The sequence below is a fragment of the Hypanus sabinus genome, chromosome 5, assembly GCF_030144855.1.
Source record: "Hypanus sabinus isolate sHypSab1 chromosome 5, sHypSab1.hap1, whole genome shotgun sequence".
NCBI classification, from domain to species: domain Eukaryota; kingdom Metazoa; phylum Chordata; class Chondrichthyes; order Myliobatiformes; family Dasyatidae; genus Hypanus; species Hypanus sabinus.
This window is the reverse complement of record NC_082710.1, coordinates 26,749,820-27,903,252: the sequence shown is the minus strand read 5'-3', so window position 1 is coordinate 27,903,252 and position 1,153,433 is coordinate 26,749,820. Positions and strand designations below refer to the sequence as shown.

The 1,153,433-nt window shown below is 40.4% G+C and overlaps 4 protein-coding genes and 1 pseudogene across 11 annotated transcripts; 2 read left to right on the top strand and 3 right to left on the bottom strand.

Moving 5' to 3' along the window:
• The first annotated feature begins 89,704 nt into the window (after positions 1–89,704).
• On the top strand, positions 89,705–93,354 carry LOC132393659 (uncharacterized; annotated as a pseudogene).
• Positions 93,355–134,249: 40,895 nt separating this feature from the next.
• Positions 134,250–243,524, bottom strand: hsd17b4 (hydroxysteroid (17-beta) dehydrogenase 4). Of its 2 annotated transcripts, XM_059969635.1 has the most exons (24): positions 243,385–243,522; positions 239,679–239,732; positions 236,051–236,158; positions 222,178–222,237; positions 216,557–216,578; positions 213,788–213,834; positions 212,250–212,334; positions 211,945–212,132; positions 209,525–209,616; positions 209,393–209,417; positions 190,937–191,065; positions 188,713–188,813; positions 187,364–187,597; positions 181,641–181,692; positions 179,396–179,467; positions 177,626–177,729; positions 175,135–175,200; positions 173,378–173,447; positions 158,215–158,321; positions 156,502–156,588; positions 147,584–147,673; positions 143,832–143,970; positions 137,450–137,577; positions 134,250–135,071 (listed from the first exon to the last, which is right to left on the bottom strand). In XM_059969635.1, the coding sequence occupies exons 1-24, from the start codon at positions 243,440–243,442 to the stop codon at positions 134,982–134,984; spliced, it is 2,208 nt and encodes a 735-aa protein (XP_059825618.1). In that variant the 5' UTR covers positions 243,443–243,522; the 3' UTR covers positions 134,250–134,981. The 2 variants fall into 2 exon arrangements, with proteins under 2 accessions (XP_059825618.1, XP_059825619.1); XM_059969636.1 differs by lacking the exon at positions 143,832–143,970 and having other exon boundaries at positions 243,385–243,524.
• Positions 243,525–285,290: 41,766 nt separating this feature from the next.
• Positions 285,291–369,685, bottom strand: LOC132394016 (tumor necrosis factor alpha-induced protein 8). Of its 3 annotated transcripts, XM_059969634.1 has the most exons (3): positions 368,583–369,682; positions 333,114–333,203; positions 285,291–286,451 (listed from the first exon to the last, which is right to left on the bottom strand). In XM_059969634.1, coding segments are annotated over exons 2-3 (567 nt in total). In that variant the 5' UTR covers positions 333,115–333,203; positions 368,583–369,682; the 3' UTR covers positions 285,291–285,885. The 3 variants fall into 3 exon arrangements, with proteins under 3 accessions (XP_059825617.1, XP_059825615.1, XP_059825616.1); XM_059969632.1 differs by lacking the exon at positions 333,114–333,203 and having other exon boundaries at positions 368,583–369,685; XM_059969633.1 differs by lacking the exons at positions 333,114–333,203; positions 368,583–369,682 and adding an exon at positions 312,388–312,605.
• A 2,309-nt stretch (positions 369,686–371,994) lies between these two features.
• dmxl1 (Dmx-like 1) lies at positions 371,995–600,367 on the bottom strand. 2 transcript variants are annotated; one of them, XM_059969631.1, is made up of 44 exons: positions 598,914–600,367; positions 570,196–570,321; positions 561,222–561,299; positions 554,608–554,683; positions 553,543–553,681; positions 543,375–543,441; positions 529,987–530,162; positions 525,617–525,788; positions 525,321–525,489; positions 522,237–522,449; positions 505,448–505,632; positions 501,214–501,910; positions 500,663–500,784; positions 500,196–500,285; positions 497,234–497,357; positions 490,331–490,450; positions 485,434–485,643; positions 481,143–482,861; positions 478,481–478,591; positions 476,388–476,557; positions 467,521–467,618; positions 465,957–466,122; positions 462,337–462,607; positions 459,828–460,900; positions 457,897–458,088; positions 455,661–455,737; positions 450,505–450,632; positions 449,881–450,129; positions 437,087–437,265; positions 436,179–436,306; positions 425,075–425,160; positions 423,939–424,140; positions 423,285–423,402; positions 422,162–422,224; positions 415,771–415,857; positions 415,436–415,557; positions 413,943–414,084; positions 400,478–400,538; positions 398,983–399,110; positions 389,450–389,533; positions 389,271–389,362; positions 383,349–383,401; positions 376,695–376,912; positions 371,995–375,783 (listed from the first exon to the last, which is right to left on the bottom strand). In XM_059969631.1, exons 1-44 carry the CDS (start codon positions 598,998–599,000, stop codon positions 375,550–375,552), a joined length of 9,102 nt encoding a protein of 3,033 aa, XP_059825614.1. In that variant the 5' UTR covers positions 599,001–600,367; the 3' UTR covers positions 371,995–375,549. The 2 variants fall into 2 exon arrangements, with proteins under 2 accessions (XP_059825614.1, XP_059825613.1); XM_059969630.1 differs by lacking the exon at positions 422,162–422,224 and having other exon boundaries at positions 371,996–375,783; positions 598,914–600,362.
• Positions 600,368–613,746: 13,379 nt separating this feature from the next.
• On the top strand, positions 613,747–773,975 carry dtwd2 (DTW domain containing 2). Of its 4 annotated transcripts, none has more exons than XM_059969626.1 (7): positions 613,747–615,729; positions 662,315–662,405; positions 666,063–666,157; positions 704,823–705,015; positions 743,080–743,208; positions 747,680–747,746; positions 773,789–773,975. In XM_059969626.1, exons 1-7 carry the CDS (start codon positions 615,581–615,583, stop codon positions 773,935–773,937), a joined length of 873 nt encoding a protein of 290 aa, XP_059825609.1. In that variant the 5' UTR covers positions 613,747–615,580; the 3' UTR covers positions 773,938–773,975. The 4 variants fall into 4 exon arrangements, with proteins under 4 accessions (XP_059825609.1, XP_059825610.1, XP_059825611.1 ...); XM_059969628.1 differs by lacking the exon at positions 613,747–615,729 and adding an exon at positions 626,227–626,581; XM_059969629.1 differs by lacking the exon at positions 613,747–615,729 and adding an exon at positions 628,213–628,293.
• Positions 773,976–1,153,433: the final 379,458 nt, after the last annotated feature.

Genomic DNA, 1,153,433 nt, shown 5'->3' with positions numbered 1-1,153,433 from the left:
TTAGGCCTTCCACATCAACTTCCCCAATACAGACCAGATTGGTTGCACTCAGTAGGTCTAATTTTGGAACTACCCACGCCCCCTTGGACTTTCTTGAAAGCTGTATTCATGAGTGGAAGGGGGGTAGCGATTTTGACCATTGTACAGTTTAATCCCTTATAATGAACAGCTGCAAGCTCCCATCCTTCTTTCATACGAAGAAGAAGCCTGCACCGGCAGGTGAGGTGAAAGGCCAAATGAAGCCCATGGCAAGAGCTTCCTTTATATACTCTTTGGGCCTGAGTGTGCAATCCATGGTGGGGTTGGGAATATATAGTAGCAGTTGTTTACTCAGCCCCTGCTCTACTCACTTTACATTTCTGACTGTATGGCTAAGCACAGCTCCAATGTCATGCTTAAGCTTACTGATGACACCACTGTCATAAGCCAAATCGAAAGTGGTGATGAATCGGTATTAGGAGGAAGATTGAAAATCTGGCTGAGTGGTACCACAACAACAACATCTCTCTCAATGTTAGCAAAACCAAGGAGTTGATTATTGACTTCAGGAAGAGGAAACTAGAGATCCATGATTCAGATCTCATGTGGGGATCAAAGCTGGAAAGGGTCAGCAACTTTGAACTCTGAGCCAGGCGTTTGACGCTTCCTTGTCGACGTCTTGTCTGCTCAGATCATGGGGGTCATGCTCTTCCATTTGTTAACTTTCTCTTCAATAGTGATAATGTCTTCATTTTTCTGTGTTGTGCTCTCACTTATGTTTAGTGGTGTATACTCCTTATCAGAACTGCATGGAGTGCTGATTCCTGTTTTCATTGATGAAAGTATATCCTTAGAAGTTTATCTGACTGTGGTGTAGATTTTTAATGCCTTTTATTCCTCTTCCCCCTTCTGTCCTGGGTAGTGTTAATCTAAACGCATTCAAATGTACATAATGTTTCCTGAAATTTGACATTTCAGTTCTTATTTTTCTTTGTAAATGTTCCAGATCAACTTAAGACCACAATACTATGCCAAAAGAATACATTACTATGTATGTAGCATTAGGTGTTCATTGCCTTTGTTATATATTTACTTTTGAGCTCTGTTTGGCAGATTTTCTTAAGCCTTTAAGTGAATTCTGTCAGAAGTGCTACAATTTATTTTCTTTCCTTGTTGATATTCCAGATATGTATATGTTTCATTTTCATCAATTGGTTGGATTGTATCCTGCTGCTCTGTTTTGTATTCTATCAGCTCTATTGCACCTTTCTTTATGTTTTAGGTTCTGCATTATCCAGTCCAAAATTCATGTTTATATCTTTTGAAAATAGTTCTACTATTTGAATTATTTGCTTTAGCTTAACTGATGAAGGAGCATATAATTTCAAATTGTCCATGTGTAAAAGGTGTGTTAAGGTATAGCTGATTTGATACCCAATTTTCGTCCAATTAGGTAAATTAGAGAGTGGGTTTAAAGCTGGACAAAGCCATGGTGGGCTTAGAGAGTCAACCTGAGAAATGCCTCCATTTATTTATTTCGGTGGTTGTTCTTTTTAGTTCTTTATAGTTAGGGTGATTACAGTATGCTAATGCTTCATCAGATGTTGCAGGAACTTCTAAAGTATCGGGTGTAGGTTATATATGTTATGAACTTCTAATAACCATGAGTGTGGGAGAGAGTCAAATGCCTCTTGGTACTCAATATAGCAACATGAAAGATTTCTGCTTTAGTATTTCGGAATCTATTATCAGTTGTTCTTTACATCTTTTCATACCCTTACGGCATCCTTTCTGTTCTTCATTAAGTATAAGTGAGTGGTGATTAGTTCCGAGATACATGATGTTACAATTTTATATATAGTTTGTAAACAAGCAATAGGACAATACTTTGGTGGATCTTTTGTGATTTCCCCTTTAGGTAAAAGACATGTTTCACCTTCTGTCAAAAATTCAGGCAGTTTTTCAGGATTTTTAAGCCTTGATATGCATTATTAGGTATAGAGGCAAGTTAATTTTTAGTTCTGTACCAGCAATTATGAATATTGTCACATCCAGTACATTCTAGTTGTTGGGCATTTTTTATACACTCTTTCAGCATATTCATTGTGACTTCAGGTATTTCAGGACTTCAATTGTGTGTGTGCTTTCCTTTTCCTCCCTAATCCAGCTTGCTTTGCAATTGTGTGCTGCCCCAGATATTAGACCAGTAGTTTATTATCTCTGTGTTTGATGATAATTCTGTGACATTTTGGTGTGTCAAATTTAGCTTCAATGTCCTATATAAACCTTTTTCATTGTTTCTGAACTGAAAATTCTGTTTTCTTCATCTGGTGCAGTCTGGCTTGTATACACCAAGCTTTTATTTTAGTGTATGTATAAACTCTAAAGTGCTTTTGTTAGGCTGATCATATCTTGTATGGACCTTATATTTCTTTAGTGTTTCCTTAGCTTTTCTCTTAACTTTCTTAGTTGGGTTATCCTTTTTAAACTCCGTTAGGTGAGCTATTTCTGCTCTTTAAACTGCAATTTTGTTTGTTTTAATCTCTTCTGCCATTTCAGTGTTCTCATTTCATTACTCACTTTTGAGTTTCTATTAATGAATACCTCAATTTTGGAGCCATTCTGCTGTACTGCTGCTGTACTGTATGTTATTGTGTGTAGTTCTTAAAATGTTTCAATTTTTCCTAAATGTTGACAGTATTAACAATGTTCTCAAATTTTGATGATGTATGTTGTTTTGAAATGTAGCGTCTCTTTGTTGGGCCAATGCCCTATATTCTGCTACTGTGCTGTTAAATATTAGGACAATTCAGCTTCATCATCAGTATTCTGCAGAGGCTCTGGAACTATATTGTTGCTGTTAGCATCCAATTGTGAAGCAGTTGAAGTAATTGTACTTTCATGAATGCTCCAGTGGGTTGCATTCCCATTATTTTCTTGCATAGTGTTATTATGGTCTTTAGGTTGGTGTCTTTCTAGCTCTTGTTCAACTTCATGTTTTATTTGGTTTAACAATTCTATAGGGATTAATTTTTTTTACTATCACTCTGCATTGATCTGCTATTCATTGTGCATTTAATTGCATGGAGGGATATTAACGTTATAAATTGTTGATTAAGTTCCATTACTGTGTCAAGTTCCATTAGTCCATAGTATACACACATTATAAGTGTGTTTACTTCTAATGATGATTTCATGCGTATCCTTCTTCTCTTAACTGCCTCAGTGGTCTCAGTTGTAATTGGACTGCTCCCTTGAGAGACACCTGCAGCGGTCACAATGTTGGTGGACTACTTTGAAAGCTGGCAGAATCTTTTTCGGGTTTCCTGGGGCCTGCCTGCCTATTCAACAGTGCACCACTAGCGGTTCGCTGTCATGCCCAGCGCTAGCTCCCAGTATGCCCTTTCAATCACTAGGCAACAGCTCTATCACTCTATTTTGCAGATATCTCTCCATTTCTAAAGCAAAAGGGTATTATTTCCTATACCAACGGACAGGTTTGAGTTTCAGCCGCCCCTGACATGTAGAACTGACACTGATCAGGGCACCACCCAATCTGGGGACAGGCAGAGCCAGATCTGAGCTCACTAGATGATGACACGAAAACGTCAAACGCTTGGCTCAGAGTTGGAGACATATTCCCAGAAACAGAACGGTTCCTTGTGGCAATACAGGACAAGGTGGTTAACAGAAAAAAAATACCAAAAATACAGAATATAAGACTAACAAATTCAAGATAATGAATATAGAAAATGCCAAGAAAAACCAGAAACAATCCAACACATTACAGGATCCTGTAACAGTTTAACTCAATCTGATTACTTACCCAAGCACAATCAAATGGCAATCATCATTCATCAAAAGCTTGCTTTAAAATACAAACTCATAAATGAAATCACACCTAAAGTAGAAATACAGGCATTATTTTTTTTTCCTCAGCTTAAGCTGGTAAAACCTGAGGTATGGGCTTAGCCAAGCACACTCATTTACTAGGAACCTTTAGACTATTCTAGGGGCACTTAGTATTGTAGTTTCTGAAGATTTACATAAATATTACAGTATAGCCCTTATTGTGTAATGCTATTGTGTAGTGCCTTTGGGATGACTCCAGTTGTAGGTATTACTATTGAGACAATATACTGTATATCTTGTACATGTTCCAATAACTTCCAATTTTCTCTTTTAATTCAGCATATTTATGGTGTTTTTCACCTATTGATTTCTGTATATTACGTGCGTTTGGAATGGCTATATCTATTAAATAAGTTGTTCTTTCTTGTTTATCATGTATTACTATTATTATTACTGTTGTTATTAATGTTATTTTCTCTTTTTTATTTGCACAGTTTGTTGCCTTTTACATATTGGTTGTTTGTCCAACCTGTTGGGAGCAGTCTTTCATTATGGGGGGGTGGGGCTCATCAGCCTTGGACAGCAGCCCACCTAGGAGAAGAAAAACTCTGATTTTAAACCTCTGCTGCCTTGCAGCCATACCCACCCTTGGGAAAAGCTTCGGGAGTAAACCCAGAGGAAGAAATCCGGAGCCAGGGTCCCTAAGGCAGTTTGATGTTTTCAACTTCACTCTGGCAACATCTGCAGTGACACCGGTGCAAAGCTGTATCAGCAATTGCCCTTCCCTTGGACTACACCAGTGATGTGGAGAGGGGTCCCACTGCATGGACAACAGCCGGCTCTTCAAATCTTCCCGCCCAGGTTTGTGCCCTGAAAAGGACACAGTCCACCAGAGGCACCAACCTATGATCCCCTGGGATCAACGGCTGCCTACGATTATTATGGTTCCTGGCGTTACTGACTATGCCCGTAAGAAAACCGTAGCTGAATTTCAAGATTGTCCATTTTATTTCTTATGCTGTGTGCATTCAGATATAACACTTTCAGTCCGGTATTTGTTGCTTTCTGTTTAACTGCATCTATTAACTGCCTCTATTGCCCTGTAACTCATCCCACTGGTCGTGATTATGCCTCATCTCCTGCCTATCCTTCTATTATCTCTGTTGCATGCTATCTTTGATTTATTTCTGTTTTCCACTTCCTCAGCCCTATCACTCTGGTTCCAATCCCCCTGACAAATTAGTTTAAACCCTCACTAACAGCTCTATTATACCTGTCTGCTAGGATATTGAATCCCTTTGGGTTTAGGTGTAACCCGTCCTTTTTGTACAGGTAGCACCTCCCCCAGAAGAGGCCCTAATGATTCAGAAACCCGAAGCCCTGCCCCCTACACCAGTCTATAAGCCATGCATTAATATGCCTAATCATGCTATTCTTGCACTCGTTAGCATGTGGCACAGGCAACAATCCCACGATTACTACCTTGGAGGTCCTGGTTTTCATCTTCCTACCCAATTCCTTGAATTCTCTCTTCAGGACCTCCTCCCTGTTTCTACCTATGTCATTGGTACCAACGTGTACCAAGACTTCTGGCTGTTCACCCTCTCCCTTCCAAACAGTCTGCACCCAATCTGAGACATCCCATATCCTGGCACCTGGGGGGGAGGGGGCAACACACCACGCAGCTATCTCTATCAGGCTGACAGAACCTCCTTTCTGTTCCCCTCACTATGGAATCCCCAATGACTGCTGCATTCCTCATCTTCTTCTCTTCCTTCTGTACCATGGAACCAGGCTCAGTGCCAGAGACCCAGTCAACGTGATCATCCTCTGTCAGGTCATCCCCCCACAACAGCAAGACAAAACAAGATAACGATTACTGAGGGGGACGGCCACAGGGGTGCTCTCTACTATCTGAGCTCTTCCCATCCCTTCTCTGGCAGTCACACACTTATCTAACTCCTGCAGCCTCGGGGGTGACTAACTCCTTGTAGCTCCTACATATCTCCTGCTCACTTTCCCTAATAAGCTGCAGGTCATCAAGATGTAGCTGCAGATCCCCCACACAGACAATATCCAGTTTTCCTATGGGCATACTACAGATGGCAAGTATGATGTTGTGGCCATCTCTGAAACTTGGCTAAAGGATGGCTGCCATTGGGAGCTGAATGTCCAAAAATATACAGTGTATCAGAAAGACAGGTTAGTAGGCAGAGGGGGTGGTGTGACCCTGTGTATAAGAAATAATATTAAATCATTAGAAAGGGATGACATAGGATTGGAAGGTGTAAAGTCTCTATGGGTTGAGATAAGAAATGGCAAGGGTAAAAGAACCCTAATGGCAATTGTATACAGGCTACCAAACAGCCGGGATGTAGATTACAAATGACAACAGGAAAAGGCATGTCAAGAGAGCAATGTCATGATAATCGTTGGGGATTTTAACATGAAAGTAGATTGGGAAAACCCAGCCAGAACTGGACCTCAAGAGAGAGAATTTGTACAATGTCTATGGGATGGCTTTTTTGAACAGCTTGTGTTGAGCCCACTAGGGGATCGGCTGTGCTGGATTGGGTGTTGTGCAATGAGCTGGAGGTGATAAGAGAGCTTAAGGTTAAGGAACCCTTAGGGAAATGTGATCACAATGTGATCGAGTTAACTTTGAAATTTGAGAAGGAGAAACTAAATTCCAATGTGTTGATATTTCAGTGGAATAAAGGAAATTACAATGACATGAGAGGCGAACTGGCCAAGATTGACTGGAAAGACACTGGCAGGAAGGACAGCAGAGCAGCAATGGCTGGAGTTTCTGTGAAAAATGAGGGAAGTGCAAGACATATTCCAAATAAGAGGAAATTTTCGAATGGAAGAAGGACACTACCATGGCTGACAAATGAAGTCAGAGCTAAAGTAAAAGCAAAAGAGAGGGTATACAAGGAAGCTAAAGCTAGTGGGAAGATAAAAGATTGGGAAGCTTTTAAAAACTTTCAGAAAGAAACTAAGAAGGTCAGTAGGAAGGAAAAGATGAATTATGAAAGGAAGCTGGCAACGAACATCAAAGAAGATACTGAAAGAGAATTGAGGGTAGATATAGGACCAATAGAAAATGACACTGGGGATATTGTAATGAGAGATGCAGAGATGGCAGAGGAACTGAATGTGTATGTTGCATCAGTCTTTGCAGTGGAAAACGTCTGCAGTATACCGGACTTTCAAGAGTGCCAGGGAAGTGAAGTAGGTGCAGTGAAAATTACAACTGAGAAGCTGCTCAGGAAGCTTAATGGTCTGAAGATGGTTAAATCTCCTGAACCTGATGAAATGCACCCTTGGGTTCTGAAGGAAGTAGCTGGAGATATTACGGAGGCATTAACGATGATCTATCAAGAATCAATAGATGACTATATGACTGGAAAACTGCAAATATTACTCTACTATTTCAGAAGGTTGGCAGGCAGCAGAAAGGAAACTAAAAACTTGTTAGCCTGACGTCAGTGGTTGGAAAGTTGTTGGAATCGATTTTTAGGGATGAGATTACAGAAGACCTGGAGGCACAGGACAAGATAGGCCAAACCCAGCATCGTTTCCTGAAAGGAAAATCCTGCCTGATTACTGCAATTCTTTGAGGAAATTACAAGTAGGGTAGACAAAGGAGATGCAGTAGATGTGGTGTTCTTGGATTTTCAGAAGGCCTTTGACAAGGTGCCACTCATGAGGTTGCTTAGCAAAATAAGAGCCCATGGAATTACAGCAGAGTTACTAGCATTGCATTGAGTTACTAGAGTTGCTGATTGGCAGAAAATAGAGAGTGGAAATAAAGGGATCCTATTCTGTTTGGCTGATGGTTACCAGTGGTGTTCCACAGGGGTCGGTGTTGGGACCGCTGCTTCTTAAGATGTATGTCAATGACTTGGACAATGGGATTAATGGATTTGTGGCTAAATTTGCCAATAATATAAAGATAAGTAGAGGAGCGGGCAGTTTTGAGGAAACAGAGAGCCTGCAGAGAGACTTAGATAGTTTAGGGGAATGGGCAAAGAAGTGGCAAATGAAATACAATGTTAGCAAGTGTATATTCATGCACTTTAGTGGAAGAAATAAATGGACAGACTATTATTTTAGTGGGGAGAGAAGTCAAAATGCAGAGATGCAAAGGGACTTGGGAGTCCTTGTGCAGGATACCCTGAAGATTAACCTCCAGGATGAGTCAGTTGTGAAGAAGGTAAATGCAATGTTGGCCTTTATTTCTAGAGGTATAGAATATAAGAGCAGGGATGTGATTTTGACTCTTGGAGTATTGTGTGTAGTTTTGGGCTCCTTATTTTAGAAAGGAGATACTGACATTGGATAAGGTTCCGAGAAGATTAATGAGAAGGATTCCAGGAATGAAAGGGTTGCTGTATGAGGAACATCTGGTAGCTCTTGGGCTGTATTCCCTGGAGTTCAGGAGAATGTGGGTGTATCTCATAGAAACATTCTGAATGTTAAAAGGCCTAAACAGATTAGATATAACCATATAACAATAACAGCATGGAAACAGGCCATCTCGGCCCTTCTAGTCCGTGCTGAATGCTTACTCTCACCTAATCCCACTCAGTCCATAACCCTCCATTCCTTTCCTGTCCATACACCTGTCCAATTTTGCTTTAAATGACAATACCGAACCTCCCTCTACCACTTCTACTGAAGGCTCATTCCACACAGCTACCACTCTCTGAGTAAAGAAATTCCCCCTCATGTTACCCTTAAACTTTTCCCCCCTAACTCTCAACTCATGTCCTCTTGTTTGAATCTCCCCTAGTCTCAATGGGAAAAGGCTATCCACGTCAACTCTATCTATCCCCTTCATAATTTTAAATACCTCTATCAAGTCCCCCCTCAACCTTCTACACTTCAAAGAATAAAGACCTAACTTGTTCATTCTTTCCCTGTAACTTAGGTGCTGAAATCTAGGTAATAAGCAAATATGACAAAGTTATTTTCCATGGTAGGAGAGTCTAGGACATGATGGCACAACTTCAGGATTGAAGGACATCCATTTAGAACAGAACTGCGAAGAGATTACTTTAGTCAGAGGGGGGTAAAACTGTGAAATTTGTTGCCACAAGTGGCTGTGGAGGCCAAGTCATTGGGTGCGTCTAAGGCAGAGATAGATAGGTTCTTGATTAGCCAAGGCATCAAAGGGTATGGGGAGAAGGCAGGGGAGTGGGGATGACTGGAAGAATTAGATCAGCTCATGATTGAATGGCAGAGCAGACTCAATGGGCCATATGGCCTACTTCTGCTCCTATGTCTTATGTTCTTAAAACAAATGTCAGGGTTGTATATGGTGGCATATATGTACTTTGATAATATATTTTCCCTGATATAAGTTGAGAACTTTATCTGTAGAGCTTGTATTTCTAACCGTTGGTGCAAAGCCTGACACTGTGTAGAGTATCTATGGAGAACTGCATAGAGGTTTTGTGATAATTTGGTACGTGAAATATTGTAATTTGTGTCTACCACCAAAGAACTGCTCTCCTTGGACCCTTGATACAAAATATTTCAGTACCTATTTCCATAGGCTGCGTAATGTATAGCAGTAAGTGGGAAAAAAAGGGGAATAACTTTTTCTGGGATAAACCAAGGAACTGAAAATAGAAAGAGTAGGTGAAGTACACCCAGTTGCCACTTTATTAGGTATACCTGTACTCCTACTTGTTAATGTAAGTATCTAATTAACCAGTCAGTGGCGGCAATTCAATACATCAAAGCAGGCAGAAATGGGCAAGATGCTCAGTTGTTTTTCAGACTAAACATCAGACTGGGAAAGAAATGTGATCTAAGTGACTTTGACTGTGGAAAGATTGTTGCTTCCAGGTGGGGTGGTTTTGAGCATCTCAGGAACTGCTGATCTCCTGGCAGTTTCATGCAAAACAGTCTCTAAAGCTTTCAAAGCACGGTGCAAAAACAAAGAACATCCAGTGAGTGGCAGTTCTGTGGGCAAAAACACCTTGCTAATGAGAGAGGTCAGAGGAGAATGGTTAGAGATGTTCAAGCTGATGGGAAAGTGATGATAACTTAAATAACCATGCATTACAACAGTGGTTTGCGGAAGAGCATCTCTGAACGCACAACACATCGAACCTAGATGTGGATGGGCTACAGCAACAGAAGACCACAAACATACCTACTTTACCTCATTTAGTGGCCACTAACTGTAGAAATTGGAGGAAGATAGATATCAGAGACAAAATGTGATAAGGCCTAGAAGTGTATAATTAAAGCTGCCACCACCCAATTTCACAAAGATGATCACATAAAGATGTAAGGTTCTTTTTACTTTACGTGTATTGACCATTTTTATTATGTATGCATAGACTTTGGAAAGGACAGCCTGTGGTGTAATGGTATCAGCAGATGGTCCTGAGTTTGAGTCCAGCGGATTCAACCTCAGCTGCAGCAGCATCTGCGTGGAAGAAAGGCCTAGCAATCTACTTCCATATCTTGCTACGCAAACCCTATGGACATCCACAGGGTCACAATGAGTCAACAACGACTCGACAGCCTTCCAGTAACATACTTTATGGATAACTGTTTGTTAAGTGGCATATAGTTAATAATAATAAATGTGCATTTTCTACCCATCATACTGGAGCTTAGACACAGAACTGGTGCCCTTATACTTGCACAGTTTTTCCATGTCATATGTTCTAGATTAATCCTAAGCATTTTTCACACCATGAAAAGCTTTACTTTTATCAGTCCTTAAATGTTGTTCAGAAATAAAAACTTACAAAAGGATCAACAATGATCAAGGATTAAATTTATTTGCTGTGGTGTGTTAGCACAGCATGTAACTAAAATGACACCATTCAACAATTATGCAGAATAAAGAATTATATAAAAATAAAAGTTAACAGTTCAGATATGAAACAAAATGTGTATGAATACATAAGCAGCACCATGTACCTACAATGTAAACAGCATTATATAAAGTGGTTTAAAATGTTTACAGCGCAATGCAGTGATTGAGGTAATAGATAGAGAGAGGTGTGGTTAGCTAAATAGAATGGTTGATCAGATGAACTGCCTGGTGGAACGAACTTTTAATATGTTGTGAAGCTTTTGTTTTAATTATGCTTTCCAGAAGGGAGATTTTTGAAAGGGTAATTTGCTTGGTGGGTAACATCCACTGTTACTTTTCCTGCCCACTTATTTGCCCTGGACCTGGACAAGTCCTGAAGTTTTGGCAGACTGAACCAATGACCTTTTCTGCTGCCCTGATGGTTAGTTGCATTTTACATATATTGTGAAATGTTTCACCAAACCAGACAGTAATGGCAGATGTGAGAATGCTCTCGTGATGACAGTGTACAATTCTAGTATGTTCTGGAGAAGACAGAATTTTATTAACTGCCGCAAGAAGTACATATTCTGCTGAGCCTTTTTGTACAATTGTTGAATGGTTCTCCCACATGAGATTTTGTGAAATATTGATGCCCAGGCAGCTGAACGTTGAAATGGTGCTAACTGCAGAGTTGTTAATGATGAGTGGGTGGAGAAGAGATGCATCTCTCCTGAAGTCAATATGCATCTCCATGGCTTTGAGAACATTCAGCTCAAAGTTGTTAGGAAATCTGGAAGTCTCAAAAATTAAGCAACAAAATTCACAGATCATCAGATAAGGCTGCAGGCGTAAAACATGAAAACATTAATCTTTTCACTTTTCAGATGCCAATACACCATTGATTTTTAAATTTCAATCAGTTATTTTACTCAACTCACTCTGCAAGTGCGCATGGATCTCCAGCTGTTGTTTTGTTCCTGGATGGGAAAGCAATTGATAGAGTGAAACCAACTTTTATTTAAACCCGCTTTATTGCTCACTAACTGCAGCAATATTACCTCATGGACACAGTTATAAACCTGGTAGATAAAAAAAACAAAAATCTGAAATACAAACAAAACACACTGGAAATACACAGGAGCTTTCACCACCATCTGAGAAAAAAAGATCAAAGTTTGCAGTCAAAGTTATATTTCAAAAATTCTAAAACACCCAGAATAACCTACCAACTATGCTCTGGCAGCACTGGCAGACATCTAATTCAATGCTAACAAGTCCCATTGTTCGCTACCCAGATCATGCTGGTTTTTTTTCCATACAGTTTTGATTTTTATGTGTCTTACTTTTAAAGATAGCACTGTTTTAGTTGACACAGGAGGTTCTGCAGATGCTGGAAATCCAGAACAACTCATACAAAATGCTGTAGGAACTCAGCAAGTCAGGCAGCATCTATGGATATTAATAAACAGTCAATGTTTCAGGCTGAGACCTTTCATCAGGACTGAGAAGGACGAGGGATGAAGTCAGATTAAGTAGGTGGAGGGAAGGGATGGAGTACGAGTCAGAGGGTGATAGTTGAAGCCAGGTGGGCAGCGGAGGGCGATGAAGTAAGAAGCTGGGAAGCGATAGGTGGAAGAGGTAAAGGGCTGAGAAGAAGGAATCTGATTGGAGAGGAGAGTGGAACATGGGGGAAAGGGGAGAAGGGGGAGGTGATAGGCAGGTGAGGAGAAGGGCAGAAGTATGAGAGAAGCCAGAGTGGTGAATTGAAGAGAAGGGAAGGGGGAGGAGATAAACTAGTTGGAAAAATCAATATTCATGCCATCAGATTAGAGGCCACCTAGACAGAATGCGAGGAGTTGTTCCTCCAACCCGAGAGTGGCCTCATCGTGGCAGTATGGGAGACCGTGAACCAAAATGTTTGAATGGGAATTAATGGGATTAGAATTAAAAGGGCAAGCCACCTGGAAATTTTGCATTTTGCAGATGGAGTGAAGGTGTTGAACAAAGCTGTCCTTCAACTTACATCAGGTCTCACCAATGTAAGAGGAGGTCATATCAGGAGACCAGGTACAATAGATGGCCCTAACAGATCTGCAAGTGAAATGTTGCCTCACCTGGAAGGACTGCTTGAGACTTTGAGTGGAGGTGATGGAGGAGTTGAATGGCAGGTGTCGTACTTTTTCCACTTTCTGGGATAAGTACCAGAGGAGAGATCAGTGGAAAGGGACAAATGGACAAGGGAATCTCAGAAAGAGTGATCTTTGTGTAAAACGGAAAGAGTTTGGGTGGGGAGGTGAAGATGCTTTTGGTGGTCAGATCCTGTGATGATGGCGGAAATTTCAGAGAATGATGTGTTGGATGCGAAGGCTCATGGTATGGTAGGTGATGAAAAAAAGGAACTCTATCCCTGTTAAGGTGCAGGAAGATGGAGAGAGGACGAATGTCTGTGAAATGGAGGAGATGTGAGTAAGGGCAGCATCAATAGTGGCTTTTAATTAACTGACATATAAAGTTTAGGAATTGATCCTCTTATCCAGGACAGATATAACAGTACAATACACATTCCATGAATATCTACCGCTTTTTCCTGCGGCTTCCTGAGTTGATTGCCAATAAGAAAGAGGCAGATGAAATTCATCAACAGATGAGCTGGCCACCCTCTGTTTCCAGAATTCGCAGCAAGACAAGCCCAACTGTTGGTATGTCAGAGAACACTGATGTGTGGATCTCGTGTTGTGGTTCCTTCTAAACTGCGCACCAGAATGTCAAAAATTTGCATGAAGGCCTCTTGGGTAGAGTCAAGATAAGGAGTCTCGCTCAAAGCAATGTGTGGTGGCCAGGAATAGATAAACAGATTGAAGAGTTGGCCAAAAGCTGTTCGGGATGCCTAGATGTTCAAAATGCACCCCCATGGGCAGTGTTACACCTGTGGGAGTGGCTGTCTTCAGCAAGGCAAAGAGTACATATTGACTTTGCGGAGCTCTTCATGGACTCCATGTTCCTGATTGCTGTGAATGTTCATTCAAAGTGGCTGGAGGTGAGACCAATGAAGTCAACCACCTTAGTAAAGACTGCATACACTTTGAGGTCCATCTTAGCCAGGAATGGCTCACCTGAACAAATTGTAAGTGACAATGGACCACAATGCACATAAGAAGAATACCAACTGTCCATGAAGAAGAATGGCATCAGACATTCCAAATCAGCTCCTCACCACCAGCAATGAATTGGCCAGCTGAATGGTTTATCCAAACCTTCAAAAAGTCCATTAAAGTGATGGACAAGGAGGACATTTCTCTACAGCACAAGGTGGACAGCTTCCTGTGTGTGTATCAGAACTCTATTCTTGAGAGGACAAATCAAACACCTGCAATGCTGGTTCATGGACAGGAATCTGAGGTCTCGCATAGACTTCCTGAAACCAGATCTCCAGTGGGAAGTGCAGAATAAACAGTTCAGCCGGTTGCCAAGTGAAGCAGCAAGGAGCTTCAAGATCCTAGCGTGTAATTATCAAGAAGACAAGTGGGCACCTGGTAGGATAGCTACAAGAACTGGACCACTGACGTACACAATGGATGTTGGAGATCAAACACACAGGGGTCATGTGGACCAGCTACTGAATGCTCAATGGAAGAACACACCTGAGTTGATTGTATCTGACAAGGCAGACACATTACAATCACTGGTCTAACCTCTCAGTGATGATCCTGTCACTGACAGCAACGTGATATGGGAAACCAAGACCATCATCTTAGGCAAGACACCTACCAAACCTGGTGCTATTCCACAAGTCCAGAAGCACGATGAGAATGCTATCGCTGATAAGAAACCTGCCAAACCTGGTGCCCCTCAACAGGTCCAGAGGCACTATCCTGAAAGAAACAGAGCACCACTCAGAAGACTGATCCTTTAGAACAGTAGAGTTAGTTATGGACTGTTTTTGTGAAGGCATGCTTGTTTGGAATATGGGTTGTGAAAGTGAAATGGAATGTTTTTTACACATGCAATTTTATGGTGTGTTAATCTAAAGGTGGAGGATGTGAAATGTATGGATCTATTTCTTTTACAGCAATGACCCCCACCCCCCAGCACTATGTTCACATCTGTTGTCTGCACATGTGGTGTTGTTCCCCCCACCTCTCTCTCTCTCACCACAATGTGAATGCACCAGTTGAAGCCATCTCCCTCACACATACTTTTATTTAATATATATGTAGTCGTGCGCAGATACAAGACCTGTGTTTATTGAACAGCCTCATAAACTCTACCAAACTGTATGCTTCCATTACCATTGCTGGTTATCCATTCCAGGCACCTACCACTCTCTGCATAAAGTACTTGCCTCTCATGTCATCTTTCCACTTCCCCTCTAACTTTAAAAGAATGCCCTCTGGGGTTTTACCTGGTGGGAAAGATTCTGTCTATCCTATCGCTGCCTCTGATCAATAAAAGCATCTCTGCCCTCAGACTTTGACACTCTAGGATGAACCATTTAAGTTTATCTAATGTTTCCTTATTGATTATGTCCTCTAACCCAGGCAGCATCCCAGTAAACTTCTTCTACAATATTGTGTTATAGAGTGATAGAAAAGCACAGCACAGAAACAAGCCCTTTGGCCCATCTAGTCCATGCTGAACCATTTAAGCTGCCTAGTCTCATTGACCTGCACCTGGACCATAGCCCTTCAAAACCCTTCCATCCAGGTACCTATCCAAAATTCTCCTAAATGTTGAAATTGAGCTTACATGCATCACTTGCACTGGCAGCTCGTTCTACACTCTTACAACCCTCCTGAGTGAAGATGGGTTCCCCTCATCTTCCGCTTGAACTTTCATTCATAACCCATGACCTCTACTTGTAGAGGTCCAACCTCACTGGAAAAAACTTGTTTGCATTTACCCTATCTATACTGCCCATAACTTTGTATACCTCTATCAAATCTCCCCTCAATCTTCAATGTTCCAAGGAATAAAGTCCTAACCTATCCAACCTTTCCTTTGTTTACATCTTTTCCTGTAGGTAGGTAGCTGAAACTGCACACAATACTCCAAATTAGGCCTCACCAATGTCTTATACAACTTCAGCATAATATCCCATCTCCTGTACTCAGTACCTTGATTTATGAAGGCCAATGTCCCAAAAACTGTCTTTACAACCCTATCTACCAGTGATGCCACTTTCAATGAATTATGGACTTGCATTCCCAGATCCTTTTGTTCTATCATACTCCTCGCTTACCTGTGTTGGACCTAAATTTGCCTCCCACAGGTTCTGAGGGAACATCTTGTCAGCCCTGAAGATTTACCTACCCTAATTTACCTCAAGACAGCAAAGACCTCCTCCACTGAAATTTGTACAGGGTCCATGAAGTCGATGCTTCGCTTCCATAGACTCTGTGTCCATCTCCTGAGTAAATACAGATGCAAAAAATACATTTAAGATCTCCTCATCTCTTTGGGTTCCATGCATCGATTACTTTTGAAGATTTTCCGCTTACCAAGTATTCTTTTGCTAGAAAAATGGGAGTCCCAAACCACATTTGCCAAATTCTTTCTAGTACCATCAAAATTTGCATCTCTAATTTTTCCATTATCTCCACATCCATCCTATGATGTATAATTCACAACCCTGCTTTTGATTTTTTTTTTTGCTTAGAACTCTTTATCGTGCAAATGTTCTTTACCTGATGGAAACTGAGTTTGTCTCATCTTCATTTTTCACTTTTTTTCTATTTTGCATTGGGCAGCATTTTCAAATATAATAGCAATTACTTTCATACAAACATATGAATCAGGAACAAAAGTTCACCTTCCTGGCTGTCAATATTTCTGAGGTTCCAACCTGGTCCCAACATATTATGCAGCTCCAAAGGAGGCATGACAGTGTCTATATTTCATTAGGAGTTTGAGGAGATTTGGTTTGTCACCTGAAACACTTGAAAACTTCTACAGATGTTACCATGGAGAGAGTTCGGACAGGCTGCATCCCTGTCTGGTATGGGGGAAGGGGTGAACACTGGATCGAAGGAAACTACAGAAAGTTGTAAAATTAGTCAGCTCCATTTTGGGTTCTCGCCTCTGTAATACCCAAGACATCTTCAAGGAGCAGTGCCTCAGAAAGGCAGTGTCCATTATTAAGGACCGCCATCACCCAGGACATGCCCTCTTCTCATTGTTACCATCGGGAAGGAAATGCATAAGCGGGAAGTGATTCAGAAACAATTTCTTATCTCTATCATCCAATTTCTAACTGGATGTTGAACCCATGAGCACTAACTCACTTTTTTATTATTTCTGTTTTTGCACTATTTTTAACTTAACTATTTAATGTACTGTACATATATATATATATATTACTATAATTAATTTACTTTTTTTCTACATTATCGTGTATTGCATTGTACTGCTGCAGCTAAGTTAACAATTTCATGACATATGCTGATGATATTAAACCTGATTCTGAAAATTGGGCCATTCAGACTAACACATATGCTCAGTTTTTTAACAAGATCATGGATGATTTGATTGTAACCCATACTCTGTATTACCATCCACCTTTGGTAATATTTCATCTACTTTTAAATCAAGAGCACATATATATATCTATCTTAAAAAATTATTCAAATTCAAAGACTCTCTCCACCATCCATGGAGAACAGAATCCCAAAGACTCATGACCATTGAGAGAAAAGAATCATCTTATCTCTGTCTTAGATCACCAATTCTGTATTTTTAAACAGTGACCCCCTAGATATAGATTCCTGCATAAGTTGAAATATCCTCATGTCAAGACTCTTAATTATTCTCCAGAATCTCACATCTCAATCAAGTCATCCCCCCACTCTTGTAAGTTCCAGCAGGTCTAGGTTGTCAATTTTTCCTCACATAGCAACCAGCTCATTCCAGGTATTAGTCCAGTAAAACCTCTCTGATCTGCTTCCAGCATATTAACAGCCTTCTTTAAATAATATTTAACTCCTCACATATACTGAAACATCCCAGTCTTTCAGCACAAGCAATATCAAACTAAAATTTGACTCATCCATTAAAAGCAGCATCAAAGCAAGAGAACAATAACATAGTTCAAAGAGATAGGTTTTGATGAACATCTTAGAGGATCAGAGAGAGAGAAGTTGAGATAAAATTCCAGAGTTTAGGCTAAAGCAACTGAACTCCTAACCATTAGCAGAGGGATTAAAGTTGGCATACTTTAAGAGGCCTGAATTGGGGAAGCTTAAAATTGCACAGGGCTAAAAGGAATATGAATAAAAGAAAGCAAAATGTATGGCCTCCCAAAGACTTAACAATCACCCCTGTGGTATTGAAATGAATCGATATTAAGATTATATGTTCCAATGGGGGCGGGGGGAGAGATCATGAATTAGGTGACATAGAATTAAGGTCATATGTTTTTGCAAATAAAGTGGCGTGAGGCGTTTTATGCTTGTGAAAAACAGTAACGACTCATTTATTGTACTGCAAACAGTGAACACAGAGCAGCTGGATCCTTGACTTCCTGTCAGATCACTGGCAGGTGGTAAGAGTGGGCTTCCTCACCTCTGCCCTGCTGAACCTCAACACAGGAAACCTACACCCCCCCACCCCCACCCAGGGCTGTGTCCTAAGCTCCCTCCTTTACTCTCTGTATACCCATGACTGTGTCACCACCCACAGCTCCAACCTGCTAATTAAATTTGCAGATGATACTACATTGATTGGTCTAATCTCAAATAATAAGGAAACAGCCTACGGAGAGGAAGTCATCGCCCTGACACAGTGGTGTCAAGAAAACAACCTCTCCCTCAATGTCACCAAAACAAAGGAGCTGGTTGTGGACTCCAGGAGGAACAGAGATGGGCTAACCCCTATTGGCATCAGTGGATCTAGGGTTGAGAGAGTGAACAGCTTTAAGTTCCTCGGTATACACATCACCGAGGACCTCACTTGATCTGTACATACTGGCTGTGTGGTGAAAAAAGCACAACAGAACCTCTTTTACTTCTAATGGTTGAAGAAGTTCGGCATGAATCCACAAATCCTAAGGGCTTTCTACAGGGGCACAATTGAGAGCATCCTGACTGGCTGCATCACTGCCTGGTATGGGAACTGTACTTCCCTCAATCGCAGGGCTCTGCAGAGAGTGGTGCAGACAGCCCAATGCATCTGTAGATGTGAACTTCCCACTGTTCATGACATTTACAAACTCAGGTGTGTAAAAATGGCCCAAAGGATCAATGGAGACCGGAGTCACCCCAACCACAAACTGTTCCAGCTGCTACCATCTGGGAAACAGTACGACAGCATTAAAGCCAGGACCAATAGGTTCCGTCAGACTGATTAATTCACGCCAACACAGTTGTATTTTAAAGCTATATTGACTGTTCTGTTCCATATCTGACTGTACATACTATTTATTACAAATTACTATAATATGCACATTACACATTCAGACAAAGACGTGACATAAAGATTTTTACTCCCCATGTACGTGAAGGATTTAAGAAATAAAGTTAGTTCAATTCAGTTCAGTAACAGAACCTCACGTAATTATGTCATCACTTCAGACCAGCTTTTTAAACTAAATCCCAACTCGATGTTGGTGGCTATGAATTATGTCTGCATCAATTACATTACCCTACACAGCCATCCTGTCAACCCCACCGTCACTAAAACCGGCATTGAGAGCCTGTTGGATGAGTTTCCCAGCACGAATCCTGTGTTCCATGGCTGGAGAAACAGCAGATGCCTCTGACTCGTCCAGAGGTGTGTTAATATGCTCATGACCGCAGGGGCATGTAAGTGGAATCTTCCAAATCTTGGTTGGCTGGTTTAAGGCGATCTACCAAAACACATTAAGGTTTACCACTTTTACCCATGATAAAAGTCTTTTCTCTCTGTTCTAAGATATGGAACGGGCCATTGTAAAGGGGCCTAAGGGGGTGTTGGTGTGCAACATGGCAGACAAAAGCAGCTGAGTTGGAACGTAGGTCAACAGGAACCCAGGAGTGCTCTGTGCCATGATGGGAGACAGGAATAGGTGTAAAGGAATTGAATTAACTGAGGGGGGGGTGGAATGCTGTGGAAAGGTTGACCAGGCCACTTTATCAGAAATAAAATCACCTAGCACTCATAATGGCTGCCTGTATACCAACTCAGCCACAGACAACTGTTGGTCCTCTTTCGGAGCTGTTCTGCAACCCAGTAGGACGCACATGAGGCAATCATGCTAACACACATCCATCAGGGAAGCCCTGAAAGCAGCTTTTAAGGAGTGGTGAAACCACTTGTATAGGCCGTGGGACTGTGTATGATATGCCATGGTGTGATTTAACCCAACACCAAGGTTCTGGGCCATTACAGCTCAGAGAACTAGGGACCATGGTCAGAGGAATATCAGATAGAGAGCCACAAATGAGCAACCCAGGTGCTGTTGAACACCTGAACCACGTCTGTGGCCATTGTCAATTCTCAAGGGACGACCTCTGGCCACCCGATCATATGGTCCACCACGGTAAGGAGGTGCATGAAACCGTCGGAAGAAGGAAGAGGTCCCATAAGGTCCACATTGACATTGTCAAACTGCCACACAGGGACCTCAAAAAGGTGCCAATGGCTCCTGGACATGTCTGTTAATTTTTGCCCGCTGGCACTCCACACAAGCTGCAGTCCAATCATGCACATCCTTTCTAAGGCCATGCCACACAAACTTTATTGTACACTGATTCTGGAACGCCTTCCAGGCCAGATGCAAGAGGCCATGTATAGAGATCAAATCAGTCCTCCTCTGGTTTGTGGGCACTGCAGGGGCGAGGGGGACTTGATGAGGCATTGCACAGGAGAGAAACCCCAGCTTCCCTGAACTTAATGTCAGCCATCTGCAAGCCCATGACTGCTGTTCAGTAAGTCTGGACCTCTGAGTCAGTAGCTTGGACAGCTATCATACCCCTATGTGCATGGCCACAAGAGGAATTTCCCTTTGATAATGTGAACTCGGTTATGTAGGCCAGATGGCATTGCTGCCATGCAGATGAAGGATATTTTGGTCATCACGTGCACAAGGGGTTTGTGATCAACAAATGCTGTGATACGGTGGCCAACTAGAAGAAAACTAAAATAGCACGTTGTCGGATGGAGACCGAGACTCTCACGGTCAAACGTGCTGTATTCCTTTCAAGGGAATGGATCTGCCGGCTGAAGAAGATGAGCAGCTGCCACACGCCTCCCACCAGCTGTTCTTGCACAGTGCCGAGAGCATAGCCTGAAGCTTAAGTAATAATGGCTATGGCTGCGTTGGGAAGAGGGTGCACCAGTGGGGTTGCATAGGAATGAGCTCGTTTGGTTTCATCAGATGCCCTGAACATGTCCGCTGACCAGTCAAGAACTTGATTAGGGGTATTGCCTTTAAGCGCACTGTACAGGGGAAGCATAAGCTCAGCAGCTCATGGAATGAAGAAGTGATAGAAGTTCACCATACCTAAAAACTCCTGCAGGTTTTTAGTAGTGCGGGTGGGGGGAGATCCGTGATAGCAGCTACTTCTGATGAGAGAGGTTTCGCACTTTCTGAAGAGAGGCAATGGCTGAGAAAGTCAATAGTTGACAACCCAAACTGGCAATTAGCAAGGTTAATAAGCATTTGAAAAATATGCAAAGTTTAGATATGTGTTTGGATTTGGATGCAGTGGTGACAAATATGTCATCCAGGTAAGCAAAAAGAAATTCTAAGTCTTTTAATGCAGAGTCCAACAGCCGCTGTGCTGTATTTTCCAGTTCAAACGTCAGTAACAAGAACTCAAAGAGGCCGAATGGGGTAATCACAGCTATTTTGGGAATGTCCTCTGAACACACAGGCATCTGATGGTAGCCTCTAAGTAAGTCAACTTTGGAAAAATATTAACTTCCCAGCTGAACGTGCCAAAAGATTTTGGTTGTGTGGGACCGAATAACAATTCGGTGAATTAACCTTTTTAAAGTGTTGATAACTGGACTTAGGGGCTATATAGAGGGGCAACCCAAGGGCTATTTGCCTGGCATACAATGCCAAGTCTTTCCATGGTGTCAAACTCAGCCTTCGTGGTTGCCAGTTTTTCTGGATCCCCTCTACGCACGTGGGCAGGGATTGGCAGGTCAGTTGTAGAAATGTGGTGCTCAACCTCGTGCTTTGTGACTGTAGTGGAGAACGTGGGTTTGATGAGGTTTGGAAATTCACCCAGCACTCAAGTAAACTCACAGAGGTGCATGCACTTGACAGAGTCATTGCGGAGACCTTACCGGCAGAGCAGGATAACAACCCAAAGTCCTTGACATCCACAAGCTGGGAGTTGCTAAGATCAATTAACAGTCCCTGGGCACACAGGAAATCTACACCGAGAAGACGTCCAGCCATTTTAGCCAGGACGAAGTCCCATGTGTATTGTTGCCCACTGAAGCAGAGCGTTGCCCGTCATGTCCCGTAAGGCTGGATCCTGCTGCTGTTGGCAGGCTGCTCTTTACTTTCTCATCAATAGACAATGCTGGCAGCACACTCACTTGAGCTCCTGTGTCATACAGGAAACGTTGTCCTTAAAGGGTGCCCGTGATGAACAGTAGATGTCCCTGGCAACTAGAACCCATGGTCTTCACAGACTTCTGATGTCCCGATGCACTGGTATTATCAAAGCTACAAGGCGGCTGGCACTTCCTAATGTTCATACCAAAGCGAGCGTGGTAAAATCACAAACCAGCATAGTTTGTTTTGCTTGCTTATGTTTGAGGCCTTGATGAGTGAACTTATTGAGGCAAGGAAAGGAGGTGGAGTGGCTCCTCCTCCAGGAATGTAGACTATCAGCTGTTTTAGCAAGCTCGCTACGTGCATTAGTGATGGCTATGTGAACCTGATCAGACATTTGCTACATGAGGAGTTCTTTAGAAATAAAACGAGGATGGTGATATCCCAGAAGAGACAGCATGTGGTCCATTAGCTCTGATGGCTTAACGTTGCCAAGGCCAGGCAAGGAGAGCAACTGTTCCACGTGCTCTGACTCCGATAATCCAAAAGTCTGTAAAAGGTGGGTTTTCAGCGATGGGTATTTATTGAGCTTAGGTGGATGTTCTAGTAGATTCACCACTCTCAATGCTGTGAAACTGCTGAGAGATGCTACTACATAGTAGAATTTGGTGTGGTCCACTCAAACCAAACAAGAACATTTGGCTCCCAAAACTCCAGCAATTTCAAAGCATCTGCATTGGTCAACATGTTCAATAACTTTAGAATTGTCCTAGAGCATCAGGGTCACCTATGTAGGTTTTTGCAAATCAAATGGTGTGAGGCATTTTATGTTTAATAAAAACTGTAGCAGCTCATTTATTGTACTGCAAACACTGAACATGAAGCAGGGTAACAGAACTTCAAGTAATTATAACATCATGCCAGACCAGCCTCTTAAAGTGAAGCCAACTCAATGACAGTGGTTGTGAATTATGTACATTTCTACCAATTACCTTGCCCCAAAAGTTAACTGTCAGAAGTGATTTGGGTATGGAGGAGTTTCAAGTGAAGCATTCAGAAAGGAGTAGGTACATATCTGAAAGGCAAGAATTTACTGAGTAGTATAGAGAGGATAACAAAGCAGGAGGGACTGGACAATCCTTGCTAGATGTGGTATTGATTTGATGGGACGAATAGCCATCTTCTATGCTATACCCCATTCTGTGATTACAACCGGAGGGTATTATGGGCTTAGTACAACTGAAACATGAGTGGTCCTTACATCTGTTTGCCCAGTGCCACAAGACTTTCAAAGTACTGTCCCTCAGCCTGATTTTCTAAATTCAAATTATGTCCACGATCACTAGTCACATCCATGGCACATAACAATGGTAGACAAATACCCTCATGTGTTTCAAGATTAAAGATTGTTTAATGTCATTTCCTGTCAACAAGTGTAAGGAGAATTAAATATTTTTTTACTCCAGATCCAAAGCAACACAAAACAAAACATTCTAAGATGAAGAACACTATAATAAAAAAACATAATAAATATAAATACATAAGATAGCTTATATACATAGATTGATTGTATGTCCATAAAGTGATGCTGTGCTAAGGGACAGGTGACTGATGGGAAATAATAAAGTAGAGGAGGAGTTAGTGGCTGGAAGTGTTGATCAGTCTTATTGTTTAGAGAAATAACTGTTTTTTGAGTCTGGTGTTCCTGGCATGGATGCTCTGTAGCCTCCTTTCTGATGGGAGTGGGACAAACAGTGTGTGGAACCTTCCATGATTTTACTGACTCTTTTTCCAGCACCTTTCTGTGTATATGTCTCTCTCAACTGGCAACTCTGCAATCACCTTGCAATGTCTCAAGATACAGTTTCTTCAATCAATAAAGTGGTCTCAAATGTACCAACGATCATAATTTTTGTCTGTGCAACAGACACCATTCGACACAGTCATTTCCATCTCCTTATTATCTATGTGCAATGTCCTAAAGGTCTGTTTGGTATGTATGCTGTCAGGAATCCATGGGAAATTAGGCCCACCAGTTTTAGCAGCAGTTATTTTCTCCAGACTTCAGCCATGTAATATACCCTACTCTGTTCCTGCTTTTAACACTCGCATGACATATTCTCCAACCTCACTTACAGATTCAAGACCCTTAGTCATAAAGAAGACCACACTACCACTGCCAGTTCTGTGGATTTGTTCCCTGCTTGACCCTCAGAATTGTGCCCAGACAAAACTACCTCACATTGTTACGTGCACATCCAAACAGGTGTCTAACCCAAAAAGGCTGATTTATACTTGTGCATAAGGGCTATGCTGCAGCTTGCGCCGTAACTCTGATTTTCACTTCTGCATTGCTCTACACCGTAGCGAGCACACCTTAGTGTGCCCCAAAACGCTAGTTGGTGGTGGGGTTTCTCTGCCACTGTGTTGAGTTTCTTCTTGAGAGACATGGACGAGGAAATGCTTCTGAAAACTTTTCGCATGTCAGCAGGTAGATTTGACGATTGGGTTCATCTGTTTCGTATTGGTTTACGCACAGTCTACAGACATGGAGGAGAAAAAGAAACCGGAAATGCATAGGAGGAAATGCGATGCTACCAAGAGGACCAATCACAGTTGTTGCCGTCTGCATCGCTACGACATGCGAGTAACTTTTCTGGAGAGGTGCACGTCACCCTACAATATAGATATGATGCACAAGTATAAATCAGCCTTAAGGCTCCTTGAACATTAAGTCCAGTACTTCAATTAATTACACCCAAATTCTTTAATTTATTTATCCATTAGGGAATACCACAATACCCACTTATTCAATATCTGAAAATTATATCTCTTTGACTGACCAAATATCACCAATTTTAATTTCTGGTCTCTAACTGCATGACTTTTATCTCTTAACAGTCCAAACCAAGTCAGATTAAGATGTCTCTTCAAAGTTTTCATTATATTGTCCAGTGAAATCTCATCCGTAGTCCATGAAGTAACTAAGCCCAGGGTCTCCAGCACAGTCAATAACGGCGACATCTCTTTCCTCTTCATCTATACTGCAGTGGTTCTCTGTTCCATGAACTTCCCCAAAAGCTTTATTGTATCACTTGTCTTCAAGAGCCTTCCAATAATTCTACTTGTCATGAGAACTGCCAAGCCCCCTCATATCTTTCACTAGCATGTGCAACACATCCACTGCCTGTCGTTGTCAATGCTCTACAATGAGAAACCTGTTCTTCACTTACTTCATACCAAATCATTGTCCTTCCACTCCATCAGATAGCAATGGCCCAATCTCCAGATCACTGTAGTATTTATGGGCTTATTAATACCAACAGAAAATGTTTTATTGAAGAGGTTAAGTTCTCAATTCAGATTCAGATTCAGTTTATTGTCATTTAGAAACCACAAATGCAATGCAGTTAAAAAATGAGACAACGTTCCTCCAGAATGATATCACAAAAGCATATGACAAAACAGGCTACACCAGAAAATAACATAACATTTGGCAATCCCCAATCCAGAGTCTGGAGAGGCTGCTGCCTATTAATATCGCGCTACCGTCTAGCGCGTTCCCCAGAAAGGAGCTCCAAATCCACCAGACAAAAACAAGACCAAAAACTAAAGCTACAAGACCGACACAAAACCACATAATTACAATATATAGTTACAACAGTGCAAACAATGGCATAATTGATAAAAAAAAAGCAGACTATGGGCACAGTAAAAATAGTCCAAGATGTTAAAGGACTGTAAGTTCAAAAGAAATCACCACAGTTTCCACAAGTCCTCAGGCTCCCGACAGACTCGCCATCCCATGCCGGTGGCAGAAGGGAATACCCTCGCTATGGACTTCCAAGGCGCCGTTGACTCAGCCTTGCAGACGCAGCACACAATGGAAGCTCTGTCGAAACCAGCCTCGCAGGCGCAGCACACATCAAAAGCGACCTGAGTCCATCGAACCTCCGAGCCGACCACCATCCCCTCCGGCACAGCTTCTCTGAGCACCATCCTCTGCCAAGTGTATTAAGATGGCCCCGCCAATGGCCATCGGCAACGTGACCCTGAGAACTGGGGGCCTGTTCTTCCCAGCAGAGTCCCGGACCTCACAGCAGCAACGAAGAAGGTCTTCCTGGAATTTCCCAATGTTTCTCCGTGCTTCCACGTCCATTTTCAATCGATTATGATTGTGCACAGTACCCCACTTCACAAATAATGGATAATCAGTTCCGGAGTGGCCGCTGCAAGCTGCATCACGCCGCCATCTTGGATCCATTCTCAGTGACAGTGTCCAGTTTGAAACTCATTTTTTACACATATTGTCGGTGGTACTGTGGAATAATGGTTAGCACAATGCTTTACAGTACAGTACAGGCAGCCTGTGTTCAATTCCTGCCACTGCCTGTAAGGAGTTTGTTTGTTCTCCCTTTGACAGCTTGGGTTTCCTCCTGGTGCTCCGGTTTCCTCTGACAGTCTAACGAAGTTAATTGGTCATTGTAAATTGTCCCATGATTAGGCTAGGATTAAAATTGGGGAATTGCTAGACAGTGTGTCTCAAAGGAACGGAAGGGTGTGTTCCATGCTGCTTCTTAATAAGAGTTCATATGCAATGCCATTCCGTCTCTTCATCATTCTAACATTGAAGGACTGAGCTTCAGTCCTGCTACAATTGCTTCCATGAAATTGATACCCAATACCCAAGCCAATAGACACATCTATAATCACTATCAGCTCTCCAGCCCCACGAAGACCATCTCGGATCTGTTTAGGTATGGAAGTGGAAAGTGGGATTGTGGAATATTGTACTTAATGGACATGCTTTCAAACTAAATAAATAAAAGAAAACACAACATAAGTAGAAGCTTTGGCTCATTTTTTGTAAGTTTTAGAATTCTGGACCTGTCAATTTAAGTGAAGTTTTAAAGCTTAAAACAAATGGAACCCTTGTTGCTCAGTGTCCCAATGGCAGAGAAATTGATGCTGCAGGAAATCCAACTTTCCCCTCTAGTGCACTTGCCTAGAATAGTGCTAAAGGAAAACACAATGTTGCCTTATTAATGTGCTATTTCTGAAAAGGTTACTAAAAGAACTGTGGAATAATTACCTCATGCCTCACAGTAGCACTCACTGTCTAGACTTGTGGGTGAAAATTGGACAGTTGGGCAATATGTGGGCAAGCCCATGGCTTCCTCTATGGAAAAGAAGCACAGTGTGACTCACATCCTTAAGAAATGGAATGAAGAAACTGGAATGAATACAAGAGGAAATGTTGTTCAAATTAGTCAATGCAGTAGTTGGCGGTGACAGGGTAGGTCTTCACTTGTCTGAATACTTGGAAATGGATTTAACAATTCCTTGGTTAACGCTTGCTTCACTTTGCCAATTTCAGACATTTACAGTCTGCTTTCAGAATCTACAACAAAATAGGCCAGCTACAAGAAAATACGAAGGGTGATTGATAGGTTCATGGCCTAAGGTAGAAGGAGTCAGTTTTAGAAAACCTAGCACATTTATTTTTCAACATAGTCCCCTCCCACATTTACACACTTAGTCCAGCGGTCAGGGAGCATACAGATCTTGGACATCCAGGAAATGTCCACAGCATGTGTGATTGCTAAGTTCATGGCCTAAGTTAGAAGGAGATGAGTTATATAGCTCTAGTTAGATGCATGTCTAGTCCAACTCTTTGAGTGATTATGCAGAAAGTTTGAAGTTAATAACTCATCTCTCTCTACCTTAGGCCATAAACTTATCAATCACCCCTGATGAGTTATTAACTGCTGGGTTATTAACTTCAAGCTTTCTGCATCATCACTCAGAGTTGAACTGCATGTGCATGTACTCAGAGCTGTATAACTCATCGCCTTCTACCTTAAGCCACAAATTTATCAATCACCCATGCTGTGGACACTTTCTGGAGGTCCAAGATCTGTATGTTCGACAACTGCTGGACTAAGTGTGTAAGTGTAGGAGGGGACTATGTTCAAAAGTAAATGTACCAGGTTTTCTAAAATTGACTCCTACCTTAGGCCACAAACTTATCAATCACCCCTCATGCAAATAGGAACTAACGGATCATTAGCTAACAAATTATATTAATCCAAAATTAACCCAATCTTCATTAATTTTAATTTGCAAATACATTTCAGGTTGTATATTGTATACATTCTCTGATTAAATGGAACCTTTGAACATTGCACTTGCAGAATTTAGAATCACGGAGTCATAGACTACTACAATACAGAAACAGACCCTTTGGCCCATCTAGTCCATGGCAAACTATTATTCTGCATATTCCCTTTGACCTGCACCCAGAGCATAGCCATCTGTAGCCCTCCTATCTACATACCAATCCAAATTTCTTTTAAATGTTGAAATCAAACCCGCATCTACCACTTCCACTAGCAGCTCGTTCCACACTTTCACCACCCCTCATGTTCCCCTTAAACATTTAACCTTTCTAAATATATAATGAATTATTATAACAGATCATGAATAATAAAAGCAAGTTGGGTTAAAATAGAGGATCTATCAGCAATAGTTATGTCATTGTGGCTAGGAATTACAAAGAGAGGCCTCCCTCTTCACTGGCTTGTGATTCAATCAAGCTTAAGAACTCTTCAAAAAACATACACAGGGCAAAACACACAAAGCCCTCAGGGGTCTTGGCCAGAAAGCATCTGGCCAAGATGCTGTTTGTCGACTGTTCGACTGTTTATTCATTTCCACAGCTGCTGCCTGACCTGCTGAGTTCCTCCAGCATTTTGTGTGTTTTGCCTTGGATTTCGAGTATCTGCAGGTTTTCTTGTGTTTGTGAAAAAACATACTCAGTCTGCCTAAAATCTTCACTGTGCTTCATCCAGCATTTTATACATCAACTATTTTGCTCATTCAATTAAAATGCTTTCCTCCATGGACAGACATTCAACAGTATGACATATTTTCATAAACTCGAGTGCTAATTGGATCTACTTGATGCTCCATTGATTTCATTGTTGCTCCAGGATAACACCATGCTGGGACATATCACTTTATAAAATATTGAACACTTAGGACTGTCTCTTCTAAGCTTGCCTTTCCCTGGCAGCACTTATGGGCAACACACACAAATGTGCTACATGAACTCAATGTCAAACAGCAACTAGAGGGTAAAATGGAAAGGAAATGAACAGCTGACATTTTGAGCTGAGGTAGTTCATCGGGATGGAAGGAAAGAAGGCAGAATCCATTATAAAAGGTGGGGGGAATGGGGAGGACCACGAGCTGGTGGGTGATTGGTGAATCCAGGTGAAGGGGGAAGGTAAGTGGGTGGGGTTATGTGGGAACAGTGTGAGCAACTAGGAGGTGATGGGTGATGGAGGCAAAGTGCTGAAGAAGATAGAATCTCTCAGGGGAGGAGAGCAGACCTTGAAATAAAGGGATGGAGGTGGGGAAACCGAAGAGCGAAGATGGACAGGATGTGAGAGCAGGGAAGAGGAAAAAAAGTGGTAAAGAGGCCAGAGGGATAAGGGAAAACAAAGAGAGGTGGGTGTGGGCCAGGAAAAGAGGGGAGTGGTCACCAGAAGTCAGGGAAATTGATATTGATGTTATCAAGTTGGAATATACCACGACAGAATATGAAATGTGCCTCCATATAATTTTGGAGGTGTGCACTGTCAAGGATACAATCCAAAGAAACTTGATAAAAACTTTTTCAAACAATATTATTTGAATGCTTAAGAAAATGCTGCCTTTAGGTCTGTTGGCATTTGCAGTAGCATCCTTTGGCTTCCAAATAGCATATTCAAACCGATGCAGCGGAACAGCAGAATAATTTGTTTGTGCTTGGTTTTATCGGCAGCAGCTGTGTGAATCAACAGCACCAGGATTCACTGGGGGAAAATTCTTAGAAATGGCACAGCTGCTCTGAGCCAGCACACAATCATTGAGTGACATATACATTACTTGCTGATATTATTGAGGCTTCAAGTATCCCGGCTTGATAATGTGTTGTTTTAGGGCGTGCTAACATTTGCCACCTGCTGTCCAGACCCATTCTGAATCAGGCCATTTCCCTTCATTGATTATTTTTAAAAAGATTGGACCTCCAGCACCAACCTATGAACGACACTTCACATGTGCTTTTTTAAGCACCTTCAGAACCTTCAGAATCAGTAAAACCTAATGCTCATCAACACAGCTCATGCCGAAAATTATCTTTTCCTTTTATGTAATTGGCTAGAGCTAACTACACCCTACTTTCATTCACATTTTTTAAAAAGTGGTTTGCAGTCAAGAAGAAACAAAGCATGATACTGAAATTCCAGGGTTTTAATATTTTCATTCTGCGATTCCTTCAGTTTTGTCAGAGTGCAAAGGCCTTTGCCTGTTGTAAATAGATAAATAGTGGGTTGAGATAGGGTGGGATTGAGAGAACTTAGTCTGGGATACGTTATGATGCCCTTGCTAAAATTACCTGCTGCATCTTGAAATGAGTCACAAATAATTGCTGATGGGTTACATCTTTGGAAAATGAAATGTAGCTGTAACAGGGCTGGAGGCCACCCAGATCAGATGTTTATGGATTTGACAGCTGGATGATGTGATCCTTTCTACTCAGCACGAAACATGAAGCACCGACCACTTCACAGGGAATGTTCGGATCTAGTATGTAACAGCAGGAGTGAACTGACATAACAATTATGGGATGGGATGTTTCCAAACATTCCAGCACCTGTCTCCAACTTCACTCTCCTGCTCCCTATCGCACTCTTACTGCCTGTTTGTTTTTCATTGCCTCCATTCAGTATCCAGCTGCCTCTTTTCCCCAGATCTACCCCTACCTAGTTCTGCCTGCCCATCATCCTTCACACCTCCTCAGTCCACCAATCACCTCAGCCGTCTGCCTCACCACACTCTCACTCCTCCTTCTACGGGCCCTCTTGCCTCTCCACTCTCAGTCCTGAAGCAGGGATTTAACACAAAACATCAGGAACTCATTTCCTCCCACAGACACTGCTCAGACTGGAGAGTTTCTCCAGCTGAAAATTTGTTCACTCAAACATCTGTTGCACAGAGATCAGAAATGTGAACACAACTACCACAGTACTCGAATATACTGATCTAAAATTTAAATACAGAATGACACATACAAAATGTTGGAGGAATTCAGCATGTCAGACAGCATCCATGTAAAGGAATAAACAGTCGATGTTTAGGCTGAGACCCTTCATCAGGACTGGAAAGGAAGGGAGAAGATGCCACAGTAAGAAGATGGGGAGGAAGGAGAAGGAGTATGAGCTAGAAGGTGATAGGGGAAGCCAGGTGGATGGGGAGGGTGATAAAGTAAGAAGCAGGGAGGCGAAAAGGGCTGAAGATGAAAGAATCTGATAGGAGAGAAGAATGGACCATGGGAGAAAGGAAAGGAGTAGGTGCACCATGAGGAGGTGATAGGCAGGTGAGGAGATGAGAAGAGGTAAGAGGGGAGGCAGAATGTGGAATGGAAGGAGGAAGGGGGAGGAGAAAAAATTGCAAAATGTTAGAGAAATCAATATTCCTGCCATCAGATAGGAGGCTACGCAGACAGAATATGAGGTGTTGCTCCTCCAACTTGAGTGGCCTCATTAAGCTTGTAGAGGAGGCTATGAACCTACATGTGGGAAGAAAATGGGATCAGATGTAAAATGTCTAGGCACTCGGGAATCCTTCTTGTTGAGCATAGAGCGAAGGTGCAAATACTGATTCTGATATCGCATTCCCCCAATCTACATCTGCTTTCACCAAGGTAGAGGAGGCCAAACTGGAAACACCAGATACAGTAGACCACAAAACATGTCCTGTTGAAGTTTTGCCTCACCTGGAATGACTGATTGGGGCCCAGAACGGGGTTGAGGGCGGAGGTGAATGGGCAGGTGTAGTAATTCTTTCGCTTGCAGGGATAATTGTCAGACAGGAAATTAATGGGAAGGACTGGATGCACAAGGGAATCATGGAGAGTGATGCCTGAGGAAAGCAGAGAGGCAGGAGAAAGTAAAAATGTGTTAGGTGGTAAGATCCCGTTGAAGATAATGGAAGTTGCAGAGAAGGTCATGCTGGATATGGAGACTTATGGGCTGGTGGGTAAAAAGAAGAACTTCATCCCTATTAAAGAAATGGGAAGATGGAGTGAGGGTGGGTGTCAAGAAAATGGAGAAGATGTTGATCAGGGCAGCATCAATACTGGAGAAATTGAAATACCGTTCTTTGAGGAAGGAGATAATCTCTGATGTTCTGGGAAGAAAAAAAGCCTCATCCTGGGAAAAGATGTGGTGGAGACAAAGGAACTGAGTAAAGGGAATGGCATTTTTACAAGTGACAGGGTGGGAAGAATTATAAAGATTGATATGAGAGACACTAGGTTTGTAAAAGATATTGGAGGAGAGTTTGTTCCTAGAGATGGAGACAAAGAGATCAAGAAAGTGAAAGGAAGTGTCAAAAATGAACTAAGTGAATTTAAGGACAGGGTGGAAGTTTGAGGCAAAATTAATGAAATCGACAAGTTTAGTATGGCTGCATGAAGTAGCACCCATACAATCATTAATGTAGTGCAGAAAGAGTTGGATGAATTTACCAGAAAATCTTGGAACATTGACTGTTCCACATAGCCAACAAAAACCCATGCATAGCTGAAGCCTATGCGGGTACCCATGCATCTTGGATTTGGGGGAAATGGGAGGGGCTGAAAGAGAAGCTGTTGTGTGTGAGGGAGGACCAGTTCTGCCAGACAGAGGAGGATGGTATTGGAGAGGAACTGGTTGAGTCTGTTGTCAAGAAAGAATTGAAGAGCTTTAAGGCCTGGTAATGTGGAATACTGCTAGACCAATTCATTAGTTTATTGGTGGGACTGACAACGGGGGAGCTGTGTCGTCGCAGTTATGGCAAAGACTAGGCCTCAAGGTGGAGTGTTGCTTACTTGCAGCTGTCCAGGAAAGAGGTGTCAGGGTTGGTATGACACAGCCTCCAAGTTGGCACCAGTGATGCCTTCACTGTTCGCTCAGTGGATGACAAGCTAAGTTGTGTTCAACCACACACCACTGCAATATTCATATACTCAGAAACTTGGACTTTTTTTTGAGTATTTTTCTCCTTTTCTGATTTATGCTATATGCACATTGTGCTGTGTGTGACTATTGGTGCTCCACCTTGGCCCCAGGGAAGTGCTGTATCATTCATGGGTATTCATGTCTGATTGAATGGCATTTAAACTTGAACTTACTAAACTTAAACTCCTTGTTGGGGGATAGAAGTTTTTGTAGTATCTGGACAATGATGGTGAAAGTGGGGCAATCAGGACCAGAGAATTGAAAGTTGTTGATGTGAACAAGAGTATGTGAAGTGTGATGGGTTAGGTGGAAGGGACTAAGCCAAGAGGGATAAAATAGTGTCAAGGTATGTGGACATGATTTCAGTGGGACAGGAGCTGATAGGCACAATGAGCCTACCCAGACAGTCAGGTTTGTGGATCTTGGGTAGGATATAGAAACAAGTAGCATGGGGTAAGAAATCTGTGTGATTGGTGGCAGAGTATGTGAGATCCCCAGAGTTGATGAGGTCAGTGACAGCGCAGGAGACAAAGGCTTGATGGAATACAGTATATCAGAAACAATATTCCCTTGATCTGATTCTAATCTGATTTGAATTGGCCCCTGTTACAGGCAATTGAGCAGCACAGAATAATTCAAGAGCTCACTACGTGTGTGTTGGCTGTCAAGCAACTCCCATCTCCACTGTAAAGTCTCTCTCCCTCTTAACTACACCTCATGTTCCATTAGGTTTGACGAATGGAAGTATTAAAGTTGTTTTAGAACTGAAATCGTGATTATATATTCCCTCAAACTACATCTTCAGTTTGTCTGAAATTGGCAGACTATTTGAAATTGAAACTGCAGACAATCTGGAGCTCACAACCAGATTGGCTGAAGTCCATCAACCAACATAAGTAATTGAATTTGGTCAAATTTAGTATGACTGCTTAGGCATAGAGTTTAGTGAAGTGTTAAAATAGCGGAAACATCTTGAATTTCGCTTCGTAAAAGCAATTTGAAATTCAGACCAGTATCAGCAATCTGCGATTTTTGGTGACATGCTGTCAAATTAATGCGAGAAGACAGATCAGCTGAAGTGACAATTGGCAATGAAGCGATACTGATTGAAGGAAAGTCTCTTGATTGTCTCAAGAAAGCAGCAAAAACTTAGGGAAACTGCTAAACATTAAGTTCAAATGAAAGGTCATGGTTTTTTTAAGACCGTAAGACACAAGAACAGACCCATCAAGTCTGCTCTGCCATTCTATCATGGCAGAAATATTATCCCTTTCAACTCCATCCTCCTACCTTTCCCCTGTAACCTTCGATGCCCTTACTAATAAAGAACCTATCAACCTCTGCTTTAAATATACTCAATGACTTGGACTCCTCAGAAGTCTGTGGCAAAGAATTCCACAGATTCACCATCTTCTGGCAAAGGCATCAGCCCCTCATCTCTGTTCTAAAGAGATACTTCTCTATTCTGGGGCAGTGCCCTACCCCTCTATGGGAAACATCCCCTCCACATCCACTGTATCTAGGTCTTTCAATGTTTGATAGGTTTCAGTGAGATGCCCCCCTCCCATTCAACTAAATTTTTCAATATATTCAAAAGCTCTATTGGTTTTGCACAAAGCTGTAAATCACAACTACAGACACACCCAACTGAATATAAGTGGCAGGTCTGTAGTTCGGTGAAGTGAATATTAACACAGCCTGTTGTAGCTTACTTAGCATTGTTAATCTCTCCATATCCTGTCCTGTTATGAGTATGTTAAAGAAACCCCGATGTAGGAGATGTTCTTTGTTGAGCCTTCTGCAACAGACAGATGAGGAAGAAGTCAGGAAAGTGGATACTAATCCACCCCACTCAAATGACACAACTGCAACTCTGATTCAGCCCAATATTATAATAGGGACTCTAATGGTAATTGTATACAGGCCTCCAAACAGCAGCTGGGATGTGGATTACAAATTCCAGCAGAAGATAGAAAAGGTGTGTCAGAAGGGCAAAGTCATGATAAGCATTGGGGATTTTAACATGAAAGTAGATTGGGAAAACCAAGCCAGTACTGGACCTCAAGAGAGAGAATTTGTAGACTGTCTAAGAAATCGCTTTTTAGAACAGTTTGTTGTTAAGCCCACTAGGGGATCAGCTGTGCTGGTTTGGCTGTTGTACAATGATCTGGAGGTGATAAGAGAGTTTAAGGTTAAGGAACCCTTAGTGAACAGTGATCACAATATGATCAAGTCCACTTTGAAATTTGAGAAGGAGAAACTAAATTCCAATTTCAGTGAAATGAAGGCATTTACAATGGCATGAGAGGGGAACTGACCAAGGTTGAATGGAAAGAGACACTGGCAGGAAGGACAACAGAGCAGCAATGCCTGGAGTTTCTGCGAAAAATGAGGGAAGTACAAGACAGATATATTCCAAATAAGAGGAAATTTTCGAATGGAAAAAGGATACTACCGTGGCTGACAAGTGAAGTCAGAGTCAAAGTAAAAGCAAAAAGGAGGGCATACAAGGAAGCCAAAGCTAGTGGGAAGATAGAGGATTGGGAAGCTTTTATAGACTTTCAGAAATAAACTAAGAAGATCATTAAGAAGGAAATAATGAATTCTGAAAGGAGGCTGGCAACTAACATCAAAGAAGATACTAAAAGCTTTTTAAGAATATAAAGGGTAAAAGAGAGTTGAGGGTAGACATAGTACCAATAGAAAATGGCACTAGAGATATTGTAATGAGAGACACAGAGATGGCAGAGGAACTGAATGTGTATTTTGCATCAGTCTTCAAGGTGGAAGACATCTGCAGTATACTGGACATTCAAAGTGTCAGCAAAGTGAAGTATGTGAAAATTACTACTGAGAGGGTGCTCAGGAAGCTTAATGGTCTAAGGGTGGATAAATCTCCTTGACCTGATGGAATGCACACTCAGATGCTGAAGAAAGTAGCTGAAGAGATTGTGGAGGCATTAACAATGATCTTTCCAGAATCAATAGATTCTGACATCATACTGAATGACTGGAAAATTGCTAACAATCCTCTTTAGAAGGGTGGGAGGCAGCAGAAAGGAAACTATAGACCCGTTAGCTTGACATCAGTGGTTGGGAAGTTGTTGGAATCGATTGTTAGGGATGGGATTACTGCGTACCTGGAGACACATGACAAGATAGGCCAAAACCAGCATGGCTTCCTGAAAGGAAAATCCTGCCTGACTAACCTACTGCAATTTTTTGAGGAAATTACAAGCAGGGTAGGCAAAGGAGATGCAGCAGATGTGGTGTACTTGGATTTTCAGAAGGCCTTTGACAAGGTGCCCCACATGAGGCTGTTTAGCAACGTAAGAGCCATGGAATTACAGAGGAGTTACTAGCATGGGTGGAGAATTGGCTGATCGGCAGAAAATAGAGAATGGGATTAACGAGATCCTATTCTGGCTGGCTGCCAGATACGTGGAGTTCCGCAGGGGTTGATGTTGGGACTGCTACTTTTACAATATATGTCAATGATCTGGACTGTGGGATTAATGGATTTCTAGCAAATTTTGCCGATGATACAAAGATAGGTGGAGGTGTTAGTAGTGATGAGGAAATGGAGAGCCTACAGAGAGACTTAGATAGTTTAGGGGAATGGTCAAAGAAGTGGCAAATGAAATACAATGTTGGAAAGTGAATGTTCATGCACTTTGGTGGAAGAAATAAATGGGCGGACTACTATTTCAATGGGGAGAGAATTCAAAATGTAGAGATGCAAAGGGACTTGGGAGTCCTTGTGCAGGATACCCTAGGTTAACCTCCAGGTTGAGTCACTGGTGAAGAAGGTGAATGCAATGTTGGCATTCATTTCTAGAGGTATAGAACATAAGAGCAGGGATGTGATGTTGACTTTATAAGGCACTCATGAGACCACACTTGGAGTATTGTGTGTAGTTTTAGACTCCTTATTTTAGAAAGGATATACTGGCATTGGAGAGGGTTCTGAGAAGATTCATGAGAAGGATTCCAGGAATGAAAGGGTTGCTGTATGAGAAATTTCTGGCAGCTCGTGCTGTATTCCCTGTAGTTCAGGAGAACATGGGTGTATTTCATAGAAACAATGGGCTGTATGGCCTACTTCTGCTCCTATACCTTATGGGTCTTATGGTCTTATAATTTTAAGGCATCTGTTTGAAGAATCAACAGACATATCAGAACTACTTTGGTCTTCTCTTCTGCTATTACTTCTACAAAAGTTGATGCAATCATTTTTTTCTCCATAATGTTACATATACTATGTCCTGGCACTTTTAATTAATCTCTCCATATCCTGTCCTGTTATGAGTATGTTAATATACATATTCAAAAGATCAGAGACCTGTGCCTAATTTTTATGTTTATATGCTCACTGTTAATTTAATATACTCCTGATTTCTCCATATTTCCATTTTCATAATCCAGTTTATATAATCCTGTTCCAGCAATCAACAACTTTCAGAATTTCCATGCAACATAATAAACAGAATTATCACAAACAGAATTATCTCCAACAGTCAGTGTTGAAAGCAGCTAAAATCCATGAAAATTGATTGCATTATTAATAACATTAATAGTAATTAAATCCTTGAAATTCTGTAGAATACTGGTATGGGTTAATTGCCAGGAAAGCATCCCACCATGGTAATTAAATGTTACATGGGCCTTGAGGAGGCAGTCAGACACTGTTTCTGCGTCCTAGCAAAGAAGAAGATATTTGCAAGAGACGTGGCACAAAGCTTTACAGTCATTGAGGTAATTTCACTGTGGTGAAGCAGGTAAAGCAGCAGGCAATTTATGCAGAGTAGCTTACAGAGTAGATGCGGGTGTGGAGATACAATGTATCTCTATCAAAAGAGGTGTGAGCAGCTCCTTCCCTCCGCTAACCTGCAGGTCACCCATGGTCAAGGTGTAACACCTGCCCAGCACCCCCCCCCCCACCCTGGATCATGGTCACATGAAGCCATGGGAACAGGTGGTGAATGGTTGATGAGCAGCTGGTGAGTATCACAAGTCCTAGTTATGCGACCACTGACACCAGGCAGACAGTCTCTGTAAAGCATTGATAATGGCTGGGGGTCACCCATCTTGTAAAGACACTGCCCAGAAGAAGGCAATGGCAAACCACTTCTGTAGAAAAAATTTCCAAGAACAATCATGGTCAAAGACCTTGAGCGCCCACGTCATATTACACAATGCATAATGATGATGATGTCCAGCTTCACATATAACTTATCTGGAAGAAACCTCAAGTGAATACCAACCTCTGAATTTTATTTTACTATATCACATTCTTTACCACCATCACCATAAGATTCATTCATATATATTAGTGTAGTACAACAATGTCTCGCCTTTAGGCATAAGTGCCCATTTTATTAGGTACAGAAGTAGAACCTAGTGTGTTGTTCTGCTGCTGCAGACCACCCCCATCAAGGTTTGACATTGTTGCATTTAGAGATGCTCCACTGCACACCACTGTTGTAACACGTGGTTATTTGAGTTACAGTCACCTTCCTGTCAGCATAAACTGATCAGAACATTCTCCTCTCACCACTCTCACTAAAAAGGTGTTTTCACCCACAGAACTGCCACTCGCTGGATGTTTTTTTTAGCTTTTCACACCATTCTCTGTAAATTCCAGAGACTGTTGTTTGTGAAAATCCTACAAAATCAGTAGTTTGTGACATAGTCAAACCATCCCATCTGGCACCAGCAAGCATGTTTTATGCATTGAGTTGCTGCCAAATGATTGGCTGAATTGATGTTTGCATTAACAAACAAGTGCACATGGGGTTCCTAATAAAATGACCACTGAGTGTGAAACTTCTTCAGCAGAGAACAAAAATTGTAAGGATAAAAGTAAGAAGACAGCAAAAAGTATGGGCTAAAAGTAACTTTTAAAGGTGACCTTAAAGAGGATGGGTGTAGGGGTTTTGGAAAAGAGTTCTGATGTACTTTAACTTTAGGAAGTTAAAGACAAGAATCCCAGTAGTGGTGAAGAAAGGCAGTTTCATAAGGAATTGGGAGGATAATGTATCCAAAGATGGATAATGATGTAGAAAGGCAGAAAAGAACAGAAGGACCAAAGCAAAGTGGACTTTCAACTTGAGACAGTGTGTAATTAAACATCATTAATGAAGAGAAAGATGGGTGAGCAGAAGCTCAGGGTAATGAGGTAGTCACAGAATTCTAGACAAAGTGAAGTCTAAGAAGTTGGATAATGTTAAGATAGTCAGGAGAACATTCAAACAGTTGAATTTGGAGAGGGCAAGAACATGAATAAAGTTTATTTTGACAGGTAAAGTTAGAAGCACTGTAGTAACAATAGTAGCAGTACAAGATACTAGAGATGAATACTGTGTTGTGATGCCAACTGGTGACTAAGTAGGACACTGATACCGAATCCAGACTGGTTAGTCTGAGACCACTGCAGACTGGAGGTAGAATCAAGGCAAGGGCATTGAATTCACACCAGCAGCGAAAGAAAATGACTTTGGACTTTTCCATGTTTCATGCAGAAGCCTTCAGATTATCCATCTTTGATATTTCTTTTCATTTTATGGATCCTTCTGTCTCCTTCTCAGGAAGCAGATTTGCCACTGGTATCTTCTAAAAACCTTTCAACTCCAATAGTGAACTTTGACTATGCCACTTACTACCCTGCCGTCCGTAAGGAAGCCATCTTTTTATCATTTTCTCCATCTCATCTGTTATCACCATCTGCTCCAGAGATTCTTAAATGTCCTCTTCCTTCCTGAAGCAAGGCTTCCCCTCTGCAATAGTTGATGGGGCTCTCACAGATGTTTCCTCTATCTCCTGCACATCTGCTCTGATCCTCCCTCACCCAAGGCAAAAAGCAGTAGAGTTCCCTTGGTCCTCATCTTTCATCCTAGCATTCTCCACATTCAACACATAATCTTCTGCCATTTCCACCAGCTCCAACAGAATTCCTCTACCACTCACATCTCCCTTTATCCCTGCTTATCTCCACCTTCTGCTTTCCACAGAGGTCACTCTCTTAAGGATTCCGTCATCCTTTCAACCCTTCCTATCAGCAATTTTACAGTTTCATGTGATTAATTAATGTCCCTCTCCCACACCAGCCCCTCTGTCCTCCTTCATGTCCATTGATACGAAGAGGCAAAAGACAAATTTGAAAAACAACATTTTATATTCCACTTGGGTAGCTGAGTAGACAACAGCCCAATGGATGAATACTAAGCTTTTCAAGTTCAGATATCTTGCACCTCATATTCTGTCTTCTCACACACACACACACACACACACACACACACACACACACACATTCATCTGCCCATTTGTTTTCTTTCACCCTTTGTTCACCCTTCCCATTGCTTCCCCCCACCCCGCTCATTGCATGTTCCCATCATTCCCTCTTGGTCTGACTCCACCAGTGTTATTGTGTGTTCTTACTTGGTTGAAATATCCCTTGTACAGTACTTTTTAATAAATGCTAATGAAATTTTGTTTATGAGATCTCAGTAAAACTATATAGCTCTTTATAATCAATGCATTATCTTTCCAATTCAGAAATTTAGAAATATAATGCCCCCTGTTCAGCAAAAATTTATATCTCATGCATTTTCATAGTAAGAAATAAAACACTGCATTGTCTGAAGAAAAATCCAATCAGAATTTGAAAAATTTGATAATATCCTTACTGCACAATAACATGGTGCATCTTTTTACTCTCCTAAGTTGACTATGCTAATTGCTTCACACTCTTTTCATATTAAACAATGTTTTTGCAGTCTAGCTCCATCTGTCTGTATGCTTTAATAATGTAAGAGGATAGATTACTTGTATGAACTGGGAGACACAAAAGAACTTTTGATGAATCACCCTTATCTAATTGTATCTTTGGGCCTATGAATTATTTTTAAATCAGATAAGGGATAAATTTATATTAAAATATAGTTATCTTTTATTCATTCTCAGGAGCTGGGCAAGACTGAAAAAAAGAGCATCGATGATTGCCCATCCCTAACTGCATTTGAGAAGATGGTTCTGCAATCCAGTCTTTCTGGTGGAAGGTTCTGTTGGGGAGATATTCGCAGAGCATGGGCGCAGATCTGAGGCACGAGTGATATTTTTCCAAGTTTGTATGGTGTGCATCTTGAAAGGAAACCTGCAAGTGGAGATGATCCCATGCATCTGTTGCTACTGTCCCTCTTAATGTTGGAGGTCATAAGATTTGGAGCTGCTGTCAGAATAATCAAAGTTGAAGTAATATTTACTATCAAATTATATATCCATTATCTTATACTGCCTTGAGATTCATTTCTTTGAAAACACAGGAAAAGAAAGAAATACAATAAAATCTATGAAAACCTATACATAAACAAAGACAGGCAAACAAACTGTGTTAAAAAAGGCAAATTGTGTTAAAAATATGTACAACATATTTATGCAATTACAAAGAAAGCATGACAATGGCTATATTTCATTAGGATTTTTTAGAGACTTTGTATGCAACAAAAGACTTCCACAAATTTCTACAGATGTACCATGGAGAACATTCTAATTAGTTGCATTGCCATCTGGTACAGAGGGGCCACAGTGCATGATCGGAAAAACCTGCAGAAAGTTGCAAGTTCAGCCAGCTCCACAACAGGCACTAACCTCCCCAACATCAAGGATATCTCAAAAGGCAATGCCTCAAAAATGCAGCTTCCATCAGTAAGGAACCCCACCACCATGACATGAATTCTTTATATTACTGCCATCATGGAAGACATTCATTCAACATTTCAAGACCAGCCTCTTCCCCACTGTGATCAGATTTCTGAACGGACAAGGAACCCATGTACATTATATCACTCTTATTTTTTCCCTTTTTATGCTCTTTTTGCACTGCTAATTTAGTTTTATATACTGTATACTGTATATATTGTAATGCATAGTTTATTTATTATTTATTATTGCTGCTGCAGCAAAACAACATATTTCACAACATATGCTAGTGATATTACACCTCATTCTGATTCTGATTCTGAAATAACTGAGAACACGAGTTTTTCTCATTGCCTGGATAAATAAATGATGCATGGTTTGCAGTTAGCATACATTTTAGCCATTGTATGCCAGTGGTGTGCAGGTGGATAAATATTTAATGGAGTTGCTTGGGTGTCAGTCAAATGGGTTGTTTTGTCCAGAAAAATATTCAGCTTCTTGAAAGGAGTTGGTGCTACACTCATCCAAAAACAAGTGTGCAATTTTCCATCACACTGCTAACTTGTGTCTTATAGAGAATGGACAAATCAGAGGGAAGTCATTTTCTGATCTGTTCTGTGGCCGTAGTTCTTACAGTATATAGCAAGTCCAGTTAAGTTTCTGGTCAGGTGGGACCACCAGTATTTAGACTGTGAAGGATTTGACAAGGGCAATGCCACTGTTAAAGATCCAAAGGTTCAAAAATTGTTCAAAGGTTTGTCAATACAACTCTGAGACTTGTCTTCTCCAGATAGCCATAGAATACAGAAAACCATATAATTAGCTGGAAGACTTCAAACCCCACCTGACACAAAAAGAAAAACGAACAAAAACTCATAAACCCCAGAACATCCTCAACCCCTCCCTCGTACAAAAATTAACCAATCAGCCAAAAGCCACAGCCTGCCAATCGGCAACAAGGAAGAATGGGTGAGAACACAAATAGAACATTGATCTGAAAGAGTCTAATCCATGAATCTCAGAATTTCAATAGCATCTCCAATGGCAGCAATTTGAACCAACAGCCCCTCCGGGGGGCAGCAACATGAACCAATTTCTAGCTCTCCTAGAAATGCTCAGTTTCCTCCGCATTTGCCATGATGTTTTAATCTACCCCAAGATTTTAATCAGCGAGAAATGTAGTCAATCTTGGCCCCTCATCTCCTCTCTGAGCTTCTCCAAGTGGTTGCTCATGCTTGCCTTTCTCTCCTGGAGTTTTTGCAGCAACAGCAGAGTGCTGGCTCATTCAGTTGAGCTAAAGACTCCAGGTCACAGGCTCCAACAGTTTCCAAAACAAAATTAAGATAAAAAGAATAAATAGAAGATGTAGAAAAGCTGAAATGATTGACTATCTAGAAGATGTTGCCTAAGAAATTACTGTTTGCTGGTGACATCTGATGCCAAGGATATTAGTTTAGTCACTTCGTTCTTGGACATTGTCACTGCATAGCAAAATTATGGTGCAAATGTTGCTTGCTATATGACAGACCTTGCCTGAATGGTGTCCCATTCGGGCTACACATAGGCATGGGCTACTTTAGTTGTTCAGGAGATGTGACTGAGCTCGAATGTTGTGCAATCATTAATTAAAATCCCTGTCTTTCATTTTATGTTGGCAGGAAATGATTGAGCCTTGGACACTGCAGTGATACTGTAAAGCTGGAATTTATTGACCTCTAACAACAACAATCACCTTCCTTTGTGGAAGAATTGACTCCATGCTTTCCCTTTAATATCCATTAACTTCATTCTTACCAGGGCACCACAGGACTAATCACGTTTTGAATTCAGCTGTTTGGTCCGTCCTTGGAACATGGCATTGATGAGGTCTGGAGCTGAATCAAGTCCTGGTGAAACCCAAAATGGGTGTCAGGAAGCAGATTATATTTGCTCAAGTGCCTTTATTTTCATGCTCAGTGGCAGAACTAGGGCATTCAGCCTCTCAAACCTATTCTGCCATTCAGAACGAACATGCCTGATCTGCTCCAGGCTTCATTTCCTCTTCTGTGCCAGTACCGCATTGCTCAGAACTTCCTGATCTCTCTGACTGTTCCAGCGTTTTGTTAATAAGACATATCTTTGGAGATGCCCACATTGTCGGGACACTGTCAGTGTTTTAACCGTGCTGGAGCAGCTTGACTAAAGATATGGTCAGTTTTTAAACACAGGTCTCCAGAATGTTGTCAGGTCCCCATGCTTTGCTGTAATCAGCACTCTCAGCTATTTCTTGACATCATGGAGTGTACGAAACTGGATGAAGACTGGCTTCAATGGTAGTGAAGATGTTGGGAGTGAGTCAAGATGGATCTTGATGGATGGTTTCAACACTGTTCGTTATATCTTATGTACTAAACTCTACTATTGCTAAATTGGGGATAGTTTCAAGAAGGCAGGCTTTATTCCCTTTCTTGATTGTGTCTGTCAAATTAGGAATCTGCAGACATGTGAGATTAAAGACTACGGTAGTGAAAATTTCTGCTACCACTTTTGGCGCACTACACCTTGCATACAATACTATACAAGAATTATCATAATAACATGTTAATATAAATGAAATTTTAACATGATTTTATAAAGTCATGCTTCAATGTCACAAACAAGAGGAAATTTGCAGATGCTGGAAATTCAAGCAACACAGATAAAATGCTGGAGGAGCTCAGCAGGCCAGGCAGCGTCTATGGAAAAGAGTTTGTCAATTTATGAATAAATTAATGTCAATTTATTCTTTATCTAATTTAAATAGATTCATAGGCCAAAAGCTAGCATTCGATAAGATAGATTCATAAAATATTAAACATGAAACTTTATTTGCTTTCTAAACTCATGTTGTAAGCAGGAATCTACAGTATATATGCATTTGCTAAGAGGATTGTTTTGTGGGAGAAATTCTGTTTCCACACAACTCCACAAGTCTTTGATGCTGTTAATCTGCCACAAGTTTGGAAAAGGAAGATGTGATTGTAGCATGAAATTAGGTGCTATGGGGATTTCTGTTCTGCCTGATCATTTTGCAAATCAAGTTATTGCTTTTTCAGGCAATAACTGTAAATTAGAATAGCTTAGGCAAATATAATGCATAAAGCATGATATAATATTTGTTTATCCCACCACATCTTTTGTAGTTAGCCTCTCGGGTTTCATCATCTTCTTGCCTTAGTTGTAGAAATGTCCCCAAATGTCAACTCCTAATTAAAATCAATTTCTGTAATTGACACCAGTTCTGAGTTTGAAACAGAACAGCTTGCCTAATCAGGATCAGTATAGCATATCTGGAAAGATGACGGGCATAAAAGATTAATTTTTGCATGAGTAAAGATAAATGATATGTAATCACTGTCTTCAGTCAATTAACAGTTAGTTCTGGTACTGGAAGTAAACAATCAGGGAAACAACCAAGAAAATCGTATGTGGAGAGGATGTTTCCTATGGTGGGGGAGTCTATGATCAAAGGCTACAGCTTCAGAATACAAGAACAGAGCTCTTAGAACAGAGCTGAGGAGGGATTTTTTTCTCCAGTGGATGGTGAATCTGTGGAATTCACTTTGCAACAGATGGCTGTGGAGACCATGTCATAAGGTATATTGAAAGTGGAGGTTGATAGATTCTTGAATAGTCGAGGTGCCAAAGGTTATGAGGAGAAGGCAGGTGAATGGGGTTGAGAGGGATAATAAATCAGCCATGATGGAATGGCAGAACTGAACGGTCTAATTTTACTCCTATGTCTAATTGCCTTATAAAAACTAAGCTGGATGATCATTAAAGATGGAAAACACAACTTCTCTCCTTCGCTGTGGTAGGAAGGATAGAGGACCAAACAGACTCCACTGGAATACAATTAAGAGAAGGATTGTGAGTAGGTTTAGCCTTTTGAAAAGCAGTAGTGAGGAACTGGATTTTACAAAGCCCCATTTTGAAAATCAAAAACACCAGTGTCCTAGGAGGAAATGTAGGTGTAAAAGTTTGACTTCAGGAAGTGGGGATGGTGCACAGGCTTTTATTTCCATCTACGGTGTTGAGAACTTCAAGCTCCTAGTTGTGAACATTACAAATAGACTGCCCTGATCCAACGATAGTGATAGACCAGGAAGCTAAAGAAATTTGGCATTCCCCACAACCCTTAGCATTTTTTTAATCGATACACCATAGGCACGGCAAATGCTCTGCACATGACAGCAAGAAGCTGCGGAGTATTGTAGACACAGCTCAACACATCATGGAAACCAGCCTCCCTTCGATTGACTCTACTGATTCTGACTATACTCAGTAAGGCAGCCAGCATAATCAAAGACCCCACCCACCCTGGACATTCTCTCTTCTCCACTCTCCTACTGAGCAGAAGAAACAAAAGCCCAAATGCACGTATTACCAGTTTCAAGGACAGCTTCCACCCCACCGTAATAAGACTATCACAGTGTGCTAAGTTGGAATCTTGACCTCAGAATTTACCTTATTATAATCTTGCATTTTAATGCTTATCTACACTGGAGTTTCTCTTTAGCTGTTACACGTGATTCTACATTGTTATTGTTTTACCTCAATGTACGTACAATGATCTGATGTATATGAAAAGTGTGCAAGACAAGCTTTTCACTGTATCTCAGTTCATGCGACAATAATAAACCAATGATAGTCAGCCTATGGTTGGTGCAGTGCTCAAACACGGAGAGACAACACATTCTATTCCCACAGTGCTGGACACCAAGCCCTGCAGGAGGTAGGCCCACAGGCTCAAGGTAACCATGAGCTTACCTCAACCTGATTAATTCCTTGCTGATCAGCAAAGGTCTGCATATTAGGTGAAGATAGGGAGAAACTATAACTCAAGGTGATAGCTTTAAAGTGACAGAGGTGTAAAGGTGTCCTGAGGGACCATCTTATCATACAGAGGGAGATGACTATATGGAACATGCAGAGAAAGTGAGTATATTTACAACATTTGGAAGCTATTTGGAGAGGCACATCTATAGGAAAGATTTAGTGTGATATCAGCCAAATGTAGACAGATGGAACTAACCCAGTAAGACATCTTGATCAGCATAGATGAGTTGACATGCATCCATGTTGTGACAGTTTCTGACACTATGATTCGACGATGATATACAAAGTCTCTAACAAAATGCCATAATTGGGGAGAAAATATGAACAGCTTTCTCCTATTGCAGGTGGAAGATCATTAAAAGTAAATGTGCCTTTGTTTGACCTGAAGAGTGAGTGGTCCTAATGTTTGTTTTCATGTGACTATCTATTATTTCACATACTACATACAGGATGAAAATATACACGGAAAACAATGCAATAATAATCCACTTAGCTGAAACGAGCCTACACAATTAAAACTTCATTGAGATGCACCTTATGTCTCAGGAATCATTTGGAGCTTGTTAAGTTTTATATTTCTAAAAGTAGACTTTAACTGCGATAAAATTGCATTGATGTTCCCACATATTTAACTTCTCATTAAGTTTGCGTTGTTTAATTTCAGGCATGCACAAATTTGACAAACACTTGAAACAACTTATTCCATTTAATTCATCATAAACACCATTTTTCCAATTTCCAATCATCTTGGTAAGAAGATGCTAATCTCCCTCTCTCTCTGTGTCTCTCTCTAAGTACAGAAAGATTTGAATGCAGTGAAGAGAAAGATTTTGAAAGCAAATATTTATAAACGTAATAATGACAGCTTTAGTGCCTGGTTAAATATTTTCTTTAAATGAATTCTTTACTCTTCCATCGTATCTCTTCCTTATCAAGGGATTTTCAAATGTTTATAGCTCATTCTACCTCTGAACAGTTCTGGTGTAAAAATTTTCCCTCAATTGCATCCATGAAAATTTCAAAAGCTGAATGCAATATACATTTATTGCATGAGATGAAGAACACATTTTTACACCTGCTGCCAATCCAAAATGGACTCATCCACTTCTTCAACCTCAATTTTTCAGACCCTGCTGAAGCATCAGGAGTTGACAGTATGTACAGTGCATTCCAAACGTGATTATGCCAATGCCCTGTAAAGAGCTATTTAAGCTTCCCTACACACTTTGCAATGAAGGCAGACATTCCATCAGCCTTCTGATTATTTGTCTTACCGCACACGAACGTTTTGTGTTTTGTGTTCAGGGATCCTCAGATGACTTTGTTCTTCAAAAATCTGAGTCAGAATTAGATTTTCTGCCACCGACATAAATCGTGAAATCTGCTGTTTAGTAGAAGCAGCACAGCGCAAGTTACTACAGGCTGAGCACCCCCGATCGGAAATGCCAAAGTCCGAAAACCTCCAAAATCTGAAATTCTTTCAAGCTCACGTGGCATCACAAATGGAAAATTTCACAAGATGCGGGAAAGGTTCCCAGGCAATGCACAGGTCTCTAAGCACCACAGACAGTTCTGAGAAATGACCTCATACTGTATATGTCATGAACAGCAGTTAATGAAAATAGAAAAACACTGCTTAAAGCAAAAAAAAGATCTTGATTGTGTATTGATAGAGTGGATTCATCAGTGTTGGACTGAACAGCTTAACTATATGCCCATCATGAAGCAAGCAAAGATCTATTACAACAAACTGAAAACTGAAATTAATTGTAAATATTCAGCAGGCTAGTTGCAGAAATTTAAAAGAAGGCACAACATTCCATTTTTAAATAATGTGGCAATAAAGTATCTGCTAATCATGAAGCAGCAGAGAAATTTGTTGCTGAATTTTTGCTGGATCATTATTGATGAAAATGTAATATGTTGAATGGTTGAATCAGTGCACAAGTGTGATGAACAAGTGTAAGACCAGGACTGTTTACCTGTAGCACATAATTCAGAGTCAGGAATAATGGCAATGCCAAAGAAGCCACTGGCTGTCCACCTGGGCAGCCAAGGTAGTCATGAGGAAGGATCTTGGCCCGAAACGTCAACAGTGCTTCTTCCTATAGATGCTGCCTGGCCTGCTGCATTCCACCAGCATTTTGTGAGTCAAGGTAGTGAGAGCTTGCCTTTCTGATGGTTGTTTCATGCACAACATTATTAAGAATATTATATAAAACTACATTCAGGATATAAACTGTATATGCAATGTAAATGGATTTTGTGTTCAGACTTGAGTCTATCCCCTGGGTGTCTTATTATATAGATCATAATATTCCAAAATCCAAAAAATAAGAAATTCAAAACACTGTTGGCCCCAAGCATTTCAGATAAAGGGTGCTCAATCTGTATAAGTTACAAAAAAATAAACAAACCAATAGTGCAAAAGGGGAATAATTAGGTAGTGTTCAAAAGGTCTGATAGCAGAGGGCAATTGAGTGTAGCTCTTCAATCACCTGAAACTCCTCTCTGACTGTAGTAATTAGAAGAAGGCATGTCCTGGATGATGATAGTATTTAATGATGAATGCCATCTTCTTCAGGCATTGCCTTTGGAAGTTGTCCTCAATGTTGGGGAGGCTTGTGCCCTGATGGAGCAGGCTGAGTCTACAACCCTCGGCATTGGCACTTCCATACCAGACGGTGATGCAACCAATCAGAAAGCTCTCCATGTTACACCTGTGGAAATTTGCCAGAATCTTATGTGACACACCAATCCCTTCAAGCTCCCATTGAGGTGTAGCTGCTGATGTGCCTTCATCATGATTGCATCAATATCATGGGCCTCTGATATGTTGATGCCCAGGAACTTCACACTGCTCACGCTTCCCACTGCTGACCCCTGAATGGGGATTGGTGGATGATCCCTCCTTTCCCTTCCTGAAGTCCATAATCTATTCATTGGTCTTGCTGAGTGCAAAGTTGTTATGACACCATTTACCAGCTGATGTATTTCGTTCCTCCTCATTGGAATTTGAGATTCTGCTGACAACGGTGGCATCATTGGCATTTGAGCTATGCCTAGCCAAGCAGTCATACCTATAAGTGTAGAGAGAGAGAGAGTAGAGCAACGGGTTAAGTACACATTTTGAGGGGCACTTGTATTGATTGCCAGCAAGGATATTTTGTCACCAATTGGTACTCATCATGTCCTAATAAGAAATTCAAGGATCCAGTATGGAGGCTCAAGTTTTGAAGCTTGTTGATTAGGACTGAGGAGATGATGGCATTGAATACTGAGCTGTAATTGCTAAACAGCTTCCTGATGTAGGTATTGCTATGTACAGATGGTTGAAAGCCTAGTAGAAATCAAATTTTGTAGTCTCACCTTTTAAGAAACAATTTGTTCTTTATTCCACCTTACATTTTTATACTCCATCTGCTAAACTTTGTAAAACTCACTTGCGATAATCTACGTATATCCAGTTACAGACTCTACATCTTCCTCCTAACTTGATAAACCATCTTCCTTTCATCAGCAGATTTGGCTACAGCAAACTTGTTCCCTTCAGCTAGGTCATTAATATAGATTGTAAACGATTTTGGTCTCAGTACTGATCACTGTGGCAAGCAATTACTGATTGCCAATGCAAAAATGGTCCATTTATATCGATGCTCTGTTGCTATCCAGCCAGATATTGCAGCAAACCTTGTGTGCCGTTGTGCAGTATCTTTCATCTTTAAAATGCCTCTTGCAAATCCAAATATACTTTACAACATCAATCGGCTCCATTTCATCCAGTTTGTTCATTACATCCTCAAAGATCTCAACCAATTTTTTCAAAAGCTATTTATCAATCATAAAAAACATGTTGACTCTGATAGTCTTTTGTACTCATTCAGATTCAGTTAATCTGCGTAGTGCCTGGCCATGCAAAAGCTGCAGTCACAGGTTAGATTTGCAGGAGTCTGCCTATTGTATTAATTTCAAAAGGCTCTTCAATTGACAACTATTTAGCTTATATAGGCAGCCAATCACCAACAACACTAAAACTTATAAAAAATATATTAAGAACATGATGAATACATAATCAATGAATTTATTAAAATTAGAACAGGTCAAGTTACATAACTTTAATTGATATTTATATCAAATTGCTAGCCAGAGGACTGGACAATAATATTGCATAATAAAAGTAACATCAGTTCAACATGTAAAAGATCACTTTTAATGGGGAAAAATGGTTACATTCTATAAACTGGAAAATCTATGTTTGCGATAATGTAAATTAACGAGTGAAAAAGTGAACTGTAGGCTATTCAATACAATTGCATCTGAATTAAAGCAATAATCATGACAAACTAATTACAAATGAGTATCTCAAACCGATAATCAAGTATGGGCAAAAGATACTACTTGTTTGATTTTACCCGTATTTCCCGTCTGCTTTGCAAAGATTTTAGTATTCAGGTTCAAAACCCAGACACATGTCCGGATGACATTTTTGGTAAAAGTCTTGGATTAGGGTCATGGAAACATGGAACACTACAGCATAGAAACAGGCCTTTTGGTCTATCAAATCTATGCTGAACTATTAATCTGCCTAGTCCCATCGAATGCACCTAGACCATAACCCTCCATGTACCTCTCAAAATTTCTCTTCAATGTTGAAATTGATCCTACATGCACTTGCACTGGTAGGTGTCACCACCCTCTAAGTAAAGAAGTCCGCCCTCATGTTCCCCTTAAACATTTTATCTTTCACCCTTAACCCATGACCTCTATTTGTGGTTTCCCCCGATCTCTATGGAAAAAGCCTGATTGCATTTAACCTACTTATACTCCTCATAATTTTATATAATGTACTTCTATCAAACCACCACTCAATATTTGACATTCGAGGGAAAAAGTGCAAACCCATTCAAACTTTCTCCATAGCTATGTCCTCAGGTCCCAGCAATATCCTTGTAAATTTCCCCTGCAGCTTTTCAATCTTATGTACATCTTTCCTTTGGGTAAGTGACCAAAACTAGACATAATACTCCAATATTCGACCTCACCAATGTCTTATACAATATGAGCATACCATCCCAACTCTTGTACTCAATACATTGATTTATGAAGGCCAATGTGCCAAAAGCTTTTTTCACAACCCTATCGACCTACAATGCCACTTCCAAGGAACTAAGGATCTGTATTCCCAGATCCCCCGATCTACCACATGCTCAGGGCCCTACCGCTCGCCGAGTAAGACCAATCCAGATTGGTCCTCCTAAAGTACAATACTTCACATTTGTCTGCATTAGTTCCATCTGCCATGTTTTCAGCCCACTTTTCCAGCTGGTTGAGATCCCACTGCAAAGCTTAGTAGTCTTCCTCACTGTCCACTACACGCAATCTTAGTGTCATCCACAAATTTGCTTATCCAGCAAAATTATCATCCAGATTAATAATATACAGTATTGTGCAAAAGTCTTAGGAACATATATATAGCTAGGGTGCCTAAAGCTTTTGAACAGTCCTGGAGCAGAGAGCAAGTTTATAAATCTGGCAGGAGCAACAAATGTTGGGAATGGTGAGGGTGGAGCCCAGAGGGAGGGGTGATGGACAAGTGGCAGAGAAGGAATGCCAGGGACAGGAGCGATGCTGGTGCAGACAAGCCCACCACTGAGACACCAGGCAAGGTCACTTGATTCCAAAAATATGGTTTATTGATCATAAACCAATATGATCACACACCATTCCCCCTTTCCCAACCATGATTCCCCTTTCCCTGCCCCCTGCCTATGTTCAGTCCACAATAGAGACACATTTCAGAATCAGGTTTATCATCATTCACATATATCATGACTTTTTTTTGCTGCAGCAGTACAGTGCAATACGTAAAATTACTACAGTATTCAGCAAACATCTCAGGCACCCAGCTAAATATATGTGCCTAAGTCTTTTGCACAATACCGTAGACAACAAACAACAATGGACGCAGCATCATCCCTACGGCACACCACTAGTCATAGACCTCCAATCAGAGAGGCAGCCTTCTACCAACACCCTCTGGCTTCTTCCACTAAGACAATGTCTAATCCAATTTACTACCTCATCTTGAATGCCAAGCAACTAAACCTTCTTGATCAACCTCCCATGTGGGATCTTGTCAAAGGTTTTGTTAAGTTTTGTGTAGATAAAATCCACTGCCTTGCCTTCATCAATGTTCCAGGGTACTCCTAAAGTTTGGTTAGACACCTCTTACCATGCACAAGGCCATGTTGACAATCCCTGATCAGTCCCTGTCTATCCAAATACTTCTAAAATGGTCTATTAGAATACCTTCCAGAATTTTTCCCACTATTAATGTCAGGCCCACTGGACTATAATTTCCTGGTTTTTCTTTAAGAGCATTTCTTCAACAGTGGAACAACACTAGCTATCCTCCAGTCTTCCGGCGCCTCACACAAGACTAAGGATGTTTAAAGATTTCTACTAGGGCCCCTGCGATTTTTGCCCTCGTCTCCCACAGGGTCCATGGGAACGCATTCTCCGGCCCTCAGAATTTATCCATCTAAGTTGTCTCAAGACATCAACCAACTCTTCCTTTGTAAGCTATATAGGGTCCATAACCTTGTTGCTGCATTGCCTCGCATTAATAGTAAATGCAGATCTCTGCCATCTCTTTTGGCACCAAGCATAGATGACCACTCTGATTTTCCAGAGGACCAATTTTGTCCCTTGCTCTCCTTTTGCTCCTAATATGTCCGTAGAAGTCCTTAGTATTCTCCTTTGCCTAGTCTGCTAGAGCAATCTTATGTCTTATTTTAGCCCTCCTGCTTTCCTTCTTAAGTGTTCTCTTGTATTTTTAATATTCAAGTCCTCATTTGTTCCTGTCTGCTTAAACCTCCTCTGCATCTCCTTTTTCTTAACCAGGTCCTCAATACCTCTCAAAAATGAAGCTTCCCTAAACCTGTTATCATTGCCTTTTATTCTGACAAGAACATACAAACTCTGTACTCTCAAAATTTCAATTTTGGTTCCCAATTACCAAGAACAACTTTGCCAGAAAGTAATCTGTCCCAACCCACATTTGCCAGATCCTTTCTGATACCATTAAATTTGATCTTTCTTCAATTTAAAAAACCAACCAAAGGACCAGAAGGAATGATAAGAAGGAATTTCCTTAGCCAGAGGATGGTGAATCTGTGGAATAGATTACAGTTGTGGAGGCCAAGTCATTGAGTATATTTAAAGCAGATGTTGATAGGTTCCTGGTTGGTCAGGTCATCAAAGGTTAAGGGGTGAAGGCAGGAGAATGGGGTTGAGAGGGATAATAAATTAGTCATGAGGAAATGGTGAAAATAGCAAGTTCAAGAGCTGTGAGGTAATGTTACAGCTATACACAACCTTAGTTAGGCCCCATTTGGAGTACTGTGTTCATTTCTGGTCACCTCATTACAGGAAGGAGGTGGATGCTATAGAAAAAGTACAGATGAGATTTACAAGGATGTTGCCTGGATTGGAGAGCATACTTTATGAGAATAGATTGAGTGAACTTGGCCTTTTCTCCTTAGAGTGACAGAGGATGAGAGGTGACCTGATAGAGGTGTATGAGATGATGAGAGGCATTGATCGTGTGGATAACCAGAGGCTTTTTCCAGGGTTGAAGTAGCTAACACAAGAGGGCATAGTTTTAAGGTGCAAGGAAGAAGGTACAAGGGGGATGACAGAGGAAAGTTTTTTTTTATACAGAGAGTGGTGGGTGCATGGAATGCGCTGTCCCCGATGGTGGTAGAGTTAGATAAATAGGGTCTTTTAAGAGACTCTTAAATAGGTTCATGGAGCTTAGAAAAATAAAGGGCTATGTGATAGGAAAGTTCTAGGCAGCTTCTAGAGTTGGTTACATGGTCGGCACAGTATTGTGGGCTGAAGGGCCTGTAATATGCTGTAGATTTCTATGTTTCTATGCTTCAGACTCGATGGGCTAAGTGGTCTTATGGTCAGGCACGTAGACGGAGGGAGTAGGGTAGCTCTGCTGGTAAAAAAATTAAATCAAATCCTTAGAAAGAGATGACATAGGATCAGAAGATGTAGAATCCTTGTGGTCAGAGTTAAGAAACTGCAAGGGCAAAAAGACCCTGATGTGAATTATATACTGGCCACCAAACAGTAGCCTGGATATGGGGTACAAATCACTACTGGACATTTAAATAAAAGTATGTTAAAAGGGCAATGTTACCATAGTCATGGAAGATTTCAATCTGCAGGCAGATTGGGAAAATTAGGTTGGTGCTGGATCCTAAGAGATGGAATTTGTAGAATGCCTATGAGATGGCTTATTGTTGAGCCAATTAGTGAAAAGGCAATTCTGGACTGGGCACTGCGTAATAAGCAAGCAGCATAGGTTGCAGGGCTCATGACACGCATACAAAATGCTGGGAGCACTCTGCAAGTCAGGCAGCATCTATGGACAGGAATAAACAGTTAACATTTCAAGTCAAGACCCTTCATTCATTAACTGTCTCTTCATTCCTCATTGCTGCCTGACCTGTTGTGTATTTCCAGAGTTTTCTGCTTTTACTCGGTGAAGTAGCTCACCTCAGGTGTGGTGGTGAAAAAAGTGCTGCAGTTACCCTCAGCGGTTTGTGTAAGGAAGCAAAAATCGTGGGCTTATCTTGACAGTTGCCCAATGGATATGATTGTGAAGAATGGTATGAATGACTATGACAAGAATAGCATCAAAGTGGGCCAGAATTACAGATGACGCAACAGATAGCTATGAAATCTCTCTCCGGCCTTCAGTAATAAAGAAAGTTGACTGGTTTAAATAGTTAAACACAAGAGATTTTGCAAATGTTGGAAATCTAGAGTAACACACACAAAGTGCTGGAGGAACTCAGCAAGTCAGGCAGTATTTATGGAGAAGAATAAACAGTCAACATTGTGGGCCAATCTCCTTCACAGTACAGGAAAGGAAGGGAAGAGAAGCCAGAACAAGAAGGCGGGAGAGGGGAAGGAATAAAAGCTGGCAGATGAAAGGTCAGGGGAAAGGTAGGTGGAGTGGACGGGAGATTGACGTGAGATGCTAGGAGGTGATAAATGAAAAAGGCAAAAGGCTGAAGAGAAAGGAATCTGATGGGATAGAGAAGTGGCCAATGGGAGAAATGGAAGGAGGAGGTTTACCAGGGGAGCTGATAGCAACTAAGGAGAAGAGGAGTGAGAGAAGAGCCAGAATGAGGAAAGAAAAAGAGAGAAGGGTTTAAATGTTTTACTGAATCAATGTTTTTTTTCAATTTCATATAAAATTAAAAGTGCTCAGTACACCTAATCACTCAGCACCAAGAATATTAGTGCTTAATGTATACTTGCTGAGCTCAAAATACACCTCAGCAGGTTGAAATGCCAGTAGTCAGCAGATAAAATGTTCTGAAAATCATAAATGTTACTGAAGAGTATGATGAAAGTTGACAGTTATATACGGAGGATAATCTCATCGTTGCCAGCTCCAGGTTTAATGGAAGAGGTGCAACAGATGTATAGTCAGTTGTCTGAAATTAGTCAAAAAGAGAGTATCATAGATTACCACTGCTGAATTTTAATTATCTACCAATTGCAGATTAATCTATAATAGCATGACTTTCGAGGAACCTGCAAAGTGCTAACCTTATCCTCTCCAGTAATTAATTGAAAGGCTTTGGATGTCTCACTGGCAGAAGCATGTGATAAGACCTATTAAATTGAAATTCACCAACAGTGTTCCCAACCAGTATCAATTTCAGTTGAAACTAGAAAAGACCATCACACCCCCAGAAAAATAGCCCGGGGCAAAAGTCTCATAGATTAGTTTCTGGCTGTCTGGAATGAAGCCAATGTTCTTCCAAGTCAAATAGTTAATCCTGCATGGATGTGTACTTATTCAATTTCCCTAATATCACAAATTCTTAAACTCTTTGCTATCCCACAGACAATCCAGTTATTGCAATATAAATATTTCAGATTCTTTCAAATGTAAGTTTAACTGGTCAAAAAGCTATCAATCGACATTGAGACAAATCGCTGGAAGACATTTAGGTTTAATTTGTTTTAAGTCGCTGCTATTTAGAAATTTCATTTTTCAGAAGGCTAATATTTAGACTGCACAAAAGCCACCTGAGATATAGCATAAAAGAAGAAAAAAATAGTTGGGACAGCAAGAGAATCTGCCAAGTTTTCTCACATCACTTTGGAAACCAGCTTTAATGTTTCAAATCAGGGGAAATAATTTCCAGGCAATAGATTGCATTTCCCTGATTGCTAATGCGGGTCATGGTGCCTTAGCGGTTAGAGCTGTTGGCTCACCACTCCATTCCTGACCTTGGATGTTCTGAAGTTTGCATATTTCCCTGCATGGCTTTCCCAGGGTGCTCTGGTTTACTCCCAAATTCTGAATACGTGTTGTTTGATTTATAATTTGCTAATGTCAATTATCCTTGATGTACATGCCAGGAGAATTGTTTGAGGATGGTTGATTGACATATGAAAGGTTGCTGGCATATAAGTGGTGCAAGAAGAGAGACGGCATTGTTCTGAGAACCAGCACAGTCTCAATGGGCTGAATGGCTCCTTTCCATTGATTATTTCATATGATAATCAGGTGTTCCTATTACTCCCAGCACACTCAGAGAATAGCCAAATTAAATACGTGAACACTATTGAGCTAAAGAGCAAAGATGAGTTCCTTTGGGCTTCTCCATGACTTCTGAGAGCACTCCATAGAAACCAAAGATAGATTAATGGATCAAAAGTGCTGAAGAAATATGCTGTTGTGCATATTGACATTTATATTACATAAATTTAGTTGTCTTCAAACTCTTAATTGAATTCAATGTACAAACACTTAAACCTTGCACAGTATACTACAGGTCAAATCACGATATAATCAGTCTTGATCAAACCTGTGGTGTTCCTTAGCTCTCACAGTTTCTGTCCTTGCAAGTGTTGATCCTAGGTTTCCAGTTTTTTGTACTGCTCTAGGATTCTAGTCAAGAGTTAAATCATGTTTTCAAAAACCATCCCCTGCCTTTTCCTTCTGTACTCCTCAAACAAAGCCATATCATATCAGTAGTCATGAGGAAATCTGCAGATGCTGGAAATTCAAACAACACACACAAAATGCTGGTGGAACACAGCAGGTGTTCCACCAGCATTTGGTGCATTTTCATATCAGTAGTCTTGCCTGCATTTGCCCTATTTCATACGTCTTCATCCTGATGCAGCCAAACTATTGACTGTCATGGTATATCTTCAATTTCCACATCACCAATTGTGATGCACACTAGTTATTGGTGCTAAGCCCATCAGGTGCAGAGGAGTGTGGAATTGATTGCCCTTGAAAGTTCATACAAAGAACTCATTTCCCCACGTGGATCTCATGACCATGAAATGTCTCAGAGTGGACTCATTGTTTTTTTTTCCTCACTACTAACAATAGGTAAGTCTCGTTGCTTCCAATTAATTAGGTCTTGAGACATTGGGTCTTAGTAAAAGGATCTAACTTCCTGGCTTATGGCTGCAGCTTAGTGAAGCTAAGAGAATGTTATATTGGAGATATTGTCCCATATCCCATACTGGATAAGTTTCAGTTTATTTATTTCAGAATGCTATTTCACTGATGAATTCTCAAAACAATTCCTCATTCAGAGTCTTCTGGTCAATCATTTGAGTAGATTCACTGCTTTAAATTAAATTTATTGTCAACCTTCTTGCTTATATTTTGTCATTCTTCTCAAAGAACTTCACAGACAATGGACCATCCTTGTATGTGACAACCTCAAAGCATTTCTTCAGAAGAACAAAGATCATTCTTTTGTTTTGGGACAGTTGCTTTTTAATCCTCTGATGACCATAGTACTTACTATAGAACAGAAATAATTCACCATCTTGAAATCCCATGGCCACCACCTAACCAAATTAAAAATCCCAGAAACCTGCAAAATGAACCATGAATTCCCTAATAAACCTCTTCCAGGTAAAAGAAAAATGGATGCAACATTGAACAATCCTCATTCTGTCTACACTCCTCACTGCCTCAGTAAAGCAGCTCGCAAACTGAGACCCCACCCACCCCAGACATTCCCTCTTCTCCCCTCACCCATCAGGCAGAAGATACAAAGCCTGAACCACCAGGCTTAACAAGAGCTTCTATCTGACTGTTATCAGACTCTTGAACAGACTTCATGCATGAGAAAATGGAATCTTGACCTCACAATCCACCTCGTCATGATCTTGCACTGCATTGTTTACCTGCACTCCACTTCCTGTGTAGCTTTACACGTTATTCCACATAGATTTTTTTTTAACCTTGGTCTACCTCATTGAATTCTGTAATGAATGGACCTGTTATGAAGACAAGTTTTTCACTGTATCTTGGTATATGTGACAGTAATAAACCAATACCAATAAGTCTTATAATCCAGACCCATCTTTCCCAATAACATATTATGGGAGAAAGGCCCAGTCTCCTCTCCTATCAGGTTCCTTCTGATTTAGACCTTAACTTTTTCCAACTATCACCTCCCAGCTTCTCATTAGACACCCGTTCCCCCAGCCACCTACCTCACCCCTCACTTGGCTTCACCAATGACCTTCTAACATATGTCCCCTCCCCCCACTTTCTTATTCTGGTTTCTTTTCCCTTTCACTCTAGTCCTGATGAGGTGTCAGCCCAAAATGGGGACTCTATTCCTTTCCATAGATGCCGCCTGACAGAAAGGCTCAGTCATGGTGAGCAATTGTCTTGTGCATTATATGATTGAATTTCTCTATTTAGTGCATACATCATCTAGCAGGAAAATGTATTTCATGTTGTGCAGTACATTCAAAATCTTGTTGGGATCTGCATGGTTGATGCATGGTCATATGCAGCACATGGATTACGTTGATCCCTGTGCAATGCTCAGCAACAAATCTCCTTTGGTGACTTAGACCATAAGACCATAAAACATAAGAGCAGATTAAGTCAAGCGGCCTGTCAAGTCTACTCCACTATTCAATCATGATTAATTTATTTTCCTTCTCAACTCCATTCTCCTGCCTTCTCCCCATAACCTTCGACACCCTTGCTAATCAAGAACCTATCAACCTCCACTTGAAATACACCCAATGACTTGGTCTGCACAGCCATCTGCGGCAACAAATTCCACAGATTCACCACTCTCTGGCAAGAGAATCAGCCAAGATTTCTCACATCACTTTTGAAAGAACTGGAGTACATTGAACCAGCTTTAATGTTTCAAATCAGGGGAAATAATTTCCAGGCAATAGATTGCATTTCCCTGATTGCTAATGTGGGTCATGGTGCCTTAGCGGTCAGAACTGCTGGCTCACCACTCCAAGGCAGTTCAGGGACTTAGAGTCGAAGGTGTTGAATCATTGTGGACAGAAATAAGGAACCCCAAGGGTGAAACGACCATAAAGGGAGTTGTATACAGAGCCACAAACAGCATTAAGAATGCGGCCTACAAACTACAACAGGGGATAGAAAATGCAAGCCAAAAGGGGATTGGGGATCATTAGTCATTAGTCCCCAATAGTCATTGGGCAGTTCAATATGCAGGTAAATGAGGTTTGTGATGGATTAGAGGAGGAGGATTTTCAAGAGCGCCATTGAGATGGCTTTTAAGAGGAGCTCGTGGTTGAGCCCACTAGAGGATCAACCATTCTGGATTGGGTGTTGTGCAATGAAACAGAATTGATTAGAGAGCTGACGGTAAAATTACCCTTAGGGTCAAGTGATCATAACGCGATTGAATTCAGCCTGAAATTTGAGAAGGAGAAGCTAAATCAGCTGTATCTGTACTACAATGGAGTAAAGAGAATTACAGAGGCATGAGAGAGGAGATGGCCAGAATTGACTAGAATAAACACTGGCAGGGATGTCAACAGAGCAACAATGGCTGAAATTTCTGGAGGCAATTCAGAAGGCACAGGATATATACATCCCAAAGAGGAAGAAGTATTCTAAGAGAAAGATGACACAACCGTGGCTACAAGAAAAGTCAAAGCCAACATTAAAGCCAAAGAGAGGGTATATAATAGAGCAAAAAATAGTGGAAAGTTAGAGGATTGGAATGCATTTAAAAACCAACAGAAGACAACTAAAAAGGTCATTAAGAAGGTAAAAATGAAATACAATAGTAAGCAAGTCAATAATAGTAAAGAGGATACCAAAACCTTCTTCAAATACATAAACTGTAAAATAGAGGTGAGAGTGGATATCGGACTACTGGAAAATGATGCTGGAGATGTAGCAACGAGGGACAACAAAATGGCAGATGAACTGAATAAGCATCTTGCACTAGTCTTTACTGTGGAAGACATGGGCAGTATGGTGGAAGTTCCAGGTGTCAGGGGTCATGGAATGTGTGAAGTTACTATATCTGGGGAGAAGGTTCTTGGGAAACTGAAAGGTCTAAAAATAGATAAGTCATCTGAACCAGATGGTGTACACCCCAGGGTTCTGAAAGAGGTGGTTGAAGAGACTGTGGAGGCAGTAATAATGATCCTTCAAGAATCAGTAGATTCTGGAATAGTGCCGGAAGGCTGGAAAATTGCAAATATCATTCCACTTTCAAGAAGGGAGAGAGGCAGAAGAAAGGAAACTATAGGCCAATTAGTCTGACCTCAGTGGCTGGGAAGATGTTGGAGTCTATTATTAAGGATGATGTCCTAGTGTACATGAAGGCACATGATAAAATAGGCTATAGTCAGCATGTTTTCCTCAAAAGAAAATTTTGCCTGAGACATCTGCTGAAATTCTTTGAAGAAATAACAAGCAGGATGGATAAAGGAGAATAAGTTGATGTTGTATAATTGGATTTTCGGAAGGCCTTTGACAAAGTACTACACATGAGACCACTTAACAAGTTATAAACCCATGGTATTACAGGAAAGATTCTAGCCTGGATAAAGCAGTGGCTGATTGGCAGGAGGCAGTGAGAGGGAATAAAAGGAGCCTTTTCTGGCTGGCTGCCAGTGACTAGTGGTGTTCCACAGGGCTCTGTATTGGGACCAATTCATTTACGTTATATGTCAATGATTTGGATGATGGAATGTAATGAATTGTTCTGTGGCAAAATGTGCAGATGATATGAAGATAGGTGAAGGAGCAGATAGTTTTGAGGAAGTAGACAGACTACAGAAGGATTTGGACAGATTAGGAGAATGGGCAAAGAAATGACAGATGGAATACAGTGTTGGGAAGTGTATGATCATGCACTTTAGTAGAAGAAATGAAAGTGTTGACTATTTTCTAAACAGAGAGAAAATACAAAAACCTGGGGTGAAAAGGGACTTGGGAATCATGGTTCAGGATTCCTTAGATGTTAATTTGCAGGTTGAGTCTATGGGAATGAAGGCAAATGCAATGTTAGTATTCATTTCAAGAAGATGAGAATATAAAAAACAAGGAGATAATTTTGAAACTTTATAAAGCACTGGTGAGGTCTCACTTGGAGTATTGTGAGCAGGTTTGGGCCCTTTATCTTAGAGGGATGTGCTAAAACTGGAGAGGATTCAAAAGAGGGTCACAAAAATGATTCCGGGATTGAATGGCTTGTCACTTGAAGAGCATTTGATGGCTCTGGGCCGGTATTTGCTGAAATTCAGAAGAATAAGGGGTGAACTCACTAAATCTTATCAAAAAGTGAAAGGCCTTGATAGAGTGGATGTGGAGAGGATGCTTCCTATGGTGGGAGAGTCTAAGACCAGAGGACACAGCCTCAGAACAGAAGGGAGTCCATTTAGAACAGAGATGAGGAGGAATTTCTTTATCCAGAGAGTGCTGAATCTGTGGAATTCTTTGCCACAGGCAGCTGTGATGGCTGTCTTTATGTATATTTAAGGCAGAAGTTGATAGATTCTTGATCGGTCAGGACATAAAGGTATAGGGAGAGTAGGTAGGAGACTGAGGCTGAGAGGAAAATTGGATCAGTCATGATGCAATGGCGGTGCAGAATCAATGGGCCAAATGGCCTAATTCTGCTCCTTTATTTTATGCTATGTTCATTTTCATTATACAGTTGAAAATAGAAGCAAGAAATGCAAAAGAATTAACAAAGCTTTTCTGTAAAAGGTATTGCAAGTTTTCTTAGAAAGTTAATGCTACAGTTCTTAATTTAAAAATTGTTATTATTTAAACCCCACATCTATAAAAATAATTGACTTATAAACATAATTCATTTATTGTACGATATTATAATAATATGATGTAGAAGCCATGGAAACAATTCCGGAGAGTGTTGTCAAATGGTCTGCTGATTTGCTCTCACCCATTTTATACTCTCGCACTAAGTCAATGGTACCCACACTAACTCCAAGTTCTCTTGTTAATAGTTCTTTAGGTCCTGAACTTATTTCACTTTCCATCTGTTCTGCCCATTTGCAAATCTATGGTCCATTAATTTCCACTGCAGTATAAATCTGTGAAGATTCTTTAGTTGCTTGATCATTCTGAAGCACATCTGGAAAATTACCATTCAGCTAAACAGTTTATAATTTTGAACTAAGCCCCCTTTTACATAAACATGACTGATGATTTCAATGAATAAACATTACTTTAATATCCAAGTATAAGCTTCTGAGAGGAAAGGAAAGAAGAGACAGAAGTCTTCCTGTTAGTTCAAAAATTTATATGAATTTGTGCTGTTACAGCCAAAAGTACAGTTTTAATCAGTCCCTCGGGATTGAGGATGACTTCACTCCTAGTGAGGCCATTGTAGGATCTGCAGATTCTATCACAGGTGGGGCAGGAGGTGCTTGATGACACAGGCAAGTGGGTAGTTTGTCAGGTGGCAAATTCATTGCAGCATTGGACTTCTCTATATGAATGATTATAAGACTGTCAGTGTCAATCTCCTCTATCCTACAATATTACTTATTGCATCCAGTTCTCCCATTGCAACCTCCTCTACATCGGCAGGACTAGATGCAGATTGAATTACCATTTCACTGTGTGCTTTCATTCAGTCCACCGTTGCCACCCGGATCACCCAGAGGCCAACCATATTCATCACCTTTCCTATTCACATACCAATATGTCTGTCCTTGACTTCTTCCACTGAAAAGAACAGTACCTCAGACTCCGCTTGGGCCGTCTCCACTTTGGTGGTATGAACATTAAATTCTCCATTTTCCAGTACCCACCCTGCCTCTGTCTCCTTTTCCTTTTCTCTTCTGTCTCTGCTGCTGATCCACCCGTCCCTCCTCACCCTCTGTCCCCTCCCTCAACCTCTCTATTTGCCCATCACCCACAGATTCCTCCCACTGGTTCCCCTCTCAATCTCCCTTCCTTCATTCCATACTCAACTTTCCTCTCCTATTAGATTCCATAACCATGCTAAAATAATCAGCAGGCATGAAAACTGCATTCCCGGCTGCCTCCCCTATCATTGCAGGAGATTTCAACCAGCTTGCAAAAGTCTCTGAACAACTGCCACCAACATATCACCTGTGGAACCAGAGGAGCCAACACACTTGGCTGCTATTATACCACCATCAAGAATGCTTACCATGCCACCCCACACCCATGCTTTGGAGAGTCCAATCATCTGTCTGTGCTTCTACTCCCAGCATATAGGCAGAGACTAAAGATTGAAGCACTAGTTGTGAGGACCAAGAAGGTATGGTCAAGTGGGGCAGAGGGGCACCTACAGAACTGCTTTGAGTTGGTGGACTGGACAATATTCAGGGATTCATCTTCGAGTCTGAATGACTATGCCACAGTTGTCAGCAACTTAATCAAAACCTGTATGGATGAGGGTGTGCCTTCGTGGGCATACCAGGCATACTGAAATCAAAAGATGGGGATGAACCAAGGGAATCATAGTCTGCTGGGAGCTAGGTTGGTGGCATTCAAGAGCGGAGATCCAGAATTATACAAGAGGCCCAGGTACCACCTAAGGAAGACTATCTTAAGAGCAAAAGAACAATTCCAATTGAGTTTACAGACAGAATCTCTAACCTCAGACCATTACATCTTACAAAGCGAAACCTATCATCATGAATGGCAGTGATGCTTCACTCCCAGGTGAACTCAACACTTTATATGCATGCTCTGAAAGGGAGAATAAAACTACATCTATGTGAATCCCTGCAGCATCTGGTGACCCTGTGATCTCTATCTTTGAAAGCCACATTAGAAGATCTTTCAAAAGGGTGAACCCTCACAAAGGGTCAGGCCCTGAAGGTGTAACTGATAGGACTCTCAAAACCTGTGCCAACCAACTAGCAGGAGTGCTCAAGGATATCTTCAGTCTCTCACTGCTGCAGTCGGAGGTTCCCACCTGCTTCAACAAGGTGACAATCATATCAGTGCCCAAGAAGAGCAGGGTGAGCTGTTACGTGACCACGGTTTTGTTTATTGTGGGTGTCACTTCAAAACGCTTGGATGAGGCAGGACTATGACGTCAGTATAACAAGCTGCAACATATCGCTGGGACTTGTAGAGAAGAAAGAGAGAGAGTGGAAGTTCTGGACTGCAAGCTGCTGGCAGTAGTTGCTGCAACAATGGGTAAAGTCTGATGTTTTCCCATGCCCAAAGGATTGGGTTGATTAACGGCACACTGTGCACATTAAATGTGTGACTGTTACTTCGTACGACCCATACGTGGATATTGTTAGAGTTTCCTGTGGTGACCACTGTTGTTAACCCTTACCTGGATTCGGGTGTAAACACTTGTGCAAAGGGATATTCTGTGACTGTCACCTTTGAGATATTTCTGCATGGATTTTGGAACGACTCGACGGATAGGATCTTCGGTGACTGTTACTTCGATTTCCCAGCGTGGAACCTGTGGAATTTTTCACAATCGCCTCCTCACTACATTTTAATTTGGATTTACAAATCTCTCCCCTCATTTATTCCGAGGATTACTGGACCTTTCTAGTTCGCCATCTTAAGACTTTAAGAACTGTTCCTAAGCTTGACAGTTTGGGAGCCACACATAACACTGTTAACTTCTGTTTATTTAGATTAATTTTCTATATTCTTGAGTAGATACTAATAAATTTAGTGCCTTTAACATTAAAATCCGCCTCAATTTGTGATCAGTTGCTGCTGGTATGTAACAGCTCCCTCAATGGCAATCACCCAGTGATCACAACTACTCTGATGAAGTTGGTCATGGCTAGAATCAACTCCTGCCACACCAAGGACCTGAACGTGCTGGAATTTGCGTATCACCACAATACAGCAGATTCAGTCTCACTGGCTCTCCACTCGGCCTTGGATCACCTGGGCAATAGTAATCCTTACATCAATTTGCTGGGATTTGTTGTTACTACAGCTCAGCATTCAGCACAATCATACACTCAGTTCTAATCAAGAAAGCTCCAAAACCCAGGCCTCCATATCTCCCTTTGCAACCGGATTCTTGACTTCCTCAATGGAAGACCACAGTCTGTGAGGACAGGAAATAACATCTCCTCCTCACTAGCAATCAGCACTGCATATGTCAAGGATGTGTCATTAGCCCACTGATCTACTCTATATAGACTCACCACTGTGTGGCTAGACACGGTTCAAGTGCCATTAATAAATTTGCTGACAACGCAAGTATTGCTGGCAAAATTTCAGATAGAGACGAGACGTATAGGAGCAAGATAGATCAGCTGGGTTAGTGGTGTTGCAGCAACAACCTTGCACTCAACATCAGTAAGACTAAGGAATTGATAGCATGCTTCAGGAATATTAAGTTGAGGTAACACACACCAATCCTCATCAAGGGATCAGAAGTGGAAAGGAAGAGCAGTTTCAAATTCCGAGGTATCAATATGTTTGAGGTTCTATCCTCGGCCCAACACTACTGTTACATTTACAAAGAAGGCATAACAATGGCTATACTTCATTGGGAGTTTAAGGAGAATTGGTATGTCACCAAATACACTCACAAATTTCTACAGATATACCATGGAGTGCATTCCAGCTGGTTGCATCACCATGTGGTATGTAGAAGACACTGCACAGGATCAGAAAAAACTGCGTGAAGGTGTAAACTTAGCCAGCTCCACAATGGGCACTAGCATCCAGGACACCTTCAAAAGGCAACAGCTTAAAAAGGCAATATCATTTATTAAGGACAATGTGCACATATAAGTGCTTATAATTGTAAATTATAATTTCCCAATCAACTGAAATATAAAATACCAGAGACGACAGAGAAGGTCTTTCTACCTTCTGTAAGGTCCAGATTAAAGCTTTCCTCTTGCATGGATGGGTGCAGCTCAAACAATCCTCAATAAGCTTCAGCCACTGTAGAACAAAGCAGCTCCTATTTTTTTGGAACCTCATCAACGTTCCCTCTAATTTTTTTTTGCAGCTGTAAGGACCAACCATTGTTTTCAGTGTTTTGTTGGCAATGAACCTTACCCCTGATGCAAACCCTTTGTGGGATTATGGTTACCAGGAGACTCATAGAGCTATCGAGCACTGCAGCACAGAAATGGGCTACGGATAGAAAATAGAACATAGAATAGTACAGCACATTACAGGCCCTTTGGCCCACAATATTGTGCTGACCCTCAAACACTGCCTCCCATATAACCCCCACCTTAAATTCCTCCATATACCTGTCTAATAGTCTCTTAAACTTCACTAGTGTATCTGCCTCCACCACAGACTCAGGTAGTGCATTCCACACACCAACCACACTCTGAGTAAAAAACCTTCCTCTAATATTCCCCTTCAACTTCCCTCCCCTTACCTTAAAGCCATGTCCTCTTGTACTGAGCAGTGGTGCCCTGGGGAAGAGGCACTGGCTGTCCACTCTATCTATTCCTCTTAATATCTTGTACACTTCTATCATGTCTCCTCTCATCCTCCTCTCCAAAGAGTAAAGCCCTAGCTCCCTTAATCTCTGATCATAATCCATATTCTCTAAACCAGCCAGCACCCTGGTAAATTTCCTCTGTACCCTTTCCAATATTTTCACATCCTTCCTACAGTGAGGCGACCAGAACTGGACACAGCACTCCAAGTGTGGCCTAACCAGAGTTTTATAGAGCTGCATCATTACCTCGTGACTCTTAAATTCTGTCCCTCAACTTATGAAAGCTAACACCCTTAAAGGGTGTTGGCTTAAAGGAAGAAAGCAGAGGGTAGTTGTGGAAGGTAAGTATTCTGCCTAGAGGTCAGTGATTAGTGGAGTGCCACAGGAATCTGTCCTGGGACCCCTGCTATTTGTGATTTTTATAATTGACCTGGATGTAGAGGCGGAAGGATGGGTGAATAAATTTGTGGATGACACGATGATTGGAAGAGTTGTGGATGGAGCTGTAGGTTGTCGAAGGTTACGAGAGGATATAGACAGGCTGAAGAGTTGGGCAGAAAAATGGCAGATGGAGTTCAATCTGGACAAGTGTGAGTTGATACATTTTGGAAGGACAAACCAGAAGACTGAGTACAGGATTAATGGTCAGTTACTTAAGAGTAGGGATGAACAAAGGGACCTTGGGATTCAAGTCCATACATCCGTCAAGGTTGCTGCACAGGTTGATAGGGTAGTTAAGAAGGCCTATGGGATACTAGGCTTCATAAACAGGGGGATTGAGTTCAAGAGTAGAGAGGTCATGTTGCAACTCTACAAATCTCTGGTGAGACCGCACTTAGAGTATTGTATTCAGTTCTGGTCACCTCATTATAGGGAGGATGTGGAAGCTATGGAGAGGAGATTTACCAGGATGTTGCCTGTTTTGGAGAACAAGGCATATGAAGCAAGGTTAGCAGAGCTGGGACTTTTCTCTTTGGAGAGTAGAAGAATGAGAGGGGACATGATAGAGGTCTACAAGATTATGAGAGGCATAGATAGAGTGGATAGTTAGTACCTGTTTCCCAGGGCACCAATAGCAAACACCAGAGGGCATATGTACAAAATTAAGGGAAGGAAGTTTAGGGGAGACATCAAGGGTAAGGTTTTTACACAGAGGTTTGTGAGAGCCTGGAGTGACTTGCCAGGGATGGTGGTGGAAGCTAAAACATTAGGGGTATTTAAGAGCCTCTTAGACAGGCATATGGATGAAAAAGGAGGGTTATGGGGTAGGGTGGGTTCAGTACTTTTTTTTAAGGATTATATGGGTCAGCACAACATGGAGGGCTGAAGGGCCTGTACTGTGCTGTAGTGTTCTATGGTTCTATGGTTGTATGTTACCCCATAAGCTTTCTTAACTACCCTATCTACCTGTGAGGCAACTTTAAGGGATCTGTGGACATGTACCCCCCCCCCCCAGATCCCTCTGTTCCTCCACACCACCAAGTATCCTGCCATTTACTTTGTATTCTGCCTTAGATTTTGTCCTTCCAAAGTGTACCACCTCACATTTCTCCGGGTTGAACTCCATCTGCCACTTCTCAGCCCACTTCTGCATCCTATCAATTTCTCTCTGCAATCTTCGACAATCCTCTACATTACCTACAACACCACCAACCTTTGTGTCATCTGCAAACTTGCCAGCCCATCCTTCTACCCCCACATCCAGGTCGTTAATAAAAATCACGAAAAGTAAAGGTCCCAGAACAGATCCTTGTGGGACACCACTAGTCATAACCCTCCAATCCAAATGTACTCCCTCCACCACGACCCTCTGCCTTCTGCAGGCAAGCCAATTCTGAATCCACCTGGCCAAACTTCCCTGGATCCCATGCCTTCTGACTTTCTGAATAAGCCTACTGTGTGGAATCTTGTCAAATGCCTTACTAAAATCCACGTAGATCACATCCACTGCACTACCCTCATCTATATGCCTGGTAACCTCCTCAAAGAACTCTATCAGGCTTGTTAGGCACGATCTGCCCTTCACAAAGCCATGCTGACTGTCCCTGATCAGACCATGATTCTCTAAATGCCCATAGATCCTATCTCTAAGAATCTTTTCCAACAGCTTTCCCACCACAGACGTAAGGCTCACTGGTCTATAATTACCCAGATTATCCCTACTACCTTTTTTGAACAAGGGGATATCATTCGCCTCCCTCCAATCCTCCGGTACCATTCCTGTGGACAACGAGGACATAAAGATCCTAGCCAGATCCTAGCTCAGCAATCTCTTCCCTCGCCTTGTGGAGCAGCCTGGGGAATATTCCATCAGGCCCCGGGGGCTTATCCATCCTAATGTATTTTAACAACTTCAACACCTCCTCTCCCTTAATATCAACATGCTCCAGAACATCAACCTCACTCATATTGTCCTCACCGTCATCAAGTTCCCTCTCATTGGTGAATACCGAAGAGAACCATTCATTGAGGACCTCACTCACTTCCACAGCCTCCAGGCGCATCTTCCCACTTTTATCTCTAATCGAACTACCTTCACTCCTGTCATCCTTTTGTTCTTCACATAATTGAAGAATGCCTTGGGGTTTTCCTTTACCCTACTTGCCAAGGCCTTCTCATGCCCCCTTCTTGCTCTTCTCAGCCCCTTCTTAAGCTCCTTTCTTGCTACCCTATATTCCTCAATAGACCCATCTGATCCTTGCTTCCTAAACATCATGTATGCTGCCTTCTTCCACCTGACTAGATTTTCCACCTCACTTGTCACCCATGGTTCCTTCACCCTACCATTCTTTATCTTCCTCACCGGGACAAATTTATCCCTAACATCCTGCAAGAGATCCTTAAACATTGACCACATGTCCATAGTACATTTCCCTGCAAAAACATCATCCCAATTCACACCTGCAAGTTCTAGCCTTATAGCCTCATAATTTGCCCTTCCCCCATTAAAAATTTTTCTGTCCTCTCTGGTTCTATCCTTTTCCATGATAATGCTAAAGGTCAGGGAGCGGTGATCACTGTCCCCCAGATGCTCACCCACTGACAGATCTGTGACCTGACCCGGTCCGTTACCTAATACTAGATCTGGTATGGCATTCCCCCTAGTCGGCCTGTCAACATACTGTGACAGGAATCCATCCTGGACACACTTAACAAACTCTGCCCCATCTAAACCCTTGGAACTAATCAAGTGCCAATCAATATTATGGAAGTTAAAGTCACCCATGATAACAACCCTGTTATTTTTGCACCTTTCCAAAACCTACCTCCCAATCTGCTCCTCAGTATCTCTGCTGTTACCAGGGGGCCTATAGAATACCCCCAGTAGAGGAACTGCTCCCTTCTTGTTCCTGACTTCCACCCATACTGACTCAAAAGAAGATCCTGCTACATTACCCACCCTTTCTGTAGCTGTAATAGTATCCCTGACCAGTAATGCCACCCCTCTTCCCCTTCCCCCCCCTCTCTACCCATTTTAAAGCACTGAAATCCAGGAATATTGAGAATCCATTCCTGCCCTGGTGCCAGCCAAGTCTCTGTAATGGCCATTACATCATAATTCCATGTATGTATCCAAGCTCTCAGTTCATCACCTTTGTTCCTGATGTTTCTTGCATTGAGGTACACACATTTTAGCCCTTCTACCTTACTAAGTTTACACCTTTTATTCTGCTTCTCTCTATCAAAGCTTCTCTATATGTTAGATCTGGCTTTACTCCATGCACTTCTTTCACTGCTCTATTACTCTGGGTCCCATCAAGAAGTTTTCCACTGGAATATTAGAAGCTGAAGAGAAACCTGATTAAAGCATGTGAAATTATTGTTAGGGTAGAGAGTCAGAGTCTTTCTCCCAGGTCAGAAATATCAAATATTAGAGGGTATTGCTTTAAGGTAGGAAAGGGGAAAGTTTAACAGAGATTTATGATTTTTTAACACAGAGCTCCAGAGCAAGAGATGGAAGCAGATTTAATAGTAATGCTTAAGAAGCAATTGGACAGGCACAGAAACAATCAGGGGATGGTATGATATAGGTGATGTGCCGATAGATGGAGTTAATATGGATTAGTATGGACTGATCCTAAACTATACTGCTCTATGTCTCAGCATCACTATCTTCAGGAGGGATTCCCAACAATGTTCATATCCCAGAAAAGTGATAGGGGACTCGATAGTTAGAGGTACAAACAGGAGGTTCTGTGGTTGTGACAGTAACTCCCGGATGGTTTGTTGCCTCTTGGGTGCCAGGGTCGGGGATGTCTCTGATTGCGTGCAGAGCATTCTGAAATGGGAGGGTGAGCAGCCAGATGTCATGTTACACATCGGTACCAATGACGTAGGAAGAAAGAGTGAGGAGGTCCTGAAGAGTGAGTATAGAGAGCTTGGTAGGAAGTTAAAAAGCAGGACCTCGAGGGTGGTAATCTCAGGATTGCTACCAGTGCCATGTGCCAGTGATTAGGATGCTCTGGAGGATGAACTCGTGGCTGAGGAATTGGTGTAGGGGGCAGGGTTTCAGATTTCAGGATCATTGGTACTTCTGGGGCAGGTGGGACCTGTACAAGAGAGACGCGTTACACCTGAACTACAGGGGGACCAATATCCTTGCAGGGAGGTTTGTTAGAGTTATCGAGGAGGGTTTAAACTAGATTTGCAGGCGGATGGGAACCAGAGTGCCAGAGTAGATAGTGGAGCGGGGGTGAAAATAAATTATGTTAAAAGTTGATGCCAAGTCACAAATAGAAGGGTTGTGTATGGTGGTAATAATCTTCTGAGGTGTGTCTATTTCAATGCGAGGAGTATTGTGGGGAAGGCTGACAAGCTGAGGGCCTGGATTGACACATGGAATTACGACATTATAGCCATTAGTGAAACTTGGCTACAGGAGGGTCAGGACTGGCAGCTCAATGTTCCAGGGTTCCGACGTTTCAGACGTGATAGAGGCAGAGGAATGAAGGGTGGGGTGGTGGCATTGCTAGTCAGGGAAAATATTACAACAGTGCTCAGGCAGGACAGATTAAAGGGCTTGTGTACCAAGGCCATATGGGTGGAGCTGAGAAACAGGGAAGGTATGACCACATTAATAGGGTTGTATTATAGACCACTCAATAGTCAGCGAAAATCGGAGGAGCAAATCTGCAGAGAGAGAGCAGACAACTGCAGGAAACATAAAGTTGTAATAGTAGGAGATTTTAATTTTCCTCACATTGATTGGGACTCCCATACTGTTAAAGATGTAGTTGGGTTAGAGTTTGTAAAATGTGTTCAGGGATGTTTTCTAAGTCAATATATAGAGGTACCAACTAGAGAGGATATAATATTAGTTCTATTAAGAAACGAGTTAGGACAGGTGATGAAAGTGTGTGTAGGGGAACACTTTGGTTCCAGTGATCATAACACCATTAGTTTCAACTTGATCATAGATAAAGATAGATCTCGTCCTCAGGTTGAGGTTCTAAAATGGAAAAAGGCCAAATTTGAAGAAATGAAAAAGAGTCTAAAAAGCGTGGATTGGAACAGGTTGTCCTCTGGCAAGGATGTGATTGGTAAGTAGGAGGCCTTCAAAGGGGAAATTTTGAGAGTGCAGAATTTGTATATTCCTGTCAGGATTAAAGGCAAAGTGAATAAGAATAAGGAACAACACACACAAAATGCTGGTGGAACACAGCAGGCCAGGCAGCAACTATAAGGGGAAGCACTATCGACGTTTCGGGCCGAGAGCCTTCGTCTGGACGGTCTCGACCCGAAACATCAACAGTGCTTCTCCTTATAGATGCTGCCCGGCCTGCTGTGTTCCACCAGCATTTTGTGTGTGTTGTTTTTTTGAATTTCCAGCATCTGCAAATTTCCTTGTGTTTGCTCTAAGAATAAGGAACCTTGGTTCTCGAGGGATATTGGAATTCTGATAAAGAAGAAGAGAGAGATGTGTGACATGTATAAGAAACAGGAAGCAAATAAGGTGCTCGAGGAGTATAAAAAGTGTAAAAAATACTTAAGAAAGAGATCAGGAGGGCTAAACGAGGATATGAAGTTGCTTTGGCAGTCAAGGTGAAGAATAATCCAAAGAGCCTCTACAGTTATATTAAGAGCAAAAGGATAGTAAGGGATAAAATTGGACCTCTTGAAGATCAGAGTGGTCGGCTATGTATGGAACAAAAGAAATGGGGGAGATTTTAAATGGGTTTTCTGCATCTGTATCTGCTGAGGAAATTAGCATGGAGTCAATGGAAATAAGGCAAACAGGTAGTGAGGTCATGGAACCTATACAGATTGAAGAGGAACAGGTGCTTGCTGTCTTGAGGCAAATCAGAGTAGATAAGTCCCCAGGACCTGAAATTGCAAGGGCCCTGGCAGATATATTTAAAATGTCGGTGTCTATGGGTGAGGTGCCGGAGGATTGGAGGATAGCTCATGTTGTTCAGTTGTTTAAAAAAGGCTCTACAAGTAATCTGGGAAATTATAGGCCAGTAAGTTTGACATTGGTAGTAGGTAAATTATTGGAAGGAGTACTAAGAAATAGGATCTACAAGTATTTGGACAGTTTGAAGTTAATGACTCATCTCCTTCTACCTTAGGCCACAAACTTATCAATCACCCCTGCTATTGACACTTTCTGGAAGTCCAAGATTTGTGTGCTCCACAATCACTGGACTAAGTGTGTAAATGTAGGAGGCGACTATGTTGAAAAATAATTGTGCTAGGTTTTCTAAAATTGACTCCTTCTACCTTAGGCCACGAACTTATCAATCACCCTTCGTATTAACCCAGTTATCACTAAGAAGAAATATGTGATTACCCTGAATGAGATGCAAAACAACCTTACAAAAAATTGTCAAGAAAAGGTTGGTTAATGTTATTTTGTAACAGAAGAGGCAAAGCAAAGGCAATTAATTTGTTTAAAATTATGAGGGGTTTAAACAAAAAAAAATAGAAACAACATTTACAGAAGGAGCAAAAACCAAATGTGCAGGTTTAATGTACAGATTATAACACTCTTCATCTAGACACATGTGATTCTGCAGATCCTGGAAATATTATGCAAAACTCCACAAGAAGCTGGAGGGACTCAGCAGGTCAGGCAGCATTTATAGGAAGGAATAATATTCACTAAATGCTAGAGGAACTCCAGTTGGCCTGCATTTTGGATGTGCTGCTTGGATTTCCAGTATCTGCAGATTTTCTCTTGTTTGAAACAGATAATATTTTGGGCTGAGACTCTTCATTCGGATTGGAAATGAATTTGGAAGCACCCAGAATAAGAAGGTGGGAGCTGAGAAAGGATTAAAGCTGGTAGGTGATAGGTGCAATGAGGTGAGGGGGGAGGTTTGTTGGTGGGAAATTAAGAATGAAGTAATAAGATGGGAGGTGATAGGAGGGAGAGATAAAGGGCTGAAGAAAAAGGAATCTGATAGGAGAGGACAGTGGACCATGAAATAAAGGAAAAGAAGAAGGGGCACCAGAGAGAGGTGATGAACAGGTGAGGAAAAGAGAATGAATAAGAAGGGAGCCAGCATGGGGAGTTGAAAAAGAGATAAGGGGGAGGGCGAAGAAATTACCAGAAGTTGGAGAAATTGATGTTCATTCCATCAGGTTGAACGCTACCCAGATGGAATATGAGGTGTTGCTCCTTGAATCTGAATTTGGCCTTATTGTGACAATGGCCATTGGCAGGGCCGTCTTAATACGCTCGGCAGAGGATGGTGCTCGGAGAAGCTATGCTGGAGGAGATAGTCATCGGCTCAGAGGTTTGACGGACTCGGAGTCCTTTCGATGGACTCAGGTCGCTTTCGATGTGTGCTGCGTCTGCGAGACTGGTTTCGACTGAGTTTCCATTGTGTGCTGCGTCTGCAAGGCTGAGTCAGGCGGTGCCTTGTAAGTCCATAGCGAGGGTATTCCCTTCTGCCACCTGCGTGGGATGACGAGTCTATCAGGACCCTGAGGACTTATGGAAACTGTGTGGTGATTTCTTTAGAACTTATAGTCCTTTAACATCTTGGACTATTTTTACTGTGCCCATAGTCTGTTTTTTAAATCAATTATGCTATAGCTTGCACTGTTGTAACTATATATTGTAACTATGTGGTTTTGTGCAGGTCTTGTAGCTTTAGTTTTTGGTCTTGTTTTTGTCTGGTGGCTTTGGAGCTCCTTTCCGGGAAACGTGCTAGATGGTAGCGCGATATTAATAAGCAGCAGCTTCTCCAGACTCTACTGGGGATTGCCAAACGTTACGTGGATTTTCTGGTGCAGTCTGTTATGTCATATGCTTTTGTGATATCATTCTGGGGGAACGTTGTCTCATTTTTTAACTGCATTGCATTTTTGGTTTCTAAATGACAATAAACTGAATCTGAATAGAGGAGGCCATAGAGCAACATATCAGAATGAGAATTGGAAGCTGTATTGAAATGGGAATGCTCAAGAAATTCCTGCCTTTTGTGGCAGATGGAACGAAGGTACTCAATGAAGCAGTTCCCCAATCTTAATCAGGTCTCCCCAGTGTAGGAGATGCAACAATGGGAGCACTGGATACAGTAGATGACCCCAACAGACTCACAGGTGAAGTGTTGCCTCACCTGGAAGGACCATTTGGACCCTTAATGTGGTGAGGGATGAGGTGAGTAAAACAGATAGTAGGGCGAAGGAGGGAAAAATGTGCTTCTACAGCATGAAATCAGTGCTGTAGGAAATATTTGCAGAAACATCATCATACTTAAATCATACATGATGTGTTCTTGAAGAGACAGCATTTGCAGATATCTAAGACAAGCACTGGAATTAGAGTAGGAAGCACATTTATATTCCTTAACAACATAAAAGAAACAAGAAAAGTTATTGCAAAGGATCTGACCATAATTTTACAGTCTTCCCTGACTAAAGGACCAAATACTGGAAGATGCTTCTATCTGGCCAGTACACAGCTGCCCACAGAGTCCACTTCTATGCACAAAATTCAATGGCAGTACTTAGTCTTCTGTACAGAAATCAAATGTTAAATGTTCCAGAGGCACATGGCCTGTAATCTTAAAGTAAAGACCATATAAGCCACTGATCTAAGTCATCTAGAGTAATTCAGAAACAGCACTGTGAGCAACATGATGTAGCACTTGTAGGTATAAATAAAATCTGCATGCCATATGGCAATGAGCTGCTGGAAGCCAGTTGGAATGTTTCAAGCATTGGGGATGCACAGTAGTGTTCTAATTATTTAGCTAATGTCTCATATGATCTCTTGTCAAGTTGCATATATTATTAAGTAGTAAGTCCATGGAGAAAGATCTTCCATTAATGTGATTAATAGTATTTACAGAGATTTCCCTGGGACTGTGACCGAGATGCCGTCCCAGCAGAATCTTCCCCATAGTATGTTGATGCACTAGCAGCACTTTATAGCTGTTAGTAATTTTAGTATTTTAATTTATTGTCTCATCTGTTTGTTACCCTTGAGATATCCCAGCACTAACTAAGCATACTATAAACAGATTATATAATTGAACAGTCTTCCCTTTGATCAAAAATGGGTTAAATGCCTATTTCAGATACAAAATTATGCCAGATGGATGAATTTGAATCTTAAATTTTTTAAGTTTAAGTTTGATTTTGCTGATAAATGGATATAAAAGCATCAATCCATGATGGCAATCAGGTAAATTTCCTTTTAACTTCAGCAGGGGTTGGTTTGTAAGGAGTTATAAGAAGGGTCAGAGATATTCAAAGAGATTGGTTAGACTGCAGCTCTTTCCCTGGATCGAATAAGGCTGAAGAGTGACTTTATAGAGTCTATAAAATTACGTGGGGCATCAATAAGCTAGTGGATCGGATTTTATTCTGAGGGTAGGGGAGTTTAAAACTAGAGGGCATAGATCTAAAGTGAGAAGAGCATAAATTGAAGGGAATCTGATGGGCGCCATGGTAACGTACCAGTTGGTGCAACGCTATTACAGCTCAAGATGTCAGAGCTCAGGGTTTAAATCCAATGTCATCTGTAAGGAGTCCATATGTCTTCCCGATGAACGTCCTTCTCTGGGTGCTCTGGTTTCCTCCCACATTCCAAAGACGTACCACTTAGTGGGTTAATTGGTCGATGTAAATTGCCTCTTGATTAGGCTAGTGTTAAGTAGATGAGTTGCTGGATGGCATAGCTCAAAGAGCCAGAAGGGCTAATTCCATGCTGTATCTCAGCAAAAGGAATAAATATATTTTTCATGCAGAGGAGGATAGGAAAAAAGGAATGAACTGTCAGAGGAAGTGGTGGAGACTCCCCACCTTTGAGGACATCTTCAACAGACCTCAAGAAGGTGTCATCCATCATTAATGACCCTCACCACCTGGGAGATGCCTTCTTCTCGTTACTACCACAGCGGGGGAGGTACAGGAGCCTGAAGACCTGCACTCAATGCTTTAGGAGCAGCTTCTGCCATCCAGTCGCTGAATGGTCCATGAATCCAGGAACTTTACTTCATTGTTTCTCTGTTGTGCTATTTACTTTCTTTATTGTAACTTTTATTAAGTTTGTATATCTTGCACCATACCACTGTCACAAAACTGCAAATTTTACTACTATGTTAGTGATAATAAACCTGATTCTGATTCTGATTCTGAACATTAAAAAGACATTCATACAGGTATTGTACATGGACCGGAAAGATTCAGAGGGAGATTGGCCAAATGCAGACAAATACAAATAGCATAGCTAGACCTGCTTCTGCGCTCTCTGAATCTTCACAAATCCAGTTCATTTTTAATATGCCCACAATCATGTTGCAAAGTTTAGGCTTTACTTGTAATTAGCAAAACTTGTGTATCTGTAACGTTTTTCATTAATTTTGAAAGGCATTCCAGTCCTCAAAACTTGCCATGCCCTCAGGGTTAATTAACTGGAAGTTGCAGATTAATTATGCTCATTTGCAGGCTTTTGAGATTGCCCCAAAAATTAAACTGAAACATGTCACGAGGACACTCAAAGCTGGTTTAAAATGTTTTAAACACAGTGCTTTTAAATGTATTAAAAATGTAAGTATTGTAATGCAGTACAGATAATTCTGAATATCTTTAACAGTAACTTTGCTAGAGTAATTTTCAAGTAACTCAAATGTGATAGGTTGACATTGATTTAATTTATTTGCCTTTTATGATTGTAACACCAAGGAAGGCCCCAGTTTGTGACGCCTTTTCATACCACTGGATCTGGACTTCTGAGGTCAAGAGAATGGAACTGCCCCAATGCAACAGCTTTACCACTTTAAAAACTCTCCCACACAGGTTTCCTGTAATCATCGGACATGCTGGACAGCCATCATTTCTAAATGAAGATTTATTTTTGTAACTAATTTCCTTAATGAGTCATTAAATACCTAAATTTTGTTTAAATGTTTAAAAATACCAGCATTGGATCACGGCCTATAAGCATAAGCACCAATTCCAGCAAAAATGCCATTTACAAACCAGGCACAATTTTGGCTATAATTCATACCCAATCAATGGACTGTATAAAAGTGGAAAATATTCAGGGAAGTTAGGTAAATTGGACAACCTTTATAAAGAACTAACACAGCTATAACGGGCCAAATAATCTTCTTGTGCATTGCTTTACTCTAGGGGTGTTCCCAATGGTGATCCATCAGGACCATAATATCTGTCAAAAAAAGTCTTTGCTACAAACAAAGATGAAGCTTTGGTAATCCATCTACTGAGGATACAATATTTCTGCAAATCACTAAGCCACAAGTTCAAGCTGCCCATTTATCCTGCATTGTCAATTCAGCCTTGTTATGGAGAACAAAGTGGCAAATTTATCTGCCTTCTCATTAAATACATCTCTACTTGTCAACTCAACTATCCCTTGCTACATTCGAAACAGCAGTCTGGATGTAGGGTGTAAGTTGAATGAAGAGTTAAAATTGGCATGTCACAAAGGTAATGATACAGTTGTCATGGGGGATTTCAACATGCAGGTAGACTGGGAGAATCAGAATGGTACTGGACACCAAGAAAGGGAGTTTGTGGAGTGCCTCCAAGATGGATTCTTAGAACAGCTTGTACTGGAACCTACCAGGGAGAAGGCAATTCTAGATTTAGTGTTGTGCAATGAACCGGATTTGATCAGGGACCTCGAGGTAAAGAAACCATTAGGAGGTAGTGACCATAATATGATATGTTTTAACCTACAATTTGAGAAGGAGAAGGAAAAATCAGATGTGTCAGTATTACAGTTGAACAAAGGGAACTATGGAGCTATGAGGGAGGAGCTGGCCAAAGTTCAATGGAACAATACCCTAGCAGGGAAGACAGTGGAACAAAAATGGCAGGTATTTCTGGGAATAATCCAGAAGGTCCAGGATCGGTTCATTCCAAAGAGGAAGAAAGATCCTAAGGGGAGTAAGGGGTGGCCGTGGCTGATGAGGGAAGTAAAGGGCAGTATAAAAATAAAAGAGAAGAAGTATAACATAGCAAAGATGAGTGGGAAACCGGAGGACTGGGAAGCTTTTAAAGAGCAACAGAAGATAACAAAAAAGGCAATACACCAAGAAAAAATGAGGTACGAAGGTAAACTAGCCAAGAATATAAAGGAGGATAGTAAAAGCTTCTTTAGGTATGTGAATAGCAAAAACATAGTTAAGACCAAAATTGGGCCATTGAAGACAGAAACAGGTGAATTTATTATGGGGACCAAGGAAATGGCAGGTGAGTTGAACAAGTACTTTGGATCTGTCTTCACTAGGGAAGATACAAACAATCTTCCAGATGTAATAGTGGCCAAAGGAACTAGGGTAAAGGATGAACTGAAGGAAATTTATATTAGGCAAGTAACGGTGTTGGATAGACTGTTGAGTCTGAAGGCTGATAAGTCCCTGGGACCTGATGGTCTGCATCCCAGGGTACTTAAAGAGGTGGCTCTAGAAATTGTGGACGCATTGGTAATCATTTTCCAATGTTCTATAGATTCAGGAACAGTTCCTGCTGATTGGAGGGTGGCTAATGTTGTCCCACTTTTCAAGAAAGGAGGGAGAGAGAAAATAGGGAATTATAGACCAGTTAGCCTGACGTCAGTGGTGGGAAAGATGCTGGAGTCAATTATAAAAGAGGAAATTATGACACATTTGGATAGCAGTAGAAGGATCAGTCCGAGTCAGCATGGATTTACGAAGGGAAAATTATGCTTGACTAATCTTACGGAGTTTTTTGAGGATGTAACTTTGAAAATGGACAAGACAGAGGCAGTGGATGTAGTGTACCTGGACTTCCAGAAAGCTTTTGATAAAGTCCCACATAGGAGATTTGTGGGCAAAATTAGGGCACATGGTATTGGGGGCAGAGTACTGACATGGATTGAAAATTGGCTGGCTGACAGGAAACAAAGAGTAGTGATTAACGGGTCCCTTTCGAAATGGCAGGCTGTGACCAGTGGGGTACCGCAAGGTTCGTGCTGGGACCGCAGCTGTTTACAATATACATTAATGATTTAGATGAAGGGATTAAAAGTAACATTAGCAAATTTGCTGATGACACAAAGCTGGGTGGCAGTGTGAAATGTCAGGAGGATGTTATGACAATGCAGGGTGAATTGGACAGGTTGGGTGAGTGGGCAAATGTATGGCAGATGCAGTTTAATGTGGATAAATGTGAGGTTATCCACTTTGGTGGTAAGAACAGGAAGGCAGATTACTATCTAAATGGAGTCAAGTTAGGAAAAGGGGAAGTACAATGAGATCTAGGTGTTCTTGTACATCAGTCAATGAAAGCAAGCATGCAGGTACAGCAGGCAGTGAAGAAAGCTAATGGCACGCTGGCTTTTATAACAAGAGGAATTGAGTATAGGAGTAAAGAGTTCCTTCTGCAGCTGTACAGGGCCCTGGTGAGACCCCACCTGGAGTATTGTGTGCAGTTTTGGTCTCCAAATTTGAGGAAGGACATTCTTGCTATTGAGGGAGTGCAGCGTAGGTTCACAAAGTTAATTCCTGGAATGGCAGGACTGTCATATGTTGAAAGATTGGAGCGACTGGGCTTGTATACACTGGAATTTAGAAGGATGAGAGGGGATCTGATTGAAACGTATAAGATTTTTTAAAGGATTGGACACGCTGGAAGCAGGAAGCATGTTCCCGCTGAAGGGTGAGTCCAGAACTCGAGGCCACAGTTTAAGAATAAGGGGTAGGCCATTTAGAACAGAGATGCAGAAAAACCTTTTCACCCAGAGAGTGGTGGATATGTGGAATGCTCTGCCCCAGGCGGCAGTAGAGGCCAAGTCTCTGGATGCATTCAAGAGAGAGTTAGATAGAGCTCTTATAGATAGCGGGGTCAAGGGATATGGGGAGAGGGCAGGAACAGGGTACTGATTGTGTATGATCAGCCATGATCACAGTGAATGGCGGTGCTGGCTAGAAGGGCCGAATGGCCTACTCTTGCACCTACTTTCTATTGTCTATTGTCTATTGCTGTAAAGAGTTCCACATTGTTACCAGGCTATAAATTTTTTTTACAGAATTTGCAATTAAATCATTAATGATTTAATTAACTTGATTTAAACTTATTTTCTTAGTTCCAATATTATGAAACAGCTTCCATGTAAACCAGCAAACTTTTATTTATTTTTTTAATGAGCTACAGCATGGAATAGGCCCTTCAAGCCAACCACCCAGCAATCCCCCAAATCAACCCTAGTCTAATCACATCATAATGCCCTTCCCTTGGACAACATCAGTGGTGTGGAGAGGGGAGACTTGCAGCTTGGGCAATTGCCAATCATTCAAAAAAAAACCTTGCCCAGGCTTGTACCCTGGAAACTTTCCAAGGCACAAATCCATGGTCTATCGAGACTAACGGAGGACTACTACAATCACAGGGCAATTTACAATGACCGATTAATCTACCAACTGGTATGTCTTTGAACTGTGGAGGAAACTGGACTATCAGGAGGAAACCCATGCAGTGAAGGTACAAACTCCTTACAGGCAGTGGCAGGAATTAAACCATTGCCGTTGGTTGATAAGCACAAAGAGCTCAGTCAGGCAACCTTTTAACATTCTTATTTCAAAGTTTAGAAGTTAGAAGTTTAAAGTAAATTTATTAGCAAAGTATGTATATGTCAACATGTACTATATGGCATTCGTTTTCTTGCAGGCATTCTCAGTAGAACTAAGAAATACAATAGAATCAATTAAAAACTACACACACACACACACAATATGCAAAAGGAGACAAACTGTGCAAACACAAGAATAAATAAACACAAGAAAGTCTACAGAAATCCAAATCAATACACAGTGGAGGATCTCAGCAGGTCAAACAGCATCTATGGAAATGAATAAACATTGGATATTTCAGACAAAGACCCTTCTTCAGGACTGAATAAGAAGGGGGAAGATGCCAGAATACAAAAGGTGAGAGGAGGGGAAGTTGATGCCAGATCACTGAGAAAGGTAAAGGGCTAGAGAAGAAGGAATCGAATAGGAAAGGAGAATGGTCCATAGGAGAAAGGGAAAGAGGAAGGGACCCAGGGGGAGGTGATAGGCAGATGAAAAGAGGTGAGAGGCCAAAGTGGGGAAGAGAAGAAGAAGGAAAAGGAAGAGATTTTTTTTAAACAGGAAAGAGAAATTAATATTCACACCATAAATTTGGAGCCTATACAAGTGAAGTATAAGGTGCTATCCCTCCACAATGAGGGTACCTCATCTTGGACCGACATGTCGAAACGAGAGTGACATTTGGAATTTAAGTTAGCCACTTTTGGTGAATGAAGCGAAGGTGCTCGACAAAACGGTTCCCCAACTTACAACAGGTCTCACCAATGTAGAGGAGGTCACATCAGGAGCACTGGACACAATAGACAATCCCAGTAGATTCGCAAGTGAAGTGTGGACTCATATGGAAGGACTGTTTGGTGCCCTGAATGGAGGTGGGGGACAGGGTGAATGGGGAGGGTGCAGAACTTAGGGGGCTTGCAGGGGTGTGCCAGGAGGAAGTTTGGCGGGGAGGGGTGAATGGACAAGAAAATCACAGTGGGAGCAATCCCTGCAGAAAGCTAGGGGTGGGGTGGGTAAAGATATGTTTAGTGGTGGGATCCCATTGGAGATGGTGGAAGTTGCAGAGGATGATCTGTTGGATATGGAGGCTCATGGAGTGGTAGGTAAGGTCAAGGTGAACTTGACCATTAAGTTCACCAAGGTGAATTTGAACTTCATTATTAAGGCATCAAGAAGAAAGGATGAAGTACTGGAGGATTTGAGGATAGCTAATGTTGTTCTGCTGTTTAAGAAAGGCTCTGAAAGTAAATAAAGGAAATTAAAGGCCGGTAAGGCTGAAATCAGTAGTGGGAAAGTTATTGGAAGGTATTCTAAGGGACTGATTATATGAGTATTTGGATAGACAAGGACTGATTAGGGATAGTCACATGGTAAGTCAAGTCTAACAAATCTTACAGGGTTTGTTGAGGAAGTTACTAGGAATGTGGATGAAGGCAAGGTAGTGGATGTTGTATACATGGACGTTAGCAAGGCATTTATTAAGGTCCCTCATGGAAGGTTGGTCAAGAAGTTTTTTCACTCGGCATTCAAGATGAGGTAGCAAATTGGATTAGACATTGGTTTTGAGGGAGAAGCCAGACAGTGGTAGTAGATGGTTGCCTCTCTGACTGGAGGCCTGTGACTAGTGGAGTGCAGCAGGGATTGGTGCTGGGTCCATTGTTATTTGTTATCTATATCAATGATGTAGATGATGTTATGGTTAACTGGATCAGCTAATTTGCCAATGACACCAAAATTTGGGGTGTAGTGGACAGCGAGGAAGGCTATCACGGCTCGCAGTGGGATCTGGACCAGCTAGAAAAATGGGCTGAAAAATGGCAGATGGAATTTAATGCAGGCAAGTGCGAGGTGTTGCACTTTGGTAGGACCAACCAGGGTAGGTTGTACACAGTGAGTGGTAGGGCAGTGAGAAGTGTGGTAGAACAAAGGGATCTGGAATGCTGGTTCATAATTCATTGAAAGTGATGTCACAGGTAGGTAGTGTTGTAAAGAAAGCATTTGGAAGGTTGGTCTTCATAAATCAAAGTTCTGAATTCAGGAGATGGAACGTTAACTTGAAGTTGTATAAGATGTTGGTGAGGCCTAATTTGGAGTATTGTGTGCTGTTTTGGCCACCTACCTATAGGAAAGATGTAGTTAAGGTTGAAAGAGTAGAGAGAAAATTTACAAGGATGGTACCCACTCTAGAGGACCTGAGTTAGAAGGAAAGATTGAATAGGTTAGTGCTTTATTCCTTGGAACATAGAAGATTGACGGGAAGTTTAATATATATATATATATATATATATATATATATATACAAAATTATGAGGGGTATAGATAGGTAAATGTGAGCAGGCTTTTTTCTCTGAGGTTGAGTGGGACTACAACTAGAGGTTATGGGTTAAGGATGAAAGGTGAAAAGTTTAAGGGGTCCATGAGGGGAAGCTTCTTCTCTCAGAGGGTTGTGAGAGTGTGGAATGAGCTGCCTGCATAAGTGGTGCATTTGAGTTTGATTTCAATGTTTCAGAAAAGTTTGGAGAGGTATGTGGATGGTAGGTGTGTGGAGGGCTATGGTCTTGGAGCAGATCGATGGGAGTAGGCAGTTTAAATGGTTTAGTACATATTAGATGGGCCAAAGAGCCTGCTTCTGGTCTGTCATTTTTTATGACTCTATGACTCTTTGACTCTATGAGCGTGGATGTTCAGGAAATGGGGAAATTACAGGTGAGGGCAGCATCAATAATGGAGGCAGAGAAATCCTGTTCTGAGAAGAAGGAAGACATCTCTGATATCCTGTAAAGAAAAGCCACATCCTGGGAACAGGTCTGGCAGAGGCCAAGGAACCGAGAAAGGGAATAGCGTTTTTACAAGAGATAAGGTGGGAAAAGATATAGTTAAAGATAACCACAGAAATCAGTAGCTTTATGAAAGATGTCGGTTGACATTGTCTCCAGAGAGAACAAGAAAGTGTAGCGAGATATCAGAAATGGACAAAGTGAATGTAAGGGCAGAGTGTAAGTTGGAGGCAAAATTGATGAAGTTGATGACCTCAACCTGAGTACATGAAGCAGCACCAATGCAGTCTTCAGTGTAGTGGAGGAAGAGTTGGAGAGCATTACTGCGAAGGATTAGAACATGGATATGTAGCCAACAAAGAGGTAAGTATTTTTGGGGCCCATGCACGTGCCCATGGCTACTCCTCAAGTCTGGAAAATGTAGGTGCCAAAGGAAAAATTGTTGAGCTTAAGGACTAGTTTTGCCAGCTGTGGAAGATTTTGTTAGAGGGGGTTGGTTCTTTTATTGACAAAGAAGTAGAGAGTTTTAAGACCTTCATGATAAGGGATAGAAGTGTATAGGGACTGAACATCCATGGCGAAAATGAAGTGGTCAGGGCCAGGGTGTTGAGGGTTTCTGAGGAAATTAAGAGCATGAGAAGTGTGATGGATATAGGCGATAAGGGACTGAACCAAGAGAACTGAGTCGAGGTATGAAGACACAAATTCAGAGGGGAAGGAGCAGGCGGAGACAATAGTCCTATCCAGACAGTCAGGTTTGTGGATCTTGGGTAGGAGGTAGAAGTGAGCAGTATGGGGTAAGTTTGATGGTAGTGGATGAGGTTAGTGATGGTGTCAGAGGCAGTTTTCTGATGGTCATGCATGAGCTTCTTGTCTAGGGGTAGGTATGAGATGTCTGAGATTTGCCACCTGACCTCAGCAAGGAAGAGTTCAGTGTACCACAATACGACAGCACCCCCTTTGTTTGCGGGTTTGATGTTAAGGTTGGGATTGGTGCAGAGAGAGTGGAGGACAGTGTGTTTCTAGGGGTAATATTTGAGGAGGAGAGGGGAGTGCTGAAGTCAAGACAGTAGATGTCTCATCAGCAGTTCAAGATGAAAAGCTCCAGAGCAAGCAGAGAACCAGAGTGAGATATTCAAGAAGAGGAGGAGGGCTGGAGATGGGAGAGGGGGTCATCAGTGTGGGGTGTGGAATTCATGCCACTTGGAGATGGCTCAGAGGTGGAGGTGATGGAAGTGGAGCTCAGCGTTGTGGTGGGCACAGAACTCACTGAGGTGCAGTTGAAGGGGGACAAAGGTAAAGCCCTTTCTGAGGGCAGAACATTCTGCCTCAGGGAAGGGAAGGGTGAAGGTACAGCAAGGATCAGAGCTGGGATTGGGGAGGGGGGGAATGAGGGTGGTGCTAGAGGAGAGAGGAGGGTTGGGTTGTTCAGAGAAGGTGGGGTGGGACGAAGTTGGAGTCTCTGAGGACCCAAGACGTGACTGTGGAGCCTGAGAGGCATGGTTTTGGAGAGTGGTGGTGAGGGAAGAGTAGCACGGGGGCCCAACAGTGAAGAGTAATGTCTTGGGCTAAATTACTGGCAGTCAAGGTCCAGGCTGCAGCTGGTGCTAGAGACCACATTATTTGCAGTCTGAAGGCATCTGGGGTCGTAGGAACCAGCATTAGCAATGGTGGCGTCTGGTTTTTGGATCCGCTTGGGCTCATTAGAGCCAATAAACAAATAAATAAATAAAACTGAGAACATGAGTTGTAGAGTCCTTGAAAGTGAGTGCAGTAAGTTGTAGAACCCTTCAAAGTGAGTCCAATAAAAATTTGATAAGAAATGAGCCCCATTCTGACTAATCTTCCCTGTTAGGTATAATTACTCATTTCCAGAATCATCCTGACAAATCTTTCTCCACTTTCTCTAGTGCCTTCAATGATTTAGGAAGCAGAACTCTTCAGTCTTCTCAAAGTGTGATATTACCAAAGTTAAGTAGATTAGATAGAATTAATATCTCAGCCACAGACATTCAGCTCGAACAATCCATCCCTTTTATTTATTCACAGGATTAAATTTCACTGGGAAGATTAATAGTTATTGTGCCTCTTTAATTGCTCTTGAACTAGGTGACTTATGCAGGAGCTTATGAATCAACCACAGCACTACAAGTATGGAGATAGATATGGGCCAAACTAGGTAAGGATAAAAGATTTAATTCTCAAAAGGATGTTAGTGAACCAGAAGTAATTTTACAACAATCCAGCTGTTCCATGACTCTTGTTACTCAATTTTTTAAATACAGATTTTTAATTACCTAGATTCAGATTTCCAGTTGCCGTGCTGGGAATTTGAACTCAGGGCACTGGATTACTAATTCTGTTGTACAACCACAAATGCTACTGTTCTGTTTCCATTCTCATTATACCATGCTGGCGTGATGCTCAGATTGAGCCTCTTTCCATCTTGCCTCATCTAACACCGTCACCATTCCTCCTTTACCTTCTCCTTATGTGTTTTTTTTAGATTTCCCTTAAAGTCCTTTATGCTCCAAACACTTTCTACAAAAGCAAATTCTATATCTTTACCACCTTGGGATAACAATGTTTTATTTTCCTGCATTTCCTATTCAATTTGTATTATTGCTGTTGGATTTTATTCTGTCCCACAAGCAGGCCTTTCTTTTTCACTCCTTCATGAATTTGTACTCAATATCTTATGCAATTTTAAAGATCTCCTTTAAGTTACCACTCAATCTCTTATTTTGAAAGTCGCCATGTATATTCATTGTTAAATTTTTTCTGACTGACCAACTATTGTTTAGATAATCTCTATTTCCCTTATTCCTAAATATCACTGTAATAATCTGCCTATTACATTGGTAAGAAAGGAAAAGCTCTTGGGTTCCTCTAAATATAGAACATACGCGTAGAACATTACAGCACAGTATAGACCCTTCACCTATTCTATTGTGCTAAACTTTTAACTGACTGTAATTTTTTTCTATTATCCATGTACCAATTTAAAAGTTTCTTAAATGTCCCAACTGTGTCTGCCTCTACCATCACCCCGGCAGTGTTTTCCATGTACTCACCACTCTCAGTGTGTAAAAAAATTAATTCTGACATCCCTCCTATACTTTCCTCCGATCACCTTAAATTTATGCTTCTACATATTAGCCATTTCCACTCTGGAAATAAATCTCTGGCAGTCCGCTCAATCTATGTCTCCCATGATCATTATGTACACTTCTATTATCACCTCTTATCTGCCTTCTCTGCAGAGAGAAAGGCCCCAAATATAAATATTAATATTTATTAAAATTAAAGTTAATTTAGATTTTAAGTACTTTTCCTATCTGTTACTTTAACCAGACCTCTCCTCCCTTCTTATTAGTTCTTTTATGTTTAACATCTTACTGACACTCACTTTATCTTTTCCACTAGAACGTTGCTCTCACCTTTTTTTGAGATGGATACCAGCTCCATTTTGTGTCATTACTATCATGAAAATGAGCAAGCAGATGGGTTGCAGCTCAAGCAGACCTGGAAGGGTGTGTAGGATGTGTAGGGTGTGTACACAAGCCGTGTAGGATGAACCAGGAGCAAGGACAGGCTGACTGAAGAAGCAACTGGCCAATAAATGTGCAACAGTAAGTAGCCTAGAGCAGGGCGACTGGAAGTGGATGACGAAATTTGAAGAGGGTGAGGTCACTGAGGAGTGATGCAGAAACAGTGCATTCAAATAGAGTCGGTGTAGGTAACACAAGGATAGCATGGACAAGATAGGCCAAAGGGCCTAATTTCATTACTATATGACTTCACTGAAGTATGGTCCACTGTCAGATCCCATACACCATGGACATTCTCTCTCCTCCCTCCTCCCTTTGGGCAGAAGATAACAACAGGCTCAGTGTTATAAGAATACTAAATAGACCTCTGGTATGAAGGTATAGACTCCTGACCTCACAGTTTACCTTATCACGGCATTGTACATTCTCGTCTGCCTGCACTGCAACTTCTCTGTAATTGCAACACTACTCTACACTCTGTTATTGCTTTTTCTTTATACTACCTCGACGGACTGACAAGATGAAATTATCTATATGAACGGCAAAGTTTTTCACTGAATCTTATTCAGTCTTAGCTAGGAAAGACTGGGTGACAACCACAAAAAGAGTGGTTTATGACTGGAGAGTCAGTGACAGCTCGGAGAGACGGCAACCAGGCCAGAACGGGCTGGCAACCCAATCTGAAAGGAGGACCCCCGCAAGAGCTACTATGATTCTAAGGGAAAGATACCCCCAGGGGTGCCCGAGAGGTGGGGAGGATGAGCACCCCAGTCAGACGGACACGACGGCAACAAACCCAGGCAATGGACAAATGACTATGAGCAAGCAATGCGCATGTGGCAAAATCTGCAAGAACGATCGCAGCTTGAATATCCATCAAGCGAGGATGGAGTGTCTGGCAGGAGCAGGAGCAGCACAACGCGCAGGTGTTCAACCTGGTGAGACGAAGGAGGTGCCAGGCCCAGAATCACGCCATAGTGCCCGGAACCTCCAAGTGTTGCAAACTGATCCCTCTAACGTTAATTCTAACAGGAGGCAGATCAAATGGCCTGCAGCTAACGTGACATCGCTGTGGAAACAGTTTGATGAAGATGTCAGCCAAATTCTGGAGGCGACGGCGAAGGGAGGGGTCGATAGGAAGTTGCAAGCCATGACAACAATCATGGTCAGCATCACAGCTGAACGGTTCGGAGAAGAGGAGAAGAAAGGGTCCAGAACACCTTACTCAAAGAACCAAACAGCATTGAGGATCCACAACATTAGGCAGGAGATGAAAGCGCTGAAGTCCCAGTACAAGGAGGCAGGAGAGGAGGAGCACATCGGCTTGGCTCAGCTGACGTGCATACTACAAAAGAAGATCAGGGTTCTCCGCCGGGCAGAGGGGCACTGGAGACAGCGTTGTGAAAGGGCCTCTAAATGTGCTGCTTTTATCGCGAACCCCTTCAAGTTCACCAAGGAGTTGCTGGGGCAGAAGCGCAGTGGGAAATTGGCCTGTTCGCAGGAAGACAGACCAACACCTGAAGAAGGTATACAGTGACCCTGAAAGAGAGCAGGAGATTGGAGAGTGCAACATCCTGATGGACCCCCCTGAACTGGATGTGCAGTTCAACATGTCAGAGCTGCAGCTAAAGGAAGTAAGAGAGGTTGTCCGCAAAGCAAGGGCAAGCTCAGCTCCAGGACCAAGCTGCACCTCATACAAAGTGTACAAGAACTGCCCCAAGCTCCTGTTGTGTCTGTGGAAGATTCTGTGAGTCTTCTGGAGAAGGGGCAAGATCCTAGGTCAGTGGAGAGTGGCTGAAGGGGTGTGGAAAATGCCACCCAGCTAGACCAATTCTGTATCATCTCCCTGCTGTGTGTTGAGGCGAAGATCTTCTTCAGCACTGTTTCCAATAGTCTGCGCACCTACCTAGCAAAGAACACCTATATTGATACATCAGGCTACTAAACAGCTTACTCCCACAGGCAGTTAGACTGCTAAATAGCTGATTTATCATATATGATTTTATCATAAAATAGACCTTATTGCTGATTATTACAGCAACTTCAGGATGAGGGTATCTTCAGGAGCAATTACATCAAGCTGGCACAAGGTGGAGATTGGCATCATCACAGGGTGCACTATCTCAGTGACACTGTTCTCCCTAGCCATGTTCTGTTCTGTTTTCCCTAGTTCTCCAACTAAGTCTGCTTTGGACACTTTTAACTTGCACTGGACACTTATAACTTGTTTTTGACTGACATGTGGCTGTTGTGTTTTACTACTTATTGTTAAGTTTATTATTTAGTGTTGCGTTTGTTATGTTATGATTACACTGCTCCTGGGAAATGATGTCTCATTCTGCCCTGCAGAGCTGATGTACGGTTAGAATGACAATAAAGCTTTTTGAATTTTGAATCAGTCCAGAAAGGTGGCATTTCAGGGATGCCGGGCTGTCTGGAGCACACCGGTGTGGTGACGCACCTCATCAGGGAGGCCAGAGAGAACAAGGGCAACCTGTCAGAGCTGTGGCTCGACCTGGCAAGTGCACATGGCTCCATTCCGCACAAGCTGGTGCAGCTCACACTGACCAAGTATCGAGTCCCCAGCAGAATCAGAGACCTTATCGCTGATTATTACAGCAACTTCAGGATGAGGGTATCTTCAGGAGCAATTACATCAAGCTGGCACAAGGTGGAGATTGGCATCATCACAGGGTGCACTATCTCAGTGACACTGTTCTCCCTAGCCATGAACATGCTCACTAAGTCAGCTAAACCAGAGTGCAGAGGGCCCAGAATGAATTCCGCTCAACGGCAACCAGCCATCAGGGCATTCATGGATGACCTCACAGTCACCACAGAATCAGTCCCAGGCTGCCGGCGGATTCTGCAGGGGCTCGAAAAGCTGGTGGAGTGGGCCCGGATGCGTTTCAAACCAGCCAAATCAAGATCAATGGTGCTGAGGACAGTTAAGGTGGAGAACAAGTTCCAGTTCAGCATCGCAGACACAGCATTCCCAACCATCCCAGAAAAGCCAGTCAAGAGCTTAGGTAAGGTTTTTGACAGCTCTCTAAGGGACACGACATCCATTCAGGTGACTTGCATCAAGCTGGCTGAAATCTGTGGACAAGTCTGGCCTACCTGGGAAGTTCAAAGCCTGGGTGCATCAGCATGGCATTCTTCCCAGAATCCTGTGGCCCCTCCTCGTCTATGCAGTTCTGATCTCGACAGTCGAAACATTAGAGAGGAGGGTCAGTAAGCCCCTCAGGAGATGGCTGGGGCTGCCAAAAAGCCTGAGCAGCATCGCAATGGACACCACAATAAACTGCAACTTTCCTTCAGATCCCTGGTGGACGAATTCAAGGTAACAAGAGCCAGGGAAGTGGTACAGAACAGGGACTCAAGTGACCCGAAGGTGGCTCGAGCAGGGATCCAAGTGAGGACCGGCAGGAAGTGGAGGGCAGAGGAAGCTGTACAGGAAGCAGAGGAAAGGATGCGTCACAGGAGGCCGGTGGGAGTGGTCACACGAGGCCGAGCTGGGCTAGGATCCTTTCCAACTCCCCAAGTGGACACCATCAGAGGGAAGGAAAGGTGCCGCCTAGTTCAGGAGGAGGTGAGAGCAGCAGTGGAGGAGACGAGAACCTGCAAGGCGGTAGGAATGAATCAACAGGGAGCTTGGTCAAGATGGGAGAATGCAGTGGAGAGGAAAGTGACCTGGGCTGAGCTTTGGAAAGCCGAGCCACACTGCATCCAATTTCTCATCCAGGCAGTGTACGATGTGCTTCCAAGCCCATCAAACCTGCACATATGGGGCAAAGCAGAGTCATCTGCTTGCCCATTGTGCTCCAAGTGAGGAATCCTGGAGCACATCCTCAGCGGCTGCACAAGGGCACTTGGTGAGGGATGGTACCGAAGGAGGCATGATCAGGTCCTGAAGACCATCGCTGAAGCCATCAGCGCAGGAGTGGAGTGGGCGAAGCGGTCCTGACCCTCCAAGCAGACCATTGGGGAGCAGCCAATACCCACCAAGAGAACATCGGCTGGTATCCTGACCTCTGCAAAAGACTGGCAGCTTTTGGTGGACCTCGAAAGGCAGCTGAGGTTCCCTGACCATATCGCAGCCACCACCCTGCGACCAGACATTGTCCTTGTGTCTGAGTCTACGAAGCAGGTGGTGATGCTGGAGCTGACAGTCCCATGGGAAGATCACTTGGAAGAGGCCTTTGAAAGGAAGCTCTCTAAGTACGCAGGACTGGTCAGCAACTGCCAATGGGCTGGATTGAGAGCGAGGTGTCTCCCAGTGGAAGTTGGTTGTAGGGGATTCGCAGCCCGTTCCTTAGCCAGAGCCTTCAGCAATTTGGGCATCGAGGGAGAGAGGAAGAGGAGAGCCATCCGCAGTACCACCGATGCGGCAGAGAGGGCCTCAAGATGTCTGTGGCTCAAGAGAGGGGATCCAATGGAGTCTTGTGTAGCTAGCCATCTGGACACAAGCTGGGGTCTGATCAGCCCCGGCTGGGTCACCTGGAGAAGGGTGTATGATGTTGAAAGACCCAAAACACCCGATGATTCCAGGAACATCACTGATGATGTGTCCAGAAGCATCAGTAGATGTATGCACACAGACAGTCAGTACATGTAACAAGAATAAGTCAATTTACAATTTTACCTGGCTCTTCTTTATTTTCATATAAAATATATTTTAGGGTTAGATATAATGGAATATAAATTAAAGCTATCAAATCAACTGCTATAAAATATTAAGTGCTTCCATTCAGTAATTCATTTAATAAGCCCTAAACATAGCAGTGTTATAGTTATTTAGCAATACCCAAGAATACTTATTCATTATATTTGGGTTCTAGTTTTAATTTAAAAAGCCAAACATAAATGAATATCTCTCTCTACATGTATTGAAATGATTACTTACTGCTCAAAATATACATAGACTAAATCATAAGTCATGGATTGAAAGGTTTATAAATAAAATAACAACATTTAATCTGTGCAGAACTGAGGTACCATAGTGCATATGCAATGGACTTCATAATATAGTTAAAGCAAAATACAGTTTGCTTTAGCAGCCAGAGTTAAAGACTGCAGAGTTGGGAAAAGGTTAGAACTATCAGTTTATTTTCATACAAAATTCTACAAAAGTATTTAATGTAGGTCGCCATGGTAGTGAAGTGGTTAACACAACACTGCAGCGGCTTGGGAAGTTGGAGGTCGGAGTTCATTCCAGCATTCTCTGTAAGAAGTTTCCACGTCCTCCCCATGAACGCATAAGTTCCCTTCAGGTGCTTCGATCTCCAGCCACAGTCCAGAGATATGAGTAGGTTAATTAGTCATTGTAATTCTCCTGTGATTAGGCTAGGATTTCTGGGTGGTGGACCAGAAGGTCTTGTCCCATGCTGTATCTCTAAATAAAATAAATAAAATTTAAACAAATACAATTTGCTGTTTTCTGCATTCTGAACAACACATTCTGATTTATGATTTAAGCCTATTGAATTATAGATAAATGATTACATATTAAAGAGAGCGGAGTTTACCAACTTTTGTTCTTACTGAATGACGGAGCAGACTCAATGGGCTAGATAGCCTACCCCTGCTCCTATTTCTTATGTTCTTATATTCTTATGTAAAACAGAAAAAGATAGAAATATATTATGTATAACAACATCTGAAAATGAACAACGACTAATGTTTCTGACATTAATGTCCCTTCAATATCTCATCAGTTGTGGCACCAATGCTTTTCTTTTTCTAAATTAGATTGATGTAGCATATTTTAATTTTCATTTTGATTATAAGAATCAGCAGTTTTTTAATTTATTCGTTATGTTGTTTTCTGATACCTAGAGTTTTGATCCGCATTAAACAAGTATAATCTATGTTTCAGACAGTAAGCAATACCATCTAACAATATTGCATTACCCTATAACAGTGAAGCAAAACGTGATGGCAGCTATTTCAGAGTTAGGTTAACAATAGGCACTTGAGTTTCAGGGTCACATTTGCGCTGTGTGCAGGAGAGGTTACCATACTTAGAAACCTTTCAAACAATAGGAAGAGAGAAAATATACAGAGAGAATAAATGTGGCGAAATCCACCCATAATTATGATACCTCTCATTTCATTCCCCCCTTTACACCCCTCTAATATGGCCAAGCCAACCATCTATTTCCATCATGTTGCCAGGAGCTCATTATGAACGTGCACGTTTGCTGCACTGTTCAGGAGGCTTGGCCTCTCCATGGTGCTTCAGTGATTATGCTTTCCTGTAAACTCAAACTTACAAAATATAGTGTTAAAGCTCCAGAATGATTCCTTCTTATTCAAGAAGATATGGAGGAAACTCAGATACAGATTGATACAATGATATTCAACAGGTGCATACCTCATGCAAATACTGACTTTCTTCCAATGTTCAAAACTCAAAGTGAATTTATTGTCAAAGTGCTTACATTTCACCATATCCAACCCCGAGATTAATTTTCTAGCAGTCATTCACAGTAAAACAAAGAAATGCAATAGAATCAATTTTTTTAAAAAACTACATACAAAGGGCAACAAGTAACTACACACAACGATTGACAAGCAAACTACACACAGAGAATGACAAACCACACATAAACAAAGACAGCGTTGAGATTGACTTCCCATGTAGCTCATGCTAGTTTTCTTTTTATACTAACAGGAGAGCTGATCCTCATCTGCCTGCAGGGCTCTGCAAGTAACTATGCTTTCCATTGGATTAGCAATTTCAATATGACTCTCTACTAGAGTAAGATACAATGAGTTTTCTGTGAAAAGCAGATGTTTGCTATTCATGTCAATCTTGGGCCTTCATATGGCTGAGGTTAGATACCAATTTTTATAAAGGTTGAATCATTAAGTTGTGCATCTAGGTTTGACAGAGCATGGATCTTCTTTGGCACAGAGTAGAAGCTGTTGTATTCAGATCCTGGCACAAGACACTTTCTCCTTTTGAGTACAAAATAATTAAGATGCAAGTGCAGAGGAAGCATATGAATATTTCCTTCATACGACTGCACTGTTTTCCTAACTGCAGAGCAGATGGGAACATAATTTGCAAATGAATTGTACTCGCCTGTGAAAGTGAAATCCTATTCTTGTGTTTTGTTGGATTCTGTAATATAATTTATGCAACCCTTACTCTCAGCTTTACATCTGGCAAAGGTTGTCCGGTGATTACTGAGTAGACTGATATTTATATTGGTGTGATTTATTATTGCCAAATGTACCAAGATACAGTGAGGTCACCTTGCATACTGTTCATACAGATCAAATCATCATATAGTGCATAAGGTATAACAATAAAAATTTAGAATGAAGTGTAAAAGCTAGCAAAAAAGTGCAGCTCAGGTAAATGATAAAATGTAAAATCATACTGAAGTAGGTGGTGAGGCCAAGAGTGCATCTCATCATTCTAGAGGTCCATCCAATAGCCTTATAACAGTGAGAGAGATGCTGTTCCCGAACTTCGTGGTACACAAAGTCTCTCTATCTTCTGTCCAATGGAGAGAATTTCTGGGGTGGGTAGGGTCTTTAATAATACTGGCATCTTTGATTACATTTAGAATGATAGTATTGAAGGCAGATCTGTAGTCAATAAACAATTTTGAAAATGAAGCCCATCATGGACTTGTTTTGGTGCTAGGCAAATTGCAGTGGATCGAGATTGTCTGGAAAGCGGGAGCTGATGTGTGCCATGACCAGCTTCTTGAAGGACTTCATGATGGTGGAAGTTAGAGCCACTGGATGATAGTCATTAATTCATATTATTTTTCTTGAGTACTGGTATGATAGTGGCCTTCTTAAAGCAGACAGGAACCACAGCCTGAAGCAGGGAGAGGTTAAAGATGCCTGTGTGGTAAACTATGTATACCTGCCCCTCTGCTGACTGCTCCTGTGGCTCCTCCCACAGACCCCTGTATAAGGGCGATTGTGGCACTGCTCCTCCCTCAGTCTCCGAGATGTTGTGCTCCCTTTTGCTGCTAATAGAAGCCTATCGTTCACCTCCCGTCTCCGAGAGTTATTGACGGTGCATCAATCTGCAAATTCCCCTGCCAGCTCATCCACACAAGATCGAGAGGACATAATCCTGGGTGATTGATCTTACTTTGTAGATTCAGGTAGTTAGAATTTGTGATGACCTACCCACTTCCTCTGTTCAATATGTCCATAGAATGCATTAAGCTCATTGAGAAGGGATCTGCTGTTGTCAGCAATGCTACCTGACTTTGTTTTGTAATCTGATATTGCATGTAAACTGTGCCACAGCTGACGTCGGGAGTGGGATTCAATTTTAGACTGGTACTGTCTCTTAGTACGTCATCCTCAACATGTTTGCTGATGAAGTCCATGATGGTGGTCACTCTTTCCCCATCTATCCTGGCAGCTAGCCTTTGAATATGGGCCGGTCTACTGATTCAAAGCAATCACCTGAAAGCACGTTTCCTCACAACAGCAATATGCGATTGACTGTTTGCATTCAGGGAGTAAGAGCACAGTCTGGTGGTCTAACTTACTAAATTGTGGATGGTTGGCTTGGTAGAAATCTTTGATCTTTGTGTAGCAAACGTCGAAGGTATTTGGGACAGGAGAAGTGCTGGTAATATTATGTTAATGCTTGCTGGCCTGGTCAAAGGCAGCAGCAAGGATGAAAAATGCCCCTGGGTATCCCGTCTGAAGGTTGTTGACCACAGTTTAGTTCATTGAGTGCAGGCTTTCTGTCCATCTGAGGTGGGATGTTGACTGCTTTCAGGATAATTGAAGTGAACTGAATATTGGACAGTATGTCAGGATTAGAGACGAGAGCCACTTTCACTCACTCCTCTTTCCATGGCGCTGAGGCTATATAGACTGCTATCTGTGCTCGCTAATATGATGGACTGATACTGAGGCTTTGGGCCTAATTAGGGCTGCTCCGAGGATCGGACCTAAGGACTCTTTTTGGTTTGGAATGTAGTTGATTCAGCAGCTGATGGTGGCATTCAGTGGGAGGTGTTCTTGTTATTGGTTGATCTGATACCATTAATTCATGGAATACACTGTCATTGTTCCTTCCCAGTGGAGACTGTTTATCATTGTGCTCTATCACTGTTGGGTTCATACAGCTTTTGAAATGCTGGAGGATTCCGTAAACATGCCTAAGACATATTTAAGGGATTGTTTAACCAGTGTTGTCTTAAATCCCTATAATCAATCAGAAGTCCAAATTGAATCCCAAAGGACTCTTGGAAGTGCAGATCGAAGCCTGGAAATTGATCAGAAGTCTAGAAGTTGAGGCCCTATGACTGTAGCCTGGGTCTGCAAATCTCTGCATGTCCATTGGGGAAGTCAAGGCCCAGTGTCTGCAAAGACCAAAGAAGGCAGCCTCTCCTGGGGCTAGAGGACTGTGTTTGTGCATGGGTGGGTGGAAGGGAGGAACAAGGATTGTTTTGCCATTGTTACTATGATGCTCGGTATGTTCGGCTTTGTTGTGTTCTGTGTTGTTCATGGGGGTGTCGTGCTATATTGGCATCAGAAGGTGTGACCTCAAGGTTGACCTTAGCACATGCTTGGGTGTGTTAGTCAATAATGCAAATGACACAATTCACTGTATATTTTGATGTATAGTAGGCCTCCGTTAGTCTCGATAGACCATGGATTTGTGGCACCAGTGTCATCGCAGAGCAATGTGTGGTTAAGTGCCTAGCTTAAGGACACACTTGCAGCCTCAGCCAAGGCTCGAACTAGCAACCTTCAGATCACTAGACCGACGCCTTAACCACTTGGCTACACGCCAACACATTTTGATGTATATGCGATAAATGAAATAAATTAAAATCTGAATCTGAAAATTCAAAGCAGACAAATCATATCTGAGTTTGAGTCCAATGCTAGGTTGATACATAGGTGCTCTGTCCAGTTCCATTCATCCTTATAGCTAGTCTTAGCCCTGGACCTGTACCCCGCCACCCAGCCCATGGTCATACTCAACCTGACTTTCTATTACTTATACACTATCTCACTGAGATAATATGACATGCACAACCTTGAATTTTGGCAGGCTGATGGTAAGTATTTCTCACCTGTTTTTCTCAGCATGGAAAAAGCAAAACAAAAGTCTTCCTCAGAAGCTATTCTTTATGGTAGATATTGCCAAATAAACACAAGGTGGTATTAAATAGTTTTGAAAACTACAATATTCTGCCAATCAGATACTGCTCTAGATATTTGTCAGAATGGGGAGAGAGCTGAAAGAGAAAGCTGAAACAGGGACACATAGGAAATTGAACCAAGAGTCAGCTAACCAGCATTTGAGTGTGCTTCTCCACTCAATAGTGTTCCTCCATCTTCATACCAGAATCCTGATTTCTCCACACAAATTAATGCTTTTTGTATCCAGAAACCTTTCTGTCTTTTTTCTAAATATATTCAATGATTTAAGATTTACTGCCTTCCTTAGTAGAACATGGCATGGGATCATCACCTTTTGAGTGAAGAAATTTCTCATCATTTTAGTTTTAAGTTTCTTACCTGCATCATAAGGCAGTGTCCCCTCCTTCTAGATACCCCACATTTCTCTAGTCTTCCAGAATATTGCATATTTCAATGAGACCCCTTCCCATTCTCCTAAAATCTAATGACGCATGGAAACAAATGTGAGCTAAGTGAGGGGTGGGATATGTGTGAAGAGCAAGAGAGCTTGAGGTCCCTTCTAAGTCAAAACACCTACCCTCTTAAAAGTGACTCCGCAAAACCCCATTACACTGTGCTGTGCCCAGGCAGCCTGCATAGTGTCTGCCAACCAACTGAAGTGGAATAACTGTTTGAGACACCCCAGCAAAAGGATGAATAAACTACCTCTGCATCTACTCTGTCAAGCCCCACAGGGATTTGGTACATTAAGAGAGGATAGGCACAGTCTCTTCAGAGGGCAAGCCTGTCCTGTCAGGATTTGATCTGATTGCCCTATAAATTGCAATGGGAGACTTCAACATGCAAGGGGATTGGGAGAAATCAGGTTGGTGTCAGATCGCAAGAACTGGAATTTGTTGAATGCCTACAAGATAGCTTTTTAGAGCAGCTTGTGCTTGAGCCTACTCGGAGAAAGGCTAACCTTAGATTGGGTGTTGTGTAATAACCTAGATCTTATTAGGGAGCTTAACATAAAGGAACCCTTAGAAGGCAATAATCATTGCAATAATCAATGATCATTCTGCAATTTAAGATGGAGAAGCATAACTCACATGCATCAGTGTCACAATGGAATAAAGGGAATTACAGAAGTGTGAGAGAGGAGATTGCCCAGGTGGATTGCAGGAGGATACTGGTGGGGATGACGGAAGAGCAGAGGTAGCTGAAGCTTCTGGGGATTGTTCACAAAGCACAGGATAGATACGTCCCACAGAGGAAGAAGTTCTCAAATGACAGGGGTAGGCAACCGTGGCTGACAAAGGAAGTTAAGGACGACATAAAAAACCAAGGAAAGGGCATATAAGGTAGGAAAAGTGAGTGACAAGTTGGATGATTGGGAAGCTTTTAACATCCAACAAAAGGCAACTAGAAAAGTGATAAGAAAGGAAAAGATGAAATATAAGGGCAGACTAGCTAATAATATAAAACAGGATACCAGAAGTTTGTTTCAGTTACATGAAGAGTAAAAGGGAGATATTGGACAAAAGGAAAATAATGCTGGTGAGGTAGTAATGAGGGACAAAGAAATGGTAGATAAACTTAATGAGTATTTTGAATCTGTCTTCACTGTGGAAGACACTAGAAGTGTGCCAGAGGTCCGTGAGTGTCAGGGAGCAGGAGGGAGTGCCATTTTTAGTACAAAGGGAAAAGTGCTAGGCAATCTCAAAGGTCCTAAGGTGGATAAGTCACCAAAGCCAGATGGACTACATCCCAGAGTCCTGAGGGAGGTTGCAAAAGAGATAACAGATGCATTGGTCATGATCTTTCAAGAATCACTTGATTCTGGCATGGTCCCAGAGGAGTGGAAAATTGTCACCCCACTCTTTAAGAAGGGAGGAAGGCAAAAGAAAGGAAATTATAAGCCAATTAGCCTAACCTCAGTTGGGAAAGTGTTGGAGTCCATTATTAAAGATGAGCTTTTAGATACTTGGAGACTAATGATGAAATAAATTAAAGTCAGCATGGTTTCTGTAAAGGGAAATCTTGCCTGACAAATCTGCTAAAGTTTTTTGAAGAAGTAACACGCAGGATGGACAAAGAAGAGGCAATGAGTGTCATTTACTTAGATTTTCAGAAGCATTTGGTAAGGGGCCACAGATGAGGCTGGGTAACGAGATAAAATCTTATGGTGTTACATGAAAGATACAGGCATGGATAGCAGAATGGCTGACAGGCAGGAGGTAGTGAGTGGAAATAAAAGGGGCCTTTTCTGTTTGGGCTCTGGTGACTAGTGGTGTTCCTCATGGGTCAGTATTGGGACTGCTGCTTTTCACATTGTTTGCATTAGATAATGGAATTGATCCCTTTGTGGCAAAGTTTGCAGATGATATGCAGACAGGTGGGGGGGGGGGGAGTAGGTAGTGCTGAGGAAGCAATGTGATTGCAATAGAACTTGGATAAATTGGAAGAGTGGGCAAAAAAGTAGCAAATGGAATACCGTGTTGGGAAATGTATGATAATGCATTTTGGTAAAAGGAACAATTGTATGGATCATTATCTAAATGGGGAGAAGGTTCAAATATCAGAGGTGCACAGGGACTTAGCGGTCCTCGTGCAAGACCCCAAGAAGGTTAATTTACAGGTTGAGTCTATGGTAAAAAAGACAAATTCAATGTTGGCAATTACTTCAAGGGGAATAGAATACAAAACAAGGAAATAATGCTGACCCTATAAAAGACACTAGCCAGGCCACACTTGGAGTATTGTCAACAGTTTTGGGCCTAGTATCTTAGAAAGATTGGAGAGAGTCCAGAGGAGGATCACAAGGATGATTCCAGGAATAAAGGAGCTAACATATAAAGAGCATTTGGAATCTTTGGGCCTGTACTCACTGGAATTTAGAAGAATGTGGGGTAGCTCATTGAAACCTACTGAATGGTGAAAGGTCTAGATAGGGTGGATGTGGAGAGGATGTTTCCTATAGTGGGGCAATCCAGAACTAGAGGGCATAGCCTCAAAATTGAAGGGCAACCCTTTAGAACAGATGTAAGTAGGAATTTTTTTTAACCAGAGAGTAGTAAATCTGTGGAATGTTCTGCCACAGAATAGGTGGAGGCCAAGTCCATGTGTATACTTAAGGCAGAAGTTAATTGTTTCCTGATTGGTCAGGGCATCAAAGGATATGGTGAGAAGTCAGGTGTATGGGTTTGAGTGGGATTTGGGATCAGCCATGATGGAATGGCTGACCAGACTTGATGGGCTGAATGGCCTAATTCTGCTCCTATATCTTATGACTTATGATCTTACCTTCACTGCACTCCCTCAGACCTTGCCTTAGACCTACACAAAACCTCTAGTTGCAGCCCCTCTGGGAGATAATTTCAGGAAGACATCTTCACTATTGTATTCAAAGACATTTGTCTTTCTCATTACCTGCTGAACATGCACATTAACTTCTAGTGATTTATGTGCAATGACATACAGGTCCCTCTCAACACCAACAAATTTCAATATCTCATCATTTTCCAGACTTTTTATTTTTTCTGTCAATTGGGATGACATTTTTCGAGACTTTATTTCACCTGCCATACCCTCATTGATTCATTAGTCTGTCCCTGTCCTGCTGAAAACTATTTCCATGTTGCACTCAGCAAAGATTCAGAAAGGAAAAAAAGCACAGCTGGAAATAGAAGTCAAGAAGTTAGAATAAGAGATGCTGCAGATGCTGGAAATCCAAATCACTACATCCAAAATGTTGGAGTAACTCAGCAGGTCAGGCGACATCTATGGAGAGAAATAAACAGTCTATATTTCAGGGCAACACTCTTCATCAAGAATGGAAAGGAAGGCAGAAGAAGCAAGAATAAGAAGGTGGAGGGAGGCAAAGGAGCATAAGCTAACAGATTATAGATGAGACCAGGTGAGGAAGAAGGTGGGTAGGTCGAGGAGGGATGATGAAGTGAGAAGTTGGTTGGAAGAGGTAAAGGGCTGAAAGAAAAGAAATCTGATAGGAGAGGACAGAGGACCATAGAAGAAAGGAAAAGAGGAAGGGCATGAGAGGGATATGATGTGTTGGTGAGAAAAGAAAAGTGGGATGCCAGCATGGGGAATGGAGAAAGAGAGAAGGGGGAAGTGGGATAAATCACAGTAAATTAGAGAAAGCAATGTTCATGCCATCAGGCTTAAGGCTACCCAAACAGAGAATGAGGTGTTGCTCCTTCAGTCTGAGAGTGGCCTCTTCATGGCAGTAGAGGAGACCATGGGCTGACATGTTGGAATGGGAATGGGAAGTAGAATTAAAATAATTTGTCATTTTAGTAATGAGTAGTCAAGTAGTAAGAGATTTGGAATATGATGAAAACAAAGAGTGGAAGAGAAGCAGAGTTGGCATGTAATGGTATATGATTAGATACAAGATGTACAGTATATAGTGGGTGATGGGTGGAGCTACATCCCTACCAAAGGAGGTGTATGGCACTCCTTCCTTCCACTAGCCTGCAGATTACCCTTGGGTGAGGTGAAGCACCTGCTTAGCCCCCTGATCAGGATCATATGAAGCTATGGGAGCAGGAGGTGGATGGTCATATGGGCATCAGGTGCATTTCACAAGTCCTGGTTATGCCATCATTGATCCTAGGCAGACAAACTCTGAAGAGTATTGATCATGGCCAGGGTCACCCGTCTTGTAAAGACACTGCCCAGAAGGAGAGCAAACCACCAGAAAAATTTGCCAAGAATAATCATGGTCATGAAACCACGATTGCCTACGTCAAATAACATGGCACATAATGATGATGAAGAAGAAGAAGAAATCCCTTAACTCTGAGTGAAGTCATCAGGGTGCTGTCATGATGGCATTTTTATTTTAAGCAGGCTTTCTTGTTTTTACAAGGCCAAGTTGCAAGCTCGACACTCGACCCAGTAAAGATGGAAAGCATGCAAGGGAGCCAGCTGGATTTGAACTCGGGAGCCTTCGCTCCAAAGTCCGGCACTGATGCCACTGCACCACCAGCCAGTGATGATGAGTGCATATTAAAAAAAAAGGCATAAGAGCTGAGGCAGAGACCAGAACCCTGAAGAATGGTGATCCCTTAGCAATTACTGAAACTTGAAAGAGTGGCAGATTAACATTCCTGTCCATAGGGTTCTCCAAGCAGATTTGATGATAGATCAAAGAGGAGAGGAGGTTCAAAATTTTAAGTAAATTTATTATTAAAGTAGTTTATGTTAGCAAGTACTACCGTCAAATTCATTGATTGTTGGTTAGAAAAATAATTAGAATTGTGAGAAAGAATGAATATTAGAAGGATCAGCAAATAAGACTTTAAAGGTTGAACTAAAGATGAAAAAAGAGGCAATCACCTTTCTGGGAATCAGTTATTTAGAATTATAAATAGTCTGTGAGAGAAAAGAGTGAACTTGCAAGCAAATTTTTTGGTAAATTCAATATTACCCAGGTAGTCAGGCCTGGGGATTTCAATCATTCCTAAAATAATCTGAAAACAGTGTACACAAGATTTCTAAATAACATTCAAACAATTCTGGATTCAGTTTTTGAGAATGAAGCTGAAGAGGCAAAGTGTACACATGTGAGAAAGCATTTTTGTGGTTGTAATCTAATTCAGTTAAATTTACAGCATTAATGGAAAAGGATTAAGACAAAAATGAAATAAGACTAAGGTTTCCAAATCATCAGAAGGCAAATCAGTGTCGGTGATTTGTAGGTGTTATTCAAGAAAGAATTCGGGGGAAATCTTCCCACTAACCAAAAGGGAGGGGGTACCAAATCTAGAGCCAGCTGGATGTGAAAGAGCATAGAGTAGGGCAAGGAAATTTGTATGGGCCTTGACAGAAGTGCCCAGACTCCAGAATGTAAATAAATAATAAACCCCAATGCTTTTTTACTCTGTAACTTACAAACCTGCTTAAATAAATACATGGAGTCAAAGAGTATCTGGATAACTTGGAGTAGATATGGTGCTCTAGACATTTTTCGTTCTGCTTACAACCCAGAATTCAATAGGAGTAAGGTTAAAATCAACTTACCATCTCTCTTTCTGTCAGGTCTTGTTTATTCACATACATAATTTATTATTAGACATTTTTCAAAATGCTAATCAGTCTATCCTAGAAAAAATATTGTTTAAGGAAATGGAACCAAATAATAATATACTTTAGCACATTCTATTAATTATGCAAATTGGATTTCTGCAATTGCATTGCTTTTGATCAGAACAAGGGAATTGGACTGACTGCTCACAGCAGATAAACTGAAGGGAGAAGGAATATCTGTTTCAACTCACTGCATCCAGAGATGAGCACTTGCAAGCTGCTTAGCATTTGAAATACATTCCTATCCCCGCTGTCCTGGGGTTTTTACTTGTTCCTTCCCTCAGAAACTCTGTTGAAGCCAATCGTAATTTGGAACTTCAAGAAGAATAAAAAAGAACTTTATTTTTAAACCTCTGAATATTAAGCTCTGGGTATGATGCCATACAGTATATGACCAATGGGCCATCAAATGTAATAATGGAACAAATTGGTTATTAAATAATAATTAATAATAATAATAATTAAATAATGTGACCTTTGTGCTTATTTTGGGAAAGAGAAAATAAGGCCTTTTTTTCTAACAATATTGCTGTAAAAACCTTTTCCAGAGTTCCAGAAAATAGGTAACCTCAGGTCCTAAAGGAATGGAAAACCACAACTGTAACATCACCATTTAAGAAAGAAGAAAGAAACTAGGAATAATGGTCTAGTTAGCATGGAATCCTAATTGGGAAACTCTCTAGGGAGGTAATAGCTGGACATTTAGAAGATCATAAAATTTACAAAGCAGTGTTACCATTACTTTATGAAAGGAAGATAGAGATTTACTAATTTACTAGAGATCTTTAAGTAAAATAGGCCAGGTAAAGGCTCTTTACTTTCAGATAAATTGCACTTGTTTCTTCTTAAGCTCTTAAATCCGAGTTTGATAAACTCTTGATTAGTAAGGGTGTGAAAGATGACGGGGGAGAAGGCATGAGAATGGGGTCAAGGTAAAATGACAGAGCAGACAGGATGGGCTGAATGGCCTAATTCTGCTCCTATGTCCTATGGTGTTATGGTCTTAAATCCTTGAGTTCTTGCCCAGGTAAAGCTAAAGCATTGAAATGCAATATACAATAGCAGATAACTCTCAAGAAGTATTGGTTTTCATATCTCTGTATGGTACCACAATCTCAATCGCAAATCACTCAAATATTCTTCATATCCCCACTTAAAACTTATTGAAGTAGTCATCGGTGTTATTTGGTATAAGCTATAATACAATTCATTTTGTGTCTTACATGGAAATAATGCATTCAGTACAACCAGGAAATCTCAGTGCATTTCACTGGAACTGATCTCTACACTTACTATACAAATTCAACGTACATCCATTGGCAATGACCTCTTGCATTTGGCTCTTGAGTTATTGCTCTTTCTCAGTGAAGCAGCACAGTGGTGTAGCTAGTAGAATCCCACAGCTTCAGCAGTCTAAGTACAATCCTGACCTTTGGTTCTGTTTGGAGTTTGTACTTTCTCCCTATACAATATCAATTTGCTCCAAGGCTCCGATTTTCTCCTACATCCCAGAGAGATGCAGATTGTTAGGTTAATTGGTCACTGTAATGTGAGAAGATGAGTGATAGGATCTGAAGGGAGCTGATAGAAATGTGCAATAATAAATAAAAATAAATTTAATGTATATATATTCTTGATGGTCTGTATTTTTCTATTCACATTTCATTAATGTTCTTAATGAAATAAGTAATGAAGACCAGCAAAACAGTACAAGCAGCTTTTCAAACATGCATTACATCACAACTACTTAATTCTTCATCAGATCATTTTTCAAATGACTAAACATTAAGTTAAAAAGTTCTGTAAACCACCATTTTATCATCAAGTTTATTTTCTAAAATAAATATTAGCTCTCCATTGTGATTATATTTTTGATCAAAATTCATCACATTGTTCCCAGTGTGTCAAATTCACTGGAAGAAAATGTAGTCTCTGATTCACTAGTGAAGAAAGGGAATCAGAAGGGAAATCTAATCAAGCACATTCACATGAAGGACCTGCAAAAAAAAAATCATTGTGCTTTTAAGTGTAACACAAAACCAAGAATTTGCTTTCCCTCTTTTTTTTAGTGGGTTTAAAATGTAAAATTTCTGATGTAGGTCTGACTCTCTGAGCTTCCTTTCTGACAGTTCTTGCTGTTCTTTAAGTTTTAAAATGAAATATTATTCTAAAGCCTTGTTTGGTTAGTATGCAATGATATTAAGGTATAATAATTAAAAGGCACACAGATAAATATTAGAAGAACAGGCAGAAAGAAACAACATGTATAAGCCTCTTTCAAGACTACAGAATGATCTCCAGTATTCACTTTCAACTAACAATTTTTGATGATTCCTTATTACTTCAGAGAAAGAAATCACAGTAGCTAACTTGTGCGCAGCAGGGACCCAGAAATAGCAGAGAAGTACGTGATCATCTAATCTTTCAAATATTCAGAGAATTCACTGCTGTGCTTTGAAAATATCTATCCAAAACATTAACTCTCTATGACAACATATTTAGCTTCATTTTAGCATCTCCTCTATAAGCGGAATATAGCCTAGAAAAATAAGCGCACTGTCAGGTCCACATTTGCATTGTGGAGGACATAAGAAGTCAGAGTAGAGGAGAGGTGCGGGGTGGGGGAGGGTACACAACCCTTGTGCTTGCTCCATCATTCCGTCAGGTCATTCTGATCCAGTTATCACACAAAAGAGCAAAGCCGATATAACCCCCAATGAGAGGATTCCAAAGAGTAAAAATAGAAAACTCTCCTCTCAGTCCTGATTGGCTGTCCATTATTCTGTAACTATGCCACTATGCCCCCCACCAACCACTATTTCTACTGTTTTAAGGAAACTATCTACCCTGCTAGTATATTTTTTCTGAAATTCAAACAGCATAGCGAATCAAAGGACATCTTCCTCATCTCAGGAATCACCCGAATGAATCAACACAGCACTGACTTCCACAGCACACAAAATGTGTTTTGCTCCAGTATCAGCTTCACCAAATCCCTGCACAACTTGAATGAGATTTTCTCACCTAGAAATTCCATTGAACATTGCAATGCCTATGTGTCTAAAACAGGGGTTTGAACCTTTTTTTTATGCCTTGGACCTCTACCACTAACAGTGTGGTCCGTGGAGCCCAGGTTGGGAACTCCTGGTATATGTACTTGATTTGATTATCTTAAGTGATGATCTTTTATTTGCAAAAATTGAAAAGTGAATTATATTCTTCATTTCAAAGACATTCAGAAACATGCAGTAATCCTAAATTACTGATTTTGGGATAGATTAATATGGAGGCATGAATATGAAATAATTTCCATGATTAGGGTTTGGTTGAGCCTGCCTGTAGATGCTATTCATATTTGGGACACTCTGCATCACATAGTGCCTTACTGGCTTTGGTCAGAACGTTGTTTCGTGAAGATCTGATCTTAGTGTGGACCCAGTAGAAGGGAAACATTCCGATAATGGAGGCTTGCCACAGCCATGAAATTTTGGGGCAAAATTCCCTAAAACTCAAAAGTGTTTCAGCTTCTCTTTTAAAAAAAAGTGACAAATCTTTCCACGCTGTTAGTCTTTTCCCTTAAGCACTTAACTAAGGGAGGTCAAAGAACCGTGGAAGCTTGCCAGATCTCAGAACAGCTTCTTAGAAATGACTAGACTGCTAAACCACTCGTCAGCAACTAGCACGAGGAATGTATGATTTAACTACATTCATGCTTGACATTTATAAAATGATAATGACTTCCAGTCTCAAGACACACTATGGCTTACAAAGTTAAAAAAATATTTCCTAAAGGTAAAATTGCTCAGAATGACATCATTACAGTAGATGCAATATATAAACTTTCTTTACCAAACCTAAGAAAAACAGGATATAATCTGTTGGTATTTTGCAAAATTGCACTTTCTTTCTGACTTGAGTTAACAGAGGAAAGAATTCAGATTCATATCAAGGATTTCTTAAGCACATTACACAATTGAGAATCTGGCAGAGCGTGCTGACCTGGATGATAGTAGTGAAAATTGTTGGAGCATAACTTGGGTTCATATTCCATGAATATAATTTATTGCAGGAACAGGTAAAAAGATCATGAATTAGGGGAGTATTTTAGGAAGATGAGAGGATGCAATTCTCAGTCCTCAGCACTGTTGTCTGGGGCTAGGTAAACTTTATGAGCACCATTGGGTATCAGAAATACCATTAGATGTGGGTGTTAGAAAGTCATAGCTGAATTGATTGGGAAGTCTGGCAGTAGAGTTGGGGCAAATTCATATGTTTTGGAGCTGGAAGCTATGGTGTTGTGGCGACCCACTTCCTAGCGCACTCGAACCGGTTCACAAATAGCCAGCGCGCCGGCATGAAGGCCATTCCCAAAAGGGCGCCAGGTCTGCTTCACCAACAAAGGGAAAAACCTGCGGGGGATTGTGAGTACGTGCCCCCTACAGCATCCGCGCCTGGGGAGGGCAGGATCAGGGAGGCTTTAAAGCAAGGCTGTGAAGTTCAAATAAAATCTTTCTTTAACCGCAGTTTACCGACTCCGTGTCGTTATTTTAGCGCTGCGTGTAGCACACCGCTACAGTGGTAACACTTTGATTTTACCTAATGTTGCTTGAAGATTGCAAACGTTATAGGCGTTAAGTGTCCAAAGGCAAACCAAAATGTCGGCATGAACCAAAAGAAGGGAATATCTTGTCTTCCTCCAAGTACATCAAATGCACTATTTCAACCTCGGGCATCAGTCAGGGCCAATTAGAACTGACCCCAGACCAATCCATAGGTCTTGTCAAACCCCAAATGAACTGAATCATCATGAAGTAACTTCAACAAAATCCTCCAAAGCTTCTCAGGCAAAACTAACTGGGAAAGCCAAGGACTGTCTGGAGGAGACATGACCCTCTATAAAACCTGGTTCCTCAACTCCAGTTTGTTGCATAGTAGGGGTATGGTAGGATGTTTCAACTTGAGCCATATCCTCTTCTGCAACAGATGACCAAGTGGCACCCGTACAGAGGTTGTCTCACTGGGCTGCTGCCAATTCTGCAGGCCTCAAGGCAGGCAACTGCTCCATATCCGGAACGGTCAAGTTACAATAAGCTTGTGGAATGACATAAACAGAAGCTCCCAAATGATCCACAGCTCTACCACACCATGGCTTTGTCTCCAATTTCCCCACTGCAGAAAACTGACACATTGCTTTAACACCAGAGGCAGGAATGCTCTTCCTCTCTTCCCACAACTGGTCTGCCAGTCCATATCCATTCACATAGACTAGACCCAGAAGAGCTGGCAACCGCGAAGGCTGAGTTTGCCAGCCTGGAAAGGCTCAGCATTGTACGGCAGTTGAGTAGCCCCTGGGCTTCACCCCTCCATATATAGTCCCAAAGTCTAATGGTGATTGCTGCCCATGTGGTGATAACTAACAGCTTAACAAAGCTACTTCCCCGGATCGTTACCCAGTCCCACATAGCCAAGACTTTCCTGCATGTTTAGCTGGAAAGCTAATTTTTTCCAAAGTCGATCTATTTACGGGTCAGGCATCTGTGTGCTCGGAGGACATTCCCAAAACAACTGTGACAAACCTGTTTGTCCTTTTTGAGTTTCTGTGCATGCCGTTTGAATTGGAAAACACAGCACAGACCTTCCAATGGCTGATGAACTCTGTATTAAAAAAAATTAATTTTTTTTGCTTACCTGGAGGACATACTTGTCACCAGTGTATCCAGATCCAATCAGGATCTCATCTTCCCACACTCTTCGAGTGCTTAAGCCAAAACGGGTTGATTATTAATCCTGCTAAATGCCAGTTTGGGCTGTCAACCATTGACCTTCTTGGCCATTGCTTCTCCGCAGAAGGTGCGAACCCTTCCCATCAAAAGTAGCTGCTATTATGGATTTCCCACTGCCCGGCACTAGTAAAAAACTACAGGAGTTTTTAGGTACAGTAAATTTTGATAACCACTTCATTCTGCAACCTGCTGAACTTATGCTCCCCCTTATGAAGGCAACACCCCTAATCAAGTGCTTCACTGGTCAGTGGACAAAACCAGATCATTTGATAATAACAAACAAGCTCTTTCTAACATGATCCTACTGGCGCACCAGCTCCTCATAGCCATTACTACTGTTGTCTCAGACTAGGCTGTTATGCTGTGCACGAACAGTTGGTCGGAGGCGTGTGGCAGCCACTCACCTTCTTCAGCCAGCAGCTCTGTCCCTCAAAAGGAAATACAGTACGTTTGACAGTGAACTTCTGGTCTCTATCTGGCTTTCTGCCATTTTCATTTTCTTCTGGAGGGTTGCCACTTTACTGCATTCATTGACCACAAGTCCCTCATGCACAAGATGGGCAAAACGTCAGGCCCTTGGTCTACAGGTCACCTGGCCTACGTATCCGAGTTCACAACCGATATACAACATACCAAGGGGAAAAATAATGCCTTGGCTGATTGCATCTCACGGCCAGCCGTTGAGGCCCTACACATAGGGGTTGACTATATTGGCATGGCAGCCCGCCAAGCTACTGAGTCAAAGGTCCAGGCTTACAGAACTGCAGTCATGAGCCTGCAGTTGGCTGACCTTAATTTCAGGGAAGCTAGGGTTTCTCTGTGTGCGATGTCTCAACCGGTTCCCCTCGCCCTGTTATGCCCGCAAACTGGAGACAGACTGTTTTCCACTCTATACATGGCCTCTTGCAATTGGGCCAGAAGGCCTCGCAGAAACTGGTTGCACAAATGTTTGTTTGGCACGACCTCAGAAAGGACATGTGTGATTGGAGTGCAGGTAGAAATTAAGCATCATGTCCAGGCACCATTGGTACCTCTAAGGTTCCTGAATGACGGTTTGACCACATCAATATGAACCTTGATGGGCTTCTTAACCCCTCCCGCAGTTTCATGCACCTTCTTACGATGGTCTACCATACCACCAGGTGGCAAGATGTCATCCCTCTAGCATTGACGATGGACGCAGATATGGTGCAGGCATTCATCAGCACCCGATTTGCCCAACTTTACACCCCATCTGATTTTCCTCTGACCACAGTTCCCGATTCATTTCGGACCTCTGGGCTGCAATGGTCCAGAACTCCGGCATTAGGCTACGTCACACTATGGTGTATCGTGCACAGTCCAATGGCCTATGCAAGCAGCTTCTCTGCTCCTTAGGAGCTGCTTTGAGGGCTTCCCTGAATGATGAGTGTTGGCACGCTCATCTCCAATGGGTCCTGCTTGGGCTCAGAACTGCTCCAAAAGAGGACCTGCAGTTGTCCGTGGCACAGTTGGTATACGGGCACCCATTACAAGTGCCAGGTGATCCCATTCCTGACACCACAACCACCTGGTTGGCCTCTGAACAGAATTCCACGCCCCCTCAGTAATTTCAGTTCCTTTTTCAAGTCAAGTCAAGTCACTTTTATTGTCATTTCAACCATAACTGCTGGTACAGTACATAGTAAAAATGAGACGATTTTTCAGGACCATGGTGTTTCATGACACAGTACAAAAACTAGACTGAACTACGTAAAAAAACAACACAGAAAAAACCTACACCAGACTACAGACCTACCCAGGACTCCATAAAGTGCACAAAACAGTGCAGGCATTACAATAAGTAATAAACAAGACAATAGGGCAGTAAGGTGTCAGTCCAGGCTCTGGGTAGTGAGGAGTCTGATAGCTTGGAGGAAGAAACTGTTACATAGTTTGGTCGTGCTTCGGTGCCTTTTCCCAGACGGCAGGAGGGAGAAGAGTTTGTATGAGGGGTGCATGGGGTCCTTCATAATGCTGTTTGCTTTGCGGATGCAGCGTGTCATGTAAATGTCTGTAATGGCGGGAAGAGAGACCTCGATGATCTTCTCAGCTGACCTCACTATCCGCTGCAGGGTCTTGCGATCTGAGATGGCACAATTTCCGAACCAGGCAGTGATGCAGCTGCTCAGGATACTCTCAATACAACCCCTGTAGAATGTGATGAGGAAGGGGGGGGGGGGGTGGACTTTCCTCAGCCTTTGCAGAAAGTAGAGACGCTGCTGGGCTTTCTTTGCTATGGAGTTGGTGTTGAGGGACCAGGTGAGATTCTCCGCCAGGTGAACACCAAGAAATTTGGTGCTCTTTACGATCTTTACTGAGGAGCCATCAATGTTCAGTGGGGAGTGGTCGCTCTGTGCCCTCCTTAAGTCAACAACCATCTCTTTTGTTTTGTTCACATTCAAAGACAGGTTGTTGGCTCTGCACCAGTCTGTTAGCCACTGTACCTCCTCTCTGTAAGCTGACGCGTTGTTCTTGCTGATGAGACCCACCACGGTCGTGTCATCGGCGAACTTGATGATGTGGTTCGAGCTGTGTGTTGCAGCACAGTCATGGGTCAATAGAGTGAACAGCAGTGAACTGAGCACACAGCCCTGGGGGACCCATGCTCAGTGTGATGGTGTTGGAGATGCTGCTCCCAATCTGGACTGACTGAAGTCTTCCAGAAGTCTAGGATCCAGTTGCAGAGGGAGGTGTTCAGGCCCAGTAGGCTCAACTTTCCAATCAGTTTCTGAGGGATGATTGTGTTGAATGCTGAACTGAAGTCTATGAACAGCAATCAAATGTACGTGTCTTTTTTGTCCAGGTGGGTTAGGGCCAGGTGGAGGGTGAGGGCAATGGCGTTGTCTGTTGAGCGGTTGGGATGGTATGCAAACTGCAGGGATTCCAGTGAGGGGGGCAGCAGGGTCTTGATGTGCTTCTTGATGTGTCTCAAAGTACTTCATGATGATGGATGTGAGTGCAACGGGACGGTAGTCATTTAGGCAGGACACTGAAGACTTCTTCAGCACAGGGACGAAGGTGGCGGCCTTGAAGCATGTTGGAACAGTGGTGCTGCTCAGGGAGATGTTGAAGATGTCAGTGAGAACATCTGCTAGCTGGAAGCACATCCTCTGAGCACTCTACCAGGGATGTTGTCTGGTCCAGCAGCCTTCCGTGGGTTGACCCTACACAGGGTTCTTCTCACATCGGCCACGGTGAGATACAGCATTTGCAGGAGGGGTGGACTTCCTCGCCGCCACGTCATTTTCCACTTCAAAATGGGCATAGAAGTTATTCAGCGCATCTGGGAGGGAGCCTTCACCTGCACAGTCAGGTGATGTTGTCCTGTAATTAGTGATGTCCTGAATGCCCTTCCACATGTGCCGTGTGTCACCGCTGTAGATTCACTGGGCATGTGCACTCTCTGATGGCCCAGGACAGTTTGGCCCTTGCTGTTGTTAGGGCTGCCTTGTCGGGTCCTCAGCAGCGCACGCAGCTCCATGGTCATCCATGGCTCCTGGTTGGCCCATGTGGTGATGGTCTTGGACAGAGTAACATCATCAATGCACTTACTGATGTAGTTAGTCACTGATGTTGAAGGTAGGCCTCCGTTAGTCTTGATAGACCATGGATTTGCACCTTGGGAAGTTTTCAAGGCGCAAGCCTGGGCAAGGCTTTTTTTTTAATGGAAGACCGGCAGTTGCTCAAGCTGCAAGTCTTCTCTCTCTACGCCATCAACGTTGTCCAAGGGAAGGACATTAGGACCCATACAGCTTGGCACCAGTGACGTCGCAGAGCAATGAGTGGTTAAGTGCCTTGCTCAAGGACACGTATGCAAGCCTCAGCCAAGGCTCAAACTAGTGACCTTCAGATAACTAGATGAATGCTTTAACTACTTGGCCACACACCAACCCACTGATGCTGTGTACACCTCTAAGTTGGTAGGGTCGCCATCAGTTGCAGCCTCCCTGAGCATGTGCCAGTCAATGTGCTCAAAGCAGTCTTGAAGAGCAGAGATGGCTCCTGCTGGCCAGGTTTTCACCTGCTTCTGAACTGGTCTGGAGTGCCTATTTTTACGTATGCCTTCCTGTCATCATGGCGTACAACATTCTTGAGTTCCTATGGAACCTACATTCCACCTCCTTTGTTTTCATCCATCATCCCCTTAGGCTCCATTACAATAGCCCGTTCCACATTTTGGAACAGGGAGAGAAGATTTTGGTCATAAATAAGAAGGGTAAACTTGAATGTATTTGGGTAGATCACCTTAAAACAGCCCACCAAGATCTGTGGAGTATTCTGCTGCCATGCCCCTGCCATCATAACATGACCATGATCGTGTCAACACACCCCAGGACAAGCCAGAGGCATCTGCTGTTCCTCCACCCATGAAACACAGGACCCAAACTGGGCAGCTCTTCCGAGCTTCAGACAGACTCACAGTGCCGATTTTAGAAAATTCCAGGAGGGGCCTGTGTAGGGTAAGGCAACTGGGGAAATTGTACATAATTCACAACCACTGACATTGAGTTAGGCTTTCACTTTAAGAGACTGGTCTGATGTGAAGACGCGATTATATAAGGATTTTTAGAACACTTTTGTGTTTAGGCTTTGGAGTTCAATAAAAATATGCTACAGGTTTCATTAAACATAAAATGCCTCACTTTATTTTATTTGCAAGAACATACAGTGTTATAAGAGCAACACACACAAAATGCTGGTGGAACGCCAGACAGCATTTATAGGAAGAAGTACAGTCGACATTTCAGGCCGAGACCCTTCATCAGTTATAAGAATGAAGAACAAACCAAAAAAAAAACTAAGTGGTAGTTGTCTCAGACTAGAGGTAAACAAAATTCCAGTGGTAACAACTAATATATGAAATGACAGATCCAAGTGGCATAGCATTGCCGCTGCAGAAAAAACAAGATTCTTCTTGAATGATACAGAATCAGCTAAACTGCAATTACCGGAAAGTTTTACTAAACAATTGCTTGTACATAGGCAATTACAAAGCTCCATAATGGGTCATTAAAACTGCCCAACACATCAATGGCACCAGCCTACCTACCATCAGGGACAGATATACAGAAAGGCCATAAATTTCACAAAGGATCCCACCTGCCCTTTTACAGGTCTGTTTGTCCCATTCTAATCAGAGAGGAGGCTATGCAGCTTCCATGCTAGGACTACTGACCTCAAAAACAATTATTTCCCCCAAGCCATCAGGCTGATGAACACCTCCAACCATTGAAACACCCCACCACTACTATGTACATTTCACCTAGCGTCACTTTATGTACATACATAATCAATCATTGTATAAGTAACAGTTACTTATGCATATGTTTTATAGGATAGCATTTATTTTTATATTTATTGTGTTCTTTATGCTTTTTTTGTGTCTTTAATGGAACAGCTGGACAGCAAAGATGCTCTTTATTGAATGCAGCTCAACATTCAATACCATCATCCCCTCAGAACTAATCAATAAACTTCAAGACCTTGGTCTGAATACCTCCTTCTGTAATTCGATCCTGGATTTTCTCACTTGCAGACCCCAGTCGGTTTGGACTGGCAACAGCATATTGTCCACAATCTGCTTAAGCACAGGTGCACCTCAAGGCTGTGTGCTTAGCCCCCTACTGTATTAATTTTATACTATGACTGTGTGACTAAGCACAGCTCCAATCATGTTTGTTGATGACGCCACTGTTGTTGGCCGAATTAAAGATGGTAGTGAGTCGGCATATAGGAGGGAAATTGAAAACCTGGCTGAATGGTGTCATAACGAAAACCTCTCAACCAATTCCAAGGAGAAGGAAACTAGAGGTCTGTGAGCCAGTCCTCATTGGAGGTTCAGAGGAGAGAGAGTTAGCAACTTTAACTTCCTGGGTGTTATTATTTCAGAGGAATTATCCTGGGCCCAGCACGTAAGTGCAATTATGAAGAAAGCACAGCAGCATCTCCTGAGGGGTTTGCAAAAATTCAGCATGACATCTAAAACTTTGACAAACTTCTATAGACACGTAGTGAAGAGTATACTGTCTGGATGCATCACAACCTGGTAAGGAAACACCAATACACTTGATTGGAAAATCCTACAAAAAGTGGATACAGCACAGTCCATCAAGGGTAAAGTCCTCCCAGCCAATGAGTACATCTGGATGAAACACTGTCGTAGAAAAGCTACACCCATTATCAGGGACTTCCACCACCCAGGGCATGCTCTCTTCTTGATGCTGCCATCAGGAAGAAGCTCCAAGAGCCTCAGGATGCACACCAGTATGTTCAGGAAAAGTTATTGCCTCTCAACCACCAGGCTCTTGAACCAAAGGAGATAACTTCACTCAAATGCACTTGCCTCATTATTGAAATGCTCCCACAACCAATGAACTCACTTTAATCTCACGGACTCGATATTTATTACTTATTGTTTACTATTATTGTTTCACCTTTTTGTATTTGCACTGTTTTCTTCTGCACTCTGCTTGATCATCCTAGTTGGGCGGTCTTTCCTTGATTCTGTTCTGGTTATTATTCTATAGATTTGAGGAGTATGCCCAAAAGAAAATGAATGTCAGGGTTGTATATGGTGACATACATGTATTTTACTAGTAAATTTACGTTGAACCTCTCCAGGTGCAATAGTTCGTCCATTTCCCATGCATCTTTTCTCTGATCAGAGAATGCTGCTGCCTTTTAAAAGGCAGCCTATGCTAGCTAGCAATTCCAGCTCGCTAGTGAACTGTTGGACTTCAGAGGAGCTCCATTGCTTGGGCTTACCGCCCATGCCATTGGTTGCTACAGACATCCGCTGGTGACACCATCAGAAGCTAAAGAGGGGAAAGTGTTTTGGAAACTCAAATCAAAACCCTACATGCCAGCTCTCCCTTTGTTCTTACTGCTAAATGTCAGTGAACTTGAAAGCATACTGGACCACCTGTGCCTGAGACTGAACCAGCAAGAGATGAATATCTGTGCACTCAGTCTCACAGAAACTTAGCTTCAAGACCCCATACCAGATGTAGCTATCTAGCTAGAGGTGTTCAGCACTTTGGATTTTTGAACGTTGAACTAACGCTGTATCAGTGGGAAGTAACAACAATTCTGTTCTTATTTACACTTGTATTTTGAAGAATGATATTAGAAATATAAGCAAGCATAAGAAATTTAAGCTACAAGGAGAATACAAGCATACAGCAGCCACCTCTTCTTGTTAATGGCTGTGCACGTATATATGCATCAGTTAGGTCTCCAAAATTGTTTCTGTAACACCTGAACAATGACTGTCACTGATTCCATTTTCATACTATGGCTTTACTAATATGCATTCTTGCAGCTAAATATAATTCTTAGTTTATGGAAGAAGAGGATTGTCTGAATGCTTGTTTATTATTATGAGCATATTCCTTTAGTCTGATAGCACACACTTAGAACCACATTAAAGGAACTTTATTCAAAGAATACATTTTTGTCACCATTTACATTTGCAGACGTGCTGCTTTTTCAGTCTGAATAAGAATGAAGCTGCAACGTTAATCCAAAAGCCTTTGGAAGGAAAGAAGGGGAAAATGTTTCTCTCCTAAGTCAGGGATTTTGAAAGTAATGTCTATTTTACTGCCAAAAGCAGTAAAGAACAGGCATAAAGTCAGTAGTTAATGCTCAAATTAATTGTTTATTAATTCATAAGTGCTGGCATTCTGGTAGATTCATACAACATTTTGTAAAAATATGTTAACAAATTTTCACAAATACCATTCCCATTATAATGCATTCTAATCATACTTATTAACCTTGTAAAATAGATAAATCAATCCAAATTTCAAATATTGGCTTCAAAATTAAAACATGATAAAGAAATTTATTGCTAAGCCCAAATCTTGTCAATAAATATTGAAAGACTCCTCAAGCAATTTCTATTTTGTTTCTCTAACCTCAGCTATTGTGAATAATAAAATAATGTGTTGGTTTTGTTGAAGATAAATATAATGAGGATGTGATAAGGATTTAGGATATCAACATGCAAATAAATTTGGAACCAAATTACTTCAAGCTTCGAATATCTGCAGTCATTTGCTTTTGTACTTAATTATGAATGTCAAATTTTCATTATAATCTCATGTTAAACAAATCCCAGGGCTCAACAGTAAGGCACATCATTCCTATCTGGATAAATGTTCCCACATTACCTTTTGCCTTTTTAATTGCATGTACAAAATAATTTTGCCATTGTACTTTGTAAAGAAGTTTATATTTTTATACGTATAGTTGCTTAGATGCCCTTGCAGATGTTAATTAGATTTTCTGAAAATTTATTTAATATGCTCAACAGAATTTAGTCCATAAGTCATAGGAGCAGAATTAGACTATTTGGCCCATCGAGTCTGCTCTGCCATTCTATCATGACTGATTTATTATCCTTCTCAACCTTATTCTCCTGCCTTTTCCTCACAACCTTTGACACCCTGACTACCCAAGTGACTATTACCTGTTTTCATAGCTATCTACAGCAATGAATTCCACAGATTCACCACCTTCTGACTAAAAAAAAATCCTTCTCGTCTCTGTTCTAAGTGGATGTCCTTCTATTCTGAGACTGTACCCTCTGGTCCTGGTCCTAGACTCATCCACTACAGGAAACATCCTCTCCACATCCACTCTGTCTAGGCCTTCAAAAGCTTTCAATAAGATCTCTCTCATTCTTCTAAGCTCCAGCAACAAACACGGCCAGGGCATCAAATGCTCCTCCTCTAACACTTTCATTCCTGGAATCATTCTTGTGAACTTACTCTGGACTCTGTACAATGCCAGCACATCTTTTCTTAGATAAGGGGCCCAGAACTGCTCATAATACTCCAAGTGTGGTCTGACCAAAAGCTTATAGAGCCGCAGCTCTGATATTCTCGATCTCTTGAAATGAATGCTAATATTGCATTTGCCTTCCTTACCACCAACTCAATCTGCAAATTAACCTTTAGAGAATTCTGCACAAGTCCTTTAGCACCTCTGGTTTTCGAATGCTCTCCTCATTTAGAAAGTAGTCTGTTATGTCTGAGGGAGCGGGAAGCCAGGTGGCCGTGAATAACACAAGAGATGCACAGACGAGGAAGAAACATGCAGTTGTTTATCGTGCTTGTCTGTCATCTACCCAAAATGTCCTCTCGCATTACGTTTGACAGCAACCCATGGCATGCAGTGACCTCTTTACACTTACCCACATTACACAGTACACCGCCAGCATTGGAAGGGAACATAACAATAAGTCTATCATGACGACTTGTCACCTCGTCGCCAGCTTCAGTACATTTGTGGAACTAGGAAGCAGGGTGGCTGTGAAAAACATTCACGAGAGGAGGAGAGGTGAGGAACTAATGTTCAGCTCTTTATTTTTCTATTAAGTCATCTACCCAGAATTCCCGCTCATGTTCCGTTCAGTACATAACACGCAGGGAAGCTTGACAGCAACCCGTAAGGGTCAGAATATACATGAACAGTTAACAGCCTACGCCTTTATTCCATCTACCAAAGTGCATGACCATTCATTTCCCTACACTGTATTCCATCTGCCATAATTTATAAAGCATTTAGAGTACAAATCCTAATTGCTTTGAAATGCCAAATGGGAGTGCACCATAACTAAGGGGATTTTAATGCCCTTACACAACATACTGCAGCTGAATAAAATAGAAAAGTGACATGAAATTGCTGAGTGAAAACTAGTTAAGATACTCAGGCAGGGGCTTTTCTGTTAGTGATGAATTACAGAAGATGGAAGTGTGCAGGACTAAAATTTTGTAACTCTATTTGTGGTGCCAAAAGAGACTTACAGCGAATTGAGACACTAATACACTTCAGACACTGTTGTCAGCAGTGCACTGTTCTACTTCCCGTAGTTTGACTTAAGGTGTAAGGAGACATATACCATTTAATGTCGGTTGACATCATACAAATCAGATCTACTTAAGCAGATCATGAAATGATATATTTCAGAATGTGCTCTTCTTGGCTGTCATACACCACTGAAAGAGTTATTTCATTCACCTCACTTCCCTGCTTTTTCCCTTAGTCCTGCTAAAGTTTTCACTCTAAATCCATTTTTATCTACTAAACCTTTATAAAGCTAAAAAAAAGTGCATCAATCTCACTTGCAGTAGTATTATTTCAGATCACATCAATTTGTTATGTATATTTTATTGCATTCATGCCACGCTTGGTTCTTTCAATAATTATCTGAAGCATGTCCCCTCAGGTTATATAAGAAAATAGCAGGAACAGGCATCTTGGTCATGAGTTCGCTTCAAGATTTTAAATGATATGGTTCATCTGCCTCAGGCTTCAAGTCCACTGCCTTGCCAGTCTTCCAAAGCCCTCAGCTCTCCAATTTAAAAAAAAATGCATCTATTTCTGCTTCAAATTTCTCTGATAATCTCTTTTCCATCACTGCTCTAACATGGAGAATTCCAGAGATTCAACACTTTCAGTGAGATGATCCTATGCATCAGTTAAAAATACTGTCTCTTAATGTTCCATCATCAGAGATTTCCACACATTTGGAATCATTGACATTTACTCTGTCCTGCTCCCAAGGATAGTCAAGCATAGAACACAATTCAAAACTTTTTAAAAAAATTATCAAAGTTCATATATGACACTATATATAACTCCGAGATTCATTTCTTGTGGGCATACTCAATAAATCTGTAGAATAATAACCATTCCTATCTACTTCCTGTACCAGCTGATAACTTTTTTTCAGTTTGTGCACAATAACAACCAGATCTTGCTTATCTGCAATGAGGTAGGATGAAAAAAATACAATGTGGTTAAGGATTCACAAGCACTGTACAAAAAGTGGTAGAATTGTAGAGTCGTTTTGAAGGCAATAACTTGGGGTCTTTAACTAATTACCTCAAATAAAGGCAATAACAATGGTAGAAAGGTTGAGCTGTCTGACGAAGTAGGCTTAGGGAAAATTCAATTAATGAAGAGTACAGATATCAACATAGACATAGGAGCAGAATTATACCATTTGGTCCATCGAGTCTGCTCCTGCATGGTTGATCCTTTCTTTTCCCCTCCTCATCCCTACTTCCAGGCCTTCTTCTCTTAACCTTTGATGCCATGGCCAAAGAAGAACCTATCATTCTCTGCCTTAAATACACCCAATGACATGGCTTCCACAGCTGCCTGTGTTAACAAATTCCACAATTTCACCACCCTCTAGCTGAAGAAATTTCTCCGCATCCCTGTTTTAAATGGACGCCCCTCTATCCTGAGGATGTGCCCTCTTGTACGAGATTCCCCCATCCTTTCCACATCTACTCTGTCTAGGACATTCAACATTCAAAAGGTTTCAATGTGATTCCCCCCTCATCCATCTAAATTCCATGAATACAGGCCCAGAACCATCAAACATTCCTCATTTGGAAACCATTTCATTCCTGGAATCAACCTTGTGAACATCCTCTGAACCTAACACATCTTTTCTGAGATGAGGAGCCAAGAGCTGTTCGTAATACCCAAGGTGAGGCCTCACTAGTGCCTCATAAAGCCTCCACAACACATCCCTGCTTTTGCATTTTAGACCACTTGAAATGAATGCTAACACTGCATTTGCCTTCTCAGCACCAACTCAACATGCAAGTTAACCTTTAGGGTGTTTTGCACAAGGACTCCCAAGTCCCTTTGCATCTCAGATCTTAGGATTTTCTCACCATTTAAAATATAGTCTGCACATTTATTTCGTCTATTGAAGTGCATGACCATGCATTTTCCAACATTGTATTTTATTTGCTACTTTTTTGTCCATTCTCCTAATCTGCCTAAGTTCATCTGCAGCCTTCCAGTTTCCTCAATACTACCTGCCCTTCCACCAACCATCATCTGCAAATTTGGCAACAAAGCCATCTATTCCATCATCTGAATTATTGATATACAGCATAAAAAGAAGCGGTCCCAACACTGACCTCGGTGGAACACCACTGATCACTGGCAGCCAACAGAAAAGGATCCTTTTATTCCCACTCATTGCCTCCTCCCAATCAGCCAGTGCTCTAACTATGCTAGTAACTTTACTGTAATACCATGCGCTCTTAACTTGGTAAGCAACCTCATGTGTGGCACCTTGTCAAAGGCCTTCTGAAAATCAGCATATATAACATCCACTGCATCCCTTTTATCTATCCTACTTGTCATCTCCTCAGAGCAGTCGAACAGGTTCATCAGGCAAGAATTTTCCCTTAATGAAACCATGCTGACTTTGTCCTGTCTTGTCTTGAGTCACCAAGTACTCCATAACCTCATCCTTATCAATTAAATCCAACATCTTTCCAACCATTGAGTTTACGCTACCTGGTCTATAATTTCCTTCCTGCTTCCTCCCTCCCTTCTTAAATAGTAGAGTGACATTTACAATTTTCCAGTCCTCTGGAACCATGCCAGAGTCCAATGATTCTTGAAAGATCATTACTAATGCATCCACAATCTCTTTCAGAACTCTAGGGTGCAGTTCAACCAGTCCGGGTGACTTTTGTACTTTTAGATCTATCAATATTTTGAGCACCTTCTACCTTGTAATAGTAACTGCACTCACTTCTCCTCCTTCACAGTCTTCAACATCTGGCATACTGCTAGTGTCTTCCACAGTGAAGACTGATGCAAAATATTCATTTAGTTTATCTGCCATCTCCTTGCTCCCAGTTATTATTCCTCCAGTCTCATTTTCTAGCATTCCTATATCCACTCTCAACTCTCTTTTATATTCTCGAGAAAGCTTTTCCTATCTACCTTGATATAGTTTGGTAGCTTGATTTCATATTTCATCTTTTCCCTTCTAATGATTCTTTTAGTTGCTTTCTGTAGGTTTTTAAAAGCTTTCCAATCCTCTATCTTCCCACTAATTTTTGCTTTGTTGTATGCCCTCTCTTTTGCTTGACATTAGCTTTGACTTCCCTTGTCAGTCACAGTTGCACTATTTTGCCATTTGAGTATTTCTTTGTTTTTGGAATGCATCTATCCTGTTCCTTCCTAATTTTTCACAGAATCTCAAGCCATTGCTGCTCTATTGTCATCCCTGCTGTCATATTTAAACAACTGGTTTATAAAATTCAGAGAAATTTATCCCAATTATAAAGAGGGGTCCCAAAACTAAAATGAATCATCTATGATTTAAAAAAGTCTAGAAAAATATTAAATCAGAAATTGGAGCATAAACATGGCAAGGGCTTGTAATAGACCAGAGAAATTCTAAAAGAAACAGTAATAAGAGACTAAAAATGAATAAAGTGGAAGAAAATTGATTATGAGAACTGGCAAGTAATATCAAAACAAACAGGAAGAATTTCTCTTGCTGTATAAAAAGGAAAAATGTGAGATGCCATGAGAGTGAGATAAGAGAAATTAGAAACAGGAAATAAGGAAATGACAGATAAGTTAAATTAATATTTTATATCAGTATTCACAAAATATCTTAAAGATTTCTGAGAGACTAGTTTCAAACAATATGGAAATACCTATAACAATCACTATCTTAAAGGACAAAGTATTATGTAAATTAGTGGGACTAAAGGCAGGTGAATTGTCAGAGCCTGGTGTCATGCATCAGAGGAGTATGAATATCGGATGAATGGTGATTATCTATTCTAACGAAAGTTCTGCTGCCCGTACCATCCTGGTGGAATGCAGAAAACTTGGCAACATAGACCTCAATACTTGTGTATGGCTACACAACCTCATTATTATGGGTGTTCCAGCCTTGCCATCCATCAGAAGCAACTCTGAAGCAGGAGGAAGAAGATGGAGGAAGCAAGTGAGAAAGGAAAATTATAGGGGCGAAGAGGGTGACAAACCATGCAACCACCAACTTGGTTGACCAGTAAAGCATATAACCAGTTCCCTATTCATTGGCTTCTCCTTAGTCCTGAAAATCTACTTCCCACAGTGTAACACCATGATCCTGAAAAAACGTTGTCTCATTTTTACCATGCACTGTACCAGCAGTTATGGTCAAAATTACAATAAAAGTGACTTGACATGACTTGAAAAAAGCCAACTCTAAAATAAACCAAATGGATTTTATTCAGTCGAAGTATGCCAAATAGAACGAAACGGAAAGTAATCATCCACGCACATATGCTGACTGCCTGCCTTTTCAGTTACTTTTGCCAGTTCTAGAGCTTTTCTTCAGTGCTGTTCTAGTGGCTGCAATACTGGCAGATGAAAATTGCTGACTTTTAATGAGAAAGAGTCCTGAAGAACGGGAAATTCCTGTCTTCAGATTTTACCTTCTCAGAATAAACTGCAATAGTTTGATTTGGCTGACAGGAGGCAAGAAGGGCACTGATGGGGTGTCAGTGGTGAAATTATTGAAGTTGTCATCCTCAAAGTGGGTGGTGGATCCATGCTCCACAGCCAACCCCTCAGCGATCTTAGTAATGCATTGAAGCACGTATTGTAGGAATGTTGTAAGACATTGCAAGCACCTTTGAACACTGGCACTAAAAACTATAATGAAAGATGCCTGATCTCTTACTGCAGCACACAGCTCTTGGGAATCCACTGCGAGGACTACTGAAAACAACAAAGCATTGGCCACAGGGTGCTGCATGATGTCTGGTCTGCCAGAATTCTATTTTTTTTTAGAGCCTAACTCCTGTTTTGGCTTCTCACTCACTCAGCTGTAGAACTTGGATATTAATGTTCCATTTTCTACAGTTTCACTGGGAAACCATGGAATGTGCTTGCTCCTACTGTGCCATTACTGATCTATTCCCAATTCCCTGGTCAGCTTCATTTGGAAGTTACCCAGTGCCGCTACATTTTCCTGGTTAAGTTATGCAGGTTTGCAACCTATTCACGGAAGTGGCCTGCTGCAGTAAAAAGTTGATTAAGTAGTGTCTCAGCCCAAAATGTCAACTGTCTAGATGCTGCTTGACCTGCTGAGTTCCTCCATCCCTTCGTATCTGTTGAAGTGAAATCATTACCCTACAAGCAGACAGCCCAAATTTGATTATCAGTGGCATCTGCTCATTAGCTGGGGTTTATTTGTGCTTCAGGGTGGCGCAAGAGCGCAGCATGTAACACAATCACTTTACAATGCCTCCTGCCACTGTCTATAATGAGTTTGTGTGTTCTTCCTGTGACCATGTGGATATCCTCCAGTTGCTCCAGCTTCCCCCACCCCCCATATTCCCCAGATGTACAGTTAGGATTAGTCAGTTGTGGGCATGCTATGTTGGCACCAGAAGCATAGCAACACTTGCAGGCTGCCCCTGTACAATCCTTATACTGACATAAACAAATGGATTTTTACTGTGTATTTCAACAGTTCAATGTACATGTGACAAATAAATCTAATCTTTAAATTTCAGAAGCTCTGCTTCAGTGACTTTCAAGGTATCTATAATACTGACACATTCAAGTCATTGGCTGGAGACATTTACTTAAGGTACAATTTATTAAGCTATATTTCTCATCCGGAGCCCACTGACATAACAGTTAGAGATCCAAATTGTTCAAATTGACCAAGACAATTGAAAATTTAAATTCAAGCTGTTTATCTGTTTTCTTAAGCTGGTCTCAATTGTAATAAACATTAAAATCTTAGCAACTGTCTTGCTATGCCACCTGCTATCCTTACACTACACATTACTTTAAGCCTTCTAATGTAGTTGACAGTCTGAAGTAGATAATAACTGCTGGCATTTCAAGTGATGCCTACTTTACATGAACAAGCTTTAAAAAACACACAAAAAAAAGCTAAGCTGACACTGGGTGGATAACTAAGGGAGTATTGCTTGTTGAAGACATATTTAATTGAGCACGTCTGTTCATAGATGGGCATAAAAATCCCACAGCACTAGTTTAAGAGCAGAATAATTCCTGATGCCAGGCCAATGGTTATCCTTAATTGAACATCATCCGGCCATTATTGCGAAGCTGTTTGTGGTAACGTAGGCACAAATTGTCTGCTACATTTCCTGCATTAAAGGAGTGATTAAACATCAAAGTTATGTCATTGGCTGTGAAGTCCTTGGGGCATCTTAAGCATGTAAAATGCTGCATTTAAGTTGAAGTCTTTTGTTAGAACTTCGATGAAATAATGGCAGCGCATTTGACTGCCATAGGGGAAAAGTGCAGCACGGGTCATATTTGCATCATTTTAATCCTACAAATGAACCCTACCAGAAGCCAGCATGGCTTCGTTATGCTGTTGACATGATTCTCTGAGTTTTCACAATGTTTCATAAATTGCATCAATTAAACAGTAGTGAATGCTGGCTTTATTTTCAAGCTGTTTGTTACATCCAATAAAACTTTTTGAATATTAAACTTTCATTCTGTGTTCAATAGACACCATGTCTGCATTGGCAATCACACTATGCTCAAAAGTACACTTTAAGTATAATGCAAATACTAATTATACTCAAACTAGGCACCCACTGAATGTTTTATCTATAAATGTATTTCCCCAAGGCCTAATGAGATAAAGAGCACCGCCACATGTGGGAATTAAGTTACTGCATAGTAATTTACTTACTGTACAATCTGTTTTAATTCCTCTGGTCCTTTACTGCTTCTGTGCTTTAGTGTTAAATCTGTACTTTAAACAGAATGAAAGAGAATAGGAAAATACATTCATTTCTTCGCATTCAGTAAAATAATTCTTGTATAGAAAACTTCACTTGTTAACAAATTGCAGCAAAACCATCAGTTCAAAAGATGATTTTTTAAATAACTTAAGTTTCATTGTCCAATCTAACATTATGTATACATTCTCGTCTAAATTTCAGCAGCCCAATCAGTGGTGGGAACAGCACACAGCAAGGAGGTTGCAGTGAAGCAGTCACCCCTAAGTTGCAAGAGGTGGCTAGCTGGGTGACTGTCAAGAGAAGGAGTGAGAAGGTGAATAGCTTGTTAGTGCAGAGCACCCCTGTGGCCATTCCCCTGAATAATAAGTATACCATTTTGGATGCTCTTGTAGGGGATGACCTTCCAGGGGAATGCCACGGAGACCAGGTTACTGGCACTGAGCATGGGTCCATGGTGTAGAAGGGAAAGAGGGAGAAGAGGGGAATGGCAATGATAGGGGTCTCAATAGTCAGAGGAAAAGACAGGAGAGTCTGTGGATGTGAACAGGATACCCAGATGGTATGTTACCTCCCAGATGCCAGGGTCAGGGACATCTTGGACTGCACCCACAGCATTTTGAAGGAGGAGGGAGAGCAGCCCAATGTTTTGGTAAATATTGGTACCAATGATGTAGGAAGGAAAAGCATAGAAGCCCTGAAGAGAGAATTTAGAGAGCTGGGCAGAATGCCGAGAAGCAGGACCTCCAGGGTAGTAAATTCTAGATTGCTACCTGTGTCACGCACCAGAAAGGTAGAAACAGGATGATATGGGCAGATTAATGCATGGCTGAGAAGCTGTTGCAGGGAGCAAGGCTTCAGTTTCTTGAATCATTGGGATCTCTTCTGTGGAGGTATGACCTGTACAAAAGGAACGGGTTGCACCTGAACCAGAGGGGCATTAATATTCTGATGGGCAGATGTGTTAGAGCTGTTGGGGAGGGTTTAAACTAATTTGGCAGGGCGATGGAACTGGAGTGAAGGGACTCAGGATAGAATGGATGGTAGTATGTAATCAAACTGTCAGGAAAGGCAGGGCAATGATCAGACAGAATTGCAGCCAGCAGGGTAATTATCAGTGGATTGGGGATGCAGAATCAAAAAGGGTAGCAAATCCAGTACTCAAAATGTTACATCTCAATGCACGAGTACAAGAAATAAGGTGGATGATCTTATTGCACTTTCACAGATTGTCGGGTATGATATTGTGGCCATCACTCAATTGTGGCATAAGAATGGTTGTAGTTGAGAACTGAAGTCCAAAGTTACATGTCCTATCAGAAGGAAAGGAAGGTAGGCAGAGGGGGGTGGCATAGCTCTGCTGGGAAAGAATGGCATCAAGTCATTAGAAATATGTGACATAGGATTGGAAGATGTTGAATTCTTCTGGATTGAGTGAAGAAACGGCAAGGATAAAAGGACCCTGATGGTAGTTAGATACAGACCTCCAAATAGTAGCTGGAAGATGGACTACAGATTACAATGGGGCATTGAAAGGGTGTGTCAAAAGGGCAATGTCATAATAGTCTTGGGAGATTTTAAACACACAGGTAGATTGGGGAAAATCAGGTTGGCAATGGATATGAAGAGAGTGAATTTGATGAATGTCTAAGTTTTAGAGCAGTTGGTCATTGAGCCTACTAGAGGATCAGCTATATTGGATTGGATGTTATGTACTGAACTTAGGTGATTAAGGAGCTTAAGGTAACTTAAGGTAAAGGAACCCTCAGGAGGAAGTGATCACAATATGATTGAGTTCAACATGAAATTTGATGGGGAGAAAGTAAAGTCTGACATAGCAGTATTTCAGTACAGTAAAGAAAATTACAGTGGTATGAGAGAGGAGTTGGCCAAAGTAAATTGGAAGGAGATGCTAGCAGAGCAGCAATGGCTTGAGATTCTGGGGAAAATTAGGAAGGTACAGGATAGATGTATTCCAAAAACAAAAAACTACTCAAATGGCAAAATAGTATAACCATGGCTGACAAGAGAAGTCAACGCTAATGAAAAAGCAAAAGGGAGGGCATACAATGAAGGAAAATGAGTGGAACTATAAGAGGATTGGAAAGCTTTTAAAAACCTACAGAAAGCAACTAAAAAAAATCATTAGGAAGGAAAAGATGAAATATGAAAGCAAGTTACCAAACAACATCAAGGTGGGTAGGAAAAGTTTTCTCAAGTATATAAAAAAAAAGTGAGATGAGAGTGGATATAGAATCACTAGAAGATGAGACCGAAGGAATACTAATGGGGGACACGGGGTGGGCTGATGAACTAAATGAGTATTTTGCATCAGTCTTCAGACACTAGCAGTATGCAATATGTTGAAGGGTCTGAGGGAAGAGAAGTGAGTGCAGTTACTCTTACAAGGGAGAAGGTGCTCAAAAGCTGAAAGACCTGAAGTCACCTAGACCAGATGAACTGCACCCAAGAGTTCTGGAAGAGGTAGTGATAGAGAACGTAGAGGCATTTGCAATGATCTTTCAAGATTCACTGGACTCTGGCATGGTGCCGGACCGGGAAATTGCAAATATCACTCCACTTTTTTAGGAAAGGAGGAGGCAGCAAAAAGGAAATTATTGGCCAGTTAGCCTGACTTCAGTGGTTGGGAAGATGTTGGAGTCAGTTGTTAAGGTTGAGCTTATGGAGTACTTGGTGATACAAGACAAAATAGGATAAAGTCAGCATGGTTCCCTTAAGGGAAATCTTGCCTGACTGACCTGTTGGAATTCTTTGAAGAGATTATAAGTAGGATAGATAAAGGCAATACAGTGGATGTTGTATATGTGGATTTTCAGAAGGCCTTTGACAAGGTGCCACACATGAGGCTGTTTACCAAGTTAAGAGCCCATGGTATTACAGGAAAGTTACTAGCATGGTTAGAGCACTGGGATTGGGAGGAGGCAGTGAGTGGGAATAAGAAGATCCTTTTCTGTTGGCTGCCAGTAACTAGTGGTGCTCTGCAGTGGTCAATGTTGGGACCGCTTTTTTTATGCCATTTATCAATAATTTAGATGATGAAATAAATGGCTGTGTTGCCAAGTTTGCAGATGATATAAAGATTGGTAGAGGGGCAGGTAATGTTGAGGAAACAGAAAGGCTGCAGAAGGACTTAGACAGATTAGGAGAAATGGCAAGAAAGTGGCAAATGAAATAAAATGTTGGAAAATGCATGGTCATGCACTTGGAAGAAGAAATAAATGTGCAGACTATCTTTTAAATAGGGAGAAAATCGAAAAATCTGAGATGTAAAAGGATATGGGAGTCTTTGTACTAAACACTCTAAAGGTTAACTTGCAGGTTGAGACAGTGGTGAGGAAGGCAAATACAATGTTAGCATTCATTTCAAGAGGTCTAGAGTATAAGAACAGGGATGTGATGCGGAGGCTTTATAAGGCACTAGTGAGGCCTCACCTTGAGTATTGTGACCAGTTTTGGGCTGCTTATCTAAGAAAGATGTACCAACATTGAAGAGGGTTCAGAGGAGCTTTGTAAGATAGATACTGGGAATGAAATGATTATCAAATAAGGAACATTTGATAGCTCTGGGTCTGTGCTAGCTGGAATTTAGAAGGATGAAGGGCTATCACTTTGAAAATTGTTGAATGTAGGAAGGTCTAGACAGAGTAGATGTGGAAAGGATGTTTCCCATGGTGGGGGAGTCCAGGACAAGAGGGCACAGCCTCAGGATAGAGGGGCACACATTTACAACAGAGATTCAGAGAAATTTCTTTAGCCAGAAGGCGGTGAATTTGTGGAATTTGTTACCACATGCAGCTGTGGAGGCCAGGTTATTGGGTGTATTCAAGCCAGAGATTGATAGGTTCTTGATTGGGCATGGCATCAAAGGTTATGGGGAGAAGGCTGGGGAGTGGGGTTGAGGATAGGGGATAAAAAGGGATCAGCCATGATTGAATGGCAGAGCTGACTTGATGGGCCAAATGGCCCAATTCTGTTCCTATGTCATTTGGTCTGGTTTATCCCAACATATTTTATCCCAACATGGTAATAATCTGTTAATACTGAGGGTCTATACACAATGTGGTGGTAACGTATCTAGACATACAAGAGCAAAGAAATCTCTTTTAAATAGAGAAAGCAAGGTTAGATGCACTTGGTTCCTGCCAATATACAGAATAATACAAACCAATGTTTTAAGATTAGTGAATACAATTGCATCTTGTAATTTTATCCATCTTTTGACTCTAAAGGTTAATTTATTTCATTGGTAACTGCCAGCACAATCTTTCACTGCACTTATATCTTGTACAGCCTTAAATTCTGCTAGCCAGCTCTTTATCCACTTTGCCTTCCTCTAACTTTTATCTTTTATGTGGCTTTACCATAAACATTCAAGAAGTTTCCACTTAACCTATCTTTAAAGAATATTAATAAATTTGTCTTAACACTAACTTCATTTTGAAAATCAAAAAGCAACAAACTGGAAACCCAAAATGTAAAAGAAAACAGAAAATGCTGCAATTATTATAAATTTAGGCCACATGCAAAGACAAGGAAATGAGCTCATCATAATAAAACACCATCTTCCTTAAACATTTAACTATTGTTTCTCTCTCCACAGATATTGCTTGACCTGCTGAAGTTTTTGATTTTACTTCCTTTCCATGAAACTAGAATAACTTTGCTAAATTGCATGATTTTTTCTGTCTTCCTAATATTAGACCCCCATTCAGAGTCAGGTTAACTGCCCTATTGTTTCTTCCATTCTGTCTCCCTCCTTTGTGAATAGATTCATGTTTACCATTTTCCAGTCCACTGGGATCATTTCATGGCCTTGAGGATTTTGAAAGAACACAAGCAATGCAGTCACTTATTTTAAGATGCAAGTTAGCGAGACCTGACAAAATGTCAGCCTTTGGTCCAATTAATTTACATCATATTTTTTCCCTCAAATGGCATTGTTTTAAGCTTTGTCCTCTTGATTTACTCATGAAATGATTAAAAAACCAAGGAAGAAATTAAACAAAACAAACTCCAATAAGTGTGGAATGAAAACATTGGAAATAGGCATAACGGCGAGATTCTTTGGAGAGGCAGGGGTGGGCAGGGGTAAAAAGACAATTTTCTCTTCTTACTGAAACAATCCTTTAGAGTACCTACATCTGTTAACAACATGCCACCTCTTTCACATAGCTGCTGTCTTATTGTAGATTATCTCAATTACTATGGGCTGCTAGCTAGATTATCATTCTTGAAATGAAAGTGTTACATGATTTTTTTTTAATAAAAATCAAAACCTGCTTGATTGTCTAGCTCTTGTAGTGTGAACTATTACCTTTTCTAAAAAGATGCGAAAAGCGTTGAACATCATGAAACCATGAACAGAGAGCTGACCTTACCATGGAAGGAAGATTGTTAACGAGGCAGTTGAGGACAGCTGGTGCCACATTTTACTAAGAACTCTGTTCTGGGGCTAGATTTATCATCCTCCTATCTTGCTCTGTGCAAAACATGACTCCAATCAGTAAAATGTTTTTTTCTTTGATACTCAGTTTTGTCAGGCTATTTTGATGCTAGTTGCAAATGCAATCTTGATATTAAGAGCATCCCTAGAATTCAGCTCTTCAGCCCACGTTTCGCCCAAGCCTCTGCTGTGTACAGAGTTGTTTGATTCAAGAAAAACATAACTGAGGATCATAGATCAAGTTTTATGCCACCTTCCAATAACAAGACCTGCATCGTGTGGTGAAGGCGACCCAATGAATTGTCAGGATCGAGCTCTCAAGACTGGACACCATCTATTCCAGCAGACTCAGGAGGAAAGTAATCAGCATAACCAGAGACACCACACACCCCGGCCACTCCTTGTTTGACCCACTGCTTTGCAGCAAAAGGTTCAGGACATTAAAAGCCAGAACAAATAGACTGAGGAACAGCTTTTACCCCAGAGCTGTGGCCTCCATCACACCACTCCCACAGAACAATGACTGAAACTATGAGCACACACATGCACACACAAGGACTCAAATACTTGCACTAACTGCATTTTGTGCACTACTGTGATATTCTGGTGCTGCTACAATTTATCTATTTAATACTGTTTTTCTATTAGTCTTGTTTTTATCTACCACTTTGTTTGATGACCAGAGAGGAACCCAAACAGAGTTTCATTGTACCTATGTATAACGACAATAAAGATCATGATTGACAGTTAACAGATTGGGTAATAGTTAACTATGTTCATTTGTCAATCTACTTTTAGAGATAGAACCTAGACAATTTTCCATTTCTCAGATAGACATTGTTGTTTAAATAGCAATGGAAACATTGTTTGTGGAATACATACTGCTAGCTTACTAATCTTAACCATCTTCTCTATCCCTAAATCTCAAACCATCAAAATATGCACAGTTTGTGAATTATTTCCCATTCTTGGCTCCCACTATTAGAGCTGCAAGTTCTCTACCTGTGTCTGGGGCAAAGCCTCTCTGCTGCATTCTGTATTAAAAGACAGGCAAATCTATCAACAAACGTGGCTCTGACGAGGGAAGTTAAAAATCTAAAGTATGCAGGGCAATCTGGCCCAGAACAGCCTCCCTCACTCCCACTTGTGGAATTCAACCAACTGTCAGGGTTGGTATCTACTTTTAATCTAAGGCAAAAGTTCAATTTGTGTTACTCATGTTTACTCAATCAGAATATAATTTATCATGTTCCCACATTGGGGATTACATTACGATAAATACAGTTTTATATTTATACAAATGGAAATTGTGTATTTGGTCCTCAGTGTCTCCTTTATTTAGATTGCTTAGCATAGTTCATTTCTTCCAATTGAGCCAAATACAGACAAACTTCAATTAGTGCATTCACAACAGTGAAATACAAACCCACCTATCTAGATTACATTTCCATCACATTAAAATTAATATAAATTATCAGTTTTTTTGGAAAAGATACACATATGCAATATCAACCACAATTCTTTTCATAAATTTTAAATGACAATTTATTCAGAATTAAAACTGTTAAACTGAAACAAAGGAAGGAAGGCATGTCAGCAGCAGCAAGTTACCTTTCCAATTTGAGGAAGTGTCCGAGAATATAACTACAACTGTTTAGTCAAAAACAGCTTCCTCTGAATGTTTTAAATCCAGCAGCCGCCTGAAGCAAGCACATAAGTGGATGCTCTCCCCAACTGTCTCCATTCCTCAAAAACAGTGATGTTTTACAGAAAAAAAATACAGAGCAATTTTTGTTCTGAACATTGTAAATAATACAAACACTAAGAAAATCAAGGCCATTACACAAAGTACAGAAATAATAGACAATTTATCTTCTGTCATTTAAGAATGATCACCATCCTGCTACAACCTGAAGCAAACAAATGAATGAAAAGCAGAAAACTGTTAGCCAGTGAGTAATTTGGGAAAATTTACCATTTGAGGAGTTTCATTACTGTACTTCAAAGACAGAGGGACAGAAACATATTCTCAAAGTCATGATTTTCTTATAGTTTTGCATAATCTTTAAGGATCATTTCAAGCTTCTGGCTGTTCATGATGTTTCCTTTGATATTCAGCTTGCCAGAAAAGAAAGCCTGTTTTAAAAAAAAACACAATAACTCAAGTAGGTATCAAGATAATAGAGAAGGTAACATTGTTGTCCTAAAACTAAAAAAAAGTTGCATTCTAATTTTCATTTTCCACATGCAAATAGCTAAAGAAAGAACATTATTTTAACCCCTTTGCCATTTTGTATTTTTTTTTTCCTGTGGGTGGAAATGGCAGCAGGAACGGGCAAAAATAATTGAATGGAATGCAAACTGCCAAAAACATCACATGCCTTCCACCTTATTTCCTGGGAAACCTGTCATAGCTACCCTCTGAAGGCTACATCCAGTTTCAGTAGCAACAAGACCATTTTCTGAGAGGGCACAAAACCAGCCACTGTTCCTGATGCATGAGGTTATATAAAATTGACCATTTTTGTGTGGTTAGGTGAAAATTTATTTTAAGACCAGTATTATGCAATAAAACTGACATGAATCCACATACAAGAACAAGATCCGTTTGGCAAAAATATTTTTCAAATTTATTAAAGCTGGAGAGGAAGAGCAGCAGTCTTAGATGGACATTGAAATCTGTTGTAAAAGTCTACAATATATATAGCTTCTGACTAGTTACCTTGTACAATTTTTTAAAGCAGCACAGCAAAACTCCCCATAAACCTCTGATTATGTAGGACTCCTATTAGTTCAGCATTAACATACTGGTTGATATGTCCCTTACTCCTTTTAAATGCACCAGAATGGCATTTCCCATGCTTCCCTGGAAACACTCCAGGGACCTATTTCTAGCATTCACTTTAAGTTTACTGTGTTCACTAGAAAATATATTGTACTGCAGTGCAACACTGTAAAACAAGGAGAAATAAAAGTATTAAAAAAGGAAAAACATCCAAAGGATCAGGAAACCTGTCAATTCAGCACCAAAGTACTAAGTCTGCAAAATTAATGGAATTTTTGTCCGTGCTTTATCCATTTGACCTCAGATCATACTGATGCATTCTCTCTTATCGGCATAGTAATGTTTTCCTGAATCAATTTGTGTTGTCATAATTTAAAGGTGTGTAATTTTTGTTTTAATCTACTCCTGTCAAATAGGTTTTAGCACCATCTAATAGAGAAGTAAAGAATTTGCTGCTCAACCCTTAATGAATTTGAGATCTTAAAGGACAAAGCCTGCCACATCCAACCCTTGGTTTAAGAGGAGGAACCGGATTGGGTTGAGTTTGTTGTCCTTTAATTGGAATAGGCTGAAGGGATACTCGATACAAAATTACGATAAGCTTACACGGGTAGCTAGTAGTAAAGTTTTCTCATTGCAAAGCATCTAAATCTATGGGGCAAAGTATCTAAAACTATGGAATGAGAAAAATAGTGGGGGTCTGTGAAAGAACTCCTCTACCCAAGAGATGTAATCGGAATGCATTTCCTGAATGGATAATGTAGGTACTACATAGCCAGGTACTCTCACAATATTGAAGTATCACCTAAATGAGCCCTTGGATCATCAAGGCATCGGAGGCTATGGACCACGTTTTGGTCAATGCATTCAGCTAAGTCCCTCTCAGTTGTATAGTTATACAATATACAGTCGGCCGTCCTTATCCGCGGCGGATTGGTTCCGGGACCCCACGCGGATACTGAAATTCGTGGATGCTCAAGTCCCTTATTTAACATGGATCAGTGCAGTGGTCTTTAGGACCCAGCGGTGGACATTAGGACCTGGTGTCACAGCTCTGAATCCACAGTGTTTCTGTTCACAAAAATAAGGTGGAAGTAATAAAGTGATCGGAAAGAGGTGAAACACTATCATTAGGCTACAATCGGTCAACGATCGGAACAATTTTAATGGAGCATGTGAAAGGCCCTGCCCCGATGAAAGCTACAATTATTACGAAGCAACACAGTGGTTAAATTATTGAAATACGTATGTTTCTTAAGTGTTTTATATGCATATAAAGGTCAAATATGTACTATATACTAAGAACAACGTTTGACTAACTGACACTAAATAATACCGGATGTACCTGTTCCGACTTCAAATCCGACTTAAAGACGGACTCAGGAATGGAACTCATTCATAACCCAGGGACTGCCTGTACTTTTAAGTCATTTTTAGATTGCTTATAATACCTAATACAATGTAAATGTTATGTAAATAGTTGTTATACTGTATTGTTTAGGGAATAATGACAAGAAAAAATAGTCTGTACATGCTCAAGCAACAAGTGCTGGAAAGAGAACTTCCGGGTTTCCTCGATCTGCAGTTGGTTGAATCTGCGCATAAGGAAGGCCGACTGTATTGTCCAAACTACCACAACACAGATGAAGGAGGAACATTTAGACCATTTTGCGTTAACATATTGTCAAGACATCTGTCTCTCTTTTTTAATTATATTTTTAAGTTCTACCTTTTGAGGATTAAGCTTTCCTGATATCACTTGCATGAAATCTTCATCTGATAACAGCAAGGTAGTGTCAGCCTGATGCCGTGCCGCTCCCTGATACAATTCTCCAGAACCATTCTTAAGGTCAATAGCTGAAAGACACAGATTATTAGAAGACACATTGGGGAAAAAGGCTATTAGATTAATATCAACATTTCAGGAATTATTTTTGTATTGATGTTTGAAAATTGCATTGTCAAACTAAACATGCACGATCAACTCTAGGAAAGTTGTTAGAAATTAAAAACAGATATACAATAAAACAAGTGTAAAAACAAATTGTTTCTATTTTGCGTTAAAATCTAAGGGACAACAGAGCTTTGCTAATTTTATAAAATAGCTGTATTTTTGACAGTAATATGTGTTAAATGCCATATACAACAAGAGTAGAGGATTCATTTATTATGCAAAAATAAGTAATTCTGGGTGAAATATTTTACAATACAAATTAGAAGCGCAATCCAACATTTTATAGTAACCAGAATGCTTCAATGGAATTCCATTCTACTTCAAGATTTCCAGACAATAGAGAAAAGTCAATTTTGACTGTAAATGAATCCAATTGAATGATAGAGTATAATAAAATGGAACAATTATTACGAAATTTGTTCAGTTCTCTGCTCACCAAGTAAATGAGGAAAAACAATGAGACTCTTTATCATCAAGTAATTTCTCTCTGCTATTTCTCTTATGCCAGATATACCCAAATCATTCAATATTTTTCAAACAATGTTTTATGCTTTGGTCTTTACTGAGATTTAAACTGTTCTATCCTTTGATCAAACAAGCAAGCTGTATCTTTTGATTTTTCCTTCATGTAGTGTAGGTTGGAGAGCATTATTGTCAAACAAATGCACTAATAATCTGAAAATGTTTAAAATTGGAATGAAACAACGCAACATTGGAAATGAAACTCAAATACCAACCTTTTCTTTTAAATTCAGAGGCATCAAGCTGATGCCTAAATCACTTTGAGCTAGACTATGTTTATTGTTCTTTACACAGAATCTTGTCAACATTCTAGAAGTCAATTCAAAATTCCTGAGGAAAGAACTTCACAAGGAAAATTGGCTGAAAGTCTGCTTCTAGACTTTAGAGAAGAAACAATTTACTCTCCAGGACAGAATCCTCATTGAGTAGATGGAACCAACTAGTAAACAGCAAATTGAAATTTAAAAAGGTCCTATAGTCCCAAAGAGCTTCAAAGTAGTGTTTTTCAATCTGAAGGAAATATTTTTCTATTAAGTGAAAATGCACCAATTTCATCTAATAGAAAAGGGGAATTCCAATATTTGATATTCTTTCACCCCTAGATACTGTAGATGCTTATGTAGGATTGAAATTGTGCTGTTATCTTTCTGCTATGGCCAAGTAAAACTTAAATCATCCTGAACCTGCCACATTCACTTTCCCCAGCCTCAAGGACAATAACTGAAGATGCTTCAGTTCAACTTGTCGTATACGACAGTAATGAGCTAAAAGGGTTCAGATTATTTCTATAGCTGTCATTTCTACAGCTCACTGGTGCCACAGTGCAGATAATAGATCTTACATTACATGTGTGACAACGGAACTGAACTACACATTTAGCATCAGGTACATTACAGGCAGAAAATATCAATGAACACAGTCAATATTTTGCAGCCTCTGGGAGTAAGTAATTGAAAAGCATGTTGCAGACCATTAAGGAAAATATAGCAAAACAATTAGAGTTAACAATTGTTAAATATTAACCAAAGAGAGTTCTCCATTTATGTGTCAGGTCCCCTACACCAACCTAGGGGTTTCTCACTTAAGTCTATTTAAATTGTGTAGCAGAAGGTGCCAGCAACACAAATGGCCACTTCTCAGTAAATGGTCTGCAGCAGCTGGCCAGGGAGAAGAAAGGGGGAAGGTGTGGGGGAGGGGGAGGGGTCAACCATCTTGTAGATCCCTTCAAGGGTTAGTTTGTCAAATATCTGGGAAAACCAAGAGTGAAATTCTGAAATGGGCTTATTTTTGCCATTGTATGGTAATAATTTTGATGCTTCGAGAAAAAACCTGAGTACTGAATGTTAACATCAGTGTCAACGGAGTTTTTAAAAATCTTCACTACATGTATTACTACACCAGAAATTTTGCATAAACTCAAATAATCTTCAAACCAACTGCAAGTTCACATTACAATAATAAGTGACTGAACTCATTCGTTGTTATATAGAACACAAGTAAAATTTAGGAATTCCAATGTCAGCATCTACATTTTAATGCAAAGCACAAAGTTACTTAAACATTAGTCTTAATTCTACTTGATCAATTACTGATTAATCCTTAAGTCAAAACATCCAGAAATATGTATTCTGCAGATCGCAGTTAGCTTCAATGGTTTCACTAATCTTCGGTTAGGAAATCAAATGCAGAAACAAATTGATTTCCTCCTAAAATTTAGTTGTGTTATCTGTATAGGTCAGGCTGTCAAATAGATGCTAAATTAAAATAAATATTACAATTTTCATTCACTCCTTGCAACTAAAGCAGAAACTCTTCACTAACTTCAGTAAAATAAAAATAACACTAAAGAGTTAACAAGAGAAAATCTGCAGATGCTGGAAATCCAAGCAAAATACACAAAATGTTGTAGAAACTCAGCAGGCCAGACAGCATCTATGGAAAAAAGTACAGTCGACGTTTCAGGCCAAGATCCTTCAGCAAGTCTCGAAACGTTGACTGTACTTTTTTCCATAGATACTGCCTGGCCTGCTGAGTTCCTCCAGCGTTTTGTGTGTGTTACTAAAAAATCATTCCTCTTGAGTTGCAGTAAATGAATCTCCACTGTGGCAGGATGCAAAATAGCATCAGAAAAGATTCACTGAAGTCAACAGACAGGGAAATCGTGTGAATGTAACAAGTAGCCAATTAACTGCTGCTCACTTTATAGCTTCAAGTGAATTTCTCCTCCAGGTAATTCCATTCAACATGATATTCCCCTCAGTATTAGTCTTATGCAAAATCCCCACATACTTGTACACCCATTTCATAGGGAACAAATAAAAACAACTTGAAAGCATCATGTAAGAATAACAAATGGAAAGAGAAAGCTGGAAGGCCATGAGCCACATTCATCAGATCTGTTTCCTTAACCAGAGTTTTCTGCTAATCCCACATTTCTAGATTCAAGTGGATTCCAAAAATCTGTCACACTTGGTCTTGAATGAATACAATGACTGATCATCAACAAGCCACTGGAACAAAGAATTCCATACAAGCTCTTCTTGGGCTACCAGCCGGGTAAAGGTATCAATTTTAACCGAAGTTTCAATGACAAATTCTGCCATCTTCATCAGGGGTGCACGCTGTAAACGGAGCATAGGAGGTGTAGCTGTTTCAATTACCTAAAGAAATCAGCATTTGTACCGGACACAGGATTGACTTCGATGGCACAAAAACTACTGTGCTATGCCAATGGCTTTTGTGACCACCTGGTGAAGGAAGCCATTGAAATAAAACTAGAGGAAAACAATTTTAACAAAGATGAAGGTCTCGCTCTCAGGAAAGATTGGAATTTGATTGTAAACGAGGTGGGACAGTGGAAACTGACTAGATGAGACTAACCAATCAGGAGGGACAGATGACAGGGGTATATATACCACCGGACTAGACATTACAGGCATCATCCTTGATGAAGGTGGCAGAGTTTGTAATCGAAACGTCAGTTAAAGTCAATACCTGTAGCCGGCCAGTAGCCCGAAAAGAGTTTATTTGTCATATACGCCAGGAAAGCACTGGATCCTTTTTCAAGAATTCCATATGTTCACTACCTTATTAAGAAATTAATCTTAATTTCAAACAAAAGGAGCACAACCAACCTTGTGTTTTAATGAGATCACCTGCCATTCTTCTAAATTCCAGAGGAAGTAGGGTCATTCCACCATTCCATTCAATAAGAGTGCCCTAAGTTCCAGGTCTTAGGCATACCAAATCCATTGATTCTCCTTCACACAACTTCTAACTCTATAATATCATAAGCTCTTATTTCAATCCAATCATTAACTTGTTTAGTCAGCCATAAAATAACACTTTTGCATGGAGCTTTAATTTTTCAGTAGATTCCAAATTTGTTGAGATTGTATAAATATTTTTTTGAAATTACTTAAAGGTCCCAATTTTCATCTATCTTTACCAGAAGTGGGAATATTCTCTGCCTGGTATTTCAAATATAAGGATATTTTGTTAGAATTTATCTCTATTAAGTCAACCGCAAACTCTCTTTTCAAACTAAAAAATAGGCTCACTCTGACTTAAAGATACTTGGCATCATTCTATAAATAATTTTTACACCCTCTCCAGTACCACTAAATTCAGAACTGCACTTCTAATCAGATCATATCTAAAAATTAGACTTCACCCTTTCTTGATGCACTGGAGGTTTTCTGTGTACAGCCCGAAGACCCATTTGTTTCCCATGTATAAATGAGGCAAAAACAAGATTGAACTTCTGCTTAGAGATGTGGCATAGCTAGCCAATCTGTATGACAAAAAGCACTTCTAAATATGAAACTGCAGGGTCAGAATTTCAATGTAATTCAGCTAAGAAGCAGTGTCCACTATTATCGGAAAACTGGAAATACATAAGCAAAACACTGGGAAAAGAATGTTCTCACAGTTTCCCTGCATGGAAAGTATGACACTCTCTTTCTCAGAGGGTGATTTGCAAGAGTACTAGTAACACCTACAGTCATTAAAGAAGGATTTTCAGAATTGATTCAGGGATGTGAACAATCTGGAAATTCCGGAATCCATCTTCTTGCAAGGTGGAAGAACAGGAAGAGAGCTTGCAAGAAGAAATTGCCAAAATTCAGAATGATGATTAAGCAAAAATGCTATTCAAAAATGTCAGCTTTTGTGTTATGTGACTACCCTTTCATATGAAGTTTCCCGGTGTTTGGAAACTGCTCTTCATTGCATTTCCATCTTCCTACCTTGCTGAGAGAGGCTTCAGCGCAGTGAACCACATACTCACCAAAAATGAACCACATGGACATTGTTATGCGTGGGGATTTAAGGGTTTTGCTGCCAAAACATGAACCAGATATTTCAGCTCTTGCTAAAAACCATCAAGCTCAAGGATCACACTGACATCAAAGCTGCTGTACAATGCACAAATACTGAGTAAGCTAGGTTTAAAGACAAATAGAAATTTAAAGCAAAATCATTTTTCTCATGTTAACATAAGGCAGACATGTTTTTACACTATGGGGATGCCAGAAAGTATATTGTGTCTAAGAGAGGTGTTGGAAATCATGAAGTGCTTTATGGGGGTGATGGGCTAAAAAAGGTTGGGAAACACTGCTCTATATCAACCTGTCAGAATGTTCTCTACCATACATCCATAAAAACCTTCAAGTCTTTGGTGGGCATACCAAATCCCCTCACACTCTTAACACAGTACAGCTGATGAAATGCCTTCTCCATGATTGCATCAATAGGTTTGGCCCAAGATGCATTCTCCAAAACGCTGCCACCCAGAAACTTGAACCTGTTCATCTCTTCTATCACTGATCCTTCAATGAAGACCAGTGTGTGTTCTCCCAACTTTCCCTTCCACAACCCACAATCAATTCCTTGTTCTTGCTGACACTGAATGGGAATGTCACTGTTGCAACACCATTCAACCAGCTGAGATCTAGTTATCTATTTTAGTACATGTTGCCCAATTTGACATATTTTGATTTTATTTGCATTACACAAGTTAAATCTAAATGTAATTCATTGATCTTATTACTCAAGGTCCATGGTTTTCGTTATACCAATGGTATAAAAAAACAGGAAAATAGCTATTTTAACTCTTGTGCCTTCTCTGCTATTCAAAAGGTCAAAGCTGATCTGTGCCATCTGCACTTCTCACCTGACATTTCTTGATTCTCTTAATATCGAAAATCTGGGAACCATTTGTTTTAGTATACTAAACAGGGTCTCTTCAGCCCACTAAGTTAAGTAATTCCAAAGATTCACTACGAGTGACGTGAAGAAATTTATTTTCATCTCTGTAACCGAAACATCATGCTTGCAACTACTCTGGTAATTTATACGTTTTAGTAAGGTCAATTAACCCCCATTCTTCCGAATTGAAGATTTTAAAAGTTCATTTAGCTCAATCTTTCCTCAAACAACAAAGCAACCATGCCTGGAAACAATCTGTGGTGCACCCTACAATCACATTTGGGCTTTTTAAGGACAACCCATCCAGCCCATCCTGGTTTACTTCACTTGCCACAAATGCTGTAATCCCTGTAGACAGGAAGGTCAAAAAAGGAGAACATTTGTTACACTGAAAATACATATCATCTTATGGAACTGTACAACTTACTCCACTGTCTTGCTGTCTTCCCATCTTTTGTGATATCCCATTGGAACACTGCATTCACTTTTTTAACCATCTCCCTGCCAACATCTTTAATGCGGCGACTAAGTTCTGCAAACACTAGATCACTTTGCAGTTCTGCTCTCTGTTAAAAAAAATACAATTTTGAGCATATTCACAAGTTCACAAAAAAACTACTTGTAATAAATGAACACTACCATTGGAACAGCAATTGCAGCACAATTTATAATGGTACTGCATAAACATGACAATTTTCAAAACATAATTCTATTAGAATTGATGAATATTTGGGAACACAAACAATGCCATAACTCGGGATTAAAAATGTTTCTCTCTCTATAGACACTGCCCAATATCTGATTTACTACTGTTAATCTTAGAAAAATGGGCAGAACTAAACTAGATAAAAGATTAAATAACTTTATCAGCATGGTTGTCAAAGTGCAAGATTCTTGACAGCAAGGCTTTCCGGATATTCAGCAGAAATTCCAGTATTGCCTAACCCTCCAATAGAAGCACTTCGATTGGACCAACTGAGTCAAAAAGCTTGCCAAAAACTATCAAAGATTGAACATGTTATTACATATTATCATTTTCAAACTGGTAATAACAAAAACGCTTTAAAATCAGACACTTAAAACAATGAAGTTACTTGATACAGTGGATTTTGCTTAACACATCGGGGCCAGTACATTTTGGCCCAATTAAGTGATTGCCCCAAATAGCCAAAGGTTCAAGGAAATAGTTTAAAAAGTACAAAAAAGACAAACTACCATTTAACTGAGTAACAAATTATGTATTTAATTGAAATACAGAACAAATTAGACCACTACTAATGCTACTGATGTTGGGTGGTTCTTCACTTGTGAAGGTCAAAGGGAAGAAGAATCCTCAGAAGCAATGGCATGATTGTTGATGACTGTAGGGGCCATTTCTGGATATGCAGACTGGAACAGTCGGGACACAGCAACAGCAGGGCTGTGGTCTCATGGGTAGTAGGATCCTTCCTGTCTCCTCTTCTCTTCAGGAATCACTCTCCTGGATTCCTCAAAATTCTTGTCTGCTCTGTGGATGAGCATTCTCCAGTGGTCTCTGTCACAAGCCAGCTGCTGACCTCAAAATTTGCCTGACAGAACTGTTACTTAAGTTGGTCTGTGTAACTTCTGCGCAGGGCACCGCAATCTCTCTTGCCCTGAGAGTGTTCTCCATAGAGTACTGCTTTCAGTAACCTGGAGTTGCCCATGCAAGATGTGTGGCCTGACCAGAGGAGCTGCTTGAGCAGCAAAGTGACTTCAGTGCTTGGAAGTTGAGCTTTCTCCAGGACCTCTTTGTTGGAGACACAATGCTGCCAGCTGATACACTTGATGGAGCAGAGGTAGCATTAAAGGAATCACTCAAGCAACTAGATTTGTTTGTGGTACAAGACGCAGGCTTCGGAGCCATATAGCACTGTTGTGATGACGGTAGCCCTGTAGAGCTGGATTTTTGTGGACAGACATAGCTGGTGGTTCTTCCACACACGTTTCTGGAGGCGCCCAAAGCATTGCTGGCTTAGGCAAGTTGAATGTCAATGTCCTTTACTACCATAGCATTGTTGGAGATGATGCCGCTCAGGTAAGTGAACTGATCAAATGTGGTGTGAGGATGGCTATCACTGGTGATCTGAGGTGAGTTGTAAGTGCCATGAGGTGGCTTCTGATAAAGGATCGTTGTTTTCTTCAGACTGACTGTTAACCCAAAAAGCCCTTCCAGCCTTGGTGAACTGAATAACTGCAGCCTGTTGCAAGTCCTCTGTGTGCTTGAGGACAGCACAGTCATCCGTATATAGTAGCTTGAGAATGGGGTCTTGCATGGTTTTTGGTCAGGCAAGAAGGCAGCAGATGGTGAAGATATTTCCATCAGTGTGAAATCAAATGTAGATGCTCTCCAAGATGGTCTCTTTCCCTTCCTTGTTTCACGCTGGTACTGATGGGGAATGGGACAGACAGGTTGCCGTTGTGTTAAACCTGATCACTTTGGCCTTCATGGAGCTGCTGCAGGATGGTGAAGGATTTTGGGGGATAGATGCACTTCAACAGGATCTTCCAAAGACCATCACAAACCTGCTCCCATCAAGTGGTGCTACTTAGACCTGATGACCAAGCCATCTACAAATTGCTGTATGTAGTGTATTGTCCAATTCGTCAGATTCAAGCCCCTCTATGCTCATCCAATGGCTCCAGCCTGCTGACAGACAAGGAAGCCATCATGAAGTGATGTACAGAGCACAAGAAGAGCCATTTTGGGGATAATCGTAAAACATGACCCCCAGGATGAGGATGAAGGGTTTCGGCCCGAAACGTTGTCACTACCTCCTCCCATAGATGCTGTCTGGCCTGCTGAGTTCTGCCAGCATTTTGTGTTTTTTATTAACCAGCTTGTTTATTTTCTCTGTCATGACACTTAAATACATTTGCAGGGCAAAGTTACTACACACCTCAACTGATCCACAACCTTTCGTATTTTCCTCATTTCACCTATTTAAAAAGGAAGATGTACAATTATAAGAGTTCCAAATAATTTCAGAATGTTTCACAAGTACTTTGGAATTACCAATGAGACAAAAAAAAAGTCAAAATACAAAAATTTGAAATGGCAGAGTAGCACAAATGGTGGAGCTACCCCCTCATAGCCCCAACAACTTGACTTCAACTGTGACTCGTGGCACTGTCTGGTTCAAAGTTAACAGCTTCTTCCTGCAAGTGCAGGATTTCTTCAGGATGCTCCAGTTTCCTTCTTCATATTAAAGTACATGTGCAGGTTGGTAGGTTGGTTGACTACTGTAAATTAAGCCAATGCAAAGGTAGAATCTGAGATCTTGATGGGAATGTGGAGAGAATAAAATGAGTCATGTAGCATCATCATAATATTGGATGTGTGACAGCTTGCAGAGTCTTGCTGGGTCAAAGGGCTTGCTTCCATGTATATCTCTCTATGACTCTGTTTCTTACAAAACTTTGTATATTTTATTCATGAGCGCACAAGGACCTATTTAAATAGATGTGAAAAAGATCATGCCCCTGTCCCACCCATAATTTATGGGAAGGGGCATGAACTAGCATTAGAAACCAGGACATATTTAGAGGGGATTTGAGGAAGAGTTTTTCCCACACAGAGTGTGCTTGAAATCAGGAAGGCACTGCCTGAACAGGTGGTTACAGAGGAACGGTCTCAAAGCGTAGTTTTCAAATGAGCATCTGAAACATGGTAGAAAAGACCAAGTGCTGAAAAGTTTAGTGTAGAACGAAACTTGAAGGTCTACGAAACAGTCGATTGAAGGGCCTGTTGCCATTCTCTATAAATCTGTATTAACTTCAGTCCAAACATGCAATCTAGTTGTCTGAGAAAAAAGTTTTAAAGGTGAACACTTTTTATAATACATTCAATACAGAACATCTCAAAACACTGCAAAAGAATGATTAGTGATTTTTGTTATTGCATGTTCATTCAATTCATTGTCTTTACATTCAAATATTATGACTAAAGTATTCTTTGTTTTAATCATTTCTGAAATAATTCACTCACTGTATTAAAAATCAATTTTAAGCATAGTGAAGAAATTCTTCCAAATTTTTTTTTGAACTGGAAGTATCTACTATCACTCACACATCCCTTGCAGCACTAAGTAATGTACTACACAATTATCAATGGCATTTGAGAGCAGGGTATTTTCTCCCCCTATGAATAATACAGCTTACCATGCCAGTATCATTAGCTCTGGGCTGAATCACAGTGTCTTCCAGATCCACATATGCTCCAGTAAGCATAGTCTCATTGTTTTCTTTTACCTGAGTAAAAGAGGGGAAAAACAAAGTATGAAAAACAAATTCAAAAGGGAAATACTAGCTTTAAAAACAAAAATCGCAAAGTTGAATGTTAAGCAGTACAATATGAGCCGCTAAGTGTAATAGTGCAATCACTCAAGTTGGGAATGATGTTCTGCTAAGGCGTTAATCCAGAATGTTAGGACAGATTTCCTTAATGGAGAATGCCTGTGTGCAACTTGTTTAACGTGGGGAGGCTGATACACAGTAGCCACCACATGGTCCTTGATAGACTGGGGTCAGAGTCCAGTGGCATGGAATGCAAGATGATTGAGGAACTTTCACTGCTCCAGCCTTCTTCCACTTTCACTGCCATTGTTTTGAATCATCATCTCCTACCAGCTCCACCACTGGGTTCTTGGTTGAATCGCACCTCACTTGCAACCTCCCCCTTGACCATGGGTGACCCTACTAGGAGCTAAGTGCCTGATGGCATAACTCCAGATGGCATCGCACTTGGGATCTTAGTAACTCACAAGCCTCTTCACCACATGTTAATGACCTTTGGAGGTAGGTATATGATGATGAGCAATCTTTAGCAAGATATATATAGATTACTAAAACTCTCATGCTCTGTCTGTCTGTTTGTGACCTCTAATTAGCGCAAATGGTGCATTACAACAGCACTTTTTTTTTGGCTAAATCGACTTAATATGCACTAATCTACAGAATGCAGGCAAAGTTCAGGGTTATATATTCGTATAAAATTGCTCATTCGCAAAAATCAACAGCCCCGCTTTCACCTGAGAGTCGATGTCAGCCATGATGGAAACCGCTATGCCTCAACATGATGTATGCGTATGGCCAGCCTCAGCAGTACCTCAATATACTCACAGCTGCCACACAGACCACAGCAAAAGTGCAGGGCTATCATGTCCATTTAGGAGAGCGCCAATCACGTCATCAAGAAAAATCAGCATCCTGGTTGCTTTGCTGTTACTGCTTCGTATCTTCTATCCAGCATTAGAGTAACAAAATATGGACAGCCTAATTATGCCACGTGGAAAGAGAACGTGGACATTATAGTCAAGAGATGATGCCAAACGTCATCGGGAAATGGCAAGGAGAGGGACAGAACAAGAATCGGATGAGGCCAGGGCCGCACGACTCCAAAATCAACGTGTCAGGACAAAAAAGATGAGAGAAGAGACAAAGGACAAGAGGCATGCACATCTCCAAAATGACAACAATAAGCACAGAAGGAGGAGAGAACAAGAATCAGATCAGTCCAGGGCTGCACGATTCCAGGATCAGAGAGAAAGAACAAATGGTAGAACAGATGGAAGAGATGAAGGAAGAAAAGGCTGCACGACTCCAGAATGACAAAACAGGCAGAGGACAAGGAGAGAGGAAGAGACAGAGGAGAAAAGAACAGATCACCTCGAGAATATGTGCCAAAGAGTAACTATTGCAAGAGCTGCTGAAGACGACAATGACCGCTTTTCAATGACAATACCACCATGGAGAAAGAGCAAGGCAAAATGCACGACTCATGGAGATGAGAACTATCAATGATCCTAATATCATGATCGATGAGAGGCATCATGGACAAGCTCTTCTGTATTTTCAAGAGAAACTTCAGAACTTGGGCAAAACACTTGAAGAATATAACTTGCCAACAACAAAAAATGGATCAGTTACTCAAAATGCTGGCAATTTGGAATTATTGCGTGAACTGCAATGCAACAGAGACAAATAGCAGGAATTTGTTTCACAGAAGGAGCCCCTATTGAATAATGAGCTAAGAGAAGTATATGAATATGTGTGCGACTGCTTGGAAAGGAATCTCTCTTCAATAATTTTCATTGATGCACCAAGAGGAATGGCCAAGACATTTATCATCAACTTGATCCTCACTAAAGTTAGGGGTGATGGAAGAGTTGCTATTGCTGTAGCATCATCAGATATTGCAGCAACATTGATGCCTGGTGGTAGGACAGCGCATTCAAGATTCAAAATACCCCTCAAAGTCAATGAAGATACCCTTTGTAACATCGATAAAAACACAAATACCGCAAATTTACTCCAAAACGCGTGGCCTATTTTCTGGGATGAGTGCCCCATGATTAAGAGGGAGAGCTTCGAAGCCGTGGACTGGACACTTTGTGATGTTTGCAGCAAGAATGAGGTCTTCAGGGGTATTTTAACCATTTGCTGTGGCAATTTCCGTCAGCTTTTTCCGTCAACATTTGCTTGTATCCAAACTGCCAAAGGAGTACAGATGGTTTCGAAGCTAGCTGATTGCAATTCGTTCAGCCGTTGACTAAAGTGATTCTTGTGTCATTAGCAAATGCCGAGGCCTGTGCACTGAAATTGTAATAATGAGGTAGAAATACATATCAACACATAATCTGCTGGAGAAATTCAGTAGGATTAGCAGATTCAGTGAAGAGAAATTATCGATGTTTTCGGTTGAAACTCTGCATCAGAAGCATGCTAACAATAGCAAGAATTTATTCATTGAGCAATGCTCATACAATGTAATTCAAAGTGCTTTACAATGGGATAAGGTGTACCAAGAAAATAAAATAAAAATACAGACAAAAAGGTGTTAGTTAAAAGCAGGTTAAATAAAAAAGTTTTGAGCTGGCATTTAAAAGTGTCAACTGAGTCTGCATCCCTTATGGTTTTAGGTATTGAATTCCACAGTTTAGGAGCACAGTTCAGAAAAGCTAACCTGCCAACTATCTTTTGAGTGAGATTGTTTAAATTTAAGACAGCTGCAGAAGAAGACCCAAGAGCTCAGGCAGGATAATAAGATGAAAATTATTCTGTGATGTAGTCTGGTCCCAGACCATTGAGCTTTAAAAACCAGTAAGAGAACTTTAAAATCAATTCTAAAAGTTAGCAGGAAGCCAATGCAGAATAGTTAGGATGGGAGTGATATGCTCCCTCATCCAGATTTTATTTAAAAATCTAGCAGCAGTGTCCTGAATGAGTTGAAATTTGTCAATACATTGCTTTGGAAGGCTAATCGAAAACGCACTGTAATAATCTATTCCATGCAATAAAAAAGCACAAATTAGATTTTTAGCATTGCATGACAAAAATGGATGTACCTTTGCAATAGTTCTTAAGTTTCCACCCTCTAACCTTCCATGTCTCCAACAACCACTACTTTACCATTTCCTGTCAATCACCATATGTAGATGCTCTTGTACCTAGCTCTATTTATTAACTTTATTAACATACATTATTAACATACTTTATTAACATACATTGTACATAAGCTATCTAACACATTTACAGTATATTTATTGTATTTTTATTAGTATTATTGCATTCTTTATCTTATAGCGTATTTTTCTGAGCTCCATCAGATGTGGAGTAACAATTATTTCATTCTCCTTTAAACTTTATACAGGAAATGACATTAAATAATTTTGAATCTTGAAGTGTAGAAATACTGCAATGGTCATACTGATGTTTATGGTGGATTTAATATTCAAATTCAAATCAAGGATAACACCCAAGCTTGTTACTTCTCATTTTACAAGGCAAGCCAAGTTCCCAAGTTTATCAAGAAATTTATCTCTTTTGGCTTTGGGACCAGCCAAAAGTATTTCAGTTTTATCTTCATTTAGTTTTAGGAAATTATTGATCATCTATTGTTTATTGAAGCTGTACCAGAAGTCAGAAAAGATGAAGTGTTACCATCATTAGGCTCAACTGAAATATACAATCATGTGTCATCTGCATAAATGTGGAAATCACGTTTATGCTCTTCAATGCTATCTCCGAAGGACAGCATGTACAAGGAGAAGAGTACAGGACCAAGACAACTTCCCTAAGCAACACCAAAAGGTGCATCGTATCTCTTCGAAAATTGGTCTCCAAGAATGACAAAAAATTTTCTCTCTAAGATAAATGAATGAAACTGATTAAGGGCAGTACCAAAGAAGCCATTCCAGTTCTCAAGGCAATCTAAAAAAACATTGTGGTCAATTGTATCAAACGCAGCACATAGATCCAAAAGGACTGGAACTGAGAGTCTGTTGGCATCAGTGCTGAGCTTAAGGTCACCGTCAACTTTGGTAAAGGCCGGCTCCATGCTGAGGTTTGCCGCAAAACATGACTGAATTTTTTCTAGAATATTATTCTCATTCAGAAAGGTGTTCAGTTCATTGAAAATAACTTTCTCAAGAAACTTGGCCAGGAAGGGAAGATTTAATATAGGCCTGTAGTTAGCCAGTACCTCACTGTCAAGGTTTGGCAATTTAAGTAGGGGTTTGACAGCAGCGATTTTAAAGGCATCTGGAAAAACTCCAGTTTCAAGGAAAGGGTTAATAATTTTCCTAATTGAAAACACTATTAAAAGAGTCATCAGAAAATGTGACAGGGGTGAGACAGCAAGTTGACAGGTTACACTGTTACAATCTTGTACAGCTCTGTAATGGAAATAGTTGGTAAATTTTGACACAGTTGCCGATTCTCTACGAAGCGGCTATAAAGGTTACCAATATCGGTACCTATACTTTCCCTAGTAGAAATAATTTTGTTGAATAAAAAACAAAATCACAGATTTCTCACACTTTGTGGCATATACTCAACTGAGGACATTACAGATTGGAGCAGTAATCAATAGTAAGTATATAGTTGAAAAAAATATTCTTCAATTGCCACTATTCTCTGTAATAATCTTGGAAAAACCTGCTCTTCTTACAGAGTGTATAGCAGCATTAAAGGAGACTAGTTTTTCATCAAAAATATTGTGGTGGACTTTAATCCTAATCCTCCTCCATTTTCTCAGTTACTCTGCATGATCGCTTGAGTTTGTGGACATTATTATTTAATCAAGCCGATGTTTTACTGAATGATTTTTTTTTAAACCCTAGGTGGGGCAACTGTGTTTAATATATTTGTCAAGTTATTGGTGAAAGAATCAACCATTTCATTTACTGAGCAATTTAGGTCACATGGGTCAGATAAACAACCTAGCTCAAAGAACTCAGTTGTACTACAGCATCCAGAAACTGTTTTTTAACTTTTTTTTCATGGTCACGGCTCTAGGTATGTTGGCCATGGTGGATTTAAAATATGGAAGAAACTGTCAAACTTGAATGAGTCATGGACAGTGGAAGCAGACAGATCAATTTTCTTTGTTCCTGCCATGTGATTGGAGATGGAGGCTGATATTTTCTGGAACTGTTTTATGTCCTCCATTTTGTGAGATGAAGTTGCATTGCTTTCTGTGGTTTAAAGTAGACACAATGATGTTTCAGGTAATCTGCTGAACTAGAGATAATTTCCAATGCAGATTTGATGCCTGCCTGGAGTGATCCGAACTGGTAACTGAACAAATAGCTATAAATTACCATGTGTCACTTGCTGGGAACAGGGAATAAATGGATGCTGGCCTGGAGTAGAGCCAATAAAAAGGTGTTAAAGGTCAATCAGACGACCTACAGACAATGGCACTGGAATGCTGGTGGTGGACCTGAGGAGGGCTAAGGCACCGGTGACCCCTGTTTCCATCCAAGGGGTCAGTGTGGACGTGGTGGAGGATTACAAATACCTGGGGATACAAACTGACAATAAACTGGACTGATCAAAGAACACTGAGGCTGTCTAATAGAAGGGTCAGAGCTGTCTCTATTTCCTGAGGAGAGTGAGGTCCTTTAACATCTGCAGGACGATGCTGAGGATGTTTTATGAGTCTGTGGTGGCCAGTGCTGTTGTGTGCTGGGGCAGCAGGCTGAGGGTAGCAGAGACCAACAGGCTCAACAAACTCATTCGTAAGGCCAGTGATGTTGTTGGGGTGGAACTGGACTCTCTGACGGTGGTGTCTGAAAAGAGGATGCTGTCCAAGTTGCATGCCATCTTGGACAATGACTCCCATCCACTCCATAACGTACTGGTTAGGCACAGGAGTACATTCAGCCAGAGACTCATTCCACCGAGATGTAACACTGAGCATCATAGGAAGTCATTCCTGCCTGCGGCCATCAAACTTTACAACTCCTCCCTGAGCCAATAGTCTGGTCCTGGACTTACTTCCATTTGGCATGATTAACTTATTATTATTTAATTATTTCTAGTTTTATAATGCTATATTTCTACTCTATTCTTGGTTGGTGCAGCTGTAACAAAACCCAATTTCCCTCAGGATCAATAAAGTATGTCTGTCTGTCAATATTTGAATTGGTAAGGAAGGAGCACAGAAATGAATACTTTAAGTGTGCTTCAGCGATAACTCTCAAGCAACACATCAGCGCAAGGAAGAACCCCCATGCCAAGGGCTGGGCGAAGAAAGGATTGATAATCCGGCCAACGGAGATCCTCATTTTGGTGTTATAAATTGGAAAAGTTGTCTGAATGAGTATTGGTGCAGGGGAACAGTAGAATTCATGTACTAAATTGTTGGCCTGGGGCCAACACAATTACGTTCCTGTTTGTGCACAGGGCAGTTGCATAGTGAGTTTCCTAGCCTAGTTCTGTTGACAAATGGTCAGCAGGTATGAGGGCATCAAAAAGTACACTAAGATGATCAAAGATGGTGTTATCAGACAGCGAGAACCTTTTGTCATTATTAAGTCAAGTATGTTTCCAAGTCAGCTGGTGAGCTCATTGACCTGCAGGGTAAGATCTAGGCTGTCTAGTAAGCTCATGAATTCAGCTGCTATACAATTCATATTTGAAAGATCATTATGAATATTGAAATCACGTGATGACAATCCTGTCATAGTTCAATACAGTAGAGGATAAGAATCCTCAAAATTTTGAGAAAAAGCAGGCATGGATTTAGGAGGGTGGTAAATGAGATGGCCGATATGGAGAGAAGGAAAAGGGGAGTGGCAAGAAAGGATTCCGAGGCAATTGGTGGACTGAAGAGAAATGTAAGATAACAAGCAGATAGTGCCAGGTAGGGAGGTGAGCTGGGGTGTACTTGGAAGCTTGTGGCAAGTGAATGGTCGATGGAAGCAGAGAGAGAGAAATGAGAAGGCGAAGGATGGACAAGTCAGTGTAAGAACAGGAGGGGGAGCTGATATGGTCTGCAACCAGGAGCACAGACTAAGTATATGTATTCTATGCAACGATCGCTGAGTCTGCTTATGTATGCTTCCTTCAAAAACTGAAATGAAAACTTGTTTGAATGCTTGTGTCTGTTTTCTAGTACTGTCCCATTTAGGCCTTTTCAAGTTTAAGACAGATACAAAATGCATTCTAAACTATTTATTATTATTAAAACAGTTCAAGAATTTACACATTTATTTTCTGTTAGAAAATGTTTACAGCAAACACTAATCTCAGAAGGCTGCAAATATAAATCACCTGCTGCTTGATATTTTCCACCAAGTGGCAGAGAACTGATGACTGGCAGGCATCCAACTTCCATGCTGCATAGAATGTGCCTCACAAAAATACATAAAGCAGCATTATAGATACTTAAGTTTCCAAAGATAATTAAATATGAGTGCAACAACAGTAAATGAGAAACTGCCCACTTTGACAGAAAAATAATAAATGCATCTACCTTAATAATGAAAGATTACACAGCATTAAATGCAGATGGGTGCAAATGTCTTTGTGCACAATTCCCAAAAGACTCTTATGCAGCCATACAGAGCACTGGTGAGACCACATAGTGGTCCCATTATCAATGGTAGGATGCTAATGCATTGGAAGCAGTTCAAAGATCTAACAGACTGAAACCTGAAATGGATGGGCTGTCAAAGGTAAGTTTAGATTGGCCTGGTCTGCATCTGCATATTTTTAATATTTTTAAAGCAGGGATATTACATTAACAATATGTTGAAGGTTAGCGAGGGAGGGCGGAAATATGGAGTCAAAGGGACAATCAAATCAGCTTAAACTTTTTACATGGCAGAGGAGACAAAAAGAAATAAATGGCTCACTCCTGCTTGTAATTTGCACCTTTGTACTGAAATCTATTCTCTTTACCCTTACACATTTATGTAAATTTCACTTAAATGAATTATTCACCCTATCTTTCCTGTAATAATAAATTCACATCTCATAAGAAATTGGAGCTTGATATCTTGGTGCTGTCGCTTTGTATTCATAGCTTTTGCTTGTCTAAGCAAAACTCAACTCTTTCTTATTCTATTAATTGTTTCAAACCCTTAAAAATTTTTGAAGATGGCTTTTAGGTCACAATTCAACCATTTATTTTAAGAAGACATCCAGCCTGCGTACGATTTCTTAGTGGCTATGATCTTGCAATTTTGATACTCTTATTGCTGAGCTTTCTATATGTTTGCTAATTCCTCCTTATCTTGTTAATAATATGGCAACCTGAACAATGTTGAAAACTAACTGAATGAATGTATGATGCAAATTTTGCTTGGCTTATGCTTTATAATTCTATCCTTCACAAAATAATCCTTGAGCTTGGTTTAACTTTTTAAAAAAGTGTTTTGTAGTGTTTTAACCTCTGGTGTCTCTGTAATATGGGTTAAAATATGCTCTGTGCTTTCAGGCATGAACACAATTTTTCAACCAGGACTTTGTGAATTAAAAATATAGAAGTTATTTTTTCTCTCTGTTGATGTAATGAAGTATTTTTTGATTTATTCTCAGATAAAACTGAAGAGTCCTAACTTTTCTTTCAGGATATCTTACAGGCAGAGAGAGAAAAAAATCCCTAAAATTCTGACCTCTACTACTGTTGCTATCTCACATCTTCAAAGACTGGGACGAAGAGTTTCCATACACATCAGCCCCTTAATAAAAAAGCTGATTCCAATCAGGTAAAACAAATAATTAGGCAATGGTTGAAGTTTGTTTACTACTTGCATTGTTTTCGCTAATGAAGATGAGAAAGTTCTGACCTTTGACCGAAGATGGATGCGGTTTCCTTCTTTCCACATTTCAGTTTCTATTGTTTGTCCAGGAATGATTGGCTTTGCAAAACGAACCTGTTGAAAAGATTATTTCTAACAGTAACCATTCTAACATCATAAAGAATATACAGGCACTGAAAAGGTGCATTTAGTTTAACGTACAGGCTTCTAACAAATGTCAAGTCTATTGCATCATAAATTGATACATTTCCAAAAAACACCAAAATATATATAAATGTGTAGTCCTAAGTTATTGATAATACACACGTCAACATGCCCACAGATTTATATGCAAGGACAGTTTTTCCTGTTATTCTTGCACATAATTTTGCACATTTTATTCAAATGTATTATGGATTTTGTAATTAATAACAACTTACCATATTTCACTTGCAAACGTGAAGTCTGCAAATTACTTTGAATTACAAATCACTGAAGCAGGAAATATATAAACCCAGTTTTAACTACTGAGGCAGACAGCAAAATTATTCCAGAAAAGCAAGACATTTAGGTCATATCACATTGCCCAGGATTTGGAAACTGGATTCAAAGTTGTTCTGATAATTGGACGAAAAGGTTGACAATCAAGGGTATGTTTTGTGACTAAAAATCTGTGACAAGTGGCATATGGCAGAGATCAGTACAGGAACCTTTGCATTTTGTCACATTAACACTCCTAATCTGATATATGAGAGTAACATGAGTAAGTTTACAAATCATATTGTAAACTTAATTAAAATTGGTGGTACAGTGGATAGTGAAAAGACTAACCCTCAGTTGGAGAACAACACTAAGTTAGTAACTTAGGCAAAGCAATGGCACAAAGAACTTAATCCTGAACAGTATGAGATTTTACATTTTAGAAGGACTACTAATGGCAGGATCAAACTGATATGATTCCAGGAAGTACAAGAACAAAAGTATCTTGGTATTAGTATCCATGAATCCACCTAATGAAGTAGCACAAGTAGTAAAGGTGGAATAGGCAGTATATAAGAATTATCCCTTTATTAGTCAGAATATCAGAGCAAGAGGTTATAGATCAACGTAATACATAAGTTAGACTACAGAAGGAATACCTTACGGATTTCTAGTCACCACATTGCAGGAAGGATATTATTGCACTAGGTAATGCTGAGGAAGTTTATCAGGATGTTGCCTGGATTGAACAATGGAATGAAGGGAAATTGGATACACGAGGCTTTTTTCCTGGAAATGGAAAAAGCTGAAGGGACCTGATAAGTGTATATTATCAGGGGCTTAGATAGGACTGACATAGAGGCATTCCTGCCCCAATCCCAACCCGAACGGTAGAGATGGCTGAATCAGAGGTGGGGAAGGTGTGACTAAAGGGGTTTAGAAAGGATTTCAGGTGGAAGTTTTTCTCTCAAAAGGTGGATTAAGTCTGGTACACACTGCTTGAAAGATTGTTGGATCAGGTATTCTAAAAATATTTAAGGAAGTAAACGAGCACATGAAACTGGCTGAATTCTGGTAACTATGATTATTATACATGTGCACTTTACAGTAAGCATGGGTATGACTTGAAAATCAATCAAATAAACATGTTCAAACCCCACAGTCTGTCTATACTGTAATTGATAAATATAACACGTTTGCACGAAGAGCTGAACCAATCCAGTACTCAGTGAATAAGACAATCCAGATGCTACATCAGATATAAAATCTGAAGCTTTATACCTTGATTGCTTTGAATTTTGTCACATCATTATTTGCATACTGCTTTAAGACATGCCGAGCAGCAAACCCCATGGAACACAATCCATGCAGAATAGGCTTTCTGAACCCTTTATAGGAGAAAAAAAAAGTTTTATCAATCTGATATTTTTTCATAATTCTAATAGACTAAAATATTACATAATATATCCATTCTCCTGCCACTGTTATAAGCTTTAGTGTTTCACTCCAAGTTTTGGCAAATTACTGTATTTCGTCCGGCTCACTGCCTATGCTGTTTGCTATAATCCTTTACCAAAGGACTGCACGTATTGCACAAGTGTGAGCAGAGATGGTGCTCGGTGCCAGATGTCTGGTCGGAGGCTCGAAGTTTTCGGACTCAGAGTTGGCTGTGGTTGGGTGCTTCCAGGGGCTGTATCGGCAAGGTTGCGGCGCTGGAGGATCATTGCAGGAAGAGTTTTTCTTCCTTCCACCGTCTGCATGAGATGATGGGCTGTGGGACGAGACTTTTTACCGTGCCATGGTCAGCTCTTTATCAGATTACGGTATTGCTTTGTACTGTTGGAACTATATATTATAATTATGTGGTTTTTGTCAGTCTTTAATCAATTATGGTATTGTCTGCACTGTTGCAACTAAGTGTTAACTATAACTATGTGGTTTTGTGTAGGTTTTTGGTTTGTTGGGTGGTAATACTGGTCTTTTGACTTGGTGTGTCTGGGTAGTCTTTTTTTGTCTGATGGGTTTGTAGTTCCTTTCCTGGGAACGTGCTAAGACGGTAGCGCGATATTAATACGCAGCAGCCTCTCTGGTCTCTGGATTGGGGATTACCAAACGTTATGTAGTTTTTCTTGTGTGGTCTGTTTTGTCGTGTGCTTTTTTGTGATATCATTCCGGAGAACGCTGTCTCATTTTTTAACTGCATTGCGTTTGTGGTTTCGAAATGACAATAAACTGAATCTGAATCTGAAGTGTTGCAATTTTCTCATTCTACAGAGGAATGTAAGCTTCAGCTTCAGCTTCAGGTAAAGACACATTTTGTGGGATCCTACCACCAAACACGTTTTTACTTCTCATCCATTCTCTGCTTTCTGCAGGGAACACTCACTCCTCGATTCACTTGTCCATTCATCCCTTTCCACTGATTTCCCTCCTGGCACTTATCCCTACAAGTGAAAGAAGTGCCACACCTGCCCATTCCACCACCTCCTTCACCTCCATTCTAGGCCACAAACAGTCCATCCAGATGAGGCAACACTTCATGTTTAAGTCTGTCGAGGACATCAACTGTATCTGGAGCAGCCTTCTACATTGAGGCCCAATGTAGATTTGGAGGCTGCTTTGTCGAGCACCTTCGCTCCATCTGCAACGAGGATTTCCCAATGACCAACCAATTTGTGAATACATAGCACCTCCGCAGAGAGAGTTAAGTGCACCAAGTTCCTGGGATTTCACATCACAGATTACATCTTCTGGTTCCTTAAAATCACCTCCCTGAACAAGAAGGCACAGCGGCAGCTCCACTTTCTAAGGAGATTGAGGCAAGTGAAGCTCTCCTCCTCCCCATCTTAACTGCATTTTACAGGAGAACCATTGAGAGCATACTGACAAGTTGCATCTCCATCTGGTTTGGGAGCAGCCAAACATCAGACCAGAAGTGCTACAAAGGACTGTGAGAACACCTGAGAGAACAATAGGATTCTCCGTACCATCCACTGGGGATATTTATCAGGAGTGCTGCATACCTAGGGCCCTTAGTATTAAGGATCCTATTCATCCAGCATTCTCTTTGAGTTTCTACCACGAGGCAGGAGACTCCAACGCATAAACACAAGAACAGTCATGGTGGGAAACAGTTTCTTTCCTCAGGCCATTAGGCTTCTGAACTCCTCTGCTGCACTGTATTTGAAGTGTTGCTGGTTAACCTGTTTCATACCTTACAATGTTTCATTTGTGCACTTTAGTTTGTCATTATGTGAGATTAACCTATATATACATATGGTTATATATACAGTGCCTTTAAAAAGTATTCAACCACCTCTTGAAAGTCTTCATGTTTATTGTTTTACAACATTGAATCACAGTGGATTTAATTTGGCCTTTTTTTAGACAGATCAACAGAAAAAGACTTGTGTCAAAGTGAAAACCGGTATCTACAAAGTGATCTAAATTAATTAGAAATATAAAACACAAAATAATTAATTGCAAAGGTATTTTCCCTCTTTAATATGACACATCAAATCATCACTGGTGCAGCCATTTGGTTTTAGAAATCACTTAATTAGTTAAATAGACACTGCATACAGTCAATTCCTTCAACTGTGTTAAAAATACACCATTATTTGGAAGGTCCAATTGCTGGTGAATCAGTATCCTAGCAAAAACTACACATGAAGACAAAAGCTGGAAGAAGGTTCTACGGTCTGATGAAACCAAAATTGAGCTTTCTGACCATCAGACTAAATGCTATGTATGGCGTTAAAAAAAACACACCATCCCAATGGTGAACAACAACACACATAAAATGCTGGTGGAACACAGCAGGCCAGGCAGCATCTATAGGGAGAAGCGCAGTCGACATTTTGGGCTGAGACCCTTCGTCAGGACTAACTGAAAGGAAAGAAATGAAAGGTTAGTCCTGCCGAAGGGTCTCGGCCCGAATCGTCGACAGCGCTTCTCCTACAGATGCTGCCTGGCCTGCTGTGTTCCACCAGCATTTTGTGTGTGTTGTTGTTTGAATTTCCAGCATCTGCAGATTTCCTGGTATTTGATCCCAATGATGAAGCATGGTGGTGGCTGCGTCATGCTGTGCTTCACCACAGAAGGCCACGGAATGCTTGTGAAGTTAGAAGGTAAAATGAATGCAGCAAAATCCTGAAGGAAAACCTGACGCAGTCTGCAAGACAACCACAAATTGGGAGATCTGTTTTCCAGCAAGACGGTAACCCCAAGCACAAAGCCAAAGTTACACAAGAATGGATTAAAAAGTTAACGTCCTGACATGGCGAAGTCAGAGTCCAGACCTCAATCCAATTAAGAATTTGTGGCTGGACTTGAAAAGGGCTGTTCACACATGATCTTCATGCAATCTGACAGAGCTTGAGCAGTTTTGTAAAGAAGAATGGGGAAAAATTGCAGTATCCAGATGTGCAAAGCTGATTGAGATCTATCTGCACTACTCAAGGGTATAATTGGTGCATCTACTGACTTGAAGGGGGTGAGTAATTATGCAATCAATAATTTTGTGTTTAATAACTGTAATAAATTTAGACTGGCTAGTAGATATTTGCTTTCACTTTGATAAAAAAAGAGTCTTTTCTATTGATCAGTGTCAAAAAAGCCAAATAAAATCTACTGTGATTCAATGCCGTAAAAAAAAACATGAAAACTTCCAGGGACAGGCATGGAGGGGTGGAGGGGATGCTGGCTGAATACTTTTAATAGGCACTGTATGCATGTAGTTAAATAACAATAAACCTGGCTTGACTTGACATGATTTAATTTCAATCCCAATTCTCATTCTGACATGTCAGTCCATAGCTCCTTGACTACCTAGATATTACCTCCAACCTGACGGCATGAATATCAATTTCTGCAGTTTCTGGTAATTTCTTTCCCTTCCCCCTTCTCTATGCTTCTATTCCCTATTCTGGCTCCCCTCTTACCTCTTCTGTTTACCTCCCCACCTATCAAATTTCAAAGTAAATATATCAATGTACTGTACATGTCATGATAGACTACCCTGAGATTCATTTTCTTGCAGGCATTTACAGTAGATACAATGAATCACAGTAGAATCAATGAAAAACTACAAAGATTGGCAATGTGCAAAAGATTATCAACTGTAAATGCAATAAGAGAAACATAGTAATAAAAATAAATATATTAAGCAATAATAATATTGAGAACATGAGTTCTAGAGTCCTTGAAAATGAATCTAGAGGTTGTGGAATCAGTTCAGTGTTGAGGTGAGTGAAGTTATCCACACTAGTTAACGAACCCGATGACTATTGGGACCTAAGGCTCCTGTATTTCCTTTCCGATGGCAGCTGCAAAAAAAAAAACAGCATTGCTTCGATTATGGGAGTCCTTGATGATAGATGCTGCTTTCTTGTAGCAGAAATCTATGCTGAATTGTAGGGAGGGCTTTATCTGTGATGGACTAGGCTGTACCACTATCTATACCGGGCTTTTCTGTACATGAGCATTGGCATTTCCACACCAGGCTGTGCTGCAGCTAGTCTAGATGCTCTTGACAGTGTATCTATCTATATACGTTCATAAAGTATTAGATGGCATGCTGAATCGGTGCAAACTACTATGAAAGTAAATGAGTTGCCATGTCTTCTTTGTAATGGCACTTCCATGCTGAACCTAAGACAGATCCTCTGAAATAATAATACTGATGAATTTAATGTTACTGATTCTTTCCAACTCTAATCCCCTGATAAGGACAGGCTCATGGACCTTCAATTTGCTCCCCAATAATCAGTTCATCTATCATCTACTAGTTTTCAGTTCACTCCTGTGTCCCCTTCCTTCCTTCTTAAGATCCACTCTCCTCTCCTTTGTTAGCCCTTTAGTTTTTCCCACCTCTCATTTCATTCCCCTTCCACCATCCATGCACCTTCCCCCCACCTGCTTCACCTTACCTTCTAGCTTGCACTTCATCCTCTCCCTCCACCTTGTTATTCAGTCTCCTTCCCCCTTTATTTCAAGTCCTAATTAAGGGTCTCAGCCCGAAATGTTGTCTCTTTATTCCTTTCCATAGATGCTGCCTGACCTGCCAACTTCCTCCAGCATTTTGTGTGTTACTCTGGATTTCCAGCGTCTGATGACTTTTGTGGCTGAGCGTCAGAATTTCTTTTAAGGTCTGTAAATTTGCATCTTTATAATCTGTTCCATATCAGTTACTGTCCAACTTTTTAAAAAATGAATTAAACTTCATTTAATTTACAGAAGGGTATCAAATAGTGCTGAAAGCAATCAATGCCAAAAATTGATATTTTGATAATTAGTGCAATGATTTCAATTTTTATTCCTTTTGATCATTTAAAGAAATAGATATATAGAATTTAAATCCTATGAACCAGCATGCCTGGGACTTTGAAGGTGCTAGATAAGTAGATTTTCTGGACTGTTAGTTGTAATTCCATCAATATCCAAGTTACTTTTAATTGACTTTTTTTTCCAAAGCTATTGCACTGTAGTACAACGTTTTTTTCAGTGAACCTGGTAAGTTTATAGAGTGCACAGGGACCAAGGTTCCAGTCAGTTGGAAGACAAGTCAGCATTCAATATCTGGTAAGTCATATGCTCAACACTGTGGCTTCTAAATAGTGTTAGATATTTAAGGTAATTCTAAAGCCGCAGAAGAGTAACCTGATCTTTTTACTAGAACACAACAGATTGAATTTAGAGAAAAATACATGCTAAAATATACCATAGAACCTAATCTATGTTCTCAACTTTCCTGCTGAGACTTTAGACCATAAGACATAGGAGCAGATTTAGGCCATTCAGCCCATCTCTTCTGCTCCATCATTTCATTATGATTGATTATATTATCATTGTCAATCCCATTCTCCTGCTTCCTCCCCATAACTTTTGACACCTGACTAATCAAGAACCTCTCAACATACACTTTAAAAATATCCAAAGGCTTGGCCTCCATAACTACCTGTGGCAATGAATTCCAGATTTCAGTACATCCCTATTCTAAATGGACAACCCTCTATTATGAGGCTGTGCCCTCTGGTCCTAGACTCCCCACTACAGGAAAAATTCTCGCCACCTTCATTCTACCTGGGCCATTCAATATTCGATAGGTTTCAATAAGATCACTCTCAATCTCCAAATTCCAATGAGTACAGACCTAGAACCATCAAATGCTCTTCATACATTAACTTTTTCATTCCGAGAACCATTCGTGTGAACCTCTGGATCCTCTCCAATGCCAGCACATCATCTCTTAGATAAAACTGTTCACAATACTCCGTGCAGTGTGATAAAAACCTATAAAACCTCAGCATTACTACCTTGCTTGTATATTCTAGTCCTCTTGAAATGAATGCTAACAATGCATTTGTCTTCCTCACCACTAACTCAACCTGCAAATTAACCTTTAGGGAATCCTACACAAGGAATTCCAAGTCCCATTCTACTCTGATTTTTGGAACTTCTTCCCATTTAGTAAGTATTCTGTGCCTTTATTCTTTCTACCAAAGTGCACGAACATACATTTCCTTACACTATATTCTATCCGCCACTTCTTTGCTCATTCTCCTTATTTAAGTCCTTCAGCAGACTCCCTGCTTCCTCAGCACTACCTGCCTCTCCATCCATGTATCACCCACAAACTTTGCCACAAAATTGTCATCCAAATCATTGATGTTAACACGAAAAGAAGCAGTCTTAACACCGAAACCTGCAGGACACCACTAGCAGACAACCAGAAAAGGCCCTTTTTATTCCCACTCTGTCTCCTGCCAGTCTCACAATCTTATATCCATACTATTATCTTTCCTGTAATATCATGGGTTCTTATCTAAAGCAACCTTATGTGCAACACTTTATTAATGGCCTTCTGAAAATCCAAGTAAACATCTACTGACTCTCCTTTGTCTGTCCTGCTTGTTATTTCCTCAAAGAATTCCACAGATTTCTCAGGCAAAATTTCACCTCAAGGGAAACCATAGTGACTTTGGCCTATTTTATCATGTGCCCCGAAGTAACTTGAAACCTCATCCTTATTAATGGACTCCAATATCTTCCCAACCATTGAAGTCAGGCTAACTAGTTTATAATTTCTTTCTTCTGTCTTCCTCCCTTCTTATAGATGAGAGAGACATTTGCAATTTTCCAGTCGTCTGGAACCATTTCGGAATCTAGCAGTTCTTGAAAGATCATTACTACTGCCTCCACAATCTCGTCAGCCACTTCTTTCAGAATCCTGGATTGTAGTCCATCTGGTCTAGGTGACTTATCTACCTTCAGACCTTTCAACTTCACAAGCACCTTCTCCTCAGTAATAGCAACTGCACTCACTTCTGCTCCCTGACAACTCTCAATTTTCTGGCATACTACTAGTGTCTTCCACAGTGAAGACTGATCCAAAATATTTATTAAGTTCATCCACTGTTTCCTTGTCCTCCATTACTATCTCCCCAGCATCATGTTCCAGCAGTTTAATATCTACTCTCACCTCTCTTCTACTCTTCATGTATCTGAATTTTCCTATAGACGTATATTTTCCCAATACTTCTTTGAGGTTTAAGATAACGTTTGGAGTGAACACAAGTTACTACTATATACAAGATATAAAGTAACAGCTAACATAAGATGGATGAATTATTTTCTCATATGCATCCAATAAATTCATGAATAATTCTATAGAGTATCTCATGGCTTGGCCTTGGTAAGATCCCAAATTGTGTATGACCATTTGCTAGTTGCAGCTTTAACATGAGGCTGTTCTGCTTCTTGCAACGCACATATTTGTTATTCTTGAATTGCCATGTTTCACTCACTGGAAGTTCCTCTCCTCAACACCCACGTTGAATCCATTGCCAAGATGTGCAGGATGCAACTTCTTGTAGATGGTTGCAGTGACAGTGCTAGCTTCTTCCACTGAAATAAGGAAGCTTCTGCACAACTACGGGTGTCTTATTTGCTGTACTATAACTCTGAGTAACAGCTCTATAAAACTCTAATGGAGTATTGGAGTATTGGGTTCAGCTCTGGTTCCCTCATTACAGTAAGGAAGTGGAAGCTTTCGAGAGGATGCCGAGAAAACTTACCAGGCTGCTGCCTGGATTAGAGAGCATTTGTTATGACGATAGGTTGAGTAAGCTAGGGGATTTCCCTTTGGAGCAAAGGAGGGTGAGAGGTGACTTGAAAGGAGTGTATAAGATGATAAGAGACACAGATAGAGTGGAAAACCAGACCCTTTCCTTAGGTGGAAATAACTAATATCAGGGTTCATAAATTTAAGGTAATTAGAGGAAAGTATGGGAGGGGGGGAAGTCAGAGATTGTGTGTTTTTAAACGTAGAGTAGTGGGTGCATGGAACATGCTGCCAAGGTAGTAGAGGCACATTAATCAAAGAATGATGACGGTTATGTGGGAGGGAAGCATTAAAAGGTCTATGCAAAACTTTGGGCTGCAGAACAGTACAGCACAGTACTGTCCTATGTTTTATGGCCTATCCGTTTATATATTTATTTGTTTGCTTTGAGGAAACTGTATTAAAATGAATCAAGTAAAATGTTGAATTGAGTAATCAATTTTTCTTACATTGGCTTTAACCTTATTTTAATAACGCATTAAACAAAAGCTACTACAATAAAGACTAAAACGATATCCTATTTCTTTTAGCCTTCCAATCAAATCAGTTGATAGATTTTTTGTGAAAGTATCACAGAACCTAAAAGTAGTGGTGAGAGCTGATACTCTTAATATCATAGCAGCATTCACTAAAACATGATAACAAGGGGCTCTAATAGAACTGGCCAATCAGAATGAAATGAAAAACTTTCTATACACTGAAATTATACCAATGTGCAGTAAGGTGATTACAGATGCAGGTCACCAATAAAAGCTACAGGATGTTTTCAGAGAAGAACTTCCCCCTTCAACATGTTGAACAGTATAACTTTGTCATACTATGAATGGAGCTACTTACTGATAATTCCAGCCTTACATTAGCAAACACAAATTATCATGAAGTGCCACTACCCCACCATAGAAAGCTGTTCTAAGGTTTGTTTTGTATCTGAATCTCTTAACAGATGCTCGCATTTTCTACTACTAGTCCACAGGATGATAATAGTCAAGGCTATGATATCTGAGTCCACTACCATCCCTGTCTGCAGCCTTATGGTTTTAAAGAAACAATGGAAAACAAAATGAAAAAAAAAGATCAAATGAGAAAGTGAAAAAAAACAATGCTCTAAACATAAAACTACTCTGTTTAAAAAAAAACCTGCCCTGCAGATTTCCTTTGAACTTACCCCCTCTGACTTTAAATACATGTTTCCCAGCATGTATTTAAACACCAACCCAGAGAAAAATTGCTGGCTGTCTGTCTATGCCTCAACTTAATAAATCTCATCAGGTTTCCCCTCAGTCTCTGACACTCCAGAGATACCAACACAAGTTTATCCAACATCTCCTTATATACCACATGACCACTAATACAGGGAGAATCCTGGTTCAAAATTCAAAACAAATTTATTATCAATGTACATATATGTCACCATGTACGGGCCTGAAATTAATTTTCTTGGTGCACTCAATAAATCTATAAATAACATAACAGAATCAATAAAATGCCAACCAACTAGTATGTTCAACCATAGTGCAGAAGACAACAGGTTGTGCAAATACAAAAAGAAGAAATCATAAATAAATAAATAAATACATAGATAGATAGATAGATAGATAGATAGATAGATAGATAGATAGATAGATAGATAGATAGATAGATAGATAGATAGATAGATAGATAGATAGATAGATAGATAGATAGATAGATAGATAGATAGATAAGCAAGCAAGCAAGCAATAAAATTGAGAACATAAGATGAAGAGCCCTTGAAGATGAGTTCATTGGTTGAGGCAACATTTCAATGATGTGGCGAGTGAAGTTATTCTCCTTTGGTTCAGGAGCCTGATTGTTGAGGAGTAGTAACTGTTCCTGCACGTGGTGTTGCGCCAGTCCCGAGGATCCAGTACCTTTTTCTTGATGGTCACAGCCAGAGGGGAGTATGCCCTGAATGGGGGGGGGGGGGGGGGGGGTGTTACCTCATGATGGATGTTGGTTTCCTATGACAGCATTTCATATAGATGTGCTCAGTGGTTGGTAGGGCTTCCTGTGATGGACTGGGCTGTATCCATTCAAAGACATTGGTGTTTCTATCCCAGGCCGTGATGCAACCAGTCAATATACTCTCCACCACACATCTATAGAAGTTTGTCAAAGTTTCAGATGTCATGCCGAATCGCTGCAAACCCCTGAGGAAGTATAGGCACTGCTGTGCTTTCTTCATAATTGCACTTACATGCTGGACCCAGAACAGTTCCCTAGAAATAGTAACACCGAGGAATTTGAAGTTGTTAATCCTCTCCACCTCTGATCCTCTGATGACAATTGGCTCATGGACCTCTGATTTTCTTCTCCTGAAGTCAATAATCAGCTCCTTGGGCTTGCTAACAATGAATAAAAGGTTGTTACTGCACCACTCGGTCAGATTTTCAATCTTCGTCCTATATGCTGATTCATCACCACCTTTAATTCGGCCAACAACAGTGGTGTTGTCAGCAAACTTGAATCTGGCATTGGAGCTATGCATAACCCCACAACCATCAGTGTAAAGCAAGTAGAGCAAGGTGATGAGAACACAGCCTTCTGGTGCATCTATGCTGATGGAGATTGTGGAGGAGATGTCGTTGCCTATCCAAACTGACTAGGATCTGCAACTGAGGAAATCCAGGATCTAATTGCAAAAGGAGGCATTGAGGCCAAGATCCTGGAGCTTATTAAGGGAATGATGGTATTGAATGCCAAGCTGTAGTTGACAAAAAGCTACCTGATTCATGCATCTTGCTGTCCATATGCTCCAAACTGAGTGAAGAGCCACTGAGACAGCATCTGCTGTGGACCTGTTGCATCAGTAGGCAAAATGAAACAGATCTATGTTGCAGGCAGGAGTTGATATGTTTCATCACCAAACTCTCAAAACCACTTAACTGTAAACGTAAGTGCTACCAGGCCCAGGTCTTTACTACATGGTCGGGTACCCATCTGGGCCAATGCTTTTCATGGATTCATCCTGCTCTTCTACATCTTCTCCAATGCTTTGACATTGTCCCTATAACGGGGTGATCAGAAATGAAGGCAATACTCCAGATGCAAGTTGAGTCAGTGGAAAGGAAGAAAACTGCAAGTAGATTCATTTCAAGAGAACTAGAATACAAAAGCGTGGATGCAATGCTGAGGCTTTATGAGGCAGTGGCAAGACCTCACTTGGAGTATTGTGAGCAGTTTGGGCCCCTTATCTAAGAAAGGATGGTACAGCCTCAGAATAGAAAGAAATCCCTTTAGAGCAGAGATAACGAGGAATTTCACTTGCCAGAGGGTGGAGCATCTGTGGAATTCTTTGTCAAAGATAGCTATGGAGGCCAAGTTATTGCATATGTTTAAAGCAGAGGTTGATAAGTTCTTGATTAGTAAGGGCATCAACGATAATGGCATGAACTCAGTTCGAGGCGGAGTTAAGATGGCGCTAAATGGCGATTCCTTTGCTTGCATCTTTGGAACCAGCTCTCTTTCTATCTTTAATATCTTTAATTTTCCCTTTCAGGGTTCTTTTGAAGACCCTACCTGGAGTTACACACAGACTTCGGTCCTTTGCAGGAATGGGACCTGTTCACAGGGTTTCAGGACTAGACATTGTTGTTCCGAACACCAGGCTTCGGCCTGAGAGTCCAGTTTGTATTTGGAAGCCTAAGATCTTGGGGCTCTGGAGACTTGCAGATCGAGGGTTGGTGTCATGGCAGGAGACTCGTGTGTCATCCGGGAGGCCGGAAAATCTTTCACTGTGGGCCCGAAGACCCAAGATCTTTGCAATCTTCAGGCACAGAGCTCATAAAAAGTGACAAAAAGGAATTTTTAACATCGTAAACCAGCAGGTTGTTATTATGTCTCCTGCTCACTATGAAAATTACTGCCCAAAACCTAGTCAGATCATTATTTCAACATCGTGGCTACAAGGACAGAAACAAAGACTGGTAGCTCAATTTGTAACCCGTCGAAGTCTTTCCCCTATCTGCAAAGGTTATATTCATCCCCTGCCAGAAACAATACCACTGCAACAATAATGAAGTAATGACACCACCCAAGCAGAATCAATTTGCTCATATCAATTCTCAAGCCATTGCCATTGATATCCTTCCCCTCCTCCTCTTCCAGCCCTTTATCTTACAACCCACCTGGCCCCACTTATCACCTTTGAGCTAGCCCTCCTTCCCCTCCCCCCAGCTTCTTATTCTGGCATCTAATGCCTTCCTTTCTCAGCCCAAGATGTTGACTGTCCATTCATTTCCACAGATGATATCTGACCTGCTGAGTTCCTCCAGTGTTCAGTGTTCCTCTGGAATCTGCAGAATCTCGTGTTTTTCACATTCTTTAGCCTATCACAGATGTAGGATAACTGCCACATGTATTATTCTCAAGCACCATGCTAGCTCACCAAGTTTTTACTGACACATCATGTCTCTCTGATTTATATTGCTAAGAATAGTGGACACAGCCTCATATCCCAAAATATCCCATATCCCAAGAGGAAAAGTGAAACACAACTGACAAGAAGAATTAAAGATGGTATTAAGCCAACAGTATAAACCTATAAAGTTGCCAAAAACTGCAGTAGTGCTGAGGATTGAGACAGATTTATAACTTGGCAAAGGAAGAACAAAGGCAAGATGAGAGGACACATTCACAAAACCTAAATATTTACTAGAGCAACACATACAAAATGCCAGAGCAACTCAGGTCAGACAACACCTATGCTGAGGAATAGAGCTGATGTTTCGGGCTGAGATCCTTCCTCAGGACTAGAAAGAAAGGAGGCCAAAGCCAGAATAAGAAGGTGGATGGAAGAAGAGAGCACAAGTTGGCAGGTGACATGTGAAACCATATGAGGGGGAAGGGGGATGAAGTGAGAAGCTGGGAGGTGATAAGTGGAAAATGTAAAGACTGTTGAACAATTTCTCCTCTGCCTCCCCCTCCCTTAACTTTCTTATTCTGGCTTCCTTTCTAATCCTGATGAAGGGTCTTGGCCCGAAACATCACATTGACTGTTTATTCCCTCTATGGATGTTGCCTGACCTGCTGTGTTCCTCCAGCAATTTGTGGATGTTGCTCTGTATTTCCAGCATCTGCAGAATCTTGTTTTTCTAAAAAAAAATTAAGAAATTTCTATACGTGAATTAAAAGCAGAAGTCTAGCATGGACAATTGTGGTCGCACTGCAGAGAGAGGCAGGAGTAATCATAATTTATAATTGGGAGTAAGGAATCTGCAGTGAGATTAATTAATTTGCATCTGTCTTTAAGAAGAAAATATACAAAATGTGCCAAGTTATGAACCTGAAGAAAGATGTAAAGAGGATTCAGCAGGCATGCAGATGGCAAGCAAATGGATAAAGTCATAAGTGGAATACAATGTGAGTGTCAGATCATCCATTTTAGTGCACCTAACATAAAAGCACACAACTTGTTAAATGCTGACAGATTGGGCAAGGTCAATATTCAAAGAAGCATGGGTGCACTGATTCACAAGCTCAATTCACAGGTACAGACAGCAATTTAGGAGGGCAAACGGTATGTTCACCTTTACCAAAAGGTATTTGATTTCAGAGGCAAGGAAGTCTTTCAAAGATAAAGAACAGCTTTATTTTTCACATGTACATCAATACATACAGTAAATTGTGAAATCAGTCCAAGTAGCAACCTACTAGTGTCACCATGCATCTGACAACAACATAGTACATCCACAACTTACTAACTCATACATTTTTGGAATGCTCAAAGAAATCGGTGCACCTGGAGTAAACCCTTTTGTCACAAGGAGAATGTACAAACATGTACAAACTTACAAACTCTCTACAGATTCTCACTGCACTTATATAGTCTGCCTTTGAGAACATACTGGACATAACTAAACCAAAAGCCATGGATAAACCAGGACATTCATAATCTGCTGAGGGTTAGATCTGTGGCATTCATAATTGATGATCAAGATCTATACAAAAAGTCCAAGTGCGACCTATAGAAGGCTATTTTAAGAGTGAAAAAGCAATTCCAACTGAAGTTAAAGACCGAATAGGATTCACACCAACTCTGGCAGGGTTTACAGGTCATTACATAGTAAAAAGAGAAACTTAATATCATGAATGGCTGTGATGTTTCCAGATGAACTCAGTGCCTTTTATGCAGGCTTTGAAACAGATAATGAAACTACATCTATGAAAATCTATGCAGTATTTGGTGACTCTGTAACTTTGTTTCAGAGATTGACATCAGAACCTCTTTCCCTCACAAGACAGCAGGCTCTGATAGTGTACTTGGTAGGGTGCTGAAAACCTGTTCCAACCAACTGGCGGATGTGTTCAAGGACATATTCAGTCACCCACTACTGCAGTTGGAGGTTTCCATCTGCTTCATAAGGGTGAAAATCATACCAGTGCCCAAGAAGAGCAGGGTGAATTGCCTCAACCTCTTGCACTCATATCTACTGTAATGAAGTACTTTGATAGGTTGATCAACCAGAATCAACTCCTGCCTAAGCAAGGACCTGGACCCACTGCAATTTGCCTCATGAGAGATAGGTCTACAGAGGATACAATATTACTGGCTCTCCACTCAGCCTACAATCACCTGGATAATAGCAATACCTACATCAACTGTGTTCAAAATCATCATACCCTCTGTAGTCATTTCATTTCATAGCTTGTCACACCAGAGTCAGCCATTCTTGTTTGGCGCATAGTGTCAGGATTGGTCTCCTTTTGGATTAACTGGGTCACGGTATGAATGTTCCTGACTCGACCCTTGTTTTTTTACAAGGCCAAGTGGCTAGCTCGGCACTCAACCTGGCACAGATGGAAATCTACCCTCAGTAGTAATCAAAAAGCTCTAAAACTTGGGACTCTGTACTTCCCTTTGCAACTGTTTCCTTGCTTTCCTCATCAGAAGAATAAATGTCAGTACAGATCAGAAATAGCATCTCCTCCTCACTGACAACCTGGCAGACCACAAGGATGAGTATAAGCCCATCGCTTTACTCTCACTACACGCACAACTATGTGGCTGGGCACAGTTCAAACGCCACCTATAAATTTGCCAATGACACAACTAAGCTGAAACTTACAAAATTCTGAAAAGTTGAGATAGGCTAGTTGAAAGGAAAGGATATTGGATACTGTTTCAGGGGATATTGTTTCAGAACAATGGGTAGCCACTTAAGACTAAGGTGAGGAAAAATATCTCATTCAGTGTCAAACTTTAGAATTCACTATCCGAGAAGGCCGTGCAAGCTTCAAAATAGTGTTCATTCAAAGCAGAAATCAATATGTATGGACATTAATAGAATGAAAGAACATCACCTCCAAAAGATGCAAAAGTTGGATCTATGTGCAGAGGGTTCCAATCTCCACTCAATCGATACAAAGCAGCCTGTAACAAAGGAATTATTCCCTTCTTATTCAGTACAGTATTCCATAACATTCAAAAGTGCATGTCATGCATTACAAGTTTGCAGTATTTCAGCACATATTTCATATTCAATTAAATTTGTTGTGCTTTTTACATTAGTCTGATTTACTCATGTAACCATTATAATTAAGAGGCAGGATCTGTGGAGGTTAAGGTCATAACCTGAGTGTTATTAAGAGCCTCTTAAATATCCCTATAGTATCTACCTCTACCACTACTCTTGGCAGTGTGTATCACACACCTATCACCCTGTAGAAAAAAACTTCTTCTGACATCCTCCCATACTTTCTTCCAATCACCTTAAAATTATGCCCCTCATATTAGTCATTGCCACCTTGGAGAAAAAGTCTCCAGTTTTTCACTTAATCTATGCCTCTTATCATCTTGTACACCTCTATCAAGTCACCTCTCATCCTCCTTCGCTCCTAGGAGAAAAGCCAAGATCACTCTGTTTCTCCACACACTGCCAAGAATCATGACATTAACCCTGTATTCTGGCATCAAGTTTGACCTTCCAAAGTGACTGACTTCACACTTTTCACACTTAACTCCATCTGCCACCTCTCAGCCCAGCACTGTGTCCTATCAATGCCCTGTTATAAGGCTCAACAAGTTTCTATCCACAACACCATCAAACTTCGTGTCATGTACAAACTCACTAACCCACTCTCCCACTTCCACATTCAAGTCATTTATAAAAATCACAAAGAGCAGTGGGCCCACAACAGATCACCGCAGAACACCACTAGTCATCAACCTCCAGGCGAAATATACTCTATCCACAACCACACTCTGTCTTCCATGGGCAAGCCAATTCTGAATCTATGCACACAGGTTTCTCTGGGTATGCAGGCAAACATTGTTTCATTCATTGAGGAACAATGAATTTATGCAATCATCAACAAATATTCACATTTTTCTCTTATGATGGAAGGAATGTCATTGAAACAACTGAAGATGATCCAACCAAGGTCACTGTCAAGAGCAACTTCTGTAGTGTAGCCCTGGGGCTGAGATAATGACCTCCAAAAATCACAACCACCTTTTTTTAAGACAAGGTATGCCTCAAAACACTGAAATGCTTCCCCTTTGATATCCAATGATCTTAAGTTTCACCAGGGCTTTTTGATACCAAATATTGCTTTGATTTTAATGGCTGTTCTACATGCAGTCAGTATTGTACCATAGGAATACTTTAGGTTTAAAATAACATTTTAAGCACATATACAAGTGGGATGAAAGACAATGAGTTATTCAATATATAATGCAAAAGGACTGAATTTCCTTTCATCCATTTAATTGAGGCAACCCTGTGTTCTTTTTATTTTCTAAGTTATATCTAACTTATAGGAAAACAACATGTTGGTCCGTATTTTACTCCCATCAATGGCACACATCTCACAACATAACATTTAGCAGAATTCTTAATATTGAAAACTGAATGCACTACTCCATATTTATACAGTTTCCAACAATCTTCTGCTCCTATAATATGGCAGATCTATAATAAGTATATTACAAAAAAAAGAATTGAAAGCATATTGGCTATTGTTATTAAAACAATGAAGCATTTTAAATTCATCCTCATTACAATGGATTTTCTACTGAAATAAAGCTTATAAAACTGGCATAAGCAAGAAAGATATACCTGGTTTATACTAGTCGTATCACTGACCACAGCATCAGGCGGTCTATTGGGAGGCTGCACAATAACCTGGACAAAACAAAGACTTATTTTATTAATGTTTTCAAAAAATATACAGTTCAACTGCAAAACCAATGAATAATTGACTCACACAATATGTACTGGGTGAATTGCATCAGGTGGCACAATGTTGCAGCAATTCAGCAGCCTCATGGCTCCAGCAATCTGCCTTCTATGCTGTCTATATAGAGTTTATACATTCTCGCTGTGTGCTCATGTTTCTTCCCACATCCAAGGATATATTGACTGACAGGTTAATAGGCTGCTGTAAACTACAGTGTACGTGGCGGCATGTAAGAGAGAACTGCTTGCATGGAACTAAGTAGGGAAATGTAACCAATGGAAAAGGTAAAGCTATATTTAATTTGCCTTCTTAACACCTTATATATTTTTCTCACTACTTTCAGGGATCAGTTGAATGCATTCCAAATGCCTTTCATTTTCCTCCAAATGGTTTAGCTTCTGATACTTATCATTTACTTCCTCACCATGGTTACTCTACCAAAACACAAAACTTCACACTTCTTCAGAATTAATTTAGGTGTCCATTGAATGACACAACAGGTGTTTTCCTGCAGCTGGGAAATTATTCCTTGCTGTCAGTTTTATTTGTTGTTGGCATCCGTCTGTGTTGAGGTCAGTGGATGATGATCATCATCATCACAAACCTAGGTGGAAGATACTGAGATCTCCCTCTCAGCCTCACCAGTGTAGACCAAAGGAAAACTTATGAAGCAATATGTTTGGCACCAGCTCGGCTGCAGAAGCTGCTGGAATGAAGTTCAATAATGTCCAGCCGCCTTAGGGGTGCCACTCCGGATTTACTGTTTGGATTTACCCCCACCCCCCCGTAGACTTCGTCTCTCCCAAGGCTGCCCACAAGGCACAATTTATATCCAGGAACCATGATTCCTATGAAAAAGATGGAGAAATCCCAACTTTTCAATTGATGATATATCGGAGGAGGTGACAGAAATAGGGACTGACTAAGCCCCTGGAGAATTCAGGCAATTAACACAGATGATCATGCACAAAAGTGATGTATGAACAGGAGTGGGTGTAACTAAGTACAGTGGATTTCGGTTACTGATTAATTTCGGGCCATTGATTAATCAGGGCAGCTACTTATTTGGGGCAATTCTTAAAGAACAAAAATCAAATCAAGAAAATAGCTGGAATTCCCTTTGTTTATTTGGGACAATATGCCACTTAACTGGGGCAGAATATCGTTGCTGAACATATTCTAACTAGCACCAGTCATGTGCATGCCAGGTTAGAGTAGCTGGCAGTTCTCATACCCTGGTCAGATAGGGACATGCCTATCCTAGCATGTATAGTCATTTCCAGTGGACCGAGCAGAGATCCAAAGATTCTGCAACACCACATGGACAGCAAATGACACCACAAGGCACAGAAGAAGTCACGGTCATCCACTACAACCAGGGAAGACCACAGTTGTGATGTCCGCTTGTACCACTGGACCCAGACTTCTGAGGTCGATAGTGTGGAACTGCCCCAGTGGCTTTTCTGCTTTATAAATTGTCTTCCACAGATATCCTGTCACCGACAGATAGACGGACAACAACCAGTAGTACTGATAATGTTCTAATTTGATCTGTATTTCATTTAAGTACAAAATTTGTTACTCAATTAAATGGTGGTTTGCCTTTTATTAATACATTTTTAACTAATTCGATGCAACTTCGGCTAATTGGAGCAGCCGCTTAATTGGACCAAAATGTACTATCTTATGTGTCCTAATTAGCTGGAATCTACTGCATTTTCAGAGTTTTGAACGGTAAACAAGATACAAGATGACAGAAAGCCTGGAGAGAATAATCAAATCTGTGAGGTAACAAAAGCACAGATAAGATTACCAGCAAATGAGCCAGTGTCAGAGACAGGTAATATAACAAAGTGAAATATAGCAACCTTGATAATGATATATATATCAGATTGGAATTACAGAGGTCAAAAAGATCCTAGTAATGCAGAAGCTCTGGTTCAGTCTGTGACAATGGCCATATATTTATGTCAGGATCGGGCCAAAGATGTCAGTTCTGGAGATAACTGCAGCTCATCTAAGTCAAAATGAGGAAGGCAAAACTCAACAAAAAGCAGATTACAGGTTTGACCAAGTATGTATTCCCAGCACTTGTGACTGCAGTGATTTTAACTCATGACGATAAAATGTTACTGCTAAAATTTAAGAAGTCAAAGATTTTGGTTTATAACCAGTTCAAGAATCTACAGGTTTACAAATTTTACTATAAAATATTCCATGCTTGGTAAGACCAGTTTTTAATTGAATCACATATCCATTGTGCTTGGGTTGGAAGTACATGCTTTGTACTCATATATACAATATTATGATTGAATTGTTTGAAATTAACATGACAGAAGAGATTTTTAAAAATTATTCAAACATACTTACCTTAACTTTATCAGACGTCTTTTTTCCACCAAAGCCTCCAGCTCCAACAACAAATACAGAGAACTGGTTATAACAGATCAAGTCTCCTTCATTGTAAGTATGAACTGAAAGTAAATAGCATTACTGTCAGTTTTCTATATATTCAGTCCACTGGAAGCTTCAGTAATTGAACTGAGAATAAAAAAACTCACAAATTTAATGGCTGATCTAGGCACACAAAGGTTAATATTTGTTTAATTGGCAAAGCATTTTATAAACTCATATCCTTCGACTTTAGAATGTACAAAATCAAAAACCTGCAGCCTGCTGGTCTAATCCCATTTCTTCTTTTCAACTGCAGGATACTACAGATATTTTCTATACAAATGCTTTACAAACAAGGTGACAGTATCTCAAAATTGGCTATTGGTCTACCATTTCTCACTTCACATTTTCCTTTGCAGGTGCAAAAAGAAAGCTAGATCTCAAAAGCTGATAAAGTGGAATAATAGTGAAACCCAGCAGTCAAAGAGCTATGGGAGAGCTAATGGTGGTGATTGTGGTTGAGGAGCCTGGAGATTGATTCCAAGAGACTGGCATAAGTCATCTACCTGGAGATCAAGATGTCTTGTATCTGGAGAGTGAAAGAAGGGAAAGGGCTATTGGAACAAGGAAAATTCAGGGCTGCGGCCAGCAAGATGGCCGAGATGGCCCGTTTCCATGCTGTAATTGCTACACGGTTATAAGACTGTAGTAGCAGGGGCAGAGAGCCTAAAGGTTGAAGAAAATAACAGGGCTTGCAGCAGCTGGGTCCCATACCAGAGAAACAAATTAACACTCATTTGTCTTATGGTCTATGCCCTGGGAGTGATCAATGATCAACTCAATGTGAACCAATGTCCTAAGCAATGATTGAAAGGGGAAATGATAACATTTGATGTAGAAAGTGTGAATCTCACAAGGAAGTGCTCAATGAATTTCCAGAGTGATGCAAATTGACCAAAATATGATTGCTATTCCATCTTGCCCAATGGAAAAGACTATTTCAGTACAAAGATAAGCACTGAAAATAAGCAGCCTTTAATGTGTAACTTTCTGGGCAAATATCCCATTTTATTATTGGTAATACTATATTTTCCTTAAGATTGTCATAGCTGTGGTAGACGGGGTAGTGGGGATAAGCTCTCACTACCGATTAAAAGCTCCCGATAGTGTGTGTCTCACAGAACCTCTGACAACCAAGTCCAGCTCTTGGCCTTTATATGTGACTTAGCTACAAGCCCAGCAGAACTGTTTTTATCTACAGGAGAAGCAAAGGCAGGCTACTGATGCCTTAAAACCAGCTGATTTGGGCAGATGAGGCTTCTCAGCTATGGTTGATAGCTTACTTAGGAGAAGGAAAACTCAGGTCTCAAACCTGCACTGCCTCGCAGCTATACCCACTCACGGGGAACGCTTCGGGAGTAACACCCCAAAAAAAAACTCCAGCTGCTTGGAGGGGCAGCCTGCTGCATAGGCAACAGCTTGCTCTCTATATCATATGACCCTGGCTTGCATATCATCTGAATGTAGACATCTAGGATGCAATAGCCAAGATTGATCTGACCCAACGGAATGGCCTATATTTTTGCATTTTGACAATAATTAAAAACATAGCAAACAATCTTAAAGAAAATGAAAAGATAATTACCAAAGGCAAACAAAAAGTGTAAAACTGGTTTGAGTAGTTAATACATACAATGAGAATCACAAAATGAAAATATTAATGATATTAATATTAATGAAACTTGCCATCTAGAATTATAACAGCACCGGATCCTTTATCAAGAATATCTGCAATGGCACCCTCTGATTTCAGTGTCCCTATCAATTACAACAAACATAGTTAGCCTTTAAAAAAAACTTCTTTCCTCTAAAATATTTCGGCTCCTTAAGAAAACATCTTCACTTTCCAACAGATCAATAGTCAGAGCTTCAATAAGCACCAATGTGAATTACATAACTTTCAATCCATACATTTCTAAATACTGGGAAAAAATACACAAGTGCCCAAGAGGTACAAAGAAAATGTTTGACCGAAAACAATAAAGAATTTTGGAGTGCAGTGGGAGTAAGATGTGCACTGTGTTCCAATGGAAGAAATTGAGTTTCAAGCAAGTATCATGAACTTAGTTTTCAGGGACAATGAGAAGCCAGGAGAGCTTAGTGAGGAGGTTGGTGTTTGTAAAGGCGAAGTGTTCTGAACAGGCTGGAGATTATGGATTATGCAAGCAGCAAAGCTTGCATTTAAGTAAGATTGGATGACTGCAAGTATCAGATATTCAACCATGGAGAAACATCTGTGAAAAATGAGTGTGAAAGGACAATTTTCATTACACAAGAGACTGCAGATACTGGAATCTGGAGCACCAAACAAAATGCAACTTGAGCAGGAATTTTGGAGGGAAGGTGGTTGGGTGAATGAATTGTCAACATTTTAGGTCAAAACCCTGCATGTGGGCTAAGTGTGAAGATGGAATATAGCCTGCATAAAACCAAAAGTGCAACAAGAGGGCAAGAGGGAGGATGTTAAAAAGAGGCCAATCTGTGAGTGGTGGAGCAAATAGAATTGAAGGCAAGAAACAATCCGCTGGTGGAACTCAGAAGTATATGGCTGTGTCCATGTGTATGTGTGGTAGAACTGCCAATATATCTAATCTAAAGATTACACATTGATGAGAAAAAATTCAGTTCTTTGTGTTTAGCCTAAAGCTCTGCTAAGAAATTTGGAAAATGTTTTGGTCAATTAGTAGCTTTAATTGATAGATTGTTAACTAAAGGTATGAAGTAGAAACTAAGCCATAATGTACAAGCATGAACTCAGATCATAAATTATACATACACTGCATAAAAGGCACTGCAATATGATCATATGATTCAATTGCTTAATTCTTTGCTTGAAAAGCATGTCCACTGAGAACCTAAATTGTTCAGCACTGAGAAAGAGGTTGGATGTGATCAGGTTTTCCAATTTCACTGTAGTGTTTAAGAATCATTCACGAAGTGCAAGATTCCCATCAAATGATGAGTGGCAGCTTCTCTACCATGAAAGGCAACAATTTTGCATTTTTCTTGGTTCTAAGAAACAAATTAATAGATTTATAAAATCAGTTCTCTAGTTGCAAGGCAAGTACCATGACCACTATAATACTCAGATGATCACTGCCAAATACTTTGTGTTACTTGTTGCAATTGATCTTCTTAGCCATAGCATTTAACTGTAATCTCAAATTAAACAAGATTTTATTTGGTCTTTTCAAGGTAATTTATGTTTCCTTTCTTCTTTAAGAATTTCACACTGTATTCAAGGAAATCAGGCTGGAAAAACTAACTTTATACAATGTCAGAACAAAGATCATTCAGCTTACTGTGCATATCATTAATGGTTATAAGGAATATTTATAAGACATTTAAGACACAAGATATAGGAGCAGTATTAACTTTTGACACCCTTACTGATTTGATCTCTACATCCATCTGTGACAATTCACAACCATCTCGCTAAAGTAATTTCTCATCTCTGCTCTATAGGGGTGCCTGCCTATTCTGAGGTTGTACCCTCTGGTCCTAGACTCTTCCACAATTCGAAACATTCTCTCTATTTCTACTCTATCCGGGCCTTACAATGTTTGAGAGGTTTCACTGAGCTGCCTCCTCATTCTTCTACTTTACTTTCCAAGTATATCGTCAACTTAGTTCAAGTTCAATTTAGTTTTGACAGTCACTATCTTCATGTAATGACTGCAGATCGTTAACATTTGTTAAGTAATTCATCTATTATTTAGTACCTCACTGAATAGTTTGAATCAGTTCCCTCTGGTTACTGGACCTCCTGATAGAGCGAACAGCTTCTCCTCATCTACCTTCATCAAAGCTATTGTATTGATATTAGTTTTTCACTGAAAAGTACTATATTGGGATCATTTCAATCAGGAACAGCACTGCAGTAGTTCAATGGAGTAGATTTCTTGTGTGATTTCCTAAAAATTGCTGTTACCTGAAGTTGGCAGAGGCTTGTATAGCTCCAGATATTGTTCCCCATGTAACACCTATAATAAATCAAGAGAATCCAACACACATTTGTAAATCCCTTGAAAAACAAGAATTTAAGACTTAAACAGGCTTTTAAATTATAGCACAATCAAGGGATCAGGACATAGTTCATGACAAATGCAAACCATTAAAGCACAAAAAGTCACCAGCAAAAGTGATCTGTTAGTTAACAAGTTGAAGTAATATTAGGTCAGATGAAAGAACTCAAAAAAAAAGCAGCAAGCAAGGCAACTGGAAGTTTCAGAAGCCAGTAAAGGGCCATTGAAATTTTAATATTGAAAGGGACAGGTACAACACAAAAACAGACAGTAATAAATTCTACAGGCAAGTAAAAAGGAGAACATTAGAGAAAAGTAAAGTGACTTATTTATAGACCCATAATGAAGATATTGTTTTGAGGGTAAAGGAAATGGCAAAGAAATTAAACAAATATTCTAACTGCCTGCAGAAAAGACGTTAAAAAACACTTAGAAATAGTGTGTTAGAAATAGTGTATAGTGTGTTGAGGAGCTAAAGAGAAACATTACAATATAATATTGGAGAAATTAATGGATCTGAAAGCAAATAAATCCTCAGGGCTGATGAACTCTAACTCAAGGTGTGGAGAGAGTTCGCTATGCAGACAGCAGAAGCAGAGATTGGAAACTAGCAAATATGATCCCATACCTTAAGAAGGGGGAGGAAGGTAAAACATGGATAAACAGACACTAGTTAGCCTAAGTAGAAAAAGTTAAGAAGGAATTAAGAAAACAAGAAATAGCATAGTATCAACTAACCATGTAACATGTTACTTAATAGCCTCTGGTAGTCACTGGTTTGTCGAGCAGCATCGACTGTGGCTATTGAGGTCGATCCTGGAACTGTAGGCTCTGCCACAGTTGCTGCATGTGTAGGGCATCGTGGAATTGTTGTCCGCTGTGCTCTCCGCTCCTCAAATAGACTTAGGATCACTCTTTCACCTTGCTGTAGGTGTTGCTGAAGAGTACCTCGCCGTTTGTTGCAGTCATCTGCCGTATCCTCCTAGCGCTCTGAGTTGATTCTTAAGGCTTTCATGTCATGCTTGCAGAGGTCCTTGAAGCAAAGCTGGGGTCTACCAATGTTCCTCTTGCCTGGTGCTAGTTCTCCGTAGAGGATGTCCTTTGGCAGTCTACCATCCTTCATACAATGGATGTGGCCCAGTCTGTGTTGTCTTAAAAGCATGAACATTGTGGGAAGTCTGGTGCGGGAGAGGACCTCAAAGTTTAGGACTTCGTCTCTCCAGGTGATGCCGAGGATGTGGCGAAGGCTGCGCAGGTGAAAACTATTGCATTTCCTCTCCTGTTTGGAGTAGATGGTCCAAGTCTCACTAGAACACTACAATACTACAGATCAGTACAGGCCCTTTAGCCTTCAATGTTGTGCCGACCCATAAATTAATTACTAAACCCACACTACCCTGTAACCCTCTATTTTTCTTTCATTCATGTGCCTGTGCAAGAAGCTCTTAAATACCCCTAATGTTTTAGTCTCCACCACCATCCTTGGCAAGTCCAGGCACCCACAACCCTCTGTGTAAAAAAATACTTACCTCTGATGTCTGCCCTAAGCTTCCCTCCTTAATTTTGTACATATGCCCTCTGGTGTTTGCTATTCGTGCCTTGGGAAACAGGTACTGGCTATCCACCCTATCTATGCCTCTCATAATCTTGTAGACCTCTATCAAGTCCCCTCTCATCCTTCTACTCTCCAAAGATAAAAGTCCCAGCACTGCTAACCTTGCATCATAAGACTTGTTTTCCAAACCAGGCAGCATCCTGGTAAATCTCCTCTGCACCCTCTCCATAGCTTCCACATCCTTCTTATTATAATGAGGTGAACAGAACTGAATACAATACTCTTAAGTGTGGTCTCACCAGAGATTTGTAGAGTTGCAATATGACCTCTCTACTCTTGAAACCAATCCCCCTATTAATGAGCCTAGCATCTCATAGGCCTTCTTAGCTATCCTATCAACCTGTGCAGTGACCTTGAGGGATGTATGGATTTGAACCACACTCTTAAGTAACCGACCATTAACCCTGTACTCCACCTTCTGGTTTGTCCTTCCAAAATGCATCAGCTCATACTTATCCGAACTGAACTCCATCTGTCACTTTTCTGCCCAACCCTGCATCCTGTCTGTATCCTCTTGTAACACTTCAACAACCTACAACTCCATCCACAACTCCTCCAATCTTCGTGTCATCCATAAACTTACTCACCCATCCTTCCGCCTCTTCATCCAGGTCATTTATAAAGATCACAAAAAGCAGAGATCCCAGGACAGAATCTTGCGGCACTCCACTAGTCACCGCCCTCCAGGCAGAATACTTTCCTTCCACTTCTACCCTCTGCTTTCTTCCTGTAAGCCAATTTTTTATCCAAGCATCAAGGTTCCACTGATCCCATGCCTCATGACTTTCTGGATAAGTCTCTCATGGGGGACCTTGTCAAATACCTTGCTAAAATCCACGTAGACCACATCTACTGCCTTACCCTCAATTTCTTTTGTTACCTCTTCAAAAAAAACTCACTACCATACAGAAGGGTGCTGATTATGCATGCACTGTACACAGCAGTCTTGGTCTTTGTAGTGAGTTTCGGATTCTCCCAGAACCGCGAGGAGAGTCAAGCAAGGATCAACGTTGCTTTGCCAATAAGCCTGTTGATTTCAGCATCAAGGGAGAGAGTGTCACTAATGGTCGACCCCAAGTATGTGAACTCGTAGACCACTTCTAGATCATAATTGTCAATGATAATAGCTGGTGTCTCCACTACATTCTGGGCAAGGACATTTGTTTTCTTTAGGCTAATGGTAAGCCCGAAGTCCTTGCATGTCATAAAAGAACAGTTTACTCAAATTTGAATAATTTGTTATTAAGTTCTGAAAACTACAATGTGCTCAAATGAAAGAAATATGTTGTTTGTCAAGTTACATTGAGCCTTATTGTAATAGTGCAGAAAGCCACAGACTTGTGCAGTAGTTCAACTTTCTGGAATATTTCTCCTGTCCGCTCATATTAAGCCGAAGCCTATTGAAAATGAACAGTACACCACATCCTTCAACGCTGTTAGCTACTACCACTATCTTCCTTTCTGGCCATTGCTAATCCCACCTTCTGACCTATAACCCCAAGTCAACATTGCACTTACCAAGTGCAACAACCGTTTACAAAATCATGCTGCATGACTACATTACAGGACAATCAAGATGTACCCTAAACGGAAATATTTCAAACATCAAAAAATGTTAACCACATTCTATAAGCCATCTATCTGAAAATAACAATTCCTACATGAAACAAAAACCCTAAGATGCAATGGACAAGGCCTAAGGCAGCCAGGTTGAACTAGACATGATTATAAAGAATAACTGTAGTTCAGTCAGATGAATTGGGTGAGTGGGATGGAGAAGGGCCGGTTCAATTTTTCAGAAAATGGATCCCTCTTTCAAAGGACAATCACCACCTTGTCTCAAGTGAAAGTTTTATAATCAGTTAAAAGTTTTCACCATGATGTGGTCACCATTCATCTCCCCACTGTCCAACCACACTCCCACAAAAATATTCCTTCTTACTTCCACAGAATGAAAATGCTACCTAGACAAAAACCTACAAGTTTGAGGCTGAGCTAAGCTGTTGACAGAGGATAGCTTCTTCGAGCTGATGTGCAAAACAGTTTAATTTCTTATCCTTAATGTCTCTTTTTTTCCTTATCAGGGTGACTGCAATTCTGTCAGAGTCCATGATCTACAGTTGTGGTTCTTCACGACGGATAAGTCTGCCAACCGACCATTTTTGATAGCTCCAGGAGTGGCCAGGTAGACGTGCGCCTTGGAGATACAGCTCTGCAGCCTTGTGGACAAACAGATTCCATGCTGATGCACTGTCTGAGACATTGCAGGAAAACACAACATCACAACAGAGGATGCAGCTGTCTGAGGCCTCTGTTCGCGAGTGATTGCTCTCTCTCTCTCGATGACAGAGAAGAGCTTGCTGCCGATTCTCAAGACAAAGAAACTCGGTATAAAAGTGACGTGCTGTTTTGTTGGTCTCCTCTCTCGCTGTGGAAAAGGACCTCTCTGTCCCTTGCCAGTGAGAGAGACAGCCAGTGGCATGTTGAATTGTCAGGTGAACAACAGATTTTGGTCCACAGACCACAGAATATGGTCTCACTTTGGGGGCTTGGCTATCACTTGCTTGGTGGCTGGTGGGTGCTGATGCTTTCTGTTGAATTAAGTGGGGGAGGGTTGATGCTTTGCTGCTGCTTGTGTGTGGGAGGGGGAGAGGGGCTTCGGGTTCTAACTTTTTTTGTCATTCATTCTTGGGTTCTCTTTTGTTTTCATGGATGTCTTCGAAGAGTAAGAATTTCAGCTTGTATTTATATGCATTCTCTGATATTAAATGGAAACTGAAGTTTGTACATTTGTTAAAGAATGTTAAACTTACTGGAATTGAGAGTCAATCTGTAGCTCTGGAGCTACAGATTGGATAAGTCAGTGTTTAAAAGAATCATTCACTCCATGTTACGTAACTGGGCTTTACTGTATGAATCTGATGGCTAAAGATCAGCTAAATTTATATACATTAATTTCTGGCTCCAAGCATTAAAGGATCTCCTACACAAAGTGTTGGTCAGACAAAACCATATGAAACATCTAGTGCAAAAATCATTACTGCAAACTTTAAGAAATACACTTAAGCTTAAACAATAAAACAAATATAAATTGTCAAAAAAGTTAGCAAATTTATATTAACTTTTACATTCAAGATTTCTAAGTGTCTAACAAGTCTTTTGTGAATCTTCTTTCTTATAATATTTAATATCACATTCTTTAAGTACATCATGTTTTGCACAAGGTATCACTGGTTATCCCATTAGCAACTGCAAATCATCTCAATTTGAAAAACAGGTATGGTCACAGCTTTCAGCTATTCCAGAATCAGTGGAATAATCAATTAGTAAAAGGAGAAAATTGCTTCCCAATACTTAGATCCGACATCTAATGGGTTCCTAATGCAAAAAAGTTATTTCCTTCAAAATAACAATTTATGAATATACTCATTATTATACATGTCAGGATGCATATTTGTAGATGGATGAACTGTTAACTGAACAAACTGACCAATTCAGGTAAAGCATTACAATCTCCATTTCAGCCTCAGGCTATGTTATTAATGGAGTTCTATATCCTGCAGCCCCATAAAGGCACAAGCATATGGAATTGTACTTCAGTATTAATGTCAAACCTTAACAGCAATAGGAAATAACAGAAAATTATGTGGTGGAAGAAAGCTGGATAACTAGCAGTATTTCCAAAATGACTTTAGGTACTGAGGTTGTTAGCAGTAAAACATAAATTTCATTTTGTTCCTTTCACACGAAAAGAACAATGCACCTAGAAACATTCGATAACCAATACATAACTAAAGTTTTACATATGTTATCATTAAAATATGCTTGATCTTGACAGCATCAAAAACACAAACTAGTTTGGCTAAGTTATATTAACACGGAGTCTTAATATCATGAAGTCTTAAATCCCACAATTATCACGGATGACAAGATCCTACAACAAACTAACTGTAGGAAATTTACACATGAACAACAAAAATGTGAAAGATTATTCAAAATCAGCACCAGACTTGCCTTTGAGAAGTTGATATTCAGTCCAGGAAGTGATCCAAGACCATCAATAAGGGAATCTTGGGCAGGAATTACTCCAAAAGTAGGCAAACAAGAGAACCCTTCATTTCTTTCATAAAGAAATTTCAAGTGATCTGGATCCTTTGTGGTCATGCCAACACCAAGGGCATAGAGAATAGGCTGAAGATTGTTGTAGGTATATGTATTCAAAGGCGTTTTTTTCCCAATAGCTTCAATCTGCATTAAAAAGATGTTCAGATTGATTAAATCTGCAGTTTTCAAACCAATTCCTTACAAAGATTGAGGGGTGAATAAAACACCTATAATTTTTGAAGCACACATGTATCACACTACTAATGGGTTCTTAGATCAGATTATGGCCCTTCAAACTACTGACTAGGGCAACAGACTACAAACATTTAAATACTAATGTCTTCAAACGCAGAAAGCAGTTCTAGACGCCAATGAAATACAAAGAAAGAGATAACACCAAGCTTCTGGTCAGTGGTAGATGCCATAGTACTTATGTGATTGGCCATGTTAAATGGCAAGTCAATGGTGACCACCCTAGGGGATCGAGGGCATAAGATTTGACAGTGGTTACTAACTATCAAGGAGAAGAGATATTATTCACGACTTGATGTTCCATCTGCATTCATACATAGACTGATTCATATCTGAGGACCTGAGCAACCAAGATTGACTTCATGCTAGAGAATTTACAGAATTACATAGCTGGCTGAAAGGAAGCTTTCCAACTTTGGGAAAAGCAGCACCCACAAGAGTTTCAAATAATGAAATATCATGGGTATGGAGACCATCCTGTACTCAAACAAGGACAAGAAACAGAAATATTAAGGTGTTTAAGTACTTGGAACTGAGAACAATGTTTGAAATAAATGCAAATGAAAAGGGAGATGCAATTAATGAGTTTAATTCCTTAACAAGTTAAATCTAAATGAGTAGAACAAAGAAATTTAGGTAACCTATAAGGCAGAGATTCATGATATATCTGATACATCTGAAGAGTCCATTATAGATTTGAAATACTTTCGAGCCACTATCTATACTGATTTACTTTAGGACACGAGTAATAGGATAATTTAGCTCTTCCTTGATACCTTGGTAACAGAAGTAGCGTACATTAAGATAAAGCACCATCTAAACTTCTTTTTCCAATGAGCTAACTATTTCAAGAAAATCCACTTGGATTATTTGGCATTCTGTAGCAAAACCCTTAAAGACAAATTTAAGAACAAAATTGCATAGATCATATTCTAGACAAGTATTTGATATAGAAGGACTGTCTTTGTGATAATTATTTTGGCAACATATTTATACATGGCACTTACTGGATTGATGCCTGACGTGCTAGTCTGCACTGGGCTACTGGTCAGATTTGTGGAGATATCTTCTTCAGTGTAAACCCTGCTCATTAGGTCCTGAAGTGCATCTGCAACAAAATATAAGAGCATAACCTGGAACTCATACTTCACATGTTTTTTCTTAACCATGTATAAAGCTTGTGAGCCACATTTGGCTAGGCAGTTTTAAAAAATAATAATATATACAGATCTGCTTTAGTGAGTAGCAAAATAAAGTAACATTATTCAAAGGTTTCAAAGTACATTTAACATCAGAGCATCAGATACAACCTGAAATTTATCCACTTCATAAAAGTCCACAAAATAAAAAAACCCAAAAGAATGATAGAAACATCGAAGCTCCGCAGACCCCCTCCCTTTACACAAGCAACAAACCCCCTCCACTCCCACCCACACCAGCAGAAGAACCAAACCCTCAGCCCTCAGTTACACACGGTGGGAGGGGATGGATGTCACTTAATTAACATCTTAACATAGACGCAAGAAAGTAGAATTGTCTGTGAGGTAATCCTGAGCATAGAATAAGCAGATTAACTATGTTCAAATACGCACAGGCGTCAAGTGCCAGAAAGGATAGCAGAACCAATTCAATGTTAACTTTGAAACAAGATTTAGATACATCTTAAAAAAAACTATAATCATGAAATCTCCTAATTCCTTGCTTCCCCGAGGTTAGTAAACAAAATTTAGCAGTAGCCATATAAAGTTATTACTTCATGACTAACATTTGGAGACTTTCACAGAGCATCATAAAAAAAGGTAAAGAAATTCAGGACAGGATTATGGAACTTAAAACTTAGGCAGCTGAAGGCACAGTCAGACAATTAAAACTGAGGACAAAGAACCAAGAATTGGAATAGCACAGTGCTATTGGATGGTTTAAAGGCTAGATTGCACAGAAGATAAGAGGCGCAGCAAAGCTATGGTGGGATTCAACATGTATACATACATAGGCTGGGCTTAGGAGGGATAATGGTGCCAAATGGCGACTCCTTTGCTTCCATCTTCGAAAACAGCTCTACTTCCACCATTAATATCTTAATTTTTCCCTTTCAGGGTTCTTTTAAAGACCCTGATGTGGAGTTACACGCAGACTTCGGTTCTTTGCGGGAGCGGGACCCATTCTCGGGGTTCCACAACTGGCCATTACTCGACCTGCCAAGAGTTTGGCCTGTGAGTCTCAATCGTGTCAGAAGCCTAAGATCTCACGGCTCTGGAGACAGGTAGATTGAGGGTCAGTGTCATGGCAGGAGACTTGTATGTTGTCAGGGAGGCCGGAAAATCTTTCGCTGTGGGCCCGAGGACCCGAGGTCTCTGTGAGCTTCAGATACAGAGCTGAAAAAAAGCGATGAAACAGACTTCTAACATCATTATCCAGCGGGTTATTATTATGTCTCCCGCTTGCTGTGAAAATGGGGAAAACCTCCCTTTCCCTTACCAGGGAGAGAGGGAGAACCTGTGTCTTGTCAAATGTCAGATCAAATGCGAAGCCTTTGGGGTAACTTTGGTCTCTGTCTTTGCTACCGCTTAGCACATGCTTGGGTTTGGTGATGCTATCAATGCGCTTTTTTTTGGTGGTGGGGGTGGGGGGGGAATTGCTGTTTGCTGCACCTTATGCGCAGGAGGGGGGACTTTGAGGTTCTCACGTTTAACTGTTGCTCATTCTTTGGGGAACTTCTGTTTTTGTGGATGTTTGTGAAGAAAAAGCATTTTGTATACATTTCTCTGGCATTAAGTTTGACCTTTGAACGTACAAAAGTGAGAACAGTTAAAAATCAAAACAATACAGGTCAATAAACAGGAATGATAGGTTAATCAGATGCTGCAGGCTGGTATTTGGGGATAGTGTTTTAATTTGAAGAAACATTGTCTATAGAGTTATGCAAAGGTCATATTTCAAGAAGCCAATACATGAATAATAGGTGTAATGACCTCCCTCTATGCAATTCTGTAAATGTTTCATGTTACATTGCAAAATTGTGTCAAAAATCACCAAATGCCTCATTTCAACTCCATTATTGGTTACAACAATATTAAGCATCACTTTTACTGTTGATAGTATCAATGCACAGTGTTATTTATTTTAATCAGCTCATTAAATGTGGCCCATTTCAGAGCTCTACCCCTAGCAGATACTTGGCTCTTGCATTTTCACAAACTCTTAATATTTTTTTTAATTTTCAAGAATTACCTTTAGTACTTTTGGGGCTGAATGCATTATCAAAGTTACAGATGTGTTCCCAGTTGTCACGCACTGCTTCAGGGGTCATTTGTTGATTCTTCTGTGTTACTTTAACACCTTGAGTTCGCTCCCAACGCACTTAAAAGAAAACAATTAAAAAGGTTGCTAAATTAAACCAGACACAATATAAATTGTTTCTAAGATTCTGACTGCCTTTGTAGGAGAAAAGTTTAAACTTTTATATAATTTGTTCAAAACTAAGAGAGATTTGTTTCATTTCTAAATATTTCTCAAAAGTTTGAACACAATTATGCAACTTAAAACAAATGGCTCAAAATAGAGAAATACTAATTTTAATTTCTAAGCAAATGGTGTGTTATGAGGATTCAAATAACACTTGTATTATATATGGCACATCTCATATTTAAAATGCTTTTACCAAACCAAATTAGATTCTAGATTAAAGGCACTTGGCACATGTCAATATCTTCATAATTTTTTACTGGTCATAATACTGACAAACTAGCTTTTGTCTCCCATCTCAGGTAATAGCACTTACCTTAAAATCGGTACACTAGAGCCTCAACCTCATCACAGAGTTCCAGCACAGAACCTGACTGAACCTTTTATATTTCCATATAGTACAGAAGGAAATTTGCATCTTGATATTAAACCAAGGATCTGCTGATTCTAACAGACAATCGGCTGTTGACATCTTGGTAAAATAAGTTTCCTCAGAAATAACATGGCTGTTTATCTTATATAAAATACAGACTGGAATCATTTGTTTACATTACAGTAACTACTATTCAAAAATAATTCCCTGGATGAAAAATTATTTGAAATGTTAACAAAACATGATGGCTTAGATTCTGAAAAGAGCTTCCTAATCACCGCTACTTGCAGCATCTGCAACCATGTTCGAATTTCCAAATATGTGTGCAAACATGCTGGTCACCCTACACCAGGCATGGGCAAGCTACGGCCCGCGGGCCATATGTGGCCTGTTAAGCTTTTTAATCCAGCCCGCAGAACTTGATGAAATTATATTAATAAACCTTGTTAACGTTTTTTCCCCCGCAATTCTGGTGTTTTCCCAATAGATGACGCACTCTATACACATTGACCTTTGTTGAGGTGCAGCGTAATACTCCACATTTGCGCTTTACTCTTTGTTCGGCTCGACCTATTTGTGTGAACAGGCGTTCAGCGTCATGAACATCAACAAAGCCAGCCACAGATCCAAGTTAACTGACCAACATCTCAGATCCATCCTGAGAATCGCCACAACAAAACTAAATCCAGACTTTGATGCGTTGACTAAAAAGGGAGACCAACAACACTGTTCCCACTGAAATTAAAAATAAGTTTCTTCGTTGTGTTATGTTAAAAAATGCATTTGAAAATATTTTTTCAATAAGCCTTACATGTTACATGTCATTTCTGTTAAGTGATGGACATGAGTAGTGTGCAGGTGCACGTACGTTCTCAAAATAAAAAATGCGCTCCAGAACAAATAACGCGCTCCACATACTGGCGCGCTTTCACTGTTCTGTCTTTGTGCTGGTCGTTGTTCAGTTCTGGCACAGGGGACAATTGAATAAGAAGGAGCAGGACAAGTAGACCTGCATCTCCTACCATTTTTGAATTAAGGACAGTCAGGAGGAGAGTGATGATGATAATATCTTGAAGGATAACAGAATTTTCAGTGCTTTAAAATAATAACTGTTACTATTTAAAAAAGCTGTATTTTATTCATTTAATTTTCAGTGTTTTAAAAGTCATTTCAATAAATAGCTAAATACCATGGGACTTCAAAGACAGATATTTTGTTGTAATGCATTTGTTCATTTTCAATTGAAATTAAAGCACATGTTTTCTACATATCCCATGATATTTTATTTTCTCTTATGAGGTGCATTACCAAAACATTCCGTCCATCTGCTCCTGGTCCGGCCCCCCTGCCAAATTTTAGAACCCTTTGTGGCCCACACGTCAAAAAGTTTGCCCACCCCCGCCCTACACCACCCTTTGCAAATTAAAGAACAATACCGGGAACCTTGTAGAGTGCAACAGCACAGCTTCAAAATTACAGCAATTCCCAATCACATCCATGGGGGGAAATCAATCCAAAAATTTGCATTTGTTGCAATTATGTAACTAGCTGCAAGGACCTTTCCTTTAAAGTACAGGAATACAAGGAAAGATCAAGAATGTGAAACCAAATGTTTTTTAATTAACAAGCAGCTGAACATGGGCTGAATGGCCTCCTTCTGTGCCCCGTGATTTATAACCCAAGAGTCAAATTCTAATTTCATAAGGACAATTCAAAAATCATAGGACAAAAGCATAGCATTAAAGAAAAATTTGCATAGCATTAAAGAAAAAGAAGTATGACAGGGCTAAGATGAGTGGGAATACAGATGATTGGGGAAGTTTTAAGGAACAGCAGATCTTAACTAAAAAAGCAATACGGAGAGAAAAAATCAGGTATGAGCTCAGTCTAGCCAGGAATATAAAAGGGGATAGCAAAAGCTTTTTTAGCTATGTGAAGAGAAAGAAGATAGTTAAGAACAATGTTGGCCCCTTGAAGAATGAATTGGGAGAAATTGTTATGGGAAACAGGGAAATGGCAACAGAATTTAATGCGTACTTTAGATCTGTCTTCACCAGGGAGGACACAAGCAATCTCCCAGATGTATGGATGGGCCAGGGTCATAAGATATCAGAGGAATTGAGACAGATTTACATTAGGAAAGAAACTGTGATGAGTAGACTGGTAGGACTGAAGGCTAATAAATCCCCGGGTCCAGATGGTCTGCATCCGAGGGTTCTAAAAGAGGTGGCTCAGGAAATTGCGGATGCATTGGTAAGCATTTTCCAATGTTCATTAGATTCAGGATCAGTTCCTGAAGATTGGAGAGTGGCTAATGTTATCCCACTTTTCAAGAAGGGAGGGAAGGAGAAAACAGAGAACTATCGCCCTGTTAGCCTAACGTCAGTCGTGGGGAAGATGCTTGAATCCATTATTAAGGACGAAATAGTGGCACATCTTGATGGCAGTAATAGAATTAGGCCGAGCCAGCATGGATTTACCAAGGGCAAATCATGCTTGACTAATCTGCTGGAGTTTTTTGAGGGTGTAACAGGGATGTTAGACGAGGGTAAGCCAGTGGATGTTGTGTACCTAGATTTTCAGAAGGCATTCGATAAGGTGCCACATAGGAGATTAGTGAGTAAAATCAGAGCTCATGGCATTGGGGGCAGGGTTTCAACATGGATAGAAAACTGGTTGGCAGATAGAAAGCAAAGGGTAGCAGTGAATGGGTGTTTCTCGGACTGGCTGGAGGTGACTAGTGGGGTACCACAGGGCTCTGTATTGGGACCACAGCTCTTTACGATTTATGAGGGCACTGAAAACTATATCAGCAAGTTTGCTGACGATACTAAACTGGGTGGCAGTGTGACATGCGAAGAGGACGTTAGGAGAATACAGGGAGACTTGGATAGGCTGGGTGAGTGGGCAGATACTTGGCAGATGTCATTCAATGTGAATAAATGTGAAGTTATCCACTTTGGAAGCAGGAACAAGAGGGCAGAGTATTGTCTGAACGGTGTAGAGTTAGGTAAGGGAGAAATGCAAAGAGACCTAGGAGTCCTAGTTCATCAGTCAATGAAGGTGAATGAGCAAGTGCAACAGGGAGTGAAGAGGGCAAATGGAATGTTGGCCTTTATTACAAAGGGAATTGAGTACAAGAGCAAGGATGTCCTTTTGCATTTGTACAGGGCCCTGGTGAGACCACACCTGGAATATTGTGTACAGTTTTGGTCTCCAGGTTTGAGGAAGGACATTCTGGCAATTGAGGAAGTGCAGCGTAGATTCACTAGGTTGATTCCTGGGATGGCAGGGCTGTCTTACGCAGAAAGATTGGAGAGATTGGGCTTGTACACACTGGAATTGAGGAGATTGAGAGGGGATCTGATTGAAACGTTTAAGATAATTAAAGGATTTGATAGGATTGAGGCAGGAAATATGTTCCAGATGTTGGGAGAGTCCAGTACCAGAGGGCATGGATTGAGAATAAGAGGTTAGTTATTTAAAACAGAGTTGAGGAAGAACTTCTTCTCCCAGAGAGTTGTGGAGGTGTGGAATGCACTGCCTCGGAAGACGGTGGAGGCCAATTCTCTGGATGCTTTCAAGAAGGAGCTAGATAGATATCTGATGGATAGGGGAATCAAGGGATATGAGGACAAGGCAGGGACTGGGTATTGATAGTGAATGATCAGCCATGATCTCAGAATGGCGGTGCAGACTCGAGGGGCCGAATGGTCTACTTCTACACCTATTGTCTATTGTCTAAAAACATTTAAGCAGAATTTCAAAGTAATAGCAACTAAATGCATGTGGTTGCTATCACAAATAAAGTGGCTGGGTTTGTAAGCAGTAAAAATGAAAAGAAAAGTCACAAAGTAACAGTATACAAGAACCAGGACAAAAGTCTGACCAAAACTTAAAAGATCAAGAACAAATGAAAAGTCAAATCCTCAAAATTATAGGATCACAGGTCCACAGGAGAAAGATTAGGCCATTCACTCCTCAAGTCTACAGTATTTCCTCATTCAAAATCAGCATTTTAGTGTCAGTAACCTGCCTTGGCTTCTTCATCCTTCACAGCTTTTTAGAAATAACTGAAAAACTTACTAAGCTGGAAACTACTGCTTTGTGAGTGAGCACAGCATACCTTATCAGCCTTCATAGGCAGAAATTCACCCAATACCTCTCGTGAATAAGTAATCACCAATTTATTGCATCTCACTAAGTTTCTTTCCAAGTACTCCTTCAATTTCATTCAAAATTAAAAACCTGATCACCAAGGTCTTTCAATATTTGATTGTGGTAATCATGGAGGGCAGTTGCTTATTTGGCCGAGGTGGCATAATATTGAAAAAACGCTCCGAGTCTTTCAGGACCTTACAGCAGGCTGCAATCATAACAATCTACTCAGCAAAGGCCAATAGAAGAAGTGAGGTATAAGTGAAGCAGCCTTTGTTGGAGAGAACAGTATTAGAGTGCTTCAAGAGGCTTTAGGGACAACAAATGGAGGCTCAAAGTAAATTTCTAGTAAGTATCATTTTTCGTCTCTATCAATTAGTAATTGTGTGGAGAGAATCGATCCAGGGTTAGACGCAAGTCATTTGTGTGAAATGCGGGAATTCTGGGAGATCTCCAGTCTTTCTGATAACTACATCTGTATGAAGTGCATTGAGCTGCAGTTCTTTACAGATCTGGAGTGCAGCTCAAAGACCTTCAGCTCATAATGGAGAACAGGAAGGTGACAGAGAGGAGCTACAGGGAGGTAGTCACCCAAAGTAACTGTCAGGAGAGGGAAAGGGAATAGGAAGCTCGTGCTGAGTAGCTCTATTGGGGAAAGGGGGGGGCACGACCTACCAGGGGAAGCAGCTGTAACAGGTTATCTGAAGCCAGTAGAATGATTTGAAGTGTAACATAGGGGCAAAATCTAAAAAGGGTGTTATACATGAATGCACACAGTATATGAAATAAGATTGATGATCTTGTAGTGCAGTTACAGATTGGAGGGTATGATGTTGGGGCATCACTGAACTGGGACTGAGAGATGATCATAGTTGGTAACTTAACATCCAAGGATACACATTGTATCAAAAGCAGATAGGCAGAGTGTCTCTGATGGTAAAAAAGATCAAATCAAATCCTAAGCAAGAGGTAACATAGGGTCAGAAAATGTAGAATCCTTGTGGGTAGAGCTAACAAACTGCAAGAGTAAAATACACTTATGGGAGTTATATAGAGGCTTTCATACAAATAGCCAGGTTGTGGAATACAAATTACAATGGGAGATAGAAAAAACATGTAAAAAGGGCAATGTTACAGTAGTCATTCGGGTTTTCAATATTCAAGTAGATTGGGAAAATTGGGTTGATGCTCGATTTCAAAAGAGGGAATTTGTAGAAGGCCCATTAAGTTTGAGCCCAGTTCAGAAAAGGCAATTCTACATTTACAATGGTGATTACAAAGGCATGAGAGAGGAGCTGGCCAAAGTTGATTGGAAGGGAATACTACCGGGGATAATAGCAGACAGCAATAGCTGGGGTTTCTGGGAGCAATTCAGAATGTCCAAGATAGATATACACTAAAGAGGAAAAAGTACCTCCAAAGGAGAATGATGCAACCATGGCTGACAAGGGAAATCAAAGAGTATAAAAGCAAAAGAGAGGGCATATAATTTAGCAGATATTAGTGGGATGTTAGAGCATTGGAAAGCTTTTAAAAACCAAAGAAGGTAACTCGAAAGCCATAAGGAAATATGAAGGTAAGTTAGAAAATAATATCAAAGAATATACCAAAGGCATCACTGTGTGCAGTCGAGGTGTTTCAAATGATTGTAGTAAAAAATACACTTTTATGTGGAAGGTCAAACTGCTGATGAATCAGTATCTACACTGTAAAATCAAACGAACACTCCAAGCAACTCTGCAAAAATGTTATTGGAAAGCAGGAGGTTGGTACTGAGAATTGGAAGAGCACACCATCTGCAGCTTTATGGGAAAATGGCAAAGAAAAAGTCAATGTTGAAAAAAAAACTACATGAAATCTCAGCTACAGTTTGATAGAAGGCATGTGGGACACGCTGAGGTTAGCTGGAAAAGGTTCTATAGTCTGATGAAACTAAAATTGAGCTTTTTGGCCATCAGACTAAATGCTATGTCTGGTTGAAAGTAGAGAGCAAAATAAATGCAGCAAAATACAGAAAAGACTGATGTAGTCTGCACGAGAGCTGCAACTTGGGAGAAGATTTGCTTTCCAGTGAGACAATGACCCAAGCACAAAGCCAAATAATGGCTTAAAACAACAAAGTTAATGTCCTGGATTGGTCAAGTCAGAGTCCAGACCGCAATCCAATTGAGAATTTGTGGCTGGACTTGAAAAGGGCTGTTCACTCACGATCCCCATGCAATCTGACAGAGCTTGAGCAGTTCTGTAAAGAAGAATGGGGACAAAAGTGCCGTGTCCAGATGTGCAAAGCTGAGAGAGACCTATCCAGAAAGACGCAAGGTTGTAGTTGCTGCCAAAGGTGCATCTACTAAATACTGACTTGAAGGGGGCCAATACTTATGCAATCAATTATTTTGTGTTTGTTATATTTGTAATTAATTTAGATCACTGTTTTCACTTTGACACAAGAGTCTTTTTCTGTTGATCAGTGTTAAAAAGTTTTTTCATGACTTATTGTTTTACAACATAGAATCGCAGTGGATTACATACCTAAACTCCACACACCCACCCACACACACACACACACCCACCCACCCACCCACACCACACCACACCACACACCCACACCCTGGATTGGTGAATATGCATTATGAGAATAGGTTGAGTGAACTCAGCCTTTTCTCCTTGGAGCGACAGAGGATGAGAGGTAACCTGATAGAGGTGTACAAGATGATGAGAGGCATTGATCATGTGGATAGTCAGAGGTTGAAATGGTTGCCACAAAAGGACACAGGTTTAAGGTGCTGGAGAGTAAGTACAGAGGAGATGTCGAGGTAGGTTTTTTTTTTACTCAGAGTGGTGAGTGCGCGGAATAGGCTGCCAGCAATGGTGGTGGAGGCGGATACGATAGTCATTTAAGAGGCTTTTAGATAGGTACATGGAACTTAATAAGTAAAACAGAGGGCTATAGGTAAGCCTAGTAATTTCTCAGGTAGGGACATGTTCGGCATAACTTTGTGGGCTGAAGGGCCTGTATTGTGCAGCAGGTTTTCTATGTTCCTATGTGTATGTGTGTGTGTGTGTGTGTGTATACACACACACACACACACACACATATATATATATATGACACATAACATAAGCCAAAGTCAGCATGGGTTCCTTTAGAGGAAATATTGCTTGACAAATCTGTTGAAATACTTTGAGGAAATAACAAGCTGAATAGACAAAGGAGAGTCAGTGGATGTGTGCTGAATTTTCAAAAGGCCTTTGACAAGGTGCTGCACATGAAGCTGTTTAACAAGATCAGAGCCCATGGTATTACAGGAAAGATACCAGCATGGATAGAAAGTTGGCTGACTGGTAGGAGGAAAAGAGTGGAAGTTAAGGGGCCTTTTTCTGGTTGGCTTCCAGTGACTAGTGGTGCTCTGCAGGAGTCTTGTTGAGACTGTTCTCTTTCATATTATATGTCAATGATATTGATGATGGGATTGATAGCTATGTGGCCAAGTTTGCAGACAATATGAAGGTGGATGGAGGAGCAAGTAGTCCTGAGGAAGTTGAGAGTCTACAGGACTTTAAGACAGATTGGGGGAATGGGAAAAGAAGTGGTAGATGGAATACAGTGTTGGGAAGTGTACGGTCATGCACTTTGGTGGAAGGCAGAAAGGCACTGGCTATTCTCTAAGTGGGGAGAAAACTCAAAAACCAGATCTTCAAAGGGACTTGGGAGTCCTTGTACAGGATACCCTAAATGTCAACTCATATGTTGAGTTGGTGGTAATGAAGGCAAATACAATGTTAGCATTCATTTTGAAAGGACTGGAATATAAAAGCAAAGATGTTATGCTGAGAAAAGACATACTGGCAATGGAAAGGGTTTGGAAGAAATTTATGAGAATGATTCCAGGAACGAAAAGGTTATGAAGAGCATTTGTACTTGCAGGAGTTTAGAAGAATACGGGGTAATCACATTTAAACTTGACAAATACTGAAAAGCCAAAAATAGAGTGAATGTGGTAAGTACTTTTCCTATGGTCTAGGGACAGTCTAGGGCCAGTGGGCACAGCTCCAAAATAGAGGGACATCTATTTAGAATAGAGATGAGGAGGAATTTCTTTAGCCAGAGGACACTAAATCTGTGGAATTCATTGCCACTTTCGGCTATGGAAGCCAAGTCATTGGGTATATTTGAAGTGGAGGCTGACAGATTTTTGATTAGTCAGGGTATCAAACGTTACAGAGATAATGCAGGAGAACAGGGTGGAGAGGGAAAATAAATCAAACATGATATAATACTAGAGCAGACTCAATGAGCTGAGTGGCCTATTCCTGCTCCTATGTCTTATGGTCTTGTGAATAATTATCACCCGATGAAAAATAAACAGTAAATTGATGGGGCTAGAGTCTCAGAGTAATACAGCACAAAAGCAGTCCCTTGTGCTCTAATTGCCTCTGTCAACCAAGAAAGCCTTCTGTACTAGTCCCATTTGCCTGTATTGGGCCCATATCTCTCAATATTTTTTCCCATCCATATACCTATCGAAATGTCTCTTAAATGTTATTTCTGTGCCTGCCTCAACTATTTCCTCCAGCAACATTTATCCATATAGTCATCACCATTGACCAGAACAGGGTTTCTCAACAAGGGTTCCACAAGAGATCACTAGGGGTTCCACCAGATATCAATTTTAAAAAAGCATCATTTTTGAACTTCGTGCTACTCATGATGCTAGCGCTCGTAGCAATGTACTGTGACTGTGCAGTCTCTCAGCCCAGTATGGCAGTGCGTGGTAGGACCATGTTTATTTGGTTGAGTCCATTCTTTTTGATGCGAGATAGGGGAGGCTGGTGATAATTGATGAGCACTTTATTGCACAGAGGAGAGGACGATTGGCTGATGAGAAGCATGAAAAGTGTTTTCCGAGTATTGAATGGACTTCAACCCTCCTCCTCCTGGACACCCCACTGGGCCTTCTACCTGCACTCGATCTTTTCATCTCCAACTGTCGCTGAGACATTAACCGTCTCAACTTCACCACTCCTCTCTCCTGTTCCAACCTCACTCCCTCTGAACGCACTGCCCTCCACTCTCTCCACACTAATCCTAACCTCACCATCAAACCCGCAGACAAAGGTGGTGCTGTAGTGGTCTGGCGGACGGACCTCTACCTCACTGAGGCCAAACGGCAGCTCTCTGACACCTCCTCTTACTTACCCTTGGAACAGGACCCAACCAAAAAACATCAAACCATTGTCTCCCGTACCATCTCTACCCTTATCAACTCCGGAGACCTTCCATTCTCAGCCAAAAAACTCATAATTCCCATACCTTGCACTGCTCGCTTTTACCTCCTACCCAAGATCTGTAAGCCTGACTGTCCTGGTAGGCCCATAGTTTCAGCCTGCTCCTGTCCCACCAAACTTGTATCTGCCTACCTCAACTCCATTTTGTCACCCATAGTTCAGTCTCTCCCTACCTACATCCGGGATACATCCCATGCCCTCCACCTCTTCAATAACTTCCAGTTACCCGGTCCTGACCGCTTCATTTTCACAATGGATGTCCAATCCTTATACACGTCAATTCCCATCCAGAAGGCCTCAAAGCCCTCCGCTACCTTCAGGAGGATAGACCTCATCAGTTCCCCAACACCACCACACTCCTCAGGTTGGCGGAACTGGTGCTCACACTTAATAACTTCTCTTTCAGCTCTTCCCACTTTCTGCAGACCAAGGGTGTAGCTATGGGCACTCACATGGGCCCTAGCTATGCCTGCCTCCTCGTGGGTTATGTGGAACAGTCTATGCTCCAAATCTATACTGGTACTTCTCCCCAACTTTTCCTTCAATACACTGATGACTACATTGGTACTGCTTCCTGCACCCATGCTGAGCTCGTCAATTTCATTGACTTTGCCTCTAACTTTCACCCAGCCCTCAAATTCACTTGGTCCATCTCGGACACTTCTCTCCCCTTTCTTGATCTCTCGGTCTCCATCTCTGGTGATAGACTGTCCACTGACATCTTCTATAAACCCACTGACTCCCATAACTACCTTGATTATACCTCTTCCCACCCTACCAAATGCAAAAATTCTATTCCCTATTCCCAGTTCCTCCGTCTCTGCCGCATCTGCTCCAAGGATGAGGCTTTCTGTTCCAGGACACCCCAAATGTCTTCTTTCTTTAAGAATCGTGGTTTCCCTTCTGCCGTCATCAATGATGCCCTCACCCGCATCTCCTCCATTTCCCGCACTTTGGCCCTCACCCATCCTCCCGTCATCACAATAGGGACTGTATCTCCCTCTTCCTCACCTATCATCCCACCTGCCTCCAGATCCAGCAAAATATCCTCCACAACTTCCGCCACCTTCAACAGGCCCCACCACTAAGGACATCTTTCCGTCTGTACCCCTCTCTGCTTTTCGCAGGGATCGTTCCCTCTGTGACTGCCTGGTCCACACGTCCCTCCCCACAGATCTCCCACCTGGCACTTAACCCTGCAAGCGTAAGTGCTATACCTGTCCTTACACCTCAACTCTTACCACCATTCAGGGCCCCAAACAGTCCTTCCAGGTGAGGCAACACTTTACTTGTGAGCCTGTTGGGGTAATCTACTGCATCCGGTGCTCCCGGTGCGGCCTCCTCTACATCGGTGAGACCCGACCCAGACTGGGGGATTGCTTTGTCGAGCACCTTCGTCTGCCACAACAGACAGGATCCCCTGGTTGCCACTCACTTCAACTCTCCCTCTCATTCGGATATGTCCATACATGGCCTCCTCTACTGCCATGATGAGGCCAAACTTCGGTTGGAGGAACAACATCTCATATACCGTCTGGGTAGTCTCCAGCCCCTTGGTATGAACATTGAATTCTCCAACTTCCAGTAATTCCCTTCCTCTCCCTTCCCCATCCCACCTCTACTCTGTCTCCTTTTCTAGCTGCCTATCATCTCTCATGACTCTGCCTTCTTCTACTAAACATCGTGCTTTTCCCTTAGATTGCTTCTTCACCTCTCCTGCCTATCTCCTCCCTGCTTCCCCACCCCCACCCCTTGATCTTTCCTCTGATTTGTTTTCCACCCTCTCCCCACCTTCTTTATAGGGCCCCTGCCCCCTCCTTCTTTAGTCCTGATGAAGGGTTTCGACCCGAAACGTTGACTGCTTCTTTCAACGGATGCTGCCCGACCTGCTGAGTTCATCCAGGTTTTTTGTATTTCTTCACAGATAGGTGTTGATATCAAAAATTGATGAAAAAAGTTCAGAAATGGTTAACTTTATTAAACAAAGACCAGTTTACTTAAGAACATTTAAAAAAGTGTGAAAACCTGGACAAAGAGCACACAAATCTCCTGCTGCACACAAATCCGGTGACTTAGCAGAGGAAGAGTTCTCAGCAGGGTGTTTGAGCTGAAAGGTGAATTGCAAGGGTACTTTCAAGAAAACAGTAAGCCAGATTTGAAGATGAAGAATGGCTGTAAAAACTAGCCTACTTGGCAGACATTTTTCATTATATGAACCAGTTGAACAAGTCTGCAGGCCCTGGAGAAAATGCTTTGACTTCCAAGTGACAAGATTCTTGGATTTAAAAGGAAACTGAATCTTTAGAAACAAATCATGTTACAAAAGAAAATCTTGAAACGTTTCCACTGCTACTTGGGCTTGAGAGAGAGCAAGGATATCAGAAAGTCAAGTATTAGTGAAAACAAGTTTTTAAAATTTATGAAATGGAAAGAGATTAATTTCAAGAAAGACAAGCTAAGCTTAACTACCTGATGTTTTTCAAAAAAGGGTGGCTAAAAATTAATTCTCTATTCAAAAGGGCATTGACAATTATTTTTGGATTATATCTATAACTTACTGATCACTGAGCTGTGTATTTTTTACGCAGGGGTTCCCCGAGACCTGAAAATTATTTAAAGAGTTCCTCCAAGATAAAAAGTTTGAGAAGGGCTGGACTAGAGTGACAAATCCTCTGACTTCAATAGCCTGTTGTGCAGGGTGGTTGAAAATTAGCTACAGAGGGTGTTTTTCCCCAAGTGTCATTTACAAATATAAATTTCATTTTTGCTAATCATCACCCATATGCTGGCAGCACATTGCATATATGAACCATCTTCTGTCAAAAAATGGCCCTTTAGTTTCCTATTAAATTGCTCCCCTCTTAAATCTGTGCCCTCTAATTCTAGATAACCCAACCCTGAGAAAAAGGCTGCACGCACTGACGTTAGCTATGTCCCTCATAATTTTATACACAGCTATAAAATCACCTCCCATTCTTCTACAGGTAGTCCCCGAGTTACGAATGTCCGACTTACGGACAACTCGTACTTACGAACCAAGGAAGAAGAATGCAGTCTGCTATTTTAAGTCAGATCGTGATGCCGTCCGCCATTTTAAGTCGGATCATGATGCTGTCTGCCATTTTAAGTCATTGCTGTTGACACTGTGTTGAGCGCTTAACTTTGTATTTGGCTTAAATTTTTCTTAGTAAGATTCACCCTGATCCTGCACCCCCACCCCCCATTCTGGCTGGCTGGTGGTGCAATGAGATCAGCGCTGGGCTCGAGAACGGAGGTTCCCGAGTTCGATTTAGTGACAGACCACTCCCATGCCGGGTTGATGTCGAGCCAGTGACTCCCGTACCACCTGTGCCCGGTTGATGTCAAGCTTGCAACTTGACCTCATAAAAAAAAACACACTGCCACCTGCAGTTTAAATTCCCACGCGGAATATTGTGGAGGATCAAATACTCAAACCCAGCACAGCCCCCACTTGTCCCATTGAACCTGTCTCAGTGCGGTGGAATTTAGGACCTGGGGAATTCAGTGCGGTGATCCTTAGGACCCAGCGGACCTCAGGAGCCGGCGCAGGTCGGGACCTGCCACCCAGTGTTTCTGTTCCATTGACGGGAAGCGATCGTGATTGAAAATAAAGTGGAAATTATAAAGCATTTGGAAAGAGGTGAAACGCCATCGGTCATTGGAAAAGCGTTAGGCTACAGTCGGTCAACGATTGGAACAATTTTAAAGGATAACGGATAAAGTGAGAATAATGAAGCATGTGAAAGGCCCTGCCTCGTTGAAAGCTACAATTATTACTAAGCAATGCAGTGGTTTAATTATTGGAATACATACGTTTCTTAAGTGTTTTATATGCAGAGAAAGGTAAAATATATACTATATACTAAGATAAACGTTTGACTAACTGACGCTAAATAATACCGGATGTACCTGTTCCGACTTACGTACAAATCTGACTTAAAGATGGACTCAGGAATGGAACTCATACGTAACCCGGGGACTGCCTGTACAGTCAAGTGAATTAAGTCCAAACTTGTCCAATGTCTCCCCATAATTCAGTCCCAAGACCTGGCAACATTCTCGTAAATCTATTCAGGCTATCAGCAACACTGGGCAATTCGCCAAAAATTATCTAATTTCTTTCCAGAAGGCTTATTAACTAGGATGTAGTATTTGTTAATCTGCAACAAAAGTGCAAATCAATTAACACATGCTGTTAACCTTGTTAATAAAAGCTGTATTTCATTGATAAATTGACAAACTTGGTTTACTCAGAAACCTCAGATCAAACCAAATAACATCTTGTTAAACATTTTAATGCTAATTTTGCCTTGGGCATTAGTTTCCAGATAATTGATTGTCAAAGTATCTGTATTTTATCCTCTGAAGGGTAACTTGTTTAAGACTGGATAGATTTCGGACTGTTTTGGTGTATAGGTTCTTCAAAGAACTGGTTTAAAAGCTACAAATGATGATAAAGTTGGTAGAGAGTCTCTATGAAGAAGTGGTAGCACAGTGTATTAATTTTGTCTGTAATTACATTTCAAATGGTCTGGAGTTTATTCAAAGCAGCACAAATAAATAGCTATAGGCTATTTATGGCCTATTTAGTATTTTGCTTTAACAGAAAAGTTAAACAATCCAGAAAACTGCAACCTTCAAAACACTTAATAGTTAAAAAGAAATCCCTATACTACAATACTTCAGTGTATATAGTTGAGGATTACGATGTGTAGATGGAAGGAAAAGCTAAAAAGGAGGTGCTAGAAAAAAGATGGGAGGGTGGCCAATTTCAGTGCTCAATTCCCAGCCTTCTACCTTGAAAGATATTGATAGTACTGAGCAGCCTTTACCATTCAAAATAACCTCCAAATTAATTGAAAATATTATACTCTTTAATAAGAACTTTACAAGTAACTTAATACCATCACAAAAAAAATGCAATTTAAGAGTTGCTGCATTACAAGCAAATCATGCATGGTGACTGCCACAAAAATAACATACTGTGAACTGTGGCTGACTTTTATAAGTCTTCAGTTTGCTTGTCAATTTGCAATTAAAACAAGCTTTCACTATATCTTTAGATTTTCATTGCCCCAAATCTGGATGCAATGAGAATCAGTTTATTATTGTCACACAACCTGAGGTTCAGTAAAAAGTTTTGTTCTGCATGACATCCATACAAATTGATTCACTAGAGTAGAGCATTGAGGTAGTTCAAGGGAAAACAATGCCAAATGCAGAACAAAATGTTATGGTTGTAGAAAAAGTGTAGTGCAGATGGACAGTAAATGGCAAGGCAGACTGTGAGGTCAAGAGTCCATACTGGTAGGTTCAATAGTCTTATAACAGCAAGATATAAGCTGTCCTTAAAACAATTATATTGCAGGGATATAAGAAATAATCAATCTAACAATTCTCATCTTAAAAAATTTGGTATTTGCATATCAAACAATAATAACTGATTTTATACTTGGATTAGTGTTATTTCATTTTTATCAAATTATGAAATACCTTCCTTCAAAAGATTGAATTTCACATTTCTTATATTGTTTCCAAATTCCACTTTTTTTCCAAATTATTCTAATTCACAGTTAAATCTGCAAATACTATTAAGGACTCTGTAATTATCTCTTTAGTGATCACATTTTCAAAGAGTGATTAATAGCATGCCAAAATCTGAGGGATAAGTAACTTACTATCAAGTGCATTGGCTCTTCTATATTCAGTGAAAACTCTCAAGTAGTCAGGTGAAAATATACTCCACTTCTATTTCAATGTTGATTTGACAAGATGGTTTCAAAATATATGTAATTGCTACTATTCTGGACAAATCGCATGATGAATGCCACTTAGCATGCAAAATTGTTGCGACAAGATGATCATTTTGTAAAAAATTGACCTATAGCACCACCAAGAGGAAGCTTCATTCCACTTGCAAAACAGGATCATTCAAACATTTCTGAATTCATATACATACATTTTTAAGTGTATCCAATGCTCAAGTCATCCAAATCAGTGTGTTAGTTTCAAATACTGTGCCAAAAGACTTGCGCACAAATATCTTAGTTGATATTCAAATACACAACTGACTGTGTACTAAGTAACACAAATGCTTTCTTTTGGATGAAATTTTAAACTGAGCTTTAAACTTCTGTCTTAGACAGATGTAAAGGACCACATGGAACTATTTTGAAGGAAAGCTGTGGAGTTGCTTTCCGTTTTCCTGACCAATATTTATCCCTTAATCAATGTCGCTAAAACAGATAATCTGGGAGTTTGCTTACAAGATACCTGCCATACATTTTGAGGACAAATTGACTTAAGAATTTCACTTTCAGACCAGTGAAAAGAAGCAGCACATATTAATAAAGTAAAGTACAGTACAAGACATGTCAGTGAAAATGTGAAGAACTGCACATATTATGCAAGATATAATACAAAAAAGGGGGACAAAGAGTCACATCCATGTAGGTATAAAAGGTCTCACAAATAATAAACAGAGGAATATGCCACGCACCTCTACAAAAGGACATTAACATCAACAGTAACATTTAAATTTTTAACAATGTTTTAGCTGTTTCTATCTTGTCTATCAATATTTTTCATACTATGAAGACAAAAGAGATTTGCTTATGGCCACCTCTGTACTGTGGAGTCTGTACAAGCTGTGCACCACAATTCCTGAGGAGACAGTGCATTGCATAGCAGGGGAAAGATTTCAAAAGGAGCAAGCAGGGTGGGGGAAGAGTCAGACATTCTGCATGCCACAGCTCCCAAGGGAACATTGAAGTGTGTGTAATTAGGCACTTGTCAAGGTCCAATAAAAAGAAGTTAGGTGTAAGTGAATGGCCATTGTTTGAGTGGGGAGCACAGGCTTTGACTCCAAGGCTTCAGCAAGGAGAGGTGGAAGCTGAAGACAACTTTTTTTGTTTAATATTTCTTTATTTTTTATTGCTGAGTTAGAGCAGTGGGGATGCCAGGCACGATAGTAGAAAGGACCTCTTGCAGTATATGGAAAAGCAGGTGCCCTGACAACTACACCTGCAAGAAGTGCATCCAGCTGCAGTTTCTTACAGACCATGTTAAGGAATTGAAGCTGGAGCTAAATGAACTCCAAATCATTCTGGAGGCTGAGGACTTGATTGACAGGACATACATGGAGGTAGTTCTACCTGAAGTATAAGACACAAGTAAATGGATGACCATCAGGAGGAAGAAAGGGGATAGGTAGCCAGTGCTGAGTTCCCCTGTGGCTGTTCCCCTCAATAACAGGTACACTGTTGTGGATACTTTTGCGGGGATGATCTAGCAGAGGAAGATCATAAAGGTCAGATCTCTGACAGAGTCTAGCTCTGTGGCTTAGAAGGGAAATGAGGGAGAAGAGGCGAGCTGTAGTGATAGGGAATTCATTGGTTAAGGAAACAGACAGGAGATTCTGTGGACGACTAGATTCCCTGATGGTCTATTGCCTCGTGGGTGCCAGGATCAAAGACATCTCGGATCGAGTCCACAACATTCTTAAATGAGAGGGTGAGTAGCCAGAGGTTGTGATCCACGTCAATACCAATGATATGGTAGGAAAGTGACGAGGTCCTGCAAAATGAGTTCCGGGAGCTAGGAGCCAAGTTAAAAGGCTGGATGTCCAGGGTTGTGATTTTAGCATTGCTACCCATGTCATGTGCTAGTGATGCCAGAACTAGGAAAATAGTACAGTTTAATATGTGACTAAGGAGATGGTGCAGGAGGGAGGACTTCAGATCTTTGGATCATTGGGCTCTCTTCCAGGGAAGGTGGGACCTGTACAGAAAGAACAGTTTGCACCCGAATTGAAGAGGGATTAATATCCTAGTGGGAAGGTTTGCTAGTGCTGCATGGTGGGTGGGGAAGTGGGTTTGGGGGAGGGGGGTTTAAACTAGAGTTGCAGGGAGATGAGAACCAGAGCAGATAGTGGAGTAATTGTGGGAAAAGACGTAATGAAACCTACATACAAAGTCAGAAGTCGAAAGATTGAGCATTGTGGGACTAATATTCTGAGTTGAGTATATTTCAATGCAAGGAGCATTGTAGGAAAGCTGGATAAGCTTGGGGCATGGATCAGCTCACGAAAATCATTAATACATTTCCATTAAACTCAGAGTTCAATGGAAGATTTGTTAATGATTAACTTTGTCAGATGTACATCGACACCCACAGCAAAATGTGTCGACAGGCAATATAGTCCAAGAATGTAAATTGAGTAATGTAAGAATGTAAATTGGAGTAATTGTTAGGAATAACATCAATAGTCTGGAAAATATGCCTATCTAGTACCAAAGTTGTGAGCATGCCAGATTAATGGAGTTTTACTGTATCAGCATTTCTGAAGATTATTCTATAACACTCTAGCATACAACATCACTTACATTTCCCAATCCAGCCTGCTCCCACCTGATTGAAAAGAAAAAAAAACTGAAATAAGTTATTTCTCAACATATTTGCATGAAGTAAACAAAAGATGAATCGAAATCTGATGTAAATTGAGATAAATATCCTACCTCAAATAAGCTACCACTTTCTTTGCAACTTTCATGGCACAACCAGAGCACCAAAGGTGCTACAAGCTCAGGTTTGAGAATATCCATCAAGTCTAGAAGGAAAAGAATACATTGATTTGTGTATCTAATTGAAAAGTGTAACTGTTTTTCAAGATGCACTACCTATACCAATTCTTCAAACAACGAAAACAGAATCATCCACCCCCCCCCTCCAATCAACTACCTCAAAATTCCAAGCTCATATGCAGTATTCTGCAAATAACTAAACTTTAAAGGAACCTCAAAACAAACTTAAGCTGCATTTAAGCAGGTCTGCCTAATGAACTGGTGAAAGTAGAATGGCAAGTAATTTCCTCTTCTCCCCCCCCCCCCGCCAAGGATCTAGTCATGCGTGGACACATAACAGCATGATAGTGTCACTATTACAGTGTGATACTTGCCCTTTGTGACATTAGCTTCATTGCATCAGATAAGGTGCCAAAAGGAATTCAGCTGAGCAAAAATACTAAGATTAAAATATAGTAGAGCCAAATTCACTTCGCTTTGGAAGGCTGTCCATCTAAAACTCTTCTTTTCATAGAGGATGGGAAAGATTTTTGGCTGGACAGCCATTCCCTAGCAATTTAAAGGATATGGCTTATATTCCACTAACGGAAATCCAGACCTAACTTCTTTTGGCTTTTTATTTAAATTATTTTTGTCACTTTAGGTATTTAAATAGAATGATGCATCTCAGAAATAGCAACCCTAACTGGTGTGTCTAAGTACCAGATGCAGAAAAATATCACATTAATATTTTCATATCAGAAAAATGCACATTAAGATGAAAAATCGCCTTTGTTTTACACTAACAATACAGGATCTAGACAAGGTCAACAACAAAGGCACATATGACCATAAACTTAAATCATCTGGGCTGTTAACTGAAGATAAATGTTTTGATTAAGTCTTTGATCTTGGTTTGAATTTAATCTAATTATGAAGTCCACTATATTCTTGTCAAAGGAAAGCCAATTAAATTAAAATACATTAACTATTAACAAATAAAAAAGATTGCAGATAGAGTATGCTGTGCCTCTGAGCTAAAGTCAAGACTCATCTGATTTTTTTTTTAAGGCTTCTTGCTCTCTCTGCTGGCTAAAAGAATTATGGACAAAATGAGTTTCATCATTGTTCTCATCACTGCAGAGTCTAGGAATACACATTGCCAAGGGAACAGGAACATTCAGTTTCCTGTGAAATGTCACTCATAATGTTGAGCCTAAAATTGATTGAAATCCCAAAATGACATCACATAATTAGTGGTAAAAAAGTTCCTCAAATTCAAAACATTGACTTATTTAAAAGGACACACATGCTTAATATTCACAATAATTACCACAAATGAGATTATTGAAATGGGAATACTTCACAAACCTCTAAAATGATATTCTATGGACATCTGCAGTTTAGCTGCAGCAGAGAGGGGACCTGCACTGGCACATATTTGGAGACTAAGGTCCAAGTCTACCTAACCATAGCAAAGGATGATTCTTAGACTCAACACCTGTCAAACAAGAGGTGCTGGCAGTACTAACATTGCCGTTGATGAGAATGGTTCACACCAAAAAACTGGAAAATGCAGACCACTCCTGAGATTGTGTAAAACACTTCTTTGCAAAGATGAAATTCACCACTATCTTCAGTGCACTAGCAGAGTTTTGGAGAATTGAGCAAAAGGGTGTCAAGGTCAAGAATTCAAATGCAACAAAACTCACTGTCTGCGTACCATCTTTGATATCCTTGCTCTTCTATATTCTTCTAAGACATGGGTTACAGCAGGTAACTCAGAAATACCATCAGAACTTTCTCCTCAGAAACATTTGAATCCACTATAAGGGAATATGGGCCAACAATGGTGTACTCTTCCAGCCAATTTCCCCACCACTGAGATCCCAAATTACACTCAGCTATGTTTTGCAGGCCACCTCACTTGCACTTCTAAAGGACTCTATTATGAACTCTGTTGGAGAAAAAGATTAACAGAAGAAAAGGGTTCGAAGGATTTCACAAAGCTTCCTTGAAAGCATACAGATCCCCACCATCACTTAGAAATCATTGGTTCATGACCAATCAATATGGAGGAGGGACATTTGGGTTAGAATCAAGAACTCCTGTCCATTTTGGAAATACACATGCAAGCCCAACATAATGGCAGGAGTAGTGGGCCACCTCACAAACTAACCAACTAGCCCATCCCATCAGGCATCTCATCTCCAGCATGTGCCAGAGTTCAGTTGGCTCCATTAGATACCTCAGAACCCAAGCGGAAGTAAGTCCCCAGAGATTGCCTAACAGAGGTTCTAAAGGAGATATTAGTGAACAACAATTCTTATTAACAATTAACTTTAGCAGCTCTCTAATGTTCCTACATTACTTACCTGGAGGAAAAAAAGATTGAGTCATTCTGGAACTGGCCAGTGGACCAATAGTATTGCAATGGATATTGTATCTTTGACCTTCGACAGCCAAGGTTTTTGCCAGTCCCACGAGTCCTAGTTTAGCAGCACTGTAATTTGCTTGTCCAAAGTTACCATAAATTCCAGAAGCAGATGTGATCATAATAATTCTAACAAAAAAAAATTCAAACGCTTAAGACTTTTTTTAAAAAACAGAATGAACAATGCAATAGATCTACAAAATAAAACTGCAACAAAATAAAAGGATTATATTTGTCAGTCTTTACCTGCCATACTTTTGCTTCATCATGTGGCTCCATGCTGCTCTTGTGACTTTGAATGAACCCCTCAAATGAACTCTCTGGATTAAATCTTAAAGGCAAGTATTTATTTTAAACAGTGGCTGAATTTAAAAAGTGCATAGTAAGTTACAAAGACAAAATGCTTTCATTCGAGTCAAAGGGAATATTAATTAAAATGTTTAAAGTGCTGTGAAGGGGGAAAGTCACCAGGCTAAATACTTATATCAGGACTTTAAGGAATAATTGAATTCCTGCTTTTTACCTTTTTACCAAACAAGATTGCAACAAGAGTATGATCATTCAGAGGTAAACAAGATAATATAAGGAATGGATACGGTAAATTCAGAAGATAGCATTATATTGAATTGTGAAAGCTGAGCAAGAAAGTACAAGTTCAAATGTAAGGCAAGGTGTTTATATTTGTATAGAACTTTTCAAACACAAGGAAGCTCAAACAGCTTTACATCCAAAAACAAATAAAAATCAAACATCAAATTTCAAACAATATAAAGAGATAAAATCACACATAAAAATAAAGAAATAAAAGCTATAGTGCAGGAGATTCTAATGAAAAGCTACAACAAAAAGAAGTTTTAAGCCTCTATTTAAAAGAGTTTAAAGTTGGGACAGACTTCAGATTCTCTGGAAGGTTATCCCAGGTACATGGAGCATAGTAACTGAAAGTTGCTTCACCGCGTTTAGTTTTGACCCTGGGGACAGTAAGCAGACCCGCCCCAGATGACGAGAGCTCGAGAAGGTTCATAATGCAACAAGAGATCAGAGCTGTATTTTGGCCCTAGTGCTTTATAAACCAGTAGTAATTTTTAAGTCAGTCCTCTAATGGGCAGGAAGCCAGCATAGTTATCTGAGAACTGAAATGATGTGCTCTACTTTCTTGGTCTTAGTATGGACTCTAATCGCAGCGTTTTGAATGAGCTGCAGCCATCTGAGGGATTTTTTTTTTGAACAGAGACCTAAGGAAACACCATGACAGAGTAGTCAAGCCTACTAAAAATAAATGCATGGACTAATATAGGATTTCAATTTTAGAACCTTTAATTAAACATTTACATATAGAGGAAATAGCTTCCTAAAGAGAGCAATAGATTTGAAAATGTTGGAACTGAGAAATAAGCTGTAGACTCAAAGGTGATAGACAGGAGGTGCTGTTGTTCATGTCTAAATTGATTTGAAAGCTTATTGAACTTTCCTGTGGAAATTTCTGTACTTTTAAAAAAAGTTGGTTTTAAACTAATTAAAACTGTAGCAAAAACTTTAAGCCAATAGTGCTATATATTTATATGTAGTCATCCAATCTGACATTAGTATAACACTTACCATGTCTGCTTATGCAGTTACAATAAATTCATATAATAGTTGTAAATAATTAAATATCTTATGAGAGATGAATAATTTAAATGAAAATCTAATAAGGGAAAATGATTCACATAAAAGCTTGACTGACCAGCAAATCTGGTTACAAGGTTTAATTCAAACCACAGCTCATTTCTGCACATACTCACCCCAATCATAATCATTCATCCTCGCAAAAGAACGGTCCCTTATAATCCTGAAAATATTAAAAGTGATAACATATTCCAAACTAATCAAATATCACCAAATATTGTTTTTAAAATACAAACTCAATTCTAAAGATGTAAAAGAAAGATAAACTTGCATGAGATGATTTTCCCCCACATAAGATGAAGAAGTGAGGGCGAAACTAGGGTGTAAAATATTTAGCTGGTCCATATTTGAGGAAATATACTATCTTTTGTAATGGAGATAAAACTTGCACTAAGGAAATCCAGCCATGGGATACATGGACAACTAATTACTATGCTGCCATGCTTCAAAGAGGTTTCAAGGTACTTGGGTAGCTAACGCATTTCACTAACCAGGAATAAATTATTCTGCATAGGATCTTATGTGCTGCATAATACACTGCAAATTTGAAGAGCACAATTAAAGCACATTGGAAGACTTTCTGGAATACTTCATTAAGACTTAATAAGCATTCAAGCACTTTTTCAGAAATTCTCTGGGGCAGTTCCTAAAAACATTTTGGGAGTCGTCTACAGGAAGAAAATACACAGTCAAAAGTACCTTTCCGTGTGGTCTCCTTGATCTGTAGGATTGTGGACATACACTAAAAGATAAGAGCAGGAGCAGACAAAGACCACTGTAGTCTGCTCCACCATTGAATAATAGCACAACTAATTCATCCTTGGCCTTAATACCACTTTTCCCATCTTAGTCACATCCCTCATCTCAGTCTGCAATTTCTACTTTGATTCTCCCTCCTCAGCTCTATGGGTTAATAAATTCCAAAGATTCACAATCACAAAAGCAGTAATTCTCCTTCATTTCAGTCTTAAATGGGCAATCCCATATTGTGAAACTATGCAACCTAGTTCCAGATATCTCCACAAAAGGCAATTTCCTCTCATTATATATCCTGTCAATTCCACTCCAATTCTTATGTTTTGAGGCCATCCTCCTCAACCTTTCTTCAAATGTCAATTCCTTCATCTCAGTAATCAACATAATGAACCTTCTGCACTGTCATCAACACAAGCACATCCTTCCCAATAAGTCTAATGACTAAAATGGGTACACTGTATCCAGCTCTGGTAAAGCTGGATCAAATCTTCTGTCCCCTTATGCTCCATAGCCCTTAAGATTCCCATACCTTCCTAATTACAGTCAGTCCCCAGGTTACATTTCTTAGAAGCTGTTATGTGCCTAGCAGCATTATAACAGTAACTTGTTACATACCCTCTACAGGGCAATACCTTACTTCCAATATTCCTTTATCCATTTTGAGCTACATCCCACAAAACACTAAATTTTGTTTTAAAATATCTTTTCTAAAAGTCATGCTGAATTTGTCTGTCTTGTGCTTTTCCAAATATCTTGCTGTACCACCTTAATTAAGGAATCTTGTGCCCCTCCTTAAAAATGTTTCCTGCTCACCATTCACTTCCTTCCGTATAGTGGTATTAAGTTTTCAGTTTTCCAATACACTTGAGGCTTTCCTGAATCCTAGGAATTTTAGATTACAATCAAAATATTCACCAGACAGCCACTTCCTATAAAACCCTACGATGTGAGCCATTAAACTCAGAAGGTTGTTGGACAATCATTCATTAATTTGCATGGTACTTTTCATTCTGCTTAATCTTTTTCCCCTCCTTGATTATCTATTATCATTAAATCTTTTACTATATTCTGCCATGAGGACTGAATTTATTTTGAATTTCTGGCATTCTTAACCTATTATCCATTATTTATTTCACATTTCTATAATTTAAGGAAACAAAAAATAATTCTGACATAGATCAAATGATTAGCTATGATTTTTTAATAATCTGCTACATTACTCACAAAACTTAATTTTCACTATCAATTTTTTTCAGCACCTTTTGCTTGGTTCTAGTAATTTCTCAATCCTCTAGCCTACCTCTAACATTCTTAACATTGTAAGCCTCTTCTTCCACTCTGCTAGTAATCTCTTAAATTGCTTAGTTGATCGTGGATGCTACATCCTTCCTGTAGTACATTTTCTTGTTAGTGAGTTTAAAACAGTATCCAACCAAAGCTTCAAACATTAAAATTCAATTCAAAATTCGATCAAGCAATGATTACTCTTTCCTTAGACTTCCTTTACTGAGAGATCAATAATTAATCCTGACTGGGAAATTGAAAAGAGGTCAGGCAAAGCACAGCAATGTTATGGGACTGGACGAAAGAAGAGAAGATTAATTCAAATAGCAAGTTATCTCAGGTAGGTCATCTCAGTGCCAAGGCCAAACAAACTTGTGTCATTTCACTCAGTTTTTGAGCCACACTGAATTATGCAACTTTATGGCAGGTTGTTCACATCAAATCTTCAGACTGAACATAGGTACATAAGAGTCTACAGATATTGTAACCTGGAGCAAAACAAAAAATGCTGGAGGAACTCAGTATGTCAGATAGCTCCAGATGAAAGGTCTACTAAATATCAACTAAACGTTTCCTTCCATTGATGCTGTCTGACCCACAGAGTTCCTCCAGTATTTTCAGTGTGAACATGCGCTGTTTCAAAAAAATATTTAATCAGTCCATATATGTCAAACGTGTGCACCTTCATCAGCATTTCCATATGTACATTTATGGTAGTCAGCAATTAGGATCAAAATGCTTGGAATGAATGAATGAATGAATGAATGAATGAATGAATGAATGAATGAATGAATGAATGAATGAATAAATAAATAAATAAATAAAGTTTTGCAGAAACTACTCACCCAGCATTGTTAACAACAATATCTACAAGAAAGAAAGAAAAGAATTTATTTAGTTGGAAGGCTGAACCAGAATTTAAAATCACTTTTTCAAAAATGTTTTCAAAATATGACATAATCATCCAGAATACCAACTTTAAATTGTGGGGATGCAGACTTATAATATTGTGCCAGAAATATTCCATGCAAAAAGCGCATTTAAAAAAGATTGAGTAATCTGAGTGACCTGCTTGCCTGACTTTCAAAGCTTCCAAAATTAACATGAAAACCCCTGAAACTTCTCATTCGTCATTCTCCCTAGAGCAATGAAATCTTCTAAAACACAAGGTAAAGGCTGCAGCAAGGAGAACAAGAATGTCTGATGTAGCTGATAGCAATCTTGAATAGATATAAGAATGTCTTTTTTATATATATATATATATATAAATAAGAATGCTGCCAAGTCTTGAAGGGAGGTTGGGCAGTTTTAGACTTTATTCATGAGAGGACAGGAACAGTGATACTATGTGTATAAAATCACAAGAGGCTCAATGTGCATAGAATTTTTCCTAGAGTTGGGGAATCAAAAACTAAAAAACGGCATAGGTTTAATGTGAGAGGGGAAACATTTATTAAAAATCTAAGGGGAAAGATAAATTTAAAAAACTGAGGAACAACTTTTTCCACCCAGAAGGTTGCTGATATATGCAATCTGCTACCAGAAGTAGCAATTGAATCAGTTAATAACATTTAAAAGGCATTTGGATAAGTACATGAATAGAAAAGGCTTAAAGGGATAGAGGCAAATGGGACCAGGATAGATGGAAATCATAGTCAGTGGGCCAAATGGCCTGTTTGCAGACCCTACGACTCTACGACTCTAGTGAATACTTCTTTTAAACGCCAACGAAGCCTATTGGAACAGGAATCCAGGCATAGAGTAATGAAACAGACAAGCTGAAGCACAGGTTTGGGAATGCAAGATAAATGAGTGAAGAAAAAAATTGCTCCAGCTCCAACTGATCACTCTTGTAATCTGTCACTGCTGATGCTATCAAATGAAGAGCACTCAAGCATTCCTGCCTGGAAGCAACAACAGAATCATGAATAATAGTCACAGTTTGTGTTTATGAAATATGCACCACTATTGTCATCTTTGACATTCAACTCAATAATTATACTTATTTTCCTAAAGGAAAAAGCCTCCCATTGAGTCATTCAGTAAGAGTGATATCACCACCATATTTTAAATGTATTAAATTTATACAGCATACTCAGGAACATTATGTTTCAACACCAGCTACCTTTTATTCTAGAAAATACAAATGATTATAAAAAGTGACACATTTAAATTCAACACATAACAAATGCAAACAGTTCTGCAAAACGGATTCCAACAATACAAACAAATCTCTTCATCTATGCTTTAAGGAAATAATCCCCATTTCTATAACCTCTCCCACAAACTACCATCACAATAAATAACCTGTGAAACTGTCGACAAATCACCCCACAGTGAGATAAACAGAAGTAGCTGCAATACATGAGTTAGGAACCTCCCTGCACTGACACTCTATCCTTTATTTAGCTTTTATTGATCACTTTCTGAAGAGTATAGCCCTCTTAGATAGTGAATTTTAAGGTTCAATACCCTGGGTGAAGAAACTTCTTTTCAGGTCAGTCTGAATGATTAACACCCTTCTTTTGAACCTGTGGTCCTAATTCTGAACATTCTACCAGGGGAAACATTATCCTTGTTTCTACCCTTTTATGCACAATAAGAATTATGTCTCAATATGATCACTTCTCATGCTTCTGAACCAAAGAGAGTACAGACTCATGCTACTTAATCTCTGGTGACAAGACAGGTTCTAGGAAGTGGGATCTATCTCACAAACCATTGTCTGTTATCATTAAATAGGTTATACCAAATATTTTTTATTTATTTAATTTATACATCTGAGCCCTTTCTAATGATATAAAGTCTTTATTCCTGTGCTCAAATCCTCTTGCAATAAAGGGTGGCATACCATTTGCCTTCCCAATTGTTTGCTTCATCCTGTGACAAATAAATCTGAACCTGAACCTGAATCTGCCATTACAGGCTCAGGTTCAATATGTATAATGGCATCCAAGACCCTCTCGATACAATCACCTCCCAATCTCTTTGATTTAAACAAAAAAAAAAATCCCCTTTTCTATTTATTCAAATACAGTGGATAATCACAAACTGTTCCCTTTTTTTTCCCCTACCTGCCTGGGGCTCGGTATTTCCGTCTACAATTGGATCCTCAACTTCCTCTTGGGAAAACCACAGTCAGTACAGATCGACGATAATATCCCCTCGCTGATAATCAACACAGACACACCTCAGGGGCTTGTGCTTAGCTCACTGATCTATTCTCTTTACACTCATGATTGCATAGCTAGGCACAGCTCAAATAACAACTATAAATTTACAGATGATGCTATAATCTCAGATGGAAATGAGATGACGTGCAAGAGTGAGATAATCTCAACCTCACACTCAACATCAGCAAGACAAAGGAGTTGATCTTAGAGCAAACACAAGGAAATCTGCAGATGCTGGAAATTCAAACAACAACACACACAAAATGCTGGTGGAACACAGCAGGCCAGGCAGCATCTATAGGAGAAGCACTGTTGACGTTTCGGGCTGAGACCCTTCGTCAGGACAGTTGATCTTAGACTTCAGAAAGGGGAACTGAGGAGAACACACATCAGTCCTCATGAAGGGGTCAGTGATATAAAGGTAGAAAAGCTTGAACTTCCTAGGTGTCAACATCTCAGAGAAACTGTACAGGGCCCAACACATTGAAATAAACACGAAGAAGCCATGCCAGCAGCTCTCTTTCATTACTTTCTATGTTTCTATGAGTTTGAGGAGATTTGTTATGTTGCCAAAGACTCTTACAAATTTCTATAGATGAACAGTGGAGTCCATTCTGACTGGTTGCACCACAGACTGATATGGAGGCTCCAATGCATATGATCACAAGAGGCTACAGAGGGTTGGAGAGTACCACAGGCATAACTCCCCCACATCAAGGACACCTTCAAGAGGTAGTGCCTCAAGAAAGAGGCATACCCATCTTTAAGGGCCATACCATCCAGGACATACCCTCTTTTCATTACTATCTCTAAAGATGATAACAGAAACCTGAAGACCTACACTCAACAATTCAAGAATAACTTCTTCCCTTCCATCAACAGACTGCTAAACGGTCTATGAAAAATACCTCATTATTTCTTTATCTTGGTACTATTTATTTTGTAATTCATAGTCATTTTATGTCTTTGCACTACACTGCTGCTGCAAAACATCAAATTTCATATAAGATGGTAATAATAAACCTGATTCTGCTATTTCTACATTCTTTGTTTTCATTCTTTTGTCCATGTTCTCAGGAACTACTCCTGTTCACTTACTAACCAGACAACCTTGTTTGCAGCTTATTCGCATGGTCACACTGCTTTTACAAGTATCATCAGACTACAGTTTTAATGAGCTTCTTTTGTCTACTTCTTATTTCTTACAAAGATTTTCAACCTGAAATGTTAGCCATTTTCCTTCTCCAAGATACACTCTACTAAGAAATATTAGACCATATTTGTTTCCATTTTAGATTTACAGCACCTGGTTTTTTTTAATTTTCACTTACTGGAGTAGAAAATGTTGGTCAAATGATATATAATTTCTATCTTTGATATTTTCCTCAGTGTTCTGGAATGCAATCCACCTGGCTAATGCAACCTTTGTACATTTTCATTGCTACCAACCATCTCGATTTTTATGCAATGCAAGTGAAGACCCAAGTCCTCAACATCTAATTTAAACTGTCTAACTTAAAATAATTGAAAAGCAATGGAACTGTTTTTGTAAAGGGTTGAAGACCTTAAACAATAGTAAACAATTGCCTATTTGACCATGAATCAAGCCAATCCTTATTTAACAAAAACTACCTAATTGCTGTTACAATGATTTGAGTGCTATTTGAGTTAGTCATTGATCTACTTTCACTGCGATTTCTTTTCTCCCCCACTCTTCCCATACAATTTTTAAATTCATCCAGATTCTCAAATTATGATCCCAAAATTTATCATAAATTTCATTTTGTTTATTTATATTTAATCTCAATATCTTTCATAAACCGAGAAGTTTTTACATTGACTTTCCTTTTCCCTTTTGTGGGAATGTCTCTGATTTTCAGTCAAACTATTTTCTCTAAAGGTCTTTTGTTGCTCATTTACTATTTTGCTTGTTAATCTTTGATTACAAACATGCCCAGATCACTTAACAACTCATTGAAATTATCCCTCCTCCATATCCCCTTCTTTCCCATATCACATCTAATCCTAATTATATGATCACCATTTCCCAAATGACTTCCCACCAGCCCATCCACCATTGAAATGAGAGCATATTCCTCTATTTAACACTTCTCTCACTGGACTGGAAAACATACTGACCTAGGATGTTCCCTTGTAGAATTTCAGAAATTACGCTACTTTTCCTTTTACAGTGTTATTTCCATTATTAATAGGATAACTAAAATTCTCTCATTATCCCTACTACTCCAACTCCTACATTTCTCCCAAGTATGAAGTGCACATTCCGCATTTGAGCCAGTCCTCAATTAATGCTATTGTATCAAAATGGCACGCGGTTATTTGAGCCTGCAGCCCACAATAGCATGACTAGACTTACAAGTATTTGTAAGTATACAGTATATGTGTAACACCTTCTTAGATAACCCTGTAACTTTTCATCTCATCCACCCCATTACTATATTAATACTTTCCTGAATATTTTCTTTTTCTTATCTCTCTCTGCTGTACTCTGTCTTGTCTCTTCTGTTTAAGCCCACTGCACCCATCTCCCCCACCCCCATCAAATTACTTCAACCTCCCTCAATATATTTCCTCTATTTCCTGAGGAGACTGAGGTCCTTTAACATCTGCAGTACTATGCTGAGCATGTTCTACTCGTCTGTGGTTCTGTTCTACCATGTTTGCTGTTGTGTGCTGGGGCAGCAGGCTGAGGATAGCAGACACCAATAGAATCAACAAACTCATTCACAAGGCCAGTGATGTTGTGGGGGTTTAACTAGACTCTCTGACGGTGGTGTCTGAAAAGAGGATGCTGTCCAAGTTGCATGCCATCTTGGACAATGTCTCCCATCCACTCCATAATGTACTGGTTAGGCACAGGAGTACATTCAGCCAGAGACTCATTCCACCGAGATGTAACACTGAGCGTCATAGGAAGTCATTCCTACCTATGGCCATCAAACTTTACAACTCCTCCCTTGGAGTGTCAAACACTCTGAGCCAATAGGCTGGTCCTGGCCTTATTTCCACTTGGCATAATTTACTTATTATTATTTAATTATTTCTGGTTTTATTTTGCTACATTTCTACTCTATTCTTGGTTGGTACAACTGTAACGAAACCCAATTTCCCTCAGGATCAATAAAGTATGTCTGCCAGTCTGTATAACACAAGCAGCACCAGCTAACATCCCTAAGGACATGGACAACATACTGGTCCCATTAAAGAGCAACAAGCTCATTTTGTGTAGATCCTTATTAGGTGTAAATATCAACAAATAAATCATCACTCACCAATCTTTCCATAGGCATCTAAAGCAGTCTGAACAACCTTTTCTCCTTCTTCAACGGAATCTGGAAATCACAGAAAACCACATTTAGAATTGCTAAATGAAAATCAAATTGCATATTGCTTGTAAAATATCCAAGTGTATAGAACATCCATTGCCTTCTTATTGCACAACTCAACCATAGCTTTAATCTTACTTCAATTTTCTAAATGTTAATGCATTTACTGAACAAGTCTTTGAACATTTGCCACAGATTAATTAAATCAGTTGCCAGTGCTTTAAAAGGAATCAGAGCCCTGGTGATTGGAAAAAGAGGATGGGAATCAGAGCCCTGTTGAGCAAAGAAGCATGGGAATGAGTCATGAAATGCTGGAGCAAGCACAGAAACTGGAGCCAGGTGAATGGAAAAGTAGCTCAGAAATCAGGGTCTGAATGTGTTAGAATGAGCTGGGAACCAAAACCCAGATAAGGGAAAAGGGAGGGTAGAAAACATCTACTTAACGAGCCAGTTACCAAACCATTAGGATTTTCAAATAGTTGGACAGCAGACAGTTAAGAGTTTTGTTGTATTACATCTATTTCCTTTATTATTTCACAATGTGCATAGTTTCAGGAAACAGCTTGGTCCACACAGATCCCACAAGCTACTATAATACAGTGGAACATATTGTGGTTAAAAAAAAAATCCAAACCGAACCTATCCCTTATTATTGGAACATAGTGTTAGCCTCATTCAAATATTACCTGGCATCTAACACAACCCATGCCTACATTCTATTTCAAAGATCAATAAAACATAATACCTATTTCTGACACAACAAATTCCTCTACCACAATTGTGTGAAAGAGAATAAATATTCACAGAAACCAATGATTAACTAAGCAGAAACAAGAACAGAAAAGCAAAATAATATTGAAGGCCAAAGGAAGGCCAACTTTATGAAAATATTGTGCTATATCAATCCTTACAAGTTTAACCTTTGTTCCTCCATGTGAAGTAAACTTACAAAATGCAGTGATTGAATCAGTATTCCATTTTGATTTTCAGGCTAATATTGTTTTAGGGCTGCTACAGCAGCTCTCTTTCCATCCTGGGTACATTTATTAATTTCACATAACGCAGAAGACACTGCTATAGTCATAAACTTGGAACAGACTTCCAGACCAAACATGTTTTGCTGGTAATACAAAGTCCAATAGTCTCATAACAATTCTGAGATCCAGGAACTAAATCAGTTTAGAGACACAAGCCATGGAGAGTGAAATGTTAAAAGCGCTGCAAATAATCACACAAGAAAGAAAAGCTGAATAAGCCATACAGGTTATAAGACCTGTTACGTACCCGTGGGTATCTTGTACTTGACACTTGACAGTGGTGTTGAAGCTATACTGGACTTAAGGTAGTGGTCTTGTGATGGTGGAGTGACTTCATTTTCCCGCCAGTAGAGGTCATGTGACAGGTTTTTTTTTACACAGGGTATAAAAGGAGGACCCCTCCCTGTGAGGAGGGGCAGTTCATGGCTGGATTTGCTGTTTTGACTCCATGCCACTGTGTGGTCCAATACTATGACACAGTTTGGTTGAATGATGGAGTAAGTTTAAAAGGTCATTGCCAGCAGTTTCTTTATAATACGGCCAGTTAAAAATCAGTGGAGAGAGAAGATCGGAGTTCCGGAGCTAAAAGATCGAGGAAAGTCAACTTCGACAGTGAAACAGGTTCGACCTTGTTTGATCCTCATTCGGAAGGAATTCGTTGGCTGTCCCCGTGGTAACCCCTGTGAATAGCAGGAAGGGTTGGGTACAGTTTTGTAAAGGAAAGGTCAGTGCCTCTAAGCCGTTTCATTTTCATTTTCGTAAATTCTCCAGGAAAAGTATAGTTTGACTGGGAACCACAACAACACAACATGAAAGAGAATTTAAAATCATCTAAAAAGTTTCTCCTTTAATGGACTGTAAGCATTTTGAACTTTTGCAGTACTACTTTGAAGAACTGTTTTTGCAACATCGCTTTAAGAACTGTTTAAGCTGCCGCATGGCAGCTGATTTCCGGTTACATTAGTGGTTTGTTTACTTTTGTGGGTTTGTTTTTCAGTGTTTAATAATGTTCTATTTGTTATAAAAAAACCCTGCCTCACTTATATATTTATTGTTGCTGAATCCGTAACATAAATATGGGGGCTCATCCGGGATGAACCATTTTTGAGTTTAAATGCTTGTTAAATTTTAAATTGGTGTTTTGGAAAAGGGGAATACTCAATTCTTTTGCTTGATTGGCTTGTGAGTGGTATATGGCATCAATGAATATTGACGAGTTTCTAGCTTCACCAGACGCGGAGTTGTTAGTGAAGGCAAAAAAAAACTGAGGTGTCTGAGATAGCTAATAGATTGCAATTTAAAGGTATTTTGAAGTCTACATTGAAGACTCTAATACAGAGAAAAATCGCATCACACTATGTAGATTCGGGTGAATTTGATGAATCGATTTTAGAGTCGTTTCCAATAAGTAATCTGGAGATGCAGTTGCAAATCGAACAAATGAAGTTGAAGCGTTGTAGGTTAGAAGCTTAAAGTAAACAGAGGGAATTTGAATATGCGATAGCAGAATTAAGGTCTGAGAATCAGTCTTCTGGTTCTAGAAAACCGTTTGTTGCTAGTCAAGAAATTAAATTGGTCCCTCCATTTAGTGAAACAGAAGTGGAAAGATATTTCCAACACTTTGAAACAATTGCTCAGATTTCAGAGTGGCTGAAAGATAAATAGTCAGTGTTGTTACAAAGTGTAATTAAAGGCAAAGCACAACAAGTTTATATAGCTTTAACTGCTGCGCAAGCACTTGGTTATGATATTGTGAAACAGCAGATTTTGAAAGCATACAAATTGGTCCCAGAAGCGTATAAAGAAAGATTCAGAAGTTTGAAGAAGTCTGTGGAAAAAACTTGTGGAATTTGCCTATGATAAAGCTGTGTGTTTTCAGAGATGGATTTCCTCTAAAAATGTAAATGGGGACTATAATACATTGAAAGAGCTGATTTTAATGGAGGAATTTAAAAGAAGCATCCCTGTTGAAGTAAGGACCTACTTAAAAGGAGAGGGATACTGATACATTGCAGGATTCTGCTAGATTAGCTGATGAGTATGTTTTAATCCATAAGTATAAATTTCCTCAGGGCAGAATTTTTAAGAGGAAAAATAACACAGAGACTCAAGGTAAATCAGAAATTAAATCAGAAGTTAATGAGAAAGGTAAAGAGGAAGAAAAACCTGTGAAGGAAAGACAGTTTGGTCCTATTTGTAACTATTGTAAGAAACCTGGCCATGTAATGTTACGTATCCCGTAACTGGATAACTTACCAGCAAAGATACAGAGGTCTGTTGAAGTCTGATGTCACTATTTTCAAATGTTTTTATTTATAAAGGGGCACAAAAGTAAGGTTAATACAAACATTCAGATAATGCATGTCACCAATACTCAATCTAAAGCGCAGGTATAGTAATAATCATCATTAAGAAGTAATCTCGGCTGTTGTCTAGGGGATAATATTTTTGTCCGTTGGAAAATATAAAAGTCACTCAGAAGTCTGCAGACTTTAGCCTTTCGGGGAATCGCTGGGTTTCACGTGTTTTAGAGGAATCAGTGAAAAACAAAAAAAAAACTTGCCTGGGTCTTTATGAAGCCACTCTGTAAAATCAGGGGAACGTTGTTTCCCCATTGTTAGTTCAAAGTCCTTCTTGGTATTATCAGCCACCCGCTCCCCAGGCAAAGGAGTTAGGAGCGCACGTGGCGTTGAGTGGCTTCCAGCCACGGGAGCACTGAGCGAGGGTCTCCTTCGGGTGCGTTGCTGGGGTACTGCCTCCTGCAGTCCCCTTTTATCTTGACTTGCAGAGTTGTAGATTTCCATCAAAGTAGGGTGATGCAATCCCCACCCCCACATTGCCCGAGGGTGTCCATATCCATGGTAGCTGTCACGTAGCAGGGACATGCACCTCACACAGGTGCCTCTAAGAACAATGGCCAAAACCGTTGCATTGTCTGTCTCTTCCGAGACCCGAATTAATAGCGATCTTGCGATCCTCCGGAAGGAGGGGGCTGCTCCCGCTCCTTCGGCCCCTCAGAGCTGTGGTACATTCATAACAGTAACTGTTTCCGATTGAAAAAGAAAGAGAAGGAAGCAGTCCCAGATGCTTGTATGCAACATACTGAAGCACCTGTAAAATTACAGGGTTCGATAAACACAAATGAGGTTTTGTTAGAGTCTGACCAAGTTAAAAAGGGATATGATCATTTTATAACTGAAGGGTTTGTATCCTTGAAAGAAGGATCTACTCTGGTGCCAATAAAAATCCTTAGGGATACTGGAGCTTCTCAATCAATGATGTTAGACAGTTTATTGAAGTTTAATGAAGAGTCTGATACTGGTGAGGTAAATTATATACGAGGTGTTGGGAGTGATTTTATGCCTGTATATTTGCATAAAGTAAATTTAAAGTCCGGGTTAGTTACAGGATTTGCTAAAGTAGGATTACAGCCTAGCTTACCTGTGAAGGATATTTCTTTATTGTTAGGTAATGTCTTGGCAGGTGGACAAGTTTTTCCTGAAGTGCATTTGACAATGGAGTCAGAGAAACCAGAGATGAATTCTAACACAGATTCTTCCTGTGTTGTGACTAGAGCTATGGCTAAAAGGATTGATGCGCAGAATGTTGTTACTCATGACTGTTCAACTCAGGATTCGAGTTTTGAGGATGTGTCAGAGACTTTCTTACCATTGTTTGAACAAGATTCTTAGAGCAAGTCTGACTATGAAGATTTATCTCTGTCTCAGAAGGAGATGATAGCAGAGCAGAGACCCTGAGACTATAAAATTAAGAGAACAAGCTCTACCAGATAGTGAAATTGAGAAGGTGCCAGTAGGATATTACTTGGAAAAAGGAGTGTTGATGAGGAAGTGGAGATCACCTACAATTCCTGCAAGTGATGAACAGAATATTGCTTACCAGGTAGTTGTCCCTAAAGTTTATTGAAATGAGATTTTGACTTTAGCTCATAGTGTGCCCTTAGGTGGATATCAAGGGGTAAGGAAAACTGTGGACAAGATTTTAAAACATTTTTACTGGCCTGGTCGAAGAAAAGATGTGGCGATGTTTTGTAGAACGTGCCATACTTGTCAAATTATGGGTAAACCAAATCAAGTTACACCAGTAGCTCCATTACAACCTATTCCAGCACCTGGTGAACCATTTTCTAAAGTTATTACAGATTGTGTCGGTCCATTACCAAAAACAAAAACTGGTTATCAGTACTTGTTGACTATCATGTGTACTTCATCTAGGTTTCCAGAGGCAGTACCACTTAGGAATATAACAACTAAAACTGTGACAAAGGATCTTATAAAATTCTTTACTTTTTTTTGGATTACCTAAGGAAATACAAACTGATCAAGGCAGTAATTTTATGTCTGGATTGTTTCAACAGATAGTTTATAAATTGGGAGCTTAGCAAATCACTTCATCTGCATACCATCCAGAATCACAAGGTGCCTTGGAGAAGTTTCATTCTACCCTCAAGAATATGATTAGGACATATTGTGTGGAAAATGAAAGTGATTGGGATGAGGGTACAAACTTACTTTTATTTGACGTGAGGGAATCGGTACAAGAATCTTTAGGTTTCAGTCCAGTTGAACTTGTATTTGGGCATAGAGTTAGAGGACCTTTAGCTTTATTAAAAGAGTGGATTAATAAGGAAGTACACACTGATCTGTTGGACTATGTTTTGAAATTTAAGGACAGGTTACATAAAGCTTGTAGCTTAGCCAAGGAAAATTTAAAATTGGCTCAGGAGAAAATGAAAACTTGTTACGATAAAGAAGCTAGGATGAGGATGTTTAAGCCTGGAGATAAGGTGCTGGTTCTTTTCCCAGTGCAAACAAATCCTTTACAAGCTAGATTTCATGGTCCTTATGAAATTGTGTCTAAAATCAATGATGTGGATTACGTGATAAAAACTCAAGATCGTAGAAGGCCAACACCAGTTTGCCATATAAATATGATAAAGCCATATTATGAGAAACAATCTGATACTGTGACTGTTGTGGTTAATGATAATGAGTTTGATTTAACTAAGAACATGATAGATGATTCATCTGAATTTCATTCTAAATCCAACATTGTTTCTCTCAGATTACCAAATTCAACTATTCTGGAAAATACTGATGAGAAACTAGCACATTTACAGCCAGAGCAGAAACAGCAGATGAAGAAATTATTTTTTAAATATAAGGATTTGTTTCCAGATGTTCCAAGAAGGACTACTATAGCTTCACATAATGTAGATGTTGAAGATGCCAAACCTATTAAACAACACCCATATAGGATGAACATAGAAAAATGTGAACTTGCTGAGAAAGAAATTAAATATATGTTAAAGAATAATATTATTAGAGCTTCTAACTTGAATTGGAGTTCACCCTGTGTTATGGTGCCAAAACCAGATGGTAGTATTAGGTTTTATACCGACTATAGGAAGGTGAATGCTGTAACAAAAACAGGTGCATATCCAATTCCTAGAGTAGATGATTGTGTAGATAAAGTTGGAAAAGCAAAGTTCCTTACAAAGATTGATTTATTGAAAGGGTATTGGTATGTTCCACTAACAGACAGAGGTAGAGAGATTTCTGCATTTGTAACTCCATCTGGGCTATATGAATATAATGTTCTTCCATTTGGGATGAAGAATGCTCCAGGTACTTTCCAGAGGATGATTAACTCTGTGATTCAGGGATTGAAAGATACTGGTGCTTATATTGATGACTTAGTGACAGGAAATGATACTTGGGAAGCACACATTATTGTGGCGGAGAAATTGTTTGAAAGGCTTTCAAAAGCTAACTTAACTATTAATTTAGCTAAGAGTGAATTCTGACATGCCACTGTGACTTACCTTGGTTATGTTGTGGGTCAAGGTAAGGTAGCTCCTGTTCAGGCAAAAGTTCGGGCAATTTTAGAGATTCCCACTCCAACAGGGGGAAAAACTCTCAGGAGATTCTTGGGAATGGCAGGATATTATCGAAGATTTTGTAAGAATTTTGCTAATGTTGCCCTTCCATTAACTAACCTCTTGCAGAAGAATGAGAAGTTTGTGTGGACAGTGCCTTGTCAAGAAGCATTTGAGAAATTGAAAACTATGATATGTCAACAACCTGTGCTTAAGTCACCTGACTTTGAAAAACCTTTTTCATTCGCTGTAGATGCTAGTGAGTAGGCTGCAGGAGCAGTATTAATGCAAAGGAATGAGGGTGATGAGGTTGATCATCCAGAAGCTTACTTTTCTAAGAAATTTAATAAGCATCAAAGAAACTATTCGACAATAGAGAAGGAATTGTTATCTCTTGTTTTAGCTTTAGAACATTTTGATATATATGTTGGTACAACTCAAAAACCACTTATTGTTTACACTGATCATAATCTGTTATTGTTTCTGAGTAAGATGAAAAACAAAAACAGAAGGTTATTAAATTGGAGTTTGATGTTACAAGAGTACAATATTGTGGTAACTCATATTAAAGATAAAGAAAACGCGGTTGCTGATTGTCTATCTCAATATTGAATGTACAATGTAATTTTTTTATGGAGTGTTTTTTTTACAATTGTAACTCTCCTACTGTATTGTAAGTTGTAAGATGTTATATGATGATACTATGTATACTGTGTATGTTATAAAATTTATACATTTGTTTTTTTTCCCTTGTAAATAATGGTTAAAATTTTTGTTCTTCACAGACCAAATTTTTTTTTTTTTTTGGAGGGAGGTGTTATGTACCCGTGGGTATCTTGTACTTGTCACTTGACAGTGGTGTTGAAAATATACTGGACTTAAGGTAGTGGTCTTGAAGCTATACTGGACCTAAGGTAGTGGTCTTATGATGGTGGAGTGACGTCATTTTCTCACCAGTAGAGGTCATGTGACAGGGTTTTTTCAAAACAGGGTATAAAAGGAGGACCCCTCCCTGTGAGGAGGGGCAGTTCATGGCTGGATTTGCCATTTTAACTCCATGCCACTGTGTGGTCCAATATTATAACGCAGTATGGTTAAAAGATGGAGTTTTATTTAATGCCTAAAGTTTAAAAGGTCATTGCCAGCAGTGTCTTTATAATACGGCCAGTTAAAAATCAGTGGAGAGACAAGATTGGAGTTCCGGAGCTAAAAGATCGAGGAAAGTCAACTTCGACAGTGAAACAGGTTCGACCTTGTTTGATCCTCATTCGGAAGGAATTCGTTGGCTGTCCCCGTGGTAACCCCTGTGAATAGCAGGAAGGGTTGGGTACAGTTTTGTAAAGGAAAGGTCAGTGCATCTAAGCCGTTTCATTTTCATCTTCGTAAATTCTCCAGGAAAAGTATAGTTTGACTGGGAACCGCAGCAACACGAGAAAGAGAATTTAAAATCATCTAAAAAGTCTCTCCTTTAATGGACTATAAGCATTTTGAACTTTTGCAGTACTACTTTGAAGAACTGTTTTTGCAACATCGCTTTAAGAACTGTTTAAGCTTTATTGCCTTAAGAACTGTTTACGCTGCTGCACAGCAGCTGATTTCCGGTTACGCTAGTGGTTTGTTTACTTTTGAGGGTTTGTTTTTCAGTGTTTAATAAATGTTCTATTTGTTATTAAAAACCCCGCTTCACTTGTATATTTATTGTTGCTGAATGCGTAACAGACCTTATTCTCTTTTCTCTCCAGCAACGCAGACAGCCATGCAGAATATTTCCAGGATTTCCTGTTGTGTTCATTGTTACAGACACATTGGGATCAAGGTACAGAGAAAATAGGGAAGGAAAGAGAAACAAAAGAGATGAGGTAATAAAAGGATGGAAACTGTAAAATTACCTAAGTTGATACTGATAAACCTAAATAGGTACTAGTAAGAAGTAAAAATATAAAATAGTTTAATTCAGAAACAAACATTGGAAATCTGGAATGTAAACACTAAATGCAGATGATATGGAATAGCCAAACTCACGTGTGGCAAGATGTTGAGTCAGAAGATAATTTGCTGTTTCTTAGTTTTATGTTAGTCTTAGCTGAATTAGCAAATGTTGGACACCACTGTTTTCTTAATAATATGATTTGTACTTTTTAACAAACTCATGTATTTTACACACTTACTGGCAGAAAGCAGTATAGCAGTTAACGCAATGGTTTATCAACTTTTTCAATGTTCACTGGCTAAATTCAAGGGAGTTAAAGAGCCCTGAGGTAATGTTACAACTATGTAAGACCCTGGTCAGACCCCACTTGGAGTACTGTGTTCAGTTCTGTCACCTCACTACAGAAAAGATGTGGAGAGTGCAGAGGAGATTTACAAGGATGTTGTATGTACTAGACAGCGTACCTTATGAGAATAGGTTGAGTGTACTTGGCCTTTTCCCCTTGGAGTGATGGAGGATGAGAGGTGACCTGATAGAGTTGTATAAGATGATGAGAGGCATTGATCGTTTGGATAGCCAGAGGCTTTTTCCCAGGGCTGAAATGGCTAATACAAGGGGGCATAGTTTTAAGGTGCTTGGAAATAGATACTGAGGGGATGTCAGGGGTATTCCACACAGCGAGTGGCGGGTGTGTAGAATGCACTGCCAGCAGCAGTGGTGGAAGCAAATACAATAGGGTCTTTTAGGAGTCTCTTAGATAGGTACATGGAGCTTAGGAAAACAGAGGGCTGTGCGCTAGGGAAACTCTAGACAGTCTCCAGAGTAGCTTACATGGTCAGCACAACATTGTGGGCCAAAGGGCCTGTAATGTGCTGTAAATTTCTATGTTCCAAATATTAGCACATTACCCATGTAATATAATTGTGTTAATTATGTATTCTTAACTAACTTATGAATAAGGTATTTCTTTTATCTATATAACAGACAGCTGTCATACAATAGACAGACATGCAAATCCAAAGCAAACTAAATAGACAGCTGTCTATCTGGTTTGCTTTGGATTTGTATGTCTGTTTGTACTCTAAAATAAACTAAAATCTTCCAAATATGACTGTTCGCCATTTTTGACTCCCAGAAGAACCCTAAGAATCAGAAATTAAACAAAGATCCAATATGAAGGAGGCAAGTGTGCAGTGTGATAATACGATGAGAGACACTGGAAGCTCGGGTTCACATTTACAGACTGATAGATGCATAATAGAGCTGCACTTGTCCATTCCATTATTTCAGTCTTTCACCAACCATAAGGCTGTACGACCCAAAGTAATTTTTCTTACAAAGTATGCAACACATTGTGAAATCCAAAACCAGTGTATATGAGGCACCAGACTACAGTTAAGAATGATTTACCTTTTAATTATACTTGATGGTGCAGCAAAGGTGATTTTCAGTTATGGCCCATGTACAGTCAATAACAGCTGAGCCAAATGCTTTTATTTACTACAGTAACATAGCCACTTACCATTAAAAAAAAGAGCCAATGATTTGGTGCTGAGAACAAGAGCATCAATCTCCATTAGGAACCCCTATAAAGGGAGACAGAAATAAAATATTCTACAGGGAATGGGTGGATTCTTAAATAGGAGTAGCCTAGTATTGGAATGTGCTTGACAGTATCATGTACGCCGTGACCGGGTTACCAAACCAGCAGAAATGGAACGATACGCTGCAGTCTGTTGGTACCGTAACTAGAAGTGTTTATTAGTAAACTAAGTAATACCATACAATAAAATGCAAATATACATATAAAACAGGTTAGCAATGATATATACAAAAGTGTGGAAACAGAAACCAAAACCAAGCTCTATCGACGCCTAGGGGTAAATGAATAGACTTAGGATGGTGCTGAGTTCAGTTCAGTTTAGTTTAGGTCAAGGTAGTTGCTGTTGTACCGTGGGAGGGGGAGGGGGAGAAAAAAGAGCGAGAGGTGAGCAGTTGCAGCAGGCAAACCTTCCGTTATCTTCTTGTCCTGTTGTGCTGTTGTGGTCACCGACTGTGACCCCTCCGTACCAAGCCAGACCATTCTTCAGTGGTGAGCCTGTCACCCAGGCGTGGGTGGACACACACACAAGCCCCCACCGGTCTGCCTTCACACACTGTGAGCCTCTGATCAATTCCCTCCGAACCCCCACCTTCCTGTGGGTGCACAACACTCCTTCAGTGTCTCATGGCGTGTCTGCCTGTGTCTAAGCAGACCTGCTTTTATCTCCCCTGATGGGGTACCAGCCGTCCATCAACTGTCCATGTCCATGTCCATCCGCTGGCCCCGCCTTGCTGTCTCAGCAGGGATTCACACAAGCAGGCAAAAGTGTCCTTGGAGCAAAAGGAAACAATCATCGAAGAAGCCATAATACTAAATCATTCTCTCTCTCTCTCTCTCTCTCATTATCAGCATCTGCAGCAGGAGACCTCCCCCCCTCTTGTTAGCAGCATAGTTCACGGGGGGGGGGGGGGGTCAACCTGGACCCCATCTCCGCCTGGTTTGCTCATCACACATCACAACAGATAAAATGTCAAAAAATTATTTCACACTACTGATAAAGACATTGGCACCAGAAAATGTTGATGTGGCTGCAAGTCCATTACAAGCTAGAATGAAACAGCTGCAGAAACTTATGTTTCATGTAAACACTCAGTATTCACTTTATTAGGTACCTCGTGTTTGTTCGTGGTCTTCTGCTCCTGCAAGGTTTGAAGTGTTGTCCATTCAGAGATGCTCTTCTGCTCACCTATGCTGTAACACATGGTTATTGCCTTCTTGTCAGCTTGAACCAGTCTGGCCATTCTCCTCTGACCTCTTTCATAACAAGCCTTTTTTGCCCACAGAACTGCCACTCACACTGGGTGGTTGTCTGTTTTACACATCATTCTCAGTACAAACTTTGGAGACTGTAGTGCCATAAAATTCCAGAAGATCAGCAATCGTTGAGATACTCAAATCACTAGGTCTGGTACTAACAATCCTTCCACAGTCAAATCCACTTAGATCACATTTCTTCCCCATTCTGATGTTTGGTCCGAACAACAAATGAACCTCCTGACCATGTCTGCATGCTTATTGCATTGAGTTGCTACCTTGATTGGATGATTAGGTATTTGTTTTAACAAGCAGGTGTACAAGTGTACTTAATAAAGTGCCCATTGAGTGTACAGCAAGAGAAAATAAGGGAGTTGCACATTAGTTCTAAAACAATACTGATTTCAAAATCAAAGAATCCCAACATTACATCTGCAAACTGTAATTCTAGACTTGAAAAAATAAATGTTGAATTTATCAGAATTGAGTCACCCTAGACATAACCCAAAGAACAGACTGAATATCCACACATTGCAGCTCTGTATGTTTGATTCATTTATCCCTTGAGTCTTCAAGTCTGATGACAAGCCTCCAGCATGCTTGACTTCTCATTCCAGCTGAGAGGCATCACCTGCTAAGCCAAGTAACCAGGTGCATTTTGTTTCACCTGTCCAATATTTATGCCTGCCATTGCTTACAGCTGGTGCAGCCAGCATGGACCCATTCATTTTAACAGGTTACTGAACTTGATTACAAGAGGAAATGCAGTTAAGTCATTGATTTTATTTTATTTATCATTCATTAAAATTAATTCCTAGTAGCTGAAGTAATTTTACTTTTTTATAATTTCTTGCACCTTTTTGAATAGAACTATTTGAATGCATCTTACCATCAAAGTGCTTTAAAATCAATAAGAAAGACCTCTTGACAGCAGAAAACAATGAAATGACTTCCATATTTCTTTTGGGGAGGTGTGGGAAGGGTGATGCTCAGGTTGCCTAGTGCCCTTTGACAAACTTTTGTAACAGTACAATTACAGCCCTCCTGTTCAATTAATTGCACAGAATCACATGAAGCAAGTGCAGGTGGAAGAGTGCAAGGCTTCACTGTAGGCAGAAAGCCACTCAAGTATGATGCTGCCAACACGTTAGTTATCCTGGCAAAATTCACACTGTCAAACAACATTATTCAGACACATTCTTTACAATTAGTTAACAGCAAGTATTAGCCAGAATTTATCTAGTTCAATTACCTTTCCAAATACAATTTTTCCAACACTAAGAATATGGATGGAAAAAAATTAGAAATTTCCCTCTTTTATTGGTAAAGTCAGAATAGACTACATGCCAAGGTCATTTTCAATCAACATTGTCACTACTTTGTGTTTTAATTGACTGAACGACTGATAATTTTTGTTTCTTTTTTCCACCACAAATACCAAAGGCAAACAAACAATAAACAAAAAACCATGCCAAAAATAAAACTGCAACAGTATGACCACAACCTAATGTTACAACATCATGAAATCATCCTTCAGCGAAGGTTTCAAGCCTAATCAATGTTTTCTCTCATCTGTGATGACCAGAGTGTGCAAGAATTTTGTGCTGTGCATTTTTTGCCCAGTGACAACAATATGTACACAGAATAATTTCTGCAATAAAAACAGTATAAATAAGCCAGTTCTAAAATCTGCAGTCATCGCAAATTCCATATTGTCAACACCATCCACATCAGAAAGCAGAAAAGGAAATGTAATTGCATACAATCGTGAAATATATTTAACATACCAACGAGGTATTGAGTTACAACCTTTTGTGTGCAGTTTAAATTCTTTGCGCACTAGTAGTAAAAGATGTGTGCATGTGCACACCTTAGAGGAAACAATGGATATAATTAGTGTGGACATTTACAAAAGCTACAATTTGATGTTCATTAATAGTTAAAAAGGGCAGTTAAGTTGTCTCAAATATTATATTCCTGGTAGTTAAACTGTTATGATCTTCTACAGCCTAGTCAGGAATCAGATACTGATGCATTTCTGAAGTAAAATATGGGAAATGTTAAACTGAAATTTAAAAAAAAGATAAACACAATACCATAGTTGGCCACAGCATTGCCTCCTTTTGCCCTTATTTCTTCCACCACTCTATCTGCAGCAGATGAACTTTTGCCTTGTCCTTTGAAGTCACCACCAAGGTCATTTACTGAAGAGAAATAAAAGGACACACATTATAGATAAAAAGTATTATTTCAAGCTTCTATGACGTGGGCAGGGACACATAAGCAAGAGTAGTAGATTCAATCCCCGAACTCTTTTATTTAGAAATTTATACTCCTCATCTGTTCAATTTAATTATGTCATTTTTCATCCCTCTAAACTCCAGCACATACAAGCCTGTCCATTATCTTGGTCTATTCTAGGTCTGCTAAACATTTTTCAGACTGCATCCAATGCACCATTTATTCCTTAAATAAAGAGATTAATACATACATCTGTGGTTCTCGATGTGGGCCATATGGACACCCAGGGAGTCATGCCGATGTCATACTGGCCACAAAATACAAGAAACTAGGGGCCACAAGAGTTTCTGAATGGACCATGATAAGTTTCCTGTTTTAATGAAATATTACTAAAATATATAAATAAAAAAGAAACAAATGTATATAATTTAATTGAAACCTGAATTAAATGAATGTGAAAATATACTAATGATGCAAAATAAGGCAGCAAAACAGCTTAGTCCGTGTGTATGTGTACGTGGGTAGGGTGAGGTTTGGCCCATCAATCATTACCTCTGTTCCTGCTTAACCCTGCACAAATGACATCAACATCAATACAAATGTACGGCTCAAGATAGTCTTTTTTCATCAACTTTGTGAGGAACATGAAAAAGATATTGAATGGCTACTAATGCATACAGAGGTCCGATGGTAATCAAAAGGTAGTTGCCTTGTCGCTTTGTTGCACTTTGGGGTAGTACAGCAGCATTTCTAAGCAATAAGCAGCTTGAAGAACAAATTGCTACTGCTAAGTGTGACAGATTTTATCTGTCAAATACATTTGAAAAACTGAATTTATTAATCAAACAGTGACCAGGAAAAGTCTGTAATCTCATATCATGCAACGAGGCTATTACCACTTTCCTTGGAAAACTCAAACTTTTCAGCAGCAATATTGGACATTGAGACTTTACGGAGGTTCCTTCACTGGCCACTTTTAATATAGAATTACATATGATGAAATGATTGTTTATCTTGAACATCTGAAACAACTGCACACTGATATGGAACCTACTTCAGAGACCTATTGGAGATGCATATTCCAGATTGGGTGGTGGATGCATTTGAGGTGAATGTGGATGATGTTGACACCACATCACAAGAATGTCTTATTGAGCTGCAGAGTGATTTAACAACTCAAGCAGAACTTGAACAGAGAAAGCAAAATTTCTGGATAATTAGTGATGTTCTGAGAGAAAGCAAAGTTGTTTATAACTGGATTTCCCAATACTTATCTAATTGGTTTTAGTCAAGCTCTTCATCTGCTATCAGAAGCTTATACAGTTTTGATGTTCTTAAAAGAGGTGATCTTTGATTATCCTTAACCAAATTGCAACCAGATATTCAAAAACCTTGCTAGTTTGCATCAGTCACAAGGATCTCACTAAATACCCAAACAATATTAAACACTTCTTCATTAGTGTTGAAAGAGTATCATAGATATTATAAATAAAGTATCCAATTCAGAGCTTTGAAATAGTTTTATTTTTCATATATGCCTGTAACATTATATTTAACATATAATACCTATAACCTGCTAAAACAGAAATAAGGACCGTATATTAGAATAATTAGTATAGCTGACCAAAAAAAAACTTAGGAAGTATGGAAACTATCGGAAACTATGGAGGGTGGGGTTCACGGGGGTAAATGAAAATCATAAGAATAAATGGCAGGATACTTGGTAGTGTGGAGGAGCAGAGGGACCTGGGGGTACATGTCCACAGATCCCTGAAAGTTGCCTTACAGGTAGATAGGGTAGTAAGAAAGCTTATGGGGTGTTAGCTTTCATAAGTCGAGGGATAAAGTTTAAGAGACGCGATGCAGCTCTATAAAACTCTAGTTAGGCCACACTTGGAGTACTGTGTCTAGTTCTGGTCGCCTCACTGTAGGAAGGATGTGGAAGCATTGGAAAGGGTACAGAGGAGATTAACCAGGATGCTGCCTGGTTTAGAGAGTATGGATTATGATCAGAGATTAAGGGAGCTAGGGCTTTACTCTTCGGAGGATGAGAGGAGACATGATAGAGGTGTACGAGATATTAATAGACAGAGTGGACAGCTAGCGCCTCTTCCCCAGGGCACCACTGTTCAGTACAAGAGGACACGGCTTTAAGGTAAGGGGAGGGAAGTTCAAGGGGGATATCAGAGGAATATTTTTCTAATAATAGAAAAGAGTGGTTGGTGCGTGGAATGCACTGCCTGAGTCAGTGGTGGAGGCAGATACACTAGTGAAGTTTAAGAGACTACTGGACAGGTATATGGAGGAATTTAAGGTGGGGGGGTTATATGGGAGGCAGGGTGAGGGTTGGCACAACATTGTGGGCCGAAGGGCCTGCAATATGCTGTACTATTCTATGTTCTATAAGTGGGCCTTGAGCAGAAAAAGATTGAGAACCTCTGCCAAGATAGTACTATATTTGTCATCTCATCCATCCCCTCTCAAACCATAATCCTATTCTTCTAGAAGTAAACAACATTTTTAGCTGTCCTAATTACTTGTTGCCATGTGCATTAAGACCTCTTTGCACCTCAGATCTTGTGATTCTTTTTCCGACTAAGAAGTCCTGTCAAAATGGAAGATTTCATATATACTTCATACTTTATACTCCATTTGCCAGATCTTTTTCCACTTACTTAACCCATCTATATCCCTTTGATACCATTCTGGTTAAGGTGCACTGAACTCATTCCTAAGACATTCATTCATCTTTCAATGAGGGCAAATAAAACAAATTTTCCCTGGTCCATACCCTCTATAATTCAGCTGACTTCCTTACTTTTGATTTCCAATCATCTTGAGAAATAACTATATCTACATAATTAATTCAGTATTAAAACCAGAAGCCAAAAATGTGGTGTAAAACTTACTAGAAGCAAGAATTTTTAAGAAAATAATAATATACTAAAGGCAATGAAATTATATGAACACAATATTGGGTGTTATATATTACAATGTTAAAGCTGCTCCACAGTTTAAAGTCTTGTATTGCAATTGTGAAAAAAAACAGTGCTTTACTGAAGCAATAAAACTCAATTAAATCATTCACTGGCATTCAGAGAATTACTGCTTTGAGAACACAAGTTAAGGCACTGAGACCAGGAAACCCTGGCTCAATTTTGAACTGTGCTAAGATGTTAATAAAATCTCAGCCAAGCAAGCACTTGGAAGAAAATTAAGCATCATTCTTAACTTGACTGCAGAAAATGCATTGCTTGTGCATACAGCACTAACAATCATAATGGGTATACAGGTAAATGGAATTCACCAATGCTGAGAGTACATGGAAGATGGTTTCTTGGTTGAAACATTAGTCATTTTTCATGCCCACCGCAGCACAATCCAGAGTGTCAACATCTCAGAAGATTTGGGGCACTTAGCTCCAAATTAAAACACAAAATACACATTATAGGGAATAGGAATTTGACGTTCAAGAGCACTTACCAACAACAGAAGCTCCTCTTTCTGCAAATAATAATGCATATTCTCTTCCTAAACCTTTTAAAACAAAAAATAAACTTCAAAAAAAAGTTCATCCAATACTACCATGGCAATATATTCAATTCACAAATCACTTACTGTGCGAATTGTTCATGTCAGTGCTGGTTCTTTTCCCTGTCACTTTTGTTCTCTTTTCCCTAATTCTTGCGAAAGGTCGTCATGCTCCTGCCATTATCTACATCCACTCTTAAAATCCCTCAGGAATATATGTTTTAATCACATCATCTTTCACTCTTCTAAACTAAGCAGATACAAAACAAGCCCGTCTAAACCTTTCCCCGTCCATCCCAGATTTTAATGTATTGAACCTTTTTCAGAATAAATTAAAGCATCTTTAAATAAGGAGACCGATGCTGTAGGTAGTAGTCCACTGTAATCTCATCAATCCTCATCCCAAACCATAATCTCTTTATCTAATTCCTCTGACTTCCTTTTAATTGAATTTCAATTACTTTGAGAAGTAAAATTTATCTTGATAATTATCTAGCTTATTAAAAACCATAAGCTGGAAAACGGAGTGTGAAGCTTATTATAAGAAAGAAAATAAGATGATATTAAAAAATAGTGTGTCTATGAACACACTATTGGTTATTGTAATGTTAAAACTGCTCTACAGTTTATAATCCTCAATTTCAATTGTGAATGGAAGAAAATACAATCCTTTACTCAAGCAATACAGTTCACTTAAATCATTCACTAGCATTCTAACTAATTATGAACATCATTGACAATTACTGCTTTGAGACACGACTTCAGCATGAGACTAGGAGATGCTGACAATACATTCCAACCACTGACCACTCATTGTGTAAATAGATCATGTCAGTTTTGGTTCTTTTGCGAGACACTTTGTTCTCTTTTTTCCCCCCAAATACTCGGCTTCTCCATCAATTAAATCAAGTTCTCTTTGACTTCATTGCTATGCCCTTAAATACCTGCATCAGCACCACTACTGGTTTATGGTAAAACTATATTTCCCAGTCTCTCCGCATAATTAAAGACACCAAAGACTACAGGTGACGACAACACACAAAAAACCTAGAGGAACTCAAGAGGTCAGGCAGCATCTATAGAGGGAAATGTACAGTCGACATTTCAGGTTGAGACCTTTCATCAGGACTGGAAAGGAAGAAGGGAAGTGGCCAGAATAAAAAGATAGGGGGGAGAAGGGGTAGAGCAAGAATTGGCAGGTGATAGATCCAGCTGAGGGGGTGGGTGAGGAAGGGAGAAGAGTGGGAATGAAGCAAACAGCTGGAAGGTGAAAGGTGGAAGTGGCAAAGGGCTGATGATGAAATCTGATAGGACAGTGGACCATGAAATAAAGGGAAGCAGGTGCAGAAGGAAATCAGCGAGAGGATTGTGTGGGTGATGGGCAGATGGGGAATGGGAGGAGAAAGAGTGATAGGAGCCAATCAGATCAAGAAAAGAAAGGTAAGGGTCAGAGGGGAATTGTTACCAAAGGTTAGAGAAATCAACATTTGTGCTGTCAGTTTGGAGACTAACACAGTGGAATTAGAGATGGTGTTTTTCTATTCTGCATGCAGGCTCAACTCAGCAGAATAGGCCTTGGGCATACGTGTTGGTGTGGGACTGAGAAATGGATTTAAAATAGCTGGTCAGGACTAGAAGGATTGTTAGGTGCATGAATGGTAGTAACAGGAGGTGGCATAGGGGCAGATGCAACTCTCAGCCCATTTGTGGGGATAAGAACCTGGAAAGGGAAGGAGGAGCAGACAAGGGAGTCATGGAGAGAGGGTTCCCTGCGGGTGATGGTGTTTGGAGTACAGGGAAGAGTGCCTGGTGGTGGGATGCCGCTGGAGATGATGGAAGATGCAGAGAATAGCTTGTGAAGGCTGGTGGGGGGCTGGGGAGGAGGGTGGAATGAGGTAAGGGAAGGCGAGGGTGAGGGCTCCATCTTTAGCAGTGTGCAGTGAGGAAGACGGAAGATTCCATTTTCTCTAACAGACAGAAGAACGGAGAAAGGGAATTACGTTTTTACAAGTAACAGAGTGGGAAGAGACATAATCAAGGTAACTCCGGGAGTCTGTCTCCTGAGATGGAGACAGTGAGATGAAGAAAGGAGAGGGGTGTTGGACATTAATCAAATAAATATGAGGGCAGGGTGGAAGTTTAAAAAGTTGATGCAACTGATGAGCTTTGCACTGATGCAACTGTCAATGCAGTGGAGAAAGAGTAGGGAAGCATTGCCAGTGTAGATTTGGAAAACACATTGCACCACAAACCCAACAATAAGGCAGGTATTTCTCAGGCCCATACGAGCGCCTGTGGGAACACCTTTGGTCTAGAGAAAGTGTGAGGATCCGAAAGAGTTAGTGAGTATAAACATAAGTTGTGTCAGATGGAGGAGGTTAGAGGTGGCGGAGCCAGTGGGTCTGTTATCCAGAAAGAAACTGAAAGCCCCAAGGGCTTCCTAAAAGGGGAGGGGGGAATGAAAGCATACAAGGACCACATATCCATGGTGAAAGTGACACAGTCAGGGCAAGAGTACTAAAAACTGATCAAGTGGTGAAAGTGTACACGGATATCAGAAGGAAGAGACTTGATAGAATATAGTGTCAAGATACAAGTTCAGTAGAGCAGAACAAGCAGGAACTATGGGCTACTTAACCGAAGTGCCTCATTCCTGGAATCACTATGAAACAACCTATATTTCTCTTAATTCAAAAATTAGAGCAAAAAAGTTCATTTCCTAAAAGTAAATTAGAACCCCTCCAACTGTGGCCAGCTTGCTGACATTAAGTCCTCTTTTATTTGAAGATTGTCTAAGTGACAAAGAGGACTGCAGGTAGAGGAACTTAGAGGAAAAAGAACCACTGGAGAAACTCAACAGTCAAACAGCATCTGCAGAGGCAAATACACAGCCAACATCCTGATGCAGGTCTTGGCCTGAATTGTCAGTCTTCTCTTTGCCTGCACAGATGCTGCTCAATCTGCTGAGCTCCTCCAGCAGATCATCTGATGAAAGGTCAACTCTGCTTCTATCTGCAAAGATGCTGACCAACTTGCTGAACATTCCCAACATTACATTACAACCACAGAGAAGCCCTACACAACAAGCAAAAGGAACCTACCTCTTGTCCTGCCATTGGATACCACATTGGCCTCTCCAGAACCCCCATAACCAAGCAGATATCATCCTCAATCACAAGAGACCGCCCAAGAATGTACCACTTAATGTGTATGTTTAGTGTTTAATAAAATAAATAAACCATTTGGGGAGTCAATTCCTTGTTATGTTTATTATTTATTCCATGTAAATGTTAAAACCAAACGTACAGCTTTCAGCTTAGTGATGCTTCCAAAATAGTTCATGAACCTGTTTAAATGCGAAGGGTTGTACATATGTTTTCGAATAAACAGCAGAAAGTGTCATTTTAAACTCAAAATGGCAAAAACACATAGCAATAGAATACACGGATTTGGAAAAAACATATCGTCATCAAAGAAAAGCAAATAAAAACTAAACGTAGTGAATTCATGCAAGTTTGTAAACCCTGAGCACCATCAGTGATTGCAAGTTGCCGACCTTTAACCACAGCCCAGCTGCTCTGGCTCCCCCATTTCAACACTTCGCCGCTTCCCAACACGCAGAACCATTTTTACATAAAGTACACCGACATTTACCGACCTCCTCCAGCCCCCGTCACCAGTGCCACCTTCCCGTCGAAGCGCAGCGAAGCGGCCATTTCTCAGCCCTCGCTCGCCGGACGCCGCTGACAGACGCAATGCCGACGCGCACTGCACCCTGGGTGGCGTAGTTCCAAACTGCGATGCGTCGCCACCGAGTTGTCATTCAGCGTTGACAACTTCTCCTTGTAAAAGTTGAATGGTGATTGGCAAACCAACATAAGGTGCATTACCGGCACCTACTGAGTTAGGAAATCCACTTACGCATATATCATCAAATATATCCCAATTTGTTTTTTTTTTCTTAATTCCATCTGGGGATGAGAACTTTTTCTCCGATACGCATATGATGCACATACACAGGTGTCCCCCGGTTTTCGAACGTTCCATTTACGACAACTCGCTGTTACGAAAGACTTACATTATTACCTGTTTTCGCTAACCAAAGAGGATTTTCGCTTTTACGAGAAAAAGTCTTTTATACCTGCGTTTACCCCAAGAAAGACTACAATGACCGTGAAGCCTTGTGCGGGTAGATGTTTGCGCTTGCGCGTACGCACATACGTGCATGTACGTGCCGATTTTTTTCTCCAAGTCGATTTTGGTTCGCTGCCTTCCCGAGTTTTATGTGAAACTACTTACTACACCGTACCTACAATATTTCTACTTTATATAGCATGTAACTTTATTATATAATTCCTGCTTTTACTATATGTTAGTGTTATTTTAGGTTTTATGTGTTACTTGCTTTGATTTGGTAGGTTATTTTTTTTGGTTCTGGGAACGCTCAAAAAAATTTCCCATATAAATTAATGGTAATTGCTTCTTCGATTTACGACATTTCGGATTACAAACTTTGTAGGAACGCTCTGCCTTCGGATTGCGGGGGGGTGTACTGTAATGGGGAAATGATGACTCCCCTCTGTTGCATCATTGCATACTTCCCAGTTACACACACTTGCTGTATACTCAGAAAGTTATGTAAGATCTTTGACGGAAACACGGATGTTAAGTAGATTTATTATTGTCCTCCTACGATCATTCAGGCACACCACTTTTCTTCCAGAAAGTTTCTCATTACTTTCCCACTTGTGTTTCTGTCACTTCTACCCCATAAAGTACTGTGAGCATTAAAATCCCCACACCATATAACATATTTTTTTCCCATTTCCACCCACACTTTCCAATATATCAGGTGTACTTATATTGACAAGGGCTATAACATTTTATGTTCCTTACTATTGTTTCCCCAAATTTCAACCACAATTGTCTCAAACAATCCCAATCTCCAACACTCGGTGTGCTAACCCATTTTTGAGAAAGGTAGCTGCTCCTCCTCTGTTGCCCATTTTCCGATCATGTCTTATATCAACATAAACTTGCATCAGACAAGATTTCAACCAGGTTTTCTGTACACATTTGACGTCAGGTTTATTTGGTAAATCATCAATAAATTTCTTGAATTCTTGACCATTGGCTAACAGTCTTTTGTCATTCCATTGTAAGATTTGAAAAATCAGTAAAAACTCTCTTTTGAAGTCTGAACATTATTTACTCCTCCTTGTAAGGCATCATTAATCACGTCTAGAGTTGTCATATATCTCTATATGTTTTTCTACAGCTTTTAATATGTATTTTCTGTCCTACTTTTAGTTTGTGCTGAACAAACCTCTGCCATGAAAGTGGCCAACATTATTTTATCAACAGTCAAAAAGCACTTTATAACCATAACCATATAACAATTACAGCACGGAAACAGGCCATCTCGGCCCTTCTAGTCAGTGCCCAACGCTTACTCTCACCTAGTCCCACAGACCTGCACTCAGCCCGTAACCCTCCATACCTTTCCTGTCCATATACCTATCCAATTTTTTTTAAATGGTAAAATCGAACCTGCCTCTACCACTTCTACTGGAAGCTCGGTCCACACAGCTACCACTCTCTGAGTAAAGAAGTTCCCCCGATGTTACCCATAAACTTTTGCCCCTTAACTCTCAACTCATGTTCTCTTGTTTGAATCTCTCCTACTCTCAAAGGAAAAAGCCTATCTACGTCAACTCTATCTATCCCCCTCATAATTTTAAATACCTCTATCAAGATCCCCCTCAACCTTCTACACTCCGAAGAATAAAGACCTAACTTGTTCAACCTTATATCAAATGTTGATTTTGGAGTACCAGCCTTTTCCAATGTTGCCCCATTTATAATAGCGTTTCTGATTTTGTACCAAAGATAAACAACTTCACAACTTCCCACAATGCACTCCACCTGCAATGTTGCCCACTCACTTACCTTATCTATATCCTACTGACGATTCTTTATATAATCACTCTTCACAATCCCACTTAGTTTATTTTATTATTAGAAAAGCTAGAAATATTATACCAACAATATGCTGGAGGAATTCAGCTGGTCCCATGGGCCACTCCAACCTCGTCCCCTCTGAGCATGCAGCCCTAAGAAGTCACTTTGTTATACAATTATGTGCTTTGCCCACTGTCTTTAAACTATCTGTATTCTGGCTATTAATAGGTCCCATTGGCACTGTTTTCTGTTCTTTCTGCGGAGCCTCTACATATGATATGGCCACTTCCACCCAAATACACAGCATTTCCACTGCTTTCTTATGTACAGGACACCCTGCATAAGTAGAGCACTGTTCTCCTTTCCAGTCACTACAAATTTGTCTAATGTCTTCTCGTAATCATGTTCTCCATCACATCGACCACACCGCTTTTTACCCTTACACACAGCTGCTGCCTGAACAAACTTATGGCATTGAAAACATCTCGGATCAGTCAGCACATTGACTCGAACTCATATAACCTAAACTAACCCTATCCGGCACTTTAAGCTACCTGTTCTAACTCCACCATGGAACTCTTAAAATGTTGAGTGTCCACAACATTTCTCCCAACTAAATTATTTTTAATAATTCAAATTACTCCTCAAAGCCACTGTCATTCAATGTAATTTCTTAGTGTTACTTTCCTTCCTCCCACGGTTTTTAACTCCATTTTCTCACATTGCTTACTTTCATTGCAAAATACTGAGTGCTCCATCTCTTAAAGGTTTTGTACACAAACATCTACTGATGCTTTTTTCAAATTCTTATTTAGTATAATTGGATTGATATCAGAAATGGGTCCACATTCAAATCACAGAAAAACCTTTAAGCTCTTCATTCCTTCTTTTATTTAAATCTTCTCTGCTGCATTCATCACTGAGCCACTACAATTCTCAATCTGCTGTTTAGTTTTTCATTTCCCAGAATCCTGTATTTGCATTCCTCCATACAGCTTCTATCACCCAACACCACCCCCTGTTTGTTACCTCCATCTTCTCCATCGCTTCCTGCCATCTCTACCCCCCTTTCTTGCTGAGAGATGACTCCCAACAGCAGGCTCAGCCCTTTGTCCTGATCCCTATCGACTTGACTGTCATTCTGTGTTGACTGTACCAAGATTAACAACCTTTCAGTTATGGCCTGGAACTAAAGCTTCATCAAACTGTGAGCATGTGATGAGAGTCCTTGACAAGAATGGCTTGGACCCAAATGCTGGAGTATCCAAGGCTAGGATTGAGACACAGCTTCAAACTGGATCGAGAATCTGAGTACAAAACAAACACTATCCAGGATCATGACAGGGTTATGATTGAGCTCCAAACCTCAGTTCAGTTGCTCCTTAAATGCTCAGTCCTCGGTGGCCAAAACATGACTGCCAATTAGCGGGACTGTCCTGAATCTTTAAAGGGGCATACTCCGGGAAGCTATAGCATCTAAACCTCAGAAGCTGGCGTGGATCAGTACATGTAGTATGTTACGAACCCCGTAACTAGGTGTCTTACCAGCAAAGATAGGAGTATCCGTTGAAGTCTGATGATACTATTTTAACAGTATTTATTAGTAAAAATAAACAAAAATAATATCAATGCAACTATACAGATAATATATGTCATCAATGCTAGACCTAAAAGTGCGGGTATAATAATAATCAACAAGAAATAAGCTCTATCGTTGTCTAAGGGATAATGAATTGTCCGATGGAAATATAAAGTTCAGTTCAGTTCATGCAGGCTGCAGTAGTTGTTGATCACTGTGTTGCAATTGTTGGAGAGAGAGGGAGAGAGAGAGTAACTTGCCGACTTTCCTTTTACGATCTTGATTCATCTCCGTCCTTTAGCTAGAACGTTCCATGGAGGACTCATCACCCAGGCAAGGGTGGACACACACACAAGCCCCCACCGGTCTCGTAGCGTCTCTCCTGGTGCATCTGAGGGTTGTTTCCCCAGACCCACTTTTATCCCCACTCACGGGGTCTCAGATGTCAATCAGGTTGGGATGATGCAATCCCTCAACCAGACCACTCTGGTTGCCCCCTGAGGGGTTTCAATGAATAGAACAGTACTCAATACACAATTCCTTCTTCTGTCAATAGGAGACATTCCAACCTGTGGCTTCTCTCTCATCAATTTTTCATGAGCGTTGTCAATCTCTCTCATTTCCTGGGTATCAGACCCGAAATAATAGTGATTTTGAGACTTTGCACCCTTCTGCCCCATCAGAGTTGCTCCTCATTCGTAACAAGTAACAGGACCTCCTCCCCTATGGCTGACTTCTGACGGCTCTGGCTGCTCAGAGAGATGATGATGGTAGTCGTGGATGAGAGCCGGATCCAAGGTGTCTCTTTCAGGCACGCAGTGCTTCCACTCCGGTCTGAATCCTCCCCAGTCCATGAGATATTGCCAAGCCCCTCAAACAGTATGCAAGTCCAAAATTCTTCTCACGATGAAAACCTGGTCCCCATCAACAAACCTAGGTGGTGGCTGGGCTGATGGTAGAGAGACTAATAGGCTGGTGGTCATAGGCTTTAACTTGGAAACATAGAAAGTGGGATTGATCCTGAGGGTCTTGAGGAGCTGCAAGGTTTAGGCCACTGGGTTTACTTTCCTGAGAATCCTGAAAGGACCAATGAACTTGGGCACCAATTTCCCGGACTCCATTTGGGGAGGCAAATCCCCTAAGCCGACAGCCAGACCTGTTGCCCAGGCTGCAAAACTGTTCCTTGTCTTATCTTGTGGTTAGCCTTTATTTCAGCCTTCCAGGTAGAAGCTAATAAAATCTCCTTTGTCCTAGTCCAGGGGTATCAAACTCATCTTGGGTCACGGGCCGGATTGGGCAAAATGCAACTTCATGCGGGCCGAATGAGTTGTGCACGTGCAAACGCACGCATGCGTGCTCCCACAGCTTTCGTTGCCTTCAATTTTTCAATCTGCTCTCACGTGTCTTAGTCTCTGTTATATCTACAAAGTGTTTCACTTTACGAATTTCATTTGTTATGAAGAAGATTGCCCAGAAAGCATTATTGTATTAATTTACAGTTGTAGGCTACAAAAAATTTATGATGAGAGAGAAAAAACGATGCTATTTTGGCTAAGGTTGTTTTAGGAGCCACATCCTTTTCATTAATAAACCATTTGAAATTGAACATTAGCAGAAAAAAAATGACACAATGAGACAAATTGTAAATGTAGCCTACACAACTGCACCTAATTTTTATTAGCCTGCTTCCACCAAACAAGCTCAGACAATGAACACAGTTAGCCTCTAATTTTTATTGAAGTGATCACATTTGCAATAGTAGAACAGTCAGAAAATGAATGAATCACAATATCATGACATTCAATATTTCATAATGCATTTTGCTTACATGTCACAGTGCATCGAACAGTGTCACTCACTTTTCACTTGCTACTTCCAGACACCTGACATCTCTTGGCTTTAACCAGCCTGTCAACATCAGGGGCCAGTTTCTGGGCAGTTGTGATTTTCATAATGTCATTTAGATGTCTGTGTGTCAGCTGCGAGCACAGTTTGGATGTTAATGTTCATTTTGGAGAACGCCTGCTCACAGAGATATGTTATCCCGAACATGCAAAGGATCTCTGAGGCAAAGTCTGTGATCTTGGGGTACATCAGTCCCAGGTATTGATGGAATGAGTCCAGACTCACAGTCTCAAACTTATATTTCAAAGCCGAGTTACACCGAATTTCAATTAGTTCCATTTGGAGTTCCTCCGGCACATCTGATGCTGCGTTGACGGCAAACAGCGAGCAAAATAGTGAGAATTCTTTCTTGAGCTGAGTGAAGGCTTGGAAGCGATTCTGAAACTCACTTTTCAGCCGTGATATTTTGTCCTTGTTATCATTATTCCCATGAGCGACATGCACAGATTGCAAAGAGGGGAAATGAGCTGGGTTGCTCCAGGATAGCTGTATCTCCCACAGGCCTAATTTAATTTGAAAGGCTATGAATGCTGTCATACTATTCCGTTACAAATTTGCTGCGGCCTTGCGTGTTAACATTAAGCACATTGAAGTGCTCTGTAATATCCACAAAAAATGCAAAATCGTGAAGCTAGTCTGGGTCATCCAACTCTGCCACTCGCTTCCCTTTCTCATTCATGTATAGTCCAATTTCCACACGTAATTAAAAAAACGTTTGAGCACAACTCCTCTGCTCAACCAGCGGACTCAGTGTGGTAGGGTCGGCCGTGTCCAATATTACTTTCGGACAAAAGAGTGTCAAATTGCCGATGGTTGAGTCCCTTGGCTCTAATAAAATTAACTGTTTTGATTACTTACATCCATGATATATTCCATTTCAAGGCTCCTTCTACATAACGCCACTTGGTGTATAAAAAAATGAAAATCCCAGAATTCCTGCTGTCTGAACTTTCTCTCTGAGTTTCGCAACAACACCTGACTTTTTCCCGACCGTGGACGGTGCGCCATCTGTGACTCCAGACAAACTCCAGTCTGCCCAAGGGCTCAACGAGTTCAGCCCGTTCAGCCATTTTTGGGGTGAGGGATAGCTGAAAGTTGGCCACACGTGACTAGCGCCATAAGGATGCTGATGAGAGAGTAAGGCAAGCGCGAGCAATGCACTGGCAGTGCATTGTGGGATTTGTAGTATTAGTGGTGCATGCAATATACCAGCGGGCCAGGTCTAATAGAAAAAAATTTATTCATTAATGATATTCAGGAAATAAACCAGGGAAACCGAATAAACACTAAAAACCCTGAAAACCTGGTACCTGAATAAACTCAGCATTAGCCATATCATACGCCATAGGCGCTTCGATTACTGGGGCCAGCTTTAATAGTAATTAGATATTATCTCGCGGGCCAAAGATAATTCCACCACGGACCGGATTTGGCCCGCGGGCCTTGAGTTTGACATATATGTCCTAGCCCATCTTTACTTGCAGCATGGGATGAGATCTTCAGCAGCAGGAACCCCAAGGAAGACTGGTGGAGCATTCCCAAATTGGCATTCAAAATGAGACATCCCATGCACTGAATGCTATAAAGTGTTGTGGGCGACATCTGCCCACCTTAAATGGTTGCTCCACTTGTTTGGTCTCTCAGAGGCCAGGCATCTTACAGTACATTCGATATCTTTGTTCACCCAGTCCACCTGGCCATTCAACTGCCGGTAAAATCCAGAGGAAAGACTCACTGTTGCCCCAATCAGTTTGCAAAACACCCTCCAGAAACGTGTTGTGAATTGTGGATCATGATCCGACACAATATCTACTGGAAAACCATGGATCCTGAAGACCTGCTACGGTGCAATCTCTGCTGCTGATGGAAGTCCATCCAAGGCGATGAATTTGCATGCCTTTGGGAAGCAATCCACAATTATCATAATAATGGTCTTCCCCTTGGAAGGAGGAAGACCTGTGACAAAGTCCATGGAGATGAGCACCCATGTCTTTCTGGGACAAGCAGAGGGTGAACGTATAAGCAGAGGTTGGGTACAAGGCTTCTTGTTCTGGGTGCACACCTCACATGCCTGCACATATTGATGGACCTCCCTTGCCATTCCAGGCCACCAATGTCTTCTCTTAATAAACCTGAGGGTCCTGGCAATCCCTAGGTGGGATGACAATCTCATTGCATGTCCTAAGACCGGATGGGATTAGGAATGACCAGCTGACCTGGAAGGCCGTTCTGAGGAACCTCTCTTTCACCTGGGCCTTGCTTACAAGTGAGTCGATCCCCCAATGAATTGACGCTGTCACCTTGGCTTGGGGCAAAATGTTGATAGGCCACTTTTCTTGTTTGGGTTATTCAAACTGATGGGACAAGGCATCTGGCTTCTGGTTCTTAGATCCCAGTCGATAGGTCAGGATAGAATTAAAATGACTAAAGAAAATTGACCACCTGACCTACCTGGAATTCAGTTTCTTGGCCTTCTGAATGTAAGCCAGGCTCTTGTGGTCGATCTATACGATAAAGGGGTTTTGAGCCAGTGACACCATTCCACCAGGGCCAACTTAACTGCAAGCAGCTCTCTGTTTCCAGTGTTGTAATTCACCTTTGCCAAGGATAGTCGTTTGGAAAAGACTGCGCACGGGTTCAGTTTATTGACAAAGATGTCTATTATGTCAACACTGCACCCACCCTGACGTCTGAGGTATCCACTTCCACAATGAAGGGAAGGTCCGGGTTAGATGGGACCAAAATTAGAGCTGTTGTGAAATGCTGACTGAGCTCTGCAAAATCAGCCTCCTCCTTGGTGGTCCAAATAAAGGGCCTGTGGATCCCTTGGTTAGTGCTGTCAGTGGAGCTGCCACTGACCTGAAGTTTCTGATGAACTTTCAGTAAACGTTGGCAAATCCCAGGAATAGTTGGACTTGTTTCACTCTGGATAGTTGTAGCCAATCTCCAACAGTCTGCGTCATACTAGGGTCCACCTTGAGATAGCCATTAAAGATGATGAAGCCCAAAAAAGAAATAGCAGTTATGTGAAATTCGGACTTCTTCATCTTGATGTATATTCCATGACCTAGAAGCTTCTTGAAGATATCTCTGACGTGAGCAACGTGCTCCTCCATGGACTTCAAGAAAATTAAGATGTCATCTTTTGGAACCTGGGTCTTGGCACTCAGATCTGCAGCTGGATCTTCAACTTCCTCACAGACAGGACCCAGGCTGTAAAAATAGGGGACAAGCTCTACTCTACAATCACTCTGAGCACTGGTGCCCCACAAGGCTGTGTACTCAGCCCCCTGCTGTACTCACTGTACACCCATGATTATGTAGCCAAGTTTCCATCGAACTCAATATATAAGTTTGCTGATGACACCACAATTGTAGGCCGTATCTTGGGTAATGATGAGCCTGAGTACAGAGAGGAAATTAAGAATCTGGTGGCATGGTATGAAGACAATAACCTGTCCCTCAACGTCAGCAAGATGAAGGAATTGGTTGTTGACTTCAGAAGGAGTAGTGGACTACACTGCCCCATCTACATCGGTGATGCGCAGGTGGTACAGGTCAAAAGCTTTAAGTTCCTCAGGGTGAATATCACAAATGACCTGACTTGGTCTAACCAAGCAGAATCCACTGCCAAGAAGGCCCACCAGTGCCTTTACTTCCTGAGAAAGCTGAAGAAATTTGACCTGTCCCCTAAAACCCTCACTAATTTTTATAGCTGCACCGTAGAAAGCATTCTTCTAGGGTGCATCACAACCTGGTATGGAAGTTGTCCTGTCTAAGACTGGAAGAAGCTGCAGAAGATCGTAAACATAGCCCAGCACATCACACAAACCAATCTTTCATCCTTGGACTCAATTTACACCGCACGCTGTTAGAGCAGTGCTGCCAAGATAATCAAGGACATGAGCCACCCAGCCAACACACTTTTTGTCCCTCTTCCCTCAGGGAGAAGGTTCAGGAGCTTGAAGATTCATACAGCCAGATTTAGGAACAACTTCTTTCCAACTGTGATAAGACTGCTGAACGAGCCTGACCTGGATCTGAGCCGTACCTTCCAAAGATCCGGACCTGACTTGCACTACCTTACTTTCCCTTTTCTACTTTCTAATTATGATTTATAATCTAAATTTTTATTATATTTACTTCGATTTGTACTTCAGGGAGCGTGAAGCGCAGCATCAAATATCGCTGTGATGATTGTACACTCTAGTATCAATTGTTTGGTGACAAAGTAAAGTAGACAAAGGTATGCTTACAGAGAGTATCCCAGAGCACATCCTTTATAAAAGCCCGGAAAACTGTTTACGAGGCCAAAGGGCACAAGCAGGTACTCATAATGTCCTGTCGGTGTGTTGAATGCCATCTTCCACTTGTCACGCACCTTTATGCAAACCAGATTGTACACACTCCGTAAAGCAAGCTTCAAGAATATTCTTGCTCCATTGAGAATCTCGGAGCCATTGTTCATGATTGGAAGGGGGTAATGATTTTTGGCCATTATGGGATTTAGCCCTCTCTAATCAATGCATAACTGCAGACTCCTATCCTTTTCCTGTACAAAGAAGAAGCCAGCAACAACTGGAGAGGTGGAGGGCCAAATGAATCCCAAGGTAAGAGCATCCCCATAGTGTCCTGTCAGTGTGTTGAATACTGTCTCCACTTGTCACCTTCCTTTATGCGGACCAGGTTATAAGTAGTCCACAACTCCAGCTTTGAGGATACTCTTGCCTCTTGGAGAATCTCGAAAGCAGTGTTCATGAATGGAAAAGGATAATGATTCTTGACCATTATGCAATTCAGCTCTCTATAATCAATGCAAGGCTACAGACTCCAGTCTTTCTCCTGTACGAAGAAGAAGCCAGCACCAGGTGGAGAGGTGGAGGGCTGAATGAATCCTAGGGCAAGAGAGTCCTTAATATGCTCCGCCATAGCTCTCCTCTCTGGGCCTGAGAGCACATATAATCAACCCCACAGAAGACACGTACCTGGCTGTAGGTACATTTCACAGTTATAGGGATGGTACAATGGAAGATTCAAGGCCTTTCCCTGACTGAAGACCTCTTCCAAATCCTTATAGGTGGAAGGGATTTCTACCAGCTTGGGCACTGCAATTACCCCCAAATCTTCCTTTGAGGATGACTTCTGAGACTCTTGTCGGTACAGGGAGTGCTTCAGCAGACCACAGAGTCTCCCCCATTGGTCCACAAGAGTCTTTAGTGAAAACAGAAGCCAAAACACAGTCCAAGTACTCATCCATCTCCTCAGACTTCAACAGTGAAATGCGACAAATGGTCCTTTATGCTCTTGGGATAGGTTCCAAGGAACTCCATCTTGGAGCTTTCCCCTTAGGTGGGACCTGGCAACTTGAGCCCTTTGGCTTAGCTGCGAGAGTTCCAGACTGCTTGGGCACTTCCATGGTATGCTCCTGAACTACAGATCTTGTTCCAGCACACCCCTGACTGGACTGGGTCAGGACTCACATGGGCCTCATGGTTGGAGCTGGTTTATCTTCCCTTGAAGGTGGGACTGGATATTCTGAAGGCTGCAGATTACCTTGAGCAGAAATCTATCCCCTCACTAGCTGCTGGTCTCGGGAGAGTTTGGGGGTCAGAATGCCATCCAGAAACAAACCCTCTTACAATGTCTGGACCAAGCAGTGATTCTCCCCACCCTTCAGTAGATGGATGGGTTATGCTGAGAAAGTCAAAGGTATCCAAGGATCGGGGGTAAAGTGGAGAGACAATAACGTAGAAACGAATGTCTTACACATGATTCCTTATCCTCATCTGGAACACCACAGTCTGTTGCTGGATCTGCCTGGAACTTAGTGGGCAGCTGTCCAAGACAGTTGCAGGCAAAGACTGACTCAAATCTTGCAGCATTCTGTCGAACCAACAGGTAATTCCTCCATCCAGAAAATTAGCTGCTGTCCCAGAGTCTACTGAAGTCTTCACCTGCCTCAAGTAAACTCTGCCTTCAGGATGAAACCAGTATCGATGGAGTTGGGGATAATGATTGCTATCATCACAGTTGGACCGTCTTAGCAGTTCCCCTCACCTTCTTACTCTGACTTTCCAACTTTTTTCTCCAGTCCTGTTGAAGGGTCTCAGCCCGAAACATCAACTGTTTACTCTTTTCCATAGATGCTGCCTGGCCCACAGAGTTGCTCCAGAATCTTGTGTGTGATGCTTGGATTTCCAGCATCTGCAGATTTTCTCTTGTTTCTCAAACTTACTTGGTCCATTTCTGACACCTCCCTCACCTATCTCAATCTCTCTGTCTCCATCTCTGGAGACAGTCTATCTCCTGACAGTTGCAAGTAAAAGTTTGTAAAACCTTTGTAATTACCTGGTTTTCTGTATTAATTACTCATAAAATGTGGTCTGATCTTCATCTGAGTCAAAATAATAGACAACCACAATCTGCCTAAACTAATAACACACAATAGTACTTTGCATGTCTTTATTGAACACAATGTTTAATCATTCAAAGTCCAAGCTAGAAAAAATATATGAACTCTTGTATTCAGTAACCAGTAGAACCACCCTTAGTAGCGATAAAATCCATCAAATATTTCCTGTAGCTGCTGATCAGACATGCACCACAGCGAGGAGACATTTTAAACTGTTCCACCATATAGAATTGTTTCAGTTCATCAAAATTTTTGGGATATCTTGCACAAACAGCCCTCTTCTCTCATGGTCCGGATCGGTTCCCCTTTAAATTTAGTTAGGTTGCGTTATGATCCGGACCATTGACTCTTTCTTCCCTTCTAATTCCGTTTCATGTGTCCCTTGAGCTTGGCAAATAAGGTGATCTACTCTCAACCTGAACCGGCAGCTTATCAGCCCCTGGCTTTAGCCGTTCGGGGTGAGAGTGTTAAGAAGCCTTAGCAAGTCACCACCATGACAAGCCAGAGTACCAGCAATTCGCCTTCTTTCGCCAGAGTGGGTCCGGGCAAGGTCAGTCTACAAGGGGTGAGTTGAAGACGGAGTCCTGACTCGACATTTATACCCCTTGTCCGTGTCTACCCCTCGAAGAGTCCCGGCTCAGTGCCTGAGTGGAAGGCGGAGTCCTGGCTCAACGTTCATGCCCGTTGTCCGTGTCTACCCCTCGAAGAGTCCCAGCTCGGTGCCTGATCTGAAGGTTGAGTCCTGGCTCGATGTTCATGCCCTGTGTCCACGTCTGTCCCCTTGAAGAAGAGACTCGGCTCAAGGTTCCTTGTCCTGTGTTTTGGTGTCCACGTTTCTGGCTGTGGCGATCCATGGTATCCATGTTTTCTGGCTGCGGTGAATCAAGGTCCTAGTCTCTTACTCCCATGTCCGCAGCGATCCAAGTCCCTAGTTCTCTAGTCCAAGATTCGTGTTCCTCTTTGTCCTCCTTGATTTCCCGATTTTCTGTGTAGCGAGTAATAAACGCTATTTTATTGTACCTAAGAAAGACGTGTTTGTGTCCTGCATGTGGGTCCTCTCCCAGCACCCTTGTCCCCACCTCGTGACATCTTCAGGTCTTGCCACAGCGTCTCAATTGGGTTAAGATCTAGACTTTGATTTGGCCATTGCAAAACAAGAATTTTCTTATTTTAAAAACTTTCTGTTGTTGGTTTACTCCTATGTTTTGAATCATTGTCTTGTTGCACATTCAACTTTGTGGTGTCCTTCCATGAACACCATTCTTGTTCAGTGATTTTCTTATAGTCGACACATGAGCAGAGACTTTAGCAAGAATGAGAGATTTCTGCAGTCTTTTGCTGTTACCCTTGGGTTCTTCTTCACCTCCTCCAGCATTGCACATTGTACTCTTGGTGTGATCTTTACAGGACACCTACTGCTAGGGAGAGTAGCAACAGAACTGAATTTCCTCCATTTGTAGGCAATTTCTCTTACTGTGTACTGATGAATACTTCAGATCTTTAGAAATGCTTTTGTAGCCTTTTCCAGTTTCATGCATCTCTACAATTCTTCTAAGGTCCTCTCAAAGTTGTTTTGATTGAGGCTCGGTGCACATAAACAGGTCTTTCTTGAGAAGAGCAGGCCCTGTCTGTAACCTGACTTTGTGGGTCTTTTTACAGAGCAGGGCACATCTACAATCCACAACTCCGATCTCACCTCATTGATTAGAATACCTGATTCCAAACAGCTTTTGTAGAAGTCATTACCCCAGAGGTACACATACTTTTTTAACCAAGACTGATTGTTTAAATGGTGTACTTAGTATTGATGAAAAGAAGTGTGATTGTTTGTGTGGTATTATTTTAGGCAGACTGTTTGTCTATTATTGTGACTTAGATGAAGATCAGACCATATTTTCCTGACACCTCCCTCCTTCTTCTCGATCTCTCTGTCTCCACCTCTGAGGACAGTCTATCTATTGGTATTAGTTAAAACCCCGCTGACTCTCCCAGCTATCTGGAGTATGCCTCTTCCCGTGGAGTCTCTTGTAAAAATGCCATTGCCTCTCTCAGTTCCTCCGTGTTCACCACACTTCTCTCAGGATGAGGCTTTTAATTTCAGAAATATGGAGATGTCCTCCTTCTTCAAAGAAAGGGGCTTCCTTTCCTCCAAGAAAATTAAGGACTTAAAGGGTAAGATTGCTGTATCGGAGGGAAATGAGGAATTGGCTGCATTTTGTGTTTCACGGAGATATGGCTCACTCTGGACATGCGAGATACATCAGTAAGACCCAGGATAGACTGGACTACTGTTCCAGGGAAGGCAGAAGTTGGGTGTCTGTGTGTCATGATAAACTCTTTGTGGCGCTCGGACTTAGCGGTCTTGTTGCACTCTTGTTTCCCTGATGGAACATCTGATGATTGACTGCTGACAATTCTATTTACCAAGAGGTTTCTCTTTTGTGATCCTGACTGCAGCTTACATACCCCCAAACATTGATGTAAAACAGGCACTCAAGATGCAGAATGCTGCCATTAGTAAACATGAAACAGCCTACCCCTACATGTTTCAAATAATTGTTGGGGACTTCAATCAGGCTTGTTTGAAGAAACCTCTGCTCGGGTATCATCAGCATATAACTTGCAGCGCCAGGGATCCAAACACATTCAATCGCTGCTATACTATGATTAGGAATGCCTAGCATTCCATGCCTAGACTGCATTTCAGGAAATCTGGTAACTTGGCTGTCCTCCTTCTCCTTGCATGCAGGCAGAGGCTAAAGAGAAAGACTTCAGAGATAAGGACCACAAAGAGGTGGTCACAAGAGGCAGGAGAAGCTACAGGATTGCTTTAACTTGGTGGACTGGACAATGTTCAAGGACTCATCAGAGCTACACAAATATTCCATAGCTATCACAGACTTTATAAAATCGGTCTGCGCAAAATCATTCAGAATCCTCCCCTACCAGAAACCCTGGATGAACCATGAGATCCTCAATCTGCTGAGGGCCAGACCAGTGGCAAACAAGTAAGATGCAAGAGTTCCGAGAGAGTCCCGTGGGGTGAAGTGACTGACAATATTTAAGACGAAGTATATTTACAGGTCAAGTCTATCAGGCAGTCGAGTCTGTCGCTGCGATCTATGTAGCACCGGTGGTGATTGCACCAGCGATGGTGGTTGTGCTGGCTCCAGCCTGACTTGAGATGTCAGCCCATTAGGCATCAGTAATCCCTCGTGTGTGTGTGTCACGCCCGATATGGGAGTGTCGTGAGGAGTCTGTGTCGGGCTTGGCGTGTGCGATGTCTCGTGGATATATACATCAGTGGGTGCGGGGTATCATAGTCACCGTGGAGTGTTCAGGGTAGGGGTCTGGTGCTCCTGCGGGTGCCAGGTTGCGGATGCAGACCGTGTCCTCCCGCCCATCAGGTCAGACCACATAGGCATACTGGGGGTTCACATGAAGTGGGTGAACCCTCTTGACCATCAGGGAGTATTTATTGCTTCTTGCATGTTTCCAGAACAGCACTGACCCCGGGGACATCAGCCAAGCCGGTAGGGTGGTCCCAGTGGCAGACTTCCTAGGAAAAGAAAGAGTCACACATGAGGGGTGGCATTGGTGGACGTGCATAACAGGGAGCGGATGGAGTGGAGTGCCTCAGGGAGGACCTCCTGCCAGCGAGAGACCGGCAGTCCTGTTACATACCCCGTAACTGGGTGTCTAACCAGCAGAGAAAGAAGAATTCGTTGGAGTCTGGTGGTACCAAACTAAAGATGTTTATTAATAAAAATAAGCAAAAACAATATCAATAATGCAAATATACATATAAAGCAAGTTAGCAGTAATAAACCTAAAAGTGTAGGAATAATAATAATCAATAATAAACAGGCTCTAATAACTAATAACTAATATAGAAGAAAAAAGAAACAAAAAAAGAGAGAGAGAAAAAAGGGGGGCTGTTTATAATCTCTCACAAAAATAAATATTCATCAATGCCATCACTTCCGGTCCTCTCAAAATACATAAGCTAAAAGCTGGGAAATCAAATGAACTTGGCACAGGGTCATATTACATCAAATGAAAATGTTGAATAAATGGACTCCATAACTTTTCAAATTTAATAGAAGTCTCAAAAACACCACTTCTAATTTTTTCTAAATTTAAACATAACATAGTTTGAGAGAACCAATTAAATACAGTGGGAGGATTAATTTCCTTCCAATTCAACAATATAGATCTTCTAGCCATCAGAGTTAGAAATGCAATCATTCGACGGGCTGAAGAAGATAAATGCAGTGAGTCTAACATTGGTAAACCAAAAATTGCGGTAATAGGATGAGGTTGTAAATCAATATTCAAAACCGCAGAAATAATATCAAAAATATCTTTCCAATATTTATCCAAAAATGAACAAGACCAAAACATATGAGTTAAAGACGCAATTTCAGATTGACATCTATCACAAATAGGACTAATATGAGAGTAAAAATGAGCTAATTTATCCTTGGACATATGGGCCCTATGTACGACCTTAAATTGTATTAATGAATGTTTGGCACATAACGATGATGTATTAATTGAAGAATTCTATCCCAATTCTCACTAGAAATAATAAGACTAAGCTCTCTTTCCCAATCCTTTTTAGTCTTATAAGGAGGCTCTGAACGTATCTTCATAATTATATTATAAAGTTTATATTATATTAGTTTATATTTATATTATAAGTTTATATTTATATTAGTTATTAGTTATTAGATTAGTAGATTAGCTAGTTTTGCATTATATATATTTTTTCTTTCTTTTTTCTGTTTTCTTTATATCATATATTATGAAATATTTAGATTTACCATGTTCATACATATATTTTATGGCTTATGTCTTGGTAAACTCATTTATATTGTAACTATTATGTATGTTTTTTTTCATATGTAATGGAATTTGTATGTTGGTAATTTCTTTATCAATATATCATTTGTATTCTGTCCATATTACTAATAATAATAAAAAGATTTAGAAAGAAAAGAAAGAAAATAAACAAGCTCTATCGATGTCTAGGGGTAAATAAATTGTCATAGAAAAGTATAAAGTTCAGTTCAGTTCATGAGTGCTGATGAAGTTATGGTTGTTGTATTGTAATCGTTGGAAAGAGGGAGGGAGAGAGCGAGCGAGCGAGATGTAACAGCCACAGTCAGGCAAACCTTCCTTTGCTTTCTTAATCTGTCGTATCTTTGTAGTCATTCAGTTATGACCTCTCCATCCTTCTGCTAGACCGTTCTTCTGTGGTGGACTCGTCACTCTGGCATGAGTGGACACACACACACACAAGTCCCCACCGGCCCTGCTTTAACACTGGGAGTTTTACTGACCAATCTCCAGGTTCGATCTCCTAAACCCCCCACCTTTCTTGTGGGTTCCAACACTCAATCAGTGTCCACTGGTATGTCTGGAGGGTGTCTCTCCAGACCTGTCTTTTATCCCTACTCATGGGGTCTCAGTTATCCATCTCTCCTGAATGACTGTGTCCATCAAATAAGGCCACTCCTTCAGTCCACTGAGGAATGTTTATGAACAAACTATTGTCCTTGCAGCGAAACAGTACATAATTCAAAAAAGGAGTCACAATACAGTTAATCAGCAATTTCCCCCCTCTCTTACCTGTAGCCGATGTTCTTTCTTGTTTTTCCATCTCTCTTTCTTATGGTCAGCATAGCAACAGTAATAGTTTGTGTTTCTCTGAGGGGGGGGATGGTTAACTCTTCATCCCATTGTCCATCAGGTCTGTTCATCACTCATAACACCCCCATCCTTCTGGGAATTTTCACCGGGGGGAAAATTAACTAATAAAGCACATGACTGAATTACAGAGTTTAACAAAATACAGAAGTTGTCTTAACTACAAGAATAATACAGATACACATTCAAGTTAACATTTAGATAAACAATCAGCAATTACATTATCACTCCCCTTTACATGTTGTATTTTAATATCAAATTTCTGTAACAACAGACTCCAATTTAATAACCGCCTATTTTTATTGTTAGCAAAAAAATACTAAAGGGTTGTGTTCTTAGCTTAGGTGTATATTACAAAGCGTGAACCAATACATGTGTGATTATATTGTGGCACATTATAAAAATTGGTGCAAATACTAATCTTTATTTTACTTTTAAACTTAACATTCAAACAATCAATCTATCATGGTATTTTTTATGTTTCACATGCTTTGTCAAATTCCCTCAAAACAAGATCCTATTATTCAAAGTGGCATTTGGTCAAACTTTGTCCCTTTTCCACTTAACTCCCACGTGCTTAGCTTGCTCACCAGTGTGGAATAGGCCTTCACAGACTCCTTTCACAGGAGTTATCTTATCACCAATGTTTTCCAAACTAAGCCCATTTGCTGAACTTCCACACAATTCGTTAATTTTAAGCAAGTCATTAATTTTATCTTCAGGATCTTTCATTCTTTTTCTTTTCAGTTTAACAGCTGCAGATGATCCCTCTTGGTCAAAACAACATTTCAAGTTCTGCTTCTCCAAATCACATACTTGAATAACATCAGCAAGTTGTTTATCTTTAAATTTCCAAACAAACTGTAATTGATTCACAGACACCTTGTTAACAAGCCATTGTTTAGTTAACAGTCCCTTCCTTTTTGTCAATCCTTCTAAAACCAATTCAGACTATAGATTTTCTTTATTCAATTTAGGAACAACACCTTTCCCTTCTCCTTCAATAATATTCACATCACCAGCTTTCATCTCATCTTTAATTTTTAACGCACCTTCTAACATAAACAACTGAGAATTCTCACTTTCCACTGGTACTAAGTTTAACCCTTTCTTCACTGAACCAAGTCCATCTGACCCAAAAGGACTGCATTCCTTTTCAACTAAGTCCGATACCTCAGACTTTTCCTGAGTTTCAATACTTGGTTCAGTACCCTGTGCATCCACACCCTTCACACCCTGAACACACTCAAACGGGACATCTACCTCTTCCAGGCTTTCAATACCAGTCCCCTTTTCAAATTCTAAGTTTCCCTGATCCTCCCAGTTACTCTCTGGGCAACTCCCATCTGGAGTAAACTCAACCCTGTGGGTTAAGACAACTTAGTCTGCCAACCCAGCAGATTCCCTCAAGGTAGCGGCATCCTTTTCATCTAGGACAGCCCTTACATCATGATCGGGAACACATTTAAGTTCTTCAACTGCAAACCACTCTGTCAAGCCAGACAGGTAATCTGTGTCCAACCCTGGACCTTCTAACTGCCATATCTGTTTCTTTATAAATTCCCTCCTGGCTAATGGTAGATCTACCTCCTCTCCTTTACTCTCCTTAGATCCATTATCCTCCATTTTACCACCCTCTTGGTACAGGGTCGGTAAAAACGTCTCCGCCAAATCAACACTGGACTCATTTAAGCTGGATCCTTTCTCAGCCACCTTTCTAGACATGCTGCGAGTTATTGCGCATGCGGGATAGATCTTAGAATCTATGGGCAGGTCCTCAGCACTCACAGTCTTACTTGTCAGTTTCACTGCTGAACACACATCCCCAGTATCTCTCCAGTTCCTTACTGAAAATGGGGTTTCTCCTTCCTTCACAGACACTGTCCCTTCCAAGATAAACTCCTCAAGCCCCTCTTGTGTTCTATCTACCTTTGCCTTCCCCATCGATCTACTGACCAACTCAATGCAACCTGTAGGGATTGCTGTTTTCCCTTTTCCTGTCTGCTTCTTCGGAGCAAAGCACTTTGATGCTATATGACCAGCTTTCCCACCATTATAACATGTAAAGCTAGGAACTTTCCAGCCAGCGGGCTTTTCCTCCTCCTCACCTTTTTCACTAGCTCACTGCTTATTCTCTGCCTTAGCCAGTGGGCTTTCTCTACCATCCCTACTGCCTCTCTGGTAGCTCTTGTTTGAGGAAAACTTTGGCTTGTGGGTTAAGGCGTACTCGTCTGCTAACTTGGTAGTCACAGACTCTGTCTCCTTCTCATCCAGGTACATCTTCATACTCTCAGGGATACAACTTTTGAATTGCTCTATCAGTATTAACTGTAACAGGTTATCATAATTTTCATCAACCCTTTTTGAGGCGCACCAACGCTCACAATATACTTGCATCTCACGGGCAAACTTTGAATATGTGTGGTTCCACGGCTTTCTCAAGTTCTGGAGCCTCTGGCACCAACTCGTAACTCCTCAGTACAGCCCTTTTTACTTCCTCGTAATCCTTAGACTCATCCATGGACAACGCCGAATACGCTTGCTGAGCCTTCCTCCTAAGTACGCTCTGTAACAGAACAGCCCACTTTCTCTCAGGCCAGTTCTGATTCACAGCCACTTTCCCAGAATGGAAGAAGAACCTATCGACATCCATCTCCTCGAATGGAGGTGCCAATTGGATCTCCCAACTAATCTTGAACCCCTCATTTGGGTCTGCTGCCTGGTCTCTTCCCTGCTGTACCTTTAACTTCTCTATTTCCAGCGCTTGCTGCCTCTCTTTCTCCTTTTCCTCCATCTGCCTTCCAGCTTCCTCTTTCCTCCTTTCAGCTTTCCATTCTTCCTCCTCTGCTTCCAGCTGCCTCATCTGAAGTTCATGCTGCCTCTTCTCCTTTTCCTCAGCCAACCTTAATTTTTCTATCTCTAACTGAACCTCCCCCTCGGCTGGTTTCCTCTCAGGGAACAGTCCAATACAACTGGTGTGAACACACCCTTGGATACATAATGCATAATTATTTCTCTCTGTATATCCACCTTTCTAATTGACAATTTAATCTCTGAGAGATCTAATCGTTTCGCAACAATCACCAATTCAGCCTGGCAACCTCTAATGCCCCCGCAGTCAGGTCTTTTAAAAATTTGACAACGTCCATCTCTACTGGTTTCCCATCTGGTTAATCTCACAACCAGATCAGATAAGGGACTTTTATCCCGATTCACTGGCCCCCCTAATTTGGTTATCAAATCCTGGACGAGCCCCCAATTTGTTATATACCCCATAACTGGGTGTCTAATCAGCAGAGAAAGAAGAATTTGTTGGAGTCTGGTGGTACCAAACTAAAGGTGTTTATTAATAAACAGAAGCAAAAACCATATCAATAATGCAAATATACATATAAAACAAGTTAGCAGTAATAAACCTAACAGTGTAGGAATAATAATAATCAATAATAAACAAGCTCTATCGATGTCTAGGGGTAAATAAATTGTCATAGAAGAGTATAAAGTTCAGTTCAGTTCAGTTCATGACTGCTGATGAAGTTATGGTTGTTATATTGTAATTGTTGGAGAGAGGGAGAGAGAGAGAGAGAGAGAGAGAGAGAGAGAGAGAGAGAGAGAGAGAGAGAGAGAGAGAGAGAGAGAGAGAGGGAGATGTAACAGCCACAGTCAGGCAAACCTTCCTTTGCTTTCTTAATCTGTCGTATCGGTGTGGTCATTCAGTTATGACCTCTCCGTCCTTCTGCTAGCCCATTCTTCTGTGGTGGACTTGTCACTCTGGCAAGAGTGGACACACACACAAGTCCCCACCGGCCCTGCCGTAACACTGAGTTTTACTGACCGATCTCCTGGTTCGGTTTCCTAAGCCCCCCACCTTTCTTGTGGGTTCCAACACTCAATCAGTGTCCAGTGGCAGAGAGGGGAAATGTGGTGGTCTTGACCAGGGGCAGACCTTGTCCGCATAGTTAGCGACTCATTGGGCGCAATTGGAAAAGAAGCCCAGCCACCGTTTGAGGGCTCTGAGGGTGTTGGGAAGAGGGAGTTCCAACAGGGGGCACATACAGTCGGGGTCAGGGCCAATGAGTCCGTTCTCTATGACACACCCAAGGATTGCATGTCGGGTGGTTGGGAACTTGTCCCTGTTATAGGTAAGGTTAAAAGCTTTGGCCGCTTGGAAAAATTTTTGGAGGTTGTTATCGTGATCCTGCCGGTCGTGACCGCAGATGGTGATGTTATCCAGATATGGGAATGTGGCCTCCAGTTGGCATCGGTCCACCATCCGGTCCATTTCCCTTTGGAAGACAGATACACCATTCGTGACACTGAAGGTTACACGCAGGAAGTAATAAAACCTGCCATCGGCCTTGAAGGCGGTGGAAGGGCAGTCCTCTGGGCGGATGAGGAGCTGATGGTAAGCGGATTTTAGGTCTATTGTCGAGTACACCTTATACTGAGCTATCTGGTTGACCGTATCCACGATGTGGGGTAGGGGGTACGTGTCAAGCTGCGCGAACCTATTGATGGTTTGACTATAGTCCACTACCATCCTATTTTTCTCCCCGTTCCAAACAACGACCACCTGGGCACTCCAAGGGCTTGTGCTTGCCTCCATTATCCCCTCCCTGAGCAGCCGCTGCACCCCCGACTGAATGAAGGCTCTGTCCCTCGTGCTGTACCTCCTGCTTTCAATTGCCACAGGTTTACAGTCGGGGGTCACGTTGGTGAACAGTGGTGGGGGAGGGATCTTGAGGGTGGAGAGGCCTCAAGTGGTGCCTGTAGTGCGACTGTTGGCATGGTGCTGGGTGGGATGTGCGGGTCAGTGTATGTGTGGTCAGTAGCGGGGTATGTGATGAATTCCCACAGAACTGGGGATTTCTGATAGTGATTGGTGGGAGGGGCCCATCATACTCTATTGTCACACTTTTCAGGTGGCTCTGGAAGTTGAGCCCCAATAGCACAGGGGCACACAGTTGAGGCATGACCAGTAATGTAAAGTCCTGATATTCTGTGCCCTGCACCACTAGTGTCGCTACATAGCCCCCCCCCCCCCCCGCCCCCCGGATGTCTGTTGTATGTGAACCAGAAGCCATGGCAACCCTTTGGCTTACCGGCCGTGTCACAAGTCTGCAGTGTTGCACCGTGTCCAGGTGGATAAAACTCTCCATGCTGCCTGTGTCAAACAGGCAGCTTGTCCTGCGCCCCTCCACCAGGATGTCCATCATTGACCTTGCAAGCTGGTGGGGAGCGCTTTGGTTGAGGGTCATGGAGGCCAGAGTTGAATTGCTGTCTTGGTCCGGTGCGGTGGGGTGCCTGGTAAACACCAGTGGGTTGTAGGTGCTGCAAGGAGGTGCCAACCAAGATGGCCACCCCCATGCCTCGCACACGGCAGCAGGCAGGCAAAATGCTGACGGTCAAGATGGTGACCCCCATGCCTCGCATGCTGTGCTGCTCGACCCTGCTTGTGGTTTGGACCTACAGGCCTTGACGAAGTGGCCCTTCTTTCCGCAGCTGGAGCAGGCAGCTTCTCGGGCCAGGCAGCGTTTTCGGGGGTGCTTCTCGAGTCCACAGAAGAAACACTTCGCGGACTCACGACTGGCTGCAGCTGTGGTCGATTCGCCAGCGGGTTGCGGGGTCTGCAGCGTCCACGAGGCCCTTGGGAGATTGCACACCTGGAGAGCGTCAGAGTTGTGCAGAGCAGACTCCAGCGTGTCAGCCAGCTCAATCACCTAAGGTGAGATCAGCATGTTCCAGCAGCCATTGGCACACGTACACTGACCAGATCCCTGTCACAAAGGCATCTCTTACTAGGAGCTCCACATGTTGTTCGGCCGTCAGCACCCAGCAATCGCAGGCCTGCACGAGTGTCTGTAGGGCCCGGACAAACTCAGCACTTGACTCTCCTGTCTGTTGCTGCTGTGTCGCTAAGCGATGTCTTGCATAGACTGTATTTACCAGCCCCAGGTATTGTCTTCTGAGAGTGCTCATCGTGCCGTCATAACTTGGCTGGTCTCTAATCATTGAGTAGACCCGTGGACTGACCCTGGACAGGAGAACTGTATGCTTTGCAGCGGAGTCGGTCACTTCAATCTCCTCCAGGTATGATTCGAAGCAGGCTAGCCAGAGCTCGAAAGCATTGCTGGCCTCAGGTGTTTGCAGGTCGATGTCCAATTTGTCGCGTCTCTGAAAGTGCTCCATGCTTTAAAATTACTGCTAATAAAATTGATGCACTATCAATAATTCCAAAAGACTGGAAGTAGAGTAAATACTGAAAGGCTTTTATTAGCAGTAAAATGGAGCACGTCCATGCCAGATGACTGTGGGAGGAGCAGAGACACAATCATCTTTATCCAGGGGTCTGTGGGAGGAGCCACAGGAGCAGTCAGCAGAGGGGCGTGTCCAAACAGGTATACATAGTTTACCACAGTTGGGACGTTGGCATTGGGCTCCATGTCAAGTCTTATGATGGAGAAGGGTGATACGTGTGCCATTTCTACCCAAGATCAACTTCAGAGGAACAGTTGGCACTAGAGTTTAATTTATATCCTGTTTTGCCTCTAGATAGTGCTGATGGCATACAATTTAATTACTTCAAAAATGGGTACTACAATATAATCATGAAGAACACAGCCTGAACAGATTAAATGCAGCTCATTCTTTCACTGAAATGATATTCACTCTGCTCATTTTTCATCCCAAATACTATGCTGTTCTTGGGGCCATTTTATTTCAAATCTACTATCAGTTTTGCAAATATAGTGAGAGGAAAGATGATAAAAATCAGAATGAATGTAGCAGAATCTTACAATTGTTGACAGCTTTGGAGATAAACAGAATGACTCATGTAGTACTTTTGGTGTGTGGTTACATTAATAGAATGTGTAGAGAAGACTGCTATCTGAAATCAATCTTATAATAATCAGATCTACCAAAGTATTTGTAGGAATGGAAACTTCCTAAATATGTTATAAAGTTGCAGGGTCCCAGTCTTTGATTAGATTGTTGAAGTTCAAGTTTAATTGTCATTCAATCATACAGATGTATGGTTGGCATCCAGCTATCTCCAATGACAATGGGTGATAATAGTCATCATCACAAGCCTGGGCAGAAGGTGTGGAGATCCTGAGACGCCCAGTCATCAAGATCCCCATCTTGACCTCATCAGTGTAGTCCAAAGGAAAGCTTATGAAGCAATACATTTGGCAATACAGGAGGTGCTGGAAGAATGTTCAATGATGTCCAGCCACCTTAGGGCTCCACTCCAGAATTGTTGTCTGGATTTATTCCTGCAGTCTTCATCTCTTCTGAGACTGCCCACAAGAGGGTGGGGCTATTTGCCCATAGCTGGGGATCTGGTTCGTGAGCACCAGGGTGTGACCACACACCAGTGGGCCAGTGTGCTACGTGTGCTACAGGGGCTAGACCTCCTCCCCATCCTCAGTAGTTCATCCTGAGTCCAAAAGGAGTTCCGTTTCTGTGTGTCACCAGCAAGGAGGAACTACATAAGGCTTGCTGTTGGAGAGGCTATGTACTGGCAGGGAGAATTATGCATTCAGCTTTCCTTTCCAAAAGCCTGCTAGCCAGTGATGGAAGCTGAAAGTTGAGAATGACACTACCCACTACACTACCATACTAGATGCAACACAACAACCATTTTGATACCACATGTACACAACTAAACAAAAAGGGTTCCACCAGGATCAAGGTGCAAAACATAGTACATGCAATGGCAAGCAGCACAAATAGTTACACAATCACAAAAATTAATATTGGCACAAGCTCTTGAATGGTATGGCCTGAAGACTGCTTTTTTCAAGAAAATGAGACACTCTAATAGGAAGAGGCCTGTTTGACCTAAGTCAAAATGCAATATTTTTTATCCTAAAGATCAAAGGACAATTCAATGGTTTCAATATATCTACAATGCTTCCTTCAAATTACATATAATTTTCACACCTCAATCTTCACACCCACACTCCAGACACCAAAATGAATGTTAATCTGCATTGTCTAGTTTTCAATTAACTGGTGTCCACGGTTCCAGGAAACTATTGTCCATGGCTGCATTTTAAATTAAATTTATAATCCTTGTTAAGGTGTAAAGATTTATTACTTAAGTTAGTTGTTGGTTAATAATTGCTGTGTTCCCTAACTCCAAAATATGCTCTAATGTGTGCGATGTTGTCCTGGGGCCACTTTTCTGCAGGAACAAGTATGCAGTAACTCCTCATCACATGCTGGTTCAGTAGATGAAGGCACATCAGCTTGTCTGGCGCTGGGTGAGCTATGGGCGATGTAGCCCACCTTCAAAGGAGTGAACTCTGGAGAACAGCACCAGTGGGAGAAGCCAGCACCCAACCCATTCAGGATGACATTTCCAGAGCACCTGCTCTATCTCTGTTCTCTGCCACACTGCCTCTGGGGCCCCCTCCTCTGCACGTCTGCAACAGGTGGCACTGTGGTACGAGGGCCTGCTCCATGCAACACTGAGGCCACACAACTCCTCTGCCATTGGTCTTACCAAGGAACCAATGTACCACTCTTACAGTATTTTATATTACCATGCCCAATGGGGTCTTGAAATCACAAGAGAAATATTTAAGTCACACAGTTGAACAAGTGGATTGAACAATCCACTTCTATGTGTGTGGTAGAAAGGGACTTCCTTCAAAACAAATCGTGTTGGAAGGGAATGAAACCAAACTAAATAATGACTGGACAGTCTGAGCACAATTCAGCCACATTGTCCAGGTCAAGGTGAACAGCCAGCAACCCTGAATAGATTAACATATTAATATAAAATTCTGAACTCCTCTTCTGAGACTTTGCCCTGGGAAGGATTGTGAGTGTTGCATATTTCCACTCGGACTGAAAGAGATCTGTCCTAAGTGAAATTTTAATCAGGATGTACAGCTAGCCTTTAATCATCAGTTAATCATCAGATGTCATGTTAAGGGGAAGTGGCAGAGGAGTTCAAATACTACTCAGTACCTTGTCCAGGCGCATCTCTTACAAGGCCTGGCAGGGTTTAGTTTGGCGAGTTAGTACTATTTTAACTTCCAGATCAAAAAGTACAAATGCAAATACTACCGTAATTCTGAAAAACCAGAGAACTGCACTTGCATAACTCTAATCATTGCCTCAGTAGTTACACTATGACCACTTTGCTCTACAATGAACTTTCTTTATTTTTTGATTTAATTGTGCTCTTTCTTGTACAATTTTTGTTTATAAATGATTTATAGTTTTTTTCTTGAATGTTGTATCTCTAATGCTATCTGCCTGTGATGTTGCAAGTTAATTTTTCATTGCACCTGTGCAGACATATACTCATGGATATGACAGTAAGCGGGATTTGACTTGACTTTGAAACAAATGAAGAATAAAATATTAACCCAAGAACCCATGGCTAATGTTAAAGTGGTTTTCGATTACATTAGTATAGGAAACTTCACCAGGCTGCTGTCTTATTGCTGTCCAATAGAGAGTCTTATTGCTCAAGAGGGGCAATTCAAGACAATATGTTATTTAATTGGGCTAATTCCAAAACAGACAATGCTGGCTAAGTTATTTAGTTCATGGAAGCTTGCAGACCAGATTGAGCTAATCACTTAGCACATAAATAAATGATCTATAATTAAGTTGGAAGATTTATGTACTCAAGGAAGTTAGTTTCACAGTACCCGGGATCTGCGTCTCAAAGAAACTTCTAGACCGTTTATGTAAAAAGGGTATCGGAGGAAATATCACCTGTGTAAAGTCAGCTAAATGGCAATGAAACTGTATAAATGTATACAGCAGTTCATGCTTTTTAGGAATGGGATAAGGAACATCAAGAAGTATGAAAGAAACACCGGGTGAACTGGAGTCCATTAATTTCTGCGACAGGTGGCTGGTTTGTCTGCATCATTAATAAATTTATTTTAGCTTATAGGAATTCTACCAGTGTTTTGGAAATCCTTTGCGTTTTCAAAACCATTTGTAATTTGAATGTACTTTATAAGATAGAATCTGTGAGTTTTAGATGTGTTTCAAGAATGTTGTTTGGATTTAAACATGTATCAATCAAAATAAATGGACTGCCTTTTAAACTACTTTGTTAGCTGGGAGTACCTTCACCTTGTAGAGAGGGGGCACCCACCACTTGAATAATGGGTATTAGCAGCTAAACAGGGACATGATCTGGTCTTTGAAGATCGGGTAGTTACAGTATAATCTCCCTTTAGTGAGGGTACCTGTGGCTATCTATAATTGGCTAGGGCTTAAGGTCTTTGAGTTTAGAACTTCATGGTCTGCAAACACAATACAATCACGGTGGAAAATTACTCTCTATTGGAACAACCATCAACCATTTATTTACCAAACTGGAAATTCCCAAACATTCTCATATTTACTCTTAACTAAAGTATCTACAAAAACATCTATTGAAGTATCTCTGCTTCAGGGAAAGAAAGATTATGGATTAAAGAATAGAAGGTAGAAACTTTGATTTATACCACACTTTTCATGTCCTTTGAATGTCTAAAGACGTATTATAACAATTTCAGTTTGTAGTTTAGTTGTTACTGCAGTATGAGAATTAATTTGTATACATGAAGATTCAACAGAAGATTCTGATTAGTGATATAGGTTAAATACTTCAGTCATGCCTTCAGCAGAAATATATTGCTTAAGGCAAAAAAAAAAGACTGAAATTCCTACACCAAGATACTGTGGGGAATCTAATGTAGTGGCTGAACTTTTCAGTCACTATAAGCTGGAAAGGAAAACCTGAAGTATTTGATTGTACAAATACATTGTTTATTCTTTTGGACTGCAGTTACATAGCCAAAGCTACACGTCATTGGATCGATAACATGGACTCAGTGGGTGAAAGTCCTGTTGCAATGCTGTATCTCTCACTCACTCTGTAACTGTGTCTGTCCTTAGCAGGCACTTGCAGAAGTCAACATCAAAGGAAAATCTTGTAAACACTTTTTTAGAATTTTGTTAATCTTAGCAGTTACCTATGGAGTTGGTACCTCCTAGAGGACACTGATAGGAGAAACCAGAAGACAGTATAGGCAGTTCCCCAGGTTACAGCAGAGTTCTGTTCTGGCAAACTTCTCCCAAATCGGGATGAATAAAGACAAGTGCGTGGGCAAGGGTCACAGAAACAGCTATGATGAGAGAGTCAGCCGGTGTGGGAAGAGTGGATGCCAACTGACCTCACTGACTCAGTGGGTCTACCCAGAATTCTCAGCTCTGCTCAACTCCACCCATTCACAGGCTGGTAGCAAGGTGGCAAGAGAAGGCACACACAGAAATGCCGCATTACTCCAGTAGGTTAATTTTTCTAAATGTTCTCCTGTACGTTATTTAAAAATAGATCTTGACATGTGCCTTGTGAATAATATTTGGTTAACTAGCTTGTAGTTTCCTACTTACCCCTCTTTGAATAAATAATTTATATTCAGTATTTTCCCACTTCATGGAATCTCTCATTAAGGAAGAGAATTTTCAAAAACGAAACCAACTAATCAACTTTCTCATTCATCACTTTTTTTTAAATACTCTGGGATGAATTTCATTAGTACCCTGGGACATGTCAGCCAATAGCTCCAGTAACGTTTAGTACTGATGATGGATGCCATACTATTGATCAATTTCTTTCATACAGTAGCTGATGGGAATATTTCCCAAGTTCTAATTCACAACTTACAGCTACATAATTTATTTCTCTTGTATCCTCTCTACTAAGAAAACCAATTTGGATTACTTATTTTAATTAATTTGCATTTTCCTACTTTCCTTTATTAATTCTCAGAAGGAATTTGCATGTGACTTTTCCCTAAGGATTTTTATATGTTATCTTTCAATGATAATCTATTAACCCTGCAATCAGAACAGACAGTCAGTATTAGATATAGACACTGAAGTAAATTTCATAGAGGTCCAGTTGGTCATTGGAGAGGTTGGAGTATGGGGGAAAGCAAGGTGAGGAAGGAGTTCTGAGTTGTCTACATAGACTTTAGTAAGGCACTTGACAAGATTCTGTATGGGAGGCTGGTCAAGTAGGTTCAGTCACTAAGAACTTTGGATGAGGTAGTAAATTGAATTAAACCTTGGCTTTGTGGGAGAAGCCAGAGAGTGGTACTAGAGAGTTGCCTCTCTTATTGGAGGCTTGTGACTAGTGGTGTGCCACAGGGATCAGTGCTAGGTCTTTTGTTGTTTGTCATCTACATCAATAATCTGGATGATAATGTAGTTAACTGGATCAACAATTTTGCAGATGGCACCAAGACTGGGTCTGTAGTGAACAGTGAAGAAGGCTATTGTGGTTTGCAGGTGGATCTGCATCAGCAGGCAAAATGGCAGATGGAACTTAATGCAGTCAAGTCTGAGGTTTTGCACTTTGGTAGGTCCAAGGTAGGTCTTACTCAGTGAAAGGCAGGGCACTAAGGAGTGTAGTAGAACAAAGAGATCTGGGAATACATGTACATAATTCATTGAAAGTGACATCACAGGAAGATAGGGCCGTAAAGAAAGCTTTTGGCACAATGGCCTTCATGAATCAATGTATTTAGTACAGGAGATGGGACGTTATGTTGAAGTTGTATGGGGTGTTGGTGAGGCCTAATTTGGAGTACTGTGTGCAGTTTTGGCCACTTACCTACAGGGAAGATGTAAACAAATTTGAAAGAGTGTAGAGAAAATTTACAAGGTTGTATCCCTGTCTGGAGGACCTGAGTTACAAGGAAAGATTGAATGGATGAGGGCTGTATCCTTTAGAACATAGCAGATTGAGAGATTTGATTGAGGTATACAAAATTATGAGGGGTATAGATGGGGTAAATGCAAGCAGGCTTTTTCCACTGAGCTTGGATGTGACTACAATCAGAGGTCATGGCTTAAGGGTGAAAGCCGAGAAGTTCAAGAGGATCGAGGGGGAATTTCTTCACTTAGAAGGTCTTGAGAGTGTGGAATGAGCTGCCAGCACAAATGGTCCTTGTGAGCTGGATTTCAATGTTTAAGAGAAATTTAGATAAGCACATGGATGGTAGGGATATGGAGGGCAGGTCATTGGGAGTAGGCAGTTTAAATGGTTCTGGCATAGACTAGATGGACTGAAGGGCCTTTCTGTGCTGTACTTCTCTGTGACTCTATAACCCCAAAATCATATTAAAAATGCTTACCTGGAACTCAGCCTCCCGCTTGTGGACATGTAAGACACAGTTTCTTTCTGTCCGCCTTTAGTCCCTCCCTTTTCTGACTCAAACTCCGAAATTTCAATTTTATTCAGTCAGATCCTGTAGAGCAACAGTTATGATTATGTCTAACCTAAGGAGCTCTAAAAAGAATCCCAAAGCAGGTAACGGTAAGATGAGACTTAACAGCAGTCGCCCTGGGTAAATAGATTAGAGTCTCAGATCAGCTGTATTGTTGCCGAGTTAACCCAACTAAAAGAAAGATTTCTCCCTTTGGAGGTAAAAACTGACTCTTTGAGCCTTGATCTTAAAGAGGTTAGTCAAAATGAGGCTGATATTTATTCTCGTTTGGAAAAGGCTCAACAACGGATCGTGGATTTGGAGGCTCACTCTTGTCGGAACAATATTCGAATTGCTGGACTGAAAGAGAAATCAGAATCCACCAACACACTGGACTATTTTGTTAAAATGTTTTAATCTTTATTTCCGGAGGCTTGCCTACAACCCCCGGAGATCAAAATGGCTCATAGAGTCGGCTCCTTAAAATCCTTGGGTCAAGGTTAAGACCGGCATGTGGTTGTATGTTTTCTTCATTTCAGAGACAAAGACCACATTACTAAGCTTGCTAGAAAACAAAGGTTGTTTCAATTTCAAAGCTCTGAAATTTGCTTCTTTGAAGATTTTCCACATGAAATTGTTCAGAAATGTTCTGGATTTGCTGCTGTTATGCATTTGGCTTATCAAAGGGAGTTGAATCCATCTCTTCAATACCCAGCTAAATTAAGGCTTTTCATCAAAAATTCTCGGGTTCATATTTTTGATGACCCAGCTGAAGCACTGCGTTTTATTAATTCTCTCCCTGATGAGTCTGAAGCCTGAGTTTGAATGATTTACCACTGTTTGATTGTCTCGCGATGTAAGGAGTAATGAAATTGGAAGGTTTGATGGCTATAGAAAGTCTTTACCTTAACATGTACATTTAGCTCTGAAATAGACTGGTTTGGGTGGTTTTAACCTCAAAAGTCATAGCGAGGGAACTGTCGAAAGACTGTAGATAACTTTGAACCATCTAGAATTTTTTTTTTCTGTTTGCAGCATTTAAATGAACTAATTGCTTTTTTGCTTCGTATGCTTTTGTTAAGAACTTTTAAGTACTTATCTGAGTTTCTTTACGCTTTAAAGATAGATTCGATATTTTAAAGATGGCGATTATTTTTCTTCTGAGCAAATATTTCAAGAGTTTTTTTTGGACAGGCTTTTTTTCCTTATCTAATATTATGAAGGCGATTTTTAAAACTGAAGTTCATGTCTAATAACTGGTTTCTTTAGCTCACTTATGATGAACTGTATATCAACTGTAATGAGTTCTATATCCGGAAGAGGGAGATAGAGATTACTTTTCTCATTTTTATCTTTTATTCAGGCAGGTGGAGTTTATAATTGCTTTTTATACATTCTTTGGGGCTTGCCTTGATTAATATCAACTTATTTCTGAGCTTTGAGTTCGGGTGGGTTTTTTCCTTTTTTCTTTTCTTATTTTTTATCCCCATTATAGAATTTCAGAGCGTACGCAAATTATTATTATTGTTGATTATCTCTGCCATTCTCGTCTGCCTTATCCTGACTTGTGTCTAACTACTTTATTTTAGATATAAAGTCTCATGATGATATTTAAACAGTTAAATGTTTTAAGTTGGAATGTCCGTGGTTGGAATCATCCTATTAAGTACAAGAAAACATTTAAAGGTATTAATCAATTCCAACCTGATATAATCTTTGCACAAGAGATGCATATCAGGTTATGTGATAAAAATGGATTTTTTAAATCTTTGGAGGGTCTGTAGCGGTGTGCTACACGCAGCGCTAAAATTACGACACGGAGTCGGTAACTGCAGTCGAAGGAAAAAACTTTATTCGAAAACTTCAGCCTCACTTTTAAGCCTCCCTCAACCGGCCCCCCCATGGCGCAGAGGCTCCAAAGCTCTGTGCTCGCAAACCCCCGTAGGCTATCTCATTGTGAGTCGGTTCGGATGCGCCAGGAAATGGGTCGCCACATAACCCCCCCCCCCCAGAACCGGCGATACACCCCCCAATGTCCACAGTCTGGGCCAGAACCTGCTTGGGAGGTCGGCCTCTGCGCCGAGGCACCGGAAACTCGGCCGGTTGCGCCAGGTCCACATGGGCTGGTTTGAGGCGGTCCACCGTGAAAACCTCCTCTTTCCCCCCAACGTCCAGCACGAACGTGGACCCGTTGTTCCAGAGCACCATAAACGGCCCCTCGTATGGCCGCTGCAGCGGCGGCCGATGCCCGCCCCTTCATACAAACACAAACTTACAGTTCTGTAGGTCTTTGGGTACGCAGGTCGGGTGCCGCCCGTGCTGTGAAGTGGGTATGGGGGCCAGGTTACCGAGCTTCTCGCGTAGTCTGCCCAGAACTGCTGCGGGTTCTTCCTCTTGCCCCCTTGGGGCTGGTAGGAACTCCCCGGGGACGACCAGGGGCGCGCCGTATACCAACTCGGCCGACGAGGCGTGCAGGTCGTCCTTGGGCGCTGTGCGGATGCCGAGTAGGACCCAGGGAAGCTCGTCCGCCCAGTTGGCTCCTCGCAGGCGGGCCATGAGGGCCGACTTCAGGTGATGGTGGAAACGCTCCACTAGCCCGTTCGACTGTGGGTGGTAGGCAGTTGTGTGATGCAGCCGAGTCCCCAAAAGGCTGGCCATAGCTGACCACAGGCTGGAGGTGAACTGGGCGCCTCTATCGGAGGTAATGTGGGCTGGTACACCAAAGCGAGATATCCAGGTGGCGATCAGGGCTCGGGCGCAAGATTCGGAGGTGGTGTCGGTGAGCGGGACCGCCTCTGGCCATCTTGTGAACCGGTCCACGATAGTCAGGAGGTGCCGCGCTCTGCGCGACACTGGCAGGGGGCCCACGATATCCACATGAATGTGGTCGAAACGCCGGTGGGTGGGATGGAACTGCTGCGGTGGGGCTTTGGTGTGCCGCTGCACCTTGGCCGTCTGGCAGTGCATGCACGTTTTGGCCCATTCACTGACCTGTTTGCGGAGTCCGTGCCAAACGAACCGGATGGAGGGATGCGCCAAGTTATGAATGGAGTCGAAAACGTGGCGCCGCCAGGCTGTCGGGACGACGGGACGGGGCTGGCCGGTGGCGACGTCACAGAGTAGGGTCCTCTCACCCGGGCCCACGGGGAGGTCCTGGAGCTGCAAACCGGAGACTGCGGTTCTGTAACTCGGAATCTCCTCATCCGCCTGCTGCGCCTCTGCCAGTGCCTCAAAGTCTACCCCTTGGGAAAGGGCATGAACGGTAGGGCGAGAGAGCGCATCCACCACGACATTGTCCTTACCCGAGACGTGCCGGACATCCGTCGTGTATTCAGAGATGTAGGACAGGTGGCGTTGCTGGCGGGACGACCAGGGGTCGGACGCTTTCGTAAACGCAAAGGTAAGCGGTTTGTGGTCCGTGAACGCGGTGAAGGGCCGACCTTCTAGGAAGTACCTGAAATGCCGGATTGCGAGGTAGAGCGCCAACAGTTCCCGGTCGAAAGCACTGTACTTAAGCTCGGGTGGTCGCAGGTGTTTGCTGAAAAACGCCAGGGGTTGCCAGCGACCTGTGATGAGTTGCTCCAGCACCCCACCGACTGCCATGTTGGATGCGTCCACTGTGAGGGCGGTAGGGGCGTCCATTCTGGGATGTACTAGCATTGCGGCGTCCGCCAAAGCTTCCTTCGTTTGAACGAAAGCGGTGGCGGACTCCTCGTCCCAGGTAATGTCCTTGCTCGGACCCGACATCAGGGCGAACAGGGGGCGCATGATCCGGGCAGCTGAAGGGAGGAAGCGGCGGTAGAAATTGACCATACCTACGAATTCCTGAAGGCCTTTGATCGTGGTGGGTCGGGGAAAGAGGCGGACCGCATCTACCTTAGCGGGCAGAGGGGTTGCCCCGTCTTTAGTAATCCCGTGGCCCAGGAAGTCAATGGTATCGAGTCCGAACTGGCATTTGGCGGGGTTGATTGTAAGACCGTACTCACTCAGTCGGGCGCAGAGTTGACGGAGGTGGGACAGATGCTCCTGACGACTGCTGCTGGCTATGAGGATGTCATCCAAATAGATGAACGCGAAGTCCAGGTCCCGTCCCACCGCGTCCATTAACCGCTGGAACGTCTGTGCGGCATTCTTCAGGCCGAACAGCATGCGGAGGAACTCGAAAAGGCCGAAAGGGGTGATGAGAGCCGTTTTGGGGACGTCGTCAGGATGCATCGGGATTTGATGGTACCCTCGGACGAGATCTACCTTGGAGAAGATCCGTGCGCTGTGCAGGTTTGCTGCAAAGTCCTGAATGTGCGGCACAGGGTAGCGGTCCGGTGTGGTAGCCTCGTTCAGCCTGCGGTAGTCGCCGCACGGTCTCCAGCCCCCCGTCGCTTTGGGCACCATGTGCAGGGTGGAGGCCCATGGGCTGTCGGACCGCCGGATGATCCCCAATTCCTCCATCCTCTGGAACTCCTCCTTCGCCAGTCGGAGCTTGTCCGGGGGAAGCCGCCGAGCGCGGGCGTGGAGGGGTGGTCCCTGGGTCGGGATGTGGTGCTGTACGCCGTGCCTGGGCATGGCCGCTGTGAACTGCGGTGCCAGAACCGATGGGAACTCCGTCAGGACCCTGGTGAAGTGGTTGTCGGACAGCGTGATGGAGCCGAGGTGAGGGGCTGGCAACTGGGCTGCACCCAGGGAGAACGTCTGAAAGGTCTCGGCATGTACCAGTCTCTTCCTGGGCAGGTCGACCAGTAGGCTGTGAGCCCGCAAAAAATCCGCACCCAGAAGCAGTTGGGCTACGGAGGCCAGTGTGAAGTCCCACGTGAACTGGCTGGAGCCGAACTGTAGCTGCACCTGACGGGTGCCATAGGTCCTTACTGTGCTGCCATTCACGGCCCTCAGGGGGGGACCCGGTGCCCTGCTGCGGGTGTCGTAACTCATCGGAGGTAAAACGCTGATCTCAGCCCCAGTATCGACCAAAAACCGGCGTCCCGACCTTCTATCCCACACATACAGGAGGCTATCCCGATGGCCAGCCGCCGTAGCCATCAGCAGTGGCTGGCCCTGGCGTTTCCCGGGAACTTGCAGGGCAGGCGACAATGGCGGGCTTCTGCGCCCCACCGCTGGTGGTAGAAGCACCAGTGTTCCTTGGGCCAGGGGTTGGCGGGCTCTGCGGCCGGGCCTGGACTGGTTTGCTACCAGGAGCGTGGCTGGGAGATCTGTGCGATGGATGCCCCGCTCACCTTTTTGGTGTTCCACAGCAAGTCCGCCCGGGCTGCCACCTTCCGGGGGTCACTGAAATCCGCGTCGGATAGCAGCAGGCGTATGTCCTCGGGCAGCTGCTCCAGGAATGCCTGCTCAAACATGAGGCAGGGTGTGTGTCCGTCGGCCAGAGACAACATCTCATTCATTAAAGCCGATGGAGGTCTGTTGCCCAAGCCGTCCAGGTGCAGTAAACGGGCAGCCCGCTCGCGCCGTGAGAGTCCGAAAGTCCTGAGGAGCAGGGCTTTGAATTCCGTGTACTTGCCGTCTGCCAGGGGCGACTGTACGAACTCCGCGACCTGGGCCGCTGTGTCCTGGTCGAGGGAGCTCACCACGTAGTAGTAGCGGGTGTCTTCTGAGGTGATCTGGCGAACGTGGAATTGGGCTTCGGCTTGCTGGAAACATAGGTTCGGTCGCTGTGTCCAGAAACCCGGCAGTTTCAACGAAACTGCATGAACAGAGGCGGCGTCGGTCATTTCTGGTCCAAAAATCGTTTGGACCGTCGGGGTCACCAATTGTAGCGGAGTGCTACACGCCCCGCTAAAATTACGACACGGAGTCGGTAACTGCAGTCGAAGGAAAAAACTTTATTCGAAAACTTCAGCCTCACTTTTAAGCCTCCCTCAACCGGCCCCCCCATGGCGCAGAGGCTCCAAAGCTCTGTGCTCGCAAACCCCCGTAGGCTATCTAATTGTGAGTCGGTTCGGATGCGCCAGGAAATGGGTCGCCACAGGTCCTCAGTTTCTCAAAGTAAAATTAGAGGTGTTTCTATTTTTATTGATTCCAATATCCCTTTTAACCAGGAGGATATTATAGCTGATATTAATGGTAGATTTTTGATTCTTAAAAGAACAATTTACAACAGGAAAATGGTTTTGGTTAATAGATATGGACCAAATGTTGATGATCTCTAATTTTTTAAAGCTGTTTTTGCTCTATTACCTGATCTAACTGAATATATGTTATTAATAGATGTTGATTTTAATACTTGTTTAAATCCTTTAATGGATAAATCATCATTCAAACATCAACTCCCTAATCGTTCTGCATCACTTATTAATTCCTTTTTAACGGATAATGGCTTAATTGAAATTTGGAGACATATGCATCCTAGTGATAGAGAATATTCCTTTTTTCACATGTTCATAATAAACATTGAGAATCGACTATTTTATAGTTGACCCTCGACTTCTATTTAATGTTCAGAAATGTGAATATGATGCAATTGTTATCTCTGATCACGCTCCTTTAAACCTAATATTTGAACTGAAAGATGTTGTTTCTACAAGACTTTGGCATTTTCCAGAACATTTGTTACAAAGTTCAGAATTTGTTGAGTTTATTGAAACTCAGATAAAAGAGTTTTTTCTCTTTAACAATACAGGAAACGTTTCAAAGTTGGTGATTTGGGATACATTAAAAGCTTATTTACGTGGTCAGATTATTTTGTATCTAGCAAAGCTGAAGGAGCAGACAAGAATGGAATTAGATAAAATTTCTAAACAAATTAAAGATTTAGATAACATCAATGCAACCTTTCCAAATATTGATTTGTTTAAAAGAAGAGTGGAATTGCAATCACAATATAATTTATTGTTAACTTATCCCATTGAAGGATATTTGCTTAAATTGAAAAGTCAGTTTTATATTTTTGGGGATAAAAATAATAAGCTCTTAGCTTCCCAATTAAGGGCAGCTAGAGCTAAAAGACAACTTCTAAAGATTCATAAAGATAATGGGGGTATAGTAAGTAACCATGAAGACATTAATAGTATTTTTCAGGATTTTTATTCTGATCTTTATAAATCTCAATTTCCCGCAGATTCCTCCAAAATAAATGCTTTTTTTTACATAAGATTAAATTTCCTCAAATTACTGTTGAAGATCGACAAATGCTTGATGCTCCAGTTACTGAGCATGAAATTCAGAAAACTATGTTGTCAATGCAATCAGGTAAAGCTCCTGGACTTGATGGTTATTCAGTAGGATTTTGCAAAAAGGTTGAAAAATTACTTTCCCCATATCTTTTGGAAATATTTCATGAATCTTTTGAGAAGGGTAATTTACTACCTTTTTATGAAGCTCTTGTTTCCTTAATCCTTAAGAAAGATAATGACCCTACTAACTGTCCATCATATAGACCTAGTTTGGTATTAAATGTGGATGCAGAAATTCTCTCTAAGATAATGGCTAACCGTTTGGAAAATTATTAACTAAAATTATTTCTATGGATCAAACAGGCTTTATTAAAGGCTGTTACTCTTTCTCCAATGTTCGGAGATTGATGAACAATATATATTCATCACTACTTAAGATACCGCAATGTGTTATTTTTCGACGCAGAAAAAGCATTTGATAGAATTGAGTGGACATATCTGTTTAAGGTATTAGAAAAATTTGGTTTTGGTAATAATTTCAATAGGTGGATTCAAATGATCTACAAGAATCCTACAGCTACTCTTATTACGAATAATCTTAGGTCCTTTTTTTTCCACTTTCATGAGGTACTAGACACGGATGTCCACTAAGCCCTTTATTATTTAATCTCGTACTGGAGCCTTTGGCCATAACACTCCGTGAAGCTAAAAATATTCATGGTATCACTATAAATAGGACTTTTGAACCCTGAAGAATCTATACCTAATCTTCTGGAAATACTAAATGATTTTGGAAAAATTTCAGGATATAAACTTAACATAAATAAAAGTAAATTGTTTCCATTAAACGCTCCTGTTTTTATATATAATGATATTCCATTTAGAATTGTTAATTCTTTTATATATTTAGGTATTATAATTACTAAAATATATAAAGATCTTTATAAAGCTAATGTAGTTCCTTTAATGGACTTAATGAAACAATTATTTTCTAGATGGAATCCACTTACACATTCTTTAATAGGTCGTATGCATGCTGTGAAAATGATGATTTTACATAGTTTTTTTTCAAAATTTACCTATCTTTTTAACTAAAAATTTTTGATCAAATTGACTATTATTTTGTCATTTATTTGGAACAATAAAAGACCAAGAATTAATAAGTATCATTTACAAAAATCTAAACAAGATGGTGGACTTGCACCTCCTAATTTAAGATTGTATTATTGGGCTGTTGATATTCGACAATTGTGTTTTTAGCTATATTGGCTCGACAAGAGCCGAAAACCAGCTTGGATTGATTTGGAATTAAAAAGCTATCAAACAATTTCATTTAACCTCATTATTAGGAGCTCCTTTACCATTACAACTCTCTAAAATTCTGAATTTAAATCTCTGCCCTGTTATTAAACAGTCCTTATGGATTTGGTTTCAGTGCCGCAATTCTTAAAATTTTAAGCAATTTAAATTGTCTAGCTCTTTATATCAAAATTTTTTATTTAAACCTTCAATAACTGATCCCATTTTTCTCTTATGGAGAAATAAGGGGATCTGTTTTCTTTGCAGGTTTGTTTTGTGATGGTCGATTGATGAGTTTTGAAGAGTTAATTAGCAAATATTCTCTCTTTGCATTATTTTCATGTTAGACATTTTTTACAAAAATACTTATTTAAGTTTCCATATATGAAAGAATCTGATTTGTTGGATACTGTTTTGAATATGCATCCTTTAGTAAGAGGTATCATTGGTAGAATTTATAATTTATTTTTACTACAAAAAGATAACCTCTTACTAAAAATTAAACATGACTGGGAGAAAGAACTTAATATGATCTTTGTTAATGAAGATTGGTTGCGAGTTCTGAAAATAGTCAATTCTTCTTCGATATGTGCCAATCACTGTTTAATTCAATTTAAACTTGTTCACCGTTATTATTTAACAAAGGAGAGACTATCCAAAATATTTCCAAACATAGACAATTACTGCGATAGGTATAAAACTGAAGTAGTCACTTTGCCACATATGTTCTGGTCATGTCCTTCATTAAAATCTTTTTGGATATCTTTATTTTCTACAATTTCTAAAGCTCTGAAAATTAATTTACAACCCAATACATTGACTGTTCCATTTGGAATAGTTCCACACCATATTCAGGGTATTTCATCCTCAGACCAACAATTGCAATTGTTACATTGTTGGCATGAAGGGCTATTTTATTAAAATGTAAAGACACCTCTGTCCCTACATTAATTCAATTGTTTTCTCAAGTAATGTTAAGTCTTAGTTTGGAAAAAATCAGAAGTAGAAGTTTTGATCATTGACTTGATTTTGAGAGAAGATGGAGCTCTTTTGCCAAATATTATCATTTAATTTGAATTATTTTATATGGTTTCCTTCCAATTATATTTCATATAAACATGAATTGGCAGTTGATGATTCTTCTTTATATATATAGATGACGGTAAGTCATATTGCTCCGGGAGTTGATCCCTAATGGGTTTTTTTCTTCTTTTTTTCTTTTTCTTTCTCTTGTAGTTAGTGGGGTATCTTTTTTTTAGTAAGTTGGGGTTCTCTTTTTTCCTTCTTTATAAAAATATTTGTTCATTATCATATCCTTTTTTGATAATTTTTTTCAGCTTTATTAATTGTATATATATCAACTTGTTGAAGCTTTGTATCATTTTATAGCTGTAGAAGATTATGTATCAATAAAATGATTCTAAAGATGAAATAAAAACACTTACCTCTTTGAAACTCTTCCACCACTCATCTATAACAGGAAGCTGTAACTGCTTCCCTACTCGAGTCCATAACTATAACAGTCAAGCCTTGATGATATACTGCATAGTTTGAAGTGTGTCTGTTAACTTCATAGAGTGTCCTTTCCGCAAGCTCGCTACAATAAATTCAGTTGTTAAGAGTGTACAGATTGAGAAAACAATTGGTTCCATTTACAAAATTAAAACTAATTATGTAATACAATAAAGATGTGAAAGAAATGCAAACTGTAAATTACTTTTATTATTCATTACTACATTTTCCAAACAAACGCAAATAGAGCAGATATGTGGCATGTATGTTGATTTGTTGCAGAATGACTAGTAAGCTTGATTTGTTGTATGCCTAGCTATATTAGAAATAAAAAGATGAAATCCCAATTGGATTGCTATGTTTTTTCCAGAGTCAGTGCAAATTTATTTTTCGACTTCCTGTGAACAAATAAGTTACCCAAGAACAACAGTGGCCTGAGCCATTTTAACTGCACAGTAGTGCTGTGGTGAGTATAAAGCTTTACAGGACCAGCTATAAGATCGGGGTTCAATTTCCAACACTCTGTAAGGAATTTGTGCATTTGTCCAGATACCAAGTGGGTTTCCACCCACATTACAAAGATGTATAAGTTAGGGTTAATAAATTGTGGGCATACTATGTTGGCACCTGAATCATAGCTGTTTTTCATTGATGTAAATTGCATGTTTGATGTTTCGATGTGGTGGTGACAAATAAAATTAATCTTTAACTTTGTATCCATCATGAATTTCAATTGATAAGTGAAATTTTGCGACTTAGATATTCATGAAACTGCAGACTTAAAGTGAATGAAGAGCAAATTGCATCACTACACAGTGTGTTTAATGTTCAATTTTTTATTAATTCAATGACTGTAATCAGTTGAAAAACAAAATCATAACCATATGCAGGGGAAAAATATTTGATATTTGCCATCCTTGGTTATAACACTGTTGCACTCCTGAACTATTCACACTACATTCCATAAGCATCACGTTAGGACATTAGATTTCTTTCCAGTTTTTTTTTTATGTACAGTTTTTAAAAAGCAACTGTTCTATTTTAAAAACAGTTAAAAAGGAAAGAACAAATATCAGTTTCTGTAGACTACCAGGTGGAAAAAGTATTTGGCATGCTGGAAATGTCCCATTCATCCAAATTCTTCTTCAGTGTCAGTCCACAAGCCAAGACCACTCATCTGATAAGTTGCTGGAGTTCGGCAAGAAGAGTTCATTCTTTGCTGGACAAGAAACATGTTGGAACATTTAGCCACTTTGTGCATTTTGTTACAGAAGTAGGAAATAATTACTTTGTAAGAAAAAGTCAAAATGCTTTTTTTTAAACAAAATGCATTTTACATGAATATCCATCGGCATTTCAGAAAACTTTTAATGTTTGACAGAATATTCAATTTAATTTGGGAAATGCTGCAAATGATTGGTTATATATTTTGATCATCTAACATTTTGTTCACACCCTTACATATTTTCTCCAGGGAAGCTTTGTAAGGTCCAAATGGATTGTAAAGGGCAGCCAAGAATTCACAATCTGCGAAGTGATTAAAAACATGATTGACACGTCCATGTGACTTAGCTGTTAGATGGCGGTCAATAATCTGATGAAGCATGTCTCTGCAATCATTCAAAAGTTTGGACAAAACATTACGATCAAAAGTAAAGTCAACTTGGTGGAAACTGACAACAGTCATTGCTAACTGATGAACCTTCTTTTTGAACTTTTCCATGAGTAACATCTCGTCTTCATTGAACTGGTTATTTCTGTTGAGAACCACCAATTTTATGACCACCTTGATAAGATTTTTGATGATCTTCTCTGCCTCCTTTTTGCTCTGTGTGTATTCCTTGCTTACTTTGTATAATTCATCCAAAACTTCACTGCTTGTATCATCTATCAATGCTGTTGCTATTGACTTTGAAGCCATCTTGCCAAGTATTTTCTTCTGGGCTTGCACAGCCAGACTCTTAGAATTGAATACCTCCATAGCCACTGAAAAAGAAACACAGTAGATTTAACACAAAGCCAAAAACTGTAATATCAGCAATGATTCAAGACATTTATTCTGTTTGAATGCATACGATCTGTTGCTAATTATCAAAAATGCATCTAATACTGTATTATAGAGCAATGCTGTCATTTACTCTTGAACTTCTCCACATACAGCATTGTGAGGAACGTCAAGAATTCAATATCAATTTGGAAGTTGTGAAGTTGCACTTAATGGCCCAATGCTGCTTTCAAAGTTGCTGGAATGGAGGAGTTAGTAACTAGCAAGGGGGTGTAAAGTTGCAGCAACTTCCCCTAATTCAGTCTACATTTCACATGACCAACTTACATCAAGTTGGTCCTTATGTATTTCAGTGGAAAGTATATCAAAGTAATGTAGATTTTAAGCAACTTTAAACACAAGAATATTTATATTATTTTATGCCCTGTTATTTTTAAAACTGTAAATACTTTTAAATACTATAGCTTTATTTTTCTCAATGGTTTATGAATATTCTTGAATATTTTTGAACACAAGGAATTTTTAGAATCATTAAAAGTTTTGATGATTCTCAGTCACAGGGCATGCCTGAGTTGTTTGCAAGATCCTTAATACTATTAATTGACGCTCTGCAGTCTCACTCCTCCTGCAATTTCACTTGATCGCATAACATTACTGAAGGTCCTGCTGCAAGATCCAGCCTGCTTTCCCCTCTGAAGTAATCATGAACCAGAGGTCAGCTGACTATACAATCTAGGGTGCTAGTTATAAGTATGACACACAGCCATCACCTGCTGCACTGCACAATATTTTCAGCCATGCTGGGATAAAAATTAATAGTTAGAAGTTTATAGGGAGAATGGGGTTGAAAAACAATCAGACATGATTGACTGGCATTGCAGACTTAATGGGCCAGATGACCTAATTATGCTGCAATATCTTGTAGTCTTATGCTCTACTGTCATCCCATTTCCTCTGTTAGCTCTAGAAACTGTCTGGCGTCTCCATGAATATATTTAATGGTGTGGCTTCAATTGCTTTCTATGGCAGATAACTTCAATGGTTCATCACTCTCTGGGTGAAATCTTTTCTTCTCATATATGCCCAACATGGTTTACCCCTCATCCTTAGAACAAGGATTCAGATCTGTACTCCAGTATTTGAAAGACTATTTGTATCTGTTCCATCCTGCTGGAAGTGATTACTTTTGAGCTAAAATATGTTTCTTAAATGCGATGCTTTCTAATTTCCTGATGACACTTCCCAGATACACTTCAGTTAAAATGGCATTGGCTTCACTTCTAGTAGTTCTGGTTGCCTTTGCCAAACTTTAGGGAAGACTAGTTGGAAATAATGGGATCTGGTGGTCTGATTACGCTTAATCTCACTTCCACTTAAACGGATGTATCTCCTCATCCGTTTATCCCCTTCCTTCCTCGTTCACATTTCTACCAACCTTCCGTCCAAATCCATTGTCAACTAACACACACAAAATGCTGAAGGAACTCAGCAGGTCAGGCAGCATGTATGGAGAGGAATAAACTGTCAATGCTTCAGGCCGAAACCCTTCATCTTGCCTGAAATGTTGACCTTTTATTCCTCTCTGTAGATGCTGCCTGATCTACCAAGTTCCTCCAATATCTTGTGCGTGCTGGATTTCCAGTTTCTGCAGAATCTCCTAATGTCAACTATATTATTTCCTGTTGGTTGGCCAAGCAGTAGAAGGAACAGGGACTATTTAAGAAGGCAGAGTTCAAGTAAGAGATCATGTTATTTTTTCCAGTCAGCAATGTATAAAAGGGAAGCTCACTCTTACAGGAACAAACAATTTGAGAGGGCTGTGTGGTCAAAGTGCATTGTTTATTTTTGGTGAGGAGGGCAAGCAGCCTTAGAGTAAAATAGGGTCTTTCCTCTTTTTCCAATCATATAATTACAAGAGGGGTAGTAATGGCAGTAGCCAGGGTGGTATGTGATGCACCATCAATAACTCACACTGAGACGTAAGGCGAGATATCGGCTTTTATTGACTGGAAGAAGGAACCAGGAGTGAGTGTCTATCATACAAGGTCTTGGAGACTGAGGCCGAGCGTCAGGCCGCGGATCTCCTTTATACAGGGGCCTGTGGGAGGAGCCACAGGAGCAGTCAGCAGGGGCGTGTCCCGACAGGCACATAGTTCACCACAGTATGTCCCTCCTGTGAAGTGTGTGGGAGATCAGGAGGAAGGAAGTGAAGTGTCTACAGGAGGTACATCTGGTTGCAGCTTCTCTCAATCAGTCAAAGCTGCATTTGGGTTCACTAAGGAGTACACAGGAGGCAGAAAATGTTACAGGCATGCGATTCAGGGAGGCAGTTACACCAAATGACCACCAGGGGGAGCAGGAAGGCAGTGGCTATTTTCTCCAATAGGTTTACTATCTTGGACTATTGTTGGGAGCCGAAGGATCCCTGGGAGAACACAACAGTAGCAGTAAGACTGGGAGGGCTAAAAGGAGAATGAAATAGCCAGGGCAAATAATATTAAGGAGAAACCCTAGGCATTTTATGCATATAGTAAGAGCTTGACGATTGCTAGGAAAGGGTGTACATCCACACACATAAAAAGGAAGGAACTTGTGTGTGGAGCCATTGAGATCTTAAATGAGAATTTCACATCAGTATTCAACCATGAGAAAGGATGATGTTGAGATCAGGATGGGCTATGCTGACACTCTGTCAAGATTAAAAAGGAGGTGGTGTTGGGTATCTTATAGAACAATAAGGTGGTTAAGTCCCCAGAAAAAGGCAGGTAAGGGAAGAAAATGCTGGGGACATGACAGAGGTAGCTGTATCCTTGTTACCCATAGGCAAGGTTCCAAATGTTTGAGGCTTGTGGTGTTTACTTGTGGATATGACGAACACCAAAGGCCATAGTTTGAGGCTGGGAGGAGGGGGAATTTAAAGGTGATTTGCAAAGCAAATTGTTTTACACACAGAATGATCGGTGCCTGAAAGATGCAGCCAGGGCTGGTGATAGAAGCAGCTATTATAGCAATATTTAAGATGTAGTTAGATAGACACATGAACAAGTAGGAAGGTGAGCAGTAAAGAGCAGATTGGATTATTGGGATTGGCATCATGGTAAAGCAGACACGGTGAGCTGAAGGGACTTTTCCTGTGTTGTACTATTGCAGTAAATTTCGTTTTGCACTATTGATATAGTTATTCACTTAATTTTAACTCTACTGATTCTGTGACCATTGTTACTGAAGAGACTTATTCTCACATACTGATCTGTTCATTCCCTTTTCTTTTTTATAGGTGCCCAATAGTTACATTTCCCTGTCCTCCCCACCCTCTTTCCCCTATTCTTGAAGCATTGATGCACCATCAATAACTCACTCTGAGATGTAAGGCGAGATATCGGCTTTTATTGACTGAAGAAGGAACCAGCAGTAAGTGACCATCATATTACATCCTGGAGAATGAGGCAGAGGATCAGACCTCAATCGCCTTTATACAGGGGCCTGTGGGAGGAGCCACAGGAGCAGTCAGAAGGGGGCGTGTCCAGGCAGGCACATAGTTCACCACATTCACCCCCCCTTTGTTTGAAAGAGTCCCCATGTGGCGAAGTTTCTTACAGGTCAAGTCTATCAGGTGGTCGAATCTGTCGCTGCGATCTACGTAGCACCGGCTGTGATTGCACCGATGCCGGCAACATTGGTGATTGCACAGGAGACGGAGGTTGTGCTGGCTCCAGCTCATGCATGTGCGAGGCACCTGGTAAAGAAATGACATGAGGAGTCCATGTAGGGCCTGGTGAGCGCAGTGTCACCTCGGGTACAGGGTTCATAGCTACCGGAGAGTGTTCAGGGTAGAGGTCTGCTGCACCTGCGGGCGCCAGGTCGCAGATGGAGACCGTGTCCTCCTGCCCATCAGGTAAGACCATGTAAGCATACTGGGGGTTCGCATGCAGAAGGTGAACCCTCTCTACCAGCGGGGAGTATTTATTGCTCCTCACATGTTTCCGGAGCAGCACTGGCCCTGGGGACGTTAGCCAAGCTGGTAGAGTGACAGACTTCCTGGGAAAAGAGGATAGGAGTTCGTGAGGGGTGGGGTGGGGCCACCATCCGACCACCTGGGCCCTCCAAGGGCTTGTGCTTGGCTCAATGATCCCCTCCCTGAGCAGCCACTGCACCTCTGACTGAATGAAGGCCCTGTCCCCCGCACTGTACCTCCCGCTTTTAGTCGCCACCGATTTACAGTCGGGGTGAGGTTGGCGAACAGCGGCGGGGGAGGGACCTCGAGAGTGGAGAGACTGCAAGTGGTGTCGGTAGCGCAGCTGTCGTGTTGGATGGGATGTGTGTGTCGCTGTGTGTGTGTGGTCAGTGGTGAAGAAGTCCCACAGAACTGAGGATTCCGGACAGTGAGTGGTGGGAGGGGCCCGTCATACACCATAGTCACACTTTCGAGATGGCTCTGGAAGTCCAGCCCCAATAGCACAGGTGCGCACAGTTGAGGCATGACCAGTAGCGCAAAGTTCCGATATTCTGTGCCTTGCACCACCAATGTCGATACACAACCCCCCCCGGATGTCTGTGGAATGCGACCCAGAAACCAAATGGATCTTCTGACTTATTGGCCGTGTTGCGAGTCCGCAGCATTGCCCTGTGTCCGGGTGAATGAAACTCATAGTGCTGCCCGTGTCAAACAGGCATCTAGTCCTGTGCCCTTCCACCTGGATGTCCATCTTGGACCTTGCAAGCAGGTGTGGGGCGCTTTGGTCGAGAGTCACAGTGGCCAGAATTGAATCGCCGTCGGGGTACCCGGTAAGCATCGGAGGGTCGGGGGTGGGGCGTGCTGATGCCGACAAAGATGGCCGTCCACATCCGGGCATGCAAGATGGCGGCCCCCACGTTTCACCCGCAGCGCTGCACTCCGCTCGCAGTTTAGACTTACAGACCTTGGCGAAATGGCCCCGCTTTCCGCAGCTGGAGCAGGTTGTTTCTCGCACTGGGCAGCGTTTTCGAGAGTGCTTTTTGTGGCCATAGAAATAACAAAGCACAGGCTTCTGACGAGCCACTGCCGTGGTCGGGTTTGGGGAGCTTGTGGAATCGCGACTGGCAGCGGCGATTTCGCTCGCGGGAGCTGGCGGTGGCGGGGTCTGAGGTGTCCACGGAACCGGCGGGGAATCGCGTGACTGGACAGCATAGTGCAGCGCAGCTTCCAGGGCGTTGGCCGTCTCGATCGCCGAGCGTAAGGTAAGATCGGAGTGTTCCAGCAGCCGCTGATGCATGTACACTGACCTCAGTCCCGTCACAAAGGCATCTCGCACTAGCAGCTCCGCATGCTGTTCTGCCGTGAGCGTCTTGCAGTCACAAGCTCGGACGAGTGTCTGTAGTGCTCGGAGAAACTCGGCGCTCGATTCTCCAGGCCGCTGTTGCCGGGTAACTAAACGATGTCTTGCGTAGACGGTGTTCACCGGCCGCAGGTACTGTCTTTTGAGGGTGTCCAGTGCCCCTTCGTAGGTCGGCAGGTCCCGGATAATGGAATAAACTTTTGGGGTGACCCTCGAGAGGAGAATTCTGTACATAACGGCAGGGTCAGTCGCACGAAGCTCCGCCAAGTATGATTGGAAGCATGCAAGCCAGTGTTCAAAAGCGAGAGCTGCTTCAGGGTCTTGAGGGTCCAAATCCAACCTTTCCGGACGTAAAACGGTTTCCGTGTTTTAAAACTTTCAGTCAATAAAATTGATGCACCATCAATAACTCACACTGAGACGTAAGGCGAGATATCAGCTTTTATTGACTGAAGAAGGAACCAGCAGTGAGTGACCATCATATTACATCCTGGAGAATGAGGCAGAGGATCAGACCTCGATCACCTTTATACAGGGGCCTGTGGGAGGAGCCACAGGAGCAGTCAGAAGGGGGCGTGTCCAGACAGGCACATAGTTCACCACAAGCATCGATGCAGAGAGTGGGAGGTCATGAAAAAGAAGAAAGATTACAGGCAAATTTTAAGTACAAACAGCCTGCACTTTTTCTCTGTGAAACGTCTTGGAGTATTTTGCAATTGTTAAGGATAGCTGGGCATGGAGATCACAACTTGATGCAGCAAGAGAACTACAAGAAGATGTTACTGCCACAAAAACAATGTTTTAAGACATTTTAGGAGCATGTAATATTTAATTCAAGCAATGATCTTCAACATGAAAGGACCTAATTGACACCTGCCAACAATCAATGATATTACCACTATGGAGGCCCCGGTAGTAACATGATAAGAATAATCAATGATCCTAAGCTATATCGGTGCTTGACAACTAAAGGAAGCTGTGCATCTGGCAGCAAATGTTACACCTTCTATTTCCTAAAGCTGTTCCACAGCCTAAAAATCTCAATCACGCTCTATTTGCTTGGATGACTGCAACACTACTATGTTTAAACAGATGAACAGAACCAAATATAAAATTCTCCTCTTGGTTTCAAATTATCTGTCAACATAAACATCCAATCCGTCACCAACAGTTGCAGTGAGTAATACTTACAGAAAGTATTTCATGGGTTTATTACATTCAGGAATTTGCCACTATTTTCCAACCCTCATCGCAAGGTCAGCAGGTAAATGGCAATGCCACCAGCTAGAACTTGCTCTAGCAAGTTATATACCATTCTACAACTTCAGTGTCACTGGATCAAAATCCTGGTGGTGTCCATGTAAATCAAAAATACCATAACAGCTATAATAATAAAGAAGTGTCATGGAAAGTTAACGGTCTTGGAAGCAGTATCAACTTCAGCAAAGGTGTTAAGTTTTAGAGTTCAATACTGAGAATTGAACAATATTCAAATCTATAAATTTTCAACTAAACCTGAAAAAAAGTGGTAAAAGAAGCGAAGGAAAAACCTGTCCAACTTCATGGACACTAATCTATCAGTAGCAAAATGTATCACCTTGTGAGAATTTTGTTAAGGGTGACCAAGGTTTAACTTATTGGAGACAGAGGTTTAACTTCACTTTAAGGAGACCATCCTTCCTGTGGTGTGTAATTTATTGACATTAATTCAGATCTCAATCCCTCTCCCATTTATTTTTCTGTACCATAGAATAGCACGCAAGAAGCGATATCAAGCATACCTAAATCCAAGAAACCAACCTGGGTGACAAGATTACAAAAAAAGAACAGGAAGACTGAGCTAAATGAAATCATATAAAAATAGATCACTTCAAGATTCTGCTGTCCTCCCATGTCAAGAAAGGTGATGGGCAATTAAACTGTTAATGAAGGGAGGCAGCTCTTTTAGTCTCCCCATTCTCAGCAATGGTGGAATCAGCATACAAAGCGACATATAAACATCTTGGCCTGGAGTCTGAAGTGAAGGTAACCACCTTCTGTGCAGCTATCTGTTTCAGCCACCTCCTATCAAAACAGCCAATTCAATTGACCGCACATGATATCAGGGAATTGCTGATGATACATTTTAGCAAAATGTGAGCAGACGGTAACTCAACTGCACCATAGAAAACTTATCCAGAACAAATCATGCTTGCAATACTATCATCTATGTGACAATGTGAAAAATTGACTAGATATGCCTTGTCCATAAAGGGCAGACAAATTCAATTTGACCTATTAGTGCTTCATCAATATACTCTCATATAATGGATCATCAACAATTCTATCAAACAACACCTTCCAGTAACTTGTTTAGTGATGCATAATTTGGGTCCCACTCAAACCCTCATCTCCACTTCTCCCTACAACAAAGAGCCATATCCCAGGCAGTAAGAGACTATATTTTGGCATTAAGACACATTTGGCTAACTAGCATGTAAATCTCATGTAAAGCTGAAATCAATCAATACTAGTCGTTCAAAGCACAAAAGGAAGATGGAGAAATATCTGCTCCGCCCTCGGACTCATGGCATGAATTTGTCAGGAGTATTTGGAAGTGGGGGGGTGGGGCACCAGTGGAGGGCAGTTGGCTCATAGTATCTCCACTCCTTGTACAAGACCTAACCAACAACTAAGCTCTCAGCTCATTCGTCTACTGCTATGCAAATATAGGTTAAATATAATAAGGGTGTCAAAAGGTCCTTTTTGTTTGCTCTATCCAGAGTTATCATAATGTAATATACAATTAATCTCTCTCCACCTCCTCTACCTTATTTTCATTTCCCATTTTTTGGCCAACCTCCCAGCATGTTTTGCATTAGAACTGGCCCCACAGTTTGGTGCAACTCATTGAAATGTTGGAGGCCTGTGGAAACTTACTAACAGCAAATTTATAGTCACAAAGTACACATCAACCAATAACATTATTGTTATTGAATCAAGAATGGATTTAATCTGCACCTATTAATTATTAATTAATTGTTCCTCATTAATCTCCCTTACCAAATGCTCTAGCTTGGATTTATCTACAGCCATTTCCAGTCTACTTTTGAGAAATCTTAGGACAGTGTAGTAAATTTGACTCCTATTTTGTATTGTTACATAATTAGGATAAATCTATCTGAATTATGATCACTACTCAGAATTATGACATTCTTTCTCAGTGATATCTCTCTGTCACAAGATCTGAAATGGCAATAATCTTTGTCAATTGCATAATCTTTGCTTACACACCAACCAGCCAGGGAGAGGATCAAGCCCATGTTAGCAAGCAGCAAGGACTGGACAGCATTGGTGGTGGCTGAAGTGTGCAACTAATGTTACCTGTCATTTATGAACAACACCTACACAAGAATGCTTAATTACCTCACCCTGGCACTACCTTCAGCAAACATCCCACCAGTGACATCCTGGGACTCAGCATTGACTAAAAATATTACTGGGCAATATTGATTGTGATAATAATGAAAGTTCAGAGGCTGGATATTCTTCCGTGAATGACTCTCTCTCCGCATCCTTTCCATGAGCTACAAGCCAGGAACAGAAATCTGACTCTCCTCCTCTGGGTCAATACAGCCCCACATTTTTCTACACCACTCAGGATAAGGCTGCCCTCTTGCTCAGCACGTTAACCATCACCTTAAACATTCACTCCATGCACCACAATGTACTATTAGTGCAGCCTGATAGCACATACAGCACAGCAAATTCCCTGAAAGTGGCATCACAGGTAGACATGGTGGTAAAGGTAGCCAATTGGAGTACTGTACTGACCTTTACCAGTTAGCGCTCTGAGCACAGGAATTGTCAGGTTACGTTGCACTTCTACAAGATGTTGGTGAGGCAATGTACAATTTTGATTACCATGTTATAGGAAAGACACCAAGCCAGAAAGAGTTCAGAAAAGATTTAAAGGAATGTTTTCAGATATCAAGAGACTGAGTTATAGGGCATGATGGGGCAGGCTAGGATTTTAATCACTTGAGCACAGGATATTGAAGAGAGTCCTTGCAAAGACATGTATTGAATCATGACAGCCATAGATAGGAGGGGTAAAGATGTGCCGTCTTTCTCATACAGAAAGCCAATCAAAAACTAAAGGGCACATGTTTAAGATGAGAGGGGAAATGTAAGAGGGTCTTGTGGGGCAATTTTTTCAGAGGGCGGTGTGTATATGGACTGTTTTGCCAGAGGGAGTGTTGATACCGGTCCATTAACAACATTTAAAAGGCACTTGATCAGGTGCATGGATGGGAAAGGTTCAGAGAGATATGGGCCAAACACAGGGAAGATGGGAATTCTAGTCAGCATTGGCAAGTTGGGCCAAAAGGACCGCATCCATGCAGCATTGTTCAATGACTCTGACTCTACCTCATCAAGTTTTGCTAACAGCATGTTAAAATAAAAAATTCTTTAGCACTTAGAAGCAAAATGAAACCAAGTAAAGAGGAAGATCATTTGTCATTATTTCTCTCTTGCTGCATTGTCATCGCACCGAATCAGAATCCTTCAACTCCCTCGTTAACGGAACTGTAGGAGTATTTATGCCTCAAAGGATGCAAAAGTTCACAGCAATGGCTCACTACCTTCTCAAAAGTATTTGGGGATGGTTATTTTATATACAGATAAAAACAAACCACTTATCAGAATAGCACAAATAACTTCTTACTCTCTTAAACATACTACCCAAATCTTCAGGTTTTCACACCATGGACTAATATTACTAAACATGATTTTCACTCCTGAATATAATTGGTAATTATCACTTCAAGTCACATGCCCTACTCTTCAGCACTGACTCTAGATGCAAATCGCTCTGTCAATCATTCAGAGGAGTTTGTTCCCTTCTGTGCAGGTGATCAATCTTGTTTGCTGGACCCTTGCAAGTTACTCTCATTTGCCTCAGTCATTTTACAACGGACCTGCAACAATTGGTTGATATGAATTCTTCTATTTTGATGTACCAGCTGTGTCTAAATAAGTGTGTGTATGTACATCCACAAATTGCTTAAGTTAGTTTTTCTCAGAATGATTGTCAGGCAAGACCTTGCAACATATCAACAGCATGAAAAATTCTTACTTCAGTGAATGCATACATCTTGACATCTTGACTTGAACACAGAAGCTCAAAAGAAAGCAGATAAATAAATTGTGTCCTTGAACTAATGCTATTTGTGTCTCTGTATGAACAACTCTTTTTTACAGCTCATTCTGTTCTGTAAATGTTATTTTATGAGAAAGGCCTCATAGTTACTTGTGCCATGGTGAAATAAGTTATTTGGTCAATTTTATGCATAAAGGCCAGTCCTGCTTATACAATACAGCCACTTGACTACTCTTGTTTTGCCTTGCATTAAATGCATTTTAGAAAATTCCTCAGTCACAGAGACAGTAGCTTTGAGACAGCAAAAAAGGAACTACCAAATATGTTTTTTAGACTGGCAAGGACCCTTCTCATCTTGCAACTGATAGAAACCATTGTGACTTCCTCATTCTATAGATAGGCATTCTTGTGAATACAAAAGTTTCCACTTGTTATGTAATGGGCACATTTCCTTCATTTACCAAATGAAGTTACATTGTGGCACTACTGATAGAAAGAATACTTCCACAGAATATAGGGAGAGGCACTGAACAGAGAGTGCAAGATGATACAAAAAAAGAGAGGAAAAGAAGAAGGAAAACAACAATAAAGAAAGGGAGGGGAACTTGAAAGAGATGGAGCAAAGGGTGACTGAAAGAAAAAATATCAGCATAGCTTGTAGTTGTTGGGAAGGAATCTAATTTAAATTTTAAAAGGTTACATACAGTACTTAATTTGTGAGAGGGGCACCAAGAATAATGAAACTATGAATGGGAGAACTTGACGGTAAGTGTGAGCTAGCTTCAGGACCAGAGTAGTAATGAAATAATTGTCACTTTTTAAATTCCAGATTACCACAGTATACAAGAGGGGTGATCTTTTAATTAAAAGTAGGTTGGGTACAAGATTATTTAAAAAGAGATACAGACAAAAACACGAAGATAAAACATGGAGAAGATGACTTTGTTATCCTTAGCCAATGACTATTATTTCAAGGGGTTAAAAAGGCAGCATTATGCTTGTTAATAAAAAAAGGTCTGTGTCACAACTGTGATTAAAACACAAGATCGAATATGAAATTGACTTTTAGCACTGCTGTTCAAATAAAAATTTGAATTCTACATGATGTCTTTTTGGAAAATGTATTTTTTGGTAAAAATTGCAAAGTTCAGCCAGAAGATTATTCTTATTCGTGTTGATTAAACAGTGTGGCATTGACTCATTTCCTAAAATAATGAGAAAGGAAAACAGCAAGATGAGTGGAAGAAAAAAGCTTTTGTGTGCAGTAACATTTGTAGGTTTAGCACAGCTGCCTTATGAAAATAGAAAACCTGTCCATAAAAATGATCTTGATCTATTTAAGCTTCAAAATTATTAGTAAATACTTCTACTGCAAATTTTGAACTGCAATATATTTTAACCTTTAATAATGCACAATAAACTATAGTTTGCAAAACAGCTAAAATATAGCATTTGAGTTGATCTTGCAAAAAGGAATTATCATTTACTTTGTTTATTAACTTTACCTTTTAGCAGCCAACTGCTGAATCTTCTGTGAAACATTTTAGAAAAGGAAATAATCACAAGGCATCTGTGCTCAGCCAACAGATGTTACTACACACAAAGCTTTTTCCTTCCAGTTTCAATAAAAGCAGAAATGTGATTTACCGTAATTCATGTTTCATGGGTTAGTTACATTTATTAAGTGAAAAACATTTGGTGGCTTACGATCAAATTTGATGCATTATGAAGTTGAAGAAAGTACACTGTATTAAAAGTAGTAGTGCTCCTGTTGATTTTCACCATTTGTTATTTATTTACATGGTCATCCTTTTTAACAGATGAGACTTAGAAGTTTGATGTTAGCACAATTACTGGAGTTAATAAATACAGTTTCCGTATAATTTCAACATCTCTGTTTGCTCATTTTCAGTTAATATAGTTTTATACTAGTTCAAAGTTCAAAGCAAATTGATTATCAAAGTTAATATATGTCTCCATTTACTTCCTTGAGATTCCTATTCTTGTGGGCATTCATGGTAGATACAAAGAAGCACAATAGAACCAATGAAAAACCACACATGACAAAGACAGATAAACTACTAACGTGCAAAAGACAACAAATTGTGTAAATACAAAAAAAAAATGAGTAAACAATAAATATCGAGAACACACTGTGGAATCTATAAGAGTGAGTCCATAGATTGTGGAATGAGTTCAATGTTGGGGTGAGTGAAATTATCACAACTGGTTCAAGAGGCTGATGGTTAAGAGGTAGTAACTTTCCGGAACATTGTGGTGTGGGACTTGAAGATCCTGTACCTCCATCCTGATGGCAACAGCGAGAAGAGAGTATGGCTTGGATGGTGGGGGTTTTTAATGACGAATGCTGCTTTCCTGCAACAGCACTCAGTGCAGATACGCTCAGTGGTGGTGAGGGCTTTACCAGTGACGGACCGGGTTGTATCGACCACTTTTTGGAGCTTTTACTATTCAAGGACATTGGTGTTTCCTTATCAGGCCATCATGCACCATGCATCTTAGAAGTTCATCAATGTTTTAGATGACATGCCAAATCTCTAAGAAAGCAGAGGCACTGACATGCCTCCTTTGCAATGGCAGTTACATGTTGGACCCAGGACAGATTGTCTGAAATGATAATGCTTAAAGTTGCTGACCCTCTCCACCTCTGATTCCCTGATGAGGAATGGCTCATGGCCCTCCAATTTCCTCCTCCTATAATCAAATTTTGACAGGTTGTTGTCATGGCACCATTCCACCAGATATTCAACTTCCTTCGTAAATGCTGATATGTCATCACCTTTAATTTAGCCCACAACAAATTGCATTGGAGCTGCACTTAGCCTCACAGTCATAAGTTTAAAGACAGTAGAGCAGGGGGCTAAGTACACAGCCTCAATGTGTATCTATGCTGATGTTAATTGTGGAAAAGGTATTGTTGCCAATCTGTACTCTAAAGTCTGTAAGGAAATAGAGGATCCAGTTGTGCAAAGAGATAGGTCTTGGAACTTATTAATTGGTTATGTGGGGATGATGGTGTTGAATGCAGAGTTATGGTAAATGAAGAGCAACTTGATGTATGCATCTTCACCGTCCAAATGTTTTACATAGAAAACTACAGCACAATAGAGGCCCTTTGGCCCACAAAGTTGTGCCAAACATGTCCCTACCTCAGAAATTACTAGGCTTACCTACAATCCTCTATTTTTCTAAGCTCCATTTACCTAACCAAAAGTCTCTTAAAAGACATTATCATATCTGCCTCCACCACCATTGCTGGCAGCCCATTCCACGCACTCACTACTCCCTGAGTAAAAAACCTACCCCTGACATCTCCTCTGTACCTACTCCCTAGTACCTTAAACCTGTGTCCTTTGTGGCAACCATTTCAGCCCTGGGGAAAAGCCTCTGACTATCCACATGATCAATGCCTCTCATCATCTTATACACCTCTATCAGGTCACCTCCCATCCTCTGTCACTCCAAGGAGAAAAGACCAAGTTCACTCAACCTATTCTCATAAGGCATGCTCCCCAATCCAGGCAGCATCCTTGTAAGCCTCCTCTTTAGGATTGAGTAAAGAGTAAATGAAATGGCATCTGTTGTTGACATGTAACATTAGGCAAATTGGAGCATATCCAAGACACCCCTCAGGCAAGAGTTGATGTGCTTCATCACAAACCTCTCAAAGCTCTTCATTATGGACATTCATCAGTGTTTTAAATACTGTATCACAATGCCTCTGGGTCCAAGGTTACTGAAGATCTTGAAAGATGCCAGAGCTGGTGATAGTTGATTTTAAGCTCAGTGAATATGAATGCTCATACAAAAAGTAACTTAGTCACTAGTTACACACACTCTATCTCTCTCTCTCATGCACAAGCAATTACTAGAGATGTGTTAACAATTGGCCTTGGGTGCACCTGTATCGTATTAACTAATTGCTTCCAATGATCTCTTCTGGACACAGGCTGCATGATTCCACTACAAAGATGCCATGTTACCTCCGATAAATTTTTTGCAAGATTCTCAGGGACAGTGCTGTAATGCTTTGTGGCTATCGAGCAGACAGCTGTGTTTTACAATCTAACTGTAACCTTGGCAGGGTTAACACTCATGCAAACTGGCCAAGAAAAGGCCTATATATCAATATTTGTTAGATACCACAAGAGTCCAGTTGTAGATCTGCTCACCTGTTTTTAAATGTATTGTGGAAACTTATCATAGATTTGAAAACAGTGAGTGAGACTTTCACTTTGTCTCTGGATCTCCAGCTCTCTCAGCATTTTTGCTTCCAAATATTTGTTGTTGCTCCATTCTGCAGCTCTTTGATTGAAAGCTGATTAGTAGGTCATGCCATGTCCTGAACCTTTTGGTTTGAATACTGTCTGTTATTTCAAGGTTATTGCTGCTTCAAGAATTGCAGAAGGGTATTGTAAATATCCAGTATCATGTCTTTTTCCCCCAAACATTGAAATTAGGTTTGTAACTGAATCGAGTAAATTGAGAAAGTAGCAACTTCCTCAGAGACAGAACTCCAAGTCCTGTTGAAACTAAGAGACCACCAAGAGTGTGACTTGATCAAATGAAATGATGACAATGTGCAGCTGCTACACAATTGTACCAGATTGTCTTTCTGATCTTATTGAATAGGCCTGTTATTTTGTATTGCTTTGTTAACCATTCGTTAATGTACTTGACTGCGAACATTTTCCAATGGGACATTCGATGAGCACCAATAAAGTTTGCAAATGGCATTAGCTGTTCATTATATGGACATTTGAGCTCAGGCTAATTCAGGATGCAGCAAGCACATGGCTTGAAATGGGAAAGCGCTGTGTACAATGAAAAATAACACTCACATTTTGGAAAGGTTAAACCACAATGGAAAATGGATGCATTCAATTAACTCTTGTTTTGAGAATCTACTTTCTTATTTTAGAGATAAAGTGCAGAACAGGACTTTCCACCCCAATGAGTCTCACCACCCCGCAAGCCACCTATTTAACACCAGCCTAATCAGAGGATAATTTTCAATGACCAATTTGCCTATATAACCAGTACATCTTTGAACTGTGGGATGAAACTGGAGCACCTGCAGGAAACCCACGTGGTCACAGGGAAAATGTACAAACTCCTGACAGATGGTGCAGGAACTGTACTCTGAATTCCGATGCCCCACGCTGTAATGGTGTCGCGCTAACCACCGTGCTAACGTGGCGCCCACAACTTGTGTGTTGTTTGGCTGCCACTGTGAAAGTGAACTGGTGGTCTAGGCCAAGAGAAAAAGTCTGTGACCACAATAACTTAATGGAATCGATCATGACTGTCACATGGCCGCAGTGCAAGAGGAAGAGTGCCAGAATGGATGCTATAGGATTTACTAGGATTTATGAGAAGTTTCCAAAGATCAGAAGCTGATGCACATCATGCATTCAAACTTTTCAGCCTCATCTTATTTCTCCATCTCCTCCTGGTGTTAGTTGTCACCCTAGTGCACATACTCAGCGATTCAGGATTCCATCCGATTCCTAAATGGACATTGAACCCTTGGACACTGCCTCACTTTAAAAAAAATATACAATATTTCTGTTTTTTGCACGATTTTAAATCTATTCAATCTACATATACTGTATAAAGTACACCGATTAAGATTTATTTATTATTATTATTTTACTTTTTTCCTTCTATATTATGTATTGCATTGAACTGCTGCTACTAAGTTAACAAATTTCATGTCACATGCCAGTGATAATAAACCTCATTCTGATTCTGAGGGTTTCTGGTTGGTCCTCCATTTATTCTAGCTCAGCAGACAATGGCTGAGGTTATCCACTGACAACATGAGTCTTTGGCTGGTGAATTCTGCTGAGCATCATAAAAATGGAACAGACAGCAAAGTCTAATTGTCACAATCAATACTGCTGCCTTCAATAAACTCCCGATAAGGCTGCGACTGTTATAGCTCTGTTCGGCTGGGGTGTATGTCATCCTAAGCTGAATGGAGTGGTCAGCCATTTGTGCAAGTGGCAGTCCTCATCCTCGAGAATACTTCATTCGAGGCAGCGTGACTGCTGAAAGGTGAGATGCATAGTGACTAAAACAGAATAAGTTATAGGAGATGCAAACACTAACCATAACACAGAGAATGAGCACTTCTTCAGTAAATGGGATTGTGAATGAGAGCTCTGGTTGCTAGAGTACATTCGATGGATACTGTATCTGTAATTGGAGATGGCCAATCACTTACAATGAGCCAATACTGAAACAGATCAAACATTGTCATATGGACTAGACAACATCAATGAATTTCCAAATCCACTCGTATGTGGCTTACATCAGTTACTGTGGCTGAGAACGATCTTGAAATTGACATTAAGGGGAAGCTTCAGCAATGGCAACAACATAGGGGTGCAGATAAGAGATTTACTTCTCGCAATCACTGGGTGGACAAAGTGTTTGGCGAAAAGCCCTACTACGACTCCTGCAACATTGGTGCCTGGGAGCTGTCTGTAGAGGGCCCATGTCATCTACTAACCAAGGTGACAGGTCTAGACAAATCCCAATCTGCCCACGACATTGTAGCTCAATATGCAAGACTTAATATTCACTCTGGGCAACATCCAGAATAAGGTGTCAGCTTGCGAAGTGTTGCCCAGCAGTCTGGCTATGGGTACTAGTAGGTTCTGATTGACAGAAAGGTTGTTGTTTCTGATCAACCTGGGTTCAGCTCCTTATGAACGAATAGTAACTGTTGTTTTAGAAAACAGACCATACAACATATGGGCACAGGCCCCTTGGCTCATGATGTTGTGCTGCACTAATTAGATTAGTAATCAAATGCCAACTAAATTAATCCCTTTTGCTAAGACAAGATCTACAAGCATGTGAAGAGCAAGAGGATAAGATGTAACAGAATAGGACCAATCAAGAGTGACAGTGGAAAAGTGTGTCTGGAACCGGGGGAGATAGCAGAGGTACTCCAATACTTTGCTTCAGTATTCACTACAGGAAAGGTTCTTGGCAATTGTAGGGATGATTTACAATGGATTGAAAAGCTTGAGCATATAGACATTAAGAAAGAGGATGTGCTGGAGCTTTTGGAAAGCATCAAGTTGGATAAGTCACCAGGACTGGACGAGATGTACCCCAGGCTACTGTGGGAGGTGACAGAGGAGACTGCTGAGCCTCTGGCAATGATCTTTGCATCTTCAATGGGGACTGGAGAGGTTCTGGAAGATTGGAGGGTTGCAGATATTGTTCCCTTATTCAAGAAAGGGAGTAGAGATACCTCAGGAAATTATAGACCAGTGAGTCTTACTTCAGTGGTTGGTAAGTTGATGGAAAAGATCCTGACAGGCAGGATTTATGAACATTTGGAAAGGCATAATGTGATTAGGAATAGTCAGCATGGCTTTGTCAAAGGCAGGTCATGCCTTATGAGCCTGATGTCAGGGTTAAGTTTTTAGGAGGATGTGACTAAACATGTTGATGAAAGTAGAGCAGTAAACGTAGTGTATATGGGTTTCAGCAAAGCATTTGATAAGGTACCTCATGCAAGGCTTATTGAGAAAGTAAGGAGGCATGGGATCCAAGGGGACCTTACTCTGTGGATCCAGAATTGGCTTGCCCACAGAAGGCAAAGTGCAGTTGTAGAAGGGTCATATTCTGCATGGAGGTCAGTGACCAATGGTGTACCTCAGGGATCTGTTCTGGGACCCCCTTCTCTTCATGATTTTTATAAATGACCTGGAGAAGGAAGTGGAGGGATGGGTTAGTAAGTTTGCTGATGACACAATGGTTGGAGGTGTTGTGACTAGTGTGGAGGGTTTTCAAAGGTTACAACAGAACATTGATAGGATGCAAAACTGGGCTGAGAAGTGGGCTGAGCAGTATGGAGGATCAGAGAGATCTTGGGGTCCAAGTCCATAGGATACTTAAAGCTGCTAAGCAGGTTGACTCTGTGGTTAAGAAGGCATACGATGCATTGGCCTTCATCAACTGTGGCATTGAGTTTAAGAGCTGAGAGGTAATGTTACAGCTATATAGGACATTGGTCAGACCCCACTTAGAATACTGTGCTCAGTTCTGGTCACCTCACTACAGGAAGGATGTGGAAACTATAGAAAGGGTACAGAAGAGATTTATGAGGATGTTGTCTCGATTGGGGAGTACGCCCTATGAGAATATGCTGAGTGAACTTGGCCTTTTCTCCTTGGAGCGATGGACGATCAGAAATGACCTGATACAGGTATATAAGATGATGAGAGGCATTGATCATGTGGATAGTCAGAGGCTTTTTCCCCAGGGCTAAAATGGCTAACATGAGAGGGCACAGTTTTAAGGTGCTTGGAAGTAGGAACAGAGGAGATATCAGGGGTAAGTTTTTTTTTTACATAGAGCATGGGTGAGTGCGTGGAATGGGCTGCCAACGGTGCTGCTGGAGGCAGATATGATAGGGTCTTTTAAGAGAAACCTGAGTAGGTATATGGAGCTTAGAAAAATAGAGGACTATGGATAACCCTAGGTAATTTCTAAAGTAAGTAAATGTAAGGACCTGTACTGTGCTGTTGGTTTTCTATGTTTCTATCTGTATCCTTTCATTACCTGCACATTCAAGTGTCTATTTAAGAGCCCCTTGAATACCTCTATTATATTTACAGGCCAATGTGCTTGAAATTCTTGCTGATGATGAATTATGATCACTGCACCTCTGCTATTATCCTTTGGAGAAGTCTTACACTGGAAAAGCAGCACTAAATAGTAAGTAAATCTCACTCCAAAATGATAGAAACTAGCTAACCTGCCTAGAAATGTGAATAAAATTGTCTCATACCACACTCAAAGATACAAAGATTTAAAGCAAATTTATTGAAAATAATGTATCAATTATAGGGAGCCACAAAGCAAGAAATTCCAATGATCCAATTTTTAAAAAAGACCAAAAAATCACTGTACAGAGAAAGTGAGGGGGGAAAAAACACATCACAATAGAAGCAAGCCAACTGCATCTGAACCAGACTGAGTCCAGATCTGCTCCTGAAGCTGGTGGAGTAGGCTGAGGCCTAGCCTCGGTCCCCAGTCTTCACACCAGCAGTGCAGAAACACACAGCATTTGGCTCAGTTCGCAGCCTCAGCACTGCGGAGAAAGGAATGAATGTTCACAGCGCAGCGAGCAAAATCAACCTGACCCTCACCTCTGTATTAGGCACTCGGGCTTCCAGTTTATCCGTGCTGGTGTTTAAATCGTCTAAGCACCAGGTGGTGTCACATTCTAGGACTTGGATCCTGGTGCCCTGTTACGTCTGGGCTGCCCTGCCCAAAGCTATTCTTGATCTCACCAACTTGGCTCAGGTCCTCTCCAAATCGCTCACTCCATCTCCAGTAGTGATATGAACTCCATCTGCAAACCAGATGGCTCGCAATGCCCCAGCATGGTTCATCCCCCGAACCAGCCTCGCTTCTGCCTACTTCCTCACCGTCTGTGGTGATAGTTCACCCCAAATTGCTTCATGAAAGAGGTATAAGTAATGCTTTTAGTCAATTCTCTTGACTTATGATTTACCAGTCAGCTGTCACACATCTCCGGTAGCATCATCTTAAACCAGAACTTCTGTTCATTAATCCAATATTTCAATTCTTTAATAACATTTTTACCAGTGTTATGGAAACAAATCTTAAGAGTGTAGAGTAGTGGTCGCAAACCTGTCGATCGCAATCGACTGGTCGATCCTTGAGACTTTCCCAGTAGATCCCGAAAAAAAAAAGAAAAATAAATACACAGATACTGTTGAGAGATTGTTTCTGGGTTGTGGGGTCTAGTTCCGTTCTTTCTGCTCAGTGCGCATGCATGCATCTCCCCCGCACTACACAGTGTAATTCAGTGGTTTCCAACCACCAGGCCGCGAGGAAACAATACGAGTCAGCTGCACCTTTCCTCATTCCCTGTCACGCCCACTGTTGAACTTGAACCCACGCGAGGTCGTCAGTCGCCTAAACGCAGTGATACCCTCACACTAGGGATTGCTTGTTGGCCTCGGGTAACTGGCCGGCGGGAAGTGCCATTGATACTGGCCCACAGCACAGACAGATGGGTGCCACCTCTAAACCTGTTTAGCACACCGAATGTTTGTGGGGAACCTGGTGCTAAAATATTCGCAGATGATCTAATTCGGGCTCAGGGTTCCGTAATTATCAGAGCAGCTACTGCACTGCGATCTACTGAAACAAACTTTTGTCAGCCGATAGATCCTATTGGGGGGCGGGGGGGAAGTGCAGCGGTCACACTCTCTCCAGACTGTGACCGCCACAGCCCTAGCACAGGGACCTCCGGTCCTGACCTTGTTCTCTCACCCCACCCACAACCAGCCACACCTGGCCAAGGTGCCCGGCGGCAGTGGGCAGGAAACTGCAGTTTGGGCTGGAAGGCTGTCTAATGAGGCAATGAAGCCCTCAAAAGTGTTCCAGTACCTTGAGTCCAAGCACCCTGCACTTAAAGACAAACCCGTTGAATTTTTTGAGTGGAAAAAAACGTGAGCAGCGCGGGACAGAAGCTAAGTGCCGAGAGCTGCGAAAACTAAATTGTGGAATAGACTGGACATAAGGAACCTGCTTCAAGTATCGCTGTATTCCGGTCGAGAGTAACATCACCCCCCGCCCCGTTGGCCAGTCTGCAAGAATATTGTCAATATTAAACCGGTCTGCGGTGCAAAAAAGGGTGGGGACCCCTGGTGTTCATTATTTCTACTTCCGGGTTGGGGGGGGGGGTTTTACTTCTGGTCTTTTCTGCCCTGGTGCACATACGTGTAACTAATCGATCTGCGGTCAATCTTGCCTTTGCATTTCACTAGGGCCAAGGTAGGGATCTTGGGCTTAAAAAGGTTGGTGACCACTAGTGTATACAATGTGTTTAGCAAGAGAGCTCCCTTAGTCCCCATTATTAATTTGCTCCCTCACTTTCTAAAGATGTTGAGAATAATTTTTATTACTCTTCCATTTTATAATATTTAACAATTCATATTTTTTCTCTCTCATTTTCCCACTTATTTTCTAAGTCATTATCTGCTACTTCTTAAATTTTCCTGGAACTCAAGGTTAACACCGCTCATTGGTCAAGAAAGCAAAGCAGCATCTTCACTTCCTGAGGTGAGCAAAGCCCATCACCACTCCCCCCCCCCACCTACAGCAGCACCATCGAGAGTGTGGCCCCGACCAGCTGCATCACAGTCTGGTATGGGAATTGCAAGGCATCCGACCACCCATCCCTACAAAGATTGTGAGGATAGCTCAGAGGATCATTGGGGTCTCTCTTCTGCCTATCAGTGATATTTATCAATTTCTTTGTAAGAGCGCAGGGCCCTCAGTATTGTCAGTGATCCCATCCATCCACCTCACAACCGCTTTGACCCCTATCATTAGGCAAGAGGTACTGTAGCATTAAGACATGATTGTCAGGATGGGAAACAGCTTCTTCCCTCAGATCACAAGAGTCTTGAGCTCCCTGCTTGATGCACCATCAATAACTCACTCTGAGACGTAAGGCGAGATATCGGCTTTTATTGACTGGAAGAAGGAACCAGCAGTGAGTGACCACCATACTACATCCTGGAGACTGAGAGGCCGGGCTCAGGCCTTGATCGCCTTTATACCGGGGTCTGTGGGAGGAGCCACAGGAGCAGTCAGCAGGGGGCATGTCCAGAGGGGTATATGTAGTTCACCACACTGCTACACCCAGGTCTCATCACGTATGATGCACTAGTAGCAGTATGTTATTTACTCTTTAACAATGTGTTGTAAATGCACTTTGTTACTTGTTAATTTATTTGTGGTAATATTACTTTATGAGGTGGAGGTGGAGGTGTGTGTGTTGTATGTTGTATGTACTGTGGTGTGCACTTTGGTCCAAAAGCACGTCGTTTCATTTAACAATAAACTGAACTTGAACTAATTGTGTTTCACAATGTTATAAGCCTTTTCTTTGAGTTAGGCTTTCATGAACCACTTTTCTGGTAAAATCTATTTCTCAATGGAATGTATATTTAATATGAAATATAAACTGAGAGTTATGACATGTTTAACTCAGAGTTCCTATTCCACTTTCATTGGTTCATTCTCAAATCCTTGTAATCACTTTCATTTAAGATTAAGATTTCTGTTTTAGACTTCTCTTTTCCTTGCGTTTATTGCAAGTCACAAGTTTTACTTTAAACTGGGCACAAACAGAAAGTGATGACAAGTTATGTAAAAAAGTTTCTTCATGTTGGAATCTGCTTGATAGATAACCCTGTTTTGTTTTTCTCCAGCTACTCAGATGTATTGTCAATTGCAATTTGGTTTTGACATCTTATTCCATATCCGTTCTACTGCGGAAATGACTGATTTCCAGTTCTGACAAAGGAAATATTCAGGCAACTTTCCATTGCAATTTACAGCTCACCAGGGAGGATATGTAGAATGTCATCTCCACATGATTCTCCATAATATGTTGTTCTACAGTTGTCCATCAGTTGCAAAGTAGTCATCTTAGAATTCCACAACAACTTACAAAGTAGATGGTCAGAATTTCATAGCTTGCTTTCATTTAAAGTTTGATCAACAAAATTGGACCAAATAAAGCATTCTAAGGTTAGTGCTATTAGTTGCCAGGACCACACAAAATTGCAACTCAATTTTTTGTTGTAAAGTAGGCACATGCACTTGTCATTTCTATTTCCATTAAGAGAAATTATGGGCCTGTTTCATATGCTGCAAGTATGTCTAAGATATACACCTCCACACATACCGTGTTTCTTTTCTCCATTCATTCTGTCCTAATCAGTTGAACAACATATACTATATACTCTGCTTTAGACACTTGTTTTAAAAAAGTGTGATTAAAAGGTTCAGTCAATGCACAGATCCATAATATATATTGCTGCTCAGACTGTGGGATTTGTGGAGTTACTATTAAGTTGGCAGGTGACTAATGAGGCTTTTCAGGTGTGAGGAGTTGGAGACAGTGGCAGCTGCTCAAAGTTTTGTTGTTTGTTCCAGCCAAAGGAAGTTTTCAGTAGCAGTCTGATCACTTTTTAAAAAAAAATTATACCATATCTCACATATCATGTGTCCCTTGAGCAACACTAGCTGGCCAACCATTTCTCAGCTAGTTGACTTTGGCACCTTCAGACTAGGGTTCCAAACAAAAACTTGGATACCATTTAAAACAAACTAGAGTAACTCAATGGGTAGGACTGTATTTGTGGAGGAATGGATGCGGACATTTCGGCTTGACTGTTGATCGTTCCAGATGAAGGGTCTCGACTTCAAATGTTCTTTGCCCTCCACAGATTTTTGCCCCCATTTCCAGCATCTGCAGTCTCTTGTGTCCCTTGAGCAACACTAGCTGGCCAACCATTTCTCAGCTAGTTGATTTTGGTTGTAATAAGTTATCATACAAGACTCTGCATTGCCTCCAATACAATAGACATTGCCCACAGCAGGTAGAAAAGTCACAAAAAAAAATCCAGCAATTATAGGCTGGGCCTTACATTTCTGGATTTAATAAACAAGTTAGCGAGGCACTGTTGAGCCGCTTACATAAATTCAGGTCCAAATTCATTAATTGCTTTCAATATACACCAGCAGAAAAGAATTCTACTAATTGCTTGTGGTGAACTACATATACCTGTCTGGACATGCCCCCTGCTGACTGCTCCTGTGGCTCCTCCCACAGACCCCGGTATAAAGGCGATTGAGGCCTGAGCCCGGCCTCTCAGTCTCCAGGATGTAGTATGGTGGTCACTCAATGCTTGTTCCTTCTTCCAGTCAATAAAAGCTGATATCTTGCCTTTACATCTCAGAGTGAGTTATTGATGGTGCATCAATGCTAATTCCATTCAAAGTAAAAAAAAATAAAGGAAAGCGGAAACCATAAAATCACAAATGTCGAAGTAGGATTCCTTAAACTTGTGATGGTAATTCTTAGCCAAATCTTTCATTTCCTATTTTAAAATCTAAGACAGAATTTTGACCCAAACTTAGGATTTGTACTCTTAAAATATAACAATGAAATATGTCAACACAACTTTAAAAGTTAATAACTCTGATTGAATGCATATCTGAATTACAGAGTTCCATTTTACAAAACATTCTTTTGTTTTCTGTTTTAATGTGCCTCACAATGTTTTGTTTTCAAGCAATGAGATCTGGGATCACTGATTATACTTCTACGCTTGATATCATTATGATACTGGTGAAGGTCTCGCAATGGGCACTAGAAAACGTTCAACTTTCAGCTCAGAATATATTCAGGATAGGCAGTTGTTTGCTATACATGGAAGCTGATAACCCATTACACAAGCAGACTAGTATCTTTATACTGGCTTTTGGCATTAGATCCCAATACACAATTATGTCATTTATTTATTGAGAGATACACCACGGGATAGACCCTTCTGGCCTTTTTGGCCATGTTGCCCAGCATCCCCTCCGCCCAACAACCCCCCCAACTTAACTCTAACCTGATCAGTAGACAATTTATAATGACCAATTAACCTTCTAACTATTACATCTTTGGACTGTGGGAGGAAAAAGACGCGCCCAGAGAAAACACGTGCATTTCACGGGGAGAGCGTACAAACTCCTTACAGAGGACGCTGGGATTAAACTCTGAACTCTGACGCCCCGAGTAGTAATAGTATCACACTAAACTGTTATGCTACCGTGGTGACATCATCTAGCATTCACTACATTATCAGTGGAATTCCTGCTGATGTTATTTACCTACATAAGGCTAGTTTATCATGTTACCTGTTATTTACAATGATTGCATTACTACTAAAGATTCTGAATCACAATTCTGTCCTTCCCCAACTTAAAAAAAAAATCACTCAGCTTTAGTAAAATTGCTTCTGCTTGCTTAGTGTTTTTATTCGGCTACAAGAAAACCTTAAGATAATGACTAAAATAGTGTTCAAACTGGTTATGTTCAAAATGTTAATCTTTTTACATAAATGATTATTGAGCACATTACAAATTTTTCTAACTCAGTTTTCAAAAATTGTTTGCACAACATTCACAGTGAATAATCCGGATTGAGGAAACTTCCTGTTTCAATAGTACTTTCTGGTTATTTCTGGGGTTTTTTGAAACATTTAAATGTAGTCATGAACAATTATAAACTTAAAGCTCACTGAACAAATTGGCACTGATTTGAACATTACCATCAAATCTGTAATTACAAATTTCAGCTGAATGCAATCTTTGTTTTGTCAGTGGCCATATGACATCTTAACAGCTGATGAAATATCTCAAAATGATGAATCAATTCCTATAGAAGCTTTCCCTTCTTTACAAAATTACAAGAACATACTCCTGTATATCGGGTATATTACATTACCTTCCCTGAAACATGTTCATATTCTTACAAATAAACATATATATAAACTATCAAACAAATCCCATTCAAAAATAAGCATGTACCTTCTTTTATCCCATTAGCCGCTGGGTCCATTGTGAACTGAAACTGCGTTGTTGAAATGTGCACAATATCACTAAGTAACGGCTTTAAAAGAACTAGATATTAAATGCTTTTCAAATACATATGAGCTCCATTCAAAGGAAACAGCAAAAAAGAAACAAAACACTGAATTTCCTGCTCTTTTTCATCTGCCTTCTTCAAGAACTATTCAAAACTGATTTCCCTGTTAATTGTGATTTGCTTCAAAATTTTGGAAGGGATCCTCCCTCTCCAACTCAGTAAGGTGGAGTCAAATCAACTTGTTAACAGGCACCACTGCCAGCATGTGATATTTAAAAAAAACTAGAGTTGAAAGGTCAGTAGAACAAACAAGTGCTGTTTAATTTTAACTATTTCAGTGGAAGATTCCAAATGCAATCAGCATAGACAGAGTAAATAAATCACATTCAACTAACATACACATGTTCTGCCAACTCCATCCCAAATTGTCTGAAAGCATAAGCTTATGACCATGCAAGTTTCAACTAAGGACTTGCAACTGATGATTTAATAATTGAGTCTAATTTTTAAAACAGATTAATTCCTCCTAATTTGAGATAATTGAGAAGAACTTGACCCAATCTGTTTAGCAGCAAATAAATGTGTTAGTTGTCTTACCCAAACCTACTATTGAAATATTTAGCCTAGAAATTTTTAATGCCTGATAATAACTTTGATAGTTTTGTATTCCAACCCCGCAAAATATTCTATACACGAGGACGCAGGTATCATCTGTGTTAGAATTTCCCTTGCATGAGATCCAGAAATGGCTCTTTCCTCTGTTAGTACTACTATTATGAAATCCACAAAATAAGTTAGGTTGGAAGGCAAGGATTTGGATGAATGGAATAGAGTCCATACAGGATGCGGGTTGGGACAAAGCGTAGTGGGCAATGGTAGGTTTCTCATAGATATTAGTGTCCAACCTATCTCCAGCGATGGTGACCAAGAGATCAAGAAAGGAGGGAGGGAGTCAAAGATTAACGAGTTGAAGGCAAGGGCAGGGTGGAAATTGGCAGATGTGATGAAATTGTCTAGTTTGCATGAATGTATAAATTAACACCAAATAGTACTGGTTGAAAAAGATAAGGGAATGGGGCTGAAATTTAGAGGGAAAGAAAAAGGAGGGGTTTAGGATTTAGAGAGGATTCCGGGCAGAGGCTGGATTGAGCCTGGAGGTAAGGATAATAAGAGGAAGTGCAGGATGAAGGGGGGGGGGGGGGTCAACGAAATATCAAAGGCTGTGCCTGCACGTGAGTGGTGAACAGAGGGATCATTTGTGTCAATGTTCAGGAAACAGAGGCACAATGACAGGATACCATCAATATCAGTGGTGAGCTGGGAAAGGCAATGTGAACAGCAAGCTACCAGAGGATCAATATCACATGTAGCTAGGATGCTTTCTTCAGCAGTCTGAGGTAACCATCTGTTTCTAGCAGGCATCAATCAATCCAGTGCCCGAGAAGAATGGGGTAACCTCCTTCAGTGACTATCATCCAGTAGCACTCACATCCACTTTGAGGGGAAGCATATCAAGCCCTGCTTGATGAGTGATATGGGTCCTCTATAATCTGTCTCTATGGCTTTGCTGACGTTAATTGTTGTGGCACAACATAGTCTCAAAGGAAAAGTACAGTCAGATTTGTCTTAGGAAATGTCAGGTAGACAGTACATTCGAGGCAGTCCACATTGGAATGTACAAACAATATACAGTGTTGATAAAAAGTATTCACCCCCTTTGGAAATTTTTATCTTTTATTGTTTTACAGTTGACTGAATTCAGCTTTTTTGACACTGGTTAACAGAAAAAGACTCTTTCATGTCAAAGTGAAAACAGTAATCTACAAAGTGATGTAAATTAATTACAAATATAAAACACAAAATAATCGATTGCATAAGTATTCACCCCCTTTTAATATGACACACCAAATCATCACAGGTGCAGCCAACTAGTTTTATAAGTTTAAAAACACAAAATGCTGGCAAAATTCTGCAGCCCAGACAGCATCTACGGGAAGAGGTAGTGACGATGTTTCGGGCCAAAATCCTTCATCTAGAGTGAAACCCTTCATCCAACTTCACTCCTGATGAAGGGTTTCGGCCCGAAACGTCATCACTACCTCCTCCCATAGATGCTGTCTGACCTGCTGAGTTCTGCCAGCATTTTGTGTTTTTATTTATTTCCAGCATCTGCAGATTCACTTGTGTTGGTTTTATAAGTTATAAGTTTTATTAGTTAAATGGAAATCATCATGTACAATCAAGGTGTTTCAACTAATAGAGTAACAATACACCTGTACCTGGAAGGTCCAAATGCTGGTGAGCCAGTATCCTGGCAAAAATTACACCATGAAGACGAAAGAACACTCTAAGTGACTCCATGCAAAGGTTATTGAAAAGCACAAGTCAGGAAATGGATACAAGAAAATTTCCAAGTCACTGAATATCTCTTGGAGCACAATTATTCAATCATCAAGGAAAGAAAAGAATATGGCACAGCTGTAAATCTGCCTACAGCAGGCCATCCTCAAAAACTGACTGACAGTGTAAGAAGGGGATGAGTGAGGGAGGCCACCAAGAGACCTATGACAACTTTGGAGGAGACACAAGCTTCAGAGGCCGAGATGGGAGAGACTGTGCATACAACAACTGTTACCTGGGTGTGTTTTTAATGATGTGCAGTGTTCGGCTTTAGTCTGATGGCTAAAAAGCTCACTTCTGTTTTTTTTTGAAACATTTAAACCTAGGCAAGATAACTGTGACTTGGGAGAAGATTTGTTTTCCAGCAAGACAATAACCCCAAGCATAAAGCCAAAGCTACATAGGAGTGGCTTAAAAACAACAAAGTTAGTGTCCTGGAGTGCCAAGTCAGAGTCCACACCTCAATCCAATTGAGAGTTTGTGGTGGATTTAAAAGGGACTGTTCACTCATGATTCCATGACCACCCATCTCATGATGGTGGATGTCAGAGCTACCAGTTGATAGTCAGTAAAACAAGTTACCTTGTCTTTCTTAGGTACTGAGATGATAACTGATATTCTTAAAGCGGATGAGATTCTCATACTGGAACAGGAAGAGGTTTTAAAAAAAATACAAATACCTCCACCAGCTGATCTGTACAGGATCTAAAGATACAGGCAGGACATGATCTGGGCTGAATTATTTCAGTGAGTTCACTGGCTGATCTTGGAGGATAGCCAACAAGATTCTATTACTAAGTGAAAGAAAACAACAAACTATCAGAAAGTCAGCCTAACATTATAAAATTGCAGTGATCTGTGATGAAGGAAGTAATAATACTTTGATATTTTGAGAAAGATTTATCAAAAAAAACCTTGGCCAATTAACTTGCTGGAATTATTTGAGGATGTGACAAGTGGAACAAATCAGAAAAATCTGTGGATGTGGTGCATTTGGAAATTTGAAAGGTTTTTGATGAGGTCTCAAAGGGGAATTCATTGAACAATGTTAGATCATGACGACATAGATTGAGAATTGGTTATTGGACAGAAAACAAGAAATGGAAATAAACAACCCTTCTGACATTACTAGGCTGCAACTTGTAGAGTTACACAGGGGTTGGTTCATGGTCTCCACTTCTTCCCTTGTCATTATCAAAGTTATGCTGAGGGAATCAAATGACAAATGTCCAAGTTTTCTGATGCTATTGTATCAGGTGGACCTGTGAATAATAAGGAAGATGTAAAGGGGTTTATATAAAGAGGAGATGGTCAAACTGGGTGATTTGGTGAAAGCAGGAAGGAAACTCACTTTAAGGCATAAAAAAACTTTTTTTCAAAGGTGTTCATTTTCAAAGAGACTATACTGTGCTTGTACACCAGCCAATGAAAGCCAACATGAACATGAAGCAAGTAATTTGGAAAGAAGATATAACATTAGCTTCTATTAGAAGAGCTTCTTTCCTAGATTTCAACATCTCTGAAGATCAATTGTAGACTCAGTACACAGATATAAACACGAATAAGGCATTGCAGGTTTAAGGAGATTTGACATCTCACTGATGACCGACAAATTTTTTTAACAGATGTACAGTTGAAACATTCTACTGAATGCTGATTCAGAGACAAGTATAGAAATGCCAACACAAAGGAACACAAGAGGCTTGAGAGCAAGAGTTGGACTCAGCCAGTCCCTTCATGGGTACAGCTCTCCTCACTGTAATGGACATATACAAGAGACTGTGTCTTAGAAAGGTGAGATCTATCACTAAAGGACCCCTTTATCTATCACTATCACTAAAGGTATAAAGACAAATCTATAACTAAAGGTCATGCCCTCTTCTCATTAAGGCAGTAGGTACAGGAGCTTGAAGCCAACACTTCAAAGTTCAACAACAGCTTCTTCCCCACTGCCATCAGATTCTTGAACTGACCTGAAAAACCCTAATTCTAACTCACACTGTAATTCTTTTCACTCTTCCTCAACCTGCATATTTATTTTGCCTTGTAAGTTATATATAATTTATGCAATATAATTTGTGTTTGTTACATTACTTATGTAGCATTTCTGCAAAGAAAAAAAACTCATTTTCATGATATTTATACCCTAGGTGCATATGCCTATGACAATAAACGTGAAGAGGATTTGAATAAATGGAGTTTCATTCCAATTGTATAGGGCCATGGTAAGGCTCCTGATCTCAAGGAAGATATATTTGCCAGAGGAAGTATACTGAAGATTATTCACTGGATTGGTTGCAGGAATGACAGGTTTGTCATACAAGAAGAGTGTGTAAACACAAGAGATTGGGCAAATGCTGGAAAACTGGAGTAAGACACATACAAAATTCTGGAAGAATTCAGCAGGTTAGACAGCCTCTGTGGAAATGAATGAACAGTTAACTTTTCGGCCTGAGACCCTTCATCAGGACCATGGAGACTTAGCCTATATTCTCTAAAGTTTGGATGAACGTGAGATGACTTCTGGAAACTAATAAAATGTTTACAGGAATCAAAATGCTGAATGCAAGGAGAATGTGTCTCTTGGCTCAGCAGTGTCAAAGTTTCAAAATGAGGTGTAAACCAATTAGGACTGAGATGAGGAAAAATGTCCTTGTTTACAGAAGTGAAAATTCCAAAGTTTCACCCAAGGATTGAGAAGGCGCTGTCATGAAGTTTATTAAAAATCAAAGTTTGACAGATTTCTCAATATTAACAAAGTCATGATTTACGGGGACAATGCAGGAAAATAGTGCTGATATATTGTATTCCCTGTATGGTGATATATCTTGTTCAGTGCTCACAATGGTGTTTCATTAGATAGCAAACACAAATGTAGATTGGACAATGGTCTTTAAGACTAGATCCACTTCGTCATTAATTTTAGCTCTTCATGTGTGTAACCTGAACTGCTGATTATTTCCAGTGTTAGCTTAAGAGAAAGAAGGAAACATCGGCTGGGTAACATGAGGAGGAGTAATCAAAGGTAGATATTTTGATTAAGGACAGATGTAAATCAGTACTAACCTCTTTATACCTAGTACAAATGATAAAACAAATTGAAAATATTTTTTCACAAAATGTTAAGAGCTTTTGAGGGACAAGAGAAATAGGTCTGCTCTTTTGTTTGCATCACAAAGGGATCATAGATTTCAATGATTAGCTGACAGAATTGAAACTAATAGTACAGCTTAGTTTTTAATGAGAAACTGAAGAGCTCACACTGGGGGAAAAAAAACAAGTTTAAAGGAGAGATTAGCTTTACTGAACTGAAACTCATATAGACCTGAACATGTAAAGATTCTTTAAGGAACATTTAAATTAGTTGAGATTGAATCGATGCTACTTGTAGGTACTTTGAGACAGGTTAATATAAAGTTGAGGAAATTTATCTATTCTAGTAATGAGGAACAAGGTAATTTATGAGAGGAAGGCAAAACAAGATATTCATGGACTTCCTTAAATTGGTTGCTTTAACCAATGGCTTAAGTTTTCAAAATGGTCTGGCTATTTTCAACAGAAGCACCCAATGGCAGGTGTCTTAGCATCTGTTATGCATCTGCAACCCTAACATAGCTAGAAAACAAGGACACTTATGTCAGAATATTGTTTCTTGGTTTCATTCAGCATTCAACACTAGAATCTAACAGACCTTAGTAAACAAACTCCTACTGCTAGGTCCAAATACACCACTGTGCAACTGGGTGCTGGACTTCCAGCCATCTGACCTCAGATAGTTAGGATGCAAAACTGCACTCCCCTCCCCATCATCTTCAACACAGGTGCTCCCCAGGGTTGGGTGCTGAGTCCAATGCTGTGCATTCTGTTCATATGACTACACGGCTAAACACCCACGTAATCACACTGTCAAAAATGTCACTGTCAGGACTGTGGTGGAGTTCAACACCAACGATGAGATGGCCTACAGAGAAGATGTAGAAGAACTCGAGGCCTAGAAACATAGAAAATAGGTGCAGGAATAGGCCATTCAGCCCTTCGAGCCTGCACCGCCATTCAGTATGATCGTGGCTGATCATCCAACTCAGAACCCTGTATCTGCTTTCTCTCCATACCCCCTGATCCCTTTAGCCACAAGGGCCATATCTAACTTCCTCTTAAATATAGCCAATGAACCGGCCTCAACTGTTTCCTGTGGCAGAGAATTCCACAGATTCACCACTCTCTGTGTGAAGAAGTTTTTCCTCATCTCAGTCCTAAAAGGCTTCCCCTTTATCCTTAAACTGTGACCCCTCGTTCTGGACTTCCCCAACATCGGAAACAATCTTCCTGCATCTAGCCTGTCCAATCCCTTTAGAATTTTATACGTTTCAATAAGATCCCCCCTCAATCTTCTAAATTCCAGTGAGTATAAGCCTAGTTGATCCAGTTTTTCTTCATATGAAAGTCCTGCTATCCCAGGAATCAATCTGGTGAACCTTCTCTGTATTCCCTCTATGGAAAGAATGTCTTTCCTCAGATTAGGGGACCAAAACTGCACACAATATTCTAGGTGCGGTCTCACCAAGGCCTTGTACAACTGCAGTAGAACCTCCCTGCTCCTGTACTCAAATCCTTTTGCTATGAATGCCAACATACCATTTGCCTTCTTCACTGCCTGCTGTACCTGCATGCCCACCTTCAATGACTGGTGTACAATGACACCCAGGTCTCATTGCATCTCCCCTTTTCCTAATCAGCCACCATTCAGATAATAATCTGTTTTCCTGTTCTTGCAACCAAAGTGGATAACCTCACATTTATCCACATTAAATTGCATCTGCCATGAATTTGCCCACTCACCTAACCTATTCAAGTCACCCTGCATCCTCTTAGCATCCTCCTCACAGCTAACACCGCTGCCCAGCTTCGTGTCATCCGCAAACTTGGAGATGCTGCATTTAATTCCCTCATCTACATAAGGCTCGGGACAGACTTTAACTAACACACAGTAGAGATGGAACAAAATCACAAAATGGAGAGGAGACAGAGATAGGTTAGAAACTGATAATCTAGGAGTAGAATGCATAAACACAAAGGATGTGGTCTGAGATACAGAGAATTTCTTCAACCTTTATTCTTGTCATTGATAGTGATGGTGTTTTGAACAAGTGATGGATTTTTGATTTAAGAATGAAGTCAGTGAAATGCAGAGCAGGCTGAGTGGTCTGCTCCATTCTTACTTTGTTTATTCATGAACAGAACATCATGTGGGATGGCAGGACTAATCTCTATCCACCTTTGAATCAGTAATAGTCTTTCTATATTTCTTTCATCTTACAGCAGACAGTTAATATGTCAATTCAAAACACAAAAAATAGATGATGTACAATTTTAAAAGGATAAAGCTATTGTTGAGAATCGTGACAAAAAGTACCAGAAAAATCAATGGTAAATTTGAGTAGTTTGGTTAAATGGATTGAAATTTGCTACTATCTCCATTATTATTTTCCACTGTGCATTTCAAAAGGAGATAAACTACTAAATCATAAGAACTATTTTCAATTGGAAGTATATAAATAACTGGGAGTAAAAACTTTCCCCATTTTTGCAGTTACAGAAAATATTTTATGACAGTCTGCACAATGCTCCTCTGTCAATTGCTGCTGGGAATTTGTGAATTGACGTCAAAGCACTATTTCAAAACACTTACTTTTAATCTACATGGGCAATTTGGAAAGTGCATCTTTAGAGTATACTTTTTAAGAAATACAAGGATAAGAAGTATAATAATACAAAATGATTTAAAGGAGTTATTTGGTTATATATTTGCCTACTCTGAAGTAAACAATCACAGGTTCCTCAACCTTACAAATTTCTTGGTAGAATGGAATGCAGACATTCACACATAGCTAGCTGGCTGCCATCAATAAAATTGCTTCCTCCTGAACTTTAAGTCACTGAATTCAGTACCAAGAAACTTTTCAAGAGTCTTCCCAAAAACCTTAGTACAATTCTATCCATTGGTTACTAGTGCTATTCAAGGAGTACTTTAAAAATTGTCCCTGCTGAAGTTGTAAATCTGAAGCAATATAGAGAAGCGCAATATCCTAGGGCCTTTAAATGTCTTCTACACCACATGCCTGAACACAAACTAAACACCAGTATGAGTGGACAAATTGTCAGCAGTGTGTTAGACTTCACAGAATGTTAACAACTCAAAGCTGAATTTTGCAAAGAATGCAATTACATTTACTTCACGTACACAGTAGTGCAAAATTTGGACTACCACCTTCCAACTACGCAGAACTGGGTTCAACCCTGACCCTGCTAAAAGTTCTTCCTGTGTGGGTTTCCATCTGGTGTCCCTTAAAGAAGACAGTTTTAGAATGCATGGAACCACTGCACTTCCTGATGTATAGTTGTGAATATTTTTGTGTTTTCTTTTCAAAATGCAAAAAAAAATTCTCATTTCTCAGGCTACAACAAAAAAGTTGGAATTAGATAATTTTCTACACAACAGTTGATGAATATAAACTTCCGAAAGCTGGAGTGTCCTAAATGAGAAACTGCAGATAATGGAAATCTTGAGCAACACACACAAAACGCTGGAGGAACTCAACAGGTCAGGCACTAACTGAAGAGGGAAATGAGCAGTTGATGTTTCGGGCTGAACACCTTCATCATGTCTCAAAACATCATCAGTTCATTTCCCTCCATAGATGCTGCCCAACCTACTGAGTTGCTCCTGCATGCGAGTTACTCCTGCACTGGTAGAGCTCAAAATAATCAAGAGAACAATCACTCTGCTGGAGAGTATACTAAAAGCTTCCAAACAGTAAGTGGGAGAAGGAAAAGCAGATGAAATCAAAATCAAAATTGAGATTGGCATCATATGCACAAGTACATGTACAGTATACACAGATAGAACATAGAATAGTACAGCACATTACAGGCCCTTCGGCCCACAATGTTGTGCCGACCTTCAAACCCTGCCTCCCATATAACCCCCCACCTTAAATTCCTCCATATACCTGTCTAGTAGTCTCTTTTTAGTATTGATTGTGAACTTCAGGAAAGGGTAGTTAGGAGAAAACACACCAGTCCCCATTGAGGGGTCATCACTGGAAGGAATGAACAGCTTCAAGCTCCCAGGCATGAACATCTTGCAGGATCTATCCTGGGCCCTAAACATTGAAGCCATCATGAAGAAGGCACTCCAGCAGCTCTACACTAAACGCTTAGGAGTTTAGGAGATTTTGTACAACAAAGACCCTGACAAATGTTGATAGATGTACAGTGGAGAGCACTGTAACACTGGTAACATCACAGCCTGGAATGGACACTCCATGCCAAGAATCGCGAGAGAAGTTTGTCAATTCATCAAGCTCCATTATAGAAACAACCCTCCCCACCCCTCCTTTTTTGCTCTTGAAATAAGAACATAGCTATACATGATTAGAATTTAGTTTGAATCTTAATGTAGTTGATGCATAGAGCTCTGAGATATTTGTTCAGTAGTTAGGCTGTCAGTATAGGCACTATCCATTATTAGATAACCTAGCCTTTAATATAAGGTATTTTAAAGGTTAATGAGAAAATCTCTTGGTTGCATGAGAGGCAGGCTATTTTTTTTTTTAATTTGTTAAAGTGTTAGCTTCAGGAAAATGGCATCCATCAAATTAATTCAGGAGAACATACCCACAGTAACATTGACCTTTTCACTTTGTAGCAACTGTCAGTAATAACCTTACATTGAACAAAACACATGATGAATTGCAAGGCTGCTTAAGACTTAAAATCTCCCCATAAATATTTGGCTCAAAATACCTCAAGAACTACCTGAATTAACCTTATTCCGAAGCACAAAGTACCACAATATAGAATAATTGCTAAAAACAACACATACTATTGATGATTCTGGTTAACACAACCAAAAAAAAAGCCACATACCAGCTATTCATGCTACCAAGAGATTTTCTCATTAACTTTTAAGATACCGTGTATAAAAAAGGTCAGGTTCTCTAATAATGGATGGTGCCTATATAGACAATCTAACTACTAAATAAAATCTCAAAACTCCATGCATCAACCACTTTAAGATTCAAATCAATTTCTAATTACAGCTATGTTATTATTTAAAGAGCATAATTTCTTTATTTTGCAGGAAAGAATAGCACATTTGATTAATGCATGGCAAAACATTTATTGTATTTACTAGATTATGAGATTTAAATATTTTTTAAATGTGCAATGTTTTTGATTGCCCCCAGAAGAGTTCAGCTAAAAAAATGATAAATATTCATTGCAATGCCTTTAATGGTTATTCTTTAGCTAAATTCTAGGAATTTGATCATCCAAGATCACATTCCATCTCTGCACCTAAAAGTAGTTTGTTCTATATACTACTTTTACATGCAGATGAAAACATTAATTAGATTATGTAAAACTTAACTCCAAAAGATCATATCCGAGGAAAAAATATATTGGATAGAATATGGGGAAGGTTTGAAATCCTAGAAATTGAATCAATTGAAGTCTCTTTTATGAGCAAATAGCTCAAAAAATTATTTAGCTCTGAATTAACCCTCAAATTTAACCTAGTATTCATTTTGCAAATTAAATAGCGCCTATGAAGAAAGTGGGTTAAGTAATTCTGGGTACAATCTGTGCTCAAATGCACTGTTCTATTTTGTAGCAGCCGAATGCTTAAGGACATTAATGGATTATTAATGCAACATCCATTTCTCTCCTCACTGATGTAGGTCCAACCTATGCAATTATGGTACTATCACAATAGAAACAGGAGCTTTGTTTCCATTTTGTTATGTAAAGACTACACTGACATCAGGAGGTCTTGCTATTGAAGTTGAGTCTATACAATAACTGCAGCTGAGATACTAATGCAAGTGGTGCAAGTGGACTACTGACAACACTCCACCGCTGGAGATGTCAAAATGCTTAAACACAAAGGATGGAATGACAGCTTTGGGGCAGGAGGCAAGAACATGCCCAGTAGTGAGAAGCTGCAACCAGGGTTTTTAGATAAAGCTGTATTACTTGCAGAGGGAAAGTATTTGTTTATGAAATGCACCCGTTTTTGAGTACAAAGGCAGTCAATATCAGCCTGCTCCCTTGGGAAGCCAACAACAAGGGCAAATCCCAGTGGACCTCTCTGATGAACAATGTTTTGCAGGTTCTGATTTTCCAAGCCTGCCATCATCAGGGTTTCTTACACTTTGCAGGCAGACTTTCAGCTTCACTTTCATGCTTGGACGAAACTCTCAGTGTTTAAACCTGTGTTAAGTCGTTGTTCCTGGAATTGTTTATTAATACTTGACATATTTATTCCTTTGGTCCTGGAGTTTACTGACTTTGTAATGTAAGATTGGCAACTTTATTAGTAATATCCGACAAGAAATTATTGGTATAGATGGAAGCACGCAAGAGTTTTGGTCATGTGGTTAAATAACAAAAAAACTATTGGTTTTGAACAGAATGCTTTTGAAGCCACAAAAAGTGACAGAATGAATGCCTCCTCCTGCAAGAGCACAAATTGAGCCACGTGTCTGGGAGGGGATGACCGAGGATCACTGTGCATCTTCAAAGAACTGGAGGACACTTTATACCAATCTTCAGCTTGGTTTCCACAGGTCCATTCCAAGCTGCTGCAGCAGACTTCTTGTAACCGTGTCTCCAAATGTGCTGTTCACCACAGCATCAGAGAGACGCTATACTTATAGAGTGAATGATTTCAGTCGGGAATAGATGGCCACTTGGACACTGGGATCTGCCCATCCGTTGGTTTCCCATGAGAGCAGGCTGATATTGACTGTGTCTGTACTACAAACTGGTGCATTTCATAAACAGAAATAGTTTTCCTCTGCAGGTAATACAGCAGACTCTCCTGTCCAATTAGTTCATGCCACCAAAGCATCCTGCCTGCTCATCCCAGTTGCCCTTAATTGGTCCAAAACCCACCAAGCCCTGCCCTTCCATGTACCATCCATATGCCTTTTAAATGTTACAACTGTAGCGGTCTTAACTACGACTTCTGGCAGTTCACTCCAAGTACTCAGCACCCTCTGTGTCAAGAAGTTACTTCTCAGGTCTCTTAAATTTCTCCCCTGGTTTCTCGTACCTGTGCCCTCTAGTTTTGGGCTCCCCAACTCTGGGGAAAAGAGTGACTAGCTTATCCATACCCCTCATCATTTAATAAACTTTATAAAGATACCCCTCATTCAAAAGTTCAAAGTAAATATATGTCACCATATACTACCCTGAAATTCATTTTCTTGCAGGAATTCACAGTAAATACAAAGAAACACGTTAGAACCAATGTAAAACAGCATACGACAGGATGGAGAAGTAACCAATGTGCAAAAGAAAACAAACAGCACAAATACAAAAAGAAAAAACATACAAAATAAAAATAGTAAATAAGCATGAATTGAAGAGTCCTTCTTGTCCTCCAAGGGACCTATATTAACGTTAGCCACCCTTCCCGCCTCATATAATCATAAAAACTTTTACTATTGGTTTTTATATTTTGTGCTGGTTTATTTTCATAATCTACCTTCCCTTTTTTTATTTCCCGCTTAGTGGTTCTTTGTTGCTTTTTAAAGTTTTCCCAATCTTCCATTTTCCCACTACTCCTGGCGATTTTGTATGCACGAGCTTTTAGTTTGATGCCTTCTTTTATTTCCTTAGTTATCCAAGGCTGGATCTCCTCACAGCTTACTGTCCTTGCTTTTAACTTTGTTGAACACCATGAAATCTATTTTGTTTTATTGTTCTCTTGAGGAGATGGGGAGAGGAAGGATAAAGGGGTTGTGGGAAGGAGTCCCCACACTAGGAGACGCCTGCAACCAGGCTCCCCATGGTGTCATCCAATCCCATATTAACATGCCCTCTGTCCTGTATATTTTTCTAATTCATGAGAATCCAGATCTCTTTCACTATTGGCTTTCTCCCTCTCTCCAGTCGTCCCTCTCTTCTCCTTGAAAGAGATTGAATATAGCTGGTGTCCGGCTGGTAATAGAGAACATGTCATTAAGGCCTGGTGCCACGCTCAGATTGGTCTTCAACTGAGAGTGGAAATCTACTAGCATGGCTAGTAAGGATCAATGGCCCCTCTGTACATCTCAGACTCCTATACATAATTGGGGAAACATCTTAGTTTTAATAAGCATTTTTCTAATTTCTTTATTATTTATCAGAGTATTTGTCAACACCTCTATCCAAAACACTAAAAGTCTTTTGACAACCAGCAGTTTATCAAAGGCTGGCAGGACATTCTGGAGAAGGAGATTCAGCTGCACCATGAGAGGCTTATTTGCCCCTCGAAGTAGGGATTAGGGAACAGGTCTGCCTGACTTTCTGCATTAGGAAAACATATATGTAGGTGGATGGGGATCACAGATCTAAAGTAGATGTTCTGAAATTTCTGGAGCATGATCTGTAGTTTACAGTGTCAGCGGGCAGATCCAAAGAGATGATTTATATAGTTATAAACACAAGAGATTCTGCAGGTACTGGAAATCCAGAGCAACACACACACACTCAAAATGCTGGTGCAACTCAGCAAGTCAAGCAGAATCTATGGAGAGGAATCAATGTTTCCAGCCAAAATCCTTCATTGAGACTGGAAGGGTGGGGGGAGGGGTGGGAGAAGCCAGTGTATGACGATGGGGGGAGGTACAAGCAGGCAGGTGATAGGTGAAGCCAGATGACGGGGAAGGTAGGTGGGTGGGGGAGGATGATGAAGTCTGAAGCTGGGGGGGTGAGAGGTTGAAGAGGTAAAGAGCTGAAGTTGAAGTAACCTGCTGGGAGAGGACAATGAACCATTGGAGAAAGGGAACCAGGGAGGTGATAGGTAGGTGGGGAGAACAGTTATTTAGTTATGCACAATGGTAAATGAATGAAAATGATAAGTAGTGTAAAGCTAAATTTCAAGATTAGAATAAAAAGACTGGAGGTTCCAAACACCAAGGCAATCCATTTATGTTACTATCAGCTCTCATAATGCAAGGCCACTGGTGTATTGATACCATTAAAATCTTCAAAAAATTACATTTAGGCATTTGTCACCAGGAACCTTAAATCAGGTTTCACTTGGAGATAATTCAATTACAGCAGGTGTGAAAGTGTGCAGATGAGTCAAGCTCCATGGGCCCTGTATAATGAGCTTCAGATAATTTACACTTGAATTATACCACATCTGTGTGGAGGCAAAACACATCATTTATGCATGCAGCTGCCTTGTAGGGAGAATATATCATTAGTTGCTTCTATAATTGAGTGTAAATTTTGAGTCTCGCGCTTTAATTAGTTGAAAGAAATATAATAAATTATATCTACACTGGTTTCCCTCTCATTTGCTACACTACTGATATTTTTGTCTTCAATCTCCCCTCACCTCATTTTTGGAAGACATAGAATTGTCTAGCATGGAAACAGTCCAATTAGCCCCAGACACCCACACCAGTCAAAGGGCACTTTCTGTATTACTCCCATTTCCCCGCACTTGTTCCAGAGCTTTCAATACCTAGCTGATCCAATTCTTCACCAAAGCTCTTATGAGGTTTTTTTGCCCAGTACCTTCCCCTACCACTATTATTAGACTCACAAGTCTATCATTTCTGAGCTTTCACTTGCTACCCTTTTGTTTAAAGATGATCACATGAAGGGGACATTGTTTGCAGTCCCAAGGCATCTGGTAGCTTTTCTATGTCCAGTTAAGATTTAAAAATCTCAGCCAGAGCTCCAACAATTTTTTCCCTTGCCTCTTGTAGGAAGCTGGGATAAATTCTATCGATTCTGGGGATTTGTCTACCTTGTCTTAAGCCTGCTAGGCATTAAGTATCTCCTCTATATTTAGGGGTAAACTATCACTTACCCCTTAACTGAATTGTCCCAGTTACAATGTCTGCTTTCATTGTGAATACTGAAGGAAATATAGTCATTTAGAGCCTCAGCTATACCTCCTATCACTTAACACTACATTTCGGTCCTTAATAGGTTCTACTTTTTCATTGGTTATTCCTTTGACTTTAATATGCTTATAGAATACTTAGAGATTTACCTTAAACATTTCTGCTGGTGATTTTTCATTACCCCTTTTGCTTTCTTAATTTATTTTTTTAAAAAACACATCCTTACACTTTTTATACTCTTAACTGGGTTCCCCAGTTATTGGTTCCCTAATTTGTTTCATGTTTCCTTTTGATCTTTATCTAACCCCCAACATCAATCAGCATCCCATATTCCCTGTACTTTTTAATCCTGTCTTTTACCTGCCAGGAACATGTTGACCTTAAACTCTTGCTATTTCTCCTTTGAATGCTCTCCACTCTGCTGATATAGGTGTACCTGCAAGTGAAAGATCTCAATCTACCTTTGCCAATTCTCTTTTATGTTAACCAAATTGGCTCTTTCCCAAGTTAAAACTTTTATTATTGGACCAGTATTTGTAATAACTTTTTAAAAATCTTCCTTTCAGACTGCAGTTTAATATTTCTGTCTGCGCTCCTTCTACATTGCCGACTTGATATAATAATATTCTTCCATCCCTCGTGTAATCCAGAATCAGAATCAGCTTTATTATCACCGGCATGTGATGTGAGATTTGTTAATTTAGCAGCAGCAGTTCAATGCAATACATAATATAAAAGAGAAAAATAATAATATGTAAATCAATTACAGTATATGTATGTTAAATAGACTTTAAAAAGTGCAAAAGACAGAAATACTGTACAGTATTTTTAAAAAAGTGAGGTAGTGTCCAAGGGTTCAATGTCCACTTAGGAAACAGAAAGCAGAGGGGAAGAAGCTGTTCCTGAATCACTGTGTGTGTACTGTCAGGCTTCTGTACCTCCTACCTGATGGTAACAGAGAGAAAAGGGCATGCCCTGGGTGCTGAAGATCCTTAATAATGGGCGCTGCCATTCTGAGACACCACTCCCTGAAGATGTCCTGGGTACTTTGTAGGCTAGTACTGAAGATGGCGTTGACTAGACTTACAACCCTCTGCAGCTCATTTTGGTCCTGTGCAGTAGCCCCCCTATGCCAGACAGTGATGCAGACTGTCGGAATGCTCTCCACAGTACATCTACAGAAGTTCCTGAGTGCATTTGTTGACATGCCAAATCTCTTCAAACTCCTAATAGAGTAGAGCTGCAGTCTTGCCTACATCGATATATTGGGACCAGTGTTATCACCAATCCGCAGATTGTGGTCTTCCGGTTAGCAAGTTGAGGATCCAACTGCAGAGGGAGGTACAGAGGCCCAGGTTCAGCAACTTCTCAATTAGGATTGTGGGAATGATGGTATAAAATGCTGAGCTGTAGTTGATGAACAGCATCCTGACGTAGGTATTTGTGTTGCCCAGGTGGTCTAAATCTGTGTGGAGAGCCATTGAGATTGCGTCTGCCGTTGACCTATGATGATAGGCAAATTGCAATGGGACTAATTGAGAAGTTGCAGAACCTGGGCCTCTGTACCTCCCTCTGCAATTGGATCCTCAACTTGCTAACTGGAAGACCACTATCTGTGCAGATTGGTGATAACATATCCTCCTCATTGACGATCAGCACTGGTGTATCTCAGAGGTGTGTGCTTAGCCCACTGTTCTACTCTCCATGTTCACATGACTGTGTTGCAGGAGCTCAGCCTAATCATGACCAACCTCTCAATGCATTTCATCACTATCGATGTGAGTGCTACCAGGCGATAGTCATTAAGGAAACTCATATTATTCTTCTTAGGCACTGGTATAATTGTTGCCTTTTTGAAGCAAGTGGGAACTTCTGCCTTTAGCAGTGGAAGGTTGAAAATGTCCTTGAATACTCCAGCTAATTGGTTGGCACAGATATTCAGAGCCTTACCAGGTACTCCATCGGTACCTCCCGCCTTGTGAGGGTTCACTCTTTGAAGACAGGCTAACATCAGCCTCTGAGACGGAGATCACAGAGTCATCAGGTGCAGCAGGGATCTTCACAGCTGTAGTTATATTCTCCCTTTCAAAGTGGGCAAAGAAGGCATTGAGTTTATCTGGTAGTGATGCATCGCTGCCATTCACGTTATTGGGTTTGACTTTGTAGGAAGTAATGTCTTGCAAACCCCTGCTGGAGTTGAGTGCATCTAATGTCGCCTCCAACCTCTTGAAATTGTCTTTTCACCCTTGAAATAGCCCTCCACAAATCATACCTGGTTTTCTGGTACAGGTCTGAGTTGTCAGACTTGAACGCCACAAATCTACCTTCAGTAGACGATGTACCTTCTGGTTTATCCACTGCTTTTGGTTTGGGAATGTACAGTAAGTCTTTGTAGGCACACATTCTATAAACGCAGGTTTTAATGAAGTCAGTAACAACTGCAGCATACTCATCCAGATTTCAAGATGAGTCCCTGAGTACAGTGCAGTCCACCAATTCAAAGCAGTCCTATAAGTGCTCCTGTGCTTCCCTTGTCCTTAGCTTCTTGGTTTTCACCTACTGGTGCTGCAGTCTTCAGCCTCTCCCTATACTCAGGAAGTAAAAGCATAGCCAGGTGATCAGACTCCCCGAAGTGAGGGCGTGGAACAGCATGGTCGGCATTCTTTATGGTTGTAGAAATAGTTCAGTGTGTTGTTTCCTCAGGTATTGTGAGTGATCTGTTGATGGCAATTGCTTAGTGATGTTTTCAGACTGGCCTGGTTAAAATCTCCCAAAACAATGGTGAATATGTTAGGGTACACTATTTCATGGATGTTGATCCCATTGCTCAGATCATCTAAAGCCTGCTTGACATTGGCCTGAGGTGGCATGTATGCTGCTATCAAAATAATCCCAGAGAACTCCCGCAGTAGATAAAAAGGACGGCATTTAACAGCTAGATGTTCCAGATCTGGTGAGCAGTATTGGAACAGCACTAATATGTTTGTGCACCAAGAAGAGTTGATCATGAGGCATACTCCTCCACCTCTGTTTTTGAGAGACTGTATAGATCTATCCTGACGGTGTATAGTAGATCTGTCAATCTGAATTGCTGCATCTGGTACAGAAGGGGTTAACCAGAATTCTGTGAAACAAAGGACACATGTGGTCCTATTGTCCAAACTAATATCGTAAGGATACAAGTGAAGTCATCACATTTTACACCATCCAGATTTTTGATATTAGGGAAAGGGGTTGGTAGACAGCTCAGCAGGTACATTGGGCCGATTTGAACCCCAGTAGCTGACTAATTGAGGTTTTTCAAATATTAGTTTGAAAACTGACAGTATTTTCCTGATATCATGCAGATTTCCACTCTGTTTTGCATCATAAAATAGTAAATATAATTTCCATAAACACATTCACAATTTCACTGCACTCAAGAAATCTTGTTTCAATAGTTTAACAGCCAAATTTTAAAATTAACATAGCCACTGAAATTTTAAACAGAATTACACGAGCATACACAGTTAAAAGAAAACACTGGTTATATGTTATGCACATGGGTCTTGATTTAACAAGAAGTTGGCAGAATAATAACTTCTGCTGTATTTGAGACTTAGGCACAGCAGTTACAAAATGTTAACTTCAAAATCAGAGAAAGGAATCAGTTGATGGCCCTGTGAAAGACAGGTCCTGACTTGACCACAGCCACATTGAGTAGATCATATTTCATAGTTCCAATATTAGTGAATGGAAGTTTTTAGGTTATGACGTACTGAATCTGTATTGATCTCAAGTCATTATTATTCAACAGAATATTGTCTTGGTAACAGTTCTATACATAACTAAATCCCCATAACAGTAGTTACATAGAGTTTTATTTGTCTCAGGTCAAGTTTCAACAGATTAATGTTGTGCATAATTACTTAGAATTTCTGTGTTTAGTTCCAACAATGACACAGATTAATAACTCAGGTAGGAAATCCTACACATTATTAACTCCAAGATCAATGGTCACATGGTGCCACAATAGCACAGCGGTTAGTATGACACTATTACAGCTCGCAACATCAGAGCTTGGAGTTCAATTCCAAAGTCCTCTGTAAGGAGTCTATATGTCCTCCCCATGCAATGCGCGGGGTTTCTCCAGGTGCTCTGGTTTTCTCCCACAGTCCAAAGGTGTTTTGGTTTGTAGGTAAATTGGACATTGTAAATTGTCCTGTGATCAGACTAGGGCTAAATTGGGGGCTGCAGGGTGGCGTGGCTCAAAGGGCTGGAAATTCTGCTGTATCTCAAAATAAAAATAAAATTATTTAATCAACACACACACAAAATGTTGGAGGAACTTGGCAGGCTAGGAAGCATCTATAGAAAAAAGTACCGTTGAGATTCCGTCCCGAAATGTTGACTGTACTTTTTCCCATAGATGCTACCTGGCCTCCTGAGTCCCTCCAGTATTTTGTGTGTGTTGTGTTGCTTGGATTTCCAGCACCTGCAGATTTTCTCTTGTATGCAAAATTATTTGATCATTGGCCGGATGATCTAGCTCTCAAATAGTGATGATGCTAAATTAACCCTTTTGCGGCTAAGAGAGAAGGGGAACAAAATAAATATATCTAGATTTCTGCCCAATATCCCCACTTGAAGTTGCACGTGTACAGGGAAAATGATCTGTCTCACCTGTCACATGGTCCATAGGCTGGCTGGCTTTACCTGTCCAGATTTACTTTGGTAAGGTCTTTAATAGCTTGCCAGCATCCATAGTAACACACCTCAAATCAACCTTATTCAGAATATTGAAAGTGGTTCAAAATTAAAACTTATTCAAGGCTACTTTTGGCATGAAATTAGATGGCAATGTACAGGGCCCACAAACAGGGTTTGGATTTGAAATGCCAACTACTCCTTCCCTCCCCCAAAAGATGTGTTTCTTTTGTACAGGGGTTCACTACCTTTTTTATGCCATAGATTCTTTGCTACTTGAGAATCCAGCAGTGTCTTCTGACTCTAACGCACAAGTCCTGCCTAGCTTATGAACACCTGATTTATCTAGAGCGAGTGTAATAGCGAGTGTGGGATTGAGAGACCAGCAGGATGGATTTGCTGACTGCTGCAGGCCTGCAGACATCTCTGCTCTGTGGGAATTCAGTTCGAGGCTGGATTTGCAACTGGTGAAATGTTTGGTATGTAACACAAGAAAGACCTGTATATTTAAGTTCATTGTCTTCAGGGTATTTTCTGACAGCTCAACTATTTGAGAAAATCTACTGAGATACAAGTAGATGTGGTTCAGCATTTCAACGATCTAAATGCCTCAAAAACATTTTTAGACACACTCATCAACACATGAAAAATAGTAAACTGAAAGTCCTTACTGTCTGGTTTACACAGATGAGCCTATAATACAGAATTCTTGGTGATTACATCAAATGTTGACTTATGTGTGATTAAAAGATGGTCCAAGACTGAAAGACAAAAGAAAGAACAGGACTTTAGATTTCTAAATAACCTGACTTTTTTTAAAAAAAAGATCTACAACCAGGAAATATTCATTTACAATTGAGTCACAATATGTTTATCCACAAGGTGGCAATAATAACACAAGTTAAATACATTACAAAAACAATACTTTGAAAGGGATCTTAATTTGTTTACAAAATGCATTCAGAATAATAACAACAATCTTAACTGTTCGAACTGATAAACTTAGTTCAAATTCTTTAATGCAGCGGAATCCTTTGGCCGTTCGGTAATAATTTCCTTTTGTTTTGTATTTGAACATATTTCTTCATAAGTAGACAATTGATCAATAAATCACAAATATGAATCAAAATAAAACTATGTCCAGAATTTACCATTGCTGCTTGTAAGCCTAATTAGTGTATCAAACTGCAGATATTTGAAGAAACTTATCATTTTTCAGCCTTACATCAGCAATAAGTGGACAATAGTTCATGCAAGGAAAAACTCTTAAGGGAAGAACTTGCCTGAAAAGCCAAGTTTGGATTTTCAGTGGCAGAGTAATAACTGTGTGAAGTCAGAATACTAATATATAGTAACAAGATACCTTGACCTAAGTTTAGGGGAGGTTTGTTTTTCTTATGGTGTAATTCAATGAGCTGATCCTTCTGATAATTTCCACACCCTCTCCACCCCAAACATAATGTCACAGAAGTTTGCCTTGAAGCTGGAATAATGCCTTTCTTGAAAATAATGAAATTTACAATGCTTTATTTTTACTTAACAATGTAATACTTATTGTGTTAATATGAGTTACAAACTTTCACATCGGATGAAATGCTACTTCCAGTATAGTAGGAAAGGAAAACTAACACGAAAGTCATCATTTACTGCGACATGCACATACCTGCTCAGAATCAAAACCATTTCTTTGTTTTTGGAAAAAATAATAAGCCAAATATAAAATCCTTACAGCAAAATGGTAATAATGAACTACAATCCATTTTAAGTTCAATACCTGACTTGCTATTTCAGAATGGTGACGCAAATCATCTTTTTGAATCCATTTGTAAATGGACAGGAAACAAACAATTGAAAGGAATGTACGCAATCTGCATGATTACCTTATTGAGACAACTGATGAAAGAATGATTTTCTACATAACTAGAATATTCAAAAGAATGATAATTTGAGACCTTAGCTGAGAAATCACACATCACTAACTACAACAAAATACTTCAAGACTTGGACCTCTGTACCTTACTCAGCAACTGGATCATTGACTTCCTCATTGGCAGACCTCAGTGAGGATTGGTAATAGCATTGCTTCTTCACTGGCCATCTACATCAAGGCCTGTCTGCTTAGCCCTCTGCGATACCTCCTTTCCAAATAACTCTGTAGCTAATCAATGCTCTGATGCCATATACAAAGTTGCTGATGAGATCACTGTTGGACGAGTTACCGGTGCTGGTGAGTCAGCGTACAGGAGTGAGATAGGATACCTGGGTGAGAGTGCCGCAACAACAACCTCTCACTCAATGTCAGTAAAACTAAATGGACGACTGAACTTCAGGAAGGGGAAGGAGTGTGTACACTAGGGGACAGTCAGCAGCTTTAATTAGTATATTAGATAACCCGTTCTGGGCCCTGCGCATAGATCTAATAAAAGGAAGGCACCAGTATCTTTATTTTCTTAGAAGATTATGGAGGTTCGTCATATGACTGAACACTCACTCACCTTTTACAGGTGTACCATTGAAAGTATCCTGACTGGTACTGAAATTGTAAAAGACCACACATTTTGTTTTTAAGAACTGATTAGATAAAACCATGAAATTATCAAAAAGTATGACACAAGGAGCATGAAGTATTAAAATATTTACATATTTTTAAATTGAACTGGTGATAAAAGGTAATGTGCATATTCTCTTAATTGCATACAAGCCTTTATAGGTTTTTCTGCTGTTAGTTTCTGACTTTAAAGGACTGAAGTTCATCATTTTGCAGTAGCTGCATCTTAAAAAGAGGAGAATGTAACTATTTCTACCTCTTCAAGACAGATAATTACGTGAAATTTACTATTTCGCATACAAGACCATAAGACCAAAAGACGTAGTAGAATTAGGCCATTCAGCCCAAGTCTGCTCTGCTGTTCCATTATGATTGATCTATTAGCCCTCTCAACCCCATTCTCCTGCCCTCTCCCCATAACCTTGATGCCATTACTAAACAAGAACCTAGCAACTTCCACTTTAAATATACCTTTTGACTTGGTCTAGACATTACAGTCCCAGAGCCATCAAATACTTCTCAAACATTAACCATTTCAATCCTGGGACCATCCTGTGAACTTCCTTTTGGACCTTTTTTAATGCCAGCACATCACTTCTAATACAAGGGGCCCAACATCCTCAAAATACTCCAAGTGTGGTCTGACCAATGCAACTCACACAAAACAGAGGAGGAACTCACCAGGTCCGGCAGAGTATATTTAAGTGAATAGACAGTTGTTGTTTTGGGCAGAAACCCTTCCTCAGGATTGTAAGGGAAGGGGGAAGATGCCAGAATGAAAAAGTGAAGGAGGGGAAGAAGACGAGCTGGAAGGTGATAAGCGAAGCTTAGGAGGTAGTGACCATAATATGATACGTTTTAACCTACAATTTGAGAAGGAGAAGGGAAAATCAGATGTGTCAGTATTACAGTTGAACAAACGGAACTATGGAGCTATGAGGGAGGAGCTGGCCAAAGATCAATGGAACAATACCCTAGCAGGGAAGACAGTGGAACAAAAATGGCAGGTATTTCTGGGAATAATGCAGAAGGTGCAGGATCGGTTCATTCCAAAGAGGAAGAAACATCCTAAGGGGAGTAAGGGGTGGCCGTGGCTGACGAGGGAAGTAAAGGGCAGTATAAAAATAAAAGAGAATAAGTATAACATAGCAAAGCTGAGCGGGAAACCGGAGGACTGGGAAGCTTTTAAAGAGCAACAGAAAATAATAAAAAAGGCAATACGCCAAGAAAAAATGAGGTACGAAGGTAAACTAGCCAAGGATATAAAGGAGGATAGTAAAAGCTTCTTTAGGTATGTGAATAGCAAAAAAATAGTTAAAACCAAAATTGGGCCATTGAAGACAGAAACGGGTGAATTTATTATGGGGAACAAGGAAATGGCAGGTGAGTTGAACAGGTACTTTGGATTTGTCTTTAATAGGGAAGACACAAACAATCTTCCAGATGTAATAGTGGTCAAAGGAACTAGGGTAAAGGATGAACTGAAGGAAATTTATATTAGGCAAGAAACAGTGTTGGATAGACTGTTGAGTCTGAAGGCTGATCTGATGGTCTGCATGATCTGATGGTCCCCGGGATCTGATGGTCTGCATCCCAGGGTCCTTAAAGAGGTGGCTCTAGAAATCGTGGATGCATTGGTAATCATTTTCCAATGTTCTATAGATTCAGGAACAGTTCCTGCTGATTGGAGGGTGGCTAATGTTGTCCCACTTTTCAAGAAAGGAGGGAGAGACAAAACAGGGAATGATAGACCAGTTAGCTTGACGTCAGTTGTGGGAAAGATGCTGGAGTCAATTATAAAAGAGGAAATTACGACACATTTGGATAGCAATAGAAGGATCAGTCTGAGTCAACATGGATTTATGAAGGGAAAATCATGCTTGACTAATCTTCTGGAGTTTTTTGAGGGTGTAATTATGAAAATGGACAAGTGGATATAGTGTACCTGGACTTCCAGAAAGCTTTTGATAAAGTCCCACATAGGAAATTAGTGGGCAAAATTAGGGCACATGGTATTGGGGGCAGAGTACTGACATGGATTGAAAATTGGCTGGCTGACAGGAAACAAAGAGTAGTGATTAACGGGTCCCTTTCAAAATGGCAGGCTGTGACCAGTGGGGTACCGCAAGGTTCAGTGCTGGGACCGCAGCTGTTTACAATATACATTAATGATTTAGATGAAGGGATTAAAAGTAACATTAGCAAATTTGCTGATGACACAAAGCTGGGTGGCAGTGTGAAATGTAAGGAGGATGTTATGAGAATGCAGAGTGACTTGGACAGGTTGAGTGAGTGGGCCAATGTATGGCAGATGCAGTTTAATGTGGATAAATGTGAGGTTATCCAGTTTGGTGGCAAGAACAGGAAGGCAGATTACTATCTAAATGGAGTCAAGTTAGGAAAAGGGGAAGTACAACGAGATCTAGGTGTGCTAATGGCATGCTGGCTTTTATAACAAGAGGAATTGAGTATAGGAGTAAAGAGGTCCTTCTGCAGCTGTACAGGGCCCTGGTGAGACCCCACCTGGAGTATTGTGTGCAATTTTGGTCTCCAAATTTGAGGAAGGACATTCTTGCTATTGAGGGAGTGCAGCGTAGGTTCCTAAGGCTAAGTCCCGGAATGCCAGGACTGTCATATGTTGAAAGATTGGAGCAACTGGGCTTGTATACACTGGAATTTAGAAGGATGAGAAGGGATCTGATTGAAACATGTAAGATTATTAAGGGATTGGACACACTGGAGGCAGGAAGCATGTTCCCACTGATGGGTGAGTCCAGAACTAGAGGCCACAGTTTAAGAATAAGGGGTAGGCCATTTAGAACAGAGATGCGGAAAAACTTTTTCACCCAGAGAGTGGTGGATATGTGGAATGCTCTACCCCAGAAGGCAGTGGAGGTCAAGTCTCTGGATGCATTCAAGAGAGAGTTAGATAGAGCTCTTATAGATAGCGGGGTCAAGGGATATGGGGAGAGGGCAGGAACGAGGTACTGATTGTATATGATCAGCCATGATCACAGTGAATGGCGGTGCTGGCTAGAAGGGCCAAATGGCCTTCTCCTGCACCTACTGTCTATTGTCTATTGAAGCCAAGTGGGTGGGAAAGATAAAAGCTAAAGAAGAAAGAATTTGATAGGAGAGGAGGGTTGAACATAGGAGAAGGGAAAGAAGGAGGGGACCCAGGGAAAAGTGATTGGCAGGTGAGAACAAGTAAAAGCCAGATTGGGGAAGAGAGTGCGAGGGGAGGGCGAGGGAATTTTTTTAACTAGAGGGAGAAATCAATATTCACGCTATCAGGTTGGAAGCTATCTGACTAGAATACAAGGCATTGCTCCTCCATCCCAAGGATGGACATATCTGGACACAAGAGGAGGTCATGGACCGACATGTTAGAACAGGAATAGGAATCGGAATTGAAATGTTTGGCCATTGGAAAGTTCACTTTTGGCTGACCAATGCCTTATAAAGCTTCTGCATTACATTTTTGCTTGTATATTCTCATCCTCTTGAAATGAATGCTAATATATTTTGCAGAGTTTGTGCTGTTATCAACAGAAACTGCTTGAATGTTGGACAGGAGTTCCCAAAAAACCGCAGTCTTTTCTGTCAGACCGGAACCACTGAAAAGGCTGTCAGCTAGAACCTTATTGGATGCAAGTCTCTTTAATGACTACTGTAACAAATGAAAATGTGACTATTAGTTTATGCAAGGAATAGATTTGCCTGAAATTATGAAGACTGGAGCATTTGCTCAAGAAGTACAAGTTCAAATTTTAAAAAAAACTATTTTTCATGTTACGTCACACAATACCAAAAAATTCTAGTTTCTTTTTTGTGAATTCCCAGCTAGTGCTCTTGGAAGAGGGCCAATCAATGTGCAAAAGTGAGTGTTATATCTCTATCTACCCTCATGTTTTTGTCAGGTTTTCACTAGTATATGCACTGCACTTAGGTTGCTTTATGCAAGGAAGGCACTTTTAATCTGGAATTTTTTATTTGGCCCCTGATTGCAATTTACCCAACCACAGCATTGCCTAGGGAGTAGCCTTGCTGTCCTTTCACATGCGGAGATCTAAGAAAATTTAGGTACTCAGGTCAAGGTATCCAAATCCCTTGAGGTATTCTGCATGTGGAATGGACAGCCAGTTCTCCTCACGAAGCCAAAAGAATCCAAAAGAAATAAAAATTCTTTGTGTCTTTGGCCACATCACCTACAAGCATACCCACCCTTTTTGCAATGCAGGGTCTCCATGGTTCATCTCAGCAGCAAAGGCACTCAATTGTTTCATGAGCTAGTCACCTCCACTCAGTGCCAATGCTCAGGGGAGATCATCGGCAAGCATGTTGCACCACTCAAGTTAAAACATTGGGCAAATAAATCAGCTCAAAACATACAGCTATATATAAGAAAGGGAAAGTTTTGAACAGCAAAGAAAGAATTATTTAAATTTCCACCCTGCCCCTTAAAACAAAGATGTTGGCTGGTAGCGTGTGTGGAGAGACAAACAGAGTTAAAAGTTAAAGATTTTTCATCAGAATTAAAACCATTGAGGAAGAAGAAGTTAAATGAGAAAAACCTTTTCCTCAGGTAGGAATTCCTAGAAGAGAAGTGGCAGTGTATTTAACAGTAATTTTGCAAGAAAAAACACACCACTGCAACTCAGACAAACACATGGATAAGAAAGATTTGCCTATGCATGGGCAAAATGAGGGTAAATGGGACCAGCTCAGATCCACATCTTGGTCAGTATGGACCACAGGGCCAAAAGGCTTTTCTCCATGCTACGTGACTCTATGACTATACAAATAAAAGCAACACAGAAAAAAACAACACTGGAAATACTTAGCATATCAGATAGGACCTGTAGAAGAAATTTCATCCACTACATCTGGTGAACTTTACACAGGAAACCACGCAGCTACTTTTACGTGAACAAAATCAGCTTCCTTTGATTTTGTATCTGCAGATGTGCTTCTGTTGGTCAAAACTTCACAAAGCACTTGTAGATAAATTATTTCACACATCTCAGAAGCTCACAGCATATTGAAGCCACAAAACAAACCTTGGATCAACAGTGTTCCCTCCTCCATGTTAATTCTTGTTTCATGCCCACAGTGTCATATTTAACCATTCTCAGACCTCCAAGAGAACCCAAGTCAATCAATGTCTCAAATCAATTACAGTGGACTCTGGTTGACTGGACCATCAGTTAATTGGGGCAGCCGCTTGTTTGGGTCAACTCTTAAAGAATAAAAACAAAATTGAGAAAATAGTCAGTGTCCCTTTGTTTATTTGGGACACTATGCCACTTAATTGGGGCAGGAGACTGCTGCCAAACAATTTCTAACTAGTCGCATGCACTTGCTGTGGCAGTTAGACACTACATCGTGCTTAGAACAAACAATTTTTAAATAGCATCACCTGTGTTCAAAACACAATGATTTTTGTCACTGATAGTTGGTGAGAAATAAGCAGTAGACAATTCAGAACTGTCTTGCTCACTGCGGTTTCATGCATTCAGGCTTGGAGATGCCAGAAACACCGGGAATGAAATTGAAATGGTTTTACTACTTTAACAAGTTAGGGACAATGAAGAATTTGAAGGTAACAACAATCATCTTGAATGCTACAATGGAAATGAAGATTTGCAGGATGCAATCTTTGGAAGTATTGTATGAAGGAAGCCCACTGTCTACACTAGATGTCTGTGCTGATCTGGTTCATTTACAACCACAAGAACACAACAACATATGACAACTATCAGGAACTAATATAGCAGCAGTATTTGTAATACTCTAATTTGTTCTGTATTTCATTTATTATTTAGTTAAACCACAGTTTGTCTTTTTTTAAAATCTTTTTAACTATTTCCATGAAACTTCAGCTAATTGAGGCAGCTGCTTAATATACTGGTCCCAATATGTTCAAATTAACTGGAATCCAGTGCATCTAAAACATCAGGTACAGTATGTTGAAATTTGAAAGCTAAAGATGGTTCCAGTAGTAACTTGTTTGTACCATAGTTTATAACTGTTTTGACTGGTTGAGAGCATTCATCCCTAATGAACTCTTCAAACAAGACAGCATACTGAGTCTCAAATCGCAAAAGGCAATGGCATAATATTATGCTTCACTGCTTGAAGTTCCATAGGGGAAATTGTACCATGAGCTTTTCATAAAGTTTATAAATAAAGACTCCTGTTCTGGGGTTTTGTATGAGTTTTGCTACCAATAGATGTTAACATCACTGAAGGAGAAGAATATCTCTAACTGAGTATTAGGGTAGCTTCATAAGTTTAAGTCTACTGCCCAAAAATTCAGTAGCAATATGCTTGTTTGTCAGCATCAGTACTGGCCACTTCATAAACTTAATACAGAAAAATCCAACAGGCATGTAGCAGGTGCAAATATTTGCTTTCTTTAAAGTTTTGGATCTGGAAGTTCAGTAGGTGATTGAAAAATCAATTTTTTTTTGATGCAGGAAGAATAACCTTATTTCAGATCATCATTCGTCAGTTATGAATTATATTCACGTACTGTAAGTAAGTCACCCTTTAATTGTGGTACAGCTTCTAAACCAGGGATGTACTCTTTCTTCTATTCACCTTCAAGACCTGAGTTTCATTGGCAAGGTCAATGCTTACTGTCCATCCCTACCTTGAAGATGGTAGTGAAGAGAACATACCAGGGCAATTTTCCAGATTGTCAGGTAGATATGAGTGTTGTGACATTAAGTGAAAAACTTGACAGCTGGTTCTGCAGTAGAAAATTTTCTCAGCTCTTTCTTGTTATCACTTTGTGTCAAATGACTTGGCCTGAGGATAACTTCTGTAATGGTGCGGATATCAGGAGGCAGCCAGTTTCAATCAGCTGTTTGACAACATTGGGAAGCATTGGAGTTTGATGCTCTTATTGATGTTGGCATGATTTGGTTTTTTTTCCACATGCGAGGGGCTGATGTTTTACTTTGAATAGCTTTCATGGTTTTCTTTGTTTTGTCACTGTTAGGAGAAGATGAATCACTGAGTTGTATACTGCATACAGTACATACTTTGATAATAAATGTACCTTGAACACTGAACTGCTTGTCCCACAATTGTTAAGGTTGGGGATATTCTCAGAAACCCCCTTTTGTGGTATAACTGTCTACTACCTTACAGAGGGTTGCGACATGTCTGAAATGCTTTGATTTGATCCATTGTAAAACTGCTTACTAGCAAAAATTTAGTGCTATTTAGAACATGCACAGTCCTATATGATTATTTTACCAAGTTGGCATCTGATTGTTTCTAGGAAAGTCTGGTGCTACTCTCAGTATGCCTTTCTTCACTCCACAATGAATCAGGGTTATTTCCTACTTGATAATAACTCTGGAAGGGTGTGACAGTCTATGAGTTCAATGTTGTAGCACTGTACATTTCTGTCACTGATAATGGTCCACAGTGAATCTTTGATGTTTGTTTCTGGGCAGCCACCACAGGAGCTCTCTCATTCAGCACATCTGTAGCAAAGCACATTATTTAGGTTGTTCTCGGTGTGAAGCCAGAACTTAACCTTCACAAGACTCTTCTGTAAATATTGCCATGACTTAGTCCGGTAGCATGTCCTTTAGAACTCAATCAGTGTAAGTACGAAACTGCTCATGGGCACAAGGCCCTCACCCACAGTGTCCTTGCTACTTTCAGTGAATCTTTAGTGTTCAACATGATTATCAGCTGAAAGAACATGGCAGGTAATAGTTAGCTTTCCTTGCCCTTATTTCACATGATGTCATGATACTTCATGGGATCTGTACTTAATCTAGCGAACTGAAAGTTCAACTCAACCTCTGTGGCAAACTTTTCAAGTCTGATACAAGAAAGGACTATATGGGGGGAGGGAGCTGGGGGTGAGAGGTAGGTGGGTAGGAGGAGGAAAATTTTTTGAATACAATAGAAAATGACCCTCAGTTACAAGTGATATTATCCCACCACCTTTTAGGCATACTGTATATGACATATACGTATATTCACACATAAATAACTACAAGAAGACAGAAAAAACAAATTACTACAAAAATTAATGTTTCTGAGAGGGAGTTCCACATGGTTTGGGTCTGTAGTCACTGGAACTTTGAAGAATGCAGGGGATCTCACTGAAACCCCCATATGTTGAAAGTACTAGATAGGGTGGATGTGGAGAGGATGTTTCCTATTGTGGGGGTATCTGAGGGGGAAACCCTTTAGAACAGAGGTAAGGAGGATGATTCTCAGCCAGAGAGTAGCAAATCTGTGGAATGCTCTGCCACAGACTACAGTGGAGGCCAAGTTCACGTGAACATTTAAGGCAGAAGTTGATCATTTTATGATTGGTCAGGACATCAAAGGATATGACGAGAAGGCAGGTATATGGGGTTGAATGGGATCTGGGATCAGCCATGACAGAATGACGGAGCAGACTCGACAGGATAAATGGCTTATCTACACCAATGTCTTATGGTTTGTACTGATGTTGAAATGTGCAATTTATAGCTGTGTTCTAACTAAACTTTGTGACACTTTTTCCACTTATCTGTGAGTCAAAAGCAATTGCATCATGTTCATGAGATGTATACGTGACAAAACTAATGCACAGATCTCTTACTGCTGTCCAACAACAAAACTAAGAAAGTTCACAGATACTTATTTTTAAGACAATTTATACAGCCAAAATTGCACGTTTGGGTTTCAACACAAGTTTTAATTATTTATACTAAACTAAGCACCAATGAAGTTATAAAGACTTCATTATAGTTTCCTTATGTTTTTTGCATGATTCTCACTGTTGATAGGAAGCAGAATTCACAAGCTCAAAAGCTAAGCCAAGCATAGGTGTTAAGCAATAACTCCAGGGCAAGCTCAACTTGGAAATCCCCGTTCCAAACCACCAGTTATGAAATAACAACTATAACATCTAGCAAGGTTGGGTGAGGAATAAATGTTTGCCAATACAGAAGGCAAATATCTTCAAATATTTATATTCAAAAGAAAAATACCGCAGATGTTGGAAAACAAAAATAAAAAAAAAACACTGGAAATACTCAGCAAGTCAAGCAGCTTCAGTGAAGAAAGAAATAGTTAATGATTCAGCTTGATGCCCTTTAGTTAGAACTGAAAATAATAGGAATTAATTCAGTTTTGAGTAGCAAATAAAACCACAATTTATTCAGAAGTGATACAAAGTTTATACGTAATACAGCACTGAAATGGACATCTCTGGTTTCAATGCAAAATTTCCTATTGGTTTACTGCAATTCTTTGCAGTTGCTGGCATTTAACTAGGGAGATTTGTTTCTCAGCAAGACAATGACCCCAAGGATAAAGCCAAAGCTACACAGGAATGGCTTAAAAACAGCAAAGTTGCCAAGTCAGAGCCCAGACTTCAATCCAATTGAGAATTTGAGGCTGGACTTGAAAAGACATGTTCACTCACAATCTCTGTGGAATCTGAGAGAGCTTGAGCAGTTTTGTAAAGAAGAATGGCGAAAAATTGTGGTATCCAGATATGCAAAGCTGGTAGAGACCTATCCATACAGATTCAAGGCTGTAATTGCTGCCAAAGGTGCTTATACTAAATACTGACACGAAGGGGGTGAATACTTATGTAATCATTTATTTTGTATTAAAGCCATTGGGATTCAATGTTGCAAAACAATAAAACTTGTAAAACTTCCAAGTGGGATGAATACTTTTTATAGGCACTGTATGTCTGAAATACACCACTGAAGGAGGTGGTGGAATCAAATAAGAGATATTTTGACAGGAATGGGCAAGGCAGAGAAGGATCCAGATCTAACATGGGTAAATGAACTTAAAGTAGATGGACAAAAAAGGTCAACATGGAGTTGAAGGCCTCATTGACATTCTGTACACCTCTAGGTTGATAAAACTGTGCATGTTACTGGGGTAATTGGAGCTTCTGCATAATGGTAGAGATACACTGATGCACCATCAATAACTCTCAGAGACTGGAAGAGAACGATAGGCTTTTATTAACAGCAAAAAGGGAGCACGACATCTCGGAGACTGAAGGAGCAGCAGTGCCCCAATCTCCTTTATACAGGGGTCTGTGTGAGAAGCCACAGGAGCAGTCAGCGGGGGGGGGGGGGGGGAATGTCCAGACAGGTATACAGAGTTTACCACATACATCGAGCTGTTTTTGAGGTTATTTTGGCCATAGATCAAATTTCCAATGTTCCTAACACTAAAGGATAAATAGTTCACCCTGATAACCACTCTGATGAGAATACAAGAATTTCTTTCTTCATTGATAGTGCCTGACCAGTTAATTGTTCCCCCTATTTGGTGTTTAAATTCATACTTCCAGAATCTTGCCAGTTTATGTGTGCAAGGTCAACTTACATTTTACTATACTATTTAAAAAGTAATCACAACTTTAGTTTTTAATTAGAGGGGTGTTTAAGCACAGGTGTCAATGCCCCTACGGATTTGTATAGGCTAGGATGCCAGCTGTAAATAATGTTTTCAAAATCTACTAGCAAGTTAGCACATGTAACATAAATCAAACGAAGAAAAACAATTGCAAACTCTTGAAACTTTGTTTATAATACAGCACATGTCCAATGAAACCAGCCAAAATCAGGTGATTTGAATGAGCATTGGCAACGGGTGCTTTGTGAATGGGAACCAGGGATCTGGTATTTCAGATCCTGGCACTTCTTAAAACATACAGTTAAATTTTATAAGGAATTGAAGCCTGTGATTTTAATTGTAAAAGAAATATTTGAGATTCTTTACTGAACTATTGGAGTTCACATAAATAACTTTGGTCTCCACTCTGTCACAGAGCCATGTTCTGTCCTCTCCACCCACCCTTCTCTACTATTTTAAACATGTTGATTTTTCAACTTCTACATTTCCGATAAAGCATCTTTGAATATGACTAAGCATCAAATCTAGTCTTTTGGATACCCTACATCGGCAGTTTTTTTTTATTCCAACCATTTTGAAGGCCCCTTAATTAGTGAGTACATGTGTACAGCATACCTTATACTGGGGGAAAAAGAATCACTCTCTTTCAGCCCTTCCCAATCTAGTACACTCTATACCGACAGGAAAAAAGATGCATCCTAAGTGATTTTGGAGGGCAGAGGTCAACAAAGCAATCCTTAGGACTGTCAAGTACAGAAGTAGCCTAAAACATACATTTTTGAAGGGTTGAAAAGATCAATGCCAAAGTAACAAATAGCATCCTTCATAATATATTAGTGTCCCTTTGTTTTAACAATTCCACAATATTTAACATTACTAAGCATGGTATTCTGTTGTATTCCCTCTTGTTAATCATCCAGTTTGTGGAATTGTATTTACGTACTCCAGTCATATCGGTCTTGGTAGTCTATTGGCGATGGTAGATCAAGAGTTCTCTTCCTTATCCAGAACTGTGGATACTGGCATCCAACAGTCTGATATTCAGACTTCTTTTTTATTAGGACATCTTCCCCCTTCCTTTCCAATCCTGAAGACGGGTCTCAGCCAGAAACATTGTTAACTAATTTCCATAGATGCTGAGTTCCTCCAGCATTTTGTGTTTGTAACTTAACGTTTCCTATTTCTATTTTCATACACTTGCATGTCAAACCCATGGTCACTCATCCTTAACTGATTCTTTGCACAGCATAAAATTCAATAATTGTTGCTATGACTAGCAATGTAATACATTGCACCTATATGCTATTTGCCACTGTAACAAGGATTGCTTCCTCAGTATATTAAGATAACTTTATATTCCAAAAACTACAACCTGGTACCAATAATTACACAATCCAAATCGGAAAGAATTTTACAAATAGGGCAAATAATTAATGGAAAATTAAGTTTCCAAGCATTGTATATTGTACTATATTTATCTGCATAAAATGTAATTAGCACTCTTGCTAATAAAACTTCTGAGGCACTCTATGTGCCTTCAAAATATAACTTACATCTCCATTTTCCAGTTTTGCCTGCTTTCCAAGTAACACAGAGTGAAGAAAGCACAGACAGATATACTAGAACTGTTAATGCAACTATTTGAAGCTAAACTTTTGAACTATATTTAGGAGAAATACATCATAGAACCACATTATGTAAACATATCAATGAATTTTTACATTTACACAGCACCAATTGTAAATTGATATGGTCAAGCCAAAGGACTGGTTACTTGGAAAGCCCTAATCCGAATTGATAAAGGAATCATATTCAACATTTGGTGCTTCCCCATTCTAAAACCTTTATTAAAATTTCTCCACAGCTGACTATAAAGAAAGTAATCATGAAAAATATACAAAATTCCCAGTCGCCACTCATGAAAGGTGAAAGGCACAGAACGCAATCAGAATAAATTTCCTAAAGCTGACATTGGTGAATGATTATTTCTTAGCATTATTTGAGCATTGTATTGTTACCATACTTGAACACGTTCCACAAAATATTCAAAAATAAATAGATCAACACCTTTCATGGATAATTTAAACAACTAATTGCTGAACTCCCAATTAGAAAGAAGAGTTCCCAAGTGATTTGTCTCTCAACAAGATGGGGACACTCATATTAGTCCTCATGTGGAAATACTGTAATTATTCTTAAAGCAAAACTATCCTTTTGACTGAGCAAAATGGTGGTAGAGAAACAAACAACTCAGCCAGAGAACATGCCAAGGCTAGAAAGAAGCACAAATAAGAAACAGATAATAGGAACAGTTCAGAAAGAATGTTTTTTTTAAATGATGAATGAAAGCACGTTGTTGTTTTCTTGTACTGTACCTAGTGTAGTAAAAGGCATTGTGTGTTCTTCATACCGGATGCTGGAGTCCTGGGAGACCCAGAGTCTCCCAGGGAACTACATCTGTGTGAAGTGGATCCAGCTGCAGCTCCTTTAAGACCATGTTAGGGATCTGGAGCAGCAACTGGATGGCCTTTGGCTTGAAAGGGAGTGTGAGGAGATAATTACTCTGATGCACCATCAATAACTCTCTCTGAGACGTGAAGGTGAGATATCGGCTTTTATTGACTGGAAGAAAGAACAAGCAGTAGTTGACCACCATACTACATGCTGGAGAATGAGGGCCGGGCTCAGGCCTCAATCACCTTCATACAGGGGTCTGTGGGAGGAGCCACAGGAGCAGTCAGCAGGGGGCGTGTCCAGACAGGTATATGTAGTTCACCACATGCTCAGAGCTCAAGAAAGTAGGCACCCCTAAGTTGCAGGGGACGAATAGCTGGGTGACTGTCGGGAGAAATTGAAATAGGCAGTTAGTGCAGAGGACCCCTGTACCCATTCCCCTCAATAATAAGTATACTGTTTTGGATACTGTTGTGGGGATTGACCTCCCAGGAGAATGCCATGGAAACCAGGTTACTGGCACTGAGCATGGGTTTGTGGTGCAGGAGGGAAAGCGGTACAAGAGAGAAGCAGTTGTGATACAGAGGAACAGACAGGAGATTCTGTGAACATGAATGGGACACCTGGATGGTATGTTGCTTTGAAGGTGCCAGGATCAGGGATGCCTTAGATTGTGTTCACAGCATTTTGGAGAGGGAGGGAGATCAGCCAGTTATCTTGGTACCTATTGGTACCAATGACATAGGAAGGAAAAGCAAAGAGGTCCTGAAGAGAGAATTTAGAGAGCCAGGCAGAAAGCTGAGAAGCAGGACCTCCAGCTGGATTGCTGCCAGTTTCAGTGAGGGTAGAAACAGGATAATCTGGCAAATAAATGTGAGGCTGAGAAGCTGGTATAGGGGACAGGGCTTCAGGTTCTTGGATCATTGAGATCTCTTCAGGGGAGGCGTGACCTGTACAAAAGAGACAGGTTGCACCTGAACCTGAAGGGGACCAATATTCTCATGGGGAGGTTTTTAGAGCTGTTGGGGAGGGTTTGAACTAACTTGGCAGGAGGGTGGGAACAGGAGTGAAGGGACTCAGGCGAGGACAGATGGTATCAGTGCACTAGGGATGCAGAATTAAGAAAGGTAGCAAATACAATGCTCAAAGTGTTATATCTCAATGCATGGAGTTAAAGAAATAAGGTGGATGATCTTTTGCACTATTACAGATTGTCAGGTATTATGCTGTGGCCATCACTGAATCATGGCTGAAGTATGGTTGTAGTTGGGAACTGAATGTCTAAGGTTACACATCTTATCAGAGGGATAGGAAGGTAGGCAGAGAGGGTGGCATGGCTTTGCTGGTAAATAATGGGATTAAATCAAAAGAAAGATGTGACACAGGATCAGAAGCTGTTGAAGAAGTTAACTTAACCCGCTTTTATGGGTTAAGTTAAGAAACTGTAATTATATACAGGCCTCCCAATAGCAGCTGGGATATGGACCACAGGTTACAACAGGAAATAGAAGAGGTGTGTCAGAAAGGCAATATTATGATAGTCAAGGGAGATTTTAATGTGCAGGGCAATTGGGAAAATCAGGTTGGTCATGGATCTTAAGAGAATGAGTTTGTTGAATGCCTATGAGATGGCTTTCTAGAGCAGTTTATCATTGAGCCTACTAGGAGATCAACTATACTGGATTGGGTGTTATGAAAAGAACTGGAGGCGATTAGGGGGCTAAAGGAACCCTTAGATGGCAGTGATCACAATATGATTGGATTCAACTTGAAACTTGATAGAAACATAGAAAACCTACAGCACAATACAGGCCTATAATGCTGTGCTGAACATGTACTTACTTTAGAAATTAACTTGGGTTACCCATAGCCCTCTATTTTTACAAGCTTCATGTACCTATCCAGAAGTCTTTTAAAGGACCCTATTGTATCCACCTCCACCACTGTCACTGGCAGCCCATTCCAGGCACTCACCACTAACCGCATAAAAGAATTACTCCTGACATCTTCTCTGAACCTACTTCCAAACACCTTAAAACTGTCCCTCTCATGTTAGCCATTTCAGCCCTGGGAAAAAGCCTCTGACTATCCACATGATCAATGCCTCTTGAATTCTTATACACCTCTATCAGGTCACCTCGCATCCTCCGTCGCTCCAAGGAGAAAAGGCCAAGTTCACTCAACCTATTCTCATAAGGCATGCTCCCCAATCCAGGCAACATCCTTCCCCAATCCAGGCAACATCTGCACCCTTTCTATGGTTTCCACATCCTTCCTGTGGTGAGGCGACTAGAATTGAGCACAGTACTCCAAGTGGGGTCTGATGTGGGTCCTATATAACAACAACATTACCTCTCGGCTCCTAAACTCAGTTCCACAATTGATGAAGGCCAATACACCTTATGCCTTCTTAACCACAGAGTCAACCTGCGTAGCAGCTTTAAGTGTCCTATGGACTTGGACCCCAAGATCTTCCTCTGATCCAAAGTAAATTGGAAGGAGCTGATGGCAGCGCAGCAATGGCATGAGTTTCTCGACAAATGAGGAAGGTGCAGGATAGATGTATTCCAAAAATAAAGAAATACTCAAATGGCAAAATAGTATAGCCATGGCTGACAATGTAAGTCAAGGTAAAAGAGAGAGCATACAGCAAAACAAAAATTAGTAGGGAGATAGAGGGTTGGGAACCTTTTACAAACCTACAGAGAATATCTAAGAGAATCATCAGGAGGGAAAAGATGAAATATGAAAACAAGCTAGCAAACAATATGAAAGTGGATAGTAAAAGCTTTGTCAAGTATGTAAAAAATAAAGATAAGAGTGGATATGGCATTGCTAGAAATGAGGCTGAAGAAATAATAATGGGGGCCAAGGAGATGGCAGATGAACTAATGAGTATTTTTCATCAGTCTTCACTGTGGAAGACACTAGCAGTATGCCAGATGTTGAAGGGTGTGAGGGAAGAGAAGTGAGTGCAGTTACTGTTACAAGGGAGAAGGTGATCAAAAAGCCTTAAAAAAAAAACCTAAGGGTACATAAGTCACCCAGACAAAATGAACTACACCCTAGGGTTCTGAAAGAGGTGGTGGTAGAGACTGTGGAGGGATTAGTAATGATCTTTCAAGAATCATTGGACTCTGGCATGGTTCTGGAGCACTGAAAAATTGCAAATATCACTCCACTCTTTAAGAAAGAAGGGAAGCAGCAGAAAGGAAATGATAGACCAGTTAGCCAGTTAGTGGTTGGGAGGATATTGGAGTCAATTGTTAAGGAAGAGGTTATAGAGCACTTGGTGACACAGAACAAGATAGGACAAACTCAGCACAACTTCCCCAAGGGAAAATCTTGCCAGGCAAACTTGCTGGAATTCTTTGAGAATATTACGAGGGGATGGATAAATGGGATACAGTGGATGTTGTATATGTGGATTTTCAGAAGGTCTTCGACAAGGTACCACACATGAGGCCGCCTACTGAGAACCCATGGTATTACAAGAAAGTTACTGGCAAGGTCACAGCATTAGCTGATTGCTAGGAGGCAGCGAATGAGAATAAAAAGATCCTTTTCTGGTTGGTGGCCAGTGAATAGTGCTTTTTCACAGGGTTGTCATTGGGACCACTGCTTTATATGCTGTATATTAATGATTTAGATGATGGAATAGATGGCTTTGTTGCCACGTTTGCAATTGATACAAAGATTGGTGGAGGGGCAGGTAGAATTGAGGAAATAGGTAGCCGCAGAAGGACTTAGATTAGGAGAATGCGCAAGAAAGTGGCAAATGGAATACAATGTTGGAAGATGCACTTCCAATGCTTCCAATGTAAGAAGCATTCAGTCTTTTCCAGCACCATAGAAAGCTAGTTTTAAAATTAACTCTTTTTTTGTTTATTGATTGGTCTTCCAATAACTCTTAGTAAAGCTATTAGCATATTCTAAAACAAATAAAGTTGTCTTACACATGTTGAACAATTTCTCCAGCAGGCCTTGATGTTGTTAGTTCCCCATTAAATTGTGCAAGGAGCTTTTTGCTCATTTTAGGTTTTTACCACAAATTCCTGAATTTTCCCAATACATTGTAAAATAAATTTTTGTACTTAATAAAAAATGTATCTGACTACATGTTATTTCTATTTGTGAATGATTAAATTAATTGATAATGGCTATTTTCAATTATGCCATGTTAATTTCCATTCTAAGCAACATCCCTCTATATAGATTAATTCATTATGTAGTACATTGAAATCAATCAGGTTAAAACAGAGTGCATAATCAAGTGTTACAGTACAAAGAAAATGCAGTGCGGGTACTGTAATACTTTATTCTGCACTCTTATTGTTTTATCTCAATGAATTGTTCTGAATGGATATTTATGAAAATATGCAAATTACAGAAGTATGCAAGTACAGGTTACAATAGAAAATCAATTTACCAGACACAGATTCTCCAACCAACTGAGGCAAAGTAGCAAGATAACAGAGGAAGAATAACCAAAGGGTGGTTAAAAAGAGAAGCAGCTGTAAATAATCAGATTATGTAGGATCGGTGAAAAGATGAAGAATTAATGTTTCAGGACAGGTTTTCAACCCAAAATATTATTCCTGTTTCTCTTTCTACAGATAATGCCTGACCTGCTGATACTTCCACATTCTGTTTTTATTCTAGGCTTCTGACAACTGCAGTTATTTTCAATGTTCATCAACAGAAGAGTTATACTTGGGGTAGATCGTTGCAGGAGCAATCTCATATTATTCTGCCTTTTATGAACTTTAACATAGTTTTAAGCCTTCCTTGGTTTTAGGTTTGCACGTTTATGCCTTAAATGTACGTCGTACTCAAGCTATTCCTTTTTAAAATACTGACAGGCTGCCACAATGCTCAAAATGTGTGAGCAGTTTGCTGACAGTGTATTAATGATACAGACATGAAATGAGCTCCTATCCTGAGCTACTCTCATTAAGCACAAAGAAGGGCTGCTACACTTGCACCTCATATTTACCCATAAAAGTCATTACTTTATTTTTGACTGGTCTTCAAATTTCCTCTTCAAGGAAGGGTGTACATGAAGGACATTGTTTCTATTTTTTATTGGTACAGTGATATTTATCTATATGAATCAAACACCCAACGAACTGCAGTAAAGGACTATGGAATTCTCTCCTCTCCAAGCAGTGGAACAATTAACAGAAAATCTCTTACCACATGCTTGAAATTACTTTAACTCCCTGGAGACAGAAATTGCCCCATCAGAAAGATGAAAGATAAATTGCATAATTTTAACTAACATCTGGGAAGCTTAACGTGCAAATGTGGAATTGACTTCATTGATATGAAAAGGTCACAATAACAATGTTCTTTGCATTGAACTAGTAAATTAGACAAAATGTTTTAAACATTTCAGAAAGGACAGCAGATTAAATATTTTATTTTGTTTATTTTTTTATTTGAGACTGGGCATTGGCTGTAGTGTTGGCAGATGGAATTTATTTCCCAACAGGTGTGAGCTGATGCATTTTGGGAAGTCAAATGGGGCAAGACATATGCAATAAATAATGTTGATGAACAGAAGGATGTTGTTCTAATCCATAGTTCACTGAATATGGCTATATGGGTAGATAGGCTGATGAAGAAAGCATCTAGCATGCTTGCCATTCATTTATTAGGGTCTAGCATATGCAATGTTATGTTGCAATTTTACAAAATGTGAAAAAGATAGCATGTTAGTATTGTGTGCAGTTCTGGTGGCACATGACAGGATGGATATGATTGTGCTGGGAGAGTGCAGAGGAAATTCACCACCATGTTGTCTGGAGTGGAATATATAAGTTTCATGGTGAGTCTGGATAGATGAGATTGATTTCTCTGGTGTGACAGAGAAATCTGGGGTGAGTTGATACAGTGCAAAATTATGAGCAGATTGGATACTGTTCCTCTGACAGGTATATCAAAAATAAGAGCACATTGGTTTAAGGAGAGAGGAAGGAGCTTTAAAAGGTATCTGAAGGGCAAGTTTTTGTTTTACACAGAGCATGGCATCTAGACCTCACTGTCAGAGGAGGTAGTGGAGTCATGCACAAGTACAATGTTTAAAGGATATTTGGACAAGCACTTGAAAAGGCAAAGGATACATAACTAATGTGGCTCTTGCAACAAAAAGATCAATGTACTTCTTGTCTTCCTAGTTTTTACTGGATTTGCACATTAGTTCTCTGCAATTTGTTAAGAAGAAAATCGATATCTATCTGAGCATCAATATCTTTCATCCTCTGTTGTTTAGTAAATATTCATTTTTAGTTTTTTTTAATCTCACATTTCCCACATTACCTTCTATCTGCTCATTTGTTAAGGATTTCCATGTTCCCCTGAAACATCTCTATATCCCCCTTGCAGTCCACATCGTAACCCTGCGTTGTAGACACAACTCCATCCTGGGCACAAGCCTCGCCACAATTGAGAACACCTTCAAAAGATGGTGCTTCAAGAATGTTGCATCCATCATTAAGGACCTTCACCACCTGGTACTTCTCATTACTACTACCATGGAGGTGGTACAGGAGCCTGAAGACCCACACTCAACATTTCAGGAAGAGCTTCTTCCCCTCTGCCATCAGGTTTCTGAACAATCCAGGAACATTAGCTCACTATTCCTCTTTTGCCCTGTTTATTCGCATATTTTATTGCAACTTTAATTAACTTTTATGCTTTGCACTGTACTGCTGCCACTAAACGATAAATTTCATGATGGTAAAGATAAACATGGTTCTGATTCTGAGCAGTACTGTCGTTTTACAGCTCTCACAGCCTGAGTTTGACTGGGTCATTGTATGCTGTTGGTGTGGTGTCTGCACATTCTATGCGTGACTTCGCATATTCTCCCAGAAAGTTCTGTTTTTACCTCACATCCTCAAAACGTGCCGGTAGGTTAAGTGGGAGCAGTGCATTTCCAACGGTGTGTGTTGTTGTCAGGGGAAATCGAGGGTAGTTGCTGAGCCTGGGAGAAAGAACAGATTAGGAACGCTAACTTGAGGAATGGGACTGAAGGGAATTCTGACATGAACTCAGTGAGCAGAATTGCATCCTTCTATGTCAAAGGAAAATGAGAAGTGAAACCTGTGTCATCAACCAATGTGGTTATATTCAAAACAAATGCAGAAATGCTAGAAGAACTCGGCTGTTCTGGTGTTACATGGTATCAATGGACATGATCCTCTTACACATATCAGTGATTTTCCAGGGGACCCAGCAACAATCCTTGTAACATCTCTGGTCACTGTTTTCCAAATGGAATTTCTACTCTCTGACCTCCAATATTAGCCAATATATTAACCACTCAACTATGTGTACTAACTTTGTTCTATAACCTCCTGTGTAGTGACTTACTGACGACCTTCTGGAAGACCAAATACACATTAAGAATAAAGAAAAGCAGAGTGCTTGCAGAGTGCTGATGAAGGGCCTCAACTTAATAAGTAACTCTGTTTCCCTTTACCAGATGTTAGCCGACCTACTGAGTGTTTGCAATCTTTTCTGTTTTATTTCAGATAACTAGCATTTGAAGTTTGATTTTCAAGAACCAACCACCTTGACATTCAATGGCATCACCATTACTCAGTTTTCCACCATCAATATTCCAGGGGAAGGGGTACACAGGGAGTCAGCAATGATCAAAAAAAAAAAATCAAGATTCTAGTGGACCGGCTACATAAATTCTGTGACTACAGCAGATGGTCACAGGTTGGGTGTTTGGATGCCCCAAAACTCTTCTGATCATCTACAAGACACAAGCCAGAAATGGGATGGGATATTTCTCGCTTGCCTGGATGAGCCAAAGTCCAGCAACACACTCAAGAAGCTCAGCAACATCAAGGACAAAGCAACCCCCTTGACCAGCACCCCAAGATGAAAAATAATGACTGTAAACAGTAAGCACACAGTTCACTTTCAGGTCACACCCCACTTTGACTTGGATTTATCTACTTGTTCCTTCCTCATTGCTAGTTCTAAACATGATAGGACTACCTTAACACAGTGGCTCATCACCACCATCTCATGGACAACTAGGATGGGCAATTGTTCAACCAGTAGAGCTACATTTCAAAAAGAATTGAGGGACGGGAGGGGAGAGAGGATGGCATTGTTGGGAATGATCTGTCATTTTATTGTCCACAGTGCAGGTCACATATTTTCACTATCACATTTAACAGCTATGTTCCAAAAAAATTATGCAATATAGTTGCTTATGAAATGCATCCAACATTTTGCAATGTGTTTGTTTCAACACACCTTCCCTTTCCTACACAAGATCAGATTTCTCAATGGCAGTGAACTGAGTAGGTACAAGAACACTTTTCAGAAAGTGAGATCCAGACTTCTCTACTTTTCTGAACAATAATTAAATGTGACAACTGAACTTCACCTCTCCTCTTCTCAAGCAGTTTTGCCAACACAATTTTGAAGGAGTCCTTGTTGTTGTGGGATTCAAATATTGATCAGCATCACATCTGATTGACAGAAAAAAAGGAAGATGGACAGATCCAGTTTATGATGGTGAAATGAAGATAGCTGAAGTTTTAATGTTACTTCAGACTTCATTTGATGTGGTTTTGAGTACGTGTTAATTGAAGATGTGGGAAGACAAACTAGTTGTTGGGACAGCAGTGTGAAGGAACAATTGAAAGATTATCTTAGATAGATAGTTCTGCATCATTTGGACAGAGAAACAATATTTAAAATGAGAACAATCATTATATGAGCAAAAGAATGATACTCAACTTACTTTTCTTCAACCTGAAAAATTAATAATTTTAACAGCTGTTTTGCAAATGTATTGCAGATTGTACATAGTATGTCATTTATAAATTTAATACAAGATGTAGTTAACAATATGTCAGGTCCGAATGAAGAATCTTAAATATGTATTTCAATTTTATTAATTTTTGACTATGTAAAACTTAAATCATTTACATCACTCAACACCAACTGACACATACAATAGAAACAGAAACATATCTTAGTTTTCTTTTCTATATTACATACCACTAGCCACAACATGAGATTGAGTGTGGCAAATATCAGTTTACAAAGCCACAATTTAGCATGTATGTTTAAACAGGATTAAATGTCAATCAGAAAATGCAAAGAAACGGCTGCAGAAAACAGATAAATGAAAAAAAGTAACTTTAGTTTGAAAGACATTTGAGAAGCATTAACAAAATATCTTCGATTAATGTGAAATGATGGTTCATAAAATCATTTTGCACCACCCCATTTCCTTTCTGACTGCCTGTTTAGCTTTGAATTAAGTATAAATGCAGCAGCCCCTGTGGTTTCACACTTGCAACCACTGCAGAAGGTCTGCTTATCACACAGATGCCAATTGCAAAGCAAGGGGTCCAGAGAAGCCCACAAATTAAAGCTAGCTGGTGGACAAACAAATATCTGTTGGTCACAGATTTGAAAATTGCACCAAAGAGTTCTTAACACTACTGGTCCCATTTTCAATCTAAAGTACTGTAGTTTTTAAAAATTGGGTTAATGTTCTTCAAGGCTTGTTGGATCTTGAAGGGAACATGCTGGTAATAGCAGGAAAAAGGAAGTGAATTTCTGTTAAAATCTACTTTCAAAGTTGTTTTAAGACACAACTGACATAATATATATGAAAAAGGAAGTAACGTACAGGAAATGTTAAAAGCTGAAACTACACAAATGCACTCTTCTGAGAAACCAGAATGCAATGCAATACAAAACCAGTTATTTTGGTCAGTTATGCCAGTTAAATTGCATTTTATTTTCTTTAAATGATTCTTACAGTTCTGGTGCTAAATCAATTTTCTGTGATAGCAAACCTTATGGAATGTCCAAAGAATTTTTAGGGAATTTATTTATTTTGTTTGTTCTGGAAGTAATAGTCAAATAATGGGGGCATTTTCAAAATTGATCTCTAAATCATTCAGAAGTCAGGAAGCATTTTTGATAGTTAGTGAAAACCCCAATTGGGTTCCCCTTAAAAATCCCATGACTTCTGTGCTTTTGTTGTTTTCATGGTAAAGAACAAAACAAGTGTCTATCTGGTAATGCTGTACAGTGGGCAAACAGTACTGAGCTATGGATCAGTCATGATTGAATAAAATGACTTAGATGAAACACACACGTGAAAGAGGACCAATTCTTTTGCCCCAAGTCTCATGAGTTAACTACTAATGGCCAAAGTCCGACAATTAACCTTAATGACTCTAACACTAACTTCAGAAAAGGGAGGGAATTAAAAAAAAAACATAATCTGTAATTCTCGTTGCTCAAAACCATCCAATTGCAAAGGTTGAATCAGAATTTCCTTTTGTATAACCAAACAAACATTGAGCTATTAGTAAAATTAGCATATGATTAAAACCTAGGGGAAAGTAGGTATTTTGGGCAGAAAATTGCAAGGATAAATTGACACAAGAACTGCTAGCTCTATCGGATGCATGAAAACATTACAATCAATCAGATAGCAAAGACTGAAGTCAAGCAGAAAAAGTAACCAATTGGTTGTATAAAAACAGATGATTTTGATCATCTATCCTTCAGGCACATATACACTCATTGTAAAAAAATTGAAATACTGCTCTATGTCATATTAGTACTAATCAAACAATTAAATGTTGCTTACTTAAGAACATGTGGCCAAGCGGCAACTCTCAGACAAAGGCGTATTGACCTCTACCTTGCTGAAACCAGGCAGAAACTCTCAGACATCTGCTCTTACCTACCCTTCGATGAGGATCCTGCTTCAGACCATCAGAAAACTGTCTCCAACACTATCACTAACCTCATCCACTCCCAACTACAGCCTTCAAACTCACAGTTCCCTCACTCCACTCTACTCCCTTCTACCTCCTACCCAAGATCCACAAACCTGATAGCCTGGGTAGGCCTACTGTCTCAATGAACCGTAGGCCTAATGAACTTCTGTCCTCATTACCTTGTGTACCTCGACTCCATTCCACACCCCACCTTCCCACCTACATCCACAACAATTCTAATACTATCAATCTCCTCACCACCTTTCAATTCCCTGACCGTCTCATTTTCACCATGGATGCCCCCTCCCTATATACTTCTATCTCTGATCGAGATGGCCTTAAAGATCTCCACTTTATTCACATTATTTAATTCCAGTTGTGATTATAGCTAGAAGCAATCATAAAGGGCTCAGATTCTGGCTTCTAAAATGAAGTTTTATAACAATGTTGGTTATTCCATAAGCAGAGCCTGACTTTTGAAAGCTAGCAAAGAGTTAAATCAACCACTTACCTTTTCTTCTTTCAGCATTTGTAACCTTATTTATTGGATTCTCCTGTTCTTGTTGATACATCCAATGAATGTCAGTCGCTCTTTACATTTTCAATTTACTCTGGAATGATCTGTCCAAATGTATGTTTTGGGACTAAACTGAATTTAGCCAAGCCAGCAGTATGTATAATTTCTCACTATGCATCAAGAGCTCTCTGATGTCGCCCCTCAACCTGACCTTCTCATGTTAGTTTTCAGAAAACCACTATCAATCTGGAAATTTATTTCTCAAAATAAATTTCAGGCCTGTTCCACTGAAACTCCAGCATGCTTAATTATCAATCACACGAGGTGGCATGGATGGGCTGGGGCTACCCAGACCACGTTTCAATAAAGGAGTCAGAGAAGTTTGGCCACCAACATCTTGCCCTTCATTCCTAATGACTAAAGGTATTTATAAAAATAACTTTCTCTTCTGTGCATAGGCACTTCAGGAACAAGCACAGTAACATATTGTCTCAGAAATGGAAGTGGAAATCTGGAGTACTCGTCCCAACAGGGTATTCAGGCTAATTCTGTAATAACTTTTTTTTTGCAGTAGAAGGTAATGGAAGTGACTAAATAAGACAGGTTATTGGAATTAAGATTTTATTTTGTCTATAGTCTAAATGATAGGATAACAGTCATTGTCACTTTGTCCATGGTAGGGGAGAATAAAGATAGAGGCCATTGGTTAAATGTGAGAGGGGAAAGTTTTAAAATGGAATTGAGGGTTGAGTTTTTCCACACAGAGGATGGTGAGTATCTGAAATGAGCTACCAGAAAAGTTGATAGAGGCAACTACAATTATGATATTTAAGACATTTGAACAGGAAAATGAATAGGATATGTTAAGGGGGTATGAGCCTAATGCACGCAAATAGGATTAGTATAGACGTCTCGATCTGCATGGACATTGGATTGAAGGATCTGTTTCCATGCCATGTAAGTCTAGGTCTATGGATAGGGAAGAAGGTTTTGAAGGACCAATCTGTTTGTTCTTATGGCTAGATTGAAAGCAAATTCCATTGCTGAACTCTTGAATGTATGAGCTCAGGAATGTCTTCCTCAGAGACTGCAGGAAGCCTGGAAGCTCCCTTGAGGGGCTCTATGGTTTTACAGAGAGAGGAGGGATTGATCGTATTGGAGAGTCACATGTTTTGGAGTACCTTTGTGTGGCTTAAAGCAGTGCTATTGCAGTTCCTCACATTTCAAAATTAGGTTAACATTGAGGATTGTAGTGTGGTCCAGTTATACCAAATACCAATTTGATATTTCGAAGCTTCTGGATTCAGGGATAGTGGAATAGAGGTTTACAAAGAACGTGCAGGAGAAGAAAAGAGGTTCATATGAGCATGGGTCATATTGGATAGTTCACAAAGATGAGGAAGATCTGGTTGCTGCTGTAACCACCAGTCTGTTTTGGTCTTTGAAGACAGAGCTGCAAGAATTAGGTGGATTAAAACTGAGAACAAGGGACTTTACCATGAGAAAGAGAAACTGGATTTAGGGAGAATGAGGTATGATCAAATTTATATATTTTGAGATTGACAGACCAGATGTTGAGAGGTTGTTTTGTCTGACTGGAATATCTAAAAAAAAGAGGGTCTCAAAATTAAGCATTTAAAGCAGGAATGAATAAGGAAAATATCACAATGAAGAGAACTGTAAATCTTTAAAATTCATTACCTCAGAAGAAAGTCACTACCTTCAAAGTAAGATCAATAATACATTGGGTACCAAGAGATAGGGAGATTGATAGATTAACCCACAGTCAAAATTTATCAGTGAAGAGAAAGGCAGAATCAATGGGCTGAATGGCCTAGAGTAAGATCTATCTTACCACTACTGTTAACATTCACAGGTCCCAAGATGCAGTGTTTACATACAACCATCAAAGCATCATCATGCTTCTTCCTTTCAGCCTCTACCCAAGCGGCTTTCCTGCCACCAGCCCAATCCTCCATTAATATATGGAAGTTGTATATATCTTTTCTAATTGATGAAGACATAATTACGAATGTGCAATACCTTGTCATGCAATTCCGGTGCAAGGAAGGTACGTGAACAGAGAAGTAAGGATCAATATTAGCAAAATACAATCACATCATAAACAGTTAATTAGACATTATTAATAAGTCAAATTTCATTGTACAATCTAACTACTGTAATTGTCTGAAAATATTTATATATATCTTAAAAATAATTAATTGCAATAAACAAAAAACCTTTCTTGTAGAATTTCTTTTCTTTTAATTTTAAGCATGAAGACAAGTACTCCTGTTTACAGTACAGAATATTAAGTAATGAAAAAAAAACCTTTGATGATTCCATTTCTAGTTTTAAAATTTTTTTCCCCAGATAAAGTAACTCTACAAGTACACCTTTGGGTGAAGGCAGACACAACATTTTACCCCATCAAGGATGACTTCCTAAAGGTCTGTGTGTGCACTGTATATAAAAGCAAGCATTTAATATCCCATAAAAAAAATAAGGTGGAAGTTGGTCATTCTTATGTCATACAAATCAAAGTAATTAAAAACAAAATGACTCAGTAATTTTCCTGTGAGTACACTTCAAACCTGAGCAGAGAATGAAGCTCTTTTGTTCTGAAACTAATGCTGCAAATGCCCGTTTGCATATTTACCAAACTACACATTTCATTACTTTGTACTAATGGAGGTAAATGCGAATCCTGATCTTAGAAGTATAGAATTAAGTGAAAACATGCATTTGTATGCCACTGGTTAATTTTTTTTAATTCCTCCTTTTCTCCTGAAATTTGCCACAAATGCAATCAATAATAATTATTTGAGTTTTCACTTGCTTACCTAAATCAAGGTGTAGAAAACTCTGTATTATAATGGCAAATGTTCCATATACTGCAGATCAATATGTCGATTCATGTAATTACATTGCAATGCAACTTGGTAGTTTTGTCAAGGGCAATAGGTGTAGGGACAGAGTTTTCTACAATTACCACTTCAACTTGCATTTGGGTCCACAAATGAAATGTAAGCTTGTCTGTTCTCCCCACTAATCCTGCCTGCTAACTTGCAAAACTATTTCTTATTTTTATTTCAGCTTCTGTATCCTGAGTATTTTGCTTTTGTGCTGTGCTAACTTGGCACTTCTCTCCACAGATACAGCTCAATGCTTCCAGTATCTTCTGTGCTGATTTAGACCTGCAGCTATCTATCTCTGATGTAGAAAATTTTGCAAACGGCATATTACAAGAGAGGAAGGAAGTAAATAAGAAAATATATAAGATTAAACAACAGTCTGTTGTGTGGAATTAACTGATGTAGGTGAAAGTGAAAAACCTTGACACAGATTGGATGGGCCAAAAGGACCTGTGTCTGCCTTATGATAAAAAAGATATTATTATAACAATTTTATAAGATAGAAGAACAAATATATTTTGTGAAATATATCTTAGCAGCTGGATCCAAGGTGTTTGAGGATATGTCACCAATAAAGGAATAAAAGGTGAGGACAATGCACAAAGAGACTGGACAGAGGGATCAACATAATTTGTATGTGTGTAAGGGGACTACAATTAAACAGAAGACTGAGAGTTATGAAATATTTTGAATAAGATGATGAGAAATATAAATTTAATGGGGTTCTGACAGGTAGACTTATTTTTATGCATTGTGTATTTGATGCCTGAAATGCACTGCCAAAGGAGGTGGAAGAGTTGGATACAATTACTCCATTGAAAAGGCATTTAAACAGATATTCAAGTAGGCAAGGCATAGAAGGATACAGTGATAATGCAGCTAAATGGGATTTTTGTTGATGGGTGAAAGAGTATAGTTGGCCATGTTGTACAACTTTGCTACCATGCCTGAAGCAACAAGGAACCATTGAAGGTCAACTAACAGGGGGCCGTAGATTTCTTACAAAAGTCAGAAGATGCAGAACTAAGTTCAAACAAATTGGAAGTTATGAAGTAAAAAGCTGGGAAGGAGAAGAATGGAAGTGGGCCAACACAAAAGTCATCAAAATTTTGGATAAGTGTGACAGTACTGGGAGACTCTAGAGGGGGAAAGTGGGGGTGTAAATAAGGGAAGCATTGCATTGACTTGTTAAAAGAATTATTAAGAGATGAGTTAAAACAGTAGGATCATAATCAGAAGCCAAAAGAACTTAAGGAATGAGGCCACATGATCCCCTATGATCCCTTCCAGATAGTCCCATCATTCAATTCATGGTTAATCTGACATTGGCCATAACTCCACTTTGTTTGTCAGTTTCCCAAATCTTTCAATTCCCCCAGTCAAAAATCCCAAATAGTCTTGAACAGATTCAATGATTCAGCTTTGGCAGCTCTCTTAAGTACAGGACTGAGGAATCCTCATGCCCTGAGAGCAGAAATTCCTTCTAGTCTCAGTCTTGATGAAACAGCATTGGTCTAGCAAGCAGGTTCAGTGGGTTTTCTCACACATTCCCAAAGAAATAGGGGTTAGTAAGGTTTTAGTCACTTGTGGGCATGATGGGCTAGTGCCGGAAGCACGGTGACACTTGTGGGCTGCCCACATCATATCCTCAGATTGTATTAATGAAGCAAACAACAAATTGTACTAACATGAGAAAATCTACAGAATCCAAAGCAACACACATACAATACTCAGCAGGTCAGGTAGCATCTGTGGAAAAGAGTAAACCATCGACATTTCAGGCTGAGATCCTTACTATATGTAAAGAGTTACGTTTTACTGTGTGCTTTGATGTACAAGAGACTAATAAAGCTGACTGTAGTATTTTAAAAAAATTTAGTCAGAAAAGTTGGGAGGTCAGGATCTCTAGAACCTGTTTTTTTTAAATTTTCTTCTACCTATGCTTTAATAATGTAAGATACATCCAATAAAATTAAATTACTATATCCATTTCAATAGAAATGTAAAAGTTTGCATCCAGGTTTACAAAACATTAAACTTCTATCTAATTAAGTCAAAATCATTTTAACATTAAAATACAAATTTTTCACATCCTTCCAAGATCTGTAATCGTGAATTAGAAGTGCCACTTCTTTGCATAACAAGTACTATATCCTTGTGAAAAATCGCTCATGTTTAATTAGGCAAACTGGACTAATCTGCGGCTAAAACAAACGTTATATACTGCTTCCTGTTATGGTCCCCTCAATAAGTAGCAGCTAGATGTGTAAATTAGCAAGGCACCACATTAACATTATGTAATGTGCACATTAGGACAGGGCTGCAGTTGCTTGTAAGTTAGTACACCAGAAACTCGAGGCAGTGATTTAGCTTAGCGTCTACTTTATGGACTTCATGGATACAAAGCCTGTTGCTGAGAGAGCATTTGATCACAATATTTTATTCACCTGTACATTAAACACATACAAGTTCACCAGAATTATTATCAATTAATATAATTAATAAAATGTAACATCTTTTGAATATGGTTAATCTATCTGCCAATTGAAACATTATCTCACAATACTTCAGTTTTTACGTTACTTGGAAATAATAATCTCAAATGCAGGAACAAATGTATCATAGAGCCTGATACTTAGTTATTCACCACATATTTGCATTATTAAAATGGGTGAATGAGCTATTGAAATGATCAAGGATATAAACAAATTTAAGACAAATAATGTCTCTTCATTTTTGAATTTAGCTTTATTTTAATCTCAGACGTGACTGTGATATTATGCAGCCAGTCCCTTTGGAGTTTCAGATAAGATAGTTTTACAGTAGTCGGTTATCTTAATTAACTCTCCCATCTGTTTCACTCTTATTTAACTCATCAAAAGCAGAGAGTGTGCACAGTGGCTTCTTTCTTTGTCCCCACACCTTACCACCGGAGATCTGTGCTTCCTAAGAACAAGATGACATACACTGATGTAAGAAACAGAGGCAGGACTGGCACACTCGCTTTCTCATGCCTGCTCCGTTATTCAATTTCATGGCTAATCTGCACCCACTTTCCACTTCCCATGTTGAAAAAATGTGAATATGAAGATCTTTACAGAATGTGTGGCTACTATAGGAAAGTGGTGAGGTGAAAGATAAGCCACAATCTTTTGAATGGCGTTGACTCCTGTTTCCATTCTTTCACATTTTTCCAAACACATATTGGTGACATAATCTAGAATTACAATGTTAGGCTCCAAATATATTCAGGAAACATCCAGCCATTCTGAGCATCTCCTCTGTCACTGCCTCTTTACATTGATGATTGGACAACCATCTCTGGAAGACAAACTTTCCTCCAATTAAGCTCTGGGAAGCCTGAAAGCATAAGTTCTAACCTCTTCACAGCTCAATACTCCACCATTGATTCCACTGCACTCTCAGGTAATTGAAGTTCTACCTTGTGACCCTGAAGCAGGTTAGGATTGCATTCCACTCCAATCAGTATGGAATCCTAATTTTGTTTTCCTAACACCATCCATTTCTCAGCTGACCTGTTGTTGCAACTGTCACCCGTGTTAGTTTTAAATGATAAATCCAGTGCATTACTCACTAGCCTCTCATTTAACATTTCCATTAATGTCATCCACTTATCACTTTCCAACTAGTTCACTTAACTACTGTTTTATGCTCATTCAGAAATAAGACCATAAGATATAGGAGCAGAATTAGGCCATTAACATCATGTCTGCTCCACCATTCCAACATGGCTGATCCATTTTCCCTCTCAGCCCCAATCTCCTGCCTTCTCCCCATATCCCTTCATGCTCTGACTAATCAAGAATCTCTCAACCTCTGCCTTAAATATATCAAATGACTTGGCCTCCACAGCCACCTGTGGCAACGAATTCCACAGATTAACCATTCTCTGGCTAAGAAATTCCTCCTCATCTCCATTCCAAAAGGACAACCTTCCTTCCTGAGGATGTGTCACTAGTCATAGACTCTCACACCATTGGAAATATCCTCTCCACATCCACTTGATCCAGGCTTTCTAACATTCAATAGATTTCAATTAGGTCACCCCTCACTCTTCCAAATTCCCGTGAGTACAAGGCCCACAGACATCGAACTCTCTTCATTTGACAAGTCTTTCAATCCCAGGATTATTTTTGTGAACCTCCTTTGAACACCCTAATGTCAGAACATCCTTTCTTAGATGAGGTGTCCAAACCTGTTCACAATATTCCAAGTGAGGCCTCACCACTGCTTTGTAAAGCCTCAACATTACATCCTTGCTTTTATATTCTAGTCCTCTTGAAATAAATACTAACATCTCATTTGCCTTCCTCAACACCAATTCAACCTGCAAATGAACCTTCAGGGAATACTGCACAGGGCTTACTCCCAAGTCTCTTTGCACCTCACACCTCAGATTTTTCAATTTTCCCTCCACATAGAAAATAGTACACATTTTTATTTCTTCTACCAAAGTGCACATATACATCCCAACTATATTCCATCTGCCATTTCTTTGCCCGTTCTCCGAATCTGTCAAAGTCCTTCCGTAGCCTCTCTACTTCCGCAAAACTACCTGCCCCTCTACCTACCTTCATATTGTCTGCAAACTTTGCAACAAAGTCATCAATTCCATTTCCAAGTCATTGACATATAACACAAAAAGAATCCGTCCCAACACTGACTCTTTTGGAACACTGCTAGTCACCGGCAGCCAACCAGAAAAGACTCCCTTTATTCTCATTCTTTGCCTCCTTCCAATCAGACAATGTGCTATCCATACTAGCACATTTCTTGTAATACTACTGGCTCTTGACCTGTTAAGCTGCCTGGTGTTGGCACCATGTCAAAGGCCTTCTGAAAATCCATGTACATAACATTAACAAATTCTCTGTTATTTATTCTGCTTGTTATTTCTTCAAAGAATTTCCACAGATTTGTCAGGCAAAATTTTCCCTTGAGGAAAACATGCTGATTGCGGCATTTTTTTATCATGCGCTTCCAAGTACCCCGACATCTTTCCAACGACTGAGGTCAGACTAACTGGCATATAATCTCCTTTAAATTTAAAGGAATTTCCTATTATAATTCCTTTAATACTGAATACTGACTCCCGATTTGGCAATCGCAGAGTTTTAAAACACACAAAGCGCTGGAGAACTCAGCCAGTCAGGCAGCATCTGTGTGTCTGACCAGTCCCGATAACGGGTCACCATCGGAAAGGTACGGTACACTGACTTGGGGGGTTGTGTTGTGTTGTGTTGGCTTTCCATCGATCTGCAGAATCTGGCGTTTACAGTTATAAAATCCTCATTTTAAAGTAGCTGTTCGCGTTGACTCTGATTACTTCAATGAATTCCCCAGCCCGACAGTTTCCTGCACTCCTCAAAACGTAGACTCTACCTACTTTAACCAGGGCATCTTTGATTACAATGTACTAAAAAGTTTTCGTCCCGCGATCTAATATCCCTTTCTTAAACCGCTCTGCCTTTCCTAGCCCTACTTTGTTCCTTTGAGTCATTCCTTAAAATGTTTTCGCCTCAGCTCTGGTCATTTAATCTAACATCACCTCATCTGGCTCCGCGATTAATTTTGTCTGATAACATTACAATAAGAAACGAAGCAAAAAGGGCAAATTGTTGTTAAATCCAGGATTTGTTTTGCAAAGTAAATTATTTATTGACATTATTAACTGTAGGATCCGTCGGCCGCTGACCGGGTTAAATCTGATCATAGTACACCATATATAATTTGCTCTCTGTGTGAACTAATACCATCGCATAGGCCACGGGACATAGTCTCAAGGTTTCTCTGCTTGCAAGTTAAAACAGCAGCATATTCATGGTCCCCTACTTGAATTTCTGAAATTGGTCGATCTCCTATTCCACGTCAAATATTTGGCAACGACTTTTAAGTTCAGGACGCCGCAACTCGTAAAATAAAGTCACGCATTTTACTTTATAACGACGGGTAGCCTGACTGCGATGGCCAATGCCGATGCTGCAGCTTTAAACTTTAAAAAGAAACATTTCAGGTATGCCAAGCGAGCAGATACTACCCTGAAACGTTGTCAGTAGTTTTTGGAGGGGTGGGGTAAATCGGCTTCGGATTGTAAATAAAGCGTGACTGATTTTGAACTGTTCTTGAGTTGCGAGATCGACCCCCTAGACCTGGCCCCCGTTCCCTGAGGCCCCATCGACTCGCCAGTGCCCGAGACCCTGATTTCAAGGTCTCCACAACTGCAGCCGTTCTAGAATAAATCTGCGAGGCAACCCCCCCACCTTCCCGCCTGGCTGGCTGCATTTTAATTCCACAGTGCGTGTATGTTTCTCCAGAAACGAGTTTGCTAGTCCGCATCACATGAACAGAGGGGTGGGAGTAACACAGGAACAGTTCAAGTGTGAAGTTCTCGTGTACTTGCTGGCTGCTGTGATGGGGCTGTTCGCGCTCGAACGCGAGTCCGGACCCGCACCGACACCAAACCCGACCGGGTGTCCGACCCACACAGGCTAACTTACCTGGCACAGCTTCGACAACCAGAGGCCCGGTGCCAACATCCATTTACAGAACGCCTGCAAAATAATACCTGAAACACCTCCTGACATTCGAAAGTTTTGACAGCGGAAATTCAACGGTGCCGATGAATGACAACCAAATCGACTATTCAGCCGCGGGCATAAGTAAACCAACGCAGCAGTTATCCAATGATGTTGCCGAGGCGGGGCTCCCTTTAGCCAATTGGGGCTCGGTGTTCGTTCAGGTCTGATTAGTATTTCAGTCAATCTCCCAATTTTGTGGACGTACAAACTTTACACTCACCCTTTCTACTTGCGTTACTGAGAAATGCTAAATACAAATACCTGACAAATATAAAATCATAGAAGAGATTGAAAGACCTCTGTACGTAATAACTGAATTGTACTGTTTTTGGACTGAAAACAGAATGCCGGTCAGATAGCATCTGAGGAGGGAGAGAAAAAGTTCACACCCTTGATCTGTCATCAGAACCTTTCAATTGTTATTTTTACAAATGTTGCCTGGCCTAAATGCTTGCTTTTATTTCGGATTGCGAGACCGCTTTTGGAACTGGAACCAGCCGCGCAGACAGTAGCTAACAATCCGAAAGAAATCCCCGGAGACCAGCTGCTCTCAGGTGAATAAATCTGTGGAATCACTGGCGCATCTGCCAGCGCTGCACTCCACGTGGAACCCGATAGCTTGATTCTGTCTTGCTGGCATTTATCTATAATAATGCCGGGAATTTCACCTGTCTGATTCCGCGCCGAACAAACCTACCTTAGAATCAAAGCCCCTTTCGTTCAAGGTACAGTAGTATGCAAAAGTTTGGGCACACCTAGTCAAAATTTCTGTCACTGTGAATAGCTAAGCGAGTAAAAGATGACCTGATTTCCAAAAGGCATAAAGTTAAAGATGACACATTTCTTTAATATTTTAAGCAAGATAACTTTTTTCCATCTTTTGACAGTTTCAAAATAACAAAAAACGAAAAGGGCCCAAAGCAATAGTTTGGGCACCCTGCATGGTCAGTACTTGGTCACACCCCCTTTGGCAAGTCTCAAAGTAAAAGCTTGTAAACGCTTTCTGTAGCCAGCTGAGTCTTTCAATTCTTGTTTGGGGGATTTTCACCCATTCTTCCTTGCAAAAGGCTTTAGTTCTGTGAGATTTTTAGGCTGTCTTGCATTGCACTGCTCTTTTGAGGTCTATCCACAGATTTTCTATGTTTAGGTTGAGGGGCTGTGAGGGCCATGACAAAATCTTCAGCTTGTGCCTCTTGAGGTAGTCCATTGTGGATTTTGTGGTGTATTTAGGATCATTATCCTGTTGTAGAAGCCATCCTCTTTTCACCTTCAGCTTTTTTACAGACAGGGTGATGTTTGCTTCCAGAATTTGCTGGTATTTAATCAAATTCATTCTTCCCTCTACCAGTGAAATGTTCCCCGTGCCACTGGCTGCAACACAAGCCCAAATCATGATTGATCCACCCCCATGCTTAACAGTTGGAGAGGTGTTCTTTTCATGAAATTCTGCACCTTTTTTTCTCCAAACATACCTTTGCTCATTGCAGCCAAAAAGTTCTGTTTTAACTTCATCACTCCACAGGATCTGTTTCCAAAATGCATCAGGCTTGTTTAGATGTGCCTTTGCAAACTTCTGATGATGAATTTTGTGGTGAGGACACAGGAAAGGTTTCCTTCTGATGACTCTTCTATGAAGGTGATATTTGTGCAAGTGTCACTGCACAGTAGAACAGTGCACCACCACTCCAGAGACTGCTAAATCTTCCTGAAGGTCTTTTGCAGTCAAACGGAGGTTTTGATTTGCCTTTCTAGCAATCCCATTGGTCTTCCAGACCTTAACTTGACCACCACCATTCCTGTTAACTGCCATTTCCTAATTACATTATGAACTGAGGAAATGGCTACCTGAAAACACTTTGCTATCTCCTTATAGCCTTCTCCTGCTTTGTGGGCATCATTTATTTTAATTTTCAGAGAGCTAGGCAGCTGCTTAGAGGAGCCCATGGCTACTGATTGTTGGGACAAGGTTTGAGGAGTCAGGGTATTTATAAAGCTTTGAAATTTGCATCGCCTGGCCTTTCCTAACAATGACTGTGAACAAGCCATAGTCCTAACAAGCTATTTAAGGTCTGAGACCTTGGTAAAAGTTATCTGGGAGCTCAAATTTCTTGGGGTGCCCAAACATTTGTATAGTGCTCCTTTCCTTTTTTTTTCCACTCTAAAATTGTACAAAACAAAAATAATACACTAATCTTGCTTAAAATGTTGAAAAGAATGTTTCATCTTTATGACTTTTGGAGATCATTTCATCTTCTTCTCACTTACCACACGTAACAGAAATTTTGACCGGGGTGCCCAAACTTTTGCATGCCACTGTATACTTCCAAACTGTCTGTTGCTTTCCAAGCACATCACTGCCTCCTAGAGAGCAGTTGATCATAAGACACAAAACGACAGTCATTCCCAGAGAATTCAGATGCTCCATCATCTCGACTTGACTCTACATTCAGCTGCACATTTCCCTCCATAGATAATGCCTAACCCATTGACTTCCTCCTACTACTGTTCATAACATTGCATATGCAAACATTGTTGTTTCATTTTAATCTTTTAATTTCTTGTTTTGGTGGGCTTCATTTAAATGCATTTCTTTTTATTTAATTGAATACAAATTTGTCTCCTGCTCCTCTGATTTGAGAAAGGTTATTCAATTTACTTCCTTCACCCACAATTAGAATTACTTAGTTTAAAGATACTTTCTCTTTGATCTCCCCTTTCTTCCAGGTTTTTAAAGAAGATATTTTTGATATGGAAGAAGAAATGCAATCCTATTTCCAGTTTTAACTTAGGATTTATGGCTGTGGGCTTGCTTATCTTTATCTCATCTGTTTTGTAGTGTGGACTTTATGTTTTGGACAACTGCCACATCCAGCAACTCTATTGAGATTATTCCATTATCTAGTGTGCTCTAAAAATTGTCATCTTTCATGACATGCACCTTCTAAATTTGATTCTTCTGCATTAATCTTTTCACTCCAGCACCATTATTTCCTCCTGATATAATGTTTACTTGATTTGCACATCTTCTCTGAGTACTGGAGGCGATCATATAACCTATGCTTTGATCTGAATGCAAAGAATTGTCTTTCATTTGTAAAACATGTGGATGCCCAGGTTTTCTGCACAACCTTCCTTATTCTAGTTTGTTTTGTTTTGAATTATCCTTCCTTAGAATCATTCCTCTTTACTGAGATACATTATTGCCAAATGTAATGGTTTTGGTTATTGATTATTCAGTAATCATCCACTGATTCGCAGCATTCTATTCTTTGGCTGTTTCTACAAAGTTGTTCCACAATCAGTTCTGCCTTCCTGATATTGTTCTGGATATTTTGCCTCATTGAGCCAAAGGTTAATTGGGGGTTGAGTGCGGGTATTGTTATATCTGCTTTAGTTTTTGTCTAAATCTTCTGCACTCTTCTATAAGGTTCAATGGCTTCCTAAGTTGTGTAGAGAAGTTATAGAAGGAGCACAGCCGACTGCAGCACACACAGGGTCTAATAGGAGAGTGAAATCACAAACACGAGAATGTCTACTGATTCTGGAAATCCAGAGAAACACATTAGGTCAGGCAGCATCTAAGGAAAAGAGTAAACAGTTATATTTCGGGCTGAGACCCTTTTTCAGGACTGAGAAGGAAGGGGGAAGTTGCCTGAATAAAAAGTTGGGGAGAGGGGAAAGAGGCTAGCTGGAAGGTGATAGATGAAGGCAGGTGGGTGAGAAAAGTTAAGGGCCGAAGAAAGAAACTGACAGGAGAGAAAAGTGGACAATACAAGAAAGGGAAGGATGCAGGGGAAAGTAATAGGAGATAGGAGGACATGAGTTCAGTTGGGCAGGAGCAGGCAGAGACAATAGGCCTACCTGGACAGTCTGGTGTGAGGATCTTGGGTATGGGGTAGAAGAAGACTGTATGGACATTAATGATCAGTTGCATTTCTTCTCAATTAATTTTAGTGCATCATTAAGTATTGTTAATAGTGTTACACTTTTTTCAATTAATGTCCATTTGTCAGAGTAGCTCATGCTTTAAGCACATTCAGATTTAGTTTCAGGCACTCCAATCCTTGGTCAGTTACACAAACTTTAGCTCCTGAGGCTTTCCCAGTATTGACATTGGATTAATCTGTAGCCTAACTTCATATATACAACTGAGAAAGAACAACGGCAAAAAAGAGATGTTTTATTCTCATAGGTATTTTATTGAAACAATTATTAATTTTAAATACATGATTGAATTTTTTTCAAGAGAATTCAGTATAGCCAACTTCTGATAAGGCAAAGAGAAGCCAGATACTAGTGTGTTATTTGGGATTACAGTCTTCTCTTTCATTATGTTTTAAAGCAAAAGGTTAATTTTTACTTGTAAAATGTGTCCAGCCCAGAGATTTGTGTAATTCAGGAGTCACCTGATAATGATTAACTTGTGCAGTATTTTCTTTGAAATCAATTATTACAGAATATTCCATATAAATAGGAAAGAAATATTGTTTCTTCAGATTTACCAATATTTCTTCACAAATCTTGTTTTAATAAAATTAGTATATTGTATTGCACAATTAAAGTGATCAAGACCTGTTTCTTTTCTATTGTTATACTGTTACCTAGCAAATAGTTATTGACAGATAAAACTTGTTTTATTATATTAGTTGTACTAAAACACTCCTAAAGATAAAATATCCTGAGTATATAACAAAAAAAAACACAAGATCTATGAATAAGGCCTTCAACATGGACTAAAATTAATGCATGTTTTCATATAATGCCCATTTGCTAACTACAAGTTTATATAGTTAATGAAATTAATAAACCTTAAAACTGTGATCAGCTAAGATTACATTTATCACAACTATAACTGTGGCATGCATCAATTAAACATTAAAAAAATGCAAAAACCATCTTCTAAGCAATATAGTTTTTGTTCTATATCCAGGTTATCAGCTCTACAAAATAAAATATTCCATTCACAAAGGTGAATCTAATAATCTTTACATACAAATAGCTATTCCTACAATTGATTCAGAATTGCAGTAGTTTCTTTTTACAATCATTAGTTATTTCTGTATTCCTGAACACAGGGGAATTTTACAACTTTACAAGGTTCAACATACTTCTGTTGTTGATACATGAACTCCATAATGAAGTAGTTGCTGTTTGATTAATACAGTAGTAGTAAAAGCCACTAATTCTGACATTCCATGTGGTTGGTCTACTCTAAAGATATCTTTAAAAGATATTTGATGGGAACAATGTGAACAACAATTTGTGCTTCTTAATCCTAAATACTCTTTGAAAAGTGAACCAATAATGAATTTGCTGAAACAATTTGTACTGAATGGCTGATTACAGTCAGCTCCATCAGTACAAACTGTGAATACTTGTTTGAAGAAAGAATGAAATTTCCAACTAATACTGGGCTACTTCCATTACAATTGTTTTTTGGTGGAGCATGGATGATCGGAGTCTAATGAAAGACATGTTCTTTGCCTTCTTTGCTCTAGATATGTGGCATGGGAAAAGGAATGGCTAAAAAATAGTTTCTTTTCCTTTGGAAAAGCACGGCTGCTCATAGTGAATAGTAATATATTCATATGTAAACTACTAAACCTATGGTTTATTAGCTTAAACTTTATCTTAAGGTAATGGTCACTCCTTAAAGCTCTCAGCATTTAATCTTCATATCAAAAGTTAACTTAACAATCGGATAATAAATATGAGCTTTTACTCTGGACTTTTCTGATTTACAGAGAGGAAGTCCACAGCCTTTATTCTGGTTTTGGCTTATTTTCCACTAAGTACTGCATTTAAACATTTGATTATATAAAAGATACAATTTTGTTTTTTTTTAAACTTAGAACAACTCTTAGACATCATAAACTTTTCCCATCTTATGTTTCTTCTGAATATAAAACTTTCAGAATGTACTGGTTAGGTGCAGTCATTTGAACCTTCCTCACATTTTATGAACTGCATTTACAGTGTAGTTTTAACCACATGGGGTGGGCCAAAAATATTAAGACCTTTTGCTATTGCATCAATACATTGCAAAACAGTTAGTAGGATGCAGCTGTGTCCATGATTCGCCACATCTTGAGTTACCAATCTTGGTTCAACTGCAACATACCCATTAGTGATCCCACACAAAGTGGCACTGATGGAGTCTGCTCGCTGCCCCTCTCAGAGTTTGTACTTTGAACACAAAAAAAAACTTAAATGTTATAGTTGTGTTGAAAGGAAAACGTACATTTCAGTAGATATCATTTCTGGAATCAGCCCAACACAAAAGATCTTGATTTTACAAGTTTACCCTTCACTTTACAGTCCAAGGTTGTGCAAAGTTTCTTTTCTCTTCTCCCTTGTCAAAAACTGGAATACCAGTTACATTCTCCGGTATGAAGATTATAAGCAAAATCTACTAGCTTGTATTTCAGGGTCTTTCTAAGCTTAAAAATAAGGAATGGTCACAGTTCAAGTTATAACTTTATATCATTTACAAACTTTTAATACAAGCATAAAAAAGATAATTATTGTATCTTATAGTATTTGATTTTCCTTAAAGCACTGTACATTTTGACACTTCAAAAATATCAGCAACCAGTTTCAACAAAAGGCTCTTTTTGTAGCAGCAACACATTTTACTACAGTTTACAAGAAATTAATTCTTTCTTATATTTTGACACATTTAGATTCAATTTCTTCTTTCAACTATTCACAAACTTCTTAAGGCATCAGTGCATTAAGAATTAAAAAAATGAAAAGCATCCCATCCTACCCCTCAACACCTATCCTAAGTGTGGCATGTTTACCTTACTCTTAATAAACATATATTTTGGTAGATTTAAGCTAGAATGGATTGTGCTGATAATATCACTATCATAATATAAAATTATCATAGTATAAATTTTACATCATTTTGCCAGATATCCAATTTTCCACTCCCTGTGCTAAAGCGATCTGGCAGGATCCTCATTTTCATTGTTCCATCAGCTCCACAGGAGAACATGTGATTTGCTGGGCCAGTCTCTATTTGCATGACTCCTGTTCCTATGTTTCTAAAGAGTGACTGTCGGGCATGTTCGTTGGAGAATGTGTGGATCAGGTTGAGAGTAGACAAACTCCAAACCTAAGAGTAATAAATAGTCAAAATTAATTTCAAAGTAGTATAATTTAAAAAAATATTGCAAGGCTAGTTTACAAAGTACCTCAAAATGTTGAACTGGAATTTTTCTTTTGTAATTGACTAATGATCTGCATTAATTGGAGCTGCATACTGTTCCAATTACCTTCTCAGATGGAAAAGAGGTTAGTGCGACATTTAATATGAAAATATACTTTACCCTTACTCATTGTCTCTCAAGGCTTCAACCAAAATTTAGATGATTGAAATTACAGATGCCGATCAAAAGCCCAAGGTTCTCAGTTTCCACTTGTATGAGCTTAAGGAAAATTTCATAACCTTTCCATTAACACACTATTATTATAACTTTTTAAAATTAATAGTACTAAACCAGGATCGTTATTTAAGATGGTAAAATGGTCAAATAAAGCAATTTAATGAAGATGAAACATATGGGAAAAGGAGGAGTAATGCGGAGGATGCCACAGTACTCAGTAATTGCCCAGAAATCACAGTGAATGTGGTTTTGTTTTAAAGCTTTTTCATAAGTAAAAAGGAGTTTTTAGGAGGATGATAAAATGAAAAACGTAGAGCAGAAGTGAATGGAAGTTATGGAGCATATTGCTTGATTAAAGTACCAGCCCACAACGTAGTAACAAGTTTAAACATTTGATAAGTGTGCTCATGTTCATAAATTTCCCACAAATATATTTTATTTCACACTCGATAGGACCAGAAAATGTCTTGCATCTTCAGTTATTTGAAAAACTTTTTAGGATATTTTTAAGTTTGTATGTTTTTGTCAGAATATTTTTAATCACACATGATTAAAATCACACTAGATAAAAATACCTGCTGTTATGTAGGAATTAAATTTACATCAGTTTTATGTTAAATTGACAATTGATATTTTGTACCTTCATGTTGCCCTCCGCAGACCCAGTAATGAAATATTCCTCTGCCGGATCCACAGCGATTGCTTTAATAGGCGAATCATGAGCCTGAAAGGTTTGGCGCAACTGTCGCTGGCGTAGGTCAAGTATACAGATGAAACCTTTTCGTCCACCAGATATCAAAACTTGCTGCTTTGATGCATATGCTAACACAGTGGCTCCACTTTCATGACATGTAAATGCTGGAATGCAACAATAACATACTGAATCATGGATTCAAAATGAACAATACTGGACTCAGAAGACAGGCAGCATTTGTGGAGTGAAGAATATTTCATATATGAATTTGAAAACTGAAGATTTTGAAACTAAAAGTTTTAAGTTGCAGAAAGGGTTGGAGGAGGGAAAAGAAGGAACAAAAGGAGAGCTCTGTGGTGGAGACCGGGAGACAATAAGTAGCACAGGTGGCAGCTGTGCATTTATAAGAGAGCGTGGAAGTCATGTGCAGAAGTGGATAGAGGAAATGTCAAGTGAAATCTGTAGTTGCCAAAGGAAAGAGAGGAATGCAGGAAATAAAAGTAATGTATTTAATATTTCAGTAATATTTGACCATGAGCAGAATTGGGCCATTTGGTCCAACGAATCTGCTCTGCCATTTCATCATGGCTGATAATATTTTCCTCTCAGCCCTAATCTCTTGCCTTCACCCCTGTACCCTTCATGGTCTGACCAAAAAATCCATCTACCTCTGTCTTAAATGCACATAACGACTTGCCCTCCACAGCTGCCTGTGGCAAAGAATTCCACAGATTCACCACTCTCTGACAAAGAAATACCTCCTCATCTCCATTCTAAAAGGACACCCCTATATTCTGAGGCAGTGTCCCCTGATCTTAAACTTTCCCACTTCATGAAACATCCTCTCCAATCCTCTCTATCAAGGCCTTTCCTCATTCGATAGGTTTCAATTAGGTCACCCCTCATTCTTCTGAATTCTCTCTATATACACATGACTGTGTGGCTAGGCATAGCTCAAACACCATCTATAAATTTGCCAATGATACGACCATTGTTGGTAGAATCTCAGGTGGTGAGGAGAGGGCATGCAGGGATGAGATATGCCAACTAGTGGAATGGTGCCACAGCAACAACCTGGCACTCAACGTCAGGAAGACGAAAGAGCTGACTGTGGACTTCAGGAAGGGTAAGACGAAGGAACACATACCAATCCTCTTAGAGGATAAGAAGTGGAGAGAGTGAGCAGTTTCAAGTTCCTGGGTGTCAAGATCTCTGGGGATCTAACCCGGTCTCAACATATCGATGCAGTTATAAAGAAGGCAAGACGGTGGCTAAACTTTATTAGGAGCTCCAAGAGATTTGGCATGTCAACAAATACACTAAAAAACTTATATAGTTGTACCATGGAGAGCATTCTGAGAGGCTGCATCATTATCTGGTATGGAGGGGCTACTGTACAGCAGCAAAAGAAGCTGCAGAAGGTTGTAAATCTAGTTAGCTCCATCTTGGGTACTAGCCTACAAAGTATCCAGGACATCTTCAAGGAGCGATGTCTCAGAAAGGCAGCGTCCATTATTAAGGACCTCCAGCACCCAGGGCATGCCTTTTTCTCATTGTTACCATCAAGTAGGAGGTACAGAAACCTGAAGGCACACATTCAGAGATTCAGGAACAGCTTCTTCCTTTCTACCATCTGATTCCTAAATAGACATTGAACTCTTGGATACTACCTCACAATTGTAATATACACTGCTTCTGTTTTTTGCACATTTTAAAATCTATTCAATATACGTATACAGTAATTGATTTACGTATTTATTTATTATACTTTTATTTTATTTATTATTTTTTTCTCTTCTGTATTATATATTGTGATTGAATAGCCGCTGCTAAGTTAACAAATTTCACATCACATGCCGGTGATAATAAACCTGATTCTGATTCTAGTGAATACTGGTCCAGAACCATCAAATGCTCTTCATTTGACAAGCCATTCAATCCTGGAATCATTTGTGTGAACCTCCTTTGAATCCTTCCCTGTTTCAGCACATCCTTTTTAAGCTAAGGGTCTCATAATACTCCAAGTGAGGCCTCACCAATGCTTTATAAAGTCTCAACATTGCATCATTTCTTTTATATTCTAGTCCTCTTGAAATAAATGCTAACATCGTTTTTGCCTTCCTCATCACAGATTCAACCTGCAAATTAACCTTTAAGGATTCCTGCACAAGGACTCCCAAATCCCTTTGAGCCTCAGTTGTTTTTAACATTTACTCTCTATTTAGAAAATAGTCAACCTTTTAATTTCTTCTTCCAAAATGTATGGCCATACACTTCCCAAAACATAATTCCATCCGCCACTTCTTTGCCTATACTCATAATCTAAGTCCTTCTGTAGCTCTTCTACTTCTTCAAAACTACCTGCCCCTCCACCTGTTTTCATATTGTCTGCAAACTTTGCAACAAAGCCATCAATTCCATTATCCAAATCATTGACATATAACTTAAAAAGAATCGGTCCCAACACAGACTCCTGTGGAACACCACCTTAGTGTCAGCCAAACAGAAAAGGTTCACTTTATTGCCACTCTTTGCCTCCTGCTAATCAGCCATTGCTTTATCCATGTTAGAATCTTTCCTGTAATACCATGGGCTCATAGCTTATTACACAGTCTCGTGTGGCACTTTGTCAAAGGCCTTCTGAAAATCCAAGTACATTACATTCACTGACTCTCCCTCATCTATACTGCTTGTTATTTCTTAAAGAATTCCAAAAATTTTGTCAGGCAAAATTTTACCTTCTGGAAACCATGCTGACAATGGCCTATTTTGATATGTGCCTCTAAGATGCTGGAACCTCATCCTCAACTATCGACTCTGTCTTCCTAACCACTGATGTAGGACTAACTAATCTATAATTTCCTTTCTTCTACCTCTCTCCCTTCTTGAAGAGTGGAGAGACATTTGCAATTTTCTAGTCTTCCTGAACCATTCCAGAATCTAGTGATCCTTGAAAGATCATTACTAATGCTTCTATAATCTTTCCAGCCACTTCTTTCATAACCTTGCAGTGTATAACCATCTGGTCCAGGTGACTTATCTACCTTCAAATCTTTCAGCTTCCCCTAAAACCTTCTCTTTAGTAATAGAAAATTCATGACCCCAGACACCTGGAACTTCCACCATATTGCTAGTGTCTTCCACAGTGAAGACTGATGTAAAATACTATTCGATTCATCCACAATTTCCTTGCCACCCCCCCCCCCCCCCATCATTACTACATCTCCAGTATTGATTTCTAGCAGTCCGATATCCAGTCTTGCCTCCCTTGCACTTTATTTATCTGAAGAAACTTCTGGTATCCTCTTTAATACTATCAGCAAGCTTACCTTTGTATTCCATCTTGACCTTCCTAATGACTTTTTAAATTGCCTTTAGTTGGCTTTTAAAAGCTTCCCAATCCTCTAACTTCCCACTAATTTTTGCTCAATTAAATGCCCTCTCTTTGGCTTTCATCTTGGCTTTGACTTCTCTTGTTAGCCATGGTTGTGTCATCTTGCCTTCAGAATACTTCTTCCTCTTTGGGCTGCCTTCCAAATTGCTTCCAGGAATTCCAGCCATTGCTACTCTGCTGTCATCCCTGCCAGTGTTCTTTTCCAATCAATTCTGGACAACTCCTCTCTTGTGCATCTGTAATTCCTTTTACTCCACTGTAATACTGATACATCTGACTTGCTTCTCTTTCTCAAATTTCGATGTGAATTTGATCACATTATGATGACTTGCCATTCAGGGTTCCTTTATCTTCAGCTCTCTAATTAATTCTGGTTCATTGCACAACACCCAATACAAAGTAGCTGATCCCCGAGTGGGTTCAACCACGAGCTGATCGCCAAGGGGGTTTCATCACGAGGTGCTCAAAAAAACATCTCGTAGGCATTCTAGAAATTCACCCTTTTGGAATCCAACACAAACCTGATTTCCCCAATCTACCTGCATATTGAAGTCTCCCATGATTATTGGAACTATCTCCCATTGTCCTTTTGGCATGCATTTTCTATTTCCTGTTGTAATTTGTAGACCACATCCTTATTACTATTTGGGAGTCTGTATACAACTTCCGTCAGTCTTTTTAACCTTGCAGTTCTTTAGCTTTATCCACAATGATTCAACACTTTCTGCCCCTATGTCACTTCTTTCTAATGATTGTAATATGAGTAATTTGAGAAATATTGTAAATACATTAAGCATTCTTTGATGTTTACATCATTATGCTTTCACTTCATACATGTGCACCTCACTAAACTAAAAACAGATCTAAAACAGACAATAAGACATGCATTCTGGGCTCCATGATTTGCTATCAACCAGTTTTATGTTTTGGAGTTACAAAACATACAGAGGCAACAAGGAAATTTTAAATGAACCCAAGATGACTACCAACTTGTTGCAGTGTAGTGAGATATTAGTTTAAAAAAAAAGACAGAAATGGACAAATTCACAGATTCATACATTAAAAACAAAAACTAGCCGGTTATATAGGAAAGATAGTCACATTTGATTACACAAGAGATAATGGATAGTGTATACTAAGTGAATTAAGCAGTATTTTAAAACAAATGAAATGACCAATGTCAGTGCCAATTTCATCTGAATGCATTGGTTTTAAAGGCATACAGTTTACTGAGAAGTTTTACTGCTCCAACAAAACCAGCCAAAATTAGCTTCGCTGATATTGTGGAAGTAATGCAGGAGCATTTAAAAACAAGACCATTGTTGACTGCAGAATGTTTTAGGTTTCATAAACAGAATCAAAAGAGCGGAGTCCATTCCAGCGTACGTAGTAGAATTTTTCAAGCGCTGTCATTTCAGTAATGGACTTAATGATGCAGTAAGAACATAGAAATCTACAGCACATTACAGGTCCTTCAACCCACAATGCTGTGCTGACCCCATAACCTATTCTAGAAACTGCCTAGAATTTCCATACCGCATAGATCTTTATTTTTCTAAACTCCAGGAATCTCTTAAGAGACCCTATTGTATCCATTGCTATACTGCTGCTGACAGAGCAGTTACCAAATTTACCTCTGATAGCTCCCTTGTACCTACTTCCCTGCACCTTCAAACTGCCCCTTTATTTTAGCCATTTCAGCCCTGGGAAAAAAGCCTCTGGCTATCCACAGAATCATTGCCTCTCATTATCTTATAGTTTGTGGAGTCTTACAAGAAAACATTAAAAAATGGCTTCTAAATGAAGCACAAAAATTTAATAGAAGAGTTGAAATAGAAGCAATTAAATTGCAGTTAGGAATATAAATGAACACTACCAAAACTGAAACGCTTAAACAGAAAACTGCTTGGCCCGGCTGAGCAAATTGTGTTACCATTGTAGCAGGGGCTCACATCCAGAAGACCGATGCAGATTAAAAGACAAAACTTGCAAAAAATGCAAAAAATGCAAAAAAAGTAGAGCATATACAAAAAGCATGTCAAGCAGACAAAAATAAATGAACTGCACAGGCAAGAAATAAAAAAAAAGTAAAATTGCAGTTTCAAAAAAACCCACTAATCTGCATGAAAATTTGATAGTAACAAGAGTGACATAGGATTGAGTAGCCTTGAGATTTAGAATGTGAAAACTAACAGAAAACAGATAGGGTTTACACCAGAAGTGAACGGCAAATCAAATTAAATGGAATTGGACACAGTGTGGGCTATTTTTTTCATTCAATAAGTAGCCAGGAAGAATGGGTCTCTCAGGATCTGTGGTGATTTTAAGGTTGCTGTCAACCCAGTACTGAAAGTAGATCAATACCCTCTGACCAGGATAGATGATAACTATGCAAACCTTTCTGGAAAAAAAAACTCTTTAGCAAAATGGACTTAGCTGAGGCCTACATACAGATGGAGATGAAAGAAGAGTCCTAAGTGTTTCTCACGATAAACACTCACAAAAGACTTTACCGCTATAATAAGCTTACTTTTGGAGTAGCATCTGTTCCTGCACACAGGCAGAAAGTTATGGACAAGGTGCTGCAAGGTTCCCCAGGCACTCAAGAGTTAATTGGATGACATCATTATTATCAGTAAGGATGACAAGGAACATCTCCAAATCTGAAGACAGTGTTGAAAAGATTATTGGCTCAGAGCATGATGCAACATTTGTGAATTTTTTAATCCAATCATCACTTACTGTTGTCACACCATTGTTTACAGCATAATTCTGTGAACAATATTTCTCCAAAGCTTAGCAGTTTATTTTATTTAAATCTCATATTAAAACTTGAGATAAACTCATTTTAACAATAACTGGCCTTTTTTTGCACATTTAAATTTTAAAAACTACCAATGATGCTTCAAACACCCATTGAAACAATGTGATATGAGGGCAGATGACAACATTATAGTCTAAGGATTATGTTTGAAAGTCATGTCTGAAAGGAGGCAAAAGAGGCAGAGAACTCAGGCCAAGAATTCAAGACCCTCAACAGCTGAACAATTTTTGATCTATAATTTTTCTTTAAGTAACTTTAAAGTGGAACATGTTCATTAGGTCAAATCTCTGATCATTCTTCAAACTTCTTACAATATCCCATAAAACTTGCGATGAACATACAGTAACTGCATATTTGAAATATGTTTGTTGATTCAACTCACCATGAACAAGACTATTAGCTTGTGGCATGAGTGTATCCCAGAGGCAGATATTCCTAAGGGAGAAAAAAAAGTGTTCTTTTTAAAATACTTTAGCAATAACATCCCTATATAAGTTGAGCAGGAATTACAGATACTGGAATGTGAAAAGGACGGGACGGAGAAGAGGAGAGCTGTCTTCACTGGAGACTCAATAGTCAGGGGAGCAGACAGGAGATTTTGTGGACGTGAGAAGGACACCCACATGGTTTGTTGCCTCCCGGGTGCCAGGGTCTGGGATGTCTCTGACCGGGTGCATGACATCCTGGTACGAGAGGGAAAGCAACCAGAAGTCATGATACATGTTGGTACCATCGACATAGGCAGGAAGAGGGATGAGGTCCTGAAGTGTGAGTTTCAGGAAGCAGGCAGAAGGCTGAAGAACAGGACCTCAAGGGTGGTGTTCTCAGGATTGCTGCCAGTGCTACACGATAGTGATGGTAAGAATTGGAAGAGATGGCAGTTGAATGCGTTGCTGAGGAGTTGGTGCATGGGGCAGGGTTTTAGATTTTTGGATCATTGGGATCTCTTCTGGGGAAGGTGGGACCTGTACCGATTGGATGGGTTGCACCTGAACTCGAGGGGGAGCAATATCCTTGCAGGTAGGTTTGCTAGCATGGTTCGGGAAGGTTTAAACTAATTTGCAAGGGGGATGAGACCCGGAGCGATAGAGCAGTGAAAGAAGTGCATGGAGTAAAGCCAGATCTAACATATAGAGAGGCTTTCAGGAAAGAGAAGCAGAATAAAGGGTGTCAAGGTAGTAAGGTAGAAGGGCTAAAGTGTGTGTACTTCAATGCAAGAAGCATCAGGAACAAAGGTGATGAACTGAGAGCTTGGATACATACATGGAATTATGATGTAGTGGCCATTACAGAGACTTGGCTGGCACCAGGGCAGGAATGGATTCTCAATATTCCTGGATTTCAGTGTGTTAAAGGGGATAGAGAGGGGGGAAGGGGGAGGAGGGGTGACATTACTGGTCAGGGAAACTATTACAGCTACAGAAAGGGTGGGTAATGTAGCAGGATCCTCTTTTGAGTCAGTATGGGTGGAAGTCAGGAACAGGAAGGGAGCAGTTACTCTACTGGGGGTATTCTATAGGCCCCCTGGTAGCAGCAGAAATACCAAGGAGCAGAAAGGGAGGCAGATTTTGGAAAGGTGCAAGAATAACAGGGTTGTTTTCATGGGTGACTTTAACTTCCCTAATATTAATAGGCACTTGATTAGTTCCAAGGGTTTAGATGGGGCAGAGTTTGTTAAGTGTGTCCAGGATGGATTCCTGTCACAGTATGTTGACAGGCCGACTAGGGGGAATGCCATACTAGATCTAGTATTAGGTAATGAATTGGGTCAGGTCACAGATCTGTCAGTGGGTGAGCATTTGGGGGACAGTGATCACCGCTCCCTGACCTTTAGCATTATCATGGAAAAGGATAGAATCAGAGAGGACAGATAAATTTTTAATCGGGGAAGGGCAAATTATGAGACTATAAGGCTAGAACTTGTGGGTGTGAATTGGGATGATGTTTTTGCAGGGAAATGTACTATGGACATGTGGTCGATGTTTAGGGATCTCTTGCAGGATGTTAGGGATAAATTTGTCCCTGTGAGGAAGATAAAGAATGGTAGGGTGAAGGAACCATGGGTGACAAGTGAAGTGGAAAATCTAGTCAGGTGGAAGAAGGCAGCATACATGAGATTTAGGAAGCAAGGATCAGATGGGTCTATTGAGGAATATAGGGTGGCAAGAAAGGAGCTTAGGAAGGGGCTGAGAAGAACAGGAAGGGGTCATGACAGGGCCTTGGCGAGTAGGGTAAGGGAAGAGCCCCAGGGCATTCTTCAATTATGTGAAGAACAAATGGATGACAGGAGTAAAGGTAGGGCCGATTAGAGATAAAAGTGGGAAGATGTGCCTGGAGGCTGTGGAAGTGAGCGAGGTCCTCAATGAATACTTCTTTTCAGTGTTCACCAATGAGAGGGAACTTGAAGACGATGAGGAAATATGAGTGAGGTTGATGTTCTGGAGCATGTTGATATTAAGGGAGAAGAGACATTGGAGTTGTTAAAATACATTAGGATGGATAAATCCCCAGGGCCTGACAGAATATTCCTCAGGCTGCTCCACGAGGTGAGAAAAAAGATTGCTGAGCCTCTGGCTAGGATCTTTATGCCCTTGTTGTCCACAGGAATGGTACCAGAGGATTGGAGGGAGGCAAATGTTGTTCAAAAAAGGTAGTAGGGATAGTCCAGGTAATTATAGACTGGTGAGCCTGTCTGTGGTGGGAAAGCTGTTGGAAAAGATTCTTAGAGATAACATCTATGGGCATTTAGAGAATCATGGTCTGATCAGGGACAGTCAGCATGGCTTTGTGAAGGGCAGATCGTGTCTAACAAGCCTGATAGAATTCTTTAAGGAGGTGACCAGGCATACAGATGAGGGGAGTGCAGTGGATGTGATCTACGTGGATTTTAGTAAGGCATCTGACAAGGTTCCACATGGTAGGCTTATTCAGAAAGTCAGAAGGCATGGGATCCAGGGAAGTTTGGCCAGGTGGATTCAGAATTGGCTTGCCTGCAGAAGGCAGAGGGTCGTGGTGGAGGGAGTACATTCAGATTGGAGGGTTGTGACTAGTGGTGTCCCACAAGGATCTGTTCTGGGACCTCTACTTTTCGTGATTTTTATTAACGACCTGGATGTGGGGGTAGAAGGGTGGGTTGGCAAGTTTGCTAATGTCACAAAGGTTGGTGGTTTTGTAGATAGAGTAGAGGATTGTCGAAGATTGCAGAGAGACATTGATAGGATGCAGAAGTGGGCTGAGAAGTGGCAGATGGAGTTCAACCCAGAGAAGTGTGAGGTGGTACACTATGGAAGCACAAACTCCAGGACAGAGTACAAAGTAAATGGCAGGATACTTGGTAGTGTGGAGGAGCAGATCCCTGAAAGTTGCCTCACAGGTAGATAGGGTAGTTAAGAAAGCTAATGGGGTGTTAGCTTTCATAAGTCGAGGGATAGAGTTTAAGAGAAGTGATGTAATGATGCAGCACTATAAAACTCTAGTTAGGCCACACTTGGAGTACTGTGTCCAGTTCTGGTCACCTCACTATAGGAAGGATGTGGAAGCACTGGACAGGGTACAGAGGAGATTTACCAGGATGCTGCCTGGTTTACAGAGTATGGATTAAGATCAGAGATTAAGGGAGCTAGGGCTTTACTCTTTGGAGTGGAGGATGAGAGGAGACATGATAGAAGTGTACAAGATATTAAGAGGAATAGACAGAGTGGACAGCCAGTGCTTCTTCCCCAGGGCACCACTGCTCAGTACAAGAGGACATGGCTTTAAAGTAAGGGGAGGGAAGTTCAAGGGGGATACTAGAGGAAGGTTTTTCACTCAGAGAGTGGTTGGTGCATGGAATGCACTGCCTGAGTCAGTGGTGGAGGCAAATTAGTGAAATTTAAGAGACTACTGGACAGGTATATGGAGGAATTTAAGGTGGGGGGTTATTTGGGAGGCAGGGTTTGAGGGTCGGCATAACATTGTGGGCCGAAGGGCCTGTAATGTGCTGTACTATTCTATGTTCTATGTTAAAATAAAACAAAAAATGCAAGAAAACACTCAGCTGGTCAGGAAGCTTTTGCAGAATTAGAAAAGTTACTGTTTCAGGTTGGAGACTCTTCACATAGATGTGAAAGAAAGATTAAAGGAATAACTTTCACTGTAGAGAAGGCGATAGAAGGATGGATAAGACAAGAGGAACATTTATGACAAGGTGAGTTGAGGTTAAGTAGATTAATAAGAGTAAAGGAAAACAGCAGTAGAAGTACCACACAAGCCTGCCTATCATCATTCAATAAGATGGTTGCTGACTTATGTTGGTCCCAGCTATTATATCAGTTCCCCACAACTCTGAATGCCTCAATCTTTCAAGTGTTTATCTTTCTCTACATTAAACTACATCACTCTTAGGGAAAGAGAAATTCAGAGTTTCACTACCTTGAGAGAAGAAATTTCCACACAACTCAGTTTTAATTGACCAGCCCCTTATTTTGTAGCTTTGTTCTCATGTTTAATGGTTCTTCCTTCAGTGAAAGCATCTCAAGTTTACCCTGCCAACCCCCCCTTAGGATCTTATATACTTAAATAATGTTAAACTCTCATTCTTCCAAACTCCGAAGTGATACAGACCCAAATGGCTTGGTCTCTGTTGGTCCCTTTTATATCAAGAACTATCTTGGCAAATTTCCTTTGCACTGATTCCAATGCTACTTGTTACCCTTTTTTTAGGTTAATGGTCCAGGTGTTGCCATTCTAACCTGTCAAATTATGGTGACACAGTAATATAGCAGTCAGCATGACACTATCACAGCTTGTGGCATTCAGAGTTTAGAGTTCAATTCTGGCACTGTCTGTAAGGAGTCTGCACATTCCCCCTGTGGCTGCACAGATTTCCTCTGGGAGCTCTGGTTTTCCCCCACAGTCTAAAAAAGTACCATAGTAGGTTAATTAGTCCTAGTAAATTGTCCTGCGATTAGACTAATGTTGAATAGGTGGGTTGCTTGCTCCATGTTGTCCCTCTAAATAAGATATACAAAACCTCTTTACTCTTAAGCTCAAACCTCTGTGCAGAAAAGGCCAATGTGCCATTTGCTTTCTTAACTGCTAACTTTCTATGATTCATGCATACCAGATCCTTCTGAACTCACTAATCTGCAGTCTCTCTCCATTTAGATAATAATCTTCATTTTGAATCCTCTTACCAACATGCATAGCTTTACACTTTCCTATACTAAACACCATTTTTTTTTAAAAAAGCAAAATTTGTATCCCACTTCATAATCACAATGTTCTGATCACAACACATCCTTCTACATAATTTGCATCAACAATGGGGGAGCTAAATGGCATTAATGGTTCTTTGTGTGTGTTTTGATGTTAAGAGCAGGGCAGTGGAAGTTTTCTCACGCAGTATCATAAGATGCAACACCTGCTCATTTAGTATTTTCATTTTCTTGCTTTTTCTGTCTATATCAGAACTGCCCATTTCTACCATATATTCAATTGTGATATCAGATCTGTTTTTTATATGCTCCTTTGGTAAAGCAAGACCACTGGACATGTTAACATATCACAGAGCACAATATTCATCCACTAACTGCCGCTGTTAATCCATTAGACATGGCTTCATCCTATTACAGATATTCCCTTTGTTTTAGCCATTTCTCATGCCATCTTCTCTGCAACTTAAACCATGTGTTTATCTCACTTTCCCAGTTCTAAGATAGGGCATTCAAACTGTAACCTTAACTATTTCTTTTCCCAAAGATACTGCTTGATCTGCTGAGTGCTTCCAGCATTTAATCTACAGTTTATGGGGAGAGAAATACAACTCAAAGGGGAACATACTCATTAGGTACACAGAGTATTAAATATTACAGACTGCAATATCCATCCTCTGTGAGGGTCACATGAGATACTAGCAGAACTCGAGTCTTCCACTAGTTTACGTTTTGCTTTAGATGATCATATATGCAGTCTTTTGGATTTTCACATCTTCATGTTCCCAGAAACAAACTTAAGTGTGTGGTATTGTGATCAATAGCACCAGTTTAGATTTGTATCCTTCAGATTCTTTCTAAATGTATTACCTCACATTTCTCTGGAATAAACTGTATCAATCATAAGCTCACTAATTTAACTGGTAAATATACCAGCCTGGCAGAGCAATAGCAAATTTCATTTATCCTGGGAATGTCCAACAATGGTTGCTCCCATGATAACATTTGTCCAGTTTTCTCTGCAATATTCCAAAATGGGCACTATTTGTTTATACCATTAATTAAAGAATATATTAATTAATATATCCAAAACATCCACTTCTTAATCTTACCTGTTGTCACTAGACTGTCCTGCTGTTGCAATTAAAGTAGAGGAACTAATGAACAGAAAATCATTTGCAGTTTTGTTGTGGCACTGCCAAGTCTGAAAAATAAAACAGAATTCATATTCTAAGCTGTTTTATTAAAATATGAAATTTAAATAACCAAATACAACAAATTATTGGCTTACCAAATAAGGTTTTGGTGTAGCTCCAAAAGCAATTGGATTTGTTTGCCAGAAGCTCAAGAATCCATCTCCATCAACAATGCCAAACTGGTCAAAAGATAGATTATTATTTACCTCATAAATCAATGGCACCTTTTCGCATTTCTAATATAGGACTAAAATAAGCTTTGCTTTCTAGCATTTCTATTACTTGATTGAAATGAGAAGACAAAGATTTCAATTATGACTTTGTCAGTAGCATTTTCAGACACAAAGCAAGACAACTAAAGATCATCAACTAAAGACTCATCACTCTCCAGGTCCCCACAAGTATTTCTGATTTCAAATGGCATTGCAATTTTATTGTCTGCATCTCTACCTTTCAAGTACTTCTCTCAAAATTACATCTGCCCTAATAGTGAACTTTTTATGTTTAACCAACTTTTCTAATGTTTCCCTGTTTGAAGTAGCAAGTGAGAGATTAGCATCTTGCTGGGTGGGAGCCATTTGAAAACTGCAAGTCTTGTTAGGAATGAGCTTTATTTGAGTCAATAAAAAGAAAGGAGGTGAAAGCAGAGTGGCCAGGCTTTGGCTCAACAGGCTTGGGGGAGAACAGGCTTGGACAAGCATAGGCAGAGGTTCTAAGTAAATTTCCAGAAAGTTTTTATTCTCTTGCTTGTCTATTAGTACAAGTCACTGAAAATGTGTTCAGAGTTAATGGTATGTACTTTGTGTGAAATATGGGAACTCTAGGAGACCTCCAGACTCTCTGATAATTATATCTGCACAAACTGCATTGAACAGCAGCTTCTTATAGACTATGTTAAGGAACTGCAGTTGCAACTCAATGACCTTCAGGTTAAAAGGGAGTATGAGGAGGTGATAGATAGAGCTACTAGTCACCCTTAAGTTGCAGGAGGCAGGTACCTGGGTGACTGTCGGGAGAGGGAAAGGGAACAAGCAGCTAGTGCAGAATACCCATTCCCCTCAATAAATATACTGCTTTAGATACTGTTTGGGGGGTGGGGGGGGCAGGGAAATAACTCAACAGGGAGAAAATGCAGCAAGCAGGTCTCTGGCACTGAGGGTGGCCCTGTGGCTCAGAATGGAGAGGGATGAGGAGTGCACTAGTGATAGGAGATTCCATAGTTAGAGGATTCTTTGGATATGAAAAAGAAACCTGACGGTATTTTGTTTTACAGGTGTCTTGGATTGGGTCCACAATTTTATAAAGGGGGAGAGTAAGCAGTCAGAAGTCGTGATACATATTGGTACCAATGACATATTGTAAGTAGGAAAAGGAGATCCTGGAGAGAGTATTTGGGGAGTTAGGTAGAAAGCTGAAATGCAGGACCTCCAGTGCAGTAATCTGTGGATTGCTCACTGTGCCATATGCCAGTGAGGGCAAGAGTAGGATGATTTGGCAGATGAATGTGTAACTGAGGATTTGGTGCAGGGGGCAGGCAGAGTTTCAGATTTCTGGATCATTGGGATCTCTTCGAGGGAAGGTATGACCTGTATAAAAAAAGACAGGTTAAACATGAACACAAGAAGGACCAATATCCTTGTGGACAGGTTTGTGGAACTGTCTGGGAGGGTTTTAGCTAATTTGGCAGGGGAATGGGAACCAGAATGATAGGGCAGAGGATGGAGCAGTTGGTATACAAATAGATACAATATGTAATGAGTCTGTGGTGAAGGACAGGCAGATAATAGGGCAAAATGACAGTCAGTGGATGAAATGTTACATAAGGACAAAATCAAAAAGGAGGATGGATGCAGAACTGAAGGTGTATATATTTGAATGAATGCAGAATACAAAGAATGATGATCTTGTAGCACTGAAAGATAATAGTTGGGAGCTAAACATCCAAGGATACAACACTGTAAGAAAATGACAGTCAGGTAGGTGGAGGAGGTGGGTTGTCTCGGTTGGTAAAAAAAATTACATCAAATCCTTTGAAAGAGGTGACATAGGAGCAGAGATGTAGAATTCCTGTGGGTAGAGGTTAAGAAACTACAAGGATAAAAAGACTCTAATGGAAGCTATATACTGGCCACCAAATAGTAGCCACAATGTGGGATACAAATTACACTGAGAGATAGAAAAGGGATGTAAAGGGATGGAAAAAGAGCAATGTTATGATAGTGATGTGGGATTTCAATATGCAGGTAGATTGGGAAACTCAGATTAGTGTTGGATCCCAAGAAGGTGAATTTGTAGAATGCCTTGAGATGGCTTTTTAGAGCAGCTTGTAGTTGAGCCTATAAGGGGAAAGGCAATTCTGGATTGGGTGTTGTGTAATAAAACAGATTTGATTAGGGAACTTGAGGAAAAGGAACCATTGGGAGGCAGTGACTATAATATGATAGAATTCATCCTGCAGTTTGAGAGGGAGAAGCTAAAAGTCAAATGCATCAGTATTACAGTAGCTGAAAGGGAATTACAGAGGCATGAGGGAGGAACTGGCCAAAGTTGATTGAAAGGAGAGACTAGCAGGGATAACTGCAGAACTGCAATGGCTGGAGTTTCTGGGGGCAATTAGGTGGGTGTTAGGATCAATACATCGCAAAGATGAAGTATTATTCTAAGTGGAGAGTGAGGGAACTGTGGCTGACAAGGGGTGTCAAAGACAGTGTAAAACAAAAAGAGAGGACATATAATATAGCACAAATTACTGGGAAGTTAAAGGATTGGGAAGCTTTTAAAAAACAACAGAAGGCAACTAAAAGAAACCATCAGGATAGAAAAGATGAAGTATGAAGGTAAGGTAGCCAATAATGTAAAAGAGGATACCAAAAGTATTTTCAAATATATAAAGACTAAAAGAGATGCAAAAGTATATATTGGACTGTTGGAAAATGACGCTGGAGAGGTAATAATGGGGGGATAAAGAAATTGCAGATGAATTTATTATGCATTTTTCTTCAGTGTGAAAGACATTAACAGTATGCCAGAACTTCAAGAGTGTCACAGAGGCAGAAGTGAGTGTGGTTGCTATTACTAAGGATAAGGTGCTTGGGGAGCTGAAAGATCTGAGGGTATTTAAGTCACATGGACTGGAAGGTTAATTTGCAGGTTGAGCTGATATTAAGGAAGGCAAATGCAATGTTAGTATTAATTTAAAGAGGACTGAAATATTAACAGCAAGGATGTAACTGTGAGGCTTTACAGGTCATTGGTCAAACTGCACTGGAGCTTTGTGAACACTTTTAGGACCCTTATCCAAGTAAGGAGGAAGAACAGAGACAAGGAGTAATTTCTTTAGCCAGAGGTAGAGAATCCGTCAAATTGAATACCACAGATAGCTGTGGGGACCAAGTCACTGGGTATATTTAAAATGGAGATTGGGATTGATAGGTACAATAAATCAGCCATGATGGAATGTCAGAGCAGACTTGGACTGAATGGCCTATTTCTGCTCCTTTGTCTTACAGACTTATTAATTTTTAACATAGAGTTGCAAAAAAAGTTTGTGAAACCCTTCTAGTGGTTTTCTGCATTAATAACTCACACAATGTGATCTGATCTTCATCTGAGGCACAATAATAAACAAATACAATCTGCCTAAACTAATAACACACAAACAATTGTACTTTTCATGTGTTTATTGAACACTTTAATCATTCATGGTCTAGGCTGGAAAAAAAGTATAGGAACCCTGATACTGTAACTTAATAACTGGTAGAACCTACTTTGGCAGCAATAACCTCCACCCAACATTTCTGGTAGCTGCTGATCAGACTTGCACTACGGTGAGGAATTTACAGCATCACAATTGGGTTAAGGTCTGGACTCTGTCTTGGCTATTCCAAAACATGAATTTTCTTCTTTTTTATACCTTTCTGTTGTTGATTTACTCATGTTTCAGATCGCTGTCTTGTTGCATCATCCAACTTCTATTAAGCTTCAGATGACGGACTGCTATCCTGACATTCTCCTGTAAAAGATCTTGATACAGTGTTGAATTTATTGTTTCCACAATGATTGCGAGTTGTCCACACCATGAAGCAGCAAAGCATTCCCAAACCTACATGTTCCTTCCACCATGCTTCACAGTTGGGATGAGGTTTTGCTGTTGGTGTGTAATGCCCTTTTCACTCCAAACATAGTTGTGTGCATTTCTGCTAAGAAGCTCAACATTTGCTCATTTGTCCACAGAATATTGTCCCAGAAACATTGTGGAACATCTAGGAACATCTTTTTGCAAACTTGAGATGTGTAGCAATGTTTTTTTGGAGAGTAGTGGTTTTCTCCATGGTGTCCTTTCATGAACACCATTCTTGTTCAGTGTTTTTCTTGTAGTGGACACTTGAACAGAAACTTTAACAAGTTCTAGAGATTTCTGCAGGTCTTTTGCTGTTACCCTTTGGTTCTTTTTAACCTCCTTCAGTATTTCACGTAGTGCTCTTGTGTGACCTTTGCAGGATGCCCACTTCTAAGGAGAGTAGCAACAGAACTCAATTTCTTCCATTTCTCTTACTGTGTACTGATGAACACTCAGGTTTTTAGGAATGTTTTTGTAGCCTTTTCCATAAGACCAGAATACATAGGAGCAGAATTAGGCCATTCAGCCAATCGAGTCAGCTCCACCATTCCATCATGGCTTATCCGAAATACCACTCAACCCCATACATCTGCCTTCTCACCACATCCTTTGATGCCCTGACCGATCAGGAAACGATCAACTTCCACCTTACATATACCCACAGAGTGCAGCCTCCACTGCAGTCTATGGCAGAGCATTCCACAGATTCACTACTCTCTGGCTAAAAATAAAATCATCCTTACCTCTGTTCTGAAAGGTCACCCCTCAGTTTTGAGATTGTGTTCTCTAGTTCTGGATACTCTTACCATAGGAAACATCCTCCACACATCAACCCCATCCAATCTCTTCAACATTCCATAGGTTTCAATGAGATCCACCCGCTTCTTCTAAATTCCAATAAGCACAGGCCCAAAGCTGCCATATGTTAACCCCTTCATTCCTGGAATCATCCTCGTAAACCTCCTCTGCACTCTCTCCAATGACAATACATCCTTTCTGAAATATGGGGCCCAAAAAAGTTGACAGTGCAGCCTGACTGGTGTCTTAAAAAGGCTCAGCATTATCACCTTGCTTTTATGTTCTATTCCCCTTGAAATAAATGTAAACATTGCATTTGCCTTCTTTACCACAGACTCAAACTGTAAATTAACCTTCTGGGAGCCTTGCACGAGGATCCCAAGTTCTTCTGCACCTCTGATGTTTGAACCTTTTCCCCATTTAGATAACAGTCCTCACTTTTGTTCCTTTTACCAAAATGCATTATCATACATTTCCCTACACTGTATTCCAGCTGCCACTTTTTTGCCCATTCTTCCAATTTGTCTGTCCTGCTGCAATTACATTGCTTCCTCAGCACTACCTACCCCTCCATCTACCTTTGTATCATCCACAAGCTTTGCCACAAAGCCATCAATTCCATTATCTAAATCATTGACAAACTATGTGAGAAGTAGTGGTCCTAATACCGACCCCTGAGGAACACCACCAGTCACTGGCAGCCAAACAGAGAAGGCCCGCTTTTATTCTCACTCGCTGCTTCCTGAATGTCAGCCATTCCACTATCCCTGCCATATTTTTCCTGTAACACCATAGGATTTTATCTTGTTAAGCAGTCTCATGTGTGGCATCTTATCAAACGTCTTCTGAAAATCCAAGTAAATGACATCCACTGCCTCTCCTTTGTCCACCTTGCTTGTTACTTCCTAGAAGAACTCTTAACAAATTTGTTGGACAAGACTTCCCTTTATAGAAACCATGCTGACTTTGACTTATTTTATTAATAGTCTCCAAGTACCCGAAACCTCAACCTTAATAATAGACTCCAATACTCTCCCAACTTCTGAGGTTAGGCTAACTGGTCTATGATTTCCTTTCTTTTGCCATTCTCCTTATTTAAAGAGTGGAGTGACATTTGCAGTTTTCCAGTCCTCTGGGACCATGCCAGAATCAAGTGATTGTTGAAAGATCATGACCAATGCATCCCTTATCTCTTCAGCCACCTCTTTTAGAACTCTGGGATGTAGTCCATCTGCTCTGGCTGACTTATCCACTAAGACCTTTGAGCTTGCCTAGCACTTTTTCCTTTGTAACAGCAATGGAACATCATTCCTGCTCCCTGACACTCATGGACCCCTGGCACACTGCTAGTGTCCTCCACAGTGAAACAATTCAGTTCATATGCCATTTCTTTGCCCCCCCCCCCCCATTACTACCTCACCAATGTCATTTTCCAGTTGTCCAATATCAACTCTCACCCACCTTTTACTCCTTATATGACTGAAAAAAACTCTTGGTATCTTGCTTTGTATTATTGGCTATTCTCCCCTCATACTTCATCTTTTCTCTTATAGCTTTTTTAGTTGCCTTTTGTTGGATTTTAAAAGCTTCCCAATCAACCAACTTCCCGCTCACTTTTGCTAACAAATGCCCTTTCCTTGGCTTTTATGCAGTCCCTAACTTTCTCTGTTACTCACGGTTGCCAGCCTCTGCCATTTGAGAACTTATTCTTCTGTAGGTCCTATCTATCCTGCGCCATGTGAACTATTCCCAGAAACTTCAGCCATCTCTGTCCTGCTGCCATCCCTGCCAGTATCCTCCTTCAATCTACCTGGGCAAGCTCCTCTCTCATGCCTCTGTAATTCCCTTTATTCCATTGCGATACAGATACATCTGCCTCTCAAATTGTAGTATGAATTCAATCATATTTTGATCACTGCCTCCTAAAGGTTCCTTTACATTAAGCTCCCTATAAGATCTGGGCTATTATACAACACCCAATCTAAGAAAGCCTTTCTCTGAGTAGGCTCCAGCACAAGCTGCTCTAAAAAGCCATTTTTTAGGCATTCAACAAATTCCCTCTCTTGTGATCAGACACCAACAAGATTTTCCCAATCTACTTGCATACTGAAGTTCCCCATTACAATTACAATTGTAATGTCCCCCATTACAATCCAGCTTCATACGTCTCTACAACTCTTATTCTAAGGTCCTCTGAAAGTTGTTTTGATCAAGGCATGGTGCACTTAAACAGCTCTTTCTTAAGAGCAGGCTCTATCAGTAACCTGACTTCATGTGCCTTTTTTTACAGGGTAGTACACCTCTACAACCCACACCTCCAATCTCATCTCATTTATTGGAACACCTGATTCTGAATAGATTTTGTAGAAGGCATTACCCCGAAGGTTGACATATTTGTTGAACCTAGACTGTGATTGTTTAAATGGTGTACTCAGGATTGACAAGAAGTAGCTCAATTGCTTGTGTGCTATTAGTTTAGGCAGATGCGTTTGTCTATTATTGTGACTTAGATGAAGATCAGACCACATGTTGAGTTATTAATACAGAAAACCAGTTAACTGCAAAAGGATCACAAACATTTCTTGCAACTGCACTTTGCATCTCACTTTCTCCTCTACCATTATTTGGAAACACCCTCTTCGCGGAAGACTGTTGCAAACAATTCATCTCATAGCTTAACATTGCTTTCAACATCCACTTTAGTTCCTATTTCATTTTTATAATGTTCCATTCTCCGTGTACTATCATTTTACTTTTCCTACATTGAAATAACATTTGTATTCTTATTAGCGTTGCAAGTATTCTTTTACCTCACATGCTCTTTTCTTTCTTTTCAGGTTTTAATTCCCTTTTGATTTTATTGTTATCAGCTCGGGTCATGATGAAATTTAAATCCCAACATTTTCATAAGCAGCTCTTTTTTTTTTTACTTTTCTGCTGCTTCTCTTTTGCCATCTGGGGAGTTCTGAATTGTTTTTCTTTCTTTGCTTTTCATGTGCTTCCACTTTATTAGAACCACTGCTTCCTGAAAGATAGCACACTATTCTGTCCACTTCTGGTTCCAATTTCCCTGCATTTAGATCCACTTTCTTCATGTGGAAATTGGCTTCAGATTATATTTAATGATCTTTAATGAATTTGCTATAAACCAACACATAATATTTGACACTAGAAATTAGAGATTCATTAACAATTCAAGATAAAAGGGCAAAAAATTATTTTTGATGACTACTATTAAATATGCATAAATAGGTAGAATCATTTAACTGTTTCTTTTGTTACAGTCCAATTTTTATTTTTGTGTTTTTGACAATGGCAAGTAGCTATAGAGAAGGTTACAATGGAATGAGGATTTTGAGATATACAAGTATAGTCTTGTGAAAGCATCACAAGAATTAAAACAGGCCACTGAACAGGATTGGGAAACAAACGAAAATACTTCATGCTATTAGTCCTCTTTACACTATTAATCAACAGCAGAGTTTACAACAAGCCAATGCTTGCAGAATGTCAAGAGTAAGAGGCTGGATGCACCAGAATAATTATCTTATAATGGTGCAATTATGTGTTAGGATTTTTTTTTAGCAATACAGTGTGGAGTAGGCCCTTCCAGCCTTATGAGCCACGTCACCCCATCAACCCCCAACAAACCCGATTAACCCTAACCTAATCATGGGACAATTTACAATGATCAATTAACCTAGTTGGTACATCTTTGGATTGTGTGAGGAAACCAGAGGACCCAGCGAAAACCCATACATTCCACAGAAGAAAATACAAAGACTCCTTGCAGAATAGTGCTGAAATTGAACTCTGAACTCCAAAACACCCCAGGAGGTAATAGCAGCATGCTAACTGCTAAACTGCTGTGGTGCCCAAATTCACTGCAATATGAACTGCAAATGGTCAGAGACAGAGAATGGTAGAAGCAGGCACATGAATGAAAATTAACTTGAAATTTATTGTTATCAGGGGCAGCATGCAGATAGGACAAAGAGAACCAAAGAGAAGGCTCTTGAATTGCCACAAGATGACGTACTGTTAGAATGCTCTTGCTGTGATCAAATCAAGAAAGGGAGTGACTAAGGAAAATTGTTTAAAATCTTTTTTGGCAAGAAGTGGTAGAGACAACTAAATGGACGATCTTCCTATCTTGGCAATGCAATGAAAATCTCCTTGCAAAATGTTATATTTGAGGTTAAAAGCAAGGTTGGAATGGGATTGCAAAGGTAGTGGATTGAAGAATTGATACGAGACTCAATTTAATACAACAGCAAACCAAAAACAGGTTTGAGAGAATCCGATGACATTCACGATTACTTTTCTTGCAACCACAAGAATGATCCTCATTGCCAAATGTGTATATAAATTGCTTATTACAGTCATCATTGACATGATGACATAATGTAGGAAACAGTAAAACTAAGTCTGATTCCTTTGTAGGTGTCACGGTAGCATAACGGTTAGCGCAACACTCAATTCTGGCATCTTCTGTAAGGGGTTGTCTGTACGTCCTCCGCGTGGAATGCATGGATTTTACCCGGCTGCTCCCATTTTCTCCCACAGTCCAAATACATACTGAGTAGATTAATTGGTCATGATTAAGTCAGAGTTAAATCGAGGTTAGCTGGGGTTGCTGAAGGGCCTACTCTGTGCTGATTCTATAAATAAATAAATAAATTTTAAAAATTCCTTTCCTAGATACCATACCTTATTACCCTGATGATTGAATCGGATTCTTGTTATCCTTGAATTGCCAGAAGGTCGAAAGCACGCTAGTTGATGTGAGTGGCCCCATTCAAACATCCGAACACTACCATCTTGAGCACCAGTCAGATCTAGATAATTTGATAAGTTGGTACAATTTAATGATTTTCTTCTGATCTATTGCCTTATTACTATTCCAATAACAACTTCAAAATTTTGATTGAAATGGATGCACTTCATTAATATAACAATACAAATGGTGGGAAAGCAATAGTTCTGAAGAAACCAGATGTTAACTGTATGCAAGATGCATATTATATATTCCATAATGTCAGTGAGAAACGTAGTTAAGATGTTAAGATGCGGGTAATAAATAAAACTTGCCTGTTCTGAGGATACTCCTCATTACATCTGCTTTTTGCCATTGTTGATGCATAACCTTTTCCTATAAATTTAAAATTCGATGGGTAACCAGAACTTTATTTCCCTCAACAATAAACTCAACTATCAAAGGAATTAGTCTTCTACCTCAATACCTTCTTCTCGGCTACCTTATGGTTCAACAACATAAGCATGTTGGTTGAAACAATGCAAACACAAGTTATATTTATGAGAGAACTTCCTCCTCCAAGATCAACAATCACCAGTGCATTATGGAAACACACGCTGGAATAGAACAGTTTAGATTAGAAGATTTCTCACATCTCCTTTTGCTCCTATGACAATTATTTTTACATTTGGTTTATCTGATTGCCTTTTACCACCCTTATTTATCTATGATTTTGAACATCTTTATTAAGTCTCCCTTTCTCAGTACAAATGAGAACTATAGTTTCTCCAGTCTCTCAACATTAGAGAGAAAATAAACATCCTTGGAATCTTAACAAACTTTTCCCAAGACCCCCTATATCCTTCCTAGAACTGAACACAATCCTTTGTAGCAGGAGTTCTCAACTTGGGGTCCATGGACCACTTGCTTAATGATATTGGTCCATGGCATAACAAAAAAAGATTGTAAACCCGGCTATATAAGAACCTTTAGCAGGAAAATACTACAGTTAAATTTAATGATATAAATGCACTAACAGAAAGGAAACACAAGAATATAGCAATTTCTCCCTATCAGTTTGATTCTGAAAGAAAACAGAGCCAAAATTGGGTTATTCAGGGAAAGAAACCAGTTCATAATTTAATAGAACAATTTTCATTAATGTTTTTGAGCCTTATATCACTAGTCACCCAGATTCCCCAACTGACAAAAGATGTACCTTAATACAATCTTCTTATACCATCAGAATCAACAATTTATTCAAAACTGTCATCTCACTTACATAAAACCTACTTCTTAGACAAAGACTCTCATCAAAATATTTTATTCAATTGCAATTTATTGCAAAAAATGTTAAAGACAGTTTGGTAATTCTAAAATGACAATACACTAAAGATATACAGTCTTGACTATCACATACATACAGGATTATGTTCACAGCAAACTCACAGTAAGGTAGTGTTGGATGAGAAGCCATTCTCCTGGCGTTATTCATATTCCTCTTAATCATCTGTCAAAGTTAATACTGCATGTTATACTAGGAACATTTACAGTGTTTAATTCAAGGAAGTCAGAAACAACAGGCCAGAAATTCAACTTCAATGCAGTGACTTTGTTGTACTTTGCTCTTGATTTTTTAAAAATTTAGTACAATGAGCATATACTGCTATTCTGTGCACATAGCCCATAAATGGGGATGAATTTCTAACTGAGCATATTTTCAAAGTTCAAAGTAAATTGATTATCAAAGTACATATATGTCACCATAAATAACCCTCAGGTTCATTTTCTTGTGAGTATACTGTACTCAATAAATCCATAATAGAATAATAATCATAATACAATCAATGAAAAATCTCACCACCTTGGGTGTTCAACTAGTGTGCAAAAGACAATAAACTGTGCAAATACAGAAGACAAAATAATAAACAATAAATATCGAGATCATGAGATGAAGAGTCCTTGAATAGATAGTAGAAGCATTTCAGTGATAGAGCAAGTGAAGTTGAGTGAATTGTCCAATTGGAAAACCAAATGCTATGTGAAATATAAGATTTTATATATTTTCTTCAACATGTAGTAACACTTACTGCCACTTATTGTAATCTGTTTATCTGCTATTTGCTTCGGCGTTCAATTTTTATGGAAAATTCCCTCTATGACAGTTACTTACCCATTGCAGCTAACCATTCCCTTTAAGAAGAAGTGCATTATCTCGGGTTGCAGCCATTGGTACATATTATAAGAGTTATAATTCCTACTGAAATATGTGGAGCCAGAATGCAAACAAACATTATGCATCCTGACAGTTTACACACAATAATATTCTGTTGCTCACCACTTCAAAATGGTTCAAACATGAAAGAGGTCTGCCAGGATACATCAAAACATATCTAACCAAAGACTTAAATTTCAGATAAATATTGAGATAAAAACATGGGAGATTGCCAAGTGCCTATTGCATGATTCATGATAAATGCCATCAAAAAATAAACAATTAAAATCAAGTACTTACTGCATAATATCCTCAATTTTTCAGCTGCACTGCTTATTCTGAAGTAACAGATTTTCTGCATTTGGAAAGTAATTAATGATAATACAATCTTAAATATTACCTACTAAGGGCATGAAATTATTATTTTGCCATTGTTTTCAAGTGACTTAAAATAATGCAATGTGTGGACCAAGCAGCACTCCATCTGTATATCATAAAGTATTGAAACAAAAACAGCACTTTAAGTACTCAATTAAATTTTGTTAATCCTTTCTTAAGCCTCACAATTATTGTTCACTTTCTGTCATGCTGCCTGAATTGTTTGTTGCAGAAGTATAGCAAACCAATTCCACTGACTGGTTTTCAGGCTACCTTAAAGTTCACTAAGAGCCAGTGATGTTGCTAGGATGCTGAGTATCAAGAGTTAACACCAGCAAAGACAGGTGCGTAGAAATTAGAGCTCCTATTTTGGTGCATATTACACTAATCTTCACTGATATTCTGAAAGGAATTGGAAAACTGGGCAAAAATACAAATTTTACACTTCTGTGCAGCACATAGGTTTATGCACTAAAATGGGTCTGTACCTTTCAGAAGCTGTGATGTGGGTTCACATGCCATTGTTACACTGATTACTGACACACAACACAGCACTAAAATGACTATGTGGTAGCCAGGTACAGTGGCCATAAAAAGTATCAAGTGAAGGAAATATGAAAAGAGGATTACGGTGCCCTCCAGTGTATCTGGATACCTGGACACATGATGACCTCACCTGATCAACCAACCACCAGGCAGTGAGTGAACCTGATCCATTGCATGGTACTCTTGTCAATGAGCTGCCAGTGCAGACATCTTAATAACAGTTTCATTTCTGAAACCTGTATGACAAACAGGAGTGTAGGCTTCACTCCAAAACTCAATTTCTGCTGGCAGTGTTTTAGAAAAGCCTTGTGGACTATGATGTCATCAACTTCGTAACTGTTAAAGAAATTACATCCATACTACAAGGAACCATGCCCAAAACAGCTGAGTTAACTTCTTGATGATTGCAAATTGACCAAACATGATTAGCATGATGAATGAATATTAAGAAAATATGTTAAGGGTCCAGTTTCCAGGCAAGTATGCTTCATTCATATTAATGAATCAACTATAACAATTAAGCATTTTCATGGTCCCTTTTATTTACAGAATGTTATTTAAACAGTACAAATTCTCAACCTGCCATAGCTGAATTTGAACTTATCTTCTGGTCCAGATCTTGGCAATCAGTGTTCAGCAGTATAGTCAACTGATTAAAATTTTACATTTCATTTCATAGTCACTGCTCATCAGACAATCAATATCAATACAATCTCAAAGAACAAAAAATGCTATTCTTTAGAGTCTTAAAGTGACCTTTATTTAGACTAAACATAAGACATAGGAGCAGAATTAGGCCATCTGGCCCATCAAGTCTGCTCCGTCATTCAATCATGGCTGATCCTTTTTTTCTATCTCCTCCTCAGCCCCAGTTCCTGGCTTTCTCCTCATAACCTTTAATGTCATGTCCAATCAAGAACCTATCAATCTCTGCCTTCAATACACCCAACAACCTGGCCTCCACAGCTGCATTGTGGCAACAAATTCCACAAAATTACCACATTAACATTAACAACATAAATATTGTATGGTAAGAGTGATAGTAGTTTTGGGCTAAGGCAAAACTCTAATTGGTGAGAAGAATTCATGACTTTTAGTCATGCTTGGAGAAGCTGTCAACTTAACTCTTGTTGAAAAAAATTCTTTGGGCTTCCATAACATTTAGTTAACTGTCCTTCATATTCAAAGTTAAGCAACAGGATCTGCATCAGCTGGAAAAATGGGCTGAAAAATGGCAGATGGAACTTAATGCAGATAAATGTGAAGTTTTGCACATTGGTAGGACCAAACAGGGTAGGTCTTGCACAGTAAACAGTATAGGGTAATGAGGAGTGTAGCAGAACAAATGGATCTGGAAATACAGGTGGTGTAATTCATTGAAGGTAGTGTCATAGGTATTTAGGGTCATAAAGAAAGCTTTTGGCACGTTGGCCTTCATAAATCAATGTATCACGTACAGCAGATGGGATGTTATGTTGAAGTTGTATGTTAGGGAGGCCTGATTTGGAATATTCTGTGCAAATATAGTCATCTACATACAGGAAAGATGTAAACAAGGTTGAAAGAGTGTGTAGAAAATGTTGCCGGGTCTGGAGAGTTTAAAAGTAAAGTTTGAATATGTTAGGACTGTATTCTTTAGAACATAGAAGATAGAAAAGAGATTTGATAGAGGTATACAAAATTATGGAAGGGGAGGTACAGATAGAGTAAATGCAAGCAGGCTTTTTCCACTGAGGTTGGGAGGGACTACAACCAGAGGTCATAGCTTAAGGCTGAAAGGTGAGAAATTTAAGGGGAACATGAGTGGAAACTTCTGCACTTGGAAGGTTGGGAGAGCGTGGAATGAGCTCACATTCAGATTCAGATCCAGTTTATTGTCATTTAGAAACCACAAATGCAATGCAGTTAAAAAAATGAGACAATGCTCCCCCAGAATGATATCACAAAAGCATATGACAAAACAGACTACACCAGAAAATCCACATAATGTTTGGCAATCCCCAATCCAGAGTCCTGAGAGGCTGCTGCGTATTAATATTGCGCTACCGTCTAGCGCGTTCCCCGGAAAGGAGCTCCAAATCCACCAGGCAAACAAGACCAAAAACTAAAGCTACAAGAACTGCACAAAACCACATAGTTACAACATATAGTTACAACAGTGCAAACAATAGTATAACTGATATAAAAAAAACAGACTATGGGCATAGTAAAAAACAGTCCAAGATGTTAAAGGACATGCTTCAACATTTAAGTGAAGCTTGGAAAAATGCATGGATAGTAGGGATATTAAGGGCAGACCGATGGGACTAGACAGTTTAAATGGTTTCAGCATGGACTAGATGGGCTGAGGGGCCTGTTTCTGCATTTTGACTATGACTGGTCTGCCACCAAATTAAGTTTTGGTTGATCCCAATGTTGAGTAGAACTGATATGAGTGTACTAGAAACATGAGGAAATCTGCAGATGCTGGAAATCCAAGGCAAAACACACAAAATGCTTGAGCAGGTTGCAAAAAATTCCATTACCACTCAAGTTTATATTTCAACACTATCTAATCTCAGTGGTTTCAGCACAAAAAGAGTTAGAAAGGAGGAAACTTAGAATTGCTCCCTCTAAAAAGAAATAGCAATCTAATATCTGCAACATAAATATCTCTGGCTTACAGGAATTAAATTGTGGAACTAAAGCCACAAATTATTGAAACTCTTACCAAAATATCAGTGCATATCATCATTATATCTTTCTAAAGCAACAAAAGGAGCTTTGAAAGAATCTAGAACATATTGTAAACAATGCTAAAAATATTTAGGAGGTCAGGTAACACTTGGGAAAGAAAAAGGAAGACCCTTCAGAACTGGAATGGACAAAGAGAACATCCATGATAGGCTTAAACCAAAGTCAAATGGATTAATGAAACTACTATTCAGCCAGAACAATCATCAGCTCTGTTTGATCTATTTTTTGCTATCAGACATAGGGACATGGCAAGGTGGCGCATGAGAACCACAATGATGTGTTGCAGGCTGCTACAAAACTTGTAAATATACCTCTTCTGAATTACGCTCATTGCAATATGAAGCATGTAATTTCCTTTTAAGCAACATACTTTTGAACCATCTTAATGAACTAGTGATCTCATGACTTCAGGACTTTCTGATGGACCTGGTGCATTTAAGTCTCAAGCATGCAGGTATGCACCTTTAAGCAGATGAAAGTACATAGCTGGAAGAAAGGGAGGAAATAAGGAGTCCAAGCCAGATTGATACTCCTACGAATGAAAATTCCTCTAACCAGCATCTAGTTAGAAAAATGTACACTCGCTGGAGAACAAGATTGAGAACCTAAAGCCAAGATTGCTGTACCGGAGGGAAATGAGGAACTGCTGTGCCCTGTGTTTCATGAAGACGTGGCTCAATCTGGACACGCTGTACATGCTGGTAAAACCTGAAGACTTCTCAATACACTGGATGGACCACACTACTGATTCCGAGAAGGCAAAAGAATGGGGGTCTGTGTTTTATGATAAACTCTCTGTGGTGCTTGGACACAGCTGTCTTATCACACTTGTTCCCCCACCTGGAACATCTAATGATTAAGTGCCGACCATTCTACTTTTCAAAAGAGTTCTCCTCTGTGATCCAGACTGCAATTTACATATTGCCAAAAGCAGATGTTAATCAGGCACCTGAGATATTGAATGCAGTCATCACCAAACAAGAAATAGGCCACCCAGATGCATTTCAAGCCATAGTTAGGGACTTAAATTATGCTTGTTTGAAGACACCTGCCCAATTATCATCAGCAGATAAGCTGAAGCACTAAGGGTCCCATCATACTCAACCACCTAGACTGCATTTTGGGAAATCTTGACTATCCTTCTCCTCCCTGCCTACAGGCAGAGGCTAAAAGGCATTGTTCCAGAGATATGGACAACAAAGAGGTGGTTGTGGGAAACATAGGAGTGGCTATGGGATTACTTTGAGTAGTTGAACTGGACCATGTTCAAGGACTCAGGATCTGAATGCATACACCAGAGTTGCCACGGAATTTATAAAAACAAGTCATAGATGAGTTTGTCCCCACAAAATCACCAACCTGGATAAACCATGAGATCCGCAGTCTGCTGAAGGGTAGATCACTAGCAGTCAGGTCTTGCAACTGAGTAAGGTAGATAAAAGAGGTCCAGGTATGATCTTCGGAAAGCCATCTCATATGGGAAGTGGCAATTCTAAACAAAACTTGAATCACTGAAAGCTACTAGAGAGGTGTGGTAGGGCTTGAATGATATTACTTCTTACAAAGTGAAACCAAGTGACATGGGTGACAAGACCACTCTCAGATGAGCTCAGTGCCTCCTATACACACTTTGACTGTCAAAACATGGAGGAACCTTCACAAACCCCCACAGACTCAATGACCCTCAGAAGCTGACAAGAGGCTTCAGAGGAATGAACCCACAAAAAGCATCTGGCCCAGATAGGGTACTTGGTCAAGTACTAAAGACCTGTACTGATCAACTGGCTGGAGTGTTCACTGATAGCTTTAACCTCTCACTTTAGCAGTCTGAGGTATCCACATGCTTCAATCATAAAGGTGCCTAAGAAGAATGTGGTAACCTGCCTCAATGACTATCATCCAGTAGCACTTACATCTATTATGATGATGTGCTTTGAGAGGGTGATGACAAAACATCAACTATTGCCTGAAAAGCAACTAGGATCTGCTCCAATTTGCCTACAGGTCTACAGCAGATGTTATTTCATTAGCTCTTTGTTCAACCCTGGAACATCTAGACAACAAAAATGTATACACCTGGATGCCCTTTACAGCTCAGCATTCAATGCTATCATCCTCTCAAAGCTGATGTTCAAGACCTTGGCCTCAATACCTCCTTGAGTAATTGGATCCTTGATTTTCTCACTTGCAGATCCCAGTAAGCACCAATGCCCTTGAACGGAAAATCTTATAAAAAGTAGTGGCTATGGCACGATCCATCGCAGGTAAAGCCCTGCCTACCATTGAGTACATCCACAAGGAGTGCTGATGCAGGAAAGCAGCATCCATTATCAAGGATCCCCACCACCCAGGCTGTGCTCTCTTCTTGTTACTCCCATCAGTAAGAGGGTACAGGAGCCTCAGTACCCACACTACCAAATTCAGGAAGTTGTTACCCCCTCAACCATCAGGCTCTTGAACCAGAGGGGATAACATCATTCAACTTCACTCACCCCATCTGTTCCCACAACCTATGGACTTACTTTCAAGAACTTAGTCTCATTTTCTGGATATTACTGTTGATTTATTTATTTCCCCCTCCCCCTTTTTATTTGCAGTTTGTCTCTTGCAAGTTGGTTGTTTGTCCATCCTGTTGGGTGTGGTCTTCCATGGATACTATTGTGTTTCGTTGATTTACTGTGTACATCCACAAGAATACAAATCTCAGGGTTATATATGGTGACATACATGTACTTTGACAATAAATTTACTTGAACTTTAAGAATATTTCAAAAACGTGGAGAGTTGAGGTTCTAAGCCATCAAAAAGAAAGGAGGAAATTGCTTAAACTGTTTGCTCAAATGTGACTTGCATTAGAAAGTCACATTATCAACATTTATTGGTCAGCTCCTTGTGAGAGTCAAATAGCAAGGATGGAAAATCTGCTACATATTCAGTCATCACCACTGAAAAATATTTACAGTTGATTTGTCTATAGTTCTAAATTGCCAAGTGCATTAATACAATCAGGAAATGAGGTAACATTCCATAACAATTTACAAATCATTGATCTATGTTCAAATAAAATTATGAGTTACTATAAACATTGAATGGTAATGACAATTTTGTTACCTTTATTTAGTAATTTCCCAAAGAAAATCATCTATTTTAAACCTCTTGATCAGTTGAGATTCCCAGTGACAATTAATTGTCTTGTACAAGTCCTCCTCAGTTTACAAATGCCCAACTTATGGAGACACTATATAAATGCATGAGAATTTATAGACAGGCGATAAGGTCAGCTGCTGTGGGGCTGCAAGCATCTTCTACTGGGTGGAAACAGCATTTTCCTGCAAACCTTTCCTCCCCATCCCACGCCGTACAAAGGTGGGTCAAGCCAAGCAGAGTTAGAAGCATTGAGCAGCTTCACTCGCTTTTTCACTGAATCAGTAAAACTGACAACAGGCACTGCTGTCCCTGTGCGTGCTCACTCTCGTGGCAGGTCTGCGATGATTTTTACCACATCTTGCTTTTGTTCCATTATTGTTCACTTATGAGTAGTTTACAAATAGTTCCCAGGAATGAAACCCTGTTGTAACTTCAGGACTGCCTGTACCATATAAATTGCCAGATGTGGAAGGCAATTCTTTATCAATAAATTGTGGTGATGGAATTTCAAAGAGGCGTAATCTTATACCACTGCTTCTTTTATATTTAGTGCACCAAAGCTGAGAAGAGTATGTTTTCTAAATGGTGTAACTTAACCAAAACAGATAAGCAAATGATAAATGCAATATTGTAGCGGTGTGCTACACGCAGCGCTAAAATTACGATACGGAGTCGGTAACTGCGGTCGAAGGAAAAAAACTTTATTCGAAATCCTCAGCCTTACTTTTAAGCCTCCCTCAACCTGCCCCCCGTGGCGCAGAGGCTCCAAAGCTCTGTGCTCGCAAACCCCCCTAGGCTATCTAATTGTGAGCCGGTTCGGATGTGCCAGGAAATGGGTCGCCACATACCCCCCCCCCCCAGAACCGGCGATACACCCCCCAATGTCCACAGTCTGGGCCAGAACCTGCTTGGGAGGTCGGCCTCTGCGCCGAGGTGCCGGAAACTCGGCCGGTTGCGCCAGGTCCACATGGGCCGGTTTGAGGCGGTCCACCGTGAAAACCTCCTCTTTCCCCCCAACGTCCAGCACGAACATGGACCCGTTGTTCCGGAGCACCATAAACGGCCCCTTGTATGGCCGCTGCAGCGGTGGCCGATGCCCGCCCCTTCGTACAAACACAAACTTACAGTTCTGTAGGTCTTTGGGTACGCAGGTCGGGTGCCGCCCGTGCTGTGAAGTGGGTATGGGGGCCAGGTTACCGAGCTTCTCGCGTAGTCTGCCCAGGACTGCTGCGGGATCTTCCTCTTGCCCCCGTGGGGCTGGTAGGAACTCCCCGGGGACGACCAGGGGCGCGCCGTATACCAACTCGGCCGACGAGGCGTGCAGGTCGTCCTTGGGCGCTGTGCAGATGCCGAGTAGGACCCAGGGAAGCTCGTCCGCCCAGTTGGCTCCTCGCAGGCGGGCCATGAGGGCCGACTTCAGGTGACGGTGGAAACGCTCCACTAGCCCGTTCGACTGTGGGTGGAGTCCCCAAAAGGCTGGCCATAGCCGACCACAGGCTGGAGGTGAACTGGGCGCCTCTGTCGGAGGTAATGTGGGCCGGTACACCAAAGCGAGATATCCAGGTGGCGATCAGGGCTCGGGCACAAGATTCGGAGGTGGTGTCGGTGAGTGGGACCGCCTCTGGCCATCTTGTGAACCGGTCCACGATAGTCAGGAGGTGCTGTGCTCCACGCGACACTGGCAGGGGGCCCACGATATCCACATGAATGTGGTGGAAACGCCGGTGGGTGGGATGGAACTGCTGCGGTGGGGCTTTGGTGTGCCGCTGCACCTTGGCCGTCTGGCAGTGCATGCACGTTTTGGCCCATTCACTGACCTGTTTGCGGAGTCCGTGCCAAACGAACCTGCTGGAAAGTCGTCCGGATGGAGGGATGCGCCAAGTTATGAATGGAGTCGAAAACATGGCGCCGCCAGGCTGTTGGGAAGACAGGACGGGGCTGGCCGGTGGCGACGTCACAGAGTAGGGTCCTCTCACTCGGGCCCACAGGGAGGTCCTGGAGTTGCTAACCGGAGACTGTGGTTCTGTAACTCGGAATCTCCTCATCCGCCTGCTGCGCCTCTGCCAGTGCCTCAAAGTCTACCCCTTGGGAAAGGGCATGAACGGTAGGGCGAGAGAGCGCATCCGCCACGACATTGTCCTTACCCAAGACGTGCCGACATCCGTCGTGTATTCAGAGATGTAGGACAGGGGGCGTTGCTGGCGGGACGACCGGGGTCAGACGCTTTCGTAAACGCAAAGGTAAGCGGTTTGTGGTCCGTGAACGCAGTGAAGGGCCGACCTTCTAGGAAGTACCTGAAATGCCGGATTGCCAGGTATAGTAACAAAAGTTCCCGGTCAAAAGCACTGTACTTGAGCTCGGGTGGCCGCAGGTGTTTGCTGAAAAACGCCAGGGGTTGCCAGCGACCTGCGATGAGTTGCTCCAGCACCCCACCGACCGCCGTGTTAGATGCGTCCACTGTGAGGGCGGTAGGGGCGTCCATTCTGGGATGTACTAGCATTGCGGCGTTCGTCAAAGCTTTCTTCGTTTGAACGAAAGCGGCGGCGGACTCCTCGTCCCAGGTAATGTCCTTGCTCGGACCCGACATCAGGGCGAACAGGGGACGCATGATCCGGGCAGCTGAAGGGAGGAAGCGGCGGTAGAAATTGACCATACCTACGAATTCCTGAAGGCCTTTGATCGTGGTGGGTCGGGGAAAGTGGCGGACCGCATCTACCTTAGCGGGCAGAGGGGTTGCCCCGTCTTTAGTAATCCTGTGGCCCAGGAAGTCAATGGTATCTAGTCCGAACTGGCATTTGGCGGGGTTGATTGTAAGACCGTACTCACTCAGTCGGGCGCAGAGTTGACGGAGGTGGGACAGATGCTCCTGACGACTGCTGCTGGCTATGAGGATGTCATCCAAATAGATGAACGCGAAGTCCAGGTCCCGTCCCACCGCGTCCATTAACCGCTGGAACGTCTGTGCGGCATTCTTCAGGCCGAGCGGCATGTGGAGGAACTCGAAAAGGCCAAACGCTGTGATGAGAGCCGTTTTGGGGACGTCGTCAGGATGCATCGGGATTTGATGGTACCCTCGGACGAGGTCTACCTTGGAGAAGATCCGTGCGCCGTGTAGGTTTGCTGCAAAGTCCTGAATGTGCGGCACAGGGTAGCGGTCCGGTGTGGTAGCCTCGTTCAGCCTGCGGTAGTCGCCGCACTGTCTCCAGCCTCCCGTCGCTTTGGGCACCATGTGCAGGGGGGGGGCCCATGGGCTGTCGGACCACCGGATGATCCCCAATTCCTCCATCCTCTGGAACTCCTCCTTCGCCAGTCGGAGCTTGTCCGGGGGAAGCCGCCGAGCGCGGGCGTGGAGGGGTGGTCCCTGGGTCGGGATGTGGTGCTGTACGTCGTGTCGGGGCATGGCCGCTGTGAACTGCGGTGCCAGAACCGATGGGAAATCCGCCAGGACCCTGGTGAAGTCGTTGTCGGACAGCGTGATGGAGCCGAGGTGAGGGGCTGGCAACTGGGCTGCACCCAGGGAGAACGTCTGAAAGGTCTCGGCATGTACCAGTCTCTTCCTGGGCAGGTCAACCAGTAGGCTGTGAGCTCGCAAAAAATCCACACCCAGAAGCGGTTGGGCTACGGCGGCCAGTGTGAAGTCCCACGTGAACTGGCTGGAGCCGAACTGTAGCTACACCTGACGGGTGCCATAGGTCCTTACTGTGCTGCCATTCACGGCCCTCGGGGGGGACCCAGTGCCCTGCTGCGGGTGTCGTAACTCGTCGGAGGTAAAACGCTGATCTCAGCCCCAGTATCGACCAAAAACCGGCGTCCTGACCTTCTATCCCACACATACAGGAGGCTATCCCGATGGCCAGCCGCCGTAGCCATCAGCGGCGGCTGGCCCTGGTGTTTCCCGGGAACTTGCAGGGCGGGCGACAACGGCGGGCTTCTGCGCCCCACCGCTGGTGGTAGAAGTACCAGTGTTCATTGGGCCGGGGGTTGGCGGGCTCTGCAGCCAGGCCTGGACTGGTTGGCGGGCTCTGCAGCCAGGCCTGGACTGGTTTGCTGCCGGGAGCGGGGCTGGGAGATCTGTGCAATGGACGCCCCGCTCACCTTTTTGGCGTTCCACAGCAAGTCCGCCCGGGCTGCCACCTTCCGGGGGGTCACTGAAATCCGCGTCGGACAGCAGCAGGCGTATGTCCTCGGGCAGCTGCTCCAGGAATGCCTGCTCAAACATGAGGCAGGGTGTGTCCCCGTCGGCGAGAGACAACATCTCATTCATTAAAGCCGATGGAGGTCTGTCGCCCAAGCCATTCAGGTGCAGTAAACGGGCAGCCCGCTCGCGCCGTGAGAGTCCGAAAGTCCTGAGGAGCAGGGCTTTGAATTCCGTGTACTTGCCGTCTGCCGGGGGCGACTGTACGAACTCCGCGACCTGGGCCGCTGTGTCCTGGTCGAGGGAGCTCACCGCGTAGTAGTAGCGGGTGTCTTCTGAGGTGATCCGGCGAACGTGGAATTGGGCTTCGGCTTGCTGGAAACATAGGTTCGGTCGCTGTGTCCAGAAACCCATCAGTTTCAACGAAACCGCATGATCAGAGGCGGCGCCGGTCATTTCTGGTCCAAAAATCGTTTGGACCGTCAGGGTCACCAATTGTAGCGGTGTGCTACACGCAGCGCTAAAATTACGACACGGAGTCGGTAACTGCAGTCGAAGGAAAAAAACTTTATTCGAAATCCTCAGCCTTACTTTTAAGCCTCCCTCAACCTGCCCCCCGTGGCGCAGAGGCTCCAAAGCTCTGTGCTCGCAAACCCCCGTAGGCTATCTAATTGTGAGCCGGTTCGGATGTGCCAGGAAATGGGTCGCCACAATATGATATAATTATAAAAAAGTGCAATTTCATTTTTGTACAACACAACAAAGCCACAGAAGTAGAATCATATTGCTGGTTTTCTTTACCTCTTAAACTAAAAGTTACATATGGAAGTTAAATGAAATCCTAGAGTGGAGACAATTAGCATTGTTAGCATTGGAACTTAGGAGACAATGGCGCCTAACAGCAACATCTTTGCTTGCATCTTTGGAAACAGCTCTATTTCTATCTTTAATATCTCTATTTTTCCCTTTCAGAGCTTTTTTTTGAAGACCCTGACCTGGAGGTACGCGCTGACTTCGGTTCTTTGCGGGAATGAGTCCCACTCTCGGGGTCTCACGACTGGCTGCTATTTGATATACCAAGGATGCAGCCTAAAAGATTAGCTTGCCCTTGGGATCTCGTGGCTCTGGAGAAGGACGGACTCGAGGTTGGTGCCTCTGCAGGAAATCGATATGTCGTGGGAGACGGAAGATCTTTCGCTGTGTGCCCAGAGACCTGTTCATTGAGCTCAGAAAAAGCAATGCAACAGACTTTTAAAGTTGTAAATCAGCGAGTTGTTTGTTACATCTCCCCTCTTGCTGTTATACAGAGACATCTCTTTTTCCCTTATTAGGGAGAGAGAGAGAGCCTGTGGTGTGCTGAATTACCGTTTGATCGAGTAGTCTTTGGGGAACTGCAAGTTGTGTCTTTATTGATGCTGTGCTGCACGCTTGAGTGCTTGGTGGGGGGCGTTGATGCTTTTTTTGCCAGTGGGAGGTGGGGGAGTTGTTGTTTTGCTGCTGCTTATGCTTGGGAGGGAGGAGCTGGTGGGGGGGGGGGGCTTTCTAACATTTAACTGTCATTCTTTGCAGCACTCCTCTGTTTTTGTGGATGGCTGCAAAGAAAAAGAATTTCAGGACAAATACTGTACACATTTCTCTGATATTAAATGTACCTTTGAAACTTTGCTCTATTATTCAATCAATCATTTGGTATGTATTTTCAAAAACAGTCTCTGTAAAATTGATGATTCCATAGATCAAATTAAATCTAAACTCACCACAGATGCTCCTCTGCCCGTCTGCGTGCTGCCTAACCAGGGCACATTTATAGGGGTGCCAGGAACGCTGGGAGTATATGGTGTGCTACACTGTAAATCACTGAAATCCTCTCTTGCATGAACTACCAAGAATTCATCTGATCTATATACAAATAAATAAGAGTATTAAATCAGAGATAAAATGTTTCACAATAGGAGCCAAGCATTTAATCAACAGATAGGATTCAGAATGTACTTATGCTATAACAGCCAGTGCTGTGTTGGTCCTATGGTATTGATTATGACAAAGAACTCAAAAACAATGTATTAGACTATTAACTTCCTCATGGCTTTCGTAATATTCTAAAATATTTCCATCAATTTACCAGATAAGCCATGATACAAATTTAAGTTTCTCACTTCCCTATCTACTTTTTATGTTCTAAACAGGACTTTTATTCTTGAAATAGCACTTCTCTCCTATTGAGTAATGATTTCTTGTACATCCTTCATCAAACATTAACTGCAAAGTACCTCAAAAGACATCCATCCATTTATAATATTTCCCATGATCGCTAATTGCACATCTTGAAAACTCACAACTGTATAGCAGATTGCAGGTTTTGCAATCTGCCCCTACAACCATCCAAGTTCCTGATTCATATAACCTAATTTATATTGTAACCCAATCACTCTCAAAGGCTAATACATCACTCCACAGATGAATGCAGTTTTCTAGATCTTATCTAAGGCTCCTTACATCTGCTGCATAACTTCCTCTCTATTGTATTACAGCCACCTCCTAATAAAGGCCATTATTCCTAACAATAGCTTGATATGCATGCTTATTAAGTAACTAATGTACATAGTTGGACTCCCAAATTTCTGCCTTCACAGTACCTCGTTGACTGTAACCTTAAAAAAATTTGGAGACCAGTGCCCGAGTTACCCACTTTGAATTCCAGATAAAAAATATTCACAAATTTATGGTAACTATTTATGTCCAATCGTACATTATTCCATTAGTACAATTAATATCACTCTTAATTTCAGACTACTTGCTACTTTAGACATCTCATAGTCATCTTGGATTTATATCGATCCATTTAGTATCTCAGGATCTAATATATACTTATTTATATGGTGAAAGGGAAAGCACAGAAGGGTTTTTTTTGCACACTTTACACCATTGAGAAAATCTGACCTTCATTTGCTCCTCTACATCCAATGCATATCAAACAATTTCCAATCTGATTTGAAAAGTTAATAATCCCATGTGGAAAACCTTAACTTCTATATGTATTCTTTAATGTGCCTGATTAAGGGCATCCTGAAATATTGAAGTAAATTTGTCATACATGATTTACCATTATCAAGTCCATATCTGCCCTCATCTTTCACACACAACTTTTGTATTTGAACATTATTAGAGAAGATGTATATGAGCCCCCCCCCCCACAGAAAATAAAATTAACTATTATAAACAATCACACTTTTCTCTTTCCTATTCATACCCTTTTGATTCCAGTTCAAACTCATCCTCAATCCAAGCGTAAATCTGGGTAGCCAGAATTGCAGAAACATCCAGCTCTTGGATATCGTGGCTGGTGGCTATGGCAACACAATTCCGATTAGCCTGATAATTAACAGAAAAAAAGTCTTTCAAGTTTTCACACCATTAATAGAAATGACAAATAGATTTTAACATCATGTAAAATGTCAATTAAATTAACTGCATAGGTGGTTAATGCCTTGCCAAAAATTCTGGTTATATTTCAGTTGGAAAGCACACAATTTACACTGATATTTAAGAGATAGGTTTTTTTGTGGACTATACATGTCTGCTTACCTTATTAATTGCAAAGGCTGTAATGATGTCAGATTCTTTGTGAATGATTCTTGCTCGACCACCAGGATAAGCAGCATCTGTTTCCACCTTTACAAAGTAGGACAGTAAAACATCATATACCAAAGTAGTAAACTTGTTTCCCATAGTAGAATAGTGTAATTAAACAGTAGAATAGCACAACAAAAATAAATTCAGCCAATACCCTTCTCAGCAATTAAGCTTCAGCAATTTTGTCTACACAAAATTGAAAAGATTTTTCATCTTGGATGGAAACACAAAACGACTAATTTTCTATTTTAGATTTCAGCATTGCGCAACATTAAAGTTACTGTGAGAGGCAAAAACATTGCAAAGTTACTGACATCAAGAAGTATTATTGCAAAACAAAACTGTTCTACTGAAGACCAACAGTAATAGTAAGCTAAAGTAACATAACTGAGAAACTAATAATTCATCAAGCAGCAGACACAACAGGTGGTTTAGTGGGTCACACCCTCTCCTCAATATAAACATGGATTAAACTAATTTGACACCTACCAATATCTTTGTTAGCTGAATAACAGAATTATTCATTGAACAAATGCAGATAAGGAAAGAAGACAACACAGAGTGGTTTCACATTTAATCAAAGGAGAAGTTGTCATAAATACAAAAAAGAGTTTTGATGGACTTAAGTTCTACAGACAACAATGGGGTTGGGGGAAGGAAGGATTCACACTAAGGCAGAATAAGAATTACAGCTACAGAGGTGAAAGCAGCTCAGAGGCACCGTGCCCACGTATGATAATACTGTGGACTGTTACTGAGAAGTATAACTGCTCATCCAGGGACACGTTTAAAACCCACTTCTGGGGTATTCTAGAAAGATGGCAGAGCACTCAGATGCAGTGGGCGCTCCTCGTTCAATCAAAAATGTACTTGTTCATCCTCTGTGTCTCTTTTATGATTGCAAGTCACTGCTGAATACTAAGAACATCAAGTACTGCAGGCCTATCCCATCAGTGAGTTGCTTGGTATCAATGGAGCTGGAGTTGTTGCATACCATTGACATGTTGTTGCCTGGACTTGTGTGGTTTCCTGGAAAAAAGGCTCCAGTGATTATTTTGGACATTTTTATTGTGAACGTAAGACCCTGCTGGAAATTGTAGTATACACAAACCCAGTTCACTGGCGAGGCCGATGGCAGGGGAGCAGCACTACTTCAATTGTTGTGTGGACAAGGCCCTCATGCCTCAGAGTTGCCTGCTAAAGCTGCCAGTGAAGGAGATGCCGGAGCTGGCTGTGTCCCATTGGATATTGTGCTAGGTTGGAGGCCTGCCCCTCCTGTCAGTACTACACTCCAGCGTTTGCTTGGTACTGCAGCAAACTGAGCCATGACAATTTAGGGACTCGGGATATACTACCTGTGCAGTGTGCTGTTGGTAAGGTGTCTTGTATCTTGGCCCCAGAGGAACACTGTTTCGTTTGGCTATATTCATGTGATAATTAAACTTGAAACTTGAGGTTTAACTTGAAATTTCCAGATAAGTCTTGATAACACTCTATACAGCAGGCTTATCAGCAATGCTGACACACATGGCATAAAAAGAGATTTAATATTATGGATATTATGTAGTATACTACTATCAAGATGAATGGTTATTTGTCTGACTGGAAGATGTTTGTTAGGGCTTTATTGGTGACATTTATTTGGGGACGAAAGGCAATTTCTAAATTTGCAAATTACACAAAACTGAGCAATACTGCAACTGTTGTGAGGGAGTGGAAAAACTGCAGCAGGAATTAAACAGGTCAGTAGCATGGACAAACTCATAGTTGATGAATGTTATTATGGAGGAAAATAAGGTTATGTATTTTCATAGGAAAAAATAGAAGCAGGAATAAAGAGGCTTATGGATACGGGATCTCAAATCAATAAAATTCATAACGTAGGTTGAGAAAATGGATAATGATGCATTGAGGGCTGTATCAAAGGAGTCAGAGCATTAAAGCAGGGGATGTCATGCAGAATCTTAATAAAATACTGGTGCATCCTCAATTAAAGCATTGTGTTCAGTTTTGGTCACCTTTTTATAGGAATGATGTGAAGGCATCAGAGAGGATCAGAGAAAATTTATGAGAATGATTCCTAGGATGAGGGAGTTACAGTTACAACTACATATAAACTCTAACTATTACCTGTGGACAACAAAGCTGAGGTGAGATTAACTAAGTATATAAAATGAGGGGTCTGGACAAAGTGTATAGTGGAAGGTTTCTCCATGTGGTGGAGGATCAAAGACCAGAAGTCACAGATATAAACAAATGGGGAAGAGCAGTCAAAGTGACTCAAAGCAACTTGTTTGACTTTTGGATTTCATAGTTGAAATCTGGAAAGTACAGCCTGCAGAAATGGTGCAGGCAGACTTGATGGTCACTTTCAAGAAGGACTTGGATAAAAAACATAAGGAAAGGTTTGCAACACTGCCTAAAAGTAAGTCTGGTGGGTAGAACTAGAGAGCTGTTCTGTAGATAACGTGAAGGGCTGAATGGCCTTCTGCAGTGTAACCATTTTACCGTTCTTTAAGAACTCAAAAGACAAGTAGATCATTTAGTCCCTTGAACCTGTTCCATATTCAATAGGATCATGACTGATATTTTGCTTCTGTACTCCTTCCCTACACTAATCCCTTGCTCCTCGGTTCCGTTAGTACATAAAAATCTATCAATTCTGCTTTCAATATACACTGTAACTGAATCTCTAAAAACTTGCTTATGTAGACAATTCAGAATATTTCACTTCCTTGTGGAAGAAGAACTATCTTCTCTTCTCCATTCTAAGTTCTCCACTCTTTGTTTGGATACTGTGGCCTCTATTTCTAGACACCCAATCCTTGCATTAATCATTTCAAGCCCCTCAACAATTTTGTACATTTCAATCGAGTCATCTTTCATTCTTCTAAATTCCAGTCAGCATTGGTTGAGTTAACTTAATTTCTCCTCATACAACAAATAATAATGAGCTAGGAAAAGTAAAGTTGACTGGGAATCCGCTATATTGTCATAAAGTCACAAATTGGGCACTAATGTTTCTCAGTAAATAAAATTTGCCATTCTTATCCAGTTCAGCTGATAATACAATTTCAAATACGGTATTTTTTTTTTACAGTTCATGACTCTCTCAAATTACTTAAGACATTCCTTTCAGTAAAGATGTATGGATAATAAAAGCTGACTCCACCAGTGACAACAGCATTCTTTCAATGAATATCTAACACCCAGGTCCTTCAGTACTTCAGAACAACAAGTTCTCATAAACAAATGAGTAGAATATTGAGTCCCAATTTCCTTATTCCTTTTTTATTATTACCTCTCCTGACTTAAACTAGTTGTAAGGTCAACATATCTCTTATCCTATTTGAGGAGGGCATTTGTGGCATTGCAAGCTATTGATACTGATTTCTGAACATTTATTAAGCATTTATTGAGTTCTCAATTTGATACATTATGCTGGTTGCCTTGGATATTAAATGCTATTGCAAAGGTCTTCAAACATACCAATTTTGCTTGAAATTATTTCATATTAGCCATGTGCCAGTTGATACAATACAGGTGAATAACAATTAGTACACTGCACAATCTTTATAACTACTCCAGATGAATTCTGTTTGAAGTAGCCAAAACCTAATATTCATGTGCGGCTGAAAAATGCTTGGACAGACTTGTGAGGTCCGACTTTGATTCAGTCCAGTGTGAGGTGTGCATCATCTGCTCTTACTCACTGGTGAAATGAGTCAAAGGGTGGAGAACCCTTCTATATGCATTATCGGGTAAACCTAAGATGCAAGGTTTAAATGAATAATCGATCTGGTATTGCCCTGAAATCATTTAATGACTGATTTTGTATTGTCAGAGTAAGTGTCTTCCTTGGCATAGTTGGTGCTTGAATTCTGCACTATCGGTTGGGAAACGTTTGAGGGCCAAGTGGGATATAAAAGGGCACATTCTAACTGCTAAAATAATAATGTTTTTATATGCAGGTGTGATCAGATTTCAATGCTGTTGACATCAAGACAATACATGTGAGTATTGCATACCACTTGAATGGAAGATGCTTAATTTTGTCATCATTATATGTGGCCTCACAGGTTTCCTATGGACAAGTATTCCAAAACATGACTGTTTAGCAACACCCATTATGTTGTCATTTAAGATGTGATTCAGGGATCTTTCTTCTCTCTTGTCCTCCATGACTACTGCAAGGTACAGTGAGAACAAGAGTGGAAGGAACAACACTTGTCAAACAAATGAATGGAGAACATTTGTTCAGGGAAGCTAGAATGCAAATGCTTAAAATTGTGCAATGGTGCAGACAAATGCCAATACAAATGTGATGTGAGAATGTGCTCTAATGGGGACTAGTATACCTGCAAAGATGAGAGCAGTAATGAGCTGGCTTAGGTTTTCGTAAACAAAGGGATGGTATTGATAAGAGAACAGGATGTGGGCAAATATACCACTGTGCTCACCTTTATTCAAAGGCTAGCACCACCTTCCTGTTGCTGACCTTGTGGGCTACTCCCATCAACTTTTGTTTCATTTGGAAGCTTCTTCCTGTCATCAGTAAGGAACTGCATCACCCCACAGGTCCTTTTAGCCTGAAACAGCACATCCAGGGAGGGATTACCAAATACATTATAATTTTATGTTTCCACTATCTTTCAATATATAGACATTAAAATAACTTGTGAAAAGCAGCATCATGTGCCTAGTTAATCTGGAAATTTAGAAATGATTAGTAAAACAGAGGATAGATAGAAAATTGATTGAAAGATCTTCTGCACTTCAGATTAAAGCATCTAATAGTATTTTCAGTGCAATGTATGAAGACACAAATGCTAATTTTTTTTATATAGTTTATCTTCTATTCATTTTGCTACCAACAGTGCATTAAGACTTTGTTATCCTTGAGGGATAAACACAGACTTTCCATAGAACAGAAATTGCAGGAACTTTTATAGCCACTAGGCAATGGCACTATTACAATGATCAATCTCCCCATTGCTGTAACTTCCAAGTGAACCCATCTTACAAGGTAGAAGATATCACTGAATGAACAAATAGTGAAGAAAACCTGCACAACTATCCAAGATCTGGCTACAAACCTACTTAGATTCCTGACCTGTGTTCCTGATTTTAACCCTGGTCTTGATTATGACTTCATACTCAGCACACATCACTAATTCTGTTTTCAGATATTTCTATATCACTGCAGCTATTATATTAATATAATGACTAAAATCTGCAACTCACAGGACTTGGAAATTAATATGTTAAGTAACATGTCAAGTAGATGCAATTTACATATTTGTGAAGAGCAAACGTGGTGACACAAAGCAAATATCCAGCCCAAGTTCCAGATTTCAAATCCAACTTGCACCAATATTTTATTACTTTGTCAGCAGAAGACGTCAAACGTATTCATCTCATGACTCACCAGATACCATATGGTGGGATTCTAGAGGAATGCATGATGCTTATCAATATTCTCAATAAAACAAGAACAGTATAGACTTCAAGAGTATAGAGTTTTGCAGAGTGTACATCAACAAATAGTGAGGATTTTGAGTAATCCACCACAAATTCGCAATATGAAATGTACAAAATTATATTGGACACTTTATAGATATTTCAGTGCAATTTCCTAGATTCCACGTGCCTGGCTTAATTTTGTCATTATTTGCTTGTTGCAGTTATTATTGCTTAAACCAAATATTCCAGCTTCAGGTCCACATATGGACCACAACTTCAGACTCCTGTAAAAGGAGTGGCATAAACATTGGCGCTTGGCAAACGAGCAACCTCCAGATAATGGACAGAAAGGTTCAGTTTCTGACAAGTAAGTGTGTTGTCAATGCTAGGTATGGGACACAGAATAGGTAGATAAAGAGAGACCCCATTCAGCATTCGAAAGATCAGTTGGGGAAACTTTCCAAAAACCAATGTGTATTCGCACCAAAATAGATATACTGACTCTGCCTTTTTAAATTTTACAATTCGAAATCAAACATGTTTTAAACCAGACATATCTAACTTTACTTCATGGTAATAGCACAATAGTACAATTAAGTCCACACTTTCTTATTTGCTCTTCACTAACACAGCACAGAAAAGAAAATTGTATTTACAAATTCACAGTAACTGTTCTTGCCCTCCAAGATTATGAACACAAGAGTGTGTAGGTAAAGTATTTCTCTTGCTTGAGCTTCAATGAAATAAATGACTTATTCTTAAACTTGGAATTCTTGGTTATTCATTTAAGCTAATTACCTTAGACTTGATGTCAACATTGCATTAAGGGGTAGAATACTACATTTGGTGGCAGAGCTGATTATGAACAGTGGAGCTGTACCTTGTTGATGCTACGTTCCTCCGTCATAGAATTTCTGACTTTTTCATTGAAGCTGTCTAATGACTACATCACAGAACAAAGAACAGCCAGAAAACAAATGGTTTTAAAAAAAGAGATGAATTAAACCACGAGTTAGAAAATATTGTTAGAGGTGAAGCTTTGCCCTTAAAATCAAAAAACAATTATTCATCCTAAAATCCTCTTAAGAATTTCACTGGCATTTCTGCAATCTATAGTCCTATGGAGATAAAATTCACAAGAACTACCTTAAAATAATTATCATGATAAAACTGGTATGATCATCCCCTTTAACATATTAAATATTTGCTTTTTCATATATTCAATTAAAAATGTTTTGTAACCCAAAACATTTACTTTATCAATATTTTAACAGACGACTGTCAGGTCAAACAGAAGAACTAGTTTAAGGAAGTACAAGATGACTTTAATTAAACAAATTAAAAAATATCAACATTTTACTTCTTCACAGGTTAAACTATTTATAAAAATGGGGCAGAATGCAGGAGATCAGTCGTCTGTAGCAATTCAGAGTAAATAGATGAAGTGGTACCTTTGAAAAAAGAAATGTAAATATAACTAAGTTGGTAAAATTCACATTGGAGTTAAATGAGAGCAATGCATATATTTAAAAGTATGGTGATGAAAGGCATTACTGTATATATTGTACCTTTTCTGTCACGGAATTAAAGAAAATCTTCGGAAGACAAAGTGATTAATGTTATTAAAATTTATGGAACTGATCACATTATTAATGATGTTAAGAAGAGTCAGGAAATAGTCAAAGAATGAGATAGAGATTAATAGCACTCTAGAAGTAAGAATGCAGAAAATAAAATGTTACAACTGAAGATCATCAGGCTCTCACCATAAATTTAAAAGAGGAAACATGAAAGGGCAATTTCTTTCTTGTCAACAGAAGTGGAGAGATATTTAAGGAGGAAGGCTTGATCAATGATATCAAAGGCCATGACAGTAAAGGAGTGATGATGCATTCACAAAGGCGGGTGAACTGTGTAATTTACTGTGTCACCAGGAAGGAAAGTTGATCTTGATAAGATTGTAAAGGGAATGAGGTAAACTTCAAGTTTCTTTTAATACCTACCTCATTTTGACATCGTTTTTTGGTGAATATATTTCTAATGAAAGTCTCTTGCACTTCTTCCTGTTTCACAAGATACTGCCAAAGTCTTTTAACTGGAAGTGCAGTATGATGTTTTGACCTAGAGACAAAAAGTCATCTCAGTTGGGCTTGAGTTCTAATAGAAAGACTTACACAGTCAGCAAAATTAACAGAAACATACTTTACTGTCTTAACTGCGTGCTTCATTTAAATTAGCTTTTCCAGTCAATAGTCCTGGCCCTATCACATCATTTGTCTAGAAGAACAGGGAAAGTAGATCCATGCTCCTCTCCAAGTTACTTTACGTTTTACAATATTAGCATGTTTTTACCTCATCGAATCAAAAATCACAGAAGTCCTCACCTAATACAATGGACTAGAGCATTTCAAAGCAAGTAATAAAAAAAAATTGTTCATTTTTTTCCATAAGCTATTTCTAATTTGTTTTCTTAAGTCAGTTCCAATTTATTAACTAAATTACTTCATCAATTGGAAATAAACCAAGAAGTACATCTTTCCTTCCTGGACAAAAATCATACAAAAGTTGGGAAGTAACTATTTTCAATATATAGGCAACCTTTAACTTAGCCCATCACAACATCGGTAAAATAATTCAATATTGTTGATTATCCTTACTTGAATGGTGTATTTGTGGGTTCCAGTAATGCTTTATGGATGAGAAGAGCAGGTCCTGAAGATATTGTTCCTTCATTAGTATGCATCGAGATGAAATCTGGAGGTGGACCACCAAATAACTCAAGTCGCCGAAGAAGCACCTGTTCCCAGCGCTGAAGAGTCTTTAAAATTGCATGACAAGGAGGAGAGCAAACAGGAAGTTCTGCAAGAAAGCAGTAACATTTAAAACAAAAAAGTAATTAAAATTTGAGAAATTGGAAATATCTTTGAATCTTCCCTTTTGGATTATAATCCTTTATCATATAGACCCCCACATAACACTACCCCACATAGTGTTGATTTGTTACAAAGCAGTTATTCAATTCTTATTGAAATTTGTAAAAATGACAAAATATTTATTTTAAACACCATTTAAAACTTCTCAGGATTGGCAGCCATTATAGTAAACATTCTATCAGCCAGTGAGAGGGCTTTATATATGCTCTGAGCCATTCACAGCCAATCACACACATTCATACTCTGCCTCCCTTGTGCATGTAAAGCTTCTTGCTCCCTCGCCAAGTTTTTCCATAATGTTCATCGATAACGACCCTGACTGGGAGTGTAGCAATAAGGCAAAAAGAGGTGTCTCGACATGGTTTCCTGCTACCTTATAACTGCTTAATGAGAGGAAACTTAAGAAAACGCAGTCAAACCTCAACGCCTACTTGAAGAAGAAGCCAAAGTTAGAGTACCACCCACAGCCTGGTCCCTCCTCTGAGATGTAACCACCACCCACTTCCCTCTGCTGCTGCTGTGATGTGTTTCTGCTCCACTGATGTACAGGCTAGGCCTACTTGCGTGTTTGTTACTCTACAAATGATCGTGTATGCATAAAATATCATGCATCTCAGGTTTGATTTTTTTAAAAAAATCACACAAATACTTCCATTTACAAAATGTCATAATAATCCCACATAGTGTTGATTTACATAGCTCTCCACCTCCAAGGAATACATCCTCAGCATTAACCGGGGTCTGAGTGTATATTGAAACTGTAAAGCTACATTCTTTTCTCAATGCCTTGAGAATAAATACAAAGTGATTAAGGAAGATTAAAAATATTTTGTTATATTAAGAAGTAAATAGACAATTACCTGGAAGATCTAGCCCTGCCATTGGATAAAAGTTCTTTAAATTATGCAGCACCAACTGCACCATAGCGTATCGCATCAGTGACCAGCTAAAAAAAAAATTAAAAAGTTAAACAAATTATTGTTAAAATAAGTATCTATTTTCCTTCTTTTATTATTTAAAATGACAAAAGTCACCAATAAATTGGAATAGACTTTACTTTTCAACCATTGTTTTAAACCTCCTAGAAAAAAAATCTATCAGAATGTTTTGAAGCAAAATTTGAGTTAATTCAACAAGGCTGTAACTTTATTGAAGCACCTTTTGCACCACAGGTACACCAGCTCATATTTTGCGATCAATGGCAAAATGCCAAAGCTTACTGCCGACTTGGATGAACCTGCCAACAAAATTTGCAGGCTTGGTGAAAATAACTGCGCTCTTTGTGATGTCTTCGGTAATTAAGCAACAACCAGGTGACCTTCGCAGCACTTAGCAAACTGTCAATTAACCAACTCAGAAATCCAGCAGACTGAAGAATTTGGACAAGTTCAATAAAAAAATGTGGTCATATAAACTAAGCTTTTAAACATGTTTCTGAGATTTAAATAAAGAATGGAACATGTGCATATTTTAAGTAGAAACCAATACAACACAAATTTTAAGAGAATTTTAAAAACATTTAGAGGATTCAATTGTTCTAGTGATAAACAATGCACAAGATTAATTTTCAGTGTCTCAGTTACCCTTAATTTATAGAATGACATATTCAGTGTTTTCCTAGTGAAAATTAGAATTAGAGATTTACTTCTTACATCCATCTCACAACATAAGGGAGTAAAAATCTTTCTGTTGCTTCTCCATCATTATGTACAAGTGATGAGGAAGGGAAATGTGGGAGGATACTGCCAAACACTAAATTGTATACATAATTGTTCTGTATACATGTATGTATGTACAGTCAGATATGCAATATGATCAACATGTATTGATCAGTCTGATGACCTGGAGAACGAAGCTGTCCCAGAGACCGCTGGTCCTGCCCATAATGCTGCAGTACCATTTGCCAGATGGAAGCAGCTGAAACAGTTTCTGGTTGGGATGGATGAAGTTCCTGATGATCCTCCGGGCCCTTTTTATGCACCTGCTATTGTAAATGTCCTGTATAGAGGACTGTTCACATCCACTGATGTGCTAGGCTATCTCCACCACTCCCTGCAGTGCCCAGCGATTGAGGATAGTACAGTTCTTGTAGCAGGTGGTGACAAAGCCAGTCAGGATGCTCTTGATGGTGCCCCAATAAAAAGTCCTGAGGATTTGAGACTCATCCCAAACTTCTTCAGCCCCCATCTGAGGTGAAAGAGGTGTTGTTCTTCTTTTTTCACCTCACAGCCAGTATGTACATTCCATGTGAGATCCTCGGTGATGTGTATACCATGGAACCTGATACTACTCACCCTCTCATCTATAATACAATTGTTGTCAAGAGAGGCTAGCCTGTCTCTGTTCTTCCTCTAAACCATGATCAACTCCTTTGTTTTTCCGACATCAAAGGAGAGGTTCTTCTCTTGGCACTACTGTGTTAGGTTGTTGACCTCCTCTGTAGGCTGTCTCATCATTTTTGGAAATAAAGCCTATCAATGTCATGTCATCCGCAAATTTGAAAAATTGGTGGCAGCTGTGCGTGGCAACGTGGTCATTTGTGTATAGGGAGTAGAGGAAGGGGCTCAGAACACAACCCTGGGGGGCTCCTGTGTTGAGGGGTAGAGAGGCAGAGGTGAGGAGGTGAGGATGCCCATCCTTACCACCGCCGGTGATTTGACAGGAAGTCCAGCATCCAGCTGCACAAGGCGGGGTGCAGGCCGAGGTTTCTTTCTTGTCGAGCCTGGGGGAAATTATGGTGTTGAATGCTGAACTGCAAGAAGAGCATTCTAACGTAAGCATACCTCTTCGCCCGTTGAGTGAGGACAGTGGGTAATGCTGTAGCTACAGCATCATTCGTTGATCGGTTATGTCAGTAGGCGAATTATAGGGGGTCCAGTGTGGGTAGAAGCATGCTGCAGATGTTGTTCTTGATCAGCCTCCCGAAGCATTTGCTTAAGATTGAGGTGAGTGCAACAGGACGCCAATCGTTCAGACATGCTACCCTGGTTTTCATTGGTTCAGGGAATAGTTAATAAAAGATTACCATCGTGTCACTTTACTGATTCTACGTTGATTGCTTTTGTAAAAGCTGTCATGCAGCATCCTGTAGAGGAGCAGCAAATTACTGTTAATTGAATTTCCTGTTTTAATTTTGCAGATATGAATTCTTCTACTGATGTCACAATTTTTCCACTGACCAATGTTTACTGACATTTTGTTAATGCTTGCATAAACTTTGAACCAAAATTTCACAATATATTTTTAATAGATTTGTGATTCAAGTCAGTAATCCCAGTAATGGTGTCAGTAGAAAAACCATCAAAAGGATACAAGTAATGCTTAACTGCATTACTTGCAAACACAGGGATGCATTCCTTTTTTAATCACTATATACCTGAAATGTATAGCATTCTATAAAACAGCGTGAATTAAGCATTTTGTTACACAGCCACTACAGTGGCTTCTGAATAGACATACCATTTTAATCCCAAAAGGCATTTCTGAAAAATGACTCAGAATTAGAATTCAGAATGACAAGATTGAATCATTCCAGATCAAAAGAGTGAGCAACACTTAGAAACATAGAAAACGTACAGCACAATACAGGGCCTAGCCCACAATGCAATACTGAACATGACCTTACCTTAGAAATACCTATCATTACTCACAGCTCTCCATTTTTCTAAGCTCCATGCACCTACCCAGGAGCCTTTTAAAAGACCCTATTGCATCTGCCTCCACCACAGTCGCCAGCAGCCCATTCCACACACTCACCACTCTCTGCGTAAAAAAATTTAACCCTGACATTTCCTCTGTACCTACTCCAAAGCACTTTAAAACTGAGCTCTCTCGTGTTAAGCCATTTCAGCCCTGGGAAACAGCCTCTGGCTATCCACACAATTAATGCTACTCATCATCTTATACACCTCTATCAGGTTACCTCTCATCCTCCATCGCTCTAGAGAAATGGCCAAGTTCACTCAACCTATTTTCATAAGGCATGCTCCCCAATCCGAGCAACATTCTTGTAAATCTCCTCTGCACGCTTTCTATAGTTTCCACATCCTTCCTGCAGTGAGGTGACCAGAACTGAGCACAGTACTCCAAGTGGGGTCTGACCATAGCTGTGACATGACATGACTTCTCGGCTCTTGAACTCAATCCCACGGTTGATGAAGGCCAATACACAGTATGCCATCTTAACCACAGTCAAACTGCAGCTTTGAGTATACAATGGTCTTGGACCCCAAGATCCCCCTGATCCTCACTACCAAGAGTCTTACCATTAATACTATATTCTGCCAAAATATTTGTCCAACCAAAATGAACCACCTCACACTTACCTGGGTTGAACTCCATCTGCCACTTCTCAGCCCAGTTTTGCATCCTATCAATGTCCCGCTGTAACCTCTGACAGCTCTCCACATTATCCACAACACTTCCAACCTTTGTGCTGTCAGCAAATTTACTAACCCATCCCCCCACTTCCTCATCCAGGTAATTTATAAAAATCACAAACAGAACAGGGTCACAGAACAGATCTCTGAGGCACACCACTGGTCACCAACCTCCATGCAGAATATGACCTGTCTACAACTATTCTTTGCCTTCTGTGGGCAAACCAATCCTGGATTCACAAAGCAAGGTCCCCTTGGATCCCATGCTTCTTCACTTTCTCAATAAGCCTTGCATGGGGTATCTTATCAAATGCCTTACTGAAATCATATGCACTACATCTACTGTTCTACCTTCATCAATGTGTTTAGTCACATCCTCACAAGATTCATTTAGACTCGTAAGGCACAACCTGCCTTTGACAAAGCTGTGCTGACTATTCCAAATCTTATTATGCCTCTCCAAATGTTCATAAATCCTGCCTCTCAGGATTTTCTCCATCAACTTACCAACCACTGAATTAAGATTCACTGGTCTATACAGTAATTTCCTGGGCTATCTCTATTCCCTTTCTTGAAAAAGGGAACAACATCTGCAACCCTCCAAACCTCCGGAACCTCTCCCATCCCCATTGACGATGCAAAGATCATTGCCAGAAGTTCATCAATCGCCCCCCTTGCCTCCCACAGTAGCCTGGAGTACACCTCATCCGGTCCTGGTGACTTATCCAACTTGATGCTTCCCAAGAGCTACAGCACATCCTCGTTCTTAATGTCTACATGATCAAGCTTTTCAGTCCACTGTAAATCATCCCTACAACGATCAAGGTCCTTTTCCCTAGTGAATACGGAAGCAAAGTATTCATTTTGTACCTTTGCTACCTCCTCCAGTTCCATATACACTTTTCCACTGTCACACTTGATTGGTCCTATTCTCCCACATCTTATCCTCTTGCTCTTCACATAGTTGTAGAATGTCTTGCGGTTTTCCTTAATCCTGCTCACCAAGGCCTTCTTATGGCTCCTTCTGGCTCTCCTAATTTCATTCATAAGCTCCTTCCTGCTAGCCTTATAATCTTCTAGGATTCTACCTAGTTTTTTGAACCTTTCATAAGTTTTTCTTTTCTTCTTGACTAGATTTTCTTTGGTGTTTTCTTTGGCCTTTGTCCACCATGGTTCCTGTATATTGGAACGTACCTACGCAGAAAACCACACAAATATCTCCTGAACATTTGCCACATTTTTGCCGGACATTTCCCTGAGAACATCTGCTCCTAATTTATGCTTCCAGCTTCCTGTCCGATAGCTTCATATTTCCCCTTACTCCAATTAAACACTTTCCTAACTTGTCTGCTCCTATCCCTCTCTAATGCTATGGTAAAGGAGATAGAATTATGATCTCTATCTCCAAAATGCTCTCCCACTGAGAGACCTGACACCTGACCAGGTTCATTTCCCAATACCAGATCAAGTACAGCCTCTCCGCTTGTAGGCTTATTATGTCAGGAAACCTTCCTGAGTACACCTAACAAACTCCACCCCATCAAACCCCTTGATCTAGGGAGATGCCAATCAATACTGGGGAAACTAAAATCTCCCATCATGGCAACCCTGTTATTATTGCACTTCTTCTGTTTTGTTAGATTGGACTGGAAAACTTACCATTACCATTATACTTTATTGTCACCAAACAATTGATACTAGAGTGTAAAATCATCACAGTGATATTTGTTTCTGTGCTTCGCGCTCAATTTATTTCCAATAAATGAAAGGATTGGCTGTGGTTATTCAGAGTCTAGGTATTGCAGTCCAGGCATATTTTTGAATGAGCCTGCCAAGTAATCACTTTCAGCTTCCTTTTCCTTCTTAGTTCCAGGAAGAGGTCATATATTGATGATCCTAGTGCTCAACTCCATATACAACTCTCTTTAATAACCAGGTAGCCTCGAAGACAAAGCTCTCAGGAAATGCTTTGTTCATTAAACAACAACATTCCCATAACCCAACATAGTAAACTTTATAAAGAAAAAAAAAGATACTCAAGAGATTAGATGTTCACTGTCAATAAGAATAGAAAATCAGCTAGTGGATAGAAAGCAAACTGGTGTGGAATGATTATTTTTCGGACTGTGGAGAAATATACAGTGCATTAGCTATCTCTAACTATTAGAAATACATGGTCCAATCTTTACAGTAAGCCAGCACAAAGGGTCCCAGAGTATATGGACACATATCTTGATTGTTAAAAGTGCAGCTGCTATTTTTTGTTTCATTAATAGAGCAACAGAATTAATTCTGAAACTTTCCAATAAACAAATATTTAGTGCTGGCTGGTGTTTGTCTTATGCTCAACACAATGAAAGAAAGTATTGGTTCTTAGTGAATGCTGCAGACATGCTTTACTAGACTGGTATCTGATTTTACAAGATTTCAGTTATGCAGAGGAGCTGAAATAGTTTCCTTACGGCAGATCCATCTTACTGAAGGTTTTCAAGATACGAATGTTATTCAGAAAGTTACCAGAAACAGTTTCCAAAAGGAAAATAATTCACAATCAAGAGCAGAGAATTGTGATTGCCATTGAACTACGGAAAAATATTCCTTCGTTTGTTTCCTCCCTACCAACTTCCTGTAACCCCCTGGGTCGCCTCAGGCTCGCTCAGCTTGTTCTCGTCTAGGGGGAGCAGCCTTCGGCCCCGCCAAACTGGGTAATCAGCTGGTGTGGATGCTGTGTGAGGTCCCCGCCTCACCCAAGAACAGACAGTACACCATATGCGATTAAATGAGTACAATTTATAAAGGTTACTATAACTAAGTGATTAATAACGATACAGTATATATGAAGAGAAAATTAAAGAAAAGGCGCCAAACTTATCAAAGTCCAAACCACTACGTGCACAGCCGTTGGAGCTCAATTTCTGAAGTCTTCTGGCCACCATTCGATCCCCTCCGAACTCCTCGACTCTCCAAACAGCTCAGGACCCTCCAAGTGGTCAACCAAACACATCTAGCTTCATCCCCCCCCTCCTCGGAGAATCTCCCGGCCTCGGACCCCCCTTTGGGGTCCGATCCTCGCCCAGCTTAGAGCATTGCGTCCTCTCTCTCGACCCCCTCGCGCCGATCTGCCCAAAAGCCCGTCAACAAAAGCTTACAGACTCAGAAGAAAGAACATTAATCCCCATTTGGTTTACAAAGGAATACCATTCTCGTTATCAGTAAATTAGCATTCCTGCTAGTTAACAAAAAAGAAGAAACCCTCTTTACACTCTCCCTCCACCAAATAAAAGTCATGTCCTCATGACTACTAAATAACTCGCCACCTTTCCTGCCAACACACCGCAACCCAAGCACAAACAGTGACATCTCCTCCCCACACAGTAACCCTCACGCCCTGTTCCTCAGGCGCTACTTAGGCCAACTATCTGGGAGTTCCCTAACCCTTCTGAGGCCTCCGTACCCCCTCACCTAAACCCTTCAGGTTCGGACACAACTGGGGATACCTTGGGCCCACTACCAACTCCTCTCTCAACCTCTCACTCATGCCCCACACTGCATACAGCTAACCCTCCCCGCTACACCTGACTCAATGGGAGAAGGGCCAAAGGTCTCTTCCTCAATCGAGGGAAAGTCAGCAAAAGGCAGCATGTACCACACATTCAGCACATCATCCATTGAATCTGTATTCTTCCTCATTCCTGTGATCGGTAGCTGCTGTTTGATCTTCTCCAAACGGAAACACGTGGCCTGCACTGCTCCCGCAGTCTCTTCAGCCTCCTGTTCAGTATTCACTGCACTTCTCTCCAGCTTTTTCTTCCTCATGACTTCTTCCAGATCAACTTTCAGGTTTTGCACTTCATTTGAACTGTCGATGGTCATCTTCAGGTTCCCTTCAAGCTTCCGCTTCTCTCTGCTGAGATTTGTCTGTAATTTCTTCACCTCCGCAAACTCCCCTCTCCGGGTTCTCAGTTTGCTATTACCCTCAGTCAGACAACTTTCTTCATTCTCTCCAACTTGTAAGTCTTCCGAATGGTTCCAGATCACTTTCTCCAGTCTCTCCGTCTTCATTTCAAACTTGATTCCGTAGAGACAGTCACTCACGAGCTGCGACCTTCGCCAGCCCTGGCACGTGTCCCGAAAACACTTTAACTCGGTAGTTCTCAGCTGCTCCTGCAACGACCTCACTTCATATTCTCCTGAGGCAAATCCAAACACCAAGAGATCATCCACATACACCAAAACTCCAAACGCCTCCACATCCCCTATGGTCTTCCACCTGCCCAGCAGGAAGGTTGCAAGGGCTCCAGATATGCCCTGTGGCATCTTTTCAGACCCGAAGACTCCTAGGGAATTTATAACGGCCGTCTTCTCCTTGTCGGCCCCACTCATCGGGATCTGGCAACATCCACTCCTCCGATCCAGCACCTTAAACCACATCGCACCACTCAGACAGGCCATCGCCTCTTCGGCTCTCAGGGCCATATTCTGGTCACTGACATTGCGCCTCTTCAACGCAATATAATCCACACACACGCTGCCTACGTCTTCCACGGCTTCAGGGGCCAGTCGCCGCAACCTCTCTCTCTCCGAGGTGTCTTCAGCAGTCAACTCCGCTCCCTCGTGGTATTTCGCAGCGTCCACTAAGAGGGTCTCACCCTCAGATACTTCCCCCAGGCCGTACCACCACTGGCTCTTGTTTGAATTCGGTATCGGCCCAATGCTGCTACACACGTCCGCACAAGCAGCTCGAAACCCTGGGTGCATCGACAATGTCTCCAAACAGCGCTCACCCACCTCCTCCGGGCAGGCCCCCAAGCGCACCAACAGGATATTGGTTCTCTCTAGAACAGAAACGCTGCCCGTCTCAACAGGGTCCGGACACATCAGCATTAACGATTCCTGAACCTCAGTCTCCTCCACATTTGCCTCTAAGAACTCCATTTTCACTGACCAACAACCGTCGTCTGGATAATTACCGGCACTGGTACCCCGAATCTCCAGTGTCCTCAATGTCGTCAAGGGTAAATGTTTCCAATAACGGTTATGAAACAAACTGTACAGCAACTTAACCGGCGCCCCGGTGCCGAGGATGGCTTTAACTTGACTTCCATCCATCCGTAACAACACCTGTGCGCGTGGCCCCTCTAAGCCTTCAGGAATAGAGTCTGTTCCTTTCGGGAGTTCGTTGGTACATTGCTGGGACCGTGCTCCCCCAGAGACCCCAAGCCGTTCCCCCACTGGGCCTCCTCTCAGTTTCCCGACACCTCTCGAATCAACGGAACAACTGATCCCCTTGACAGATCCCCTTGGCACCGCAAGCAATTTATCTGCCCCCCTAGGCAAAAAGGGATACCCTAAAAACTTCCCACCAATCTCCTGCCACAGATATAATAAGCCCCCCAGCTGCGGCATTTGACTTCCAGTCGAACCACACGCATTTTCCCACACTTTCCCAGAACTGGCAGCGGTCACTTCAAGGTAATTGCGCCTGACAGTTCTAACAAAGTCACCAGCCCGCCTACTCAAACTTTCAACCCGTCCCTGTCGCTTTTCCTCAGCCAAGCACTGCCACTCACCCAACAACTGAGGGGTCCGCTCCGCCCACGCCTCCGCCCCTTTAGGGCTGGACATTATTCCAATAACCGGGTGGAGCTCACCACTGCTGAAACATCTGTCACTCCTCAATCTCCAAACAGTACGGACAACCCATGGTCCCACCACCATTTCGTCAGCATTAGTCGGAACTCGAACAACGACAATTGCTACCAACAGCAGCCACCCCCCCCAACACACACGCAGCGATAACCAGCAATCGCACACCCACAAAGGCACACCAGCTCTTCGCCGCAGACACAATTTAAATAGGGTGATCACACAGCCTCCACAGAAATCAACCCCGGACGAGCACCCCACAATGTAACCCCCTGGGTCGCCTCAGGCTCGCTCAGCTCGTTCTCGTCTAGGGGGAGCAGCCTTCGACCCCGCCAAACTGGGTAATCAGCTGGTGTGGATGCTGTGTGAGGTCCCCGCCTCACCCAAAAACAGACAGTACACCATATGCGATTAAATGAGTACAATTTATAAAGGTTACTATAACTAAGTGATTAATAAAGATACAGTATATATGAAGAGAAAATTAAAGAAAAGGCGCCAAACTTATCAAAGTCCAAACCACTTCGTGCACAGCCGTTGGAGCTCAATTTCTGAAGTCTTCTGGCCACCATTCGATCCCCTCCGAACTCCTCGACTCGCAGCTCAGGACCCTCCGAACTCCTCGGACTCTCCAAACAGCTCAGGACCCTCCGAGTGGTCAACCAAACACATCTAGCTTCATCCCCCCCCTCCTCGGAGAATCTCCCGGCCTCGGACCCCCCTTTGGGGTCCGATCCTCGCCCAGCTTAGAGCATTGCGTCCTCTCTCTCGACCCCCTTGCGCCGATCTGCCCAAAAGCCCATCAACAAAAGCTTACAGACTCAGAAGAAAGAACATTAATCCCCATTTGGTTTACAAAGGAATACCATTCTCGTTATCAGTAAATTAGCATTCCTGCTAGTTAACAAAAAAGAAGAAACTCTCTGATTGCCATTGAACTATGGAAAAATATTCCTTCGTTTGTTTCCTCCCTACCAACTTCCATTAACCTAGAAGGCAATGGAGGGAAATAATAAACAAAAAATGACATCAATCACATAGCTATAATATTAGGATACATGTCAGAATATCTAGCGACATTACTTTACCATTCCAGAAGGATCAGTTAATGCTGTGTCCCACCTACAAAGACGTGGTTCCTATCATGTGGATAATATCTGCATGAAGATTACGGAAAAGATTTTGCAGGGAAGATAGCAACTCTTCACAAGAAAGGAAGCCCAGGGTAGTCATTTCTGGGCTATGGCATAAATTTGATAGGTTGATTACTATGTTGACTACAAGAAATACCTTTGAATGTGACTAAATAAGTTAAGAATGGAACAATATAGAGTTGAGAAAAAACATGGCTTGGTTGAGGGGAGTGAGGATGTCAGCACTGATAAAATGAACATGAATACTGAAAGCAATTAAGACAGCAAATCACATATAGGCCTTTATTCAAAAGAAAATGGAAAAGAGCAGCAGAGAAGGTTAGCTGCAATTGAAGCTTTGATCAAATTACACTTGAAGTACAGTTTTGATCCCCATACCCAATAAGGAATACATTTATTTGGAGGTGGGTGCCTTGCATATTGCTGCCATGAGGGAACTGCCCAATAAGAAAATGATTGTGACATTACAAGTGAAACTGTACTTTAGAATGAACAGTCTAAAATATGGGGACATACTTTCAGAACAAAAAGTCCATTATTTATGAAATGAGGTGAAATGTGTATAGTTATAAACTTTGCAGTTTTCTATACCAGAGAACAGCAGACATTCAGCCCTTGAGTTCACTGGAAGTACAAAGTGAAAGGTTTTTAGTCACCAATTGAATCATTGAATCAAAGAGGAAAATGGATAGGATGTATGATAGCACATGTTCTTATAGAATAATGAAAATGCTTTAAGGGCCGAATAGCTTATGCTTCCATTTCTTACATTGTAAAAATATTACCTGTAAGAATTGGGATTTGAATGTTCTTGAAGTTGTATGTCTGTAGAAAAAGCATCTTCTTCATCATCACTACCTTGGCTCTCCTCTGAATCATATTCAACTTTGCTTTGTGACAGGGGAAGGTAAGGCTGGAGAAAAGAATGTGTATAGTTGAAAATAGCTATACTATTGATTCAAAATTTGTTTCTAAACATAATGAAACAAAAACAAAACTACTTTTTCTAATAAAATGAATAAGCTTATTTGTAGCAAACATTACAAAATGATTTGTTACTACTGAGTAATTTACATACAGTGCTATCACCAGAAAGCAGAATTCATCATTAAAGACCCTAATCACTTAGGTTTTGCCCTCTTCTCACTACTACCATCAGACAGGAGCTTTAGGTTCCATACTACCAGGTTCAGGAACAGTTATTACCCTACAAAAATCAGGCTCCTAAACTGGTACAGTCCCATCATGATAGGATTTTGAGGGTTCTTTAAGTTAGTGTTTCAACTTTAATCTATGTAACATTGAAGTTTCATGTGTGTGAATAAACCCAACTTGCTTTAGTCCACATGTCAATTCCACCACTGGATTCTGGGTCAGTATCAGCTCATTATAAGCATTATTCAACCATAAATTAAAAATAAACCTGTAATTTATCAAATATACTGAAAATAGTCTATATTTCCAAATGTTGGTTGTGGAGATATGACTAAATTAATAAACTATATTAACAATTCCATTTTTAGATATTAATATGAATTAAAATTTCCAATGCTAAGATTAGTTAATTTTCTTCCACAAAAGATCAATTGTTTTTGCATTTTTAAAAACTTTGGCTGTTCCACAAGTAATTTATTAACCTCTTCATGTTTTTCTACAAGTTGATAGGAAGTTTACACAAACCATTAATATATACCTTTGCTATAAAGTAATCCCAGATACTAAGCTCCGGTGGGATAAAATTCTCTTTATAAGCTGGAATCCTTTGGTTGACAATGGGAGAAGCAGGGCTTTCAGAAGCTACTTTGGAATCTCTGCTCATTGTTCTTGACGACACATTCTTAAAATGCGTGCGATACACAATATCACCAGAAACTGAAAAAAACATAGAACATTTTGCATTTTTTGTGGGAACTTATTTACTACAACCTAAATAAGAACAGAAATGGTGGACAGCACAGTGATGCAGCTGATAAACTGTGGCCTTATAACTCTAACAACCTTGGTCCAATCCTGACTTCTGTTGCTGTCTGTCTGGAGTTTGCATGTTCTCCATGTGCCAGCATGGGTTTCCTCTGAGTGCTCCCAAGATCTCCCATATCCCAAAAATGCATGGTTTCATATGTTAGTTGGTCACTGAAAATTATGTTGAGTGTGTGAGTAAATGGAAGAATCTGTTGAGGCAGTTGATGAAAATGTGTAAAGAGTAAAATGGGATTTGTGCAGATTGTCTTGATGGTCAGTGACTAACAAGATTGATTGTGCTGTATTTCTGTATAAATCAGCAGGTTGGGCAGTTACTTGTGGAGAGAGAAAGATTTAACAATTCAGATCCGAAAGATTCCTTTTGGATTGGATCATTAATCTGAAACATTAATTGCTTCTTTCCTCAGATGGTAATAGTGTTCCCACCATTTTCTGTTTTTATTTCTGGTTTCCAGCATCTGCTATTTTTTAATTTTCATTTACTAGAATTTAATCACTTCATAATATTTCGTTCAGTCACAAATAAAGCAAATTACAAACCAAAGGATGAGCATGACAATACCAATAAGGATATAAACATACAACTGATAGCATAGCTTCTCTGAAATTGCAATTGCAAGATAACATTTTAAACAAAATTTGACAAGGCATTTGTCTTACAAATTCATGCCAACATTCACTTGCAACAAGAAAATTTTTCAAATGTGTGCATCAGTTTAGGAGATAAGAAAATTTGATAATTTAGTACTGCAGAAATACATGCAAAAACAGAAAGTTACATATTAAAACACTTAAACAGAAATCCAAAATGAAAAGATAATCATTACAATTTGAATTAAAGAACCCATACCTATACTGAAGTATCAAACAGAATATGTTTGACAGACAGCTATCTATAATCAGTATGCAAGTTACAGAATAATAGTGGGCCATCTAGCTCTTTTGAGCTTGTCAAAATTCATGGCTGATATTCTAACTCAGTGCCAAATTCTAGAACAATGCCCATTTCCATCAATTTCCTTAATATCTGAAAATAGATTAGATTCAAGTTTATTGTCATTGTGCCGAGTACAGATACAACGCCAATAAAATGCAATTAGCATCTAACCAGAATTGCAAAAGCATAGTGTTATTTATATCTGTTATATGCATCTGTTTTGGAAAAAAAAATAATGGAGCCTCCACAACCCTTGGGGTAAAGAATGTCAAAAGTTCATGCACTTAAAAAGTTCAAGCCCTAAATAGCTTACCCCTTAACCTTAAACAGTGTTCTGATGTTGTAGAGCTCTTAGCTGGGTGAAACATCCTTTATTCTAGCACTTTATCTAGCACTTCAGAAATTTTAGTTTCAATGAGAGATTTCACTCTTCTGATTTTGAGAACACCTTTGTACTCCACGCACACGCTAAACCTGCCACATTTTGAACTAAGTGAATCTTTGATACACTTTTCTTACTCATTCAAATTCCCTTATATAAGACTATCCAGTCATTTGTCTTCACATTTGCTTGTTACACCAACATATTGGTTTTCAGTGAACGAGGTTCAAAGTTCATCAGTTTCTTGCCATTTAATCCTTTTCAGTTATGTCCCACATGACATTCTGTCATTTCCTCAAATTCTCTGTATTCCCTTTAAGGCCTTTCTATATCGTCTACCATACTCTACCTTGGAAATTTGACATTTGGTCCCCTTGTGATACTAGTTTGTGAATAGTTAGAGCATAATCACCAGTCACTAAGCAACCATAGTAGCCACAGCCTGCCAATATGAAAATGATCCATTTATTCCCATTCTTCACTTTCTTTTATGTAAGCAATTCCCAAGCTATGTATTCCAATATTCAGTGTGGAAGCCTTCAAGAAAACCAAACACATCTCATGCACTGGTTTCCTTTGTCAACTCTACTAATCACACACTCAAGAATTCTGGAAAATTATTCAAACATTATTTTCCTTTTTGAAATTCACCTGGATTCTGTTCAATTCCATTATTCCTTCATTACATATTTCAGCAATTTCCTACTTCTGACATTGGGCTCACAGGTCATTTGATTCCCATTTTCTCTCTCCCATCTTTCTTAAACAGTAGTGTCATACATGATCATTGCCAATCCACAGGAAAAAAAAGATCTATACTTTATAAAATGTTGGAAGATGATAACTGGCTAACAATCTGGAGTATAGATCATTGGCTATAGAACTTATCAGCTTCCAAGTTCACTAACATCTCTGGTAATTTTTTTCTGACAAATACTCAGTTCCTTCAGTTTCTCATTCTTGCAAAAACCATGATTCCCAATTATGTCTGGTAGGTTTTATGAGTCTTCTTTTGTGAAAACAGACACAAAGCATTTGTTTAATTCCTCTGCCACTTCTTTATTCTGTATTCTCCTGGCTATTTCTGTTTCCCCTTTCCCTTTTCATGCATCTGTAGAAGCTCTCAATGTCTACTTCTGTTTCTTGTTAATCTAATTATATAGTTTATTTGCCATTCTTTATTAATTTCTTGTTTGTCCTCGTTTGCCAAGCCCCAACTCTTAAACAACACGCACAACACACTGGAGGAACTCAGCAGGTCGGGCAGCATCCATAGAAACGAACAGTCAACGTTTTGGGCTGAGACCCTTCATCAGGACTGAAGAGGGAGGGGGCAGGGGCCTTATAAAGGTAGGGGGAGGGTGGAAAGGTGAAGGCTGGTAGGTGCAAGGAGAAAAACCAGTAAGGGGAAAGATCAAGGGGTGGGGGAAGGAAAGCAGGGGTTAGGCAGGTGTCTCGGCCCGAAACGTTGACTGTTTGTTTCTACGGACGCTGCCTGACCTGCTGAGTTCCTCCAGCGTGTTGTGCGTGTTGCTTTGACCCCAGCATCTGAAGGGTATTTTGTGTTCCCAACTCTTTTAGGTTTGCTGCTTTTTCTGGAAATTTTATAAACTTTTCCTTTGATTTTACACTGTTTTGCTCTAATCAGCCATAAATGAATCATTATTCTTCTTTGGATTTCATCAATTAATAATTGTTTTTTTTAATGTACTGTATTTAAACATGAGAAGATAAAAAAATCCATCTTGCAAAAATAATAATTTGCAGCCCAAACAGATCAAAATGACAAGATTAACAACAAAACATTTTCTTTGCTTGAAAATGATTGACAATTGAGCAAGTATGTACTTACATTCAAATAAGTTAGTTCAAATGTGATGGTACCTTCACAATATTTAGTTACAAGCATGTCTTGTCTTGATTGCTTCTAGTTAACCATAAAAGCCATAACACACACAAATACAAGGCAGTCCAAGTATCTACTCACCAACCTCACCAGTAACCTGAACTATTTCAGCCTTAGACATACTGAAATGATAGGGATCAATCTGCAGCTCTGGATCAGATAACTCTTCTAACGCCTCTACTGTTTTTATCTCACCCGTGGAAATGCAATGAGAATGATGTGGAAAAACATGAAGCAAAGAGAAATATGAAAATAACAAAGTAAAGACTTCCACTATAAAAATAAGTCTTTCGTATATGTTGTAATACATATGAAAAAGTCTGAGCATCAAATATGATCACCAGAGCACCAGCAATGAAGCAACTTACACTCAGCATCTGTGTATTCAGATTCTTTCAAAAACAATCAAGTTGGTAGAAGGTACATTTATTTTCAGAACTGCTCTAACTATAAGGTAAGTTTTGCACTTTTGAGGAATAAAAAGAGCTGATACTGTCTTAAGTGAACAACAACTCATCTACAACATTTGACTGTAATCTTTGGCCAAAGCACAAAATTATAGCTGAAGCACAATTTGCATTTTAATGGTTACTTTTAAATTTAATGCAGTTTAATTTTTAATTACATTGGAGGTATACCAGGAAGGTATTATTTACTCATTTTATCTAGCCATTTAAATTTCAAGTCACCAATGTTATTTCAATAGGAAGCGCCTTAATGCTGTCTCAACCATACAATTTTACCTTAATCTTAATGCATCAAACTAATTTTTTGAAATATAATCTGCAAAAGTCATCCCCTAACAGTCTATTTTAAATAGCATTTTTAATAGCAATTCAACAAAGTAAGGCCATAAATTCTGATGCTGGAAAACTGAACTGAAATAGAAATTGCTGGAAATAGTTGGGTCATGCAGCATCTGTGGAGAGAGAAAATTAACATTTCATCACAACTCAAAAGCTTGAATCTTTCCCTCTCCTCGTGCACTGCCCAACTTGCTGCATATTTCCTGAATTTTCCATTTTATTTGTATGGGCTGATTTATGAAAGTGTACTAACATGCATTATGAATTGAACTCAAAGAGTTTCATCATAGAGCTCTGAACTAACATTTCACAAGAAAAGTTCAGGATTGAACCGAAGACAGTAAAAGATTAAAGAGTTTAATTAAAGAGATTAAAAAGATTAAAGATTAAAAAGTTTAGAGTGGTTTTATATTATCTATTTCATATATTTTCTTTAAGAATTATTTTAGATCAGAACATTTTTCATCATTTAGCAAATGCATCTCTTCTTAAATCTACCCAGGTAGATTTCTATTTCCAAATCCATTTCTCAAAAACCAATGTTACAATTTTTTCAGGGAAGAACTGGGTGTTATTGATTGCCTATACCAGAGGTCGGCAACCTGCGGCTCCAGAGCCACATGCGACTCTTTGATCTCTGTGATGCGGCTCCCCGTGGTTTGTTAGCTTTTGAAATGTAATTCGAAATTTGAAGATTATGGTGATCTTGTACAATATGAAAACTTTGCGGAGACACCGTTTCCTTGCACATCCGAACCGGCTCACAATTAGCCACCGTTCTGGCTAAGGGAGATAGCCTACGGGGGTTTGTGAGTACGTGTCTTTTGGAGCATCCGCGCCCACGGGGACGGGTTGAGCGAGGCTTTAAAGCAAGGCTGTTTAGTTCGAATAAAGTTACCTTTGACTGCAGTCTTTATTTTAGCGCTGCGTGTAGCGCTACACCGCTACAACGTGTTTTTTATCGCTATTAATATACATCACAACTGCCAATGCCTGACACCCGCCAGTGCGCGCATTCTTTTAATTCTTCGATCCAAGGTAGGCTAACTATGTGGTAACCTTCAACCCAACGTCTTTTTTTCGGAGTTCAAAATGTTTTTGTTGCATGCAGAAATGTAATTTCGTTTTCTCTGCAGGAGTTCATCAATTTCAAAAATGCAACACATTATAGTTTGTTTATACATAGCATAAAGGCAAAAAAAAACCCGTTGTATGCAGTGTTATTTCATTTTGTGGCTCCCAGTGTTTTCTTTTCTGTGGGAAATGGGTCCATATTGGCTCTTTTAGTGGTAAACGTTGCCGACCCCTGGCCTATACAAATACAGTAGATTCCAGTTATTTGGGCCGTGGGTTAATTGTGACATCTCTTAAAGAACAAAAACGGATTCAGATAACAGCTGGGATTCGCTTTGTATATTTGGGACAATATGCCATTTAATTGGGACAGGAGACTGTTGCCGAACAGTTTCTCACTGGCATCAGTCACGTGCACTTGGTTTGCTGCTAGACACCACACTGTGCTTAGAGTGATCAGTTTTTAAATAGTGTCAGTTGTGTACGTGTCTTATAGGATGTCAAACAATTTATTGCTAGATTACCACATTATTTCATGCAGGAAGGCGATGAAGGCAGTCCATTATCTGTACTAGGAGCTTACGCTGATTTTGCTCATTTACAATCAATCCAAGGAGCACAGCAGAGCATGCAGGATGAACTCCTCCACTGATAAGTATTAGGAACTAATACACAATTTCAATGCACACAGCCGTGTTCTAATTTGTTCTGTATTTCAATTAACTACATAATTTGTTACTTTGTTAAATGGTAGTTTGTCTCTTTTTTTTAAAAACACCTTTTTAACTAGCACCATGAAACTATGGCCAAAGTGTACTGGTCCTGATGTGTCCCAATTAATCAGAATCCACTGTATTAACCAAATGCTCAAATGTATTGATTACAAAACTTTGGAAAGATTATTTGAATAATTGTAGATGTTTATTAGTTACTTCTTCTTAAGCACTTTTTAAAAACTTGAATGATAACTCTGTTCACTTGTAATATTAAAAAAAAACACATCAAGACTGTTTTTGAAATGCTTTTGGCTAATTTTTCTGACATTTCTAGACAAACCCTGGTTTGATGTTGCAACTAAAATAAAGATTCTGCTTAACATATAGAATTAGACCTTTAAGGAGGCACCTAGAAAATCCAACATATTATTAATGATGAAACTGAAATAAATAAAGGCATGGAGATTATAATTAAACAAGAAATTCAACAGAAAGTGCTGTTATGTTCCAGGCCAAGAAAACTAAAAACAAAACAGCCCCAGATCCACTTCCTTCCAATGTCTCAAGCTAATGTAAATTTTAAAAAAAGCAACACCCATAAACGACACCCTCTACCACTTTAACATCTCAATTCATCATGCAACTGTTTTATTTTTTCAGCTATCCTACTGGAATGCCTTCTACTTTCTCACTGAACAGAAAACCAAATAGTACCTCCTCTACCATAATACTTCACTGCCTAACATTTTCACATTGAAAGACCTCTCCTTTAATTCCACTTATTTTCTTCAAATGAAAGGTGTTGCTATAGGATTGTATATTGATTCAACTTTTGATCCTCTCCTTTGTTGAACATTCCAATTTCAATCCTACTCAGGATTTCTTCCTTATCAATTCTCCAAGAACACTGTTCATCATAATGATGCCTGAAATCAACCAGGTAGCCAATTTTTACTTTTTGCTCATCTTTACATCTCAGACTCTCTTCATCTCTTTCTCTATTTCCTTAGCTTTATTTTAGGGGATAGAATGGTGACCAGCATCCAGTATACTTCCCACTACCATGCAAAGTTACACAAAGTTTTCTTAAAATTTCCTTATTCACTTTAAAGAGTCATAGAGAACTCCAGCAAAAGAACAGCTTTTTCTGCCCATCCAATTCATGCTGAACTGTAATTCTGCCAAATCCATCAACCCACATCTGGACAATAGCCCTCCATACCTCTCCCATTCATGCACTTTTGAAAACTTCTCTTAAATATGCAAACAAATCTGCATCTACTACTTCCACTGGCAGCTCATTCCACATTCTCCCTACCTTCTGAGTGCAGAAATTCCCCCTCAGGTTCCCTTTGATTCTTAACCTATGACCTTTAGTTCTCGTCTCACCCAAACCCAGTGAAAATTATCTGTTTGCATTAACCTCATAATTTCAGTGCCATCATGATAACTTTTTTTTAAGGCTCATAGGAAAGGTTTTGGGGACAGAGAGGGAAGTTAGCAATGAGGTCAGGGTTTGGGGACAGGAATGTGGAGGAAATACAGAATAGGCTGGAGCCTAAACCTCCGCTATATGCTCGAAGCCCAGCTGTGAGGGTGTGGTCATATGTCGGGCTGCCACACTGGCAAATATGTTTGGGGTCCTGTTATCAGTGACAGCAGAGTTCATAAGGACTGAAGTTTGAGACTTTGTACAGGGTCCTCATTCGTCGTCATGTGAGTCCTGGGTGGATTGGAACTCTGGCTTGAAGTGGGAAGGTCGAATGGAAGTATAGAAGTCGAGACCCAGTGGCTGAAGCCCCAAGTCTATAAATTTTCGAGTGTCCACTAGAGAAGTCAGGGCTCAGTGTCTGCAAATACATGAGTCTACCAGAGGCTAGAGGCTGAAGACTGTCTGTTCTAGAGTTGGAGGGCTGCATATTTGCCTTGAGAGGGAGGGAGGGAGGGATGGAACGGAACGGGTTTTGCTGCTGTTGCTTTGTTGATTGGTACATTCTATTTTGCTGTGTTCTGTGTTGTTCTGACAAGCATTGTGGAATGTGTGTGACACTTGTGGGCTGTCTCCAGTAGATCCTTGGGTGTGTTGGTTGTTAATGCAAATAACATTTCACTGTATGTTTCAATGAAGGTGTGATAAAAAAAATATCTAAATCTGAATCTTCTATCAATTAGGGAAGTCAATAAGGGCATAGTGTATGACTACCTCTGTATATATTCATTTTTTTGCCAAAACTGGTTAATAATTGCCTCAACCTCAAATTTAAACTTAAATGAACCAGCATTAACAAGCATTTATGAAAGAAAATTCCACATTTCTTCCTTCTCTTCATGTAATGCTTCCTCAAAAGACAACATAAAGTCTAAGATTACACCCTGAAGTCCTAGATGTCCAATGTACAGGTGCTACAAGTCAAATTAAACAAATACTTCTATAGGTCAACCACCTCTAAATCATCAATCAGTAATGCAGTTCCACCACTAGTTGAGACAAAATTTTCGCCAGCCAAATTTCAAATTTCTCATGTCGCTGCACCAACTGTGGCCACTGTTTTGACGGTGCCATTAGCAGAAACAGCTGTTGGCACAATCTCTAAAAGAAGCAACTCCTTTGTGCTAGTCTGCATTTATTTTTTAACCTATGCTTATCTAGCCCCAGTCATGTCTTTTTGAATAAGGTAAGTGCTTCTCATGGTGTAAAGTGCAAACACCATACACTATCTATACAAGATAAACTGGAAGTTCTAAAAAAAAATTTGACAGTAGTGTGCCTGTGAAAGCACATGTGACTTGTATAACATTGGCTTTTCCACAGTTTATGATATAAAGAAACAAAAAGAAAAGTTGTTCCAGTTCCTTGCTGACAGTGAATCAAAAAAAACCATGTGCATAAGGAAAACCATGAAAGATGGAAGATGTTCACAACTAGTTAAAGTTCTCATAAAGTGGTTTAAATTCTGCATCAGCAAAAATGTAGAACAGTCAGGAGAGATGGTGAAGGAACAAGTAAAACTATTTCATGAAGAATTACAGTAAAGGGTGGCTTTGATGTTTCAGGCACAACATGGCCAAAATTTCTGTTCAGTGTGGGGGAAAAAAATAGTCAGCATACAAGGAAGTAGCTGTTGAGTTTGTTGCTGAGTTTGCTAAGTTAGATCCTGATGAAAAATTAAGTCCTGAGAGGTCTACAATGCAGATGAAACCGCCTTATATTATTGTAGTCCAAGATGAACACCAGCTACAGAGAGCGCAGAATCATCAACAGGTTATAAAGCATCAGAAGATTGTATCACTGTGTTGGGCTGCTCTGATGCTGCAAGAACTCACAGGTGTAAGTTGTTAGTTATTGGCAAAAGTTTATGACCAAAAGCTTTTAAGGGTATGAAGCAGTTTCCAGTAATTTACTGTGCTAACAAAAAAGGACGGACTACCACAGACATTGGAATGGTTTGCACATTACTTTGTTCCAGAAGTGAGAGCTCACTATGACAGTGTTGCTCTAGACAAAAACTGTACGATAATGTTGAGTTTAGGTAACTGTTCTGTGCATCCAAAAGCAGAACTTTTGATAAAGAATAATGTTTATGGTGCCTACCCGCCACCTAACCATACGTCATTAATTCAACCACTGGAAAATGGCATATAACACTCTGAAGGCTAATATTGCTCCCTATTTATGAAATGGCTATTGAGTGCAATTGACTCTGGCAGACCAGTACAGGAACTTGTGAACAAATTGCTTTTCATTTGTCATTTCATTTTCCTTTTTTTTAAATCAAAGGTGAGGTGACCATCAAGTGGGTTAGAGGTGTTTAGTTTTTCAATCCTAACCTAACCACCTGTGATTCAGCAAAATCATTAATCTGGCACTGCATAGGTTCCAATCATTCTGGATTTGTAATGGTCAACCTGTACATTGCCATGAATACTGAGAAGTTGAACATTGTAATAATATTGCTAAATAGCAGTACTATACATTTAACAAAAATTACTGTATTTACATATCTGAACTATGAAGATTAATTGCAAAACAAGTTCAACATAGTTCTGCAAATATTAAAATAAATTAATCATTGAGATTATTCATTTCAACGTCATCCCATTGTCAACTCATTGCAGGGAAATACAGCACCTTGTAATGCAGTGCACAGATAAGCGTGGTACATTAAGTGAAAGGCTGTACAAAATCTTCTAAACTTCTGTATGCTATTTGAATCAAGGTCAGAGTAAAAAGAATCAACCCAGTTAGTGAATATCATAAGACCATTCATCAAAACCACTGATTCAACAAATTCACTTCTTTATAGAAATAGCATAATCCTACAAAAATGTCTCAGTTTGGAGAATATTTAAGATGCTCTTTAATGAGATAATGCTGTGTTATTGTACATTATGATTGAGTGCTGAAGTAGCGTAGCAGTTAGCACAGCATTATTACTGCTCCGGGTGTCCCGGAGTTGGAAGTTCAATTCCTGCACCATTCTGTAAGGAGTCTCTGTACGTCCACCCTGTGGGAAGTGTGTGGTATCCCCGGGCGCTCAGGTTTCCTCCCACAGTCCACAGACATACCCGGTAGGTAAACTGGTCATTGTAAACTGTTCTGTGATTAGATTAGGTTTACACACACAAAATGCAGGAGGAACTCCACAGGCCAGGCAGCATCTATGGAAAAAATGTAAAGTAGAGGTTTCAGGCCGAGACTCTTTGGCGGGACTGACAGGTGAGCAGCAGATAACAGAAGGGGAACAGTGACAGAGGGTTTCACTGAATTCCTGTTGAAGGGAAGATTAGGATTGCAGGGTAGGCATCCCTGGAAGAGACTTTGCAATGTAGTAATCAAGTCATAAGCAAGAGAGAATCTGCAGATGCTAGAAATCTAAGCAACACACACACAAAATGCTGGAGGAACTCAGCAGGCCAGGCAGCATCACTGGAAAAAGTAGTTGACGTTTCAGGCCTCGGCATGATACATCGACTGTACTTTTCTTCATAGATGCTGCTTGATCTGCTGAATTCCTCCAACATTTTGTGTGTGCTGCTTGGATTTCCAGCATCTGCACATTTTCTCCTGTTTTAGGTTAGGGTTAATCAGGATTATGGGGTTGATGGGGCAGCGTGGCTTGAAGGGTTGGTAGGGCTTACTCTGCACTGTATTGCTGAATAAAGAAAAATAAAATAAATGATGCCCAATTTCAATGATTATTTTCTGTGCCATTATTCATAGCAAACTAAGCAAAAAGCTCTAACCATAGTGCTTTACATTTAATAAAATTAAGAGTATTCCAGCAAAAAAAAAGGATAGACACTCACACAGAAATATAAAGAAAACTTGTTAATTATCTTCATTTTCTTGAGCAATAGTTAGACTGTTAACAGAGATATTATTAAATAGCTTTAGTTTTCCAATGACAACTGGAATGAAAATTTCACTTCTATTCTTTGTTATAGAAATTAATTTGTAATGCAATAAAACATTCTGAACACTCAAAGCAAATTAAAGTATGAACCACGCCAAAAAGACTTAGAACACAGAAGACAGTTTACATTTCCACCAGAGTTAGGACACCTACTTGTCTGATCCAATGTCGATAAGCAGAGATTCTCCCCAGGGAAGCAAACTAAAGTAGGAACCACTCCGAAAAGAGTAAGAACTCAGAAGACAGTTTTACATTTCCACCAAGTACTAGTGTCCACCAGAGTCAGGACACTTACATGTCTCATCCAATGTCTATAAGCATAGACTCTCCCCAGCCTATGTTCTTTTACTCTTCCTGCTCTCACTTTATACAAATAACAGTACCTCCATAGGCAAACCCATTAAAGTCCTAAAGTTTGTGGATGACATGACTGCAGTTGGTCTAATCTCTAATAATGATATGACCTGCTTTCAAGGAGAGGTAAACCTTACTGAGGCATGGTGTGCTCGAAACAACTTGGCACTTAATGCATTCAGGTCAGTGGAAATGAGAATTGACTTCCACCAACAACTCCCTACCTGCCCTCCCTCCCCCCAGAAATTAATGATCAGTCGTCATTGAGAGAGTTGTGTCCACTCTATCACTGTTTGGTTTCTCGCCACCTCCTCCTTCCCCAAGTCCACGTTGCAGCAAGTGATACTCAGTGGAGAAGATCACTAGCTGTCAGCTAGACACTAAAAGGCCTGTTCATTGCCAGGGTGAAGAAAAGAGCTGAAAGATTACTGCTGACTCCACCCACCATAGCAATCACCTAGTCACCAAATTGCCATTGAGGAGATGTTACACCAGAAAGACTACCTGTAATCTCAAAGCTGCTTTCCCATAGCTATCCAGCTTCTCAACAAAACTCTTTCAAGTGTAATATCCCAGCTGTCCCTGCACAACATCCAAATGGTCTTTCCTGCTCTCCTTGTTCTGTTGATAGTTAGTCTGCTCATTTGCACACATTTGAGTTTGATTATTGACGCTTGTGCTAATTGCTCATGGCTGCACTATTGTCTTTTAAATAGTTTGTTTCTATTGTGCATGTGTTATTGTATTATCCTGTGTTTATGCTTGGCACCAACCCACAATCAGCTCTGATAAAGTTCTTCTGAAGTATTGTATTTACTTTATTCTATATTGCCATTGTACCAACTTCTGTACTGCAATAAATAATGTGTACAAATACAATCTGGACATACTGAAGATGAAGTAACATCAACCAACCTGTGGCAGCTGTAGTCTCAATTTGATTTTTCGTAGCTACATGAGCACCTCCACCAAAAATTGCAGCCCACATTTTGCTGTCAAGAGGGTGAGCTACAATACGGAAGAGCTCATTACTGGAATGTGTGCCCAAACCATGAACAAAAAGACTAAGATAAACTGCTGTCAACACCTCACAAAGCAGGACTGTTAACTTGGGCTTGTCATCTTCTCCAGCTGAATTTAAGAGCTGAGTCAGTTCTTTTATTCCTGGGAATTAGAGAATAATGAAATGAATGTTAAGATTTGTTTAATGCAGTAATCACTTGAAATTTTCTTCCTTTGGTAGCTCTGCTTAATCACTAGCATTTTAAAGAATAATATTACCAATAACTAACAGAACCAAGAAGAATAGAGAACAGAATTTTAACATATGTGCATTCCAAGGAAGTAAAAAATTTGTTGTAATGAATACTCCAGAAATTAAATGGAAAAATATGGCATCAGTATCTAACATACACCCATTTCAGAATCTAAATAAAACTTGAGTAATTGCATTGAGGCATCATGAAAAATTATATGTTTAAAACATTTTTCATCAGTGAGTAAAAAGGATAGCATCAAAAATCTAAACACACAAACTACCTGGCCACTGGTCAGGAGATGTATTGGGAGTGACAGAGCCATCTAAACTTGCTGTTCTGTTTGAACGTTGCTGCGTAAACAGAAAACTCTGATAGACCATTCCAGTGAACTGGTTTGCATATAAAGAACTGTAAGAGACAAAGCATGTGTTTATTTTAACAATAAAATATTAGATTACATTATTTTGGTGGTTTACAAATCATATTATGAATCAGGCAGAGGATAACATGTAGACGAACAAACTGAGTGGAAGAGAAAGGACAGACAGGTGGGCAGAGGGGTTGGGGTGGCTCTGCTGGTGAGGAATGAAATTCAGTCCCTTGCGAGGGGACACAGAATCAGGAGATGTAGAGTCAAGATGGATAGAACTGAGAAATTGTAAGGGCAAAAAGACCCTAATGGGAGTTATCTACAGGCCCCCAAATAGTAGTCTGGATATAGGGCGCAATTAGCATGTTGCAAAGGTAATGCTATGGCTGTAATGGGGGATTTCAATATGCAGGTAGACTGGGAAAATCAGTTGGTACTGGACCCCAAGAAAGGGAGTTTGTGGAGTGCCTCCGAGATGGGTTTTTAGAGCAGCTTGTACTGGAGCCTACCAGGGAGAAGGTATGTGAAAAGGAAAGTATTAGTTAAGACCAAAGTTGGGCCCTTGAAGGCAGAAACAGGTGAATTTATTATGGGGAACAAGGAAATGACAGAGGAGTTGAACAGGTACTTTGGATCTGTCTTCACTAGGGAAGACACAGACAATCTCCCAGATGTAATAGTGGCCAGAGGACCTAGGGTAACGAAGGAACTGAAGGAAATTCACATTAGGCAGAAAATGGTGTTGGGTAGACTGATGGGACTGAAGGCTGATAAATCCCCAGGGCCTAATGATCTGCATCCCAGGGTACTTAAGGAGGTGGCTCTAGAAATCGTGGATGCATTGGTAATCATTTTCCAAGGTTCAATAGATTCAGGATCAGTTCCTGAGGATTGGAGGATAGCTAATGTTATCCCACTTTTTAAGGAAGGAGGGAGAGAGAAAACAGGGAATTATAGACCAGTTAGCTTGACATCAGTGGTGGGGAAGATGCTGGAGTCAGTTATAAAAGATGAAATAGCAGCACATTTGGATAGCAGTAACAGGATCGGTCTGAGTCAGCATGGATTTACAAGGGGAAATCATGCTTGACCAATCTTCTGGAATTTTTTTGAGGATGTAACTATGAAACTGGACAAGGGAGAGCCAGTGGATGTAGTATACCTGGACTTTCAGAAAGTCTTTGATAAGGTCCCACATAGGAGATTAGTGGGCAAAATTAGAGCACATGGTAATGGGGGTACGGTACTAACATGGATAGAAAATTGGTTGGTAGACAGGAAACAAAGAGTAGGGATTAACGGGTCCTTTTCAGAATGGCAGGTAGTGACCAGTGGGGTACCACAAGACTCCGTGCTGGGACCACAGCTATTTACAATATACATTAATGATTTAGATGAAGGGATTAAAAGTAACATTAGCAAATTTTCAGATCACACAAAGCTGGGTGGCAGTGTGTATCAAGTCAAACTTGAGTTTCTGGAAGGTATTGGGCCCTGGATCAGAAGAAAATAATACTTAAAAGGAAGAGGAAGAATTCACTGGCAGACCTGATGGAACCTACTACTCGAGGGCTGTTTCTGCCTGGAATATTTGGGTGGACCCTGCAGCGTCACAGCCGCAGTCCGAGCGGACTTTAAATAATTGTTCAGACTGTTTCATGGAAAAGAGCACTGCTGTCACTGCGTTTGGGTTAACTCCGCCACCGGGATCATCGCGCACAGGCACTTCTTGAAAACGGCGCGAGGCTTAAGAAGAGCTCGCGAACCTTCAACAGAGTTCCCTCAGTTTGGAACCATAATGGCCGGAGGCCATAACGGTCCAGTAGAGAAACGGAGGTGCAGGTCCGAAATCGTCTACGAAGTCTGAGAGGCAGCCAGTTTTTCACCTAATGCTAATGCCTAATGCTTATGACTAACCTTGACTAGACTAATGACTGACTTATGACTGATTATTTATGACTTTTGACTACTGACTAATAACTAAGAACAATCAACTGCCGCACTTGCGAAAAATAAAAGGAGAAAAAAGGAAAGTTGTTTGGTCATTGAGTGGAATCCGGTTAAAACCAGATAGGCGTACTCAGTCCCTTTCAAGTGGGGAAGCTGCAGATGTTCAAAGAGAACAAGAACTCCTACTTGACAGTGTGAAATATGAGGAGGATGTTAGGAGAATGCAGGGTGACTTGGACAGGTGGGGTGAGAGGGCAGATGCAGTTTAATGTGGATAAATGTGAGGTTATCCACTTTGGTGGCAAGAACAGAAAGACAGATTACTATCTGAATGGTGTCAAATTAGGAAAAGGGGAAGTACAACGAGATCTAGGTGTCCTTGTTCAATAGTCACTGAAAGTAAGCATGCAGGTACAGCAGGCAATGAAGAAAGCTAATGGCATGCTGGCCTTCATAATAAGGGGAGTTGAGTATAGGAGCAAAGAGGTCCTTTTGCAGTTGTACAGGGCCCTTGTGAGACCAGACTTGGAGTATTGTGTTCAGTTTTGGTCTCCAAATCTAAGACATTCTTGCTATTGAGGGAGTGCAGCATAGGTTCACGAGGTTGATCCCCAGGATGGCGGGACTGTCATATGTTGAAAGATTGGAGTGACTGGGCTTATATACACTGGAATTTAGAAGGATGAGAGGGGATCTGATTGAAACATATAAGATTATTAAGGGATTGGAAACACTAGAGGCAGGAATCATGTTCCCAATGTTTGGGGAGTCCAGAACCAGAGGCCAAAGTTTAAGAATAAGGGATAGGCCATTTAGAAACAGAGTTCAGGAAAAACTTTTTCACCCGGAGAGTTGTGGATCTATGGAATGCTCTACCTCAGAAGGCCGAGGAGGCCAATTCTCTGGATGCTTTCAAGAAAGATTTAGATAGAGCTCTTAAAGATAGCGGGGTCAAGAGATATGGGGAGAAGGCAGCAACGGGGTACTGATTGTGGATGATCAGCTATGATCACATTGAATGGTGGTGCTGGCTTGAAGGGCCGAATGGCCAACTCCTGCAGCTATTGTCTATTGTCTATAAGAGAATGAGTAACAGTGCACAAAATATTATGGAGTACTTAAAGGTGAATAAAGTATGTGTAAGAGCCATGCATCTGTTCCCTATCTGCTTTGAATTCTTTGTTGTATGTTTATTATAGTAACTAGTCACATGAGTGGGGGTGTAGTAAAAGTGAAGGGAATAAGTTACGTATTCTTGCCTATTTCGTGGCAGTTTGTAGCATGGGACCAATGGAGATCATATCTTTTGCTGAATAATGCTTAGCTTATACTTGGGTATGCTTAAATTCATCGCTTCAAGATTTTAAATTTGCTAATGCTAATAACAGATGGAATAAAGGATTTTAATTTAGGAGCAATGATTGGAGCTGGGGGCACGCCATGCAAGTATAACAAATCTGCAGGCTCGCAGTTTTGGTTTGTATTGCCGCTACAGAATCGGAAACATTAAACAGAAAGGTTATTTATAATTGTCTTATCATTTAATTTGATAGAAAGCAGCACAAAAAAATGTATGTACACGGTTATCGAAAGTGGAGTGTATGCGAGAGGAACAGAAAAATGTTCATGTAGAAAAATTGCTGGCAGATTAGCAAACAAGATTAGCATTACATACTGAGTTAAAATACGCACCATAAAAGAGAAAAAGCACAAGACAGAATTAAACTTGTGAATGGTGTAACTTTTGTGATAAAGTGGAGCTGGGGAGAGGTGGATAGGGATTAAAGAAATACTCAATGAGTACAAGCACAAGAGATAGAATGAAACATACGAAGAGGTGACATCTTGGGACAAGGCAAGAAAAGTTCTGAGGGGTGGAAATGGTGGGATAGAAGATCAGGAAAAGAGGCAATAAGATTAAGACAGGGAAACAGAAGAAACTGATAGAAAAACGAATCATAAATTTGGTTTATACTTGCAACATGGTATGATTTACCAAAAGGAAGGTAAATATCAACTTCCATTAGGTTGAATATGAAGAAATCACAAATAAAACAAAATAATTGGCATAATAATTAGTGTTGATATTATATGGCTCCTATGAACTGGGTTCAATCTTGACATTGCACGTTGTCTGTGTGGAGTTTGCATATTTACCTTGTGAACAAGTGGGCTTCCCATAGATTCTTTGGTTTCCTCCCACATCCCAAAGATGTGCTGGTAGGCTTTCCTGTTAGTATAAATTGCTCCAAGTGTCATTGGTAGCAGAAGAATTGGGGTGAGGAGGAAGGATTTGCTGGCTGATGGGTATGCAAGTCTCAATAGGTTGCACAGATAAGGGAAGGAATGGAAACGGTGGTGGGAAAGAAAAATATGGTAACAAGATGAAAATGAAAGAGGGATATTATGGGAAACTGAATTTGACAACAGTGTTGTTACAGGACACAGAACACAACTGCAGAAGCAGCAGTTAAAGCAATATACACATTATTTGGATTGTAAGAGAAGGAACAAAGAAATAAAACAATAAGGGAAGCTCAAGGTTCTTAATTTTGTTCAGAACAATCATTTGTTTAAAAAATCTGGAAGAAATCAATGTGAATCTTCTTGAATAGAATTAAATGCAAACCTAGCTTAGCTTAAATATAAATGTTACTTGGGATAATGCTTCAATTAATTAAGCAAATAAAGCTGGAGCAAACAAGAGAAGATCTGCAGATGCTGGAAATCCAAGCAACACACACAAAACTCAGCAGGCCAGGCAGCATTTATGAAAAAGAGTATAGTCGATATTTTGGGTCAAGACCCTTCATCAGAACCCCTGATGGCCTGCCTGGCCTGCTGAGTTCCTCCAGCATTTTGTGCGTATAACAACACTGGGAGTTGACATTCATTGTTAATGCTCAATCAACTGATATAGAATGCATGGTGCACAATTTTAGGCTGCAGTCAAATATAGCCTTCAAGTCAGATGTAGTTTTTCAATGCCTGAGGCTGTGGATACCAAATAACACCTGATGTTAACAATGAAACGACAATTCCTACTTCCAGAAAGAGGGAAAAAAATCATTGACGGGGTACAAAGGTTTAATTCAATATACTGTGTTTACACTTACCTATTACTGTGGCCATCACAAAGACACTGGTAGAGACATGCTGACAGTGAAGCAGCAATAGTGTGCAATACATGGATCTGAAAAATTGAAGAGGTTTAATATTCTTAAGGAAACAGCAATGCACACACTATTAACACTTAATATTAAAACAAAATAGAAAACCAATATTTTAACAGAGGGATACACAGGGCTCTTTAGGAGACACAATTACTTCAACAATTTCTAGTGATATGATTAAGAAAATAAAATATATTTCATTTACATTTTGTACACATTACAGTACACTGACCTATGTATGAAAGTAATGAGAGCAATAAGCCTATCATTAAGACTTAAACCAAGTTATTCAAAATTGAAATGGTAGTAGGTAATTGAAGAGCAAGAAAAACAGTTGCACAGAAGGCCTACATATTTGTTTTATGTCATTTTGAAAATTAAATTGCATAATGTTTCGAAGATGTGCAAGTCTCATCAACAGAACAGATGCAATGGAAATGAAGAAACTGAAAGAATGGAATGCAGTCCTTAAAGGAAGAAAGATGGGATGAAATGAAACTGAGATAACAATAGGGCTCTAAAGTTGTTATCTATCTCCTGAAGGGGAGGCAGAGAGACTCAGAAAGGAATGAGGCAGAGATAGGCCATATGAAGATGAAGCCAGTTCAAAGCAAATTAGCAACACATGAGCAATTGGCTTAATAACCATTGACAATAACAGTAGCTAAACAATCATTTATACCATCATATAACAGGAAACTAAAGATACTTACTGAACTGGGCAGAAAATGCAAGTGACAGGAAAAAAAATGAGCTAAAGTACAGTTAGAAGAGAATCTTATTAAAATATTACCTTAATCTCTTGTTTTTAAGGTTATGATGTACAAATAAATTCAAGTTGTCTTGTGTGCAATGGAGCAGACAAATTTTATAATTAACTTTGTATTTAAAATAATTTTTTTGTAAAATCTATTTTGAGCTGTGAAAAGTTGAAAATTGTCAACAAATGCCATCTGCTGGATTTTAAAATGCAATACAGGGGAATTAAAAGTTGGCCGTTAAACAAACTTCACTTTCAGGACATTTCACAAAGGACATTTTTCTTCAAACGATTTCTTTTGAAGGGCATCTGCAGTTAATCTACAAAGAATTGCACTAGCAAATCAGATGGCTGCGGAAAGTAACATGTTTTTAGAGATGATGGAGGGATTAATATTCATCTGTCACCTGAAGAACTCCTTTCTCTTTTCAAATTGAAAATTGGGACTTTTTTTTTTAAAGTCTTGCCAGTTCATCAGTACTGACAGTTTAATACGTCATCCAATAGTCTCCCTCTCCAACAACACAGCAATTCCAATTACACCACTGTAATGAGAAGATCATGTCCTACATTATGTACTACTAAATATAGAGAGATGGATCTTTATAACTGGTAAAATAAAGTTTCAACTTTTTTTTAAGAAGTAAATTCATGTCCATAACATTTACATGTAAATACCTCAACTCAACATGGTTTCAATTAGCTGAAGTAGTAGGACATTTATCAAAATATTCTACATAGAGCAGGCAGTTTTGAGCAGTTGATATATTTGAACACTCTTGGTTTTCCAAGATCAAGATATTCTTTCAGATTAATTTGTGACAGGAACCAGACTTAATTTAGCAAAGTAAAATGGGGATTTTACAAAGCCATTTACTGTAACGCTTCAAAGTAAATTTCAAAATAAAATTTGGCAAACCTTTCAACGTATCCCAGTTTCAACTTATTCTCATTTTTTTTTTAATTACCGGTACTAGTATTTGAACTCTCTTTCTAATCTAAATTGCAAGATCAAAATGACTCCAAAAAGGAGTTTAAAATACATCAACAGTAACAGAGAAAAACTGCATTATTTCTAACAACTATAAAGCATCATTGTGTGGCTGGGACCATAATAAAAAGGATCCTTAATTTAAAAAAAATGTGCATAGTGAAATGTTAAAAAAATACATCAACTATAACCAACTTTAGATTGTCATTAACTTGTCTGCAGCTTTTTCTTTAGGTAAAATTCCTTGAGTATTAAATTTCTGTGATGCACAAATAAATATACAAAAACATCACAACTAAATCAATGTCAGAATTTGCAGATTATGTTGCCAACTCGAGAACACCAAATGCATCTTTTAACTATATCATAATTTTGTTAACTGTTGTTTTTATTTTTCCAATTTTAATGAAATATTATTTAACACTAACCTGGTTATTCTTGATGTCTGGATGGGGAGGTGAATCAAATTCCACAATGGTATGCACAATATCATGAGTAAGGTTGCTCAGATGGAGTCTGGGATTTGCCACTACTATTTTAGCACTTGCAGTGCAGGCAAACAGGAGGGGTATTGATGCAAGTTGAAGCAAAGGACTAGTCATTTGTTCCAATGAATGCTCCTAAATCAAAAATATTGATATACATACATTTACCATTAATACACTGCAAAAATATATACATCTTAAATGCTTGACTCTTACAAGTTACATGGTGGATCTTCAGCCAAAAAAATCTTTTGCCTACTTTGCAAGTCTTACACATTATTCTCAGCCCTAACCTGGTTCCTAGCACATTTTCAAAGAAAGTCAGCCTGGAAAAAAAACCTATGCAATCTTTTTGTACAAATACTGAATATAATAAGCTTTTCACCTGCTCAGAGTGCTAAAAGGATTTTCAGATACAGAAAACTGGCTGAATCTGGACTATTGGCACATAAACTGGCATACTGGCATTTTGTTGGGACTTGGGCTAACACTGCAAGAAATAAATCTTCTATATTCAAATGAACTTTAGTCTTTCGCTCACAAAATGCTGGTCTTTCGCTGTCAGTTAGACATAGGTCTGGATGCACTGAGAAAACTGATACATGAATACAACAATTCAGACCAAGGTCATCAATAGATCTTTTATTAAGGCAGTCATTGCTGAAACAATTACATATAAACTCATCAATAGCTTTAATTACATATATACCATAGTGGTAGGCAAATGTCTGGATCTATAACCAACTGGTTTCATAAATTCTCCTTCAAACCAAATCACAGAATTGTAAAAACTGACACCAATGAACAAACTATGGTATGACATTATATTGCAATGCAGTTTTAAGAAAGGATGTTTCCTTCAATTGGGATCTACTACAATGGAATTTAATTAAAGAAAACACTAATTTAAGTGGAATTTAGTAGAACCACCCTTACATTGGTTTTCTCCCTTGAACACTCGATTGCACACTCTTCAAATGGGCATAAAACCAAGCAATAGTCATTAACAATAACTTTTGCCTTTTGAATTGACACGATACTTGACTACATTTTGCATGCCAAATGAAATGCTCACATAGTTAAAATTCATGCATGGCTTTATAATTACTTAGATCTTGATAAAAATCACAACAATCTTTATTAACAGAGCTATCTGAATAGACTTGAGGGAAATGGCAGCAAATATAAATCATATATGAAAAGTGCTCCATATGTTAAAATTTCTGTGAATTGACAATTCCAATTCATGGTCAGTTTCACATTATTTCAAGTGCTCTTGAAATGTTGACATTATGAATATCATTCCTCAAGAGCCTCAGAACTCACACCACCTGGTTAGGAACAGTTATTAGCCCTCAACCATCAGGATAAGTTCACTTGCCCCATCATTGAAATGATTCCAAAGCCAATGGACTCACTTTCAAAGACTTTTCATCTTATGTTCTTGATATTTCGTTCATATTTATTTATTATTCTTTCTTTCTTTTTCATTTACACAATTTGTTGTCTTTTGTACACTGGTGAATGCCAAATAAAAGACTGTTGGTGCAGTCTTTTATTGATTCTATTATGGATTTATTGGAGATACCAGCAAGAAAATGAATCTCAGGGTTATATATGGAGACATACATGTGATTTGATAATAAATTTACTTTGAACTTTGATCTAATAAGATCTGCTGAAATACATAGTGTAGTAAGATCCAATGTTTAGAATAAAATAATTAGGAGTCTGAGAATTTAATATTTGCTCTGGTTATGCTAACCAAATAAAACACTAGAAAGAGCAACAAATTCCATCACCAATTCAATAAAAATATTACACCAGGGCACAAGAAAATTAGGGCAAGCTTAATTCAAACATATGAAAATTACCTGCTGAGATTCTTGCAAAAGAAGAATCAACTCCATCCTGACTGATGCCAAGCCTCCACCATGTGATCCATGAAGACTACAATAACTGAGAAACATCCTTAGAAGAGGCTGGTTTTGCCGAAGCCACAACCTCCTTCTCTGCAAATACTCTTGGTGGTGCAATGTTTTTTGTTGGTCAGTGCCTCCATCTTCTACCTGTTCTCCATTGGGTAATTCATCCCAGACACTTTCAGTATTATCTTTTCTATTTTCTATAATAACATTGTAATTACAGGTTTTCTGCAGGGCTATAATTTCTCTCACAAGCCAATTATACAACTGGTAGCGGAGTTTTCCACCATCTACCTCATAGCCAGTAGAGAGAGTACGCAGCTCTGATGTAAGTATTTTCAAGCATGCTCCAAATTTCAACTGTGCTGCTATAACATCTTCCGATGGACTTAAATATTCATCAGTTAAACTGGAGAAATTTGCACTGGAGGATTTTTTCTCCTGTACCTTCTCAACAATAGGGCTAGGTGGATGTATTTCTTTCATCGAAAGACCAATTTCCTCCTGGTCATCGTCCTTATCACTATCCCACTTTAATTCCAATGGTTGATCTTCAATGACTATAGAGGATTGGCTCCAATCAAAACTAAGAGATGAACTAGATTGCTCATTTGACACCCAGTCAGAAGCAGCTTTGATTCCAAAACCATTTACTGTTGGTGAAGACGAATCAAAATTCAAATGTGTAGATATTGTTTCTTCTAATAAGGAAATGGCAGTCAAATGAGAACCTCCTTTATTTTGTGAAATCTTTGACTTCATATTGACAACTGGCATTCTAGACAGGACTTCAAGAGCTAACATTGGACAACCAGCTTTAAAATGGGCATTTGCAGTTGTAAAGAATAGTCTTCTTTCAGCTAGGCTGATTTTATCTGCCAGGCCACTTTCCACAGTTAAGCCCATTTGTGATAACATCTTCTCTGATGAAGCAAAATATCGTCGCAACAAAAGAGGGTGCGTCCGCAAATAATTGTAGAAATTAAATACTCCTGGATTGCATGAACCTGATTTACTGCATTCTAAAGAGAAATTGCAAAGAGATTTTCATTAGTTTTTAATCAGAATTTAATGCAAAGTCTACCATTTTAAATCAATTCAACATAATCAATACTCATTGACATTTAAATGAAAACGTTTGCAGACGCTGGTAATCTGATACAGAAACAGAAAATTCCAGAAATTCTCTTTAGGCCAGGCAGTACCCATGTAGAGAAAAATAAAAATAAATTTTCAAGTCAATGGCCTTCCATTAATACTAGAAAAAGTTAGGAAACAGGCATATTGTAAGTTGCAGAGAAGGGGAAGGACTGGAAAGAACTAAGGGCATGATTGGATAAATAATTATGTTTGCCAGTGAGAGGGGATCTCATACAAAGGGGAATCCCAGACCAAGAAACATTCTAAGGAAAAGTGGCTAGAAGTAAAATGGTCAAAGGATGCAAGGAACAAGAAGAAATAAGGCACTCAATTTGGTGATCAACCATGATCACACAGTGGCAGAGCAGAAAGAAAATGCTGAATGATCTACTGCAATTTCTATTTTCTATAAAAATATGGACAAGATCCTACCATGATACTGAACAAAATGACTACCATTCACCCTTAACACTGATGTACATTCTGAATCTTTGTATGTGCGGTGTGAAACAAGTCATGGGATTTACTGAGGGATTTGATGTGCATGCCGTTGGGAGCATTTAATAGGAGTAGGAACTTATCCCATCACTGGCTATAACAACCTTAAGGAACCTTTTCCAATGTGTCATATGTTTAAAAATGACTGAAATCAAACACAGCCAAAGTAAAGGCTCCTGCTAGCAAACAACTTGTCTAACACTGACAGGGATATTTCAGGGTGGGACCTCTTTGGTGTATTACCCAAGACCTGAACTTTGCCCAACTCACACTGCAAGACTCCAAGGTGCAGAGGAACAGTGATTAAAGCCCTATACATCCCGCAGGGTGCATGGATGTTTGGGGGTGGGGGGGGGGGGGTGGTGTAATGATTGCAGTAGGAAGACTGGCACAGAATAATCTAGAATGAAGTATCACTGCTTGACACATGTAGTATTATATTTGTGTATAAATAGCAGTTGAGTGATATTAACCTACTATAAAACATCTTCTATCTCTTACTCTGATTCAATCAGTCCAAAAACGATGTTAGATACCTTAACAAAAGAATTAAACTATCATTGTAAAATAATATTAAATTTACAATAACATATCAGCATCAACAGACTAATCATTCTAGTGTCATAGGCCTAATGACATATAAAAACCTTCGTGTCCTGTCCCATACTCAACAAGCCATTTATTCAAAACTTTTTCGCAAGAGTTAACTGAACTATCTTGTTGAACGTCTTACACAAAATTTCATGTGCAAAAGAACAAAAACAGAAAACTCTGCAATACATATTTTCTCAATTTTATTATTTTATTATCATTTTATTACCTGTTGCTCCATTGGAATCATTTTCTCTTGTTCCTTCTTCCAACAGAGTATTCAGAGAGTTGGTGTAATCTTCCAGTATCCAATAAGCCATGCTTCTCAGTACGGGATCAGAATTTCTGAGAGAGGGATTAAAGTCTTTGTTCTTTTTATCAAAGCCCAGGATCCTTTCTATAAGTATAGACTTGTAAGTGGATGACACTTCAAACTCTGATTCAAACAATCGTGCAATTACGAGGGCTAACTGAACGTCATGAAGTCTTTCAAGACACACCTTACAAATAAAACAGAAATAGCATGATGAGTGACATTTTCACAATTTTAATGCAATTTCATTTGATTATGATACTCTACGATTGCACATGGTCATTCAGTCTCCTGAGGCCAATGTGAGAGTATCCTTCAGGATGGTGAACTCACGGAAAGCATCCAGCCCAGACAGGGTACCTGGCTGACTACTTAAGACCTGTGCTGTTCAACTGGCTGGTGTGTTCAATGATAACATTAACTTTTTGCTCCAACAGTCTGAGGTACACACCTGCTTCAAGCAGACTTAAATTATATTGGTTCCCAAGAAGAACATGTTAACCTGCCTAAATGACTATCGTCCTGTAGCATTTAAATCCATTGTGATGAAGTGCTTTGAGAAGGTAGTGATGAAGCACATCAACTCCTATCTGAGGCACGACTTGGACCCACTCTAATTTGCCTGCACAACAGGTCAACAGCAGATGCCATTTCATTAGCTCTCCACTCAGTCCTAAAACATCTGGACAGCCCTGCATTCAATACTATCATCCTCTCAAAGCTAATCAATAAGCTCTAAGAACGTGGTTCAACACTTGCTTGTATAATGGATCCTCAGTTTTCCCATTTATAGAACACAGTCAGTTTGGATTGACAACAACATCTCCTCCACAATCAAGATCAGTACAGGTGCACCACAAGAGTGTGTGTTTGGCTGGTTGCACTATTTGCTTTATACTTATAACTGTCAGGCTAAGCACAGGTTTAATAGCAATTTTAAGTTCGCTGACTACGTCACTGTGGTTGGCCGAATCAAAGGTGGTAATGAATTAACATATGAGGGAGATTGAGAATCTGGCTGAAAGGTGTCACAACAAGCTCTCACTCAATATCAGAAAACCAAAGAGCTTGTTACTGAATACAGGAGGAGGAAACTTGAGGTCCATGAGCAGTCTTTGTCACAATATCAGAAGTGGGGTGGACAGAACCAGCAACTTTAAATTCCTTGGTGTTATCACTTGAGGATCTGTCCTTGGACCCACATATAACTGCCATTACAACGAAGGCATGGCAGTGCCTCTACTTCCTTAGGAGTTGGTTGCAGACTTGGCATGTCATTCAAAACATTGACAAACATCTATATAAGCGTGGTGGAGAATATACTATTTACATCTTGGCCTAGTATGGGAACACCAGTTCCCCTGAATGGTGAAAAAAACCCTACAGAAAGTAGTGGATACAGCCCAGTCCATCAGAGGTAAAGCGCTTTGTACCACTGAGTACATTTACAAGGAACGCTGTCACAGGAAATCAGCATCCATCATCAAGGACCTGAAACCATCCAGGGCATGCTCTCTTCTCACTGCTGCCATCAGAAGGGAGGTACCAGAGCCTCAAGTCCCACACCACCAGATTCAGGAACAGTTATTACCCATCAGCCATCGTTCATAAACAGTGAGGATAAATCACACACCCCAACAATGAACTAATACCATAACTTATGACTCACTTCAAAGGACTCATGTTCATGACATTAATTGCTTTTTTATTTTTATTTTTCTTTTCTTTATGTATTTGGACAGTTTGTCATCTTTTGTATATTGGTTGCCTCTGTTGTGTGTGGGTTTTCACTGATTCTATTGTGTTTCTTTGTATTTTCTATGGATACCCATGGTAAGATGAATCTCAGGGCCATATATGTAGTTTGAACTTTTGAACATAAATCCCAAGAATTGTATTTTAATTCTTTTCTGAGGACAAAGGTAATATTGGACAGTACAAGTTTCGTTATGTTTTTAATTGGGTAGATTAACTATATTGATAGAATACCAGAACAGAACAGTCACTACGTGGATACAAGAGGTAGCAGATGCTGGAATCTAGAGCAACTGTCTATGGGTTGAATAAAACGGTGCAGGGTTTTGACCTGAAATGGTCACAATTGCTTTCCCTCCCCTACAGATGCTGTTTAATACACTGAGCTTAAGCAGACCGTTTGTTGTTACAGTCACAAACATATCGTGGTGAGACTAAAACTACAAAGGATTGTGTAATCAATTACTGATCAAGGTAATCCTGAGGTCAAGTTATTACAAATAAAACGAAGTTCTAGAGTGCAGATGCTGCGGAGTAAGATTTAGGCATTCATTGGAACGACAGAGAATTTCATATATTTGTTGCAGAATGTTAAAAACTGTTAAGAAAATCATTATCTATTTGACATAATCAAATGAATGCACATAAATATGCTGAAGTCAGCATTTTGTAGTGTAAAATTCATTATGATTGTCATACAGCAATAAATTCAGTTCAAAAGTAAGAAAATGGTTGGTTGCGTATTGTTCTGAAAATTCCTACAAACATGACAGCCAGATCCCTCCACAGAAACACTGGCATTTTCACTCAGCAGATCCACACCCATTTCCCACCTGATTCTGATGTTGCTAGAGGTGGAAAATCTACGAACATTTTCAACAAGCTCATTCTCCTGAATGAATCATTGACTTATCCACTTAATTTAAGTTAATTGAACTATTTTTTTAAAAAAAGTTTAAATTTCTTTTAAACAAATTTTTAGATATGTTCAAATTTTAATCATTTTTGCATGGTTATGAACATTGCAGACACTTGTACATTCAATCTCTTGAGTTTTGACAGCCAGGATGTCTGGGGGAACAGCTTAACCAGCTGTCTAAACAACAACTGGATGGAGTTTCAATCTGAAAGGTCATGTACCAACAGTGTCAAATATCAGCAGAAAAATGAACATCTGCAGATTTTAACAGCTCTTAGGCTGAAAAGTATACCAAATAAATCTGTGTCTCATCAAGCAAGTCTGAGTTGACAGAGAGCGGAAATTTGCAGTCATTGATCCTTTCTGGGCAGGAGCAGATTCAGAAGGCAGACAACCAATGAGTATAGTTTACCTGTTGCAGCAGAAAATCAGTAATTCTGAATGCCAGCCTCCATTTTCTTAAATACCCACCATTATTCAGAATCTACTGGCAATATTTTTAAAAATACTCATGGAAAATTATTTGCACATTATCAAATATGAAAGGTTAACAATAATAATGAACTGAGATTATGATAATCCCAATTCTAAAGCCTGACTTTAAATTTAAAAAGTTTATGCTTGTTTGTTATTTATTAGCTCCCAGTGGAGAGTTTGGATACATTTGAGAAATGAACTAGACTGAGCTAAAGTATCCTCTGTATCCAAGAAGCAAACCACCACTCACCATCTATGGGCATTGCTACCAGCTGGGAATAGAAAATACATTGAGCTGAAGGTAAAAATTTGAACGTTTGATCATTCAAACATAGGCATTTTATTTTCTCTAGGTAACAATGAAAATAATTTATAATCATCTTACCTCAATTGCATCCTTCAGGGAACCAGCTAAAAGGAAAAATGCTGCAGCTTGTTCAAATCGTTGTTTACCTAGTAATGCAAAGGCATTCTTCAATGCAGCCTTTCTCCACCTATCATCACAGAAATTTTTCCCAAAAAACTCTGTCATTTTCCTGTCTTGAAGGGACCTGCATATTAAAAAAACCATGTTTCCATTCAAACCACTTAAATGGATATTTTTTCTTATTTAAATGGATCCAGGCTACTGGTAATAATCAGCCCTTTTCAGAAATCAATGCAGTTTTTAAATGCCACTTCCCCAATACATTTAACCTGACAAGAGCAAACATTCTGCAAAATGAAACAAGGGCATTAATAACTTCAAATTTACTCTTAAAGATGCTTTTATTAGTTTTATTTTTAAAGAGCTTCACCAATCCCACCAGTCTGCTTGCAAGAATCCTAAGTGCACTTGAATCAATACAAAATGTTTATCAGAAGAAACTGTACAGTAGTGGTCACCAACCTTTTGAAGCCCAAGATCTCCTAACTCGGCCTCAGTGAAAGGCAAGATCGACTCCAAATCGATTAGTTACACGCATGCATGCGGAGCAGAAAAGACTGGAAGTAAAACCCTGCAACCCGGAAGTAGCAATAATGTATGAACACCAGGGGTCACCATCCTTTTTTTGCACCGCGGACCTGTTTAATATTAACAATATTCTTGCGGAATGGCCGACGGGGTGGGGGAGGGGGATGTTAAACACAACGGGAATACAGTGATACTCGAAGCAGGTTCCTTATGTCCAGTCTATTCCGCAATTTAGTTTATATGGTTCTCATCATTTAGATGCTGTCCTTTTGCTCAAGTTTTTTCCACTGGAAAAAAACTCAGCGGGTTTGTCTTTAAGTGCAGTATGCTTGGACTCAAGGTACCAAAGCAGGTCTGAGGGCTTCACTGCCTCATTACAGCCTCCGGGCCCGAGCTCCAGCCTCCCACCCGCCGGCTGCCTTGGCCAGGTGCATCTGTTCCCGTACCAGGGCCACAGCAATTGCAGTCTGTATAGAGCGACCGACCAACTGAGCGAGGAGTGCGACAGGACGCGTCCGTCCCTCTTGTAGGATCTATCAGCCAACAAAAGTTTGTTTCAGTAGATCGCCAACAAGTGATCCCTGACGCGCTTGGGTAATGACCTCGCGTGGGTTCAAGTTCAACAGTGAGCGTGACAGGGAATGAGGAAAGGTACAGCTGACTCATTGTTTCCTTGCTGCCCGGTGGTTGGGGTCCAGCATGTGGCGGGGAGCTACATGCATGTGCACTGGGCAGAAAGAAAGGAACTAAAATCCCGCATCCCAGAAACAATCTCTCAACAGTCTTTGTGTATTATTTTCTTTTTATTTCAGGATCTACTGGGAAAGTCTCAAAGTTTGACTAGTCCATCACAATCGAAGAGTTGGCAACCACTACTGTACAGGACAAACAATAATTAGTTACTTCTAACAATGACAAAAGTCAAACTAGCATGAGGTTTGATAGGGAGGAGATACAGATGTCATAATGAGCAAAATATTATAGTTTGTCAAACCTGAATAGACCCCAAAGTACAGCCTTTTTCTTCATTGCAAGATAAAATATAGCAGCATCTAAAGGATCATTATTTCTTTGGAATGCAGCTTTGGCAACCTAGATTTATTGAGAACAAATTCCCCATTAGTGCATTTAAAAATATGAAAACTCACTTTTATCTTGGAAAACTAATTAAAAGCTTTAAGGACAACAAAATTAATGAATTATTATTATTACTGCCCAACAAAGTAAGATTTATACCACAATTATTAAATTATTGGGCATTTTTATTCCAGAGTATTCAACCCACTCTTTTCTTTTCATCTCAAGCTGTGAACTCAGTGAAATATTCACTTTCAATTTCCTAAATAATTGTGCAAAATGTAACTGGATAATTTTGAACCATTTTCACAAAGAAAACAATTCTATTTTACTTACTATGTGTATACAAAGATGGGAAAAGCTGCACTGCTTGTATTCACCAAAAAAAAGATTCTCTCCAGAAAAAGATCTTAAGATTATCCACAAAATTTCTGTTAAATGGAATTGTACTATAGCTGATGTAGTTGAAGGAAACTGACATTCAAAATAGGCTTCAAACTTCTGAGAGACCAGCCTTTTGTTTTATGGGAAAACGTTTCATCCGATTTAATCTAATAATGAAAATTCCTGGAGTGAGTACTGGAGACGGAATGATTTTCAGGTGAGTTTCCTTTCTCAGCTCTAAAGAGAAAGTCACATTAGGGATATAGAGAAGGCATTGATGTCTAATAATTACAAAGAGCATTTGACACTAAAAAGAGAAAATTATACAAACTAGAATTGCACAGCTTGTCAAACCAAATAATACAATCCCTCAGATAGATGTTCTTATGGGTGATCTGAACATAATCATAAAGAATAGGGAACAATTTACATGTGAATATGAGAGCTTCAATTCATTGTTGTTAATGTTTTGGAGTGCAGAAAGCACGTGAGGAGACAAAGAGCACATGAGGAGTGAAGAAATAAGTTGTGCCAAATGGTTCAGGCCCTCTGGTTTTCTTCACTAACTACTCTCTCCAGCCAGTGGATTAGGTTAGCACTCAACACGCAATTGCCACAATGACCTGTACCTCTAAGCACTTATCCCATCCCCTTCTCATACTCTCTTCTGGCTCCAACTCCTTCAGATCTGAATGCCCTCAACCCATCTCCATGTCCAGGCTCACCTCCTTTCCCATGCCGCCTCATCTAGCTCCTCTTCTCATCCCAGCTCCATCAATCCTATGATCCCCATTCCCAACTATGCCTATTGTACATCCCGCTCCTACTTTTCATTCTTCTCCCATCCTTCCCTGCTATCCATTACATTTCTATTTCCTTATTCTCAGACACATCCTCTACTTCAACCCTTACCCTACTCCCATTTTTGTCTTCATTCCTCACTCCAATAACGACTACCAACATCCTTTCCCAAATATATTTCCACAATTCACCCCCCCCCCCACATGCCAACTCTGACACCCCAGACAATCTTTCCTTTGCTCATCGTCTCCGCTCATCCAATTCCTCCTCCACGGACCACCAAAGACTTCCTCTACTTGGAATCAATGGTAAATGTGGTGAATCAATTGGATTTTCTGCACATGGAGAACTCCCTCTTCTCATGCAGGCTATCGAGTGCATATGTTTTCATCTCAACGGGCCCGATTCATTGTTCCTGAGGTGTACGACAGTATGTACTGTGACTGACATGGCTCACTAAAATTTGAAGAACAACGACAAATTTTTAAACAAGATATAAAGGCTTTTCAAGATTATATGGATAAGACGGACTCAGTAGTTAACCAGCAGCAAGTTCTAATCGCAACTCTGCAAGAAGATGCTCAGAAGCGAGATTTGATCATTGAAAAATTGGAGCAGAACTTACTTTTGACGATTAAACAGGTGGAAACACTTAATGCCAAGAGTGTCCACTTTGAGAATTGGTCCAGAAGACAGAACCTACGCATACTTGGTCTCCCCGAAGGTATTGAACAAGGGGACCCCTCGAAGTACTTTGCTCAACTTTTAAAGGATGCGTTCCCTTCTGTATTCCCAGACAGTCCTCTGTTACTCAATCGTGCTCACAGAATTATGCGTCGATCACCAAGTGCTTCAGCTAAACCACCGGTTGTAACTGTCCGATTTCACTATGTGCATGTTAAAGAGCAACTTATTCGTGTGGCTCAGCGTGCAGGGATGGTCAAATTTCAAGATCACAATTTTCGTTTGGTAGAAGACTTTAGTCCAGAAGTAATGAAGGCAAGGCTTCTTTTTAAACCTCTGATGTCTGAATATTGTGAGAAAAATTTAAAACCCGCGCTCTTATACCCAGCGAAGTTCAGAATATCGCCTCTGAGTGCACCAAGGCGAGTTATCCTTTCTACATCTGAAGCAAGAAGCTTTCTGGATAAGAACTTCCCTACTGCTACGGAGAACTCATTCCAAATAAATGAGTGATTTTGATCGTGCAAGATGGTTTTTATTTCCAAAACCAGATTTTGTTTCTGGCTATTGGTGTAGGTTTACTCTATATTTTATACTCTAGTTAAAGGTTTTTTTTTCTTGACATGCTAATCATTTTATTTAACTTACTTCAACCACTGTACTTTATCTTTGGTTATTATTATTAATCCTTCAAAGGTGAATTTTCTTTTACTAAGATGGCGGTTTCTTCTCTAAAATATTTTTGGCTTTTTTTTTGATTTCGCCATTTTATTTTCTCTCGTCTTCTTCCTATAATGCATCTCTTATCATAGTTTAAATTTTTTTTAGTTTGTTCGGGTTTTAACCTGATTTATAAGTTACTAGTGATTATACTCTTTTTGGTTTTTTTTACTACCAATTATATTAAGTGGTTTGGTCTTTGTATAGTGATTATTATTTCTTTAGAGTTTGGGTGGATCTTTTTTTTATCCTTTATATACGGAGTTGGCTTCTGCTGATATGGGGGTAGATTTAGTTTCATCTTTTCTTTTTCCCAGCCTATCCCTGACTGGGGTAGACTTGTTTTCTTCCTCTTGGGTGGGGGGGTGGGAGGTCTTTTTCTATTTCTTATGTTTCTTTTATCAGTTTTTTTTAGTTTTTTCATTTGGGCTGATTTTAAACTACAAAAATGTCCGTGATGTCGTCACTTCCGGGTCCGCTCCTTATTTTTGTTCCTCTTCCAGGTGCATGAGTTTGTAAGTTGGTTAACCCTTTATATACCAAAGGGTTGATTTCAGAAATATGGCTCAGACCATTAATTTTGTCTCTTGGAATACTAATGGCTTAAACCATCCGATTAAACAGAAAAAGATTTTCAAAGTATTCCAAAGACTTAATGCTCATATTATTTTTGCACAAGAAACTCATGTGAGGAAAGAGGACAATTATCATTTTTTTAGGTTTTGGAGGGGTCAACAGTATCATTCGAATTCGAATGCCAAAGTAAAGGGAGTTTCAATTTTTATTGACTCCTCTATTGCATTTGTCCAACATGATATCTTTTCGGATCCGAATGGTAGATTTTTGTTAATTACTGGCTTACTTTTTTTTACATTAACTATGGTTAATGTTTATGCTCCAAATGTGGATTGTCCCGATTTTTTTAAGTCCTTATTTACTTCTCTACCTAATCTAAATGAATATAAGTTAATAATGGGAGGTGACTTTAATTGTTGTTTAAATCCTTTGATGGACAAATCTATATCTACTCAGACTTTACCTAATAAGTCGGCCACTTGTATTAACTCTTTTTTGATTGATAATGGAATTTTTGATATTTGGAGATTTCGGCATTCTAAGGACAAAGAGTTTTCATTTTTTTCACATGTTTATCATTCCTACTTGAGAATTGATTTTTTTTTATTGACTCTTGTTTTATTCCATCAGTAATTGGTTGTAATTATGATATTATAGCCATCTCTGACCATGCTCCATTAAAACTTTCTATTAAATTTACGGATACAGCTTCTAGCGCTAGACAATGGCGATTTGATTCTACCTTACTGCAAGATCTGGATTTTATTAAATTTATGAAGGAACAGATCGATTTCTTCTTTTCAACTAATTCCACGGATGATATTTCTTGCAGAACACTTTGGGACACTTTTAAAGCATATATACGTGGACAGATTATCTTTTGAAAAAAATATTATAAAGATATTTTTGATATTATTTCTGCTGTATTGAACATTGATTTACAAACACATCCTATTACTGCAATTTTTGGTTTACCAATGATGGACTCACTCCATTTATCCTCTTCCGCTTGTCGAATGATTGCATTTCTTACATTAATGGCTAGAAGATCTATTTTGTTGAATTGGAAAGAAATTAATCCTACCGTATTTCACTGGCTTTCTCAAACTAAGTTATGTCTAAATTTAGAAAAAATTAGAAGTGTTGTATTTGATACTTCTATTAAATTTGAAAAGATATGGAAACCATTCAATATTTTCATATGATGTAATATGACCCTGTTCCAAGCCTATTTGTTTTTCCAGTTTCGATTTTATTTATGTTGAGAGGATCGGAGTTGACGACACTGATGATTTTGTATTTTTGTGAGATATTATAAACAGCCCTTTTTTTCCCCATTTTTTCTTTTTCTCTTTTTTTGTTTTTTTTCTTTATTAGTTATTAGATTATTAGATTAGTTTTCTTCTGCATTTTTTTTTTCCTTTTTCTTTTTTCTGTTTTTTTTTAATATATACTATGATATACCTAGGTTTGCCTTGTTTATTTGTATATTGTATCGTTCTTGATTTGGGAATACTCATTTATACTGTAATCATTGCTTATGTATTCTTTCATGTTTAGTCTCAATGTGTATGTTTGTAATCCCATTATCTTTGTATTAATTTTATTTTGTTGATATTAATAACAATAATAAAAAGATTGAGAAAGAAAATACAGAGGTACCAACTAGAGAAGGGGCAGGGTTGGATCCCGTTAGGGAATGAGATAGATCAGGTGACAGAGGTAAGTGTTGGGGAGCACTTCGGGTCCAGTGATCACAATGCCATTAGTTTCAATATAATTATGGAGAAGGATAGGACTGGACCCAGGGTTGAGATTTTTGATTGAAGAAAGTCTAACTTTGAAGAGATGCGAAAGGATTTAGAAGGAGTGGATTGGGACAATTTGTTTTATGGTAAGGATGTAATAGAGAAATGGAGGTCATTTAAAGGTGAAATTTTGAGGGTACAGAATCTTTATATTCCTGTTAGGTTGAAAAGTTAAAAGTTTGGGAGAGCCATGGTTTTCAAGGGATAATGGAAACTTGGTTTGGAAAAAGAGCGATATCTACAATAAATGTAGGCAGCATGGAGTAAATGAGGTGCTCGAGGAATATAAAGAATGTAAGAAGAATCTTAAGAAAGAAATTAGAAAAGCTAAAAGATACAAGGTTGCTTTGGCAAGTAAGGTGAAAATAAATCCAAAGGGTTTCTACAGTTATATTAATAGCAAAAGGATAGTGAGGGATAAAATTGGTCCCTTAGAGAATCAGAGTAGATAGCTATGTGTGGAGCCAAAAGAGATGGGGGAGATTTTGAACAATTTCTTTTCTTCGGTATTCACTAAGAAGGATATTAAATTGTGTAAGGTAAGGGAAACAAGCAGGGCAGTTATGTAAACTATGATAATTAAAGAAGAGGAAGTACTGGAGCTTTTAAGGAATATAAAAGTGGATAAGTCTCCAGATCCTGACAGGATATTCCCTAGGACCTTGAAGGAAGTTAGTGTAGAAATAGCAGGGGCTCTGACAGAAATATTTTAAAAGTCATTAGAAATGGGGATGGTGCCGGAAGATTGGCGTATTGTTCATGTGTTCCATTGTTTAAAAAGGGCTCTAACAGTAAACTTAGCAATTATCGGCCAGTAAGTTTGACGTCAGTAGTGGGTAAATTAATGGGAAGTATTCTTAGGGATGATATAGATAAATATCTGGATAGACAGGGTCTGATTAGGAACAGTCAACATGGATTTGTCCGTGGAAGGTCATGTTTGATAAATCTTAATGACTTTTTGAAGAGGTTACTAGGAAAGTTGACAAGGGTAAAGCAGTGGATGTTGTCTATATGGACTTCAGTAAGGCCTTTTTCAAGGTTTCACTTGGAAGGTTAGTTAGGAAGGTTCAATTGTTAGGTATTAATATTGAAGTAGTAAAATGGATTCAACAGTGGCTGGATGGGACATGCCAGAGAGCAGCGGTGGATAACTGTTTGTCAGGTTGGAGGCCGGTGAATAGTGCTGTGCCTCAGGGATCTGTACTGGGTCCAATGTTGTTTGTCATATGCATTAATGATCTGGATGATGGGGTGGTAAATTTGATTAGTAAGTATGCAGATGATACTAAGATAGGTGGCATTGTGGATAATGAAGTAGGTTTTCAAAGCTTGGAGAGAGATTTAGGCCAGTTAGAAGAGTGGGCTGAAAGATGGAGTTTAATGCTGATAAGTGTGATACATTTTGGTAGGACTAATCAAAATAGGGCGTACATCATAAATGGTAGGGCATTGAGGAATGCAGTAGAACACAGTGATCTAGGAATAATGGTGCATAGTTCCCTGAAGGTGGAATCTCATGTGGATAGGGTGGTGAAGAAAGCTTTTGGTATGCTGGCCTTTAGAAATCACAGCATTGAGTATAGGAGTTGGGATGTAATGTTAAAATTGTACAAGGCATTGGTGAGGCCGAATTTGGAGTATTCTGTACAGTTCTGGTCACCGAATTATAGGAAAGATGTCAACAAAATAGAGAGAGTGCAGAGGAGATTTACTAGAATGTTATCTGGGTTTCAGCACCTAAGTTATAGAGAAAGGTTGAACAAGTTAGGTTTTTATTCTTTGGAGCGTAGAAGGCTGAGGGGGGACTTGATAGACATATTTAAAATTATGAGGGGGATAGATAGAGTTGACATGGATGGGCTTTTTCCATTGAGAGTAGGGGAGATTCAAACAAAAGGACATGAGTTGAGAGTTAAGGGGCAAAAGTTTAGGGTTAACACAAGGGGGAGCTTCTTTACTCAGAGAGTGGTAGCTGTGTGGAACGAGCTTCCAGCAGAAGCGCTAGAGGCAGGTTCGATATTGTCATTTATAAAAAACATTGGATAGGTATATGGACAGGAAAGGAATGGAGGGTTATGGGTTAAGAGCAGGTCGGTGGAACTAGGTGAGAGTAAGCGTTCAGAAGGGCTGAGATGGCCTGTTTCCATGCTACAATTATTATATGGTTATAAAATGCTTGTGGAACGCAGCAGGCTAGGCAGCATCTACAGGAAGAAGCACTGTCGACATTTCCAGCCGAGACCCTTTGTCAGGACTAATTGTAAGAAAAGATAGTAAGAGATTTGAAAGTAGGAGGGGGAGGGGGAAATCCAAAATGATAGGTGAAAAAGGGGGTAGGGTTAAGCTAAGAGCTGGAAAGGTGATTGGCAAAAGGGATACAGAGCTGAAGAAGGGAAAGAATTATGGGGCAGGAGGCCTAAGGAGAAAACAAGGGGGGGGGGGGGGGAGCACCAGAGGGTGATGGGCAGAGAGAGAAAAGAAAGGGGGGTGGAAGTAAATAAAGCAGGGATGGGGTAAGAAGGGGAGGAGGAGCATTAACAGAAGTTAGAGAAATCAATGTTCGTGCCATCAGGTTGGAGGCTATCCAGACGGAATGTAAGGTGTTCCTCCAACCTGAGTGTTGCTTCATCTTAAGGTGTTGCTCCTCCACCCTGTGGGTGGCCTCTTGTGGCACAAGAAGTGGCTATGGACTGACATGTCAGAGTTGGAATCGGAATTAAAATCTTTGGTCACCGGGGAGTACTGCTTTTGGCGGATGGAGTGGAGGTGCTCAAAGAAGCAGTCCCCCAATTTACAACGGGACTTACCAATGTAGAGGAGGTCACTTTGGGAGCACCAGACACAAAAGATGACCCCAGCAGATTCGAAGGTGAGGTGTTTCTTCAACTAGAATGGAAGTTTGTGGCACTGAATAGAAGTGTGGGAGGAGGTGAATGGACAGGTGTGGCACTTTGTTTGTTTGCAGGGATAAATGCAGGGAGGGAGATTAGTGGGGAGAGACAAATGGACAAGGAAACCACAAAGGGACCGATCCCCGCAAAAAGTGTGGGGGGTGAGGCAAAGATGGTAGGTGGAAGGATCCTTTGGGAGATGGCTAAAGTTGTGGAGAATGATGTATAGGATGTGGAGGCTCACAGGGTAGTAGATAAGAACAACTCTGGGTGTTCAAGCGGTGGAGAGATAGGGGATGAGTGCCTTTATCCTAGAAATGGAGCAGATGCAGGTGGACAGCATCAATGGTGCCCTGTTCTTAGGAGGAGGACCTCTTTGATGTCCTGGAAAGGAAAACTGCATCTTAGGAACAAATGCAGAGGAGATGAAAGAATAAGAAAAGGGAATAGCATTTTTATAGGACACAGGGTATAATGAAGATAACTGTAGGCTATTAACCGTCAACAGTTTGTCTCCACAGATGGAGACGGAGAGATCAAGAAAGGGGAGGGAGGTGTCAGAAATGGACCAAGTGAATTTAAGGACAAGGTGGAAGTTGGGAGGGGTAAGGGTGGAGTTGATAAAATTGATGAGCTCAGCATGAGTGCATGAAACAGCGCCAATGCAGTCATCAATGTAGCAGATGAACAGTTGTGGAGCTTACAAGTGTTGCTGGCCAACATGAAAACTCAAAGTCAATGATAAATATGCCAGTTGCAATATCATACAGCTAAGGTTATTGCACTCTGTTTATTAATAAACATTCCAAAATAAAACTCAAAGTCAATGATAAATATGCCAGTTGCAATATCATACAGCTAAGGTTATTGCACTCTGTTTATTAATAAACATTCCAAAATAAAACAGCGAGTGTTACCTTTTCTATACACCTGCGTAGAATGACTGTGCTGCGAACCCACCACCCTACTCCCATGGATCTGAGCTCTGACCAGTGGGGATCTCCTCTTTGCATTGCAGGAATCATATTTAGCAGCTCCTCCTCTGCTTCTGAATGAAAGGCCCAGGCAAAGTGACAGGTAGACAAACCTATAATAAACAATTATACCCATTTAAACATGATGCCCTATATAAACTTAAAAGGTATGGCAACATAATGATAAACACGGGAAAGCCTGCAAATGCTGGAAATCCAAAGCAACAGTACTGTACAAGCAACTAACTACAGGTGTCCCCCGCTTTACGAATGTTTGCTTTACGTCGCTTCACTTTTACAAAAGACCGACATTAGTAACCTGTTTTTACATTACAAAGAGGATTTTTGCTTTTACCGAAAATTTTTACCATATAAATTAATGGTTCTTCGCTTTACTTCACTTTACGCCATTTTGGCTTAAGAAAGGCTTCACAGGAATGCTCTACCTTTGTAAAGGGGGGGGGGGGGGGAACACCTGTACTGGGTTGGTACTCCAGCTGAAAAATTAATTGATCATTGTACTTACAAGAATTTTGAAAAAGATTAAATATTATTGGAGTAAAACCAACTTGAGGGAAGGATATTCGCTATACTTACTCACTTTCAGATGCATGAAACGCCATACCCATGTGGTTGTTTTTTTTTTAAATCATCTTGGGAATAACTCTACAAACACCTCTGTTCTAAGTGAAGGAGGAACCAAACACAGATGCAAAAGACAAGACTGAGCTTTAATCAGGCAGAAGTGCTGACTGTTGATTCATCCTGCCTTTCACAGAAGTCTGTCTTTCATGATTTGGACTCTTCTGACAGCTTCAGATACAATAAAGGTAACTGGATCCAAAAAGATTCAAGCTGAAGAACCACATTCTAGAAATAACTCTTCTTTTTCAATCAAACTATTCCACTTCAATCATAACACTGGCTTCTACTTGACAAAAGGAAAACTGGTCCTTAGTGACATCAGTAGTAAAGCAATAATGCTAACCATTGATATACAAATATCTTCTAGCTTTCTCTTTTCTGATATGGGGTAGTGCAAGGCATTAGTTCAAATGAATCAATGCAACCCAACTGCTCTGGCATCAAGTTTACCAAACAACAAATTACACTGAGAATTCTCACATACAGCATAACAATGAGGAGTTAATAAAATCTTAACTTTGAAAAAAAAACATTATAATAAATGTTAAATCTGAAAATTTGCTCACCATTGAAAAGCAATCTATTAAATTTTGGATTGATTGCACTAAGAAACGTCAACACAGACATATGCACACAAATATGCATACCCATGCAATTTTTTTTATAAAACAGCCAGGTAGTTTGCCAAGAATAAAAACGACATTGTGTGCAATGAAACATGAGCTGCTCATATATAGAAATGTCACTGCAAATTTACCTCTAATTTCCCACTATCTTGCCTAGGAAAAACAACAAACTCCTTTGCTGCATGTTCTAAAACTTGGAACTCCTTGCGCAAAACAAATAATGTGACTACCTTCACGAAATTAACTACATTTTTGAAAAAGGCCAGATCCCATAAAAAGAAAATATAAACTTTTGAAATAATCTAAAAGACATTTGGAGGGCACTGCACTGTGGAAGTACAAGTAAAAACCTTAAACTCGTATCAATTTCATTGTGGCATTTCTATAATTATCGTGGACAAGGTTGCAAATAACACAGCCCAGAGACATGTCTAAACCAATCGTGACAACTGTGGGGTTCCTGTACTACAGGGCACATGTATAAAAATCCTTAAGTTGCTGTCCGTTTCACAATGGCCGTAAATACTGATAGCTTTGCTGTCACTGTTGCTGTATTTAACCATTTTCAAATAAGATTTTTGAAAATCCATTTATTCCTCATGGAAGGAAGTCTATTCATTACAAAAGCAAACAGGGTACAAATTCCTATAAGGTACCAGAACAAAGAACAGCTAAAGGTAGCAATAGCTTTCTATATGTTAAAGCTTCAGTTATACAGAATTCATGCCTCTGATTACCCCTTTAGTTGGGATGCATTGGATTTACCTTGTCGAAGAAGTTGTGCTCGATAAACAGGAGGTAGTGATGTCAATAGGAATGTATGTAGCCTCATGGCTAAAAGAAATCTTAATCCACATTCATCAAGTGTCTCACCACCTACAAAATATAAATAATGCATTTTCTTTGCATTTTGATCATTTTAATTTTCAAGAACTGAAACATTGCTGGAATTAAAAAAAATAACCACTAACAGTAATCCTGACCATAAAATCTGCTGTACTGTCAAGTTCAAGGAAGTCCTGACTGATGCCGTTCAAGGAAGGAAATCTGTCAATTACTTATTGTGGCCTACTGGTAACTACAAATCCAAATAGGTGACTTCAATCACTCTTTGAATTGGCAGAGCAAGCCATTGATTATTGGGCAAGTATAGATGGACAATAACTGCTGGCCCAGTCAGAATAGCCATGAACAATTACATTACTTTTGAGAGGAAGTGGAAAAAAAACATGATTCTATCTGTTGCACTTTTACAGTTTCTTAAAAATACATATAATTCAGATCTAATCCTGTTGTCTTACCCTTTTCCCAAATCTATTTTCCTACACTTCAAACCCTTATTTTCAATTTGACAAAGAAAATCCTTTTAAAATATATTTCAATGAATCTCTGTAATTGAGTTTTATGTTTAATTGTTAAATACAATAGCAGCTAGGACAATTGCAAAAGGTCATTACTCTGCTGAAGCATAATTCATTGTACAAGATTCATAATTTGACAATGTTTCAAGGATAAGCATTTCATTATGTACACCTGCTCATTAATGCAAATATTTAATCAGTCAATCATGCAGCAGTAACTCAATGCATAAAAGCATGTAAACATGGCCAAACTCAGACCAAACATCAAATGGGGAAAAAATATGATCCAAGTGACTAACTGTGGAATGAGTGTTAGTGGCAGACAGGGTGGTTTGAGTGTCTCAGAAACTTCTAATCTCCTGGGATTTTCACACACAACAGTCTCTAGAGTTTACAGAGAATGCTGTGAAAAACAAAAAAAAAATCCAGTAAGTGGCAGTTCTGTGGGTGAAAAGGCTTTGTTAATGAGAAAGGTCAGAGAATGGCCAGGCTGTCTGGAAAACAACAGTAACTCAAGTAACTATGTGTATAACAATGGTGTGCAGAAGAGCATCTCTGAACTCACAACACCCTGAACCTTGAAGTGGATGGGGGACAGGAGCAGATCACACCAGGGTCCACAACTGTGTCTGAAAGTGGCCACTGAGCGTATATAGTGGGAACTTGCAAGCAGTGGCCAACATAATGGATCACAATGTTCAATTAACTGACCAGCAGTTACTAGTATAATTGTTAAAGTAAGAACTTCAATACTGAAATTTCAGATTGTTAGGTGCCTGGTTCAATAGAGGTTCTCATTAACTACCAAATAACCAAACATTCAATGCAACGATTAAGCCATTTCTCGATTCCATTCATGAGCACCCACTTTCTTTGAACTCTCTCAGTCCTATTAGCACTGAAAGCTGCAACAGAACTTCTAAATCTTTCCTGCTGCCTGTGAGTTACTAAACTGTCACATAATCAATGTATTGTCTGGTAATTACAGATGAATTACATTTTTAAGACCCAAGATGAATTAATCTTACTTTATAATTAATATATCTTAAAACCTATAGCAATAATATATTAAATAAGCAATTTATTCCTTTTTATTTTCAGCAATGAATTCTGTATACTGTAGTTTCTCAGACATCCACTAATGAGATGATTGTTGCTCTCAGATACAATTTGCTCATTTTGTATTCCTGCTTCCATCTAATTAAAGAATTGCATAATACCTAAAAACTCTAATCAAGTCAACCTATACTTAGTAAAAGGTCCAATGGATTCTCTGAACTCAACCCACTAATAAAAGAACCTCATTTATTCATTATTGCTTTCCAGTCTCCAATAAATAGTTTAACAGAAATAGCATCAGGAAGTATTTAAATTTAATGAATACAAGTAGCATGCAAAAGCATGTTTGAAATAATATTAGCCCTAAATCAAATGCTCGTATTAGCATAACAACACTGATTTGAAGTGCTTGAATTGCTTTAAATATTTAGAACAATCCAAAAATGCAATGTCACAATGTGATTTTTTCAAAATGTAAGATAACGGCATTACTGGAATAGAAAATTCATAAGTTAAATAAGATAGTTCATATAAAGAACTGCAAGTAACTATAATTTTCCTTTCAATTTATCAATATTTTTAATCTTTTCCCATCAATGTGATATTGCCAAGGCACATGCGATATCCCATGTGACAGGCATGATTGCTCCATTTCAAATTAGGTATCTTTTTATTCCTTAGGAAAATAATGACCCTACCATACAAATTTTGCTAAATTATGTTGCACCATAATTTGGTTAACATAACTCCTTTTTGATATACTGATTTTCTGCACGCTCTGAAGGAAATGCATGGGTTGCAGTCTTGGTCCAAAAAGGAATTACAATGCATTCATTAAAATGCCTGCCTGGCAAATAAAGCAAATTCTAAAAGAGAAGTATACATATCTTCCTCAAAATTGGCCAACTTGTCTTTAAATTGATCCAATAGATAGTTGAATAAACAAAATGAATTACAAATCCTATTTTACATGATGGTTTTAAATATAAATAAAGCTATAAATTTACCTTGGGTTCTCTCTCTGCTTTCTCCTATGTCAGTGCTGATAGTGGCCACAGTGTCTGCTAATGCCATCAAAAACATCTGTTCCATACTGGTAAGACCAGGCAGACTGGAATGAAGCAAATGACTAGATAGCACTCGAGCATGCTCAGGACCAAAGTAGGTAAGACTGTACTGGGAGAGGTCAATAACTTTTAGCTTATTGCTTTCATCATCATCAAAACTATTAAGATCATCTGCACCAATATTTGATGTCGCAAAAAGTTCATCATAGTTGTTTCCTGTTGAAACCCTTTCATTTTTCTTGGCAAAATTTGCATGTTTGCTTGGCTTTTCAAAGGTAGTATGAGAAATATCTTCATCAGCAGCTAAAAGTGCGCATAAAGGAAGAGGAGGTATAGAGTCTATTTCTGTGTAGTCAGGATTTTCACCCTTATTTGAGGTCAAGGGATCTCTTGCTGTGCTGCCACTTGCACTAATTGTCAAAGATCTCAGTCGCCGTTCATGGCTGGTTTCAGTATCGCTAACAGTGATTACTTCTCCTGCAATACATTTTACTAAATGAGACAATATGGCTTTGGCCCGTCTGATTTTACCCAAGTCCATTAACTCCAAAAGCTGCAAGGGATGATACTGTGGCAGAGTGGGAGATAAATCATGAGATGCTTCAAAAAGGCCAGAGTCCTCCATCTCAATATTCCAAAGAAATGGAACCTTTTTTCCACCAAATTTCTGTGCTAGCCCTGTCATTGACCTTGCTAGGCTTTTCCTGTACAGGTTTGGGTTGGATCCGTTAGTACTAGCACACTTCGCCAAACTAACCATTGAAGGAATGCTGGCACTTTCAGCTACAGTTATCATTGAATCCATTTTGTCAGGAGGTTGCCATTGTGAATAAACATGCATTTCGCAATCCATACCCACAACTAGGATGCCATCACGTACCCAAGACAGAGAAACTGGCAGTGACAATGATCCATCAACTGAAGAAACTAGATCCAGACTTCGGAGAAGCACCCATCTGGATTGAGATACTTCTTTGGCACTATCCCATAGAGACAAAGAGAAAACTGCTGGTGCTTCTTTCTTTGTTTGATTTTGTATTATTCCAGACACTTGCCCATACATTAGAAGTTTAGATCCAATTCCTATTGTTAATATATGTGATCCATCCTCCTTAGAGACCCAATCGAGGTGAACCAAAGGTTTTGCGTCAAAAGTCATTTGATAATCACTGGTCAAATTCAAACGATATTTATTATAAAGGACCAGGTTACTATCTATGCTGATTCTTGGATCCAACATTGCACCTGTATGACTAAAGTCATCCAAATGGATTGTTTGTTCATGAATCCATTGAGAGGCTCCAGTTGATTCACATTCAAATATACCCACATGCATTGTGAAGTGCTTATTGGAATGCTCATGAACTGGCATTGTTTTTTTGTAAGCCACTGCGAGCCGGCTTGTGTACGAACAGCTTATATCCACAGGTCTTCCTGGTACAGTAACGGCACTGCTATTCTGAAGTCCTTCTTCGATCAGCAGAGGCCATTCTTCCCAAGAATAGATTAGCTCATTCTCCATTCCATTCCCAGCTGCAGAAGATGTCAGAGGAGTTGATACCCTACAACGCCAGAATCTGACTTTTCCATCAGTGCAGGAAGTTGCCAAAAGATATGGAGCAAGACATGCTGGATGAACTGATGATGAACTTAGGTGTCCTGCAATATGGAGAAAAAATGAAAATTAGTGAAGTAAATAAACAGCGTTTTAAGTTTAGTAGCACAAGACCATTCCAAGTTAGGCAGCGTTGAATATTAAAAATCTGATCAGAATACACCTCAGAAATTATACTTTGCTTATCAATTTCCAATCATAATTATAAATAAATTTGTGGGACAGTTTAAGTAGGGCAGAGCTTAGAGGACGATGATGCCTAACCGTGACTCTTTTGCTGGCATCTTTGGAAACATCTCTGTCTCTATTTTTAATATCTCTTGTTTTTTTTCCTTTTCAATGTTCTTTTGAAGACCTTGACTTAGAGTTACACGCTGACTTTGGTTCTTTGCAGAGGTGGGACCCACTCTTGGGGTCTCACAACTGGCCGCTTTTTGATATGCTATGGGCTCGGCGTAGAAGACTAGTGCACCTTCAAGGTGTTGGATTTCTGTGGCTCTGGAGGTGGGCGGACTCGAGGCCGGTGTTGCCACCTGGTGCATCATGGGAGACAGAAGAGTGAAAGCAGCAAGCTGGCTGCTGGCTGTGTGCCCAGAGACCCAAGTTCTTTGGGCACAGAGCTCAGAAAAAGCGACGCAACAGACTTTTAACACCATAAATTGGCAAGCTGTTTTGTTATGTCTCCTCTCTCATTGTGAAATCGGGATATCTCTCTTCCCCTTATTAGGGAGATGGAGCCTGTGATATGTCAATTTACAAGGTGAACGAGTAGTCTTTGAAGTACTGCAACTATGTGTCTTTACTGATGCTTCGCTGCACGCTTGAGTGCTCGGTGGGGGCTGCCAATGTTATTTTGCTGGTGGGGGGGGTCATTGCTTTGCTGCTGCTTGTGCATGGGAGAGGGGAGCTGGAGGGGGCTTTGGGGTTCTCACATTTAACTGTCATTCATTCTTTGGGGCACTCCTGTTTTCATGGATGTTTGCGAAGAAAAAGAATTTCAGGATGTATATAGTATACATTTCTCTGACATAAAATGAACCTGTTGAAACCTACTGAAGTACTTCAGCATTAGATAATTAGTTAATTGTAGGGTCACAATGAGACAACAGGCTTTAAAAACAGTATGTGGATTGAGTCAACAAATACATTAACACTCATCCATACAGATCAACAAAGACCCAGATTTTAAACACAAAAACCCCATTTCCCACTCAATCTCATGTTACAATCTCTGTGGAAATGTACTCCACATAATTTTTTCCTCATGGTGGTACGATCTGTACTGGAGCTGTTGGTTCACTGGGGGGGATAGTGGGAAGGAGGGCCTTAAAATCTGCTTCTCAGTTTCCAAAGCACATCTCTTAAGTGGGCAGCAACTGCATTTGGAGGTACATATCACCTTTCAACTTCCAGTTTGACTGGATACATATCTAACTGGTATTCATTTAAAAGTGTGAGATAATATAATGAAAGTACTTAGAACAAATAACAGAGGTCTTTTAGGTTTACAATATGTACTTAAACTTGCTGGTCCTGTTTCAGATATCTTGTGGGTAAATAAGATGGAAAACTCTTGGGAAATAAAACCTGATAGACTGTAAAATGAAATCACCATGCTAAAAGAAATGCCACATTCTCTGTGTATGCATTGGTGCAACTCTTAACTTTTTAACTCCAGGGAATATTTTATTCAGCTTTGGAAAAATGACAATTTTCCCTTAGTTAGTGTAAAACATGAATTTAATCAACAAAGATAAAATGTTACCAATTGCCTTAAATCTTTAATGGGCTATTTAAATCGTACTTTTTCTTAGCTTTACTCATTTTGTGGTTTCTGTGAATCTATGGGAAATAATTAAAAATGAAAAACAAAATCCACATTTAAAATAAAATTTTGGAACAACATTTTCCCAAGAAGCTTCATAACCAATCCTGTATTTCTGAAGTTATCGATGCAATGTGCCAATACAACTAATCTATACATAACAATATCATAAAAAGCAAACACGAGGAAATCTGCAGCCTCTGGAAATTCAAGCAACACACACAAAATGCTAGTGGAACGCAGCAGGTCAGGCAGCATCTATAGGGAGAAGCGCTGTTGATGTTACGGGCCGAGACCCTTTGTCAGGACGAAGGGTCTCAGCCCAAAAAGTCGACAGCGCTTCTCCCTATAGATGCTGCCTGACCTGCTGCGTTGCACCAGCATTTTGTGTGCGTTTCACAAAAAGCAATGTGACAACATCAAGATAGGGTGTTTTTAGGGTGTCTTCCAAGGGATGAATGTCAGTCATGAAATGATAATGCTCTTTCATTCTTTTTGAAGGAAAGAAAGAATGTGGATATCATTTATAAAAGAAAAAGCACTGAAGGAAGAATGCATCTGGTAAGAGAGACAAAGACCCATTTCACTAATCCAGGTTCCTTTTCTGTACAGCAGTTTGGTGGTATTCAGCTCTGTCTACCTTTATTTCAGATGCACATGATATGAAACATATCTAATGTGGTATTTGAATATGCATACTTAAAATACATTTCCATGACAGTCAGGTGGCAAAATACTGTAAATAAATTTAAAGCACTATATTTTATTTTAACAACTGAGTACAAACTAACCTGCGGAGGGAGTGGCCCTGATAATTTCAACACCTTCAGGCAGAGATAATTCTTGGCTATAAACTCTCGTTGAGATGACAGCTAGTCGACTGGCACTCTGTAAATTTGCTTTACAAGCCTGGTATTTTTTGAAGAAAGGAGAATACAATTTTTCAGAAGAACACCCATTCTGTTCCTCTGGAGGTACCAAAGAATTCTCAGTGGAGTGATCTAAAACAAAATTGATTAGTTAAATTCTACTGGCAATGCTGTAAATATCATAATCAATTTACATACTTTGCTATGTTGTCAAAAAATGCTTTTGTATTGTACATATTATATCAGAAAAAGTTGTTCCACGTAAAGAATTTTCATATAGTAATAAGTTAGAGAATACATAGTCCATGGCATGAATGACTTGGTGTGTGAAATACATTTTTGCCAATTACTTCTTTATATTCAAGACAGATTCTACACATTGGACCATTTCTTATGGGAACCTCAGTTGAACATCATTCATACTAAAGCCACTCTTGGTTCTGCCCCAAGCCCCAGCTTCTGTCAAGTGCTGTCCCAAGGCAGACCCTTAAGAATGCATCTTACTACACTGCACTTGGGAGTCAGATGTCCAAGAAGATTTTATCTATGCATCCTTAATAGGTTAAGTATGGGAATGGAAGAGTATGAGCATCAGACCCGGTCAAACAGCGGACAGCAAGGAAGACTATCATGGTTTTCAGTGGGATTTTCACCAGGTGGAAGAATGGGCTGAAAAATGGCATACGGAATTTAATGCAGACACATGCAAGGAGCAACCAGGGTAGGGCTTACACAGTGAGGCAGTGCGGTAGAACAAATATATCTGGGGATACAAGTCCATAATTCATTGAAGGTGGTGTCACAGGTTGATAGGGTCATAAAGAAAGCTTTTGAAACAATGGCTTTCATAAATCAAAGTACTGGGTACAGGATGTTATCTTGAAGTTGCATAAGACATAGGTGAGCCTATTTGGGTGCAGTTTCAGTCACCAACCTGCAGGTAAGAGTAAATAAGGTTGTAAGAGTATAGAGAAAATTTACAAGGATTTTGCAGGGTTTGGAAGACCTGTGTTATATGGAAAATCACATAGGTTAGGACTTTATTCCTTGGAACACAGAAGTTTGAGGGGAGATTTGATAGAGATATGCAAAATTATGAGGTATAGATAGGGAACATCTATATGTATGCAGACATTTTCCATTGAGGTTGGGTGGGTCTACAACCAGAGGTCATGAATTAAAAATGAACGGTGAAAAATTTAAGGGGAACATGAGGGGAAACTTCTTCACTTAGGGGGTCATTAGAGTGTGGAATGAGGTACCAGTGCAAGCAGTGCACTTGCGCTCAATTTCAATGTTTAAGTTTGGATAGTTGCACAGATGGTAGGGCTATGGAGGGCTATGAAGGGCTATGATCCCAGTGCAGGCTGATGTCTACGCATACACTAGATTAGTGGTTGCCAACCCATGTATCGCGATCGACTAGTCGATCTTTGAGACCTTCCCAGTTGATCCCGACAAAAAATGAAAAATAAATACACAAACACTGTTGAGAGATTGTTTCCAGGTTGCGGGGTTTTAGTTCCGTCCTTTCTGTCCAGTGCGCATGCGTATAGCTCTCCTGCACTACACAGTGTAATTCACTGGTCCCCAAGCACCGGGCTGCCAGGAAACGATATGAGTCAGCTGCACTTTTCCTCATTCCCTGTCAGCCCACTGTTGAACTTGAACCCACGCGAAGTCATCAGGCGACTTATCGCAGTGATATCCTCACGCTAGGGATCACTGGTTGGCCTTGGGCGGCCGGGGGGAAGTGCCGTCACTACTGGCCTGGAGCGCTGACTCTGAACCTGTTTAGCACACCGAATGTTCATGGGGAACCCGGTGCTAAAAAAATTCCAAGACAACCTAATTCATACTCAGCATTTTGTAAGTATCAGAGCAGCTACCTCGCTGCGATCTACTGAAACAAACATTTGTCGGCCGATAGATCCTATAAGGGGGGCGGGCGGGCGCTCTGTCGCACTCCCCACTCGGTCAGCCGCGCTCTCAGGACAGTAACCGCCGCAGCCCTGGTACGGGGACCTCCAAACCTGAACTTGTCTTTTCACCCCACCCACGACCAGCCTCACCTGGCCAAGGTGTCTGGCAGGAGGCTGTGTTCAGGCCCGGTGGCTGTCTAATGAGGCAATGTCTCAAAACTGCTTCAGTACCCTGAGTCCAAGCACCCAGCACTTAAAGACGAACCCGCTGAGTTTTCTCAGCTGAAAAAACGTGAGCAAGCAGGACAGAAACCAAGAGCCACGAAAACTAGAATAGACTGGACATAAGGAACCTGCTTCGAGTATCGCTGTATTCCGATCGTGTTTAACACCCCTGCACCCCCATCGGCCAGTCTGCAAGAATATTATCAATATTAAACCAGTCTGCGCTGCAAAAAAAAAGTGGGTACCCCCGGTGTTTATATATTATTTCTACTTCTGGGTTGTGGGGTTTTATTTCCAGTTTTTTCTGCCCTGGTACGCATGCGTGTAACTAATTTATGTGGGGTCGATCTTGCCTTTTACTACGGCCGAGGTAGCGGATCTTGGGCTTGAAAAAGTTGGTGACCACTACACTAGATAGATGAAAGGGTTCATTTCTGTGCTGTACACTTCTATGAATCTAAACTTAATTTAGGTCTCTGAAGTCTATGACGGCCAGATATTGGACAAAAATATTTTTGTTGCTTTTACCAGTTGTTATGGTCAGTTTAAAAAAAAATCTTGTTTTGCTTCCAACTTTCACCCTGCCCTCAAATTTACCTGGTCCATTTCTGACACCTCCCTACCCTTTCTTGATCTTTCTGTCTCCATCTCTGGAGACGGCTTATCTACTGATACCTACTATAAGCCCACTGACTCTCACAGCTACCTGGACTATTCCTCTTCCCACCCTGTCTCTTGCAAAAATGCCATCCCCTTTTTGCAATTCCTCCGTCTCCGCCGCATCTGCTCTCAGGATGAGGCTTTTCATTCCAGGACGAAGGAGATGTCTTCCTTTTTTAAACAAAGGGGCTACCCTTCATCCACCATCAACTCTGCTCTCAAACGCATCTCTCCCATTTCCCGCACTTCTGTCCTCACCCCATCCTCTCGCCACCCCACTCGGGATAGGGTTCCCCTTGTCCTCACCTACCACCCCACCAGCCTCCGGGTTCAACGTATAATACTCCAGAACTTCCGTCACCTCCAACGGGATATCACTGCCAAGCACATCTTTCCTCCCCACCCCTTTTTCTGCTTTCTGCAGGGATCGCTCCCTACGCGACTCTCTTGTCCATTCATCACCCCCATCCCTTTCCACTGATCTCCCTCCTGACACTTATCCTTGTCAGTGGAACAAGTGCTACACCTGCCCTTACACTTACTCCCTCATCACCATTCAGGGCCCCAGACAGACCTTCCAGGTGAGGCAACACTTTACCTGTGAGTTGGCTGGTGTGGTATACTGTGTCCGGTGCTCCTGGTGTGGCCTTTTATATATTGGTGAGACCCGACGCAGACTGGGGAGACCATTTCACTGAACATTTACGCTCTGTCTGCCAGAGAAAGCAGGATCTCCCAGTGGCCACACATTTTACTTCCACGTCCCATTCCCATTCTGATATGTCTATCCGTGGCCTCCTCTACTGTCAAGATGAAGCCACACTCAGACTGGAGGAACAACACTTTACATACCGGTAGCCTCCAACCTGATGGCATGAACACTGACTTCTCTAACCTGTTAATGCCCCTCCTCCCCTTCTTACCCCTTCTCTGATTTATTTATTTTTCTCCCCTTTTTGTTCTTTCTCTGCCCATCACTCTGCCTGTTCTCCATCTCCCTCTGGTGCTCCCCTCCCCCTTTCTTTCTCCCTAGGCCTCCCGTCCCAAGATCCTTTCCCTTCTCCAGCTCTGTCACCTTTGCCAATCATCTTTCCAGCTCTTAGCTTCACCTCACCCCCTCCGGTCTTCTCCTATCATTTCGCATTTCCCCCCTCCTACTTTCAAATCTCTTACTATCTTTTCTTCGTTAGTCCTGACGAAGGGTCTTGGCCCGAAACGTCAACAGTGCTTCTTCCTATAGATGCTGCCTGGCCTGCTGTGTTCCACCAGCATTTTGTGTGTGTATCTTGTTTTGAGAGCAAGGTTTGTACTTGTCTGTTCTCATCTGAGATGCTGCTTGATCTGTTAATTTGTTTTTCACAGTTTTTTAAGGATAAAGGATGATTCTAGATCTTTTAAACATAATTTTCAAAGCTAAATTTATACATTAGTTTTCATGGTAGTGGTATTATTATTTAAAAATAAAACTATGATTACAAATGAAAGCAAGATACAATAAATAGATGGCATTTATCTTTTTAAATAAATTAGTTTCAGCAACAAGGTAACTTGGGAATATAATTTTTCCAGTGCGTTGACCTCAAAGCAAATAATATCTTCATAGTTTTCTTGGCAGAAATATTTATTTACAGAATACACCTGCGAACAATCTGATCCAAATTTTAGTTCTGTTTAACAATTCTGAATATTACTTTTAGATCTACATCCTGCAGTAATATATTTAAAACTGTTGAAATGTGATATGGTTACAAAAGTGACCTTTAAAAGGAGACCAAAAATTGACACGTTCCTTTGGAATCAATCAATGTCTGATCATTCCAGGCTCGACTAAGGTTTCAAGTTACTAAAGCAGTTTACATTTAAAGCTTACTAGGTATTTCAGATCAAATATTAGCACAATGCATGGACATAGGCCAACATTCAGTTCAATAATTTGTTCAATTCTGTTTGGATTTCATTGACTGTATTTCATGCAATTTCGACATTAAGTGTAACTTATAAACGGCACCTACCAATGGAGATTGGATCAGATATCAGGTGTAAATGCCACATATGCAGCAATGAATGGCTGTTCTGCTTGTGTTCAATTACCACCAAGAAGAATTTTTCGGAAAATCCATTTTGTGGCTTTTCTGTAAGTTAACAGAAATTGCTTATTTAGAGCATTGTACACATTGCCTAGACAAAAGAGGATTAACAGGAACTAGCGAAACAAATATTTCAATGGTGCAGTCAAAACAATTAATTAAATATATGGCAGAATACACCATTTGATTCAAATACTTAAAATTCAAAGTATTCAAAGGAGAGTTTTGGTTAAATTGCCAAAGAATTTGAATTGTACAAGGGAAATAATGAGATATTGCATTTATGCTTGAAAAGGACAAATTATACAGGTTGTGGAATTAAGAACATTAAGCAAACATTTTATTTTGTATTCATTAATAGTTAAATCACATAAACTGCTTCTGATCTGTGAAACATTCACCATAAATATACTTATTTTTTCATTAAAGCTGTTACATTTTCAATGCCGTTGCCATGCTAATTGATTAAAAAAAAGACCTCCCACCCCCCAGTCAGGGAATATACTGTATAGTGTGCATAACTGACAATATAGTAATGTGATATGGACATTATATATTACTATTTATTGCCCACCTTCAAGAGTGTTAGAGTGCTTTCATCCAGTGAAGGATTTCCTGTAATTTAGTAGGAAGGGAGTTCCAGAATTTATAATGAATCCAGTAAAAAAAAACTGAGATATATTGTCAGAAAAGTGCAACCATTTAGTGGCTTCTCATGATCCTTCCATCCTAGTCCAAAAACAGGTTAAGGGTTTGGAAGGAGCAGTCAAATATGTTTTGGCAGAATGAGAATCAAAATCAGGCTTAATATCACTGGCATATAAAACCATAGAACACTACAGCACAGTACAGGCCCTTCAGCCATGTTGTGCCGGCCCATATAATCCTTAAAAAAGTACTAAACCCACACTACCCCATAACCCTCCATTTTTCTTTCATTCAAGTGCCTGTCCAAGAGGCTCTTAAATACCCCTAATGTTTTAGCCTCTACTACCATCCCTGGCAAGTCATTCCAGGCACTCACAACCCTCTGTGTAAAAAACTTACCCCTTATGTCTCCCCTAAACCTCCCTCCCTTAATTTTGTACATATACCCTCTGGTGTTTGCTATTGGTGCCCTGGGAAACAGGTACTAGCTATCCACCCTATCTATGCCCCTCAATCTTATAGACCTCTATCAAGTCCCCTCTCATCCTTCTATGCTCCAAAGAGAAAAGTCCCAGCACTGCTAACCTTGTCTCATAAAACTTGTTTTCCAATCCAGGCAACATCCTGGTAAATCTCCTCTGCACCCTCTCCATAGCTTCCACATCCTTTCTATAATGAGGTGACCAGAATTGAACACAATACTCTAAGTGCGGTCTCACCAGAGATTTGAGGAGTTGCAACATGACCTCTCTACTCTTGAACTCAATCCCCCTGGTAATGAAGCCTAGTATCCCATAGGCCTTCTTAAGTACCCTATCAACTTGTGCAGCGATCTTGAGGGATGTATAGATTTGAACCCCAAGGTCCCTTTGTTCATCCACACTCTTAAGTAACTGACCATTAATCCTGTACTCAGTCTTCTGGTTTGTCCTTCCAAAATGCATCACCTCACACTTGTCCAGATTGAACTCCATCTGCCATTTTTCTGCCCAACTCTGCAGCCTGTCTATATCCTCTTGTAACCTTCGACAACCTACAGTTCCATTCACAACTCCTCCAATCTTCGTGTCATCTGCAAATTTACTCAGCGATCCTTCCGCCTCTACATCCAGGTCATTTATAAAAATCACAAATAGCAAGGGTCCCAGGACAGATCCCTGCGGCACTCCACTAGTCACCAACCTCCAGGCAGAATACTTTCCTTCCACAACTACCCTCTGCTTTCTTCCTTTAAGCCAACTTTTTATCCAAACAGCCAAGGTTCTACTTATCCCATGCCTCATGACTTTCTGGATGAGTCTCTCATGAGGGACCTTGTCAAATGCTTTACTAAAGTCCATGTAGACCACATCCGCAGCCCTATCCTCATCAATTTCTTTTGTTACCTCTTCAAAAAACTCAATCAGGCTCGTGAGGCACGATCTTCCTTTCACAAAGCCATGTTGTGAAAGCCATGTATGTCATGAAATTTGTCATTTGTGACAGTTATACATTGCAATATATAATAAAAACCTATAAATGACAGTAGTTATATATTGCAATATATAATAAAAACCTATAAATGACAGTAAGTATATATAAAAAATAAATTAGGTCAGGTAAAAAGAGAGCAAAACAAAGTGCAAGCTGCTGTGATACACTTTACAGGCAATATGCATTAATGCCATGATGTGTCTGTGGTGGCTGGAGATTTTGTTTTTTGAGATGAGGTAGAAAATGTTAAATTATGTGGGCTGCTTTGTATTGGATGCTAATTTTAGTTGAACTTATCCATGCAAATTTAAAATAAAGTCTTTCTTCCTGCACCTGGCTAGTGTCTTGAAGATAATGATTAGATAATAGGAAGAATGACATTGACTATCCAGCCTTTAACCAAGTCTTGGACCCACCATATTTGTGGGTTGTTACAGTAAGTTGTCTTATGTGGAAAGGAGTCAGTTACACTAGCTTCACAATGTCCAAGACATTATGCATAGATTCCATTGTAGGAGTATGTCCTTATATGTCACTTGTACAACATTACAATACTACTTGTCACTGTTCAGCGTATGCTGTATTGTTGCTCTGATCTTGTTGTGTTTTGGTAAAAATGGAAGCACTGTTGTAATCATATTCAAACATATATTCAAACATTCATCTTATGAAGAAGGTATCAAAATTCCTACAAAAACAGACATTCCACCCTGCAAAAACTAATTTCAGGGAGGTAGCACCACCATCCCCCGCAACCCCATATCCCCTCACCCCTGGTCAACCTCCAAGGATGTATGAAATACTTTGTTTAGTGATTTTGTCTAATCTGTAAACCAAGTTGGGTATATGCAGAAAATGTGACATTAAAATATGTATTTATATTATATTATCATGGAGCCATTTTTTAAAATTCTATTACAGCTTTAAGCAAGTCTACAGGGAGTTTGGCCTCATCATGTAGGACATCAATACAGTAGCTCTTTAGCAGCTAGCCAGCTAGTTTAAATAATATTAGCTATGCTAATGAATGAATGACACCTGTTAAACTCATCTCAACATGTCTTGTACAGTCATTTAACCCACCATGGGCAATAGAAAAGTCACTGTTGCAAACAGTGCAGCGAGCAACACTGTCATTATTTTTGACCCCTATTAGGCAGGAGTACACTTTAATGTAGCTGGGGAGAAGTACGTTTTATACTTTCTTTTTTTGGAACATTCTGCCATGGCGCTGCAGGACACCAAACTGAATTGATGGAGGGAGGGAGAGAGAGAGAGGGAGAGAGGGGGAGAGGGAGAGGGAGGCAGAGAGAGAGAGAGAGAGAGAGAGAGGGGGAGAGAGAGGGGGGGGAGAGAGAGAGAGGGGGAGAGAGAGAGGGGGAGAGAGAGAGGGGGAAAGAGAGAGAGGGGAGAGAGCGGGGAGAGAGAGAAGGGGGGAGAGAGGGGGGAGAGAGAGAGGGGGAGAGTGAGAGAGGGGGAGAGAGGGGAGGGGGGAGAGAGAGGGGAGGGGGAGAGAGAGGGGGGAGGGGGAGAGAGAGAGGGGAGGGGGAGAGAGAGAGGGGAGGGGGAGAGAGAGAGGGGAGGGGGAGAGAGAGAGGGGAGGGGGAGAGAGAGAGGGGAGGGGGAGAGAGAGAGGGGAGGGGGAGAGAGAGAGGGGAGGGGGAGAGAGAGAGGGGGGGAGAGAGAGAGGGGGGGAGAGAGAGAGGGGAGGGGGAGAGAGGGAGGGGAGGGGGAGAGAGGGAGGGGAGGGGGAGAGAGGGAGGGGAGGGGGAGAGAGAGAGGGGGGAGAGAGGGGGGGAGAGAGGGGGGGAGAGAGAGAGAGATCGACTGTCAAGCTTGCCCACAGAGAAAACTGATAGGTCTACTGAGCATGAAGACAGACCAAGCAGGATGCTCCCACTCGCCCTACCTCTTAATCTCCAGGATTTACGGGATATCGTACATAATTTGCGGGTATCAGGGAGCTACTATGAATATGCGGGAGACTCCTGGAACTTCCGGGAGAGGTGGGACATCTGCAAAATGTATTGGATATGACCCAGTCCATCATGGGCAAGGAGCTCCCCTCCAGTGAGCACATTTATTTGGAGTGCTGTCGCAGGAAAGTAGCATCCATCATCAGGGACCACCACCACCTAGGTCATGCTTCTCACTGTTGCCATCAGGAAGGTGGTGCAGGAACCTGAGGACTCACACTATGAGGTTCAAGAACAGTTATTGCCTCTCAACCATCAGGCTCTTTAACCAGTAGGCATAAATTCATTCCACTTCAGTTGCCCACTGAACTGTTCCCACAACCTATGGGCCACTTTCAAGGACTCTTCAGCCCATGTTCACTCGGTTTATCGCTTGCTTGCTTGTTTGCTTGTTTATTTATTTATTTATTATTTTTCTCTCTTCTGATTTGTATAATTTGTTGTCTTTTGCACATTGATTGTTTGTCTGTCTTGTTGGGTGTAGCATTTCATTGATTCCACTATGCTTCTTGGAATTTCTAAGTATGCTTGCAAGAAAACCAATCTCAGATCGGTAGTTTTTGCACTTTGATGATAAATTTACTTTGAACGATCATTGGTAATCCAACTTAAAATGGTTAGACGCGTCAACTCCTATAAAAGGTCCTGGGTTAAAATTATTTGCCCTACCAATAGCTACAAATGTCTTCCTTTGTGTAATCTATCACTCTAGTCAGAGCAATATTACCTTAATGATCACTGATTTCAATTGAAATACAAGTTCCCAGATGTTTGTATGGAGAACATGGTCAACTGAATGGGCTAGAGCTACTGTTAATGTGCTCAACATGGTGGCTGCTTGAAAACCTGGGAGCTGAACAATACTACTCTTGTTGATGCATCAGGATTGCTTGCCGCATCAAAGGTTCAAAGTTAAAACTCAACCACATTGCTGTTGTTCTGATAAAGGATTGTGGCTGGTAATAGCCGATTTCCTTTCTTGACAATATTAATAGCTGAATGGATTTTTACCATGTTCTCACTGCTTTGTAATCATTAATGCAGTTAGCTCTTTTTTAAAAATCTAATTAGCCAAATTTAAATTCCTTAGCTGCCATAGTCTAGTTCAAGCACTTGGAGTAACAGGCCATCAACTTAACCACCGTCAAATTCCTCAGTTGCAGATTAAAACTTTGAGTGCATTTTGGAGACTGTAATTTAACTTTGGGAAAATGGATCTATATTTCTCCTTGCTTTCATAGAGTATATCTGTCAACTCCAAAAAATCTCAAAGCAAGCTACGTTGCAAATCAGACAGCATGACTAGGAATTAATGAATTGCTTTACGAAAAACTGAAGTCAAATAAGACATAGAAATGACAATGTTTTCAGTAGATAATTAACAAAAGTTGATAAAGTTCATTACTAAAGGAAAATTACAGTACATTTCTTTGGACAAAAATTGAGCCCCAAGTAATATAGACAATTTTAAAAAATTCAGAATTTGAAATGTGAGAATTGTATACATATTTTTAAGAACTGTTAGTAAGCTGTTAAATTCAGCAGCAAATTCACATCAGATTACATTAAAAATAACAAAAAATACCCCAAAGTGAACCAAGTCTGAAACACTTTGGTTAATTTTAAATGTTTAAAGCAAAATAGATGAAAAACAAAGAATAAACAAAGAAATATCAACTCGCACATTGAAAATTATTTTATTTACAAAAGCATTCAGATAAAAATATCAATAAAAACAAAAAATACTGGAAGGGCTACGCAGATCAGACAGCATCGCTTTATGGGCCTGCTCTTCCACATGTATCAATAACTTCCTTGTCATAATCCTTTGCCCTGCAACTACAGATATAACAACTACTCTTAGCTCATCCCTTCCCACCATTCAAGAATGCAACCAAACCTGCAAGGTGAAACAGAAATCCACTTAGACTTCATCCATCTTAGTAAATTGTTATCAATATTCATGATTTCATCTTTTTTTTTGCACCAGGAAATCCAGCAACTTTTGGGTAACCACTTTGCACATATCCACAGGGCTGACCTTGAAATTCCAGTTGCTTGTCACTTTATTTTCCATTCATCTCTGATCTATTTGTTTGTAACCTTGTACATTGTTTCAACATGGCTCAAAATAGCTCGAGGAACAGTACCTCATCTGAATGGACATGTTGCAGTCTTTAGAAGCCAATATCAAATTCAACCATTTCAATTAATTCACTTTCTCCTGTTTGTATCAGAATTGACCATATATACTGAAAGGTTATCCATGTCGAATATTACCTTAGTTTTTATCTTCGTAGGCACTAACTTATCTGCTGGACATTACCAGCATTGTTCTTTTCCCTTCAACTTTCCGCACCAACTCTGACCTGCATATTACAACTTTACCATGTCCCTGTTTTCGCTCCCTTTAGTTTTACTCAATAATGTATTAAACAGCTGGTTTCTGAAATACTGGGATCATGTCAACAAACCTGGCTTCATCAAAAATACTCACTTTGTCTTTCCCATCCCTGCCCATTCTTCTAATTTCACACTTGTTCATTTTCTGATCTTCAACTGTTACAACTGTCTTCCATCTGAAACATTAAATCTGTCTCTTTCCACAGATGCTGCAGAACCAGCTCAGAACCTCCAGCATTTTCTGTTTTTATTCAGATTTATAGTATACAATTTTAATGATTTTCCAGAGAGGTTTTCTAGATAGATAGCACTAAGCAAAACTTTATACCTGTTTCCTGTCGTAGATTGGCTTTGTTCATAGCGATTCTTTCTTTTTTCTGCCTTTTCACGGGTTGATTAACTAATATAAAATCCTCTTTAAAGACATGAAGCAACTGTGTCTCTTTCCCATACTAAAATAAAGCCAAATTTAAATAATTACACTTAAAACAAGTAAATACTTCCTACATGGTGCAATTAAATTATAAACAGAAAAATGAGAACATTTGAAAAAGGCATGATTGAAAGGATTAACAATTTTGAAAGGGAGAACAAAGTATAATCACAAATGATTGCAAATGAGAACAGGTATTTGGGGAGGAGGAAAGCAAAGAGGGACAGAAAGAAGTAAGTGGAGAAAATGGAGAAGGAAAGAGGAAAATAAAGGGAAAGAGAAAAAACTTCAAATACCATGGAGAAAAAACATAACAATCCTCTAAAGTTATCAGAAAAACTAATCTGACTAAAGGCAAATTGCCAGGACCCAATGACCAATATCCAAGGGTTTTAAAGGAAGTGACATCAAAGTTGGTAGAGTTTTTGGTTGAGGTTTACAAAATTCAGGTTTCTGAGAGGGTGAGTGGATTGAAAACCTCCTGTTCAGAAAGGGAGGGAGACAAAAAGTGGGAAGCTATAGAATATTTCTCTTAACACCTGTTGCAGCGAATATGCTAGAGTAGTGATCGCCAACCCGTCGAACGCGATCGACTAGTCGATCTTCGAGACTTTTCCAGTAGATCCCGAGAAAAAAGAAAAATAAATACACAAATACTGTTGAAAAATTGTTTCCAGCTTGCTGGGTTTTAGTTCTGTTCTTTCTCCCTCGCACTACACGGTGTACTTCAATGGTCCCTAACCACTGGGCCGTGAGGAAACGATACGAGTCAGCTGCACCTTTCCTCACTCCCTGTCATGCCTGCTGTTGAACTTGAACCCACGCGAGGTCATCAGCCACCTAACCCCAGTGATACCCTCGCACCAGGGATCACTGGTTGGTCTCGCGTGGCCGGCGGGAAGTGCCGTTGGTACCGGCCTGGAACGCAGACAGATGGGCGCTACCTCTAAACCTGTTTAACACACTGAATGTTCGTGGGGAACCCAGTGCTAAAATATTCAGAGACAACCTAATTCAAGATCAGTGTTTCATAAGTAACAGAGCAGCTACCGCGCTGCGATCTGCTGAAACAAACTTTTGTTGGCTGATATATCCTACGGGGGTGGGGGGGGGGGGGGGGGCGGGTGTGCGTCCTGTCGCACTTCTCGGTCACTCTCTCCAAGCTTCGACTGCCGCGGCCCCGGTACGGGAACCTCGGGCACTGACCTTGTCCTCTGACCTGACTCACGTCCAGCCGCACCTGGCCAAGGCGCCTGGCGGCATGCGGGCGGGAAGCTGCAGTTCTGGCCCGGAGGCTGTCCAATGAGGCAATGAAGCACTCAAAACTGCTTCGGTACCCTGAGTCCAAGCACCCTGCACTTAAAGACAAACCCGTTGAGTTTTTTCAGTGGAAAAAACGTGAGCAGCACGGGACAGAAGCTAAATGCTGAGAGCCACGAAAACTAAATTGTGGAATAGACTGGACATAAGGAACCTGCTTCGAGTATCACTGTATACTCGTCGTGTTTAACACCCCCATCCTCCTTCAGCCGGTCTGCAAGAATATTGTCAATATTAAACTGGACTGCGGTGCAAAAAAAGGGCGGGTACCCTTGGTATTTATATATTATTTCTACTTCGGGGTTGTGAGGTTTTACTTCCAGTCTTTTCTGCCCCGGTGCGCATGCGTGTAACCAATTGATTTGGAGTCGACCTTGCCTTTTACTAAGGCGAGGTATGGGTGCTTGGGCTTAAGAAGGTTGGTGACCACTAAGCTAGAGTCTGTAAAGAATTAATAACTTTAATAAAATAAAATTAAGACAATATGGTTTTATGACAGGAGAAGGCATTAAGAGAAGCTTGTTAACTTGGTTTGAAGAATGTTGATCACTTAAAATAAAGACAGAATAGAATGTAGGACACAGAACACAATACAGGCCCTTCACCTCACAATAATGTGCCAACAATTAAGGTGCACGTGGATTTCCTCCTGCAGAGAGTAGTGAATCTCTGGAGTTTTCTAGTCTGGAGGATGGTAGAAGCTAGAATATTGAAGATCTTAAAGATGGATCATAGCATTGTTGATAGCACAGGCGCCTGAGTAATAAGCTAATGATGCAATTCAGCAATCTGAGTACATAATCCAAGGAGGTTTTCTAAGTGCGGTAATAAAGGACCATGAAATTTTGAAGATGTTGCTTTTCAGTTGTGTCTTTGAACAAGGCCCTGTCTGCCCTCTCCTTAATTCCAAGGCACTTTTGGAAGAGCTTCAATGAAGCTGCCCCCTGTGCTTTGGCCAATATTAATTTCTGTGAACTAAAACAGACAACTGGTTGCAATCACATCGTTGTCTTGTTACTAGTGAGAGATTCAATATGCAAATTCTCTTCAAAATTGTAATGGTAGACCAGCACACTTCAAAAGTAGTTAATCATCTGATAACAACACACACAAAATGCTGGTGCAACACAGCAGGCCAGGCAGCATCTATAGGGAGAAGCGCTGTCGACGTTTTGGGCTGAGACCCTTCGTCAGGACTAACCGAAAGGAAAGAAACGAAAGGTTAGTCCTGCTGAAGGGTCTCGGCCCGAAACGTCGACAGTGCTTCTCCCTATAGATGCTGCCTGGCCTGCTGAGTTCCACCAGCATTTTGTGTGTGTTGTTGTTTGAATTTCCAGCATCTGTAGATTTCCTCATATTTAATCAGCTGATAATCTTTTTTGGATGTTCTTTAGATCACAGAAGTATTTTGATCACAAAAGATCACAAATTCTTTATAATAATTATAAAAGTATCATGTGAACACATAAGTTTCACAGATCAACATAAAATGGAAAAAAAAATTATAGAGGTAAAACATGAAGTGTTTTTAACTTACAAGCTCAGTGATAGCATCTAGTTCAATGATGCAGCCTGGTCTTGCTGTTGACTGTTGACTTACTATATTGAAAACCTCTCCAACAAGTCTCTAAAACAAAAGTTAAAGTCGAAAAATTAACATTCAGGCACATTCTGTTTTAAGATCGTCTTCAGATTCATGGACAGGCTATCACAGGATATTCTATACAAAACTGTGAATTTACTTCTGATTTTTCTCCATGTGATAGAGAAAGATCCAATGATTTATGTAAAGTATTAGAATAGCCATACTACTCATCCTCCCTCAAAGGGGGAAAGTATGGACAAACTTGCTACATTTTCTTTCTCTATCAATGCCACAATTAAATGTCACATCAGTACCTTAGAGAAATTTAGAGCAAATATGTGCACATTTCTGAGAATGACTACAGCAAATGAAAATTGTATTATCCAAGTAGCATTTAAGAAAATTAAACAATTACTTACAGAGATTTCTGGATTGGATAGCTCACTTAAAAGCTTTTTAGCATCAATAACAGCTTGATATAATCGTAAATACTGTCCATCACTGGCCACAAAACAAGCACTAGGGGAATTGCAATAAGCACCTGAAATATAATCAGAAATTCCATTATCGCATGGCATTGGACACTCATAAAAAATTACTGATTAGGGCTCACTGTATATTACAGATGACTACAACACCTAACAAGTTCCAAGAACAATGGCATAGATGGAATATAAAAAAAAGAGGCTTTGTGAAAAAAAGTGAAGCTAACAGAAGCAAGGTAAAATCAAATCAACCAAAACTGGATGAAGCCATAATGTCTGGTTTTATTAAGACCTATGTCTAGAAATATTAAAATAACATTCTTATAAACTTTGCACTAAAATTCTATGAAGTCAGAAACAAACATTTTCTTTACTTAGAATGTATAAAATCATAACCATAATTTTACCAGATTGCATAACTGAGAATTAAATAAAATGTCTGAGGAACATGAATGCATTTATTTGATAACACTATATAGACATACCCAGGCAGTAACTCGGTATTAGAGTTGGCAGCCAAGCCACATTTGAAAAGGCTGAAACGTGCAGAGAGTTGATTCGCGCCAACTCTGATACTCCTCCAGAGTATGACAATGGCCCGACTGGATCAACTCGCCACAGAATTAATTCACTGTATATTGAATTAGAATCCTGGAATGTAGCTGTTGTGCCATTTTCTCTCTGGTTTCTTGACAATGAACTGCTACATCGCAACGGGTCGAAACTCCTTCCTTCATTGTACAAATACCCACCATCTGGTGTCCGTAGAGCATTATGGTATGAAGTAGTTAGAAGTAGAGGTAAAACTGAATGGCAAGCTAAATCATTCAAATGAAAACGATGGCCACAGTAACGAGACTTATGAGACACTCCAAGGACAGTTGAAAATGCAGACTCTTCTGCAAAACTGACAGACCATTGATTCAAGGATCCATCAGCATGCTTGGAGATCATCAGCACATTAGGTGTGAAGATACTCAGTTTTAGATTACCAGATGATTTATTATGGCCAGCAGAAATTAACATGCCAGATGAGGAATGAGTCAGACCATGTGGCTTCTGTTTGCCTTGTTGAATAGCCAAATCTACATTCTTTGTGCAGGCATACATAACTATGCTCTTGCTGAGAGAGTTTGCATCACCAGTAGGAAATGCAACAGGAATCCGAGATGCAAATGAAACCTAGGAAACAAAATATACACATTTAATTTTTTTTTTCAAGGTCATTGTTTGGAATTGTTAAATAAACAGCTTACACTGCAAATATATCTACTATAAAAAGTGAAACACAAAGGCAGGAATGTTTTAAATATCCTTCAAGAAACAAACTATTTTTAAGAGTTCATTAAAATTATTCCTTTCAAAAGCAACAAGGCATGTCATGCAGGCTCTTTTAATAATTTTTAGATATTCAAGAGGTGTAACAACGTTTTTGGAAGTTGACCTGTCTGACTAATATATAATTGTGCCGAAGATTAATGGAAGTAGTTCAGAAGAACATCTGCAGAAAGTTTCCAAGGTAGCTTAAAGCAAATGTATTAAAACTTAGATGATCCAGCAAGCTCAGAAAATAGCTGGTATAGGATCAGAGATTTTTGACTTTGAGGACTATTGGATGTTATTTCAATTTATATTTGTAAATTAATGTTTTATTGTTAGGATGTTACCTGATATTGACAGATTTTCTAGAGAAGCAGTTACAAAAACAAGTTTGAATTAAAAGGCAAACTTGGTCTCCCAGTGAGTCAGATGGAAGCCACAGTAAACTTCACCTTAAGTGTGATACTAAATCAATGGGATTTACGAATAATCAAGACAGTAGATTATCAGGGATTTAATATTCAAAAGTTTATGGATGTGTCATCTGGAGTTTAATAATGGATGTACTACTGTCAGAGAAGGAAGCCCAGAACAATTAAAAATATATATACAGAACTATAGAGAGAAAATAAAAATTGAAAATTGTTATCAAGTATTCACAAAATTTCATATTAAATAAAGTATGCTTTAATTTTAATTTAGTGTAACTAAACTATTAATATCATTGCAATATTATTGTTTGACCGCTTAATAAGACCATAAGGTGTAGGAGCAGAACTAGCCGCTTGGCCCATCAAGTCTGCATCATGGCTGATCCGATTTTCCTCTCAGCCCAAATCCCCTGACTGCTTCCTGGATCCCTACAAGCCCTGATCAATCACGAATCTATCAACCTCTGTATTAAATATACAGTTGAAGTCAAAAGTTTACATACACCTTAGCCAAATACATTTAAACTCAGTTTTCCACAATTTCTGACATTTAATCCTAGAAAACATTCCCTGTCTTAGGTCAGTTAGGATCACTACTTTATTTTAAGAATGTGAAATGTCAGAATAATAGTAGAGAGAATGATTTATTTTAGCTTTTATTTCTTTCAACAATTTCCCAGTGGGTCAGAAGTTTACGTACACTTTGTTAGTATTTGGTAGCATTACCTTTAAATTGTTTAACTTGGGTCAAACATTTTGGCTAGCCTTCCACAAGCTTCTCACAGTAAGTTGCTGGAATTTTGTTCCATTCTTCCAGACAGAACTGGTGTAACTGTTTCAGGTTTATAGGCCTCCTTGCTCACACACACTTTTTCAGTTCTGCCTACAAATTTTCCATCAGATTGAGATCAGGGCTTTGTGATGGCCACTCCAATACCTTGACTTTGTTGTCCTTAAGCAATTTTTCCACTATTTTGTTGGTATGCTTGGGGTCATTGTCCATTTGGAAGAGCCATTTGCGACCGAGCTATAACTTCCTGACTTATGTCCTGAGATGTTGCTTCAAGATATCCAAATAATTTTCTTTCCTCATGATGCCATCTATTTTGTGAAGTGCACCAGTCCCTCCTGCAGCAAAGCAACCCCACAACATGATGCTGCCACCCCCATGCTTCACGGTTGGGATGGTGTTCTTCAGCTTGCAACCCTCACCCTTTTTCCTCCAAACATAACGATGGACATTATGGCCAAACCGTTCAATTTTTGTTTCATCAGACCAGAGGACATTTCTCCATAAAGTAAGATCTTTGTCCCCATGCGCACTTGCAAACTGTAATCTGCCTTTTTTATGGTGGTTTTGGAGCAGTGGCTTCTTCTTCGCTGAGCAGCCTTTCAGGTTATGCCGATATAGGACTCATTGTACTGTGGATATAGATACTTGTCTACCTGTTTCCTCCAGCATCTTCACTAGGTCCTTTGCTGTTGTTCTGGGATTGATTTGCACTTTTTGCGCCAAAATACGCTCATCTCTAAGAGACAGAATGCGTCTGCTTCCTGAGCAGTATGATGGCTGCATGGTCCCATGGTGTTTATGGTTGCATACAATACTATTGTTTGTACAGATGAATGTGGTACCTTCAGGCATTTGGAAATTGCTCCCAAGGATGAACCAGACTTGATATCATTTTCTGACCTCAATCCGATAGAAAATTTGTGGGCAGAACTGAAAGAGCGTGTGCGAGCACGGGGGCCTACAAACCTGACTCAGTTACACCAGTTCTGTCTGGAGGAATGGAACAAAATTCCAGCAACATACTGTGAGAAGCTTGTGGAAGGCTAGCCAAAATGTTTGACCCAAGTTAAACAATTTAAAGACAATGCTACCAAATACTAACAAAGTGTATGTAAACTTCTGACCCACTGGGAAAGTGATCAAAGAAATTAAAGCTGAAATAAATCATTCTCTCTACTATTATTCTGACATTTCACATCCTTAAAATAGCAATCCTAACTGACCTAAAACAAGGAATGTTTTTGAGGATTAAATGTCAGAAATTGTGGAAAATTGAGTTTAAATGTATTTGGCTAAGGTGTATGTGTAAACTTGGGTCTCCACATCTACCAGTGGAAAAGAATTCCACAAACTCACCACACTCTGGCTAAAGAAATTTCTCCTCATCTCTATTTAAAAGGATGCACATCTATTCTGTGGTTGTCCCCTCTGGTCTTAGACTCTCCCACCATAGGAAACATCCTCTACACAACCACTCCATCAAGGCATTTCACCATTTGATAGGTTTCAATCAGGTCACCCCCTCATTCTTCTCAATTCTAGTGAATACAAGCCCAGAACCCTCAGACGCACTTCATAATGCAAGCCATTCAATCCTGGAACCATTTTTGTGAACCCTCTCCAGTTTCAGCACATCCTTTCTAAGATAAGCAGCCCAAAACTGCTCACAATACTCCAAGTGTGGCATCACCAGCGCTATAAGGTTTCAACATTACATGCTTGCTTCTGCATTCTAGTCCTCTTGAAATGAATGCCAACAATGTATCGGTCTTCCTCACCATTAACTCAACCTGCAAATTAACCTTTAGGGAATCCTGTATACGGACATCCAAGAACCATTGCACCTCAATTTTTTGTATTTTCTCTCCATTCAGAAAATAGTCAACCTGTTCATAGTAGACCATGGGAGAAAGGGAAAGAGGAGGGGCACCAGGAGAAGGTGAGGAGAAAAGTAAGAGGCCAGAATGGGGAATACAAGAAGAGGGAATGGGGAGGGGAAAAATTACCAGACGGAAATACATGTGACAATCATAACAAAAATTACAATTTTTATTGTCCTTTTCAGAATGTTATTATAATTCAGCTAATTCATTGAATATGTATTAAATCATTTTCTGGAAAGTAGAAAGCAGGCTCATCAAATATACAATACAAAAGAACATAAGGTACCTTTACCTGCACCTGTCGAAACATCCCAGGTTGATACTCATCCAACCAGTCAACGTGCCATACCAACAAGGAGCCATCTATTGGATGAATACTGAAGAGCATGTCAGCATTTTTGTTCCATTCAGCCAACAGCCCATCAACTTTATGATCAATCATAACATCTGATGAAGTCTTTTCCTCAGCATCTTTGTCTAAAAGTACAGATTGCAAAAACCCTGTAATAATTATTCTTTGTATTAAGAATATTTCCTCTTATAAATATATCTTGGAATTTAAGCACTAATATGTTGTGAATATACATTCATGAACACATTGCTAAGTATAGGATCAAACACTGTCCAGAGTAACAGTTTGCTCAATTGCAAAACCCAACCTGACATACTATAGCTTTGTGCCAAATTATGAGTTGGAATCATAACCTTTGTGGTGAGGAGAAATTGTTGTGCAATAAAAACACCTTAATGATAGCTACAGGCAGATCAAGTAGTGAGCACAAGTAACATTTACAACATAAGCAATAGGAGAATAATATTTTCAATATAGTATACAATCCAGAGAATTGTTAAAGAAATATCCACAATATCTGTTCACTGAGCCCTTGCTACTTTTGAAAGAGCAATCTAACAGTTACCCTTTTTTCAAATTTCCCCCTGTACTTCTACAGCAATCTGGGATCTACAGATCCCTTGGTTAATGGTAAGGGTTCATGACATAAAAAAAGGTTGGAAGCCCTCCTCTGTAATGTCTTTCAAATGTTATTCAAATCCTTTTCAAAAGCAGGTGCAAGTGTCTAAAACTGCATTTACCATCCTTCCAAGCAGTGGTTAAAAAAACCAAAAATACTCATTGTGGTTTTTCCTCTTGAATATTTTATCTGGTCCTCTGGTGTTTGATTGTCTGCCAATAGTTACTTCATAGTTATCATGTTTAAATCCTGAATATTTCTTCAATTTATCTGTCTCCAGGACCACAAAAGTTTTCTTTTCAATCTCTTTATTATTATTAATAATATGAACAAAATACAATTGATATATTAATAAAGGGATTACAAACATACACATTCCCATTGCACATGAAAGAACACATAAGCAATGATTACAGTATAAATGAGTATTCCCAAAACATGAACAATACAGTATATATATGAACAAGGTAAATCTAGGTATATCATAATATATAATATAAAAAAATAGAAAAAAGAAAAAAAAATGTTATGCAAAAAAAGACTAAACTACTAATCTAATAGCTAATAAAGAAGAAAAAAAGCAAAAAAAGAAAAACTAGAAAAAGAAAAAAAGGGCTGTTTATAATATCTCACAAGAATACATAATCATCAGTGTCGTCAACTCCGATCCTCTCAACATAAATAAGATTAAAGCTGGAAAATCAAATAGGCTTGGAACAGGGTCATATTACATCACATGAAAATATTGAATAAATGGTCTCCATATCTTTTCAAATTTAATAGAAGTATCAAATACACCACTTCTAATTTTTTCTAAATTTAAACATAACATAGTTTGAGAAAAACAATGAAATATAGTGGGAGGATTAATTTCCTTCCAATTCAGCAAAATAGATCTGCTAGCCAACAGAGTGAGAAATGTAATCATTCGACAGGCGGAAGAAGATAAATGAAGTGAGTCCATCATTGGTAAACCAAAAATTGCGGTAATAGGATGGGGTTGTAAATCGATGTTCAATACTGCAGAGATAATATCAAAAATATCTTTCCAATATTTTTTCAAAAGCGGACATGACCAAAACATACGAGTTAAAGACGCTATCACAAATAGGATTTATATAAGAATCAAAATGAGCTAATTTATCCTTGGACATATGGGCCCTATGAACGACCTTAAATTGTATTAATGAATGTTTGGCACATATTAACTAATTGAAGAATTCTATCCCAATTCTCAATATAAATAATAAGAATAAGCTCTCTTTCCCAATCATTTTTTGTCTTATAAAGGGGCTCTGAACGTATCTTCATAATTATATTATAAAGTTTTGATATAAGCCCTTTTTGAAAAGGGTTTAATTCAAACAAACTCTCCAAAATATCTGAAGACACAAAATTTGGAAAAGTAGGAAGTACAGTACTTAAAAAATGCCTAATCTGTAAATATCTAAAAAAATGAAATCTAGGCAAATTATATTTATTAGATAATTGCTCAAAAGACATAAAACAATTGTCCAAAAATAAATCAGAAAATCTTAGTAATCCCTTAGTTTCCAAGCCGAATAAGTTTGATCTATAATTGAAGGGTGGAAAAAACAATTAGATACAATAGGAATATTTAAAACGAACTGAGTCAACCCGAAAAATTTCCGAAATTGAAACCATGTACGTAAAGTATGTTTAACTATCGAGTTGTCAATTTGTTTCGGCAATTTAGAAAGAGCAAAAGGGAGAGAAGTCCCTAAAATAGAACCCAAAGCATAACCTGGTACCGATTTAATTTCCAAACTCACTCAATGAGGGCTAAAAGATCCATCCCAGTCTTTCAATCAACATAACAAATATCTAATATTAACTGCCCAATAATAAAATCTGAAATTGGGTATTGCTAACCCACCTTCCTTCTTTGCCTTCTGTAAGTATATTTTACCTAACCTGGGATTTTTATTCTGCCATATATATGAGGAAATTTTTGAATCAACATTAGTAAAAAAAGATTTGGAATAAAAATTGGTACCGCTTGAAAAATATATACAAACTTAGGTAAAATAACCATCTTAATAGCATTAATCCTACCTATCAGAGATAAAGATAATGGTGACCACTTAGTAAACAAGCATTTAGTCTGATCAATTAAGAGTAGAATATTAAACCTAATTAAGTCTTTATGGTTTTTTTGTGATTTTAATCCCTAAGTAAATAAAAGAGTCATTAACTAATTTAAAAGGTAAATTTCCATAAATTGGGACCTGTCTATTCAAAGGAAACAATTCACTCTTATTAAGATTTAACTTACACCCAGAAAACTCACTAAATTGAGCCAGCAATTATAGAACTGCTGGAATAGATTCCTCAGGGTTAGAAATGAATAATAATAAATCATCTGCATACAAAGATAATTTATAAATATCTGTCCCATGATTAATACCCGAAATATCCTGTGATTCTCTGATGGCAATTGCCAAAGGTTCTAAAACAATATTAAATAATAATAGGCTAAGAGGACAGCCCTGTCTAGTGCCCCGAAATAAACGGAAAAAGGGAGATCTTTGATTATTAGTAAACACCGAGGCTACTGGAGTGTGATAAATCAGTTTAATCCAGGAAATAAATGTCGGACTAAAATTAAACTTCTCCAACACATTAAATAAGTAAGGCCATTCAACTCTATCAAATGCTTTCTCCACATCTAATGAAATAACACACTCTGAAGTGCTATGTGAAGGAGTATAAACAATATTCAATAATCTCCTAACATTGAAAAAAATAGCGATTTTTAATAAAACCGGTTTGATCTTCCAAAATAATTTGGGGTAATACCTTCTCCAACCTGGATGCCTGTAACTTGGAAAGATCTTGGAGTCTACATTCAATAAAGATATTGGTCTATAGGATGCACAGTCAGTAGGGTCTTTATCTTTCTTCAGTATTAAAGAAATGGAAGCTCTATAAAAAGATTGGGGCAAATTCCCCAATCTAATTGCTTCTTCAAAAACTCTGATTTGACGTTTAACCAAAGCATTCTTCAACTGACTAGCTAACAGTTTACCTGATTTATCACTATGTATATAAAAATCAGATCTGGTTTTCATTACCGTAGATTCCGGACTACAGAGCGCACCTGATTAAAAGCCGCATGCTCTAATTTTAGAAAGAAAATCAATTTTGTACTTGTACAAGCCGCACCGGATTTTAAGCCGCAGGTGTCCCACGTTGTAATATGAGATATTTGCACAGAAAGATATTACACGTGAGGATTTTTTAACTTTTAATTAAATCCGTATGGTAACATAAACAAATATATATTGCAAATGCTTTTTTTCAAACAGTGCCTGTAACACAGCTACTTTTGAATATATACATACGTATCGGTAACACACAAATTACGTTGCGTATACTTTTTTACTGAACAGTGCACGAACAACATTCCAATATCTCCTAACGACTGGTAAAAAAAATATATATACTGCAGCCTACCAGGAAAAGTTATTGATCGCCTTCTTCATCTTCCTCCTGCGCACTAAAACCATCAAAGTCCTTCAGTGTCCGAATTGAATAAAACCTCAGGATCTCGTCACTCACTTCAGTCTCTTCGTTGTCGCTCTCACTTGAGCGCACGCGGTCCTCTTCATCACGCAGCAGTCCAGCCTTTCGAAACCCGCTGGTGATGGTGGAAGTTGTGACACCGCTCCACACATTTAGGATCCACTGGCAGACTTGAGTTAAAGATGCTCTTCGCATGCGTCCTGTTTTGGTAAAGGATTTCTCGCCGCTCGTCATCCAAGCCTCCCACTCAACGCGTAGCGCCACTTTAAATGCCCGGTTCACGCTGATGTCCAGTGGCTGCAAATACTTCGTGGTGCCCCCAGGAATCACAGCTGGAATTGAGTTTGTACTCTTGATGGCAGCTTTCACTGAACTTTCATTGTCAGCCACTTAAAAAATCACCATCAGTGGAAGCTTTAGTCCAGATGCTGTGCAGCTCAGAACACAAGTAAAATGCGTTCTCTCATGGCCACTTGTTTTCAGTGTGATGGACGAGTCACCTTTTTTATTAACAGTCTGAGTGAGAGGCAGGTCAAACGTCAAAGGTACTTCATCCATATTTATATCATCTGGCCCGATGGAATTCTCCGCTATCTTTGTTTGAGTGAATGTGTGGAAGTTAGCAAGTTGTTCCTCGTGGTCGGGAGGGAGCTGCTGACACAGAGTCGTGCGTACCCTAACGGACAGGCCTTTTCGTCTCATAAATCTAAAACACCACAATGGCCCACCTCTAAAATCTTCGATTTTCATTTTGGTGGCGATTGCTTTAGCCTTCAGTCTGATCTGCACGGTGGAAACACCGCGGCCGCCTGCTCTCTGTGTGTTAACCCAGTCTTCAAGAAAGTTTTCAAGTTCGGGCCATCTGCTATGATTACCTCTGAAAGCTTTTGTCATCTTTTTGCATTGACTCAGTTCTTCACGCTGGCGTCTCCACCGTCTCAACATCGATTCATTTATGCCAAGATTATGTGCAGCAGCTCGATTTCCTTCTTCAACCGCCAGATTGATCGCCTTTAACTTAAAAGCTGCATCATATGCTTTTCTTCGAGTGTTTTCCATGTTGATGAGGGTAAGTACAAATGACTGATTTACAATAATTTAATTGTGAAAGTGCGCTTGATTTATCGTACAATTTCATTGGACCTCTGTGAACTACTCATCAATTTTATTGGTCTACTATTACGAGGCAAAATGTTTTTGGCGGCATGAAAAAAAAACATGCATTAGCCGCACCGTAGTATAGGCCGCAGTGTTCAAAGCGTGGGAAAAAAGTAGCGGCTTATAGTCTGGAATTTACGGTAATTGATTTTCAATTGGAGATGTAAGTAATAAGCTATGTTCCGTTTGAAGTTCAACCCTTTGTAAAGCTCCTTACTAGGAGTGATCCAATATTTCTTGTCAATCTCTTTAATTTTATCAACCAATAAAAGTTTCCTTCTTAATGCATTTTCTCAGACCAACAGAGTAAGAGATAATCTGTCCACGTATATCCACTTTAAGAGTGTCCCAAAGTGTTCCACAAGAAATATCATCCATGGAATTAGTTGAAAAGAAGAAATCGATCTGTTCCTTCATTAATTTAATAAAATCCGGATCTTGCAGTAAGGTAGAATCAAATCGCCATTGTCTAACATTAGAAGCTGTATCCATAAATTTAATAGAAAGTTTTAATGGAGCATGGTCAGAGATGGCTATGATATTATAATTACAACCAATTACTGATGGAATAAAACAAGAGTCAATAAAAAAATAATCAATTCTCGAATAAGAATAATAAACATGTGAGAAAAAAGAAAACTCTTTGTCGTTAGAATGCCGAAATTTCCAAATATCAAAAGCTCCATTATCAGTCAAAAAGGAGTTGATACAAGTGGCCGACTTATTGGGGTAAAGTCTGAATAGATATAGATTTGTCCATCAAAGGATTTAAACAACAATTAAAGTCACCACCCATTATTAACTTATATTCATTTAGATTAGGTAAAGAAGTAAATAAGGACTTAAAAAAATCAGGACAATCCACATTTGGAGCATAAACATTAACCATAGCAACCTTTTTATTACAAAGTAAACCTGTAATTAACAAAAATCTACCATTCGGATCCGAAAAGATATCGTGTTGGACAAATGCAATAGAGGAGTCAATAAAAATTGAAACTCCCTTTACTTTGGTATTCAAATTCGAATGATACTGTTGACCCCGCCAAGACCAAAAAAAGTGATATTTGTCCCCCTTCCTCACATGAGTTTCTTGTACAAAAATGATATGAGCATTAAGTCTTTGGAATACTTTGAAAATCTTCTTTCGTTTAATCGGATGGTTTAAACCACTAGTATTCCAAGACACAAAATTAATGGTCTGAGCCATATTTCTAAAATCAACCCTTTGGTATAAAAAGGGTTAACCAAATTATAAACTCATGCACCCAGAAGAGGAACAAAAATAGAGAGCGGACTCAGAAGTGACGATATCGTAGAGATATTTGAAGTTCAAAAACAGCCCAAATGAAAAAACTAAAACAAACTGGCAAAAGAAAAATAAAATTAGAAAACAGACCATCCCCCACCCCCACAAGAAAAAGAAAAAAAGCCAAAATATGGCTAGAAAAAGGAAAAAATGAGACTAACACTACCCCCATATCAGCGGAAGACCACTCCGTATATAAAGGATATAAAAAAAACACCCAGACTTTAAAAATTATAATTTAAAAATTATAATCACTATACTAAAACTATACTATACTATACTACACTATACTAAACCACACTATACTACACTACACTATACTAAAACCACACTATTTAATATACTTGGTTGTAAAAAAACCCAAAAAGAATATAATCACTAAAAGCTTATAAATCGGGTTATAACCCAAACAAATTAAGAAATATTTAAACTGTGATAAGCGATGCATTGTGGGAAGAAGACGAGAGACAAAAAAATAACGCCACCTTAAACAAAACCATGAATATTTTTCCAAAAAACCACCATCTTAATAAAAAAGAATTCACCTTCGAAGGGTTAAAAATACACCTTCAAAGGAACAAAAATAATAGTCAAGAATATAGTATAATGGTTAAAGTGTATAAAACAGAGCAATTAATATGACGAAAACACACTTTAACTTAAATATAAAGTATAGGATGAACCTGCACCAATAGCCAGAATCTAAATCTGGTTTGAGGAATCGAAAGCCATCTTACACGATCAGAATCACTCATTTATTAGAGATGAAAGTCTGTAGCAGTAGGGAAGTTCTCCTCCAGATAACTTTTCGCTTCAGATGTAGAAAAGAAAACCTGGCGTGGAGCATTCGGCAGAGAGATTCTAAGCTTCGCAGGGTATAAAAGCGCAGGTTTTAGATTATTCTCATAACATTCAGACATCAGAGGTTTAAAAAGAAGCCTTTTCTTCATAACTTCAGGACTAAAATCTTCAACCAAACGGAAATAGTAATCTTGAAATTTAACCATTCCTACCTGCCGAGCCACACGAATAAGTTGTTCTTTGTCATGTACATAATGAAACCGGACAATTACAACTGAAGGTTTAGCTGGAGCTCTCGATGATCGACGCCTAATTCTATGTGTGCGATCAAGTAACGGAGGGTTATCTGGGAATACCAACGGGAACGCATCTTTTAAAAGTTGAGCAAAATATTTCAAAGGGTCGTCTTTTTCTATGCCGTCTGGGAGACCAAGTATACGCACGTTCTGCCTTTTGGACCGATTCTCAAAGTTGACGCTCTTGGCCTTAAGTGTTTCCACCAGCTTAGTGGTCGAAATTAAATCTTGTTGCAATTTTTCAATTATCAAATCCCGTTTCCGAGCGTCTTCTTGCAGAGATGTGATAAGAACTTGCTGCTGGTTAATTAGTGAACACATCTTAACCATATAATCTTGAAAAGCCTTTATATCTTGTTTAAAAATTTGTTGTTGTTCAAGAAACTTTTTATCCAAAACTTCCAGAAACAATTTATAAGTTAATTCAGTGCGTTGCGGATGAGCTTGCTTCTTTCAGTTACCGTTCGAGTTCCGCCCAGGTTGCCGTTCTTTAGATCTAAGAGACATTTCTGAATGCATATCCTCAAAAATTCACAATAAACTCTTAACGATAAGTCCAAAAAAATAGCAAGAGTCTTTTGGTGTAGGTAAAAATAAGTTGAATAAGGGCGATCAAAGGTTAAAAAAGGTAAAGGTTATGGAGCGAATCTGAAACAGTACTCACTCCATGGGGAAGATTTGACCCTATTAATACAATAGAAATTGACAGCGGCTTTGAAAGTAATATAGGTTAATGCAAATCTAGGGTACTACAGAAAACTATGAAGGCATGGAAATCAGATGGTTGCAACTGGGAGAATAAATAGAAAGGTTTGACAGATAAGCAAAGGTTAGCTACAAACAATTAATGCAAACAAGGAAAGTGATTCATCTATGGTTGACAAGAGAATTAAAAGTAGTGATAAGTGTACTGAAGAGGCTTATAGTTGCTGGAAATAGTAGGTCTGAGGATTAACAATATTTTAGAACTCAGGAAAGAAGACCCAAAAAATAAAGGCAGACAATATGAAAGGACGCTTGCAACAAACATAAATGATAGACTACAATAACTTGTAAAGCTATATTAGAAGGAAAATGACTGGTGAAATGTGGGCATTTTAGAGAAAAAGGAAAATTCATAATTGCAAATAAAGAAATAACAGAATAATTACATAATTACCTTGCATAAGATTGTGAAAGACACACAAAACTTGCCAGTTATATTAGAGAATCAAGGGTGTATCAAAATAAACTGAAAGAATTAAGCACCATTTTTAAAAAACAGAGCTAGAGAGGTTGATGGACTTGAAAACAATTTGAAAGAGTTGGTTTTGGAAACAGTGGATGCTCTGGTTATCATCTTTTAAAGTTCTTCAGATTCTGGAATTAGTAAATGTGCCCCTCCCATTAATTAAAAATGAGAGAGATGGTCAACAAGGTTGGACTATGTACAATTAGGACTAACATGGAGCATAGATAGACAATTAGTTCTCAAATAGAAAGTGGTAAATAAGAACAACACTCTGTTCTTGAACTTAAAGGCCATGATGAGATCAATGCTTAGGATCACACCCATTGTTCACAATCATATCAATCAATTGGCTGAGGGATCAAAATATTCAAGTTTGTTGACATTAGATGGGATTGAGGATGCACAGAAGCATTAAAAATATTGACAAACTGAGTCTGTGATAACATGACAGATGGAGAGATCATGGAAAGACATGAAGTGGTACGAGCATTTCTTAAATTGAGAGAGATTGATGTCCAAAGGGATTGAGGAGTGCTTATACACAAATTGTTGAAGGCAACACAAGGGTACACAAAGCAACTGAGTGGGTAAATTTTTTTGATAGCTTTTTACTACAAGAGAATTTTGATATTCAAATAAATTTTATTGCAATTGCATGGGATCATAAGGGGAGAATATCGGGTGATGTATTGAAGTATGTGTAGGATATTGGTCTCCTTTCCCAATAAAGGATGCACTTGCCATAGATGAACTGCAACAAAGGCCAAATAATTTAAAATTAAAAAAATCCTTTTCAAATGGCATAATAATTTTAGCTTCCAGATCTTACTTGTAGTTCATTTGGATGGTATTTCTATTAAATGTTCAAGGAAACACAAACATTCAGAATGTGAAACTTAAAACAATGGCACTTAAACTGATAAAAGGAACAATGGAAACATAGCAAGATTGAATCTCCTGCTATGTTATTTGTTGATTGAGGAAAAATGTGAATTTTATTTGTAAAGATTTAAAAATCAGTTTTATTTGTCACATGAACATCAAAAAGCACAGTGAAATGCTTTATTTGCGTCAAAGCAAATTAGCGAGGATTATGCTGGACAAACCGCAAATGTCACCATATTTTTTGATGCCATCATAGTATGCCACAACTCAACAATCTGAACTGTATATCTTTGGAATATGGGAGGAAATTAAAGCATCAAAAGGAAATAGAAGCATATGTGATGAACATACAACCTATTTACAGATGGTGGTGGAAATCAAACCCCAATCTTAAAACTGTTACTATAATGCGATGTGCCAAGTATTACATTACTGTGTCACTTCTTTTTAAAGAATGTTTGAATTCGTTTAAGGCAGAGGTTGATAGGCTCTTGATTAGTCAGGGCATCAAAAGTTACAGGGAGAAAGCAGGAGAACGGAGTTGAGAGGGATAATAAATCCCATGATGGAATGGCAGAGTTTACTTGATAGGCCAAATGGCCTGATTCTGCTCCTATGTCTCATGGTTAGTTTACATGTAAAACATGGTTAATTTGTTTCATTGTTTTGTTGGATTGCTTAAGCGGGGGTGGAGTTTCAAGATGGCGACGTAGACATCTGCCTTTTAGGCGTTCTTCATTTTTTAAGCTATAACCACCCTTTAATCAAATCTTTTCGTACTTAATTACATGGGTTGATATTTACGATTTATTTCTCTTTTTAAAAATAACGCTGGATTTAATTTTTTCAAACTTAAGATGTCTGTACCTAAGAAATCGTCTAAAGACCCTATAACTCTCGATGCAATCTCCAATCTTCTGGATACTAAACTGGATACTAAACTTGCAAGTCTGGAAAGCAAACGTACTGCGAAAATGTCGGAGCTTGAAGAAGTCGTTAAATCATTTGATACCAAGCTTCAATCGCAGGCAGCAGTTATTGAACGCCATGAAGAAAAGTTTGCGGCTCTTGACAAGATAATTTGTGAAAAAATACGTACAATCGAAACTTTGGAGGAGAAGGTACGATCGACCGCTAAAATAGTGGAGCAATATATGTTTAAAATCACCGATCTTGAAAACCGGTCTCGCAGACAGAATTTGCGTATTATTGGATTTCCCGAAAATCTCGAGTCTGGTGACTTAACTGAATATTTCTCTAATTTATTGTGGGAAATTTTGGCGAGGACGCTTTGCGGATTAAACCTACTATTGATCGTGCCCACAGAGTTTCGAGATTTTCGGCTGCGAAAGACAAGCCACGAGCTGTGATTGTCCGTCTCCATTATCCTCGGGAGAAAGCGCTTTTAATTCGATTAGCTCATCAGAAAGGTATGATTTCTCACAGAAACAACAAGTTTCGTATTGTGGAGGACTATTCATTCGAGGTAATGAGGGCGAGAATTGCTTTTAAACCGGTGATGGCGGAGGTTCATTCGATTGGACTTAAACAAGCTTTAAGATATCCAGTGAATCTCAGAATTACGTTGAGCGACAACAGTCAGCGTTTCTTTAATACTCCGGAAGAAGCGAAGAAATTCGTTGAAGAATATCGCTCTTCTAGTCCAACTTGAACTATGTGTTATGTGGAAGAACTTCTGGAGAGAAGACGCCATTCCGTTTTAGGCTTTATCTTATGAAGCTGCGGAATAGCTTTTTATTTTGGTCTGTAGACCTGGTTTTTTTTTTATTATCATGATTTACAGATGCTTTTTTAACTTTACTATAATGTTTTTTTTCTTAATTAATTTTTTTTCCCTCTGGATTAGATATACATGTTAAGACTTTGTAATAATGATTTATTTTTTAAGATGTCGTTTCTTCTTCCCATAAGTCTTTGCTTTCCGTAAGCGTTTATTTGCCTGTATTTGAGAATGGGACGAATGTTTTGAATTTTTGAACCTTTTTTTTAATATATATATTGTAGTGGTTATTGAACACTTTTTTAATTCTATTTTGATAACCTTTTTTTTTAAAAAAAAAGATTGGTGAATTTACATCTATATTTTGTAATATGGTCCTTTCAAAATGTCGTTTCTTCTTCCCATAAGTCTTTGTTTTTGAAACGTCATTTCCTTATATTTGAATATGGAATTTTTTTTAAAGGCATATTACACTATTTTAAACTTCAATGGTTATCCTTTTTTTTATTAATGATTTTTTGCTTTTTTATATTATTTTTTCATTTTGATTGATATATATTCTTTCTGTTTACAACCCTGTATTTATATCTGGGTGTTATATAGTTTCTCTTTTCTTTCTTTTCATGAAGCTGCCATCTTGAAAATGGGGCTAATATTAGTATTAGTTTGTGCGCCTGCCGCTTGGTTTTTTCCCGTGGGGTTGGGGGAGGGGGTAGGGATCTTCTTTCACACTTTTGCTTTTTATTTTTTTGCTTTTAGTTTATGGGCCGACTTTAAATTATTAATATTGTTGAGGTGTCATGTTCTCCGGTTGCTCCTGAATCATTTTTCCTTCTTCCTGAATTATGGGTTATGTGTCTTTTTAACCTTTTATGATACACACAACTAATATTGGCATGATGGATAAATCTATTAACTTTATCTCCTGGAATACTAATGGTTTAAATCATCCGATTAAACGTAAAAAAATATTTAAAGTATTCCATAGACTAAATGCTAATATTATTTTTGCACAGGAAACCCATATTAGGAGGGAGGATAATCAACGCTTTTTTAGGTTCTGGCAAGGCTAACAATTTCACTCGAATTCTACCGCCAAAATTAGGGGTGTGTCTATTTTTATAGACCCTTCAATTTCGTTTACACATCATGAAATTATTTCTGATCCACAGGGCAGATTTTTGTTGATAACTGGTTCACTTTTTAATCGAAAAGTGGTTCTAGTTAATATTTATGCTCCAAACTTTGACTGCCCTGAATTCTTTAAACGTTTATTTACTTCCCTTCCTAATCTAAATGAATATATGTTGATAATGGGTGGAGATTTCAATTGTTGTTTGAATCCTTCAATGGATAGATCTAAACCTATTCGAATTCTTCCGAATAGATCAGCCTTACTCATTAATTGTTTTATGGTTGATTCGGGAATTACTGAAATATGGCAGTTTTTGAACCCTAAAGATAAAGAATTTTCATTTTTTTCACAGTTATTCTAGAATTGATTATTTCCTTATTGATCATCGTTTATAAACAGATGTTATTGATTGTAAATATGATTCTATTGCTATTTCGGATCATGCACCTTTGAAGTTATCTATCAAGATTTCGGACTTTCCTAATAATACTAGATCATGGAGACTGAACGCTACTTTGCTTCAAGATCCAGAATTCATCACCTACATAAAACAGCAAATTGACTTGCTTTTCTCAACAAACTATACAGAAGAGATTGATAGAGGAATACTTTGGGACTCTTTTTTATCCGTGGACAAATTATCTCATATTCTGTCGGTAAAAGAAAACAAAGATATTTAGATATTGCTTTATTAGTGGATAAAATTAAAGAAATTTATAAGATTTAGTCCGTGACTCCTACCAAAGAACTTTATAAGAAGAGAGTTGAGCTTCAAATGGAGCATAGCTTATTATTATCTTCTTCAATTGAGAATCAATTAATTAGGACCAGGGCTCAATTTTATATCCATAGTGATCGAACTGGTAAATTATTAGCTAACCAATTAAAAGCTATCTCGACTAAGCGACAAATTATTAAAATTCGTAAACAAGACGGCAATCTGACTACTGATCATAAAGAAATCAATAACACTTATCAAGATTTTTATAAATCTTTATATCAATCAGAATTTGACGGTGATCTGTCCATGATGGATAACTTTTTTAACAATTTGAATATTCCCAAACTGACAGATGAAGATCGTAGCTTGTTTGATGCTCCTATCTCTTTGGCCGAAATAGGAGAGGCCATCTCATCAATGAATTCAGGGAAAGCTCCTGGTCCTGATGGTTATATTATAGAATTTTTTAAAACTTTTTCTTCTTTGCTTTCCCCTTGGTTATGTGAAATTTTTAATGATGCATTTGTTAAGATTACCTCAGTCTTTTTATGAAGCTACTATCTCTCTAATTCTTAAAAAAGATAAGGATCCCACTTTATGTGCATCTTATCGCCCTATATCACTATTAAATGTAGACTCTAAGATTCTTACAAAAATTTTAGCTATTTGGTTAGAAAAGGTACTATCACAGATTATTTCAGAAGACCTAACTGGTTTTATTAGTAATCGGTATTCCTTTTTTAATATTAGAAAATTGATTAATATAATTTATACTTCATCACTCACAATTCCAGAATGTGTTATTTCACTAGATGCTGAAAAAGCTTTTGATAGAGTTGAATGGGTATACTTATTTAACACTTTGAGATATTTTAATTTTAGTCCTAATTTTATATCATGGATCAAACTAATATATCATAAACCTGTTGCTTCTGTTCTTACAAATAATTACAGATCTTCTTTTTTTCAATTATCTCGTGGTACGAGACAAGGTTGTCCCTTAAGTCCTTTATTGTTTAATATTGCATTAGAACCTTTAGCCATTGCTAATCGTGAATCTCCTAATATTTTTGGTATTACCCGCAATGAGAAATTATACAAGTTATCACTTTATGCTGATGACTTGTTGTTATATATTTCTGATCCTGACAGGTCTATTCCCACTATTTTATCCTTGTTGGCTCAATTTGGTAGTTTTTCTGGTTATAAACTAAACTTGGATAAGAGTGATTTATTCCCTTTAAATGCGCAAACTTTATTGAATGAAAGGATACCATTTAAAGTTGTTGATAACTTTATCTATTTAGGTATAAAAATTACCAAGAAATATAAAGATTTATTTACATTGAATTTTTTACCTATGCTTTATCAAATTCAACAACTTACTACAAGATGGTCTCCCTTATCCTTATCATTAGCTGGTCGGATTAATGCTATTAAAATGATGATTCTACCGAAATTTTTATATTTATTTCAAGCTTTACCAATTTTTATTCCTAAATCTTTTTTGGATAACATTGATTCAAAAATTTCTTCATTTGTGTGGCAAAATAAAAATCCTAGGTTAAGTAAAAGGCAATTACAAAAATCTAAAAAAGATGGTGGTTTAGCTCTACCTAACTTTAGATTTTACTATTGGGCGAATAATATTCGTAACTTAATTTATTGAAAATCAGATTTGGATTCACCATTGTGCCCACAGTGGGTAAATTTAGAATGCAATGAGGCACAGGGATATTCTCTGTTCTCCGTTCTGGGTTCTTCTCTTTCTGCCGATTTAGTTAAATTCAATAAACAGATATCCAACCCTGTTGTCAAACATACATTACGAATTTGGTTTCAATTTCGTAAATTTTTTACTCTGAAAAACTTTGTTCTTGATAGCCCTATTTTACTTAATTTTTTTTTTCAAACCTTCTATGACAGATCAAGCTTTTAACATATGGAAAAGGAAAGGTATAAAATGCTTTCGTGATCTCTTCTTTGAAGGTAGTTTGATGTCTTTCGACCAACTTTCCAACAAATTTGAGTTACCTAAATCTTACTTTTTTAGATATCTACAAATTAGAAATTTTTTACATAAAATTCTACCATCCTTCCCCAATTCAACTTCAATGGATTTTTTAGGTATGATTTTTACCTTAAATCCCTATCAGAAGGGATTAGTGGCTTTTATTTATAATATGATTATGAAGATACAACCAGAAATATCAGGTAGAATTAAACAAGAATGGGAAAAAGAACTTCAATATAATATATCAATAGAAAAATGGGAAAAAATTTTACGTGGTTAATTCTTCTTCTATATGTGCTAAACATACTTTAATACAATTTAAAATTGTACATAGAGCTCATATGTCTAAAGATAAGCTTGCTCGATTCTATTCTCATATTAACCCTCAATGTGACAGATGTCATTCAGATGTGGCTTCATTGACCCACATGTTTTGGTCATGTCCCACTTTACATAACTATTGGAAGGACATATTTGCTACCATTTCCTCAATTTGGAATATCGATTTACAACCTCATTTTATTACTGCAATTTTTGGTATACCAAATGAGGATGGTAATCAGTTTTCCCCTTCAATTAGACGAATGATTGCTTTTGTAACATTAATGGCCAGAAGGTCTATATTACAAAATTGGAAAGAAGTCAATCCTCCTACCACGTTTCAGTGGTTCTCTCAAACTATTTATTTTCTGAGCTTGGAAAAAATTAGAAGCACTATTTTTGACTCATCAATTAAATTTGAAGAAACTTGGGGACCGTTCATTCGACATTTTCATATGAATTAATTTGGCCTCTTCCAGACCTTCTCTCTACTTATTCTTGTTCAGGTATGGAGTTCCAGAGTTTTTGGCACTATCATATACAAATAAACTGTTATTATTGCCCATGTTAGTTTAGTTTAGTATTTTTTTTTCTTAATATATATTTTTTGCCTGTATTTTTATAATTTTTTCTTTTTCTTTTGACGATTATTTTTGTTTTTTTCATATAATTATTATAGACTTGATTGATAATGTACTATGTTTTTCTGTTGATATTTTAATAGGATATTGTTATCCTACTATTAATTCAATTTCAAGTCTTATGCATTTATAACCTATTCATTATTATATTATGTTTTTTTTATATATATGAAATTCAATAAAAAGATTGAAAAAGAAAAGGATTGCTTAAGCATAGATTTTGTTGGCGGTAAACCACTGCAAAAATGTCACTGAAGCACAAGCATAAAAGTATGGAAACATATTTCAATGAACTAAAGTTAAATTGATACCTTCATCAGATTTGCACTCCAATTGTCCATATTCTTCAGCTCCAGACTCTGGAGATTGCTGCTCTAAACTCCGTCGCAGTTGCTGTAGAAAGACCTCCATTGACAAGGTAAAATGCAACTCCTTGTTGTTCAACCAATGGACGACAAAAGGTCCGTGAGTTTCTTCATTTTCACTTAAACTTAATGAAGTGATAGAAGGCAGGAGTGGAATGTCTATTAAATAAATTTAAAAACCTAAATTAATACACTATGTTAAATTTGACATTTTGAATATTATTCACATAACCTGAAATTTATTGTTTATAATCACACATTACATAAAAATGGAAACTAGGCAACTCCACAGTACTAACCAAAATATAATCAGTGATCTTTTCCAAAAAATTAAAGACTACAGTTGCATAAAAATTGTGGCTTGTGATCCCCTTAAACCATTTGAGATAACAGCACAATGTTTGCATAACAGTACATCTTGAGTGGAAACAGACATTATATAACACAATGTTCTCAACTCTATATCACAGTGCTCTGAAGATCTTAATGCAAGCTGCATTTAAGACTGAAGTTCCTTATTTTCCAAACTAATTGCATAAAGTGTAAACAACTTTTCACTTATTGAATCCAACACTGAGAGATGAAGCACCAACAGATTGTTTAGCACATTGAAACTAATCAACATACTTAATTGGTTAAAGGAGCAATCAAAAGTTTGACAGAGATGGGGAAATCCTTGCAAGGTGCATCCAGGAGAGTTTTTGGAAATTGTATGTTGAAAGTCCCATCAAGGAGGGGCCATAGCAGACATGGCATTGGAGAATGAGCCTAGCCACCCAAGTTTAAAAAGGATAGCATTTTGGGAACAGTGACTGTAATTAGGAAAGCTTTTAAATTGTAATGGACAAGGATAAGACTGCACCTTAGGAGAAAATGCTAGACTGGAGAAAGGCTGATTACAACAGTATGAGGCAGGAGCTGGAAAAAGTAGTTACGGAGTAGCTGTTACTCTACAAGTCCACATCTGACATATGGGAGTCATTTGAAGCTCAGCTGACCAGAATTTGGGACCAACATATTCTTGTGAGGAAGATAGACAAGGGCTAAAAGCTTCAAGAACCTTAGATAATGAGCAATACAAATTTTGTCAGAAAGGAAAAAGTAGAATATGTAAAATTTAGAACGTTGATATTTACGAGGCTCGAGAGCAAAATAAGGGAAGTAGGACAGAACTTAAATAAAGACTCAAAAGTGCTAAAAGTGGCCAGCAAACGTTCTTGCTGAGTAGGAGTAAAGAGAATCCCAAAGCATTTTACATTTGTATTTAAAACAAGAGGGTTGATTGGAAGAGGACAGCACATCTGAATGGCAAAGATGCTCAGAATCTTTATCCCAGGGTAGTAATGTCCAAAACTAGAGGGTTTAAGGTGAAAGGAGGAAGTTTGAAAATGTGTGAGGCATTTTTTTGTTTTATTCTAAGTACTGTAGAGTACAGGCATAGCCTGCTTAGTGTCTCCTCACATGACAAACCTGACATCTCAAAAATCTATGTGGTAGATTTTTGCATTCTCCATTGCAAGCATAAACTCTGGCCCAGATAGACCGAAAAGACAGGGTGTTGGGATCAGAGGCGAGAGCTGATTTCATTTGTTCTCCACTATGGTCACTCCATTCTCCATGGTGCCAAGGTTATGAAGACTGCTCCGGCTACTGTGCTCCATGCTCGTTAATATGATGAAGTGATAAGCAACGCTTTAGACCTACTCCAAGATGCTCTGGGGTTCAGATCTGAGGACTCAATTTTGGTTCGGAACATTAATTTTTGCTTCAATTGTTTGCACGTTTCATGTTATTTTTTCTTTCTCTGCACATCAGGTGTTGGTCTTTTATTTTTACTTTTTTTTCCCTTTAATTGGGTTCTTTCAGGTTCCTTGCTTTGTGGCTACCTGTGAGCAAGCAAATCTCAACATTGTATAATTGTACACTTTTTGATAGCAAATGCACTAGAATCTTCAATCTTAGATGTGAAGAACTATACACATTTTCACAGAGTTCACTGAGCCTCTATATAATGGTCTTAATTGTTTGCTGAACCTTCATGTTAACCTCCAGTGACTTAGTTCAGCGATAGACTGGTTTTGTTCTGGTCTTTGTCAAATACACTGCAGAGGTTAATGATACTGGCTTGGATAATTTAAAATTATTATACTTTGTGTTAGTTGTCTGTATGAGTGACTTGCTTGCTTTCTTTCCACAGGACAGTTAAGGACAATCACAAAATACTTTGGCCAATGCAGATACACTGGTTAACCAGAGAGGAATTTCATGACAATCAAAAAAATGCCATGGTCCCCATTACTGAAAACAGATTTTTTTTTAAATGATTTTATATAAAATACATTTGTATTTATTTCTAGCTGCCTTGATGAGATTTGAATTTTTATTACCATATCAATAATTACCATAATAGCCTCCCATTACGGCTCCAGCAACATAAGCATATCACCAAAACCACATGTTGTTCAATCTTGTGTTCGACTTCGATCTCCTCTCCAAAATCCATTAACAGACTTATTGTGAAAATTAAAACTTCAAATAGTTCACCCACAGAAAAAAACTCCTTTCAACGTGTTTTTTTGTTTCAGGTGTTTTAATTTACAGCTATAAGTATGAATAAGGATTTGAAGCAGCAGCTGAAGCTGGACAGATGTGCAAGTAAACAACATCACACAAGTTGAAGAAACCAGGAGCACAAAGTAACATGCGGTTTGTATTCTTCTCAAGATCACATGCATAACATCAAAGTTTGCATACACCTGGTTCAGCCTCAGACCAGAGCGAGGATTGAGTTAGTGTTTAATCTGTACTGGCAACCAAAATCAATGACTTATGTCTACTCAGTGCAGTTATGCAGAATTTATATACCTTCATCAGTGGCTGGAATTTGGGCATAGTCTGTGACAAATTTAGGACAGTGCAAGACTTCAGAAATGGGTGTAAACAATCAGAATAGCAATGTTCATCAATAAATATCACATTTCTAAAGTTCATAAGATTCTTTGACAAATTATAAATATATAACTTCCCTACCTGTAGCTGGATTAATACTGGCTGCTATGTGAAAATGGCTGAGGGAATTTGCATGCAGAGATGCATTCCTATGGAGCTCATGTGCATCCTGTTGGTGTGGTAAATACCCAGTATGTGCAACAAGGCCAGATGATCTCCGCCTCCCTATCCGAAACGGTCCAATATTCATCTGTAAAAGGACAATACAAATCAACACAAGATGCAAAACCTGTTCAACTGCATTAATCTTCTTAACATTTAGCACTGAGAAAAAACACTTTAATTTATTTTTACTTCCTTCAAAATAATATTTGTACCTTCTCCCGACTGGAGGCACTCCCTTTGAGATTGCTGGTTGCAATAATGGATTCAGACCACTGGGTGTAGCCTTCACCAGAAAGCAAACTATCACTAGGAAGTAAAGTCTCTGCCCATAACCGACAAACACTATCTTTGCAGCAGGTCAACAGGACATTACAGGTGGAGCCCCTGTAGAGAAAAATGCTATTAAAGTCATATCTGATTGATGATTAAGGCTATACCTTATCAAACATTTAAAAGAGATTCTACTATAACTCAGCATGTTGTATATTCTTTAAAACTGATTGGAAATCTTTCTGAAATTTAATTAATAGATTTTAAAAACTGACAACATACTGATAATATGTTCACAACAACTCACTCATATGGCAAATCATTCAGTACTTTATTCTTTTTTGCATTTGCTCATAAGTCATTAAGGCATTAGGTGTATTTTGATAAGTGGAACCTGATAAATTTATGCCCGAATTTGAAACTTGGATAGGACTAGCGGTAGATACCCTTGAAGTACATATATTGACAAATTAACAGACATAGATAAGGGATCCAGCTTTAGAATCTATTATTGGAATCCAATTGAAAGGAAAGTATAAGTTGTCATTAAGAAAATAATTTGTTAACCATGAACAGTCAACATAAATATTGAGCTAAGATCCCAACTCTCTAAATTAATATACTATTTTTTTGAAGTAGGAGAGTCAGTTAGGGCAGTGTATTTTAATTGTCTACATGGATTTTCGCAAGACTTCAGACAAGGTCTGATTAGACTGACGTAGATAAAAACAGAAGACACTAGTATCACAGGGAGAGGACAAATTGGATGCTAAAGTCACTCAGAAAGCAGAAGATAATAGTTGATAAGTGCTTTCGTGACAAAAATCATATTGGGACTAATTCTTTTTATGTCATATGTCAATGATTTGGATGACGGAATTGATGACTTTTTTTTGCAAAGTTTGGAGTTGATACAAAGATAGGTGGAGGGCCAGGTAGTTTTGAGGAAGTAGAGGGGCTAAAGAAGGATTTAAGCAGATTAGGAGAATGGGCAAGAAGTGGCAGGTGGAATACAGTGTCCGGAAATGTATGTTCATGCACTGAGAAGAAATGAAAGAGTTGACTATTTTCTAAATGGAGAGAAAATACAGAATTCTGAGGTCAAAGGGACTTCAGAGTCCTTGAGCAAGATTGCCGCAAGGTTAATTTGCAGGTTGATTCTGTGGTGAGGAAGGCAAGTGCAATGTTAGCATTCATTCCAAGAGGACTAGAATATAAAAGTAATGATGTAATGTTGAGGCTTTATAAAGCATTGGTGAGGCTTCAAATGTATTGTGAACAGTTTTGGGTCCCTCACCTTAGAAAGGAAGTGCAAAAACTGGAGGGGTTCAAGGAGGTTCAAGAAAATAATTCTAGAATTGAATGGCTTTTCATATGAAGAACATTTGATAGCTCTGGGCTTGTATTCACTTGAACTCAGACGAATAAGGGGTGACCTCACTGAAATCTATCCAATGGTGAATGGCCTTGATAGAGAGGATGTGGACAGGATGTTTCCGATGGTGGAAAACTAAGATCAGAGGACAATGCCTCACAATATAGGGGCATCTTTTTAAGAATGGAGATGAGGAAGAATTTCTTTAGCCAGTGAGTGGTGAATCTACAGTATTTGTTGCCACTGGTAGCTGTGAAGGTCAAGTCTTTTGTATATTTAAGGCAGAGTTTGATAGATTCTTGATTGGTCAGGGTGTGAAGGGATATAGGGAGAAGACCGGAGATTAGGACTGAAAGGAAAAATGGATCAGCCATAATGAAATGGGAGAGCAGACTTGATGAGCCAAATGGCCTAATTCTACTCCTATATTTTATTGGTGAAAAACTGTTATCAGTGAAGTTCAATAGGACTCAGTACTCGGGCACTTCATAAATATGATTTAGATTAATTTACAGATGATCCAAGAGTGGTTGATAGTGAACAGTAACGTTTCAGACTGCAGAAAAATACTTCTGAATCCTACTGTCTGGGCAAAAAAGTGGAAATGGAATTTAGCTGAAAGAAGTACAAGGAAATACATTTAGGGAGGTACAATAGGTAATGGAATAAATGGCAGGGTATTATGTAATATGAAGGAATAAAAACCTAAGAGTATGTCCACAGATCATTAAAAGCAGCAAGAATTATATAACATGCTACAAAGGGCTGCACTTATTGCTTAAATGATATTGCAGAATATAAGAGCAAGAAAACCATGTTAGACAGTAGACAAACGAGAAAATCTGCAGATGCTGGAAATCTAAGCAACACATACAAAATGCTGGAGGAACTCAGCAGGCAGAATCTATAAACAGTACAGTCAACATTCCGGGCCGAAACTGTTCGGCAGCACTGGAGGAAAAAAAGCTGAGGAGTAGATTTGAAATGTGGCAGGAGGGGAGAGAGAAACACCAAGCGACAGGTGAAACCTGAACGGGGAGGAATGAAGTAAAGAGCTGGTAACTTGATTGGTGAAAGTGACTGAAGGCCGTGGAAAAAAGAAAAGTGGAGAAGAGCACCAGATGGAGGTGATGGGCAGGCAAGGAGATGAGGTGAAAGGGAGAAAGGAGGATGGGAAAGGGTGAAGAAGGGGGGGGGATTACTGGAAGTTTGAGAAATCAATATTCATGCCATCAGGTTGGAGGCTAACCAAATGGAATATAGGGTGTTGTTCCTCCAACCTAAAGCGAGGCATCATGACGACAGTGGAGGCCAAGGATGGACATTTGAGATTTGGAATGGGAAGTAGAATTAAAATGGGTGGCCACTGGGAGATCCCACTTTTTCTGGCAGGTGGAACACAAGTGCTCAGCGAATGGTTTCCCAATCTACATCAAGTCTCACCGATATACACAAGGCAACACCGGGACCATTAGACACAGTGTATGACCCCAACAGACTCACAGGTGAAGTGTTGCCTCACTTGGAAGGACCGTTTAGGGCCCTGAATGGTAATAAGGGAGGTGGTGTAGGGGCAAATGTAGTACTTGTTCCGCTTGCAAGGATAAGTGTCAAGAGGGATATCAGTGGGGAGGGACGAATGGACAAGGGAGTCACGTAGGGGTGTAGGAAGCAATCCCTGCAGAAAGCAGGAAGTGGGGGGGCGGGGGGTAGGGAAAGATGTGCTTTATGGTGGATCCTATTGGAGATGGCAGAAGTTGCGGAGAATTATGTGATGGACATGGAGGTTGGTGGGGTGTTAGGTCAAGACAAGAGGAACCCTATCCCTGGTAGGGTGGCAGGGGGATAGGTTAGGTGCAGAGATAGAGACAGTGAGATCAAGAAAGGGGAGGGAGGTGTCAGAAATGGACCAGGTAAATTTGAGGGCAGGGTGGAAGCTGGAGGCAAAGTGGATAAAGTCGACGAGTTCAGCGTGGGTTCAGGAAGCAGCACCAATGCAGCCAGCAATGCAACGTAGGAAAGTGCAGGACGGTCACCAGTGTAAGTCTGGAACATAAACTGTTCCACATAGCCAACATAGCAGGAATAGCTGGGACCCATGTGAGTGCCCATGGCTACCCCTTTTGTTTGAAGAAAGTGGGAGGAGCCAAAGGAGAAATTAACTTAAGTGAGGACAAGTTCTGCTAGGTGAAGGAAAGCAGTGATGGAGGGGAACTCTTCATCTCATGTTCCCAATATTTATTGCATGCTTGCTTGCTTGTTTGTTCGTTCATTTATTTATTATTTTATCCCTCTTTCTTCTTGTATTTGCAAAGTTTGCTGAGTTTTTTTTGGCACAATGGTTGTTGCCCATCCTATTGGGTTCAGTCTTTCATTGATTTTATTAAGTTTCTTGAATTTACTGTGATTGCCCTCAAGAAAATGAATCTCAGGGGTATATATGGTGACATGTATGCACTTTGAATTTTGCATTAACTGCCAACACAATTAATCAAAAAGGGTTCGTCCACGTTGTAACTTTTTTTTCCCAAAATCATTATGCAATATTCAACAGAGAACAACACTGAATATAGAGCAGCTGCTAAAGTTATACAAATCTATAATTATCCCAATATTAACAAAAAAATTACAAAGAACATTTTGCCATGTTAGAACGTCATGGAACATTGACAGACAAAATAAGCTCAAAACACTATAATGAGGTAACAAACATATGCAAAACACATAAACACAAAACAAACTAACTTTGTCATGTTATATAAAAAAAAGCATTTCAGAATTAATTTGAGTGCCGAGTTTCAATTTGTTTTCTCAATCTAAACCTTAATGGTTGCTGACAAGATTACCTAAATTTTCACATATCTGTCAATAGCAAATAAGGTAAGTATTTGCAATAATTATACATTGGTTAGTTCTCTTTTTAAATATTCAGTTAACCTTGGCATGTACTTGCTGGTCTTCCGCCAAGAAAATCCTGTCACAGCCCGAGGATGGGCTAAATACACAAAGGAAAAATCAATATCATCTTCTCCTTTATCTGCAGGAGTTACTGGTGTCATCACTGCTGATTGCCAGCTACTAGAATTATACCACACTTTCACAAGACAATCATCCTGAGGAAAGGGCAAAGAGAGAAAAACAACTGTGAGCAATTTACTTAAGATATTCTTACGGCAATAATGAATCTTATTTTACAGTGACTGTGATAAACTTACACATTTAGATCAAATGTTGTCATTATTTAAAATTACTTAAAATACCCAGTGTAACTGTTAATAATTATGGTTTGCATTTCTTATTCCAAGTTTTGTAATTGCAAAGTTACTGTTCACCTTAAACAATAAATATTTAAATTATGAAATATATTTATGAATCCATTATATCAACTGAGGAAATGAAATCTACACATAGTCTATCTATATTTTACACAGGAAATCACTGCATGTATAACATATGGCATTCCTTTAGCAATTTTATTCCAGGAAATCACCCAACTGAGCCTCTCAAAACACAATTGTACAAAAATAATTACAAAACTTCAGGAGCAGATTTTCAGGACAATGTTAAAAGATGAAGAAGGCAGTAAGAAAAAAAAAGGTTATTGGCAAAAAATCTAGAACATTTGGGATATGGTTTAGATTATTTGTTTACATTTGTTTTGTTAACTTTAATTGATCATTTTCTTGATGTTAAATTGCTTATTTGCACAAATAAATTAGTGGGAAAAAGAAAAATAAGTTTCCTATTACTCTCAGTTAATGGGTTAACTGGCAGGAGGTGGTTCACTTAAGGCAGCTGACTGAGAACTTGAGGGACCTGGGAATGCAACTCCATTAGTTCTACCAAGACACAGCATAGTAACCACGCCATCAAATGTGGATCTTATCGAGGCAAAGGCAAAGTTGCAATTTATATTTAATGAAAGCACTGCAAAATTTTTAGAAAAATCTTGCTTATTTTTAGCAGTTAGTTAATTTGATGGTGAGTCAACTGGTTTGTCTCGCTTGTGGTTTTGTAATTTCCTTCTTCTTTCATGGAGAGGAAGGTCTAAGTTATTATCTATTATACAGATTTAAATAAAACTGGCATCTTGAAACCAGATTGACAACAAGATAAAATAATGATATGTAAGTACTGTTGTAGGATTTCATCAATAAAACTTGCAGAAGTCACACCCCTTTACTTCCATCACAAACTAAAAACACTTGCCTTACACTGACATCATTAAGTCAGATACCGTCTCTTAAAGTGAACACAACTACTCAATGAGGTGCCTGTGAATTCTGTAGAATGATATATTCTATTATGAACAATACCTGTCATCTGTCACCCATTACATTTCCTCACACAAGCCCACAAAGTATTCACCAAAACCAGCATTGAGAGTCTGCTTGGGGTTTGTACATGCTGCCTGGCTTGGGCCCTATTGCCTTGGATGCAGTAACAGTTTGAGCCTCTGGCTCATCCAGATATGTACTGACACACACATGATCATGTCATGATGCAGGGGTATGGAAGTGGAACTACACAGGCCTATCTGGGCAGATTAGGGTGATCTATGGAAATACATTCAGGTTTACCCTTCTTATCTACAATGAAAGTCTTTGTTAAATGACTTTATAGAACAAGCTATTGTAAGGGGAGTTAAGGGGTTGATGATATGGATCAATGTGGACAAAAACAAATGAGGTAGAACATAGGTCAACTGCAACTCAAGAGTGCTGTATGCCATGAAGGGCCGTAGGAATAGGTGTAAAAAAAATTGAGATTACTAAGGAGGGTGGAATACTGCTGAAACACCGAACAGGCATTTGAGGCACCAGGAATATAATCACCTGGCACCCACAGCTGCTGCCCGTACACCAACTTGGCTGTGGAAGACTGCAGGTTCCACTTTTTGAGCTGTTCTGAACCCCATCATGATCCATGGGTCACAATTGTGCCAACACTCATCTGACAGGGAGGCCTTGAGAGCAGCCTTTCATGAAACCGCTCACACACGCCACTGGACTGCAGGCATTTTGCCCTGATGTAAGGGACCGTGGTAGGAAGAAGTATCAGATGGGGTGCCAAACTGATTAACCTAGGTGCTGATGAACACCTGAGCCATGTCCACAGCTATCATCAATGCTAGACCACCTGGAAGTAACATCCATCATAAGGAGATGTGTGAATCCACGGGTGGGAGAGCAGGACCAACCAGGTTCCACACTGAAGTGATCAGACCATCGTTCAGGGACCTTAAAAAGTGTCGATGGTGCCCAAATGTGATGATTGATTTTCACCCGCTGACACACAACAAACACAGGCTGCACTCCAGTCTCACATGTCCTTCCTTAAGGCCACGTCACACAAACTTTAAAGCAATTAGTTTCTATGAAGCCTTCCTGCCCAGATGCGAGAGACTGTGAACGGAATTAAAAATAGTACAACTTCAGACTGTAGGCAATTTTGGGCAAGTGCGACTAGTTGAGACAACGCACAGGAGGGAAACTCCTGAACTTGATGTCAGCCCACCACAGGCCTGTGACTGCTGTCCTGTAAAGTGTGGACCTCTGGATCAGTAGCTTGGTCGGCTGCCTTGCCAGCATAGTCAACCCTGACGTATAGCTTTGACATCGGTCCGTGTGAGGCAATCAACCAGCATTATTTTTCCCTTTGATGTGCTGTAAGCCAGTGAACTCTGAAATGTAGGGCAGGTGGCATTGCTGCAGTGCAGACTATGGGTCTGAGGCTTTGCCTGTCAGGTGTATAAGGGGTTTCTGGTCAATGAACGCTTGAAATGTGGACACTCCAGTAGTAAATGAAAAGTGGTGGTCAGCCAGGTAAAGACAGAGAAGTTTGGGGTCAAACATGCTGTACTTCCTCTGGGTGGGGGTGGAGGGGTGTAGCTGCTGGATGAAGATTGTGAGCGGTTACTACATGCCTCCAACCAACTGTTCATGCACAGCACCCACAGCATAATCTGAGTTGTCAGTCGGAATGGCTATAAATATGGTTGGGAGTGGGTGCGCCAGTAGGATCATGTTTAAAAGGGATCACTTGGTGTCATCAAATGTTCTGGTCATGTCAACTGTCATACTATTAGGGGCACTGCTTTTCACAGAACTTTACAAGGGGAGCACATGTTCAGCAGCTCATGGATAGAAACAGTGATAGAAATTCATCATACCTGAAAACTCTTGGCAGTGCTTTGGTAATGCAGGGCAATGGAAAGTCCAGAACAGCACCAACTTTTGACAGTAGGGGTGCTGTTCTCTTTTGCAGAGTTGCAGTGATTGAGAAAGTCAATAGCAGACAACTCGAACTGGCATTTAGTATGGTTAATAATCAGCCCATGTTGGCTTAAGCACTTGAAAAGTATGCAGAGATGTGCTGAGTGTCCGGTTTTGAATTCGCCAGCATCAAGTATGCTGTCCAAGTAAAGAAAAAGATCTAAATCTTTTATCAGAGTCCATTAGTCACTGGAAAGTCTGTGGTGTATTTTTCAGGCCAAACGGCATGTGCAGAAACTCAAATATGCAAATGGGGTTATGACATCAGTTTTGGAAACGTCCTCAGCACGCACAGGCACCTGATGGCAGCCCAACTAAGTCCGCTTTAGAAGAAATTATCTTTCTGGCTAAACGTGCTGTAAAGTCTTAAATATGTGAGTAAAGATTGGCAGTAGTAGCCTTGTTAATACAGCAGTAATCACATGGATAGCAACCACCATCGGGCTTAGGGACCATGTGAAGAGGTGAGGCCCATTTCTTCTCCCGAGCCATCAGACTGCTCAATACCCAGAGCCAACTTATTGCCCTCTACTGTGCCTTCTGTCTTTTTTATTATTTATTGTAATGCCTGCACTGTTTTGTGCACTTTATGCAGTCCTGGGTAGGTCTGCAGTCTAGTGTAATTTTTTTTTCTGTGTTGTTTTTACATAGTTCAGTGTAGTTTTTGTACTGTTTCATGTAGCACCATGGTCCTGAAAAACGTTGTCTCGTTTTCACTGTGTACTGTACCAGCAGTTATGGTTGAAATGACAATAAAAAGTGACTTGACTTGACGATTCAGCCTGCTTACAATGCCAAGCATTTCCATGATCATCAATTCAGCCTTTGTGGTGGCCATGTTTTGAGTCCAGTCTATGTGCACGGGTGTGGAATAGCAAGCCAGTTGTGGAAATGTGGTGCACAACCCCAGCTGTTTCATGGTAGTGTAAATCCTGGGCTTGAAGAGATTTGGGAATTCAGCCAGCAGGTGAGTAAATTCACTTGGTGGTGCATGCGTTAAACAGACTCCTTGCGGGGAACATTCTGGGGGTACAGAATAACAAAACAAAGTCCTTTGCATCCACAAGCCAACAGTTCTTAGGATCTACTAACAGTCCTTCGGCACACAGAAAATCTGCGCTGAGCAGAGGTCTTGCAACTTTAAGCAAGACAAAGTCCTATGCTCAGCATTGTTCATTGAAGTAGAGCATCACACGCTGTGTCCCGTAAATCTAGTAGCATCTGCTGTTGGCAGCCTCCAACAAGGGTCCATCACTCTCTGCCTTCTTAACAATACATGATACTGGCAGCACACTCACTTGAGTGTCCCTGTCACACCAGAAGTATCACCCTAAAAGGGTGTCCGTAATGAACAACAGATAATCGTGGCAGCTGGAACCCATGGTGCTCACAGACCTCTGATGTCCTGATGACTGAAGCTGCATGGCTGTTGGCACTTGTTGGTGTTCATGCAGAAGCGTGCGAGGTAAAAACATAGACCCGGCATTGTCTGGTTTGAAGTCACAGGTGAGAGTCTGCTGGAGGCTCTGGTGACAGGGCTTATTGAGATGGGGAGAGAAGGGAAAGATGCACCTTTGCCTGGCTATCAGCCATTTTAGCAAGCTTTCTATAGTCCTTCATGGGTGTATTAGTAATCAGGCATTTGTCGCACATAGAGTTCTTTAAAAATAAAACAAGGATGGTGCTTGCCCAGGAGAAATAGCATGTGGTTCATTAGTCTGAAGGCCAACCATCACCCAGACCGGGCAAGGAGAGCAACTGTTTGGCATGCTGAAACTCAGACGGTCCAGAAGTCAATAAATTGGTGAAGTTTTCAGAGTGACATACTTATCACACATAGGCGGGTCTTCTAGTAGATGCAACATTCTGGTGGTAGTGGAAATACTTAGCAATGCTTGATGCAGTAAAATTTGGCACTGTCCGCTGTGATTTCTCGCAGCAACATGAACTGGGCTTCCACTCATGAAAACCACATGATAGTGTGCTGTGCTGTTCACAGAACTCCAGCAAGTCAAAATGACTGCATTGGTCAACTTGTTGTTGAGTAACACTGGAATCATCCAAGAACGTTAGAGTCACCAATGTAGGATTTTGTCAATAAAACACATGACTTGTTTTACGTGCTTAACAAAAGCTGCAGCCCTTTACATCCATTACGAATAAAACCAAAAACAGTTGCCTTAAAACTGACGTCATTACGCCAGACACCATCTCTCAAAATAAACATAACAACTCAATGACTGCATTTGTGAATTATGTGGAACAGTTGTTGAATTGTCACCCATTACATTACCCTACACAATATATATAGCGAATTGATAATGTCTAATTAAAACTGATAGAAACCACAGATCCATAGCAACCACATCTATATTTGTGGAACATCAGCACAGATTAGATGCTGTGATGCATCAGTAAAGAGGAAAATTGCCTAGGTGGTTTGTTCCAAGAGATAATCACATTGAGTAGATCAAGAACTGCAAAGCTAGTCAATCGTGAGGGGCATAAGAACGTGACTATAAATTAAGCAGGTATAACAATCCAGAAGGTATTATTGGAAGAGCCTCAGCCATTAACACCCATCTAATAGGTACACAATTGTAGAGTGTAGAAGAAGGATAAAGCTGACAACAGCAAAGACGCTGCAAGTTGATGGAATAAAAGGTAATGTCATAGTTACAGGAGACAATAATGTGAGGAGAATATTTAAAATTGCTATGAGAATAAGTCCTGAAGATTGTGTTGTTTTCCTGATGCCAGAATATCTCTATAAGACTGGACAGGAACTTGAATGGAAGTAGAATGGGAAACATTGAACTAAACATCTTCAATGTGGGAAACGACAGACAGGACCAGCTGGAAGTTCTATTATAGGTGCAAGAGCACGCAGGGTCCAAATTAAAAGATAAGTCACACAAAGGGAACAGTTTCTGGATTATTAAATGAGTCACGTGCAAATTGGCAAAGGATCAAAAAATTTAATGTGTGACTCAAAAGTTTAATATCGGAGAACTAGACATCTATTCATGGGGAATTGGTACTACTAGTATCGTGGAAATAGCTGTTCCATTGAGAGAGGCTTCAATAAGCCAGAATTACTACATTATGAATTAAATAACTGAAAGTGTGGATAAAGTGTTAAACAAAATATTTAGGAGGATTTCTGCGGGAGTAAATTTAGACTGTTCAAGAAGGGGGACAAGCTAATAGTGCAGGGTAGAAAAATTGTTAATCAATGCCAGGAATGCACAACGAATAGTCAGGATGCACAACCGCTCCACTCTCCCTATCATCCTCCACTCGGATGTCCCGCCCAGGGCTAGTGCTGAGGCTATTGCTGTACACTCTGCTCACACGTGACTGCATGGCCAAACACCCAAGTAATCACATCGTCAAGTTTGCTGATGACATGACAGTGGTGGGGATCATCACAAACAATGATGACATGGCCTAGAAAGGAAGTGGAAGAGCTTGAGGCCGGGTGCCAGGTAAATAATCTCTTCCTCTATGTCAACAAGACAGAAAATGTGCTGATTGACTTCAGGAGAAGTCACAACACTTACAACCTTCTTTACATTGGCGGCACAGGAGTGGAAATGCTGACTACAGTTCTCTGCAGGAATGGGACCTTCTCGGGGTTTCAAAAATGGCCATTATTCAGCACATCAAAGGCTCAGCCTAAGAGCTTTGCTTGCCTTCAGAGGACTAAAATTTCATGGCTCTGGAGACAGGGGAGAAGGGAATCAGACGTCGGTGTCTCTGCAAGAGATTTGAGATCTTTGGTCATAGAGCTCGGAAAAAGCAACACAATGGACTTTCAACACCGTAAACCGGGGAGTTGTTTGTTATGTCTCCCCCCTTGCTGTAAAATAGAGATTCCTCTTTCTCCTTTATTGGGGGAGAGAGAGAAAGCCTGCGGCATGTCAAATACTAGGTGAACAAGCAACACACACAAAATGCTGGTGGAACGCAGCAGGCTAGGCAGCATCTATAGGAAGAAGCACTGTCGACGTTTCCGGCCCAGACCCTTTTTCTTATAGATGCTGTCTGGCCTGCTGCGTTCCACCAGCATTTTCTGTGTGTTGCTTGAATTTCCAGCATCTGCAAATTTGCTCGAGACCAGGTGAACAAGTAGTCTTTGAGGTAATTGCAAGTCTGTATCTTTGCTATTGCTTTGCTCACACTTGAGTGCTCGGTGGCAGGTGCCGATGCTTATTTTTGCAGGTGGGGGGAGGGGGGATTGTTGCTTGCTGCCACTTATGCGCGGGAGGGAGGGGAGCTGGGTGGGGGACTTTGGGTCTTCTAACATTTAACTGTCATTCATTCTTTGTGGGCATTCCTGTTTTTGTGGATGCTTGCAAAGAAAAAGCATTTCAGGATGTATATTGTACACATTTCTCTAACATTAAAAGTACCTTTGAAACCTTGAAACTCCTGTAAGTACATAGGTTGTAGAACCTCCCATGATCCCTGAATAAAATCTATACAGTCAGGAAAGTCCACAAACACCTCTACTTTCTGAGTGGGCTGAAGATAGCTGGGCTATGCACATTTATACTCTCAGCATTCTCCAGATGCACAGTAGAGAACATGCTGCATTACTGCACGGTATGGAAACTGCACTGCAGAGGGCAGGAAGGCACTACACCATGTAATCAAACTGTCCAATGTTTAACTGCATCAGCCTACCTGCCAACAAGGACATATATACAGAAAAGTGCCAGTTACATTATGAAGGATTCTACCCATCCTGCTCATAGACTGTGTGTTCCACTCTCATTAGGGAGGAGGCTTTGTAGCATCCATGTCAGGACCACCAGACTCAAAAACAGATTTTCCTCAAGCAGGGAGGCTGATCAACACCTCCATCCACTTACCCACTCTCTACAGCCACTACTTCATTACTTCCTTTCAGAGTTGCCTTATGTACAGACTCCGTACATAAAGTGCACCCAATGTCACTTTATGGACACACCTAAGATAGCTTATATACATAGGTTAATTGTATTTATATTTATTGTGTTTTTATTATTATTGTGTTCTTTATCTTATTGTGTTTTTTTGTGCTGTAATTATTTTGTCTGCTTTACACTTGTGTACAGGAAATGATATTAAACAATCTAGAATCTTGATTCTTGAAGAGTCATAAAACAGGAGAGAAAATCTCCAGTCAGGATCAGAGCAGAAAGAAAATAAAATGAAGTCTCTTCATCTGAAGCAGAACAAAGTAATGGAACAAATGGACATAAATGATGGATCATAACCATTGGAGATGCAACTTGCAAAGTGACCACGGTTGGGAAACAAATTTTTCAGGATACTGACATTGAAATAGAGGAGGTATTAGTGATAATAATGGATAGAATAAAACCATGCAAAAGAAAAGATTTTAGCTTTAAAAATCAATACGAAGGATCAATTTGGATAGAGATAAGAAACAAGGAGCAGATAATATTGGTGGAAGTTGACTAATATTACTGCTCTTTGAATCTTATAAAGAGCACAGTATAAACATGTAAATTACAGAATTGCGTAGCAATAAAATGAGATAAAATGAGGATAATTCAAGTAGTTGCACTACTTGAAGATCTGCACTCCAAAACAAGCTAAGTCTAAAGCCAACATGTCTTAGTAGTTACAAACCTGGCAACTGCACGACTGCAGAGAAAGGCAGTGACATATTACATCAGCTACAGTTCGACTATTATAGAGTCTGGAATCCACATTACAAGAAAAGCGTAGGTATAAAGGAGATTTAAAGATTCACTGCCTGAACTGGAAAAATTGGGAGAGATGCTCAATCTCTTTGGAACAGAGAAGACTAAAAAGAGACTTAACAGAAAGATGTAGATAAAAAGAAAAGCTTTCTTTTCCATTAGAAAGGCCAAAAGCCTGGGGTATAGAGTTACAATCATTAGAAGATTTAAAGGGCATTGAGAGTAAACACTCAGAGGCCACTTTATTAGGTATACCTGCACGTGAATGCAAATATCTAATCAGCAAATCGTGGCAGCAACTCAATTCATAATAGCATGCAGATATGGTCAAGAATTTCAGTCATTGGTGAGACCAAACATCAAAATAGGGAAGTAATGTAAGCCAAGAGACAATGACCATGGAATCATCATTGGTGCCAGACAAGGTGGTCAGAGTATCTCAGAAACTGCTGATCTCCTGGGATTTTCATGCGTAATAGTCTCTAGGCATGGCCTAGTGGGCAAGTGTTGGCGCGTGGCCTAGTGGGCAAGGCATCAGACTAGTAACCTGAAGGTCACTGGTTTGAGCCTCAGCTGAGCCAGCGTGTTTGTGTCCTTGAGCAAGGCACTTGACAACACATTGCTCTGCGACTTCACCAGTGCCAAGCTGCATGGGTCCTAGTGCCCTTCCCTTGGACAAAATCGGTGGAGTGGAGAGGGAAAGGCCCGCAGCTTGAGCAACTGCCGGTCTCCCATACAACCCTGCCCAGGCCTGCGCCCTGGAAACTCCAGGTGCAGATCCATGGTCTCTCGAGACCGATGGATGCCACCACCAGTCTCTAGGGAATGGTGTGAAAAACCAAAAAAAAAAATCTAATGAGCAGCAGAGGGCAAAAATGCTTTGTTAATTAAAGGATTCTAAGGAATATAGCCAGACTGATTCAAGCTGACAAGAAGGTGGCAGTAATTCAAATAACCAGGTGTTACAACAGTGCTGTACAGAAGAGCATCTCTGAATACACAACACATCAATCCTTGAAGCACATCGGCTACGGCAGCAGAAGATCACAAACATATACTCCGATGTTATATGGCAAGGCAGACCAAGTGGTCATAGAATCTTAGGCCCACCCTTGACATGCTATCCAACAAGTAATATTTGATACTAATCCCATTTAGCAGCATTTGGTTGACATCCTTTTGTGTCTTGGCAATTGAAACCTACCACATATTGAAAGGCCTAGATAGATTGGATACGGAGAGGAAATTTCCTATAGTGGGAGAGTCTAGGACCAGACGACATGGCCTCAGAATTGAGGGACATCCATTTGGAACATAAATGAGGATTTTAGTTTTAGGCAGAGAGGGTGCATCTTTGGAATTAATTGCACAGGTAATGCAAGCCAAGTCATTGGGAATATTTAAAGCAGTGGTTGATATGTTCTTGATTAATCAGGGTATCAAAGGCGAATGGGGTTAAGAGGAATAATAAATTCGCCATGATGGAATGGTAGAGCAGAGTTAATGGGCCGAAGTTTCTAATTCTACTCCCAGGTCTTAGTTGAGTGCTCATCTAGATACTTAAGATGAGTGAGAGTCCCTGCCTCCACCAGCCTTCAAGTAGTGAATTCAAATTTCAGCCACCCAGTGGGTGAAAAAACTTCCTTATATCACCTCTACAGTGCTTGAAGCACCTTAGCTTAAATGTATGTCTTCTGGCTATAGACACTTCAGCTACATAGAAAATCAACCACTAACTCTCTTAATCTTGCACACTTCTATCAAATCACCACTATCCTCATCAGATGTAGACTATACTTGACTTAAGACTATAACTGCATTCATAACTGACATCAAAATAGCTTGGGATACCATTCAGCTCAATGGCAATTAAGAGAAATAAAAAACACCATTTATAGCAATATTCACACAGAAAACATAAAAAAATAAGTTTGATTGCATCCTTCTTTCAGCATTGAATTACTATGATCTGCATTATATTAATATAATGTCATTACCTGTTGTGCTGTCAAGTTAACTTGTTTAGAATACTCTGATGAAATTTTGGAAAATATTGATTACAGTGTAAAAAAAATCTTGTACCAAGGGTAAAGGCTGTAATGGTTAGAAATACAGTAATCTGATAAAGGTGTCAATACTTTGCTCAAGATGTCACTGGCATTACATTAGCGTCTATGGAGTATTTGGGTTAGCTGTTAGAGCATGTACAATCACTAATCCAAATTGCATTTTAACAACATTAATGTTTAAAAAGAATGTGCTTTGAGTACAAAGATCATTTGCTGGAATTGCTGAGGCTATAATCATTATGGACAAAATGCGGTAATTTTAAGTGTTCATCTCCTCAGCCCTCTTCATCTCCTTGAATATGAGCCAGGGTATCACCTACACATGGACAGGAGTTACTGACATCTCAGAATCATGACTCAGTAAGGCAATTGCAAGGAAACCACAAGATCCCATGAACATCAATGTGAAGAATTCTGCACTGGCATTTTCCCGGGTGAAAGAAGGGGTCGCCAAATTAGTATAAATTCACAATTAAAAGTGAACTGTATAATATGATAAGAAATATAAATATTGTGAACATGGTTCTCATCCAGTTAACCATACAATAACACTGACACAATTGTGCTATTTGTCACTGTTCCCAATTGTCCTTATAGTGTGAAAGTGTGCATGTGGAGATATATAAAACTAATATACAGTATAACATTTGTTAACCATTTGCAATTAACTGGTTTGCTGCATGAATTACTCATAAAATGTCCAATCTTTATCTAAGTCACAATAATAGACAAACACAATCCACCTAAACTAATAACACACAAACAATTGTACTTCTTGTCGACGCTAAGTACACCATTTAAACAATCGCAGTCTAGTTTTGAAAACATATGTGAACCTCTGGGATAATGCCTTCTAGAAAAACTATTTGGAGTCAGATGTTCCAATCAATAAGATTAAAGGTGTGAGTTGTGGAGGTGTCCAGCCCTATTAAAAAAAAAGACACTCAAAGTCAGGTTACTGACCAAGCCTGCTCTTCTCAAGAAAGATCTGTTTATGTGCACCAAGCCTCAATCAAAACAACTTTTGGAGGACCTTAGAAGAATTATAGAGATCCATGGAACGAGAAAAGACTACAATAGCATTTCTAAAGACCCGAGTATTTATCAGGCCACAGCAAGAGAAATTCCCTACAAATGAAGAAAATCCAGTATTGTTGCTACACTCTGTGGGAGAGGGCGCCCTGCAAAGAATGCACTAATAGCACAATGTGCAACGCTGTAGGTGGTGAAAAAGATTCCGAGGGTAACAGTGAAAGACCTACAGAAATCTCTAGAACTTGCTTAAGTCTCTGTTCATGTGTCCTCTGTAAAAAAAAAATCTAACAAGAATGGTGTACATGGAAGGACACCACAGAGGAAACTGCTGCTCTCCAAAAAAATACATTACTGCACACCTTAAATTTTCAAAAGACCACCTGGATGTTCCACGGCACTTCTGGGACAATATTCTGTGGACAGGTGAGACAAAAGTTTAATTTTTTGGTGGAAAGGCACACTGCTATGTTTGGAAAAAGAGCACTGCATACCAACACCAAAACCTCATCCCAACTGTGAAGCATGGTGGAAAGAGCATCATGGTTTGGGACTGCTTTGCTGCAATCATTGAGGGAACAATGAATTCAAAATTTTATCAAGACATTTTACAAGAGAATGTCAGGGTAGTGGTCAGTCACCTGAAGCTTAATAGAATTTGAATGTTGCAACAAGACAATGACCCAAAACACAACTGTAACTCAACAAAATGGTTTAAAAAATTCATGTTTTGGAATGGCTAAGACCTAGACCTAGACCTTAACCCAATTGAGATGCTATGGCATGACCTGAAGAGGGCTGTTCAAGTAAGGTATTCCAAAAATATTGATGAACTGAAATACTCTTGTATGTATGGAGGAATGGTTATAGCTGCTAAAGGAGGTTCTACTATTTATGAAATGCAAGGGTTCACAGACGCTTTCCAAACTGGACTGTTAATGATTGTACAATGTGTTTAATAATGACATGAAGAGTATAATTGTTTGTGCATTATTAACTTAGGCAGACGGTATTTGTCTATTATTAGTTTATTATTGAAACAAATAGAGCTGTTCAGAGTTAGAATCAGTCAAAACAAATATGATTTTTCAGCGCTGTCTGGATTATCCCCCTTCACAAGCAACTTAGAATTCTAGTAATACCTGATTTACATAAAGTATAATTAAATAAACCTAAAAGTATCTCTTAATTAGATCAGTGCTCTAAAACAAGTAAACATAAGCAATGAATACCTTTCCTGCAGTGGCAAAAAATTCACCATCTGGAGACACCTTTAATAGATGGATGGGTGTTGCCGTTCTGTAAAAGCAAGTTAACATTCTCAGCTAAGTACTAATCTTAAAAAGGAAAAAATAGATCACTAATACTCAGTCATGAAGTTTCAACTGCAATTGAAAATGTTCAGGCTATGGAAACTCGGACAAAAGGAAAATGGAATTTATTTTTCTGGGAAGTGTTGGATCAAAGCATCTGTGGAACAAGAAAAAGTTAAGCTTTTAGGTCAGTCAGGCACCTTTTGTGTGTTCTCATTTCAAATTTTCAGCACCTGCAGCTTCTTGCACAAATTATCATTCATATTTCAGGCTGTGAAGTAGACAGACAACAATACTTCACCACGAGGCATGATAGTAATCTTGTCCTTCAGCCTGCTAAAATTTTAGAAGTATTTGGATAGGTAAAGTGTCATTGAATTTTCATTCGTGCTTGTTAAATGACACCAAGGTACCTCTTTCCTAGCAGCAACTATGATCAGATAATTGAACATAAACTTCGATTTGAATTCTATTACAGTGTTGAAGTATATTTAGTTTATGAGAATGGACTAAAAATAATTTAACAAGATCAATAGAAAGGCAAACACTGATTTTATATACCGTGTAAATTGTCGTATTGTAAACTATATTGGGCTCTACATGCAGTCTGCCAAAGTTTAATTGCATTTAATGATCAAGGTTGCCATGGTGGTTCTGTGGTTGTTATAATTTTTGATGTTAGAGGAGTCAAGGGCTAAACAGCAAGTACCATAAGCTAATGATAGTGTGATAGAACAACCATGATCTTCTGGAATGGCAATGCAGGCTCAAAAAGACTGAAAGGTCTACTCCAGTATTTATATTTGGCACATTTTCCTAATAATTTATACACCAAAACAAAATTGGAAATATAATTACAAGATAATTGATACAATTACTTTAATTAAGTTACTGGGGAAATAGACAAAGTATTAGGATATGGATCTAATAAAAGTAGCCTGGTGACACAATCATTAGTGCAGCTACATTACAGCACCAGATAGCTGGTTTGATCCTAATCTTATGCACTGAGTAGAGTTTGCACATTCTCTCTGTGACTATGAGCTTCTAACAGTGCTATGGTTTCCTCCCCCATCCAAGAAACATCACAGGTCTTTCTCTGCATTTCCCAAACATTTGCCTTCACCCTATTTTCCCACTCCAACAACAGTGATAGGATTCCCCTTGTCCTCACCTACTGCCCAATGAGCCTCAGTATTCAGCATATAATTTGTCTTAATTTTAGCCATCTGCAATGGGATCCTACCACTGAGTGCATCTTTTCCTTACCCCTACTCACTGCCTTCCCACAGGGATCACTCACTATGTGACTCCCTTACCCATTTGTCCCACCATACTGATCTCCCTCCTTGCCATTTATCCCTACAAGATAATAACTGGTACACCTGTCCCTACACCTCCTACCTCACCAGCATTCAGCACCCCAATCAATCCTTTCAATCGAGGTGACACTTCACCTAAGAATCTGGTATGGCCTTCTCTACATCAGAGAGGCCTGAGTTAGATTGAGGGATCACTTTGTCGACCATTTTTGCTCTGATTGCTCCAATTTCCTGGTGGCCACCCATTTCAATTTGACTTCCAATTCTCATTCCAACATGTTGGTCCATGGCTTCTTCTATTGCAATGACGAGGCCACACTTAGTTTGATAAAGCAGTAACTCATATTCCATCTGGGTGGTCTCCAATCGGATAGCATGAACAGCAATTTCTCCAACTTTTTTTTTAAACTTTTTTTTATTGCATTTTTAAATAGTTACAAAATGAAGTATGGAAAAACAATGTATATAACCCTTCCCCCCTCCCCTTATCCCCTCCCCCCTAACTGCCCTTTAGAAAAAAAAGAAAGAAAGATTGCCTGGTTGTTGGAAGATCTCCACATGCTCCATGGAATTCGTAATAACTTTAATATGTATATTTATTTCTTTCCCCAAATAACCAATTGTTTCATCTTCAGAACATTTATAGATTTAATCCTGTCTTTTGTAGATAAGGGCTCCAAATTTTCAGAAATGTTTCATATTTATCTCTTAAATTATACGTAATTTTTTCTAATGGAATACAACCATAAATTTCTTTCTTCCAAGAATCTATACTTAAATATGTATCCGATTTCCAAGTAACTGCAATAGCTTTTTTGGCTACTGCCAGTGCAATTTTTATAAATTCTTTCTGGTATTTATTTAGTTTGAGTTTTGGTTTTATCCCTTCAATATCACCTAATAAGAGTAATATTGGATTATGAGGAAATTGTGTTCCTGTAATTTGTTCCAGTAAAAGTCTTAAATTTGTCCAAAAAGGTTGAATTTTAGAACATGACCATGTAGAATGTAAAAAAGTACCAGTTTCCTGGTTACATCGGAAACACTGATCCGATAAGTTTGGATTTAATTTATTTTTTTTTGTGGTGTAATATATAATTGATGTAGGAAATTATACTGCACTAATCTTAACCGAACATTTATTGTATTTGTCATGCTATCAAGACATAGTCTTGACCAATTTGTTTCTTCAATTTTAATATTCAAATCACTTTCCCATTTTTGTCTTGACTTATGAATTCCTTGTTTAATTGCCTGTTTTTGAATCAAATTATACATACAAGATACAAATTTTTTAATATTTCCTTTTTGAATTAAAATTTCTATTTCATTAGGTTTTGGCAATAACATTGTTTGACCTAATTTTTCTCTTAAATAAGCCCTTAATTGAAAGTAACAAAATAAAGTATTATTTGATACTTTATATTTATTCTTTAATTGATCAAATGACATTAATATACCTCCTTCAAAACAATTCCCTATATATCTAATCCCTTTTTGAATCCAATTATATAAAAGTTGATTGTCCATTGTGAAAGGAATAAGTCTATTTTGAATTAAAGATCTCTTTGCTAATAAAGATTTTTTTGTCTCATCATCAACATTTATCTTATTCCATAAATCAATCAAATGTTTTAATATAGGAGATTCTTTCTTTTCCTGTATCCATTTAGATTCCCATTTGTATATAAAATCTTCTGGTACGTTTTCTCCTATTTTATCTAGTTCTATTCTAACCCATGCCGGTTTATCTTTCTTGAAAAAAGATGCAATAAATCTAAGTTGATTTGCTTTATAATGATTCTTAAAATTTGGAAGTTGTAATCCTCCTAGATCAAATTTCCATGTCAATTTTTCCAACGATATTCTTGACATCTTACCTTTCCAGAGAAATTTCCTCACATATTTGTTTAACTCTTGAAAAAACTTCTGGGGTAATTGTATTGGTAATGATTGAAATAAATATTGTAGTCTAGGGAATATATTCATTTTTATAGTATTTACTCTACCTACTAATGTTATTGGTAATGCCATCCATTTATCAAGATCTTCCTGAATTTTTTTTCAAAAGTGGTAAATAATTTAATTTGTATAAGTTTTTTATGTCATTATCAACTCTTATACCTAAATATTTTATACCATTTGCTGGCCATCTAAATTGAGTTATTAACGACATTGATTATAATCTCCTTTAGTAAGAGGTAAAATTTCACTTTTATCCCAATTTATTTTATAACCGGATATTTTCCCATATTCTTCTAATCTATAGGATAATTTGCATAGTGAATGTAGTGGATCTGTTAAATAAAGTAGAACATCATCAGCAAATAAGTTAATCTTGTATTCTTCCTGATTAACTCTGAAACCCTTAATATCTGGATCCATTCTAATTAATTCAGTTAGTGGTTCTATTGCCAACACAAACAAAGCAGGTGATAATGGGCAACCTTGCCTAGTTGATCTTGTTAACTGAAATGATGTTGAAATTTGACCATTTGTCACTACTTTAGCTTTGGGATTAGTATTTAAGGTTTTAATCCATTTTATAAATGATGTTCCTAATCCATATTTTTCCAATACCTTAAATAAAAAATCCCATTCCAATCTATCAAATGCTTTTTCTGCATCTAAAGCAACTGCCACATTCATTTCCTCCCTCTTTTGCGCTAAATGGATTATACTAAATAACTGGGTTACATTATCTGCCGATTGTCTATTTTTGATAAATCCTGTTTGATCCATGTGCACTAATTTTGGTAAGCATTTAGATAATCTATTAGATAAGATTTTTGCTATTATTTTATAATCGGTGTTTAATAAAGAAATAGGTCTATATGATGCTGGTTTTAAAAGGTCTCCATCTTTTTTTGGCAATACTATTAAAATAGCTGTTGAAAAAGATTCTGGAAGTTTATGCGTTCTTTCCGCTTGATATATTAACTCCATAAAAGGAGGAATTAATAAATCTTTAAACTTTTTATAAAATTCAGGTGGAAAACCATCTTCTCCTGGAGATTTATTACTTTGAAGTGATCCCAAAGCTTCCTCAACTTCCTTCAATGTAAAAGGCGTATCTAATCCCTTTTGTTCTTCTGTATTTAATTTTGGAAGAGTTATTTGTAATAAAAATTCTTCTATCTTAACATCATCATTCTTTGATTCTGATTTATACAACTCAGAATAAAAATTCTTAAAAGCCTCATTAATTTCTAGAGGCTTATAAGTAATTTCATTCACTTTTGTTCGAATTGCATTTATTGCTTTGGAAATCTGATCTGTTTTTAACTGCCATGCAAGAACTTTATGTGATCTTTCACCTAGTTCATAATATCTCTGTTTAGTTCTCATAATTACTTTTTCTGTTCAATATGTCTGGAGTGTATTATATTTTAACTTCTTATTAATAAGTTGTCTTCGTTTTTCTTCTGTCATATTTCTTTGAGATTCTTTTTCTAATTTTATAATCTCTTTTTCCAATTGATCTATTTCTATCATATATTCCTTCTTAATTTTAGAAGTATAACTTATTATCTGGCCTCTCAAATATGCTTTCATTGCTTCCCATAATATAAATTTATCATCAACTGAATGTAAATTTTTATCTAAAAAGAAATGAATCTGCTTTTTCATAAAATCACAAAAATCTTGACGTTGTAATAGAATTGAGTTAAATCTCCATCTATAAATTGATTCCTCTTTATCTATCATTGTCATTGTCATTATTAAAGGAGAGTGATCAGACAATATTCTTGCTTTATATTCCACATTTTTCACTCTATCTTGAGTATTTGTTGATAATAGGAAAAAATCTATCCTAGAGTATGTTTTACGTCTATTTGAATAGAATGAATAATCCCTTTCTTTTGGATTGATTCTTCTCCATATATCAATCAAATTTAAATCTTTCATCAATGATAGAGTTAATTTTGCTACTTTTGATTTTGTAATAGCCTTTGTTGATCTATCTAAAACTGGATCTAAACAAAAATTAAAATCTCCACCTATTAATATTTTATCATGTGCATTAGCCAAATTCAAAAAAACCTCCTGTATAAATTTTACATCATTTTCATTTGGTGCATAAATATTCATAAGAGTCCATAGTTCTGAAAAAATTTGACAATGTATAATTAAATATCTTCCTGCCGAATCAGTTAATACATTTTGTATTTTAATTGGTAAATTTTTATTAACCAAAATTGCAACTCCTCTCGCCTTTGAGTTAAATGAAGCTGCAATAACATTTCCAACCCAGTCTCTTTTTAATTTCTGATGTTCTATATCCGTTAAATGAGTTTCTTGTAAGAAAGCTATATCTATTTTCATTTTTTTAATATATGTTAAAATTCTTTTTCTTTTTATTGGTCCATTAAGCCCATTAACATTAAAACTTAAAAAATTCAATAGATTAGTCATTATTTTTAATTATGTTACTCCAATCTATAATAATATCTAATCTTTCAACTTTTTAGAAGTCTTTTTAGAAGTCTCCATGTTGCTATGTGTGTCCCCACCAATCATCCAGGCAAAAGAATAGAAGAAAAATAGAAAGTAAAGAAAAAAACAAAATACCCCCCTACTAATGTTGTGAAAGAAAAAAAACACAACATTACCCCCCTCTATTGTACGGGTCATGGCAATCGCCATGATTACACACGTGAATCCCGTAGTAACCGATTCAAAGCTCCCCAGCCCCCCCGCAACATAAAAAGTATATATATAAAAAAAACATACTATTCTCAGTTATTATTTCTAAAATTTTACTTTTCTCCCTTATATCATCCTTAAATGTCCATCAGTTCTATTCACTATCTCTGTCTTCATCTTTAACCATTACATTTAAAAGTCTCTATGTTTAATTAGCGAAGAGATGGAAGTTTTTGTGCGAACACCTCCGCTTCTCGATAATCAGAAAAAAATCTTTTTCCCTCCTCCAAAAAAATTATCAGTGTTGCTGGGTGACGCATTAAAAACTTATAACCTTTTTTCCATAAAACATTTTTAGCTGGGTTGAATTCTTTCTTTCTCTTCAAAAGGTTATAACTTATATCAGGATAAAAAAAGAACTGGTTTCTCTGCTATCATCAATGGACCTTTTCTTCTTTTAGCACCTTGGGCAGCTGCCTTCAAAATCTTTTCTTTATCCTGGTATCTTAAACATCTTATCAGAATTGATCGCGGATTTTGACCATCTTGAGATCTTGGCCTTAAGGCTCTGTGCACCCTTTCAATCTCAATTGAAGTTTCTTCTCCCATTTCCAATTTTTCAGGTATCCATTTTTGAAAAAAATTTATTGGGTCTTCTCCTTCGGTACCTTCTTTAAGTCCAACAATTTTAATATTGTTGCGTCTACTAAAATTTTCGAGCTTTCCTCCAACTTTTGATAATTTCAGCACACCCCCTTCCTCCTCTTCCACTTTTTTCATTTCCTATTCTGTCCTCTCATCTCTTTTCTTCTCCTCAACTGTCCATCGCGTACCTTGGGTATCCTTCCCCACCTTCCTTTCTCCCAAGTCCATTGTCCTCTCCTATCAGATTCCTTCTTCTTCATTCGTGAAACCTCTCCACCTATCATGGCCCAGCTTCATACTTCATCCCCCACCTTCCTCCTCATCTGGTTTCACCTATCACCTGCCAGCTTATACTCCTTCCTGTACTCCACCTTATCTTGGCTTCTTCCCTCTTCCTCTCCAATACCGATGGAGGGTCTTGGTCCGAAACGTCATTCGTTTATTCCTCTCCATTGATGTCACATGACCTGCAGAGTTCCTCCAGCACTGTATATGTGCTCATTCCCCAAGTTTCAACCTACTCTTGGGGATAGTTTGCAACCTGAGCATTTCACATCATAAATGCAGCTGCAAACTAAGTTCTCACAGGGCAGAGGATGCATGCAACCTCCATCTGCTGGCAAATGCATTCTGCTGGTTTCGCAAGTGCTTGTTCATTGGTATATTGCAATAGTAGTAGAGAGAAGTAGGGACATGAGGAATAGAAGGGACTGATTCCTTTGCTCTGCTGAAAGCTACTATAAATACAGTTGGCCAAAGACAGTCTCTTGTGTCAAATTAAGCAAAAATAGAGTTTAACATAGCAAATGACAGCATTTATGGTGAGCCAAAGTTATGGGATGTGAAGTTGTTTCACCAGTTAACTTTCAGGAAATACAGGACTGGTATTACTACTCTTCAAGATATTAATGGTGCAAGTACTATCCTTAGCTTTCAAGAACTAATATCTCGATATAATATTGATAAACACTCTCTTTTCTTCTACTTTAGAGTAAGATCAGCTTGTCAAGCCTACGGCGTTCCCCAGGGGTCAGATTTAAAGGACCATCCCATTTTAAGTTGGATACAGGGTGCTCCAGGACAGATACTGTCATATATCTATGATAAATTAAACTCCTAGAATTATATGCCAACATCAGGAATGAAAGCCTGGGATAGGGACATACCTGAATTGGGACAAGACTTGGACTGGGAGGCAATTTGGGATAATGCTGCCAGTGCTTCAAAAAACCCAAATCATCGGGACATACACTTGATATTTTGTCATAGAGCATATTTAACACCGAGAATTAGACATCAAATGAGACTGGTTCCTGACCCAGATTGCTCATTTTGCCCCCACGGAATAGTTGGCTCTTTTATACATGTTGTATGGGAATGTCCAGGGGTTTTTAGTTTGTGGGGGAAGGTTATCAGTACTCTTACAGAACTAACAGGGGTACAATTACCAATGGACCCCGCTGTACATCTTCAAAATGATGACTCCCGCCTTTCCCTTATGGAAAAAACACGCAAAGTCTGGCAGGCAGGCCTGACTGCAGCTAAGAAGATTGTAGTCCAGTGTTGGAAACCTCCCCATGATACTTCATATACTCACTGGCTTCAGAGCTTTTTGGACATTTCTTACTTGGAACTTTCATCAGCAAGAGTAAATGATGCACGACCAAACACAATCTTAATGTGGACAAATTTGATATCTAACTGAAAAGATCTTTTGTTAAAACAGGAATGCTTTGTCTGTGTATGCACTACTATTCAGTTGGTTGGTGGGGGGGAGAGGGGTAGAGGGGAGATGGTGAGGAAGGTTGGGGGCGGCTGGGTTAAATAGTCAAAATGTAATTGGCAATTTGGTTGTATTGAATGTAATTGGTGTTGTAATAAAAAATTAGTAATAAAGAAATAGAGGACTACCGGACAAACACAAGTTTTCTCTTAGGTCTTCCTGCTGCTGCGTTAAATGTGCTCCAACATCGATTTTGCAAGAAAATCTTCCTGATCAGACCTGGTTCACCAATTCAAATGTTTTTAATAAAAAATATTATCATGTTGTGGATAGCTTAGGTCCTTTGAATTAATGGAATTAAAAATAATGAAATACATTTGTGTTTTTGTTTCATAATTTTAATAGTATAACTCAGCTTTAATAATTTTTGACTGTTTGTTTATATTGGCTGATGGAAAACCTGGAGACAGGGCTTAGATGGCTGTCAAAACACTTCAGTGGAATAATCGTGTTAGTTTTTGTCAGAGCTATCAAGTTAAAGCCAGACTGTAAAACAAAATTGCAATAGGTTTCACATCTACATGCGCAGACTGAGTGAGCAGGATTTGGTTAAGGAGGCAGATGACCAGCACAATGCATTTGCTGAAATTACAGACACAATGACCACAATTTCCCTTAAACCAAGGATTGACGCAAGGATTGAAAAATGCACCATTTTTCAAACAGGATTGACTTGGTAATGTGAAAGCCTTTGGTAACAATATTACAGAAAAATATTAATCCCTTCAATAGAGCAGACTAATAGATTGGGTTTGACTAACAATAAAACTGTTTTTTTTTATGAGATTAATGTTTTTTTTTAAGAAGCCAATGCAGTTGTTATTGTTGTGGCTTCAATTTGGTCATCAGACTTAGCTGTGGCATTTCAAGAAGGATCACACAAGTTTGTTGGCAAACTCAAAATCCAAGGTAAGATGGAGCATTGCCAGTATTAATTAAAAAGTCTGGGTGAAGGAATAGAAGAGCTGCAGAGAGTACTGAAAGTCAACATGCAGTGGTGCAGAGATATAGAAAAAGCACATAAAAAGAAATAATTCCTCACGGAAAACAACTATAAACAGATGTCTAGTCAGACAAGCAAAAGTAACATGAGGAGATTATTTTTAGTGCAAAGTTCTGTTTAGATTTGGAATGCATGCTAGCAGGGGTGGCATGCATACCAAATCTAAAAAGAACTGTGCATTAAAAAAGAATCCAATTATATACATTCTTGCAGAAAAACTGCAGGGGGTCTATGAAAACGAACTACAGAATGGGGCTAACTAGGCTACACTTCAAGGAGCCATATAAATATGAAAGGTTGAAATGATATCCCTCTAAGACAACCAAATAAATGATAAATAAACCTCATTCCTAGTGTTTCTCCCACATCTCTACAATCCCTTTTCTCCATGAATTGATATATTTTCCTTGAAATCAGTCTCCATCACCCAGCCAGCAGAGCATTCCAAATCCTAACAAATGTTTGCATTAAAAAATCTTCACACATTAGTCAGACATCTGTTTATCAGCCATACCTTGTTAACTTACTTTAATAAGAAATAGTTTTAATGGAATCATTATTTGTTTAAAGAAATAAGTGACCTTTAATTACACAAGTAGTGCTTCTCACGAGTTTAGAACGGAATTAAAAATCACGAAACAAAACTAGTACCTTGTCAATGAATAACAAACTCTAAAAGGCCCTTACTCAGATTTCCAGATGCATTGCCAATTGTTAACTTCATTCGGATCTGTCTCATACGTAGTCTCCTCCTCATTTCCGTCCATTTCCTGATTTCCATTGGCCCAAAGTTGTAGCGAATTGGAGCCCGTCAAAAGACGGATTCCTAGAATGATAAATATTCATTACTTAACCGGCTAATAAAGAAAGCCATGAGCTACTTTACAAGCTATTTTGCTGTTCATTTCTCAATACATCATTCAACTGACAAATGAAGAGTTGGAAAGAAGGAATGTATACAGAGTAAAAGAGATGGAAGAACTAGGATTGTAGCACAACTTCATGACATCATTGACTAACTCACTATCTTTTGACACACTCCTTACTGATACTTCCATCACCCAAATGATATTAACAAGTTTACTTGAATCCCAGCACATTGCCCTTTCTAATCATTATACCATACGCAGTTTTATCTTCAGCTGCTTTGACTGTAAACTCTAATTCCTTTCCCAAATTTCATTGTCTCTCACCTCTTACTTCCCCACAGTTTAAGATGCACTTTTAAAGCCAACTCTTTGATTTCTCCAGTAATCTTTCACTTAATTCAATGTCAAACGTTGTGAGACCATATTGCTATGTGGTGCCATATGATATTGCACTGCTTCTGAAGATTATTATTTTCTTTTAATTCAAAAGATCTAAATATATTGTTAAACAAGAATGAAATATCTATCTGCTATTTTGATCCACCGAGTCAAATCAACAGGTTTAAGCTTTAAAAAAAAAACACCAGAACCAGCAATAACTATCCCAATATTATAGCTGAATAGTGATTAAGATTTTCAATTCAAGTGCATAAGATCCATAATTAATTCACAGCTAGATTTGGAAAGGAAAAACAAACTAAACTAATGCCACTCTAGCACAAAGTCAGAAAAGGTGATTCTGGAGCTTTTACTTGGGGAAAGTAAGCTTACAAATCAGCTGATTCATATTGACTGTAAACAATCCATCTGGTGACTACTCTAACATTCCAGTCATCAGGAAAGCATGTTTCTAAGTGAAAACCAGCACAGTATGTTATCTTACCTTCAGGATCCCATGCTAAATTATGCACCATAGACTCTAATACAAGCTGTCCACTCTTTTGCCATTGATAATTCAACTGTAATGAAGAAATGAAAGTTGTAATGATAAACTAGTCTAAGAGATCAACATGCAAATGATTAATAATCAAAATAAGACAAAAGATTGACATGCTGAGAAACAAAAACACTGTACATGCTTTGGCCAGACTGGAGTTATTTCTGTGTCTCTAATTGATTAAATATTAGCAGTACTTTGTAATGTTCCATTTGTGGTTAACACCCAATGAGCAATCCCACTTAGTAATAAATTCTGAATCCTGCATAGAAAAAAACAGCAAATGTCTGTTCACTGAATGTGAGAATCAAAGTATTTTTGATGCGATGAAAAATTACTTCGAATATATATTATTTTGTTGCAAAACACATAAAATGCAGAAGAAACTCATCAAATCAGGCAGATTCCATGAAAGTGAACAGTCGGTGTTTCGGGCCAAGATGCTTCTTCAGGACGTACTAGCTTCTTAAATGTTTTACTTTATCCCATAATAAAAGCTACAATATTTGTTAGATTTAATCTGCATGCTCAGCGTAGATCATTTCCTCGTCTTTAACATTGAGAAAAAAAAACTTGCAAATAATTGTAGATTTTATAAAGAATTTCTATTAATTTAAACATTTTTTTCACCTTTAGAAACAACTGAAATATCTAAGCACCAAAAAAAAATCCTGGAATATTGTCCAATAAATTATAACAGTTGCTGCAATTCCAGTAACATTCCAGAAATTTGGCATTTAAAAATACAATTATGCATACTGTATTAACTACATTTATCTTTAGGAGTCCCTTGTGATTGAGAACAACTTGTATGGCCATTTTCTGTGACTTCCAAGATGGCTGCTAAAGCCAATGATGCATATTTAAAGCAAGTGGATGAGAAATGTTTGATGAGTGGCAGTATGGGAGTAGAGTGCTCTTTCTGTCCTTTACCTTTCACTGTGTTTTCCTTGTATGCTCCATGCAATGGGATTTCAAAGTTCAAAGTAAATGCATTGTCAAAGTTCAATGTTACCATACACAACCTGCAGATTTGTTTGTTTGTGGGCATGCATAGTAAATCCAAGGAACACAATAGAATCAATGAAACACTGCACCCAACAGAGCTAACAATCAATGTGCAAAAGACAACAGTACAAATACAAATTAATAATAACAATAAATAAATAAGCAATAAATATCGAGAATGTGAGTTGAAGAGTCCTTGAAAAAGAGTCCATATGCTGTGGGAACATTTCAAAGATGAAGCAAGTGAAGTTCAGTAAAGTTATCCCCTCTGGTTCAAGAACCTAATTGTTGAGGGAAATAACTGTTCCTGAACCTGGTGGTGTGGGTCTTGAGGCTCCTGAACTACTTTCTAATGGCAATGGTGAGAAAAGCATGGCCTGGATGGCGCGGGCCATAGTTGATGGATGGTGCCTCCCTGCGACAGCACTCTGTGTAGATGCTCTCATGGCGGGAAGAGCTTTACATGCAAGTGTCTGGGCAACATTCAGTATTTTTGTAGGATTTTCCATTGAAGGGCAATGGTGTTTACATACCAGGTCATGATACAACCTGCTGACATAGTCTCCACTACACAACTATACAAGATTGTCAAACTTTAAGATGCAACTTGGGAATCTTCAGAAACATCTAAGGAAGTAGAGATGCTGCCAAGCTTTATTCATAAAAGCACTTACGTGTTGGGCCCAGGACAGATCCTCTGAAGTTATAACACAAGAGGAATTTAAAGTTGCTTACCCTTTCCACCTTTATCTCCCAATGAAAATTGGCTCATGGACCTCCAGTTTCCTCCCCCTGAAGTCAATTATTAACTCCTTGGTCTTGCTGCAATTGAGTGAGAAATCATCGTTGTAGCCAGATTTTCAACCTCCCTCCTACATTTCCTTTGGGATTAATTATCTATTATATGCTGTTTTGTCACCACCTTTGATTTGGCCAATGACAGTGGTGGCATCAGCAAACTTACATATGGCATTGGAGCTGTGCTTACCCTCAGTGTCAGAAGTGTAAAATGAGTAGAGCAGGGTACGAAGCCCACAGCTTTGTGGTGCACCTGTGCTGCTGGAGATTATGGAGACGTTGTTGCTAATCTAGACTGACCGGGGATTACAAGTGAGGAAATCGAGAATCCAATGGAGTTCAAGGTCTTCAAACTTACTGATTAGTATTGAGGGGATGATAGTGTTGAATGCAGAGCTGTAGTCAATGAAGAGCATCTTCACCATCCAGATTCACCATAAATCGCTCTTCATCTGCAACCTCTTAAAACACTTCAACATAGTGGATGTAAGTGCTACTGGACGATAGTTATTGAGGCAGCTTACCACTTTCTACTTGGGCACGAGTATGACTGAAACCTGTGTGAAGCAGATGGATACCTTACACTGCCAACATGAGAAGTTAAATACATCAATGAACACTCTAGCCATACATTCAGCACAGATCTTTAATATTCAGCCAGGTGACCCATCTGGGCTGGATGCTTTCTGTGGGTTCATTTCCTGAAGTCAGCCTCAGACTGAAATCACAGGATCATTGGGGGCTGTAGGAATTCGTGAAGGTTCCTCCAGATTTTTGATGGCCAAAGAGAGCACAGAAGACATTGAGCTCATCTGAGAGCAGAGCCATGTTGTCACCAATGTCACTTGGTTTCACTTTGTAGGAGGCGATAGCATTCAAGGCCTGCACAGCTGTCAAGCATCCTTCAGTGATTCAAGTTTGGTCTGTAATTTCCACTTCACATGTCAGGATGGTTTTCCAGAGACTGTACCTGGACCTCTCGTATGTTATTCGATTGCCAGACCAGAATGCCACTGATCTGGCCCTCAGCAAATTGTGGATGACTCTGAATGATTTTGTGGGGGCTCACTTGTCTACGACTACTTTTATAAAGTCCATGACAACTGTGGTGTACTCATTCAGGTCCTCTGATGATTTCTTCAACACAGTTGAGTCATCTAACTTGAAACCATTCCATAGCCAGTCCTCTGCCTCCTCCAACTACTTTTTTGTTGTCCTTATGTCTGAAGCCTGGCTTTACTTTCTACCTGTACGAAGGTGGAGAAGGACAGCCAAGTGATCAGGTTCCCTGAAATGCAGCCTAGGCATCAAATGGTAGGCATTCCTAATCATTGTATTGCAGTGTTTGAATGTGTTAAGAGTGGTGCTGCAGGTTAAATGTTGATGGTAATTGGGCAGTGATTTCTTCAAACACGCTTGTCTGAAGTCTCTGAATATGATTTGAAATGGTCTGTTTCTTGTTTGATGATGCAGCATTTAATATGTTGAGTGCCTGATTAACAACAACTTTTGGCAGTATGTTAACTGGGGTCATGATCATGGACAAGTAAAACAGTTGGCACTTAATCATTAGACATTCCAGGTTGGAGGAACAAAAGCATGACAAGACCAAGACCACTGTGTCCAAGTACCACAGAGAGCACCACAAAACACAGATCCCCCACCTTTTGCCTTCTTCAAGTGGTTTTATACATCAAAAAGTCCTTGAGTCTTACTGAAGTATCCAGCACATATGGCATGAGCCATGTCTCCGTGAAGCTATGATTTCAACTCTTTCTCACTTCCCTCCAATAAAGCAATCTTGCCCTTATAATCTTGTTCTCTATTGACCATACATTTGTTAAAAGGTACTGAATCTGCATGTTAGACAGTTAAGCCCACCAAGTCCTTCAGAAAATTATGAAATCGCTAGTTCATTGAGACAACTGCTTAAAGGAAAATTACTGACTGCAGAATGCAGTGAGAATAATTCAGAAGTATATTTAGAAGTTTTGTAAGCAGCTCACAACATGTCACCATGGGTTACCAGTGCTACCTTGGCAAGATTAAAGGTTCTTAATATCATACTGAATGCTCCTTCCCATTTTGAGTGGCCATAGTGTAGGATTCTGAGTTGATGGGAACATGTTTCCATGGAGGCTATGAGAACATTCTTGAATCTTCTCCTCTGTCTGCCTAGTTAACCCCTGGCCAAGGCAAAGGTCAGAATAATGTCTGTTCTGGAATCTGATGTCAAGCATACAATTGACTTGACCTACTCAATATAGCTGACCAAGTGTAATTATGGCTTTGGAGGTAATGCCCTCAGAAAGAACTCTGACATTTAATTACACTGCCAGAGGACTGAGATTTTCTGGCAGAGCACGAGAGAAACTGTTAAATGCAGCATTTCTCATGCTCTGAGACGAATGCAACAGTTTAGCCAAATCTTAGAAGGAAAGCGGGTAGTGATGAATTCTTACATAATTTATGATATCTTGATCTTCAAACATTTCTTCAGATGATCAAAGGTTGTGGTGGCAGACCAAAAACAATGGTGAATTTAATCACTGCTATCTTTTCATTGATAATTAAACCCTGATTTTCTGTCTTAAATTCCTTGAGGATGTGTTTTGGGCCCAGCACATTAAGTGCAATTATGAAGAAAGCACGGAGTTTACAAAGATTCAGAAAGGCATCTGAAACTATGACAAACTTCTATAGATGTGTAATGGAAGGTATATTGACTGGCTTCATCACAATCTGGTATGGAAACACCAATGCCCTTGAATGAAAAGTCCTATAAAAAGTAGCAGACATGGTTCAGTCCATCACAGGTAAAGCCACCCCCATTGTTGAGCGTATTTACATGAAACATTGTGCAGGAAAGCAGTAGCCATCATCATAGACCCCCACCACCCAGGTCATGCTCTCTTCTTGCTGCTGCCATCAGGAAGAAGGTACAGAGGCCTCATGACTTGCACCACCAGGTTCAGGACCAGTTATTACTCCGTAACCATCAGCCTCTTAAGCCAACGAGGATAACCTCACCCAACTTCACTTGCCCGATCACTGAAATATTCCCACCTCTGTATTCACTTCCAAGGACTCTTCATCTTATGATCTCTATATTTATTGCTTATTTATCATTATTATTTTTGTATTTGCACAGCTCTTGCCCACTGGTTAAGTGCCCAAATTGATGTGGTCTTTTATTGATTCTACTATGGTCTTTATTCTATTATAATTTTATTGAGTATGCCTGCAAGAAAATGAATCTCAGGGTTGCATATGGTGACGTATGCACTTTGATAACAAACTTACTTTGAAATTTTGATTAAATGTCAGAGGGCAGTGTTGTTGAGTAGGGCAAATTTTGAAAGCGACCTTTGTTTCATTGATATTTAACTTTAGATGGATTCTCTCTTATGCTTCTGTGAACAAGTCATTGTATTTAGTGCTCATCTCAGAATATGCACATAAATAAATGCCTGAAGACAGGATGATCTTTACTCTTGAGAAGAACAGTCTGTCCTTCAGATCTGATCTGCTCTATTGGAAAGTTTGTTGGAGGTACTATAAGATGAAGTACTGTGACAAGAAAAATGAAAATATGTATGGAGTGATGAAACAGCCCTGCACGGAGACTGGGTACTTTAGTTAATATCCTAGTTTGCATTCCATTCAATAGGAGAGACAAGATGGGGATGAAGTCTTATCGGCAGACTTGAGTCCTGACACAGACAAGATTATAGAGGTGATTGTGGACTTTAGGAATGTGCACCCTGGCCACTCCTCACTGCACATAAACCGCTCCTCAGTATAGTGTCAGGAGCAGCAAATTATTGACAGAGCACATAACTGATGATCTCGCATGGTCACTCAGCACCACCTCAAGTCATGAAAGCATAGCAATGTCTCCACTTTCTGAGGAGACTGAGGCAAGCGAGTCTCCCTCACCCGTCCATTCCAACCAATTTTTACATGAGCACTATTGAGATTGCCCTGACCATCTGCATTACCATCTGGTATGTAAATTGCAAGGCACCTGACCTCAAAATTTGACAAAGGATCACGTAGATTGCTGAGAGGAACCAATCTGAGATATTTATGAGGATTGCCATTGCCCAGGGTGCTTATCATTGTCAAGGATCCCTCGCTGCCTCACATTCTCTTTGACCTCCTACCATCAGGCATTAGGACAAGGTCTATGAAGATGGGAAACAGCTTCTTCCCTCAGGCTATCAGACGAATGAACACCCTACCACCATCCTGGTCTCATCATGTATGAAGCACCAGAAGCATCACACTATTTACCTCTTTAGCACACACCTTATGCTAAATATTAATCTTCTGGAATATATTTAATTATTTGTTCATTTATTTGTGCTGATATTCCTGAGGCAATGCAACTCAGCAATGATTCCTGAGGAAAGATTATGCTGAGGGTGTGGTGACCTTATGCCCACAGATTGAGGGAATGCAGAATGACACAAGATATCAAAATAAGGGCAAGAAGAACGAAAAGGAGAAGGATGGTTAATGCAATGAAATAGAGGCTTCTTGATGCACTTTGTAATGATTTGATCTGTGCGAACAGCACACAAGACAAGCTTTACACTTTTCCTTGATACATGTGACAAGAATAAACCAATTCCAAAATATAGACACATCAGTCAGATGACAGTAAAATGCTGATGTTGAATCACATGAAATTTCAGGAACACATCATACTTGGTAGGTTGAAAATGCAAGTACAAAATACATCTACTTACCGTAGAATGCTTGCTTTTCCCATTTAAAAGGGAAATGGGCTCAAAAATGCAAACTAAATTTCCATATGATGCAGCAATCTGTGGATGAATCACATTTAAAATGCAGATATAATGAATTAATAATTTCCACAATTACTGAGGCACTACTGATGCCATAAAAATTAATACTACAACTGTAATAATGTCAGTTTCTGAAGCCTGTTTTCTATGTTTTAAAATTACACAGTGTAATTCTCTTATTCCAAAATAAAATAAAAGAATGATTGCATTACTTTCAAATACAGCCAAAATCAACACCCTCAAAAAACATTAAGGAAACTTTTGGTATAACTGTAATAATAATAAATCCTGTAACTAGCATATCAAAAACATGGTAAATTCTCCTGCTTACAATAATTGCTGAAATAAAAGCTGCAAGTAATTTACTCTTCTCTTTCTCCAAGTTTTTACTCAGGCAAAAGCCGTGATCCTCAGGAAACCCTGCAGTAAAAATGAATTGTGCAGAGGTAAAAAAAACAAGACAGGAACTCATCTGAGAGAATGGCAAGGTAAGACAGAGAAAATCGAAAAAATAGTGGGAGCCTGTCTTAAAGGTATTGCAAAAATAAATGGAATATTTATCCACTTTAGTTCAGGTAGGACAAAACAACCCAACCAAGGAGTTCCAGTGCTTTTGAGACAGTTTCTTACTTCAGACATTAGAACATAGACCAAAGAGCATTACAGCACAGTACAGGCTCTTCAGCTCATGACATTTTGTTAATCTATGTAAAATTACTTTTAAGATCAATCTAGCCCTTCCCTCCCACAGTCTGTAACCCTCCATTTTTCTTAGATGCATGTGCCTGTTTAAGAGCATCTTAAATCAAGATTCAAGATTCACAACTGTTTATTGACTATACTAGTACACAAGTATAAAAGCGAATGAAATAGTTGTTACTCTGGACGTGATACAGCATTTAAAAAACAATAATTAAAAAGCAATAAATTGGATGAAAAACAAAATAATTAAAGAACACAAGAAACATATATACACAAGATAACTTATTTGCAGTATAATTTGATTGGAAAAGAATGGGTGATACCTGAACCCAAGTGGGCAAGTTTGCTCGAGCTGTTGGGGTGGGTTAAACTGATTTGGCAGAAGAATAGGAACCAGAGTGATAGGGCTAAGAATATGGCTACTTGTTGGTGCACAAGTAGATGCATTGTGTAGTGAGACTGTGAGGAAAGACAAGCAGATGATAGAGAGCAAAGGTTCAGATTTCTGGATCATTGGGATTTCTTCTGGGGAAGCAATGACATGAACAAAGGGGTCAGGTTAAAACTGAACCCGAGGAGGACCAATATCCTTGTGGCCAGGTTTGCTAGAGCTGTTCCAGAAGTTTAAAACTAATTTGGCAGGGAGGTGGGAACCAGAGTAATAGTACTGAGGATGAAGTAGTTGATTTACGAACAGAGGCAGAATGTAGGCAAACTTCTAGCAAGAAGAGGATGATGATAGGGCAAAATTGCAGTCAATAGGATGAGCTGCAATGTAAGAGATGAACAAAATTGAAAAGGGTGAATACAGAACTGAAGGGTTTATATTTGAATGTACACAGTATACAAGATAAGGTAGACGAACTTGTAGCACAGTTACAGATTGGCATGTATAACATTATGGGCATCACTGAATAGTGGCTTTAAGAAGATTACAGTGGGAAACTTAACATCTAAGGATACACATTCCATCAAAAAGAACAGGTGGTGTGGCTTTATTGGTAAAAAATTGAAATCAAATCATTAGAAAGAGGTGGCATTGGACCTGAAGGTGTTGAGTGGATAGAGCTAAGAAACTGCAAGGGTAAAAAGACCCTGATGGGAGTTACATACAGACCTCCAACAGTGGTACAGCTGTGGTCCACAAGTTGCAATAGGAGACAGAAAATGCATGTTAAATGGGCGCTGTTACCATAGTATTGGGGTATTTAAATATGCAGGCAAATTGCGAAAATCAGCTTGGTGCTGGATTCCAAAAGTGGGAATTTCAAGAATGCCTAGGGATGGCTTTTTAGAGCAACTCATAATTGAGCTACTAGTGGATCACTTATTCTGGATTAGGTGTTGTGCATTAAACCAGAATTGATTAGAGGGCTGAAGGTAAAGGAACCCTTTTGGCCAGTGATCATAATGATAGCTTGTCCTTCCTCACAGTTCGCCCTGCAATTTGAGAAGGAGAAGCTTAGGTCAGATGTACCAGTATTACAGAGGAGTAAAGGAAATTACAGAGGCACAAGCAAAGAGTTGGCTAAACTTGATTGGAAACCAACACTGGCAGGGATGACAGCAGAGCAGCAATGGCTGGAATTTGGAAGATACAGGATTTATACATCCCCAAGAGGAAGAAGTATTCTAAAGGCAGGATGACACAACTGTGGCTGACAGGAGATGTCAATGCTAACACAAAAGCCAAAGAGAAGGCATATAGAGCAAAATATAGTGGGATGTTAGAGAATTGGGAAGCTTTTAAAAACCAACAGAAGGCAATTTAAAAAGTAATTAAGGTAAGGATGGAATATGAGAGTAAACTAGCCAATATTAAAAAGGATACCAACAACTTCTTCAGATAACTTGCAATAAAGAGGTGAGAGTAGACATTGGACCGCTCAAAAATGAAGCTGGAGCCCGAAATGTCGACTGTACTTTTCCCCCATAGATATTGCCTGGCCTACTAAGTTCCTCCAGCATTGTGTGTGTGTGCTGCTTGGATTTCCAACACTTGCAAATTTCCTCATTTGTTAATTGTTAAGGATGTGGTTTTGGGCACATGATAAGATAGGATACAGTCAGCATGTTTCCTTAAGGGAAATTCTTGCTCGACAAATGTTGAAATTCTTTGAAGAAATAACAAGCAGGATTGACAAAGGAGAATCGATGGCTGATGTGCACTTATATTTTCAGGACTTGGACAAAGTGCCACACATGAGGCTACTTAACAAGTTAAGAGCCCATGGTTTTACAGGAAAGCTACTAGGATAGATGGCGTACTGGCTGATTGGCAGGAGGCAAAGAGCGGAAATAAAGAGAGCCTTTTCTGGTAGGCTGCCAGTGACTGGTGGTGTTCCACAGGGGTCCGTGTTGGGAGCACTTCTTTTTACATTATGTGTCAATAATGGAATTCATGGCTTTGCGGACGATACACAGATAGTTGGAGGGGACTTTGATAAAAGAAATAAAAGCATATATTATTTTCTAAATAGAAAGAAAATTCAAAAATCTGAGGCACAATAGGACTTGGGAGTCCTTGCGCCAGTTGAGGCTGCTGTGAGGAAGGCAAATATAATGCCAGCATTCATTTCTAGGGATCTATATATACAAGAGCAAAGATGTAATGCTGAGGCTTTCTAAGGCATAGGTCAGACTGCAATGGCGTATCAATAGCAGAAGAGGTTCATGAGAATAATTTCAGGAATGACAGAATTAACTTATGAGGTGTGTTTGATGGCTCTGCACCTGTACATATTGCAGTCGATAAGAATGGGGAGGGATCTCATTAAAACCTATCGACATACCTAGGCAGAATGGATGTGTAGAGGATGTTTCCTATAATGGGTAACTCTAGGACCAGAGGACACAGCTCAGGATAGAGGGACACGTAATTAGAACAGAGATGAGGAGGAATTTCTTTAGCCAAAAGGTGGCGATTTGCTGAGGACAGCTGTGAAGCCAATTCATTGAGTACATTTAAAGGGGGGGGTCAATAGGTTCTTGATTAGTCAGGGTGTCAAAGGTTATGGGGAGTAGGCAGGAGAATGTGTTTGAGAGGAATGATGGCGTAAACTTGATAGGTTAAATGGTCAAATTCTGTTCCTATATCTTATGGTCTAAACTTGTCTATAAAGTGATGTTAGGCACAGGAGTGTGTACATAAGGAGGGTCCGAAAGGAAATCCTAAATTAGTGGTGATGGGATTATGAAGTGGTGGGATTAGTGTGTGAAGGTGTTGATCAGCCTTACTAATTGGGGAAAGTAACTGTTTTTTGAGTCTGATGGTCCTGGCATGGATGTTACTTAGCCTCCTCTCTGCTGGGAGTGGGAGGAATAGTGTGGTGGATTCTTCATGATGTTGCTGGCTATTTTTCTGGCACCTTTCTGTATATACAGCATGTCCTTGGTGACAGATAGACACTTGCCAGTAATGCATTGGGCAGTCTTCCTGTCGCCACAGAGCAGTTTCCATACCATACAGTGATGCAGCATGCTGGGATGCTCTGTATAAGAACATGAATATAAATTTAAATAGTCTAGCTCTCTTCAGCCTTCTCAGAAAGTAGAGGTATTGGTGAGCTTTCCTGATTGTGCAGAATGGGGTTTGGGACCATGAGAAGTTGTTGATGTGCACTCCAAAGAGCTTGAAACTGCTTGCAGTTGCCACTGCTGTGCTGTCAATGTAAAAAGAGATGTGAGTAGTGGAAGTTCTTCCTAAGTCAATAACCATCTTTTCTGTCTCAATGACATTGAGGAAGAGGTCATTTGCCTGACACCAGGCCTTGAGCTCATCCACATCCTTTCCATAGGTCATCTCATTGTTGGTGATGAGCCCAGTCACTGTTGAATCATCAGCAAACTTGCCAATGTGATTATTTGGGTGTTTGGCCTTGCAGTCACATGTGAGTAGAGTACTGCAATGGGCTCAGGATAGGAGGGTGGTACAGAGGAATGATTGTGCATCCTGACTATGGTCTTCATTAGGAAGTCCAACACCTAGTTGCACAGTGGTGCATTTTGACCCAAGAGTAGGACTTTGTTCACCAAAGTCTGTGGGACAATAGTGTTGAATGACAAAATAAAATCCAGAAACAGCATTCTGACGCAAGCGTCCTTATTTACCAGGTGTCAAGAACAGATGTATAACATGTGCTATGAAATTTGTCATAGAGCAGTTCTGTTGGAAAGCATATTGATAAGGATCCAATATGGGAGGAATGGAGTTTTTGTAATGTGCCATTATCAGCCAAAGTATTTCATGATTGACAACAGTGCCAGCAGGCTGTAGTCATTTAGTTCTGAAGGTATGGAGTTCTTTCATACAAGGATGACAGAGGCTGATTTGAAGTATGTGGGGACAGCAGCCTGGATGAATGAAGTTTTGAAGATGTTCATGAAGATCTGGTGTGCACACTCCCCGAGTAGTCTGCCTAGGAAGTTGTTTGGGCCGGCTGCTTTATGGGGGTTGACTCTGCAGTCTTTCTCACTTTCGTTGCTGTTACAGACAATGGCTGTTCACCTGGAAAGGAAGTGGATTTTGTGGCTGGCTTTGTGCTGCATGCCTTGAAATGTGCTTGACAGCTGCTTAGAGTGTCAGGGAGAGGAATCACTGGTACAATTGACCCCATTTTTCCTTGCATAGTCATTAATGCCTTTGATACCCAGCCACATAATTTTGAGTGAATGGGAAGAACTAGCAGAAGTTAACTAGCTATTAACCAAAATGCAGTGACAGATATTTTAATGAATCTTTTGGAATACAAATATATTGCAAACAATCTTCATTACAAAAGGATTGAAGTAATAAAGTAAAAAGCAGCTCAAAATCAAGAATTGAAAGGGAGGAGAAGAATTTCAGGAAATTAGTATTAACGTTTCGCTGAAATTGCTGGTTGCCATATCCCTAGGTCCTGAGGGATTTCATTCTAAGACGGGGTGGTGAACGTTTGAGAGTGTGTGCCCAATCTGAGGATAAACTTCTAACAAAAATTTTCATGTGCCAAAGTAATTTTAAACAGACATAATTATTGTAACTAATTAATCAATTATAAAGTACATTTTTAAAGAAAATGGATGAGTCTAGTTGCTTGTTTTACTATTAAGAGTAGAACAGATTGAAGTAACTGAAGGATTTTAGAAAACCTGTTCAAAAATATTATCCTTTTAAAAAAGGCATCATTTCTAAATAGTATTGTTATTGTAACAGTTTACATTCCAAATACTGATGTGTATACAGTAGTATTTGGATTTCAAAACATAGCATCCAACGTCATGTGTTTCAATCATTTAGCTGCTGCCAAGCTTTAAAGGGCTTCACCTTTAAACACCTTCAGTGATTTAGGGTGCATTCTTTTCAGAGCAAGTGACCCGCTTACTTTAAACATTGCTAGTGTGGCTAGTATCCCCACTTCTTCAATTTTTATTTCATTCATTCTGTCTACTCTCTCCCAAAAGGAGATTTTTCAGAATTTATACAGGTTGCAAATGAATGAAACTGTTGTTATAGAAGTTTCTTGGAAAAGATTTGCCAGAGTGCCAGAAAATTAGAGCAAGCTACTAGTTTACATTTGCTACGATGCTCCATGAGAAGCCCAATGTTGGCGCTCCGTCAAAAAAACTGTTCCCGAAGAATGGACGTTTGGAAATGTCGTATCTATGGACCCCCCTTAGAGAAATTATAATTAGCAATACTCTCAACAAGTTATTTGGACTTTAACTATATACCCAACTTCAAAGAATATCAATGTGCCTTTTAAAAATGAAAAACTCTCTCAAAAACATGCATGACTCCAATCCAATTCCTATATCAGTTAAATATGCATCTGAGGAATGAAGATCAATGAACACAGTTTGACCTAGGCAATGGTTAAGAAATACCATACATCTCTGGGCATAATGATTTCATCACTAACTCTGAAGTGCATAACCAAATATTGCTACAAAACTACTATTGTACAATAAAAATTACAATTTGATCCTATTACAAATGTGTTTGACAATTTTCTATATCCTTCTAAACGGTCATTTTTATAATGCTTCCTTATGTATACCTCAAAGTTGCCACATAAGTTGATACAGTTAAGAAGGCATGTTATGTGTTGGACTTCATTAGGCTGGGAAATGAGTTCAAGAACCATGAGGTAATATTACAGCTCCATAAAACTCTGGTTAGACCATACTTGGAATATTGCATTCAGTTCTCCTCAAAGATGCAGAGGAGATTCGCCAGGATTCTGCTTCTGCTTAGATTAGAGAGCATGTCCTGTGAGGGTAGGGTGGAAGAACTGTGGCACGGGGATTGGCTGGGGAATAATGAATATGATGGTAAAGAACTGGTGCAACAATTAATGTGATAGAGGAACTGTAAGTCACACATCATCTGTGGTGTGGGGGTAAGTCAAGTCAAATTTATTGTCATTTTGACCATTAAACTGCTGGTACAGTAAGTAGAAAAGAATGAAACAATGTTCCTCCAGGACGCTGGTGCTACAAGAAACACAAAACTGCACTAGACTACAGACCTGCAGAGGACTACATAAAGTGCACAAAACAGTGCAGGGCAGTTCAATAATTATATAAACATGACAATAGGCACAGTAGAGGACAAATTACAATAATAATAATAATAATAATAATAATAATAATAAATGATGTAGATGCCAGTCTAGACTCTGAGTATCGAGAAGTCTGATGGTTTGGGGGAAGAAACTGTTGCGTAGTCTGGTCATGAGAGCCCGAATGCTTCAGTGCCTTTTGCCAGATGGAAGGAGGGAGAAGAGTTTGTGTGAGGGGTGCGTGGGGTCCTTCACAATTCTGTTAGCTTTGTGGGTGCATCGTGTGGTGTAAATGTCTATAATAGCAGGAAGAGACCCCGATGATCTTCTCTATCTGCTGCAGATCGTTTTTTCTATGTATCACAGTTCTCCCAAGAAATACTCATTAATTTCAGTTATTTTACCTACTTATATTTAAACTAATGACCTTTTACTTCAAACACCAAATTCCCACTGGAGAACTTGCCACTGTATAGCTTCCAACACCCATTTGAAATATAATCAATTCCAAGAAAGAAATGGTTTGGTCAGGACATTCTTTCCCAGCTTAATACAGAAACACAAGATTTTCCATCTTAATACATTTGGTTTATATTCACAAAATAATTCCAGCTGACTTTCAAGCAAAGTCCAATGATTTCATTTTTGATGCCGTTTAGATTTAAAGTAGTTTTAATATGCCAGCTTTTTAAGAGTGTGCGTATACTTGTCAAGTTTTCAAGAAGCTGCTTGGTAGCTCATTCCTTGACAATCAATTAAGAATCTTACTGATTTAGGTCCTAGACCTCTTCAGCACTCAGGTAAATATCAACTGTTATTTAAGACTATTTATTGTTTGAACCTGCTGCCTTTAGAGAACTTGATCTGATTTTAATGGCTAATACCTTGCATGGAGAGAGCAGAAACACTGATGAAATTCTGTAAATTGTGGAAGCTGAATAAAGATGGATACAATACTTAAAACCTTTCCATGTTTCACTTTTTAATTTTTAAGGTTCACAGTTTGGCAGGTTCCTCCTACTCACCTTCTAATTTCTGTTCCTTATCTAAAAGAATTTTTAAATCTGGTCAAAATTGATGTCCGTCAGCAACATAAAATAGGTTTGTTCTTTTTTTAAATAACTCTCAAACCTGATACATTGTATGTGATAAGAATGCCTGCATTAATATCAAAATCCATCATCATATATTCAGAGAAGCTACTCATACATACCCATGAATAAGACATGAAAATAAATACATTTTTATTTTGGTTTTGTTCACTGGATGTGGGTACCTCTGCATTTCCTGGTAATTACTAGTTATCTAAACACTAGTCGCAGGTTTTTTTTAAGATCACTTTAGTGTTTTTGCTGGTAATGATTTCAGAAGTACTAGAGAGGACAGTTAAACAAATTAATTGGGCAAGGTGCTGAATGTAAAATCAAGACATGGAAGGTACATACAAATCAAGTATGCTCTAAGCAAATGGTAAAATGAGTGAAGGAATTAAACAGCACCTTGTAGCTCTTATGTACTACATGCTGCCAACTATGTTGTCCATGTGTAGTGGCCAAGGAATTAATGACTAAACTACAGAAATCTAAAACATAGTTCTAAGACTTAGTGTGGTCATCAAAACCCTAAAAATCGTTACATAAAATGAGAAGTTTTCCAAAACATGTAGATACCTTTCCCTCTTGCATGGAACAATCAACACATCCAACTTGAATATTTCCATGTTTGGCCCCAGGAATAATTTGAAGTCTTTCAAAATCACTTGCTAAAATCACAATATCACATCCCGAAGCATAGGCCTGTTAAAACATTAAAAATGAATGATTAGTAGAATGCAACAAAGTTATCAGAATAAATTTATAATATTAACATGACTTTTCTGCAATGCAAGCAAGAATTCAAACTTTCGAGTACCTACATTTATTCAAATATTTAGAGAGATTATATGTACCAATTTCTAAAAATCTCAAATAACTCAAAATGGTATAAAAAAGGTATTCTAATTTACATTAAAAAATCCTAAATATTATCACACACACCACAAACACAGAGCTAGCGGGTTTGACGTTCTTTCGCGACTTAATATTTTTGATGACATAGGATGCCATTTGGGCCATCAACTCTACTCTGATTCTCCTGCCACCCACTTACATCTGTGTTTTAGGGGGGAAAAACTGCAGCAAATTAAATTACTAACCAACATATCATTGCAGCACCCAACAAAGGTCACAGGTGTAACATCAGAAATCAGGATTGAATTCAGGTTCTCTGTAGTTGCAAGGTAGCAGCACTGCCTACTACGCTTCAGTGCTGCCTATTATATCAAAGAAATAAAGGCAATAAAAATCACCACCAGACTCAACGACAGCTTCTATTCATTCTGCTGTTACCAGACTCTTGAATGGACCTCTTGCATGAAAATGTGGATTCCTGGCCTCACAATGATCTTGCATTTTATCATTTAGCTGCATTGCAATTTTTGGTAGCTTTTACATTTTATTCTGCATTGTTATCATTTTACTATATACTAGCTTAATGCATTGTATAATGATTTGATCTATAATTCTATATAAATATTAACAATACAAGCTTTTCACTGTATCTTAATACACATGACAATAATAAACCACTATGAATACCAATTCTAATCCAAGTTCTATTTGGTATATTATGCACAAAGTAAATTTATTATCAAAGTACACATATTTCATTATATACAACCCTGAGATTTATTTTCTTGCAGGCATACTCAATAAATCCTATAATTATAACAGAATCAATAAATGACCACACCTAACAGATTGGACAATCAGTGTGCAAAAGACAACTTGTACAAATATAAAATTTTAAAAAAATAAACAAACAATATCAAGAATACAAGAAGAAGAAACCTTGAAAATGAGTCCATAGGTATGGGAACAGTTCAGTGATGGGACAAGTGAAGCTGAGTGAAGTTATGCCTTCTGGTTCAAGAGCCTGATGGTTGAGGGATAATGCCTGTTCCTGAACCTGGTGGTGCAGGTTCTGAGGCTCTAGCACCTTATTCCTGATGACACCCACAAGAAGAGAGCATGACCTGGGTAGTGGGGGTCATTATTAATGGATGCTGCTTTCCTACAACAATACTTCTCATAGAAATGCTCAATGGTGGGGAGGGTTTTACCCATGATGAACTATGTCATATCCACTACTACAATTAAAAATATCTTAAAATCTTCCTATGAAAAAAAGATATTCCACCTCCATTGCGACTGAATGCATGCTTGAAGACATAGTGCAGAAGCAGGACCTTCAGATTTCTGGGACAGATGGGACCTGTACAAATCAAGTAAGTAATATTTCAACCTGACTGCATCTTCAGTTTTCAGAGCTTTGGCATAGAGTTTATCCTAGTCAGGGAGGATGAAAAGCATATGATTACAGTAACATTAACCTGCCAGGGCATCTCTTGCAAGACACGATATTCTAACTAGGAAATATAACTGTTGCTCCCTTATCATTCATTTTAAATTCTGTAACTTCTAACCTAATAACATTCACAGGGGCTTCAGTAGTTCAAGCCAACAGGTCATCTGCCACATGGCAATTGGGGTGGACAATAAATGCTGGCTTCACCAGCAATACCCATGTATGGAAAATCAATTTTAAAGAAAGCATATTTCATGTTGAATATTTAGCTGGTGGCAAGTAATGTTAACTTTGTTTTAGCAAGGATTCACTGCACTTGTTCAAATAAACTCATGGTGGCCTCTATATGCGCTAGTTGAAAACACTTCCAAGAAACTCTGTGCAATGCCTGCATATTTCTCAATATAACAAAATGCATTGTTATGACTCAAATGGCAGTGCATGTGAGAAAACACATTACACAGCATCCGATAAAAGGGATTACTGCTGTAGTCCCTGATAATGAAGTCTGGATAAACTGTTCAACCCTTCAAGACATAAGTGTGGATCCCTAGAATGGGAGAAACTAAATGATTTGTATCATATTGTCTTGCTAGTTATCACTCACACGTAACAGTCTGAATTAAGAACATGGCTTTACTGGGCTCCACAGTAACGTAGAGGTTGGTGAGCCACTGTCACAGCTTGGGAAATCGGAGTTTGAAGTTCAATCCCAGCATCCTCTCTAAATAGTGTCTATACATTCTCCCTGTGGAGCGTGTTTTTCTTGTGTCATCTGGTTTCCTCCCACAGTCCAAAGACATACTGAGATACTGCGGAGGGCAACTGGATACTGTAAATTATTTCATGACTGGGTTAGGATTAAAACGGGGTTGCGAGGGCTCCTGGGTGGCATGATTTGAAGGGCTGGAAGGGACTATTCTATGATGTGTCACTAAAATAAAAAAAATGAAAGATGAGGCAAGCAGGTTTCTTCTCACCAGTTAAAACAGGAATATTATTATTTGTGACACACACACACACACACACACACACACACACACACACAATGCTGGAGCCACTTGAAAGGTCAGGCAGTATCAACGAGAAAGAATACTGTCGACGCTTTGGGCCAAGACCGTTCTTCAAGACTGGAGCGAAACTAAAGACGAAGAGTTGGAGTAGGAAGATGGGGGGAGGGGAGGAAACACAAAGTGATAAGTGAAACCAGGAGGCGGGGTGAAAGGGAAGTAAAGAGCTCGGAAGTCAATTGGTGAAAGAAATAAAGGGCTGGAGAAGGAGGAATCCAATAGGAGACAACAGAAGGCCAAGGAAGAAAGAAAAAGGAGGGAGGAGCACCTGAGCCTACCTGGACTATACCTCTTTTGACCCTGTTACTTGTAAAGATGCCTTCCTATTCTCTCAATTCCTCTGACTCTGCCACATCTGCTCTCAGGATGGGGCTTTCATTCCAGAACTAAGGAGATGTCCTCCTTCTTCAAAGAAAAGGGTTTCCCCTCCTCCACCATCAACACTGCCCTCAACAGAATTTCTTCCATTTCATGCACGTTTACCTTCATACCATCCTTCCGCGACCTCACCAGGAACAGGGTTCCTCTTGTCCTCACCTATCATCCCATCAGCCTTCTCGTCCAGCACATAGTTCTCCGTAACTTCTGCCATCTCCAATAGGATCGCAACACCAAACACATCTTTCCCTTCCCTCTCAACTTCCTGCTATGTGACTCCCTTGTCCATTTGTCCCTCCCCACTGATCTTCCTCCTGGTACTTGTCCTTGCAAGCGGAACAAGTGTTACACCTCCTCCCTCACTACTATTCACTGCCCCAAACAGTCCTTCCAAGTGAGGTGATACTTCACCTGTGAGTCTGATGGGGTCATCTACCGTATCTGGTGCTCACAGTGTGGCTCCAGTATATACGTGAGACCCAACGCAGAATGGGAGATCGCTTCACTGAGCACATATGCTCCATCTGCCACAAAAAGCAGGATCTCCCAGTGGTCTCCCATTTTAATTAGACTTCCCATTCCTATTCCTAAATGTCACTCAATGGCCTCCTCTACTGCTGCAATGAGGCCACATTTAGGTTGGAGGAGCAACACCTTATATTTTGGTTGGGTAGCCTCCAACCTGATGGCATGAACATCAATTTCTCGAACTTCTGGTAATGTCCCCCTCCCCTCTCTCCAGATCTGCCCATCTCCTCCCTTTTTCTTTCTTCCATGGCCTTCTGTCCTCTATCAGTATCTCTTTCACCAATCAACTTCCCAGCTCTTTACTTCACCCCTCCCCACTTCTTGGTTTCAGGTCCTCCCCTCCCCCACCTTCTTACTCTGATTCCTCTTCCTCCACCCCCCCCCCCCACAGTTCTGATGAAGGGTCCCAGTCCAAAATGTCAACTACTATATTCCACAGTTGCTGTGTGACTGCAGAGTTCTTCCAGCGTTGTATGTGTTGCTAGGATTTTCAGCATTTGCAGGTTTTCTCTTGAATGTTATTATTTCCTATTTTCAGGAAGCCAGCAGAGTACTGATATTACAATGCTATCTAGGTATCAGCAGAATCGGGCTACAACAGCAAAGAACAGAGTGCAAAATGACAATGTTATAATGGGAATCATTTGGAGAAACCTATGACAATTTCAGTAAAAAGCTCTTAAAAGTTAAAACAACTTTGATTTGGAAAAGACAAGCAAATTTTGACAAGTTTTATAGTTTTGTTCAAGGCAATAGAACATGTCTATTCAGTCCACAAAGTCTACACTGGCACTTAAGTATTCTCACAAGTTGCTTAATATTCCTAGCACCCATCACATTAGGATTCATTTATAGTAATCACTTAATCTATCAGCACATCTTTAAAATGAGAAGAAACCAAAACACCCAGATGCATTTCAAAGTTCAAAGTAAATTTATTGTCAAAGTACATATATGTCACCATATACAACCCTGAGATTCATTGCCTTCTGGGCATACTCAATAATAGAATAATAACGATTATATAATCAATGAAAGACTGCACCAGCTTGGGCATTCAACCAGTGTGCAGAAGATAACATGTGCGAATACAAAACCAATAATAAATAAACACACAAACAAAAAATACCACAAACAACAGATGAAGAGTCCTTGAAAATAAGTCCATAGTTGGTGGGAACATTTCTGTGATGTGGCAAGAGAAGTTGAGTGAAGTTATCCCTTTTGTTCAAGAGTCTGATGGTTGAGGGATAATAATTATTCCTGAACCTGGTGGTATAGGTCCTGGGTCTCCTGTACCACCTTCCTGGTGGAAGCAGTGCCAAAGAAGCATGGGCTGGGTGGAAGGAGACTCAATGATGGATGCTGTTTTCCTTGTGACAATTCTCCATGTAGATATGCTCAATGGAGAGGAGGGCTTTTACCTGTGATGCACTGGGCCATATCCGCTACTTTTTGTAGCATTTTAAGTTCAAAGCTATATCAGGCTGTAATGCAACCTGTTTGTCAAAGTTTTAGATGTCATTCCGAGTCTTCACAAATAGAAAATTCTAAGGAAGTAGACATGAAGTCTTGCTTTCTCAGTAATTGTACTTGCGAACTGCACCAAGGACAGGTCCTCCAAAATAATAAAAGCAAGGGATTTAAAATTGCTGAACCTCTCCACCTCTAATCCTCCAATAATAACTGGCTTATGGACCTCTGGTTCCTCCTCAAGTGAATAACCAGCTCCTTGTGTTGCTGACATTGACTAAGATGTTGTTATGGCACCCTACAGCCAGATTTTCAATTTCTCTCCAATAAGCTCAATCATCACCACCTTTGAATCAGCTTACAACAGTGGCATTGTCTGCAAACTTGAATATGACATTGAAACTATGCTTAGCCACAGAGTCATACACGAGTAGAACAAGGGGCTAAGCACAGACTATGGTGCACCTGTGCTTGTGGAGAATGTGGATATGTTGCCAATCCAAAGTAACTGGGGTCTGCAGCTAAGGAAATTGATCCAATTGCACAGGAAGGTATTGAGGCCAAAGTCTTGAAGATTATGGATTAGTTTTCAGGAGATGATGGTATTGAATGTCGAGCTGTAGTTGAAAAAGAGTATCCTGATGTATGTAGCTTTGCTGTCCAGATGTTCCAGGGTTGAGTGAAGAGCCAATGAAATGGCATCTGCTATTGGCCTGTTGCACCAATAGGCAAATCGGAGAGGATGCAAGTCACTTCTAAGGCAGGAGTTGATGTGCTTCATCACCAGCCTCTCAAAACACTTCACTGTGGATTGTTACGTACCCCGTAACTGGGTTGTTAAAACAGCAGAAATAGAACACTCGTTGGAGTCTGTAATTACTAGAAACTAATAAAGTTTGTTAGTAAATTAAGTAATACAGTACACTAAACGCAAGGATATAAATGTAACAGGTTAGCAATGATAATATACACATATACACAGAAATATGGGAATAGGAATCAGCCAAGCTCTATCGAAGTCTAGGGGTCAATGATCAGTCTTCAAGTGAAGCAGAGTTCAGTTCAGTTTAGTGTAGTTCGAGGTAGTTGTTGTGGTACCATTGGGGAGAGAGAGAGAGAATGAGAGATACAGCTGAAATTTCAGGCAAACCTTCAGTTGTCTTCTTGTCCCGTTGTGGTCACCGACTGTGACCCCTCCATTCCAGATGTGACCGTTCTTCCATGATGAACCCGTCACCCAGCCAAGGGTGGACACACAACAGGTCCCCACTGGTCGTACCTTTACACCCTGTGAGCCTCTGGCCGATTCCCACAAATCGGTCCTCCAAACTCCCACCAACTTGTGGGTGCACAATGCTCTTTCCAGGGTCTCGTGGCATGTCTGCCTGTGTCTTAGCAAACCCGCTATTTTATCCCCCCCCCCCTCCACCCCCGATGCGATATCATCTGTCCATCAAACTTCTCCACTTCCTGTTGTCTCAGCAGGAGTGTTAACTCCTTAAGCAGGAGTGTTTTGAACAGTTCATGTTCAAAGCAAAATACTGAATTATGTGTCACTCTCTCATTATCTCTCTTATTAGCATTTTGAATGTCTCTTTCTCTCTCTCTCTCTCTCTCTCTCTCTCACTCTCATTAGCATTTTGGATGGCTCTCTTTTATCTCTCACTTATTAGCAGCATCCATTCTGCAGCTCTGCTTGGCTTCACACATAACAGGATGTAAGTGCTACTCTATGATAGTCATTGAGGCAGGTTACCCTGTTCTTCTTATCCACTGGTTCAAGTGAAGCCTGACTGCCAAAGTGAGAGGTTGAAGATTTCAGAGAACACTCCAGCCAGCTGATGGGCACATGTGTTCAGTAGATGGCCAGGTACCCCATCTGGGCTGGATACCTTTTGTGCATTCAATCTTTTGAAGACCCACCTGGCGGCCTCAGAGACTGAAATCACAGGATCATCCGCTGTGGGAGTTCATGAAGGTTCTTCCATTTTGACAGTCGAAGCGAGCATAAAAGGCATCAAGCTCATCTGGAAGCAAAACCCTGTTGTTGCCTATGACACTCAATTTTACTTTATAAGAAAGGTGATTGTATTTAAGCTCTGCCACAACTGTTGAGCATCCTTCTTTGATTCAAGTTTAGTCCACAATTGTCACCACCCATGAGGTGGCTTTCCAGAGTGTATCTGGACCTCTCAAATGCCTCTGATCTGGCTCTCAGCAACCTGCAGATCTCATGGTTCATCCAGGGCTTCTGGTTAGGGAAGACACTGAATGATTTTGAGGGGACATTCTCATCTACAATTACTTGTATAAAGTCCATGACAGCTATGGTGTATTCATTCAGATCCACAAATGAGTCCTTGAACACGGTCCAGTCCACTGATTCAAAGCAATACCATAGCCACAACCTTCTACTTGTTCTAATCTCTGGAGCTTTGCTCTTTGGTCTCTGCCTGTTTGCAGGTAGGAAAAGGTCAGCTGTGTTCAAGATCGGGGGAACACGAGTTCGACACAGCCGTCACATTGGAGCACCACCAGGAGTTTATCCTGAAACACACACCTCAACCATTTGCCTTTTCTGAAACAGCAGTTGGGTCCACCCTGTGAATGAAGGTGCCTTCCAGTCTGATCACTGTATCTGGTGCTGAGAGTAAGCCATGTCTCAGTCAAGCAGAGAGTACAACAATCTCTGATACAGGAATCAATTTGGTTCTCCAGCAACTGCACATTTACCAACAAGATGCTCTGTAGAGGGGTCTTGTTCCTCTATGCTTCAGCCTGGTTTGAAGTCCCCCCCACCCCGCCACGTCGCTTCCAACTATGGCAATGAATTTTAGTCTGCAAGGTGCTATATCTGTTTGCTTGAGAGTTAAGTCCATTAAGTCCTTCAGAAGATTATGAAATCTGTAGTTCATTAAGTTGATTTAAAAGTACAATGCTTAAAAGAAAATCATATGCTGCATATTGCAGTGTGAATAATTCAAGAGGTATATTTAGAACTATTCTACATAGCTGGCAGAATATCGCTGTGGTTCACTGGTATAATCTTGCATTTATATTTCCAGAGAACACACACATGCTCTACCCAAAACATCTGTAAATGTACATGGGTTATTTAAGTGGGCATGGCACAGCACAAACAATGAAACACAAAAATTTAAAAATTCTTTCACAAGTTTAAGGTGCATAAAGTAAATAATTTGTGCTTCCAATTTCTAAAGGAGGATGAAGATCACTGCAAGCTTGGGAAATAAGATTGGTGCCGGAACATATTAAACAAAAATGTTTGAAGACCATAATTAATTGAAGGCAATGCTGGAATACAGGCAAATTTTGGCTTGTCTGTGTTCTCTTACAACAGTTGCCATGTGATAAGAGCTACTATGTTTTCTATCTGTTCCATGGATTTTGGTTATAGCTAGATTGAGGAAAAGTTATATAGTGGGCTACTGGATACTTACTCGAAGACCAAAGAGTCAACAACATGATCTATAGTCTGTAGATGTGTATACAGACAAAGCACAAATATGACACAATTCAAAGACTGAGATTCAAGCATGTAAGAAATAAAGTCATGTAGCGGTGTGCTACATGCAGTGCTAAAATTACGACACGGAGTCGGTAACTGCAGTCGAAGGAAAAAACTTTATTCGAAATCCTCAGTCTCACTTTTAAGCCTCCCTCAACCTGCCCCCCGTGGCGCAGAGGCTCCAAAGCTCTGTGCTCGCAAACCCCCGTAGGCTATCTAATTGTGAGCCGGTTCGGATGTGCCAGGAAATGGGTCGCCACAGTCAATTCATTAAATACACAGCCCATCTCTTGCTCATTCAATTACTTATCCAGATACCACATAATATTGTTACTGTTTGGCTCCACCACCTCCCCTGGCAGCTCATTCCAGATATCAACTCCTCTTCGCACCTTTGAGCCCCAAAGATGTTAACTGACTTCACCCCTTTCCTCCTCCTCTCACCATCAATTGTAGAAAAAAAACTGCAAAGTTTTCCCCAAAATTAGGCCCTTGCAGTCCTTATACACTAATGCAAAATAGGGAAATCTTTGTAGAAAATTGTAGGCAACCAATAGTTTAAGCTGTTAAAAAATGTTTCTTTTAATTATTTTAAGTACTTGCAGACTTAGAACATTTTGTAATGCACAAAACATTGTGCACTTGAGTATTGAGATCTAGCCAAATTACCCATATCCATTAATTAGTTGTTCTGTGGGCAGAGCTTTATCTGATACTCCAGACTCACGTGATGACACTAATTGCAGAAGGCACTGTACTACTCAAGATTTTCAAGTAACTGATACAACTGCTGAAGGAACCACAAGCAAGTACAATCTTTTTGTAAATTCTCTTCTGACTGATTACCAGAAGACATCTGGTGCTTGACAATGACATGGTCTACCATGAAAATCAGTAGTCTATGCTTCAGATCAGGAGGGAAACAGGAAGGAGGAATCAAGTACAAGTTAAAGTTCGAGTTTAATTGTCATTCAACCAAACATACGATACAGCCAAGTGAAACAGCATTCCTTTGGGGCCAAGGTGCAAAACACAGTATCCAACCGTCACACACAGCATATACAGCAGAAAAACAGTTACAAAATATAGTTGGCCCTCCTTATCCGCGGATTCCACATGTGCGGATTCAAGCAACCACGGATTAGGAAAACCTGTAAGATCTTTATCCAGCACTTGTTGTTTGAGCATTTAGGCACTTTTTTTTCTTGTCATTATTCCCTAAGCAATATAGAATAACAATCTTTTACATAGCATTTCCATTGTATTAGGTATTACAAATAATCTAGAAATGATTTAAAGTCTATGGGAAGATGTGCATAGGTTACCGCGGATTGGGAATCGAAAATAAAACCGAAGTTCTCCAAGTCGGAACAGGTACATCCACTTTTTAGCGTCAGTTAGTCAAACGTTTGTCACAGTATATAGTATACATTTTACCTTTCTATGCATATAAAACACTTAAATGTATGTATTTCAATAATTAAACCACTGTGTTGCTTAGTAATAATTGTAGCTTTCATCGGGGCAGGGTTTTTACATGCTCCATTATTCTCACTTTATCCTTAAAAATTGTTCCGATCGTTAACTGACTGTAGCCTAATGCTTTTCCAATGACTGATGCTGTTTCACCTCTTTCCGATCGCTTTATTATTTCCACTTTATTTTCAATTGTGATCGTTTTCCAGAACAGAAACACTGTGGGTGGAACCAATCCCCCGTGGATAAGGAGGGCCGACTGTATATATAAATACTAGTATAACTCAAGTCCCTGAGTGTCACAACCTGTAGATCAATAGTGCGCAGATGTTGTCCTGGAGCCACATTTACATAAGAACAAGCCTCACCTTGTGCAAGTGGAGCTGCAGATGAATGCAATACAGCTCAATTTTTAACAAGCTACTACTGGATGCACACTAACGAGAAGGACCAACCCCAAACTAGTACAGAATCCACAGTACACAGCAGCACTGGCATTTGCAACAGGTGACCCTGAGGCGTAAGGTCCTTGTCTGCACAACAACCAAAGCAACGCAGCTCTCCCATCATCGGACTCACAGTATTTCACATTTGCAATATTCAGTAGGGTCTTGCAATCACAATAAAAATGTCTAAGCCACTCAATTCCATTGTTTGTGGATGGCGGACCGCCTCTATGCACCACCTCTGGGTAGCTGAATCCAGCTGATATTTGGCATGCAACAAATTTATCTCCATTGTTCTTGAGCAACTCGTTAGTGGGGCAGGCCTGCTGTACTTGATGTTCTTGATAACTAGCAGTGCCTTGTGATCACATAAAAGATGTAAAGGGCAAACCACTACACCTTTGTTCAGACCCAGAGAGGCCGTTATGTCAGAGTACACTACCACCTTATGTTCAGCAATTTAGCATCAAGAGACTAAATATACAAAGCTTTCCTGATTTTGCATTAATGTTAGCCTATCCTAGTGTTAGGAAATCATTGTGTCAGCTAGGGATGCATGCTGTCAATGGCGACAGACTTTCTACACACTCCTGAGCTATTTACTCCTGACACTGTTTATGTCAATCATAAATTATATTTTCTTATGCTCATTATCAAGTCACTTCAGATATCTTCTGGCTAATTATGTCACAACTAGTGAATATTCAACCCAAAATTTTAATTGTTGCTCTTCCCACAGATGCAATCTGGCCAGCATTTTTGTAATTTTAAACTTCTATCATCTGCAGTTTGATTTGAGCTTCATTATACCACCTCATGGACTTCAACTATCCTTGCAGAACAAGTACTTGCTGCAGACAAGGTCAAATATCCACCTACATGCCAAACGCTGTATCGCAATTTCATCACAATGATGGTACAATTATTTTAAGAGATGAGGCATCTCACACATATCTCATTCATTTAAACTTCTCCAAACTGGATTAAAAATCAAATCTGCTTGTCCACACAGCTGTAGTGGGATGTAGAAGCTCTAGTAACAATTAAAAGTTAAAATACTTTTACACCTTTTAAAAATGTGAAATAAAACACTTCAAAAATCACAAAAAAAATCCCTCTTCTGTCTTCTTCTGCAGTTCCTCAAACTCAAGGCTCTGGAAGAAACTACTTTAGTATCAACCAGTAATTATACAAATGGTGTTTCATGGGGCAGGTGGATGGTTAGCAATATTGTACTCTGCTTCCACTTTTTATACTTGCCCTTGGAGGCACTTCTCCCAGAGTTTAAGGTGCCTAAAGTACACAGTTTGTGTCTCCAATTCCTGAAGGTTAAAAATCACTGCAAGCTTGGTTAATAAGATTTGTGCTGGGACATAGTAAGCATATGTTTGAAGACCAGAATTAATTAAATGCAAAATTGAAATACAGGTAAATTTTGGCTTGTCTGTGTTCACTTACAATAGTTGCCATGTGATAAGAGCTACAAGCAGTCCCCGGGCTACGAACGAGTTCTGTTCCTGAGCCTATCTTTAAGTCGGATTTGTACACAAGTCGAAACAAATACATCCAATATTATTTAGCGTCAGTTAGTGAAACGTTTGTCTTAATTTATAGTATATATTTTACCATTCTATGCATATAGAACACTTAAGAAATGTATGTATTCCAGTAATTAAACCACTGTGTTGCTTAGTAATAATTGTTGCTTTCATCGGGGCATATTCTCACTTTATCCTTTAAAATTGTTCCGATCGTTGGCTGACTATAGCCTAACGCTTTTCTAATGACTGATGGCGTTTCACCTCTTTCCGATCGCTTTATTATATCCACTTTATTTTTTGTAATTTATTTTTTTATTAAAGTTCATCAAAAAAACATTTCCATAAGATGTATTTCAGACATTGTACATATATATCAAATCATATATGTCACAAATCTCCACACAGTATTTATCTGAGGTATACACTTATAGAAAAGAGTGGAGAGAAAAAACAAGCAAAAGGAAAAAACTATGTACAAGTATGGAGTGATCTTTTTTTACAACATATTCATTGATAAAATAATTGATCGAATAAAATCAGGCCTATAAGGCATTATGTAGTGAAACCATTTTCCCCAGTATCAATCAAATTGTTCCAGCTTATGATTAACAGATGCTGTTATCTTCTCCATTTTATAAATGTCTATTGTAATTTCCATCCATGTATTTAAAGTTGGGCTCTCCTGCGATAACCATTTCCTAGTAAGAGTCTTTTTACCAGCCATCTACAGTATATTCATTAAATATTTATCTCTTTTCAACTATTCTTGAGGTATATATCCAAAATATATGGCCTTACTCTCTAAGGGTATTTCACATTTAAAGATGTCTTGCAGGGCATTGTGTATCCCTCTCCAATTGTCTTTTACAACAGGGCAGTCCCAAAAAATATGATAATGATTTGCATTTTGATTTCTACAATTTCTCCAGAAAACAGGGTTATTATCATAATGGGATTTCTGAGAGGGTGTAAGAAAATATCTTATCAAGTTTTTCCATCCAAACTCCCTCCATTTCTGTGAACTGGTACACTTCCACTGATACCTCCGTATTATTGCCCATTCTTCCTCAGATATAATTATCCCTCCTTCCTTCTCCCATTTTGTTTTAATGTATGAAGTCGAATGTGTTTTAAGATTTGACAACCCCTTATACGTACTTGAAATGATTCTACTACCGTTATCTGAATTATATATTTTTCTAAATAGCTCTATCAAGCATGTACTTGCCTTGGTTACATTTTTAAGCATCTTATTAACATATTGTCCCATCTGTAAATGCCCATAAAAATCTTGTTTTTCTAATAAGTGTTTCTCTTTAAGCATTTCAAAACTGAACAGTGTTCCTTCTTTCATTATGTTGCAAAGAACTGTTATTCCTTTAGCTGTCCTGTCCTTAAATCTAGCATCCAATTTATTTGGTAAAATCCAAGTCATATGCACACCATTTAAGAATTGCAGTATCTCCCTCTAGATTATATTCTTTTATACTTGGTAGTGTGGAGGAGCAGAGGGATCTGGGGGTACATGCCCACAGATCCCTGAAAATTGCCTCACAGGTAGATAGGGTAGTTAAGAAAGCTTATGGGATGTTAGCTTTCATAAGTGAGGGAAAAAGTTTAAGAGACGCGATGTAATGATGCAGCTGTATAAAACTCTAGTTAGGCCAGTGTCCAGTTCTGGTCGCCTCACTATAGGAAGAATGTGGAAGCACTGGAAAGAGTACAGAGGAGATTTACCAGGATGCTGCCTGGTTTAGAGAGTATGGATTATGATCAGAGATTAAGGGAGCTAGGGCTTTACTCTTTGGAGAGAGGAGGATGATGAGAGGAGACATGATAGAGGTGTACAAGATATTAAAAGGAATAGACAGAGTGGACAGCCAGCACCCCTTCCCCAGGGCACCACTGCTCAGTACAAGAGGACATGGCTTTAAGGTAAGGGGAGGGAAGTTCAAGGGGGATATTAGAGGAAGATTTTTCCACTCAGAGAGTGGTTGGTGCGTGGAATGCACTGCCTGAGTCAGTGGTGGAGGCAGGTACACTAGTGAAGTTTAAGAGACTGTTAGACAGGTACATGGAGGAATTTAAGGTGGGGGGGTTATATGGGAGGCAGGGTTTGAGGGTCGGCACAACATTGTGGGCCAAAGGGCCTGTAATGTGCTGTACTATTCTATGTTCTATAGTAGTTTTCCATATTTTAAGAGTCAATTTCACCCATGGGTCATCAATAGTATTTATGTACCTTTGCAGGTTGTTGTCAGCCAAAATTGCTTGTATGGGGATGGGAAGTAGCCACTCCTCAATGTTTTTCCATTGAGCGTCATATGATGGGTTGCACCAACATATCATAGCTCTCAACTGTGCTGCAAAATAATAATCTCTAAGAGAAGGTAGGCCCCATCCCACCTTTTCCTTTGCTAATTGAAAAGTTTTGAGACGAACTCTAGGCCTTTTACCCTGCCAAATATACCTTGATAACATCTTTTTCCATATTTTGAATTGATTTTGATTAGTCTCTATTGGTAGGGTCTGAAAGAGATAGAACAGTCTAAGCAGTATATTCATTTTAATAGACTCAATCCTTGAACTGAGACTGAAAAAAGGAATCAGGTTCCATCTCTCCATATCTTCCTTAATTTTTTTTATATAAAGGTTGATAATTACATTCGGATAATTTTGCCAAATCTTTTGACATTGTTTCGTCTGTAGCCCCCTCCTTTGCGAGAATCGCCAAATCGCTGTTGGGTTGAGTCAAAAGGGGGCCCAAGACATGAGGGGGATACATACAGGATGTCACGTCTCTCTCTTCCCCCCCCCCCCCCCCCCCATAGCGATGCAAAGCTAAAGGACATGGCCATTGTCTCTTGGAGACAGATTTGTGGATTGAGATGCTCTGTTACGTGAATCCCCTCGGGCAAAGTGGGCTGGTTGAGGGAGAGATTGCATCACCCCCAACCTGATTGACATCTATGACCCTGCTTGTCTGAATAAAAGAGGGGCTGTAGGAACAACCCCTCAGATGCACCAGAAGAAAGTTAAGCGACCACGTAACAGCAGACGGTCATCGGAAACCAAGCCACGTGCGTTCAATTCCATGGCTGGAATTGGTGGCTGAAAACACGGAAAATGGCTTTTTAGCTAACAACGGGGAAACTCGCTCCCCTGACTCAACGGATTGGCATCATAAAAGACTTGGGCAAGTTTAAACGCCTCCCTCTCTTAAACCCAAAACGCTGCAGCCTGAACGAGCTAATGACTTTTATATTTCCATCGGACAATACATTATCCCCTAAACAACGACAGAGTTACGTTTTATTGGTTATGATCATACCTGCGCTTTAGATTTAGTATTGACGACGTATATTATCTGTATGTTTGCATTAATCTTATTTTTGTGCCCCTTTATCAATAAATACTTTTAAAAATAGTACCATCAGACTTCAACGGACCTCTCTATCTGTTGCTGGTAAGTGATCCAGTTACGGGAATTCGTAACAACATAATGATGCCCAAATATTTGAAAGACTCTGTTTGCCATGACCAGGGATATCTACTTTCAATTTCTCTTGGTGGGCTATAGTAATATGCAAGTAATTGGGTTTTACCTATGTTGATCTTGTATCCTGATAATTGACCATATTGTTTAAAGGATTTCATCAATTTAGGTAAAGAGTATGTTGATTGTCCTAGATAGACTAAAATGTCATCCGCGTAACAAGCCAATTTATGCTCTGTCCCTTTAATAGTAATTCCCCGATATCTTCATTGTGTCTCATGTATTGAGCTAATGGTTCCAGATATAATGCGAAGAGTAGTGATGACCATGCACAACCCCATCCCATGCCCCTTTCTAGGGTAAGACTATTTGATAAATATCCATTGATTTTAATCCTAGCAGTGGGGTTGTCATATAATGCCTGTATAGTTTTAATAATTGTGTCTTGGAAACCAAATCTATGTAAAACTCTGTAAAGAAAATTCCAATTAACCAAATCAAATGCCTTTTCAGCGTCCTCGCTTATCACTATTGCTTTGATTTTATTTTTTTGTATATGATCCATAATGTGAAGCGTCCTTAGTATATTGTCTTGTGTTTGGCGTTGTTGTATAAAACCTGTCTAATCATTACGTATCAGTATGGGTAGAAACTCCTCTAATCGTTTGGCCATGATAAAGGTAAATAATCTATAATCTACATTAAGAACGGATATTGTTCTAAATGACCCGCATTCCATTTTATCCTTGCCTTCTTTCTGTATAGCTGAGATTATCACTTATTTCCACTTCACTTTCAATCACGATCGCTTCCCGTCAATGGAACAGAAACACTGCGGGCAGCGGGTCCCAAGGTCCACTGGGTCTAAAGGACCACTGCACTGAGAGAGGTTAAATGGGACAAGTGGGGGTTCTGCTGGGTTTGGGTATTTGATCCTCCACAATGCTCTGCGTGGGAATTTAAACTGGAGGTGGCAGTGGTTTTTTTTTTTAACAATGTCGAGTTGCAAGCTCGACATCAACCCGGCATGGGAGTCACTGGATCAATATCAACCCAGCACGGGAGCAGTCTGTCACTGGATCGAACTCGGGAACCTCCATTCTCCAGCCCAGTGCTGATCTCACTGCACCACCAGCCAACTGGAATGGGGAGGGGGGGGGGGCCGGGGTCAGGGTGAATCTTGCTGAGAAAAATATAAGCCAAATACAAAGTTACACACAACACAGTGTCTACGGCAAGGACTTAAAATGGCAGACAGTGTCGTGAGCTGACTTAAAATGGCGGACGGCGTTCTCCTTCTTCGGTTCGTAAATACAAGTTGCCCGTAAGTCAGATGTTCATAACTCGGGGACTACCTGTACTATGTTTTCTATGTTTTCCATGGACTTTGGTTGTTGGGTGATTTGAGGAAAAGTTACATAATGGGTTACTGGATATTTACTTGAAGACCAATGAGTCAACAACATGATACACAGTGTGCAAATGTGCTACACACAAAGCACAAATATGACGCAATTCAAAGACCAAGATTCAATTATCCTGTTCTGAAGTGCAAATAAAAATTGAACAATTTTCCATTGTAGATGCAGTATCAAGATCAATGGCACAACCCTCACTCAACACTAGTCTGCATTGAAAAAGGATCTGTAATAAATTAAATAGCTAGAGTCATAGCGGATCTCACATAAGACACTTCATGATGTGCTATTCAGGGGAAATAAGTTTTTGAGTGCAACCAAAACATTCCTCTTTGTTTGGTGTAGAAAGCCTTTGTGAAGGTTATAAAACAAAGTCAGAGAGGTGGATATACTTCCCCCTGAATTTTCTCTTCATAGTCCAAATTATGAATCAGGGAGAAACTTTTTAGCCACCAGAAGGAGAATTCTTAACAAAATGTTCAAAGCGGCAGGCTGAAGGGATATCTTCCTGTAATTACTTCATTCAGATTGGTTTCTTTCTCAAAAATGGTTATGATTACAGTATCTGCGATGTTATGACATTCTCTCCTTATTCCAGATTCAGACAGAAGAGACTAGGTTGTGAATTTAAAGCAGAATTATTTTATCGTTCCATTAATTAGCATCGTGTATGATCTAGACTAGAGGTATTCTTGCTTTTGAGTTCAATCTCTTGTTGGGCTAGACCAGTGCCAAGATTGTCACAAAAAGTTTGCTTATGGGATAGAATCAAGGAACATTAAAGAAATTCCTGTTTAGTGTGGTCTTTCATAGGAAGTGATGATCCATCCTCAAACTCTCTTTTGTTGTTACTGATATGGGGGTGGGGTGGGGTGGTCCTTGTGTATGTGCTATAGATAACCTTAGCAGGGCTTGATGGTCTCCACTGAGTTGCTGGATATTCTGCACGCTAACCACCTACCTCCTGGACAGGCCATCATTATCAAACTGGAGCTTTTAGATAACTGTACACAATATTTTTAAACATGCCCCCCCCCCCGAAACATGAAGTCTCCCCATTGAAGAACACTTGTGTTTAAGGTTAATTTACTCCAGAAATTCTCTTCAAATCAACCTGAGTATCTATTCATGGGTGTTAGTTATACTGAACTGCTGACAGGAATTGCAACACTCTGGCTCCGACATACTCAGATGAGGAAGGGGGAAGTGCCATTATATGTGGTGCTGACAAGCTTAATTTTCCTGCAGGGTCATTGAATTCTAAAACAATGATTGTTCTGTAATGTTGTGATTGCTGCAGTGGCTAGGATGATGGAAATGATGTATTACGAACAGTCAGTCCAATAGGTTAGCTTTTCCTATTCCTTCCTTGCCTCTTCACAGAAAGTTATCCTTCCCGACACTGGTATAGAAGCCCTCAAGGATTAGTCTGTTACTGGGACTCAAATCTGGAGCAAATTCAATGGTCATCCATTTCTTTTGGTGCTATGGTGGATGCTCTGATTACTACAGCCATCTTGATTCCGTCTTAAAGAAAAATGGTACTAACTTATCCTACAAGGTAAACGGCTGAGACACAATGCTAATTTCATCTGTGCTGGAAAAAATGAACACAACGTAAGAATTAGAATTAGTATGCTACTTCATTCACTGACCTGTTTCACCTCCACACAGATCATGGCTAACTTTCTACAACTCTCACATACCAGATAGAGATGCAACTGGTCAGGATGCTCTCAATGGTTCTCCTGTAAAATGCAGTTAAGATGGTGGGGGGGAGATGAACTTTGCTTGCCCCAGTCTTCTTAGGAAGTGGAGGCACTGCTGTGCTTTCTTTTTCAAGGAGGTGATATTGAGGGACCAGGTAAGGTCATCCGTGATGAGAGCTCCCAGGAGCTTGGTGCACTCAAGTCTCTTTACAGGGGAGTCATGTTTTCGCAGATGGGATGGTTTGACTGCACAATGATTTGGCTGTCTTCTCCACGTTCATGCTTAGGTACGCCAATCTACCAGCCAGTCCACTTCCTCTCTATACTCCCATCTCGTCATCATTCTTGATAAGGCCAACCAGTTGTGTCATCCACAAACTTGGTGGCACGGTTTGAGCTAGATCCTGAGACACAGTCGTGTATCAGCAGTGGGCTGAGCACATAGCCTTGAGGAGCGCCAGTGTTCAGCATAATAGAATGAGAGACATTACCACCCAAATGGACTGAATGTGGCCTTAATGTTAAAAAGTCCAGTATCCAACTGCAGAGGGACATTTTGAAACCCCGTGAGGATAGCTTTCCCACCAGTTTCTTGGGTATGATTGTGTTGAATGCTGAACTGAAGTCTATAAACAGCTGTCTGACATACGAGACCCTATTTTCCAGACAGGACAGGACAGAACGGAGGGCAGAAGCTACTGCATCATCAGTGCATCAATTTAAGCAATAAGCAAACTGGAAAGGATCCAGTGTAGCTGGGAGAAAGGCTTTAATATGCTCCATAACCAGCCACACAAAGTATTTCATAATAGTTGATGTTAATGTCATTGGATGATAGTCATCTAGGCAGGTTACTGTCACCTTCTTTGGCACTGGAATGATAGTTACCACCTTGAAAACGGAGGAAACAATGTACTGTTCCACAAAGGTGTTGAATATATCTGTCAGTTGGATTGCACAGTCTTTCAGAACCTGACCTGTGGCTTGATGTGGATTGGATGGGCCTGTTTCTGTTCTGTACTTTTCTGTGACTTTCTACCACAACTATTTACTTGCTCTATACCCGCAGCCATCCTCCTAGTATCCAGAACGTCATCAGTATGTTTTGAATGAACTCATGATCAAGCCCACAGTCCTAGGGTTAAGCATTCCAAAGGTCTCTTATCCTCTGAGTGAAGACATTTATCCACATTCAATCCAAAACAGTGATACAACAGGTGGTAAAAGCTGGAGCAAAAAAACTGCTGGAGGATTTCAATGGAGATGGCAGCATTGATGGAGAGAAAAGGACACCTGACAACCTTCAGCAAGACTTCAAGGATCTTAGCCCATAGAGTGCACTGCCCATTTCCCTCTATGGATGCTGGTTAGTCTGTCAATTTCTTCCAGTTTTTTTTAAATCTTAAATGGCCTTAGTTTAATTTAAGACTGACCCCCGGTTCACGGTGGCAAAACATTACTCCTCCATCCTTTCTGTTGAACCCTATTAGAAATTTATAAGCTTCAACAACATTACCTCACATTCAACACTCTAGTGCAGGAGTTCTCAACCTTTTTTATGCCATGGATCAATACCATTAAGTAAGGTATTACAGGACCCCTGGTGGGGAACCACTGTTCTAGAGAATATAGACCCAAACATTCCAGAAATCCACAGATTTCAATCCTTGCTGCACTCCTTCTGTGGCAGGTATGTAACCTTTCAGAAAAATAAATCAAAACTGAAAACAAGACTTTTTGTGAGGTCTCATCAAGGCTTCATCTCATACAATAATCCTTCTTCCAGTATTCAAAATTTCTTCTGATGAGACTAATATATCTGTGCTGTCTTTACGACAGTTATTTAGTTTATAATATTTTTGCTTAGTAATTCATTCGATAGTATTTTCTAGTTAGAATTAGAAGTGTTTAAAGTATATTCATTGCATGTAAAATATATCGGCATGCGATGACGTCACATCCGGTTTCGCCGCGTCTTGTGGGAAAGTACCGGTTTGAAATTAGCGCGAGGGTGGGGGCTCACCATGAGGCACACCTGAGCAGAAGTTGTTTTGCAGGCATGAGAAATCACAGTGAGAGCAACGCTGTAAGTTAATAGATAATCGATATATTGAACTAAGATGTTAATGCCGATCCTGTTAGAAGTAACGACGGTCGATAATGTTTATGCTTTCGTTAGTTAAAGAGTTGCGGATAGTTTGCATGGAAGTGTATTTAAAGTAGTCAATGGAGCAGGTAAACTCTCCCTGTATACTGCACCTTAGTGTAATGTTGTTATAGTCACCTTTACAGGTATTTACAATTGAAATGTGATATTAAGGAAGGAACAAATACTGTATCAATCTTGTATTGTTTTATCAACAGTTTTCACCATATGTTAATGTGAAGAGTGAACAGTAAATGGTTAATCTTACTGCGATCTGGTTCGTATTGACTGTGGTTTATCTCGACGTTTAATTCGGCGTTTCGTTACACGCGAAGGAGAAAGTTACAATATCAGTTGCTTTTCCAGCTGCTGTCTGCACCTTTCAGTATGCAAGAAAGTGTACAAGGATACCCACATCAATATTTCCCAATCAGTAAAGTCTGTTTTTCTTTTCTGTAATTGTTAACCCTTCATTTTTTGCAGTAATACTTCATCTACCATGTTGACATCCAATCATTTAGCATGTCTATATCCCACTGAAGACTCTCTGTATCCATTTCATGACTCATAACACCATTTTGTTTTGTATCTATTAGTAAAGATAGAAAGATGACTTTGTCCATTAATCAATTCTGAACATCTTTCTTAATAGATAAAGGTTTCTTGCTGTTGCCTTAGATTTCTCCACTTGTGCTAAATGCTTCATTGAAGTACAATGGATATAATGAAATATGCTTCTAATTATAATTTGGGATACACATTCACCAACCATTGTTATTTGGCAGTACAGCTCTACTTAATTTGTAATCACTTGTGGTATTTATTTCTATGCATGCATTTTAACCATGCTTATGTTTCTTCCTCCACATATTTTTTTATCTGAGGAGTAGCATATTTCTATCCACTGACTACATTATCATAATCTGATACCATACTTAATATGTCTTCCATGCATTCCACATTAAATAGTTTTGACTAATTATTTCTAAGCATTCAAACCAGGTAGTTGGACAAGGAATGAGCACATCAGCTTAAGAGAAACCATCTTTGGCATGCTCTGCAATAATTCTTCCCATTAGTGCTCAACGAGTAATATGCTGTTTTAATAGGTTTGCCTTAGTTTTGTTTTCAGTCAGTACATGTGAATGTAGCCCAAAGACTGTTTAATATCATTTATGCAGTGCTGAAAGCCTGTTTTCCACTTGGATTATATTGACATTTATACCTGATGAAGTGTAAAAGACAGGGGTTTGGCTCCATTGAACAAACACTACGCAAAAATACAGGATTCTACATTTACCTGTTTGCAACTGATCCAAGAGTACCTGACAGCATCACTAAATGATTCTAAAGGAAAGAGTTAGCTTTGAATTAAAGCATTATACTGGTGGGCTATCAGCTGACCAAATTTAATTCAGATTCCATGTCAGTTGTACAAATATCAACATGTGTAAGTGTATGAAACTACTGTGATGAAACATTTTTTTACATTTTTAAAATGTAAAGAACATTTTACTGTCAAGAACATTTTTACATTCTTGACAGCAAGCACCAGTTCTATTCAGGAAGGAGATGGAGAGCTTAGAGACAAAACAAAACAGCTTGTCACTGACTTCACGAAGAGGGCAGTGCATATGCTCCTCTCTACATCAACAGTGTTGAGGTTGAGAGCTTCAAGTTCCTGGGAGTGAACATCATCAATAACATGTCCTTGTCATGACCAATAAAGCTTACCAACACCTCTGCTTCTTCAGGAGGATAAAATTTGGCATGTGCCTGCCAATCCTGAATGTTTTATTGAGGCACCATAGAAAGCATTTTATTTGAATGCATAATTTTTATTTGAATGTCTGGCAAATGCCCTGCACATGACTGCAAAAACTTAGAGAGTTATGGACACATCATGGAAATCTGCCACTTCTCTATTCTTCTCACACCTCGGTAAAGCAGCCAGCATAATCAAGGACCCCACTCACCCCAAACATTCTCTCTTCTCCCCTCTAATTGGGCAGAAGAAACAAAAAGCTGAAAGCACATACCACCAGGCTCAAGAACAGCTTCTATCCTGCTGTAAACAGACTCTTGAACAGAACTCTTGTATAATAAGATGGACTCTTGGCCTCCAATCTACCTCATTACGATCTTGCACTTTGTTTACCTGTAGCATACTTTCGATACAGGTTCTACATTTTATTCTGCATTGTTATTGTTTTACCTTGTTCTACCTCAAAGTATGGTGTAATGATTTTGATCTGTAGGAATAGTATGCAAGACAAGCCTTTTCACTATATCTTAGTACATATGGCAATAATAAACAAAATCATTACAGTTTAGAATCATGATAACTCACCATGGTGAGAGGCTTGTTGATCCACTCCTCTAATCTAAGCTCACTGTGTATTTTCTTGAGATTCATGTTTCATTTATTTATTAAATTTAAGTAAAATCTTGCATCATTAATTGACAGAATTAACCTATGTTTCAAAATCATCCTTCCTAAATTTCTTCATTGATGGTCTTTGCCTTAAGCTCTCTGGAAAAATTAGCACTTCACCTGTTAATTCTTCCTCCAAAAGGACAACAAATTTGTCATGGTTTGGGAGCTTGTGTGCTTCAATGACCTGGAAAGCTACGCTGGCTCAAGACAGGGTTTTATGTTTTAGCTCTTGATAGGTCACCCATGGCAAACAGTTCAAAGGGTAGAGGCCAGGGCTAACAACACTGACCGGCAAAACAAAACTGTTGTGGAAACAGCATCGAAAGATCCTTCCACATCTGAGTGCGACAGTATTCCTGTGTCTCCACTTGCATGACTTTCAGTAGTGAAAATCAGGAGGAAGTTACTGACGTGATGAAGGAAGCCCTGAACACCGCAAGAGATGAAGGACCTTCATTATTGCCCTAAATGCCAGCAACGTAATGTTAATTCTACTACAGGACATCCTCGAGTTACTAACACCTGACTTATGAACGTGTTGTAGACATGCTGTGCATCTGGGTGGTGGGACTGGGGTATTTCCACATATCACTAGCCCAAACAACTATATAAACGTTAAGATAGATTTATAATATAATTTAAACATTTGAATGGTCAATTTCTGCATTCAAAACCCTGTAAATTACTGGAAGTTCTCTTTTCTACCCTGTATGGGATCCACACCAGATAACTATGCTCCATGCAACACTCTGCATCTAACTCTGCTCCTTTCTTCTCCACAATCTCACCTTAGTTTTACTTAACTACATCAACACCATTCACTATCAATTCTAGATGCAGTACTAAATTTCACATTGTAAAATCTTTTTGGTTAAGTAAAGTTTATTGTTTTCTTTAATGCCAGTCTTTTCAAGTATTTCCAATTTTTCCAGTCTTCCAGACATCTTCTAAAGAACTACATAATTTAAATAATTTGTAATTATCTCAGTAACTTATTTAGTAATTTATTATTATCTCAGTAACTTACTACCTCAGTACGACCAATAATGAGTACTTTTTCTACAGAAAGGAGACCCAGTGTGTTCAAACCTCCTGAATTATAATAACCTAAGAATTCTGGTAACACTACAGCAAATTTGCTTTGAATCTTCTAAAATATCTGCAAATCTTTTCTCTAATATGGTAGTCCAAACTACTTGTAATACTCAGTGAAATTAAACTAAAGCTTTATCTATATTTAAAATAACAGCAAGAATCTAAGCAAAATTGGGATTTTGTACATCACATACCTTATAATTTCTTACAAGAGGAAATTATTCTCCCCATCAAGTCCCTTTCTCTCCTCATGGAGCAAGTCCACTAATCTTATTTCCATCCCCCACACTCTAATTTTTAAAGAAATTTGATACATCACCAAAGGTTCTTGCCTTTGGTGGAGAGCATTCTGACTGATTGTATTAAAGCCAGGAATTGAACCTCTATTGCACACAACCACAAGAGGATGCAAAGGGTTGTAGACTCAGATTGTTCCATCACAGACACAATCCTCCCTGCCATTAAGGATATCACCAAGAGAGGGTGCCTCAAGAAAACAGCACCTATCATTAAAGACCAGGACATGTCCTCTTTGTGTTATAACCATCAGGAAGAAGGTAGTAGGGGAACCTGAAGACCAACACTTGAGTTTTAGAAACAGCGTCTACCCTTCTAACATCAGATTTCTGAATACTGTAGTCCAAGAACTCATGAATACAAATCATTATTCATCTTTTTTCACTATTTGGTTTTGTAACATAATTAAATGTCTTGAACTATATTGCTGCTGCAAAACAAATTTCACAATACATGTCAGTCTAATTATTGTAATATCTGTATTATTCAGCCTCTTGAAAGTAGAGTTAATATGTCAGCATGTTTTTTTTGGTTTGAATTTTTAATCTATTAAGACAATGATGAATGGCTTTGTACCTTAATGCATACTATCATGTTTGCTCAAGAAAACAACATTACAACCAAGTTTCAGCAAAATAAATAAGTGAAGACATTCTACTTATTCATTTTGAAATTATTCATTTCATAGTTAAAATAAACTGGTTTCCCCATCCCAAATAAAATCCACACCACTAAGATGCTGGGTTTGCTATGGTTTACTGAAAAGTAACATTCACTGCTACTTTACAGACCCAATGCTCTCATTTTATTAATGATTGTTTGTCCAATTAATAACAGTATTTTTACTGAAATTATTCTAGTGTATAAATATTAAAAAGCACTTAAATCAGTCTTTATGCCTCACTATCGATCAATTTTACATAGCTTGCTAATGAAGGAAGGAGCAGAGTCTGGAGTTTAATTAAGACAAGTACGAGGCATTGCATTTTAGAAACTCAAATCCAGGTAGGACTTCCACAGTGAATGGCACAGCCATAGGGAATGTTGCTGAGAAAGGTACTTTGGCGTACATATACATGGTTCATTGACAGGATGGAGAAGGGTTTTCTTCAAGCTGGCCTTCATAAATCAGGACCCCAAGTACAAAATTTGGAGGTCATAGTGAAATTCTATAGCAAGGTTTCTCAACCAGGGCTCCATGGAATCCTAGCGTTCCACAAGAGGTCACCGCAGGTTCTGTGAGAGACCGTGATTAAAAAACAGTTCTTTTGAACTTTGCATGACAAACGATACTAGCACTCTCAGCCCAGTGTGGCAGTGCGCAGTAGGACTGTGATTATTTGGTTGAGTATATCCTCAGTTTTTGACACAAGATAGAGGAGAGGACAGTACGCTGATGGGAGTGTGAAGTGCTTTTTCTGAGCATTGAATGGACTCGCAACTTGGGCTGTGATGTCAGCCTCTCCCTCCTGAATAACTTCACCTTACTCATTGTCAACTCAACTGACTTATGGAAATGAGCAAACTCTACCAATGTAGTAGAAAATTGGAAGGAATTTTTCATTCTAAAGAAAGAACTTCTACGCATCGCAACTCAGCAGCTGGCCTGCCGCTTTGCTTTTGTAGTTAATGTTGCAAAAAGTGAATTGTGTGGGTTAGAACTGAATTGTACTGTGAAGTCTTTGTATTTTTTGCATTTTTTTTCCGTTTAGTTATTTCTTAGGCCTTTGGTTTACAGATTTTAGTAACTTTACTATTCAACGCTGTCAATAAATTTGCATGTGGTAAATAGCATTAATTAAAATCAATTTACCATCTTTATTTAAGTTAAATCTTCTGAGCCTATCATTATAAAAACAAGTAATCCCATTTTGGCTTAAGCCAGTAATTTAACAGAAATTTATTGTTTGCCTTATGATTTTTAAAAAATTTATGAAAGGCAAAGAGATTAAATTCAAGAAATGTAAGCTAAGCTTAACTACCTGTCCCCCCCCCCCCCCAAGAAAGAGTGGCTAAAAATTTACTCACTACTCAAAAGGGCATTGACAATTATTTTTGGATTACTAAATCTATAACTTACTGATCATACTAACGTACCATGAGCTGCAGATATAATCATTTTGACACAGGGGATCCCTGAAACATGAAATTTATTTCAAGATTCCTCCAAGTCAAAAAGGTTAAGAAAAATGCTGTTTCTACAATATGCTGGTGAGGTTGCTCCTGCTGAAGTGTGTTTATTTTCTTATTCTGCTATAGAAACAGTGCTATTCAACTGGAAAGAGTGCAGAAACAATTTATAAGGATGCTGCCAGGACCTGTGGGACTGAGTTATAGGGAGAGGTTGTCAGTCTAGAACAATAATCCTCAGACCATACAGTAGGAGATTGAGAGGTGATCTTATAGAGGTTTTAAGTTTAAAGAGTACCTATGTCACATGAACATCGAAACATAACAGTGAAATGCGTCATTTTGCATTAATGTCCAAAGATTGTGCTGGGGATAGCAAACAAGTGTCACCATGCTTCCAGTGCCAGCACAGCATGCCTCTAACTCGCTAACCCCAAATGTACATTTTTGAAACATGGGAGGAAACCGGTGCACCTTCACAGACAGCAACGCAAAGCACATCTCATTTGGAGATCACTGACCCTGTAAAGGGACTGTGCTAACCGCTTTGCTACCATGCAGTATAATAGCATGAGGGATATAGATAGGATGAATACACTCAGTTTATTCCTGAGAGTTAGGGAATCAAAGTTCTTAAGGTATCGGGTTAAGGAGAGGGGGAAGAGATTTAAGAAGGCGCTTGATGTGCAACTTCTTTTAAAAAAATAAGAATGGTATTTATGTGGAATCACCTATCAGAAGAAATGTTTGAGTCAAATAAAATAACAACTTTTAAAAGACAGTTCTGCAGGTACATGTATTGGAAAGGTTTAGAAGGATATGGGCCAAATGCCGACAAATGGGACTAACTTGGATGGGGCATCTTGAACAGTATGGACAAGTTCAAGACTCATAAAGCAGACTTCTTTTCATTCTAACCAGGTTGTTGGCAACCTGTGTTATAGCCTCAAACATTTTATTTCAATTAGCATAGCAGATCCGTCCAATTTCACTCTACATTTTGAACTCAAGAAATAAACTTCCACACTATTCTTTTTTTTTTCAGAAAAATATGCACAAATGGCTTCACAGAACTACTAATCTATCGGCACACAATTTTGCAAACAACTAGTGAAGACCTTTCATTCTATCCAAATGTCCATATTTCTGATAAGGTACTTGAGCAGTAGCATAAACGAATAAATTATGACTCAGAGCAACTATGGATGATTGCAAACAATAGGTTAGCATTATTTTTTCCACACCCATTTAATATTCAACATTGGCTTTAGGGGAAACTGGAATGGAGATAGATAGGACGAACCTCCCGAATCTTACAATTGCTTATCATAGTTTCCCTGATGCCTTGCAACAAGCTACTTCCGATCATAAAAATGAAATTGCAGCCTCCTGGGCTGCTTGATTCAGTAACACACAAAAAAGCAAATTTAATAGCCATTCATGAAACATTCCCAGGGCGTTACTCAAGTTATTTGCAATTCTAGTGACTCAACTAACACCCCCACAGTTTTCTTGAAGCAGTAACTTTAAAAACGAACCAAGATGCATTTACTAAACAAAGCTGACAGAACAAGTTGAATTTATAGAAACTGGACAGGTATGCTTAACCTCGTTTAACAGGTGCATGGTCACCAGGAATAGAAGATATTTGAATGGAAGCTGAAAGAAATCCCGAGGTGGGGAGGGCAAGAACACCGAGGTCAAGACAGGCAACGTATGTAGGGACATCAGTCGGTTAAATAACCCATTTCACACTACCCCGCCCCTTCCTTTCCCGTCTCCTCCTCTGTGCATTCATACTCGTGCACACTAACCGTGAACGGTTGTTCGCCGATACTGCCCACTGAGAAACAGCTGTCACCGGGGTTGACGGCGCCGGTCAGGACCTGGTGAAGATTCATTCTTCACTCTCGAAGGCAGCGGATAGCTCGGGAGAGAAGTAGCGGGGTCACCCAGCCGGCTCGTTGTCGGCCCCCGGGCTCATCTCAGGCCAGCAACAGCGGCACTCGTTAGAGGGTGGCCGCCAGGCTCGGTCGACACTCGCACAATTCCGTCTGCGCTGATGCAAGTCTCTCCTTATTCATCGACCCGACTCACAACCCACAGCCGCCATCTTGCTGACACATCCTACTCTCGCGAGAGTTGACGCAGCTTGGAAGCGCTCCTAACTGGAGCTGGCGTTGTTATGGAGACGGAAGGCTGCTGGTGGGAGTTGCAGAGATGGTGACCCTGGAACAAATGCAGAGGCCGGGAAAGAAGTCGACCAGGAATTATATCCCCCTTCCCAATTCCAACGTTGTCAATATGTTCTGAGTGGTGGGGCGGGGGTTAATTTCCCGGAACTGCTGTCAGCAACCGGAAAAATAACAACCAGCAAGAGTATTTGGAAATAAAAAATAAATTAGAGATTGGGGATCATTGCACCAACGGGGCCAAGGAAGAGTGTATGCACTGTCCAATTAGTATAAGGAGGGTTGGCCGTAGGGCGGGCAGACGGAGAGAGAAGAGCATGTGATAACATCTTCAGATTTATGTCCGGCTAGAACCTGTTTACTTCACTTGGGACTAGCTGCCTGCTTACAGTCACTTTTGAAGAGCAATGTCTGTGTTCTCTCAGTCTCGGGTAGATTTCATCTTGGTAAAGGTTCAGCTGAAATCTTCTGATTTATCATAGCATTATCGTGCAGATCAACGAATTTATAACTACTTTCATTTATAATGTTCTTTTCACAAATTTCACAAATAAAGCTCGTGAGGCTATGTTTTAAATGGTAGCCCTATAAATGGAGCAGAAACATTTATATTGGAGGGAAAGGTTCAGAGCAGACATGAGTTTGAAGGACGCAAAGAGAAGAAAAAAAAACAAAACGACCAGAAATGAAGATTCAAATCACCAAGGATGAGTTGAGAGCAATATCTTCATTGAAACACAGAATTTGACGTGAACAGCATTAACTGAAGAAGGAGAAATCAGTGGAACAATGGATGGCATAGTAATGTAGCCAGTGGAGAGGGTATCTCCCAACACCAGTAACCAAGTTCAGTGCAGACCTTGGCTGCTGTATGTGAGTTTGTACATTCATCCTGTAACCACACGAATTTCCTACCTCATCTCAAAGATGTAGTTTGTAGGACACTAAATTTCCCTCATACTGTATGTATGTTTGTGATAGAAACTGTGGAGAAATGATGGAAATATGGGGAGAATAAAAATGGAATTAACATGGAATGATGGATAGTTGGCATAGTCTTGTTAGGCTGAAGGGCTTGAACTTTGGTGTGTAACTGACTTTCAGGTTAAAACAGGATACTGAATATACTGTGTAAGCATGACTTTGAAGATAAAAGAGGACACTAGATAATGATTTGGTGATAAAAGAAACTTTGGTATGTCATGACATAAATCGTTTTAATAAAATTCCTGAAAAATGCCATTTCAAAAATAACACGGTAAAGCACGAAATGGAGGAAAATATTAACAGAAATCGTGATTTTTTTCTTCTTGACACACTGATAGCAAGTAGATTAAATCAGGCAGAAAGACAACTGGTAAGGTTGACCTTTAGTTCAGGTGGGCAGGGAGATTGCCAAGAGAGGATAGGGCAATTTGAATTTTCAGCCCGCACAGATAATTGGATTAGTTATCTAGAAATGCTGAGTTGCACAAAAGGCAGCATAGATTTATTCAAAAATTGTCTGAAAACGATTACAAGAGAGTAGGAAGGAAGAATGGGTTAGATATATGAAAATGTGTTAGATATATTAAGATACAAGAGACTGCAGATGCTGTATTCTGTAACAGCAATCTGCTGGAGGAACTCAGGGTCGAGCAGCATTTGTGAAAGGGAAGAAGTTGTTAATGTTTCAGGTCAAATGTCAGCCACTCCTTTCCCCTTGCAGGCACTGGTGGACCGGCTGAATTCCTTCATAGATTTAATTATAAGTTTGGGAGAATGTGTTAGATGTCCACTGTGGGCTAAATTAAAGATAATGTGATTAAACAACAAGAGGTCATGACAGAAGATCTTGTGTGACAACACATTAAAACATTTGAATAGACTTCCTGGAGTGGCAGTATTGCAGAGGCCAAATGAATTAAGTGAATTTCATAGAAGTACTTCCATTGCACTTGCAGATCTCAGTATTTGATGGGAGCTGGGACAGATTTTCTTTCAAAGAATTCAGAAAATTGTTTTTTTGGCGAACATAGTATACAGCCTGGCTAATCAACAAATGCCTGCTTGTGCTTGATTGGTTGCTGGCTTACAGATGCATTAGATCAGAGCTGCTAAATGATGAATTAGAAATATTAAATGAGTACCACATAAGAGATAACCTTATGAAGGATAGTTCTATAGAGGAGATTTAAGACTGTTTCATAATCATAATCGGGTTTATTATCACCATCATGTGTCATGAAGTGTGTTAACCTAGCAGCAGTAGTACAATGCAATGCATGATAATATGTAAATCAATTACAGCATGTATATATTGAATAGAATAAAAGAAGTGCAAAAACAAATAAGTGGGCTAAGCACACACCCCACATTCACCACATTCTCAACATTTGAATGCTGTTTGTTAATGTGTATGTGTGAAGATTTATCAGTTGGGGACATGATTATATCTAAAGAAGATGGTCTTCTCCTGATCTGAATTTAATGCATAACTCATTACTGAACACATTGACTAATTAGAACATAGTAAAGTTTGTAGTATTTTGGAGTCAATGTTAACGTATTGAGGATTAAATTCTGCAACTTCCTTTCTTTATCACTATAAATCTTTTGATGTTATTATATCTAAAAATTATGTCTTGATTTTTTTTCCTAATTTCAGATAAGTTAGATGACATGTACCAGGTTAAAGTCTGTTGCTATGTTTATACAGAGAGACTCATTGGGAAAGGCTGTAGAATTTCCTCACTGAAAGAGAATCAGAAGATATTCCTGGAATTAATGCTTGGAAAATAAAAGTCATGGAGCATGTGGGACAGGGAATAGAAGTTGTTCCTTGGAAGCTAACATGGAGGACAGTCTGGGAATGAAGATAAGTCAATTCAGCAGATTGACTTTGTAAGGATAGGGAGTTGATACTTCTTGATAATAATTAGGAATATTGAATGCGAGATCTCATGGGAGCAGTGAATTGTACTCAACCCCATAAATATTTTTAAAACTCACTTCCAGAGAAGGAAGTAGAAATAAAGTCTTACAAAGTATCTGAATCATTGGGTACTCTTGAGTACTATGAGAACTGGGAATAATGGGTTTGAACTATGGAACACATGCTGCTAAATTTCAGGATGGAAAAGATTCTGTGATTTTGCAGGACTTTTGGGTTATTTCCGGTTTGGCTACAATGGATGAGAGGAGCTAGGCTTTAGCTTTAAGAGGAGGGCCCTACCAATTCAGGCTTAGAAACATAAAAAAGACCTAAGCTTCTCAAAAGATATTTTCCAAGGACCTATGCTGAATTTAGATTACATAGACCAAGGATAAGTACTTTATTACTTAATAGGTATGCTTTTGTTGTAAATCCTAATAAATTTTAAATCTTGTAATATTTTGGAGCAAATTGATAGCATAACTTTTCACTTTGTTAGCCCTGCCTTTGTTTGTACATCTTTGATAGTTCAAGAAGAGTGACAAAACATAGCTCTGTTAACCGACCAGTAACCAGAGCAGAAATAGGTTCTGGGCACAACTCCAGATAGTGACCAGAAGTATATCATTCTAGCAAGTTGCAAGAGAAAGCCTGAAAATTTACCATCAATGATAACAGAGTAAAAGAATGTGAGGAGAGATAGGTATTTCAATTCCACTTTCCATTCCTATTCGTATGTCAGTCCACGGCCACCTCTATTGCTAGATTGGAGTTACACTCAGGTGGAATGAGCAACACCTTATATTCAGTCTGAGTAGCTTCCTACCTGAAGGCATGAACATCGATTTCTCAAACTTCCAGTAATGCCCACTGCCCTTCACCATATCTCCTTACCTTCCCACCAGCTCCCTTTGATGATCCTCCCCTTTCCTTTTTTCATAGTCTTCTATCCTATCATTCTTCCCTCTGCAGCCTTTTATCTCTCTCACCAATCCACTTCCCAGCTCTTTACTTCACCTTCCCCCTCTCCCAGTGTCACCTATCACCTTATACTTCTTCCTCCCCTCTCCCGACCTTCTTAATCTGAATGAAATACCAACTGTTTACTCTTTTCCACAGATGCTGCCTGACTTGCTGAGCTCCTCCAGTATTTTGTGTGTGTTGCTTTGGATTTCCAAAATCTGCAGATTTTCTCGTGTTTGAGATAGGTATTAGTTGAACAACAATCATGACTTTCTTTAGCCCTGTGTTTTTTCTTGACAATCTGTGAAGCTATGTAATTCACAGTACAGTATTAAAGCAGGCTTCAGAAGTGGTAGCAACACACAAAATACTGGATGAACTCAACAGGCCAGGCAGCCACTATGGAAAAAATACAGTCAACATTTCAGGCTGAAACCCTTCAGCAGGACTGAAGAAAAAGAAAAGCTGAATAGTAGATTTGAAAGGTGGGTGGGAGGGGGAAGAGAGCAACACCAGACAATAGGTGAAATTTGGAGAGGGAGGAATGAAGCAAAGAGCTAGGAAGTTGATCGGTGAATGAGATAGAAGGTTATGGAAGAAAGAGGAATGGGGGAGGAGAAAGAGCACGAGAGGAGATTACATAACAAAGAGACAGTGGGATGGGAATTTGTGAAGGGGTGGTGGGGTTGGAGGCATTACTGGAAGTTTGAGAAGTCGATGTTCTTGCCATCAGATGGAGGCTACCCAGACAGAATATAAGGTGTTGTTCCTCCAACCTAAGTGTGGTCTTATCCCAATTGTGGAGGACATATCTGAATGGGAATGGTAAGTGGAATTAAAATGGGTGGCCACTGGGAGATCCTGCTTGTTCTGGTGGACGGAGCATTGATGCTCCGTGAAATGGTCTCCCAATCTATGCTGGGTCTCACCATATACAGGAGGTCACACCGGGAGCACTGAATACAGTATATAACCCCAACAGACTCACAGGTGAATTGTCGCCTCATCTGGAAGGACTGCCTGGGGCCCTGAATGGTAGTGAGGGAGGAGGTGTAGGGGTAGGTGAAGCACTTGTTCCGCTTACAAGTATAAGTGCCAGGAGGGCGATCAGTGGGGAAGGATGAATCGACAGGGGAGTCGTATAGGGAGCGATCTCTGTGGAAAGCAGAAGTGGGGAGAGGGAAAGATGTGTTTGGTGGTGGGATCCAGTTGGAGATGGTGGAAGTTTTGGAGAATTACGTGCTGCACATGGAGACTGGTGAGGTGGTAGGTCAGGACAAGAGGAACCCTATCTCTGGTAGCATGGCAGGAGGATGGGGTAAGAGCAGACGTGCGTGAAATGGAAGAGATGCGGTTGAGGGCAGCGTTGATGGTGGAGGGAAGGAAAACCCCTTCTTTGAAAATGGAGGACCTTTCCTTCATTCTGAAATGAAAAGCCTCATCCTGAGAGCAGATGCAGCAGAGGTGATGGAATTGAGAGAAGGGGATGGTGTTTTTCCAAGGAGCAGGGTGGGACGAGGTAGCAGTGAGAGTCCGTTGGTGTATCATAGACATCAATGGATAAGTTGTCTCCAGAGATAGTGAGATCGAGAACGGGAACAGGTGCCAGAAATGGACCAGGTGAAATTGAAGGCCAGGTGGAAATTGGAGGCAAAGTGGAGGAAATCAATGAGTTCAGCACAGGTGCAGGAAGCAGCACCAATGCAGTCGTTGATGTAGCATAGGAGAAGTTCGGAACGGTCACCTGTGTAGACTGATCCACATAGCCAACAAACATGTATGTGTAGCTGGGACCCATGTGCGTGCCCAATGCTACCACTTTTTGTTTGAAGCAAGTGGGAGGACCTAAAGGAGGAATTATTTAGAATGGGGACAGGTTCCGCTAGGCAGAGGAGAGTGGGGGGGGAGGGGGAACTGGTGGGTCTGTTGTCCAGAAATAAGTAGAGGGCTTTGAGGCCTTCCTGGTGGGGGATAGAGGTGTAGAGGGACTGAAATCCCTGAAAAGATCAAGATTGTGTGAGGTGTCATAGATGTAGGTGGGAAGGGACAGAACCGGGGTGGGGGGGGGGGATTAAAACAGAGTCAAGGTATACTGATATGAGCTCAGTGAGGCAGGAACAAGCTGAAACAATGGGTCTACCTGGAAAGCAGGTTTATGGGTTTTGGGTAGGAAGTAGAAACAGGAGGAGTGGGGTACAGGAAATATGAGATTGGTGGTGGACCCTCAACCGCATCTCTTCCATTTCACGCACGGCTGCTCTTACCCCTTCCTCCCACCATGCTACCAGGGATAGGGTTCCTCGTCCTCACCTACCACCCCACCAGCCTCTGTGTCCAGCTCATAATTCTCCGAAACTTCCTCCAGCTCCAAATGAATCCCAGTACCAAACACATCTTCCCCGTTCCCCCCAATTTCTGCTTTCCACAGCAACTCCTTTGTCCATTCATTCCCTCCCTACTAATCTCCCACCTGGCACTTATCCTTACAAGCGGATCAAGTGTTCCACCTGCCCCTACACCTCCTCCCTCACTACCATTCAGGGCTCCAAACAGTCCTTCCAGATGAGGCGAAACTTCACCTGTGAGTCTGTAGGAGGTTATATGGGCTTATGTGAGAATGCTGTTCTTGGACTGCAGTTCAACATTCAACACCATCATTCCCTCCAGGCTCAACAAGAAGCTCAGAGACCTCTATCTTCACCCTGCCTTGTGTAGCTGGATGCCAGACTTCCTGTCAGACCCATGCCTCTCTGACCCTTAACACAGGAGCCCCTTAGCGCTGTGTACTCCCTGTATACCCATGACAGAGTCACCACCCACTGCTCTAATCTGATAATTAAATTTGCTGACAACACTACATTGATTGCCCTAATCTCAAACAATAACAAGGTGGCCTACAGGGAAGAAGTATTCTTTCTGACACAGTGGGTGCATCAGAGTCAATTCATTTCAATACTGTGTTTGGTGCTTCTGGTGTGGCGTCTTGAATTTTGGTAAGACCCGACGTAGATTGGGAAACTGCTTCACCGAGCATCTACACTCCATCCACCAGAACAAGCAGGATCTCCCAGTGGCCACCCATTTTAATTCCACTTACCATTCCCATTCCAATATATCCATCTGCGGCCTCTTCCACTGTTGGCATAAGGCCTCACTTAGTATGGAGGATCAATACCTTACAGATTCATTTGGGTGACTCCAACCTGATGGCATGAACATCAATTTCTCAAGCTTTCAGTAATGCCTCCAACCCACCCCATCCTTCACCATTTCCAATCCCATTGTCCCTTTCTCACGTTATCTCCTTGCCCGCCCATCACTCCCTCTGGTGCTCTTTCTCCCCTCCCCCCCCACTTCCTCTTTCTTCCATGGCCTTCTGTCTCTTTCACCAATCAACTTCCCAGCTCTTTGCTTCATCCCTCCCCTCCAATTTTCACCTATCGCCTGGTGTTTCTCGTCCCCTCCCCCCACCTTACAAATGTACTCCTCAGCTTTTTATTTCTCCAGTCTTGCCGAAGGGTTTCACCTCAAAATGTCGACCGTGCATTTTTCCACAGATGCTGCCTGGCCTGCTGAGTTCCTCCAGCATTTTATGTGAGTTGCTCGGATTTCCAGCATCTACAGATTTTCTCTTGTTTGTGTGCAGATATGCTAGAATAGTACTCCTACTGTTTATCTGAAGAACCCGTTTGTTTTCACATCATATTTCATGTCGATATGTGGTTACCTGATTTCAACAACAGAGCCACAGGTGGAGATGTTTTGTTTGCACTTTCCCACCTGAATTGTAATCCCATTTTGGATACGTCTTCCTGCTTGATGCGAGGACCATTTAGAACTACTGTAATTGTCTTTGACCATTAGAATGGTATACAGATTTTATCATTGTAATATATAAAAGTTGTGACTTTGTAATGTATTAAATCCATATCAAACAGGTGATACAGATGCAGAGGAGTGAAAGATGGTGAGGAGAGTTGTCAGTTACTTCATGATATTAATGAGTTGGTAAGATGGGTGAAGCAATGGCAGCAGAAATATCCTGTTAAGTGCAAACTAATACACTTTGGCAGAATTAATAAGGTTGAGACATGCACCATGAAAAGTAGGTCACGGTATATAAGAACGGGGGTGGGGGGTGTTATGTTCCAACTTTATATATCACTAATTAGGCTACAGCTGGAATATCATGCATCATTCCAGTCACCACAATACAAGAGGTATGTGATTGCACTTAAGGGGATATAGAGGAATTTCACCAGGACGTTACCTCAGATGAAATATTTCTGTTGTGATGAGAGACTGTGCAAGCTAGATTTATTTTACTTCGAGCAGAGGAAGCTGAGGAGGAACTTAGATGTACAGAATTATCTTCAGGATGAGAGGGGAATGGAAACCAATCTCAGATTAAGGGAGAAGCTGCAATTTCACTATTAGTGGCTAGTACCTTTAGCACCTCTACTTTCTTAGATGTTTGTGCAGATTCAGAATGTCATCTAAAACTTTGATAAACTTTAGACGCACTGTGGGAGTATCATGCCTGGTTGCATCACAGCCTGGTATGGAGCAGTGCCCAAGAATGTAAAAGCCTACAACAAATGATGGATACAGCCCAGTTCATCACAGGAAGAGGCCTCCCCACCAACAAGTACATCTAGAAACAGCACGGCCGTAGCAAAGCGGCACCTCACCATCAAAGCCATGCTCTCTTTTCACTGCTACCATCAGGAAGGAGGTACAGAAGCCTTGGGTCCCATACCACCAGGTTCAGGAGCAGTTATTATCCTTTAACCATCAGGCTCTTGAACCAACAAGGATATCATCACTCACTTTCATTATATTCTCATTGTTTCTTTTCTGTATTTGCACAATTTATCTTCTTTTGCAAACTGGTTGCTTGCTAGTCTAAGTGTTAGTATTTCACCAATTTCCCATTTGTCCCAAATGTCCTACTCCTTATGGAAAAAGTGATCCAGGTTTTAGACTCCTCAGCCAGGGAAACATCCTCCTATATTCAAAGTATCAAGTCCATTAACAATTTTGTGTCTTTCAATATGATTACTTTTAAACTATGGAGAAAAAAGTTCACGCGACCATTCAACATAGAGAAGACCCATCATTGCAGGAAACAGCCTGGTTAATCTTTGCTGGATTTGTAAAGTAAATACATTTTAGAACCAAAATTGAATACAAAATTCCAGGCAAGGTGCCATCAGGGTACTCTAAAATTATAGTAAGACTCCTTTACTCATATACTTAAATCCTTCAGCTATAAAGCTATAATTATCTCGTAAATGCAAGTTGCACTTGCATATCAGCCTTCAGGAATTTATATATAACACACAGGTCCAACTGAAAATCAACAGTCCCCAGTTCAGTGCCTTTAAAAAATACTCAACATTACCGTATAATTTTCTTTACCAAATAGGCCAAATTCCATTGTTCTATATTGCACTCCATCTCCATTTTGTTTCCATTTATTCAGGTTGTCCATGTAGTCTTTTTCTGTTCTTATCACACATTCTTATTGGTTTGGTATTACCAACATGGAATTGCTATCTTTGATGCCAATAGCCAACTCATTAATGTAGTTCCAATGCAGCCAATTCCTCAAATGCTGTAGTCACCACATGTCACAGCCCGTCAATCTGAAAAGGACCTAATAATGGGATTTTGTAAATTAGTGCGCAGGATAAGAGCAGCAATGAGTGAAGAATATGCTGTGAATATGGTACTTTGAGGAATAAAAGTGTTATAGGTAGCAGATAAGTATAGATTGGAAGTTCAACTTGGAAGAAAATAATGTTCTAGGATCACTAATTTATGGAAGGAATGAAGGGAAGCAAAACAGGATTAGGACATAAAAACAACCAATGCAATGAGACAATGACATAGAACCTTACCCATAATATGGCAATTGATGCAGAATCACTGTATTACAATCCATGTTGAAAGGCACCACCACCCTTTCAAGAGGAGGAGAGGGGAAAAATAAGATTAAAAAAATGAGGGACCTGTGTCACTATTAGGTGGGGGAGTACAAGCTTCTACACAAAGTTGTTGCCCTGAGGCAGGTAGTTCACCAGATCAGATCTGCACTGGACCCTGCAGAAAGTTTTAATGACAGCTTTGTAGTCTTCAACAAAATGATCACTTGTGTACAGAAGAGAAGAATGGACATTTGCCTGCTCCTCTCCACTAGGACTAGGCTTTTGACAGACAATCACTCATCTTACTGGCTATTTTCTCCAGAACTGGTTGGGGGTGGTGTGGTGAACTACATATACCTGTCTGGACACACCCCTGCTGCTGACTGCTCCTGAGGCTCCTCCCACGGACCCCGGTATAAAGGCGATTGGAGCCCGAGCCCTGGTCTCAGTCTCCAGGATGTAGTGTGGTGGTCAATTGCTGCTTGTTCTTTCTTCCAGCCAATAAAAGCCTTTATCTCACCTCACGTCTCAGAGAGTTATTGATGGTGCATCAATTTTATTGGCTGGAAGTTTAAAACATGGAAAGCATTTTACGTCCGGAAAAATTAGACCTTGATCCTCAAGACTCCGAAGCAGCTCTTGCCTTTGAACTCTGGCTTGCTGCTTCCAATCATACTTGGAACAGATTCCAGTGACTGAGCCTGCCACCAAGTACAAAATATTACTATCAAGAGTAAGTCCGAAAGTATTCTCCCTTATCAGGGACCTACCGACCTACCAAGGGGCACTGGACGCCCTCAAAAGACAGTACCTGCGGCCGGTGAACACCGTCTACGCAAGACATCACTTAGCGACATGGCCACAGCGACCCGACGAGTCGAGCGGGCAGTTTCTTCGAGCCCTACAGACACTTTTGCGAACTTGCGACGCGGAGCAGCATTCGGAGCTGCTGGTAAGAGACGCCTTCGTTACGGGGATCAGGTCAGTGTACGTGCGCCAGCGGCTGCTGGAAAATGCCGATCTTACCTTACGCTCGGCGATCAAGACGGTCGACACGCTGGAGGCTGCTCTGCACAACACTGATGCTGTCCAGCCACGCGATCCCCCGCTGGTTCCGTGGACACTGCAGACCCCGCCACCACCACCCGCGAGCGAATTCACCAACGCCGCTGCCAGTCGCGAGTCCATGAACTCCCTGAAACCGACCACAGCTGCTCCCAGTCACAAGCCTGCGCAGTGTTACTTCTGCGGACTCAGAAAGCACCCCCGAAAACGCTGCCTGGCCTGAGAAGCTACCTGCTCCAGCTGCGGGAAGAAGGGCCATTTCACCAAGGTCTGTAAGTCTGAACCACGAGCGGGGTCGGGCAGCACGGCGTGTGAGGCAAGGGGGCCGCCATCTTGCCTGCCTGCCTCGTGCGAGGTATGGGGGCCGCCATCTTGCCTGCCCGCCTCGTGCGAGGCATGGGGGCGGCCATCTTTGTCGGTGCCACCTCGCCCCGCCCCCGACCCACTGGTGCTTACCGGGCACCAAGACGGCAGTTCATCTCTGGCCTCTGTAACCCTCAACCAAAGCACCCCACACCAGCTTGCAAGGTCAATGATGGGCATCCTGGTGGAGGGGCACAGGCAGCACTGAAAGTTTTATTGACCCGGACACAGTGCAACGCTGCGGACTCGTGACACGGCTGGTAAGCCAGAGGCTCACCATGGCTTCCGGGTCGCATTCCACAGACATCCGGGTGGGTTGTGTAGCGACATTGGTGGTGCAGGGCACAGAATATCGGGACTTTGCGCTACTGGTCATGCCTCAACTGTGAGCGCCTGTGCTATTGGGGCTGGACTTCCAGAGCCACCTCTAAAGTGTGACTATGGCATATGACGCACCACTCACTGTCAGGAATCCTCAGTTTTGTGGGACTTCGTCATATACCCGCTACTGACCACACACACACACCGACCCGCACATCCCACCCAGCACCATGCCGACAGCTGCGCTACTGACACCACTTGCAGCCTCTCCACCCTCAAGATCCCTCCCCCACCACTGTTCGCCAACCTGACCCCCGACTGTAAACCGGTGGCAACTAAAAGCAGGAGGTACAGCGCGGGGGACAGGGCCTTCATTCAGTCGGAGGTGCAGCGGCTGCTCAGGGAGGGGATCATTGAGCCAAGCACAAGTCCTTGGAGGGCCCAGGTGGTTGTTGTTCGGACCGGGCAGAAAAATAGGATGGTCGCGGACTATAGCCAGACCATCAATAGGTTCACGCAGCTTGACACGTACCCCCTACCCCACATCGTGGATACGGTCAACCAGATAGCTCAGTACAAGGTGTACTCGACAATAGATCTGAAATCCGCTTATCACCAGCTCTCCATCCGCCCAGAGGACCGCCTTCGAGGCGGGCGGCAGGCTCTATCACTTCCTGCGTGTCCCATTCGGTGTCACAAATGGTGTCTCTGTCTTCCAGAGGGAAATGGACCAGATGGTGGACCAGTGCCAACTGAAGGCCACATTTCCCTATCTGGATAATATCACCATCTGTGGTCACGACTGGTCGGATCACAATGCCAACCTCCAATGATTTTTCCAAGTGGCCAAAGCCCTGAACCTTACTTATAACAGGGATAAGTGTGTGTTCGGAACCACCCGACTCGCTATCCTTGGGTATGTCGTGGAGAATGGGGTCATTGGCCCTGATCCCGACCGTATGCGCCCCCTGTTAGAACTCCCTCTTCCCACCACCCTCAGAGCCCTCAGACGGTGCCAGGGCTTATTTTCCTATTACGCCCAATGGGTCCCCCATTATGCAGACAAGGCACGCCCCCCTGGTCAAGTCTACCACTTTTCCCCTCTCTGCCGAGGCCTGCGTGGCCTTCAGCCGCATTAAAGGGGACATTGCCAAAGCAACGATGCATGCGGTGGACGAGACCATTTCCTTCCAAGTAGAGAGTGACACCTCCGATTTCGCGCTTGCTGCTACCCTCAATCAGGCAGGCAGGCCAGTAGCATTCTTTTCTCATACCCTTCAAGGCCCTGAAATTCGGCACTCCACGGTGGAGAAAGAAGCCCAGGCCATAGTGGAAGCTATTAGGCACTGGAGGCACTATCTCGCCAGCAAAAGGTTGCTTACCAACCAGTGCACAGTTGCATTCATGTTCAGCAACCAACAGCGGGGCAAAATCAAAAATGATAAAATTTTGCGGTGGAGGATAGAACTCTCCACCTACAAATATGATATCCTGTACCGGCCTGGCAGACTCAATGAGCCCCCTGATGCCCTATCCTGGAGAGCGTGTGCTAGTGCACAGCTCGACCAGCTATACGCCCTTCATGCACATCTTTGCCACCTGGGGGTCACCCGATTTTACCATTTTTTGAAAGCCCGGAACCTGCCGTACTCCCTTGAGGACATCAGGACGATGACCAGGGACTGCCAAGTCTGCGCTGAGTGCAAACCGCACTTCTACCGTCCTGAAAAGGCGCAACTTATCAAGGCCACCCGCCCCTTTGAGCGACTGAGAGTTGACTTTAAGGGCCCCCTTCCCTCCACCAACCGCAACATCTACTTTCTCAACATTATCGACGAGTACTCACCATTCCCCTTTGCCATCCCCTGCCCCGACACCACTGCCACATCCGTCATAAAAGCCCTGCGCCAGCTCTTCACTCTGTTCGGATATCCCTGCTATATCCACAGTCATAGAGGGTCCTCCTTTATGAGTAACGAGCTGCGCCAGTACCTGCTAGCTAGGGGCATTGCTACTAGTAGGACCACGAGCTATAATCCCCAGGGAAATGGACAGGTGGAGAGGGAGAATGCCACAGTTTGGAAGGCCACACTTTTAGCCCTTATGTCAAAAGGGTTGCCGGTCTCTCGATGGCAGGAGGTCCTCCCTGAGGCACTCCACTCTATCCACTCCGTTATGTACGTCCACCAATGCCACCCCTCACGAGCGCCTATTCTCTTTTCCCAGGAAGTCTGCCACTGGGACCACCCTACCGGCTTGGCTGACGTCCCCAGGGCCAGTGCTGCTCTGGAAACATATGAGGAGCAATAAATACTCCCCGCTGGTCGAGAGGGTTCACCTTCTACATGTGAACCCCCAGTATGCCTACATGGTCTTACCTGATGGGCAGGATGACACGGTCTCCATCCGTAACCTGGCACCTGCAGGAGCAGAAGACCAGTACCCCGAACACTCCACGGTAACTGTGAACCCTGTACCCGAGGTGACACCGCACACACCGAGCCCTACACAGACTCCTCACGACACTCCTATACCGGGCGTCGCGTACACGTATATACCAGGCACCTCACACACGCGTGAGGGATCACTGACGCCTAGTGGGCTGACACCTCCAGTCAGGCCGGAACCAGCCCCACCACCGGCACCTGTGCAATCACAGCTGGTGCTACATAGATCGCAGTGACAGATTCGACCACCTGATAGACTTAACCTGTAAATATACTGCCAAGAAACTTCGCCCCATGGGGACTCTCTTTTAAAACAAAGTGGGGGGTGAATGTGGTGAACTACATATACCTGTCTGGACAAGCCCCCCCTCTTCCCCCCCCTCTTCCCCCCCCCCCCCCCCCCCCCCCCCCCCGCTGACTGCTCCTGTGGCTCCTCCCACTGACCGTGGCTCCTCCCACGGACCCCGGTATAAAGGCGATTGAGGCCTGAGCCCTGGCCTCAGTCTCCAGGATGTAGTGTGGTGGTCAATTGCTGCTTGTTCTTTCTTCCAGCCAATAAAAGCCTTTATCTCGCTTCACGTCTCGGAGAGTTATTGATGGTGCATCAGGTGGTAATCTGTAACTGGATACATTAGTTCTCCACAGACATCAGTCAAGCAATGGAATTATACAGCACAGAAAACTACTCAGGCCCATTTGACTGTTTGTGGCCTCTAAACTTTACAATCTATGTACCTGTCCAAATGTCTTTAAAACATTGTAATTTTACTTACAAGTTGCTCTCTCAATTTACTCTATATATCCACCACCTTCTATGTGGGGGGAAAAAACCTTGTCCCTCATTTCAACTTTAAATCTTTCTCTTCTCACCTTAGACCTAAGCCCTCTAGTTTTAGACTCCCTTACCACGGGGGAAAAGCCCCGTCACAATCTATCTATGTCTTTCATAATTTTACAAACCTGTGTAATGTCACCCCTTAGCCTCCTTCACACCAGCAAGAATCTGTCTAGTCACTCCTTATAATGCAAACCCTCCAGTCCCAGCAAACACCCGGGTCAATCTTCTCTGACATCCTTCCTATAGCAGGGTGACTGTAACTATATCCAACATCCCAGATGCAGTCTTGCCAACCTCTTCTATAATTGTAACATGATGTCTTACCACCTGTATCAATGCCCCAAATAATGAAGGTAGGTGTGCCATTCCACCTTACCACCCTGTCTACCCACTTTTAATGAACTGTGTACTTGTACCCCTATTGCTTCCGTTCAACAATGCTTCCCGGGGATCTGCCAGTCACTCTCTATGTTCTGCACTGACGTCACTTTGTACTTGTCTTAATAAAGTCCATCTGCCAATCTTTTACCCTCAGTGCAAAGCCCAACAGGTTGGAAGTGGTATAAATCTGGTCTGGAGCTGCAGGGGCATGCAGCAAGAACAGGCTATAGTGAATGGATAATGTGAACCTACCTCAATGATTATTGTCCAGTAGCACTTGCATCCACTGTGATGAAATGCTTTCAGGGATTGGCCAGAAAACATATCAACTCCTGCTAGAGGAGTGGCTTGGATCCACTCCGATTTGCCTACCGTCACAACAGGTCAGTAACAGAGAGCCATTTTATTGGCTCATAACTCAGCTCCGGATATTTGGACAACGAAGGCGCATACATCAGGATGCACGTCATTAGCTACAGTTTAGCATTATCATTCCCTCAAAACTAATCTCTAAGCTCCAAGACTTCAGTCTCAGTATCTCCTTGTGCAACTGGATCCACGATTTCCTCACTTGCAAATCCCTGTCAGTATGGATTAACATCTCCTACACAATCACCATCACTACACGTGCACCACAAGGCTATGTGCTTAATCCTCTGCTCTACTAGCTTTTTGACTGCGACTAATCTCGTTGCATAGGACATATTTAATAGCTATGAACAATATTTAATAGGTGCTCCTTTGGCTGGCATGAGGGCAGACTGCCATTAAACCAAGGCGGGAGGTGTAAACGAGAGAATGACAAATATATGGTGACCGAATAAAAAGTAGAAATATCCTGTCATCAGCACCAGTCAAAAGAAAACACAGCATCCGACAACTTTTTCAATGCCCGAACTGCGGCACCGTCCACTCCGTCCCCGTTTCTGCAGGATCGACGCGCCCCCTGATGGCCACCAGCTTGTATTGCAGGTGCCTGCAGATGCGACCCGACACGCCGCACCCTCTGCCGGGCGCTCAACCTCTCCGTGTCGGGCGGTAAGGGACGAGCCTTGCTCCGGGTCACCATGGAGCCCGAGAGGGCGAGAGGCGAGGCAGCCGCAGACTCGGAAGGTGGGCGGTCCAGTTGCGCGGAGGAAGAACAAAACGTTCTGCAGGAACTGTCAGAGTTGCCGGTGGAGGGGGCGGGGAAAAGGCCGACATGCTCCAGATGCAGGTACAGTACTTAACCGGGGGGAACCACGCGGGTAGTGTGGGGCCCGAGTGGCAGCTACAGCCTGGCCTCGGTCACTCAAGCTGTAAGACGGCCAGGTACAACGTGAAGTGGCGGATGACATTGATTTCCTTCAGTTCGATTGGCTTATGAATTTAAAGTTCTCTGTTCTCTCCGCTCCCGAGGACTGTTGTTGAAATGCAGTGTTTTTCATTACGGAAACACTTCTGAAGTGCCGCTGCCCTTTCTCCCAGAGGTCTCATTTCCCCGGTGCCCTGCTGGGTGCTCATTTGATTGACAGGACAACTCTTGCTTTATTGGTCGTCACAGACACTACGTGAAGTTTCCTTATCCGGCGAAGTCCTGTTGCGCTCCAATCCAACACCCTGTGTGTTTGTACCCATTCTCTCCGCGTAGGAAGATCATGTGTCTTCACGTGCACCTTTTCACTATCCTACCATCCAGTAAACTCATTGATGCCACCCTTAGAAATAAACTCGTCCTTAACTTGTTTTTTTTTCTCAACACGAGGCACTGCAAATTATGCTGGGACATCGCAGAAAGTGCTGGAGGGATTAGCAAGTTAGGCAGCATCTATGGAGGGGACCAAGACCCTTCATCAGTCATGGCACAGAATGTCTACTGTTTATTACCCCATAGATTCTGCCTGCCTGACTTGCTGAGTTCTTCTAGTTTGCCTTTTGTTTGTTCTGTGTGTCTTGCATCCCACATTCTAATTCATCCCCAGACCCATACATATTATCACATTGCACCTTGCAAGCATAAACAAACTAAAATGACTTGAATCAAAGAATAATTTGATAATTGATGTTTCTTATCTTTGCCAAGTGAGTTTATGAGGAGAGTCTGAGGGATGGATTTTCCACAGAATGGGAAATCCATAGCAATTTTCCATAATGCAAAACTGCATCAAAAATGCAAGTTGAAGAAAAGTTTGTTAACTCTAAACATACATTTTAGATATATTTATTATACAATATATTTATATATGTACTTCTAAGGAATGCAGTTTTTTTGGTATTGCAAAGGAATTAAGAGTTATGGGGAAAAGGTAGGTGGGGCTGAGTCAACTCCAGATCAGCCACGATCATATTGCACAGCAGAGCAGGTCTGACGGGCCAGATGACCTATTTCTGCTCCTATTTCTGATGTTCTTATGCTCTTATTCCATGAAAGCAAATCTTGTTCCATATCTCAACATTTTGTTTAGTGATTTGTGAATTTTTTAAGGGCAAATTCACTGTTTTAGTATCTACTTCAGTAGTTTAACATCCAGAAAATGTCATCATGGTACAGTTTCATTTCAGTTGTTATGTACCCAGTAACTGGGTGTCTAACCAGCAGAGAAAGAAGAATTTGTTGGAGTCTGGTGGTACCAAACTAAAGGTGTTTATTAATAAAAATAAGCAAAACCATATCAATAATGCAAATATACATATAAAACAAGTTAGCAGTAATAAACCTAAAAGTGTAGGAATAATAATAATCAATAATAAACAAGCTCTATCAATGTCTAGGGGTAAATGAATTGTCATAGAAAAGTATAAAGTTCAGTTCAGTTCATAAGTGCTGATGTAGTTATGGTTGTTGTAATCATTGGAGTGAGAGAGAGAGCGAGAGAGAGCGAGCGAGATGTAATAGCTACAGTCAGGCAAACCTTTCTTTGCTTTCTTAATCTGTCGTATCGGTGTGGTCATTCAGTTATGACCTCTCCGTCCTTCTGCTAGACCATTCTTCTGTGGTGGACTTGTCACTCTGGCATGAGTGGACACACACACAAGTCCCCACCGGCCCTGCATTAACACTGATAGCCTTAATGACCGTCCTCCTGGTTCGGTCCTCGAAGCCCCCACCTTTCTTGTGGGTTCCAACACTCGATCAGTGTCCACTGGCGTGTCTGGAGGGTGTCTCTCCAGACCTGTCTTTTTATCCCTACTCACGGGGACTCAGCTATCCATCACTCCTGAATGACTGTGTCCATCAAATAAGGCCACTCCTTCAGTCCACTGAGGAATGTTAACGAGCAAACTATTGTCCTTGCAGCGAAACAGTAAATAATTCAAAAAGGAGTCACAATATAGTTAATCAGCAATTTCCCCCTCTCTCTTATCTGTCGCCGATATTCTTGCTTGTTTTTCCGTCTCTCTTTCTCATGATCAGCATAGTAACAGTAATAGTTCCTGTTTCTCGGGGGGGGGGGGGGGGGGATGGTTAACTCTTCACCCCATTGTCCATCAGGTCTGTTCATCACTCATAACACAGTGATACTGAAGACTTAACAGTGAACAGTTATTGATCCTTAATTGGTTTGTGAGATTTGCCAAACTGTGATCAGCATGGGGAATCGCATCCATTTCCACTTAGTTCAAGATGCTGAGGCTTAGTTTCGCTGAAATGAACTAACTGGGAAAAAATACATATCAGGATCATACTGCTCTCAGTAAGAGTTCACAGAAAACAGGTGAATGCAGATGAGTCATTTGCAAAATATGAATGTGTTAAAGCACATGCTATGGAGTTTGGCAACTGCTGTACTTACTGAAAGCTTTATACTTTCAGAAAGGGGAAAGTACCCATTGTAGAGGATGGTGCCATGGGATATACAGGGCAGATATAAATGTGTAGTGATACAGTGCTTACTGAATTAGAGTTCATAAAGTACATGAAGGCTCAGAAATTGGGACTGTGATGCAAGTAATAGTTTGCTTTTATTATTCATGCCTGATATGTGGGAAAAGCTATGGTAAATAATGATATTTGAAATATGTTTTTCTTGATCTGATTTTAACATAAATAGCTGTGTGGAAATGCAGAAGTTTTTGTTGTTGAACATGTCAAGGTTCTTTAACAGGCTCGTGTTTTATTTCTGTCAAAAATGTGGAGACTCATTACAACACTACTTGATGCTCGACCAGCAAACGAGCTCAACACCTTTTATGCTGCTTTGAAAGGGAGGAGAAAGCTACACCTATGCAGCACCCAGTGACTCTGTGATCTCTGTCTCGGAGGCCGACGTCAGCTGTCTTTCAGAAGGCAAATTGGCCTGCCCGACGGAGTACCTGGTAAGACTTTGAAAACCTGTGCCAACCAACTGGTGGGGTTTTCCAAAGCTATTTTCAATCTCTCATTGCTTTAGTTGGAAGTTCCTACCCGCTTCAAAAAGAAGGCAATGATTGTACCAGTGCCCAAGTAGAGCACTGTGAACTGCCTTAATGACTATCATCCAATGGCACTCACATCTACGGTGATGAAATGCTTTGAGAGGTTGGTCATGGCTAGAATCAACCGCTGCCTCAGTGAGAACCTGGACCCACTGCAACTCGCCTATCACCACAATTGGTCTACGGTGGATGCAATCTCATTGGCTATCCTCACGGCCTTGAATCACCTGGACAATGCAAATACCTATGTCAGGATGCTGTTTATTAACTGCAGCTCAGCATTTAATTCCTACAGTCCTGATCGAAAAGCTACAGAACTTGGGCCTCTGTACCTCCCTCTGCAGCTGGATCCTCGACTTCCTAACCCAAAGATCACAATCTATGTGGATTAGAAATAACATCTTGACTTGCTGATAATCAACGTTGGCACACCTCAGGGATGTGTGCTTAGCCCACTGCTCTACCCTCTCTGCACCCATACCTGTGGCTAGATGCAGCTCAAATGGCATTTATAAGTTTGCTGATTATACGACCATTGTTGGTAGAATCTCAGATGGTGTGGAGAATGCGTACAGGAGCGAGATATACCAGCTAGTTGAGTGGTGTAGCAACAACCTTGCATTCAATATCAGTAAGACTGACGAGCTGTTTGTGGATTTCAGAAAGGGTAAGACAAGGGAACACACACCAGTCCTCATAGAGGGACCAGAAGTGGAGAGAGTGAGCAGTTTTAAGTTCCTCTGGCTGTTAATATCTCTGAGGACCTAACTTGGTTCCAACATACAGATGCAGCTATAAAGGCAAGACAACAGCTATATTTCTGTAGGAATTTGAGGAGATTTGGTATGTCACCTAAAACACTCACAAATTTCTACAGATGTACCATGGAGATCATTCTAACTGGCTGCATCACTGTATGGTATGGAGGGACAGAATCGAAGTAAGCTGCAGAGAGTTGTAAAGTTTGTCAGCTCCGTCATGGGCACTAGGAGGTACAGAAGCCTGAAGCACACACCCAGTGATTCTGGAACAGCTTCCCCTCTGCCATCTGATTTCTGAATGGTCATTGAACCCATGAACACTATATACTACTCGTTTCTGGATAAAGGAATACAGAGTACAAGAAGATATATATTATGTCAAAAAAGTACCAAATACATTGTATTAAAAATACAGTTACAATCACAAAACCCTGTATTCATAAAAATTAAATTAAATCATAATATTGAATTATAATAATATTGTTAGAAAAAATCTAAACCCACTACCCAAACCAGAGCTATAGGAAAAGCAAGAAAAAAGGGGGGGGGGAACCCTTATCATGTAATAAATTATATTATTAGCCACCATCTGTACTTTTACACCATATCAAAGGTTTTGAAAATAACTCAAAAATGGTCCCCACAATGTATAAAAGCCTTGACTAGATTCAAAAACTGAACTTTGGATCTTCTCTAAATTTAAGCATGACATAACATCCCATAACCCATAGTGACGTACTTCGAGACACCCATAAAACCCTTTGCCACAGTCAAAGGACAGCGGTGACTGTATCACATCCATTTAGGAGAGCGTCAACCACATCATCAAGAATAATCAGCTTCCTTTGGTATTGCTGTATCTTCCATCCATTAGGGTGAAAAAAAGGCTTAATTATGCAACTTGGAAAGAGAAGGGGGACATTACTTTATTGTCACCAAACAATTGATACTAGAGCGTATAATCATCACAGTGATATTTGATTCTGTGCTTCGCACTCCCTGAAGTACAAATCAAAGTAAATATAATAAAAAAACTAAATTATAAATCATAATTAGAAAATAGAAAAGGGAAAGTAAGGTAGTGCAAGTCAGGTCCGGACATTTGGAAGGTACGGCTCAGATCCAGGTCAGGCTCCGTTCAGCAGTCTTATCACAGTTGGAAAGAAGCTGTTCCCAAATCTGGCCGTATGAATCTTCAAGCTCCTGAACCTTCTCCCGGAGGGAAGAGGGACAGAAAGTGTGTTGGCTGGGTGGGTCGAGTCCTTGATTATCCTGGCAGCACTGCTCTGACAGCATACCAGGGCCACATGACTCCAGGATCAAAGAGTCAGGACAAAAAAGATGAAAGAAGAGACAGAGGGGGAGAGGCATACACGTCTCCAGAATGACAACAACTGGCATAGAAGGAGGAGAGAGGAAGTGAAAAGGAGCTGAGAAATGCACGTCTCCAAGATCAGAGAAAAAGAACAAACAGCAGGAGACGAAGAGAAGGCAGATTAAAGGACTGCACATCTCCAGAATGACAACAAGAGGCACAAGGGTGGCAGATCAACCAGAAATGTTGCCATCAGAAGTGTTCTTCGTTAAACGAGGAGGAGCTATATTTGCTTTGCTATGCGTCGTTCTTCTTCAATAAACTGTTTTCTCTTCTTCAATTTCTAAAGCAAAGCGATACCAATAGCATTCAGGAATATTTAATGTTCTTTCCGGACCCATCAGACTGCACTACCTTTCTCTCAAAGGGTGCCCCAAGGGGTCACCCCGTTGTCTAGTTGTGAATTATATTTTAATACGCTTCATATTTTGAAAGCAATTTTGTTCCTTTGTTCTGGATTTACTACCAAACTATATTAAAATAGTATTTTATTTTTTTCCAGATTTCTTTTTTTTTCTGTCTCTTTCCATTGTTGGTAGATGTTTGCTTTTTGAGTTGTGGTTTTCATAATTATCAATTAGTGATTAATTTCCTAGTTTCCATTAACCTTTCATTAGTAAGTTGCATGTTAATTCCCATTTTGTGATAAAATTGGGCTATGATATCTTGTGTGATTGCTATGGACTTGGAGAGTGGCTGCTCTTCAATAATTCCTCCATAAATAAATACAGGTCGAGTACATACTTACTGCCCATTAGGCCACGGACACTTGGGCAGCAATGAAGGTCCTCCATCTCCAGTGGTGCTCAGGGCTTCCTTCAACAAGCTAGTAGCTTCCGCTCAGTTTTTACTACTGTTAGTCATGCAAGTCCCAGGTGGAGACTCAGGAATGCCATGTAGAAAGATTCTTCATTGCTGTTTCCGTAACAATTCTTTTTACCAGCCAGGGCTGTTAGCCCTGAGCTGAACCTGCGAATGTGGAGGACCGGTGGACCACTCTTAGTCTGGCGTCTACCCTTTGATCTGTTTGGCATGGGTCACCCTACTAAGAACCAAAGCGTAAAGCCCTGACTCCAGCCTCCAAACCACAACAAGGTTGTGGTCCCCTTGGAGTACCCCTTGTCCACAATTCGAAAATCTGATTTTTTTTCTTGGGTGCTGACTTAACATCACAAATGGAAAACTCTGCAAGATGCTGGGAAGGTTCCCAGATGATGTGCACTCTGAAAATGACCTCACATAATGCAATAAACAGAAGTTAATGATAAATAGAGAAACACTGCATAAAGCAAAAAATGATCTCAATTGTTATTGAAAGAGTGGATTCATCAGCGTCAGAGTGAACATATGCTGCTTAATGGTGTGTTGATCATGAAACAAGCAAAGATCTGGCACGATGAACTGAAAATCCAAGGTAATTGTGAATATTCAGCAGGCTAGTTGTAAGAAAAGGCACAACATTAAATTTTTAAAGATTTGTGGTGATGAAGCATCTGCTGATCATGAAGCAGCAGAGAAATTCATTGATGAGTTTGCCAACATTGTCGCTGATGAAAATCTAAAATCTAATTGAATAGATGCATCAGTACATATGTGCAATCAACAAAGATAGATTACTTACCGGTGGCCAAGGCAGTGATAGCTATTAAAAATTTTATATATAACTACCTTCAGGTGTACATGTATAAGCTGTGCATGCAGTGTAAATGGATTTTGTGTTTAAAAGGGTCCCATCCCCACATATCTCATAATGTAAACATAGAAACATAGAAAACTTAAGCACAATTACAGACCCTTTGGCCCACAAAGTTGCACCAAACATGTCCCTACCTTAGAAATTACTAGGCTTACCTATAGCCCTCTATTTTTCTGAGCTCCATGTACCTGTCCAAAAGTCTCTTAAAAGACCCTATCGTATCCACCTCCACCACCGTTGCCGGCAGCCCATTCCACGCACTCACCACTCTCTGAGTAAAAACCCCTGACATTTCCTCTGTACCTGCTCCCCAGCACCTTAAACCTGTGTCCTCTTGTGGCAACATGGGAAAAAGCCTCTGACTATCTACACAATCAATACCTCTCATCACCTCTATCAGGTCACCTCTCATTGTCCGTCGCTCCAAGGAGAAAAGGCCGAGTTCACTCAACCTATTCTCATAAGGCATGCTCTCCAATCCAGGCAATATCCTTGTAAATCTCCTCTGCACCCTTTCTATGGCTTCCACATCCTTCCTGTAGTGAGGCAACCAGAACTGAGCACAGTGCTCCAAGTGGGGTCTGACCAGGGTCCTATAGAGCTGTAACATTACCTCTCGGCTCCTGAATGCAATTCCACGTAGATGCAAATATTACAAAATCCAAAAAATCTGAAATCCGAAACACTTCCACCCAAGAATTTTAGATAAGAGATGCTCGACCTGTAATTGTTTTTATATTTGCGGATTGTTAAGTGGTATGTGAATTGAAACTATGGCTGTTAGATTTTCCAGAAATCTAAAACAATTATAGCTGAATTAAAAACATGCTCAACAATGAATTATACAGCATGAAAGCAGATTCTTCAGTGAATCAAGTGTCTTGCCAATCATCAAGTAGCCATCTGCACTAATCTCCTTTACCAGACCTTGGTTTACATACATACATTTCTACCTGATTGAATTACATGCCAGGGTTATTTTCAACATTGTGTGTGTCTCTGCACCTATCACTGTCTTAGACAGTGTGTCCCAGATTCCAACGGACCCTCAGGATTAGAAGTTATTTCTCGAATCCCCTCTAAGTACTGCTTTCTTAAATGAATGCACTCTAGTTTTCGATACCTGTCGGGTAAAGTATTATCCTTATCCACCCTTTCATCTGCCCCTCAGTCAGTCAGTCAGGTTCCCCTCTGAGTCTGCCCCACTCCAAGGAAAACAAACCATCTTCTTTAATCTCTGAACGAAATTGGTTAATGACAGACAAACCCTGGTGAATATTCTCAACACTCTTTTCAGTGCTAACACATTCTTACTGTAGTGTGGTACAGAACTACATTGTAGTACACTATACTGTAGAATAGAACTACAAACAACAGTGGTCTAACCAGTCTTTTACACCATCATTTCCCAGCCTTTGTATTCAGTGTACTGGTTAATGAAGGTAAGTATCTCCTATGCCTTATTCACCACCAGGTGTATTGCAAGGTGCTTTTGTTCCTCAAGGGTCCTGCCATTTGTTAAGTAAGTTCATTCTTTATTAATCCTCCCAAAATGCATCATCTCAGGCCAAATTATCAATGCAGTAGATTCCAGTAATTGGGCCATTGGATAAATTGTGCAGGCACTTATTTGGGATGATTCCTGAAGAATAAAAACAAATCGAGAACGTAGCTAGAATTTCCTTTCTTTGTTTGGGATTTTATGCCGCCTGAACAGAACAGGAGACTGTTGCCAAACATTTTCTAACTAGCATCAGCTGTGTGCACATCATGTGACACTACACCATGCTTAGTGTGATCAGTTTTTAAATAGTTTTAGTTGTGTGTGTTTTTGTTCAAAAAGCAGTGACTTTTGTCACTGATAGTTGGAGAGAAATAAGCAGAAAGACATTTCAAAAATTTTGCTCTCTGCAGTTTCAAGCATTCAAACTTGGAAATGCCAGAAATGGCTGGGAGTGAAAATGAAACTATTTCAGTACTTCAACAAATGTGGAACTATGAAGAATTTAAAGGTCTCGACAATCATCTTGAATGTTAACTTTGGTCCCCACTGGACACTCAGCACTCACCTGTGGGTGCAAGAAGCTGTTTGCGAGCACTCTTGATACACCACTTCGACAGCAGGCCAGTTGAAGGTGGCCAGCAGGTCTCATACCCCCGTGAGATAGGTGTCTGTCCTAGCACGCATATTCAGCTCCAGCACACTAGGCGGATGAGATCTACAGTGGGATCCAACAGCCAGGAAGGTGGGTATGCAATGCTAGGTGGCGAGCGAAGGGCATAACAGGGCACAGAAGATGTCATGGTCATCCACTGCAACCTGGGAAGACTCCAGTTGCGATGTCTACTCATCCCACTGACCCGGAACTCTGAAGTCGAGAGAGTGGAACTGCCCCAGTATAACGGCTTTTCACTTTAAAAACTCTCCCGCACTGTTTCATGTCACCATTGGATGCAATGGACAACTACCAGTTGTATTGGTGGTGTTCTAATTTGTTCTATATTTCATTTAAATACATAGTTTGTTACTCAGTTAAATGGTAATTTTGTCTTTTTTTTATACCTTTTTTAACTATCTCCATGAAACTTCAGGTAATTGGGACACTTGCTTAATTGGGCCAAAATGTATTGGTTCTGATGTGTCCCAGTTAACCAGAATCCACTATCATAACATAGCCTCAGACTACTGTCCTTACTGTCATGAATACCAACAAACTGCATAATCTGCAAACTTATCTACTGTATCATGCCTTGCACACGCTCATGCAAATAATAAATGTTTATAGCAAACAGTATAATCTCAGGATTGATCTCTGTGCTACAACACTAACCACAGGCTTCTAATCACAAGAATTCCCCTCCACCATTGCCATCTAATTCCAGATACCACGATAATTCTGCTAACTTGCCTTGTGTCCAATGAGCTCTTTTGGACTGGTCGCCCATGTTGTGCCTTATCAAAATTCTTGCTGTAAGTTCATCAGACTACATGAATTGAACTGTTCTCATCAACACACATTGTTATCATTTTGGAAAATGCAACTGAACAATAGTATAATTGTGAATTATGTTTATAATATCCTTCTTTCATTCTCCTGCACCCTACTTTTCCTGCATTCTCTTTTAAGTACTGAATGCTTCAGAAAGAATCGCAAAGATTTACAAAATGTTTAGGTTTGTCTGTGAAAAATATATAAAGTTAAGTAATATGTTAAGGTAACGTATAATTTTTTATTGATAAGTATCTCTGCCACATTATAGTATTTCTGAAGTTGCTTGTTTAGGTAACTTTTTAAACTTTTGTTCTGTCATTTAGAACTTCATTCAATGCTTCACAATTTTAAAAAAATTCTTGTGGAGTTGTTCAGGAAACATACATAAAATATTTTAATAAGTTGCAAACTATCAATAATTAAACAGCAGTAACATTTCATAGAACAAAGGTTCACTGGTCACAGTAACTTGTTACTTTGCAAATAAAAAGCACTCCTTTAAATCCTGAAGAAGAGTCTTGGCTGGGAATGTTGACTATTTATTCATTTCTATAGATGCTGCCTGATCTGCTGAGTCCCTCCAGCATTTTGTGTGTGTTGATCTGGATTTTCAGCATCTGCAGAATTTCTTTTGTCCATTGAATATGATATCTTTTTTTCATTAGAGACTTCAAAAAGTTGAAGCTTTTGTGGCTTGCCCTGCTTTGGTGTTTTATACCAAAACAGAGAATGTATTTTGTTTGTGTGTTCTGTTCCTGAATCTTATCTTGCTGAGGGATTTGTCCTTAGTATTTTGCCATAGAGAAGGTGTGGATTATGACAACAAATCTTAGTATATTCTGTGACAGGTCAGTTTTCCTATGAATCTTGAATTGTTCTGAGTTGTGGAAATGGACATTAACTATGTGGGAATTAAATGCACTATCCAAACTTAATTTTTCAGTCTGCTGATTTGTTAAATCTCCTTGGTTAAGGTCTACAGAATTAGAAATGAATTTGTTTCAGGTTTTTAGGCTGTAAATCAAAACTATATTCTAATGTAATTTTGTTTTGTCAAAAGTAAGATTTCAGCTTCAAAGTTTCAGAAAAATATGTGTGTGATATTTTATTGGTGCTGTTTTTAATTCTATCATCTTTCTAATATAGTTGATTAGTTATTTCATACATTTTTTCAGTTTATCATTGCAGATTTGCTTACTTTATCCTCCATTTTTTCCAAATAGTTTTCATCTTCTCTCCTTGAATTCCACTATTTTGAATATGTGACTTTTCAGCCTCTGTGTTATTGTTTCAATTTTAATCACAACATAAACTCGCCACGTTATAGTTGTCATCGTGACTTTGCAGCTGTTTGCTTTCCAGAGCTGAATACTCTGTGATAATAATCTTCCTAGTGTCTATTATGTATTTTTGTCTTGAGTTTTTAAACAGCCTCCTTTTTCTATGATCTTGGCCAAGTTTTGCTGTGGACATTTTGATAAGCATGCTTTTTTGCTACTATCATGGAGTGAATAAAGCCTACTGAATTAAGTATGGGAAACAAGAAGTTGCTTCACTTTTGATTTGCGCAAATGGCAGTAATGAGGTACAGTGGTATTTTAGTAGAGATTTGACATTCAAACACTTGAATATGGTGATGAATTTACATTATGTACCTATAAATGCCAGGATTTCCCATTCAAGTATTTGGAATTTCTAATGTCAGAATAAATCTTAGTTACTTTATGTAATCTGTGGAACCTGTGTAGGCAGCAGTTAAAATGCTAGTTTTTCAAGTTTGCTCTCACACCCTTGCAAATTTGCACATAAAAATCCCACCCCTTGTTTTTCTTGGAAGGTGAAGGTGCTCTTTTTGAAGGAATTGGCTTTTACCTGATTTCAAAAAGCATTCTAATACATTTAATACATATCGAACTGATCAGATTGCTCTCCTCCCATCCTCTTTTAACATCATGAAAGTATCACTCACTTTGTGACTTCCTGGTCTGCCCGTCTATCACCTCTTCCGCTTCTTGATGTATGGCACTTTACCATACAACTGCATGAGGAACAATGCTTATCCCTTTCCATTTAGAAACTCAAGCTGCCTTTCCAGATGAAGCAGAGATTTGTTTGGACTGTGTTTGGTGTGTACCATGTGACTTCTCAACAGTGGGTAACTGTTTTGCAACATTGTGCTGGGTCCATACGAATGACTCTTGAGTCTGTGGTTGCTATTGTATTAATCCACCATGCCATTCCCACTCTGTCGCCTTCTGCAACTTGAGTTCTGCGGACTGCAACGTAACCAGACAAGATGATATGGTGATCCTCAAGTTTGTCTTGGGCTTCCTTGTAACAATGCAAGAGCACTGACTATATACCATTACACAGACTGTAGAACTTTAACAAAACAGCTTAATCTGATTTTAACTGCTCATTGTTTTGTTTATCAATAGAAAGGACCTATCACCTTCCCCCACTTTCTCTGCTTCCTAGATCAATGTATCTTCCTCAGTTGATGAAGGATCCTAGATGTGAAATGTTATTTCTGTTTCCAGCAGATGCTGTCTGACCTGCTGTGAGTTTCCACCATTTTCTATTTTTTAATTATTTCATATTTTCAGCACTTGCGGATTTCTTTTATTTTCATGCCCGTCATTGCAAATTTATTAAGGGACTAGAAGACAAACTGCACATTGACAGTAGTTTTTTAAAAATTCTTTCTTGGCCGATCATCAAAGTATCACCCTGCATAAACTTAAGCTCATGTGAAATGTTACAATGGACATTATGTATCACATTGTTCAGTTTATCTCTCACACTCTGTTTGCTAACCTCTTCCTTCTGAATCGGAATTGGGTTCATCTTCACTGACGTGTCGTGAAAGGTGTTTTGCAGCAGCATACAGCACAAAACATAAAAGTTATTACAGTTGGCCCTCCTTATCTGCGAGGGATTGGTTCGGGAACCCCTCGCGGATACCAAAATTTGCGGATGCTCAAGTCCCTTATTCAGCCTGTCACAATGCAGTGGACCTTATGACCCAGCGGAACCCAAGACCTTATTTAATCTGTCTCAGTGCGGTGGACATTAGGACCCAGCGGCAGAGATCTGAATCCGTAGTGTTTCTGTTCACGAAAATAATCACGATAACGATTGAAAATAAAGTGGAAATAACAAAGTGATCGGAAAGAGGTGAAACGCCATCAGTCATTGGAAAAGCGTTAGGTTACGTTGGTCAACGATTGGAACAATTTTAAAGGATAAAGTGAGAAAGGCTGTGCCCTGATGAAAGCTGCAATTATTACTAAGCAACGCAGTGGTTGAATTATTGGGTTAAGCGGTTTTGGGTTTTTGATCTTCCACATCAATCCGGCACGGTGCAGAGCGCACTCGATAGCAATCTGTCACTAGATCAAACTCATTAACTTCCTGAGCCCAATGCTGAAACAGCACTTAAATGTTTTATATGCATAGAAAGGTAAAATATATATTATATACAAATGCAAAAGTTTGACTAACTGACGCTAAATAATACCGGATGTACCTGTTCCGACTTACTTAGTAAGGGAACTTCCGATTTTTTTTATTCCGATCCACAATAACCCAAGCGCATCTTCCCATATACTTTAAATCATCTCTAGATTACTTATAATACCTAATACAATGTAAATGCTATGTAAAATAGTTGTTACACTGCGTTGTTAAGGGAAAAATAACAAGAAGAAAAGTCTGTACATGCTCGAACAACAAGTGCTGGAAGAGCACTTCCGGGTTTTCATGATTCGCGGTTGGTTGAATTCGCGGATGCAGAATTTGCGGATAAGGAGGGCCGACTGTATAAGTTGTAAAATACATACAGTGGATTCTGGTTAATTAAGATAGATTGGACAAGTACATTTTGGACCAATTAAACAGCTGCCCCAATTTGTCGATTTTATGGAAATAGTTAAAAGAGTGTAAAAAAGACTAAGTACCATTTAATTAACAAATTATACATTTAAATGAAATACAGAACAAATTAGAATACCTTCAATACTACTACAGTACTATAAAATTATGCATTTGTTCCTAATATTTATTGACAGAATTCTTTTGATTGAGTGTAAATAAATAAAATTAGTGGAGGCACCTAGTATAGATAACAGACTGCTTTCAACAATGTTATTAATGATTCATCTTCCAAATCTTCATTTTGTTGTAATTTTCAAGAAGATTGTCGATACCTTCAGATTCTTTGTAGTTTCTAACCTGTTGAAGTAGTGAAATTGTTTCACTGCCAGCCATTTCTGGCATCTCCAAGCCTAACTGTTGGAAGTTGAGTGAGCAACAGTGCTAAATTGTCTCACTGCTTACTTCTCACCGACTATCAGTGACAAAAGTCACTGCTTTTTGAACAAAAACACACACAACTGACACTATTTAAAAACTGTTTGCATGGCGTGGTGTCTAATGGCCACAAGAGTACACACATCTGATGCTAGTTAGAAACTGTTTGGCAACAGCTCCTGCCCCAATTAAGCAGAGTATTGTCCCAATTAAACAAAGGGAATCCTGGCTACTTTCTCGATTAGTTTATGTACTTGTCCCAAATAAGTGGTTCCCTTGATTAATCGATGGCCCAGTTAACCAGAATTCATTGTAATGCAAAATTTAAACAAACGAGTTAGTGTTCGTGGGTTCATGAACTGTTCAGAAATGGGTCTTAAGGTTCCGGTACTTCCTCCCCAATGGTAGTAATGTGAAGAGGACAAGTCTCGGATGATCAGGGTCTTTTATGATTGATGCCACCTTCTTGAGACATTGTCCCCTGAAGATATCGTTAATGTCATGGAGGGATGTGCCCATGGTGGAACAGGCTGCGTCTACAACCTTCCATATCAGGCTGTGATCCAACCAGTAGCAATGTTTCCAGTGTGCATCTGGAGAAATTTACTAGTCTTGGGTGACATCCACAAACCCCTAATGTTGCTGTTGTGCCTTCTTTGCATTGCAAAAATCTGTTGTGCCCACCATAGATCTTCAGGGATGTCAGTGCACAGGACGCTGAAGCTGCTGACCCTTCAGTATGCTTTCTCCTATTTTCCCCTTCCTGAAGCCCATAATCAATTCCTTGGTGTTGTTGGCATTGAGTGCAAGCTTGTTATTGCAGCGCCACTCAATCGGCCAATTTATCTCACTTTTGTACCCCTTTTTGTTGCTGTCTGAGAATCTGCCAACAGTGCTGTCATGGACAGATTTACAGATGGCGTTTGAGGCGTGGCTGGTCACACAGACATGGGTGTTGAGAGAGTGGAGGTGTGGTCTAAGCACACACCCTTGAGGTGCAACTGTGTTGATGGTCAGTGAACATACTGATCTAAAATTCACGTCACTCACCCTCCACAACAACAATTCTGCACTTACCATGTTCTATTATTGCCATTCCAATTAAGGACTTGCTTTCTTTTACATGAAGTTGTATCTAATTAATTTTTGCATTTTTTAGCATCAATATATTTAAGGAATGAATCGCTGAAGGACAGTTACATACATTTGCAGAGCATATAATGTCCACATGCTGTGGTATATATGGACTTCTAGAAGGCTTTTGATAAGGTGCTACAAAGCAGGCTTATCAGCAATACAAATGCAAGTTTAATCGTTTTGTCAAGAGGGAGTTGGATAAACATATGGTGAACAATTTGCAAAGCTACAGAAAAAGGACCTGTGAGTGGAGAGAGAGAATTGTGGATCTGTGCATATGCCAGGCTGAGTAATGTGTGCAGTAACCATTGAATAATTAGGTGAGGTTAATTTTCAATTCATCTTTATGTTTTTCTGATTTCACTGCTGATAGACTTGTTTCCATTTCTTCAGTATCTCATCCCCTTTCCCCAAAATTAATATTTGATATTTTGAGATTATATTGATTTGGCTTCCTCTTGTAAAAGTGATATAAAGCCTGTAGCAGCAGTGCAATGGAGCGTGTTGTCAAGCACACAGTACGATATGTTTGAGTGATAAGCTGCAAACATGTAATTAGTGACTAGGATCTGATGCATCTCAGCCAGCCCGGAAAATATAAGAAGTCAGGTCCAGAAGCTGAGAGGAAGTCCAGGCATTTGCTGCCTGTGTTATTCTTGAAAAGTCAAAATAAGTTCAGCTTGTTCTGACCCCCAAAGAAATCATTTTAAAACTTAACCATTTTCAGTGTGTTTGTTTATTATGCTTAGACTTACTATGTGAAGCATCTAATTAAAGGGTCATCATGAGTGGTAATTTTCGTGGATTAGTGAGACTTCAATTTTAATGCCTGGGGTGGTCAGCAGATGGCGATAAGAAAGTTCCAGTTTAGGAATAAGCCTGTTGCGCCAAACTCACTCTTATACTAAACAGTTTACAACATGGAGAAAGGTATTTCACAAATGACATGTAATAAGGATCTTGATTTTGACTTGCAAGAATCTTTGTTTACTTATGTAAATCACTATCCTCTTTCTAGAATGAAAGTACAATAAGCTTTCATCAGTAAATTTTAAAGTAATTATTTATTTTTTTCTCTGATAAAACACATAAGCATATCCCAATAATCTTTTGTTTAGCAAAGGATATTTTTATTTAACACATCAAATTACAAAAAATAGATTTTATCTACAATGAAGCGTGATGTTTACTGAATGAGTGCCCAAGTTTGTCTTCGTGTTACTTTAGAAAATTATAAATTTTGCCCATGGGATTGAAGATTTAGACAAAGACACTCAGGAGATTTGTTAAAGCCATGAGGTTAATTGTGTTTCATATCTGAATCCTCAGCTCATACATTCTTATTGGTCTTTTTTAATTAATAGTGGGTGTGAAGATGATTGGAAATAACTTACAAAAAGTTTAGGTCATGAAGGTAACTTTGTATTTATCTCATCGCTTTGGCCCAGTAAAGCTCAATACCTGTAGCTTCGTATTTTTTTAGATTTCCTGTGCCTTAGAAGTGGCGAATATATTACAATTGCTGCTGCAAGTTAGTCGGTTATCAACAACAGGTGCTCTTACCTGCTGGGACTGTCACATAATCAAAGATCATAATTGGTGCAAAACACTTGTTGCCACAGCAAAATCACTTTGTTACATCTATGTTGGGATGTTTTGCTCTGTCCCTTTTTACAGTGTTGACTGTTTGCAACATACTTAAACAGGGACCCTAGAAGTAAAGTCGTGGAATTATCAGGTTGTGGCGACCCACTTCCTAGTGCACTCGAACTGGCTCACAAATAGCCAGCACGCCGGCATAAAGGCCAGTCCCAAAAGGGCACCAGGTCTGTTTCACCAACAAAGGGAAAAACCTGCGCGGGACTGTGAATACATGCCCCCCTACAGCATTCGCGCGCGGGACAGGACTGTGAATACGTGCCCCCTACAGCATCCGCGGCGGGACAGGACTGTGACTACGTGCCCCCTACAGCATCCGCGTGCGGGACAGGACTGTGAATATGTGCCCCCTAAAGCATCCGTGCGCGGTACAGGACTGTGAATACTTGCCCCCTAAAGCATCCGCGCGCGGGACAGGACTGTGAATACGTGCCCCCTACAGCATCTGCGCCCGGGGAGGGCGGGATCAGGAAGGCTTTAAAGCGAGGCTGCGAAGTTCGAATAAAATCTTTTTGTAACTGCAGTTCACCGACTCTGTGTCGTTATTTCAGCGTTGTGTGTAGCACACCGCTACAATTGGTGACACCGACGGTCCAAACGATTTTTGGACTGGAGATGAACGATGCCTCATCTGTTCATGCAGTTTCGTTGAAACTGCCAAGCTTCTGGACGCTGCAACCTCACTTATGGTTCCAGCAAGCAGAAGCCCAATTCCACGTTCGGCAGATAACCTCGGAGGGCACACGTTACTACTACGTGGTGAGCTCCCTCGACCAGGACACAGCGGCCCAGGTCGCGGAGTTCATACAGTCTCCCCCAGCAGACGGCAAATACACGGAATTCAAAGCCCTGCTCATACGGACTTTCAGACTCTCATGGCACGAGCAGGCTGCCCGCTTACTGCACCTGGACGGCTTGGGAGACAGACCTCCATAGGCTTTAATGGATGAGATGTTGTCTCTGGCCGGAGGACACAAGCCCTGCCTTATGTTTGAGCAGGCGTTCCTGGAGCAGCTGCCCGAGGACATACGCTTGCTGCTGTCCGACGCGGATTTCAGCGACCCCCGGAAGGTGGCAGCCTGGGTGGACTTGTTGTGGAATGCCAAGAAGGAGAGTGGGGCGTCAGTCACACAGATCACCAGGCTTCGCTCCCAGCAGCAAACCAGACCAGGCCCAACAGCAGAGCCCACTAGCCCCAGAGGGAGGGGTGAGGAGACCAACAAACAATGGTGCTTCTACCACCAGCGGCCACAAGCGGCAGCACAGTAAGGACCTACGGCACCCGTCAGGTGCAGCTACAGTTCGGCTCCAGCCAGTTCACGTGGGACTTCACACTGGCTGCCGTAGCCCAACCGCTTCTGGGTGCGTATTTTTTGCGGTCTCACAGCCTACTGGTCGACCTGCCCAGGAAGAGACTGGTACACACAGAGACCTTTCAGACGTTCTCCCTGGGTGCAGCCCAATTGCCAGCCCCACACCTCGACTCCATCACGTTGACCGACAACGACTTCACCAGAGTCCTGGCGGATTTCCCATTGGTTCTGGCACCGCAGTTCATGGCAGCCATGCCCAGACATAGCATACAACACCACATCCCGCCCCAGGTACCACCCCTCCACGCCCGTGCTCGGAGGCTTCCTCCGGACAAGCTCCGACTGGCGAAGGAGGAGTTCCAGAGGATGGAGGAATTGGGGATCATCTGGCAGTCCAACAGCCCATGGGCCTCCCCCCTGCACATGGTGCCCAAAGTGATGGGGGGCTGGAGACCGTGCGGCGACTACCGCAGGCTGAACGAGGCTACAACACCGGACCGCTACCCTATGCTGCACATTCAGGACCTTGCAGCAAACCTGCACGGCGCATGGATCTTCTCCAAGTTAGACCTTGTCCGGGGATACCATCAAATCCCGATGCATCCGAACAACGTCCCCAAAACGGCACTCATCACCCCGTTCGGCCCTTTTGAGTTCCTCCGCATGCCGTTCGGCACAGACGTTTCAGCAGTTAATGGACGTGGTGGGACGCGACCTGGACTTCGCTTTCATCTATTTGGACGACATCCTCATAGCCAGCAGCAGTCGTCAGGAGCATCTGTCCCACCTCCGTCAATTCTACGCCCAACTGAGTGAATACGGCCTGACAATCAACCCGGCCAAATGCCAGTTCAGGCTCGACACCATCGACTTCCTGGGCCACAGGATCTCTACAGACGGGGCAATCCCTCTGTCCGCTAAGGTAGACACAGTCCGCCATTTCCCCCGACCCACCACAATCAAAGGCCTTCAGGAATTCGTGGGTATGGTAAATTTCTACCACTGCTTCCTCCCTTCAGCTGCCCCGAATCATGCGCCCCCTGTTCACCCTAATGTCGGGTCCGAGCAAGGACATTACCTGGGACGAGGAGTCCGCCGCCACTTTCATTAAAAAGAAAGAAGCCTTGGCAAACGCCGCGATACTAGTGCACCCCAGAATGGACATCCCTACCACCCTCACAGTGGACGCATCTAACACGGCAATCGGTGGGGTACTGGAGCAACTCATCAAGGGTCGCTGGCAACCCCTGGCATTTTTCAGCAAACACCTGCGACCACCCGAGCTCAAATATAGTGCTTTTGACCGGGAACTGTTGTCACTATACCTGGCAATCCGGCATTTCAGGTACTTCCTAGAAGGTAGGCCCTTCACCGCGTTCACGGACCACAAACTGCTTATCTTTACATTCACGAAGGTGTCCGATCCCTGGTCGTCCCGCCAGCAGCGCCATCTGTCCTACATCTCTGAATACACGATGGATGTCCAGCACGTCTCGTGTAAGGACAATGTCGTGGCGGACATACTCTCTCGCCCTAACATTCATGCCCTTTCCCAAGGGGTAGACTTTGAGGCGCTGGTAGAGGCACAGCAGGCAGACGAGGAGATCCCTAGTTACAGAACCGCAGTCTCCGGTTTGTAGCTCCAGGACCTCCCCGTAGGTCCAGGTGAGAGGACTCTATTCTGTGACGTCACCTCCGACCAGCCCCGTCCCGTCGTCCCAGCAGCCTGGAAACGGCGCATTTTCGACTCCATTCATAACTTAGCGCACCCCTCCATCAGGACAACCGTCCGGATGGTCTCCAACAGGTTCATTTGGCACGGACTCTGCAAGCAAATCAGTGAACGGGCCAAAACGTGCATGCACTGCCAGACGGCCAAGGTGCAGCGGCACACCAAAGCTCTGCCGCAGCAGTTCCACCCCACCCACCGGCGTTTCGACCACATTCATGTGGATATCGTGAGCCCCCTGCCAGTGTCACGTGGAATGCGGCACCTCCTCACTATCGTGGACCGGTTCACAAGATGGCCGGAGGCGGTCCCGCTCACCGACACCACCTCCGAATCTTGCGCCCGGGCACTGATCGCCACCTGGGTATCCCGCTTTGGTATACTGGCCCACATTACCTCCAACAGAAGCGCCCAGTTCACCTCCAGCCTGTGGTCAGCTATGGCCAGCCTTTTGGGGACACAGCCGCACCACACAACTGCCTACCACCCACAGTCGAACGGCCTGCTGGAGCGTTTCCACCGTCACCTGAAGTCGGCTCTCATGGCCCGCCTGAGAGGAGCTAACTGCGTGGATGAGCTTCCCTGGGTCCTGCTCGGCATCCGCACGGCGCCCAAAGGTTATCTGCACACCTCGTCGGCCGAGTTAGTGTACAACGCACCCCTGGTCGTCCCCGGGGAGTTCATACTATCCCCAAGGGGGCAAGAGGAAGAACCCGCAGCAGTCCTGGGCAGACTGTGGGAGGTTTGGCAGCCTGGCCCCCATACCCACTTCGCAGCATGGGCAGAACCTGACCTGCGTACCCAAAGACCTGCAGATCTGTAAGTTTGTGTTTGTACGAAGGGGCGGGCATCGGCCACCGCTTCAGCGGCCCTACGAGGGGCCGTTTACGGTGATCAGGAACAACGGGTCCATGTTCGTGCTGGACATTGCGGGGAGAGATGAGGTTTTCACGGTGGACTGTCTCAAACCGGCCCATGTGGACCTGGCACAACCTGTCGAGTGTCCGGCACCGCGGCGCAGAGGCAGACCTCCCAAACAGGCATAAAGGCCAGTCCCAAAAGGGCGCCAAGTCTGCTTCACTAGCAAGGGAAAAAGCCCGCAATGGGACTGTGAATACGTGCCCCCTACAGCATCTACACGTGGGAGAGGACTGAATACGTGCCCCCTACAGCATCCGCGCCTGGGGAATGCGGGATCAGGAAGGCTTTAAAGCGAGGCCACAAAGTTCGAATAAAATCTTTTTGTAACTGCAGTTCACCGCTCCATGTCGTTATTTCAGCGCTGCGTGTAGCTCACCGCTACAAGGTAATTATTTGTTCATGGAGCATGACAATTTAGTGGCGTCTCTACCAGACTTCACGGTGAGTGGTTCTGGATTCGAACCCAGCCGGCTCCTCGCACGCTTTCAATCTGTGCTGGGTTGAGTGTTGAGCTAGCAGCTTGGCCTCATAAAAACAGACAAAAATACTAAAGAAGCGGTAAGGTTGCTGCCGATGTGGCACAAGGTGCAGAGAGGAACAACAAGCCGCATGATAATTCAGGTACAAAGCAGAACACGTTGAAAGTACTCAGAAGACTAGATTTCACTTATGTAGTAAGTAAAGCAAAGTGAAAAGACTCAGGTTGATCAGCCTTCATCAGTGCTGTGAACATTGGAATTGGTTTATAATTGTCACACATACCAAGATGCTGTAAGAAATTTTTGTTTGCATGCCAGACAAATCATTATTTATTTAAGTTCACTGAGTTTTTAAAAAGGAAAACAGCTTGCTGAATCCAATGTTACAGTTGCAGCTGAAGTGCTGCGCAGATAGACAAATAATAAGTCAAGTTTGAAGTTACATGAAGGGAGAGGAAGAAGCAAAGAGAATGAAAAGAAGGTCAGTGAAGGTCAGGAGATGATGACTGACACAAATGTTTGGTGACATTGCTGGATAAAATGATGGTGGTAAGAGCAAGTGAATAACAAATCATATCTCCAGGGATATTACAAATAGGAGATGATTGAAATATTAAATTACAATGAGGGGAAAAATTGACTGAGATTCAATAGTGGAAGATCATCTAAAATTGGTGAATTCATTGTTGAGTCTGTGAGGTTGCAATATGGCTGAGGTGCTATTCCTCAACTTAAAATTTAGCTTTGATTGAGCAACATAGGTTAAAACCTGATGGGTGATCCTGAAATTTTATTGACTTAAAATGGTCACCCAAGCTAATCTTATTTTCACCAATATAATAGAATCTGAATTTGTTACATCTGTTTGGAAAATATATATATGTAATTACTGCATCCAGTGTTATTTTGCTTACAGGTGATAATTCAGTTAACTGGTTAAAATAAATGCAACTTGTATTTTTCTTGTTTCTGCTGTGGTGTGTGTTCTCAAATCCCTCAGAGTAGCTTCCTGAATACAGAGTAGCTCAGTGACTATCAGCCTGTGTGGTTGAGCAGACACATTGACGCCTCTTTGAGTACTCTTTCTCTTCAACTACCCATTCACTCAGGGAGTAGTAGAACCTTTGCCACTAGTCAGTTCCCATTGTGGTTGTTTTGAAAGCCTGAATTATTCTGGACCATCTAACTAGCTCCTAAATTTGTACTGTCGTCAGATAGCTATGTCAATCATGTTATCACTAAAAGAATGTTATCACTAAAAGAACAATACAAGAACAATTAGCAAACATTTAATGTTTGCTAATTTACATAGAATGAATGATATAAAATCACAAATTTTGTAGCTATGAGACTATGTAGCATGGCAATATTATGAATTTCCTACATACTGACATGGTGAATAGCATTTTTGTTGTTTTATTATGTGACTATACAGCGTTAGTATTGCAGCTACTTCAGGAAATGGTTCCAATATGTGGGACACTTATAGAGCAGATATTAACATTTTCTCTTTTACAGCAAAAGGACATTAATCTTCTGTTTCAGTGGGTACAAATACTGTATTTTTTTTCTTTGTTGTGCAAACAAATACAGTCATATAGGATTTACAGACATTTTAGTAAGTTTTAGAAAATTAGTTGATGAAAGAACAGTTGAGTGATTCAGGTGGGGGAGCAGAATTAGCATAATGCTACGGTGGAGAGTGGATTGAGGGTCATAATATGCTACCTCAAAGAAAAAAAATCAAAAATTTGTGCTACAGTGCCTCCATTCTTCAGCCTCAATGAAATCACTGTCTTAATAACATCAAAATCTTATGTATAGTATGTGTGTTTGGAGATATAGTTACAGTTTGAAGAACAAAGAGAGTGCTTTTAGAAATAGCTCTTGATGTTACTGCATTTTTACTAATAGAACCTTTGAATAAAATTTTTTCATGTTTTTTGTAGTTTTTCTGTAGATTTAAAATTTAGAGTTATGGAGGTCTTCTGAATGAATTTTTGTACTCAACCTTAGGAAACGTACTGAAGTGTACTGGTTGTTGGCCGACCTTTTTAGAGAGGTTCTGAATTAGCAGTGACTTTTTTTTTGCAGCTTTTTTGATATTGACACTTTTTGTGTAATAGTTCCACAGATAGACCCAGGTCGTGGGTAGCTCTATCTGCAGCTCATTCTTTGCATGGTATTCTACACAGTGGGTATTGTGATAATTCACAGTTGAGCTTGATCTCGTTCCAATGTTTGCAATCATTTGGAAGGCAGTAAGAAACATGAATGATGGCAGATTTTTTTTTTGCCTTTTAGAATTATGACACTTTGAGACCAAAAAAAAAATCCGAAGCCTCAAGGCTGGCAGCATTGTGATCCATAAACCTTCTTATATGCTCTGTCTCCTTATTGAGCACAGTGGCACAATACTCTCATACTCTTGGTAGGATTCTGGAAAACAATGACAGCAAACTAAGTCCATGAAAGATGACTGACTTGCAGCCTGATTGTTGATTTATAACTTCAAAACATTAAACTAATTCAATGGAAAACATAGGAATCCAGGCATGCAGGTCTAACATCAGGTTTACTTTAAGCGAGGCATGTGCATATCACGTGGTAGCATTATGAGGTAATTTAAATTGTACCATTCAGGTCTAAAGATTTAATCACTGTGGAGGATTTCTTACTCTTGTGGGATAAAGTCATCAGTGACATGGATGATAATTCTGCTTGGAAGGTAAGACTTGTGGCTGTGAAACTATCACAGGTTCTGGGCCTTCTCCATGGTGGTTGTGGTTGTAGGAATTGACTCTGAGACTGCAGGAAGTGGCTCTGACAGTGGTAGTCACCTTTTTTTTTTCTTCCTTTTTCTTTTTTTCTAATTTGTGCATCTTGAACTGGGAAAGTGCATTTAGTTCACTGGAGTATTCTCTTATTCTTTCTTCTATTGCTCCCTTTACAATCTGATCTCTCTTGGTTTCCTCATCCACAGTATCACTAGATGAATCCTCTGCTTTCAGATCTCCTTTGACTTTGTTCTTTTTGGCCCTCCATTCATCCAGCTGGGCTTTGGTCTTTGCATCTACTTTTACAAGCAGCTTTTTGTCTCCCATTTGAATTTCATGCAATAACTTTAATGCGCGGAGAGTAGATTCTGTTCATTATAATCATGAAAGCTGAATGCTTGCAGCTTTTCTGAAGCTCCTTGAACTCTCTTCCAGTTTAAAACCAAGCTGCATTTCGCCAGTAACTGCCTGATTAACATATCAGAATCTTTCTTAGATATGTTGCCTACAAAAATTGGTGTAGTCAGACCCCTGCTTTTGTCACGTTCCTGATTTCTCTGAGCAACATGATCCTTTCCAAGCAGAGGCACAGAGGTTGGGGCCAATACCTGTTTATCCTCTGGCGGGCAACGGTTCATGGTGTTCAGCATGGAGGTGGTTGTGACATTATTCAGTATCTTCCTTAAGTCAGTTGACTTTATTGTAGGGGAGATGGCATACAAATGGTGGATAGATCTCCAATCTAGGTGTAGTTGGCTTAGCCAATCACACCCCACCAATGCTGGTGCTCCTGTTTTTAACCACAAACAGGATTAATGTGCCTTGTTGGTTATTGTATTTTATAGTTACAAACGTCATTCCCGCAGGAGTTATCTCCTCTCTAGTGTAAGTTTTTAGTTGGATATCGGCAGGCTTCAGTTCAGTATCTTTGAAAAGCTGTTCAAACTCATTTCATGGAATGACTGAAACAGCTGAGCCAGTGTCCAAGTCCATTTTAATTAATTTACCATTCACTTCTGCTGTAAGCCACATTGCTTGTCTCTTGTTAGTTTTCACATGTTTATCTTAAGGCTACATAGTCCTGTGTCACTCTTATCATTATCAGATTTTTCATCAACATTGTACAGATTAGTGTTCTTTTTGAAACAGCTACTTGTCTTTTTAGTTTTTCTCACTTCCCTGGGCAGTCCACTTATTTTTGTCTGCCCAACATGCTCTTTGTATGTGTCTTACTTTGTTGCATTTTCTGCAAGTTTCACCTTTAAACCTGCATTTGTTTGGTATATACTAGCCCCTGCCACAACACTAACACAATTTGTTTGGCTGGATAAGTTTCTGTTCAGATGTTGCAATTTTGTTCACACACTTGTATTCCTGATTGCAATTCATTTGAGTCTCTCTGTCTGTGGTTTCCATTGAAACAGCATTTTCAACTGCTCCTTTTAGATGTAAATTGGGCTTTAGTTATGAGTTATTTTTGAATACTTTCTTGTAAGATTCCACAAACTAAACAATGTCTCAGTGCATCATTAAGCACTTCACTGAATTGGCAATGCTCAGACAATCTCTTCAATTCATCCACATACTCTGAAATGGACTCTCCTTTTTGATCCTGCTTCTGACAGTATCAGCAAAACACATCTCTACTGGCTTGGTTGGAACATTTAAACTTGGAAGCAAACTATATGCCTTTAAACCCAATGCACTTAGCAAAATTGATACTTGTTTCTCATTGACTATTTCATTTGCTTTAACATATTGTTGAGTTTGCCCAGTCTATAAAACCCAGTTATCTGTTGTGTAATAAAACGTATCTCTCTTTCCCATGCAGTCAGACAATTCCTTATAAAGTCTCAGGATTACATCCTTACTTTTATATTCTAGCCCTCTCGAAATGAATACAAATATTGCATTTACCTTCCTTACCAGTGATTCACCCTACAAGTTAACATCTAGTAAATCCTGCACAAGAAATCGCAAGTCCCTTTGCATCTTGGATTTCTGAGTTTTCTCCATCTAAAAACTACTCTGTGTGGCGACCCACTTCCTAGCGCACTCAAACTGGCTCACAAATAGCCAGTGCACCGGCATAAAGGCCAGTCACAAAAGGGCGCGAGGTCTGCTTCACCAACAAAGGGAATAGCCCATGCGGGACTGGAGTATGTGCCCCCTACAGCATCCGCGCGCAGGACGGGACTGTGAATACGTGCCCCCTACAGCATCTGCGCCCGGGAAGGGCGGGATCAGTGAGGCTTTAAAGCGAGGCCGTGAAGTTCGAATAAAATCTTTTTTTAACTGCAGTTTACCGACTCCGTGTTGTTATTTCAGTGCTGCGTGTAGCACACCGCTACAACTGGTGACCCCGATGGCCCAAGTGATGTTTGAGCCAAAGATGAACGACGCCGCATCTGTTCATGCAGTTTCGTTGAAACTACCAAGCTTCTGGACACTGCAACCTCACCTATGGTTCCAGAAAGCAGAAGCCCAATTCCACGTTTGGCAGATAACCTCAGAGGACACACGTTACTACTACGTGGTGAGCTCCCTTGACCAGGACACAGTGGCCCAGGTTGCGGAGTTCGTACAGTCTCCCCCAGTGGACAGCAAATACACGGACTTCAAAACCCTGCTCATACGGACTTTCGGACTCTCACGGCGTGAGTGGGCTGCCTGCTTACTGCACCTGGATGGTTTGGGGGACAGACCTCCATCGGCTTTAATGGATGAGATGTTGCCTCTGGCCGGCGGACACACACCCTGCCTCATGTTTGAGCAGGCATTCCTGGAGCAGCTGCCCAAGGACATACGCCTGCTGCTGTCCGACGTGGATTTCAATGACCCCCGGAAGGTGGCAACCCAGGCAGACTTGCTGTGGAACGCCAAGAAGGAGAGCGGGGCGTCCATCGCACAGATCACCAGGCCACGCTCCCAGCAGCAAACCAGACCAGGCCCGGCCACAGAGCCCGCTAACCCCAGAGGCAGGGGTGAGGAGACCAACGAACAATGGTGCTTCTACCACCAGTGGTGGGGCGCAGAAGCCCCCCGCTGTTGCCCGCCCTGCAAGTTCCCGAGAAATGCCAGGGCCAGCCGCCGCTGATGGCTACAGCAGCTGGCCATTGGGATAGCCTCCTGTATGTGTGGGACAAGAGGTCGGGACGATGTTTTTTGGTCGACACCAGTGCCGAGATCAGCGTCTTACCTCCGATGAGTTACGACACCCACAACAGGGCACCGGGTCCCACCCTGAGGGCCGTGAATGGCAGCACAGTAAGGACCTACGGCACCCGTACGGTGCGGCTACAGTTCGGCTCCAGCCAGCTCATGTGGGACTTCACACTGGCCGCCGTAGCCCAACCACTTCTGGGTGCGGATGTTTTGCGGTCTCACAGCCTGCTGGTCGACCTGCTGAGGCAGAGACTGGTCCACGCCGAGACCTTTCAAACATTCTCCCTGGGAGAAGCCCAGTTGCCAGCCCCACACCTCGACTCCATCACGCTGTCCGACAACAAATTCACCAGAGTCCTGGCGGATTTCACATCGGTTCTGGCACCGCAGTTCACAGCAGCCATGCCCCGACACAGCGTACAGCACCACATCCTGACCCAGGGACCACCCCTCCACGCCCGTGCTCAAAGGCTTCCTCCGGACAAGCTCCGACTGGCGAAGGAGCAGTTCAAGAGGATGGAGGAATTGGGGATCATACGGCGGTTCGACAGCCCATGGGCCTCCCCCCTGCACATGGTGCCCAAAGCGACGGGGGGGCTGGAGACCGTGCGGCGACTACCGCAGGCTGAACGAGGCTACAACACCGGACCGCTACCCTGTGCCGCACATTCAGGACTTTGCAGCAAACCTGCACGGCGCACGGATCTTCTCCAAGGTAGACCTCGTCCGGGGATACCATCAAGTCCCGATGCATCCGGACAACGTCCCCAAAAACGACACTCATCACCCCTTTCGACCCTTTCGAGTTCCTCCGCATGCCGTTCGGCCTGAAGAATGCCACACAGATGTTCCAGCGGTTAATGGACGCGGTGGGTCGCAACCTGGACTTCGCCTTCATCTATTTGGACGACATCCTCATAGCCAGCAGCAGTCGCCAGGAGCATCTGTCCCACCTCCGTCAACTCTACGCCCGACTGAGTGAGTATGGTCTAACAATCAACCCGGCCAAATGCCAGTTCGGGCTCGACACCATCGACTTCCTGGTCCAGAGGATTACTAAAGATGGGGCAACCCCTCTGCCCGCTAAGGTAGACGCAGTCCACCATTTTCCCCGACCCACCACAATCAAAGGCCTTCAGGAATTCGTGGGTATGGTAAATTTCTACCACCGTTTCCTCCCTTCAACAGCCCGAATCATGCGCCCCCTGTTCACCCTGATGTTGGGTCCGGGCAAGGACGTTACCTGGGACGAGGAGTCCGCCACCACTTTCATTAAAATGAAAGACGCCTTGGCAAACGCCGCGATGCTAGTGCACACCAGAATGGACGTCCCTACCGCCCTCACGGTGGACGCATCTAACACGGCAGTCAGTGGGGTACTGGAGCAATTCATCGCAGGTCGCTGGCAACCCTTGGCATTTTTCAGCAAACACCTGTGGCCACCCGAGCTCAAATACAGAGCATTCGACCGGGAACTGTTGGTGGCAATCCGCCGTTTCAGGTACTTCTTAGAAGGTAGGCGCTTCACTGCATTCACGGACCACAAGCCGCTTACCTTTACGTTCACAAAGGTGTCCGACCCCTGGTCGTCCTGCCAGCAGCGCCATCTGCCCTACATCTCTGAATACACGACGGATGTCCGGCACGTCTCGGGTAAGGACAATGTTGTGGCGGACGCGCTCTCTTGCCCTAACATTCATGCCCTTCCCCAAGGGTAGACTTTGAGGCGCTGGCAGAGGCACAGCAGGCAGATGAGAAGATCCCTAGTTACAGAACCGCAGTCTCCGGTTTGCAGCTCCAGGACCTCCCCGTAGGCCCAGGTGAGAGGACCCTACTCTGTGGCGTCACCACCGGCCAACCCCGTCCCGTTGTCCCGGCAAACTGGCGGCAACGCGTTTTCGACTCCATTCATAACTTAGTGCACCCCTCCATCAGGTCAACCGTCTGGATGGTCTCCAGCAGGTTCGTTTGGCACGGACTTCGCAAGCAGGTCAGTGAATGGGCCGAAACATATATGCACTGCCACACCAAAGCTCTGCTGCAGCAGTTCCACCCCACCCACCAGCGTTTCGACCACATTCATGTGGATATCGTGGGCCCCCTGCCAGTGTCGCGCGGAGTGCGGCACCTCCTCACTATCGTGGACCAGTTCACCAGATGGCCAGAGGCGATCCCGCTCACCGACACCACCTCCGAATCTTGCGCCCGGGCACTGATCACCACCTGGGTGTCCCACTTTGGTGTACTGGCCCACATTACCTCCAACAGAGGCGCCCAGTTCACCTCTAGCCTGTGGTCAGCTATGGCCATCCTTTTGGGGACACAGCTGCACCACACAACTGCCTACCACCCACAGTCAAACGGCCTGGTGGAGCGTTTCCACCGTCACCTGAAGTCAGCTCTCATGGCCCGCCTGCAAGGAGCTAACTGGGTGGACGAGCTTCCCTGGGTCCTACTCGGCATCCGCACAGCGCCCAAAGACGATCTGTATACCTGGTCGGCCGAGTTGGTGTACGGCGCACCCCTGGTCGTCCCAGGGGAGTTCATACCAGCCCCAAGGGGGCACAAGGAAGAATCCGCAGCAGTCCTGGGCAGGCTACGCAAGAGGCTCGGCAACCTGGCCCCCATACCTACTTCGCAGCATGGGCAGAGCCCGACCTGCGGAACTGTAAGTTTATGTTTGTACAAAGGGGCGGGCATCGGTCACTGCTGCATCGGCCCTACGAGGGGCTGTTTACGGTGATCAGGAACAACGGGTCCACGTTCGTGCTGGACGTTGGGGGGAGAGAGGAGGTTTTCATGGTGGACCGACTCAAACAGGCCCATGTGGACGTGGCGCAACCGGTCGAGTTCCCAGCACCGCGGCGCAGAGGCCAACCTCCCAAACAGGGTCCGGCCCAGACTGTGTACATTGGGGGGTGTATCGCCGGTTCTGGGGGGGGGGGGGGGGTTATGTGGCGACCCACTTCCTAGCGCACTCGAGTTGACTCACAAATAGCCAACACGCTGGCATAAAGGCCAGTCCCAAAAGGGCGCCACCAGTGACTCAGCCTACAAGTTAACATCTAGTAAATCCTGCACAAGAAATTGCAAGTCCCTTTGCATCTTGGATTTCTGAGTTTTCTCCGTCTAAAAACTACTCTGTACCTTTATTCCTTTTATTGAAGTACATAACCATACACTTCCCTAAACTATATTCTTTCTGTGGACTTCTTGCTTCCTCAATGCTATCTGCCCCTCCACCTGTCTTTGTATCGTCGGCAAACTTGGTCAGAAAGCCATCCAAATCTGTCATCCAAATCATTGACATATAATGAGAAAAGAAGTGGGCCCAACACCAGCCCCTGCAGAATACCACTAATTACCCGTAGCCAATCAAAAAAGGCCCCTTCATTCCCACACTTTGCTTCCTGCCAATCAGCCCGTCTTCCATCCATGCTAATATGTTTCCTTAGTATGCACCATTGTCACTAAACAACAAATTTCACAACTTAATTTCACAATTTACATCAGTGACAATGTAACTGATTTTGATTCTGCTTTTGAGTTGCAAATGTCTGTCTATACTTGTATTTAAGATTAATATTAGAGTCGGGTTTAATATCACTGGCATACTGGTATGTGTTGTTTTGCGGCAGGAATACATTGCAGTACGTAATTTAAAAACAAGTAAATTGCAACAATAAATATATATATATACATATACATATACACACACACAATTAAAATAAGAAATTAGTCCAAAAAGAGAGCAAAAAACTAGTGAAGTATTATACATGGGTTCAGTGTCAATTAAGAAATCTGATGGGGGAGGAGAAGAAGCTATTCCTGAAACGTTGAGTGTGTGTCTTCAGGCTCCTGTACTTCCCTCTTGATAGTAGCAATAAGAAGAGGGCATGTCCTTGATGGTGGGGCTCTTTAATGATTGATGTCACCTTCTCAAGGAACTGCCTCTGATGCTGGCGAGCCTGTTGTCCATGATGGAGCTTGCTGAGTTTACAATTTTCTGCAGCTTTTTCCAAACCTGTGCAGCGTCTCCTCCATACTGGACTGTGTCGCAACCAGTTAGAATGCTCTCCACAGTACACCTGTAGTGACAGGTGATATACCTCAAACACCTAATGAAATATAGCTGCTGTCATGCCTTCTTTGTAATTGCATCAGTATGTTGGGCCCAAAATAGATCTCCAGAGACTTTGGCACCTAGGAACTTGAAACTGCTCACGCTTGCTGATCCCTCATTGAGGACTGGCGTGTGTTCCCCCAACTTCCTTTTCCTGATATTGTGTTTAAAAAGAGGATATGAAGTTTGGCTACAGAAAACATCTTAAATATTAGATGTTGGAAGAAGGTACACCTTTCCAGTAGGTTTGTTTCGATATTTACAGCAGTGTTGAGAATCCATCAGTGCGTTGTAGTATGAGATTAAAAATGCAATTTAGTTTGTTGAAAATTTCTAAGTTCAAAGTAAATTTATTATCAAAGTACCCATATGTCACCATATACGACTCTGAGATTCATTTTCTTGTGAGCATACACAGTAGATCCAAGAAACATAATAGAATCAATCAAAGACCACATCCAAAGGGACGAAAAAGACAACAAACTGTGCAAATACAAAAGAGAAAAAAATAGTAATAATAAGCAATAAATATTGAGAATGTGAGTTGAAGAGTCCTTGAAAGTGAGTCCGTAGGTTGTGGAAACGGTTTGTTGATAGGGTGAGTGAAGTTGTCTCCTCTGTTCAAGTGCCTGATAAGTGAAGGGTAATAGCTGTTCCTGAACCTGGTGGTGTGGGTCCTGAGGCTCCAGTACTTTCCTGCTGGCAGAAGTGAGAAGAGGGTGATCGGGGTCCCTTGTGATGGATTCTGCTTTCCTGTGACAGTGCTTCATTCAGATGTGCACAATGGTGAGGAGAGCTTTGCCCATGATGAACTGGGCTGTATCCAGTCATTTCTACAGGATTTTCCATTCAAGGGGACTTTTGTTTCCATACCAGGCCATGATGCAACCAGTCAATATTCTCTCCACCACACATCTATACAAATTTGTCAGGGTTTTAGACGCCATGTTGAATCTTCACAGACTTCTAAGGAAGTAGAGGTGCTGCTGTGCTTTCTTTGTTATTGCACTTTGTGCTGGGCCCAGGGTAGTTCTTCTGAAATGATAACACTGATGAATTTAAAGTTGCTGACTCTCTCCACTCTGATCCCCTGATGTGGACTGGCTCATGGACCTTCGTTTTCCTCCTCCTGAAGTCAGTAAACAGCTGCTTGGTCTTGCTGATATTGAGTGAGAGGTTGTTGTGGCACCATTCAGCTAGATTTTCTATCTCCCCCATATGTTGATTCGTCACCACCTTTGATTTGTCCAACAACAGCGGTGTTGTCAGCAAACTTAAATATGGCATTGTAGTTGTACTTAGCCTTACATTTATAAGTATAAAGCAATTGGAGCTATGGGCTAAGCACCCAGCCTTGTGATTCACCTGTGCTGATGGAGATTGTGGAGGACATGCTGTTGTCAATCTAAACTGACTGGCATCTGCAAATGAAGAAATTGAGGATGCAATTCTACAAGAGGGTATTGAGGCCAAGATCTTGAAGCTTATTGATAAGTTTTGATGAGATGATGGTGTTTAATGCTGAGCTGCAGTCAATAAAGAGCATCCTGATTTATGTATCTTTGCTCTCCAGATGTACCAGGATTGAGTGAAGAGCCAATGAAACAGCACCCACTGTGGACCTGTTGTACCATTTGGCAATTGGAGCAGATCCAAATTGCTTCTCAGGCAGGAGTTGATGTATTTCATCATCAGCTTCTCAAAGTGTCTCATCGCAGTGGATGCAAGTGCTACTGGACGATAGTCATTGAGACAACTTACCAAGTTCTTCTTAGGCACCAGTTTACTTGAAGCCTGCTTAACTGCCGAAGCAAGAGGTCAAAGATATCGGTGAACACTCCAGCCAGTTGATCAACATAGATCTTTAGCACTCAGGCAGATACCCCATCTGGGCTGAATGCTTTCAGTGGGTTACCCTCCTGAAGGACACTTTCATGTTGGCCGTAGAGACTAAAATCACAAGGTCATCAGAGGCTGTGGGAGTTTGTGAAGGTTCCTCCATGTTTTGATGGTTAAAGCAAGTTTAAAAGCTATTGAGCTCATGTGGGAGCCAAACTTTGTTGTCACCTTTGTCGTATTGTTTCACTTTATAAGAGGTAATAGCATTCAATCCCTGCAACAGCTATCAAGCATTCTTCAGTGATTTGGATTTGGTCTGGAATTGCCACTTCACGCTGCGGTGGCTTTCCAAAGACTGTCCCTGGACCTTTTGTATCTACTTAGCCACCAGACCTGAATACCACTGATCTAGATCAGCAGATTGTAGTTTTCATGCTTCAGCCAGGGCTTATGGTTAGGGAAGACGGAATGATTTTGTGGGGAGGCACAGTCATCTACAAATTCTTTTATAAAGTTTGTAATTAAGTTGTAATAAATGCAGTAGTGGTAATAAATAAAAGATATGTTCACATTAGGTAAACTCATTTACTGTTTCCTGAAGGAAGAAAATAAATGCTCAAGACCATAACATTTTCTTGTGTTTGTTTCCCTTTTAGCTAAGTGTAAAATATTTCACCTTCCTTCCACGTTGAGATTCATTTGTTCACATATGGTGATTAAATTTAGCACAGCTAAAATGCAAAAAGAGTTTACATCTCTTCATATTCACCCTTGAACAGTACTCCAGGTTAGAAGTGATGCTTGTAGTGACCTATTCTTAATGAGATGCTTAAATGCTCACCATTCTCTTCTGCCTACATAGCTTTTAATCTTTAATTTTATTCCACTTTGTAACAGAAAATGTGAATAAATAGAGTTTAAATGAAGTGGTAATAAAAACTCCCGTAAGACTGCAAAGGTTGAAGTGTTTTCAGTGCTGTTTATTACATCGGATAATAATCTAAATGGGCTAAGATTATTGAACTCCAAAAATGTTAGCAATCCTCCTTTTGTGTAAGTGAATAGTTTTATCTTGAATGCCTGTTATCTTCAGTTTTAGCAAGGTACCCAATCTACACTTTACATCAAGGCCAGTCCCTCTTGCCTTTCCACTGAAATTATTGTATATTTCTCACAGAGAAGCTGAATAAACGCTTCTTGGGTTTCCAGCCAGGTACAGGCAATAATTTTAATTGATATTACGATGACACACTCTGCCATGAGGGATGATGCCTGGGCATGTTTAGTCTGGTGGTATTTATACCCCTGTCATCAGTCCCTTCTGATTGGATAATCCTCATCCAATCAGGTTTCCGCTGTCCCACCTTGTTTACAGTGAAATTCCAGTTCTTACTTAGAGTGAGACCTTTATCTTTGTTACAATTCTTTTCCTCTAGTTTTATTTCAAAGAATTCCTTCACCTGGCGGTCCCAAAATCCATTGGCGTGGCACAGCAGTTTTGTGCCATCAAAGTCAATCCCATGACCATGCAAATGCAGTATTCTGCTACCGCTAATTCCTCTGGGTAACACAAACAGATGCACCTCCTGTGCTCCTTGATGCAGGTTTTCACTGTGTGTTCTGTCTGGCCAATATAACTGCCCTGCATTCACAGGGAATCCTGTAAACACCTTTTGGGACTGCCTGGTGGAGAAAGCCATTAAAAAAAAACAAGAGAAAAAGAATTTTAACCAAGATGAAGGTCTTGCTTTAGGTAAGAACTGAAATTCAATTATAACCAAGGTGGGACAGCGGAAACCTGGTTGAATAAGGACTAACCAATTAGGAGGGATAGATGATGGGGGTTATAAATACCACTGTACTAAACATGCCCAGACATAATCCCTGATAAAGGGGGCAGAGTTTGTCATCAAAACATTAGGTAAAATTGATACCTATACCCGACTGGTAAGCCCGAGAAGAACTTATTTGTCATATACACCGGGAAAGCACTAGACCTTTTTTTAACAGAGAAACTGTTAATGATTTAATTATTACTATTGCAATACAATTTTGATCCTGAGTTGTATTACCTCAACTTTTATATTCTTACCTTTAAAAGAAGAATTGTTAGTTATAAACTTCTATCCATGGCACATCAGTTTATTTATCTTCATCTCCTAGTGCTAATAGCAGTGTTCTCAATTTATGTTAAAGGGGATTCCTTGGGTTTCGATTCCATTTGTTTGTCAAAATAATTTGAACTGTTGAATTGGTACCATGGTAAAGCACAACTGAAACATTGCAAAGAATGTGAAGTACAGGTTGAGCTGATTTATGGATAGAAGATTGCATCTTTGTCATGTGAACAATAACTTGGGCTTATTCTCACAGAAAGCAGAAAACAAGGAGAGCAATGATTTTCTAGTTTATTGCCCAAGTCGTATGGAGATATCTGGTAGGAAGAGGAAGAGAGACGCTAATGCAATTTGTAATCTACATCATTAATTGAAAGAGCTGCAGACTCTCAGTTCAGTCCCCTTGATGGTGAGAAGCATGGATAGTGAAGGTGGTGCACCTGACCCCAAGGAATGAGGAAAAGTAGAACTTTTTTTGCATCTAATTTCTTGAAATCTTTGCACTGTCATTGCATTTAATGCCTTGAGAACTGTGCATCATTGCCATCATTGGCTACACGTCATCAGAGGCCAGCTTAGAGCTGAAAACAGCATATTTCATGTGTGGGAAGCAATTGATAAGGCACTGTGGTAGCATAGTGGTTAGCGTGACACTATTGCAGGTGTCGGAGTTCAATTCTGACACCAGCGGTAAGGAGATTGTACGTTTTCCCAGAGACTGTGTTGGGTTTCCTCTGGTTTGCTCCAATCTCCTCCCACAGTCTAAAGATGTACTGGTTGGTAGGTTAATTGGTCATTGTGAATTGTCCTGTGATTAGGCAAGGGTTAAATAGGTTGGTACCTGGGTGGTGTGACTTCCTTCCCAAACTACTGAATTTTTTCAAAAAATTGTGACATGACAAAAGTAGCAGAAAATATATTGGAGAACAATATATTGGAAAAAATCTCCATGGTTTTCTCTAGTCTCTTTATCACCGACTGTATAACTAATGGTAGATAATCCTGAAATCCCATCTTGTCTCTAGTATATTGGTCCGTTTGCTGTCCGGATGTTCTGTGATGAGTTTATATCTGTTGATACTTAAACCTATCTGCACAGCAGAATTATTGCTGAGTATAATGAGAGATGATGGCAGGAGTCGTAAAGATAGACATTGAAGAAATAAGACCCAAGTCATCCATGCTGACCGAGTTATTGAATTCAACTAGTCCTATTTGGCTACCTCATACTGATAAAAATTATTTGACCAGGATGTGGAATGAAGTTGTTTGAAGTTTGAGTTGAAGGATATCATGGGAGAAGAGCAGATATTGCACCTCAAATTAGAAAAGAGGATCTTCATCTGGATGTGAACACAAATAATCAGACTGAGTAGTAGCATGTCTTTTACAACAGAGGCACACCAGGGAAGTGCATCAGCAAGATACCAGTACGGACTAGTGGGGTGCAGTGTAGAAATAGAAAGGCTGAACTGGTTTGGAGACAAAGTGGAAAGTTATGGAATGCAGCTTGAGGCAAAGAAATATGGAAGTGGATATTGAGGCTGGTATCCAGTCTCACAGCTTCCGAACTGGCCCAATGATGTGAGCAGAGGAGGACCACATACAATTGGAAGGAGATTTTAAATGAGACATAATTTGGATGGGGGCATGGTGGTGTCCAGAGGAAATCTGAGGAAAATCAGATGTCAGGCAAGTTGAGCAAAATGCAAGATAGTGGAAAATTTGGCACTATGATGACAATGACATATTTAAGTTTATTTCTGCCAGAAATCTCATTGGTTTTTAAAATAATGCAATTAGAATGGATCTAATGTAAGAATTTGATTTATCTATTAAAACATCAGGAATCTATCTGCATGATTAGGGACATAATAATATACTACAGTCATGAAATATACAATTTCAAACACAGGAATTTTAGAATTATAAACAAATAGAAAGCTCAATAGTTCATAATTCCATGTTAGATCATTTGATTTTGAGGTTTATGTCTACTTCTGGAGTCTGTTTTAAGAAGGATTGGATTCCCGGATTAAAACATATCATTGAACACCACATGTGTAGCACAATAAGCATGAAAATTTTATCCAAGATTATTTCAAAATTTTCTTACTTGTTTTAAAAGAATTGAATGGAATTAAATTCACAGGCTTTGCAAAACTCTGAAAATATGGATACATTTCTCTGCCGCAGCATGTCACTGATGCTTCCTGTTGACTGTGGGATAAGTACAAACTTTTCCTTATCTGCTGACATTGATGCTGCCTGATGTCACCCCAATTGTAAGTGGCAAGGCTGCACTCCACGTTGGAGTGTTGCATGATTCATACTGTTACATAGGCTGTGAATAACAACATCCAATAAAGAATTGAGAAAAATCTTTGAAAGTTGTCAGACTTAATCACTTTGTAAAAATGTCAGGTGTTTTCAATCCATCTGAATATCCCTAGCATTCAGAAATGTTGAAAATGAATGAGAAGATCTTGAGAAGAGATGGATGTTAAAACAATATTGAAAGCACTTAAAATGGATGGACAATAAATTCTCTTGACCTAATTTGAAAGAATTTTATTTTCCTTGTACTTAACCTTTCTACTTTGCAGCCAAAAAGAATGAGTTTGCTTTTCTTGCTTCTAATTTAATCTGGCAATTTATCTCTTTAACTGCTGGAGAGTTGCAAAAGTCCATGTTGTACCTCTTGAGTCTGATGAGTCTCAGGAAAAGCTTGGCTTAGAATGGTCAGTATGTCTGGGACATCCTCAAGCATGTGGAGTCCACTGGTCCAGTGTTGAAATGGTGGTATTTTCTAACAATTCCCAGACCAAGACTTTTGTACAAGCTGCAAAGTAATGTTACATTATGTATTCAATAGGGGTCAGTGTTGTGCTTTACCAGACCTTGCAGTTCCCCACATTACAGCTGCTCTCTATTCAAAATCGCCTTTCTGTTACTCTGTTTTTATCAGGTCTGAATTTTAATTTTTTTCTTTGCAAAATGTAAGTTAAATTAGGCAAGTTTGATTTTTAAAAGTAATTAAAGTATCTTTCATCAGTTAGGTTAATTACCGTTTCTGTGTCACTATGTGGTGAGAATCCAAGGAAATCTTGTAGCATTTACTCCATTGTGTCCAGGAAGGTTATTCTTGAACTTTGTTGTGTAAGGTCATTAGGTGTATCTCCCTTGCAGCCCTATATTTGATGCAACTAGAACAAAATTAATCATAGAATTATATAAGATATTTTGCAATGTTTGTGTTTAGTGAACAGTTGTACTTTGGAGGGGGGAAGTTCTGGGTGATGGAGCATCTTTCAAATCTCGTACTTTTGTTAATCGCTGTTGTTTCTGTGTTAAAACTGAGAGGCTGCAACAATAGCAGAGATTATGTTTTTTATAAGAGAATCTTAGATGTGATCCGTGTACTACAATCATTCAAGTAGATGTTAAAATCCTTTGGCACTGTGTGAAAAAGGGCATTGTGTTTTTCAGTGGTTTCTCAGAATACTTTGAGCATTACTTCTAAAATAAAACATATTAACTGGTCATTTTACTCATTATTATCTTGTGGGATATTTATCAGGTTATGTCCGCCAATTGAAATTGTGTACCTGATAGTCAATCTACTTCAAAAGTAATTCATTGAGAAAAGCACTTTGAGACATTTCAATGTGCTAATGTGAAATAAAAATGGAAATAGTGTTGTTTAATGTTGCGTCAAGCAGTTGCAGTTCAAATTTAATGTAGTAAACTGAATAGTGAATCACTCTGAGCTCTACTTCAACAATGTGACTTAACCTGAATCTCTGGTTCACAAAAGCAGAACATATAAATCAGTTTGGTAGTTCCCCCCCCCCCCCCCCATTTTCTGCTATAACCATCAGCACTGCAGTTCTTGCTAAAATTGTGTGAAGGTATTGTACTGTGTAATCATATCTGAGTCGAAAATTGGAGATATTCCAAATGTATATCATGCAGCACTGTCAGAATTGGCTAAAGTTAGATTCAAGTGGATTTATCTGCGGCTCTGATACAACAGAATCAATTCTACTGAAATATTTCCAGCATCTGTTGCCTGATAGAAACATCTGTCTGGAGCCTGCAGCTGACATGTTAATTAGTTACAATTCTAATTTTGCAAATAGAATGAGTCATAATCATAAACAACTGCTAACAAGCCCTACCTCGTTGTAGGTTTAACCTTTGCCAATCGCTACCAGTACTGTACCGCAACAGGTTCTACTTCAACCATTATTTCATGCTGTTGTTCGGAATGAGTTGCTTTCAAATTTGGAAGTGCTTATTTCTTGTTAAAAATAGGGAAGAGAAGCAATCCTAACATTTATTTGTAAGATAATTGAAGAAACATCACTGTGCATTGGCTATTTCTGCATGGGCTGAGGAGTAACTTGGGTGGGTTTAAACTAAAGCTGGTCAAGTGTCCTTTCCCTACAACTCTGACGCACTTCAGATGTAGTACACGTGCGGTATTACAATAACTTCTCTTTGTGTCATCAAATGGAATTGAAAAGAGAAGTGGACTTACTTCATTATCCTCTCACCACAGTCCTTTAGTATTGGAAGTATCTGAGTGCCATTGTGAGTGCTGCATCTTGGCTTCTATGAATAGATGTGCATAGGTGACACAGAAACCTACGGAGTTTTGTGCTCAAGTGAATCAACATGCCAGGCGTGGCTCTTCCATCAATAGCACCTAGAGCCATCCTCTAACAGTGGCATTTGTTGTGCTTGTTATCACTGATCTTACAGTACTTACTCTTGGTTCTTATTCTGTTTTCGACTGCACCTCTTTTGCTGCCAATTGATAAGTGCTCTGCTTTCTCTTTGGTCAAGTGCAGGAGATGACAATAAAATTCTGATTGGTCAAACAAAGAGCAAATATTCATTTTGGGGAGGCCACTGACGGTACCTTCTCATCTGGTGGATTCGTGGCTTAGATTGTAGTAGTACTTTGTTGCAGTATATGGTTGAGCACAGGCAGAAGTTGGAAGCCAAGATAGAGGTGAGCGACTCTTATACCCTAGTGTTCATCCACCGGAGCGTTATTACCTCTGCAACATGCCAGTCAAGGTGGATTGCAAATCATTGATCCCGCTCAGAACAATGACCAAATTTTGCTTGAAAATACTTAAAAAAGGCATTTCAGGAGTAAAGACATCTATGTATCTGTCACTGAAAAAAACTTAACTATACTCATGAGAGCTGAGAGAGAGGGATATAAAGGAAGTCTTCTGGAGTTGGATGTGTAAAAGGATGTAACTTAAACTAGATCATATGACAGAATTAAGTCATTCAACCATTCGAGTTTGAGTGTCTGTTTCAGAAGTCTCGTGTTAAACACATAAATAAATATCAGAGCTGATTAAATATAATTAGAGATACAGTACTGGACAGGATGCTAGGAAATTATGTTGACATCAAAGTTCTAGTCTTTCCAGTGTATGTTAAGATCCTGCCAATGTATAAACACCAATTGTATCAACACCCGTGTGGGCTGATGAGACAAATGGCCTCCTTCCATCTTATAATTTTTTTGCTATGCAATGTCTATAGTTCTAGGTGCTGTTTAAGAAGTTAAGAAGGGATTTTTTAAAACAAACTTAAAGCCTCAAGTTATTTATTTTAACTAAGTTTAGAAAATATTGAATTTCCATGCTTTCAAATATTAATATAAATAATGAAACTTACTGTCATAATGTTATAAACAATAATAGTAGTTGGCAGGCATTTTGATCTTGTCTCTATACACACTTTGACTTGTTTTAATTAATTTTGCCAAATCCTCATTATAAACTGGCCTTGGCTGTTTACGCTGAAGCTAACTTGTTAATATTGTTAATTTGGAGCAACTTTTCATTGTGTTAGTTCCCTCTTTTGTTTCATATTTACAGTTAAAATAAATAAAATGATTTATTTAGTTGGAGGGAACTTTGGTTTGTCCAAGATTAGCTTTATTTGTCACATAAGCATTGAAATGCACTGTGAAATGCGTGGTTTGTGCCAAATCGAATCGACGAGGGTTGTGCTGGACAGCCTGCAAGTGGCACCATGCTTCCGGTGCCAGCTTAGCATGCCCTCAGCTCACTATTCTTAACGGAATGTCTTTGTTACGTGGAATGAAACCAGAGAACCTGGAGGAAACCCACACTGTCACGGGAAGAATGTACAAAGTCCTGACAGGCAGCCGAGAAAATTGAACCCAATTGGTTCTGAAATAGTGTTACAATAGCCAGTACACCACCATCCACCCTTATGAGAATGAACTTATGGTAAAATGATCAATAATAATACATTAAATGAAACATCTTCTCATTTCTACTCTGCTCACCCATGTAAATAGATGATATGTGTTAGTTGGAGCGCACAGCATAGGATTTGTACTTAGCCATTATTCTTGAGGAATAAAATTATTCCACCTTATAAATTGCTCTAGTGTGTAGGAGGAGGTAATCAAAGATTTGAAAGGACAGGAATTAACTGACTGATGCAAATTTTTTCTTCACTGGCTGAATAATTTGAAATGTCACGCGAATCAGAGTGAAAGAAGATTTTTATTTAGAATAGAAAATTTTGAGGGAAAGCCTAGATGCTCTTCTACTATATGAGTGATTGTCTGTTAAGAAAACCACCTGTTAGCTGACGGTCACAACCATTCACCTGCATTGATAAAAGACACAACAAAGAAACATTGCTGGCATTTGCATGTCAATTACCTGAGAGGAAGTAGGAGTTAGAAAAATAAAGCAAATTTTTAAAAAATTATGATTGGCTTGCACCTTCATATAATTGTTTACTCACAACACCTCTGTCTTATAGGCTGGTGTTCTTGGAAAACCGTGATATGGGCATTGTTTGGCAAAGTCACCCCCCCGCCCCAAAATTCCATGAGTGAACTATCCTACTCAGTTGACCGGTTGCACTGAGAAATCTCTGGAGGCAGTGTACCGACATAATAGCAAGGAGATTCTATTTTCCATTGGTATGGCTAGGGGCAGGCTTTATCTGGGGGCAGGCAGTTAGAAGGATCGGCAAAGGGTAAGTTACTTCGCCAATCTGTCCACCCTCTAATGAAAACCAATGGTAAATTACTCCATTTACTGCTTGTCAGTAAGACCAAAGAACTGATTTCAGAAAGGGTAAGATGAGGGAACACACACTAGTCCTTCCGGGGGGAATCAGAAATGGAGAATGAATGATTTCAAGTTCCTGGGTGTCAATAGCTCTAACCTCGACCCAACATATTTTTGCAGCTATAAAGAAGGCACGACAGCAGCTGTATTTCATGAGGGGTTTGAGGAGATTTGATACGTCTCAAAAAACACTCAGACTTCTACATTCTAACTGGCTGCACCCACCGTCTGGTATGGAGGGGGGGGGGGCACTGCACAGGATTGAAGTAAGCTGTGCAGAATTGTAAACTTAGTCGACTCCATCATGAGCACTAGCCTCCATCGTACACAGAACGTCTTCAAGGAGCGATCCCCCAGAAAGGCAGTGTCACTAACTGTACCACTATTGATAGAATTTTGTCATTAATTTCCTTGGCTTTTCAAATAGCAAGATGCTTAATTGTCAATCTTAGATTAGTAACAACACTTGCCTTGCTGCCAAGCACTTCTACTCAGTTAATGATTGATTGATGCAGTGCAGAATAGGCCCTTTTGGCTCTTCGAGCCATGCTGCCAACAGCCCCCAATTTAACCCAAGCCTAATCGCGGAGCAATCTACAAAGAACAATTAACCTACTAACTAGTACATCTTTGTACTGTGGGAGAAAGTTGAAACCCACACATTCCATGGGGAGGACAAACAAACTCCTTACAGAGGATGCCAGAATTGAACTCCAAACTCCGATGCCTTGAGCTGTAATAGTGTCACAATGACCGTGGCACAGGATTGTTGTTGAAACTGTAGGGGTGGGCTGAACCTTCGGATAAGATACTAAAACCAAAATCCGGCTCATGTGACATTGAAAACAACACAAAGCTATTGAAGAAGAGGAAGTCCAAGACTCTTAGTCAACATTCTGCCTCAATCAGTGCCACCAAGATGATTGAAGCACATTGGGCATCAGATGCTGAGGTAGCAGGGCCACTATCTCACAGCTCCAGTGATGACAATTTGATCCAGATCTCAGATTCAGTATGTTTGGACTTTGGACCTTTCACCTGCACCACGCAGCTCTCCCCAGTTCCCTCCCCATTCCAAAGAAAGTATGAGTTGGTAGATTAATTGGCTGTTATAAATTGCCCCTAGTATAGGTGAGTAGTAGAATCAGGGGGTCCTTAATGTTAATATGGAAGAACTGGCTACAGGGAAAATGAGATTGCTCTGTGGCCCAGCATAGACTCTGATGACTGTGTCAATATGTCCTGTTCTGTTGTAAAAAAAATATGTAACATGAAACATCTTTCCTATAATGGGGTGAGTAGAACTGTATGCAATACTCCAGATGCAAGACCAGAAGAAGCTGCAGAGTATTGTGAATGTAGCCCAGCACATCACACAAACCAATCTTCCATCCTCGGACTCACTTTACACCACATGCTGTCAGAGCAGTGCTGCCAGGATAATCAAGGACAAGACCCACCCAGTCAACACACTTTTTGTCCCACTTCCCTCCGGGAGAAGGTTCAGGAGCATGAAAATTCGTATGGCCAGATTTGGAAACAGCTTCTTTCCAACTGTGATAAGACTGCTGAACAGATCCTGACCCAGATCTGGGCCGTACCTTCCAAATATCCAGACCTGACTTGCACTACCTTACTTTCCCTTTTCTATTTTCTAATTATGATTTATAATTTAAATTTTTATTATATTTACTTTGATTTGTACTTCAGGGAGCGCAAAGCACAGAAACAAATGTCACTGTGATGATTGTATGCTCTAGTATCAATTGTTTGGTGACAATAAAGTATAAGAATGCAGCCTAAGAAAACTGTGCTGCTTCAAAGAGCGCTATATGAGGTCATTCATACCCTCAGCCATTAAGCTCTATAATAAGTCAACCTATAGCCAGGAAAGTGATGACCTCCTCCTGTTAGACTGTTTGAGGTAACTTAATTTTTATTCTTTCTTTTCTAATATTTGTATACCTGTGCACTTGTAATGCTACAGTGACACTGTAATTTCCTTTGGGATCAATAAAGTATCCATCTATCTTACTCGATAGTTTGTAATGCGCCATTGTTACATACCCGTGTGTATCTTGTGCCTGTCACATGACTATGATGTAATTGAGGCTATGCTGGGCATGATGTAATGGTCTTATGATGGTGGAGTGACATCATTTTCTCACCAGTGAGAGGTCATGTGATAGTTTTTTTCAACAGGGTATAAATGGAGAACCCCTCCCTGGGACGCAGGGCAGTTTGTGGTTGAATTCACCAGTGACTCTGTTCTGCTGCATGTTTGATGTTATGACGCAGTTTAGTTTTAAAGTGGAGTTTTATTTTCTGCCTTAAGTCTCAAAGGTATTGCCAGTAGTTCTGCTACAATACTGCCAGTTCATTCCAGTCGGAGAGTGAAGATTTATTGAAGTTCGGGAAGCTGAAGGATCGAGGAAAGTTGATGTCGACGGTGAAACAGGTTCGACCTTGTTTGATACTCATTCGAAAGGAATTAGTCATCTGTACCCACGTTAGTCCCTGCTGTAAGAGCAGAAAGGACTGGGGCAGTGAGTTTCATCAAGGAAATGTCAGTGCCTTTAAACCATTTTATTTTCTTCATCATAAATCCTTTGAGCAAGGCATACTTCGGCTGGGATCAGCAATAACGTCACAAAAGAGAATTTATTACCTCAAGGAAAGTCTCTCCTAAGTGACTGTGTAAAACATTTGGACTTTCGCATTACTACTTTTAAGAACTGTTTTCGCATTATCGCTTTAAGAACTTCGAGCTGCCGTACAGCAGCTGACTTCCGGTTAAGTTAGTCATTTGTTTACTTTTGGGGTTTTTTTTAGCAGTGTTTAATAAATGTTTTATTTGTTATAAAAAACCTGTCTCAATTATATATTCCTTGTTGCTGGATCATAACAGCCATGTCGTATGACGTACGTGAACATGTTCTTGCCATGGCCATGATTGTCCTTGGCAAAAATTTCTACAGAAGTGGATTGCCATCACTACCTTCTGGGCAGTGTCTTTACAAGATGGGTGACCCCAGCCATTTTCAATACTCTTCAGAGATTTTCTGGCATCCGTGGTTGCCTAACCAGGACTTGTGATGTGCACCAGCTGCTCGGATGACCATTCAACACCTGCTCCCATGGCTTCACGTAACCCTGATCAGGGGGCCAACCAGATGCTACACCTTGCCCAAGGGTGACCTGCTGGCTAGCGAAAGGAAGGAGCACCTTATACACCTCCTTTGGTGGAGACGTATCTCCATCCTGCTGCCTGACTAGAGGTTAACAAAGCTACAACATAATTCCATGACTTTTGAACTCAATGCCTTGACTAATAAAGGCTCGCTCCCACCCTCCTGCCTTCTTAACCAGCCTATCATTCTGTGTAGTAACTTACAGGGAGCAATGAACTTGGACCCCAAATTCTCTCTGCTCATCAACACCATTGAGGGTCCTGCCCTAACAATGTGCAGTCTCTTTACATCTTTAAATTATCTGTTTATTTTCCACTGATACTGTCTAAGCTTCAGAGCGTTTCCAGCATTTTCTGTTCTTGACTCACATTGTTTGATTTTTTTTGGCATATTCCCTGTATGCAATATTAATTATGCTTCAAATACAGTATATTATCATTTTCTTTAAAGTGCCCGGAGGCACCTTCAGTATGTGAAAGTTACAATATATTTTATTGAAATAATATATAAAATGCTAAGCCGTAGCTCAACAAAGTATGTAATATAGAATGATGAGTGCTTTTAAAATATTATGCATAGGCTTTAGTGCTTCTATAGCTTGGTGTTAAGAGTTACTTCTTGATTGAGTTTGACTTTATACACTTTGACTAAAATATGTCTTTCTCATTGCAGCCGTCCTCAGAAGGTTTGTCTTTGCCCATTCCTGCCAGTTCATCCACTGAATGTTTCCACATGCCTGTACATAGTTCAGCATCCAGCAGAGGTGAGTAAAGTTGTGGGAAGAGAAATAAGTCAGCAGACATAGGGCTGTGAGAAAGGGCAAGAGGAAACCATGATTAGTTCAGCTTCTCCAGGATAGGGTGTAGGGTGTGCGCATTTTAATAACTGGTTTCGTTATCCATTATCACAATATATTCTCTGTTGCAATGACCTACAGTATTATTAACCCCTTCCAGAGAATTGACATTATTTACTTTGTTAGCTAATTTGAGGCAAACTTGGAGAGAAAATATTCAACAGAAGAGTTTAACAAGTTTTTGAAGGTGAAGCAGAATTTAAATGAAAACAATATATTTTGGACAATTTTAAAGAAATTAGGGTAATTATTTGCTCAGCATTAACTGTAAGATTTGTCAATACAGTGGTATCTCCTTGATGAATTAAAGCAAAGTACTTGAGTACAGATATGTATCAGACTGAAATTATCCTGGGCTATGGCAAAAAATCTGGTAGTAATTCGTTTATGTTTGACATTGTCTAGAGATGTTATTGAAGAAAAAGTATTTGGTTTTCAAGGAATAGGCAGTACCTTTAAAGAAAAACGATCAAGCTTCATTCTCCTATTGCTTGTGTTAGTCAGTCAGATGACCTTGTAATTCAGTCACTGCTTCTCTTCAAAAGAACAGTATGTATTCCTGCTCCGTCCAAATGTTGCTGAAGGGACAGCCAGGTCGCCTACAGGTAAACTTCTGCCAGTACTGCTCATTACAGAAAGTGAGCAAAAGCATTTGAGGTGACCCAGTTTCTGACTTTTCTCCCTCTGCTCCTTTCTAAGGAATATACGATGAATATTAATGCACTTGCTGCAACCTTTTGACGCGATACATGACAGGACTAGCAAAGTTTTCAGATTATCTTCTCATTATCATGCAAGCAGCAATGGACCTCTGTGCAATGTCCTTCCCCACCCCCCCACCACACTCCTTGAACAACAGGGAATTTCATACAGTGAGTGAGTCTAGAACTATAAGGCACAGCCTCATAATAGAGGAATGCCTATTTAGAACAGAGCTGAGAAGGAATTTCTTTAGCCAGAGGGTGGTGAATCTGTGGAACTTCTTGCCGGGGTGGCTGTGGAGACCAAGTCATTTAATGTATTCAAAGCAGAGGAGGATGGGCTCTTGGTTAGTTAGGGTATCAAAGGCTACAGGAAGAATGCAGGAGAATAGGGCTGAGAGGGATAATAAATCAGCCAAGATGGAATGGCAGACTAGACTTGTTGAACCGAGCAGCCTAATTCTGCTCCTATGTCTTACAGTCTTATGGGAATCAGAACTAACTGCAGAAGCTTGAAATCTGGCAGTGATCATGCTGTTAAATATTAAAGGGAGGCACTCACATTCTCACTTTCTAGAAATAATCTTTCTTGGCAATCGTTTGACACGGATGTTACCTACCACTTAGTAACCTTGACTTTGATATTGTCCTAGTCTTGCAATACAGAATGTGGAAATTGTGAATGGAACCGTACACTGCCATTATTAGGAAGCATCATTATGCTCTGAGACGAGGCTGCATATTCAGCAATGCTTTCAGAAAAAAGTCCGTTCTCTTGGATGAACATTGAAGATTTCCAGCTGCTGTCTTGAACAGAAAGGATATATTCTAATGCCCTGGCATGTAATCATCCTTGAATCACTATAATTAAAATTGATTATTTGGCCATTTGTCATGTTGATTGTGGGAGTACGAATGTGTTGCCCAATTGGTTTTCTCCTTTGTTAAAATAACTGCACTACCCAAGTATTTCATTGGACATAAAGGTTATAAGAGGCTTTATATCAAAGTTAGTCTTTCTGATGGATGAAGCAGCTGAAAATTGGTGGGCTTAGAGCAGTCTTGTACCTAATGTAACCACAGCCTACCTCTTTAGTGCAATGTGTAATATGAGACTTTGGAAACATTTTGAACCAGTTCCCATTGACTCAGATTTTATTTTCTCTCCTTTATGCTAAGGACTGCTAAATGTTGGAATATAATAAAACTGCAGGTGTTCAGCTCTGAAACAGAAACAGAAATGATGGAAGAAGTCATCCCAACAAGCTGCATATGTGGAAAGAGAAAACAAATCTGTTTTACTTAGGACATGCCAAGAATGTACACTTTACATTTATACTGCCTGGTTTGTTCAGCAAGTCCCACTTTAATCAACATCCCCCAGACTTAGCAACAGCAGCAACACATTACACAAGCAGAGGAGCACAATTTTCCATTAATTTCACTGGATTTCTTTTGTTATGCACATTACCCTCCCTCACCTTCACTGAAACTTGGACCAATTTGTTTTCTTTCTTCCTCTCTGTTTTCTGATGAAAGGTCTATGACCTGAAACATTAACTGTTTTCTCTTCCCACAGATGCTGCTAATTGGCTGAGCTCTTCCAGCATTTCTCTTTTAGTTTCAGCCAAATGCTGATGTCAGATTACTCACAACTCACCTTCTGATTTCAGGTGTTTTATCACAACTTGCAAGGTGGCAGAAAGTACTTCAGCCTTACGTTTTGCACTGACATTATACTCCACTATCATTGCAGATGGGACTGTTCATGGAATAATCTCGCCTCAATAGCTCTTTAATAGTTTGTTACCATTCAGGAACAGGTATTTCAGGTCTACAAATGTAATCTGTTGGTTGTGGGTCTGCTCAGTGTGCATATGATCCTGTATTATAACCTCAACACGTTAGCATCCCACTTTCAGGTGCATTTGTTGCTTCTCTTTTTGAGTCAGTGTTAGTCCTCTGACTTGACGGCAACAATAGTGGAAAACAAATAAGAAAAGTGGAAATATATGGATACCGCTCTGCTATTCGCAATCTATATCAACAGTTGGGATAAGAGAGCCAATATTATATTTCCAAGTTTGCTGACTGTGCCAATTAAACTGGGATTGTGAGTACGGAGGGAGATATAAAGAAGCTTTAAGAGAATGTGATCAAATTGAGTGAGAGATGAGAACACAACAAATGGAATAGAATGTGGAAGAACTGTTAGCTCACTCATTTTTGTACACGTAGCAGAAAGCCAGAGAATTTGTAACTTGGTTAGAGATGGGTGCTGTTGATGTTGAATGGGACAAAAATGTGTTTGTACGGAAGTCCACCATGCAGTTGCAACAATTAATTAGAAGGCCAAATAGTATCTTAGCCTTTATGGTGATGGGATTTGATTTCTTTATGAATATGCCATATTCTGAAGTTACATGTTATGGTAGGATATGGTCCTGTTGCTACTAGTAACCAGTAGTGCATGCAGATCAATTGAGTTGGACTTTGACTTTAAATTTATTCAGATGGGGTAGGTAGCAACACAGTGGAATGTTGCCTCAGTTTAAAGATTGATGTTCTAGATCAGGGTTTCCAGTCTGGGATCCATGGACCCCAGACATGGTAAGTTTCTGTGGCATAAAAAAGGTTGGGAACCTTGTTCTAGATAAAGGCCAAATGCTGATCTTGTATACCATTTCTCTTGTGAACAGTTGAATCTGCAACAAATTGGTTGAGAAGGTTGTCATCCTCATCTTCAGAGAAAACACTTGATGTTCAACAGCCCAGATAGATTTGGTATAGATTTTAATTCAAGAAAGAAGCTGGCAAATTACAAGGCCCAAATTCCTAATACAGTTCTATTTTCTTAATTCAGGAGAGTCGAGTGCTGCGGACTGTACCTCTGTTGGCTGCCTGTCTTCCAGCTGACAAATGTAAAGTCTTTATTGGACGGCGTTTTAATGAGGACAGGTAAAGATTGATACTACTTATATGCTGTGTATTCCTATATTGTACCATTTGATGTACTTCGAAGCACTATATTGGCAGAAAAGTTCTCGATCTAATTTAAAGCTCGGTAAATTCATGAGTTTTCTATCTTTTTTTTGTATTTTGAGAATACAGTAAAGTTTAATAAAAAGGATAAGGAGTACAAGTAATATGACTATCAAGAAACTGAACAATGTGTACAACTTAAAGACATGAATATCATTGGTGGCCTTCCAGAATATTGGGAAATATATTTAGTTTTATTGAGTACTCACCCAAAATAGCTGTTGAAATAGTACTGATGTGGTGTACTTCTTTTGTCATACTAAATACTCACACAATGCTGGCAGCTATAACCTTTTATATGTACGGACTAAAAATCCTCAATGATTGTAACTGTATTGATGCTATATCATCTAGTAGTTCATAAACCTATACATGTTACAAATATCAGCAAAGGGAATCATAAGGATGAAACAAGATTCTAGTGTTGGAGGTTTTTCTAATTCACTTTTGCTACAACTTGAATCAGCAAGAAGATTTGATAGCCTGTATCTCCTGCAGATCTCTGGTATAGCTGAATGCTTTTTTAATCAACTTCCAGTGAGATAAGAATGATTTTCTGTTTGTTTTATTTGTTCCAATTGGGCATTTTATCGTTGTACTGAAAAGAGCTCAAGTCTCCACTTGGGCATTTCTGGAAAAGGAAATTATGTTGAAGAAGAAATATGTTTACAGATAACATACTTCTTTGTAAATAGCCAGGCCCATTTGAATTCATTTTGTTATTTTCTTGAGAATGACTCCAAATAAAACTTCTTTGTGATTATTCATTCTAATTTTAATATTTCTCATGATATTACTAATTGCTTATTGATATTGCTTGACTAATCTGTTGGAGTTTTTTGAGGGTGTAACAAGGATGTTAAACGAGGGTAAGCCAGTAGATGTTGTGTACCTAGATTTTCAGAAGGCATTCGATAAGGTGCCACATAGGAGATTGGTGAGTAAAATCAGAGCTCATGGCATTGGGGGCAGGGTTTCAACATGGATAGAAAACTGGTTGGCAGATAGAAAGCAAAGGGTAGCAGTGAATGGGTGTTTCTCAGACTGGCTGGAGGTGACTAGTGGGGTACCACAGGGCTCTGTATTGGGACCACAGCTCTTTACGATTTATGTCAATGATTTAGATGAGGGCATTGAAAACTATATCAGCAAGTTTGCTGACGATACTAAACTGGGTGGCAGTGTGACATGCGAAGAGGACGTTAGGAGAATACAGGGAGACTTGGATAGGCTGAGTGAGTGGGCAGATACTTGGCAGATGTCATTCAATGTGAATAAATGTGAAGTTATCCACTTTGGAAGCTGGAACAAGAGGGCAGAGTATTGTCTGAACGGTGAAGAGTTAGGTAAGGGAGAAATGCAAAGAGACCTAGGAGTCCTAGTTCACCAGTCAATGAAGGTGAATGAGCAAGTGCAACAGGCAGTGAAGAGGGCAAATGGAATGTTGGCCTTTGTTACAAGGGGAATTGAATACAAGAGCAAGGATGTTCTTTTGCATTTGTACAGGGCCCTGGTGAGACCACACCTGGAATATTGTGTACAGTTTTGGTCTCCAAGTTTAAGGAAGGACATTCTGGCAATTGAGGAAGTGCAGCGTAGATTCACTAGGTTGATTCCTGGGATGGCAGGGCTGTCTTACGCAGAGAGATTGGAGAGATTGGGCTTGTACACGCTGGAATTGAGGAGATTGAGAGGGGATCTGATTGAAACGTTTAAGATAATTAAAGGATTTGATAGGATTGAGGCAGGAAATATGTTCCAGATGTTGGGAGAGTCCAGTACCAGAGGGCATGGATTGAGAATAAGAGGTCAGTTATTTAAAACAGAGTTGAGGAAGAGCTTCTTCTCCCAGAGAGTTGTGGAGGTGTGGAATGCACTGCCTCGGAAGACGGTGGAGGCCAATTCTCTGGATGCTTTCAAGAAGGAGCTGGATAGATATCTGATGGATAGGGGAATCAAGGGATATGGGGACAAGGCAGGGACTGGGTATTGATAGTGAATAATCAGCCATGATCTCAGAATGGCGGTGCAGACTCGAGGGGCCGAATGGTCTACTTCTGCACCTATTGTCTATTGTCGATTGTCTATTACCCAAGGAAGTTACTGGTGAAGTAATTAACAATTATACACTAGCAATAAAACCCTTTAGAAAGGGCAATGTGAGATCTTTTTTGAGAGGTAATGTATCAAATTTTTTTGCTTTCAAAATAAATTTGTTAATTGCCCCGTATTAAAGACTTACTGTATGCATTAGTATGCATATTAGTTTCATGTTCTCAGTATAAGCGAATTAAAGCATAGTTACTCAAAATAATTTCAACCTCTTTCTTAAATTTATTTTAGCCAACGTGTCCCTGAAGTAAAAAAAAATGAAGACATGGTAATGGTTTTTCTCTGATTGTATACTTAAAGAAGATTTCCAAAATTCTACTCTGTGTCCAAATTCTTGTAAAATGGAATTGGGTAAAATTACAGTCTGAGAAAGACAAGCTTAAGTTTCGCAGTGTGATATATAAATAAGTCTTTACATGAGCATATTCTACCAACTTTGGAATTCTCATTATAAATAATAAGGCACATCTGTTGTAATCAGTCTCTCACAGCTAATCTCCTTTGAAGTAAAAAAAAAGAAATATAATCTTAACAAGCTTCTAATTTTAACATCCATGTCATTTTCAAATCATTTGAAAATGCAGACAGCTCCTTAACAGTGTCCTGAGGAGAAAAACACTTCCAGTTTCACTCAACATAACTGATTCTTTTTTTTTGGAAATTACCCATATTTTATATGACAATGAGCAGACATGAACACACTTGAATTCGTGTTAATTTGGAAAATACACTTAACTTGCTTGTGTTCACTGATCTTCAATTTACAACAACACTGCCTCTCCCCAATACCACCATTCCTGTTTAGTTTTTGCACGCTTTAGCAGACTATGAGTTAATGGGGGTGAAATGGTTTAAATGTGGAAATAGCCACACTTATGCATTGCAGCATTAAATGCTCGTGGTTATACTCCTGACCAATAATCCAAAGACTATTGAGATGGAAATTTGATCATAGCAACAGGGGCAATTTAAATTTGATTAACTAAATAAGTATGGAATATAAATCTAGAATTATTAACAGTGACTTTAAGACTACTAGACTGTTAGATAACATGCCTGATTCATTTATATACCCTGTGGATGTAACCTGTCATTATTGTCTTGGAGTTTATTTGTGATTTCACATCCAGAGCTATATCATTGATTTTTAGCTACTCTCGGAAATGTCTTATTAGACTTCTACAAGAAATAGGCAGGTTGGAGAGAGGAGGTTTGTATCAAATGGAGTTAGTTGAAGCCTACTATATTCTAAGAGGTCTTGACATCTGCTTTTTTTTCACCTTTATCCCTCCCTTGGGCTTGGTGTACTTCACCAGTCTGGAGTTGTGAAAGCTATGCTGGGAATGGAGTTAGCTATGTCCTTGAAGAGATTAAGATCTACTCTTTTAATCCACTGCAAGGAGCCTGTCTGAGACAACACCTTGGGCCATGTTAGAAGAAGTAGTATGGTCAAAGGACAGGTGACTGCTTTCAAGTCATCAAGAGATCTTACTGTAAGCAGAAGAACAGGACCACAATGGAACTTAATCTAGACAAATGTGAAGTAATGTGCTTTGGGAAGACCAGTTTTGGTAGGGCATCTTGAATAAATATAAGGGTCCTAAGGAGCATTGATGCACAGAGACACCTTGCAGTAAGTCCAAGGCTCTCTGAAAATAAAGAGAAATGGATAAGGTAGTGAAGAAGGCATTAGGTATGCTTGCCTTCTGAGGCAGAGGCATTGAGGAAAGAGTTGGCTATGTTGCAGTTGTACAAAACATTGGTTAGACCACACCTTGGAGAGCTGTGTACATTTCTGGTCACCACATTGCAAGAAGTGTGTGACAGCAATGATGCAGAAGAGGTTCTCCAAAATTTTGCCTAGAATGGAGGGCTGCACTTATAAGGTGAAATTGGATAGGGTGAGAGCCAAGGGGTGACCGGATGGAAGCTTACAGAATTATAAAGAGGGGGCCTTGAACTGAAGGACACCCACATTTAAGAGGCAATGGTTTAAAAGAAATCTAAGGGGGTAAGCTTTTCACACAGACTGGTAGTTATTTGGAAAGTGCATGTGGTAGAAGCAGAACAATTCGATGACTAAGTGACAGTTGGAAATGTACACGGATAGGAAAGATATGGGCCTCATTCAGGAAAATGGGATAAATGTAGATAGTCGTCATGGTCAGCATGGGCGAGATGGGCTGAAAAGGCTCGATTGCTGTACGCATTTCTGATACCATTTTATTGAAGAGGTTAGGCACCATTATTGTCAAAGCGTGGAAGAGTATTATAGTCTGCATTAAAACAGAAATAGGTCAGGCAGCATCTCTGGAAAAATAAACAGTTAACATTGTAGATCATAATGCTCTTAAATCTGTTGCACTTTCCACAGATTCTGCTGACTTGCTGAATGTTTCCAGTATTTTCTGAACAGAAGAGATTCTGCGGATGCTGGAAATCTTGAGCAACACACACAAAACGCTGGAGGAACTTCGCAAGTCAGGCAGCATCTATGGAAGTTAATAAACAGTCAACATTTTGGCTAAGAACCATTATCAGCACTGGAAAGAAAGCAGACAGAAGCCAGAATAGGAAGATGGAGGGAGGGGAAGGAGTACAAGTTGGCAGTGATAGAAGAGGGCAGGTAAGGGGTATGTGGATACATACACCCTGCTTCACTAGTCCAACGTACAGAATAATTAGGCCATGAAAGCAGCAAATTGAAGTCCTTCCAAATTATTTATATTTATATGTAATTATAAAATTTATTGACTTTAGATTATTGTATTGAATGACCATAGTAATTATTTTGGTAGATTCTTAGAAAGTTGAGTTTAGTTTTCTTCAAAGTGTTAAGTGGAGTTATCATCACAATTGCATGTTCCTGTACTTGCTGTTCAATGCTTAGTGTATAATCGGTTGTATGCCAGTATTCTTATTGTACAGCCAATTAGTGGTACATACTATTAATGACCAGATGGATGAAAAAGTCATCTAGTACATATTAATAGAGAAAAGAAACTGACTTTTCACAAAGAAGCTGTTGTTTTATTAGAAAATTTAATATTTTTTTGCTATGACATGAAGTAAAATCTTGCAGAGTTTCTTTAACCTACAAGTAAAGAGCCATGTTAAAATGATGTAACATATGGCTCTTTCAACTGCCATTCCTTCATCCTTCATTGTCCTCTTTGTCTTAGGAGGGGGTAGTTTGGAGATAAGTACTATAGACCATAATTATAAGGAACTTCTATTTCAAGGCTAATTAAACAGTCACCAAGAGACTAATGAGTGATTTCACCCACCCTCTACAAGCACAAGAGGTCTTCCATGTCGTAGAACTTGTCCCACTTTTAAAGACCTGCTGTTAAGCTACTGTACTGTGCATTTTTGTCAACCTGTCATACGGGCAGATGACTCTGCCGGAAGTGAAATTTCCAGAACATAATCCAACTGTTATTACATCTCTGTGATAGTCCTCAATCAGTCCATGCATATCTTAGTTCATCTAAACAGAATTTATTGATTGTTTAAAAGATCTCAGAAGTTACATGCAACATTAAAGCTGTTTAATGTTGAATATAGCTTTTCACTGGGAATATTGGATCACAATATTGCTATTCATATTGTCAGAATGTAAGGAAATGCATCAAGATAAAGGTTCCCTTCGTCTTTTTAGTATGTTGTAAAAAAATGTTTTTGCAAGATGATTTCTTTGTCTTCAGATGACTTTAAAAGATTGTATGAGCAGTGAAAGAAATGAGAAATTACGTAATGTTTGGATTTTGGCAAACAATGACTTTCAACTGACCAGAACAGAACAATATGATAATTGTTTTCTTCGGGTGCTCTGTTTTCTCCCTCAGTCCAAAGATGCACCAGTTAATTGGTCATTGTAAGTTGCCCCATGGCTAGGCTAACGTCAAATCAGGTTGCTGGATAGTGCAGCTCAAAGAGCTGGGACAATCTGTTTTGCGCTGTATCTCAATGAATGATTAAATAAATGGGGAAATGAATTTCATTAAAATTTATGACTGAAATTCATTATCTTTAAAACAAACTATGTATTTTTGAATTATAGAAAATCCAGCAGTCAATTTGCACACAGCAATGTGACAATGATTGGAAATTTGAATGAAGTTGGTCAAAGCAAAAAGCTGATGAAAATTTCTTAGAGTAGTAATATAGGATCTGACCGGGTTACTGGAATCTTGGTTTAAATGATATTTCTACTTATGGATCATATTATGCTTTGCAACAACAGAAAGAAAACATGAGAGCTGGGATAAATGTGTCTATTTTTACTGTAATGAGGCGTGCACTTATGGTGGCGTAATGACATATGCTATTCATGTACTTTTACATATAGCCTGTAATAAATTATGTAAACAACAAAGAATACTTAATCAAACTCTATATTTACAATATTTGCCAAATATTACCGAAGTGCAAAATACACAATATTCCTCCCTGTTTAGCTATATACTCCAACTCAATATAAAATGCATCTCAACTTATACACAGAGTATGCTATATAATACAACTACTATACAGACATTCAAAGTATTGTAAATTTTAAATTGTCCCATTGAGGCCTAAAGATTTAATCACTGTGAAGGATTTCTGACTCTCGTGGGATACTTCTTTCCTGAGGTGGTGGTGAGGAGGGGGGAATGGAGATGGTCACTCTGCTCGACAGGCGAGACCTCTGGCTGTGAAACAATCTCAGGGTCGGGACCTCTACCTAGCTAGTTGTGGGATTTGACTCTGGGAATGCAGGAGCTTTTTCTGATGGCTCTGGACACCTCTCTTCTCTAACAATTGACTCTGCTGTCCTCGAGTGATCAATGTGCCAGCTCCATGTGGTGTCACTATGCATGAGAGTGGTCTGGATCTGTCTTTAATCTTTCCAAGTGCCCACTTTTGATCACCTCTGCAGACCCAATCCAAGACTGCTTGTCGAACCACCTTGTTTGGGGAGCCCTTAGTTTGTCTCAGCTGTTTGTCTTGCACACTCCTGAGACTATGTTTTGACAGATCAAAATGGGAGCAGAAGGGGCAACCCAGGAACAGCATACCTGGTGAATTGTTGGTTGGGTTGTGAAGTGTGCTGCGTTGCAACGTGCAAGGAGGAAATTGGCAAGTGACTGATTCGGTGTTAGTCTAGTATGTTCTGTTAACATTGCTCACAGTGCTTTCTTTAGAATTTGGGAAACCTTTCTACCAAACCATTTATAGCTGTGTGTTACAGTGCAGCTATAAAATGTCTTATTCTGTTCATTTTCAGGAATGGCAAACTGTTACACAACAAACTGTGGTCCATTGTCACTGACTAAGTGTTCTGGGACACCAGTGCTTGAGAATAGGTTTCTCAAAACAGCAGCAGTGTGCGAGGCTGTAGTGGAGTCTATTGGGAACACCTCTTTGTATCTGCATCCACTACTGCCAAGTAAATTGTAATCATGGAAGTATCCAGCAGAATCCACGTGAATCCTTTGCCAGGGCAACGCAGGCCATTCCCAGGGATGGAGAGGCGCTACTCTTGGGATCTTCTGTACATGTTGGCATCCCGAATAGTACATAGCAAGTTGCTTGATCTACTGATCTATCCCAGCAACCAGACATTGCTTCGAGCCAACACTGTCATTTGATCATGCCTGGGTGACTGGCTTGTCGCTGCTCCAGTACTTTAGCTCTCAGCTTGGATGGTACAACTCTCAATTCCCACATAAGGCAATCCCCATCAAGGGTAAGTTTATCTCAGCTCTGGTAAAAATGGGGGAACTTTAATTTCTACTACCCATTACAGCCATTTTAGATTGCCATGGAGACCTGAGACACTGTGGGGTCTTTTCTGGTTTCCTTTTGGATCATCTCTGCTGTTATAGGGAGACTTGATTTGCATTAGGGAGAAATCTTCAAGAAGAGTGTCCTCTTTTGTAAGTTTTTCAAGTATTTCCTTTTCCAAGGGTAAGATGGACAATCCATCAGCATTTCCAAAGTTCAAAGTATTTTATTATCAGATTACATATATGTCACCACATACAAATCTGAGATTCATTTCTCTGCAGGCAAACTTAGAAAATCTAAAACAGTAAATATAACAAGATCAATGGAAGATCAACTAGAGTGCAAAAGACAACAAACTGCAAATGCAAATATAAATAAATAGCAGTAAGTAATGAGAACATGAAATAACAAAAGTCCTTAATGTGAGATTATTGGTTGTGGGAACATTTCAATGGGTGGGCAAGCAAGTATAGTTATACCCTTTTGTTCAAGAGCCTGATGGTTAGACTAGAAGACAGAGGAACAGAATTAGGCCATTCAGCCCTTCGAGTCTGCTCCACTATTCCATCATGGCTGATCCTGGATCCCACTCAACCCCGTACACCTGCCATCTCACCATATCCTTTGATGCCCTGACTGATCAGAAAATTATCAATTTCCACCTTAAGTATACCCCCAGACTTGGCCTCCACCACAGTCTGTAGCATTCCACAGATTCACAACTCTCTGGACAAATAAATTCTGTCTTACCTCCATTCTAAAAGGTCACCCTTCACTTTTGAGGCTGTGCCCTCTAGTTCTGGATAGCCCACCATAGGAAACATCCTCTCCACATCCACCCTGTCTAGTCCTTTCAACATTCAGTAGGTTTCAATGAGATCCCTCCAGGGTAATAACTGTTCTTGAACCTGGTGGTGCGAGTCCTGTGACTAGTAACTCCATGATTACAATAACTTCCATGATAAGTAGTCCTCTTGAATTCAATTTTGTAATTGTGTCCTCCAAGAAACAGAGCCCATCTCTGCATTCGTGCAGCTGCTGTTATTGGAACATGCTTCTATGGATTGAAAATGGGCATCAGTCATTGATGATCAGTAATAAGGGTAAACCTTCTCCCACATAGGTACCGGTTGAAACATTTTATGCCCCAAACCAGACTCAAGTCTCTGTCAATCTATGCGCAATTTTTCTCTGCAGTGGTAAGGGAACATAATGCAAAGGCTATGGGCATTCACTTACATCATTCATAACATGTGATATGGCTGCACCTATGATGCCATAAGGTGAAGTGTCACAGACAAACTGGACGATGTGGATCATAATATGCGAGTACAGTGCCCGAAGTCACCATTTATTTTGCCTTTTGGAAAGCCACGGCACACTGCTTTGTCATTTGCCATTTCTTCCCAATCTGGCCTAATAAGTACAAGGGGTGGAGTGCAGTAGCCAGGTTTGGGAGGAAGCTGTTACGGTAATTGACAAATCCTAAAAAGGACTGCAATTGTGACATACCCCTTTGTCTAGGGATATCCACCACTGCTTGTATTTTCTCAGCACACGTGTGTGACAACAGTAAGTGATGCTTGGCTAAGGAATTCACACTTGTCGTGACGTGCTCTGAGCACATAATCACCTAATATTTTTTAACATTGTGGTGAGATTTAGGAGATGTTACTTGTCATCCTCCTCAGTAACAATGATGTCAAACTAAGTGCCTGGGCAGCATTGTAACACCTGACCCATAGTTTTCTGCCAGAGTGCAGGTGCAGATGCTACTCCAAAATTAATAAGCCTATTACAGTGATAAAGCCCTTTGTGAGTGTTTATGGTGAGAAACACTTGGTAATCTCTTTCTGTAGGTGGGCCTCAGCCAAGTCCACTTTGCTTTCCTCCAGAAAGGTTTGCAAAGATATCCTCTATCCTGGGCAGAGGATATTGATAAACTTTCAGTACTGGATTGAAGGTAACCATAAAATTATCAAAGATTTTGACTGACCCATCCTTCTTGGCTACTGCGACCACTGGCATTACCGATGGGCTACACTTAACCTTGCAAAGAATTCCTTCAGCCTCCATGCGATCTAGCTCATTGGCTACTTTATTATGGATGGTACAAGGAACTGGGCATGCTTTGTAAAACTTGGGTGTGGCATTTTCACTTAACATTATTTTGTCCCTTCAATTTCTCCTAATAAAAATAATACTGGACTATGTGGAAGTTGTACTCCAGTAATTTGTTCCAATAAAAGTCTTAGATTTATCCAAAATGGTTGAATTTTAAAACAAGACCAAGTAGAATGTAAAAAAGTACCAATTTCTTGATTACATCGAAAACATTGGTCAGACATATTTAAATTTACTCTATTTATTTTCTGTGGTGTTATATATAATTGATGTAAAAAATTATATTGTATTAATCTAAGTCAAACATTTATTGTATTTCTCATACTTTCAGAACATAATCTTGACCAATTTTTTCCATCAATTTTAACATTCAAATCAGATTCCCATTTTTATCTTGATTTATGAATTCCTAATTTAATTGTTTTTGAATCAAATTATACATACAAGATATAATTTTTTTAATTTTTCCTTTCTGAATTAATATTTCTATTTCACTAGGTTTTGGCATCAACATTGTTTGACCCAGCTTTTCTCGTAAATAAGCTTTTAATTGAAAATAACAAAAAAGAGTATTATTTGATATTTTATATTTATTTTTTAATTGATCTAACGACATCAATATACCTCCTTCAAAACAATCACCTATATATTTAATCCCTTTTTGGAGCCAATTATGTAAAAGTTTATTATCCATTGTAAAAGGAATAAGCCTATTTTGAATTAAAGTTCTTTTTGCTAGTAAAGATTTCTTTATCTCATCGTCCATATTTACCTTATTCCATAAATCAATCAAGTGTCTTAATATAGGAGATTATTTTTATTAGGAGGCATTGAAGGGACAATACCGAAACTTAAATTGAATAGGTATCAGAAAAAATTTATAAAAATTGCATTGGCAGTAACCAAAAAAGTTATTGCAGTTACTTGGAAATCTGATTTATATTTAACTATGGATCATTGGAATAATGAAATACATAGTTGTATTCCACTTGAAAAAATTACATACAATCTAAGAAATGAATATGATATATTTTTGAAAATTTGGTTCCCATACTTACAAAACATAGGATTAAATACATAGGTCCTTTGAAGATAAAATTATAAAGTAATTGGGGAAAGAAAAAATAAATATTAAAATTATTTTGAACTCCATGGAGCATGTGGGGATCCTCCGATATCCAGGCAATCTTTCTTTTCTTTCTTTTCTTTCCTTTAGATAAGGGTTAAGGGGAGGGGGAAGGGTTAATATTATTTTTCTCACTATTTTATCATCACATTTTTTCTTGTAATTTTCTAAAATTTAATAAATAAATATTTTTTTTTAAAAAATGCTATTTTACCCTTGAAAGCGTATGCTTGAGTTTTCCAGAGCCATCCTTGTACACTGCTGTGGCATCATATAGTACCTTTCTGAATTTGCTTTCAGTGACTCCATCGCAGGGGGTACAGCATGCAAATAGTGGTAGGATCTCCAATCAAGTTGTATTTGTCTCAACCAAAGACAGTCCACAGTGCTGGCCCTCCTGTTTTTACTACATACAAGCCAAAGTGGCTTTTCCGTTCTTGTATTTCTCTGTTACAAATGTCATTCTCACTGGAGTTATCTTTCCTTAAGTATAAGTTCTTAGTTGAATATCTACAGACTTCAGTGTCTTTGAAATGCAGTTCAAAGTTATTTTGTGGAACGACTGAAACAACTGAGCAAGTATCTAATTCAATTTTAATTAATTTGCTGTTAATTTCTGGCATAAGCCATATTACTTGTCTATTGTTAGTTTTCACACCTGTAAACCTCAATATTATCAGCTTTTTCATCAACAGCATGGAAATTAGTGCTCTTTTTGAAACTACAATTGACCTTTTTATATTTTTCTCTACCCTGTAGTCCATTTACTTTTGTCTGCTTGGCATGCTGTTTGTATGTGTCCTACTTCATTGCGTTTTCTGCAAGTTTCACCTTTAACCTGTGTTGGTATGGTATAAGACCAAAGACATGGGAGCAGTGTTAGGCTATTCAGCCTATCGAGTCTGCTCTGCCATTCCATCATGGCTGATCGCAGATCCCAGACAACCCCATACACCTGCCTTCTTGCCATATCCTTTGATGCCTTGACTGATCAGAAAACAATCAACTTCTGCCTTAAGTTATTTCTTTAGCGGTTTGATCGGGGCACGACTGCACACGCAAGTGGATGTCAGCCAGTGAGAACATTGAGAAGAGTTTAAATGGAAACAGCTTTATTGAGCAGGCGATGAAGTAGTGGGAGACAGAATATGAAAGCTTTGGCTCAAAGGGGCTTCAACGATAAGGGGTCAAGTCCAGGTAGGTTATCTGTAAAATACAGACAGGAAGTATGTGTGTGAGGCCGGTATTCTGTGCTCGGTGTCAGATGTGGGAAGTCCAGGAGACTCCCAGCCTCCCAGACGGCCACATCTGCGCCAGGTGTGTCAAGCTGCAGCTCCTTAGGGACTGTGATAGAGAACTGGAGATGCAGCTCAATGACCTTTGTCTGGTCAGGGAAAGTGAGGAGGTGATAGAGAGGAGCTATAGGCGGATAGTCACACCAGGGCTTGGGGAGACAGATAAGTCGGTAATAGTCAGGAGAGGGAAGGGCAGGAGTCAGAGGCTGTACCCTTGACAATAAGTACTCCAGTTTGAGTACTGTTGTTGGGGGGATGGCCTACCTGGGGGAAGCAACAGAGTCTGGCCCCGTGGCTCAGAAGGGTAGGGAAAGGAAAAGGATGGCAGCAGTGATAGGGGACTCTGTTGTTACGGGGTCAGACAAACGAATGTGTGAACGCAGGAAACAAGCACAGATGGTAGCTTGCCTCCCAGGTGCCAGGGTCCAGGATGTTTTTGACAGCGTCCACGATATCCTGCAGTGGGAGGGAGAACAGCCGGAGGTCGTGGTACATATTGGTACTGACGACATAGGCAGGAAAAGGGATGAGGTCCTGAAAGCAGTCTACAGGGAGTTAGGAAGGAAGTTGAGAAGCAGGACCACAAAGGTAGTCATCTTGGGATTACTGCCTATGCCACGCAACAGTGAGTATAGGAATAGGGTGAGGTGGAGGATAAATGCGAGGCTGAGGGATTGGAGCAGGGGGCAGGTTTTCAGATTTCTGGATCAATGGGATTTCTTTTGGGGCAGGAGTGACCTGTACAAAAAGAACGGGTTGCACTTGAATCCCAGGGAGACCAATATCCTGGAAGGGAGGTTTGCTAAGGCTATTGGGGAGAGTTTAAACTAGGATTGCTGAGGGGTGGGAACCAAACTGAAGAGACGGAGGAAGAGGCGGTTAGCTCACAAATAGAGAAAGCTTGGAGACAATGTGAGAGGGAGGATAGGCAGGTGATAGAGAAGGGATGCACTCAGACCGATGGTTTGAGATGTGTCTACTTTAATGCAAGGAGTATTGTGAACAAAGCAGATGAGAGAGCATGGATCAGTACTTGGAGCTGTGATGCTGTGGCCAATACAGAGATTGGATTGCTGAGGGGCAGGAATGGTTACTTTGAGTGTCAGGCTTTAGATGTTTCAGAAAGGGCAGGGAGGGAGGCAAAAGAAGTGGGGGCATAGCACTGTTGATCAGAGTTAGTGTCACGGCTGCAGAAAAGGAGGAAGTCATGGAGGGATTGTCGACTGAGTCTCTGTGGGTGGAAGTTAGGAATAGGAAGGGTTCAATAACTCTACTGGGTGTTTTTCATAGACCACCCAATAGTAACAGGAACATCGAGGAGCAGAGAGGGAGACAGATTTTGGAAAGGAGTAATAATAATAGGGTTGTTGTGGTCGGAGATTTTAATTTCCCAAATATTGATTGGCATCTCCCTAGAGTGAGGGGTTTAGATGAGGTGGAGTTTGTTAGGTGTGTTCAGGAAGGTTTCATGACACAATATGTAGATAAGCCTACAAGAGGAGAGGCTGCACTTGATCTGGTATTGGGAAATGAACCTGGTCAGGTGTCAGGTCTCTCAGTGGGAGAGCATTTTGGAGATAGTGATCACAATTCTATCTCCTTTACCATAGCATTGGAGAGGGATAGGAACAGACAAGTTAGGAAAGTGTTTAATTGGAGTAAGGGGAAATATGAAGCTGTCAGGCAGGAACTGGGAAGCATATGTTAGGAACAGGTGTTCTCAGGCAAATGTACAGAAGAAACGTGGCAAATGTTTAGGGGATATTTGCGTGGAGTTCTGCATAGGTACATTCCAATGAGACAGGGAAAGGATGGTAGGGTACAGGAACCATTGTGTACAAAGGCTATTGAATATCTAGTCAAAAGAGAAGAGCTGACAGAAGGTTCAAAAAACTAGGTAATGATAGAGATCTAGAAGATTATAAGGCTAGCAGGAAAGAGCTTAAGAAAGAAATTAGGAGAGCCAGAAGGAGCCATGAGAAGGGACGGGTGGACAGGATTAAGGAAAACCCCAAGGCATTCTGCAAGTTTGTGAAGAACAAGAGGATAAGACATGAGAGAATAGGACCAATCAAGTGTGACAGTGGAAAAGTGTGTATGGAACCGGAGGAGATAGCAGAGGTATTTAATGAGTACTTTGCTTCAGTATTCACTATGGAAAAGGATCTTGGTGATTGTAGGGATGACTTTTTTTTTAGATTATGAGGACACTCAGTCCTCGTTTATTGTCATTTAGTAATGGATGCATTAAGAAATGATACAATGTTCCTCCAGTATGATATCACAGAAACACAAGACAGACCAAGACTAACTGACAAAAATCATATAATTATAACATATAGTTACAATGGTGCAAAGCAATACTGTAATTTAATAAAGAGCAGACCATGGGCACGGTAAAAAAAAGTCTCAAATTTCCCGATAGCTCATCATCTCACGCAGACGGTTGAAAAAGTCTTCCTGCCATGAACCTCCAGCGCCGCAAACTTGCCGATGCAGTACCCTGGAAGTACCCGACCACGGCCAACTCTGAGTCCATCCGAAAACTTCGAGCCTCCGACACCGAGCACCATCTCTGCTGAACTCTTCGACCCCGGCCCCGGCTGCCAAGCAACAGGCAAAGTCGAGGATTCGGAGCCTTCCTTTCCGGAGATTTTTCGATTTCACAGTAGCAGCAGCAGCGAAAAAGGCATTTCAGAAGTTTCACCAGATGTTCCTCTGTGCCTCTCACATCCGTCTCCATCAAATCAGAATTGTACACGGCATCCTACTTGACAGGTAACAGATATTCATTCCGAAGTGGCCGCTGCGCACTGCGTCGTGCCGCCATCTTCTTCAATTCAGCTGACTGAAAAGCTTCAGCATGTAGATATTAAGAAAGAGGATGTGCTGGAGCTTTTGGAAAGCATCAAGTTGGGTAAGTCACCGGGACTGGATGAGATGTACCCCAGGCTACTGTGGGAGGCGAGGGAGGAGATTGCTGAGCATCTGGCAATGATCTTTGCATCATCATTGGGGACAGGAGAGGTTTCAGAGGTTTGGAAGGTTGTGGATGTTGTTCCATTATTCAAGAAAGGGAGTAGGGTTAGCCCAGGAAATTATAGACCAGTGAATCTTACTTCAGTGGTTGGTAAGTTGATGGAAAGATCCTGAGAGGCAGGATTTATGAACATTTGGAGATGCATAATATGATTAAGGATAGTCACCATGGCTTTGTGAAAGCAGGTCGTGCCTTACAAACCTGATTGAATTTTTTGAGGATGTGACTAAACATGGTGATGAAGGTAGAGCAGTAGATGTAGTGTATATGGATTTCAGCAAGGCTTTTGACAAGGTACACTGTGCAAGGCTTATTGAGAAGGTAATGAGGCGTGGGATCCAAGGGGTCATTGTTTTGTGGATCCAGAACTGGCTTGCCTACAGAAGGCAAAGAATGGTTGTAGATCGGTCATATTCTGCATGGAGGTCAGTGACCAGTGGTTTGCCTCAGGATTCTGTTTTGGGACCCCTACTCTTTGTAATTTTTATAGAGTACCTGGATGAGGAAATGGAGGGATGGGTTAGTAAATTTGCTGATGACACAAAGGTTGGAGGTGTTGTGGATAGTGTTGAGGGCTATCAGAGATTACAGCCGGACATTGATAGGATGCAAAACTGGGCTGAGAAGTGGCAGATAGAGTTCAACCTAGATAAGTGTGAGGTGGTTCATTTTGCTAGGACAAGTATGATGTCAGAATATAGTATTAATGGTAAGACTTGACAGTGTGGAGGATCAGAGGGATCTTGGGGTTCAAGTCCATAAGACACTCAAAGCCGCTACACAGGTTGACTCTGTGGTTAAGAAAGCATACGGTGCATTGGCCTTCATCAATCATGGGATTGAGTTTAAGAGCTGAGAGGTAATGTTGCAGCTATATAGGACCCTGGTAAGATCCCAGTTAGGAGTACTGTGTTCAGTTCTGCTCGCCTCACTATAGGAAGGGTGCAGAGGAGATTTACAAGGATGTCGCCTGGATTGGGGAGCATGCCTTATGAGAATAGGTTGAGTGAACTCGGCCTTTTTTCCTTGGAGCAACAGAGGATGAGTGGTGACCTGATAGAGGTGTATAAGATGACGAGAGGTATTGACTGTGTGGATAGTCAGAGGCTTTTTCCCAGGGCTGAAATGGCTAGCAGGAGAGGGCACAGTTTTAAGGTGCTTGGAAGTAGGTACAGAGGAGATATAAGGGGTAAGTTTTTTACCTGGAGAATGGTGAGTACTTGGAATGGGCTGCCAGTGACGGTGGTGGAGGTGGATACGATAGGGTCTTTTAAGAGACTGCTGGACAGGTACATGGAACTCAGAAAAGTAGAGGGCTGTGGGTAATCCTAGGTAATTTCTAAGGTAGGGACATGTTCAGTACAGCTTTGTGGGCCGAAGAGCCTGTGTTGTGCTGTAGGTTTTCTATGTTTTTAAGTGTTCTCACGGACTTGGCCTCTGCCGCGGTCTGTGGCAGAGCATTCCACTGATTCACTACTCTCTGGCTAAAAAAAATCCTCCTTACTTCTGTTCTAAAAGGTCTCCTCTCAATTCTGAGGCTGTGCCCTCTAGTTCTGGATACCCCCACAATAGGAAACTTCCTCTCCACATCTACCCTATCTAGTCCTTTCAACATTCGGTATATATGAGGCCTTTCCACAACTGTAACACAATTTTTTCGGCCAGGCACGTTTCCTCTGTTTAGATGTTGCAATTTTGTTCATGCTAACTTTCATTCCTGACCGCAAAACAATTGCATCTCTGGCTGCTGTTTCAATGGATACTGTGATTTCAACTGCTCTTTTAAATGTGAGCTTTATTTCAGTTAGCAGCCATTTTGTATGCTTTGTTGTAGATTTTCAAATGATCTAAGTGATCTCTCAATCCATCTTTTAAACCCATTACTGAACTGATAATGTTAAGTCAATTCCTTCCGTTTAGCCATGTACCTCAAATGGACTCCCCTTCCATTTGATTCTGTTTATGAAACATAAAACATTCCGCAATCAATAATGGGTTCTGTTCTAAATGTTCCTGTATTAATTTCACATTATCAACAAAGCTCATTTCGGCTGCAAACAAGAGAAAATCTGCAGATGCTGGAAATCCAAGCAATACATACAAAATGCTGGAGGAACTCAGCAGGCCAGGCAGCATCACGGCTGGTTTAGTTGGAACTTCTTAGATATCTATATGCTTTCCCATCTCTTCCACTCAGTGACACTAACACTAGCTTTTCATTAGCTCTCATTTGCTTCAAAATACTGCATAATTTGTGCAGTATACATAATGCAGCCATCTATTATTCAACCAAACATGTTTGTCTTTCCAATGTAGCCAGCTATTTCTGTTTCTATTTATTTATTATTACTATCATCGCCATCACCTGGAACTCACGAACCTGTGGTTTCATTCTCTGCTTTTTTTGAAAACTCGAATCTCTCCCTCTCTCCCCCTCCCTCTCTCTCCACTTGCGAAGAAAAAAAACTCTGTTGTGCTTCATCAGGTATTTGGTCTTCTCAGGTTCATTTCATCACTACTGTTATGTTTTGTATCTCCAAAACCTAATCAAAAGAGGAAAAAACAGGAGCCACGGATAAATGTGTCTACTTTGTTTTTACTTTAGTGAGGTGTGCACTTATAACTTGGTGGTGTAATGATGTATATGCCATTCACATAGCTTTACAATGGAGGAAGTAAAGTTAGACTGATTACACAAGGTATACAATCAGAAAAGTGATGAAGGAGAATTTTCATTGCTGGAAGGTTAACACTTCATATTTTATTATCAAGCCTGTCCATATTTATTTATGTTGGTTTTGCTAGTGCAACTTGCAACTTGGTCAATTTCACACAATGTCCATGGAGATCTTTAACAAGAGTATTATGATGCTCCTTTTGGTGTATTTTTTTACTTGCCACCCCACGATCCCTTCATCCTTCACCTCCATGACCAGCTCAGCACAAGATCCGTACCCCCACTTTTATTCCAGCCTCCATCATCACAGTGCAGAGTTTAACACAATCCGTAAACAGCACAAGGAAGATTCATGCCTGGTTGTGTTGGGTCGAATTTCTAAAATATTGCAAAGTAATTTAGAGTTGCTTTTCACTTCAAAAATGTTTAACATTCACATTTTCAACAATAGTCCATGCAATTTTTATTAAAACTCTTTCCAGTAACAATCTGAGTTACTTCTTCCGAGAGACAGCGATAAGTGCAAGTTAATTGGCTGAGTGCTGCCATGAGTGAGATACTGATTTATAATTACAATCAATCAACCAGTCCTGCAGATTCACAGATTGAAAAAGTCATTTTTAAAGTTGTTTTAAGGCCTTTGTATTTTCCTTTGTACTTAATTTCACATATAAGATTTATATTTGTAAAGCTGTCCAACAAAGAGAGGTACAGTACAAGCACTCAGAATTGCCCAAGTCATATTCCAAGCTCAGCCAGCAATCCTGTCAAACTGCAAATCCAAATTTATTATTCAAGAACACCTTGTAGTAAAACGTCATGGTTACTCAAAGTTAAAAAAGAAAAAGTAAAAATTAAAACCATTTTGGCCTACTACTAATTTTAATTTTTCTAGTACCATTCATATTGAAATTTAAAACTTTATGTAGTAATAGAGACTACAGAATGAGGTAGGAAAAGCAGAGAAGGATGCAGCAGGCAAGAACTGAGCATAGGTTGTTGTTGAGTCCAGTGTCTACATAGCTACATTTTGGTATGCCTGTCTAATCACAATCCTCACCATATAACCTGTAGCAGCAGAGGGTCCCTACATACTACACCACTGTTATATTAAGATAAGGAATGCCTACTATTACATGCCCAGACCACATTTCAGAAAATCTGATCACGGGCTGTTCTTCTCCTACCTGCATTCAGGCAGAGACTACAGATCAAAGCTCCAGAGATTAGGACACAAAGAGGTGGTTGCGGGAGACAAAGGAACAGCTATGGGATTGCTTTGAGTTGGTGGACTTAGCTGTGTTCAAGGACTCATCTGTGGATCTACATCACAACACCATAGTTGTAACGGACTTCATTAAAATAACTGTAGACAAATGTGTCTCCACAAAATCATTCCGTGTTTTCCCAATCAGAAGCCCTAGATGAACCATGAGATCTGAAATCTGCTGAGAGCCAAATCAGAGGCATTCAAGTCAGGAAGGTTATATGAAGTCCAGGTACGATATCTGGAAAGTCGTCTCGTGGGTGAAGTGGAAATTCTGGACCAAACTTGAATCAACAAAGGGTGCTAGATAGTTGTGGCAGGCCTTGAGCACTATCACCTCTTACAAAGTTAAATCAAGTTACATAGCAGACAGCAGGGCTTCACTTCCAGAAGAGCTCAATGACTTCTGTGCTTGCTTTGACCGCCAAAGCATGGAGGAACCATCACGAACTCTCACATCTTCCGATAATCCTCTTATTTCGGTCTCAGAATCTGGTGTGCGAGCTGCCTTTAGGATGGTAAACCCGTGAAAAACATCCAGTCCAGAAAGGTACCTGGCCACGTACTGAAGACCTGTGCTGATCAAGTGGGTGATGCATCCACTGAGATCTGTAACCACTCGTTTTGTGTGAGATACCCACCTGCTTCAAGCAGGCTTCAATTATACCGGTGCCCGAGAAGAGCACGGTGACCTGTCTCAATGACTATCTCCCAGTAGCACTTGCATCCCCAGTGATGAAGCTTAGCCTCAATACCTCCTTGTGCAATTGGATCCAGGATTAACTCACTTGCAGTCCTCAGTCAGTTTGGATTGACAACATCTTTCACTATTTCCTTCAGCATAGGTACACCGCAAGGCTGTGTGCTTCGTCCCTTGTTCTGCACACTTTACACTTAATACTTTGTGATTAAGCACAGCTCCAATGCCATTTTCAGGTTTGCTGATGACACAGACATTCACCTAGCTAAACTCATTTTCACGAGCAGTCAACATTTTGGGCCGAGACCCTTCGTCAGGACCTGACAAAGGTAGTCCAACACTAAGTGTCTGTGCTGATTTTGACCATTTATAGTCAATCAAAAGAGTGCACCACCATATACTGGATGACCAGTCCTGACGAAGGGTCTCGGCCTGAAACGTTGACTGCTCGTTTCAACTGATGTTGCCCGACCTGCTGAGTTTATCCAGCTTGTTTGTAGGTGTTGATTTGGCCACAGCATCAGCAGTGTACTTTTTATTTAGTTTTTAAATAGTATCCGTTGCATGAGCTTGTGTTCAAAAAGCAGTGACGTTTGACACTGATACTTGGTGAGAAATAAGCTGTAAGACAATTCAGAACTATTTTGCTCATTCTGCTTTCAAGCATTCAGGCTTAGAGATGCCAGAAATGGCTTGGAGTGAAAATGAAACAACTGTACTACTTCAACAAGTTAGGAACTAACCCTAACCCTAACCCTTTGAAGGTTTTGACAATTATCTTTGCTGTTACAATGAAAATAAAGATTAGGAGGATGCTATTATCCATAGCATTGCATGAAGGTAGTCCAACACTACGTGTCTGTGCTGATTTTGACCATTTATAGTCAATCAAAAGAGTGCACCACCATACACTGGATGAATTCCTTTGGCAATAATTATTAGGAACTATTACAGTTTTATTGTACTGGAATAGTATTAATAGTGTTTTAATTTGTTCTGTGTTTCATTTTCTGTTTGTCTTTCTTTTATTTTGGCATCATTCCTGATAAAGATGATGGCAGAATTTGTCACCAAAATGTCAGTTACAATTGATACTGGAAGCCGAGAACCATTTGTTTTTCCATGAAACTTCAGCTAATTGGGCAGCCACTTAATTGGGCCAAAATGTGCTTGTCCTGATGTGTCCCAATTAATCGGAATCCACTGCTTTTGGTAGAGTAGCAAATGTTTTTCTCATTAGAAGCATCAAATTCCAGTTGTTGACTTAAAAGAGGCTAACGGTTAAATGGTACGTGTCTGTATTAAAATGAATTTAAAACATATTTGATATCTTTTCACTCATCAGGCAAATTTCTAAAGTCTCTATCAACCATTTATCCCATGACATTTACAGAATGCGTGAAGCTCAACTCTCTCACTTTGTATAAAGAAGCAAAGCATTATGTAGTGAATGAGAAGCAGTATACACCCTGTTTGTCAGATTGCAAATTGTGAGATTGAATCACCCTATCACATGGCACTACTCTGTACCAATCTGTACTGGTCAGGCAAGCGTGGCAGGGCGGAGTAAAGAAAGTAAAATTGTAACTTACATTTCAATTGTGGTTATTTTAAAATTATTTAATTTCAAGGCACATCTGGAAATAAATACAGTAAATGCATTTATTTTCAACGCTCCTTAAATGTGTATGTTTGTTTAATTACTAATTGTTTTTCTGGTCAAGATGGCACCTACCTACAATGTTACTTTGGTCGACATCTTCTGGATAGATCATGAAACCATCTTTTCCACTTCTTTTATGACTCTTATGTTTGTTTCTCCTTTTGATGTGATTCTGGGACTCTTGGAGGCTATGTTTTGCTGTTTAGCGATCGTTTGGGTGCTTCACGCTCTGCTGTCTCCGAGAGTACTGCAGCAGGCAGAGGCAACATGAACGAACTTTGTGGCGAGAGGGCTGCTGAGTGGCGTGCAAGGTGATGTTTGATCCCATTTTGCTGATTAAAGCTTCCATTGTCAGGCAATTAAAGTGACGAGGGTGATTGAAACTTCAAGGCAAGTGCAGAAGTTTGGAGATCGTTTGGGTGTCCCAGCACTCTGCAATCTCAGAGTGATATCAGATCCCAAGAGGCAGAGGCAGTGTGTGCGAACCTCCTAGGGGACAGGCTGCAGGATGGGGCACAAGCCGATGTTTGGCTCCATTTTGCCGATTAAAGCGATGAGGGAGACTGCAGCATCGAAGCAAGTGGAGAGCATGTGCACCAGCTGCTTGCCTTTTGATTGGCTGCTCTGTACTGGAGAGGGGAGAGCCTGCCATTGTGGGAAGTTTTTTTCTGCGTTTTGGGTTTGGACTTCGAACTATAGACTATTTTTCAGTCTTATAGTTTTTATATTATGTGTTTTTTCACCTGGTTTTCTTGCTTTTTGTGTGGGGAGGCGGTTTTGGGGGTTGATGTGCCCGATCTGTTTCGTTTAGCTTTCTTTGTGTGGGAGGAGGGACTTGGGGATCGATGTGCCTGATCTGTCTTGTTCAGTTCTTTTTGTGCAGAAAGAGGGATTTGAGGGTTGATGTGCCTAATCCGTTTTGCATGTTTTTTTGTGTGGGAGGAGGGATTTGGGAGTTGATAATCGCGCTGTCTTCCTTTTCTTTCTTGATTTCTTGGCCACCCGAAGAATTGAACAGTTTCTGAGTTGTATACCGTGAGCCTTTGAATCTTTTTTCTTCTTGTTATAAAAAATAGAGAACTCTAGAAATACTTAGTAGATCAGATAGTATCTGTGGAGAAAAACTGTTAATATTTCAGGTTGATGTAAGGTTAGTTTCAGTTTCTGTAGATGTTGCTTGATCTGTTGAGTACTGAAAAGCATTCGCTGTTTATATTTCAGATTTCTGGCAACGTCAGTTTTTTTGCTCATTGTTGTAAAGGCTGTTGCCTTTTGGTCAGAATTTGTACTTTGTCACTTGGCTTTACCAAACTCAAAATGTTGGAGGAATTCAACAGGCAGCATCTGTGGAGAGGAATAAACAGCTGATGTTCCGAGCTGAGATCCTTCAACAGGGCCCTGTTCATTTCTTTCCCAAGATGCTACCTGACCTGTTGAATTTCCCCAGCTTTTGTCTGTGTTCCTCTGGTTTCCTTCCACATTCCAAAAGCATAACAGATTAGGGTTAGTAAGTTGTGGGTTTACTATATTGGTGCCGGAAGCATGATTAAACTTGGCAGGCTGGCCCCAGAAAATCCTCAGTCGGTGTTGTCATTAGCACAAACAACTCACTTCCCTATCTGTTTTGATGTACTTGTGACAAATAAAGCTTTTTTTTTCCCCTAATCTTTCTCTTTCAAATCTAAAGAGATTGAAAATGAGGGCAAGACCTCGTGTAAGGGACTTTCATAAAGCAATAAACACAAGATTCTGCAGATGCTGGAAATCCAAACTTGCATACAGAAAATGCTGGAGGAGCTCAAAAGATTAGGCAGTATCAATGGAGGGGATTCAGCAGTTGATGTTTTGGACTGAGACCCTTCAGCAGGACTCTATTTATTCCTTTCCATAGATGCTTCCTGACTTGTTGATTGCCTCCAACATTTTGTGTGTCTTAACTCTGCATACCCAGTGTTAAAAGAATCTATTGTGTTTATGGCTACACTAAAGTTTAGTATTGATTGGTGTCTTCCATAATGAAGAGAACAGAAATAAATTTTGTCTTTGGAATTCTTGAGTTATTGATGGTTCAACTGAAGTTAGGGAAATTGGAGAATTTTTATTTCCATTACAAAATGCCATTGGCTAGATGGAGAACTGCTGCATTTGGTACATGAAGCATGTGTTGTGGCAGGGACATACATTTGTTGTGGTTTTTGCTGGTCCAGTAGCTGACATACAGTAACCCTGCTGTTTTGACTCATTTCTTCTGGTTGAAGAGCACCAGCTGTTGACATGGTATTGCATTCAAGTCCAGGCCTGCTCACAATTAGCATGTCAGAATGAGCTTTCACAGACATGTGTGCCAGCTTTATTAGCTGGGATTATAATCAAATGCCAGAAAAACCCTGCTGCTGATTCAGTTTCACTGGTGCCTCCTGCACCAGTCTTTTTTCATTTGAAACATTTATTGCTCATTAAGAGAGCATTTCTAAATTTTTTTAATAAACTGATATTTGACACAGTTTAATTAGAAACATAAACTTTGCTTTGTTCAATCAGTGCTAGGTAGGAGATTAATTTTTGTCAATCATGGAGAAGATTTTCAAACGGCAATTATCCAGCAACTCAAAGTGTTCTATACAAAAGGTGACTTGTTAATATAAAATTTGATGGAAGATGTTTTGTTCGGTGAATTTATAACACCTGGATCATAAAGTACTTGGTATTGTGCAAAATCTGCACTTGTTCTGCCACATTCTCCATGAAGGTCTCACAGGGCTCACTGTAAGCCAGATGTAAACCTAATGTCGTTTGCTAACCAGGTTGTTCATTTTTTTGTGTGTGGTAATGCCTATTCTAACAAAACAGTGCTGGCGCTAAAGTGAGAGCTGTTTTTGACAGCAGTGCTGATGATTAGCATAACACAACATTGCAGATGGCCCTAAACTGCGAGTGAAGATTTCAGCCTGTTGGTCTGGTTGGGTGTCTTATGCACCCTTGCTTTATTGAAGGTGCTTTTTGTTTCATGGTGGATTAAAAACTCAGAAATATCAAAATGCAAAACTAGTTTGAGAATTTTCTGATACCATTAGTTCTGCCTTGTATCTTTAAAAACTGGTAAATCAAAATACTGGAAAATTATAACCTATGTCAGTATTATATGTAAATTTTAAAATTAATAAAGTGACTTAAATGTGGAGAAATTCAATTTAACTGATGAAATATGAAGCAATATTTAATATACTATTTAATTAAATGACCTGTAAGTTGTTTTTAGATGATCCAGGCTACTCTGCAAAGTAAAGTCAAAGTACAGTAACAAATAAACATAATCTGCATTTTACCCATTATCCTGTTCTGCCTAATTTTCTGACAGTTTCTGCCTGGGAGAGTCACAAACAAGGGACCAGTCATTTAAAACTGAGATGCACGTTAACACATTTTCTCAGAGGGTAGAGAATTTTTGGAATTCTCTACCTCAGACGGTGGTGGACGCCAGATCATTAGATCTACCTCAGGTGGAGCTAGATAAACATTTGAAAGATCATGGAATTGAAGGTTATGTGGAACTGGCATAGAAGAGGAGTTGAGGACAGCATAGGTGAACTTTAATTATACTGGATGGCAGTGTAGGCCTGAGGAGGCTGATGGCCTACTCCTATCCTTATGTTCTTTGTGTACAGACTATCTGCCAACCTTGCAAACAGACCTTGGTGCAGAGCTTCTATGCCTGGATCCCTGGAGCTCTATGAAGGCTCTGTGACTTTGCCTTACAAAAGTTTGGCCATTCTACGATTACTTAAAATGTAATGTCGTACATGCAATTCATCTTTTCCCTTGCAGATATATTACTGCAATCTATCGGACTCCGTGCTTCAATAGGTTGCAGCATTCAGGAGCATTCTATTAAACATGTAGGACCATTTCAGAGTAGCTTTGATTCTGCCATTTTGTTTTGTTTTCTCCAAGAATATCTAAATCATGAATACTGCTACAAAATTATTAATTAAGAGCAAGCTTATTTATTCTTTTGCATGCTCAATGAAGCTAATAAAGATCTCTAGATCATATTGCTTACAGAAGAATTTTTCAGATTCTCATTTAAGTGTGATTTTATGTCCAGCAAAATAAACTGAAAACCATTGTGTAGTTACACATAATATGAAAAATGTCTTCTTGGAAGTCTACCGGCAACGATGATGACGTCGGTGACACCTCTGTTGAGAGTGAAGTCTGAACTGGGAAGTGCAGATGTGCCCTCAGGTCGAGCACGTTGTGGCCATTGAAGGGTTGGGTTATCTCTCCTTGCAGTCCTGGCACTTTTGATCATGGTCTTTCAGCCACTGCTTTTCAAATGTGCTGGTGCCTGGCATTGTGGTCTTTGGCCAAGGCCTCCCGACAAGTCACAGGGATATTGCATATGTCTTCAAGGACGCTTTCACACAGTCTTTATAGTGTTTTGTAGGGTCTCCCTGCTTTCTGGTGTCATGTCCTAGCTTGGAAAAGAATACATCTTTGGAAAGTGATTGTCTTCCACCCAGAATGCATGTCCAACAGATTGAAGTTGGGTCTTCACAATCAGCGTCTCTGTGCCAGAGCTTTTGGCCCCTCGTAGCACTTCTGTGGTAGGGACTGTGTCTTCTCACGAGATGGCGAAGGTATCACAGGTGGTACTGGTCAAGCGTCTTGTTGTGCCTGTGGTATGGGGTTCATGCTGCAGTAGAGAAGTCGGGACAACTGCTCTGTAGATTCTCATCTTGGTCTTCAGCCAGATGCCACGTTTTCCCCACAGACTTCAACAGGATGCCTCAGCTTTTGCAAGTCTGTTGAATACTCAGCATAGATCTGAATATTGTTTATTGCATTTAGAAATTGTGATATTGAAAATAGCGCTATAACTGAAACTAAGTAAATCACTGTATTATCATGGTCAGAGGATGATTTGCAAATTATCAAATGATCCTTTTCTTAGGAGGAGTTAGCATAATAAAAAGCTAATACTGCTAAATATGGAAAATATAGTGTTGAAGGTAGACTACTTTTATTTTTAATTGATGTGTCATTGTAAAAACATATTTATTGAATGATATTTTGCCAAGATTGCAAAGACTAAGTCAAAAGATAAGTGATGATGCACAAAGCTCGGTGAATGAGGAACTGCTGAACAAAGGAATTTGACAACTTTAAGGCATTTGGAAAAAATGGATTGCATTCCTACAAGTCATTAACCAGTTGATAGAAAATCCGTACTGAGAAATTTGGCATTAACAAGATCACAGGGAGGAAATCAACATTTGAAGTTCATTAGGAAGAACAGAGGGCTATTCAGAGAGAAACGATGTTGTACAATTTGGTTCATGCTTCAGAAGTATCAGAAAGTACAAACAAACATTAAAAAATCCTATGGCCATATTCTAACAAGAAGCTCAGGGTATGATGAGATACAGTTGTTTAAATTATCAGACTAGCAATTCAGAGACCTAGACTAGATAGTATAGTTACTAATCCAGAATCTTGGGGCAAAAAATACACTGACAAATTTTTTCCATTTGCAATATGAATCCTGTTAATATTTGATATTCAAAAATGCATTGGCTTACGCTTGTCTGGATTAAATTCCATCTGCCACTGCTGTGCTCAACTTTCCAAATGATTTCTGCTTTCAATATCCTTTTACAACTTTCCCTGGTATCTACTACTCTACCAATGTTGTCTCAACAACCTTACTAATCGGACCACCTACATTCTCATTCTAGCTACTTATATATACCCTATGACAAACAATGGTCCCACAGTACACCACTAATTACAGATTTCCAGTCAGAAAAACATTCCTTGACAATTATGCTTTGCCTTCCAGGAAGTGGGAGCAGGCAACATTCCACTTGCAGCATAGAAAACCTGTGCTCCAGAACAAACTGCACCTCCAGAGGAACTGTTACAAAATCAATAGCATGTACTGACCCATCTAGGAAATTACCTGATTATGACTCCTTCACAAAAAAAAAGATGGATGAATCCAACTTAGCTAATCACTATACAAGTATCAATCATCAACAAAGGAACAGAAGACACCTTTGATTGCAATCTCAAGCAGCGATTGCTCTGAAATACCTTACTCATTGATACTATTTTGTATTTTGCAGGGACCACTCAAGTTCATACCTCTTCATAGCCTGAATCCAAACTTAGGCCAAAATCTGAATTCTAGAAGTAAGACGAGAGGGCAAAAAAAAAGCATTTGACTGAATGTTGGTATCCAGGTGCCCTGATAAAACTGAAGTTAATACAATACAAAAACATTCTACTGATTGCAGCCATACCTTCCTTATGGAAAATGGTCGTGGTTAATCATTCCAGCCCCCGGCTATCAGTGTTGGAGTTCCTGTGGGTAGTCTCATTGATCTAATCAACTTAATCTGATTTATTAATGATTTGCAATAAGGTCAGAATTGAGGATGTTGAATGATAATTGCATGGTGTTCAATTCCATTCACAATTTCTCTGCAAATAGAGCAAGGCGTAGACATCATTGGATGGTAACTGATAAATAACATTCATGCAACAGAAATAACAGATTGTCTCTAACAAGGGAGAATCCACTGACCTACCCATGACAGTTAACACTATTACTGTTGCTGAGCATCAATATATTTACCATAAAATTTAACTGGACGAGCAACATGAATAACATACTTCCAAGAGCAAGTCAGCGGCTAAGTATCCTTCTGCGTTCAACTCATCTCCTGATGCCCCAGGACCACCCCCCATCTACAAGGCACAAGATAGGTGCATGATGAAACTTGCCTGGGTCAGTGCAGTGGCAATATTTCCCATGAAGTTTGACACCATCCGGGTCCATGCAGCCCGTTGGATTTACACTGCATCAATGACCCCAAATATTCATTCCCTTTGCAACTAGCACACGGTGACTACCATGTGTATCAGCTAAAATGTGCACTAGAGATACTCCCCCAGGCCATTCTGACCACATTTCCACAATTCTGTGACTTCTACCATCAAGAAGGACAAATACGGTGGATGCCGGAGAGTCCTATCATTAGCAGTTTCCCTTAAAACTTGCACAGTATGCTGAATCAAAAATAAATTTTATTCCTTCAATCTGGCTGGGTTTGAGTCCTGCATCCCTCAACTTCACAGCATTAAGAGAGTATATCCAAGGAACTACAGTGTTCAACAGAGTGGCTCACCACCACTTTCTTGTGAATAAGTCCTGAATTCTAATCCGGCCAGGTCCCAACCTGGACAGCAGCAGTATATGTGCAGAAGAAAGGCCTGGAAATCTGCTTCCGTAGCTTGCTACAAAAATCCTATGAACAACTACACTATCCATAGGGTCACCATGAGTCGATGATGACTCAACGGCACTCAACAACAACGGCCATGTAACAAACACCAAGATTCCAGAAATGAGTGGGTTTTTTTTAAACCCAGCATCCTGGCTATTCTTCCTCTCTTAATTGACAAATTCAAAACAAATTGTGATGTTTTTGAAAATTGGTGACTGATTGCAACTACTGAAACTCATAATTACCATACAAACATGATAAAGTAATTTGTAGATGGATATTTTTTTTTAGCAGTAGTCAAGACAGCTTGAAGAAATCAGATCAAATATCAACTATATCCATATAAGTATATTACATCACTCCAACCATCGCCGCTGGTAGTAATTGTCTAAATTTTTACAGCTAGTCCATTTATTTGGATAATGTGTTGTCAGATGGAGGCTGACAGATAAAGAAAAAATATTTTATATCAGGAATGCAGGCTGAAAAAAACCATACTTATTAACATAGGCAAGTATGTATGCGAATGTCAGTTCCATTGTCTTTTTTATAGCTTTAAGCAATTTGACTGATTTAATCTTGAATAGCCGAGGACTGCACTTCACATTGAATAGCAGTGCAAACTTACTGACAGCACAGTTACTGGAGAATGCCGGTAGTGCAAAGATTGAGGCCATGCTTGCAAGTGCACAGCTGTGTTGGACGCCACAAATATACGGGATAGGAAAAAAAACGGTAGGCTCAAAAGTAGCTTGCATAATGAGCTGTGGCAAATGTAAGAGAAATGATTAGTAATAGAGATGCAAAGGCTTGTTTGAGCAGAGCCCAAATTTGTGTAGCCATAATAGTGACAGCTGGGAAACTTGCAACTAAGCACATAAGGTGCCAACAATTTTGAACAGCAGAAATAATAATAGCATCACCCAACCAACCCTAGATGGGCTGACTGAGCAATCAAAAGTAATGTGTTTGTTTCAGATATGCAGGCCTTGGTAAGAAGAGACATCAAAGGAGAATGACCAGGATGGTTCAAGTTGACAGAAAGGTGACAGTAACTCTAATAACCGCATGTTACAATGGTGCTGTTTAGAAGAGCATCTCTGAACACACAGCACGTTGAATCTCGAAGTGGATGAGCTACAGCAGCAGTGACCACAGAAATACAGAAATGGACTCAGTGCCCATTTTTTTTGGGTACCTCCTGTACTTAAAGAAGTGGCCACTGTGTATATTTACAGCATAAATATTTTTTAAAGTCAGCTACATTGCAATTTGTGTAACAAATCAACAAATTACAGTTAAGCATGTATATAAAAAACTGCTTTCTGTTGTTTCTGTTGCATGAAGATAACTAGAAGATGTTGTTGATAGAATAGGACTGTAGCAGTTGCCAATCCTGTAAAACTTCAAACCACAGCAATAATTAGCTTTAAACTGACCTCAGGAAATATTTTGATCATTTGCCTGGAAGTGTGTTGGATTTAAAGGAACTAATGATGTTAGCAACTAATCTGTGCTCTTGGCTACATGTAATCTTTGCCACGGGGAATTGGGACACATCATAAAACTGAATGTAATGAAGATTTAATATAAAGGTTTAATTTTTGGAAAATTTATCTGTATGTTTTGAATGCAAAGGTACTTACTTAAAGGCACTTTTAACTGCCTTTAAATAAGAAAAGGTATAAAAAAGAAATATTTATTAAATAGCATTTACACTGTGTAAATCTGGTAATATAAACAATAGAGGTAGTTTACATAAAGCAATCATGAGGTGAATTTGTTAAGTTGATTTTGGTGATGATATTGGAGGGTGAATTTTTAGACTCTGGTAGAATGTCTTGCTTTTCTTTAAATGTGAGCTTTATATCTAGCCAATAGGTACATTGGCTTAAATAGCAATAGAAGTAGGACATTGCCAAAAAAACAACCTTCTTTCAACAGATTAATGTTCAGGTAACAAATTCATAACCATTCATCTCACAGACCAGTTAAACCAAGCTGACATTTAGCAACAATAACAATTGCCCGCATTTGCACAGCAGCCCAAAGCAAATTGTGAAGATTACTATTTAAACAAAGAAAGGTAGCCATCAGGTCAGATGCCCTAAAACCAGAGGTGTAGAGTTCTAGGAAGAGAATCCTATACTTGGTACTAAAGCAGAGGATTAAAATTGTGAGTGTAGTAATGAGTTCCATTGGAGTGACAGCAAGTGTGTTTGTAATGTGTGAATAAGACTAGCACCGAAGGTACAAGCAACACAGTTTTGCGTAAGTGCCTACATGAGTATAGTTGAAGATGGAAGGATGGTCAGGACAATGTTAGAATAGATGCTCAGAGATAACATACAGGGCGGAGGATTTCAAATGGAGTGAAGGTAGTGCTGGATTATGTGACACCAAAACAAACAGATAAAGGCTCAGTATCAAAGTTACTCTTGTTCAACTTCACATTGCTTGTATGGTGTTGGTGAATTGGGAGTTAGGTTTGTGATAGGGGCCAATAACAGTGACCTCAGTCTTCCTGTATCCAATTGCTATAAGAAACAGTGACTATGAAATTGGTTCTCATAATACGTGTGTAATTGGAGCAATTCATGGGAATTTTCTTGTAATTTTGTTTGTGAATTGAGAGAAACTGTTTTTAATTTAACTGATGTTTCTCAGAAAATTAATCAGCACAGTGACATCTAACATAGTGCGCAGAGTAGGCGATTGGTAACATCAATCTTTGTTGAAAGCTAATTTGATGTTGGCTCTGCAAGTCTGAGCTATGCCAATCCCAGATATGCAATGTGTGAACCGTAAAAGATAATCCTGACCTCAATAACAAGTAAACTTTCCTTCCACTTCACCACCACTATTTAGATTCAGATTTAGTTTTCACATTAGCATCGAGTACCAAGTGACAAAACAACAACAGACAAGCTGTTTCTGTACCTTCCAAGCCACCCTCACAGATACATAGTCCTCTAACCCCAGGCCTCCAGCAGACTCGCGGATTTGCAGATCTTGGGCTTTTGACTTCCCCAGTGGACTTCCAGAGATTCCCAGACTTGGGGGCTTCAGCCATAGCACCTCTATTTCTGGATTTCCAATCGAGCCTTAGACTTAAATTTGGACTTCTGATCAACCTACAGGCTTCAATCTTCTGTATCAACCCAAGGTGGCGAATGGGGACCCCAAACTTTAAGCCTCGAATGTGGGAATTTCCAATAACAGGACCCAAACACTAAGCTTCAAGCTCTGGTCTCTCTGTTGCTTTTATCTCCTGCCCACACAGGACTATGATCCTGGAACGTGCCGATGAATTATCGTCATTCTTGCTGGTCTGCTGGACTGACATCCGAACATGTCCATGTTACCAGCCTTTGAAAGGGGAGCAGAGGTTTAGACTCTCACCTGTCCTTGAATTCCCCTGTGTCCCTGTCCCTAAATCCCAATAGGATTGACCAAACAGTGGTGTGGGAGAATGCTGTATGAAATGGATGGTGACATACAATGGAGATACAACAGTGGAATTGTCAGTGCTTTGTGCATCGCAAGCTTCAGCAAAACAAGAGGTGATAGTTAATGATCAGGCCATATTGGCAGAATAAGCAGGAAGATGAGGTGGAGGCGAGCTCCCGGAGGAGAATAATAAATGTTCAGCAAGTACAGTTATGATTGAGGAGGAACGGATTTGGAGACAAAGGCTTTCCAATGAGAGCCTTATGAAATCTTCAATCAGGCTTGTGATATCACTCTCCTCTAATGTTGTATGACCTGCTGAGTGTTCTGGCGTTTTCTGTTTGTATTATATTACTCTAAAATGAACTGCTAGATCGGGATACCAGCTGCCATTTGGGGACTTGATGACCATCTAACTACCTGTGGGCAAATTAGTGGTAATAGACTACGAGGTTCACTCATCCTAGCTACTGTATTTCTTTGCCAGCCATTGTCTTAAGATTTAGAATGTTTGCATAGTGTTTTTGTGGTAATATTCTGTCAATTATTTCTTCTGATGACGGCAAATTGGTATGCTTGTGTGTTGGAATCAGCCTTCCCAGAACTGTGGTGTTTTGCATGAAATGTTCAGATAGTTTGCACAATATTGAGAAAATCTTTATGGTAACACATTTCATGAAGGGATTGTTTATGCTTTCTTCTCTCCTGAGGTAGTCACTTTTGCTTGCTGACTTTGGGAAGCCAAGGTGGACCCATGAGGTCTACAGAAGAGGCTAGAATCAGCCCCACTTCAACTTCCACAAATCTCTGGCCCTGTTCCCTCAATAAAGGTTTCACAAAGAGAGTAGATTGTTTTCACAGTGTTGTGGGAGTCACAGAATCACCCACAACATTGGTGAGACTGTCACTGATTTCTGAAACAAAGACTTATTAGAAGGCAGGGCCAGATTTAGAAGAGTATGCTCCAGAGACGGCTGCCCACTTAATTGTCATTGTTTCTTGAAATCAGGGGTTCCCATCCATTTTTATGCCACGGACTGAAGGATCTGTGGACCCCAGGTTGGGAACCGCTGCTTTAAATCAATACATTTCACAGGTACCCCCTTTACCTGCATCTGCAGTTAAAGAGGAAAATGGTGATCAAGGTAGGAAGGACCTGTTTAATTAGTCTTCAGTTCCACTAAGTAACCTGAGTAAATGTGCAAAACTCATTGAGCAGGACAGTCAAGCTTAGCTTGATAAGTGGCAACTAACATTTGTGTCATGTAAGTGTTGGATAATGGCCACTCCCACAGAGAATTAATTCTTCTTGACATTTATTGGCATTATTATCACTGATTCCTGCACCATGAAGGGGGAGGGGCTGTCATTACTGACTAGAAATTAACTGGACTGGTCACGTAAACACAACTGTAATAGCACATTACGAACTGGTAATTTTGTGCTGCAGAATTCAATGTCTGGTTCTCTAGAACCTACATCCAACACTCTCACCTTGTATATGCTGCTTGGAGTATTTGAGATGCAAGATCTGCACATTGTGAGACATCAGGCATGATCAGCCTGAAGGGAAGCCACAGTAGTGTCACAGTTCGCCAGACTTCCTTACAGCTCAGGGCTTCAGAGTTCAATTCTGACATCATCTGAAAGGAGTTTGTATGTCCTCTGCTTGAATGGTGTGGAGTTTCTCCAGGTGCTCTGGTTTCCTCCCACAGTCCAAAGATGTACCAGTTAGTAGGGTTAATTGGTCAATGTAAATTGTCCCGTGATAAGGCTAGGATTGAATTGGGATTGCTGGTCTGTGCAACGCAAAGGACTGGAAGGGCCTGTTCTGCACTGTATCTCTAAATAAAATGAAAATAAAGGCAGGCCAGGTCATGATTATCTACTTGCACAGAACATCTTTGAAAGGACATTCTCTAATAAAAAAGACAGATGGACTTGCACAACAAAGTTTTTGGTGTGCTATCATGCCTGCCTGAAGGCTTCTGTGATATGTGGAGTAGCGTTGAAGAGTCCAGCTCCTGTTTTTCCCCATGTGTTGCCCAGCTCCACTGTAAGCCTTGCAAACTCTGAAGCAGCATCAGTTGACTGAAGTCCAGTTGGAAGCTAACTCATTTTTGAGCAGTGCTGCAGAACTTAAGATATCTTGGAGTGAAAGCTCACCTTGCTCCCTTCATTATAAGTAATAGCTTGACTTTCTCTGACCAACAAACTGCATCGATAAGGGTGGGCAATGGCACCTCCATGCTTATTCTAAACACTTGTGTCCCACAAGTGTCCTCAGCCTTCTGCTCTTTAATATTCACGATTGTATGGTCAGATTCTGCTCTAACCCCGTCTACAAGCTTTCAGATGATGCCAGTGTATTGGGCCACATTTCAAATAACAATGAGTCTGAGTGTAGGAAGGAGGTGGAGAGATTAAGGACATGGTGTCATGCCAACAACCTTTCTCTGAATGTCAACAAAAGAGTTGATGATTGACTTCAGAAAAGGTTGTGGTGCACATACTCCTGATGACATTAAGGTGTTGAGGTTGATAGCTTCAAGTTCCTAGGTGTGAGCATCACCAATAGCCTGTCCTAATCCAGCCACATTGGTGTCACAGCCAAGAACGTTCAGCAAACCCTCTAGTTCCTCAGAAGGCTAAAGAGATTTGGCATATCCCCGTCAACTCTTACCCATTTTAATCAACAGAGGAAGCATTCTGTCTGGATGCATAATGTCTTGGTATGGCACCTGCTCTGCAGGACACTGCAGAGTATTGTAGACACAGTTCAGCTCATCACGGACTCTGTCTGTACTCTCACTACCTTAGTAAAGCAGCTAGCTTCATCAAAGATATCCACCACCGTAAACATTCTCTCTTCTCCTCTCTCCCATTGGGTAGAAGATACAAAAGCCTGAAAGCATATGCCACCAGACTCAAGGATAGCCTCCATCCCACTGTTATCAGACTCTTGAATGGACCTCTCGTACAATAAGATGGACTTGTCACCTCACAATCTACCTCAATATAATCCTGCACTTTATAAGATCTTGTGGTAGCTTTTGCACTTTGTTCTGCATTGTTATAATTTCCCCTTATTCTAGCTCAGTGCAATGCCTAAGAATTTGATCTGCATAAACAGTATGCAAGACAGTATTTCGCTGTATCTCGGTACATGTGACAACCGTAATCCATACCAAAACCAAAGCTGGTCGGAAGACTTCATAGCTGTCTAGTGATGTGGTGGAGCATGACTTTAAGGTATGATTTGCACTAGATTAAACTGGGACAGGTTAATTAAAAACTATGACTGCACTGCACTTTTTCCTGCACTGTCCAATTTCCCAAACCTTGGCATGAAGCTGAATTGTACTGAACCATGACGTGATTGCTCTGGCTTCAGACAGTTTGACATTGACAAGGCTTATTACAGAGATTGATTAATGCTGTCTGTATAGTCATACAATTAATTATAACCTTGCAAAATGTATTGAAATATTTTGCTAGCTACTAAATCCAGTCAACTTTCAAAGGGTGTAAATTGTTTCTTGGTAAAATAATTGGCATCTTTCAGGAGCAGTTCTGGGAAATGATTTGTTGCCTTTGAATCCCTGTTTTAATTTTGCTTTTGATTTTGAGCTGCAAGAGCTAGAAATCTATCATGAAAGCAAGGATGCTGGAAATAGAAAACAAGACTTAACATTTTCATGGTGTCTTTCCTGATCTCAGGATGTTCCCGAGTGCTTTAACTTTATTTATTACATTTTAAATATATTCACTATTGTAAGGTAAAAAAAAGTCAATAACCCAATATAATTCAATCATAAACTATATGTGAAAGAAATAGTGAGAATCCACATGTAACTTGTAAATTAAATTGGCTTTACTGCATCACTATTTCCTTTTTGCCACTGACTAGATTAACACTATCTCCTTGTCTGAAAGGAAAATTAAGTTTCCAGTTCTATTACATTTCTTCTATTTCTGACTCTTTTTCTTTGACACATATCAAATAAAAGAGTTCTGCAGAACTGGAAACTGATGTTTACGTTCATTTCACACTAACATATGGAAGCGAATGTAGGACAATATCAAAGCAAAATGAGGGAAGACTCGAAGCTGCAGAAATGTGGTTTTCGAGAAGAATGGTGAAGATATTGTGGAAGGACAACGTAACAGATGAGGGAGTGTTGCAAAAACTTCTCAGATTAATGACAGGTGTAAGGTCATGACTGCCCATGTCATATGACATGGCACATAATGGTGATATTCTGCTTTTACTTTTCAGTGTCCTTATTCCATTGTCTAGACATTCAAATCACTCTGCTGCCGATCCTTCCTCTCTGCCCAAGTTTTAGCCTTCCCAGTTGTTATTTTAGGCCGAATACATTTTTATCCTTCAGCTTTTTTTGCCCATCACTGATTGGAATCCATGACCTTCAGTTCCTTCCCTCTCACTGTTGATTCCTGGCCCTTCATTGCTTGTGTGTGTTATTAAAGCCTCACCTGTCAGTTCTTCCTTCCATATGCACATCATCAGCTCTTTTTTTAAAAAGCTCAACATTGCAACTTTCATGCTCCCTAAATATCATCTCATCTTTAGCCCCACTCTTCTCTTTGCTCTGTGAACTGATAGTTGCTTATCATACTCAAATATTATTCAACGCTCCCAATCTCACTTACAGCAGGTCTTGTTCCCACTGCTGACAGTGAAATCACAAGAAGCTCTCTTTCTGAGGCTGGATACCAGTAATTCTATCCCTACTTTCCTTTCACAGTCTACCTTGGTATAACAACAATTGGAGGACAGCTATAAAAATCCAAATTGTTGTTGATAAACATTTGACTTTTCACCTCTGATCTGCTTCCTTTCTTTCGGAGCAATTTATATTTTTATTTCTGTGAAAAACTGTGATGCAATCTACTTTGCAGGATAATAAAAGGATTAGAATTTAGTAGGTTTATCTCTTCATTGTAACTCCCCTATCTTCTAATTACCTTTAATATGAATAATACATTCATTAATGTTGTCTGTGAACTGGTACAAAAGTTGAATTCCTTGCAGTTGATAATCTATAGTGCAACAACTTTGATATTTATTATTTATTGTTCCTGCATTTCTTTTCATGATTTAAACCAATTAGGACACTACAGAGGGATATTCTTGTCAATAAACGTCTAGTATCAGATGCTAAGCTAGAAACGAAGATAAATACCACTAAAGGCAAAACACATCTGTTTTGTCCAGCTTGTATTTATAAAATATTCATGCTTTGACAATAATGAAGCTTTTCCTTTTTCAAAAATGGGCATCCTGTTTCTGTTTAGAAGTTTCTGTCTTCCTTATAGAAGTATGTAGAGATTGGTCTTCTACGACTGACAAGCAGTCCAAGTTCCCAGACACCGCCCTTTAGATCAGAATGTTTTTTTGGTTGTGGTCACAGATGCTTCTATTGGAGGCTTCATACGACTATTTGAAGGGACCCACCCTAATCTCCCCAATTACGTGGCAAACTGCATTCACAGAATGGCTTAGACACCTGCTGAGCAGAGAACTGCAGGAATGCCAAGGGAGAGATGAACGTGAAAAGAAAAATAAAAAAGACTGCTGATGAAATAAAGGTAAAAAATGCTACTTCATTAGGTGCCCTATTATTACTTAGTGTTCCAGTAGCTTCCCGTTCAGATAGTGCAATCTGTAGAGTGGCCAGAAGACTCAGTTAAGAGTATCCTTCTGTTAAAGTAGGGATCTGATCAACTGCCTACCTAAGTGACATAGTGCCGCAGGTGGAAAAGAAATTCCTTACTGCTTTAGTAAGCAGGTTTAAACCTCATCTCCAGTGTTATCTGCATGGAGATTACCTGTTCTCTGTGTTCCAATGTGTGGTTCTTCCAGATACCACAGTTTCCTCCTACATACCAGTGGTTAGTTAAGTAGCAACTGTAAATTGCCCCAGATTTGGAGGTAACTTAATGAAATCCATGTCACAAATGTTAGAAACGTTAGTAACTGTAACTTAGAAAGTTCAGGGAAATGTAACAATTGACTGAAAAGTTTATTTTATTTTAAAGGCATCCTGAACTTGCAGCTGTGTGCCAGAGTATTAGTACATTAGTCTTGTATCCTGGACCCGAGGCAAATAACCTGGAAGAACTTGAACTCGATCCATCGCTGTCTCCATACAATATCATTATCATTGACGGAACATGGAGCCAGGCCAAAACTATGTTTTATGGAAATGCCCTCTTTCGTTTGCCAAAACAAGTAAGTACTGAATAACAATACTTACTTTTGTACCTTTCCAAAATTTGATTCCTGCTACAGTGAGCTGCTGTTATAATTTCATACTTTTATTTAGCTTATTATTGGACAGTAGCCTTGCTTTCTCTAGACTTGGGAAAAGAGCATTAAGCTACAAGTCCCATTCATGCTGAACAATAAACAAATATTTATCAAAATTTTAGTACAAATTCATCACATAGGAGCATGCAACCCAACAAATATATGCACTGGTGCAATATGAAATAGCGTGTTTAAGAAAAATAAGTGAGTGACATAAACTGCTCATGTGTGACAAATTAATAAACCATTGAATTGAGATATATCCAAAGATCCTAAGCACTTTTTTATTATCCTAAACACTTACATTGGATTAGATCTTGTTATACAAATCTAATCATGCAATAGCATAATTTGAACAGAGAATAATACTGCTCCATTATATTTAAACAGGATGCTTGCATCAATTCTATGTGTTCTCACATATTCTAAAGTTCATCTAAAAGCCTGAAACCCTTCACTGAACTAAATTCCCTGTTTGTTTTTCTCCCTTTTCTCTTCAGAGGGAACTGAATGACTTTTGCAATCCACACCTTAGCAAGTATTTGGGACGCTTGGGTCCTCAAACAGGTGTTTTTTACTGACTCAAACTAATGCCTCAGTTAATGAAGGCTCTTTATCCTGAACTGTAAACTCCGCTTCTCTTTCTGCATGTTACCTGATCTGCTGAACATTTCCATTATTTTCTTGTTTTATTTCAAATTTTCAAAATCTGCAGTTCTTAGTGAGATTACATACTGCTTGCATTCGTGTTTAATGTGCATTTATTTTCTCAGACTTTGGAGAAAGTTCACATCATTTCATTTTGTTACCCCTTCCGTTGAATACAGAGTTAAATAGCTAAGCACTGTACTTTAGGGAAGACTCTGCCATTTGGATCAAGTTCAGCAGGAATTGATGGGAAGTAGATTTATGGCGATATTAAGGATTAGAATATTGTCCTTGGTTACATCCTCCAAACGCACAAAGTACTAACAGTTGGATGTTGATCTTAACTTCTGAAATTTGTTCTATTTAATTACCGAAGTGTAATTTTGGAAGCTGTGTACAGTGTGCAGCTGCCACCTTAGTTTAATATCTAGCCCAAACAATTGAGAGCAAGTTTTTACCCTTGGTTCCTTTTGCTGCTCTTTCTTCTTCAATTGGCATCTTCCTCCCATTTTATTAATGTTTTATTTATGATGACTCTTCAAACATTGCAGAAAGGATTCTTCATACATTTTTAAAATGTAGCTAGGGAGGATTGAAATGGAACTTGCAATGTGTCACAATATCAGAACTTCACAAATTGTCTTGATTTATCAATTGCATGACTTCAGCATTTCAATATGTCAGAAAGAAAAAGCATTTCTAAAGTATAGCTGAGTAGAGTCTGATGGAATTTAAATTATGCTATTACTGATGGAAGATCTTGCACAGCAGTATTAAATTTTATTTCATGATGTACAGTACCGTACAAAAAAGTCTTAGACACATATAGCCAGGGTGCCTAAGACGTTTGCACAGTATTGCACTATATTGCAGATGCAAAAAAAAATCATGACATGTGAGTGATGATAAACCTGATTCTGATATGGGTCTCTATTGTGGACTGAGAGTGGGAAGGTGACAGGGAGAGGGTAATCATAGTTGGAAAAGGAAAAGGGAGAGTGGAGGGAGCAGGAAGCACCAGAGAGACATTTTGTAATGGTTAATAAGCCAATTGTTTGGAATCAAATGACTTTGCTTGGTGTTTAAGGGTTAGGTATATTCACACCAGTGCCATATCCCCTCCCTTTGGTACTTCTTCTCTGCCACCTGTCCCACCCCCTTCCTTTGGTGCGCCACCCTCACCACTTCCAACATCCTTTGCTCCTGCCAGATTTACAAACTTGCTGTCAATTCCACATTGACAAATACAGTACTGTGCAATACCTTAGGCACTAGCTATATATATGTGCCTAACACTTTTACATAGTAATGCAATACCTGAACTGGAATAGGAATCATGTACAACCTTAAAGGGATAATAGCTCTGTGAATCAAGGTTTGAACTATAAGAGTAGGGGGTGGAGTTGTTGGACTATTCAGAAAGTTCAGAATAAAGGAAATAATCTGAAAGGTCAGCAAACAAATTGCAGTTAAAGGACATAACAATAAAATAGCTGTCATTAATAAAAACATCAAAATAATTAATAAAACCTGATGAAATTACCTATACTGTAATGGGCACAGTTTTTAAAAACCGAAGGAATTGCAAGTGACCATTTACAACTCATGTTCTCAGTATTATTTATTTGCTCTTTTATTTATTAGTTGCATAATTTGTCCTTTTTTGCATACTGGACACTTGTCCACCTTTGTACAGTTTTCCATGGATTCTTTGGTATTTCTTTATACTGGGCATGATAGCCAAGTTGTTAGCATAATGCTCTGAAGTACGTGTGACCTGAGTTCAATTCCTACCACTGCCATAAGGAATTTGTACGCTCCCCCTGTGACCGCGAGGGTGTCCTCCGAGTGCTCCAGTTTCCTCCCACAGTCTAAAGATGTATCGGTTGCTAGGTTAATTGGTCGTTGTAATCTGTCCCGTGATTAGGCTAGGGTTAGAAGGGGATAGCTGCGCGGCACAGCTTGAAGGGCCTGTTCCACACTGTATCTCGATAAATAAATAAATTCTTGTGGGTGTCTGCAAGAAGTTAATTTTCAGGGTGGTATATGGACACATACAGTATTTGTATTTTGATAATAAATTTTGAACTAAAGATCATAGTAGAGATCAGAGAACAGAGTTTTGGCATGGGAAAATAATTTGGTTTTTAGTTTTCATAGTTCATTTAGGTTCATTAGCAACTTCTATCAAAATGCAATCTGCCAATATAGAAGTAGTTGTGAGGCTAAGAGAAATAGAAGAATTGAAGGCTTTAGGATTTTCAGTACATAAACTGATCACAAGCTTGTGATTAATGTCATCTAAAAATCAAAAAGAAGCAAGTTTAGTCACAACCACCAAGAGTCAATGTTCTTTGGAAAAGTATTGGCTGTGTTAAGGCAAGAATAAATGGCACTATGATTGGACAGGACTGGATGACGGATGATGGTGGAGAAAATAGGTTGGTTGAACCAACTCATGAAATGTTTGAGAATGGTAGAAGCTGCATCATTGCTTGGTACTGGAAGTGCAATTGCGGCAGACAGGAAGGCTCTATTTCCAGTAGTAAAAACCGCCCAGCAAATCACTGGCACCAGCCTGCCCGCCATCAAGGACCTATATGTAGAAAAGTGTCAGAAATAGGCTAGTAACACCACGAAGGTTCGCATCCACCCTTCTCATGGACTATCTGTCTCACTCCCATCAGGGAGTATGTAGCATCCACACCAAGACTACCAGGCTCAAAAACAGTTACTTTCCCCAAGCAGTAAGGCTGATCAACACCTCCACCCACTAACACCACCATTACTTTATTGTTTCCTGTCAATCATCTTATGTATCGATGGTTATTAATTTTTGAAATTTATTACTGTGTGCTTTATCCTTGTGATTTGTTTTGTGCTGCATCGGATCCAGAGTTACAGTTATTTTGTTTTCCTTTACACTTGTGTATTGGAAATGACATTAAACAATCTTGAATTCTTGATGATAATTTTGATTTGGTGCAAAATTGGTGGTGTAAGCAGAAAACTGACTAATGGAGCAGAAGAAGTAGAACACATCTTGGCAGAATGCGGGACCTTGAGGCTTCCTCTCTCTACAGTTCTACAAGCCTTGACGTCTCACGCAGGCTGCCATTGCTGATGTCTCTCCATAACTTTTAGTATGATAGGTAGTGTAACTCTCTGGTTCTGCCGGCTGTGTAAGTCTAGGAAAGACAAACGCGTGAGATTGAGGTGCCAAACCTCCTGTTGGTGTGGAGGCTGCGTGATGTGTCACCCTGTTACAAATCAGTACCACGAAATAACAGACAGTACGCCATAGGCAATTAAACAATTTAGCTTTATAATTCTTAATTTGACTAAAGGGTTAGTAAAGTAAAAACAAAAAGGGCCCTTTTTAATGTAACAGTCTACTGTGTGCAAGTTGGAACTCACAGTTTCCCTTTCACCGATTTCCCCGGGCTTCGTCAACTCCTGGCCCCACTCCAAGTCCAGTCCTTTCTGGTGTCCACGACCTCTCCTTTCTGGCATCTTCTCTCCCCATCTTCCACCGAACAAAAGACCCAGATCACCTCGGTGCCAGGCAAACAGCACGAGAAGACACTCACCTCCATGGAGGGCTCACATCAAAACACCCGTTATCTCTAGCTATAACCCAAACACTGCTTCTACAGAAAGACCATTACATTAGCAGTAAAACCTTCCCTAGGGTGTTATAGTGGTTTTATTGATGTTAAATAAGGTTTGGTGTTTTTGAAATTGCAATCTTATTTACAGCATTCCAGGTAAAGTGAATTATTGAATTGTTATTGATGTCCAATAACAATCTGGAATAGCATGTGATTATACAATATACTTATTAATGATGTGGAATCATCCAAAAGCTTGTCACAGAGTGCGGGAGAAATAGAGACAGAGCAATAATGAGGAAGAGATACAGAGGTAAAAAGAACATCTGAAGAAGATAAAGTGATATTCTTGTTTTGATTTGGTTGTGGCTGATAACGTATCTGATCAAATTCTCAGACTGCAGATTGAAGAATGGCCAATTGTACCAGGAATGAAACCATAATCATATATCTTATTTAATTGCAATCATTGGGCTGGTAGCCGTGCATCATGAAGTGCAACAAAGCAACAGTAGTGATCGGTGGTGGTTACTGTGCTGACTTCATAGTGCATTCCTGCCTGTATTCCATTCAGGACAAAGGTAAGAGACAGATGATTTCAGAGCTAATATCCTTTGTGGTTTAGAGCTAGGGACCATGAGAAAATGAGGTTCTGAGTGGATGATGAATTAATTCTGCTATATTTATCAGGAGTAATAATCAAGCACTTTCTAATTAGAGTACCAAATCAATGAATGAATAAATGCCTCAACTTGGGGAACAGTTCTAAACATTTATTCAATGGCATAAGCTTCATATTATATTTTTTACCACCCATAGTGCATCATCACTCTGCTTTGTTGCACGATGTATTGACAGATGGTCTATTACTACACCCTGCAGTCTTTTATCTACAAAAGCAGAGTAATATCATTTCAATTTTTTTCTAATGTATTTAATTGTATATGTTATATGTTTCTGTAAATGGATGCACCTCGTGCAAACAGAAGTATTCATAATGCTGTGCCATCGTGTTGAAATCGCCTTTTTTGTGATAATGCAACATTAAATTACATAGTTCAGAAATCCCCCATAGAGGCTGTTGAATAAATTCAAATATTATGAATGAAAGTACATAAGTGATATATTCTGAACTGCTCAGCTCAGCGAACAGATAAAACAGCAGTAGTAGATATGTCTACAACTCTTAAGCAGGGGGTATTCAAAGCAATCACAACAGAATGTCTTGTGTCAAATGAAATGCAAAAATAATGAAACATATTTTTAACAATGAAATATGAAGCAGTGCTGTTATTACCTAATGCTAGAAGCAAGGCATAAACTCTTAAAATTGCTAGCTCAGTTCAATCTTGTTTTGCAATATTGTAGCTGGGGAAGTGGGGACTCAGCGGACTTAACTCTAAAACATGCAGGTACGGCACTTTTAAGCGGACAAGGATTCATCGCAGTGGCTGGAGCAGAGGGAGGAGGGGAGGACTCTAAGCCAGGTGGAAATGCCGAGGAATGAAACTCACTCTGCGCAGTAACTTGTTAGCTAATGCTCAATCACTGGAGAACAAGACTCAGGATCTAAGGTCAAGATCGTTCTGTTGGCAGGACATAAAGAATTGCTGTGTTCTGTGTTTCATGGAGACATAGCTCAATCTGGACATGCCAGATACGTCGGTAAGACTGAAGGGCTTCTCAATACACCAGATGGACTGGACTGCTGATTTGGAGAAGGCAAAAAGTGGAGGTCTGTTTTTCATGATAAGGTCTTAGTAGTATTCGAATGCAGGGGGTCTTATTGCATTCCTGTTGCCCCGACCTGGAAACTTCCAGTGATTACGTACTGTCCGTTCCATGTACCAAGGGAATCTCTATGATCCTGACCGCAGTTAACATCTCGAAAAGCAGATGTTAAACAAGCACTTGATGTATTGAATGCTGTGATTAGCAAGCAAACTGCTTTTCAAATCTTTGTTAGGGACTTCATTCAGGCTTGTTTGAAGAAAATTCTGCCCATTTGTCCTCAACATATCACCTGAGGCACCAGGGCTCCCAGCACATTCAGCGATTCAGAATTCACAGGCTGCATTTTGGGAAATCTGATCATTTAGATGTCCTCCTCTGACCTGCTTACAAGCAGGGAAGAACAAAGCTCCAGAGATAAGGATAACAAACAGGGGGTTGCAGGAGGATGAAGAGTGGCTATGGGATTGCTTCAAGCCAATAGACTGAGACTAGGCCATGTTCAAGGACTCTGAACAAATACCCCACAGTTGTCACGGATTTTATAAAAACTGTATCAGATGAGTGTGTCCTCACAAAATCAATCAGAATTTTCCCTAGCCAGAAGCCCTGGATAAACCCTGAGATCCACATTCTGCTGAGGGCCAGATCAGTGGCATTCCCATTTGATGACCAAGTTAAACACAAGAGGTCCAGGTACAATCTTTAGAAAGCCATCTCATGTGCAAAGTGGCGATTCCAGGCCAAACTTAAATCACTGAAGGATGCTTAACAGCTGTGGCAGGGCGTGAATGCTATTACCTCTTACAAAGTGAAACCAAGCGACATAGGTGGCACCAAGGCTTCACGCCCAGATGAGTATTCCTCTTATGCTCGCTTTGACCATCAAAGTATAAAGGCACTATCACAAACACCTACAGTTCCCAATGACCCTGTGATTTCTGTCTCTGAGGCTGACGTGAGAGCACCCTAATGGCAGGGGAACCCATGAAAAGCATCCGGCCCAGATGGGGTAGCTGAACGTGTACTACAGACCTGTGCTGATCAACTGGCTGGAGTGTTCACTGAGATCTTTAACCTCTCACTTGGGACCTGCTTCAAGCAGGCTTCAATAATGCCGGTGCCTAAGAGGAACATGGTGATCTGCCTCAGTGACTATTGTCCAGTAGCACTCATCCACATCGATGAAGTGCTTTGAGAGATTAGTGATGAAAAATATCAACTCCTGCCTAATGAGTGACTTAGATCCATGCAATTTGTCTACCGACGCAACATGTCAACAGCTGATGCTGTTTCATTGGTTCGTCACTCAATCCTGGAATATCTGGAAAGTGAAGATACATACATCAGGGTGCACTAAATTGTCTATGGCTCAGCATTCAATAGTATCATCCCCTCATCAAAACTAATCAATAAGCTTCTTGTGCAACTGGATCCTCGATTTTCTGACTTACAGACCCCAGTCAGTACAAGTTGGCAAATACATCTCCTCCACAATCTCCCTCAGCACAAGTACTGCACAATGCTGTGTGCTTTGCCCTAGCTTATGACTGTGAGGCTAAGCACAGCTCTAATGTCATATGTAAGTTTGCCAATGACACCACTATCATTGGCCGAGTCAAGGATGGTAACGAATCAGTATTATGGAGGGAGAATGAAAATCTGGCTGAATGGTGTCACAACAACAACCTCTCATTGAATGTTAGCAGGACCTATGGTTATTGACTTCAGGAGGAGGAAATCAGAGATAGTCCTCATCAGGGAGTCAGAGGTGGAGGTATCAACAACTGTAAATTTGTCAGTGTTATCATTTCAGAAGATCTGGTCTTGGTCCAGCATGTAAGTGTCACTAGAAAGAAAGCACAGGCAGGACCTCTTAGAAATTTGTGAAAATTCAGCATGACATCTAAAACTTGACAAACTCCCGTATATGTGTTGTGGAGAGAATTTTGACTGTAGCATGGCCTGGTATGAAAACACTAATGCCCTTGAACAGAAGAACATAACAAAAAGTAGTGGATACAGCCCATTTTTCATAGGTAAATCTCTCCCACCACATTTACATGGAGTGCTGTCACAGGAAAGCAGCATCCATCATCAAGGGCCCCCACCTTCTAGGCCATGCTCTCTTCTTGTTGCTCCCATATGAATAAGGTACAGGAGCTTTAGGACCCACCTCAGGCTCAGGAACCGTTATTACCCATCAACCACCAAGTTTTTCACTCAAGTTTACTCACCATTGAATTGGACTTAGTTTCAAGGACTCTCCATCTCATGTTCTTAATAGTCATTAGTTATTTATTTTTATAATTTCTTTATTTTCTTCTTTTTGTATTTTTACAGTTTGTTGTTGGTTTCATTTTGAATATTAGTGCTAGTCCATCATTGATTCTGTTGTGTTGTATTTACTGTGATTGCTTGCAAGAAATTGAAACTCAACTGGCATGAACATGATGACGTGTATACTTTGATAATAAATATACTTTGAACTTTTACATGATGCATATTGTGTTACTTTATCAATATAATGTGCAACATATTCTTTAATATCACGTGAGAACCTGAACTTTACATTTGAGCCAAAGTGAATTGTAAAGCCTTGGCCCATTTTTATATTGTTATAAATATTTATCACATTGCCCAAAGGGCTTGTCATAACACATAGGCTGCGTTACAGGTGACAGCTCTATAACCGTTATCTTCAGCAGCCTCCGTAAGCACCTACCATGCTTTATATTAGGAATGGTTTTTCCACTGGAAGTAATTTGGAAGTGAGGAGCATTCATTAATCCTTAAATGGAGATATTTGAAAATGGGCACAGAGATGACAATGATTGATGAAAGCACAGCCAATATTTCTGATGCAGATATCATCAAACATTAAAGTGTTTTCTCAGTTGAATGGTAACTAGATACAATCAGCACATCTCTTGATGTTCACTAGGTGCATAATTCAGCATATACTAATATCAAAAGTGGCATGTGCCACTTAGAGCTAGACTCCATTCCTTAAAGTGTGATGTGCTGTGACTGCAAGAAGCTTCTGAAAAAGTCAGTTTATACAATGGCTATTTGAGGAATGTTGTGAATTCAAACTGGTTTCCAAAATATTCTAATTCTGCAATGGAAACCTTTGTACGGAAGTAGAAAGAAGAGTTGTGATACATCAGCAGAGGGCCTCCGTGCAAATTCGGCTAGAGGAAACTAGTTGTGGTTAATGCCAAAAATGAGATTAAGAGGATCTGGATGCAGTGTTGCAAGAAGTTCCAAAACCTTCCATTTCCCAGTATTCCACCCACACCCTATCTTCCAGCCGGCATAATGGGGATAGGGTTCCTCTTGTCCTACAGGGAGAAGGCAGGAGAATGGTGTTGAGAGGGAAAATAAATCAAAGTTGATTGAATGGTGGAGTAGACTCAGTGGGCCAAATGGCTTAATTATGCTCTTGCATCTTTGCAACTAACCCCCCACAAACACTCCGCATTCTGCACATCATTCTCCACAACCTCTGCCATCTTTACCAAGATCACATCTCGAAGCACGTCATCACCTTCCCCACACTCCACAGGGGTCGTTCTCCCTGTGACTCCCTTGACAAATCATCCCTCCCCACTGATCTCCCTCATGGCACTTATCACTGCAAGTAGTGCAAGCGCTACACCCGCCCACTCATCTACCATTCAGAGCCCCAAATAGTCCTTCCAGGTGAGGCAACACTTCACCTGCACATGCATCAGGGCCATCTACTTTATCTGCTTCTTAGGTACAGTGGAGATGTCAGGGGTAAGTTTTTTTATGCGGAGAGTGGTGGGTGCGTGCAATGGGCTGCCGGCGGCAGTGGTGGAGGCGGAAACGATCGGGCCTTTTAAGAGGCTCCTGGATAGGTACATGGAGCTTAGAAAAATAGAGGGCTATGGGTAAGCCTAGGTAGTTCTAAGGTCAGGACATGTTTGGCACAGCTTTGTAGACTGAGTGGCCTCTATTGTGCTGTAGGTTTTCTATGTTTCTATCTGGTGTTCCCAGTATGGCCTCCTCTACATTGATGAGACCTGATGTAGATTGGGGCTCTACTTTGCCAAGCACCTTCACTCTGTTTGCAGCAGGCAGGATTTCCTGGTGGTTAACCATTTTAATTCCACTCCCAATTCCCATTCTGACATGTTGGTCCATGCCCTCCTCTATTGCCACAGAGAGGCCACTCTCAGGTTGGAGGAGGAACACCTCATATTCCATCTTGGTAGCCTCCAACCTGACAGCATGAACATTCATTTCTTTAACTTCCAGTAGTTTCTTCTCCCTACCCGTTGTTTGTTTTTCCACTCTCCTTTCTTCGGCCCTTTACTTTTTCCACCTATCGCCTTCAAGTTTCTCACTTCATCACCCCCTCTCCACCCACCTACCCTCCCCCTCGCCTGACTTCACCTATCACCTAGCAGCTTGTACTCCTTTCCTTCTCCACCCCATCTTCATATCCTGGCTTCTTCCCCTTTCCTTTCCAATCCTGATGAGGCTCAAAACATCGACTGTTGTTCCACTTCATAAATAGTGCCTGACTTGCAAAGTGCCTTCAGCATTTTACGTATGGGATATGGAACCAAGGCATGTTCCATCATATAATGAAAGGGGTAACAAGACTAAGTGATGAATGCACAAGCTACTCATCTGTCACCTGGTTACAATTTCTAGCAATCAAAAATCCACCTCTCACAATAGCCTCTTCAACTGCTGTAAGTGTCAGCCCACATTTCCTAGCTTGAAACACCCCTAGTTTAACCATGGCACACAACTACATTGCACAGTGCCCCGTGACCAATACCCTGTTTATTGGACAACTAATTGGAGTCAGCAAGATCTGATTGACAGGTACTTGGCAAACCAGACTAGTTCTGGCATTCATTGGTGAGGTTGCAGTCAGGTTCCAAATCTGCCTCCATCAGATCCGCAGACAGTATATTCCAAATTCCAGTCACACACTGCGTATGTCAGTTCTTAATTTTTCTGTTTTGTTTACTACTTGTGATCTACACTCCTCAACCTCTCCTTTTAAGGAAACAACTACCCTCTATTCAGTCTGTTTGGGCCCCCTCATCATTTTATATACTACATTTAAATCCTCCCCCAGCCTTCTTGAAACACCAAAGTCATTTCAATCACTCCTTGTAACTGAAGACTGTCATCCCAAGAATCATTCTTACAGATCTTTCTCGACCTCCAGTGCTTTCATGTCCTTCCTACAGTATAGTGACCAGAATCTCGTTCAAGCTCGACCATGTTTTTTAAAATTTCAACTTAGTTCTCCGACTTTTATACTGTACTTCAATTCTTTGTTGATGAAGCTCAGAATTGCTTATGCCTTATTAATCACATTCTGAACATTGTCCTATTATTTTCAAAGATTTCTGCACATATATGCCAGCTCTATCCATTCCTGTACTGTTACCTGAGCAGTATCCTTTGTTCTGTATTTCAGGTCGAGACCTCATATCAATTCTCAGCCCTGAACATCAATTTTCTCTCTGCCTCCACGGATGCTGCCTGAACTACTGAGTTCCTCCAGCACCTTGTTTTCTGTTTCAGATTCCACTGTCTGTAGTCTCTTGTGTATTCATCTTTATTTTACCGTATATTTCCTCTTAATCTTCTTTACAAAATGCATCACGTTTTCTGCATTAATATTCATTTGCTCTTTTCAGCTGTAATTTATCTTCTTCTCAGTATGCAATACCACCAAGACCTTTTATTATCAAATTTAGAAATTGTGATTTGCGCCTTCAAGTCCGGGTCATTAATATACATCAACAGAGGCAAAGTCTTCTACTCTGATCAGATCTGCACAGAACACTGCTGTTCACCCTTCTCCATTCAGAAAACAGTCATTCACCACAAACCTCTTCTAGTTTTACTTAAGCTACTCCATATCCATGCAGAAAATGTCCCTGTCAGGCCTCCTGTTTCAACCTTTGTTGATCTGTAATTTGGCACCTTATCAAAAGCATTTCTATGGTTCTGCTGCGGTTCTGCCTGCCAGAGTTAGCTCTGAGCCAGATCAAGAATCATTCCATTGAACTGGGATATCCAGGAACTCCAGTCAAGCCATCAACTGTAGGAAAGCAAAAGAACAGTGAAGACAAAGACATTATGTTTGATATGACACAGACTAATTTCAGTGGTTAGTTTAGAGCTGGAATGTATATGTCGTGGGATTTGAATGTCACAGGCAAGGCCAACAGTTAACATCCAACTCTATCTTCCGGTTTAAAATGGCGCTACTGAAGCTGGGTGGCAGCTTACTGGTATCTCAAAAGGCAAAAAGTATGACTAAAAACATCATTAATAATACCTTTGCTGAGGTAAATTGTGGTAGAGTATCACTGCAAACAATGAAGAGGCAATCATGAGACGAGCCGTGCTAGTGCGTTGCAAAGTCAGGGCGTAACATGTTCGAGACGGAGATGGTGTCAGTGTCGGAGATGGAGTTGGAGCAAGTGATTTGGAAAGGAGTCGAGCTAGAGGAGTTTTGATCAAAACCAAGTGTGAGATTGGATCACTCTAAGCATCAAGCCAGTTTGGAGAGGTTGACAGAGGCTCTGGGCTAGGTGGCGAGGTCTAGACCCAGAGCTTATCGCTGTGGTGGGGCCCGGATCCTAGTGCCGGGCATGACCCGGCGGTTAGACAATTTAAACAACGGTCCAGATAGACTGGAAAGGCAGGATGTCTGGACTGGAGGTGAGAGTCGGGTGATTTTGCTCGCTTTCTGGGGATGTGCATTCCTCTCTCTGTGGCACTGAGGCTGTGAGACTCCTCCAGTCAATTCCAAAGACAAGGAAAATTCAACTACATCACCAGGTTTTTTGAATGGCAGATTGCCTTGAAAGAGTAAGGCTTGCAAATTGAATAACAAGTTACTAATTTCCCTGAAGAAAATTAGTAAACCAAATGGATTTTGACAACAATTCAATTGATTTGTTTTTACTAATGGCTTTGTGTTTAAGTTCCAGATTATTAACTAAATTAAATTCCATTGCTGCTGTGCTGGGATTTGAACGTTTAACTTTGGATCGTTAGTCTGGGTCTCTGGATTATTAGTGTAGGTTGTTGGATTGGAGGTCCTATAATTTGACCTCTGTGCTACCATCATATCATGATCTAGGTTGTCAGTAAACAGCACACGTTGCTCATGAACACATTGTGATGGCTCAAATGCAGGAATTTAGAGGACTGCTACAGAGTGAGAGGCACATTGACAGCTACCAGCATACTGACATGCTGTAGTGCTGCTGATCAGGAACTAGCTGGACAATGAAGGAGAACAATGTGTTTCAGTTACAGCGGATCTTCAGGTTTCCTCATGATATATAGGAAGCAATTTGCTTGTGGTTAATGGAACCCTCCATCAGCCACAGAACTCGCACGTTCCCTTCATCTTCTTATGGCAAAAAAGAGAGCTTTATTATCTTCCATTGTGCCTCAGAGGATGAGAACCTGTAAGATATTGCAGTTTCTGCCTGCAAAGATCCCAGTGCATAAAGTCAAGGGCAATGTGGTTCTCTCTCTTATGTTTCCCATTCTGTCTACAGCAATTGGGGGATTTTGTTCAGAATATCTTTACTAAAGCACAAACAACTTTTGCCTCTCTTACTCACACCTGCACTAGTGGCTGAATCTTCAACAGACAATTACTGTATGGGCAAACCCAATTCAATTGAATTTCCGTGCAGTTAGATAGTCGTATCATGCTTCCAATTTGTGAGCAATTGTAAAGAAAAGTGGCAGCTTGTAGTAGTTCATCTGTCAGCATGTTCCGGATTTCTGGCCTTTCATATTAGCAGCATGGAAGCATGAAACAAGCTGGAGGTGAGGTGGTAGCACACCTGCCTGTAGCTCCACCACTGAACTCACCTCTGACCTGTCTGACCCGAGCTGAGCTGCAGAGTGTACTTTGTGCCCGACCTACAGCTTCATGTCCGCTAGCAAAATAGGGTTGCTGACCTTAATTAAAGATAAACAATTAATATTTCATTTTAGCTTTGCAAGTTTTAAATGAAATTGATGGTATTATTTTGTTATAATTAGTGTTTTGAAATACTTTCTAAATGTGATCATCCTGGAAAAAGCCTTTTGATGGCACGAGCAGAGCTTACATCCTCCCGTTAGTCCATTAAGTGGGGCCTCTAGTGCTGCCTGTATAGTTTGCACGTTCTACCCGTGACCACGTCCTCTGGGTGCTCTGTTCTCCTCCCACAACATAGAAACGTGGTTCGATATGCCGACTGCCTGTTGCAAATTGCTCCTGATGTGTAGGTCAATATAGAATCTGAGGAGATTAATGAGGATGTAAGGATGTTAAAATGAGATCAGTATAGCTTTCGTGTGTGGTTGCATAGTAGTCAGCGCAGTCTTGTTGGACTGAAGGGTCTGTTTGGATGCTGTATCACTCTGCGACTATGATTAAATTGTACCCATCTGGTTCCCACAGATATCAATGAGATCAACAACCAGATTTTTCATTCCGTGTTAAGGAAAAATTGCCATCCAGACACTAGATGAGTTCTTGAGCACTTCTTCAGTCATACGGAAGGATCGTTTCTGTTCTCCTGTAAAGTATCTTGGTTTAATGTCTCATCCAACAGAATGCAGTACTGTTTGGTCTTTCACTTTAGGTTATGATTACAACATATAAAATATAAGCTGAAATGGATCACGTGCCCCTTTGAAGCTTTCACGGCCATTTATCATGATCGTAGGTGATCTTCTATACAAGTTTCATTTTGTTCCCATATCCCTTGATTCCCCTAATATCCAGAAACCAATTAATCTCTATTTTGAATGGAGTCAATGACAGCTTACACAGCTGTCTGCAACCTCACCCAAAGATTCAGCAACCTCTGAATGAAACTACTCATTTTGGCACGACTGGCCTTTGCCTTATTCTGAGAAAGTGACCTTTGACTCTAAACTTTCCAGTGGAAAGTTAACTCTGCATCCAGCCTGTTGAATTCTGTAAAAAAAAATTTAACTTGTGCTCGAATTAGAGCAGAGTTTGGATCCACAATGGCTTGACTCAGAAACAAGAATATTCAAACTTAGACAAGGCCAACAATCACAGTTTTCTTTATGCCAAACATTTTACCAGTCAAAAGGTTTCAAAGTTCAGTAATTCAGGCAATTAGGGTTTGCTTGATGGGATGTGAAAAAGATCTCACAGTAGTAATGAATCAACTACATTGTAGTGGAATAGTCTGAACTGCTCCCAATAGAGAACTCCTTCTAGCTTTCAGATTGACTTTGATCTGCATGGGATGTGAAGATTACATTAGTGATGGAAAAATATGACTGCCTCCCTAACTATAGAAGTCATTATATAACTGTCATAGACACCTCGGGAGACAAAATCATCTCTTTACTTGGGGCTTGGGATTCATTGGGGGAAAAAAGTAATTTGTGAGTAGAAGCAAAGAGCAGTGATGTTAATAAAATTTCTCTTTCAAAGAGCTGGCACAGGCCCAATGGACCAGACAACCTCCCGTGCTGTACGAATCTATGATTGACAATGTTTGTATGTACAGGCTAACAAAAATGTTATTTTAGAAATTAATAGTTCTTGAATTTTAATGTAAAAGCTGCAAATTAATAACATAGCATGTACCACCTGATGTAAAGAGTAATGATTGCTTTTAGAATCATTTTGGAAATATTATGTTTATTTTGGAGTTGTAGAAAATCTAATTGACCTCAACTTGTCGCTGGGAGACTTATAACATCAGAAGGTTATAATATTTATCGAAAAACTTTCGGCCCACAAAGCTGTGCCAAACACGTCCTTATTGTAGAAATTACCAAGGGTTACCCTTAGCCTTCTATTTTTCTAAGCTCCATATACTATCCAGAAAAAAAGACCTTAAAAGACTCTTAAAAGACCCTATCGTAAGACCTCCCCTACCGTTGCCAGCAGCCCATTTCAGGCACTCAGCACTCTGTACGTAAAATAACTTAAACCTGACATCTCCTCTGTACCTACTTCCAAGCACCTTAAAACTGTGCCCTCTTGTGTTAGCCATTTCAGCCCTGCGAAAAAGTCTAAGACTATCCACTAGATCAGGGGTCGGCAACCCGCGGCTCTTTCATCTCTGTGCTGTGGCTCCCCGTGGTTTGTTAGTTTTTGAAATGTAATTCGAAATTTGAAGATTATGGTGATCTTGTATAATCTAAAAACGTTGTGGAGACCCCATTTCCTGGCACATCCGAACCGGCTCACAATTAGCCACCGTTCCGGCTAAGGGAGATAGCCTATGGGGGTTTGTGAGTATGTGTCTTTTGGAGCATCTGCGCCCACGGGGACGGGTTGAGGGAGGCTTTAAAGCAAGGCTGTTTAGTTCGAATAAAGTTACCTTTGACTGCAGTGTCTTTATTTTAGCGCTGCGTGTAGCACACCGCTACAACGTGATTTTTATCGCTATTAATATACATCACCACTGCCAATGCCTGACACCCGCCAGTGCGCGCTTTCTTTTAATTCTTCGATCCAAGGTAGGCTAACTATGGAGTAACCTTCAACCCAACATCTTTTTTTCGGAGTTCAAAATGTTTTTGTTGTATGCAGAAATGTAATTTCGTTTTCTCTGCAGGAGTTCATCAATTTCATAAATGCAACACATTATAGTTTGTTTATACATAGCATAAAGGCAAAAAAAAACCGCTGTATGCAGTGTTATTTCATTTTAAATGTCAAACGGGTTTTGTGGCTCCCAGTGTTTTCTTTTCTGTGGGAAATGGGTTCATATTGGCTCTTTCAGTGGTAAACGTTGCCGACCCCTGCACTAGATCAATGGCTCTCACCATGTTATACACCAATGTCAGGTCACCTCTCATCCTCCTTCACTCCAAGGAAAAGGGGCCGAATTTGCTCATTCTATTCCCATAATGCATGCTCCCTAATCCAGACAACATCCTTGTAAATCTCCTCTGCACCCTTTCTATAGTTTCCACATCCTTACTGTAGCGAGGCGACCATTGCATATTACTGCTTCATTTTCTAAATAAAAATGTTACCGTAATTTATGTTCACTTGGGCTGGGAGAATGGAAAATTTTCTAGCTATGATTTTAGAAGCTATACTTAACCAGATCATGTGTGAGTTAAGCTTTAACCTCTGAAAACTTGCTGTCTTTTAAACTCGTGCTTTTAATACTTGAAAGTGTAAAATTGGGAAAATCCATCATGGGGAATCAAAATCATAAAGCACTGAACCCTCATTCTGATTCATTAGAGTGATTTACTACAAGAGAACTTGATCCTGGATTCAGAAGAAAAGTATTTTAGTTTTTAATTATTTAACATTAGCATGGTATAACTTTAAGATGGATTGCTCAAGGGTACAATAGAGTCACTTCATATTGATAAATTTACAAGGGATCGTTAACAATCATTACTAGCCTTTGGGATTAGTTTATTATACAGTGTTGGTCATTCTGTTTATAGATATTCCAATATTCCCAAATTAAAGCATTTTTCTATATTATAATACAATATATAGAGAGAACTTTAGTTATTTTTACAACCGTGTTTTTAATAAGAATGTTCTCTGTGTGACCTTCCTCAAGCTTTGGAATGTTATGAGGCTATAGAAAAACAGCATATAAATGCTTGGCTGGTTGTTCTAACTTTTATCTACTTCATGAGGTTTTAATTTTTTGTTCTAGTTCTTCAGTTTGCAAAAGCCTGCAAAAATATTCATTCCACTAACTTTGGTCCTCTCATCCTGAATATAGACAGCTACTCTAGGCCACATTTGCATGCTGCTATATTGGTTATACAACTTGTAGTGATCTAACTTAATGAAACTCTAAGCTAATCAAGGGTAATGTGGAATAAGACACAGCACTGATCTCTTCAAGGGTGCCCATTTCTATGAAAGATCAATGAACAGTAATCAGAATTTTAAAGTGTCATCTCTGACTTGATTATCTTCACTACAACTGCAATGGTATGAATTACTTCGTAGTACAAGAAAAAATCTTCGGATGCTGGAAATCCAAGCAACACACATGAAATGCTGGAGGAATCCAGCAGATAGGATGCAGCATCTAGGAAAAGAGTACAGTCGACGTTCCGGGCTGAGACCCTCATCTAGGAAAAGAGTACAGTCGACATTCCAGGCTGAGACCCTCATCTGGGAGAAGAGTACATTCGACGTTCCAGGCTGAGACCCTCCTCTAGGAAAAGAGTACAGTCCACGTTCCGGGCTGAGACCCTCATCTAGGAAAAGAGTACAGTGGACGTTCCGGGCTGAGACCCTCCTCTAGGAAAAGAGTACAGTTGACATTCCGGGCTGAGACCCTCATCTAGGAAAAGAATACAGTCGACGTTCCAGGCTGAGACCCTCCTCTAGGAAAAGAGTACAGTCGACGTTCCGGGCTGAGACCCTCCTCTAGGAAAAGAGTACAGTCGACGTTCCGGACTGAGACCCTCCTCTAGGAAAAGAGTACAGTCGACGTTCCAGGCTGAGACCCTCCTCTAGGAAAAGAGTACAGTCGACGTTTCGGGCTGAGACCCTCCTCTAGGAAAAGAGTACAGTCGACGTTCCGGGCTGAGACCCTCATCTAGGAAAAGAGTACAGTCGACGTTCCAGGCTGAGACCCTCATCAAGGAAAAGAGTACAGTCGACGTTCCGGGCTGAGACCCTCCTCTAGGAAAAGAGTACAGTCGATGTTCCGGGCTGAGACCCTCCTCTAGGAGAAGAGTACAGTCGACGTTCCGGGCTGAGACCCTCATCTAGGAAAAGAGTACAGTCGACATTCCGGGCTGAGACCCTCATCTAGGAGAAGAGCACAGTCGACGTTCCGGGCTGAGACCCTCATCTAGGAAAAGAGTACAGTCGACGTTCCGGGCTGAGACCCTCATCTAGGAAAAGAGTACAGTCGACGTTCCGGGCTGAGACCCTCATCTAGGAGAAGAGTACAGTCGACGTTCCGGGCTGAGACCCTCATCTAGGAAAAGAGTACAGTCGACGTTCCGGGCTGAGACCCTCCTCTAGGAAAAGAGTACAGTCGACGTTCCGGGCTGAGACCCTCATCTAGGAAAAGAGTACAGTCCACGTTCCGGGCTGAGACCCTCCTCTAGGAAAAGAGTACAGTCGACGTTCCGGGCTGAGACCCTCCTCTAGGAAAAGAGTACAGTCGACGTTCCGGGCTGAGACCCTCCTCTAGGAGAAGAGTACAGTCGACGTTCCGGGCTGAGACCCTCATCTAGGAAAAGAGTACAGTCGACGTTCCGGGCTGAGACCCTCATCTAGGAGAAGAGTACAGTCCACGTTCCGGGCTGAGACCCTCCTCTAGGAAAAGAGTACAGTCGACATTCCGGGCTGAGACCCTCCTCTAGGAGAAGAATACACTCGACATTCCGGGCTGAGACCCTCCTCTAGGAAAAGAGTACAGTCCACGTTCCGGGCTGAGACCCTCCTCTAGGAAAAGAGCACAGTCGACGTTCCAGGCTGAGACCCTCCTCTAGGAAAAGAGTACAGTCGACATTCCGGGCTGAGACCCTCCTCTAGGAGAAGAGCACACTCGACGTTCCAGGCTGAGACCCTCATCTAGGAAAAGAGTACAGTCGACGTTCCGGGCTGAGACCCTCCTCTAGGAAAAGAGTACAGTCGACATTCCGGGCTGAGACCCTCCTCTAGGAGAAGAGCACAGTCGACGTTCCGGGCTGAGACCCTCCTCTAGGAAAAGAGTACAGTCGACGTTCCGGGCTGAGACCCTCCTCTAGGAAAAGAGTACAGTCGACATTCCGGGCTGAGACCCTCCTCTAGGAAAAGACTACAGTCGACGGTCCGGGCTGAGACCCTCATCTAGGAGAAGAGTACAGTCCACGTTCCGGGCTGAGACCCTCATCTAGGAGAAGAGTACAGTCGACGTTCCGGGCTGAGACCCTCATCTAGGAAAAGAGTACAGTCGACGTTCTGGGCTGAGACCCTCATCTAGGAAAAGAGTACAGTCGACGTTCCGGGCTGAGACCCTCATCTAGGAAAAGAGTACAGTCGACGTTCCGGGCTGAGACCCTCCTCTAGGAAAAGAGTACAGTCGACGTTCCGGGCTGAGACCCTCATCTAGGAGAAGAGCACAGTCGACGTTCCGGGCTGAGACCCTCCTCTAGGAAAAGAGTACAGTCGACGTTCCTGGCTGAGACCCTCATCTAGGAGAAGAGTACAGTCCACGTTCCGGGCTGAAACTCTTCGGCAGTAACTGCCTGACCAACCAGTAGACCATGGGATAAAATAGTTGCATTTTTCTGGTAATATCTGTGGATGTTTAACTACAATGTTTATCTTCAAAGATTAAAGATTACCTTTATTTGTAACACGTGCATTGAAATGTCGAGACATAGAGTGAAATGTGTCAGTAACCAACACAGCACAATTGTGTGTTGCGGGCAGCCCACAAGTCTTTCCATGGCACCAAAGTAGCTTGCCCACCACTTACTAAGCCTATCGTGCACATTTTTGTAACATGGGAGGAAAACAGGGCACCCTGGAAGAAGCCTACGTGGTCATGGGACAAACACACAAACTCCTTACAGAGTGTGGCAGGAATTGAACCCCAATCACTGATCACTGCTGCTAACTACTGTGCCACCCTCTAATAACTAAATGAGTGGACATAACTCGTCATGTAGCACCGAGTCATCCACAGGAAGCCTGGTTGCATATTCATGTATTGACCTTAGCCAGGATTAGCAAGGTAGAGAAAGTCAGGCTGTCCTGATGACTGTCTGCCAACCCTTTAATTTCCACCCACTTTGGAAAAAATCTGTGTGTAGATATCAGGAAGAAATCAGAGTAAGTTGTGACTTCTGCCGCAGTTAATTAAGTTGTTCTATTTGCTTATGTAGACACTAATGGCCAGTAGGTGAAACGGAGAAAAGTTGCTTTCCATGGTACTCTGTCCAGCATGAGTTGTAGCTGTCAGAAAAATCACTGATTTACATTCAGCAAGCAACTCCATTTGTTTCTTTTTTACTGCAGAGCATCGAGGTGGTTTGGAGGGATGAAATATTGTAACTTTTCCTCTACTACATGAAAACCAGAAATAGATGTCCCTTATGTTTAGTCTCTGCACTTGATTTTTTTCTATTACTGATTATCTGCTTGAGAATACACAAGTGCGAAGTGCTCACTGGCTGAAGGCAGTAGATTTTGTTGGTGTGGTGGTCCAGATAGTAGAGATACTGCCTCAAGACCACAGTGTCACAAGTTCAATTCTGATCTCTGGTACTGTCTGGGGAGTTGACACAGTCTCCCTGTGGTTTTGTGCATTTCTTCTGGGTGCTCCTGTTTTCTCCCATTTCCCAAATACATACTAGCTAGGTTAATTGGCCACTATAAATTTCCCCTGATGTAGGTGGGTGGTAAAATGTGGAGTCGTCAATGGGAAAATGAAGTGGGGTGGCAGAGGGGTGGAATTGATCTGAGAGCCAGCATGAACTTCCAGAAAATAGGGTTACATCTACATATTTCCATCTGTTTCCATCAGTTGCTTTATTTATTGCAATTGACTCTAAATTGGTTCAAACTGGTGCAATTCTTTGTGGTAGAGCACAGATAAATCAAACATTTTGCTAAAAAATCGACTACACCTCAAGATAGATTTAATCATCAGTGAGTTTCTCTACTTTGGGAATTCACAGTCTCTTAAAATTAAACATTTTTCTTGGATTAAGAGGACAAAAAAATAGATATCTTAATTTCATAAGAAACTGATTTCTTTATATTGATGTAACATAATTGTTAGTCACTAGACTAGCCATTGATTAACAATGTTCTTTATCATGACAAACCTACTTTCAGTGACAGTTATCACTCTTAAATACAACAAAAATATCTTGTAATATATGATTGCTGATTGCATCCACAGTGGAGATCCTTGATGTCTAATATTTCATAGTTTTGAGGAAAAAGACTTGGTTTAGTTGCACTCTTGATAGTCATGTACTTATGATTTAACTGTAATCAGATTTTGAGGTGATAGTAGCAAAGTTAGAGGGAAAATGACTTGCAGTGTTCAGGCACATGCTTTAAATGGTATTGCCTTGAATTGCCAGGGTTTCTGGATCTCTTAAGAGGTTGCTACAATGGTGGTTTTCTGATACCTGTCAGCTGTGATGGTAAGAACAGACCAGATAATATTGTGGGGTTGGGGTAGGTGAATCCAGATTCCTTAGTTTAGCTACACTTTTCTCTAGAAAATGACTAAACAATCTATGCAGCCATTTTATTTTCATTTTCTGCAATTGCAATTGCCTCCAAACTGGATACACATCTGCTCAAATTTATCTTCCAGTTTGCTTTAAAATACTGTTCAAAAGTACACGAACAAGATTAGCTTGAAGTTGCCGCCTATTTTTGGGCATAACTTGGACTGGACAAGCCCTGAAATGGGGTTTGGCCACCATGAAAACAGAAATAATGATCCTATGTCAGTTGTAAAACCCAAATTCGAAGTTTATATATAAATGGGTAAGCCTTGTACCACAAATATGTTGCATTGCATTGGGTTTTGATTATCATTCCTTAAGGCAGACCTTTAAAAAAAATAGCTGAAGGTAATTAAAATAAAATGGCTTTTCACTGTTACTTTTTCGGGTCTCCGAGGAAATCTACCTCTCAGAACTACAGAAATATACAAGTCTGTTGACAGCATGCTGCCTTGAATAACATTTCTTTTCTCTCTGAAGCATGACTATCTCACTGATTCTGTATGGAAGCTGGCCAATATCCAGTCTTCTCTGACTAGTGAGACCCCCACTGTTTATTGACAACAATCAAATCAAGCTGAATTTGGCTTAGATCAGTAAAGGAAGCTGTTACTCCATATTGCCCACATTTCACCCGCACACTCCCTCATGGACAGAAACTAAATTCTATTCAGAAACTGAATAGAAGGTTTTCTGTTCAATCATTACCAGTCAAAACCAGTCATTACTGAGTAGTGACTACCAGCTACTTCATGGAATGGGATACCTCTCTTTCTTGATATCAAACATGTAAAAAAAATTCTGTAAACACAAAGTCCTGAAGAAGGATCTCGGTCCGAAACATCGACTGTTCATTTCCATAGATGCTGCTTGACCTGCTGAGCTCCTCCAGCTTTTTGTGTGTGTTCCTTTGGATTTCCAGCATCTGCAAAATGTCTTGTGTTTATGTAAACACAAAGCCTGTTTCTATAACATGAAAACTTGACAATGATGTTTGTCCACTTAACGTTTGCACAAATTATCTTAGTGTTCAGATCAATATTGTTAGAAAATGAAGAGAAGCAGTCAAGTATAAAAGCTAACTGCTGGTAATGTATTCTTGGAAAGCATCCAGATTGAACATGTTTAAACCTCAGGATCAGTACTAACAAATGTGTTCACATAAGTCCTATCACTCTTTTTGTTCAAGTTAGTTACCCCTCAACCAACATCAGATTATAGAGACATTTATTCCATTGCCATGTGTTTGATCTTGCACTTTGCAATTTGACTTTGTGTCCATCATTATAATAGTGTCTGACTTCTGAAGTACTTCATTAGCTGAGAATCGTTGCATTTTCTTAGATTTTGAAAAGCAATAGAAATATACAGATCCATTTTCTCCAGTGGAAGAGAGGGTGGAGATGGGATAAGAGGGAATCACAAGGTGTTGGGCATAATATTCAATGATGGGGTAAAGTAGCGGGTAAGGAGAAGAATGCAAGATTGTAAGGAGCTGTAAACTTAAAGGGGTTTGGTTGTTGAAAGAGTTCATAAAAACACTTGCATGTAATGCATTTCTCATGTTCACGGGATGTCCATGGCTTTTTTAAAGCCAATTATATTCTTTGAAGTCTAGTATAAAGTTGGCAAGCCACGTTGCAGCTACATAAAATTTTGTTTAGACTACATTTGGAGTATTGTACGCAGTTCTGGTCACCCCGCTGTCATGGGTGTAGAGGATTGAAGAGTGCGCTGAAGCAGTTCACTATAATATTGTCTGGATTGGAGAGTTTAACAGGTATATAAGGAGCGACTGGACAAACTCCTATTGTTTAATCTAAAGCATCAGAGACTAGGGAGAGGGAATGGCCTAATAGAAGTACATTGAATTCTGGTTAATTGAGACACATTGGAACAAGTACGTTTTGGCCTAATTAAGCGGTTAGCCCAATTAGCTGAAGTTTCATAGTACTATAAAAACTCTGTATTAGGAACTAATACAGAGCTATCAATGGAGGTATTCATCTGCCATGTTCTTTTTATTGACTAAATGAACAAAATCAGCACAGATACCTAGTGTAGATAATGGACTGCCTCATACAATGTTTTACACGATTGCATGATCTAAATCTACACTTTCATTGTAATTTTCAAGATGATTGTAGATGCTTTCATAATTCCTGACTCGTTGAAGTAGTAAAATCATCTCAATTTCACTCCCAGTCATTTCTGGTATCTCTAACCCTAAATGCCTGAAACCATGGTGAGTGAAGCGGTTCGGAATTGTCTTACAGCGTATTTCTCGCCAGCTATTAGTGACAAAAATCGCTGCTTTTTGAACACAAATGCAACTGACGCTATTTAAAAACTGTTCTCCCTGAGCACAGAGAAGCGTCCAACGGGTACCGCAAGGGCACGCAGCTGGTGCTAGTTAGAAGCTGTTCAGCAGTAGTCTCCTGCACCATTCAAGCAGCACAGTCCCCCAAATAAACAACAGGAACCCTGGCTTTTTTTTCAATTTAGTTTTTGTTCTTTAAGGGTTGTCCCAAATAAATAGCTGCCCTGATTAACCAATGACCCAGTTAACCGGAATCCAATGTATATCAATGTCAAATCCTAGTAACATACTATAAATTTAAGGTGAGAAAGGGAAAGTGTATGAGGAGATGTAGAAACTAAGTTTTGTTCTTTATACAGAGTGTGGATAGCGCCTGGAATATGATGCGAGGGGTAGTGATAAAAGTAGATATGCCAGCAATGATTAAAACACAATCAGACAGACACATGAATAGCTGGGGAATAATCAGAATCAGGTTTATTATCACCAGCATGTGACATGAAATTTGTTAGCTTAGTAGCAGCTGTTCATTTCAATACATAATCTAGCAGAAAAAAATTAAAAATAATAATAATAATAAATAAATAAATAGTGAATAGATTTTCAAAAAACATGCAAAGACAGAAATACTGTATATTAAAAAAAAAGTGAGGTAGTGCCCAAAGATTCGAATGGCAGAGGGGAAGAAGCTGTTCTTGAATCAAGGCGTACAAAAAAGCTGGATGAACTCAGTAGGTCGGGCAGCATCCGTTGAAAGAAGCAGTCAACATTTCAGGTCGAGACCCTTCGTCAGGACTAAAGAAGAAGGGGGCAAGGGCCCTATAAAGAAGGTTGGGGAGGGTGGAAAACCAATCAGAGGAAAGATCAAGGGGTGGGGGAGGGGAAGCAGGGAGGGAATAGGCAGGAGAGGTGAAGAAGGAATCTGAGGGGAAAGCACTATGGGTAGTAGAAGAAGGCAGAGTCATGAGAGATGATAGGCAGCTAGAAGAGGAGACAGAGTGAAGGTGGGATGGGGGAAGGGAGAGGGAGGGAATTACCGGATGTTGGAGAACTTAATGATCATACCAAGGGGCTGGAGACTACCCCTTGAGTATATGAGTTGTTGTTCCTCCAACCAAAGTTTGGCCTCATCATGGCAGTAGAAGAGGCCATGTATGGACATATCCAAATGGGAATGTGAAGGAGAATTGAAATGAGTGGCAACTGGGAGATCCTGTCTGTTGTGGCGGATGGAGTGTAGGTGCTCTACGAAGCGGTCCCCCAATCTGTGTTGGGTCTCACCAATGTACAGGAGGCTGCACCGGGAGCACTGGATGCAATAGGTGATCCCAACAGACTCACAAGTGAAGTGCTGTCTCACCTGGAAGGACTGTTTGGGGCCCTGAATGGTGGTAAGAGATGAGGTGTAGGGACAGGTATAGCACTTACACTTGCAGGGATAAGTGCCAGGTGGGAGATCTGTGGGGAGAGACGTTGGACCAGGTAGTCACGGAGGGAACGATCCCTGCAAAAAGCAGAGAGGGGTAGAGAGGGAAAGATGTCCTTAGTGGCGGGGTCCTGTTGAAGGTGGTAGAAGTTGCGGAGGATAATATGCTGGATCCGGAGGCTAGTGGGGCGATCGGTGAGGAAAAGGGGAACTCGGTCCCTGTTGTGGTGATGGGAGGATGGGGTGAGGGTCGAAGTGCGGGAAATGGAGGAGATGCGGGTCAGGGTGTCATTGATGATGGCAGAAGGGAAACCACGATTCTTAAAGAACGAGGACATTTGGGGTGTCCTGGAACAGAAAGCCTCATCCTTGGAGCAGATGCGGCAGAGACGGAGGAACTGGGAATAGGGAATAGAATTTTTGCATTTGGTAGGGTTGGAAGAGGTATAATCAAGGTAGTTATGGGAGTCAGTGGGTTTATAGAAGATGTCAGTGGACTGTCTGTCTCCAGAGATGGAGATCGAGAGAGGGGAGAGAAGTGTCTGAGATGGACCAAGTGAACTTGAGGGCTGGGTGAAAGTTGGAGGCAAAGTCAATGAAATTGACGAGCTCAGCATGGGTGCAGGAAGCAGCACCAATGTAGTCGTCAATGTATCGAAGGAAAAGTTGGGGAGCAGTACCAGTATAGATTTGGAGCATAGACTGTTCCACATAACCAATAAAGAGGTGGGCAGCTATGGCCCATGCGAGTGCCCATAGCTACATATTTTCAGACCAAGGGTGTAGCTATGGGCACTCGCATCTGCAGTGTACTTTGTGTTTGCTGTTTCTGAATCGCTGTGTACCTCCTACCTGATGGTAACAGTGAGAAAAGGGTGTGCCCTGGGTGCTGGAGGTCCTTAATAATGGAAGCTTCCTTTCTGAGACACTGCTCCCTGAAGATGTCCTGGGTACCTCATAGGCTAGTACCCAGCCTTCTGCAGCTTCTTTCAGTACTGTACCAGACAGTGATGCAGCCTGTCAGAGTGCCCTCCGTGGTACAACTACATAAATTTTTGAGTGTATTTGTTGACATAACAAATCTCTTCAAATTCCTAATGAAGTATAGCCATTGTCTTGCCTTCTTTATAGCTATAATCAATATGTTAGGACCAGGTTAGATCCTCAGAAATCTTAACACCCAGGAACTTGAAGCTGCTCACTCTCTCCACTTCTGATCCCTCTATGAGGACTGGTATGTGTTCCTTTGTCTTAGCCTTCCTGAAGTCCACCATCAGTTCTTTTGTCTTACAGACGTTGAGTGCCAGGTTGTTGCTGTGGCACTGCCCCACTAGTTGGCACATTTCACTCCTGTCCGCCCTCTTGTCACCACCTGAGATTTTACCAACAATGGTTGTATGGTCAGCAAATTTATAATTTGAGCTATGCCTAGCCACACAGTATGTGTAGAGAAATCAGTGGGCTAAGCACACACCCGTGAGGAATACAGACCACATGCAGGGGGATGCACTTAGTTATATTGCAGTTCTTTATTTTCTGAGGAGACTACCTCTGTGCTGTTTTCTTTGTGTACAGGTAATTTTGAAAAAGAACTCTGGGTGATGACTCAACAACACCAAACCGACTTCTGTCATAATATGACTGCAGGGTTAAAGATACAATCCCAAATGGATTTTTGATCACCTAGATGCTGAATTTTTTGACCAAATTATTTAATATTCTTTGGATAAGAAATATTTTGATATTTTGCAGTTCATCTTTGCCTCTTATGTCTTGTTGCTATAAATTGAATATTAGGACAAGTTAAGTCTGCCAGCAAACTGTTGTTAACAGTGAGCTTCATGCTGAATTTTTTGAATTTCATATTTAAGGCATTTTTTCATAAACTACTGCATTTGAAGCAACAGTCTTCAGCATAATTGGGATGTGTAAATAAAGTTTTAAATTTTGCATTGCTTTGACTTTTCTCTAATTAACTTGGAATGAGATCTCAAAATTATCTAACTTTTACACCAAGGATTTAAACTGCTTGAATTAAAAATTTAATGTTATTTAAAGTGATGCTCATTTGTGTTTTCCTGAATAAGCATTTTCTGCTTCACATGGCGGTTAACAAATAGACAGGTCAGAGCTGGGATTTCTGCTCGTTTATGCTTGACTTTTTTTCTGATATGGTGGTTTAAGTGAAACTTCCTGAAAGAAGCAGACATATACTGGAGGTCTTTGTATTCCCCTTGAGAATGGCAGCTTTGCTTTGAAGATCAGGCATCAAGCTGGCTTCATGTCTAACCCTTCTCCCAGTGGTGCAAATCAGAGGTCTATTTACAATGCAGTTATTTTTGGGAGCACCGTGGGGCTCCAATTTAGGCATTTCTAAAACCCATTAATAAAGCATCAAACTGTTGGTAATATTTAAAAAGAAAACAATTCCTCAAGTATTAACCTTTGTGGAATTGGGGGGGGAAGATACTTCAAAATCAACTTTGTGATTTAAAATGTGTTGACATTAATGTTCAGCATCGGCAGTGAATTCTTTTGAGTTATTTGTTTATTTTCTTCTTCTCTTGATGCCTCTCAATTTAAAAAAAAGTGTTTTACATCCAAGAACTAAATAATTTGAAAAATGCAGCTAATTAGTTTCTCTCTTCTGCTCCTTGGCCCATGTCCTCCTCCCATATTCCACTCTTTAACTAAATATTCTAGCAACGCATTATCTCTTCTTGTTAATTATTTAAGGAATACTGCAGTATAAAAATGATGTTTTTTTAAATGTGGGTATTTCAAAAATATGAACATTAGGATTCTCTGAAGAACTTTAACTGTGTATTCTGCAGTAAAACTATTCCCTCAGCATTGACCTTAGCATCCAGATATTTTATAAAGGATCCTATTCAAAATACATGGATTATCAGAGTTATGTATACCTTATGTGACAGAAGTGTGAAATGTTAATTGCTACAAGATCTATGTTGCCCTCTACCTGGAAGATAAATAAATAAAAGTCAGTGGGTAACATTGTTGTCCATTAGTACTGGGTTTATTTCATTAGTTGTATTTAGATGTATTCAAGTGTCTGCAGATCTCAACACTTCATTCCTCATTGAGAAAGCAAAATAATGTGGAAGTTTCAGAGTCTGGAAGAAAGAGGGGCTACTTGAAGTGAACTAGTTGTTTAATTTTTTTATAATACCTACCCAGTTATTGTGCCATCTGTCAGCCCAGATATTTAAACTGCAGTGTTTTTGCATTGACAACAAGTATGTTTAAAAATAATTTTAAAAACTTAAGAATGAGATGTTGTTCCTAAGATCTTCAAAGTTAACTTGTGGTTCATTGATTTGTTGTTAGAGAACTACATTCTTCATTTTAGATTAGAATGCAGTGCTGTAAAATGTAACAATTACTATAATACTAATTAAAAAAACCTCCAAGAACTGTATCTCTGGACAAAGTAACAGAGCACAGGATCTTTGTATTCTCCTTTCAGAAGTAAAGCCATGTGACAAGCCTGCCTACATATTGTCCATACGATCTCTGAGCTAACCCGTCTGTTATGATTGCTTTGAGGTCTCCCTTCAAGGAGCTGGCTGACCTCTCTATCAAGCACATTGGATTTATACTGTAAGGATTTGCTTTGTCTTGATGTGGCCATGAAGCAGAAACAATTCCTGTGCATTAAATACAGGACAAAGCTTTTAAGTTTGATACGCCATGTTGCCTCATGGCTCACATCCAGACGTTGATTGAACCCACTTAATCTGTGAAATCTTATGAAGAATGTATAATAAATTTATGAAAATCGGCAGTTATTCCCATGCCTACTGCTTCACTGCAGTGACCCTCATTATTACATATTGACAGTAATTAAGTGGACACATGCAAAGAGCTGAGCTTTAAAAGGTACAGTAAATGGAATAATTGAACTTGATAATAAAAGGCACCATCTCCAAGCTTCAGAAGAAGATTTGTATACATCATAGAGGTGTCATACAAATCCACATGTTTCCTGCATACTTATCAGTGATAATTCCCCAGAAATAAATGCAATGATTGTCTTGGAATGAAAATTGGTTGACAGATACAAAACAGAATCAAAGCATGTAGATATTTTTCCAATGGCATACAGTGTACTGTGGGGATTAATATCTGAGCCCCAGCTATTCACAATATGTATAAATGATTTGGATGAGAGAATCGGGTGCAACATTAACAGCATGAAGCTAGGCAGCATTGGGAGAAGGCAAAGTGGCTTCGAGGCACATTAGTCAAGTGAATCGGCAAAAGCAGGGTATATACAGTATATACCCTATATACTATATACAGTATATACAGTATATTGTGAATAACGGAGAAATTATACACTTTCGTAAGAGGAGCAAAGGTAAAGTATTGGTCAGTGATGACATACTGGGAAATGTTGATAAACAAATGTTTTTTTTTAATGTCTTTGTACATCATTCACTGAAGGCAAACATGCAGGTTCACCAGGCAGTTAGGAAAGGAGATAGTCTGCCAGCCTTCATTGCCTGAAAAATTGAGTACTAGATTAAATATAATCTTCAGGGCCTTGGTGTGACCACATCTGGAGTGTCATCTGCTGGTTTGATATCACTGAAAAAAAAGATATATTTGCTATAAAATGAGTGCAACAAAGGGTCACAGGCTGATTCTTGAATACTGGGAGTTGTGTGCAAGGAGAGACTGGATCAAATAGGCCCCCTTTACACTAGTATTTAGAAAAATTAAAACCGATCTTACTGAAGTGTACAAAATTCTGACAAGGATCGATGTCTGATGCAAGGAGAATGTTTCATATCACAGCAGGTTTTAAGAGCAGGAGTCACAGTGGCAGGGTTAAAATAGGCACTCAGATTAGGCGAAATGTCTTCACTCAGAGGCTAACAGATTTACGGAAGCCAAATCATTGAAAGTATTTAAGAAAGAGATAGATTTCTAGACTCCAAAATGCATCAAAGGATTTGAGGAGAAATTGAATTATGGTATTGAGGTAAGAATCAGTACTGATCATATGAAATGGCAGAGCAGACTTCTGTACCTCCTCTGATTAAAAAGTTCAGTAATTTTACTAACATTGGAGCACTAGACAATGGAACATGAGTTAGACAATGTAGTGAACTCTTGATTTGACACAAGTTGGTGTCCATTAATTTTGATACAAAAAGAGTTACTTTCCTATCCGGAGCATTCTCTTACTCGGTTATAAAAAATTGCTGGATTTACACAGCTAATGTGAATGAATTTCTTCACATGACGAAGGGCTGTTAATATAGGTGAGGATGGCCCTGACAGTGGCATTATTTATGATCTGTTGTGCCATCCAGTCTTGGCAGCCAGAAAAGGAAACCGTGAAGCTCTGACTCTCCCAGCTAATAATAAATTCCTGGAGTTAACTTAATTTTGTAATTTTATTTTCATCCATTTTAATTCTGAATTTGCTTTTTCTTATTCCACTTTTTTTCTAATTCTCCTTAATATAATCTAATTCACCCCATTTCTTTCCCCTATGTTCATACTCTTTTCTCTTTAAATGGATTAATAAGATAGGCCATTGGATCTGATGTTCACATGAGGGCCCAGATGTCTATTGATGTCACTTCACTATCAACAATTTGCATTTTTAATAAACTGTGGCTCAAAAATAAAGTGATCTGAGATGTTAATTATTCAAAAATTTCAGTTCATGGTACTGTTTAGAAGATGCATCTATCCAGTGAATTCCTCACCAGTGTTGTACATAATTAATGACTTCTGTTGATGGAACCTGTGCAGCTCTGTTATTCTGTCGACAGGATTTTATATTGGCTGAGATTAGTTTTCTAATAACTTATCCATTTTATCATTTTTAAATTAAAAAAGCACAATAACAAGCTATAACAATTACTTCAATCTTGATATTTATTATCAGTCCTTGAAACTGAAATCATGACATTAAATTTTATAAAAATGTAAATGTGTTACCTAGTTTGCTGATGGGGCCTCTTAAAATGAAACTCACCCTCATGCATTTGAAGTAGACGAGTTGTAACTGGATCGTTTCAGTATTACAGCAGCCTTCAACAAGATCCCACTTCTCGAGGTTTACTGAAACAAATGCATAAATTAAGGGTGCAAAGAAAAATAGGAGATTTTAAAGTATTTATTGGCATTTATACACTTTCTATTAACACAAGTATTTTGATAAACAGATTGAACTTGTTTCCGTGTGGATTGAACCAAAACCAGGCATCAGTTGTTATCCAAGATTTCTGAAATTCTTTGTGTAAAGATTTGCATTTCTCCAATAGGGATTAAGACTGTTAATTCCTTTTTTGTTATACAGTGATTTCTGATTAGCATAATTGATTTGTGTAGAACTGAAACTGATTCCTTCCTCAGTCTTCAGAACTGAAACGAATCATATAAATCAATCGTTACAGCAATAGTCAAAACTTGTGTATCTGTGATTTATTGCTGCTGTAAATGTAAATATATTTCTAAATTGGTAATTTGGAAGGTAACTGAAGTGAAAAATTTGATTGTGGCTGTTGGCTACAGCAAAGCTGCATGCTGATTCTGATAATATTTTTGTATGTTTTGCAAATTGGAAATTTTAACTAACTGAATTTTAATAAAATGTGAGTTAACCTCACCTCAGTTATGTAGTTTAATATCCCCTGCTGGGGTTAACTTGTTTTGAAACATTAATTCTTATATATAGAAATGAAAATCTGTTTCATGCAGAGATGATGGGGAAAATGGCATTTTACATCGATGGTCTGTCTTTCAGTATATTATAAAATCCAAGACCAGTCTGGAGATCAATACCCTTAATTTACTTTGGCCTTCCTCTGTTATCCTCAATATCAGTTTTCAGGTTTCACCCGCTATTCAAAGTTCCTATGAAATGGTTCATAAACCGGAATGACGTAAAGTGAAGAAGCAATTACCATTTACTTGTATGGCAAAAATTTGTGAACGTTCGCAGACCCAAAAAATAACCTATCCAATCATGCCAAATAACACATAAAACCTAAAATAACAGTAACATAGTAAAAGCAGGAATGATCTGATAAATATGCAGCCTATATAAAGTAGGAATACTTTTCTACAATTATTGCAGAAGTGTCCACCATAGCGAAAATCTCACGCAAGTGCTCTCTGCAGCACTCGCGGCAAAAGCACACAGCACAAGCGCTCTCGCAGAAGCACTCTCTCCAGTAACCTTTCTGCCATGAAGCTGCCAAATCATACCAAATAACACAAAAATACACAGCCTATATAAAGTAGAAATAATGTATGTACAGTGTAGTTTCACTTACCGGAATCAGAAAGACAGTGAGCACACTGATGATGATGTGTTAGGCTGAGTCGTCAGAGGTTGGGGTGGTGGGAGGTAGAGGAGACTGGGGTGTCAGCTCATCGTCGTCTGTTTCCATCAGGGCAGACAGGTCTCCTTCTATGTCTGCCTGCCTCGATGTCGAAGGTCGAGGTTTGTTGTCTGCTGTGGCTGATGTGGAAGGCTTGAAAAACGACAGTATGCTTGACTGCTTAGCCTCGCGCATTTTTCTATCATACAGTTCTTTGTAAGCACTCAAACCATCCTGCAAATATGCCCTAAACCTACACACCCTTTCAAAATTAAAGTCATACTTTTCTGCAATCATTGCAGCTTTGTCAATCGCAGCGAAAATCTCACGCAATTGCTTCCCGTTCAGTTCCTGGACGACTTCACTTTCAGTCCGTTCGCTACTGCATTTGGCTTCAACTGTTATCCTTTCCTCTTCATCAGCTCTTCATCTGTCAGTTCTTGGTCATGGGATGCCAAAACCTCTTCAACATCATCTTCGTCAACTTCCACAAACCCTTAGCCAAACTCACTATATCCTTACTTCGTTCACCATGATCGAAACGCTTAATTATGTCTAGTTTTACGCTAAGTGTAACACCCTTACACACTCTTTTAGGCTTTTCCGATACCTTGGAACTCATCTTGCTAACAGATGCACAAAATAAATCGATATAAAGCTCATGCTCACAGGCACGTGTTTAAGCAATGCCGGCTAGAATACATTTCCGGGGGAGGAGCTTGGCACTGCTTTTTTTTAAAATAACAGTGAAAACACTGTATGTTAGCGAAAACAGGGAACTAATGTAGGTCTTTCATAACAGCGAGGTGTTGTAAAGCAAACTTGTGAAAAACGGGGGACACCTGTATAATGAAATTCAGATTCATTTATTGTCACATGTACAGTACATTGAAACATGTAGTGAAGTGCACAGATTGCATCAATGACCAACACAGCCACAAGTGCCACCGCACATTCTGGCACCAACATATCATACCCAACGTGCTCAGCAGAACAGCACAGGGAACAATAAAACAACATGACAAGCAAAAAAAAACACAACAACTTCTCTCTCATTCACTCTCGTTCTCTCACACACAAACATATTAAATGGCAATCTCCTGCCAAAGCGATCCCCTGTCCTCGATTCCCTCCAGAATAAGTTTTGGAAACATTTGCCTTGTGAGTACTGGGCAGAAATTCCATTCCCTGTACAACTAACTAGAAAATCTTGGTGCTGCCAAAAGAGAACCATTTGTGCAGCTTCCATCTGTGACAAGATTATTTGCAGTTTACTAGAATTAAGGTTCTCTTTTGTGAAAGACTCTCAGATTTTAAACTCAGGTTACTTTCAGAATCTTCCCAATCTTTTGTGCCACTTTAGAAAGCATCACTCTGGAAGGAATTAATAAGAGTTTCCACAAATTATGCTTGTTTTTCAGGGCATGAAGAGGGTACAGTACAGCTATTAAAGGGCATCATTTATAAGATTTAGTTTTTAATTTCCTTTTAATTTCAAATCAGGTTTCTCACAGGTGGTGGATAACAAAGTTGAGAAAAATATTTATTATTTACTTCAGTCAGTCCTGAAGGAGGGCCTTGGCCCAAAACGTCAACTGTTTATTCATTTCCGTAGATGCTGCCTGACCTGCGGAGTTGCTCCAGCATTTTGTGTGTTTTGCTTTGGTTTGCCAGACTCTTCAGGGCTTCTCACGTTTGTTATTTACAGTGGCCAATTTTCTCCAGCAAGTTACCACTCAATACCGACAAGTTATCATGTAAATAAATACAGGGTTTTTTTTTAATTGAGATTATCTCGAAAAGACCTTTTTAAAATGCTGCTCTACCGCATTAGTTCATTGCTGACTTTGCTTCCCACTGCCAACACTTCACAAAATAAGTGCATTTTTGAGTGCAGAATGCTGTTGGTGTTCGAAGTGGAAATTCAAGCCCATTTAAACACCTAAAATTAGATGTGTCTGTGAGGGAGGGGGGGTTCAATTTAACAAAAATGGACAATTTGATGTAGACTGAGGATGGCAGAAGATTCAGTTAATAAGCATGACTTGGCAGAAAGCCAGATTGTTTTGTGACATACATTTACAATAGTTCCATGACTGGAAATCCCCATGGAATCTACAGACAGCTCTTAAGCTGTCATTTTGAATTACTGCTACTTTATACGTTCTTTCCAGAAAATTATTATTTATTTATGTCTTAATGACAGTATGTCTGTACTGTATAGGTGTGTTTTTTTTATAGTTTTGTGAGTATATCTAAAAGACCAGGGCTACTTGACAGATTAACTTCTGTGGAAATTGGATTTTAATTCCGTTGTGAAAGTACACAACTACTGTAGAATCTAAAATGTTTATGTGAAACAGAAGTATCACTGATGCTCCTTGGACTCTTCCCGAGGGATGTTTCATTTTGTAGATGAAATGAGAGCAGAGCCCCAGATACCGATTTGTGAGATAAAGCCAAAGCATTTGCAACCATCTTCACCCTTCTTGCTGGATGATCCACTTGAGCCTCCTGCTGAGACCACAACCATCACAGATGCCGGTTTTCTGCAATTTGTTTCACACCTTATGATATTAAGAGGCTCCTGAGAGCTTTTGTTTCAGAAAAGGTTCTGGGACCATAACACAGGAGATTCTGCAGATGCTGGAAGTCCAGAGTAACACACACAAAATGTTGGAGGAACTCAACCGCTCAGGCAGCATCTCTGAAAAGGAATAGTCGAAGTTTCGGGCTGAGATTCTTCATCATCACCCTTCTTCATTTTGTTTCTGTCCAAACTGTTTCAGTACCACTACCATACATGTAGTGTACCCAGCAGAGTGAACACTTCCGAATAAAAGCTGCAGATGCTGGAAATCTGAAATTCAGACAGAACCTCAGCAAATTGGGCAGCATTTGTGGAAAGAGAAGAAGAGCTAACACTTCATGTTAGAGACCTTTCAGCAGAAGTGGGAAATTGGAAAATTATCAGTGATTCAACTGATAGAGCTCCTGCTTCACAGTTCCAGCAACCCAGGTTAAGTCCTGATCTCCAATGCTATCTGTTTGTAGTCTGTACATTCTTCGTATGTCTGCATACGTTTCCCCTGGATGTTCCAATTTCATCCACGTGTTGGTGGTATAATTGTAAATTTACCCTGGTTTTTAGGTTGGTGGGGAGTTAACGGGAATGAGGGGAGAATAAAAGTAAATGGATTGCCGATGGATGTTTGGCTAGTTGGCTGAATAGCCTGTTTCTATATTGTGTGATTCAGTGATAATCTGGCCCAGCACCATCCCATCAGCTCTTTCATAAAGACCAGCAGTATGATGGAAAGTGTCATTAACAGTGGTACTTACTGAAATACTCACTGATGTACAACTGGTTCATTCTGCCCTCTTACCTGTACCAGAGCAACTCCATAGATTTACTCACCATATATTTTTCTCACTATATTTTTTAACTTTCTTTTCAACACCTGAATGAAACCTACCACCGATTCTCTGTTTAATTTTATACCTTGTGTTTGCCACCAGCAGAAACATCCTCCTACTATTCACTCTATTCTAATTGCTCAATATTTATATACTTTCATCAAATATTCTCTCAGCCTTTTCTAAAGTAAACAGTCCAAACCTCTTTAATCCATCTTCATGACTCTAGTCTCTTATATAAGGAACCATAAATCTCTACTGGACTCTCTCTAATGTCTCATACGCTTCTTATCTTGAGGAACAAGGCTCAACTTGAGACCAGGCCTGTGTTTTATAAAGACTCAGTATGACTTTCCTCTTTTAATATTCTGCACTTCTATTGATAAAGTCCAGAATTGTGAGCCACTGACTCAACCAGCCCTGACACTTACAATGATTTGTGATTTGGGACCTCTACTCAGGCACCTCCTTTAAAACAAAGGCTTTTATTTTACATTGCCACCGCTCATTCGTCCTACCAAAACAGTAACTCACATTTCTTCACATTAAACCTCATCTGACATGGTTCACCCATCCCACCAGGCCGTTTATGTGTTTTGTCTGTACAGTTCCCAATGCTGTCAAGTTTGTGTCATTGGCAAACTTCGAAATTGTGACATGCACCCCATCTAGGTAATTAACTTGCATTAAATAAAACAACAGCCACAACACCGATCTCTGGGAACTATCACTACATAACTCACTCCAGACAACCATTCACCATGACCTGCTGTTGCCTGTTACTCACAAGTTTGTGCTAAGCCAGTGATTCTTTCCACTAACGCAAGTATGGGAGCATCTCCAGAGAACAGTATCACTTTCTCCCTCTGGTTTCCATTGGTATTTGTTTCATCATATTCCTTAGCCATAATCATCCAGTGGCAGAGATTGACGAAGGGATCACAATAGCTTAGAATCTTAGCTAAAATGACCACAAAAATACCATGGTAACAAGAAGTCAAAGACTGAGTATTCTGTGGCAAGTGAATTTCCCTTGGCCTTGTATTTGGCTTACTCTCTGTGGATCAATGTCATATATCTCAAATATTTGTTAGATAATACCTTCGCCAAGTGTCTTGCAATGTTTTATTATGCCAAAGATAGTCACACTTTCAGGGAATTGGATTATGAAATTATTGGCTTTGAAATAATAATTAGTTTTTTTCATTCTGTGTTTAGGTTCAACTGAAAACCAGTTTATCAAGCCAGTACATAATTCGAACTCAGCCAAACAATACATGTCTCTCTACGCTGGAATGTGCAGCCTTTGCTCTCTCCATTGTAGAAAAGGACCACTACATTCATGAGGTAAGTAGCTTCCAAGAATCACAATTTCACACAAGTTGTGTGTAGTAGAATTATAGCGAAAGGAATGTGAACCTATTGACAAGGCTCTCTTATTACATCAAAAGTCTAAGTCAGTCAGAGTTGTTTGAGTTTATGAAACAGCACTCTGGGTGCAAACTGTTTCACTACACCAGCATGAACAAATCCATCCCATTCAATCTCGCTTTAGTTTACAAGATAACCCAAGGAAGACAAAAACTAACTGACCATGGTATTCAGGGTGTCATCTCAAACAAACCCTACAAGGACATTGTTTGCTTGGATTTTCAGAAGGCCTTTGACAAGGCTTCACACATGAGGCTGTTTAACAAGGTAAGAGCCCATGGGATTACAAGGAGGTCACTAACATTGACAGAAGATTGGCTGACTGGTAGGAGGCAAAGAGTGGGAATAAAGAGGCCCTTTTCTGGTTGACTGCCAGTAACTAGTGGTGTGCTACAGGGATTGGTGTTGGGACTGCTTCTTTTCATGTTATATGTCAGTGATTCAGATGACGGAAATTGACGGCTTTGTGGCCACACTGGCAGACAATATGAAGATAGGTGGAGGTCCAGGTAGTGTTGAGGAAGCAGGGAGTCTACAGAAGGACTTGGTCAGATTTGCAGAATGGGCAAAGAAGTGGCAGATGGAATATAGTGTAGGGAAGTGTATGGTCATGAGCTTTGGTAGAAGGAATAGACTATTTTCTAAAAGGGGAGAAAATTCAAAAAACAGAGGTGCAAAGGAACTTGGAGCCCTTGTACAGGATTCGCTAACTTACAGATCAAGTCAGTGGTAAGGAAGGCAAATGCAATTTTAGCATTCATTTCGAGAGTACGAGAATATAAGAACAAGGATGAGATACTGAGGCTTTGGCCAGACCACACTTGGAATATTGTGAGCAGTTTTGGGCCCCTTTTCCAAGGAAAGATGTGCTGGTATTGGAGAGGGTCCATGAAGGATCACAAGAATGATCCCAGGAATGAAAGAGTTATCATATGAGCAGCATTTAATTGTTCTGGGCCTGTACTGCTTGGAGTTTAGAAGAATGAGGAGCAATCTCATTGAAACCTATTGAATATTAAAAGGTCTGGATAGAGTTGATATGGAGACTATGTTTCCTATAGTGGGAGAGTTTGGGACCAGAAAGCATGGCCTTAGAATTGAGAGAAGTCAATTTAGAACAGAGATGAGGAAGCATTTTTTTTAGCCTGAGACCGGTGTATCTGTGGAATTCATTGTGACAGCCGATTGTGCAGACTAAGTCACTGGGTATATTTAAGGCAGAGTTTGATAAGTTCTTGATTGGTCAGGGCATCAAAGGTTACAGGGAGAAGGCAGCTGAATGGGGTTGAGAGGGATGATGGACCAGCCATGATGGAGTGGTGGAGCAGACTCAATGGGCTGAATGATCTAATTCTGCTCTTATGTCTTATGGTCTTATTCACTGGAGAAGTCACATGGTTTCAAGGATGCATCTTTCCATTGAGTAACTTACTCCCATGACTGTGTTCCGAGTGGTATCGGGCATAAAAATAATATATATTTTCTAGAATAAGCCAAGGTCTGTGTCCCACAATGGTGTGGAATACAAAGTGCTTGATACTCACTGTGTGACAATTCCAAGAAAAGATTCGGGGATCTGAACTAGCAATATAAATGTCTTCTTTGATCTTGCTAAAGCCTTTGGTTTCGTTCTTCAGTTGCAAAAGCGGAACACTCCACTCACTTGGTTGTCCACTGAAATTTGTCTCCATCTTATATTTGCTCCACAATGTACCAACTGGTTTATAATGGAACTAATCCCAGTAAGACTAGAATTAGACAAAACCTCATAATTGCCCCAATACTGACCCTCTTGCCACAATATCATATCACCAACAAATTTCCAGTGGACATGGAGCTAATGATCAGAATTAATCAGAACTGTTCAACTCACAGCAAGAGTTAAGTTCATTCAATCTTCATTTGGAAAGTGCCATTTACTAGAAAGATAAACAAACCAAAATCAATTTCCTCTCCCAAGATGACATCATTGAGGCTCTAATTGCTGTAATGCTGGGATGGCTGCTTTATTTGCATACCATACTTATTAAGTAGTGTGACTTTAAATAGCTTGATTTTACAGAAAATAGGCTGTGAAAGCTGGTGGTTCCGAGAGGCATCATAAATCTGCCGTGATGGAATGGCAGAGCAGACTCAATAGGCTGAAGGGCCTAATTCGGCTCTTGTGTCTTATGGTCTAATCCTTTCTTATTTTTATGCTCTAGTCATTTTGAAATAAAACCCTGCTTCTCATGTGCCATCCCAGCTATTAGCTTTTATATATGAACATAACTTTTATATTTTAGGTGCAAATGCACATCATTTTGTATTAGATTCTCACTTCTGAGAAATATTCTGTTGTATATTGTCCCCAACAAAATGAATTATTACTATTATCATTTTGCCCTCATTTCACCTATCTTTATTCCTTTCAATAATCATTGCTTCCACTTCACTTCCCAGCCGCCTTTGATTCATCAGTAAACTTGCCAGATTACTTTTTGTTCTTTCATCTAAGTCATGAAGATAAATTGCAAATAGCTGAGGCTAGTATATTGATCCTTGTGGTTTCCTATTGGTAAATGCCTGTCAAGCTGAAAAAGATCCATTTATTTCTATTCTTCGTGTTTCATCTATTAACAAATCCTGTATTCATGGTAATATATTGTCCCAATCACATTGCTTTATTTTTCTTTTAAACTTTCATGCAACATCTTACAAATTTTCTTTTGGTAAACTAGGTCCTTTATGCTGATAGTGCTATTTACATCTTCAGATAGCTTTAAGATTTGTCATTCCTACAGTACTTTCCCTCTTCTACCAATCGCCTCCCAGTTTCCTACTCCACCCCCTCTCTCCTATCCACCTATCTTTCCCTTCACTTGCTTTTACCTATCACCCTCATCCTTTTATTGTGGTTTCTCTCTACCAATCCTGATGAAACTGTCGGCCTTAAATAATGACTGTTTTATTCCCCTCCATAGATGCTGACTTTCTCGGGCATTTTCTATGTGTTTCTCAAGATTCCCAGCATATGTAGATATCCTTGTGTTTCAGATTTGTCAAACTTTTCTTTTCATGAAACCATGGTATGATTTTTCCACGTTCCTTATTACTGAATTTGCATATTAGTTTGGCATAACATCATGGGCCAAAGTGCCTGCTCTTGTGACTTAAAGTTCTTTGTTCTATTTATATGACAATTAATCAGATTAACTGTCGTTTAGTTCCCATTTTTTGTCTGACTGCTTTTCGTTTCCTTGAATCTAATCTGGCCAGTGGGTAGATGGGAAGCTCCATTATCAGAACTCCATTGGCACTTCCACCTTGAGCAACATCACAAAAGAAGGACTGGTTCGAATAGTTCAATTTAATATCAGAGACTGTATACAGTATACAACCTGAAACCCTTACTCTTCGCTACGAAACAAGAAACCCCAGAGAATGAATGATAGTCATATCAAAACCCCAAAGTTCCCACTTTCTCCTCTCACTTGCACCAGCAGATGCACCGACGGCGCCCCCCCCCCCACCCCTTCACTGTGCAAGCAGTATCAAAAGCCCCAAAGAGATCTTGATTTAGAATCCATCAAAAACTACAGTCCATAACCCAGCACTCTGGTATCTCAGACAGGCTCTCTGTCCCCAGTGAGTGAGAGAGAGATTGCTTCAAAAACGAGAGCGGAGAGCAGTAGCTCGCTGTTCCAATGTTACAATATTCCATGTCACTTCTCCAAACCCACTGACTTGGGGACCGACAGGCTCTCGCCCTCCAACGAGAGAGAGACAGAGACAAAGAGAGAGATATACTCAAGTGAGGGGTTGCAGCACAAACCACCTGCTGTCTCAATGTTTCAGTCCCGCACGGCGCCTCAGTCGGCAAAATTGGCGAGGAATCGGGTCGTCTGCTGGGCCGCCCCCCAAAGGCACACGTTTTACCGGCCAATCCTGGAGATACCGAACAGCCAGTCTGCACAGGTGGTGTGGAAACCCACCACTTGTGGAGAACTATTGTTTGAACCGTAGATCATGGGATCTGACAGTATTTTTAAATTACTGTAAAGATTATGACTTTATGCCATGCGCTTGCAACCGCACACTTGAAATTTGATAATTGTTTGGTTCAAATACTGTCTTATACACTTTGAATTATTCAAACCAGTAAATTATTTGTCCATCTTACGGTTTGTGCAGTAGTGCTCCAAGCCAAGTGACTGTCGTGTTTATCAGTGAGCACACTTGAATGGTCAAAAGCTTGAAGACTTGCAAGACTTATTTCTTGTTTTCCTGACTAATTAAAAGGAGAATGTAATTTCTGCCTTAACAGTTACTATCTTAGAGATAGTAAAATATTGATGTTAGAATGTTAAGATGAAATTCAGGTGATTGTGTTGTTTTAAATTAACAGGTCATTCTGCGACCTCTTCAGGCATTGTGCTCATTCCAGCTTCAACACGGAGCTCAAGTCCATCACAGTAAGGAACATCTGATTAAGAATGGGTTGTATACAAAACCAATGCCAAAGAATAAGCGTAAACTTAAGAGAATGGAACGTTTGGTCAAAGACTAGAACAGGAGTATAATTTTAGTATGACATTATTTTTCGGAGCACAGGTTCTTTGACTCATGGTCTTCTATCTCTGGATCATTTCAACTGGTCATCAGTTTCCTTAAGTTGAATTCCTAGCTAGCTTCTATTTCTATTATGACGCTTAACAAATTCACTTGGGACATATTTCCTCAGTGTTTCTTCTGTTGTACTTCCATAATTTAGGTGCAAATATTCATCAGAAATCTTACTTAGTTCGTTTCCTTCTGAAATTGGGCCATTGTTATGGTGCTGCAATTGCAGAAAATTCAACTCCTCAATATTTAGTTAATTACTTTGTCTTTTTATGGTATTCTGCAATATTCAGGACAGATCAATGCAGCAATTTTTTCTTTAGTTTTGCTGGAAGTTTCCATGAGAATGGATTATTTCATTGCAGTCTCGGTTTTCAGTCTAGGCTGCTAAAGCTGTCTTCAAGTTGCCAGATGGGACAATACCGGAATCTTGAGTATTTTTTCCATTCTTATGGCTTAGGTCTGGAAACATTTTAAACTTTTTTCTGCCTCTCCCCACACTCTGCTCCAATTCCCCTCCTGTCAGGTGCACTCTACATAAGTAGATGCTTCAGGAGGATGAAGAGTGGAAATCTTGGATATACTCCAGCAAACACATACTCATGGATTATAGTGATTGTCCATCATATCTAACATTGGCAGGAAACCTGTGCAGAGAGTTTTTCAAGTGGAAGAGCCATTGCACTGGGGCAGTTCCACCTCAGTGGGACAAGTAGTCATCACAAGTGGAGTCTTTTCTGGTTGCAGAGGATGACCATGACTTCTGTGCCTTGTCACACCCTTCGGTCTCCACAGAGCATTGCAGGCCCGTCGAATCTCACTGTAGACCTCATCCGCCTGAACTGAGTTCACATGCTAGGACAGACGTGTCTCTACTTCACCGGGGTATGAGGCCCACTGGCTACCCTCACCTGTTGAAGCAGTGCTCTGGTGTGTGGCTGCTGTCACATTCAGACAGCTGCTTGGAGCCCCGGCTGAGAGCCGAGTGTCCAGTGAGGAGCACAGTTGAGTGAGCTACCCCAGACTGGACACAAGCCCTTTCACCAGAGGTGCTACCCATACACCCCAATTCCAGAGTATATCATGTTGTATTGGTTACATAGGCCTTCTTAAAGCATAACTCTAATTGAGTAGATTTATGTAGCTGTGACATTAGGTGTTTAAATTGATCTCTAAACTCAGAACGGTTTTGTTAATTAGAATTAAAAGTAAATGTCTGTGTCATTAAAATTCAAAAGAGTAGGTCTGTGAGTAATTAGCTCACAAAATCCCACAGGTATCTACAGCATCATAAGACAAAGGAGTAAAATTAGGCCATTTGGCCCATCGAGTTTGTTCTGCCATTCCATCATGGCTGATCCATTTTTCCTCTCTGTCCCAGTCTCCTGCTTCCTCCCCATATCCCTTCATGCCCTGACCAGTCAAGAATCCATCAACCTCTGCCTTAAATATACATACAGACTTGGCCTCCACAGCTGCCCGTGGCAAGAATTCCACAGATTCACCACTCTGGCTGAAGATCATGTCAGATTGAAACCGCAGTTGCTCAATATGTAGAACAAAGTGGAAAAGCAAAATGTGTGGGAAACCTGTAGATGGGGAAGACACTTAATTTTGCCTGATCTTGATCTAAGCGGGAATATATGAGATTACATTTTATATTAGATAAAGAACTTGAATCAGCTCCTACAATTCTTAGTGAGACTTTGATGTCAGTTTTGAACAGTTTGGCTGGTTTGAACAGGAAGTTGGTGAGAAAGAATTCGGTAAAACAAAACTTATGTGCATTTACACCACTGCCTTTCATCAATGCTTTCTCTGTATGTGGTGACATCTGTGTTTAATTAACTATCATTTTCAATGGAGTGGGGCAAATAAAGACTCAGCAGAACAAGCAGCATCTGAGGAGGTAAAGGGATGGTGTCAGTGCACTGTAAAGTTAGTGGAGTGTGTAAATGGTCCGCAGTGAAGAGTGACTAGCAGAGAGTCAAAGTCAAAAAACAATCTTAAGTAATTATTTGACCAAAAAGTAAATAATTGTGTGATTATGTATAATACGAGCAGAGTTTCTAGCTATAGTTACCATGTGCTTAGTTGCTGATCCCCAAGCTTGCTTACTATGAGATATTTCAAGACTGGTAAAATACAAGGAAAAGTTAAACTTTCCAGGTGAGTCAATTAGCAACTGCCCCAAGAGCTAATGTGGGGAGCAGTGTAAGATGAGAAGCTCATATTATGAAACAAGTCAGCTACAAAACAAGCGTATCCCTTGAAGAAAAAAAAGTATGGAAAGTGAATTACAAATGCCCAGTTACTATTTGTTTACTTGATCACCATACCTGTGTAAGATTTTTTTAAAATATCTGCTCAGTTTATAAGTTGTTATACTTAAAGAAATACATCATATGAAAATGGAATATGCAGATTTCATTACACCTTTTACTTAGTAATGAATGTAGAGACAGGTTTACTATGAATTACCACTTTTGTATCTGTTTTCAATAAAATATTGCTGAAAAAATACATTTCTAGATGACTTTTGACTGTTCATTTGTAAATAATATGTATTGCCTTTTACTTCTGTGATCATCTGTTGATCATAAACCCTACTATTTCCCAGAGATTAACATTGGTAGAAGAGAAATCTCAAAGCTCTACTGGCAATCAAGGAAAACATGTAGAATGAGCGACACATGAAGAATAAAAATATCCATGTTGTGTTTGCTTTTGTGTTAATTTTACAGCCAGAACATCAGTATGAGTGAATAATGTCAATTAGTTTTAGTTACTCATTTGAAAACTGTCGGTTTCACCTAATAAAGGTAAGGTCTAAAGCAGAATGCAATCTCCTTCTGCTTCCGAAACTACATATTAAACAAAAGAAGTAGAAGCAGGAATAGGCCTTCTGGTTTATTCCTTCACCTTTCAGTAGGTCATGACTGATCTTTTATCTCGGTGCCTACATTAATCCCAAATCCTTTCATTATCTTAGTGTCCAAAAAACTAAAAATCCCTGTCCGGAATATACTAGGTGACTTAGCATCCACAGCCCAATTAGTTAAAGAATTCGAAAAATGCACTAGCCTGTGGAGAAAGAAATCACTTCTCAGTTCTGAACGGGCAATTCCATATATTAAGAATGTGACCCCTGGTTCTAGACCCAGCCATCAATTCCATATCTCTCTGCCATATACCTTAATAATCTTGTAAGTTCCATTGAGCAGTCCTCTTAATTTTCTAAACTCCAGAAGATACAGGCCCAGTCACACAAGCCTTCAATACTCAGAATCAATCTAGTGAACTTCCTGCATGTTCTGGAAGTACTTAGTAGTCTGTAGTCTGAACAGGTTTCAGATGACATTTGTAAAACTTTCAAAAGACAATGCAATTTGAATAATTAAATAATTCAGTGTCAAATAGCCATTATACTCAATATCATTACGTACAGAAATTAGGCATTTTGACACATGAGCCTACAAGGGATATACTTTTTCAGGAAATATTGCGAATTTTCAACAATATCAATGTAAATTTTAATCTCGGTAACATACTGGTACTAGTCATTCCATTTGTAGACAAATCATTTTCAATTTTATATTTCATGTTAACATCTATTTCTACAGTTGCATGTACACTCATTCTGAACTGATTATCACCATCAAAGCGCTACAGTGATCAGCTGGGTCATAAGCTAATTAAGCTGGTCATTGAAGGATGACCAGGAGTCCAATCTGCATATAACCCGACAAGCTGTTGCTCCAAAGCCAATTTCTGCAAGGAACGTGAATTAATTGCAACAAGAATCGAAAGGAAGTTGGTTGAAATCCCAACTAACAAATATTATCCTACAGAAAAACTAAGTGGAATAGTGGGATTGTGTTTCCTTGTCATTGTGGTCCCATGGAACGTAGTAAATTTCTTTCAGGGCTGACAGGGAATTGCAAGGGTTTTTCCTCTCCCAACCCAAGCTGCTGCTAGTTGAACCCCCATTCATATTCTGGTTACCAATGCTGCATGCCTTCCAATTAACTAGAGGTTTTCTGTGAGCCCTTACTATTTTTGTATGGTCTAATTCTTTTTCATATGCTTAGGTAATTTATAGTAGTCATATAAAGTTTGTGAACCCTGTAGAATTTTCTCTATTTTTGCATAAATATGACCTAAAACATAAGTCCTAAAACTAGATAAAAAGAACCCAATTAAATAAATAACACGAAAGAAACACTACACTTGTTCATTTATTTATTGAGAAAAATTATCCAATACTACATGTATTTGTTGGGAAAAAGTATGTGAACCTCTGGGGTAATGTCTTCTACAAAAGCTATTTGGAGTCAGGTGTTCCAAATCAATAAGATGAGATTGGAGATGTAAGTTGTAGAGGGGTACTGCCCCATATAAAAAAAGACACACAAAGTCACTGACAGAGCCTGCTCCTCTCACGAAAGATCTGTTTATGTGCACCATGCATCGATCAAAACAAATTTCAGAGGACCTTAGAAGAAGAATTGTAGTGATGCATGAAGCTAGAAAGGGCTACAAAAGCATTTCTGAACAGGGTTCACAAACTATCTAGCACCACTATACGGTAGTATTAACTTGTTCTGCAACAAGAGGTGTTTTTCTTACAAGAGGAAGGTCCTTGCTTAAATCAAGCTCCGATTTGGGGAAAAAAAATGTACATCGCAGAATTAGACATTAACAGACTTTCACTATCCTGTGGAGGAAGAGATCTTTTCTCAGTTCTGAATTTGAAATTCTGTGTATTAGGACTGTGATCTCTGGTTCTAGAGCCTGCCGTTAACTCTGAACCATCAAAACATACAGTGAAATACATTGTTTTTCATCCAACACAGTCCAAGGATTGTGCAAGTGTCGCCACATTTCTGGCACTAATGTAGTATGCCCTAACTCTTGAACTCTGACTATAGAACGTGGAGCACCTGGAGAAAAACCAAACAGATGAGGGGATAATGGACAAATTCCTTATAGTCAGTGGTGGGAATTGAACCCTGATCGGTAATCACTGGCGCTGTACAGCAATTGTACCAACTGCTATGCCAATGGCAGAGACTAGAGTACTACAGTAGGGTTCTCTCATACCTTTGGGAATGTTAAAATGACAATGCAGGAAAGGCAGTTGTTTTAACACGAGAAAATCAGTAGGTGCTGGAAATCCAAAGCAACACACCAAAATGCTGGAGAAACTCAGCAGGTCTGGCAGAATCAACGCAAAAGAGTAAAGAGTAGAAGTTTCAGGCCAAGGCCCTCTTCAGGACCGAGAAGGAAGGGAGAAGATGCCTGATTAAAAAGGTGGGGGAGGGGAAAGAGACTAGCTGGAAGGTGATAGGTGAAGCCAGGTGAATGGGAAAGGTCAAAGGCTGGAGAAGAAAGAATCTGATAGGAGAGGAGAGTGGATAATTGAAGAAAGGGAAAGGGGAGACGACCCAGGGGTAAGTAATAGGCAGATAAGAAGTAGTAAAAGGTTAAAGTGGAGAATGGTGTGGGGGGGGGGGGGAGGGGTGACTTATATTCACCTGAAGGAGAAATAGATATTCATGCCATCAGACAGGGGGTTACCCAGATGGAATATAAGGTGCTGCTCCTCCACCATGAAGGCGGCCTCATCTTGGTACAAGAGGAGGCCATGGCTCAACACATCAGAAAGTGAATGGGAATCGGAATTAAAAGGTTTCGCCAACTGGAAGTCCCATTTGTGGCATTTGGTGCAGACGTGCTCAACAAAGTGATTCCCCCTGTTTATGATGCGTCTCACCAATATAATGGAGGCCACTTCAGGAGTACTGGACACAATAGACAATCTCAGAAGATTCACAGTTGGAAGCATTACATCACCTGGAAGTAGCATGGATATTGGGTGCAAGTTGAATAGGGAGTTAACATTGGCATGTGGCAAAGGTAATGTTGCAGTAGTTATGGGGGATTTCAACATGCAGGTGAATCAAGTTGGTGCTGGACCCCAGGATAGGAAGTTTGTAGAGTGCCTAAGGGATGCATTCTTGGAACAGCTTGTACGAGAGTCGACCAGGGACAAGGCTATTCTGGATTTAGTGTTATGTAATGAACAGGATTTGATAAGCGATCTTGAAGTAAAGGAGCCATTAGGAGGTAGTGATCATAATATGATAAGTTTTTATCTGCAATTTGAGAAGGATAAAGGCAGCTCGGAGGTGCAGTTGAACAGGGGAAACTATGGAGCCATGAGGGAGGAGCTGGCCAAAGTTGACTGGACGGATAGCCTAGCAGAAAAGACAGTGGAACAGCAATGGCAGGTATTCTTGGGAATAATGCACAAGGTGCAAAATCAGTTCATCCCCCGGAGAAGGAAGGATTCAAAGGGGGGAAAGGGGCCACAGTGGTTGACAAAGGAAGTCAGAGATTGCATAGCATTTAAAAAAAAGGAAGTATGACAGAGCTAAGGTGAGTGGGAGGACAGATGATTGGGAAGTTTTTAAAGGAACAACAGAACTTAACTAAAAAGGCAATACGGGGAGAAAAAAATGAGGTACGAACGCAAGCTAGCCAGGAATATAAAGGAGGATAGCAAAAGCTTTTTTAGGTATGTGAAGAGAAAGAAGATAGTTAAGAACCATGTTGGGCCCTTGAAGAATGAATTGGGTGAAATTGTTATGGGAAACATAGAAATGGCAGAAGAATTTAATAAGTACTTTAGAACTGTCTTCACTAAGGAAGACACAAGCAATCTCCCAGATGTATGGATGGGCCAAGGACATAAGGTAACAGAGGAAATGAAACAGTTTGACATTAGGAAGGAAACGGTGATGAGTAGACTGAAGGCTGACAAATCCCCAGGTCCAGATGGTCTGCATCCTAGAGTACTAAAGGAGGTGGCCCTGGAAATTGCAGATGCATTGGTAATCATTTTCCAATGTTCCCTAGTTTCAGGATCATTTCCTGAGGATTGGAGAATGGCTAATGTTATCCCACTTTTTAAGAAAGGAGGGAGGGAGAAAACAGAGAACTATCAACCTGTCAGCCTGACATCGGTGGTGGGGAAGATGCTAGAGTCCATTATTAAAGATGAAATAGTGGCATATCTAGATAGCAGTGATAGGATTGGGCCGAGCCAGCATGGATTTACCAAGGGTAAATCATGCTTGACTAATCTGTCGGAGTTTTTCGAGGATGTAACCAGGAAATTAGACGGGGCAGAGCCAGTGGATGTAGTGTACCTCGATTTTCAGAAGGCATTTGATAAGGTCCCACATAGGAGATTGGTGGGTTAAATCAAAGCTCATGGCATTGGGGGAAGACATTGACATGGATAGAAAACTGGTTGGCAGATAGAAAGCAAAGGGTAGCAGTGAATGGGTGTTTCTCAGAATGGTGGGTGGTGACTAGTGGGGTGCCACAGGCCTCGGTATTGGGACCACAGCTGTTTATGATTTATGTCAACGATTTAGATGACGGCATTGAGAATAACATCAGCAAATTTGCTGATGATACTAAGCTGGGTGGCAGTGTGACATGTGATGAGGATGTTAGGAGAATTCAGGGTGACTTGGATAGGCTGGGTGAGTGAGCAGATACTTGGCAGATGACGTTTAATGTGAATAAGTGTGAGGTTATCCACTTTGGGAGTAAGAACAGGAAGGCAGATTATTATCTGAACGGTGTAGAGTTAGGTAAGGGAGAAATACAACGAGATCTAGGAGTCCTTGTTCATCAGTCACTGAAGGTGAATGAGCAAGTGCAGCAGGCAGTGAAGAAGGCTAATGAAATGTTGGCCTTTATTACAAAGGGAATTGAGTACAAGAGCAAGGAAATCCTCTTGCATTTGTACAGAGCCCTGGTGAGACCACACCTGGAGTATTGTGTACAGTTTTGGTCTCCAGGGTTAAGGAAGGACATCCTGGCTGTAGAGGAAGTGCAGCGTAGATTCACGAGGTTAATTCCTGGGATGTCTGGACTGTCTAACGCAGAGAGGTTAGAGAGACTGGGCTTGTACACGCTAGAATTAAGGAGATTGAGAGGAGATCTGATTGAAACATATAAGATTATTAAGGGATTGGACAAGACAGAGGCAGGAAATATGTTCCAGGTGCTGGGAGAGTCCAGTACCAGAGGGCATGGTTTGAGAATAAGGGGTAGGTCATTTAGGACAGAGTTAAGGAAAAACTTCTTCTCCCAGAGAGTTGTGCGGGTCTGGAATGCACTGCCTCGGAAGGTAGTGGAGGCCAATTCTCTGGATGCTTTCAAGAAGGAGCTAGATAGGTATCTTATGGATAAGGGAATCAAGGGATATGGGGACAAGGCAGGAACCAGGTATTGAAAATAGATGATCAGCCATGATCTCAAAATGACGGTGCAGACTCAAAGGGCCGAATGGTCCACTTCTGCACCTATTGTCTATTGACCGTTTGGGGCCCTGCAAAGAGGTGAGGGAGGAAGGCTCTGGGCAGGAGTAGTACTTAAGCCACTTGCATGGATAAGTTCCTGGAGGAAAATTAGTGGGGATGAATGGACAAGGGAATCGCGGATGGGGGGGGGAACGGTAAAGATACGTTTAGCGGTAGAGTCCCTTTGGAGATGGCGGAAGTTGCGGTGGATAATGCGTTGGATACAGATGGGTAAGGACAAGAGGGCTCTATCACTATTACAACAGCAGGAAGATGGAGTGAGTGCAAATGTACAGGAAATGGAGGAGATGCAAATGACGGCAGCATCAATAGTAGAGGGAGGGAAACCACATTCTGTTTGCTGTGTTCTCATATCCCACATTTCAAACTGTGCAATGCCCTCAGAAACCATGAAATTAGTCCCTCTTAAAACAGGCATGGAGGGTGCACAACAATCTTTTCAGTCATTATTCCACACCATTCAGTGCAATCAATTGAACACCACATGTCTTTTGATTTGAAATATGCCAGCTTGACATCCTATCTAAAAGAGATCAAACTTTGGCTCAGAGAAGCCATTAGAGGTTAGTGGTGGATAGAAGCAGGGAGGTCTTGCATAATGTTGTTCTGAAATGGAAATCATACTGGACGGATCTTCTTTGGAGAAATCAGGCAGGCAACATCATGATTTTGAAGGGAGTTTTGGGAAGACAGCAACCATATTTTGGAATAAAGATTGGGAAGATGTGGTTATGTTTTGGAGGAAGGATCTGAGAAGGTGCAGAGTTGAAAGGGGAGGCATTGATCAAGTTTCTGGGAGTGGGATGGAGAATCTGGGCATCATGTCTGGGAGGGAAGCTGGGAATCATGTTTTGAGCACCTGCTGTGCTGGTAAGCAGATTGGAGTAGATCAGAAACAGATATTACCCCTCAAGTGTCAGGATCTTGAACAAAAGGGGTTAACTTCAACTAGCTTCACTCACCCTAACACTGAAGTGATCCGGCAACCTATGGACTCACTTTCAATGACTCCAACTCAGAATTAGAATCCAATTTAATAACACTGGTGCATATCATGAAATCTGTTATTTTGTGGCAGAGTACATTACAATACATAATATTAAAAACTATAAATTTCAATAAGAATATAAAAATAAGCAGTGTAAAAAGAGAGGAAAATACTGAGGTATGTTCATTGTCCATTCAGAAATCCAGTGGTGGAGGGGAAGAAGCTGATCCTGAAAAGTTGATTGTGTGTGTGTGTTCAGGTACCTGGACCATCTCCTTGATTGTTGCAATGAGAGGAGGGCATCCTGTGTAATGGTGGATTCTGCCTTTCTGAGGCATTGCCTTTTGAAGGTTTCCTGGATGCTGGGGAAGCCGGTGCCTGTGATGGAGCTGGTTGTGTTAACTGCTTTCTACAGCTTTTTCCAATCCTGTACAGTTGCTCCTCCATACCAGACAGAGATTCAACCAACTGTAGAAATTTGCGAGTGTCTTTAGTGAACATTCCAAATCTCCTCAAACTCCTACTGAAATATGGCTGCTGTGTTGTCTTCTTAATAGTTGCATCAAAATGTTGGGTACAGGATAGATCCTCGGAGTTGCTGGCATACAAGAACTTGAAACTGCTCACCCTTTAGCAATTCTGATCCCTTGATGAGGACTGGGTGGTGTTCCCTTGACTTCCCCTTCCTAAAGTCTGCAATCAATTGTTGGTCTCACTGACACTGAGTACAAGTTTGTTGCTGTGACACCACTAAACCAGATGACCTATCTCGCTCCTGTATGCATCCTTGTTACCGTCAGAAATTCCGCCAACAGAAGTTGCATCATCAGCAAGTCTATAGATGCTTTTTGAGCTGTGCCTAGCCACACAGTCATGGGTGCAAAGAAAATAGAACAGTGGGCAAAGCATGCCTCCTTGAGGTGCAACAGTGTTGATTGTCAGCGAGAAGGAGATGTTATTTCCAATCGGCACAGACTGTGGTCTCCTGGTGTGGAAATCAAGAATCCAGTTGCAGAAGGAGATACAGAGGCCAGGTTTTGGAGCTTGCTAATTTTGGAAATCTTATTTCTTCTTATTATTATGTTTTCTTTGTATTTGTACAGATCGTTTTCTGCTGTCTTTGTTGGATGCAGTTTTCCATTGATTCTATTGTGTTTCTTTGTATTTACTGCAAATGCCCTTAAGAAAATAGATCTCATGGTAGTATATAGTGACATATATGTATGATCATGACAAATATACTTTGCACCTTGATCCTTGAAGTGGAATTTTGGTTTTTCCTGGGCAGATTTAGCTATAATCATAGAACCATAGAAACAGAAAACCTACAACATAATACAGGCCCTTCGGCCCTCAGAGTTGTGCTGAACATGTCCCTACCTTAGAAATTACTAGGCTTACCCATAGCTCTCTATTTTTCTAAGCTCCATGTACCTGTCCAAAAATTTCTTGAAAGGCCTTATCGTATCCGCCTTTACCACCATTGCCGGCAGCCCATTCCATGCACTCACCACTCTCTGAGTAAAAAACTTACCCCTGACATCTCCTCTGTACCTACTCCCCAGCACCTTAAACCCGTGTCCTCTTATGGCAACCATTTTAGCCCTGGGAAAAAGCCTCTGATTATCCACACGATCAATGCCTCTCATCATCTTATACACCTCTATCAGGTCACATCTAATCCTCCGTCACTCCAAGGAGAAAAGGCCAAGTTCACTCAACCTTTCCTCATAAGGCATGCTCCCCAATCCCGGCAGCATCCTTGTAAATCTCCTCTGCACCCTTTCTATAGTTTCCACATCTTTCCTGTAGTGAGGCGGCCAGAACTGAGCACAGTACTCCAAGTGGGGTCTGACCAGGGTCCTATATAGCTGCAACATTACCTCTCAGCTCCTAAATTCAATCCTGTCCCCTACTCGTTCCAATTGATGAGGAAAGGATGGATTTGCCACTTTACAAATAAAGATAATTAGTTAGCTGTGCAAACTTTAATAAAAATAGAGAGGAATTCAAATCCTTTGTGGTGGTGGAATTTTATGATTTGAATGAACTTTTCAGAAAGGCTTATAACAAAATTTATCTCAATTTAAATGCCTTAAAGTCCTTGCAGGTATTTTTTTTCCCAAATACTGAACAGATATTCAAACCAATACAGAAATAGACCAGTCAAAAGAAATATAGTTGGAAGAGTTTAAAGTCTGTCAAAGCTGAACTGCTTTTAGCATTGTATTAAATGCTATCCCTTATCAAAAGGTTTCCAGGCTTCATTCTGTTCAAATGGATGCATTATTCTCAAGATTTTCATGCTGAACCTTTTGTGGTGCTGATTGTTAACTCAAGAGTTGTGAGTGTGTGCCGTGATCTTTTCTATTCCTATCAGGAAATTATTCAACAAATTCTGTTGCTGTGTCCACAATACTGCTTTTCACTTTCCTTCCCTGCCGATACTTACATGCACATGGGTTGAAACATCAGATACTTTGTGGTACCTACCCATTTGTGCCTGGTGCCATCAGTTGGCATTAAAGTGAGCAGTGTAGAGTGTAGACTTCATAGCACGAAGGAGCGCAATGTCCTTGCAGAAACGCCCCCGGCTGCGAAGTTAACTATAATTAATAGGTTGTGGCAAGGGCAGGGGATTTGGAGAGCAGATAGCTTTTTTTTCCATCAAGTTAATACAGATATGGTGAGGCAAGTAGCTTCCTTTTGTGCTGCAAAACTCTAAAATAGCTCTGATCTAGTTCTACATAGGCTAGTAATTGAACTGGGACCTTGTAATCTCAGCAGGCATATGTGCCTTTATCAACATAGCTATTTCAATTCCTTTTCAAATATTAAGTATTGTTGCCATCTTGAAATTAATTTGTAACCAGCAGTTTCTAAAAAGCTGTTTGTTTCCAAGACAAAAGATTAATTCTGAAAACAAATGCTGAGAACATTAACCAGCAATTTATTTGTACATGTTATATCTGTAGCATCTTGTAGCATTTAACTCCAATGCTGGAGAAAGTATTTTAACAATGTGTTAGGCTTTTAACAATCCATAATGCTTCAATTAATCCTGTTTTAAGAAATCTTCTGTAGCACCAATTGCATTTAATTATAGTGCGACTTAAGACTGCAATTATGTTTCTACTCAAGCATACTTGATAAGTTAGTCAGTGGCAGGAGCATGCTTACAATATATTAAAGATATATCTGGAGACATCATATTAGATTACATCACTTTTTTTTCTTCCAGATGGAATGCAGTGACATGTAGATTGTTAATTACCATAATGTATCATCTTGACACCTGAATTTTTAAAGCAACCAACAGTTATTATTTGAAATCAAGTTAATACTGTTTGCTATCTAACCCGGAAGCAACAAACTTCTTGAAGACCTTTCTTTATTAATAGTGATTTAAAGCAATTAGGTCTTTAGGGCAAGGCCAATGATAAATGTTGAGTAGACTGTCATGCTGGCTTTGACTTCCAGGGGAAATGAGTTTTCAAACTACCTGTCAAGAATCAACAGAAGCTATTGTTGAACCTGGAGTGGATGACACACAACAGCTTTCAGAACAAAATTGGAAGTCAAGAAGTGCAAGACGAGGTACATCTAAAATATTCTTGCAACTGCTAGAACCACTGTTTGTGGAACCAGCATTACTGAACTATGAGCAACTTCAATGCCAATTGACTGGCAATTTCATTGCCAAATGCCATATGGTCTCTGTTCACAAGGCCAAATCATGCTAAAAGGTAAATGACATTGCTTGGATGGTGGGTATGACTGAAACTCTAGCAACTGATTGCTGATGTGACTGAAATAAAAAATAAGCTGAAAAAAAAGAGGGTTGGAAAATATGTGAGTTTTCTACCCAAGAGTCTGTGGAGATTCAACTGGTTAATGTAATAAAACAGAAAATGATGTCTTTAGATGTTTAGGAGATCAAAGGTTTTAGGTTTAGTGGCACTTCCCTTGATGGTGAATTAAAGATCATTCATAATATTATCGAACAGCAGAGCAGCAAAGAGAGCATTAACAAGGACCCAAAGGGATGCCAGTTAGATTAAGTGTTTTTCCACAAAAGCTAAACTTCTGAAAAGGGCCCCCACCCCCCAGATTTTGCAGTCAATTAGGTTGGTGGATGCTGTCTTTTCACTGCCCTAGTGACACAAACTGTGTCTGGTCTAGTTCCAGGTGGAGTACTCCACAAATTAAGGAGAGGCTTTTCAAATGTGAAGTTAGGAAATGTAGAGATGGCCAGAGAGCCAGAATTCCCTCTGGAAACAGTAAGCAAAAATTAGGTTAATCACTAATTTTTCATTTTGGTATTGATAGATTTTGATAGCCAAATGTCTTTTGGAATAAGCAAGGTTCGTCGAAGTTGTTAGGTAATGGTTCACCATTAAAACAAGTTCCATGCCCTAAATAGCCAAACTCCATTCCTATACTGTAATGCAATCTCTTTTAATACCATTTCTCCAATCTACCAACTACCTAACACCTCATATTCTGAGCAGGCAGCATGCATCCTGATGGTATGAACATCAATTTCTCTAACTTTGGTCATTTCTCCACACCCTGCCTTCTGTCTTTTACTAGTCCCTGTTCTGGCTCTGCTCCGAACCTTTCTGCTCTTCTCACTTGCCCATCACTTCCCTCTGGTGCCCCTCCTCTTTCTCTTTCTCCCATTGTGTACCATCCTCTCCTATCAGGTTCCATCTTCCTCAGCCCTTTACCTCTTCCACCAATTACCTCCCAGCTTCTTACTTCATGCCTCCTCCTACATCCACCCACCCACCTTCTCTTCTCACTTCATTTCAGCTCTCATTTGCCAGCTTGTGCTCCATCCCCTTCCCCCCTCCTATTCTGGCGTCTTCCTCCTCCTTTTCCATTCTCGATGAAGGGTCTCTCCATAGATGCTGCCTGACCTGCTGAGTTCCTCCAGCATTTGGTGTGTGTCGCTCTGGATTTCCAGCACCTACAGAATCTCTTGTGTAAAAGCTTTTTATTAATTGTCTCATCTGCAGTGTTCTACAGTAAGCAAAAGAAAATTTTCCTTTGCTGTCTTCTGGTAATAATCCTCAATTGCTGCTTGTTGCATTTGCTGACTTTAGCTTTTGAAATCAGCTGTCTTGATATATGTCTAAAGGTAACTTTACAAAGCACCAAAATTCATGCATCATCCTCGCATTAACTAGGATGTAAATTTTCTCATTTTTGTTTGTTTATGAAAAATATTGATTCTACTGATTCAAATATAAAATCATACTCCTTGAGTTATATAAAGTCTTTATTTATGCTGAGTTAATTTATCTCAGCTAGGCTGCATTTATCATTGTTTGGCCTGGTTAGGAAATTTCAGCCAGTGTTTCAGGAGCAAATGAGAATGATAGAAATCTATGTTGCAAATGTGCTCAGAATTTAACTTAATTGCCAAACACATGAATCTCCAAAGTTCACCCCATACAGCCCTGAGATTCATTTTCCTGTGGGCATACTCTACAAATCTATAGAATAGTAACTTTAACAGGATCAAAGAAAGATCAACTAGAGTGCAAAAGACAACAAACTGTGCAAATGCAAATATAAATACCAATAAATAACAAGAACATCAAGTAACAAGATAGGAGTCCTTAAAGTGAGATCACTGGTTGTGGGAACATCTCATTGGATGGGAAAATGAGTGTAATTATCCCATTTGTTCAAGAGCCTGATGAATGAGTGATAGTAAATGTTCTTGAACCCAGTGGTGCAGGTCCTGAGACTCTTGTATCTTCTACCTGATGGCAGCAGTTAGAAAACAACATGGCCTGAGTGGTGAGGATCTTGATGATGGATGCTGCTTTCCTACAACAATGTTTCATGTACGTGTGCTCTATGGTTGGGAGGGCTTTACACGTGATGTTCTGGGCCAAATCCACTACCTTGTGTAGGATTTTCTATTCAAGGGCATTGGCATTTCCATACCAGGCTGTGATGCAGCCGGTCAATACATTCTCCACTACACATCTATAGATGTTTGTCAGTTCTTGATGTCATGCTGAATCTCTGCAGACTGCTAAAGACGTAATGGCACTGCTGTGCTTTCTTTGTAATTACATTTACATGCTGGGTCCAGGACAAATCCTCTGAAATAAAAAAGTTGCTGACTCATTCCACCTCTGATCTTCCAATGAGTACTGGCTCATGGACCTCTGCTGGAGCTGTGCTTAGCCACACAGTCTTTAGTGTAATACATGTAGAGCAGGGGACAAAACACACAGCCTTGTGGTGCACTTGTCCTGATGGAGATCATGGAGGAAATGTTTTTACCAATCCAAAAATGACTGGGGTCTACAAGTAGGGAAATCCAGATTCCAACTGCGCAATGAGGTATTGAAGCCAGGCTCTTGGAGCTTATTGATTAGTTTTGAGCGGATGATGGTATTAAATGCTGAGTTGTAATCAATAAAGAGCATTCTGGTGTATGTATCTTTGCTGTCCAGATATTCCAGTGTTTTGTGTCACTTCAAACTTTAATCAGGGAAAAAAATATAAAATTCCTTTCCAAAGTTAACGAGCTATCGAGGCTATTCCACCTCCAAGAGGACCACAACCTTGCTGTTGGTTTGGCGGCTTGCCTGCCTCAATGACCTGGAGAGCTATGTTAGCTGGAGTCAAAACATTTCATGTTGTGGCTCTTAGTAGGGTGACCCATGCCAAACAGGTCAAAGGGTAGAGGCCAGACTAAGAGTGGTCCACCAGTCCTCCAGGTTCGGTGGCTCAGCTTAGGGCTAACAAAACTGACTGGTAAAACAAAATTGTTATGGAAGAATCCTTCTACATTTGAGTGTGAAGATATTCCTGAGTTTCCACCTGGATCTTGGATGACAGTAGTGAAAACTGAGAAGAAGCTACTGATACAATGAAGGAAGCTCTGAACACCACTAGAGATGGAGGATATTCATTGCTGCCCTAAACACCAGTGGTGTAATGAGCAGTAAAAGCCATTCCAGGAGATCACATGAACCATGTTCTTGTTAACTGTTACACTGATCTTGCACATGTTTCAAGCTGTGGTCCTGGTGTCTTTTGAAAGTGTACACCATATTTGCATTAGTCAATTGGAATTCCCCAAAAGAGGTCTGTATCTGTGGTAGGGTTCAACAGATAATTTTGGAGAGAAAATGCTATTTTACTCTATTTTCATCTGTATGCCACATTTTATTTCAGTTATTATTTCACTTTTCCAGAAAAACCTCAAGTGCAAGTGTTTGATTTTATTCTATGAGGTAGTTTACAGCGAGTGCTATTGACGTCCAAGTAAGAGATGTCAATAGCACTTAATTTGTTCATCCTTTGAACACCATCACCAGGTCATTGTTGTTAATGAACAGTATATTTCAAAACAGAAACTGAAATTAACTGTAATTAGATCCAGCAGCTGAAAGTATTAGGATATATTTTTGGACTGATTATGCATTCAGCATTTACATTAAGTAGAAGCTTTCATTGGCTGATGCTTGAGTTGAGTAATGTCACCTTTCAAATAAGGTTCATGAGGTTTAAGATCCAGATATTTGAGCATCTGCTTGTATTTTGTGATTTTTTAAACAGGGAGATGTCATTAGCAGGTGACCTAATGTTCTTAAGGTCAATATATAGGAGGCTAATATCCTTCAGAAAATAATTACATTCGCACTTCTACTTTTTGGAGGTAAAACTTCAGAAATAATCTGTAGTAAATATACAGTATATTTTAGTATTTTATTTAGATTGGGGAGAAACTGATAATTATCTAGTCACAACATGAGCTACATCTGGTTCTTGCAGCCAAACTTTGTCGGAGATTTATTCTTCTCTTACTTCAATGGCAAATGGTACAATGTGAGCCATATCATTAAAACCAAAATCTCTTCAATTAACTGAGCTTAGCTAGGAACGTAATGAAGGTGCTGTAATGGAGCTCGGTATCTCTGGTTTAGCAAAGAACAAATGTCAATTTCCTTATATCTGATTGTGATGCAATGGTCGGAAGCACTTGATAAAGGTAATGTTACCCACCATATTGAGAAGGTCTGTTCCATTACAAAAAGCTACTGGTTCAGTTGGCACCTGCTGAGTGAATTGCAACATGAGTTATTGCCTTCAGGAGAAGCCAAGTGTACGATAGTCTCGTATAAACTGGAAATGCTCCCAGTTATTTATGGAATAATTTCTTTTTAATTAGAGTAAGAAAATGGAGGTAAACTGAGAGATAAAAAGAGTAATTTTTATCTCACAACCTATTAGGAACTGATGGAGTCAAATCTGTTGCCTCTCTTACATCATGCTTCATGTTATATTTCACTGAATTTAATGTAATATAGTTAGAAGGTTCTGATCCATTGGGCAGACTACTTTATTACCAGGTTTAACTTTGCATCACTGTTTTACCAATGAAGCAATGATTGCGAATAGCCTCATAATTTGGATTTTCTGCAAATATCTTTCAGTTATTCTATAATATTGCATATTTCTTAAGCAATGCTATTTCAAATGCCACAAGTCAATATGCTTATTGGATATTGTCCAATATTTTTACATTTTCCACTTTCTCCATCTGCCATGCAAATGCTGTAGATGATATTCTAAATCAAAATGGAAATGGAGTGCCCGACTGTACTAATGTCTTCTTCTGGCAGATGGATCACTGTTCTGCTATTTCATTATTATGCACTTACTCCAAGTGCTTTTAAATTGTCAGAGTCTATAAAGGGATGTGATTTTTCTATGCAGACCCTACATAAGTTAACCAGGTCCATTTTGATAGAATGAAACACGTCATGTAAAATGCTGAAGATACTTAATCTATAGGGTTTGAGTATTTCACTATTAATTTTCTGCTGAAGTGGAGGTTACTGATACTGCATTCATTGCAGAAAAATGGAATGGAATAAAACATTTTCTGAAACTTAAAGTATAGTTTACTTGCACTTAGGTTGCCCTTGCTCATCAGGAGTCAGTACTTCTTAGTCCTGTGGCCAACTAGTTCTCCAACATCCCAGGTATCTTGAACAATAACCTTGTATTTTGTATCTTGAGACAGGGGTAGTAGGTATACTGTTCTTTGAGAGTAAAGCAAACTTCTCTCAGTTTGTGAAAGAGACCTGTAGATTTTTAAGGAATGTAGGGTGCACAGGCCTGTAAGTAAGTTAATTAAGTATACCTGTATCAACTATCTACAAACACATATCTGCAAGTGTATGCTCACAAATTTTCAGTTAGTTAGCAACCATTTCCACAATATCATTCTGGTTAGTGCCTAGAACTCTGATTTGTCTGTTACGTGATGGTGCACTTTGTCCTCCAATGTACAACATCAAAAAATGGATACCAGAGTTCTTGTCCAAAAGCATAGATCCTCACACACAGAAGACAGAATGCTCCAACAGTAATCATGTAGAGTATCATATCTTGTATAGAACATGGAATAGTACAGCACATTACAGGCCCTTTGGCCCACAATGTTGTGCTGACCCTCAAACCCTGCCTCACATATAACCCCCCACCTTAAATTCCTCCATATATTTGTCTAGTAGTCTCTTAAACTTCACTAGTGTGTCTGCCTCCACCACTGACTCAGGGAGTCAATTCCACGCACCAACCACTCTGAGTGAAAAACCTTCCTCTAATATCCCCCTTGAACTTCCCTCCCCTTAACTTAAAGCCATGTCTTCTTGTACTGAGCAGTTCTGCCCTGGGGAAGAGGCACTGGCTGTCCACTCTGTCTATTCCTCTTAATATCTTGTACACCTCTATCATGTCCCCTCCCATCCTCCTTCTCTCCAAAGAGTAAAGCCCTAGCTCCCTCAATCTCTGATCATAATCCATACTCTCCAAACCAGGCAGCATCCCGGCAAATCTCCTCTGCACCCTTTCCAATGCTCCCACATCCTTCCTACAGTGAGGCGACCAGAACTCCAAGTGTGGACTAACCAGAGTTCTATAGAGCTGCATCATTACATCGTGTCTCTTAAACTCCATCCCTCGACCTATGAAAGCCAACATAAGCCCTCTTAACTACCCTATCTACCTGTGAGGCAACCTCCAGGGATCCGTGGACATGTATCCCCAGACCCCTCTGCTCCTCCACACTACCAAGTATCCTGCCATTTACTTTGTACTCTGCCTTGGAGTTTGTCCTTCCAAAGTGTACCACCTCACACTTCTCCAGGTTGAACTCCATCTGCCACTGCTTAGCCCAATTCTGCATCCCACCAACGTCCCCCTGCAATCCCCGACAATCCTCCACACCACCCACAACTCCACCAATCTATGTGTCATCTGCAAACTAACCAACCCACCCTTCTACCCCCACATCCAGGTCGTTAATAAAAATCACAAAAAGTAGAGGTCCCAGAACAGATCCCCGTGGGATCTCACTAGTCACAACCCTCCAATCTGAATGTACTCCCTCCACCACAACTCTCTGCCTTCTGCAAGCAAGCCAATTCTGAATCCACCTGGCCAAATTTCCCTGGATCCCATGCCTTCTGACTTTCTGAATAAGCCTACCATGTGGAACCTTGTCAAATGCCTTACTAAAATCCATGTAGATCACATCCTTTGCACTATCCTCATCCTTATGCTCTGTCACCTCCTCAAAGAACTCCATCAGGCCTGCCAGGCACGATCTGCCCTTCACAAAGCCATGCCGACTGTCCCCGATCAGACCATGATTCTCCAAATGCCCATAGATCCTATCTTCAAGAATCCCCTCCAACAGCTTTCCCACCACAGACATAAGGCTCACTGGTCCACAATTACCCGGACCATCCCTACTACCCTTCCCGAACAAGGGGACAACACTCGCCTCCCTCCAATCCTCCGGTACCATTCCTGTGGACAACGAGGACATAAAGATCCTAGCCAGAGGCTCAGTAATCTCCTCCCTCACCTTGTGGAGCAGCCCGGGGAACACTCCGTCAGGCCCTGGGGACTTATCCGTCCTAATGTATTTTAACAACTCCAACACCTCCTCTCCCCTAACATCAACATGCTCCAGAACATCAACCTCACTCATATTGTCCTCACCATCATCAAGTTCCCTCTCATTGGTGAACACTGAAGAGAAGTATTCATTGAGGACCTCGCTCACTCCCACAGCCTCCAGGCACATCTTCCCACTTTTATCTCTAATTGGCCCTACCTTTACTCCTGTCATCCATTTGTTCTTCACATAATTGAAGAATGCCCTGGGGCCCTCCCTTACCCTACTCGCCAAGGCCCTCTCATGACCCTTTTCTGTTCTTCTCAGCCCCTTCCTAAGCTCCTTTCTTGCCACCCTATATTCCTCAATAGACCCATCTGATCCTTGCTTCCTAAATCTCATGTATGCTGCCTTCTTCCACCTGACTAGATTTTCCACTTCACTTGTCACCCATGGTTCCTTCACCCTACCATTCTTTATCTTCCTCACCGGGACACATTTATCCCTAACATCCTGCAAGAGATCCTTAAACATCGACCACATGTCCATAGTACATTTCCCTGCAAAAACATCATCCCAATTCACACCCGCAAGTTCTAGCCTTATAGCCTCATAATTTGCCCTTCCCCGATTAAAAATTTATCTGTCCTCTCTGATTCTATCCTTTTCCATGATAATGCTAAAGGTCAGGGAGCGGTGATCACTGTCCCCCAGATGCTCACCCACTGACAGATCTGTGACCGGACCCAGTTCATTACATAATACTAGATCTAGTATGACATTCCCCCTAGTAGGCCTGTCAGCATACTGTGACAGGAATCCATCCTGGACACACGTAACAAACTCTGCCCCATCTAAACCCTTGGAACTAATCAAGTGCCAATCAATATTAGGGAAGTTAAAGTCACCTGTGATAACAACCCTGTTATTTTTGCACCTTTCCAAAATCTGCCTCCCAATCTGCTCCTCGGTATCTCTGCTGCTACCAAGAGACCTATAGAATACCCCCAGTAGAGTAACTGCTCTCTTCCTGTTCCTGACTTCCACCCATACTGACTCAAAAGAGAATCCTGCTACATTACCCACTCTTTCTGCAGCTGTAGTAGTATCCCTGGCCAGTAATGCCACCCCTCCTCCCCTTCCCCCCGCTCTCTATCCCTTTTAAAGCACTGAAATCCAGGAATATTGAGAATCCATTCCTGCCCTGGTACCAGCCAAGTCTCCGTAATGGCCACTACACCAAAATTCCATGTATGTATCCAAGCTTTATTGTAGATTTCGTCCAACTACCATGGTCAAACTAACAATTTGGTAGTTTTTTTTCTCTCTTTCCTTTCTGAAATAGTAGGATCATATTGTAACATTCCGTTTTCCAGAAACCATTTGAAAACCTGCAGACTTGAAGAATAACAACCAGAGCATCCCCTGTCTCTACTACCACCACTTACAATCCAGAACGAGGGGTCACAGTTTAAGGACAAAGGGGAAGCCTTTTAGGACCGAGATGAGGAAAAACTTCTTCACACAGAGAGTGGTGAATCTGTGGAATTCTCTGCCACAGGAAACTGTTGAGGCTGGTTCATTGGCTATATTTAAGAGGAAGTTAGATATGGCCCTTGTGGCTAAAGGGATCAGCAGGTATGGAGAGAAAGCAGGTACAGGGTTCTGAGTTGGATGATCAGCCATGATCATACTGAATGGCGGTGCAGGCTCGAAGGGCCAAATGGCCTACTCCTGCACCTATTTTCTATGTTTCTATCCCCTATTCCATTATGACCACTTTCTATCCTGTCTCCATTAACACTACCGTCTATTCTCTACCTCCATTACCATCACTTACTATCTCCTGTCTCTAATCCCACTACTTTCTCGGATGTAGACAACTTGTCCTTGGGGTTTGCCACTTTTCAGTCTTTATAACTTCTCCCAGTAATATTTCTTCACCAATACTTACTTCTACTGCACTGTGCAAAAGTCTTAGGTATGTGAATATTGCTAAGGTGCCCAAGACATTTGCACAGTGCTGTAGTAATTTTAGGTATTGCACTGTACTACTGCTGCAAAAAAAAAAATCATTATATCAGTGAGTGATGATAAACCTGTTTCTAATATGAGTATTGTGGACTGAGAGTAGGAAGGGGACAAAGAGAGGGGAATCAAGGTTGGGGAAAAGGAAAGGGAGAGGGTAGTGTGCAGGAAGCACCAGAGAGACATCCTGTAATGATCAATAAACTTATTTGGAATCAAGTGACCTTGCCTGGTGTCTCAGGGTTAGGTATGTTGTGGCACCCGTGCCACAATCCCCACTTTTGGCACTCCTTCTCTGCCACCCTCCTGTGGCACTCCACCCTCACCATTCCCAACATCCTTTGCTCTTGCTGGATTAAAAACTCGGGGTCTCTGCCCCACATTTGCAAGTACAGTGCTGTGCAAATATCTTAGTTGTGTGTGTATATGCACACACATATATACACACACACACACACACCTAACTCTTTTGCACAGTACTGTAATACCTGAACTGGAATAGGTTGCACATTCACGTGCAATTGACTCTTGGTTTTCCAGTATTTCTTGGAAGTTTTTTAATGTCTTCCATGAAGACAGGATGTCTCTCTGGTGCTTCCTGTACACTTTCCCTTTTCCCAACTATGATTCCCCAGAATTATCCCAGAATCTCAGAGTTGTATGTCAGGTGATTGATAAGTTCGTGGCCTAGGGTAGAAGGACTCAAATTTTAGAAAACCTAGCACATTTATTTTTCAACATAGTCCCCGCCTACATTTACACACTTAGTCCAGCAGTCGTTGAGCATATGGATCTTGGACATCCAGAAAGTGTCCACAGCATGGGGTGATTGATAAGTTTGTGGCCTAAGGTAGAAGAAAATGAGTTATACAGCTCTCGTTACATGCACATGCAGTTCAACTTTTTGAGTGATTATGCAGGAAGTTTGAAGTTAATAACCCATCAGGGGTGATTGATAAGTTCATGGCCTAAGGTAGACGGAGATGAGTTATTAACTCATCTGTGGACACTTTCTGGATGTCCCATATGCTACACAACCATTGGACTAAGTGTGTAAATGTAGGAGGGAACTATGTTGAAAAATAAATGTGCTAGGTTTTCTAAAATTGACTCCTTCTACCTTAGACCACAAGCTTATCAATCACCCCTCATATATGGATACATGCTTTGATAATAAACGAACCTTTGAATCTTTTTTGAACCTGTGAAATTTTGTTTAATTTCTCTGCCATTTCCTACTCACTAATATAACCTCACCGTGTCTGTCAATCTTTCTCTTTCTACATATCTGTAAAAGCTCTCACAATCTGTTTTTACTACTCTTATTAGTTTACTCATAGGCTCTATTGTTGTTCCTTTGCTGAATTCTAAAACATCATGTTTTCTGCTTTTTCTACCTTTCTCCTTATCATTGCCCATCTTTGATCTATAATCCAAATCCTTTTGCATCTCAGAAGAATACACATTTATTGCATATCATAAATTGTTTATTTAAAAGTCTTCACTTTCAAACACTTATGTAGTTTATCAATCTATTCACCCCTGCCTGCCTTTCTTATCCTCATAGACTCAACACTGTTAATTTCTATCATTGCAGGAATTCAATTTCCAAAATTCATAGTGTAATTTTGTATGCCTAGTCAATGTTGGGACAGCCAGTGGCATAATGGCATCAGCACTAGACTTCAAGGAGGATGGTCTGAGTTCGAATCCGGCTGGGACCGAACGTCAGCTGCAGCAGTATCTGCACAGATAAAAGGCCTGGTGATCTACAAAAACCCTATGGACAACTATACTGTCCATATGGATGTCTTGAGTCGATGATGACGCAGCAGCACTCAACAATAGTCAATGTTTACATTAAAATCCCCCATGATTATTATATTACCCCAGTTGCTTGTACCTCTGATTTCCTCATGATCAGTGTGCCCTACATTTCAAGCACTGTTTGGAGGCCTAAAGTAACTTCCACCAATGCTTGTTGGAACCTCCTGTTTCTTCGCTCAATCCAAACTAATTCTACTTTTGTCTCACAAGCTGTCACGCAGCTATCTTTAAAACTACAAGTGTCACTGACAGCTGTAGTTATCTTCCTCTGTGTGAGGTATAACAGTGGAATGCATTCCATTTGATCACCATTGTCTTCCTTTTTACAAGAGCACCTTGATGACAGACCTAGTTAGGTGCTGCCTCAATGTCAAAGGCAATCACTCTGTCCTCACCTCTGGAATTCAGCTCTTCCGTCTCTGTTTGGCCCAAGGCTGTGATGAGATCTGGAGCTGAGTGATCCCTGGCATAATCTGAACTAAGTATTTATAAGCAGATAAATAGTGATTAGCTATCCCTTGGTATGGCATTGTTGATGATATCTTTCATCATTTTACTGACGACTGTGTATAGATTGATTAAAGATTAGACAGAATGTAACCAAATTAGGGTAGATCTGTCTCTTGTGAACGTGAAATACTCAGACAATTTTACATTTCTGTCCAAGTGTCAGTGTTATAAATGTCATGGAATATCTTAACTGGATGCTCAGCTGGTTTAAAATGCAGGTGTTCTGTTCTACAGCCTAGATGTTACCTGGTTCCATAGTCTTGCCTATTTCTAGTGCTCTCAAATGTTATATATCATTATGGATTGAATTCTGGTCTGGTCTGAATTGTATTACAAGTAGGCAGGTTGCTGTGAAAGCGAATTTCAGATCAAAACCGAGATAAAACATCTTTTCAACAGTTCTGTTTTAATAGTGGTAGTGAATGTTTCCTAGATGCATTTAAGATTATTAGTTAACCTATTCACATTCTTGATCTAAAATAGCCCATTCCCTTGTTGGTCACTCAACAAAGTGAGCTAGGAAATTGTGTTCTATGCCCAGAATATTTCTTGTGTCTTCTGACTCTCAGTGCTTTTTACAAGTTTCACTTGACATGGAAGACTGCTGATTCACGAGCTGAGGGAGAATGGACGTGATAATCATGAGGTGACTGTCTGAGCTGATACCATGACAGATTCATGAGATCTACAGTCAATGATGAGAACTCCAAGGGCCACTATCTCCCACCAACATAGCACTGTCCTGCCACCTCTGGTGAGGCAGGTTAATGCAGGGATTGTGCTGGAAGAGGCTGTTAAGTATGATTTCAGTGTAAGGTTATGCCAGGGGAGCTTGACTAATCTGAGAGACCGCTCTCCCAACCTTGCCATCCAGACTTCTGTGAGGATGGCTCTACAGGCCAACTGGTCTTGGAATGAATCAGTACCAAGCTCAATATGGGGTGTTCCATCCAATTCAATTCTCTTTCTATTTAAACATGGTAGTATTTTGTAAAACTGAATGGCTTTGAAGGCTGTTTCAGTGAGGGTTTCGATGACTTGTACTGGCTCTGGGAACACATACAGCAAATGAGATAAATATGGCATATTTTCTCTTCTGAAAGAAATAACAGAGTTTGTTCTTTTTTTAATCTGCTAGTTAATATTGGTCAACACTACCATGACTGGTCTGTGTTTTTTTTGAAACCCCAACAGATTCTAGATTATTAAGAATGAAGCACGAAAAATGCCGCAAGAAGTTATACTTAGCAAGGAAGATTTTGCCAATGCTGGAAATCCAGAGTAATCCATACAAAATGCTGGAGGAACTCTGCAGGTCAGACAACATCTATGGAGAGGAATAAACAGGTGACATTTTGGGCCAAATCCCTTCATCAAGACTGGAAAGGAAGGCAGAAGAAGCCAGAATTTTAAAAAGTGAGAGGGGAAGAAGTATAAGCTGGAAGATGATAGATGAAGCCGGGGGGGGGGGGGGGGGGGGAGGGGGAAGGTGGGTGGCTGAGGGAAGTGGGGAGGGACAGTCGGGGAGCTGATAGGTGGAAAAGGTAAAAGGGCTGATGAAGAATACATATGATAGGACAGGAGAATGGACCATGGGAGAAAAGGAAGAAAGAAGGGCACCAGAAGGAGTGTGATGGGCAGGTGAGAAGAGAATTGGCAAGAGGAGAGTCATAATGGGGAATGCAAATGGGGGAGAAATTATTGGAAGTTGGAGAAATCAGTGCTTATGCTGTCAGAGTGGAGGCAATCCAGGCGGAACATGAGGTGTTTCTCCTCCAACCTGAGAGTGGCTTCATCGTGGCAGTAGAAAAGGCTTTGGACCAACTGGTTGAAATGAGAATGGAAATTGAATTAAAATGGGTGGGCACCAGGAAATCCTGACTGTTCTGGATGAAGTGAAGGTGCTTGACAAAGCAGTTCCTTGTTCACAAAAAGCCAGTAAATCACTTGTCACACTTGCAGGAGCCACCAATGTTAGTCTAATTTTGTCAGTCTCTGATGTGGGTTGTCGAAGAATGGAAGTCTTTTGTGGTAAGAATGAGGCTACATCCACACTAGACCAGATAATTTTGAAAACGCCAGTTTTGCATAATAACGATAGGCGTCCATACTAGGCCTTTTTAAAAATATCTCTGTCCACATTAAAATGGATATTTTGGCAAATCTCCTCCTACTGTGCACGTGCAGGACACATCTACCGAAAACAAGCGACATGTTTGGTGTCGAATCTCGCCGTGAAAGACTTGGTTCAGTTGCAGACTAGAAAGACTTAAATGACGGACAGCTGTTGCCTCTCGCACAGGAGGACTTAAATGTAAAAAAAAACAAATACTGGAGCGTATGGAGGCAACCAATAGGGAGTTCACGGACAGTATGACCCGGCTGATGATGAACATTGAAAAACTGACTAACTCTGTTGCATTAATAAAGCCCCTTGTTAAATGTATAAAACATGTCTGCATCAGTGTTATCTTGCATTTCCATACAATGTTACATTCGGCTGTTACACATCTATTGTCAGAGAAGTACTTGCATAAATAGGTAAACCACCTTCATACGAGCAAGGACAGAAAACAGGGCAAAGTGAGTATACTTATTTATTCAGTAAGTTGTGGGTCGAAGTATTTGGTGAGTACATTTCTAACTCTTCTGGCTTCAGTCTCGTTGCTGTCTGTTCTGAAATTGTTAGGTTGCGTTCAAGAGAATAACGAAATGGCGCGCTACCGTCACCATCTGCTCTGGCACATCATGACAGCGTTTTTAAATTTCTCTGGTTACCCCGTCCACACTGCTCCGGCCAATCTAGTGTTTTCAAAATTACACACTCTGGAGAGCATTTCTGAAAAGCTCCAGTTTCGGGGGACGAAAACACCATTTTAGTGTAGATAGAGGGTAAAAACAAAAAGAAAAAGCTTCAGTTATGGATTTATCCGGTGTAGTGCACATGTAGCCTAAGTAGAATGTAGTAGTAGGCTTAATTACACAACTCCTCATAAATATAGTAACCCAATACAAAGCATTGCATTTTTGTAAAAATTATACATTTTTAGTGTGTTTTTGGTGCTCCTAACAATAAAGGCATCAGTAGCAGAAGATTATAGTGAGAATGCCAATGGTTTTAATATTTCTGCAGGCTACATGGCAGTCTTCACTGCCATTAATAACTCTCCCAAACATTACCCCTCACTTACCGGCCTCAAGCTTCAAGACTTTTGAAATGTCTGAAAATTCCAAAAACAGAAGATTTGATATGTCACCAAAGAATCCAACAAATTTCTACAGATCTACAAGGAGAGCATCCTGACTCGTTGCATCACCATCTGATATGGAGATGCCAATGTGCAGGATCAAAGTTCAAAGTAAAATTTATTACTGTATCAGATACATACATGTCACCACATACAACCCTGAGATTCTTCCTGCAGGTATAATCAGCAAATCAATAGAACAGTAACTGTAAATGGGATCAATGAACAAACTGTAAAAATGCAGGTATAAATAAATAGTAATAAATAATGGGTATGAAATTACATGTTATGAAAGGGTATGAAATAACAAGACTGAACAGGACTGAAAGAAGCTGCAGAAGGTTGTAAATCTAGTCAGTTCCATCTTAGGCACTAACTTACAAAGTACCCACAACATCTTTAGGGAGCAGTGTCTCAGAAAGGCAGTGTCCATTATTAAGGAACTCCAACACCCAGGGCATGCCCTTTTCTCACTGTTACCATCAGGTAGGAGGTACAGAAGCCTGAAGGCACACACTCAGCAATTCAGGAACAGCTTTTTCCCTTCTGCCATCCAATTCCTAAATTGAAGCTTTGGACACTACCTCACTTTTTTTTTAAAATATACAGTATTTCTGCTTTTGCACATTTAAAAAAATCTATTCAATATGTAATTGATTTACTTGTTTATTATGATGCTTTATTTTATTATTTACTCTCTGCTAGATTATGTATTGCATTGAACTGCTGCTGCTAAGTTAACAAATTTCATGTCACATGCCAGTGATAATAAACCCGATTCTGTTCTGATTAAGAGTCCATTAAATAAGACCATCAGTTGTGGGAACATCAGAAACAGAATGAGTGTAGTTATTCCCTTTTGTTTAAGAGCCTGATGGTCGAGAGATAACAACTGTTCTTGAACCTGGTGATGCGAGTCCTGAAGCACTTGTACTTTCTACCTGATGGCAGTAGTGAGAAAAGAGCGTGGCCTGGGTGTTGAGGATCTTTGATGATGGACACTGCTTTTCTCTGGCAACATTTCATGTAGATGTACTCAATCGTTAGGAGGACTTTATCCATAATGTACTGGGCCGAATCCACTAGCTTTTGTAGGATCTTCCGCTCAAAGTCATTGGTATTCCCGTACCAGCCAGTCAGCACACTTTCCACCACACATCTACAGAAATTATTCAAGGTTTTGATGGCATGCCGAATCTCTGCAGACTCCTGAGGAAGTGGAGGCATTACCGGGCTTTCTTTGCAATTATATTTATACAATGGGTCCTCTGAGATAGTGACACCCAGAAATTAAAGTTACTGATCCTCTCTAAATCTGATTATCCAATTACTGGATTGTGGACCTCTGATTTCCCTCTTCTGAGGTCTGCAGTCAGTTCCTTGGTCTTATTGATATTGAGTAAGAGGAGGTTGTTATTACACCTCTGAGCCAAGTTTTCAATCTCCCTGCTGTATGCTAAAAAAGCTCAGCCAGCTCCATCATGGGTACTAGCCACCCCACCATTGAGGACATCTTCAAAAGGTGATAGCTCAAGAAAGTGGCATCCATCACCAAGGACCCCCACCATTCAAAACATGCCCTCTTCTAATTGATACAATAGACAGTAGGTGCAGGAGTAGGCCATTCAGCCCTACTAGCCAGCACCACCATTCACTGTGATCATGGCTGATCATACACAATCAGTACCCCGTTCCTGCCCTCTCTCCATATCCCTTGACCCCGCTATCTATAAGAGCTCTATCTAACTCTCTCTTGAATGCATCCAGAGACTTGGCCTCCACTGCCTTCTGGGGCAGAGCATTTCACATATCCACCACTCTCTGGGTGAAAAAGTTTTTCTGCATCTTTGTTCTAAATGGCCTACCCCTTATTCTTAAACTGTGGCCTCTAGTTCTGGACTCACCCATCAGTGGGAACATGCTTCCTGCCTCCAGCGTGTCCAATCCCTTAATAATCTTATATGTTTCAATCAGATCCCCTCTCATTCTTCTAAATTCCAGTGTATACAAGCCCAGTCGCTCCAATCTTTCAACATATGACAGTCCTGCCATTCCGGGAATTAACCTTGTGAACCTACGCTGCACTCCCTCAATAGCAAGAATGTCCTTCCTCCAAAACTGCACACAATACTCCAGGTGGGGTCTCACCAGGGCCCTGTACAGCTGCAAAAGGACCTCTTTACTCCTATACTCAATTCCTCTTGTTATAAAGGCCAGCATGCCATTAGCTTTCTTCACTGCCTGCTGTACCTGCATGCTTGCTTTCACTGACTGATGTACAAGAACACCTAGATCTCGTTGTACTTCCCCTTTTCCTAACTTGACTCCATTTATCTGCCTTCCTGTTCCTGCCATCAGGGAGCAGGTACAGGAGCCTGAAGACACACTGTCAATGTTTCAGGAACAGCTTCTTCCCCATATCTTTAGATTTCTGAACAGACCATGAAGCCGTAAAAACAATCTTACCATTTTGCTCTTTTTTGCAATACTTACTTATTTTTTTAAATTTTCTTACTGTAGCTAATGGAAATTTTTTATATATTGCACTGTATTGATGTTGCAAGAAAACAAGTTTCACAATATGTCAGTGTTAATAAACCCGATTTTGATTCTGATTCTGTGTGGTAGATGGTGCACAAGCACATAGCTACAGGGAGAAGAGGCAGAAGGTTGGAGAACAAAGTAACTGATAAAATTTTTCTCCTCAATGTGAAGAAAACAAATAGCTTTGGAACGTGTTTGCATATGAAGATAATTCTTTTCAGGAATGCTGGAGCTTTCTGAACACCTCTGCCATTTCCTCATGAATGGCAGGTATTTGGTGTCCCATTCAAAGCTGGAGTACGCCATCTTGTTTACTGATCTGTGCCAGTGTCCCGATGTTGAACATACAATCCCAGTGTAATTACACTGGGGATTTTGTCACTGAATCCATGCCAGAACAGCTGTGAATAAGCTAAGTTGCTATTTTAAATTAATTATTTTAACATTCTGAAATACATTTCAAGAAAAACAATTTTTGAATAAATAATTTAAAATACAGAAATAGAATTCTGAACAGCATAAAGCCTGTTGTCACTGTCAAAGTTTTTTGTCGGCCGTTGGGAGTGTGACTTTGCAAAGAACTCTGACCATTTTAACAATGGTGATTTCTACAACTTTGTTTTTCTTAACATTGTACAACTTTTATCCATTGAGAATCCACAAGCCAATTTAGAAGTTTGGCTTTGTATGGATCACAGATGCTATTACTGGACTAGTCCTCTTCACTATGGCATTGATCTTTTCTCAGTCTGGGCTTCAACAGTGCTGTTTCTATCCAATTAGTAGCTTTTGTCAAATAGATTTTCATCTCAGGAAGCATGTCTGGCTCACTCATAATACTTGATGGACAAGATTGTAAGTCTGTGTAATTAGTATGCTTTTTCTGTCTTTGTGATCAGAAGGGTAAAGTATGTTTACATATCTCCAAGTTTTTAGGTGAAATTTCTTACTGTGAAGTACACGCTTCACAGAATCCTTCAATACATACATTACATGCTTCCTGGTCCCCATTAAAGGCTGTCACCTGGAGTGGTGAATGCCAGTAAAATCATTAGTTTTTCTTCCACTTGCTTGATTAGTTAAATCCAATAGGAACACCAGAATATCTCAGCAAAACTTTATTTCTCGACAGAGAACAGCTCTTTCCATATGATTACCCACTGGAGGGTGATAGCTGCTTAATTTTTTCCGCATATCTTAGCTCACTGTATTGGTGAGCGTGGCAAACTTCTTTTGATTGCAAGGCACACCTTTAGACAGACCTTACAGATCCTGATGGGCTTGGCTGCACTCAGCCAGCTCCTCACGCTCACTGATCACAATCTTCCTGTTGCTGCATCAATCTCTGGCAGCCCTGTGGGTCAAACCGAGCTCTGGAGCTCTGCTACTGCTTATCCCCCGAGTGGTAACTCTGCCTCAAGCAAGATGCCATTTCAAGATGTCTTTTTGTTTCTAAGCATCTCTGACACTCAAGGACGTAGAAAAAATACATTAAAGTAGGTAAAAGGTTCATATGTCTTTATCATATGGACATCACTACATACAGTGAACCAACCAACACACCCAACGATGTCCTGAGGGCAACTTGTGAGTGTTGCCACACATTTCATGACCAAAATACCTAGTTTAAAAGGTATTATAATAGACACTAGAATACTACAGCACAGTATAGGCCCTTCAGCCCTCGATGTTATGCTGACCCATATATTCCTCAAATTACTAAACCCACACTACCCCATAACCCTCTATTTTCCTTTCATCCATGTGCCTGTCCAAGAAGCTCTTAAATGCCCCCAATGTTTTAGCCTCCACCACCATCCCTGGCAAGTCATTCCAGGCACCCACAACCCTCTGTGTAAAAGACTTACCCCTGATGTCTCCCCTAAACTTCCCTCCCTTAACTTTGTACATACGCCCTCTGCTATTTGCTATTCATGTCCTGGGAAACAGGTACTGGCTACCTACTCTATTTATGCCTCTCAAAATCTTGTAGACCTCTATCAAGTCCCCCCTCATCCTTCTATGCTCCAAAGTGAAAAGTCCCAGCTCTGCTAACCTTGCCTCATAAGACTTGTTTTCAAATCCAGGCAACATCCTGGCAAATCTCTTCTGCACCCTCTCCGTAGCTTCCACATCCTTCCTATAATGAGGTGACCAGAACTGAACACAATACTCGAGGTGTGGTTTAATATCAAAACATTATAAATATATTGTACTTAAATACATACAAGTTATAGAAACTAATTTAAAGCATTTGGTTGCAGAAAATGAACCACTTACCTTCACCTACCTTTTGAGTGGAAGTCAGGTATGTTATGTACACCCACCGTGGCTGGTATAAAGCCAAAAGGCCAAACATAAAGTGAATTCTGTACCTCAGCGATGACTAAGCTCAGTCCATGGATTCATTACTGAGTCCAGCGTTCAAGTGGGAGATCAGGCACAAAATCTGTGACTGACCTGAGCTGCAATGCAACTAAGCACCAGTCCACCTCACCTTTTACTCTGGCATCTTTCCCCCTTTCTTTCCACTCTTGAAGAAGGATCTTGCCCTGAAATATCAACTGTTTATTCATTTTCATAAATGCTGCCTGACCTGCTGAGTTCCTCAGGCATTTTGCGTGCATTCCCTTCAAAAGCCACCAGATAGCATACTGCATGACTCAGACCATTGATTTCTCCTCTCAGACACTGTTTTCTCTTTATAACCTGAAACATCATTGAGTGAGATTTGCCCCATGTTCTTCCATGTGCCTTCTGTGCACACCATGTAGTATTAACAAAGCAAGATCCTTATCAGTTAAAAATCTCCGTCTTAGATTCCACAATTTACCAACTGGTAATATTATCCTGTAGCCAAATGTTATCCTCATTATCAACAACAAACCAAATTTTATATCAGATGCAAACTTTGTAATTATTCCTACTAAATTTATTTCTAAATCATTGATTTCACCGCAGTCTGTAAGGAGCTTATGCATTTACCTGTGTTTCTATGACTTTCCTTCGAGTGCTTCAGTTTTCTCTCACTTTCCAAAGACCTGTGGGTTAGCACATTAAATGGTCACATGGATGTAATTGGTTGGTGTGGGCTCGTTGAGTCAGAAGCACCTGTTACCATGCTATTATCTCTAAATAAAATTTCCATCACAAATCAAGGTATTCAGTACAGGAGTTGGGATGTTATATTGAAATTGTGTATGAAATTGGTGACCTAGTTTTGAGTATTGTGTCCGGTTCTGGTCACCTACCTACAGGAAAGATATCAATAAGATTAAAAGAATGCAGAGAAAATTTACAAGGATGTTACCAGGACTTGATTATAGGGAAAGGTTGAACAGTTAAGGACGGTATCCCCCAGAGTGTAGGAGAATGAGGGGAGATTTCATAGACAAAAATTATGAGGGGCATAGATAGGGAAAATACAAGCAGACTTTTCTCACTAAAGTTGGGTGAGACTTAACCTCATCCACTCTGTTGAGATCTTTCAACATTCAATCTGTTTCAATGAGATCCCCCCTTGCTCTTCTAAATTCCAGTTAGTGTAAGCCCAGGGCCTTCAATCGGTGCTCATATGATAGCTCTTTCATTTTTGTGGAACTCCTCTGAACCATCTCCAATGTAAGCACGTCCCTTCATAAATGAGGTTTACAAGACTGCTCACAATATCCGAGTAAGGCCTCTTCAGTGCTGTATACAGCCTCAGCATTACATCTATTGTAGCTTTTATATTCTAGTCCTTTTGAAATGAATGTGAACATTGCAGTTGCCTTCCTCACCATTGATTTGACCTGCAAATTAACCTCTAGGGAATCCTGCATGAGACTCCCAAATCTCTGTACACCTTGGATTTTTAAATTTTATTCTAAGCATAGAATAAAAGTCCATGCTTGTATTCCAACTGCAACCCTTTTGCCCACTTTTCTAATATGTATAAGTCCTTCTGCCATCTCCCTGTTTCCTCCAACCACTTGCCCTCCACCTATCTTCATATCGTCAACAAACATGGCCATAAAGCCATAAATTTCATCATCCAAATCATTGATATAAATCATAAAAAGAAGCAGTTCCAATCCAGACCACCGTGAGCGCCACTAGTCACTGGCAGTTAATCCAGCTATTTTATCACACGCCTCCAAGTACCCTGAAACCACATCCTTAACAATGAACTCCTACATCCTCCCAGCCACCTAGGTCAAGCTAACTGGCCTATAATTTTCTTTCTTCTGCCTCCCTCCCTCCTTTAAGAGTTCAGTGACATCTGCAATTTTCCAGTCCTCTGGAACCATGCCGGAATCTATTCATTCTTGAAAGATCATTACTAATGCCTCCACAATCTCTTCACCTGTCTCTTTTAGAACCCTGGGTTCTATCAAGTCCAGTTGACATCTACAATCTGACCTTTCAATTTCCAAAGCACCATCTCCATTGTAATAGCAACTGCACTTACTTCTGCCCCTTGACATTCTCAAACTTTTGACATATTACTAGTGTCTTCCACAGTGAAGACTGATGCAAAATACTTATTCAGTTCATCCGCCATTTCTTTGTCTCCCATTACTACCTCTCCAATATAATTTTCCAGTAGTGTAATATCTACTCTCGCCTCTCTTTTACTCTTCATATATCTGAAAAAACTTTTGGTATAATTTTTGATATTGTTCACTGGCTTAACCATATTTCATCTTTTCTTCCCCTCTTTTTAGTTGTCTTCTGTTGGTTTTAAAAATTTCCCAAACTTCTAATTTCTCATTAAGTTTTACTCTATTATATGCCCTCTTATTTGCTTTCATGTTGGCTTTCCCTTTCAGCCACAGTTGAGCCATCTTGCCTTTAGAATCCTTCCTCTTCTTTGGAATGTATTTGCACTGCACTTTTCAAATTGCTCTCAGAAACTCCAGCCATTGCTGTTATTGCCATCATCCCTGCTAGTATCCCCTTCCCATCAACGTTGGCCAGCTCCTCTCTCATGTGCCTGTAATGACCTTTTACTCCACTGTAATACTGGTACAGCTGACCTTAGTTTCTCCCTCTCAAGTTGTGGGGTGAATTCTATCATAGTATGATTATTGTTACCAAAGGGTTCCATTAACTTAAGCTCCCTAATCATATTCGGTTCATGACACAACACCGATCTAGAATTGCCAATACCCTTAGTGGACTTGACCACAAGCTGCTCCAAAGAGCCATCTTGGAAGCATTTCACAAATTCTCTCCCTTTGGATCCAGCATAAGCTTGATTTTCCCAATCTATCTGCAGGTTGAAATCCTCCTTGACTAACGTAACCTTAAGTTTTTTTGGTGTGCTTTTTCTATCTCCTGCTGTAATTTGTAAAACAAATCCTGGATTCTGTTCAGAGGCCTGTAAATACTCCCATCATGGTCTTCTTAACCTTGCAGTTTCTTAACTCTACCCACAAGGATTTTATATCTTCCAATTGTATTTCATCAATTTCTGAAGATTTTACCAGCAGAGCCACTGCTCCTCCAGCCTGCCCCTTCAATAGATTATATTGAGTCCTGTATTTATCACCTGTTTCAATTTTGTCCCCCTTTTACACTGCCATCCATCCCACTGACTGCAATTTTTGCCCTATCTCCTGCATGTCTTTCCTGACAGCCTACTGCACACTGCCTCTGTTTGTATACCAACTACCCCATCCTTAGCCCGATCACTCAGTTTCCCATCCCCTTAAACTACACAGTCAGTAACAAAACATTTTCAAAAATCCAATCTAATATGGCATAGAGGAGCTCCCCTTACTCCCCCTAACAAGGCCACACTGTCAATCTTTGGCTAATATCTCCCCTTCCAGATATAGGTTAATCCAGTCCCTTAGAATGTTTTCCAATAATTTCCTGATGACTGGTGTCAGATACACATGACAGTTCCCTGTTGTCCGTCTGTTTGCTTTGCCGTATTTTGAACCCATATCTTTTATTCATTGTTGTGTATGGTAACTTGTCTAGGCTTCGCAGTTATCCTTTAATCATTGCAAACTTATTGAAAGCAGACATGGGATACTGCTGTGTTCTTGCTTTTCCTAATAAGACAGTTATTATTATTGCCCAACAAATAGAAATGTGCTGAGAATTCTCAGACAGATTTATTTGTTCAATAAGTAATAATATAGTGGCAAGGCAGCATTGTATTCATAGAAAGAGACAGTCAAACTCGCACAGTTCATTTGTGATAGAACAATGAATTGTTTTGGGGATATTATTGGTTCAGACTTCAAGCAAGTCATTTGCAACAAATTCCTCAGAAATTTATTATTATATCTCAGTGAAATTACAAAATTTGGCTCTTAGTGTTGAAGCTAGTATGTCAGTGTACATCTCTTTTTTTATCTCGGGGCATTCAGTGCTATACAGAGTTAGACAATAGACAGGATCCTGCTGAAGGTTTTCTTGCCGAAATGTTGACTGTACTCTTTTCCATGGATTCTGCCTGACCTCCAGTGTTTTGTGTGTGTTGCAGGAATTTTTTTCTTCTCGAAAGCCTGATGGAGAACTAGCAATTAATCTAACATTGGTATATATGGTGAAGGTTGCCACTGATTACTGAATGGTGCATATAGGGATTTTCCAGCTGGTTTTGCCCTTTCATCTTTAGCTGGAGCCCTACATAGCCATTCCATTTTTGTTGGTGACATTTTGGCTTCCTTAGCAACAAAGTAAAGGTTGCAAAAAGATTTCAATTAAGAAAATACCAAACTGTTCTCTCCGGTTCTTCACATTGGCAACTGCACCACAGTTCGGAACATTAGGGTGAATATACATCCTAGAAATGGCCAAAATGTTGACTGTTTCTTCCTGTCCATAGATGCTGCATGGCTGGCTGAGTTCCTCCAACACTCAGAGTGCTGCTGATAGATTGGCCCTTCATTTAAATTATCATGGGCCCTTTACATCTTGCACACTTCGGAAATAATAGTTCCAGAGATTCTGGGGATAGGTTAACACATGGTCTGGGTTTGCCCTTTGCAGAGTTGCAGACCCTTTAATTTTCAATGTATTGCATAAATTGACTAAAGACTGGCCATTCAAGACAAAGGCCTTTTACCAAATGGCTCATATTGTAGCACACTGCCTTTGAAAACAAATGTTCATGCCAAGGCTTTGACATGGACTATTTCCTATAGTTTACAAGCCACCTGTTTGTGAAGGATGGTGTCAGTGATGAAATTCACTGTCACCTTTCAGCACAGTCTTGGGTAGATTGAGGAAAGGGTTTGAAAGGATTAGATAAGGTGGATGTGGAGAGGATATTTCCAGTGGTGGGAGTGTCCAGAACGAGAGGGCACAGCCTCTAAATTGAGGATGACTCTTTAGAACAGAGGTAATGAGGATTTTTTTTAAGCCAGAGAGCAGTGAATCTATGGAATGCTCTGCCATAGACAGCTGTGGAGGCCAAGACTGTGGATATATTTAAGGTGAAAATTGATAGTTTTCTGATTGGTCAGGGCATCAAATGTTACGGCAAGAACGCAGGTATATGGGTTTGAGTGGGATCCAGGATCAGCCATGATAGAATGGTGAAGCAGAATTGATGGGCTGAATGGCCTAATTCTGCTCCTATGTCTTATGGTCTAGATCTCAACTAAACAACTGGGCAACAGTGATCAGTGCCCTCTTTAATGCTTCTGAGTGTCTGCAGCAAATGTTTCAAGGCGCTCAAAGAGTACCACCAACTCTACCCCTGTAAAACCATCCAGCTTCACCAGAATGCTAAGAGAAGCAACATCAGTATGCTCCCCCAAGCCACTATCACAAGTTGTGAGTTCACGTGGCACTCAGCTGAATATGTTTTGCAGGCCACATGATTGGGGTGCCTGACATCAGACACCAAAAACACACACAAACTTCTGAGCTCTGTTGATGTTGGAGATAACCAGAGGGGAAAACATGCCAAGTTCATGAAGTAATTTCTATATTCCCAATGACACCCGGGAGATTCTGCCTACAACAGCTCAAAGTGGATAAGGACCTTTTGGAATGAGTTGGAAACCTAGGGGCTATCCATTCATACAAGTGGTGACAGTAGTGGACCACTTCACAAATCACTCACACACTACATAAGCCACTGTCTTCCAGCATCTGTGCAAAACTCTGCAGTTCCCACATTAACTTCATTAGGCACCTCAAAACCAGAGTAGAAATCATATGGTCTCAATCTCAAGGGACTGCCTGAGAAATAGAACAAAGATTAAGATCACTTATGGTGTCCTGACAATTGCCATGAGGTAGTTTGATAAATCACTGCAGCATCCGGTGACCCTGGGATCTGTCTCAGAGGCTGGCATCAGAAGATCTTTCAAGAGGTGAACCGTTGCAAGGCATCCGGCCCTGGTAGTGTCACAATGGGACATGGAGACTGGACCCAGGCACTGAATTACTAGGGGCAGGACAGGAACAACTAAGGGATGGGGAGACTGTGGCATACAACAGTGATCCTGGGGTTCAGAGAGTTCATGGCAAAGGCAGGACCCTGGAGTTCATGGCAAAGGCAGTACCTTGGGTAGGCTAAAGGATGGGTCTATGGGACAAGGAATGCTGGGAGGATAGCCCCCTGGGCAGGCCACATTACTTCTGGGCAGGGGCCAGCCTCCCAGACAGGGGCCTGGGCAGGATGCAGGGCACAACCCATTGGGAGCAAGGGGTAGGAAAGTGTCAGAGTCCCCCCACCAGGCAACAGCAGTCCAGCCTGCTTATCCAACAGAGGCAAGGGATCAGAAGGGAGCTCAGTCCAGGGTGACTAGAAGAACAGACTTACAGAACTAGATGATTAACAGTGGTTACTCCAAGCCAGTGTCAAAACAGGATAGCCAGCAGTTACAGAACAACCCCCAACTAGACTCAGTCCCAGAGCCCCTTATATACACCTGCAAGCCGATCAGTCTCAGGTGCACCTCCCTAAGCCAAGATGATCCTATTTGGGCTGAAGGGTGAAAGGAGGGACGGCTACAAGTCCCGGAGTCTGGAGTCCGCGGACCAGATCAAGACCCAGAAAGCGGTCTCAGGACCGGACCATAACAGGTAGGGCTTTGAAAACCTCTGTCAATCAACTGGCAAGAGTGTTCAAGGACATCTTCAATCTCTCACTGCTTCAGTCAGAGGCTCCTACCTGCTCCAAAAGGGTGACAATCATACCAGTGCCCAAGAAGAACAGGGTGAGCTGCCACAATGACTGTCAACCAGTGGCACTCACACCTATTGTGATGAAGTGCTTTGAGATGTTGGTCATGGCTAGAATCAACTCCTGCCAAAGAAAGGATCTGGATCCACTGCAATTTGCCAATTGCCACAATAAGTCTACAGCGGATGTAATCTCACTGCTCTGCACTTGATGTTGGAATACCTGGACAATAGTAATGCCTACGCCAGAATGTTTATTGACTACAGCTCAGTGTTTAACAGTGTTTAACATACCTTCAGTTCTAATCAACAAACTCCAAAACCTGGGCCTCTATACCTCCCTCTGCAACTGGATCCTTGACTTCCTCACCAGGAGACCACAGTCTGTGTGGATCAGAAACAACATCTCCTCGCTGACAATCAACACAGGCAAACCTCAAGGATGTGTGCTTAACCCACTACTCTACTCTCTCTACACCCATGATTGTGTGGCTAAGCACAGCTCAAACACCATCTATAAATTTGCCAATGACTATAGTTGGCCGAATTCAACTGGTTGAAAGGTATCACAGCAACAGTCGTGCACTCAATATCACTAAGACCAAGGAATTGATTGTGGACTTCAGGAAGGGGAAGTTGTGAGAATACACACCATTCCTCACTGTCAGATCAGATGTGGAAAGGGTGAGTAGTTTCAAGTTCCTGCATGTCAGCAACTCTGAAGATCTATCCTGGGCCATCATACCGACAAAATTACAAAGAAGGCACATCAGCAGCTGTATCTCATTAGGTGTTTGAGGAGAATTGGTATGTCACTGAAGACTCTCGCTAATTTTTACATATGTACCTTGGAGAGTATTCTAACTATCTGGTACAGAGGGGCAACTGCACAAGATTGGATAAAGCTGCAGAAAATTGTAAAACTCAGTGTGGTGAACTACATATACCTGTCTGGACATGCTCCCCCTGCTGACTGCTCCTGTGGCTCCTCCCACTGACCGTGGCTCCTCCCACAGACCCCGGTATAAAGGCGATTGGGGCCTGAGCCCGGCCCTCAGTCTCCAGGATGTAGCATGGTTGTCAATTGCTGCTTGTTCTTTCTTCCAGTCAATAAAAGCCGATATCTCGCCTCATGTCTCAGAGTTATTGATGGTGCATCACTCAGCAGCCTCCATCACAGGCACTAGTCTCCCCAGCATTCAAAACGCTTTCAAAAAGCAATGCCTCAAAAGGCAGCATCCATCACTAAGGACCTCCATCACCCACGACATGCTGTCTCCTCATTGTTATCATCGAAGAGGAGGTACAGGAGCCTGAAGACACCCACTTAATGTTTCAGGAACAACTTCTTCCCCACACCATCAAATTTCTGAATGGACAATGAACCCATGAACACTACCTCAGTATTTTTTCCTCTCTTTTTGCACCACTTATTTACAGTAATTAAAAATTTTAACATATAATGCTTAATGTAATTTAAAGTTTCAATTATTATGTATTGTAATGTACTGCTGCTGCAAAACAACAAATTTCACAGTATGTTCAGTAATTTTAAACTTGACTCTGATTCTGAATATTGCTTTGTCATTGGGATCTCTTAAATCAGAATGGCACACAAAGAAAACTACTAGACTTGCGCTATGAATTTTCTATATCAAAATGAATGGGTGAAATAATAATTAGCTCAGGTTTTGTTTTTAATTGAACTCTTACCAGGCACAGAAAGTGGAAGAACACAGTGCAGATTCCTGAACAATTTGTGTTTTAATTTTCTCTTTATTCTGAGTCAAACAAGTATACAGCGGAAGGGGGTGCTGAATCACCCTTCACGATTCACTCATCATTCTTCATATCTGAGTTTAAGTCCATGACCTACATTTGTGACTGCAGGTAATTAATGGAGGGGAACGTTACTTCCTATTTTACTTTAAGTATTCATAATCTGCTTACCAACAGCTAGCAAGTATTTAATTCGTCCAGTGGTACATTGAAACGACTCACAAACTTCATACCCTAGCCACAAGTTCCATATTGGACCATGTAATTGCACCATTATTAACAGTGTCCATTTTCATCTCGGTAATTTCACTTGATTTTGCTACTGCTTTTGCTTGCCTGCTGCTGAAGCCTTCCTCCCTGCTTTTGATAGCTCTGGATGTAACCATGGCAATGCCCTCCCAGCTACTCTCCTCTGCTTCATCCTCAATAAAACTAAGGTCATTAAATAACTTGAAGTCATGCCCTAACTCACATTGTTCCATTTAGTTCTTATCCCTATCTCTAGTGGCTTCTGATTAAGCTTTGCCTTGATTTTAGAACTCTGCAAACTCTCCCCTCTGTGTCCCTCCCTTTTCCTCCTTCAGGTGATCATTTTGATTTACCTACTTGACCAGACCTTCAGAAAATCTTTTCTGATATTTCCTAATGGCTCAGAGTTTGTTCCTTTGACTGAATGCAGAAAGCTGCATTGATGCAATTGTCAATGCATCAGACTGCACCCAGGAAGGCATCTCACCCCATAGCCTGTGATACTTGCAGGATGTCATATGGAGTGAACGAAAATAGCTGAAGACTGTGCTAGTGGAGGCCCAGGAAGAAGCTGAGATGGATCATCCAATTGGCCCTCATACTTGAATGAATCTGTGAATATTTCAGTCTGAACTTTGGCATTTACAGTAAATACTGGCTGAGGATTGGGATTGGAGTCACCTCCCCCAGTTCGATGTTTACGCGTTCACCACTGTCATTGACAATGGCAGGACTGCAGAGCTTTCATCGGCAGTGTTGGTTGTTGGATCAGTTAGTTCTGTTGACTGCACTGATCAACATGCATGTGGTCCTGTGTGGTTGGCATCCCATCATCAGAAATGCCTTTTGTTGTCTTGACGTAGAGTTATGGAGAGATGGAGAATGGAAATAGGCCCTTTCGTCCACCTAGTCTGTGCTAACCGTCATTGGCCCATTTAAACTAATTTTAAACACATTCTAGTAAATCTTCTCTGTACTCTCTGTATTTTGTTGATATCTTTCCTATAATTCAGTGACCAGAACTGTACACAATATTCCAAATTTGGCTTCACCAATGCCTTGTACAATTTTAACATTACATTCCAACTCCTATACTCCATGCTCTGATTTATACAGGCCAGCGTACCAAAAGCTTTCTTCGCCACCCTTTCCACATGAGATTCCACCTTCAGGGAACTATGCACCATTATTCCTAGATCACTCTGTTCTACTGCTTTCCTCAATGTCCTGCCATTTACCATGTATTTGTGTTTCACAGTGGACAAGCTTCACTGGTACTCTCTGACCTTCTCCCTCACCTTTCCTCCTTTCAATGCAGCATCCCACCATTCAGTAGCATCACTACTCTGTGTTGTTGAAGAGTGTTATTGTGTTTAAGAGCCTTACCAAAAAGATCATATCTGAACTGATGAAGGGCCGAGATCCTGATGGCTGGAAATGTTAACTGTTTAATTCCCTCCATGGATGCTGTCTGAGTTGTTGTTTTCCTGCAGCATTTTGTGTGCGTTGCTGAAGGTTTCCAGCCTCAGCAGAACTCCTTGTGTTTATCATACCTGATCCGCTTTATGCTGAGAATGGCAAACACTTGCAGCAGATCAATAGGACGTGCTGTGCTGAAGCAAACAGCAACGTCTGGTCGGGCTCAATCCATAGAAACCCAAGAGTGCTCTACTGGTATCTGATGCTCTGGCACTTTATACAACTTTCACAATCAGCTTCAGGGTGACATTGTTTTAATGCCCAAGGAATGGCACAAAACTGTCCTTGTTAATTAGAACTTGGTATTTTTGCTGACAAGTTTCTCCTTCAGCTGGAGATGTTGAGATCTATTTTAGCATTGTCCTTCTGAGAACAGACAACAGGACATCATGTGTTGTCCCTGAAACCTGCCTGGCCTCCCAGATTCAGATAGAAATGCAATAACTATTCCCAAACATTTATCAAAAAATTATTTTGTCTCTTTCTGGTCCCTTCTTCCACAATAACAATCTGGACTGTAAATATGTTACCCATATCAGCATTTCTTTATTTTAAAGACTTTTCTACAAATGTTATAGATCTTTTTTGTTTCAAATGCTAGTGAATTGAAAAAAAACACAGCAAAACAGAAATGGCACATTGAAGTTCATTGATAGCTTCCTAAAACTAATTGATATGATTTGTTTCCATTATTTAAAGGTTTATTCACAAACTTTTTGAAATACATGTCTCTCAATTTAAAATTAATGTTCTGTTCTACAGAATGCAATAACTGCTTCAGCAATGTTCACTGTGTACTTTTGCAACATGTCAAATATCAGAATTTCTAATTTTCAATTGAAATGTTCTTATATGGAATAGATAATGTGAGAATAAACAGCTTTGGATTTGAAGATATTCTATGTTCAACTGCAGACATTTCAAAGCACTATTAATGTTACTGTTAACAGGTTACCTCTGAGAAAAATGTGGAAAATACCTGCCTTACCTTATAAATGCAACTATTGGAATCCTGCTATTTATTTTGAGTACGCTGGCTACTGAAATTTTAGCTTACGTGAAATATGAAACCTTTTTTTAATAAACAGGATATTTATTAGCTAACAGGTGCAGTTCTCAAATTATAATTAAAATGACTTCTCCAAATTCTATATCTGAGCTTCCCTATTATGATTAAATGTTAGCGAAGTGGTGGGATAGGTGTTGAAATGTGATAGGAAGCCAAACATTAAATCAGACAAGATTCCACAGCCAAGAAAGTCTGCTCTGGACCAGGAATCAACCCTGGTATTCCTCCAAAGGTGCAGCAAAGACAAATAAAAAGAGAAGAGAGCAAGAGAAATAAATGAAATTCTTACAGCCGTAACAGGTCTTTGATCAAGCCTACAGTGGGATGTGAATTGGATGGTTTAGGACTCTCCATCTCTCTCTTCCTTGCCTTTAGAGCCTCACACCTGCCTCTGGAATTTTGTGTTGGTGATATTGCTGGACACTGATAAGAGGGGTGGGGAGGGATGGCCATAATTTCAAGAAGATTGGAGGCAAATACCATCCAAATCTTGGCAATTTGTCCTGAGATTACATACAAGTAATCAGTTTCATGCACTCACAGGTGCCAGAAAAATGTCTTGCAAACCATCAGCCTGAGCCAAATAAAATTCAGTTCCAGAAGATAGAAAAAAAGCATTTATTTGGTTGTGATGATGGTCATGCAATCCTCCTTCAAGGAGAATTACTGAGAGGAAGAGGCTCACAGATATCATTAGTATCTGTACGTTTCTGTGTAACAGAAGGCAGCAGGGAAGTCACACTCTTAGAGTGAGCAATTTCATGCTAGGGTACATCTGGAGAAGTTCACTCAAAGGTGCAGTTAAGGCAAACAACCAGATTATTTCATTTACACTGAAGGTGCAATGGGATATCTATAAATCACTGATTATGTTGTGGTGATGGATAAATGAATAGCTTGTTAACAACCAGAGTAGCTGACATCAACTTTCTGGTGATAATGTTGCCAAGCAACAAGAATACCTGGCAGGATATCGATTCTAGTGTGAGAAATTGAGAGCATTTCTAATGTCAATCTCCTGGCAGCTATCTTCAGAGGAATGTCGTAGGCAACCAGTGAATCCAGCATATATGTCCTAATGATATTTCTACTGCTGTTTAATTAAATCTGAATTGGAGTTATCAAGAAATTCAGGGAAATGAAAATAAGGCCTTGCACTTTAGTAATTACTATGAATTAGATTGCAATTTTATTCTGAGAATGCATTAACTTAGTTTTTAAACCAAGCAATCGGAGAACAACTAAGAGAACTGAAAAAGGTTCAGACATTTATTGGTCTTGGCAAAGTTAGAAGAGGATAGAAGTGAGACTTAAGATGAAACCATAGTAAAGAGGCTTTAGTAAAAGAAGAGAGTCTTGAAAAGTTGTGGAAGAAACAAACTGTTGTAGGAACTCAGCCGGTCAAGCACATCTGTGAAGCCAAAAAGATTATTCAGCGTAAAAAAATCCCATGGTTCTACCGTGAAGATAGGGGGTGTTCCGGACAGTACATCTCAGTCTCCAGTAAATGACATCATGACAGCTTTCCAAAATAACATTATGAAATAGGGTAGATGGATTTTATTCCAATTTACCGAGTATTCTGAAATTTCTTTCATTCTCACTCATTATGCTTTGCACTAAGTCACTTAGATAAAATAAATGTAAACAAAGGCTTCCCCACTTTATAAAGTATTAATTTTATAAGGGTTGCCCAAATTACTTATAAAAAGTTGCGCAAGCAGTGTAGGTCTATTTGAATGAGTATGCACAGATTTGTAATAAATGATGGGCACACCCAAAGAAAGAATGTACTTCGTCCTGTGAATGAGGATGATCATTAAGAAGAAATTTGGGTTGTTCATTATTTCACATCATATAGCAAGCATCTCCAGATGTGCAATTATAGCAAAACAGTACATTTAGTCATTGTGACATGAATTATATAAATCTGTCTAACTTTACATGCGTTTGCACATCATATCTTATTTTGGCTCATAATTTATGCAGGTGTTAATTCTAAAAAAACATTGCAAGTCTTTTCTCTTAGATTTTTACTACATTTCAACAGCTCTATTAACAATGATCTTATTGGCACCCTGGTCTGCCAACTGCAGCACTTCGAAGCATTTTGATCAAAGCTTCTGCTAGCATTGCAGCTTTTGGTACTCTGCTCAATACACTTACTTATCGGGTCGAGAGGCAGACTAATTAGATGTCGGACATTTAGCAACATGATATCAGAGATCTTTAAGCATCAGGATACCTAATGTGCTGCATTCCTATGTTTCAGTCAATAGCAGATAAAAATAATACAATTATTTGATTATATGAAAGTACAAGATACAGGAACTCAAGCCAGTGGGCATTTCATTAGCAGAAGAAACATGCAGGATTGAGCAAATCCAAAGCAATTCTTTAATCAGCAAGTAATTTTGCCTTCACTTATTAATTCTAACTATCATTCTTTATCTCTGTAGGCAAATGATTAATTAACTTTCCTCAGACTTTTTACATAAAGCTGCATTGATTTTAACTGTTGGGCTGGCAGTAACACTGCTGACAAGAGGTTAAAGTGGAACTGAGTAGTAACTACTGAATTTCTGCTATGTTCTGCAATATTCTTTGTACACTGAGTGTTCTGCTCCAAGGTATTTGGTGGGATGGAAGCCGTCTTCCTAACACAGGCAGAGTAAAGCCACACAAATACTGAAATATTGGAATTCAATGGTGTATTACAGTGTATGGTGAATCTTCAAAATGAAGGAGGAGTTTTGGTTTGATTCCTTCTGGCCCACAGGAACAGGAGAGTTGCTTCTAATTCAAAAAGGAGATGTTGCTTTGAATCATGGAGTCATAGAGCACTACAAATTTTGAAGTAAGTTTATTATCAAAGTACCTCTGTCACCATGTATTACCTTGAGATTCATTTTCTTGCAAGCATTCACAGTAAGTAATAAGAAGCACAACTGAATCAATGAAAAACTGTACGCAACGAAGATTGACAAACAACTGATGTGCAAAAGACAACAAACTGTGCAAATGCAAAAATAGAAAAAGAACAAAAATAATAATAATAATAGACAATAGACAGTAGGTGCAGGAGTAGGCCATTTGGCCCTTCTAGTCTGCACCACCATTCACTGTGATCATGGCTGATCATACACAATCAGTACCCCGTTCCTGCCCTCCCCATATCCCATGACCCCGCTATCTATAAGAGCTCTATCTAACTCTCTCTTGAGTGCATCCAGAGACTTGGCCTCCACTGCCTTATGGGGCAGAGCATTCCACATATCCACCACTCTCTGGGTGAAAAAGTAAATGGCCTACCCCTTATTCTTAAACTGTGGCCTCTAGTTCTGGACTCACCCATCAGTGGGAACATGCTTCCTGCCTCCAGCGTGTCCAATCCCTTCATAATCTTATATGTTTCAATTAGATCCCCTCTCATCCTTCTAATAAATAAATAAGCAATAAATATTGAGAACATGAGATTGTAGAATCCTTGAAAGTGAGACCACACATTGTGAAATCAGTTCAGTGTTGGAGTGAGTGACGTTGAGTGAGGTTAACTCAACTGGTTCAAGAGCCGGATGGTTGAGGGATAATAACTTCCTGAAACTGGTGGTGTGAGACTAGTGAGAAGAGAGCATGGCCTGGAAGCTGAAGGTCCTTGATGGATTCTGCTTTCCTGCGATAGCTCTTCTTGAAGGTGTGCTCAATGGTGAAGAGGGCTTTATCCATGATGGACTGAGCTATATCCATTACTATCTGTAGGCTCTTCCACTCAAGGTCATCTGAGTGAAGAGGTTCCCCTCAGGATCCCCTTAAATATTTCACCTGTCATCCTTAGTCTATGGCCTCTATTTCTAGTCTCACCCAACCTCAGCAGAAAAAGCCTGCTTTCATTTACCCTACCTATAATTTAATTTTATTATACTTTTGTAAACTTCTATCAAATCTCCCCTCATTCTCCTATGCTCAGTGAATAAAGTAATAATCTGTTCAACATTTCCCTCTAAGTCAGGCTCTCAACTCCCAACAAATGACCTTGCTTCTCTGCTCCAAGCTTACTTCCTATCTCCAATAAGTCCTCACACCTTCTTCTTGATCCCTGCTGCTGAGAACCAGTCACATCATCACATGTTAGTAAGGAGCGGGTGATGAAGCTAAACAAGCTGGCAAAATGAGACACTATGGGAACTAAAAAAAAAACCATCTCATGCCGAAATGATGCTGATAGTTTTAAATGTGGAAAGGTGGGAGGACGATAAAATGGCATGTACATTATTTTCTTTTGTAATCCAATGGGATAATTTCTCAATTCAAGATTTTTCTTCTTTTTGTAAGGATAAAACATTTCCTCCTGTCATACTTTACAGGGAAGAATAAGGTTTTAATGTTAGTTGCTGATATTCAAGATAAGATAAAAAGTATAAATATTTAAATTAAGGAATGATCTTGAGATATAATGCCCAAATCATAGTTTCACTCTGTTATGTAGATTCTTCTGCAGTCCTCATAGAGTGAGAAATCAGTGTTGCTACAAGCTTCTACAGATTTAACTTTGAGTACAGCTTTCTGCTTACTTTGAGTATTGGTAGAACTAAACAGTTAATTCTGCCCTCTCCTCCCAATGTCATTTTTATTATAGTCAGCACAGTGCTTGTCGATTCAGAAAGGCTGAATTGTGCTTCATACATTGTACTTTAACTTCTGCTATTTCTACTTATACAAAAAAAAAGTTCAGAGTAAAATTTATAATCAGAGAACATAAGTGTCACCACATAGGACCCTGAGGTTCTTTTTCCTGCAGGCTTACTTAGCAAATCTATAGAACAGTACCTGTAAATGGGATCACTGAACAACAAACTGGGCAAATGCAGATATAAATAAATAGCAAGAACTAAAGAGAGCATGAAATAACAAGAAGAAGAGCCCTTAAAGTGAAACCATTGGTTGTGGGAACACCAGAAATAGAACCAGTGTAATTATCCTCTTTTGTTCAAGATCCTGATGTTGAGGGGTAGTAACTGTTCTTGAACCTGGTGGTGTGAGTCCTGAGGCACCTGGACCTTCTACCTAAAGGCAGCAGCGAGAGAAGAGCATGGCCTGGGTGGTGAGGATCTTTGCTGCTGGAATGTGATCTTCTACAGCAATGTTTCATGTAGATATGCTCAATGGTTGGGAGGACTTTACCTATGATGTACTGGGCCGAATCCACTACCTTTTGTAGGATTTTATACTCAAGGGCATTGGTGTTCCCATGTCAGACCATAATGCAGCCAGTCAATGCACTTAAGGACAAACCAGAAGACTGAGTACAAGATTAATGGTCAGTTACTTAAGAGTGTGGATGAACAAAGAGACCTTGGGGTTCAAATCCATACATCCCTCAAGGTTGCTGTGCAGGCTGATAGGGTAGTTAAGAAGGCCTATGGGATACTAGGCTTCATAAACAGGGGATTGAGTTCAAGAGTAGAGAGGTCATGATGCAACTCTACAAATCTCTGGTGAGACCACACTTAGAGTATTGTGTTCAATTCTGGTCACCTCATTATAGGAAGAATGTGGAAACAATGGAGAGGGTGCAGAGGAGATTACCAGGATGTTGCCTGGTTTGGAGAACAAGTCATATGAAGCAAGGTTAGCAGAGCTGGGACTTTTCTCTTTGGAGCGTAGAAGAATGAGAGGGGACTTGATAGAGGTCTACAAGATTATGAGAGGCATAGATAGGGTAGATAGTCAGTACCTGTTTCCCAGGGCACCAATAGCAAACACCAGAGGGCATATGTACAAAATTAAGGGAGGGAAGTTCAGGGGAGATATCAGGGGTAAGTTTTTTACACAGAGGGTTGTGTGAAAGATAGTAAGAGAATTGAAAGTAGGAGGGGGAAAGGAAAATGCAAAATGATAGGAGAAGACCGTAGGGGGTGGGGTGAAGCTGAGAGCCAGAAAGGTGATTGGCAAAAGGGTTACAGAGCTAGAGAAGGGAAAGGATCCTTCTCTTCCTACTTTCAAATCTCTTACTATCTTTCCTTTCAGTTAGTCCTGATGAAGGGTCTTGGCCTGAAACGTCGACAGCGCTTCTCCCTATAGATGCCGCCTGGCCTGCTGCGTTCCACCAACATTTTGTGTGTGTTGCTTGAATTTCCAGCATCTGCAGATTTCCTCATGTTTAACTTGATTACTCTGTACTGTTTATCAAAGGATTCAAGATTCCAGATAATCACTGATGGAATTTGATCTGCTCGCTCTGGCAAGACCAGTCGCATGGTTTTGATCTTTGCTTTGCATAGTGCATAGGCAGACATGTATAGTGCAACCTTTATGAACTTTTGATATTTACCTCAGGTGTAAAGTGTATTTTGTGAAGTTTGGTCAAGTTCAGGCAATTAAAAGATCCTTGAAATTATGTGCTTTCAGGACCTTTATCTTTAATGGGTGTTAGGCTCCTTGAGGCTTATTTGCTTTGCATGAGTGGAACACTATTGACCAAGAATGCTCCACAATCAGTGCCAGAGTCAGAATCCAGTTTATTTACCAGAAACGCATGTCATGAAATATGTTGTTTTGTGGCAGTAGTACAGTGCAAGACATACATGATTACTGTAAGTTACAATAAAAATCAACAAGTAAATAGTGCAAAAGGTAGTGTTCATTGGTTCATGGACTGTTCAGAAATAAGATGGTGGAGGGGATGAGGCTGCCGCAAAAGCATTGAGTGCGGATCTTCAGGCAACTGTACTTCCTCCCTGATGTTAGTAATAAGGTGAAGGCATATCCTGATGGTGAGGTATACCACCTTCTTGAGGCACCAGCTGTTGAAGGTGTCCGCCGTGGTTGGGGAAGTTTTGCCCTAGATGGAGCTGACTGAGTTTACAACCTTCAATCCTGTGTAGGGGAACCTCGATACCAGTTTGTGAAGCAACCAGTCTGAATGTTCTTCACGGTACTGTAGAAGTTTGCTAGTGACTTTAGTGACCTACCAAATCTCATCAAATTCAGTCATATATTCAAACATCTATATGTACTTACAGAACAATTTGATTCAGGACATCCCAAACAGGCTGCCCCTTCTTACTCAAACATTGATACAGACCTATCAAAAATGTCTTTATTGTTTTTTTTTTGCTCTAATAAATTAGCGATATAGATGAATGGGAAAGGTTCAACCATTCCAGCTTTTTCAAAACTTTTTACGGAATGAACAGCTACGAATGGAAAAGATCACTTGCTCATACACAAAATGTTAGAGGAACTCAGCAGGTCAGACAGCATCTATGGAAAGGAATAAAGATTTCCTCAGTCCCTGATGAAAAGCCTCAGCCCAAGAAGTCAAATCTTTATTCCTTTCCTCGTTGCCTGACCTGCTGCAGTGACCAATGCTGACCTCTAGCATTTCGTGTGTGTGTTGCTCTGGATTTCCAGCATCTGCAGGATCTCCAGTGTTTAACACTTGTCTCATGGACAAATGCAGTATTCTTCACTTTTTGTTGATACATTTGATGGGTCCTTTTAGTTACTGAAACAAAAATGACATTACCCTCATGTGTTTCGGAAATTCATTGCATCAGCTGTCAGAATTTCTCTTCATTTTTCAAATATATTCTATTGCCTTGAGGCTGAATGCTGTAGTTGCTTTTAAACTGCAAATACTGCACATTGTTGTGAAACCACCCCTGTCAGGTTATTGCAGTCAGTGCAATGACATTACTATGTCTTTCTAAACTAAACCTTTGGTATCAGTACCTCACAGCCTCTCAGTTCAGAATAAAGTGTACTACACTAAAATTATTTGTTCTGAATTAAGGTAAATTAGCTCGAAAGAAAGAGCTAAATTGGTTGGTATTCCTTAGATGTCTAAGTGGTACACATCTGAGGTTGCTGAAAGAATCTGCACTGGGGATGGCTGTGTAAGGTAATAGGTGACACATATTTTTCATAACAGAAACTGTTCTACATAATTCACAAACACCGTCATTGAGTTGTCTTCATTTTAAGAGATAGTGCCTGACATATTGACGTCAATGCAACTGCCTTTGGTTTGTTTGTGTTGGAAGTAAAGGCTGCAGCTTTTGTTAAACACATAAGATGACTGTTGCATGTTTTATTCAAAAAATCCTACAGCAGAAACTCTGACTTCAATATTTCAATCTTCCTTGGATATGGAATTGGTATTAGACTCAACACGATCTTTTAAAAAACAAATACTGAAAGCTATGCACAGAAATCATTGTGCAGAACAAGACTAACTGTTACTTGGAGAAGCATTGGTTGGGATACAACCATCTATGGATGCACAGTGGAGTGCATTCTGACTTTCTTCATTACCTGATATGGAAACATCGATACCCAACAACAAAAGAACATGCACAATGTGATGGATACAGCACAGTCCACCCGAAGGAAAGCTCTCCCCACCATTCAGCACATCTACAAGGAGCACAGCCACAAGAAAGAAGCGTTCATCACCAAGGATGCCAATCGTTCAGGCTGTGCTCTCTTCTTGCTGCTGTCATCGGGAAGGACGTGCAGGAGCCTTATGTCCCCACCAGCTGGTTCAGGAACCATTATTACACGTTAACCATCAGGTTCCTGAGCTAGTATGGATAACTTCACTCACCTTAACACTGAACTGATTCCACAATCTACTAACTCACTTTCAAGGATTGTACAGCTCATGTTCTCAGCATTATTTTTTTTTTATTATCTCTATTACTTGTTCTTGGTATTAGTTACCTATCTATATATTTATATATTTTGCATTTTGTATAGAATGCCTTTTTTTGAACATTGATTGTTTGAGAGTCTTTGCCTGTGTATAGTTTTTCATTGACTCTACTGTATGCCTGCAAGTAAATGAATCTCAGGATAGTATATAGTGGCATATACATAATATGGTAATAAATTTACTTTGAACTTTGATCAAGATTGTATTTAAAGGCACATTATGTCTACTGCTTATCTAGTGACTATAACGTTTTTGGAGTGTTCTGGTTAACTTGGATATCTAATTCTGGGATCTTTTATGCCAGACTGCCTCCCAAATTCAGATTCAGATTTATTTATCACATGTGCATTGAAACATACAGTGAAATGTGTCATTTGTGTTGACAGCCAACACCCCCCCCCCCACCCCATGAAGCGGCTTGGAGAACCTGCATGTGTCACCATACATTCCGGTGACATCATTTCATGCCCATAATGCTCGATGAAACAATGCAGGACGCAAATAAGCAGAACATACCAAGCAACAGAGCAATAACAGCTAAACAAGTCCATCCTTGTCTCATCTCCCCTCATAAAAAGCAACCTAATCATCCCTGCACACAACTGCAATAACTGCCTTCAAGCCATCTCTTCCCCCATTGTCTTCACAAAAAACTTGGTCTCTCCTCTCCCTTTCCAATGCATCAAATGCTCCATGGCCCTTCCAGCTCCCACAGTTCAATCCATCAACATTTTTGTTTGTGTGTAGTTTTTCATTGATTCTATTGTACTTACTCGTTCCACTGTGAAAGGCCCTTCCCTCAATTGCCTCAACTCCTCACAACTGCCGGTGAGTGTCTGATCCAAGGTTGAAAGTTCATAGAAAAGTTATTATCAAAGTGTGTATATGTCACCCTCTACTACCCTAAGATTCATTTTCTTCCAGGCATTCACAGTGGAACGAGTAAGTACAATAGAATCAATGAAAGACTACACACAAACAAAAACGGACAACCAACCAATGTGCAAAAGACAACAAACTCTGCAAATACTAACAAACAAACAAACAAATAAATAAATAATACTCACTGCCTTAATCACGGGTTAGATAAACCTTTGGCTCGCAATCTAAGTCTGGATTCAGGGAGTAGGGTCAATGGTACATTTTTCAGATGGGCATTCTGATGAAGTGGGCAACACCCATATTCACTATTCTTCCAATTATTGAAGCTAGTGCAATACACTATTTAGCAATGTTTGGAAAGTAACAATGAGGATGCAGCATAAATGTGTGAAATGGAAGCATGCATTGGAATCCCCGCATCAGATTTCCAGCATGAGGCAACAGAGCCCCTATTTTGTTTTACCAAAGCAAACCACATAGTTACCATATAGCTTTTCGCTTCTTGAATAGAATGTGCAATTTCATGAGAGAATATAATTGTAACTTTGAATACAGATGAAATAATATGAGATTTTAAAGTCAAGCAACAAAATATGCTTTCAAAAGGCAAAAAAAAGATGGTGTGCAAATCATTTTCAAATATATAATTATATAATCTAAGAATTCTCCTCAAACAAAATGTTTAAAGGAAGGCAAATCAGAGAAAGGAAATACTTCTTCCTGTGCACACATTGTTATAATTCAAACTTCCTTCAAGAACTAAAAACAGGGAAATGAACATTTCAAGGTTGCCATTTATCTTTAAGTTAGTTCTTTGGCCACAGTAATATTTTCAGATTCTGTTGTGATACCCTGTTCTTTAAGTGTTTACAGTTGTTTGATGAATATTTAAGCAACAGAGAGACACGCAGCCAATCTGACATTAAAGGGTTCGGCAGGAAGATTATCACTGGTTCAGTGATTGTTACTAAAAGTTTAAATGATGACATTTTGGGTAAGTGCATCAGTTATTTACATTTTCTACTAAGAAAGAAAATCAAATTATATTCTTCTCAAATGTTATGATGTACTTTGATTATAATTTCACTGGCTCACAGTGTTTCCTATGTTAGAATGTAACTGGATGGTCCATTCTTAAAATATGATTCAGTGTTCTTAAACAGCTTGCCAGAAAATATGTAAATAATCCCACAACTCATATTTCCATATCTCATCTGTTTTTCACTCTAGGCTGCTTATCACAATTTGGAGGATTAAATTGTTAACTGGTTTAGGGCTAAATGGTTTCTTTAGATGTGTGCAATTGCAGGCTACATAAATAAACCTGTGTAAGGAAGAAACCATCCTTATATTCCTTCTACTCAAAATGGAGCTACTGGTAAAGCAGCTATAGGATTACAAAGCTTTGTGCTGAATATGGGTGCACTTACCTCTGCCTGTTGTGTGTTGCTTTGTGAATTATTACATGTATTCCTGGTGTGTCACAGTTGTGCTGCACCCAGCTTGCCCTAGTTTGATTGCAATGCAAGAGTGAAAGGAATGCTGGGAAATGAGATCACGGGTTGTGGTGGAAATCAATCTGCTGGCCCACAGAACTTCATAATTTTGAGCGTCAGATGTGTTCTGAATTGATCCCACTTTGCATGGACACCCTGTCATAAAGCATAATCCTTAATGTTAAATTGGGACTTCAGTAACACAAGGGTTCTGAAATGATTCCTTCAACTTATATTGCAGGGGCATGTTGACCATAAACTGTCTGATTAATTAGCAGTCCTAGAAAATGCCATTTTTGACTGATGGGGCATTGTTTGGGAAGGGGTGGGGTTGTTGGCAAGGCTAACAATGCAGATATACCAGTCATGATAGGAGGCATATTCTATGCCGGACTTTATTCAAAGTCATTATTGGATTTGGTTTATTGTGACATTAGGCAAAGTACACTGAAAAGCTTGTCTTCCATAATATTCATATAGATCAAATCATTACACAGTGCATTGAGATGGAACAAGGAAAAATAATAATAACACAGAATAAACTGTATCAGCTACAGAGAAAGTTGGTTGGTTGGTATCCATCTATCTTGAATGACAATCGGTGATGATCATCATCACAAGCCTGGGCAGAAGGTATGGAGATCCTGAGGTGCCCAGTCATCAAGATCCCCCTCTCAGTCTCATCGTTGTAGTCCAAAGGAAAGCTTATGAAGCAGTATGTTTGGCACCAGCTTGGCTGCAGGAGCTGCCAGAAGGATGTTCAATGACATCCAGTTGCCTTAGGGGCTTCTCTCCAGACTTGCTCTCTGGGTTTACTCCCGTAGTCTTTGTCTCTCCCGAGGCTGCCCACAAGGCAGTGGAGTTATTTCCCCAGAACTGGTGATCTGGTTCACGAGTACCAGGGCATGCCCACACACAGGTGGGCCTACATGCTATGTGTGTAGGAGTCAGACCTACTCCCCGTTCTCTCTAGTTCAGCTCTCCGAAAGGAGTTCATTTTCCGTGTGTTGCCAGCGAGGAGGCACTACATGAGGCTTGTTATTGGAGAGGCTGTGTACTGGCAGGGAGAGACTTGCACACTCGACTTTCTTTTTCACAAGACTGCTAGGCAGTGGTGGAAGCTCAAAGTAAGAGTGATATGCACTACCCGCTACACTAGCACATTAGGTGCATCACACAACCATTTTGACACTACAGAGAAAGTATAGTCAGGAAAATAATAAAGTGCAAGATCAGAATGAAGTAGATTCTGAGGTCAAGAGTCCATCTTATCATACAGTGAACCATTTAGTCAGAATCAGAATCAGATTTAGTATCACTGGCATAATGCCATGAAATTTGTTGTCTTTGCAGCAGGAGCACAATGCAATACATAATAATAGAATAAAAGGGAATTACAGTAAGTATTAAAAAATTAAATAGTGTTCACAGGTTCAATGTCCATTCAGAAATCAGATGACAAAGGGGAGGAAACTGCTCCTGAATCGTTGAGTGTTTGCCTTCAGGCTCCTGTACCTCCTCCTGATGGTAGCAATGAAAACAAGACGTGACCTGGGCGATGCGGTTCTTAATGATGGACACCACCTTTTTGAGGCATCTCTCCTTGGAGATTTTGCTGAATGCAATGCAGTGGAGGCCAGTGCCCATGATGAAGCTGACTAAGCTTACAGCTCTCTGAGCTTATTGCGATCCCATGCAGTGGCACCCCTCCCCCCATACCAGACAGTGATGCAGCCAGTGAGGGAATGCTTTCCATGGTACATCTGTAGAAATTTGTGAGTGTCTTTGATGATGTACCAAATCTTCTCAAACTCCATAGGAAATACAACAGCTGTTGTGCCTTCTTTGTAACAGCGTCGGTATGTTGGGCCCAGGATAAGTCCTCAATGATATTAACACCCCAGAACTTGAAATTGATCACTCTTTCACTTCTGATTCCCCTATGAGGACTGGTGTGTGTTCCCTTGTCCTACCCTTTCAGAAGTCCCCAATCAGTTCTTTGGTTGCACTGACACTGAGTGCAAGATTGTTGCTGTTACACCACTCAACTAGCTGATATATTTTGCTGTTGTACGCCCTCTCATCACCATCTGAAACTCTGTCAATGATAGTTGTATCATCAGCAAATTTATAGATGACATTTAAGCAGTGGGGGTAGAAGGGTGGGTTGGCAAGTTTGCAGATGACACAGAGGTTGGTGGTGTTGTAGATAGTGTAGAGGATTGTCGAAGATTGCAGAGAAACATTGATAGGATGCAGAAGTGAGCTGAGAAGTGGCAGATGGAGTTCAACTCGGAGAAGTGTGAGGTGGTACACTTTGGAAGCACAAATTCCAAGGCAGAGTACAAAGTAAATGGCAGGATACTTGGTAGTGTGGAGGAGCAGATCCCTGAAAGTTGCCTCACAGGTAGATAGGGTAGTTAAGAAAGCTTATAGGGTGTTAGCTTTCATAAGTTGAGGGATAGAGTTTAAGAGTCACAAGGTAATTATGCAGCCCTATAAAACTCTGGTTAGGCTACACTTGGAGTCCTGTGTCCATTTCTGGTTGCCTCAGTATAGGAAGGATGTGGAAGCATTGGAAAGGGTATTGAGGAGATTTACCAGGATGCTGCCTGGTTTAGAGAGTATGCATTATGATCAGAGATTAAGGGAGCTAGGGCTTTACTCTCTGGAGAGAAGGAAGATGAGAGGAGACATGATAGAGGTATACCAAATATTAAGAGAAGGAAGATGAGAGGAGACATGATAGAGGTGTACAAGATATTAAAAGGAATAGACAGAGTGGACAGCCAGTGCCTCTTCCCCAGGGCACCACTGCTCAGTACAAGAGAACATGGCTTTAAGGTAAGGGGAGGAAATTTCAAGGGGGGATATGAGAGGAAGGTTTTTTACTCGGAGAGTGGTTGGTGCGTGGAATGCACTGTCTGAGTCAGTGGTGGAGGCAGATACACTAGTGAAATTTAGGAGACAACTAGGCAGGTATGTGGAGGAATTTAAGGTGAGGGTTTATATGGGAGGCAGGGTTTGAGGGTCGGCACAACATTGTGGGCCGAAGGGCCTGTACTGTGCTGTACTATTCTATGTTTCTATATTCACACAATCATGGGTGTAGAGAGAGTACAGTTGTGGACTAAACACACATCCTTGAGGTGCACCAGTGTTGATTATTAGTTAAGTGGAGATGTTATTTCCGATCCTTAGAGATTGTTGTCTTTTGGTTAGGAAGTAAAGGATCCAGTTGCAGAGGGAGGTACAGAGACCTAGGTTGTGGAGCTTTTTGATCTGATCTGTAGGAATGATTGTGTTAAACATGGAGCTGTAGTGAATAAACTGCTGTCTGACATAAGCGTTAGTATTGTCCAGGTGATGCAAGGGCGCGTGAAAGCCAAAGAAATTGCATGCAGTGGGTCCAGGTCCTTGCTGAGACATGAGTTAATTCTAGCCATAACCAACCTCCCAAATCACTTCATCACCATAGAGGTGATTGCTACTGGACAATAATCATTTGGCAGCTCACCCTGCTTTTCTCTGATGCTAGCATAATTGTAGCCCTTTTGAGCAGTTGGGAGTTTCTAACTGTAGCAATGAGAGATTGAAAATGATTGAAAAACCTGCCAGCTGGTTAGCGTAGGTTTTGAGAGCACTACCAGCTACTCCGTCAGGGCCAGTCACCTTGCGAGAGTACACTCTCTTGAAAGACAGCGGCCTCTGAAATCAAGATCACAGGGTCACCAGGTGCTGCAGGGATCCACGTAGCTGTGGTTTTATTCTCCCTTTCAAAGCGAGCATGAAAGGCATTGAGCTCATCTGGGATTGAAGCATCTCTGCTATTCATTATGCTAGGTTTTGCTTTGTTGGAAGTAACGGCCAGCAGACCCTGCCAGAGTTGATGTGCAGCTGATTCCACCTCCAACCTCATTCAAAATTGTTCCTTTGCTCTTGAGGTAGCCCTCCACAGGTTGTACCTCAGTTTTTTGGACAGACCAGGGTTGCCAGACTTGAATGCCACAGATCTAATCGCCAGTGGACTATGAACCTCCTGGTTCGTCCATGGCTTTTGATTTGAGTATGTGCAGTAAGTTCTGATAGGCACACACTCATCCACACAGGTTTTAATGAAGTCAGTGACAGCTGAGGCATACTCATTCAGACTCAAGAGTAAATCTCTGAACACAGTCCAGTCCACTGATTCAAAGCAGTCCTGTAAGTGTTCCTGTGTCTCCCTTGTCCATACCTCCTTGGTCCTCACTACTGGTGCTGCAGTCTTCAGTCTCTGCCTATACTCAGGCAGTAGAACTACAGCCAGGTGATCAGACTTCCCAAAGCGGGATAGCATGGTAAGCACTCTTGATTGTGGTGTAACGGTGTGCTGGTTCCACTGGTATTGCAAGTGATTGGATGGTTATAATTATTTAGAGACTTTTTCAAGCTAGCCTGGTTAAAATCCCCCAAGGTGACAGGGAAGGCATCAGGATCTGCTGTTTCATGCCTGTCTAATGGTCTTACCACAGCAGCAGAGAGACTGTCTTTGAAGCTGGTGGTAAGTGCTTTCAGGGTTTTGTATCATTTGCCCAATGGAAGAGGGGAGAAGAGAAGGAATGTCCCAGGTGCATGGTATTGAATTGAAGATTAAAGAATTGTTGCTTTAATAGCAGAGGATTTGGCGAGACCACACCTGAGCATTGTGTTTACTTTTCATCTTCACATCAAAGGGTTTGCCTGCCTTGAGTTGGTGTTATGGGCTTCATTTGTTCCTGGGTTTATTGTATGAAGAATTAAGAATAATGGGTCCATGTTATTGAGGATGAAAGTCAATTTCACTAAAAAGAGGGCTGAACTATAAATTTGTTGGTAAGGGTTGAAATGTGAAGTTGGGGAAACATCTTCTATCTAACCATTATCTTTTGTAGATTCTTTGCTGTATGTTTTGGCTAGGTCAATTTTGGGGCATGTATTTTAGTATCTTCTTTTGTGTGCTTGCACATTGTTGACTTATCCTAGATTACTGTACATGACCCACTTATTATTGTGACACAATAGTTATAGGATTTTAGCTACTCTTATTTGCCATTTAAAATTGCTGTCGATTTGCCGGTGAAAGGATGGAATACTTGGATTCCTGAACAGATATTCTGTTTAACTTTTATTGGCTTCTGTTAATGAAAGGCAATTAATACAACCTGGTATGGGGGAAATTTCACCACGTATTTTTGTTGTCACAGATGTACTTCCTGTGTTGAGAAATCCCTATTATAATCAACATCATAACTCGATAATTAATAAGGTTAATGAATTGCCTTTCCACTATAAAAATTGGAAAATAAGAGAAAAACAAAAGCATAAAAGAAAAGCTTGAAAAATCTTGAAAAATCCAAAATATTTCACAGACAGTAATTGCATACACCGTGAAGGAATAATTAAATTAACTGCTTTGTTGTTACCTTACGCTTTAACAAAATAAATTTCAAGTTTCTTGGGCTTTAGATTGCAGGTTGGCTTTGAGCAATTCAACATAATTGGTTGTTTCCTAAATTTACTCATTCCAGACAAGGTAAAGAACAGTTACCTCAATTGTCTTTGCCACTCCTGAGTTAAAGGAAGTTAAAAGAACTATCAGTTGGCCCTTCTGAAGAAATAATATCTGTGGTCTCTCTTACTGTATTATTCCCAAATAGGTCAAAATCCTGAGTCAATAAAGAAGAAATATGCAATTAGACCTGCTCTGTGGAGTCTGTACTGTGTATGCATTTGAAACATTGTTCTTAATTACTGCAAATGTGAGGATTTAAGTTGTTTACATGTTTTGAAAATGATTTCAGAAATTTTCCAATGAAACTTTCCTGATGCTTCATTGGCTGAAATGTAAGCATTCAGTCCTAAGGTGAAAGTGAAATTCAGTGGATGCAGCAGCCCTGACATAACTGAGAGGATAAGTTTTTCATTGCTTTGGAAGTTAGCAAAGACCCGCCAATATTGCAAGGAAGGTTTTAAAGTTTTCCGGATTTCACTCCAGTCTAAGCTAGTCAAGGCAGGCAAATTAACTCAATACATCTTGTTGTGTATTTATTATTTCAATGATATTTGAGTAATCTTTTACATATATTGTTTGATTAAGCATTCTTGTTCATTTAAATAATTCATTAGAGGTTATGTGTATAAATACGTGAACTGCATATGCATCATGCATGATACACGTGCCCATCGCTTAAAGTAACCCCGAAGTTAGAAGCACATTTTGGATTCCCATGTCTTCCTTTGGATTAATTTAATATTTTCAAGTTACAAAACATAACACATCTGACATTAACTTCTGTCCAAATGCTTTTAGACTCAAACATATGTTGGCTCTGTTAGGGTATGTTATGGAGTAGGTATATAGGAAATATTAACTTCATCAGCAACCAATCTTTGGACATGAACATGGATTGTAGATTGAATTTAAAATGCAGCCCTGAACAATAGTTTTCCTGGAGCTGTGAACAGCAGTGGATTGCAAACCAAGAAATGCTGATTAATGTTCATTTTAGGTGTCTAGAGTGTGGGTGCAAAGAAGGAGGTGTGTCGACCTTATGTGTAATTTAAAGGAAGCATTGCAGATACACTGTAATTGTCCTGCTGTAACCTTTGACCTTTAGCAAATAAAAATGTCATGTAATATTGTATCAGGAGGCTTTTTCCTTCAAGAGTATCTCAATATGATGCCTGCTGCTTGTCTTCATTGTATAAAACACTTTCATATCCATCAGCTTCAGTGTGTCTCCAGTAACTTCATTCACATCGCAAAAAACTTGTACTTACGCTAGCTGATAATACCAGGAAAGTATGTATTTCCAGAAGAGGCTTTAATAAGTGAGTATAGCCCAACCATTCAGGTAATGTAGAAACTATACTGATATTGGAAAGTATGTAATTCCATTGTTTACTTCCTCTTCCGTGTTAGTGGAGGAAGGACAAGTATACCCGTCGCTTAAGTTGTAAGGTACATCAACAGGAAAGGCAAGAGTGTTGGGCACTAGCTTGAAGCTATTCTGAAAATAAGACAGTTCATCAGGCAGTGCCCAATATTAACGTTATATTTGCACATTATGGTTAATTTCTGCCCTTTACTGAAATACTGCACTCTCTCCCAATCCTGTTCCTTCCAGCCTATTCCTTCCTATCCTCCCACCAATTTAAATCACATTCTTTTTCCCCATGTCAACTTAGAGAATTAAAATTCTGTTTTCTCAATGCAAATTGCCTTACTTTTCCCTCTACAGGCTTTGAGCTCTTTTCCCTTCCCTCTCGTTCCTTACATGTCCCTTAGAGTCAACACGAGCGAATCTGCAGATGCTGGAAATAAATTAAAAAATTAAAAAAACACGAAATGCTGGCAGAACTCAGCAGGCCAGACAGCATCTATGGGAGGAGGTAATAACGACGTTTCAGGCCAAAACCCTTCATCAGAAATACCGATGAAGGGTTTCGGCCTGAAACGTCGTTATTACCTCCTCCCATAGATGCTGAATGGCCTGCTGAGTTCTGCCAGCATTTCATGTTTTTTATGTCCTTTAGACTGTTGTCTCCAGCTTTTATTGCCTTCATCAGCATCTATTTTGGTATCTGTTATCTATTCTCCACTTTACTACTAAACACTCCCTCTAATTCTAAGAGTATATATTGTGTTACATTAAGTTAGAAATTTTATTTATTTAGTGATACAATATATAATAGCCCCTGCTGACCTTCGGGCCATGCCACCTAGCAACCCCAGTGAACCCCGATTTAATCCTAGCCCAATCATGGCTTACAATGACCAATTTATGCCTTTGGTCTCTGGGAGGAAACTGGAATACTGGGGGGAAATCCATGTATTCCAAAGGGAGGATGTAGAAACTCCTTACGAGGATGCTGGGATTGCACTTTGAACTCTGATGCCCACAGCTGTGATAGCATCGTACTAACCACCATGCTACCATAGCGCTCAAGGGCCAACTCAGCTCATTCTATTATTTTACATCCCATCACACATCACATCAGCTCCACAAACACTTAATTACTTAATGTCGTTCAGCAAGAATCCACTCAGACCATTGGTTTCACCTTTGCTCCCAGGTGAGCAATCTCATCAGTCTCATTTCTCCTTTCCTGCAGTCCAGCCACTTACTCTTGCCGCACATCCCATTAATTTCCCCCTTGGTTTTTGCCACTGATCTGCACCAAGTTGTAATTTATGGTTGTCTCCCAATCTATTAGCATGTGGTTGGAACATGGGATGAAACTAGAGCACAGTGTTATTGTACAAACTCCAGACAGATTACAGTCAAGCCAAGAATTAAAACCAGGTGCCTAGACTTGAGAGGCAGCGGCTCTTAGCGTAGAGTTGTATCCATCATTGCAACAAGAGCAGCAGTACTGCTTTGGTGAGACTGAGAGAAAAAAAATTGCTTATCTATTACTCTCCGATGGATCTGAAACTGTTTATCTTCTTTTTCAGATATGGAATGGAATGATCCATCCGTTTGCAAACTAACAATTCACATGGACCGTTTAATATTTACTCTTTTAGTCCATTGTCTAGTACTGTTAGTTAGATCTGACATTGTGCTTTGGTATTTAAATGATAATATTGTCATCCCCAAATAGATTATATCATCTTCCCCAAAACTAGCCTATGTAACAGTTGAATTTCTCTTGCTTTCTGACCTTCATATGTATTGCCATTGCTATGGAAACTGGAATAGAAACTTAATGTTTAGATTTAAATCAATGTTTAGATTTAATGACCTTGCAAGACTTTAAACAGGAAAGGGAAAAGTGTGTTTCCAGTGCAAGTCAGGAAAGGGCTAGAGCTTTTGGATTCTAATTTACAGTTCATCAGTGTAGCGATAACTAAGGTAACTTGGAGCCCCACATTGCTCTAAGATAACTCAAATATTTAGTCAGATCACAAATAAAGAGAAAATCTTCAGATGCTGGAAATCCAAGCAACACACACAACACGCCAGGCTCAGCTGAAGGGTCTCAGCTTGAAACGTCGACTGTTTACTCTTTTCCATCGATGCTGCCTGTTCTGCTGAGTTCCTCCAGCATTTTGTGTGCGTTGTTTAGTCAGATGACAATAATGACCATATAATTTATGTCTCTTGGATCACCTGTTGTATAATGTTTTTAAAGCATGGCCCACACTAATGCCAAAAGTAGGGTTGATATATAAATGTCTTTAAAGCAGTAATTGGGATGTAGTTCTTTTCATATTTACACTGTTGAATTGTAGAATAGTAGAATACAAAGGTTCAAACAGTATATAATAGGATTCAGTTACGAAATTCCAACCAAATTCACTTTTCACTTATTCCCAGTATAATCACGTGAAATGTTGATGAATTAAAATTTTAAACTGAACATAACATTTCACTGTTTGAATACTATGATCTCATTAAAGATCGTGGATGCAACAGTGCTTTCATCTTTGAACAGCACTTTAGGTTGACGCCCTCTTGTAAGATTGTTTCAAAATTCATTAGCTGAGATTCAAATGATGTACGTAGCTGCATTTTGACTAACAGCAGAATGATTGGACATCAAGGTGCAGGAATTCATTGACAGCGAAAAGCTTCAAAGTGTACCATCTTACAAATTCATCCCATTAATTTTAATACTGGATGAGAATTCTCACGTGCAATTAAGCCAAGGACATCTTTAATCTTTTTTCTAAGCAGGCTTCTGATTTGGTAGGCAGCAAAGGAATGGTTGGCAGGCAAGCAGAAGATTGCAGAGGTTGGTAGGTAGTACACAGGAGGGGTCGCTTTATGGAAAATCTACAGTAGGTCAACTTATTATGTTGGAGTGGAGAAAGCTCATTGTCTTGCCCTACTTAGCTCACTGCTTTTCCTCTTTTCATCCGGTCGAGCAAGTGCCTCCACTTACTCTGCACCTGTCAAAAGGGTGGGAAAGGGCTAGTTTTGTCTTCTTGATGTTGCTTGTTGGCTATGTTGCTCTGCTAAACATTGTGGGCATGACATGTCGGCACTGGAATGGGGGCAACACTTGCAGGCTGCCCCCAGCATATCCTTAGGTTGTGTTAGTTGTTAACACAAATGATGCATTTTTCTGTATGCTTTGATGTGCCTGTATTAAACCTAATCTAATCCAATCCAATCCATCTGTGATGTCTATTTAAACAGAGAACTGCCATACTCCATGTATCTACATGTATGCTCTTACTGTAACCTTGATTGGATGGGTGAGTCACGTCTCTTTTGGAGCACAGACGTTGTCATCAAACCATTATCTGCCAAGCCAACGTTTCAGTGTGCAAGTCATTTAAGTGTGCTTCTTGTAAATAAACCATTGCCTCTTTCAGTGAATACAATAATGAATTTGAGAAAAGATTGCTAGTTCACAACCTTTCTTTGGTTTGTGGTTAAAATTTCTCCAGTGTTTCAGGTTGATGAATTTGAGCTAAGCTGGGGAATTCTAGTGGATTTTGGAAAAGCAATAAAAGGTAAAGTCCCACAACGATGGAGAGGGGAAGACTCAACCTTATCCAGGTATAGTTGTTTTACCAGTAACTAAGTGAGATAGACACATTTAACCAGAAAGGTGCTGTGGTTTGGAAAAATAGTGTTTGATTTTCACCTTAAAGGAGATGGTACTTTGTGCTTAATTCGATCAAAGGTTAAAAATAAAAGGAAAGGTAACTTTTGCCTGAGCTTAGAAGCCATGAACTTTACAGTATATCTTTAAGATGGACATGTCTTTCACTCTGTATCTCACCAAGAGTGATGGAATCCCAGCAGAGTTCTGAAGGGTTGACCACTGGAGAGTAAGTAGATTAATATTTTAATGATTAGGTAATTGATTATGTGTATGATATTAGTTAGGGGAACTTGCACAACATGGAAACAAAGAGTGGGACAGACCAACAGTGATCGTACTAAATGATACGGCAGATGCGAGGAGCCAATATTCTCTTCTATTTTTGTGTGTGTTCATCGTATAGGAAAGTCTTGTGGAATATCTGCTTTGCTCCTATGTAATATGGGTCTCAGGGACACAAGCATCTTAAAGATACAGTAAGTGAATAATGTTCTGCTTTACAAATAGCCCATTACCCCTTTGGTCATGTATAAAGCCTGCTTCTCTTCAATTGTGAAGATATTACAGATGGCATGCCAAAAACCTGGAATTTAATAAGTAATTAATATTGGATTAGCTGAAGGGATTTGGCCCAAAACATCGACAGCTTATTCCCCTCCATAGATACTGCCAGACTTGCTGAGTTCCTCCAGTATTTTATGTGTGTTATTTTAAGAATTCCAACATCTGCAAAAACTCCTGTGTTTTGGATTAGGTGCTGCTGGAATCTATTTCATGTTGCCTTTTTCAAAACAACTAAAGTGGTAGGAAGAGTAGAAGAACAGGTTACTGTTTAAATCAAGAAAATCTATGCAATAATGCAGTGCTAAGAGATTAGGGTGTCCTCCCACATAAAATTCAAGTTTAAATGCAAGTTCAAACAATTAGGAAGGGAAATGACATGTTGGCATTTCTTCAAGGGAGATGGAGAGTAAAGAAGGGGATTCTTGCTATAAATATACAGAGCAATTTCTTATATATCCTAGATAATTCTGATCTCCTTATTTAAGGTATGTTAGATATCAATTTCTGACAATTCAAAGAGGGTTCTTGGGGTTGGGTAAAATGTTTTTTTTAATGAGGAAACCTGAGCTGGTTGGCCAATACATATTAGAGCTTAGAGGAAATAGAAGTAATTATATTGCATTGAAACAACTTCTGACATATAACCATGTAACCATATAACAATTACAGCACGGAAACAGGCCATCTCAGCCCTTCTGGTCCATGCCGACGCTTACACTCACCTAGTCTCACTGGCCCGCACTCAGCCCATAACCCTCCATTCCTTTCCTTTCCATATACCCATGGACATGAAATAAGGTGTCGTTGATCGTGAAGAAGGTTATTGTAGGTAAGGGAAAACCTGCGGATGCTGTAAGTACATTGGTCATTTGATCAATTTCCTTCTATGGCAGTTACTCGGAACTAAACCCAACTTGTTCCGAAGCAACACACACAAAATACTGGAGGAACTTAGCAGGCCAGGCAGCATCTATGGGAAAGAGTACAGTTGAGGTACTTGTTTCCATAGATGCTACCTGGCCTGCTGAGTTCCCCCAGCATTTTGTGTGTGTTGCTAGGTTATTGTAGACTATAGGCGGAGCTTGATCGGTTAGGGCAGTGGCCCAAGAAGTGGCAAATGGATTTCAGTGCAGATAAATGTGAGGTGATGCATTTGGAAAGTCAAACTATTGTGGAACTTGTACTATGAATGGTAGGGCAGCGTAATAAAATAGAGGGACCAACGGGACAAGTATATTGCTTATTAAAAACGATGTCTCAGGTAATCAGGATGGTGAAAAAGCATTTAGCATGCTGATTTGACCTTCATCAGTCAAGATATTGATTGTCGGAGTTGGGATGTTATAATCAAGTCATATCAGTTGTTGGTTTGGCCGCACCGGGAGTACTGTGTAGAATTTTGGTCACCTTGGTTGTAGGAAAAATGTGGTTAAACTGGAAAGAGTACAAGGTTGTTGCCAGGACTAGAGGGCCTGAGTTATTGGGGGAGAGATGCTGGGCTAGGTCCTTATTGTTTGGAACATAGGAAAATGAGAGACAAGTGAAAAGAAAAATTTAAATTTAAATTTATTTATTTATCTAGCAACTATATTGTGGAGTAGGCCATTCTGGGCCTTTGAGTCACGCCAGACAAATCCAATTAACCCTAACCCTAACCTAATCTCAGGACAATTTACAATGATTTGGTACGTGTCTGGACTGCAGGTGGAAAAAGGAGGATCCAGAGAAAAACCACATATTCCACGTACAGAGACTCTACAGAACGGCAGCTGAGTTGAACCCTGAACTCTGCAATGCTCCGAACTGTAATAGTGCCATGCCCAATATAAAAGGCACAGATAAGATGAATGGCAACAGCCTGTTCTCCAGGGTTGGGAGTTCAAAAAATAGATTCAGGGTGAGGGGGGCAAGATTTAAAAGGGACTTGTGTGGCAACTTTTTCACAGGGTGGATAGTGAGAATGTAGAATGAGCTGCCAGAGGAACTGGTTGAGGCAAGTACAGTAGTGTCATTTAAGGTACACCTGAATGAACTGAATCGACTTTATTTCTTACGTCCTTCCCATGAGGAGTAAAAATCTTTACATTATGTCTGTCTAAGTGTGCAATGTGCAATTTATAGTAATTAGTAATAAATAGTATGTACAACAGAACAGTCAATATAGCATAGAAGTACAATTGTACCAGTGTGAATTAATCAGTCTGATGGCCTCGTGGAAGAAGCTGTCCCGGAGCCTATTGGCCCTGGCTTTTATGTTGTGGTACTGTTTCTCAGATGGTAGCAGGTGGAACAGTTTGTGGTTGGGGTGACTCGGGTCCCAATGATCCTTTTTACACACCTGTCTCTGTAAATGTCCTAGATAGTGGGAAGTTCAGGTGTACAGATGAGCTGGACGGTACCTGGAAGGGTGGGGCTTAAAGGAATATGGGCCTTTACAGCAGGACGATTTGGGTGTGCTCTGTGATCAGCAAGAATGAGTTAGGTCGAAGGGCCTGTATCTGTGCTGAGTTCCTCTCGGACTCCATATTTAGGACTCTTGGAGACCTTGGCAAAATAGATCTTTAGTGGCAGCTTTTTCTCAGAGTGGGATATAGAACTTGGGAGAATAGTTTCAGATTAAAGGGACATTTGTTCAGGATGGATGTGAGGATGTATTTTGTAGAATGCTTGGATCGCTTTATCTTAGAGAACTTTGAAGATTGAAAAATCAAGTAAGTTCAAAGTTGTAAACACGAGGAAATCTGCAGATGCTGGAAGTTCAAACATCAACACACACAAAATGCTGGTGGAGCACAGCAGGCCAGGCAGCATCTATAGGAGAAGCACTGTCAACGTTTCAGGCCGAGACCCTTCGTCAGGACTAACCGAAAGGAAAGATAGTAAGAGATTTGAAAGTAGTGGGGGGAGCGGGAAATGTGAAATGATAGGAGAAGACCGGAGGGGGTGGGATGAAGCTAAGAGCTGGAAAGCTGATTGGCGAAAGTGATACAGAGCTGGAGAAGAGAAAGGATCATGGGACAGGAGGCCTCGGGAGAAAGAAAGGGCAGGGGGAGCACCAGAGGGAGATGGAGAACAGGCAAACAACTAAATATGTCAGGGATGGGGTAAGAAGGGGAGGAGGGGCATTAACGGAAGTTAGAGAAGTCGATGTTCATGCCATCAGGTTGGAGGCTACCCAGCTGGTATATAAGATGTTGTTCCTCCAACCTGAGTGTGGCTTCATCTTGACAGTAGAGGCCATGGATAGACATATCAGAATGGGAATGGGACGTGGAAGTAAAATGTGTGGCCACTGGGAGATCCTGCTTTTTCTGGTGGACTGACTATATCTACTATATCTACTTATCTACTATAAGCCTACAGACACTCACAGCTACCTGGACTATTCCTCTTCCCACCCTGTCTCTTGCAAAAATGCTATCCCCTTCTCACAATTCCTCCGTCTCCACCGCATCTGCTCTCAGGATGAGGCTTTTCATTCCAGGACGAAGGAGATGTCTTCCTTTTTTAAACAAAGGGGCTTCCCTTCGTCCACCATCAACTCTACTCTCAAACGCATCTCTCCCATTTCCTGCATATCTGCCCTCACCCCATCTGCCCGCCACCCCACTCGGGATAGGGTTCCCCTTGTCCTCACCTACCACCCCACCAGCCTCCAGGTCCAACGTATAATTCTCCGTAACTTCCGCCACCTCCAACGGGATCTCACTACCAAGGACATCTTTCCCTTCCCCCCCCCCCCCTTCTGCTTTCCACAGGGATCACTCCCTATGCGAATCCCTGGTCCACTCATCCACCCCATCCCTTCCCACCGATCTCCCTCCTGGCACTTATCCTTGTAAACGGAACAAGTGCTACACCTGTCCTTACACTCCCTCCCTCACCACCATTCAGGGCCCCAGACAGTCTTTCCAGGTGAGGTGACACTTCACCTGTGAGTCGGCTGGTGTGGTATACTGTGTCCGGTGCTCCCGGTGTGGTCTTTTATATATTGGTGAGACCCGGCGCAGACTGGGAGACCGATTCGCTGAACACCTATGCTCGGTCCACCAGAAAAAGCAGTATCTCCCAGTGGCCACACATTTTAATTCCACGTCCCATTCCCATTCTGATGTCTATCCATGGCCTCCTCTACTGTCAAGATGAAGCCACACTCAGGTTGGAGGAACAACACCTTATATACTGGCTGGGTAGCCTCCAACCTGATGGCTTGAACATTGACTTCTCTAACTTCTGTTAATAATCCCTCCTCCCCTTCTTACCCCATCCCTGACATATTTAGTTGTTTGCCTGTTTTCCATCTCCCTCTGGTGCTTCCCCCCCCCCCCTTTCTTTCTCCCGAGGCCTCCCATCCCACGATCCTTTCTCTTCTCCAGCTCTGTATCACTTTCGCCAATCACCTTTCCAGCTCTTAGCTTCATCCCACCCCCTCCGGTCTTCTCCTATCATTTTGCATTTCCCCCTCCCCCCACTACTTTCAAATCTCTTACTATCTTTCCTTTCAGTTAGTCCTGACGAAGGGTCTCGGCCCGAAACATGGACAGTGCTTCTCCCTATAGATACTGCCTGGCCTGCTGTGTTCCACCAGCATTTTGTGTGTGTTGTAAGTTCAAAGTTCTGATGGATCTTTGGCCTTTAGGAGTGACAAAGGATTTTGTTAATGGACAGAAAGAGGATCTGCTCTCAAGGTTAGATGACACATTATCTTACTGAACACATTATTGTGATTCCTGTTCCCATGTCTTGTGTTCTTGTGTAATCAATCCTCTGGTGCCACCTTGCACTTTATCGGCAAATTAAATATTAAAATAAATCCTCATTGAATTCAAATATTCAAAAGTGTGAGACCATAAGACATAGGAGCATAATTAGGCCATTCAACCCATGAATTCTGCTCCGACATTTCATCATGACTGATCATTTTCCCTCTCAGCTACATTCTTCTTTCTTCTCTCCATAACCTTTCATGACTGACTAATCAAGAACCTATCAACTTCTGCCTTAAAAACACCCAATGATCATTTCCATCAGTGACAACAAATTTTGCAGATTCACCAAACTCTAGCTAAGAAATTCCTTCTCATCTCCATTTTAATTGGATGTCCCTCTATTCTGAGGCTGTGCCCTCTGGTCCTAGACTCCCCAGCTATAGGAAATACCCTCTCCATATCCACTCTATCTTGACCTTTCAACATTTGATAGGTTTCAATGAGATTCCACTCCCCCCATTCTTCTAAATTCCGTTGAGAACAGGCCCACAGCCATCAAGAACACTTTATATGTTAGCTCTTTCATTCCTGGAATAATTCTCGTGAACCTCCTCTGAACCCTCCCCAATGTCAGCACATCTTTCCTTAGATAAAGGGCCCAAATTGCTCACAATACTCAAAGTGAGGTCTCACCAGTATCTTAAAGCCTCAGCATCACACCCTTGCTTTTATATTCTAGTCCTCTCAAAATGAATGGATTTGGATTATTCGTTTAAATTTATAGGTTCGGAAGACTTTGTAATGGATTCTGAATGTCAGTGTTCAGATATTGCATGTAATTATGAGCCTTTTCCTCATATTTATGATTTAAGAGAACCTTTTGATAGAATTACCACCTTACCACCTTATATGCACTGTATGCAATGGATGATTAATGCTGTAGAGTATGATTAAAATAAACAACTTTAATATGAAGTCCTTGGCTCCTCTTGTCAGCTATTACAATACTCCTAGTTTGCCATTCATCTCCATTTGTCTAAAGATGCTGTGATTCACCGTTGTTTCCTGCCGCTTTCTAGAAGAGTGAGTGAATGTTTTTTTTAATTGTTACTTCACAACTGATTGTATTCTTAAATGATTCCAATTATATTTCAGCCCCAGGGCTTCATTTAACAGATTACAGCATTGAAATCATTACGTTATGTTAGGTTTAATGAAATGGATATATTTTAGCATGTTAAAAACCGTCTATTCCTGCAAGTTATCTGGTAGTTTTTTTCATTTAAAATGCAGTGAATAGGCTTATTGGATCTAAATGAGAAAGCAGGTACAGGGTTCTGAGTTGGATGATCAGCCATGATCATACTGAATGGCGGTGCAGGCTCGAAGGGCTGAATGACCTACTCCTGCACCTATTTTCTATGTTTCTAAAGTTTGGCGAAGAGGACATTTGATAGCAGCATCCATTCAAGTACTGCATCCGTGGCAATAATTAAAAGCAGAGCAGCTTAACATATTTCATACAAGGATAAAGTAATTTGTTATAGGCAGCTCAAAGAATTCAATACTGGATTAGATAACATGTAGAGGTGCCTGTTTTCTGAAATATGTCATGCTGGTTTCCCATCTTCACAAGCACAGGAGGTCTTGAAAGAAAACACTCTGGAAATTAAAGAGCTCCCCATGACATGAATGAGGACTTAACAGTTGTTCTACTCTATACTTATTGATGCTGAAGTCTCTTTGGCAAGCCAAATCAACAAAAATAGAAGAAAATTAAACTGCTCAACTCTTGTTTCATTTTGCCTTTTCCTTCTGCAGAAAAAGATGATTGCTCCATGGGCAGCCACCCTTTGGTTGCAAACAGCTGAAGTTAATCCAATTTTAGCATTTTTACAGATTGTGAACAATTTTCCAAAAGCAATGGGTTGGGGTGGAGTTGCAAATGAAAAGGACAGATTTTACATTTTTGTGACGATATTTTCTAAATTCATTTTCAGATTCGGTTGTGCTTTCCTTTGTTTTGATCTCTGAGTGTGGCCTCCTTTGGTCAGGGGTCAGGGTCAGCCATGGATGTTGCATCCTAGCTGTCTAGATATGTAAGTTGTTGCCCATGTAGCAAGCTCCCCCCCCCCCACTTCACACAGCTAATAATCCTAAAGGAATGGCAGAGACCGATTAAGTTCGGTCCCAGCAGTGTCACAGGAGTTGCCAGTCCGCATTGAACTCAACATAAGACTACATTAGGGACTCCAGTTCCAGAGTCTTCCCTCGAGGTTTACTCCCAAAGGCTTCCCCATGATCGGATATAGCTGCAAGGTCGTGGAGGTTTGAGATCTGAGCTTTCTTTCTCCTATGTGAGCTGCCAACCAGGGCTGACGAGCCCCATCTGCCCAAAATGACTAGTTTTAAGGTGCCATTAATCCATCATCGCCCCTTTTCCTGTCAGTAGAAATGGCTCTGCTTGGGTTAGTAGCTAAGCTGCACATGAAGGCCATGTTGTCAGAGACTATTTGAGACACATCCTATTGGAAGCATTTATTAGATAGTGGTAGCTTGTCCCCATTTCCACCCCTGGCTTTAACAACCTTAAGGAACCTTTGATCTTTATACACCCAATGTCATCCAAGCCTTTGATTGTCAAGTCTTATTGTGTACTATACTGCTCTAATCCCTCTCTCTAAATCTATTACCTTCTCTTGTCCCCTCACCCTCCATGTAATCCCCTGCATTTCCTTCATGTTGAATATCCATGAAGGGAATCTATTCTATAAGAAAGGCAATCATGCCTTCAGTTGCTAAATTCTTGAGCTCCAGGAATACCAATCCTAAACTTGGTCTCACTTTATCCATAATAATGCTTTTAAAAACCCATCTTTATAACAAGTTTTTGGTGATTTGCCTTGACTAGCTATTTACCTAATGTCAAATATTCTTTGAAAACATCTTATGAGCTGCCTTGTAATGTTTGCTATGTTCAGGATGCTGCGTAAATGGAAGTTGTAATTGATGCCTCACTCTGTCAAGTGCTGCATTCAAGAAAAAGGCATTCACTTTCAGCTTGTTCATGAATCACGGAAAGCTAACACACTGTTAAGAAACTAATTAGGAATGCAAACATTTTTGTTTGGCTTCTTAATTAGATGCTCTACCTGAATCCTAACATATTGAAAAAGACTTCTATTATAGAAGTAACAGCTACATGTTTCAACTGTACAGGCTGTTGCAAGTATTTTTACTCTCCTTATTTAAGGAATACTCTACTGGCATTGGGCTGGCAGGATGGAGATACATCTCTATCAAAGGAGGTGTAAGGGGCTCCTTCCCTCCATTAGCCTGCAGGTCACCCTAGAGCAAGGTGCAGCACCTGTTTAGCCACCCCAATCAGTGTCATGTGAAGCCATGGGAGGAGGTGATGGATGGTTGTATAAGCAGCGGCTGTATATCACAAGTCCTGGTTATGCGACTGCTAACGCCAGGCAGCCAATCTCTGAAGAGTATTGATAATGGCTGGGGTCACCCATCTTGTAAAGACACTGCCCAGTAGAAGGCAGTGGCAAAACACTTCTGCAGAAAAATTTGTCTCAAGAACAATCATGGTCATGGAAACACCATGATTGCCTACATCATTTGACATGGTAGATGACTGATACTGGCATTAGAAGTAATGCAGAGATGTTTTAAAGATTAATACCTGGGTTATCTTGTGAGAGAGGACTGAATGGGTTGAGTTTATACTTACTGAAGTGAGAGAGGCATTATTCATGAAATGCAGGATCCTGCGGGGGCTTGACAAGGGGTCTAGTACTTGTGGGCATTGTTTGAGAACATGAGAATATGTCCATGTAAGTTAGAAGTAAGGAGGAATTTCTTCCTGAGGGTTGTGAAAGTTTTGAATTCCCTTTTTCCAGAAGGGTCTGGTAATGGTATCATTTGCACCTTTGATGCAAGATGGATATTGATCTGATACATAGGGGAATCGAAGGTTGTGGACAACAGGCAGCAAAGTGAAGATCACAATCAGAATGGCCATGATCTTATTGGCTGTTGAAGTAGGTTCATAAAGCCTTCTCCAGCTCCTATTCTTATATTCTTCTGCTCACATCACCAATACCATTCTTTTTTTTCTCTCTACATTTGGTCCAAGATGGTAATGAGATCTGGATCCAAAGATCTCTGGCATAGAAAAAACTTTCACTTGCTGATATACCTTCTATCAATCTGCTGAATGATTTCAAGTAGAACAAGAAACTGGATGAATTTGATCTGCCCTGCATTTGGTATATTTAATTTTAATAAAGAAAATTTCAGACAAATAGGTACAATTAAAATTGCATAAAGTCCATCATTTTCTTCCCAAGTTCTCTGAAGATCTGATGCCTTAAATTAGTGAAACATATTGGATTCATATCCGTGTCGGAATCAAAGAGTTGTGATGGATAGAAGGAGGGATCTTCTTCCATCTAGTCAAAGGGGTTACTTTGATGAAGCTTCTGGTGACTTCCATTCCAGTCAGTCTCTTTTCCTGTGGATCTGCATTAAAAGGGTATTCTTTGGAAAGGGAACCAATATTATTTCTATGATAAACATCTAGTTTGAGTGAAAGTGAAAAGTGATTTTCAGCTTGATGTTCTTTTCTTTGTGATCTTCAGTAAAGAGGCATGGCAACGTAATGATAAAGTTACTGATGTAGTACCCAGAGATCTGAAGACATAAATTTAAATCTCTGCATCTGTGGGGCTTAAATCCAAATCTTTAAACAAATTTGGAAAGAGGAATAAAGCTAGTAGTATTAATGATGACCCTGAAACACGAGGTTTTCTCAATGATCCCCGGAAAGTTTTCAGTTTTGCAATAGGTTAACTTCAAAGCAGGACTTTTATATATATCTTTAATGTGCCTTTATGAGGTGGCAGTATCAGGTTCTTCCCAAAGCCTGCTACTTCCAGTTTGTGAATTTTATATTATGTGCTGAGATATTTATTACATGCGGTTCTCAATAAAATATTAAAAATTACCAGATTGAATGGTTGCAGAGCAGAAATAAATCAAACAGCCCTTGGCTAATAATCACCAAATGGCCAATTAGACTAGCAAATAATGAAAATGAAAATCACCTGAAAGTCTTAAACATTACTACTTCCATTACACAAATCACAATGAAAATAATTAATTATTATTTCAAAAATGCTTGATGTTCCAATTTAATTTTGAAGGGTCTGGATTCACCTATCCAAACGCTTGCACACATGGCACTCAGCACTTGCTGTTTAACTGCCGTGCACTGATGATGCTTTCTGTGATTTTTAACATGCGTCTCCAAAATCATTTTGCACAAAGGAAAACATGCAACCTATTATGTTCATACTAGCTGTTTAAAAGTTGGCCAATTATTTCCCTATCTGCTGTTATTACCTATTAAGTGGGGGAGTCATGCTTGAAGTAAAATATATATCTGCTTCCATCGCCACTTCAGGCAGAGCCTTCACGTACATTGGTCATTTGATCAATTTCCATCTATGGCAATTGCTTGGAACTGAACACAACTTGTTTCTAAGCGACGCACACAAAATGCTTGAGGAATCCAGCAGTCCAGACAGCATCTATGGAAAAAAGTATAGTCAATGTTTCAGGCCGAGACCCTTTGCCAGGACAGGAGTGAAAGAGATGAGGAGTAGATTTAAAAGGTGGGGGAGGGGAGAGTGAAATACAAGGTGATAGGTGAAACTTGAAGGGGGAGGGATGAAGTAAATAGCTGGGAAGTTGACTGGTGAAAGGGATACAGGGCTGGAGAAGGGGGAATACGATAGGTGAGGTTAGAAGGCCATGGAGGAAAGAAGAGGGGGAAAAGCATCAGAGGGAGGCGATGGGCAGGCAAGAAAATAAGGTGAGAGAGAAAAGGGGATGGGGACTGGTGAAGGAAGGGGCAGGGAGGCTATTACTGGAAGATCGAGAAATCGATGTCCATGCCATCAAGTTGGAGGCTACCCAAATGGAATATAAGGTGTTGTTTCTCAAAACTGAGAGTGGCCTCATCGTGACAGTAGAGGAGGCCATGAACTGACTTATCAGAATGGGAATGGGAAATGGAATTAAAATGGATGGCCACTGGGAGATCCAGTTTCTTCTGGAGGATGGAGCATAGGTGCTCGGTGAAACAGTCTCCCAATCTATGTTGGATCTCACTGATAGACAGGAGGCTACATTGGGAGCACCAGGCACAGTATATGACCCCAACAGACTCACAGGTGAAGAGGTGCCTCATCTGGAAAGACTGTTTGGGACCCTGTATGGTAGTGAGGGACGAGGTGTAGGGGCAGGTGTAGCACTTGTTCCACTTGAAAGGATAAGTGCCAGGAGGGAGATCAGTGGGGAGCGATGAATGGACAAGAGAGTGATCCCTGCAGAAAATGGGGAGAGGGAAAGATGTGATTGTTGGTGGGATTCTGTTGGAGGTGGTGGAAGATCCAGAGAGTTACGTGCTGGATGTGGAGGCTGGTAAGGTGGTAGGGTTGTTACCATGGGCACTCGAATGGGTAAGGTCAGCCAATCTTTGTTTGGAAAGTGAAATTTACTGGAAAGGTAAGCAAACCAAAATCAATATAATTTTTCAAGATGACATCCTTTGCACTGAGGCCTTATTCACTCTGTTATGCTGGGCTGACTGCTTCATTTGCACACCCTACTCATTAAATAATATCACTTTAAAAAGCTTGATTTTACAGAAAATAGACTAAGTGAAAGCTGGTGTTTTTTTTTAAATAACTGATCATTTGATTTAGTGATCAGTGAGACTGAGAATTCCTCTTCAAATGAAAATAAATTTTGGTTGTTGAAAACTAAAAAGGAAAAACTGCCAATAGTGGAATTCTGAAACAAAAACTGAAAACACTCAATGGATCAGGCAGAACTTTTGGGAAAATGGAGACACCGCCTTCTCTCTCATTAGGAAGAGAGATAACTTTGTGGTATGTTGAATGCCGGGTGAAATGTGAAGTCTTTGGGGTAACTGCAAATCTGTGTCTTTGCTATTGCCTTGCTCATGCCTGAGTGCTCAGTGATGGTGCCGATGCTTTTTTTTTACCCATGTGGGGAGGGGGGACTGTTGCTCGCTGCCGCTTATGCCCGGGAGGGAGGGAAGCTGCGGGGGACTTTGGGGTTCTTACATTTAACTGTTGGTCATTTTTTGGGGCACTTCTCTGTTTTCGTGAATGTTTGCGAAGGAAAAGCATTTCAGGATGTATATTGTATACATTTCTCTGACATTAAATTGGACCTTTGAACTGTTGAAGTTTCAGGTGACCAGAATTCTGCATGTTGAAATCATCTGGGAAAGTTTTATGCTGGATGAATAAACAGACAGGAGAAATAAAATACTGCTGAAAAGTGAGGAGTCAAATTTACTGTGGGATACTTAATTGGAAAACTATCTCAATGTCTATCATACAGTAGCACCTACATTTATTGTGATGAAGTGCTTTGAGAAGCTGATCATGAAGCCTACCTACTCCTATCTGCAAAGTGACTTGGATCTGTACCAGTTGCCTACCTGCACAACAAGTCAACAACAGATGCCATTTTATTGACTCTCCACTCAGCTTTGGAGCATCTGTGCAGTCAAGATGCATACATCAGGATGTTCTTCATTAACTACAGCTCCGAATTCAGCATTATCATTCCATCACAGTCCATTCTATCACAGGAAAGGCTCTCTCCACCTTTGAGCACATCTACAAAGAGTGCTGGCTCAAGAAAGCAGCACCCTTCATTAAGGTGCCACACCATTCAGGCTCTCTTCTCTCTCTTACATTCAAGAAGGAGGCACAGGAGACTTAGGTTCAACATCACCAGATTCAGGAAGAGTTAATACCTTTCAACCATCAGGCTTCTGAACCAGCATGGATAACCTCACTCACCACAACACTGATCACTGAGCAAAACCTATGTATTCACTTTCAAGGACTCAACAATTAATTTCCTTGGTATTTGTTTATTTATATATTTCCTTACTTGTTTATTTGTCACTTTTTTTGTATTTTCAGAGGCTGCTTGTCAGTCTGTGTAGTTTTCCATTGATTGTATGTATTTCTTTGTTCTACTGTGAATGCCTGTGAATTTCAAGGTAGTATATGGTGACACAAATTATTTTCTACATCATAGGTGTCAAACTCAAGGCCCGCGGGCCATATCCGGCCCGGCGTACAATTATATCTGGACCGCGAGATCATTTTAGATAGATCTATTATTTTAATTATTAATGGCCTGGCGATATGAAGCCTATGATTGTAAGTTAATACCAATCATAAAAATAATGCTTGCTCAGCAGTCTTCTTCATAAGAAACGGAATTTGTGAAGTGAAACACTTTGTAGTTATGGCAGAGACTGAGACACATGAGAACAGGCTGAAAAAACGGAGGCAATGAAAGCTGCGTTTACACGCGCCCGACTGATCCGGCCCGCGTGAAGCTGCATTTTGCTCAATCCGGCCCATGACCTAAAATGAGTTTGACACCCCTGGTCTACATAATTTGAGCTTTAAACCTTAAGATGCTCAGAAATGAAGATAAAAGTGCTCTGTTTCAGAGTAAGATAATTTTCAAGATTATTAATGCCAATTTTTCTTGAGTCCTGTGAACAAATTTCTTGTATCCTGTCATCAATTACTACAACTATTTTGTGAGGTTTAAAAGCTTCATAATATTCTCTATGAATACTCCCAATTACAAAGATCATTGTGGAGCTCAAGTGTTCTTAACTTTGGGATCTTTTTATTGTTCTTTGCCTTCTAGATCTACATAAGTGACAACATATCCATTAACGCAAGAGGTTCTGCAGTTGCTAGAAATCCAGAAGAACAAACACAAAATGCTTGAGTAACTCAGCTGGTTAGGCAGCATCTATGGAGAGGAATGAATAGTCAATGTTTTGGTCTGAGGCCCCTCATCAGTACTGGAACAGAAGGGGGAAGAAGCCAGAATAAGAAGATGGGAGTGGGGAAGGATCTTTGGCTGGCAAGTGAGAGGTGATACCAGGAGTGGTGGAAGATGGGTGGGTAGGGGAGGGGTTGAAGTGAGAAGGTGATAGATGGAAGTGGTAAAGGGCAAAGGAAGAATAGTAGAGTGGACCGTGGGAGAAAGGGAAGATAATTTGTGACCTACACTTCTTGCAAATCTTATTTCCACTAAACTCAAGCTTGATTTTGATTTTAACAGTTTAAGGATACATTTCTATTATTGATTTTTATAGACATGGTAACAAAGTCCCTGTCTGCATCTCCGCTGGATGTAAGATCATGTGGTACCTTTCGGTAAGGTGAACAAGGGTGTTCTCAAAGATGATGTGTCAACCTCCATTACACACACACATTTGTCAAATCCTCTCATTGTAATTATATTTTTGCTTTAAGAAAGTTGCTCAATTTCTCATATTAATAAGGTGATCATGCTTAAATAATACTTAGCGGGTCATATACTTTTACAATGTTAAGAGTATTTGGTAACTGCTAATTGATTTATTACAGTCACATGTACAGAGATACAGTGAAAAGTATGTGTTGCGTGCCATTCAGCCAGTTTATTCCAAGTTTAAGTACATTGATGGAATATGGATGATAAAAGAAAAACACAAAATGCAGAGTATGGTGTTACAGTTACAGAGAAAGTGCAGTGCCAGTAGACAAATAAAGTACAAGGACCATGACAGAGTAGACAGACAGATTAAAAATTCATCTTTATGTGTAAGAAGTTAGCTCAAGAGTCTTATAACAGTGGCAGAACAATTATAATACATTGTGTGTAATGAACAGATCACTGAAGCCATCTTGCAAAGTCATGCTCTGGTGCCATCTTATGCATCAAAGCTATTTGGCTAATTTCTAGTGTTCAATTTCTGAGCAAGCCATGTTTTCCTTTACTTCACTGAGCTCCATTAACCTTGAGCTTAGATACAACAATGGGTCATGCCATCTGCAGAAATTCTCTGCTGGCTCAGCAATAGTTGGATGTAGAAAGGGAAGATGGGAGAATAAGTGCAGGGCCCTAGTGGCGGGCTTTGTCAAATGGTGCAAACTGAGTCATCTGCAGCTCAACGTCAGTAAGACAAAGGAGATGGTGATGGACTTTAGGAAGACTAAGCCTGCACTGCTCCCTGTTACTATTGATGGTGAGGACGTGGATGTGGTGAGGACCTACAAGTACCTGGGGTGTGCATCTGCATGATAGATCTGAGTGGAGCACCCACACAGCCTGTGTACAAGAAAGGTCAGAGTTGCTTCTCCTTCCTGAGGAGACTGAAGACCTTTGGAGTATGCAGACCTCTCCTTCACATTTTACCAGTCTGTTGTTGCCAGTACAATCTTCTATGCAGTGGTGTGCTGGGGCAATGACATCAACACGTGATGCGAACAGGCTCAATAAACTGATTAGAAAAGCTGGCTCTGTTATAGGAGTCAAACTGGACACACTGGAGGCTGTGGTAGAACAAAGGACCCTCTGGAAAATCCTGGCAATTTTGAACAATGTTTCTCACCCTCTGCATGCCACCTTGGCTGAACAGTGGAGCACTTTTAGTAACAGACTAAGACAACAGTGCTGCTCCAAAGAGCACTGTATGAGGACAACCTTACCCTTGGCCATTAGGCTCTATAATGAGTCAACCTATAGCCGGGGAAGTGATGATCCCTTCCTTTTTGACTGTTTGCGGTAACTTAGTTTTTATTCTTTCTTACTTCTCTTCTAATATTTGTATATCTGTGCAGTTGAAATGCTGCTGTGACTCTGTAATTTCCTTTGGGGCCATGAAGTATCTATCTATCTAGTTGCCTTACACATTCTTTGTATCAGCATTGCAGAGTAACCATCATATGCCGTAGGGCATTTAGTTTTACATATACATTTTCTAACGGGTTTAAATATATTCTAAGCCAAGGATTTATCCAATTCTTTTCAAAATAAGTTAGTGGATGGATAAATAAGCTCCGTTGCTTTTGATGTAATCTGTTCAACAAATCCATCACTCCTTTGGGAAGAAAGGTATTTGCAAATGCTAATTTTGTTTCCATCATGTCAACTTGAGCAAATGTACAACTCTACTAATCACCTGTAGAGTGGCAGAAAATTGAAATGATGTTTGCCTGCAGCAACAAATAATCCTCTTGCATCATAGGAGGCATTGTTCCTTACTCCCAGCTGAAATGTGTGGGTACAGTTCCATAGCAGGCACGGTATTCACTGTTTATTCCATGTACTTTGGGGTTTAGTCGAAAATGGTACTCTCACCTTTACTCCAAGCCGAACTATTACATGTCCTGACATAATAACAGACTTATCCGTGATAATGATAATAGCCAGCATAATTTTTCAATAGTTTTATTCCAGCAACAATTTCATCTCAAATAGGGCTTCCTTTTTTTTCACCTCATTAGAATTTGTAATTCTTGCTAAGACAAACTGTTCTTTTATTGTTCTTTTCTTTAGAGGATTAATTTTTGCTCAGTTTTATTTAACTTATCCATGAATCTGTGTGGAATCATAAGTGTCAACTAAGAACCCGATTAAGGAGGAGTAGATGTGATTGGACCTGACCAAACATGCCTCTGCTGCTGCCCTAATCAAAGCCACAGATACAGAACCAATGAAAGTACTTAATATAAAGAAAAATACTGTAGTTATTGAATGCCAGATGCTTCTTTCCTGGAGTATCACAGCACATGTTCCACTCAGTATTCCTAAACCATTTTCAATTTCCTCACCGATGATCTTTCCTTCATAACAGAGGTTAGAAATGCAAAGCTACCCAAATGATTGCTCAGTTCCATTCATTAGGGGTGAATGCAGAAGACAAGCAAAGGGTTTCAGCGCTGAATGCCTGTCTTTTGATCGCTGCTGGAGAAGGAGTCTGTGAGTGACCTGTCACTGTTTTGTTACGCAAGGGGTGGGTGTTTGGGGCTTGATGTTAGTGTTCTGTTAACTTTTTTGTGCAGGGGAGGGTTTGTTTTTTGGGGCCAAGGTTCCTGTTCCCTTTTGTGTGGTTGAGGGGGGTTTTGGAGCATTGAGATCGGGATGCCATTCTTTTTTATACAGGGGTGGGGTTGATGCTTCTCTCTGAACAACTTTCATGTTCTTTCATTGTTTTGTGGCTATCTGGAGAAGACAAATTTCAGCATTTCAATGCATGCTTTGATAATAAATGAACCTTTGAAAATGTAGCAATCCATGCAGCAAGAGTAGAACCATACCTAGCCATGTACTGATGATGATGTTTAGTTATGTTCACTCTGCACAATTGCTAGGCGGTGGCAAACACTGAATTGTCCACCGTCAACATTCCAGGAGCATAACTATTCTGATGAACAGTCTTGAAATTGGTTACTATGTGGTGAATTATTCACTTAATGCATCCCTGCAACCAACCCACAAATGGCTTGAGCTGATCATGAATAGTTCAAGGTGGAGCCCAACAAAATTTTAAGAATCTGTGTTGGATACTAATTGTGGAATTTGTCAATAGTGTGCATATCTCATAAGTTAACTGAATTGAAACTGTGATGGACTATCCTTCACAGATTTCATGAACTCTTTGAAGCTGTTTTATATGGTCAGTCACACAGTTTTCTACTGTCTCAGTGACCTCACTTAGTTCCACTTTTACCCATCTTAAGGGTTCTAAGTATTGCAGCAAAGGACACCATTCAGTACCCATCCAAAATGCCTGTAGAAGATGGTGGTATGGACCAACAATGGTGGTCCTTCCTTTGAAGGTAGTCCTGCAATGTTATTAGGTACAATATTAAAATTTGTGTGTCTCATATTTATTTCATTTTATGTTACGTAATGTTACCCAGGTCTTCTGTGTTTTGGATATGGGTAAGACTTTTTTTTAAACCAATATTATATTCTTTTTATACTCTGATTTTTTTGCCCGATCTTCCTTTTTTGTGTGCAGGGAAAGGGATTTGTGGGTTGATGAGCCTGTTCCATTTTTGTTCCTTTTTTATTGTGCAGAGAAGAGGGATTTGGGGTTGATGATTGTGTTGCTGTTTTTTACTTTATTGCTTTCATGGCTATCTGTAAAAGAGGAATTTCAGAGTTGTATACTTTGATAATAAATGAACCTTTGAACTTCTGATTTAGTTTTCTTCTCAACATAATAGGAAGCCTACTGAGCCTGTCTCAGTTCATCGAATAATCCCATTCCCACTGATGGTTCTCTGTAAACTATTCTTCTCAAATTCCTAACAACAGCTCTGAGATTTGTCATGATAAACTCACTGGGACCAAATTTGTAGTGGCCACTAACCCAAAAACTGAGATGTAGATGCCCAGAAAAGCTTATCAATGAAAGTCATAATGAACATACCCTTGACAAATTTTATGGTGCCCTGCTTAAAAAATAGTGATCAGTAACTAAATCAGCAATAATGTTTAAAGGGATGTCAATTCTTTCTGAATTTTGACACTCAGATATTGAAAGTGGCAAAATTGCTGAATTGGTGAAAGTGATGTTTTTGCTTGTTATTGGACCTTCAAAAAGTAAATCAATTTTATTTTGGCCACCTTTTCACTTGTTACTGATTTTATAGCCACATCAGTAATCTTCTCATCTTTCCGATAACTAATTTCCAAAAGACTGCAGGTGTAGAATTATCAAGGAGATTTTGGTGAACTAAAATAGATTTTAAAGTAAAACTCTTAGAATTATTCATGAGCTCTGCGAATTCCCATTGATTTTAAAATCGATGAGCTCATATTACAAAACATGGTTAACTAAATGAATCTGAAGAATCCAATTACATTTTGTATTAAGTTTGAAGTTGGTTTTTAAGGTACCATAATTCAGTTATTGACAAGCCTAAGATCTAACTGATAAAAGTACAATAGAGATTATGAGGTTACCAAGGTCAGTTCATGATCTGTCCTGATTTAGTCACTCACAGAATGGATAATAGTGCAGGCACCTTAGGTCCCACACCACCAGGTTCAGGAACAGTTATCACCCTTCAACCAACAGGTTGCCGAACCAGTGTGGATAACTTCACTCACCTCAACACTGAGCCGATCACAGAACACAATCTATAGATCCATTTTCAATGAATCACATTCTCAGAATTGTTTGTTCATTTAATTAATTTTTGTTTTTTTTGCACAGTTTGTATTCCTTTATACATTAGTTGCTTGTCAGTCTTAGTGTGTAGTCTTCCATTGATTCTATTGTATTTCCTTGTATTATTGTGAGTGCCTACAAGAAAATAAATCTTAGGGTAGTATATAGTGACATATATGTACTTTGATAATAATTTACTTTGAATTTTGAACTTAACAATGGGATCAATCTGTCAGTCAAATGCTGAGCGAAAAAATCATTCGGGGTTCCCTCCCGAGTTGACCCTTTGTTGAGCAAGATATATCATTTTGTGAAGAGATGATTGGACTCTGAAACAGGAATAACCAGCCTCAATAACCACGATACAATACCTTTCACAAGTTTAGTATCTCTAACATGATAAAACGTTCCAAGTCTATTATTAGGAATGTGAATAATGAAATCTGACACCAGCCTAAAGAAAACAAGCCATGATGGCATATCATCAAAACCTTGTTCAAAGAACTAAGTTTTTATGGAACATTAGAGATGGAAAGGTTTACATGAGGGTCATCCAGAGCATGGAACCACAATGGCTAAAGACATACATTGTAGCAAGCAAGGTTGCTCAAGAGTTCAGAATTGGAAGAGTGTAGATATTCTGCAAGTTTGGAGCTCTTTCAAAATACTTGGACTTGGCATTCTATAGAACGCACTCCATTGCAATTAAATTAAAAGCCTGAGCAGTTGTTTTTTTTTTCAATGCACTAGACATTTTATAAAATGAATCATGTTTTCTTCAATTTTTGAAACTTATCAAAAGCAACTTGGTTTCTTTTCCGTGTTGCCCAAAACATAAACAAAGCTATGAATATCCTTACAATGCACTGGCCGCTGCCAGAAAATATTTTGTGGAAGCAAGTCTTGGACCCAAAGAACAGATTAAGGATAACTATAATAAAAATCCAACAACCTTCTTCAACACTTACCTCAGCAATTCTAGAAATTTCAATAGATTTATTCCCCATGAGTTTGGTGAGTGGGTGAATTCAGCCCATCAATAAACAATAATTTCTTATATCTATTATATTCTTTTATAGTTTGTGTTCTGCACTTAAATGTGATGAGCATATTTTATGTTTTCCTGTCCATATCTATTCAGAACTATTTTCTCCATGAGCTTTTTCCTTTCCCTTTTATCAGCATTCAAATTTGTGGCCAAGCATTGGATAGACTGTGAATGTCTACATTCACTTCTGAAAATGCCTGCAGTTCTGTAGCACCTTTTAGTTGGGGAATTTAATTATCTTCTCAATTATACATAGAAAGTAATCTAATAAACAAAAAAAAAACAACTTTAGTAGGCATCAGCAAAAAGGAAATTAACTACAATTTAATAGCAACATATAAATTAAATCCAAATGTGTACATTGTAAAATAAGCTAGTATAATGCTACATATATCTTTGTTTACTTGCATTGTTTTTACTATTAACATTTTTAGAGAGGAACATGTCCTACTCTTTATACATTTTAAAACCAACATACAAACGAAACATAGTTTACCATAGTCTTATTGAAAGCAATTTCTATGTTACTCAATAATAATCAAAATAGATTTTTCATACATTGTTTCTTGCAAAAACAACCAATTGAGCAAATAGGTGTACCTACACAGGTTTCAAAGATGGCATATTTCAATGTCTTCCACCATTTTGATAACTTCAATCAGCTTGTCTTAATAAGCCTCTATTCACCTCCACCACCATCAGGAATTTCTTAGGGCCTCTATTTCATTCTTCAACAAATACTCAACCAGTTCCCCTCCACCAACTCTGTCATCCATTTGACAGAACATGTCATTATCTTTAACTTCTCTTCCAACTGTGGCCATATGAAAGCTTAGCCATGGGCATATACATGGTGTGGGAATGGGAAGAAAATTTCCTCTTGCTTCTAGTATGATATTTATATGTTAGGGTCGATGTCATGGAGTTGTACAGCATAGAAACTAGTCCTTAAGCTCAACATATCAATGCCTTCAATCACACCTAACAATGCTAATCTCACTTGCCCATATTAATTTCATATTAAGAGGCTCATTCAAAATGCCTCTTTAATGATATTCCTGATCCTGTTTCTACCATCTCCTGTAGAAGCTCATTTGTAGATATCAGCTTCTCAATTTCTCCAGGCCCCCTTTAAACCTTCCCTCTCTCACCTCAAGTCTATGCCTTCCACAGTATCTAAGTAATAATGATGCTCCAGTCTATTTCTTGTAGCTCTCCATCTACTGCTGCAGGGTCTGTCAAAAACCAACAGCCTAAATAATGATGGTGTGTGAATGAGAAATAGGGAGCAAAGTGTGTGACAATCTTCTCAACTGTCTACTGTGTTATATATTGCCATCATTAAGGAGATAATTATAAAACTTAGAATTATTTACATATAATTATCAAGTTTATAATTATCTCCTTAATGATGGGTCACTAAATGGTATTCTTTATTGGCATTGATATTTTATGTTACAGAATGTCAGGGGTAGCTCTACTACCTCTAGATGTAAATAATGTTTTATTATTATGTGCTATGAACTCTGATTTAAATTTATTAAGTAAAAATTCAGACTGCAGAAGATTTGTTGTTTGGATGATGTGTGGTCTACATTTAAACATAACTTTAAAAATCTTGGGCGTTTTTAATTCAGAGGATCTGTCCAGCGTCCAGCATGTAAGTGCCATTACAGAGAAGCATTGCAGCACCTCTACTTTCTTAGAAGCTTGTGAGGATTCAACATGTCATATAAAACTTCTATAGTTGCATGGTGGAGAGTATACTGTCTGGTTACATCGTGACCTGGTATGGAAACACACAAACCCCTGAATGGAAAAACATACAAAAAGTCATGGATATGGCTCAGTCCACCACAGGTAAAGCCCTCCCTACCATTGAGCATATATACTAGGTACACTATCGCAAGAAAGCAGCATCAATCATCAAGGGCCCCTACTATCCAGGCCATGCCCTTATCTCACTGCTGCCATTAAGAAGGAATACAGAAGCCTTCAGTCTCACACAACCAGGTTTAGAAACAGTTAATATTCCTCAACTATCAGGCTCCTGAACCAGAGTCGATAACGGAACTGATTCCACAACTGATGGACTCACTTATTTATTATTATAATAAATATGTTTTTTCATTTTTTCATTTTTGCACAACTTTGAACAATGATTGCTTGTCTATCTTTGTGTGCAGTTTTTCATTGATTCCATTGTATTTACTGTGAATGTCCGCAGGAAAATTAATCTCAGCGTAGCATATGGTGACATATATGTACTTTGATAATAAAGTGTGATTTCTCTAGAATAGTTCTCATTGGAACTTATTTCCAGGTAAAGATATATTAGACACATAAATTGAGCTCTGAACTTCTATTTCATGTATTATGCCTGATGTTTTTTTCATTGTCAAGCATGCATGAAAAGCCGTTATCATTTGCTTAACACCCATACATATATCTCCTTGAATGTAAATGGGACAGAAACATCACATCCTACTCAGATCTATCTCATGAAAAATGTATCCAGAAGCCTAGTTTTACCATCACTGAGATAGTTGACATTCGAGGAAGACATTTGCACCTGGACTATATTCTTTGTTAAGGTCAAGTCTACATGGCTGAACTTTTTGCCACAGGATCTTTTGAAGCAGCCACAGCAGATCTCTGCTGTCTCACAAATCACAACTCTACAGGAAAGTCATTTTTATTACATGATCTCCACTCTACAAGAATATATTCTCTTCTCCCTAGAATATATTTAATTTCCCAGGACTTAGATGACCATGGTGGTTGCCTCTCTCTTTCATCAGCCTCTGCCTCTTCCATGGCGATAAACTTATTGATGCACCATCAATAACTCTCGGAGGCGTGAGGCGAGATATAGGCTTTTATTCGCTGGAAGAGAGCAGTCAGCAGCAAGTGACCACAACATGACATCCTGGAGACTGAGGGAGGAGCAGTGCCTCCAATCGCCTTCATACCGGGGTCTGTGGGAGGAGCCACAGGACCAGTCAGCCGGGGGGCGTGTCCAGACAGGTATATGTAGTTCACCACACTTATGTACTCCCTGCTCTGTCAAGTGTGCTTTTTTAAGGTTTGACAAACTGCAGAATGCTGCACAGCACAGTGTAGGAGGTACTTGAAATTGGGTGAGGCTGTATCCATGATTGGGCATCTAGTCTCAGTGAGCTGTTACTGTTAAAGTGCAGGCATATTTCAGTGCACTTAATACATGTGTGATCCAATTTCCAGGCATGTATTCATTCAGAGATCTCATACAATGGCAACCCCTCATAAAATATCTGATGTGTTTTGAAAAGGAACATTAACCCAACAACAGAAAATAAACTCAGTGACTACTTTATTAGGTACTCCCGTACTCATGCTCATTAATGCAAATATCTGAGTAGTTAATTGTGTGGCTGCACCTCAATGCATGAAAACATGCAGACATGGACGAGAGGTTCAGCTATTGTTCAGACCAAACATCAGAATGGGGAAGAATTATGAGCTAAGTGGCTTTGGCTGTGGAATTATTGTTGGTAGCAGACAGGGTATCTCAGAAACTACTGATCTCCTGGGATTATCACACATAACAGGCTAGAGTTTACAGAAAATGGTGTAAAAGAAAACCAACAAAAAACATCTAGAGACTGTGAGTTCTATGGTGAAAATGTTGTGTCATTGAGAGGGGTCAGAGGAGATTGACCAGTTTGGTTCAAGCTGACAGGAAGGCAACAGTAACTCCAATAGCCATGCATTGCAGCAGTGGTGTGCAGAAGAGCATCTCTGAATGCACAACCCATTGAACCTTGAAGTAGAAAGGCTACAGTAGCAGAAGACCATGAACAAACATTAAGTGGCCACTTCATTACAGACAGGAGTACCTAACAAAGTGGCAACTAATTATATATTATTTACTCAGTCATCTTGTATGAAGCCTAAACCTGTTTCCTTCTTGTTGTAGCCATAGAGCACTACAGCACAGAAACAGGCCCTTCAGCCCATCCAGTCCTTGCCAACTTATTCTCCATATCATTTATAGAATTATCTACAGAAATCATCTTCGGGGTCAAAAGTTAATTTCATTGCTTCTAATACCGATTCAACATCAAGGCAAGAATCCGCTAAAACTTTGCATTCTTGACATTGGCAAGATCTACATGGGTGAACTTGACTGTTGGAGCTGCACAACTGATCTGCTGTAATTGGTAGTATGTTTAATATTGCACCTAATTTTCTTTCACATTGATCTCACCAGCAACCTTCATGGAATAAGGATCACAGTCATTAAAATTGTAGGTAACCTTGCATCCATATCCATGCGAAGGTGAAAGCTTCACATTTCCACTGCACCTTTTGTGAAAAGAGTCTGTGGTAGATCTTTAATATAAATAGAAAATCCTGGAAACAGCATCTATGGAAAGATAAACATACTAAACCTATTAGGTGGAAGACCCTTTGTTAGTCTCGGACAAGTGAGAAAACGTGTTTGTTTTGTGCTGCAGGGAGATGAGATTAGGTGGTGGACAAGTTAATAACTCATTGGGGTGATTGATAAGTTCATGGCCTAGGGTAGAAGGAGATGAGTTATTAACTTCAAACTTTCTGCATAATCACTTAAAGTTGACCTGCATGTGCATGTAACGAGAGCTGTATAGCTCATCTCCATCTACCTTAGGCCACAGACTTATCAATCACCCATCTGTGGATACTTTCTGGATGTCCAAGATCTGTATGCTCCATGACCGCTGGACTAAGTGTGTAAATGTAGGAGAGGACTATGTTGAGAAATAAATGTGCTAGATTTTCTAAAATTGACTCCTTCTACCTTAGACCACGAACATATCAATCACCCCTTGTATATCGAGTCTCTCTGATGCAGAGGGGGCTGTACTGGGAACACTCGATACAGCTGTCAAAGTGGTCTCCAGTATACATTGTGTCTCAACAAAGTGGTCCTCCAGTCTATGTTGTTTTGGGATATAGCAGGTGGACAATCTCACAGCCAAAATTTTAAGATAGAAAAAGCAAATGGTCTGAAATTTCTCTCCCCCTGACTCAAAAAGTAAATAATGCAAAGCATGACTAATGAGGTTGTGTTCATGGGCAACTTTGTAAACAGTGGCATCGCCACAGCAACTCTCACCATCCACATTCCTCTTTTGCATTAGACGCAGGAGAGTGCTAATGCTGGAACCTACACCAAAAGCAAAATAAAACATCCAGACTGGAAACATGGACTGTCCATTTCCCTCCATAGATACTGCCTGACCCAGTGACTACTTCCAGCAGCATCTTTGGCAGAATTATCCTGCACTAACATATCCTTGGCAGTAGGGAGAGTGAATAAGGTGCAAGGTATAGCTATCAATGAAAAACTGGGTATGAGTATGTGGATATTCTACAGAATGCAGTTAGAAGTTGATTGGGTATTTACTTGCTTACTTGTTTAGATATATGGTGCAGACTAGGCGCTTCTGGCCCGGCAACCTCTGACAACCCGGATTTAACCCTAACCTAATCATGGGACAATTTATAATGACCAGCTAACCTACCAGGTACGTCTTTCAACTGTGGGAGGAAACCAGAGAAAGTGCTTGCATTCCATGGGAAGGATGTTCAGAGACTCCTTACAGAGGGCACTGAGAGTGAACTCACTGATGCCCCAAGCTGTAATAGCATCGCACTAACTGCTATGCTGCTGTTTAGTACAGACTTACAGGTGCTCTGAGCAAGGAAGTGTCCAGTCTTACCTTACCCAGTTGTCAGGGATGACCACTAATATTCTGCACTTCTTGCATCTCTGGGTAATAGTCAGCTCAGTAAAGTTACTGCCTTCTCAACGCCAGTAACCCCAATCCTGTGCTCAGAGTCAGGTTTATCATCAGAGAAATATGTGGTGAAATGTGTTGTTCTGTGGCAGTAGTACAGAGCAAAATATAAAAATGACTATATATTACTAAAAATAAATAACGCCAAGGATGAAGAGCGAGGTGGTGTTCATGAACTGTTCAGAACTCTGATGGCAGAGGGGAAGAAGCTGTTTGTAAAACATTGAATGCGAGCCTTCAGATTCCTATATTTCCTGTCCAGACCGGTGAACATCCTTAAGACATCGGAGCAGAATTAGACCATCTGGCCCATTGAGTCTGCTCCGCCATTCAATCATGGCTGATCCTTTTCTCCCCCTCCTCCTCAACCCCAGTTCCCAGCCTTCTCCATGAAATCTTTGATGCCATGTCCAATCAAGAACCTATCGACCTCTGCCTTAAATGCACTCAATGACCTGGTCCCACAGATGCACGTGGGAACAAATTCCACAAATTCACCACCCTTTGGTTAAAAAAATGTTTCCGCCCTTTCTCTGTTTGAAAGGGTCGGCCGTCTATCCTGAGGCTGTGCCCTCTAGTCCTAGACACTCCCACCATAGGAAACATCCTTTCCACATCTACTTTGTCTAGGCCTTTCAACATTTGAAAGCTTTCAATGAGATCCTCCCCCCATTCTTCTGAATTCTAGTGTGTACAAAGCCAGAGCCATTAATGATGGATGCCATCTTTTTGAGGTACCTCCCTTTGAAGATGTTCTCAGTGGTGGGGAGGATTGTCCCATTATGATTTGGCTGAGTTTTACAACCCTTCACAGTTTCTTTCGATCCTGTGTATTGGAAATTCCATGCTAACTGGTGATGCAACCAGACAGGATGTTCTCCACTGTTCATTATTGAAATTTGCTACAGTTTTTGGTGACATACCACATCTCCTCAGACTCCTAAGGAAGTATAGCCACTGGCGTGCCTCCTTCATAAGTGCATCAATTTGTCGGGCCCGGAATAGATCATCTCAGATGTTGATGCCCAGGAACTTGAAGCTGCTCACCCCCTCCATCGGGTGACCCCCAACGAGAACTGGTGTGAATTTTTTCAACTTCCCCTCCCTGAAGTCCATAATCAATCCCTGGACTTGCTGCTATTGATTATAAGCTTGTTATTGCAGCCATACTGAACCAATGGATCTATCTCACTCCTGTATACCTCACCACCTTCTGAGATACTGCCAACAACAGGAGGAAGTATCACTGGTGAATTTACAGAGCTGTGCCTAGCCACACAGTCATGAATTTAGGAGTGTGGAGAGGCAGGCTATGCACAGATCCTTGATGTTCACCTGTGTTGATTATCAGGAGGAAATGCTATCACTGATCCACACAGACTGTGGTCTCTCGATGGAGAAGTTAAGGATCCATTTGCAGAGGAAGGTACAGAAGCCCAGGTTTTGAAGCTTGGTTAGTATTGAGGGGACGATAGTGTTGAACACGGAGATGTAATCGATAAGCAGCAGCCTGAAGTACAGTATGTATTGTTGAGGTCCAAGTACTCCAAAGTCTAGTAGCATTGGAGTCACTGTGGACCTGTTTTGATGGTGGGCAGACTGCAGCGGCACCACATCTTGTACAGGATATTCTAGTCATAATCAACCTCCCAAAGCAATTCGTCACAATAGACGTGAGTGCTACCAGGCAGCTCACCCTGCTCTTCTTGGGCTCCAGAATAATTGATGCTCTATAGAAGTGGGTGGGAACGACTGACCACAGCAGTGAGAGGTTGAAGATGTTCTTGAATACTCCAGCCAGCTGACTGGCACAGACATTCACCGCCCTGCTAGGTACACTAGCGGGGCCTGCTGCCCTGTGAGGGTTCACACTCTGGAAGGATGTTCTGATGACAGCCTCCAGAACAGCAACCACAATGTCACCGGATGCTGCGGACGTGCACGCAGGGGTAGCTTCATTCTCCCTTTTGAAGCACACACATTGAGCTCCACGGGTAGTGAAGCATTGCTGACGTTTACACTGTTAGGTATCGTCTGGTAAGTGGTCATGCCAATTAAACTATGCCACCGCTGTCGTGCTTCCGATGTGTCTCTGACTCCATTGCAGATATTGGCTGCGAGGCGCACATGGTCTGCACGTGACCGTGTCGATTTCCTCTGAGTGCTCTGGCTCTCATTCTCACCCCAAAGCTGAGCAGATTAGTGGGTCATTTGGCTACTGTAACTCCTTTGTATTGTGTAGATGAGCGTTACAATCTGGAAGTCGTCGATGCAACGTAATAAGAATAAAATAAGATTAATGTAGGATTAGTGTAAAGCAGTGCTTCCTGTCCCATGACCTAAAGAGCCTGTTTTGTTTAGTGTGATTATACATTCAGATTCCCTTCCTCCATTAACCCAGATCCCTTGATCCACCTACTGTCAAAAATGGTACCAATCCCTCCTGTGACTATTCTAAGTGATTGAACCTACATAGCTGGGTGGAGAATTTTCAAGATTCACTGTGCCCTGACTTGGAGAACTCTATCTATTTTCAAAGTTCAAAGTATGTATGCAATATATAACCTTGAGATCTGTCTCCTTACAGCAGTCCCAAAACAAAGAAACCAAAAAAAAAAGATCAACAAACACCTAATGTGCAGAGAGAGAAGAAAACAAATTGTGTAAGCAAATAGCATTTAGAATGAAAGTGAGTCCTCAGACACGGAGCCCGGAGCAGGCCACAGCCGCAGTCTTGGTTCGACGCGTAGTGGAGCAATCGTCATGGAGACCGCAGTCAGGAAAGCCCGGAGCAGCCAGAGGAGGCCACAGCTTCAGCCTCAGTGCAGCGAAGAGCAGAGTAAACGTCGCATAGCAGCAAGCGTATTTCTGTGACTGTGATTCCCCAATCCCACCCCATGCTTGGTTTCTGGACAGTTCAGCAGAGGAAAATACCATCCCTATGCCTGAAAATCTGGGGTTGCTGGCAGTGCTGCTCAAAGGGCTGGAAGGCCCTAATCTGTGCAGTATCTCTAAGTGAAATAAACTAAATTTTAAAAAATCACCTTTAATGAGATTACCTCACATTCTTTAAAATAAGTATCAGCCCAAACTGCATAATCTTTTGTATATGAAACTCTCCAACCCAGGAACTAATATGGTACTCCCAGTAAAATTCTACATGCATTCTCACCAAAGTGCTTTATGACTGTGGTGTTGTAGTGCAATGGATAGATAACTGGATTGTATTGTAATGCTGCCACAAAACAACACATTTCATGTCATAAAAAGCAACGATAATAAACCTGATTGTGATTCTAATTCTGATTACCAGCTAGAGATATGAACCACTAATTCAAAGAAGTGACTTTCAAATTTCCAGCTGGTAAATTTATACTCAATTAATTAAATAAATGTGAGATTTTAAAGAAGTCTATTCTCACTATTGATAGCTTTCTGATTACCATAAAAACACATTTGGTCCCTCAGGGAAGGAAATTTGTTGTCTTTCACTAGAGATTCTGCAGAAACTGGAAAATCAGAGCAACACACACAAAATGCTGAAGAAACACAGCAGGTCAAGCAGTTTCTAAGGAAATGAATAAACAGTCAATGTTTCAGGCCAAAGCCCTTCTTCAGGACTGAAAAGGAGGTAGGGGGGAAATGCAAGAATAAAAAGAGTGGTGGGAGGGGAAGGAGGAATAGCTAGAAGATGGTAGGTGAAGCCAGATGGGAGGAAAAGGTAAAGGGCTGGAGAAGAAGGAATCTGATAGGAGAGGAGGGTGGCCCATAGGAGAAAGGAAAGGAAGAGGAACACCAGGGGCTGGTGATAGGCAGGTAGGGAGAAGACATAAGAGGCTAGAGTGGGGGAAAAAGATGACGGAAAGGGGAGGGAGAAGTCGAGATTCATGCCATTGGGTTGAAGGCTACCCAGACGGAATATGAGATGATGTTCCTCTACCCTATGAGTGGCCTCAGCGTGGTAGGAAAGGACGCCATGGACCAACATTACAGAATGGGAATTAAAATGGCAGGCCACCGGGAAATTCCACTCTGGACAGATGGAGCAGAGGTGTCAACTTTGCTTGTTCTCCCTCATATATGATCCCAGACTCTCAGATGAAGTTTGCTTTTACTTACCCCCTCAGGCGTTATCTGTGATGTCTGGATCTCATGAGCAAATACTATAAATAAGGGGCATTCAAGCTTTAAGTAGGCCTTGGGAGACTTCTGGCATTTCCCTAGGGAAAGTAGTTGTTTTTTTATGTAATTGATTAGATAATTTTTCCAATCACAATAAGATGAAGCTATCGGATTTTAAATGTCAAGTCAAGTCACTTTTATTGTCATTTCATCCATAACTGCTGGTACAGTGCATGGTGAAAATGAGACAACGTTTTTTCAGGACCATAATGTTATGTGACACAGTACAAAAACTAGATTGAGCTATGTAAAAAACAACATGGAAAAAAATACACTTGACTACAGACCTACCGAGGACTGCATAAAGTGCACAATAGATAATAAACAAGACAATAGGGCAGTAAGGTGTCAGTCCAGGCTCTGCGTATTGAGGAGTCTGATAGCTTGTAGAAAGAAACTGTTACATAGTCTGGTCGTGAGAGCCCGAATGTGTCGGTGCCTTTTCCCAGACGGCAGGAGGGAGAAGAGTTTGTATGAGGGGTGTGTTGGAAAATTTGATACCTTGTGACTCCAGCTTGACATACTAAAGTCTACTCATTACTTTTACTCATGACTTTCTCCAGGACTTCCCTTCTAGATTTTGGGGGCAAAATATTTCTTCTTGCTGCTTTTAAACCACTACTGGCTACTGTTGTACTCACCTCCCATTATCTGGTTCCATTATAGAAGTGTGTACCATTAATTATTTAATATCTACTTAGTATCCATTTAATATGAGTAATTACAGGCTAATTGTTATATATTCATCACAATCCTGCATTAGCTAAGGGTTACTCAGATCATGGTTTTTATATTTGATGGCATAAAATCTTCACTCCTACCACCTATTCATATAATGTGGAGAGGATATTTCCTATAGAGGGGGAATCTAAGACCAGAGGACACGGAACAGCGGGACCTCCATTTAGAACAGAGATGAAGAGAAATTCCATTAACCAGAGGGTGGTGAAACTGTAGAATTCATTGCCATTGATGGATGTGGAGGCCAAGTTGTTGTGTATATTTAAGGCAGAGATTGATAGATTCTTAATTAAAGGTTATAGGGAGAAGGCAGGAATTGAGGCTGAGTGCAATAATAAATCAGCCGTGATGGAATGGCAGTGCAAACCCAATCGGTCAAATGACTTAATTCTTCTTCTAGTTTTATGGATTTGGATTTGTAGATCTATGTAATTCCAGGATTTTTGACCTTGCTTAAGCAAATCTCAGTACCAAGGGTAAAAAGAGTGATTCTAGTTGAAGACGTCCAAAGTGGGCATTCCCTGGATGAGAAAGGATGTCAGGATGACGCAGCAGTTAGCATGGCTACCTCACAACCTCAGGGGCCCGGGTTCAATCGAAATTTCCAGCACTATCCCTCTAGAGTTTGTACATTCTCTCTGTGACTTTGTAAGTTTCTTTCCACATCCCAAAGTAGAGCTGGTAGATTAATTGGACCTTAGCATAGATCAGTGCCTAATAATTGAAAAAGTTGAGAGAGGACAGGTTTTATGGTGACAAGGGAATTAGAGGAGGAGGGGGAACAGCTCTGATGGAATTTCAGTGCTGGGAAAGGCATTGGCACAATGGAGTGAATGTCCTTGTCTTTCATGAGTAAGTAAGAATGCCTTTCTCTTAATCATTAACATTGAGCTCTAATTCTGTTATGCCCTCCATAGGTACTGCAAAAGTCTGTTTTTATTTCATGTTTCCAATGATTGCAGTATTTTGCTTCTCTATAAGCAGAAAATACTATTTTCCATTAATTTCAGTTAACTACAAGAATTTCTATCTCTCACTAACTCTTCTTTTAATGGTAAGCTATGCTTTTCTTTCATGACCAACCAGAGAGCCCACAGTTCTGCCCTACAGTACAAACTCACAACTATTTAAACTCACGACTATCTTAAGCAAGCTGGTGCTGAAGCAATTCTCCTAATTACTTCTATTATAATCACATTACGTTTTTAAATCTAAATTTTCTGTCTCTCAGAATTATTATTGCACATCATCATTTGTCCACACCACCCTTTCTCAGTAGATTTTACATTTTATTCTCCATTGTTCTTGTTTAACTTATTCTGGCTCAATGCTTTGTGTAATGATTTGATCTGTATAAAGACAAACATTTCACCATATCTAATAATAAACCAATAGCAATTCTAGTGAACAGTTGCACCCTCAGTTTCTTCTGAGGCTTATAATGCTGTCCCAGCTCTTGCTGGCACTTATCAGCACTGACCAGTTTTCAAACTCTGCCAAGTCTTTCTCCTTCATTCGACATACGTTACCCCTTTGACCACCTTTTATATTGTCCCCAGTAACTCATTCAAGCTAAGAACATAAGCCCTTTCGGATCAGGCTGAAGACTTTAATATTAAAATTAATATTTTGTGTTTGTAATAGAAAATCTAACTGACAGTGGCATGAAGTTCACCTAAGATAGTTGATTGAAAACATTATTGAGCGTTTGGTTCTGTTTTGAGTCTCTGAAACACTGGATTGGGGAAAGGTCTCCATATTGACAAATGTAGAGTATTTTATCTATCAGTGCAGAAAGAATAGGAACTGGCAAAACTACCCACTGCTTGCTGCTTCATTGATCCTGAGTAGGCTCATGCCTCCTTTACACTGATCCGTAGCTGTTTCTGCTTTGATGGAGCCTGCCCGTTGTAGAGAGTAGTAGGTCAGCTGGTCCTTCATTTCATTGAAAACAAACATTTCTGAAAAGACCCCTATTGTTTAGGCAGCTAAATTCTGCCTCGAACGCCGCAGCATCCATGGTGCATGTTTCTCTCACCTGTACTTCAAAAAATACAGTCAGGTACCCACATGTGTTGTAAACCTGTTTAAACAGAGGCTTGGTCTCATGCCTGAAATGGCGTAAATGCCCTACTAGAATGCCAGTAGCCAAAGCACTAGCTGAAGGTTGATGGTAAGGGAGTTTTTTCCCCATTTTTTTGTAAAAATGCCTTATTTTCCTTTGTACTCCATTCCAAACACTGAGATGAACTAAAATGATCAGTAAAGAAACAATTTTGGCATAAACTTGCAGCCAAAAGGAGGAAATTATTCCCTCCTTTCACCCAGCAAAACATGAATTGGGTTAGATTCATGTTGTGCTTCAACTTTAATTTGGGTCTTTTGCCTATATTGTTAAAACACATTTATGTAATGAGATACTGTGCATTTTATATTTTTGTTAATCTTATTCAGTAGCAGAATGTAAGCATGGACATGTTTTCTTATTTGCATTTCAGTTTAATTAAATGCAATTTGCTGTGACTCGCAGCCAAGAATGGACAGCCTTTACTCTGTGGCACTGATAAAATGTGTTGGCATAACCCTTGAAACTATTTTTAAAATGGAAAACAAGTTCAGTTCTGTCATGAAATAAATGAACACCAGAAAGTAGCCTGGTCTTTGGCCAATGGACAACACAGATGCTTCAGGTATCCATATCTCCAGGCAGGAAAGTGAACTGTGGGATGATCGGGTGTGATAACAGCTGAGGGTCATCTGATCAAGATTAAAGACGCTAAAACTGCTTTGACAGCTGTCCCAACAGCCTCAGATGGTGAAACTAAACAGTTGATAGCTGAGTGGATTTAACCCTTTCAAGATATTTCTTGTTTTAGAACTTATAAAATTACGCCTTAAAAATCCTTTGTAGGAAAGGATAAAATTATTCCTTTTAACTTTTTCTTTATTAAGACAAAGGGGAGTGATTTTTTTAACACAGCTTTCCACCTGAGACCCTACAGGCACTGTGTTTAGCTTCATCAAAAATTACAGCCTTCTGCTACCTCATCTGAATAACTTTTCCCTGTGTTTGAATGTCAATATGTAATGTCAAAAAAAGGCCAGTCCTACCCTTAGCTGACCTAAGACAAACATTTTTCATCAAAGCTTCTGGAAAGCAATGAAAAAATGCAACTGTGGCTGGGTTTTGTCTTCTTGAGCTCAAAATGGTAGAAGCTGTGACCTTGCTTAAGGTCACACAATTTAGCACAGACTGGTTTCAACTTATCTGTGTGGCACTGTCCCACACTGGATTGTACAACTGCCAGCTGGGCTTAATTTTTGGCAAAGCTTAACACGTGCTCACATGGAAACATCCATATCAGACAAACTAGAAGCAAGTTAATAGCAGTGTGTCTTCAGATTCAATTCTGTGCATTTATGGTTTTAAGCAATAGACAAAATATTGAGAAGTAACTTATAAATTATGACATTTTTTATCCACTAATACCATAACATGAGAAGTTCCAATGAAATCCATACTTCTTATCAACCATTAGGACATCTGACAACTTGCCCAGTAAAATATTCTGGACGATAGATTGATATGGCTCTGCCAGTAAAATATTTTGATAAAGGTTTTTCAGAACAATATCCAGCAGATTAATGTGCCAAAACCATAATTTTTATTTATTACTTTGAAGAGGTGCATTAGTTATTTCAAAGACCCAATTCTTTTATCCACTCTCAGTGTTTTTTAGAACAACATAGAATGTACTCAGCTGAGATCTTTTGATACAAAGAATAGCTTAAGTGGTCAGATTAATACCTTGTTTATATTTATACCTACAACAAGTGTTCCCAGATACAATTATGTGGACTACAGTGATGGTTTTGGAAATTTTAACATAAATGGAGGTTATTCACCCAATCATCTCTATGCTGGGAAATTAGACTGAATAGGTCCCTGCTCCCTTTCCAATTTCTTGGTCTATTCCCCTGTTGGTTCAGGCAGATCTCACCTTGGATATTTTTTAAGTGTGGTGAAGATTTCTACTTCCATTGTGTCTTCTGGCTGTAAGTGCCAAACTCCCCCTAGCAAAATGTAGAAATATTTTTTCTCAACCTTCAAACAATTAAATAGTACCTATTTCCCCCAAATTATTATCTTTTCTGCTGAGGGATCATCCGGTTTTCTCTGTCTAGGTTTGTCATCATTTTACACATCAAAATTAAATCTCCTTTCAAACACTTACTTATTTATTGAGATATAGAGTGGAGTAGGCCCTCCTGTTCCTTCCAACCGTGCACTCAGCAACACCTGATTTAACCCTAGCCCAATCACAGGATAATTTACAATGGCCAATTAACCAGTATGTCTTTGGACTGTGGGAAAAAACCAGAGCACCCAGCTGGAGAATGTAGTGGTTATGGGTTGAAACATTCTATGAAGGTTGAGCACTACCTAAAGACATCTGCCCTTGGTTAAAGGCTATGGTTACCTCATCAGGTAAGTGAAGAGAGCACCCTGGTGTAAAAAGCTACTACTCCCTATTCAGATTCTTGTCAGAACTTGTCCCGGCAGTATCTTTATAAACCTCTCTTTGCCCATCCTAATGTATTGACCAGAGCTGTCTGTAACACTCACTGTCAGTAATTTTACAAAATTCGAGTAGGATCGTATTGCTACTGCTTTTAATGGTTTGGGCAATAAATGTAAGTATCCTTTGTGCTGTTTTAGCTGCAATAAAGATAGATTACAGATAGATGCAGCACAGAACCGTGGAAGCATGGTGGTGAGCACAATGCTTTACAGCCTTCAGTTCCCACCATTGTCTCTGAGGAGTTTGTATGTTCTCCCCTTGGCCACATGGGTTTCCTCTGGGTGCTCTGGTTTCACCCCACAGTCTAGAGACGTACCGGTTGATAGATTAATTAGTCACTGTAACTTGTCCCGTGATTAGGCTAGGGTTAAATTGAGTGTCGCTGGGTGCATTGCTCAAAGGGCCTGTAGCGCCTACTCCACGTAGTATCTCAGTAAGTAATTAAAAATAAACTCCATGATAGTAGTTAGGTAACTGTTTTCACTAATCCTACCTTAACCATCTTATTCTTCCCATAGTTTCACCAACTCCTCAAATTCTATCACCCATCTACATACAAGGGTCAACTTACAATGGCCGATTAACTACTAAACCTTATGTTTATGTGATGTGGGAGGAGTCTGAAACAAGAATTGGAAATCGGCATGGCAACAGGGAGATTGTGCAAACTTCACAGTGGTCAGAATTGAATCCAATTCTTTGGAGCTATGAAGCAGGCAGCCCTTGTACTAGCTATGCCTCAGTGCAGCCTCAGGTCATGGCCAGGCAATTGAAAAACTGAGAGATACTAATAGATAAAAAAACAAGAGAAAATCTGCAGATGCTGGAAATCTGAGCAACACACACAGAATGCTGGAGGAACATACCAGGCCAGGCAGTGTCTATGGAAAAAAGTACAATTGATGTTTTGGGCTGAGACCCTTTGGCAGGACTGGAGAAGAAAAGCTGAGGAGTATGGGGGAGGTGAGAGAGAAACTAGGTGAAACCTGGAGGAGAAGGGTGTCATGGTCCCAATTGTTAATTCCTTATTTCGCCCATAATTTTCTTTGATTATGCCATGGTCCCAATTGTTAATTTCCCAAATTGCTTCCAATTCTCTTTAATGGTGACACACCTGGCTTCCATCAAAGACTCAGTATAAGAACCCCGATGTCACAACCACTAATTGCCAGTTCGTTGGTCTTTTTTTCCTGTGAGTGAACTAAGGTTCCTGATTGCTTAGACCTGTTAGTTCTAATTTTAGCTCCAGTTACAAGGTACCTATGAGACTCAGTTTTACAGAGTCAAGGCTCCACATCAGGGCTTCGTGTCAAGATCCCTCCTGCTTGCTTTTTGGCGTTTACACCCATGTAAACATCCAAACTCAATCTCCATGCCTGTGTCCTGTGCTAGGGTTTGCTCCAGTCACTCATTGCAACAGAACGAACTGGCCACTATGGACCCAGCGGACCTGAAAACCCTGCAACAAATCCTCATCAGCCAGGGCTCCCTACTGGGTCTGCACGATCAACTCCTCTGAGTTGTCGTGGACAACCTCCGTTCCCTGTCCGCTAACAGAAGGAAGATCGGTGAGCTGGTGAACCGTGTATCCACTAATCTTACCCCATCCTCTCCTGGCACGCTTTCAAAGCAGTCCAGGCGGTCTGTAGTGGCAACCTCCTACATGTCAGCAACACCCCCGCCAAGAGAGCCGCACGTACCTGAACCAGAGCACAATGCTGGGGGTTTGGGGAAGTGCCGGGACTTCCTTCTGCAATGCTCCTTGATGTTCGATCCACAGTCATCCACTTACTCCATGGAGAAGTCAAACGTAGCTTACATCATGGGGTTGTTATGGGGAAATGCCTTAGCATGGGCTATGGCAGTCTGGGATAATCAGCCAGATATCTTCTCTTCATTCCCCACCTTTATCACAGAGATAAGAAAGATCTTTGATCACCCCGTCCATGGTAAAGATGCTGCTAAGCATCTACTCACTCTCCATTAGGGCTCCTGTGATATTGCCTGCCATCCCGGGATCAATCGGACTCTGTCCCTCCTGAAGAGACATTTCTGGTGGCCCTCTGTGGATGTTGACACCTGTTTCTTTGACTCTGCCTGTTCTGTTTGTGCCCGTGGAAAAGCCTCCCACTGACCGCCTGGGGATTGCTTCATCCCCTAACTGTTCCTAGCCACCCTTGGTCTCATATTGTGCTGGATTTCGTTGGGATTAACCCTTCACATGGGAACACTGCTGTACTCACTGTGGTGGACCACTTCTCCAAAACAGTGCACTTTGTAGCCCTTCCCAAACACCCTTCAGCTTGTGAAACAGCCAACCTTCTTGCCCATCATGTCTTCTGCCTTCACGGGACTCCCTTGGACATTATTTCTGACTGGAACCCCCAATTCATCTCTCCAGTTTGGAGATCTTTCTGTCAAGCTCTCGGAGCCTCAGTAAATCTGTCATCCGGCTTTCATCCGCAGACGAACGGGCAAACAGAATGAGGTAACCAGGATTTGGAAGCAGCACTACGCTGCATAACTGTCAACGAACCGTTTGCCTGGAGCACCCATCTCGATTGGGTAGAGTACGCCCAGAACTCCTTAGTCAGCACCACTACTGGAATGTCTCCCTTCGAATGCTCCCTCAGTTACCAACCCCCCTCTGTTCTCTGCTCATGAAGATGACATTGCTGTGCCTTCTGTTCAGGCCCATCTCTGCCAGTGCCACAAGATCTGGAAAGAGACGCACGGCCCTGCTCCATTTAGCCAACCTCAACTGGAGGATTGCTGATCGCCAACAGATTCCTGCACCTGATTATCGGCCTGGGCAGAAGTTTGGCTCTCTTCTAAAGACATACCCCTCAAAAACGAGCCCAGGAAACTCACCTCCCCCCCCCCCCCCGTTTCCTGGGACCATTCGAGATTGAAGTATTATCAACCCCTCGGTGGTCCGACTCTAACTACCCAAATCTATGCATATCCATCCTACATTCCACATTTCCCAATTGAAGCTGGTATCTGTCAGCCCTTTGTGCCCTCCTGCCGAACCCCATCCACCCGCCTGGATCATTGACCACCACCCAGCATGCACCATCTGGCGATTACTGGATATGAGCCACCAAGACAGGGGCCTCCAATACCTGGACGATTGGGAAGAATTCGGCCCAGAGGAACGTTCTTGGATTCCCCGTTCCTTCATCTTGGACCCTTCACTCAACTGTGATTTCCTTCGGGACAATCCGGATAAGCCTAGTGGATCGCCTGGAGGCTCCCGTTGAGGGGAAGGGAGTTATTGTCATGGTCCTGATCATTAATTCCCTATCTTGCCCCTAATTTTCTTTAATTATGCCATGGTTCTGATCGTTAATTTCCCAAATTGCTTCCAATTCTCTTTAATGATGACACACTCGGTTTCCATCAAAGACTCAGTATAAGAACCCCGACATCACAACCACTAGTCACCAGTTCGTTGGTCCTTTTTCCTATGAGTAAACTACATTTCCCGATCACTTAGAACCATTTGTTCTAAGTTTAGCTTTAGTTTCAAGGTACCTATGAGACTCCATTTCTCTGAGTCAAAGCTCCGGGTCAAGGTTCCATATCAGGGCTCTCTGTCAAGATCCTTCCTGCTTGCTGTTCAGCGTTTACACCCGTGTAAACATCCTAACTCAATCTCTGTGCCTGTGTCCTGCCCTTGGGTTCAATCCAGTCGCTCATTGCAACAGAGGGATGAAGTAAAGAGCTGGGAAGTTGATTGCTGAAAGAAATACAGGGCTGGAGAAGGTGGAGTCTGATAGAAGAGGACGGAAAGCCAGTAAGAAAGAAAAGGGGGAAGGCTAGAATATAAGATGTTGTTCCTCCAACAAAATGTGGCCTCATCATGACAGTAGACAAGGTCATAGATTGACATATTGGAACAGGAATGAGAATTGGAATTGACTTGGGTGGCCACTGGGAGATCCCGCTTCTTCTGGCAGACAGTGGCCACCCATGTAATTCCACTTCCTATTCCCATTCCAATATGTCTATCCATGGCCTTCTCTACTGTCACGATGAGGCCACACTCAGGTTGGAGGAACCACACCTTGTATTCCATCTGGGTCGACTCCCCCTTTTCCTTTCTTCCATGGGCTTCTGTCAGACTCCCCCTTCTGCAGCCCTTCCACCAATCAACTTCCCAGCTCTTCACTTTATCCACCCTGCCCCCCCCCCATCCCGGTTTCACATATCACCTTGTATTTCTCTCTACCCTTCCCCATTTTTAAAATCTACTCCTCATCTTTTTTTCTCCAGTCCTGCCAAAGGGTCTTGTCCTGAAATGTTGACTGTACTTTTTCCCATGGAAGTTGCCTGGCCTGTTGAGTTCCTCCAGCATTTCCTGTGTGACACTAATAGATAAGTTACCTTGAGGAGCCACATTCATGTCCCCATCTACATCAATGGAGCTGTAGTGGAGGTAGTATCAAGCTTTCAATTCCTTGGTGTTCACATTTCCGAGGATGTCATCTGGTCCCTGAACTCCTCCATCCCGATCGAAAAGGTGCAGCAGCGCCTTTATTTCCTGCGGAGCATCAAGAAAGCTCACCTCTGTCCCAGGATACTGACTGACTTTTACCGCTGTACCATTGAGAGCATACTCACCAACTGCATCTCAGTGTGGTATGGCAATTGTCCCGTATCGGACCGCAAAGCACTCCAGCATGTGGTGAAAACTGCCCAGCGGATTATCAGCACCGAATTGCCCCCCCCATTGAGAACATCTACCATAAATGCTGCGTGGATGAAAAGCATGATCAAGGATGCATCTCACCCTAACCATGGGCTTTTTACTCTCCTCCCATCCGGTAGGCGCTACAGGAGCCTCCGCTCCCACACCAGCGGGCACAGGAAGAGCTTCTTCCCTGAGGCTGTGACCCTGCTGAACCTCACATCACAGCGCTAAGCAGTATTGCACCCATATTGTACTGTCTCAGTACTTTTATATTTGTGTGCTGTAGCACTTACCTTTTATTTGCAGTTATTTTGTAAATAACACTATCCTTTGCGTTTCTGGTTAGATGCTAACTGCATTTCATTTGGTTTTGTATCTGTACTCGGCACAATGACAATTAAGTTGAATCTAATCTAATCTACCAATGTCCTGATGGTACTGAAGGAGACTTGTCAATCTTTGTTTGTGATATAAAAGAGAAGAAACAAGTTAAAGGTGCCAATGTTACATTTTTTTTCTGCAATGTTTTCTGTGTGAATGTTTTTTATGTTAATTTCCCAAATGCAAGGTTCAATACATCAGGCCTCAGATTTAGGACCTTGGCTAATATTTTTCCCTCCCTTAACATGACTTCCTAAGTAGGTACAGGTTGAAGTGTGTATCTTTTCTCCTCTGTCTGGATTAACATCACTGCAGAGAATGCATTTTTTCCTCTGTAGCACTGAGGGACCCATCATCATTCAAATCTTATCTCTTGGTGTCAGACTCCAATAACTAATTGCTGGTCAGATGGTGCCAGCAGGTATTTATAAACCTGGTACTTGCAATCCCCACTTCTGCAAAGGGTGTGTGCAGAAACAAAATGCCACATTAAAGTGAATAGAAAGGCAATAACATTTCTATAGTCACCACAGCAACTATTAACTAAAGAATCTTGCTGCAACTAAGCAGGGAATAAATAATGAAAATAGCAGTATTATCAAAGTGCTGTTGGTGGAAGTGGGGGGTTCCATTTGAGCCCTGGCTTTACAGGAGTCAATAACAGGCCCAGATCTTACTCATGACATGTTTGCAGCACTAGGTAAGGACAAGTGTCCAGACATTCCAAATGTACAATACCGATCCCTCATCATAATTTAAATTATCTGGACACATGAGATTCTGCAAATGCAAAATGCTGGAGGAACTCAGCAGGACAGGCAGCATCTATGGAAAGGAATAAACAGTTACGTTTCAGGCTGAGACCCTTCTTCAAGACTGGAAAGGAAGACAGACAGACATACCCTAATTCATTGATCCCAAGGGAAATTGGGTTTCATGAAGTTGCACCAACCAAGAGGACGAGCCTATTGGTTCAGAGTGTCTGACAGTCTGAGGGAGGAGTTGTAAAGTTTGATGGCCACAGGCAGGAATGACTTCCTATGATGCTCAGTGTTGCATCTCAGTGGAACGAGTCTCTGGCTGAATGTACTCCTGTGCTTAACCAGTACATTATGGAGTGGATGGGAGACATTATCCAAGATGGCAAGCAACTTGGACAGCATCCTCTTTTCAGACACCACTGTCAGAGAGTCCATTTCCACCCCCACAACATCACTGGCCTTGTGAATGAGTTTGTTGATTCTGTTGGTCTCTGCTACCCTCTGCTTGATGCCCCAGCACACAACAGCAAACATGATAGCACTGGCCACCACAGACTCATAGAACATTCTCAGCATCATCCGGCAGATGTTAAAGGACCTCAGTCTCCTCAGGAGATAGAGACGGCTCTGACCCTTCTTGTAGAAGAGGGAGGAAATCAGAATAAGGAGGTGGGTGGAGGGGGGAAGAGGAAGGAGTGAAGGTGACAGGTGAAGCCAAGGGGGTGGGGGGGGGGAAATAGTGAGAAGGCGGGAGGTCATAGACAGCTGAAGAGGAAGATATCTGATCGGAGAGGAGAGTGGACCATGGGAAAGAGGAAAGGAGGAGGGGTGTCAGAAGGAAGTGATAATTCAGTAAGGAGAGGGGAAGAAGAGGGGAGCCAGAGTGAGGAATGGAAGAAGGGGGAAGGCAGCAAGGGAAAAATTACCAGGTTGGGGAAATTGATGTCAATGCCACCAGGTTGGAGGCTATCCAGAATATGAGACGTGGCTCTCCAACCTGAAAGTGGTTTCATCAGAGATCATGGACAGACATTTCAGAATGGGAATGGGGATTGGAATTAAAATGGTTGGCCACCAGAAACAACCTGTTGTGGGTAGAGTGAAAGTGCTCAGCAAAGTGGCCCGTCCAATCTACTTCGGGTCTCACTAATGCAGAGAAGACCACATCAGGAACTTCAGATACAGTAGACAACCCCAACAGATTTGTAGGTGAAGAGTTGCCTAACCTGGAAGACCTGCTTGTGGCACTGACTGGAAGTGACAGGATAGGTGAATGGGCACATGTAACACTTCTTCTGCCTGGAGGGGTAAGTGCCAGGAAGAAGATAAACGAGGAGGGGGAAACTGACATGGGAATCATAAGTAGAGAGTGATCCCCGTGGAAAGCGGAGAGGGGGGGAGGGTTAGAAAAATGTGTTTGGTTGAAGGATGTTGATGAAGGTGACAGAGCATGTGAAGGATGATATGCTGGATACGGGGGCTCGTGGAGTGATAGGTAAGGATAAGAGGAATTCTATCGGAATGATGAGTGAAGTCAGATGTCTGGAAAACAGGAGATATGGGTGAATGCACCATCAATGGCGGAGGAAGGGAAAGCCTATTCTTTGAAGGAGGAGGACATCGCTGATGTTCTGGAAAGGAAAGTCCCGTATTGGAAATAGATGCAGTGAAGACAAAGGAAGTGAGGAAAGTGAGAGGGATTTTTACAGGTGACAGGGTGGGAAGAAGTATAGTCAAGAGAAGTGTGGGAGTTGGCAGATGAATAAAAGATATTGACAAGTGTGGGGTCATGCACTTTGGTAGAAGGAATAAGGGGCAGGCTGTTTTCTAAATAGGGAGCAAATTCAGAAATCACATGCAAAGGGACTTGACAGTCTTCATGGAGGATTCCCTAAAGGTTGACTTGCAGGTTGGATTGGTGCTGAAAGAAAATGCAATGTTAGCATTCATTTTGAGAAGAATAGAATATAAAAACAAGGATGTAAAGCTGAGGCTTTACATTAGGTACATGGTGAAGAGTCTTGGGCCACTTATATAAGAAAGAATGTGTAGGCATCCTTTCCAAGGAGGTTCATGAGAATGATCCTGGAAATTAAAGAGTTAACATAAAAGGTGTGTTTGGTGGCTCTGGAGCTTCGAAGCATGGATGGGGAACTCATTGACTATTGATAGGTCTAGATAGAGTGAATGCTTCCTTTGGTGGGGGAGTTGAGGACCAGAGGGCACAGCCTCAGAATAGAAAGATGATCCTTTAGAACAGAGATGGGGAGGAATTTCTTTAGCCAGAGGGTAGTGAATTTTGTGGGACATCGTTGCTGTGAGGGGGTCCAAGCTATTGAATATATTTAGGTGGAGGTTGATAGATTCTTGATTAGTAAGGGTGTCAAGAGTTATGGGGAGAAGACAGGAGGTTGTGATAATAAACTCACCATGATGGAATGGCAGTACAACTCTATGGGCCAGATGGCCTTGTCCTGCTCCAATGCCTTATTGTCTTCTGGTCTAAATAGGGGATATCCTTTAGAAAATCTCATCTAGAGAGTTTGACCTGTAGACTGCTGGATGTGACGGCAAGCATTTTAATTTTGACTGAACATAAAATCCACCAGAAAAACATCTCTTCAAATGTAAATCGTTAAATCCAGCCATCTCCTGTCTTATTTTGGGCTGGTAATCTTTCACAGCCAATAAATTACTCATTGTAAAATGTGTTATGGCTTTGCTCCTACTTTAGGGAACTACTGGACAAATGTTATCACTTGGTTGAGCACCTCTTTGGCACTGAGCCTTCTACAATTAGAACTTTAGAGCAAACCATGAAAGAAACTTCAGGTAGGGCCTCCAATGGCAAGAATGAAACAGGAGCCCAATTTATAAAGTTCATTTTGGCGGTAACTGCCAATGATCATTTTATTCATCTTGTGTCCCTGCGAGATGGTTACAAATTGTGGTGTTATACAAACGGTAATGGGTGTTGCATTTCCTGCCAATGCCATCATTTAATCCTTTGCTCTTCTTCAAGCTAATATCTAGCTTTACCAGAATGACCTGTGGAAGTTAAAGTGGGAAAGAATAAGCCCAGCCTGGTTGTTCTGAATCTTTATATGACATAGTCAGAGGCCATTTAGCCCACTGAGCTCATGCTAGCTCTCAGGGAAAGCTTGCGAATCCCCCATTTACTTCCTTATTCTCTCTCACACATCCAGTAATGCTCTCCTCCCATCACTGGTTCTCCCATCAGCACTTGTACTTAACTTAATTAAATTAACAACCGACACTTTGTGATATGGGAGGAAACTGAAGCATCTGTGAGCAACCCGTGTGGTCAGAGTACAAAATTCCACATAGATAAAGGTCAGTCCTGAACCTGTGTCACTGGAGTTGTGAGCCAGCAGCCAAAAGCTACTGTGCCATTGTAGAATAGACAGAGGTATCTATCTTTTTCCCCAGGGACAGATAATACTGAAGAGCAGAATTTAAGGTAAGAGGAGGTAAATTCGAAGAAGGTGCACAGGACAAATTTTTTACTCAGAGAGTCATGGGTGCCTGGAATGCTTTGTAGTGGAGGCATTTAGGGGTGGAAGTGGCTCTCAGATGTGCAGAGAATGGTGGGACATGGTCATTGTGTGTGTAGAGGAGACTAGTTTAGTTAGGCATAAAATTCCTAATTTACCTAGTTCGACACAACATTGTGGTGTCTTTTCCTGCACTGTAGTGCTTCATGTTCTACTGTGCAACTTAAAAGCTCAGTCTTAGTGTAAAGAGCATGCAACCATAGAGCAGAAAAGCCATTCAGCTCATAGATGACTGCACCAAAATGTCCAAATAAGGCAGGTCTATTCTTTGGCTCTGTTAACTTGCTTTTTCTCTGGATCCTTTGATTCAATTACTTAACAAAACATGTTTTGAAAGAAGAAATTATTTTAACAGCCACTGTATTTTGTTATGGATGCAAAGGAGTTATCCTCTTTGGTGCACAGTAGTCAATGCCTTGTGCCTACAGGCAAAATGACAGTACGATCCATAATCAAACAAGAAGAGCAAACTTTGATCCGCGTTCTCTGACACATCAGGAAGCTCTTAAAGTTCTTGTTCCAATATGGCATCATTGATTTGCTTTGGGGCATTTTGATCCCAAATTAAGGACAGCTAGTTGGTGCAGGGTCACACCAAAAAAAAGAGTAAAATACTTCCTGCAGATCTTCAGATCATCTAGAGTCAAGGTTTATGAAGAGCAAGCACGAGGAAATCCGCAGACGCTGGAAATTCAAGCAACACACGCAAGATGCTGGTGGAACACTGCAGCCAGGCAGCATCTATAAGGAGGAGCACTGTCAATGTTTCAGACCCTTCTTGAAGGGTCTCGGCCCGAAATGTCGACAGTGCTTCTCCTTATAGATGCTGCCTGGCCTGCTGTGTTCCACCAGCGTCTTGTGTGTTTTATGAACCGCAAGGCCTGGCTATAGCCCAGCTGGGGATGGTCATTTAACTCAGTAGGAGGAAATCTTCACTCTTTGTTCCAGCTTTTCCCACGGTCAAGAGTCAACTGTTTAAGATGTTCCCATTTGTGGCTGAGATTCAAAACAATGTCCAACTGATGCTATTGTATCTACCCCCATGACCTTTATGTTTCAGTGCATTGTATGCTCAGCAGGCCTCAGTGCGATTTCCAAATCTTATTGTGTGTATAGTGACAGTAATCTTGTTCCATGATTAGAATTTAGATAAAATTAAATTGCAAATGTTGTGCCACATAATGAACTTCTGGGCTAGGCTGCCCACTATTCTTTAGTGTTTGGAAATGCGGAAAAGGTATAAGTGTAGCTAAGATAATGCAGAAGAAAGATGAATGCTGTTTATTCACTGGTAAGCATCTAAATGCTTTGATATTTTATTCTGTTATTTCTAGGTCATTTGGTTTATTCAAAGCTGAAGCAGGTTTTTGAAGTGTAAGGTGCTATGGAAGCAGGCGGGTGAGTCACCAGGATAAGATTGAGGTTGGCTGTGATTGTGTCACTGGTGGAGCTGGCTTGAGAAGCCATAGGGCCTTCTCCTATGTTTCTGGTATAATCTGATCAAGATTGGCTGATAAAGTACAGGAATGTGCTAATCAGCACATTATTCCTTTGTAATATCTTTGACAAGCCTGCTAATTACTACAATTTTCCTGATCCTTCTTTGCATTTCTGCCACTATTTCTTTTCCAAGTATACCTCAATCAAGAGTTCATCCTTGAGGTGTATGAAACTGAGGGGTATAGATAGGGTAGGCAGAAGGAAATTTCCTCTAATCAGAGGCAGATAAAGCGACAGAAAACTAGGTTTTGAGTAAAAAGAAAGATTTACAGGGTGCCTTTTTAAATACAGGATGATAGTGAATACCTGAATGAAAAATATCCCCCTTAGAATAAACCGCCTGTGAGAGGGGTAGGGAAAGAGCTGCCACTGCATTTGACAAGTGTCTCAATGAGTGGATAAATTGCCTGGGAATAGAAAGCTATGAAATGCGTGTTGAAAGATAGTATTGTTAGGGACGAGTGCCCTCTGGTCAGCATGGATAGAGTGGACTGAATGTGCTCAGGCTGTGTGACTCTCTGACACTCTGACTCTGTATGACCACTTCCTTTTGAAAATATTCAGACTGTTATGTACCAGATCATAATACGTATTTTAATTAAATTGCTCATTTCCCAGTTAAAGGTTTTAAGTAGGATCTTGAAGATAGAAATTTTGGACTGGGGAGGTCAGGGAATTTGAAGGCAAAGCCGGAGCAGTGGAACAATTAAATCAGAAATCTTCTGGAGACTAGAGTTGGATGGGACCCTTGGTCCAGATTGTAGAGGCAGGGAGACAAGAATTATTTGTTAAAGCAAAGAAAAACAAGCTTAAGGACGATGGATTGCTGAGATTTGATGGGAGTTTGGTCATTAATAATAGCATGTTGGATGAGCTCAAATAAATGGTGTTTTTGAACCTGGGAGAATGGAGACATGAAGTCATGTTTAGAAGTAATAAACACATTGATGTGGCTTCTACAGCAAAGAGAAATCCAAATTGCTCTACTCTCTCCACGTGGTTGAAGTTCCTCTTTACTGATATCATTCCAATAAATATCCTCTGATCCTTACACTGTTGGCGCCTTACCAATGCTTTTGTTCTCTGTGCCTCTCTTTATAATGCCAAAGATCTTGTATGTTTTTTTTTATACGGCTTACACTGCTAACTTAAGAAATTTAGAGACAATAGTTGTTTTTTGATGGAGTACGGAGTCAATTCATTCTACACTCAGAATCATGCTGGTTGTAATTTCTCTTCAATACACTTGCACTGTCTGCCAGTGGATTTCATCACTCTGAGAAACAAAATCCAACTTTAGCAGGCAGCCTGATGGCCACTGGCCTTCAGCTGGCAACCATCCTCATAGTGCTTCCTTTGAGGCATTGAGTATCAGCACCTGCTGATAGATGGGTAGTCTTGGAACAGCCAGTGACAGATTTAGAATACTGCACAAATCTGGAATGGATTTCAACATGCAGAAAATGAGCATGTAGTGTGAGTAGAATGTCAAAGAGCGTAGAGACAGATATAGCTATAAACAGCACCTGTGTAGTCAAATGCTGGGGCACTTCAAAGACAGGCTTCCATTCAACCTGAGTGTTTATCTGGAATTTTTCTCTCCTAAAGTGCAAGGTGACTTACATTCTAACGACTGAGGATTGTCAAATAATGATTTAAAAATTCAGAAAGGTTGTTTATTAAATCTCCTTGTAAATCATAAACCCAAGAGATTCTGCAGATGCTGGAAATCCAGAATAACACATACAAAATGCTGGAGGTTAGGCACCATCTACGGAAAGGAATAACCTATCAACCAGGGGTTCTCGACTTTTTTTATGCCATGGACCAATACCATTAAGCAAGAGGTTAGTGGACCCCAGGCTGGGAAACCTTCCCTGTCTGTCGACATTTCGGGCCGAGACCCTTCATCGGGACTCAGCCCAAAACAACAACTGTTTACTCCTTTTAATAGATGTTGCCTGACTTGATAAGTTCCTCCAGCATTTTGCATATGTTACCCCTTGTAAATCAGTTGCTAATCAGAAAACAAACTGTTGTTCATTATAGTGCCCCCTTCCCATTAACAAAACTTAATTTTGATATTATTGATTATGTGAAGGACAATGCCTTCCAGTAAATCAGCTGGAATTGAACAATTTAAAACTATGCAGGCCTTTTCTCAGTTTACCCACCATTATAATAGTATCAGTGAGATCAGGTTTCAAGATTTGAAGCTTCAAAGGCTTATGCCTTAGAGCATGAATTCCAGATGATCGGCTTTGTGCCGTTTCTAACTGAAACCATACAGTACAAGTTCACAGGCTTTGTGTCTGTCAGTGAAACCAAATGCCACTCTTGATCAATTGAGGGCTTGGGGCACATGCAGAGCACAGCTGTCAATCAAATTAATTCTGCCTTTTAATGAATGTATTCAGTAATCGCAACATTACAGTCAGTCCCCACCGCAGAATGTAATTTGAAGGAGATTTAAAGGTTTCCAACTACAAAGAGACATTGAGCAGCGATATTGTTCTGTTCCTATTCTGATATCTTTATTAGATGTTCAGCATAAACTGCCTGAACAGCAGGATTCTGCTTGTATTGCACAACATCAGTCAATATAGCTGAAATTATAGTGAATAAATTTGTTGCTTAACAGTTATGCATTGGAAGTAATCAGATGAGTGAATACATTATAAAGCCTTGCAGCTGGTACATTGAGACCCATTTGGAAATTCAATTGCTGATATTTGTTTGTTCATAGTTGTCATTCGTGGCTGGATATTTGGCCATCATTTGTAAAAGATTTATGTTTATAATCTCTCCCTATATGTATATTATTTTTCTATACATGGCTTGCATTAAACAAGGTGAGTGGGCAATACATAGACTTCTAGAAAAAATATAAAGCAAACAGTTAATAAAAACTAGTCGGAGTGTAATTTCTGCAACCATAACATGTCTCCTTTTCTGATTACACAGAATGAATTTACTCTGGTACTATCTCAGATAAAAGAACAAATTTAAAACAACACTTTAGCTAGCTGACGAGGGGATTAAAGGAATCTCTCTTCCCTCCTGTCCAGAAGATGGCGACTTAATGCTGCTGTTACAGTACCCTATTGATGAGACTTAATGTGGAAAGAAAAACAACGGTCTGCTGTCCACTTTGATTATTCCCTCTATGTTGCCTCTTTGCCTGTTGTAGGGGGTGTGAAATTTGACATAACTGTGTACCGTACTCTGGAATTATAGAGGGAGTGTGGAGAATATAGATGTTATAGAAAAGTAAGGGAGCCAGCTCTTGCTGAAGTTTGTTTTATTCCTATTCCTACCTCTTACGTTCCTCAAAGCAGTTTGCTCACAAACTTAGTTCCACTGTTGTCTCTACAGCTCTTGTACCTCATGTACATTGAACTGGTGTTTTCTGCCTCTGTCACATTGCCCAACTTGAACTTTGCCTCAGTTCCTATACTGCTGAAATATCAAGTAATTCATTAATTAATTGGGACACTGTGCAGAATAGGTCATTCAAGCCCGTCCAGCCACCCCACCCATCAACCCCCTGATTTAACCCTAGTCTAATCATGGGATCATTTGCAATGACCAATTACCCTACCAATCAGTGGGAGATTAGACTAGATTCAACTTTATTGTCATTGTGCCGATACCAAGGCAAATGAAATGCAGTTAGCATCTAACCAGAAATGCAAAGAACAGTGTTATTTACAAAATAACTGCAAATAAAAAGTAAGTGCTACAGCATTCAAATATAAAAGTACTGAGACAGTACAATATGGGTGCAATACTGCTTAGCGCTGTGATGTGAGGTTCAGCAGGGTCACAGCCTCAGGGAAGAAGCTCTTCCTGTGCCTGCTGGTGCAGGAGCGGAGGCTCCTGTAGTGCCTACCGGATGGGAGGAGAGTAAAAAGTCAATGGTTAGGGTGAGATGTATCCTTGATAATGCTTTTCGCCCTGCCTAGGCAGCGTTTATGGTCAATGTTCTCAATGGTGGGCAATTGCGTGCCGATAACCGAAGCACAAGGAGGAAACCCACATGATTATATCTCTAGTTTTCATAATTTCAATATTGTCTTGCAATAATCCACCTACGCTCCATAAACTTGGGGTCATTCAAAAACCTTCCTGCCTCCCTCTAAGTTCATGTAATGTCCAGTATCATCATTACCCTTGGACTTATGATCTATGCTGGCTCCAGCTCAGGAACATCACAATCATTTTTTAAAATTTGTAATCATGCCCCTTCCTATCTCAGTAATCACCTCAGTCCTCTTACCATCCAGGCTAAATGTATTCCCATCATATTTAATCTTTCAGCAACGGTGGCCTATAAAACCCTCCAGAAACTTCTCCTCCTTGTTACTACCTTTTGCCTGATATTCTCCTTAAAACCAATGTTTCTAACTAATCTTTTGACACCAGTTGAATATCGCTAATGCTTCTGTGAAGCATTTTGTGTCAATTCATAATATATTAAAGGAGCTTTATTAATAAAATAATTGTTGTCTATATTGAGAAATGATTGGATGTGTGAAGTAAAATGATTCAATAGTGTGTTTCTGTGCTTTTTGCCACAACACAATGTAGATTCATGCAACACACACAAAAATTTGGAGGAATTCAGTAGGTCAAGTAGTAAATTAATGCATTGTTTCATATAGCAGAGGCTGCATCTAACCAAATGAGAAACCCATGATGTGTAGGGTTCTGATTTTACTGAGAATTCTTTATTTGCAAGTGCTTAACAACGAAAGAACACAAGGTTTATGTTTTTCTAAATTTGTAGAAGGTGGAAGTACTTTAAATAGTCATGTTTCCAGAGACATCCATGGTTGCCAGCTAGATAGTGGTGGTCACTATAATGGAACTCAGTTTGCTCCCAAAATTAAATGAGAAAGCCATGTGAGATTTAGCTTTTTAAACCCAAAATGACTTTATACCAGCACACTAGCTGATTTTAGCCAATAGCAGAGTTTTAAGTTCTGTCTCTAAGTTGCCCACAATGCCATTTCATCCATTAGATGACTGCAAAAGTGAGTTATAAATATGATGCAACAAAATTCTGACTTTATGATATTCGTTCACCACAATATTGCCAGATTTGTTGTATTAGTTTTATAAAATGCGGGGCCAAAAATCCACAAACTACTCTGGAGCCAGATGTAATTGTTTCAAAATTGGATCCTATTGTTGATCACTTTTTGCATCATTTATATTGCAAAAATATTCTGCACCCAACTCAAAGTCATTTAGCGATGATTAGGAAATTGGGTTGTCTGTCTCTCACTTTGGTGTGTCTGAAGTTGGCCTGGTGACAGAAGTGCAACTAATAACTGCATCTAATGCAAGGCTGCCTTTTCAGCTAGTACTGTTAGAGGTTGACTTGCGAAGTTGCAATCTAAGCCCCAAATTATTTACTCGTGAGGCAAAGAAAGGGCAAACCCAACAGCACACTGTTTAAAGGTTGACTCTGTTCCATTAAAGTATTACTTTCTGCATCTACCAGATGAGTTTTTTATTGTTCAGTATTTTTAAACTATATAGTTAGAGTCCCATCACTTATTTCAGCCTTCCCTCATAACGTGGATCAGAGATCTGTGATAGCCTACACTTTGCACTGGGATTTGATGAGGTAAACTGGTCAAGGCAGGGAGGATGGGGATTGGAGCAGAGCTGCCAGACATACTAAAGACATGTATTTCCATCTTGGATCCCCATCCTGGATGAAAGGCAGCCTTTTCTGCAGGTATACCCTGTCTTTCATGCAGAGTTTCATCCAAGAGGACGTATCTTTTCCTTTAACATTTCAAGTTTTATTCAGTCTAAAGCTATTCATTTCAGTGATGTTACAGCACTGCACACTCTTTCGTACATAACGCGGAACAGAAGGGTTGGGATTGGTGATATTTCAGCAAAGTGCTAAAGGTTTGCTGTATGGTTGGAGATGTTATCCTAATGCCATGAGGTTAAATTAATACCTTGATGCCTCTGAGGAATGGAAGTAATCCAAGGATTGATTCAAAAAGAAAGTAGCAGGAGAATTATTTTCTGAAATTTTGAACGGTATTTCTCCCTCGACTAAATTAGTAGATCATCTGATCATCTCTTGCACTGGTATTTGTGCAGCCCTGCTCAGTGCAAGTTGAAAGTCAAATGCTCTGTTTAGCAACTGTGATTACACAAAGCATTCCGTCTACAGAAAAGTACTTTTGAAATCCTCAGGCTGTGAATGAGCGTGTCTCTTCTTTCTTTTAGCCTCAGTTATGAATATGCTCTAGACCTCAGAAGTCTGATTTTTATATAGCAGGGGAATTGAGGTCTATGGGGAAAAGGCAGGTAGGTCGAGCCAAGTCTCTGGCTAGATCAGTTATGATCTTATTGAATGGCAGTGCAGACGTGATGGGCCAGATAGCCTATTCCTGCTCCTATTTTTTATGTTCTTATCTTCTTAAACACCTCTCTCTTCACTAGGCCAGCGATGATCCCATCTGGATAACTCCATTTTCCTTCAGCTTGGATCCTAAGTGTCACTCCTTTTCCACTGCTCTTTCATTTTTCTCAGTTATTCTATTCCACTACCTGACTCCACATTGCAGCCATCTTCCTTGTGTTTCATTTCAGCCTTTATTTCTCTGCATTCAACTCATTCATTGAACGATTTGTCGCAGGTTAATAAGTGTGTAAACCATCTCCCCTATTGAATGAGGACAGAAGTGATATTGAAGTTCTAAATTAAAAACATAACAGAATTGATAAAGTATTAAGATTTTGCAAGATTTCAATATATATTGAATACCACTCCAGCAAGAGAAATGGGTCACAAGGTCCAAACTAAATTAAGATGTAGTTGTCGGAAATTTTTAAAGAAACAGCATGTTATAAAGCTAAGTAGACCGGCCTGGAGAAAATAGTCTAACATGATATCAAAAACTACAATACATGTTTCCTCTTTTACAAGAAAAATTGGGCATCACATTTGCACTCCATAAACTTTCTGATAGGGATCAGCTTGCAGAAACTCGTTCAGTTGCTACTGCAAGCAAAGCTTTCTATTTTAAATGATTAAGCAGTTCTACCAGTGATCTGTACTGCAATGCATGATATTTTTAAAAGCTATAGAAATGGCATGGTATGTTTATTAATTTTTGTTTCTGCTTTAAGATGTGCTTTTATAACATCATTCATCTGAATGTTTTCTAACAGCCAATGCTGAACTATTGCAAATTATGAACTGTTCTTGAGAGCTTTCCCTTTGAACTCTACTCCCTGTCTGTGCAGCTGTTGTTTGATGTAGCTCTCATAGGCATTGTGCTGTATATTCAGCCAAATCTACTGGCAAAGGCAAAGGAAGCAACTTCATCATGAAACTCACTCAGCAACTGCTGCCCTTTGATAAAATATATCATCTTATTTTTGGTGACGATACCGCAGAGGGTGGGAGAACTTGGCCCATTTCCACAATAAAGGCAATATTATTTCTTGCTTTGAGAGACAACCATAACTGCTTGGAATCAGGATATGAATGGAACAAAGGGTTTCCACCCGCCAACACAATCCAATGTTTTTATTACACAGCAGTTATTAACTCCCAGCTTGTTGAAGCTATTGTCAAAGACCAATATTAATTAGTAGCTAAATTTGGTAGTCAAGAGATTATGAATGGTCAAAGGAAAAATTTTGTGTATTTTACTGTCAGTCATGCAATTCTAACTTTAGTATAAGCTTTAATCTTCTTGTATCTCACGGGGTCCCTATCTTATTAATGGCAACACATGAAATACTTCTGTAGTTGTTGCCATATGGAGCACAGAGGGACTATTCTCAACAGCGGTCTGCCTGCTAAGACAGGCCGTCAGCCAACCTGTATTTGAAACTTAATATCCTCCCTAAAATATTGAGCATCCTGAAGTGCAGGGTCACAGTGTATCTGAATTTTCAGATATGGATTGAAAATCCTGTGTTTATCAAAATTGCTGCCATTGTAATTAAATCCTCACCTGTGAATTAAGTGAAGCTACTCCAAACAAAGTCCATAGAAAGGGTATACATTTTGTGTGGCTTAATCGCAGATGGCAGTGTATTCTAAAAATAACTTTTGGCTTTTAGCCTGGATGTGATTGAAGCTCACCTCAGGGGTGAATGTATATGTCGTTCTGCCAATTCATTTTCTATACTCAGTGAGGAATTTTAATTTATTTTAAATGGAGGGAAAAATCTTAAGTGCACCAGTCATACTGAACACTTGTCCATTAAATGGGCGACAATATTTTCTGTTCAGCTTCTTACAGTTTAACCTGGATTTGGGGAAAAGAAGTTCCATGTGATACAGAAATGTAGCAGTCAGGACAATGCTGCAGGGTTGGTGCTAGATTCCTGCTGCTGGACGTATGATCTGCCCGATCCACCATGGCTGAGAGAAATGGAGCAGACTTGATGGGCCAAATGGCCTAATTCTGCTCCTATTTATGGTAACCATATGGGTTTCCTCCGGGTGCTCCAGTTTCCTCCCACATTCCAAATATGTGCAGATTAGGGTTAGTGAATTGTGGGCACTATCGGAAGCATAGTGACTATTGCAGGCTGCCCAGTACAATCCTCACTGATTTGATTTGACACATTTCAATGTGAAGAAGAAAGCCCTTAATTCCGAGTGGAGTCATCAGGACACTGTCGTGACAGTGTTTTTATAGCGGGCTTTCTTGTTTTAACGAGACCGAGTTGCTAGCTCAACATTCAACCCAGCGCAGATGGAAAGCGTGCAAGGGAGCCGGCTGGATTTGAACTCGGGAGCCTTCACTCCGAAGTCCGGTGCTGATGCCACTATGCCACCAGCCGGCTTTTTCAATGTACATGTGATAAATAAAACTAATCTTTAACCTTTAATCCTTAATGAGAATATCTAATCTAATTTTAGTTAATAAGTCTGTGGATTTTTATGCCGAGTTTGAGTGATTGTGTAAATTGACAGGAAAATTCCAGTGATTAAAAACAAGAGAAGATCTGTAGATGCTGGAAATCCAGACAATGCACACAAAATGCTGGAGAAACTCAGCAGGCCAGGCAGCATCTGTGGAAAACAGGACAGTCGACATTTCGGGTCAAGGCTTTTTGGCGGGACTGGAGAAAAAAAGATGAGGAATAGACTTAAAAGGTGGGTGGAGGGGAGAGAGAAACATAAGGTGATAGGTGAAATCAGGAGGGGAAAGAGTGAAGTAATGAGCTGGGAAGTTGATTGGTGAAAGAGCTATAGAGCTAGAGAAGGAGGAATTATTCGGAGAGGACAGAAGGCCATGGAAGAAAGAAAAGAGGGGTGGAGCACCAGAGGGAGGTGATGGGCAGGCAAGGAGATAAGGTAAGACAGGGAAAAGGGGATGGAAAATGGTGAACGAGGGGTTGCAATACCAGAAGTTCAAGAAAACAATGTTCAAGCCATCAGATTGGAGGCTACCCAGGCGGAATATAAGGTGTTGTTCCTCCATCCTGAGTGTGGCCTCATCGCAACATTAAAGGAGGCCATAGATTGAATATCAGAATGGGAATGGGAAGTGGAATTAAAATGGATGGCCACTGGGAGATCCTGCTTCTTCTAGTGGACGGAGCGTAGATGCTCAGTGAGACGGTCTCCCAAACTACGCCACACCGGGAGCACCGAAAATAGTAAGTGACCCCAACAAACTCATAGGTGAAGTGTCACCTCACCTGGAAAGACTGTTTTGGCCCCAAATGGTAAAGAGGGAGGAGGTGTAGGGGCAGGTGGAGCACTTGTTCTGCTTGCAAGGATAAGTGCCAGGAGGGGGATCAGTGGGGAGGGAAGAGTGGCCAAGGGAGTCATGTAGGGAGTGACCGCTGGGAGGGAAAGATGTGCTTGGTGGTGGGACCACATGAAGATAGCCTAAGTTGCGGAGAATTATGTGCTGGATACGAAGGCTGGTGGGGTTGTAGATGAGGACAAGAGGAACCCTATCACTGATAGCATGGTGGGAAGGTGGGGTGAGAGCAGACATGCTTGAACTGGAAGAGATACAATTGTGGGCAGTGATAGTGGAGGAAGGGAAAGATCCTTTCTTTGAAAAAGGACATCTCGTTCATTCTAGAATAAAAAGCCTCATCCTGAGAGCAGATGTGCCGGAGACGGAGGAATTGAGAGAAGGGGATGGCATTTTTACAAGTAACAAGGTGGGAAGAGGTATAGTTCAGGTAGCTATGAGAGTCCATGTGTTTGTATTAGACATCAGTAGATAAGCTGTCTCCAGAGATAGAGATAGAGACAGAGATATTGAGAAAGAGTAGGGAAGTGTCAGAAATGAACCAGGTAAATTTGAGGGCAGGGTGGAAATTGGAGGCAAAGTTGATGAAGTCAACAAGTTCTGCATGAGATGAGGAAGCAGCACCAATGTAGTTGTCGATGTAGCGTAGGAAAAGTGCAGGATGGTCACCAGTGTAGGCTGGGAACTCCGACAAAAAGGCAGGCATAACTGGGGCCCTTGTGAGTGCCCATGGCTACACCTTTTGTTTGAAGGAAGTGGGAGGTTCTGAAGGAGAAACTATTGAGAGTGAGGGCAAGTTCCATCAGTCGGAGGAGAGTGGTGGTAGAGGGGAACTGGTTAGGTCTGGTGCCCAGAAAGAAACAGGGAGCTTTGAGGCCTTCCTGGTGGGGAATGGAGGTGAATAGGGACTGGACATCCATGGTGAAAATTAAGATGATGGGGGCCAGGGAACCTAAAATCATTGAAAAGATCCAGAGTGTGTGAAGTGTCACGGATGTTGGTAGGAAGGGATTGAATTGGAGGGGGGGCATAAAACAGAGTTGATGTATGCAGATGTGAGTTCAGTGGGGCAGGAACAAGCTGAAACAATGAGTCTACCTGGACAAGCAGGTTTGTGGATCTTGGGTAGGAGGTAGAAACGGGAGGCGGTGGCAGTGGATGGGAGACCTCCAGAGCTGATAGGGTCATGATGGTGAGGGGGACAATGGCCTGGTGCTCTTTAGTGGGGTCCTGTTTTGAGGGGTAAGTAAGAGCAGGTGTCTGAGAGTTGTCGCTGGGCCTCAGCAAGGTAGAAGTCAGTACACCAGACTTCTACAGCACCCTCTACCTGTGGTGAAATTAGGATTAGTGCGGAGGGAGTGAAGAGCAGAGTATTTGGATGGAATGAGGTTGGAATTGAAGAGAGGAGTTTTAAAGTTGAGAGAGTTGATGCCCCATCAGCAGTTGGCAATAAAAAGTTCTAGAGCAGGCAGAAGACCAGAGCGGGGTGTCCAGGAAAAGGAGGGTTGAAGACAGGATAAGGGGCCATTAGTGTGTGGTGGAGTGCCCTTGCCAAAGACACAGGCACAGAGATGGAGGCAGCGGAAGGAAAGCTCGGAGTCCTGGCAGGCACGGAACTCACTTAGGTGTGGGTGCAGGGGGACAAAGGGGAGGCCCTTACTGAGGACAGAATGTCTGACTCAGAGAGGGGAAGGCCCGAGGGAATAGTGAAGACCTGGCACGGATGAGAGCTGGGATCAGTAGGGGGAAGAGGTTTGGTAGTGTCTGAGGAAAAGGGGGGTTTGGGGTGTTCAGCGATAGTGGGGTGAGAGGAAGATGGATTATCCATGGAAATAAGAGCTGGTGGTGGGACCTGAGAGAGGCGGGACTGCAGAATGGTGGTGGGGGAAGGGGAAGACAGAGGTTCCAGCAGCAGCGTGTGAAGACCCAGCCTGGATTGTCCAAAACACAGCAATGGATTATTTCATATAGAGCAGCCACCTTTGATCCTGCAGACAAATAATGCAAAGTTGACGCATCTGTACAATGAAGTTTTGTTTTGAGAAAGAGTATCAAACTATGAAATTCCACTTTCAATACAGAATCCTAGTTTGGTGACGATATATTGGAGAATTAGGAGCTAACTTGTCAGATAAGTAGCTGGGACAGAAGGAGCCCTAAAAATTTTTTTAAAACTCACGATGCCCACTGATGCATACTTCACTATTCCAGCGGCCCTTGTTATATCTCAGTTCAGAGTATTTTATGCTAATGGTCTGTTAAAATTGTGGAGAACTATCTAATTGTTAGAGATAGGGTTGACATTTTAAACTAGTTATGTGTTGGGTATTTTTCATGAGAAGGCTAAATGCAGCCGAGCCTGAAGTGACCTGCACCATCACCCAAATCCCAGAGAGGGCGTAGACCACATGCCATTTAAATTAGGGCAGACGGAGCAGGTCACAGCACCTTTCTGAAATGGCTTTGGTTGCATTCCTATATATAAATTCTATAACAGATCTTTTTCTTAAGCTATTTTATGATTGACTGTGGCTTGAAGGATACATACTGCAGCCAACCATCTCAAGTGGATAGCAGCTAGACCAGTGGCTTTCAAATACAATTAAATCAAAGCGATTGCCAGGGGCTTCCACTAGAAAGGTAAATTCACCTGCATGTGTTCTTAGAAGGTCTTTCTTCTGTACAAAATTGTCCTCACCAATTTCCAATTTCATTCCTTCTCTGCCCTCAAGGCTGGTCTGATACTGACACTTAAGGTAGTTAGTCAGCTTCATGTTTACAAGAAAGTGCACTCTATGCTTGGGAGAGAATGGTATCTCCACACACACCGCCCAGACCCTGATGGTACAAAAGGACAATTATATATGCCATAGTATTCTTTTATATCAATTTTTTTTCTGTGGATTATTTTTGCTTTTATTCACACTGAAGTTTACAATAAATCTTTTTCCAAACTTCTTTTACAGTAATTGTATTTTGGTGCATTAAATCACCCTGGAGGAAAACCAGGATCATTGCACAGGAGTATGGAACCTAGTTTTTTTTTGTGTGGAATAGTTATTTTAACACATTGCTACTCAAGTGAATGCAATAAAAACTCCTATTTTTGGTATGACTTGCCCCTTTAATATCAGACATGTGACAGGAGGTGAAAGAGTGAAAACTAATAAAGAAGGTGACTTAACTTCTGACAAAAAGCACAAAAACATAATTAAAGGTTGGGAAAGGTCCTTCAATAAATAAGAGAAGACATGCCAGCGGGGAATGTGAATGCCAACGTTTAGTCACAGCCTGGATGCAGATAAAGGTAAGACGAAACAAATGCATGGGCCGGGGTGAAACAGATTTGACACAAAAGAACCATGACAGTATCTTGGCAGTGTGAACCATTTTGGCAAACGCCCGCAATGCTTTAGATGTCACAAAACTGCCATGGAAGCTACAAAGTAAATTCAGAGCATGGCATCGGACTGATGAACATGATGAGTTTTCAAGAATATATTGCTAGGTGACAGATGTCTTGGTGCTGAAAAGCTACCATGTCGCTTGGCGTGGGGATATTGGTGTTGATGGACAGCACCTCAGTAAAAGTTTGTCAGTGGGGAAAGTCAGTCTGCATTAAATTGATCTCAATGGTGGAGTCCATAGTTATTTATTGAGATACAACACAGAATAGGCCCAGGATATATATAGAATCCATGAGCCCACCAACCCCCTGACAATGCTAGCCTAATGATAGGACCTCTTACAGTGACCAACTAACCTATCAATCAGTACATCTTTGGACTGTGGGAGAAAACCGGAGCACCTGGAGGAAACCCACTCTGTTATGGGAAGAACGTACAAACACCTTGCAGACCCGAGTCGATGGTACTGTAAAGCGTTGTGCTAATCACAATGCTATCGTGCCGCCCCATATGTGTTGACGGAACTTGCATGAAAGGGAGGAAATCAAAGTAAAATCTGTGACATCAATCAGATGTTGAATCATACTAATTAGAAAATTTAGATCATTTGGTGCCAATATACAGTATATTGATTTATTTCTCAATATCCTACTCATTTTGCTTTCAACAATTGTCCTGGAAACACTTCAGCCTTGCTCTTGATGTCTTGGTCATCTTCCGACTCTTTCACTGAGCTTACGTTTTTGCAGTTCATCTTCAGATAACCTTATTGCCTGCAAAAGCACACCAAATTTTCTGTGGCTTCACAAATCAGATATAGATAAAGCCGAACAATAGAAATTGGGTTTCAAAATATTATCTTTACAAAAAAAACACGGTGAACTAATAATTTTTCTATTTTACACTGATGCCTTGAACTGTAATTCTATAGATAATTGCAAATCACATAGGATTCATATATCTAGCATCGAAGTAACAATAGCATACTCTATTATACAGAGGAAGGCTGTTTATTGTTGGTTTATTGTATCAGAATCGATCTGGCAAGTGTGGATTAGGACAGTCTCTTTTCTGGCAAAGGGATACTTAGGAAGTGGGAGTCCTTTAATGACAATATTTTTCAGAGTATTAAGCTTGCATGTGTCCTTCAGAATAAAAAGTAAAGATAGCGAGTGTAGGAAACCTTGTTTTTTTTTCAGGAGATACTGAGGCCCTGGGTAAGAGAAAAAAAGAAGTACATAGCAGGTACAGACAAGCAGACACAAATGAGTTCCTTATGGAGTATAAGAAACGCAAGAGAACACGTAAGAAAGTAATCAGGAGGGCTAAAAGAAGGCAAGAAGTTTCTCTAGCAGACAAGGTGAAGGAGAATCCTAAGGAATCCTGCAGATATATCAAGAGACAAAAAAAAAGATTGCAAGGGTCAAAATTAGTTTCCTGGAAGACCAGAATGGTAATCCATATGTGGAGACAAAACAGATGGGTGAGATCTTAAATGCATTCTTTGCATCAGTACTTACTCAGGAGATGGATTCAGAGACTACAGAAGAGAGGCAAAGTGGCATCGACTTCATGGACCCTGTACAGTTTACAGAGGAGAAGGGGTTTGCTAGCCTGAGGTAAATCAGGGTGGAAAAATCCCCCAGGCCTGATAAGATGATCCCTCAGACCCTTTGAGAGGCAAGTGCAGAAATTGCCGGGGCACTAGCAGAGATATTTAAAACATCTTCAGTGACAGGAGGGTTACCAGAGGATTGGAAGATAGCCAATGTTGTTCTGCTGTTTAAAAAAGGCTCTAAACTGAAATGAGAAAATTATAGGCCAGTGAGTCTGACATCAGCTGTGGGAAAGTTATTGGAAGGTGTTCTAAGAAAGCAGGTATGTAGTATTTGGATAGACACGGACTGATTAAGGATAGTCAGCATGGCTTTGTGTGTGGTAGGTCATGTCTAACCAATTTATAGAGTATTTCAAGGAAGTTACTTGGAAAGTGGATGAAGACATGGCAGCGGATGTTGTCTACATGGACTTTAGTCAGGGATTTGACAAGGTCCCGCATGGGAGGTTGGTCAAGAAAATTCAGTTGCTTGGTATTCAGGATGAGGTAGTAAATTGGATTAGACATTGGCTTTGTGGGAGAAGCCAGAGAGTGGTAGTAGAGGGTTGCCTCTCTGACTGGAGGCCTGTGACAAGTTGTGTGCTGGAGGGATCAGTGTTGGGTCCTTTGTTGTTTGTTATTTATATTAATAATCTGGATGATAAGTTGGTTAACTGGATCAGCAAATTTGCTGATGACACCAAGATTGGGGGTGTAGTGGAGAGTGAGGAAGGCTATCATGGCTTGCCGAGGGATCTGCATCAGCTGGAAAAATGGGCTGAAAAATGGCAGATGGAAGTTAATATAGAGAAATGTAAGGTTTTGCACTTTGTTAGGACCAACCAGGTTAGGTCTTATACAGTGACTAGTAGGGCAATGAGGAGTGTGGTAGAACAAAGGGAATTGGGAATACAGGTCCATAATTCATTCAAAGCTGTGTCAGAGGTAGATAGGTTGGAAAGAAATCTTTTGGCACACTGGCCTTCATAAGTTATTGTATTGAGTACCAGAGATGGGATGTTATGTTGAAGTTGTGTAAGGAACTGGTAAGGCCTAATTTGGAATACTGTGTGCAGTTTTGGTCACAGGAAAGATGTAAACAAAGTTGAAAGAGTACAGAAAAAATTTACATGGATGTTCCCGAGTTCAGAGGACCTGAATTATAAGGAAAGATTAAATAGGTTAGGACTGTATTCTTTAGAACACAGACGACTGTGCTGCAACACACAGTTCGAACCATATCATCAAGTTCACCGATGACACGACAATGGTGGGTCTCATCAGCAAGAACTACGAGTCAGCTTACAGAGAGAAGGTGCAGCGGCTAATGGACTGGTGCAGAGCCAACAACCTGTCTTTGAATGTGAACAAAATAAAAGAGATGGTTGTTGACTTCAGGAGGGCACAGAGGGACCACTCCCCAATGAACATCGACGGCTCCTCAGTAGAGATCGCAAAGAGCACCAAATTTCTTGATGTTCACCTGACGGAGAATCTCACCTGGTCCCTCAACACCAGCTCCTTAGCAAAGAAAGTCCAGCAGCGTCTCTACTTTTAGCGAAGGCTGAGGGAAGTCCATCTCCCACCCACCATCCTCATCACATTCTACAGGGGTTGTATTGAGAGCATTCTGAACAGCTGCATCACAGCCTGGTTCGGAAATTGCACCATCTCGGATCGCAAGACCCTGCAGCGGATAGTGAGGACAGCTGAGAATGTCATTGGGGTCTCTCTTCCTGCCATCACGGACATTTACACTACACGCTGTATCCGCAAAGGAAACAGCATTATGAAGGACCCTACACACCGCTCATACAATCTCTTCTCCCTCTTGCCATCTGGGAAAAGGATCCGAAGCATTCAGGCTCTCATGACCAGACTATGTAACAGTTTCTTCCCCCCAAGCTATCAGACTCCTCAATACCCGAAGCCTGGACTGACACCTTGCCCTACTGTCCTGTTTATTATTTATTGTAATGCCAGTACTGTTTTTGCGCATTTTATGCATTCCAGTGTAGGTCTGTAGTCTAGTGTAGCTTTCTGTGTGTTTTTTTTTTATTACATAGTTCAGTCTAGTTTTTATACTGTGTCATGTAACACCATGGTCCTGAAAAACATTGTCTCATTTTTACTGTGTACTGTACCAGCAGTTATGGTCGAAATGACAATAAAAGTTGGCTTGACTTGACTTGGTTGAGAGGAGATTTGATATTGGTATACAAAATTATGAGGGGGATAGAGAGGGTAAATGCATGTAGGCTTTTCCCACTTTTGTTGGGGGGGACTGCAACCAGAGGTCATGGCTTAAACATGAAAGCTGAGGAATTTAAGGGGAACATTGGGGGAAACTTCTTTGCTTAGAGTCTGTGAAAGTGTGGAATGAGTTGCCAGCGCGAGTGGTGCATGTGAGCTTGATTTCAATGCTTAAGAGAAGTTTGGATAGGTACTTGAACAGTAAGGGAATGGAGGGCTATGGTCCCAGTGCAGCTCAATGGGAGTAGGCAGTTTCAATGGTTTTGACATGGACTAAATAGGCTGAGGGGCCTGTTTTTGTGCTGTACTTCTTTACGACTCTACGACTCTACGACTCTATTTCATCTTTCCTTTCTTTATAGACATTTTTCAACAATTAAAATCTATGATTATTTCAGGCTATTAATTCAACGGCAGAAGAAAAGTATCCAGAAATTGGACCCATTTGCCGACTTTCTTATATGATTTACCAAATGCCATTTTGCATATTAACTGCAATATTTACCAAGTGTGGGCTGTGGTAAGCAAGGAACTTTGCTAGCCAGGCAGCAATGCACCTTTAACTTTAAAGATAAATTAATTGCATACATTAATTAAATTACAACAGGCACGTCAGATCCGGTGATATGCTGTATATGTAAAATGTGGGCATCGATGGAAGTCACGTCTGCAGGAAATGATTGCACGAGAGCTTTAGTTCAGTTGGACTATAGTATGAAATGTGGAGGTATTAGAGTGGTGGCCAAGTTATCTCTAAGTACTTTATTCCAGGAAATAGCCACACCTCTCATATTATGTACTGTAACATTATTCAGCCAAGAGACACAAGAGGATGTAATTCTGAGTGAGACAAGGACGTGTGTCCAGATAGAGTGGGAGGCCTCCCAATACTTGCATTTGTTCAGTAGATGATTCTTGTGACCTGTGTGAGTGAGACCACAATCTGCAAGGAGGAAGAGCAAACTGACCACAACTCTGTGGTCAGGGGTAGGGATGCATTGGGAGTGAAAAGAAATGTAGTAGTGAAAGGGGCTGTTTATTTAGGGGCGTGGCCTCTGTTTACTGCTGCTGCAAGTTCCAGAGTATGTGTTGCCTGCTCAGTGCTGGGGTTAAGGGAAACTCAGGGCTGGAAAGCAATTAAGAGAGGTGGGGAAAGATTTAATTGTGGTCCATATGGGAGCCAACGAGAGTGAGAGAACAAAGAATGATGTTCTGTCACCAGGATTAGTTACAGATTTTAATTTAAATAAAACAAAACTATGAGGGAATAATCTCTGAATTACCATCTGAATCATGTGCAGTTTAACTCAGATGTCAGTATGATCAGGGGGTTGAAAGGGTGTCACTAAAAAGGGTGTGATAAAATGGATTTAAATTCATGAGGCAATGCCATCAGTACTGGGGAAACAGAAAGTTGGTTCTTTGGGATAGATTGCATTTGAAATTGTTAGGTGCAGCATCCCAGCAAATCAAATAACAAGGTTTATATATATGTATAATTTGAGCTATCTTGTGGGAGGGATCTGGTAAAGGGAAATTTGAAAAGTCAAAGTGAAAGGAAAATTGATAGTGTGAAATGAGTAATGATAATCTGTCAAAAAGGGACAGTGCATACAAATATATGGGTTTGCCTCCAATTAGCGTCAGAGGCAGGAAAAATGGTTAACCGACAAAATAGAATATTCTTGTTCTGAATGCACATAACATTTGTAACAAGATAAATGAGCTGATGCACAAATGGAAATAAATAGCATGATCTAATAGTCATTAGGAGATGTAAAATGATCACGGTTGGGAATTAAATGTTTCATGATACTTAACTTTTTGGAGGCATAAGCAAAATGGAAAAGCAGAAAGGGTAGCCCTGACAAAGAGTGTGCTAAAGGCAGAGGAGATAAAGGATGATAGCTCAGAAAACCGAAAGGTAGCAACAATTTGGACAGAAAATACAACAGAAATTGCCCGCAGGGCCTATAACACTGGTAGTAATGCAGGGCATAGAATCAATCAGAAAATTCCAGGTAGGCTTGAAATGTATAATACAATAATTATGGAGCATATAAATCTACATTTTGACTGGCAAATCAAATTAACAATAACATTATGGAGGATAAATTCATGAAATTTATAAGAATGTTTTTCAGATTAGTAGTTTGAAAAGTCAGTGATGAAAGAGACTATTCTAAATCTAACATGGTGCAAATAAATTTGTTTAATTTATAATTTAGTACCTCTGGAGTCTTTAAGAAAGAGTGAACATATGAGAAAATAAACACAACTGCAGTTAGTTGAAGCCTGAAGCCCTGAATTACACAACAGATCAGCAATGACGATGGAAAGGGAATGTTTGTGACTGATTGAGGATGGGGTTATTGTGGGGATGAGTTATTAATGGAGGAATTTGGGGGTGATGAAGAAGAGTAGACAGGAGAGTCTACAAATGCTGGAAATCTGGAGTGCTCACAGTGAAGCTGGACCAAGTTAACAGGTCAGAGGGCATCAAAGGAAGGGAAAAGACTGTCCAAGTTTCAGAATAACAGAAGCTGGGGTATCTTAGCAACGCACAGAAAATGCTGGAGGAACTCAGCTGGCCAGGCAGCATCACTGGAAAAGATAAACAGTTAACGTTTTGGGCCGAGACCCTTCTTTAGAACTGGAGAAAAGAAAATGAGAAATCAAAGTAAGAAGGTGGTGGAGGGAAGGAAGACACACAAGGTGATAGGTGAGAGGTGAAACTCGATTAGCGAGAGGTGAAATAAAGAGCTGGGGAATTGATTGCTGAAAGAGATAAAGGGCTGGAGAAGGGCAAATTTGACAGGAAAGGACAGTAGGCCATGGAAGAAAAGGAAGGGAGAAGAGCACCAGAGGGAGGTAAGGAGAGAGAGGCAAATGGGAATGGGGAATTGTAGAGGGAGCATTACCAGAGTTTGAGAAATCAATGTTCATGCTATCAGGTTGGAGGTTACCAGATGGAATATAAGATGTTGCTCCTCCAACCTGAGTGTGGCCTCATTGTGGCAGTAGAGGAGGCCATGGACTGACTTGTTGGAATGGGAATGAGAAATGTGAGAAATGGAATTAAAACGGGCGGCCACTGGGAGATCCTGCTCTTTCTGGTAGATGGAGAGTAGATGTTCGGTGAAGTGGTCTCCCACTCGACGTCAAGTCTCACTGATAAACAGGAGGCCAAACCAACAACACAGGAATGAGCAGATGACTCCAACAGACTCACTGGGGAAGTGTTGCCTCACCTGTAAGTGTTGTTTGGGACCCTGAATGGCAGTGAGGGACAGGTGTAGCACTTGTTCCATTTGCAAAGGTAAGTGCGAGGAGGGAGATCAGTGGTGATCTTAACAGGTCAGGCAGGGCATGATGAAGGGTTTTGGCCTGAAACATTGATACTTTCTTTCCATAGATGCTGTCCGCCCTGCTGAATTCCTCCAGCATCTTGTGAGTGTGTTACTCTGGAGTTCCAGCATCTGCAGAATCTCTTGTGTCAACGTTTCAGATCAAGACTCTTTGCCTGGTCACTTGACCTCCTGAAATGTTGACTGCCCATTTCCTAACAAAAAAAGTGATGTGTTATAAATAGCCAGTCACATTCTCAAAATAAAAGGACATTCTTTCAGGGCAGAGATGTAAAAATAGACTTTTCACCTTGAGAATAGTGAATCTTTGAAAGTTGCCACCCAAAGGGATGAAGATTTACTGAGCTAATTCACATTCTGATTTATTTACCACGTGTTCATTGAAACATGCAGTGAAATGCATTGTTTGCATTAACAACCAAAACACCCAAGGATGTGCTGGAGGCCGCCTCCCGGCACAGAGGCACATTCCAGTACCAACATAGCGACACTTGTGGTCTGCCTCGACACCTTTGGGTGTGGTGTTTGGTTGGATTTTGGGTGTGGATTGTTCCAGACAAACATCAATAAATGTATGGATATTTGGGGAATTAAGGGACGCCGGAGAACAGTCATGATGTTGTAAGATGGTTGGGAAGGAGTGACTGGTTGAAAAGCCTGCTGTTGTGTTTACACAAACACTCTCAGTATTCACTCATGACCATAATAACCATATATAACCATATATAACAATCACAGCATGGAAACAGGCCATCTCGGCCCTCCTAGTCCGTGCCGAACTCTTAATCTCACCTAGTCCCACCTACCCGCACTCAGCCCATAAAACCTCCACTCCTTTCCTGTCCATATACCTATCCAATTTTACCTTAAATGACACAACTGAACTGGCCTCTACTACTTCTACAGGAAGCTCATTCCACACAGCTATCACTCTCTGAGTAAAGAAATACCCCCTCATGTTTCCCTTAAACTTCTGCCCCCTAACTCTCAAATCATGTCCTCTCGTTTGAATCTCCCCTACTCTCAATGGAAACGGCCTATTCACGTCAACTCTATCTATCCCTCTCAAAATTTTAAATACCTCGATCAAATATTATATATAATATAACTGGCCTGAGCACTTCTGCATGTGATCTACCTCAGTGTGCTAGATATTCAGTTAGCATTGAGCAATCATAAAATGGCACCATCGTGGATGCAGTGACCATCCTCATATTTATCAATAAAAATAGGCATAATCTTTTATAACCAGAAAATCAGTAAAACAAAGATCAAACCCTGCCACAAGTGAGCAAAGACATATCAATTAAAGGTCACTAATATTTATTGACTTATTGATTGTTGGATCTCTCAGTTCAGTTTTATAGCTCAGCATTTTTGATCTCCCATTACTCTTTCCTGGATTTTTATTGAATTCACAGCAGAGATCAATGCAAGAGTCTCTGCTGGTGCTGTTATTTTCATACCCAGGATAAAGATAGACAATGTTTAATGGTCTGACAGCTGAAGATGTCAAATGTTCAAGCTTCCCCAGTTAGTGCTCAGTGTAAGTGCTGAAGATGGAGCTCTTGGACATGCTGAACTACCTTTAGGCTGTCGGTATACCAGGTAGGAGTAAATTTGCTGGGGGCCTCTTCAAATACACTGCCTGATATGGTGGGGTCAATGCACAGGATTGATAAAAGCAGCAGGTGGTGGTCGAGTCAGCAAGCTGCGTCATATAACTAGTCTCCCCGCCATCAAGGATATTCTCAAAAGGCAATAGCTCAAGAAGGTGGTGTCCATCTTGAAGGACTCTGCCATCAAGGACACACCCTCTTCTCATTTCTGACTTCAGGGAAGAGGTACAGGAGCCTGAAGATACGCATTCAATGTTTTAAGAACAGCTTCTACCCCTCTGCCATCAGATTTCTGAATGGTCCACGAACCCATAAAGCCTAGCTCACAATTTCACTCTCTTTTTGCTCTATATTTTTATATATATTTATTGTAACTTATAATAATTTTTAATGTATTCCAGATACTGTTGCCACAAAATTAATGAATTTCGCAGTATTTGTCAGTGATGATGAACCTGATTCTGATTCTGGAGATCCAGTTGTCTCTGCCCCTCCTCCATGTCTTTCTTAGGAAGGGAACTTAGCAAATTAAAGTTTATCCTATGCAAAGGAGTGCTCCTTCGCTTCAACGGCACTCACCCAATCGCAGTGTTTCCCAACTGTTAGTGCTGTAGTTTAGAACTTCTTTCTGTGGTAGGACATTAATAGGCAAAGTCGTTCTGCTTGTTGGATACTTTTGTCAAGGTACTATTTTACATTAGCCTCCAAATATTCAATTTCTAAGAAGGAACTCGCAGAGAAAAAAATTACTAATTGAATCTTAAGTGGCTATTTTCGGCAGTGTTTACTCACATGTTTCTCGATTCTCAGCATATTCAAGTCAAGTCACTTTTATTGTCATTTCGACCATAACTGCTGGTACAGTGCATAGTAAAAATGAGACAACCTTTTTCAGGACCATGGTTTACATGACCCAGTACAAAAACTAGACTGAACTAAGTAATAGAAAAAAAACCACAGAGAAAGCTACACTAGACTACAGACCTACAATGGACTACATAAAGTGCACAAAAACAGTACTGGCAGTACAATAAATAATAAACAGGACAGTAGGGCAAGGTGTCAGTCCAGGCTTCGGGTATTGAGGAGTCTGATAGCTTGGGGGAAGAAACTGTTACATAGTCTGGTCGTAAGAGCCTGAATGCTTCGGAGACTTTTCCCAGACAGCAGGAGGGAGAAGAGATTGTATGATGGGTGCATGGGGTCCTTCATAATGCTGTTTGCTTTGCAGATGCAGCGTGTAGTGTAAATGTCTGTGATGGCGGGAAGAGAGACCCTGATGATCTTCTCAGCTGACCTCACTATCCGCTGCAGGGTCTTGCGATCCGAGATGGTACAATTTCCAAACCAGGCAGTGATGCAGTTGCTCAGGACGCTCTCAGTACAACCCCTGTAGAATGTGGAGGACATGGGGTGGAAGATGGTCTTCTCTCAGCCTTCGCAAAAAGTAGAAACGCTGCTGGGCTTTCTTTTCTTTGGAGCTGGTGTTGAGGGACCAGGTGAACACCAAAAAATTTGGTGCTCTTTACGATCTCTACTGAGGAGCTGTCGATGTTCAGCGGGGAGTGGTCACTCCGTACCATCCTGATGTCAACAACCATCTCTTTTGTTTTGTTCACATTAAGAGACAGGTTTTTGGCTCTGCACCAGTCCGTTAGCCGCTGCACCTCCTCTCTGTAAGCTGACTCGTTGTTCTTGCTGATGAGACCCACCACGGTCGTGTCATCGGCAAACTTGATGATATGGTTCGAGCTGTGTGTTGCAGCACAGTTGTGGGTCAGCAGAGTGAACAGCAGTGGACTGAGCACGCAATCCTGGGGAGCCCCCGTGCTCAGTGTGATGGTGTTGGAGATGCTGCTCCTGATCTGGACTGACTGAGGTCTCCCAGTCAGGAAGTCTAGGATCCAGTTGCAGAGCGAGGTGTTCAGGCCCAGTAGGCTCAGCTTTCCAATCAGTTTCTGAGGGATGATTGTGTTGAATGCTGAACTGAATTCTATGAACAACATCCGAACGTACGTGTCGTTTTTGTCCAGGTGGTTGAGGGCCAGGTGGAGGGCGGTGGCAATGGCGAGTATATTGAGCGGTTAGGACAAAATGCGAACTGCAGGAGGTCCAGTGAGGGGGGACAGCAGGGTCTTGATGTGCCTCATGACGAGCCTCTCGAAACACTTCATGACAATGGATGTGAATGCAACAGGACGGTCGTCATTTAGGCAGGACACTGAAGACTTCTTCGGCACAGGGATGATGGTGGCAGCCTTGAAGCATGTTGGAATGGTGGTGCTGCTCAGGGAGATGTTGAAGATGTCAGTGAGAACATCTGCCAGCTGGTCCTCTGAGCACTCTACCAGGGATGTTGTCTGGTCCAGCAGCCTTCCGTGGGTTGACCCTGCACAGGGTTCTTCTCACGTCGGCCACGGAGAGACACAGCACCTGGTCATTTGTAGGAGGGGTGGATTTCCTCGCCGCCACGTCACTTTCCGCCTCAAACCAGGTGTAGAAGTTATTCAGCGCATTTGGGAGGGAGGCATCACCTGCACAATCAGGTGATGTTGTCTTGTAATTGGTGATGTCCTGGATGCCCTTCCACATGTGCTGTGTGTCGTCGCTGTCCTGGAAGTGGCTGTGGATTAGTTGGACATGTGCACGCTTTGCCCCTCTGATGGCTCGGGACAGTTTGGCCCTTGCTGTTGTTAAAGCTGCCTTGTCGCCCGATCTGAAGGTGGAGTTGCGGGACCTCAGCAGCGCACGTACCTCTGCGGTCATCCATGGCTTCTGGTTGGCACATATAGTGATGGTCTTGGACAGAGTAACATCATCAATGCACTTACTGATGTAGCTGGTCACTGATGCTGTGTACTCCTCTAAGTTGGTAGAGTGGCCATCGGTTGCAGCCTCCCTGTACATGTGCCAGTCAGTGTGCTCAAAGCAGTCTTGAAGAGCAGAGATGGCTCCTACTGGCCAGGTTTTCACCTGCTTCTGAACTGGTCTGGAGTGAATGGCGAGCAGTCTGTATGCTGGGATTAGCATAACAGAGATGTGGTCTGAGTATCCGAGGTGGGGGCGGGGCTCTGCCCAGTACGCGTCGGGAATGTTTGTGTAAACCATTGTGCAAATTCATACACCAATCTAAGGTCACCTTAAATGCCTCTATTGCATTTGCCTCCACTACCATCCCAGACTGTGGTGCAGAACCTTGGAGTTTGTTGGAGATACATAGGATGATGTCATTCCCGTATAATACTCTTTGGAGCTTTGCAGCAGAGGCTGGATCATTTTATCCTGGGAGTTTTGTCATTGGGAAATCCCCAGCCAACTTGGGTTATCCTGTGCCAGTCCAAGCATCGGTCCGCCATTAATTAATTACCCTCTGGCTGCAGCCATGTCCCCTCCATCTCCGACAATGATTTGCAGCATCCAACACCAACCCCCGCTGTCAACCATCATTTATTGAAGTTTCACACGTACTCAACACACCTGCCACCCAACACTACACCTGTGGTCCCAGCCATCAATATGGTGGGCATTAGTCTTCCTTACCTGCACTTAATTGACAAGTCGCTGATTGGTCTTTTGGCTGCCAGCTCACCCCCTTACTCTGAACACCACTGCATGGCCTCAGTAAATTGTATGGCATAGGGTGGCACAGTTTCAATGCCTTGGTTCTTGGGTGCAGCTGAAGTTTTCAGTAGAGGATGAATCACCAACTTTGTCATTGGCATCCAGCTTCAGTCTCCAGTTTTTGTAAGATAAATTAGAGACTATCTTTTTACGTTGCATGCACATTGATGCATATAGTGAGATGTGTTGTTTGTGCCAAATCAAATCAACGAGGATTGTGCTGGGGTCAGCCTGCAAGTGTTGGCACACTGCTGGGACTAATATAGTATGCCCACAACTTACTATCCGTAACTGTCTTTGGAATATGGGCAGAGAGTAGAGCACCCGAAGGAAACCCACACGGTCACGGGGAGAATGTACAAACTCCTGACAGGCTGCGGCAAGTAATGTACCCAGATCAGTGATCAGTGGCACTGCAAACAGATTGCATCAACTGCCACGCTACCAGAAAATCCTTACAATCACCGTGGACTATCGGAATTTGAGGCAAATGATCTTGAAGGCAATTCTATCTTTAAAGCATTCCCACCTCTACAGACACTGCAGTGTTATGAAACCCTTCATTAAGACTAAATGAGGGTTGATCCAGGAAATGAGAATGACTTTTCAGAAAGAGCCAGAAGATCGGGTAGAAGTTCAGAACAGCACCACTGGGAGACAATCTGACAAATAGGTCAGCCTGCCTCGTTTCATCTGAGAAGCTATCAGGCAAAAATGAAATTGGTCATGAAAACTGCATGGAAGGTCAATTCAAAACCACAATGGATAATTAATATTCAATGACTTTGTGTAAGTCCAACACACATTGAAGATGAGCAGGCAGATGTGGCCGTTATTTTCTATCCTCCAAGAAACCTATAACAATTGCAAATTTACAACGTGCATTGCTGGTGTTCACTGATCCATTTACGATTTAATAAATCTGGCACTTTACAGCCTAAGTCACAATCTAATAGAATTTAAAAATTGAGCAAGGTCATGTGGAACCAGCAAGGCAAAGCAAGATGACATTTCTTGTGTGTGATTTCTGTTCCAGTTGCAATTAACTCGCTCTTGGACTGGTGACTTCACATTTGGATTTGAACAGAGTGCAGCTTGTTAATGCATAGTCTCATATGTTTAACATTACTAAGTACCTTGGTCTTGCAAATGTTGTTGTGGCAGGAAGGCCACTTTCTGATCTGACACTCTCTGGCTGTTGCAGCTGAAGGTGATGGATGGAGGGGCACACACATTGCTGGCTCTTTCTCTCTTCTTCCTCTTCCCAGACAGCTGAGCTCACTGCATCTTCGTGCCTCTCCTGATGCCCTGTTGAAGAGCCAGCCTGCAAAATCAATGTGTGCTGATGCATGCCATCTCCACTTTGTCTCAGAAGTACACTCAGTGGCCACATTATTAGCTACACCTATACACCTGCCCGTTAATGCAAATATACAATCAGCCAATCATGTGGCAGCGACTTAATGAGTGAAAGCATGCAGACATGATCAAGAGGTCCAGTTGATGTTCAGACCAAACATCAGAACGGGGAAGAAATGTGATCTAAGTGACTTTGACTGTGGAACAATTGTTGGTGCCAGATGGGGTGATTTGAGTACGTATCTCAGAAAACAATGATCTCCTGGGATTTTCAGGTATAGCAGTCTCTAGAGTTTACAAAGAATGGTGCAACAAAAAAAATCCAATGAGCAGCACTTCTGTGGGTAAAAATGCCTTTTTAATGAAGAGATCAGAAGAGAATGGCCAGACTGGTTCAAGCTGACAGGAAGATGACAATAACTCAAATAGCCATGTGTTAAAACTGTGGTGTGCAGAGGAGCATCACTGTATGCACAAAGCATCGAAGTAGATGGACTGCAAACATACAGAATACCATAAGATATAGGAGCAGAAGTAGGCCATTCAGCCCATTGAGTCTGCTCTACTGTTGAGGCTCCAGTCAGACTTGAACTCATGAATTGTGGTTTACGAGACCAGTGCTCTAACTCTTGAGCTACGAAGCATGAACATGCACATCCTGTACCAAATAATGTGGCTACTGAGTGTATGGCTTTCCACCAGGTTATGTGCTATCAATTATCCCTCCATCACAAAGGGGAGATGACCATTATGCATCCAGTAAGTGTGGGAAATCATGTAAATGTTATTGGCTCAGAACCAAAAGTTAGCTCTTAGATTTGTATACTCCCTGAGGCAGTGTCTTAAAACCAGCCATGTTTTTTTTATCAATGACCATCCTTCCAACATAATGTCACATGTGGGGATACTTAATCACGATTGCATTCCATTTGCAAGTTTCTTTGCAAATGAAGCAGACTATCTCTGCAGGCAGTAGGACGTAAACAATCTTTCAGCAAGGGCTGTTAAGAGATACTGGAATTATTCAACAGAAGGGGATGATGATTCAAGAAAGTGACTTACTTTCACTTTTTCAAGGACACTTAGAGGCGGGCAACAAGAGTTGGAATATGTTTTTAAAAATCCTGAATATCCAAGTTGGTGACCTTTTTGTGTCAGATGGTACGGAGGTATCCCTGAAGCACAAAGTTTGAAATTGTTACACTTTTTCCTTATTTTGTTATAGGTTTCACTGGTGAAGAGGTATCCCACAAACAAAATACTTGTTTGACCAGCAGTTTGCCATTAGTTCACACTCTTGCTCAGTACAGGCATTGAAAGTGCAGTGTTTGAAATGTGCGCGTTGATTTCAAAGGGTCAAAGGTTCATTTATTAGCAAAGTATACAACTCTGAAATTCTTCTCCAGATAGTCACGAAACCAAGAAAGGAAAGAACAGCAGCTCAACTCCCAAGTCCCTCCGCCCTGCACAAAGAATGAACAAAATGGAACAGGCACATTGATGCCCAAATCCCCCTCCGCTGCATAAAAAAAACCAAGAAAGATCAGGTGAAAAACACAGAATATATAAAAAACGAGGGGAAAAAAGCTCTATAGTCCAAGATCATATCCAAAACACAGAAAATTTAGGTTACATTCTCTGGGCGCAGGGCAGGCCTTTCCCGCTTTGGCAGCAGAGTGATCCCCCAGTGATCGGAAGACAGTCTCCCCTCTCCCGTAGCAGAGTGATCCCACCAGTGATCAGAAGGCAGGCAGATTTCAGTATTTAGTGATCAGTTGTTGGTGATTGCTGTGTGATTCTATCAACAACCTACAGTACCACAGTTTCAATGCTAATCTGTTTAAACTGTTATAGCTGGGTACTTGGCTGTGTCATTTAAAGTTCAAAGTAAAATTTATTATCAGAGTGCATACATGTCACTACATATAACCCTGAGATTCTTTATCTGTAGGCATACTTAGTAAATCTATAGAACAGTAACTGTAAGCTGTAAACATCAGGAATTGTTAACTGTTAAACAAACTATGCAAATGCAGATATCAATAAATAGCAATGAATAATGAGCATGAAATTACAATATAACACAGTCCTTAAATGAGTGTAGCTATCCCCTTTTGTTCAAGAACTTAATGGTTGAGGGGTAGTAACTGTTCTTGAAGCTGGTGGTGTGAGTCCTGAGACATCTGTACCTTCTACCTGATGGCACGGCTTGGGTGGTGAAGATGTGGATGCTGTTTTTCTACGGCAACGTTTCAAGTAGATGTGCTCAACGGTTGCGAGGGGTTTACCCGTGTTGTACTGGGCTGAATCCAATACATTTTGTAGGATTTTCCACTCAAAGGCATTGGTGTTCCTGTACCAGGCAGCAATGCTGCCAGTTAGCACACTTTCCACCACACGTCTATAGAAGTTTGCTGAGGTTTTCAATGACATGCTGAACCTCCACAGGCTCCTGAGAAAGTAGAGGTGCTATAGTGCTTTCTTTGCAATAATATTTATATGATGGGTCCAGGACAGGTCCTCTAAAATAGTGACACCAGGGAATTTAAAGTTATGACTCTCTTCATCTCTTTTCCTCCCATGAATACTGGCTCATGGACCTTTGGTTTCCCTCTCCTGGAGTCTACAATCAGCTCCTTGGTCTCCTTGACATTGAGTAAGGAGTTGTCATTACACCACTCAGCCAAGTTTCCAATCTTCCTCCTGTATGCTGATTCATCACCACCTTTTAAACTGTCCACAACTGTGGTGTCATCAGCAAATTTGTAAATGATGTTGGAGCTCTACTTAGCCATACAGTCATAGGTATAAAGTGAGCAGAGCAGAGACGATGTACACATCGCTGTGGTGCTCCTATACTGACATAGGTTATAGAGGATATGTTTTTGCCAATCCAAGTTGACTGGGGTCTACAAGTGAGGAAATCCAGGATCCAATTGCACACGGGGATATTAAGGCCCAGGTCCTGGAGTTTACTGATTAACTTTGAGGGGATGATGGTGTTAAATGTCGAGCTGTAGTCGATAAAGAGCATCTTGATGTATCCATCTTTGCTGTCCAGATGTTCCAGGATTGTGTGAAGAACCAATAAGATGGCATCTGATGTAGACCTGTTGTTTTGTAGGTGAATTGGAGTGGATTCAAGTCACCATTCAGATGGGAGCTGATATGCTTCAACACCACCCTGTCAAAACACTGTCACTGTGGATGCAAGTGCCACTGAGTGATAGTCATTTAGTCAGGTAACCACACTCCTCTTGGGCAGGGTATGATTGAAGCCTGCTTGAAACAGACGTGTACCACACACTGCTGGAATAAACCAGCCAGTTGGTCAGCACAGGTCTTCAGTACTCGGCCAGGTACTCTGTCCAAACTGGATGCTTTTCTTGCATTCACTCTCTTGAAGGCAGCCCACACATCATCTTCAGATACCGAGTCCAAAGGATCATCGGGAGACATGGGGGGTGTGTGAGGGTTCCTCCCTGTTCTGGTGGTCAAAGTGAGCTCATCTGGGAGTGAAGCTCTGCTGTCCCCTATGTTGCAAGATGTAGCTGTGTAGGGGGTTATGGCATTCAAACCTGCCACAGCTGTCGAGCATCCCCCGCTTATTCCAGTCTAGTCCAGAATCTCCACTTTGCCCAACAGTCGGCTTTCCAGAGATCGTACCTGCACCTCTTGTAACATTCTTTATCATCAGACTTGAAAGCCTCTGCACTGGCTCTCAGCAGGTTCCAGGTTTCATTGTTCATCCAGAGCTTCTGAGTGGAGAATACCCTGACGATTTCATGGGGACACACTCACCCACAGCTGCTTTAATAAAGTCTGTAATGACCCTGGTGTAGTCTTTCGGGTTCTCAGATGAGTTCTTGAAAACAGCCCAGTCCACTGCTTCAGGGCAATCCTGTAACTGTTCCTTCACCTCCCGTGACCACCTCTCTTAGTTGTCCTACTCTCTGGAGCCTTGCTCTTCAGGCTCTGTCTGTATGGGGTAGAAAAGTAGTGCCAAATGATCCCACTTACCAAAACATGGTCTTGGGAAGGGACAATAGGCACTTAGCTTTAATCTAAACTTATTATCAGTATGAGAGAGTCTATCTATTATGCATATAGTATATACATTGTATATACATTGTAAGTAATGACTAGTTTCCTTTAAGAATTTGCTCTCTTTTATCTTGCTTTTCAGGCAAGCAACATGAAACAGTCAAAGACTGTTGCCACTAGAAAGGAACTCTGCTGCAGAATTTAAAGGCATTGAATGTACCCTGTTGTATAATTTTTCATCTATCTTTAAAGATTATGTTGAACAACTAACTCTCTTCAGTTTACATAAGCTATCAGAGCTATAAATAAAAAAAAATTGTGAGCAGTTTTGGGTCCCTTATCTAAGAAAGGATGTGCTGACGTTGGAGAGAGTGCAAAGGAGGTTTATGAAATGGATTTTGGGATTGAAAGTCTTTTCAAGCGAAGAGTGTTTGATGGCTCTGGGCCTGTACTCTCTGGAATTCAGAAGAATGAGGTGTGACCTCATTGAAACATATCGAATGGTGAAAGGCCTCAGAGTGGATGTGGAGAGGATGTTTCCTATGGTGCGGAGAGTCTAAGACCAGAGGACACAGTCTCAGACCGGAGGGGGGGGGGGGGGTGCCTTTTAGAACGGAGTTGAGGAGGAATTTCTTTAGCCCGAGAGTGGTGAATATGTGGAATTCATTGCTACTGGTAGCTGTGGAGACCAATTAATTGGTTATATTTAAGGCAGAGATTGATAGATTCTTGATCAGTCAGGGCATGAAGGGATATGGGGAGAAGACAGGAGATTGCCAAACGTTATGTGGATTTTCTGGTGTAGTCTGCTTTGTCATGTGCTTTTGTGATATAATTCTGGAGGAACGTTGTCTCATTTTTTAACTTCATTGCATTTGTGGTTTTTAAATGACAATAAACTGAATCTGAAACTGATTGGGGCTGAGAGGAAAAATGAATTTTTCCTTCATGAATTCCATTTTTCCATCATGAATTCCATGGTGGAATGGCAGAGCAGACTTGATGAACCAAATGGCCTAATTCTGCTCCTATAACCTCATGGTCTAATGGTCTAAAATTTTGGTTCAAACAGGGTGTTTTAAGAAGGTACTTTAAGTGTGTTGATATTTAGAGAGGGAATTCCAGAGTTTAGGGTGTTGGCAAATGGAAGCATTGCCAATGATGGTAGAACAATAAGTTTCAAGATTCAAGATTCAAAAACTTTATTGTCATTCTAACCGTACATCAGCTCTGCAGGGCAGAATGAGACAGCGTTACCCAGGAGCAGTGCAATCATAACATAACAAACGCAACACTAAATAATAAACATAACAATAAATAGTAAAACACAACAGCAACATGTCAGTTAAAAACAAGTTATAAGTGTCCAGTGCAAGTTAAAAGCGTCCAAAGCAGTGTTAGGTAGAGCAGCTATTTAGCAGTCTGACTGCATGTGGGAGGAAGGTGTTTAGTAGCCTTGTGGTTTTAGTTTTGATGCTCCTGTAACGTTTACCTGATGGCAGAAGAACAAACAGTTCATGGAGAAGGTGTAAAAGAATCAGAGGCAAGATGGGGGTGGACGGCAATTGAGTAACTGTAATTAAAACAGGAGACATCTCTGAGACTGGAGGAATTTGAAAAGATGAGATCAGTTAAAATCATGGCATTTCTTAAGCATAGCTTTTCAACAGCAGTTGTAAGCTATTTGCATGTTTGATTGTATTTAATCTGGTTGTTAAACTGTTTTGAGAAAGTTTCCATACTTGTTGTCAAAATAGAACTTTTGTTACAAAAATACTTCGCTGTCACCAGAAGCTTCTGATTTACCTTGAAGTTCAAACCATGATCTGAGCTGGAATCCAGACAGAGTTACATAGTCCTGAGAGGAGTGGATATATGGATGAATCCATGGTGGAATTAAAGACAAAGCTGTTTTGAGGTATTCATTTCCCAAGAGCCCTCTAATTCCAATGTTAACTGCAGATGGAGCTTCCAGAGAAAGTTGCAATAAGAAATGGAAAATGATATATTCAGCTCCAGACTTAAATCCTTGGAATCTTGCTTCAATCCCAACAGATTTATAGCAGGCAGCTCCATAAATTTTTGAAGTCAACATCCATTCCTGTCTTATATTTCATACTGGTTTTGGCTAGAAAAACAAGATAATGACTCTGAGAGATAAATCATTATTTAATGATTATCTTTTATGAACAGTTGTAACAGAAATTTGTAATCACAGCTGAATGAATGAACTTCTAGACATCCATAACAACAGTAGGGTGCATGTCATTTAGAGTACTTGAGAAGTGTGAATGGATTATTATTGCCTGTGCTACAGAATGTTTTGTTACTGTTAATAAATTTATATCACCAGGAAATAAACATTTTTGCAAATCTTCCAGTGGTGCATCATTTTTAACCAACAATAGTTATTTTAATCATTTTGAAAATGTATCGGAACTTTAGTATCTCAATACTGAAGTGGTTGTGTACAAATGGTGCTTGGCAGATATTCCCTGATCAGTGGCTGCCTTGAAAAAGGAAATGAGTTCTCCATGCTTGAGATCACAAATTAAATAAGTAATCCAGAGAAAACTGACAGTCAGGACAGCTATGGCAATTAAACATCACCGACAAAGTGAAAAATGATGGATTTAACATGGCAGAGAGTTTTTGTCTGGTTACACTGTCAATCCTCATAAAAGAATTCCCTCTTAATATTCTGCAATTAAATTATTCCTCACTCCAAAGGACTGATCTTTACAATGAGTGGTAATCGATAAAACACATTACCCCTGAGATGAAAGCACCTGTGCATGTGCCTGCAAAGTGTTAACAGAAAATGAAGTAGGTTTTATGAGAACCTTCCACAATGAGTAGGCAGTAAATTATGGTAAATTCCATTTGAGAATCTAAACAGTGGGGGGATATTATATACTTTTCTAGGGATGTACTGCCAGGTTTGCTGGTCATATGCTGTCATCCAAAATAGATATTACTTTTACTCTATGTCTATTAAACACACAATGAATATTTCCAAGAGCAAAATAACTATTTACTTTAGTCAATAAGTTAAGGAGAAATTGCTTGAACTGTCTACCAAGAATATTATTTTGCAGCCTTAAAATATGGTTATTTGCTGCCATAAAATAATTGAGAAAAAACTAGTATATTCAAGGGCAATGATTTAAAAGAATATTCCATTAGAGCCTCTTAAGGTCTTTCTTTATTTTGATTGCATAGCAATATATTTTTAAATGATGTTCAAGGCTGTATTTTAGTCACTGATCTGATCCAGTTTTACAATAAATTGTAGGGATGCTCTGCGTTATTGTTACAGATCCAAAATTACAACACAAGTGTGGCTTGAATATAATACTCAGTCAGCTTTTGATTTTGACTTCAGAGTTGATCTAAATTTGTAACATTGAATTAAAACAAGGTTTGGCATAATAAGAAATCTAAATACAGAGTCGACTAGTTAGAACCTTGAGATCAAAATTTTTTGACTGGGTATTTCTAAATATTTTGACCTAACTGATCCATTCAAAACTTTCAGGAAAAGGGTGTGGCACTGTACTCTTGGAAAGTAGCTTTTAATTTCACTTGAAAATAGATCCCCATTCCTTTGCAATTCCGGAGACTAAATCCTGGAACTGAATGGGAATACCTTCATTAGAAGAATGGCTGCAAATCAAGCACTGAACTTTCTTTGGGATAATTATGAATGAGTAATGAAATGTATACTGGCCTTTGAATCTCAAAAATTAACAAAAAAAACAATGCTTTTGTCATCTTCTTCCAAGCTTCAGGAATAAGAAAGAAATCCATGTTTAAAATTCTTGCACCATGATGTGAGCTATGCACTCAGCGGCCATTTTATTGGGTATACCTGTACGCCTATTGGTTAATGCAAATATCTAATCAACCAATCATGTGGCAGCGTGACAACTTAAAGGATAAGACACTAAAGATCTGTTAGGTTCAAAAATTGTTTAAAGCCAGTGAAAACACATGTTAAAAAGGGCTAACAGGTATTTAATTCATTTCATTGTTTCTTTCATTCTTTATTGTGTGAAGTCAAGCCCTGACAGCATTATCAGTGATCTGCAGAGTAGACTTGATCTGCTAGCCAGAGATCAATTGCTTCTGTCTCCACCCACATACCCAGGGGACATCGCAGTACTTTCTTCACTTGAGTAAATTCTCAATGAGGAAACCACATCACGTCTTTGTCGTGATTACTTCTCCCCATTTTTCAGGGGCGTAACAGCAGCAGCTCAAAGCATATTAGCCTGTGTAACTCTCAGGCTCTGTTGGCTGTGTTAGTCTAGGGAAGACAATCTCTGGCCCCACCAAACGCATGAGATTGAGGTACAAATCCTCCAGTTTGTGCGGATGCTGCGTGATGTGTTACCCTGTTACGAATCACACCATGAAATAACAGACGGTACACCATATGCAAATAAATGATTTAGCTTTATAATTCTTAATTTGACTAAAGGGTTAGTGAAGTAAAACAAAATGAAAAGGGCCCATTTTAATGAAACAATTTAATGTTTGGAACTCACAGTTTCCCTTTCACCGATTTCCCCGGGCTTTGTCGACTCCTGGCCCCACTCCAAGTCCAGTCCTTTCTGGTGTCCACGACCTCTCCTTTCTGGCATCTTCTCTCCCCATCTTCCACCGAACAAAAGACCCAGATCACGTCGGTCTCAGAAAAAACACTCTCTTCATTGGACAGCTCACATTCCAAAGCCCCCACCATCACTAGCCACAACCCAAACACTGCTGCTACAGAAAGACCACTACATGAGCAGTGCTTCTGCAGAAAGACTATTATGTTAGCAGAGAAACCTTTCCCAGGGTGTTACACTCTCCCCCCACCAAATTTAGTCATGTCCTCATGACATTGAGATAATTTGCCAACCCTTCATGCCAAGCACAAAGTCCAACCAAGGTGTAAAAGGCAGTGACGTAGCTCCCCAAAACAGTAGGAGCCACACTCTGTTTCCTTGGTGCTACATAAGTCAGCTTATCTAATGGTCTCCTGATTCTTTGCGACCTCCGTACTCCCTCATCTACCTCTTCATGTTCTGACACTACAGGGGATACATGGCAAGGCCTCCCTTGGTCTATCATTCCTACCCCCCTGCAACTTGGACCCCTCTGTCCCTGGGCAGAGCCCCGCTCCATCCCTTGCTGGGTCCCGCTGAAATCCAGGCTGTCCACAGATAGCACCCCACCACCCCCCCCCCCCCCAATATTTTCACCTGACTCAGCATGAGAAGGGTTGGGAATCTCTTCCTCGATCAGTGGGGAGTTAGCAAAAGGTAGCATATACCACACCCCCATTTCCACATCCTCTGAGTCAGTATCCCCCTCAGGGGCGGGGGTCGGTCTAATCTCTCCTGCTGCATCACCGCAGAGTCCTCTTACTAGGTGTAGGCTCTGGGTCAGCCCGCACCTCTTGCCACAGAGGTGGAAGGTGGTTCCGAGGAGAATCTTGACAGGCTCATTCCCATCCTCTGGTTTCACGCGGAAAACTGGTATGTTTGGCATCTGACTCTCCACTACATAGGGCATAACTGCCCAGCGGTCAGCCAACTTGTGCTTCTCAGGTAGTCCCAAATTTCTTACGAGGACTTGGTCTCCCAGCGTGAATTGGGGGAAGCTAACCTTTTGATTATACCTCCTCTTATTTCCTTGATCCTGCTTGGCAGCTGTGACCTCAGCTAATTCATAAGCCCTTTTCAGCTCCCTTCTCATATCAGACACATACATCAGATAAATCTTTGTGGAAGGTCTTCCTTGCCAGTCCCAAAACAAAGGTTGATGGGCAACCTCGTCTCGTGCCCAACCATTAGGTAATGTGGCGAGTACCCGGTAGCTTCATTTCAAGTACAGTTGTAGCAGTGGACCAGATGTCCAATATGTTGATTCCACTTGTTCTTCTTGCTGATTTCCAAGGTTCTGAGCATGTCTAGCAAAATCCGATTAAACCTCTCAGGCTGGGGATTAGTCTGCGAGTGATGAGGAGTCTACTTCTTGACTCCAAGCATGCTTAGTAACTCATATATGAACCTACTCTTGAAATCCCATCCCTGATCACTATGTATTCCCCTGGGGAGGCCAAAATAAATTAAATACTTTCCCATAACACTTTGGCCAGCGTGGACGCCCTCTGATCTTTGGTAGGGAAAGCTTGTGCATATCTGATGCAGTGATCCATGATGACTAAGACGTTCGCCAGGTTGATGTCATCTGGCTCGATAGACAGGAAATCCATACACACCGGGTCCAGGGGCCCTGAACTCTGCAAGTGGGACAATGGAGCTGCCCTCGTAGGCAGCGTCTTCCTCCGTATGTATCAAATGCACGACTTGCAGTATTCTTCGATCACTGGCTTCATTCGGGCCAGTAAAACCGATCTCTGAGCAATCCATAGGTCTTTTCAAACCCCAAATGTCCAGAATCATCAGGAAGTGACCTCAACACAATCCTCCGATACTTTTCAGGCAGAACCAGCTGGGAATGCCGAGGTCGGTCCGAAGGTCAGGTGACCCGGTATAGGATCCGGTTCCTCAACTCCAGTCTGGGCCATTCTCTCAGTAATGGAGGCACCGTGGCGTGTTTCATCGTCTCCGCGTGGGCCGCGTCTCCCTTTTCAACCGCTCACCAAATGGTACCGATGCCCAGGTCATCTCGCTGAACAGCTGCCACTTCCCCAGGACTCAAATCTGGTAACTGGTTTGTCTTCAGAGCAGTCACGTTACAGTAAACTTGTGGAGTGGCGTCACCAGATGCTCTCAATTGATCTACCGCTCAATCTTGCCCTTGCCTTCCGTCTGCCTTCACCATGATGAGAAACTGACACATGGCTTTCACCTCTGGGGCAGGAATGCTCTCCCACTCTTCGTCCCTGTCCAGCCCTTCATACACACATCAAGACAAAGCATCAGCATCAATGTTCCTGCTTCCTGGCCGGTACTTCAGGCTGAAATCATAGGCAGACAATGGCGCCAACCACCGATGGCCTGTGGCAACCAATTCTCCCGAGGTCAGGATACAAGTTAGGGGATTGTTGTCCGTCCTCACCTCAAACTTGGCACCACAGAGGTAGTCACTCAGCTTATCCACCACCGCCCATTTCAATGCCAGAAACTCCAACTTCTGTGTGGTATAGTTTTTCTCAGAGGGAGACAGACTCACTGACAACGCAACAGTCTCAACTCGGTGCCCTGATGCTGATACAGGACATCCCTTAAGCCCTTTCTGCTGGCATCCGTGTGCAGTATATATGGCAATTGGGGGTCTGCAAAAGCCAGCACAGGCACCTGGTTCAGCAGCTCCGTCAGTGAATGAAAGGCCGCTTCACATCTCACATATGCAATTAAACGATTTAGCTTTATAATTCTTAATTTGACTAAAGGATTAGTAAAGTAAAACAAAATGAGAAGGACCCATTTTAATGAAACAGTCTAGTGTGCACAAGTTGGAGCTCAAGGTTTCTCTTTCGCTCATCCTCCATCGACTTCCCCAGGCTTCGTCGACTCCCAGCCCCATTCTAAGTCCACTCCTTTCTGGTGTCTACAACCTCCCCTTTCAGGCATCTTCTCTCCCCATCTTCCGACGAACAAAAGACCCAGATCACGTCGGTCTCAGGCACACAACAAGGAAAATGCACTCCCTTCATTGGACGGCACACATTCCAAAGCCCCTGTTATCTCTAGACAAAGCCCAAACTCTGCTGCTACAGAAGGGCCATTGCATTAGCAATGAAACCTTTCCCAGTGTGTTACACATGCAGACATTGTCAAGAGTTTCAGTTGTTATTCAGACCAAACATCAGAATGGGGAGGGAATGTGATCTAAGTGACTTTGAAAGTGGATTGATTGTTGGTGCCAGAAGGGGTGGTTTGATTATTTTACAAACTGCTGAATCCTGGGTTGTTCACACATACCCATCTCTAGAATTTATAGAGAATAGTGCAAAAAAATCAAAACAGTCTAGTGAGTAACAGTTCTGTGGGCAAAAAAAAATGAGAGAGGGCAGAAGAGAATGGCCAGACTGGTTCAAGCTGACAGCAAAGTGACAGAAATTCAAATAACCATCAGAAGAGCAACTCTGACCACACACTGCATAAAACCTTGAAGTGGATGAGCTATAGTTGCAAAAGCCATGAACATACACTCAGTGGCTATTCTATTAGGTACAAGATGTACCTAAAAACAAGAGGGAACATGCTTAAGATCAGAACTAATAGGTGAGAGATTAAGAAGTGTCATTAAGGGCAGCAACTTCACACAAGGAGTGGTGTGTATTTTGAATGAGATGGGCACATTAGTAACACTTAAAAGCCATCTAGATACAGTTAGTAGGTGGATCAAACAGTTTAGAAGGCTATGGACCAGGCACAGGCAAGGGGGACTAGTTCACTGGACAACACAGTCAGTTTGGATGAGCTGGATTGAGGGGTTTGTTTCCATGCATATAACTATAAATAATTGTTATTTATTTATTCTAAATTTCTTCAGCAGTCCTGAAGAAGGGTCTCATCTCGAAATGTCAATGGTTTATTCATTTCCATAGTTTCTGAGTTTCTCCAGCATTTTGTGTGTGTTGCTTTGGATTTCCAGCATCCGCAGAATTTCTTGTGTTTATTCCTTCTAAATTTCAGCCATGAGAAATGCAGCACATTGTTGCACTCTCATAACTGGGATCTCCTATTCTGATTATTCACAAAATAAGTTGATTCATTCATAAAGGAAATTTTGACAGGTTAGTAAAGTGTTGAAAGAGCTATGTAAACCTCATTTTGGGGGACATATTCACATTGCAAACAAAATATTTGCTGCTGGAGCAATTGCAAAAGTAGGATATAACTGCAACACATTTTCTCCTCATTTGCCCATGTATGAAATTATGGCAACTATTAATGAATGTAACATATTTACTTAAAATGTTACACTTACCATAGTTCCCTGAGGCTTATGAATTTTTACTGCTGACATTTGCCTCCAGTTCAAAATAATTTTTTAAAATTCTGGTTCCTTCAACTTAAAAGCTCACTGTAATGTTTTGTAGCTCAAAACATAAAACTAATTGGAAGAAATAGAAGAGAGTCAGGAATTCAAGTCTAAGTAAGCTTTCACTTTAAGCGAGGCGCGCACACATCACATAGTGGCGTAATGTTGTATGCCATTTACATACTTTTACATATAACCCCAATGCATTATGGAAACAACAAAGCATGCGTAATCAAACAATATATTTACAATATTACTCAAATATTACCAATATATTAAGTACACAATACCAACGATGTAAGAAATGGAAACAGGAGCTGGTTATTTGGCCCTTTGTGCCTGATTTGTCATAAAATAGCTCACATTTAAGTTCATCACCTTTTTCCTGCATGAACCTCATACCACTGATCCCTCACACTCAAATCTTTATCAATTACTATCTTGAGTGGACATAGTAACTAAGACTCCACAGTCCTCTTGGCTAGAGAATCAAAATGTTTGAATGGTCAACCCTTTATATCTGAGGCATTGACTTCCAGTTCCAGACACCCCAGCCAGAGAAAATATCAACCCTATATGTACCATCAAGCTTGTCGATAAAGTGGCACAATGGCTAGCTTAGCTGTTGCACAGTTCCAGTAACCTAGGTTTGATCCAGACCTTGGTTGTCATTCATATAGAGTTTGTACGTTGTGGATTTTCCCCAGACCTCCAGTTTCCTCCCACATACCAAAGATATACTGTTTTGTAGGATAATTAACTGATATAAATTACCCCCAGTGTAAGTATGTAATGACACTTAGGATGGAGTTGATCAATAAATGGAAGAAGAGATTTCAGGGGGATAAGTAGTGGAATATGGTTGATAGGGGCCTTCTGAAGGCTGGCATATACGGAAGATCTGAATATCTTCATATGTTATAAGAAAAAAATATAACATATGCCTGATGGTGTGTCACTGTGAAACTTCGCTGGTTGAATGGCAGGGCATGTATGCAAAAGAATTGTTAAGGGATCTGGTATTTATCTTGCAGGGGGTTGCAATTTACACAGGTATAATACAACTAAATGGAGTTTGCTGCTCTAAATTTATGCCGTTCCAAGTTGGATTCCTGTGTCCTTGATTTTCCTCTCTCTGAAAAAGCTGATGCTGCCTTGTCCTTGAATTTGGAGTTCATTCCATGAAAGAGATGAAAGAATATCAAAAATTGTGTTTCCAAATATAAAACCGTCTTAACTTTATAACTGGGAAACTGTTCAATGGCATTCTAGACTGATATCTTGAGGGATTCACACAGCAGCAGGTGAGAGGAACCTTTAGATATGGCCCAGTAAGTAATTTTCAGCCATTAGTCACATTAATTTTCCTTCTGGTAAGTTATAATGTGAAATTGCAAGAGATGCAATTCCAATTCCATCCAAAGTCTAGGGTCTACTTTTATTGCAGGTCATTAAGAAGTTGTATACTTTTCTGCAGATGATGATGTTATTCTGCATTAATTATTCAAGCTGAATGGAAAAGAAAGCAGATTTATCTAGCTAGTCTCATAGCTTCACCACTATCCTGAATTTACATGATCAAATATGTGTCTACATTATCAGTTTACATCCTTCCTTTGTTGTGAAAGTCTTTGTGTAATATTAACAAATGGAGAAACCACTCATTACAAACTGATTACTTTTTCTGATTTTATCAAACTATTCTGAGCACACAATTGTATTACAATGCAATTAATAGCGATGTAACAATTGCACAGACAGAAAAAAAACAGCAACATACCTAAGTTATATTGTTGAGCCTCCTTCTCATTTGGATTATATCCACAATGCACTCAGACCTCCTAAAGTTCAGTAATCCTAACAGTTCCAGTGACCTAATAGCTTTGTGTTTTAATTGGCATAGTAATTCTTTGTAACTGTTGGTTTTAAGGAAGTAACCAAGTACACAATTATTCTTAAACTCACTGCATCAGTGAATTTTGCCTCCATGCAGCTTAGAAAGATTAAACTTTGAAGCATAGCAACTATTGGGCATTTATCAACGTCAGGCATCCTTTTAGGCACCGGTTTTTTAAAAGACTATATTGTATGAAAGAGCAAAATTCAAGCATAATATATCAGCAGATGTCAGGATGTCTGGCAACTAAAGTAAATGCTGGAACTTCTAATATGCTTTTCATGTATAATTATTCATTTTATTGAACTTGATGTTAGTATTTTTCACCTCTGTATTTTGACGTAAAGATAAGAGCATCACATGTGCAAAAGCCTTGTGTTGTGGATGGTATTGTGTCATGTAGATACCTGAGTTTTAATGACCTTCTCCTTGATAGTCCATACATTTCACTAGTTTCTCTTACATACCTGGTTGCAGCTTTACAAAAGGTATCTTTATTTTTGCATTATCTAAATCTTGAAAAAGTGACAGGTGAATCCTTTCCATTTAAAATCATATAGAAACAATTTTGAACAAATTTGTTCTTAACGTGCCTCAATAAAGAAAATATTATTAATACTGAAATGGTTTGTTATCCCATTTACACCTTGCAATAAGTTTGTATGTAATTAGTGATAATGGCAATGAGTAACTTCATTTGTTAATTTAAAGAAAACACAAGTACTTCATTTGTTCGGAGGCATGGGTTCATAAAGAAGTACAACATTAAGTAAGGCCCTTAGGCCCATTGAATCTGCATTGACCATCAACGATCTGCTTTACCCCAATTCACACTGATCCGTTTTTATTTCCCCCACATTCTCAGCATCTTCTTCCATGTTCCACCACTCACCCAAACACTAGGAGCTATTAACAACAGCCAACTAATCTCCCAACCCAAACCTCTTTCTGATGTGGGAGGAAAGTGGAGCACGTAGAAGAAACCTACAAAGTTCGGGGGCATTGAGCAAACCACACAGAGATAACATCAGATGTCAGACTTGAACCTGGGTCTCAGACTCTGCGAGGGTGTGCATGTAACATGGCTATAAATTGTTGTTAATAGTCCTTTCTCAAGTAACTTTACAAAGTCAATCAACTCACATAAAAACAATGGGTGCATAAAGCAATTCAGTCCATTTGGATTGATGGTAAGCGTTTCTGTTAAATGTAGTTATATAAACACGTTAATTTGTTTCTTAATCATGTTACATGCAATGCCCTACTTCACTTGCTCCCTTGCTCTATTGCTCAGAAAATTTTAATCCATTTCCTGGATTTTCCCTTCCAAGTACCACACATTTATTTGCTGGGAGAATTGTTTCTTATGTTGAGAAATAAAATAACAATATCATACTGAGAATCATTCATCTGTGCCACATTGGCCCGTGGACCAATCACGTCAATGTTTTTTAAAAAAATTCAACAAGAGTTTAAAATTTTAAAAAAGATTGTGAAGATGGTGAATCTGTGGAATTCATTGCTACAAGTAGCAGCAGAGGCCCAGTCATTGGGCAGAGGTTGATAGGTACTTGATTAGTAAGGGAGTCAAATGTTATGGGGAGAAAGCAGGAGAATGGGGTTGAAAGGGATAATAAATCCCCCATAATGGAATGTGGGAGAAGCCTTAATGCACTGAATGGTCTAATTCAGCTCCTATGTCTCATGGTCTTATTACAGGCAACATGAGAAAAACAACAACTGACCTATTAAACATGCTTAATTGACTGATTATTTCCTTTCAAGTCTAAAATTGGATAAACTGAGTTGCAGGGGTACTTGGGTTCGAATTTAAAGATTATCAAGCCAGCATGAAATCAAGCTTTTAGTGAAACAAATCCTCAAACTGTTAGTATATTTCGTTTTCCTCAGTGCAACGTTTCTTACAATAAGGACACCATTTCTGGGAATACTCAGCAAAGCAGCCAGCAATTGTGGAGCCACGGAGAAGAAGAATAGGGAGGCACGGTAGCACAATAGTTAGCTCAACGCTTTACAATGCGGGCAACACGGGCTCTATTCTCACCACTGCCTGGAAGAAGTTTCCCGGTGACCGCGTGGGTTTCCTCCCACAGTTTCAGATCCCAGTTGGTGGGTTAATTGGTCATTCTCAATTTCCCTGTGATTAGGCTGGATTTAAATTGGGTAATTGCTGGGCAGATGGGCCTACACCATGCTGCATCTCAATAAATATGAAATAAAAAATAAATTTTGTGCATTTCCTACTCTTTCTGTTTTCATTTCACCTATTCAAGCTCCTCAGTATTTTGTGCTAATTAAAATGATCAGGAAAGGGAAATATGTTGCTTTAGCTGTCTTTTTAGCTTAATCCAAAAGCTTCTCAGATAAAGGGGAATATTCATTTAAACAAAAAAAAATCTCCAAAGTTTTGAAAAATTAGTACTTGCATGATAAGAATGAGACAAACTGGCAATTGACAATTTTTAATTTGATCTTCAGGAGCACAGGTACTTGTGCCCAGTCTTTGCCACACTGCAGATTATCATTAAAAACAAATCCAAGCTCTTGAAATACAGTATCAGACAAGCTTAGGAAAATAAGAGAGTTTAACTTTGGATCTCCTCGCATTAGAATACCAAATGTTTGTATTTTATCATCTGAATAAATACCTTTTGGCATTTCCTATAAATACATATACATTTATGTGCTCATATTATGACACTTTTTAAACATAAGATGCATTGAAATGGATTGATTTCCTAGTGGATATTAAAAGTTGGAAGCTAATATTATAATATGATTCACTGAAATGAATACGCAGAATATTACTGAAATGAATTTCTTTGTCATTTTGTACTTTTTCTGCAGAATGGTGTGTTCATTTATTATGTTATGTGACGTGCTTTCATATTCATGCTGGTTCAACACATAAGCTTCCTTTTATGGCAAAAATTATGTTTGATAAGATAACGTTCAAGAATAGTTAGAACTTCACCTCTATTTCACGGGGTTTTATTTCAGTAGCAATCCCCAGGGATTTGATTGCAAAGGTGAATTATTTCTTTTCATCTCTTTACTATATTTAGGCATTTTGAGAAGTATAGATTGTAGGTTTTCTTTACTATCAATAACAATAACCGTTGGAACTGGAGAGCTCTTATAAAAACAATTTTAAATATAAATGACATGAAATCAATTACAATTGAATCATGTTCCCTATTCAGCAGTTCAAGATGAGAAAGGAAATAGCTTCTCACCTTGCCTGCCTCTATTTTAGAATTTTCATCCTTTTATTCAAATCTCTCTATTATTTCACCCTAATCCCTTCCAGACTTCTAGTTCTCATTGATGTTTTTGTGCCTCCAGACTCGCCTTCTGAGCATCCCTGAGTTTAGTCTTCGAAGCACAGGGGAGGCCAAGCCTACGCTTGTCATAACTCTAGGCCATGGAATGCCCTTCTTCAGCAGCTCTCTTCCCTTCAGTAAGCTGCTCTGCATCGAAGGCCTGAATCACTTCCAGCTGCCATAAATGACTTGCTATCAATAATTATGTTATTAACACTTACCTGAAGCATCTTAGGACAATTTTGCTCTGTTTAAAAGAACTTCACAAAAAATAATTACATTGTAGCGCCTCATTTCCTAGCGTATCCGAACCGACTCACAATTAGATAGCCTACGGGGGTTTGCGAGCACAGAGCTTTGGAGCCTCTTCGCCATGGGGGGCCGGTTGACAGAGGCTTAAAAGTGAGGCTGAAGTTTTCGAATAAAGTTTTTCCTTCGACTGCAGTTACCAACTCCGTGTCGTAATTTTAGCGCTGCTTGTAGCACACCGCTACAATTGGTGACCCCGACGGTCCAAACGATTTTTGGACCAGAAATGACCGACGCCGCCTCTGTTCATGCGGTTTCGTTGAAACTGCCGGGTTTCTGGACACAGCGCCCGGACCTATGGTTCCAGCAAGCCGAAGCCCAATTCCACGTTCGCCGGATCACCTCAGAAGACACCCGCTACTACTACGTGGTGGGCTCCCTCGACCAGGACACAGCTGCCCAGGTCGCCGAGTTCATACAGTCGCCCCCGGTAGACGGCAAGTACACGGAATTCAAAGCCCTGCTCCTCAGGACTTTCGGACTCTCACGGCGCGAGCGGGCTGCCCGTTTACTGCACCTGGATGGCTTGGGCGACAGACCTCCATCGGCTTTAATGAATGAGATGTTGTCTCTGGCCGAGGGACACACAGGCCTCATGTTTGAGCAGGCATTCCTGGAGCAGCTGCCCGAGGACATACGCCTGCTGCTGTCCGACGCGGATTTCAGTGACCCCCGGAAGGTGGCAGCCCGGGCGGACTTGCTGTGGAACGCCAAAAAGGTGAGCGGGGCGTCCATCGCACAGATCTCCCAGCCACGCTCCCGGCAGCAATCCAGTCCAGGCCCGGCCGCAGAGCCCACTAACCCCCGGCCCAATGACCACTGGTGCTTCTACCACCAGCGGTGGGGCGCAGAAGCCCGCCGTTGCCGCCCACCCTGCAAGTTCCCGGGAAACGCCAGGGCCAGCCGCCGCTGATGGCTACGGCGGCTGGCCATCGGGATAGCCTCCTGTATGTGTGGGATAGAAGGTCGGGACGCCGGTTTTTGGTCGATACTGGGGCTGAGATCAGCGTGTTACCTCCGACGAGTTACGACACCCGCAGCAGGGCACCGGGTCCTCCCCTGAGGGCCGTGAATGGCAGCACAGTAAGGACCTATGGCACCCGTCAGGTGCAGCTACTGTTCGGCCCCAGCCAGTTCACGTGGGACTTCACACTGGCCGCCGTAGCCCAACCGCTTCTGGGTGCGGATTTTTTGCGAGCTCACAGCCTGCTGGTTGACCTGCCCAGGAAGAGACTGGTACACGCCAAGACCTTTCAGACATTCTCCCTGGGCGCGGCCCAGTTGCCAGCCCCTCACCTCGGCTCCATCACGCTGTCCGACAACGATTTCACCAGGGTCCTGGCGGAGTTCCCATCGGTTCTGGCACCGCAGTTCACAGCAGCCATGCCCAGGCATGGCGTACAGCACCACATCCCGACACAGGGACCACCCCTCCATGCCCGTGCTCGGCGGCTTCCCCCGGACAAGCTCCGACTGGCGAAGGAGGAGTTCCAGAGAATGGAGGAATTGGGGATCATCCGGCGGTCCGACAGCCCCTGGGCTTTCCCCCTGCACATGGTGCCCAAAGCGACGGGGGGCTGGAGACCGTGCGGCGACTACCGCAGGCTGAACGAGGCTACCACACCGGACCGCTACCCTGTGCCGCACATTCAGGACTTTGCGGCAAACCTGCACGGCGCCCGGATCTTCTCCAAGGTCGACCTTGTCCGAGGGTACCATCAAATCCCGATGCATCCTGACGACGTCCCCAAAACGGCTCTCATCACCCCGTTTGGCCTCTTCGAGTTCCTCCGCATGCCGTTCGGCCTGAAGAATGCCGCACAGACGTTCCAGCGGTTAATGGACGCGGTGGGACGGGACCTGGACTTCGCGTTCATCTATTTGGATGACATCCTCATAGCCAGCGGCAGTCGTCAGGAGCATCTGTCCCACCTCCGTCAACTCTGCGCCCGACTGAGTGAGTACGGTCTTACAATCAACCCTGCCAAATGCCAGTTCGGACTTGATACCATTGACTTCCTGGGCCACAGGATTACTAAAGACGGGGCAACCCCTCTGCCCGCTAAGGTAGATGCGGTCCGCCACTTCCCCCGACCCACCACGATCAAAGGCCTTCAGGAATTCGTAGGTATGGTCAATTTCTACCGCCGCTTCCTCCCTTCAGCTGCCCGGATCATGCGCCCCCTGTTCGCCCTGATGTCGGGTCCGAGCAAGAACATTACCTGGGACGAGGAGTCCGCCGCCGCTTTCGTTCAAACGAAGGAAGCTTTGGCTGACGCCGCAATGCTGGTACATCCCAGAATGGACACCCCTACCGCCCTCACAGTGGACGCATCAAACACGGCAGTCAGTGGGGTGCTGGAGCAGCTCATCGCAGGTCGCTGGCAACCCCTGGCGTTTTTCAGCAAACACCTGCGGCCACCCGAGCTCAAGTACAGTGCTTTTGACCGGGAACTGTTGGCGCTCTACCTGGCAATCCGGCATTTCAGGTACTTCCTAGAAGGTCGGCCCTTCACCGCGTTCACGGACCACAAACCGCTTACCTTTGCGTTTACGAAAGCATCCGACCCCTGGTCATCCCGCCAGCAACGCCACCTGTCCTACATCTCTGAATACACAACGGATGTCCGGCACGTCTCGGGTAAGGACAATGTCGTGGCGGATGCGCTCTCTCGCCCTACCGTTCATGCCCTTTCCCAAGGGGTAGACTTTGAGGCACTGGCAGAGGCACAGCAGGTAGATGAGGAGATTCCGAGTTACAGGACTGCAGTCTCTGGTTTGCAGCTCCAGGACTTCCCCGTGGGCCCAGGTGAGAGGACCCTACTCTGTGACGTCGCCACCGGCCGGCCCCGTCCGGTCGTCCCCGCAGCCTGGCGGCGACGTGTTTTCGACTCCATTCATAACTTGGCGCATCCCTCCATCCGGACAACTGTCCGGCTGGTATCCAGCAGGTTCGTTTGGCACGGTCTCCGCAAACAGGTCAGTGAATGGGCCAGAACGTGCATGCACTGCCAGACGGCCAAGGTTCAGCGGCACACCAAAGCCCCACCGCAGCAGTTCCATCCCGCCCACCGGCATTTCGACCACATTCATGTGGATATCGTGGGCCCCCTGCCAGTGTCGCGCGGAGCGCGTTACCTCCTGACTATCGTGGACCGGTTCACAAGATGGCCAGAGGCGGTCCCGCTCACCGACACCACCTCCGAATCTTGCGCCCGAGCCCTGCTCGCCACCTGGATATCCCGCTTTGGTGTACCAGCCCACATTACCTCCGACAGAGGCGCCCAGTTCACCTCCAGCCTGTGGTCAGCTATGGCCAGCCTTTTGGGGACTCAGCTGCACCACACCACTGCCTACCACCCACAGTCGAACGGGCTAGTGGAGCGTTTCCACCGTCACCTGAAGTCGGCCCTCATGGCCCGCCTGCGAGGAGCCAACTGGGCGGACAAGCTTCCCTGGGTCCTTCTCGGCATCCGCACAGCGCCCAAGGACGACCTGCACGCCTCGTCGGCCGAGTTGGTATACGGCGCGCCCCTGGCCGTCCCCGGGGAGTTCCTACCAGCCCCGAGGGGGCAAGAGGAAGAACCCGCTGCAGTCCTGGGCAGACTTCGCGAGAAGCTCGGTAACCTGGCCCCCATACCCACTTCACAGCATGGGCGGCACCCGACCTGCGTACCCAAAGACCTACGGAACTGCAAGTTTGTGTTTGTGCGAAGGGGCGGGCATCGGCCACCGCTGCAGCGGCCATACGAGGGGCCGTTTACGGTGCTCCGGAACAACGGGTCCACGTTCATGCTGGACGTTGGGGGGAAGGAGGAGGTTTTCACGGTGGACCGCCTCAAGCCGGCCCATGTGGACCTGGCGCAACCGGCCGAGTTTCCGGCGCCTCGGCGCAGAGGCCGACCTCCCAAGCAGGTTCTGGCCCAGGCTGTGGACATTGGGGGGTGTATCGCCGGTTCTGGGGGGGGGGTTATGTAGCGCCTCATTTCCTAGCGTATCCGAACCGACTCACAATTAGATAGCCTACGGGGGTTTGCGAGCACAGAGCTTTGGAGCCTCTTCGCCATGGGGGGCCGGTTGACAGAGGCTTAAAAGTGAGGCTGAAGTTTTCGAATAAAGTTTTTCCTTCGACTGCAGTTACCGACTCCGTGTCGTAATTTTAGCGCTGCTTGTAGCACACCGCTACAACATCTTCCTTCTATTTCCTGGGACTGACCAAAGCACCGTGATTTTTCTTTACTTAATTATTTTTTGTTCTTTCACTGATTGGGTGTCTATTTTAGAAAGAATCAGGAAGTATAAAGGAGATCAAGGGGGCAGTGTTTAAGACAGTGGATTTGTTGGGTCAAAGGCCAGTCTTCTCTGTTGTGTGAATTTTCTGAAATGGGGTAATTTTACATAGAATTATCTGGAACACACAGTATAGACTCTGGTCATTCAGGCCACAAGTCTGCACGTATGTCAGTATCCTTCCACACCTAGTTCTCTTAACATGAACGTTGTTTTCTTCACCTTTGCATCATTTTTGAGATTCCTATTAAGAACATCTATATTATTTACTCAACAGTTGTCTGGCAGCAAATTCCACATTCTCACTACTCTTCTTCTTTTTCAATTTTTTTTATTGATTTTTTTTAAAGTGTGTATACAAACAGGAGGAGAGTATCTCCAGTATATATGTCAATAGCAGTACATACAGAAGGTAAAATAAACAATATCAGAATCACACATACTGTTGATCTACAAAGTATAAACTTGATATAGAACGTATAATTCTCTTAACAATTTATAATGAAAGGAAGGACTATTAGAAATTTTTATATAAAAGAAAAGAGAAAAAAACAACTATTCTAAAAAGAAAAAAAGGACTGGGCAGTCCATCCTGAGAGAAAAACCAAGAGAAAAGAGACTCTCTGATCAAATCCGATGTTCTTAAAGAAATAGCTGGAAGAGAATCAGTACAAAAATTCCTTCTTCTGCTCAGTGGGTGATAGCCTTTTCAACCTTATTGGCTAGCAAAGCTATTTTACTTAAATGGAAGGACCCTAACCCTCCTACCACCTTTTATTGGCTTTCCTCTATCATGTCCTATTTAAGTCTAGAGAAAATAAGAAGTCAGACATTGGATACATTTGAAGAAATCTGGCAACCTTTTATTCAATGTTTTCATATGATCTGATTTTTGTACTGATTCTCACTACTCTTTAATTAAGTAGCTTCTTCTGAATTCTCTATTTCAGTATGGTGACTCTCCTATATTATTGGTCTTCAGTTTTTCTCTTCCTCTTCCCTGCAAACTGAGACAATTTCCATTTATCCATTTGAAAGACCTATTTTAGATTTATTAGAATAATTTAATTATTTTCCCAGATAATGAAGCACTTTATGCTTGCACGTGAAAAAGACCATAATAACCTTTGGTTTCGATTGCTAGGTGACAAGTAAGATTCACTTTGTCCGAATATAAAACCATAACTATTTCCAACATGAGAGAACCTAATGATTTTTCCTTGACAGTCAATGGTGTTAATGTTGGCAAATCCTGCAGCCTCACATTCTTTGGATCACCAATGACTACTGATCAAATTGCACCAGACACATAAATATTAAGCAATTTTGCTCCATCTGTCATGCCAGCCAGGATCTCCTGCAGGCTAGCCAGTTTAATTCCACTTTCCATTTCCACACTGACACATCTGTTTACAGCCTCCCCTACTGCCAGGATGAAGCTAAATACAAATCAGAGCACGTCATATTCCACCTGGGCAGTCTCCAGCCTAATGACATGAACATCAAAATCTCAAACTTCTACTAACAGTTCCTCTCAGTCTCTTTTTCCCTTTTTTTCTTTTCTGATCCCTCCTGATCCCTCTCGTTTCCATCACTCTTTCTCCTCATATTGGTTCCCCTCCGCACCTCCCTCCTTTTATTGTGGACTCCCCTATCCTCTCCTGTCAGATTTCAATGCTTTGTCACCTCCCATCTTCTGACATTATTCCTGCTCTCCCTTCCCTCATTCACCTAACACCCCCACCAGATGAATCCACTTATCATATGTCAGCTCTTGCTCCACCCCTTCCCTCCTCCTGTTTATACTAGCTCTCTCCTCTCTCTCTTTCCAGTTCAGATGAAGGGTCTTGACCTGTCCAAACCCATAAATGCTGCCTTACCCATGAGTTCCTCTGAAGTCTTTGTGCATTGCTCTGGCCTTCCAGCATCTGAATTCTCTTGTGACTGCATAAAAACTGTAGCTACATTTACAGGGCACTTGCAGGTGCTATACAATCGGTGAGAAGTTACTTACTTCAGACATTAAAAAATCCTTAATTAGAAATTGACTTTGGGAGAGATGTGTCTCCTCTACACCCACTCATCATCAACAGCTCTACAGTCAGTACTGATTCAATATTCAGTTTCCTGGGCATCAATATTGCACAAAATTTCATTGTAGGAGAGCCATATATCCTTCATTAACAAAAAAAGCTGGGCAGCGGATATATTCCTTGTGGCAGCTGATAAAATTCCATATTCCCAGAACATACTGGTGCAATTCTATAACACCATTGTAGAGAGCATCCTCACATCAGCCACTGCTCTCTGGTCTGGTGCAGCACCATCTGACAATATACGGAAACTACAGTGGACTATCAGGTCAGCACAGAAGGCTACAGTATACCGTCACTGCAGGATTTGAGTGTGTCCAGTAAAACGAAGGAGGCCTGAAAAATCATTTTCTGAAAGCTCAGGAAAGTGCTGTTGAAACAAAACCTTCACTCCATCTTGAATGTCTTATCCCCCTGGCAGTTAACTTGATCAACCATTCTAGTTAGACTCCCATCCCATTCTATCTATCTGTTACTGTGCTGCACTGCAAACACTTAAAGAACTTTTAATAATGCTACTTACATTGCAAAAACATGCTGGTATTTCTGAGAGCAATCCAACGTATAATCCTCTCAGCCACCTCCTATGGGATCCCCCCACCAGCCACATCTTCCCCTCCCCCCCACTCTCGGCTTTCCGCAGGGATCGCTCCCTACGCAACTCCCTTGTCCATCCATCACCCCTCCCCCCCATCCCTCCCCACAGACCTCCCTCCGGGCACTCATCCCTGCAAACGGAATAAGTGCTACACCTGCCCCCACACTTCTTCCCTCACCACCATCCCAGGCCCCAGACAGTCCTTTCAGATGAGGCACCACTTCACCTGCGAGTCAACTGGGGTGATATACTGTATCCGGTGCTCCCGATGTGGCCATTTATACATTGGGGAGACCTGCCGCAGACTGGGAGACCGTTTCGCCGAACACTGGCGCTCAGTCCTCCAGCAGTGGCGGGATCTCCCTGTGGCCACACACTTCAATTCCACAGACCACTCCCACTCTGACATGTCTGTCCATGGCCTCCTCTACCGCCAAGATGAGGCCACATGCAGGTCGATGGAGCAATACCTTATCTCCCGCCTGGGTAGTCTCCTACCTGCCGGCATGAACATTCAACTCACAGACCTCTGTTGATACCCTTGCCCCCCCTTACCCCATCCCTATCTATAATTTTAGTCTGGTTCTCTTTCTCTCTCTTCCCCCCCACCTCACTATAATCTCCCCCCAGCCCTACCTTTCTTTCTCTTTTATTTCCCATAATTCTCCACCTTCCCCCTAGCCTATCACTTCCCAGCTCTCTACTTCATCCCTCCCCCCACTTCTTATCCCCACTCGACCATCTCATGTTACTTCACTCCTGATGAAGGGTTTTGGCCCAAAACATCGTCACTACCTCCTCCCATAGATGCTGAATGGCCTGCTGAGTTTTGCCAGCATTTTGTGTTTTTATTCTGGTATTGCTGTGTATTTTATTCCAGGTCCGTACTTTCCCTCTAACTTTATTTTATATAATTCTTTATTCTTTATAATTCTTAAAGGTTTGTTTTTGCATGTCACAGACTGACCAACACAGTACAGCAAATTCTTGATACATGTAAACGTAAGGAAAATACAGTTGATCCTTGATCCTTTCCACCTTTTACAAGGCTCTGGTCAGAAGTTTAATTTAGAGATACAGCATTGAATTTGTCCTTCTGCACTGAATTGCATTGCCTGGCAACCCACTTATTTAATGCTAGACCAATTACAGGACAGTTTACTAAGACCAACTGTGTTTCAGAAAGGCAGCATCTATTGCTAAAGACCCCCAACACACAGGGCATGTCCTTATCTCACTGTTACCATCAGGCAGGAGGTACTGAAGCCTGAAGGCACACACTCAGCGACTCATGGACAGCTTGTTCTCCTCTGCCATCCGATTCCTAAATGGACATTGAACCCATGAGCACGACCTTGCTTTTTTAGTATATATTATTTCTGTTTTTCCACAATGTTGAATCTATTCAATATACATATACTGTAATGGATTTACTTCTTTATTATTGTTTTTTTTCTTATGTATTTCACTGAACTGCTGCTGCTAAGTTAACGATTTCATATCACATGCCGGTGATAATAAACCTGATTCTGATTCTGATTAACCTAAGAACCAGTATGTCTTTGGACTGTGGGAGGAAACCAGAACACCCAGAGGAAACCTGTATGGTTCTCATGAAGAATGCACAATCTCCTTAAGCTGCCACTAGAAATGAACTCCAAACTCCGGAATTCCCCGAGGCATAATAATGTTGTGCTAATCGCTATGCCAAATCTGGTGGCAACAAACCTGACTACTAAAGGTGAAGGTTTAGGCATGGGGCAAGCAACCCCATCTTATAAAATCCTAGAGCTTCAGAAATGCCAACAGAAGCTTCAAAGGCTTCATTGCTGGGAAAGGAAGGGTCATCGAGAATAGGCTACATCTAGGGACAACTTGAAAGATTGGCCCATGCCAAAGGACTCTGGTGAGTTACTGTTGGCATCCTACGCTCCAATAGGGGTGAATGGTTTAAGCAAGTATTAAGTAAGCAATTGGTATTCCACTGTGGCACCCAATGTGATGGAATACTTTCTATTTATCTGGGGAGTATATTTCCAATGATACTCAAAGCCTAATTGCTTTCAAGGCAGACAGAAAACCTAAAAACAGCATCTTATATAAAATAAACTTCCTTATTTTTTCCTATCTTACAATGAATTTTAGGAGATAGTTCGGCCTGTCAAGTCTATGCTAGCTCTTTCTTTGTTGATCAGTCTCATTTCCCCATTTATTTTCCTGTAATCTATTTCTCTCTCACTTGTCTATCAATTCCCCAATTCTCTTGTCACCCACCTACAGAAGGGACAATTTACAGAAGTCACATACATCAATGAAATGTAAGAGTTAACCGGAGCACTGGGGCAAATACACAGAGATATGGAAAGAAAGTGGAAATAACAAAGTGCCTTGAACTGTGTAGAAACAGTGGTATCTTCTCTACTGCTCCACTGCTTACAGAGAATATAACATAAGATGCTTTATGAAATAACTGAAGGTACAATATAAAATATCACATACTTACATTTTTCAATAGGTCCCTAGCATTCTGCATCTTACACCGCTTTAACATCAAACTGTAACACCTGGCATCTCCTCCCCTCTCGACAGGTGGTGAGTTTCCATGAAGCTATACTTCATCTCCAAATATTAATTATTCTTTCTGATTTTATTCAGAACTTTCCTTTGAGCTACTGAGGAGTTTTTTTTTCTTTCCACATCTTGCATGTTGCCTTTTTTCTCTCTCTCTGAGCCTAATTATAACCTAAGAGTTACACCTGCAACTTTTCTTTTTGACTGTATTTATCAGATACAGGAATGCTTATGGAGTAAGCAATGATGGAATAAAGTTTGAGCTTATTTGCAATCCTTAAATTGTTATGAGTATTTCCTGGGGTAAAGGTGCATTTGAAGGCAGGCCGATCCTCATCAAATACATCTTATTACTTATAAAATGACTTGTCACTTTGGTGACACTGTTGCACAGCAGGCATCGAGGAAAGAAGCTTATATTTATAAAAACAAATACTTCCCGATCCCCTTTCCATCTTGATGCCTGTTTAAAAGTTTCGGTGTGCACAATGGATACCCTACAGAACCTTGGGATAGGCAATCTTGCTGAAGGCTTGATTACAACAGCTTGTTCGTCTTTTCCTAGTCATAATTTTTTGTTATTCTACTTTCAATATTGTAAATTATTTTTGCAGCCTCTTCAGCCTCACTGTATCCTCTTTTGAATTGGAACTCACATCTGTACATTCAATCACATTCAATGTCTGGTCTCATGCAGATTAGATGTCCTTTGTATAACTTTCCTACTTAACAGTTCCATCTCCTTAGAAGAGTAGTGCCTGGCCTGTTTTAATTAAAGCAGTTTTATTACATATATAAGAACATACAAATTAGGACCACAATAAGGTTACTTTGCCCCATCGGCAGGAATCTGACTGTAATTTCAACCCTGCATTCCAATCTTTTGATGGAATCCTTTCACTCCCAGCATTATCAAGATTGTAATCTTGTCTGCCTTAAAAATATTCAAAGACTCTGCTTCCATCATGATACACACAAAAATTCTGGAGTACTCACCAGGTTAGGCAGCATCCATGGAGAGAAATAAACAGTTGCTGTTTCAGACTCAGACCCTTCACCAAGACTAGGAAGGAAGGGAGCTGAAGCCAGAATAAGGAGGTGGGGGCAGGAGGAAGAGTGAGTCCTACTGGAGCTCAGCTGGTCTCACTAATCACCTGGCAGGTGTCAGCAGGGAACCGCTGAGTTCCTCCAGCATTTTGTTTGTGTTGCTCAAGTCCAAGCATGATACAAGAGGTCTGGGCGTAATCTCCAGAAATCCATCTCGTGGGTTAAGTGGCAATTCCGATCTAAACTTGAATTATTGAAGGATGCTTATCACCAGTGTCAGAGCTTTAATACTATTACCTCTTACAAAGTGAAACCAAGCGACTTAGGTGGCAACAAGACTTCACTACTAGTTGAGCGCATTCCCTTTTATGCTCGCTTTGACCATCAAAACATGAATTTCAGTCTCTGAGACCAATGTGAAGATGAACCCACAGAAAGCATCTGGCCCAGGTGGAATACCTGGTCAAGAACTAAAGGCCTGTACTGATCAACTGACTGGAGTGTTCACTGATATCTTTAGCCTCTCACTTCAGCAGTTCGAGGTACTCACTTGCTCAAGCAGACTTCAACTATACAGGAGTTTAATAATGTGGTTACCTGCTTCAGTAACTATTGTCCAGTGGCACTTCCATGCACTGTAATGAAGTGCTTTGAGAGGTTGGTAATGGAACAGATCATCTCCTGCTTGATAAGTGTCTTGGATCCACACCAATTTGCCTACTGTTATAACTGGTCATCAGCAGATGCCATTTCACTGGCTCTTCACTCAACCCTGGAACATCTGGACAGCAAAGATACCTTGATATTTGATACCATTAACTCTTCAAAACTGATCAATAAACTTCAAGGCCTTGACCTGAATACCTCCTTGTGTAATTGGATTCTCGATTTCATCACTTTCAGACCCCAGTCAGACCCCAACAACATCTCCTCCCCAATCTCCATCAGCACAGATGAACCACAAGGCTATGTGCTAAGCCACCTGCTCTACGCACTTTATACTCATGACAGAGGCTAAGCACAGCTCCAATGCTATGCTTATGTTTGGGCATGACACCACTGTTGTTGGCTGAAATATAGGTGGTGATAAATCAGCATATAGGAGGGAGATTGAAAATCTGGCTGAGTAGTGCCACAACAACAACCTCTCACTTAATGTCAAGCAAGACCAAGGAGTTGATTATGGAATTCCGGAGATCCATCAGCCATTTCTCACTGGGGAATCAGAGGTGGAGAGGGTTTCAACTTTAAGAACCATGGTGTAATCCTTTCAGAAGATTTATCCTGGTGCCAGCACTTAAGTGCAATTATAAAGAAAACATGGTAACAGCTCTCCTTTCTTAGAAGTTTGAGAAGATTCAGCATGATATCTAAAACTTTGACAAACCTCTATAGATGTGTGAATGAGAGTATTTTGACCAATTGCATCATGGCCTGGTATGGAAAGACCAATGCCCTGGAATGTAACATCTTCCAAAAAGTAATGGACACAGCCCACTCCACCACAGATAATGCCCTCCTAACTAATAAGTACATGGAGCACTGTTGCAAGAAAGCAGCATCCATCATCGGGGACGCCCACTCCAAAGTCCATGCTCTCATCTCACTGCTGCCATCAGGAAGAAGGTAGGACCTCAGGACTCACACCACTAGGATCAGGAATAGGCATTACCGCTCAACCATCAGGTTAACTTCACTCAACTTCACTTACCCCATCACTGAACTGTTCCCACAAATGATGGACTCACTTTCAAGGACTCTTCCTCTCAGGTTCTCGATATTTATTGCTCATTTATTTATTATTATTATTATTGATTTTCTTTTTCTTTAGTATTTTCACAGTTGGTTGTCTTTTGCATATTGTTTTCCAGTCCGTACTGTTGGGTATGGTCTTTCATGATATCTAAACGATATCTTATCATTTATGACGAAGTGTCTTGGCCCAAAACGTCGACAGTGCTTCGCCCTATAGATGCTGCCTGGCCTGCTGCGTTCCACCAGCATTTTGTGTGTGTTGCTTATCATTTATGATATAAGTTATCTTATGTTTCTTGCTTTTATTGAGAATGCTCATAAGAAAATGAATCCCAGGGTTGTATATGATGACATATATGTACAATAATAAATTTGCTTTGTACTCTGTAGTTGCTCAGCATTTGCAGAAGCTCTTGTGTTTTTGCTTTTACTTCCATCATATTTTGAAAAAAAGAATTCTAAAGATTCACAGGTATCTGTGAGAAAATATATTCTCTACATTTCTGTAACCCATAGTCTAGATTGTTCCACAAGAAGAGGCATCTGCTCCCCATTCACCTTGGCAAGATCCCTTGAGATCTTACATATCTCAGTCATCACCTCTCACTCATCTAAATTCCATTGGGCACAACCAATTTATCTAATCTCTGGATTGTCCATTCCAGGTTTTATTTCAAAGATTCTTCTCTGAACTGCTTCCAAAGCATTAACACTGTCTCTTAAAGTAAGACAACCAATATTAAATCCCAAATGTGGTCTCATCAGTGTCTTAGAGAAATAATAATAACCTCCCTACATTTGTATTCAGTTCTTCTCTCAATAAGCATTTTCGTAGCTTTTCTATTTGCTGTATCAGTAATCTAGCCTATTGTGACTTAAGTAGAAGGAAACCTTGAAACTTCAGCATCTCCAAGGATTGGAGTCTTAATATATATATATATATATCTTAATATTATATAATGGTCCTTTCTAATTCTTATTTTTCCTGTCTAAATGACCACTTTACATTTTCCCACATTCTTTTCCATTTGCTGGATTTTTGCCTACTCATTTAATGATCTATACCTCATTTTTGACTTCCTTATATCCTACTTACATTCTTCTTTCCTATATGCACTATTTTTGTGTCATCAGCAAACTTAGCAACCATATCTTTAAAGCAGTCTTCTAAATAATTTGTACATATGTGTATGTAAAGTATCGAAGTCCCCGCACTGTTCCCTGCCCTGCCCTGCACACAGAAAATGAGAATGGTCAGGTGGAACATCACTCATTACATTTTGCCAACAAGAAAACAAAACATTTTGTTTCTGTTTTCTGCTAGCCAGACTACCTTTTATCCAGAACAAAATGTCAGCTCTGACATCATTAGCTCTTATTTTCCATGATAACCTTTGATGTGGCATCACATCAAATGTCTTCTGGAAATCTAAGTACACTTATTGCGTATCATTTTCTCTCCCTCATTTAGATTCTTATTTGGAATATGTGACCTTTCTTCTTAACAATATTTAATGTCTGTTCTATGTTGATATTCTGTTGCCAATTGCATCCTGATTCTTTAAACTTCTTCTTCAAGCATCTTGCAATGTGTGACAGAAACTAGCTTCCTGACAGAATAATAAACATATACTTCATAAACCGCAAATCGTGATTTAATCACCCTGGAGTGATCTATGGGGATGGTGGTGTTGCATGTTGGGGAAGTCCACAATCCAGAGACTCACTTCCAAAGACTCTGCAACTCATGTTCTCAATAATATTTATTACTTTCTAATTTATTATTATTTTTCTTTTTGTCACAAATTGTCATCTTTTGTATATTAGTTATTTGTCCATCTTTGTTGGTGGGCAAGTTTTTCATTAATTCTATTGTGTTTCTTTATATTACTGTGAATGCCCACAAGAAAATGAATTTCAGTGTAGTATAATGTGACATATATGCACTTCAGTTATAAATGAGAATCAAAATCAAGTATAATATCACTGGCATATGGTGTGAAATTTGTTAACTTTACAGCAATGAAATGCATGATAAATAAATATAGAGAAAAAATGGAGTTACATTAAGTATATACAGACCATAAGACATAGGAGCAGAATTGGGCCATTTGGCTCATTCAATCATGGCTGATCCTTTATTCCCCTCCTCAGCCCTGCTCGCTGGACTTCTCCCCATAACCGTTGATGCAGTGTCCAATCAAGAATCTATCAAGCTCTGCCTTAAATACACCCAACAACCTGGCCGCCACAGTTCCCTCCATTTAATACTTCTATTAAATAGTTAAGTTAAAATAAGTAGTGCAAAAAAACAGAGATATAAAAAGTAGAGGGGTGGTGTTCATGGGTTCAAAGTCCATTTAGGAATAGGATGGCAGAGGGGAAGAAGCAGTTCCTGAATTGCAGAGCATGTGCTTTTAAACTTCTGTACCTCCTTCCTGTTGGTAACAATGAGAAGAGGGCAAGTCCTTTACGTGAACTCGAATTAACTTGAGCTAGAGCATGAATGGTATTAGGTCATTCTATATGGAGATTCCATCTTGAGGAGAGATAAGACCCCTAAAGCTAGGGTTGCCTGGGCTAAGAGAAGGGTAGAGGACAGAGGAAAATACAAAGAGGATGCATTATAGGTGTCAGGTTGATAATACAAACCCGATGTCTGTAAAAGAGCAGCATTCAATGCTTTTAGGTTTTCAGTATTTGGCATACACAGAAGTTTATAATTGAAACCAGCATTATCAAGGGCATTTTTGCAGATATAAAGGAAACTGTAATTCCCAATTGTAGAAAAGGAAAACATCAGTATTAACCAACACACAAAAGGTATTCTGAAACTGACGTCCTGAAACCAAGGGTGGAAAGGACATATCATTGTGTTTTATCCGTGAACAGCCCAGCTCTTCCGGGAATCTTTTAACGTTTGAAATTTTAAGAGGTTCACGTTGAATTTTAGAACAACAAACTGCTTCCTATTTGTTCTTATATAATTTCAGAGGATTAGATGGAAATTCAGTTGGAAGTGAATCAAATTTATGGTCAAGAGAAGGAAGAAAGCATTGACGAAGAGCAGCTGGAAAATATCCATGTTCGGGACAGCATACCCTTCTTTTCATATTGTATTTTATTCAGTGCTTGCTCTGATGAAGTTGAACCTGAATGACAGCATTTTAGGATTAAAGTTTTGTGGCCAATACAAGTCTCTCTGGAACATAGGCCAAATATTCATTTTTACACAGCTAATAAAGCGTTTTTTTTTTGTTTGTGTCTATGAAAATGCATCGATGTGGCCACTGTCAAAAGTCTGCATTTAACGGTTGAGTTCACGTGGTCATTCTTTGGTACTCCGCTAGAGCATCTGTTTCCTCCACTTCCTCAACAATAAATGATTAAATAGTGCGTAATGCCATTATAAAGAAGGATGAGTACTAACTCAGTGTATTTAAAAAATAGCACCCAGCTTTCAAGTTTCATCCCCACTGAGATCTGAATGGAAGTTATTCATTTTCCTGCTATCAGTGAGAAGCAGTTGTTACATTAGGAGCACTCAAATCTGACTGTGCAAATAGAAATTAATAATTCAAAAGCTGACACAAAAATTATGAGAAAATAAACCATTAACTTTTAAGCAGATAACAAATGCACTCAGATGAAAAGTTTTAAATAAGATATAGGAACTTACAAAAATGGGAAGAAATAAAAAGCAACTATCATACCTACTTTAATGATGTTTGGATCATTAAGATAAAATAATTCCTTCCTTTACCAGCCATGAAATCTGCCAGGGGTGACACAACATTTCTAAAGATGTCACAAACAGAAAGGGGGCAAAAATATTGAAGTTTTCCTCCAGCTCCTTTAGACAATTAAAATTGGTCCACACGACCACAGTTTTGTCAACTGCTGACCTCCCTTTTTCAAGATATTTGGTCTGAATAAGAACTAAATTACACACCAGCAAGAAAAAACTAACTGAATTTTACTGCAGTCATCTAGTGTCAGCTCTGAATACTGCCTCAAAGAGACAGAGTCACAGAGTCAGTCAGCAAATGGAAACCAGAGAATACGTACACAACGCTGGAAGAACTCAGCAGGTCAGGCAGCATCCATGAGAAAAGAGTAGCCAACGTTTTGGGCCGAGACCCTTCATCAGGGACGGGGGGAAGAGAGGGCCGAAGCCCAGTTATAGGGAAGCGGAGGGGGTAGGGCCTAGAGCGGCCAGGTGGAAAACCAATCAGAGGAAAGATAAAGGGGGGAGGGGGAGGGGATAAGCATGAAAGAACTGGAGAGATAAAGAAGCAGAAAGTTGAAAGGGGAGAGAGGCAGAGAGGGACCTGGGATAAGGATAGGGGAAGGGGAAGGGGGAGGGGGAGGGAATTACCAGAAATTGGAGAATTCAATGTTCATACCACCACTCTGGAGGCTACCCAGATGGTAGATGAGGTGTTGCTCCTCCAACCTGAGTTTGGCCTCATCATGGCAGTAGAGGAGGCCACGTATGGACATATCTAGATGGGAATGAGAGGCAGAGTTGAAGTGGGTGGCAACCGGGAGGTCCTGTCTATTGTGCTCGATGAAGCAGTCCCCCAATCTGCGTCGGGTCTCCCCGATGTAGAGGAGGCCGCACCGGGAGCACCGGATGCAATAGACGACTCCAGCAGACTCGCAGGTGAAGTGTTGCCTCACCTGGAAGGACCGTTTGGGGCCCGGAATGGTGGTAAGGGGGGAGGTGTGGGGACAGGTGTAGCATTTGCACTTACAGGGATAAGTGCCAGTTGGGAGTTCTGTGGGGAGGGACGTGTAGACCAGGTAGTCGCGGAGGGAATGATCCCTGCAAAAAGCTGAGAGGGAAAGATGTGCTTGGTGGTGGGGTTCCTGGTGAAGGTGGCTGAAGTTGCGGAGGATAATGTTTTGGATCCAGAGGCTGGTGGGGTGGTAGGTGAGGACAAGGGGAACCCTGTCCCTGTTGTGGTGACGGGAGGATGGGTTAAGGGCTGAAGTGCAGGAAGTGGAGGAGATGAGGGTGAGGGCATCTTTTATGACGCCAGAAGGGAAACCACGATCCTGAAAGAAAGAGGCCATTTGAGAAGTCCTGGAATGGAAAGCCTCATCCTGGGAGCAGATGCTGCGGAGACGGAGGAACTGGGAATAGGGGATGGCATTTTTGCATTGGGCAGGGTGGGAAGAGGTATAGTCAAGATAATTATGGGAGTCAGTGGGTTTGTAGAAGATGTCAGTGGATAGTCTGTCTCCAGAGATGGAGACCGAGAGATCAAGAAAGGGGAGAGAAGTGTCCGAGATGGACCAAGTGAATTTAAGGGCTGGGTGAAAGTTAGAGACAAAGTTGATGAAATTGACAAGCTCAACATGGGTGCAGAAAGCAGCACCAATGTAGTCATCAATGTAGCGGAGGAAAAGTTGGGAAACCAGCTCCTTGGGTTAACATAGATTAATCTATGTTAATCTCATTTACCTGTGCTAGGCCCACATCACACTCAAGCTCTCCAATTTACGTATATGTCCAAGTGTCTTAAATGTTTTTAATATACCTGCCTCAACCACGTCTTCTGGCAGTTTATTCCACATACAGACCACCATCTGAGTAAAGATGTTGCCCCTCATTTTCACATTAAATCTCTCCCTTCTCACCTCAAACCTATGCTCTCTAGTTCTTCATTCCCCAACCCTGGGGAAAAGGTCGCATGCATGTATTCACCTTATCTATGCCCCTCATGATTTTATAGACCCCTATAATATTACCCCTCATTCTCATGTCCTCCAATGAATGGTCTAGCTTAGTCGACTTCTGTCTATAATTCAGTTGCTTAAATACTTGACAATATCCACATGAATCTTTCCTGCACACTTTCCAGCTTAATTGTGTACTTCCTATAGCAGAGTGGCTGAACCTGAACACAATATTCCAAATTAAACCTCTTCAGCATTTTGTACAATTGTAACATAACATCTTAACTTATATTCTCAGTACACTGACTGATGAAAGCCTTCTTCACGACCCTGTTTACCTGTAATGGCATCTACTTGCGTCTCTCTTCAGTAACACTCCCCATGCTCAGTCTAATCCCATTACACAAAGCCCCAAAATATTTCATTGAGTCTTATTCATACTATCAAAGTAAAAATGCTCTCTCAGTTATCACACAGTCTGAGGCCTTTCATCATTTAATACATATCCATTCAAATATGATGTTGCAAGTTGATACATAATAATCAACTTTTACCTCAGCGCAACTATCCCACACCAACTCCATGTTCCTTGATTCTCCTACATTGAAAGATCTCTACATTAAATATGTTCAGTGGCTATGCCTCCATGACCCTCTTGGACAGAGAACTACAGCCTTCCAGGGGAAACAACACTCCTTTCATTACTCTGCCAAGCCCTGGAAGAAGTTGTATGTTGTAACAAGTTGATCTCTTGCCCTTAGGTAGTTAGACAACACCTGCACGCAATATTCCAGGTGTATTATCACCAGGTTCCAACATAATTGCTGTAAGTGTTGTACTCAGGTTTTCTTGTAATAAAGCTATTATACTGTTTACCTTCTTAATTGCTTATTAATATGCAGTGATTCAGTGACATCCAGGTCTCTCCAAACACCTGTACCTTTCAATTCTCTCCATTTAGAATTTACTCTGTGTTCCCATGTTTTTCTACTAAAATTGAAGGAAGACCTCATATTTTTCTACTTTATATTCCACTTGCCACATTAAATTCCCTCTGGCATGTTCTAGCCCATTTACTTGAACTGTCTGTAAGCTCTTAAAGCTTGTTTTCATCTTCCTCACAAGCCAGACTGCCACCCAACTTGTTTTCACCAGTAGAGTTAGACACATTGCATACAGTTCATTCACAAAATGAATGTGAACAGTTAGTGTTCCAGAGCGGGGTCCTTGCTGCACCCCCATAGAGAGAGGTACCCAGTTCTGGTCTTTGTGCAATGTAAGACCACATGACCATAAGACATAGGAGTAGAATTAGGCTTTTCGGTCTGCTCCACCATTCTATTATGGCTGATTTATTATCCCTTTCAATCCCATTCTCCTGCCTTCTCCCCGTAACCTTTGGCACCTTGACTAATCAAGAACGCATCAACCTTTGCTTTAAATATGCTCAAAGACATGGCCTCCACAGCCATCCTTGGTAATGAATTCCACAGATTCAACACCCTTTGGCTAAAAAGAAATCCTCCTCATCTCTGTTCTAATTAGACATCCCTCTGTTCTGAGGCTGTGCCCCCTGGTCCTAACCCACCCGCTATAGGGAACGTTTTGTTCACATCCGCTCTATCTCGGCCATTCAGTATGTATAGGTTTCCCTGAGATCTCCCTCATTCTTCTTAACTCCAGTGGCCCAGAGCTATCAAATGCTCCTCATACATTAACCCTTTCATTCCCAGAATAATTCTTGTGAACCTCCACTGGACCTTCTCCAATGCCAGCACATCTTCTCTAAGATAAGAGATCCAAAGCCGTTCACAATACTCAACGTGCAGTCTGACCAGTGCCTTATAGAGCTTCAGCATCACATCCTTGCTCTTATATTCTAGTCCTCTCGAAATGAATATTGATACTGTATTTGCCTTCCTTACCACCAACTCAGCCTGCAGGTTAACATTTAGGGGATCCTGCACAAAGACTCACAAGTCCCTTTGCACCTCTTTTTAAAAAATTTTCTCACCATTTAGAAAATATGCCTTTATTCCTTTTACCAAAGTGCATCACCATACTCTTCCCTACACTATATTCCATCAGCCACTTCTTTGCTCATTCTCCCAACCTGTCTAAGTCTTTCTGCAGACTCCCTGCTTCCTCAACACTACCTGCCCATCTACCTATCTTTGTATTGTCTGCATATTTGGCCTCAATGCCAATCAACTCTGTCATCCAAATCATTGAGACATAACATGAAAAGAAACAGTCCCAACACCAACTCCTGTGGAATACCAACACTCAGCAGCAGCTAACCAGGAAAGGCCCCTTATTCCCACTCTTGCCTCCTGCCAATCAGCCATTGCTCTATCTACTATCTTTCCTGTAATATTCTCTTATCTTGTTAAGCAGCCTTATGCATTGCACCTTGTCAAAGGCCTTCCGAAAATCCAAGTAAACGTCATCTACTGATTCTCCTTTTTCTACCCTGCTTATTATTTCTTCAAAGAATTCCAACAGATTTGTCAGGCAAGACTTCCCCTTTAGAAAACCATGCTGACTTTGCCCTACTTTATCAAGTTCCTCCAAATATCCTGAAACCTCATCCTTCATAATAGACTCCAACATCTTCCCAACTTCTGAAGTCAGGTTAACTGGCCTATAGTTTCCTTTCTTTTGTCTCCTTTCATTTAAAAAAGAGTGGAGTGACATTTGCAATCTTCCAGTCCCCGGAACTATTCCAGAATCTAGTGATTCTTGAAAGATCATTATTAACGCCTCCACAATCTCTTCAGCTACCTCTTTCAGAACCATGGGGTATAGACCTTCTGGTCTAGGTGACTTACCTAGAACTTCCAGTTTCCCAAGCGCACTCTGCTTTGTAATAGCAACCCCAGTCACTTCTGCCAAATGACATTCTCAAAATTTTGACATACTGCTTTTGTCTTCCACAGTGAAGACTAATGGAAAATACTTCGTTCATCTGCCATTTCTTTGTCCCATTACTACTTGTTCAGTATTACATTCCAGAGATCCAATATCCACATTCACCTATTTTTTGCTGTTTATATTTCTGGCATAACTTTTTGTATCTTTTTCTGTATTATTGACTGGTTTTCTGTTATATTTCATCATTTATCTCTATGGCTTTTTTAGTTGCCTTCTGATAGCTTTTAAAAGCTTCCCAATCCTCTAACTTCTCACTAGTTATTGCTATATTATATGCCTTCTCTTTTTACTTTTATGCTGTCTTTTACTTGCCTGGTCAACCACAGTTGCCTCATCCTCCCTTTTGAATATTTCTTCATCATGGGGATGTATCTATCCTCCACCTTCCAAATTTCACCAGAAAATATGCTGTCAACCAGGAGGTTCTGAGCTTACTGACAGCTCTTACTGCATAGAAAAGGGCAGTAAATATTATTTACTTTCATCATGATGATAGCTAAGCTAAGCCAATCGGTTTTTTTAATATACTTCCAATAAGAAATCTCATTCCTTCAAGTTTTGACTTTTCCGGGAACAGTTTGAAAATGGCAAGTTTAAAATGACTTTTTTAATAAATATTTTGTTCTGCTTCATTGGTCTTTCAAATTGCTCTTATCCTTTCTTTTTCTTTAATGTCACATTTCACTTGACATTGAAACCATCTCCTTTAACTCACCTCCTTGTGTTGTATATTCACAACCCTTTGGTCTCATTGGTTAAGGGGAAATTGTTGCCTGAAGTTCACTTCCCTTCCAGACATTCCAGTTCAATCATTGCGTCATTCATCAGCTTGCAGTATCAACAATTTTCCTGATTTTTTTTTGGGGGGGGGGGGGGGGGGCGGGGTAGCTGAAGAGTGCAGTAAGAAATCTGACCAGCCATTCAGATATGGGCGAGCTTCAGCAAAGATACTCATTATCTGGGAACTTTTCGGAAAAGATTGCTCATAGGTTTCACTGGCAACCGTGAAGTAACATCAAAGATAGTTAACTGGAGATGCTTATGATGAAATGACAATGCATTTCATCACACTGGTCCCAAGGACACAGATGATGCACACTTTCATGTGTACCAAACAAGGATGCTTTTGAAACCTGATGCCATTGTGACCAAAAGGAACAATTATATCCATTGCTTGCAGGTAATCTCATAATTGCCCTGTAGAATACTGCTGCCGACAGTGCCTTCACCAACATGTTATAATATTCAACTAGTTTTGCTATACTTCAAGTATGAATTATTCTCATTTGAGTGGCATACAACAGAAACTAAAGAAGGTAATAACTCATTGCAATAAATACCAGATACTGAAATCAGCTGGTAGCTCTCAATCAATATTTTTAATGTCCAATCATAAGTCCTCTGGGGACATTAATATCATGGGAGTCACTGTCTATTCGTGTCTTGTTTCAAATAGATTTAAGGTTTTAATAGTGGCAGAACCTAAAAATAGAAATCTGAAAATTTGTGTATTGTATCATACATACAGAATGATCTCCTCCACTTACACAGTCTATGTTTATTCCAGGTAGTTGCTTATTGTGTTGAACATTTGTTGTTCTCTGAGGTGAAGTAATAAAAGCAGCACTTAAGCTGTACTTAGGCAAGGCAGCTATTTCCAGCAGTTCAGACAGCTGTTTGGGGTCACCTTCTGCCTGATCTTTTCCATTATTGTTTGCTCTGCAACACTGTTTTAAGTATACATCAATGTCAAGTTAACAGTTACAGACCAGCGGATATTTCATGAGGAATGAACTCCGTTATTATGCTAATTTCTGAGTCATTCACAATCGCTACAGTGATGGATGAAGGACTTTGAAACTGATCAATGATATACAATTCAAAGTGCAAATCCTGTTTCAGAAATACAACCTGCAGATACTAGCACCCAACTGGCAAAATGGGATACTCTGCATGATACAGAGTTGCCTTGAAATGCTCGTACTCATGTAAAATGGTCTTTGAGGAAGCCCACTGTCTTTTCGGCTAACCTCTTAGTTTATCTTCATTTCATCTAAGTGATTGGAATCTCAAAGGTTAGTTGAAGCGACAGATGTTACATTTCTCTCTGAAGCCCCTCCTTTGCCTATTTCTCAATGTAATATCCTGCCGTCCAGCATCCAAAGCCTCGAGTTTGCTGCTCTGGTGAGCTTTCTGTGGGCAAATTGGCTGTTCTTACATTGCCATCATGAGTACATAATTAGCTGCTTACAGTAGATCCTGCAAGAAAAATGGAAAGTTACTACTCTTGTTAACTCAGCAATAAAGAATGATTATTCTCATAGAAGATGGATGCTTTCAGTGTTTCTTTCTGACGAAGGAGTGGAAATTTATGGTGAAAGTATACCAGGCAGAGGCCTTCAAACTTTTTGCTTCTAATTCTTTATTGCCTGTCAAAAGCTTTTGGACTGATGCTGGGCTTTTTTCACAGGCCTGTCTCAAAGCTGGTTTCTTCACAAATCAGAATGCAAACAGCATTAAAAAAGCCTACTTTTGTCTGAGTATGCAGGCCAAGCTTGTGAATCTGATGACAGATGCTGCTCTCAAAGTAGCAAATCCCAGATGCACCTTTCAGCTGGAAAGGTTTGCAAGAGAAGATAGGGCTGATTATAACTTGCCTCACCTGGGGAGTACGATCATTGAAGCTATGAAAACACAGTGCTGCATGTATTCATCAAATGGTCTTGGCCCACCCATTCAGATGACAATTTTCAGCCTCCCAACTTCAGTCTGTGCTTAGTAATAATTTATTTTAACTTTTATCTCTCTTGCCTTGTTACCAAGTTATTTCTTGATAACCAGTACTTGAGGGTAAAATGTGCGAAGTGGAGTATTTTGTACAATAGCCAAAGTTGTTCCACAGAATTTGACAAGGGGAATTTAAACTGTGAACAATTAGCATTCATTATATACCTTTTCTTAACAGATACAAAAGCTGTAAGGATGTGTTCTATGATTCACAGAATTGTATTGAATGTGTTAAAGACAGGGTGGTCTGTTGGAACTGATGATTCATGTAACTCCCTCTTTTGGGATTTCAGTTAGCTTATCCCTTTGACTAATTAAGCACAGTTTGTCTCTTCCCACAGCAAATCTTAGATCATGAGGTCAATGACTGAAGCCACCTACCACCAGTAAGTAATATCACAGGGTTAACCAAGAGTCTATAATTAGTAACCGCATGATAGTTCTGGATTAGTGCCACTGTTACATCTCAAATCTAATAAGCAATTTCTTCTTGAAAATAGAAAATGCCAGCTTTTCCTGACACAAAGTAAAATTGTGAAGAAACTAGTTAGTCAGTTTCTTTGATTTGGTAGCCCGGCCTATGTAATACTCATACTGTTTGACACAGGTCCAGGTAATGTTGAAGTTCAACCATGACACTTCTTTGCAAACAATTCAAAAGTTGTCAGTAACCACTGTACTTTCTCAGGTAGCTCCTACATTTTACAAGAAAGAGAAAGGTTTTGCTTTATTCTTCTTTTATCCCAATGTTAAACAGAGGTCCCTCCCTTGAGGACCACAACCTTGCCATGGTTTGGAGGCTTGTGTGCCTCAATGTCCCAGAGAGCTATGTTGGCCGGAGTCAGGGCTTTCTCCTTTGGCTCTTGATAGGGTCACCAATGCCAAACAGGTCAAAGGGTATAGGCCAGACTCCAGGTTTGGGGGAACAGCTCAGAGCTAACAACCCTGACTGGTAAAGCAAAACTCTTATGGAAACAGCAAAGAAGAATCATTCTGAGCGGTCGAGGGCAGACCAAGATGGAGGACCTTCATTGCTGTGTATGAACAGTAAGCAATGCTGCCAGCAAGGATATTGATATTGGTTAAACAGGTAGAAATGTCACACGTAGAATGGTATTTGGATGGTGGGGTGGAGATACATCTCTACCAAAGGAGGGGTAAGGCACTTCTTCACTCCACTTGCCTGTAGGTCACCCTTGGGAAAGGTGTAGCAATTGCTTAGCCCCCCAATTGGGGTCTTGTGAAGCCATGGGAGCAGATGGTGCACATCGCAAGTGCTTGTTATGCAACCACTGATGCCAAGCAGATAATCTCTGAAGTTCTGATAATGGCTGGGGTTACCCATCATGTAAAGACTCTGCCCGGAAAATAAAAAGGCAATGGCAAACCACTTCTGCAGAAAAAATTGCCAAGATCAGTCATGGCCAAGGCCAAGATCGCCCGAGTCATATGACGCAGCACATAATGAATGAATGAACGAAAGAGAATGGTATGTTCCTCCAGTGAAATGTGGCAGATTAGGGAGAAGCCATGGGTCTTTATTTGGACTGTGCCTTTACTTGCAGGCAGAATGTCCAACTGCAGCTCCTCTCAAAATGCATGATTGGTTGGAGCAAATGAGAAGCGTACAGGATGAAGGTAGGAGCTACACGGAGGTGTTGACACATCAACTTCAGACAGGCAGATGAGTAACTAGAAGGAGAGGAAAGTAGGTTGAGTAGGAGTCCCCCGTGGCTGTTCCCCTCTCCAACACACAAGTTTTTTTGAATACTGTTAACCTCGCAGGGGGTTTGCTCACACTGTGGCTGGTCTGTGGACCGAAAGGCAGGTCAAATACTGGACTTGCGATTGTGATAGGAGACTCTGCAGTCAGGGCACAGTTCGGCACTTCAGTAGCTGGGAGTGAGCATTTGTAATGGGGTGTTGGCTTCCTTGCGCCGGGATATATCTGAGTGATATAGGACATTCTGAATCGGGAGGGAAAGCAGACTGTGGTCCATCTTGGTAGTAACAACATAAGATGAAAGAGAATGAGGTCCTGCAAAGAGAATTTAGGGAGTTAGGCAGAAGATTAAAAAAAGTAGACTTCTTGGGTTTTGATCTCAGTATTACTCCCTATGCCATTTGTGATCCAGGGCTGGAATAGAAGGTTAGGGCAAATGTGCTTCGTCCTTTGCCAGCATGTAAAGATAAAGATTCACACTGAGACCTTCTGTTGGTCAGGGTTGACATGGATAATGCATCCTAGCAGTCTACATGATATGCAAGCTGGAACACAGGCCAAGGCAGTACAGTATGGAGAGCAAGCTGTTGATCATGCAGCACGTTTCCCCTTTCTATACAGCTGAGGAATCCAAACGGATGGCAGTTTGGCTGCATGGTCTCAGGAACTGCCAATAAGCATTGATCTCAATGTTGGACTGCCTTAGGTAATCCAGCTCTGGATTTTACTCCCAAAACCTTCTACATGAGTGGGTATAGCTGCAAGGCAGTGGAGCTTTCAGATCAGAGTTTTCCTCCTTCTAGATTAGCTGCCAAACATCTGGCCAAAGTGACTGGTCTTAAAGTGCCATAAATCACCTTTGCACCTTCTCCTGTCAGTAGAAATGGTTCTGCCAGGTTTAGTAGCTTATCTACATGTATAGGCCAGGAATTTGATTTGGTTGTCAGAGGCTATTTGAGGTGCACGCCATTGAGAGTATTTAACAGTTAGTGGAAGCTTATCCCCACTACCTCCCTCGGCTATGACAGCCTAAAGGGACCAAAGGTATAGGTTAGATTGAAGGAAAAAGAATTGGAGAACCGCAGCAGAAGTAGATCGCTTGAAGATTAATAAATAATCCACTGCATGCCATCTTACAAAGTTCAATAGATTCTGGATGATCTAGATGATAATACAGTAAGATGGATCAGAAAATTTGCAGATGACACCATGATTGGTTGTGTAGTAGTCAGTAAAAAGGCAATCAAAGCTTGCAGTGGGATCTGGACCAAATGGAAAAACTAGTTGAAAGATAGTAGATGGAATTTAATGAAGATAAGTGTAAGTTGTTACACTTTAGGAGGACAAACCAAGGTAGAACTTACATAGTGAGTGGTAGGGCACTGAGATGTGTGGTAGAACAGGAATACAGATTCATAATTTTTTGAAATTGGCATCACAAGTAGATAGGGTCATAAGAGACCTTTTGGCTCATTGGCCATCATAAATCAAATTATTGAGTACAAGGTTTGGTTGTTATGTTGAAGATGTATGAGATAGTAGTGAGAACTAAATTAGAATTTTGTTTTGCAGTTCTGTTAATTTACTACAGGAAAGATATCAGCAAGATAAAAAGAGTGCAGAAAAAAATTACAAGTACATTGCCAGGATCTGTGAACATGAGTTATGGGGAAATGTTGACTAGGTTAGGAATTTATTCCCTATAGTGTACAAGAATGAGGAGAGATTTGATAGAAGTATGCAAAACTAGGAGGAGTATAGATAGGGTAAATGTAAGCAGGCTTTTTCCACTGAGGTTGGGTGAGATTAGAACTAGAAGTCATAGGTTAAGGGTGAAAGGTGAACAGTTTAAGGGGAACATGAAGGGGAAGGTGGTGAGAGTGTGGAATGAGTTGCCAGTGAAGTGATGGATTTGGGTTTGATTTCAATATTTAAGAGAAATTTGGATAGCTACATGAATGGGAGGGGTATGGAGCACTATAGTTAGTGTGCAGGTCAATGAGACTTGACAGGTTAATAGTTCAGCATGGATTAGATGAGCTGAAGGACCTGTTTCAATACTGTAGTGTCCTATGGCTTTAGGGCTCTAAGAAATTCACAGGGATCTTGTATGAAACAGAGCATTCTAGAATCAGAATCAGATTTAATATCACGGGCATATATCGTGAAGTTAGTTAATTTCTGAAATTTAAAAAAAAGTGAGGTAGTGTTCATGGGCTCAGTGTCCATTCAGATTTGTTGTTTTGTGGCAGTAGCACTTTGCGAAGTTTCAAAGGTTCAAAGGTCCATTTATTATCAAAGTATACAACTCTGAAATTCTTCTTTTTTAGATAGTCACGAAACGAAGAAAGGAAAGAACAGATGCACGATCATCAACCCCCAAATCCCTCCTTCCCACACAAAAAATGTACAAAAGCAGAACAGTTTCATCGACGCCCAAATCCCCCTGCCCTGCACACAAAAAATGAGAAAGATCAGGTGGAAAACACAGAATATAAAAAACTACGAGACTGAAAACAAGTCTATAATTCAAGTCGATATCCAAACGCAGAAAACCTGGGTAACACCTCTGGGCACAGCGACAGGCCTTTCCCTCCGTGGCAGCAGAGTGATCCTACCAGTGATTAAATGCAGTCTCTCCTCTCCTGTAGCAGAGCGATCCCCCAACGATCAAAAGGAAGGCAGCTGGCACTCACCTTCCATATTCACCTTGATGGTTCGATCTCCCTCAGCACCTTAATCGGTGAACAATGGAAGCTTTAATTGGCAAAATAGAATTGGACATCATCTCGTGCCCTGTCTGGCAGCCGTCTCGCCATGAGGGTCATGCATACTGCCTCTGCCTCCCAGAATCCCCTCAGAGACAACAGAGTGCTGAAACAGCCAAACAATCTCCAAATTGCAAATCACAGGCTCCAATCGTTCCAGAATCACATTCAAGATGAAAAAAAAACAAATGTAAAAGACATAAAAGAAGTGAAATATATGGTTTCATGATCATCCAAAAGATGTCGACCAGAGGAGTATTGTACACGGGTGCCATCTTGACTGGGATGCACAATAATAAAACTATAAATTACAATTAGAAGTATATAAAAAAAATAAATTCAATAAGTAGTGAACATAGATAGATAAAAAAATTACTGAGGTTGTGTTCATTGGTTCGTTTTCCATTCAGGAATCTGATGGTAGAGGTTTTCTGAATAGACAATTGACATTTTCAGCTGTGAGGAGAGATTGGATAGGCTAAGTTGCTTTACTTGGAACACTGGGTAGGAATCTGATGAAGCATGCAATATCATAATGAGCATAGATATAGAAGATAGGGAGACATTTCACTTGGCAGCAATGCCTATAAAGAGGAAATAGATTTAAGGAATAAGGAATTTAGTGAGGATTTGCAGAAGAATATTTTCATTAGAAAATGGTTGAAATCAGGAATGTACTTCATGAAGGCTGGTGGAGGGAGGTTCAAGAAATTCAAGAAATATTCAAGAAATATTTAGATGAGTACTCGAAAATCTACAAAAATCTATGAACTGACTGCTATAAAATGGGATTTGAATAGACAGAGATGTTGGCTGGCATTGACATGCTGGGCGAACGGAGTTCTTTCCATGCTGTAGGATTCTGTGATTTTAAGAGATTAGTAAATAAAGCTGGTTTGCATTTTATTGGAGAACGTACACTGGTGTACATTAAATATTGGCTAATGGATAGAAATCTGAATGGATCAATCTGGCATTGGCAGGCTGTGACTACTGGGGTGCTACAGGAATTGATGCTGGGACCCCAGCCTTGTCCAGTCTGTATCAATACAGTGAAACCCTGTTATAATGTGATCGTTGGGGTCAATAAAATGTCATCGCGAAAAAAGCGGGGTTGCGCTAAATCAGTGTTCAAGAAATCAGCATTCAAACTGATCCAATGTTGACCTTACGTCCTAAAACACCACCATTTTCGCCCTATTTGACCATTTTTTGCACGTTTACCTCCTGGCAAGTAAATTACCTTTGAATTAAAGAATTCTGTGAACAAATTGTTGTTGTCATTTTAGAAATGAAAACACAAATTAATTTTTAGTACAGCTTTTTAATACACAAAAGAACAAATAAAAACATTCAAGAATATTAGCAACCACCATTGACAGTTTATTACCTAAAAATGTAATCAAGTTTTCCTTGCTTGAACGTAGCATGCTGTTGGCTGCGAGCGAAATCTAGAATGCTTCTGAATTGGAGGTTTTTTATGTGGTCCACCTCCTGGGTGAAGACAGGAGGGTGAGGGATGAAGCCAAGAGCTGGGAAGTTGATTGGCAAAAGGGATACAAAGTTGGAGAAGGGGGAGTATGGATTGACATGGACATGGAATCCAATAACTCATCATGTTACATCTGAACTTGCGTTAAATTGGGGTGCGTAAAATCAGGGTTGCACTGTAATTTGGAAGAAGGGATCCCAAGCTTGCGATGATACAAGGTTTTGTGGCAGTGTGTTAGCTGTGTAGAGGATTAAAAGTAACATGACAGGAATCATAAACAGGGTTAAAGCATGCTGGTTGGATTAAAATATGGAAATCATTAAAAGTTCAACTTTGGTAGAGATATAGAAAGCAGATTATTTTTTAAGTGGTGAGAGATGGAAAGGTGTTAGATTTCAGAGGAAATGGGTGCCCTTCAAAACAAACCACCAGAAGTCAATGTGCAGATGCAGCAAGCAATTAGAAAGGGCAATAATATACTGAGTAATACACATAAATGCTGGGAAATCAGCAGGTCAGGCAGCAAATAATATGCTGGCTTTTACTGTAAGAGGATTTTAATATAAGAGTAAAGACATCTTGCTCCAATTTTCTGGGGCCATGGTAAGGTTGTATCTGGAATATTCTATATACATTCAGTGGCCACTTTATTAGTTACCTCTTGTACCTAACAAAGTGGCCACTGAATGTATGCTTGTGGTCTTCTGCTGTCGTAGTCCATCCACATCAAGGCTCAATGTGTCCTGCATTCAGAGATGCTCTTCTGCACACCACTGTTGTAATGCATGGTTATTTGAGTTACTGTCATCTTCCTGTCAGTTTGAACCAGTCTGGCCATTCTCCTCTGACCTCTCTCGTTAACAAGGCACTTTTGCTCACTCTGGATGTCTTTTTTGTTTTGTTTGCCATCCTGTTCTCCACAAAACTCTAGAGACTCTTGTGCATGATAATCACAGAGATCAGCAGTTTCTGAGATACTCAAACTACCCTGTATGGCACCAGTAATTATAATACAGTCAAAGTCACTTAAATTACATTTCTTCCCCATTCTGATGTTTGGTCTGGGCAACAATTGAACATCATGACCATGTCTGCATGCTTTCATGCATTGAGTTGCTCCCACATGATTGGCTAATTAGATATTTGCTTCAAACAGAAGGTGTACAGCTGTACCCCATCAAGTGGCCACTGAGTGTAGGTCTTGTCAGCTCGCTGGAGGAAAGATTGTTTGTGAAAGGACGGAGTACATGGATGGTTCATCAGACTGATTGGTGGGATGGCATTTTCTCTTATTGCCAGGAGATTAAGTAGGCTGCGACTATGTTCTCTTGAGTTAAAAAGGAGGAGAGTTGGTTGACATTAAATGTTCAATATACTTTTAGAGTTTGACAGTGTAGATGTGGTGATAAAGTTTCTGCTGACTGGGCTATCCATACTAAGGGTCAAATTCTCAAAACTGTACGCTAGATATTCAGGACAACTGGTGAGGAGAATTCTCTTTATTCAAAGCCTAACAGAATGTAGTTAAAGCAGAGATCAATAGATTCTTGATTTTGAAAGAATCAATGGATACTGTATGTGGTTATTTCAAGAAAATAACATTGAGATAAAAGATTAGCCATCATCTTAATGAATGACGGAGTAGGCATGTGGGGGGCAAATGGCCAGATCTTGCTTATATTCCTTTAGTTCTAAGGGCCTTATGAAGACAAATAAGCCTGCCAAAATGTATTGAAATTGGAATTGTGGAACATCAAGTAGTCTGCTTCATCACTCTTTGATTTATAAAGTACTTTCATCATAATGCCAATAGATGGCTACTATAAAATTTCAAAAAAAAGGATCTGTGATTTTGTACAAGCTGCTGAAAGACTTTACCTGCAGGCTGAGAAGTTTTGATCCTGATAATAAGCAGATTTGCTAAAGGAAACTTTAGCAAATTTGCTATTTGTATGTTCTGGTATGTCTGAGAAACATATTCGCTTATTCCCTGTGTTGTGGTGTGATGCACCATCAATAACTCTCTGAGACGTGAGGTGAGATATCGGCTTTTATTGACTGGAAGAAAGAACAAGCAGTGGTTGACCACCATACTACATCCTGGAGACTGAGGGCAGGGCTCAGGCCTCAATCGCCTTTATACCAGTGTCTGTGGGAGGAGCCACAGGAGCAGTCAGCAGGGGGCGTGTCCTGACAGGTATACGTAGTTCACCACATGGTGTTCACCGTTTTGCTTCTTCTTTAGTATCCATTTACTTTGGGCTTCTTAAATCAATTACATATTGACTGACAAAAGACTCCCCTCACTGGGAGACTTTGTGACTGTCGACTCTAAGGACCACCACCTTTAGATGGTATTCAGAAATATTCCCTCTCTGTGTTACACTCCATAACTTAGCACCTAAACAAGCACGTTGACTAGTTGCTCAAGACGATTAATGAAATTTAGAGGGGTGCAGAGTGAACTTTCACTCACACCGAAATTGTTCCAATTTTGCTTCAGGCCTGCAATCCATCCTCCTATTTCACTCTTTTTCATTCCTAGAAATTGACTTGACTGTGCCAACGTGTATGTGCGCTTAATGGTATCACTTATTCCTGTGAATGTGTAAACCATTGCTTTTGTCAATAGACAATAGACAACAGAGAGTAGGTGCAGGAGTGGGCCTTTCGGCCCTTCTAGCCAGCACCACCATTCACTGTGATCATGGCTGATCATACACAATCAGTACCCCATTCCTGCCCTCTCCCCATATCCCTTGAACCCGCTATCTATAAGAGCTCTATCTAACTCTCTCTTCAGTGCATCCAGAGACTTGGCCTCCACTGCCTTCTGGGGCAGAGCATTCCACATATCCACCACTCTCTGGGTGAAAAAGTTTTTCCGCATGTCAAACATGAGTGAGTCATTTTGAGTTAATTAAGTGGGGATAAGTCCTTTAGAGACTATCCATTACACAAATTTACTGTTACTTGCTTCAGATGTTAAGAAAAATTATCACAAATTCAAATGGCGAGAAAGATCAACCATAAATAATAAAATGTTATGCATTTATCTAGCACACCATATCATATTTGGTGCAGAATATTGACTGTCTTCACAAAGTGTTAATTTTTAACTCATCTTTCCAGATATCTTTGCTTTGTTATCTCAGTTGCTAAAATTGATTCCATGGTTTTTACCTTTTAATGTCATCTTTACCAGTTGATAGTCTGCTTCAGGTCCTTGCACATCATTCATTACTGTTCTTTATCCATAATTCTCTGCTTTGTAGGAATGGTATCATGAGTAGGATTTCACAAATCACTATTCCATTTTCAGTAACATTTCACAGACACAAACAGCATCCATGATTTCAGTAGTTACATACATAGTATATCTGATTCAAATATATCTCTAATGCACATAAAAACTGAGTAAAATGACATGTATAATTTTGTTAATTTCAGGACTGTTGGAACTATTTTGGATCTTGAATTCTGCACCAGATAAATCTGTACATACTACACATGACTTGGAATTAACTTCCAGTTCTTCTCAGGTCTGTGCATCACCCGAAAGGACCTGGGAACTATTCTTTGCACAAAGCTAACTAAGATGTAAAGCTGTTTACAAATCTATTACAATTCTGCAAGCATTAAAGAACAGTTGGATCGAGAGATTGCAAATCTTCTTCTGGGTGGATGAATTAGATGAACTTAATAAACTTTCTTTTCTTTTACTATCTTGTAGTTTTACATTCCCAGCCTTTACAGAGCAAAAGTAGGTGACATTCTTAAGAAAAATAAGAGGAATTAAAAGCTAGGGATTAATTATCCACTATCACTCCTTTAATTATAACTAATTATTAAGACTGTCATACCGGAAGAAAGCTTTATTCAGGCATTCTGTTTTAAATCTGTTGAGGCAATAAAATAATGTTTGTAGAATATAAGGGGCAGTGTTTCAGGACTAGGATTCTGGCAGAATTCAAGGTTTGTGAAAAAGTTTTTATGATCTGCAAAAACATTTCATTCAGACCATCAAAGGTAGACACAAATTGCTGAAGAGATGAATGTCTGCAAATTAAAAGTTAAATTAAATTCTCTGCCGCTCCCTTTGATTTTTGGGTGAGTTACTGATGCCAGCGGAGTTCCTCTGGAGGGCAGACTTCAGAACAGCACTGTAGATTTCAATAAACTTAGTTAAAAGGTGTCAGTTGGCTGTACTGTAAAGATGGTTTTTTGACCATCATGTATAAATATTCAGTGTACTTAATGTTCCAGCTTGCTGTGTTGAACCAAGAGTAGTAATAATGAAAGTTTAAAGATAAGCTGTGAGTTGAGGGGGGATATTAAAGATTCCATTGAATATTTGCTGAAGATTAAAACCAAGTTTTCTTGTTTGAATGCCTGTGGCCAGCTGTCAGAAGACATAATAAAAATCACAAAAAATTAGCAACCTTGGTTCCACCAGGACAGAATTCATTTCCAAAATCCTTTGAACATAGAATATAAGAAGGTAAGTAAAAGAACAGGAGTAGGAGCAGTCTATTCAGCGCCTTGAGACTGTTCTGCCATTCAACAAGATCATGACTGATTGTCTCACTGCAAAAACACTGCGTATTTCTAGCTCTTTCCAATATGCCTCCATCCTCCACTATCCAGACATATTGATACCAGTTTTGGTTTTAGTCAACAAGCAAGAGTCCACAGCCCTACCCCAATGGAGAATTGTAAACATGCATCACTCTATGAGTTAAGAAATTAAGGTTAGCTGCCTGCTCATGAGGTAGTAGTAGGATTCCCAGCTGCTGGTGATATGACCCTGGTTGTGAAATACCAGGCAATAAGCATTTACTGCAATATGCTCAATCGTTGTTCACAAGTTGATCAGAATGCACCAATATTTACTTTTGTCCTGGACTAGGAAGCTCTGCTGAAGTGAAATGCAACGTGTATACAGCTGGCTAACAAAATCAGATCCTTCGGCATGGTGTCCATTACACTAAAGCCAGTATAATCCACAGGCCAGCTCCCCTGATTATATTTATTAAACACTTTGCTTTCATTCATCTATTTCACAACCACTTTCTATTCAACTGAAGGCATATGCTAGCAATTTCATATTCACAATGGCAATCATTTATTAATAGGATCCCTTCTAAATGTATTTGACTGAAGGCTATTGATGGGAACAGAGGACAATGATTTCTGTTAGTTTAGTTGATAGCTCAGATGAGGGACTTCCTGTAATTAAAATACAAATTCATCAGAAGGAATAGTTATGGATCCATTTGTTTATGAAATAGTTACAAGTAGCAGGTGCCTGTTTTATTTCCGCCTTCAGTCATCTCTCTCTCCTTGGTTTGAATCTGTCAAGGTACAAATTTGTAAGCATTGACTGCTGTTTGACTTCTTACGCATGTGCCCAGTAATCATGTGTGAGCCTATGCTGTGTGGAGGACGTCACAGGCACAATCAGATGCTGGCACACATCAGGACATGTTCCTCTATGTCAGTGAGACCCAATGCAGATACGGGGTCCTCTACATCAGTGAGAACCATCACAGATGGGCACCGCTTCATCGAGCACCTTTCCTCCACCCAGTGCAAAAAACGGGATCTCCCGATGGCCACTCATTTCCTTTGACATCTCATTACCATATCAAAATGTCTGTTGACAGTCTCCTCTACTGCAACAATGACGCCAAACTCAGATTGGTGGAGTAAAATTTCATATTCCATCTGGGTCATCTCCAACCTAAGGGCATGAACAACAATTTCCTCTATTTCCCCTCCTCCTTCCCTCTCTCCCATGGTCCACTGTCCTCTCCTTGCAGATCCCTTCTTCTTCTGCCTTTTACACTTCCACTTACTTACTTCATTCCCCCTACATCACCCACCTACCTTCCCTATCATCTGCCAGCTTGATCTCCTCCCCCCTCTCCTCTTTCTTCTTATTCTGACTTCTGCTTCCTTCCTTTCTAGTCCTGATGAAGGGTCTTGTCCCAAAACTTCAACTGCTTATTCCCCTCCATAGATGCTGCCTGACTTGCTGAGTTCCTCCAACATTTTATATGCGTGGCTCAAGATTTCCAGCATCTGCAGAATCTCTTGTGTGTACCAGTATGAGAGCACAGCCATTGTAAAACAGGCTCTGCATGATACTCAGTAAATATCATTTGTTCATTATGTGCCATGTCGTTTGACATGGGAGATTATGGTCTTTCCATGACCATGATTGTTCTTGGTAAATTTTTCTCCAGAAGTGGTTTGCCATTTCCTTTTTCTGGGCAGTGTCTTTACAAGATGGGTGACCCCAGCCATTATCAATATTCTTCAAAGATTGTCTGCCTGGTGTCAGTGGTTGCAAAAGCAGGACTTGCGATATGTACCCGCTGACCATCCACCGTCTACACTCATGACTTCAAGTGACCCTGATCAGGGGGCTAAGCAAGTGCTACATCTTGCCCAAGGGTGACCTACAGGCCAGCAGAGGGAAGGAATGCTTTATAGCTCCTTTGGTAGAGATGTATCTCTACCTGGCCAGCCCAGTATCATCCACATTTAAGACACAATCCGCTAGGTGGCCAAACTCCAGCAGAAGATAAGCTGCTATGAATGAGGGAGACTTTGTGGGAAAAGGTCTTCAGAATTTTGCATTTCTATGCTTCCACTCTGCGGTTCAGCTCCCACGCTATGCACTCAACCCCACACTCAAGCACTGGTGGGATTAACATTTAACATCAGTTTCTCATTCATCTCATTCCCCACAAAATGCCTGCTATTGTTTTGAGCACAGACTGGGCATCTTGAATTTTGTAGGAGCCATCTGTAGTAAGTTTTACAATTGCCTTGTGAAGGGTCCTGAAGTCAGCAGAGTATTCGTTTAAATGGCACTTAATGCATTGTACTTCTATCATTGTTTAAAAACACAAGTTTTCTGGATCTGGAAGCTTCAAGTAATATTACAAAAGATTGAAAACTGCACATTAATTAACATAATTTGGAGTCTTTGGGTGCTAAGGAAAAGGTCAAGTGGCTAACCTGGATCAAGATTTGAAGTTTCTGACCCAGTCTTGTGTTAGACAAATGGAAATTACTATGCTAGAAACTCCAGAGTCTTGGCAAAAATATCCGCAATGTTCTTCATGACTTCTTGTTCATACTTCTTCAGCTTCTGTTCTCCTGCAGACGTGACTGCTTCCATGGTTAACAAGTTGCAATTAACCCATGCGGATTTCATAGATGTAAAAATAGGATATAGTCATGGTGACATCACCAGTGTGTGGTTTTGAGTCCAAAGTTCCTGTCATCCGTTGGTTGGAGTTTGGACTATTGGGTGTGAATTCAGAAAACGGAGGTGCAAATGGAAGTGGGAGTTCTGGTGCAGGATTCCCTAAAGGTTAACTTATAATAAGGAAGGCAAGTGCAATGTTAGCATGTATTTCAAGATTAGAATATAAAGGCAAGGATTTAATACTGAGACTTAATAATCAGACCATATGTGGAGTATTGTGAGCAGTTTTGGACCCCATATCTGAGAAAGGATACACTGGCATTAGGGAGGGTCCAGAAGAGGTTTATGAGAATCATCCTGGGAATGAAAGGGTTAAGGTATGAGTAGTTTTTGATTGCTTTGGGCCTAGAGTTTAGAAGAATTAGGGGGACGGGGGATCTAACTGAAACCTACTGAATATTGAAAAGTCTTTATAGAATGGACGTGGAAAAGGGACTCTCGGACAAGAAGTCTATTAAGTAGACATATAAAGTGATACTTATGGCTTTATATTGAAAGAAAAATTATCATTTAACATAACTTTATCTTCATCATTCATTTCAAACAAAGTGATTGCTAATGTTCAACCTTCAGTGCATTCAAAAATAAAAGGAACTAAATATCACTCTCCATTTCACCTGGCCGTTTATTTTTCATTATAGCTCCGGGTGAAAACTTCACTTAGGAGTCCATCCCCCAGAACTTCAACATAGATGTGCTATGAACTTACTATTTCCGTCTCTTGATCCAGGCCAGTGATAGGCTGACCTTGCAAATCTGGAGTTATTCCAGAAATTCAGCATGCGTCACTATTGCACCCATGCCCCTGGTGCAGAGAATGACGTCATTGTCCAGGCAAATCTCCTGCAAGAGAATGTCAGCTAGGCTGTCCCGGAGAGTTCTCATCTCAGGGCCTCACCTGGCATCATCTGGACTTCCCAGCATAACCCACTTCATCCCCACCCATCGTCTTTCTTTGCTATAAAACAGGTTTGATTGGCATTGTTCTACTGGCTATCCTAAATGGAATGAGGAGTCCACTCAGAGGCCACTTTATCAGGTACCTCCTGTAGCTAATAAAGTGGTCACTGAGTGTACAGTTATGGTCTTCTGCTGCTGTAGCCCAACCACTTCCAGCTTTGTCATGTTCTGCATTCAGAGAAGCTCTTCTGCAGACCTGTGTTGTAATTTGTGGTTATTTGCTTTACTGTCACCTTCCTGTCAACTTGAACTAGTCTGACCATTTCCTATGACCTCTCCAATTAACACAGCGTTTTCATCCACAGAACATCCGCGTACTGGATGTTTCTTTGTTTCTTACACCGTTCTCTGTAAACTCTAAAGATTGCCATGTGTGAAAACCTAGGAGAGCAGCGGCTTCTGAGTTACTCAAACCACTCCTCTGGCGCCAACAGTCATTCACTGGTCAAAGTCATTTAGATTGCTCTTCTTCCCATTTTGATGTTGGATCTGAACAACAACTGAACCTCCTGACCATGTCTGCATGCTTTTATGTATTGAGTTGCTGCCACATGATTGGCTGTTCAGAGATTTGTATGAATGAGCAGGTGTACCTAATAAAGTGGCCACTGAGTGTACGTCCTTACAGTCTTTGCCCAAGATAATTTTGAAACAGCCAAGGTATTGCATACTTTAATTCTATCCCGTGTGGCTGCACTATGACTTCAGGAAGGATAATCTGGATAATCAGAAAGGAAGTGGCATGGTCTGTTTGCTGAAGCAAGTGTAACCACAATGGTGAAAGATGATATGGTTCTCTGAGTGATAGTAGATAAAAGGATAATGCCCTGAAACTGCCAATTTTCAAAGTTCAGAGATCTAAGTAACTTTTATTATCAGAGTGTGTATATGTCAGCACATGTAACCCTGAGATTCTTTTTCCTGCGGGCATACTCAGCAAATCTAGAGAACAGTATCTATAACAAGATCATGAAAGATTAGTAGAGTGTAAAGGACGACAACCTGTGCAAATGCAAAATAAATAGATAGCAATAAATAATGAGAACATGAAATAAATAAAGTGTCCTTAAAATGAGCTAATTGGTTGTGGGAACATCTCAATAGATGAGGCCAAACGCTACCGCAGTTTTAAAGCCAGGACCAACAGATGATGGGTCAGCTTCTTTCTACAAGCCATTAGACTTTTAAATTCACATGTCTGTACGTTGCAACAGAGTCCTAACACAAAGATTTTTACTCCTTAACGCTGTGGGATAGAGGTAAGATTTAAATAAGTTCTAAATGAGTGTAGTTTTGTTGAAGAGCCTGATGGTTGAGGGGTTGTCATTTTCAGGTGTTAATCAATTATCTTTTAATTTTAAGTGTCATCAAACTATTACCTTCAGTCAAGAATTCTCCCAATATTGCGACATTGTTGCAGCAAATTAGAAAGTTATTTCAAGATGCTTGTTCTAATGTATCATTTGATGCCTGCTGTTGATGCCCGGTTGGAAACTATTCTGTTTGAAACCGGATATTGTTTCGGCGTCTATATTAGGCCATGTCTATGACAGCCAGGAGCTGGCAGGTTTAGAATTAGAATAAAGAATGACACTGTATTATGGTGTAAAATTTCCTCATGTAAAAAATGAGCCAACACTGGGCTATGAAGTAAATTAACAGAGATTTGAGAATACAATGAGTAACTGATGTTAATATGTTTGTAACAAGAGAAGCCATTCTCAAATGTTTGACCTAGCTTTCAGGAATGACCCTGCAGCTGGATCCGAACTCTCTGTGGGAAACACCTGGTTAGTGATCATAACATAATTGGATTTATCCTCATTAGCCAAGCAAAGCCTGTTGACAATTTAACCCAAGTTCCTGACTTCAGGTGTGCTCAATAAACAGGCTCGAGATCCAGAAAAGAGTTGATTGGGTGATCCTACTGGAAAATGTAACAAGCACTAAGGATGCATTTGTAGCATCAAATAGAATTCACAGGTTTTGCTCAAGGTTGCAAAAAGAATATCGACAAACTTAAATCAAAATGTCAAACTGGTAATAGCTGAAAGAGGAATATGTCTGCAGATCACAGTGCAATGACTCTCAGGTAAGTAGTAATAAGCTTTATACACAATTAAAGGTAATAGACCAGTTAAGAGATTAGTAGGGATGATTATCAATGAAAATTGTAAGTGTAATGGCCAAGATTTTTTTTTGAAAAGGGAAATTAAGAACTAATTCAACTGCTCAGCTGACATATTCAAATATTAGTATAATAGTGGATAATGCTTCATAACTAAAAATGTTCCAATGAAAAAGTGGTCAGATTCTGTGTCTGGATGATACTTAAACAAGGATGTATCAAGAGCCTGGATATATGGTTTGAAAGGAGATTTCCCTTTAAATTTATGATGGAATCTAGAATTATTCTGATAGAAAAATGCTTACTTGGTGCTGATTTGTCAAAAATGATGATGAGTAAGATGCATTGAATCATGGGTCAATGAATCTGCTGTTAATAATGGATAAAGTGTTTAAAGGCTTCATAATATTTATTTACTGATTGCATGCATAGTGTAGATCTTGTCACAGGCAACATTACTGAATAGGGATTCATGTTGATTAAAATTTTCTTAGGAACTTGAATGGATGAGGAATTGTTGATGTTATCTGCTTGGATTTCAAAAAGGTCTTTGTAGCATGTTAAATATTTACTGTGTTAGAGAAAATATAGTATTAGTAGAGAAGCTGTTAAACTGGATTGAAAATTGGTAACATTTCTGTAGGCAGCATACTTTGCTTAATAGAGTCTGAGATCTTTTTAAAAAGTGACTAATAATTGCTTGTATCAATATTTTCACTTTTTTTTTAGTGACACAATTATTATAGGAGATTTTTTTCCTGGTGTGTTTAGAAGAGTCAACTTCAAATTGGGGTCAAAGGAGGTCTTAGACTGTGTCTGACCTTAATCCCAGATGACTGGCATTCATCAGTGTCAAAGAAGATTGACTGTCAATCATTTCTGACACTGAATCTATCCTTGAATGACCTCAGTGTTCAAAGGAAAAATAGGAACAGATGATATTTGAATAATTAGCTATGAATGAAAAGGAAGAAAATTAGTGTTTGTTTTTCCTTTATTGAAATGAATAATTTTTGAATCATTGAAGATCGCAATTTATAGACTCCATGATTGAAATAATAATTGGAGGGACTCAAGTAAAAAGAAAAATGGTGTGTCAGTTTTACTTAATGTACATTTCGGGAATCTAGGAAGGGGTTATGGATTGAAATATACTAAATACTATGCATCAGAAATCAATTGTGATTAACATTGTATCTGATTAAAGAATTTGACCACTTTAAGCTTTCAGATCTTTTCTGAATGTGTAGTCCCAAAGATCTAACTGGGGATTACTGGATAGCAGTAGATTCCACTCGAGCAGGGTTCTTGACCTTTTTTATGCCATTGACAGATCAGTAAAGCCTACGGAGACCTCAGAATAATGCGTTCAAAAGGAGGGCGGGTTTTTCAACTTATCAAAAGTTTTAATACATTTAGTAGTTTTTAGATACTCTGATAGACACAAGGATTGCAGCAGTAGCTGCAGAATTCATCTCTTGTTTGCATGGGGTGTGTGGTATTACTAAAGGCCACACAGCCTTATGGAGAATTAAGAATTCTCATTTGAACTGTCCAGTTTTGTAAAACTGTAACAAACAATAAAACTGACTCACCTCCTTCTCTGCACTGATCAACAAGCAAAATTGTCGAGGTGGAATAATAGAGAGCAGTGTCTGGATGTCTGGATCACAGATGAGGGAACATGCAACTTCACCGTTTGGTGTTTGAACTGTGACCAGGTGCAGGGCTGGCCGATAGTTGGCCAGCTACAGTGGGTGAGCATCTGCAGATAGGAAGACTGCCATCTCAATCGATTTAATGACAGCTCTGATAACTACCATAATTCTGAAGTAATGATGAGCATGCTGTAAATGAAATTTTGAGGTAGTTCTAACAACAGTGATGTGATATAAAAATATCTGGTGACACAGTCACAGGTACTGCTAATACTTGGAGGGCCGAGCAAAGTCAAGATGGTACTAACTGGCGACTCCTTTGCTTGAATCTTCAGAAACAGCTCTATTTCTATTTCTGATATCTCTTTTATCCCCCTTTATTAAGGTTTTTTTTTTGAAGAACCTGACCTAGATTTATACTTTGACTTTGGTTCATTGCGGGAATGTATCCCACTCTCAGGGCATTACGACTGATGGCTTTTTGATATCCCAGGGACTCGGCCTAGAAAACTTGAGCTAATTAATAATTTTGGAGGGATTTTTATAATTACAGTTACTTGATCATTTTATTCGAACACCTGCAATTTAAAACCTGTTTGATGGGTGTTCATTATATCCTGTGTCATTATTTTCATTGGATACCTGCTGAATAAGTTTTTTTTTGTAAAAAAAAAACGATTGTGCCTCAAGTTATGAAAGAATAAAAGATCCGAAAAGTTTTATCTACCTGTTTTAATAGCTTTTAGTTTTGTGATTCATTTCTTGCCTTCAAACATCCAGCTACACCAGTCATGCAATGGATCATTCTTTATTTTCTCGTACTGTTGGTTTGTGAAAATCAGCTATGCTTTTTGGGTGGTGCTAATATTTATATAAAACATCTGAAGCTAGTTTCACCCCTTTGAAAGTGGATAGAGTTTAGACATGCAAATAGGGCTAGGTACTAGTTATTGAAAATAAATTATTATAAATGCAACAAAAGAGCAATTAATTACAACTGGGAATCTCATTAGAGCTTGTAGATTCTTGCAATGTTTGTGAGGTGGATGCAAGGATAATTATGCTAGTTTTGTATCTAGAGGTGGTGTCACAGTCTCACTACAAGAGGGAGGCCATTCAGAGCAGAAATAAGAAAATATGTCTTCATTTTAATATTAGTGAATCTTTGGAATATTCATGCAAGGCTGGGCAACAGGTTGGCTGGGGTCTGATAGGGACACTATTTTTGTGAGTATTCAAGGCAGAGATGAATAGACTTTTGGATATTAAGGGAATCCAGGGAAATTGAGTTAGTGCAGGAAAGATGTGCTACAAACACATATCTTGACTGAACACGTGTGTCCTGTTGAATGGTGAAGCAGGCACAAAGTGATAAATAGTTTTTTCTGTTTCTATTTTCAATGTTCTTCTTGGTCCAGCTTTTCCTTTTCTCCATGATGCACATCACTGACCCAAACGCCCTTAGCATTGTTTTCAAAGTGAATAATTAATTGACTGAAAAGACACATTTGAAAAGACATGGGTTGGAAAAGTTCAAATATTTTGTGTAAAATTCCCGTTGACAGCAAAATAGCTAGAGCAGTATCTGGAAACCTGGTAGATTGATTGGAGACACATGAATCCCTGGAAAGAATTACTGAAACAAAATCACAGAATGATTGTACAAGCTTTTGAATTTTTTATTCTTGGGTATCCTTGTTTATATTCATAAAACTTAAACTGATCTTCAGAATCCATTTAAAGCAGCATTTCTGTAATTAATTTAGAATCAGCCACTCCTGATGCTTGTCTACTTACAAGTGTTGACCAAAATTATTTAGTTAAGAGATGTATGAAGATGCAGAAAATGTAACTTTTCTCATTCATGTCTGAAATGATAAATGACTTTTACCAAACTTGTGGAGGATCACAATCATATTTGGAAACTGATTCCAGACAATTCTCTCTAAACGTTTAATATGCTTTGACAAATTGAGCAGTTTCATTTCCTTACTCCACCACATCCCTTTTACACATAGGAATAAAGGATTTGCCGTTGGTCAGTCTATTTTCATAGCCCAATACCTTACTCAACAGCATTGACTAAAAACAGAAAGGAGAGTATGGACAAAAACTTTCAAAATAAAGCAAACTCCAGCATTATGGTATAACATAATGTTACAAAGTAAATTTATTATCAAAGTATCTCACCGTATACTACCCTGGATTTATTGCTTTTGGACATTCACAGTAGTACAAATGAATATAATGGAGGCATGATGAATACAATATGTGGCATTTGTTTCACTTACGATCTACTTCATACAATTTTAATTTGGGATTAGAGGTATCTATTGGCACCATTGAGACTGGAGTAATCTATTGGAGGTATCTATTAGAGGCAGCTTTTAGGAGTGAATTTGAAGCTGTAGACCTGCAACCACTTTTTGCTCTGAATGCAGAATTCAGTTTTGCTCTGCATATTTTGGGAGGAATAGATCTGAATTGAGGGTAGTTTCTGAGAAGGTTTGATGGGTTGAGTTCTTGGATTAAAGGGTTGCCTTTCAGGACAGGCCATAGACTATGTGACATAGGAGCAGAACTAGGGCATTCATCCCATAGTGTCTGCTCCGCCATTTGATCATAGCTGATCTATTATCCCTCTCAGCCCCTTCCTCTTACCTCCTCCTCATAAACTTTAATACCCTGACTAGCCAAGTACCTATCAACCCTTGATTTAGATATATCCAATGACAGAGCCCCCACAGCCATCTGTGGCAATGAATTCCATCGTTCCATCACCCTCTGGCCAAATAAATTCCTCCTCATCTCTGTCATAAATGACAGAGACTGTGTCCTCTGATCCTAACCAACCCCCTCCACAATTCCCCACGATTTGAAACATCCTTTCCACATCAACACTATCCAGCTTTTCAATGAGGTCAGTTTCTGGCTTGGAGACAACAATCTGATATGCAGTGGTGAGGTCATGGTCCAGAAGGAGGAACAGAAAACATGGAGAAGTGAAATACATTTTCAGCAAAGTGAAGATCCGTGTGCAAACCACAACAGCAGCACTCTTGTCAACCCATCTGGTGACAGTGTCAGAGCTGGTCGTTGGTGAGTGAGGTGCAGATAACTCAAAGGTGGACAACTTAGTGGTGGAAAGTGCGAGCTGGATAATGTCACATCACCAGTCAGTAATGAAGTAATTGGGAGCGGGTAAGTGAATAGGAGGGGTCAGGTGCTTCATGAACTTTGCTGATTGGATGAAGGCTTCACAGTTTGGGATGAAATCTGCTGACCAAGGAGATAGGCGTAGAGGCAGAAATGACAAAACAGAATCAGGATTATTATCATTGATATACTGCATGTTGTGAAATGTATTGTTTTGTGGGAGCAGCACAATACAATGTATAAAAATAGCATAATTTACAATAAGAATTATAATAAATAAATATTGCGAAAAGAGCAAAATAGTGAGGTGGTGTTCATAAACCATTCTGAAACCTGATGACAGAGGGAAAGAAACTGCTCCTAAATGATTGAATGTGTGTCTCCTGTGGCTCTTTTTTTTGTGGTAGGTTATACCTGACTGAATAGTGGATCTATCATGTGGAATATAGGCTATTACTGCATTACTGCTCTTACTAATGTTTTTTATGAAACCGACCATAGATTGGATGACCACTTTGTTCACCCCTTTTTAACTTCGTAGTGTTTCCTTGAGTTGCTACTTGCCAGATCTCCATCAAGTAGTATAAGATTCTGTCCTTGGCTTTCAACATAATTCCACTCTTTCTTTCTCCTCGTCAAACAACTTCTGCTTTCATATGTCATTTCTTCTTTACATCAACCCCAGAGGAGGTTGTTATTGTTTACTAACTTATATCACAAAATCTTGGCTAGAATCAATGCTCATATCATTGATGACAATGGTGCCAAGTCTCCCTTAGTCTTCATCCTATCACAGACATTTCTTTTGATACCATACACTCCCTCTCCACTTTCATTGTGTAACGTAATAATTATATATCTTTTTTACTTCTAACCTTAAAGTTTTGATGACAATTTTCACTCCATTTCTTTCTCTGCAAATGTTGTCCAACCTGTAGAGTATTTATAGCACTATGATTATTTATTTTTGGCCAGGATCTAATTGCTTTTTGGCTTATCTTGCTGTTAAAACTGTTTGTATCAGGGAATCTCGTTAACTCTTGGAAGTGTAATATGTACTGTGTTATACTCGGAGAATAATTTTCTCATCCTTCAAAGGTATTGCGTTGTTGATGGAGTTATTCAAGGTACTCTTCAGCAAAAGCTGCTATAGTCGATGATGGGTGCTGTTTTGTCAATGGAGAGTCATTTATGATAAAATCTGCCTATATGTATAAGAGAATGAAAAGTAAATTGAATAAATTCATTTGCATATGTGTTGTTTGTGCCAGTTCTTTAAAACATGGGATGATCAGTTATGAAATAGTTATGCCAAAGGATCCAGCAGCTATATAAATGGGGGACAATGGACTAGCAAATATAATAGGTTTATTATACTATTCATAAAATATTGCAATCATTAAATTTATAATAAGAATCTGTTCTTGCAGTACATGTTGCTCACCCCCAATGTTTCCTCCAGAATTTCTCCATGATATTTTTAAAAAAACTGTAGACAAACTGAAGAAAGAAAGCTACAGGTCTATTGATGCAAGACCTTAAATTTACATTTATTGAATATGAGTCATTTTTCCCAATCCATCAGTTATATTGCAAGTTCAATAACATATACAGTATAAATAATGTTTATGGTCAAATAGTTTCAACTGTGTTGCAATTTATAATATCATTGATCCTTATTTAGTCACAGACTGACAGAAAACATTTGTTGTGTTGATATATGAGTACACTTTAGATGTCTGTTGCCTTGGTAATAGCTTTTCACACATTTCCAAAAAGGAAGCATGTCAAGTTTAAATCCCCATTGCTTTTATATTGGTGATTTTTTTGTTTTGATTTAAACTCTTCCCAATTTAGCCAAATTGCTGCTATTTAACTTTCAAATATGATTTAAGACTCAGCATTTGGATTCCCACTTAATTGGTTGAGCTGCCTTAAAGCTCCTTCACCTCAGTGAACAAATTTCAGGTTGGTCAGCCAAAGCTCTTCCTATTTAAATTGTGAACCTCGAGTGAAGGTTGGATTTGTTTTCAGCTTCTTTGCTATCAAGGATGACAGAAGATGAAGCTAAGAACACTAATTAACTATGATAATTTTCCCCACAAAGTTTTAGAAGCTCCCTTGTGGGAGAGGTGATGGTGAGAAGGAACTTTTATTCCCCAGAAGAAAAAAGATGGTTTCCAAGCATTTGACCCACAAGACAAATAAAGTTCATTCTTTATTGGGATGTGATCCCAACATCTGGGTAAAGAACAAGGATTATTCTAATGGTTTCAGGAGATTAAGGATGTTAAATGCTGTGCATCTTCTCTTATGTTTTTTTCTTCCTGAGAATCAACAGCCACAAGCATTGAAACCGGGGATTGTCTATCTCGCTCTGTTGTACAAATACTTCAAAGGTATTTGTCCAAAATACCATTTTTTTCTAAAAAAAAAGTCTAGTTTAATGGACGTTGTGGAATTGGACAAATACACAGTCAAATGAGGAGGCCATTGGATTTGTTGAGTAGATTTGGCCCCCGAAGTGTAATTATTAAGTTTATACCCTTTTGCCAGCTTCCTACCAATAGCCTTGTGGGTATTCAATTAGGTGCCTCCTAAAGGAGACAGTTGATTTGGGAGTGTATATTCCAAATTATTTGTTACTCTGAAGAGGGGTTTGGGGGTTGGACTGGGAACTTTTGTTTCACAACTCCCCTCTAATGATTTACAAATTCACTTAAATCAGAATTCTCCAATTATCAACCCTTCCTAACAAGATAAATAGATACTTTGTCTTCATCATATCTCAGCTCTTGTAAACTTTGTAGACCTTAATTTACCTTGGCAGAGGAAGCAAAGAGATCTTGTAAAGGTAGTTCAAATCATGAAAAGTACTGAGTAAATAGAGGAAAACCTGTCCTGTGGCAGAAGGATCAGCAACCGTGGGAAGCTGGATGAAGGTTTGTGGAAAAACCACTTCTGTACTTGATAGTTAGAGTGTGAATATGCACCGGGAAAGTCATAACAGAGGTGTTCAGAGGAAGTTAGATACCTGAACAGTAGGAATACAAATACAGTTCTGTGCAAAAGTCTTACATATAGACACACTCAGCCCTGAGACACCAGGAAAAGTATCTTTCTTGTGCTTCCCATTCCCTCTCCTCTCCTTACCCCTTTTTCAAACCATATGTCCACTCTTTCTGCCCCCTTCCCACTCTCAGTCTGCAATAGAGACCCATAGAATCAGTTTGTACAATGCAACACATAAAATTACCACAGTACTCTGCAAAAGTCTCAGGCATCCTAGCTATATATATACCCAAGTCTTTTGCACAGTATTGTAGGTCTATGGAGAGAGTGGGACTACCTGAATTCCTCTCGTACCTAGCTAAATATTTCCTTCAATGGCTCAGTCACCTTGTGCTTATAATTATTTTCTTCAAACAGACATGGACATCCATCTTGTTATACAGCTTGCTGGGGTTATTCAGTTCATGACAAAGTGGTGAGTAGATCTGCTGATTTTTCATTTTCCATTCTTTCCATTTCTGCCTAGACCAAAGCTGTTAAAAAGAAGAGCGATATGTAACTTTAATGAAATGGCATTTTATGTTTAGAACTTCCCGATCACATTATCTGGGAATCAATCAACAGTGTGAAGAAATTGATGGCATTTTAGACAATGGGGTCAATTGGACATGTTTGGTTGATTTCCCAGTAATGCCAGTAAATTACGAAATTTTACAGTTGCCTAGCATTTTTTGTAATGAGAAACAATTGCAAGGGTTCCATTACTGCTGGTATTTGTGGCAGGGAGAGGGGTTTAAGGAGAATCACTAAGCGATGCCAGTAAGTTATGAAATCAATATTAACAACACATAAAATCTAAAATATGAGCCCTGTAATTTGCACAGAAAGGAAAGAAATTGTATCAAAGTAATGTTAAATTTCAAGTAGATTTTTTTTTAGAAGCTTTCATGATAGGAGGCTAAGGAACTGACCCAGAGTGTTGAAAAGAAATTTCAGCCTTGGCCTTTAGACCATACTCTCTGTCACTTCAGCAGCTTGACACTGCCAACTGCTTGCTCTTTTCTGGCAATCTAGAAAGGGAGTGCATTGTTGCATGAAGCTCCAGTAAAATAAGAAAATAGCAAAGGTGAAATGTGGAGTTTGATTTCCATTTCCCAAGTGTCATCTTAAATATTGTGGTAATGTATTAGAAGCTCAGTGGCTATTTAATAAAACTAATGCCTCACAGTATCATTTCCAAGGGCAGGAGGTGGGCTGGTTGATCCATCAGCTTAATTACCTGCTCTCCAGTGTTCATTGCCTGAAAGATAAGCTGGATGGATTTTGTTTGTGGCTGACCCAAGGTTGAGATGAGGAAATGCAGAGGACTAGTCATTTTAGGGGTTCAAAGTGCTGCTTGGTAGGAATACAGTACACGTTATGGTGCTGCAATGGTGGGAGGCTATTCCTGGCTATCAGAGGGCTAAGGTATGCTCTAGAAAATCATCAACTGCAGGAGAGTTGTTTGTGTTTATGAGAGCTGTGGAGATTCTCCTGCATTACATCTGGCCACTTCTGACAGCAGGTTGCCAAGGATGTAGTCTATATGAACCTGCACTAAGGGAAACTTGCAATGCCTTTGCTCGTGGGCTGAAGAAAGTTTATGAAATTTATAGACTATGGCGAGTGGCAATGGGTGGATGCATGAAATGGTGACTTGCCAAAATGCAGAAGTGAACAGCGAACTCTGACTTCTGGAACAGATGGTCAAACAGGCGCCTGGACTGGTCCTGAGGAAACCTGATAACCACAGGCGAAACCATTTAGGAGGCTGCATATTCAAGTGTGAAGGGCCTGCATTGTTCTGTATGTTTTCTATGTTGACTGAGAGTGGGAAGGGGGCAGGGAGAGGCGAATCATGATTGGGATAAGGGGAAGGGAGTGGAAAGCACCAAAGAGACATTCTGTAATGATCAATATCCCCTTCCATGTTATTTTACTTCATGTTCTATCAATCTCTGCCAAAGATCTAGTAAGCAACAGAACTACCATTGCCATTCTGACGAGACTATTTCCAATGGAAAAAGCTTTCTAATTGCGACAAAAGATCTCTGATCTAAAATGTTAACCATTTTTCCACACACAAGTGCTTCCTGGCCTGATGAGTCTTTCTAGCATTTTCTATTTTTTTTTTGGAGAATGCCAACAGTTCCCTTTGGGTGAAAAAGCTTCATCTCACTTAATTGCTGAATGGCCATTCCCTCATTTTGGAACTGGCATCTGGCTCTGGAGTACTTAACTTAGTGATCCCCTGTGGAACTTAGCATAGCAGATAACGCAATGATATTAAAGCACCAGCGACTCAGATTCATTTCCACTGTCAGTGAGATGTTTCTACGTCCAGCCCATGTAGGTTTCCTCCTGGTGAGCTGGTTTTCTCCCACCTTCCAAAGACGTATAGATTAGTAGGTATATTGATCACATGAGTGTAATTAGGCGGGATGGGCTGTATTCACCAGAAGGGCCTGTTTAGTGTTGTATCTCTAAATAAGTAAATAATAACAATGTTTTTAAAACTCCTTTCTCTTAAACTTCAGGTGGCATATGGCCATTTTGCTTAAGTTCTCTTTAGAATGAGAATCAGGTTTATTATTATTAGTACGTGTCGTGAAAATTCTTGTTTTGTGGCAGCAGTACTGCACAAAACATAAAAAGTACAGTAAGTCTAAAAGTTCAAAGGTTGATTTATTATCAAAGTATGCAACTCTGTAAATTTTCTCCTCTAGATAGCCACAACACCAAGAAAGAAAAGAACGGCAGCACAATCATCAACCCCAAATCCCCCTCTCCCAACGAGAAAGATTGGGCAAAAAACACAGAATGCAAAAAAACCATAAGACTGATTTTTTTAAAAAAATAGTCCATAGTCCAAGTCCACATCTGAAGAAGAGTGATCCCAACAGTGATAAAAAGGCTGTCTCCCCTCTTTGGCAGCAGAGCAATTTAAAAAGGCAGGCAGCCGGTGCTTCCATCTCCCTGGTTGTTAATCAGCAAAAAATGAAAGCTTTGATCTACGAAATGGAGTCGAACATTGGCTCTCAGCCTTCTCGCCATGAAGTTCCCATATGTTCCCTCTGCTCCCAGAGTCCCCTCGCAGGCTGCAGAGTGCCAAAACACCTAAACGATCTCCAAACTGCAAACCACAGTAAGTTGCAATAAATTGGTGCAAAAAAGGTAAGGGTGAGGTAGTGTTCATAAACAGTTCAGAAATCTGATGGCAGAGCAGAAGGAGCTGTTCCAAATTGTTGAGTGTGGATCCTAAGGCTCCTGGACCTCCTCCCTAATAGTAGTAATGAGAAGAAGGCATGTCCTGGGTAGTGAGGGTCTTAACTGATGGATGTTGCTTGCTTGAAGTACTGCCTTTTGAGGATGTCCTTGATGGGGGACATCTTGTGTCCTTGATAGACTTGGCTGAGTCCACAATTCTGTGCAGACTCTTTTGATCCTGTGCGTTGAAGCCTCCATACCAGGCGGTGATGCAACCAGTGAGAATGCTTTGCATGGTCCATTTGTAGAAATTTGCTAGAGCTTTTGGTGACATACCAAATCACTTCGAACACCTAATGAAATATAACCACTGTTGTGTCTTCATGATTTGGGACCAGGGTAGATTCTCTGAGATGTTGACACTCAGAAACTCAAATCAGCCCACACTTTCCACCACTGAACCCTCAAGGAGTATTTCTGTGTGTTCTCCCAAATTCCCCTTCCTGTTTTCAACTCATTGGTCTTGACGTCGAGTGCAAGGTTATTATTGTGACACAGTCTCTTTTCCTGCCTGGGAGTCAAAATGGCAACTCTTATGTTTCACATGCCCTATTTGCAAGTATATCCTACCATGGGTAAGGAGGCCAGAGGTCTGCACAATATTCCAAGTATGGTCTAAATGGGGCTTTATATAATTTCATGATTATCCATCAGAATCTTGGGCTTTGCATTTGTGATTTGGAGGTGAAGAGATATTGAAGTATTTTAGTACAAAGGATGTTGCATTCATCTAACTTACACAAGCAATTACATAACTAATTCCTAAACACTGACTCCTACTGCAACTAGAGCAGTTCCAATGAAATAAGAACTGTCTTCAATAACAGATTGAGTATGTTGGGTGCTTATGAGCAATTGAATAGAGATTTGGAGAAGTGTGTCAACAGTACGCAGCCAATAATTCCAAATAATATCTCTGCATCCAAAAGAATATACACAAAGGTTTAGAAATAAGTTAGAACCATCAGAAGTGAACTCTTTTTGAATTTGATATTGGTCTGGAGTTTATTGTTGGGGGCTTGTACCCACAGTCACCTCTTGCATACCCCTTCGCTCTGAATTTCCCATTAGTATGGGTTACAAACAAGAGAAAATCTGCAGATACTGGAAATCCAGGCAACACACACAAAATGCTGGAGGAACTCAGCAGGCCAGGCAGTGTCTAGGAAAAGAGTACATTCAATGTTTTGGGCTGAAACCCTTCAGCAGAACTGAAGTGTCGATTGTACTCTTGGCCTAGATGCTGCCTGGCCTGCTGAGTTCCTCTAGCATTTTGTGTGTGTTGCTTTAGTATGGAATACTTTGCTAGCTGTGACCTTCCTGAAGTTGAGCAATGAGGCCTTGTGTTGCTGCATTAGTCTCCAACATACTGTTTAATCAGATAACACAGGGAGACAGCCAAGTTTAGACCATGAAAGCCTGTGGCAGATGGAAAGCTGTGATCACAGCTTTGTAGTTTGTTAAAGCGACTGCTTTTATTTCCAACACTTCCTGGAAGTCAGATTTAAAATTATAAAAGAACCAATAAATCTATCAAACATTAAGAATAAAAAACACTTCATATTTGCACAGATGTACTTGTGCTTTTTGAATACAATGTATATTTACTTGTAAAAGTGGATCAAATAAGCACCTATGTTTGAAATGCAATTCTTTCTAAAAGCTTATTCAATAGGAAGCATTGCCAGCCATTTCTGTTGATAGAAAGCTAAAGATTATTCCAAGCATTTTTCATGTTTGCATTTCTGAATTAAGTTGACAAAACAGTGAGCACCATTTTGTATATTTTAGGCAAAAAAATTCAATATCAGCCAAGTCCATTTGAAAAGTAAAATCTATCATTGCACAATACAAACGTATATATAACTTCATGTGTATTTCTCAGCTATTACTGACCTGCTTCATTGCATCTGAATACCTGGTTTGGCACCTTCCATGGGAAGAATCCATTCTCTATTCATCGTTAAGGGCTGCTGGAAACGGATCGTGAGCTATTCAAGTGTACCACTTTCACACTTGACACTAAATTCTTCTCGCACCTATAGAAAGCTTAAAATTTATACACAGATTTAAGGCATAGGAGTGGATTAGTCACTTGGCCCATCGAGTCTGCTCCACCATTCAATCATGGCTGATATATTTTTCCCCTCCTCAGCCCCATTACCCAGCCTTCTCCTTGTAACCTTTAATGCCATTTCCAATCAAGAACTTATCAAGCTCTGCCTTAAATACACACAATGACCTGGCCTCCACAACTGCCTGTGGCAATAAATTCCACAAATTCACCACCCTGGCTAAAGAAATTTCTCCGCATTTCCGTTTTAAATGGACACCCCTCTGTCCTGAGGCTGTGCCCTCTTATCTCTTATACTAGACTTTCTCCACCATGGGAAATATCCTTTCCACATCAACTCTGTCTAGGCCTTTCAACATTTAGAAGGTTTCAATGGGATTCCCCCCCACCCCCCCCCCCCGTCAACCTCATCCTTCTAAATTCCATCAAGTACAGACCCAGAGCTATCAAACATTCCTTGCATGATAGCCCTTTCACTTCCAGAATCATTCTTGTGAACCACCTCTGATCCCCCTCTAATGCCACACAACTTTTCATAGATGAGCAGCCCAAAACTATTCACAATATTCAAGGTGAGGCCTCACCAGTGCCTTATAAATCCTCAGCATCACATCCCTGTTCTTATACTCTAGACCTCTTGAAATGAATGCTAACATTGCATTTGCCTTCCTCATCACTGACTCTTCCTGCAAGATAAGCATTAGGGTGTTCTGTACAAGGTCTCCCAAACTGCTTTGCATCTCATACTTTTGGATTTTTTCCCCATTTAGAAAATAGTCTGCACATTCATTTCTACTACCAAATTGCATGACTGTGCATTTTCCAACTTTGTATTTCATTTACCTCACTCTTGCCCATTCTCCAAATCTGTTTAAGTCCTCCTGCAGCCTACTAAGTTTTCTCAAAGCTACCTGTCCCTCCACCAATCTTCATATCATCTGCAAACCTGGCAACAAAGCTTCTATTCCATCATCTAAATCATTGATATGCAGCATAATAGGAAGTGGCCTCAACATTGACCCCTGCGGAACACCACTAGTCACTGGTAGCCAACCAGAAAAGCATCCTATTATTCCCAATCATTACCTCCTACTAATCAGCCAATGCTCTAACCATACCAGTAACTTTCCTGTAATACCATGGGCTCTTAACTTGGTAAGCAGCCTCATGTGTGGCACCTTATCAAAGGCCTTCGAAAGGTCCAAATATACAACATCCACTACATCTCTTTCATCTATCCTACTTGTAATCTCCTCAAAGAATTCCAATGGGTTTGTCAGACAAGATTTTTCCTTAAGTAAACTATGCTTTATCCCTTAAGGAAGCCTTGCTGACTTTGTCCTATCTTGTCCTGTGTCAGCAAATTCTCCATAGCCTCATCCTTAACAATTGACTCCAACATCTTTCCAAACACTGAGGCCAGGCTAACTGGTCTATAATGTCCTTTCTGCTGCCTTCCTCCTTTCTTAAAGAGTGGAGTAACATTTGCAATTTTCCAGTCCTCGAGCATCATGCCAGAATCCAATGATTTTTGAAAGATCATTACTAATGCCTCCACAGTCTCTACCATTACCTCTTTCAAGTCAAGTCAAGTTTATTGTCATTTCGACCATAAACTGCTGATACAGTACACAGTAAAAACGAAACAACATTTCAGGACCCTGGTGCAACACGAAACAACACAGAACTACACTAGACTAAGTGAGACAGCACAAGGCTACACTAGACTACGTAAAACAACATAAAAACTGCACTAGACTACAGACCTGCACAGGACTACATAATGTGCACAAAATAGTGCAGGGCAGTACAATAATTAATAAGCAAGTCAATAGGCACAGCAGAGGACAAATTACAATATAATAATAAACGATGTAGATGTCTGTCTAGACTCTGAGTATTGAGGAGTCTGATGGTTTGCGGGAAGAAACTGTTGCACGGTTTGGTTGTGAGAGCCCGAATGCTTTGGTACCTTTTGCCAGGTGGCAGGAGGGAGAAGAGTTTATGTGAGGGGTGCGTGGGGTCCTTCACAATACTGTTTGCTTTGTGGGTGCATCGTGTGGTGTAAATGTCTATAATAGTGGGAAGAGAGACCACAATGATTTTCTCAGCTGACCTCACTATCTGCTGTAGGGTCTTGCGATCCAAGATGGTGCAGTTTCCGAACCAGGCAGTGATGCAGCTGCTCAGGATGCTCTCGATACATCCCCTGTAGAATGTGGTGAGGATGGGGGGTGGGGAGATGGACTTTTGTCAGCCTTTGCAGAATGTAGAGACGCTTTCTTTGCTATGGAGCTGGTGTTGAGGGACCAAGTGAGATTCTCCGCCAGGTGAACACCAAGAAATTTGGTGCTCTTAATGGAGGAACATTAATGTTTAATGGAGAGTGGTTGCTCCGTGCTCTCCTGAAGTCAACAACCATCGACAACAATTCAGAACTCTTGAGTGCAGTTCATCTGGTCTGGGTGATTTATGCACCCTTAAGTCTTTCAGCTTTTTGAGCACTTTCTCCCTTGTAATAATAACTGCACTCCTTCCTCTTCCCTCACACCATTCAACATCTCTCACACTTCCACATTAAACACTGATGCAAAATATTCATTTCATTCATCTGCCATCTCCTTGTCCCCATTATTATTTCTCTGGCTTCATTTTCTAGCAGTTCTATATCCACTCTCATCTCTTTTATTTTTTTACATATTTGAAAAAATGTTTACTCTCCACTTTGATACTGTTTGCCAGCTTACTTTCATATTTCATCTTTTCCTTCCTAATGAATGTTTTAGTTGTCTCTGTAGGTTTTTAAAAGCTTCTCAATCCTCTGTCTTCCATTAATATTTGCTTTGTTGCATGCCCTCTCTTTTGCTTTTACAATAGCTTTGACTTCCCTTGTCATCCATGGTTGTACTATTTTGCCATTTGAGTATTTCTTTGATTTTGGAATACATCTATCCTGCACCTTCCTCATTTTTCCTAGAAACTCATACCATTGCTGCTCTGCTATTTATCTAATGCTTGCTGGACCGATTGTTTCTTAAGTACTTTCATTGAGCTGCAGATAGTAATATTTTTGAGGAATCACAGCATACTGCATTGTTCAGCAATTCCCAGTAGACAATAGAAATTTGCTTCCCTTAAGGAAGGACTTGCAGCAGACTGTGGACGCGCCTGTACCAGAACGTCCGTGTTGTGGAAGTTAAATAGAGTATTAACATTAAAATGTATTCTATTATGACTATTTTTCAGTATTAAGGTTGCTGGTATAATCTGTAAAAATCATCTGTCTCACTGCCATGAACGCTCAGTGTAGAGCTCCCATATGTGAGTCAATAGGAGTATAAAGCACCAACACATAGGACAAATATAGACAGTGTAGAGCGCACAGCATCTCATCAAATGGCAATAAGCCACAATGATAATATCCTGACTATGTTTTATTTTCCTTAGGGCTTTGGACAGCAAGTATCTACCCTGCGTGCTTGTAATAAACTATTTCTGTTTCTTGCTTACTCCTGAGTCTTGTCCTGTTCTGTGTCCTGTTTACTACGAGCTGCTCCAATCACATCTTGTGCTGTAACTCTGTGTTAAGAACAGTATCAACAATTTTAAAACTGTCTTGTTCATGCCTCATTCTTATTGGTAACTCTAACCAGAAATCTGCAGTATAGTTTCACCGCTAGCTCGAGTAGGGTTGCTGGGACCTGACTTGGAATGAATCTCCGGAGGCTTTGCAACTTCCGGAATTACAATGAGTGAATAGGGAACCTACCATAGGAATTCAGATTGCTCAGTTTGGCAATGTTATATCCTTCACTAGTTGGGGGATTAGGTTTAGAAACTCCAGCAGCTGAAAGTTAGGATGAGTTGGAAAAGGATTTGGCCACACAAGGCAATACTGGCAGTGTGGGCACATGATTTGAAGATTTATGAGCAGACTGAATGTTTCCTGTTCTGTTGGGCTCTGCACTGTTCCTACATTAGCTATCTGCCAAAATGTCCATAGTTTATGCTATGCATCTCACTCCCATTCTGACCTGTGTCTTTAGGCACCTCTGAATGTGCAGGAAGTTAAAGTAAGCTCAATAAACGGGTCTTCATCTTCTGTCCCTTGAGTAGCAACCCTTCAACCTCTATATTGAATTTGACAAATTTCAGGTAACCTCTCTTCTTTTTCTCATTCATCGGATGGCTACTTCAACGCCATTTTGTTCTTTTTTTCTTTGTTTCTCTGGTACCAACATTTGTCAGCAGTGGTCTGCACCTTATCACAAATATTCCCTTTTATTTTACCTCATTCCTTCCCCCTCTTTGCAATCTAAGACATGCTCCTTTTCTCAATTGTTAAATTCTGATTGAAATATTGACGTGATTTCTCTTACCACAGATGTTGCTCGGTACTTTAAATTTTATTTGTAGTTGCTGGTAATCAGTTAGAGTAATAGACTGGTCAAATACTTCATGTGACATGATGGTTCCTGAGTTAATGGGATGGGGTGATACACTGCTATGGAACAGAGGAAATAATGATGTACAAGTAGATGAACGCTCTAGAGTTTCACTTGATCAGCTGGTTGGTAGATAGAAACATTCTTTCAAACAATTAGTTAAATTAGAATGAGAAAATAATAAGACCATTATAAGACATATGTTCATTAAAAATTGCATCTGCTTGATCTATAACAGATTCTCACATCATCTCATTCCATGTTTAGTTTTGCTCTTTGTTCTTATCTTCAAAGTACTTCAGCAATATTATACTTCAGCTCTATGCTACATAGGCTCCAGATATTTTTCCCACGTCAACAGCACTCTCTAATCACATTACACCTTTTGCAAAATAATGATATCCAGATGGATGAATATGTTGTGACCAAGACTCCGAGTGATTTCGTTCTTATCTTGTGGTCAGCTTCAGACTAACGGCTTTTGGCATTGCTCTTCCAGATGGATTTTTATAAATCTTTGTAGATATCCTCCAAACAATGCATGTTAAAAATATCAATATTAGTTGATTGTACATTCCAAGAATTCAAAACTGTGGCTGCAGTTCAGCTGCAGCTTGTGGAGTTCAAAGGTATTTCTTAGCCTAACTCTAACCTATTGGGCTTTTAAAATTGAGTACAATGTCATTTACATTGACAGATGTCTGAAATACTCAGCAATAATTGAAAATTTTGCAAGTTTGCACTGCTGCATAACTTCTTCCATGGAAGCTGTATTAAGTATTCTTGTACGTGATTTCTCACATTTTTGCAGATGGTAAAGTGAAATATCTGAAATTATGGGCTGTGTGACTCTGAATTTCTAATTTCTAATCTTGCTGAATGAGCTGGACTCTCAGCAGCTGCAGGAAGCAGTAAACAACACCTAACAATTAAAATGAGCTGCAGATTCCTATTCTTGCCTTCTGGCTGGAAAGTACGTAGTTGCTGTTTTCTCTCTCTCTCTCTCTCTCTCTCTCTCTCTCTCTGATGCTCAGACTGGTCATACTGAAGAAACTGGGTGAACCACATAACCATTTGATGTTTCTGTCAGTAATACAATGATTCTTGTTCATTTGGAACCGTAATGCTCACATTTGTTCATGAAACATCTTGTATGTGTTTGGCAACCTTTTTGCATGTGGTATCTCACAATTTTTGCAAGTGGTAGAGTGAGGTATCTGAAATTTTAGGCTGTGTGACTGGATTTCTAATTTCACTTTGTTCTGTACTGTGTGGCTGAACTATTCATATTTAGACCATTCTGCAGCCAGAATGTGGATGATTTAAGACACAGGTGACTGTAGCTGCTAGAATCTGGAGCAAAGAGAAATAAAATGCCGGAGGAACTCAGCAAGTAAGGCAACATCTTTGGAGGAAAACGCACTGTAAACATTTTGAATGGAGACCTTTCATCTGCACTGGGTCTTGGTTCAAAACTTCACCTGTCCGTTTCACTCCACAGATGCCAGCTGACCCACTGAGTTCCTCCAGAATCCTCTTCTTTGTTTTGCCATGCATCCCTTAGATAAATACTTTATTCATCCCCAAGGGGAAATTCAACATTTTTCCTTGACTCTGTTCACATCATTGCATCCCGCTGCTCACCAACAATGTCGCTCCTCAATTTCCCCACCACCATTTACACACCCTATATTAGATTCCTTCTTAGAATGCGGCACTTCTATAAAGCTATCAACGTTTCTCTCAACAACTGAGGTATCTCTTCTCTTCCTATATTTTTGTAAATGTGGCATTGAGTTTTGCATCAGTCAACTGACTTTATATAGCTGTTCCAATTTTCTCAGCTCATAAGCATTTAACCATGAAGGGCAGTCATCCAGCAGGAGCTCTCTTCCTCCAACAGAACTTCCTGTTGTTTCACTGCCGACACACAAGCAGCTAGGAGTTGAGGTTGAGGCTGGCGTTTGGTATGAGATCTCAACCAGTTCCAAGCTCCCAGAAGATGAGACTTGGGAATATCAAACTATGCCAAAAGAGGTTGCCGCCGTCCCACTTATTGCCAAAATTTGGGGGTTATTAGCACTATGGTAGAATTGATCACCACTTTCCAACCCATGGTGTGTAGCTGCCCATATGGGAGAGGAGAATCGCAGAAATTCTAAAACTATTCTCCACTTATTGAGTTCCTAGTTACTCTTGTTGTGGAGACTGGCCAGAAGGTCCTGATGAAGGGTCTCGGTCCAAAACGTTGACTGTTTACTCTTTTCCATAGAGTGTGAGTGTGTATGTGTTGCTTGGATTTCCAGCATCTGCAGATTTTCTCTTGTTTCTCAGTACACAAGAGTGACGCATACAGAAGGCAGTAATGGCCCAGGACTGGTAATATACTGACCATCTATAAACCCATGGAATAAAGCATAAATTTGATTCCAGAGCCCATACACAGTACTGTGCAAAAATCTCTGGTGCATAGAAATAGCTGGAGTACTGTGTTTGCCAATGTGGAGTACAGCGTGATTGTGTAAATCTGGTGGGAGAAACAGATGTTGGGAATAGAGAGATTGAAGTGCCAAGGGAGGAGTGTTGGACAGGAGACAGAGAAGGAGTGCCAGGGCCGGGGGTTGGCATGGGAGCAGACATATACAGCCCTGAGATACCAGGCAATGTCATTTGATTCCAGACAATCGATCATTACTGCATATATCTCTGGTGCTTCCCACTCCCTCTCCTCTCCCTTCCCTTTTTCCCCAACCACAATTCCTTCTCCCTGCCCCCTTCCCATTCTCAGTGCGCAAGAAAGACCCATATCAGAATCGGGTTTATCATCACTTTTTGTGACAGAAGTACAGTGCAATACATAAAATTACTCTAGCACTGTGCAAAAGTCTTAGGCACCCTGGTTATATATATATGTGCTAAGATCTTTGCACAGTACTGTAAGTTTGCTTTATGATCACAAAAAAAACAGTAGCTTGATTCTTGATTTCTGCAGATATTATTGCTAATGCCTGTGATATTCTTCAAACAATGTAGGCTACAGTTTCTTTGACTGTGCCTCAAAACAGAAAATAAGTCACTATGGAATCTTGAAAAACTGATTGGATCAGAAGTGGACCAGCAGTCTCTGAGACAAGGGATGTTGGACAGAACAGGTGGGCAATTTGTGAAATGTATTCCTCTTATCATTTACATTGGATTTCTCCCTACTCTGAACATGGAGCAAAGATTCACAATCCCTAATGGCTCTTTGAGTGCTCATTTGTTTGGGTTTGCCAGGAGCTGGAGGGAGCATCACCTTTCTGTATCAATGGGAAGTTTACATATTGTGACTGTGTACATTTGCTCTTGTTTCTTCGTACATACTAAAGACCTGCTGACTGGGAGTTTATTTGAACATTGTAGATTGCCTCTATTATAGCTGAGTGGTACAATCTGTAGGTAGCTGATGGAAATGAGGGGGGGAGAAGAAGTTTTAATAATTGGCACTGCTCTAAATCAGACTTTGGGTTGAAGGGCCTTCTTGCATTATGTATGGCTTTAGTTGTAGTTCTAATCTGTGAAGAAAAGCCAGGTGAACATGTGGAAAAACTCCAGGGTAGGAAGATTCTTTTTAAACTTGTATTTACTTTTCGAGCTAGGAAGGTTACTTTTTTTGTGTGTCTCCGACCCTCCCTGCTCTGAAATTAAGACTATATGTTGTAATATGTTGTTGACTCCTATTGGGTTACGTTAGAACCATTTGAACAAGCAAAGGTGGTGGGTGACTGCTCCAGAACTGATGTTGCCCCAAACTATTTAAAGCAAATATTAAATTACAGTTGCACATTTGCCAGCAGCTGCACTGATTTTTTTGTTTCTTCTCGATGGTAAGGGTTAAGTTGACTTTCTGTACAATAATTTAAATATGTCAATGAAATGCCAAGAGGAGGTTCAAAGATGTACTCACTGACTCCTAGAAGTGGGGGTTGGGTGGAATGCAACATTCCCATGAACTTCTGGGATTCTCTGACCCATTGAAGTGGGACATTTAGAGTGTCACTGAGAACTTTGGCTCCGTGTGTCAGGAGCACACAGAGGTCCAGTGTTACCAGCAAATGGAGTGTCCTACCTTAGATACCACTCAGCTGCAGGCACTCTTGCCCCATCTGCAGATTCCTCATTAGTTTCCTCCATCACCTCAGTAGTTGGAGCGAAAACCATCATCTGTCAAAAGGGAAAGACAACCAAGTAAATTCTGATTATGAGGGGATTCTTGAATAGGGAATCAGTTTGTGCAAGTCTACACCAAAGTATCTGGATCTTGATTGGGATACCTGTCTTGGAGATTTGGGAAACTGAAAGTAAGTTTAATTATTCATTTATTTCTGTTACTTTCATGGCTTCATTTATGCATTTTAATGGTTTTAAATAATTTCAAGAAAATATTTAGTTACTTTTGAAGTTTCTAAGTATCAATGGACAATTGAGGGCAATTGAGTGCAAATGAGTTAGACTGGCTTTAGTTTCAGAATGAGATGTGGAGCAGGTGATAATGGAGACTGTGTATTGATCTTAGGACCTTGTTGATCATCCAAGAGTGGAATGAAAAGCTAGGATACGGGTTTGGTCTTGAAATTCTTCACACAATTAGCCAAGCTTCAGAGAGATGCAATCTGCTCTCTATCTCAGGTACAGAAAGTGCAATAGTCTGGTGTAACAACATTGGTGGAAAAATACATAAAAAGAAAACACTTATTCTCATGGGAATAATTAGAGTTGTCACTTCTTTGTGAGGATTTACAAAGCACAATCAACATACTTGAATTTTCAAAACTCCTTATTTGTGTTTCAACAAAACATTATACTACATTTAGCTATTCTGTTCTTTCTGTTGTATAAAAGATTTTTTTCTCCTGTACTTTATAGAGGTGTTGTATCAATAATCAAGGGTTCTTTTGTATGATTTTTTTAAAAGTTATTTTCAATTCAAACCTTGAATATTTTGCTATTATATTACTCAGTTCTATTCAAAAGGGATTGATAAAAAGCATTCCCTGATGCTCAGTCTCATATATAATCAGCAATGATGATACGATATATGATACAGGAGCAGAATTAGGCAATTTAGCCCATCGAGTCTGCTCCACAATGGATTCACAATGACTGGATCTTGCATGGTCTCAAGCCTGCATGAGGGTCAGCTCGCTATTGGTTGGAATTGTGCCTGACCCAATTTTGTCTGAACAGAGGGCAGCCACAGAAAACAATTATAAGCACTTAACTGTGACATGTGCCCAAAAGCGACAGGATTGACTCGAAATTTTGTTTTTTTTCCCCCACAATCACTGATAATTTGGGCAATTTGCACTAGCTTTATTTTGAAATCCCTCTGAATTTTGCTTGCATTTCAGTTCCTAATGTCTCTCTTTCTCTGAAACTTTTTATGCTCTCAATGTCAATAGTTAGCAGAGCTATTTATTTTAGGAACCCATATAGCTATTTGTGGATAACTGCAGGTGACAACAGCTTCAAGAAATTGGCAGGAATCGAATAAGGAGTGCTTCAAACAAATCGATTGGTTTTAACTGTCTTCAGTGAATTGTCATAATTCTGAGAGAAAGGCATTTTAAAAGGGGGCTCCTGAAAGACTTTGCCAGTGAAGTGTATCAAGACACACTTCTGTTTGCCTGTATTTCATCTTATCTTATCACCTTATGAAGACAATAACAAAAAAGGGGAAAATGTTTATGATTTTCTGAAATAAAAACTTTAAAAAGAGTGAACATATTTATAAATCGTGTAAGAGTTAATGGCACTCTCACAGAAATTTACAACAGCTCTACTAACCTCTACAGATGGGGAAATTTTAGTAGTGGATAAGCTGAGTGCATTTAACTGACGTGTGTGTTTGCAAGGTGCTGCTGGGCACATGGAGCTGCACTTTAGAAATGGAATGCAAAGCAGCCATTGTATGATGGTGGAGGACAGGGACATAATTTAGAAGGTGTGCAGATGCTTTCCCAGAAAGCTGTTAAATTTCTTGAATTGTTGAAGCTGTAGTCCAGACAAGGGGGAAAATTACCCCCTGAACTCATGGATGGTGGAAAGTATTTGGACATCAGAGATGATGCACTCTTGCAGCACACCTAGATTCTGACCTACTGCTGAAGCAATGGTATGTATTGATTGGAGAGTTAAAGTTTTAGTCAGGGACTCCAGGAAACTTGATATGACTGATGCTATCGGATGGTAACATAGTGGGGCAACAATTAATGTTCCTCCTCAGGGCTGTCATGACTAAAATACAACCCTGACCTCAGATGTACATTCTCCTTGTGATGAGATTTCCTCCAAGTTCTGCAGTTTCTTCCAAGGATGTCTGGATTGGAAGGCTAATCGTCTGTTGTTAAGTTTCCACTGATGTGGAAAGGTGGCATAAGAATTAGGAATAGACATCTGAGGGAGTAAATTGCAGAGAATAACACGAGGGAATGGGACTAATAGTGATCTGAGAGCTGGCATTGACTCTGTTTTTGATATTGTAAGGAAACACAAATGAAAGAAAAATGAAAATGTCAAGGGAAAATGGTGTGACTTTCTCTGTTTAGAAGTGATCTTTATTTGACTCCTGTGAATGTCACTTGTCATTTACCGGCCCAAAGCTCTTTAGCGCTTGCTCCTTGCGGGTATGAACTGTTGCATCCTCTGAGGGTTTGTGAATGGAATAGAATATTGTGCAGTCATCAGCAAGTATTCCCATGTATGACCTTCTCTCCATTAATGAGGTTTCTGAGTTCCTCCGGCTTAAAAACCTTGCAGGTGAGTCCAGGCGAAATGAGGCTTAGCAAACCCCAGGCTTTTGAATGCATGCCAGCAGCAGGAGAGTTGGGATATTGGAAGTGGAAGCTTAGCTGTAGGAAACCTATTTCCCCCCTCACATCTCCAACTTCCCTCCTCTTTGATCTCTCTGATCTCCAGTCTTCCAGCGGTTCAGCAAATTTCTCCTGAGATTATCATCTACAATCTGATCTACCTACAGTTTGTTATTCCCCCCTCCCTTACCCTCCAATGTTGCAAACATAGGACTGATCATTATTGCTCCCTTGATTACCGATTTCCCAAACAATATTAGTCAACCTGATCATTCCCTACTAAGAAACCTGTGGTTGCCAGATTTCTACCCCAAATTTCCTTCCTCTCCAAGCACCTTTTCCCTAGAAAGCCTCTGTAGGCTCTTCTTTCTCCATCCTCCAGGCTCTTTTCTCTATTCTACCCACCTTCTCCTGTTCCTCCAAGCACAAAATGGATCCTTGGTTTCCCTCTGACTTTCCATACACCATGTCAAGCTTGTAATCTCTTTAGGTTTTCTACAATCACTGATCTAAAGGCCCACTGCTTCTGTATACCTTCTACCTCTGCCAACCATTTTAGCTTTTCCTTTCTTCCCACCTTTTTTCCTTTCTTCCCACTTCAGAGTACAAATATCTTACCACGTCAAATATGCGCAGTCACCAAACTTTGCCATGGCAACTCAGCCATCCACCCAACCTGGTTTCTACTAACCTAATCCTTTAACCAGCCTCTCAGCTTTCTTTGTAATCATGGGATTTATTACTGGAGAATTGTTCAGTCCTATTCCCAGGAACTTTACAGTATCTAAATGGCAAAACATATGAAGGAAAGGCCTTGGATTGTTTCTGACTTGGACCTTATGCACAATTATGCTTCTCAACATAAACAGTTAATTTCCAATTTCAAGGCAGGCTGGTGATTAAGATCATATAGACGATTGAGAGATTTAATTCAGAAATGATTTGCTTTATGTACGTGTTATTTGCATCAACGATAACATTCCCTCTGATTTTTTTTACAGCTCCATGGACCAGCCACTGCTCTGAGCTGGAAAATTTAAAACACAGACTGAAAAGTGGGCAGCACTTTAAATGGTTTTTTTGCAATACACTTTCTATGAATATTTAGAATGAAAATTTTAAAAATCACATACTTCTAATTTTACTTGGTAATCGAAGGGTATGATAAAATCCAGTGTCATTGTTGTCTGAACCCATAGTGCCTTGGTGGTACATCAGGCCTCCACAAGGGTCTTCCATTTCTGCCAGTCTTTTGCTCTGCTACTCGCCATTACCCAGTTCACGCCTACTTCTTTCAGTTCTGCTTCCGCAGATCTTCGCCACGTCAGTTTGGGCCTGCCCCTACTTCGCTTTCCCTGTGGGTTCCACCTTAGCGCTACTTTTACGAGTTGATCATTTGGCATTCTCATTACGGGGCCCAGCCATCTCCATCGTCTTCTTTTCACACAAGCTGAGATTGATTCCATATTGCAAGACGTCAGCAAGTCTTGGTTTCTGATTTTTGTCAGGCCAGAAGGTCTTCTTGAAGCATCATAGACATTTTGTCTAGAATGTGTCAAGTTTCTTGTCTTTCATCATCTTCCAACATTCACTTCCATAAAGTAGCACGTTTAGGACATTGCTTTTAAAAATTCTGATTTTGGTGTTAAGTTTGAGTTGTGTGGATTTCCAAACTTCATTGAGGCTGCCGAAAGCTTGATTTGCTTTAGATAGGTTTGCTAATACGTCCTTACACCATTTCCATCTGTGCTGACTTTACCCCCAAGGTACGTGAACTCACCTACCTCTTCCACTTGCTGATTATTGATGATTACTGGTTGGAGGTTGGAAGCGTTCATCTTCATGATCTTTGTTTTTCTCACTTGAATGTTCATTCCAAGTTGCAATGCATACGATATAAGTCTGTCTGATTTTTTTTCTGAATGTCACAATGACGACTTGCTAGCAGACTGATATCGTTAGCAAAAACTAGGTCTTCAAGTGTTGAGGTAAGTGTCCATTGAATACCCCATTTCTTTTCTGTGATTGTTCCCCTCATAAGTCAATCCATTGCTAAAATGAAGAGCAAAGGTGATAGGCTACATCGCTGCGAACTCCAGTGCATACCCTGAAGCTTTCTCTCAGTTGCTTTCCACAAATCATCTTGCACTGAAAGACGCTGTACATCAATTGGATAATGTTTACAATTTTTTGGGGAAATCCGTATCTTCCTAAAATTTTCCAGAGTGCTTCTCGGTGGATACTGTCAAATGATTTTTTCAAAGTCCACAAGTGGTACACAAAGATTGCTGTTCCACTCTGCAGATTGTTTGAGAACTTGTCTTAGTACGAATATATGGTCTATCCAAGATCGACCTTTTCTAAAGCCAGCTTGTTCTTTCCGGATGATATCTTCCACAACTTCTGAGAGCCGATTTAACAAGATGCGACTGAAAACTTTGCCTAATTGAGAGGAGTGTAACACCTCTCCAGTTGTCGCATACAATTAAATCTCTTCTTTGGCAGTTTTACAATAAGTCCAATGAAATCCAGCACAAGAAAGAAAACCTTTCACATTTTGTAAACTTTATCTTGTCTGCCTTTATTACAAAACTATTGTCTATAAACATTGTCCAGATTAATTTTTCATCCAGATGAAAGACATCTTAATCTGCATTAGATCGTCCAGCTGTTTCACTTCTAGTCTGTTTCTGGATTTGCATTTGATTGTATTCATAAGATTGAATCCACATTCGCAGCCAGCAGTAGAAGGGTGAAATGTTCTAATGATGTCAAGAATTGAAAGATCTTCAAATTCGTTGTTTCTAAGCATGTAGTTCAACATATCAGTGAATGTGTTAATTGAACTTTCTCAGAAATAACAAATTTGAAATCACAGTATTGCTGCAATAATTTTGAGGCAACACTTTCATTGTAGATAGTAATAATAGCTGAGTATTTCTCTGTTAGTATTCAGCCAATCAGCAGTTTATTAAAATGAGCCGCTGACTTCCATTCTGTATTTATTGTTACAATATGTAACAATGTTGTAACTTGAAACACTGTCATTATAAATACATTGAAGCTCTGAAATGTTTCAAAGTAAAGGTTGTGGTATGTTTATTATTTAGAAAATTTAAAGATTCTATAATATATAATTGGAGAGTATTTCACAATTATATTAACACAGCTTTCAAAATTATATTAGCACAATTTCAACATTTTATTAACATTATATAAAAGATAATTCTAGCTGTGTGGCACAAAAGCTATGTACATGGGAGCATTTATTTTACTGTGCAGCTTAGAGGGAAGAGTGGTCAATGTCTAAAGATGTGTTGGGAGGGCAGACCGCAATTGCCACTGTGCATCTGGCACCAACATAACATGCTCCCAACTTCCTAACCCTAGCCTGTACGTCTATGGAAGGTGGGAGGAAAACCGAGCAGCCGGAAGAAACACATGCAATCAGAGGGAGAATGTACAAACTCCTTGTAGAGTGCAGTGGGAATTGAGTATGGAGGACCATCCACTATTCTCATGTTATGTCGAACTTTGCAAAGACTGGTATCCAGTTAGAAGATCAATTGTAAACTATTCTAACTGCATAACAAATCTGGAAGTGAATGGGGCAGGAACTGCCTAGAGCAATGGGTTATTTTGGTCGGGCATTGAGAATGCAGGGACTATTCTGTTGACTGTTAGATTCTCTGTGGCCTGTGGTGAAGATGCAGCTGTGTTTTGAGGTTTAAAACAAATCATTTGATACCCATGTCTGATTCACAAAGCATCTCAAAATGTTTTGTTTTGAAGAGAATGAGAAAAACTGAAAGTTTGCCAATAATTCCAAAATGGCATTGAGATAGAATGTTCTTGTTTTAATAATAGCAAAAAAAAACAACACAGATTTTCTGTGTTCTGGCCATCCAAGTGAAACTATGGTGTCCCTCATACAGCAAACAAAATGAAGGAGGAACTCAATAAGCCTGGCTGTATTGTGTATTTACTGTACTACTTCAATAATGTTTGAGTAATATCATAAATATATTGTTTGAGTAAGCATTGTTTGAGTATGTTTAAACAAATTATTACAGGTTATATGTAAAAATACACGAATTGCATGTGTCATGCTGCTACTACATGATACATATGTGCCCCGCTTAAAGTAAAAACTATCCTACATATTTTCTCCCTGTTCCATGTTTTTCTTGCAATTTATTTTCTCAGGCAGTATCTATGGAGGGGCATAAACAGTCAAAGCTACAGACCAGGGCTGGAAAGGAAGGGAACAGAAGCCAGAATAAGGAGGAGGGGGGAGGGGAAGAAATACAAACTGGCAAGGGATAGGTGAAACTATATGAAGGGGAAGATGGTGCATGGTGGAGGGGGAATAAAGTAAGAAGCTGGGAGGAGATAGAAGAGGTAAAAGGCTGAAGAAGATGGAATCTAATGGGAGAGGAAAGTAGACCATGAAAGAAGGAGAAGGAGGGGGCAAACCAGAGGAAGGCGAAAAAAGGAGAAAAAAAGGCTGAGAGGATAACCAGAGTGAGGAATTGAAAAGGGTGGGGAGGGGGAGCAGAGGAGAAATTTCTTTTGTCATGTAGTTGTCAAAGTGATTCAATAAGACAGTAGAATGTTTATCCGTAAATACAAGGTCAATTTAGTGTGTGCTTTCTTAAACATTTCAGAGCAAGCATCAACCTGTACCTCCGGTAGGGCAGAAAAGAACTTCTAGGGATAGCCATATTATTTTATATTTAACTACACCACATTTTAAAGCTGATCACAGCTTCTAGAACAGAGAACTTTCTGTTCAGCCCTGAAGAATGAAGTCCTTCCTCCAGTTGTCTACAGTTTTATGTAGTGTATCAGCGCAGCCACACTTCTCCAAATATTCAATGAATTCACTTGTTGCTCTCAGGCACTTCAGACCACTAAACCTGTTAATTCTGTCCTTTAGATCAATAATGGCATCATCAAAAGACCTGGGCTCCAAAAGCTGCTGCAGGAACTGATGCACCATCAATAACTCACTCTGAGACGTAAAGGTGAGATATCGGCTTTTATTGACTGGAAGAAGGAACAAGCAGTGAGTGACCACCATACTACATCCTGGAGACTGAGAGGCCGGGCTCAGGCCTCAATCGCCTTTATACCGGGGTCTGTGGGAGGAGCCACAGGAGCAGTCAGCAAGGGGCGTGTCCAGACAAGTATATGTAGTTCACCACAGGAACTCAATGGGTCAAACAACGTTTGTGGAAGCTAAAGCATGGTCAACTCTTCAGGTCCAGACCCTACATTGCGACTGATTATATCAGGAAGATAGCCAGTATGTAGAAGTGAGGGAGGAGGGGGGCATGTGTGACCTGGGTCTGATTCCAGTTATCAGAAATTAGGTTAGGTGAGGAATGATGTGTAGTGCCTTCAGGTCCTTGAAATCGCTCCTCTTCATAGGAAATATCCTCTTCACATCTGCTCTATCTAGGTCTTTCAATATTCAATAGGCTTTAATGAGATACCCCCCCCCCCTACCAAATTCTTGTACCTTTCAGTCCACAATGTTGTGCTGACCATGTAACCTACTCTAGGAAAGGAAAGGACTTCCTTTTGGTTAGTCCTGACGAAGTCCTGACTTCTCGGCCCGAAAAGTCAACAGTGCTTCTTCCTATAGATGCTGCCTGTCCTGCTGCGTACCACCAGCAATTTGTGTGTATTGCTAATAATTTACAGTTTTAGTTATGTATTGCAATGTACTGCTGAAGCATAATAACAAATTTCACGACATGTGTCAGCAATATTAAACCTCATTCCGATTCTGAATGGCAGGCTACGCCTGGTTCAACTTTCCAAATTAAGACACAATAGATTTACATTGAATCATGACTTTTCAGTGACATCCATGTGAGGTTTGCTAGTTTTCCCTGCAGTTGAGTAAGTTTCTCCAGGAACTCCAAGTTTGCCCCATGTTGCAAAGGCATGCAAGCTGGCAGGTTAACTGTAAATTGTCCCTAGAATGTCAATGAGCAACAGAATCATAGAGTGTAGGGAGCATAATAGAGTTTTACTGAATGGGCCAAGCATCTGGTTCCCATGCCATGTGATTCTGTGATGTGAATCAATGAGAGAGGAGCTGTGCAGCCTCAGAATACAGGCTTGGCCCTCTTGAACAGAAATGAGGAACGTCTTTCGCCAAAGAGTGATGAATCGGAGGAGTTCATTGCCACAGAAGGCCAAGTCACTGGGTATATTTAAAGTGGAGGTTGATAGGTTCTTGACTGGTATGAGCGACAAAGGTTATGGGGAGAAGGCAGGAGAATGGAGTTCAGAGAGATGATAAATCAGCTAAAGGAATGACTCAATGGGCTGTATGGCCTGGTTCTGCTCATATGTCTTATGGCCCTAATATCATTATTAGGGTTGGGTAATCCTGTTTTGAGTGGAAAGCAAATATTATGTATTGCAAGCAACACACATTCACAAACACACAATGCTGGAGCAACTCAGTAGGTCAGACAACATCTCAACATCTACAGAGAGGAATAAACAGTTAATATTTTGGACTGTTAGGATGTATTCTGGAGTTATGGAACATAGCAAATGTTAATTTCATCAGCAACCAGTATTCAAAGCTGAATGTGGATGGTGTATTGAATTTAAAATGAAGCTCAGAGCAAGGTGTTCTTGGAACTGCAGATTGTTTGCAAATCAAGAAAACCCCACTGATGTGAGATGTCTGCATATGCATGAATACAGCTCAGAGAAAGTGGTGATAACATTCTATTTAGGGTGCCTTGAGTGTTGGTGTGAAGATCAAGGTGTTTGAAAATTATATGCAACTCAAAGGAAGCAGTAAGAATGCATTGTAACTGTAGAATTGTGTGGTTGCCTTTGATCTCTAGCATATAAAAATGTAATGTAATGTTGGGTCAGGGGGCCTGTACCAAAAGTGATTTCATGAGAATGCCTGCTTGTTGTGCAGAATAAAGACATCTATATCACCAGCTTCAGTGTTTCTCCAATGGCTTCAAGCACAGTCACAACGGAACCCTTCATATTGAAATTCTCACGTGTCAATCCTAGCATGATATCATTTAAGTTTTGTTTCATTTAATTGTATGTAATATTAGCTATCTCATAAAAGCAAACTATTTTTAGTCGTAAATTGTCTGAAATAAGTATATACTTGTTTAGCGTGCTCGTAACGAGAAATCCATGCAGAATAACCACATCATACTACATTGCAGTAGTGCAGCTGAAATTTCAGATCAGACCACTTGAGCAAGTACACGGGAATAACATTTAATAAAGGTAAATTGTGTGAATTAATTCTACTCATTTTATCTTTTTAAAGAAAAAAAAATCCACTGCAGAAGAGATTCACCCAAAAGCATTACTCTTATTTACTTTTTATACTGTGAAAAAGCAAAACAGAATTTCATATATAAATTTTATTCAAGAATAAATGTTTAATGAAACTCAATTCAGAGTAATTAGTAAATATCGGCAATATGATGCAAATGGTCAATGAGAAGGGCCATGTATTTCATAGATCCTTTGCATCCAGTAAATTGGAATGGAAAGGAATTTTTTTTCCACGATCATATATGAGGATAAGTCTTTTATTCATAGGTGCAGAGCCTCTAAACATTTTTATTGGCTGCTGTACAAATCTTGACAGTGGTCATAAATCAGGCATCTCAGGAGAGTGTCTGCAGTGTGAGAATACAAAGTTGCTTTCTGATTTGCAATGGTGCATAAAATATGTAACTATGGACAATTCCCTGTCAGTATTGCACGACCATAAGCGTTCTTCACACACTGAAGCAGAATTCTAATACAATGCGTATCCTCTGTGGAGTTTTGTTTCCCTCTAAACTGTCTGAAACACCTGTTAGGTTGTTAAATCTGCAATATATCTTCTGGGTGTCTATTAGGTCTGTTTGAAACTAGTCTATCTGTCTGTTTGAACACATTCCCTTAACATGGTGCTGCTTCTCAGATTTCAGTTGTTTGATAGCATAAGTCAAGTCGTCACTTTCTATTGTCATTTTGACCATAACTGTTGGTACAGTACATAGAAAAAAACGGGACAACATTTTTCAGGACCATGATGTTAAGTGACACAGTACAAAAACTACACTGAACTACATAAAAACAACACAGAAGAAAAAAAACTACACTAGACTACAGACCTACCCAGGACTGCGTAAAGTGCACAAAACAGTGCAGGCATTACAATAAGTAATAAACAAGACAATAGGGCAGTAAGGTGTCAGTCCAGTCTCTGGGTATTGAGGAGTCTGATAGCTTGGGGGAAGAAACTGTTACATAGTCTGGTCGTGAGAGCCCGAATGCTTCGGTGCCTTGCCCAGACAGCAGGAGGGAGAAGAGTTTGTATGAAGGGTGTGTGGGGTCTTTCATAATGCTGCTTCCTTTGCGGATGCAGCGTGTAGTGTAAATATCTGTAATGGCGGGAAGAGAGACCCCGATGATCTTCTCAGCTGACCTCACTATCCGCTGCAGGGTCTTGTGATCCGAGATGATCAAGTTTCTGAACCAGGCAGTGATGTAGCTGCTCAGCATGCTTTCAATACAACCCCTGTAAAATGTGATGAGGATGGGTTGTGGGAGATGGATAAATGTCAGAGTAAAGTTTGTTCTGAGTGGTTGGGAGTTGGTAACGTGCTTTACAGTGCAACAGACTTTCCTCACTGGAGAGGAACATTTTGCTAAACAACTGGCTAATCCTTGATATTGATCCTTGATATATTGATATAACTCCTGTAAGAATAATTGAATATTAATGTCTAGGAAGACATATAGATATGGACTTGAAGTAACAATTGGAAGTGATAAGTTAAAGAAAAATCTGTAGTGAAGCACAGTAAGTGAACAGGATTATCCATGGTAGCGATGGGCAGGCAGATGACTTGTTGAAATTTGAGATCTTACTCTTGCACTGATTTGCTGCCCAGTGATGGACTCCTGGAAGTCAGAAATTGATCTCTACAACACACCAGAGTGTTAGGCAATGGAAGATCTGAGAAGTATATTTAGGGAGCTTGTATATGATGCAGAAGTATGAATATTAATTGTATGTGTGACATTAAATTCTTGCCTAGATGTTGATGCACAACACGTGCTAACATTTTATTTATGTTCTGGAGTTAGTGGTCTACTCATCAACTCTACTATGGCTTGGAAACTGTCTCCCAATACATGACTAAGACTGAAAACAAGAGGTTTCCATCTGCAGCATATCGCACTCTGTACCCTCTGCTGGAGTACTTGACAACTACTTAGTAATGCATTTGCAGATACTAAAATACAAAATATGCTACTGTCTCTGTATCCTTGTATTTTTATACCATAATGTCTTGGACATCAGCCTTTTGAACAATCTAATGATGTTAACAGACAAATTAAACTTTCGATATTAAAATAGATATTATAGGGACTCATTGCTAAAGTACAGCCTTGACTCAATGGTGTCTGAATACATTATGCAAGTGCTGATTCTGTAGCCCAAACTCTGGGCTCCAAGGACTGCTTTACTCTGGAGAGGCTGATGCACCAGGTAAGTGGATTGATGGATAATGGCATTCATCTTCTCATTCTCATCTTCCAGCCTGTGGGACTGATGTATTGTAGAATCATGGGTGTGATAATGGTAAGGAAATGTTCTCCCTTCCCCCCCCCCCCACACCCAAAAAGACAGTACATTTCTTAGCAAGTTACCTCCATCTCTGCTGAAGATTGTAGGAAAACACCTCATTGACATAATTTTTTTTTTGAAAAGCCAAAATAATGAGTCAAATTTGTGACTTTATTAGAAATTGTCATATTATTTCTTAAGTAAAATGGAAAGGGCAGGTCATGTCCCCTTAGGTTTAAATATGTTTAAATATATTTAAATATGTTTATATGTTTAAATAAAGCCTCCCTTATTCTTTTAATTTCCAGTGAAAACGGGACCAAATGTCTGGCCTCTCTTAGATGGGCAAACTTCTCACCCCAGGCATTCACCTGGTATTTCTCCTTTGGACTGCGTCCAATGCTATTGCATCCCATTTTTATAGATCATGGGACTAGAACTGTTCATAGTATTACTGATGAGGCCTCACCAACCACCCATTCAAGTTCAAGTTTAACTGTCATTCAATCATACATGAATACCCATGAATACAGCCAAATGATATAGCATTACTCTGGGACCAGGGTGCTATACATAGTACCAATAGTCATACACAGAATGATGCACATAGCATCTATAAGATAGCAAGCACATACGAGATAGCAAGTAAAATACCGTCCTATGAAATAAAACATACATACACATGAAACAAAGACTCCCTATTAAACTTCAACTCCTTGCCATTAAAAGCCATTCCTCCATTTGGCCTTTAGTTAGACCTGCTTGCTAACTTGTTATTCAAGCACTAGAACACAGATCTCCCTGAACATCAATAATTCAAAGTTTCTTTTCAATCATGTAATGGGACTTTTGACTCCTCTTATCAAAGTGTGTGACCTCACAGTTTCCCACATTAAGCTCTATTTGCCAGGTTTTCATCCCATCATTCAATCAACTCACGTGCTGTTGTAGAACTACAGTTTGCTCCCACCTATTTCCTAGCTGTGGCAAACTTGGAAACCTTCCCTCCTCCAGGTCCATAACGTAAATATTAAAAACGTGAGGACTGAGAACTAATCCCGGAGGTATTCCATTAGCTGCATGTTTAGCTCATGAGTGTAAAGAATATACTTATTCTGATCTATGTGATAGCCACCTTTCAATCCATGCCAACTACCTTGGGTTCTTAATTTATACACTAGCCTCTTAAGTGGCACCTTGTCAAATGCCTTTAGGAAATCCAAATCTAAAATCTATAGGTTCCCCTCTGTAAGCTTTCCTTGTTACTTCACAAAGAATTCAAGAGAATGTCACATGATTTACTTTCATAAAACCATATTGGTTAAGTTGAATTATATATGCCTTTCCTAAATTCTCAGTTATTTCCTCTTTGATTGACTCTAACATCTTGACAAAAATTATGTTAAACCGGCCTATAGTTCACTGCCTTCTGCCTTCCTTTTTGAACATGTGGGTAATTTTGCCTGATTTCCTGTCTTTTAATACCCTCCTGGAATTTAATGAATTTTGAAAAATGTTAAGCAAAGGTTCATTGTTTCTGCAACCACTTCCTTTGAAACCCTTGGCTATAGTTCTCCGTGTTCTGGCTATTCCTTCACCTCCAGAACTTTCTCTAATATTTTATCCCTTGTGATTAGGAATTTTATAACTTCCTCTTTGTTAGTTATGATTAGCATTTCAATTATCTTGGTGATATTTCTTAGCATCCTCCATGGTGAAGACTAATGGTAAAAGTGAGCCAGCATATCTACTATTTGATTGTTTCTTTTTATATATTTACCAGTATCATTCTTTTCAGACTTAGACCTTAGCAGCTTTTTCTAGTCATATATACGGAGAAACACAAACTATTTGTTTTGCCATGCAAGGATTCTCTTAGACAGTTTTTTTTTAAAAAACTCATCCAAAAGCCCGAAAAGCCTTTGGAGAAGGCCGCTATCACTGGCACCATGACCAGATGCTGAAGGCAGTGGCAGAAAGTATCTTCTCAACCATGAACAACAGTAAGCACCTCCGTCAACCCAGAAAACCCATAGGCTTTGTCAAAGTTGGAGACCAGCCACAACCTCTGCCAGATCACCAGTAGGCTTTCTCACCACTGCATCTGACTGGCAACTCAAAGTCCATTTTCGCAAGCAGGTAAAGTTCACTGATTTCATCACATCATCTTCATCACTGAAGACTGACGTGGTCACTCTGTCAGAAACCTTAAGGCAGGTAGATATGGTAGAACTGATGGTGCCTTGAGGAAACTGGACTGAGGAGGCATTTGATAGTGTAAGAAGGCCAAATAACAGGAGCTGGTAGAGCAGTGCCAGAGACAGGGATGGAGGGCATGATACGAGGTGGGGTGTAGAGGCTTTGCTGGTTCTTCACTCTGCAGAACTTACTCTCTCCTTGGCATTATGAGGACTGCAAAGAGCACAACCATCAGAAGCGACACAGAGGTTGCTGAGTGAGCCTCCAGCTGGCTATGGATCAAGAGGTGTGACCCGTGGACCAGTGCTGCGGGAGACAAACCAAGGCTTAGTCAATCCTGGCTGGGTTGTCTGGGACAGGGTGTTTGATGCTGAAAGACCCAAAACACCAAATGAACCCAGGTTATATCACTGATGATATGTCCCAGCACATCCTAGGATGTAACTCAGCATCTCCCTTCTCATAGTCTTTGGCAACTAAAGCTGAAAAACTTCCCTGTCCTCCCATCAGCTCTTTCTGCTTTACAACCTTAGTTTTCAATCAAACATTATCCATGACTACTGTAGATTTATGCATCCTAATTGGGTTAAATTCCTTCCAAATGTTTTGACCTTGCTGTTGAACAGTACAGAACAAACCTGTCTTTGAGCCTATTTTCCTAGTCACCCTTGGATAACTCCACCTTATAACTGTTGTTTCTTCAGTGGAAGGCAATGGTTTTGGTCTTGTGTTGTTCAATCTTCATTTTGTTAGTTACAGTATGCCCCAGTTACACAAACGATGCTCATCCCCTCCACAGTTAATAGAATGTGTTGAATTAAACAATAAGAACTCTAATCAATTAATTTTCTTCTCAAAAGTTGGTGAAGCTCTGTTATTTTCTAAAATCATGTAATGTTCAAGAAAACATTACATCAGGAAATAAGGAAATGCTGCAATGTAACAATAACTACCTATCATAATATTTCCTTGATATTAAGTCCATTATATAGAAAATATAAAACTTAACATCTTATGTTTGATTTAAACACAATATTAGCACTTACATAACCACGTATGCTTGTTTTCTGTGGACATGTTAAGAAAAGTAACAACTTTTAGTGACAACACTATCAGCTTCAACTTAAAAATCTCTCTCAATCTTTCACGATTCAGCTTTATAGAAACTTTTCTGCTGGTAAAAGCAATCAAAATCTTTTTCAACCCCATGCTTCCTTCTAGCCCTAATGATTACAGATTCCTTTCACATAGAGTAGCTCTGTATTTGAATCCTGTCCAAACTGAGATCATACAGAAAGTACCCTAATGAATGTAAAGACTGGATCAGGGCTAATAAGTTCGCATAAGCTGTAAAAGGTAGTGGTAGTGGGTCTAGTTGGATTTCTGTGATTGCAAAAGAGTAGTCAGTTGATTAAATGCCATATTAGAGGTGAGGCTGGAACCTAGTGAAATTTATAATCTGCTTCCCTGCTTGCCTTCACAGTGTAGGTTAATGTTCCTGAATTTTGCCTTTGACTTCAACGAGAGCAATGTATAGATTAGATTCAAATTCATTTATTTATCACATGTACAATACTGTGCAAAAGTCGTCGGCACGTAAAAAAGTTCTACAAAGCAAAGCTACTTTCAAAAATAATAAAATGAAAAATTTCTAAATATCAAAATAAATACTATAAAGAGCAGAAAAAGGAAAGTAAAACTTAAGTCAATATTTGGTGTGACCACTCTTTGCCTTTAAAACAGCATCAGATCTCTCAGCTACATTGTCGTGCAGTTTAATAAGAAAATTGGCTGGTGGGTTGTTCCAAGCATCTTGGAAAATTTGCCACAACTCTTCTGCAGACTTTGGCTGTCTCATTTGCTTCTGCCTTTCCAGGTAATCCCAGACAGCCACAATGAGGTTGAGATTAGGGCTCTGTGGAGGTTATACCAACTGGAACCATGTTAAAAAAATCTCTACATTCAAACAGAGAGTGAAATGCATCATTTGCAATAGCCCTTTTGGTTAGTCAGTCTCCAGAGTTTCTTCTAAATCTACATTTAGAAGATTTGTATCTCTTCTAAATCTTCTAAGATTTATAAATCTTCTAAATTTATATTTTAAAATGTGGCTAATCATTAGCTGATCTGCATGTTATCTCCATTTACCCACCTTGGTTCTACATTAATAGATGTACAGTATATAATATAAATAGTCTCAAATATTTTAGTTGATCCTGTGTATCTGGCCAGTTTAAATTGAGACCACGTAGCCAGCTTTGATTCACTTTCACTATCCTTTCCCTTCTCCAGCTCGGTATCACTTTCGCCAATCTCCTTTCCAGCTCTTAGCTTCATCCCACCCCCTCCGGTCTTCTCCTATCATTTCGCATTTCCCCCTCCCCCCACTACTTTCAAATATCTTACTATCTTTCCTTTCGGTTAGTCCTGACGAAGGGTCTCGGCCCGAAACGTCGACAGCGCATCTCCCTATAGATGCTGCCTGGCCTGCTGCGTTCTGCCAGCATTTTGTGTGTGTTGTTATTTGTAGATGTGGTGTGTTTGGGTCGGGTTATGAAAATGTCACCTCAACAGAGAAAATGGTGGTACATGAGTTAGCAGCATGTGAAGAATTCCTGGTTGTTACAATATACACCCTTTATCATAGCCCTGTGTCCTATAACTATTGTTATGAGTAGAAAGTTTCAGTGGCCCAGCAATATCTAGTCTCCATCTTTAGGACACATTATAGCCAGGGCTGCACCTGTTTGTACTTCATACTTTGGGATTTAGTGAGGGTTTCTTGCAGGAGGGATGGTGTGGAGCTGTGGGTTGGTAGTAAATACAGATTGATTTAATTCTGCTGAAAATAGAGGCCCACGTGTAAAGTAAATGAGTAGCAATGGAAGTGCCTTTAATGTACCGTTTCCATCTTTTTCAGTGGTAGATCAGATGCATGAATGCCGTCTGACTCCCTTGGACCTCCTAAACACGTTGAGAATTTCTTTTTTCTAAATCAAACATATCCTTGGCTATGAAACCAATTGGTGACTGTCCTTGCAATTGCCTAAGGGCAGTGGTGAGAGATGAGTGGTGCACAGACCTACTTATTGAGGCCAGCTTTAGGTCAGAGATTTAAGAACCCATTAAATGCAAGGGATTTAGTGAGAGGCTGTTGGGACTGGAGGCGAGGGACGAGTCAGTTCTGCTTGGTTCTGCTCGATGCTCCACAATGTTTACTCAGCTCTGCGCTGAAGTGAGGCAGTGGCCTGCACCAGCTGCAGTGATGTCTGGCTTTGTGTCTGTGGACTCGCGATGTTTATTCAGCAATGAACTGAGGCTTTGACTTACTCTTGCAGTAATGGTGCCTGGCTTTGTGTCTATCGTAAAGCTTCAATTCTGAATGCTATTGGCTTACCTTTACTTTTTGCATGTTTGGTTTTCTCTTTGTGCATCAGATGTTTGATGGTCTTTTTTAAAATGGGTTCTTTTGGAGGTTCTTTGCTTTGTGGCTGCCTGTAAGGAGATGAATCTCAAGGTTGTATAATGTATACATTCTGTGATAACAAATGTACTTCATACTAGCACTCATGCATCTGGACACCAATGCGAAGGCGAAGTGTTCAATCTGAATATATGCAGGTAAATATGTTTTCATCACAAATTAATGAGGGAAAAATGATAAAGGATTATTTAAAATAAATAATGGAGTGTAGCTGAAATAAATTATAAAAGTTGAAGTGTTAATATCCATCTAAATCTTGAGGAAATAACTCTCAAAGTTCCTCTGAACATTTATAAATGCAATAGGATTTATTTTTTGAGAGATTTATTGCAGTCTTTCTTTGTTCATGATGTCCAAGTGGGTTTATTTGTTCAAATGTGTGCATGATATATGATGCATGATGCTCTCATTGAGGAACTGGCAAATATGATTGATTGATACTAATATTTGAGCACAATCTTCATTTGGTTATTTGAACTGCTTGAAAACATTTATTATATATGGTAGCAAAATGGTTTTGTTGCTGGATTGGTAACTCAGAAGGCTGGAATCCAGAGAAATTAATTCAAATCTTGACGTTGGAGTTTGGAATTTTAAATTAATTTAATTAAGTAATTCTAAAGTCAAGTTTTAAAAGCAGTAATGATTACTGTGAAAGAATGCAACTGTTGGTAAAAAAAAAAGCACATCGGTTTCAATTATGGTTTCAGAATTAGTTTATTACTGTCACACATATAGTGGGAAAAACTTAATTTTGCAAGCCATCCATACAAATAATTTCAAACCAGAAGCACATTAGCGTAGTACAAGGGAAAAACAATAATAGAATGCAGAATGTAGTGTTATAGTTAGTTACAGAGTGTGTCGTGCAGTTAGACTTAGGTGCATAGGCTATGACAAGATAGATTGTGAGGTCAAGAGTTCATCTTTGATGTAGAAGAGTTCCATTTAAGAGTCTTTTAACAGTGAACTTGAGGTCTGGTGGTCCATGTTTTCAGGTTTTTGAATCTTCCACCTAACGGAAGGTGGAGGCAGTGTATAGGAGAGAATATCTGGGGTAGGAGGAATTCTTCATTATACTACAGTTTATAAACACAAGAGATTCTGCAAACGCGAGAAGTTCTGTGGAACACACACAGCGTTCTGGAGGAAATCACCAAGTCAGGCAACACCTATGGAGAGGCTGATGTTTCAGGCTGAGACCCTTCATGAGGACTAGAATGTAAGGAGGCAGAAGCCAGAATGAAAAGGTGTGGAAAAGGGGAAGGAGTACAAGCTGGCAGGTGGGGGAGTGGGTATGAAGTAAGAAGCTGGGAAACAATTGGTAGAAGGTGACTCCAACATTTCGTGTGTGTTACTTCTGATTGTGTTAGCTGCTTTACGAAGGAAGTGAGAGTATGGACGAAGCCTGTGAAGGGGCAGGATGTTTTTTGTGTTGAATTGAGTGTGTCCATGACTCTCTGTAAATTCTTGCAGTCTTGAACAAAGCATTCTAAACTGATATGTCCAGAGAGGATACTTTTAATAGTGCATCGATTGAAAATCGGCTCAGACCAACAGGGACACATCGAATTTCACTAACCATCTGAGGAAGTAGAGATGCAGTGTGCTCTCTTGACTATAGCATTTAGATGACTGGACCAGAACAAGATGTTCACAACTAGGAACTTGAGGCGATCAACCATTTCCATATCAGCACCATTGATATATAGAGGGGCATCTGCTTACCCTACTTCCTGTCAATGGCCAGATCTTTTGTTTTGCTGATGTTAAGGGAAAGGCTGTTGCTCTCACACCATCCCATAAGGATTTGCATCTCTTTTCTGTACAATGGAAAGAAACTTGCTCTCCTATTCCAGATTGCCCACTGACTCCTTGCTGAATTCCTTTCTTCTTCTAACACAGGGGTCGGCAACCCGCGGCTCCGGAGCCGCATGCGACTCTTTCTTCTCTGTGCTGCGGCTCCCCGTGGTTTGTTAGTTTTTGAAATGTAATTTGAAATTTGAAGATTATGGTGATCTTGTACAATCTAAATAAAACGTTGTGGAGACCCCATTTCCTGGCACATCCGAACCGGCTCACAATTAGCCACTGTTCCGGCTAAGGGAGATAGCCTACGGGGGTTTGTGAGTACATGTCTTTTGGAGCATCCGTGCCCACGGGGACGGGTTGAGGGAGGCTTTAAAGCAAGGCTGTTTAGTTCAAGTCATGTTACCTTTGACTGCAGTGTCTTTATTTTAGCGCTGCGTGTAGCACACCGCTAAAACGTGTTTTTTTATCGCTATTAATATACATCACCACTGCCAATGCCTGACACCCGCCAGTGTGCGCTTTCTTTTAATTCTTCGATCCAAGGTAAGCTAACTATGGAATAACCTTCAACCCAACGTCTTTTTTTCGGAGTTCAAAATGTTTTTGTTGCATGCAGAAATGTAATTTCGTTTTCTCTGCAGGAGTTCATCAATTTCATAAATACAACACATTATAGTTTGTTTATACATAGTATAAAGGCAAAAAAAAACGTTGTATGCAGTGTTATTTCATTTTAAATGTCAAACGGGTTTTGTGGCTCCCAGTGTTTTCTTTTCTATGGGAAATGAGTCCATATTGGCTCTTTCAGTGGTAAACGTTGCCGACCCCTGTTCTAACAGGACCTGTCTGTATCTCTAGTTCAAGGATAAATAGGTCCAGACCACAAATTCTGGCTTAACTGGGGACTCCTGAAGTCTCTGGAATAGTAAGCTTTGAGATTCTTTTCAGTAAAGTTAACCTAACAGGTACAAAAACAAAAATTGGTATCAAGGGGATTCTGACTTAATAACCTTGTACCAGAAAAAAAATAAGCAGCTTGTGGTGTAGTGAGTTTTCTAATAATCAAGATAAATGATAAATCAAAGAAACAGATAGAAAATTTCTCAAAAAAAAATTCTGGAGAAATAGTTTAAGTCCATCTCCATTTGGCTCAAGTTAAAACAAAGATTAACTTGAAATGTGAGGTTAAAAAAATCCAATTGGCTAATGCTGATTTCCTATAATCAGGGCTTTAGTTGAGAAGAGAAACTGAAAAAATGTTGTGATTCTACCAGATATCCAATAAGATAGCATCTGGAACAAATGGACATGGAGAAGATATTTCCTGTAGTGGGAAAGTCTAGGACTCGAGGGCACTGCCTCAGAATAGAAAGACATCCCTTTTGAATGGACATGAGGAGGAATTTCTTTAGCCAGAGGGGGGTGAATCTGGGGAACTCAATGCTACAGACAGCTGAGAAGGCCAAGTCATTGGGTATATTTAAAGTGGAGGGTGATAGGTTCTTGATTGGTAAGGGCATCAAAGATTATGGGGAGAAGGTAAAAGAATAAGACTGAGAGGGATAATAAATCAGCCACGATGGAAGGGCGAAGCAGACTGAATGGGTTGAACAGTCTGATTCTGCTCCTATGTCTTACAGGCAAAAGAAAAAGATGCAATTGTTAGAGCCTATCATCTCAACACTTTACTGTTAATATCTTGCCCTCTGTTAAGAACCAGACATCTGTGAGTCAAGCCTCATCAGAGGTGGAGAGCATCAGCAACTTCTAATTCCTTGGTGAAATTATTTTAGAGGGCCTGGCCTGGGCCCAGCGCACAAGTTTAATTGCAAAGAAAGCACGGCCGCCCCCCTATTTCCTTTGGAGTTTGCAAAGATTCGGCATAAAGAAGTTTGAGATATTAATGTAAGAGAAAGAGGTGAACATTCAGCGGCATTAAAAATGGTCATAAAGAGCATACCAAGCAAACACAAACATGAGAAAATCTGCAGATGCTGGAAATCCAAAGCAATATACACAAAACGCTGGAGGAACGCAGCAAGTCAGGCAACATTGATGGAAAAAAGTAAACAGTTGAAGTTTCGGGCCAAGACCCTTCATCGGGACTGGAGAACCCTGACTTCTCTAATCCTGATGAAGGGTCTCAGCCCTGAACTGTTGCCTGTTTACTCTTTTCCATAGATGCTGCTTGGCCTGCTGAGTTCCTCCAGCATTTTGTGTGTGATGCCAAGTCAACTGTTGTCTGAGACTGAATGGGAACAGAAACAATATCCAATGAAAAACAGAACTTCATATCTTTAATCCTGTCTAGATACTCGATTTATAAGCTTGCGGCTAGAAAATCCTCGTGGAAAGCTTAGGGAGCAAAACTTTCTCTCTGAATTTAATATTTTTAACTGAAAAACATTGATACGTTTGGATTGACTTGATTATTGAGAAACAAGCAGATTATATATCAGTTGCTGATTTAATTATTTTTAAAATTGATTATCAATGCTAGTTGGCTAGTCACTCTGACCTCATGTTTTTCCCCAGTGTTTTCTTGTACTTTAAGCCTATAAGCCCATTCCAGTGGAAAGACTGACTGAATGAGTGATTATTTGACTGTCATGAATTTGCTGTGCTTAGTCAACAGGAGCTTTGACTGTGGTAGGCCCTGATTTATAAATATCAACTTGAGCCGCCTTGCCCAAAGCTATCTTTCTCAGTGAATTTAATAACTGATAAAATTTAACAGTCTGAGGTTGATAAATTTGGGTGGTTATACTGAAGTTGTAAACAGTGAACGGAGAAGTGAGTTTTCTTGTACATACTTTATTAAAACTCCCCTCAAGGTCTTGTAATTTATACCAGATCCCTTTTAGGATTGTACTAGTTTATTAAGTAATAACTCCGTAGAATGCATCTTTCCACCTCTTGAAAATGGTTCCACTTTCAAGAATTGAAACTACTGTAATCCCTGGACTTCCACATTTGCACATCTCTAACACTGATAACCTATTGATGTTTAAGATGAGGTGACTGTGCAAGAATCTAATCCAGGGATTTCATATAATTTCAGTTTGTCACATTCAAAGTTTAAATTACACTCTGGGTCGGATTTACACATTCCCAACAGTTACAATAAAAACACAGTTGTAATGAACTGATATGCCAAGTGAGGACAATATACATTCCTAGATATCTGATCACTTTCCACCCCTTTTAAATTGTTCTCTCTCTTTATTTAAAGCTAATCTCTCTCTCTCTTCACTTGCTTGTGATAGCCTGTGTTAAATGTGACAGAAGCCCTTGGACGAGGCAACATTACATTTGGAATATCTCGTTGATCTGTTTGTTCTGAAATGCTGTCCAAATGTTTTTTTTTAAATTCAGCAATGATCAAAATACTTAGGCTTTCTGAATGATTTGAGCATAAATCCAGATATTTTGGATCCCTGGTGATTACGGTCTTATGAATTTTGTAGTTCATATGGCTTGTCATTTTGTTCTCCTTTCTACTCATGCACTGACAAATGACAATAAACAATCTTCTTAAACACAAAGTGCCCTGCAGATGCTGCGGTCAAATCAAGATGTACAAACAAGCTAGAAGAACTCAGCAAGTCAGGCAGCATCCGTTGAAAGGAGCAGTCAATGTTTCGGGCCGAGACCGAGCGCTCAGTCCTGATGAAGGGTCTTGGCCCGAAACGTTGACTGCTCCTTTCAAGGGATGCTGCCCGACCTGCTGAGTTCATCCAGCTTTTTTGTACGTCTTGAAACAATCTTCTTATTCTTCTAATCAACAGTCATAAGGAATCAGAAGGAAAGGGATCTTCCTGAATGCAATTCTTCCTTCTGGTTAACTTTTTTGGTATATGGGGTACCAGCAGCCTTTACTATACTATTCAACTGAGTCTTTTAATGTTTGTCACACTCTTACTGCAGATATAGCCACAACACCAAACACAAAAGTTGGAGACTGAGCAATGGTTTTGGAAGACTTCATTGCGGTGGTGGTGGCTAATCTTGTTGGGGCTCCCAGGCACTTTACTGGTGAAGCACCTGTCCAATTCTCAGATTCTATCTATTTCAATCGAAAGGGTAAGGTAAAGGCATGAGATAAATACTTCTGAATTTTATTTTGCTTTACACAAGAACAAAAGAAATTAGGAGCAAGAGAAGACTTGCCTGGTTCTTCACACCTATCCCACTATTCAATATGAATATTACATCTATTCTAACCTCAACTCCTCTTCTGTGCCAGTTCCGCAGAGTCTTCAATTCCCTCCACTATAAATACGTTCAATTACCTAGCTTCCTCAACCTTCTATGGTAGTGAATTCAGGAGATTAACCTTTTAAGAGATGCAGACCTGGACCTGTATATTGTTAGCTCGCTCAGACTTGTCTAGAAGTGACATATAGAGGCAGAGAGAGTGAGAGACTGAGAGAGACGCACACACACGCACACACACACACACGCACACACACACACGCACACACACACAAGTCAGACAGTATCTACAAAGTGGAATAAACAGTCGATGTTTCAGGCCAAGACCCTTCATCTAGTCCTTCATATCCCTCTTCTTAGATGCTGCCTGACTTGCTGAGTTCCTCCAATATTTTGAGTGTGTTGCTTAAGATCTACAACAACTGCAGAAACTCTTGTGTTTATAGAGTGATATATTTTCTGTAGCAGGCAAATCATAGACTGAGTCCTGTCTCATTTCGAGGTGATGTCTATCATTCTTTTTCTTCTTTCTTGTAAGATGCGATTCCTGGTTCTGTGTACCGTAATCAAGAACAGGCTTAACTAAGCTTTTGTCTAGCTTTGGCAAAACCTCATTCTCTTTCTGTTCTGAATTTCTTATCAAGGTAAGTATTCCATTAACTCTCATAATATTTTGGCAGCTAAGTCCCAGCTTTGTTTTGTTTCAGAACTGAAAAAGAAAATCCAAGCCTTATTGACAAATTCACAGATGATGGAAAGGCAATGTTTTTGTACCTATGGAAACATTTTCTGGCCTGTATTCCTCCCTCAACAAGTAGTCAAGTACACACCAGCTGTCGTCATTTTTAACATTTGCCATATCAGTTCCTTAATGAATGCAATTGACTTGCTTATGTAGATACAGGTTCTGCATGCTAAAGTAATCCAGTCATTACCAAACACTGCAAAACCACATGAAAATGAGAGAGAAAAAAAGTTATTTAAATGCAAATTCTTACCCTTATTTCCTTAACAATGTCTGATGAAGAGGGGAGAGAATTGGATTTTTCTTTAGAAAATGCTGCATAGTGCTCAGCCAGTTCTGCTGGATCTGGTTTGAAAGCATTTTTAATTGATAAGAATACATTTGATTTTTAAACAGATACACAATGCTCACATTTTAAAATGTCAGATTACATGCTTCTTGTATCCTATTGTTCATCAGGGAGTCAAACAGAACCGACAGAATTCAATGTTTACTGCTTCCACTAATTCTTAGATCCTTAATTTGTGAGAATCTTGCATTGGTAAAAAAAAACTTAACAGAACATTTATTCTTTGGCCAGATGCTCTGAATTCCAGGGAGGTTATAAATGAGAATTCAAAGGTGGGGTTTGCAAAGGAATCCCAGGATATAAAAGGAATAACATGGAAAACATAAGTGTCCAACATGTTCTCAAGATTCATCAGCTGGGGAAAAAAAACACAGTTCATTAGCCCTACAGAAGGTTCCTCCTCAAGAAACCAAAACTATGCCATTAGTTAAGTCCAATCTATCAATTCCTCTTTTACAAATGCATTTCGTACATTACTTATTCTCTGAGAAATAGCCTGTAGTACAATTGATTCTGTTGGAGTTTAATGTATGATCGTGACATCCGAACAGACACCAAAGTGTAGAAAGCAGTGATGATCCCAATGCTCCTGTATGCATCAGAAACCTGGACAACATACTGACGACATCTGAAGGCACTTGAAAAGTTCCATCAATGCTATCTTTGAAACATCTTAAATATCAGCTGAGAAGATAGAAGAACCAACGTCAGCGTGCTAAATGAAGCAAAAACAACAAGCATTGAAGTCTACGTCATCAAGAAGCAACTAAGATGGAGCAGTAACGTTGTTCGGATGAAAGACGAACGCCTGCCGAGACAAATCTTCTACTCCCAGCTCCAAGCGTAAAGAGGTGGACAACAGAAGAGATTCAAAGACGTCTTAAAAATCAACATGAAGAAATGTAACATCGACATCAACAATTGGGAAACCAATGCCAAGGACAGGAAACTCTGGCAAATCATCATCCAAGAAGGAACAGCAACTTTCAAACCCAACAGATGTGCAGAATTAGAAGAAAAGAGAAGAAAGTGGAAAGAGAGGCAGCAATAACCAAAGCCTAATCTGCCATCTGGAACTACCTGTCCTGAATGTGGAAGAACTTTCGAAGCCATGATTGAACTCATAAACCACTTGAGGACCCATAAATAGATCAACGGAATGAAGACCATCATCCTCAAACTTGAGGGATAGCCACAATGACCAATGCACTTCAATCAAAAGTTCTTCCTAAGAAGATGTTGGAAGACTGTTCTGACTGAAGTACATGTGTTTATCTGAAGGTAAGTACATATCTTCATGCAAATATCAGTGTAAGTATATTATTAAATAATTCATCAAAATTTCCTAACTAGGTTTCATGTGGGAAACATGCAAGAGACCAGAGAATAGCAACCTGTACTACTGTGATGGTATAAAGTTGTTTCACAAATTCATTATCCAAAGGACCACAAATTATTTTCACTTCCAGCATTGGAACAGCATACATAATGTATTGGAAACCTACAAAGTCTCCAATGTATTACCCCAATTAGTTCTGGTCAATAAACAGTGGCAATGTTGAAGAACTTAAGATAATCGCATGAAATCCATGCACACTAATTCCAGCACAACACACACACACAGCCAATATCTTTGACAGCAGCAGATACTTTACATCCAAATGTCTTCCCACTTAGAGTCAGGGTAAAATATTTAAATCAAGCTGCTCCGGTGCAATTAGAACCAGATTTCAAGTTATCAAGAGTTACTTATTTCCAAATAGTCAAGAAACTCATCAGGGACAAGGAAGAACAACTTGCTGAGTCCACAAAATAAAAGCAATTCTTGAAGAATAGTTGGGGCTGTAAAAGGCTCACCCCTTTTTGTAGCAATCTCTGGCCTTCCTCTCCAGTACTCTTGATGGTGAGGCACTACATCTATGGTGCCTCTCTCAATCCCATTTACCAGCTCAGTTGTTTGCTTGTCAAATGGAAAGCCTAACTGAGTTTCAGTTGGGTAGTAACTCATTAGTGTAGTAACAGCTGCTGTGGCCCTTGCAACACACAGAAAATACACAGCAGGTCAGGCAGTATCTATGGAAATGATTAAACAGTCAACGTTTTGGGTCGAGACCCTTCTTCAGGATGGAGAAGGAAGGGGGGAAGGTACCAGAATTAATAGGTGGAGGGAAAGGAAAAAGGCTAGCTGAAAGGTAATAGGTGAAGCCAGGTGGGCGGGAAACGTCAAGGAGGTCAACTGTTTAAAAAAAAATGGAATTGGTGGGAAAAATGGAGGGAAACAAAGAGAGACCCATTTAAAAAAAACAGAAAGTGTTCACGATTCTATTTTATGTTTATGTATGGAGCATAAGTTACATGCTATGGGTAAAGTGAACTAAAATGCTTAACTTCAGTGATTATAATTTCAATGCAGTTCTATAGAGAGGAAGTACACACCTAGTTTTTCTTTTTTCTCAAGAAGGGGAGATGTTATGGTAGTTAATAAGGTCTTTTCTTGAACTTCTTGTAATTGCGCCCCCCTTCGCCATTCCTCATTCTTGTTTCCCTCTCACACCTTCTCTTTTTACCTGCATCTGGTGGTCTCCCTCTTCCCTTTCTTCCATGGTCTTCTGAACTCTCCTATCAGATTCACCCCCACCCCCAGCCTTTCATCTCTTTCACCAATCAACTTCCCAGTTTATTGCTTCACCCCCCCCCCCTTCCTGGTTTTACCTATCACCTGCCACCTTACACTTATAACCATATAACTATATAACAATCACAGCACGGAAACAGGCCATCTCGGCCCTCCTAGTCCATGCCGAACTCTTAATCTCACCTAGTCCCACCTACCCGCACTCAGCCCATAACTCTCCACTCCTTTCCTGTCCATATACCTATCCAATTTTACCTTAAATTACACAACTGAACTGGCCTCTACTACTTCTACAGGAAGCTCATTCCACACAGCTATCACTCTCTGAGTAAAGAAATACCCCCTCGTGTTTCCCTTAAACTTCTGCCCCTAACTCTCAAATCATGCCCTCTCGTTTGAATCTCCCCTACTCTCAATGGAAACAGCCTATTCACGTCAACTCTATCTATCCCTCTCAAAATTTTAAATACCTCGATCAAATCCCCCCTCAACCTTCTACGCTCCAATGAATAGAGACCTAACTTGTTCAACCTTTCTCTGTAACTTAAGTGCTGAAACCCAGGTAACATCCTAGTAAATCGTCTCTGCACTCTCTTTAATTTATTGATATCTTTCCTATAATTCGGTGACCAGAACTGCACACAATATTCTAAATTTGGCCTTACCAATGCCTTGTACAATTTTAACATTACATTCCAACTTCTGTACTCAATGCTTTGATTTAGAAAGGCCAGCGTTCCAAAAGCCTTCTTCACCACCCTATCTACATGAGACTCCACCTTCAGGGAACTATGCACTGTTATTCCTAGATCTCTCTGTTCCTCTGCATTCCTCAATGCCCTACCATTTACCCTGTATGTTCTATTTGGATTATTCCTGCCAAAATGTAGAAGCTCACATTTCTCAGCATTAAACTCCATCTGCCAACGTTCAGCCCATTCTTCTAATCGGCATAAATCTCCCTGCAAGCTTTGAAAACACACCTCATTATCCACAACACCTCCTACCTTAGTATCATCGGCATACTTACTAATCCAATTTACCACCCTATCATCCAGATCATTTATGTATATTACAAACAACATTGGGCCCAAAACAGATCCCTGAGGCACCCCGCTCCATCCCGATAAACAATTATCCACCACTACTCTCTGGCATCTCCCATCTAGCCAATGTTGAATCCATTTTATTACTCCAGCATTAATACCTAACGACTGAACCTTCTTAACTAACCTTCTGTAACGTTCTCCTTCGGGTGTAACGAAACGCCGAATTTAACGTCCGGATAAACCACAGCCAATGCAAACCAGATCGCAGTAAGATTAACCATTTACTGTTCACTCTTCACATTAACATATGGTGAAAACTGTTGATAAAACAATACAAGATTGATACAGTATTTGTTCCTTCCTTAATATCACATTTCAAGTGTAAATACTTGCAAAGGTGACTATAACTACATTACACTAAGGTGCAGTATACAGGGAGAGTTTACCTGCTCCATTGACTACTTTAAATACACTTCCATGCAAACTATCCGCGACTCTTTAACTAACAAAAGCATAAACATTATCTACCGTCGTTACCTCTAACAGGATCAGCATTAACATCTTAGTTCAATATATCGATTATCTATTAACTTACAGCGTTGCTCTCACTGTGATTTCTCATGCCTGCAAAACTGCTTGTGCTCAGGTGAGCCTCGTGGAAAGCCCCCACCCTCGCGCTAATTTCAAACCGGTGTTTTCCCACAAGACGCGGCGAAACCGGATGTGACGTCATCGCATGCCGATATATTTTACATGCAATGAATACACTTTAAACACTTCTAATTCTAACTAGAAAATACTATTGAATGAATTACTAAGCGAAAATATTATAAACTAAATAACTGTCGTAAAGACAGCACACCTTCCATGTGGAACTTTGTCAAAGGCTTTGCTGAAGTCCATATAGACTACATCCACTGCCTTACCCTCGTCAACATTCCTCATAACTTCTTCAAAAAAATTCAATAAAGTTTGTCAAACATGACCTTCCACGCACAAATCCATGCTGGCTACTCCTAATCAGATCCCGTCTATCCAGATAATTATTAATACTATCTCTAAGAATACTTTCCATTAATTTACCCACCACTGATGTCAAACGGACAGGTCTATAATTGCTAGGCTTACTTCTAGAACCCTTTTTAAACAATGGAACCACATGAGCAATACGCCAATCCTCCGGCACAATCCCCGTTTCTAATGACATCTTAAAGATCTCCGTCAGAGCTCCTGCTATTTCTACACAAACTTCCCTCAAGGTCCTGGGGAATATCCTGTCCGGACCCGGAGATTTATCCACTTTTAAATTTCTTAAAAGCGCCAGTACCTCCACCTCTTTAATTGTCATAGGTTCCATAACTTCCTTACTTGTTTCCCACACCTTACACAATTCAATATCCTTCTCCTTAGTGAATACCGAAGAGAAGAAATCGTTCAAAATCTCTCCCATCTCCCTCGGCTCCACACATAGCTGACCACTCTGATTCTCTAAGGGGCCAATTTTATCCCTCACTATCCTCTTGCTTTTAATATAACTGTAGAAACCTTTCGGATTTACTTTCACCTTATTTGCCAAACCAACCTCGTATCTTCTTTTAGCTTTTCTAATCTCTTTCTTAAGATTCCTTTTACATTCTTTATATTCCTCGAGCAATTCCTTTACTCCATGCTGCCTATATCTATTGTAGACATCCCTCTTTTTCTGAACCAAATTTCTAATATCCCTTGAAAACCATGGTGCTTTCAAACCTTTAACCTTTCCTTTCACCCTAACAGGAACATAAAGATTCTGTACCCTCATAATTTCACCCTTAAATGACCTCCATTTCTCTATTACATCCTTCCCATAAAACAACTTGACCCAATCCACTCTCTCTAAATCCCTTCGCATCTCCTCAAAGTTAGCCTTTCTCCAATCAAAAATCTCAACTCCAGGTCCTGTCCTGTCCTTCTCCATAATTATATTGAAGCTAATGCTATTGTGATCACTGGACCCGAAGTGCTCCCCAACACATACATCTGTCAGCTGACCTATCGCATTCCCTAACAGGAGATCCAATACTGCCCCATCTCTAGTTGGTACTTCTATGTATTGTTGCAAAAAACTATCCTGCACACATTTCACAAACTCTAAACCATCCAGCCCTTTTACAGAATGAGCTTCCCAGTCTACGTGTGGAAAATTAAAATCTCCCACAATCACCACCTTGTGTTTACTACAAATATCTGCTATCTCCTTACACATTTGCTCTTCCAACTCATGCTCCCCATTAGGTGGCCTATGATACACTCCTATCAGTGTTACTACACCCTTCCCATTCCTCAATTCCACCAAATAGCCTCCCTAGAGGAGCTCTCTAATCTATCCTTCCATAGCACCGCCATAAGATTTTCTCGGACAAGCAATGCAACACCTCCTCCTCTGGCCCCTCCTACTCTATCACACCTGAAGCAACTAAATCCAGGAATATTTAGTTGCCAATCTCACCCTTCCTGCAACCATGTTTCACTAATAGCTATAACATCATAATTCCAGGTATCAATCCACACTTTAAGCTCATCCACCTTTCTTACAATGCTCCTAGCATTAAAATAGATACATTTAAGATACTCTCCACCCACTCCTCTCTTTTCATCCCTAACAATGCATTCAAATTTATTATCCTTTTCTTTCTTCTCCCCTACATCTTTGGGCTGAGCGCATCCCTTCTCCATCACCTGCCTTTCCTCCCTCACACACTGTCTATTTACTTGCTCTACTGGTGAACTAACCTTCTCTCCCATGGTTTCCTCAAATTGATTCCCACCCCCCCATCTTACTAGTTTAAAGTCTGCCCTGTAGCCCTAGCAAACCTCCCCGCTAGGATATTGGTCCCCCCAGGATTCAAGTGTAACCCATCCTTCTTGAACAGGTCACGCCTTCCCCAGAAGAGGTCCCAATGATCCAGAAACTTGAATCCCTGCCCCCTGCTTCAATCCCACAGCTACGCATTCATCCTCCACCTAATTCTATTCCTACTCTCACTGTCGCGTGGCACAGGCAGTAATCCCGAGATTACTACCTTTGCAGTCCTTCTTCTTAACTGCCTTCCTAACTCCCTATACTCTCGTTTCAGGACCTCTTCCCCTTTCCTACCTATGTCATTGGTACCTACATGTACCACGACCTCTGGCTCCTCACCCTCCCACTTCAGGATATCTTGGACGCGATCAGAAACGTCCCGAACCCTGGCACCAGGGAGGCAAATTACCATCCGGGACTCCCGATCACCTCCACAGAACCGTCTGTCTGAACCCCTGACTATCGAGTCCCCTATTACTATGGTCCTCTTTCTTCTATCCCTACCCTTCTGAGCTACAGAGCCGTCCTCTGTGCCGGAGGCCCGGCCACTGTCACTTCCACCAGGTTAGGCTGCTCCCCCCCAACAGTACTCAAACATGAGTACTTATTGTCAAGGGGTACAGCCACCGGGGTACTCTCTAGTACCTGCCTCTTCCCCTTCCTGACCGTGACCCACCTATCTGCCTCCCGTGGCCCTGGAGTGACCACCTGCCTGTAACTCCTCGCTATCACCTCCTCACTCTCCCTGACCAGGCGAAGGTCATCAAGCTGCAGCTCCAGTTCCCTAACTCGGTCCCTCAGGAGCTGCAGTTCGGTGCACCTGGCGCAGATGCGGACGTCCGGGAGGCTCGGAGACTCCAGGACCTCACACATCCGACACCGAGAACAACAAGCTGCCCTCACACTCATACTTCCCAAATAACTGAAAATGACAAGAACTAAAAGATAAGCCTACTGTGCCCTCTTCCACCTAAGCCCTCTGAGCCCAAGCCCTACACTCTGCTCCTGGTGCACTCCGCTGCCCGCAAACGAAGCTGCCCGCTTCTTAAGGCTGCGTTCTTTTTATATCTTCCCTCCTTCCCAGGCCTCCTCACGTGCCTGCACAGTCCTGCCTCTCAGAACTCCGATCTGAGACGCAATTGGACAATTTGAAAATGGCCGCCGCGGCACTTCCTCTCAAAGCCTCGCTGTCCTCTTCCAAAAGAGAACTACCTCACTCAGTCTCTCCTTTTTTATATCTTCCCTCCTTCCCAGGCCTCCTCACGTGCCTGCGCAGTCCTGCCTCTCAGAACTCCGATCTGAGATGCAATTGGACAATTTGAAAATGGCCGCCGCGGCACTTCCTCTCAAAGCCTCGCTGTCCTCTTCCAAAAGACTTCTTCCTCCCCTCCCCCTCCCACTTTCTTATTCTGACTCCTCCCTTTCCTTTGCAGTCCTAATGAAGAGTCTTGGCTCCAAATGTCGATTGTTTACTCTTTTCCATTGATGCTGTCTGGTTTGCTTATTTCCTCCAATATATTATGTGTGTTGCTTAGAAAGCATGGCAGTTAGAAAGAAGATAATTTTTTTGGAATTCTGGCATCTGCAGATTTTCTTGTGTTTTGGGTGCAGCTCGAAGGTATTGCCTAGCAACCCTGGCTGATTCTCAGATTCAGCAAACTAGCATAAGGAATTTAGGTTGATAAATCTCTGGCTATCTGTCATAAATATATGCAAACAAATACAGTCTTACTGAAAACGCTTACTTCTTGGGGATCTCCTTTGGTGTATAGCCCAGATTCATCGATAATCAGCCACTTCTGACATCATGCTGTGTTCAATATTGAGGGAGAGTGCAGAGAGTACATAGCAGGGGGCCAGCCTGCAGGATCTTCAAATGAACTTTATTGATAACACTGCTTGTACAATATGTGAACTCCTTCCGTGTGGGAGTGGCATAGGGATAACCATGTTAACTACCACATCAGGAGAGGCAAAAATAAAATCTGGAACATGATCCATACAATTAAGGTAACAACCATATTAAATTCTTCCCTGAGCTCTTTTAAATGACCAAAAATGAGTTTAGGAGATCAAACTGACCCTGGCTGTTCCTGTAGGAGCTTCATCTCAGCTCGCATTGAAATGCATGAAAATAGATCAGCATTCATCATTTGCGATGACTATAATTACATGTTTGCTGTCTTCTGGGAAAAGGAAATGTGTCTAAATTTCAACCAAGTTCTGCACTTAAATAATATCTTTTTGAAATCAAAGATCTCCAAACTTTTATCAACCATATACTTGAAATTACATTAAGCACAATTGACTCTTTGTTAGTTAAAGTGACATTAGCTCAACACTTTACTGAAATTAATAGTGTTCTTGAAGACTGCTATTTTAAACATCTCTCTGGCTCTCACTCAGTTGCCACAATATTAGGTACACGATGTACATAATATAGCAGTTGCTGAGTGCATGTTTGTGGTCTTCTGCTGCTGTAGCCCATCCACTTCAAGGCTCAACATGTTGTGCATTCAAAGATGCTCTTCTGCCCACCGCTGTTTTAATACATGGTTATTTCAGTCACTGCCACCTTTCTGTCAGCCTGAACCGGCTGGCTATTCTCCTCTTGCCTCTCTCATTAACAAATGTGTTTTGTCCAGAGAACTGTCGCTCATTGGATGTTACTTTTTTGTTTGCAACACCATTCTCTGTAAACTCTAGAAACTGTTGTGCCTGAAAATCGCAGGAGATCAGCAGTTTCTAAGATACTCAAACCACCTTATTTAGCACCAATAATCAGTCCACGGTCAATGTCCTGTAGATCACATTTCTTCCCCATTCCCATGTTTTGTCTGCACAACAACTGAACCTCTTGGCTATCTCTGAATGGAAATGCTGCCGCAAGTTTGGCTGATCATATATTTGCAGGTGTACCTAATAAAGTGACCACTGAGTGTAATTTTCCAAAGCCTTAATATTACTTGACAAGTAAGGGAATGAAAAGGGAACAATATATTCCAAGTAATGCATAAAGGAAGCTTTGTCCAAACTAAAATGGATTGTGTGGAACTGGGTTTGATAGCATCTGTTTTCTTTTGAGCTATCACTTGCACTGAAAGTGAGCTTCCAAAATATATTTCAAAATAGCAGTTATATCATGGTCACTCCTTTTATAGGGCGAACCATGCCAATTTTCTCATTGCTGAAGACATTGGTAGGTATACAGAATCAATCTGTGGGATGTATGCATATCAAATAATTATTCTGCAACACTAATTTAAACCACTGTTGCCCTTTTGAAACCCTTTGCTCCTTCAAGCACCTTCTTTTTGCCCTGAAAGACAAGAAGGAAGACCTCCATCCACAGCTACTGAAAGATGTATTTTCTGAATCTAGATTGATAAGTAGTTAATTTGAGGTTGCCATAGCTCTAAAAGAACTTGCAGCTTTCTGTGGTTGTTTTATGTTTCCAAAGTCTATGGGGACTGGCAGGAGCTGACTACAAAGTTTTGCATGAATTGGGATGCTTTCAGACATTTTCTGTTAGTAAGCATTTCCCTACAAGACTCGAAGATGAAAAGCAAAATGAGATTTTGAAAGCAGGTGGAGAAGTTGCCAGAGACCTCAAGAGGGCTCATCTTCTCCATATGTGTTCAGAGAGCTTTTCTCCAACCCTAACCTTGAATGGAATACAGTAAGAGAGATCCATACATCATGGGAACCTCTCATCTGCTGCACCATCAATTCGGAACTGCAGCTATTGCATTAGCTATTGCACTTGTAGTGAGCTTTACATGCCTGTGTCTTTCTGGGTGAGAGCTGGAGACTTGCTGTCTTCTCCTACATAAAGGAGGCAACTTGTGTTTTCTATTCAGAGGCTGAGTCTAGGTATTTCGCCATGAAGTGACTTTGAGAGAAATGTTGTCTTTGACCCTGGTGGAGGTGCCATTAGCTGCAGGCATACCATATTGTGCATACTGCATTACAACACTAAAGTGTGACCGTTCCTTCAATGTCCATTTATTGTATGACCTCTGGGCGAGACTATCGTAGATCTTGGTGTATGACTGGTCTGCAATGCCTAGCTGTGGCCTTGTATCATGGTCTGTGTGACATGAATCTGATCTGCTTGCAAGATCCATGGCAGATTGAAGGATAGAATAATGAAGTGCTGTCCTGAGGGAGGTTAATAGGTTTATGCTTCATGGAGCCATTTCCAATCAGTTTTAGTGGTTGTCAGTGGTTCTACTTCATTAGGACTCTGAGAAGATTTGATATGTCACCAAAAACTCTAGCAAATTAGGGGGAGAGTATTCTGACTGGTTGCATTACCACATGATATAAAGGCTCCAATGCACCAGATGGAAAAAGGCAGCAGATTTGGCCCTCCCCACCACCATCAGGGACATCTTCAGGAAGCAGTGCTTCAGGGGTTCATTTTTGAGGACTGTCGCTATCTGGACATGCCCTCTTCTCGTAACCACTGTACCTTTAGGGATGAGATACAGAGCTTGAAGAGATCAGGCTCCTGTACCCCCTCCCTGCAGTTAATAATGAAGGTACCTATAGAAAGATTAGCCTTTAGAACAGAGATGAGGAGGAATTTCTTTAGCCATATGGTGGTGAATCTGTGGAATACATTACCCAAGATGGCTATGGAGGCAAAGTCATTATGTAGCGGTGTGCTACACGCAGCGCTAAAATTACGACACGGAGTCGGTAACTCCAGTCGAAGGAAAAAACTTTATTCGAAATCTTCAGCCTCACTTTTAAGCCTCCCTTGGCGCAGAGGCTCCAAAGCTCTGTGATCGCAAACCCCCGTAGGCTATCTAATTGTGAGTCTGTTCGGATGTGCCAGGAAATGGGTCGCCACATAACCACCCCCCCCCGCAGAACCGGCGATACACCCCCCCAATGTCCAAAGTCTGGGCCAGAACCTGCTTGGGAGGTCGGCCTCTGCGCCGAGGTGCCGGAAACTCGGCCGGTTGCGCCAGGTCCACATGGGCCGGTTTGAGGCCGTCCACCGTGAAAACCTCCTCTTTCCCCCCAACGTCCAGCACGAACGTGGACCCGTTGTTCCGGAGCACCATAAACGGCCCCTCGTATGGCCGCTGCAGCGGTGGCCGATGCCCGCCCCTTCGTACAAACACAAACTTACAGTTCTGTAGGTCTTTGGGTACGCAGGTCGGGTGCCGCCCGTGCTGTGAAGTGGGTATGGGGGCCAGGTTACCGAGCTTCTCGCGTAATCTGCCCAGGACTGCTGCGGGATCTTCCTCTTGCCCCCTTGGGGCTGGTAGGAACTCCCCGGGGACGACCAGGGGCGCGCCGTATACCAACTCGGCCGAGGAGGCGTGCAGGTCATCCTTGGACGCTGTGCGGATGCCGAGTAGGACCCAGGGAAGCTCGTCCCAGGTAATGCCCTTGCTCGGACCCGACATCAGGGCAAACAGGGGGCGCATGATCCAGGCAGCTGAAGGGAGGAAGCGGTGGTAGAAATTGACCATACCTACGAATTCCTGAAGGCCTTTGATCGTGGTGGGTCGGGGAAAGAGGCGGACCGCATCTACCTTAGCGGGCAGAGGGGTTGCCCCGTCTTTAGTAATCCTGTGGCCCAGGAAGTCAATGGTATCGAGTCCGAACTGGCATTTGGCGGGGTTGATTGTAAGACCGTACTCACTCAGCTGGGCGCAGAGTTGACGGAGGTGGGACAGATGCTCCTGATGACTGCTGCTGGCTATGAGGATGTCATCCAAATAGATGAACGCGAAGTCCAGGTCCCGTCCCACCGCGTCCATTAACCGCTGGAACGTCTGTGCGGCATTCTTCAGTCCGAACGGCATGCGGAGGAACTCGAAAAGGCCAAATGGGGTGATGAGAGCCATTTTGGGGACGTCGTCAGGATGCATCGGGATTTGATGGTACCCTCGGACGAGGTCTACCTTGGAGAAGATCCGTGCGCCATGCAGGTTTGCTGCAAAGTCCTGAATGTGCAGCACAGGGTAGCGGTCCGGTGTGGTAGCCTCGTTCAGCCTGCGGTAGTCGCCGCACGGTCTCCAGACCCCCGTCACTTTGGGCACCATGTGCAGGGGGGAGGCCCATGGGCTGTCGGACCGCCAGATGATCCCCAATTCCTCCATCCTCTGGAACTCCTCCTTCGCCAGTCGGAGCTTGTCCGGGGGAAGCCGCCGAGCGTGGGCGTGGAGGGGTGGTCCCTGGGTCGGGATGTGGTGCTGTACGCCATGCCTGGGCATGGCCGCTGTGAACTGCGGTGCCAGAACCGATGGGAAATCCGCCAGGACCCTGGTGAAGTCGTTGTCGGACAGCGTGATGGAGCCGAGGTGAGGGGCTGGCAACTGGGCTGCACCCAGGGAGAACGTCTGAAAGGTCTCGGCGTGTACCAGTCTCTTCCTGGGCAGGTCGATAGGTTCTTGATTAGTCAGGGCAACAACGATTCAGGGGAGAAGGCAGGAGAATGGAGTTGAGAGGGATAACAAATTAGCCATGATGGAATGGTGGAGGAGACTCAATGGGCTGAATGACCTTATTCTGCTCCCATGTCTGTGGTCCAAGATCTACACTCAGCATTTTAGGAGCAGCATATTCCCTTCCATTGTCAGATTTCTGAATGGCCCATGAATCAATGAATTCATTGTTCTTTTTGCACTGTTCACTTGTAATTTAGCATAATTTTATGTCTTTCTATCGTACTGCTGCCACATAACAACAAATGTCACATCATATAAGACTGGGATAATAAAGCTGATTCTGATATCTCACTTATCCTAGTAATCTGCTGGAGAACCCTGCAAAAACCATTGCCCAGTGACACAACTTTATTAATTATGTGACCTTGCTTGACAGTAGTCAGAAATGGGTGTCTGCAGCTTGTGCTAGAAGTGAAATTGGAACATCAGCTATCAAATATTACAGTCTGGTTGAGTTGTAAGTATGATAAATGAAGTTGCCACCAATCACTTCAATTCTGGCCAGGATTGACACAAGCCATGCAGAGTGCCAAGCTCGTATGGCATTACACTACTTCTTGAAATTTGATTTGGCCTGATGAAGTTCTGAGCACTTGAGCAGACGTGCTCACTGGCCTGCTGTGGTGGGCTGCCTCACCTACTATATTTCCAGTTGAGCTCGTATGGAATTTTATTCTCCAGGAAGGTGATTATTCAGGCCATATTTTCTACTTGTCCTGATGTGCTTCATAAAGCATCATGCAATGATCTCCATTCCCAAGTCCAGAGAGCACAATCAGATTCACATTAGACACAGATTCTCATTTATCACATGTACATCAAAACATGCGGTGGAACAACAGTTTGTGTTTGTATTAACAACAAACACACCGAAGGATATACCAGAGGCAGCCTGCAAGTCTTTAGCCTTCTATCATTAGTCTAAAAGCCAGAATCTTGCCATTTCTTGAAAGCTGAATTCTTCGCCCTTTCAAAAGACTAACTGCTACTATTGCAAGCCAGCCTAAAATAGGAGCTCTGTTCAAGTCCTGCTTAACTTAACAGTTGGATTTGTGCTCACTGGGCACCACAACAATTATTACAAGCAGCCACCAAGAAAATCTCCTGTTGACCTGCAAATTATGGGGCAATGCTTTGCTCGCAGGGTGTTAGGGGACAAGCAGAAAAGGAGAATTATTCTTCTAGAGTTAGATCTTCAATATAGGTGTGTATATTTTCTCAGAAAAGTCCATGATAAATTAGGAACTCAGCCATACAAACTGTTTTTATAAGGTTAACTAACCTGCTACTGTGATTTTGGCTGTAGATTTCTTTGTCGTGTCAAATTTGCTCTTGTAGATAATTTTGTGTATGTGGTTGAAGTATATCCCAGAAGTGAGAGCATTTATCTTGTGTGGATTTAGATCTGTAATAAGGTCAGTGTACACACTGAAATTTGAAGCAGAATTAAATAAAATAGTTTAGGGGAAAATCTTCAGCTCCATCTGAATCCCATTTTCACCTGTGCAGACTTTATTTCAATGAGTAGCAAGCTTGTCAAAAAAAAAGTCTATGTAGCAATACGGCTCCCATTTTAGAAAACTGTTACCAAGACAACAGTAACTCTTTCGGTCTCTATATATCCTTAATCAGTAATTGTAAATTTTCATCTGTCAACAATTGCTGCCTTTTGAAAAATAGTTTTTATATTCAAAACTGTGCTGTTTTCTCAGAATTGTTCATGTTTCTGGTATATGAAGAAGTTTTTGGATTGTATTTGGAGAGCATTTTCCAGAGAAACCTGATTATTTGCAACACGGAAGAAGTATTCACTTCACAAGATAGTTTAGCTTTGCCTGAGAATTTCATGATATTAAAGGTGTTCTTGTTACACTTTTACCAGGCTTAATTTAATGTGTTACTGAATTAGTTTACACCACTAAAGAGCTGAAAGCTTAACTTGCCAAAAAAGTAGCCAAAAGTGATGAAAGGATTAAGGGCAGCGTTAACACAAAAACTAGCACAGATGTTAGCTAGTAGGTGATAGTTTTTAAAAAGGGTGCTTAATATAATTGAAGAGTTTGGAAGTTTTTAGTTAATCAAAGGGAGCCAGCATGGCATTAGATAAGATAAAATGTTGATGAAAATCTAATTCATGTCTGACAAGCAACCAACATCTTTTGGAGAAGTGACTTATGTAGAGCATTGAGGAATCTCAGTAAAAACCTCATGAAAATACATAAAAATTGCTAATAAAGCCCTTTATTATGGAACAGCTAAAACTGACCTGTGTGGTACTGCAGACTAGTTATTGAAAACGTTTAGGAAATTAGCTTAGTGATAGTAGGTGAAGAATGGGCATACTGGGGAGGTATATTGATATGAGGAGGACATTGATAATTAAAAATCTACAGAAGGTGCAGAAAACAATCAAAAGGCTAATGGAATATTGGCCTTTTAATCTTAAAAACCTTGGGACAACGCATTTTAAGAAGCCTGGTTTAGCTTGCTTCTAAAGAACTTTCAGGAGTTCTTTTAGGAAGGATTATTTTGAAGAATATTTACTGGATGGTAAATTGAGTCCAAAAGATGAATTTAGAGGACAGTATATATGAATGCCAGTGGTGTAGTGGCATCAGCACTGCACTTCAAAGTGGATAGTCCTGAGTTCGAATCTGGCCAGTTCCCAAACTGGGCAGCAGCAGTTATCTGAGTGGAAGAAAGACCTGGCAATCTACTGCCATGAAAGCCCTATGGACAACTATCCCTAGGGTCACCATGAGTCAACGATGACTCGATGGCAATAAACAACAACGTACATGAACTGGGATTGTATTCCCTTGAATTTGGAAGCTAAGCCTGATTTGATCACTTTTTTTCAATATGCTAAAGGGAATTCTTTAAGGTTGATTTAAAAAAAAAACACATTTTCACTTGTTGACAGTCCAGGACCAGTGTAGAAAATCCTGAAACTGGAGCCTGTCTTTTCGGGAGTGAAATTAATGAACACTTCCGCACAAAGGGTGAGCCAATGCTTAAACTTTCTTCTTCGTATTATGATCATTGCAAGTTCAATTATTCATTTCAAGTTTGAGCATAATGGATATTTTTCTAAATGAAAGATAGTTGGGGATATGGATAAATGGAACTAAAAAAATATTATCAATTATTGGAATAGGTTCAAGGAGCCTATCCTGTTCTTATCCTTCTGTTCTTATATTCACTCAGTATTTTACGATGTTTTTATTCCATGTTCAGTAGGTAAGAAATTAATTTGGGAAAATCTTTTTGCCTTTTTCCATTATACTGGTCTAGATGTTTAATTTCATAAGTTAATCTTTGCATGCTGTTGCATAACAATTTTAGTACATCAGAGATTCATCTAGACACCTGAAGCTTGAAAATTGAAAGCAGTTTTCATGTCTGCATATACATATTTGACAAACAAAACATATGTATTTGGAATGGTTTGATGTTGGACTTTAACACAAAGCTCATAAAATAAATAAAATAAACATCATGTGTTAAATTAAATTATTAAGATAAACCAATGATTATAAACACAAGTGATTCTGCAGATGCTGGAAATCTTGAGCAACCTAAACCAAGTGCTGGAGGAATTTGGAAAGTCAGGCAGCATCGATGGAGGGGTATTAACAGTCAATGTTTATTGATAGTTTCTTTCTGGTCCTGTTGAAAGGCCTTGGCTCAAAATGTGCTGTTTATTCCCCTCCAGAGATGCTACCTCAGTTGCTGACTTTCTCCAGCATGGAAGCTAATGGTTACCTGATTCTTTGAGAGCAAAGGTATAATTGTGAAAATGGAATGACATCACAGTGTTAGCTGGAATTAATGCATTTCTAACATGTAAATAAAGTTTTGAAATCATTAGTATTAAAAAGAGGGATAGACATATAGAATTTCAAAATGCTTTTCAGTACATCCAATGAAGCAACTTTTGAACAGCTGTAAGATGTGTAACATGACAGTAATTTGTACACAGAAAGCTCTCTTAAACATGGGGGATAACTGATGTTCCTCTTCAAAAGAAGTTTTTAATCTACATGAAAAGTCAAATGGAAACTTTTCTGAAAGATCTTAAGTTACTCAAAGGATTGAGGAACAGAGACGTTTTATTGATTCAGAAAGAAATGACTATCATTGTAATGATCACAACTGATATTTGATTTGTAACAGATGTGTGGATCCTCTAGTGGTGAATTGTTTGGTCAAAGAGTAAGTAGAAAAATATCTCAATGTCAGCCATGGGCAGCAACAAACCTCTTGTTTTTATTCTTAATCTTTACCTTCTCCAGCTAATCAATTTGTTACACCAAGAAGACCTATTAGTTCACTGGCTGTCTTTTATCCTTTACACACAAAATCAAATACAATTTTCCAAGAAATTTGCAAATGCTTGTTGTCTATCACTTCAGAATTACTATTGGATCTGGGTGTTTAATTCTTAGATTAGACTGTTTAGTTGTTTCTTTGTAGTTTAACAATTAATTATCAGCTTGTATTTTAATATGCATATTAGATGGCACTACCGAAAGTGTATGGCAGCTTTCTGGTAGTCAAAAAGCTAAGAAATCCGACTTAAAGCATCACTAAAAATACATTTTCTGAGATAAACTGTGTTAAGTTATCACCACAAAAATGAAAGGGCAAGTGATTGCGAGGCGAGTTTGGAGGATGACCTGAAATAGTGTGTTGCAGAATTGTTAAAGATGGAGTTCCAGTGCCTGTACAACTGATCTGGGAATGAGGTTGGATCATTCTGGGCACCGAGCTGATTTGAAGAGCTTGAGAGCGACTTCAGACAGGGTTATAAAATCTGGACCCAGAACGAGTCACTGGATGGCGTGGTCCAGGCCTGGAGCCTTTCACAGCAACTGAGTCCTAGTGCAAGGTACAATGCGATGTTTAGACAATTTAAACGCCAGTCTGGATCTGAGGGGAGAAGTGATTTCACTCACTCTCCATGATCTTCACTCCTCTCTTCAGGTCACTGGAGCCTCTCGCTGTTACGTTGTTTGGACAATTTAAATGTTGGTCCAGATAGACTGAAAAGACAATGTGTCAGTCAGCATGAGAGCCGACGTTGCTGGTTCTCCATTATGGTCATCTTCATAAAGCTGAAGCTATGAAGTCTGCCCTGGCTGCTGTGCTCCGTGCTGCTAGTATGATGCCCTAATAAGTGAGGCTTTGGGCCTACTCTGGGCTGCTCTGGTGTTCGAATCGAGGACTAATTTTGGTTCAGAATTCTGTTGTTTGTTTCAATTGTTTGCATGCTTTGTATGTTTTTCTCTTTCTCTTACTCATCAAGTGTTGTTATTTTATTTTTACTTTTATTCTTTTTGTTTTTTTAATTGGGTTTCTTGTTTTGTGCCTACCTGTGAGCATGCAAATCCCAAGGTTGTATGATTTATATATTGGTAATAAATGTACTTGAATCTTGTTAAAGTCTGTTCCGAGCCTTATAAGCTCATCGGGCTGGTGCTTATGGTGGTTTCTGTGGCGTGAAGCGACTGAGAGTACGAGACTTCCCACCCCCACCCCCCGGATAGGACACCAGTCTATCACGAGGTTAACCCCCAGCATTTTGACAGTACCCATTTTCAGCGGGGTGGACTGGAGCGATATGTGGTTAAATGCCTTGCTCAAGGACACAACATGCTGCCTTGGCTGGAGCTCGAACTCACAACCTTCATAGAACCATAGAACATTACAGCACGGAAACAGGCCTTTTGGCCCTTCTTGGCTGTGCCAAACCATTTTTCTGCCCAGTCCCACAGACCTGCACCTGGACCATATCCCTCCCATCCAAGTTCCTGTCCAAGTTTTTCTTAAATGTTAAAAGTGAGCCCGCAATTATCACTTCATCTGGCAGCTCATTCCACACTCCCACCACTTTCTGTGTGAAAAAAAAACCCTAATGTTCCGTTTAAACTTTTCCCCCTTTACCCTTAACCCAAGTCCTCTGGTGTTTTTCTCCCCTAGCCTCAGTGGAAAAAGCCTGCTTGCATTCACTCTGTCTCTACCCATCATAATTTTATACACCTCTATCAAATCTTCCCTCATTCTTCCACGCTCCAGGGAATAAAGTCCTAACCTATTCAACCTTTCTCTGTAACTCAGTTTCTCATGTCCCGGCAACATCCTTGTAAACCTTCTCTGCACTCTTTCAACCTTATTAATATCCTTTCTTAATTCGGTGACCAAAACTGCACACAATACTCCAAATTCGGCCTCACCAATGCCTTATACAAACTCACCATAACATTCCAACTCTTATACTCAGTACTTTGAATTATAAAGGCCAAGGTACCAAAAGCTCTCTTTACTACCCTATCGACCTGTGATGCCACTTTTAGGGAATTTTGTATCTGTACTCCCAGATCCCTCTGTTCTACTGCACTCCTCAGTGCCCTACCATTTACCTTGTATGTTCTAACTTGGTTTTTCCTTCCAAGCTGCAACGCTTCACACTTGTCTGTATTAAACTCCATCCACCATTTTTCAGCCCATTTTTCTAGCTGGTCCAAATCCCTCTGCAAGCTTTGAAAACCTTCCTCACTGTCCACTATACCGCCAATCTTTGTATCATCAGCAAATTTGCTGATCCAATTCACCACATTAATCAGATCACTAGTCCAACATCTTAACACTTGGCCACGTGCCATACACTTGAATCTTGATTAACAGTTTACTTTGCCTCCGGTGGCTCCACAAAGTATAATTCTGGAAAGCTCTGGAAGTTTATTTAAATACATGCATTCTCATTTGTTGACTACAGTATTTGAACAATAGCTTTCTAATTGGTTAATTTTTGTCTATAAATTTGAATGGATTTTTCCTTATCTCTGTAGGTACATAATAGCTAAACTTTGTCAAATAGTGCTAGCAGAATCATCAGAATGATGTTGTGGGGGTGGAACTGGACTCTCTGATGGTGGTGTCTGAAAAGAGGATGTTGTCCAAGTTGCATGCCATCTTGGACAATGACTCCCATCCACTCCATAATGTACTGGTTAGGCGCAGGAGTACATTCAGCCAGAGACTCATTCCACCGAGATGTAACACTGAGCGTCATAGGAAGTCATTCCTACCTGTGGCCATCAAACTTTACAACTCCTCCCTCGGAGTGTCAGACACCCTGAGCCAATAGGCTGCTCCTGGACTTATTTTCACTTGGCATGATTAACTTATTATTATTTAATTATTTATGATTTTATATTACTATATTTCTTCACTACTCTTGGTTGGTGCAGCTGCAACGAAACCCAATTTCCCTCAGGATCAATAAAATATGTCTGTCTGTCTGTAAAGCAGTGCTCCTTAATCGTCTTCAATTGTAGTTTTACTTTTGCTCTTCAACTCCTAAAGCTCTATCGCTGTTCTGTTCCTATTTTCTTTGTTCTATCAATTCTTTCTAAAATGATCATGAAGCAGTGAGATTTGTGCCTCTTTCCTAACTTCCAAAAGTACACTGGATCAAAAGAATCACATTCCAACATTACCCCACCACATTAAAAAAACTAATCACAAATTATTCGATGATATACCAACCATATTCTTTATTAGTTAATGAGATCATGATCATTGTGTCTGCTTTAATGTTTGGACCTCTATTTCAGATGAGTCAATTCCAATGGAAATAGTTTAACTGTCTAAATGTGAGCAATACTAATGTTATGTCTTTCCTGATTTGGGGTGTTATTTTATTTTCTAATTATTAGATCTCACTGCTTAATTGTAAATTCACAGCTGTTGTTGATTACTCATTATCCCATTGTTAAGCAATTAGCTTTCGCCATCAGTTCAGCCATTTTTAATCGCTTGTATATTCATTCATTTATTTGTTTAGAAACAATTTGTTGAAAGTCAAGACATCTTTGATCATTTGAATCTGTCTTTGTTAGACCATGGAGAAGCTTTGTCTTTTTACACAACACACACAAAATGCTGCTGGAACGCAGCAGGCCAGGCAGCATCTATAGGAAGAAGCACTGTTGATGTTTTGGCCAAAGGGTCTGGGCCCGAAACGTCGACAGTGCTTCTTCCTATAGGTTCTACCTGGCCAGCTGATTTCCACCAGCATTTTGTGTGTGTTGCTTGAATTTCCAGCATCTGCAGATCTCCTCGTGTTTGCATCTTTTCACACAGGCTCCTTAAGTTCTGTAACATGTTGATGAATAATAAAACTGCCTTTAACTACAGCAACGCTGAGATTGGAGTCATCTACCTAACTAGCTTGAAAAAGGGGGGAAATAATCAGGGTCTCATTTCCTTATCTGCTTTTCAGTTAGCATCTAGAAATGTGCTCTGCCCTTATGTAGGGCACAAATCTATTGTTAGAATAATGCTTTCAAAATAAAAACTGTTGAAGATTTTAAGTTAAAGAACACCTGTCTCAGCATTTCTTCTTTTACTTTCCTTGTGATTTCCTCCTTTAATGTATTATTCTGCTGTAATATTAATATTGAAAATTATTCAGGCAACAAACAGCTCAATGCTTCTAACTCTACTCCTTCCAGCTAAGCCATAATGTAGCATTAATAATGAAGATGTATTAATGATGTTTTATTTAAACTAATACAGGTCTTGGTTTAATTCTCATACAAAATGTTTGAGAGTGTGGCATTCACTCTGCGTTTCACTCGTTGTTTCTGAGTTTCTGAAGTGAAGTGAGGAAGTGCTCTTTCCAGTGCTGGTTAGCTAACATGAAAGATGCTGTTGAAAGGATAATTAGTCACATGTCTTATATCAAAAATCAAAAGCAAAAGAAGCACCCTTCAATGATTCAAAGTTTGCATATATATTGAGAATGTCGATGATGCTTGACCAGTACAAGCAAAGATTAAAACCCAGAATGCGGGAGGAATTCAACAGGTCAAGCAGCATCGATGGAGAGGAATAAACTGTTGATGTTTATGTCACTTCATAGATACTGCCTGACTTGTTGAGCTCCTTCAGAATTTTGTATGTGTTGCCCTGGATTTCCAGCATCTGCAGAATATCTAATGTTTCTGTCTAGCAGACCCATGCATTAAAGGAATGCCTGAAGAGAGATGTGCGATGGATTCACTTCTTGGTGTTATGCAAAGTTCACTTTCTAAGCACTGCAGCTGCCACATGTATGATCAAACAGTTGTAGTTAGACTTCCAACAACACTTTGCGTAACTTTTGGTCATAAATGGGAGCCAGTTCTTAGGTAGGTATTGTAGGTATTGGCAGTTGAACTCACTATGGAGAATAACCAGGGAAGTAAACTAGTCTTTGAAGATTGGGTGGTTACAATGTAATCTCCCTTTAATGAGAAATCTCGTGCCTGTTTATATCCGATAGGGCTTAAGGTCTTTGCTTGAGTTCAGAACTTTGCGGTAAACAAACTCCATACCATCACAATGGGCCATTGTAAATTGGTCACTAACCACTTGTATATCTTTTGGTGGAGGGGTGAGGGGAAGTAAAAAGTTTCTACCATTTTCAGCTGCTCTGGGCCTAGCTGAAGCACTTGTTACAATACTGTAAACAATGCATTAAATGATGGATACAGGAATATGCATGGAAAACAAAAGTGGCTTGAACCACTTAGCAGATCAAGTGGAATATCAAGACAAAAGTGAACATAACAGGCCATTGTCCTTTTGGCAGAATTCTCTTTCACTATTTTTTTCAGAACTTTCTGCTTTTATTAGTTAGAATACACTGTCCATTGTAATGGAGTGGGACAATGAGACTTTAGAAAGGATGCCGAGGAGATCACGTGATTCTTAAAATACAAAATACTTCTTCATTGCTATTGTGGAAAGCATCAAATGTATTGATGGGATAGAGAGTTTGGCAGAGTCCCTGTCTTGAAATTCAACAGTGAAACAGGTGGGACATTATGCTAATACAATCAGCATGGTTTCAGAATGCTTTACAGCATCATCCATTGGAGTTCAATTCACCCAGCAGTCTGCAGAGAGTTTGTACATTCTCCCCACATTCAGCGTCCAAAGATGTAGGGATTAGGGTCAGTAAGTTGTGGGCATGCTACGTTGGTGCCAGAAGCCTCCAGCACATCCTCAGACTGTGATGGTTGTTGACATAAATGACATGTTTCATTGAATGCTTCAACATACATGTGACAAAGCCAATTTCTTATAATGTTATGATCACCATATCATTTAACTTTTTAGTCTGGTTTCTATTTAAGGACTTGGATTGATACTCCTCATTTGCCTTGGTGGAATTTGAACATATGTTCAGATCAATAGTCCAGGCAGCTGGATACTGGTCCATTAGTTTCCACTTTGTATGACTATGACACTAAAGCAGAGCTCTTTGTGCATGTTTAAGCCCTGACGTGGAGGAGTGGGGCATGGGTGAAGGAGCAGAGCGGTTGCTGCCATGGTGGCTGGCGATCCAGTCAAATCAGCCACAATACTATTGAGCAGAAAAACATGCTAGAGCGGCTATGTGACCAATTCCTGCTTTTAGTTCATATCTTCATGTCAGATTTTCAGAAAAAAAAGGACCTGAAGGCCAGTAGATTCATTTCAGAGCCTGTCTTGCCTTGCACTGTCCTATAACTGAGTATAATTAGATGTTTAATTCTAATGATCATTGTCCTTCTCCAGTCTGACGGTATCGCTCTAGTCAATATTGAATTTTGTTTCTCATTTCTCAGTACAAGTTGCTCCTCTATCTGGCTTCCTCAGCTTAATCTTCACTATGACAGTTTTATTGATTAGAAACTGCTTCACGACTCATCCAGTCTGCAAACGTGGCTGTCATGAATTTCTTCAGGCACTGACTCTCTACTGATTGCAGCTGTGCTTCCTCGCCACAGAGATTCTAACTTGGATTCCCAAATTGCATAACTGATTTTTGAGACCATGAAAATGCCCCCTGAAAGGTCCAAACACTGTCTGTTCCTTTTCAAATTTCTGATGGCATGTCCCCTGTGAGCTCATGCCCCTCATTATAACAGTTTTCTTCTTCTTCATATTATACCAAAGACTGAGAACCAGTTACAAACACCATGTTTTTTCTCCAAAAAGACCTCTTCTAAGGCTTCTCTTGCCTTCATAGATCTAATAAGGTACATAAATACATATATTTCATCTATGTGTACAATTTTGAACCCATTAAATGCACTCATTAATGAAAGTAAATCTGTTCCTGCCTCTGGGAATATTGACTCACATTACGTTCATGCTGAAACTGGGGGAATCCTTTTCTAAGGGCAACCTAGAATGATTCCCATTGGCAGCTTTTCACAGACAGTATAAAATGTGCTTTGGTAGATAAGATACAGGTTTTACTAGATCCATATTTGTTTCTGTTTATTTAAATAATTTTGCTTATGTAAACATTTTTGACTGTACTCCATACCACCTCCTGGTTAGTTATCTGAGGGACATTTGTTTAAGAAAATAACTCGGTTGCATCACTGCCTTTCAAGTGCAGATTTGAAAGGAAGAGCTGATCAGATGTTCCAAGAACCTGGGACTTAACTATGGACTAGAGTGGTAGGTTAGGATGGATCTGGAAGTCTGTTTCAAGTTACAAAAAAAACTTAATTACTTCTCATATCCTTGTTTTTCTGCTTATGACATTCATGTCCAAAATATGCTTATACTATCTATATTAGACCTGGATTTTTCAGCAGAGGGTTTGGATGGGAAAGCTAGAAGATAACCAGTCTCACATACTAAGGAGATTCAATAATTCTTTTAATGAATTTGATGGCCTACTTGCAGATCAACTTTTTTTAATATTAGTATCTTGGCCCATCTAATCACTTCCGTTGCCTCTGAATAAAGGCTAAATCATTACTGTGTACATAATGCACTGAATAAATTATTTGGTAATTAGGTACTGATTAAAAACATAACAACAACATTGATATATTTGTAGGTATTACTATATTCTGACAGTTCCCCCTTTTAAAAGTCAACTTAGTCTTGATTTCCAGCCAGAAGAGGAGCCAACTATGACAAGGCTGTAGCATCGAGGTTGAATGAGGGACTGGGTAAGGTGGGGATGTAAATCTGGTAGAATTCCAATTCCCAATTGTAAGGGAATTGTAAGGTTTTTAATATGTGGAGAGTGCATCTGTAGAGGACATCTAGCTTGGAACCCTGGACTCCTCTTCATCCAGACAGTGATGATAAGGCATTTACCATCTAGCTATCCTCAATTTGCTTTCTCTGTGAAATTGTCCAGAGTTGATAAACTTAGATGGCTATGGTAAATTAAAAAAACAGGTGAAATCAGTACTGCTAGACTCATTAATGCTTTAAAATTGCCAAGCCATCTCCTGGAATGCCTTGGCTACCCATTCTTCAGTTACGCCCATAAAACGGGTTGAAACTCTTTGGAATTTCCCATGACTTAATACTTATTCACATCCAATCTATCTATGTATTTACAGACCAAGATGCAATTCTTCATTAAAGTGGAGAGCAGAATCAGAAATCAGGGTCCTTAAAATGAATAAAGGAAACTGCAAAGGTATGAAGTTTGAGCAGCTTACAGAACTTTACTAAATGGGTTAACAGTGGATAGGAAATGGATAGTATTTAAAATATGTCTATACAATTTTAAATTACTCATTCTGATTGAATACATAAGTCAGGTAAGAGGGCTCAGTTGTGGCTTACAAATGAAATTTGGGATAGTGGGAGAGTAAAAGAGGAGGCATGTGTAACTGCCAATGAAATTAAAAAAAAACAGCTTGCCTGAGAGTTGGCGATAGTTCCGCATTCAGTATAGGAGAACAGGAAGATTGATTAAAAGGAGGATGATCAAGTAGGAGGATATATTTAGAGACATTGGAAACTTACAGCATGATACAGGCCCTTCAGCCCACAAAGTTGTGCCGAACATGTCCCTACTTTAGAAATTACTAGACTTCCCCATAGCCCTCTATTTTTCTAACCTCCATGTACCTATCCAAAAGTCTCTTAAAAGACCCTATCATATCTCCCTCCACCACTGTTGCCAGCAGCTCATTCCATGTACTCACCACCCTCTGAGTAAAAAACGTACCCCTGACATCTCCTCTGAACCTGCTCCCCAGCACCTTAAACATGTGTCCTCTTGTGGCAACCATTTCAGCCCTGGGAAAAAACCTCTGACTATCCACAGGATCAATGCCTCTCATCATCTTATACACAAGATATATAAACTTATTTACAGGAAACCTAAAAGCTGATACAGTTTATGGAAGTGTGAAGACAAAAAAGTTAATGAAAACAAATGTTAGCCATTACAGTCAGAAATAGCTGAAATTATGTGGGAGAAGGTGGTAGGATTTTAACAAATGTAGAACAATTGAACACATAACAATTGATATTCCTGAAAATCATGAGGTGCATTGATAAGATGAATAGCCAAAATCTTCCTCAGGTTAGAGGAGACCAAAACTAGAGGCGTAGATTTACATTGAGAAGAGAAAAAGTTAAAGGAGAGCTGAGGTTTTTGCAGAGTTTGCTGGGTATATGGAACAGGTTGCCAGTAGCAGAGATGGATACACTAATGAAATCTAAAAGACATTTGGACAGGATAATGCTTAAAGGGATATAGGTCAAAACTGGCAAATGAGACAAGCTCAGTTGAGCAAAGTTGCTCCGCATGGATGGGTTGGTCCAAAGGTGCTGTTTCCCTGCTGCATAGCTGTAATCTATAAAAATTATAGATTAAAAACCTGCAAAAATGTTTTATTTTTCTATCTAAGTGAGGGAGCCAAGGGTTTAGAGAGAAGAAGTAGCTGAAGGAAATCAGTATTAGTAAAAACTTAGTGCTGGGTAAATGATTGAGGCTAAAAGCAGACAGGTTTTATGGCTTTATAATGTACTTCCCAATGGACTAAACTAAGTGGTCTGGAAATGGTGTATTTTGCAGATTGGAGGCTGGTAAATGGGACACCCTTGTTGAACCGAAAGAGGAATAGTTTAAAAATAGGGAAGTGCAGACCATTAAGTTTAAAATCAGTAGTTGTCAAAATAAATATTGCTTAACAAATCCACTGGAATTTTTAGGATGTACCTGGTAGCATGGGTAAGGAACACTGAATAGATGCCCACACGGGAGGTTTATGCTGACTTCGAGAAAGGTTCAGACAGTTGCACATTGTGCTCAGGAGGGAGTCATAACCCTGATGGGGAGGCACTTCTGTGCCATATTTGGATCATATAGGGGTTGGCAAGGACAGAATAATCCCACTGTCTGCTTCTCATAAAATCACTAAAGTTTTTTTTGACAAACAAAACCTGCTGACTCCAGTGGTTGCCCAAGCTGTCAAGCCCTGAACAATTTTGACATTTCAACACATTCAGAAACATATATAGACTATTATTTAAAGATAAAAAACTGTTAAAATACTTTAAGAATTTTATTAGCATGTCTACCCATTAGAAAACAAGCTGAACAAGTGTCAAACTAAACTTGTATCAGCTTATTTGTCTACAGTCATTCTTCTATACTAAAATAAAATGGAATTGCTCTTTGCTTGAAATCCAGACTGGCAGGGAATGCTTGTCTGGAATTTGTGCTGTTAATAGTGGAAGCATTGCTAACACAATACCTAGCAATGAGATGGCCCGCTCTGACATACATTTGAGAAAACTGCAACAATGTGCTGACTGCAATCTTGAAGCTTGTAGGCTACATGAAACAGATACGTAGATTGTAGAGTGCAGTTAGCTAGAGTCAGATGCCATGAATCAAAGACACTCTGTACTAGTGCTGATAGACAAGAGATCATTTTCCAATTTATCACTGCCAGTGGAGAGTTTCACCAGTTGGTGCTCCCTTTTGGAGATTTATGTATGTTTATGTTAGTTATCAAATTGTAGGCATTGGGTGTCAACAGTCCCAATGTACGCTGTTGGTTGACAGGACTTCTGACTCCTGGTGTAACAGCAGAAAATTATCTTAGTGCAATGATTCAGATGACGTTAATATCACCTGCTCATTCAACATCACTTTTTTTTTAAAAGTGAAAATTGGTTCTGGAGAACAATTATTTCAAACCACCAAGTCACCCAAATCAATGAAAGCAAGTATCTGTGAAGGTGTAGAAAGATACAAATATAGGATTAGACACTGATGCTGGACATGAAAAGGGCAGAAGTGATCAGTGAAGAAGAGGTAGTTGTTGCTGTATGTACTGTATGCAGATATCATATTTGTCAATGCTCTTGTTGAGTTGTAGGATTCAATTTCATGGAGCCACTATTGAAATAATTATTCATGACCATGAACTATTTAGCATGTCAATTCATTCATGTCATAACATGTGCAGCCTGGTCCAAGAAGAGCTTTAGATTCCATTGTTCATTCATGTTAGCAAGAACTGTCTGCTCTCTGCTTTCCCACTAAGGGAAATAGTCTGTACACAGGCACTGTCAGAATATCTTGTAGGAATATCTCCATTGATAACGTTTAGGCTTTGAGGCCTATGCCAAGCAGACATCAAATATTACATTTGACATGCTCTGAAATATGATAGGGACAATCAACAAGGACTGCCTGCAGGGAAACCAGTGGCTCATACCTTGACTTGGTTTCTGTTGATAATGAATATTCAAAAAAATTGTATTTACATATGTGACTTTCACCACCAGGCTCCTGAGAAATGCCAAAAGCTTCTCAAATTATATAGCGACTTGGTCAAAAATGGACAAATTGTTCTGAAGTATAGACAAGATCGTTGAGTCCTTGGGCACTAATTCCAAAGAAAAGATCCCAAAGAGCTTCTTGGAAGGTAAGCATCATTGTTCATGACATCAGGGAAGTTTTTGACAGTGTAGTGTGCATCAAAGGACCCTGTAGAAACCAAAACTGAAGCGTGACATAAGAAAAGCTCTCCATTGACGGGGATGACGCCTCAACCATGGTGTTGAGTTGTAAGCAGGAGACATAAAAGACTGCCAAAGTTGGAATCTGGAGAGAAAAGAAAGAGCCACTAGTGGAACTCAGCAGATCAGATGAAATCTGTAGAGAGAAATGGACAGTGGCAATTTCAAGTTGAGACCCTTCATCTGGAAAGAAAGAGTAGAAGAGATGAGGGCAGGAGCTAGTAAGTCAGAGGTGGATCTAGGTGAAGAACATTGATTGGCAGGTGGAGTTGGGTTGGGGGGGACATGTAAGTTGAAGAGTGGAAATAGTGTCAGTGGCTGGTGGTGATAGGTGGAGGCAATAAAGGGTTGCAGGTAATGGAATCTGTTAGAAGAGGAAGGTAGAACATGGAACCAGATAAAGGAGGTAGGATGAGTAGATGGGCAGAGTGGTGAAGGGGACTCGGTGGGAGGAATGGGTGGGTGATGGACAACTGGTGAGGATCAGAAAGAAGGGTGTGTGAGAGAGTATAAGAGATAGACAGACTTGGTCTCACCGATGTAGAGGAGGCTAAATTTGGTGTCTGCTTATAAGCAGCATTCATCCTGAGCAAAGACTATCCTCAGTTTGAAAGAGTTCTCTTACCACCCTTGCCACTGAACAATATTACAACTGGCAAGTTTGGAACCTCCCTGTTTTATGGATTACCATTGACTAAGAGACTTAACAGGCCCAGCAATATTACTCCTGCATTTATAAGAGCTGGACAGAAATCGGCTATCCTGAAATTAATGTCTTCCCAGAGCCTTCTGTTATCTACAATCATTGACAGAACATTGTGTGCGTGTGTTTCAAACAGTACTGGTGAAATTTGCTCAGCATTCCAGGAAGGACAATTTGATCAGGCACCCATCCACCATCTAATCAGTCACTTGCTGGTCCACTTTGATCAGTATTCCTAAATGTAATTACTACTTCAGTAAGGACAAGAGCAGTAGGTTGGTGTGGAAATCACAGTCTCCATATTCCCCTCCATGTCATTGAATATGGTGCCATCCCTTCATGTGTGCTGCATTTAAATCCTTGGAAATCTCTTCCAAGAGCAGTGGAGGAGAATCTTCATCAGAAGGACTGCAACAGGTAAAGAAAACAAATTATCATTAATTTCCAGAAGGCAATTAATCATGGGCAGTTACTGCTGGATTCATTAATGCCTATGTCATCAAATTCTGTAAATTCACTTAAAAAGAGAAAACTGAAGAGGATTTTAGTGGAAAGCATAAGCCTTTGAATAATATAGACATTCCAAATATTAGTAACTGAATACTGTAATGAACACAGCTTTTGACTTTCAATAGCACTAAGGTTCTGAGTTTAACAACCCTCCCTTTTGAAGGATATCATTTATTTAGCATGTGATTGAAGAAAGCAGCTGAGAAAGTGTAATAAATATTTCAGATGCTTGTCAGTCTGATTGTTTTGCCTCATGCTTCTCTGGGAAGTGTAAAGTTTGAATGAAAATGTCATTTATAATTTGCCTGTTCGGCCTGATAACGACATTTTCATTACAATTTGGTGCATAATCAAGAATAATTAAAATTCTTTCTTTGAAAACAAAGTTAATAGCTGCCACATTTTCATTACCCTTTTCATTCTCTTGAGAAGTTCAATGGAGACAACAGTTTCATTGTGCTCAACTTTGTCACAATCTTTTGCAAATTAACATTAGAATTTCTTGATAATATTCACAGGGCTAGATGTATTGAACATTGGTACGATTGTCACATACTCAAAAACAGTACCCCAGTGTTAAACTACATTATTCTGCCATAAAAATCTCAAAATCATACAAAGCAGATGGCTCTTCAGATCATCTTGTCATTGCTAACTCTTCAAAAGAAATCCGTTTAACCTCCGTATTCACCTCATAGTTCAGCAGATTCCACCTTTTTCATTAGACACTTGTCTACTCCAGTTAGCATATATTCACAAAGTGATCGTTTGCTACCACAAAGAGTTTGATGTAATTCGTCACTACATGAATATTCCAATTGCTACAATGAAGGGGAAGAAACTCATTTTACATCTTGCAAAATAAACTGAACGCAGCTGTCTATCAGTGTTCTGCATGCATTGGCTTCTCAAGATAAGCAGCATACTGATGAATTTTTGCAATCCCATCTAAGAAGTACGGCAGTTAGATGGCAAACATCAACTCCAATATTTGTCCCCACCCTAGAAGAAAATGTTGTTATATTAAAGATGACACCAGCTATTTTGAAAAGTAAGGAAATGAAGAAAGTGTGTGCATGTCTTATTAGCATAGCTTGAGCAATTAGGGTTTTTCTCTTTGGAGTAAAGGACGATGAGAGCTGACTTGATACATATGAGACATAGATAGAGTGGACAGCCAAAGACTTTTTCCCCAGGGCAGAAATGGGCAGAAATGGCTAATACCAGAAGGCATAATTTTAAGGTGATTGGAAAAAAGTATCAGGGGAATATAATTGGTAGATTTTTTCCGGACACAGTGATGAGTGCATGAAATATGCTGCCAGGGATGGTGGTAAAAGATATAAACACAACAGATCCTGCAGATGCTGAAAATCCAGAGTAATATACACAAAATGCTGGAGGAACTTAACAAGTCAGGCAGCATCCATGAAGAAGAAGAAGAATTGAGGTTTTGGACCAAGAACCTTCACCAGTCCTGATGGAGAATCTAGGAATGAAACATTGACATTTAATGACGTTATAAAACATTTATTCCTCTCCATAGATGCTGCCTGACATGCTGAGTCTAGCATTTTTTGTGGGATACATTAAGGACATTTAAGAGACTCTTAGCTAGACACATAGGTGAAAGAGAATCAGAGGTATGTGGGAAGGTACAGTTAGATTGATCTTTCAGTAGGGTAAAAGGTCAGCACAACATTATTGGATGACTGACCTGTACTCTGCTGCATTGTTCCACATCCTATGGAAGATAGATGTTACTGCCCAGGCATTTGGCACAGCAGAGTTAACCACAATGTCTATTGAGGAAAACAAAATGATGAGGAAAGTATGAAACATTGACTACTGATGCATGGTAAAGCATCGCAGATGATAGAAATTGGGCGAGGGAGAAGAAATTGAACAAATGTTAAATCATCTCAAGTCAAGTTTATTATCATTTAACTATATATATATATAACCATATAATGTGTATAGAAACGAGACTATGTTTTTCCAAACCAGGGTGTAAAGCCAAGATGTACGCATAACACAAGATAACTTATGGAGACAAGGATTGAATCTACAGATGAATTATACATAAATAACAAACTAAGGTGCAAAACTTAAATATTGTAAGGTACAGAAAAGATTAAACAGTGACACCTTAAATGCAATACAGCAGGGAGTACAGAAGCCTAATGGCCTGAGGAAAGAAACTGTTCCCCTTCCTCACTGTTCTTGTTTTTATGCATTGGAGCCTCCTGTCTGATGGTAGAAAGTCAAAGAGGAAGCTGGATGGATGGGTGGGACCCTTAATGATACTAAGGTCCCTCGTGATAAATGTCCCCGATGGATGGTAGGGAGACCCCTATGATTCTCTCGACTGTTCTGACAATCCTTTATGGGTACTTCTGATTCAATGCTTGGCTGCTCCCATACTGCATGGAAATATAGTTTGTCAGGACATTCTCAATGATGCTTCTGCAAAATCCAGTTAAAATGTCGGGTATGTGTGGGTGGTGGGGGGGAAGCCTTGCTTGCCTCAATCTACTTAGGAAGTGGAGGTGCTGTGGTGTCGCCTTGTTCACGGAGATGATATTAAGGGACCAGGTGAGATCATCTGTGATGTGAACTCCCAGGAACTTGGTGCACTTAACTCTCTTTATAGAGGAGCCATGTATTTGCAGAGGAGGATTCTTCATCTGCACCTTCCTGAAGTCCACAATGATCTCCTTGGCCTTCTCCATGTTTAGGCTTAGGTTGTTCTTCTCGCAGCAATCCACCAGCCGCTCCACTTCCTCGCTGCACTCCGTCTTGTCATTGTTCTTATTGAGGCCAACCACTGTTGTGTCATCTGGGAAAACTTGGTAACATGGTTTGAGCTGAATCCTGTGATATAGGCATGAATGTACAGCAGTGGGCTGAGCACTCAGCCCTAGGGGAGCACCAGTGCTCAGTGTAATGGGGTGGGAGATGTTGCTGCTCACATTGACTGACTGTGGCCTTTCTGTTAAGAAGTCCAATATCTAGCAGCAGAGGGAGGAGTTTATTCCTAGTTAGGACAATTTCCCCACCAGTTTTTGGGTCATTAGTGTGGTAAACATTGAACTGAAGTCTATGAACAGAAATCTGACCCCATCTTCCAGGTGGGATGGGACAGAGTGGAAGGCACAGGCAATTGCATCGTCAGTGGATCGATTTGAGCAATAAGCGAACTGGAAAAGGTCCCATGTAGCTGGGAGAAAGGCTTTAGTGTGCTCCATGACTAGCCACTCAAATCATTTCATGATCGTTGTTGTTAATGCCACTGGATGATATCATTTAGGCAGATTACTGCCTCCTTCTTTGGCGCTGGAATGATGGTTACCACCTTGAAGACTGAAGGGACGATGGACTATTCCAGAGAGGTGTTGAATATATCTATCAGCACCACTGTTAGCTGGGCAGAGCAGTCTTTCAGAACCCAACCTGGTATATTACTGGGCCCCGCAGCTGTGCATGGATTGACTCTGGCCAGGGTTTTTTTCACCTCCCCTTCAGTGAGACCCCCTGTGGGGCAAGGGTGCTTTTCCCACCAGTATTTTATTTTGTGCATCAAACTAGGTGTAAAAGACATTCATACTGAGGCATCCTTGTCACTGACATGCAGATAGACTTGTAGTCTGTAATCCTCTGAATTCCTTGTACAAGCATTTCATATCCCTGGTATTGTAGAAGTGGCTGTAAATTTTCTGAGAATGTTGGCTTTCTGATGGAGCAGGAAAGCGCAGTTCGTGCTTCCCTGGAGAGCTATCACATATCTGAATCTAAAAGCAGCATCACAATCCCTCAGCAATGCATAGACCTCTGCAATAAGCCATGGCTTCTGATTTGCCCTCACCTGGGTGAATCAAGATGTCCACGTTTCTCCTCTCTCCTCTAGTATCATACAAAAGATTGGATGATATTCAGGTGGCAGGACCTTAAAAGGTTCTGTGGAGAGCAAGAGATTGAGGCGTATATGTCTATTGGATAGAAACACATTATAATTTGCACATATTTGATTAAGATGACTGGAAAGTTTGCCAATGATGTTGCTGTGGTCCAACAATACACTGAGGAGCTGTAGAATGCAAAGCATAAAGTTATATGCCCAAACAAGATGGTACTTAATTGAAGAGGAATATCAGAAGATACCATTATAATCAGACCAAAGTATTTGCCCTAGGATTTCAAACAGCCAAATCTTGTTTGATCCATGCTCTTCTGGACAATACAAGTGACTATTTCAAATTGAAGCTTTGCTTTATTTATCATTTGGAAAAACTTGGCAAAATTGAAGTCTCATTGAAGGGAGCTTTGCCAGTATACTATAAATCTTAATACAGGGGACTTGATGGTAACAAGCACATGCTAATACTACATGAAGGGATGCATTAAATGTGTAATTATATAATAGATGAAGGAGAAAGGTTAATTGGTTACCTGGAGTTCACGTTGATGTATATAGAAAAATCTGTGATATTTATGCTTCCTAACAGCATATTGAGCCTATGGACCAAGATGTCCTTTCAGCGTTCAAGGTTTATAATTTGTATGATATGATGTGCTTTCATATTAGGGAAACTGAGGAAGATGACTTGCTATCACTCATTGCTCCATGGAAGAAGTGAACTATAAAGGATGTAATTGACACTGTATCAAATGGTTGGGATGAAATAAAGCAAGAAGTGATGGATGGTGTTTTGAAGAAATTCTGGCCTGAAGCAGTGCATGGTTTCAAAGGCTTCCCTCGTGATGGCAGCAACCAGAATGTCATTGTTTCCCTGGCAAATGATGTTGTCGACGTGGAAGGAATAAAGGAAGTTTTTATTGTCAGGGACTGAAGAACCAACAAATAAGAGCATACTGGAGCTAACAAAGGAACTGACAGCAGCTGGGTTAAAACATGAAAGACAGAAATATTAGTGTGAAACTGTTAAAAATATTTTGTAAAACAAACAAGGCTTTTGTGATTTACAGATATAATAATCACAAAATAGAATATAACCCAAAGTGGAATGTAGTGCAAAGGTTATGTGTGGAACTGACCCGTGGGAGTCGTATGAAGAAAAGTGGCAAAAATTGCCACAGGTTTCTCTTAACACCTTTTCGAGCCATCAACCTCTACCTCCTCCAAACTATTGCTCACCACATCAATAACATTCAACCAATGCACAGCAGAAAACACTGCCTCATAACCAGCCATCACTGCCCTTCTCTCCCTGTAAACAGAATACTTTTATACCAGCTGATATATCTTTCCCCCCCCCATAAGAATTAACAGAAATTTGCATTCAGTTCTCTTTTGTAGTATTTAAGAACTCAACCACAGGTAGCTAAAAAAGAATTCTGCTTGTCTCCCTTTTGTCAAATAAAATGTGCAAGGAATCTTTACCATTGCCAAACAAATGGATTTTGGAGAAAGTGAGATGTAATTGTATCATATGAAGCCTGTCTCAGACCTAATCATTGCTTATTTGAACAGAGGCCAGGGATAAGCTGGGAGACCAAACTTCTCTGCAGAAAGGGTTTCTCCAAACCCTACAGTTTAATAAAGTTGTTGATTCATAGCGACCTTCTCAATTTAGGAGCCAGTATAGGTAATATGTGCTGGACAACCAAATAAAGCAAAAGCTTTTTCACTTTTAATGAAGATTATGTAGAAGGTTAAGTGTCTTTGAAGCGCTGTCCATGAGCCAGGAGCCACAAAACCCCTCTCCGTCACAGCGGTCTGTTCAACTTCAATCCTCCTCTGCAGCACCACCCACCATGACATGCTCTCATTTTCTCCCTGTTTCCTTTTGCGACCTCTCCAAAACCCTTGTGACTTTCTGCTCCTTTTAATGCTTTCACCTGTCCACAACTTATCCCACAGTAATGAATCCTACTCTCTCCACAGTCTTCTCTGCTTGTCAAACAACCAGCACTGGCAACAGAGGCCTTTGCCACTGGGTTCCACGGGGAGTCCAGCAATTAAGCAGTGATTGATTTGGTACCATCTGTCACTTTGCAAATCTCAGATTTATATTTCTGGAAGTTTAAGAAATGCTATAATTTCAATGTTGGCAGTTCCGAATGGAAATGCTGACTCAAGCCAGCAAGACTTGAGATTTATCACACCTTTAACACAAACCAGAAACTTTGCTAGGGTAATACTGAGATTTTAATAAAGTCTTTGATACAGTTCACTGGAAAGTAATAGATCTTATAATTTAACTCTTTGAAGTCGGGTATAACCCTGTCTGTTCCAATAAAATTGAAATTAATTCTTAAAACTTAAATTATTGCAGCTCAATAAATATGGATAAAACTGGAAATTCTAATATTTTATGGTAATCTTTTCTTAAATTCAAGTTAGTAGTACAATTAGAGAAAAATGTAACATAACACACTGTATGTAGATGGAGAAAAAGACGTTAAAGTATTGCATTTTTGATATTTTAATATGTAACATTATAAACTAATATTCTAGTGAGATTATTGCAATAATGAAATATGCTTTAATATTTGGTCAAAATCTAAAGTACAGGGAAATTCTAATTGGTACTTGTCAAAATGTGGATTTGAACTAGCGATTATGCCTCTGGTATGTTCTTAATCTTATTCTAACCATAATGGAAATGCTGATGCATTGTTTAGTATTTACTTAGAGAGGCTGAAGGGAATAAAAAAAACAGGCATTATTCTGGACTATTTTTTTACATCTTGTAGTAACGTTTGGATATGCAATATGGCTCAACAAAATCTTAAAGGAATTAATTGTGTGAAAATGATCTCAAAGTAGGGGTTTAAATATTTCATGAAAAAGATTACTTGAAAATGTTGTTCAGTCAAAAAATTCATATCCTCATGCACTGTACACTGACATGTTGCTCTGTAGCATTAAAATTAAATTTATTAAGTTAAAAACAAAGAACATGTATGATTTTAATTATGAGTTCATTTTTTTGAAGATAAAAGTGAACAATTTTATTGAAATATTATTTTTCTAACTGACATACATGATTGATACGAATGCTAGGACAGATTCTTTCATCACAAAACTTCAAAATGCTGCTGAAATCTTCTATCTCAACACTACTGTTTACTGTCATTCCTCCTTAAATTTGCCCAACTTGTTTCTTTTTAAGTTGTTTATCTTCCAGCTGCACCAAAAGCTGACAGATGCCTTCTTCCAAAAATAATGACCAATCCTCTTTGGTGTTTGACATATTTAAAAGTTCATAAACAAATGACATTCATACAAGATGACATGTGTGAATTAACAGTTGTCCATTGGACTAAGCTGCACAGCTTTATGTGTCGGCTGGAAGGATTAGTATTTGTTGAATACAATTTAGAATGGGAATAAATCCAATAAACCTTGAACACTCTGTAAAATGAAAAGAGCATCTGGAGCATAACAAGCCATACTACAAGTCCAAAATGGGTCTGATTTCCTAACCATTGAGCCAAACCACAGGTAGATCATAATCTGCGTTGTCATCTCGAAAACACAAATAATATTCTATGAAACCACTTCCTCTTATGTGACAAATATTCTGCTTTACACCATGGATATTAATTTTTACTTGGGTAGAGTACAGAAGGAGAAATTCAATATGGTGGACTTCATGTCTGTATGGGTTTGCCAGATTTTCCTTTTCTTTAAATCAAGGAAGGTAAATCCACTCTCTAATCCTTCCATCAGATATTTTTGTGAACTGTGCTCAGGTGGTCCTTGACACTAGGTGATAAAGAGACAAGTAGATAGCTTATATTACAGTACTATGTAATAATTTCCTTTAATCACTATTTACAGAAATGTAGGAAGACTTCATCATTATGAACTTATGAACATTGCTGAACTTAAACAATCTTCTCCACTATATAAGAATGAACAGCTTTCGATGATAACAGTCACATTATGTTGTTTATCTTCTAGCGTTAGTAAATCCATAGAGTTTTGTTTAAAGAAATTAAATGAACTTGAATATAATAAAGAAAAAAATTAAGCTCTCTACAACAGATATTAAGGTTTCAATACACTAGATACAGGTTTTCTATGTCTGTTATAATTGTTACTTCTCCATAGATTGTCACCTTGTCATGGTGGAGAAGCTTGTGTGGTCCTGAGATCCCGAGGGCGATGCCGTCTGGAGCTATGCTCCTGGTAGGGTCACCCATGATGGTAAGGTCCCTGACAAAGAACAGTCCAACCAAGACCTTAACGGTGGAACAGATGGATGAAGTTACTTCAAACTCAATGGCTGTGAAGGCCGATAAAGGCTGCAACAAATCCATCAGCTCCAGTCATCGTGGTTTCCATGCCATTGGAATCAGTCGGTTGATTTGTGAAGTATCGTGTGCTTCTTGGATTGCAACACCAAGTACACATTAAACAAATACATGCACAGGCATTTTCACTCTGTGGAAGTGGAATGAAGACCATCATCCTCGACCTCGAGGGATAGCCACGATGATGTATAATTATTAACTTCTTCCTGCTCTCTCCAAATTTTTTTAACAGTGCTACCTTTTCACAGAGTTACTCCCTGACTATTGCTAATGCCTCCTCTTCCTTTATCTTATGTAGACATTTCAGTCCACGATGTCTGTGTCAACTGTGATGCCATCTTAAACCATCCCATCTACCTGCAGATGGTCTAAACACCTCCATCCATTACCTGTTCAGGTGCTTGTCTAAATGCCACTTTAATGTTGCTATCATATCTAATTCTGTCACTCCAGGCATCAACTCTTCTCTGTACGTTAAAAACCACCTTGCCTCTAAATCTCCTACGTGCCTACATCTCAGATCGGGCCTTTCACATTCTCAAGGGGAAAGGGCGAGCAGTCTTGGTACATATTGGCGCCAATGACATAGATAGACAAGCTGAGGAGGTCTTGAACAGAGATTTCGGGCAGCCAGGGGGAAAGCTGAAAAACAGGATATCTAAGGTTGTAAACTCTAGATTGCGGCTCGCGGCTCATGCCTCATGCCACTGAGGGTAAGAATAGGATGTTTTGGCAGGTGAATGCGTGGCTGAGGAAATGATGCAGGGGGCAGGGGTTCAGATTTATGGATCCTTGGGATCTTTTCTGGAGAAGGTTTGGCCTGTACAAAAGCGAAGGGTTATATCTGTACTCCATGGAGGACCAATATTCTTGTGTATAGGTTTACTACAGTTGCTCGGGAGGGTTAAAACTAATTTGGCAGGGGGGTGGGAACCGGAGTAATAATGCTGAGGATGAGGTAGTTGGTTTACAAGTAGAGTCAGTGTATAGTGAGAACTCCTAGCAAGGAGAGCCTGATGATAGGGCAACATTGCCATTGACAGGATAAGTTGCAATGTAAAAGACTGACAAAATCGAAAAGGGTGAATACTGGACTGAAGGTGTTATACCTGAATGCATGCAGTAAATGGAATAAGGTAGATGAACTTGTAGCACAGTTACAAATTGGCAGGTATGGTGTCGTAGGCATCAATGAATCGTGGCTGAAAGATGATTATAGCTGAGGCTTAATGTCCAATTGTACTGAAAGGTCAAGCATGTAGGCAGAGGGAGTGGTGTGGCTCTGTTGGTAAAAATTGAAATCAAACCATTAGAAAGAGGATCAGAAGGTGTTGAATCATTGTGGGTAGAGCTAAGGAATTGCAAGGGTAAAAACACCCTGCCAGAGCCCCAAACAGTAGTAAGGATGTGATCTACAAATTACAACGGGAGGGAGAAATTGTATGCTTAAAGGGCAATGTTATAATTGTCGTGGGGGTTTTAATATGCAGGTAGATTGGGAAAATCAAGTTGGTGCTGGATCCCAAGAGAGGGATTTTCCTGAATGCTATCACGATGGCTTTTTAGAGCAGCGTGGTTGAGTCCACTAGAGGGATCAGTAATTCAGGATTTGGCATTGTGCAATGAACCAGATTGATTAGGAAGGTTAAGATAAAGGTACCCTTTGGGACAAGTGCTCGTAATATGATGCGAAGCTAAAGTCAGATATATCAGTATTACAGTGGAGCTAAGGAGATCACAGAGGCATGAGAGAGGAGTTGACCAGAATTGATCGGAAAAGAACACTGGCAAGAATGACGGGAGAGCAGCAATGGCTGGAGTTTCTGGAAGCAATTTGGAAGGCAAAAGATGTATACATCTCAAAGAGGAAGAAGTATTCTAAAGGCAGGATAACACAACCATAGCTAACAAGAGCAGTCAAAGTCAACATACGTAAAAGCCAAAGAGATGGCATATAATAGAGCAAAAATTTGTGGGTGTTTAGAGGACTGAGAATATTTTATAAGCCAACCAAAGAAAACTAAAAAAGTAATCGTTAAAGATGGAATATGAAAGTAAACTAGCCAATAATATTAAAGAGGATATCAAAAGTTTCTTCAGATACATGAAGTATAAAAGAGAGACAAGAGTGGATATCAGACAACTGGAAGATTATGTTAGAGAGGTAGTAATGGGGCCAAGAAAATGGTGGATGAACTGAACAAGTATTTTGCATGTCTTCAGTGTGGAAGACACTAGCAGTATGCCTGAAGTTTTAAAGGGAAAGGGGCAGATAAGTTCCGATTATTAGAGAGAAGGTTCTCGGAAAACTGAAAGGTCTGAAGGTAGATAAATCACCTGGACCAGATAATGTACACTCCAGTGTTTGGAAGGAGGTGGCTGAAGAGATTATGGAGGCATTAGTAATGATTCAAGAATCACTAGATTCTGGAATGGTTTGAGAAGACTGGAAAATTGCAAATGACATTCACTCTTCAAGAAGGGAGATAGGTAAAAGAAAGAAAATTATAGGCTAATTAATCTGATCTAAGTGGTTGGGAAGATGTTGGAGTCGATTGTTTAAGATATGTTTCAGGGTACTCGGAAGCAGATGATAAAATAGGCTGTAGTCAACAGGGTTTCCTCAAGGGGACATTTTGTATGACAAATCTTCAAATTCTTTGAAGTAACAAGCAGTGGCTGCTTATCAAGTTAAAAGCCCATGGTATTACAAGGAAGTTTTTAACATGGATCAAGTGATGGCTGATTGGCAGGAGGCAAATGGTGGGCATAAAAGGAGCCTTTTCTGGATTGGCTGCAGGTAACTATTGGTGTTCCATAGGGGTCTATGTTGGGACCACGTTGTTTTACTTTATATGTCAATGACTTGGATATGGAATTGATGGCTTGGCGGCCAAGTTTATGGATGATATGAAGACAGGTGGAGGGGCAGGTAGTTTTGAGGAAGTAGAGAGGCTACAGAAGGACATTGATGGGTTAGAAGGATGGACAAAGAGGTGGCAGGTGGAATACAGTGTTGAGAAGTGTATGGTTATGCACTTTAGAGGAAATGAAAGGGTTGACTATTTTCTAAATGGAGAGAAAATTCAGAAATCTGATACACAAAGGGAGAAGAATTTGCAGTTTGAGTCAGTGGTGAGGAAAGCAAATGCGATGTTAGCATTCATTTTGAGAGGACTGGAATATAAAAGCAAAGATGTAATTTTGAGGCTTTAGGAAGTTCTGGTGAGGCCTCACTTGGAATATTGTGAGTTGTTTTGGGCCCCTTATCTAAGAAACGATGTGCTGACACTGCAGAAGGTTCAAAGGACGTTCACAAAAAGTGATTCTAGAACTGAATGTCTTGTCATATGAAGAGCATTTGATGGCTCCGGGTCTGTGTTCACAGAAATTCAGAAGAATGAGGGGTGACCTCATTGAAACCTATCGAAAGGCCTTGATAAAGTGGATGTTGAGAGGATGTTTCCTATGGTGCGAGTGTCTAGGACCAGAGGACGCAGCCCCAGAGTAGAGGGATGGCCTTTTAGCTAGAATTTCTTTAGCTAGAGAGTGGTGAATCTGTGAAATTCATTGCTTCAGGTGGCTGTCGAGGTAATGTCTTTATGTATGTTTAAACCATAGGTTGATAGATTCTTGCTTGGTCAGGGCATGAAAGGATAAGGGGAGAAAGCAGGAGACTGGGATTGAGAGGGAAGGTAGATCAGCCATGATGGGCCAAATGGCTTAATTCTGCTATATCTTAAGAATTATAAAGAAACTCTAACTATCCTAGGTATGTGTCTCATAATTTCATACATTTCTCTCACATTTCCCCTCAACTTCAGATGCTCCAGGGAAAAAAAAGTGCATGCCTGTAACACTTCTCCTTATAACCAATCTCTGTAATCCATGCAACAACCCACTGAACATATTCTGCACCTTCCATACTTTTCCTGTCGTGGAATAATCCAAATTTGGCCCACTCAAAGGCTGCAGCTTGAGTTCATGACTCTTATATTTATCAATGAGGCTGATGAAAGCAAGTTTATCATATGCTGTTTTCTCCTCCCTATGTCTTTACACTCAGTGGCCAACTTATTAGCTGCAGAAGTGGAACCCAGTGTGATCTACTGCGACTGTTGGCCATGCCTGCATTCTGTTACGTATTAAGTTGCTATCATATGATTGGCTGACTAGATATTTGTATTAATGAGCAGATGTTCAGATGTACCTAATGAAGTGGCTATTAAGTGTATATTGCCATTTTCAGGGAGCTGGGTCCTTGCACATTAAGATCCCTTTGCACAATAATGGACACAAATGCTCAGTCACTATACATCAGTAATAAATTGCTCAGTTGATTATCTAGCATGCATTGCAAGATGTACATAAATGTCCTTCAGCTAAATATTAAATGGCTAAGCCCGTTGCCTTTTGTCCCTGTCATTACTACTTCTGACTTCAGTTGTCACCCCAGCTTCTTCATAAGCTTGTGATCCTGCGATGAATTAAGGACCACATTCTTGCCAATGCTGTGGTCACTTATTTCCATAACATAACATTATCCACATTAGACCCCACTCCACTGCCTCCTCTCCCTTTCCACATTCATCAAATACCCCTTGCTTCCTAATTAATCTTCTACATGTCACTATCCTTACCTTTATTTTCAAATGCTATCATGGTCTTACCTTTTAGCTTTTCTTTACATCGAGTTTCTCCAATCTATGACCCTCTATAATACCTGTGCTCCAATTCTGACTTCCTGCTTATCCCTCAATATAGTCACTTCTCTGTGGGTGAGCAGATCTTTTGTTGCCATTTTGAATTTTGGAATTTCCTTCCTCAACTTCCTCTGTTTCTCTGTTTCAGTTTCCTACCTCCACTGAAGCACTAAGCCCCACGTCTTGGGATTTATTTTTCATCATCTGCCAGAGCATATATCATGATATGACTGCATTAGTTTTTTTGTGATTAATGCTCTTGCAAGCAATGGAATGTTTTGCTGCTTTGAGTAAAAGTAAAACACAATCATTAATTAAGAAACGACAGCAAAAGCAAAATATCAATTTAATTTGATTCAGCCATTTTGCATTCACCATTAGGGCTCACGTTACCCTGAATGCAAGGGGAAAAAAATGCAACTACACATTCTGTAGTGTAATTGACAAACATGTTATAAAATAACAAACACACACAGTCCTTTTAAATGCTGAATTTATGGAATATAGAATTGTTAGTCTCAGTGGAGAGGTATCAGCTAATTATGACTCACCTACATAAATGGTCTTTTAAAGGCTCTGAAGCATTTAATGGTCCACTTGATCTCCAAGGTTTCAGTTGTACAAAGAGAGAGCATAAGAGCTTTATGGCAACAGTTCAAAACCACTTCTGACTAAAATACCACTAAATATTCAAACAAGCAAGCATGCTTCATGGTGCAAGAGGGCAGTCTTCCAGGATGTGAGAAAGACATGATGTGTCAGAACTGTTCAAACAACTGCTCACGTAATATAAGGTGATGAAGAATGTCTAGCAATGCTGGTACAGACAACAGCCTAGGATGACCTGTGACCTCAATAAGTCAGCAATTCCTATTGATCAGCCAAAAATCTGGGAACCCTAGGGAAGATAAGATACAAATTCAAAAATATGGAAAATGTATAAAAATGTATATTGAAAATTGTGATCAAAATCAGATCAGATGATTTATGATTTATGCCATATGATCAGATGCAGGTTATGAACAGAGTTCTTGCTTTCAATTTCATCATTATAGTGGTAGTTGCAATGTTTATTGCCTATTGTATATGCAATTGGTTCACTTTCATTCAAAATGGCAAGGGTTAATTAAAGCCACACATCCACTTCTTAATAGAGACATACGCCTTTCCTGAATATGTTGCAAAGCTTCTGGCAATCATGGCTGAGGACAGATCAATCTGATTACTGATTTCAATCCCTTGATTGAGAAGGTGAGAGGGCATTTACTGACAGACCCACTCCAGACGTACGATGAAGAGACATGACACCGTTCCATATGAATACCAGGTATGATATCCCAATGTATCAGTGTAGTACCACAACAAACATTTATGACACATTGTTAAGGTTAGTGGACATCCAATCCATTCTCTCAGTAAATACATCACTGGTCTTATACACTGACCCATTCACAAATAGTCCTCTTACTCAACCAACTGAAGTCCCTATTAATTATGAGCCATAGCTAACCTTCGTTTGCCCAACCACAATATTTGCAGGCTCCAGCTCTGATACTAAATGCTGTATACCCCTGGAACATGGATTTGATCAGAAATTGTTATGTTGCAAATCATCAACACCATGTTCACATGACAAGTGAATTCGCAGTCAAGATGTCAGCTCTGCAGAGGGCGCTGGACACAAGCTCTGCCACGATGGACTCAAATGAAGATTTGGACGGACAAGTGGAGAGATAAAAACTGAAATGCCCAGAGCATTGGTGGACATGCCTGAAGGTTGCCATGAAATGTCATGGAGAAGGTGGGGAAGTCCACCTGCAAACAAGTGGCTGAAAATGGCAATTGGATCATTACACACAGTTGAAGAAGATTGGTGCATGATGGAACAACGGATTTGGTAGACAACGCTAGCTACAGACTGTTGTGCTGGAATGAAAAGGGTGTTTAGGTTGAATGGATGTCATCTCCCTGTGGAAACAACAAGACGCGTTGTTGATATCTTCACTTTTGTCCTGAAAGACTCTAGAGCAAGGGTGGGCAAACTTTTTGACTTGTGGGCCACAAAGGGTTCTAAAATTTGACAGGGGGGCCGGACCAGGAGCAGATGGACGGAGTGTTTTGGTAATACACCTCATAAGAGAAAATAAAATATCATGGCATAAGTAGAAAACATGTGCTTTAATTTCAATTGAAAATGAACAAATGCATTACAACAAAATATCTGTCTTTGAAGTCCCATGGTATTTAGCTATTTATTGAAATGACTTTTAAAACACTGAAAATTAAATGAATAAAATACAGCTTTTTTTAATAGTAACAGTTATTATTTTGAAGCACTGAAAATTCTGTTATCCTTCAAGATATTATCATCATCACTCTCCTCCTGCCTGTCTTTATTTCAAAAACAGTAGGAGATGCAGGTCTACTTGTCTTGCTCCTTCTTATTCAATTGTCCGCTGTGCCAAAACTCAACAACGACCAGCACAAAGACAGAACAATGACAGCGCGCCAGTATGCGGAGCGCGTTATTTGATCTGGAGCGCATTTTTTATTTTGAGAACGTACGTGCACCTGCGCACTACTCATGTCCATCACTTAACAGAAATGACATGTAACATGCAAGGCTTATTGAAAAAATATTTTCAAATGCATTTTTACATAACACAACGAAGAAACTTATTTTTAATTTCAGTGGGAACAGTGTTGGTGGTCTCCCCTTTTAGCCAGCGCATCAAAGTCTGGATTTAGTTTTATTGTGACGATTCTCAGGATGGATCTGAGGTGTTGGTCAGTTAACTTGGATCTGTGGCTGGCTTTGTTGATGTTCATGACGTTGAATGCCTGTTCACACATAGGTCGAGCCGAACAAAGAGTAAAGCGCAAATGTGGAGGAATACGCTGCACCTCAACAAAGGTCAATGTGTAGCGGTGTGCTACATGCAGCGCTAAAATTACGACACGGAGTCGGTAACTGCAGTCGAAGAAAAAATCTTTATTCGAAATCCCCAGCCTCACTTTTAAGCCTCCCTCGACCTGCCCCCCCCCCCCCATGGCGCAGAGGCTCCAAAGCTCTGTGCTCGCAAATCCCCGCAGGCTATCTCCCTTAGCTGGAACGCTGGCTAATTGAGATCCGGTTCGGATGTGCCAGGAAATGGGTCGCCACAAATGTATATAGAGTGCGTCATCTATTGGGAAAACGCCAGAATTGCGGGGAAAAAACATTAACAAGGTTTATTAATATAATTTCATCAAGTTCTGCGGGCCGGATTAAAAAGCTTAACGGGCCGCATATGGCCCGCGGGCCGTAGTTTGCCCATGCCTGCTCTAGAGTGACAGGATTATAATCACCAAGACCTTCTGAAATTACAGGTGGAGGGGTGTGGACAGAGTTGTGGCTACAGGTACAGGTTTGCATCATGTGGTAGGTCTCAGAGAAGTAAAGTTGGCAAAGGCATTACTGCTCAGTTGGAAGTAGAGCTCCCTTTTCTGTTCCTCACCGTTGCCCATCACAACAGCTCTGTCAACACACAGACAGCAGACTCAGTTCAATGAGTCAAGCTCCAGCATTGCACTTGAGCTTTGTTCCTCCTCTCAAACCTCACCTACACAGTTATATGTCCCATTGGGTTCTTTGTTCCTCTGATGCTGAGTCCTTGCTCCAGTATAAGTAGCTACCTGATCAGAACAAACACAGAAAATACTGGGAACAAGCAGCATTAGCCAAGATGAGTCAATGAACATCAGTTCTGATGAAGTGTTTTTGAGCTGAAGCTTTAACTTTCTTTCTCTTTTCACAGATCTGTGTGTTTCCGATGATTTCTGAATTTGTAGATAGTAATCTGAAACACATTTTCATTCCACCGGGAACTATGTCACTACCCTGAGTATTCTCCCTTATCAGTTCTATGCTGTCATTCCAGAGCCTGTGAAAGGTACTCTTTTGCCATAATACTATGCGTCTTTCATCTTCTGAACTTCTTTGAATCTGTACTTTCCTTTATTTTGTAAAGTGCTCTGATACATATCTATAAGTGGAGCAATATAAAACTAGGAGATGTAGCCTTGCTAAATGTATACATATTATATTTTTAGAATTGTTTTCACTGAGGTATCGTGTGGATTAGACCCTATGAGCTGCGTCACCCAGAAATCCCCCAATTTAATTCTAGCCTAATCACAGGACAATTTGCAATGCCCAGTTAACCTTCCAACCTGTATATCATTGGACTGTGGGAGGAAACCGGAGCACCTGGAAGAAGCCTTTATACAGTCACGGGAAGAACGTACAAACTCCTTACAGGCAGTGACAGGAATTGAACCCCGATTGCTGGTGCCGTAAAGTGTTGTGCCTACCACTACGCTACTGTGTTGCCACATAAATATAATTGGGGATCTCAAAGTTTAATTGAGGAACAAGTATTAAAGCTGGGTTTGTACTTTCTGAATACAATATGTTAAGGAGTTATGTGATGCTGATGTTCAGGACTTTGTAAAGAAGTTTAAGGATAGAAGAAAATGATTTCTATTAGTGTGGTTAAGTTAAAAATCAAAGTCAAGTTTATTGCCACATGCACAATGAATTTATACACAGGTGCATTGAAAAACCTGCTTGCAGCATCAAAATTTAAGCCATATTCACGTAAAGCATTAATTATACACAATCTTTGTAAAAAAAAAACACAATTAGAACAAAAACAAAGCCAATTTTACCACTAGGTGGTTAAAGAATTCATAGTGTTACTAACCTGTTGTGTTTAGGGTCTTACCAGTTGGGTCAAGAACAAAATGGTTGAAGGGAAGTAGCTGCTGTTGAATGTGGTAATGTGGGACTTCAGCCTTCTGTACCTCCTGCCCAAATGTAGCTGAAAAATATAGCACCAATCTGAGCTGGCATTGGAAAGAGGCAAAACTTCGTAGGCAGCAACATCATTTCATACTCAAGATTTGACCTTTTTAAGTTCAAGTCAATATAAACTTAACAGCTGAGCCAGGGCATTCAGGAAAGGAGAGGTTAAGAGATTTTTCTTTATCGTAAAGGTGGTAAAAATTAAGGAATGCTGCCCTATATAAAGTACTGTCTGATGATTCAATGGTCCTGTTTAAATCTGGGGTTGATAGGTTACAGCTGTTTTACAAGACTATGGAGACAATGCACAAAGCTGAACTGAAGAATTGGATCAGAACGGATGAACAGACTTGAGGAGCTGAGTATCCAGTATTGTTCTTTGTTCCAGGGAGAGCTAATTTCATTTCCATATTTTAAAGATTCTCTCCAGAAAACACAAGCTTACCCTATGTCACCATGCTTCAATAACTGAAGGACAATTGGCGTGCATTAACAATTACGGTGCTTTGACACACATGGAACAGTTGGACAGATACCTAAATGATATAAATGAGACAAAGTGACTCATGTAGAAAGATTTTCTTTGTTGGAAGATTAAGGTAGAGGACTTAATCTATTTAACAGAAAATGGCAATGTATAATTCCTTACATTCCAGCTCAGTTGAAGTATTTGGTAAGCAAGCTGGTTATGACAGGTTGCTGTGCTGAGCTATGGTAAAGAGGACAGAAGTGTTTGGAAGGAAGTGGAATTGTAAGGGAGGTAGTAATTGATGGTGAATAACAGTTAGGAAATTTAGTTTTCTGAAAGCAGAAATCTGCTGGAAATAAGAACATAACATAAGAAATAGGAGCAGGAGTAGGCCATCTGGCCTGTCGAGTCTGGTCTGCTATTCAATAAGTTCATGGCTGAATTGGTCATGCACTCATCTTCACTTACCTGCCTTTTCCCCAAAACCCTTGATTACCTACTATGCAAAACTCCATCTAACCTTGTCTTAAATATACTTACTGAGGTAGTCGCCACTGCTTCATCGGGCGGAGAATTCCAGAAATTCGCCACTCGCTGGGAGATGTAGTTTCTCCTCATCGCCTTCCCAAATCTACTACCCTGAATCTCGAAATGAAATCAGAAAATACAAAATAAAACATATTTAATCTTCAGAGTCTCATCAGCACTGAAACATTAACTCGTTCTCCACAGATGTTGCTTGACTTGATGAATCTACTCAGCATTTCCAATTTATACTAATCTTCCCTTTTCAAAGCTCAGTTGCATAGAGAATGTGGAAGGCACATTGTGCAGCATGCACAGAATTTGCTCGGCAGTGGTTGAGTCAACTTTGCCAGGCAATGAATCTTTGCTACTTGGTTATGTTCACTTCATAAAAGAGGAAAGCATGTTTCAAGAGTAGTTCTTTGGGAATTAGAAACAGATACAAAGAGGGAGTCAATATTTCAGATTGTTGAGCAATTTTTCAAAGAGAAAGATACTCCGCTCACCAACATTCTTGCTTGTGCAACAGATAAGACACCATCAATACAGGACCCACTGTAGGGTTATTACTTTCTTGAAAAAAGCTGTACCTAACATATTAATTATTCACAGACCTAACATATTGTGTAATTCACAGACAACGTCTTGCTGCAAAAAACTTAAGTGATCAATTGCACAAATCATTAAATACTGTTAACACAGCAGTAACTGAAATCAAGTCCGGTGCTCTCAATTCTCTGCTATTTCAAGAGCTTTGTGTAAAGAATGAAAGGTCTCAGCCCGAAACATTGACTGTTTATGTAGCACCACCCAAAAGATTGAATTTTTAGTATAGTGAAGTTACTTATGGACTGTTATTGAGAAAGCATGGTTTTTTGAATATGGTCTGTTAAAGGGAAGTTGAATGTTTTGTTCCATGTGCATCTTTATGTTACATTAATCCAAGGGGGGGGGGGGGTAGGAAGTGTAATGCATGGATCTATTTCTTTTAGCGCAATCCACTAAATTAGCCCTTAGCACTAATTATCGACTGACAACATACTCATGCACATTGATTAATTGCTCTCTCTGCAAAGTGAATATGCAAGATAACTTCTCTACGTGCATACTTTTATCTATTTGATATGTTGCTGTACTGACACAACAGTTTATTCATTTCCATAGTTGCTGCCTGGTCTGTTGAGTTCCTTCAGCATGTGGTGAGTGTAGATTTCCAGCATCTGCAGGATCGCATGTGTTGTTGGGCACTTGCTGTTGCACATAGAAGTCAGCTCCTCTCAACATGGAACAGTCCGAGATGCTTTAATGAGCTTTTTGAAACTGTGATAAAATTCATTGAAGACTCGAAATCCTCATTCAGTAATCAACTCAAGAATATTAGGCACTATATTGCTTATTTGGCAGATTTATTCACAAAGTTTAATGAAAGTCTTAAATTATAAGGAAATTATATGAATTTTATCAAGGTCAAATCAGTCACCTCCGTATTTCTGTCCCCTATTTAAGTGCAACATTGGCCTTCGCAACCTTTTCCAATTTCTGAGTCTCACTGAGTTGGAAGGAAAAGAAAGCCTCTGATTCTCAAGTATATTTTGTCCACCTGTGTGAGCTGCATGAAGACATGTCAGAGAGATTTCAGGATTTTTGATCTTCTCTTGATCCAAATTCCAGATTGGATAATAAATCCATTCCTGAACGTTTGTCATGAAGGATTAACGGGAAGGATGACGGAACAACTGATCTTGCTGCAAAATGACTTTGAGCTGAAGTTGCGTTTCAAAACATCATATCAAGCTTTGTGGTTGCAGAAAGAAATCACTGAACTCTATTGTGCACTGTAGAAAAAGGTCAAACTGCTCTTTATTGCCTTTCCAACATCATATTTAGTGGAGCGTGGTTTCAGTGCAGTCACCCAACTTCCTTCAAAGCAATGAAATGGACTGTAAATTAGTGAACGAGGGGATCTGAGACACCTTCTGGGTGCCATTCTGCCTGAAGTTGAGAAGTTGATATCACTGCACCAAGCCATCTTACAGAAAAGAGAATAGTTGGACGACTAGTGTACACTCTGAAATTGTTGATGAAAACTTTTTTTTACTGTAATGGTTTAATCATTTTATTTGTAGCTTTAAATAGGCCTGAATAAGTTTGGCAAATATTTGCCACTGCTTTGAATTTGCATTTCCCATTTTCTTTCAAAATTCAAAGTATGTATACATTATACAACCTTGAGATTTGCCTCCTTACAGACAGCCACAAAACAAGAAACACAAAAGAACCCATGAAGAAAACATCGATAAACACTCAATGTGCAGACAGATAAAAAGAGAGGGAAAAAAAAACAAATCACGCAAGCAATAAAAGTAAGCAAATGGCATTTAGGACAGAAGTGAGTCCTCAGACACTAAGACTGGAGCGGACAGAGCCGGTCACAGCCTCAGCACAGAGAAGAGCCAAGTAAACGTCGTGGAGCAGTGAGCACCTTTCTTTTCAATCCATCTGGCCCTGCATTTAAATCATCGAAACATTGAAACATAGAAAACCGACAGCACAGTACTGGCCCTTTGGCCCACGAAGTTGTGCCAAACATGTCCCTACCTTAGAAATTACTAGGCTTACTTATAGCTCTCTATTTTACTAAGCTCCATGTACCTATCCAAAAGTCTCTTAAAAGACCCTATTGTATCCACCTCCACTGCTGGCAGCCCATTCCATGCACTCTCCACTCTCTGAGTAAAAAACTTACCCCTGACGTCTCCTCTGTACCTCCTCCCCAGCACCTTAAACCTGTGTCCTCTTGTGGCAACCATTTCAGCCCTGGGAAAAAGTCTCTGACTATCCACATGATCAATGCCTCTCATCATCTTGTACACCTCTATCAGGTCACCTCTCACCCTCCTTCGCTCCAAGGAGAAAAGGCTGAGTTCACTCATCCTATTCTCATAGGCATGCTCCCGAATCCAGGGAACATCCTTGTAAATCTCCTCTGCACCCTTTCTATGGCTTCCATATCCTTCCTATAATGAGGTGACCAGAACTGAGCACAGTACTCAAAGTGGGGTCTGACCAGAGTCCTATGTAGCTGCAACATTACCTCTCGGCTCCTAAATTCAATTCCATGATTGATGAAGACCAATACACCATATGCCTTCTCAACCACAGAGTCAACCTGCGCAGCTGCCTTGAGTGTCCTGTGGACTCAGACCCCAAGATCCCTCTGATCCTCCACACTGCCAAGAGTCTTACCTTTAATTCTATATTCTGCCATCATATTTGACCTACCAAAATGAACCACTTCACACTTACCTGTGTTATAGATTTTATGGAACAGCCAGAAAGAGAGAGGGTGGTGCTAGGGATATGGTCTGGGAGCCAAGTGGGCAGTAACTCAAAAAGGTTTGGGAACCACTAATCTAGGTACTTCTTAAATGGTGTGAAAGTACTTTCCCTCACCACCAGATAATGAGTCCCAAATTCCAGTCACCCTCTGGACAAAAAAGTTCTTCCTCAGATCCTGTACTGACTTCTTACACCTCTGTCGAGTACTTGGAACCCATTCACAATGGGATATTGTTGATATTGTTATGCTGATCTTTTAACCTACTCCAAGACCAATCTAACTCTTCCCTCCCACATTTTTTCCTTCATCCATGTGCCTATCTATGAGCCTCTGAAATATCTTTAATACACCTGCCTCTACCATCACCCTGGCAGCAAGTTCCATTCACCCAGCACTCCTGGAATAATAAAAATCTGCCTCTGACATCCTCCACATGCATTTTCAATCACCTTAAAATTATTCTGTTTCATATTGGCTATTCACTGGCTGTCCACTCTATCTACACTTCTTATCATCTTATACTTCTCTAACAAGTCATATCTCACCCCACTTTGCTCCAAAGAGAAAAGCCCTAACTCGCTCAACCTATCCTCATTAGTCGTGTTCTGGAATGCAGCCATCATCCTGGTAAATCTCCTCTGCACTCTTTCTAAAGCTTTTACATCCTTACTATAATGATGCAACCAGAACAGAATACGATACTTCAAATAAGATAAAATAAAACTAGCTTTATTTGTCACATGTACATCGAACCATGCAGTGAAATGTGCCATTTGTGTCAATGACTGAAGCAGCCTGAGGGTGTGCAGGGGAAAGCCCGCAATTGTCACGATGCTTCTGACACCTACAGAGCATGCCCACAATTTACTAATCCTAACCGGTACACCTTTGGAATATGGGAGGAAACCAGAGCACCTGGAGGAAACCCACCCAGTCACGGAGAGAATGCACAAGCTCCTTACAGATAGCAACTGGAATTGAACTCAGCTGTAAAACGTTATTGTAACTGCTGCGCTACACTGCCGACCTGTGTGGTCTAGCCAGAGTTTTATAGAGCTGCAGCGTTACCTCGTGGTTCTTGAACTCAATCCTTTGCATAATGAGGTCCAACGTACTTTCATAACCAGCCTATCAACTTTCATGGCTGCTTTGAGAGATCTGTATACGTATCTGGATCGTATAGTACCTCTGCTCGAACACACTGTGAAGTGTCCTGCTATTAACCCCGTACTCTGTCTTCAACCTTCCAAAATGTATCACATCACACTTCTCTGTGTTGAACTCATTCTGTTACTTTTCAGCCCAGCTTGGCATCTTATTAATATCCTATTGTAACATACAACACCCTACACAATCCACAGAATCAGAATCAGCTTTATTATCATCGGCCCATGTCGTGAAATTTGTTAACTCAGTAGCAGCAGTTCAATACAATACATAATATAGAAGAAAATTAATAATAATTAAATAAATCAATTACAGCATATGTATATTGAATAGATTCAAGATAGTGCAAAAAACAGAAATAATATATATTTATAAAGTGAGGTAGTGTTTAAGGGTTCAATGTCCATTTAGGAATCGGATGGCAGAGGGGAAGAAGCTGTTCCTGAATCACTGAGTGTGTGCCTTCTGGCTTCTGTACCTCCTACCTGATGGCAACAGTGAGAAAAGGGCATACCCTGGGTGCTGGAGGTCCTTAATAATGGATGCTGCCTTTATGAGACATCGCTCCTTGAAGATGTCCTGGGTACTTTGTAGGCTACTACCCAAAATAGTGCTGACTAAATTTATGCCACTCTGCATTCTTTTGGTCCTGTGCAGTAGCTCCCCCAACCTCCACCATACCAGACAGCGATGCAGCCTTTAACAATGCTCTCCACGGTACATTTATAGATGTTTTTAAGTGTATTTGTTGACCAAATCTCTTCAAGCTCCTAATGAAGTATAGCCGCTATCTTGCCTTCTTTTTAACTGCATTGATATGTTGGGACCAGGTTAGATCCTCGAGCTTGAAATGGCTCACTCTCTCCACTTCTGATCCCTCTATGAGGATTGGTATGCATTCCTTTGTCTTACCCTTCCTGAAATCCACACTCAGCTCTTTCGTCTTACTGATGCTGAGTGCCAGGTTGTTGCTGTGACACCACTCCACTGGTTGGCATATCTCACTCCTCTATACCCTCTCATCATCATCTGAGATTCTACCAGCAATGATTGTATTGTCAGCAAATTTGAAGATGGTATTTGAGCTATGCCTAGCCACACAGTCATGTGCATAATAGAGCAGTGGGCTAAGCACACACCCCTGAGGTGCACCAGTGTTGCTCATCAGTGAGGAGGAGATGTTACCACCAATCTCCACAGATTGTGGTCTTCCTGTTAGGTGCTAACAATCTTCTTGAATCTGCACACAAATGTCAGTGAATTTCTTTTGAGGGGAAGAACAGACTCTGTGCAATTGTGTTTTGAAATATCAGGACCATAACCTGCAGGCAGAAGCAAAAACTGCGCTCAAGTGTTTACTGTTAAAATAGTTTACACTATTTTCAGAGGATGGTTATATATTGCAGTTTTTCTGAAGAATCCCCAACACTTGTTAAATGCTTTTGCTCCATCTGCCCCAGAGGCGTGATTTCCCAGTAGCCACTCATTTCGCTTTGACTTCCCATTCTGACATGTCAGTCAATGGCCTCCTCTGCTGCCACAACACTTGGGTTGGAGGAGCAACATTTCATATCCTGCCTGGGTAGGCCTTCAACCTGATACATCAATTTCTCTAACTTCTGGTAATTTCTCCCCCTTACCCCTTCTCACTTTTTCCATTCCCCATTCTGGTCCCCTCTCAGTCCTTCCATTCTCCACACCTGCCCATCACCTCACTCTGGTGTCCCTTCCCCTTCCATTTCTAGCATGGTCCAATGTCGTCTCCTCCCGTTGCTTCTTCTTCAGTCTTTTCCTTCTTCCACCTACTTAATTCACCCCTCTCCACTCACACACTTTCCTCCTGACCTGGTCTCACCTATCACCTGCCACACCTCCTCCTCCTCCTCCTCCTCCTCACACCTTATATTCTGTTTCAGTCCCATTTCTTTCCAGTCATGGTGAAGAGTTTCAGTGCAAAATGTGAACTGTTTATTCTTTTCTATACATTCAGCCTGACTTGTTGAATTCCTCCAGCATTTTGTGTGTATTGCTCAAGATTTTCAGCCTCTGCACAGTTTCTTGTGTCTGTAAACAAAATGCTGAGTCTGTAAACTGTGCATTGTCAACTGCCATTAAGCTTAATTTCACACTTTTAATCCTTGTTGTTTGCGGTTTAATGACTTTTGAAAAAAACATCCTTGTCTCCAATTGTTCCCAATTTGACTCGATTTTTCTGTTTTTGTTTACAAAAAATAAATAATAGTAAAATGCAAAAATATTTGAAAATAAGATCAATCTATGTGTCATGGGTATACAAAATTATCCCACTAGTTTGCTACTGGCCAGATGTCATTGTGATTACCCATTGGATTTAAATCAGCAAAATAAACGTACCGTTAAATCTCCTCAATTACAACCTCAAAACTGAAAGCTCTCCATGTTTTGCTGCATCAGCCATAAGCAGATTTGTTATCTGAAGAGAAGATAGTATAGCATAGTCCCCTCAACTGGTGTTAAAGATTTGGAGATGTGACCAACATAAAGAAAATTATGCACCTTCAGAATACTAACAAGGCTCATCATTGCTGCCTGTCTTGCTTTCTGTCTTTCTAGGATTTTCTGTTTTCTGTTTGTAAAGCTCCCAGTGGTTTAGTTTTATCAACCATTCAGGCTGTCAAATCAGACTCATCCCAGTGCTGGTGTTCCTAATAGTCCCCTGACATTTCATCCATTACAAATTCTCCTTTCTGTATCATCATTTCAATGCCAAGATCTGCACCATCTCCTCTTCTGCTGTGGTATTATTGCAAGACTGCATTTCATGTCTCTGAAGATCTTTCAACATCCACCTACCATAAACAAGAAATTTATTAGAAGTCTCAATGATCGACTGGATACTCAAGTTCAAATTCTACAATGGCAAAGGGAGAGTTTAGATCTAGGAAATAAAATAAATCTGCAACTTAATAAAAATCAAATATAATAAAATGTTTATTATAAAAACTCCCTAGGATTTGTATCAGGGGCAGGAATCTGACATTCTTATTTGCTCTGGCCTCTATGTGACTTCAGACCAATGAATTTATCTCCTAATATACTGTGAAATAGCAAAGTATTTGTTATGGATTTAATATTTCGATAACATTTGAGTATATACATTGTTGATTGTTTAAATAATTAATCATGGGTTATATGTTAATTGCATGTGTCTTCACGCTACCAAATGATATGTGTGTGCCTTGATTAAAGTAAAAGGCAAAGCCAGACCTGCATTTCGGACTCTTGTGTGTTCCTTTGAATTAATTTAATGTTTTAAAGTTACAAAACTTAACAGTATTAAGTTCATGGGTAAGTAAGTATGAAAAATAAATTCTATACTTGCCATCATTCCCCCCATCATGTTAATTAAATAAGAGGGTTTTGTTGTTATTTTTCTTATTAAGCAATACCTACTCACCAGTAATCTGTTTCGCTTTGCTCAGCTTCAAATCTATCAATGCAATTTATTGTGGGCTTTAATCTAAACATTATTGATATTACAATGCTATTTGACAGTTTTTCAAAGTTTAAAGTATATTTATTATCAAAGTACATATATGTCACCAAATACAATGCTGAGATTAATTTTCCTGCAGGCGTACACAATAAATCCAAGAAAAACAATACAATCATTGAAAGGCTGCATCCAGCTGGAAAGACAATCAACCAATTTGCAAAAGACAACATAAAATTTTTAAAAATCATAATTAAATATGCAATAAATATCACGAACATGAGGTAAAGAGTCCTTGGAAGTAAGTCCATAGGTTGTGCGAACAGTTCAATGATAGGGCAAGTGAAGTTATACTCGCTGGCCCAAGAGCCTGAGGTTGAGGGGTAACAACTGTTCCTTCTTCCAGTGAGGAGAGAGCATGGCCTGCGTGGTAGGGTCCTGTGAAGGCGTTCCGTGTTTACGTACTCAGTGGTGGGAAGGACTTTACCCATGATGGACTGGGCCACATTGACTAATTTTTGTAGGATTTTCCATTCATTAGCAACAGTGTTCCCATACCAGGTTATGATGCAACCAATCAATAATACTCTCCACCACACATCTATAAAAGTTTGCCAGAGTTTTAGATATTATGCCGAATCTTGGCAAACTTCTAAGGAAGTGGAGGCACTGCCGTGCTTTCTTTGTAATTTCACTTGCTTGCTGGGCCCAGGATGGGTCCTCAGAGATGATTTATTTATTTAGTAATACTTTGCAGAGTAGGCCCTTCCAGCTCTTTGAGACACCCCACCCCAGCAACCCCTGAAAAACTTAGTTAAGCCTAACTAAATCACGAGACAATTTACAATGACCAATTAACCTACCTGGTACGTCTTTGGACAGTGGGAGGAATCCAGAGGACCCATGGATTCCATGGAGAGGATGTACGGAGTGGCACTGGTATTGAACTCCAAACTCAGGAACACCCCAACCTGTAATAGCATCGCGTTAACAACTACGCTACCATGGTGCTGATAAAAAAGAGAAGTTTAAAGTTGCTGACCTTCTCCACTTTTGCTCCTCTGATGAGGACTGGCTCATGGTCAGCCCGTTTTCTCCTCCGGAAGTCAATAACCAGCTCCTTGGTCTTGCTGACATTGATCGAGAGATTGTTGTTGTGGCACCACTCAGCCGGATTTTCAATCACTCTTCTATATGTTGATTCATCACCCCTTTGATTTGACTAGTGATGGTGGTGCCTTGAGCAAAATTAAATAATGGCCTTGGAGCTGTGTTTAGTCTCACAGTCTTAAGTATAAAATGAGTAAAGCAGGGGGCTAAGGACACAGCATAGGGTGCACCTGTGCTGATGGAGATTGAGAAAGAGCCGTTGTTGCCAATCCGAACTGACTGGGGTCTGCAAGTGAGGAAATCGAGGATCCAATTGCACAAGGAGGTATTGAGGCCAAGGTCTTGAAGCTTAATAATTAGTTTTGAGAGGATGGTAGTATTAAGTACCAAGCAGGAGGTGAAGAAGTACATTCTGATGGATGCATCTTCACTTTAGCATCAACAAGCACAAATGAAATTGGAATTATTTAGAGCCCATAAGCAGATGGCTATGATATATAGTTTCAGGAACCCCTCAATTCAGCCCCAGTAGTTTCTCAGAGCAGAATCCTCGGTTCATTGTCCATTCTGTCAATTTGACAGGAAGTGTCAAGTTTCTTTGATGATTACATGGTGTTTAGTATCATTCACAATTTGGCAGATTACAAAATAGTCTGTGCCCACATATATGGATCATATTCAGGCAGTTGCTGATAAGCGGAAAGGAAAAATTTCATGATGCAGTTTCCAAGAACTATCTCCCTTTGATATTTAACTTAGGACCCACTATGGACTAGCTACATAAGTAATAACACACACCAAATAATATGTGACACAAAGGCAGGTCAGAAATGAGGTACCCTATAGCAAGCAGCTTATTTCCCCCAAACCTCTCATTCTATTTCGCCCTGAACAAAGCAGCCTGTTTAATTAAGATCTAACCTACCACTCTGAACATTGATTCCATTTACTGCCAACATGAACTGTGAAACATTTACAAAATGCAATGCTGTTACTCATCATATTATAATGACAACATCAATAAATTCCATGAGCTTTACCATGAAGGATAGGAGCAACAGGCACACAGGAATGCCACTTTTTGCAGGTTTTCTCCTAAGCTGAACCAATCCTGACTTGGCAATAAATTCCCAGACCTTCACTGCCTTTGGGTTGAAATCATGGAACTCCATCCGCAATAGTATTGTGAAATACCTTCTCCAGAAGGTATCTGTTGTGGTTCAAGAAGATCGCTCACTTTCATCTCCTTAAGAGCAATTAGAGATGGATGGTAAATGCTAGTCCAGTGACTCCCAGGTCCCTGAAATGAATACATAAAACAAATCAAGGATGTGGGAGAAAACTTTCCACTTGCTAACTCCAAAAATTCTCTCAAGATGTGCAGCATTATACAAGATAAAGTAGTTATCTCATTTACCTTATTTGTCACCCTAGATATTAGTTTCCCAGCCACCACGCAGAGCTGAAAGTGGCCAAGGTTTCTTCAACAGAATTGGTTTAATGTTGCACATACCAAGCTACAGTGAAAAGCTTGTCTTGCTTATCGTTCATACAGATCAAATCATTCCACAATACATTGAGCTAGAATAAGGTAGAATAATAACACTGCAGAATAAAGTGTAAAAGCCACTGAAAGAGTGCAGCTTGGGTAAACAATGATGTGCAAGATCATAACGAGGTAGATTGTGAGGCCAGGGGTTCATCATATCATATGCATAAGAGTCTGTGAACAGTGGGATAGAAGCTGTCCTCGAGCCTGATGGTACATGCTTTCAGGCTTTTGCATCTGTTTGATGGGATTGGGGTGAAGAGAGAATGCCAGGAATGGGTGGGGGTCTTTCATTATGCTGGTTGCTATACTGAGGTACCAAGAATTGTAGATAGAGTCCATATCTCTCACCGTCCAGCTAGCCTCATTGCCCTCTCCCACCTTTCTATTCTGGCAACTTCCCCCTTTCTTCTCAATCTAGTGAAGTCCTTCAGCCTGAAACGTTGAAGGTTTATTCATTTCAGTAGATGCTGCCAGATCTGCTGAGTTCTTCCAGCATCTTGTGTGTGCTGCTGTTCATAAAGGGACGGCTGGTCCCTGTAACGTGCTGAGTTGCGTCCACAACTCTCCACAGTTTTTTTTTGAGGTCTACCTGCCAAATCTGCTACCTTCCAATTGAAAAGACAATGATATCAAGCACATAGGAAAATGGTTGCATGTTCTCCTGGTCATTCTCCATAATAACTTGGAAATATTTTGTTCTTTTTCCATCATCTTTGGACCAAGCTAAGAAAATTCCCTCCTGACAATAGTATGGAACTAAGATGATCACAAAGTTGACAGTATGCCAAGAGGACGGTTCACCACCACCTTCTGAAGGGCATTTGGGAATAGATGTAAAATGTTGGGGATACTAATTATGCCCATTTCCCGTGAGTCATTTAAAAGTACAAGCAAATCAGATGGGTGAAAGTGGCCTTGTCAAGTTTGCCAGTACGAATGATTCATGCTACCCAAGTAATTAAGATAATAGCAAAACAACTTAATTAAATGATTGTGAATGTCAGATTGATGTCATTCCTTGTTTTGATTCAGGTTCTGGTCAAAATAAGGGAGTGAATACTTAAGAAGAATCCTGGCCTTTCTTAGCCTGAACACAATTTTACTGTGATGTTCCATTTGCACAGCTATTTGACTCTGTAACACCTTAGAGTAGAACAATGTAACAGAGTGAATTATCCTTCAGTTGTTAAAAATGAGGTGGTCTAAAAATTGATTTGTCTTCTACCCTGAAAGAAGACTTCAGAGCAAGATAACTTATGAAAAAATAAATTAAGAAATTCAGTAGCTCATCTTCTATACAGAGGTAGCATTGAAAGTAAACTTATTATCAAAGAACATATATATCGCATATATAATCCTGAGTTTCATTTCCTTTCAGACAAACACAATAAATCCATAATAGAACAATAACCATAATAGAATCAATGAAAGACAGCCACCAATCTCGGTGTTCAGCCAGTGTGCAAAAGATACAAACTGTTCAAATATGAAAGTAAGAAAAAAATTGCATTAAATAAGCAAAAGATATCAAGAACATGAGATGAGGAGTCCTTGAAGGAGAGCACATAGGTTGTAGGAACATTTCAGTGTTGAAGTGAAATTGAGGGAAATTATCCCCTTTGGTTCAAGAGCCTGATGGTTGAGGGGGTTATAATTATTCCTGAACTGGTGGTGTAGGTCCTGAGGCGTCTTCCTGATGGCAGCAGCTAGAGGAGAGCATGGCCTGGGTGGTGGGAGTCCGTGATGATGGATGCTGCTTTCCTGCAGTCTGCTCAATGGGGGGAGTACTTTACCTGTCACAGACTGGGCCACATTCACTACTTTTTGAAAGATTTCCATTCATAGGCATTAGTATTTCCATACAAGGCTTTGAAGCAGCCAGTTAATATACCCTCCACTATATATCAATAGAAGTTTGTCAAGTTTCAGATGCCTTGCTGAATCTTTGCAAATTTCTAAGGAAGAAGAGGTGCTGCCATGCTTTCTTTGTTTTTGCACTTAGGCACTGGGCTCAGGACGGGTCTTATGAAGTAATAAGACCAAGGAAGCTGAAGTTGTTGACCCTCTCCAACTCTGATCCTCCAATGAGGACGGGCTCATGGACCTCTTCCAAAGTCAATAATGATCACCTTTCTGACATTGAGTGAGAGGTTGCTGTTGTGACACCATTCAGACAGATTTTCAATCTCCCTCCTATATGCTGATTTGTCATTACCTTTGATTTGGTTGATGACAGCAACCTTGAATATGGCATTGGAGCTGGAGTAACATTTGGAATACAATGTTAAATTGAGAACCACTATAAAACATTTCAAAACTTTTAGATAACAGCTCAAACCTGTTAACATAGGGAAAGAAACATACCAACAAAGGTACGTCATTTGTATGCCAGAGTAGACAGTTTAAGATGCAAAGTGAAGAAATATAGACAGTCAAGTCCACAACCATTAACAATCATATTGACAGAATTATATATCTGTGCTAGCCACATGCCCAACCCTCCTCCTTTCACAGCCAGGTAGGGGTTGTCCATGGCAGACTTCTGGGCACTATTGACACAGATCAATTCATTACAACACTGTATTGGGGCAAAGCAATAACAAGGTGCAGAATAAAAAAATAGAGTATAGAGAATGTGCTGTGCAAGTTGACAATGTGATGCAATATCATAAGGAGGTAAAATAAAGCTAGAAAGTCTGTGAATTCTGTAGAATTTTCTCTATTTCTGCATAAATATGACCTAATATGTGATCAGAACTTCATGTAAGTCTAAAAACTAGATAAAGAGAACTCAATTTTAAAAAAACACATAAATCATTATACTTGTTCATTTATTTATTGAGAAAATTGATCCAATGTTACTTGCATTTGTTGGAAAAAGTATGTGAACCTTCGCTTTCAGTAACTAGTGTGACCCCCTTGTACAGCAATAACTTCCACCACCATTTCCGGTAACTGTTGATCAATCCTGCACATCGGCCTGGAGGAATTTTAGTTATTCCTCCTTACAAAACTGCTTCAAATCTGGGATTGGTTGTGGGCTTCCTTGCATGAACTGCTTGCTTCAGGACCTTCCACAAAGCTTCTATAGCATTAAGGTGAGGAATTTGATTTGGCTATTCTAAAACACAAATTTTCTTCTTTTTGAACCATTCTGCTGTTGATTTACTCTTGTCTTTCAGATTATTGTCTTGTTGCATTATTCAACTAACATCAGGTGATGGACTGCTACCCTAACATTCTCCTATAAAATGTCTTGATACAATATTGAATTCACTGTTCCCTTAATGATTGCAAGCTGTCCAGGCCGTGAGGCAGCAAAGCAGCCCCAAACTATGATGCTCCTTCCACCATGCTTCACAGTTGGGATGAGGTTTTGGTGTCGGTGTCCAGTGCCCTTTTTCCCCAAACATAGCAATGTGCACTTCTGCCAAAAACATTTGTTTCATCTATCCACAGAATGTTGTCCCAGAAGCGTTGTCTTTTTCAGGTGGTCTTTTGCAAACGTATATTTTGGAGAGCAGTGGCTTCCTTCATGGTGTCCTGACATGAACACCATTCTTGTTCAGTGTCTTTCTTATAGTGGACACATGACCAGAGACTTTAACAAATTCTAGAGATTTCTGTTGCTATCCTCGGCTTCTTTCTCACCTCCTTCAGCATTGCATGTTGCGCTCTTGGTGTGATCTTTGCAGGATGCCCATTCCTAGGGAGAGCAGCAACAGTACTGAGATTCCTACATTTGTAGACAATTTCTCTTACTGATGAACACTCAAGTGTTTAGAAATGCTTGTGTAGCCTTTTCCAGCTTCATGCATCTCTACAATTATTTTTCTAAGGTCCTCAGAAACCTGTTTTGATTGAGGCATGGTGCACATGAACAGATCTTTCTCTGTCAGTAACTTTAATATGTGTGTCTTAGAGCAGGGCACCTCTACAACCCATCTCATGGATTGGAACATCTGAGTCCAAATAGCATTTGTAGAAAGCATTACCCCAGAGGTTCACATACTTTTTTCCAACAAATACATGTAATATGGGAACATTTTTTTCAATAAATAAATGAACAAATGTTTTTGTATTACTTATCTAATTGGGTTTTCATTATCCAGTTTTAGGGCTTACATGAATATCTGATCACATTTTAGGTCATATTTATACAGAAAATTCTACTGTGTTCACTAACTTTCCAGCACCACTGTAAGTTTTGAGAGGTCAAGAGTCAATCTTATCACACTAGGTAACTATTCAACTGTCTTAGAACAAACAGCAGGATAGAAGCTTCCCTGGAGTATGTGTTTTAAGGGTTTGTATCTTCTCCTCAGTGGAAGCAAAAAGAAGAAAGAACGTCCAGGATGAATGGGGTCTCTGATTATGCTGGCTGTTTTACTGAGGCAGTGAGAAGTGTAGACAGAGACTCTGAATGGACGGTTGGTTTCTGTGATGCATTCAGCAGTCTGCACAGCTCTCTGTAGTTCCACAGCTGCTGTGCTGATTCATTATGCTTCTGGATAGGATGCTTTCTATGGCTCAACAATAAAAATTAATGAAGATCAAATTTCTTAAATCTCCTGTTGAAGTAGAGGTGCTGGTAAGCTATCTTGTCTGTGACATCAGCATTGTTGGATCAGGACGGACTTTTGGCAATGTTCTGTGCTAGGCACTTGGAATTCTCTCAACCCTCTCCACCTCAGCATCATTGATGTAAACAGGAGCTTGTGTACCACCTCATTTCTGAAATCAGTGGCCAACTCTTTTGATTCGCTAACATTAATAGAAAGACTTTTGTTGTGACACCATGTCACAAAGCTCTCTCTTTCCTACGCTCCCACTCACTGTTATTTGAAGGGCAGCCCACTATGGCGGTGTTATCCTCAAATGTAGCTGGAGTGGTGAAAGAAAGTAGAGTAGATAGTGGGCTGAGGACACAACCCTGTGGGGCACCTTTGTTGAAGATAATTGCGACACAAGTGTTGCTTCTTGTCTGTACTGATCTGTTGGTCAGGAAGTCAAGGATTCTATTGCAAAGAGAAACGTTGTGTCCCAAGAGAGAAGTTTGGAGATGAGTTTGCTTGAAACTATAGCATTGAAAGTCAGTATAGACTCAGTGGCCACTTCATTAGGGACATCTTTACACCTGTTCATTAATGCAAATATCTAATCAGCCACTCCTGTAGCAGCAACTCAATACCTAAAAGCCTGCAGGCATGGTCAAAGGTTTCAGTTGTTGCTGGGTCCGTACATCAGAATGGGGAATAAATGTAATCTAAGTGACCTTGGAATGATTGTTGGTGCCAGACATTGTGGTTTGAGTATCTCAGAAACCGCTGATCTCATGGAGTTTTCATGCACAACAGTCTCTGGAGTTTACAGAGAATAATGTGAAAAATGAAAAAAAAAGTGAGCAGTAGTTCTGTGGGGAAAATAAAGCTTTGTTAATGAGGGAGGTTAAAGGAGAACAACCAGACTGGTTCAAGCAGACAGGAAGACGGTAGTAGCTCAAATAGTGCAGCATTATAACGGTGATGAGCAGAAAAACATCTCTGAATATACAACGTATTGAAACTTGAAGTGGCTGGGCTACAGCAGTAGAAGACAATGAGCATACACCCAGTGGTCACTCTATTAGGTCCTTACTGTCCAGATGATTCGGAGAAGACTGTAAGCTAGTCTTCAAAAATCTTTTGAAATAGTTTCTTTAGCCAGACGGAATTGAATCTGTGGAATTCATTGCCATAGCTGACTGTGAAGGACAAGTTATGGAGCATATTTTAAAGTGCAGGTTCAAAGGTGTTTTGATTAGTAAGGACATCAAAGGTTGCCAGGAAAATGCAGAAGAATGGAGTTGAGAGTGAAAATAAATCAGCCATGATTAAATGATGGAGCTGAATTAATAGGCCAAATGCTGCACTAATATTATATGGTCTTATGGTCTCTCGTCCACCGACGATAGATCAAGTAGAGACTTTGAATATTTTAAGGCAGTGGTAGAAACACCATTGATAAGTACATAGAAGTTTCACGTGGATAAATGGGAATGTTACTTTAAGACTACCATTAGAGGGCAGGATCAAGTAGATAAATGATTGGCATCTGCTCCTAACTTCTGTGTTTGTACTGTACTGCACAAGGAATATAAAGGTCCATGGTGCACTGCCATGGGCTGCTGTGAAATTAGTGATGGTGGTTTCTTACGCTGCTGGGTTCGCTTCCTGGAGCTGCCCTTCCGGAGAGCCACAACTTCAGCACCGAGGTAGTGTGTTGCCCCCAACACATCCACGCAGGCCCCCCCATAGGACAGCAGGTCCAGGCCAATGAAGCAGGACTCTCAGATGTCGTGCTCCACTGTGTTTCCTCCCACTGCCACGTGCAGCCTCTTCTTGCATCGCCGCACAGTCACTGGTGACCGTAGCCAGCTGGACTGCCATCGTTGTCCACCCAGGCAGGGATGGCTGGTCCATGTTGGGGAGAACATGCGTCCAACAGTGTGCGGCATCTGATGCCCTCCACCATGCAGACCAAGTATAAGCCTTGCACTTCCCCCAAATGGCCCACCCAGAGGGTCGACAATGGAGGAATTCCACTGGAGGACTCGGGTGGCGCTCACAGCTTGGCATTTCCTGATGGCTGCTCTGTGCCAGTACTGGGCAGTCCCAGGCCAAATGACCTGCCTCACTGCCCTGGTAGCAGAGATCGTTCCCTGGCCCAACGTGGGGTCGGCAATGCACTGGTTGGACCCATCTTACAGGGTCCTCCTCGTCACTGTCCTCCTTCACCTTGGTGACACAAGCCCGGGATTCTGGCATGCAGAGCGATGCTGGAACACCTTGAGGGGCTAAAACAGCTTCTGCCCTCTCCGCCTTGTCCAGCGATGATGGCGATGTCAGGTGAACGTGTAACAAGAACTGTATAACTCATCTCCTTCTACCCTAGGCCACGGACTTATCAATCACCCCTGCTGTGGACCACCTGACCGTACAAGATGCTCTCATTACATGCACGTGCAGTTCAACTTTGAGTGCAGAAAGTTTGAAGTTAATAACCCATCTCCTTCTACCATAGGCCATGAATTTATCAATCACCCCTGCTGTGGACTACTTCTACAAAGAAGGGATCTGTATGCTCCACGACCGCTGGACTAAGTGTGTACATGTAGGAGGGGACTATGTTGAAAAATGAATGTGCTAGGTTTTTAAAAATTGACTCCTTCTACCTTAGGCCACAAACTTATTGATCGCCCCCCGTAATTCAATGTTCTCAAGCTTTGAGACAGGACCTTGACGCAGAAGGTGTTGGAATGCCACAGGACCTCAGCACAGTCACCCCTGTTATCCAACCTGTCCCAATTTTAAATCTGCATGAAATAATTTGAAAATGATAAATATCAACATCAAAATCTCTAATCGTAAAGGTTAAAATAAATCCAGAATTGAAATATTCAGCTAGCAGGAAAGAAACAAGATTTAAATCTATCAGCCATTTAGAATAAATTATTATTGTACAGGTAAACAAGAGCAGTTCATTATGATCCCACTGGGAGGATTAAAATAAATACATTTGTCACACTGAAGCTCAGGAGTAATTCAAAATGCATCAGCTTTATTACTATTAATAATTCCTTTCAGAAATTTAATCTTTTGACTAGGGTTAAAATGGAATTATGGCATTCATACAAATTGGTTGAGTATCTGTGCACACTATGTGTACTGCTCCTCTTCTGAGTGAAGTAGGGAGTGTTCAATTCAGCAGCAAGCCCAGCTCCATTCATCTGAACACGGGAGTCAGGGTCTAGTGTCCAGACTCTGGGCACTGCACCTGGGCCGCACGCACACGTACAAATGAATAAGAGTAGAACTGAAACAAAGCAGAAAAATACCCTAAGTGCTTAATACAGCAAACATGAATATTAAGTCATACATTCATATGGTATCAGGAACATATGAAGCCAGACTTACATGTAAAATATCTAAAATTATACACAATGTGAGTGTGCAAGTATTTAAAGTATGTGAGATGATTAATTTCATTAAATTACCAAGACTGGCAAAAATTGTACAGATAATCAGGAATAAACTTTTACATAATATTAACTCAAAATATTGATCAGATAGCGTTCTCTTTTATGAACTAAATCAAAACTTACAGACGATAATTTACAAATGAGAAAATCTGCAGATGCTGAAAATCCAAGCAAGGCTCTCAAAATGCTGGAGGGACTCAGCAGGCCTGGCAGCATCAATGGAAAAGAGTACAGTCGATGTTTCAGGCCGAGACCCTTCAGTAATGCCCAATGATATCATAGAAATACAGAAAACCTATTGCAAAATACAGGCCCTTCGGCCCACAAAATTGTGCCGAAAATATCCCTACCTTAGAAATTACTAGGCTTACCTGTAGCCCTCTATTTTACTAAGCTCCATGTACCTATCTAAAAGCGTCTTAAAAGACCCTTACATGCTGCCTGTCCTGCTGAGTTCCTCCAGCATTTTGTGTGTGTTGCTTGAGACAATGATTTTATGATGGTGCAAACAAAGGAAAGACATCACAGCATTGTGTAAATGACCGAAAAGTCCCACTGAAACAATATGGCTGCCTTCCTCACAGGGTCCAGATGAACTTCAAATTTAAAGGCAGTAGCACGATCAGAGTGATGCACCATCAATAACTCACTCTGAGACGTAAAGGTGAGATATCAGCTTTTATTGACTGGAAGAAGGAACCAGCAGTGAGTTTTCAAAGTAAAAGCCTGAACACTGTGCCTACTTATCTTATGCCCTAAATCTCCTTTTCGTATTCACTGTTTTTGAATATGATTTTGTCCCTCCTTCTTGAAACTCCATGTCTGAATCTCCAGAATAAGATTTTCTTCCTTACCACAGTAATGGCTCAACATCTGCCCTCTATAGTTGTGATATGCTAACTTTTATCCTATTCACTTTTCAACCTGGCTTCCCCTTGTTTTCACCTTCCACCCTAACGAGTTGTATATTTAATGAATCAAATTCTGTAATTTTGACTCCTCCAGCATAATGCTGCTATCAGCCATTCCTTCCCCACTCCACTCCTTTCAGTATTTCAGGAGATTCCTTGCCTGCTGCTTATCTCCTCCCTTTCTGCCATTCAGGGAATCACACAGCTTTTCATGTGGAGGAGTGATTGTTTTGCTTTTTTGAACCGCATGTCCTTATCTCCCCTTTGGTTTTGGGGATGGGAAATTATGTGGGAGAGCACTTCTGTTCAATTTGCATTTGTCACTAAGAATTTCCATTTGCCTGTCATTCTAGTTCACCACCGTGCTGCCTCTCTGAACAGAGATGAGGACGAGTTCCTTTTGCCCGAGTATAGTAAATCTGTGGAATTAATTGCCAGACAACCGTGGAGGCCAAGTCACTGGGTACACTTAAAGTGGAGGTTGATAGGTTGTTGATTAGTCAGGGCATCAAAGCTTGTGGGGAAAAGGCAGGAGAATGGGGATGAGAGGGATAATAAATCAGCCATGATGGAATGGTGCAGCAGACTCGATGGGCTGAATAGCCTAGTTCTGCTCAGGTGTCTATGGTGCTATGATCCTTTTGACGTTGTTCTCCAACATGCTTCCAGTCTTCCATCTTCCAGCTCTAAACTCCAACAACAAAATTCCTCATTAGCTCACAAAACAACACCTTATCTATCAGACAAACATACTGTAGCCTTCTGCATGCAACACTGTGTTCAATAACTTAGATAATAACAAATTCCTTCTTTGTAAATCTATCGCAATAAATATAAATAATATTCGCAAATGCAGCCAAGGGGCACCACGGAAGTTCGTGCAACTCTTTTACAGCTTGGAAAGCAAAAGTTCAGAGTTCAAATTCCAGGTCATCTGTTAGAGGTCTGTACTTCCGGCCCGTGGAATGTGTGGCTTTTATCTGGGTGTTCCAGTTTCCTGCCACAGTCTGTTGTGTTTGGTCCTATGATTAGGCAAGGATTAAAGCAGGTGTTGTTGGGTGACGTGAATCAGAACAGAAAGGGTCTATTCCATTCTGTATCACAATAAGTAAATAAATAAATAACTGTATTACCGTATTGACCTCAAAGTTAACCTTTGGAACATGCCCCATTTCTGTCGCCAAGAGTACCTCACCCACCACCTTAACATTGCCCAGCTAAGCCATGCCTTAGCTCAATTGCTACTGAAAGACCCTGCCATGTCTTTATTTGACTAATCGAGCATTTTCTGCATAGTCTCTGATCTTTCATCATCCATAACTTTGAACAAACCCAGGTGAGCTATTAAATATCTATGTTCTATAAGTTCTTAGATACTCACATGGATGAAAGAAAAATGGAGGGTTATGGGTTATATAGGAAAGCAGGGTTAGATTGATCGTGAAGTAGGTTGAAAGGTTGGCACAATATTGTTGACCAAAGGGATATACTATGCTGTACTGTTCTAGGATCTTTATCTATTTTCTAATTCCCGGTGCCTAAGTCTTTCCTAACCTGCACCCTTATGCTCACCAACTTATACCAGTTTCTGGCTAAGCAACATCAGTTTTAAATTTCTCATCTTTGCTTTTGCATTCCTATATGGCATCAGCCTTTTCCTTAATTTTTTAGGCCATTGCATCCACTTCTAGGTAAGAATGAAATTAAAATATAAATATAAGGGTATTGATAAATCTAAATCAGGAACAATCTCTATCAGAAACTGATTACCATTAGTACAGTGGTTGTATGTTTGGATTGGAAGGAAAACTTGAGAAGGACGAGGGGAAAAGAAACAGAGGATATATTGCTGGGAGGAGGCTTCAGTGAACAATAGTCAAGTGGTCACGTGACCTCTTTCAAAGTCTTACATCTTCTTAATGCTGTATAATTGTGAATTGGGGCGGCACAGTAGCATAGTGGTTTAGCACGACGCTTTACAGTACCAGTGATCAGGGTTCAATTCCCGTCACTGCCTATAAAGAGTTTGTACATTCTCTCCGTGACCACATGGGTTTCCTTCAGATGCTGTGGTCTAGTCCCACAGTACAAGGACATACCAGTTGGTAGGATAATTTGTCATTGTGAATTGTCCCATGATTAGGCCAGGGTTAAATCGGGGATTACTTGGCAGCTTGGTTTGAAGGGCCCATTGTACTTCAATAAATTAATAAATGATATATATTGTATATTATATGTGCAGTTTTTTGCCATGTCCATTCTTTGCTGCATGGCTGTATTTTCATATATTGCCATTCAGTCATGTAATTTGAGTGCTCCATACAAAAGTAGGTTTATTATTTTTCATCCTGAGGGTGAGGATTGGGTTGGAGAAGGTGGATGGCTAGAATTAAGTTGTTGTTAAATGGGCAATGGAGAGTAGGTGAGCAACATAAACTGCAACAGCCAGTGTAGCAATAATGTCATTGAGCATGTTTATAAAAAATGCTGCCACAAGAAAGCAGCATCCATCGTAACGGACCTCCAGCACCCCGGCCACTCTCTCTTCTCACTACTGCTGCTGGGAAGGAGGTACAGGAGCCTTGGGTCACATACCATGATGTCCAGGAACAGTTATTATCCTTGACCCATCAGGCTCCTGAACCAGCGTGGACAACTTCACTCAGCACAGCACAGAACCGACCAATGAACACAACCTATGGACTCACTCTCAAGGATTCTACAACTCATGTTTGCAGTATTATTTATTACTACTATTTGTTTTATTTTGTACCTGGTCAGTCTTTCTTCTTTTGCACATGGATTGCTTGTCAGTCTTTATGTGTAGTTTTTCATTGATTCTGTTCTATTTCTTTTTTCTATTGTGAATGCTTACAAGAAAATGAATCTCAGGGGAGTACTTGATGACATACACGTACTTTGATTATTAACTTACTTTGAACTTAGAATAATTCTGTGGTGAGTCAACCACTGGCTAGTTCTGGCATCTGAATGATCCAAAGTCAAATGAAGTCAGGGGTTGGAAGGAGAGCAGAGACTGAGTTAGAAGTCTAGAAATGCTGCATTTGTGATTTTAAAAGCCTCTAGTCTCAAATAAGATCAAATTTCTATTCATTTTGAAATTTGCCATCTGTTAAGGTCCTAGAAGAAGTATGAAATAATACTGTTAGATCATATAAAATTACTCAGCCAACTCTCAAGAAGGCTGTGCAGACATGTAGAAATAAAATCTAAACATTTACCTAGTCCTAAAATGCATCATTTGAAGAATTTAAAGGATTAATAGGATTTAATATGGTTGTATACATGAGGGAGCTCATTTTTATGTTAGTACAAGTAAAACCATTTGTTAAGCTGCTGGCTTTCATCTTATGTACACATTGAAATGTTGGGAGTTTGCCAGGTCAGTGAAGTAATGACTTGTTAGGCAACAAAAATCCCACTTGCATTACTATTTTTAATTCATATAATCCGCTGTTCATCAAAAGTGATAATGTTAATGGTGTGAGGTAGACATCTTCAGTCAGTTCCAAGCAAACAAAAGTAGACTTTTTATTTCCAGTTGTAGATTGGCATATATTTGGCATCATTTTGATATGATTTTTTGAGTAATGTGTCACAGTACACAAAGGTCATAGAAACATAGAAAACCTACAGCACAATACAGACCCTTTGGTCCACAAAGTTGTACCGAACATGTCCCTCCCTTAGAAATTACTAGGCTTACCTATTGCCCTCTATTTTACTAAGCTCCATATGCCTATCCAGAAGTCTCTTAAAAGACCCTATCGTATCCACCTCCACCACCGTTGCAGGCAGCCCATTCCACACACTCACCACTCTCTGACTAAAATACTTACCCTTGACATCTCCTCTGTACCTCCTCCCCAGCACCTTAAACCTGTGTCCTCGTGTGGCAACCATTTCAGCCCTGGGAAAAAGCCTCTGATTATCTACACGATCAATGCCTCTCATCATCTTGTACACCTCTATCAGATCACCTCTCATCCTCCGCCGCTCAAAGGCCAAGTTCACTCAGCCTATTTTCATAAGGCATGCTCCCCAATCCAGGCAACATCCTTGTAAATCTCCTCTGCACCCTTTCTATGGCTTCCACATCCTTCCTGTAGTGAAGCGACCAGAACTGAGCACAGTACTCCAAGTGGGGGCTGACCAGGGTCCTATATAGCTGCAACATTACCTCTCGGCTCCTAAATTCAATTCCATGATTCATGATGGCCAATACACCATACTCCTTCTTAACCACAGAGTCAACCTGCGCAGCTACTTTGAGCGTCCTATGGACTTGGACCCCAAGATCCTTCTGCTCCTCCACACTGCCAAGAATCTTATCTTTAATACTATATTCTGCCATTCCCCATCATCCCCATTGATGATGCAAAGATCAATGCCAGAGGATCAGCAATCTTCTCCCTCTCCTCCCACTGTAGCCTGGGGTACATTTCATCCGGTCCCAGTGATTTATCCAATTTGATGTTTTTCAAAAGCTCCAGCACATCCTCTTTCTTAATATCTACATGATCAAACTTTTAAGTCTGCTGCCAGTCACCACTATAATCACTAAGATCCTTTTCCATAGTGAATACTGAAGTAAAGTATTCCTTAAGTACCTCTGCTATTTCCTCCAAATCCATACACACTTTCCCACTTCACACTTGATAGGTCCTATTCCTTCCTGTCTTATCCTCTTGCTCTTCACATACTTGTACAATGCCTTGGGGTTTTCCTTAATTCTGCCCACCAAGGCCTTCTCATGGCCCCTTCAGGCTCTCCTAATTTCGTTCTTAAGTTCCTTTCTGTTAGCCTTATAATCTTCTAGATCTCTAACATTACCTAGTTCTCTGAACCTTCTGTAAGCTTTTCTTTTCTTCTTGACTATATTTATTACTGCCTTTTTACACCATGGTTCCTGTACCCTGCCATAACCTCCCTGTCTCACTGGAATGTACCTGTACAGAACTCTACACAAAAATCCCCTGAGTATTTGCCACATTTCTTCCGTACTTTTCCCTGAGAACATCTGGTTCCAATTTAAGCCTCCAATTTTCTGTCTGATAGCCTCATAATTCCCCTTACTCCATTTAAATGCTTTTCTAACTTGTCTGTTCCTATCCCTCTCCAATGCTATTGTAAAGGAGACAGAATTATGATCACTATCTCCAAAGTATCTCCAAAGATATCTCCAGTGAGATATCTGACACCTAACTAGGTTCTCTTCCCAATACCAAATCAAGTACAGCCTCTCTTCTTGTAGGCTTATCTACATACTGTGTCAAGAAACCTTCCTGAACACACCTAGCAAACTCTATCCCAACTAAACCCCTTGCTCTAGGGAGATGCCAAACTATATTTGGGAAATTAAAATCTCCTATCACGACCACTCTGTTATTATTACACCTTTCCAGGATCTGTTTCCCTATCTGCTCCTCGATAACCCTGTTACTATTAGGCAGCCTATAAAAAACACCCAGTAAAGTTATTGACCCCTTCCTGTTCCTAAGCTCCACCCACAGAGACTCCGTAGACAACCCCTCCATGGTGTCCACCTTTTCTGCAGCCATGACACTATCTCTGATCAACAGTGCCACACCCCCACCTCTTTTGCCTCCCTCCCTGTCCTTTCTGAAACATCTAAAACCTGATACTTGAAGTAACCAATCCTGTCCCTGAACCATCCAAGTCTCTGTCATGGCCACCACATCATATATCCAAGTACTGATTATTGCTCTAAGTTCATCTGCTTTGTTCACAACATTGCTTGGATTAAAATAGACACATCTCAATCCTTCTGTCTGAGAGCGTCCCTTCTCTATCACCTGCCTATCCTGTCTCTCATACTGTTTACAAGCTTTCTCTATTTCCAGTCAAGTCAAGTCAAGTCAAGTCAAGTCAAGTCAAGTCACTTTTATTGTCATTTCAACCATAACTGCTGGTACAGTGCATAGTAAAAATGAGACAACGTTTTTCAGGACCATGGTGTTACATGACGCAGTACAAAAAACTTTCCCAAGTAGCCTTAGCAAATCTCCCCACCAAGATATGGGTCCCCCTGGGATTCAAGTGCAACCCATCCTTTTTGTACAGGTCACACCTGCCCCAAAAGAGGTCCCAATGATCCAGAAATCTGAATCCCTGCCCCTGCTCCAATCCCTCAGCCACACATTTATCCTCCTCATTCTATTCCTATACTCACTATTGCGTGGCACAGGCAGTGATGTTGAGTTTACTACCTTTGCGGTCCTGCTTCTCAACTTCTTTCCTAACTCCCTGTAGTCTTTTTTCAGGACCTCTTCCCTTTTCCCACCTATGTCGTTGGTACCAATATGTACCATGACCTCTGGCTGTTCTCCCTCCCACTGCAGGATATCTTGGACGTGATCCAAAACATCCCGGACCCTGGCACCTGGGAGGCAAACTTCCATCTGAGTTTCTTTCCTGCGTCCACAGAATCGCCTATCTGACCCCCTAACTATATAGTCCCCTATCACTACTGCCTTCCTCTTCCTTTCCCTATCCTTCTGAGCCACAGGGCCAGACTCTGTGCCAGAGGCACAGCCACTGCCACTTCCCCCAGGTAGGCTGCCCCCCCCCCAATATTACTCAAACAGGAGTACTTATTGTCAAGGGGGACAGCCACAGGGGTACTCTCTAGTACCTGACTCTTCCCCTTCCCCCTCCTGACTGTGACCCATTTGTTCATCTCCCGTGGCCCTGGTGTGACCCCCTGCCTGTAACTCCTCTCTATCAACTCCTCACTCTCCCTGACCAGGTGAAGGTCATCGAGCTGCAGCTCCAGTTCCCTAACTCGGTCCCTCAGGAGCTGCAGCTCAACACACCTGGTGCAGATATGACCATCCAGGAGGTTGGGAGACTCCAGGACCCCCCACATCTGACACTGAGCACAGAAATCTGGCCTCACACACATACTTCCTACCTCGCCTCGCCTCGATACCGCCAAAGCCCTACCACTTTGCTGCCTCTCACTCCACTTTATTAAATGATTGATAAAATGGATCTCTTGGTAATGTCTGATGACATACTTCTGGAATCAATTTACTTTGACTTTAATCTTTTGGGTTATAGTCATCCATGAATGTCAGAAATCAAAGGCAGAGTTTTATCACTTTTGCTTTTTCAAAAAATTGTAAGGATATCAGATTATATAATTTTTCTGGAGAGAATAATGTGTCACTTATTTATTTAATTCAAACTTGAGATATGGAACTCCTTCAGTAAATCTGATGAAAGTATTTGTAAGATGCTTGGTAGTAATGATCATTTGCCTGTAGATTTGCAAAGCAGCCTTGTATTTGAAACTTTCACCATTCTTCACAAATTACTCATAGTATCGTGTTACTTAAAATGTGGCAGTTCTGCAGAAGGGAGAAAACCCTCAAGACTCCAGTTTTATATGACTGCCGTGTTGTTTTAAAGACCATTGTTAAGGTAACTCTACCATAATAATTGGCAGATGAGCAATCACTGTGATGGATAATTAAAATGCTAAAAAGAACATTTAGAAAGGAATGGCAATTCAAAGTCTGAAATACATAAAAATAGATATAATAATTAGGATTGGATATTTGGTTCATTAAGATATTGAAATGCCAGCTCACTGTGTGTCCCAGACATAGACAATGTTACAGAAGAAGACAGTAAAATGTTCCACACAGTTTTCAGGGGTGACAAGGCAGCAAAACGCTGTTACACGGCCAGTGACCTGGATTCAGTTCCTCCACCGTCTGTCAGGAGTTTCTGCCAGTGATTATGTGAGTTTCCTCTTGTGTTCCAAAGACATTCATGTTAGTAAGTTAGTTGGTCATTTGGGTATAATTGGGTGGCACAGCCTCGGTCAGAAGGGTAAATTAGAAACAAGTACAACCCAATGCATAGGACAAATAGGTTTTATGCTCACTAATTTTCAACTTCAGGTCAGATGTTGATGCCTCAAAAGCATATCTGCAATATTGTAACAATGATAGTGAAAGAATAATGTCTGAAATACACAAAACACTGAATCCACTGTTGAAGTATCAACCAACATGGTCCCTGCAATGGACCATGTATTCAGGGACAGAATTACAAAGAGAATTACTTCAAAACGTTCACATGACCATCTGCAAAGTGGAACATTTCTCAGGTGTCAGATATGTGTGTTGTTTATGCTATTAGTATATGTTTTTGTTTTTCTCTGCAACCTAGATTCACGAGTGAAGAACTTACCAATTTTTGAGCATCTTGCTGTAGTAAACCATTAGATGTACTTTCTGTCTAGGCTTTAATACATATTTACAGTTGGTAGCTAATTATGCAATGTAATGATCTTAACTATAATTCCCTTCATCTTTAATTTGTGTTCCATGACCAATATCGTGAGCCATCGTTCCAGTGAATTAACTGATCCAATCATGCAATCAGATATTGCGCTTGAAATATATTTGGTGAACATGAATTTTGCAGAATGAATGCTTCCTTCTACCCTTTAGCAAACTGACAGAAAATAATAACATGTTATGCACATCACACATATCATACATATTTCAAACCTGAAAGCATTTGCTTTTAATGCAAGACGTACAATTAATGTAAGGCCTCTAATTTCTTCTCCACTGCTAGGGGAATATTAAAATACACAATGTTTCAGCTCCTCCTGTGCTTTTTTTCCATCAACACTGCTGTATAACTACCAACACTCATCATTCAGACTCACCTATGTAGAAAGACCACTTAAAGATTCAAAGATTAACTTTAGTGTGCATGTACATCGAAACATCTAGTGAGCTACGTTGTCTGTGTGAAATCAAATCACTACGCTTCAGTTTCCTACATAGCATTCCGTACCCCACAACATACTAATCCTAGTCATGTGTCTTTGGAATGTCAGAATCAGAATCAGGTTTGTTATCACCGACATGTGACGTGACATTTGTTAACTTAGCAGCAGCAGTTTAATGCAATACATAATCTAGCGGACAGAGAGAAAAAAACAAATAAAATAAAACTTTATAAATAAACAAGTAAAGCAATTACGTACATTGAATAGATTTTTTTTAATGCTCCAAAAACAAAAAATGCTGTATATTAAAAAAAAGTGGAGGAATGTGGGAGGAAATTCGAGTGCATGGAGGAAAACTTTGCAGTTACAGGGAGAATGGACAGTGATCCCACTGTAAAGTGATTGTGCTAACCACTACACCATTGCTATCATCCTGCCCTTGACACTATTGTGCTGATTGTTCAGTTGTTAAAATATTAGAGGATTTTTGGCATTGTGAGAACTCTGAATCTCACTACCTTGGGCCAGGAGTAGACATGGTTGAGTGGTGATGGACAGGAAAGATCTGCTGAAGAATATCCATCACCTCTGTTACAGAGATCAAGTAGATTTACTCCATAAAATTATTAACAAACTGGATTATTAGATGTTTATTGAATTTCTGCTCATGGAATTCATATTGATTGAAATACAATGAAATCCGATGAACTGGACCATCAGTTGATCCAGGCAGCTGCTTATTTGAGACAACTCTTAAAGAGCAAAAAAAAAATCAAGAAAATAACTGGGATCCCCTTCAGTAATTTGGGACATTGCCACTTAATTGGGTCCAGGAGACAGTTGCCGAACAGTTGCAGAACAAATTTAACTTGTGACAGCCGCATGCACTTGTGTGGCCTCAAGCATGCATTGTGCTTAGAGTGAACAGTTTTTAAATAGAACCAATTGAGCGTATTTGTGTTCAGAAAGCTGTGATTTTTGTCACTGATAGTTGGCAAGAAATAGGCATTAAGACAATTCAGAATTGTTTTGCTCACTGCGGTTTCATGCCAGAAATGGCCGTGAATGAAAATGAAATGATTTCACTACTTCGACAAGTTAGGACCTGTGAAGAATTTGAGAATATCAACTATCATCTTGAGTGTTACAATGAAAATCAAGATATGGAGGATTGTCAAAAGTACTGCATGAAGGCAGTCCATTATCTGTACTAAGTGTCTGTGCTAATTTAGTCAATCAAAAGAACATTGTGGCATACACTGAATGAATTCCTCCATCAGTAACTATTAGGAAGTAATTCGCAGTTTTATAGTACTGTAGTGGTATTGGTACTGTTCTAATATATTCTGTATTTCATTTAAATGTATGATTTGTTATTCAGTCAACTTGCACTTTGTTTTTTTATACCTTTTTAACTATTTCCATGAAACTTCAGTTAATTGGGACAGTTGCTTAATTGGGCCAAATGTACACATCCTGATGTAGTCCAATTAATTGGAATCCACTGTACTGGAAATGATTCAGTTCTTAGTGTGCATAAGAGGTCATCCTTTATCATTTTCCCCTACCTTTCAGTCGTGGAGAAGGTACAGCATGGAATTTTACTGTCCAAATTATTATCTGCTGTTATAATTTGGTATATATTATATATACAGCCTATATATTATATATATATGAGATCCTGGGCCAACAGTAAGATAGTTGACTTAAAAGGCCTCTGAAAATACTTAGGAGATTCTTTAATTATCTCTAAGCTCTACGTGTAATTAACCAGGGCCGAAAAATTGACCAGTGCTATTGTGGTCATTTTGATGTGTTGTGTTAAGGTGTGCCACATGAAAAACTGTTTCTTTTAGTGTATCGCACCAGACAGTCAGCCCTTCTTGTCTGGCGTGTGGTGTCTGGATTGGTCTCCTTTCGGATTAACTGGGTCACGATATGAACGTTCCTGACTCGACCCTTTGTTTTTGTGAGGCCGAGTGGCTAGCAACCCAACATGAATGGAAATCATGCTCGGGGGGTGGCCTGACTTGGATTCGAACTCGGGAGCCTTTGCTCCGGAGTCCGGCGCTGATGCCATTGCGCCACCAGTCAGCCACTGTTTCGATTAAGAGCCTGATAATGCCATATTCAGCAGATTTTGATATCTTGCCACTGACTGTTCATTGTATATTGTCCTTCATGCATGTTGGTTGACAGGAAGAAAATTATTCCAAGTCCAGGTATTACGGGAAGGGTTGAGAAAGGGATATCATTCAGAGCCTGACTGGGGGAAGGAGAAGGTGAGGCTGGAGACCAACTATCAAAGCATGGGGACACAAAATATTCTACAGATGCTGGAAATCTTGAAAAATGTGCACAAAATACTGCAAGAACTCAGCAATTCAGGCAGTATCTATGGAGGGGAATAAATAGTCGATGTATCAGGGTGAGCCCTGATGAAGCACCAGATGTTTACTCCCAAAGCATGGGGCATTACAGGTTGTGTGCAGAGATTAGATCTGGGAGATAGATATTGAAATGCAGTATATCCAGGTTTGTTTATAATACAAAGCTATTAGTAGTGTGATTTTGAAGAATAATGCAGAGAGGGTTCACAGGAATATAGGCAGAATGAATAAATAGGTGAGGATATGGCAGATGGAATAAAATATACAAAAATATAGGCAATACACTATGGTAGAAAAAAACAGAAGTGAACTGTTTTTAAATTAATGAGATATAAAAGCTTTGATACTCAGAAAAACCTTGGTATCCTGTACACAAACCACAGAAAAATTGAGTGTAACTGCAACAAGTAATTATGTAGGTCTTTATTGCAAGAATATTTGAGTGGAATTGTAGATGTCCCACTGCAGTAATACAGTGTCCTCTTGAGACTGCAGCCGAAATATTGTGCACAGATCTAATCTTCCAACCAAAGGAGGGTATGCTTTCAAGAGAGGGAGTGCAATGAAGATTCCTGTGATAGATGCAAAGAGAAGAGATCAAGAAGATTGGGTTTATCATTTCTTGAGGTTAAGAAACATCAGAGGCAATCTCATAGGACCATTCTTAATTCTACAGGAAGTGGAAATCCTGGAAATCTGGAATCAATACTGAAAATATTGTCTCTGTCACAGTCAGAAAATAAAAAGGTAACTACCGTATTCAAGACAGAGGTGAAAAAAATTTGCTCAGCCAGAACATGGTGAGTCTTTGGAATTTATTCAAGAGAACAATTTAGGCTCATTCACTGCATATATTCACTGCAGAGACCAATAGGTTTTTAAATATTAACAACAATCCTTGCCCTACTTGCCACAATGTTTTCATTTATTGCCATTTTATGGCCTTATCCCCATCCTCCACTTCAGTATTTTTTCACTAGTTAACTTAGCCAAGATTTTTTGCTGACATGACAATGGTCTCTTTAATGCTTCTCTCTCAAGCCAGTTTTAAATTTAGAATTCTTCTCATTCTTGCTATATTTTAATCTCTTCTACTATTCTCTTTACCTTTCCAGTAAAGGTTTTGGTGCTTGTTAATTCAGATAAAAGCCATCCCTTTGATACATACTTCTCTGTTCCAGAAAGTGTTCCAATCCCTTAAGAATGTTAATCTTTTTCCTCCTGCACCAGCCCTACAGCTATTATTATATGCAGTTCTGCTTGTGCAGCAAGTATCTTTGACAAGACTACTGAAAGCTTAGGAGCAAAAGTACATTAAAAGGAAGCAACAAGCTTACAAATGAAGGCTGCATCTATTAGATCCCCAAAAGTTATGGAAGTAACTCGCAACTTTAGTAAAGGCGGCAAAATTATTTACAGAGAATGACTGAATAAAGTATAGCTACAGTAAGTCCTTTTAAGATATTTGGCAATTGTATTAGAAGGTTTATAAGTTTAGAAAATCATAGTAGAGTCCCTGACATTTTTTTTAATGATTGAAGACAACAACTGCTTAACATTCACAGACAAAAATGTCTCCTAAGTAGAAGACATGACATAAGTAATAACTGGTACATAAAAAACATCCATAAGTGAATATATTATGCATGAGGAGGCAACTGTCTTTACATGTCTTTATATTCTTCTATTTATGCATTAGAAAAATAGCCACGAGTCCAACAACAATCCATGATTTTAGAATAATATTGAATCAAGGGGGGAGTTGACAACATAGAATTAAAACAAAATATCTCCTAAACAAAGATGGAGGCCAGTTTGAGAGATAATTAGAAAACAATTTGCAATGAACACATTAAAGAATGAAATTAGAAATGACATGAAATGTAAGACTTAATGGTGGTGGCATGCAGGAGCTACAGTTTTGAGCTTGGATATGTTTTGTGATAGGTAGACACTTTCCAGGGCCCGAAAGACTTATTGACAACCTTAGCTTTCTAGCACAACAGCATGACCTGAGTGTTTTAAATGTGTGTTAAGAATTATTTACTTAAATTTAAAGGTGTTGCATTAAAAATAAGAAACAAACTGTGTTTAAACTACTTTGTTAGCTGGAATTATCTCCTCCTTGGTAGAGAGGGGGAACCAAGGGTCAGAGTTGTTGGTGACAATGTTAAACTTCTAACCAATCTTCCTTGTTCAGCCTCTTGTCATAAAAAGTAGACAGTGAGATCTTGTAGGCCAATTTTTAATCAGTTTAAGAGAGTGTGATTATATTATTTGGCCTGCATCAAATCAGACTACACTGGCTAAGTTATTTGCACCATTGTGATGTATATTCACTTGCCAGAGGCTTATTGCTGACATCAGCTTTCTAGCACAGAGAATGACCCATGAATTTTAAATGTACGTTAAGAACTATTTATCTAAATGTATATGTGTATCACTAAAAATAAGAAAAGCTACATTTACACTACTTCATTAGTTGAAAGTATCTCCTCCTTGGTAGGGAGGGGTGAGCCCAGCACTCAAATAGTTGACATTGGCAGCTAGACCTCGCTGCAGAGACTAGACAGGAAGTAAGCTGGTCTTTGAAGAGCTGATTAACTTCCCTGTAGTGAGGGCACCCATAGTAGCTATATCAGATAGGGCTTAAAATCTCTTGAATCAGTTGTTCTGCAGAATCCAATTACAACACAGTTTGTTCTTCTACTTTATTGAGTTTGGAAGTGCAGCTACACTGCCTTGATAAGATGCTGTTCTAGAATTGGAGTGTTTTTGCAATTTTAGGAGAAATTCTACTATATTATGCCTTTAACCTTCAATTTTGATAGCAAAGCCATTGTGCAATGGAAAAGCGATGATGTGGTCAGGATTGACTCCTATAGTTGAGTATGAAGGTAAAAGGCTCAAACGACCACTAGTCTTCTGATATTATTATCAAATCTGAGATAACAGAGTTAGGTTAAACAGAGAGGATTTTTTGTTCTGATTTCTGAATTGACGTGGACTGTAATTGGAGTTCATGCTGGTCATCTCCAACCCCTTCATGGTTGGCTAGTGGATCTGGTGTAACCTGTCTGCAGCTCTTCCCAGAGATAGTACACTGGTGATAAAACCAGGACGGAGGCAGTAGGAGACCGACTCAGCTGGTGTTCTCAGTAAGTGCTCAAAAAATCCAACGTAAGTGGCCCAAGTCAGTGTCTGCCATTGAATAAACCAGAGCAAACAGTGCCCAAAGAAACTGTCAAAGATGGTAGATGGTAGATATAGGAGATTATCTCTGTTGTAAAATGTATCCAAAGCAGCAACCTTGTTGTAAAAGCAAAAGGACATCTGCATTCTCAGAATGCTGGAGGAACTCAGCAGGTCAGGCAGCAGCTCTGGAAAGAACAAACAGTTGACGTTTCAAGGTGGAACTTTTCCACAGGACTCAACCCGAAACATTGACAGTTTATTTTTTCCTGCCTGGCCTTCTGAGTTCCTCCAGCATTTTGCGTATGTTGCTTTGGATTTCCAGCATCTACAAACTTTCACATGCTTATGATCTGCATTTTCCATCCAACACAAAAAGGAATTTCTGTTTTAACCAGTAAATAATTGGCCTCAGACTGTATAGCTATCTTTACTTGGGAAATTGAAGTGAAACTTGTTACTGTAAAAATTGCCTCTAATTAATGTGTAAATATATAAATGCAATCTCTTTAACTGTAGCCATAGTCAATTTCCTTTGATGCATCTTCTGATTGAAGCAATAATTGCTAGACCACATGAGCCATACAAGTCTTCACACAATTTCACACAGTTAGTAAATCTCAGTAGAAGAGAATGTAGAAGTGCTTCACTTGGGCTGCTTGCTAACTGGCTAAAAATTGAGAATTTGTTAAAGGTCTTACTTCAAACAATAAGGCAACAGTCCTGACTGCAAGGTCACATGGAATTGTGCTTGACAATAATGTCCTTGATAACTGAACAAACTGCTGTTGCACAGGATAACATTAATACTTCAAATTTTTAAAATCTCAAATCCAGCCTGGCTCTGCTTTGGATTTTAAGGGAAGTCAGATTTAGGAGTGGAAAAAGGTGACAGGCTGAAGAAATGATCATTGTATAAGCAGTATAATGGGATGTACATTTCAAGTTAACTCTCTTTAATGTTTAACCCTGGCCATTGGGTTTACCATGCCTTGGATATCATGGCAATGAATGGGACTGACCACGACATGGAAACGATTCTTGTGATTCAAGAATGCTTCTTCCTAGCCTTCCGAATTTACTCTTATAAATGTCATGGAATCAAAACGTTGCCGTGTTCAAAATGGATACAATTTTACCAAGCAGCAGTTCTTTGAAAAGCTCAAATTCCTATCAGCTAATAACCACTCAGTTGTAGAATACTGGCCTGGAAGCAATGTTGGGCAGTTCAGGTTCATGTATTACCTGTCACCCTGTATCCAAAGTCACAAAGCGCATGATTAGATGCCTCCTCCAGAGTAAGGATCTGTTTATTTGGGACTCAAGAATACCAAGAAGACAAGAGCAGAAATAGGTCACCGGCCCCTTTAAGCCTGCCCCATCATTCACTAGGATCATGGCTAATCTAAGCTAGCTTCAACTCCACTTCTGCAGTTCTTAATAACCCTCAATTCCTTTTCAACTGTTTACCTATTTCCACCTTAAACATATCTAATGAGCTGGCTTCTGACACACTTACTTCACCTAGATCACTCTGAACTTCACTTACTTGCAATCTTTCTCTATTTAGATAATATTCTGCCTTTTGAATTCTCTAACCAATTCTACAATGTTCATATCACAACATGACTTTCCACCAACTTTCCTATCATTAGCAGACTTGGAAACCTTACACTTCATTCCCTCCTGCAGGTTATTAATGTAAATATTAAACAATTGAGGGCCAAGAATCGATCTCTGGGGTTTTCACTAGTTACATCCTTCCAGCCTGAAAAGGACTCATTTATCCCAACAATTCCTTTCCTTCAGTATGTTGGGTTCTTAATCTGTGCACCAGATTCTCATGTGACATATTGTCAAATCCCTACTGGGAATGTGAGTTCACCACAAATACAGATTCCCTTCTATTAAGGATAGAATTCCTTATTCTATTCCTATCCTGAAGGAATTAAAGCACATTTGTCAGAAATAATTCACCTTTCGTGATTATGATCGGACTTGATTATATTCAGCTTTCCTGAATGCTTAGTTATTTCTTTATTGATTATTGACTCTAGTATCTTGCCAACACCCAGATCTTAATCTGACCTAGTTCCCCGTCTTCTGTTTTCTTCCTTTGTTGAATGAGGGAATCACATTGGCTGTTTTATGGTCTTCTGAGACTCTCCCAGAAGTTTGAGAATTTTGAAAAATTTTCAAACTAAGAGTCCACTATATCAGCAACTGCTTCCTTTCAAATTCTTGGATGTACTTCATCAGGTCCTAAAAATATTTCCACCTTTAGCCCCATGAGTTTCCCTAATATTTTATCCCTTGGGAATTTACATGTTCCTTTTTCTAATTAGTCTATCTGTTTTCTTCAGGGTAGTCTTGCACAGTGCAAAAAATATAAAATTATTTAACATATCTACCACTTATTCATGTCCTTACATTAATTCACCAGCTGTAAGTAAGTTAACCAATTATATAAAAGAGGATACCAGAAGTTTCTTCAGATACATAAAATGTAAAAGAGAGGCAAGAGTGGATATCGGACTTCTGGAAAACGATGCTGGAGAGGTAGTTATGGGGGACAAGGAAATGGTGAACAAACTGAATAAGTATTTTGCATCAGTGTTCACGGTGGAAGACACTAGCAGTGTGGTGGAAGTTCCAGGGGTCAGGGGTCATGCAGCATGTGAATTTCTATTATTAGGAAGAAGGTTCTTGGGAAACTGAAAGGCCTGAAGGTAGACAAGTCACCCGGACAGACAGACGGACATACTTCATTGATCCCCAGGGAAATTGTGTTTCGTTACAGCCGCACCAACCAAGAATAGTGAAGAAATATAGCAATATCATATAATTAATTATACAAATAAATAATCAAATAATTAATAAATAATAAATTAATAAATAATAAATAATCAAATAATGGTGTACACCTCAGAGTTCTGAAAGAGGAGGCTGAAGAGATTGTGGAGGCATTAGTAATGATCATTCTAGAATCACCAGATTCTGGAGTGTTTCCTGAAGACTTGAAAATTGCAAAGGTCACTCCACTCTTCAAGAAGGGAGAGAGGCAGAAGAAAGGAAATTCTAGTCTGACCTCAGTGGTTGGGAAGATGTTGCAGTCGATTGTTAAGAATGTAGTTTTGGGGTACTTTGAGGCATAGGATAAAATTGGTCCATAGAAATCATTATTTCCTCAGGGAAAGATCTTGTCTGACAAATCTGATGGAAATTTTTGAAGAAGTTACAAGCAGGATCAACAAAGGAGAATTGATTAATGTTGTGTGTTTGGATTTTCAGAAGGCCTTTAACAAGGTGCACTCATGAGGCTGCATATCAAGCTACGAGCCCATGGTATCACAGGAAAGATTCTAGCATGGATTGGTCGTGCACTAGGGAAGAAAAAATTAAAAGTTTGACTATTTTCTAAATGGAGAGAAAATACATAAATATCTGAGAGGGACTTGCAAGTCCTTGTGCAGGATTCCCTAAAAGTTGATTTGCAATTTATGCATGTGGTGAGGAAGGCAAATGTGATGTTAGCATTCATTTCGAGAGGACTAGAATATAAAAGCAAGGATGTAATTTTGCGACTTTATAAAGCACTGGTGAGGCCTCTCTTGGAGTATTGTGAGTAGTTTTGTGTCCCTTATATTAGGAAGGATGTACTGAAACTGGAGGGGGTTCAAAGGAGGTTCACAAAAATGCTTCCAGGTTTGAACAGCTTGCCATATAAAGAGCATTTGATGGCTCTGGGCCTGTATTCACTAGAATTCAGGAGAATGAGGGGAGACCTCATTGAAACCTATCGAATGGTGAAAAGCCTTTATAGAGTGGATGTGGAGAGGATATTTCCTATGGTGGGAGAGTCTAGGTCCAGAGGACACAGCCTCAGAATAGAGGGCTGTCCTTTTAGAACAGAGATGAGGAGGAATTTCTTTAGCCAGAGAATGGTGAATCTGTGGAATTTATTGCTACAGGTAGCTGTGGAGGCCAAGTATTTATGTACATCTAAGGTAGAGTTTGATAGATTCTTGATTGTTCCTTGCATGAAGGGATATAGGGAAAGGTAGGAGATTGGGGCTGAGAGGAAAAACGGATCAGCCATGATGAAATGGCAGAGGAGACGGTGAGCCAAATGGCCTTATTCTGCTCCTATATCTTATGGTCTTATGGTCTTTATTCTTTGGCGGTCCCACACTTAGCTCAGCTGGTTTCTTCTTACTGGTATAGACATTAAAAGTCTTCATGTTTGTTTTGATATTACATACAAGTTTTTCTCAAAATGAATTTTCTCCTTTCCTATGAGATATTTTTTGTGCTTCACTACTTGATCCCAAAAACATTGCAGGCCTTTGGCCTGCCATTGCCGTTTACTACTTTACATGCTTACTTTCCAATGTAGCATTATCTTTGGTCTTTTCTATTGATAATTGACTGTTCCTTTTCCTGGAATCCTTCTTTCCAATTGGGATACCTTATATTCCTGCTGAGAGTTACACAATAACTGTTTGAATGTCTCCTATTGGTCATCTGCTAACCTGTCTCTTAACTGATTTTCTCAGTCCATCTTAAGTGATTCCACATTCATATTGTATACATTTTCCTTATTTAAGTTGAATATAGTTATTTTGCTCCTGAGGTATTCACTCCCAAACTGCATTTGGAATTCTATCATAGTATGGCTACTACCTCCTAAGGGAGATTTAAAAACTCAAGATCTCTTATTAGGCCTTCCTCATTATACATGATCAAATCTAAAATGGACTCTTCCTGGGTAAGCTCGTTCCCCGTGTTCTCCATTCTATGATATGTTTGCCTGTTTGACTTGTTCAATGCATATGCAGATAACAATATACCATAACAATTGCATTTCCCTTCACACATACCCTGAATATTTCCCCATTTATGCTCCACCCTGCTGAAAAGTCACATCTTGTGAGTTTATAGTCTAATCCCATTCATGTCTTCTTTCATCTATTACTCATGGTTTCAACCAAAACTGATGATAACCTCCTACCCACCATCTCTATCTCATGATTCAATACCACTCTGATACCTTCCTTGATGAACTCCTTTGCCTTTTGGCCTGTTACTTCAGTACATCATAAAAACCTGGAATACTGAGCATCCAGCCCTGGTCACCAAGCAACCAAGTCTCAGCTGTCAGATCATACTCGTGTTGATATCTGTGCTGTCAACTCATCTATCTTAATGTAAATGTTATGTGCATTCACATTAGGATGTTAAATTTCACATTTTGCTTAAACATTTCTTTTTGCTATCTATGTCTAGCAGCAATTTTTAGACATTTCTGATATTAAAGGACGTTTGGAAAAAAAAAGCATTATGATTGTAGTAGGTGATTAGCTGGGCCACAGATGTTCTCTTCTGGAAGGTAGCCAAAGTGGAAAAGGTTGCTTGCCTGTTAGAACATCAGGCAATAATATCGGCCACCAATCATCTTCCATCCTGAATTCTTACAGTATTAATAATGATCCTCAGTACTGTGCCAAAAAATTTAGCTGTGGTACCCTTTCCAACTGCAAGGCTCAATATTGTTCACAACATGCACTCACACATTTCATGATTCGTCATAGTTTATAATGAGTACTTACCAAATTCAAGTACTCTGAGACCCAAGAGACAATGATTAAAAAGAAATTTAGCAATGCAGTGGTTTACTGATTAACATTGTAGTCTAGTAATTCAAAAACATGGACTAATAATACATAAAACAGGCTGAAATCCCAGCACGGTTCTTTGCAATATGAATGCTATTTTAAATTATCCAGCAACAAAAACAAAAATCAGTTACTCTTGGAAATCTTCAGATTGCCCTTAAGGAAAACAATCAGTTCACTAATGCCCTTGACAAAAGAGCCTTGTACTATTATCTGATCTGACTCTTCGTATGGCCTCACCAACATACTTTAACAGGTGATTCTTAACTTCCCTCTTCACTTCCAGTTGAGAATGCATCTGAGTACAAAGCTTCTTCTGGATAGATCATGCAACCATATATTTCACTTTTTTATGTCTTTTAAGTTTGTTTTTTGTCTTGAATGTGACTCTGGAACTGTCGGAGCCTGTGGATTGTGGTTTGGAGATTATTCGGGCGCTCCAGTGCTCTGCAGTCTCCGAGAGTATTCTGCGAGGCAGAAGGTGTGTGCACAAATCCTGTGGCGAGAAGGCTGCAAGCCGATATTTGACTTCATTTCACCAGTTAAAGTGATGAGGCCAATGTGGAAGGTGAGTGCTGGCTGCCTGCCTATTGATTGCTGGTGGACTTGCTCTACTGCCTGAGAGGGGAGATAGCCTTTTGATCGCTGGGGGATTGCTCTGCTATCAGAGAGGGGAGACTGCCTTTTGATCACCAGTGGGATCTTTCTACTGCTGGAGAGGGAAAGGCCTGCCCATGTGCCCAGAGAATGTTACCCACGTTCTCTGCATTTTGGATATGGACTTGGACTTCTTCCCAGATTTATAGTTCTTCATATTCTGTGTTTTTCACCCGATCTTTCATGGTTTTTTTTTTGTGTGCCTGTGGGAGATTTTGGGGGTTGATGATCATGCTGTTGTTCTTTTCTTTCTTGATTTTGTGGCTGTCCGGAGAAGAAGAATTTCAGAGTTGTATACTTTGATAATAACTGAACCTTTGAATCTTGAAGTAGCTAAGCAAGCCATTCAGGTGTACCAGCTGTGAGAGGCCACATTCAATGGCAATATGGAGTGGAAAATAAATGCCAGCTTCATGAGAATGAATTGTTTTTGCACAATTATAATGTGAAAAATAAGATTTTCTAATATTCTTTCCTGGATGTGTTAAATGTGCCATGTAAGTGTTTGATAATGATACAATGAGGGAGTGTGGTATACTATGAATTTAAAATTTAAAGGTTAAATTTTATTAATCTGTTGGCTGCTTGGAAGGGTTCAAGTAGAAATTATTCATCAACTGTGATATAAAGTTAATTAGGTCCCAGGAGCTAGTTGGAAAGACATCTGAAAAAAAAGGGTAAACTAAATTAAAAGGAAATTGCTGTGCCTTATGGTGCAGAGTGGAAAATATTAGACGGATACAGTTAAATTCATGGGTTCCTGATTGCAAAGAACATTCTGTTTCTTTTATGGGTCTTGATAAAATTTAAATAAGATTTCAGATGTTAGTAGAGTAACATCTTTTTTTAAACCATAGTTAAAAATTAGAATTATATTAGCAGAGGTATATAATCCAAATTCAATAGTGAAGTTTGTTCAAACTTATTTGATCTCTAATACTATTTCCCAGCTTTGTGAATTTCTGCATGGAGGAATATGTGTTAACAAGCAGAACATTTTCTGAAAATCACAGTTTGTCTGCAACTTTTCACCAAGTTTGTATCAATTGATATACTACATATGTGATTATGGTTCTTGAACAATTCTGTCTTTTCTCTCTTCCAGAATTAGTGCAATCAATCAAGCAGTAATTATCACGTCAAGCTTGTACAATATTCTATCATTTATAGTACCAATATTGGTTGGAGATAAGTTAACAATTTAATTTTCTCTGACATTGGCCTCTTAATATGTATAAGCCAGGTAAACGTTACGTACATCTAATTGATTAATTGAATCTTCAATAAGAATTATCATAATCATTTCCCAAGTCTCTGGCATTCTTGAATTATTATATATCCCAGATCTGTATTATAAATTTTAACAAGAGACATTTTTAAATTATGGTTTTTTCATAATATAGATTTTCACATAATCAGCCTGGAATTTTCATTGCTGTATTCATTAGTTTTGCAACTATACTGGAAGGCCAATTCACATGTTTAAGTGTACTTTGTGTACTGTAATAGCAGATTGAGAGCAGACTTCAGGAAATATAGGATTCATGAGGTGTTAAGGTGAAATGAAAAGGTCCAAAGTGAAGGGAGTTATGGTTGAACAAAACCCAGAATGGGGGAACCGAGAAGTAAATGCCTGAGTATCACTTCATGAATTTTAGCTTAATAATTGTTGAAAAGGTAGAGCCAAGGATAGAAAAGATTTAGCATCATGTAACATTACATATTGAGCAATGATGAGGAGACGACAATGCTGAAGAGTACTCATTATTGAAGATCCAGCAAAAGAGAGATACAAGGCAAGTTGTTGCTTGAAATAAATATGAGTGAATAAAATATTTCTTATCAACACACCAGCTTTCATATGATCTTCAAAATGACAGAAATATGCTTCTAAATAAAGAATCATCACATATGCCTTGAATTTACTATAGACAGATCCTACCAGCTGGGTTTTCAAAGATAAAATGTGTGGTTTCTACAAAAAGAAGCTAAGTTTCTTGAAAGCAGGGTTGACATTGAAGGTGATCTAAGAACATGTTTGTGATCATATGTATTAAGGACAAGAATGCCAGAAAGAAGGACTCAGCAAGTGCTATTGAAGTTCACAGCAGTGGACTGCCTCATTGTAAATTTCAGGAAATATGAACAAAGCTTCATCTTTAACAATTGATTGTAGAGTATAAGTCAGAAAGAACAAAACAGAAAGCAGGCAGGAAGCATTATGGATCATTTGAGATCCTTAACAGAGTTTACTTGAATTTGCTACTGTGGTTAAGAAATCAGACAAGATTCTTCTTGGGCTTCCGGCCAGGTACAGGTATCGATTATAACTGATGATTCGATGACAAACTCTGCCATCTTCATCAGGGATGATGCCTGTGCATTTCTGCTCTAGTGGCATTTATACCCCTGTAGTCCATCAGGCTTTTTCTTTCCCACCTTGTTTACAATCGAATTCCCATTTTTGCTTAGAGTGAGACCTTCATCTTTGTTAAAATTCTTTTCCTCTAGTTTTATTTTAACAGCTTCCTTTACCAGGTGGTCCCAAAGGTAACTGGTGTGGCTCAATAGTTTTGTGCTGTTGATGTCAATCCTATGGCCATTGAAAATGCAATGTTCTGCTGCCGCTGATTACTCCAGGTAACCCAAACAGATACACCTCCTGTGCTGTGTGTCCTGTCCTGACCCGCGTACACAAGGAATCCTGTAAATGCAAGCTGAAGCTACCATCTGGTTTCTGTCATATTAGACTGTCCAGGAAAAGGGAGGCAACCATTCTTCTGCATCTCCATTGTAAATTGAATGCTTGGATGTACACTGTTTAGATGGTCATGGTCCTCTTGGAGTGCCTGAAGCCCATGAGGCCACACTACGAAGGTGTCATTGACGTATCTGAAGAAGCATTTGGAGTGTAAGGGTGATGAACCCAGAACCTTCTCCTCAGAGTCTTCCTTGTAGAAATTAGCAATAGCCGATCCCATTCAAACAGAATGGATTCCAGACGGTAACCTGGGACATGGCTTCTTTCGGAAACCCACTCACACGCTTATTCCTCATCAAAAACCGCCACCAGCATGCTTTTTCAGAACCAGAGAGTCTCCCTGAGGAAACAAGATTACACAAGACATTCCTTTAGAATGGCTACAAGGTGAAGGAAATCTCGGAAAAGAGTACAGTCGATGTTTTGAGTCTAAACCCTTTGGCATGACATCTTTGGAAACTGTTGTGCTGAAGAGTTTCAGCCCGAAAGGTTGGCTGTATTCTTTTCATAGCTGCTGCCTGGCCTGCTGAGTTCCTCCAGCATTTTGTATTTGTGTGTTGCTTGGATTTCCAGCGTCTGCAGATTTTCTCTTGTAGTGAGGTAAATCAATCAGTCCATTAAAAGGGCTGGCAGAAAAACCAGGAAACCTAACAATGAGGAGCAACCCATCGCTACTGCCTGTCTTCCCTATATTTCCAAGGTTTCTGGAAGGATTGCCAGGATCCTGATGACATAGCGGATTAATAGCATCCACAAACCTGTAAGGAAGCTCAGCATATGTGGGTCAAAGTTGACCTAGGATTCTGGTCGGCTGGCGCTTACAGGATTCCCTGTGAATGCAGAGCAGCATATATTGACCAGATGGGACATTTGAGTTACCTGGACAATTGGCGGTAGCAGAATACTGCATATGCAACGGCTGTCGGATTGACTTCAATGGCACAAAACTACAGTGCTGCGCCAATGGCTTTTGGGTCTGCCTGGTAAAGGAGGCCACTGAAATAAAACTAGAGGAAAAAATGTTTAACAAAGGTGAAGGTCTTGCTATAAGTAGCAAGTGCAATTTGATTGTAAACAAGGTGGGAGAGCAGAAACCTGATTGGATGAAGACCAACCAATCAGGAGAGATGGACTACGAGGGTATAAATATCAGCGGACTATACATGCCCAAGCATCATCCCTGAATACGATGGCAAATTTATTTTTCAATACGTCAGTATTGTACCCGGCTAGAAGCCAAGAAAAGTTTATTTGTCATATATGGCGGGAAACCACTAGATCCTTTTTTAGACTAGATTTATCATGGATATGCGTTCCTGTCTCCTTGATTTTCCTCTCAAACATGCACTCAAACATGTTTTAACAATAAAGTTGAGCAACTCACTCTACATTTCTGAATAATTGGCATAAAAGCAATGTTTCCAATGGCCAATTGGCAGAACTTTCATGCAAATAGCAAGAGTATTTAGAGTACTTAGAGATTTTTTTTGTATTGCTGAAGAATGCACTGCATCTGGAAAGCATGTGTCTTGTACTTTACTCACTGTCAAAGTGGTGTTAAATTGAATCCAATTTAAAATCACTCTTTCTGCTGTCTTTAAGGTGCAGCCCTTAAAAATTGTTAAGGAGTAAAGGACCCAAACAAAAAAAAACCTAAGAAATAAGGAGCAGGAGTCGACCATCTGGCCCATTGAACCTGCTCCGCCTTTCGGTATGATCATGGCAGATCTGCCATGGACTCATCTCCACCCACCCACTTTTCCCTCTGCTATTAAAAAAGAACCTATCTAAATGTGCCTTAAATGTACTTAATGAGATCAGTTCTACTGCTTCCCTGATTCCACAAGTTCACTACTCTCCAGAAAAAGTAGTTTCTCCTCATTTCTGTCCTAAAATATTCTCCCGACTCTTCAGGCTATGTCCTCTAGTTCTTGTGTCAATTACAAATGGAAACATCTTTACTGCCTCTGTCTTATCTATCCCTTTCATACTTTTATATGTTTCCATCAGATCCTTTTCATTATTCTGAATTCCAGCAAGTATAGGCTCTGGTGACTTCATCCCTCCTCATAAGCTAAGCCCCTCATCCTTGGAGTCAACCTGGTGATCAGAGTTCCTCTGCATCACCTCCAAAACGACTATGCCTTTCCTCAAGTAGGGTAGACCAGAAATACAGAGAGCCCACCAGATTTGGCCTCACATTACCCTGTGCAGTTGCAGCATAGCCTCCCTACTCTTAAATTCAAACCATCTAGCAATGAAGGCTAATATTTTATTTGCCCTCTTGATAACCTTTTGCACTTGCATATCAACCTTTTGTGATTCATGCCCAAGTACATCCAAGTCCCCCTGCACAACAGCATGTTGCAATATTTCACCATTTCAATAATAACCTGATCCACTATTTTTCCTTCCAAAGTGGATGACCTCACATTTATCAGCATTGTACTCCATCTACCCACTCACTTAACCTATCCATATTTCCATGCAGACTCTCTGCATCCTCTGTCCAATTTTTTTCCCACTCAATATAGTGTCATCAGCAAAGTCATAACACTACACTTGGTGCCCTCTTTAAATTGTTGATCAACTGTTAATGTTAGTGAACCAGTTCAATATAACACATGGAGTTCAAGACAAAAACTTCACATGCCCTTCCAAAAGAATAATTGTCTTTAGGAAATAGGATCTGTGAAATGAAATTCATTCTAGGGTGTTTTGTGATAAACTCTCAGTGGTGCTCCAACGTGATTGTTTTGTCAAACTCATGTTCCCCCAACCTTGAACACTTAATGATAACATGCTGGCCTTCCTATTTACTAAGGGAGTTCTCCTCCATAATCCTGACTGCAGTTTACATACCACCAGTGGCCGAGTATAATTAAGCACTTGAGATACTGCATGATGCCATTTCCAAACAAGAAAAAAATGCATTTGAAATGCATCCCAATGCATTTCAAGTCATAGTTGGGCCCTTCGTCCAGGCTTGTTTAAAGAAAACCCTGCCCAATTACCATCAACATATCACCTGTAGCACCAGGAGTCCCAACACACTCGACCACTGAACACTATGATTAGGAATGCCTACTGTTCCATGCCTAGACCGGATTTTTGGAAATCTGATCATTTAGCTATCCTCCTCCTACCAATGTGCAGGCAGAAGCTAAAGAACAAGTCAACAAGGAGGTGGTTGCGAGAGGCTGAGGAGCAGTTATGGGATTGCTTCGAGATGTTAGACTGGACTATCGTCAAGGACTCATCGGAAAATCTGAATGAACACACCACGGTTGTCATAGACTTCATAAAAACAATTGTAGATGAGTGTGTCCCCATAAAATCATTCAGATTCTTCCCTAATCAGAAGCCCTGGATGGATCATGAAATCCGCAGTCAGCTGAGGGTTAGATCAGAGGCATTCAAAGAGTTGTCTTAAGGCAACGTGACAATTCTGGACTAAACGCATCAATGAAGGATGCTCCACATTTCTGGCAGGACTTGAGTATTTTCACCCCTTAAAAAGTGAAATTAAGTGACCTGGTGACAGCAGGGCTTCACTTCTAGATGAGCTCAATGCCTTCTATGCATGCTTTGACCATAAAAACATAGAGGGACCATCATGAAACTCCCACAGATGCCAACGACACTATGATTTCAGTCTCAAGCAGCCTTCAGGTGGATGAAGCCTCGAAAAGCAACCAGCCCAGATAGGGTACTTGGCCACGTACTGAAGACCTGTGCTGATCAACCAGCTGGAGACTTCTCTGAGATCTTCAAGCTTCTGCTTCGGCAGTCTGAGCTACCTACTTGCTTCAAGCAGACGTCAATTCTACGGTTGCCTAAGAAGAACATGGTGACCGGCCTCAGTTACTATTGCCTAGTAGCACCTACATCCGAAGTGATGAAATCTTTTGAGAGGTTGGTGATAAAACATATCAACTCCTGCCTGAGAAGCAACTTGCATGCACTCCAATTTGCTTATTGCAGGAACAGGTCCACAGCAGATGCCACTTTATTGGCTCTTTACTCAACCCTGTAATATCTGGACAGCAAAGATGCATGCATCAGGATGCCCTTAATCGACTATAGCTCAACATTAAAAGCCATCATCCCCTCAAATAAAATTAATAAGCTCCAAGACCTGGGCCTCAACACCTCCTTGTGCAATTGGATCCTGGATTTCCCCACTTGCAGACCCGGGTTGGTTTGGATTGGGAACAACATTTCCTCCATGATTTTCATTGGCATGGTTGAGTGCTTAGTTCCCTGCTCTACTTATCTTACACATATGACAATGTGGCTAAGCACAGCTCCAATGCCATATTTAAATTTGCTGTTGTGGTCAATCAAAGGTGGTGATGAATCAGCATAAAGGAGGGAGATTGAAAATCTGGCTGAGTAGTGTCAGCAGGATTCACACCACCAGGTTCAGTTACTATCCCTCAGCACTTGAACCAAAGGGGTTAACGTCACTTAGCTTCACTTACGGGCTTCCCACGACCTATAGGCTCACTTCCAAAGACTCTTCATCTCAGGTTCTTGATATTTATTGCTTGTTTATTTATTTTCATTATTTGTTTATTTTTGTATTTGCACAGTTTGTTGTCTTTAGCACACTGGTTGAATGCCCAAATTGGTGTGATCTTTCACTGATTTTCTTATGGCTCTTATTGTATGGATTTATTGAGTATGCCTGCAAGAGACTGAATGTACTTTGATAACAACTTCACTTTGAACTCTGAACATACCTATTAGACAAAGCATCACTAATTACTCATTCTCTAATTACCTTGTTTCATGAATAAGGTAACTTAATGATAGACTTTGTAACCAAATGTTTCACGGAAATAGATTCTTGCACCAAATGACTAAAAAGTTGAAGTCCTAGTGAAGCAATCAAGATTAAAGAACTGCTTGTTAAGAATGTGAGTATTAGCTAAAGGAGTAATGTGATTTCATTAAATAAACATCAGTTAGGTAGTGATGATACATTTCCTGCATTTCAGAGTTTCTTTTGTGTTTTAATAATCTACTGATTATATAGATGAAAAATATTAGTAATATATTTGTTGATTTAGAACTTCATCTTCTATAACTTTTCAGATTTGTTGTTATTTTTTTCTCTCTCCTCCTCTATCTGCCAATCACCCTTCCTCAACTGGATCCACCCATTGACTGGTACCTTTTCCACTCACATTTTGATACTGGCTAACTGCCATCTATCTTTCCACCTAAACAAACTGCCAGCTGTCCATCTCCCTTCACTGATGCTGCCCAATCCAATGAATTCCTTCAATAGGTTGTTATTCTTTCCTCCAGATTCTAGCATCTGCAGTCTTATATATTTTTTGTAATGTATGCAGATTGAGTTTATTGCAAGATTTTTTGCAGCACTTTTTTCCCCGCTTTCATTCTCCTTGTGTTGGTCTCATCACTGTGCCTCATATAAAAGAGCTCCCTCACATTTGAACATAGACAGTGGAGGTCTGAAATTTACTTGGATGTACAAACCCCATTTCCAGAAAAGTTGGGATATTTTCCAAAATGTAGTAAGAACAAAAATCTGTGATATGTTAATTCATGTGAACCTTTATTTAACTGACAAAAGTACAAAGATTTTCAATAGTTTTACTGACCAACTTAATTGTAGTTTGTAAATATACACAAATTTAGAATTTGATGGTTGCAACACACTCAACAAAAGTTGGGACAGAGGCATGTTTACCATTGTGTTACATCACCTTTCCTTTTAATAACACTTTTTAATCGTTTTGGAACTGAGGATACTAATTGCAGTAGATTTGCAACTGGAAATTTTGTCCATTCTTGCTTGATATAAGACTTCAGCTGCTCAACAGTCCGTGGTCTCCGTTGACTGATTCTTCTCTTCATGATGTGCCATACGTTTTCAATAGGAGATAGATCTGGACTGGCAGCAGGCCAGTCAAGCACACGCACTGTGTCTACAAAGCCACGCTGTTGTAGCCCATGCAGAACGTGGTCTGGTATTTTCCTGCTGAAATAAGCATGGATGTCCCTGGAAGAGACGTCGCCTTGATGGCAACATATAAAATCCTAATATATGCCTGAGTCAATGGTACCTTCACATACATGCAAATCACCCATGCCTTGGGCACTGATGTACCCCCATCCCATTACAGATGCTGGCTTTTACACCTTTCGCTGATAACAATCAGGATGGTCGTTTTCATCTTTGGCACGGAGAACTCAACGCCAGTTTTTTCCGAAAACTAGCTGAAATGTGGACTCATCTGACCACAGCGCACTGTTCCACAGTATTTCGGTCCATCTGAGATGAACTCGGGCCCAGAGAACCCGCTGGCATTTCTGCATAGAGTTGATGTATGGCTTCCTCCTTGCGTAATACAGTTTCAAGTTGCATTTCTGGTACAGCGACAGACTGTGTTAAGTGACAATGGTTTTCCGAAGTACTCCTGAGCCCAGGTAGCTATAATTGTCACAGTAGCATGATGGCTTTTTAGGCTGTGCCGCCTGAGGGCTCGAAGGTCACACGCATTCAGCAGTGGTTTCCGACCTTGCCCTTTACGCACTGAGATGTCTCTGAATTCTCTGAATCTTTTCACAATATCATGCACTGTAGATGTTGGAAGACCTAAATTCTCTGCAATCTTGCGTTGGGAAATGTTCCTTTTGAACTGACTAACAATTCTCTCATGAATTTTGGCACAAAGGGGTGAGCCACGACCCATCCTTGCTTGCAGAGACTGAGCCTTTGATGGATGGTACTTTTATACCCAGTCATGATACCTCATCTGCTACCAATTAGCCTGCTTAATGTGGAGTCTTCCAAACCGGTGTTACTTGAATATTCTGTGCACTTTTCAATCTTATTTTAACTCTGTCCCAACTTTTGTTGAGTATGTTGCAGCCATCAAATTCTAAATTTGTGTATATTTACAAAATACAATTGAGTTGGTCAGTAAAACTATTGAAAATCTTTTCTTTGTACTTTTGTCAGTTAAATAAGAGTTCAGGTGAATTAACATATCACAGATTTTTGTTTTTATGGCATTTTGGAAAATATCCCAACTTTTCTGGAAATGGGGTTTGTATTTTGTGGGCAAACAGAAGTCCCAACAATCACATTTGAACCTGATCAAGCTTATGGGATCACTATTTCAGAAAGTCATATCATAAAGTCTTTGTTTTGGACCATGGAGGATGTCACTACAAATACATCTAAGATAACTGGGAGAAACTTGCAAATACCCCAATCACTAAGGATAAAGTATCAGGGAAACTCAAGGCGCTAGAGGCAGGCAAATTACTTGGTCACAATGGCTAGCACTCAATGGTTCTAATGGAGGTAGCTTTAGAGATAATTGCTATAGACCCATTCTTTGAAATTCTTTAAAACTCTCAATTATAGGGGGACAGTCACAAATTGGAAAATGTGACTCACTTGTTCAAAAGACAGAAGGTGTTGAACTATTGGCCAGCATATTGACAATAGCTGTTAAGTTAAAAAAAGACATTTGGGAAAACTGAATACAATCAAATCTAGTCAACCTGGCTTTATGAAAACTAAATCATCTTTAACAAGGTTACTTGAATTCTTTAATGAAACAATGGGGAGAGTTGATACAGGAGATTCTGTAAAGGTAGTATATTTAGACTATCAAAAAGCATTTGAAAAGAAACACATAAGAGGTTGGATGCAAAAGGGTGTTTTAAGAAGCTTATTAACATGGCTTGAAAAGAGTTGGGGATAAATAAGTCCTTTTTAAACCAGTATAGCTAGTATATCAGTGGAACTGTAGAGTACCCCAAGGACTGGTTCTTGACTCTCAATTACTCAAGGATTACTTTCATGATCTGGTGGAGATAATGGAATGTAAGGTTTGTAAATTTGCTGATGATATGAAATTAGGCGGAAGGGCACATAGTGAAGATGACATTGTAATTCTAGAGGAAGATATGGACAGCTTGTTTAATTACAAGACAGGCCCAATAATTAGCTAAGAATGCTTCTTTGTGAAGGCATTGGAGTTCCAGAATAGAGAGATTTGTTACATTTGTACAAGATATTGATGAGACCACCCTTGGAACCCTGTACACAGTTTTGGAGTCTTTACATAAAGAAGGATTTAGTGACACTGAAGGCCATCCAGAGGAGATTCACCTGGAATGAGATGGTTGACTTGTTAAGAGAGTCTAGACATTTTGGGTCTGTATTACTTGGAGATGCATAGAATGTGGAGTGAGCTTACTCAAACATGTAAGATCCTACAAGAGTATAATAGGGAAGAAGAAACATGATTAAAGGACCACTTTTCTAATGTTCTTGTTATGAACTTACTACTGCAATGATGTCCCATTAATATACTCAGTATTTCTGAGAATTTACTTGCACAGCATCATATTATGGTCATTGTCATGGTGTGCAGATGTACTAAAGCCGAGGTAATTAAATCTAATTGAAATGATTAAAAGGCTTAAGCTCATAAATAATGGAACATAATTACTTTTTAATTGAAGTCATAAAATTCTTACCTTCAAATGCTGCAACCTGATTTGTTTACAGCTTTATAATTAAGTAAACATAGGTACATTGTGTTTTTACAGAATTTGATGTTATTCTTTCGGTAGTATTAGAATCGGTTTATTATTGTCACATTTAACAAGATACAGTGAAAAGCTTGTCTTACATACTGTTTATATGGAATCAAGTCATTATACAGCACATTGAGCTACAGTGTGGTAAAACAATAACGTTGTAGAATAAAGTGGAAAAACTATTGAAAGAGTGCAAATGCAGGCAAATGATAAAGTGCAAGATCAAAACAAGGTAGATTGTGAGACCAAGAGTCAATCTTATTGTACAAGTGGTCTGTTCAAGAGTCTGATAGCCGAGGGATAGAAGCTGTCCTGGTACGTACTTTCAGGCTTTTGTATCTTCTACCCCATGGGACAGGGGAGAAAAGTGTATGGTGATTCTTTAAGTATGCTGGCTGATTTACTGAGGCAGTGCAAAGTATAGTTAGAGTCCCTCGGGGGAGGCTGGTTCTTCTGATGTGCTGAGCTGTATTCGCAACTCTCTGCAGTTCTGAACACAAAATTAAACACAATACAGTATGCCAAATATAATTAATGAGTAATAATTCAACTAATGCTTTGCATTGTTACATTTGCTATCTTTAAAGAATGCAAGGATTAATTAGACTTGAAAACATTAATATATACAAAATGCATATAAAACTCTGAAGTGCTAAAGGAAAAGCACTATCCAACCAGCAGGGATTGCTAGACAGTTATAAATTACATGCTTCTGCCTTGTAGATGACTCCCTAACAAAGGAGTGTTTGAAAAACCAGCTTGGAACTTCAGATTTGAAAGGATTAGCTGTACACATTGCCAGCAAATGAATCTGTATACTGTGTTCTGATTGTACGATGTGTTGTGGTATTATTCAGTTAATTGATTTCCAAGATTACATAAGATCAAATTTTCCCATCATTGCACAAAATGGCTATGCCAGCCAATTGTAATTGCCGTTTCATGATGATGTGATGTCACCATTTTCCCAGCATCTTCACTGAGACAGTCGCATTGGCAATATTTCAGTCTGCTTTATTCTGTGTAGTAATCGGAAGCAGTTTTTGGTTTGTGATGGGCAGCACTCCAAATCTCAAACTGGAAACACCAGTTTGCTGGTCAATACATATCCTCTTTGCATTATGTCAAGAATTATCAGTAAACAATTCTAGAGTTGGTAGTGTGTTGATTAATTTGTTTAATTTATTGTAATTTAGCAAATAGGTGTTCATAAATTCTGTTTGAATTTTAAATCTACTTGGCCATTTACTGGGTGACAAGTTTTAGATAAAAAGTAAGAAGAATCAATGAGGTTTATTTTTGATTAATTTTATTTTAAAATGTTAACATATTCAAACAAAATTGACGGTTAGTGGTTGATTTTTTTTCATTCATCTGAAGTGGCAGTATGGTTAATGTGACTCAGCTGGAGTAAAAGAATTTGTTTATGACATAGGCAAATCTTATGGCACCTTTCTCAAACAAGATACATCATCCACAATTTGTCAGAAAGGTATTAAATCATACAGTTGCACAGTATAGAACAGATCCTTTGGCCTGCTGTGTCTCTGCCAACCATTATGCCCATCAATATTAATCTAATTTGCCTGCATTAATTCCTTGTCTCTGTGCTTGCTGATTCACGTATTTTCCCAGATGCCTCTTAAAAGTTTCTCTCTCCAAAACCTCCTGACAGATCATAATGAGCCTTTGTGTGAACAAATTACCCCTCAGATCCCCTTTAAACCTTCTTCCTTTCACCTTAAACTTACAACACCTTGGGGCGGCAGGGTAGCGTAGTTGCTAACACAATCACTTTACAGCAATCAGTGATTAGTATTCAATTCGCACCATAGTCTCTAAAGTTCTCTATGTAAGTTCTCCCTGTGACCACATGGGTTTCCTCCTGGTGCTCCAGTTTCCTTCTATATTCTAAAGACATGCAGCTCAGGTTATTAAATCGTTGGCATGTTATGTTGGCACCAGAAGTGTGGTGAGACTGGTAGGCTGCCTGGCACAATTCTCACTGATTTGATTTGATAGCACAATCCTTGGTGATTAATTTGATGGAAACCATGCCTATTACAGAATGTTTGATGTTTTGATGTATGTGCAGTATTACAAAAAAAGCTAATCTTTTCTTCTGGTTTAGATATATATAACATAACAGACAGACTCTAGTTCTATCTCTAGCTTTCATATTATATACCTGATAATGAACAAGTCATTCTGTTTCAACTCAAACAATGGTATCAGTCTTTCTCATCTCCAAAATTTGTTGTCAACTCTTAATATATTAATTTGAAATAATTGATAGCCATAAATACACTGCTCCTAATATTGAGCATGAAAAGGTGTTAACATTTTAGTAGTTAATTTGAGAACATTTTTTAAAAATCATTTGTTCTGATAGATGAAATAGCCTTGTCTTATTTAATAAACCCCACTTGTTCTTTTATCTGCAAATAGATATAAAATTGCAATCATCAGGCATGATAAGATTGGTTTAGTAAAGGGTTAAAGAATTTGAAAAGTACAGCACAGTACAGGTCCATTGGCGCATGGTTATGTTTCTGTAACTGTACTAAGGATCTTAAATTTTGAAATTACCTGAGGAAATTCAGCATTATTGACACAAGGTGTGAGTGTCTCTTCTTGAAGTGAATTATTTTTGTTTGCAGTTACTGTTGGAGCAATCAGTTATCTGTTCAATATCTCAAGCAATTGAACAAAAATAGATCAGCACAATCCTGTATGGTCATTAAGTTGATGGAAACCAGGAGATACAAACAGTTGTTCATGAGGTTAGAAGTTTCCAGGAAGAATGATTGGTTTGAGGAAAATACTTCCAAACAAAGGTCAAACTACCGTGAGATGATGAGTAGAATGGAGCATTATGGTCTTCAGTGGCTGCAGGTGACCTTTTTAACCATGAGAGAGAATCAGTGGTCTTAGAGTATTGAGGGAAACAAGCTAAGCTGAAGGAAGAAAAGTTCACACATGAGAAAACACAGACTGGAGTCAATGTTATCTGTTATTGAGGGCTTCAGAAAGCCATAATTGCAAGCTACTTGTCAACCATGACCTGGTTTTTGGTATGAAATGTTGTAAGACACTCTTGATCTATTATAACAGGTACTCATTCATTTTGTCTTGTCCAAGGACTGTTCCTGTCTTTGAGACTGACAACAAAATTTGAGTTGGTTAAGGTAACATTGTCAGAAATCAGTCTATTTTTCAATTAATTATTAACACCTGGAGCAAAATTCATGGAGGTCCTGTTCATGACCTACAGGAGTTGTTATGACCAGACAGGTTGTCAATCAAATTCAATGGTCTTTTAAGGATCACAAATCTCTCCCTCATTAAGGCTTCTTTTTTCCAATATAGGTTTAAATGTGCTATTGATAAAGTCATGCTCCATGAATTCACCAAGTGATTTCCATTAAATGAATTTGAATCACAGAAGCTGTCATTCCCATGGAGTTTACAAAATCATTAAATCCTTGAGATCAGGTACTATTGCTCTACAGTAATAATACTGAGCAAGGGCTGTGTTTATGAGCAGTATCATAAAGCTGATATCCTAATTAAACACGCAAGATATGGAATGGTACACAAAATAAGTTTGACTTTGTTATTTGTTATATTTATTCATTTCAACCCTGTATTTTTCTATATTGAAAGACTAATTTTTATCCTATTTAATTATCATCTGGAAGGAATTAGAGATTTCTATGTAAACATTGCACTTAGCAACAATCCAAATGGAAAATGAAAAAAAATGTCAGCCAATTAGAACAACATTTTTGACAGACTATTATGGAGTACCTTGGATGCTTGTACTACTGCCTTGTAATTTTAAGGGATTTCTTGCTCTCTAACATGCAGAATATTCTCACAGGTGTAAACTGGGTTAATTCAATAGAAAACTCTGGATTCCAGGTGTTATTTTAGCTGCGAAGATATCCAAAGACAGATTAACATTAATGTGCTTGAAATGGCAATTTAATGTACAACCAAATGTATAACTAAGAGGCATTTCTACAGATCCAAGTTGTTCTAACTGAAGTGTATCCACAAACCCTCATCTTGGCAAAAGGGTATAAAAAGTGTTGTCCTATGCATAAACTCCCACAATCTTTCTTAACAGCGATCAGAACTGTATTGCCAAAAAGATAGCGATCCTTTAAAACCATCATCATATAGGCCCATTTCTTTGTTGAATACAGATTATAAAATAATAGAAAAATTTTTATCTAATAGAATATCTAAATATTTACCAAAATTAATACATATAGATCAAACAGGTTTTATTAAAAACAGACAATCAATGGATAATATAACCCGGTTACTTAGTATAATTCATTTGGCACAAAAAAAGAGGAAATGAGTGTGGCAGTTGCTTTGGATACAGAAAAAGCATTTGATAGATTGGAATGGGATTTTTTATTTAAGGTATTGGAAAAATATGAGTTAGGAAAATCTTTTATACAATGGATTAAAACCTTAAATACTAATCCTCAAGCTAAAGTAGTTACAAATGGTCAGATTTCAACACCATTTTGCTTAACGAGGTCAACTAGACAAGGCTGGCCATTATCACCTGCTTTATTTGTATTGGCAATAGAACAATTAGCTGAATTAATTAGAACAGATTCAGACATTGGGGGCTTTAGAGTTAATCAAGAAGAATATAAGATTAATTTATTTGCTGATGTTTTGATTTATTTAACAAACCCATTGCAATCTTTGCAAAGATCATCTTTTAGATTGGAAAAATATGGGAAAGTATCAGGGTATAAAGTAAATTGGGATAAAAGTGAAATTTTACCCCTTACCAAAGGAAATTATAATCAATGTCAATTAGTAACTCAATTTCGATGGTCAATAAACAGGATAGAATATTTGGGTATTAGAGTTGATAATGATGTAAAAAGTTTATATAAACAAAATTATTTGCCATTATTAAAAAATAGGATCTTGTTAAATGGATGATGTTACCAATAACATTATTAGGTAGAGTTAATGCTGTAAAAATTAATACTTTCCTAGATTGCAATATTTATTTCAAACTTTACCAATACAATTACCTCAAGTTTTTTCAAGAACTGAATAAATATGTAAGGAAATTTCTTTGGAAAGGAAAGATGTCAAGAATATCATTGGAAAAATTGACATGTAAATTTGATTTAGGAGGGTTACAACTTCCAAATTTTAAGAATTATTATAAAGCAAATCAACTTAGATTTATAGCGTCTTTTTTTGATGAAGGAAAACCTACATGGATTAGAATAGAATTAGATAAGATAGGAGAAAACATACAAGAAGATTTTATATATAAATGGGAATCCAAATGGATAAGGGAAAAAAGATCTCCTATATAAGACACTTGATTGATTTATGGAATAAGGTAAATATGGACGATGAGATAAGGAAATCGTTATTAGCAAAAAGTACTTTAATTCAAAATAGGCTTATTCCTTTTACAATGGATAATAAACTTTTACATAATTGGTTCCAAAAGGGGATTAAATATGTAGGTGATTGTTTTGAAGGAGGTATATTGATGTCGTTTGATCAATTAAAAAATACATACAAAATATCAAATAACACTCTTTTCTGGTATTTTCAATTAAAGGCTTATTTACAAGAAAAGCTGGGTCAAACAATGTTGATGCCAAAATCTAGTGAAATAGAAATATTAATTCAAAAAGGAAAAATTAAAAAATTATATCTTGTATGTATAATTTGATTCAAAAACAGACAATTAAATCAGGAATTCATCAAAACAAAAATGGGAATCTAATTTGAATGTTAAACTTGATGGAAAAAACTGGTCAAGATTATGTTCTGATAGTATGAGAAATATAAATATAATAAATGTTTGACTTAGATTAATACAATATAATTTTTACATCAATTATATATAACACCACAGAAAATATAGATTAAATTCAAATATGTCTGACCAATGTTTTTGATGTAATCAAGAAATTGGTACTTTTTTACATTCTACTTGGTCTTGTTTTAAAATTCAACCATTTTGGATAAATCAAAGACTTTTATTGGAACAAATTACTGGAGTACATCTCCCACATAGTCCAGTATTATTTATATTAGGAGACATTGAAGGGAAAATACTGAAACTTAAATTGAATAAGTTTCAGAAAAAATTTATAAAAATTGCATTGGCAGTAGCCAAAAGTTATCACAGTTATTGGAAATGTGATTTATATTTAACTATGGGTCATTGGAATAATGAAATACATAGTTGTATTCCACTTGAAAAAATTACATACAATCTAAGAAATGAATATGATATATTTTTGAAAATTTGGCTCCCATACTTACAAAAGATAGGATTAAATACATAGGTCCTTTGAAGATAAAATTATAAAGTAATCAGGGAAAGTAAAAATAAATATTAAGATTATTTTGAACTCCATGGAGCATGTGGGGATCCTTCGATATCCAGCCAATCTTTCTCTTTCTTTAGATAAGGATTGGGGGGGGGGGGGGGGAGGGTCAATATTATTTTTCTCATTTTTTTATCATATTTATTCTTTGTAATTTTCTAAAATTTAATAAATAAATTTAAAAAAGTGTTGTCCATTACTGAATAAGAATCATTGTTATCCAATGGATATACACTCAGTGGCTACTTTACTAGGTCCCCGAGTGTCCGCTGAGCATATATTTGTGGTCTTCGGCTGCTGTAGCCCATCCACTTCAAGGTTGAATACCATGTGCATTCAGAGATGCTCTTCCGCACACCAGTGTTGTAATGCGTAACTACTTGAGGTATTATCACCTTTCTGTCAACTTGAACCATTCTGGCCATTCTCCTCCCACTATTCAGGCATTTTCTCCCACATAAATTCTGGATGTGTTTTGTTTCATACACCATTTTCTGTAAACTCTGGAGATTGTTGTGTGTGAAAATCCTAGAAGATCAACAGTGTCAGAGATTTTCAACCCACCTGCCTGGCACCAACAAATGTTCCAAGGTTGAAGTCACTCAGATTATATTTCTTCAACCATTCTGATGTTTGGTCCAGACAACAACTGAATCTCTTCACCATGTCTGCATGCTTTTATGCAAAGAGATGCTGCCACATGATTGGCTAATTAGATCATTGCATTAACGAGCAGGTGCACTTAATCAAGTGGCCATTGAGAAGACAAATTCTTTGTTACAAGAACTCATTGACTGCAGGGATCAATTTCACAAAGAAGAAATCAGGGTAAAGAAACCTTTGCTTATTGAGTGGGAGATTATCTTAATCTATGATCTGACACTGAAAGCAAATGACTGGTTAGTAGACAATGACCCCAATGTTAATTCTCCATATAATGGATTGGGTAGAAATAAATCACACACCATATGTCACGCTGAAAAATCACTATATAGAGAAAAGAAAATGATAACAAATTCATAGTCACTGCAGTATATAGCATTCCCCATCAACCATTCATGTTGTGAAAAATGAAGTAGCTGGTGAAACTAATTACAGAAGGTCACCTTGTTCAGATCAGATCAAAAACTCTCCAGGCTTGCTTTCTGTGGTGTATCTCTGTAAGTAAGCCCATGACTGCTTATGGGTTGCATGCATCAGAGTTCACAATGGGAACAAGCAAGTGATGTGAGTTTAGAGTTTGCAGCTGAGGTTAAGATGGCAGCTTTGGATTTCTAATGCACATTTGGAAAAAGCTATAACTTGTTTATCTCAAACAATTCGACTGTTGTATTCCTCATACTTCCCTATAATTTAAAGTTTATTGCAGCTCTTGGAGAAATCCCATTGGAGATGCACATTAAAAAGAGAATCTGGAGAGTCTTTGATCTGATCTGAGCAAAGGGATGTTCTGAAAATAATTTCACCAGGTTGCTTAATTCAAGCAATCCCGTGAGTCCCATGACCCTGCTTGTTTGCCTGTAACTTACTGTTTTATACATGCCCATTGACAGTGTGCTTCTTCTCACACCAGCTGCTGACGTGAGGGATGCTAATTAATCCAACAATATGGGAAATGGGAAGAAACTGAAACAGTCAGGGGAAAACTACTTGGCCATGTTGGGAACATGCATAATAACAGAACCAGAGGTCAAAATGGAACCTGTCATTGGACCTTTGTGGTACCTACACTATCAACAGCATCACTATTGCACAGTATCTTACAGAATAGTACAAAGCTCAGAAAGCTCAGGAATCTCTCTTTTGCCGGATCCCTAATAATTAGTAAGTGGCTGAAAGGGGGCACCTCTTTGCAAAATACCCATTCCCGTTAACTGTTCTGCCTCATCTGTAATGCACTTTGGCTTCATCAGTTGTCCTAAGAACCAGAGTGGAAGCAATTGATATAGATCACCAGGGCCCATCTTAGAATACAAAGAATGAGGTTCCGCAACTGGATCTGGTCTTGCGCTATGATAAAGTCTAATCAGGGAGCTATTGTTCATATACATCAATATAATGTAACTTTTATTGCACTTTTATTAAGTGTTGACTAATAATTCCTGATATATGTATGAAACATCATCATTCATTCACTAATAATTATATAACACATTGATCCTGTTATGTTTTACATGGATGTGATCAGATTCTGTTTGGAATGCATCCACATCTATAACATTACGAATGAAGACAATGATGTATAATTTATTTCTGTGCAATGTAGAGATAAGTACCTTCTAATGAAGAAAACCAGCTTAAAATCTAACCATACTCATTCCAAACATAGTGACAGCACTTAATTTTCTGTAGTTCCCTGGGGTAGGTGCTTTAACTGGTTTCATCTTTAATAGATGAACCACTTCAATATACTTCAAGCAAATGAGAGAAAGAAGTTTCACATTTTGTTATTATCTCTGGTAAACTTACATTACTTCCAAACTTCTAGTTCGCTCCTTTTTAATATTGTTTTACTTTTATGCATTTTATTCACTGAATTTCTGCACTCAAATGCCACCAAACATTTGCCAGATGAATAGCAATAAGTTCAGTCTAAAATATGCATAAGGTTAGAACAAAATAGGTCAGGCCTTTATGAGTGAAAATGCAAGCTTTCATTTGCATTTTTCTGTGGACAGAAACCGGAGCTTAATTTACCAAACCCAAAAGCTGTTTAATTGTTAATGGTAAGGGAAAGCCAACAGGATAATCATCTGTGCAAGCATGAAAATATTATCAAAGAAGTTCAAATAGTCTTTTTTTATTTGAGCCAGGGGACCATCAAAGGATTTAAGAAAAGTTGTGTTTTTGATTGATTCAATTACATTGCGGGATATAGCAGCTGGATTTCTGTAAGCCACCTTCTACTAACGGGCATACACTTCCTGTCAAGTTGTCCTTGGACCTTTGTAACATTTTTCTATGCAGGTATTTTATAGTGTGAAGCAGAATTCACAATGGATTGATGTACATTGTCCATTGCAGATGAACTCTGGATACTATCAAGCAGGACTAGACAATACTTTGCCCTCACAAATCTTCCTCTTTTTATTTATGTGATATCATTATTGAAAAATAAAATCTTGCAATATATCACAGGAGTATTATCAGTTTTAGACAACAAGCAACATTAGGACAAATAATCAAACATTTGGTTTGAAAAAATACCCTTTAAGAAAGATCCTAAAGAAAGAAGAAAAAGAGGGACAGGTGGAAAGGCTTAAGAGAGGAATCCTGAGGATCTTTGTAATTGAGAGCATGGCTACTAATGGTGGAGTGATTAGAATTAGGGATTATTTGGTATACCAAATTTGATTAATGCAGATGTCTTGGAAGTTGTAGGTTAATAACATTGAGATAGGGAGATGAGAGACAATAAGAGGAACTGAAAATCAAACTGCCTTTTTTAATACTATACAATATTGTCCAAAAGCCTTAGGGACACACACACACCCCTACCTCAAGGGTGCCTAAGACTTTTGCACAATACTGCAGTAATTTTATGTATTGCACTGTACAACTACCACAAAAAAACAATCAAATGTCTTGGCATATGGGAGTGATGATAAACCAGATCCTGATAATGGGTCTTGATTGTGGACTGAGAGTAGGAAGGGGATGGCAGAAGAAGGCATGAGTGCAAATGAAATTATTTCACTTCTTCAACAAGTTAAGAACTACAAAGAATTTGAATGTGTTGACCATCCTCTTGACTGTTACAATGAGAATGAAGATTTGGAAGATGCAATCATTGAAAACATTGTGTGAATGCAGTCCATTAACTGCATTAGGTCTCTGCTCTGATTTTGTCCATTTACAGTCAATCAAAAGAACACAGCAGCATACACAGAATGAACTCCTCCTTTGATAACTATTGTGAACTAATACACAGTTTTGTAGTACCATATTGGTAATATTCTAATTTATTCTGTATTTTGTTTAAATGCATGATTTATTACTCGTTAAATAGTAGTTTGTCTTTTTTTAATATATATTTTAAACATTTCCATTAAACTTCGGCAAATTGGGGCAGCCCCTTAATTGGGTCAAAAGATACTGGTTCTGATGTGTCCCAGTTAACCAGAATCCACTGTATTTCATGCCACTTTTGTGCCATTTCTGGAGATTCTGAAGTGTTTAAAATCTAAGGAAATGCTCTGAAATGCAATTATAAATGGTGATAAACTATGTGTTGGTGGGTAGTTTGTAAATGTGATTAGACACGTAGGGCCACATAATATAGTGTGGCTGCAGAGACCACAAAAGGAGAACACATTATGTGTGAGCCAGGTCAAGCATAGGTTTATACTCAAATGCGTTTTTAGGAAGCAACAGGAAATGAAGCCTCTATGATCCAAATCACAGTTCATGGATACATTCCTCAGTATTAAAGCTGTATAGGTTGAATTAGAAAGTTCTTCATCATTTTATTGAGTTCTAGCAAACAAGAAACATATATTCCTTTGTATATGTCAGTATCTTTCCATTTTTACTGGTTTGTTCAGTGTGAAGTGTACATAAGACCACAAGACATAGAAACAGAATTAGGCCAATTGGCCTATTGAGTCTGCTCTGCCATACAGTCATGGCTGAACCTTTTCTCGCCCTCCTCAGCTCCACTCCTTGGCCTTCTCCCCATACCCTTTGATGCCATGGCCAATCAAGAACCTATTGATCTTTGCCTTATATACACCCAAGAACCTAGCCTTCACAGCTGCCAGTGGTAACAAATTCCACAAATTCATCACCCTCTATTTAAGGACATTTCTCCACATCTCTGTTTTAAATGGACACCCGTCTACTTGAGGCTGTGCCCTCTTGTCCTAGACTCCCCCACCATGGGAAACATCCTTTCCACATGTACTCTGTCTAGGCCTTTCAACATTTGCAAGGTTTCAATGAGATCCCCCCTCATCCTTCTAAATTCCAGCGAATACAGACCCAAAGCCATCAAAAGTTCCTCAGATGATAACCCTTTCATTCCTGGAACCATCCTTGTAAATCATCTCCAATGCCAGCTCATCTTTTCTTAGATAAGGAGCCCAAAACTGCTCACAATACTTAAGCTGAGCTAAAGCCTCAGCATCACATCCCTGATGATATGCTCTAGACCTCTTGAAATAAATGCTAACTCTGCATTTGCCTCCTCACCACCGACTCAACCTGCAAGTTAACCTTTATGGTGTTATTCACAATGACTCCCAAGTCCCTTTGCACCTCTGATTTTTGGATTTTCTTACCTTTTAGAAAATAGTCTGCACATTCATTTCTACTACCAAAGTGCAGGACTGTGCATTTTCTAACATTGTATTTCATTTGCCATTTTCTTGCCCATTCTTCCAATCTATCTAAGTCCTTCTGCACTCTTTCTGTTTCCTCAACTCTACCTACCCCTCTACCAATCTTTGTTTCAACTGAAAACTTGACAACAAAGTCATCTATCCCATCATCTAAATCATTGATATACAGCATGAAAAGAAGAGGAAGAAGAAGTACGAGGGGTGATTGATATGTTTGTGGCCTAAGATAGAAGGAGTCAATTTTAGAAAACCTAGCACATTTATTTTTCAACATTGTCCCCTCCTACATTTACACACATAGTCCAGTGGTCGTGGAGCATACGGATCTCATACGGATGAGTTATACAGCTCTCATTACATGCACGTGCAGATCCACTCTTTGAGTGATTATGCAAAAAGTCTCATCTCCTTCTACCTTAGGCGACGGACTTATCGATCACCCCTGCTGTGGACACTTTCTGGAGGTCCAAGATCCGTATGCTCCATGACTGCTGGACTATGTGTGTAAATGTAGGAGGGGATTATGTTAAAAAAATAAATGTGCTAGGTTTTCTAAAATTGACTTCTTCTACCTTAGGCCATGAACTTATCAATCACACCTCGTACACACTGAACACAGTGTAGCTCTTAACAGTATGTCACACAGAGCTCCAGACGATAAAAATGCTCTTTATCTAAATTATAACATTGTACATTTTTAAATTTAAAAATGTTACGATTAATGCAGTAATAAGTTCATCTTGAAATAACTAATTAAACGTTTGCTCCCAAATAAACTGAAATCATCTTGCATATGTAAAGCTTCAATTACATTAAGAATGCTGATTGGTTATTCAGAGAAAGGTTATAGTTGGGTTCATAAGACAGAATGATAGAATCAGAACCTGATTCCAGCTTGATTTTTAACACTATTTGCTTAGTTTGCTTCTGGCTGGAAAAAGATGAAACCATTGTTCCTTTCTAAGGAGGAACCAGAATGTAAATCTACTTGCAGCCACCCACTTCCCGAGAATTGAAGGAACCTGAAAGAGGCTGATACCCATGTTGGGGCCCCGGACTTCTCGCAATTAAAGTTTTGCAAATTTTCAGTCTGGTGATGCTCACACGAAACTTTTTCAGTGTCCTTTTCATCTATTATCAAAATGCGCTGAACACTTAAGCACTAACTTAGTTTAATTGGGCATTTTTATATGCACAATATATCTTTGGCTCAATGCAATTTCCACATATCATCATCAAAACATAAGAAATAGAAGCAGGAATTTAGCCCTTGTGTCCACTGTACTATTCAAGAAGATGATGATTGATCTTTCACCTCAGCTCTATTTCCCTGCACTAATCGGAATCAGATTTATTATCACCGACTTAGATGTGAAATTTGTTGCTGCAAAATCCCATATCCCTTGATTTCCTTAGAATCTAAAAGCCTATTGATCTCTGTTTTGAAAACATTCAATGGCTAAGCTTACACAGCCTTTTTAAGTAGAGATTTCCACAGATCCAATACCTCCTGGCCATAAGAAAAATAAATTCTCCTTATCACTGTCTTGAATGCTCAGTTCCCTACTTTAAGACCGTGATCACTGGTTTTAGCGATCCAAGCCAGTGGAGACGTCAACTACGTGTCTACCCTGTTAAGCCTGGTAAGAATTTTGTATGTTTCAGTTCAATTACCTTTCAACCTTTTAAACCTCAAAGAGCACAATCACGTTTTGCTTAATGCCTTGACATATGACTAGCCCACCATTGCAAGAATTAATTTATTGAAGCTTTTCCGTACATCCTCCACTGCAAGTACATCCTTCCTTAGATTGGAAGAACAGAGTTATGTACAATATTATGTAGGCTCGGCAGGGATCTGCTTAAAGATTTAGTGAAAGAAATCTAGTGCTCAAATCAGCTTGCATAGAAGTTCAACCGACCATTTCCTTTTCTAATTGCTCAATGAACATTCATGCTTGCCTTCAGTGTTTCAAATGCCTGGACATCAGTGTTGCCCTGAACACCAGCTCTTTTCACTCTTACTAGTCTCCATCTCTATCTCTCTGACCAAAGATGATGGTGACTTTATAATTCCCACATTATATTCCATCTGCCATGCCTATAATCATTTACTTAGCCTATCCATATTACCTAAATCTCTTTGAATCTTTTCCACTGTCCATACTGCCATTTATATTTGTATTTGCAGGGTGAGTTCCGGGCTGGATGTCATGCTCACTAAAGGAAGGTGAAGCGTCTCCCATACCCTTTCCTTTCCAGGTGTAGTGATCACTGCAGGACCACCCTTTGGTTTGCCATGCAGGAGGTCACTTGCCAATGGCTTCTCCTACATGACTGTGCCCATAGCAATGGCTTCACATGGCATCCCTGTTCTTACTGATTTTGCCACGTCATGGCACAACTGAGTGTCCAGTGGTATAACTGGGCGGGCAGGTTGGGCTCATCAGCCTTGGCTGATAACCAGCCGAGGAGAAGGACAACTGAAACTTCAAACCTGGGTAGACAGGGCTTGTTAGTCTTGCCAGCAGTCTGTCTAGGAGAAGAAATCTCTGATAGTCAGCCTACAGCCTTGCAGTCGCTGCAGTCGTTGCAGATTGCTGTGCCATTGTAGAGCATCCCCTGACCTAAAAAGTGGAATCAATTGGCGCGCACCGATCCTCACTATAAGCCTACGCAGTGCAGGTGAGTGAAAAGTCCTATAGTGATGGAGAAGGGGAGAAATGACAGGTTTTAGATGACACTGGAAGTTGCAGTATCAACTCTGCATGTAGGTGACTCAGACCCATGGGTGGTGCATCTCTTGACCTGAGGCAGCCCCCCTGATTGACCAAGCAGCCTTCTTCAGGGGTAGAACTGCTTGATTCAGTTGGAGATGAACCTAGAAAATCTGGTCCAAACAAAAAGTTTTCCTCACCACCAGCTGGCTGGTTCAATGGGCATCTCACTCAGGTGGTAAGAAAAGGAAAATAAATCAAAACAGTTAGTACATCCCGGGGTAGGCTTCATGATCAAAGGCACCATCGTTAATAAGCTCCAAAGCCTATCAGTTGCACACTTGCATTGACTTTTATGTCCCTACGACACCTGTTTGTCATCCTTGTATGTGTCTACACCCCACACTGCAAGCACACCCTGCTGACAATGAGGCGTTCTATGGGGAGCTGAAGTCCCTCATATCGGAAACAAGATTATCATCCAAGGCGACTTCAGTGCCGGGGTGGGTAGAGATGTTGAGGTATGGCCGGGAGTCTTAGGTCATCATGGTGAGAGGAACTGCAACAGTGGGAGGAGAGCCAGGCTCAAGGTGAGCTGGAGCCACCCCCGATCCAAATATTGGCATCTCTTGGACTATGTTCCGCTACATCAAAAGGATGTGTCAGATGTTCCACACACCAGGGTCATACTGAGCACAGACTCTTCCACAGATCACAGACTGGTCAGACTGGCTATCAAGACAGCAACAAGGAAAAGGGGACAAAGGTCGGAAAGACTCCAGGTGGATAAGCTCTCTGGCATCTGAGATGTGTTCCAGATCAAGCTGAGGGAGAAACTGGACAGCAAAAGCACCCCAAGCATAGACTCTGACACAGGAAAGAAATGGGAGCATCTGAAGACTACCGTCCAAAATGCAGCTGTCGAGGTAGTTGGGTACTCATCAAGAAGAAGCAAGGACTGGTTTGATGAAAATGATGTTGAATCCATAACCAGCTCCAGAATAAATGCTCCTCCCATCAGGCGGTGCTGACTAGACCCGACAACCAAACAGATAAGGCAGAATACAGAGCTGCATGCAGAACTCTCCAAGCCAGACTGAGACTATGTGGAGACATACTCCTGAGCAAAATCACAAACCTGTTCACACTCTGTTGGGAGAAAGGTTCAGTCCCAAATGACCTACACGACACTGTCCACCACCAGGAAGATCCTCACCAGAATTGTTCATTGACCTGACCAAGGCCTTTGATACAATCAGCCATGGTGCTCTCTGGAATCTCTGATTCTGTCGAAGCTTGATTTTACCCCAAAATTCCTCACCATCCTGCAGCAGCTTCATGAAGGCCAAAGTGATCAGGTTAAACACGATAGTGACCTGTCCGACCCATTCCCCATCAGTGCAATCGTGAAACAAGGCTGTGTTTTGGCGTCATCTCTCTTTGTCAATGTTTTTGGCATGATGCTTCCGGAAGCAAAAGAGATCACCTCGGAGGGTGTCTATATTCGGTTCTTCAATGACAGAAATATCTTCAACCTCCGCTGCCTTCTCATCTGAACAAAAACGTGCCAGAGCCAATTTTCGTGCTACTATACACAGATGACTGTGCTCTTCTCACGCACACAGAGGATGTTACAGGCTTCAGTCACTCAGTTCACCAAGGCTGCAAAGGGTTTTGGGTTAACAGTCAGTCTGAAGAAAACAATGATTGTCCATCAGAAGCCCCTTCATGGCGTTTACAACCCAGCTCAGGTCACTGTTGACGATCCCTCTCTCACCACGGTTGATCAGTTCACTTACCTGAGCAGCATCATCTCCAACAATGCTATGGTAGTAAGGGATGTCGACCATCAACTCACCAGAGCCAGCCCGTGGTGGATTGCAAACTTATGCCCTCAAGTTCTTGATTTCCCAACCCTGGGGAAAAAATGTTAGTACATGTTCACCCTATCCATACCCCTCATGATTTTCTATATCTCTAAATGACCACCCCTTATTCTCCTATGCTCCAGTAAATAAGGTCGCAGCCAGCTCAACCTCTCTACACAACTCAGTCCCTCGAGTCGCAGCAACTTCCTTGTGAAATCTCCTCTGCACTCATTCCATCTGCAATATCTGAAACACTTCACTGAAACTGAAAATATTCCTAGTTGTTATATACTTTGGAGACAAAGATCACAGCAGGTGATTGGATCTCGGCTGAAAATGTCGATTCTTTATTCATTTCCATGGATCCTCCAGCATTTAGGAGTCCCTCCAGCATTTTGTGTGTATTGCTCTGGATCTCCATCATCTACAGGATCTCCAGTGGTTTATGAGTGAATACAAATTCAGTAGTAACTATGCATAGTTCATTTCAATATTTTGGGTGTAGACTAATAGTTCCACAGAATTACATATGAAATCACATCTTAAGTGGCAAAAATACTCAATTATCTTTGTTGAGACAAGGTAGAGCCTTTTGATATTCTATGAGTTTTTGAGGATAAAAGAAATCCCAGAGCTCAAAAATGTCCTTCTTTTACCACTGTCTTGTGAGGTTTGCCTTTCTGGCTTCAAATACATCCCAAGTGTTGACGAAAATCCAAATATGACTATGACCATGTTTAAAATGTCAAAATAAACATTTGGAACTTCCCTTCAGTGGATTCAGGGTTGAGGACACTAAGCCTTCTTAATTTATCATAGACTCGGGTGTTTGTCGATGTTTTAGGATCGTGCAGCATGGATGTGGGCCTCTTCCTTCATGCCTACCCTGATGCTTATCTCCTCTAATCTTGAGCTACCCGCATAAGGTTTGTATCTCTCTATCTATGCCTTTCCTTTCTAAGTGGTTTGTGATTGTTCAAAGTCTATCTGCCTCTATCACCACTAGCATCTGTGTTAAAGATTTGCTCCTCAGATCTTTAAATTTCTTGCTTCTCACTTTAAACCGTTGATCACTGCGATCAACACACCATGGCTTTCCTTAAGAGTTGACCTTTTGAACTGACTGTACGACGTGGCATTTTTGCGTTGTGAACTGAAATCTTGAAGGTGCAGGACAGATGAGGTGTGACATTTATGGGCCGAATCGAGGCACGAGGGCACTGGCCCGAAAAAAATGGGGAAGACTGCTGGAGCAGACTTGAAAGCAATTCAATGAGGTGAGGCAAGTGGAGGTGAGCCAGAGTTGAGGCAGCAGGGTCCGGGCCCAGGCCCGAGAGCTAGGAATCACCCGAAGTATGAACGATTTCAATGCGAGGCAGAATTGAGGAGGTGGGTTCTGCGCCTGAGAACGTAAAAAAGTGGCAGGGCCTGGGTCCGAGAGCGAGAAATTACCCAAGGTTTGGAAGAGTTAAGCATCAGGTCAAATTGAAAAGGCCAGGGTGTCAGAGCCAGAGGCAAAGGACAGGCTTGTTCAGTTCACAGTTCCGCAACGGTTACTCGTCGCTGCACTGAACTGAGGCTGTGGCCTGCAACTAATGAGTGACTGAATTGGCGGCAATGATGACTGGCTTCACAGCTATGGATTCCCCTTCATGAATGTCAGTTGTCTGCTTGCTTTTGTTGCTTGAGCGATTCATTTTCTTTCTGCACACTGGGTGTTTGAAGGTCTTTTTTTAATGGGTTCTGTAGGGTTTTCATTTGTATTGTGGCTTCCTGTAAGGACAAATCTCAAGTTTGTAAATAATATACATACTTTGATAATAAATGTATTTCAACTTTGAAACTTGTGCCCTCTGCCCTAGGAAAAAGATACAGACAGTCTATTCTAACTGTGCCCCTTAATCTTACCAATCTCTAAAAGATCATCCCATTGCATCCTTTCTTCCAGGAAGAATAAACCCATAATGGAAAAGATTGTCAGGACTGCTGAGAGAATTATTGGGGTGTCAAATTACCATTTCGGGAATCCTACACAAGGACTCCCAAGTCCCTTTGTGCCTCAGTTTTTTTTTGGTCAGTCTTTTCATTTCTTCTACACTAATGCATGAACGAACATACATTTCCTGATATTGTATTCAATCTGACATGTCTTTGCTCATTCTCTAAATCTGTCTAAGTCCTTCTGTAGCCTCTCTACTTCCTTGAAACTCCCTGCCTTTCCAGCTGCCTTCATATGGTCTGCAAACTTTGCAACAAAGCCATCAATTCCATCATCCAGGTCATTGGCATATAATGTAAAAAGAATTGGTCCAACACAGACCTTTGTGGAACATCTCTAGTCACTGGCAGCAAACCAGAAGAGTCTTCCTTTATTCTCACTCTTTGCTTCCTGCCAATCAATCACTGCTTTATCCATGTTAGAATCTTTTCTGTAATACCATGGGCTCATAGTTTGTTAAGCAGCCTCATGTGTGGCACCTTGTCAAAGGCCTTCTGAAAATCCAAGTACACAACATCAACTGATTCTCCTCTGTTTATCCTGTTTTTTGTTACTTTCAAGATTTCCAATAGGTTTGTCAGACAAGATATTACCTTGAAGAAACCATGCTACTATGGCCTATTTTATGATGTGCTTCCAAGTACCCTGAGACCTCATGCTTGATAATCGCCTCCAATATCTTCCTAACCATTGAGGTCAGACTAACCAGCCTATAGTTTCCTTTCTTCAGCTTTTCTCCCTATTTGAACAGTGGAATGACATTTGCAATTTTCCAGTCTTCCGGAACCACTCCAGAATCTAGTGATTCTTGAAAGATCATGCTTCACAATCTCTTCAGCCACCTCTTTCAGAATCCTGAGTTTATCGTGTTGTATATTTAACTATATGCTGCACATGCATTTTATGTCAACTTGTACATGTACAGAATATTTTTTCATCTGTCAAAATTATCATGTTAATATTATTTTCTGTGGCTTCAAGGGTAGTCATAGTCGAAGGGTCATAGTAGGGACAAGCTCACACTGCTAAACAAATGCTCTTCATGGCATGCATCTCAAACAGCCTCTGACAACCAAGTCCAACTCCTGGTCTTCACGTGTGGCATAGTTCTTATGCCCGGTGGAGCTGTTCTCACTGACAGGAGAAGGGGCAAAGGCGGGCCACTGGTGCCTTAAAACCAGTTGCTCCGGGCAGATGGGGCTCGTTAACGGTGGATGGTAGCTCATCTAGGAGAGGGAAAACTCCAATTTCAAATCTCCGCTGCCTTGCGGCTATACCCACTCATGGGAAAGGCTTTGGGAGTAAGCCCTGAGGAAAAATCTGGAGTCGGAGTCCCGAAGGCGGCTGACTGCTGTACCCAGCACCGGCACGGCAACTCCTGCGATGATGCTGGCACCAAACTGTATTGACTTTTGTCGTTCCTTTGGACCTGTCGTCAGCATGGTGGGGGGTGGGTCCCACTGCATGGGCAACAGATGGATCTCCATATCAACTCTGCCCTGCTTGCACCCTGGAGAGGCCACCCAGTGACTACCAGAGGCGTAGTACCCATGGTCGACCACGACTGACGGAGGCCACACATGAATTATTTTATGTGCTGCCTGTGATATATATATTTATTCCCAGATGCTCCCGGATCTGCTGAACTCCCCCAGCACATTATGTGTATTGCTCTCAGTTTCCAGCTCTGCAGTACCTCTTGATTTCTTTAATGTGTACATGTGAATGACAATAAACTTGAACTTGATCTCTCCTTATAATTGCAGACCACCATTTCTGGCAACATTCTGGCAAATTTCCTTTGAACTCTCTCTGTTGCTGCCTCGGCATTCCAGGACAGTAAGGTTCAGAATGGTGCACAATATTTCAAATCATCTCTAACCAATGTTTTGTGCAACTACAACATGAAAGCCCTATGAAAGCTACATGCCAAATGCCTTCATCATGACAGACAGACAGACAGACATACTTTATTGATCCCGAGGGAAATTGGGTTTCGTTACAGTCGCACCAACCAAGAATAGGTAGAAATATAGCAAAATAAAACCATAAATAATTAAATAATAATAAGTAAATTATGCCAAGTGGAAATTAGTCCAGGACCAGCCTATTGGCTCAGGGTGTCTGACACTCAGAGGGAGGAGTTGTAAAGTTTGATGGCCACTGGCAGGAATGACATCCTATGACGCTCAGTGTTACGTCTCGGTGGAATGAGTCTCTGGCTGAATGTACTCCTGTGCCTAACCAGTACATTATGGAGTGGATGGGAGTCATTGTCCAAGATGGGATGCAACTTGGACAGCATCCTCTTTTCAGACACCACCGTCAGAGGGTCCAGTTCCACCCCAACAACATCACTGGCCTTACGAATGAGTTTGTTGATTCTGTTGATGTCTGCTACCCTCAGCCTGCTGCCCCAGCACACATCAGAAAACATGATAGCACTGGCCACCACAGCCTCGTAGAACATCCTCAGCGTCGTCCGGCAGATGTTAAAGGACCTCAGTCTCCTCAGGAAATAGAGACAGCTCTGACCCTTCTTGTGGACAGCCTCAGTATTCTTCGACCAGTGCAGTTTATTGTCGGTTCGTATCCCCAGGTATTTGTAATCCTCCACCATGCCCACACTGACCCCTTGGATGGAAACAGGGGTCACCGGTGCCTTAGCCCTCCTCAGGTCCACCACCAGCTCCTTAGTCTTTTTCACATTAAGCTGCAGATGATTCTGCTCACACCATGTGAGAAAGTTTCCCACCGTAGCCCTGTACTCAGCCTCATCTCCCTTGCTGATGCATCCAACTATGGCAGAGTCATCAGAAAACTTCTGATGATGGCAAGACTCTGTGCAGTAGTTGAAGTCTGAGGTGTAGATGGTGAAGAGAAAGGGAGACAGGACTGTCCCCATGGATCCCCAGTGCTGCTGACCACTCTGTCTGACACACAGTGTTGCAAGCGCACGTACTGTGGTCTGCCAGTCAGGTAATCAATAATCCATGACACCAGGGAAGCATCCACCAGCATCACTGTCAGCTTCTCACTTAGCAGAGCAGGGTGGATGGTGTTGAACGCACTGGACAAGTCAAGAAACATGACCCTCACAGTGCTCACCGGCTTGTCCAGGTGGGCATAGACACGGTTCAGCAGGTAGACGATGGTATCCTCAACCCCTAGTTGGGGCTGGTAGGCGAACTGGAGAGAGTCTAAGTGTGGCCTAGCCATAGGCCGGAGCTGCTCTAGAACAAGTCTCTCCAGGGTCTTCATGATGTGGGAGGTCAATGCCACCAGTCTGTAGTCATTGGAGCCACTGGGGTGTGGCATCTTTGGTACAGGGACAAGGCAGGACGTCCCAATCCACCTGTGTTGCCATGGATTTGCACTTCAAATTTTACTCTATATGTCCAACTGGAATTTGATTTCCCAAATTGACCCTTGGATATTATAATAAATAACATATTCTAAGACATATATGGAGGTAGTTTGCAACTGGGGATAGGTGTTATAATGGTTAGATTAGGTACAAATTTCCAGATATCTCACTTCTCACACTGAGTTCTAATGTCTAGAGCTTCATCTATTTCTTTGAGTGTTGATGGATCTTTGACTTCGCTCTCAATGTAGTCACCGCTGGAGTTTTGATATGATTTAATTCACATAGCCCTATTGTACGTGCAACAGACAATTCATATGAGAATATCCCATTTATCAGATTATGTAGGTATCATTTGAAAGATCAAGTATTTCTTGTTCATTTTCTCTGAAGTTGCCTCCCACATTAAGCCAGTAGCCTGCTCCCTTTATAAGGAGGAGTGTTTGTTTATGTAGCTTGCATGATGTTCTTATTAGTTCAAAACCAATAACCGCTGATAGGCTACATTTGGAGGTAGTTTGAAGGCTGGTTTCTTGCTTCTATTAATGAAAGAAATTAATGAAATCAAATGCTGTTAGATTCTATATTATCTGTTATTAACAAATTAATAACTATACTGATAGTTTCAACCTTAAAATATTTCAACAGATTTCTCAAACGTAAGTTGCTTTTCACAAATTGACATTGGGAAAGGTCTAGTCTGCTATCATTTTCCTTTTTCTGACACTTTCTTGATATTATATTCAGTATTTGTCCCAGCATTGATGTCAGGATGACAGCCATGTAATTCTCCGCTTTCTCTCTCACTCTTCTCTGAAATAATGGGGTTGCATTTGCAGACTTGCAATCTCTAGGAATGACCTAGAATTTAGGGAGTTTATGGAAGATGAAAACTAGGGCAAACACTGTCCCTAATTCCATCTCTTTTCAAACTGTTTATCATCAATTTGTTTTCAGCAACAGCAAATGAGGAAAACAATTTTATTTAAAATTAATATTGATGGATCAGAGGATCTTTTTTTCATTTCACAGGATAAAGGCAATTTTGAGAACCATGATAAGGCAGTTTTTGCTACTCTGTTTCTGATAAATATGCACTCCGAATGATGTTGGGTACAGATCCTCCCTGGTTACAAATTCTCGACTTACGTACATGCAAATAAGCACTTTGGAGACAGGAGGATTGATTGAGATTGTAAACTTGAGAATGTCTGAAAATGCTGGAAATCCAAAGCAACACACACAAAACCCAGCATCTATCGAAATGAATAAACATTCGATGTTACGGCTGAGACCTTTGGTTTGTGGGCTGCTGTGAGGCTGTTGGCATCTTCTGCCCGGTGGGAATAGGACGTATTTCATGTGCTTTCTCTCCCCACTGTCCCAAGCAATAACAGACTGAGTTGGGTCAAGCAGAGCAGAGCATACTCACTCAATGAATCATTGAGGCTGGCTGGTGGTTCCTCTTCCCATTTCTACTTGCTCTTTCATAACTACCGTTTCTGCAATTCTCTCTCACGTAATGTGTTTGTTCATTTCTGACTAATGTACAATGTACTGTGTATGTTAATCAAAATGGCTTCTTTGGTTTGCTAGAGTAGGAATACTTTTACGTTTGATAAGTGTTTTCTCTCACAGTTGTTTAGCTTTGAACTTGCCGATATGGGGATTGTATTCATTTTTTAACCAATGGGGAATGTTATTTTGTCTTGAGAGGCTGGGAGTTTGGGGGTTTCGCGGTCTTTTCAGGGGAGGTGGGAAGGAGACGCCGAGGAAGGTGGACTTGCGCTGTACTGCTCGGTCGACCACCGGGGGTGGTTCCAGGTGCGAGGACGTGGAGGTCGGAGGAAAGTGACGAGGGGTCGAATGGTTTGATGGTTGAGCTCTCACAATGTGCACTAAACTGACTGAACTTTGATAAGTTGGCACCTTTTATTTTATTTTCTTTTCCTTCATATATACTGTATTGCATAGTACTCTTTTAGTTTTAGTAAAATCTTTAAAGTGTATTCCATAACGGTATCTGGTGTGAGTTTGATATTGTGTGTTTACGTGCGGCATAAACTTGATTCTTATAGCACCTGCGTGTACGGGAGGTGGGGTTGGTGGGTGGCTGGATCTCCTTTTCCCCTAGACATATACCAGCCTGTTGGGTAAGTGTTACACTTACAATCAGTTCTGGTTACAAACAGATCTCAAGAAAAGAAACCTGTCATAACCTGAGAAGTGCCTGTAAGGAGTTTGTGAATTGAAACCAGTGATGATAAAGGAGTGGCAATAAATTTCCAAGTCAGAATGATGTGTGTCTTGAGGAGAGACCTGCAGGTGGTGCTGCTGTGTGTCATCCCCCTTCTGTTATTTGTTTGATCAAGCTTGTAGGTTTTGGCTGGTGCTGTTAACGTAGCCTTGATGGGTAACTGCAGAGCATTTGTAGATGGCATAGACAAGCTGATGAAGGATCTTAGACTTGAAACATTAATTGTTTTTTTTTGACATTGTCAGACTTGCTGAGTTTCTCTCAGCATTTCCTACATTTATTTTGGAGCGATGATGCCGTAATTTGAAGATGTTGCAGAGGTTTGCCACATCGTGGAACGATATGAAAATGAGGAGCTTTAAATTAAATATTTTGATTCACTAGGAATTGAAGCATGCACTCCATTTCTTACAAGTCAGAATCAAAATCACGTTTATTATCATTGGCATGTGTTGTGAAATTTGTTAATTTTTAGATTGAATATATTTAAAATAGTACAAAAATTTAAGTTTTATATATATATATATTTTATTTATTGTCGCCTGTTTATTGTTGCCGGTGATTTTAACCACACAAACCTAAAGTCAGTGCTCCCCAAATTCCATCAGTATGTGGACTTTGCAACGAGGGGGGAGAATGCTTTAGACCTGGTTTACACAAACATTCCCAATGCGTACGGCGGAGTCCCGCCCCCACCTTGGTTACTCAGACCACATCTCTGTTATGCTAATCCCAGCATACAGACCGCTCGTCAGGCGCTCCAGACCAGTTCAGAAGTAGGTGAAAACCTGGCCAGCAGGAGCCATCTCTGCTCTTCAAGACTGCTTTGAGCACACTGACTGGCACATGTTCAGGGAGGCTGCAAATGATGACGACTCTACCAACTTAGAGGAGTACACAGCATCAGTGACCAGCTACAACAGCAAGTGCATTGATGATGTTACTCTGTCCAAGACCATCACTATACGTGCCAACCGGAAGCCATGGATGACTGCAGAGGTGCGTGCACTGCTGAGGTCCCGTGACTCTGCCTTCAGAGCAGGCAACAAGGCAGCTTTAACAACAGCAAGGGCCAAACTGTCCCGAGCCATCAGAGGGCAAAGCATGCACATGCCCAGCTAATCCACAGTTACTTCCAGGACAGTGACGACACGCAGCACATGTGGAAGGGCATCCAGAATATCACAAATTACAGGACATCACCTGACTGTGTGGGTGATGCCTCCCTCCCAGATGCACTGAATAACTTCTACGTCCATTTTGAGGCAGAAAATGACATGGCGGCGAGGAAGTCCACCCCTCCTACAAATGACCAGGTGCTGTGTCTCACCGTGGCCGACGTGAGAAGAACCCTGTGCAGGGTCAACCCACGGAAGGCTGCTGGACCAGACAACATCCCTGGTAGAGTGCTCAGAGGATGTGCAGACCAGCTAGCAGATGTTCTCACTGACATCTTCAACATCTCTCATCTTCACCACCATTCCAACGTGCATCAGGGCCACCACCATTGTCCCCGTGCCAAAGAGGGCTTCGGTGTCCTGCCTAAATACTACCGACCCATTGCACTCACATCCATTATCATGAAGTATTTCAAGAGGCTCATCATGAGGCATATCAAGACCCTGCTGCCCCCCTCACTGGACCCCCTGCAGTTTGCATACCGTCCCAACCGTTCAACGGACGACCCCATTGCCATCACCCTCCACCTGGCCCTAACCCACCTGGACAAAAAAGACACGTACATTTGAATGCTGTTCATAGACTTCAGTTCAGCATTCAACACAATCATCCCTCAGAAACTGATTGGAAAGCTGAGCCTACTGGGCCTGAACACCTCCCTCTGCAACTGGATCCTGGATTTCCTGACTGAGAGACCTCAGTCAGTCCAGATCGGGAGCAGCATCTCCAACACCATCACACTGAGCACGGGGGCTCCCCAGGGCTGTGTGCTCAGTCCACTGCTGTTCACTCTGCTGACCCACGACTGTGCTGCAACACACAACTCGAACCACATCATCAATTTCGCCAATGACATGACCATGGTGGGTCTCATCAGCAAGAATGACAAGTCAGCTTAGAGAGAGGAGGTGCAGCGGCTAATGGACTGGTGCAAAACAAAGGAGATGGTTGTTAACTTCAGGAGGGCACAGAGCAACCACTTCCCGTTGAACATCGACAGCTCCTCGATAGGGATCATTAAGAGCACCAAATTTCTTGGTGTTCACCTGGTGGAGAATCTCACCTGGTCCCTCAACACCAGCTCCATAGCAAAAAAGCCCAGCAGCATCTCTACTTTCTGCAAAGGCTGAGGAAAGTCCATCTCCCACCCCCCATCCTCACCACATTCTGCAGGGGTTGTACTGAGAACATCCTGAGCAGCTGCATCACTGCCTGGTTCGGAAATTGCACCATCTCGGATCGCAAGACCCTGCAGTGGATAGTGAGGTCAGCGGAGAAGATCATCAGGGTCTCTCTTCCTACCATCACGGACATTTACGCTACACGCTGCGTCCACAAAGGAAACACCATTTTGAAGGACCCCATGCACCCTTCATACAATCTCTTCTCCCTCCTGCCGTCTGGGAAAAGGCTCCAAAGCATTCAGGCTCTCATGACCAGACTATATAACAGTTTCTTCCTCCAAGCTATCAGACTCCTCAATACCTGAAACCTGGACTGACACCTTGCCTTATTGTCCTGTTTATTACTTATTGTAATGCCTGCACAGTTTTTGTGCACTTTATGCAGTTCTGGGTAGGTCTGTAGTCTAGTGTAGTTTTTTTTCTGTGTTGTTTTTTACGTAGTTCAGTCTAGTTTTTGTACTGTGTCATGTAACACCATGGTCCTGAAAAAACATTGTCTGATTTTTACTGTGTACTGTACCAGGAGTTATAGTCGAAATGACAATGAAAGTGACTTGACTATATATATATATATATATAGTTCCTCTCGTTCTCCCGACTTCCCCTTCCTGAAGTCCACAATCAATTCTTTGTCTTTCTGATTGCTCTGTCTTTGCAACTAAATATCAATTAAATAAAAACATGCATGTGGGAGATGGCTTAAACTAGTGAATTCAAATTGCACAGAGAGAGAGTGAGAGAGAGAGAGAGAGAGAGAGAGAGAGAGAGAGAGAGAGAGAGAGAGAGAGAGAGAGAGAGAGAGATCAATGTGCATGCATAGACAACAGTTCATACGTAGTGCTAAGGGGAGTCATTGCTCCAAAAGAAGTAGATAGATGCATTACACTTCCTCCGCATTTAGATTAATGTAACATAAAACTGTATATGTACAAAACATACAGGAACCCTTTCTTCAAAGAAACATGCTTCTGTGGTGACCCACTTCCCAGCGCACTCGAACCGGCTCACAAATCGGCGCGCGCCGGCATCAAGGCCAGTCCCAAAAAGGGCACCAAGGCTGCTTCACCAGCAAGGGGAAAAGCCTGCGTGCGGGACGGGACTGTGAATATGTGCCCCCTACAGTATTCCCACCCGGGGAGGGCGGGATCAGTAAGGCTTTAAAGCGAGGCCGCGAAGTTCGAATAAATCTCTTTTGCAACTGCAGCTCATCGACTACGTGTCGTTATTTCAGTGCCGCGTGTAGCACACCGCTACACTTTTACAATAATAGTCCATAACAAGCGTCACTAAAGATTCACTTTTTGGGTGGTGTCTGTTTTTCTTAGGATTGCGCCTCTGGGCCTGTGGAGAAACATCATATTTGGCAGGTGTCTAGTCAAAGATAATGCTCTTGGTTGTTGTGCCACAGTGCTGTCGGTGACATGTTCATCACTGAGAGGTAAGTCCGGATGGCCTGTAATGTGTCTGTCTCATTGGACGTAATCGACACGGTGTATCATTCAGTTGAGCATCCAGTATCTGGTCCACGTGACTTCTCCATGTCTAATCTGTGTACGTCAGTGTCCGGTTCTTGGAACTATCCTACCTGTTGTCCATTGTCTCCTCAGTAATCACACACTAGAACTTCCTGTCCGACCTCGAAGCACTTTGCTGATTCACCTGGCAACTGGCTGAACTGTTTATTCTGCTCTTCTCTCCGTAGATCTGGTTTCAGAGGTCTATGCAAGATCTCAGATTCCTGTTCATGAACAGCATTGCAGGTGTTTGATTTGTTGTTGCATGAACACAGTTCCAGTACACATCCTCACATGATGATGTCATGGACTTTTGACAACATTGGGCCATTCCTTCTTTCCCTTTGTATTTCTGAATTTGTTACTGGCAACTGGCCCACCAATGCTGTGAGGAACCCTTCTGCTGGGTCACAGAATGAAGACTTTCCTTCTTCATTTGGCAATAGTGGAAGACATGACAAGCCATCAGCATTGCTGTGTTGTTTGGTAGCCTTGAACTTAATGTCATAAGAGTGGGCTCCTAGGAACAGTGCCCAACATTGTAGCTGGGTAGCAATGCCCATTCTTACATTACTATAGGTCTCTTTTTGACAGTAGCCTCTTTTGAGTGCTTTGACTATGCATGCCACGTACAAGCCTGGTCCTTAATGCAACAGAAAGTCCATCTCTAAAAAGTCACAGTATTGGGAAAGTTTGTGCAGTTCTATAGTGTATTCAAAAATGCTTTCATCCTTCAATTGGTTCCTTTTGTAAAATCTAAATCTCTCAGCTATTACCAGCGGTTTAGAGCTCAGGTGATTTTGTAAAATTGTAACAATTACATCAAAAATTTTGCTTGCTGGCTTCTCAGGGGTTACTAAGTTGCATATGAGTCTGTACCCATCAGCCTAAGTAGTGTTGGGGGCTTTCTTTTCCTTATCCATGTTGTTTGCATTACAATACAGTTCAATGTACGACTCCCAGCCTTCATTAGCACTACTGAATTAATCAACTTTCCTGACTAAGGCCATCACCATGTTATTTTCAATTTAGCTTTGCTAGTTGCACATTTTTTACTACGTACTATGTGGTTTTTCATGCGTCCCTTTGTTAATGTCATTGACAGCTTTCTCTGTACTGTTTAATTCTTTCCTCTCACTGTCTCGTCCCGTAACTGTCAGTGTAGTTGGAGATATTTTCTGACGTTCAGGTTTGTACTCATCGCCAGCTTGTTGTGTCTTTGCAACTGTGCATCAATTAAATAAAGGCATGCATGCAGAGATAGCTTTAACTGGTGTGTTCACATTGCAGAGAGAGAGAGTTTGAGAGCAATGCACACGCATAGACAACAGATCAATACGCATGCATAAACAACAGTCCATGCGTAGTGCTAAGGGGAATCATCACTCTAAAAGAAATAAGTCCATTCATTACACTGATGTTGCATGCAAGGTTGTTCTTGTGATACCATTCAGCCAGATAATCGGTACGGCATTGTATGTTAGAACAGTGGGAAACCTCGGAGCAGTTACATTCATTTTGATAGTGCTTTGAGCTCAGTCACTGTCTAAACAGGGTTGCTTCATCAGAAATCAGGAAGGATGTGGTAGCAAATGAGGAGAGTGCGGGGGTGCTCTGATGGACAAGGTTTTCTTATGGGGATGTTGGTTTTCTGGAATGCGCTGCCAGAGGAGGAGGTAGAGGCAGATACAATTACAATGTTTAAAATGTATTTGGAGCCCTCGGTTAATGGTTTAAAAAGATTGGGAGCCCCTGGTGTAGGGGGATACAGGCCTCATAGAAACAAAAGGTATCAGTGTAGATAGTATCTCAGTCGTCATTGGAAAGGTGCACTCAAAGTTCCATTTCTGTAATTCCATACAATTCTGTAATTCTTTATCCAGTAATCTGAAGTTTCCATCGAATCATCTGCTCCTGTCTATCTTTTCAGTCTGTAAGATCATTTTTCAACAGTGCTCCGTGTGAATTGAAGTGAAACCAAAAAGAAGCATGAGCAGCGATTTACACTGTAAGTTTACTACCACTGCATTTGAAATCTAACAGAACATCAAGCGGTTAACAGAAAATGAAGAGCTTTGTCACAATAAATTGTTTTAATTCATACCCACTTATACACCATTACTTTACATGATTCTGAAACACTTTATGTAAAGTTATGGGACTTTAGTAGAAAATCATTGGGGATTAGCAATATATTTTGGGATATCCAGAATTTATTTTACCTTCTTCAGCTTCCAAAGGATAAAAATTGAGAAAAATTTAATCTGCATAGATGGGCAAGAGACAAAGAATTCATTCGAAGCACAAAGTGCATTGCCTCATGGCAGATCCTTGTTGTGCAGCTACATTTTCTGTCACTGCAATGTTTTGAATTTTCTAAATCTTGATGACTCTTCTGCAGCAAAGATTTGCAACCAATTAATGTTGTCAAAATATTTTGGATTCATGAAGTTCCTTTGAATGTGTCAGTCAAATTTACAAATTACAGCAATATCTGCTTGTTCCTTCTTTTCAGTATATTAATTGGATACTCTTTTAAAGTAGCTATTGTGAATGTGTCACATCCAGAGGCATGGTTCATGCAATCCATGTCTGAGCATAACTAATTATTTACTGCCTCGGTAAGAGTCCATGAACACATTAATCTTACGTTTTTTTTCTGATGATTTTGTAAGTTTGAATACTAAGTGGCCATAAAGATCAGGAGGTCACAGGTGCAATTTCAGTATACACTCAATTAACTGATCTCAGTCAGGACATCATTAGGCTGCATTTGGCTTCAGCGAGGGTAATAAATTGCTTTGGTTTATTTTTTCTAGTTGCTCCCTATTAGAATTATATACATGGACATCAGGATTAGATTCATGTGCAGTGTTACCCCACTGTTAAGAGGCTTGTTGATATTCAATAACTGTCAAGGCTCATATATAAATAGCAGCCACTTAAATGTGGCTGTAGATCACTTGTGGATCAACTATCCAACAAATAAAGATCAATTGTATCAGGAGAAAACTAATGAAGGAACAATGTAATAAAAACCTCACCCTCCTGCTTTGTTTGCTCCGTTTGCATTTGCAGCAATTTAGATTCACATATTACATTTGCTTCATTCAGCATAGGTCATACTAATTCATAAAAATATCTGAATCAACAGGGATCCTAAGAAATGGGTCTTGCATCCAACTCTTGCGTGCTTTAACTTAGTTGCTATTTATCATAGTTTTTTTTTGTGACAAAGTAACATCCCCACCACATCAGAATTTTCAGTATATCATTTTCACCACTCTGCCAAGAGGTGGAGGAGCAGGTATGTAGAAAGACAATGGAAAGGTGCAGAAGCAACTGAGTTATCATAGTGGGGGACTTCAGCTTCCCCGTTTTGTTTAGAACTTAAAAGGGGCTGAATTTCTTCAGTGCATCCAAGTGAGATTCTTGAAACAATAACAGGAGAGAAGATAGTGGACCTAGTTTTGGTAAGTGAGCCAGACCACGTGACAGACTTGAGAGTGACTGAACATTTTAGGAATATTGACATCTGGCCATATTCTAAAATAGTTATGAGTAAGGATAAATTGGATTTTGCATTTAGATACTAAATTAGGAGAGGGTAAATTAAGACAGGAGTGGTGATTTGGAGCTGCATTGAGCAAGTTCATGTCTGTCATATAAGAATTGCTTAGCGATCAGCTGGCCGAGTTCAGGAGCAGCAAGTTCGATAAGGAGTATGAACAAGAATTGAAAGGTAAGGGAACCTTGGATAACCCAATAGATCCTGAATTTAATCAGGAAGAAAAATTAAGCAAAGATAAGGTTTCAGTTCAGGTGCCTTACCATTTGGCATGGACGACCATGTCTCTCCATCCATCGCGGTCCGTGACCCTCTGAATTGTAGTTGTTGCTTCCCCTGTTTCTAACCATGATGTTAATCCATCTATCATTTTCATTCTCTGCCTCTGCTTATTTTTCCTTCCAGCTTTCCAGTTGTAACTAAATGTTCTACTGTCTCTCTATGCATGATGCGTCCAAAGAATTTTGATCACTGTTTTCTGATTTTTTTTTAAGTAAGTTTTGAGAAGCTAAAGTCAGGATGGGATATAAAGATGGCAGTTAAGTGCTCAGTTGAGCAATTAGGAAGGCAAAAAGGGGCCATGAATATCCTTGGTGAGCAGAATTAAAAAGGAACCCAAGGCATGTTGGACTTATATTAAGAAACAGGATAACTATAGAGAGGGTAGGTCCACTCAATGGATAAAGGAGAAAATTTATGTTTGAAGTCAGAGCAAGTGGCTGAGGTATTAAATGAAGATATTGCATTGGTATTTACTAAGGAAAGGAAATTGGAGAATAGTGAAGACAGAGTGAAGTGTGCAAATGTACCGGGGTATTTTGAGATTGAGTAGGAAGTAGTTCTAGGTCTTCTGAAAAGTATTAAAATGGATGTCCCCATGGTCTGATGGCATGGATCCCAATTTATAGAAAGAAACAAGTGAGGAGCTTGCTGAGGCTTTGTCAAAAACCTTTGTCTCCACACTAGCAACAGGCAAGTTTCTGGAGGATTTTATAATAGTAAATGTTGTAATTTTGTTCAAGAGAGGAAATAGTGATAATCTAGGTAATTATAGGCCAGTCTGTCTCACATCAATGGGCAAGATATTGGGGAGGGTACTTAGGGATAAGATTTATGAGCATTTGGAAAAATGTGGGTTTGAGCAGGTTATGCCTTATAAACTCGGTCAAGGTTTTTTGAGGAGGTGACAAAGGTGTTACATAAGAGTAAGGCAGTGAGTGGCCGAGTTCAGGAGCTGCAAGTTCAACAAGGCCCTTCCGAGTAGGTTGATTTAGAAAATAAAGATGCATGGGATCCAGGGGAAATTGTAAGTTTCAATTCAGAACTAGCTTATCCATAGAGTACAGAGATTAGGAGTGGAAAGCTGTTATTCTGACTGGAGGTTGGTGACCAGTGACATTCTACAAGGATCAGCGCTGGGACCTCTGTGTTTGTGATATCTATCAATAACTTGGATGAAAATGTAGATAGGTGGATTAACAAGTTTGTGGATGACATCAGCATTGGTGATGCTAAGGTCAGTATAAAGGGCTATCAAACAATACAGCAGGACATGGATCAGTTGCAGAAGAGGGCAGAGAAGAGGCAGATAGAGTTTAATCCAGACAACAATGAGCTGCTGCACTTTGTGAGGTCAAATGAAAGGAGAATGTGTACAGTTAAAGTGTCTCTGCTGATTCGGTTCATTTACAGTCAATCATATGAACACAGCAGATTAATTCATCCGTCGATAACTATTATAAACTAATACAGTTTTATGGTACTGCAAAGGTTCTGGTAGTATTCTAATTTGTTCTGTATTTCTTTTAAATACAGTACATAAATTGCTATTCAGTTAAACAGTAGTTTGCTTTTTTATACCTTTTAACTATTTCAATGAAACTTGGGCTAATTGGTGCAGTCAATTAACTGAACCAAAGTGTACTGGTCCCGATGTCTCTGTTCTCATTAACTGGAATCTGCTATATATACGTACTCTGCAACTCATAGACACACACAGATATAGCTAGGGTGCTAAGAGTTTTGCACTGTATGCATAAAAAAGAGAAATTTCATGACATATTTGAGTGATGATAAACCTGATTCTGAAAAGGGTCTCTATTGGGGACTGAGAGTGGGAAGGGGGCAGGGAGAGGAGAATCATGATTGGGATAAGGGGAAGGGAGAGGGGAGGGAGTGGAAAGCACCAAAGAGACATTCTGTAATGATCGATAAACCAATTGTTTGGAATCAAATGACCTTGCTTGGAGTCTCAGGGTGGAGGTGTCTGTACCCTTGCCACCCCTTTCCCCTGGCACTCCTTCTCTGCCATCTGTCATACACTGCTCCCACAGCACTCCACCCTCGCTATTCCCAACACCCTTTGCTCCCACCAGATTTACAAACTTCCTCTCCATTCCACATTGACAAATATGATACTGTGCAAAGGTATTTGGCACCTTAGCTATATATATGTGCCTTTGCAAAGAGCTGTATATTTGAAAAGTTCAAAGTTCGAAAGTTCGAAGTAAATGTATTATCAAAGTACGTATATATCACCAAAGACAACACTGAGATTTATTTTATTGCAGGCATACTCAAATACATATTAGAATAATAACCATAAAAGAATCAATGAAAACCACACTAACTTGGGTGTTCAACCAGTTGTGCAAAGGACAACAGTTATGCAAATACATTTAAAAAAGAATAATAATAAATAATTAAGCAATAAATATCGAGCGCATGAGATGAAGAGTCCTTGGAAGTGAGTCTATTGCTTCTGGAACATTTCAATGACGGAGCAAGTGAAGTTGAGTGATGTTATCCCCTTTGGTTCAAGAGCCTGATGTTTGAGGTGAAGTAACTGTTCCTGAACCTCATGGTGTGATTCCTGAGGCTCCTGTACCTTCTTCTTGATGGCAGCAGCAAGAAGAGAGCGCATCCTGTGTGTGTGTGGGTGGGAGGGGGTGCAAGTCTCTGATGATGGATGCTGCTTTCCTGCGACAGTTTCATGAAGATGTGCTCAATGGTGGAGAGAATTTTACCCCTGTATTTTTGTAGCACTTTCCATTCAAAGGCAATGTTTCCATACCAGGCTGATATGCAGCCAGCAAATATACTCTCCATTACACATATATAGAGGTTTGTTAAAGTTTTTGATGCCATGCCAAACCTCCAAAAATTCTTAAAGAAGTGGAGGTGCTGGCTGCCATGCTTTCTTTGTAATTGCCCTTAAGCATTAGAATAATTGGAATAATAAGAAATCAGAAGAAGTAGAAATATGAATAATGCTCAGCCATTTCAAAATTACATAAGGCAAAGAAGAAAAAGTTGTTTTTTTTAGTTATCAAAATCTTGCTTTAAAAGTGAATTATGAGCATAATTTTAAAGGGAAGGGTCCAAAGTTTAAAGGACTGTTTTTGATCATGGGCTGTGGGCAGCTAAATGCATGGTCAGTACTAAAAGCACGAGGAAAGGATGAGTGTAGTATGAACAAAACAGTCAGAGAAATCAACTCTGTACAGATACTTCATTGCAAAAGATTACACAGGCACGAGGAATTAAAACCATGAGCTATTTAAATATCCAATTGAAAATTGTATTTGAAAGCATTGGGGACAAGGAAACAAGAGCTCTATGTAAATCAGCAAGAACTCGGTATTATATAATTAGTTCTGGTATAGGACATTTTGAACAAAAATCAATGGAATTTTAGGCATACAGCACAGAGAAATTTTATATGGAAATGATTATGAGAAGGGTAAGGGTTCTCATTGGTAATGTGACAGTATAGAATTGGAAGGTGAATTTTTTTGTAAAGCTGCATAAGAAGGAACAATTATTTACTCCTTAAAAGTTTTGATTGAAGAATTTCCCATTTTGTGGGAAGTGGGAGGTCATTCTCCAAAACACATTGGTTCCCTAATGCCATTTTTAACATTTATTGAAGTGCTATTGCTGTGAAAGTAGGCCAGATTAGCAATTTTAATTTTTCTTGCTGAGTTTAGAGTTCATATTAATGCTTTTTGGAAGGGTAAATTTGATTTTGTGTTTTTATGTATCACTAAAGATAATTGTAAGGTAACTTTTTAAAGAGACTTTAATGGAGGGGATCAAGGGATTTTGCAGATGCTTAATGGATGGGAATAGAATACTTATAAACATGATAAATATTTTTTCTCCTTTTCAGAAAGGGATTAAATAATATATTTTTGTAGCTTTTGGTAACCATGAAAATAACTGTGTGAAATATCATTGGTAGAAATTAGTAGGAAAAAAGATTGATCTTAACACTTTGGTAACAGATTTTCACACATGGCTAAAGAGACCAGGCTCAGAAAATAAAAGCCATTAATCCAGATTTGAGATGTGCAAAATGATAAAGTAATTGCACATGAAAATGTAAGTAAAGCCTATTTAATTGACTACATCTTTGGTTTACAAAACAGGAAGAGAAGATGTCTTTTTCACCCAAATGAATAATTTACAAGTAATTATTGCTGGGAAAATGTTTGACAATATCACAGCTTGAATGCTGGAAGAAAGTCCAAAATAAATTTTCAACCTGAAAGTACTTAAGAAAAGATTACCACCATGTGTAATAAGAAGTTAGATCTTTGAAGGAAAATCATGTTTTACTGAGAAAAATAAATACTTTTTAAGTCTCATTTCAATCTGTTCCAAAATGAGCAAGCACATATGTTAAGAAGAAATTAAAACAGAATTGTTCTCATATTGAATTTAAAATTAGAGCAACGATTTTTTGTTTTTATTTTTATTGGCTGCACTTGTGCAGGGTTAATTGAGCACAAAGGGTACTAGTTCATGCATTGACAACACAACAGATAAACATTCAAAATATCCAATCAACTCTTCACAGCAAATGAGTTGTTGTATACTGCCAGTGTGTCAATTATTGCAACAATCAAGTGTCATCAAAAAACATTGAGGACGAGATAATATACTGGATACAAAACTGGCTTCTGGTAAGAAGCACAGGTTCACAACAAGGCTGTGTGCTTAGTACCTCCACCCCTTTTCCCACTTCATTCTTATGGCTGTGATGCCATATTCACGTTTGCTGATGGCACCACTGTTGTTGGCCAAGTCAAATATAGTGATGAACTGGTACATATGAGGGAGACTGAAAATTTGGTTGAATTGGTGCCACTACAACATCTCACTCAACATCAGCAAAACCTCAGAGCTAATTATGGACTACAGGTGGAGGAAACCAAAAGATCATCAGGTACTCCTCATCAGGGGATTTGAGATAGAGAGATTCAGTAACTTAAAATTTTAGAGAATCTGTCCTGCATCCAAGTGGCCTCACAAAGAATTGACAGCACTGCAGATTCGGCAGGTCATCTAAAACTTGGACAAATTACTACAAGTACAGAGTGGAGAGTATCCTGACTCGTTCTATCACAGCCTGATATAGAAACAGAAATTCTCATGAATGGAAAAGCCTGCAAAATGTAGCGGGTCCATCACAGGAAACAACTTCTCTGCCATTCAGCTCATCTGCAAGGAGTGCTGCCACCATAAAACATCAACCATATCAAGAACACCACCATCTCTCCTCAGTGCTACCATTGGGAAGCAGGTAGAGGAGCCCTAGGTCCCACACCTCTAGGTTCAGGAACAGATTTTGCCCCTCAGCCATCGGGCTCCTGAACCAGCATGGATAACTTCACTCAACTGAATTCTGAACTGATTCCACAAGCTACGGATTCACTTTCTAGGGCGGTATAACGCAAGCTTGTTCTTTCTTTCTATCTATCTATCTATCTAGTTTGTCTTCTCTTGCACATTGTTTTTTTTTAAATCCATCTTTGCCTGTGTAGTTTTTTGTTGATTCTTCTGTGTTTCTTTGTATCTACTGTGAATGGCCACAAGAAAATAAATCTCAGAGTTGTGTATGGTAACATATGTAGTACATACTTTGATAATAAATTTATTTTTGAACTTTTTGGTTGGTAGAGCAGGGCTGCTTTACAGTTTGAAGACCTGTAACTAGCGGTATGCTACAGGGAGTGGTGCTGAGTCCTTTGGTCACTACGTTCAGATATGGCCCAAGTGCGGACAGAGAGACACTGAAGCGATCAATAGTTCACAGACTTCAATAAAAGAAAACAATAAATGCTAGGCCAAACAGGGCCGTTGACTAAAACACTCAATTGGAAAAATAGATGCCAACATTGCGGTGAAAGGAATATCTAAATATAAAACGGATGCCATCTCCAACGTCAATTGACTAGCTAGTCCACTTTCTCAGTCAAGGCTGAATGCAAGCACAGCTCTACTCAAGATTCAACAAGCACTACAATGACAAACAAGTTAAATACTGCAATAATGAAATAATGATTAGCTGACACGTGCACATTCACGAGTGCAATTGCCAAATCTGCTGCACTGCTGAGTCCGTGGTTGTGCCAGGGCCTCCCTCTCTAGGCTCAGCTCCCAAAGTGCTGCAGACCTTTGCCTGCTGTAAGTCCTGAATGAGAGAAGTGTCCAGGATTTCCTTCACTGGGATCCAAGAACATTCTTCAGGATCATACCCTTCCCAATCCACAAGGTACTGGCCCTTACCCTGTACTCGGCAAGTTGCCAAGAGATGCCACACTGTATAGACCAGGGAGCCATCTACCAAGTGGGGAGGAGGAGTGACTGGGCTCAGGAGAGAGGTAGTAACTGGCTTGAGCTGGGAAACATGGAACACATGGTGGATCTTCAGTGATGCTGGTAGATGCAATTCATATGAGACCTTGTTGACTGCTTTTTCCACTACAAATGGTCCCACGTAGCAACTTTCAGGGGAAGATTCTTTGATGCCAACCAGACACCCTCGCCTGGCTTGAATGGCCTTACCTGTCAGCGGAGCCAATCAGCAATCCGGGCGTGTTGTTTCTGGGCGCACAGCAGAGAAGCCCTGGCTCATCTCCAGGAGCTCATTTTGAACCATGAGTGTGGCATCTCACTAGCTGACGGAAGCTTAGGGAGAGTAATAAAGTGGTCAGCCTGGGAAAATCAATCCACAACGAGCAAAGTGGTGGTGTTTCCATTGGACCCCATGATGAAATCTGCTGAGAAGTGGGACCAGGGGTGGTGGGACACAGACAGCAGACACAGCAGGCCCACAGGACGCTGGCGTGATGTCTTGTTCTGAGTACAGGTGGGACAAGCAGATACAAAGTTGCGGACATCCTGGGACATAGGTGGCCACCAAAATAGTCTCTTTATAAACTCCTGAGTCCGTAAGATTTCCAGATGTCCAGCCAGATGAGAGGAGTGACCCCATTCCAACACTTTGGAGTGTACCACAGCCGGGATAAACAGCCGGTTGGGACGAACCCTATCCGGGCCTGGATCTGATTGTTGAGCAGCCCTCACCTCTGCCTCTATTCCCCAGATCACCAGAGCAACAATACATGTGCGAGGAAGAATGGGCTCTGGACCGACATTGTCCTCAGGTCCGTCGAGCTGCCGGAAGAGAGTGTCGGCCTTGGTACTCTTGCTGCCGGGACGATAGGTGGGGATTAAATTAAACGAGGTGAAGAAGGGAGCCCACCAGGTTTGTCAAGACTGGAGTCTCTTTGCATTCTAAATGTAGGAGAGGTTCTTGTGATCTGTCCCTCTAGCCAGCATCACCATTCCTCCAGAGCCTCCTTGACAGCCAGAAGTTCCTCTTGGTCAGAATTAAATGATGGGAAAGAAAGGCACAAGGGTGCAGCCAGCTATCTACAGAACAGCGCTGAGAGAGGACAGCTCCAGCGCCGATGTCAGATGCATCCACCTAGACTATGAATGGTTGTGACGGGTCTGGGTGTTGCAGTGGTGAAACGTTGCTCAACTGCAAAAACGCTTGGCCGGCACCATCCTGCTGAGGTCCTCTTGGCGAGTGCATTAACTGTAGCTGCGATAGAGCCGAAATTCCGGATGAAGCGGCAATAAAAGTTCATGAACCCATGAAGTGCCGTACCTGTTTTGTCTGAAGGTGGTTTGGGCCAGTCTGTGACTGACTGAATTTACTGAGGCTTATTTGAATACTGGATGGGGTAAGTGTATAGCCCAAAGATGACACCTGGTCTTTATGGAACTGACATTTCTCAGTCTTGGCATACAGGTTATTTTTGAGGAGCCGTCTGAGAACCATCCAGACATGCTGGGCGTGTTCCTGATGAGAGCAAAAATAGATAGTCATGTCGTCTAAATACATGAAAACAAACTGTTTCAACATGTCCCTGAGTACATAGCTAACTGAGACATGGAAAACAACAGGGCGTTGCCCAGTCCAAAAGGCATCACAAGGTACTCATAGTGGCCATTAGGGGTGCTGAAAGCTGTTTTCCACTCATCTCCTTCTCTCATACGAACCAGATCATAAGCTTTGCACAGATCAATTTTGGAAAGTATGATTGCTCCTTGTAGATATTTGAATGCAGATGCCAGCAAGGAAAGAGGGTAGTAGTTCTTCGCAGTGATGTTGTTCAGGGGCAGGTAATCGATGCAGGGATGGAGCTTGCTATCTTTCTTGCTCACAAAAGAAGTCTACTCCTGCTGGTGAGGTCAACAGACAGAGAAACCCCATGGACAGTGCCTCCGTTATGTATTTCTTCATGGCCACCATTTCTGGATGAGAGGGGGAGAAAAAGCCAGCTCCAGGAAGGACTAGCGCCAGGTAGGAGGTCTATGGCTGGTGTGGGGTTTTACTGAAGGCCTCAAGAAGATCTATACATTCAGTCGGAATCCCAGACAGGTCCACATCCTTACGTGACACAGGAGGGGATTCAGCTGGAGCTTAAGCTGGACCCAGACAGGTAGGCAAGCATACTGGTCCCCACTCTTGCAGTACTTTTAAGAGACCAATCAATCCATGGGTTATGTTGGGATAACATAGACAAAGCACAAGTGACAGTTCAGGTCAATCAACCAGACAGAAGGAGATTTCTTCACTATGGTTGCCTTCGAGCACAAGTTTGAGGGATTTGGTGGAAAAGTGGATCTGCCTGGTGCCCAGAGGTCAGCTGTCCTGGTCCTTGATGTTGATCTTTACTCTCAATTCCTCCGCTGGAACTCCCCATCTCTGAGCGAGAGAGACGTCCGTGAGATTCCTGGTTGCACCAGAGTCAATAAATGCTTTTAAGTTCACAAGTTCGAGAACCTCACAACAAGGAAGTTGCGAGCATAGGACAATTAGGGGAAACTGACTGCAGTGTAAACCAACCCGTCAGGACTCCCCTCCCTGCTGATGGATATCTTCTTTTATCAGATGCCTGAGACATGCCGCCCAGAACTGTCCTGGATCTCCTTCTCTAATTCAAAACTTTCAAGTGGTAGTTTTAAGTGGAAAGGTCTGGAGGATTATTTTTCATCTTTATCACCTCAAAGGGGCAGTGCTGAAGGAACATCATATAACTGGATCTGATTTTTCCCTCCATTACATTATGTGGAATGAAAATAAAGCATGTGCCATTATTAATATTCAGATAACAATGCTGAAAATCTAACATAGAAGTTCCTTTTTTTCTGAACTCTCTCTTCTGATATTAGTGAACAGTCTTATCACTCTTCTGTGAACCTTCTATTAGAAGCAATGAACTCAAGGCACAACAGTTCCTGGCCTTCATGAATAATAAAAACAAACAACAGACATTGTTCTTCACACACAGCTCACCAGCTTTGTCTTCAGCCAGGCGAATAAGGCATTTATATGAAACAGGTTGAAAGGTTCACTGCTCTGAAAAGAAAACTGCATGATGAAAAGATACAGAAAATTTACACTAAATGAACAATAAAGTAATTTCACTGATAAACTACAATACTTTATGCCATTCTTTAAAGAAAGTACAAATCATTCAAATGTGAAAGACTATTATTCCCTGGGTCTCCCATATGTAGCTATTCTTCTTCAATAAATATTGAATGCCTTATCAATTGTGAATATAATCAATGAAGGAAGCATAATTTTACTGACCTTTGCTGTAGCATTTCGTGTGACCCCACAGTACATTTGTATTCTTCAATTCCCAGAAATGCATTCAGACATGGTTCATCAATTAGCCATAATATAAATACTCTCCTCAAGTAAATAAATATCACAACAATGATTGCCTTACATAACTTCCTAAATTGACAAATCATACTTTGTTTCCAGTTCAAAACAAGAGATGGCTGTTTGCCTAAAAGTTGAACCGTCAGTTGTACTCGCTTTGAGTGTATTTTCTAGATTCCTTTTTCAGAGATTCCCTGTGCATCATTTTAGTTTTTTTTTGTTGGCTATCCATCTTTTGCAACATTCCCATTCGGGGAAATGTGTTAACATAGAATATAGAACACTAGAGCACAGCACAGACCCATGATGTTGTCCACCTTAAAACCTACTCCAAGATCACTCTAACCCTTCCCAAGATCACATAACCCTCCCGTTTTCTATCATCCATTTATGAGCTTCCTAAATGTCCCTAATGTATCTGTTCATTGGGCTTTAGTCACTGGAGCAAACAAAAGTTTACCTGGTCCTGGAATAACAATTTGTATGCAACCGTTTGGCTTTTAAAATATATCAGTCAGCTCTGATCCAGTCTGAAACTATCTTCTCCAATATTTTCCCTGTACCAATTTTAAGTAATTTTATAATGAATTATTTTAAAACTTTAGGCTAAATTTTACATTTTTATCCATGCAGTGTAGCCCAATGGACTATTCACCACATGGAAAAATGTTGTACTAATTCTTGTGTACCCTGATCAGGGGGAGAGTGCCCTTGACTCCAAATTGTAGGAAAATATGCACGAGTACTTTCTTTACTTTATCCAAGTTAATCACTTGAACATCAATATAAGGGCTGTAATTACATTTTTGTTAAAAAGATCAAGTATCTCATTTTACTGTTCTTTTAAATTTGTTATAAATTGTGTAGTTGGGAATATTTTGTAGTTTCACATCGGATGAAACCACATTAAAGTTAAAGCTAATCTGCTTCCTCCATTTCAAGTACATTTCTAAATGTTTCTGCATCTGTTTGGACCCAGGCTCTGAACCATTCATACTCTTCAGAAGGGAAATGTGTTTTTACTTCTATCTTAAACATCTCCTCGTTCTCACTACACACTTCCCTTTATATTATATGTATAAAAGCAGAGTCGACATATTAACAAAAAGAGGATAACAAAGGAGAGGGTTGGGATAAAGGAGGAATTTCATGCTTGTAGTCAGAGCAAGTGACTGAGGTACCAACTACGTATTTTGCATTGTGAGATTGTGTGAGTAAGGATGATATAATGTTGGGTCTTCCGAAAAGCATTAAGAGGGATAAACCCTTGGGGCATGATGGCATATATCCCATAATATTCAAAGAAGCAAGTGAGGAACTGCTGGTGCTTTCACAATGATCTTTTTGTCCTCACAGCAAAAGGCAAGGTCCTGGAGGTCTGGAGAGTAGTAATTTTGTGCCTTTGTTCATCTTGTTCCTCTTCTTGTTATTAATTTCATTTCCATTTTGTTCTGTGTTGTTTGTCTTCCTCCGTGTTTGAAAGTCTATTTATCCTTCACATGAGACACTGAAAGAAAACCCATTCCATCTCCAGACTACAAGCCTTGATCTGTTTGAAATGCTCCAAATTGTTGGCACATGTTGATGTGTCTGATTTTTTTGTAACTAATTAACCCTGTTTGAATTAATATATACATTAACTAGAAACTATCACCACCTCTATTGTACAAATTATCCAATCTCTCAAATACCATTTGTAAAACTTTTATCATCTTTATTTCCATACTATTGCAAACACTCACTTTTTAAGGTTTTTATACTCAAAATATTGTATTTCATCCTGCAATGCCCCCAGAAGCAATAAGTTGGTCTTGGTTACTTCAGATGAAAACCAAACATCATGATAATTCATCATATTTGAAATTTAAGCATATAATCTAAATATTTTTCTGTTAGTAACAAAAATGTTTTGTCTGTGTGTATATCGTGCATCATAGAAATCTTTGTTTTCAACTTTAATGCATCTAAAATTTGAAAATAAATGCAGAAGGATCCAATTTGGAGTGGTATTTGTTTATTTTGCCTTAATTGGAGTAGCCTAAACTTGTAAACATATACTGTCTCCACTTTAAAGATATTCTGCATCAAAGCAGCTTAATTGGATCCGAATCAACTTGCCCTTCAGCTTCTTATACGAAGTGAAGCAAGATATATTTATGAGAAACAAGGGTGAAGAGTAAAGTTCAAGATATATTGACTCAGTGGGTGGGTATAACACAAATCAATTCAAATAGTTCATTAGATATTTTCTCTTACTTTTCATAGGTACAATTATCTGCTGACAAGATAATCAACCTTCTACAGTTGAGGAAACCTAATAGTCCTTATGGAGGAAATGACCTGGGTTCAATTTCCGTCACTGTCTGTGAAGAGCTTCTATATTTTCCCCATGACTCTTGGGTTTCACCCAAATGTTCCAGTTCCCCCTCCACCCACATTCCAAAGAGGTATGGGTTAGTAGGTGTAATTGGGCAGCATGGGCTTGTTGGGCTGGAAAGGCCTGTGTCATTTATCTAAATAATATCTAAAATCCCTAACTGCTTATCTATAATGATCTTTTTTATACAGAATGACTGCGATGTGCTCTGAATCCTATTGTATTCTATTGTCTTTGGAAAATACTCTTGTTAACAAGCAGGAGCATAGTGTAATGATTTGATCTGTATGAACAGTATACAGAGCAAGCTTTTCACATTATCTCTGTACATGTAACAATAATAAACCAATTGCAAATCCAAATTCCAATCCATTCACAACACATTTATGCAGCAGAAAGTGTTGCTTGTTTTGTGCTAAGTTCTTTTAAGAGCTGCCTGCAAAGATCAAATCTGCTATACCCAATTGCCTGTCGTGGAAAGGATTTGTAATATGCTGTTATGGGCACTACAGAAATAAACAGTTTTAGTGAGGAGTTATATAAGGGAATGCAACAACATTGTTGTCTATGTCCTGTGATTTCCACACAGTATTGAAAGTTCTCAGACACAGTTTTAACACCTAAAAAGAAGACATTACTTTCTGAAAAAGATAGCATTGGTTGCCTAGGTGGATAGTTTTCAGTAGATCTCATTGCTGACGTTATAGTCAGGTCAAGAAACAGTTTCTTCCCTCAGGACATTCGGCTTCTGAACTCCCTGCCAAATCATATTCGAAGTGTCATAGGTTAATCTGCTCTGTACCTTGCAAGATTTAATTTATGCACTTTAGTTTGTTATTTATGTGTGATTCATCTGTGGTTTTATCTGTACCTATATGTTATTGTGTGTTATGTGTATTACTGTGTTTTTCTCTGTGATTCAGAGAAACATCATGTTTCTATGTACATTATATGGTTACATATGATATTTACATTTATATGTTTAAATGATAAAAACTTGACTTATTTAAAATTTAATGACACTTAACAATCAAAGTAAGTCAGGAAAAAAGTGAAGTTGGCATTGCAAACTTCAAGGCACGTGTGGAAATATTCATAGGTGGAATGTTCAAATCCATGTGGCCAAACCTTTCTCGTGGCCTTTTATTTGAGGTTACACTCATGGGAGCCTCCAGCTTTTCAGAATAAATAAGAAGCACTTTTTTTCCATTGACTGCACAGGAAACTAAACAACATTTCAACACACACAAAATGCTGGTGGAACACAGCAGGTCAGGAGTCATAATTGCGTGCGGACATAGTCAAGAGGTCCGGTTGTTCAGATTAAACATCAGAATGGGGAAGAAATATGATCTAAGTGACTTTGACCGTGAGATGATTGTTAGTACCAGATGGGGTGGTTTGTGTATTTCAGAAACTGCTGATCTCCTGCGATTTTCCCTGGAGTTTACAGAGAATAGTATGAAAACAGTGAATGATATTTCTGTGAGTGAGGATGCCTTGTAACATACCAGAGAGAAGTTAGAGGAGAATAACCAGACTGGTTGAAGCTAACAGGAAGGTGACAGTAACTCAAATAACCATGTGTTATAACAGTGGTATGCAGAGGATCATCTCTGAATGAACCTTGAAGTGGATGGGCTACAGCAGCAGAAGACCACAAACATACACTCAGTGGTCACTTTATTAGGTACAAGAAGTGCCTAATAAAATGGTTACTGAGTATATTATGGTGCAGATGGTATATATTGTACATTAGGATTCAGGGTTCCTGTCTATACACACACACACACACACACACACACACACACACACACACACACACACACACACACACACACACACACACACACACACACACACACACACACACACACACACACACACATCTTGCAAAACATGATTGACTCTGCTTTTGCCACAATGGACCATGCAAAGTCTATAAGAAAACAGGAGCTGGACAGCATGCATTTTAGTGCAGTCCCTTCTCTGATATGTGTACAGTTCCCCTAATTAGAGCCAATCAAAGTGCACAATTAGACATGTATTTGTGATCTTCCATGATGTGTACTGCTGAATTTGCTGATTTTCAAGAACAGTCTGGCCCAGGTCCCTATGCAGTACATTTTTTGCACTTGAATCCAAATGGAAGTGAATTTCTGGTCAATTTTATTGTCATGAAACTGCTTGGTAATCATTGGAGTGAACTGGTTAGCTGTCAATAGAGGTTCAGATTAGGTCATGCTGATGTATTACTCTGGTCTGATGCAATTATAATTGTCATTAATATTACAGGCTGTAATATCAGGAAGAAAAAGACTTGAATTTGTAACTAGCTCAGTTAGATCCCAACTTGTCTCCTTCCTCAAAGTTTTTCAACTTACACATTGGGCTGCAGTTAAACATCAGCCATGTTATGGCATGGGTCATAATATTTCTAAGTCTCTTTGATCACAATCACTTTGCATCAGAATAGCCCAGTTCAAATGAATTTAAAGAAATGTATTATTCAGTTTTTCAGGATGGCTTCAGCATTGGATTTTGTAAAACATGTGAATTGATTAATTCAGATGATTAGGAAGAGCTGTTATGTCAAAAAACAACCTACATTTACAGTATATTGCATGTTTAATGAAGGCAAAAATTTAGAGAAGAGTTAATTAAAATAAATGAACAAGAAATAAACGGTGACATTACCAAGCATGGCTAAAAGCACAGCCAAGGTAAATATCTTGAAGTAAATATTAAAGGAAGAGCAAAAGGCGAAATGTTAGAGGACATTGGGAATGAAATTTCACACCTTATTGCCACAGTGGCTGGAGTCACCAAATCTTAGAATCATAGAACCTTACTGTGAAGGAGGCTGCAAATTAGTCTTACCTCGATGTCATTGATATATTGCGACCTGATCCACTCTATTGATAATGGTGGTTGTCCATCATTTCCGATGACGACAGGAAACCCGTGGGGGAGAGTTTTTAAAGTGGAAAAGCCATTGCACTGGGGCAGTTCCACTCTCTTGACCTCAGAAGACTATTTCCAGCGGTATGAACAAACTGGGGTCTTGCTTGGTTGCAGTGTATGACCACGACGTCAGTGTATGCCTTGTCATGCCGTTCACTGTCTGTGGAGCATCGCAGTACTGTATTCCTTGCCACTGGATCTCACTGTAGACCTCATCCACCCAATCTGCCGACTCCGCACGCTAGGACAAGCAAATTCACTGGCGCGTGAGGCCGCCGGCTACTCTCACCTGGCTTAGCGTGCCTGTCGAAGAGGTGTACCGGGGTGTGGCCGCTGCTACATGCAAACATGTAAGCTACTACTTGGAGCCACAGGTGAATATTGTGTATCCAGTGGAGACCAAAGGTAAGTAAGGTGCTGAGGAATGGTCTCGACAAGCCCCTTTACCAGAGGTGCTACTCATCCCTGGACATCCCGTACACTCCGTATTGGTAACAGCAATAATATTATATAGCAGATGTATGCAGTATAAGCAGATCATGATGCTCCTCAACAAGCAATCTCAATTTATCATCAGCACTGACAAAATGAACTTTATTTGTAACTAGCCTAGTTGTATCACTGACTCCATGCTCTAGCTAAAGAAGATTAGCCTTATTTGTCACACAGACTGTATATCGAAACATACAGTGAAATGCATCATTTTGCCTCAACAACCAGCACAGTCCAAAGATGGTGCTAGAGGCATCCTGCAAATGTCACCACACCCATTACCTGCTAATTATAACCGTACATTTTTTGGAATGTGGGTGGAAATTAGAGCACCTGGAGGAGACCCACACTGTCGCAGGGAGAACTTGCAAACTCCTTCCAGGCAGTGGTGGGAATTGCACCCAGCTTGTGATTGAGGCATACTGAATTTTAAAAGTTGTTATATCATTGTAATATATATTTTTTTAAGTTTGAAGCAAATAAAATCCAAAAATGAATATACAAATTAATTAGAGTTTCAAAGTACCTCTTCCATTCATAACTTAAAAGCATGACCTTCGTCAACTAAAACAGATATCATTCAAAGTTCAAAGTAAAATTTATTATCAAACCAAGGGGCTATTATCTAAGCAGGGGGCTAAGCACTCAGCCTTGTGGTGAACCTGTAGGAGATTGTGGAGGAGATGTGGTCGCCAATCTGAACTGACTATCACACCCTTCAAAGCATTCACTGTTGACAATCTAAATTTAGCTGGTACCAGTAATTTCACAAATAAAGGAAGTGAGCTATCCTTTTAAACTGATCAATCTGTTTACTTGGTGATATAAGCACTTATGAATTGTGCACATTTGCAAGTCAAATCTCCAATTACTCTGTGAAAGTATAGTAAACTGATATTGATCTCTTTACACTTGGATGGTATGGTCACCATGGAGAGATAATTCAGATCTGCCATTTAGTTTCTTGTCTGAAAGGTAGTCCCATCTCAATTATAGTTAACAGCTAGAGAAACCTCGCTTTAACCAAAGAAATTGAATTACCCTACCGAGATTAGTAAAGTAGGGTTGGGAAATGTACTTCATTATTAGAACAAATAAGTATTTTTCAGAAATTTGATTTGATGAATTAAAAATTTAAATTATGGTAAATCCTGTCAATGACAAAATTAGGTTGATTCACTCAATGTTTGCCACCTGTTGAAGATATTAGAGAGGCATGTTTTAATAACTGGGAACTTCTGAATATATTCTATTGCTTTGCTCTCTGTAAATTGTTTTTGTTTGTCTGCCAACACTGGTTCTGAAGTTATTATTTAAATATACACTCCAGTAATCCAGGAATACAGTTTAATGGAACAATATTGGCGACAAACTTAACCTCTAATATATTTAGGCTACAAAGCATTTTATATACTTAGTTTTTTATGTTATCATAACTAGGGGCTACTTGTGGTCATATGAAAATAACGCTGTGCATTTCCTTGTTTTTTTCAGTTGCCAGGATCATAACCTTCAGAAGTTTTCAGTTAACATGTATGATATGGGCTGAAATCTTGAAATTATGCTGTGTGAATGTCACCATACAAAGTGCTTAATAAATTCAGTCTCATGCACTGTACGCATTTCTGGACTGATTTGGTGTTACACCAAGAGCACAAGGGTGTGAGGGCTGGAACGAAGGCAATGGAAGAAGAGCCTTAAAAGGAGACACTGAGAGTAGTGATGGATAACTTGTTCAAACTAATGGTTGGAAGGAAGATACACATGGAGGGCAGTACTGAAGAAATTCCTAGAGTGACATGGGTATATATGGAGGGGTATACAGAGTATAAAGATACGAACTTGAGAGCTGAAGTTGTGAAACTAGCTTGGCAATCATGGGGATTATTGAATCTGAAGGAGATGCAAAAGCGCAGAAGATGGTTTCAGTGTTAAGTTTATTGAAGTGGAAAGGGAGGCACACATTGATAAATACTTTGTAACATGCTGTTGTTCATAATGGTTAAGGTAAAGATGTGAAATGCATTTTAGGATCATTTATGATGCTGAGGTTAGAAATATCCTTTATTTAGTGTGAGCAGGTGAACAGAGGCTGTAGCATAGAAATAAATGTTGATGTGATTAATAACTTTAGTCTCTGATGATATTAAATTATCTTCTATCAACAGAGTTATTCAGCTATTGATTCAAATGCTACTTTTTACTCTATGAGGTTTAAACAACGGATTTCCTCTCTCATTATCCTCATGTTGGAAACATATTTACAGTGTTTTCAGCATAAATGATTATTGGTAAATGTCTATTTTTTCAAACCTATAAACAAGAATAAGGACAGTCTATAAGGCTTCAGGGAATTCCAATACTAGATATCAAAATCTCATAACAATTGGAGAGGAAAAGCAGAGCCTAGTCCAAAGATACATGGTATTTAAAATCTGCAAACTTCTGTTAAAATCATTTATGACAGTATTTATTAAACAACCTGAGAATCCGGATAGACTACATCTGCTGATAGAAAATTACATCTGCTTTTTCACTCTAATCTCTAGCTACTGGGTCTATTGCTTTCCAAGCCCCCGCCAGAATGAAACTAGGCTTATTCCATTGCTGGTGTCAGATATGATACTAGAATGAGTAATGGACTACTAAATCCATGAAATTACTGAAAGTGACTATTTCCATATCCATACAATGAGATGAATCTGCCTTTGACTTGACCTGCTTACTGATAAAGTCCCTCGTCATGTTTTTCGTACATGGAACTTCTACTCTTCTATTGTCTTTGTGATCAACAACCATCATTTCATCCTCTGTAAACTTAGCTGCTTATGACAAATTCCATTCATTAATCACACATGCACGACCTGGTTAAAATTGCCTCATCTCTCAATTAAAAGTAAAACACTCATTGAGTTAGGCAGCATCTGTAGAAAGAGGAGACTGAACATTTCAGGTCCACGATCCTTCAACAGAACTGGAAATGAGAGAGGAAAAAAGAAACATCAGTTTTAAATTGCAATGACAAGAGGGGGAGAAATGGATAGAACAAAAGGAAGTAGGCTGAGGTCAGGATTGCCATGGTGATACCTTACTTCACTGCTGTCTTCTGACTTGTCAACTCAGGCCTCACCCTATCAGAAATATCTCTTTGTCCTAGCCACACCTCTTCCATTCTAAACACAAGTGACTCTGCAGCTGCTGGAAATCCAGAGCAACATATACCAAATGCTGGAGGAACTCAGCAGGTCAGGTAGCATTTATTTACTCAAATAAATAGACAGTTGACATTTTGGGCCAAGATTTTTCATCGGGACTGATAAAGGATCTTAGCCCAAAAAAGTTCACTGTCTATTCATATTCATAGATTCTGCCTGATCTGCTGAGTTCCTCCAGTATTTTGTGTGTGTTGTTGTTCTATTCTATCTGTAACATAAAGCTAATAGAAATGTTTAGTTAACTTTTCTGTTCTGAAAGAAGGTCCTTGACCTGAAACAATGAAGCAGTTGAATTTGCTGCTTGTACCTATTTTTTTTTTTGCATTTCAGCTTCCACACTGATGCCTCAACTTTTTCAGAGGCTATGGAAATTTGGGATCTTCCCAGTAATTCATGAAACATTATAATGCTCCATAGAAAGCATCCTGTTCAGAGGCATAGCAGTTTGGTATGATAACACACAACATGGATCTATGGATATGAACTGCATTGGCGAAGACCACTAGAGGTTTGGGCAACACGGCTCAGTCCATCATACAAACCACCCCCTTCGCTGTTGAACTCCATTTACACTTCCTGCTGCCATCATAATCAAGGATCCCTCTCACCCTGATCAATTTTGCTTTCTTTCCCTCTCCTGCAGGGTAGGAGCTACGAATGTTTGAAAGCATGTATCATGCAGCTCAAAGACAGCTTCTAAACTGCAGTTATCAGATTCCTGAACAGGTCTTTCATACGCTAAAAGGTGAAAACTTGATTTCCCAGTAGGAGCATAAGACATAGAACTAGAATTAGGTCATTCAACCCATTGAGTCCGCTCTGCAATTCCTTCATGACTGATTTATTATCCCTCTCAATCTCATCCTCCAGCCCCTTCTCCCCTCAACCTTTATCACTCCTTCTAATAAAGAAACTATCAACCTCCACTTTAAATATATCCAATGACATACCTCCACAGCCAGCTGTGGCAATGAATTCCACAGATGACCCACCCTCTGGCTAATTTATTTTCATGAGACTTGTTCATTTAACCGTAATACCTTCCTATTGGATTATACTTGAAAACTCTGTGAAGCAGCATTGGGATATTTTGCTTTATTAGTAGGTCACTTATTCGGGTTGTTGTTATTGTAATGTCTTCTTACTTGAATCATTTTTAAAATATGCTAACATCTGATGCACATTATACATAAATAAGAACAATTTATGGCAAATGCACATCTTAAAAGAGTAAAGTTCCATTGCATGTTATTCCCTGATATGAAACATGGACCATGTGCACAGCAACTTCTGTCAATAGGAATGCCCTACATTAAGCAGGGAAATAGTTAACATGGCTTAAACCTCAGCCATTCACATTTCCTATTATTTTCTACCTTGGAGTAAAGTTAAGGCAATCATCAAGAAATGGAAAGAATCTGGCACAGCTGTAAATCTGCCTAGAGAAGACCGTCCTCAAAAACTGAGTGACCATTCAAAAAGGGGTCTAGTGAGGGAGGCCACCAAGAGACCTAACACAACTCTGGGAGAAGTCACAAGCTTTAGTGGCTGGGATGGGAGAGACTGCACATACAACTGTTGACCAGGTGCTTCACCTGTCACAGATTTAAGGGAGAGTGGCAAAGAGAGAGATGCAGTTGAAAAAAAACTCACATCAAATCTCAGCTAGGGTTTGCCAAAAGGCATATAGGAGACTCTGAAGCCAGCTGGAAGAAGGTTCTGTGGTCTGACGAAACCAAAATTGAGCTTCTTGGCCATCAGACTGAACTCCACGTTTAGCATAAGTCAAAAACAAAAACATACCATACCTACCACAAAGCATGGTGGTGGCTGCATCACGCTTTGGAGATACTTCACTGCAGCAGACCCTGGAAGACTTGTGAAGGTAGAGGGTAAAATGTATGCAGCAATGTACAGGGAAATTCTGGAGGAAAACCTGATGCAGTCTGCAAGAGAATTGTGACTTAGGAGAAGATTTGTTTTGCAGCAAGCCAATGACTTTGAGCATAAAGCCAAAGCTACACAGGAATGACTTAAAAAGAACAAAGTTAATGTCCTGGAGTGGCCAAGTCAGAGTCCGGACTTCAATCTAATTGAGAATTTCTGGCTGACTTGAAAAGGGCTGTTCACTCACCATCCCTTGCAAAGTTGAGCAACTTTGTAAAGAAGAATAGGGAAAAATTGAAGTGTCCATAGGTGCAAAGCTGATAGAGACCTATCCACACAGACTGAAGGCTGTAATTGCTACCAAAGGTGCGTCTACTAAGTACTGACTTGAAGAGGGTGGGGGAGAGTAAATAAGCAGTCAATAATTTTGTATTTAATAATTGGAACAAATTTAGACCAACGTGTAGAAATATGTTTTCATTTTGACATGAAAAAGTCTTTTCTGTTGATCGGTATCAAAGAAGCCAAATTAAGTCCATTGTGACTCAATGCTGTAAAGCATTAAAGTATGAAAACTTTTGAGGTGGTGGAGATGAATACTTTTTATCATCACTGTAATGAAGTTACCATTTCAAAATCTTAAGTCTCCTTAAAAATTCAACATTTTCACAGACTCCTAGGAATCCCAGGCCTATTACACTTCAGTGGTGATGGGTAATAGGGATTGTATGGAAAATCTCAAATCCACACTTAGGGAGTATGTAGAAATGCTGCATAAATGGTTGAGGGAGTGCGCCACCTCATAAACTGTTGCCGCATCAAGCATCTCCTGCTGAAGATTTTACACTTTCTGCAGTGTCCTCATCAGTTACTACAAACCCCAGAGAACCAGACAACCTCAGGTTTAAGGGATTTGCTGCAAAGAAGAAGATATTAAACAAACTGATTCGAGTTTGGTGTCAATACCATCTTCAAGGTATCCGTGTTGTTGATATAAGCTCACTCCCTTTTCTCACTCTACATTCAATGCTTTGCATGTTTGAGAAAGTATTTTCCATGAAAACATAAACCAAGAAAATGCCCTAACTAGGAACCAATGAAACTGATCTAGATTTTGTAAGTGAATCCTGCATGTTGCTTTTCACTTCAGTGGAGTCATTTCCTTATAAAAGTAGTGTTTGATTACAGAATTTTTTAGATCCTTTCAATGGGAATATGCAAAAATAAGCTTATAATGGCACATTATGTTCTGATAGAACTAAACCAATAGACCATAAGAAATGGGAGAAGGATAAGCTCTTTTAATCTATTGAATCTGCTCCGCCATTCCATCATGGCTGATTTATTATCCACCTCAACTGCATTTTCCTGCCCTTTCCCCATAAACTTTGACACCCCATCAAAATCTGCTTCAAATATACTCAGTGACTTGGCCTCCACAGCCAACTGTGATAGTAAATTCCACAAACTCACTAGCCTCTGGCTAAAGAAATTCCTTTTCAATTATGTTCTAAATGTCACTTTGTACCTCTGATTTTTCAATTTACTCTCCATTTACTGCCAAAGTACATGACCATACACTTCACTATGCAGTATTCCATCAGCCTCTTCTTTTCCCATTGTCTCAACACTATGTGTCCCTCCACCTATCTTCATATCGTCTACCATCTTGGCCATAAAGCCATCAATTCCATCATCCAAATGATTGACATTTAATGTGAAAAGAAGCGGTCTCAACTCCAACACCTGCAGAAAAACCAACAATCACTGAAAACCAGCCAGAAATTTCCCTCTTTATTCCTACTCTTTCCCTCCTGCCCATCAGCTAATGCTTTATCCATGCTAGTATCTTTTCTGTAATATGATAGGCTCTTATCTTGTTAAGCAGCGACATGTGCAGCACCTTGTCAAAGGCCTTCCAAAAATCCAAGTAAACAACATCCATTGACTCTCCTATGTCTGTCCTGCCTGTTATTTCCTCAAAGAATTCCAATAGATTTGTTAGGCAAGATTTTTCCTTTAGAAAATCATGCTGATTTTGGCCTATTTTTTCATGTGCCTTCAAGTACCCTGAAACCTCATTCTTAATAATGGACTCCAACATCTTCCCAATCTCTGAAGTCAGGCTCATCCTCCCTTTAGAATACTTCATCATCTTTGGGATGTTTCAATCCTGCACCTTCTGAATTGCCTACAGAAACTCCAGCCATTGTTGTTTGCCATCATCCCGTCTAGTGTCACTTCTAATCAAATTTGGCAAGCTTCTCACTCATGCCTCTGTAATTCCCTTTACTGCACTGTAATACTGATATAACTGACTTTATCTTCTCCCTGTCAAACTGCAGGGTGAATTCTATCATATTATGATCACTAGTTCCTAAAGGTTCCTTTACCTTAATCTCCCCAATCAAATCTGGTTCATTACACAACACCCAATCCAGAATTGCCTTTCCCTTAGTGGGCTCAACCAGAAGCTGCTCTAAAACGTCATCTCGTAGGCATTCTATAAGTTCATTGCGTCAACTTCTGGTAAGATGGCAGCGTGTTCAGATACCGCTGAATCTACAAGCCAACCAAAGGAGTTATTGTCATTTTTAAACATCATTTTTACCATTGAAAAACAATAATAGTTGCTATGAATTTCAGATACTGCAAGTCTACCCCATCAGTGAGTTTCTCATTGGCTGAGGAACTGGAGGAGCTGGACAGTGCAGACCATGTTGTTGTCTGCTGCGGAGAGACATCAGAATCACTGAAGTTGGTGTGCAGTGTAATAGCGAGTGATCATTTTGGTTGGTTTCCTTGTGATCACAAGACCATTTTGGAATTTAGTAATGTGGAATGCTGCAAGTCTGGTTCACCGCTTTGTTTGCAGAACTGAGTGGCCTTGATTGTAGTGTGTCACCTAGGTCACCTGCCAGAGTATCATCTGTTGCAGCCACTCAGGGGAGGTGATGTTAGATGTGGTGTAGCAGGGCATCCATGTTAGTGTCAGTGCTGCTCGCCAGTGTTTGCTCTGTGCAAGACAAGCGGGATTGTGTTTGTTTGCAGACTGCTGTGGTGAGCTTTTTCTTGCCAACAACATCCACAGACTCCAGAACTTGGACTGTATTTTTTTTGTATGTTTCCTGCTTTATTATATGTGCTGTGTGCTGTGTATGACTGTTGGTACTGTGTTTTGTTCCTTTGCCCTGGAGGAACACTGTTTCATTTGGCTCTATATATGGATATTCATGTGTCACAGACTGACAATTAAACATGAACTTGATCTTGAACTTGAACTAATCTTAACATACCTGCATATTGAAATCCGTCATGATTATTGTGACATTGCCCTTTCTATCTGCCTTTTCTATCTCTTATTATAATTTGTATCCCACATCCTGGCTACTGTTTGGAGGCCTATATATATCTCTTCCATCATGGTCCTTTTGCTCTTACTGTTTCTTATCTCTGTCCACAAGCATTGTGCACTTTCTGATCTAATGTCACCTTTTTCTAAGGAGTTGATTTCATTTTTTTACAAACAGAGGCTTCCCAAGCCCTCGGCCTACCTGCCTGTCCTCTCAATACAATGTGTCATCTTCAGTGTTATGATCTTCTTCCAGCCTGGACTCAGTGATGCCCACAACATCATGCCTGCCAATCTCTAACTGTGCTACAAGATCATCCATCCTATTCCATATACAGTGTACATTCAAATATAACTCTTTCAGTCCGGTATTCCTCATCACAGTTTTCAATTTTGTCCCCTCTTTACACTTCAACTCATCCCAGTGACTGCAATTTTTCCTTATCATCTGCCTGTCCTTCCTCACAGTCTTACTACACATTGTATCTACTTGTATCCAACTGTCCCATCTTCAACCCTATCACTCCAGTTGCCATCCCCTGCTAAATTAGTTTAAATCCTCCCCAACAGCTCTGCCAAACCTGTCTGCAAGAATATTGGCTCACCCTCATATTCAGGTGTAGCCTGGCTTTTTTGTACAGGTCATACATTCCCCAGAAGAGATTCCAATAAACTGGAAATCTGAAGTCCTGACCCCGCACCAGTTCCTCAGCTACTCATTCCTGAGGGATCATCATATTCTTGTCCTGACTAGCATGTGGTACTGGGAGTAACCCAAAGTTTAATACCTTGAACATCCTGCTCTTCATCCTCTTCCCTAACTCCCTATTCTCACTGCACAGGACCTCTTTCCCCTTTCTACCTATGTCATTGCTGCCAAGAGGCACCACGATCTCTGGCTGCTCACCTTCACTCATGAGAATATTCTGCAGCTGCTCTGAGACGACCTTGACCCTAGCACTGGGGAGGCAACACATCATCTGGTATCTCCTTAATGGCCACCGAATCTCCTTTCCATCCCCCTAACTCTTGAGTCTCCTCTCTACCCGACTTTATCCTTCCCTACTGAGCCTCAACGCTGGCCACAGTGCCACTGGCCTGGCTGCTGCTGCTGTGTCCTAATTAGTTATCTTCCTCCCTCAGCAGTATACCTATTGCTGTGGGGAATTGCCATTGGGGAACCCTACACTAACTGCTTGCTCCCCTTACTTCTCCCAGAAGTCACCCATCTACTGTCTGGCTGTGGCCACCTCAGTCAAAGTCCCATCTATGAGGTTTTCAGCCTCCCAGATGGTCCCAAGTAGATCCAGCTCCAGCTCCGGTTCCTTAACCTTGTCAGTCAGGAGCTGAAGTTGGGGGTACTTCCTGCAGATCTATTCATCAAGGAGACTTAAGGACCCTGCCATCTCACATCTTACAGGAGGGGCATTCCAGTGCCTTAATTACTAACCTACCTACACTTGTTATACCTTGGGCACTAACTTCTTAAGCTTAAGCTCTACAATCAGCTAAATGATTTCAAATGCTTCAGCAAACTTAGCCCCTGCCTGTTCTCATCCAAACCCATTCTAACACAGGCCCTCTTCCACTATAGCTGCTTTGTCGTACACTTCGCTTCTTTTTATTGGTCCTTGCTAACTTACTAATAACCCAAGCAATCTCTCACTCTGCAGACAAGTCCCAACAGGCCTCAATGTTTTTTAATCCTGGTGTGTAAAGTCAGGAGGGTAGGGAGCTTCCTAAGCATGTAATTTATTTTCTTCATTCCGTCAAGGAACATATGTTAAGTGTTATTCTTTGAACGTGGATTTCATCTGCCCTTGGCATAATTACTAACAACTGATCCAGGAACTGAAAATTCATGAAAGCATGTGGAAAATCCTTGTGGTCCAAATCCACAATATTCCAATCAGGGTGTCAAAGCTCTGTAGTTTACATCTCTGAGCATTTTTATCTGAACTCCTACAAAAGGCATGCATTGGAGGTGAGATGGGGAAGGCTCGAGGGGGATGTGAGGGCTAAGTTTTTTACTCAGAGCATTATGAATGCCGGGAATGTGCTGCCTGGTATGGTGGTAGTGCAAATACATTAGAGGCTTCTAAGAGGCATTTGGATTGGCACATGGATATAAGGAGGTTGGTGGGATTAGTGTTTGGGTGCTTTTGATTTGCTTTTTAGCTGGTTCAGCACAACAGTGCGGGCCGAATGGCCTGTCTCTGTGCTCTACTGTTCTATACTCTAAAAGTTTATTATTACATAAGATCCAAAAATTATAGACACCATATATATTTCTAAAACTTGTGAGATATTGACATGTTTAAATAAAAAATTTGAGACTATTCATTTTTATTGGACACCAGTTCCTTAATTTGTTGTATTACTGATCTTGGAAAGTAGTTTTTAGTGTGATTCAACATTGGTTCTGCATTGCTGAAGGAAGAATACTTCCACAATAATAGGAGAGGAGATGCAGGGCGGACAATTTTCCACTGCTTTTCACTCGTTACTCTCTTCTTAGATGTGCGCCCGCCAACTGACAACGGTGGAGTCATCCAGTTAACATCCATGACCTGCTGGGAGCACTGTACTTATATAAGCAACCTCTACAATCAAAAATAGAGGGAAAAAATGTTCCATTTTGCAAATTATGAGTGCTGCATTGGATATAACGTGCTGGCTACAGATTTCAGATACAAAAATAAATCAGCTAGAAAATTTGGTGGAAAAGTTGCAAATTTTGAGTTCAAGTTCAAGTTTATTGCCTTCTAACTGTACACATATACAACCAAACGAAACAACGCTCAACACAGTGCACCCACAATACATTTATCACACGCAACATAAAATATTTCCACGAATAAGTTATATTAGTTCAAAGCGCCTGTGACGTGAGCAGCACAGGGAAACTGTAAACAGTTCATTGTCCTAGTGACGAGACCTTGGTAGTTGCAGGGTATACAATAGACTCGCCCCCCAGGGGAAGAAGCTGTCATCACGTCTTGCAGTCCTAGTCCTGATGCTTCTGTACCTGCTTCCTAACACTAGTGGGTCAAAGAGGTTGTGGGCTGGGTGGTAGGGATTCTCAGCAATGCCTTGGACTCTTTGTCTACAGAGCTCCTGGTAAATGTCACGAACAGGGGTTAGGAAGACTTCGATTTTTACTGTTCTCGGTAGGGCCTTGCAGTCCGGTGCCTTGCAGCTTCTGTACCAGTCTGGTATGGAATCCGGGCAATGTGAGGTGATGGATTTTGGAAGAGGTCAATTGTAAAGGGAAATTATACAGTAAATGGTAGGACTGTTAGGAGCATTGCTGTAGAGACAGATCTTGGAGAGCAAGTCCATAACTCCCTGAAAATGGCAGCACATGCGTAGGATGATAAATAAAGCATATGGGCAGCTGGTAGGAGCAGATACCACAGTAATGTCTAAGAGGAATTTGGATGGACACCGAAAAAGGCAGGAGCAGAGGCATATAGGCCACATGGAGGCAGATAGGATTAATCTACTTCAGCATCATAGCAGAGACATTGTGGGCTGAATGGTCTGTAATGTTCTGTATTTAATGTTCAAATGGCAGTGTGCATCAGGACTTGTTGGTGCATCAGAGCCAACAAATAGGCTGTCATCTCTGCACCCTCCCCCCCAAAAAAACTTCCTTAATATTAGTTACACATTATTTCTTGAAAAATCTTTGGTAATTATAGTGATTTAATCATCCTCTTTTATTGGTATCATCATGAAAAGCACATTGACACATTGCAGATATAACAGTCATAAGTAATGCCAATATATAATTTTCTTAAGCAGAATAACATTTCAGGATATTAAAACTATAAAAATTGTAAATTTATTAATACTGATGTGTTGCATACAAACATGGGTGCCAGAGTTAGCGTTGAAGCCCCTGTACTTATCGTTATTCTCATTCCTTCTCTTTACTCTTCTCTTCCCCCTCTACTATCCTCATTCCTCTCCTTAAACCTTGTCCTCTTCCTTTCCCTCTCCCTCTCCACCAGCTCCATCTCTTTCTTTCTCACACACATACACACTCTCACACACACACACACACACACACACACACACATACACGTGTGGTGGCTTGTTAATCTGTACAG

Coding starts and splice junctions, on each gene's coding strand:
- hsd17b4 (XM_059969635.1), bottom strand. CDS start 243,442: ATGGCCGCTTCGCTGCGCTTCGACGGGAAGGTGGCACTGGTGACGGGG. Junction 188,814..190,936: donor CAGCCCCAAAAGTACTAAAG/GTAATTCTTGAA, acceptor ATTTTGTTGCAG/ATGCACTTCAGGACCTAATG. Junction 173,448..175,134: donor ATACGACTAGTATAAACCAG/GTATATCTTTCT, acceptor CCTTTGTTACAG/GCTGCTTTGTATCGATTGAG.
- LOC132394016 (XM_059969632.1), bottom strand. CDS start 368,625: ATGGATGTTGGCACCGGGCCTCTGGTTGTCGAAGCTGTGCCAG. Junction 286,452..368,582: donor GGTTGTCGAAGCTGTGCCAG/GTAAGTTAGCCT, acceptor TTTCTTTTTCAG/TGGCTATGGAGGTATTCAAT.
- dmxl1 (XM_059969631.1), bottom strand. CDS start 599,000: ATGAATCTTCACCAGGTCCTGACCGGCGCCGTCAACCCCGGTGACAGC. Junction 467,619..476,387: donor TACGCAGGTGTATAGAAAAG/GTAACACTCGCT, acceptor CAATAAATCTAG/GTTGCCAAAGCTGCATTCCA. Junction 383,402..389,270: donor GGACAGTCTAGTGACAACAG/GTAAGATTAAGA, acceptor TTTCTCCCTTAG/GAATATCTGCCTCTGGGATA.
- dtwd2 (XM_059969626.1), top strand. CDS start 615,581: ATGGAGCCCGAGAGGGCGAGAGGCGAGGCAGCCGCAGACTCGGAAGGT. Junction 662,406..666,062: donor TAGTTCAGCATCCAGCAGAG/GTGAGTAAAGTT, acceptor TTCTTAATTCAG/GAGAGTCGAGTGCTGCGGAC. Junction 747,747..773,788: donor CGGAGCTCAAGTCCATCACA/GTAAGGAACATC, acceptor AAACCCCAACAG/ATTCTAGATTATTAAGAATG.